This window comes from Cryphonectria parasitica, assembly GCF_011745365.1.
Source record: "Cryphonectria parasitica EP155 unplaced genomic scaffold M406scaffold_3, whole genome shotgun sequence".
Lineage (NCBI taxonomy): Eukaryota > Fungi > Ascomycota > Sordariomycetes > Diaporthales > Cryphonectriaceae > Cryphonectria > Cryphonectria parasitica.
The window spans coordinates 4365984-5282195 of record NW_024468911.1 but is presented as its reverse complement, the minus strand read 5'-3'; the positions used below and the strand labels follow the sequence as shown (position 1 = coordinate 5282195).

Sequence of the window (916212 nt, the reverse complement as noted above, 5' to 3'; positions counted from 1 at the left end):
CCCTAGCCCTAGCCCTAACCCTAGCCCTAGCCCTAGCCCTAGCCCTAACCCTAGCCCTAGCCCTAGCCCTAACCCTAGCCCTAGCCCTAACCCTAGCCCTAACCCTAGCCCTAGCCCTAGCCCTAGCCCTAGCCCTAGCCCTAGCCCTAACCCTAGCCCTAGCCCTAGCCCTAGCCCTAGCCCTAACCCTAGCCCTAAACCACCTCAATCCTTTACCCTAGAAATACAAATCCTGCAATTGAAATAGAAAGAAAGATGATGAGAACTTGAAATTCAGAAATGATAGAGTTTTAAGGAAAGCGATCAGACTTCAAATTGAAATGAGACAGAAAGCTTAAAATTTGAGTTGAGGACAGTTTACAGAAGAAAAAAACGATCCTCTTACCCCTGTTTTTGCTAGCGCCAAAAAATTTCTTACCCAAAAAAACTGTCCTCTACCTTGAGGACACTTTGACTTTAGGATAGAGTTAAAGCTATAAAGCTTATTCCATAGAAATATATGAAGCTTCTGAAATTTATTAGAAAAACTGAAAAGCATAATATTGCTGCTTCTCAATTTCTGATGCAATAAAGCTTTAGTAGTACGTTTAAGCTTAGCTGTTTGCTGTATTAATAGATTGATTGTTAATTCTGAATTAATAAGCATTTCTCGAGATGAAGAGAAGTAAGGATTAGTAGGAGTTTCAGATGAGAATCAATTTAATTCTGAGCTGATACTATATTCTTTTGATAAATGCAAGATCAGGCTAGCTGAAGCTATACTCTCTCGGGATTGTTGTCTTGATGGAATTAAGCTGAGTGCTCTACTTGCTCTGAAATCCTTTAGAGCAAAGGCTAATATATTTCTTCTTATTCTGTTGAGATTGCTTTTAATAAACAGTTCAAGCAAGTCTGCAACTTCTCCTACAAAGAAGGTAATATTCGGCTTGTAAGTTATATTCAGTATCTTATCAGCTTTTACTTGTATAGCTTTGTATTCTTGAAGTAAGGCATTTCTTCTTAATGGCTAATCAGGATATTGCATATAGTTGCTGTGTTTCAGTTCATAGGAGAAGGCCTGGTAGTGCAAGCTTGTTATAGCTATTTCCATACCTCATTCTTCCACATTTTGTATAGTCTCTCTATGATTAAGATAGAAAGCTTGCTTCTAGTTTAAATAGCTACTAGGTGATTAATAGAAATCAGTAGATTCCAGGATTCGAAAGCGAAATAGTTTAATTGTATAGAGCAGAGCTATATTTGAATTATTATCCAGCAGCATAGTTGAAACATTCTTGAAATCTCAATCCTGATTAGCTTCAGTACTTCTAAGCTGATTGTTTAGATAGTGCTTGCTTGCATAAGCTAGTAGGATATTGCTGGATTTATGCATAGCAATATAAAATTCTTTTTCAGTCTTTATATCGAGCTAAGATAAAGTATAAGCTGAAATCGCTATATTAACTGAGAGAAGAACCCATAGATGCCTCTATCTAGCTTCATATTTAAGCAGATTCTGCTTATTAAGAATATCAGAAGAGCTAGATGAATAAGCTATTAATGAAATACAAAGATATCTTATTAAGAATACATCTTGTTGATTGTATTGAGCATAATAATGAAAAGCAGCTACAGTATACTGCAGACTAATATCTTAAGAGATTTCTGTATCTAAGAATCCAATCAGATTATAGATATTGAGAAGATATCTAGAAGGATTAGCATTAAAGATTATAAGCAAATATAACTTGCAAAGAAGTAATTCTGAGAAGTACTTCTTAACGAGTTCTGCTGCTAAATAATTTTCTTCATTTCTTAGACTGAAGTAGAGCGAACAATTCTTGATTATTTTAGTTGAATATAGCGCTCTAGGAAAGATAGTTCGAAAGCAGTAAGCCTTGATTATCCAGTTTCCTCAGCTATACTGAATAGATAGGAATAGAGAGTACTTGAATTCAGCTATTGCTACTGAGTTGAAAGGAAAGTAAAAAGGGAAGAATAGCTTTGTTGGAAGATAAGCAATTGCAAGAGAGGTTTGCAAAGATATAAAGTTAAGAAATTAAGAGAGTATTAATTAAGAAAAAAAGATAGAGAAGAATGCAGCTTTAGCCTAAGAATTTATTAAGAAAGATAATGTTATATAAATAGAGCAGTTAATAATTTGCTCTGATATTAGTATATAGATTTAGGGCAGTATTGATGAGAAAGAAAAAGGGTATATATATGCTTAAGAAAGGTGATTGTAAAGAGATTGAAGGAGAAAGAAGAATAGCTAGCTGTAAGTATAGATGAAATAGCTAATTTATCTTATTGTAATGAGCACTGCAGCAATCCGAAGATTCCTAAGTACACGAAGGGGTTTATGCTAACAAGAGCGGTATCAAAGTATCAAGTCCTTGAATACGGAACCGTACAAGTCCTAATAAGCGATGCAAGTGTTTACTGCCTTTGGGGCTACTCAGTGTATGAAACTGAATACTTAGATTGACAACTGAAGAACTATCTAAAGGAAATCTATCTAACAGTAGGAAATGTAAACCTTCATATACTTGGTTCTTCAGTCCGGATAGATAGGATCGATGTCAACTCCATCGATTCCCTCATCGACGGGATAGACGTCGACTGTATCTATCCGCTAATAACCCTAACCCTGGATTACATAATCGATGCTTTGTCAGGATATTGAATCCTTGACACCTAGTCCCTGTTACTCGTGATCTGTTCTGTGATCTGCATGTTGGATGAGTCATAACATCATCTCTCTCCTATCAGTCATTGTTCCCAACGATCTTTCGTAAGTACCCTAGCAAATCTTTCGTTCGTAATCTTGCCTTCCTAATCGAGATGTTGAACAGAATCAGTTCTCGTTGTATTGCTAAGCCTTATTCTCGTTCTTCGCAGAAATCATCCCTTCTTTCTGCTATGGCTACCTTCGGTTCTCTTTCGCCCATGCCTTGCTCATACTGCGAAGATTACAATCTTTCGGCTGAGTGCAAGGTTGCCGAGTTCGAATCTTCCCGCTGTTAGACCTGCATGCGTCTGAGTTTGTCGAATTGCGACGTGCGTGGCCTGACGCCTGCACAATTGAATCGTATAACCGCTCAACACCATCGCCTAGAGGCGGAGGTAGAGGCGATCGAGGAGGAGGCTGCTGAGCTGAATGCCAAACTCCTTAGGCTGTGTAAGCAGAAAAGGATGTGGTATGAAAAGATGATGCGCGCTGTTCGTCGGGGAATCGACAATGTGGAGGAGTTGGAAAGGGTGGAGGCGGAGGAGCGAGCTCGCATCGCTGCTGGGGTTCGTTCTGTGGTTGCAGAGGAATCTGCTGTGGTTGCTGGAGATCCTTCTTTTGAGGGTTTTGACTGGAATTCCGTGGACGTGGGGAATGCAGTGGTGGATTGGTCTGGGTTTTTGGATGAGACGGTGGGCTCTGAGCCCCTCTCCGGGCTGGAGCGGTTGTCTTAGGTGCTGGCCTTCCTTTTCCAATATTCAGCTACCTTTTCCTGAGCGTTTTCAACGTTCTCCCGTGGTTCTCATGAATTTTCACTTGCTGGGTAACCTTTCTACTTGATGAGGTATTCCCTTGTGTTATCTGTGCTTCTGTGCTTGAGGATCTTCTCTATCTCATACTCTGGTTTATTGTTTTCTACTTCTGCTGTGTTGTTTGTTAGTGTTTTCTGTGCTGCTAGTTCCAGCAATGAGATGTGGAAAACTGAGTATATTCTCATCCCATGAGGTAATGCTAATTCGTAGTTGACTGGGGAGATCTGTTGTAAGATTTTGAATAGTTCTAACTTCTTATGGTTGAGTTTTTCGCTGGATCTGGTTATTTTGATGTTTTTCCGAAGTAGGTAGGCTTTATCTCCCTTCTGTAGGATTGGTTTCTCAATTCTTTTGGAGTTTGCATACTGCATCATTCGTTCTTGAACGAATTGTAATTCTAATCAGAGTTCTTTCTGAACTTTCTTGATCTTCTTAACTCTTTTATCTGCAGCTTCTGCATCTGCTTCTAGCAGTGCTTTATAGTAAGCTATTGGATTGTATTTATAGAGTACGAAGAATAGTGACTTCTTCGTTGTACTTGTATCTGTACTATTATAAGCGAACTGTATAAGAAGTAATAGGTTAATCCAATTGTTCTGTTTCTGGTTGATATAGTATCGAAGATACTGTTCAACAACTTGATTCATTTTTTCTGTTTATTTATCTATTTGTAAATGAAATGCTGTAAATATTCTGTAGTGTATTTCAAGCTGTTTCATGAGCAAGGTTCAAAACTTCGAATTGAACTTTCTATCTCTATTAGAGATTATTTCTTCTGGCGTGCTATAGTTAGCAATAATTATTCTGAGGAATGCATATGCAAGTTCCTCTGCTATACTACTTTCCTTGTAGAGGAGAAAGTAAGCATACTTGCTCAGTTTGCAAATTACTACTAGAATGCTATTGTATTGCATCTTAGTTAAGAGTTTTTGTAAGAGAGATAGCTTGGTAATAAAGTTTAGACTGATGAATTGCTAAACAGTTGTAGGTATTGGTAAGAGATGCAATAGTTTGTAAAGCTTGTATCTTTCTGCCTTATTCTTTTTGCAGCTATTGTATTGTTATAGGATATTCTCAATTCTTTTTCTAAAGCCTGATGGATTCCAGTATTTTTTAATGCATTCGTAGGTTATTCTAACTTCCTAGTACTTGTATGCTAGTGCACTGTATATATTCTTGATATAATTATCTTGTTCATCTGGAGTTATTGATTCTGAATTCTTCTCCAAGAGTTCAATTCTGAAGGCAGCATTTAGTTCTCTGTGTGCATTGACGAGATTTTCTGACTCATTTTGAGCGAAGATGTTCTGTATATCCGAGGAATCTGCATCTTGATAGTCTGATCTTCTGCTGAGAGCATCTGCTTATTCGTTTTCTGAGCCTTTGTAGTACATAATCTTGAAGTTGAACTGTAAGAGGAATTCTACTTATCTAACTTGTTGCTTGTTCAAAATCTTAGTTATTATGAATGTAGTTAGATTCTTATAATCCGAGTGAACTATGATTGGATGTTATGCGCTAATGAGATAGTGTTGCTACTTCTTGAAGGCTTTTACTATTGCTATAAGTTTCTGATTAGGGATTCTGTAATTGATTTCCGAGCTATTCAACTTCTTTAAGAAATTGCTTATAATCCTTAAATGCTCTTGATTATCTTGCTGATCAAGTTATTCTTCAAATACATATTCTGATGCATTAGTTTCAATTTCAAAGGATTTGTAGGGGTTTGCTTTATATAGAACTAGCTCTGAGATGATATGCTTGATAATCTCATTAAAGGCTTCTTATGCCTTGAAGGTTTATTCAAAAGGCTATTCTTTTTTAGTAAGATTTGTAAGAGAGTATGCAATTCAGCTGTAGTTCTTGATAAACTGTTTGTAGAAATTGATATATCCAAGAAAAGATCTAATATCCCTGATGTTCCTGAGAATTAGCTAATTTCTAACAGCTTCCATCTTATCTTTCTGTGGCTTGATGTATTCTGATTCGATTGTGAATCCAAGATAATCAACTTTTTGTATGTGAAAATAGCTCTTTGCAGATTCCACAAGGAGTTTCGTATTCTAAAGCGTTTGCAATACTATTTCTATATATTTCTTGTATTCTTCAAGTATTCAAGAGTAAATAAGAATGTTATCGAAGTAAGCAATAACGAACTGATTCAGATGCTTGTATAGAACATAATTGATTATTTTCTGGAATGAAGCTAGGGTATTTGTTAAACCAAAGAGCATAACTAAATATTTATAGTATCTGTAGCATATTCTGAAAGCAGTTTTCCATTCTTCTTCTTTCTTTACTCTAATCAGATTGTAAACTTCTTTTAGATCTAGAACTGTAAACTATTATACTTCTTGCAATCTATCTCATAGTTCCTTAATAAATAATAACAGATATCAGTTTTTGATTGTAATATTATTGAATTGCTTATAATCAATACATAGCCTAAGCTTACTGTTTTTCTTAGATATAAATAGAATGGGATATTCTGCTAGTAATTGCAATGATTATATATATTCTTTCTTAAGATTCTCATCGAGATACTCTCTAAGTGCTTCTAGCTATACCTTATCTAGTCTGTAGATAGGGAAGAATTTGGGCTGTTTTCCTTCTTGTAGCAAGATCTCGTAGTTGTATGAGCTGTATTCTAGTAATTCTGTATCCAATTCTTTCTGAAATAGTTTCTTGAACTTGTGATATTCTTGTAATATGTTCGCAAGTATTGGTTCTGATCCTTGTGCTGTTTCTGCTATCTGGAGGAATAGTAGGTATTGTTGAGCATGCTTCTTTTCATTTGTTGTTTTTGGTAACGTTTTTGAGAGTCTTGAGCGTTTGCTCCAGGCTGAACTGAGCGCTTAAGAGCCTGGTTTCGAAGTTTTTCCCGTGTAGTTCTACAATCTATATTCTGAAGCTTTTTCTTGTTGCTTCAGGGCGGACTGACTTGCTAAGAGTCTTGCTTCCATTATTTTGCTAATCTGTTAGCGCTCTAGCACTGTTTGAGTTTGCTTGTTACTAGATCCTTCTTCTTGAACTGCTAGCTCTGCTGACTTGGAAGTATGTATGAAGTTATGTGAAGCTTCTTTTTCTGAGTATTCTTCAATTACTGGCTTCGATTCTGTGCTGTTGATTATAACTATTTCTCTGGGTATAGCTTGTTCTCATGAGAGCTAGCTAGTAGTTCAATTGATTCGAGAATTATACTTCTTGAGCTATGGAAGTTCTATAATTAGCTCATGCTATACTGTATCCATAATATCAAAAGAAGCTCTGGTTACATATTCTTGAATCAAAACAGATAGATGATTAGTTTCCTTATCAATTACTCCTTAGTTGTATGCAACAGATTGTTCTTCTATAATGCTGAGAGTATATGAGCATCTCTTCTATTTCTATTGTAATTGTGCCTGATTAACAATATATGGAGATATAAAGTTTCCCTAAGCGCTACTGTTCAATAATGCGCTATATTTATATCCTTGAATGTATATATTGAACTTGATATGAGCATAATCTGTTCTGAAAGCTTCATATAGAAACCGTTCCAGTCTGATCATCTGCAGTTCCTTTACAAGCAATCCTATTCTTTTGAGTTTATCAAGAACTGTCTATCCTTCTAAGCCTGCTTCGCTGCTTCTTAAGCAAGCTTCTTAGCTTGCTTTTGCTTGTATTGTTATTATTCCTAATCTTTCTTCTATTAATACTAGTTGCAAATCTTGTTATTAATGTAAATCGTGCAGAGTATCGTTTTGCACTGCTATTATTTCATTTTCTTATTCATATATTGCATAAAGCAATCATCCAGTAGCCCGATATATGCATTATAATGCTGCTTGTTAAGAACCTTTCTAAAGCAGAGTTTCTATTCTTCAATAGCTTGAAGAATTTATTCTAGTTTTCTAATAGAAAACTATTTGTATTGCATCTTATCCGAAAAATGCATTCTGCAGCTATGATAGATATAGGAGATCCAAGCTAGTTTGTAATATAAGTTGTGAAGTGAGCTGATTTAAAAATTCTTATCTTCTTATGCTTCGATATTCTGCAAAGGAATGCAGGTAAAGAGCTCTTTCAGCTCTATTTCGTAGATAAAATATTCAATTCATGTTATTTTCTTATTCTACCCAATACCGAAAGAAAACCTTTCTATAGATTTCTTGAGTTCATTATTTATAGGAAACTCTAGTAAACTGTTGGATCGCTCGTTCTAGCTTGATCTTTCTGTTGCTTGAAAGGTGTTTTCTGTATTATCTAAATATTCATATCAATAACCAAGAGGATACTATCCCTTGTTCATATCCCTGGTTATAGTGCTTGGTATAAGCGATGAGGAATGATGAAGGGTATTATTGCTAAGCTTTTCTTTCAACGCTTGGATACTCTGTTTCATAATGCTAGAGCAATCCGAGTTGCTACTTGTAAAGATGCTAAGCATGCATTCTCATCCTGCTATTGCTATCTGCCTGCAGCGCTGAGGCTTCTGAGGAAACTATTCTAAATCTTCCTTACTTGAAAGATATATTAAGCAGTTGTTATTATAGCAGAATATTCAGCTGAAACTTCTATAATCAATAGAGTTCAATACTTGCTCCGAGGAAGTATTTTTGCTCAGTTGATTGAGTTTCTATCATCAAGCAATATTTATCTAGCATTCTTTCTAAACTAATTGCTATTTATTCTTTCGGGATTGATAGTAGTTGCATGCAATATATTCTTGTTTATTGCAGTTGTAGCAAGTAATGCTGTTTCTCTTGCTATACTGCTTATTAGCTGCATCGAGTTCCATAGAACCGGCGTATATAGTGCTGCTTTAAGCTATACTGCTATATCAACTACTATTCTTGTTTTGGAGTTTCTTGCCTGTATTAGCTGAAAACCTCCAAGTCTAGCTTCCTTCTTTCTTAAACTTCTCTACCCATCGTTCATATAGACAGTTGTTAATGCGGATAGCTTGATTGGAGAATGTTGCAAAGTTCTTTAGCCAATCCTGCTTGGAGATTTCATCTTTAACGTCGTCCTTGAATCCCTTGTAATAATGCTTCATGAGATTCTTATCTTTCTACAGGAGTTGTACTGAGAGTTGCTTGAATCTAACTGTATAAGCAGAAGCTGATTTGGTCTGCTTGAGATTCATAAGCTGCTAAGCTGTAGTGCATTCTTCGTTGGGATTATTAAAGGTTTCTTTGAGAGCTTTCTCGAAGCTTTCAAAAGAATTAAATATATTCTTAGTACTCTGGGTATGCATATCGGGATTGCTCTGATGCTTCAAGTAGTTGCGCAGAGAAAGCTTGTACCAGATAAGAGCATCCTTCTCAAGACGAGTTCCTGCAAGAATAATCTTTTCAGATTTCATAGTAAACTGAGTTGCATAGTGCAAGAAATACGCTCTGCAGTAGGTAAGGAATCCATGCAGCGTCTTCTGATTGCTATTGTATATGGCAAGCTTGTTCATCTTGTATGCCTTTCCAGCACTATTGGTGGTTGCAGGAGTGGATTGCGCCTGCTAAGCCTGTTAAGCTAGCTGAGCTTGTTGAGCTAGCTGAGCCTGTTAGTTGGCGATGGTAGCGCTCTGAGCCTGCTGTTGCTTGCGCAGGTTCTGGATATGCTGGGTAAGCTAGTACATCTGATTGATCAGTTCTTCCTGGGTAGGAGCGTGCGAGGACGAAGGGATTCCTGGAGGAGCTATCGTGTTCCGTATTGCTCAAGGGGGTAATACTGAACCGTTCTTGAACAAGAGTTGTCAAAATGTAATGAGCACTGCAGCAATCCGAAGATTTTTAAGTATACAAAGGGATTTATGCTAATAAGAGCAGTATCAAAGTATCAAGTTCTTGAATACGGAACTGTATAAGTCCTAATAAGCGATACAAGTATTTACTGCCTTTGGGGCTACTCAGTGTATGAAACTGAATACTTAGATTAACAACTGAAGAATTATCTGAAGGAAATCTATCTAACAGTAGGAAATATAAACCTTTATATACTTGGTTCTTCAGTTCGGATAGATAGGATCGATGTCGACTCCATCGATTCCCTTATCGACGGGATAGACGTCGACTGTATCTATCCGCTAATAACCCTAACCCTGGGTTACATAATCGATGCTTTGTCAGGACGTTGAATCCTTGACACCTGGTCCCTGTTACTCGTGACTTGTTCTGTGACCTGCATGTTGGATGGGTCATAACACTTATCTGGTAATTATTCAAGTGATTTACTGCTTTCCGTTTGTTACAAAGCAAACAGCTTTACTCTTAGCTAGATAGGAGCTGTTTAGCAATAAACTGAATAGAAGGCATAATAATTCAGTTAAGTGTATTTGTTATTTATTGCTATTTTATTAATCTTTAGCAATTTATTTAACAATCTCTTTCTCAGTTTACTTTGTTTTTCAATTCATTCTTTGCATAATAACTTCTTCTTTTATTAATCTTCTCTTGTTTAGCTCTATAATATACTTAAGATATCTCGAATTATTACTGATGCTGTTTTCTCTTTGCATGTAAATACTGCTTCTTAAGAGATTGATAAGGTTTGAATCTGATTTTCTTTTTCAGTTCCTTCTTCTTAGAGCAGTAACTATTACTAGCTTAAGGATATTCATATTAACTTTCTTGATATTACGGATTTCAATATCATTAAGAGAGATCTTAGCTTGATATATACTTCTTGAGATATTCAAAGCGATATCATATTTTGAAACAACTTACTGCTAAGCTCTGGCTTTGCTGCTTATTTCGCAAAGCTGGATAATAAGAATTCTATCAAACTGAATCCTATTATAATGTATAAAGCTGGTTGGAAGCTTTTTAGCAAGTATCTTATTTATATTTTCTTCTGATCTAAGCAAGTAAATTCTCTTCTTATTCAGTTCTATGATTAGTATAATCTAGTTTCTTGCAATTGCTGCTCTTATTGATATACTACTGCTTGCATGCTTATTCAGAAGCAGCAGATTAATATCAACTAGCTTTTCCTAGAATACATTTCAATAAAAAGCTTCTTTAATAAGAAGTATAGTAATTGCATTTATTATGCAGAGTCTGGATATAATTATACTAAAAACTTTTCTTGTATTAAAGAATACAGTATATAAATAAGATTCTTATTCTGATATTCTTAATCAGATTTGAGTATATACTAATTATTATTCTTCTTATAGCATTAGTACTTATTTTATTAATTCAGCTCTTAATGTATAATCAAGATAGATTCTCAAGTTAATTCTAATGCTAATATTAAGCATATTATTAAAGCTTAATATAAGCTTATGCAGAATAAAGATATTATATATAATCAGATCAAATGAGTTTCTCTTATACTAAGAAAATAGTATTTATAGAATACTATAAGTCTTATAATTAACTATAATTGCAATGCTTAAGGAGATTACTGCTAACTTTATCTGCATAAATTAATAAGAAGAGTATTGCTTCTTCTGCTTTCAAGAAGAAAGTATCTGAATCTGGATAAGCAGCTTTATAATCTGTATTTTGCAGCAAGAATAAAGGCAAGAGCAAAGCTGTAGTAGGATTTTGTATTGAGAAATAAGCTAAGTTTGTTCAGTTTCAAGGTTCTTTCTCTGTTTTTGATGATGATTCTTCAGCGGATGATACGAATAATATGAATCTGAATAGGATAAGGAGAGAGCTATCGAATGATATTTATAGATATTCTAGTAATGAGGATAATGTATAAAAGTAAGGAGTTTTTATAGATTGCAGTATTTCTTTAGTGCTTTGCATTTTTTATATATTGTATTCCAATATACTGCAATTTTTAAATAACGAAAATAGCTTTAGAGCTGGTTAATATGCTCTATGCTGAATGCTTTGAAATTTTTAGATGGGTTTACAGTATTCTGTAGCAAGTAATAGTAGATGATACTTTATTCCTTCTTTCTCAGCAAAATATACAAGATGGAATAGGAAAGATGAAAAGAAAATGTATTTTGCAAACAAAAAGAAAATATGAACAGAAAGAAATCAATCTTTCTTATAAGCTAGGAATACTGATTTAGTTGGAATTAGTATAAATATTCTATTTCTATCTGCTTTCTTCTGTTCTTGCTTCTTCTTCTCTGCTGCTTATATGAAATGTTTATCATTACTAATTTCATTTCCATTCTTAGCATTATTATCTGCTTTAGTTGCTAGCTTAATAGTCTCTGAATTAGAATTGGTTTGGCTAGGCATAGGGTTGTGCTTAATGATATCTGAAATCCAGAATGTAGCGTTATTGCTTGAATCTGCTTTCTGAACTTCGAGAATATTATTGTTTGATTTCTCTTATTAAGAAGCTTTTATTAAATCCAGCTTTTCTGCTAATAGTTAGCTAGATTGAAGCTTAACATTTTCTTCCCAGAGTATAAGCATTTTGGATTCCCAAATGCTATTCATATTCTGTACAAACTTTTTGAGATTAGTAGCTGAATATATGCTTTTTAGCAGAACTCCATCTATAGTCTTGAGCTTATAAGCATGTTTATCTAGAATCTGAGTAATTAGATATAAATTCTTCTACTTATAAGAGATCTTAGCATTGTACAAGTAGCTTATTTTCCGGATGTAATTATAAATAAGCATGAGATTTCTGATATTCAGTTGAGATTTTCATATTAGACTCTGTATTTAACTTTTAGCTATAATCTTTTGATGATATGCCTGAATAGCTTTAATTGCTTTCTGCATATTATTTTTCTTAGCTGCAATTATTCTCAATTGCATTTCAAATGCTTTTTAAGGAGATTAGTCTTTGGTTTATGTAAGAACTCTTTATGTTGGAATTTTAGTTTTAATTAGAATAAGCAGCTTTCAACTGAAAATTAAATAGAAGGAGCTATATCTATGCGATTAGCGAATTGTAGTTCTTTTAGCAAAAAGTGCAAATCTTAAGTATTACTTCTATTTTCAGAGTTGAGTATTAGCTAGCTTAGCAAGAGCACTTGCTAAGGAAAAATAATTAGCTTTTATTTGTTCTTGAGCATAGGGATTGTAATTGAAGATCTGAATAAGCAGGATTCTAAGAGCTCTAATGATCTTAGTTATCTCAGCCTTGTTTTCTGGTTTTCCATTAATAGTAATTTTGAAAAAGCATTTGAATACAAGAATGATTTCTTCCAAAATAAACTTTCTTATTTCTACAGCTATAGCTTTCTTGAGAAGTTTTGTAAGTATATAGCTAATCAGATTATAGCAAGCTTTTGCAAGATATTTGTAACTACTATTCTTAGCTATATATTGAATATTAATATTGATTTTTGTAAAGAGTTGATTTGAAAGAGTTGGGATTACTTCTTCCTTTCATATCTTTAGATCGAACTTTGCATACTTCTTGCAATCTGAGATAGTATTAGCTATATCTGTTTAGAGATCTTTCCAGTAATAGAATTGCTTAATATAAGCTACTATAGAGTCTCGATTTCAATATTCAAACTTAGCATGATATTTTCTAATGATTTAGCAATGAAGATTAGGATTATCTACTACTCATTAGCATAGAAGTTTCGCATTAGTGCAGCGCTACAGAGCCTGGTTAAGTACTTAATGCTTTAATGCTTCTATTATAAAGTTCTTGCAATCTCTCTTAAAGAGTTTTAATAGAATAATTCTGTAATATAAGAACTCTATATATTATTTTAACTATTCTATTTATTAAAGAATTGAATTTAGTAGTAATACTAAATTAGCTTTATCTAAGTTTATACTATTAAGCTGAGCATTATACCAGTTCTCAATATTGCTATCTTTATCTTTCTTAGATAGTATTAAGTATAGAGATTGAGAAAGAGCATTAGCTATAGAATTCTTTGATTCGGAAATATATTTGATAGTAAAGTTAAATATCTTAATTATTACTATTCATCTATTCAGAAGAGCACTGAGTATATTATTTATTTCTCTATTGAGTTAGTTTACTAGAATGCAAGTATTAGTTTCCAGAATGAAATAGCAATTATAGAAATACTGCTAAAGAGATTATAAAGCATAGAAAATAATGCAATACTTTCTCTTAGTAGCATTATATTTCTATATTGCAATTATTCAGATTCTGCTAATGAAATATGCTAGCTTTCATTTATTCTTTACTATCTGCATTAGTATAGCGCTTTAGCTTAATAAGCTTGCATTTATTATAAGAATAATCTTTCTAATATTAATGCTATAATCAATTAAAATAATAACTGAATAAGATGTAAGTATTTGAATAAATATAGCAATAGCTTCTTTCTATTCCTTTTTCCATTTCCATACAGCATCTTTCTTAAGAAGATTATAAAATAGTTGAGCAATAATTGCGAAATTCCAAATCTAAGCTGCATAATAGATAATTAGTTTGATAAAAGAGCGGATATTCTTAATATTCTTGCATTCTATTCAAGCTAGAAGCTTTTCTATCTTTCTGTTCTAAGATTGTTATTCGCTGGAACTAATAATATAATCAACTATATCAACTTTCACTTAGCACTATTCTAACTTGAATGCTGAGATTGTAGCTTTAGCTAGCTCTACATTTATAAGAATCTTATTAAGATTTCCGATATGCTTAGCAATGTATCTATATATTCCGGAAAAGCTTGGAATTTCTTCATTTTCATAGATTGTTATAAGATTATAAATAGGAATATTATTAAGAAAAAGCTAGCATATATAAGGAATAAAATTATATAAAAGTCTAACCATTATTCTTATAAACTAAGCAATAGAGTTAGTAGCATTCTAGAATAGAATATATATTCTGAATAAGCTTAAGAATATTAAGAAGATTATTATATCTCTGCTATTAGAATGCAGTTATACTTAATTATATCCGGAAAAGAAGTTGAGCAGTAAAAGAATCTTGCATATAGCAAACTCCTCCGAGAATTCATCTAAGATAAGCAGCATGAAAGCATTCTTGAAGCTATACTTATTATATTTTTGAATATCATTAATCAAACATAAGCTATTATTCTTTTTAATAATTAGAAACTAGTTGTTTCTATATAATACATAGCTTTTCTCAATGATCTTCTGCTTAATATATTATTTCAGAAGCTTTATTAACTTTAGCCTGAGAGCATTAGAGATTGAAATATGCTTTGCTTGAAAGATCTTATAGGATACAGTTCTAATTTCTTGCAAGAAAGCTACTTTCTCAATAATCTTTCCAATCTTAGTAAAGTCTTATGCAAGAGCTTTGATTCTGTTTCTCAATATATATTTGAATATTTCCTTCTTAGCTTTAGAAAATCCTTTACAGTTTTTCTCTTATATAGCAGCTTACTAGTTAGATCTTAGATGCTAATCAGAATTCAGATTGCTGAACTTGAGTTCAATCCACTTATTATACTTAGTAAGCTTTGTGAATCGCTGAGCTCATTTTATTTCCTTAATCTTAGCAAGCTTTCATTCAATTGTTCCTTTCAATACTAAATCATTAGGCTAGGAATTATTAATTAGCTTGATCTTCTTATCTTTAAGCTTATAAAAAGTGTTGATCAAGCTTAAGATATCTTTTCTTTCCTTCTTTATATAATGTAGCTGGTGTAAATAGCGCTGGCTGCTGTGCATTCTATACAGGCAAGACTCTCGGATTGCTTCTTCCTTATTCACTATAAAGCAACTCTTCTTCAACTTCCTCCCTATCAGTTTCACTATTAACTCGTTTATAACAGCTGCAATGTTTCATTCAGATATGAATATTATAGCTATATCTCTCTCCTTCAACAATACTTACTCTGGAATGACTTCTCTGCTAATAGCTCTGCATTTCTTAGGATAGCTGCTAGTACTTAGTTTTTTGGTATAATTCTATATAAATCCTTCTCTTCAAGAAGTTTCTGATTGCTGATTATAGTAATTAGTTGTACTTCTTCAAAGGCAAAGCTTGTATAGAGAAATCCGAGGATGAAATGATTAAAGGAAAGCTTGATTTGCATTATAAATAGCATTTCTAATAGTATAGGATGATTTAGCAATATTAATCTGTTATTGATAATATAGAATATTATTTGTTTAGAGAAGCTGCTATAGAAAATATTGATTTTAAGAACTTTAATAAGTGCTATATCTGATTTATTGTATATATGTAAGATAATATTCGATATTAGTATATAAGATAAGTGCATGCTTGAATACAGAGAGAGAGCTATCAAGCTTATTTCGGTATCTGTATCTAGTATTGCTTATACAGGTTTATTCTCTTTATCTCTTAGCTGCAAAGGAATGTATGCTACTGAAGCGATGCTTCTATCTCGGATGCTACTAAGAGCAGTTATGAAAGCTGTTATAGAAAGAAATAAGGATTTGTTGAAAGCTTGAATTATATTAATAGTAAGCTTGATATAGCTAGATTTAGCAACAAGAAATAAAGCTTGAATTACAGGTAGTTAAGCTAGTTTTGAAAGATACTTAGTAATATTCCAAGTATTGATAATCTAATTATTAATAAGCTCTTCAAGCTGGAAAAATATCGAGATTTCAAATTTATACTGCAATGAATTAGCTGATTTAGCAGTATCTATCTTATGCAGATTTAAGCTAGTTTGATTATCGAGATTAATAACTTTTCGAGTTCTAGAGCTAACTTCTTGAAGACTGTAAATCAGATGAGCTTTCCATTTTGGTAATATAATTATTATCTCTTAGTCTGAGATCTTTAATAGGTAGTTTAGGAACTGATTCAGGAGCTTGTTACTAATAGCTTGAACTATTAGCTCTTTATTCAGATTGTTGAATTGCTTGTTGAATTTCTCTAATCCAATATTCTCGAAATATATAGAGATCTTAACAGTTCTTATACTTGCATCTCTTTCAATCTTACTATCATTATATCTAGCCTTTCTAATATAGCGCTTCTTTGCTTTATCTGCATTTATCTGAGCTTAGATAAGCTTAATACTTATAGTATTGATGCTAAGAAGCTTTGGTAGATATAATTCAGCTTAAGCTAAAGTAAGATATAACTTTCTCATTTGAATCTTACTAGCATTGCTAAGAATCTCAATATTATTAATTCTATACTGATTATTGCATCTGAGAACAGGATTAGTTTCTTTCTATAGTATCTTATTCTTAGCTATTTTAGAATCTCTATGCTATTTCTTATTCTCTTGAATCAAACTAATATATTAAAAGATTCAAGAATTCTTAATACTCTTCAGCTGCTAATTCTTATAGAGATTGAGAATCAGATGAATTATATTGCTTTTAGAATTATTTCGAGCGAATATGATCTAGCTATATAATACTAGTTTTGATTTAGAATTCAGAAACTTCAAGCGATTACTAAGATGCTACTCTAGCTTTGCTAATACTGAAGTATAGCAAATGCTACAATTTATAATAGTATAGAGTTCTACATACTTATAAGCTCTATAGAACTTCAATCTATAGCTATAGCATCTGTGCAGAGTTCTGTTCTTCTTCAGGATTTCATTAATCTCTGCTTGCTATACTTCAGAATACTGCTTCCTCTTATTCTTCAGACTTGTATAGATAATATTCATCTGTAAGGAATTTGTATTTCTCTGGGAAGAATTTCTTGCAGAAACAGTTTGGAAATGTCTGATTAGTTATAAGATTTTCTGTAGAGCTTTAGTTTGATTATATAAGATATTCTATATCTGTTTGAAAGTATTAGTTTGCAGCTTTAAGGATTTTGCTATTGCAATTTGGTTAATGCGGAATTGCTTCATTATTAAAGCTAACTAGTTATATTCTTAGTTGCTCTTCTGAGCAGATTCAGCTTTCAAGATCTGCTTAGTTAATTCAAGCTAAGCTTGCTAATTATAAGTTAACTGTTAAGACGGTTGATAGTATAATAGCTTTACTGCTTATTTCAATAGATTCATTAGTTGATTAGAAGTATTATATATCGGATGTAGAACAGGAACAAGCTGTGTTTGGTTAAGAACTAGCTGAGATGGAAGCATAGAAGGATCTTGGAATTAAGCTTATTAATAAAGTTGAAGATTAATAGTACTGAAGATAAGTTGATTTTGAGTTTCCTTCTAAAGTGCTTTACAATGAATCTCCAACAGCTTTTTCATAAGATAAGGCTACTTCTTGTTGCTAATGCTTTTAGCAGTAATACTATGATTAACTCAGAAGCGCTTAATCCAGATTAAAGAAAGCTTTATCCATGCTTCTGCTATAGATTGATTATCTCTGATCTTAAGATAAGTAAGAGCATTGTTATAGTTTATAATAAATAATCAGAAGCTAGTAATATCGGTAATAAAATGGTTATTAATAATATTCAGATGCTTCTGCTTGAGAATATATGCTTGAAGATAATTCTAAGAGCAATAAGCAACTAATAGTTGCTTCTTCTGTTTATTCCAAGTTTTAGCACTTATAGTAAATCTCTTTACTTCTTTAGTAATAATTGTATTTGCATAGAAGCTTTTCATAAAGTTGAGTACTTAAATATTATCAATTCCTTTAATCTAACGCTACCAGTTGAATTGCTTTAGCTACAAGAAGACTTCCATACAAGCAAACAATATTAATTCACTATCAGCAAGCTTACTATAAGAAGAAAATCTAAAGTTCTGACTATAGTGATTGTTAGCTAGATAGTTAGCTGAACTGAGTATCTGATTAGAAGAGCTCTCAGATATAAAAGCTATCTTCCCTTTTGATTATTGCTTTCTCCAATGTTTCTTTGCCTTCCTGATTCGAAATTCTTGAGTTGAAAGCGCTATAGCTGAAATGCTTTTCGTATCCTGCGGAAAATAATATTATAGAGATTGAGAGGATTCAGATACTTGAAGGAGATTCAGTCTGTAAGTAGAGTATGCATAAGATCTGTTTTGTAATGAATAATAAGAGATTGAGTTAGCTGTTCTATACTATATTGAGATTTTCTTTATTAATAGTTCTGCTAATTAATAGAAGTATTTCTAATTAGATATAAGATATTAATTAAAGTTTGATATTAGATGATATTATTGTAATTCTTAATTTTTATTTCTTGTATACATTAATAGTTTCTTATTTTCATTTCTTTATATTCTTTGCTTTTGAGATAATGTAATTAGTAAGCTTTTAATTTAAAGAATTAATATGGCCAGATATATCTAGATAGAGTGTACTGATCGGATTATTGTAAGAAGCATAGATCTTATTAATCATGCTACTTTTCTTTGCAGAGTATTATTTATTAAAAGCATTTCATTCTATAATTTAATTATGAATTTATATTTAATATAATTAAACTTTTTGCTGCAGCTTGTATAGATCTGAGCTGTATTAGCTTCTGTATAGAATTGTTAATTAATGTGAGAAATATTGAAAAAAGAAATTCGTTTCTTTGTAATATTAGCTTGCAAGCTTAATGCATTATTTATCAGCTTATAATCAGAACTTATACTACTTCTTCTCTATTCACTTATTTCTTCTCTACAAGAGATCTCAAGCATGATTCAGAGTTCAGATATAATGCATAGCTTGTTGTATAAGCATAATAGATAAAGGAAATAAAAGAGCTTAGCAGGGAAAAAAGAGTGCATTTGTTCATAGAATAAACTTGCTGCTCTTACTAATTCTTACAAACTGTAATGCAAACAGCTCTGAGCTATCAGCCTGAACAGCTAAATCCATACTTACTGCACTATTGAACCAGAACTAGGGCGCTATCGCCCTCGAAAGAAAAAGGAACAAACAGCTGCTGAAGCAATAAGCAAGAGCTCGTGCAATCCAAGCGTGCCTATGCAGATGAGAACAGCAAACTAAGGCTATACGGGCATAAGAACAGGGTGAAAAACCTATCTTAGATCTGTTCAAAGGGTTCAAAATTGAAAAGAAGAGAAAGGATGCTTCATTGTTGCTTATAGCTAAAGAATTTGAAAAGTGGGTGGTATCCTTTATATGTATGAGAACCCTTGACCCACTGTACTCCACGTTCTACAGACTACCACTCTGGCTATCACAACATTAGCATATAAAACAAGCGTATGCTCGAATATAAAGAGAGAGCTACTAAGCTTATTTCAGCATCTATATCCAGCATTGCTTGTACAGATTCATTCTCTTTACTTCTTAGCTGCAGAGGAATGTATGCTATTGGAGCAATGCTTCTATCTCAGATGCTACTGAAAGCAGTTATGAAAGCTGTTACAGAAGGAAATAAGGATTTATTAAAAGCTTGAATCATGTTAATAATAAGCTTAATATAGCTAGATTCAGCAATAAGAGATAAAGCTTGAACTGCAGGTAATTGAGCTAGTCTTGAAAGGTATTTAGTAATATTCCGAGTATTAATAATCTGATTATCAATAAGCTCTTTAGATTAGAAAAGCATTGAGATTCCAGATTTATGCTATAATGAATTAGCTGATTCAGCAGTATCTGCCTTGTATAGGTTCGAGCTGGTTTGATTATTAAGATCAATAACTTTTCGAGCTTCAGAGCTAACTTCTTGAAAACTATGAATTAGATAAGCTCTCTATTCTAATAATATAACTATTATCTTCTAGCTTAAGACTTTCAATGAATAATCTAGGAACTGATTTAGAAGCTTGTTACTAATAGCTTGAATTATTAGCTTTCTGTTCAGACTATTGAATTGCTTATTGAATTTCTCCGATCTAATATTCTCGAAATGTATAGAAATCTCAATAATTCTTATACTTGCATTTCCTTCAATCTTACTATTATTATATCCAGCTTTTCCAATACAGCGCTTCTTTGCTTTATCTGTATTTATTTAAGCTTGAATAAGCTCAATACTTACAGCATTAATGCTGAGAAGCTTTAGTAAATACAGTTCAGCTTAAACTAAAGTAAAATATAACTTTCTTACTTGAATCTTATTAGCATTGCTAAGAATCTTAATATTATTAATTCTATACTAATTATTGCATCTGAGAACAGAATCAATCTCTTTCTATAGTATCTTATTCTTAGCTATCTCAGAATCTCTATACTATTTCTTATTCTCTTGAACCAAGCTAATATATCAAGAGATTCAAGAATTCTCAATACTTTTCAGCTGCTAATTCTTACAGAGATCAAGAATCAAATAAATTATATTATCTTTGGAATTATTTCAAATAAATATAATCTAGCTATATAATACTAGTTTTAATCTAGAATTTAGAAATTCTAAGCAATTATCAAGATGCTATTCTAGCTTCGCTAATGCTAAAGTATAGCAAATACTATAATTCATAATAGTATAGAGTTTCATATACTCATGAGCTTCATAGAACTTCAATCTATAGCTATAGCATCTGCACAGAATTCCATTCTTCTTCAGAATTTCATTGATTTTCGCTTGCTATACTTCAGAATACTGCTCCCTCTCATTCTTCGAACTTGTATAGATAATACTCATCTACAAGAAATTTGTATTCCTCTGAGAAGAATTCCTTGCAGAAATAGTTTAGAAATGCTTAATTAGTTATAAAATCTTCTGTAGAGCTTTGGTTTGATTATATAAGATATCTTATATCTATCTGAAAGTATTAGTCTGCAGCTTTAAGAATTTTGCTATTGCAATTTGATTAATGTGGAATTACTTTATTATTAAAGCTAACTAGTTATATTCTTAATCGCTTTTCTAAGCAGATTTAGCTTTTAAGATCTGCTTAATCAGTTCAAGCTAAGCTTACTAATTACGAATTAATTATTAAAGCAGTTAATAATATAATAGCTCTACTGCTTATTTTAATAGATTTATTAGTTAACTGAAAGCATTATATATTAGATATAGAACAGAAATAAGCTATATCTGATTAAGAATTAGCTGAGATAGAAGCATAGAAGGATCTTGGAATTAAGCTTGTTAATAAAGTTGAAGGTTGGTAGCACTGAAAGCAAGTTAGTCTTAAGTCTTCTTCTGAAATGCTTTATAATAAACCTTTAACAGCTTTTTCATAAGATAAAGCTACTTCTTATTGCTAATACTTTCAGCAGTAATACTATGATTAGCTTGAAAGCGCTTAATTCAGATTGAAAAGAGCTTCATTCATACTTCTACTACAGATTAACTATTTCTGATCTTAAAACAAATAAAAGCATTATTATAATTCATAATAAATAATTAGAAGCTAGCAGTATTAATAATAAAATAGTTATTAATGATATTCAGATGCTTCTGCTTAGAGATATATGTGTAATGAGCACTGCAGCAATCCGAAGATTCCTAAGTACACAAAGAGGTTTATGCTAACAAGAGCGGTATCAAAGTATCAAGTCCTTGAATACGGAACCGTACAAGTCCTAATAAGCGATGCAAGTATTCACTGCCTTTGGGGCTACTCAGTATATGAAACTGAATACTTAGATTGACAACTGAAGAGCTATATACTGAATCTATCTAATGGTAATGAACATATTCTTATATATCCAGCTCTTCAGTATGGCTCGTTGGGATCGCTAGCGAGTCTAGCGATCCAAGGTGTAAAGCTCGTTGGGATCGCTAGCAAGCCCAACAATCCTCCCTCCTTTACAACCCTAACTCTGAGTTATATAATCAATGCTTTGTTAGAATATTAAGTTCTTAATACCTAATCTCTGTTACTTGTAACCAGTTCTGTAACCTGCATGTTGAATGAATCATAATATCATCTCCCTCCTATCAGTCGTTATCCTTAACGATCTTCTATAAGTATCCTAGCAAGTTCCTGTATTCATGATCTTGCCTTCCTAATCGAGATACTAAATAGAATTAACAAAGTTGCGAAACCGAAATCCTCAAATCCTCATTCTAACAAAAAGAAGCAGAAAGATCTCCTTCTTTAATCCATTCTTTCAAACAGTTTCAATATGCATCTCTATTCTTATTGCAATAATCAAGGCTTGTAATCGTATATTATTTCTCCTTACAATTCATCCTGTTGCTCGGAGTGCATTTCCTAGAATCGCGTCAAGTGCAACGTTCTGGAGCTAACGAATGCTGCTGAACTCCTTCTTATCTCTACTCAGCATCGAAAGCTAGAGAATGAGATAGAAGAGTTGGAGCTAAAGTTGCTTCAACTGCATTAACAAAAGAAGATATGGCATAAGAGAATATCTCGAGCTATTTGTTGAGATCTCAAGAATCTTGAAGAGCTTGAGAAAGAGGAGGCTGAGAAAGCTGAGGTTGAGAGGATGCGTGTTGCTGCTGAAGTGCAGGCTGTAGTGGCTGAGGAATCTGCTGTTGTAGCTGGAGATTCTTCTTTTGAGGGTTTTGACTGGAATTCTGTAGATCTGGGGAATTCTGTAGTAGATTGGTTGAGCTTTCTGGAGAGTGAGGTTCTTGAGGCTTCTGAGTCTTGCTCTGGGGCGGAGCGATCGTTTTAGGTACTGATTTCCTTCTTTTTCCAATACTCAGCTACTCTTTCCTAAGCGTTCTTAACATTCTTTTGTGGTTTCCATGAATTTTCGCTTGCTGAATAATCTTTCCACTTGATAAGGTATTCCCTTGTATTGTCTGTGCTTCTATGCTTAAGAATCTTTTCCACCTCATACTCTGGTTTATTGTTTTCTACTTCTGCTGTATTATCTTCTGATGTTTTCTGTACTGCTGATTCTAGCAATGAGATGTGGAAAACCGGGTATATTCTTATCCTATATAGTAATACTAACTCGTAATTAACTGAGGAAATCTGTTGTAAGATTTTGAATAATTCCAACTTTTTATGATTAAGTTTGTTGCTGAATCTAGTTGTTTTAATGTTTTTTCGAAGTAAGTAAACCTTATCTCCTTTCTATAGGATTGATCTCTCAATCCTCTTGGAATTTGCATACTGCATTATTCGTTCCTGAATGAATTGTAATTCTGATCGGAGTTTCTTCTGAACTTTTCTGATCTTCTTAGCTCTTTTATCTGCAGCTTCTGCATCTGCTTCTAGCAATACCTCGTAGTAAGCTATTGAGTTATATCTGTAGAGTATGAAGAATAGTAACTTCTTTATTATGCTCATATCCGTACTATTATAAGCAAACTATGCAAGTAGCAATAGATCAATCTAATTATTCTGTAATTAGTTGATATAATATTGAAGATACTATTTAATAATCTGATTCATTCTTTCTATCTGTTTATCTGTTTGCAGATAGAATGCTATAAACATTCTGTAGTGTATTCCGAGCTGTTTTATAAGCAAAGTTCAAAACTTCAAGTTGAACTTTCTATTTCTATTGGAGATCACTTCTTCTGATATACTATGGTTAGCAATAATCATTCTAAGGAATGCATATGCGAATTCTTCTGCTATACTGCTTTTCTTATAAGGAAGAAAATAAGCATATTTGCTCAGTTTGCAAATTACTACTAGGATGCTATTATATTGTATCTTAGTTAAGAGTTCTTATAAGAAAAGTAGCTTGATAATAAAGTCTAGACTAATGAATTGCTAAATAATCATAGATACTGATAAGGGATGCAGTAGTCTATAAGGCTTGTATCTTTCTGCTTTATTCTTCTTATAGCTATTGCATTATTATAGGATATTCTCAATTCTTTTTCTAAGATCTGATAAATTTCAGTATCTTTTGATGCATTTATAGATTGCTCTAACTCTCTGATGCTTGTATGCTAATGCACTGTATACATTCTTAATGTAGTTATCTTGTTTGTCTGAAGTTATTAATTCTGAATTCTTTTCCGAGGGTTCAATTCTGAAAGCAGCATTCAGTTCTCTGTATGCATTAACAAGGTTTTCTGATTCATCTTGAACGAAGATGTTCTGTATATCTGAAGAGTTTGTATCTTGATGATCCGATCTTCTGCTAAGAGTATCTGCTTGTTTATTTTCCGAGCCTTTGCAGTGTACAATCTTGAAGTTGAACTGTAAGAGGAATTCTGCCTATCTAACTTATTGCTTATTCAAAACCTTAGTTGTTATGAATGTAGTTAGATTCTTGTAATCCGAGTGAATTATGATTGAGTATTGTATGCTAATGAGATAGTATTGCTACTTCTCGAAAGCTTTTATTATTGCTATGAGTTTCTAATCAGGGATTTTATAGTTGATTTCCGAGCTATTCAACTTCTTTAAGAAGTTGCTTATAATTCTTAGATATTCTTGATTATCTTGCTAACCAAGTTATTCTCTGAGTATATATTCTAATGCATCGATTTCAACTTCAAAGGGTTTATAGAAGTCTGCTTTATACAGAACTAGCTCTGAGATGATGTGCTTAATGATCTTATTAAAAGCTTCTTGTGCCTTAGAAGTTCATTCGAAAAGCTATTCTTTTTTGGTAAGATTTGTAAAGAAGTATGCAATTCAGCTATAGTTCTTGATAAACTGTTTATAAAAGTTAATATATTCAAGAAAAAACCTAACATTTCTGATATTCCTGAGAATTAGCTAATTCCTAATAGCTTTCATCTTATCTTTCTGTAGCTTGATGCATTCTGGTTTGATTGTAAATCCGAGATAGTTGATTTTTTGTATGTAAAAGTAGCTCTTTGCGAGTTCTATAAGGAGTTTCGCATTCTGAAGTATTTGCAATACTGTTTTCATATATTTCTTGTATTCTTTAAGTATTCAAAAGTAAATAAGGATATTATTGAGATAGGTAATAACGAACTGATTTAGATGCTTGCATAGAATATAATTGATTATTTTCTGAAATAAAGCTAGGGCATTCATTAAATCAAAGAGTATAATCAAATATTCGTAGTATTTGTAGCATATTCTGAAAGCAGTTTTCCATTCTTCTTCTTTCTTTACTCTAATCAGATTGTAAGCTTCTTTTAGGTTTAGAACTGTAAACTATTATGCTTCTTATAGCTTATTTCGTAGTTCCTTGATAAGTAGCAATGGATATTGGTTTTTGATTATAATATTGTTGAGTTGCTTATAGTTAATGCATAGCTTAAGCTTGCTATTTTTCTTAGATATAAACAGAATGGAGTATTCTGCTAGTGATTGCAATGATTGTATATATTCTTTCTTAAGATTCTTATTGAGATACTCCCTAAGTGCTTTTAGCTGTATCTTGTTTAGTTTGTAGATAGGGAAGAATTTGGGCTGTTTTCCTTCTTGTAGCAGGATCTTGTAGTTGTATGAGCTGTATTCTGGTAATTCTGTATCCAATTCTTCCTGGAATAGTTTCTTAAACTTGTAATATTCTCGTAATATGTTTGCGAGTATTAATTCTGGTTCTTGTGCTGTTTCTGCTATCTGGAGGAACAGTAGGTATTATTGAGCATGCTTCTTTTTGTTCGTTGTTTTTGGTAACGTTTTTGAAAGTCTTGAGCATTCGCTTCGGGCTGGACTAAGCGCTTGAGAGCTTGGTTTCGAGATTTTTCCTGTATAGTTCTACAATTCACATTCTGAAGCTTTTCCTTGTTGCTCTAGGGCGGACTGACTTGCTGAGGGTTTTGCTTCCATTGTTTTGCTAATCTGTTGGCACTCTGGCACTGTTTGGGTTCGTTTATTACTAGATTCTTCTTCTTGAACTGCTAGCTCTGCTAACTTGGAAGTATATATGAAGTTGTATGAAGCTTCTTTCTCTGAGTATTCTTCAATCACTAGCTTCAATCCTGTGCTGTTAATTGTAATTATCTCTCTGAATACAGCTTGTTCTTATGAGATCTGGCTAGTAGTTCAATTGATTCGAGGATTATACTTCTTGAGCTATGGAAGCTCTATAATCAGCTTATGCTATGCTATATCTGTAATATCAAAAGAAGCTCTGATTATATATTCTTGAATTAAGATAAGTAGATAATCAGTCTTCTTATTGATTACTTCTTGATTATATGCAACAGATTGTTCTTCTACAGTGCTGAGAGTATATGAGCATCTTTTTTATTTCTATTGTAGTTGTGCTTGATTAATGATATATGAGGATATGAAGTTTTCCTAAGCGCTACTGTTCAATAGTATGCTATATTTGTGTTCTTGAATGTATATATTGAACTTGATGTAAGCATAGTCTGTTCTAGAAGCTTCACATAGGAACTATTCCGGTTTGATCATTTATAGTTTCTTTACAAGCAATTCTGTTCTTTTGAATTTATCGAGAACTGTTTGTTCTTCTAAGCCTGCTTTGCTGCTTCTTAAGCAAGCTTCTTAGCTTGCTTTTGCTTATATTATTATTATTTTTAATCTTTCTTCTGTTAATGCTAGTTGCAAACTTTATTATTAATATGAATCGTACAAAGTATCATCTTGCACTGCTATTATTTTATTTTCTTATTTATATATTATATGAAGCAATTATCCGGTAGCTTGATGTATGTATTGTAGTGCTGCTTATTGAGAATCTCTCTGAAGCGGAGTTCTTGTTCTTTAACAGCTTGAAGGATTTGTTCTGGTTTTCTGATAAGAAACTATTCGTATTGCATCTTGTTCGAAAAATGCATTCTGCAGCTATAATAGATACAGAAGATCCAAGCTAGTTCGTGGTATAGATCGTGAAGTAAGCTGATCCGAGGATTCTTATCTTCTTATGCTTCGATATTCTGCAAGGGGATGCAGGTGAAGAGCTCTTTCAGCTCTATTCTGTAGATGAGATATTCAATCCATATTGTTTCCTTGTTCTATCTAATACTGAAAGAAAACCTTTCTGTAGGTTTCTTGGATTCATTGTTTACAGGAAACTCTGGTAAACTGTTAGATTGCTCGTTCTAGCTTAATCTTTCCGTTGCTTGAGAGATATTTTCTATATTGCTTAGATATTTATACTAATAATCAAGAAGGTATTATTTCTTATTCATATTCCTGGTTATAGTGCTTGGTATAAGCAATGAGGAATGATGAAGGGTATTGTTGCTAAGCTCTTCTTCCAATGCTTGGATGCTTTGTTCTACAATGCTAGAGCAATCCGAGTTGCTACTCGTGAGGGTGCTGGGCGTATACTCTCGTTCTGCTGTTGCTATCTGCCTGCAGCGCTGAGGCTTCTGCAGGAATCATTCTGAATCTTCCTTACTTGAGAGGTGTATTAAGCAGTTGTTGTTGTAGCAGAATGTTTAGCTGAGATTTCTGTAATTAACAGAATTTGATACTTGCTCCAAGGAGGTGTTTTTGCTTAGTTGATTGGATTTCTGTTATTAAGCAATATTTATCTAGCATCCTTTCTAAACTAGTTGCTATTTGTTCTTTCGAGATTAATAGCAATTGCATGTAATATATTCTTATTTGTTGCAATTGTAGCAAATAATGCTGTTCCTCTTGCTATACTGCCTGTTAGCTGCATTAAGTTTCATAGGATTAGCATGCATAGTGCTGCTTTAGGCTGTACTGCTATATTGACTGCTATTCTTATTTTAGAATTTCTTGCTTATATTAGCTGGAAATCTCTAAGTTTAGCTTCTTCCTTTCTTGGACTTCTTCATCCGTCATTCATACAGACAGTTATTAATACGAATAGCTTAATTAGAGAATATTGCAAAGTTCTCTAGCTAATTCTGCTTGAAGATTTCATCTTTAATATTATCCTTGAGTTTCTTATAATAGTACTCTATGAGATTCTTATCTTTCTACAGGAGTTGCACTGAGAGTTGCTTGAATCTAACTATATAAGCAGAAGCTGACTTAGTCTGCTTGAGATCTATAAGCTGCTGAGCTATAGTGCATTCTTTATTAAGATTACCAAAGATTTCTTTGAAAGCTTTTTCGAAGCTCTTAAAAGAATCAAATATATTCTTGATACTCTGGATATGCATATCGGAATCGCTCTGATATTCCAAGTGGTTATATAGAGAAGGCTTATATTAGATGAGAGCATTCTTCTTGAGACGAGTTTCTGTAAGAATAATCTTTTCAGATTCCATAGTAAACTGGGTTGCGTAGTGCAAGAAATACGCTCTGCAGTGAGTAAGGAATCCATGCAGCATCTTCTGATTGCCATTGTATATAGCGAGCTTATTCATCTTGTACGCTTTTCCAGTACTATTGATAGTTGTAGGGGTGAACTGCGCTTGCTGAGCCTGTTGGGCTAGCTGAGCTTGTTGGGCTAGCTGAGCTTGTTGGTTGGCAATGGTAGCGCTCTGAGCCTGCTATTGCTTGCGCAGATCCTAGATACGCTGAGTGAGCTGGTACACCTGGTTGACCAGTTCTTCCTAGGTAGGAGCGCGCGAGGACGAAGGGGTTCCTGGAGGAGCTATCGTATTCCGTATTGCTCAAGAGGGTAATACTGAACCGTTCTTGAACAAGAGTTATCAAAATGTAATGAGCACTGCAGCAATCCGAAGATTCCTAAGTATACGAAGGGGTTTATGCTAATAAGAGCGGTATTAAAGTATTAAGTTCTTGAATATGGAACTGTACAAGTTCTAATAAGCGATGCAAGTGTTCACTGCCTTTGAAGCTACTTAGTATATGAAACTGAATACTTAGATTAACAACTGAAGAGCTATATACTGAATCTATTTAATAGTAATGAATGTATTCTTATATATTCAGCTCTTCAGTATGGCTTGTTAGGATCGCTGGCGAGTCTAGCGATCCAAGGTGTGAAGCTCGTTGGGATCGCTAGCGAGCCCAACGATCCTCCCTCCTTTACAACCCTAACCCTGGATTATGTAATCAATGCTTTGTCAGAATGTTGAGTCCTTGACACCTGGTCCCTGTTACTCGTAACCGGTTCTGTGACCTGCATGTTGGATGAGTCATAACAATATGCCTGAAGATGATTTCAAGAGCGATAAGCAACTAATAGTTGCTTCTTCTATTCATTTCAAGTTTTAGCATTTATAGTAAATCTCTTTACTTCTCCAGCAATAATTATATCTATATAGAAGCTTTTCATAAAGTTGAATACTTGAGTATTATTAATTCCTTTAATCTAATACTACTAGTTAAATCGCTTCAGCTATAAAAAAACTTTCATACAAGCAAATAATATTAATTCATTATCAGCAAGCTTACTATAAAAGAAGAATCTGAAGTTCTAACTATAATAGTTATTAGCTAGATAGTTAGCCGAACTGAGTATCTGATTGGAAGAGCTCTTAGATATGAAAGCTATCTTCCCTTTTAGTTATTGCTTTCTCCGATATTTCTTTGTCTTTCTAGTTCGAGATCCTTGAGTTAAAAGTGCTACAGCTGGAATGCCTTCCGTATTCTGCAGAAAACAATATTGTAGAGATCGAAAAGATTCAAGTGCTTAAGAGAGATTCAGTTTGTAAATAGAATATGCATGAGATCTGTTTTGTAATAAATAATAAGAGATTGAATTAGCTGTTCTATGCTATATTAGGATTTTCTTTATTAATAGTTCTGCTAATTAATAGAGATATTTCTGATTAGATATAAAATATTGATTAAAGTTTGATATTAGATAATATTATTATAATTTTTAATCTTTATTTCTTATATATATTAATAGTTTCTTATTTTTATCTTTTTATATTTTTCGCTTTTGAAATAATGCAATTAGCAAGCTTTTGATTCAAAGGATTAATATAGCTAGATATATTCAGATAGAGCATGCTGATTAGATTATTATAAGAAGCACAGATCTTATTAATTATGCTATTTTTCTCTGCAGAATACTATTTATCAAAAGCATTTTACTCTATAATTTAATTATAAACTTATATCCAATATAATTAAACTTTCTGCTACAGCTTATATAAATCTAAGCTATATTAGCTTCTGTATAGAATTATTAATTAATATAAGAAATATTAGAAAAAGGAATTCATTTCTTCGTAATATTAGCTTGCAAGCTCAATGCATTATTTATTAGCTTACAATTAGAACTTATATTACTCCTTCTCTATCTACTCATCTCCTTTCTATAAGAGATCTCAGGCATAACTTAGAGTTCAAACATAATGCACAGCTTATTGTATAAGCATAATAGATAAAGAAAATAAAAGAGCTCAGCAGGAAAAAAGAATGCGCCTATTTATAGAATAAACTTGCTGCTCTTACTAATCCTTACGAATTATAATGCAAACAGCTCTAAGCTACCAGCTTGAATAGCTAAATCCATACTTACTGCATTATTGAACTAGAACTAGAGCGCTATTGCTCTTGAAAGAAAAAGGAATAAATAGCTGCTGAAGCAATAAGCAAGAGCTCGTATAATCCAAGCATGCTTGTACAGATGAAAACAGCAAACTAAGGCTATACGAGTACAAGAACAGAATGAAAAACCTGTCTTAAACCTATTCAAAGAATTCAAAATTGAAAAGAAGAGAAAGGATAATTCATTGTTGCTTATAGCTAAAGAATTTGAAAAGTAGGTAGTATCCTTTATATATATGAGAACCCTTAACCCCACTGTACTTCATGTCCCACAGACTACCACCCTGGCCACCACAACATTAGCCAGGTAGTTAGCTGAACTGAGTGTTTGATTGGAAGAGCTCTCAGACATAGAAGCTATCTTCTCTCTTGATTATTGCTTCCTCCGATATTTCTTTGCTTTTCTGATTCGAGATTCTTGAGTTGAGAGTGCTACAGCTGGAATGCTTTCCATATCCTGCAGAAAACAATACTATAGAGATTGAAAGAGTTCAGATGCTTAAAAGAGATTCAGTTTATAAGTAGAGCATATATAAGATCTATTTTGTAATAAATAACAAGAAATTAAGTTAGCTATTCTATATTATACTAGGATTTTCTTTATTAATAATCTTACTAATTAATAGAAGTATTTCTAACTAGATATAAAGTATTAATTAAAGTTTAATATTGAATAATATTATTATAATTCTTAATCTTTATTTCTTATATATATTAATAGTTTCTTATTTTTATCTCTTTATATTCTTTATTTTTGAAATAATACAACTAGCAAGCTTTTAATTTAAAGAATTAATATAGCTAGATATATTCAGATAAAGCATACTGATTAAACTATTGCAAGAAGTATAAATCTTATTAATCATGCTACTTTTCTTTGCAGAGTATTATTTATTAAAAGCATTCTACTCTATAATTTAATTATAAACTCATATCTAATATAATTAAACTTTCTGCTGCAGCTTATACAAATCTAAGCTATATTAGCTTCTATATAGAATTATTAATTAATATAGAAAATATTGAAAAAAGAAATTTGTTTCTTCGTAATATTAGCTTGCAAGCTCAATGCATTATTCATCAGCTTATAATTAGAACTTATATCACTCCTTCTCTATCTACTCATCTCCTCTCTACAAGAGATCTTAGGCATAATCCAGAGTTCAGATATAATGCACAGCTTGTTATGTAAGCATGATAGATAAAGGAAATAAAAGAGCTCAGCAGAGAAAAAGAGTGCATTCATTCATAGAGTAAACTTGCTGCTCTTACTGATTCTCACAAACTGTAATGCAAACAGCCCTGAGCTACCAGCTTGAATAGCTAAGTTTGCATATACTGCACCATTGAATCAGAACTAGGGCGCTATCGCTCTCGAAAGAAAAAGGAACAAACAGCTGCTGAAGCAATAAACAAGAGCTCGTGCAACCCAAGCGTGCCTGTTCAGATGAGAACAGCAAACTAAGGCCATACAGGCACAAGAACAGGGTGAAAAATCTGTCTTAGACCTGTCCAAAGGGTTCAAAATTGAAAAGAAGAGAAAGGATGTTTTATTGTTGCTTATAGCTAAAGAATTTGAAAAGTGGGTGGTATTCTTTATATGTATGAGAATCCTTGACCCACTGTACTCCATGTCCCACGGACTACCACCCTGGCCACCACAACAATATAAGCTTAACTACTTATACTATATTTAAATTAGTTTATTTGTATTCAGATAGAACTTTACTAAATTGTTGATGTTTCATTGCTGAACCCTCGAAGTCGTTATGATGCCCTTTTCCTCATAGAAATCGCTTTCGGGATATTACATCGTTGAGATTACAAAACCCCTACAGTCCCTGAAAAGCTCTCCTTGCCTGGCTCAGCTGCTAGTTATGAGCCTCTCGTCTTCGGGGATGGTGTGCGTATACCCCCAACACTTCGGTCTTGTACCATGGCTAATAGTCATCGCGCGCCCAGTTTGCGAGCTGTTGAATAGTCTAGATGATGCAATAGATGCTGATAATATTACAGGTATGTTCGATAGGATAGTTAGTCCAAAGCGTCTGTTGTTGGAAAGCTGTATCAGCAATGTCTCTTGTATATATACAGGCAGAAACGGATATAGCGAGAAGAAGATGTACATACTATCTTCTGCCTAAGCCTTGTGGTGGCTGTAAGTGTTCAATCATGACTCACGACGGTGATGGCGGGAAGGAAGGCAAGCAGCGCGATGCTTGAGCTGCTGGTAGGCTGAGGCTGAGTCAAACTTTGCAGCAGACTCCACTGGGCTGCTTGCCATACGCTAACCTGCAAGGCGGCGTCTTCGCCCGAGGCACTAGGATGCTTAGTTTCGATGCTGATAGCGATGAGCGACTGGAGCAGGAGCTCGAAGTTAGTATGGTTGATGGAAAAGCATGGGCTGCGCGTGCGCAGGATATTGATGCGCTTTACCGCCTCGGTGCTGTTGGTCTCGTTGGCTGTAGGTTCGATGATCATAGCCATGTCGACTTTCTTGCTGGTTAACAACTGCATGCAGTGGTACTCCTTGATGATACTGGCTGTGGTGCTGGCAGCCAGGTTTGCGTGTGAGTTTAGCAGGCAGACAAACAGACAGAAGTATCAAGGAAGAGAAGCACATACCACATCTCGACATCTACCAGCTGGGACTTCCGCGCGCCCTGTCCGTGGACGGCAAGGCGCAAGAGCGGGAAGTGCATAGCAGCATTCCAGCTGGCCTCGGACTGCTTCCTATCGTTGCACTGCTCCGCCTCGGCTAGCAGGGCGAGTACATTATCGAGAGGGGGATAGGGGCCGACGGCGTTGCGCTCAGGGGTGGGAGCGTAGATGGTGTTCGGGCGGCGTCGTACAGACTGGTGAGCAGCCAGGCGATCGAAATCGGGCTGCAGGGCGGCTGACACAATAGGGCAGCCCGTGGCTACATTCTCGAGGTCTTCTAACAGGGCTACGAGGGGTACAGGCAGGCGATGGGCGTAGACACTGGCTAATGAAAGCGGATGAGAATCTACAGCATGGTTGCCGATGTTGAGCTCAGCGAGGAGCTTGCAAGGGGAGGATGCGGCTGCCGAGACCGAAGTAGACGAGGAAGTTGCTGTAACGCTGCTGAAGGATCTTCTCGAGGCGCTGAATGGCCTGCTGCTCGTGTGTGCATGTTTTGAGCGCGTTGCAGAGCATGGCGTGTTTTCTGCATCTGCTAGTAATTCCGCTGTGGCCTTGAGGTTATACTGAGCGCTGCTATCCATGCTAGCGATTGCTGCTGCAGCTAACAGCTCGTTGGATTCCTTGTGTTTGGTGTTATCGTTGTGGATGATCTTGAGACGCTTGGTCTTGCAAGGTGTTGTAGATATGAGCGGTGTTGGAAGGCGAGGCTGGGCTGTTGCATCGAGCCTTTGGCTGTGCTGGTGCTTGAGATTTTTTGTATGATGTTGATGGGTCGAGCGATGATTGAAGCTGGCACAGCTCCGTAGCTGTGATTTCTCTTGCTGCTGTTCGCTTGATCCCCTTTTCTCGTGTGCTGCAGCGCCTGTATAATCGATGCGGGATAGCCAGACCAGGATTTCGTGTTGCGTTATCATTGCATCGTGGAGTGACTATTGTGCAGGCCAGGTTGCAGTGTGGTTAACTCGGTCGATAGCGGTCTGTGATGGATGTTGAGGGATGTTATTCGGTTTTGTTTGAGCTTGTTGTCTGTTGCTGTGCAGTATACCAAGACCTGGACCAAGATGACGCTAGCCCTAATATAATACGCGTGTACCATGGTAAGCGACGAAAACACGTCCTGATGTACCCACTATTACTGGAACCTAGCCAACAGGATGGCGGCTTGGCGGGACAGATCTTTCTTTCAGGCTCAGATCAGGGTTTTTGTGGTAGCCAGGTCAGTGGGCTGGCGGAGGTTTGTCACGACGAACACGAGCGCCAGCTCGCGAACAGCATTTTACCTCGGTGATCCTATTAAATGGCTACAGTACATACTGTAATTATAATGTCCAATACTTTGGGATTGGGTTCAAAGTAAACCTGCTCTAACAGTGTCAAGCTAATGAAAAGCTAAGCTTGGTGATGGCGCAAAAATCCTTCAAGTCCAGCTTGCGGAGGCGTGGGGCACGACCTTGGGTCTTGACAGCACCTTGATTAATAAGCGAGAATACGGTATAACAACGCCTCCCTGATCCGCTAATTGAGCCTGCTCTTACCACCAAAAGTTTTCGGCATGCTTTTCAATCTATCTCTACTTACAAATCCGTCTTCTATTTTTCCTATGTCTTCAACCACAACCGTTACCTATGCTTCCCGATAACACACCTTCCGGCGCTGTGGGAAAATACCAATAAATAACCAGACCATACCCATCGAACTAAGTATGGAATAGTACTGATTATACTTTTGAACAAGTTTGCAACTGCATATACTTTTTTGAATAAGGTAATGCCGATAGATACACAACACCACCTATCCCTCCCGACGATTCCTCATTCGGCGTTCATATCGAGAGCGACAACTCTTATGCTCAGCTGTCGCTACATATCCGGTAACGTTCACACCACAGGTTGGATTAATATCAAGTTCTAATAAAGCGTGTTATAGTTTGTAGGCAAGCAGCTCAGACTATCAAAACTCTCTGTAGTATTGAATATAACAACTGACGAGAATTATAACCCTGCTGGACAACATCCTATAGGATCTGAATCTCATGAGCATGCTGCCTGTAGAGTGAAGATCTCAACTTCGTTTTCGATACAAAGATAGAATTTCATCAGCTGCACAGATCCTTCCATGGAAATACTGGTTTCTAGGCCTGTCCATATACTTCCTCATCATAGCTTCAAGCATTTGCTGTGTTCGTGCCCAGAAGGATAGATCTGCCAGCTCCATTGCTCGAGCATTCGCCTCGCTATGTTCTGGTAGCGGGCAGTATGTTATCGCTGTGATCTTCATGACTATAGCCTCGCAAACTATTATCACACCTGCATTGTATACCATGATGTTGGAAAGAGCCATCAGCAGTAGCATTTCTACCCAGTTCTGCCAGCCAAGTGAGACAACGCGCGGCCTGTTCGCAAGCTTTTCCTGGAGCCTTGCATCGTGCTTACAAAGGACTATTACCGATACCTCGGATATCTCCTCAAGAATATCGTTAACGGTCCGAATTGCAAAGCTTGCACCATGTAGCCCAGCACAGACAAGAATGACTCCACTATTACCAAGTCCTAGCCTGTAGCGTATCTGGGCCCGCTTATTAGCAGAGTAGTCATAGTAGAACTCGTATCCAACAACCGGACTGATAGCTGCAGCTGAATATCCAAACCGTTCGCATGCTGCTTGTGCTGGAGCTGTGATGACAAGGTTTTGGTCGATAGTATTGTCGAGGAAAAATTGATAAATATGACTGTCGCAAAAATAAGCAGAAAGATAAAAACGTTTATGTTGCTTAAGCTTGAGTGATCCTAAGAGTTTAATAGCAATTGGGTGTACCGCAACAACTATATCTGCTTTTTCAATCCATCTCAATAGTGTATTCCCGGAAAATCTCTCGAGGAGGGTCAGAATTGAAAGTAGGAAAGGATGTGGTTGCATAGAGATAATAGAATCGAGAGTGCGGGGCAAAAAAGTAGCCATCTGCGTATGGCTTATGCATAATAAAGAACGAGTTGCGCGGGGTAGACTGTTGAGCATATCATACCAAGCAGCTGTGCAGCTGCAGGCTCGCAATTGGTGACATAGCTCGCTAGCAGCGTGATTATATCTAATCCCAATGCCGGCACTAATAATCACAACATTAGGGTTGGCGGGAGCTGGTAGCGAGGAAGCCATTTCAATATAATGCGAGACTGCAGCAGTCGATGGTTTAAAGCGAGCATTCAGCTCTAAGATCTTCGAGATGTATTTTATAGCGAAGCCAACAATGTAACTAGCAAGGAAATGCTAGAGCAGAGAAAGTTGAACTCGGGAAAGCCGGATCTTTACTGCAACTTGATTAATATACTGCGAATATCACTAATGTCACTAACATAGCCAACACGACCATAACCAACACAACCAACACAACCAACACAACCAATACAACCAACACAACCAACACAACCAACACAACTAACACAATCAACACAACCAACACAACCAACACAACCAACACAATCAATACAACCAACATGATCAATACAACTAATATACTAACAATACTAAAAAGAGAAATCTAATTTTCCAGTTTAAGGGATGAACAAAGAGCCAGATCTACATGAGCAATAAATAAAGTATTGATACCTAAAGATCGCATGAAATCCCCACTGGTCTTCCATGAGATATTTCTCCTACTTCTGATAGCTTCTCCCTTTTCACCATCCCGCGGACCGTAGCTCACGTCCGAACAGATATCCTTTTATAGAAACACAGCATTCAAGTGGTATTACACCTGTCACAATGCCAAGGTCGACCAAGAAGAAATGCCTATCTTTACAGAGATGAAGCTGCGATTGGATCGAATGGAACATATGTTGGAGATAATCCTCTCGAAATTAGTACGTAATTAGTCGCATTCATATTGAACGCTGCTTACTCTGATGATAGGCAGACTCTGAGGCAGATGCTGCAACGCTCGAAGCCTTCACACTGAGCCAGCGAGAAGCTGAAAAATAAGACAAATGTGCTCATTAGACGGATATAACTGCCCTGGAACTCGATATTGTGTTTCGGGTCTGGTAGCATTCTTTCATGCTTTTTACAAGTCAGTAAGGATGATCGGTTTGAGTATTTAAAGATCAGTCGCAAGGGATTTCAGTAGTATAAGAGCCTTAGAAAATGACACTACTATGTCATCTTTCCCTGATCAGTATTATTATTCAATAACACCTCAATTATTATCCCTATATATACGAGTGCTGCATGGATTCTTCTATGAAAGTGTCCTAATATTTGGGGGTACAATATGTCCAAAGATTCCAAGTGCTTGAGCATCAATGGCAAACACTTCGTAAGAATGTACAGACCCCTCGAAGCCTCGACGAGCTCCTTCAAAAGCCATCATGTGTGATGAGCCAGTGATTCAGCCAGAACTAGTGCTCAGGGAGGACACAGACCTGAAGATAAACTAAAAAAGGATAAATGATTGGATTAGGGATTGTTTTACGCAGAGAGTTTCGATGATGTCCTCACCCATAACATGTTATTTTTGTCCTAGAATAGTTGAACGCTTCTTTCATTAGAACTATCTAAAGAACATGCTAAGCTGAAATATTACTATGCTGATCGCCCATCAGATACTCTTCTCCCTCAACATTACTATGACTGATATATATCAAACAAAAAGGAAATATATAAATCTGAATCTGATAGAACCATTCATATATGTAAGAGCTGTAACTTGGAGTAATAAGGAAAGCCCAGAAGCCGAAAGGATCTCATATATTCCACCACGAGCATCTGGTTTCTGTTAAATTATATAGTGGCATAGGTCGCATGGATTATGTCGTTGTGGGACTTGTGGCTCCATCACAGGATGTCATGGTTGTACATGATGCCGGATCAGCAACCCCTGTCTGGAAGCATACCACACAATCTTTCGTCCATGTCTCTCCTATCGCAAGCAGGCTTGTTTAACTTGGAGCGTCTGTGTAGTCACAGGATGGTATGGCAAAAGTGCTTGATCCTGATGTATATACGAGCAGCGGATATGTAATTGTTCCGCTGCAGACACATCCGTCTTGACTGATGCCCGTATCAGAACTCGCAGCTTGATAAGTGCAGGGGAGGCTGCTTGCTGTTATATCTACAGCTGACATCTGAGGAGTGGATTCTGCCGAGGATGCTGTGAGCAATGATGTTACAGACGAGGCTCGAACTGCGGGCGATATTCCGGTTTTAGCTGTATACTGGATCGCAGATGCTGATAAGGAGAGCTTAGAAGAGACCGAGAATTCGTGGGATTGGGTGATTAGTTCGGTTGTGGAAATGGATAAAGAAGATCCGGCATAGTCTCTGGAATTGTTGGATTGAACTGCTGACTGGATTGAGGATAAGGTCGAAAGGAGCACGGAGCCTGTCCGGCCCCCGGATCCAGATATAAATCGGTAGGTAGACTGCGAAAGAGACTGCTGCTAGCTGCGGGAGATTGATATCGAATACAGGTTTGTTCCAGAACTTCTCGGCGCGCCTCCATAAATAACCACAGAAGCACAGGTTTCATTGCCAGCACACCACCTAGTCTGTTAGTTCCAGTGCACCAGTAAAGAAAGGAAAAGCTTTCAGTATACAAACCAAGCAATATCTGCATCCCCATTGGAAGCATTATAAGGGATTATAAAGCTATCATCTGAGCAATTCTCTTGTATAAACCTGTATTGAACAGGACTATAAGCGGAATTATGGAAGGTAAGAGCTGCATTATAATCCAGCTGACAAGGGCTTGATGTACTGTTGACTGATCATTAGCTTTCTGCATATAAATGAGAACGGAAAGCGGATTTAAGTGGCTTGACAAGTGAAGTTGACAATTTGGAGATACCTTTCAAAGCAACTAAGCTGCCGTTTCAAGCAAATAAGTTGCGCAAATTCTATCGTGGATCCTTATAGGCTCAGTTCTATCTACTCTTGTCCTCTATTATTACTTGCCTAGCAAACCTAATCATCATTACAGTGCCAAAAGTCTTGCATTGCACAATTCGCAGTATACATTCAAGGCCTACTGTTCACCTATTGCCAAGCTACAGAATCTGTACACCTCCTCAACAGCAAGGGCGATGATAGCATCAGCATTAGTTCATCGTCTGTCTCTTGTCTCAAAACGGAGTTGAGGCGTCTGAGGAGTAAAGCTGATGATATAAGCACGCAGGTCAGCTTATTTAAGCTGGAGACGTTGGATCCATGTACATCTGTACACGTGTTCCGGACTCCACCTGAGCCAGCCTGTTCTTGTGACCCTGTCGGCCCCGAATTCACTATACTGACCCCCTTCGTCCCTGCATTACCTATCACCTCAACGCTGTGCTGAAACAACCACAACTTCTCCTAGAAGTTATTCAATGACTCTTGTCTCCGCTGAATCTGAACTCACAATGAACTCAAAGATATACCGAGATATTAACGAGAAAGGAGATGTGCTTCTCATTCTGCGGGATCCGAATAAGCCATTTGCTATCTGGGATATAAACCAGAATCAGCAACCGTCCGGGTCCTGTTGGCCAGAGCTCGACAATTTACAGGGCTTTGTTCGCAGATTTAGAGATGTTGACCCGCGTCGACCGGATCCACCGCCATGGCAATGGGGTTTGGTATCAACTCTTGCGCAACCGGAAGAGGAGCCAGTGGCTGTTGAATCGGAGACTGAAGCGGTAGAGGCTGATTCTGTGGAAATCAGACCAGACGACTCCGGCCACACGGCTATCAAAGACATCGATCCTACCGCCGGCAAGGGCTGTTCGATACGATTTCATCTATCTTCTCGGCATTTGATACTGGCTTCTTCATACTTCCGCACAGCTTTCAGCGGTTCCTGGAAAGAAAGTGTCAGAACGTCTGATTCGGGATATGTTGTTGATGCAAGTGAGTGGCACGAAGAAGCTTTGCAAATTTTGATGGATATAATCCATTGCAAAAGCGGACAAGTACCCCGGCGCATAAGCCTCGAGCTTCTTGCACAGATTGCTGTTGTGGTCGATTATTACAAATGCCATGACGCTGTCAAATTCTTTTCCGATACTTGGATCGAGGAGATTGGGCAGAGGGAGCGCCTGCCTCAGGAATATAGCCGGCAACTTGTCCTATGGCTCTGCATTGCTTGCGTCTTCGACAAGCCTGAGATATGCAATACTGTAAAATCTGTTGCAGTACGAGCAGTTCGAGAACCCCTTCGAACGCTAGGTTTACCGTTTCCCAACAGCCTCATTGGTATGTGAATATTTTTTAACTTAGGATGGTTTACATAGCTAATGATAAATATAGACCAAATTGAGAGTAAAAGAGTGGATGTTGTTGGCCGTATTATCAACAGCTTATATGGCCTTCTGCAGTACTTGAGTGTCCGAGACTATTGTAGTCCTGAGTGCAGCTCGATATTACTCGGATCGCTTCTCAGGGGTCTGGTTGCAGGAGGTATATGGTGCCCACAGCCAGTGCCGCCATTCCTTGGTTACAGCATTACGGAAAGCATCCAGGTCGCGCGTCGGTTCCGACCTTCGAGCTGGTGCGAAGCTGGCCCACTTCGTCGTTCCCGCTCTTACAATCCTCCTCATTCTTGCTCTCTTGACCAATTTCTCGAATCGACCATTGCTCAAGTTGAAGCTTGTATCGACGATGTCTTAAAACTAGAAGACTTCCTATAGATATAGATGCGAAACTAAGAAACCCGAATTTCCGGATCCTAGAAACTTGAATCTACTACAGTGATACCTCTCTGTCCGAGATGCAAAAGCAGAGTTTGTCGTCAGCTGCTACATCTCGCGCGAGAGTTAATCATAATTAGTACTGCATCGCAAGCCTATAAATTTGTATAACACAATCTATAACTTGAAAAACTTTATTCCTATGCCTACTAGTCTCCCCCTAAATACTCTCTAGCCTTAAGCTTTAACTCTCGTCAGTTATATTAAACAGATGGATTAGTATATGATAGAAGAACCCCGATCTATCTTTCCACAGTATTGCGCCTCCTGTGATTCGGATTCTCTGAATCCAGCGTTTCGGCATATTGAAACATCTTGGATCGTGTGCTAGTGCCATGCATTCAAGCCTTCGCCCGCGCACAGGTATTTATTTGATTTATATATGATGGGTTTCTATGCAAGGAAAGGGCTTCTTCGATTAGTCAGTATTGCATCTAATCCCTGAACTCTTACGATGAATGATGTATTGACACCAGAATACAGAGGCCAACACTGTTATATAAATATCAGCCTATAACCTGCCAGCTATCGCAGGCTGAAACCAAAGTAGTACTGCAAACTGATCAATCGGACATTCAATTATAGTGGCATGGAACCTTTCGATGCTACTGTAGGCTTTATATCTATGCGACAGGATGCGCTTGGAAGAGAACGCGTGGATTCAGAAGTTGGCTGAGCACCAGGCTTCCGGCCGCCCAGTAAGCCTATAATTCCCTCCGAAAACAAGTCCTTCAACACGACGCACTAAAACTGTCCTAAGATCAACATGTCCACCATCAACGAAATAACCTGTGGCAGTGGCCATAGGGCCTGAGTTGATGTGGGGTCTAGGGCTGCTAGCAATAGAAAGAAGGGACTAAACCCTTGGCCATTCACTGGTCAAGGGTAAGATAGTGAGGCACTGGTGTTTAGTCCCAAAAGGGGACTAGCGCCAACGATTTCCTCGAGTGTATCTCAGCTATAGGTGCGCACCTCGAACCTTTAGTTGTCTTCAAGGGTTTAACCATACAAAAACAATGGTTTCTTGCTCAATTGGAGATTTCCAAGGGCTGGCAATTCACAGCAACAAAAAACGGATGGACCAACAATACAATGGCACTTGAAAGGCTGGAAAAGATCTTCATCCCAGGCAGCCAGCCAGCAGACCCCTCAGAAGCAAGGCTTTTGGTCCTGGATGGCCACAGCAGCCATACAACTGACGAATTTATGTGGCAATGCTTTCAAAACAACATCCTGTTGCTTTATTTACCTCCTCATACCCCGCATGTGTTTCAACCCCTCAATCTAGAGATCTTCTCATCTCTCAAGAGAGCATACAGAAAGAAAATCAGTTTTCTAGGCTAATGAGGGGATTCAACAGTCCTAGGAAAGCGATTATTTCTTGAAGACTATCGCCTGGCTCGTATAGAAGGTCTTTCTAGCCAGAATATCAGATCTGGATGGAAAGCAACTGGTCTATGGCCGGTCAGACCATCTGAACCGCCTTTAATCCCTCTTCTCCTTGAGAACACTTCTTAACGCACTCAGACCCAGCCGAATTCAAGCTCAAGGCCATCAACTACAGCCCAAACTACTCTGAAACCCTCGTCAAGCCAGCTGGATCTCATTTCAACTCCTCAAGGGGCTAAGGATCTATATCATCAGCTGCAGAAGATTCGAGGCCAGGTTTTGAACGAGCCAGAGGGCCGTTTAGGTGCCAGAAAGATAAAAAAGTCTCGGGAAAAAAAATGAAATACAACTGGCTAAGGCTCGGGAGGAAATTGAGGCACTGAAAAGGCAGATTGAGGCTCTCAGGCCTAGTAAAAGAAGAAAGGTTGATATCAGCCCGAATTCGAGGTTTGCAGATATCCAGGCTATACAAAGAGCTCAAAATTCAGTCAATCGAAATGAGGATAGTCAGGATGAAGAGAGCGATGTCAAAATACCTGCTGACGAGGGGGATTGCATCGTAGTAGGTGAATAGGGTAGTCAAATATATATATTTTATATGTGTGTGTATGTAGAGTGTGGATGGCCGGGATGGCCGGAAGTTACCCCCTCGGACTTACAACGAGACATTTAAAGCGATCATTCTCGCAATGAATTTCGTATGCTGGCGCCGGCTAATCACGACGAAGGCAGAGACCTAGTATAGCTCCTGGTTAGCTATTAGCCAGAAAAAGCCTATTACCAGTATTAATATGATGTCGACTTTTTGAAACAACCCAGACTATGCCGACCTACTGACTTTCTAGGTACTGCATATAAAAGCCAGCCATCTCGAATATTTGCACTCAGGTATGGATATATAGAACTCAAGTGCTTTCCACATCCATCACTGGTGGCCTCACATGCCAAGTTCAGATGGCCACATCTGCACCAATAGTCTCTGTTGTAGTGTGGGATGTCAAGAGCAGTGACTATTTTTCACAGTTGCCAGTTGTTGTTTGCTGAACTTAATGATGTACCTCACTACATTCAAATCTGGATCTTCGTCTTCAGTATGATTCAACTAACCAGGGCTGCAGAAAGAAAGAAAAAGATACTTCTTACCGAAACTGCGAATGTGACTTAACAGCAGTTGCAATGATGTCAGCTGCTGCAGCCGTCTTCTATTGTCATTTTCCTGGATTTCTTGCAAAAGGTCTTTTGCTCTTGGCGGTTTTTGCTGGCTGCTTTTCTGTATTGCATTGGCAAAGTCTCGTTTGCAGGCAGCGCAAACACCATTGTGTAATGTTCTGAAAGGTCCCCGACCGCACCGTGGGCAGAAAATGATTTTGCCCAATAATTGCCCGAGGTGCCAAAATTTCCTGAGGTTCCATGGTTTTGTGCAAGCGATGGCTGGGCTTAAAGGCTAAGATAGATAAGATACGAAAAGCTCAAGTAACGAGGAGGATGCGTGAGGACAGGGAAAGCGAGAAGGGGATGAGTTCGGAAGGGGTGCTACGGGTCCCTTAATTACTCCTCTATGCCATCAGAAGTAAAAAATGGCTAGAGTTTATATAGGACTAGTGTACGTCATGTAGCCAGTGAAGCGGAGAAGGCGGGGACGAGCTAAAGACGAGAACAATCACCTCCCCTATCGCTAGCAGGGCCTCGGCGGGATTAGCACATAGTAATTACATGAGAGTTATGTCCGTTTTGCGCAGACCAGCAACTCTACCATTTATATAACTTTCCTATTCCAATAATAAAAATACAAATGCATTATCAAAATAGGGCGCCATTTTCCCTCTGCTCTCAATACGACTTGACAAGTTGACAATATCGCCGTTTGGAGTTTCCAAACATATACAACTGAAATCCCATAGCCTTCTTCACAAGCATGCACAGTGATAAGCTTTCCCGCCAGATGCTTCATCTGGGAATGCTCCAACTTCTCACTGCAGGCAGTATTTCAGCTCCGGCTCGGGACACTCAAGGCTTAGCCTCTTTCTACTTTTCCTAGTTACTGCTTGCATACGGGGGCGAGGGAGAGACCGACCAGGCAGCATCGCCGTCGTTGTCAATGGACTTTGAGTCGCTGGATAGGTAATCGGCCGCCCTCCTCGAAGGATAGCCAGGTCTAGCTCAGCGCGCCTTATACGCCTCGGGAGGTCTTTCTAGCTACGCTTCTTCTACCTGGCGCTAAATAGAACAAATAAACAAACAAAGTGTGACTTCAGGTCTGAAATGGAAGTTGTGAAATTCAGATTCTGGAATTTATCTTTCAAAAACAATAAACAGTAATTTCGATTTCAGAACGAGCTTTCGTACTAGGCATCAGATGTTTGGGTTCAGATGATATAAGTTGGAAGGGAAAGACAAACATAGGAACAATTTCACTTCCCACTCGCTAATCACCTTCCTTGCTTGCACAATACTTAATGATACCATGAAACAAGCTCTAGACCTCGCTTACAAAGCAAAAGCAAAACTCACCTATCATGCTGCTATGCCTAGTCCGGATTTGAGGCTAATTGCCAGCCATGCCAAACTTCTCGACAATCTGCTGCTCAAGCTCACTGATTCAGAAAGCTCAGCTGTAGACATCTCATCTTCTCAAAGATTGATGAAAGTCTTAAGTTCGTCACATTGTCCTGTTGAACGACGCAAGTAATGATAGCAAGCTACCCCCGACTGTCTTGACAGAGAGACATATCTGGATTACAACATGTGTCGGTTCTGCTGCATGGTTCTGGATCTTCGACTTTGACAGCAACTATCTTATCCCCTATGTTCCAGATAGTCTAGAGCTTGCGGACAAGCGAGTATCTAGACATCAGGAAGCACAGTGAGGTGGCATCTGAAGGCTGATTCGACATCCTATACTCAAGTCAGACTCTGAAATCTATTGAAGATATGAACATACCATGTATAAGGCCATCACATCAGAAAGAAGTGCCTCGTTCTCCACGATATAGGCATAGTATTCTGACATGCCGCAAGTGTATTCCGGCTGTGCAGAAAGACGTTCAATCTTTTGAATGCCATCTGAATCAAGTATCAACCTGACTATCTGCCCATGCCCAGATGATGATACCAGAGGTTGCCCCCCGCGCTCAAATGACTCAACATCAGCCAGTCGGACTGTCTCTTGCGACAGCGGCCTGGCACGGCGTGCAGAGCTGATTGTTGCAACAAACCGCCAGAGAAAAGCATGCAGTATGAGAAGCCGAATCATCTCAAGAATCCCCTCGGGAGACGTGACAAGAAGGAAAGTTTGATGTTGCAAGCGACTGTCTGCAGAGCGACTGCATCGCAGAAATGCCTGCGTTCCAGACGAAGTGGTGATGCTCTCGGCCAGGGATCTCAACAGAAGCCAGATGTATAGAGACAAGCGAATGCGTGCGACCGGCAGTATCGGATGAAAATATTGCTGCAGTCGCGGTGAATAGTCACGGTAGCAGGTGAGTGTGCGCAGACTGGGCAAAAGGGTCGTCGGCACACCCGGAGCCCGTCAATATATGTAGAGTTACGCCCCGATCTCTGGGAAAGAAATTCCCGGTGCGTCTTATGGAAGATTTTGTGCCTGTGTCTGCAAGCACTACTCGAATCAATATTCGCTCAGTGACAGAAGCAGGTGGTAGACGGTAGACCTTACGAGCTGTGACTTCCTCGCCTGGAAAGATCATGTCAGCACAGCCGCCACATCTTGGCTGTATGCTCAAGTGATGCTGTCTAGAAGAGGATGCCGCCATCATAAAACCTATAAGGACTCTCGCATAGGAAGTTAACACCTCCCTGGATCTGGAACTTATAGCAATCCAAGTGGTAAGCTACCGCTTGAATTGCTTTGACTTGCGTGGAACGCTGTTTCATTTCTTTCTGCCTATTAGGTAGGAGAATAGCATCATGATTACGATTTCTAGCTTATCAACAGTCGCCCTACTCCTTGCGACATAATCGTATAAACAGTAAAGGGCCATATATCTCTTATATTAAACACTAGTTCCATTTCAAACGCACTTGCCGCCATTTCAAGAAATTTTTATATGTTTCTCATAGAATTGGAGCATCTATACCTATATCGTTAGCGCATATCTGCCATCCTATCTTCTTCCCATGCAGCTGACTATCGGTCGCATTGAGTTCCAGGCCTGAATGGAGGCGCTTTTGCGTGCATTTGTCCATATGGTGCCGAGCCCAGTGCAAGTAATGCTGCTTCCAAGGTTTCCGGTACGCACCCTGGAGGTAGATTGGATTGGCTTCAACATATCTGAATAGATCCACCAGAGACAATTCGACAAGATGGCCTATTTCTGCCCAGAGTTCGGGGTCTTCGGGCTGGGATGGATGCAATCGCTCTAGCAGAGCATACATGTCGTCTGGCTCCATTGTTCCTAGGTCAGGCTTGCATTGCATGCACATGAATATCTGGGAAGTGCTATTAGGGACACATTGAGATGTCGGATTTCTGGTGATGTTCGTCATGCTCAGACCATCGTACCAAACCACGACCTTGTGCTCTACGCTGTCCACAGCAATACCCCTGCTTGTGAAGCCACGGTTGCTCATTGCGTTTACCTCGGTGCAGGCCTTGAGGGTGTCTCGTCCGGGGTAGCAGAGATTTACCTTGCTAGATAGCCATAGGCTTTCGATACGAGTAGGGACGGTCGCAGCAATTCGCTGATGGCCTCCGGATGTGAGTGCAGTGAGAGCAAGGTGAAACATCGCATCCAAGGATACCGGATGAATGACGGAGGCTATGTCGGGTGATCTGAAGAGCTCTATTTCTGCAGCAGACTGCCTCCGAGAATCGTCATACCGCTGGTGTCGTGCTGCTTGGAAATCGGGACCAAACTCGAGACCAATGTCCTTTAGAGAAGCATATACGTACCCGCTATCCACATCAGTGCCAGTGTCACCTGACAGGATAGACGAGAACGGATCCGAAAGAATCTGTCTTTGAGTCTGTATCATTCGCTTTGCCCATTGATCTGAGCCCGCAGAGACCTCTGCTGCGACGATGCCACGGCAGTTCAAAGTCCAATCGTTCTTCAAAGCGTTGAATGACTTGATTGAGAAATCATAACAGTGCAACGAACTCGAACCGTGGGGATCGTGCCTTGCTCGGAGTGTTGTTTCAACCTCTATACACCCTTTGTTGGCGGTTAAGTCCATTGCGCTGAGAAGGTCAACGTCCTGGATCGAATAGCCTTCAACGTGGTTGACACCTTCTGTCATCTCTCTGATAGCTTCAATAGCCATCACGAGCATTCCAGCCGCTGGATATAAGACATTGCCATCAATAACATGGTCAAGAACCCAGGGAATTTCGCTCGTCCTGATGAATTGGCGCCATCTTGGCTCAGCACGGCTCCAATGGTCGGATCGGACGCCCAGGAATTCAGATGGAGTTTTCTGTCTCAATCGAAAATTTCGACTGATGCGGGATTCGTGCCAGTAACCCTTTGCATGGTTGAATGGATACTCAGGCAAGTCGACTAGCAAGTTGGGACCGGGCCCCGCGGGCGCTGCTGGAGCTTTGGCGAACTCATTGACCTTCACTAGGTCGACCCCCACTCCTCTGCAAAACAGCTGCCCGACTAATTGCAATGTTGTTGCATGCGCTGATTGCCCCCTTTTGAGTATGGAGCTATAGGTTATGCTCTCATTTTCGTCCCGATCTGCAAGGATCTCACGAATCGGTACTTGGAGCGTTGAATGTGGCCCAAGTTCGATGAGAAGGTTGACGGCTGGAGCACCATCGTATACACCGACACCATTTTCCGAGGGTGATTTGGAACAGATAGCAGAAAGTGCTTGAGAAAATTGCACAGGTGCCACCATGTTCTGGGACCAGTATGAGGGGCTCAGGAGTTCAGATGCATCTGCGCAGCATCCCGTAACGCTCGAAACCATACAAACTTGTTTTTGCCCAAAACTTTGGATTGGACCGTGCAAATCACCGACCATAGATGCATATTTGGCTGCGCATTCCTCCATCTGATGTGAGTGATAGGCGACCGGTACGTTCAGCCTGCGAGCAAAGACATGCTTCTCGTCCAGCAGTACCTTCAGTCGTTCAATCAGAGAGTCTTCTCCGGCCACAGTCACGTTTCTTGGGCTATTTTCGCAAGCCACCGTCAAACCAAATGCTCTGCTGTCATTACTGAGGCTGGAAATCAGAACTTGTATATCGTCTCTGCCCAACGCCACTGACATCATGGCGCCGCGAACTGTGGAGCTGGACAATGTGCGAGATCGTGCAACAACCTCAGCAGAACAAAGTCCTCTCAGATAGGCCAGCTTGTAAGCCGATTCCGCAGAGAGGAATCCGGCAGCGTATCTAAACGATTTATGGTAAGCATAAAGAGCTATCTAACGCTGGGTCTAAAACAACTTACGCAGACGCAATTTCTCCAGAGGAGTGACCGACGACGGCATGAGGCCGAATTCCGAAAGAACGAAGCAGATTCACCAAAGCGATCTGCAAGACTGTACAGATTGTCTGACTGAACTCCGGGTTATCGATACTCGTACACTCCTTTGATCTCAACATCTCATCTATGCCGCCAAAGCTTGTTAGGGAAGCTGTCTTGGTAACTATAGGATTACTAAATGAAAAATACTTACCATAGACAGACCAAGTGCAGCCAAGTCTTTTCAGGTACGAGTCTGCAACTTCCAGATCCATCCTGAAAGATGAGTAGCAGAAGAGTTCTCTGCCCATCGCGAACCATTGTGCACCTTGCCCTGTAAAGACAAATCCCAATCTGGTCGTATGAGCTCGCGCTTGGACTGGATACGACATTCGGGATCGCAGACTCCCAAGGGTCAATGGATGTTGCAATACGGCGAAGGATCTCCAGGTGAGGTGGCTTCGGCAATTGTTCAGCGTGTAAGCCATATCATCTAGGAAAGAAATGATCTCTATGCCTTGCTCTGCTTTTGTCGACAAATAGTCCTCGTAAACTCTGGAGAGCCTGTCGATTCCATCCTCATCACTCGCCGACCAAACCAGGAGTTTGGCCTGCGGTTGCGTTGATCCCTCCACTTTCGAGCAGACTATCCACTGGGATGACTCTGAAGACGAGGATTGGAAAGAAGATGAGGGCATGTTCGATATAGACTCCCAGTTGCTGACCAATGAGCCTGGAGGCTCAAGGGCTCTCACTGAGCAGCATGACATGGATCTTGGGATGGGGTAGCTACCAAATAAGACAGTCGTGCAATGCCTTCCTTGCATACCTCTCAAATGCATGAAGTTGTACGCATCGTCCAAGACGATGTGTGAATTGGAGCCGCCATAGCCGAACGAATTGATTGAAGCCCTCCGCAGTCCTGGGGTCGGCCAACTGTAACATTTTTCTGGGAACTGTGCATAAGCGTGTCAAGGTCAGTAATACTCCCACACAAGCTTCTAGATATCTCAGATCACAGTAGTTCGAAGTATCTGCTCACCTTAAGACCTAGCGACTTGTCATCGATTTTTGGATTGAGCTTCTCGAAATTCGCGTTTGGTGGAATGACGCCCTTTTCCAGGACAAGTACTGCTTTAATGACTCCAGCCAAAGCGCTGGCGCCTTCAAGGTGGCCAATATTGGACTTCACGGCGCCCCTACATACAAATGTAAGCAAGACCACCAAATTTTGAGCCGAGATAATTGGAGACCTACATATAAAGAGGATCGATTTCTGATCGAAAATCACCAAATGCCTTGCCAACTGCTAGCGCCTCAATAGGGTCACCCATTGGAGTGCCGGTACCATGTGCCTCAAAATATCGTGTATGGGCCATTGATAGAGCCGCTTTGCGATATGTCTCACGAATCAATTGTTCTTGGGCCTGGCCGCTTGGTTGAGTGATCCCCGCTGTTCGTCCGTCTTCGTTGGAGCCAGTAGCACGTATGACTGCACGAACGGTATTGCCGTCTCGTATCGCGTCAGAGAGCCTTTTTAGAATGATTACCGCGATCCCCTCACCACGGGAATAACCGTTGGCACGTTCATCAAAGGAGTAGCAGAGGCTGTCGGGAGAGAGGAAGTTCATGTTGGACATTGACTGATATAATTCTGGAGCGAAAGTCAGATTGCAGCCCGCAACCATGCTCTGGACATCAAATTGTTAGAAAATATATGATATCATCGGATTTGGGCAGCGAATGCTGGCGGGGTAAGAAAACTTACTAGGTCACAGGATGCTGTCTTCAAACCTTGGCAAGCAAGGTCAAGAGCGGTAGCGGCACTCGAGCAAGCCGAATCAACAGCCATACTAGGGCCGTGAAAATTGAAGAACCAGCTGATCCTGTTCGCTAGCATACTGGTGCCCACACCAGTTGCCATATACGCTGGAGTGCACTCTGGGTCACGATAGAGTTGGGTCATGTAGTCGTTAGTGAAGCAACCAGTATATACGCCGGTGCTGGTGCCAGACACGGCCTCCATTGATATCCCCGCTGGTGCTCATGATCAGTCACCGATGCACAAAGGACTAGTCGCTGTTGCCAACATACAGTTTTGAAGAGCTTGGTACGCTGCCTCCAGGAGCCACCTTTGCATAGGGTCCATGGCTGCCGCTTCGGTAGGGGAAATGTTGAAGAAGTCCGCATCAAAGAGAGAGAGATCCTCCTTGATGAAGTGCCCGCCTCGTACAGAGAACTAATATATTTGTAAGATATGCATTCGCTACAGATACGGGGCTATAATCATGTCTTACCGTATTATTCCTCTTTTTATTGCTCGACTGAAAACCAGAGAGGCTGATCCGATCAGCTGGAAATTCGGTCATGGTACACTTTCGTCTCACGATCATTTCCCAGAAAGCATCAGCAGATGTCGCCTCCTGTGGAAATTTGATGGAAAAGCCGCATATTGCGACTGCATCAGACACGTTACCATCGACTTCTGAAGGCATCTTGTGGAGCTTGGAATTCGGATACCGTACTGGCCAAAAGATGTGAGATGGAAAGCTGATGCTCGACAGGATAAGGCACGCCAGGCGTGAAGAAAAATCGGCCGTTACTTGCAAAGCGCTCCGCCCCTATAACCCCAAGACGCCTTATATCTAAATTCCTGGCTCGGCTTTTTCTTCAACTGATGCACATTCACTATAAACTGAAAATTGGGGCCCAGATGAGAACGAGCCGACAGGAATCAGTTCTTCAGTAGCGACACTTGGGGGCTGAATGAACAGCAATACCCGTTGGCCGTTACATCAACTCTGGCGACAACTGGAAGGCGAAGTATATGATACTTCATTACTGTATTTGCTACCTGGTACCATGGGGCGACCACACAGTGATCGAAACCCCAGTTGATCACATACTGGACTGTGTGGATCATATTCAAATTTTTGAGGTGATCGTTAGCACTGCTCAGCTTACCCTGCGTTCTAGACGCTCGTGGAAATACAGTCAGAGGTTGTTGGGCTTGCTGAGAGTCAACCTATACCAGATTGAGGTTTTTCGTACTATGGTACACTCCGCTTTCACCTTCATAGAGCATGGAGAAACCCAGTTGATGTTGCGGCCCCCATCTTTGGTCATCTTCCCTGCAGAGAAATTTATTGCAATCCTAATGCCACCTACTACGGTACCAGATCTACCGTGTTGGCTATATTTCGACCCCGTATCAAGTCTCTCCGGCTTATGCACTGCAGTAAGCCAAGTCACTTCTTGCCGCCGATGCTGCAAAAGATACACATGGGTCAGGCTCCACCATGTCCACTGAAGAAGCCCTGAAAGTTGAATATTGGCCATGCAACCATAGTACAGGATGTTGGTCCTTATAGCGTAGGATCCATTATTGGGTCTGTCCGCGTGGTGATCATGATCACTCATAGTCCAGAGGGAGAAAGAGGGGTCGCGTACCTCATATGATCAAACTCGTTTAACCCACTGGGAGCTCGGTGAGAGATCACCATCATCCTCTGTCAACCCCACCCTTCCCAAACTAGGCTCGCTTGATTTGAAGGACTTTTGCAACGCTCTTGAGTACGAAAATGGATCATATCATACAGCATGACGGTCAGAAGGGCAAAGTCGCATGATTAAAATATTTAGTCAAATGCTGCAGCAAAGCAATAGTAATGCTTATTGATGAGGTTCATGGGTGGAAAAGGTAACATGATGAGACTCTCAATCTAGAGAAATAAGCACTATGTACTAGTCAGAGACTGGGTAGCCTCTGGTTTTCTTGCTTATTTTGCAAGTTCAAGCTCCTGAATGATGATGTCTGCAGCCTTTTCTCCAATAGCCATTGCAACGCTACATGTGTTACATCCCACGTTGCTTGGTGTAATGCTCAGATCAGCAACCTTCAAACTCTTGACTCCGTAGACATTCAGGTTGCGGTCCACAACTCCGTCATCCTTGAAAGAGGCCATCTTACACGTGCCCATCGAGTGCCAGGTCGTAGAGATGCGTTCTTTCAGGAACTTCTCGATAGCCTGATCATCCTCCGGCGTGTATTCGATGTCCTGGATCTCCGAGGAAGGCTTGGTGTCAATAATTGCGGCCTTGGACCCACTGGAAAATTCCGGATGGCCAGCGGCGACCTCGCCTGCGAAGTTTTCCATACGGCGGATGATTTCGCGCTGCTTCTTATACATCCAAAAGTGATTTTTCTGATCAATTCCGTTCTTATCTGCTAGGAAGCCGGCGTCGAAGCTATATGGGTCGCTAAATTTCGGACCCGTGACATGGATGCGGCCGCGTGAGAACGGATGGGTGCTAAAGGTAGCAACGCCCATATATTGCCCAGCTGGAACGCCAGATGGATCTCCCGGAAAGCAGCTGACAATCGAAATGATCATTAGAGGCTTATCGTGAGAATCTTTGAAGTCCTTGTCCCACGCCGCTTGGAAATCAGTGCCTAGGCTTGCGATGTCAGCATCCGTAGGCCGGAGCTTGCATTGCACGTCAACACCATTCCAGCTAAGCAACGGGTCGTTCTTGGAGATTAGCTGGCCGACATCTATACGTCCTGCCAAGAGACCATCCATTGTCTCGTCTGGGCCAACACTTGTCTTGTAAGGGTAAAGCATAATATGGTGGTCCTAAAATACGAAGACTCAACAAGTGCTCTTGCTCGATGCGTGGCTCTGGAATGTAACTGACCAGGTAATTCTCACCCACTTCCGGAACGGAGGCGATAAGCGGGATTCCGGCCCGTGAGAGAACCTCAGGGTTGCCAACGCCAGATCTCTCCAGGATTTGTGGTGTCCCGAGAGCACCTGCAGATAAGATGACCTGCTGTCTCGCGTGGACAACCCTAAGGGATGCCTCTTGGTCCTCATCGGGTTGGAAGTCAGCGCTGGGCCTAAAGGCCACTCCAATAGCCTTCTTGTTATCGTCAAATATAACACGCTCAACGTCCGTTTCCACGAGGATATGGAGATTAGGATATTCTCCGCTCTCGAGCTTAGGATGAATATACCCATGGGCGGTGTCCTGACGCTTCCCATCAGGGCCTACATAACGCTGAGCGCGCATTGAGCCGTTGATAGAATCCAGCCTGTTATTGTCGGCAAGCTCTGGCCAGCCTAGCTTCTGAACTGCAGAGATGAAATCCTGCTCCAAGATCTTGCCACGATAATTGCCGGGGCCGACTATTTTCAGTCAGCAAATGATTTTCACTCCATGTGCTCTAATGTGTCGGGTTTGGACTCCCAAGATATTTTTCTTACCGTAGATCGGGCCGTCATGCCCATGACGATCCTCCGAGCCAGGAGGCCCGTGGTAGGATTCCCACTTTCAGGAGTTTCAGCTTCAAAGTATGACCTGTAAGGTAGCCTTGGTAGTTTGCTTACCTTGTTGAGATACTGCAATGTCTCCTTGGCGGACCAGCCGGGAGTATTCCAAGCATCCAGCTCCGACTGCTGCGGACGGCTATACAACAGCATATTTACGGAAGATCCTCCACCGAGCTATTCACACATGAGCAAATGAAAAAACATCAGTACCATTCTCATGAATACATACGATGCGACCAGCGGGGATGATGGATTCTCTCCCGGCTAGGTATTGAGATGCGCTGGCCTTGTAGGACCAGGTATATTTGTCACTAGGATTCGTGTGTGATAGCCAGAAAGCCGGAACCGTCACCATCGGGTCTCCGAAGTTGTTTGGTCCACTCTCGATGACCAGAATCGCCAACTTGGGGTCGGATTCAGCAAGTCTGCCGGCGACAACGCAGCCAGCAGCGCCACCTGATATCCACAATCCAGTGGTAAATATGCTAGACGTATGACTAAGTTGAATGGCGGGTACATACCTCCAGCAATGATGACATCCACATCAGTGACAGAGTCAGGCAACTTCTTGTAGAGACCCATTATGTTGATTGAGAGAGGCGATAATGCGAGGAAAGAAGGATAAGATGCGATTTGAGCTTCAGAGTTTGTATAAAAGAAGACTGAGATCTTGGACAGGTATTGATGAAAACATACGAGTTCTAAGTATGAAGATGCACTGCTTTCAAAACTACGCTGAAGAAAGAGGAAAGGAACAAGACGCTAAAAAGCCAGCTCGCTGGACCTATAAGTCAAAGGGGGGGGTTTTGGGCCGGGGTAGTTTTGGGCCACCCTGGCCACCCTCACCGCCTCTTCAACCCCCTTTAGTTTGATAGCTATTACTCAACCAATTTTGATCCAAACAACTTCATCTTTCCAGCAAACCTTTATCTGACTGTTATGAAGCCCTATTCCGAGTTTGAGCTAGCCCAGGCCGTTGAGGCTGTCAGAAAAGGCAAGTCTCAGCAGCAAGCCTCGAGGGAATAGAGTATTCCAAGGAGTACTCTTCAGGCTCGCCTAGAAGGAGGGGAATCGCATAAAACAGCCCACGAAAACTAGCAAAGGCTCTCTATTGATCAGGAAAGAAGACTAGCTGAATGGATCCTGATTCAAGAAAGCCTAGGCGTTCCACCAAGCTATTCAGAACTCAAATACTTTGCTTAGCAGATTCTCGAGATCCAGAGAGACTCTCAGGCTCTCGGAGTGCAATGGACTCAGGCTTTTTTGAAGAGAAATCCAGAGATAAAGATCAGGAAGACTTGCTGCATTGCTTCTGAATGAACGAATGAGGCTATAACAGAGATAATACAGCTTTGATTTCGTTTTTTCAATCTTTCTTATATCCAAGCTATTAAGCCAGCTAATAGATGGAATATGGATGAAGCTGGCCTGATGGAGAGCTAAGGAACAAATAGATTAGTTCTCGGAGGCTCCTCTTTGCATTCAATTCAAAGGAAAGACTCTGGATCAAAAGCCTGGACTTCTTTCCTCGAGTGTATCTCAGCTACAGATGCTTACTTCTTCCCTCTGGTAATTTTCAAGAGCTAAACAGTATAATAACAGTGGTTTCCTCTTGATTTGGAGCCTTTTGATAGTTGGAAGTTTATAGCTATGCAAAACGGATGAACAAACAATAAAATGATAGTTGAATAGCTAAAAGAGATCTTTATTTCTCATAGCTAGCTAGCAAACCCCTCAGAAGCCAGGCTGTTAGTCCTGAATAGCCATAGCAGCTATAAAACGAACGAGTTTATGTAGCTTTGCTTTCAAAACAATATTCTGCTTATTTACTTGCTTCCTTATACCTTTCACATTCTTCAACCTCTCGATCTAGGGATTTTTTTATCTTTTAAATAAGCATACAGAAAGAAAATCAGCAATATAAGCCAATAGGGCAATTCAACTATTGCAAGCAAGCATTTATTCCTTAGCAATTATTATCTAGCTCAACTGGAAAGCCTTTTAAGCTAGAATATTAGATCTGAATAGAAAGTAACTAGTCTATAGCCTCTCAAACCCTCAAAAGCCCTCTTAAGCTCTCTTCTTCTCGAGAATAGTTAATCAAGCTGTTAGACCCAGTCCAATTCAAGCTCAGCACAATCAACAGCACCTCATCTTTCCCCAAAAGCCTCCTCAAGCTAGCCAATTCTCTTTTCAACTCCTCGAAAAGCTAAACAGCTATACTATCAGCTGCTAGAGAATCAGCAACAACTTCAAACAGAACTAAGCTACCATATGCTATTTAAGAAGATAAAAAAGGCTTATAGGAAGAGGAATCTCAAGTTTGCCAAAGCATTAGAGGAAAATAAAGCATTGAAAAAGCAGATTGAGGCTCTGAAGCCTAGTAAAAGAAGAAAGATTGATATGAATCCGAATTCGAAGTTTGCAGGGATTGAGAATATACAGAGAGCTCAAAACGCAGCTAATCGCCACGAGGATAGTCTGAATGAAGAGAGCGATGTCGAATTACCTACTGATGAGGAGGATTGCATCGTGGTGGGTAAATAGAATAGATAAACAGTATATATATATATGGGTGTGTGTATTTGACGAGGGTGGCCAGGGTGGCCCAAAACTACCCCGGCCCAAAACCCCCCCCTTTGACTTATATGTACTATAGCCAACCTCCATTGTTGTGTTTGAATTAGAGCTTGGTGGTGTTGGTGGCAGTGTGTATCATGAATAGTGGGTCCATGGTGGACGAAACCAACAATATTCGGAAAAAATACGTTATCCACAGTGAAGTGCTGTGTACCTCAAGTATGATAGACAGCCATGCCTGGGTAGCCCTCCAGTTTCTTTTCCACATCGTCAGCCCGGGGGTCGACCGGTATGCTACACACTCACGATTTCTTCAAGGACTGGCATGTATCAAAAATACAACGCGGCTTTAGGGAGACTCCCACGTAGATTGCAACGTCGCAAGGGAACATCAGAAGCTCCTCGACCAACGAATCAGAAGGCGATGCGACAATGCTACCCATTCCTCCGCTGCAGTTGGTACTCCAGGTTGTGCAAACATTCACTCCTACTAATACTTGGGGGTCGTGGCGGCGCTACTCGTGGGGGCCAAAGGGGAGAGAATGGACCCCAACAAGAAAATGGACCCCAACGCTGCTAGAGGGTGTAATAGACTGCTCGTGGGGGCCAAGGGAGAGAAATGCCTCATGCTAACTTGCCAACCAGTGGAATAATTTTGTGAGTCCAGAGGAGAGTACTTGTCCAACACTATGAAATTACTACAATGCTCTAGGAAAGACGGATATTTCTTTGTTACTTTGCGATGAAACTATGTTCATTCAATCAGCACTACTAATCGCATGGGGTCCCAGGCTAACCTTGCGGTCTTGTTACTTAGCTAGCTACTTACTATGTACATAGTCCGGGGAATTGGGCAAAAGGACCCGAGGACCTTACTAGCGACCAATTCACCCGAAGCCTTCGATTATCTCCCGTCTCACCAAGCAAGCCGAATTCTGAGGGCCACGACCGCCTGTCCATCAGCGTTCCACATGCTGGGCTAAGGCGAGCATCCAGAAATCCCTGTTTGATGGGTGAATCGACCTGTATGCTTAAGGGGTGCATCCAAGCGCATCTTGACAGGACAGCTTGAGCTGTGTGATATTCTTCATAGAGACCTTCGTCGCCACCCCTCTCGGCTGGACGACCCCGCCCTTAGCTTATATGTCTATTGATACTGACCTGGTTGTCCACCCGAATGGCACCATCAGGGACCTCATAGCTGTAGTCGGAGGGACCTCGTGCATATTGAACCTTAGCTGCGTACGTCTCCGAACTCAGCAAAGATTGCTCATTGCTATCAGCCGATGGACGTTTGGGAAAACGTCCCTGTTCATCCCTTGACGTGAGGCGGATTCCATCAGCGTACTGAGACGCGTGGTTTCCACGGTTGTTGGGATCTGCGGTGTTGATTCGCGACCTTGATGCTCGACCTTCGGTCGTTATATAAGAAGATACAATTGATGCCAGTGGGGTGAAGAAGTTACTGCTTAGGTGACGGCCGAGAGGTAACATGGCTGGAAGGGAAATCGAGACGATAGTGACTGGGACTTCAGCCGATACCCAGTAATAGGTAGGAATAAGAGCGTCTATTCGTGTTAGCATTGCTGGAGGACGAGTGTGTCCCACGCCTGGTCGAACTTACAAGTAAAGTCCGCTGCTACTGCATCAAGTTGGGTCGTGATAGTAATGAGACGACCGAGCGACACAACAACGACACTGGGCGGAGATTAGTACGCAAAACCACCCCAAGACAGCAAGGGTTGGGATAGATTACCAATATCACAGAATGAAGACGGACATCAATCCGACCTTCTTTACTCGACTGATCCTGAGATGCCAAAGCTTCGGCAACGGGAGGATAAGAATGATGAGGTCGATGACCACGCTAGGGACTGCACTCCCTACTAAAAGGTTGAACTGCGTTCCGCAGTACCCAGACTCTGTTGTCATCCAGTTCTTTGATATGGGCCAACAGAAAAAGATGGTTCCAAAGTAGATACCTATAAGCCAAGCTGCGTTCAGGCCAAGAGTTGTCCAGAGAGCGTAATTAAACCGCCTAGTGTTTGAAGCGCGAGGAAATACCCTAGCCAAGAACAAAAGCGCAGCAAGCTTGCTCAGAAATAGAGCTGTATCATAGACAAAGTCTCTAGCCCAATTCATTTTGGAAAGGTATAAGATCTTGTCGACCTCCAAGGTCTCTATGTGGCGACCAAACCCGGCATTGATCATCGCGAGTTCCATGGAGAATAGAGCGATCTCTACGGCCTGCCATTGTATCGTCAGAAGACTTTACAAGCTGTCAATTGATGTCTTTATACTTACCGTAGCCGCTGAAGCAAGGTAGTCGTCCCACCAAATCAGACTGCTCTCGTGATTCCGCGCGGATTTCGGAAGCATGGTCCTGGAGATGAACCGAAGAAGGAGGGCGACGACCATAATGACCATCATTACAATGAGAAATGCCCGAAAAGCTGGGCCTCTATCATCAGTGGTAGACATTTTGAGGTCTACAGTAAGGATATATTGAATGAGCGTAAGATCCAGCAAGACTTCTTGTCGCGGTTGTGTAAATAGGAGTAAAGGCTGTCCAAACCGAAGGGGGAAAGATGGGAGATTCGTAGGGAACTCGAGCCATAAAAGAGATCTGTGGTGACGGTCAACTCCCTGGGTATCAAATGGTAGGACTCGCAGTCCGGCTTTGTAGTATGAGTCCCAGGTCTTCCAGAACTTGTACGAGCAAATACAATGACAAGTCGACAGCCCATATCAACGACCCGGCCCCCAGTGGATTCCACTTGCACATCCCAACGACCATGACTGGCATCCCGTCTAGCTAGACGAGGTTGATTGTGCGAGGATCAGGCTAAGTAGTATCTCCACCAAAGACTCCAACTAAAAACCTTCGGGGAAAGGTGGCTTGGGTTTGCGAGAATTTGGGGCCGACCATCTGGAAGAAAGTGGTTGGCTGCATGGAAGCAACCAACTTGCAGCCAACTGTGACATTGACTTGGGGTCCAAACTAAAGATTAGACTGGCGAACTGCTCTTGTTGGGGCCCACTACCTTGATATAACTTGGCCGCGTAATGAGAGCTGAAAGTCACTTGATAAATCAAAGTAACACTGTGGCTTTCGTGTTGTGCTGGAAAGGATCATAATCCCTGCGCCCGTTGTCTTTCCGGCTTAGCCAATCATTTATACGGTCCTGATTGGGACCCCTCAGCCTTGCCTGAATAGGATGAGGTACTGTATACTTGATGGCCCGCACTATCGAAAACGTCCCATCCTCACGACACAGTTATTTGGACAGCGCGTTCACTGTGGATCGGAGATGACCTGAAGCTATTTTCTGAAGCAGGTAGCTGCGGCTGCCGATCATCACACTGCAGAATCTCCGCAGAACCGCCGGTGATAGAAACTGGTGCCCAATGAGGAAGGCTGCGGCCCAGTGCCTCGATCAGTATCGCGTGGCCCGAGGTTGTCACACATTCTGAGGGTGCGTCTGAATATCACAGTAAGTATCATAGCTAAATCAGCGATTGCTTCAAAATATCTGAATTCTTTATGAGTGTTGGGAGGGTGGACAACTTTGGTTTGGTTTACTCGGAGGAATGGGGTACTGAGAAGCGGGCGAATTCCAATACTGCTAAAGACAGAAAGGTAAGAGAAAAAAACACAATTGGAGACGAGTGCGATCTTTGAGGACTGTCTCAAATTGCGGGGCAATTGTTAGGTCCGGTAGAGACTGTCGATTTTGTTTTGTTCGTGCTCGTCTAATTCCATCTATCATCCTCCCCGTTAAGCTGGGTCAGGAGAGCCAGCCACTGATATACACCTACAAAATTTGTGATGCCGACAATCTCCGATTTCTGCAACTTTCCTGCAAACTCTTCCCAAATTTGATCCTTTATTGGATCGCGCTGGGTCGCTAGCAATTTTCCGAAATTGTACGCAGCTTGTTCTTCGTCATTCAGGCCTTCTGGCATGGTTCCCGCCAGCGCGTCCCTGAGTTGATCTGCCGAGAAACCCAAATCTGCTTCTCCAATAATCAGATGGCAATGCCGCATGTAAGGAATCTGAGTGACCGAGATGAATGCAGTTACGGCGAGTTTTCGGTTGCGAGGCTTGGCGTGTTGCGGTTGGAATGACACCTTGCTGAGATCCATGAAAGCCCGTACCACATTGTCTGGGGCATAGCTGAGACGTGGAATAATACATCCAATTAGTGTTTGTTTGACGGGTCAACTCTAGATCTCGGGATCTGAGAAGTCGAGTGACTGTACCTCAAAGGGGCGCACCACCCAAGCATCTCACTGCGGTCCTCTGCCATGACTGGGAGACGACCAGAGTGCAACATGTTCATCTGCGTCTCCAAGGTATGCCTCGTTGCAGGGTCTGGCGCTCGGTCAAGGGGGAAGCGAGGTGCCATTGTGAAGACAAGAGTACTGAGAAAGTATGATCAGAAGTGAAAAATGAGCGGTTTCTTCAAATTGTTTTTGTCCAGCTGAACTGTGCGGTGTAGGCTTAGAAACGGGCCTAGATGGATTTAAATAATTACGTGGACTTACAGTGTCTACGCATTCGGACGTCAGTGGCTAGGTGTTGGATCCTTTCTGCCTCGGCGCCATGCCAGCCCCCACTGACTGTTCCAAACCAACTCCAAAACGCAAGTTCTTCTTATAACTACCTACCGTGTCACGTTAACCTAGCTGAACCGAATTTACAAGTCCCAACTTTTGGCACAAGTCTTAGGTACTCAAGAAGACTCAAGCAACCACCTGTTTGTCTGTCTTTCTGACTTACCCTTACCCCACCCCTCGGCTGCCCTTCAATTTTTCGGTGATGTCTGCAGACAAATCTGGCAGAACGCGGGACCTGACAGTGGTGATCGTAAGTGGAGATATTTTTGAGAATCGAGCATGAAGTTCAGGAGCCTTTACTAATTTCATCCTTTGAACAGGTAGGAGGTTCGCTGGCCGGGTTGCTTTGCGGTGTGACCCTGAAACATGCGGGCTTCATTGTCCGGATACTAGAACAACACGGAAGCGAACGTAAAAGCCAGGCAACGGGGCTTGGTCTCGGTCCTAATGCACAAGCCTTTCTCGAAGATCATGACTGTCACGGCCCACGGCTTTCTCACACGGTGACCAGCTTGCTCATTCTTGGTCACGACAACACCATCCGTCGTCTCGCTGCCGGGCGCCGTGATCTTACGAGTTGGGATGCAGTCTTTTATCGGCTTCGATGGCTTTTCAATGGATACATCAGCCAATATTTCGCAGAAGCTGGAGAAGCATTCGAAGCGGGTTGTTCCACTTACGAAACTTGTAAGCAGGTGCTTGAAGTCCGCCGGCCTGAGGACACTGATTCGCCAATTACCCTCACGGTTCTGGATACCAACTCCCATGAGCTGGAGCATGTCCAAGCCGACTTTGTTATTGGTGCCGACGGACCAAACTCTTTGATCCGGGCACTTTACCTACCGGATGTTCAGCGCGAGTACGCTGGGTATGTAATGTGGCGAGGATTAGTCCCGGAAGACAAAGTTTCATCTGCGACTCTGGACTTGTTCGAGAGGTCGGTCATTGCTCACAAGACATCACGAAACTCTTCCTGCGTCATGTATATGATACCAGGAGTTAACGGGTCTCTTCAACGAGGCGAACGGCTTCTCAATTTCATTTGGTACACCAATGAGTCGACCGACGACATGGATGAGATTATGACTGATGGCATCGACGGACACTCTCACCGCAACTTTGTACCCCCAGGACGCGTCCGCAGTGATATCTGGGCATCCCATGTCCGGGAGGCAGAGCGTCTTCCACTACCGGGACCGTTTTTGGAGGTTGCAACTAAGATAGAACAGCCTTCCCTCCAAATTGTCACTGACTACTGCTCACCGCATGCTGCTTTTGAAAATGGCCGCATCTTACTCATTGGCGATGCTCTATCGCAGTTTCGTCCTCACGCAGCGCTGGGAGTTTCTCAGGCTGCATACCATGTCGCTGCCGTTCGGGAGTATTTGGAGGGTACCATCACTTGGCAACAATGGGAGACAAGAGTGGTTCGTCGATCATACCTTCATTGGTCTTTGAATGTTTGGTGGGGTGATTTCTACCAGAAAAGCTTTGCTGCGGCTTTACCTGCCTGTTTCCGATATTGGACGTATAATTTTTTGTACAATCTCAGGTCATGGTGGAGTGGAGGTTCTTGATATAGAAATGTGAAGCTTCTGTGCATCTCCATAGTCTCCACGCCTTCGAGGCCACTATAGTGTTTTATATTAACCTATGCTTCTATGATTTACTGCGCGGGTATTTCTAATCGGACTATCAACACATCGTGGTCTATCATAGCGGAAGCTACCTCTTCAGTACGTATCGGCACTTCATACAGCGGGCGGAGAACATTCGATGCAGCCGATTGAGAACCGTCATCCTTTTCATAGATTGGCAGTAGTAACCCGTCAAAAACTTCAAGCAGAGTACATATTACCTTCTTCCGCGGTTTGGTGACTATAGATCTTGGTAATCTTATAGGTCTCCTCCTCTGGAGACATCTTGTCGTCAAGGAATTCTCTTTCAATTCATAACCAGCCAACTGACTAGGGCGCAAGGGGCTCTTCAGCTCTTCAAGTACGCCACGACAGTGTGGTCAGTATCAGTGGAATTGATCCAAAGTGGGCGTGTAGCATTCAGGATACAGAAGGAAAGGAAAAGCCTTCCTTCTACCCCAGCTACGAAATTTCCCGTTTAAGTACGTAGCTGTGTAACCAGGAGCCTCCTTCGCAGGTGCATTCTACGATCATATGACAAGCACTTATGAAACCGTGCCTCAGGATTGCTACTGTAGACAAGGTGAGGTTAGGACATCTGAGGCCTAGCCTCTGACCTTTTCTCCTAGCCACAACTCGCATACGGAGGCGCGGAGAGGCCGGGCTGATGGAATTTAAGTCGCTGGATGGGTAGCTCGCAGTTTCCTTCGGCCAAAGCTGGCTCAGCATGCCTTGTACCCTTCGGGAGGTCTGCAAATTACATAGCCTGCTTCTTTTCTACTGGGCGTTAAATAGAATAAACAAACAAACCGCATATAGGGTGCAATAGGCAACTAGAGGTGCATTGACCTGATTTAACAACGTACCATAGTAGTAGAGAATCAGCAGGGAAGCATCGGGTGCACTTCTTGAAGCTGTTTTTAGGAAAGGCGACCTCTCCTACGCGAGGGTTCTGCAATTCACCGGCGAGGTTCAATGAAGTCTATTCAAACACATTTACATACTCTTAACTTTGTTGCTCTTATCAGGGTTTTTATGAGTATAAGCTGGAATGTTTATCTAGAATAGGTCCACTAAGAAAAGGTTTGAATGATGCTTAAACAGCCAATTTCTATGAGGAGCTAATGAACTGAATTAGCGGATGCAGAAAGTTTAGATTTAATGAATTCTATATTTTCAAATATATTCATATCTTTCTAAAGGGCGCTCATTTTTAACAGGTTCATGTAGCAGTCCCTCACCCAAGAGAAGTCTGTTACATGTAAGTTGTATCAAGGCAACCTAGTTAATATAATCAGCATACCTAGCTTTGACTTGGTTCATTATTCAGTCAGCAATATATTTAGACAACTGGATTTGTTTCTCACTACTATAGGAGTTAGCTAAGCTTAGTTGCCAAACTTTTCCGCTAGACCATTGATGAGAGTACATCTCTGTAAAGCTTTCTAGTTTTCGAGCTGGTACTTCCTTGCCTGCAGATTTGTAGGTCTGATTTCCGCAAACCGTATGCTTCGGAATAGAGGTTTCTATGCAATTACATACACTCCGGAAGAGTTCGATGTGCTTTCCAATGTGACTCCCAGCATTTTCAACGATCGCCTACATCAACTCAGCGTCAAGAACAGAGGCCCTGTTCCTGATAACGTAGTCGACAACGTCGACAAGATCCTCAATAATTTCTTTGGCCAGTACAAGGACGAGCTAGCCAGGAGTATCGAGAAAGGGTTTGCGAAGCTAATGATAGCTAACAATATAAGTACTCGGAGTTTCTAAATCGGGGCGATTCTACTGCTAATAGCTAGGTTAATTGCTATAACATTCTCGCGAATCCGGTGGTTGGAGAGCCAGAATAAATCGGTTAGTCTCCTCGATCAAGCTTTCTCTAAGAGCGTTATAGACTCCTTTCGCCTTTGATATTTTCAAGCCTGAAGTGAAGTAGTACTGCTTTAATACTAGGATCTCTATGCTGATCGGTGCTATAATTGCGGACCTGCTTGATACAAAGATTCAAAATTATGAAGAGATTGAAGATAATCTCTATTAAATATATCTTACACTTTAACAGTGACATATTAGTGAAATCTATTCAATAAGCATAGCAGTATTGCTTTTATAATCTTCTCTACGCACTTATATCTATCTATTATATAATTTCACTTGGATTCAACGCGTCGCTCCCCCAACCCTCGGCTCTGTCGCCGTCGCTACGGTTCTCATCGCCTGATGTACTTTTGATCCGACTCATATTTGTTCTGATCCTGACCTGCAATGGTTCAGATAACGGTGACACAGCAACAGGGCTTAGCTGGAATTGCTCGCATTCATACGGGGTGGCCAATAGTACTCAAAGCGACAAGAAAACTCGGCCGAAAGTTTTATAATATTGCAAACCAGCTGCATAACAAAGCAAAGACTATGAAACCCAAAGGACTCTGCCCTCATGTACTAAGCCCATCAATCCTCTCGAGCTCTAACGCCTCCCGCACCACTCAAGCTGGCGCACTGCCGGTGATGCTGAGGGTGGCAGTGCTATCACCATCCGTGCAGTCAATCGAGGTCCAGAGAAACCAGTCGCTATGGTAGCTCTGCGCATTAATGGCGAAGTTGGCCATGCACTCCTCGATCGACTCGTTCGGGTTGGTGATGGAGACACACATATAGCCCTGCTCCGACCCCGAGCGGCAGCCACCGCCCTCGGTTGCCAAGTCGGCCGCCACGGCGCCTGGGGACGAGCTGTCCACCCAGCGGCCCGCGTCGGCGTTGTTCGTGCAAGCACAGGCGCTGACGGCTCCGGCGGCGACGAGGCCTGCAATCGCTGAGATAATGGAGACGTGCATATTGCCTGATCTTGATTTGTCTAAGTTCACAATGATTCAGTATTTCATAATCTCAACAAAAGTCATAATCATTTCAATAGAAGGACTGACTTGTGATTGAATTACACGAAGAGGAGGAGAAAGTAGCTTGTTGACGTGAAATACACGATGATCGTACAAAGAACTTGAAAATGAAGGGAGCTGCTTTGAATTGAATGGGTTCGGTATAATTATCTTCGAATTGAATCCAAGATTGAGAGACAAGAAAAGGTCCTTTTATACTAGACTATACGCCTGCCATTGATCGAACACCCGCTTCCTAGGTCTGAATGCCTCAGGATATTCAAAAAATCATGTCTAGCTTGGTAGCTCGCAACCCGAGTAGAATGTAGCTAGCCCCGAAGTGACTAAGACTGATCAATGCAGGAGGCTTACCAGTCAGCATTTCGTAACTAACTGAATGCCAACCTTGTCCCTTAATGCCAAAAGCACAACACAAAGCTGGTTATCAAACCTCAAACTTCTATTTTGTCAGAACTGATCTATTCTTGCTACTACCGAAATGATGCTGGCTGTGAACCTTTGGGAATTATATGATCTATCATATCGCCAGCTTATTTTGAGCTTCTAGAACTAGGCGTCCTCATTAGGCTAAAAGCCTATACTTCGAACAAGGAGGTGTTAAGATGAGATGGAGTAGCCTTTTTCTAACCCAGCTGTTGCATTACATTGCGAGCTACGCCACTGCTATCCGAGACAAGATATGAGTATAGAACTTAAACGGAGCAACATTATCTATGTTCTTAACGTTAGTGAGGCTCGAAGCCCAGGCTCTCGTGTCCGGGCCCGAGCCGGGAGCGTTGGTTAGGCACATAATAAAAGCTTTTCTCGAGAGATCAGGCTGATTAGGTGCTTATGCAGCAGTCTTGAAAGAGCTCGGAAGAGCGGCTGTGAAAGAAACAATTAGGCTGAACTGATTGCAGATCAGCTACAGTGCTGCTTACCTTGTGTATGTGCTAGGTTCTGGGATTATGTAAGGGGCGGGGTGTGCTCGATTGATCTGCTGATGATTGAGGGTTCATAATTTCTTGTACAAATGGACTTTTGGAAAGGAGGGTTAATATATTGTTGCAGCTGCGGCGTGGATGGCGGAGTCGGGTCGCTAGGATGGGCTTCCCCCTCGTTTGAGCCTCACTCGATTGGGCGCTCGGACTAGTCAGCAGGTATGCTGACTGCATCCTTAAGGAACGAATTCCTTCTAGTGGTAGTTTACTTCAAGCTAGAGAGCAGGTGCCAGGGCTTCTCGTCCAGTAGCGCGCGCAGAAGCAAGATCATGCGAGGAGCAAAAGGCTCATATTGCTAGGGCGCTGAAGGAGAGCTGTTGGACCGGATATGCTCATATTTTCTCTGAGGACGTGCTGAAGACTCTCAGCATACTGCTTCTGCTCGAGCAGGATATACAGAAGGCGTGTTGTATTCTTATGCCGCTTCAATAGCTTTTGTCTCCACTTCAAGTCTTCCACGAAGCCTTCTCCTTTCTTTAGCACCTTTAATCTGCCCTCATTAAAACAGATATAAGTACAGTGTACTTGCGTGCAGAAAATTCTGCATTCTTCTCGATAAGGACACGAAGCAGTCGGCAATTTCCGTTTGAGATAGCTAGACTTATCGCAGTCCTCCCTGTTGAGTCGACGAAATCCACAAGCCATTTATGGATTATACTCGCTCATGAAAAACCTCTTGAGTCGTTCATTCAGCCCACCATTGCGACTGAAATCGGGAGCTCTGGCTAAAAAGAGCATCTGGGAGACTCTTCATAGCGGTCAAAGTCTATAGCGAAAATGCAGGTGACACAGAATTCACAGTAGACAGGACTCTGAAGTCACTCCCGGTGTCGCAACAGGGCGAGCTTCACGTTGAGCATCTCTACTCATTTTGCGTTGAGGGTCCCTAGGGCCGTCACGCTTGCAGGATGGTTAAGCCGCCAGCTCGCACACTCTATTCTCTTATCGAAGAAAAGTTCCAGAGGCGTTATGACCTGAATGAGCCACAACCATGATGAGGAATAGCTGTGGAAGGTGATGGTTAGTCAACCCGGTCGGCCAAAAAAAATGTTGGCAGATACCGCAGGTTCTTGATTATCTATACGAACGTCACAAACCGCATCGAGACATATAGCTAAAACGTGTCTGCGCAACTCTACAGTAGAACTTAAGCTCCCTGGGTGAGAACGAGATACAGGCGATGATCTAGCAAGTCGAGGAAGAAATTAATAGCCCGCGAAACGAGGTCAAACCAGTCGGTCCACGATCCGAATCCGATTCCGATACTGGCTCAGTCGATTTCAACGAAATGAGACCGCATAAGCGTATCTAGGAAGCCAAGAAGAGGGAGAAAGAAGACAAAAGTATCATTGAGCAGCAATGGCATGTTCTCGAGCTGATCTCAGCGACAGGTTCGCTGAGCCGCACTCTCCCGAGTGAAATACCGAAAACTTTTAAACACTCGGAATCAATCTCACATCGAACTCCTGCGACGAAGAGACGGAAGACCTCTAGACGAAAAGCCATTAGGGCGTCGACACATTCTCGACATTGTTAGACTAAGCCCCTTTGAGGATGCTTTCGATCTGAAGGCAACTTTAGGCTTGTAGTCGTTGATCGCAGCTTTGCCTGCCCCTTTGAGAATGCGAGAAGCGGCCTGCACCAGGGGGGAACTTTCGACTTCGTGTCTCCCGAGCAAACACTGGGCATACCGACAACATTCAGGGGTGACATATACACGTTAGGTCTTCTTTTTTAGAGGATTTTTATGCTGCTAAGCCTGGTCGAGCAACGCATTGACTGGGGCGAAGCTGATTATTCGCGCAGTCGTCGACTACGTGATCTCGCTTAGCGTCTTAGTCAGATTCCTTCTACGTTGCATTCCCATTGGGATGCTGCGGACAAGTTTGTTAATGTCGATGGCAACGCGCTAGTTAATCTTTTGAATGTGGATGAGCGAGAGTATTACCCTGATCAATTTGAATATGGTGACATATAGTATCAAGCTTTGACGAGAAAGCTGCTGGACATGTCAAAACATGATATGGAAGTGGTTTGTAAGGTTGATCATGGAGATGCTACAATGGATGTCAGAATCAAGGTCGTCGACGTCGGAGTGAATAAAGCATCGGTGATTTTGAGGAATGATAATAAAATATTATTTTTCCTCGATAACCAGGCTTTCACCATTAACATTCAATACTTAAACCATACCGCTTCTACCGCCGTGCAAATGCTGCTCAGATCCCGGGAACTTTCGTCTATGCTTATTAGACTAGAACGAGAGCGGTATTGCTTTGAAAAGAAGTAGTATTATACCGATAGAGAAAAAAAGTCAGCTTAATTATTGCTATCTATTTGTTAATCCGGAAAATAAGAGATAATATTCCTATAATTAGCCTAAGACTCGGAACCCATTACATGCCACGTTACATACTGTCTGACCCCCCCTTGCCAGACACCCGTACCCGCCGGACAGCCAATTTCCGACAGCGCCATACAAATACCAACATCCTCACTTACATATTATTTCCTCAATATTGAAGCTATTCAGAAACTGTTTTGATAGATAGATAGCCCTTTAATTGACGAATCTATTGATATACTTATATCTATGCCTGGACGCCTTATGACGCAATTCTGGCAATGCCGGAAGCTAATATCTGTTCCTTCCTGTCTTCATATCCATGATCCTTTTCCTTCAACAATCTTCTACCTCAAGCAAGCTACAATACCTTCCCACGCCTGGAATGAGGAGAATATAGCTGATACCCTCTTCGATATTATAGATAACCATTTATCTTTACAAAAATCAGCCAAGAAACACGGAATCGCCCCCCAAATGCTATCAGATTAGCTGCATGCAGAGTTCTTAGTTCAAGAAGCAAAGCAATCTCAACAATGCTTTTCTACTACTGAGGAAAAGAAGATATCGAGATGAATTATCAAGCAGGAGAGCCTAGGATATACTTTATCAGCTTCTGCTGTGCGTAATGTTGTAGAAGCTCTTCTCAAGCAGAAGGGAGATCTTAATGCCCTTAGCTACAAATGGATAGAAAGCTTCAAGAAGAGAAATCCTCAAATTCGCTATAAAATAAGTACTTGCCAGAAAGCTATCAGATACAATGCCTTTACTCCGAAAGCTGTTAATTAGTATTTTAATATTTGCAAGAAGAAATATAAGTAGATCGAGCCACAGCTTACAGTAAATGTGGATAAAGATAGCATTATAACTGAATATAATAAATTTCTATGGAATCCTTATCTTAGAGCTCCTAAACTAATACTTTTGATAGGCCTGAACTCGCTAGTTCTTGGATTCTCTGAAAAAAAGAAGGCATTTCTCAAAAGCAGCCAGAACAGAAGCTGGGTTACTCTCATTGAAAGCTGTACAGCTACAGGCCAGCTTCTCGACCCAGGCATCATCTTCAAGAGCAAAGATCTTCAAAAACAGTGGTTTTCTGAAGACATGGAGCAGTCTATGCCAATCTGGCGCATAATTACCAGTTAAAACAGCTGAATAAGCAATAAAATCGCAGTAGCATGGCTTGAGAATCTTTTCCTTCTTCAGATAAATAATCTCCATGAGAATGATATATCTCAAGCTATCCTTCTCATCCTAGATAGCCATAATAGCTATACATCAGTAAGTTAAGATCTTTTGAAGCTCAAGGTAGTATTTCTCGAAGATAATGTGCTGATATAAAACAGCTGGAGTTCATAGCTTCTTGCTACTTGAATAACATTTTCCTTTGCTTTCTCCCTGCATATACCTCCTACAGCCTCCAGCTACTAAATAATAGCATATTTGCTGTACTAAAAGCAGCCTATCAGAAAGAACTTTAAAAGTTGCAAGATCTTACAGACTCAGCCCCTGTTAACAAGATCAACTTTCTATAATATCTCATTACAGCCAGAATAGCAATCATTTCTAAAGTAGTAAAAGAAGGATGAAAATATAGTAGCAACTATCCAATTAATCGCTATAAAGCCCTATCTCATAAGGAAATCCAGGAGAATAAGCAAAAATAAGAAGCAGATGAGTTGGAGGAGGATGAGGAGAATGAGCTCATTTCTTATAAGTTTATTACTGCTATAGGCTGAGATCGAAGCTACAACGAACGCAGCAAGTTAAGAAGGATTGCAAATCACCTTGAAAACCTCCAAGCTGAGATTATCTTGCTCCAATAGCGAAATGCCTCCCTTAAGGCTCAGAACGAAGCTATTTCGAAAACCCGAAAGCGCAAAAAGATCCCCAATCCTAACAAACGCTTTATGACTATTTCAGAGGCACTTTCGGCTGGAGAAGAGGCTAATACAGCCCAGGAAGAGGATAGTTTGCCTGCTGAGGATATTATGGAGGTTCAAGACGAGATTGACGAGGAGAACTCTGAGAACGATAATGCAGACATTCCACATAAGGATTCACTACCAATTCATCGATCTTCTGAGCGGACTAGCTGTATGCTAACTAGATATTTGGAATGAGGAAATTTAGATTATTTTGATGATATATTTATTATTATTATACGATTTGAAGTAAATTATTTCTATATACTTGAAAAGGTGGCAATTGTGTGGGCCATTTCGCATTTTAGTGTCCGGCGGGTACGGGTGTCCGGCAAGGGGGGGTCAGACAGTAGACTATCTCATTAGCTAACACAATACTAAGTATTGCATCATACTCCGAACTCTAATAGCTTCAAAAGAAGTGAACACTCATATCAACTACCCATGGTTTTTTCCTTACCCAAGGCTTGCATTTAGCATTGATTATCAAAATTGATTTTTGTATAATGAGGAATCTTCCGGATTACTGCAACGCTCATCACATTATACTATAAGGCTGCTGATTGCGGAGACTGCATCAGAGTTTTCTAGCTCCAGGTGAAATTGTCAATGGTACATGATTTGCATGGAGCAGAGTAGTAGATGCTAATAATGCAGTTCATAATATTCACAAACGCATAGGAGCAGATTACAAACAATTGAAAAGTGAATTGAACAGCAAAACAGAGACGTGTACTCGGCTAGACAAAGAAGAAAGGGTTGAGCGATAACTTTTGTCAAGAATGTAGCTGCTGATTTGATTCTACTAGCCTCTTATCCATATCATGTCATGGCAGGATATACTGGTAGAAACAAGGCTGCTGCCAGAGATCGTCCCAGAGCCTCTTCTCATGGATTGTCTTGAATATTGGATCCTTAGTGCGCCCTAGCACCTCTCTCTCTAGCCAAGGCTAAAGCTGTCCAAAAGCAGAAAGGTCAAACATCACATAAGCAAGCTCCTTCAGCGCACAGAGAGCTGTCGCCACATCGATGTAGAAATCATAGATAGAACGAAATATGGACAGGTCGGGAGGCTCTTCCCACATCAAGGTGTTCTCGACAAATGACCAGGAGCACTCCCCTGGATCTATCTTTATGCAGAGAGATGCAAGATCGGTGTGCTCTGCAAGAAAGGCTACTACAGCACGCCAGTCGACCTAGTACTCGAAGTTTGGCAGCTTGCCTTCACCCCAACAAAGCACTGCAACCTGCATCTCGAGCATCCCGGGTGGATAACCGCTAGCGACAGCGCCACCGGCCCAGTCCTCACACTGCGACTCGGGTGAACTGGAGGTGCCGCAGCCTCGCTACGCCAGCTCGGGGGAGCACGTCACGAAGGAAGGACAGGGTAGGGCCGAGATTGTCTTGGTAATTATCGAAGCAGACATTGGAGTAGAATACCTCGATCGACTCACGGTACATCTGACTTGAAAGAGCTGCGTAGGCAGGACACGACAGGCGCACTGAGGATCTGAGGTTGTGTGTGTTGATGGCGAGGCGCAGATTGTCTATGATGGAGGCTCCAGCATGGGGTGATAGATGGGTATAATATTGCCATCGAGGATGCGCAGGCACTCGAGCTTGGCATCATAGCCGCCTGTCTCTGGCAGTCCTAGGTGCGTGCTTCCAAAGATTTTCAGGCGAAGCTCTGTTGAGAGCGAGTGGAAAGCTCATGGTCTTAGTCTTGTCCGTCCTGTAAGCTCAAAGAAGAGAATAAGAATGCATAATAAGGAGGCATTATAGGGAAACAAGCCTAATGGAGAATCTAGTTGCTCAGGACAATGGAAGCATGAGCTCGAGATGAGAATTGTTGGATAGATAAACAATCTGTAAAAGATTAGTGGTCTAGCCCTCACAGCATATCCTCTGCTGATTGGCCAATGCAGGGGTACTGCGAAACCCGTTCAGCGAGGATAACTTAGGCCATCTCAGCTGCAAGGAGACGATCAAGAATAATATGCAGTGGAATTGCATCAAGATCCTTCCTGCTAAGAAGGACTGGTTGTCGCTATTAGGCACTTATATATACGGGAATCTTGACAAAGGATGGAGATGGAGAGAATGTGACGGGGACACAGCAAGAGTTCTTACAATGCAAGTTGCTCGCGCTGCTATCTGCATTGATTATAATTTATCGATATTTTACGAAGGGCCAGTTTTGGGGAGATATTATTGGATTGAAGTGAAAGATGGATTTAGGGCATGCATGCATTATAGTAATTTGAATTTGAATTTCTCTGCTAATTCCTGATGCCCAACCTTGAAGCTGACATGGCTTGGTACGAGTGGAAACTAAGACGAGTTTTCCCGATACAAGACAACAATGTCAGACTGGGTAAGAATGAGGAGACAGCTGTCTTGTTAAAAGATAAATATACTAGCCTCGGAAAACGATATCTATGCTGCGATCCCCGACATATATCACCAGATTCATTCTGTAAACCAACTCCGTTGTATTTTAATTAGTCTCCGATATAGTTGAACTCATGGGACTGGATCATGCTGACTTTGGAAACTCCAGTGATTGCTTAAGGCTCTGACTCCGATTGAAGTATGCCAAAGCATTGGGAAGAAAGGTCCAGAAAGGTTCACATTAAACACTGAGTAATATGCTGATATAAGCTTTACAGTGTAGCAGAGATGTGAACATCATCACAATGCACTGGATTGAGACGAAACAAATCCCATTTCCTGACATAAGCATTGATGCAAGTTCTCTTTGGAATGACTCCATTTGAACTACCAGGCTACATTATTCAAATGTGGAGATACGTATGTTCTCGATTTCCTGGACCACGCAATTTGTACAAGTAGGCAAGCTGCTCAAGAGAGAATCATCGTTCGACACATGTGGTATTCATTCATCTTATTCCGAAATATTACAATGCATGAACTATTGTACTTGTAGTGGAAATATTGCAACAAAGATGCTTCAACAATCCTTGTTTGTCAACACTTTCTCACACAACATTCTTGCCAGCTCCGAAATGGTTGCATTTCCCGCAAGAAGTTGCTGAAAAGGAATATCAGCACCAAACTCGCGGAAGAGCCAATTGCGAAATTCTGCACCTATCATACTGTCCAAGCCATAACTCCCTACCGATTTGTGCCTCGTGTCCAAACTTCTCTCATCCAACATAAGCAATTGTACCAGCCGCGCAGCCACATGCTTAGTTGCTGCCTCAACGGCGAGGTCCTTGCTAGATGCTTCGCGGATTGTGGACAAGATGTTCTGTCGTGATCCAAATGCTTGACCGCCGCCGCCGCTCGTATCTGCGTGCACGCCGGTCTGGGCCTCCACTGCTGCCCGCAGCCATCTGTACCTCGCATCATCAATCCAGGGAGCGTGGGCACCGGCGGCGCGGATAGACTCCCCAAAACGCCGAGGCTGGACGCCAACGATTAGGTGGTCGCCGACCGTGTCGTGTCCGTGTGGAGGACCCTGCGGTCGCAAGGCCACGCCGAACGCCTCGAGCATCTCTTTCTCATATATACCGTACATTCCCTTGCCCTGGAAGGACTTGACGAGCTCTGGGTGCTCGGAAATATAGCCGATGCCCAGAATGGCCGGAAGAATGAGCGACACAGCGGGAAGCCCTCGTGTGCGGCGGTGACGAGCGAGGGAGTCAAGAAAGGCATTTGCGGCGGCGTAGTTGGACTGCCCACCGGACCCCAACGCGCAGGCGACCGAGCTGGTCATTACAAAGAAATCTAGTGTCTGTGTCTCTCCACCGTCATTTGCCGGTGAGGGCGAGAATACGTGGTGCAGGTTCAGGCAGCCCTCGACCTTGGCATCGGTCACTTGATGCCAGACCGGTGCTGTCATATTGCTGAACAACCCGTCGTGCAGGACGCCTGCAGCATTTAGCACGCCACGTATGGGCGGACCTGGGGGAGTCCTGCCTCTGATTTCAGCGACATGCCGGGCGCCTCTATCTGCCATCCAAAGAGCCACTGCGCGCCCGAGGCCGCCAAGACAACCTACCAGCAGGTACGTAGCATTGGCCCTGAACCGTAGTGGACTTGGTGATAGAGGGCCGTCTATCTCGAACGAAGTACCCTCATCATAGCGTACGACGTGGATACCTGGGCCTATATCCGCTGGGACTGGAGACTTCAGCACCTCACTCGGTCTTAGTTCTGTGATAGGGTGTATATGCTGGATGGCTCCTTGACGGTAGAGATCACCACAATAACGTAAGATCCTATATGTCATGTACGGGAGGTCAGAAATCAAAAGGATACTCATTGAGCTCTTTATACAATACAACAAGCTAGGGATCGGGTGGTTGCCAACATACCTGGAGAACACTCTTGGCCGACGCTCAGCCACGTCTCTCAGCTGGAAGTAAGACAGGCTTAAACCACGAATGGATGGCAAGATTGCCGATAAGATGCTGTCTCCATCGCCACGGGCCTCAGTTTTCCCCACTACTGCAATTCTTGCAAGTTCTGACAGGCATGGGCCAACAGCCTCAAGAACCGATGTTTGGCATACGGACGCCGAGCACAAGACGGCATCGATACTACCACAACCACTTCCTTTGGCTGTAAGTGCGTCCTGTATTAGACGGCGCAGACAGCCTTGGCCGTTGCCCTGGTCTCGTTCATGACTCCATAGAATCACCTGGCAGGATGAGCCAACAAGCCCACTGTCGACAAGCACCCGTCGGGAAGCCTCAGACAAGGTCACAAAGATGACCTTTGCACCGAGCACACGGCACAGCTGGACGGCAGCCAGGCCGACGGCACCCATCCCATCCACAATCAGCACATTCTCGTCAGGCTCGACACGCGCGAGCTCTTTGAGCCCGTACATGGCAACAACAAAGGCCGACGGGATCGTAGCCGCTTCTGTTATCCCAAATTTACCGTCCTCCCGAGCGCTGGCCAAAGAGAAGACAAGCCGCGACGACGTATGCTGAAATGTAGCCAGCTGGCCGCTGAAGCCGGAGGCGAAACCCGCGACCGGGGTCCCGGGTGGGAACTCCTCATTGGCATTATGACCTGCACGCACCACCGTGCCAGCAAATTGGTGGCTCAGGAAGTGGGTGTCGTCTACCCCGTCGTCCGCTGTGAGGCCAATAGCCGCAACGTGCACTTGCAACTCATCAGGTTCCAGAGAACGAGACCTTGGGTCACAGCCATCAACACGATATGTGAGCGCGCCTGTGACCTGTTCAAGCTGGGCCTGTACTGCAGGCACTGCTGCTCGTTGGTAATGTTGGTGGTCGAGTGTTGTATTGATGCCGGAATCCAGAACAAACTGAGTGTTCACATCATTGTGTTGTACTAGGCGGGGGATGTACACCGCACCGCTTTTGATGCAGTACTCTTTCTCGCTACCAGGATGAACCTCGCTCTTGCTGGTGTGCTGTCGGCGCAATATGTCGCTCACCAGCACAGCCACCTGCTCCCCCGAGCCCGACCTGACATGGTCATAATCAACCGTCACCAGGTCAAAACCGGAACCCTTCTCGGTCCTGATGACTCGAGCCGCCCCTGTCGTCATGCCATACTCTGGTCTGTCTCCGGTGAGGAGCCCTCCGCGAGTTATCCATACAAGGGATGAGGCAGACTCAGTGAGATTGATAACGCCGCGCAGACGGTCTTGGTCGACATGCGCGAGGATTGCTCCGCTCGCAGGGTCATCATCCAGTAGGACAACCCGTTCGTAGGGCTCGCAGATCAAATCAGGATCACCGAGCACCCCACAGCGAAAGGTCCATCCTGCACTTGCTAGTCTTTGGCTGATGGGATCGAGCAGCGGTGAGTTGCTTTGCTCGTGATGAAGAACAAGGGGGACAGACTTCTTGACGATCTTGCTGTGGCCTTCCTCGCTCTTGACCATCACAACACTCCCATTTGCACCAGTATTGCAGGTCTTGCTCCTCCTTGCTACGATGCTACCATCCGCAAGAATGCCGATGGGTTCCAAAAGAGACCCGATGTGCTTCGCAAGCTCCTGGATTGTCGCAGTTTTACCGTCCTGGATAACAAGTCGTGCGTTCGGAGAGAGCATCTGAAGGAGACTCGCCAGCTCTGCGCCCTCTGGACAAGCACCAGATGATGAGGCAACCAATTCGTATCCCTCCCGTTGAGACAAGTCGGTACTATTACCATTTGGTGCTGTAGCCAGATTTTCGTTCACATCAAGAAACCTTAGGTTCACCCGCTCGCCGTATCTGGCCAGGATCATGCTCTTCTTATCTTGCTGAGACGAGGCGACGCCAACGACCACGGTGAGCCGCGGCCAACTCGTCAGGAAGAAAGGGATGAGTTCAGGGTCTAGACAGAGGATCCGAGTGGCTCCCTGGTACTTGTGGAGCAGGATTTCTACGACCTCAGAAAATGATGCCGCCTGAGAACTTTCCAGATACTTCGCATCCACATTCCATTTATCATGGAGGTACAGGTCCCGAGACATCGGGCCTCGCATCTCGTGGGGAACTGCTGCGCTGTAGTAGACATGCCGGAAGCCGGACAATTGCAACAGGACTGATCCGTCGAACCCATTGACCAGAACATGGCTCGTAAAAGCGCGGGTACCCAGCGGTGGAGGGGTCCAAGCATGCACTTTGCTGGGCCTTTTAGTGTGTTCCACGGATGGCACAAAGAACGTCGCCTCGCCAATGTGCGTGGGGATGGTTCCGCAGTGCATAGCGTCGAGATCACCACGGTGAGTGGCCGCTGTCGATAGTTGCATACAAGAGTCGATGACGGAGGGATGCATCAAGTAGCGAGACTCGGCTGCGAGGAGTCCGCACGTGTTGCTGATTGTTAGCTCCGCATGGGCATTGTAATGCTCAGCCGATGTGTATATATCGTCGATGCGGTGGAATGCCGGACCGAGGTCCACTCCAAGGGTTCGTAGCTTGTCAAGCCAGTGAATGTGCTTTGCTTTCCTCCATGGCGCGTCCGATGGAACATCAGGGTTATGCATTTGGTGACTGTCCCTAAAGACGTTGATCCCGACCTTGCCTCGTGCTGTTTCTTTCCAGTTGCCATACGAATAGCAGGACGCAGAAAAACCGTACCACAGGCTGCTTTTGCCGGAGGACCTACCAAGCACTGGTTGCATCCGAAACAGGGTTTCGGTTCCCGTGTCGTTGTCTGGAATGACGGTAGCAGATGAAAAGGTGACGTCGCGTATGGTATAGCTATCAATGATGGCAGGAACGGCTTCCTGTTGATTAATCTGCGTGATGGCTTCGATAGCCAGTGCAAGATACCCGGCACCGGGGAGCATGACCTCACCCCCTAGACGGTGGTGGGACAACCAAGGCAAGTCTTTCTGTCGCAGGATCTAGTAGAGAACGGATGTCAGCCGCTAGCATGAGAAAAAACACGGCTGGATCTTGCCAGCCTGGTGGTCTGAACGAAGACATCTGAAGAAAGCGGGGAAGAAGAAGAGAATCTGCTATGAGGAGAGATAGAGAGAAGTCCGGAAACTGAAAGAAGCTCATTGAGATAAGTAAATCACATACATTGCGCCACATAGGCTCCAGGGCTGAAGTACCCAGAACGCGGCGGCCCAGGATATCGTGACGTGGTTCTGGCATCTGGCGTTGTTCCCTGCTCATGCGTGGCTCGGTCCAACACGGTATTGAATACGTCCAATGGTACGTAGGTAAACCCAACAAGAGTGATGCAGCCTTTGTTTCGACCACCTCGCTACCTGTTGCATCCCTTTTGCATATATCTTCGCTCTCAAGCAATACACCCACATCGATAGGCCCATTCTTAGCCCAGAGACTGGCTGCCAGACTGAGCATCCGCTCTCCATCGTGCTCCCCTCTTTTGAGAGTGGACAAGTAGTTCACCCTGAGAGCCTTGTTCTCGGCTTGCAGGATTTGTCGAAGTGGCCCGGCCAGAGAGGCATGAGGACCAACCTCAATCAAAAGGTTGATGTCTGGCATTTCGCGCAGCATCAGGCTGACACCCTGTTCGAACAACACCGGGCTGACCAGACTATCCACCCAGTACGACGCAGGAATATAGTCGTCCCTTATTGTACTTGTATTAACCGTAGAAAACATCGGGAGCTTGGGTAACAAATCACCGACGTTTACGGCAGAGCACAGCCTAAGCTGCTTCTCGTACTCCCCTGCAGCTGTTTTCATGTGGTGGGAGTGGTACGCCTTCCCGCCCGTTTTGACCATACGTGTGAAGACCCTGTCGTCTTCCAGCAATAGTCTCAGTGCCTCAACAGCCTGTGCGTCACCACTCAGAGTGACGGCACTGGCGGAATTGTGGCAAGCAACGACGACTCGACCAGAGCTCCATGGTTCTTCCGGAGTAGCCAAGTACTTTCTTGCGACGTCCTCAGCGCCGAGCCCTACAGCCAGCATGGCTCCGTTGTCGCCAAGTGATGCGGCGAGCTTTCCCCGAAGATAGGCCGTTGTGATTGCGTCCTCGGCCGAGATTCGGCCAGCAGCGTACTATTGTGGTACATGATTGCGGATTAGCAGCAGGTCGTTTACATTGACTGCACTGAAAACGAAGTGGCCAACAACAAGGGATGAAATAGAAAACCAAAAAGAAACACGAACCGCTGCTGCAATCTCACCTGTCCGGACGAAGATGAAATCAGTTTCAACGAGTTTCAAAGGGAGATATCAGTGGTGGGGTTGATGAAGACAGGGTGATTTTAAATACTGACCAGAGGAGTGTCCAACTGTGGCTAGAGGCCTCGCAGACCAGTGATAAAGGAGGTCCACAAGCATGATCTGTATCGCTGTACACAGTGGTTGGGCATATTCGGCCTCGTTGATCACACTTGTCTCCTTCGGCTGCTGCATTATCTGCTCTATCGTCCAGCTGGGCGGCGATTTGAGCTGAGAGAGATGCCGGTCCAGTTTCCGAGTTGTTTCTCTTGTGGTGAGTGGGTAGAGCTGTAAAAGTTCCGCACCCATTCGCGCCCATTGTGCGCCTTGGCCTATTTTCTATTCTTCAGTAATGTCATCATCGGCAGGATGTACACTAATTATGCTGCTTAGAGCAACTCGGACAAGTGTGAATGAGAGCAGAAGAGATCCAGAACAGGAAATAGTCACGCACCGGTGAATATAAACGCTGGCCTTGCCGCGTCGCTGCCAGCGTGAAGAATTCCGGCAGATGCGGCCAAGACATCTTGCCCCAAGCTCGCCGCGCGAGCAATGCCGAAAGACCGCCACGGTAGCTTAGTCCGACGGCACCCAAGCGTGTAGGCTAGGTTAAGCATGTCCGTGGAATTACTGACCCTAAGCGTTGAGTAATCGATGAGTATATTCCGCAGGGTGGGCTCGTCATGCGCTGAAAACAGTAACAAGTATGGGCGACTGGTCCCGCGAGCACCATGATCGTGACAAGACTGTTCGGTTTCATCAAGCGGATTCACATCCAGTCTTACTTCTGAGGTCGTGCTGCGGTTGAATGATGACAAAGAGGTCTGGAGAATGAGATATTCCGATGGCACCAGGGACTCTGCGCCCTCAATGATCGCATGGGCATTGGTACCTCCATAGCCGAAAGCGTTGATGTCAATACGCCGGACATGCTTGTTGGAAGCTGTCCACACGAAAGGCTGCGTGACAACCTGAACATTTATAGTATCCCATGGAACTAAAAGGGGGGTTTTTTTTTATCAGAGCGCAAGAATGTTTAGGACCTGAACAAGACGTCAAGTTGAATAAGACCTACTGCTCGGTTGCAGCTTTTTGACCCCCGCCGTTGGCGGAATGATGCCCTTCTCCAGTGCCAGTACGGCTTTGATTACCGTAGCCATGCTGCTGGCTGCCTCGCTATGTCCTACGTTGGGCTTGATCTGCCCATACATCGTTGTACAGTCAGTTATTGTAGTAGTGAGATAATGGCCGGCATGGAGGCCGTTGTATCTGTCGATGGAGACGTACGCTACCGATGAGCACCGGGTCAGACCTCGATGCTGAGATACCCATGGCCCGTTGGATGGCTTCAACCTCGATAGGATCACCGACGGGTGTTCCTGTTCCGTGGCACTCCACGTAAGCAGTCTCATCAGTCGACAGACCTGCTCGTTTGTAGGCAGTTGCAATGACATCCATCTGGCCTTGGACACTGGGATGTGTAATGCCGTCTTTGCACTTCCCACTGCTGTATGATGCAACCATAGTAAGTCATAGCTACTCCATTATTACAAAGGAAAGAGGCAAATAGCTTGTCAGTGCGATCTGGTAATGACTTAGTAAGGCTTACCTGCCAGCGGCTGTGGATCTGATTACAGCACGAATTGGGTCCCCATCCCTGATGGCAGAACGTAATGGCCTCAGGTAGAGAGCGCCCACGCCATCTGCTCGTCCATAGCCATCCGCAGCCTCATCAAAAGTGTGACACTGATTGGTGGGCGATAAGACCCCCATTCTCGCCGTGTTCATTTGTTGATCCACGTTCAGGATAAGGTTGGTGCCCCCCACGACAGCACCGTCACAGTCACCCTGGGCCATAGCCTGGCAAGCGAGATGCAGCGCATACATGGACGAAGAGCACGCCGTATTGACCGTCACACTATATAGTGAGTAGTTAACAACAGACAACCCTCGTTTCATGTTGAGAAGCAGCGTTCTATGCTCTCGAAAGGGGATTCCCCTACCTCGGCCCTCTCAGGTCGAAGACAAAACTGACACGATTCGCCAGCATCCCACTGTCGACACCAATGGCCGTATATGCATGCCTGAAGTCTGGTTCCTTGGTGGCCATGTGCTGGAAGTCCTGCGTGAAAGTAGCCGCGAAGCACCCGGTATGGGAAATGAACTGTATTGGACTGCGCTGAGGGAAAGAAAAGGAAGGAAAAGAAAGGAAAAACAGCTGGCTATCTGAGGCTATAGAGGTAGGCTGGCGATAGTGGGGCCAGTGACTCACCTGGCCTCGCACACCCGGTCTTCCGAGCGGCTAAGGTCTGCAACGTGACCCCGCTGCTCTCAATAGCCTCGTACACTACCTCCAGGAGCTTACGCTGCTGAGGATCCATACACAGGGCTTCAACGCGTGACATGTTTCCGAACATGCCCGGGTCGAAAGCCTCGATGTCATCATTGAGGAAATACCCACCAGGAACGTTGAAACTTCCTGGGCGCTCGTTGCTCGGGTGTAGATAAGCGTCGATATTGAAGCGAGCCTTGGGCACCTTGGCACTGTTGGCAATGCCTTCAGTCATGATGAGCTTCCAAACAGCTTCTGGACTGCTGACATCTCCAGGCATACGACATCCTGTTTGCGAAGCACGTTAAAAAGTATAAGAAACTTTATGAGCAAGTAGCGAGTCAAATACCTATTCCCACAATGGCAATTGGCTCAGCCGTCTCTTGAGTCGAACAGGTACTCATTCTTTGTAACGATTACTCAGGTGGCTGTATACAAGTGGCAATAGATCGATGGATACTGGTGTACAATTCTGAGGCTCTTTATTCTTTCTACGTACCATGAAGAGTTACGGCTTGATTCGAGGAGCTACCAGTTTATATGGGCTTGCTGATCATACATGTCTCTAAACATTCTCTCTCAAAACCCCGAGAGCCTGAAACTAAGAACTATCTCAAAGCAGCTGTACTAGGAGGGATCACAATAGGTATCAGTGCATGTGTATCATATTTGGTCGAACCACCAGGGATTCTCGAGGACCAAGACAATCCTCTGCCGTCAAGTCCGAGTGTAACATCAGATCCTGCATGTAACTTGCAACGACTGCAGGTGCAACATACACCCACATAATGGATCAACACGCCGCTCCCAGGTTAAGAAATTTGTGGTCTCTTACAGGCTGCATCAAATCCCTCAAGTTTGCGGGAACTTTCGCAGTAATACCTTACTGAGATGATGACGAAAGCGTTTGCTGGTTCTGCCCCAAACTCGTTTGGCCCCAGATTGTTTGGCCGCCAAACTCGGATCCAAAATCTGGTATCGGTCGATAATCTCCTGATCATATGCAAGTGTAGGAATCCTACCCCGTCTATGCATTTACCGTCTATTATACTAAGCTGATTTTCGCCAAGAGACAATGAAGGAGTGTGGCAATTAATTAATATAGAGACTGATCCTGATGCATCGAGGCGTTCCTGCTCCTGCTTAACGACGCATTTGCATCCTTCAGGATGCCGGAGGAAAGCGTTACACATAAGGAGGTATGAAATGCCGGACTTGAGTATATGCACTGTGTCTGTTACTGACTAACGAAAGTTGGCCTGTCGCCTTCACTTCGCAGAAAAAAATGTCCAGTCGACTGATAAACTTTCAGACCTACTATTCCTTGTACCTCAGCCTCCTCGCTATTCTTCTTTTACGTATTCCACGAGATCAGAATCGGTGCAATGGCGTCACCGCGTGCAGCCTTTCCTCCCGGCTATGCAGACGAGAATATCAGCAGTCGAGTTCTCATTGCGGCGTGTCTCTTCATCGTCTTGGAGATTGGAGTCGTCACTTTACGCTGCTGGGCACGCTTCAAATATGGCGCAAAGTGGGGTTTTGATGACTACCTGATGGCGCCGGCATTGCTGTTCTGTCTTGGTATCTGTGCAATAGGTATTGGTAAGTGTCCTTTTCGTCCCAGTATAGCGGTTCCATCCGGCCATTCATGACGTGGTCAAATGTGTGCCTGGTAGTAACGACGGATATGCTGCAACAGTCGAAATCAAGATCGCAGGCGTTGGACGACACTTGGATGTCCTCCTCGCCACCGACCCCGAAGCCGTTGTCAACTGGGCCAAGTGCGGCTACGCCATCGAGGAGTTATACTGCCTGGCCGTGGCTTTCCCCAAACTTTCTATCCTGGCTACATATCTACGCATCTTTACTGAGCGATCCTATCGCATCATCAGCTACCTCGTGGGCGCCGTCATCGTCTGTGCTGCCGTCGCGGGCGTCATCACGTCGCTTGCTTCATGCCGGCCCTTCTCGGCTCGCTGGAATCTACAGTTGTACTCTACCAACTGCATCGATGCCCCGCGCTATTGGCAGGGCATGAGCGTTCCCAACATCCTGACTGATCTCATCATGCTCGTACTCCCGATGCCGGTCGTGTGGAAACTGCAAATGGCAAGAAAACAAAAGCTAGCACTGACGGTGATACTTTTGTTAGGAAGCATGTAGGTTCTCCCGTCTTATACGACATTGAGAACGGAAAACCATAGTTTTGTTATAGTATGCTAACTACTCATGCTCGATAGTGGTATAGTAGCTAGTATCATCCGTCTCACCGTTACGTTTCGCACCACCACGCTGAGTGACGGTACCTGGGTGTCCGCCGATATTGCGACGTGGTCACTGATTGAGCCAGGCTGCTATTTGGTTGCATCCTGTCTTCCGACCTTCCGTCCATTCGTCGCAAGCATGTCCAAGGGGATTATGAATGCGGTCAGTTATAATGTAAGTCAGAGTACGCCGAAGAAGAATACTGCGAGGAGTAACGAGTCGGAGTATATAGAGCTCGTCTGAGCCGGAAAGATACCGATAGATGTTCCCTATTCATATTGGTTTAGATGAATGTATATAGATACAAATCAGTCCCGAGTCAGGAATTCGGAAGAAAGAAAATGCAAACACCGCCAAGCAAGAAACACTGTGAGGAAAATGCTGGAACTTTTAACTCCAAATCTGATGGATCTTTTCCACGGTCAACCCAAATGATCGCGTTGAACATCCCAGACTTATCCAAACTTATACACAAGAAGATATAAGGTCTAGGCTTTAATTATATACCTGATCGTTTGCAGCTCGAATTAGGAATGGTGATTCTTGTAGTGCTCGAATCCGAAGAAAATAAACAGATCTACCTCAACCTGTCAAAGAAATCGCGACGTCTCTGAACTGACAAAGGAGAAAAATGTGTATTTATAACGGTTCAACTATTTAATGTCATTGGTACTTATAGTAGAGAATCTAATAGAGAGCATTGCAAACTTATTTAGTCCTCATTTCTTGTCAACCTGCACGACCATTTTGCCAAACTTATCACCTGTCCACATCCTCACCATTGCGTCAGGCATGTTGTCTATCCCTACCACAACTTCTTCCTTAGTCTTGATAGCACCCTGGAGGATCCAGGTTACCATGTCCTATGAGGCATAGAAGTCAGCAAGGCTACGATAGACTAAACAAGGAGCTGTCGAGACTCTTTCCAGATCTTCGATATCTCATGATACGGAGCATGCCTTGAACAAGATGTGAAAAGTTTGTCAGAACCCCACTTACCGTAGGGAATGATGGCATGTACTTCTCCATGTTCTGAGCATCCGAGCATATGAAACCATGAAGTGTCAGACGTTTCAAGAAAATGTTCATGCCAGTCCGAATTCCGTACTTCTCCTCGTCAGGATACATGTATACCGACATCATACCGCTCACAATTATGTGGCCATAGTCCTTCATTCGAGTGAGGGCGACCTCGAGCTGCTCGCCACCGACGTTGTCATAATAGAAGTCAAGGCCTTCGGGGGCCAGTCTCGTTAGGGCATCAGCTGTCTTCTCGGCTTTATAGTTCCAAGCACCATCGAAGCCCAGCTCCTTAGTAACGAAATCGACTTTGGCCTGGCTCCCGGTACTGCCGATGACCTTCATCCCGTGCATTTTGGCCATTTGACCTACCAACTGGCCGACGGCGCCACTTGCAGCAGAGATGAGAATGGTCTTGCCAGCCCGCGGCTCCGTAACGTACTCATTAAAGCTCACGTATGCTGACAGGCCTGCAACACCTAGTGCACCTAGAAGGGTCGGCGGGCCAATATTAATACCCTCTGGCAAGGCTATAAGTCGTGTATAGCCCATCATTTCGGCGTGAACGACAGCATACTCTGCAGCATCCGCCATAGCGAGCACATGGTCTCCAGGCTTGACTATATATCCACATGCTTAGTATTTACTTCTCTAGGAATCAAGAACTAGTAGAGAAAGTAATAAAAACGATGGGAAACAAACATCCTGGGGCATCCGATTGGATCACAGTGGCAATTGTCATAACTACGGCCGGCTGACCCTCGACCCAGGGGATGGAGTAGGTACCCGTCTCGCCAGGGCCTCTCATCTGCCCGCGCTGGTAGGGATCAGGGGACAAGTATGTGTTCTTGATGGTGATGCCTCCCGGGGGAGGTGGCTTCGTAGGATCAAAAGCCCGTTGCTCCACGGTCAGGTGCTCGCCGGGCACTGGCAAGTGCGGCGTGTAGCGCTTGTAGATGAGGGTCTTGTTTGGGGACATTGCGATTGACAAAATGGTCGCAAATATTTTAAGACTCCGATACGTGATGCAGTCATCAATTCCACAGACGACAGATTACGGGCTGGACCATTCTTTTGTACACGGCGGGATGGAGGGAACGCAGCTTAGGGATTGCATTTACCATCCTTCTGATCCCTCTGTTAGTATGCCTGGCCTTCCGCAGATCGTATATGCTTCTTCAGACAATATTTACTTATCCGTCATAGTCCAGTACTGCGAGTGCTTTATAATAGCACATGAAGTAGCATTGTATTTTAATGCAGGAGTTCAGGAGGCGTTGCAATCGCAGGTTACTGTTCCATCGCATGGAAGCTTTACTGAGATCCGGTCTTACTGTACCAGTCAGGCTGCCAGCACTGCTGGTATGCTAAGATTCTTGAAGTACTCAATAGGATTATGCTAACAGAAGTAGCGCCAAATGCAAACTTGCAGGATGGAAACATTCTGATTTAGTCCTGTGCAGATGTATACCTTCAGAGTATACCAGACATGGTAGTAGGCATAATTCTGAGGGCAAACGCTCTATTTGCAGTGTTGCTGCATATGGCGTATGTAAAGAAGCAAAACGAACAACTACTCCTTGCTAGCGATACGTGGGGGCGAAAAGATGGACTTGGTTAATCATTTGGCCATGGGGTACGGGACTTCCTTTCTTACCTGGATCTGCAATTTTTCCCCCCATCTGGCCAGAAATTTACGACATTAGTCCCACCAAAATGGCAAACGCAGTAGTTACTGAACAAGAAAACTAGCGAGCTGTCAGCTGTGTTGGTCACAAAAGGAGCGTGATCGGCATAACTACACACCAACTTGGCCGAAAGTACCAGTCGTGAGTACCTTCACTGGGTCTTTGTGCTACTGTGGCTACGACATCCTCCCACTTGAGACATCCTTTTTATTCATACGCGTCACCTACTCGTTTCGGAATAGTGGTGCTGCAACTTGAGGGGGTTTGGAGATGCCTGGCGCAGATAATGCGCAGATCTCATATTAAGGTGCCCATTATTGACTCATGATTACTCTACTCTGGTTCCGTCGGGAGCCACACGAATCCAGGCTGGTCGATCGCGAAGGCCTTTTGTGTGGCCATCTTGGTCACACTATTGACATCGTGGTATTTGTTTCGGCAAGGATAACCGGGAACGCCTGCGAAATGAGGCCTATGGTGTGAAAAGTGTGATGATAAGACGAGGTATAGGCTGAGGACCGTAGAAATGGCACAAACAGTGTTGAGATTGAATCTAACTAAACAAGAGGAAGATCTTCAATATAGCCATATCAGGCTCAGTAAGTAATTATATAGTTTTCTGAGAGGAGGGTTGGGGTCAAAGTACCCACTCTTCCCCAGATGAATATGACCTCGCAGACCAGTCTGGGATAGCGTCTTGATGATCCCGTTGGCTGCAAAGATGTTTTGCTTTGTCTCCTTCACCTGAGTCACGGAAGTAGAATATTGTAAAATGTGGCCTAGGTAGATTCGTCATCGTTTGAGCCTGATCGATGGCGCTTGTTTGCAGCTATCTATGGAGCGACCTAGTCAACAGCAGCGGTGCGGCGTTGGTTTCGGCGGCCAAACCGGCCATCCTGATGGGTTGCTGGTTTCTGATAGTATCTGGAGGGTCTTGAGGGCGTCGGCGATCTGGGATGCGGCTATCAGAAGTTGTAGATTCGCAAAAGCGCAGGGTGGTATCTTGAGGAGTCTCGACTCGGTACTGAAGGGCTGTAACACGTCAAGCACCTGACTCCACGTCTCGCTGCTCTGAGAGCTGTCGCAAAGAGCTACGTTAGGAGAGCACGGATATTCTTTGGAATCGGCCATAGTTATTATCGTAGGCTTCGGAGTCTGTCATCGATGCTGTCGAAAAAAGAATAAGCGCTAAGATGTAGAAGGCATCTGTGGTGTACCACAAATGGTATGAGGGAATATGATTCTTCAATTAACTACTCCAAGCCTAATTGCCTTTCTATATATCAAAAGCAATTGGCTCTAGTCCTGCTGACTCCCTGCCAAAAGCCAGTGAGTCAGCCAGGCCTCACATTCACTGAGGCCCTATGGCCACTACTACATAAGAGGTCCCTTTTAACTAACAAGTAGACAGGATAATCAGAAGATCCGGGCGTCTAAAGCAGTTTTATTGGCCTCTCTTGTCATAGCTTGAAAGTATCTATGCGCAGAGAAAAACAGTAAGGTGATATTATGCAAGCATGCACTTACCATTGGTTCATGGACCGTGAAGAGGGCTCTGGAAAAGGCTGACTTTCGCAATATATTCCCGTGATCGTCTCCAACACTGGACTCTGTTGCGAAGCTGGTGCTTGTGGGAAGTTGGTCTGGCTTTACTTGGCCAACATGAATCAGTGCCACATATATATATAATTATAGGTTGACTTCAGCAGATACTATTAGCAAGCTTTCGTGTTGACAGATTGCTAAAGAAAAAACTAATCAATGCCTATCTCTGCTGCAAAAGGCTACAGGCGGTGTCTACGGTCCAATATTTGTCTTGAGAGATGATATCTCTCCTATCTCTATGCCCCCCCCCCCCCCACGAAGAGTTACAAGGTGACGACACAGCCTTCCCCGCAGCGCACGATGAAGCTGGTGGCATTGATTCCGAAGGCCGTCACCAGCCTCAAGATCTATCTTGAAGAAACTAGATTGCCAAGCTGATAAGGTTTGAATGCATCAAGCTTCTTCTCATTGTTCGAAGTCTCGTACTATTTGGTTTGTAATAGCAGCCATAGACGGCGATCACAATAGATGTGCTGAGGTTCCGGGATATCAAGTGTCAAGTTACTAGGTGAAGGTGATCAATATTTGGCATTCGGCCGACTCCATCGGTCTGGTGTTTCCATATATCACTGGTGTAATTCGCTCACTGCTTTCTGGCAGCCCAACTCACGCGCATTATCAAATACTTTTTATTCACCTTTACTTATTTATTAGTGTGAGCGCAGATCAATCTTTTGATCCTCGTTGTGTCTGTCAGTAGCAATAAGATTTTATTCAAGGTGAATAACACCTAAAAGCACACATTATATAGAAGAGCCCCTCAACCAAGACCATAGCTTCTTAGCACCTTCTCTTTTCACGCTATCGGACTCCCAATAGACCACGCCACAGTCGTCGATAGGATCTCATATGAGGTGACCTATTCCTACATTGAAAGCTATATTAATCAATCCCTTCCCGCGCGGCCTGTCACTTTCACCTGTACGCCTTTGGACCCAAGCCTCGGACACATGACATGATAATCATGGCAGAAAGCTACGTCTTGCGCCGTCGTGTCATACAAGCTCATATCCCAGCGAGCCATAGCAGCCACGGCGACGGTTATCTCGGCATTCGCGAGGTGCATACCGATGCATCCACGAGTCCCACGCATGAAACTCATCATGAATCGACGTCGGCGGCCCAGTGTCTCCGTATCATCTGTCATCATCCAGCGCTCAGGGTCGAATTTCCACGGATCCGGGAATATAGACTCGTCTGTATGCAAGAGCAAGGTGGACGTGCTGAGGGAGATGCCTGGTGGAATCGTATAGGTACGCGGCCCACTGCCACCTGCATCTGTCGTACCTTTATCAGTGTAAACAATGGTCTCATCAGGGTAGACCCGCGGGTTCCGTCCGGTCAATCCAAAGGTGAGCCGGTGGGACTCTTGGACGATGGCGGACAGATAAGGCAGTTGCTCTAGTTGTGTGGCATTGACAGCAGCAGGGTGGATAGCTAGCTCGGATCGGAGCTTCGCCATTATTTCTGGACGTGCGATGAGGTGATAGTGTGCCACGAGCAGTGACAGAATTGGCGAATATGTTCCCGCCATGATGAGCAGCGTAGCCTCATCCTGAAGACGATGAGGTGACTTCTCAGAGACGGGTAGATGTGGGCTATCGCGAAGGTAGGTAAAGATCGATGGAGCCTCGTTTAGAGATGGCTTGCTAGCTAGGATGGAAGCAATCTGTATGCTGATCGACCTGCGAAAGGCGATCATATCGCGAATCCCTGGTGGTGTTATTGATGTGCCTATACTAGGCGGGAGGCTCTGCATGATATCGCGAACCCAACCAAAATGCAGATTGAATTTGCTGCGGCCAAGGACGTTGGCAACATTTTGGCGGCGGCTACTGGCAAGTTGCAAGTCGTGGAGAAGGTTAGGACTGTTACCGAAACAGTATTCGTGAACGATGCTACATAGTGCTCCTACTGTCAGCAGCCACAATCACATCCTATTTTTCGCAGGGACTGCCTTACTCGTTGCAAAACGCGTAGTAGATATCAGAGAGGTTCAGTACCTCACTGCTCTCTTTGGCTCGAGAAAAGACGGTCTCAATCTGGCTAATCTTGTCTGCCAACTCCGGGTTGAGCCTACCGATGCGTTGATGGGAGAAGAAAGAGTTGAGGGCTTCTCGTCGCTTCCGGTGGAGGTCATGAGCAATGGAGCCTCCAACAGAACTGTTTATACCCAGAGCCTTGATCTGTCGGACATTCTTATCACGCTTATGGCCTGGGCCCGGAGCGTAGATTGTATCGACAAAGTCGGGATCCGAGATCGATATATCGTCTGGCCCCATTCGGATGATGGGACCTAATTTCTAAATAAGCACACCATTTTTATACTGCGTTGGTATTTCCTTACCATATCTGGCATGCAGTTCCTTGATCTTAAATACATATTGCCCCGGGCGAATGATATCTGTTCTCGGGTCAGAGCGTGGGAGAATACGGCTCCAGGTGGACGAGAACAAGAATGCGGCAGAGGATTGAAAAGTCATACCATGGTAACACTCATACCAGTAGGTGAGTCCTGCGAGTTTTGGACCAGGGAAATCAGTAAGTGGGCCAGGAACAGGCGGTGGAGCATCAAGGTAGTGCAATAGCAAGCCAGAGCAGCCAATAGCCACCACAAGACAGCTATTCCAAGCTGAAGGAGATCTGATGTCGACATGATAAGCCTGGGACATGTGAGAAGGCCACATGAGGCGTCAGAGACAGAAGACGTCCTTGGAGCAGGGCTGTGATTACTTAGTAGTGTGCTTGGATCCGTACTTTGGGATTGAAGACACCTCTGAAAGCAGTTGAGAACTCCGCAAACCGAAGGTCGGACAACAGCCCCCTCCTTCCATGAAAGGGGGGGTGGGGAGGGGCGGTGATAGGGTGAATATATGGTGGGAATGATCATGGAGCACCAGTTTTATAACAATTAGAGGCGGCTGCATGGTACTTTTTAAAGCGTAAAATTCAGCCAATATATACTCTACATATATGTCGTGGCAACCACCAGGATTGGACTGTACAATTGATCACATGTGAGTTATCACGTTTTTTTCAGCTGGAAAGTAGTATTTGAAGTTGACGGAGGGTATATCCAAGCCCTGTAAATATGGAGGTACCCAGTACAAGGTCCCATCCTTCCTTCCTTTTGGGTTTGTAGACGCATTATGGGTCAACTACCACATCGATGATGGGAGGCGTGAGAGCCCGCCATAGAAATGGCAAGCAGGAAATTGAGTCTCATGGCTGCTGACGACGACGGGTAATAAGCTTGATCCGAGGCGAGGATGTATCACACGATTGAATCTCGTATGGCCTAAAGCGTACATTGTAACAGCCAAAGTGTTTTGGCTTCTTCTGTCTTTGTCTTCTGCGATTTTTATTGAGGTAAGCTTATTTATCTGACTTATTCTTGGTCAAGCTTTCTCGCTGAATCCTACTATACTTTAGTCCTACCCCCTAATCACAACATTGGGCTTTTCCTTTCTGAGCAAGCTGGAGAACGCCACTGTCCCGACAACGAGCCTTTGATGACAACATGGAAAGCGAGTGGTCCAGTAATCTTCAATTGGATTGGTTTTCCTCCCAATGCTGCACTGCTTCGGATTACTGCACTCTCAGCATCAAGATTCCGAGGAGTTCACGTGCATAAATAGCCTAATATTTCCAATGTCGCAGCTGTCAGGTTCCTTTCGTCCTCTCGGACCCTGGAAGGAGCATCAACCACTCTGCCTTGCACCAGAGACGCTTCCCAACCAGAGACAATTCACACCCATGGATCCCTTGAGTGCTGGAGCCAGCGTGCTCGCCTTTGTTGGCGTTCTCAACTCCCTCCAGAAAATCTACGAGATCTTGTCGTCTATTAAAAATGGGTCATCCAATGTGCAGCTGACCACCAACAGCGTCAGAAACCTCCAGTCCATCCTCCAGCAGCTCCAGCGTCAGGAGTCCGTTACGAACCCCCAAGATAAACTGCAGGTCAAGCAGTGTGCTGATGATGTTGAGGCAATTGCCGTCAAATTAGAAGGCTTTCATATTGCAGCCTCCGAGACCAGAGGTGGAAAGATCTGGAAGCGTGTTAGAGCTGCGCTGGCCGACAAAGACCTCGTCCATATAAACAGGATCCTCACAAATCATGCGTCTGCTCTCAGTCTTCGCTTGATGATCCAGCAGAGGTAGGTGTGCCTCAACAATGGTTTGTTGCAGCAAGACCTGATTTAGGTAATAGGAACATTGTAGTTGAATGCCGGGACCAGGTTCTCTCGCTTAGATCTGACATAGGCGAGCAACAAGAGAAATCCGACTTGCAGAAAGACTGTCCGAAGGGTGACAGCTACAGCAACAAACCTCCGGCCTTGCAATCTCAAATGGACACTATACTCCAGATCCTGCGCCGGCTACAAGCAGATGTACCAGCACGAGCAATGGGCCAACCTGCGGTGGTCGAAATAAATGATGATGACTCCATCGTAGAAGAGAGCATAGAAGTCAGCAATTACGATCAGTTGACGAATGCAATCAACGAACTATGCCTACTTATTGGCGATGACGAGTGTACAATCAGGTCCGAAGACGCCGATAAGATCATCGAGAATCTAGAGAGACTTTTGAGCTATGCCAACTTCGTCCAGCTGGAGCCCGTTCGTGGGGCTGTCGAAACAAAAGACCTGGATAGGCGCGAGCTTTCCAAAGATCTGAGGCTCCTCTCCGGTCATGTCACATCCTCAGCTAAACTATGTATCAATAGAGGTCAGTAATTTAATGCAGAGCCCGATTTGACATAGCTTCTAATAAGATGATAGGCATGAAGAGATCACATTCCGCTGGTGTTGTTCTTCATCAGAAGCAGCAGTGGCGAGAATTCGATATCGGCACTGGCCGCGTACTCATCTCCTCAACAAGGAGAAGACGTCAATTGCGAAGCAGCAATACGAACAGCTACAGTGGAACTTCCGATAAATCGACAGAAAGCGATGCGGAGGACTTCTCAGCGATATTAGCCTTCTTGCCATCGGAACAGTCCACACAAAACAAAATGCTGACTGTGTCTATTTGTCAGACTGAACTAATGCAAGGGTTGTTATCGAGTATCCCTTGTATCTCTGTCAACCGGGTACGGCCAGGGGATTCGCCAGTATTCGCAATGGTCAAAGACGGTGATCTGGATAGCCTTCGGAAATCTCTGCAACAGGGAACTGCATCTATCCGAGATCATGACGAAGCGGGGAGATCTTTGCTATCTGTGAGTCACATGAAGAAACTTTTAAAGAGTCTAACATTAAATTTTTCAAGTACGCGACTAGCCAACCAGAAGTCTGCCAGTTCTTGGTTGAAAGTGGCCTCGATGTAGACCACGTTGCTCCGTGGTTATACGATGAAGAATTCCTCGTGTAAGCATCTTATGACCTGTTCTCGACAAATTTGAGCTGTTTCTAAAGTAACAAGTCCCCTGGTCGCTGCGGAGCCAAACGATTTTGGAACAGCGCCTATCGACTTAAAGCGTATGAACCAGTGCCGACGAATCCTGCTCGAAGCTGGTGCAGATCCTTCAGCAATCGTGGATGGGGCGGGCGGTCGAAAAACCCCTTTCGAAAAAGTAATAGTGCAAGGCAAAGTATCAATTTCCAAGTCTGCCTATTATTCTAAGAATACCTCGCTGACCAGTTTCCAGAATTCGATAAGAGTCATGTTAGACAACTGCTGTATTGACTTAATGGCCCGTGATGTGCGTGGAGAAAGCAATACAGCGTTGCTGCAGTGTTGTCGTGATATGGGATATGGCGACCATAGGAGAACTATCAGTTTCTTACTACGACGGGGCGCCGACATACATGCAGTGGACATTGATGGCCGTTCATGCCTTCACGTAGCCATTAGGGGCGGACGAGGCCCATGTTGCTTGGAGGAAGAATTTGCAATTTTGGTTCTTCTCATCAAATCAGGAGCTGATGTCCAACAGGTGGACCACTGTGGTGGTTCAATATCCGAGACAGCATACTCGAAGAAAAGCTTTGGTATATCTGAGAATAATGATGCTGGCAGTTATCGGGGTGACCTTTGGGATAGTGTGCTGGCTACCTGCGGTTATCAAGTCTCCGACTTCCGCCGACAGCACCCACGAGTGGCGCGATATACTGTGAATTACCCACGGTCGATGTTCCTAAAGCTTTGGGAAGGACAGCAAGACTTGTGTCCGTATTGGGAGGAGGATGAAGCAATATACGGTCACAGCTTTAGGCTCGGTTGATGAAGTAAGTGGGGTGCTCTTGAAGGTCGTCCACTTTTCCGCATATCAATATTTGCAACCCGCTGGGCTTGCAAGCAACTATGATTCCTTTCCAATAGTACGGTTCATTTGAAAATCTAACGTCATAGAAACGATATATGCGGTCGGCTGCGAGAGAATAGCTCACAAAAATCTAACAAGAAGATAGAGACGTGAATCCTCAATTAGACCAACGTCGTGAAGTATAAGAGGTCAGAAGAGTTCGACTGGATAAGGCTGAGAGTGACAAAGAGGTGAAATATTATACCAGCGGACTGACTCACGACCTCATCTTAACAGTCACCTTCACTGATTCTGCTATAGTTTGTTATCATACATGCTGGCCCCTTAGATTCCTCATAGAACGAGCTTCTTTGAACAGAGTGCTCAAACCCAAATACCGACGTTTGGCCAACTATGCGATGGGTAGACAAAAATGCTGCACCGCAACAAACTTATGGGTGATGATTATTTACTCACAATCCAGATTGTTGTCCTGCTAAATCTAAGCATTCAGTATGTCCATAGTTTGAAAGGAAGAAAAATAATTCACTTCATCTGGTGCTCATTGTACCTTACGAAAAAAATCTACGGAACTGGGAGTTAGGCCTAGATACCCAGCGACTGAGAATGCGTCAAAGAGTGATCATATACGAGAAACTACGTTTTTGCATGGTCAGGGGTTGTAAAGGCCATGGGAATACATTTTTACGCTTGTCCCGCTGCTGCATTGATACGGCATAGCCGTACTAGAATCGCTGTATATACAGTCAATAGTATAACAGGATTCCATTGACCTCGGATCATTGCCATCGGAGGGTCGTGAAAATGACTGACAGAAGACGTCGCACCAAAAGAAGACGTTGTAAAAGGAGAGGTGAATATTGGAATCTTGACCCTTACATCTGACCACTATATACATCATCCACAAGACTAAAAGGGCATTTAATTAGAAGTTATTAGTCAACATATTATCTTACTGAGGATACGATGAATTCGATACTCTCGCAAGAAAGCCCACCGCTTATTTTCTAAAAACATCGGAGCGATCCGCTCCGGAGCTAGGCGAAGACAGAGTCACACTGTGCAACTGGCCAATGACACCGATAACGTCCTCTGAAAACAACGGGGAAACAAAAAAAATCTCTTAATGCGACATTCTAATTCAGAGTTTCTATCAGAGACCGCAAGTGCCGCTAGATGTCTACTAATAGCCTGTATAAGGCGTAGTAGCGTGGAGAGCTACCCCTAAGTTCCCTTCTTCACTGCTCTTTGTTTCAGCTGCGACGGTTGTCTAGGATAAATCGTAATTGTCAGGCAACTTGCAAACGGCAAATCCACCATACTGCAAGACAGCTGCGCCTATTATGATTCGATTCGCTGGGTCTATCTCAGCAGCGGTCATAAAACTGAGGACGCGCCCGTCGTCATAGTAAATCATCTCTGGTAGAAAGTCCCGATCGCGGCGCAACCGAAGAATGCCGGCTGGGACTTTGAAATCTTTGCCGAGTTTCTCCACGTTTGAGAGATACAGGGGCAGGTTTTCTAGCGTGGGAAACACTTTGCGGGGTAATTAGAGAGAGCATTAGCGGGACTCGGGTTACCTCCAATGGAAAGTTCTCGGGAGGATAAACTGGGGAAGTCCACTCTTGCATCCACACTGACCTGATACGATAAGATCACCGCTACCGGGTAGGATTCGTATGTTGTCAGCAGCAGCGCCTAGGTCCTTTGCTGGGTCAGTTCTTTTGCATCCAGTAACTTGTTCAGGACATGCCGAACTCACGACGACATGGGTACGCTTGAGCTTGTGCTCCGAGACTATGTCATATACCGCTATGGTACCGTTTTTCGAGTCCCCTAGATAGAGTTGATCACCGTCGACCGCCAAACCATTGGCTCCAGGAACAGAATTGGACACCTGGAAACAACGAATTGTCTGTGAGGTCTCTTAGCCTTGCTCGGTCAGGCGTGTTTTGGATCGCACATACTTTGCTGCTTGCATCGCAAAACTGAACATGAGAGGCTCCTGCCCAGGGGCCCCACCGGTCCTCGAGGTCTCGGAGAAGACCTTTCTCGAAGTAGTGGTCGTTGGTGAAGTAGAATGTGCTATAATTATGCCATGGTGAGTCTTGTTCCCTTTCCAATCACCACAAATAGATTATTTGAGGTTGTGTAGATCTTACAAAGGTCCAGTTGCTGCCACTCCGTTCGCAGTCAAAATATTATCGTGTCGTACATTCATGACGACGTGAGCACGGTTGGAGCCTAGAAGGTGCTCAAAGATGATTATGGAGTCCCCAGACCGCGCATGATTGACGGCAAAGATATGAATCTGTGCATGATTAGTTGTGAGGGTTCTATCTATTGTTATGGACGCCTTGGTAGAAGTTCAAACCTTGTCATCCGAGATCGGCCAGATATCAATACCGTGAGTGACAAAATCATCGTCCTTAACCAGTCCATCAAGCTGGAGCTCAGTGGTCTGCCCTCGAATGATATCGTATTTGAAGATGTGCTCTCGGAACGACGCACGCTTTTCCACGGTGCGTATGCAGGCCGGAGGATACCATTTCGTCCTCTGGACAGGGTCACCGCAAGCCAGAAAGGCCGTGGAAGATTGGAAATGGACTTTGACGTCCTCACAAGCATTGGCAAGTCTGTCCACTCTGCACTCGGCATTGTTGAGGTCCGTCGCATTCTCCCATCGGATCAATCTTGTCTTGTCAATAGCCACGCGCCCTGCTACCAGTGACAGTAGTGACGGGAGCGAGATATAAAAGCACGCCGAAAAGGCAGCTATGGTTATGGAAAGCACTTGAAGGAGGGGGGCCATTATAACGTGGTCTAAAGCTGAGCGGTAGGGTATTGCGAGGGAACAATAAGCAATGAACACTGTCGTTGAGCGAGAATGTGTCATTTGAAGATCAATTTTCTCAGCACAAGACCGGCAATATATGCGTCCGAGGATGGGCTAGCCGCACCCACAGCGTGCATACACGAAGCCCTGTATCCACAATGTCTATAGTAGGTTAACCTTCCACTTTAACTCTGGCTATAGATTTAGAAAGACTCATTCCATCGTAGATGCAAATTGCTAATCACAAGCAAACACGAATAGCCCTCTGATATAAAACAATCATATGACGGACTCGGAATTTTCAAGGGAATCTCCGCCATCCAAAGTGTGACACAGTATGCCGCGTAGCCGCTCTGGGTCTGAGTACTCCAACTGTCTACTGTTCGACTGGCGCAGGGTAAAAGGCGGGGTTGAAGATGAACCCTGTCCACTTCCGTCGGATGGCATCAATCTTTGCCTTGAAAGAGGAACGTAGAACCAGATATACCTTGTTTGCGTACTTCCTACCCACTCGTGACCATGGCCACGACGCAGAACGATGTCATTTCGGATCAATTACTAGGCCACGTTCTATCCTTAATCAGGTAGTACCCCGTTTCTCGTTTACGTCTCCAATTCTTGGTCATTGTTCAACCAACTTGGATCGCTCAGTCATGCGACATTCGATAAATGATAGCGACATCCGTGCGGCACAGACCCGAACTCGGATATGGCCCAGAGCTTGGTTTTGCTTAGAATACATTTCGAATTTATACTGAGACACCGACAACAGAAGAGTTCAAATCCTGCTGCCCTCTCACACCACCTTGAATATGAGTGCAAATATGGAGAAGCCCACTGCAGACCATGTCCACGACAGTGGCACTATGCCCGTGGAACATGTCGCGTCCATCCATGATCCTATCAACCCATTACTCGGCGTCACACGGGCCAAACTGCTAAGTGATGTGGACAGCTTTGCAGTGACATATGGACTCGAGGAGCACCGCGAGCTTCTACGCCAAGGCGCACTTCTCGCTCAAGATGCACAGTATGCGAGCCAGCTCACAGAAGAGGAGCAGACAAAGGTCTCTGAGGAGGTTACCCATAAATGGCAACACCCTAAGACGATGTACCTCACCATCATTCTCAACTCCATCGCTGCGGCCGTCCAAGGATGGGATGTTACCGGTTCCAATGGGGCCAACCTGTCTTTCCCAGAAGCTTTTGGCATTGCCGACACTGGAGATGAGTGCACGAGCTCTGGCACCTGCGAGACCAATTCCTGGCTGATCGGTGTTATCAACGCCTTTCCCTTCATCACCATCAGCCTTCTGTAAGTCAATGAAAAAAAATCCTACATCATTTCTGTACTTACCTCTGGAAGAGGTTGGAGATTCCAGTTGCAATGAATACTAATACATCATCTGGTCAGTGCATGCTGGGCCTCAGACCCTCTCAATCATTACCTTGGTCGTCGCGGTACCATATTCCTAGGCGCAATTTTTAGTCTGCTTGCACCAATTGGATCTGCTTTGACACAGAACTGGGGCCAGCTCCTTGCTTGCCGCTTTCTCCTGGGGGTGGGCATGGGGGTGAAGGATGTGACTGTGCCCGTGTACTCTGCAGAGAATGCCCCAGCGAACATCCGCGGCGCACTGGTCATGAGTTGGCAGATGTGGATCGCGTTTGGCATTTTCTTGGGCAACACTGCTAATCTTGCCGTCAAGGATGTCGGCGATATTGCTTGGAGACTACAGCTTGGCTCGGCCTTCATACCCGCGGTGCCCTTGCTCTTGGGAATCTTTTTCTGCCCCGAGGTCAGTAGCGTTCAGAAACCAATGCTGCAACTCAGATATCTCCAGTATCACTAGGCGTGTCGTCGCTAAGATACGGTATTTGTAGGGGTTTTGCTGACCTTTTGAATCTTATTTAGTCTCCACGTTGGCTGATCAAGAAGAGACGTTACGCAGACGCATTTCAGAGCCTCCTCCGGCTCCGCAACTCGTCTATACAGGCGGCTCGTGATCTATACTTCATGCACGTCATGATTGAGTACGAGGAAAACGTTATTGTGCATGGTCGTGGTGTAGGCTTGGTAGGATTCGTCCGCCGCTTCGGAGATCTGCTCAGCATTCCTCGACTGCGACGAGCCACGGTCGCCTCTTTCGTTGTTATGATCGCCCAGCAAATGTGTGGAAGTGAGTACATGCAGGCTTCCGCAAATCCCATCATCTTCAGCATATGAGCTGACACTCAGGCTTTGAGTCAATATCATTGCATTCTACTCAGCCACCGTCTTCACCGAAGCCAATGCCACAGTCACCCAGTCGCTTCTTGCATCATGGGGCTATGGTCTTGTTAACTTTGCGTTTGCCTGGCCCGCTATCTGGACGATTGATAAATTTGGTCGCCGTGCATTGTTGCTTTTTACCTTCCCACATATGGCGTGGACGCTGCTAGCTGCTGGATTCTGCTTTTGGATCCCCGAGGACAGCCGGGCGCACCTCGGTATGGTAGCTTTCTTCATTTTCCTCTTTGCTGCGGTATACTCTCCAGGAGAAGGACCCGTTCCATTCACCTATTCGGCCGAGTGCTTCCCTCTATCGCACCGCGAGATTGGCATGTCCTGGGCCGTTGCGACCAACTTCTTTTGGGCTGCTGTCTTGACATTAACCTTTCCCCGCATGCTACTTGCTTTCGGCGCACAGGGTTCGTTTGCATTCTACGCTGGTACGAATGTTATGGCACTCGTACTGATCTTCTTCTTTGTACCTGAGACCAAGGAACTTTCTTTGGAAGAGCTCGATGCCGTTTTTCAAGTACCGACTCGTCGCTTCGTCAAGTTCCAATTCTCGAAAGTCTTGCGCTATACCATCAAATTCCGGATCCTTGGGCAGAAGAACATCCGAGAACCAAGACCAGAGGTTTGAATAGTGTTAGATAGCAGAAATTAGTTCTCACAGAAAACATGTTCTTCAAAGCAATTTCTGTTGGAAACAATCCTGTATACGTGATTGAAGATACAATACTACGATGAATAAGCACGATACCCATGAAGCCTTGTATTGAATGTCGTAAATCTTCTTATCAATTCCCTGAGACGAAGCCTGATCGCCCCACTCATTGATTAGCCTTACACCTTGGAGGGTCATGGCTTCTGCGCCCGAAAAATTTCTGCACAGATCCTCCGCCACCTCCTCTTAACCATTCTGCTATCACTTCTTTACAGTCAACTGCACCCCTATCTTTATACATAGCAGACGCAACTGCTTTATTTCAAATAAGTCTAAGACAAATGCAACGAATACCATTGGACATAATATCTTTGGCTTACCTTGGGAATGGAATCATCATTGGTCCCACCATCAACGTATATCTGTGCGAGACCAGGTGGCCCCACTATCGCCAGCCAACCTGTCTATAGCCTCAGTTAGCCAGCTGTTTTTCCTTTCTTTTCCTTCCTTTTCCTTCCCTAAGCGCAGTCCAATACAGTTCATTTCCCATAATATCTCTTTCTAGTGGCTATTGTAAGCTGCAGCAACCTCATCTCTTGCCAAGCAGCACGATTAGCGACCCGGACCTGCCGCCAATTGGGACAATGAATTTCGGAGTTAAACACTCTTGGGTGGGATAGAACTCACCTTTGGTGACTCAGTTGTGAGGCTCTTCTCGAACTTGGAAGATGGTATTATGTCTTCACGGGTGCGCTGACAGGCATGAGAGATAGCAGAAGAACGCGTATCGAGGCCAGCGCCATCCATTCAAAATTCATCCATCTTTGAACAAATATATAAAAATCAAGCAAAAAGGTTAGTGTCTTCATTATATCGACGACTTCTTATAACTGGGCACCGGCATGAATTCCAAGACTCTTCAAATCGAATACGTCCCCGGTTCTCCAGCTGACGTTACCACCAGCGTCATTTCCCTCCTTCCACCGCCACCGTACAAGCTTTTGATTACCTTCTTCCACCAAGACTTGAATAAAACGACCTATGATTGGCAGCATCTTAAAACCGTGGCCAGAATCTCCGCTGGCAACAACCAGGCGCTGAACTCCGGGCACAAAATCCACGATAAAGTCCGAGTCAGCCGAGTCAGCGCACCAGCAAATATGCTGGCATATCAACGGCCGTTCGGCGAGATCGGGCAGTGTCTCACGCAGAAGGTTTCTGATCTTCTGCTCGTCCTGTGCGGGTATGAAGTCGTTGATCTGCGGGGGAAGGGAGTGGTTTGATCCGTGAATAGATACGCGGTTTGTATAGCCCCCTCCAAACGGACAAACTTTTAGCTGCAGAGTCTCTAGGTCCAGTTCGAAGAAGAAGCCGAGGTCCCTTGCGTATGTCACCGGGATCCCCGCAAGCTGATCAGCCTGCTCCTTAGTCAGCTGGACGTGTGCTACGCTCCAGGCTTTTGCCGTGACCTGAGGTCCAACCTGCGGAAGCACAGAAGCCAGGGAGGCTCCAACTGTGAGGACCACGATATCTGCCGAGAAGCTCTTCCCGGAACGTGTTTTTACCCCAATACATTTCTGTCTCCCGGCCTCATCTGCTTCGTACAATAACTCCGTCACAGTCAAACCACAGTGTATCACTCCTCCCAAGCTGGCCACCGCCTTGTAGACAGATGCCAAGGCATTCGCTGAGTGGGCATAGCCAGCGAAGCGATTGAAATAACCCACCCAGCCATCCATAGGCCCGTTCAGGGCTGGGGCAGCGGCTCGGATGTCCTCGCGCGTCTGGACTGGGGTGATCTTTCCCTTCCATGCTGGGTGTGTTTCGACGCTCTTGAGGCTGGTTGACAGCGATTTCTTGCTTTTTTCTGGGGCGGAAGCCGAGTTCGCCAAGAGATAACCCACTTGGTGGTAATGCGGTGCAAATACGGGGTTGGTAGACCATTCTGTCATGGCCTCGAGAGCCAAGTCGGTGTAGAACGGGTCCTCATATTCACCTCGGATGATCTTGTTCAGATCGTTGGCCGCAGAAAGAGGCGAGGGGACCGTGTCTCCAGCTTCAAGGACTGTGATGGACTTGTAACCTGACCGAACCATGTGGTAGGCAGTCGAAAGGCCGAAGGTTCCCGCGCCGACGATGAGAATTCTAGTGTCATGGTTCATTGTGAGAGATGAATACTCGTCAAGAAATGCATGGATGAGGCTGGACGTTGCAGATTCGAACGTCAAATCTGTATAGAAACACTCATGTATGGACTCAAACGTGATAGCAAATGACCGGCATCGGTACTCGTATATGTATACACATACGATCAACGTTGTTTGTCCCCTTTAGAATGGACCGGCAGTACGACAGGAGCCGAACATAGTTCATGAAACTTCGGTACTGCCATGCCGGTGGGATTTATTTCTTATCGTGTGAACCTCTCGACCTTATCAGACAACCCCCCTCCCTATGCATGCTTTGCTTGGCTGCAACACGTGCACTACAACCAACTCGATACGAGGTACCCTTTGGGCTTCTCGTATCATTTCCGACTTCGAGGAACCCGCATTTTAAACAACAAAAACTTTGAGAATGGCCTGTGATGGCATGATTGTCTTTTCGGGCTACTCCATTTAGGCAGATCTTCTAGCAGTATCAACTGATGAATCTCGGATCCTATGACAGCTATTCGTCAAGAGAGGCCCACCTGCAGGCAACGCGCCGGAGGCGAGACTCGAGTCCGGAGTGGTTGTTGGAGATGTCGAGGTCAGTAGCTTACCTTCTGATGGTTTTGTCATGTTTCTCGTCAATGTGCCGCTTCGCTGATGAGCAACAGAGCGTCGTGTCAAGTGCCCAGAGGAACGGCCGATCTGCAGTCATTGCCGAAGACTGGGCCTGAACTGTGGGTATGACCTCCGACTCACTTGGCAAAAGCCATCATGTCCGGAACCGAAAAGAAGACCGGCGGCGGTGCAGCTAGTGAATGAGCCCCATGCACATGTCCGAAGCTGGATGTTCTTGAGTACAACGCTACAAGATTTCGAAAGTTCCGCCAGCATCAGAAGAGACTTAGTCAGCCTAAAATCCACGACTGCCAGCAGCGATTCGCTGTGCGAAGCCTCTTTTATGAGCCCATCATCAGTCCCAGTGGGGATTCTCCCCATTAAGATATCGAATAAGGAAGCACGGCTGTGGGACTACTTCGCCAACTTCATCGCGCCCAAATGTACCGTGAGCATCGGGCAGAATCCTTACCATGATGTTGTGCTGCGACTTGCTGCCAAGTCTCCTTCTGGTCCACTGTTCAGAGTCATCATGGCGGTGGCCGCAAGCCAGCTGCACAATCTTGGGCAGGGCGAGGAGGAAATGACCCCCACGGAACTGCGTGGGCTTGCCTTAAGATCACTGATAACTTATCTTGCTGAAAATCGTCGGACTCCAGAAGAAACCATCATCACCACTGTGATGATGGGGTTCCTCGAGGTTAGTCTTCCCAATACTCGTCTATCAATCATTTAGGGATTCTGCTTTTTGTCAAGGGTGCTACGTAGGGATTGCTTGCTCATACCGACCCAGATCCTACAAAGCTGCTCATTTTCGTGGACTGTACACGCGAACTATGGACGGAGATTGTTGGACTCCTACCCAAGCCTGAAATCGGAGAGTCCGGATATCTACCATTTCGCCAAAACATGGCTCACAGGCCACAATGTACTTGCTGCAACGGTGTGGGGTCCAAAATCTATGCTTCCCGATTCCTCTTGGCTCCTTGATTCAACAGACGAGCACTACGTACACGCTCTGACAGGGTGTTCCAAGTCGCTTCTTCGTCTCATTTCGGCCATCACCAGCCTCGCGGATTCGAAATGGTCGGCTTTGCATGCCCTGAAAAATGATATGACACCGGGCGAGAACTCAAGCGTCGCTTCTTGCATGGAGACGTATGAGCATCAGAGACACATGCTTGAGAGGCAGCTATACCAACATTCCTTTCATGAAAAACATACATCCGAGACGGAAGAAGATGAGGAAGAACGACATATTTCAGGAGTCAAACGCCTCGCGGCCTTGATGTATTTCTACGCCAGAGTTGACGAGTCCGGGCCGTACGAGTCCCACATGGGCCGACTGACGGAGGAGATTCTGCAGCTTCTCCCCCGCGTTTCTCTGAGAACGAATACCCTTCTTTGGCCCCTCTTTATTGTTGGTACTCTTGGGATCCGGCCCGAGTCAGACGACAACCGTATCCTCGTCCTGAGGACCTTAGACGCCCTGCAACGAACACGTCAACTTGGATGCGTTAGGAAGGCCCGCTTCGTCATAGAAGATGTGTGGAAAGCTAGAGATCTGAGCCTGACAGATGCTGCGAGGGGCTGGTCAATCCTGGATGGTAAGCATGGTAACATCAGTCTTGCATAGTCAATGAAGAAGGCCAAGTGATAGTCTGGCTCAGCTGGTGCTTCTTTCAGTTAATACTCCATCAATGTTAATATCACATGAACCGTCAATTACAATGACAATAGTAATTACATCTAACTCCACGCCTAGTGAGTATATCGAAAATTCTCCTGCTTCTTGTCTGTAATATCAGCGAAGCCCTCCACCACATTATGAATCGCTTCCGGTCGTCCATACTTCTTATCCCTTCTCTTGTTCTCCACAGTAACAATGGCGAAATACAGCAGAAGAAGTGAGATGGAAATGCAGTAACAAACCAGCATCGCAATGACGCCGCCTGTATATTTGGGAGCCTGGTTAGAAACGAAGGTCTGGGGCCCAATCAGGTTGCCGACGGCGTAGCCTATAGTGACAAGACTGAAGGCAATGGACTTTTTGGTCTGGCCAGCGGTATTGGCCTGAGGCAAGGAGATGCCGACCACGTAAGGGGCTAAGAAGAAAGTGTCAGCCAAAAATGAAAGGTTCTTTTAGGACCTGTGTCTATACTCACGCCAGTAGAAATACATGAAGTACAGGCCAACTAGTTGTCCTGCTATGTTCGACCGTGGTAAACCGTAGACTAGTGCTGTGCCAAGTATGGGCAACAACAGCGCGATACAAGCCACAATTGTTCTTCTCTGGGTCCTGCTGGCAATATAGCTGAAGAACCAGGCACTGGAAGTTGCCAAAACGCCAAAGGGCATGGTGAGTAAGCTGGCATTGAGGCTGCTGAAGCCCAAGTCAGAGATAATGATGGTTCCAAAGGCCTGCAGACCACCATTGGGAATGTTGATGGCGATATTGAAGAAAAATATCAGCCAAATTCTGACGTCCCCTAGCGCTTCCCAGGCCTGCTCCCATTTCCAAACCTTGTTAGAAATGCCTGTCCGGTTTGATGCGAGTCGTTCCACGGCCCAGAATTTCTCCTCTTCTGTGAGAAAACGAGAATTCATGGGACTATCTGGAAGGACGACGCAGAGGAACAGCGAGTATAGGATGTTGATAGAGCCTGTGATCAGGTACAGATATTGCCACTTCTTTAGCGGTGCCGAGTCAGGTATGTATCCCACTACCCAAGCAAAGAAGCCGTTGAATATTGAGGAGAAGTAGGCAAAAATAACTATGAGAATCCTGTCAGCTACCACATCAATGGTAATCATCCACTCTTTGGGCTTCTATCTCACTGGCGTTTCTCTGAGGTTGTTCTTCTTTCTTATAGAAGCTGACCACCAACATGGTCAGGCTTGGAGTAATCGCCGACTCCACGAAGCCCATGAAAAATCGAAGAGCCATGAAGCCTGCCCAGGAATGGCAAGCCGCATACAAGACAGTAAGTATGGACCATAGCAAGGAAGCAGTGCACAAAAGCTTCCCTGGTGGGACTCTGTGGACGAGCCACGTAGTTATTACGTATCCGCAGAGTTGCTGTTTTCCTGTAAGCTCCTCTCCTGGATGTTACGGAACCAGTGTACATACACCAAGAGGTAAGATACTCCCAAGCCAGCTGTATTGCTGACCATGCATGTGATTATCGGTCTGAAATCCGTAGAGGGAGGCAGTACCGATTTCAACCTTGTCTACGGCTCCAAGAGTGGCGGTAAACAAAAGCTACGTGATACGATTGTCAGCAAGTTATGCCAATTACTTTTTCGAGGTTATTATGAAAGCAAGCTCTCCTCACCAAGGGAATCATCCAACTGTCGATCTTCTTTCGGAGTCGTTTCTCCCTTTCCGGCGTCAAGGGCGCATATTGCTCGGCATGAGCGACAGCAAGATACTTGGCGGCTTCGTCGACATTATCCTCATGTAATTGTCTTTTCGTGTCATCTTGGATTTCACCATGACCTTGGGAAGGTACAGGATGGATTGCAGTATCCTTTTTGTCTGAAGACATTGCTGGTTGGAACGTCCCAAGAGCGGTGCGAGGAGGGACCCGTGTCTTCTGAGCAATTTTCTGATCGTAAGAATGAAATTGATGCGTGCAGTGATCAGTAATTTTGTGGAGATGTGCAAGGCATGGTCTAGGTATTATACTCGGGAAAGCTTGGGTCACACATGGTAATACATATCTGCCCAGGGGCTATACATGCAGTCCTCCAAGGAGATAGGTTGGTGGCGGACATATCCAACGAGATAAGATAGGCTTCTAATATCAGGACGGTCGATCATCCCTTACATGTGCCGCGTGCTGTCCAATTCTTTCGCCTACGCAACGACTTATGACCGCAACTCACAGGGCGTGCTCACGATCGCCGCTGATACCTCGTTGCTCGATGAAAGGTTGGGAATTAGGACCTTGATCCCGGCCTTGGGAATTTCGATATCAATGTTCGATAAGAACCGCTGCTCACGGCAGTCCGAATCGACGTTGTCTCGCTGATAAACTTAGTAGTACAGACAAGGATCAGCTCCTCTTATCGCTACCGTGGATTTATGTACGCCTGAACGATGCGGGGAACTTTTGATGTGCCGGCAGCTAGGATTGTTCCAATATTCGCCAGACGCCGAAATGTATCATACATTATGCAGGTCTCGAACGGCAAAGTGTATCCAACCCCCGATCGTGACCCTTATCTGCCCGGGGCAATTGCTGCAGTGCAGGAGCTGAAACACGCAGATGGCATCTCGTGGTACAGGTAGCTCGAATCGAGGGACCGGTCACGAGTACCGCGCGAGGGGCGGCACTGTACCGATCACAGGGTAATTAAGGAGCACAGCCGCTGAGAAAATATTGAACACCATCTATGTAGTATTTTTGCATCCACAACGTGTACATAAATGGAAAACCATACCCATGCGTGATCTTACAAGCGGTATCTAACGCGCAACAGCGACAACTCAATCTTTTTTTACCATTCGAGTACCCCGACCTCTGAATCTTGACTTCAATATGGGCGAGCATGCAACCATGGCCTCGGTGCCAGCGAAGAGCATCAAGTTCGCCATAGGTATGCGTTTTGTAAAACGGTTCCATGTGCTGGTCTGCCGCTTACACTGAGTTTAGATCGTGGTGGTACCTTTACAGATGTTTGGGCTTCGGTTCCAGGACAGAAAGACATTGTTTTGAAACTCCTCTCGGTCGACCCAGATAATTACGATGACGCACCCTCTGAGGGGATCCGACGGGTTTTGGAAATCGTATCTGGGCGAATCATCAGTCGTCGCAGTCCCATACCAAAGGATCTCATCCATTCCATCCGCATGGGTACTACGGTCGCAACGAACGGTAGGTTGTGTGTTTTCGAGCGTCCGTCTATAGACTCGGAATCTGACCCAATGGCTTCTCGAACAGCACTACTCGAAAGAAAAGGAAGACGTCATGCTTTCATAGTGAGTCAGGGCTTCGGTGATCTTATTGAGATTGGGCACCAATCAAGGCCAAAACTCTTCGAACTGGGCATCAAGAAACCGGAGCTTCTGTACGAAGAGGTTGTCGAAGTTTCAGAGCGGATCACGGTGGAGTGTTTTGATGAGGATGTGACAAACTCGCGTCCGGCCCCGAAAGAGTCCCCTGGTCTGTTTGTCAAGGGCATTACCGGAGACATAATGCGGATTATACGGCCTTTGAATGAAGAAGAACTTACGGAAAAGCTGCTGGCTCTGAAGGCCAAAGGTATTGATACTGTGGCCGTCTGCCTCGTACACTCGTACCTGTACCCCAAGCATGAGGAGAGGGTTGCCGAAATTGCTAGGGGGATTGGCTTCAACCATGTGTCGATTTCGTCCGAGGTCGGTGCAAACATGATCAAGATGATATCTCGAGGCAGCTCAGCTTCTGCAGATGCGTATCTGACGCCAGAGATTGTCCAATATGTGAACGGCTTTGCCCGAGGGTTTGACGGCGGGAACCTCGACGGCATCTCCTGCGAGTTCATGCAGAGCGACGGTGGACTAGTTAGCCACAAGAGCTTCAGTGGTCTCCGGGGCATCCTGAGCGGCCCTGCTGGTGGGTACCAGCTCCTTTGACTATCCTTGGGTCGGCTATTTTCATTGCTAATGCGCATATTCAGGTGGTGTCGTTGGGCATGCCCGGACTTCCTATGATGGCCGGTCTCCGATTGTTGGTTTTGACATGGGCGGCACATCGACAGACGTCAGTAGGTACGGCGGCTCTTTTGAGCACGTCTTTGAGACCGTTACGGCTGGCGTATCGATTCAAAGTCCTCAACTGGATATCAACACCGTTGCCGCTGGCGGTGGGAGCATGCTTTTCTGGGAGAATGGCATGTTCAAAGTCGGTCCAGAGGTGCGTTAGACCGCTTTAACTCAAGCTCAAGACGCCCAATAAAGTTAAAGAAAAGAAGACGACAAAGGAAATGGCCGCTGACTTTCTGTATAGAGTGCTGGAGCGCATCCAGGCCCCGCCTCCTATCGCAAAGGGGGTCCACTGACAGTCACGGATGCCAATCTCTTGTCAGTCGAGACTCATGCCTCCATAATCCAAGGACTTGTGACTGATACCTTTTGAACAGCCTGGGGCGACTGATCCCCGAATATTTCCCCTCCATCTTTGGTCCCGATGAGAACCTCCCGCTTGATTCAGATATTGTGGCAGAGAAGTTCAACGACATCACGGCACAGATCAATGCTGATACAGGCCGATCAATGACACCAGAAGAAGTTGCCTATGGATTCATCGACGTCGCAAACGAGTCCATGTGCCGGCCCATTCGAGCTCTGACTGAGGCCCGAGGATTTGAGACTGCCCAACACAACCTGGCTACTTTTGGTGGAGCGGGCGGACAACACGCCTGTGAGATTGCAACCAAATTAGGTATTCGCCGTGTCGTCATCCACAAATACTCGAGCATACTATCGGCCTACGGTATGGCTCTCGCAGAGGTCGTACATGAGACACGAGAACCTAGTTCGGAAACCTTAGGAGAAGACGGATTGGCTCGATTGGAAGACAAATTTGGTGTTCTCAGACAAAGAGCGTCTGATGGCTTGCTTGCTCAGGGAATCCCTTCTTCATCCATCATGCATGAGGAGTACTTGAATCTACGTTACCACGGCACTGACACCAACTTCATGATCCTACGACCCAAAGATGGTGACTGGCTATCTGCTCTCGAGAGGGATCATTATAGGGAGCTGTCTTTCACTTTCCCCCGATCAAGAAAGGTTTTGGTTGACGATGTCCGGGTTCGTGGAGTTGGCAAGAGTGGACAGACCATCAAAGACAATGACACCCTGATACATGAGCTCAGGGAACTCGACTTCCAGACTCAAGTCAAGAACGTCGAGATGCTGGTGCGTAATACTTATTCACTTCAGTTCCTAGGAGTTCCTGAGGCGCCTAACAACTGAATAGGAAGAAGTCTATTTTGCAAACAGCGGACGTCAACAAACCAAAGTCTTTCGACTCGATAACCTTGGAAGAGGAGCAATGATTTCCGGACCTGCGATAATCATCGACGATACGCAGACTATCATCGTTGTACCTGGAGCACAGGCCAAGGTTCTTACGTCCCATGTCGTCATTGATCTAGCACAAGAGGGATCTCAACACACGGGCAGCGGCGAGCTTGTCGTCGATCCAATCAAGCTCAGTATCTTTGGACACAGATTCATGGGAATAGCAGAAGAGATGGGAAGAACACTCCAGAAAACTAGTATTTCGCTGAACATCAAGGAGCGTTTGGATTTCTCCTGTGCTATCTTCAGTCCAGATGGCGAGCTCGTTGCCAACGCGCCTCATGTACCGGTCCACCTTGGAAGCATGAGCTACGCAGTCAAGTATCAACATCAGCTGCACCATGGGAAGCTACGTCCAGGCGATGTACTTGTTTCAAACCATCCAGAGTCCGGTGGTACTCATTTGCCTGGTATGAATTCTTTTTCTTTGTTTCTCCCTCCCTCTCTCCTTTCCCCCTCACTCTGAGCTATGGCGCATCCTAATAAACCCTTTGGACAGATATAACCGTGATCTCACCTGTATTTGATGAAGATGGCAAGACAATTTGCTTCTATACAGCCTCAAGAGGTCACCACCTGAACATTGGCGGATATAGAGGCAATTCAATGCCACCGTAAGTCCTAACACCACAATCACTTCACGACGTCGGTGCACCGGCTAATCATGGTCTCCTCCTGCTTAGTGACTCTGTCGAACTTTGGCAGGAAGGTGCGGCAATCAAGTCCTTCTTCCTTGTGCGAGACGGACACTTTGATGAAGAGGGCATTACGGCCATTCTCCTCGAGCCAGGCAACTTCCCTGGTTGCAGTGGGTCCAGAAACTTGGGCGATAATCTGTCGGACTTGAAAGCCCAGGTAGCCGCAAACACCAAAGGCAGTAACTTGATTAAGGCTCTTATGAATGAGTACAGCAGGCCCGTCGTCCATTTCTATATGAAGAAGATTCAAGAGAACGCCGAGGTAGCTGTTCGAGCGTATCTCAAGTCGGCGTACCGTCGTTTTGGATCGAAACCCCTGACGGCCACAGACTACCTGGACAACGGTTCGATGATGACGGTCTCTATCTCGATCGATGAGACTGGCTTTGCAACCCTCGACTTCAGTGGCACGTCCTGTGAGATGCTTTCGAACATGAATGCTCCGCCTGCTATCACCTATTCAGCACTCATCTACACACTGCGCCTGCTTATCGGCTCCGACATCCCGCTGAATCAAGGCTGCCTTGCCCCGACCAAGGTTATCCTCCCGAAGAACACCTTCCTCAATCCCTCATCCAAGGCTGCAGTCTGTTGCGGGAATACGCTTACCTCGCAGCGGCTCGTGGACCTCCTCCTCAAAGCCTTCCAGGCGGCTGCTGCTTCTCAAGGATGTATGAATTGCTTTGGCTTCTTCGGCAACTGCCTCGAGCCCGGCAGCACAGACGATGATGGTTCAAATCAGCCAGACGACAGCAGTGGGTTCGGCTTCGGCTATGGCGAGACAATCTGCGGTGGTGAGGGCGCAGGACCCACATGGCACGGTGCCTCAGGTGTACAAGTACACATGACCAACACGCGGACCACAGACGTCGAAATTATCGAGAAGCGCTATCCTGTGCTTCTGCGTGAGTTCTCCATCCGCAAGGGTAGTGGTGGCCGGGGTGAATTCAATGGGGGATGTGGCGTCATTCGGGACTGGGAATGTCGCTACCCACTGACATTCGGCATTATCACCGAGAGGAGAGTCCACCAGCCATTTGGGATGCTGGGGGGGGAGGCTGGACAGAGCGGTGCCAATTATTGGGTACAAAGGCTCGAGGATGGGTCCGAGAGATGGGTCAGCATTGGCTCAAGGGGCCAAATCAATATGAAGACGGGTGACCGTTGTGTGATCCAGACGCCTGGAGGAGGTGGCTGGGGGCAACCACTGGGCGATGCAGAAAGCGAAGCCGAGATCAAGGCCAAGAACGCGGTATCAAGGGTGACCGCATATCCGCGCGCAGCAGGAAGCTTTCATAATTTCTCAGCTGCCCAAGAGGCGTCCTCGTAGACACATGTCTTGGGGGCCGGTACGACTTAGTAACCTTGGCTTGAATAGATCCTTGTCCTCAGCATATAATTTTCATCTTCCTCAGCCCTCGAATCTACTAATCTAAGACTCTATTTCTTCCCAATTGTATTAAATGCCCACGCACGCACACACGGTCCGATTCTAACTCCTGCCCGCCCCGTCTTTTTTTTCTATCTCTTCTTTTTTTTATGATCCAAATTGCTGATCGCTCTCACCCCAACAGGCATTAAAGTGTCTTCAGGTTCCTCCACGACAGACGGCCACACAGACGTTGATCGCTACTATCATCATCATCCCAATCCTCTAACAACTGCCTTCGAGCCTCCATCCTATTGCGCATAGAGGTTTCTCTTGAATTGTCAGACTGACATCACGTCAGGGATTGTACCATGTTATGCCTCACTTTATCCTGAGGAGTCGGTGATAGCCATGGCCAGTCTTACTACCTAGCGGTCCTGGGAGAACTGGGCAATACCTATTTGTACTCGCCGGGTATCGCCTACCCCAACGCCTGGACCACGGCATAGCAGGAAGGGAGGACGCTGTCGGGGGCAGACGAAGAGATAGCTGTGCCGTGCTGGCAATCGTACGTAATCACAGTCATTGACTACGTCCTCCTCGCTAGGTAATTAGTATCATTTACGTCTTTTCCAGCGATCTTTCCATCATGATGTACGGGATATACTCTACCTGGTGTAAAAGCATACAAAGCTAAGGGGAACCAACATCAGTAGTCAACGGCCTCTCAGAATGTCCCTCTTCTACAACAGCATTCGGCTTCGGGCCCAGGGGCCCTGTTGATGTTAGATTGGTCAACTTTAACTTGATTACTGATTCCGCATCCGGCATCGCAGTCTTTACCCTCTCTGCAGTACAAGTCGCACTGTTATCCCGATCGGCGGACTTAATGACCACGACCATTGTTTCGGCAACCAACTTCAACAGTTGCAGCGGGGATAGGACTGGTAGCGAGCAGTGGTGGCGTGACCCCTTTTTCTTCTACACCATCCAGCACAGGCACGTCCGCTTCGAACGGCAATAGCAGAAATTAACAGCAGAGTTTCACAAGTTCCACGGGCGCAGTGGCATGAATCGTCATTGGTGCGGCAGCGCTAGTCGTTGTGTTGGTAATAAGAACGTTGTATCTGTGTCTCAAGCACTGCTGTGAGAATGCGAAAAGGCTGGCCTTACGGTTCCATGTCAAACGAGACTACAATCTAGAACAATGGCCTGTTTTTATAGGAGCTATACCTGAGAATTTTACCCCCCAACACCCGGCAGTGATTGCGCACTCAAGTGGCGTCGGATCACAAGCTTTGCCAGCCTTTGGGCTACAGAAGAGTCTGTTCCCGGGCTCCGCAAGTTCATAGAGTACACCGTTACGAAGCGAGCTGTCCGGTGTAGATCAGGTGTCGGTAGCTAAGCGCGACAGTCTTGGATTCACAAACGGACAGCTCGTTGCAAACTACGCCAATCCATCTAATAATTGTCCGTCCCCCAAAGTTCTGAGACGAGAATGACCTAGTCTTATCTCATACCGGAATGAAAGAATGAGACAGCTAATCTTGATTCTTTCGGGGAATTTCATTACTGTCTAGTGAGTTTTGGATGAATTTCTGATGCAAATGAGTTGGTTTCGATGCAACAAGCGTCACTAACCTTCCCCCCCCCCCCCCCGGGAGGGGTCTTCTGAAAAGATGATGTAAGTAATTGCTATCAATGAGGTGTACTTCCTTTTTTTCCATCTCATTACGGTCTCGGTACATGTATATGTATTGTTTCAAATTTCGGCTTGAGAGCGTTCAGCAGCAAAAACTCACCCTCGCAGCTCATACAGCTGACTACTGTCTGACCCCCCCTTGCCGGACACCCGTACCCGCCGGACACTAAAATGCGAAATGGCCCATACAATTGCCACCTTTTCAAGTATATAGAAATAATTCACTTCAAATCGTATAATAATAATAAATATATCATCGAAATGATCTAAATTTCCTTATTCCAAATATCTAGTTGGCATACGGCTAGTCCGCCCAGAAGATCGACGAATTGGTGGTGAATCCTTACGTGAAATGTTTGCATTATCGTTCTCAGAGTCCTCCTCGTTAATCTCGTCTTGAACCTCTACAATATCCTCAGCAGGCAAACCATTCTCTTCCTGGGCTGTGTTGGCCTCTTCTCCAGCTGAAAGTGCCTCTGAAATAATTATAAAGCGTTTGTTAGGATTGGGGATCTTCTTGCGCTTTCGGGTCTTCGAAATAGCTTCGTTCTGAGCCTTAAGGGAGGCATTTCGCTGTTGGAGCAAGATAATCTCAGCTTGGAGGTTTTCAAGATGATTTGCAATCCTTCTTAACTTGCTGCATTCGTTGTAGCTTCAGTCTCGGCTTATAGCAGTAATAAACTTATGGGAAATGAGCTCATTCTCCTCGTTCTCCTCCAACTCATCTGCTTCTCGTTTTTGCTTATTCTTCTGGATTTTCTTATGAGATAGGGCTTTATAACGATTAATTGGATAGTTATTATTATATCTTTATTCTTCTTTTACTACTTTAGAAGTAATTGCTGCTCTAGCTGTAATGAGATATTGTAGAAAGTTGATCTTGTTAATAGGAGCTGAGTCTGTAAAATCTTGCAACTTTTAAAGTTCTTTCCGATAGGCTGCTTTCAGTACAGCAAATATGCTGTTATCTAGTAGCTGGAAGCTATAGAAGATATATGCAGGGAGAAAGCAAAGGAAAATGTTATTCAAGTAGCAAGAAGCTATAAACTCCAGCTGTTTTATATCAGCATATTATCCTCAAGAAATATTATCTTAAGCTTTAAAAGATCTTAACTTACTGATATATAGCTATTATAGCCATTTAGAATGAGAAGGATAGCTCGAGATATATCATTCTCACGGAGATTATTCATCTAAAGAAGAAAAAGATCCTTAAGCTATGCTATTGCAATTTCATTGCTTATTCAGCTGTTTTAACTAATAATCACATGCTAGGTTAGCACAGACTGCTCCATATCTTCAGAAAACTACTGTTTTTGAAGATCTTTGCCCTTAAAGATGATGCCTGAATCGAGAAGCTAGCTTGTGGCTGTACAGCTTTCAATGAGAGTAACTCAGCTTCTGTTCTAGCTGCTTTTGAGAAATGCTTTCTTTTTTTCAGAGGATCCAAGAACCAGCGAGTTCAGGCCTATCAAAAGTATCAGTTCAGAAGCTCTAAGATGAGAATTCCATAGAAATTTACTATATTCAGTCATAATGCCACTCTCATCTACATTCACTGTAAGCTGTAGCTCGATTCACTCATATTCCTTCTCGCGAATGTTGAAATACTAGTTAATAGCTTTCGGAATGAAAGCATTGTATCTAGTAGCTTCCTAGCAAATGCTTATTTTATAGCGAATTTGAGGATTTCTCTTCTTAAAGCCCTTTATCCATTTGCAGCTAAAAGCATTGAGATCTTCTTTCTGCTTAAGAAGAGCTTCTACAATACCACATATAGCAGAAGCTAATAAAGCATATTCTAGGCTCTTCTGCTTGATAATTTATCTTGATATCTTCTTTTCCTCAGTAGTAGAAAGGCGTTGTTGAGATTGCTTTGCTTCTTGAACTGAGAACTCTGCATGCAGCTGATCTGATAGCATTTGGAGGGCGATTCCGTATTTCTTGGCTGATTTTCGTAAAGATAAATAGTTATCTATAATATCGAAGAGAGCATCAGCCATATTCTCCTCATTCCAGGCGTGGGAAGGCATTATAGCTTGCTTGAGATAGAAGATTGTTAAAGGAAAAGGATCATGAATATGAAAACAGGAAGGAACAGATATTAGCTTCCAGCATTGCCAGAATTGCATCATAAGGCGTCCAGGCATAGATATAAGTATATCAATAGATTCGTCAATTAAAGGGCTATCTATCTATCAAAACAGTTTCTGAATAGCTTCAATATTGAGGAAATAATATGTAAGTGAGGATGTTGGTATTTGTATGGCGCTGTCGGAAATTAGCTGTCCGGCGGGTACGGGTGTCTGGCAAGGGGGGGTCAGACAGTATAGGAGAACTTCCTAGCATTGCTCCCCAGAGAAATCAAGCATTCAATCAATGGTAGAAGAAGAACCACAATAGCACCTTCTCGTCTCATGTCCTTAGCCCATGCAGTATATCACTCTTCACTGATGCATTATTGACCGTTGATACACCTAAATGCGAGGCCCTGATGAAGATGTCTCTCATCCGGTACAGCGCCGTGTGCACTCCTCTTCCCGTCGATTCCTTACACTTTGTCCAGAGGCCCAGCATTTTTTGCCAGTCTCGGGGCCCATGATAGCTTGCCCAGAATGGCGTACGAGGAAGCACCACCAGCAGCGGGAATATTGTTGGCAAGCTGATTTCTCATGGCGAATCCCAGTGTTGCAAACTTGATAGCCTCCTTGTACGTCGCAGGGAGTCCATAGGCGTCGCTGAGGACAACCTCTACCCCGTGTTTCGCCATCAAGTCGCTCAACCAACCGAGCAGGGTTTTGTTACGGGTTCCACCACCGCTGGCGACGAGCTGCTTGATTGGTGATTTCTTCATGACTATGTCCACGACAGATTTTCGGATCGACTCCGCAGTGAAGGCGGTCAGAGTGGCCACGAGGTCTTCGGTCGATGCTGTTTGGTGCTGCGCCAGGATATCGTCGGCAAAATCGGCACCGAAATCCAACCGCCACGCGGACCGTGGAGGAGTCCTCTTGAAGAACGGGTGAGTATGCAGGCGTTCGAGGAGCGCGGGCAATATTTCTCCTTTGGCCGCGAGATCCCCGTCCTTGTCATAGAGAGCGCCAGTGCGAGCCTTGACCACGTGGTCGAGCATAACATTTCCTGGGCCAGTATCGAATGCCATCATTTGACGACGATCCGTATGAGCCAGCTGCACGTTGGCAATGCCGCCAATATTCAATGTTGCAATGGGCGCATGGTCGCGAAAGGCCACAAAATCAAGATACTGCATCAGTGGCGCGGCTGAGCCCCCCAGCGCGTGATCCACGGGTCGGAACTGTGTGACTGTTGTGACTTGGGTCAAGGCAGCAACGACTCCCGACTCAGCAATAAAAAGGCCACAGGGAAAGCCGCCCTTGGTCCACCGCTCCACGAGACCAGCCGTGCTGTCTTGCGTGTATTTGGCCATGAGATCTTTCTCTGGAGGTTCTTGGTATACGGTCTGGCCGTCATAGCCAATGACCTCGATGTCTTCAGCCTTAAGCCCCGCCTTCTTTATCAGAGTATTGGCAGCCTCAGCATAGAGAGCGCCAGCGGCATAGTTCAGACGGCAGAGCTCGAAGATGGTGAGTGAATTGCTGAATGCAGACAGCACCTGTGCCTGCAGGTCGTTTGGCCAGTCCACAGTCAGACCATCGACAAAGCTTGGGCGTGAGGGATGGCCATCGGGCGCGAAGTCGATCTTACACAACACTGCATCGACCCCGTCAAATGAGCTACCACTGTTGAGTCCGATTATGTACGGCATCGTCTCTATTGGTTGTCACTTCTTGGAAGAGTTCTTGGATGGGGTAGATATCTCTTGAGAGGGCAAGAAAATTGCAACAGTATGCTGTCACCAGGAGAGTGCTCATTGATCAATCCTAAAGATAGAGACCTGAATATAACATTCGGAGTAATGGCCGGTGAAGTATGCTGATCTGAGTAGAGACCTCAGTGGATATCGTCAAGACATATAAGTGCTTTCCTGTGGCATGATTTCCAATGTGACGTGGGATGAAGGATCGCCTCGAGAAGCGGGTCTCTCGCCCGCATCACATGCCAGATGCGGTCATCAGGTATCAATCTCCCACCCCAACAACGTAACAGCCGAGCTCAGAATTATATAGTGCAGTGCTTATGCGGCATCTTTGTCGGCACCTACTATTTATATATTCACCCAACTGGGGCTTTGACATAAGTCAAAGGGGGGGGTTTTGGGCCGGGGTAGTTTTGGGCCACCCTGGCCACCCTCGTCAAATACACACACCCATATATATATATACTGTTTATCTATTCTATTCACCCACCACGATGCAATCCTCCTTATCAGTAGGTAATTCGACATCGCTCTCTTCATTCAGACTATCCTCGTAGCGATTAGCCGCATTTTGAGCTCTCTGTATATCCTTAATCCCTGCAAACTTCGAATTCGGATCCATATCAATCTTTCTTCTTTTACTAAGCCTCAGAGCCTCAATCTGCCTTTTCAATGCTTTATTTTCCTCCAATGCTTTAGCAAACTCGAGATCCCTCTCCTTATAAGCCTTTTTTATCTTCTTGAATAGCATACAGCGGTCTGGTTCCGTTCGAAATTATTGCTGATTCTCTAGCAGCTGATAGTATAGCTGTTTAGTCTTTCGAGAAGTTGAAAAGAGGATTAGCTGGCTTGAGAAGGCTTTTGGGGAAAGACGAGGTGCTGTTGATTATGCTGAGCCTGAATTGGATTGAGTTTGATAGCTTGATTAACTATTCTTGAGGAGAAAAGGGCTTAAGAGAGCTTTTAAGAGTTTAAGAGGCTACAGATTAGTTGCTTTCTATTCAGATCTAATATTCTGGCTTGAAAGGCTTTTCAGTTGAGCTAGATGATAGTTGCTGAGGAATAAACGCTTGCCTGCAATAGTTAAATCGCTTCATTAGCTCATATTGCTAACTTTCTTTCTGTATGCCTGTTTGAGAAATGAAAAGACTTCTAGATTGAGAGGTTGAAGAATGTAAGAGATATAAGAAAGCAAGTAAATAAGCAGGATATTGTTTTGGAAGCAAAGCTATATAAACTTATCCATTTTATAGCTGCTATAGCCATTCAGGACTAACAGCCTGGCTTCTGAGAGGTCTGCTGGCTAGCTATAAGAAATGAAGATCTCTTTCAGCTATTCAACTGCCATTTTATTATTTATCTATCTGTTTTGCATAGCTATAAACTTCTAATTATCAAAAAGCTCCAAATCAAGAGGAAATTACTGTTATTATACTGTTTAGCTCTTAAAAATCACTAGAGGGAAGAGGTAAGCATCTGTAGCTGAGATATACTCGAGGAAAGAAGTTCAGGCTTTTGATTCAGAGTCTTTCCTTTGAATTGAACGCAAAGAAGAGCCTCCGAGAACTAATCCATTTGTTCCTTAGCCCTCCATCAAGCCAGCTTCATCCATATTCCATCTATTAGCTAGCTTAATAGCTTGGATATAAGGAAGATTGAAAAGACAAAATCAAAGCTGTATTACCTCTATTATAGCCCCATTCGTTCGTTCAGAAGCAATGCAGCAAGTCTTTCTGACCTTTATCTCTGGATTTCTCTTCAAAAAAGCCTAAATCCATTGTACCCCGAGAGCCTGAGAGTCTCCCTGAACCTCAAGGATCTGCTGAGCAAAGTATTTGAGTTCTGAATGGCTTGGTAGAACGCCTAGGCTTTCTTGAATCAGGATCCATTCAGCTAGTCTTCTTTCCTGATCAATAAAGAGCTTTTGCTGGTTTTCGTAGGCTGTTTTATGCGATTCCCCTCCTTCTAGGCAAGCCTGAAGAATACTCCTTGGAATACCCCATTCCCTCGAGGCTTGCCGCTGAGACTTGCCTTTTCTAACAGCCTCAACAGCCTGGGCTAGCTCAAACTCGGAATAGGGCTTTATAACAGTCAGATAAAGGTTTGCTGGAAAGATGAAGTTGTTTGGATCAAAATTGGTTGAGTAATAGCTATCAAACTAAAGGGGGTTGAAGAGGCGGTGAGGGTGGCCAGGGTGGCCCAAAACTACCCCGGCCCAAAACCCCCCCCTTTGACTTAAAGCAAAGGTGCGAAGCACTTTTCGGCATCAATTAATTGATCGTGCCATCAACGAGCGAGCATGCTAGACTTTCTGTCATCAATCCGGGAATCTAAAAAGAAAATGAACTAGCAAGATACGGAACTTGTTTAATTATACGCACTTATAACTTTGTGACGAAAGGAGACTGCCAGGCGTAATCTCACTCAGCCGGTCGCCTACGCCTGCCTCTCAACTTCAAAGCGAAGAGTTGGTGATTTTCAAAGTAAGATAGATATGCTGACGTTTGTTAGCGAACAGCACGATAGAGAGGCTTATTTAAATCAGTTCAAAATCCCGAACGTTCACTCCCCCGTTAGAGAATACCTCCGGCGCAATAGATTTGCTGTTTATCGCATTTAGTATCAATAACAGGAGTCGATACTAGGGAGGCAAAGCGCTTATTTCAGCCGAGATCTTTCCAGTCGCAATGTCGCGAAAATGCCACTCCTTCCAAGTTTGGTGGCAGCAGATGCAGGACAGCTTCCCCATCAGCCACATCAGGAACAAAGCAACCCAGACAACAAGATACCGTCCATTGGCCACGGCCCGAGCAATATGAGACTTCCAGAGTCGAATAGAGAACACATCATATCACCTTGCCGTGCTAATCTTGCAGCCAGCCCGACAATGCCATCTGTGCCAATGAGAACGGCTTTGCCCGCACAAATTGCTCGAATCGGGATCAAGATCTTCTCGAAAATCTCGTCATCCTCATTCCCAGAGGGTCCATCATTCTTCAGCAGTATTCCTGCGACAAATCTCGCTGCATTCTCTCAGCGTGGCAAAGACAACATATTTGGCTCAAACTTCGAGCATAGCCATCAGCTGATAGCTCTAGAAAGTGTTCTAAGACTGAGAGCGCTAGCTCTAGCGCGGATCTTTTAAAATTGTAGGCTTTGGAAGATGTGATAGAGTTTGTGGGATACTAATTGGAGGAAAATCCTTTGCCGTTGCCGTGAATTGGTAGATAAGCTCAACGGAGGAGACGTACACACCGGCTACCCCCAGCACATTGCTCTCGTCTCGAGGAATTCCGAACAAGGCAGAGAGCCTCGAGCATGCGAACTAACTTGGAATTGGTTGGAAAGTTAAGGAATTCTCGACAAACAAACCACAGCTCGGCTAGTGATTCTCTAGCCTAGTGTCTAGCCCATTCCTTTGATTAACACGTTATAATCAACAGAGATGGTCTGTCGCACCTCCGGAGCCATCAAGCCCAGCACCCTATATATCCGGTCTCTCGGATCGCTGCACTGGGCACCACCGAGATTCTGCTTGACTTCGTAGAGACGCAAAGCGCTAGCACCAGCTTGGGAAAAGAAAAGAAACAACTCCATCTGGATGAGCCCATCTCATAAGTGATGCCCAAATTAATGCATTTCTCTGGGCTCCGAATAGATACAGTGCAGAGGCGTGGTGTAAAGTCGTCCACGGCACTCTGCAGGTCGTACAACAGACGAGTGCTTTTGTGGCGAGGAAATTCTCTTGAAGGGTCCAGACATTATCAAACCAGGGTCTGCACAACAGCAAGTAAACATGACTTTCCTCCTACCAACTCCATGCCACTGGTGCAAACTTGTCTGTCAGATGGGACTTCTTGCAAAATGTATAAAAATTACAGCATATCCGCCTGCCCTGGTTGTAATACTTGAAGGAAACTTGGCACAGCTGAAAAGGCGTCCGAGAGCTGATCTCAAACGCCTCTAGCACCACTAGAACTAGATAGCATTTGCAAGACTGACAATGAGGGCCTCATCCATCTGCTTCTGAGAATGTCACATTGATCTGCCCGTGAAAATATATATTTTCTCTACCAATTACTCTAATTGTGTCCAGCTAGCGTATCCTCTCAAAGTTGCTTCAGACAGTATTCTGGCTACAATGGGTACCTCGTCAAATCAGCCACTTCCCCACAAGTACTTTTCCTTCATCACGGCACACAGACGATTAATTTCCTTGCGAGAATGTTTTGACCAAGCGAATCCTAAGCCCGGCTACAGATGCAATAGCCTCTTTTGAATTTTGAGTCGAGAATCTAAGCAAGAAATTGCCTTGCTAGGTACGATTGATGCTATACAGGTCCAAATGGATTGGCGAGCATTTTCTTAGCGCTGGGTTCTTCAAAGAAATTCATCTGTGCCTGGAGAGGAGAACACAGTCAAGAAAAAAGCTCTCTGACCTGTTCACAGCAGTGGTATAAAACAGATGTTCTGATGGGCTCGCTGGCATCGTCCAAAGCTCATTCACAGAACATTCGAATACATAAGTCTGATAACATAAGAGGTATGGCTAATGCAACGCACTGGGGATCGCTTCTGCGACAATAAGCCAGAAAGCAATAGGTGACTTTCAAATTTATGACCTGATGACCAGTAACTGTGGAAGAGGCATTGATCGTATTCCTACAAAACCTGAAAAGGGACAAAATAATTATACCAATAGCCGACTCTAAACAACATATGGAAGGGCGTTACGCTACGGTAAAGAGCGATCTATATGTAGTGAAGGGGGTATGCATCCTTAGGAGAGTCAAGACTCGACTCAACGGTCATACGTCAGTCTTGTAACGCAGCTGAAAGCCTCCCATACCCTATTAGAATGTTTGTATGCCATCGGTGTCTCGCGATACCTCGGTTATGTTACACCTTCTCCTCATGCCGGAAGAGATCCCAAAATACCATTTATGTACTACTTGTTCACTATCTAAGTAATTGCCAGCCATCACTCACTCACTCCCACTCACACTCACACTCTCTCTCACTCTCTTTCTCACACACTCACTCACGAAATGATGAGAGGGAGATAGTGGGGGGGGGGGGGATATGCATGAATATTCTGCCTGTAACCACCGCTCAGAGCCGGCGCTTTTACTGCTATGAACACAAAAAGGCCTCGGCTAAGTGGGCTTGGAATGTATAAATTTAGAATTCCATCCTTTTGAAAAGTCAGAACTGAGCATGCTCTTCAGTTCTCGACGTTGAATCTAGTCAATTGTGCCATCTTGCCCTGGAAATGCAGAGTTGCTGGCCACTGTACTGGAAAGTCTTGGAGCGTCCGGGTTTATTAGTCAGTGAAAAGGGGGGCCCGTATTCTGGTATGCTGGCTTCAATGTCCCTATGACATCGTTGTAATTGTGCATGAAATTAGGCCCAACCTCGGAGATCTCGGGGGTACTCGATATCAAGTCACTCAAGGGGCATCGTTCCCCTGAAAATTGTTGGAAACTGATCACGTAAAACATACCGCCTACAAGACCAACTCACAAAAAAAATAAAAAATTAATGTGCAATCATCTCTTCACCGACCTACTTTGCAGAGCACGAGAAACGCGCGCACACGCCCTCTAAGCACACTTACCCACTGAAAGCCCATTCACGATGGTATCCCATGCTATTTTCGTCGCCATCAGCGTGCACATATGTGCGCAACTGCCCATCGTCTCAGCGCTTCTGGAAAACAGCACGGAATGTGTTGATGTTCACTTCATGGTCGCGCGGGGAAGTCTTTCGGCCTATCCCGGATTCCCTTACGATGTGTTTGAGTCAGTCGCAGCGAACATGACCACTACTACAAATTACGAGGATATCATCTATCCTGCGACCAACGAGACTGAAACAGACAGCTACTTCGTCGGCCGTGCTGCTGCGGGTGCCCAAGTCAATGCGTACGCCGAAGCTTGTCCCGACAGCAAGATCGTGTTGGGATCTTACTCCCAAGGTTGCTTGATCGTCGGCGATGCGCTCGCCGGTGGGGGCGGGCAAGAGTATCTTGGTAATGCAACACAGCCTCTGATCTCAGAGGAAATTGGGAAGAAAAGTGAGCCCAATGTTTTTCTCGAGCGTGAATCTGAGTATTTAATACTAAATATCGCTTTATATGCAGTCATTGCCAACATATTCTTTGGAAATCCCCGCCATGTGCCTTATGAAAGCTATGACTTTGGTGACCACCCGTGGAACGCTACTGGTGTAAGTCTTTGTGCCCGACACCGTCTTGTATACGATTGTCCAGTTAACTCACTTACGCGGCGCCCTTAGAAATATCCTCGCCTCCCCTACCAGGTCCAGAACCTCGACACCCGTTACGGCGATATCATTGGTGACTGGTGCAATTATGGTGACTCGGTTTGCTCGCCTGCTGTTGGCGACTTCCTGGCTCTTCATACGGCTTATGATGCTGACTACTCGACTGTCGCCGCCGAGTGGACACTTGCGAAGATTGGGAAATATGCTTACACAAATACCACCAAATCGTAGAAGCAGATAGCATTTTTTTTTTTTTTTAATTACATTGCGATTCTTGTCACACATTATACCTCTCTTGGAACCCGTGCACCGCAGGTACATACAACAAGTACCAGGTATGGGATGACAAGATAATATACGTTATAGTGGCATCGCAACCGGTTGTTTTTTTCTTCATAATGATTAGCTCCTAGTCTTATCATGAAGTGCGACTTCTATCTTCTCGGCATTTGATAGAAAAGGGGGGGAACACGCGTAATAACTACATGGGAAGGGAAAACGTTTCTGGATCATACCGAGTAGAAACAGCTCAGGGTCAACATAGCAGTCATAGCCTCGAGGCTAGAAAGCGGAAAGTCGTCGTCTTCTGAGCACGTGGCATTTCATCACGTCCTTTGAGTATTCTCGGCATGGAGCATGATTTCTAGCTAAATTTATAACGAATAATCACCGGAGGAACACCGTGATGTCCTAGACAGTAACGAGGAGATGTTTGGGAGTAGGCCTGGACAATTGAGAACCTCATTGCAACACTCAGCGACCTACGAGGATAACATTGGGAGCCCCGTGGTTGATGCAACCAACCATCATACGAACCTATTTACTATTTATAGCACTCAGCTCTCGCCTCAAAATTTCCATCAGATGCCATGTCTTTTTCCAGTTTATTAGCCTCTCCTTATCCCAGCCGTGTTTAGGCTATGCACCCGATTCTTCCTACTCAATATTGCGTAGTAGTGTTGACGGCTATTTGGTGCTTTCGTACCGCCGCATGTCTGGTCAGCTGGATCTCCAGGGACTCGTCAAGCCCAGCTGTTCAAAAGCTGTTGTTGGGCTCTCAAGGGCACTTGGCAAAGTATTATTCTGGGGATGCAAATTTTCAATGTATTCAAACGTGCTGCTCTAGACAAATGCTAACATTAGGCTTTGGTTTTTGAGGTGGCCGTGGTCTGTCGTGGCCCGTTGTAGTCTCTCGTATTCAGCGATTATACGCTCTTTCAGTCAAGTCTAGAGGGTAAAAGGAAGGGTGCAGTATGCAATAAATAGTCCGCACAAGCTGCGTGCCAAGAAAGCAAGAAAAAAGAAGGAGAAAAAAAAAGAGTGGTCCATCAAACAGACTTAGCTCACCGGCAAAAGCATCAGATGCATCCACCCTCCTGTTGTTGAGCCACTAATGAGATTCATATCCTGCGGACAGAGGAGTCGACATATCGCGAACTGGCTCCATCAAATGCCACAAGCTGAAGAGCTGAGCTGTGGTTCGAGTGCGTTGTTTTGCAGGCCTCGGCTTCGCATTGCCGGAAATTGCGTACTGGCGGGCTGGATCTGCTGATCAACTTGCCAACTACTCTGAATCAGAATGGTAGCTTCACTTGACATTCAACGTTGCTCTAGGATTTTTCTCATAGCCCGACCCCCCGGCTTGGACAGGGGCGATACTACCCTACTTAGTACCGGAGTAGTTATAGTTTGCAGCTCCTTGTAGAGCTATCGAGCTTCTGTGTCATCCCTGTGAAGATCAACGGTTGGACTCAAGCCAAATTAGGCAGGCCACAATGGGCGATTGATAGGCAGAATGATGCAGCAGGGTCTGTGGGTCATAGCTGGCGGCGACCGACCCAACAGAGGCAAAACGGCCGTTCGACCGCTGCAGGCTATCTGGCGCCTCATTGTCATACATCGGTGCATATCACCGGTTGATCGGACCAGACCAGGAAAGCTGTTGCCTTGGTAGCCAGGTCAAATTGATTTATTGTAGAGAACAAATTTCCCTAAGCATTAACATAATCTCGAAATCGGGTGTTCCTTTGGGGCATCAAGACATCGAGGCTTCATTTCGTGTAAACTTTATCTTGCTGCCCCGTTATAAGTGAAGACCAGGGTCCTGCATCTGGGTCCTTCGCCCGCCTCCCTCTTCCCTAGGCATTGTTAGCATCGACGGCCACCACCACCTTTCAATTCTTAGATAAAAGAGGGGGCCTGTCCTTTGGGGTTTCCAGTGTCTCTCTCTCTTCTTCCTCCCTCTTTGCTGTGGACAGATAGAGCATCGTTGTTACCCACTGCCCTACAATACGTCATGTTGCTCCGTAACTTGAGCGCCATCCTCGCCGGTGGTCTCGCCATCGTCCACGCTAGTCCGCTCTCTCGCTCCGTGCACGATGTGCCCAGGCGACATGACGCGGTCACCAGGCGCGACGTTCCAGCTTCTCACGCCTTGCATGAACGTCAATTGCCGCAATGGGGACGCAAATGGAAGCGGGGGGCCAAGGTATCACGGGATGCCCTGCTACCCGTGCGTGTTGGGCTGAAGCAGAGGAACCTTGACCATGGCGCCCTGATGCTTCGTGAGCAGTAGGTCACCCTTCAAACGCATAGTCAAGCGGTGTTTATATTCGGCTGGATACTGATTTACGTACTTGTTAGATCGAACCCGGCATCGCCACGCTTTGGCAAACACTTGTCTGCAGACGAGGTGATTGATCTGTTTGCGCCATCTGAGACAAGCGTCGCTGCAGTAAGTGGCATCTGACCCCCCCTATTGAGTCTTTCGTCTTTGATTTTTATTATTAAAAGAAAAAACCCTGTTCCTCTCGCTAAAATGAATTCTGTCAAGGTCATGGACTGGCTCACCGCGAGTGGCATCTCGGCGGACAGACTGTCTCTCTCGGCCAATAAGCAGTGGATCCAGTTTGATGCGCAAACCCACGAAGTCGAAGATATCCTCTTTGCGGACTTTTACGTCTTCACCGACGTCACCACAGGGACTAAGACCGTTGCCGTGGATGAGTATCACCTGCCCAAAGACGTACAGGAGCACGTCGACTATGTCACACCCGGCATCAAGATGCGGCCTGATCCCCGTGAGCTGAAGAAGGCGAAGCACAAGCGGCAACTCGAGCAGACCCCTGTGAAGCGTAGTCACAAGTCCACCGTCTTCAAGGTTGACGAAAAACCTACGAAGCTGATTCCCAACTTCACCATCGGTGATCTGACCCCCGAGAACTGTGACACCCTTGTGACGACCGACTGCATCAGGGCACAATACAGCATCCCTAACAACACGCTTGCAGCCCCTGGAAACGAGCTGGGCATTTTCGAGTCACTCGATGACCATTATGGCAAATATGACTTGGACGTCTTTTTCAGCACTCTCCACCCGTACATTCCAAACGGCACCTACCCCAAGGAGGAACTGATCGATGGGGCTGTGGGCTCTGCCGAGGCCGCGGGTCTTCCAGAGGAAGAGACCGGCGTGGAGTCCGACCTGGACTTCCAGGCATCGTGGCCGTTGATCTGGCCGCAGGGCACTGTGTTGTACCAGACGGACGATCAATACTACGAGGTCAACCAGACTACCCTCACCACCCCATACTTCGGCTTTTACAACACCTTCTTCGATGCTCTCGACGGGAGCTATTGCACCTACAGCGCCTACGGCGAGACGGGCGATTGCACTGAGGCTGACTGCTTGGACCCTGTGTATCCCGATCCCAACCCTGGCGGGTACAAAGGTCAGCTGCAATGCGGAGTGTACGAGCCGACAAATGTTATTTCCATCTCCTATGGAGGAGGTGAGGGCGACTTGCCAGCGTCTTACCTGGAGCGGCAGTGCAATGAGATCATGAAGCTTGGTCTGCAAGGCACCACCGTCGTTATGTCCTCTGGAGACTACGGTGTGGGCTCCTACCCAGGAGATTTTGGGTACGCTTCTGGCTGTGCAGGGCCGGATAGCACAGTTTTCTACCCAGACGCGGATGCAACATGTCCCTATGTTCTCGCTGTGGGGAGCACGCAGTTCGAGTTCCCAAACAACGACACGAGCGCCAAGCCCATCGAAGTCTCCACTACTTCATTTCCTTCCGGCGGTGGTTTCTCCAACTACTTTGAGGCCCCGTCGTGGCAAACGAGCGCTATTTCGACCTATTTCGACGAGGTCTCGCTGAACTTCACTGGTTACGCGGAGGCGGGCACCAATTTCAGTGACGTGGGCGATGGTGTTTATCACATCGGCGGCAGAGGGTATCCAGACGTCAGTGCTATAGGATCTGACTATGTCACCTTTACGCAGGGAAACTGGTACACGGTCTCCGGTACCAGCCTGTCCTCTCCGGTCTGGGGATCGATCCTCACCTTGGTGAACGAGCACCGCCTGGCAGCGAACAAGACCACGATCGGATTCGTCAATGAGATTCTGGTAAACAATCCATCTTTTCTTCTTGGTTTATCTTTGTTTTTTTTTGTTTTTTTGGAAAATAAAAAAAATTAAAAAAAAACCCCCCCTGCTATGCAACAACAAAACACGTCATGTTTTCGTCGAGTGTTCTGTTGTACAAATGCTGACATTGCCAATAGTACTCCCATCCTGAGGTCTTCTACGATGTCACTACGGGTAGCAATCCTAACTGTGATTCAACTGGCTTTCTTGCATCTACAGGTTGGGATCCTGTCAGCGGACTTGGGTAAGTCTCATGGTGGTCCCATGATGATCGAATAATTACTGACGTGGCCACAGCACTCCAAACTTCCCAAAGCTTCTTGAGCTGTTGTTGAGCGTTTAGGATCAAGAGCTCTTTCGAGTCTCTCATATGCACCTAACTACAATTCATGTCACAACTTCTATAGGTTCCTAAATACTTACGTAGCAGTCTAGCACGGCAGTAAAGGGTGCGCTTGTACATATAATAACTCAACTTTGGCCAGACATAAGATCTTGTGCAATGCTACATGCGTCTTTATTGTGCTTGCTAATACACGAACGACATTCAAAGATTTGCTTTGGTGTCTGCCTAGTTGTCGAATCAATTGTCTTGGGTCACCTGCTCAACACAGTCCTCATTCATGTGTTAAAGGAGAGCAGCCAACTATGCTGGTTGCCCGAACGGGAATACCCGGAGCGCGAGGTATTTTCGTGCTTCACCACGCTGATCTCCGTCAGATTATTGCTGGGCGGCTGTGTTCGTCATGCTGACGGTGCCTTGTTGTGTTTAGGTACAGCAGTCGGGCTGAGCCGCTATCTCGTCGGATCCTTCGTGCTTTCTGGCGAATGACGGCCTACCTGGAGTCCGACCTACCAATATGTGTGACTGAGGCGCAGAGCTGACAGCTGGGTCCTCGCAAAATAGCATCCTCACGTCGTTGGCAGCTCGTCAAGTCCATGTTTTTTTATGTTATAATATGCTGCCATTGACGTTTTCGACTGTCGGCTGCCTGGGTACATCTCCCAGTCAAACCAACATTTCTATTCCTTGGAATTTTCATCCTTTTTTCCTTCACACTATCCCGATATTCACTTATCAAACTCTTAAGATGTCCTTCAATAATTGTGATGCTGGGTCTTCAGAGCCACCACCATCGTATGCTGCCTGTGTAGGCAATCTGGGCGACGTTGCAGATTTCCCACCAGAGAAACAGCACATGAATGAGGATCTGCTTGAAGATAGTATCGACCTGGCATCGAATGCGCATCCACCCCCTCCGTTCTCCATCACCCCTGGTAGTCTTGTGCTGGCACCGCAGACAGTCACCATTCGACCTCCTATCTCAGGGGCGAGACCATTATATCAGCTGTCGAAGCCACTCGGTAACAACGCTGTGGCACCATGTTTATCCCTGTTCGAAGTGCCAGCCACACGCCAGCTTGAAGAAAATGGTACCCTGAAGACGGTCGACATGAGCGATGGTATATATCACATTCGCGAGGCAGAGATGGCGCTCAGGAAGCAGGAACGAGCGGTTGTCATCAGTGGCCAACGACATGATCAATTTAGCGGCGTTCAGCTGCGCAAAGAAACGTCTATGGGGATCACAGGCATGAAGAACACCTTCGATGTCATCTCCGACGACGAGACAAATCATCCGCGACTGCTCTATCATGCCAGGTTCAAGAAGGGAATACTGGAGTGGCACGATGGTGGTGGGGAGCTTATCGCTATCGAGACGCCCAGTGCAGATAAAACCCTCGCCGAGGAGAGGCTGGATATTGTTGTGTCTATGGACAAGCCACACTTAGACCTGATGGTTGCGTTATGGGTTGCAAGGGTCTGGCAAGACACTGAAGAATCCGGGCTGAAGGAGGATACGAAGGAGGCGAAGAAGCGGAAGACTTTGAAGAGAGAGCCTGTTAAACAGGAGGGCAAGCATTACGGAATTCTTCATGGAATGAAAGAGGCTTTGAAGATCGGCCATGAGTCAGGCTTTGAACCTGATCGGATGCATTACTGATAGGTGTGAGATTTGCGACGGTGAGTAACATCGGGCTTATGAAATGGAATTCAGACCAATTTTCAAGATTTCACACACATCTTTATGACATAGTACACTTCCTGCTCTCTTGAACAGCAGAGCATCTCCTTTTTCCTTCCAGTGATACAACTATGACATTCCGGGTCTGAAAATCACGGCGATGGACTCAGCAAGCACACCAAAGCGCAACAAGACAGAGACGTATCGCTGCCTGATCCGGATCCAGAATGATTACATAAATATGTTTGGGTGCCCGAAAAGTATTTTGTTACTGTGCAAGGATCTTTTTACTATACAACCAATCCAAGCTAAATCAGAAAAAAATGGGAGCCTCTGAGATACAATATAGTGCACTGGGGCTCCATGGTATGTTGTTTACAATCCCTGTGATCATAGATTTTGCATGCGTTTCATGATCTGACACTGAATTCAAACCGTACGCTCTGATGCCTGGCATGCTCTCACAGTAGTCTTCTGTATGCGTCTCCAAATCAGAGGTCCTTCCATTTCCACACACTCCACTCATGTAGTTTCTCATCATCCCATTCTCGCAAGTCAATCTCTTCCCTGCCTTCCTGTTCCGCCATCAACCCCCCGGCCTCCATAAGTTCCCAAAACTCTCTCATGTAATCAATGTATGCGACTCTCATAGCGTACACCACGATCGCTTTAGACTGTGGAGAGCGCCGCAAACACCTGAGAATAGTTTGACTCAACAATTTTGGATGCTCTTCAGTGTACATGGTATCGGCGGCAAGTATTATAGGAAACCCATTGACGTCGTCTACTGTGAAATGACCCGCGTCCTCTTGGGTGGCAGAATGAAGATGTATCACATCAGTTTGCGTCCAATCAAGCGTCCCGCAGGCCGCTGATCCGCCATGGTCCCGAAGGGTATCGATATTGAGGTCCACGTTGGCCTGCACGCCAGGGACGATGGTTGGCAAATCTGTCAGCAGCGCTCTCATGCCCCATATTGTCGCAGCAGATAGACCACTCAGACCAGTGCCGGCGCCGAGCTCGAGGATAGCGTAACCAATGTCCTCTTGTCCGAGTTGGAACTTATCAATGTCCAGCTTATAGAGCAGATTTGACAGAATGCCGGCTGAGCTCCAAGTCGTGAGTGATAACCCCTCGGCGGCGCATGGTGTGTCGACAATCGAAATGGTGACGTGTTCGTCTGCAGACTTTGGAACTCTGAAGTTGGATTTCTGAAGCGCCATGTTGTTTGGTGGTAGATTTAAGTCTTTTGGAGACCGGCTTAGTGATTCACGATTGAAATTTTGCGAGGCGATGATTGTACATCTCATGCAAAGCGGGAATTTCAAGTGTATGCCCCTGCTGGTGCCAGCTGGCCGACAGCTGGTTTCTTTCTTGACCCGGGCCAAACTAGTATCACTCACCAGTGTCATCGTGGACCCTGGCAGCGCAGGCAATGGTCACCAACATTACCCCCCCAGGTTAACACCTGCAATTCAGCCCCTCGCACCCAGCTGACCTTCCGGAACCGCCGTGGGTTACACACTTTTTCGATGAAGACCTCTGCATTTTCAGCCCTTCCATATATTTGTGGCTATGGAAATGTCGCCTGTCCCGGAACGTCAATCCTTTTCTTTGGACAATGCAACCAAACCAAACCAACCCATTTTGTGCACTCGTCATCACAAAGAACAGCCCACAGACTAACATTCTGGTCACTCAGAGCCAGCCAGAAATTGTAATGATTTAAGCAGCTGACAGTCTAGCGCCCAAGTGGGTGGGAGTCTAGCTCTGACCAGATTCGCATGTGAAATAGTTATAAGTATAAGTACTCATGAAGCTCGAGAGGCCAGTTGGCTCTCAAGAGCTTTTAGTCCATACAATACTTTCTTCTGAGCTTATTCTTCAGTATTTCCATCCCAGCCAAGAGAGCGCTGTCATTTTGAGATATAATCTGCGTCAGCCTTGGACATTGAATTTCGGAGCATCGTTGGGGCAGCAAAATGTGCATCTCTCTCGCAACATTCAGAACTCCCCAGCTCGAAGCTGACTGTCATGTGGATGCAACGATACCGGACATGAAGAACCCAAATCTGTCTCATGAAATTGAGAGTTGGGAGGAGATTTATCGGGAACGGTTCACCCGGTAGATCATAACTTCCGACGACTCGTCACCACCACTGTCGGCTAGTATTTGCAAGCCGTGCGTGGAGCCTGATACATGGAAAAACGCCCTGAAATTCATTATTGAACGTTGTACTCCACGGTACGCCGGGCCAACACCGGAGCCAATCAGCGCGGAGCTCGAAGCAAGGATGAGACAGGAGTTGGTACGGTCTTACCAAGAGAGGCTCTTGTCGGGACTCCGGCATCGCCTCGGGGATGAATGGTTGCCAAAGTGGTATAAGTCGAAGGGGGGGGTTTTGGGCCGGGGTAGTTTTGGGCCACCCTGGCCACCCTCGTCAAATACACACACCCATATATATATATACTGTTTATCTATTCTATTCACCCACTACGATTCAATCCTCCTCATCAGTAGGTAATTCGATATCGCTCTCTTCATTCAGACTATCCTCATAGCGATTGATCGCGTTTTAAGCTCTCTATATATCCTTAATCCCTGCAAACTTCGAATTCGGGTTCACATCAACCTTTCTTCTTTTACTAGGCCTTAGAGCCTCAATCTGCCTTTTCAACGCTTTATTTTCCTCCAATGCCTTAGCAAACTCGAAGTTTCTCTTCCTATAAGCTTTTTTTATCTTCTTAAATAGCATATAGCAGCTTAGTTCTGTTCGAAGTTATTGCTGATTCTCTAGCAGCTGATAATACAGCTATTTAGCTTTTCAAGGAGTTGAAAAGAGGACTAGCTGGCTTGAGGAGGCTTTTAGGGGAAGATAAGGTGCTGTTGATTGTGCTGAGCCTGAATTGGACTGGGTCTAACAGCTTGATTGACTATTCTCGAGGAGAAGAGAGCTTAGAAGAGCTTTTGAGAGTCTGAGAGGCTATAGACTAGTTGCTTTCCATCCAGATCTGATATTCTGGCTTGAAAGGCTTTTCAGTTGAGCTAGATGATAGTTCCTGAGGAATAACCGCTTGCTTGCAATAGTTGAATCCTCTTATTAGCTCATATTGCTAACTTTCTTTCTGTATGCTCGTTTAAGAGATGAAAAGATCCCTAGATCGAGGGGTTAAAGAATGTGAGAGATATGAGAAAGCAAGTAAATAAGCAGTATATTGTTTTGAAAGCAAAGCTATATGAATTCATCAGTTTTATGGCTGCTATAGCTATTCAGGACTAACAGTCTAGCTTCTGAGGGGTCTGCTGGCTGGCTATGAGAGATAAAGATCTTTTTCAGCTATTCAAGTGCTATTTTATTATTTGTTTATCCAGTTTGAGTAGCTGTGAACTGCCAGCTCTCAAAAGGCTTCAAATCAAGAGGAAACTACTGTTGTTGTACTGTTTAGCCCTTGAAAATTACCAGAGGGAAGAGGTAAGCATCTGTAGTAGAGATATACTCGAGAAAAGAGATCCAGGCCTTTGAACCAGAGTTCTTTTTTTGAATTGAATATGAAGAGGAGCCTCTGAGAACTAATCCATTCATTCCTTAGCCCTCTATCAGGCTAGCTTCATCCATATTCCATCTATTAGCTGGCTTGATAACTTGAATATAAGGAAGGTTGAAAAAAACGAAACCAAAGCTGTATTATCTCTGTTATAGCTTCATTCATTCGCTCAGAGGCAATACAGCGAGTCTTCCTGATTTTTATCTCTGGATTTCTCTTCAAAAAAGCCTGAGTCTATTGCATTCCAAGAGCCTGAGAGTCTCCCTGGACCTCAAGGATCTGCTGAGCAAAGTATTTAAGTTCTGAATAGCTTAGTAGAATGCCTAAGCTTTCTTGAATCAGGATCCATTTAGCCAGTTTTCTTTCCTGATCAATAGAGAGCCTTTGCTGGTTTTCGTGGGCTGTTTTATGCGATTCCTCTCCTTCTAGGCGAGCCTGAAGAGTACTCCTTGGAATACCCCATTCCCTCGAGGCTTGCCGCTGAGACTTGCCTTTTCTGACAGCCTCAACAGTCTGGGCTAGCTCAAACTCGGAATAGGGCTTCATAACAGTCAGGTAAAGGTTTGCTAGAAAGATGAAGTTGTTTGGATCAAAATTGGTTGAGTAATAGCTATCGAACTAAAGGGGGTTGAAGAGGCGGTGAGGGTGGCCAGGGTGGCCCAAAACTACCCCGGCCCAAAACCCCCCCCTTCGACTTATAGGCTGCGCCGATGTTCCCTATCTGATTCATGGTGATGCTCTTCCCCCTGGGCTAATACTCGAAGAACGTCTGCTTTGGCCACCGTGGCTGAATCAAGCAACTGCCGTCTATTTCGAGCCAGAATTCATGCGCTGTTTCAACGGCAGGTGTTGGGACAAGGGAGATGAGATGGACGTATTTTTTGGCGTCGGCTGTCCTTACATAGGAAGAGCTCTGCTGGAAGCATGGCTGGAGGTCCACCACGACGACGGAGAGACACCGAATCTCCAACAGATGAGAAGCTTCGCAAAGCCAATAGTGCTAGAGGGACAGCCTGGCTCACATGGTGCCACGAGAGATACCGTTTGCACGCACAAGATCACCTGCGAAAAGCTCCAGAATGCCCAGAATAGACCGATCAGTTCCGGAGATCCATATACGTGGATTGAGCACGGTTGCGAAATGGGGCCCATCTATCGCTCCGTGATTATTATTGTCGATAAATAGCTAGCCTTACGACGAAGCAGAGTCCAAACAGAGCAACGCGATATCCTCTTCAAGCAATGCAGCGTTTTGCTCGTGCGTACTGGGGACGAAGACCACCTCAGTGCGCCTATAGACTTGTCGGCGTTGATCGCTGCTGGTCTGACCCTACCTCTTGGTCGAAACGAGGCTGAATTGGTCGATCCAGAGAGCAGGCAGCAGGTTGTTCGGGTACGATTGCGCACGGCTGTGCGCTCTATTATGGACCTTGAGAAGCGTGAACGAAACGCCTCAGCGCGTCTCGTGGCCATGAAGAAGGTTCTCGACATGGAGACTTTTCTCGAGGCGGATAAATGGGCTGTAGAGTGTCTTGATAATGCTAAGAACAATGGCAGCATTGATCGAGGTTATAACACGTGGGTAGCCGTTCGTGTGGCACAAGCGCAACTCGATGGCGATCGCTGCGGGCTCGAGGCTCCTCCGTTCGACGAAGAAGAGAAACGCAACTCTCTCTGGTGGTGGTGACACAGGTGGAAGATCCATGGAAGGAACAACAGTTGCTCTTGACAACAGCTGTGTGGGAGAAGCACACTGGAGATAATGAAGAATGCTAACACGTTGCAGCTTAAGACTGGCAGGGACGGCTTGCATACTACACTACATTGGTGGTGCCAATATTATGAAGATGAAGACCTAAAGTATCTTTACTAGCAGATCAAGATAAATATCTAAATTCAGTCTTTATTTGACTTCAGAATAGCTAGGATCAAAGTGTATCATTACAAGAAACTCTTATATAATGTAAATACATCTATATTGAAATCTTGCTCCTAATAATGCGATATGATCCAAGAGGTAATTATTCTATAAGTTCTGCAATTCTCTCTAGTCTTTTTTATTTTCTTCTTGCCGCTTTCTTATCTCTTGTCTTGTTTCTTTTCTTTTTCTCTTTTCTCAACCTACCTGAAGCGCTCAACCAAAGCCCAATCATCTGTGTCCAGATGGTGGCGAATTGCAAAAGCCTCAATGTTGCCAGCGTAAAGAGCCAAGGTCTCCGCTACCCGCCCGCAGGCGCCAAATTGTTGAACGCGGTGGGCGTAGGTGCACCATCCGCGCTCGACCTTGCGCCTCCTCTCAAACTGGTGTGTCTCCTCGCAGCCGGGGCAGACATTCTTCCAAGTGGATTCCTGACACATGATGGCTTTTTTGTGTATGATGAGGGGAGTCTTATTGGATGATAATGAAGATGCTAAAAAATGAGGAAAGGTGTTGAAGGACAATTGGAAGATCGATAAAGGTTGCTTTTTCTCTCTCCCCGGTATGGCGACGGGTTGATCCTTTTTATCTCTGTTCGGGTTTGATTATGAATACAATTGTATTCTTCCATCTTCAACAAGGGCGGAGTGGCCTATTATTATCACTTTCTTTGTGACTATATGGAGTTGATAAACAGAGGAGGAATCTAATCATGGAAGCAGGGGTATGTACTACTGTACAAGGCATTGTTCTCCTCACACCAAGCTTTGATTGTTCTCTTATGTCAAAGCAAGAGACATGTTTCATAGGTGTTGGTTTTTTCTCAATTGATAAGTCGTCTTCTGTTCATTGGTTTTGCAAGACATCATAGCGCTGTCATCAGAGGTAGTCAATTTACCTGTTGCATGTTTGATCGAGTCAGCTGAGTTGGTGGCTAAGATAGAATTGGTTAAAGGTTTAGCCCGCAGCCTGACTCCCTCGGCTATTGAAAGTAGGCGCCCATACCCACTGCATCTACTACGTATGTACTTAGACAACCATGGTTGAACCCCCGCAGAGGACAGACCATATCTTTACACCTTTTTTCATTGTTTCCGACTCTCACATCTGCCATTGCGACAAAGCCCAGGTCCCCAGACTGGATCTTTTCATCATGGATACGAACTCACGCCAACCAATCAGGATCGCCGTCATCGGTGCTGGCGCCATAGGACCCCGCCATGCATCAGCAGTCAAGCAAAACCCGGATGCTGCACTTGCCTGCATCGTCGACCCTAGCCCAACTGCTATCCAGATAGCTATACGGCTGGGGACCAGGTATTATCCCTCAGTGCAGTCCATGGTCCAATCAGCCATGAGCAAGCCAGATATCGCCATCGTATGCTCACCAAATGACACGCATGCCGACCTATCCACCGAACTGCTCTCGGCGGGTATCCATGTCCTCTGCGAGAAGCCTTTATCAACCGACAGCGCCAGCGGACAAACCCTCATTGCGCACGCCGCCGCAAAAGAGCTGCACCTCCTGACGGGGCACCATAGGCGCTTTAACCCGTACGTGGTCGCCGCGAAGCGCATATTGGCTAGCGAGGAGCGGTCACTCGGCCTCATCACGGCTGTGTCTGGATTGTGGGCGCTGTATAAGCCCCAGGTGTACTTCGATGAACCTACGGAATGGCATCGCACCCGTGAGGCGGGTGGACCAGTGATGATCAACCTGATCCATGATATTGATGTACTTCACTATCTCCTGGACAGCAAGGTCAAGCGTGTGGCAGCGTTTGAAGCACCGAAACGGCGTGGCTATGATGCTGAGGAGGGTGGTGCCATCCTCTTACATTTCGACAACGGCGTTGTTGGCACCTTTGTGCTGAGCGACGCGGTAGTCAGTCAGCACTCGTTTGAGATGGGCACCGGAGAGAATCCACTGATAGCAAAAACGGGTCGGGATGTTTATCGAATCTTCGGCACAGCAGGGACCCTCAGCATCCCAGACTTGAAAAGATCCTTCTACTCTGACAGCCAAGAGAAGTCATGGCACAGCCAAGTGACAGAGGTCACAGAGATTTTGGAGGACTTGTTATCAGATGATGAGAGGGCAAAGGTGCCATTTGAGCTACAAGTTGCCAACGTAGTGGGTGTGCTCAGGGGGGAGCAGCAGCCAGCGTGTACTGGAGAAGACGGGCTGGCTGCTGTCAAGGTGGCTGAAGCTGTCAAGAGAGCGTTGAGCACGGGAGGTGTGGTCGACGTGTAATTAAATTAGGCTTCTGAATAGGCTTCTGAATTGCATATCAATCTTTGTTCTTGATATTCCTCTCTTTCTCCTACTTCCCCTTCTTCTGAGATTGAAGCCTAATGACCTCCTGCCCAAGGGGTTGACCGTGGAAGATGCTCATGACAGTCTCGGCAGAGTCGCGGAGGCCGTGGCCATGGCAATTATTATGTTGGCACCAAGAGCATCGGACATTAGGGAAGAAAGTTCAAGTCAGAAGCCTCTGCTGTACCGAGTGTTCTCAGAAAGCGTATCCTACAAACGGTAGAGCGGAACATTGATGATGAAAGGGCTCTGTGTTAGAAACCGATAACAACAACGAACATGTAAGGAACCTCCTTTTATGAGTTGATAGCACGCGTTTGGATTTGCGTTCTGGGCTGGTGCAGGGATCCAGGGATGTGTTGTGGAGGGGGCCGAGGGGGCAACGTGGCAGGGTTGCCAACTGTAGCGTAGCCCCCCTCCCCCCACCTGCCCTTAGCGGCGCCTACCCGGTCCCCCATGGCTTGTTTACATCGTGCTTTGGTCAGTGATGTGATTACAGCGCTTGGCATACTACATCGCACTTTGGTCGCAATCAAGCCCTACTATTGCCATCACACGACGAGGACAGCCGCCCACCTCTCAGGATGCTCTTCAAATTGACTCTGACACAATGATTTTGAGACCGTCATGGCCGCCACACATCACCAAGGTGCCTTCGCCTCTCGCACTGGACTAGCACGTGTTCCGGCCGCAAACGCCGGACTGAGCACCGCCCAGCACCATTCCAACTCAATTGCTCCCAACGTCTCACTCTTCCTGACGAACCTACACCTTCTGGATCTTGACCTCTTGCCTGACTGGCCTGACATCAATGCCTCGACATTCATCTCTACCAAGGATGCAGCGCAGGGCCAGAAGAAGAGGATCCAGTGCGTCGAGTGGGCCCTTTACCAGCTCTTCGTCTTCTGGGACCCCGACGAGGCCAGAAATGTTTGTCTGCATACCTTGAGAATGTGGCTATTCTACTTGCTAATGTGTACCAGAAATTGAAACCATTCTTCCCACCTCTCGATCAGCTCCAGTCCACAAATCTACGAGCCGCCCTACTCCGATCCCTCGAACAACTCAAGAAGAACGGCGTCTTAGGCCGAGATGCCATACTGCGAAAGACAATGTTGGACGAGTGCAAGGGCGAGAGACTGGAGGAGGTCCTCGCCGTCCTCTCCTCTGCAGTCTTGAAGAAGGTGATTGGCCAACAGAAGCTCAATAGCAACACATGCCCTGCTATCGCGCATACCCTGGCTCTTGAGAATCGTGGTCTGCGGAAGGAGCGAGCCGATCTCGACATACTGATACTGGCGCACAAGGTGTCCCTGAGGAAAAAGCTGGACCAGAAGGCGGCCTCCCGGATACAGTACAAGAATCTGGCAAAACTACTTGACATGAAAGAGCAGAGCATCTCGAATCGCCGAAAAGCTATCCAGGACCGGCATCACCTCGTGAATCTTCCCGGAGATAACGAGTCAGGAATCCGTCGCACTGTGAGGAACAGTTGGGCGGGGGATGAACAGTGGCAAGAGGCTCTGATGTCCGGCGATTCAAATTCGTATAGGGACAACTTCTTGAATATGCCTTTTGACCGCGTCTGGAGTCGCACGGGGTCCAATCGCCTCCAAGAGCTCGACGGCCAGGGTAGCCGATTGGTTGACCAGCTTGACAGTCGAGTGCGCGCTCAGCAGGAAAGGCTGAGCAGGTGGCAGAAGCTGAGGGGCGACATGTTCGGTCACCACACCGACCAGGCTCGGAGTGCTGATTCCGCAAGCCTTGATCGTCAGAAGGGCGTCGACCTCGCCTTCGGAATACATGAGTCTCTTCAGCTTGACCGAACGAGTCCTCAGAAGCTGGCAGCCGGCAAGGCGGCCAGGTTCGGCCATGATTATAGCATTTTCCTCCAGGATATGGAGATGGAACTTTCGAGTGTCACCAAGACACCAGGACCCCGCATCTCTAGTACCTCGAATGAGCGCTGGCAACCGATGAAGATACCTGTGCAAGCGGCTCCGGCAACTAGCCGTCAGAAAGAGGTAGACGAGCCTGTCTCCGAGCTCAGCGAACTTGAAGACGAGCCACCAGAGATGCCCGCTCCGCAACCAGGCGAGCCTCTAAGCTTTCCATCACGACAAGTAGTGGGGGGTCCGGCTGAGATGGACACAGGCTTCATCACGCACACCCAAAGGCGCTCGAGGCCAAAATTGCCGCAGCCTTTGTCTAGCTTGCACGCTTTCCTGCCAAAATCTCAGTCGACCGAGATATTTCCTACAGAACACCCAAAACCTCGGCAATTCATCGAGTTAGATACGCCACATCCTCGTGCCTCACCACCAATACATCAAATACAGGACTCGTCGCCGTTCCCTGCCCGCTCGCCGACAAGAAGCAATTCACCTTCGCTCTCGTCGTCAGGGCCCCGCAACTCACCACCCCGCCGTACGAAGTCACCCGAGGAGCTACCACCTTGTCCCGCACAGCAGCAGGCAGACCAGATCCTAGCGTCCATGAGCGCCGCCTCGCCCTCTCCAGCCAAACAACCCAGACCACGTCGCACGCTCTCCCTCGCAGACCGGACCCGCCTGTCAATGGTGCGTGGAGCAAGTGCTGGGCTGGACGATGAAGATGAGATAGAGAATCACTCCCCAACACGTCCGAGCAGGCGAGCGACAACTACTTCCCGGTCGCCGACCAAACGAAAGCCAGCTACACCTACCACGATCCCCGAAAACGCAGTGGCCCTGCAACTATCGGAAGTTTCGGAAGTTGTGGCTGCAGAGGAAGACGACCTCGTTGCACGCACACGTAGGTCGATGGCCAACTTTGAGGCCGCGGAAGCGAGAGCGCGACTCGAGCGACAACGTTCAGAAAAGTGGGCGGTCAGGCAGAGGACTGGGTCGATCGCCCGGCAGCATTATTTCGATCCGGAGGGGGATGACGGTGCAGCAGCGGACAGCAACTCAACGGTCGTGCTGGAGCAATTAATAGCAAAAGAAGCCGACTCAATTGGCGCGGATTACGAGTCTATCTTTAAAAGCCGGCCTAAGATCAAAACAAGCCCACCGACGACGCCTATTCGAGGCGCTTCCGAGCGCGAATAATGTGTCCGTAGTAGAATTTAGCCATAGCCAGCCTGCGTGAACGCATCCTTATTGTAGTCTCGACTTGTTCTCAATATTATCCTGCCCCTGTGTGACTACTCTAGAGAAGAAGAAGAAGAAGAAGAAGAAGAAGAAATGGTTTGGTATTCCCAGAGATGAGACAGTTCAGATGGCTGGCATTCAGCACACTACATGGGCCTTATGATTGTAAGGTTCAAGCCTACTGCTCACTTGCAAGTCAAAACTGGTTCGGCAAGGCAATTTGTACTCAGAATTGGTATTCGACCTATACAGCTTAGTGCTGCAGACTACGTATGCATGCACCAGCATTGATGATTACGGTAGACGCTTTTTCTGCATGCTGATCCAACTGGTAGTTAGACTTGCAAAAACACTTCCTCGGCAACCCTAGTCGGCCCCATGCTTAATTTGTTGACGGATGGCAGGGGAGCGGTCTGCACGCCGGCCCAGACGGAACCTTCTGGGTCCATTTCCACACGTCCAGCCATTCTCGTTGGCCTGTCAAAGAAGGACACTATTCTGGTAGTGTCAGTGCGGATGCGTAGATCCGCGATCCGAGCATTTTACGCCGTCCGAGCGGTAGCGGGGATGCTGGCCTCGGCGAAACAGGCGAAGGGCCTCTTCACTGCCGACGACATTTTCACTCGCTAAAGTACGAGCACTACCGATTGCTTCTGCACATTTCTACCACCCAGAGCGCCTACAGTTTCGCATCGTTGATTGATTTTCCCTCTCTATCCGTCACTTCTTTCGCATGACATAAGGCGTCATGGACGCCACGTCGCCAGCACCATCCCACCAGTCCCACCATTCCCATCAGTCCCAGCAGTCCCACCACTCCGGGACATCAGTAGGCTCAGGGAGGAGCTCTCTGCGTGAGCCGACGTGGGTCCCCCTTTAAAACATGTTGTATTCAATGTAAGAAGGGCAGTCTTTGGATGCTGATCAACAGGACAGTGGCTCCACGATCCCAGATGCGCTCTCGGTCGAGGAATACGGCAGGCTATACAATGCCTATCGGGAGGGAAGTGAGTTTGTGGAACGGCAATAGTGGTGTCATTTTGCTTGTCACTGGCTGTCAGTCGCTGATTCGTTGCTACCTCCCTGTTCAGAATATCTTCTGCCCAACGACGGTGTGCGCAATGCCCCCCCTCCTCTCCAGACAAGCGGACAAGTGCTGACATACAAGCGCAGGACGAACAAGATCGTCTAGGTGCGACATTCTCCGTCATAAGATACATATGACTGATAGTGTGCGGACCGTCTGAAACTAAACCATCCTTTGTTAGACCTTCAGCACCATTGGTGGAAACTCCTTCTGGGTAACAGGCTATTCATCGCGCCGATTAGAAACCCCAGCGATGCCCTAGATATTGGGACTGGAACAGGCATCTGGGCCATCGAATTTGCGAAGCAGAATCCGCAGACGAGCGTTATTGGCACGGATCTTAGTCTGATTCAACCAAAAGACGGCATACCTCCCAACTGTACTTTCGAGCGGGAGGACAGCGAGGAGCAATGGGTTTTTGACAAGCAATTTGATTATATCCACTGGCGGTTGATGCTCACTTGCTTCAACGACTTCAAGGGCATGATCGCTAAAGTCTTTGAGCATTTAAAGCCCGGAGGGTGTAAGTCATCTCTCGGCTATGCCCCTTATTTTCAACGTGCTCCGAAGCATCGCGCCGACTGAGCTAATGGGGAATCTCAAGGGGCTGAGTTCCACGAGAGTGTCTTTGAGTTGATCCCGTCAGATGCAGCGGCGGCTGAGGTCCTCAATCGATCGGCACTGCTGCAAAGCTTCCAATACTCCCTTCAGGCAGGCTATCAGATGGGAAGAGATTTCAATTCAGCAAAAAAGTTCAAGGCCTGGATGATCGAGGCTGGTTTCGTTGACGTCGTCGAGAAGCAATTCTTGTCTCCTGTCAATGGGTGGCCGGTCGACCCGAAAGACCAGAAGATCGGAAAGTGGTGTAGGTCTTGTTTCCCCCTTTTAAACAGCACATTTTTCTCCTGAATCATACCATTACATACCATTATTTCCAACTCTTTTATACAAATTACCTCATCACACTACCAAGCCTATGCTAATATCGATTTACAGACTGTCTCAACATGCTCAAGTTCCCAGGGAGTATTACCAAGCTGCTCCAGTCCGCCGGGATCCCTCCCGATGAAATCCCCGCTTTCCAACAACAAATCCGTGAGGACGTCACATCAAGACATATGCGTGTCTACCACCCTCGTAAGTTATATATCCAGTCTTGCTCAATCACTTCCAATCCACAACTTATTGCATGTTCTCCACCGCGAGGAAGCTCGCCACCTTCTGTAGCTGACATTCCTTGTCTCAGTGTATGTAATCTACGGGCGAAAGCCTGCTCATTACAGAGAAGGATTTACCCAATCGGGGCCACTATTCTAGGTTATCGTCGCAGGTCGCTATGTAATGCATGTGGTGCCGCAGCCACGGTCACGGTGTCGACGACGTCAAGGTATGCAGAACATCTGCAGACCAACAGCAGATACCAGTCTGGAGCCTTCATTCGCGTGCTAATTTGGTCACTTTCAGGGTACAAAATGGAGTCCGCAAGTGAAAGATCAGTTACCTTCACCATTGCTAGAATTGATCGATCGAGAGAGGGGGGGAGAGAGGGGGAGAGAGGAAAAGAGAGAGTAGAGCCGATAAGAGTATACCCATCATTTACTTGTTCACACCTCCAATCTCATTATATAACATACAATCTTTAAGACCCCGCGTAACTGCTATACCCAAATGCATTTTGAATCTCAAATCTACATGATTACTCTTGAAACTTTCTCTAGGTCTTCTTTCTCGCTACGAAACCTCACGAAGTATAGCATAGTATAGTATACAATGATGAGGGGGAACTAGTTGAACCAGGATGTTGTGGCAGCAGCTTGAATGGATTAGATCGCAACTGTCTGGCCCTTTTTTGGAGCTCGTGAAGACGATCATAGATCCAGGAACACGGAGGGAGGCTAAAGCCGGGGGCGGGTGGCTGCTTTTGCAACTGGTCCCAATGGAGAAGAGGGCTTTCCGTCTACAGGCTCGAGTACACACACACATGAGAGATATACGATGTTGACTTTTGGACACAAGAGATTTGACATTTACTGAGGAAAAGCGAGATCTATCATTGACTGTTCCCCGGTCTATGCGTAATGTACGAGTTTTATGTATGCGCTCAGGGAGAATAACCTTGGTCAGGAGATGGTGCCGCCCTATCAATGAACATAGCATCCCGAGAAAATGCCGTGACGCACACTCGTAATGGTACAAGTTCGACGCTTCAGCATCTACCAGCCCTGCTTGGCCAGAACCCTCACTCGCGAACATGTTGCCTTAAACCCCTCCTTAAACCTTGCTCGCCACCTCTCTCTCCTCAGCCTCTTCCTCTTGAGCCCGCCTCGCTCATGAAACCGCTGCTTCGTCTGATCAGCACGCACGCGGTTGAGCGAACACTTCATGTTGAGTATGGCGAGGCCCCGCGCGACGTCAACGCCGTTTTGTAACTCCACGGTGCGCCCAATGACGGGTCGCAGTCGGTATTTAACATCCGCAGGCCTTTCGTAGCCCAGGTGTTGCCGGTTGGTGAGTAAATCCTGGACGGTCGGGGAGGACCAGGAAGAGAGGCCAAGACCGTCCATGTTGTTGTCGACGACACTCTGAGAGGATCGGGGGAGGGCGCTGGTGTTTGAGCGGGGAGCGACCCAAGGGTTGAGGAGGGAGGCACCCGAGGCTGCTGAGGAGGTGTCGTTGGACTGGAAAATGGAGCGGCTGGCGAAAGATGTGGCACTTCCTGGCCCTGAAACTTGATTTTGTCGTTGCTGCTGCTGCTTCTGCTGCTGTTCATGTTGCCTCATGTAGGAGGCCATGTTGGCCATCGAGGAGTTGCTTGGTGGGGGAGCAGGTGCGTCTGCTTCTTGAGATCGCTGCCGAGTGGCTGAGAAGTATCGATGGGACGCAGGGCCTCCAATGGAGGACGACGTTGAGCTTGTCGGCAGCGCAGTCGATGTGGCCCATCGCGAGGCGGCGCGTCCTATGAGGACGGCGGTCTGATATGATCGCAGCTCCATCTTCTGCTGGTCGAGTCAGTACGCGTGTGGTATGTCGTTGACAGGTGGGAGCAGGTGTTGCACGAACAGCAGAGGTGTTGCTCCACAATCATTGGCCCGCACCGAGTTTCTCCCGCAACAGGTGTTGAGGTAGTGGAGGTGGAGGTGATGATACAGATACAGACAATAGGAAGGAAGCTTGATGTGCCGGATTCTAGCCAACAACTTTTTGCCCGTGCGGATAAGTATATGCACTAGGCTTATGCACACGACCACGGTAACCGAATTACCTGGATTACCTGCCCCTGTCCTAGGCCCTGAGCCACTGTAATCTAGCCTGCTGCAGGCGCTGCATGTTATGATGTTATGGTAGTAGCAGGGGGGGCCCTTGAGCCGCATTGGGCCTGGTCCCGTTCTCCAAAAAGTCCTCCGTGGCGGCGGCGCAACAAACAAACTTCAACCGTGCCTTTGCTTCTGCTGTTGCGAACCGCCCAACTTCAGCCAGCACACCTCGAAAGGGCGTCTTCTTACTCCGAGACCGAATCCATCAGCCACCAACTATTATCGCTGGGCAATCGAATTATAAAGTGACAGCCCATTGTCAACGCGCAGAACAATCCGATCGTGGTCCAGACTTTAGGTCACGGTGACGCTCGGAACCAGGCAAGAGGACCAGTGCAGCGCAACCATGGCGTTCAATCCATACGGAGGTCGGTGGTATTCTGAAAGGAGAAAGCAGGAGAGTCATGATCGTGACGATGATTTGCTGACGGACCGCTTCGATATAGCTCCAGGTAACCCATATGGACTACCTCCATCCTTCAGTGCCTTTCCCGGCTCCAGCGGCGCGCCTGGAATGGCCCCTCCGCCAGGTCTAGGTAAAGACAGCTCTCCTTCCTTTTCGTCTGTTGTGATGATCCCAGCCAGCTGACAGCCTACATGTACAGGTCCTCCACCAGGCATGTCCTCTGCCCCTGGATTGGCACCTCCTCCAGGTGTCCAGCAAGCCAATTCTGCCACACAAGCTAATCGACCAAGTGGACTATCCGCCTCCTTCCAGCCGCCCCCGAACCTGCCCAACATAAATTTCAATGCCCCCGTGATTCGCCTCGGTGCGAGTGGCCTGCCTCCCAAGCCTTCAGCGGCAGCGGCAGCAGCAGCAACTGCACCAGGCCCTGGCCGCAGGGAGAGCGATGCGCCTCCATCGGCGGGTGGGAACCGGCCTGGTGTCGGTGCTGAGCGCAACATTGAGCAGTCGCGTGCAGCTGTTAGAGAGAGCATGCAGGCACTACAGCCCCCGACACAAGAAGAGCGGCTGCGCACGATATTCCTGCACAAGGTACCGGCTAGCCTAGGCGGCGATGAGGGGATTGAGAAATTTCTAAACCTGGTGGGCAGGTTACGTCGCTGGGACTCGGCCAAGTCCAACCTCACAGACCACAAGGGTGAGACTTTTGGCTTCGCGCAGTACGATGATACCGAATCCCTCTCCGTCGCCGTCGAGCTCCTCAAGGACATCGAGCTGCCAGTCAACAAGCAAGAGCCCACGGACGGTCCCATCCCTGATAGCGATGGCGAAGGCGACGGCGATGGCGACGGCCACGGGATCGACAAGGCCAAACTACAAGTCGCCGTTGACGAGAGTACAATCAAGTACCTGGAGACGTGGGAGGAAAATTTAACCGACAACAGCGGCAAGCAGGAGAGGATGGAAGCCGCCAGGGCTTCTCTCAAGCAGGCTGTGCGCAATCTCTTCTACCCACGCCTACTCAAGGCCGAAGATGGAGAAGGGGGCACCACCATGGGTGATGGAACAAACGCAAATGGCGAGAACGTCGAGGTGATCAACATCCCGCTGGCGCAGGAGGACGAACTGGCAGACATCCCAGCGGAGATGCGGGAGGTTGTGGCGCAGGAGATTGCAGCCTTCCGAGAGCGCAGCAACCGGAGAGATCTCGAGCGGTTGAGACGCGAAGAGGAAATGGAAGAGATGGAGCGCCGACGAAATGGCGCGCGCCCGTCCCGTCTGGATTCCCCGTCGCCGGGCGCGAACTCAATCCCCCTCGGCCCGCGAGGAGTGCTTAACGCTCCCTCAGGTCCACGTGGCGCAGGGGGTCGCGGCGTAGCGTTCGTCAATGGAGTAAATGGTGACATGCGCGATGGCGAGGACACGGACGCAAGCGACGAGGAACTCCACCAGCGGGAACTGTCGAGGCAAAAGGCCGAGGACGACAAACTGTACCTGGAAGCAGAGCGCAAGTGGGTTAATAGAGAACGCCAGCGTGCTGCTGCTCTGGAACGGGAGACGGATCGGGAGAAGGCTGAGGACGACGGCCTGGCCCGGCGCAAGGAGGAGCAGTTTGAGCGCGAGAAGAACTGGGACGACGAGAAAGAGGCGAGCCGCAAGTCGCATCCCTACTACCGCGATCGTGCAGGCTGGGCCAGGAAGCGAGCACAAGACCGTGGCGAAGAGGAAGGACGTGATGAGGCGGACCGGAGGGCAGAGGAGTCCCAACGGCGCAGGGAAGCAGCCGAAATGGAGCAGGCCCGGGACATGGCCGACTCATTCCTCAACCAGCAGGCCCAGGAGATGGAGCAGAGGCAGGCTGCTACAGCCGCTGCTCCTGCACGCTTTACACTATCTCTTGGTGCTGCTGCCCAGAAGGCACAAGCTCGGTCAGGACCTCAACGCAGGACCATGGCCGAGGTGGAAGGTCTGCTGGACGACGAGGAGCAGGAACAGACCACAAAACGGCAGCTTGTACCGATCAAGTTCGAGCCGATCGCCGATGCCAAGGCCATGACTGAGGAGGAGATCCAGAACGCGGTCAAGAGCCTGGCACAGGAGATCCCCGCCACACAGGACGGCCTCTGGGCGTGGGATGTCAAGTGGGACTATCTCGAGGACTCGATCATCACAGAAAAGCTGCGGCCTTTTATTGAGAAGAAGGTGGTCGAGTACCTGGGTGTACAAGAGCAGTTGCTGGTGGACGTTGTCGAGGAGCATCTGCGCAAGCATGCTCAACCCGCAGAGCTGGCCGAGGAACTCGAGGGCCCGCTCGAAGACGATGCGGTCGATCTGGTCAAGAAGTTATGGAGGATGGTCATCTTTTTCACCGAGAGCGAGAAGAGGGGCCTACCAGCCTAGTCTGCACATTGGGGACAGCGTTGACACAAATCACACGCTGGAAGGGTGGCAAAGGACAAGAATGGTCCCGGGACTCAGGGGCTGGCTGTCTTTCTACTGCTGGGCTACATTGAGAGGAGGACAAGAAGGACTGCGCGTCCACCACACAGCCGCACGTCGACCTGCTGCACACTAGCCATGGATTGCACGCAAATAAATTATAGGAGTGAACCATGACCACTACCTGCTCGAGGAAGGGCTAAGATTGCGAAGGAAGAAAGAAAAGAAAGAAAAAAGTGAATTGGACAGGGAACGAGAGCACGTAAACAAAAACCGTGTTTATGTTTGTCATAGCGAACAGGCTTCTCTGACCGAGGCTGATGGCGCTCGTGCAATGAATGATGCGGATGGGTCTGAATGCGCGATATCCTTTTTTAAAGGTGGAAGTTCCATACGAGACCATAAGGCAGCAGGTTGAGATTAGGAATACCTTCATAAGTAGGAACCACAACGTCTACACAAGGATCGCTGCAGTGTGAACTACGAGTGATGGCGCAGGTGTGTTTTTTTGCCGCGGGCCGCACCAAAGAATGGCTCGGTACCAGGACTACTGTACCTGTACTCCAGCGTCCATAGTGAGACAGCGTAGTAGTGCTATGGTGATTAGTTTAGTGGTGGTGGGCGCCTGCGGAGAACCCCTGTAGGCCCCCCTCCCCTCCTCGCGCCTGGAGCCGAGGTAACTGCAGTCCTGGAACCAAATACGTATTGTTGATTACTTAGGTTTATTTACTGCGACTAAGCTTGAGCTTCTGTTTCCTTCCAGCATCAGCCAAATCATCTTGATCACGACTGATTCTCTTCACAGACCAAAAAGCCACCAGAGGCAACTCACTTGACGAGTTCTCCTCCTCCTGCTGCTGCGGCTCCTGCTACTGCTCCTTCGAACACAATCGCTATCGACCGGCACTTTCCTATTGTTTCCCCCCCTTCCTTTTCCTTTGATATCCTTCTTGAGCTCGAGCCCTCTCTTATCAAATTACCATAATGACCCTCCCAGAGGCTCTCACCTCGCCCCCTCCGGCTGTGCCGAACACCCTCGTCACCTTTCCCACCCCACAGATCCTCCTTGTTACCCTCAACCGGCCCAAACAGCTCAATGCGGTCCCCACCACGTCCCATCCGCTGTTTGATAGCCTGTGGCGCTGGTACGACGCCCAGCCCTCGCTACGGTGTGCGGTCCTGACGGGGACGGGCCGTGCATTCTGTGCGGGTGCCGATCTCAAGGAGTGGTCTGTCCGGAACGAGGCTGCCTCGGACACAGCGAGGACGGCAAGAGATGCGCAGAGCGGCGGCAAGATGCGGGTCGCCTCGGGATTCGCGGGGTTGAGCAACCGCGGTGGGAAAAAACCTGTCATTGCAGCCGTGAACGGCCTGTGTCTAGGCGGCGGCATGGAGGTCGCACTGAACTGCGACATGATCCTCGCCAGCGAGGATGCCGTCTTTGGCCTGCCCGAGGTCAAGAGGGGTGTGATTGCCCTCGCCGGCGCCCTGCCAAGACTGGTCAGGACGGTTGGAAGGCAGAGGGCGGCTGAGATGGCTCTCTTGGGAAGACACTACTCTGCTGGCGAGATGGAGAGGTGGGGAGTGGTGAACAAGGTCGTGCCGGCCCAAAAGGGAGAGGTGTTGGAAGAGGCCTTGAGGTGGGCGGCAGAGCTGGCAGAAAATAGTCCTGATTCTGTCATTGTGAGCCGTGAGGGCCTCAGACTTGGGTGGGAGCCTCTGGGGCCCGAGGTTGGGACAGACTTGCTGGAGAGGGGCATGTATGGACGGATGGATGCAGGCGAGAATCTCGTCGAAGGTGTGGTGTCATTTGTCGAGAGACGGAAGCCAGTTTGGAAGGATAGTAAACTGTGAAGATGTGGTCCTCTAAGGGAAATGGGCCGGGAAGAGACTCCAGCCCCTGTGTAAGGATGGGAGTCAGAACCACAAATCACCATTCCTGGTTCTGGTCAACACATCACTTCATATGTGCGTCGACTTCTGCGGCTTTTGAAGACGAATCATGATGGCAAGATAGACTCAGAGAGCCACACATTTCTGCACAGAGATAGATGATGGATCTTTTGAAAGACCACTAGCTGATCAGTATACTGCCCTATGGACTAGGGCCTGTCGTGGCGCTTTTTGATTCATCGTCAGTTCGTGACCAAGTATTTCTAGACTCGTAGTCTTAGCTAGTATTCAAGTAGCACCTCACGGACAAGTTGTATCTACCTCTGGCATCCCGCGTCTACAGCTTCCACTGCCGAATCTGAGAGAAAATCTGGGCAGAAAGAGGAAGCGATCCTCGGCAGCAGCGTGCGGGGTGTGCATCGTGTAACCTCGAGTTCCATTACAATAAAATTGAACCGAAACGGTATCCCGATGGCCATGACGTTCCGCGTCACTGGTGCGGGGGAGACATGTGTACATAAAAACCTGCCACTCTTCATGCCGTCCTTGCGGAATAGCTAGCTACAATTCAGCTGATCCACTTGAATTCTTACTTTGCTCTCTGCTTCCAATTCTCGCAGGATGAAGTTGTTCCTGAGACCCAGCGTTCTACCCAGGCCGACGAGAGGTCAGAGCTGGCAGAAGCTCACCGCGGCTCGGTGGATGAGCCAGAGTGCGCCAGATTCCCCGTCTCGAAACTTGACAGACGGCAAGAGTGTCCTCGTGACAGGCTCAGCACGAGGCATTGGAAAGGCCATCGCCCTGCGGCTAGCCTCGGATGGATACAATGTTTGCATTAATGATGTTCCTGCGAACGAAAAGCAATGTGATGAGGTCGTGAAGGAGATCCAATCCATGGGTCGAAAGAGCTGCTCTGCCATTGCGGACGTCAGCAGGCGGGGGGAGGTCAAGGAGATGGTACAGAAGAGCGTCAAGGAGTTGGGTCCGCTTCACACAATGTATGTGATCATACTTGTTGCCTTGTGTTTTCGTCTTTCCCCATGAACGACCGAACTACCCTTTAGCCAGCTGACAAGACGTCCATCAGGATCGCCAACGCCGGTATTGTACAGGTCAAGTCACTTTTGGACCTCTCGGAAGAAGACTTCGCCCGCATGCTGGCAGTGAACCTGACGGGCGTTCACAATTGCTACGCCGAAGGAGCTCGCCAGATGATCGAGCAGGGAACCTGCAAGCCTGACGCCCCGGGCAAGATTATCGGCGCAGCATCCATTGTAGCGTTTAAGCCCTTTGCCTTGCTAGGGCACTACAGCGCGGCAAAATGGGCTGTGCGTGGCCTCACGCAGGCATATGCGATAGAACTGGCCGAACACAACATTACGGTCAACGCATACGCTCCAGGAATTGTGGGCACGGCAATGTGGGAGAAAATTGACGCAGACCTGGCAGCGAAAAGAGGCGACGGAACGGTCAGGAAGGGCGAAATGATGAAGAAGTTTGTGGACGTGACGCTGATGCAGAGGGCGAGTGTGCCAGAAGACGTGGCCAACCTGGTCTCGTTCCTTGCCAGCCCGAATAGCGACTTCATCACAGCACAGACACAGGTGGTCGACGGTGGCATCGTGTTCACGTGAGGTTTTTTTTATTTTATTTATGATATTTTATTTGTTCGCAACCAGGAGAAGAAGAATTTCTCGAGAACATTCCATAGCACAACACGGCAAGACTACTATGGTATACGAGTTTATGGTAGCAGCCGAGAGTACGCAGTGAGAGAATATGCTCCACCGAGTTGAATCATGACTCGAACGACAGGGATGGAACAGTGTCGATCAATGGAACAGATCCCGAAAAAAGAGAGGGTTTGTCCCCCAGCGCGCACTACGTTGCAAGGCTGCCAAACATTGAACCCCACCCATGGAGCACACACGAATCTATCATCCACAGAACAGTTTGTGCTGCACTATGTATGTCACCACAGCCTACCAAAATGAAAACTGGCAGGACTGGGTGACTGAGGTGAATTGTATGTACTTGACGATGGACTGAATAGGGCAGCACGTCAATGGTTTGATGAGTGAGCGAGGCGATCTTCTTGGCACAGGTCACGCAACGCGCCGATCTCGAGGTGTAACTGAAACAAACACAAGTAAAAACACCCTGAACACCAAGGGCCCCCCCCCCCTCCCCTAGACGGAGAATCCGGCACGGGAGTCTTATTAGCTCGACGACCCTGAGTCAAGGGCAGCGTGCAGAGCTGAGTCACATCCCGTCACGGATACCAGGGCACGTCAAAAAAGGCTGCAACTACAAGTACTGTGTAATACAAGTACAGTGCTGAGGGTACTTCAGTATGCCATAGTACACCAAGTACTCAAACGTCGTCACACCAATACGGGGCATACCAACGTCTGCCAAGCTGCCAACCATTGCAAAGGACGCTACTATGCACAAATGCGGAGACAGTTTTTCAGGGTTCAACGACCGGACGTCATGGCCTCCTTGCAGCAGCGGAAGGGGGGCCGGAAAAAGTATTCAGAACTTCGAAGTGATTGTCAGGCAGCACTGCCTTATTGAGCTTGCCCGCACTGCAAAGCCCGATGGAAGGTAATTCGCTCGTCTGTTGGGAAGCAAAGTGGCTTACACCCGAAAGGCCCCCCCCTCCCTTCTACTTCTTCTTCCTTTCGCCGCTGAGATGCTGGATCAACGTCATCCTCTTTCTTTTTGTGCTCGACGATCTACACGGCCTGGGCGTACACGAAGCCAGGTCGACAAACTTACCACTAACAACCATCTCATCCACGCATGATCGAGCGCGGCAACTTATTCCGGGTCCACTCATTTTCCAAGATAGCGAAAGAAATCGGAAAAGACCTGAAAGAAGATTGATTTTGTCAAGATACCGGTCCGTTCCGCGTCCACACGCGCCCTCTGCTGCAGAGGATGTCTCGGCTCAGAGACTCCCTCGCCGCCACGGCGCAGCCTCAGACGTCGTCACCATTTTTCAACGACCTGCCCTGCGAGATTCGGCAAAAGATATACCAACACCTCTGGGATCTATACGACACAAGATGGCATGTCCACTCGTTCGGCAACCAGGTTGTCCCAGTCTTCCCCTGCAACACCCACTCAGGTGAAGACGACGTACGGTACGCAAGATTCCAGGCTTCTCAAGGAGAGGACGCCCTGGTCTGGGAGAATCGACTACGTTCGCCGTGGAACGCACATTGGGGATGCGCAGAGGCAACGGCCACTACGCTGTCCAGAATAGATCGACGCAGGCTCTCGCCGACTAGACATATTAGAATACGAACACATGTTCCCGCCGCTCTTCTTGTATGCAAGCAAATGTACGTCAAGTTTCCCATGTTGCTGCCAGTTTGTCATTGACCATGCAACACAAGAGGCAAAAACAAAATTGTCAAGGAATACCGTCAACTGATGTGCTTGCCAGGTATCTCGAAAGTGTCGACGAGCTGGAGAGCGTCCTTACCTTCTGCTTTACGGATATCATCGTCGCCCGAGACTTCCTCGTCAAACACGCGCCCAGTAGGAACATCCGCAACATCGACATCAGCTTGCGCGTCAAGCCCTTGATTACCGAGTTGTATTTCCCGGGCCCGGATGGCAAATTGCAGCCACATATCAGCGGCCTAAGTGTCACGTCCAAGAAAAACCCTTGGGAGGATCTGTGCCGCCGTCTATCCATGCTGCCATCTCTTCGCTCGCTCCATCTCCGTCTTGACTCCGAGGACCTCCGGCCCTGGCACAAGCGTGTCAACGAGAAGGCTTTCTTCAAGCAGCTGTCGCACGCCAAGGCACGCGAGTTCGTCCTTTACCTGCCGGATCTTCCGGAGCATCCGGAACTTCAAGGCCTTCCTGGCTGCTATCTCGACAGCGACGTCTCCGATGATGGTGGCGCACCCTTCACGGTCAAGAGAGGACCGCGTCCAAACAACTGGCAGCTTCATCTGTCCAGGGTGAGTTTTCCACAGCTCGTCTAATGTCATTCGCAAATTTTTGTTTCATTGATCATACCTCGGAGGGGTATCTTTTATGTAGACGGGGCTCAGCTGACATATCCCACCTCTGTGCTAGATATCACATACTCTTCCAGAGAACTGGAGCCACTCCTTATGGAATCAAGTCCGTGACAAGGTATGGGCCGCATAGCATAAGTTTATGATAACAGCTTGTAAAAACATGGGAACACTCTTACGACTATCGATTCTCGCCTCGCAGGAGCTGCCCAGCGTATATTTGTACTGACACAGTCGCATCAATACCTATTACGAGAACATGAGCAAAAGGGGAAGATTAACCACCAAAGAAACACCCTGAAGAGAGCTACTTGACCACGATTTCATTTTGGTCTGATGGGTATCTTCCTCCCAATCAACCATGATGGCCTTACCATTTCATACATTAGAACATTTCCATAGGGCACTGTTGAGGGAATTGGTTTCATTATATCAATCTTAGTCATCAGATGAAATATAAATTCTGTCAATGCTTATTCTCTTCGTCACCCATCAAACATGAATCTTGTTGTTCACGACTCTCGACTACCGGTGCGGAGACCATAGTGTTAACTCACCAACCGCCGCACAGCCAAAACGGATTTCGGGAAAGTGGTATACTGAAGCCTTGCGCCCGCTATACTCAACGTGTCGAACAAATCGTTTTATTGACTGCAGTTCGCCCCAGCTGGAATGTCACGTTGACACTATCCACACCGAAAAGCCAAGAGGCGCCATTATGAAACATCACCAGGTCATTCAAGACCAGATCACAAGCTGATAAGACGAATCACTTTTTTCCATAAAGCCTATTTGTTATTCAAAGTCTAGAAGCGCGGCTTGTAGCTCTATCCGCTTCAGACTACAACGGTCTAATGATCAAAACGATGAGGCAAGAGGCGCCAGAAGATAGCGTCAACTCGTTCATCTGTCAACCCCGTCTCCCCCCTTCAGCTATCTAGCAGCGGGCGCCGCCCAGAATGACGTTCCAGTTCTCGGTGGGGTGGAAGCTCTGGCCACGCGTCACCGTGTCCTCCCCTCCCATCCACTGACACTGCTGCATGATGGCAGTAGTGTAGTTGGCGATCCAGTTGAAGCCGCCAAGGATCATGGTGGTGTCGGGGTTCTAGAGATAGAGAATAGGGCAGATATTAGCTCGGCTCGAGATTTTAGGTGCTGCAGAAGACAGGAGGAGAGTCTCAGTGCTGGCTTGTTACTCACGTCATTGCACCACCAGATGCCAGCGTCGTCAGCACAAGAGACTCGGCCGCAAGCACCGGGTCCAGGGCCGTTGGAGGGCTTGCCAGGGATGCTGTTGAGGTAGGCGATACCCTCCCAGGCGGCCGAGGTGGTGGTCATGTTGAAGCGCCAGCAGTGAACGATACCACGCTCGGAGGGCTCGGAGAGCTCCGCGACAGAGGTGTCCATGGTGTTGCCAGAGAGGTAGGTAAGATCAACGTCGGGCCAGGTGTAGTTGGGGTAGTTGTCATTGATGTGACCAACAACCTCCTGAATGGTACCGATGTAGTTGTGCTTGGGGATGTAGGGCTCGGCCTCCAGGGCCCAGGTGATGTTGACGATGTCGTAGGTGGTGTTGCCGGCTCCGTACTGGTCGGGGGAGATGATGGCAGTGGGCAACTGCACTCAACAGTTAGCAGCTTGGTTGAAGAAGATGTTAGACATGACAGGACCGCTTCAGGACATACGATTTGGGCAGCAACATTGCACATGGCAATGAGCATCCAGGAGAGGATGACCAGAAGCTCCATCTTGACTTGATTATTGTAGAAAGTTGGTATGATCAGTATGGACGAGTTGAATGAAGTACTGATGTCTGCAAATGCTGATCGAGGTTGAGGTTGTGCAAGGAAGAAAACCAAGAGGAGACCACTTAGGGGGAAATTCGACACTCTTATATAGTGTTCAGTTGAGAATTCACTCCCAGGTATCGACAGATCGAATAAATATTGGCAATATCGAAGGCCCACTCCTATTCTGTCAGAGAATTCACTTTTTACGACATTCACAGGGTTTACTTGGATTTTGTTATTACCTACCTATTGTGAATGGCCTCACACCACCAGTCAAGATGTTTAAACTGATTCAACTCCACCACAGCCTCCTTCAAGACCCTAGGGCTTGTTCTAGGTGAATGACCAGAAATTCTAACTGAATATAAACCTCTCCTTCAAGCGAGTGGTGCGGTCAAGCCTGTGAAACTCTGTTACAGGCAAATGGTAACGGGTAATTGAAATGTAGAAAGCAGCTTTCCATGACAAGTCACATTGATGAATCAGTGTAAAAGATAATTGGTTTGTTCACTTGTTTAGTCCCTCCCTGGACTGTAGACGATTGTTTTTCTGTCCATTGATCTGCATGCTCAGAGAAGAACCGAATTGAAGAGCACCAAGGACAATATTGGAGCCCAGCACAGGCTTCATTTGATTCCAGCCTAGAATATGCTGTTACTTTTGTGTTATAAGTATATAGCTTGTGAGGTTGGTATGGATTACATCATTTGTAGCCAAGTGAAATGATTCTGATGGGAGTATTCTTGCTACGTGGGTTATGCCAGGCTTGCCTATTAATCAAGTCCTTCTCTGAGCTGAAATAGGTTGGAAGGGCACACTTGAGAATATTGAACCATACTCTGTAGAGTGATTAATTTGACAATCTGGATGGTCAGAGGCTTCTTCAAAGCTCAAAGCCCCTTTTCCCCAAGCTGTTCTTTCAGCTGATTCGATAAAGCCATGGGATTGTAGTCACAACTGAATTCTTGTTAACGAACACGTGACATGAAATGGATGTTATTTCTCGGTCCTCCTCCGCATTGGCGTCCACCGTCAAACGTGCCGAGGATCTAATTTATCTACCAACCGAGTCCGGGGCCGAGCCAAGCCTCATCTTACCTTATGGACTGGACCCCTGGAATTCGCAAAGCCCAGGAGTCCGTAACCGCCCGATTAACACTCCCGCACGTCTCTGCACCTCGACCCTGTTAGCATGTCAGTATGCAGGTAGTTTCGCTCCATGACCTTTAGAAAGTGCCGATATCGGCGTGAGGCTGAAACCACAGACAAAGCAACTCGTGACGTCGCATGGACCAGACGAGGCCCCCGTTGCTGACGGTCGACTCCTGTCCTGAGCTGACTGTGTTGGTGACAATCTGGAGGTGGGGTGGGTTCAAGAGTGTCCACTCAAACCCCAGATATTGGGCATGTGAGAGAGGATGAGAGAAAATTGGACTCGTTCCAATCACATGGGGGGGCTTTCGGCTCACTGAGGAATTTAGTGCTAAGTATGCTTTACCATGGATGTCCCCGAGACGCTCGCGCCACCAGCCAAGTGGATCTCGGCGCGTGGATAATGGATATGTCATCGAGTCGCCGTGATCGATTAACCTCGGCACGTTCGAAGCTCAGCTACTGTTGAACAACCCTTAACAGATGTTGCGTCGCCACGAATCTCCCTCCTTCTGGTCGCTGTAGTTCAGCGTCTTTCATCTCCTCCTTGACCGTATTTTTGTGTCTGTGTGTGTGTGAACAGCCGACGTTACCGCACGCGAACATTCAAGCAAAATGCCTACGAATCCGGACTGGGTCAAGAAGTTGAAGCCCGCTGCGCCCCAAGGGACAGATATCCTGTCGGGGGAGCGGGCCAAGAGCAATGTGAACGTAGACCAGCTGGCCGACTTTCTCTTCACGCAAAAGACGCTCCAGCAGAGGGAGGAACTCGTCAAGATCCTCTCGGCTGAGCAGGTCTTTGACAAATCCAAGAATTACTTCCAGGGCCGCGAGGATAGGATACTGGGCTCCCTGGCCAGGGGAAAGCGTCTCCAGCAGCTCACGGAGAAGAACAACTGGCCCACCGAGAAGTTCGAGCATGCTCTCCAGCTCATCAGCGAGGCGTCGCCACTGGCCATGCATTACAAGATGTTCATGCCCACAATCAGAGAGCAAGGCACGCCCGAGCAGCACAAGCTCTTCCTGGAGAAGGCACAGAAGTTCGAGATCATCGGGTGCTATGCCCAGACGGAGCTGGGCCACGGCTCCAACGTACGGGGTCTCGAGACCACCGCAACCTGGAACCCTGAAGACAAGACCTTCACGATACACTCGCCAGCACTCACAGCCTCCAAATGGTGGATCGGAACCCTCGGCAAGGTCGCCAACCATGCGGTCGTGATGGCCCAGCTGGTCATCAAGGGCAAGGTTCTGGGCCCCCACCCCTTTATCGTCCCCATCCGAGATTCCAAGACACATGAGCCTCTCCCAGATGTCCACATTGGAGACATCGGTCCAAAATTTGGCTTCAACACAGTAAGCATACAAAACAACCCTCGGAGCGCTATGACCAGAGTGAGACTGACAAAATGATAATTGTAGATGGACAACGGGTTCCTGTTGCTGAACAACGTCAAGGTCCCTCATGTCAACATGCTTGCGCGATTCTCTCGTGTTGATCCCAACACAAGCCAATACATCAAACCACCCACACCGGCCCTCGTGTACGGCACCCTGACTTATGTGCGAAGCACAATCGTGCTGGAGTCTGGTAGTGTACTTGCCCGTGGTGTGACGATCGCAACCCGGTATTGTGCTGTTCGCCGCCAATTTCAAGATCTCGACGCCAAGGGCAAGGTTGGCGAGAACCAGGTTCTGAACTACTCCATGGTGCAGTACCGTCTTCTCCCTCTGCTGGCTGCTACGTTTGCCCTCCACTTCACGGGTCGGAACATGATCACCCTGTATGAGGAGAACCAGAAGCGTCTGGCAGCGGGAGACGCACCAGGTGGGAGTGACTCTCAGCGCCGGCCAGGCCCTGAAGAGCTCAACGCCGGGGGTGATCTCCTCGCCGACCTTCACAGCACCTCGTGTGCCCTGAAGTCATACTCGTCGACTATAGCGGCAGAGGGGTTGGAAGTCTGCCGTCGCGCGTGTGGTGGTCACGGATACTCGTCCTTCTCAGGCATCGGGTCGTATTATGCCGACTATCTGCCCACCGTCACCTGGGAAGGCGACAACTTCATGCTGAGCCAACAGGTGGCGCGGTATCTGCTCAAATCTGCTCGTGCCGTCCTAACTGGCAAGGCTTCCGACAACGACACCACTCGCTTCCTCAAGAACTTCCTCAAGAGGCAGGATGTCGGTGCTGCGTTCGATGTGCTCGGTTCGGACACTGAGCTGGTCGATGCCTTTGCATGGCGTGTGGCCTACCTGACCTTCGATGCTCTGAAGAAGCGCGACGAGGAGAAGCAGCCGTGGAACAGCCTGCTCGTGGACTTTTACCGCCTCAGCACGGCACACGCGCAGTACATGGTCGTCAAGTCGTTCAGGGATGCACTCAGCATCGATTCGACCACAAAGGCAGGCTTGGACCAGGAGACGCTGGCCGTAATGCACCTGCTGTACAAGTTGTTCGCCCTGTACACCCTCGAGAAGGAGTCGACCGAGTTCTTCAGCAGTGCGGCGACGACCGTCAAGCAGATCGCCCTGGCCAGGAAGCAGGTGATGAAGCTGCTCGAGGAGGTGCGGCCCCATGCCGTGCGGCTGGTGGATGCGTGGAAGTTCCCCGACTGGCAGCTGGATTCGAGCCTGGGCCGGTATGATGGCAAGGTATATGAGGATATGTTTTATCGGGCAAGCGAGCTGAACCCTCTCAATGAGGTCGTGTTCGATTCCAACCCCAATAGCCCTCATCTGTTGAAGAAGGACAACAGGACGAAGAGCAAGCTGTGAGGAAAGGGGTGAAAAACCAAAGTGGTGTTGTGCTTCCTTTTTGTCTTCATTTTCCCTTTTCTCAAGAATATACTTAGAGTATAGAAGGCTGGGAGGATGTTAGACTGTACAGTATCATGCTTTAAGAGTGCTCTCATTTTGTTTCGACCTTGCCTTGCATACTAGAAACTTCTCATCAGATGAATAAAAGCGACATTGAACAAATTTATGCTCCCACATCCTGAAACTCGATCCAAGTGCTCATCTTGGCACGGACATGCTCGCCATAGCACACCCCCTCATTGTCGCTGTTTACAGATCTAACCAGACACTTTTCGCCCGGCTCAAAGAAGAACGGCACACTGATCCTACCTAGCCCACTATCGCCTACCCCCAGTATGGTTGTTGCTCTGACACGGTGCAAAGTCGCCAAGTACCTGCCTCCAGACACTTCAGCCATGAGATCCCCAATATTAACTACGATGCTCTCTGGAATATAAGGCGCGGCAATCCATTCCCCCGAGGCACCAAGGACTTCAAGACCACCGGTGGGGTCTTGATGGAGGAGGGTAAGGATGCCAGAGTCGGTGTGCGGCGTACAGCAAAGCTTGACCCCACTGACGCCTGCCTGATCGTTCACACTCGTCAATGAGGTGGCTGTTCCTGGCTGTGGGGGGTAGTGTAGGAGACGAAGTGTGCTGATAGAGTCATCCAGCCAGCTAGAAAACCAGTCCTCTGGCTTTCCCAGTGCCGTCGCACAGAGGGATAGAAGGCGGAAAGACAGTGCCTGGAGCTCTGTATAAAGCTTTTCCAACTGTTGTCGTTTCTCGGCAGGCAGGACAGTTTCTGGTGGCCAGACGTTGGGCTCGCTGAGGTGGACCTTGTAGTCCTTTGATGGTGTAACCTTTTCACTGATCGGACTCGCTGGGCCGATTTCGAAGCCTTCCTTCAGATTGTCTGACTGTCCTGGCTGCGATGGAAAGTACCTGCATTTGCCTTAGTGCGTTCGTTTCTTGGTCGGCTTTTGTGAAGTAGCAATTGCAGAAATACAAGAACTTACCCGCGATATGTATTCGTGTTGGAGGGGCAAAATATTTTCTTGGCCTGCTTCATCTTCTCCTGCTGAGGAATGTCGAAAAGGTCCCTTGCAAGATCGAAGATCTCACTATGAGAGAAGGACAAGGGTGCATTGGTCAGATACGCGAAGCCTGTTGTAGTGAAGACATTGTCAAGCTGCCTGCTGAGGTCCTTCAAGTCCCCGGTAAACAGTGGATTTTGTGAGAGTGGAGTTAGGTCAACCATAGGTAAAGATGAGAACTCCGTCGTCATGATGAAGAATCTTGAGGATACGAAAGGAGAATCAAATTCAAGTCAATTGGATGTGCTTGCAGTTTGTGAGTAGAAGTGAGGAGAAGACGTCGCCAAGATGGCTGCTTTAGGAAAGTGGTCATGCGACACGTGTCGGAGGGGGGGAAATAAGGTTAGTAATAAAGGCCTTTATGTGTAGAGTAGTACTAAAGTCCAAGTAAGGAAGGGGTCGTCGGTTGGCCTGAGCCAGGTCACATGCACCAGACATACCCGACAACTTACTTACTGTGAAGGCACAAATATATTTTGGAACTTGCGTGGATTTCGAGTCCTAGGGGTAACAGGTCATGGGTCTTCGGAAATCATTACAGCATTGGATCTGCATTGTTATCTGAGAACAAAAAGGATGCGCCCAGAAAGAGTCTCTAAAATATGCCTTGAAACCTCAGTGGTGAAATCCAGAGCACCTGAAAAACCCCCGCTAGCCCTAACACACTGCCCGTTTACTTAATCACCGCGTACATGTAGTCCAGCCAGCCACGAGACGACATCTGCCATCTCTTCGTTTGTGCCCAGGCGATCTCTGGGAAGCGCTGATTTCTTCTGCAAATAGGGTTATTTCGGCAGGGTCCTCGTCGAATATATTGGAGACCACTGGCCCAGGTTCTACCGCATTGACCCTTATGTTGTTCTTCCCCAGCTCGACCGCCCAGATTCTTGTCAGCCGCTCAACCGCTATCTTGAAGGAGGTGCACAGGCTCAGGGCGATGGTGCCCGCCCTCGCACCCAACAGATGTGATGTTGGTGATGAGGCTCTTGGCAGGGAGATGAGGCAGGACGGCTTACATGGGGAGGATTGTTCTAAGCACCAGTGACATTGATCTTGTATACCTTATCGAAGTTCTCCGTGGGGGTCTCGGTTGACGTATTGACTATCTTGATGCAGGAGTTGTTGATGAGCATGTCAATATGAGCATCGGGGCTTCATTTGACAGCAGTGTCTACCAGCGCCCGCGGACCACACTGCGGTTTGCTAAATCTGGCCTAGCACCGGGGGCTCTCGGCCTGTGTGACAGGTCCTCCATCTTGCCCTGGAGCCCTGCGATCTTGGACGAGCTAGCATCGGAGGTGAATCTCAAGACGGAGAATACCAGTCATGGTGTAATTTTGTGAATAGGATGGGTGCTGTTTAAGCGACAGGTGAGGGAACTCTTCCGCAGGTAGTACACCATTGAAATGTATACTTCTCTGAGCCCCTCTTAAGAATATTCTACTTCGATGTTAACTACAAGTGACATATTCATGCTACTTCTTGGGTCAGACAAGCAATCAGCTGACTGTTGCAGTCGATCGACTGGACTAGAATGTATTGGGTGCATATAATGCGAAGGTTCAAGGTGGTCAGCTGAGTGGCAGATTCCTTACCCCGCTCTTCTTCCATCTTTGGCAGCAGTTAATAAATATCTTCGGGACTGCCTGCTGTCACCGCACTTTCCCCGCTACTGTAACCAGAAAGGTAGACATGTTTGTTATACATGGTCCTTACTCGATATTAATTTGAACACTCGCACATTTTCCGTGGGAAGCCCGATCTTATTATGGAACGAGTGAACAATTTCGTCGTACTCTCCTCACGAGAGATTCGTGAGCCATTAGTGACGGACTCTGACACACTTGCAGAAGACCAGAGCGTGTCCGAGGATTTATCGTTTGATAACACCCGGCTCAGAGAAGCGCTGCTCAGACCGGAGCCTGCCTGTTCATCCCTGGGTCTCTGCAATCAATGCCGTCATATGTTCGCTTCTCGTGAGCTCCCTTCCAGTGGACACTTCGATCAATATTCGTCATATAATAGTATTCTGAAAGCGGCTGAGCAGCAGTGTTACATTTGCTGTCTGCTGGTCGAAAACATCACTGCACTGGGATCACAGATATCCTGGTCAACAGAGTCCACATTGGCACAGGATTTCCTGGTTATGTGGAGTTTTGGGGAGCCGATATGGTTTGACGATGATGTCACATTTCATCACAGCGGTACGGTCATAGTGAAATTGGCAATCATGTCAAATCGTAAGTGGGCACTGGGGCAATGGGGACTCTTGCTGTTATTCATTTGCTTATATCTGGCCTATTTAGGGGTTCGTGGGCGGCTGGCTACTGAGAGTTCAGGTCAGAGCACATGGTCAGTGGGAAACCAAGAGCGATCAAAGCGGTGGCTTCGTCAGTGCACCATGAAGGGCGTCACCTCAATTCCAACCAAATTCCTACCTACACGCTTGTTGCACATAAAAATGTTGAGTGGTGGGCAATACCAGGTCACACTGTGTGAAGATGCCACTGTGCCTCGAGAAGCCCAATATTTGACACTCAGTCACTCACTGTTGGGGTAAAAGCCAGACCCTGTGTCTCCACATGGAAAATCTCGACGAGTTCAAACAAGGTATTCCATACAAGAGTTTGTCAAAGACTTTTCAAGATGCCATCAAGGTCACTCATAGCCTGGACTTTCAATATCTTTGGATAGACTCTCTTTGCATTATTCAAGATTCTCAGGAAGATTGGTTAAGTCAAGGCGCTATAATGGACGAGATCTACCGAAACGCAGCGTGCAACATATCTGCAGATGCAGCCCAGGACAGCGAAGATGGTTTCATCAGAACGAGAAACATCGAGACATTTCTACCACTTCGAATCGATGTTGGGTGGACGAAATGGATTGACATCTGGAAAAGCCCCACGGTTTACATCATGGTGCACGAAACTTGGAACACGGCATTAAGTTGTGCACTTCTTGCCAGTCGAGCTTGGGTCTTTCAAGAAAGGATTCTTTCTCAGCATGTAATTCATTTCACTGCTCGTCAACTTTTCTTTGAGACGAAGACAAGTAAAAAAAAATGGCAACGAACAATGGCCTGACAGCATACCGATGAATCCTGGTGACGGAACTGGTGCATATGCAGGAGACACAATCATGGACTGGTGGCCAGATATGATCGACCCCTCCAGAGAGAAGTCATGGATAAGCTGGACCAAAATTGTGGAAGAGTACAGCACAAAGAACCTCACATTCAACACAGACAAGCTGGCTGCAATGTCTGGGATTGTTAAGGAAGTACACGATGCCACAGGAGATGAGTATCTTGCAGGGCTATGGAGAAAGGGGTTGTTGCATCAATTGCTTTGGAGCACATCAGACCCCATAAAGCTGTCCGGATCCAGCCATACACAGCTCCGATATGGTCTTGGGCTTCGATTAAAGGTGCTCTCTTGCACACATTTACACCAGAAAGTGATCGGAAGCCTCACATCCAGATACTTACAAAGCTTCAGGAAGCTCGAACCTTCCCGACTGGAGGTCAAGGACATACTGGTGCTATTGTGTCTGGTGACCTGATATCAACTTGATAACTGCCTAAACATTCCCAGTACGAGTTACCTCCTTTTCCTTTTATATGTGAGTTGTTTCATTTTGAGAAACAAAGTTCGGAAGTATTAGAACACTTTTCTGTAGTGTAGTAATGTTCAGTAAAGAAGTTCAAGAGCACCATAGTTTAGCGACGCAGTGTCAGAAGTGCTCTATTCTGTTGCGATCATAGCTTTCCTATGAGAACACATCTTGGGTCAGGGTATTTCGGGAATCTAGAGATGCTGGGTTTGGATTGCCAGTTTCAGAGAGCCTAGCCTTGAGACTTGGAACTTCGGGTGAAATAAACTGGTCATCATACTACTTAAATTACTTTCAACCTACAGAGCACAATCAAGGAGGGCTTACTGCACTAAATGGTCGCGGAGCGATTCAAATACTTGCCGTGGCTGATGTAATTCCAACACTGGCAGGGATTACCGCTTAAGCGGCCGCCCGCTGCTACCGTTGGCTGACGTTAGCATGGAGAGCGTTGGAACATAACCATTCGTGAATACAAGAGATCTAAGATTTCTACGAGCTTTCCACTTCGCACCCATGTGAAGCGTCTTCTATCTGGGTTGCAGAGTATTGTTTCTCCGGTGAACTTTTCCTTCACTCCTTTTGACCAGAGGCTTCCCAGAATCCAGTGCTGTACACGACAATAGATCACATTCTTGGGCGGCGCGATGCATCTCATCCTCACCGGGGCAACAGGCCTGTGCGGCTCAGCCGTTCTGGATGCTATGGTCCGCATGAAGGACGTCACCAAGATCTCCATCCTCAGCAGAAGACCGGTTCGGATGGCCGAGGATCTGAAGGACCCTCGAATCAACGTTATCATTCACAAGGATTTCGAAAAATATGACGCGAACCTCCTCAGCCAGTTGACGGGCGCCACAGGTTGTGTGTGGGCCTTGGGCATCTCGCAGACCCAAGTAAGCAAAGAGTGAGTCAGCCCCCGCCAGCCCCCGGCACGCTGGACCATGGGTTGCTCACTGTGGCTTATGGTAATTCAGGGAGTACGTCAAGATCACCAAGGACTTCACTCTACGCGCGGTTGAGGCCTTTGAAACCCTAGGCACGGAAGAGAAGCCTTTCCACTTTGTCTACGTGTCGGGGCACGGCGCGACTATCGAGCCTGGGCGATTTGCCCAGACCTTTGCGCTTGTCAAGGGCGAGACCGAGGTCCTCCTTGCAGGGATGCATAACAGGAACAAGGCGCTGCTTGCCACGTCAATCCGCCCGTGCTTTATCGATTTTGCAACGCACGACGCCATCAAGCCATACATCCCAACCCAAGAGATGTACAAGAATATCATCACGCCCATTCTCGGGCCGCCCATCCGGCACCTGGCCAAGTCGTACTGGAGTCCAACGCAGCGCCTGGGCGAGTTTATGACGGAGATGGCGATGGGCAAGTGGGACGACCGGTTGGAGGGCCCGGGCATCGAGAAGGTGGGAGACTTCCGCATCCTTGGGAATGTTGGGTTTCGTCGGCTGGCTGGTTTGCATTAGAGATGGGATGGAATGCTGTGTCAGGAGCTGGGGGGAGGGGACCCTGCGTGGGTGTGTCTAGGTTGCTGTGTCTGGTTGACTTTGTGTTGAATGTTGTCCAATGCTCGTGGTTGTCAAAGAATAGGTCCATATACCATCCTAACATCCTATAGCTTCTCTCGAAGTTCCACAAAGAGTGCCTCGGCTCTAGCCAGCTGCTCGCCTTCCTCATCCTCCATGACCCCGTCCACAAACAATTTCCTCCCATCTGCCTTCTTCAAACGGACCATGATCAGATAGGTTCCTGGGATTTTGACTTTTCCAAGGAAGTTGGTGTTCAGATATGCCGTCACGACAGCCGGCACACCTTCTTTGTACGCCCGCCATCGACTTCCAGGCGCAAGGAGACCCAGCGTCTCGTCGAGGAGGGTGGCGATGACTCCGCCGTGAGAGACCCCAGGATACCCGCTGACCATGCTTCCGAGCGTCACGAACGCCCCCAGCCATGGGAGGAGTTCACGCTCGCTCTTGGGCCGCGGATAAAAGCAGGTGAAGGCCTTTATCGTGTCTTCCGTCTTCAGCGTCTCGGATAACAGCGCGTCGTGAAAGCGGGGTCCGGGCACCCTGCTGAACGCGGGTGTAATGACAAGGCCGGGCCTATCGAGATGTTTGGCGCACCATGGTATGGCCTTGAAGTGATTGACCTCATCGTCTGGCAGTATAGGGCTCATCTTGCGTCGTGACAGTTGGTAGTGGCGGTGGGAGTTGGAGCCGGGGGGGGGGGGGTGGGCTGCTAGAGGCTGTTAGCCTGTCATCGCCGGGCTTGCGGCTAAGAGAATGATAAGCCAAGGAGATAGGATTGAAACGCTAACACCCTAACCCTAGAGAGCTATGACTACTTAAGTACCTACTACGTAAATACTGTACGCCAAGTATGGGGCTGTGGACGTCACTCACAACACAAAATTATATTTACCTTTTTTGCCTTGTATCAAATGACTATTTGCTGTCCCTCGCGCCTGGTTGCTTTCAAATAATTCTTTCATCTAACCAGAAATGGTAGTCCTTACGCACAAGGAACACTCTTACTCTCTACGTGGGAACAGCTGGTCAGGCGTACCATTTATTGTATACTGATTGTTCGCGATGAGGCTCTGAGCAGCCCAAGTGACTATCCCTTCCTCTCCAGCATGTACTGGGATGGAAGGCTATCATCAAAAAGAAAAGCGCGCCCTTTATCTAGGCTAAAGAAGGCATCGACACTCATCTTAGCCATTGCTGAAACTCCCCGCTCCAGCCCACATACGGCCTTCCGGCATCTTCTCATCATAAATGGTCAGATGCCATTTTTCCTTCCTACCCCCGTCCTCCTGGTTGGGCCCATACACCCTCTGCACCTGCCAGTCCAGCGCAGCAGGCAGCTCCCATGCCAATTCCGGGTCACGCAGCATCAGCTTGACGAGGTGACGCGCAGACGGCAGAGGTTTGCCGTCGGCGTCCAAATCGAAGGCGGTACGCGCGTGCATCAGGCACAGGTTGTTGATGAACGCAATGTCGCCGCGCTCGCAGGGAAGCGGGAAGGCGTTCTTCCACGCCAATTCCTCAAGGAGGGTCATGGCCTCAAGACGGCGGGCCGAGACTGGAGGCAGGCTCGGGTTGGTGCCTGTGTTGCGGAAGCCAGTGATGGGGAGGCGGGAGTACTGAAACACGAGGCGGTCTCCACTGGCGTTGAGGACCAGAGGAGTGCCATCTGTATGGTAGTCCATGGAGCTGTAGGATGGTCAGCCATGCTGGCTGTTGTGTGTGTTTGTTTTTTTGTTTTATTTTCCCTTCTTGGGGCGGGGACTTGCGTACTTGGTGAATACCCATTTCTTACCAAGCTCCTCAAGGAGATCGGGCCGCATTGCGGCAAGGCTGTTGTAGATCTGCGAGCTGCTAACAATCATGGTCTTGCCACCGGTATCTGAGACATCTTGGTTGAACAAAGTAAGAATGTCACCGAGATCGGTGTGAAACGCCTGCCGTGGAAAGTCAGTAGTTGCTTGCCTACGATGATTGTTGAATACAGGCCGGTTCTTACCAGGCGTCCGTTGGTGAAAGCAGGCCGAAGCTTCTGCTCACCTGCCCCAGGCCTAGTGTCCTCGCTGATGACATGGCCTGTACGAAGTGTCAGTGAGACGCTTTTGTCGTTATCCCTCTCCACCATTCTTCTTAAGGGATGTGGCACGTACAAGTTACGAGCTCTCGGTTGATGTCCTGGAAGCCTCGTACAGGGGCGACATGCGACGAGACACCTGCGAGAACCAGCACATTCTCCTTGTCTGTGAGATCCCCAGGGCGTAGGCCCCGGAGAACACCGAATCCACGACCCTCGTGACAGTCATACGAGATCTTCCTCAGCCTGTTGCTAAGCTCCGCTGGCAGGGGGAACCGCTCCGGAGTCATTGCATCAGGGCCCAGGCCCAGACCTAATTATCAAAAATGAGCAAATTAGCTGATGTATCTTGAGATAAATAACAAGAGTGGCTTCTCTTGTCTGTATCTCTTACCTTGGAAGTAGTGCAAGGCTTCGATGATATGACCCAGGTCTTGCTCAGTCAAGAGAGTGGTCCAATCGTCTTGCTTCCGGGACATGTCAGAGCCCGTCCAGACTCGCTCACCCGTGTAGTGGGAGGGAAAGCCGGACAGAGCATCCTTGACTTGATTATTAAGTTCCTGCTGGGCTGAAGGTGGACCTCGAAACAAGGTCGGAGAATCGTAGTCCAGGCCTTGCGCCTGTACACTGGCTACAGCGGCCATGTTTGGAACGAGTTTGATGGTAGTGATGACCTTGTGATAAAGCTTGATGTTGATAACTCTTGTTTCTGAGATCTGCATCTGGAAGCCATCTTGAAGACAGGTATTTATACACAAAAGTTACAGCGACAAGTTGGTCTGGCTGCTAGGAATTGCGGCTCTGCAACGGCGCTCCCCCCTCCCCCCTATGTTATAACCCCTCTTCTACCACACCCCTCTCCGATTTAGAGCCTTACTCGAGTTGGTTATCCAACAGATGCAATAGTCCCTCATGATCCGCTTCCCAATGTGTCAACGCAGCCGAGGAGAACGTGGGGGAGAACCAGATCAGAGTTCACCGGTCCAGAGGAGGGTGCGTGGAAATGTGACCACACGACTGAAGTACAACCCCATTCTGCAGTGACATCCGTCGATATTTACAACTCATGCAGATACGACGCAGATCGATGCAACGGCCCCCAACATAGATTATGTTCCGAGATTCATGAATGAGAATAAGATTTGCATGTGAATTATGTGAGCCTACGTAGTGGACGACGAGAGAAAATCCTCTTCCCGGAAATCATCAATCTCACCGGCTAGGTAAGGGATGTCACCGCGCCAATCTTTTACCAAAAGCTGATAACACCAGTACAGCTCGTCATCGTACATGGACATTGAGTTCCAGTTGGCGAGCTTCTCTCCTACGCGGCTCTCGCGTCAGTTCCGGGGCAAGCGAAGAATAGCCAGAGGAGAAAACCAAAAGAAAAGAAGGGGAAAAAAAAAAGGAAAGAAAGGAAAAGACATAGAAAATCTGGAAAGAGTGAGGGGTTTCAAATACGACAAGACTAACCTTGCCGAAAAATCTCCTGCCGAATGTTGCACAAATACTCGATTTGGTCTGGTTCCATGCCATAGTAAGGTGCGTTGGCGGCGTTTTGGGACTCGGTAAATATACTCGTGATGGGGACCGCACCAGCACATGCATGATGGAAGTATGCCAGCAAGGTCTTGCATGCGTGCATGAAGCCCTGCGTGAGTGTTCCACCGCGATTGCCGGGCTAAATTTCACATCAGCCCTGATGTGGACAGTCGTGGGGTAAAAGGTACTTGGCTGACCTTCAAGCCTTTCCACTTTGCTTGACCGGCCATGTCCTTCAATATTAGGCTCATGTTTGACATCATGATGAACATGGCAAGGTAGATCTCCATCCAGTTCTCTCGCTTTCGTTCCTCTATTTTTCCCTTCAGTCTTGCCAGGAACCGAGCACAGAGGGGGCGAATCAGGTCACGGATGACCAAGTCATCAAGTTGAGAGTCCATCATGGGTGTCACGGGTATGAAGCCGTCGAAGGGGTGCCCAGCCTCGTCTATGTTTTTCATTCCCGCCATAAACCCGCCATTGAACACGCGGAATTGTGTCTCGATCAGGCGTGCCGCAACCCAGATGTCCAGGGCATCCGACACCAGGTTTGCCTATTCATCAACACAGACCGTCAGCGCAGCTCACAAGCCCAGAGCAAGAATCTTACCCCTACGTTACTGTAGGCCCCAAAATGGAGAGCAGCTTGAAATGTTTTGCGAATGATCGAGTTTGAGTCCGCCGTAATTGTCTCGATATAGACAGAACGGACATTCCTAGTGAAATCAAAAAGATTCTTACGCGCCTCTTCTAGGTCGCTGATGAAATACGGTGGCATTTCCATGGATCGAGGCCGTCCGGACCAGTCAGTCCAGTAGTAGGCTGTCCTATCCCCGGGCTTCTTTTGGAAGCGAGAGACGTGGACCGACAGTGCATCCTCGAACGCCTCTCCAAATCCCTGGGTAAGGAACAAAAGGTGGGTGGAAGGCTTCTCATTGGCTTCCAATAGCAGCCTCTGTTTCTCCTGGAACCAGGGTTGGAGATCATTACGGATTGTAGGCCCTGGAGGTGTTAAGAATGAATATAAAAGAGACCAGGGGGGGGGGGGAAAGGAGTCATCCGCCATGAGAGCAGAGTCTTGCTTACCCTGCCTGTGTAAACGAAGGTCGAGTAGGTCCGCTCGTATGCAAGGATGGTACGGAATGCTGTTGACGTGTCGCATGTACGATTTCACAATGAAATCTTGGCACCGAATGCAAGGTTGGTACATACTGCCCGGGGCCTGTGGCCAAGAGCACTACAAGTTCAGGGGTTGAGCGTATGCCGCCATAATTCTGAATACCCGGGAGGTACCTACGCGTTGTCGCATTTGTTTGCATCTCACACAGGCCCCTATGCGCCTCGTGTTGCTTGTTTCGCGCTCTTGGATCTCTGTAGGGAAAACACGGACGAGCTGGTTGTGACCAAAGACAATCTCGGTACCAGCAGTCTGCCCGTGGATGTCTTTCTTTATTGTCATCTGCGGTGTCTTGATAGCGAGGGCAAGTAAGTAACCTGTGACGTGACTGGATATGCGGCAAATGGAGCCCATACCTTGTCGGTCTGTAAGACATCGATCCTCGAGAACGATTGTCGAGGTCTAGGCTGCCTGGGCTTGGGTCCCGCCTTGGGTGCCGTCCCCGCAGCCAACTTCTTCCGAGATGGCTTGCCATGAATATACGGCACAATATGAAGTACGGACTCACGACCCACCGAGAGCGAACTCTGAATGGCTCGAGAAGACGAGGGGTTATCGTATGGAGCCTTGTCGACGAAGGGGGAGCGCAGCTGGATCGTCCCTGTCGAGGGTGTATTGGGCGATAAGGTGTCGAGAGGAGCCGAGCTTCTGGGACTTTGGAGGCTTGTTTCTGATGACACAAAGACCGAGAACGGGGTCGTCTCCTCGGCGCAGAGACCAAACGGCTGAGAGACAGGCGAAGTGTGCATGTCACCCAGCTTCATTGTGATGGGGGGCAAAGTGCTCTGCGGATGCCATGTTGGGACACCCGCTGCCGATTTCCCCTTCTGGTCGCCAGTATCGGAAGGACCACGCAAATCGTAATGGCAGTCACACCCTGGAATCATCGAAATTTCCCCCAGGCCTTTAGAATTGTCTGGTGACTGCTGACCTACAACGCCCATGGCTGACGACCCAAGCAAGGCCACGTGCATGCCAGTTCGATAGTTGGTTGAATTGACCCGTGGTGTTCAGCGTCTTAACGGGTGTCCTGGAGCACACACGGGAAGACACGGGAAGCGAGAAGAAGAGGGAAGGATAATCTCAGGAAATTCAGTGTAGTTTTGAGGTCGCACCAACCGCATCATGCGGGAAGACTATCGATCAAATCAAGACGTGACGAGGCGGGCGAGAGGCAGTCTCAGCCAGGTGAGAAGTCATATTAGCGCCTTGAGCTAGACGGCATGCTGAGTCACCGTGGTCACCTCACTGAACAGCCCTGTAGCCCCACAAGGCACACCCCCTGGGTATGGCGGAGCGGGGGCACACCTACTGCTGTGCATTAGCTTGTATGTCAGACTGCAGGTGCGGCAGCACGCTACTGCTGTATTCGGTCGTTCGCCGATTGCCAGAAAGGGAAGTCGTGGCTGCGGATCGTCTGAAGGAAATCGGCCCCATGATCCAGAATCCGTAAAAAAGCAACCGACACCCCAGATCCCAAGCCTATCACTTTCGGCGTAAAGGCCTTAAATAACCGGCCGTGAGGTAGCAAGGCAGGCAGGCAGATCCAATGTTTCCAGCTCCCTCTTCCTTGCTTCTTCTGTGAAAGCTAAGAGGCTGCGGTAGCTACTTAGTCACCAATCACAACGCGTCTCCGCCCTCCTGGGTGAGGCAACTTTTAGAGCCTCGCACGCACATCATCACATCACGACACAGCACGTGGAGCCGCCGCCAGCTGCCTCGGTGGCTGTTGTGCGGAATTATGGGCCCGAGACTCTCCAAGGCGGAAGCGCCATCGGGCCCCATCAGCATTCGCCCAGCTGATAAGAAGGATCTGGACAACATCACCGACATCGTCAAGGCCGGCTTCCCAGACGATCCTGGCTGTGACTACAAGTATCCGTTTCGCGATAAATACCCAGACGACTTCTGGAAGTGGACAAGGCGGGACCACGAGGCATACATTGATCAGCCTGAGAAGTTTGTCGTGCTGGTCGCGACACAGCCTGTGGCTGGTGATGAGCGTGGCCAGGACCAGACAATCGTAGACAGACCAATTGCGTATGCCGTCTGGGACACTGCAGTGAACACAAAGGCGAGAAGCCGAGGTATGCACGGCGCTGTCCTGCCTTTTTAGGATGAGGCAGCAGCTGACCGGTCTTGTTAGATCATGGCATCAATGAGCGGCGCGATGCTAACCCAGAGCATATGAAGGAATACGCCCAGACGATGTCTATGGCGTTTCCCAAATACTTCGGCAGATATGGGGGCGAGCAGCTAAGCCTACAGTGGCTCATCACCCATCCTAACTTCCGCCGCCGCGGGGCCGGCACCATGCTATGCGGGTGGGGCGAGCAGGAAGCCATCAAGAGGGGCGGCGGCTGGAGCCTGACCGTGATGGCCAGCCCCATGGGCAGGCTGCTTTACGAGCACCTTGGCTATCGCCTTCTTGGAGCAGTAACGGCTCAAGTGGATGGCGAGGAGGAGCGGGTCGATATTTACATTTTGGCGAAGGAGGGCCTTGGTGCAACCATGGTCTGATCTGGGCGCCCCTCTCCTCCCCTCAGCAACCCCACAGGAGGCGAGGGACACGCCACCAGTGCAACCTTGCGCAGATACCACTGTCGAGCACCGAGGCTGGCCCTCGAGTTCGGCTCGAGGGATACACCCTGCTCGTGTTGTGTATGCAAACAAGGCGCGCTCTTGGCGCCTATTGTGTATGCCGCAGCTGGCCCCAGGCCTGAACTGGCTCTGGCCCAGCCGGCCGACCGCGTGTGGCGGTCATCGTACAATGAGACTTGGAGTTTCTTCTTTTTTGGTCTTCTCTGGCTAAGGCACAGCGAGCAGGTGGATGACAACGTAAATCACAGCAGCCACGCACCATACGTCAAAATGCCTAGGTCTTGTCCAAAAGAAGCAATTGAGATGACCTGTGATGGCTGCCAGCAAGACACAAGGTTGCGAAGGGAGGCTGAGCAGGGTAATCCCTAAGTGACAAACGAGCTCCATGACGTGACATTCCTGAGGTCCGTAGTGATTGAAAACGTCTTGGGATATCGCGAGAGCTTCGTCTTCCCTTCTGGGAACCCGGCAGTGCAAACATACAGCCTTTGCGCGGATTTGGGTCAGAGTTGCAGGACGCCCGACCGCTGTCCTATTCTATCCATCCGCTGTGACTCAAAGCTAGATAGATCCTGTTTGCCAATCTAGAAATTCATTCGGGACGAGTTCACAATGATTTATGCTTATGGCTCCCAGAAATTCCATATGACCAAGTCTTTATTCCTTCATCCGCGCTCACGGTGCTTCTCAGATTAATCAAACTTCAATCGAATCACGCTCTCAATGCCCAAAAAGTCCTCAGTCGAAAGCACATCACCCGAGACAGCATCAACATTCCAGGCTCTATCGCCATCAGTCCCATATTAAATAAGACAATAATACGGTTCCTCACTGCAGGGAACTTGTAATAATTTCGCAGAGGGCAGTCTATTACTAGAAAGCAACGAATAATGTCTTGCCCCCAGAACCAGAGCCTTGAGGGTATTGGGTCCTGGACAGCCCAAATTCCAGAGCGGAGATTGACTGCCACCAACTTCACTGCCCAACACTTTCCAACCTTGGATCTCGCCTTCCTCGCGGACGTTTTCATACTCACGTCACGAAATTCGGGACAGCACTTTTCCACGCACAACAGCCTCTCTGAGCATGTGCAAGGCGAGGCTATGCGGGAGATGGCTAGCATGCTCGAGCGCCACTTGGGTGTGATGGACGGGCAGCACCAATACAGACGAGGACACGCTGAGAAGCATAACAGAACGAACTGCCGAAGGTAGTGGCCAGGGCGACCCTCGAGGAGGGCATACGAGAAGATAAGCCGGTCGAGACGCGGAAAATGAAAATGGGGACGGGGGACGGGGTGGTGGACTGGGTATTCGCTACCGTATCCATCAGGTCGGTCGTATGGATGGAAAGTCTCCCTGCATATTATCGGACACGTTACCAGAATGGAGAGGAAAGTGGCTGGCTGGAGCCTTTTTCTTTACTGAGCCAGCGTCTCCCGCTCTCGAGAAGCTTCTGAATTTTCCCTTGCTCATATTTCGGGAACAGCATTCTTCCCTGCCTTCAGCTTTTCTATGCCGCAGTGCAAGAGAATGGCCGGATTGAGGGGTTTCCCTCGATTTTGTATTTTAACTTTACTTGCCCCTATTTCCTTTCTGACAACGTTGTGTGAGTGGAATTCACCGGATGAGTCGGGGGGCCTTTGGAAGGCTTGGGGGTTACTTTCAGGTGGGGGGCGTTTACAGAAGGGGACAGAGAGGTCTGGTCCTTGGGTTAGATGCTGCAATCACTGTTTAGAGCAAATGACAAACCTTCCTTCCTTTCTTTCTTTTATGTGTGCTTCCAGTGGCTACCAATCCTTTCATCTTTGCATGCTTTTCTCGCGCATGCTCGATGAAGAAGTCGACGTTAACCAAGAAAGAACAAGGCTTCGTATATAAGTCAGAAATGCAATTAGATTATGAAACAAGTCCCATACAGCCCAGCTAGAGTTGCCTGTCAGGAAAACGTAGAGTCTAGGAGTGAAAATTTGGGGGGGGGGGGGGGGGGAAGGGGGTTGCTGTGATCGTCTACTTTCAGTGTCTCGGCTACCTGCAGGAAGGTTGGCAGGGGCTCCAGCGACGGGCAAACCCTGCCCGCGTACGAAGGGAGGCACCTGCACCTGCACTCCGCGGGCCAATTTTCGGAGTTTCAAATCACCACCTCATTTTGCATCACCAGTGTCATAACACCCTCTTTGCAACACCAACTGGCGATTAATATGAGCGCAGCACCGCAGGTTAGCATGCGTTCGCAGACAGAAGAGCAATTGCAGACCAGTGGCGCAGCTCAAGGGAGACGGGCGGACTCGGGAGGTAATAATAACGAAACGGACAGCTTACTACCGCGTACAACCGTGGACGGCGATGCCCGCGATTACAGAGCTAATGCTTCTGGACTTCTCATTTGGATTGCCCCTGCCCTGCTTGCTGGGTAAGTATGCAAGGCTCACACACTCCCCCTCTTTTCTCTCGTTCCTGTCACACATCCTGACAGCGACGACGCAGGATCATCGTCAAGGCATTTGACATCGCCTTCCTGGCGACAAACTACCCGCGTCTCGGTGCGTCGCCGATATTCAAATGTCCCTGTGTTCGCTGTGGCTTTATTGATCAGTCATGCCCCGGTGCCAGCTTCGGATCTCCAACATTTCAAAGACGCGCCATGGATCATGCTCACCGCATCGATATGTTCAGCAGTCTTTGTGCCACTGGTCTCTAAGATCCTCCATGTCAGTCGACAAGATGTTAGGCAAGCCTAACATTCTCGCAGTACTCGTATCTCCTCCATGCTTTTGGAATGAAACGGATGATGCTGGTCGCATACAGCGCCTTCGCGATTGCATCCACCTTGTGGTGATTATGTCCGAGTTCATTTCTTGTGCCTTGTCATGCAGCAAAGCGTACTAACAGGGATTTCGAAGTGCGATAAGTACCTCTTTCTGGCAACTGTTGTGTTCCAGATTCGCCCTCGGACTCGGGTCTTCTGGAATCACTCTACTCTCCATGATCTCCATTAATGGTGGGCGCCTTGTATCGCTCACATATTGTCTTTGACTGACTGGAGATTGAAGAGATCGTTGGGATTCAACAACTTGCCATTTGGGAAAGCTTCGTTACCTGTGTTGAGATGGGAACAAGCATGATCGCCGGGCCATTTGGTGCCTGGATGTTACGGCGTTTTTCGTGGCATTCGTGAGTTGGAACATGGTCAGCCTGGTGCCTAATGCTGCAAATCATTACTGACGGTCAGCCAGCGTCTTCTTGCTTGAGTCTGCCCTCACTGTCGTCGGAATTGGCTTGGTGCTCTTCTCCTTTGCAGTCATCAGCTCGAGACCGGAGTACTCACATTCACCTTTGCTCGAAAAGGGCCACTCCCGGATGCCGCGCATCGACCTGGAAGGCTGGGTTCTGCTCCTGTTGGCGGTGGCCATCCCGCTTGTTGCCGTGACGCTCGGGGACAACTTCCTCGACTGGGCACATCCGATTGAGATCACACTCCTGATCTGCAGTCCACTGTTTATCTCCTTCTTCGTGCTGTTCGAGGCCAAGGTAGCCCGTGTTCCCATAGTGAACATGCAGCCAGTTTTCGAAGCCAAGTACCTGAGGGTTTTGTTCCAGGTCTTTGGCGTGATTATGATCCTTAACAGTGTTCGACTAACTCAACCTTTGAGAGAAACTTCATCACGCTGACAATGTGGACAGATCGTCTTTATCATCCCTTCATATGCTCAAATACGTGCATTCGAGAAGCCGGCTTTCGAAGACTGGGCATTGACTTGCGTCTTCCTCGGGTTTCCTGTGGGAGCGATTCTTGGAGGATATCTCATCAAGACTGATGCCCTCCCTGTACAGCGCATCATGCTGGCGAACGCAGTAATCTTGGAATGCTTCTGCCTGCTCTACGTCACCAGAGTCATAAGTTAGTCTTGTACAGTATTGCTTCTGTGTTCGTTTCGAAAGCTGATCTCACGAGTTCAAGAACCCGAGCTTGTGCAGTACTCGCCTTTCCTCGTTGGCTTTGGCATATGTACAGGCGCATGGCAGAGCTGTCTTTTGTATGCGACGCTTTCGAGTACACAGAAGCAATGTGAGAGATCTCGGACATCCAGACCATATTGGCCAGCTGATCCTTACAGGCTGCAGGGTGGCCACAAACTCTAGCGCTTTACTATCTCGTTGAAACATTCGGTGCAGACCTCGGGATAGCCCTCATGTCGACTATTGCACGGTCGGTAGTGAAGCCATCGGTACGAGCGGCCCTAGGCAACTCCGAAACTACAGAGAAGGTCAGTCAGCCAACTATTAGAGGATGGTGCCGCGGCTGACCGAGTTAGATCATTGCCGATGCGCTACGAGATTTACAGACCATAAGCCTGCTCGAGGATCACCCTCGTGCCAAAGTCCTTGGTGCTTTTGAATATGCCATGCATACTACCTTCAGTAAGCCAAGCCGTTTTCGCTTCTTGAGGAGATCAGGACTGACAATCGTTTAGTCCTGCCATGTGTAGTAGCAGTTGGTGTCGTCATTCTGGCTGCTGGTACCAATTTTGGCTTGCATCCATCTTCATATGAGCCGTTGCATCATACAGGGCCTGATGAGGAATCGACATGAGATGTTTCGAGATTCAAAGACTTCTCATTGGAAAGAAAGCAGCCATGGCTTTCAAGAATAGGTACGCCCCGCTAGACTTTTACTAAGCTTTTACCAAGTTTTCGATCCTCAATGATAGAAAATTCTGTGCCATGACTCCTCTCGTTCGGATACTGATTGTACCGTAGCTTTTGGGTAAATATGCACGTCGGAGAAAGTGTGCAGAGACCATTCTAAAGCCGATGCATTTCGTACGGCCCAACTCTAGAGTCGTTGGCCTCATTTTGCTTATGAATGTGTAACCTCGGGATGCGAATATGTCCGCCTTGTCTAATTGTTGCTTTGGCTCTGACAGCCTTGTGTTTAACTTCGTGGATGGTCTGGTAGAAGCTCCTTTGACGTGTCGATCGAAGGGCGTAAGGCTAAGCTGCTCTCAGTCCTGATAGTGTCCCAAGTATTGCCGGGATAGCAATCCCGCGCCGGGCAGCATGAGTCACTCGGTGTTACTGGGGTGTTTCCATGCCGTCTTCCGTGCGAAGGATTCGGACCTCTTCGCGAAAATGGTTTTTAATTCCGCACCGAGAAAGAATAAATGCAAAGAGGAGACCCCGAGGAACTGAATATGTTCCTAGCAAAACAAGCCCAGGACTCACAACCACGAAGCACTCTTGTGCACATCTTTAATCAAAACAAAATCTCCAGCCTCAAAATACAATATGGCAGCAAGCTTAGCCCATCCATCAGTGGCCGAGTCGCGCCAGTTTATGCAGAAATGGACCGAGGAGGGTCTCACGATCCTCGGGCCCTGCCCACCCCACTTAAAGCAGGACACGATCAAAGTGCCCCTGCCAGACGGGACAACTTCGAGGAGCATCGTTGTCTGGCCGGCCGATACTACAAATGACACAAGAAAGCGACCCCTAGTCGTTGTTTTCCACGGTGGCGGCTGGGTCATTGGCGGCCCCGAGTTTGTACTCAGCCCGGCGCGAGGCTATGCCAGCCTCCTTGGCGCGATCGTTGTCTGCCCTACCTACAAATATGCTCCAGAGGAGCCCTTCCCAGCGCCAATGCACAGCGCATACGACATTGTCGCTTGGCTCTCGCACCCTGAAAATCTCAATGAGGGTCCTCTTAGAAATACAAACATCGAGTTCGACCCCAGCCAGGGTATTATTCTGTCAGGAGTCAGTGCCGGTGCCAATTTATCGGCCGTCGTTGCTGGCATCTCTGCGGCAGACGCAGTGGACAAGTCGTCGAAGCTCACCGAGGGCCGTGCCGTCATCGAGCATCCCGTCACCGGTGTCTTTCTCTCGATTCCCCTCCTATTCCATGAAAGCAACTTGCCAGCAAAATACGCGTCCATATGGACGTCCCGTGTAGAGCACGCCGACGCTCCCGTGGTCTCTGCGGAGGCTTTGGAAGTAACCGATTCAAGACTCAAGCCTGATTATCATTCGCCTTGGTTCTCGCCAATAAACCTCGATCTCGCCAAGATTGCGGGGCATCATGCACCCAGGGTGTACTTCCAGGCCGGACAGCGCGATATTCTCCGCGACGATGCAGTCGTCTACGCCAAGGTTCTGGAAGAAAAAGGTGTCGCTGAGACACGAATCGATATCATCCAGAACATTGATCATGCCGGCTGGTGCACGATTCCTCATCCCGATACGCACAGTGATGAGATGCGAATCAAGTCTCTGGATGGAATGGCCTGGTTGCTGGGCAAGGAGTGGGACAAGAGCAGTGAGCTTCCATATTGAGATGTTAGCTTTGAATATTGAAGCAAAGCCTTCTGTACTGTCAGAGACGGATGACCTGTCTCATAAACAATTACCTTCAGAATACATCCACTCTAGAGAAATATCTGCTCCCATACTTCCAACTTCTGTTCGCATACCGCGGTGGTGATATTATGCCTTGTAACAAAGAAAAAACAGTCCTGCTTAAGATATGTAATGAGAGCCATGTTCAGGTACTTAATGATGGGGGACGACGCCGTTGCCGGTTGAGTGTTGAGCTGTGTTGACTGGTATCATGACCTCGGAGGGGGAAACTCAATCACAACAGTATGGAAGCTATTACATGGACGTGTGATGTATGAGAAAACAATTTATCCGTGTATTAATTATGAAAACGCCGTTGGCGGCCTCAAGGGTATACTCCTATTTCATTTTCCCCAGACTATGCACATGTTTTGTAGCCTTGTCCACCGCACAGTGTCGTGATAGTGTTAGATGCCTTCGTTCTTTATGGCTTTTCTCAGGGATGCTCCCAGCCTTCGTCCTCGGAGGGCCTGAAGCCGCAGTAGGCAGATTAGAGGCATTGTTCTCATGATCTCCAACTTGCTCCGGGCTGGAACTACTGCTACCCTCGTTATCGCCCGAAACCTTACCCTTGGCGAGAGCCTCCTTCCTGGCTTGCTTTTCCCTGAGCTGTCGCCTCCACTTGATACCATTTTTCATGATGACAAGCAAGATGGGACCGCCAATAAGGTACAGGAACCCAAATATTGTGAAAGCCCATCCTGACCCGATACCGTTAATCATGGGAGTAATGGCCGCAGTCGCTGCAGCACCGACGAGACATCTGGTCAGATTGTTCGCGGCGGTTGCGGCACCTGCCTTGCCTGGGTACATGTCGACGACGAGAACGCTGGAGGTATTGTTGAAACCGATCATTCCGATACCCATGAGGAACAACAGCACGGCGGGCACTGCAATGCTAGCTTTGTACTGCAGCGCCCAGCCCCAAGCGAACAGGACGCAGGTTGCGAGGCCTAGCAACGGGAGGCCGACTTCAATACGCGCCCTCTCTATGGGAAAGTTGGTAAGATCGTCCTGACGGCCCTTAGTCAAGGTCATGCCGAGTCGTTTAGCGTGCCGACGGTAGTTCCAATTGATCGCGGGACCGACGATGAAGGCGGCGACAACCGATCCGCCAGCCATGGGTAGGTACATGAGACCAATCTCAATCTCACCTAGCCCGTAGATCTCCTTGAACTGCTCAGACATGGCGGTGGCAATCGCATAGAATCCTGCAAAGACCACAGCGCTGTAGAAGAGGAGCAGGCCGAGGACAGGTTCAAAGAGCAGCATGACCGAGTCAAAAGGGTTACCAAAGGCGACCTTCAACTTGGGGCGCGACTTGCTCGATGTGGCTGTGTGGATGCGATGAAGCTGATCAAGGTCCTTGGACTTCTCAGCTTTCCGCCTCCGGTGGCTGTCCTTGATGACCTGCCAGAGTGTTCTGTAGACCGGATGAGGCCTGACACTGCCATCGCCGACAAGTCTGCGGCACGTTTCAGGGAAGAAGAACAGGATCAAGACGAGCGTCACGGCAGCTAGGATGGTGAGGAACCAGAAGATGGATCTCCAGCCCAAATACTGGGTGAGAATGCCACCAAGCACTGGGCCCAATGAAGGCGCCAGCACGATTGGGAGAACCGTGATGCCAATGTACTGGCCCCTCTCCGCGGAGGTGATGGTGTCAGCGATGACGGCCTGGCACAGGGCGACAGTGCTGGCCGAGCCAGCTGACTGCAGGCAACGCAGAACCAGTAATTGCCCATAGTTCTGGCACAAGGCCACACCAATGTTGGCACCGATGTATACCACAAAACATACTGCGTAGGCCGGTCTACGACCGCCTGTGTCGGCGAATCCCCCAATGAACATGGGAGTGACCCCCTGGAAGACCATGTATGTCGTGATGGTCAGGTTGATCTTGGACGTGCTGACATGGAACGCGTCTGCGAGGACGTTCAGGGCGGGAAAGTAGATCTGCGCCGTCAAGGGGGAGAAGAAGGCGCTGAGGGCGGCGGCTAGGACGATGAAACGCTTTTCCCACAGCGAGAAGGAGGAATAGGGAGGTTCGACCGCCTCAGACGGGTCGCCAGTAGGACTGGGGGACGTGACGGGTTCTTCACTTGGCGCTTCCTTGTCTGCGGGCACGTGCCCGTCTTGTTGCCTTGCTTCATCTTGCTGGGAGCTTGTGGCAACAGATTGCTCGCCATTCAAACCAGTCGGGAGATCCGCGGTGAGATTTGGCGATTCTGTATTCTCTGAGCCGGACCGTTTGCTCTGCGTGTCAGTGTCGGTGTTTTCGCCAGGCATGACTTCTTGTAGATGGCGCTGCTGAGCAAGAACTTGGAGAAGAAAAACTTGACGCCCCTATCTGGGAAAAGGGAATTTAAATCTGAAGTCAAAACAAAAAAGAATTGTTTTGGACGTTGCAAAAAGAGAGAGCCGTCATTCCCCAGCTAAACCCGGAGCCGAAGATGGGTGAATCGCACCAATACTTGCCGCTGTCGGTGCCGCTTTCGGCAGCGTTTCGCTCGCCGAGCCGGCAGCTTGCTACGATTTATGACTAAGTAGAGAGGGGGAGTCACCTTGTTGTGCTGTGCATTTTTTTAAGGGCTGAGCCATATCACGATTTTTCTTCTTCTTTTTCTTCTTGTTCTGGCACTTTCAGATTCGCTATCCAGCCAGTTCAGCCACGGCTTAAACGGTCAGTTAGATTTGTTTGAGATTCCCATGAGCCGATGACAGACTTAGAAAAGAAAAAAAAGGTGTCCATCCAAACAGCTACGGGGTTACTCACTAATCGCCTCGGCACCGACTTTTATTTGCTGTCAGCTCAGGCAGCAGCCCTTCATCTATCTGGACGACGAGCATGCTGGCTTTTTGCCCATGCCCTACGAAGTGATCAAGTGCAGATGAGCACAGGAGTAACAGATGCTTTTTGCTGTTGAACTTTCTCTCAAAATAATCAACGACGAAGGACTGAAGATGATGCCTGTCGCCACGAACTGGACGTTCAGTTGTGTCAGTGCCGGATCTCTGCCTCAAGTCATTCACTTAGCAGATTTCACCCTGCTTGAGAACTGATCACAGAGCGAGTTGAGAAGTGTAAGTTACATTCGCTTGATTCTCTATACATTCCTATTGTATACAGGCGTCACTCCGTTGTACCTACTTTTACCTTTATCTTTACTTCACTGTAATTTGCCCCGCTAGCAACTTGAGGGGCGCATTAACGTCAGCCACAGTAGCCTTAGTGACAAGCCAGTCTCACTCACTGAGCGCGAACAAGATAAACTATGTTAGGTGTGACTCAGAATTTGGGAGACTACCCCGCGCTTCATGTGGAACAAATGATTCTCGTCGTTGCCCGTTGTCCCATATGAAGAGCCTCCATTCCTATAGACCAGCTGATCACGAGTCGCGACCTTCTTTCAGCGTATCATCAGCCAGGTATCTAAAGATTTCACTCTGCCCGCGCGACTGGAGGTGACAATGGCAGATCCAAGCAGCTCCCCAACCAAGACCCTCTCGGCCGCTTGTTATTGTAAAGCTGTGCAGTACAGCGTCGAGATTCCGACCTCCGACCTCCCTCTTCCCGTGCATCTCTGTCACTGCAGCATATGCCGCTACACCCATGGAACGCTGTGCATCTTTCACACGACCCTCCCTCAGGGCGTCTCACTCAAGTTCACGCCACCTTCGTCCCTCCACAAGATGACTGGGTATAGCCATGCCAACGCCCAGGCCGAGCGCTTCTTTTGCAGTACGTGTGGCTGTCATGTTGGAGATGTCGGTCCGATCAGCGCCGATGCTAGTGCCCCTGGTGCAACTGAATGGGTTGTGGCCAGCGCGCTGTTCGCAGAGCACGGCGAGGATGTCTTTCAGATCAAAACACATTGCTTTACGGAAGGATCAACGGGAGGTTCGGGGCTTTTCAGCTTCTTACCCAAGCTCAGCATCAGGGATCTCAAGGTCTGGAATCCAGGTCCCGATAGCGGTTGGTGGTCGGCCAAGATCAAGGACCAGCTTCCAATGCAGGAGTTTGACGAGGCGGGAAATGAGGCGTTGCGCGCCGAGTGTCACTGTGGTGGTGTCTCGTTCACGATTCCTCGACCAACGACACCTGCTATCAGAGAGGATCCGTACCTGTCCAACTATATTTCTCCAAAGGATAACAACAAGTGGTTGGGTTGCCTCGATCCTTGTGACGATTGCCGGCTCCAATGCGGAACGCTTGTCACTGCGTGGACCTTTGTGCCGCGAGCTCACATCCAGCCACCCATGCCACTAAAGCTTGCACCATACGGGACTATGAAGACCTTCGCTTCATCTGAGGGGGTGCTGAGAGGCTTCTGTGGCACTTGCGGCGCGACTGTGGTCTACTCGTGTGATGAACGCACTCCGACACCCGAGCAGCAGATCATCGACGTGTCCGTGGGACTATTGAGAGCTCCAGAGGGAGTCTTGGCTGAGAAGTGGATGACCTGGAGAGCGGGAAGGCTTGCAAATATTGAGAGTGCGAAAAAGTTCTCGCCTGAGTTCGCCGAAAGTCTTGCTGAGGGAATGGAGAAATGGTCCCGTGAGAAGTACGGGAATGCTCCCAACTTCAACATAGGCTGAGTGTCTTCGAACTCTTTGTAGACCAAATTCTCACCAGGACATGAGTACCTGGCTTCATAGAAACCCCTATCCAAAAAGCATATGAGGAAAGAAAGAAGAAGAAGAAAGAAGAGATGATAGGATTGTGACTATCTAGCGTCGTCCGGCTTTCCTCAAGTTCCCGACTCCCGTCGCGTGAGATTGCTCTGAGTTCTAAAGCCCTTCAGTGAAGCAAATGATCGCTTTATTTTCGTTGAACAGGTCGACCTCGTTCTCCGTAACATCAGCTCAGCCTCATCTTCCCGAAGTGTCGGAGATCTCGGCGGCATCTGGTCCACCAAATTCGTCTCATCGAGGGACATCTTGGGTGGTGATGTCGGTCTGAAAGATTGCATGGAGACCGTTCTCTCAAGAGGCAGCGTCTCCCTAATTTTGTCTCTTGTTGAACCTTTAGGCTTACGTGTGTGGGACGACACCGCTCTTTTCAATGCTGTCTTGCCCTTCATGCCTAATTCCGTTGCGTCGTGTGTCTGAAGCGCGTATATCGATGGTATCCTTGGAACAGATGGCTTTTTATCCACTCTATGGCCGGATATAGGCTGCTTCGCGACTGTCCTGAGAGCTGCTGGCAGTCTCTCCACAACAACTTTGCATGACATCCCATGCTCGCCTTGCAGATCTAAGTTGTGCCAGTCCTCGGCAAAACACATCATACCCATGACCGTCAGCACCGGCGATCTTGTGTTAGCCTGCTTCCTGTTTGACCACGATGGCCACCTGCGACTTAAATCCTCCCAAGTCTGTATAACGAAGTTGCCGGGCTGTTGGGTCTCGGGACAAAGCTTGACAGCTCCAGGGCCTTCGTCAAGACCTAGTCTCCTGCGATCGCTTACATCGATGGCCTCAATATCGATTGTCTCATAAGGCAACGGACACGTGGGAGGCCTTGCAGTATTGAGGACAGTAGTTGCAACCAGGGTGATCGAACGAACATTCGGGAAATTCCGTAGGATGAATCGGAGCTGGGTTCCCCATACCCAGTCAAGATCGTCTTTCTTGATGGACAATGCGCTGGCGTGAATCGCGACGTGCTCAACAAGGTTTATGGTTGAAGGAAGGTAGTCCTCATGAATGTAATAAATCGTGGCGTCCGGATTCTCGCAGTGCTCAAAAACGTAATTGTGGATGAACATCAGGTCGTAATTACTTATAAAATGTCTTGTTGACCACGGTTTGCAGATCGAACTACTCAATAAGCTGTCGCTCATCTCAAAGTCGTTCTGCTCAAGAGGAATCTGCCAACTGGGGGCGACTCTTTGCTCCGGGATGATTTCCCCAGTGCTGAGATGTACTTCCCATTTCGGCCAGAAGACGAGCTCGGGAGGATAGTGTGAGGTCCCACTACGAATAGATTTCCTCATTGTTGTCATGGTGGATACGAATCCGATGTCCGCGATAAAGAGAAGAAAGGAATATTCAAGCGTCATGTGCTGAGCTCGATTGATATTCGCAATGGCGTGAAAGACTTATTTTCAGCTGCCCAACGCCTCATTTCGGTTGAGCCTGAGGACCATCGTAAGGGCATACTAAGTCGCTGTTGGTTCTTATATGGGGCTATTGGAAGGTTAAGAACAAGCCAGAACTGGTTATCACTCGCACTCATCAGTCATGAGCCTACAGGCTTGTAAATTATATGATGACCAGGTTCAGATACTTAAGTAGTCAATCAGAGGCGATGGTGATGAAAAGCATACGATACTTTGACCTGTGACTCAGAAACAATTGATAGTGGGTGAGCAATCAAGCGAGGCTAACCCAGTGTCTTGAGTAATGAATGTCATAATTAGTATTCACAGCCTTCGCTGGGTGTTCCCCCTAAGGTCCCAATGAATTTTCATGTAGAAAACGATCATTACGTGTAGAATTACCATTCATCATTCGTCTAACACGTTCAAGCTGTCTATTCTTGTCCGTTTTGCCTTCCTATAGCCAATCCTTTTGGTTTAGTCCTTTCCTTCCCCATCTTTCTGAGTATTTCTTTGGCAAGCTACAAATCCCTCAAGACTCAATCTCCTCATGTTGACTAGGCGCAGCTTATCATTTACCATTGCATTCTACTGGGGTGCTAATCTCATTGCCTTGAATTCACTGATGCCATCTCTCCTAGACTGGTGTATCGCTTCTGATACCTCCAATACAAGCTTAGGCACCATTTGTGTTACAGCTGCTTGGGGTCCTTCGAGCCCAAGACATGCTGACCACCGACTCCAGTCTTTTCCTTATAACTTTGTAATTGCTGGTAGCTCTGCATCATTGTGGCACCTCTAGCAAGAGGCAGTGATGATCTGTTCTTCTCATGCAATAGGATCTCTTTTCCGTAATCAATCATGAATTATAATATGTCAGGGTTGTTTCCACCAAGACTCGTCATACTGTTCAACGACATATGGTAGTCGATAGGTACGTGAATCGACGTTGAAAGATGACTAAACCGTCGGGCTTATCTCCTCCACCACCGGTAGAGCAGCAAATATTATAGTAGAAACATCTCCTGGCCCAGAGTCAGGGCTCTCTTTCGTCAAGGTGACCTGAAGCGCCCGTTCTAGGCTGAAAACCTGTGCAGGCCCCTTCTCAAGCTTGGATACCTTCCGTTGTGTTATCCTTTTTGGATGTGGCCCTGCCCATGACTGCGACGATGCAAGGTGGGAAAATGGTCCACAAACGGCGTCGCTTTGAATCATTGCCTTTCGCGGTCCCGTTATTGATCCCTGTTGAGCCCTCAGCCCCAGTCATAGGTTCATGACCTTGAGAGGCAGCAACCCGCGTTGTTCCCTTACATGTTGTTTTAGCCGCATGGGCGTTCTTCTCGCTCAAGTTTCTGTTTCTCATCGGTGCCTTTACTTGCTCTCTCAATGCATCACTCCATGTCTTCAGACTGCGTCTCGCAGCACTGGTCCCACGGCTGAGATATTGATGCATTGTTCCAGATCTCCTTGTCCTTTCCGCCTGCGGCCTCGTCTCTTCATTTGCATTTGTCATGTTCTGCTTCTTGTTCTGTGTGGCCTTGAAGAAACAGACTCTATTCAGGGCCGTTGTTTTAACTGGGCTATTGCTGAAGCCGTCGTGGAGGCCTTTGCGTTTCGTCTTGCTGGCCTGCTTTTGGTGGACTTGTGTGCGGACCGGTGCCAGTCGCTCCTCTGAGACTGCGATTTTGGTTGCTTTCTCGATTTTAAAGCCTGCATCATGAGATCTCGAGACGTTTTTCTTCTGCAGCTTCCTGGGTCTTCTGGTGTACCGCCGGCAATGCTCGTTCCAAGACTTGGCTGCTTTCATTGCTACATTCCTGAGGTCGTTCTTGATGTCACGGTTTTGCCGCTATTGCCAAGCCTTTGTCAGTTCAATTTTCTTTTTGACCACAAAGAAGAAGCCTGGAATTTCCCTTGCCTCATCATCCTCTGCCTGTGATTCATGAGTCTCGTGCCTCCTGGGTTCCGGCTCCCAACCCAATACTGCCAGCACATCCTGTTCACTGGGTACCGAACCTGGGCTGGGAAAAACGTGACTGTTGCAGGAATGGCATATCTCCTGCAGATACTGTGCCATCACCTTCATGGCTGGGCTCGGATAGAATGTCAATTTGAAGTCTTGACCAACCTTGGGGGGTGTGCGGCTCGTGTCCTTCTCTTCTTTCGTAGAACCTGGTGGAACGGTGTACAGCTTAGTCTCAGCATGGCCAGTTCGAGATGGAAAACTCAAGCCTTCGGCCGCGCCACCCGCCACTGGGTCAATGTTTTGGCGATTCACTTGATGAATTCCGACGCGGCCGCTGGTATCCTCTATCCAGGCTCTATGATTCTGCAATTCCCTGTCGCGGACCGGTGACCCATCATCGCCCTTCTCCCTCTCACTTGAGTTTTGATCCATGTTCAACCGAGTTCTTTCCTTCTCTTGCTGTGGCTTTGATATCTTTCCCAAAATCTGTTGCGCATCGTCAATAAGCTCCTCCTGCGTGATATCCACCATCTTCGGGTCGGGCCCCAGTTTTGTTGTGACTAGTCGGGCCACCTGGTATGCACCGACGCTCAGGAGTAGCCCAATGCTAGCAAATTCTGCTTGACCAGCGAAGAACATAGCCGCAGTGTTGATTGCCAGCATAGGTAAGAAAGCTGCGGCGCTGATGATGCTATTCCTCATCGCCTTCTTCTTACTATCTAGCATTTGCACACGGAATACGTTTAGCCACTCCTTTGGAGTCTGTCCGGTGAACAGACCTTGTGGGTGTATCAAAACCAAGTGTCTCACTGTCCTCGGATGCACGCGGGATAGGAAAGTAATGTTGTCGTCCTTGAGAGTGTCGAGAAACCGGACAGCCGTCCTAGTCATCCTGCCGTGGATACCCCTTGCTGTAACCCACTTGCCATTGGATATTCTGGGCTCCGCACGACGCTCGTTCTGCTGGTGAAGTCGCTTTAGCTTGTGGACTTGATCTTCCTCGCCGCGCTTCGGCTTCATCAGATGAGGTGGCGGTGGCACATAAAGAAAATATCTTGGAGGAATAACACCATCTTGGCTTTGCACATTGGGCTGAGGTAGAGGCACAAGGTAAGCGATGACCAGCTTCGCATCTCGCCTGTATGGGATCATGTTGTAAGAACTCTCATCCGGTCTGCTTGTTGAAGCGGCTTCAATATGGCTCTCATCTGGTCGGGACGGTATGCAAATCGTATCATGGCCCAGCGACGAGCTGCTGCATGATCTTCGTGGTGGCTCCGGGCGAGGGGGGTTCGATTTGACCGGACGGATGGTCCATCCGATTGATGCAGTACCAGCCTCGGCCTCATTGCGTAGCCCAAGCTCTGTATATGCCTTGGCTTGATCCGAGAGATGGCGGGATGTTGCCACATGTCCGTCTGCCTTGTATCCCCCCGACTCGTGAGTTGTCTCCTGCTTCGGCACTATGGTCTTCTCCGGTCCGGCATCTCTTTCGGAAAGATTTGAGTTGTTGCCATGATAGTTCACAGATCCATTTGTCAATGTCTTCTGGGTGCCCTCAGCAGCAGTATGCTTGGGCCTGGATATTGTTGTCTTCCTGCTACTGGTCCCTGGCAGGAGCTTTACCGGGTCAAGGGAGTGGAAGCCGAGCATGACCGTGCTGATATGAATAGTGACTAGAGGAAAGAGGTGGATGAAAGCTTCCTGGCCGAAGGAACGCTCACGTTGCCACAAAAGCTAGGAAAAAGATATATGGAAATGATGACCCAAGCGTATATGTGGTTATAAATACGAAACAAATATGAATTCCAAATTGAGGAGGTTCTGATCCCAAAAACATTGACGTGTCATCTGGTCTAATTGACTAGTAAAGCTGTTGTTCCCCATGTTTCACCAAGTCGCCTCAGCCATGCCCAACGCGTTACATGAATTCCGACACACTAGGCCATGGGGCTAGCCATAGAGCTCAGTGCCTGGAAACTTGGACACTGCTTTGACGGATAGCCAATCTATATGCGCATAAAGTCACAATATAAAATGCAGGGATGAAAAAACCGTCGGCCTGTTTGTTTTGCTTACGCCCAAGGCGGCATTTCCATTTATGAGATGGACATACTCGCATCTGGTGGATAACAAGGATAGATCGTAGTCCAATACTGAAATCACGACAGCATAATCCGAAAAAAGGAGTCCCTTTTTCTTGCTGATACTGTAAATAAGTTACTGGAAAAGTTACTGGAATGATGAATAACTCGCTGCATCCAAAGAGAGCGTTATGTCCACTCAATATTGCTTAAAAATGTGCACATCCTGTGCCAAGAGTGAAAAACGTCATTGTATTGTTATAGAGGCGCCCGCTGTGATCATCAAGCTTTTCAATAGCACGTTTGGATCTCTTCTCTAGAAGTTGCATGATTGCATCAAATTTCTTGCTAAACTACTCAAATAGTCCAAGCTTCACTTTTCTTGAGCATGGTCCGGGATCTACTCAGAAGTATGCTTAATGCGGAGCTCCTTGATGAGCGGGTGTGTGGATTCTTTTACCAAAACATTGGCAATGTGCATGACTTTCCAGCATATACAACTCGGGTGTTCCCAGTGTTCTGATAGACATGAAGACCCATATTCTTGCGGTCCAAGCATGGTCCAAAGGAGGCGCTGTGGTAGCTCTGCTCCAGACACAAAAACAAAATGCAGCCAAGTCTCACATGATCAGTGCAGATGAAACAATCTTCAAAGTTATCAAGACATGTCACCATGGGCTAAAGCTATAACTGCTGTTCAAAAGTGGATAATTTGACCATTAAAGTCCAAGCGCAGACCTGCCTGTACTATCGACATGCCTGTTCGAGTTCGTTGAAACACTTCGGAGAGGAGCCAGCTACACTCAGAAAAAGCATTTACAGCATTGCTTGAGTAGCTTGGCTATTAAACACAATACTTCACTACCTCTTACCATGGCTTGGGTGTGGAGTGCGCATCACATAGATTGTAGAGGCGGGTCTCTCTCATGACCAAAATCTTGCCACATTTAGTCTTGCACTTGTTGACACGTGTATTAGCCACACAGTTGCACTCCCAGAGCTCGATAATCTGAGTGCACATTTTTAAGAATTCCTGTTGGATTCTGGAAAGCTGGGAAACTGGGAAATTGGGAGTGCAGTGACTGTAGAGATGAAGTTAGTGATGGAAGTGATGTTCGAAGGCTTGATGAGGATGTCTTTCCGAGAGATGAACACACCAGTCCGAACTCTCATTTATATAATCTTGATATCATCCCCGATGTTTCTGAAACAATCATTACTGCCTTTCATTGGTAGAGTTGCAGTTGCAAGGTGTTTGATGGCAAAGGCAGCTTCATGGACTGCCATTGTTCATTTTGACACAAAAACAAACCTACCTCTCAAGTACATAAGTAGGGAATTGGCACAGCATTGTTTATGCATAATTGCATTGATAAATAACATTGCGTTTGAACTTCACACAGACTCATGATGCATTCCTGAAGTTGGTTTTGGTGATGCTTCCAGAAAGACAAAAGTCTCTATGCACGCTATTAGCAAAACGACAAACGGCCGTTCAAATTGGATCAGTGCATGTACACCTCACTTCTATTGCATGAATGTGGACTGAGCACAAAGCATTATAATTTCATTGTCCATGAGATTTCTGCTCGCCCTTTTGGAGACTGTCATGATAGCTGTCATAATTTAACGTCCAGCCTCCTAAGTTGAGCGGCACCATACAACTGAACAACTGTCAGATGACAGTTATCATAAGAATAACTCCACAGCTAATTGAACATGGTCCAAAATGTTATGTGTTTTTACCAGGAATTTTGTTTGGGGTGTAAAATCAACATCGCAGTAGCGATTGCAGAAATGCTGCCTCTGATCAATGATTGAACATTCTGTAGTCAGTTTGGCGTTGTATACCAATCAGTTTAATGAGAAACTGAGGTCGTCATTTGGCTCGCAGATTTGAATCAAGAGCTCCAAGGGGAGAAAAATGTACGCGAACACCACCTGCGCACCCGAGAGTAAGACGTGGCAATTTCGATGTGCATGCATGTAATTATGCTACGAAGCACGCAGTGACACATCAGCTTTTGATCCGGCCTCCGATGAAAGCACGGGCACTTGGAGAATGACAAAGCGCCTTTGCTTGGTGGAGTTGCGGCGAGATTGTCAACGTTGTAAAAGCGGTGGAACATTACAGCGCAATAACTCATTGATTTGCTGTGATACGGACTCGTTTCGGCGTCGGATATCGGTCAGGCATAGGTCCGCTGACGTTTCAACAAGTTGTGTGTGTGGATTGATTGTATTCATTGATTGTAAGACTAGCTTCGCTATTACAAGCTTAAAGGTATCACCCTAAAAGGTGTCAGTAGCGCTTACTGGAGCATGCTCGGCAAATCTGGCCCAAGGATTCTTACGTCTTGGCTGCTAGGAGAGCACGAGGACAGAGCATTCAGCCGACATGGCCTTTGGGGGCGGGGGCGGGGATGGGGTTCAGGACTGAGCTTGGCTTCTTGAGTTCTGGGACGGAGGCGGCGTAAGATGATGACTCCGCTGGGGGAGACTCGGGCCGGCCCCTGCAGCGGCTCCTCTGAGCGTTCGTCCTTGAACCAATTGCGGCAGCTTATGGTCACGGTTGTCTAGCTGGACATACAGCCAGAGAGATTAAGGAAGAAGGAGGAGGGGGGAATGGAAGGAGGAAATATGACGATGATGGATTCAATTTTCCAATGCTATACATCAGGACCGCCATAAGTTGTCGTTACAGCTCCCTATTCCAACAAAAAAAATCATTTTCCCACATCCCTCTCTTCATTTGTTCTTGTACAGTACACGCAGTAAGTGTTACAGTGTATCGAAGTATCGGAACCATGCTTTGAACCAGCGCCGGTTGTAGAGGCGGATCCCCGCGGAGTTAGGCCATGTGCCACAGTAAAGCAGTGCATCGGCTCTGTTGTGGCAGTGCTGAGGAAGGATGAACCCTCTGTTTCTGCGGCACAAAAGCTGGAAAGGCCGCGGCTACCGAATTGCGTGGCCTACCGGAATCCTCGGCCAGTGCGTGTATCAGGTTCTACCTTGTCTGGCCAGGGCCCCCCTCACTATGTAGTCCACACTCCCCTCGAGTTTGGCCTGGGGTTGAGTAGCTTTCATCGTAGTACATACACATAGTAATGAAGCCCCTGTTTATGATGTGCTGGAGTCGGCTTGATTGACCTACCGTCGCCCCGCTTCCGTAGGTTCAGCCAACGAGGTTCGACTCTTTTTGTCTTACCTTTTTTGGAGAGCACTGTGGGATCATGACGCCTACTTAAGCCCTTTAGTTACAAACCCCGGAGATCCTGTAAATGAACGGGCAAGTAATGCTTGCTTGCGACCTCCTGTTCCTTATTTCCATTGCCGGACCGAAGGCGAACATATCAATCCAGCCTTTTCCCCTTCGACTTTGAATACTACTTTTCGAAGCAAACAGAGATCTTACTACATGACCTGTCTCCCCATAGAACCCCGCCAACCAACGACTCGCGCGCATCATTACTTCGTCCTACACACCAGCCAATCGATCATCTTACTGTGCTCTCTTGTAAGCAGCATAGCACCTATCGCATAACGACGCTCGCCTCCAATCCAACTGCCCACGATGGCGCACATCTCAGTCATCCTGACGGCCATCGTCGGTGGCTCGTACCTCGTCTTCCTGCTGCTGGACTACATCATCACGTCGCGGCGGGTCGCAGCCAAAGCGGAGGAATGGGGCTGCAAAGAGCCGCCGGAGCAACGCAACCGATTACCACTGGGCATCGACAAGGTTATGGACTCCATGGCTGCCGACGAGAAGAAACTGTTCCCGGAGTACATGGTAGGGCAGGCCGACAAGATGGGCGTTTACACATGGAGCTATCGTCTGTTTGGCACCAAGATCATCAGCACACACGATCCACAGAATATCCAGGCCATCCTGGCAACCCAGTTCGGAACGTTTGACCTGGGAGAACAGAGGCGCGCCACGTTCTGGCCAATGCTGGGAAATGGCATCTTTACACAGTCTGGCGCCGACTGGAAGCACTCGCGGGAGATGATGCGGCCACAGTTCACCAGGGACCAAGTGAGCGACCTGGATCTCGAGGAGCGGCACGTGCAGAACATGATGAGCGCCCTCGACGCCAAGCTGAAGCCCGACGGGTGGACCAACGTGGTCGACCTCCAGGCACTCTTCTTCCGCCTCACCCTCGACTCGGCCACGGAGTTCCTGCTGGGCGAGTCCGCAGACACCCAGCTGCAGCACATCCCGGACTACCCACGATCTCGGAACTCGGCCGAAGCTCTGCACAACGTGGACTTTGCCTGGGCCTTCGACAGAGGCCAGTGGGCACTGGCCCAGCGGGCGCGCCTGGGCCCGCAGTACTATCTCTACACGTCCAGGGAGTTCCGCAAGTGTATCAGGCAGTGCAACAGCTTCATGGACCATTATGTGAGGAGGGCACTGAACAAGGACCTGCGCCAGGCGGAGAAGGAGGTCGAGGCGAATCCCAAGCCCAAGTTTGTCTTCCTGGACGCGCTGGCCGAGAAGACACGCGACCCGATCGAGCTGCGCTCCCAGATCATGCACATGCTGCTGGCCGGTCGTGACACCACCGCCTCGACGCTGGGCTACCTGTTCATGCTGCTGTCGCGGGATCCTGTACGCTACAAGAAGCTGCGCGATACCATCATCGAGGACTTTGGCACCTACGCCCAGCCCAAGGAGATTACCTTCTCCAAGCTCAAGAACTGCCAGCCTCTCCAGTACTGCCTCAACGAGACGCTGCGGCTGCACCCCATCGTCCCCATCAACGGCCGCCAGGCTTACAAGGACACCAAACTGCCCGTGGGTGGTGGTCCGGATGGGAAGTCGCCTGTCTTTGTCCGCAAGGGCCAGTCTGTTGAGTACTGTGTTCACATCCTGCACCGGCGCAAGGACATCTGGGGTCCTGATGCGGACGAGTTCATCCCAGAGCGATGGGAGAACAAGAAGGTCGGATGGGAATACGTACCATTCAATGGGTAAGTGGTTTTTACTTTTTTTCTTTTGCCGCCACACTGAGAGATACAAGAAATCTGAACAATGCTGACGCTCTGCCTTTACTCAGTGGGCCACGAATCTGCCTGGGCCAGCAGTTTGCGCTGACGGAAGCAAGTTACGTGACTGTGAGGCTGCTGCAACGATTTGAAGCGATGGAAAACAGGGAGCCGGACCCAGTTGTGCGGCACAACCTCACTCTCACAACCTGCAGCGCCAACGGTGTCAAGGTTAGCCTTCGAGCGGCGGGGAAGCAGTAAGTGGACGATATGGTAAACTTACGAACAAAAGCCACAGTGGTAGTGGCCCAGAGCTGAAGGACAAAGTTTACATGTGGGTTGGGAATCAAGGTTCAGTTTGATAAGAGTGTTCACAGAAGGAGGTCGGCAACCCGGTCTGGAGTAATCCCCCGCCCCGTCCCTCCCTCCTCCTCGAGATGAGATAATCTCTCGGCCAGCTGTTGGTGGCATCATACCGGTTCTTCCCGTCCACTAAGGGGTTCCACGACACGCACGGGTATCCTATCAGAAAGCTAAATTGCCCAGAATGCTCTAAATATGTATATAATGCAGGTGGTTCATTATTATAATGGTACAACATCGGTTACTCGACATGGATCCCTCCCCGTTGGTGCGTCCAACCCTTGACCGACTCATGTGTTTAGAGACAACATCGCCTGGCCAAAGTATCCACCCCGAGATCGAATGACCCCTCCAAAAGAAAAGACGTCATGATGGAACGAGGGGCCTCTGATTTTTTGCTCCATAATTTGTCATTTCCAACATAAAAGGGCGATGTGTGCTGCAATCTATAATTTTAGATGTCCTCATCCTCCATCTCCCAGAGTGCTCTAAACCAGCTTCTACTCCTCCCTCCCTCTCTCCCTTCGCCAAGCTCACACGGGATAACACAAAAGTAAACCACAATGGGACTACCACAGTTTTTCACACACTCTGCCCTGCACCCATCTTTCAAGGACGATATCCTCGATACCCACCTGGTATACGACTACGACGCCGCAGACGAGAACGGCAACCCTGAGAAATGGCGTTATGAGTTCTGGTTCTTCTCGGAGAACCGCGTCATCTACTCGATCCACGGCGGCCCTATGAAGGGTAGACTGAACTATCAGACCTGTGCCTACCAGTGTGTCAGACCAGGCGAGATATGGCAGTGCAACTTCTTGGAGTAAAGGCCCCCCCCCCCCTTTTCCCTTGAACGTGATGCCCAGATATTATTCTGGTGCTAACGACAAATTGTGTGTACACAGGGAAACCGGGACGTTCGTGTCTCTGATCTACGACATTCCGAACAAGAGAATCAGCACTGGAGCGGCTTTCTCAAAGGGCCACTGGGAACAACCGCAGGATGCACACGGAGACAAGCGCAATCCTGAGGACCTGGAGAGGTGGAGGGCACTGTCGAAGCTGGGGACACAGACCGAGAGGCTGGTACTCGCGGAGCAGGCCAGCATCCTCGAGGTCTTCAAGGGTGCTGGTCAACTCCAGCCCATCGCGAAGGATGCGCCGACATTTTGACCGACAATGTGGGCAATTCCTTTCAAAATTTTGATCTATCCTTTTCGTCTCTGCGCTTGTGTCCCTGTCGGGGATGCAGACACGTGCAGCCTGCATGCATGCAACACCCAACGGCATATGCACTATGGCAGACTATATGTCCGTATGGGGTATGCATCTTGGTATGACCCAGTGACAGAGCGAGGGTGGATCCGGAGGATATCCACCTTGCGAGTCGGTGAACCACATTCAATGACTGGGGTCCTCGGTGAGTTGGCAGCTAAAAAAAGCTGACTGGTCATGTTCGTGGTCATTTTTGAAGCAGACTCATGCATGAGAGGCGAATTGGGCATAGAACGTTGTTGATACTTTTTGCATTTAAAGCGATTTTGTCTCAGTATTGGTAATAATACCCGTGTGGAGAATCGCAGTCCGAAGTCCCGCACCGCGGAGTGAAATCTAGATTAGGCCCCCTGGCTTACTTTCTAAGTCGGCAGGACTAAACATGCACATGGGAGTACTGCAAGGTCTCGGCTTTTGCCATGGCCGCTCCAACCGACGAGACTTCTCAAGTTGGTTCCCTTTTCTCGGTAATGATTGTGGGCCTTACCGACCAAGGTGTAGTAACCGATTCGATCCACGTGTAAAATGCCAGGGCAGGGGAAGAAAAACCGTACCTACACACTCAAAATAGGGTCAGATAACAGCGGCCATGTTCTGGGTAAGGTTTCTTGGGATTCATGATAAACAACCTAGTATAGAGTTTGCGCAGTGAACCTTATAAGGTTTGTGGCCGATAAACATGAACCCTCTTCAACTGGGCCTAGGAAATATATCTGACAGATGATGGATGTCATTTCAGGTCGTATCAAGCAAAGTCCACATGGGCTACTATGGTATAGTCGTATCACCTGACGCTCTCGTCGATCCATTCTGAGATATACTATCAGCACGCAATATTAGCATATCCACTCACATACAACCCAGGGTCTCGGCACGGCGGTGTCATTATTGGCCTATAACCTTGTACCACGCGTGCCACGTTACATTCTAATCACATCTAACGGCCACTACAGAACACACAGACACGAATAATAAATGCAGGACTAAATGCAGGGAAGAGGAGGAGGAGGAGGAGGACACGGGGAGACAGATCCTAGCGTACCCGGGCACCAGCACAGTCACACTGACCTCGGTGTTAATGCCCCTCTAGTAACTCACTCCACGAGCCGATCAAAAAACCCACAGCGACCACTTCTTTCCCCGCAGCCTGCCTGCCTCTTTGCTTACTTACAGAAGAGGCACCAAGCGTCTGTGCAACGGCTGAGGGCAGTTGTCGGCGCTATCGCTGCGGACGTTTGGCGATCACGGGTTGGGTATATATCTGCCTTTCTTCAATTGAACCACCACAATACGTAGCCGTTCTTGCGGAGCATGCATGCGAAGGAACCTTGAAGTCTCGCAAGGATAGGCCTATGTATAATGGTCCATCCAGCCCAATGGCCAGCTTTGCTCACGTATCAGTGGTACGGCCATAGCGGAGGTTGATTGATCAATACCAAGGGCCGCTCACAGATGGGCAACAACCGCATGTTCAACGACATGTACCCACTGTTCAGTTCAAGTGGTGCTTCGTCATTGGCCTGTGTATAGCCCTCGCCTTCCTCGTGCCGCAGTGGGTGTGGGCCAATCTACCTACCGAGCGTAAGGGAGAGAATCGGGCCGAGGGTGAAACCCGCGCGCTTTTGGCCTATTGGACCGTACCATCTTCAGGTTTGTGGCCAGCCTGCTGTGGCTGAATCCAATCTTGATCATACAGAGCATTCAGTATTGGGCCCCAAGCAATATGAGGTACAAGACCCCACGAACGATACTGGGAGTCCCCCCCCCCCTTTTTCCGTCTCCCACATTGCATATTTTCGCTGCATGAAAAATATGTAATGGCTAACATTGTCCCAAACAGATCGTTCATCTCCGTGTATTGGCTGCCTCGCAAACATCTGGCCAGCTGGGAGAAGTACAACTATATCCTGTCGCTGCCCTGACAGCCGGTTGTAGCTATCTCAGCCCTCATCACGTTCTTTGCTGTTGATTACCATCCCAAGACGCTGACCTGATGGGCCTGCACGGTCAGCTCGGCTGGTTGATGGCTCAAGTAGCGGTATCATCCCCATTACCAGAAAAAGGATGTTTCGGTCCCGAGTAGGATACATTTCTATAGAAGACGTCGGGTGCTTCGATTCCAGATGGGTGCTGAGTAGCATGTGTATACTCATCAAGAGGGGTCTAAGAGTACTAGATGTAATCATATTTATATGTTGTCTGCGATACTCGTGGATGTTCATTCCCGCTCTAGACTTACAGGCTATTATTCCCTTGTATCCACCTAATCCACCCGTTCTTGCGCCTATCGACAACCTCCTATCCTGACTGCCGCAACCGCATCCGCCCCGGCCCACTTGGCGGTATTCTTCCCTGTCTTGGACATGACTACTGGCCGCATACGAGGCTCTAGGGGAGAATACCATGGCTTTGCTTCTTCCTTCTTAACTGAGCCGGGTGGTGGCCTGTGTTTGCGTTTGTTCCTCCTTGCCGTTCTCGGTGTAGACGAGGCCGTCTCGTCATCTTGGGGGTTGTTGTCGACATTGTGCTCAGGAACGTCTTCATTCTTCACCTCGGCCACGGTCTTCACAGTGATAAAGGTGGACCTGCCCCTACCCTGCAAGCAAGTAGGGCACATCCGCTCGACAAGGAAAAATCCATCATCGAGCTGGTCCCGGTCGACCCCACATATTTTGCAGTGGATGCCGCACAAGAAACGGTCACAACCATTCACCCGACACTCCGGATGAAAGCAACAATCCTGACCTAGATGCTCCAAGCCACACCTGCACCGGCGCAACTTACATTGATGTCCACTGTGGCCTTTGATACCGCACATACAACAACGACTTTTGCAACCCATCGCGTTTTTGTGCTTGAAATGGCCCGCGGGGTGCGTGTTGCCGCAGCTGCGGGAGCACAGGATGGGACACTTGTCCGCGACGTGGTACTGTGGAAAAGGAACGCACTTGCAACGGTTCTGCTTCGATACGGGGCAGTTTGGTGCGAGATGTAGATTATGGTGCTGACCAGCTTCGGACGCGCCGCCCACTGCCCTGGATAGAAAGTGACCGGCGAAGGGGCCAAGACCGTCATAAAACCGTTTCAAGTCCGGGTTTGGAGCACCGCAGTAGCCGCAGGGCAATGTACACCTCGCTGTGACATGCGTCGAGGAAGTACAGTTTGCACATGGTGCCGGCCAGGAGGGCTTTGAGCTCTGCAACAACTGTGCTGATAGCGGCGAAGATAACTCGGCCGGCAAGACCGAATAGACAGGGCGAGCCCCCCAACACGTGTCTGGCTTGTAATGTCCTCGTCCTTCGATCTCCATGGTCGTATGTCTGTCCCCGATAAATCGGACGGTGATAACAAATTCAGGCCCCCACTCCCACAACCAGGCAGCAATATAATCGTGGGCCGCTGGTGTATCTAACCACCTGTTGATATTCAGAAAACACTTGTCGAGATCGGAATCGCAGAGAGGATAGGCATAGTCGCCGATATGGCGTGCGGAGAAGAGGTCACAAACCCTCTTACGATGGAATGCCTGACGTTTCACATGCATATGCTGGGAGGGTATCTTCAGATGCAGCTCAAAAGTCGCCTTGATCTGTGGTCTCGCAGGTGGCTTGGTAAGCACAACATCCCAGTTGAACATTTCGGCGACCCTGGTCCGGCTCAGGCTGCGCCTCCGAGCCCGACGCTCAATCGTTGCAAGGCTCATCTTGGGGAAGATGAGCAGCTCTCTGGTGGCATTAAAGCTGAAGGGCAGGCGTGCCGCGGTAAATAGTCCTGGTGGCGGTTCGCTTGTCGCGCGTCGACGACCACGCCTCATCATCCGACCACGCGGTAAATCATCGCCAGACCAGCGACTCGTGGACCAGATACCGTCTCGGTCCCGACCACGGCCAGTCCTGCCGCTCGCAAAGTCGACTGGCATCTGTTCTGTCTGGAAGTACTCATGCTTCTGCCGCCAGCCATAAAATGACGGCATATGCAGGACTCGGCGCGGGGCATGATGCTCAGGCCACGGGTACACCTCGTCTCTGATAGTCTGTGAGGCACCCTCGACCGCGAAGAATGATTTTTCCCTCCACTCCGTCGTCTTGTGAAAATTTTGGCGAATGGCTCTTGACTTTGAGAGCGGCTTTCGCAATGCATAGAGAAAAGCGCCTCCCTCATACAGCCCACGCTGGTTCGAAGTGAGTGTCTGCTCTTGCAAAGCCTTCAGGAGCGCAGTGTCGTTGTCATACCACCTCTTGTAATCCTCCGCAGCCTTTTGTTCTTCGGTTTGCTTTCGTTCCTGGACAAGCCTCTTGAACGAGCCCTTTTTAGCCGTCTTCCCCGGCAGGGTTGTATAGCTCGATGGTCGTGATGGTTGTAGCGTTTGAAGCCACAGCCTAGTTGTCGCGTCATCTGTCTCCATGTAGTGCCTTCGTATCAAATCTAGAATTTCCTCCTCGATTGTTGACTCCTGAAAATCGGTCCTGTGGCGTGGGAGCAAGAGCTCTTCTGGCGGTCGGTTTACCCAAATATTAACCACGAATGAAGTGAAGGGCTTGACCAAAGTCTGCGAAACCCACTCCTCGGTGCTGCTAGTGATGAGCATCTTGCGGAGGAGCTCAACATCTCGGGCGAGAGTCTTGTCGACCGGCCTGAGAGGACCAAAGTTGTGATAAGAGTGGGACGAGCTGGAGCGGCTGGGATTTGAGGTCGGGCGATGGGCGTCCAAGGCTGAGGCGAACGCTGGCGTGGGAGACAAGAGCTTTGATACTATCCGGTGGACGAGGATGTCACGTGCCGTAAGACGTCGGTGTTCGTATCTCTCGAAGGGCAGCCCAGAGGGCAGATCGAGAGGATAGTGCCGTTGGTAGCTGGCGGGCTCCGTCGCGGGGTGCGGGGCTTGGGCCATGGCTTCATCGCCCTTCTCCAGGGCAACAATCACGGCATGAAGGTAAGTTCCTCGGGGTTCAAAGAGATGAAGGATAGAGGCGAATGTTTCAGCGTGGTTCGGCTCTGGCCAAAGACAGAACGTAGCCAGAAGATGCTTGGCGATGGCCTGTGCAGGCAGCGGGGGACAACGCTGGCTTATTTGAGAACGAGGTTCGCCCTAGATGGAGGAGATGCACACCAAGGACCGGCGCTGTGCGTGATGAAGGGGTACAGAGTGGTCGTTTGTAACGAAAAGAAATAGGTAATGTAAGCGGTGCGGTGTAGAGGGGCAGAGGGGTTTTAAGCAGTTGAAACAAAACAAAAAGCGTCAAGACGAAGCTCAGAAAGGATATGGGTGGACGAGGTAATGACGGCCATGGACCCCTGGCGGCAGGTTCTAGGTACACTAGAGGCAGATCAGGCAGGGGAGGGGCCGCACTTAGCTTCTCCCCACCTTACCTTAGCATGCCTAATCAGACCCCCTAGGCAGAACCCAGGGCCGCCAGGCAGATCTAAGTAGACCTAGCATCAAGAACCGTCCCCATAGCACAGCAAATCTTGGACACACCAAGCCGAGAGACCAAGAGGTAATGATTTCAGGGACTAGTGAGAACATACATGAAGTATCTTTCAGAGCCAAAGCCAGACGCGCCTAATGCTAAATACAGGACTTTCAAACAAGCTACCTATCCTGAACTCCTCGCAGGGGAAAAAATAGGGAAGAAAAAAAAAGATAATCCAAGAACACCACCAGTATACCGTATAACACACCATGACAATGTTGCATAGTGCCCAGCCAGACCGTCATTGTGCAGTCGAACAGGCAGAGGCAGCTTCCGCGACGAGTCATCATATCACACAGACGTAGTCCAAGTTGGCCTGTTCCTCACGTGTCCTCCTCCCAGCCATCGTCCATGTTGACATCAAAGGTTGCACCCAGCGCCTCCTGGCCCTGTCTGATCAGCCCCTGGAGGTCCATGTTGAGCCGATCCAATGTCGAGTCGGCACGCCTCTGGGTCACAAATCTCTTGTTCGCCAGATGCCTCCCTTCGTCGTCCAGACGTGGGCTGGTTTGGACCTTGTCTATGTCGTTAGGACCATATGAGTAGCGGCCTCGAGTGGCGCCTGTCGAGGCGCTAGAAGTGGTCTTTTTGTGTCCGGTCGGTGTGGCGTTGAAGCCGAAGCTGTGGGCCGAGGGCGAAGTGTGGTGGGATGATGACCGGGTCGAGGGCCGGCGAGGAGACACGCCTTGGGGCACGGGCGAGGATGTTCGTGTATTGGCAAATGGGTTCGGACCTAGTCCTCTTGGTTGAGGAATTCGAGACCCATTGGGGGTAGAGAGGTTCGACGCGAAGGGGTTGGCTGGTGTCGCTCGTGACGGTGATCGCGGGCTGGCAAAACTGGCGGGCTCTCCAGGGCCCAGAGATGGTGACGCAGCCAGCCCAGCGTACGAAGCTCCCGAAGCCCCCGAAGCTGTGGACATCCGAGATGATGCCCGGGTCGGGATGTTTGATCTGTCGCCGCTGAACCTGGGCGACGGGGCACTGAACTTCCTTCCGGATGCATTAGGTGTAGAGACCCGGGGTTGTTGCAGGCGTGTGGCCATGCTAGCTCTGCTCCCGGGAATGCGTGAAGGTGCTACGAAGGCCCTCTTAGGGATCGGCCGGCTCGGCGTAGCAGAGGGCCCGTCTTCGTCGTCAACCATGACCCAGTTCCTTCGCAGCTCGTCATTCTCGTTGTGGACGCCAGTCTGCCGCCTCTTGGCAGCAGGCCGCTCCGGGGTGGTGTCCGGCGACGGCTCCTTCTCTTGTTGGTCTTGAATGAAAAGATTATGATTGTGGACATCGGCAGCGGATGAGTTTGGGAAATACGTCATCCCGTTGTCCTCGGCCAGGACACGAGTCGGGCTGCTGGGCCTATCGTGAGGGTCGTCATGTATTGTCTGGGGCCCTGGTGCGGCTGTCAATACTGGGACCTCCAGACCGTTGAACTCGTATGCCTTTCCACCTCCTGCCTGGAACCCTCGAAAGGCACCAGCACCGCCCCTGCAGAACTCCCAGACCTTCTCCACCACGCCTCCTATCGCCTGGAAAGCAAATGTCGTCCAGCCTGCCGACCGTGGAGTGACGGGCTCACCCGTCTCCGTATTCACCAGCCCAGTCAGACCGAGTGGCTCTCCATCACTCTCTGCATGGGCCCTCTTGGATCCCAATGCCCGCCTGTAGTCGATATCAGAGTACAGACTGTCCTCCAACGTTCCTCCTTGTGGTGATGTATGTGCGCCTGGAGTTTCGATCTGGCCGGCAAGCGTATATCGATGCTCTCCTCCTACACCATCCTCCATGGCGGGGTCGCACGCACTGTCCACATTTAGACTCAGAAACCCTCTGGCTCTATAGTTGCTCTCATCATATGTCCGTTTCCTCCCCAACCTTGGCACTGGGGTAGTGCTATTGGTGGCCATAGACTGGTCCGAGAGGAGGGAGCCTGTTGATCTTGATAGGTTGTAGGAAGACGTGGTGGGCGAGACGGGAGGACGAAACATGTTGGCGTTGAGCGTCGTGGGGGCACCGGGGCCCTCAAAGGTGAAGGAACCAGGCATGTGGAACTGACTTCCGTACGCCATGTTGTGCAGAGCGTTATGCGGTCAGGTTCGAGAGATTCGGTGTTTTGGAAGGGACTGAGACCCGCAGGGCGGATGGAGCGAGGTGTTCGGTCATGGAGCATGCGCTCCACTCTCTCGCTTCCTCGCCCTGTCTCCAAAAAGTTTCGCCTGCAATGGGCAATAGGATTGCAGCGAGGCCGAAGCTCAAAATTCACGGGCACCAGCTGAGCGCGGGCCGAGCAGCTGCATTGCAGGTGTTCCGACCCTGTCCTGTCGCGCGTGAACTGACCACCTGCAGGCTATCGTGTATTCTTGCAAGACCCCCTTCCCCTTAAAGATCGGAAGATTAGTCGTCGAGAGCTCGACTGAAAACGACCACCCGTGACGCGGATGGAGAGGGAAATCGTCGTTCGAGAGTGGGAGAGGCAAGGCCGTCACCTGGGTGATGCAGCAATATTGTAAGGGAGCAAGCCCAGTGCTCAGGCACAAAAGCAAGACGACAGGAACACTCGAGGATCGGCCGGGCGAGACGAGATGGTGAGCACACTCGCGCAGGGAATCTTTCGACGACGTGGCGTGCAGCGTAAATTGGCGGTCGGTTCACACACTTTCTCTTGAGAGTGGGCCCCTTGAGCTGGAATGGACGATGGGGAGACGGTGAACAGTGGATCACTTTCAGAGGGGCTGGGTCCTATGCGGAGCACGAAGCACCTGATAGCGACAGGGGGTTTGGGGGTTGGCTGCTAAAGGAGAGAGGGGGAGGGGGGATTACTGCAGGGTTGTCGGAAAGTTCTGGTATTGGAGTCTGGTGGCTTTGCAGGTTCGTTGCCGTGGCACCGTCGAAAAGTACAGGCTAGAGGGAGGAGCAGAGGGGGAATTTGGGGTAGGTGGGGTTGGAAGGTGGGCAGGGGATGATCACCCAGCCTGCCAGCCCAACTGGAGAGGTACGGCAGCGCTTACTACAAGGTTGAACCGTGTCGCTACCGTGTCGCTACCAAAACACCAACACAAACATCATGCATACTGAGTGAGGCTGGATGGGATTGAGCATCTCGTCTAATCTATATTCTATTCGGCGACGTATTCCACAATAGCCGTGAAGATGTCCAGCCCATCCCCAAGATCCTCTTCTATGATCAGGAGTCTTGTTTTGTCAAGCACTAAGCGCCGCTGCTCCTTGCCCGCTGTTGATTTGCTGAAGTCCTTTTTTTTTTTCCTTTTTTTTTTTTTCGCACGCGGAAGAACCGAGACACTCGTAGACCCTTCAGGCTCTTAAGAGGGCGCACCACCAGAGCCCTCGTAGTACACCTTTGAGGCGTCAACATGGTCCCTTGCGACACCGCCTTCGACGCCCTTCTCACCATGAAGGTGCTCTTTTCTGCCCCAGTACTCTTCTCTCTCCCGTAGCACCTCCTGCGCCCACTCCTTGGTCTCGTCCAGTGCCAGCCGTGTCGCCACCCACGCAAACTCGCCCAGGTCCAGCCTCCTCTCCCCGCGCTTCTCATACTCCACCATCTGCAGCACCAGCTCCATCTTGTCAATGTCATGCACAAAGTGGCTCTCCAGCGTCTCGCTGTCCTCGTACTCTTGCCACACCGCCCTGATGTCCTCAGCGACGCTCTTCCCCTGGCCTCCCCACACGTTGCCTAGTAGGTTCCCCGTGATGTAGTCCATCGTCGCCGCCTCGCGACGATTCTTTTCTGGCTTCGCAACACCGTCCACGGGTGTGATGTCGCCGACCAGACTCTCGGCCATGTCGTGGATCAGACACATCTTCATGCACTTGTGCATATCCACCCTGCCCCGTATCGAGGGGGGCGCAAACATGCTGATCATGGCCATCCTGTACATGTGGTCCGCGATCGATTCACCGCGTACGATTCCGAACCGTCTCCAGCCTTCGCGCTTCGTTGTCTTGAGTCGCTCGAGGAGGTGGAAGTAGGGTATTGGGGAGTCCGAGCCCTCGGTGGGCGCACCAGTCGAGATGGTGGCTAGGACTTTGGGCACGGTCCATTCGCCGGAGACCTTGGTCATCGTGACCACCGAGGGATCTGGAAGCAGAAGTGAGCAGAGATAGGCTTAACGACGGCGTGGTCGCATTCAGGAGCAAAAGCAGTAGGCCAAGGGTACAAACCTGGATTGGCGGGCACTACCTCATTGCCGAGATTGTCGACCCCCTCGCCATTGTTCGCGCTTGGGGCCATCGTAATTGTGTTTGCTTAGCCGCAAGGCAGTTCTTTGGGCGGTATCGAAGCAGACGTTGAGCGGTGTGCGTGTGAGGACCAGAAGAGGCGGAAGGCAATGGGCCAATTGATGCTGGTGTGGATGATGCAGACAAGTGCAGATAGATGACAAGCAGTAATATGCAAAGGCCAGAAATTCTATCAACAGGATACCTTGCTAGAAAGTTGATGTTGAACGCAGCGAGTGACAGAAAAAAACAAGAGTTGCAAAAGGCCAAGTTCTGCCGTATATCAGACTGCAGAATGACACAATCAATACCAGGGGACCCTTATGTAGATCTCTGTCACCCTGCTCTCTCTTATCTTATCGCTGCCTTCTGATAGAGTCAGTCACTGAGCAGATCACAGCTGACTTTCAGCACTCCGGTGACTGGCCGAAGTTCCAGCGGCGGAGCACACATTCACTTTCTTGATCCTCACCTATATCTTTCAACGTTCTTCACGATCCATAATCACGTTTGGAAGTATGAAGAGATGCCGTTGCCCTACCGTTCCCTTAACCAGGGCGCGCTGCATACCTGAGTACCTTACCTCTACGTACTCCCTTTAGACAGCTCCCTGGAAGACACGTCTTGGAATGATTCAGAGGCTCTGGAGCCTGAAACCACACAGTATTCACTGCAAATTCGACCATTGCTTAGAACGCCCACTCGGCATCTACGCAGGGTGGCATGGCACCTTATCTTTTTTTTTTTTTTTTTTAAAAAAAAAAAAAGTTTACTTGTTGAGCTCACATTCCACACCAGTCTTCGAAATGTCACTATTCTACCATTTTAGCACTGTACAGTTTGAGTGATTGCATCTGGGTAGTTGATTTTTGGCCTCACACGAATGGTGGCTTAGGCATTTCCAAATTTGGCCTCACTGCGCCTCTTCGGCGAGACAAAAGAGAAATATGGATGGGGATCACGAGGTAGAGAATAATTTCGCAGTCAAGTAATCGAAGAGTATCGTAAAATTATAAAAGGAGAAGTATGCAAACATCTTTTGACATTTGCTGATATGGATCTCAGAATCATGTACCCGCAGTCTATTCCATCGGCCTCAACGTTCGCCCCGGGATACCTCAACAATCATCATAAAGATTAATCACATCAGTTTGCCACTTTGTGGTTTCAAATTATTGCGCACATACCGCACTTCATCTACAGCTTCCCCTCTTGGACAAGACTTTACCTCCCACCGACATCAATCATCGCCAAGGCCACTCATACAACTTGTAGATGTTGCCGTGGCCGCTGTCTTCCCCGGTTCTTGCCTCGCAGCCGCGGACAAAAGGCTGAATTGGTGTAGACCTCACAACGACAGTCATTGAAATCTCAAATGCTGTGGGCTACAGACCAATCATAAATAAATTCGCTGGGTTTGGAATTATAGCCGAAGCCTTGAGGGGTTTCGTGACCGGAAACTCGTCAACACAAGGGTCAAAGAGTGCGCTCCAGACATGGCGCGGAAGAAGCGGCCATGGGAGACGGACATCAAACTAGCAAGGATTGAAACAGACTCAAGTCGGCCAGAACTTTGTGGTTGCAGCTTCTGTGGACCCGAGAGGGAAAACGTTCCTTGGGACTGGGAGATACACCCTGGGAGAGGTGTGCAGACACTCTCCAGGGAAGAGCTCGACGAGCTGGAGGATGGTCAGAAGAATGCTTCTCTGGGCAACGGCAAGATTTACGACAGATGGGGCAGTCTGATTGTGCCAACAGAGCTCAGGGATATCGAGGGGAGTTATATTGTGAAGTATCGAGAGCCCAGGAAACGGAGGTTGAGGATTGGGGCCGTCAAACCCGCAACCAACAAAACACCAGAGTCCCGAGGTATGACAGCTGACGCTAGTGAGGATATTGATGAGTTCGAGGTGATATCTAACCCTGAGTCGTGGTATTTGGTGGATGAGTTGTTGGGAGACGAGAATGAGTGAAAGGGGTGTGCTAGTACATTGATATGAGATGGACGCAAAGATAGGTGCAAGAATTGGCATTCATGCCTCCGAAGTATTTAATATCCCGTTCATATACTATCTTATAGTTTATATTCAGAGTCTACCTAAGGTCCAGGACCGTCCTTCCCGTGATCTTTCCGGCCTGCATCTCTTCGAAAATCTGTCGGGCCATGATTAACACATGTATAAATAGACAAGAAAGCAGAGCGACGCAAACTTACCGTGGTCAATTCGTCCATATTCCTTAGCTGATACTGCGTCTTTATGCCGTGCCTTGCGGCAATCTCAACAGTCTCCAAAGCTTCAAGTCGGTTGCCTGACTTGTTCGCTGATATCATACCAGAAAAGAAAAGTGTCAGTCTCTTGGTAATTCTCTTTTGAAACCCTCTCCCACGACTCTCCGTGTGGACACTTACACATGATCGTCAACTCCTTCGCCACCATCAGCAGTATACTGACCCCCAGGGCTGGCTGAATCTCTTTTTCGGGAATTCCCAGGCAACACAACTTGCCCCTGAACCCGAGCCACATCATGCCCGATGCGTACGACCTCGGGCTGGATGTACACACCATCACAATCTGCGCGCCACCGCCCGTCACGTCGTTCACCCGCGCTGCGAGATCCTCATCGTTCTCGAAAGCAGTAAAATCAAGGAAAACCTCGGCGCCTAGCTCCTTGACCGTCTTCTCCTTTGTGCTGTCATCGATGCCCAGGACGCGCCCACCCATCACTTTTGCGTACTGTACTGCCAGATGGCCTAGCCCCCCGCCTGCCCCGGAGATGACGACCCAGTCACCTTGCTTCACGCCTACACGTTTCAGAGCAGTGTAAACAGTCACCCCGCCACACATGAGCGGCGCGGCGGCTGCAAGGTCCGTGATCGAATCTGGGATCGGGGTGGCGTAGTTGGCTGGCGAGACGACGTACTGCTGGAATGTACCTGGGTGCAGGAACCCCGAGATCTTGTACTCCGTTTTTGACTCACAGGTCGACTCGCCACCCTGCAGGCAGTTGGCACAGGATAGGCATGCTCTGGCGGTGTATTTAATGCCAACTTTCGTGCCAACAGATGGATATGTCACGCTGGGACCATGAGCAATAACTTCGCCAAGGCCTGAGGATGGTAGATGTTGTGCCTATTCTTCAGCATTTTGCGATTTAGCGGGCAATAGATGTCTCCTCACCTTCGTGCCCGCCCACTTGGCCCGCTGGCGTTGGTGGCACGTGGACATATGAGTTGGTGCAGAAGCCCAGGTCTGAATGGCAGACTCCAGAGTACGATCTGGGTTGCGAATTGCTGAGCTTGAAACCCTCACATGCCTCACTGGATGTGGTGCGAGCACAGATTTATTAAGTGTATACTCACAGTCGAACAAGCACCTCACCTGGTCCCGGCTCTGGAACCGGCCTCTCGACAACCTCTGTTCTCAGACTCGGCGGGTCTGTATAGACCACAGCGAAATTGACAGTCTTCGGATCTTCAGTCATGCTTCCCATTCTGACTGGTTGTTGACCCGATAAAGCAGATAGGATGAAGATGGTACAACCAGGAGAGAAGTGCCCCAAGTCCTCTACGCTTGAGGGGGCCGTGACCATGGCATATTTGTACTTGGAACTATATCTCAATTCCCCGCATGATGTCTGCTAATGAATGAAGGGAAATTGGAGTCAAGACATACAATGTGTGACCGTGATACTGGCGAGGTTGGCTAGTAGCTGACTGCATGCATCATCTTAGTATCCTTCCTAGTAATTTGCCCTTCATCGTGTGACCGAGCAGGATGCAGTCAAGGCATCCAGTCATATCCTCATGGCTAAGGACAACCCTTGATCATTATTAACCTAGGTAAAGTAGAGGGGATTTTACCGCGGCTCTCGGACCTTGACCAGTCTCCAATCTATTACCATCTAGGCAAGCGGCTAAGACTAAATAGCTGGCGGTACAAGGAAGGTGTATCTTCATGAAAACAATAACAAGAAGAACCCTGTCATACAAATAAGGCATTCCAGAGAACTGTCGATTGGAGTTCAGCTCAATAGAAAGAAGGAATAAATAGATTCAGAAGAACAGAAGTTTATGACAATTCATATTCTGACAGGTGGACAGCTCAGATTTCTTTCACATCGCTCCCGGAGTACACCGCCGCCCATAACATTCCCCAGATTGTACAAGTCATCATGAAAGGAACCGTGGCATCCTGAAGGTCATCTGGATGGCCCCAGCCAAACATCCACTGAAAGCCAAACCAGACAGACGGCAGAAGGCTCAGGAGCGTGTACACGGCCACTCTCAACGCTGACCTCTGCTCACGGGCTACCAGGCCCCAGAAGATCTCTACCTTGTCAAACTGTGCGTCAGCGGAGACGTCACAGTTACGCTTGGGTAGATAGTGGATAAGCTCGTCGGGAAGTGTACGCAGAACGTCACAGCCCGAGAGGGAAACCGAGTTGTGAAGCCTGTGTAGCAGGGTGTCCTCATCATAACACGCGTGAAAAAGCTCGTAAAACATATGTCTCGTAATCGGGGCCTCCTCCATAGGTCGCGGTGTAAACTTGTACTCGGTGTCGTCGCAAGGGGGGTAGGAGAACTTGGCACCTGGACCGAAGCGTTGTGGCGCGAACCTCCGGACTTTAACAAAGTCGCAGTGGCTGTATACGAAGATCGAGAAAAGCTGCCGCAAGCTGCCGCGCTTCTCCTTATACTTATCGACAAGCGTTCTGAAGAATGCGTGTGATGACATCTTTGTCACTTCCGTGGAGACAAACCGAAACCTGGCTGCCCTCAAAACCAGAAGGAACACGAAGGATCTCTGGTCGTCCGTGAGGGATACTACAGAGGCATTGGCGCTCGGCATCGTGACGATTGTGCTTGCGGCCGATAATCTACCGGCGTCATGCTCCCCAACCGAGGAAGAGTCCGACATGGAATCAGGGCTGCTGGCTTCAGAGCTGTTGTTGCTCAGTGAACTTGTCGGTCGTTGTGGTGGAGGTGTTCCGCTACTGGTTGAGCGGGTCGTAAGGGGATATTGCTCGTATAACATCTGAAGTGAAGCGCTATAGTGAGCAGCAACTTTCTCTTGTCGCAAGGCGCCGCAGTTCTGGAGTGAAACCAGTCAGCCATAGTCATTCATTGAAATCACCCGACCTATTCAAGAGAAACTGTATTCGTGTCGTAAGAAACCTTCTCCGGGCCCCCAAGTTCAATTTATTCACGCACGATTGGTGGGATACTTGTAATCGTCCCTTCGTAAATGAACCAGGAGCATGTCTAGCAGTCACTGCTTAACGGATTGGGGTATTTGAGAGCCTGCACTTACACATGTCCAAGATATGAAAACGTCGTTGTCGTTTTTCGGCGTTTGCGGATTACTTGGTGGAGGCCGAAGCGGCCACCAATTCCATTGAGACCCTGTACTCGCCTCAACTGCGAGTTTGATTCGATCGGAGACTGTCAAGTATGCCTCGGAGCTCTGATCAACGTTGAAACGAAGTTCGGCACCCTTGGGCTTAGTTTCAACACACCACTGGATCTCTGTCAAAATGGGCAAGAGACGCCGCCCCTCAGCTTGTATTTCCTCGTCGTCCATGCCTGCAGAGCTGATAGTCTCCATGATATGGTCCCTGGCCTTGGTGAAGAATGTGGGGAAAGCTTCTTCGTGAAGGTTCTGAAGAAATTCAACAAAAGATTTGCTGGATTTGACGAATTGCCACATTCCTGAAAAGTTTGCTTCGCAAATGGTCGGTAAAGTGCTGGCAACAATATCTTCCAGGATGTCTTGTGTCTCTGATAGCGTGTCTCCATGCAAAATCGCTTCATAAGGGGAGTCTCCACAAGTGTAGACCTCGCTGGAAGGTGATTCATTGAGAACATGGGAGTCTGAGCCGTGAGCTCTGGGATCATCTATGCTTTGCACAAGACGCACGGCGATGTATTCGGCGTATAGAGCCAGAAAGTCCGCTGCTTCATATTGACTCCTTGTGCTGCATTCTTTCGTCAGACTGAGGCCAAAATCCCGGATTCGGCCAGCCAATATTGTTGAAAAAGATGCCTTCTGCACTCGACATTGAGCCTCCAGATCAAGGAGTAACGAGGCGAAAGTCTTATCAACGAGGCCGATGAGACGAGCTACAGTGGCCTCAACGCGCTCAAGAAAAGAGTCCGGTAAGATCAAAGCCCTGAGGTTCCACTTCAGGCGTCTGAAGGGCTCGCCAGTGGTGAGGAATAATTCCAAACTGTTAATGGCGAAGGTTTGTTGAGCATCCTCAAAATCAGTGTCTTCGTCGCTATCGAAATCAGCAACTTGGTCCAGATGTCTCAAAACCAGGCTCGCATTGTCGCTCTGCATGACACCGGGCTGCTTCATTGGCCCGCTGTATCTTGACACCACAAGGTTGGATGCATGCATCGTCTTGCGAGAGATAAAGGCCACCGCATGTGCTTGGCTAGCATCTATCAGCTCGGTCGCTGAATATGTCAAATTTTGCTTTAATCCTCGTGCATAACTGCGAAGGATCCGACTGAAATTTCGACTGAATCTCTCGGTGCCGATGCTTGCCTCTGGTTCTGCCAGAATCTTTTTTAACATTCTGTCGATGCTCTTGTCGCGTGCCAAGAGATCCACGAAAGCGCCAACTAAGGCCTGCACATCACCAGGCACAGAAGAGGCTGTACTCCCAGAGGACATGGCATCAAACACTGATTCGACGGTGGACTCAGCGTAGGACGGCAGCGACATAGTGTCGGCTTCATCCTTCACGAAATCGTTACTGTTGGAGGCCGTTTTGACGGTATTCTGTGGATATTCGCCTCGCAGATTGTCCGTGCTGGTATGTTGCTCTTCTTTGCCACTTGCTGTACCACCTATGCCTGATGTGCGTGCCCCATCTCGATCTTCTGGGACACCAGAGGCCGCTGTGGAGGCCGAAGAGCGGCCGCCTTGAACAGAGTAGGGGTTGTCGGTGGGGTGAAAGATGTTGTGTATATCTGAGTGGATGATTTGTGAAGGTCGGACAAGTGGCAAGACGTCACGACTAACTTCACTTTTCTCTTCGTTGAGCCAGTCCGTGATCTTCGTGGGGGGCGAAACCGTAGCACGAGCTTCTAGTTCCATTGTGGCAGATGCTTTCTCTTCAGCCTTCACCACATCATATACCGGGAGCGGATGATTCCTGAACAATTCTTCGGCATCCTCTTTTGGTTTATCCTTTCTTGATTCTTCCTCTTCCTCAGGCGCAGTATCTAGCTCGGTTCCGGGGTTATTGCCGACCGTCATGGTTGTGATGGGTCCTTTTCCTGCCTTGCCCTTTTTCATATCCTGATCCGTGGCCGTTTCGTTCAGTAATGTCGCAGAGACTGGGTTGGCTTTGCGAGGCTTTGGCGGCGGCATGGCAACACGTGTTTCTTTTTCCTCATAAGACGTTGCATCAGTGTCCGTCACGGGCCGGCGTCGCAGTGTTTTGCGCGGTTCACTACCGTGGAGGGTGTCGGTGGGGGTGAGATGACGGGGAACGGCTGAATCATCGCGGGAGCCTGTCTGATAGTAACTCGGTGGAGGACGAACTGATGTACGACTGTGCTCTGCAGAATGATTTGATGAGGAGTGATTTGTTGGGTATGTGGAAGGACGGATTGGGTGCGACATGTATCCTGAAGCCAATGCCGGTTGATAGAGTCGCATCTGCTGCAACTGGCTGTGGTAACCTGACGGTAGCTGGTAAACTGGTGGGAGATGATAATAGTGCTGCGCATAATGTGCTACTCCCGATGCCTGTGGAGGGGCAACTGAGCTTAAATATTGACCGTAGTAGGTAGACGGCCGTCGATCCACAGGACTCGCCTCGGGACGAGATGCTGTAGCAGGCGTGCTAATTGGGCCGTAGCTGACGGCGGAGAATGAAGGGCTGTTCTGTGCCTGTGGTGCATAGGAAGGGGGTTGAAAAACCTGCACCGGCGCTGTTGGCCTGCTCCTTGTCTGTATGGCATCCTTTACCTCCTGTGTTGGTCCCCAGCTCGTACGAGCTGCCACTGGGCTGCTATTTTCAACCGTCTTCTTGGTCAATATCCTTGCTGACTCTGTTTTCCTGATTCTTGAGGTATTAGGTATGGCAAGGGCGTCTCCGTCGCGGTCTGGCTGTTTCCTTTGGGGCCTTAACATGTAGGTTCTGGTATCGTCGATGACGTTGCCATCCTCGTCGCAGTCTTCCATGTACGGCCGTCTGCTGCCCTTAGCCACGTTGAAATCATCTAAGCCACCCTGGGCTCTGTTGACCCACTCGTTCGAGCTGTCACTAGTACTGTGCGATCGGGGCTTGTTGTGTGTGGTCTGCGAGTCGATTCCTCGTCTATGTGAAGGGGGGTTGTGAAAATTATCTTCGACCCGGCGGTCCGATTCAACCACCACGTCGCGAGACAAGTGAGTACTACTTCGTCTCTGAGGTGCTGATGAACCCAGCCTTGGTTGTCGCTCCTCATTGAACTTTTCAGGCGAAGGACCAACGCTCCTGTAGTCTTTGACATCTCCAGAGCGGATCCGTATTTCGGCACCATCTTTTATATTCATTGAGGAGGTACCAATCGTCACTCTGGCATTTCCTTTGACAACGATGCTCACAACATCATCGTCGCCAACGCTTGTGCTGGGGCTGCTTGGACGGACGCGCCAACTGTCTTGCGTATCCCGGCTTCCTCGGCTGCTGTCAGAGTCTCGGATGGAGGGATTCCGCGTGTTGAGGACGCTGTATAGGTTCTCGGCCGTTAATGGTATCGGAGGAGGCACATCATGAGCCTTGGGAATTCCTGCCGATGTAGGTTTGTCCACCTGGTGCTGCACTGCCTCGTGATGGCTCATGGGCTGATTAGGGCGCCGTGGTCTCGGCGGCAGAGAAGCAGCAAGACTTGCGTTGAGATCTTGTGAGGGTGAGGGTTGTCCTGGTATGATGGCGCCACTCCCAAGCGTGTTTTGGTTCTTTTGCGTGCTCATTGTCGGCCTTGACCCGACATCGCTGTAAGTACCCTTCGAAGAAGTGTTACTGAGATTTTTTGCATTGTACTCTCTGATCTTGTCAGGTGGATGGCTGAAACTGAAGGGTCGCCGCAACCGCAATCGCTCTTCCCCTTCGTCTCTTTGTGTTGCTCCACCATCATGGATGTGACCGGGCCCAGGAGCACCTGGCGTCCACTGCAGGCCACTATTTGGAGGGACGGGTGAATGAACCCACGAGTATTCATCGCGCTCGGGTCTCCGTTCATGGGTGTCTCCTCTTTCACCCAGCCGCTGCTTGTCATTGAGATGAGACAAAGGCATGATTTGTCTTATCTGTCTGACATTTGCGAATGCTGGTTCGAGATCTTTGCCGCAATCACACTGTGGACCTTACTGAATACATCTGCCTTCTCCGTGGGTACTATAGAGCTGCCGGGTGTCGAGTAGACTGTGAAGGCACGTTCTGAATGATTTTTGTGCCGCGGTACAAGGTAAAGTAGACGGGCGATCTCAGCTGCGCCCGCGTTAAAATATGTATTGCAACTGGGTCATGTGAGCTGCATGAATCTGACTGCATGAAAGTGCAGCAAGTCCCTCTTTGGGCTAGTTCAAAGATAACTCTGATGAAGTTTCTGGTAAACTTTCAGCTCTGGCAGGGGTGTAAGATCAATGTGTAAAAACCTCTGAGGAGGTCTTGAATCATGGCCCTCCAGCGCCGGTACAGGCTGGTGTGGAGTGGTTTAGACCATGACCAATACGATGAAACAAAGGTTGAATTGAACGTGATACGGGATAGATATACCCAAGAGAAACGGTATAGGTGTGCACTTTGAGGAGAACTTGAGTAACTGGCCAACTTCATTTGGTCGACCTTTTTTTTTTTTAAAAAAAAAGGGGGGGGGGACTTCAATCATAATTATCACGCTCTAGTCCAAGACCAATACCTTACTCCAGCAATACATAGCCTCACCATAATTTCAACGCTTCGGCTTTTCAAGGCAAATATTTTGACAATTAGATTTCATATCGTCGGGTACAACGTCTATAGACATGTATCATCACAAGGCGATAACCGTAGCTCGTATCACCTCAAGCATGAAGCTGTCATGCTTGGCTAGACGCAGGCTGGAGAACTGTGCTCATGTTGTCTGGCATGAGTTGCTGCCACTTGGGAAGGAGGTCGTCTTGACGACCGGAATACAGCGATTGAAGCCCGATGACTAAGGGAGAAATCGCCTCACCGAGAATGCCACAATTATGTATCCTGGCTGCCATTTTTACTGCGTTCTTACTGTTTACTTTGCTGAGTTACGTCCCTCATTATTCTCAGCATGAGACTTTAATCTTGCTCTCTTCAGGTTTCGTTAGTAACATTAAAGTTTTGCCTGAGCCATAATAGAAGCCTTATGAATACTTGAAACAGTGGCTTTTGGACATGTCCTTGGGCTAGGCATACGATAATAGAATAAATTCAAGTGAAAGACTAAGAACTCTCAACGCTCGCTATGTATATGCTCCTGGTTTCGAAATGCTGTCATGTGATGCCGCGATATTCTGTCTGGAGTTGTTGACAAGGCATGTCGCCCCTTGACTGGTTTGTTGACAGTGTGTTCACCTACACCCTCCTCATCTTGTGGAAGAACCCTCCAACTCATGTTTCCCCGTCGCCTCTCTTGACTTCTCTATGCCTTTTGATCTTTGGGCGGGCCTTGGCTCTCCGTGCCCTCCCTCTTTGCTTCGCTAGCAGGGTGCGCATTGCTCTCCCCTCCACCATTCGTTTTGTCGGCAGTCTGGTCATCCATCTGCCTCGCAGCCGTAACAATAGCCATATGTGCCTCGTCTTCTGATTCCGTCTCGGAGGCTTCGCCCTTGCCGTCAGGGTTGCTATTGTCAGACGCCGTCTTCCCGTCGCCGCCGGCGCCTACCACATCCTTCAACTTGTACCACGGGCCATGTATTGCGCCAACTCCTGAGCCGATCAGGCCGCCAGGGATGGCAACGACACCAGTCACTATCGCGCCGAGGAGGTTTCCCAAGCCCATGCCGACAGCGCTAGAAATTCCAATTCCTATGCCGGCACCCTGACCCCATCCACTTGCCATCACTGATGCATCGAATCAGCGGATGAAGACCAAGACAAGAAAGAACCCTTGCACAGTCTCGTCGTCTAGAGGGACCCCTGATCACTTACTTCTAGCTTTCTTGCTCTCCCCATGTGCCTCCTTCTCCTTCATATATGCCGCGGTCCATAGTCTCTCTCGCTCCGCTGGGTCTCGTGCGAGCTGGGCCTGCTTCTTGAGTGCGTCGGCGGCATCCTGAAAACGCCTTGCTGCCTGGGCGGCCTCAACTGCCTGGGCGACTTCCTGTGGCGGTGGAGCTTGACCTGATGCCTCGGCCGCCGAAGCGGCTTCTTTTGTTTGTGCTTCTTGCTTTTCGGACATGGTTTGCAAAATCGCAGCACACGATGTGTATAAGTCGATATGAATAAGACTGAGGAGCATAAAAGGTGTCACGACAAATATGAGTTGAACAAGAAGTTTTCACGGTGTCGAAGAGAAAGGATGAGGGTGAATACTGGCCACATCAAAAGAAAAATGGTGTGGCTCGTTTGTTGCTCATGTGGCTGAGTGGAGGCATGACGGAAGTGGCAACAGCTTCAGCAGGGTTCTTAGGCGCGATGCCACACATCCTAGACAACCGTATCTAAACATCAGTGTGGGTGCGCGTCATCAAGGATTATCGGGTGCTTCCGACACATATTGTCATGTGCTTATACAAAAGGACGATCTCTTTTGGTATCGAGCTATTGCTTCTGACTCTGAGACAGGCATGACATACTTTACATCGCTGATCAGCAGTGAGATGCCACCTGTGTCAGCGTGCGACGTGCCTCCTCTTCTGCCTTGCAACTCTCAAAGCTCTTAGGCCTTGCTATTCCCCACACTGGTCAAATACCGTAGAGCCTCCGCAAGCAAGCTTACTCCGGTTGCGGGCGCCATTTGTTACTATAATAGACTGTGGATAGCTGTATCCATTCCTGTTTTTCTTTCCTTATCTTCGTACCCTCCATTTTTTCTGAAGAGGGGCCCCTACTTCGCAAGCCCCCCCTCGCTTCGCTTCGCTCAGCTCTCTCCCCAACCCATCCGCCAGGAAATAGCTGCTATCCTCAGAAACACGAAGACGCACGTGGACCACCCGGTTTGTTGGGATGCCTATGAAAAGTCGCTTCATCTCAAGTCTGCCATACTAGGCAGGCGCGTTCAGACTACTCAGCTCTATAGCTTCACCTGCAACAGGACTAGCACATAGCGCGTCAACCGCAGCAACCCGCCCTATCCCATATATCGAGTGCCTCAAAACAGAGCTCTAATAAATGGAAAATACGATTACTACCATAGCTAATGCAAACTAATCATGTATGCAAAACATTTATGCTATTAATCAGCTACAAAATCTAATATTCTGCAGTGAAAAATGCTAAGTTCTGCTAGGCATGCGCAGATCGAAAATGCATATGCATTACTGCAGATACAAAGAACAAATACGTTAAAGAATAGCTTAAGATCAGAGATATGATTAGCATTATGGATGAACTAGAATGCTTCGAGAAGGATTACCGGTTACTGCAACATCTTCAGCAAGAGTCAGCTTCTCGCTCAGCGCTGCAGGAAACTACTACAAAGATGATTGCAAATAATATTAATTACATGAAAATAACTATAATGCTATTAAAAACGATTTTCGTATGTATTGAGCACCAGATAGTAATAACTATGCTAATAAATCTAGCAGGAGAAAATCTTAGGTTCTCTAGCAGCATATAAGGATCATCTTTCCTCTAGTTATCCGATCCTTTGCAGTACAATACTTGAGCAAATCGGAAGCGGATATCTGATCTCTAGAGCATGAAAGGTTTGGAAAATATCCTTATGAATATTGGTAATGAATGTATAATCACTACAGAAGAGATGAATGCAATACAGAGTTTACTACTAGTAAATCATTATCCAAACATTAATCCCTTCAACTAGACTATTGAATAACATATAATAGAGAAGCCTTAATAATAGCAACATCAATTATGACTAGAGAATGGATCTTATCTAAATCATCATGGAGCTATGCACTGAAGAATCATAGAAGGTTGGAAGATTGCTCTTACTGCTACCAGATATCCGCTCCAGCTATGCCTCTAGAATATAAAACATTCTCTAACTTTCTTCAAGTTTGTTTTTCCTATCTGATATGCTATCAGGCTATCTCGTATCTCAAATAGCATCACACTTGCAGGTTATTGTACTGTCTCTCTCCCATGTAGCTTCCTACTCTCGCAGTTCCTGGATTACAAATACTGCAGAAGCTGCTGAGCTCCTACCAACAGACAGCAGCACGGGTAGCACATGCTTAAGTAAAGAAAAGAGCGCCTTTGCAAGTTCCCAACCTTGTTGCACACAACCTTTCCGAATCTCCATGCCCGTTATTTGGCCATCATCCTCAAGACAGGGAAAGTTGTGGAAGTCTTTCAAGCGTTTAGTAAGGCTCATATTACTACCCGGTGATATATCATGGAAGCGAAGCTCTGTCAGTATTCTTGCTACAGCGAAGAGCAGCTATTCGTTTATTGCTACTTCCTAGCCAGTAACAACCCTTCTTAATGCTCGTATTGTATTTCGGAGATGAGCTGTATTGAAAGCTTCTAGTAATATATCTATTTCTGTGCTAAAAGAAAGATCAGTTAATTCTTTTCCCAGAAGCTATACAGCACAGAGAGATTCTTACATTCGAAGCAATATACAAAGGCCCCTGATAAATTAGTCTTGAAAAATATTAAGCATTATAGCTCGGGAACGCCAATCATAATTGTTATGACCCATCCAACATGCAGGTCACAGAACAGGTCACGAGTAACAGGGACCAGGTGTCAAGGATTCAACGTCCTGACAAAGCATCGATTATATAACCCAGGGTTAGGGTTATTAGCGGATAGATACAGTCGACGTCTATCCCGTCGATAAAGGAATCGATGGAGTCGACATCGATCCTATCTATCCGAACTGAAGAATCAAGTATATAAAGGTTTACATTTCCTACTGTTAGATAGATTTTCTTCAGATAGTTCTTCAGTTGTTAATCTAAGTATTCAGTTTTACATACTGAGTAGCTCCAAAGGCAGTGAACACTTGCATTGCTTATTAGGACTTATACAGTTCCGTATTCAAGGATTTGATACTTTGATACTGCTCTTATTAGCATAAACTCTTCGTATACTTAGGAATCTTCGGATTGCTATAGTACTCATTATATTTTGATAACTCTTGTTCAAGAACGGTTCAGTGTTACTCCTTGAGCAATACGGAATACGATAGCTTCTCCAGGAATCTCTTCGTTCTTGCGTGCTTCTACTCAGGAAGAACTGATCAATCAGGTGTACTAGCTTACCCAGCGTATCCAGGATCTGCGCGAGCAACAGCAGGCTCAGAGCGCTATCATCGCTAACCAGCAAACCTAGCTAGCCCAACAAGCTCAGCAGATGCAGTTTACTTCTGCAGTTATCAGTGGTGCTGGGAAGGCATATAAGATGGATAAGCCTGCTATATATAATAGCAATCAAAAAACACTACATGGATTCCTTACTTACTGCAGAGCATACTTTTTGCATCATGCAACCCAGTTCACTATAGAATCTGAAAAGATCATTCTTGCAGGAACTTGCCTTGAAAAGAATGCTTTCATTTGATACAAGCTTTCTTTATGCAACTATTTAGAGCATCAGAATAACTCCAATATATATACTTAGAATATTAAGAATATATTCGATTTCTTTGAGAGCTTCGAGAAAGCTCTCAAGAAGATCTTTAGTAATCCTAACGAAGAATATACTACAGCTTAGCAGCTTATAAACCTTAAGCAAACTAAGTCAGCTTCTGCTTATACAGTCAGATTTAAGCAACTCTTAGCATAGCTTCTATAGAAAGATAAGAATCTTATAGAGCATTATTATAAGGGATTTAAGAATAATATTAAAAATAAAATCTCTAAGCAGAATTAGCTGGAGAACTTTGCAATGTTCTCCAATCAAGCTATCTGTATCAATAACTGTCTGTATGAACAACGGATAGAGAAATCTAAGAAGGGAGAAAGCTAGATTTGAAGATTTCCAGCTAATATAGGCAAGAAACTCCAAAATAAGAATAGCAGTCGATATAGCAGTACAGCTCAGAGCAGCACTATACATGCTGATTTCATGGAACTCAATGCAGCTAACAAGCAGTATAGCAAGAGGAATAGCATTACTTGTTACAACTGCAATAAACAAGAATACATTACATGCAACTGCTATCAACTCCGGAAGAATAAATAGCAACTAGTTCAGGAAGAATGCTAGATAAATATTGCTTGATAACAGGAATCCAATTAACTAAGCAGAAACATTCTCTCGGAGCAAGTATCAGACTCTATTGATTATGGAAATCTCAGCTAAACATTCTGCTATAATGATAACTGCTTAATATACCTCTCGAGTAAGGAAGATTCAGAATAATTCTCTTAGAAGTCTTAATGCTGCAGACAAATAGCAATAGCAGGATGAGAGTGCATATTTAGCATTCCTATAAGTAGCAACTCAGATTGCTCTAATATTGCAGAATAGAGCATTCAGGCGTTGGAAGAAGAGCTTAGCAATGATATTCTTTAATATTCTTTATTATCTATGCTAAGCACTATAATCAGGGATATGAATAAGAGATGATACTCTCTTAGCTACTAGTACAAATATTTAGGCAATACAGAGAATGCCTCTCAGGCAATAGAAGAATCAAGCTAGAGCAAACAACCTAGCAGCCTGCAGAAGCTTCTTGCGAATAATATATCCAACAAGCCTAAAGGAAGATTTCCCTTCAGCATTGGGTAGAATAAGGAAACAATATGGATTGAATATCTCATTTATAAGATAGGATTAGAAGAGCTCTTTACCTGCATTTCCTTGCAGAATATCGAGGCATAAGAAGATGAGAATTCTCAGATTAGCTCACTTTACAATCTATACTACGAACTAGCATAGATCTCCTGCACCTATTACAGCTGCTAGGCACATTTCTCGGAGAAGATACAATACAAATGATTCTCTGTTAGAAAACCAGAACAAATCCTTCAGGCTATTAAGAAACAGGAACTCTGCTTCAGAGAGATTCTTAACAAATAGCATTATAATGCATACATCGAACTATCAGATAATTGCTCCATGCAATGCATAAATAAGAAAATAAAATAGTAGCAGTACAAAACAATACTTTATACAATTCATATTAATAATAAGATTTGCAACTAATATTAACAGAAGAAAGATCAGGAATAATGATGATATAGGCAAAAGCAAGCTAAGAAGCTTGCTTGAGAAGCAGCAAAGCAAGCTTAGAAGAACAAGCAGTTCTCAGCAAACTCAAAAGAATAGGATTGCTTATAAAGAGACTGCAGATAATCAGATCAGAACAGTCCCTATATAAAGCTTCTAGAACAGATTATGCTCATATTAAGTTTAATATATATATTCAAGAATACAAATACAGCGCACTATTAAACAGTAGCGCTCAGAGAAACTTCATATCCCTATACATTATCAATTAAGCATAACTATAATAGAGATGGAAGAGGCGCTTATATACTCTCAGCACTATAGAAGAATAATCTGTTGCATACAATCAAGGAATAATCGATAAGAAGACTGATCATCTATTTGTTTTAATCCAAGAACATATAATCAGAGCTTCTTTTGATATTATGAATACAGCATAGTACGAGCTAATTATAAAGCTTTCATAGCTTAAGAAGCACAATTCTCGAATTGATTGAACTACTGGCTAGCTCTTATAGGAACAAGCTATATCCAGAGAGATAGTTATAATCAATAGCGCAGGATCAAAGCTAGTGATTGAAGAATACTCAGGAAAAGAAGCTTTATATAACTTCATATATACTTCCAAACTAGTAGAGCTAGCAGTTCAAGGAAAAGGATCTAGTGATAAGCAAACTCAAACAGTGCTAGAGCGCTAATAGATTAGCAAAACAACGGAAGCGAGATCCTTAGCAAGTTGGTTCGCTCTGAAGCGATAAGGAAAGGCTTCAGAAAGTGGATTATGGATTCATACAGAAAAAATCTCGAAATTAGGCTCTCAAGCGCTCGCTCCAGCCCAGAGCAAATGCTCAAGGCCCTCAAAAACACCATCAGAAAAGAAGCATGCTCAACAATACCTACTATTCCTCCAGATAGCAGAAACAGCATAAGAATCAGAACTAATACTTGCGAATATACTATAAGAATATTACAAGTTCAAGAAATTATTCCAGAAAGAATTGGATACAGAATTGCTAGAATACAGCTCATATAATTACAAAATTCTGCTATAAGAAGGAAAACAGCCCAAATTCTTCCCCATCTACAGACTAGATAAAGTATAGCTAGAAGTACTTAGAGAGTATCTCAATAAGAATCTTAAGAAAGAATATATACAATCATTGCAATTACCAGCAGAATATCCCATTCTATTTGTATCTAAGAAAAACAGCAAGCTCAAGCTATGCATTAATTACAGGCAACTTAACGATATTACAATCAAGAACTGATATCTATTACTACTTATTAAGGAATTATGAGATAGGTTGCAAGGAGTATAATGATTTATAGTTCTAAATCTGAAAGGAGCTTATAATCTGATCAGAGTAAAGAAAGAAGAAGAATGGAAAACTGCTTTCAGAACATGCTACGGATACTACAAATATTTGATTATGCTCTTTAGTTTAACAAATGCCTCAGCTTTATTCCAGGAAATAATTAATTATATTCTATATAAGCATCTGAATCAGTTTGTTATTGCTTATCTTAATGATATTCTTATTTATTCTCGAATATTGGAAGAATACAAGAAATATATGGAAATAGTATTGCAAATGCTTCAGAATGCAAAGCTTCTTGTAAAGCCTGCAAAGAGCTACTTTTACATATAGAAAGTTAACTATCTCGGATTTACAATTAAGCTAGAATGCATCAAGCTACAGAAAGATAAGATGAAAGCTATTAGAAACTAGCTAATTCTCAGAAACATCAGAGATATTAGATTTTTCCTTGAATACATTAACTTCTACAAGCAGTTCATTAAGAACTATAATTAGATTGCATATTCCCTTATAAATCTTACTAAAAAGAAGCAATCCTTCAAATGAACCCCTAAGGCACAAGAAGCCTTTGATAAGATTATCAAGCATGTTATCTCAGAGCTAGTTCTGTATAAAGCAGATCTCTACAAATTCTTTGAAATTGAGATCAATACATTAGGATATGCATTCGGAGAACAACTTGATTAGCAAGATAACTAAGAATATCTAAGGATTGTAAGCAACTTCTCAAAGAAGTTGAACAGCTCAGAAGTTAATTATAGGATTCCTGATCAGAAGCTTATAGCAATAGTAAAGGCTTTTGAGGAGTAGCAATACTATCTTATTAGCATACAATACTCAATTATAGTTCACTCAGATTATAAGAATCTGACTATATTTATAATAACTAAGATTTTGAATAAGAAACAAGTTAGATAAGCAAAATTTCTCTTATAATTCAACTTCAAGATTATACATTGCAAAGGCTCAGAGAATAAATGAGCAAATGCTCTTAGCAGAAGATCAGATTACCAAGATGCAGATTCCTCGGATATACAGAACATCTTCGCTCAAAATGAGTCAGGAAACCTTGTTAATATGCATAGAGAACTAAACGCTGCCTTCAGAATTGGACTCTCGGAAAAGAATCCAGAATTAATAACTTCAAACAAACAAAACAACTATATTAAGAATATATATGATGTACTAGCATATGAACATCAGAGAGTTAGAGCAACTTACGAATGCATTAAAAGATACTGGAGCCTACCAGATCTTAGAAAAAGGATTGAAAGCATTCTATAACAATACAATAGCTGCAAGAAGAATAAAGCAGAAAAATACAAGCCTTATGAACTACTGCACTTCTTACCAATATCTATAACTATTTAGCAATCTATCAGTTTAGATTTTATTATCAAGCTATCTTTCTTACAAGAACTCTTAACTAAGATATAATATGATAGTATTCTAGTAATAGTTTGCAAACTAAGCAAGTATACTTATTTTCTCTCTTACAAGGAAAGCAGTATAGCAGAGGAATTTGCATATGCATTTCTCAGAACGATCATTGCTAACTACAGCACGCTAGAAGAAGTAATCTCTAATAGAAATAGAAAGTTCAATTCAAAGTTTTGAACTTCGCTTATAAAATAGCTTGGAATATATTACAAAATGTTTATAGCATTCCATCTGCAAACAGATAAATAAACAGAAAGAATAAATTAGATTATTAAGCAGTATTTCCAATATTATATCAATCAGAAACAGAACAACTGAGTTGATTTGTTATTTCTTGCATAGTTTGCTTATAATAGTGCAGATATAAGCATAACGAAGAAGTTATTATTCTTTGTATTCTACGGATATAATCCAACAGCTTATTATAAAGTATTATCAGAAGCAGATGCAGAAGTAGCAGATAAAAGAGTTAAGAAGATTAAGAAAGTTCAGAAAGAACTTCAATCAGAATTACAATTTGTTCAAGAATAAATAATGCAGTATGCAAACTCTAAAAGGATTGAAAGATCAATTCTATAGAAGGGAGATAAGATCTATCTACTTCGAAAAAACATCAAAATAATCAGACTCAGCAATAAACTCGACTACAAGAAGTTAGAACTATTCAAAATCTTGTAACAGATTTCTCCGATTAATTATGAATTAGCATTATTTTATAGGATGAGAATATATCCAGTCTTCCACATTTTACTGCTGGAATTAGCAGCACAGGAAATACTAACAGATAATACAGCAGAAGTGGAAAACAATGAATCAGAATATGAGGTAGAGAAGATTCTCAAGCATAGAAGCATAAACAATACAAGGGAATACTTTATCAAGTAGAAAGGTTATTCAGCAAGTAAAAATTTATGGGAATTATGAGAGAATGTTGAAAATGCTTAGGAAAAGGTAGCTGAATATTGGAAAAGGAAGGCTAGCACCTAAGATAACCGCTCCAGCCCAGAGAGAAGCCCAGAGCTCACCATCTCATCCAAAAACCCAGACTAATCCACCATTGCATTCCCTACATCCACAGAATTCCAGTCAAAACCCTCAAAAGAAGAATCTCCAGCAATCACAGCAGATTCCTCTACAACCACAGAACGAACCCCAGCAGCAATACAAGCTCGCTTCTCCGCTTCCACCCTTTCCAACTTCTCTATATTGTTAATTCCCCAACGAACAGCGCACATCATCTTTTTATACCACATCCTTTTCTACTTATACAGCCTAAGAAGTTTAGCATTCAGCTCAGCAGCCTCCTTCTCAATCGCTTCTACCTCTGCTTCTAAGCAATAGTATTAAGCAGTTATACGATTTAATTGTACAAGCATTAAGCTATGCACGTTGCAATTCAACAAACTCAGATATATACAGATCTGATAGCAGGAAGATTCGGATTCGGCAATCTTGCACTCAGCTAAAAGATTATAATCTTCGCAGTATAAGCAAAGCATAAGCGAAAGAGAATTAAAGGTAGCTACAGCAGAAAGAAGGGATGATTTCTGCAAAGAATGAGAATAAGGCTTAGCAATACAACGAGAATTGATTCTGTTCAACATCTCGATTAGGAAGGCAAGATTACGAACGAAAGATTTGCTAGAATACTTACAAAAGATTGTTGGAAACAACAACTAATAGAAGGGAGATGATATTATAACCTATCCAATATGCAGATCACAGAACAGATTACAAGTAACAGGAACCAGGTATCAAGAATTCAACATCCTGACAAAGCATCGATTATATAATCCAGAGTTAGGATTATTAGCAGATAGATACAGTTAACGTCTATTCCATCAATAAAGGAATCGATGGAGTCAATATCAATCCTATCTATCTGAACTGAAGAACTAAGTATATGAAGGTTTACATTTCCTACTGTTAGATAGATTTCCTTCAGATAGTTCTTCAGTTATTAATCTAAGTATTCAGTCTTATACACTGAGTAGCCCCAAAGGCAGTGAACACTTGCATCGCTTATTAGAACTTGTACAGTTCCGTATTCAAGGACTTGATACTTTGACACCGCTCTTGTTAGCATAAACCCTTCGTGTACTTAGGAATCTTCGGATTGCTGCAGTGCTCATTACAATAATCGATATTTGGATAAGCCTTACATCTGAATCTTGGAAGATATTCAAAAATACTTTCCAAAGTAAAGTTAGCTTCTTTCTGCAAACCTAAAGAATATAGTATATCATATCTCGACATCTTGAGTGCAAAGGCCAAAGGGCTTTATAGAAAAAGAAAAAGATATATTTTTCTTTAATTACTACTGGAAGAGAATAATAGAAGCAGTTGTATAATTAATAAAAAAAATTACAAGATTAAGATAAATTAAGCTAGATGTTATGACCCATTCAACATGCAGGTCACAAAACAGGCCTCGCTAATAAGGAACCAGGTATCACAACCCATCATCAGACAACCACCGGAAATTATATAAGCAAAGATTAGGGTTGGATCACAACAGAACAAGTGAGCCACTCACTAGATCACTGCAACGCAGATCACAGATCACAGTAAGCCAGATAAGCTACAACAAAGAGCTAGATATATAAGAATACATTCATTATTATTAGATGGATTCAGTATATAGCTCTTCAGTTATCAATCTAAGTATTCAGTTTCATATACTGAATAGCTCTAAAAGCAGTAAATACTTGCATCGCTTATTAGAACTTGTACAGTTCCATATTCAAGAACTTAATACTTTAATACCGCTCTTATTAGCATAAACCTCTTCGTATATTTAGAAATCTTCGAATTGCTGCAGTACTCATCACATTTTAACAACTCTTATTCAAGAACGGTTCAGTATTACTCTTTAAGCAATACGGAATACAATAGCTCCTCCAGAAATCCCTTCATCCTCGCACGCTCCTACTCAGAAAGAACTGATTAACCAGATATACCAGCTCACCCAGCATATTCAGAACCTATACGAACAATAGCAGGCTCAAAGCGCTACTATTGCTAACCAACAGATTCAGCTAGCTTAACAAGCTCAACAGGCTCAGCAGGCTTAACAAGCGCAGTCCATCTCTACAATCACTAATAGTGCTAAAAAGGCGTATAAAATGAACAAACCTGCTATATATAACAGCAATCAGAAAACGCTGCATGAATTCCTCATTCACTGCAAGGCGTATTTCTTGCATTATGCAATCCAGTTTATTATGAAATCTGAAAAGATTATTCTTGCAGAAACTCATCTCAAAAAGAATACTCTTATTTGATACAAGCCTTCTCTATACAATTACTTGAAGCATCAGAACAATTCCAATATACGTACTCAGAATATTAAGAATATATTTAATTCTTTTGAAAGCTTTGAGAAAGCTCTCAAAGAAATCTTTGGTAATTCCAATGAAGAACGTATTACAGCTCAGCAGCTCATGAATCTCAAACAGACTAAATTAGCTTCTGCTTATACAATCAGATTCAAGCAGCTCTCAGCAAAACTTCCGTAGAAAGACAAGAATCTCATAGAATACTATTATAAGGAACTCAAGAATGATGTTAAAGATGAAATCTCCAAGCAGAATTAGCTGGAGGACTTCGCAATATTCTCCAATCAAGCTATCTGCATTAACAACCATCTGTATGAACGACGGGTGGAGAAGTCCAAGAAGGGAGAAAGCCAGACTTGGAGATTTCCAGCTAATACAAGCAAGAAACTCCAATACAAGAGCAGCAGATAATAAGGCAGTACAGCTTAGAGCAGCACTATGCATGCTAATCCCATGAAACTCAATATAGCTAACAAGCAGTATAGCAAGAGGAGCAGCATTACTTGCTACAACTGCAATAAATAAGAATACATTGCATACAACTGCTATTAATTCCGAAAGAACAAATAGCAACTAGTTCAGAAAGGATGCTAGGTGAATATCGCTCGATAGCAGAAACTCAATCAACTGAGCAAAAATACCTTCTTGGAGCAAGTATCAAATTCTATTAATCACAGAAGTCTCAGCTGAATATTCTGCTATAATAATAACTGCTTAATACATCTCTTGAATAAGAAAGATTCAGAATAATTTCCTCAGAAATCTAGATGCTGCAGACAAATAGCAACAGCAGAACAAGAATACATGCTCAGCATCCCTACAAATAGCAACTCGAACTGCTCTAGCATTATAGAACAGAGCATTCAAGCATTGGAAGAAGAACTTAGTAACAATACTCTTCAACATTCTTCATTATTTATGCTAAGCACTATAATTAGAAATATGAATAAGAAATAATACTCTTTTAGCTACTAGTACAAATATCTAAGCAATACTGAAAACGCTTCTCAAGCAATAGAAAGATCAAATCAGAATGAACAACTTAATGATTCACTGAAATCTCTCGTAAACAATGAATCTAAGAAGCTTACAGGAAGATTTCCTTTCAGCATTGAGTAAAACAAGGAAACAACATGAATCGAATATCTCATCTACAGAATAGAGCTGGAAGAGCTCTTTACTTACATCCTCTTGCAGAATATCAAAGTATAAGAAGATAAGAACCCTCGAATCAGTCTACTTTACAACCTACATTACGAATTAGCTTGAATCTTCTGTATCTATTATAGCTGCAGAATGCATTTCTCAGACAAAGTGCAATACGAATAGTTCCTCATTAGAGAACTAGAACAAATCCTTCAGACTATTGAAGAATAGAAACTCCACTTCAGAGAGATTCTCAACAAGCAGCATTACAATGCATACATCGAACTATTGAATAATTGCTTCATACAATGCATAAACAAGAAAATAAAATAATAGCAATACAAAACAATATTCTATACAATTTATATTAATAACAAGATTTGCAACTAGTATTAACAGAAGAAAGACTAGGAATGATAACAATATAAGCAAAAGCAAGCTAAGAAGCTTGCTCAAGAAGCAGCAAAGCAGGCTCAGAAGGACAAGCAATTCTTAACAAACTCAAAAGAATAGAATTGCTTATAAAGAAACTACAGATAATCAAACTGAAATAGTTTCTATATAGAGCTTTCAAGACAGATTATGCTTATATCAAGTTCAATATATACATTTAAGAATATAAGTACAGTACACTATTGAACAGTAGCACTCAGAGAAACTTCATATTTCTATATATTATTAATCAAGCATAATTACAATGGAGATGGAAGAGACGCCCATACACCCTCAGCACTATAGAAGAATAATCTGTTGCATACAATCAAGAAGTAATCGATAAGAAGACTGATTATCTATCTATCTTGATTCAAGAATATATAACCAGAGCTTCTTTTAACATTACGAATATAGCACAGCATAAGCTGATTATAGAACTTTCATAGCTCAAGAAGCACAATTCTCAAATTGATTGAACTACTAGCTAGATCTTATGGAAACAAGCTGTACTCAGAGAGATAGTTACAATCAACAGCGTAGAATTGAAGCCAGTGATTGAAGAATATTCAGAAAAAGAAGCTTCATACAACTTCCTATATATTTCCAAGTCAGCAGAGCTAGCAATTCAAGGAGAAGGATCTAGTAATAAGCAAACCCAAACAGTACCAGAGCATTAACAGATTAGCAAAACAATAGAAGCGAAACTCTCAGCAGATCAGTCCGCCCCGGAATAATAAGAAAAAGCTTCAGAAAATGAATTATAAATCCATACAGAAAAAACCTCAAAACCAAGCCCTCAAGCACTCGCTCCAGCCCGGAGCAAACGCTCAAGGCCTTCGAAAACGCTATCAGAAAAGAAATACGCTCAACAATACCTACTATTCCTCCAAGTAGCAGAGACAGCACAAGAACCAGAACTAATACTTGCAAATATATTACGAGAATATTACAAGTTTAAGAAACTATTCCAGAAAGAATTGAATACGGAATTACTAGAACACAGCTCATACAACCACAAGATCCCGCTATAAAAAGAGAAACAGCTCAAATTCTTCCCTATTTACAGACTAAACAAAGCACAGCTAGAAGTACTTAGAAAATACCTTAACGAGAATCTTAAGAAAGGATACATATGATCATTGCAATTACCAGCAGAATATCTTATCCTGTTTATACTCAAGAAAAACAGCAAGCTCAAGCTATACATTGATTATAAGCAACTCAACAATATCACAATTAAGAACTGATATTCATTGCTACTCATTAAGGAATTATAAGATAAGCTACAAGAAGCATAGTAATTCATAGTTCTGAATCTGAAAGAAGCTTATAATCTAATTAGAGTAAAGAAAGGAGAAGAATGGAAAACTGCTTTCAGAATATGCTATAAATACTACAAATATTTGATTATGCTCTTCAGTTTAACGAATATCCTAGCTTTATTTCAGGAAATAATCAATCATATTCTATATAAGCATCTGGATCAGTTCATTATTGCCTATCTCAACAACATTCTTATTTACTCTCAAACATTGGAAGAATATAAGAAATATGTGGAAACAGTATTGCAAACGCTTCAGAATGCAAAGCTTCTTGTAAAACTCGCAAAAAGCTACTTTCATATACAAAAAGTTGATTATCTCGGGTTTACAATCGAGCTGGAATGCATTAAGCTATAGAAGGATAAGATAGAAGCTATCAGAAACTAGCTAATTCTCAGAAACGTTAGAGATATTAGATCTTTTCTCGAATACATCAACTTCTACAAATAGTTTATTAAGAACTATAGCTGGATTGCATATTCCCTTACAAATCTTACCAAAAAAGAATAATCTTTCGAGTGAATTTCCAAGGCGTAAGAAGCCTTCAACAAGATTATCAAGCATATTACCTTAAAGCTAGTTCTATATAAAGCAAATCTCTACAAACTCTTTGAAGTTAAGACTAATGCATCAGAATATGCACTCAGAGAACAATTTGGTTAGCAAGATGATCGAGAATATCTAAGAATTATAAGCAACTTCTCAAAGAAGTTGAACAGCCCGGAAATCAACTACAGAATCTCTAATCAGAAATTCATAGCAATAATAAAAGCTTTCAAGGAGTAATAATACTATCTCATTAGCATACAATACTCAATCATAGTTTACTCGAATCATAAGAATCTAATTACATTCATAATAATTAAGATTTTGAATAAGCAATAAGTCAGATGAGCAGAATTCCTCTTACAGTTCAACTTCAAGATTGTATACTGCAAAGACTCGGAGAACAAACAAGCAAATGCTCTTAGCAGAAGATCAGACTATCGAGATGCAGATTCCTTAAATATACAGAACATTTTCGCTCAAAACGAGTTAGGAAATCTCGTTAACGCATATAAAGAACTGAATACTATCTTCAGAATTGAACTCTCAGAAAAGGATTCAGAATCAATAATCCCAGATAAACAAGATAACTACATCAAGAATGTATACAGTACATCAGCATATGAATATCAGGGAATTAGAGCAATCTACAAATGCATCAAAAAACACTGAAATCCATCAGATCTTAAGAAAAGAATTGAAAGTATTCTATAATAATGCAATAGCTGCAAGAAGAATAAAGCAGAAAGATACAAGCCTTACAAACTACTGCACTCCTTATCAGTACCTATAACTGTTTAGCAATTCATTAGTCTAGATTTTATTATTAAGCTATCTCTCTTATAAGAACTCTTAACTAAGATGCAATATAATAGCATTCTAGTAGTGATTTGCAAACTAAGCAAGTATGCTTACTTTCTTTCCTACAAGGAAAGTAGTATAGTAGAAGAACTCGCATATGCATTTCTCAGAACAATTATTGCTAACTATAGCATGCTAAAAGAAGTAATCTCCGATAGAAACAGGAAGTTCAACTTAAAGTTTTGAACTTTACTCATAAAACAGCTCGGAATACACTATAGAATATCTACAGTATTTCATTCGCAAATAGATAAATAAACAGAAAGAATGAATCAAGTTATTGAATAATATCTACAATACTATATCAATCAGGAATAGAATAACTGGGTTAATCTATTACTTCTTGCATAGTTCGCTTATAATAGCGCAGATATAAGTATAATGAAGAAATTATTATTCTTTGCATTCTACAGATATAATCCAACAGCTTACTACGAAGCACTGCTAGGAGCAGATGCAGAAGCTGCAGATAAAAGAGTTAAAAAGATTAAGAAAGTTCAGAAGGAATTTCAATCAGAACTACAATTCGTTCAAGAACGAATAATGCAGTATGCAAACTCCAAAAGGATTGAGAAATCAATCCTATAGGAAGAAAATAAGATCTACCTACTTCGAAAAAATATTAAAATAACAAGATCTAGCAATAAACTCAATCATAAGAAGTTAGAATTATTCAAAATCTTACAATAGATCTCCCCAGTTAACTACGAATTAGCATTACTTCATAGAATGAGAATATATCCAGTTTTCCACATCTTACTATTAGAATCAGCAGCACAGGAAATACCAACAGACAATACAGCAGAAGTGGAAAACAATAAACCAGAGTACAAGATAGAGAAGATTCTCAAGCACAGAAGCATAAACAATACAAGGAAATATCTCATTAAATGAAAGGATTATTCAGCAAGCGAAAATTCTTAAGAACTGCAGAAAAATGTCAAAAATGCTCAGGAAAAGATAGCTGAATATTAGAAGAAGAAAACCAGTACCTAAGACAATCGCTCCGCTCCGAACCGAGATCCAGAAGCCCCAGAAACCTCATTCCCTAAAATACTGTCCCAATTCACCACATCGAGAGCACCCCAAGACTAAGCCTCAGCTACAGCTTCAGATTCGGCAGCACGCTGAGCATCCTCCTTCTAACGCTCCTTCTCCTCCAACTCGTCCAGGGAATGCAGATCCTAACTAATTATCTTCGCGCTACAATTATGCAGAGAACGTTTCTGTTTCTGCAAACGCATCAAGCGGGCTATTGCTTCATCCAATTTGGACTGAAGCTTGAAAAGAACTTCCTCCGCATCTAACTCCTTCCGATCTAAGCAATCAAGTTCGATAGTAATACGAGATACTATTATAAGAATCAGAGAGCGAACAAGGAAAAATCTAGGAAAGAGGCAAATCTACAAGCATTTACTGGAATATCGGAATCATTGCAGGAACAACTCCAACGAATATAACAGAAATACTGCTTAGTACTTTTCATCATCTTACACTCCAATCCCTTCGATACACAGAAAGAACAAGGCATGACTTTGAAATCTTGAAGATCGATAGTTAGAGAAAGCTGAAAACGTTGTTCGGATTTTCAAAAAAGGGATTTTTCGATTCTATTCGATATCTCAATTAGGAAGGAATAATCAGATCTATGAACAGCTTGCTAGGAAACTTACAGAAAAATGTTGAGAACAACGACTGATAGAAGGGAAATAATGTTATAATCCATTCAACATGCAGGTTACGAAACAAGCCTTGCTAACAAGGAACCAGGTATCACAACCCATCATCGAACAACCACTGGAAATTACATAAGCAAGGGTTAGGATTGGATTACAACAGAACAAGTGAGCTACTTACTGGATCACTGCAATGCGGATCACGGATCATGATGAGCTAGGTGAGCCATAACAAAGAGCTGAATATATAAGGATACGTTTATTATCATTAGATGGATTCAGTATATAGCTCTTCAGTTGTTAATCTAAGTATTCAGTTTCATACACTGAGTAGCCCCAAAGGCAGTGAATACTTGCATTGCTTATTAGAACTTGTACAGTTTCGTATTCAAGAACTTGATACTTTGATACTGCTCTTGTTAGCATAAACCTCTTTGTGTACTTAGGAATCTTCGGATTGCTGCAGTGCTCATCACACTAGATTCTTAGTAGAACTGCACTATTGTTGAGACTTCAGAAGAAGTTTCTAGATATATCTTCATTTCTTTTTAACTTGTATCAAGTACATAGAAGTAAATAGAATTCATTAGCTTAACTACTAACCTATATCTCTATCTGAATTTTAATACTAAACAAAGATTCAAGTGCTATTATTTGTAAAGATAAATAGCTTTTGAGCTACAATAATATAATTACTAACTCCAAAGCTACCTTCATCTCCTATATCAAAGTACAGCTAATCACAGAGCATATCAATCTCCTAATCCTAGCATTAATTACCTATACTTCGGCTCTTTCAGCTATTCCAATCTCTATATCTAGAACAGATATTTCATCGAGATATTTCAGCTTGAAAAAGATGTCTTTTCGAGAAAAAACACACCAAAATCACCTTCCTAATTGAGCGAAATCTGAACGACGAACGAGAGCCAATCATGTTTTGTGGGTCACCTTCATGTTCAAATTTCTGCCCATTTTCCCCGCTTTTCCTTGGTTATCAATTTTTTTCCTGCAGAGCTAGGATCGATAAGAGACCATTTTAACAAATGGCATATTATCTGCACTCGAGAATGGACATTGCACATGGTGCGGTCCTACTGAATCGATGCTTATTTCCACGTTAAATTTGCATCCAGAACTCACGGGCGAGAGGGCCTGGACACAGGAATACGATGGACTAGATTCGAGAACAAAAGAAAAGATGAATAGAAGGGAAATTTTATAATGCATGAATAAAAACGCTTGTACGTGGTCGATGCATATTATTATTTACAATCATTCAAGAAGAACACCCATCCGAGCACATTAGGTCCTCTCCTCGCTCACAGTGTGTTTCCAGCGTTGTCAACCACAGAGGTAGCGATAGACGACGCCGATGCTGCAGCAACGATGGGCCGGCCTGACAGATCCGAGAACCATCCATACTGATCATAGTCGAAGGTTCCGGTGTCTGATCCCAACAGGTTCACGACGCAGTTCCTCCCAAGGTAGGTGTCACACTGCGAGAGGTCCGCAGACTCGGAGCTGAAGAGCTGGCCCACGAAGCCGTCCGCGACGATGGTCGGGGTGTTGATGAAGTAGTTTCCCTCGTAGAGACCCATGCCGTCGTCTGTCCCCTCGATCAGGTGGCCCGAGTTGGATGACCAGACGTTGTTGACGGCATGGAAGACGGTGTTGCCGCTGAGCGCTGGGCTCCGTCCGGATGTGTAGTATACCCAGTTCTGATAGAAGGTGATGAAGTCGCCAGATCCGACGAGCTCGAGGCCCCAATAGGTGTGACCATCACAGGCTACAAGGACGTCAGGTACCAGTCTTGTTGTATCGCGAGGCGAAGAGACGCCAGGACGGGAAGGTGGTCATGGTGAACTTACTAGCCGAGTAATCTGTGCTACCGTCAATGAAGCTGTTGGAAATAGTCACGGCGTTGTTGGACCCTGTGCCAAAGGAATAGTGCTGTCGGCCCAGGCTCGAAGTAGTAACGTGATCAATCCATATATTGTTCGTGTCTGTGAAAGACAACGCATCCCCTCCCCAAACGTATTCCTACTGAGAGTCAGTAAACGGAATTGTCATATTTATCAAAATCGAGGGCCATCACAGGCTTCGCGACTGACCGGATTCAAGTTCGTGATGGCAATGTTCTGGATGATGATATTCGATACACCATTAAACACCAAGCCCTTGCCATTCAACGTCGCGCCGTCTGTGCCGACGAGGGTCTTGTCCGAAGCGACAGCAATGCCCTGATAGGCAGCTGTATCGATGGTCACATCGTAGACCGCCGTGGACCCGCACCCGTCGAGAGTGTTGAGTAGAGCCTGCCCGCCGTCTGACGGCGTGCATGAGTACGCATTGCATGCCTCTTCTGTCTGCGTGCCCTCGCTGCCAGCGAAATCGAACGTGCCCGAGATGACGATGACCTCTGCCGACGAAGAGGTCAGGTAGCTCTTGAGCTCGTCGATCGTGGTTGGGTACACGGGTGTTGCCGTCCCGCCGCCCGTTACGGATGATGCAAATCCCATGGGTGTCCCAGTGACCACAGAGGAGATCGCCGCCGAGGCCGACCCGACGAGGCTTGCCACTATGGCGGCAGCTACCTGAGTGAGCTTCATGGTCAAGAGGATGTTCGCCATAGGTCGCAAGGGTTCGTCCTCTGAATTTCGTCTCAGAATGGAGGGTGTCGCCGCTGTGCTCCTGGGACAGACGTGCGCATCTTCGAGACTTTATCTATAATGATCATTGCAACATTTCAACTACTACTTGATATTCGACCTCGTGTCTTATGCACAATAGCACAATATTCTTATTAGTTCTCGGGGGTTAGAATTCCGCAAGGGCGTCGTTTATGCTTTGACGTAGCGGATAATTAGCCCCTTTAGGAGCTTCTATGCGACTTGAGATCCCCAATCACCAATGTCACTGTGCCAACCTTCCAGATCCAGCCAATTTCCCCCGCAAATGTGGAAGTGCTCCTATGCATGGGAAAATGTCTCTCCGCGCACAGAAGGAATCGACACCCAGATGATCGCAGCGTAGGATTGGCGTTTGCCTCGCTGAGTTCTGAAGGGTCCTCTGACGTTCTATATCTTAAGGGACATATAGTTCAAAGCTTCGCGGTCGCGGCAATGCAGCTTTAGATCAATATTTTGTGTTTGTATGCGTTGGGTTTACACTTGTTATGCGACCAGGCCTTCCCGCACCTGAATAGATTTGTCCTAAAGATCTCTGTATGTTCTGGCCCGCTGCTAACGGACTGTCCTGGGCAATAACAATAGGATCTATAAATTTGTGTCATAACCTGCCATGGACACATTATTCTCCGCGTAAATTATGAAAATCTGAGGTGGTATCGAGTAGAGAGGCTTGGCCTTAATTTCAATAAGGGGTCACGAAAAGGCGAGTTCCAAGCCAGGGCAAACATGGCTGGGCGTTTCTGTTGGAAATTGCATCTCCAGAAATCGTAATGCCAGGATTGTGCAAATCGCAAGCCCAGGATTTGTTCGGATGTGAGAATAGTCCGGCGCATGAGAGCCTGTGCTTTGGAACGTGATCCGACAGAAAGCCAAGGGCTGTGCAGGCTCGCCAAGTCTTTTGCTTGCATTTCACTGACAGCTCAAGAGTGAGAATATGGTGCATTGTTCTTTGATTCGAGACTACAATGACGACTGATTGCAGACTAAGTTGTGAATAGAGTCGACTGTTGGATGAGGGAGGCCGAGATATTCGTGGGCGGGCTCGCGTAGCAGATGCGCACATCGAAACTAGCTTGAATTTTGCCCTGGCAGATTCTCGCGCTTCTTGGCCGTTTCTGCAATAACTATGCAGTCGGGGATGGTGAATTCCCCAGTCAAGAAACGAAGCCACCTCATAAGGGACAGCTGCACGAGAAGTGCCCTCTACAGACCCTTACAAGATCTGCAGAAGTAGAATGGAGCCTTCGGAGCCCTCTGATGCCGTACAATCTGAGCCTGTGAAATGGAGAGCCGTTCCTCAATCAAGCCACCCGTCATGGCCAGGACAGTCGGGGCGACAAGTTTGGGGGCTCTGCTAAACCTGGTGAAGCTTCAGAGTATGAGCGGGCCCAGGTCCAGATGTTGCGTGCAGCAAGCCAACAGTCTTGCTTTCGCCGTACAATCGGGAGTCCTGAATCGGAGTACCTTGCTCGTGCGATATCTGCCGCTCAGTAGTCCTCCCATAGATCCTTCACATACGCTTCCGTGAGGCGCTCGTCTGGGCCATGAGACTCTTGCCACTTGGAGAAGCCTCCCCTCAAGACACAGATCTTTTGCGCAACTGGCTGCTGCTTCTTGTCGACCTCTTCGCCTGCCGCAGCTTCCTTGGTAGCATCGTGGCTGCCGCTGTTGCCCTGCAAATCACCTGGCGCAGCCACAGACTCGGGACCGTATTGTGCCTCTCGCTCTCGTATGTATCGTAGGGCGGCACTGGGCCCACGTTGCTTCGACAGGGCGCAGTGGAAGACGACGGTGTTGGTGTTCTGGAGCTGGCGGAGGAGAGTGGGGAGCCACTCGTCGAACTGGTGGGAGGGAACCCATCGCGAGCCCTTGATGTGGCCGCCAATATGGTCTACCAGGAGCCAATGAGTCGATCAGTATACACGGTATCTCCGAACAAGGGCAGGCAGGGGGAAAGGAGGAGGGAGGAGCTGACCACCGTCGCGAACGTCGATGATTGCGATGGAATTGTCCGGAGACTTGAGGGCAAGCAGCTGTTCTGACAGCGCTGCAACCTCCATACGATGCAGATTAGCTATCGTGAAACGAGACATGGTGCGTCTGAATATGGTGCTCATAAGTAGAGGTCGGCCTCGCAGTCTGCTGAAGCTGGCAAGAAGCAGTGACGGCGGCTCAACAGTACTCTTGCTATCGAGCTTTGACGGCGATACCAGTAGGACCCTAACCCTGTTCTTGGTTTGGCTCCCTTCTCCCTCTGTACTGTTTCTTTCAACCACTTCTGCTTGCAAGTCGAAAGGCTGAATTTCATCACCGCCTGCCAACCTTTCATATTCTCTTTCGAAGACAAACAAATGCTGGAAGACTACTTCAGTATTCTCGCTCTATATTCCCACAATCATAGATCAATTAACCATTGACCACAGGATCCTAAGCACAAACATGTAGTTCCCCCCCCCCCCTTTTTTTTATTTTTTATTTTTTATTCCTCCTCCTTCAGGTCAGCCAGCAGGGCTTTCAACTTCTTCTCATTCCTCGGCACGCAGTACACGCTGTAGCTATGTGGAGCCATGATCAGATCCCGTGGATTCTTGCCACCCTTGGCCGGGTCGAAGTCTCCAGTCCCGTGTGGCTTGAGCGTGAAGCTCGCCAACAGCCTCATGAAGATGAGGTACAGCTCTCGTGTGGCCAGGAGATGACCTGCACACATCCTGTAGCCAAGGCCAAACGTGAACACCGGCGCATCGGGCTTCTCGAGCCATCGCTCGGGTCGGAAGACGTGCGGATCTTCCCACAGTTCCTCGTCTGAAAGGGTGGGTGTTACTAGTCAGCAGGAGAATGGTGCGCTGAAAAGCCTAGGGTTTATTAGAGCGAACGAGAGGAGAGAACTCACCATGATTGCAAGCCGTAGCATTCATGTATACTGTCGTGCCTTTGGGGATGAACAGCCCCTCATACTCGACATCTCTCGTCGTCTCCCTCGGCAGGTTCAGAGGTATGACAGTGAAATAGCGAAGCGCCTCCTTGGCCATCGCGTTCATGTACGGACATTTTTGGTCGTCTGCCGCATCACACAGCGGATCGACACTCTCCTCGTCGCCCTCCTTCAGGCCCTGGAACGCCCTGATCTCCTGGAACGCACGCTCCTGGATCTCTGGGTGCTGCGCCAGCCACCCCACGCTCCACTGCACCGTGCTGGCGACGGTCTCGAACCCGCCCCCGAGCATGCTCAGGCTGATGCTCGTCAGCTCCGTCTCGCTCAGCACCTCGTCCTTGTATTTGATGACATTGGCCTGTATGCACGGCCTGTGCGTGCCCTTCTCAACCTTGGCGGCCAGGTCCCCGTTGAGGCGGGCAAGGTACGTGTCTCGGCGCGCTCGCATCGCCCGCGCCCGTGCCGAGTGCAGGTTGATCGGGTTCAGACGCAGCAGCGGCACGTAGTCCTGCAGGTTGCCCGTGGTCGAGCGGAAGCGGTTGAGCTCCTCCTCGACGGCCACGATCTCTTGAAACAACGGGTCGGCGACAGAGGGAATTCGCACGCCCCAGTTGATGGTCACCGCCAGGCTCAGCGAGAGCCTCTGGATAAAAGGGAGGGGATCGATGGGCTGGGCACCAGAGGCCCCATTTTCGAGCAGGTCGCGAATGAAGGTGCGGGACTCGGTGTCCAAGTAAGGCACGTAGCTGGCGATGGCGGGCTTGTTGACAGCCACGGCTACGCCTTTCTTGCGTCGTTTGAGGGAATCATCGTAGGGAGAGGTGCCTATCGTCAGGCCCTGTGTCGATGATGCTACCTGCAACTTCCGTGTTACTCGAAGCAACCTCTGTGTGATATGAGCATACCCAAGCAACTGCTTACCTTGTGAAAAGTATAGGTGACCGGCCTCGAGCTCAGCGCCTGTGACTGCCCAACCCACAAGGCCTTGGCTGCCTTGGCACTGTTCACCACCACGATAGGGACGTTGCCCATCTGCACCTGGTACACATCCCCATACGTCTTGGACCACTCCTTGTACTGAGCGGCTGCATCGGTGCGAATGGAGAGCAGATTGCCGATGAGTGGTAGCCCAGGAGGACCATTCATACCCGGGACCCGGGCACGGTAGCGAGTGGCTTCATTGATGAGGATATAGACGAAGAGGAACAATGGAGTGAGCGTGAAGACCGCCTGGAATGGATGTGAGGCGATATAGCCTGGGGCGATGAGGAAGAGTTCGTTGATCAACATCATGAATGCTGTGAATCACAAACTTGCTGAGGGCATCACTTCAACAACTCCCAGCCCTTCTCCAGGAGACCAGAGAACCGAGTTCACAGAAAGCCAATGCCTTTTTATAGAGACAGAAATCCAACCACAAAATTGACTTGTTTTACGTTGTTGTCGCAGAGGATGCTCCCAAGGAGAGAAGCTGTGCAGCATTTCTCCGCATAGCATCGGCTGCACCTTCGGGTCTTGAATCCAATGGCGAGCCCTCCAACATGACCATGCATGAGGTCAGACGTGTGAGACTACTCAAGCAAGGCCATGGATAGTACTCCGCATCCCATTTACCGGCCTGTCACTCCGCACTGGAGACGTCTGGTCCACCGAGTGTGTGGAGTACTTAGTTTAACCCCCTCCGCGGGGAAAGACGCTGCTCGTAGGGTTGCTGTAACCTCGCGCTCTCAGGCCTCGCGGTTCGGCTTGACGATGACTCGCGAATCATACATTCAATATGATGCAGCTCCAGGCGTCTAGGCGTAGCTGGTGTGACACGGGAAATCCGTAGTAAGAGGCACAAGGATAACTCTATCTGGGTATTGGCGTGTGTATATATGTTTACGTGTAAGCTCTATAGGAATTCCAATGTGAACTGCCCTCGCCAGCTAGGCTCCCTTTAATATAACAAACTAGTCGAATGGGCCATGGCTTTCATTTGGTGATATGAACCGTCATTAATCTCGCGTCTTTTCCCTCGTCGTTCTCGTCTGCTGAGTTGGAGCCATCTTTCTTCTTGTGCTTATTATGCATTGGCAGCAGCTTCTTTCCGCGCTTGACGAAACCAAGATGAGTAGTATCGCCCGAACGAACAGTAGTATCAGCACTATTCTCCTGAGATATCTCGTCCTTCGCCGGGCTCTGTCCAACAGGCGATTCCACAGGACTGCCACCACCACCCCTGAGTCCAGATGGTGAGTTGTCTGCAATCTGTTCTTGCGACTTCGCAGCGCCGCTTGCGTCTTCGGGGTTCTCTGCCCGGCCTTTCGTGGCCTCAACCTTCTTTTCGTGTTCGGATAGTGCTCTCTCGCCTGGCTCGGCAGCGGTGGCGCTGGGCTCTCCCACACCACGTTCTTGTGCGATATCCAAGTCTTCCTCTCCCGTTGGCCCAGAAACCTTGACGCCCTGCAAGCTCTCGTCGTCCGGGTACTCTTCAGCCCCGTCCGCCTCCTTCGTGCTGCCGACGGAAGTGCCCACTTCCTGACTCCGAATGCTGCTAGCCTTGCTCACGGATGCGCTACCGGGGTCTGCCTCTCGCAGCCCAAGAGTCTTGCCCTGGTCTGGGTCCCCAGAATCGGCACCCTTCCAGTCTGCAGGCTTCATCTGTGGGACAGGACTGCCCTCCCTGGGCTCCGTGATCACAACACCTGGCGTTTCCACGGCTGGGCCCTGAACCCCTACGGCGCGCCACAAGACACTGATCTTGTCGGCAGCCTTGGTTCCTTTCCGCGAGCTTCCCTTGATCCCATCCATCCTCTCCCACTCGATTTCAAAGACCCCACTGTCATCAGCATTGCCGTCCTGCTCAGGACCTTTGCCCTCGAAGAATGCATTGAACCATACATGCGCAACTGCCGTGACCATTGTCAGTCCCATAGATGCTGGGGCACGGTTCCGCCGTTCAAGCGAGACACAGATGTCCGAGTTCGGAATGCGGATGGGTGATGTCGGCTTCAGGATGACGGCCATCCCGCCAAGCTCAGAGTTTGAGGCCATGGTATTAGTCCTGGGAAGCGCGGGCTGTGAGGCGCTGGGATTTGACAGATTGGAGTTGGAGTCAACAGGGGTAGGCGTCGATGTGCCCGGGGAAGCAGAGGCGAAGTCGGCAGGGTTGATGGTCTTGCTCTTGGGGTCCGCAGCGAGCTTCCTGACGCTGCGGTTGCGAAGGAGGAGACTGGTACGAGAGCCCTTTTTGGACTGGCTGCGCGACGGCGAGGAGCTCTTACTAGTGCTACTGCTGTTGGCACCGCTGCTCTTCTGATTGTCGCCATTGACCACCTGGTTGTAATCGACGTCTTCGTATATCTCGTCATCATTGCCCCCCTGCGGGCTGAGAGCGTCGCCCACGAAGTCTAAGAGACCACCTTCGCCAGGGGCATCACCCTGCACGATGAGCCTCTCATTCTTGTTGAAGGTGTGGAACACCTTGATCTTCTTGCCCTCGTCCGCGAAGCCCTCGACGCTGATCTTCACGCCGTGCCTAAGCCCCCAGACGTGGACCTCGAGGATCTCAATCTCCCTGTCAACGTACTTCTTCCCACCCTTGGTCCAGCGGTCGACGTAGCTGATAGTCCGCAGCTGTGAGGGGATAGAGACACCCGCGCCAAGGTTGGGCCTCATCCTCCTCTTGGTGAACTGAGCCAAGGCGTCCTCTGCCGTCCATTTGCACTGAGAGATCAGGTAAGAACAGGCTGCGGTGCCAGAACGGCCTTTCCCAGCCTTGCAGTGTACAACAACCACCCTCTTGCTCTTATCATTCGTTTTGTCGGAGTGTGTACTCGGTTGGTTCGACTGCGCTGCGTTTCCCGTCGTTTGGTCATCCTCGTCACCGTGTAACCAGTTCCGCATGCTGGCCGTGATCATGGGCACCAGCCGAAAGGGTGGCGGGTGGTGATCAGGCCACGGATAATGTCGTATCCTCCCATAGACAGCCTCATCTGGATACCCTGTGCCCTCAGCCCGGAATTCCCATATGGCCCAGTTCTCGCCATGTTTAGCATCGAGGAAGGCTACGACGCGGTCGAGGGGGTTGCGGTAGGCTCGTTGGGGGTAGGTCTGGCTAGGACCGGAACTATTGGTGGTAATTAGGACTTGTTAGCAAGGCCGTACACATGGAAAGGCAGGGAGCAAGACCTACGTTACGATGATATCGTCTGTCACGTAGCAGAGATCTAAGCCGGTCTCTTTGTGTTTCGCTCGTGGCCCAGCAACTATCTGCCTTAGGAGAGAGGTCATTGTTGGTGACAGTAACGGTCAGCCCCTGAGTGACCTAGGAGGTACGCGACCCGTATGCGTAAGTCGATTCGATGTTCCGTGGTTCAAATGGTTCAGGCGAAAGGTAGGTTCGCGTGGTTCCTCGTCAGGAGCGGTCTGGCGCGAGCGAGCGTGTGCCAGGCAAAATAGGATCAGCCGTCGCAGTCGCAGTCAAGCATCCAGGAATAATGCAATGTGTCAGACAGACGAGGCTGGGTTATGTGAAGTAAGTTGTGGGTCTCGATGCTGTCAGTCAAACCTCTCCAGACCTACTTACACATTGGAATTTCTTGGAACAGCAACAACACAGCCAGAGACTTGAGCAATCACCTAGTGCAGTGACCATCACAGTCATACGTCATAGGGTGGTTCAAAAACAGCACACCCATGGCCTAGCTCTGGTGGGGCTTAGCAGTAGCTTTCATTGCTGATCATTTGGGCTCGTTCAGCTGTTAGTGGCCTACACGAGCGCTGGAACCAATCGTCATGTTACCATACACAGCTGATCACGTAAACTCACAATACATTTGAGCATTATGGAGTGCCTTTACGGCATTAGGGTCATGATCCAAGCAGATTAAAGACAAAAACAATGGCATTAGAAGAAAAGACAAGCCTATGTTGGAAAATCCATGAAACCAAAGTCTGTCTTCCTGTCGCCGCCAACTCCTCTCTCCAATGTGCTGTGTAGGCTCGACATGCAACTCCTGAAACTAAGTACTGAAGAAAGCATTCTCCCCCCTCCGCTGACAATCACCACAGGGCCGGCCGGCCCATGTATACTTTTCCACAAATGTCTCTCCCCATTCCCCGCGGCCCAACTTTCGTTGTGGGGCGATGGAGAACGTCACCTTCCTTTCTGCACCCGTCTCCCTTCCATCGTTGTCCCCTCCCGCTCAGCCTGCTCTAGTATCGGACCTTTGGAGGCAGGACTTGCAATGTTTGTAGATAGCGCTCTGTGCACCAGAACTGGCACCGCTTCTTTCCAGCAGCCGTGGTCAGCGCTCATGATCCGAATCTCCAGGTCGTTGGACACTCTGGAGAGCTGATCACTTGGCGCCACTTAGGAAGTCTTCTTGGGGGCGGCGGCGCCAGGACCGTATTTGGTCAGGTCGGTGGCCGAGTGAAACTGCCTCACACCGCCCTTGACACCGTCCCAGATCTGTCTGGCCACTGGGGGGGTTCCCTGGGCTCCGACCTGGTTATCAATCCTGGCCTCAAGGTTGGCGAGGGAGTTCTGGACGTGGGCACTCTGGCTGAAGCGAGCGCGCAGGAAGGCAGTGTAGATTGCGAGCATGATCCAGCTCCTGTGCTGGAAGAGGATGGCCGAGCCCAGCAGCCTGATCCAGATCAAGACCTCGAGACCGGCGACGACAGACATGGACAGGTCGTAGTACTCCTTGACGAAGTTGCCGATGGCGTCAGCAATGGGGTGGTTCTTGAACTGCGGCTTGGCGTTGGGAGAAGCGCCATCGGCCGGGGCGGTCTGGGTGGGAGGGACGATGGTCGGGATGACAGTAGAGCGGGTGTAAGTCGCGAAGTGGAAGATGGAGTAAACGCCATAGGGCAGCATGGCCACGAAGAGCTGGCCAGAGAAGAGCCAGACAAGGGCCAGGACTGCGGCGATGGAAATATAAGGTCAGCGCACAATCAAAACAAGGCGGGACAAAGCAGGTGCGGAGGGTTACATACGCAGATATTGAACATTCTCATCAGCTACGAGCGACAAGGCGACCTGAGGGGTGAGCTTCATGCCGGCCTTGGCTCGAGCGCGTAGGGTCTTGTAGACAACGATTCCATAGGTAGCGGCGGCGGCAATGAAGGCGAGACGATAAGAAAATTGGGCCATGCGGGTGTAGTAGTTGAATCGCACCCAGGATAGGGAGTATCGGAACATGCAGAAGATCAGGGTGAGGTGCCTGTCCAAAGGAGACAGTTAGCAATACGGTCTACCGCAGAAGCTCGGGTCCACCTCATGGACAAGCCCTCTTTTTCTTTCATTAATCTCCTCTAGCGACATATAGAGGGCTCGACCTCCAGACGATTCCATTTGAGGATATGGTCTTGTGAAGGTTGTAGAGACAGCTCATCAAGAGGGGAGGCACGTGGTACTGAGAAAGCTTGGTCGGCCGCGGGAGCAGGAAGGGGACACGCACCCGATGAACCAGGCAACTATTTGGGAAATCATGAATCAGCAACTGATTTCAGGTATATACAGTGTATTATTCTCGACAGAATGGGCGAAGCAAGGAGATGAGCTTACACTGGAGGGTCTGCGCAACAGTCAAGAGACGTTGCGTCAGAGGCATACTCGCCGGTGGCGGGGGAGCCATTGTGCTAGAGTTACGGTAACTGGAGCTGGTGGGAGGAGCTGGTGGGAGGAAACTGAGCTCGAGACTGAGACGGGGCGGAAGATATCACAGAGGACACGTTGATCCTGTAAGAGCAGGTCTGGATGGTGGTTATGCTGGCGGTGTTGTTGTTTTGTACGGGACAAGAAGGGTCAGGTGGGAAGATTCCACGTAGGTTTCAATGTTGCGAGAACTTGGCAATTGATTGCACAAAGTGGCTTGGCTGGTGACGAAGGTGTGGTTCACTGGGAGAGTGCCCTTGCCCCCGCCCCCCTCCCCCCTTCCCCCCGTTCTCCCCCTTCCTGGTCTAGTATGCTAGCCATGCCTGAGCACCTACCTAGCAAGCTGGGTAGTGGGTCTGGAGGCCCCCCTCAAGAAAAAGAAAAGAAAAAAGCTACCCGCCATTCACTTGTACTGTACGAGTATCAGTGCCTCCAATGCGTCACCACACAGGGATTAGCTCTATCACTCTCTCTGACCATCCATCATCCAGAACCCCATCCTTTCATCATTGCACCACCCATCAGTGCCCCACCCCTGTATGCATGCCAGCCTGGCCCAATCCAAACCCGCTGCTGCGCGATGACCACCTGAGACTTATGATGGACCTTCAGCTTCTGATATCTTTTTTCTTTCTTTTCCTTTCCTTATTAGAGCATGAGGGTTTTGCTACTTTGTACGAAAACCCTCTGGGTACTGAACAGCTTCAGCAGCTCAAAGTTCCTGCCTCTTGTTAATTCATAGCCACAACAGTGACCTGCATCCGCTCGGTCTCTGACCTGGAATGGAGACACAGGATTCTGTGGGACATAATCAAGGGTGTCGAACGCGTCAAACGTACTACAGTATGGCATCTGTGCCGTCAGTATCTCCTTCAGCTGGCCACAGCACTATCACAGATGCCAGGTTTTCCTCTTTTTTCCCCTCCCCTTCTTTTATTTTCCCCCTTGTTCTTTTTTCCCTCTCTCGCTTTCTTTGTCTCTCTCTCTCTCTCTCTCTCTCTCTCTCTCTCTCTCTCTCTCTTAGGACAAAAACTCGCGTTGACTGTACAGCTTTGCAGTGGCTGCAAGCTAGTGTAGGTAATCTGCCTGATGCATGTTCGATTGTAGGACAGGAAGGAAAGATGTACAAAGACCCAAATACTCGAGTGGGCTGCTGCCTACTTCAGTACTTATAAATAGTGATGACCCAACCACGCCGGTAGACGACCAACATAATCATGCGATCTCCCCATGAAAGCCCTCCGTCTTGACATGTTAGTCGTTGCGCCCATCAAATACTATGGTACTTCTCCTTATCGGCTGATGGACACTGTTAGATACGTGGGAGGTTGGCGCATGATGGCGTCGTCACGTAGTTGACACCCCTCGGCGCCGTACTAAATAAAACACGCTTTACCTCAAATGGGTTGTAATAAACACAATGTTCTCTTTGTGTGGAAAAATGCGTGTCGGCGTCTCTCTACTTATAGCCCAACATAAAAATACTCCCACTCGAAAATGCACAAAATTCAAGTCCCACGCGACTGGTCGTTCTTATTACCAGAAGTTGAAGCATGCCGTACGAAGCCGTCAAGCCATTAGACCCCGACGCCGAGGACGGATCAGTCGACATTGTGGGTGGGAGCGAAGCAGACGTCGAGTCTAGCAAAACAGATGCAGATGAGACTCTGTCTTTCCTGAGATGGAAACAGAAGGGAGACGCATCAAATTCCAACCCAGCGCAGGTGCTGTCCAGAAGGGGGGCAGGTGATATTCTTGCAGCCATTTGCAGCCTGCTTCCCTGGATCATCAACCTGATCCTGGTGATGGTTGTGATTTCGCTTGCGAGGAGATTGAACATGACACCACCGGCTTCGTCCCGCCTTCCGGGCTCTGAGTTGATGTACAGTGAGTTGGGCCCTTTTTTTTTTTTTTTTTTTTTTTTTGAAATTAAGGAGAGGATTGTTCACCAGCATTCTGGGCATGATAATGACGAGGCTGTATTTTTAGCACTAGCCGAGGAAGCAATCGAATATAGGCTGGAGACGACATATGCGAGCGAGGACTTTCCCGACTCGGAATATCAAGGCTGGCCGAATACTCATAAGGACAAACTCTGGAACAAGTATGAAGGTGCGTCGACAGCAAAAACTCCCTAACATGGAACTATATACAGAGATCTTATACTGATCCTCGCATGTCCACAGATGGCAATTTTCTCTGGATCGACCAACAGACCGCTGAGAGGCTCCCTTTCGAGACCGAGCACGCCCCTTTACAGGAGCATATGGACGACTACGTTGTAGGCCTATCCGTCTTCCATGTTCTCCACTGCCTCTCCGTCCTCCGACGCAACATCTACCCCAGGCGCTACAACTCCTCTATGGTCAACCCGGACGGCACCGTTGACTACCACAAATGGCACCACATCGATCACTGCCTAGAGACTGTTCGCCGCGATGTTCTCTGTCACGCCGATACGTCTGCCACGACGTGGGAGTGGGTCGAGGCCTCGCAGATGACTATCCGCCCTGAGACGCAGCACATATGCCGGGACTTTGATCGGATCAGCGAATGGGCTTATGCTCGTCATGTAAAGGGGAACCAGAGGACACACGTCGAGAACGGCAAGATTGTCGACTACACGGGACTGCCGCCAAGCGAGGCGTGGAACAAGATCCAGGTACTGCCACCTGCCGATTGGGCTTATACAGTCGATGATCTATGACTTTAGGCTTTGGCTTCGCCTTGTCGCCTTAGAAAATTGAGGACCCATTTGTTTTGTACATACCACTATGTAAAACCCTTTTCTGCAAAATGATCAGACTGTATTGTGTGTTAACTACTTAAATCACTTGTGTGTGTTTGAAGCATGCAGTCTGAACAAGTCAGGCTTAAACTCTTCATGACACTTGTTCACAGTTCATTTATTTCATCTCTTGTCCATATCCATCATGACACTTCCCTCGTATGTCTACCACTTATGCAGGCCTGTGTGCCTCCTTCAATGCAGCAATCGCATCCGCATCATATTCTTCCTTCTTCTTCAACCCTGCAAAGGCCATGAACGTGTGCACCGATCCACGATATCTCTTGAGTGTCGTCTTGACCCCTGCTTCTATCAATTTTCTCGCATAGGCTTCGCCCTCGTCCCTCAACGGGTCACACTCCCCTGTCCGGATAAAGGCAGGACACAAGCCATCCCAGTTAGTCGCCGCCAGCGGCTCGAACCACCATTCCGGCCACATGGCGTGCAGCTCGTCGAGCTTGTCCTGCGGCTGACTCAGGCTGCCGAACCACCGGATGCTGGCCCACGGCAGCACAGGTCCGCGGTAGAACTCGTAGAGCGAATGGAAGGGCGACTCGCTGAGTTGCTTGTAGGCGAGGCCCTTGCTTGTCGACGGGACGGACGGCATAATGAGCTTAAGCGGGATCCCAGCGTCGCGCGCGAGGTGTGATACGATGATGGTGATGGTGCCGCCGGCCGAGATGCCGCCTAGGGAGACCGATGAAGGGTCGAGATTGAGGGCGGCGGACTCGGCGCGGGCCCACTTGAGCGCAGAGAAGGCGTCCTGGAAACATTTGCCCCAGACGGTTTCTGAAGGGAAGTAAGTCACTGTCAGTCACTCCCTTTCTTTTTCTTTTTTTTTTTTTTTTTTGTTCCCTTTCCCCGGCCCTCTTTTGGATGTCTGGGCTCATAAAATGCGTTCTAGAGGGGTGACATACCGGGACAGTGACGATAATTCACGTCAATGACCACAACACCTGCGCCGTCACACATGCTCATGCACAGTGTTGACTCACACGCCAGACTCCCGAGCACGAAACCGCCTCCTATACAGTGGTTAATCAGTCAGTGTCAAGCCGAAAGATGAAGAAAACACCTCACTGCTTACCATGAAAATTCAAGTGCACGGGATAGGGCCCAGGGCCATATTTCGATTCCTCAGGATAATAGATCCGGACAGGAATCAAAGCGCCATCGTCGGAAACGACCTCCTTCTCCACGGTGCGTGGGTACCCCTTGGTATCAAGGTAGCACGGCGGGGCCAGGAGCCTCTCGTCAGCCCGGATTGCAGGAATGGTTATCTTCTCGCGCGGCGGAGGCGGGTTCTTGTTTATCAACTCGGTGAACATGCTCACCCACTCCGGGTCCAGCTTGGCGAGTATGTGAGGGTCTATAGATTCCGCCGGGTCGAAGCCTGGCTTCTTGGTGGGTGCTGTCGTGGCCGCTGGGTGCTCCGGCAAGCTTGTTGTGTTTGACTCGGCCATTTTGGTGATGTGACTTGTGGTTTTCTTTGTTGTGTCGATGTCAGTGTGGTCACTCCACCATGTGTCCGTCCTCGAGATGCAGTTGAGGGCTATGGGGCCTAATTATATGGTCAGCTGCTAGTCATGGCAGATAAGTCCGACCCGAGGTAATCGGCTTCGAATAGGCCGAACTGCTGGAGGATTTGGAGGGGTACACCACTTTCTTGTCACCTTCACCAGATCTCACAGAGTCGTCCAAGGAGTTATCCATATTCCCAAAAGGGCTGTAGTCTCCAATGTATGTAACATAAGCAGTGGTTTCCAGATGTGGCTACTCTAAAATCTGGACATCTTTCTTTAGTTTATTTGATATCGCATTTGATTACCGTAAAGATGTGACTGAACCCATCCCTCTAGCACAGGAGCCCCGCAGCGCTACCCACTGTGATGGTTTGACATCAAACATGTCACTGGCATAGATCAGCAAGAATCACCACACATTCCGGCATACCCTTCATGATACGAAGTAGGGCAGGGTGAGTTGATAATACGGATATAGCCAAGCAGCCGCATGTTGAAGTAAACGCTGCAAGAAATGATCAACATTCTTTTTTTTCTTCTTTTTTCTTTTTTAACTCATACAGGGCCCCAAAAGGCACTTGATTCGTCGTTGTGTAACAAGCTCGCCTGCAAAGAAATGTTTCAAGCTCGGTACTCGCCGCATATCAGCGCACTGTCCATGACACACCGCTCTTGTTGGTCCCAGTAGATGAGTACCCAAGCGCTTCTGGCCCTTCCTCGACCTCCAAAGGGTCGAACTGCAAACTGTCCAGTGGAGCAGAAGCACTGTCAGCCTTCTCAAACAGCATTACCTTGGCAGTCTTTGCCCTCTCCTCCATCTGGGCGACCCTATGCAGTCCGTCCAGCACGCCGCCAACAGCGGGCCCTCGGCTCATGACAGCCAGAGTGCTTGATTTCCACACTGGGACAGCGTCAGAGTTTCCTCCACTTTTTCGGATTGTGAAAGCGAGAAAGAGGGCGCCGGCAACGATGACGAAGCCTTGGAGCGAAATCCATGGCCAAACAATTCGATAGAAGGTTGTCAGGACGCCCGTACTCCCAGACACTAAATTGCTGTTGTCATCAAAATCCTGATCTGCCCCTGCCCGCATTGCGTTGCTCATGCTTGCCGCCAGGGCCACGAACGTGGCGTTCAGATCCGCACTGGAAAAGAGAGCCTGCATCACTCCGGGCGCGTACTGTACGTTGGACGAGTTCATGTAGAATCCGTTCATCCTACCGCTTTTGCTTCCGTTGTCCGTTATGTTGTACTCGCGCAGTGTCGAAGCAAAGGCACCCTGGAAGTGCGAGCTGATACTATCGACGGCTGCCTGGGAGACGTTGAACTGGTCCCCAGTCACGGCAGACGAGAGTGCAAGGTCGGTTCTTGGGATGACAGAGAAGTAGCCGTTGAACTCGATGCTGTCGAGCATGGTACTGTTGAGCACATCTGCGTTGTCCTCGGGTTGCCACGATTCCTGGACTCGTGTGCTGTTCACCAATTCTTCTTTGTTCAACTTCAATGTGCCATTTGTCACCACAGACTCGTAGCTCTTGACGCAGTAGTGAAGCGCACACTCCATTGCAGACCGTGGAAGGTTGGGCCAGGCTGCCGAAGCATTGGCCGGGTCTGCATTTACCTCGATCATCGTCATGGACCAAATCAGCGTGGAAAGGTCCTGCATGGCGACGGTCTCGCTCGCGTTTCCCGTGCCCAGCGTGGTCATCATGACAGCGCCAAAGATGTCATCTTGGTCGACTGAGCCATACTGCCAGCCGTTTTGGTTATCTATATATAAACCATTCGACAACCTGAATGCCGTACCACCATCCAATGTAGTGGCGCAGGCTCCGTTGTCTGCCTCCAGGTTGCAGTACAGCGCACCGTCTGTGACCAGTCGTTCAAGTCTGCTTGTGAGGTCAACACATGTGCTGCAGATCGCCAGTGACTCTACTTCTGGCCAGCTGCAGTTCCCCGTCTGGCACTGGAAGGAAGTCTGCTGTATCACATTCTCGACAGGCTGATCGAGTCCGAAGAGAATAGCAGACTGCATCGAGAAATCTGCATCAGCGAAAGTGTTGGTAACGTTGGCCACATATGCTTTTCACAGTCAGCTAGGTTATCATGCCTTATACATGCAAAAGACATAATTACTTGATGATAATAGCGATAGCTGCATGCTGTATTCGCTCCCCTTCGAGTATCTGCCTGCTCGTGCGATGGTCGTCTCTGCATTGGCGCTGTACACCACGTCCTGTTTATATTGGACAAGCTGTTGACTGAACGGATCAACGGCGATGCTCAGCAACACGACCAACGCACCAAGTCGAAGGAATCCGCTATCAAGTAGTGTTAGCCACAGTGCACCGCATTATGCAGCCTCACACTCCCACATACATTGTCTTGCATCTCCAAAAGACGCTCAGACTTCCGAGCGGTCCCCGGCTCGCAGACTCGATCCATTCGAAATCCATCAACGGCCTCCTCCCCTTCGCGAAGAGCATCCATTTCCACTGGCTGATCAGTTCCGCGATAGCATACAACAATGCAGCCTTACTAGCCGTCGAGAGAACCGAGACGACCGCGTTTAGTGTGACACCGTTCCAGTCGAAAATTGGTTTCCGGTCGTACAGAGCGAGGACGATCGCAAGAGCCACCAGGAACAAACCAGAAGCCACTATGGCGACAGCCTCTGGAAGATAGGACGTCCAAGGAGAGACCTTCCCCGGCATGATGATATGGATGCAAATATAGCCAACAGTCACAGTTTATGCTGGATGCTTCTTGTGAAGGAAGAGACCGGGACCCGTTCTTATAAACCATGGCCATCATTCGAGGCGGTGTCCTAGGGCTGACTGACTGTGAAACTTACGATCCAGGTTATAGCCCTAAATAATCAGCCGCATACTCAGACGAATCGCTCGGACGCCTATGAACCTGTGAAATGTCTTAGGGCTGATTATGCCAAGGCTCTCACTCATCTACTTGGGTAGTATCGAAGCGCCCACCCCACTTCAGCTCGCTGAAGCCGGAGTCGTACACAACAGGCAGCAGGCAGGTGGATAGGAAGATTAAAAGTGAAATGCAGTTTGTGTCGCCTCTTATAAGGGCTACTTCTAAGTACGTAAAATATCCCACTCCAGGGCGATCTGTGCGGGAGAAACTGTGGCAATATTCGCACAGATCAGTCTTCATTTCTCACTCTCAGAGCCCGTGGATTGAATGCCGCCCCCTTTGCTGTCCACGGTTTCAACGCGTTCCGGCCCTGGCTCGTTCTCCCTCTTCCGAGAGATGCCGCCGACTACCAATGCAATCTGCTTCCAGCCGTCTATAATCGGGAAAAACCCTGCAACGATCATTGTACCCCAGACCCAAATAATGGACACCACGACCCAAGCGACGAAGAACTTGGGGCTGAAAATATACTCTGCCGCATACATGGGAAGAGGCCTGAAGTCATTGGCGTTAGAAATTTGGAAGCTGAAGATGATGAATGTGATTTGCACGCGAGAACAAGACAAAGAAGAGGAAGTGAAGGGAATCATGATAAAAGGGACGACTCACCAGAGCACCCAGTGCCCAAAGAAGGTAGCCAGCGCCCAAGCACTTGCAATAAAGCCCCAATGTTTCAACTTCGCCTTATCACTCGCATACGTCGAGGAAGCTGTCTCCTCAGCATGAGAGATTTGCAGGCCACCAGCGCTATTATCATGTGTAGCCTTTTCGAACAAGAGTTTCTCCTTCCTGAAATCCGCCCAGTTGAAGTTGGCTGGTCGGACCAGGGAGATGATGATCGAGTACACTGCAGGACTCAGGGCCGACGCCACCGTTCCGTAGACACACGGCAAGGTCTGGCCTGTGGCGGTAATGGTGATCTCCCCGTACAGGGAGTGTGCCGAGCCCAACCAGACAGCAAGGCCGGTGAAAAGCCCCAGGATTGGCGAGACGATGGCCGCGATTCTGGACTGCTTCTTCCACAGAATTGTGAACGTGGTTGGGAAGATTCCAGGACAGGTCAGAACGCCGAGCATGTACAGCGTCCAGCCCAGATCCACACTTCCATAGTACAAGGCCGTCGAGAAGGCGGCACTGAATATGCCAAAGATGACAACGCCGATGTGGCTCCAGTGGATGACGTCCTTGTCCGTGGCGCTGCGGTTAAAGTATTGTCGGTAGATGTCAAAAGTGATGATGCTAGACACTGCGATCACCTGGGCTGAGATTGTCGAGGTCACTGCCATGAAGGTGATGAGGAGCACAGCGGCTGCGCCTCCTTTGCCAGCGATGGCGATGGCCGCGTATGGCAGCACAAGACCGTTGGATACCTCAGTGGCAGACATCCGGTCCGGGTACGTTGGGAATCGTGGCGAAGGGATGTTCTCTAGCCCGAGCGCTGTCAAGGACATGATGGTTCCCAGACACCATGGAATCGCAAAATAGGCAATACCTCCGATAATATAGCCTGGCACAACAGCTTGAGGGGCCGCGCTGAAGGCTTTGGTGAAGAAACCAGTGTCCATGATCACCAGCCCAAAGTTGGCCAGGATATGGATGATTCCAAACAAAATGGCCTGGAGGGGAGAAAGGGTGAAATTTGATGATTAGCCGGACTGCAAAGAGTGATCTTGCTCGAGGCATTGTATTATTGCACTTACATCTTTGCTTGCCATGGTCAAGTACGAGCCGTCATGGTTACCTGACACGGGATGGCTTTTCCCGGCTGCTACCACCAGCTCGAACAGCTCACCGATGGACGTCACTTCAGGTAACGTGAAGGTCTTGATTGTGAAGAAGCAGATAATGATGGTGATGGTGAAGGTGTGAACATAGTCCGTCAGGAAAGTGGCCTTGATACCGCCAACGAAAGTATACAACACCACACTCGCGGGCAGCAGGAAGATGGCTGCAATGACTGGCATTCCGGTCCTGATATTCACAGCCATGGTGTCAGCTTGAAGAGTCTTAAGTAGAACATCACCATGCGAGAGACAACCCCCCCCCCCGGGGGGGGGGGGGGTGGAGGACATACAATGCTGAGATCGCAGCGCTGGCCCCAAGAAGCATATTGGCAACCGCAATGATATTGTTGATTAAACACAAAGCAATCCACACACCATGGGCCACCAGCCCATAGCGAATGCGAACAATTTCGAGGAGTGTATGGGCTTCCGGGATGCGCATCTTACACGCGATACCCAGCACAGCGAAAAAGACAATCATAGGGGAGCATCTATCGTATTTGAGGAAGGTTTGTCAGAATGGTTTTTCTTTTTTTTAAGCCATAGTAAGGTTTTAAACTGGACGATTTTGTGGGCTTGCTTACCCAGCGGCGAACCAAAATGGTCCTGCAACACCATAATTGTAGCCAACAAGACTGCTTCCCAACATGGCCGTGCTCCAAAGCCAGCTTGATATGACAGCGGACGCCGTCAACCCCGTGCCCACTCGGCGGTTCGCTGTCATGAACATTTCGGTCGTTCTATTGTCTTCTCCTACTGTCCTTCTCAGCAGGTATGTTACCAGAATCATCACAAAAGCGATGAGGAATCCCACTGCTACGACGACCGCATAGCCAGCAGCTTGGGGCAAGGGTGGCTCTATGCCACCCTCGCTTGCTCGAGACGAGATCAATGAGGCTGTCATAACATCGAAGTCGTCCAGCTCCAACACGTGGTGATGGAGTGTGTTAGACGGAGTGGAAAGATGACCTTCTCTGAAGAGATAATAATCGATTCGGGCACGTCAGGAATTCTTGTATTCCACTTCGAGACCCACTTACGAGGGTTTGAATGGATCGGATCTTCATAAAGTTTTTCAAGACTTCTTGCCAGAGTGTACGGCGCTGTGGTTGAAGAACCACCCTTAACGCCTAGTGAAGATTGTGCAATTGTAGGGTATAATTATCACATCCATTGCTTGAAGGCTAGAGACTGACTCGGATCTCGCAGAACGGCATACCGATTATGGTATGCATACGATAACCGATTTACATTTCCGAACGTGTGTGCGTTGGGTGCCAAGGTTATGTTCTTGATCGAGGTACTAGTCTGTGTGGATTGCTACTTATTAGCTTCAATCACGCCAACCTCCACCTCGAACGTTCAATGCAACTGCCCCTCCCAAAGTTGCGAACCCATACCACGTGCAGATGATGCACAAGGATTAAGTATGCATACGCGAGGGCATGGATTTAGTTATACTTTATTTATGATGGCTTCCTCCTCACTTTAGTCGAAGTATGAAAAGGGCCTCCCTCCGCGATTGAGAAAAGATAAGTATCTGAACCCTTGCGCCCCCGGCTTCATCCAACCAGACAGACGCCCCCCATTCTCATTTTGCGCTTGTCCACCTCCGCAATTGCGCTGAAAATGGCATCATCATCCGATGACCTGAAGACTGGTGAGGCTGGAAAGAAGAAGCTTATCATCAACGCCTTTGTCGAAACCTGCAGCGGGCACCAGTCGCCAGGTCTATGGAGGCACCCACGAGACCGGTCCTGGGACTTCAACAACGTCAAACACTGGGTCGAACTAGCGAAGCTGCTGGAGAAAGGCCACTTTCATGGCATGTTCATAGCCGATGTCCTCGTGAGTACACAATGAGAATTGGGAAGGGATTTCCCACCGATTTCATGTTCTAACAGCAAACATAGGGGGCCTACGATGTCTACAAGGGCCCTCAGAATCCCGATCCTGCTGTGATCTCGGGTGCGCAATGGCCTGTCAACGAGCCTCTTGCTGCGGTCTCGGCGATGGCGGCTGCCACCACGAACCTGGGATTCGGCGTCACTGTTGCGACTACCTATGAGCAGCCTTATCATCTCGCTCGACGCCTCAGCACTCTCGACCACCTGACTGGAGGTCGACTTGGGTGGAATGTTGTCACAGGCTATCTGGACTCCGCAGCGAGGAACCTGGGTTGTACGGAACAATTAGCCCATGATGAGCGATATGCGATGGCAGAGGAGTACATGGAGGTGATGTACAAGCTCTGGTAAGTTTCCGGCCCTCATTCTATTGTGTGGCAACTCAGCATCGGGACGTAAGACTAACAATCTAAAACTTAAAGGCAATCCTCCTGGCGCCAGGATGCCGTCAAGCTGGACCGTGAGAAAGGAATATACACGGATCCCAAACTCGTTCGCAAGATTAACCATGTTGGCAAATACTACACTGTTCCAGGCCCACATATATGCCAGCCATCCCCCCAACGAACACCAGTCATCATGCAGGCCGGGACTTCAAAGGCAGGCAAAGCCTTCGCCGCCCGTCATGCAGAGGCTATCTTCGTCGCAGGCCATAGTCCAAGCGTCGTGGCTAAGAATGTTGCTGAGATCCGAAGCATGGCGCGGGATGAGTTCGGCCGGGACCCCACAACCATCAAGTTCTTGGCCCTGTTGTGTCCTATCATCGCAGACACCCATGAGAAAGCAGTAGCCAAGTATGAAGAGTTTGTGAGCTACGGATCCGAAGATGGCGCGTTGGCTCTTTTCGGTGGCTGGACAGGCATCGATCTCAACACTTACGGAGACGATGAGGAGCTGCGCCATGTCGAGTCAAATGCCATCCGGTCTGCAGTCGAGGCGTGGTCCAAGTCTGCACCTGGCATTCCAAAGTGGACAAAACACACCGTCGCGAATCACATCAAGGTTGGCGGTCTGGGAGCCACCGTGGCTGGCACGCCCGAGGAAGTTGCGGATGAGATGGAGAGGTGGGTTAAGGAGGCCGACGTGGACGGATTTAATCTGGCATACGCTCTCATGAATGAGTCGTTTGTGGACATCATCGAACATCTCTTGCCAGTCCTGAGAAGCCGCGGGCTGTTCTGGGATGGGTATGCCGTTGACGGTGGCTCATATCGCGAGAATCTCTACGGCAAGCAGGGCACTGCACTGCCTCCGAGCGATCATATTGCTGCTACCTACCACTGGAAGGCAGAGGATTGAGAAATATGGATTAGAGGTCGCGCATTTTTCACGACGATGGTATTACAGCTTACAATACCACTCCATCACTTTCATAAGACAGATCTTGGAGACAGGTACGATAGTTTTTGTTGTGAAATTCTATCAAACAAGGAGGATTAGGATAACAAATACTTATTTCCTCAAGACATAAATCTATCAAATTTGAAGCAGGCATTTATGTGTTCTTTACGTGCCGCTACAAGTTACCATGTAATTAATTAATCGTAGCAATCCCGTACTCTTCCACTCGGAGCTGTTCATGCGGTCAGAGGCCTATCACCGGCGAGTGTCATAGACATATTCTTCGATACTACCGCTCTTTGACCTGGCTCAATGGCTACGTCTGGGCTTTCATTGACCTTCAAACCCAGAACCACAGCTTTTCGCTCACTGCTCAGGGGGTGGACGGGCACAAAAGCCCCAGCAACAGCCCCAAGCCCAGCAAATGCAACATACTATTACGGCAAGTTTTGGTCAGCTCTCAGTTCTGATAGACAGGAATGTCATTGGAAAAGTACTGACCATGATCCAAGTGGCCCTCAAAGACTGCGCCATTGCTTTTCTCACCACCGTTCTTTGGTCAGGGGTTAGAGACTTGATGAGTTCGACATGAGCAGCGCCCTGGCCACCGAGCAGTTGCTCGGCAAGGTTAAGACCCAAGACAGCGACTAGTTGCTCAACGTGTCGGTTCATGATATTTGCGTAGACGACACCCCCCACGCTTATCGAGATGGCCGATGACATCGTTCTCATGAATCCGAAGGTTGTAGTCCCGATGGCGATGTCTTCGATGTTGATCGCTGCCTGGACAGCGAGCAGCGGGCCCTCGAGGTTGAGGCCGACTCCAATCCCAGCAACTAGCTGGTAGAGGATCAGTTTGACCCAATTCACCTCGTAGTCAAGGTCCACAAGGAGGCCAACACCAAGGATCATGATTGCCGAGCCAAGGTATACGGAGTATATGTACTTTCCCGTTCGTTGGATGGAGATGCCAGTAATGGCGGCCGTGAAGCTGATACTCAAGACGTATGGCAACAAGTATACCCCGGATAGTACAGGATCTGACCCAATGACAGCTTGAAAGTAAAGCGGTAGATAATAAGCGATACCAAGAAAGACAAAGCCGTGGCAGAAACAGACGACGAAACTTGCTGTGCTTGACCATGTCCGAAATAGCCTTGGAGGCATGATAGGTCTCGTGGCAATATACTTTTCGTTCAGCATAACCAAGCCCCAGGTGGTCGACCCAAAGCAAATGAGGCAGATGACAGTGGCGGACTTCCATTGGTAAGAGTTGCCTCCGAAAGTAAGGCCAAGTAAGAGCATCAAAGTGCCACCCAGAACTAATGATGCACCAGACCAGTCGATGGCCTTAAGGCCGCTCCAAATTGGCGTTCTTGGAGTTTGCAATTTGAGGTTGAAAACAAGCAGCAGGAATACCGATCCAGTTATTGGCACTTGAAAAATTGGTCAACTTTCATTGGCGTAAAATTTAGAAAGGACATTCAACATACGGTTCAGATAGAAACACCAGCGCCAGCTGAGGCACAAGTCAGTATGAATAATCAATGGAAGACATTATAAATAACAGAAGAACGGTGCCGACTTACGTCGTTTCTTGAGAGAAAACACCTCCTAGGACAGGTCCAATCCCAGCCGCAAATGCCCAAGTGACAGACGTCAGGCCAAAGTATAGACCACGGTCGCGTAATGAAAACAGGTCGCTAATGCAGATGTTTACCAGATTTTGAAGCCCCGCGGCACCGATACCCTGCACAGCGCGTCCAGCAAGGAATGGGGGTAGAGTCTCGACAAACGAACAGAGCGATGAGCCAGCAAAGAAAATCGCGAGGACAAGCAGCAAAATGGGCTTCCTGCCCCAGATGTCAGAGACCTTCCCCCACAGCGGCGTCGTGCTGGCGTGGGCAAGGACATATGAACTGCCAATCCAGGTGTATCCCGAAGCGGAGCCAAAATTATTGGTGATAGTGGGTAGGGCATTCGCAACTATGGTAATGTCGAGGGCAGCAACAAAGACGCAAGCACAGAGGCAGGTCATGATAATCGTAGTTTGAATGGAGCTCAGCCTTGCTGGTTCAGAGACTGGAATTTCGTCTTCATCTCTTTTCGTTCCGTTGCGTGTAAGGTTGCAAGTATCAAGTTCTTGATTTGGGATGGCAGCAATTGACTGGGCAAGATGCTGTGTCTCAAGGGTGATGGGTGCAACCATTTCGACGGACTCGATCGTCTGGCTTGCTGGTAAAGCCTCCATTGTATCGACTGATGCAGAAATAGCACGTTATAAGAAGTGTCTTGAAAATAATTATTTTGAAATATATCGAGGATTTTATAATTCAGAAGAAGGCGTGAAAGTGATGGCAAAGTATTGAGGTAGTGACACGAGACGTTCTGATTGGTCGAGCTAGTTTCCTAGAAGGATTGCTGTGTCGGCGATCCTTTGGGGATAAGATTTGACCTGGGTAACGGGTGGCCCCAGCACTTCGATTCCCTCGGTCCTCTGCTAACCTTGGAGACTGGCTGTGAGCCGCGGCGCTTGATTCTCAACAACACCAAAGTTTCAACGTCGGAACCTCCGTAATTGATATTTGCAGTGTGAACAAATGATGTGAAAGAAATGACACCATTATCCTATCTAAAAGTAGGTCCGTCTCATCCCAATGACATGCACAGTGCATCGGGGTTCACTGATATTCTCAATTGCGGCCCGCTGTCTCAACTATCTGAACGGATATGCGGTGCCCAGCACCGTCAGCGTAAAATGTATGAACAATTGTGTCCTTTTCAATGTGACTGAACGCCAGGGTCCATATAGGCGCTAAAGGAAGAATGTCAACCTGTAGCAGGGCTGTTCATCACTTCCCAGAAGCCACAAGAGCCTGACATTCTCAAAAATGCAACCAGGAACAGCATTGCCCAAGTGTTCAATTAGGCATCATCAAGTAATCAGTTAATATGCTGATAACTCCTAAAGACTCAACAGCTAATTCGCATCATCCATTGGCATTGTGCCGTGGAACTTGCCCAAATTCTCGTCGTTTGCGTTAACATCTTTGGGCGTCGGTGTAGTGAATACTATATGATTACATTGAAAGTGCACGCTGAAGCTCTAGAGAGAGCATTTCTACAGTCTGCAAGCTGCGACTTGGAATCGCGTAGTCGACACCTCTGCATAATTGATGTGTTATTCATGCAATCCCAAGGTTGATGCTACTTTACGTAACCAAAGACCCCCTCCCTTCTGTTTTTTTTATTTATTTTTGAAATCATAAAAAAGACGCCGATCGCTCTTTTCGTGTCGAGCAGACTCAATTTTCTTTTTTTTCAAAATGCCTGCTGCAGCAGAGGCTTGTCTGTCTTCCGACGACCTCAGGAGCGGACGAGGTGAGTTACGTGCTAATTACAATGTTCCATAAAAGGATGGATTGATGCCAGGTTTGATCACGGCCACACCTCTGGCGCCGTCAGCAAAGCTGAAGACTGAGAATAACAAAAAGCTAATATTTCTGACGCAGGACACACAAAGTTATCATATTGGGTGAGGATTCTGGGATATTAAAGCACGGCATATGAGTGAGGTAGTTGTCAATTGTCGCGAGTCTACCGAGGCATGACCGAGGACTCGTGGCCCCTCGGGCTGGCTGAGCCAAAAAAGAAGGCTCCGCAGTCGAACCGTTCTAAGCGTTCTGTGTAGCTCGCGGAATTTAGAAATACAACGTGGAAGCAAACCTGGTCCAGGGGGGGGGGGGGGGCAACATGCCGTTGTTCAGCGACCACAGCCATTCTGCCCCTGCAACCGCGACGGTCACCTGGTGCAAATATGATGTGAAAATCAGCACATGAAGGATTAAGGATGCAGAAGAGCTAAGCAACGAGACAACATAAGACATAGGGAATACTTTAATGAAGTTGTTCCTGCCCATCACGTGGAACCTGCCACGCTGCGTAACTCCGTCGGGCCGCCCAGTACGTCGGCAGAGCATTTTCCCGGGGAAGGCCGCATATGGGCCCATCTTTCTCATAGCGGTATTTGGACCCGCGGGGACTACGATTGTGATCGGGCCCAAGATTTGCAGGCCGGGGAAACCCCACAGATTCTGTTACTACTATGGGATGGTCGTCATCTGGGGTAAAGAGAGGCATAAATATTCACGCAACTGCTCAAAGGGATTGCCGCCCACGTCTCTTGTTCCTTGTTTGGCCCTACTTTGTGTCCCAGCTCATACCTGTACAGTCAAATCTGTAGCTCAAGGACGAAGCCTCTCAAAAAATGGGTATCAACAAGGACCTTCACATAGCCATCATCGGCGCAGGTAAGCTATCGTCCCCAAGGAGATCCCCCGTGCGCGTGCAGTAAATGGACATTCATGAAGGATCTAACATGTTCTGTTGTCTGTCGCAGGCATGGGTGGCCTCGCCACGGCCCTGGCGCTGGCGAAGGAAGGTTTCACGCATATCGATGTCTACGAGGCTGCTTCAGACCTCGGCTTTGTGGGTGCTGGTATCCAGCTGGCTCCCAACATGGCCCGCATCCTGGACAGGCTAGGCGTCTGGAAGCCAATCGCAGCTGATGCGACCAAGATGGAAGGGGCAAGCATCAGAAGTGAGTTTTCCTCATCTCATGTTATACGGGTCTACCTGTTACGTCTAGAACGAAACGGAACGAAACAGGGGCAGGACAGGACTGGCAGAGAGACTCATCATGGCTAACCACATCCTAAAACAACCAATAGAGGGTGCAACAAATGAGGAGCTGGCATATTCTAGCATGATGTGGATCCCCGAGGCGTATGGATATCAACACATGGTGGGCCACCGCGCGTCACTTGCCGGTGAGATCTACGAGGGAGCCAAGCGGGAGAAGGCCATCAACTTCAAGTTTGCGTCTCCCATCACAGAGGTCAAGACCTTCTCGTCGCGGCCAACCTTTGTTGTATCTCCGAGGAAAGGAGGAGGTGAGCCGTACACCGTGGAGTGCGACGTGCTGCTCGGCGCAGACGGCGTCAAGTCACAGGTGCGGGTGTCGATGCTCAAGGAGCTCAAGGTGGACGGCAAGGTGGTCGACTCAGGCCAGGCGGCGTACAGGATCATGCTCGATAGGGACCAGATGAAGGACGACCCTGAGCTGCTGGCGCTCATCGACGGGAACCAGAGCACGCGGTGGATCGGCGAGAAGAAGCACATCATCGCCTATCCGGTATCATCAAAGACCATCTACAACATCTCCACCGCACATCCAGACACCAACTTTGCCGCCGCCCCTGACGAGACGTACACGACGAGGGGCAGCAAGGAGTCCATGCTAGCCGTGTACGACGACTTTGCGCCCATCTGCAAGAAGATGCTCAACATGGTTCCCGAGGCCGAGGTCTGCGAGTGGAAGCTCCGCGTGCACCAGCCGCTGCCCACCTGGGTCCACGGCACCACGGCCCTCATCGGCGATGCGTGCCACCCTACACTGCCCCATCTCAACCAGGGTGCGGCCCAGGCCATCGAGGACGCAGCCGTCATCGCCATCGCCCTTGCAAGGACGCCAGACGCGAGCCCAGAGAGTATCAACAAGTCCCTGAAGGTGTACGAGAAGCTGAGGAAGGAGAGGGCTGAGGCGTGCGTGGCGATGGCTGCGGCCAACGGCAAGGAGATGCAGCTTGGAGATGGTGCTGCCGCCGCCGAAAGAGATGCCGCCTTCAAGGCCTTCAAGGAGAACGGCGAAGGCAAAGTCCCTGACAAGGCTGCAGACAAGGGCGTCCTCAGCTTCATTTATGAGTGGGATGCGTCCAAGGAGACGGAGAAGCAGTACGAGAGCATCTTCCAAAGCCTGTAACTAGTCAACAGTTATACCATGTCTTCAATAGAGGAATAAAAATCCGATGCAAACCAAAAGCGTGTAAAGACCCTCGGCATCGTATGTTCATAATCTAAAGAGGCATGTGAAAGACTGGGCCCCATTTCTGAGGAAAGATCTATAGCATATTCCAGTTTTGCGTTGCTTGTTGCAAAGACACAGGCTCTCAACTTGAGCTGTTATGTCAGTTTCTATTCTTCCTGCTTTTACTAGCATCTCTTGTTTTTATAATCAATAAATGTAGTCGTAATCCAATTTTTGTTTCATCCCTATCTCTTTTCCACCTTCCAATTTTGTTTCTGCCCTTCTTCTATTGTGTCTCGCTCAATTATGTTTATTATGTGTCATCTGCATTTATTTTGATTCTGCCTCTGCCTACACTTGCCCTTCCTCGATATCCTGCCACGGCAAACAGCCCTTTGGAGTACAAGGTAAGAATGATTGTCCTACATCTGCTAGCCGAACCTCAATTACGACCTCGGGAACGTTGGGCAGAATCGTAAGACGCTATCCTATGTAGGGGACCAATTGAACTCGCAAAGGACATTACATCAATGATCAGCTTCGTTAGCAAGACCGGGCACGGCTGCATCTTGGACCATATGCGAAGGCACGTGGCTGGTGGTACTGCCCATCCTGCTGACAGTCATCCTGAAGGAACCGGCGACAGGCTGCTAATGCGCCAGCGAGGCAATGTGGCAAGAATTATACCTGAGATCGGCACCCAAAGCTGGGCTGGGCCATCAAGCTGTCTAACACGGGCGCATCAACAGGATGCAAGTCCCCCCTCTCCGTTTTCCGGAAAACAGCAATAATAATTATTAGATACATACAGCAGAGGTGAGTATAACACTCGCCCAAGTAGCCTCCTACTGGAATACAGAGTGACACACAATATTCGGATAAAGAAAAGGCAGAACAGTGACCGAAATATACTGCTGTACGGGCGCATACACACACACACACACACACACACACACACACACACACACACACACACACACACACACACACACACACACATCTTGAGGCGGAAAAAACCGACTGGCTGGCTAGTTGGCTGCGAAGGCCTATTGGCCACTGCAGCCCTACCCGGATGTAGCGATGCCATCCATCAATGCACCCCGCGTAGAAGAGTGTGGTGGGTAGAAATCAACATGCATCGTCTGACATCTGGACCGAAGGGACACGAAGAGTAGCGAATCAGTAGGTGGCCGAGGGCAACCGGACGGACAAGATGTAACCCAAGGCCAGAGCCAGGCCAAGCCAGACAGGCCAGATGCAGTCCAAGCCGCCTTGTTTCCGCACCTCCTCTACACAGTACATTCACATAACCGCCCCATAGAACACGCAGAAGGCGCACTAAGTCCAATGGGCAAATGCAATGCAGGTCGAAACGAATTCGGGAAAGTGTGCGTTTATCCGTAACGCAAGGGCTGCAAGAAGCCCTGAGATGGCGAAAAACAAAAAGTGACAGGTAAGCAGAACATCTTGTCGGGCTTCCACCTTGGGCATGTGAGGAGGGCCTGGTCGGGCGATCATCCTAATTGCCCCAGTGTTCCCGTACAGAGTACTACGCTGCGCTACGTTAGGATTCAAGTTTGCTCGAGAGCTCGGGCACCAACGGGCCTGGCCTGACTGTACCGTAGTGCCCATAGTAATGTCTTGGGCAACCACTGCAAAGTGACTCAGCTCGTGGCCCCACTGCTGTTGCCAGTCGCACACATACTATAGGTCGTTGTGTCCTTTATGAGCCGATTGACTCGGATTGAGGTACCATCGTACAAGATAAAATGTGTGGCTGGTTGGGACCGGCCTTCAGGCCAACCAGGCACAACCCAGAAGGACGCCAAGAAGGAGTACGAATGGTAGGACTTATACGATGATCATCATGATGATACTTCTGCAGGAAGAAGGGAGGCGTCCAGCCCTTGCCATTTCGTTTTCCGGTTTTCCAATGAACTGGGCGACAAGAAGCCCGTGACAATAACACTGATCACGCCTGTCAGGGCCCAGACCCTGTCTGTGTAAGCCATGTTGGGGCGTTGGGACGGGAGAGCACAGGTTCGGGAACGAGAGGAGAAGAATGAAGGGCGAGAACTGTGATCTCTTCTCTTTTCGCCACTCCACACACAAAGATCTTCCCCTTCGTCTGCCACCAATAAAGTTGCTTGGATGCAGAAGATCTGCGGTAGGAAAAGGAAGTCGCCCTTCGAAACTCTGACCGTCCACGTTGAGCCAATGCCCTTGCAAGTGGGGCTGGGTTTTCCGCTCAAGCGACTGCAAGAGAGTGGATTTTTCCAAGGGACGAGAAAATCGGGTCACTTGATAGTGAGTGAGGAGCCAGCCTCCCGAGTCATAACAAAAAGGAAGAAAAAAACTCCACTACAAATCTACGATACACAATTTTGCCCCGTGCTTTCGTCTGATTATATGATATGGGGGTTTTCTACGTTTTCAAGATCTGACTGCTCCTGGCAGATACGGGTCAAGACTCTTTTCTTGACACTCTGCATTTCGCATGTGGAGTGATTTCTGGCGTGGTGATCTCTTCTCGGCCCCAGACCAAGATCTTGGGCGGCAGGGCGGCCACCATATTTCCACTGCTATGTACTAAGTAGTGTACCGTATACCCATATTACCGCAATTATGGAGCACATGCCGCAGTAGTAGTACCACACTACGTACAAGGCAGTACGACTGCAGCCAACCCGTGAACAGCGTTCCCCTGCTGGTTTGACACCGCTGTAGCACGGCACAACCCTTGTTCATTGGTGCCCAACGGGCTTCAACTCCCTCCCTCGGGAGTCACTGGCGAGAATGTGTGTGTGTGTGTGTGTGTGTGTGTGTGTGTTGCTATTGCTACCATAGTACTCTGTCACCCAATGTACTGCTGTACGTACCATGCAATATGTATGCATGCAAATGCAGGATACTCGCCCCCTTCCGGAACCACACAAACGAGCGAGCGTGTACAGAGTACGTGCTACCGTAATACTCTGACCACCAGAAATTCATGTTACTTGCTCAAGGTCAAATTCTGGGTTGCGCCTAAAAGCTTGTCTGGTCGTCTGGTCTTGCCCTGCATTTCCGCCCCTCTTAATGCTGCAGCTCGCCTCACTCTCTTTCAGGAATCTTTTCGCTGCTCATCACCTTCTCGACAAAACTGCTTGCTTGCCCACCAGCAACTAAAAAGGAAAAGAAGAAAAATAACACACCCTGGACTTATTTCCCCAGAAACATGAGCATCAGGTCCTACCGATTTCACTATCCTCACCCCAAGCGATACAGAGACCGCTGAGTGCGGCAACAATACAGTACGACGATTGGGATCAACGTAATCTACAAACGATCACACCACACCACCACCACCATAAACGCAGGCCTTCTATCCCGTGCTTTTTCGGAGGCAGGCCTTCTTATCCCACTTCCTTCCCTCACTCACCATCATGACATCTCGACAGCCACAACCCTGGGAATACCCAACAACCATGGACCCCTACAGACAACAACAGCAGCAGCAGCAACAACAGGGAGGTGGAGGAGGAGACAGAGAGAGGACACGCCATCAGAAGAACGATGGAGGAGCAGCCCACCACAGTTCTGCTGAGCAGATCTCAAGACCTCGCCAGAACAATGTGTCGCCCCCAGCCTATCCTTCAACATCGAGGACCGTACAGCCTGCGGTGCGACCATCTGTCGAACTACCACCACCAGTTGCTTCTGCTGCTGCTCTCCCTCCAGTTCGTCCATCATACGGGCTCGAGCAGTACGGTTCGCAGTCGTCACACAACAACCTTCCCCAGGTTCCCTCGCGTCATGCTTCTACAGCTGCTGCCACACCATCGAACAGCAGCAGCAACAACAACTCACAACAGCAAGGCCTGTTCCGAAACCCGCACGGCATTCGAGAGGCACCCACCCCATACTCCGTGTCTTCAAACAGGACACGCCCTACTTCGATGGTCTTGCCGTCCACCTCGAACCTGACCCAGTTCGGTCTCTCAGGATATCACCACGGCACCACGACTAGCAGCAGCAACCACTCACAGCCACCTCCACAGCAGATGCCAGGTGCCTTTCCGGGTGACATTGCTGCCCCCTACCGGCGGCCAACCGACCTGAGCACGCAGCTGTACATGTCCAACGAGTCGACGGACCACGTCTCATCCAACTCGGACAGTTGGGACTCGGAAGGAGACAGTGTGTCCAACCTGTCGACCAGCACGGCTGCCACGACCATCGCATCAGATATCGGTGGTAAGGATGAGATGTACGCGCACTCTACGACACCGACGCAGGCGGCACTGGTCTCTTCTGGATCCTCCACCCCAAGACAGGAGCGCTACTACGAGGAGCCTGAAACATCTCATCAACGACAAGCCCCGCGGGTGGCTCCTACTTCTATCCTGCGCCATGCCAGTCAGAAATCGGTCGTGACTACAAGCAACAAGAATGTGTCCACTTCCTCTTCCTCCAACCGAGACTTGTCGTCGTCGTCATCGTCATCGACCACCAAGCGAAATGGCGCCTACAGCAGTGGACCAAGCATTCATATTGAAGTTCACAAGCCCACAACTTCGTCGTCAGCGTCGTCATCATCACGGGGAGAGAGCTCCAACGATGCTCGCATGAGACAGAAGATCGAGGAGGTCCTACTCGACAAGATCGAGCAGCTGAGAACGGAGGCTGTCAAGCCTACCACTAAGGATGTTCTCCAGGCAGCAGCATCTTCTTCTGTTGGCCCCAAGCAAAATCTCACCGTACGATTTGCCGAGCCTGAACAGGCACATCAGCAGAACCAGCAGCCTTCCAAGCTGGACCAGCTACTATCCACCATGACGTCCGAGAAGGAGAATTCCCTCGGCAGGGAGCTTGTGCTGCAGGGCAAGGAGATCAACAAGCTGGAGAATGAGCTGGAGAAGCGCGACCAGCTAATCAAAGAGAAGCAAAAGGCCGACGAGGAGAAGCGGCTGCGGGAGGAGCGTGTGCGGGCCGACCGCGAAAAGGAGCGCGAACGAGATCGTCAGAACCTCGAGATTGAGAGGCGGGAGGCCCAGAAGAGCCAACAGCTCGAACAGGAGAAGCGCGAGAAGGAGCGACAGCGGCTCGAGCGCGAGAAGAAAGAGGCCGAGAAGGCGCAGAAAGCCCTAGAAAAGGAACGCGCAAAGGAGCGTCAGCAGGTGGAAAAGGAGCGCAAGGAAATGGAGGACCAAAAAGCGAAAATCGATAAGGCGCAGCGAGAGCACGAAAAACTGCAAGCCTCCTTTGTCGACCAGGGCAAGATACTGGCAGACCTGAAGGGCCGGTTCGACGAGCAGACGAAGACACTCAAGGCTAGCGAGACGGAGCGCAACGAGCTTCGCAAGGTCAAGAGCGAGTTCGAGCACAAGTGCTCCGACCTTCTCAAGAGCCTCAGTCACGTCTCGGATAAAGAGAGATACGTCGTTGAGCAGGTGGCCTCCCTGCAGATCATCAAGGATTCGTTGCAGAAGCGCGTTGGACCGCTGGAGGAGCGCGTTTCCAAGTTGACGGCCGAGAATAGTGAACTTCACACGGGGCACGACAGCCTCATGAGAGACACAAAGACTTACTTGCTGCGCATCACCGAGCTCGAAAAGGAGATGAAGGGCTCCATCGAGGAGCAACGCGGTCTTCACACCAGAATTGGTGACCTCGAGAAGAGAAAGTCTCAGCTCAAGGCCGAAGTCAAAGGTCTTCAGGAAAAGGCTGCAGGCCTCGAGGCCAATCTTGACTCGCGCGCAAAGGACTATGCGAGCCACATCGCCACTCTCAAGGACGAACACAAGACACAGATGGACATCAAAATAGCCACTCTGCAAGCTGAGCATAAAGCCCAAGTCGATGACTTCCAAGAACAGATCGCCGGCCTGAACGAACACATCGATGGTGCCCACGCCGACATTGACAGTCTGAAGAAGGAAATCAAATCCCTCGGATCAAACCTCACCGGAGAAAAGTCTAAGTGCAACGCTCTCACTGCAGAGTGCGATCGCCTGGCCGTCGACCTGGACAGTCACAAGACTCTGGCTGTCAACCAGGAGGTGAACATCCTCAACCTGCGCGACGATATTGCTCGCCGCAGCGACGCACTCGCCAAACTCCAGGAGGTGAACAAGAGCCTCCAGGCTGAACATGAGGAGCTGCAGAAGCTGGCAGATGAGTTTGACGGCCGCCAGACCAAGCACCAGTCCGAGTACAAGGACCTGCGCACCGAAAATGGCGAGCTCAAGGCGGCCAAGAGCGTCCTCGAGGCCAAGAATGCCGGTCTCGAGGCGTGTCTTGTCGAGGCGGCACGCGCTGCTGCAGGTGTCGGGCCAACTGCTGCTGCTGCTGCTACTGCTGGACAGACGCAAAAGGAGGACAAGACCACCACCACTGCCAAAAACAACACAGCTGGACAAACCGCGTCCAAACTAGAAGAAGAAGCAGCCAAGGTTCCGAAACTACTCTCTGAAAAGGCCGCCTTGGAGGCCGAGAAGGCCAGTCTAGAGGTCAAGACAGCTGGTCTTGAGGCAAAAGCAGCTGATCTCGAGGTCAAAGCTGCAGTCCTCGAGGCACAGGTGACTGAACTCCCGACCCTCCGCGCCGACAATGCTAGACTGGTTGAGCAGCTCGCAGCAGCCAACAAGCTCATCGAGGGTCTCACTGCCGCACAGGAAGCTGGGCTCAACTTCTCTAACAACCCTGCCGTTGTCTCGCCGCTGGCGACACCGCTTAGCCCGACGTTCCCTGCTGCGATGCCCAATGGTGGTGCTGCTGAACCCGAGAAGCCGCGCAAGACGCGAAGCAGGGCGCCTTCGATGGTCCGGAGCGTCTCGTCCCGGTCATCGTCCACCAAGAAGACAGGAGTCAAAGATGACATCGCCCTCGTGATGGTCCGCAAGCCTGGAGAATGGGGCAGCGTGCAGGTAATTCGCAAGACGGACCTGCGGGCCCCGAGAAGTCGTTCACAAGGTCCAGACCAGGAGCCACTGTAAAGAGGAGGAGAGGGAGGTGGATAATAATGGTAAAAACAATGAAGCAACTGGTTGACTGATATTTATTTATTGACGAAGATCACGATGGGATGAGATATTATGAGTGTGTTGCAAGCGTGGTTGGCACTGATGTTCCCTATGGGACACTTTGAAGTCATTCGCTTTCTTTTCTTCTTTCCTTATCTTCTTATCTCTGTTTCTTGGTCCGTTTGCAATCATATCTAGACTTGCATGGCATGGCAGCATGGGTTCATGTTACTCACATGTAGACAGACAAGCGCATCGCAAGATCAACACGTACTTATTTCACAAAGCAATGCATCATCATTCACAGTATCCTGTCTCTCACTGACCTGTCCATCTTCTTCTCAGGACTCCCGTCTTACTGACATTGTACAAACACGCACCCATGCTAGGAAGGTCATGATGCCCTGGATATGCTATCACATTCAGAGTCGGCGGGGTCACCCCAATTGAGGACGTACCCGCTGAATGCTCGTCGACCCGAAACTTTAAAATGCCCTCGGCTCGTATTTGATACTGAAATTTCTTTGCCCTGCTCCATAGGTTTCGAAATACAAATCTGCTGACAGGATTGCGTGTTTGTATAAGAAGCTTGTCATCTCACTGCAAAGTTCCCTTCGCTCCAGAACTCTTTCTGTTCATGAAATCCGCCAATCCCTTTTTGTCATCTGAGGTCAAGCAAACAAAAACGGTCAAGGGCTTACTTTCAGGCCTAGTAGCGTGACCGGGCCGCTGTAGCGGTTCGTTTGCAGCCTCAGTCCTCCTCTCCACCCCCACACAGAGCAAACGCAAACGCCCCATCGGAGAGACTTTAAATCGTTCTTACACCCGTCTTTTCTGCTGTCCCTCTCCCTTGATCTCCTCTTGAATCGTTCTTACGCCCCTCTTTCTGCTGCCTCTCTCCCTTCATCTCCTCACGTTTTACCAGAAAGCATGGCTTCCGTTTCTTTTAACTTCAAGACCATCGCCACCCTCCTCATTCTTGGAGGGTGCAGTGCCTTTGGTGCATATGCTACCATCGGAACGGGACTTAGGACGGGTCTATTTGCAGCCCTGCGCAAGGGTGCCGGTCCGAAAGTCGCCGCAGAGAGCAAACGCTACCTGGCCGGTCCCGAGCCCTACAAGACGACCTTTACTGGTCTTCCATTTATCGACAATCAGCTCTGCACCCTGGTTGGGTTCTTCACTGTCCTGCTAGATGGCCCCAAGACACTGGACGTCTCTTTAGTCTCGTGGTATTTATTTACACAGTTACTGGCCGGCTGGATCCTCGTCTCGCTCGAGGGTCTTCGCCAGGGCAACCAAGGTCGTATCGTCAGCCGGTAAGCCTTCTTTTGTCTCTCTTCTCTCTCTCTCTCTTCTCGATCATGACACCATCTTACAGTTCATGTACTGACTGCCACTCTTCTTCTGCTTTCTTCTGCAGGACGGGCACACTTGGCTTCATCTTCCAGATCATCACGTTCACAGTTGCAGTTCCCATCTGGCTCATCATCCACGTCCTCACTTCCCCCCTCAGCCAGTCGACCCCATCAGCAAATGCCTTGGCTATCGACGTGCAGGATCTCTACATCCTGCCCAAGGTCGTCTTTAGCGCCTTCGTCCTTCCCGGCTTCTTGATGTTTCTACCTTCCCCGGACTATGTTTCAGCAACCGCCCACTACAACTGGCAGGCTGTCTGGCAGGTGTTCCCCGTCGCCCAGAGCATTTACCACTGGTTCTATAAGCGGACCACGGCGCTCATCGACTTCAAATCATCCAAAGCCCCCGAGCAGCTTAACGAAATCTACCGCTTCGTGCTTATCTTGTCTTTCGTCCCCCAGACGGCCCTCCTCGTTCTAGCGGCCACACCGGCGCATCTTGTCCCGCACGCAGTCGAGTCCTTCATTCCGGGCATCACCCAGGGCATCGTCAGTCAGATTGACATCACAAAGGCCTTCATTCCTGACTTGCCATGGGACTTGCCCATAGTCCACGGGGCTGAGGGGGTGGACGCCGTCTCTGTCAGTGTGTTGGTGAAGCAGGTCAAGATGTTCCTTCAGTGGGATATCTACTGCGGCGGGCTGGCCCTCCTTACCTGGTCTGCCTTTGTATATTCAGCAGCTCTGCCGGGGAAGGCCTTCCTGTCGACCACACTGCCAAAGGCTCTGTGGGCCACGGTGTTTGGCGGTCCCGTCGGTGCTGCTACCCTGCTCCTCTGGGACAGGGACACGGCTGTGAGGGAGCGTTCGACCGTTGCCAAGCCTGTGGTAACCGTCAAAGGTGGCGAGAAGAAGAAGAAGGTTGCTCTCTAAATTTTGCGTGTAGTAAGGTGCTGGGCTGTCTGCCCCTCTGGCACCTCCTTTGCTCATGGTGAGGCATGTTGACACTATATCTGGTCACATCGTCGGCGAACTACACCTGTATACGTATGAAGAAAATCTCCACTAGCTCTTTAATCCAGTGCACACTATCGAACTACACTCGAGGTTATGTGATCCTGAAGCAGTGCTTAGATCAGGCTCTCGTCACCCAGTAGACTTTTCATGCCTGTGTACTCTCTGACTCTTTCAAAAATAGCCGCAGCCGCATGTCTCTGCTGGTCTGTACTGATGTCCTGAAGCAAGTCACCCTTGAAGATCTTGATAGGCCACAGAAGAAAGTAGGCTCCAATGGCTCTACACCTCGGCGCCAGCGACTGCGATCGTCTAACATGACCCGTGTGGTCTATATCGCCCATCATTTGAGGCACAGTGGCTAAGACCTTGGTGACCAAGCTGCGAATGATGGCCACGCTTTCTGCCTCGAGGGGTATCAGGAGCGACGCTACGCACGTGGACTCCTCATCGTCTCCGGTACTCAGCATCGCAGCCCGGTGCAGACAGGCAAGAAGCTGCTTGTGCATCAGGACGCGAGCTGTGTGGTGGTAGTCCCACTCGTACGCCGTCCAGATGTCAGGGTGGATATGAATTGTGTCGGGAAACGTCGACAACACGGCCTCGTCGCCCGCGAGATCGGACGTCTTGAGAACGGCGTAGGACCACTCGGGCCCCTGTCTCCATGCTACGGCCTCGCGGTCGAGACTCTGCATCTCCCTGACGAGGTTCAGCAGCTCTGTTGCTCCTCGCTGCTCCTGGTCCAGGTTCTGAAGGGCTGCTCTCAGGGCCCGCCCCTTGGCACACAAGCTGGATATCCGACTCGCATCCCTTTCTAGTCTGACGAAGGGCATCTGGTCGTTCAGGTGCTCGAACAGCTCGTCTATCACTGGGACGGGCGGAAGATTGAAGGCTAACGCCTGTTTCTGCAGCCGATGATGTGCGAGGCGGAACAGACTCCATCCGCGAGCGTCGTAGAACTGATCGTGCCCCCTCTTGCGAAGGATCTGCGCCATGCCCTGGGCATGACAGCCTTTGGACACGTTACCAGGGAGGAAGAGGGTCTGTAGAATGGTGTCAGAAAATAGTAACATGATAGAAATCGCGTCGACTTTGATAGTGAAGAAATACTCACTTCGAATATGTCCAGTATTACTACTGTCATCAAATCATAGTCATCCGGAATCTTCCCTTGTTTGCCCAGGCTCTCAGCGAGGGCCGAGAGGGCCTGACCATAAGTCTCTAGGGCCCTCCTGACCAGTTCAGCCTCAATCTCACTGCTGGCATCGTTGTTGGTGTCTTCTGGTATCTGTTGTTGTGGCGAAGCTTGGGATGCGGCATCAGCCAACGCGGCAGCCTGCACAGCCCACCGCAAGGCAAATCTGCCGCGAACGTTCACCTCCTCGAATGTACACGGCAAGAATTCAAGAAAGCCTTGTGAAGCACGCTGGGCTCGGGTTTCGGCGCCGTGTTCCGTAGGTTTGACCTCGGGAAGTGCATCCACAGCATGGAAGTCGTAAGGCAAGAGGGTATACTTGGCGAAGAACTTCTGGACCGCATCGTCGTCCGACCTTGATAGCGGTTGTGCCCGAGGAGGCTTTACTGACGGCTTGAGCCATGTAAAATCCTGGACATATCGACGGGGCTGAGAGGGTGAACCTATCGATAGCTGAGATAGGGCGTCGGGAGGAACATATGTGGCTGAAGTGCTGGATGTCGGTACATTGCTTTCAACTACTCGGCCAGAATCGACTGATGCGCTTCTCTGCCGCTGTCGGCCCGTGGCAGAGCTTGATGTGGCCGTGCTAAATGCGTAAAAGGCCGGCACCTCTTCGGTATTCACATCACTAACTGCGCTGGATTGTACTGCTCTGGACCGTTGAATTCCTCCGGTGGAAAGGTTCCCAACAATCTTATGCGTCTCATGGCGAAAGATAAGATCAGACTCGTCTCTGTAGCCGACGCAGAGCTCATCACGTGCTATACATCGCTGACAGGAAGGCCGACCCTCGTCACACTAGGATTATGGGTCAGTCACGATCAGCGCTTGGCCGCGATGATGAGGTCGATCATTTGGCAGGGAGTTACGGCTTTTCTCACCCTGACTTTGCGCTGGCGGCAGCGCAGACATCCACGACTTAGACGAGGCATGGTCTTCGTGCGCTTGCCGGTTCAGTCGATCTCGGTATGATTCGACGCACTTGGTGTGGTGTAAGAGTGAAGAAGAAGAAAAGGTCTCCTGGACGTCTAATGTCATGAATCTCACATAAGAACACCAGAAACGTACGCATGCAAGTTTCCTTGTATTCTGCATCCGACATTGAATCGCTGAACTTCCTTCGACGTCGCCCCCACTACAAGGGTCTGTCTTAGGGGCAGACACCCTCGATAATATGCTTAGAGTTAGGCAACAATAATCCGGGGGAGATCAGTGCACGCTAAGTGTTTCTAATTTAGAAACACAAGACTCAATTATCTTGGGTTGTACCATAGTAGCTTTGGTGACAGGGTGATGAGCTACAAACATGAAATGGTCATACAAATTAAGTGCTTTTGTATTGTTCCTCATTTTTTCTTGGTGTTATTCGCTAGGTGCCAAATTTGCCTATCTATCAGAGCCGTTTCCAGGGCCATGTATGCCATGCTAACCGTACTTAGAGGGCCCTTACAGAGGGAGCTTGCCGCTGAAGGAATGGCCCGGAGCGTCTGGGAGTGTTTCCCACCTTGCATCCATAAGCGGACGCAGGGGAGGTTTACGTAACGGCGGCTGGGTCAACGTTTGAACTATGAAGTTGTTTTCAATGCGTTTTCGAACTGTAAATCGTTCGACACGTTTCTTGCGGTCACGAGAACTATACAGAATTTTACCTAGGCATTCATTAGATGCAATCCAGAGTCTCACTTTGATCGGCCTAGAAAGGTCGTCGTGAATATGCAGATTTTGGCAAGGCAAGGATGGGATCGGTGACCGTGTAGAAGCCTTTGCGGGTATTAGTATTGCTTCTAGTGTGATCTATACATCCAACCTAGAATATAGAAAGGAACTTAGAAAGAAAGAGGAAAAATCACTTTCAAGTATCGATCGACATCGATCCCAAAGAACATGACGGGTAGTCAGTGGCCTACTCTGTCTCTAGCCTCCGTCCCATTTCACTCACAGGTCTACCATCGTTCTCTGGCAAAACTTCTTCCAACTTGATTTCGGCGTCAGTCACAGGAGCTTTTTCGCTTTTCACGCTCTTCCATTCAACCGTGAGTGCCCCAAAAGAACCCAGACAACACATGACAAGGCAGATGGTCCACACCTGGGTCAGGGCCAGGTTGTAGGACACAAGAATGCCATGCACGGTAGCGCTATCATAAATCGCACTCATCGCCTTGGCCAGGCCACTGGCACCATGCCCAATCACCACATTGGGATCCACATCTGGTACAATCCTGCGCAGCTCGAGGACGAGATTGTCTTCGAAGACATTCTGTGAGGCGGAGAGCAGGACGGTGCCCGCTATCGTCTGGGCGAACATCACTGTTACGCGTCTGGTTAGGCAATTTCTGTGCAACTCATAGCGGACAAAAGAAAATGGATTTTTGAAAGCCGCATTTTGCTGTCTCGCTTTCGTGAAACCAATTGTTCGTGGCCACATAATGAACGTACTGCACGATGTTCCCAGCGAAATATCGGGTCCCTTCATCACAGTCTGAGGGACCATGATGGATTGTTGCCCTCCGAGACCAAAGCCAAAGCCGATGATGACGAGTGTCCCGGCCCAATAAGCCGTGCTGGTGTCGATTGAGAATCGATGTAAAAGGCCGTAGCCGACAGGACAGATAATGCAGCAGGCTATCATCTGAGGTACATAGTATCCGATTTTGGACGTCTATTTAAAGTGCAGAGGTTAGCCTAGCTTGCTCCTAGAAAATCAGGTCGAGCGCCTGAAAGTTTAGGTGATGGTCTTCTTCATACCAGAACGCCGCTGCAAAGGGCCACAACTGACATGGTGGCCGTGGCAGCGAGGAAATAAATGCCAGTCGAATACGCCGACTGTTGCTTGACGGACTGAAACCAGATCGAACCGTAGTAAGTGAAGCAGGTCAGTGCTCCAAACACGCAGAACATGTACCATGTCGCGGCCCCCATGGACCTGTTCTTCAGGATGCGCAACGGTAGGGTCGCCTTGTCACCCTGCCTGACCTGGACGTACATCCATATCGTTATGCACACCCCAAAGAGGCACAGCAACAGGATAGATCGCCAGTCACTCCAGGCATACGTGCTACCGCCCCATTGCAGAGCCAAGAGCAAACATACGAGTCCTGGTAGGAGAAAGGCTGTCCCGAGGAAATCGAATTTGGCAAGGAACTCGCTCCAGGTTATATCGCGTGGTGTTTTGGATGGCAGGTTGATAAGGAAGAATACCACAATGACTGTCGGCACACCAAGGATAGGGTTGATCCAGAAACACCACCCTATATATTTTCGTTGAATCAATATCAGGTTTGAGATGACAGACCTAGTGGAAGTCGTCTTCTTGGGGTTTCTTCTTGACTTACTCCACGATGCTTTATCAGTCAACACGCCACCCAGAGTCGGTGCTACACAGGAGGCTATGCCCATTGACGCGCCAATGGCTCCAGTGTACTTTGGCCTCTTCTCTAACGGTGCTGAATGTGCGAGAATCTGAACATACCCAACTACTTTAGTTTTTCGCGTGAAGCAATGTCGATTGTTATATTTCTCATCACCTACAATCAGGGCCCCAGTAGCCACCCCAGACGAACCTAGCCCGGCTATGGCACGGCCAGCGATGAATGCTGGCGAGTTTGGAGCAGAGGCGCAGACAATGGAACCGATTTCGAAAATGCTCAACGTCAAGAGGAAGATGACCTTGATGCTGAACTCGGCATAGAGCTTTCCAATCATCAGTTGGAAACAGCATGCTGTAAGAAGGTATACCGAGCCGTACCAGCCGACATCGTCCAGGGAATTGAACGCCGTGGTGATCTTAGGGATTGCGGTGGAGATGATCGTCTTATCCTATGCAGGAAATCAGCTATGAATCATGAAACAGGGCACAGATATCCTTACCAACGCGGTACAGAGAACAGAGAGAGCCAAACCAACAAGTATAGACCACAGTTTCCATCCTTTTGGATACTCTGGCTCAGATGTTGAGTCACGTCTCCCAGCTTCTAATTTAGGGTTGTCTTCCAAGTTCTTTGACCCTTTGTCAGAGTTGTGATCCTCGTTTGGTGGCGTGATAGATGCCATGCCCAGTAATTAGTGTCTGGTCGATTATTGATGCTCGTGGCACCGCCTTTTGGTGTTGTAATTATAAGTACTCGAGACGAGATGGAATGCAATATTTTGGCTGCCCTATGGCCATAACTTTGCATGAGAAAAAGATTCTATAAATACAGGAAATCGACATCAGGCTTCCTGAACGACATGAATAAGACTCTTCAGGGCAATATAATCATGTTTTGTGGTCTGTTGGCGAGATTGCCGGCTGCCGGAACGACCGATGTCCCGGTGACCGACGAATGAGTTTCTACATAGTAAAAGGGCCCACAGCGAAAACGCTCAAAGGCAGCAGGATTCAAAAGGATCCTCTGGACCCGGATATTAAAATAGATCCCGAGCCGGGCCCCCATCTCCTGAGCAGACCACATCCATTGGATCGCCCGGCGGGCCGAGCCAGTAGCGAAAGCAAAGGCCGCAAGCAAGCAAACGCCCATTGGAGTGAGCATGCATGGCTAGGTTCTTCCGAGGTGAGGTGATCGCTGGCGAACCCTGAAGCCCCATAGAAACTTCCCCTTCGACCCCCGAGCGTCAAACGTGTGGTGCCTCGTCGGTGTATGCTTCTCCCTTCTCCGGCCTCTACCACAAGGTTCTTTCTTTCTCTTTGTCTCCCCATCCCTCCCTCGTGCCCGTGCTCGACTTCTTCTTGCTTCTGCATAGTTGCTATTTTTCTCACGCGCGCGGACCCGCAGGAGGATCCATCACACCGCGTTCCTCGGCGCAGCCGGAAACAGAGTCCAAGCCACAGCCCTCGCAAGCCCCCCGGCCGATGTAGCAACAAACACACTTCAACCCGACCAGGCGCCTCTCTCACACAGCAACACCTGGACAGACCGCTCTCGCCAGCTAGGTGGTAGCACCACCACCACCACCACCACCACCACTACTACTACTACTACCACCACCACCACCATCAAGGAACCACGGAAAGGAAGGGCAGACTACGATAGCTGTTCTAAGTACGGCTAAGAGACACGAAAAGCGCCCAAAAAGAGATGATGCCACACTCCACGCCGGCCTCGGGCGACCATTCTCGCTCCACGCCCGAGGTCCAGAAATACCGGCCAAGGGCTTGTCAGTCTTGCGCGCGGTCCAAGATGCGCTGCGTATGGCCATCTGAGCCGGGTGCCACGCCATGCCAACGGTCAGTCGATTTCTGTTGTTCTTTCTCGTTAGAATCTATTTCTCTCTTTCACACACACGCACACACACACACACACAGCACGGTGTGCAGTCTGCTCGCTCCCTCGCTTCAACTATTTGTCTGTTGCTGCCCAACAACATGTCGGATCATTCCCTAAAACCCGAGGCGGATTGATTCGGGCGGCGCAGTCCAGTCAGTTCCTTTACTATTAATTACGTGTACCTATCACACTCAAACAAGGCGTTCTGGGCCGTAGCCGACACAAACGCTGCTGCAACCAAGCCCACGCACCCTGAACAGCCTAGCCCTACAACATTGGTCAGACCCCTGATCGTCGGGGCTCGGATAGTCCAGTACCGACTCTCAGAGTCTTTAGTTGGTTGGGTTCTGCAGTATGACTGGCCGTCGTCCAGCACTATGTGATTTCTTGTCCAGCCCCAGCACAACTGGAATTTATTCATCAGATCTCGAGTGGAGGTTGGCTAGAGAAAGTGGAAATGCTAACTATTCCGTAGATGCACCAAGATCAAGGCGCCATGTACTCTCCCAGAGATCAATCCACGAAGGAGGCGAGGGCCATCTACGTGAGTTTCTCATCTGCTCTTGTCACATTTCGCAAACATTGTATTTTGGCATTCGGTTACCCTCACGAAAGCTGAACAACAATCTATGCAGCCGTGTTGGTCAGCTGGAGGAAAAGATCGATGGCATCATGTCATTGCTCAATGCAAGCCAGCAGATCCAGCAGAACAGTCCCAGTCCGGGTGACCACAGTCCTCCCAGTAGTAGTGGACCGACTGCTCTAGGTCCAGAGCAGCAGCAGCAGCAACAACAACAACAACAACATCGCAACAGTATTCATCAGCTGCTGAATCAGGCTACTGACGATTACAACACATCATCTCCTCACAGAGGAGTGGGGGACGAACTCGATCCCTCCTTGACGCCCTCGTCATCCAGTCATCTTCACGTCAACGCCCGTCTTATCCCTCCAGCGGGTCTGGTCCGTCCAGCCTCCATCTCCACTGGGCCAGATCGGAGCACCGGAGTGAACACCCCCAATCAGTTCATGGATCGAGATGCACGGCAGGCACCAGCGGGTGAGTACGTCGAGATTGTTAAGGGTCTCCGCCTGTCTTACTTCGAGGCCGAGCGCTCTCTGAACCTATACCGTACCGTCTACTGCCCATACTTTCCATTCGTGCCTATCCCGGTTGTCTTAACCTCGCGTGAGCTGTACGACCAATGCCCATTCCTGTTCCGAACGATTATGGCCATCACCACGCCACACCCTGCAGATGTACAGGCAGAGTATCGAGTCTGGTTTCGGGAGTACGTGGCCCACCACGTCGTGGTCAACAACGAGAGGCGACTGGAAATCCTGCAGGCGATCCTGATACATATTGCTTGGTAAGTTTCCCTCCTTCCTATTCCTCCTCCTCGTTCCTCTGTTATCCGGTACATGACTATGTGTACTGGCTTAAACCTCGGAGAGTGTCGGCTGATGGTGCAAATAAAAGGGGTGATTTCTACTTCATGCTCGACTCGCAGGGGACGAATCTCATGCAGCTGGCCATGTCTCTCGTGATCGATCTCGGGCTCAACCGATGGCCGATGGATTTTGGCAAGGCCAACTTCATGATGCTGAAAGATGCTATCGTTTCTACGGGGATCAAAGGCCCCTGGAAGAAGAAGCACACCGTGGAAGAGATGAGAGCTGCTCTGGGGACATTTTATGTAATGTCACTGTAAGCAAACCACACAAATACTCTCTCTCTCTCTCTCTCTCTCTCTCTCTCTCACACACACACACGCACACATAAATACGAGTTTCCCGCCGCAACTAAAGAGAACACTCAACTTATAAAACCTCTAATATAGATGCGCATCACTATTCCGACGGCATCACCCCATGTCGTACAGCTCCTACCTGCAAAAATGCTGCGAGGTGATTGCAGAAGCCCAGGAATATGAAACGGACAAGTTCCTCGTGGCCCTGATCAAGATTCACCAGCTTCTCAACCGTGCAGCCGACATCATCCCATACAACGACGGCGAATTGACTTCCCAGATTCCGTACACACCGTCTCATATGGCGCTTACAGCGATTCAGAAAGAGTTGGAGACGGTCATACGCCAGCAGCCAGCCGAAGTAGAGATGAATGGTAAACTCCCTCCTTTTATGCCTTCAGTTTATTGACATGAGTCTTTGCTGACGAGGTGGATGCATTTAATTGATTACATTCAGCTCTCCTGTGGACACACTACCACACCACCCTCTGTCGCCTCTACGAGCCCGTCATCTACGTGCGCTCGACTTCTGTCGGCGGCTACGACCCGTCTGACAGCACCTCGCGGACGGCGGCACTATGGCAGTGCCTCACCTCGGCACGGGACTTCTTCACGGCCTACCTGAGCATCCCACCACAAAACTTGCCCTGCATGCCCTTCCGCAACGCACACCTCTCCTTCTGTCTCGTAACCGCGGTCAGGCTGCTGTTTCTAGGCGACGAGAGCATAGGTGGGGGCGTCGTCGACCACGGCTGGGACGCGGCCCTGGCCAGGCAAGCGATCGACTTTGAGGGGATCTGCACCAGGATGAGCCAGCTCTTCGAGAACGCAGACACCATCTCCAACGGCCTGGGCAGGCGCACTATGTTAATCCACTCCGACAGGAGCCTGCTGAGCATGTACAGGGACAAGGTCCGCTGGATGCGCGACTGGTATGTCGCGCGCGTACGGCCAAATCAGCAGCAGGAGCAGCAGCGCGGCGGTGGTGGTTCCGCCGCCGCCGCTGGTCCCGGAATGTACCCCACCACCAATAGGCTCAACGGGGGAGCAGCAGGTGGCGACAGTATAGCAAAGGAGCCAGGAGCAGATAGCTTGGGGTCCGGTGGCGCAGCCAGCACGATAGCCGGTGGAAACAGCAGCAGCAGCAACAATAGCAACATCCCACTCCATGGCCAGGCGATGGATGTCGACTATTCTGTTACTGGTGGTGGTGGCACGTTCTCTGGTGACCTGGACGATAATTTCTGGCAGGTCATGTTTGACTGGAACTGGGGTGCGCCGGTGGATCTGATGCAAGTTCCAGGTTGAGCGAGTTCCGGGACGTCACGAGGCTGGTTCGACTCCTGCCTGTCAGTTGTCAGCATTTGGGGGCTGATGGGTGGGACGGCAGATCATGGGTGTGTGGCGCCGTTCGCGGATTATTTTCCGAGGCCACGGAACCAGAGAACAAATGAAAAAAAAAAAAAAAAAAAATTAGAATTAAAAAGAAAAGAAGCCGGGAAAATGACAGACCAATGGCAAGCATGCTTTTACGAGATGATAAATAACCAATATGCTATGTCTATTCCTTTATCAAAATTACAAATGCAGTCAATAGAAACTCCGTTGGCCTCGTGTAGGCATTCTTTAAGCCTTTGTTTCAGACTGACTTCCAGGAGGAGTCATCAGCAGCAATGCGAGGTTCTGAGATGATCATGTAAGTAAGAGCATGGTTGCCACATGGAGTCACAGTCTCAAAACACGAGGTACTGTCTTGTCTCGTAATTCAATTGCGTCAAGCTTTCTTCGTACTCTTGTCCAAAGGCTTGCTCCTGAGATGTTTGAGGCAAAAGGATTACATTGTCATAGATTCTGTCGTAATCCTACAAATTCTCGGAGAAGACGTTTGGATCAAGTTATTACAGACCCGAAAATAATTGGTCTACTTAAGTGCTGCTTTGTACTGACTCGGTCGAGCCGTCGATTAATTGTTCCGGGCCTCTTTGGTCCTACATCAGTCTCACATGTGAGGCATTTACAAGTTGCATGTGCAGTTCGGAGACGAGCTGATGTGATGGGGAGCTTTGTGTATCTATGAATCAATACATGTGAGAGTTGTATCTTGGACTTTTGAGTTATTTGTCAAAATACTCAAGTATTTTGATGATGGCTTATGTATACACTTTTGGAACTTTGATATTCACACCTCATACACACCAAGTTTAATTATAAATTGTGGTAGCCTCGTGTTGTCATCATCGTTTTGTCTTCTTATCTTCCTAATTGGACATATTGTATGAGTTTACATACAGCAACCGCAATCTTCAACACCACCTTCTAAGTGTAACCTTGTCTCCTAATCAAATCACGTCTGCTTATCTTGGCCGCCTCTCAAGCCCTCGTGTCTTCATTTGACTTGTCGAGAGTGTGCAATTCTGACAAAATATCAGTGAAAGTATCAGAATCCTGATCATGGATGCCTAAAAAGGAAAATGCAGATCGTTATGTGGAGTTGCTGAAGGCCGATTCAAGGATAGACAGAAAACAACGGTCATGCCGTGCACTTAGATTGGCTCGTACATTAGGCATCCCATCAATTTTCCGACTTTGTATAGCAACTACATGTCGCTGTTGTGCGATGCTCTGTGAACGATTCATGACACCAGCTGATGCTTCTCACGACTTCAAGATGGGGGCGAGAGACCACAAGCCTGGGGCATCTCGCATCTCACTTACGTACGAGAGGCTCTCGTGATGAGATCTCGGTTATCGCCTTCCCTAAAGACCCCTCTTGTTGCGACAGCTCGGACTCAAATAAAATGGCGGCCTTGTGATTCTGGGTCCCGGCTGAGCTGAACGTGGGCGGCGGTTGGGCACAGCCAAGATAGGAAATTCTGCAGCCTATACCAGGCGTCAATTACGTAGTTTCCTAGTAGAGAGCTAGACGGATGTCTAGATTGAGCCATGATCGGGTGACAAATTTCCAGAGGGACGATGGCTGAGCTCTGACATGCAGGCCCAGCTCGTTTTATGGCTGCATGCCGCGTGGGGCGAGTAGGATGTTCATACGGATTTCTTGGTAGAGACGAAGAGCGTAAGATCTTTAACGATAAGACCGGCGTTAAAAATGTTAAAGTGGTAAGAGAAAAGAAGAAATAAGAACATAACAAACAGGAAGGAATTCACGCTTCGGTTTCTTAGACCGACCAATGACATAAGCAGCATGCTGTGTTGGATCCTGGCAAGGCTTACCGGCGGCGAATATGGAGAGAGATTTGGGTCGGTGTTCAAATCGGTTTATTTGCGAGGGTTTGCGAGGTGTAGGCCGAGAAAAAGGCGAAACAGGGGTGGGTTTAGATGGTGACATGGAGAGACGATGCGACGTCGCCTATCTCTGTTGGGTATAGCATGCGAGAATCCCTGCGCGTGGTCCTCTCATATGCGAATCCTAGCTGGGCTGCTCACTCTCATTTGTATGCCTGTAGCCACCAGTGAGCCTTACTCCCACGTCCCGCTGGATCACGTAGCCTTTCGGGCCCCACGGTTTACAGGGACCCTTTGGCTTTTGTTCGAACGAAGATGTTCCGACGTTTACACTGCAAGAGAGATGTTGTACTTCTGTACTGTATGCGTGCCTACCTTGCGGGATGGCGAGACAAGACGCGCCAGGCATGTCCACGCCTGGAGCCAGCCAAATGACATTGACCGCGCCTCAGCTTATCTCGCAAACAAGGTAATTCGTGGACTTGCAAGGCGGACAGATCATTATGATGACCGTACAGGCTACAGGCTTCGTCGGTCAGAGCTGTGAGTAATTGTGTGAGTGTATGTGTAGGTGAGAGGAAGCATCGTCAACCTTCGCGATGCGAGATGTATAAATAGAGGCCATCGTGCACTTCCCAATGGAGAAGGTTCTGCGAAATATACTTATACCAACGACTCAATTTAGAGAGAGAGTTACAGCTCGGAACTAACACTAGCATCGCCTTTTCGCGCTCGCATTTGAATTTGCACCAACCAGGGCAATTCTTTTTGAGAAGAGACTAACCAAGACAATTATACACACGCACGCACACACACACACATATATATATACCAAGCATCTCCTCCCGCCTTCGAGAATGTCTCAACGACCATCACCATCAGGTTCCAGCCAGGCAGGCAAGAGCAGCTCATCAAGACAAAACACAAACCCTAACTCTCACTCCTCTCAGAGCGACTGGAACCATCTTCTCCGTCACTCTTCTCCTATTGGCATAGTTAAACCAGACATCCTCTTCAACGTCTATAATACTCCTACCACAATGTCCTCCTCCTCCTACCCCCCCTCTCAAGATCCCACCTCCAGCGGGCCTAACATGTCCACACAGGCCACCGTCTCCAGCAACGACCCGCGTCTCGTCCGCACCGCCCACAACGCAGACGGCCTCTCCGTCTTCGTCGCAGACGAAAGGATCCCGCCCTTCCAACCATTCGGGCCGCTAGCCTCTGCCTTCTACAACTTTGACCTCCGGTCCTCGGTTCCCGTCAACAACTCTGACCCTGTCAATGTCAAGGACTATGCAAACACCATCACGCGCTGTCCACAGACTGGTGTCTCTTTCGGTGTCACAGATATCCCGGGGAACAGCTACTCGGTCCCCATGCACCGGACCCTCAGCATCGACTACGCCGTGGTGCTGAGCGGCGAGATCGTCTGGGCACTTGACAGTGGCGAGGAGAAAACCATTCGGGCCGGCGAGTTCATCATTCAGCAGGGAACGAATCACAGGTGGATCAACCGCACAAGTAACCCTTGTCGGATCTTGTTTGTCATGGTTGGAGCTGAGAAGGTGGTATTGCAAGATGGGAGTGTCTTGGAGGAGACTGTGCTTATCAAGAAATAGACATGATGCTCGCGCATCGAAGTGGAAGCGGGTTGCTTATAGAACGGTTTCTTTTTTCTGAGTCAAAGCTGATTGCAAGGCTTCTTTCTCAGTTGGGTCATCGACTTCGCATGCCGTCGGATTATTTGAGGATTGTTTGTTTTGTTTACTTGTATCTTTCTTACTATTTGTTTTGCTTTTCACGTTTTCACACTCCGTTGTTATAGCTTAGATAGAAACAAAAAACAGTTGGCCACTGCATGGACGTGTCTTGTGTGAAAATTCTTGTGACAAGTACTTGATTAATTGTGACGAGAACGAGGGCCAATCAGACTCAAGCACACTCAAGGGACGCCAAGGACGGAGAATCAATCGAAGAGAGAGGAAATAACGTAAATTTGAAGAATAAGAAAATCTCAAAAGGAAACCACAGCATTCTCTGTCCTGTGTTTATCACAATCCTCACATTCTTGCCTGATTCTTGATTTTCTTCACCACACTGCTGGCGCCACCGCCCTGTCCAAACATGGTCCTCAAATCCTCGACCAATTTCTCAGGCCGTTCAAAGGCAGCAAAATGCCCCCCATCCTCATGCCTCTTCTCAAAGACCACCGGTCCCAGCGTGCGGCCCCATGTGTTTGGCGGCACTACCAGGTCCTTTGGAAAGTAGCTCAGCCCAAGGAGAACACCAGGCACATACCCACTGCGCGCCTGGACGGGTAAGTTCCTCCTGTTCTCATAATAGATGCGCACACTCGCGTCAGGGCCCGCCGTGCTGAAGGCGTAAATGCTGATCCATGTCAGCACCTCGTCGTCTGTCCACGGGTAGTCGTCCGTCCAGTCATGCAGCTTCTCGTAGATCCACGCAAGCAGCGCGATGGGCGAGTCGGCCAGCGCCATCCCGATGGTGTGCGGGCGGGTAGACTGCTCGTGATTGTACCCAAACCCACGCTGCATGAACCACTGCGTACGCTCCAGACCCTCTTTCTCCGCCTTGCTGTAGGGCAGGACCGCGTGCTTGAGGTACTGGGCCGGGGAGGCAGTGAGCTTGGGCGGCGTGGTGACGCTCACAAAGTTGACGTGGGACGCGAGGACGTGCTGAGGGTAGTGGATGCCCATCGAGCGGGTAATGGAGTAGCCCCAGTCTCCGCCCTGGGTCACGTACTTGTCGTAGCCCAGCTGGATCATCAACTTGTGACAGACATGAGCGTACTGGGCAGGGCCGAAGCCTGGCCGCGTGATCTTTTCCGAGAATCCGTAGTTGGGCAGCGAAGGGGCGACGACGTGGAAAGATGGTTGGTCTGCACTCGACGGTTTCACCAGCAGCGGCAGGATCTTGCTCACTTCCAAAAAGCTCCCAGGCCACCCGTGACAAAACAGGAGCGGAATGCTGTCTGGCCGATCAGAGCGCTGGTGTACAAAATGCAGTTCGATGTCACCAAAGTTATCGTCGATGACAATCGTCGTTGTGAATTGTGGAAGCTCGGCGTTCAGCCTGGCTTCTGCTGCGCGCCAGTCAAAGGCGTTCTGCCAGTAGCTCGCCAGCCGCTTGATATCTTTGAGCGGCACTCCAAAGTCCCAGGAGTCCGAGAATTCGACATCTTGTGGGAATGAGGCCTGTGAGAGCTTGGTTTTCAGCTTCTCGAGTTCAGAGTCGGGAACAGATATTTGGAATGGCTTGACGGCAGACATTGTGATGTTGTCGAAGGTAATCGAGTCTTGTAAAGAAAGCGCAAGAAAGAAAAGGTATTGACGTGAATTATGTTATGAGATGAAAGAAGAATATTCTTCAATACTGCAGTTGAGACGCTGTTCCCTCTGGACAATTCTTTTTGATTTCTTTCTCTTCTCTTTCTTGCCGTTCCTCGATGTCCTTTGATTAATATATTCCTAAAGGCCACAAGCAACAGCTCATCGGATCAGATTTCCAATACTTAGGTATGATGACAAACACTGTATGAGTCCTTGCTCCCCCTACGGTCCATACAGCGTGAATGCTCGTGATGATGACTTTGCGCTCCCGCTTTACGAGGTGGTAAGCGGTGGGTAGCAAGTCGTCACAGACAGGGCGCGGCTAAATGGAAGAGGGGTTGTAATGCTTGGCTTGTCTTCCCCGCCCTTAATGTGCCTAGGCAAACCTTGATTGAGACCCAGTCGGGGAATACCAGCGTGCATGCTGGAGGGTCATTACGTCAACTACATAGTATGAAGCATCACGAATTAAGCATGATTCTGACGAATTTGAGAAGGGCGCCATCAACATTGCTGCACGGCCGTAAATCGACCTTTTTGAAGTCTATACGAAGATTCTGCTTGTCCACATCGACGACCAAGTGCTGGTTGAATGCAAGGAATCTAGGTGTCTATTTTTGCTCCCGCATAAATCACCCAGTAGTCAATACTGTGTCCACCTATCAAGGTCGAGGCGATGTCTTGTCGCCCTCAAACTGCTCAGAAGTATTTCCACGCATCGATCCGAGCGCGATCATGTCAGACCGTTTCTTGAACCTCCCGCAGCCCCAGGAGTACGCAGTTAAAGGCCAAGTTTCTCCGAATACCCATGCCGGATTCTCTATGGTGAGGAGGATGCTGGCTGACAGGATCATGGCCCCGTCGAGGACCATGAAGGCAACTTGGTCCTGAGCAAGATGGCCCAGAAAGCCTCCAGACAACTCTGCGCACCGGTAGCACGTTCGGATCAGGATGAGCAAGGTCACCAAGGCGAGACCTGTTCGGAACACACGACCTTGCATTAGCATCATGATGAATTCAGGTTTTACCTGCACTTTCTCTCAGGGATAGGGACATTAGAGGTACTGACTACATAGAAATACTTTGAACCTGGTCGAGCGATAGAGCTTCTCGTGCTTGGTGTTCCGCTGATCCTTTCTCTTCTTTACACGCCATGCGAAATCCGCGCTGAAGGCAACGAACGCCAGACCACTTGCTACTTGGATGGAGAGACCCGCGACGAGGATGTGTGTTCCGTACCAAATCTAACTTGGAGGTCAGCTCAAGCCTTGACGTGAAGAATGCATAATGAATCCAAGGGAAAGCGGCTCGCATACTCTGCTCGACACGTCACTTTCAGCCGCAATAGAACCTCCTATAGCCTGGACAATAAGTGCGGCGAGGTCAAACCCGCTGAAGATCAACGTGTACGATCGTGGTCTGATCAGGCTAATGTTTTCTCCATACACAACCACGATTCTCGCGAGTGTCAAGTAGACGGCCGCTGACATGAGCACCGGCGCCAGCGTCAGACAGATCAGGTAGATCAAGAAGTTATTCTTGGAGAAAGGATCACCGTTCAGCAGGATCCTGCCGACATAACCGATAATCTCGCCGACAAGAGCTGTCACGAAGAGGCCCGTGTAGAGCTTCGTCTTGTACCTGATGCCCAGGTACAGCGCTGGTGGGATGAGCACGGCGAAGGCCCCGATCATGAAAGAGTTGCCTGGGATGCTAGCGCGGTAGTGAAGATATCCATAGGATAAGGGGCAAGTGTCGAGTGTGCACTTGATTTTGGCCATCTTCAGGATCGGTCGGTCTGAGGGCGGATGATGGAGGTGGTGGTCGCCGACTCTTCCGAGAGGATGAGAAGTGGTCGAGTACAGCAGAGTGAAGAGGGACGGACGGTCGACGACATACGAGAGCCAAATCTTGTATCTAGCCACAGCGCGTCAGTAAAGACCTGAGGCCTCGATAGCCCAGGGCAGTCGTTTGAAGCATTCGCGGTCTTAATGCCTCGTGGCTGTGTTTTCTTCAAGGGAGGACAAGAAGAACACGTAAAGGAAGGGAAGCCTCCACGAGTGACCGAGACTGGAAACCCCCTGGCTATCCCATAATCCTTCTGCCGGCAAGTTTTCCAAGACCCAAGCCCAGGTGTCTCACTTCTCTCAGATGACAACTTGTGGGGGATCTTGGCTGTTTTCAGACGCCTTTCTTCGTAGCGGAACGCTTTTTGCACAGCTGAACAAGGCCCTGTCAGCCAGTCCCCAGTCACTGGCGAAACCCACACCTACATTAGGGGGTGGCTTGCAAGTCGGTCCGTTAGCGTTTATCGAGCCAGACAGCTTTCACAAAAGCCCAAGAGGTACCGCAGTAGTCCCGTCATGTCTCTCCTTTAAGTCGCCGAGCTTCATGGGGGGCAGAAAAGCGTGCCGCGGGTAATCTAGCATATCAGTCGCATCTCCGTATGATCCGCTTTGGTATGCAGGGCAGCTGTTACATCCTGGGCTTGTCTGACAATGAGCCGATTTTTTGAGTCTTGGTTTTAATTTGACACACAAGCACAATGACGGCCGTCGTAAAAAAAGCCAGATAGCAGGTTCTATAGTCGACGAAGCAAGTGTACCTACTTAATTACTGTGCAAATTCACTAGAATATGATACGATTGTTAGGCGCGAGAAAACCTGTATTAGGGCCCAAGTGTGTGCTTGGCCGATGACGGATCTGCAAACCTCGGACGCGTTGTAGAGAAAAAGCAAAGCAGTACATTCGCGTGCCGCGTGTGATTCTACACCTTCTTGTGCATTAGGGTATGGGGCTTAATAATGACCAGACAACTGTGCAATGGGAATGGGGAGATCGACAAATTGGGCTAACCACGATGAGGCTTTGGGAAGAACATGTCATATATATGACATGTCTGATATTCACAGTAATGAACTCTCATATCTCGTCGGCCCATGCAGTGTATCGTGTGTGCTTGTAGTGTTGGCAGCGGAATCGTTTCGAAGTTTGGGTAACAACAAGCACAGGATGAGCACATTGTTCTACGAATGAAAACGAACAAAGTTACGGGTTAATTAATTGACATGCCTCCTTGTAGCTGGATACATAGTCTGTACTACCATTTGCATTCTGTGCTACAGCACTAATCAGTCCATTTGTCACAATATTGAGAGGTGTAGAGAACTAAACGATAATACAGCAGAGGAAAATGCTAATTCCTCCAGAAAGGAGCTAAGAAGTTTGTATTATCAATGAAATGCAGATCTGTGGCAATCTCCCAGAAGTCTCCGTGCTCATTTCAAGGCCTTTGGTCTATCGTCCTCGATATGAAGCCATTCCATGCTCCAGCTCGCCAGGGCGGCAACTGCTGCAACGATCATGGGGAGCAGGAAAGCCTTCATGACTGCCGCATTGACAACATCTTTGAAAGCTGCTCGTTGTTCTGGCGGAAGGCTCTTCGCTATGCTGGCCAGATCCGCGATCCCAGACCGTAGACTTGCACCGTGTGAGGCAAGCTCGGGAGCCACCGTTTTGAGCCCGTCCGTCAGCTTTGCCACAAAGAGATTCTGAGCGACGTTGATCCCTATCGTCCCGCCCAGCTGTTTGAAGAAGACTTCCATACCGCATGCCACCGGCATGTCGTCTACCGGCATGACAATCTGCACGGCGACAAAAGTAATCTGGACTGCTAGCCCCATCCCGATGCCCGCGACGATTTGGTATCCTAGATACTGAGCAGGTGTGTCTGTGGGTTGCAGCATGTACAACAACCCACTGCCAACAGCGTACATAGCACTACCTGCCCACATGAATGGGACGGGATAGCCCAGAGTCGTTGTTACAAAGCCAGTGAAGAGAGTAGAGATCACGCTGGAGAGTGAAAAAGCAAGACAGTTGACACCTGAGATAGCGGCAGAGGTGCCCATGACTCCTTGAAACCAGATAGGCAGCATATAAAAGTCGGTGAAAATGGCGAAGCCGTACATAAGGGAGAAGATGCAGCACAGAGCCACCGTTCGCTGCTTGAAGATCCGAAGCGGGACCACTGCGCTACAATCACGAGCAAGGGTGATTAGCACGATATACGGGTGGGGAGGTTAGAGAACTCTACAGAGGATTGACCCGAAACTCACTTGTCTTTTCTGTACCACTGAAAGCCACAAAAGCCAATGGCAAGTAGTACAAACCCGAGTAGACAGCCCCAGACCGCCGGGCTCGACCAGGGCTCGTTCACACCACCCCATTCCAACGCCAGGAAAAGACAAACCAGACTGGATGCTAAGAGAAGAGATCCTTGGATATCGAGATCACGGAGCTTCTGCAGCAGAGGGCGCGATGATTGTTCTGGTTTCTGTCGGTCAAGCACGATTAAAATCATCACAGCCGCGACAAATCCCAGGGCTAAAAAGGAGAATATCAATCAGCAATGGTGATTCATTTCGCACATGGTCTTAATGATGGGACGTACGGAGGTTGATCCAGAAACAGAACCTCCATGTCAATGAAGAGTCAGTGATGACGCCGCCCAGGGTACTCCCGAGCATGCCGGCAAGAGAGGTGACACCCTCCAGCAGGGACAGTCCCAATGATCGTTGCCGCAAAGGGATTGCTTGTCCAAAGATGGTGATACTGCCCATCAAAATGCCCGCAGCACCAGCCCCTGCCACAGCACGGCCCAGTATCAGCGCTATCGAGTTCGGTGCTATCGCGCAGATGACAGAGCCAGCTTCGAAGATGATGAGGCTGATGATGTATGTTGCCTTTCGCTCGAAGTACTTGTACACACGGCCGAATAGAGGTTGAAGGGCCATCTCCGTCAGGAGGTATACACTTCCATACCATCCTATATAGTCGATTGAGCCGAAGTCAGAAGTGATGCGAGGGATTGCAGCGGCTGCAAAATGGCTCATTGTGTCAGCTCAACGTCCAATTCTTTATGACCTGGAGACGATATTTCCTGCTCACCCAGGATGCTTCCATCGATGGCCATCATCAGATTCGTGAGTAGGCAAGCTGCTCCGAGGGTACGTAGTTTGTTTCCCGTCACCCATTGCGCCGACTCCGCGGGGCTGACATCCTGAACGGTATCCAATATCCTCTCAGTATCAGCGTGGCCATGCCTCTGGTTTCCTATGTAATGAACGCCACGGTTGGTCGATGGGAGAGAAAGGGTGCTATTATGCCCCACTGCCAGGTGGAAATCGCCAGGCCAAACCGATGGATCAAAGGTGGTTTTGAAAGACGGCACTGATCCGAGCTCTATGTCTGCCATATCTGGTAGCTTTTAAGTAAAACTTTGATGCGTTTCTTCTTGAAACATGATCTCTGCTGGGAAAGAAGATTCTTCTTCATGACTTCACATGAGAGAAAGATACAGGTAGGGTTCGCTCAAAATGCTAGGACAAGTCTCCGAGCTGGAATCCGAACTTGAAGCTAAGGGAGGCAGGCCTAAGAATCAAGGGAACGCCAAGCAGCCAGAGACACCGAGATAGTGTTCTATCGATGGACACAGCCGGTCCCGAGAATGCTGTGTTAGCGAGGACCCATAGCATTCACCGGTGATTGTGTGACACAGGAAGAAACTATTGCTGTCCAATGATGTCGTAAAATGTGATGACTGATACGGTTGCATCAGCTGCAATTCCCATGTATTCCACACTCCCCACCCACCCAGTTGTAGGAAGATTACGTATGAGCATTCGAAATCTCATTGATGCAAGCTTGTTGCCAGGGGGTGGAACACTTAGTCAGCGCCATTGTTTGGAAAACGACACAGGTAATGTATACGTTTTCATATATGACTGAAATCAGCACTTTTGCGACAATCGCAGGCGACTCTGCTCGTTTGAATTATCCAAGGGCTCGGTAATGTCATAAAATGTGATTACCAATGTGATAGCGTTGGCTAATATGCCTTTCTCTTCCCACAAGTTTCCACAAATGAGCTGCACAGCTCACTCTTGTGCTCAGTAATTAATGTGCAGATCACAGAGCAGGTTGTAGCATCGCGGGGAAGATGATGTGCTACACATCGCAAGCTCAATATCAAGCACCAGCTGAGGCCAATCACCACTTTCATACCAAGACGGGGGGAGGGGTGGTGGTGGTGGTGGTGGTGGTCTTACACCTGCGAAGATCGTACTATTGAAAGCACTGATTGTCGTTCCCGGATGCCAAACAAAGCTCATTGCTGATTATTTTGAAAGATGAGTCAGGACGGATTATCTTGCTGAAGAAACTTGCTTCGGACCTGCCTTGAAAGGATTTCAAGATTCCTCAAGTTTTCAAGCGATTACTTGGGTGAAAGAAAATCTTGACGATATCAGCCAACACGTCTTGGGAAATTGGGGGGCACGTAAAGCCATTCATAGCAAGGGAAACAAGATACCATGTGAGTATTCTAAGAAACCAGGAAAAGCGCCATGGCAGAGTGCGAGACACCTACGAGAAAGTGGTCGGCGTCTGCCCTTGCGTGCTGATACGATAGGCCGTTTGGATAGCCTTGGAATGCTCCCGTAAACGACCGTGGCAGGTAATCAATTGATAATCCGGCCATGTACCCAGGTGGAAAATACAATGCCATTCCGTGCTTCAGTGACATGTTTTCATCATGCGAGTTGGATTACAGAGAAAAGTGACACATCAATATCAAACATTGTGACGTCGTTGAAAAGGGAGTGCAGTCAAGGCAAAAGCAAGTATCTCAGCCACTTGTAGAGTCCCTTGAAAAACAGCATCGCAAGGGCACCCACGTACTGCACTCCCGCGAGATAAAATATACAGTGTAATTAGAGTACCCACTCGGGTGAACCTGCCGCAGAGCTAAATAGTCCTGCGAAGTGGAAATTGTAGAGGCCGGCACGGGCTTTCGACGCAAGCCAGGCAGCCTGTCGTGTTCCACATTCTGAGACAACGGAACATCCCATCGAAATCCGAGGACGATTATTCGATAGGATCTAGAGAAGCACGATAATTGTGCCATCCTGAGCTATGCAGCTCTTCCCTGCGTCCAGGCCGTGATGAGGCGGCACAGCTGAACAATCGGCCAGCGCAATCGTCTTGCACGAAGATAACGAATGCCCTCCAAAACACATACACACACGCACAAACAAATAGTTCACGATAAGTGACAAAGTGACTGATCGTTCCAGTGCCAAGCCACATATCACGCCTGCGGGCCGATTTAAGGATCTAGAGCCAACATGTCCAATCATGATGCGGTAGAACTTGAAGCCTATCACTGTGATGAGAATCCTGGAGGAGGTGACTACATACCAAGGGCGAGGTACCGGTGAGTCTCAGCCTAATCACACGTGCTGATCCGGATTCCGGTGTTCAAAAAGGGACTGGTAAAGAAGGTAGATCATGGACGGCTTGCGTTTTATCTATCGCGGACAGCCACTCATATTTTGGCAGAACAGAAGGAGTGAAGCACCCTTGATGTTGTTGATCAAACTTCTCTTGGTCAGCGTTGGTCAGGTCCCTCATTAATAGAGCTTTCCCCCGGTATCACCGGCTTGATGAAAGACCCTCCTTCTCATCTGTCTTGACTTTCATCAACAATTGACGCTTAAAATTTTCTGCCTTGTTGCTTCAACGCCCATCATGGCACAACCACCACCCATTGCCGTTGTTGGCATGGGCTGTCGTCTCCCAGGAGGCGCCTCCACCCCTGAGAAGCTCTGGGACCTGCTGAAGGAGGGTCGATCAGGCCAGGTCAAAGTTCCCAAGGATCGATGGAACGCCGAGGCCTTCTTTCATCCTGACCCAGAGCAGCGTGAGTCTCTGAACGCGCAGAGCTCGTACTTCCTAAAAGAGGACATCTCTCACTTTGATGCTCGCTTCTTCAATTGCACTCCCTCTGAGGCACATACCATGGATCCTCAGGGACGACTACTTTTGGAGACATCGTATGAGGCACTCGAGAGCGCCGGAATTCCTCTTGAGTCTCTCAAAGGTTCAGACACCTCCGTCTTTGCCGGCGTGTTCGGCCGTGACTATGATAGAATGGGTTGGTACTTTTCATTTATCTCTCTTTTTCACCTTCCTCTCTGAAGGCTCATTCCTTTTGTTTCCCTTTTCCTTATCCATAGACATGCTGATCTCTTTGGGAGATAGGGTTCAAGGATCTTGCACAGATTTCCAGGGCGCATCTCACGGGCACAGGTGAGGCTACGCTATCGAACCGTATCTCGTATATCTTCGATTTGAAAGGAGCCTCCATGACCATCGACACTGGCTGTGTATGTTATTCGAAATGCCATTCAAGCTCCTGCTTTGATATGATGTGGAGAAGCTGAACTTGTTGCATTACAGTCTGCAAGCATGGCCGCCTTGCACCAAGCCTGTCTTACCCTGAGAGCTGGAGAGTCGCGCGTGGCTATTGTTGGTGGCGCTGAGCTGTTGATTCACCCGGACCAATCCATCACCATGAGTGCCACTGGGTATGTTTGTGCGACTTTCATATGTAAATGAAAGATAGGATATCAGTACTGATGCATAATGACTTCAGGATGGTGAATCCTGATGGAAAGTGCTACGTTTTTGACAGCCGCGGTTCTGGCTACGCTCGCGGCGAGGGCGCTGCGGCTGTCGTCCTCAAGCTGCTCGATAACGCAATCGCAGATGGTGATCCCATCCACGGAGTGATTGTGCAGTCCGCCCTCAACCAGGACGGAAAGACAGCAGGCATTTCGCTGCCGAACCCTGATGCACAGGCGGATCTGATGAGACAGGTGTACGCGTCTGCTGGGGTCGATCCGGGTGAGACCCTCTATGTAGAGGCCCATGGAACGGTAAGCTTCTTTCTCGTGTTTGTCCAAGTTCCACAACGACTGTATGACCCAAGAGCTAATTCAGATATGGTCAACGAGTATAGGGCACGCAAGCTGGTAAGCAGTTCATATGCCCTTGGATGTTCTCTGACGAAGATTAATTCTCACACTCCACTTATAGGTGATAACGCAGAGGTTGGATCTATCTCGAAGGTATTCTGTGACGAGTCCAAGTCTAGAAAGACAGATCTGTATCTCGGGTCTGTCAAATCGAACATTGGTCATCTCGAGGCTGCAAGTGGTGTTGCTGGTCTCATCAAGACCATACTTGTCCTGAAGAAGGGCCAAGTCCCACCACACCTTGATCTTGAGACGCCCAAGCCAAGCCTGAAATTAGACGAGCGCCGCATCAAGGTATGCCAAAAATTAATTCTCATCATCATCGACCGTGCGATTTCCTCCATGTATCTGCCTTTTCTTTACTAAGTATTCATTTAGGTCCCTCAAGAACTCCTTCCACTGGCACCAAAAGGCCATACTGGTCCTCAGAGAGCATCTGTCAACAGCTTTGGGTATGGGGGTACCAACTGTCATGTAGTTCTCGAGTCTGTGCATTCCGCACTGGTAACTGCTCATAGCAAAGTTCAAAAGACGGTCAACGGCAAGACAAATGGCACACGACTGAACGGTGTCAATGGGTATCACGCCGATACCAACGGCCACTTTGTGAATGGCCACAATGGTCACCACAAGCAGAATGGCATCTTTACTCAATCGTCGGCCTACGAAGGTCCATTGCTGTTTACACTCACTGCTGCATCTGAGACAGCAGCAAATTCTGCTGCCAAAAATCTCCAAGAGTGGCTGGCAAAGGAAAGCATGAGCTACGATGCTCTTCGCAACCTGTCTTACACGCTCAATACGCGGCGATCATTACTTGCCTGGCGGTCAGCATTCGTCGCATCGAATCAGACTGACCTCTCCACTGAGCTTGGCCAGGGTAAGGCTATCAAGTCTAAGGCTGGGATATCGTCCATCCAAACTGCCTTTGTTTTCACGGGCCAGGGTGCGCAGTGGTACGCCATGGGGCGGGAGCTCATGAATGGCTCGTCCATTTTCAGACAGTCCCTTGATTTGTCTGATCATATCCTTCGAAGTCGAGGCTGTAAGTGGTCGCTACTCGAGGAGCTCACAAAGCCGGAGAAAGAGTCACTTGTCGGTCGCAGCGAGATTTCCCAGCCAGCCACCACGGCCATTCAGCTCGCTCTGGTCGATCTTCTCGCAGACATAGGGATTGTCCCCAAGGCCGTTGTAGGCCACAGCTCTGGAGAAATCGCCGCCGCCTACGCAGCAGGTGCTTTGACACATGAAGCAGCAATGATCGCGTCAGTTCTCCTGTCACTATCCTCCCTTCATACACGATCAGTGATTATTAGATTGGCAAGCTGACCTTGACTCGTGTGTAAAATTGATTAGTTCATACTGTCGTGGTGTAATCTCTGCCAGGGCAAAGAAGATGAATTCTGTTCCTGGATCGATGCTGGCAGTTGGTTCCTCTGAAGAGGCCATCGCTCCTCTAGCCAAGCAAGCAAAATGTGGCAAGATCAGGGTTGCTTGTGTGAACAGCCCAGACAGTGTAACAGTCTCGGGAGATGAGGCTGCCATTGACGAGTTGCGAGAGATCCTCGAGAGCCGCGACATATTCGCTAGGAAGCTTAAGGTCGACACGGCCTACCACTCGCACCACATGGAAACCATCGCCAAGGACTATCTCGCAGCCCTCTCTGGCATGACATGTGAAGCTCAACTCTCGGGCAAAGTCAGCTTTTACTCATCGGTCACCGGGCAGCTGAAGACTTCTGGCTTCGATGCGTCGTACTGGACTGAGAACCTAGTGTCTCAAGTCCGGTTCAGTGACGCGCTGAATTGTCTTGCTGATGGCATGTCCAAGTCAGCTGGCATCCGGGATCCATCCAATGTCTACGTGGAAATCGGCCCTCACGCTGCTCTTATGGGGCCCATCCGGCAGATACTGGCCCAAAAGACCGACTACAAGTATACCTACGCCTCGTGTCTCCATAGGAACAAGGATGCCTCTATCACAGCACTTACCGTCGCGGCTCGGCTTTTCGAGTTGGGAAGTCCCGTTGACTTCCAGTCACTCTTAGGCTTGGACCTCCCTCGTGAATCTCGGACCCATAGGCAGTTCAAGACACTGTCCGACCTCCCTACGTATGCATTCGATCATGGCACGAGGTACTGGTATGAGTCTCGTCTCAGTCGCGATCACCGACTCCGTCAGTTCCCGTACCATGATTTGGTCGGACTTCTTGACGTTGCCAGTAATATCCACGAGCCACGTTGGAGATACCATCTCAGTGTCAAGGGAATGCCGTGGTTGAAACACCATGTTGTGGACGGAATGATTGTCTTCCCGGGTGCTGGCTACGCCACAATGGCTCTCGAGGCCATGGCACAATTGACGAAACTGCGCAATCCGTCAGCAGAAATCACCGGCTTTGTTCTTCGAGATGTGACCTTCTCGAAGCCAGTCGTCCTCAAGGAAGAAGGATTAGACGGGTCCACACCAGAGGTGGAACTGCAACTCGTCCTTACGCGCAGCAGAACTAGCGACAGTAGTCCCTGGGAGGCGTTCCGAGTTCTGTCCTACGATGCGGACGGATCCTGGAGCGAACATTCCACCGGCCTCATCATGGCGCAGACCAGATCTAGCACGTCGGATGAAGTCGAAGGCATTTTGAATGAGCAGGCGCTGCTCCAGAAAGCCGCAGTCCAGAAGTTCCGCGAGATCGAACGCGCCAGCAGTGAAACATTGGACTCGGACGATGTATACTCCATGTTGCGGTCGACTGGTAACGACTTTGGACCCAGCTTCTCAACCCTCTCGAACATCAAGCTCAGCAAAGACTGCTTAGCCCACGCGACAATGACCATTCCAGACATCTCCCAGTTCATGCCCAAATCTTTCCTGCGACCCCATCTCATCCACCCGGCAACTCTTGACGCCATAAATCAGATGGCAGCTGTCATGTTCAAGAGGGAGTGTAGCAACTCGCCGCTCATGCCCGTCTTCATGTCCGAAATCACCATCTCTGCCAATATAAACAGAGAGCCGGGTTCCGAGCTCATTGTCGCCCTCGAGATCACTCCAGAGGGCAAATCTTCAGCCAGTGGCAACTCCTGGTGCTACCAGAGACGACAAGACGGCAATCTTGATCTCGTCGCTACAACACACAAATGGCAGCTTCGTGCTATTGGCGAAGAGATTCGGGACGCGCACTCAGTTCCTTTCCAGCGCAAGATGAATTACACGATGCAGTGGGATAACGACGTGGATTTCCCGCGCCAGGAGCAGCTCCAAAGGCGCATTCACGCATCCGTGTCTGTCGATGACACCCGCGCCATCCACGATGAGCTCAACCTGAACGAGAAAGCGGCGGCCATCTACCTACGTGAAGCTTTTCAGCGGGTCCAATCCGCCAGTGACAAGATCACAACACCGCACCTATTGAAACTCTACAAGTGGACCGAGAACTATCTGCAGTCTGAGATGTATCGACAGACAATGTCAAGTATCGGCTCTGAGTCAGAGGCATCTGTCCTGCAACGCCTGCTCAAGGAATCTGGCGTCGAAGGCCGTATGCTGGCCCGGATCGGCGAAAACCTGCCTGGTATTCTCACTGGCGAGGTCGACTCGCTAGCTCTCATGCTGCAAGGGAATCTGCTCAATGAGTTCTATGCAGATGGCATGATTCGACACAGCAACACGCACATGGCCAAGTACATGGAACTCTTGGCCTTCAAGAAACCTCGCATGGCCATTCTTGAGATAGGAGCTGGCACAGGAGGGTCAACACTGCCCTTGATCCAGGCCTTGGATCGCCCTGAGGGGCCTCTCTTCGACACTTATCACTATACCGATGTGTCTTCCGGCTTCTTCGAGAAAGCGAAAACCAAGTTCTCTGCTTGGGATAGTTATATGGAGTACAAGACCCTGGATATTACCCGTGACCCTGTTGCGCAAGGGTTTGAAGCCAACAAGTACGATCTCATCATGTGCTCTAACGTGTTGCACGCGACTCCATCCATGGCAGAGACCATATCCAATACCAGAAAGCTCCTGAAACCTGGGGGAAGACTGGCGCTTGTGGAGATTACGCGCCTCACGGCCGCCATCAACACAATCTTTGGCACACTGTCGGGATGGTGGGCGTTTGAGGATGAGCGCATACAAGGCAACCACGGGCCATTGCTGACCCGTGACAGCTGGCATAATCTTTTGTCTGCGCATTCTTTCAACGGCGTCGAGGTAGCGATTGATGACCACGAGGGGCCAGCCCCTCGAACCTCCACCATGATTTCTATGGCTGTAGATACAGCACCCGAGAGTCAGACTCGTCGCACTGAGATCGATACAGTTCAAATGCTGTGCACATCTCCACTATCTGCTGCTTCCAAGGCACTTGGGAAAAAGATAGTTTCCGCTGCTGAGAAACAGGGTTTCAGGTCCACTAGCGAGCTGTGGAATCAGGATCTCACTCTTGCAGTCCAAGAGAACACTGCCTATGTCGTTCTGGACAGCGCAGAGACTAGCATTCTGGCGTCTCCTGAGAATACTGAGAGTTTTGGCAAACTGAAGACGCTGCTCACGACCTGCAAGTATCTCCTGTGGGTGAGCTTCCAAGAATGCAACGAGTCTCCCCAAGCCACCGCAACCAAGGGCCTCGTCACGGGCTTCGCGCGTGTGATACGCCGCGAAAATGACAGCGCCCGATTCATCACACTCGATATAGAAGAGTCTGTCAAGGATAAAAACCTGGATACGATTGTGGACACGGCAATGCGCGTGGCAGAGACATGCTTCTGGCCTCAGCCTGGTCATCAGCCTTCCAAAGAGATGGAGTACCGTCTGAACCACGGCGGCCAGCTCACGATCCCTCGTGTGCAGGCAGACACCAACTTCAACAAGTGGATCGACCAGGTGAACGGAGAGGCGCCGCTCGACCTCTGTGCCTACCAGGACGCTACACGGCCTCTGAAACTAGAGGTTGAGACGCCTGGCCTTCTCTCTAGCCTGCGCTTTGCCGATGACGAGTCCCACGAGCGACCCCTGGCCAGGGACGAGATTCAGCTGGAAGCCCGTGCTTACGGCGTCAACTTTCGAGATGTTTTCATCGCCCTTGGCCAGATGTTGCCTGGTCTGCCCATGGCTGGTGAATGTGCTGGTGTGGTGACTGCTGTGGGCAAAGACCTCCACGGCGAGTACAAGGTGGGCGACCGGGTGATGGGTCTGGGCGCACAGGCTTTCGCGAGCCATCCTCGGCTCAAGGGACATTGGGCTCACGCCTTGCCTTCCACGCTTGACCTGGGCTTTGACGCGGCCGCCTCGATGCCCATTATTTTCCTCACAGCATACCACTGTCTCATCGATATTGCTCACCTTTCCAAGGGCCAGACAGTGCTGATCCAGGCTGCCTCTGGTGGCGTTGGACAGGCGGCCATACAGATTGCACAATGGGTCGGTGCTGAGGTTTTCGCGACGGTGGGCAGTGCTGAGAAGCGCAAGCTGATCATGGACGCGTACGGTATTCCCGAGACACACATCTTCTCTTCTCGCAATACATCATTCAAGGACGGTGTCCTGCGAGTGACCAAGGGTCGTGGCGTGGATGTGGTCCTCAACTCACTGGCAGGCGAGATGTTAACATCCAGTTGGGACTGTGTGGCGCCTCTGGGTTTCCACCTGGAGATTGGAAAAGCCGATATCTACAAGAGGAGTCATTTGAACATGGTTCCCTTCGACAGAAGCATCACTTTTTCTGCAGTGGATCTCCTCGTCTTATTCCATAAGAGACCACTTCAGATGTACAAGAGCTTCGGGGAGATCGTTAAGCTTCTGGACCAGGGCGTCCTCCATGCCGTGACACCGCTCATGACGATGGACATGGACCATGTTGAGCAATCCTTCCGCCTCATTGCTGGTCGCAAGCATACAGGCAAGGTCATCCTCAACATTCCAGAGCACAAGACTCTCATGGTGAACGCAGTGGCCCCTCCACCACCTTCTCTGCAACTCGACAAGAATGGTACATATGTTATTGCTGGTGGTCTCGGGGACCTTGGGAGAAGAATTGCTCGTGTCCTAGCCGCGCACGGCGCCGGCCACATCCTGTCTCTCTCTCGTCGCGACCTAGACGCCTCGACCAAGAGTCATCTCGAACAAGACATTCGATCACTCGGGGCCCAGCTGCATATCGCCAAATGCGACATCACGGACATGGCCAATGTGAAATCCATTGCAGCTCAATGTCAAAAGAGCCTCCCTCCTGTCAAGGGCGTTATCCATGGCGGCATGGTCTTGAGAGATCATCCACTGCTGCACATGAGCCTGGATGACTACAATACCGCGTTGGGTCCTAAAGTCAAGGGAACTATCAACCTGGACGCAGCGTTTGCCTCGCCTCATCTTGACTTCTTCATCATGCTCTCCTCTGTGACTTGCATTCTCGGCAAGACGGGGCAAGCAAACTATTCTGCCGGCAATGCATTCCAGGATGCCTTTGCGCATGCACACCGACAACAACAATCTTCTTCTTCTGGGACGCGCTATATCTCTCTCAACCTGGGTGCCGTCGATGGCTCCGAGGCCATCATCTGCCTGTCTGTCCGGCAGCAAGAGTTGATGCGAGCCAGTGCGATCCTAATGTCCTTTGAGGAAGTCTTCAAGGTCCTTGAGTATGCCATGGGCCCACGAGCTGTGCAGGACGGCTGTGTGCAGACCTTGATGGGATTTGATCGACAATCGATCGTCGCGGTCAACGACGAATTCTCTCTTTCCAATCCCCTGTTGAGTATGATCCCATACACGCGCGCGAGTCGTGGTGGTGCTGGCGGTGCTGGAGACGGCAAGGTCGACGTGCAGGCCTCCATCAAGGCAGCCAAGTCGATGAAGGATGCTGAGGAGGTCATCATGTCGGCCATTGTCAAGAAGTTTTCTGTGTTCCTCGACCGCCCCGTTGAGGATATAAGCTTGGATCAACCCTTGGCCACTTTTGGCATGGACTCTCTTGTGTCGATCGAGGTCAAAAACTGGATGGTACGGTCTTTCGAAGTGACCATATCGGCGGCAGAGGTGACTGGTGCTAGCAGTATTCCTGCCCTTGCTGAAACCATCGCCTTGAGGTCAAAGCTGATCGGCGACGATGTTCGAGGAGATGCCTCCTCTTCAGACCAGCAAGCATCCTCCTCCCAAGACGCAGCCAATGGCACCTCAGCAGATGGAAAGAAGGCGAGTAATAATTCCAACAGCAAGGCCAAGCATGGCCACGACTGTTGTCGGCAGGTCGATATTCTCCCGCGCCAACCGATCCCGGATCTTCAAGCCTCCCTCGAGTATTTCATCTCCAACGCCAGTCACTTTGCCAAGTCACCCAAGGAGCTGGAAAATCTCAAGTCAGCCGTTGCATCCTTCGTCGCAAAAGGCAGCACCGCCCGTCAGATCTACGAACAGCTCGCCGCTCGGGCAGCTGATTCAAATATAGAGTCCTGGAGTAGCGACGTCGTCACCGAGAGCCTTCACCTGCGCCCTCGGTTCCCTCTGATGCACAAGAGCTTCAGCGCCTCGCACTACGACAGCTCTGTGCCGCACTCTCAGGCAGCGCGGGCTGCATTGATCGCTGAAGCCGCTTTCCGTCACAAACAAGCCCTCGAGGCTGGCGAGGTGGAGGGCCTGGCTCCGTTTGGTGTTCCGCTCTGCATGTACTCGTCTACGTGGCTATTCAATGCCACTCGCGAGCCACATATTGGCTGTGACCAGATGCGCAAGTATGAAGGGGATTACTGCGTGGTGTTGCGCCATGGACGAGTCTTCAAGGTTTCCCTGCAAGACAGCGCCCAGAACAAGAACACAACTGTGGCAAGACTGGAGAAGACATTCCAGGCTATCTTGGACGAGTCTCCTGACGATGAGCCAGACGCCTCCATTGGCCTGCTGACATCTGATCATCGTGACGCCTGGGCTGAGAACCGAGAGGCTCTCCTTAAGATCGACCCGCAGAACGCAGCGTACCTTCACACGATCGATGCTGCCGCGTTTCTTGTCTGTCTTGAAGATACCGCGGTCCATTCCGCCTCTGAGAGAGTGCAGCAGTGCATCCAGGGCGACGGCTCCAACCGCTGGTATGACAAGTGTCTGCAGTTCATTGTGGCCAAGAACGGAACGTCGTCGTTTATCGGCGAACACTCCATGTTGGACGGCCAGAGCATGCTGCGGCTGAACGAAGCCATCCACGAGGCCATCCGAGGATACCGACCCGGACAGCACGCGACAAACGGTACCAATGGCAAGATGAGCGCAGATGGTAGTGAACGCATCCATCTGGAGGAGTACACTGCCGTCACTTCTCCCGAGCTACAGGAGAAGATGGAGACCCTCCGCGAGAAACACCGGCACATGGCCTCTCTGCGCCAACACGCCGTCCACAGCCTCCCCTCGCTGAACAAGAAGCTGTTCACGTCTTACAACCTTCCCCTCAAGGCCATTGTGGACGTCACCATCCAGCTGGCCAGCCGTCTCTACTTTGGTCACAACCCAGCCAGCTGGGAACCAGTCAACATGGCGCGCTACCACAAGGCCCGTCCCGACATGATCCAGCAAGCCTCAGGAATTGTCGCGGCCTTCTGTTCGGCGGCGGCGACGGGTGCCTCGCTCCCCCAGAAGGAGCTCAGAGCCATGATGGTGAGCGCGGCAGAGGATATCAACGACAATTCCGCGCGGGCTGCGCGGGGCGAGAACCACTACAGCCTTTTGGATGCCATTCAGGCCATGTGGCCTGCGGGCGAGGATTCTGCAGCCATCTTTCGGGACCCTCTCTACCAGAGAGCGCAGCCACACCGCCTGATCTCGGGCATTACGGACTCAGAGGCATCTTTCGCCCAGTCTTACTTGTTGCTCTGGCCTGATGCGTTATGGATGTTGTATACCCCTCATGAAGAAGAGTAAGTCCTTTCCGCTTCCTTGCCCCCTGCCACCTTGATCAGTGATGGCTTGTTATGTAGGATAGGAGGGCTAACCACCAAGCAAAATAGGACTACGTTCTCTATAGTTGGACCTTCGGGTGGGTTAGCTAGATTTGAGAAATGTTTGGACGACGCGGCGGGTATCATCAGGAATCTGGTCGTTTCTTGAGTGGTTGATTTGCCCTTTTTGTTACCGATGTCTAGAGTCAGCTTTTCATAGTTTTTCTCCCCCAAAGCTCATCAAAATTTGCTCTAATTGAAGAAATTAATTAACTCTGTGCAAGGCATGAGCTGCTAACGCTCCGTCCTTTGATGACAGCTATTTATTCTCAGTAGTCGCATTGATGTTACACTGGAAGGATTTGGCTAAGTAGGAGACGACTATGACATACAGCAGTACTAATTATGAATCATATTATATCGTGTGGAGCACAGTCAACCGGCTTCCTTAGTCTCTCCGCGTAACTTACCATACTAGACACACCATAGCAGAAGAAGCATATAAACTCTTAGTACAACCCATTCCTGAGATATGGAAAGAAGGAAAAGAAAAAGAAAAAAAACAGGAAAGAAGACCCCTCTCACTGTTACTTAACGTTATCAAGAAAGGAACATATAGCAATGGCGACAAGTAACACAACAAACCCTCAAGTTCTCAGTCTTCCCGACGGCCGGAATCTGGAATATACCCTCTCTGGCGCCCAGGACGGCTTTCCCTTTGTGTTCATACACGGCACAGTCGGCGCCTGCTGTCCCAATCCTACCATGAGCGCTGTCTGTGCCGCAAAGGGGATCCGGCTTATCACGCCCAGCCGGCCTGGCTACGGCGCCTCGACACGGAGGCAGGGCAGGCAGGTGGTCGACTTTGTGGAGGACATGAAAACGCTCCTTGACTATCTGGGTGTCAAACGTTGTGTAGTTGCTGGGTACAGCGGTGGAGGTAAGGGATGCGATTGTTCATGTCTTCCGCCCTGAGAATCTAGTAGCAGGCAAATCACTGACAATACCTTATCAGGTCCCCATGGCATAGCATGTGCAGCGAGACTGCCAGGCTGTGTAGCAGCGCTTGTCATCGCTGGCGGGGGCCCTACCGATGCAGAGGATCTAGACTATGGCGCGTCGCATGGAGAAAGCAGTAAGTTCTGAAAGTCCATGGTTTTATGTGCATAGAAGTTGGCGATCGTGACCTGACGGACTGGCTGACTGGAGTGCAATCAGACCTAGAAGAGTACGAAGCAATGCAGAAGGGGGAGGAGGCCGTACGAGAGTACTGCCTCAAGGAGCTGCCCGGCATGACGCAGTCGGATGCAAAGGGCCTGACAGAGGAATTGTCCAGCATCCTGCCCGAGGTGGACAAGAAAGCCTTGCTCGAGAACGACTCTCTAGCTCAATATCTTGTGGACCAGTTCCAGCACGGCCTCGGCAATGGTGTCGACGGGTGGATAGACGATGATCTGGAGCTCATGCAGCCATGGGGTTTCCAGCTTCACGAGGTCAGGGTTCCTATCCATGTGTACCAAGGCGATCTAGACAAGATGGTGCCTCCTTCGCACGGGGAGTGGTTTGCGACGCATCTTCCCGAGAAATACGTGAAACCTCACTTGCTGGAGGGGGAGGGACATATTTCTTTGTATCTCAAGTATATGGATGAAATATTGGATTTGGTTCTGACTGAGTCCAAGGCATGAAGTGAATGTAGGTCATGAGGACTGAAGTTTCCTTCAGGTCCCAACATAGGTCGTTTAAGAAGAGGCGGCGTACCAATTCATTTTTCCCTTCAAATGGCAATCCAACTCTATTTTGTCTTCTTCTTTTCTTGCTTTTCCCATATTCTCTATGAATAGATGATTGGCAAGCAAATCTTCTTCCAAGACAATCTTCTGTTTCGTTGATTCTGCAGCCATTAAATCAGTCAGCTATCAGTTCTGAAGAAGAAGAAAAGTATAATAAAAGGATGGTAGAAGCCAGGATCAACAGATTCTTACTGTACTTATATAACCTCCACTTCGATCCGCGGCACCGGCAACACCGTCACAGTGAACCACCACTCCCGGTCTGGTCTTATCTCTGCTAAGTTCTGGCATTCAATATATTTGCTACTTCATTTATTCCTTTCAAAGCTGCTCAAATCATATTTCAAAAAAGTAACAAAGCCACACAGCAAATTCACCAAGGTGTTTATCGCCAAATTACGCTCATCTCCTCTCTCTCTCGCAGCCCGGCTAAATAATCATGTCACCCAAGCCAACAATAGCCATCGCCGGCCTGGCCATCGAAACCTCCACTTTCTCCCCCGCCCGCACCCAAGCCGCCGCCTTCCATGCACGCCGCGGAGACGCCGAAGTCACCGCCTACCACGCCGCCGTCCTAGGCCCAAACACCCCGCTCTCGACAGCTGCCCACTGGCGCGGCGCCCTGATCGGCCACGCCCTTCCTGGCGGGCAGGTCACGCGAGAGGCCTTCGATTCCCTCGCGACAGAGATGGTGGCGCGGCTGGAGGCCATCGACACCACCCCAGACGGGCTCTGGTTCGACATCCACGGGGCAATGTGCGTGGAAGGGCTGGACGATGCCGAGGCGGAGCTCCTGCGGCGGGTAAGAAAGGCGGTGGGGGCTGGCTGCCTCGTGAGCGCCAGCATGGACCTCCACGGCAACGTGTCGCGAGAGCTGGCGCACGCGTGTGACCTGCTCACGTGCTACCGGACGGCGCCGCACGTGGATGTGGTCGAGACACGGGTGCGGGCGTGTGAGAATCTATTGGCTGTGCTAGAGAAGAAGAAGACGACCAAGAAACGGCCTCTCAAAGCGTGGGTGCCCGTGCCGATCCTGTTACCGGGCGAGCAGACGAGCACACGGGACGAGCCCGCCGCGTCCATCTACGCCGCCGTTCCAGGCGTGGCGGAGGGGACGGCGGGCGTGCTGGACGCGGCGATCTGGGTTGGGTATGCTTGGGCTGATGAGCCGCGGAACCGAGCGGCAGTGGTGGTTACGGGATGGGAGAAGGAGGCCGTGGCGGCAGGTGCAGAGAAGCTGGCGCGGCTGTTCTGGGAGAACCGAAAGGGTTTCCATTTTGTGGCGCCGACGGGTAGCTTTGGAGAGTGTCTTGCTACGGCGCTGGAGAGGATCCAGGACGAGAAGAAGAGGCCCTTCTTCATCAGCGACTCGGGTGACAACCCCACCGCAGGCGGGAGCGGCGATGTCACCTGGGGGCTGACTCGTCTCCTGGAGCGGGAGGATTTCAAGAAGGAGGATGGGCCAGTGGTTATCTACGCAAGTGTGCCTGGTCCAGAGGCAATAGACGTCGCTGTCGAGGCGGGAGTGGGCGCAGTGGTGACAGTCACGGCCGGGGCAATGGTGGACGATATCCATGCAGGACCGCTGACGATGACGGGTCGTGTGCACAGCATCAAGCACGGGGACAAGGACGCGGTGACCGAGGTGGTGCTGCAGGTGGGCAGCGTGCACGCCATCCTGACCAAATTACGCAAGCCATATCACAAAGAGAAGGACTTTACGGACCTCGACCTGCGGCCCAGGGAGGCTGCTATCGTGATTGTCAAGATTGGCTATCTCGAGCCAGAGCTGTACGACATGTCTAACGACTGGATGCTGGGCCTCACGCCTGGAGGCGTAGATCAGGACCTTGAGAGGCTGGGCCACGCGAGGATCCGTAGGCCAATGTGGCCGTTTGACAAGGATGCCGAGCGGGAGCCAGACCTCACGGCGAGGTGGATTCCCATGTCTGATGAGCCACTGGAAGGGCCTGATGAGTAGTGGTCTTCCTTTGCTGGTGGAGGAGCAAGGACAACACAGACATGAACTTTTGGATGAGAGAAGGAGAAAACATCCCTCTGTAGACATTATAAAAAAGTTGTATTAATGAATGTTCTCGATGATCTTTGTCCAATCGTGATCGAGGTTTGATCGAAAGAATGTAGTTGTTGATTTCAGCCCTTCTCTCTTTTTCTTCTTCTTCTTCTTCTTCTCCTCCTCCTCCTCCTCCTCTCAAGCAAAAGAGATAGCATCAGGTCGAGGAGGGCTTCCATCCTGTCTGCTCCGGAATCGACGAATTCCTCCCACAAAGAAAGGTTGTGTGCCCAATGATCGACTATTTGTCATTCGGAAGACGTCGGCGGTTGCAAGAGAAGATGTCCATATTATTTGGTGCCAAGCCAGGTTGACGCGGCCATTAGATACTGGATGGGGCATGTTGAAACTGGGTGAGGCAGTTTCGCAGCCAAGCCCTTGTCACAGAAGCCCTCCCGACTTGTGGGTTAGAGGGCCCCACCACTCAGTTTCGACACCCTGACCCGGTAGATACCCATCGGTGCCTCGAGTCGGCCACACCAGGATATTCTCGAATGATGTTGATTATGATTGTCGGAACGAATGGAAGACCTGGCAGACAATCTGATTGTCATCTGCCTCTGGGCTGCCGAAAGAATGCCTCCGGCTTGTTGATAGAACCAGTCATTACTCAGTATGCCGGGTGAGGATCACTTGGCGCGTGGAGTCTGGTGATGATGCCGCGCTGCACGAGGGACAGCGTATCACGCTCGACGATATCATCGGCGCGAACCACGGGCTGTGTATGGATGTTGTTAGCATATTATAACTTTTGAGATTCGCAACTTGATGCCATGGAGAAAGAGGGTAGGTAGACCAACACCAACCTTGAGAGCCAGGCGTCCTGATGGTTCCCTGAGCAGAGCCGGGCGAGCGCTGGCGCCAAGGATCATCACGGTGAATCCGATCACAGAGGAGAACTTCATGTTGACTGATTTTTTGGTTGTTTTTAGAAATTATGAAGATTTCTGTAGAGATTGTCGGTCCAGCAACTTCAGTAAGAAAAGATGTAAAAGGAAAAACACCACCAGGGTTGATGTGTAGAAGGATAAGTCTGCACTTCGTTCCTCTTGAGAGACGATCACTGATGAATTATAGATTGATACATGAAGCCATCTCTGGGTGCGCAGATGGTTTCTTTTAAAGGTTGAGGGCGTCGACGAGAATAGATCCAGCCGTTCGATCTGACAGGTATCGCGACAAGACAGTCGTCAGCTCCCCATAGTAGCTCGACGTGTTGAGGGGCTGTTTCTAGTTGCAGTGCGTTTCAACCCCTGTGAAAATCTGTCTCGACGATGGGACGATGGGAGGGTTTGACACATGATGCACGTGTTCTTGGCCATCTCTTTACCATGGGCATAATACATGTCAGTCAGGTCGTATGGGGAACGGGAACAGGCAGGCTCCTGGACACCACCATAAAGGCATGGTGAATGACATGGCAGTTGACCGGAGTGTGGCCGTCATCTGATGGTGTTTGTTCCCGACCAAACTGGCAAAGGGAGACGACGTTTCGACTGGATTTCATCAGAAGATAAATAGAAACTGTCTGATCAACAAAACGTAGATCACCACCAATATTAGTTCAGCGATGATGAAGCTGTTGCGGATGCAGGCGTTTACCTGCGCAGCCAGCTCGGCCAAGGTCGGAGATGCGAAGAACTAAAAAGAGAGAGGCTGAGGAAGATGCACACCGAGGAGGAAGTTGCGATGAGATGGCACCCAAACAAACATGCACCCCTAACCCTCTGTCATCCCCACCCATCACAGTATCGTGGCCTCAGGCGCCAAAGTGGGGAAGGAGAGGAGAATGATTGGGGGGGGGGGAATTTGGCTCACAGGCAGGCCAGAACCCTGAGCGCCTGGGCCAACGTGGGTAACAGGCACGACAGGGCTTGGGCGACCAGTGGCTAGCGCGGGGTAAATGAAAATTTCCCAATCTTTGCCTGTCCTTCCCTTAGGGCAATGGTTTTGGTTTTTTTTTTCTCTCTGGCTTTCGGGCAGCGACCACTAGAATTCACCACGCTACACCACCAAACCACATTACTCTCCTAAACACCACACTTCACATCCCACCGCCACAATCACCACTTCCGCCTCCTTCCAACCTTCACAACCGCCAAAATGGGTTTCACCGATCTCGTTAGCGATGCCGGCCTGACCGTGCTCAACAGCTTCCTGGTCACTCGATCCTACATCACCGGGTAGGTGCTTTTTTTTTTTCCTCCCCCGCCCCCTCCTCCCTCGTCCATCTCTACCTGGAGCTATGACTCCTCCTTGTTCCCCCTCTCCCTCTTCCTTCCCCTCCTCCTCCTACAATCAGGAAGAGAAGAGGACGATGACGACGACGACGACATCGTCTCCATATGATGATTCCACTGGTCCGTGTTTCTGAGCAGCCTCAAGACCTGCGCATGAATACAAACCCAGCAACTCTGTTGCACCTCTGACCCGCCTCTGTGCTCGCCCACCCCGGTGTCTCGTCTCAGAAATAGCCCCGCCCTACATACCCCTCCAGCTTGATCATCCTCCATTGCTAATACCTGCCCCTCTTCTTCTTGTTGCCCCATCTACAGCTACAACGCCACCCAGGCCGACGTCGCCGTCTTCAAGGCCCTCTCTTCCGCCCCTGACGCCGCCAAGTACCCTCACGCCGCCCGGTGGTACAAGCACATCGCCTCTTACGAGGACGAGTTCGCCACTCTCTCCGGCGATGCCTCCAAGCCCTACACCACCTACGGCCCCGAGGTCGCCGAGGTTACCCTGAACCCTGCCAAGGCACCCGCTGCCGAGGACGACGATGATGTCGACCTGTTCGGCTCCGACGACGAGGAGGAGGATGCCGAGGCCGCCCGTATTCGCGAGGAGCGCCTGGCTGAGTACAAGAAGAAGAAGGAGGGCAAGACCAAGCCTGCCGCCAAGTCCGTTGTGACCTTGGACGTCAAGCCATGGGGTATGTGCTCAGCTACCCATCCATCCATCCATCCTCTCGCTGGAATGGAACCCTGCTTATGCTGGGGTATCATAACATCGACATGCTGACGTGGTTTGCCACACAAAACAGATGACGAGACCGACATGAAGGCGCTTGAGGACTCCGTGCGCAGCATCGAGCAGGACGGTCTGCTCTGGGGTGCCTCCAAGCTGGTCCCTGTCGGCTACGGTGTCAAGAAGCTCCAGATCACCCTGGTCGTCGAGGACGAGAAGGTCTCCCTCGATGAGCTCCAGGAGACAATCCAGGAGTTCGAGGACTATGTCCAGTCCTCCGACGTCCTTGCCATGCAGAAGCTGTGAGCCGCTGGCTGTCGAACGGTGGCTCGGCGGACACGTCTCTCTCTCTCTTTCTCTTTCTCTCTAGTCATATCGCAAATGTGGATGATACTTCTGGCGATTGTGGGAAGAAATCATTCCTTGATGATGTCCATGAGGATATCGTCTGTCCGGTCTACACTCTGCATGGGATAACCGAGGCCGCGCCTGGTAACAAAAAGAATCATGGGTGCGACGAGATAGACAAGAATATCATGGGAAAAATTATCTTCATCCCCAAAAGATCTTTCCCCCTGGCCCTTATGCCGATCATTTTGTCTTGCCAGGATATACTGCTTGTGGTGATACGAAGTTGTATAGCTACGGTTACACATAAAGGGGGCCCGAGACAGTCTTGAAAACTCACCCAGACGAGGAAAAGAAGGAGCAGGTAAATGGGCATCGAGCGTCTTCCACACCGATCAGATTCACTGAAGAGGTCCAGATGGCCGGCAACACACAGGAGACGTCAGTAGCTTGGGCAGTTCTCGTCGTTATTCCCGCCATGTTTTCGACCCCATCATATGGCCTATAAATTATCACCTGAGACCGTACCGCGCACGGCTGTCGCCCATCTCTTCACTCGATCTCAACTCCAGGGTATTGCACACACTGTTCCATCAAGACATCCGTATGAGGATCTTGACATCGATCGCATCTAATGGCATAGCGTAAGCCCCTGAGACGCATCAGTCGTGTTCGACTATGGCTCATCTTCATGCTCGCTATTGCTCATGGCCTGAGATTGCTGCCAATCAGCATCATAGTAGCAAGTTACAGACTGGGGTGATAAGTTGTCCATCATTTGTGAGTGTCTACGTGTCTATATGCTTGCTAACCGCCGCCACAAGTTCGGAAATTCGACCTGTCCTGCCTCACAGGATGTCTCAAAGTGGTCGTCCTGGGAAAAGCTGGCCATATCCCTTGCCTTCGGTGCTGTCCTCCTCAAGCGAGCCTCGCCTCCTTAGCCTTCTCAGCCTCCTTGGCCTCAACAAACTTCCTCATGCCCTCAAAGTGTGTCTTGGCTACATGGGAGTCGACAAACTCGAGGAACCGTACCACTTTGTCGCACGCCTCGTTGAAGTGCAGCGTGATCATGTACTCGTTGGCATATGGGCCGATGACGGTGTCGGCCGTGCTGGTGCACCACAGGGTGACCTTGTTGCCCTTCTCGTCTTCAATAATGTCCTGGATCTGTGGGTTGAAGTCCTGGAAGAGCGGGAGCGAGAAGCTGAAGAACTTTCTGTAGGCGGCGTTGTCCATCTCGGGCTGGCCAAGACTCTCTGTGTAAAAGGTTCCTGTGGTCAGCTTCTTTTGGTCTTGGTTGTCATCATTTTTTGTTGTTGTTGTTGTTGTTCTCTTCCTCGGGCTTTCTCAACCCCAGACACGGAGGAAGGGTGAACGAGGATTCGGGGTAAATGGCGGTATTAACGTACTTGGCAGGATAACCGTGACGCAGTCGTCTGCGCGCAGGGACATGATCTTGTCCAGATCCCAGGAACGGTACGAGTCGATCACTTGGATGGCGAGCTTGCGCCTTGGCGATGTATCTTCTGCCATGGTAGTGGGTAGTAAAATGTTTGTTTTTTTTCCCTTCTTCTTCTTTTTCTTCAGCTCTCAAAAGACTCAAGGCCAGTCGTCAGTATGGTTTTGCAAGCCTTGACAAGAAACAGAAAGAAGAAAAGACAACGAGGCCCAGGTGTCAAGGTGGAGGGGAATGCCAAAGCATGTTATAAATTACGAGCAGGTGACTACGAGACAAATCAGAACAACACCTGTGTCTCTCTTCAGGGTGCAAAACATTGGCAAAGATCCGCCGAACCCAGTGGGACAATCTGAGATCTCGTCACGCGGTCCCCCACCAACACCACCAAGTTTGGCCCCAGGTGCCTCGGTCCAGTTGGCGCCGCTGGAGAGAACAGACGTTGAGTCGTGCCCTCTCGGGAAACGGGGCGGGAACCAATTCGCTCACTATGTGGAATCCAGCTCGGGGCTAAAAGCGCTAGCGAGACAGGAGAGTTGCAGTCCAGACGAGGAACGGGTCGAGGGCCAAGCAAGACAGAAACAAGAAGATGAACAGGATTTCCAAGGGCGATGAGGGGCCGCCAACAGTCCGGTCTCCATCACAGCGCTGGTGGATACATTGCGGTGGTTGTTTGTATATCCTATCGGCCGAGTCAGAAAGGGTCCTTTCGGATCCGGAAAAGGCTCCATCGTGGAATCTTTGGCATGCTATAGGACGACGGTATAGTGACTGCCGGATGTTTTACCGTATGATAGGCCACGGCTAACTTGAGGTGACAATGACTTTGGAAGAAAAAAAGGAGGGTCTCCTCGAAGGGTGAGTTGCTGTGTCGTATCAAGGGATCACGACGCACACTTACAGATGTACTCCGTCCAATGTTACATGGCACATTATGTACATGCAAACCAATGAATAATGCGCGACTCGTTAAGCTCGGGTGTCATCGTGGACACAGATAACCTCGTTGCCGTATGATTGGCCTTTCTTCCCACGAATTCTCCAGACCAGACACGCAGCTTGAAGAAAATCACAAGCAGACCATAGAGAGGCGCAGAGGACCCTTTCATCACCATGCCCTCTCGATTTTACTATACATTGCATAAAACTTATCATCTGTGCCATCATGAAACCACGTGCAATCCACAGACGGTTGGTTCTATTCCCAGTTGGTCATTCCCCTCCCTCTTCCCCACTACTGAGGCACGTCGACACCACTCATTTCAGCACATTTCCTCAGTAACCCGTCCTGGAGCCCTTCATCATCGCCCGCCTCCGAACAGGTCGCCATCTTGGACTGCTGAAAGTACGTTCCCGTCACTCCTTTCGCATTGCCCTCGCCCAGCGCCAACATCACAAACCCCTCCACGCCAGCCTCGATGTCTCCCGGCGCACCAAATCCGCCCAGCTTCGTCGGCACCCAGCCGGGGGTCACAGCATTGCTCTCGACCTCCGCCCACCTCCTCGCAACCCCTTTCGCCAGCATGACAGCGTGGAGCTTGGTATCCCCATACGCCGACTTCTCGAGCGCGTCCAGCCGCGCCTGCCCGGACCGGTGCAGCTCGCTCGACACGTACACCAGCCGCCGCGGCCTCGCCATGAGACAGGTCAGCACGTATGGAGCAAGCGTGTTGACAGTAAACAGCTCCCGCGCCGACCGCGCCGCGCCGCAGACCCCGGCATTGTGCACCACGCAGTCGTAAGGCCCATGTCTGTCAGCCTCTGCCGCGAGCGCTTTTATTCCTTCCATGGTGCGCAGGTCGCTGATCAGGCATGCGTGGGCGCCTGGGCAGGCGGCCTGGGCGTCGGTGGCCCGCTGGGTGTTGCGGGCGTGGAGGACTACCTGGTGGCCCTGGGCGATGAGGCGTTTGGCTGTGAGGGCGCCAAGGCCGTCGGATGAGCCTGTGATGAAGATTCGTGCCATTAAGTTTTTTAAGTTTTTTTTTTTTCCCTTCTCTTAATTCTTTTTTCATTTTTCGAACGGAGTCGGCTGAGTTTGTCAGCAAGATGAACAGCACTGACTTTTGACCAGATGTCACTGACGAAAGCTTGTTAAACCTGGATCCTTCGAGCCGATACATCTTGAAATGTAGGATTCGTTCTAAGTGATATATTGGATTTATCAGCATGTCCGGTCACCGTTGTCCCAGTTCCCCCCAGATCGCGACACGGTGAAATCGGCTCTCGGATATTTATTGATTCCCCTGGCTTGTCTTCAGCTTACCAATGTTCCATCGTATGCGAACGCCATGGGTCGTAACCCATTCAGTAGTCCACAGTGTACTTGCAAGCTCTGATTGAGAGGCCAAAATTAATCAACATTTACATTTGGCACACTGTCATCAGCCATTAAAAGCAGAGAATATGATGTCATGTATTGCGCGCGTGCAGTCATAAACGCGGGCCCACCGGACATACCTATTGTAAAGTCCGGTCTTTTCATCGTGTGTCTACGGTAGCCGTGTGTATTGTCAACAAAGAGGACATGCTAATGAAGAAGCTCTTATGGAATAGACATTAGTAGATATTCACACACCTCAAGGTCCGGGCAAGGCATTAGAAGGCAGCCATTGTACGATGTCCAGAGACAGTTGTTACTTATTTCAAAAATATCAGGTTAATAGTTAAGGAGAAACGTATGAGCTGAGCACGTGGAAGTGGCTGAATGAGTGTTGAGATTGAATCTATCTAATACAAAAGGAAGATCTTCTAAGTAACTAAACCAGGCTCTGAGATGGTTTATAAGGAGATCAAAACAGAGGGTTAGGGTTAAATATGCTCCATTTTTCACAATAGTTAATTCAGACTGTGTAGAATCTTCATAGCCATTCTTGGAAGTTCTAGACATATATCAGCCGTCAATACATCTTGTGATGTCTGGAGTTTGGCCAGAATCTCGTGACAATAGACATGTCCCTTCCATGAGCATGATCGGCGTCTTCAAAAGTGTCATCTGTACACGAGACCGAGTCACGCATTCATTGTCCAATCATTTAGGGTGCAGTGTATGGCTAGATGTCCAACATGCATCAAGAATGGATCGAGGCTGTGGGATGGGGGATGTGAGGGATGAAAGTGAGAAGGCACGCAGTTCCAAGCAGAAGGTTGATGTTCTGATATATGGACTCGATTGAACCATACGGCCGAGAAATGTATGCTAGTGAATTAAAATGAAACGAGACAGCGCGGGAATTAACAATCCTAAACTTAAATTATTGTTCAAGTTGCTAAATTTGGTGCACTGCACCACGTAAAGCGTCTCATACTCAATTTCTCTCGTTATCGACGTGCATGGAGTAATGTGGGAATTATGCTGCATCTTGAATATCTTGAGCGGGGCCGTAGAAGATGGCACAATGTTTAATGTTACTAGTGGAAGTTCTATATCGGAATGGTCCTAGTAATTGCTCATCGACAAGGCTTAGGTCCGTTGGCATATCTTTCTAGTGATCATAGTTCCAAGTATCTCAGAGGTCTAGGTGGAGGCATACAGGGCCAAGGAAAACAATGCCAAATAATCTGGCGAGAAAAAGAAAAAGACTCGACACCACTTGGGATTGAACAGGCAGCCTCCTTCAAACAATGGCCAAACAGCGCCCCCCCCCCTCCCCCCTCTCTCCTCCCCCAAGACCATCTCCCACCCTCACCCACACACGTAGCAAACGTAACAAAATCTGTTCACGACGTATTGGCACATAGAGAAGTAGAGGGAAAAAGAGCTCGCCAGAAAAAAAAGGGCAAAAAACAACCCCGAAGGGCACTGCCGAGCAGACTTATGGCGACTTGTGAGCAGGTTCCCCGGTACCGCGCCCGGTGAGTCGTACCAGATCCTCTGCAGCTTTCAGTGGAGGGAACTGCGGCTAGGTAGCTTGCTCAAGGCTAATGGACTCGATTGTGGAAAGATGAATCTTACCACTGCGCCAACAAACAACTTATTGCTTTGGACTGATCACTTTTGGTTTATATGTTACCCTCCACTTCCTGCCACGTTTAGCCCCTTCCCCTTGTCTCTTCCATTTCCCTGCAGCAGCCCAGTCAAAGATACTTCCCAAGCAAACCATTATGCCATCACCTATGCCAACTTGTTGCCAGCTGATTCAACCTGCTTGAAGAAGGAGGACACTCCACCACAGCCACCCGCCAACCCTCCTGTACGTAATTTTGACGAAACAAGTTGGCTTCTACACTATTTTCTTTCACATATCAGTCTTTTTCTTCAACACTCTGAAGAGACTTTGATTTCTGATGGATTGGGAAAGATGTTTGTTTCTCCCCACACGTCCACTATGACGACGCGTCTGACGCGTGTTTGGCAGCCCTTCGCGACACCGCGACCACCACAGATCTGAGAAGAGGCGTCAAATTCTCGTCAGTATGGATCTTCATTATCACCCGAGGTCTGATTGATTCGAATTCCTTGTGAATAACAGCAAAGAAATAGCCTACTCCTCCAGTTGCCATCCATCATTACCCACACTGACTCAAGTGTTCTACAGTCTCTGCTCCAAGTACCCAAGTATCTTCTATAACTGACGATCAGAGGAGAGATTATTCATTGTTCTACCCACCAAGCTTGAGTCAATCATGTCCACTGCAAATTCGAGAACAATGTTGTCACTCAGGTGGAATACATATCCAAGCACGTCGTCCTGCTTATGTAAGCAGATCAGCCTCACGAAAAGACGGGTTCGACGAAAGGCCAAGAATACTGTCAGCTGTTCCACGACTGACTTCCTCGGAACTGGAACTGAGCTGACAATGGAGACAGTGCTCTTGAAGCTGTACTGGTCTAAGTTCTAACCATCATAACCTGACCCTGACTGCATCTGGTCGACGAGCCCGCATGACGCGACGCATGTAATACGAGCTCGACGACAGGCGTCAGAGGGTCTTGGGACATGGATAAGCAACTGGCATGTCTGATTCACAAGTGACAATTGGTGACGTTGAGACTGCATAGGTACTCATGATACGTCAAGGTCAGGCAGAGTCGGAGCGAGACAGAAGCTGGGATGCAAAGCTCACTCCCACCTCCATCATCATCAGAATGCGCACAGAGTTGCCAAAGATATTCGAAGTTCAATTTTTGAACAAAAGGAAATAACGCGGTATCGGTTCTGCTGAATCTTCCACCTATGATGTGATGACCGCGGATAGTGCACACCAATGACTGTGCAACTTCGGCCTTTGCTCTCCTCCTACTCTCTCACTGATATGGGAGCCTGTCAGTCACCAGGCATCTCCAGTCATCCACATGCCAATGATGACCGCCCAGGTCATATTCCATCGGAGGATTCGGCCTTCCTCGCATTACTCGCGGTTGCAGGCGCCCAGCATCGATATGCCACACTTGCTTGTTGGTCGTGTAGTTGAGGTAGCCCTTCTGTATATCCTCCTGTTGTCAGATGCATAGATCTACTAGCCACAATGTTGTTTTACGAAACGGATGGTTACATCTGCTATTGAGCATGTACATACCTCGACAATTGGGCGGGTTTCGCCGCGTGGGTCGGCCTCCCTTCGGATCAGCGAGAGTCTGGCCTGTGACTGTAGGATGTCAGGAATACTCCTGACGTGCTCGCTGTCCTTGGTCTTGAGCTCCTCGTCGCGAACTGTCTTGAGCGCCTTGACCACGTCAAAGATTCTCTGGTCGCGGATGGGGACGCCCGGGTGCTTGGTGATGTTATCGAGTATCACTTCATCCCGCGCGGTCGTGTCTGTAAAAGTACGATTTATAAGGGTACAGGTCCTCAGGCGCGGGAACTCGAGCAATAAGTCGTACATGGTCAATTTGTCGTCTCCAGTCTCAGTGAGGCGATCAGGAATGCCCACGAGGTGCTTGACATAAGGCTTTGCCGCATCAGGGAATTTTTGCAACAAGAATTTGAAAGAGTACCCAACGGAGAACTCGTCTTTATCCGAGTTGGGGACACCGAAAGGCTTGAACCTTGGGATCGTGGCCCAGCCGTCGTCGTCGTCTACCTCGCCCCCTCCCGCCCTATAGGCAGCCATGACAAAACGAGGAGCATTGGCATCACAGTCACTTCCGAGCAGGACGGTCTCGCCCCAGTAGGTAACCAGGCCCTCCTTGTAGATGGCGCGGCAGGTCAAGAGCAGGCTGTAATGGAAGCTGGTCAAAATTTTCGCGTACTCCCAATACGGGTGGCGGCGTATCCGCTTCATCACATCCGTCGCGTTTCGGTTTGGGCGTGTTTCTGCTTCGAAAATCTCCCGAAGCTCTAGCGGATAGTGTTCAGGATGTTTATCAGGCCTGAGCTCCAGGGTAGATCCGTAGAAGACGTAGGTGTAGATTCGAAGGCGTATGTCGACGGGAATTTGAGTGAACAAGGGGGAGTTCGTATGACCTGTGGCGACGGGAGAAGTACGCTCCTGGGGTCCAACGGCGACCTGTTTCGAGTTATCGGCGACCTCTTTGGAGCCAATATCCTCCGTGGTTTCAGCAGCCTTGCTGAGGTCAACAGTTTCACTGGGGTCTGTGATTTCATTGGAACCTGCAGTCTCGCTGGAGTCTGGAGACTCACTGGAGCCAGCTGTTTCCTTCTTTTCGGCCATCTGGAAAGACTTTGTTGGTGTTGGTGCTATGTATGTACAGTACAGGGCTGGGGATGGTGGAGATCAGGTAATATGGTAGCATGGTAATATGGTAATACAGAGAAGAAATAAATCCAGAGAGGCAGATGGTAGCAGGCTGCTGCAGGTATTTGTGGGAATGGACAGAAGCTGGCCCAGGCAAGCTCTTCTGATTCACAAAAGGGGTGGTTGCATCATTACCTCATGCTGCAGCTTACACCTCAGCCTTCATCTTGATTACAAGGTCACTATAGTCTTGGAACCAGCATTTTTATGATCAGTCCGTATTTCTTGAGCTCTGTCCGTTTACTGCCGTTACGAATGAACCATTTCTTCTTACAATTCATCTTTTTCCCATTGACATGTCAAGAAGCTCACCAGTCATATGGAGCCCTGTACAAGGTACGTACAGTCATTGTACTCCAGGGTTGCCTGTAATTACAGGGGTTGCTGTGGGGTACGGAATGGTTTCTCTGTCTTCCCTGATAAGCCTGCTACTACATGTGTCACTGCATAGAACTAACCTTTTAGCTGTAGTGGGTTGTTGCTGAGCCTCCCGATTGCAGTCCTCAACATATCAGATCTCCCTCAGTCTGCCCCCCCTTGGCCTTCCTTCTGGCCTCCCCCCTCTGCGGTGTAACTATAACTTCGCCTCTCTGTCCTCCTCAAATGCGGTGTATAGGCATGTCTGGAGGCACCTATCCATATCGAGCGCAGGGTGCGTACGGTGCCACGTCTTTTGGTGGCACAGGCAGATGCCGTGTTATTACTTTTTTTGCAAGATTTTCCTACAGGATCTACCTCAGCTTGCCTCTTTTCCTCACCGCACTTTAATCAAAATGGTGAGACAAGCCCACGCGGCCTCTCCAGTCCCGGCCCTTTCAGTTATCAGCCATCGGAAAAAGATGTGCTCAGATGATGAAAATGATGGATGTGGCTGCTTGGCTGGTTGCACCAGCGGGACGGACGTGTCGATCTTCGCCATGTTGCTTTTGCTTATGTATTTCTCATGTTTAGTTCTCTCCCTTGGTTCCGACTTTAGGCTACTGCAAAGGCTGCAGAATCTCAGACAACCTTAAGGGAATCAAGCATACCATCAACCGAGAATTCACCCCCTCTCATCTCTTCATTCTCTCCCATTTCTTCTTCAATTTTCCAATGGCCCCTCTCTCGCTCTCTCAAACCTGGAGGCGAGTCTCGGAAACAAGTCTCACATTCGGCTGTCTCGAAATCGCTATGGGAACTGGGCAGTACGTCAGTCGCCAGCGCTATTCCCGTTTAAATTGTGGTTATAGCCGCTGAGTAGACCCGGCCGAGGCTCTAGTATTCACTTTTCAGCGGGGGGTTTTCTGTACCTCTCGGCAGTCTCCTCGACTGGGGTTGATTTATGGCGTCTACCAAAGCCTTTCTTTTCGGAATCCGAGTAGTCTGCACCTGGTGCACGTCAGGCCGCCTTGCCGCCGTGTCAAAGTCAAGGGGGCTTTTACTCTCTCCTCTGCTGAATTCTGAAACGCGATGCGGACGTCCACCTTGCTGAAACGTCGCGACGTGCATACCTCACGATTGTCTTCAGGGATACTGGACATCAGAAGCCGAAGGGCCGGCCCGGCTGTAACAGGCAAAAAGAGAGTGAGAGTGAGGGAGAGCAACACACACACACACACACACACACACACACACACACAGTGAGAGAGAAGCACACCCTTTCACGGTTGACCATTTGAAAAGGACACTATTTAAATTTATGCGTGTGAGGATGTGATTTTTTCCATCTGATACGCATACATCGCATGATGCTGTGATGGTCATGATACCCACTAAATGAGCCGCGTGGCTGCACATCCCGCCGAACGAGATCTCGAACTCGAATTACCGTCTGCATGATGTTGAACATCAGTCTGAAAACATGCTCCGAGGTCCCTCAAGTCCCTTTGTTGGTATTTTTCTTTTCCTTCTATCCCTTGTAGAAGGGTGTTGTTTTCTATTTTTCTTTTTTCGCCCTTGACTTTCATGCCGCCTCTTGTTGCTGAGTATCATCTTACCCACCTTACGTTTCTTACACTTGATTCTTGTCAATGCCGTATTATCGTCCGGTCTTTGTTCTCTTGGCTTTGAACATGATCTGATACGTTCTGCACCCAATCCCTTCCTCGCCCTGCGACGATCATTTCTTATCTTTCTTTTTCCCTCTTCTTTCTATGATTCCCACTTCTCCGCCCACTGCTGGCTCAGGTGGCTCTTTTTCTTTCCATTTTTTTTTTCTTCTTTCTTGTCTTTCTTACCTTCTTTTTCCCCACCTTAATTAGGCTACGCCTGGTCAACTCTTTGGGTTGTACATAGCGTGCTGGCTCGCGCAGAGCAGGCCTCGATGCTTGATATTCCTTTCATATTTATTTCAAAAAGGCTGGGATCCTCATTTTCTTCGCTTTACTTAATCAAGTGTCTCCCAGGAGGAAATCTGCCTTACTAATAATTTTTTCCCTCAGTCTCAACGGCTGTTGAGCCCACTCCTGGGTGAGCTGGACGACGCATCTGTCGGTGTATAAGATTAATTCAGAGACATTCTGGCGCATGATTGAAGCTGGCAGCCCTGGAGATGGTACCTCCTGGGTTCAACGCATGGCGGTCAGTTATCTAGTGGACCATGGTCTTGTCTACTCACCAATTCAAGCTTGCTGACTGAATTTTCAAATTTTTTTTCTTTCCCCTTCTCAGATATCAGCGAAGTGATATCTCTCAAAGAGCCTCCGCGATGCATGATCGGGATGAATCCATTCAGTATGGGGAAGAGCGCGCCGTCTCGGGAGGCGGCATGAAGAGGGACCAGAATCACCAGGGCTCCAAGGAGCGTGACAACACCAATGGAGGAGGTGCAGGAGGAGGTGGAGGAGGAAGTGGAGGAGGAAGTGGAGGAGGAAGTGGAGGAGGAAGTGGAGGAGGAGGCAGCGGCGGCGGCAATGGCGGCGGCGGCGGTGGTGGTGGTGGTGGCGGCAACAACGGTGGAAACGGTGGTGACAAGAACAGTGGAAAGGAGGACAACAAGGACAAGAAAACGGAGGAAGACCACACTAGCTCACCACCTGTCACCGTTCAGACACAGCCAAAGCCAAGCTCGACATCAGTCTCTGTTGAGTCCAGCACGGTCCTGCCTACACCATCATCGTCATCCACTTTCACTTCCACTTCCCTTGCGACATCAACGCCACCACCTCTACCAACAACTTCAGTTGCAGCGTCACCACTGGTAGCATCAAGCACATCGTCCATCGTGACGACAGACCCTGTTACGACTACGACTACTTCGTCTACATCGAGTTCGCCGTCGGAAACCACTGTTTTACTGACAACCTCTTCTGTCTCCACCGTCACCGTCGATAATACCTCAACTGCCACAGCCCTGGCCCAGTCGTCCATCCCCAGCAGCAGCATCGTCATCGGACAGCAAGACAGAGGAGGCCAGTCTAATGATTATAGCGGCAACAGCAGCCAAAAACTGCCGCCGCCACCTCCCAACAACACCAAGTTCGCCATCGCCTTTGGAACTCTAGGTAAGTTTCTTTCCCTTCCCCTCAACAAAAAAGTTAGTTTCATCGTCACAATGCTAAATCTTGTGCTGCTATAGGTGCGGTGGGCTTTATTGTGGGAATCGTCTGGGCCATCATGCTCATCCGCCAACGCCGTCGGCGAAGAGACAAATACGGGGGCAATCCGTACAAGCAACGTCTGTTCGCCAATAAGCGCAGCTACTTCAACTTCAACAATAAGCGCCGTGACGGTCCCTCAAGCCCTAGCAGAGATATCAATGAGGATGCCAGCTCCATCCGCTCCGTCCAAGGCTATCTCGACGAGAAGCGACAGGACCCTCGCTATCCCATTCCCATGCCTGAGCCCGCCCCGGTGCATCAGGCTAACATCCGCAAGAGCCTCGCCGGCTGGTTCCAGCGGTCCGGCGAGCAACAACCGCTGAACGTGAACACAATCAGTGAGCGGTGGAGCCGCTGGGCCGCTCGTGGTGTATCTCAGAAAGGTGGGGTCCAGTACTCGGGCTCATCGGCGGCAGCAGCACAGGATATTCCACCACTACCACCCAATATCGCCTACATGCCTCAGCAACAGCAATATCAACCGCCACCTTCTTCTCAGGACGACATCTCCGAGCTAGACGCCACAGGCCCGGAGGTCAACCGACGCGAGTCTGTATCGTTCTCTCGTGAGGATGCAAAGGCATATCTCACTAGCCACTGGTCCCAGTCCTCGGGTGCGCCAGAGCAAATGTCCTCGGGGAGCTCGTGGACGTCTGGTGCTCGGACGACGACTACGACGACAGCGGCGGGGATGGGCGCTGTGCCCCCCAGCTTGATACCCGGTGGAGGTCCACAGAGAGTGGCGAGTGAGCTGACGAGCCTGCGCGAGGAGTTGTTGGTGCTGTACCGACAGGGCGCACAAGATACCACGGGAGGCTCAAGGTGAGGAGAGGTCGTGAGAATGAAAGGGTTAGTTTGTTTAATTGGTGGTTTTTTTCTTTCGTTTTTGTGTAAATATGTCGGCAGGCTCTGGCCTCCACGCGTAAATAAAATGTGGAAGTGATGAGAGCTAGCTTTCTACTACCTTAGGTATTTTGTTATATTTTAATCGCATTTTCCATCGACCAATACTCCCCACGCAGTCAAGATACTAGGGATTGAAGGGGTAGCTTCCGATTTGAAAATTCCCTTCTCCACGAGGCTGATGATCCTCAAACACGAGCTAACAAGCTATTGTACCGTCCAACAGTAATTGATCATGACCTACAAGACCAAACAGTCATTTGAGGGAATACTGAGAACCCCATGGTGCTTTCCATCGTGGAGTAAAAAAAAAAATGAGACAAAGACCTCCAGGGAGAAGAAAACCCAAATAGCCTCCAAGAAAAAAGATTAGTTGTTCACACTATCCGGCCCTGTTGAGATAGATAAATGAATGGCGTGCAGCAGCAAACATGGAAAGACTGAAAAATGGGCTGCGCTGGTCAAATTTTGCCCACAGTGACCCTTGCCGAATACTTCAACTTGGTATCGTGGCGAGGCCTGCGGGAGTAACCACGCCACTCATGACAAGAATGTCGGTGGCAGATCCGGTCCTGTCGAGAATGAATATCAGCATAAAGTCTACTGTGAGATAGCACGATTGTACGACACAGAGAGAAGGGAAAAACTCACCCCAGACATGCAGGTTATCCATGCTCATCGCGCTATGCTGAGTGGGATAGTCCTGGTCCAGCAGGTCGCCGTCGACATAGTGCTCCAAGATGAACTTGCTGGGGTCGAACCAGTAGTCAAAGATCTGGCTTCCCATGATATGCCTCCCGACGCCCCAGCAGTTCTCATAGCCCTTGTGGCGGAGCCAGTCGTGGCCCAGGACCTGAGCGTCGAAGTCGTGCGTCTCGAAGCTGCTGTGGTGGACGTGTGGGGCGCGAGGGCCCTCAAAGAAGAAGAAGCAGTGGTGATCGACTCGCTCTGGGCCCTTTCCAAGGCGGAAGAAAACGGTGACGTCCTCGCCGGCGTCGTTGTGGATCAGCTCAGAGGGGTGGAAGTTGAAGTAGGTCGAGTAGAACTCAAAGGCCTTCTTGTAGTTTGTCACGCACAAGCCAAAGTGGCCGAGCTTGTGGACCGGCGCAGGGCGCTTCTGGAAGCGTTGGGTTTGATTGACGCCGCGGTACTGCTTCTCGGGCTGTATATGTGTGCATGCGTGTTGTCAGAAAATGACCAGAGACTTCTAGCAACGCTCAGTTGCTACGGGAAAGGGAGCACTGCTCACATAGTTGGGCTTCGGCTCAGGCAGCTCCAGGCTCAAGGGCTCGACCAGCTCCTGACCATAAACCAGGTGGAAGGGGAAGCCATCCACGGGGTCATAGAAGGTCACACACTTGCCGCCGCCTGGCGCGCCCTCCATCTCATACACATCAGTAGCCTTGGCCTCCTTTGGCAAGGTCTTGCTCGCCCTCTCCAGCTCCTCCAAAGAGTCAACAGCAAACGCCGTGCCGCCAAACTTGGTCTCGTCCGAGGCCTCGACACACAGCACAAAGGGCTCGACGCCGTAGCCGCGGTAGTAGGTGCGGGGCCCCTCGCGCTTCACCTCAAAGAAGCCAAAGTCCACCATGAAGGCCCGTGCCGCGTCGACATCTTCAGGTTTGTACTTGTAGTAGATATGGCTTATACGGGTCAACTGGATCTTCTTGGGGGCTTCAGTCGCCATGAGGGGCAACAGCTTAAGAGTCGAATTTGATTGTTGAAGCTTGCTACAAGGTGCTGAGAGAGCTTGTTGGGAGCTGACGAGCCCTCTTAAATAACAAAGCCTGCCTGGCGCTTATCCGATTGCTAGAAAGGATTCAGTCTCCTACGCTCAAAGGAGCAAGAGTTGATGTAGGTGAGATTTGTTTTACCCAAAAATAAAAACCAAGAGTTACATTAGAATCACCAATTTTGGGGGCCAGATATAGATAATCTCTCTCTCCCAAGCTCAACTCAGAAGCCGCGAGGGGTAATAGTTGATGTCTAGTGGCACGACACAAGGATGACAGCGGGGAAACCTGTGGAACCCTCTCCACGTCTTTTGTAACGATGAGTGGCCATCTTGGATCGATGTGATACTCGAACTTTGGTAGTAGGGGTGACGGCAGTTGTGTTCGACTGTCAAGGCGAGCTCGTCGTGAACTTGTAAATCCGTGTGGACCCGACTCAATATAATTCGGGTCGTTTGGAGAAATATTTCAGCCGGGCCAAGAGTAGCATGGAGAAGTATTAAATCCGTACATCCGCCTGCATATGCTGCATTCTCCAACAGTGTCTCCTCCATCTCCTCTCGGGGTCGCGGCTCTTGTTTCGAAGATGGAGGCTTCCAGAGGGGCTCGGCTAATGTGCGTAGTACATCAACAAGTACTTTGTACTGTATAAGGTATATGTATCAGGGTTAGGGTACATCAATAGAGCATGGTGAGGATCGATAAGATAAGGCCAGCTACCTTTTTGGGGGGCGCCCACCTGCTGGGGGAGGGGTTCAGTGGCTTTTCAGTCTGACGTTGGCGAAATCAAGTCTGTTACGCCTCTATTTTCTATATTTTTCTTTCCTCTTTCCTTTTTCTCCCCAACCATCCCTCTCGACAGCTTTACCCAGCGCTAAATTCAACTGCACCTCACTTGACCCTACCAACCCGACGGCCGCCTCTCCAACACCCCTACAACCAGTCCTCCTCCTCCTCCTTCTCGAGCCTCTACTCCTCCACCGTCCAGACGATGCCTAAGAAGCTCGTCAAGTCTGCAACCTTCTCCTCCATATCCTCCGGCTCGACCTCGACCTCGACCCCGACCCCCATATCCCTACCTGTGCCTCGCATCCTTACCGATGGCGGCCCCCTCCCCAAGCTCGTCGTTTTCGACCTCGACTATACCCTGTGGCCCTTCTGGGTCGACACCCACGTTAATGGCAGCATAAAGACGGTCCCCGGCAGCAACAATACCGCCTGCGCCGACAGGATAGGCGAGGAGTTTGCCTTCTACAGGGACGTGCCGGGGGTTCTGTACGCCCTGCCGCAGCTGGGCATGCGGGTCGGCGTGGCCAGCCGGACCAGCGCGGCCGACCTGGCAAGGGACATGCTCAAGTTGCTGCACATCCATCCACCGGCGCCGGAGGACGGCAAGAAGGCCGGCAAGACGAGAAAGGCCCTCGACATGTTCGACGCGGGGCTGCAGATCTACCCTGGGTCTAAGCTCACGCACATGCAGAAGCTGCAGAAGGAGACGGGCCTGCCGTACGAGGAGTTTCTTTTCTTTGACGACGAGAGCAGGAACAGGGAAACCGAGAGCCTCGGCGTCACCATGTGTCTGGTGAGAGACGGGGTGACCTGGGGCGAACTAGAGCGTGGAGTGAGGGAGTGGAGGAAGAGGAGGGGGTTCACGACGCCAAGGGTTGGCGGCGCCGCAGCAGCCGGGGACGACGGTCAATGAGCTGAGATGGCGGTGTCATAAGTTTTCCATATGCATGGTTGGATTACGACAGGGCGGACGGCGACCAGGAGACACTGCGCCTGTCATTCTGGCCGGTTTGACAACTGGCGGTGCAACATTTCTGTTCGCACATACCATGGTTTATTTTTCTTCCTATTTCCTTCTTTCTTTCTCGGCGTGCAATGCAAATAGAATACGGTCATGCTGTCACGATTCAGGACGAACACAGAGCATAGACATGGGTTTGGAATAGAAGGGAGAGTAGATGTATACATGATAGAAGATAAATCAATAATTGCAACAATTCACACATGAACCTGTCCACCACAGCCACGATGGCTCTCCCTCTACGTGCCAATCCGTCTGTAACATGGCATCGGTTAGTAAAAAGTTCGAGACGTGCCTCTGGACTGCCTCCCAACTGGAACTCAATCAGTGAGACCAATTCATATGCTGTGCCAGGTAAGTTTCTATCCATCTGAGGTGATTGCTAAGCAAATATGGGTACAACAAATTCAAATAGACCCTGGGGAATTCTTTGCCCCACCACAATGAGATCCCGTGGTCCCGGGCCCGGGCCGGTTGACGTCATGAAGGAACTTTTCTAATTACAAAGAGATAACTTTGTTTCCCAGAACTTGGGCTGAGGAGATAAAACTGAGAGAAGGGCAGATGGGAAAGAGTAGGAACCAATGTGAATGTAGACCAAAGATGACGATTTCAGCCCCTTGCATAGCATACACAACGTCTCATCCATCCATCTTGGTCACCTGCAGCGCACATCTACTATCTAATATCTGCACGAGCATGCAAGGCGCGCATCTGACTTCTCCCCCTGTCCGTTGGATCCTCTTCCCCTCCATCCTCCGTCTTTCGGTGGCCACGGGGTGGGATATTTGTCCCCACAAGCGGAAAAGTGGCGGCGTCTGAGTGTGTCAAAAGTCGCCAAAATGCGCAGCTTTCGCACTCAGCTCAAACTCCGAAAGTCCCCCTTGCGAAATTTCTTGGCCGATCTAGCTTCTCTCGTCGAACCTCTCAGCTCAATCTTACCTTTTTATCGCATACATTTTATTAATGGATGTACCATAGTAGTAAATCCCCTCTCTCTTTTCTGCTGTTGATGACCTCGTGCGCAAACTTGTCACTTGTCCGAAGGCGACTCTGCTCTTGTATATTTCTGTAAACCAAAATTTGAGATCGACAGGCACTCTCTCCATCTGTCTTCCCCAATCTCCAACTGTAAAATACTTGTTCCCCTTCTGTCTCCTTCTCCTCCAATGACACGTCCTTCAATCGAGGCCGCAACCGCCGGCCATGCTACGAGGACGCACTCCAAGGCCTCGGCGAAGAGCAGCAGCGGTGCCCACGTCAAGGGCACCATCGAGTATGGCTACCCGCATGGGCACATAGGGCACCTCACTCCAGAGGAGGAGGCTTCGTTTGCCGAGTTCAAGACCCTCTTGACCTCCAAGGGTTTGTACAAGCCCGGCCCGCCGCCGTCGCACGACGACACGGTGCTACTGCGGTTCCTGCGCGCCCGGCGCTGGGTTGTGGCCGACGCGCACAAGCAGTTCAAAGACACCGAGGACTGGCGCGCCGCCATCCAGCTCGACGTGCTATACGACACCATCGACGTCGACGCGTACGAGCAGAGCCGCCGCCTGTACCCGCAGTGGACAGGGCGGCGCGACCGCCGCGGCATCCCCATCTACCTGTTCGAGATCCGCCACCTCGACCCCAAGACCGTCAGCGCCTACGAGAAGTCCGTCGCCTCGACCTACTCGCGCGCCGCCCACGACGGCAAGACCCCCGCCAAGCTCATCCGCCTCTTCGCCCTGTACGAGAACCTGACGCGCTTCGCCCAGCCCCTGTGCACCCAGCTCACCGACCGCGAGCACGCCCGCACCCCGATCACCCTCAGCACCAACATTGTCGATGTCAGCGGCGTGAGCCTGAGGGGGTACTGGAACCTGAAGGGCCACATGCAGGCTGCCAGCGAGCTGGCGACGGCGCACTACCCCGAGACGCTGGACAGGATATTTGTAAGTGAAACTCATGCCATACCTTGAGAGAACAATACCGTTCTGGGCTGACACCGAGACCTGTGTTCTCTCTTCGTGTCTAGATTATCGGCGCGCCCATCTTCTTCACCACCGTATGGGGCTGGATCAAGCGCTGGTTCGACCCCGTCACCGTCTCCAAGATCTTCGTCCTCTCCCACTCCGAGGTCCTCCCCACCCTCACCTCCTTCATCGACATCGAGAACATCCCCAAGCAGTACGGCGGCAAGCTCGACTTCAACTGGTGCGAGATGCCCAACCTCGACCCCAAGATCAAAGAGCTGGCCACCTGGGAGAACGGCTACACCGAGTTTCCCAAGGGCCCCGTCTACTGGGTGCCCATCGACGGCGGCAAGAGGCTTGAGTGCATCGCCAGGGGCAGCGTGAACAAGCAGCAGAGGAACGAGCGCGTCTGCACGATACCAGCCGCCTTCGCAGACGGGGAGGAGGGGCTGGAGCAGGAGAAGGAGAAGGGAGAGGCAGCGCCCCTGGCCAACGGGAACGCCGTGAGGCCTGCCCAAGACGAAGCAGTCAAGCCGAGCGAGGCACCAGTTGCGACGGATGGTGTGAAGGAGGTGGCAGTGCCCGAGGTCAGCTCGCCCACAGACGACGAGTTCCAGGACGCTCCCGAGGAGCCGCTGGTCACGGAGGTCCAGGGCGTCCAGAACCTGTCCATACAAGATCCAACTGAGAAGACAAATCATGTCGATACCGCAGTTTTAGACAAGACTGGGGAGGCGGAGGCCAATGGGAAGCCTGTGGTCGCTTCATGATAAACGAGAGAATAAAGGGCATAAGTTGCGGAGAGATATTGTACATACAAGCTTTTTTTCTTTCTTTCTTTCTCTTTTTCCTCTTGGATAGAAAAACGCATTTGCGCGGGGGGAGGCCTTGAATATGCATGGCAATGTCGGACTGGCAATCACACCTGGATTCTGTGACCGTGTTTCCGTCGTTTCTCCACCTGTGTGTTGATGCTGAGAGAGACGAGGATGTCTAGATAGGTCCAGATTCGATCATGTTGGTTTGGAAGCTTGGATTGTCTCATAACTCGGCCATCTAAAGGCGGGGGATTATGGTCAATGTAGAGAAGAACAGAAATGCGTAGGACAGAACAGACAACTGGTCTCGCTCCGACCACAGTGCTGGAAGCAAGTCTGGTTTCGAAGTCATTAATCCCTCTCTCCCAATGACCATCTAAAAATCTTGAGCGAATTCTTACACATATGCAAGGGATCGCTTTGTGGCAAGGCAGCTACCAGTGGTTGGCCCCCCGGCCACTCTACCTTCAGGGCACCGAGACTCGGTGGCGTACTTAGTGTTTCCAAGAAGTAAATCTTTAGTCAATGACTAGAGATCCTTAAACACGGGAGGAGTAGAAAATCCTTAATCGTATTAGAGGTGATAAGCTGAAAGCTCTGAATTGGTCATATGATAGCTCCGAAACGGTGGACCAACTCCTCTCTCACCTGACTGGACACGATTTGAGTGGGCTGACGTTGTAAACATACGAGCATACCCTCACGTCCTCTCCAGGTCAGCTGGGTCATGATCAGATGGGCCATGGTGACTGTCATCATGAACCATGCATGATCCCAAACCATCATTCGAAAGATTTTTTATTGGAGATGGATTAGATTTCTTTGCGAAGAGTTCTCATGGTGCATTGTAGAACCTCGATGGGTTCCGAGTATTGAAGCTTGGAGGGCATAGTGAGCCTGCCGCCTGGGATCTCAATGGTTTCATGGTATATCGTTGAATTCCATATTCTATGCCAACTTATGAAGATGATTTTACTCCGTCCCCCATGGAGCCTATGAAGATGATTGCCTTCCCATTGACCTCATGGTTCTGGCTGGGTAGATTTGGCGGCCTCTGGGCTTCAGAGGCTCACTGACAAGCACTGAAATTGCTTCATGCAAACAATGAAAGGAACGGGCATCTCCAGAATAAACTGCAAGTGTATACTCTAAGTACATAGAACGTCGTAAGCTGAAAATCTCGCCCAAGCTGCATTTTCTCGTCTAGGAGTCCAAGCTCTGTCTCTTAGACGGCATCTAGCATTGGCAACAGCTCTTTTATCTACAATTAAGTCTTATGGGCTTCGCATGAAAGAACTTGTTCCGTCAAATTGCCCTAGGAAAGACCTGGCAATCACAACGTTCAGAATATATACCATTTTCGAATTCTCGACACGGTCGTCCTCAAGCTCTTGCTAGCCCTCCTGTCAGACTGCGACTAGAGTAAGACCTTCCACACATTGGTGATGAAAATCAGTCACGTTACTGCTGCTATAGTCCTCATGCGAATGAATTATCAGAAGTACTTGATCAAAAGAAAACCACCGGTGTACTTTTAATAGTCAGCTATGCATCCCAGACACTATTAATATCAGACACGCTGATTTTTCATAAGCAGATCATCGTCACATGGTTCATGAGGTAATCTGCTCCGTGGCTTGAAATGTTGAGTATAGTAACAACCCTGCTGAAGGCATAAGTGCGAGTCAACTAGCTACTTCAGTAAACGAGAATCAACGCCTCGATACTCTATTCGTCCGCCATACTCGGGCGTTCAAAGTAGACACCCTTGGCAATTCAACTCTAAAGTTCCCTGTCAAAAAATTCGATTGCCATCGACCTCTTAAATAGACCCTTGCACTCTGTTCGGTTTTTGGGATATAAGATTCTCAGCACTGGGTTTTACTCCTTGTCGGTTTCAGAAGTCTGCCTGTTCCTCCTCACATGTGATTAGCTGTTGTGAGGCATGTTTTGGAATAATTTCCACAAAGTGCAAGAGAGCTTTGACCTCGAGTGAAGCCTAAAGCACGTTATACAAATGCAACATCACCTCTCGATTACGAGCATTATTCGTACTCAGGATGGCGCCTTGCCAAACTCGAGGCCTTCTCACCGGCCGCGGATCCTTCATGCTTCTATGCGCGGGGTTGCAAACCACGGTGGATGATTGGAACGTAGCAATGCGTGCCGAACTTAGAGGGGACGTGTACTGCATAAGACTTTAAGTAATGTCCCGTGTAGAGGACGGTATCGATTTGAAGTCATGTGCGAATTGCGCTGCGCAGGATCCTCGAGCGCAGCATCGCGAGCCATGCCCCATTCATGGCCCCTGACGATACTGTGGGTGAGTGGACCGTCTGGATATCGCTGCGGAGGGGAAGACATGGATGGCTGAAAAACACAGCAAACAATTAATCAACCATGTTGTATACCATGATACTATGGTGAGTGGTGATGATTTACAATTGAGCGTTCACATCCGCACTGAAGGTGTACTTTAGTTTTTGCTAGTACGAGCCATGACAAACGACACCCATCATCGTTTGCTCCTTAGACCGCACTCGTACCTGGACCAGCCAGAGCATAGACGGCGTCTGGACAAGCTTTCGCAAGCTTTTGCCAAGGGGTGGACGCCTTCGCCAAGGGCGGATGGTAGGTGGCTTTCCCGCTTGCTTGGCAACTTGGCAGACGATCATTCTTTGGGTCTTGCAGCACCAAGCTGCTGTTTGGCAGCTACGCTGTCCGCTGACTGGCGGAACATAGCACAGACTCTTCGTGTTTATGTTGGTTGTTTGATGAAGGTGCGTCTGAAGGGGCAACCTTGAGGGAAACCACTGTGCAAGCATCTGGAGGTGGAGTCTATTTGCAGATCACGAGAGAGGGACAAGGAGATCCTTTCACAAGGATGGGAATTTCCCAAGCCACAAACGATGCGAATCCCCATGAATGAACACAGTGAGCCGGGGTCACAGCTACCAACACTTCTGCAACGCCCCGCATAATCATCTTTAGTACCTTAAAAGGCTTCATCCCTACAGAGCAACCTTGCCGAGGCTAGGGTGTTCTCGCCAGCAAGTGGCTTGCCAAAAATTACCCTCTAGGACGATCCAACATGGCCCCATATTTTTCTAGATCCCCCCGTTTGTCTATCGTGCCCATCAAATTGTAAATCGCAAGAGAAACCAATTTGTCACATCGACCAACACTCACTGGACAATACGGCACCCCCTGTCGAGTGTGGAGCAGGGGGCCACGCGCCTCTTTCTTATCATGCTCATCGATATGGGGTCCAATGTTGATAACGCCATCCGGCGCTGTAACGTTGTCAACTTCCGACCTTCCTGGTTCGGCGAAATTCTCGAGCGCCATTCTCTGTAGCCCGTCTCGCTTGCGTGGAGGCGGTTGGAGTCGGTCCGTTCCTGCTACTACTATGGTACTGTTCCGCCGTCCGCCTCTGCTTTTGCTGCTTGTTTTGCTTTGCTTTGCTTCTGCAGCCATCTTCAGCTCAGCCTTCTGTGTTGTGTGCAAGCTCCCGGGTAACGTTGTGGCAAGACTGACTGGCACATTCCAATCCATGGACCCGAGCCCTTGGGTTCCAGCCTCTCGTTTTGGCGTGGGGCCTTCTCATTGGTACAATGAGTACGGGTGGACTCGAAGAAATGGATTGCGTATACTTAGTGGTAATTATTCAGTAAACAAATAGAAACACCGGGGTCCTCGTTCGAAACACAATCGTGGGACCTCGGAGACCTCCGCCGGATCGCTCTAGATGACCTCCTGGTCACAACATCCTCCGCTATTCTCCCGTGCTCTGTCTCCATCTTCCTCTTTGCGTGTTTCTAGCCCCAGCCTCGGTTAAGCCAGCTGGACCTGAGGATGCCAAGATAGACCTAGAAAGACCAAAACTCCTCCTGTGGGCAGCGAGAAACCCATGACCTTCCACCTAGGTGATTAGCAGGTCAGAAATCACCATCTCTGGAAATAATTCCGGACTGCGGTCATCGGTCTCTCCGCCAAGGAATGTGTCGTGGTGCCCGCTGCCGCCTCTCCCCATGTGAGAGGCGAAATAGACCTTCTACGGTGCTTCTAGAATATTAGCGCAAGGGTGAGGCCATGTATCACCCACCACACCACATCGCCAGAGTCTAGTGCGGTTCAGCCCCCAGCAGGTGGTGGAATGACCAGTCGAGTCTAGTTCGGGAGGGAGGCAAACAAAAAGGCCTGTTGGGCTGCATATTGGTATATTGTGGTACTCTTGAGGATGGGTGCGATCGTCCGCGAATTGGCCAATGAGCTTTGGGAACACCATCGAAAGGGGGTGTGGAAACACATTTTTGAGGCGATAAGACCGAGGATTTCTCTTCCTCTCTCAACAGACAGGCCTCGACAACAAGGTCAAAGGCCTGCCGAATCAGGGCTCTTGGCTGCGTCCTGCCGATATCTCTTCGTATGGGTACCATTGGAGCAGCCACCCCGGTTCCTGGCAACCTTTTTTTTTTGTGGAATGGCCGCCATCCAACGTCCCGTTTCTCCTCCCAGTCCAGCCGGGGCGCATGGCTAGGGGTACATCGCAGTAGATCACGCCTGCATGGATGCTACTGCGGATCTGCAGAGTGGAGGGGGTTAGAGGAGGAGGAAGAGAAGGAGAAGGTCGACTCGTCACCAATATAACATCTCTTGTCCCATTTCACTCCCCCTCTTCTTCTTCTTTTTCCCTTTTGCCTTTTTTGTCCTGCCTCTTTTTTTTCCCCAGGTCGACCATTGAAGACTGTGGTCTGTTTTGCCTCAGTCCAGTCCTACTTGACTGTCTTCCGTTCTTCTCAGAGACTTGAAGAAGTCTTGACAGACAAAATGAGTAAGTCAACAACACTTCTCTGTGTCTATTTCACAGAAACGTGACTGATTTTCCCCTCTGCCCATTGCAACCCCCACCCCCCACCCCTCCTCTTTCTACGCCCTCATGAGTGAGCACCGCTAATCAAAGGTAAAATGACCAGCGAGCGCCGAAGGCGTCGAGAAGAAATTTGTCACTCCCCAGGGCGAGGCTGTTATCATCCCTGCGCCCGCCCATGGAGATGGCCCCCCGGCGGTTCATCCTGAGGTCGGTACCAAGCCTGACAAGACTGCTGGTACCGATATCGAAGTAGCCTCCAGACCCGACACGTCTGCAGGCGAGGTCTGGGATTTTGAGAATTATCCTCTGCCCACAGACGAGGAGCGCGCCACCCTCCGCAAGGTCCCCGACAAGATTCCCAAGATCGCCTACCTTCTCTGCGTGGCAGAGCTGGCCGAGCGTGCCTCGTACTACGCTACCACCGGTGTCTTTAGCGACTTTCTTGAGTACCCTCTGCCAGCAGGTGGCAATGGTGCCGGTGCGCCCGACCCCAACGACTCTCAGGGCGTGGCTGGTGCCCTGGGAAAAGGTGTCCAGTTCGCCTCTGCCTTTGTGCTCCTCTTCACCTTCATGGCCTACGTCTTCCCCGTCTTTGGCGCCTGGATCGCCGACACGAGGCTTGGCCGCTACAACACCATCATGCTGGGCGCTGGCATTGGTGCTGTAGCACACGTTATCATGACCGGTGGTGCTGCCCCCAGCGTGCTGCAGAAGGGCGACGGCATTGCACCCTTTATGATCTCCTTCTTCATGCTGGCTGTCGGTGCTGGTATCTTCAAGCCCAACGTCGCCCCTACCGTGCTCGACCAGTACGTGCACCAGCGCGAGTACGTCAAGACGCTCGCCTCGGGCGAGAGGGTCATTGTCGACCCGGAGACCACCATCCAGCGCATCATGGTGATCTACTACGGCTTTATCAACATTGGCGCCTTCTTCGCCCTCGCCTCCACCTACGCCGAGAAGTATGTCGGCTACTGGCTGGCCTTTTTGCTGCCCACCATCATGTACACCCTCGTGGTGGTCGTCTTTGTCAGCGTGCGCACCAAGATCGTCAAGAAGCCGCCCATGGGCTCTGAGCTCAACGACTTCTTCAAGATCACCAGCATCTGCTGCAAGGAGAACAAGTTCCAGGTCTGGAAGAAGGGCTTTTGGGATGCCGCCAAGCCAGAGGTCCTGGCCAGGAAGGGCAGGGCCGTCACGTGGAACAACAAGCTCGTCAAGGACGTCGGCCGCACCTGGGCCGCCTGCCAGATCTTCCTGTACATTCCCATCTGGTATCTCAACGATGGTGGCATCGGTGCCGCCCCGACCAACCTGGCTGCGTCCACCGTGCTCAACAACGCCCCCAACGACCTCCTGTCCAACTTCAACTCCCTCACCATCATCATCTTCACCCCGATCTTCGCCTACGGCATCTACCCGACCCTCAACCGCTTCGGCATCCACTTTGGCCGTATCAAGCGTATGACGTTCGGCATGATCCTCGCCGCTATCTCGGGCCTGTGCGGTGGTATTCTCCAGCTCTACGTCTACCGCTGGAGCCCTTGCGGCTACTACGCCTCCACCTGCGACGAGCCTGCGCCCATATCCGTCTGGTGGGAGCTGCCCATGGTCTGCCTGGGCGCCATCTCCGAGATTCTCGTCAATGTCACCTGCTACGAGATGGCCTATGCCCGCGCACCCCCCAACATGAAGGCCTGTGTCTTTTCCATCTGCCTGTTCATGACTGCGCTGTATGCTGCTATTGGTGAAATCCTGACACCTGCGATTGAGGACCCGTACCTGGTGGTAAGTGACGAAGAACACCTCTTTCTTTCCCCTGCATCTTCTCTCTATGTGTGTGTGACAACAGTGCGCTGACATATACTTCTCTTTCAGTGGATCTGGTTCGGTCCCGCCATTGCTCTCTTCGTCCAGACAGCCATTTTCTGGTTCCGCCACCGCAACATCGACGAGGACGCTTACATGACCTATGAGGACGAGGAGGACCAGACCAGCGTCGCCCCTCTGCATGCCAACAACGAGTATCCCACGGAGAAGGAGGCCTATGAATAAATGCCATTGCCAAGATTCTTAAAAAGAAAAAGAAGGAAGAAAAAATGTTACAATACTATTAGAACGGCATTAGATGCAGTAGTAGGGTGGAGATTGCAGATGTGTAGATAGCAGGTTAATGAGATACCCTGGGGCATTGAACTGCTCTTTTGAAGAAAACCACTTCTCATGATAATTATGATGATTTCCGACTATCATTGCGTAGTATCCTGCTCGGTGTCTGTTGGACCATTTTTAGATGATGAAGGCTGGATCACAACCCTCAGAATCGAGTCACGTTCGTCACCAATGGTTAGGAACGGTTAATAATGAGGTGGGATGAAGGCGCGTCGAGCCTGCGAGGGCGAATCAATACAGCTGAACGACGACCCCCCAACATTGATTACCAGCGAGAACCATGCTCGACGATACAGCATTCAGGTAACTCAACTATTTCTCGGACCTTCAAACCTCGACCCTCTTCTCATACCTCCCTGCAATGAGCTGGGACAGACTTGCATTCCGTCTAACGGGGGAACAAACGGCTGTAGTGCGGACACTCATTGATGATGAATGCATGTGAATAATGAAAAGCTGGCAGTGATCATCTGACTGGGTGGTGGGAGCACCAATGAGGTGGGCGTTGGCCCACAATGTCCATGTGGGAATCTATTGTCTTATGGACCTACCAATCCTATCCCTAAACACCGGCTAGACATGTTAAGCAGTTCATCTAGTCGGCCCCAGTGCTGGACATCGATCATCGTCTTCTTACCTCACTGCCGTCTTGGCGTCCGTTTGAGTTTGGCATTCCCCATTCATAGCGTCTCTCGCGTGCTAACGGGTCCCCATCTCAGATCATGAATTCACCTCCGACAGATACATAACCCACAATCTCACCGTCTCGCAGCTTGCCAATTCTCGGCACTATTTGAGCTTCTAGGTTGGCTTCATCGATGGTCGAGAGAGCCATGGGTACTGCTCATAAACCCTATAATGACGCCAGTGAACACGCCGCAGTATGAGACGGTGTGTCTTTTGTACTTGACATTTGCACCAGGCATATATTTAACATTCATGCCTCCTCGGTGTCCGTGCCATATTTTATAGGATAATAGCCTTGACGTGGTGTGATACATCGAGGGAATTCAGCAAAGCCAGGCCAGAAAATTGTCACCCACTCACACTATTACATATGATCATTTCATAATACACTTGCTGCCCTACACGATTGAAAATATGAGGACAGAATTATGAGACCGTCATACCACCGGATCTGAGAGAAGATTCTAGAATAGTATGAAGTGATAGTTTTGTACGCGTACATGGAAGGGTAATTCCAGGCTGTAAGTATTGTCCGACATCCACTGATTCAGTGACTGGCAGGGGCCCAAGAAGTTAGAGAGCTTTTTCTATGAATCCAATAGATTCAGCGCCAATATATCCATTGTTCATAAGATTCACGTTCAGCTGCGAGACTGAAGCATTCTGCCAACATTGATCGAGTCTGTAGCGCAACTGAGGGGAAATGGAGAGAACTAGATACAAGGGTTAGGGTCCTCCGGCTTAATCATCACCACCAGCTGACAGTAATCACATGCGTCTTCCCCTTCTCCCAAGAACCGGTCCATATCCACACCCACACCATTGGTTGTGCGTGGAGAGCATATGCTTGGCGGAAAGAATGCAGTACGCAAGAGTATAGAGAGTTATTTAGTGTATTTTAAGCCTGACACTATGCTGCGAAGCTAGCATTAGTCACTTCCGAGATGGTGGGGGTCGAGTCGATGTTGCCATACGGCAGAAGGATGGCATCAAGGTGATGCAATTCACAGCCTTGACATGAGCGAGAAGTTAATCAGTCTCATAGAGTGCTCAGAGTTCATAACTACATCATTCAAGGTATCGCCTCAAAACTCTTACACTAATTGAATCGCCTCTTTCATGTATGTTGTCATTTGGTGTTTTAAAGGGCAAGTAGCAATTATTGAACATTCACCTCCACCACCAGAAACACTTTACAACATTTGTTGCCCCCAAAGTTTGACCATCAACTCGACATGGCTGCAGCAACCGATACTCACCCATCCACAGACCCAGAGGTCTATGCCGAGTATGCCTCCAAATGGTCTTCTCTCCCAGACAGCGAGGAAACCTGGCTCCAGCGCGCCAAGGATGTCGCCGCCGTCCTCGCCAAAGATGCCAGCATCCGCGAGCGCGAGAACAAATCCCCTCGAGCAGAGATTGCCCTGCTGAAGAACTCGAATTTGACGAAGCTGCTTGGGCCCAAGAAGTATGGAGGCGGTGGACAGCCGTGGAGCACAGCGTACAAGGCGATTCGCGAGGTAGCCAAAGCTGACGGGTTAGTTGGTTGCATTTTGTCTTCATTGATTTTCCTCTCCTCCAGTCATCTCATCATCTTCTTGTTCTTTTTCTTCTTCTTCTTCTTCTTCCACTGACAGTCATGCCTAGTTCCATCGGGATGCTGCTTGGATATCACCTGCTGTGGTCCACAACGGCCAACGTAGTCGGCACACCAGAGCAGATAGACCGCTTCCAGGAGCTCATTATCTCCAACAACTACTTCCTGGGAGGGGCAGTCAACCCAAGAGATAGCGACCTCAAGGTGACTGATTCAGGAGACAAGCTCGTGTTCAACGGCGTCAAGCACTTCAACACGGGCGGTGTCGTCTCCGACCTGACAGTGCTGGAAGGTGTCCTCGAGGGCACCGAGAACCACGTGTTTGCCATCGTGCCGACCAAACAGGATGGAATCAAATTCAAGTATAATTGGGACAATGTGGGCCTCAGGTTGAGCGAGAGCGGCGGAGTGACGATTGACAATGTGTCTTCTCCGTGGAGTGACGCCTTGGGCTGGGATGGAGAGAAGAAACAGCCCATTGCTGACATCGTCGGTGTGCCGTTCGGCTCACTGCTGCTTCCAACGTATGTTCAGATCCAGTCTAGCTAAGGGCCATTGCCACTCGTTTGATACCTCTTTTTCTGACTGACATGCACACTCTGTAGCATCCAGCTTGTCTTCAGCAATTTCTACCTCGGAATCGCCCTGGGGGCCCTGGACTTCGCATCCAAGTACACAGTGTCGAATACCAGGCCCTGGCCATTCGGTGGTGACGTGAGTAATTCGTTCTTTTGAAAAGAAGACAAGAGGTCTGAGCTGACAAAATCCCCCACCCAAATCAGAATAAAGAGAAGGCAACAGACGAGTTTTATATTCTCTCCAAATACGGCAACTTCTTAGCCCACCTCCGTGCAGCTGAGAGTCTCACGGACAAGGCTGGCTTGATCCTGGACTCTGTCTACGAGAAATACTCGACAAGACGCAGCGAGCTCCCTGCCCGCGAGCGCGGCGAGCTCGCCGAGTGGGTGGCCAGCGTCAAAGTCGTGACCACGGACACGGGCCTGCGGGTGACTTCGGGCGTGTTCGAGGTGACAGGAGCCAAGGCGACGGCTGCGAAGGTGGGACTGGACCGTTTTTGGCGCGACATCAGGACGCACACGCTTCATGATCCCGTGGCGTACAAGGAGAGAGAGCTTGGCCGATATCAGCTTCTTGACGAGGTGCCAACGCCGACATGGTACACTTGAGAGACAAAGAGAGAAGAGAAGAGGTAAAGGATCTGGCTCTTCATGTTATACGTGACAATTGTAGTCACTCAATTCAATCAGTCTCATGTTTTCTTCTTGTTCAGAATAAATTTTGATTATCATGGAAAGGCCACAAGAAAAGAAAAAGAAGCAGCACCACGCAAAAAACTCCGGCCGATGATGCACTGTCTGAGAACACACGCTACCCGTATGAAAGAACCCTTGGACTCCAGCCCGACCACCTATTCACTTCAAGGTGAAGGAAGAAGACATCGAATTCAGATTAATGAGGGATTATTTTCCCCCACTTCTTTTCATGTTTTTTTTCTTTTCTGTTTCTGTATTCTTTTCTTTTCTTCGTTGTCCCCTTTTTGTCTTTTCTTTTTATTTGCTGCCATTCCTTTCCCCTTGATGATCCGACTTGGTGATCCCATTTCCTTTCATATCATGCCAGCCGGATGCTGCCTCAGTGGCCAAGTGTCATTCTCCGAGAGCGTGAAAGCATCGGAGAGCCGGGTTCTGTACACACAAAGAAAAAGAATCAGAATACTATGCTGACCAGTCGCTGACGTTTGTTTGGGCCTCCAACCCTTTAGAGTCAAGATCCTTGAGGTGCACCTGGCTCGACGTCTCGGCGTCGTGGAACTGCACCGTGTAGGACCGCTGGTACGTGATACCTTTCCCTGCGCCCCAGCCTCCTCCACCACCAACACTGCTTCCTCCCCCCGATTTCGACGTGTTGTTAGACTCGATCCCTACCCTTGCCTGGCTGCGGAGCGTCCTCGAGGCGCCTGTGGCGTAGTTGTCGGCGCCCCATGAGGCGTTGGTGCCGTAGCCGCGCCGGGTCGACGTCAGGCGCGGGAATATCTTGACGAGGATGAGGCGCAGGGCCGGCATGCAGGCGCACATGATGCCCACGTTGACTTCGATCGTGCTCCACTGCGACACGCGGAGGTTGTCCCAGGTCGGGTTGCTCGAGTTGGCGAACGTGATGAGGGTCTGGAGGCGGACGATGGAGATGACCGTGACGCTATGATAGAGAGATCATGTTACTTGAGACATCCCCCCCTTTTTTTCTTCTTTTTTTTCAAGAAAAAAAAAATGACAAAAGACGTTTTCATCTTCACTTACAAGGTTCCTGTGCAGAACATGATGCCGACGCCAATCTTCTTCTTAAAGTGCAGCTGAAGATCCCTGAGCTGAAAGAGCGGGATGGCAACCATCCAGATGTCGAGAGCGATGGAGGTGATGGCATTGGCCCAGCCGAGGCTGTTGGCGTTGATGCATGTGCCGGTGTGCTCGCCATCCCAGTTGGTCCAGTAGTAGTCGATGGGCTGGCACTGAAACACGGCGATGAGAATAAACGCCACGCCCCAGATGGCATTATAACCAATTGTGGCCCAGAGCAGCAGCCGCACCGTCCTCTTTGGGAAAATCTTGAGGTAGAAGAAGAGGAGCGACATTTTGAGGAAGGCCAGGTTGAGGAAGTAGACCCATTCCATGAAGTAGAACCAGTACACAAACGAGGTGATCTCGTGCGGCGTGAGGGTCCAGATGTCGCGGCCTAGGCCGTTGGCGATAGTCCCAAGCGAGGTCATGATCGTGCTCGCGGTTCCGGAGAGGATGGTGGCGATGATGAACCAGTCGTCGAAGCCGAGTTGCATGCGAGCCACAAACAACCTATAGCCGATCCGGAGGAGGAAGACAGCGGCCGAGATACAGCCCATGGTGATGTTCAGGACATTGTATGCCCGGCCTGCATCGCGCACCGGGGCACCACAGCCCGTCTCGGTGATATTCTTGACGGCTATGCGTAGACAAGGAGGTTGATCATGTTAGTTACCAGCGCAGCATGGAGAATAAGGCGCTTTCTTCTTCATCTCCCTCATCTTACTCTACTCTCTCTCTCCCCTCACACACAAACAGGAAAAGAAGGAAGATGACTAACACAGGGCCTCAATTTGGGTGCAATTAGATGTTACGCAGGATGTGATCTGGTCCTGCATTGCAGTGTTCGTGCACATGCATGGTAGGTTGGTACATGTTGGAAATGTCTGGAAGCCTGCTAGGAAGCAGTCGAGCTGGTACGCAGGAGAACAGATCAGAATATTGAGCTACACTGGGCCACCGTTGTTGGGTTGTCGTGTTGTGAAGCAGCGAGGAGTAAGACAGGACTTACCCCACAAACTGGCAGCTCACCAGCGAGGGTGGTGAGATCTGCTGCTGACGAGGAATCATCTCTTCTGGTGGATGCTAGGGCGGCTGGGAGGAGAGTCCCTAGCACCAGTAGGAACCGGAATGTTGAAAACATGAGGGCATCAAGGCCGTGTTGTTCGGTCGGCTCACCGCATCCAAAATAACATTACTTGTGGTGAAGCAGCATGTATGATACAACAGACTGGGGGGAAGAGGAGAGCGGAGAGGAAGACAAGAGAATAAGTGAAGAGGAGGTAAGTTCAGCAGAAATACGATCGGCGTGGGGAGTTTTGTCAGAGAGAGGGAATAAAAAAAGAGGGAATACAACTCTTTCATGGGGAACAGATTTGACACGTGCGGAGCCAAGACAAGACGAAGACCACACAGTACGTAAACCAACTTCAACTCGATCAATCAATCAACCCAGGCCTGTCAAAGCTGCGTACCATAGTACGAGGATAATTCCGGAGTGCCTACCTCGATACATGAGAGCCGTCCGCCGGCGCCCCTCTCACTATTGCTAAGGAAATACTATGGACCTACGTACACTATGCACGCTGCAGTACCCTACCAGAGTAATCACAGCCGCGAACCACTCAGGGTCGAGAAGCATCATCCTTGTGTCGAGCCGAGTCGAGCCCTGCATATTATCACCGACGTATCGCGGCCTCCAAATTCCTACAAGACAAGGTGGGGACCAGGCCTCCCCAGGCTCCACACCACCCTAAAGAAGTTCCAGAGTCCACAGGGACGTTGACGAGGGCACCACACGAGAGAGGGGCACTAGGGAGACCCTCCCCAGAGGCAACATTGGTGGCGTGAGTGGGCCGCTCTACTCCTGCAGGCACAAGGGGCACGAAACCCCTCCAGGTATAGCATATCGCCCCTAGTTGAAGTTATACCGTCATGGTTCACAAGTTCTCATGGATCTGAAAACTTGCATGGCTTATTTTGCACGTGTTCCGGATTCACAGGACAGTTTTTTTTCGCCGTGTTTCTCCTTGCGTAGTTGTGATGATGAACTGGAGAGAAAGCCCAATCGGAAAGATGGTGTACGATATATTCTCAGACTAGCAGTTGAGACAGGATCAACCTTAAAAGGAAACCATTCTGTCATGCAAAAGTGGCTGGGAACCAATCAACAAAGGGCTACTGCATCGTACTTACATTAAGTGCTACCGAAGCAACACAACGTAGTATGTAAGATCTTCAGAGTAGTTCCAGTGGATGGTGCGCCATGTGGTGCGGCTGATGTGACCAGGTAAGGAGGATCCTAGCAACCGCCTGGGTATGATATTTCCACGACACTCGCCTGCAGGGGATGGAAAGGAAGAAAGAAGAGAAGAAGACAAAAGGGTTCAAAAATGAGAATAAAAAAATACGAAGGAAAAGATGCAAGAACAAGACTACCATGGTTACAACACAATGTGAGAAGAAAATTCTACGGCAGAGTCCCACATGCTATTGGATGCATGCATTGCTTGGCCCGACAAAACCATGGAACAACGGTGCCTCGTGGGGATAGGAAGAAGGAAAAACAAGAAATCATGATACGTACATATCAATGATAACGTCTCACAGTCCAAATGTTGGCACGGTACCGGGCCATTGTAACATAGTGCCACGGTACAAAGAAAAATGGAACAGCATCGGGGAATTCCCATCGCCCCTCCAGGGACGGAAATAAGATTTGAGTGCTCCAGGAGTTTGCGCCATCCCCACGCAATCGAAGTTTGAAGGCTTCTCTCCACTGTCTGGGCTAGCTGTTAGTCACCTCTAGTGACTCTTGGGCATTTTAGGCGTCGTCTAGAGCGAATGCGATACACGCTTGCCTACCAGCCAACTTTACAAGGCACCCAGGTGCCAGGGACAACTACGTAGAGGACATGCGGCAGGTCGTCATGGCGCTGGACATCAACGTTTGGAGAGGCCGAGAGTGGCAAGCCGGAGGCCTAACGATATCATTTGCTCAAATGGCCAAGAGGTCCGAGATGAAAGGCGGCCGGGCGGGAGTACCGACTAGATTGGGGTGGCAAAAGGCGTTGTGTGGGAGAATTCTCATCCCTGCCCGCATGTGCTTGTATGTACAGTCATTGCAGTGCAGAGTGCAAGTGTGGTTGTGCGCGGGCTGGAGAGGCAAGCAAAGAGGGTCTAGAAACCACAATGGAACCCACCCTTGGGAGAGAGGAGAGACGAAACCCACCTCCCCTTCCCCCCCCCCCCCCTCCTCTCTTTTTTTATTTTCCATCTTCCGATACTCGTTCGAGATGAGGGTCTCGATGTCTACCAGCTACATGATAAAAGCCAATAGTACTGACATGCATCATGATTCTGCCCATGGTACCCTGGTATTCAGCCTTTTGCCCCTTGAAGAGAAAGAAGTAAGGAGGTGTCGGCTCCGGGGAACAGCCATCAAACCATCTGTGCTACCAGAAATTACAGGCCTGCGGAGATGAAGCTGGAGGAAGAGAAGAAAAAAAGACTACTGTGGTAGGTGGCGCTGAAAAACCCCTCCCTCCCACATTCTCCCTCCATGGCTCCATGGGAGGGCATCCACCAAGGCGCAGGGGCCGTGACCAGGGGGCCCCCGAGCTGTCACCAGCGTGGTTCGTTCGGAAGCATCCGTTTTGATCACCGCCAGGGGCATGAAGATGTTGTGCGTGGGCTTTGGGGGTCATTGTTGTTGGGGGGTTTCAAGCCAGCCATTTCCGGTAGACCTGGTCTTTCTCTCTTTTCTCGAGCCATCACATTTCCCATCTCGTCGGCTCTCGCTTATACCTTGTTACCACGCGTCTTCATTGTGTTACCATAGTGTGTAAGTAGACTTTATCCGTCCCATGTATTGGCTTCTTCGGCGCTCAAACATTAAACCTCTACATACTTCCAAGGCGCGACACCAAGTCAAAGTATAACCTAAAGCTTGACCAAAAGCAAGGCAGGAAGCAAGCAAAATACTGCCAGACAGAAGGAAAAGGCAGGCAACCCTTTGATCTCTCTCGACCGGATCACTCCCGTGGTGCTAATAAGTTGCATTGATGAGCTCGCCTATGACACGAACTCGACCACCTTTACTAACCGATCTGTAACCGATGCAACCCTCTTCGCGTTCTTGCCCTACCCGACTTTGTTTCTTCTCCTTCCTGTCAAGGATTGGCGGTCAATGCAAGGGGTTTAATCTTGCAGGGACGTGAGACCCTGTTCCTCGCCCAGTCGCTTCTCGCATACACAGTCTTCGGCTCGAGGCGATTCTCGGCCGGCTCTACGGATAATCCTGTACCATACTATGTTATGAGAACTATAGTACAGAACCATGAGGCCATAGCGGAGGTGGCTGGCTAGAGTTTGTAAGCGACAAGAGCAAAGAGGAAGTGAACGAGAGCAACCGAACGAACCAGTCCCCACCTGTCTGCGGCTCGGGTTTACGGACCCGGGCCCGTGAAACGACCTTCCTGGATGAGCGCAGCCATGGCGGGCCCTATAAGCACACTGCATGGTACCTAACGTTCCTCCGCGGACAGCACAAGAGGAGCCGAGAAGGCACTCTGCGCCGCAGCCTAGGATTGTACCCAACTAGACACATACCTTGGCAGCAGTGCAGTGGGTCCATTGTCTGTCTTCCCCAATCTTTTCTCTTCTTCCTTTTGCAATAGTGTGTGCCATACAACCAAACTTTCCCACTTGGGGACTCGCGTATAGCCGACGTATTTATCCCGCGTACGTACGGAGAATGAGATGCACTTAGCAGTAGTACTCTTTTTAATTGTCTTCCTGTGTGGGCAGCGTCGTATTCCGTCGCGCGACATCCACAATCTAACACCCACCATCGAAACTTTGTCGGTGGTTTGCGTGGCTGATTAAGCGCGAGGTAATACATAATGTTCCATGGCTAATGTTTGGTGCTTTTTTCAGAGCAGATAGAAGAAAGGTCAAGAAGAAAAAAAAAACAGCAAAGGAGAAAAGAAAGAAAAAGGAGGTCAGCACAACGCTCGGGCTCCCACATTGATGTGCTTCTGTGATGTGGTCGTCCACAACTGAAGGTCGACAAGCCGACATAACCATATCTCACTGTAAAGATACCTGCATATCCATGACGACGAAAACACAAAAAATTTAAACCCAGTGGGCTTCCCTACTGGGGTTTTTTTGCTCTCTTTGCCCAAGCCTCCACGATCCAAACCTCGCCGCCGCCACGACTTAGACGCGATCTGACCAGGTCCCCTGTTTGTCGAAAAAAAAGGATCGACACAGCATGAATCGCTCAGTGCACCCGACTGCCTGTACCCTTCGATCGATACTCGATCCACGCGTCTCCATCTTCTTCATCATGTCCCACTCTCGATTTCCCCCCCTCCATTCTCATGCCCATATATAAGCACAGTACCACTTGCTTGCTGCGGCAGTTGCCATCTCTATCGCTCCGCTGCTCAATCCCGGCCGCTTCTTCTCTTAATCACCGCTGTGGGCCGCACAGCAAATCCCGTCCGAATGCCACTCGAACCGTCTTTCGCTCTGTCTCTCTCTCCCTCACGTTCTCTGTCTCAGCAACCGATTGTCGGCAGTGGCGTCCTCCGCCGATGGTGGCGGCGTCTACGCTAGAGAGGTGAAGAGGGACCGCCTATGGGGGCAACTAAAGATCGTTGGCGCTCATTTGGTCTCGACGAGTTAAGCCTTTTTTGTTCTTCTTTCGTTCTTCTTCTTCTTCTTCTCCCTTGGCGGGTACTGCAGCACTTTACTGCCAGGGCATCTAGTCGACTCATCTCTACAACCGTGCGCATCCACGCCAGCTCGAATAGAGGGAAAGCGGCCTCTTCCGTTGAGCTCCTTTTCTCGCTTCTCGCTCCTAGAGCCTGGCAATTACGTCCGGTGGCCGGGCTGTTTCCGTTTCCACACAGAACGGAAAGTTCCTTCGTCATCTGATCTTTTTTTCTCCCCTCCCTCTCTTTCTCGTCTTTGCTTTTTCTGGTCTTTACTTTGCAGATCGGGAACCGTGTGTTCCGAGCGTTTAGTAGAACATGGAGCCGTCAAAGCAGCAAGCGCTCGCACGTACGCACGCACGCGCGCTGGGAACGGGGTGCAAGCATCGTGGACGAGTGCAGATCACCCTCGGTAGTTGGCCTGCCGTACCCAGATCTCGTGCAACTGTGTTTTTGATGTCATGTCGATCACAGTGCTTTTTAATTTTAACGTAGTGATGGTCCAGTCGGGAGCCTCGACGAGTAGCATTGACACGTGCTGCTGGTAGGGTCCAGCAACGTCGGAGCAGCTGCGCTAAGGGGGGCTTGTATTTGCCCTAAGCTTCTGTCCCGGAGTCTGTGGTTAACCCGGCATGCCAAGGAACTCCGAGATCCATGCTAGGGGTCCACTCGATTTATTTTTTCTTCTTCCTTTTTTCACTTTTTTTTTTATTTTTTTTTTAATCTCTCTCTCTCTCTCTCTCTCTATCTCTGTCATATGATCTAGGCCTTGGCCTGAGCTTTTGGTGCGATCGCCCCCAGGGGGAGAGAGCATGGGTACGCCTCCTGGTGTCGGATTATTAATATCAAGTATCAAGAGTTTCAAAGAGGGCCTCGACAGGAGACGGTAATGTGCGCAAGAAAGGGGGAAGAGACTTGAGGGGAAAAGGCGTCGACTGGACCAGGAACCATTGTCTTCACTGACACATGCCGGAGCTTGCCGTCTTCAGCTCTAAAGCTGCCCTGGACAAGCTGGACAAGCTGGACGAGCTGGACAAGCTACAGCTTCCCTTGCTGCCTAACTCTTGGGCCCCTAAATGCTAGTCTCCCGTGTCTGAGTCGTATAATTCACTCGTCAGTGCGTTGCCGGCCAGCTTTCGCGCCAACGAGATGCTGCTGGAGCAAGCAGTCAGCAGAAGGTCGGCTCGTCTTGTTCAATTCGGTCCCTCAAAGAGCGAAGCCATGTGGAGAGTGGCTCACCTATCCACTCGTCGCGGATCCCAGGTCTTCATACATGACGCTTCAGGAAAGCTCCTCGTGCGCTGATCCCGCCCATCGTGTTGATCTTTGCCCTCCTCGCACTGCTTCCCCAATCCGCTCGGTCATCTGACCTAATCTTTAGGGGACGTGAACATACGATAATCTACGATTGTTTAATTATCCTGGTTGATCTGCCGATTTTGTTATCGTGGATGTGGACGACCGTGCTGCCCATCATCATCAACAACATCATCAACATCATCAGCATTTTCATCGCCGTGCCCCCTCTGAGAGGGACGAGTATAGCACTTGCACTCAACTTGTTGTCCTGTTTCTGCCTCTTCTTTCTTCTCTGCGGATGTCCTCAACCAGGGGCATCCCCGAATCATGTTGGACCTGGAAGAAGTCTTCCGCTTCAATTTCGGGACAACTTCTCTTACTAAAAGGTGCTTGGCATGGCCTGCGCAATTAAATTTGCTCGATAGTCAGACCAAAGAAACTGCTAAAGTGCCAGACTTGAGTCTTGGATCGTATATACTGTAAGCAATAATTACAGGGAAGCCATGATATACTGCGGCGCACAGTAAATTGTCGCTATCTGTTTCGGCAGGCTGTTGTGTGAATGACAGTACGCGCCTCGTATTGGAAAAATGTCGTCCCAATTGACGCTGACGCGGTGATTGTTGGTAGGACGACCTTATCGATAGCCTTTACTTTCCAAGAGGTCATGATCCTGCGCCTCACCCTGGAGCTCGAGATCGTAGCAAACATCAACACAATGCACAACTCAATGGAAACAAGTTTGCTGTGGTAGAAAAGGTGGTGAGATAGTATCTATACGATCACTTAAAGGTGGTCATCCCACCCAGGGCAGGTAAATATTGGTCTATGAAGACTACCGCAATTAAAGGCCCAATACAGTACCAAGGGACTTCATCCGGAAGATGGTTCCGTCCTCTTGATAGGATGCAGCAGTTCTGGAAAGGCCCAGAACTATCGAGTGTATCCGCTCTCCCAATTCTGCCGATGTCCTCCAGACTCGCTTCTCAATGGTTCCAGATGGTCAATCGTAGAAGTGTTGTTGGACCGCCCCGTACTGCTTTTCATCGAAGGCCCAGATGGCCATATCATCATCTCAACTCCAAATGTAGAGTCGCGTCATGTCAGCCTCTCAAACAATCCTTGGATGCCTCTGTACAGAGAATTTAGGGAACTATGAGGATGTTGGAAAGGTTCTTGACTGTGTACGTTCCACATCTGAATTGAGCTGACCATTCATATTATTACTTGGGGACCTGTCCCGTACTAAAGCGGTATCAGCGCCGCTGTACAATGCTTCTTCGGACTAGAGGCATGCGTGATGGGCTGGCAGCCTATAGGCCTCAACCAGAATTGTAGGAGTAGGCATCATTATGACAAACCACTTCTCCACAGGGACCAATATAGCAGTCCCTGAATGACACGTCTGATTACTTTTCGTTTCATCAGCCCGTATACGCAGACCTCTGATGGCTTGTTATCGTTGTTGTCAACGGACACTGTCATTGTCAAAGACAGGCCAGGTGCTTGTAGCTCATGAGGAGTGCCCATCTCAGCTAATCGGACAGGGCAGATACCTCCCAGACTCATACGGGCTGGTGGCTCACTGTCATTCGCACATACCCCCCTCAAGTGACTTATCTGGAAGTGTGCAGTCCCTGTTGCCTACCATGAAAGCGATGGCGATCCTCGCGGTGTGTTCTCTCATGAACCCTCCTCTATACTCAAGGTATACATGCCTGCAATCCCTGTTCCAATGTGTGGCACCCGTCGCTGTTCATGGACGAATCTTTCAGCCTTGTGGATCTCGAGAGACTTGCAGGCTGCTGCCCGCAGGCATCTCGCCGGTGCTGTTGTGGCTGTGGCTGGTGCCAAAGTTGCCTCGCCTGGTGCGTTCGACCATCCATTTGCATTTGTCCTCAATATGACGCCTTCTGGTCAGTTTGTCCTTGTTGATACATTGCGCCTGGCATTCAGGATATATATAAATAGGAGCAGGGGCTTCTCAACCTCGTGACCGAGTTTCTTCATGAACGGCGAGACCCAGATGAAGGGCTGACCACCACGAGACCACCACGTCGACGAATTCGGTTTCCAGAGTGACGAGCATTTGCGACTCCGATTTCCACAGAACGGCCCCTCCAGCATTGACACAACGTCTCCATCCGTATATCGTCGCATGTATGGTTTGTCTGCCCAGGATGGCCTTAGCGTGGGCACTGCTTGTGCCTCTTCAGTGGGATTCTTGACGGATGGTGTTGAAGCCTGTTGGCTACCAAGCGCAGAATATTGTTTGCACGGGAGTCGAGAAGGTTTGAAGGCTAGTCGTAGTATAGCCCAGGATGCGCTCAGCTTGATCTTGCTCAGCGATCAGAGCCGGCATGTTGTCGAGGCCGTATGGGGCTTCTTGTGACACTGGTCGGTCCCTCCTCGGCTTCAGAAGAAGCGTGTCTGTACAAGATTACGGGTTAACCTTTCTGAGATGCGTCAAAACGTAGGAAGTGATCTTGGACTCTCCACAACGGGGAGGGAGGGGGGCTTCGCATGGGGTTGGACGCGGTACGACCTGTGTAAACATGCTACGCGTTGTGGACGCGATCTGCCAACAAGAACCCGTCCACAGAGGGAATTACCAGACCAATACGCCATGAGCAAAGATAGGTAAACGTTTCCTAAGAATTGATGTTTTATTCTCTTTAATACTGTATATATATATATGGGATTTGGACCATGAAGGGCAATATTGGTGGCAGCAAGGTGAGGGACATGGAGAGCCTCCATCGCGAGGCTATGCACCTCCCATCATGATTGGCCGAGTAATACATGGGTCTTATTTACAAGGTTGCAGCAACACGAAGAGCCTCATCAGCTGCAAAGCTAGGTAAACACCTCGTTCATTTGTACCTGATCAGTAGGTCTTACACTTTTACTACTTTAACTGCGGACATCTATTATCATTGCGGTCCACAATGCTGGCGTTGGTTGGGGACAAACAGTAGGGGCCAATTGTGCAGGGGTCAGGGAAGGGGAGCAAGGCTGCTGTCACGAGGCTGCTGCTAGAAGCTGCCACCAGAAACTGCCTGCCACTGCCATCGAGGGCAACAGGACAAAAGACAATACATTCGATCAATTCACACAATAGAGTGGGGACCGCCAGTACCAGCTACTATATAATTCTGCTGCCATTGAGGCTGCAAACCAAACCTGAGATCTTTTTCTTTCTGCCAACAACGAGAACAAATCCCTTCTGCTTTTGTTACCAACCAGCACGAGCACATTTGTTTACAGAACCTGTTCTCGAGATTTTTTTTTTGATCAACGCGATATCAGAGGGATAGACTCGTCTTTTCTCTGGTTTACTTACTTGATCTCTGCAAATCAACATTTCACCACCATCGACGCGTCGATCTCTTACGACCTCGTCCAGAGACGAGTCAAGGCACATTCAGTCACCCGCTCGTTCTCGAACCAGGAAGTCAAGACGACTGCCATTTCCCTCCCCTCATCATCACATTTTCCATCTCTTCCCCTTTCTTCTCGTCGTTGCCATTACCAGCGACCGAAGCGAGTCAAGGCACCCAACGGTCACCCGCTCGTCTTCTCTTAACCCTCTTTCTCTTCACCTTCACCCTCATCATCACATCTCTCTTCCATTTCCCCCCGCCCCCCCCCCCCCCTTTACCTCGTCGTTGCCATTAACAACGACAGAAGCGAGTCAAGGCACCAATAGGTCACCCACTCGTCTTCCTTTAACCAATCTTTCCTTTTCCATCCCCACGTCGTTTTCAGCAGTCCTTCACAATGGAGTCTGTTTGCCTCAGCTTTGTTCTCGGCATCTTCTTCACGGTGGCTTTTGGCCTCGCGGTTTGCACGCAATACACTAACTTGGTCTCTTACTTCGGCCAAGTTCCCGCCACCCTCGTTGAGATGAACGGCAAGCTGGACAAGATCAAGGAGGCCAGGGGATCAGATGGAGATAACAGGAGCGCGTTCGAGCTGCTTCAATCTTCGGTAAGTAAAACGAAAGGACTCACCCTCAGATTGTTATACGAAGGTCGAGCAGGAACACTGACGCGTGGTTTCCAGCTGGAGAACTTCTGCCAGAACCAGCTCACCCAGGAGCTGAACGCCATCAACCAGAAGCTGCGCGTTCAGGATCGCCAGGGCGAGAGTCTCTCCAATCGCGTCACCAACATCGCCCGCCGTCATGACATCGATACTGCCAACGCAAACCGTAACAACATGCTGCTGATGGCACGCCTGGAGAGGCTCGAGAACATCGAGAAGGACGACCACAGCGACCTGATCGAGGCGCTGCGCAAGACATACACCCAGCAATTGGCTCACGTCACCAAGCAGCTGAACGAGGAGACCAAGCGGCGCGAAAAGCAGGCCTCCAAGCACGAGGAGCTGATGTCGAGGCAGAGCCAGCGCCTGCAAGACGCCCTCGAGCAGCGGGACGAGAACGCCAAAGTTGTGAAGAAGGTCCTGGCCCAGCAAGATGAGACGACCAAGAAGCTGAGCGAGGCCGTCCAGCAGCGCGACGATCTCGCCCAGCAGAACCTGCAGCTGCAGGGCGTCGTCGAGCACCGCGACAAGATCGCCCTGGAGCTGCAGAACGCTGCAGGCGAGTTCGCCAAGCAGCAGGAGGTGCTCGCCCAGCAGGACGAGCAACTTCAAAATGCCGTGAAGCAACGCGACGAGGTCGCCAAGATCAACATGACCCTGCAGGCCGAGCAGGACAAGACCAAGAAGCAGTTGCAGAAGGCCAAGGCTGTCCTCGCCAACGCCAAGGGTGAGCTGAAGAAGACTAAGGACGAGAAAGAAGGTCCTGCCGAAAAGGCGTCCGATACCGTTTTGCAGAATACCCAGGCCGCTCTCGCAAAGACAGAGGGTGAGCTGAAGGAGCTGCAGGAGTGGAAGGTCGCCGCGGCCAAGGAGTATTGGGAGTTGGCCGAGTATACCGACTTCATCTTGAAGGAAGGCCGAAGCCTGAATGAGCAGCACGAGAGCCTCCAGAAGGAGTGCACGGAGCTGAAGGCGACGCTCAAGGATGCCCAGGCGAAGAGCAAGAAGCGCTGGGACATGTACAAGGACCTGAGGCGCGATATGAGCCAGGTCAAGCGCGCCACTGTCCGCACCAAGTCGGAGCTGGAGTCGCTGAAGGACAAGTACACCAAGCTTGTCCAGTCAACTCCCGACTCGACAGACGACGTCGATGACAAGGCCGCAGCCCCCCAGAGCCAGACCCAGAAGGATGACAGCAGCCTGAAGGCAGTCACAGTGGGGGGTTTCGACGGAAAGGTCGTGATCTCGAATGAGACTGGTCGTCGCGAGCAAGAAGAGGATGAGGAGGGCGACGTGGCGAGTGCGTTGACTGGGGATGCTCTCACGAGCACTACCCATGAGCAGGAGCCGCCGAGCCCTCCCTCTCCTTCGAGCAAGCAGCCAGCTCACCAAGAGATCACCCTGGATGTCGAGACCCAGGGTCAGTCTGCCTCGACCTCGGCAGACAATGAGGATCTGCCTGTCGTCGCGGCCAACACCGAGCCCGACGACGATGGTCCTCATGAAGACCCCAAGGCCACAGATGTGGCTCTCATTGTTGACGTGTCGGGTTCGCCCGCTCAGGTTGCTGAAGACTCCTCGCAGCCGCCAGTCCAACTGGGCCTCGGCCCCTCAACCCGTCCCCCTTCCCCTCCACGCACTCCAGAGGGCCAGAAGAGCCCAGAGCAGACGAAGCAGCAGAAGGAGGAGCCAGAGACGGCGGGCGCGCTTCACTTCGAGGACGACATATATAATTCTTCTCCGATCAAGGAGAAGAAGTCGTTCCCGAAGGCGGATGAGTCCAAGCCAAGCCCTCCCAAGGAGGAGGGCGGACCATCCGGGGTCAATGTTGAGGGGAACATCAAAGATGTTTCTCTCATCAGAGATCAGAAGTCGTGCCCAAAGTCGGATGAGACGGAGAATGCGGACGACTTTGAGGACGTCACCTATAAAGATGCTGCCGTCAAAGAGCTGGCGTTGTCGCCAAAGCCAAATGTTTCCGATGTTGTAAGTATTCCCCAGGAACAGGGCAGATGTTTCATCACCAATCATGGAGACAGCTTCATGAGGCAGGTCGACGAGGAGATGACGACTAACCAATGTCCTCTTCAGCAGGAATTCGTCGCCCAGCCCACCAGCTGCGAGAGCATCGAGGTGGCCCATATCGTCGACCAAGGTCAGCAGCCCGAGGACGTTCTCTTCAACAATGGAGACGTGGCCATGGAGGGAGTTCAGATGGAGAACTACCCGTCCAGCAGCAGCCAGGAGGACAAGGGCAAGATGATGGCGCCTCTCGCGGAAGCCTTCCGTTCCCTTGCCATCAGAGATGAGGACGACGAGATGGAGGACCAGGCCGACGATATCGACAACACGGAGACAGGCCCTACCAGTATCGACAAGGGCAAGGGCAAGATGATATACAGCCCGCAGCCTGTCCAGATTGAGGACGTCGATATGGAGCCTGTCGAGTCGGCTCTACCAGCTGAAGACCCTGCTGGTAGTTATTCTATGGGCAAGGAGGACGTGAACCAGGGTCATAATATGGAGACCCAGGCTACCACCACGGAGGGGGATGTCGACATGGCGATGAATATCGACCCAGTCGAGCAGACCCCAGGCCCTGCCAGTATCGGAGATGGCGAGCCAGGTCCCAGCTCCGTCTTCCCCTCTTCCTCCTCCTCCTCCTCCCTTCCAGCGCCTCCAACAAATGAGGCTCCTATGAGCACCACCACCGCAGGTCACAGCGGTGGAATCAAGTTCGACGGCTTCAAGTTCGACACCACGGGCTTCCAGTTCGGCGCCAGCGCCCCGCGCCCCTTCGTCTCGTTGCCTGTGCCCGCCGCCAAGCCGAGCCCAGGATACCAGAGGATCCTGGACCGGATGAACGCGGCGAGAAAGACCAAAGCCGTCGACACAGGTGCTCAGGACACCACAGAGAGCAGCGCCGGCCCCAGCACCGAGCCTGCCAGTGCGGGAGCGACCACGGCGGCGCTCCCAGGTGACGAGCCAGGCACTCACGGGATGTCTGACGAACAGGTGAATCTCCTGGACCAAGATATTCGGGGCATCGAGGTCGCCGTCTATCGGTCCCGCGCCATGGAGATCATCAAGCAGGGCATAGGGTCTACGGAGGTGAGAAACCCCAGAGCAGGCTCTCAAACATTGTGCAGAACTGACCATTCCTTCCTACCACAGGACGTCGACCTCGACAACTTCACCGTCCGGTCGGTCGGTCGCCAGACCGCCCTCAGGCTGCAGGAGCTCGCCGATGCAGCCTACGGTACTGGCGACTGGGCCGGACGGGAAGAGTTGGAGGACGCGCCCGCCGAGCGCAAGATCCTCACACCCAAGGGGCCGCGAGCCAAGACGCCAGAAGCAGGGCCGCAGGACACAGCGGTCTCCCCTGCGGAGGCAACCAAGCCGGCTCCTAGCGAGCCTGCGGCAGAGGCCCAGGCCAAGGAGGCGGGGAGGAACTTGCTCGCGGCCGTCGCCGCCATATCGACGCGCGCCACAGAGGCTGGGGTAGAGGAAGGCGGCGAGGGCGTGGACGAGTCCGGGGACAAGCCCGAACCCACTCCCGCCCTCGCCGGCCCCTCCGCGCGCGCCATGATCAAGAGGCCGCGCGGGAGGCTGGGCAACTTCTCCAAGGAGGCGCTCCAGGAGATGAAGGAGGCTGAGGAGAAGAAGGCCCAGGAGCTGAGGGAGGCCACGGCAGCGGGCCGCAGGACCCTCTACAGCTCGGAGTACTTCCTCTACCTCCGAGAACACATGTCGCACATGTCCACGATGGTCAAGCTCTGGCGGGACCTGACGGACCAGGACACCCTCTGGGCGCGGGAGGTCTCGAACCACGCGCACACCCGCGGGGAGGAGGGCTTCCGCGAGTGGCTGCCGGCCCACCGCGCCCACACCGTCCTGTTCACCCGGCAGGACCTCCAGACCATGATCGGCATGTTCTTCAAGGAGGCGGTGTGGCTCGAGATCGAGGAGATCTTCGAGGTCGACAAGGAGGATATGGCGGTGCATCGCGAGATGTACATGACCGAGTTCGAGGCATACCTCGACGCCAATGAGCCCGATGAAGGGCCGCGCAGGTAGAAAGCCGAGAGCCGTTCATGTGCATCTCACGGTGGGGAGGAGGGAGGAGGAGGAGAGATGGGTCGGTGAGGGTGGTGAGTGGTGGAATGAAATGTTTGATTATGAAGAAAAAAGGCAGGGGGGCCGAGAGCAAAACAGGCCAGGCTGATTGTTTTATTACCCCTGCGTGTGTACAAGTATGGTTTGATTGTTGGATTACTGGCTGGTGGCATTATCATGAAGGAATGATCCAGCCCACACCTATTTCATGCCCTTCAAATGAAAAAGGGCTATGATGAGAAGGCACTTGGTATGCCTGGAATAGGCTGAGAGAACTTTACGAATCAATGACTTTTCTTCTCTCATGAATGGCCCTACTCTGCAGTATGTACAACTTGACTGCCATTGTAGCCAAGGTCATACATTTCGATGCTTGGAACAGAAAGTTATTCCTCACCCTTTTGATGCCACCTCTATTCTTTGTTTGCTCCTCTCAACACATATATACATACATTCAAGATTGCTGTTTCTAAACTTTTGCGCAGAGGTTGGAAACAAGTTCGAATGTTTGCTGGAATGTTGCTCATATTATTATCATCTGATCTGTTTCCCCTGGATAAGCCTGATATTGCATTTTGCAAAAGGTTTCGCACGATTTGTTTGATGTGTTGCCAGATGATAGGCCTGGAGTTTCCTCTTTAGTATTGTGCTATAGAAAAGCTTATTCCAAATGATCTTTATGCTGCTCTATTCCAAGACAAAGATCCTAACCATCAATGATCACTTTTCCTAAGATAGCATGAGCATCTACTTGTTGGCATATTTCTTTGAGACCATTTGACAACTTGGGCGAACAACAGTTGAGAAACAGCAGCTGCTACAAGGCTTCCTCGAGAAAATGGTAATCTTTTTCGTGATAACGGACAAGTCGATTCTACCAGCGGTCCACCGACACCTCAGGGTATATCGTCGTCAATAGCTAATTGCGTTGAGCTTTTTATCACAATCTCTGCCCAAATGGCGATCAAAGCGTAATGTAGAGGGGAGGTAAGCAGACGGTACGACTATTTGTCTGGATACGTAAATTCTTGAGAGACCACCATCATCTTGTGTCTTGTGCGACTTGAGCTTTCACCTCTCCAGTACATACATAGGATAGGCAAGTGGAAGCGTAACGCAGACAGCAATCAATGTTGCTAGGCCTGTGAATAATGAATCTGTCTATTCAGCCATGCATGTTCTGCTCTCAATCCCCATCCACCTACGGCCCCGACTCCTCCTCATCCATAATCCCCTCCTCGCCGCCCGTCCTCCCAGGCCCAACAACATCCTTCCCGCTCCCCTTGGCCCTCACCCCAGCCCTCCCAATAACGCCTGTCCCCCTAAACGCCACAGCAACAACACACAAACTAGTCGCCCCAAACGCAAAGTTCAAGTACTGCGCAGCCTGCAGGCCCTTGAGAGTAGGCCGGTCCCACGTCTCGAGGGAGCCCGAGTGGGCCACCGAGGTGTGCCTGTCGTGGGCCATAACAGCAGTCTGCACAGCAGTGGCAACAGCAAGGCCAATGGCACGACCAAACTGGCCGACGGCGTTGACAAGGGCGCCACCCATGGCCTGGTCGGCTTGGGGCAGAGAGTGCGAGGTGAAGAGGGTCAGACACGGCCAGGCGGTGTCTGCCCCGAGGACAGAGAGAACCATGGCGGGGAGGCCGTAGGCAAAGTACGTAGTAGTGGCGGCGGGGATGGGCACGGCGAAGAGGAGGCACGAGATGGAGCAGCAGAGGTTGCCGAACAGGAGCAGCCCCTGTGTCGGGAGGACGGCGATGAGCTTGCCTGTTATGGCGGCTGTGAGCACGCCGACCACGCCGGTGGGGATGAAGCGCAGGGTGGTCTGGATGGGGCTAAGGCCTTGGTAGTCTTGGAAATAATATGTGGCGAAGATGAGATAGCCGTTAAAGCAGGCAAAGAACAGGCCCATGATGACCATGGCGGCGCTGAAGCGGCGATTCTTGAAGATGGACACCTTCATGAGCGGCGTCTGGGTGCCCTTGTTCTCGAGATGTCGCTGCCACAGGACAAAAATGACGACGAGGATAAGAGACACCACAATCAGCACGGGCACCCAGGGCGTCGACCAGCCCACGACATTCCCCTCAGTGAGCGCAAACAACAGAATCATCAGCCCTGCCGTGATGAGAATGGCACCGACCCAGTCGATGGTGGCCTTGGCCGTGACACCCTGCGCGTGGGGCGTGACGACGGGCGGCGGGATAACAAAATAGCCAGCGACCGTCACGGCCACTGCGAGGATGGCCAGCGCCCAAAACACCCACGTCCAGTGCGCATACGAGGCAATCAGGCCGCCCAGCAGGTTCCCACAGATGGACCCCATGGGCGCACCGGCAGCATACGTCGAAAAGGCATAGTTCTTGGCCCTGCCAGGCGGGAATGTCGTGCCAAGAATGCCAATGGCCGTGGGGACGTTGGCGGCAGCCCCAAGGCCCTGGAGGCCGCGGAAGAGGTCAAAGGCGATCTCGTTGGGGATGACAGGGTTGACGGCCGTGGTGATGGCGACCCAGGCAGAACCGAGGACGAAGATGGTGCGCTTGCCGTAGACGTCGGCGATGCGGCCCCAGAGGAGGAGGAAGCAGCCAAAGGTGAGGGAGTAGGCGGAGACGATCCACTGCTGGCGGGAGTCGGGGATCGAGAGATCTCGTCCAATCGTGGGGAGAATGATCACGACGGCCTGGATGGAGAGGGTCTGTTGATATGTATGTCTTGTTAGCTGGAAAATGGTTTGGGTGGTGTAAAGGTTTCGAAGGGCGGTGGGAAGGAAGGAAAAAAGAAGAGGCAAACTTGCATTGAGAAAACTGGCGCCGGTGACGGTGGCAACCAGAGCAATAGCCTTTGCTTTCGATATAGCCAATACAGGCTGCGACCTCTGGCTGAAGGCATCATTATTGTTGTTGTTGTCATCGTCTTCTGTCGAGGTTCCATTGCCAGATTCATCCGAGGTCGGCATCAGCTCCTTTTCTCCTGGTCCCGATGGCAGCAGTTCGGACTCGTTCCTCTCGACAAGGCCTCCTCGCCCAACGTCCACCTCGCGCAACATCGTGAATTGCCTGAAAAACAAGCAAGCAGGCTCAAAATATGACAGTGCCTGTCTCACGTTGGCGTTGAGGTAGAAAGAGACTGGGACGGAACCAGGATGCCGGCTCGAGTTGTTCCTAGGTGCCCCTACGGAATTATCACGGAAAGTGAAAGACTTCTTATCCCGGCGTTTTTCTTTAGCGGATATCGGAGAGTTCCGAGCGTGAATCTATCGCTTAACGGCTTTCGCCTCTTTCCTCTTTTTTTTCGCCTCCGTCCTTTTGTCTTTCTCTCACTTTAGTCTCGGGCTTTGACCCTGCTAGTAGTTTGCCATTTGGGGTGACTGTGACGTGACTGGGATTGTTCTGTAAGTAAGTAGTTTCGAGCTTCGCAAGCCGGGTTCATATTTCTTTTCTTGCTGACCATCCGAAACAGTTTTTCCTACTTTCCTTCTTTCCATTTCAAGAGATGTAAGATATCAAGGTACATATGATGATGGCAGCACATTGAATCAAGGTCACTCAATTATGGGGAAAGCATATTCCCCTCTTTCGCCTGACAGAAAATGTGCCGGCAGCTGCGTGTCGTGTCAAGGCACCTTTCATGTCCGCATTCGGTCTCGAGAGATTGATTTATATTACTATATTATCGGTAATGATAAATGATATTGTCACTGTGGCACTTAACGTATCAATCTTCAGGATGGATGGGATTCAATAAACCGAGACATCTGGCGTCGACTACACTTTGAATTGGAACCGACCATACAGTCCCCTGGTCCTAAGAGCACTAGATAAAGGACGGCATGCAATCGTCTCAGTCAATCCCCCCTGGCACAGCAGTCTTCTCGTCCCTCCCAAGCTCCCTAACCTCAATCTCGCCGTCACTCCCACTCGTTCTCCTCCTAGTGGCATCTTCCAGTGCTCGTCGACTGCACCGCGCCGTATAGCTACATCGGCCCCCCTCGCCGTCCCCAAACAGGCTCGTGTCCCGGCACGACCGCCCAAACAGCTCCACCCCGAGCACCCATGCCGACAAGCCCGCCGCCAGCCCCACCAGCTGCAGGCTGTTCAGCCGGTCCCCTGCGGCTGGCAGGCAGCAGAGCACGACGCACACGGCGCTCCTGTTGGCGCACCGCAGCCAGAGCGGGATGCGGCATGTCATGGAGGGGACCTTGTGTATGTGTGTGAGGTTGATGATCAGCATGCACGCGAGGGCAACGCCGAGGCCGACGCAGTAGAAGAGGCGCAGGCCCAGCGGAACGTCGGCCTCGGACTTGTCGGCGTACAGCTCCGTCAGTGTGGCGTTGCTGGCGTTGGGACAGTCGTGTGCCACGACGAGTTTGGAGAGGGCGGCGCTGGAGATGATGTACGACATGATGAAGATGAGATGAGTGTACTGCCAGAGAAAAGCTGCAAGGGTACAAATAAATTATGCTCCAAGTTAGCCAGACCGTTCGTGTCGCATCGTCAACGTTATTATCAGCACGGGCAAATGTCTATTAATCAAGACTCACCTGTGTGTGCGTGGCGTCGGATGGCGTGGGTGTGCAGCTGGCCATTATCGATCTCAAAGTACAGCCAATTGAAAATGTAGCCCTGTGCCAGGCCCAGAACCGCCTTGCCCAGAAATGCGTTCAGCCCATACCCTTGATTCTGGTAGAGCACACCGACGACGCCGTATCCAATCACCAGACAGACAAAGGCGTTGGTCCTCTCGACCTTGTGCTCGATGTTCACGGCTGGGTAGAACTCAAAGAACCGTTCGATGCGGCGCGCCACCCTCGACTGGTGCGATTTCGCGTACAGGAAGAGGCTGACATATGTGGCGCTGCCGCAGATGTCGACAACGAGCGCCGTGATGACCAGGCCCAGGCTGTCGGGGTACTCGACCTGCGTGCTGCCGATCCAGAGGGCCACCCCGGTGAGAAAGTGTATAACCTGCGAGTACATCATGCCCCTGATCATCGGTACCAGATACGCTGTCGAGGCTGCCCAGACTGACAAGAATAGGCGAGATGTGATGTAGTATCCTGCGAGCTGGACATATGTGTCGTTCTCTTCACTAAAAGCCGAGACCATGTTGGTGGTCAACCTGCACCCCAGAGGGGAAGAAAGCTTGGTTAGCTTTTGTTTCATCTCCTCTCCTTCTTCTTCGTTTCTTCTTCGTTATCAATCGGCAGGACAACTTACCCGAGAAGACAGGCAAAGAGAAAGAGCAGCCCAAGCTGGTTCAGCACATCGCCCGTGTCGAACCACTCAATAAGCTGCGTGACGTCGGTCCAGATCTTCCAGCTCATGCAGAAGGTGATGACAAACCGCAGCAGCTCACGACCCGTAGGCTCCTCTGATGCATGGTCACCGTTCACGGCGATGATGCCGACAAACAAGAGGTCGAAGAACAGCTCGAACGGCATGACTTCGCTGTCACGAGAGGATCTCCACAGCAGGCCCCTGTGAAAATACTGCTTGACCACAGGCCTCTTGAACAGCCTCACAGCCTCGCCGCTGCGGTCATTCCAATCCGTCTGTCCTCTTGTCCTACTGTTAATGCTACGCGCCCCATCAAACACACTTGTGCCAGAACTACCAGCGTTAGCCCCCCCCTCCTCCTCCTCCTCCTCCTCCTCCTCCTCCTCTTCCTCCTCGTCCTCCTCCCCCCCTCCGTACGTCCGCAGCCGCGCATCATACCCAAACTTGCTAAAGTTCTCCCTCAGCGCGGCCGAGTGGTCCACAAGCCCCTCCAGCTGCGCCGTGACCCCATCCAGCTGCCTGCCCACGCTCTCCCATTCCTCCAGCGCCTCGGCCCCATGCCTCGCCAGCAGCGCCTCGCGCCGCGCCTCGTGGTGCCGCTGTGACTCGCGCAGCAGCCGCTGGTGCTCTGCCGACCCGTGCACCACGACCTCCACCTGTGTCGCGCCCGACGCGTGCTTCTGCCGCAGCCGCTCTGCCTCCTCGGGCAGCGCGACGAGCATCTTGCGCCCGTCGGGGTGCAGGAACTCGGTGGGTTTGCGGCGCGCGTAGGCACCGGCTGGCGTCCTTGTGCTGCCAGGTGTGGTTGTCCCACTTTTCGTGCGGATTGGTGTGGCTGACATTCTTTATTTTGAAGGGGAAGAAAAGGTTGGGGGGTGGTTCTCTTGTTGGAAGAGAGGGAAGAGTGGATAGAACAATTTACGGCATCTGCGACGGTCAGCAGCTCAGCGCCATTCCATTTTAGGACGTAGACACCACGGGAGTTAACCAGCAAGGGGGTTTTGCCAACAAGTCATTAGAGTCTTGCTTGACTCTTCGGGAGTCAAATATCACACGCAGTAATTCTTGAAAGGAAGATGAACCATTTTAAGATTCGAGGCTCGATTGATAATCCGGCTGATGGTCAATATACACGACCAACGAGACCTCTCTCTGGGATTTTGTTCTGTGTACTTGTCACCTCGCTCGTTCGTTGAGGTTCGTAGCTTTAAGTGTTTGAATATTTTAATCTTTTCACGACCAATGCAGGCACATGCACTAATTCATGTTGCCTTACTTACAATATACGCTTGCACGATACCAACCGTTTTGGCTTCATATAGACTTGGGCGAGCCAAACTCGGACAACACATGCATATTCCCCCTTAGACGTCTTAAAAAGGCTTGATTACTCGCGCCACCTGCTTTAAGGAGCTTCTCATCTACGTATCGATAATTTCTGGCTCCATCTGGACCAGCAGGCGACACTTTACAGCGTCAAACACATCCATAAGTATTACTTGGTGATCAAAAATATATTAATCTGGTGACACAGCTTTTGCCTAATATCGAGACCCAAAGATGTCGACCCTCAGTCGAGCATGATATCAGCAAGGATCTTAAGGACTATAGAAGTCCCTGATCTTCAATCGGAGTGCTCCGGATCAACGGATGCAACGGACCTCTCGGTACCAAACAAATCACAAGTCAATTTTTCACAACTAGCCATTGGGGTGTTTGTTCCTGAGTTGCGACCTGCATATATACCATAATAGACACGGACGTGGTTGTCCCAAGAAAAAACTACCTATCTAAGACAAGTGTCCATCCCATGAGTAAGTTGCTACTTTGGGAGAGGAAATGGAGATGTGCATACGGCAACGCAGAATCCAATTCATCCAAATGAGCGGAATAGAACAAGGTACAATATAAGTCAAGGCATTTCTCGTCTGCTAGTGCTCCTTATGTTTCATTAATATTCGTCTGTTTTTGTTGTCTTGGTACAGTCGGTGTAGATTTCATAATTATTATCTGAATATTGTACATTCAAATCACAGCACAATGGGGTGGCCGACTCATCTGTTGATAATTGTTGTAACTGTGTGGTTTCCCAGAAACGCTTACTGTTCCACGCATTTTGACAATGAAGAACATGCACATTTGCCCATCCAAACCAACATGCCTTTCCCCTCTCCAGAACGCTCAGAGACCTTGTTCCGACTTCACGATGCACACACACCAGCAGCACCCAGCCAACTCCTCGGCGACTCTGCTGCCCTCGAAAAGCGACAGTCCTCCCCAGACTGTGGCCCCTCCGCCAACGGCGCCAGCTGCACCAACAACCAATGCTGCTCGCAGTTTGGCTACTGCGGCACAGGCGACATCTACTGCTCCCCCGCAGACGGGTGCCAGCCCGCCTACGGAGCATGCGAGGGCTCATCCACTTCCACCACCACGACCTCGACGTCCTCCTCCTCCTCCTCCTCCTCCTCCTCCTCCTCCTCCTCTTCCAGCACCACCACCAGCACGTCGCCGTCTCCCTCCGGTACACTGACCGTCTCGACCAACGGAATGTGCGGCAACTCAACCACCTGCGCCGGGTTCAGCGGCGGGCAGTGCTGCTCCGAGTACTGGTACTGCGGCGACGGGGCTGCGTGGTGCGGGACGGGGTGTAACTCGGCCTTTGGGATCTGCGGGTCTTCCAACACCACATCTACTTCCTCGACGACGACGATTACAACGACAACAACAGTAGCAACAACATCGACCACCTCGAGCACGAGTTCGACTTCTCCGCTTCCGCCAGGGCAGACTGCGACCACTGACGGCACGTGCGGGAATGGGAAGTCTTGTTTGGGCTGGTCGGGTGGACAATGCTGCTCGCAGTATGGATATTGTGGGAATTCAAGCCTGTACTGCTCGTCTATTGCCGGGTGTCAGCCCAATTTTGGGATTTGTAGTCCTAGTTGAGTAGACTTGGTCTTGCTGTGGCGCCGTTCCCAGGTGCTACTGTGATAGTGTCGGAGGCGGAGCTGTGGGAAAGGTAGCCTGGACGATGTTGAATAGGCAATTCATGTACTTGCTTCTGGATCTTAGCTTGACTTCTGCAGCAGATGCTAATCTACTGCAAGTATTACTCTATGATTCTGGCTGGAATTTCATTACATCAAGAAATGATGTGCCTGGAGATTTACAATGAATTCAGAAGACCTGAGCATGTGTCACGGAAAGGGTAAGATGACAAGGCCTACTCAGGTCGTGGTAAAAGAACACCTGAAATCTGTGGCTTGGCTGAAGAATGGAGTAAGACTAGTCGACGAAGCCTCTAGCATTCGAATCTATGTAGCTTGACTAGTCACGCAGCAAAGATCGCAGAGAATTAGAATGCATGTTCAGGAGACAATTTCGTAATCATTATCGAACGTGGATGAGATTGGATATCAAAAAGGTGGCGAATATAAAGTAGTAGTAGGAGGAGTACTTCAAAATGAATCGACCTCAGCCATCCCATTGACCTCGTCAAGCCCCTCTAAACAGTCTTTCTCGTGTGAACCAATACTCTAGTCGTAATGTCCTCCCAACCTCTCAAAGTTGAGGAAGCAGTAGCGAGCAGCAAGGAAGAAAAGAAAAACATTGGGAACAAGCAAGCCAAGGCTGGTGAACAAATATTCAGCACAGGTCTCTTCTGTGCATACACAAACAAGTCTATGCGGCAGGAGTAATGTTCTCCTCCTCCCTAACGTGGGCGCGGCCGTCCTTCTCGGCGACGTGGTGGGCACCGCTCTGGGCCTCGGGGATACCCAGCATCTGGGCGCCCTTGTCGACGTGGTTGGCACCACCAAAGAGCACATCGATCTCCTCAAGTGGCACCTGCTTGGTCTCGGGGATGAGGAAGTAGACAAAGATGGCAAGGAGGATATTGACGGCCATGAAGAAGAAGAAGCACTTGAAGCCCGTGTTCTTGAGGAACAGCGGGAAGAACTGGTTGAAGATGGCCTGGGCGACGTTCTGCGTCTGCGAGCACATGCCCACGGCCTGCGCGCGCACGTTCATGCTGAAGACCTCCGAGGTCCAGATCCAGGTCGTGGCGCCCCAGGTAGGCTTGTAGAAGAAGATGAAGAGGAAGAGGAGGAAGACGATGGCGATGCCCACGGGCTCGGACTTTTGTGTGGTGCCGGGAGTGGCAAGGCCGACGACGGCAACGATCAGCATGCAGGTGGCCATGCCCAGGGCGCCCACGATGAACATCCAGCGGCGCCCAAAGCGGTCGACGGTCCAGGTGGCGTTCAGGGTGAAGAGGATGCCAAAGGTGGCGTTGAGGGCGTTGATCAGGTTGATAGTGGAGCTCGAGGTCCAGACCTTCTTGTAGATCTCGGTCGAGAACGAGTTCAGCGAGCCCTGGCCGGTGAGCTGCTGGCCGATGTTGAGGACAAAGGCAAGGTAGAGCCGCTTGCGGACCGAAGGATCCTTGAACAGCGCGGAATAGCTGGAGCTGATGGCCTCCTTCTCGTACTCGAGAGCCTCGCGGATGACAGTAATCTCCTCCTCGATCTCGGCCTCTGTCTCACGGATGCGCTGGAGGGACTTGCGCGCGGCCTCGAGGTTGCCCTTCTTCTGGATGTACCACCGAGGCGTCTCGGGCATGAAGGGGAGCAGGACAATGATGATGAGGGGAACGAGGATCTGGAAGATGACAACCATCTTCCAGTCCCACTCTCCCAGCTTCGCCTTGTGCAGGCTGCAGGCATAGTTGATCCAGTAGGCAATGAAAGAACCGACAGAGTAGAAGGTCTGCCAGAAAGCCATGATGAATCCACGGATCTCGGGCGGTGCCATCTCGCCAATGTAGACAGGGCCGGCAGCTAATTACGTACAAACAGGAACTTGGTCAGCAATGCATGGGAATACAAAAAGGTCAATCGATGGATGGTTTGATTGCTGTTCACTTACTCAAAGCCATGCCTTGTCCAAACCCGACAAAGAAGCGACCGGCCATGAAGCAGGCGAGGTTGCCCTTAGGCGCAAAGGTCTGCATCATAGTGGCGAAGATAGTGAAAAAACAACCCAGGCCCATGCCCAGGCGACGTCCACCAAAATCAGCCTATTATTTGTATTACGATGATTAGCTGCTGCACGAGTTATAATAGCGTTATATATTGTGCACAAAACCGAGGGGAAGCGAAGAGGGCACTTACGACGGGGCCGCCAACAAACCAGCCAGATATGATGGCGCCAATGGAGTAGATGGTGTTGATGAGACCAAGTATATATACGCTGTCCTGTAGATGGAGAATAGAAAGAAGGTCAGTAAGGGGCGGCCTCCATATTGTTTGTACTTGTTTGGACGCCAGAAGAGAGACAACATACGATTGTCAACCCAAACCATGCCAGCCAGTTGTCTGAGCCTTGAACCGAGTTATATGTCGACGCATCGTATCCGTAAAGCACCATGCACATCGCCGCAATGATGGAGATGTACCTAGTCACAACAAATATTTAGCAAATCAATCATAGCCAAAAGGGGCCTGAGGGCCTGGTGCTTTTCTACACCACGAAAAAGCTTACCAGTTGTACGCCCGCGTTGAGGACACCATCTTGACCGTGGCTGCAGGCGGTGAGCCGACCCTGTGTGCTGGGAGAAATGGGGAGTAAAGACACACAAACTTCCAGGCAGAACCCAAGGGCGGGAACCAACACAAGCAATAGGAGAAGGAATTCCGTAGGGCGCGTCAAAGAGAAGTAGAGAAAAAGAAAAAGAAAAGGGGGAAAGGAAGGAAAGGACTGGTGTGTGAAGGCTGGCCAAGCCTTTTATCTAAGAGAAACTCAATATGGAGGGAATGAGTGCTCCTCTTTCCTCCTCCTAAGACGCGGTCAGGCGGACGGATAAGACATAGTTCTCTTTATCGAGGAGCTCTTTCTCAATTATCTCGACATCCCTGTCAGCGCATGCATGGATGGATGCACGCTCGCTCACCTCCTGAAAGGTGAACGAACCCAGGTCGACATGGTCCCCAATTTTCTGGTGCGGCGGCGACCATTCACGGTGGTGGTCTGGCACGAGGGGGGGTTGCCAGGATGCCACATGCAGGCCATGCCAGATGGGGGACCGTTCATACTCTTGTCGAGGGCACATAATCCGAACCCTTGGGGCTGGTTGAAGGTGTGGCCCTTGAATACGACGATGAGAACCCCAGATTCTGCTTTTCCCCAGTCTCCTCCCCCTCCCTCCACCCCGCTTCTTGTTCCTGAAATCACTGCTTACCCCGTGGAGAGAGCGCGCTGGTGAGATTTCATTAGATTCCCACCCTTGGCCCTTGGAGCAAGTCCAATAGAATGAGGCTTTGTTTCCCCGGTCAAGTCTTCCCATGGGGCTGGGCGCGGCCTGGAGGCGGCGTCTGCGGAGAAACTGGCAGGGGTGAAAATCCACCAATGACAAGAGTCGTCCGTATACATACGGGCCGCCTCGAACGTATCGGCTCGCTGCCAGACGGGCCTAGGCTCTCGGCCCCTACGGGGCAGCAAGCAGTGAGACGTTGGTTTGGTTTTTGCCCATGTCGAAAGAAGATGCAAGAAGAACAAGATATGCAAGACATGGACCGCATGTCTACAATCTCGCTGGGTCTAGACACCTGCAGAAAGTGTTCCAGTGACACATGACAGACGCGAGGATGAGGGGATGGATGGGTGGGTGGGTGGTAGGGTCCCGTCGAGGTTTGCTACACATGTTTCCTGCAATTAACGGGAAGAAGTTCACTGTTGTCTGCCACAAGAACTCCTCGCATACCATATCGAGAGAGAGAAAGAGAGGCATTCGTAAGCCACGAGCCAAAGCATGCTGGAAGCCAGGCAACGAAATACTGTAGTACGTGGCAGAACCTGCATATTGCATACAGACAGAGTGCGGGAACCATTCTGCAGTACCTATGTTGCAGAGGTTACCTGCCTTCCCAGTCGAATCGTTGTCGTCGATGTAAGATCTTGCTACTTCCTCCAGCCGCGGAATGGATGGAGCCAGTGGGCCACCCGAGCGCCATGGCGGAGGAAGCGGGACGAATCTCGCTCTTCTTGCCCGAGGAAGAACATAATGGCGAGGTGTTTACATTCTTGTTGTTTGGGTGGAAACCTTTGCATCCCGCTGCCGTTCGTTGGCACGACACAACAGCACCCTTCGGGCCGTCCACACAGGAGAAGCGGCTCATGTCCGCTGCCTGTGCTGCAGCAGGGAGAGAAGTGTGGCACCCAACAACCAGCATTCTCGCATCGTCGTGGATGGGTAGCCCAAAGTTTGCAACAAGCTGGTTCCCATACCCGTCGTCGTACGCAAGGCTCCAGCGAATGATTCATCTATCCGGCCTAGTGGCTGGCCACAAATGTTCCATGCCGTCGCAAAAGAGAGAACTCAGTTTCCGCCTTCTGCGTGCCTCATGACAGGGCAAGTAGCTTCAGCTGGCAAGAGCTGACAGGAACCCTCCCTCTCCAAGAGGAGAAGCAACGCGTACCAGCTTGTGACCACATGGCTGTCCCTCGTCCTCGTCATCCTCGTCCTCATCCTCTTCCTGGCATCCCAACACCACACACACCTCGGCTCCAGGGTGGGTTGCTTTCAGTAGTAGAGAGAGGCTGAATAAGACAAGGGTAAGTTATGCAGTGAACGTGTCGTCTTCTCTCTGCTGCGTGTTCCCCTTCCCCCCACCCTTCCCTCCTCTTTCGATCCCAACAGACTGGGTCGAGACGGACGATGTCACGCTGATCCAGCGACTTTGTTGGACATCCTTTTGGGCCCTTGGCATCGAGTGTGTGTGACCATATACATTAGTATTGGGTAGCCGATACACCGTAGATGGCTAGAGTCGAATCGTCCAGAGCTTCGAAGGATCGCTGGTCGAACTTCGGGGTCGCCAAGAAGGAGAAATGTTCCATCAATGGGAAGGCGGCGTGGGGAGAGAAGAGGTTGCCGACTAAATTCCTGCCGAGAAAACGAGCCGTTTACAGTGGCTTTTCACTGGTCTAACGCTGACAGACATGCGATCCTAGTTAGCTCTAGCGGTGCTGTGAGACTTCTCAGCAGTGGGCCCCACGTCCCCGTGGCTTGGCCCTAAATGCCCTACACCCCCTAAATGCACCCCTAAGGGAAACCTGGGGTAGCCTCTGGCCATCATAGACTATAGTGTACGTACTGTAGACCCTCAATTCTGACCAACAGAAGAAAAACAAACAGGGTCGCAAGCATGCATACCAAGTGTACTTGCATTGCTTGTCACATGCATAGTACCGCTCGAAACCGGAAAATTTGCTGAATTGGTCCAGTCATGCTTCCTGGTTCTCTGGTTCTTGTGTTTTTGTTTCTCCAGCTTCTTCGGGGGCAGTCAAGCTTGGCTCACATATTATTATGGGTTATGTAATTAGAAGCAATATGATTCTTCTTCTTTTCATGGAAAAATATCGGCGTGGCTACTTGATTCCTGTGTAGTCAGGATTGACGCGAAATCTTAGCCCCTGGAGAGAGAGAACTTCAGCTCGAGAGCAATCACTTGAGGATGTTGCATACTCCTCCCCTATGTCCCTTTTTTTACCGTCTTTTTTTTCTTCTTTCCTTCTTCTTCTCTCTTCCGTCTCTGTGACATGTCCCTGATCTTCATTCCTCCTGCTCCTTACAACCATAAAGAGTCTCACCAGCCTTGTGCATGCATCAGGCTCCAGTCCATCGTCGTCCAGAAATCGTCCATGTCAATGTCGATCAGGACGTTCCCTGCCAGATCAGAGCTCTCTCCGCGATACGACTCCGAAGGATCCTGACCACCATCACCACCACCACCAGAGCTGCCACTTATTAACGCGAAGTCTTCTTGTGCGGCCAAAAGTGATGACTTGTTGCTGTTGTTGGTGTCAATGTTCATGATGTTGACATCCACAACACCGGCGCTGTTAACATGGCGCCCATTATCCATTTGTCCCTGGCCCATCATCTGATTCTTCTGCTGCAACCTGTCTCGAATATCCGACACGAGCAGCGGAGGCGTCATCATCTCCTTCTTCTCCCTATGTGTGTTCTCATAAGCGCCCCAGGCTTCGAGGACGAGCCGCGAGAAGATAGAAAACGCTCCCTTGGCCTCTGACCTGGGCATGATGGCACGCAAAGCCGCCCGGGCCTCCCAGTTCTCGCTCATCACGCGCCAGGCTTCGTCGGACTGCGTCTCTGCAGGTCGCCTCCTAAGGTGGTGCAGGATGTAAAAATACGCCAGGATGGGGACGCAGAAATCAACCAGCCAGAGGAAGCCCTGTGTCAGGCGGGAGGTTCTGAGCTTCGTATCGCACTCGAGCATCTTCACTGCATGAGCGAGGGCTGTCAGACGCTGGGTCTCTGTCTGCTGAGAAGGGTTGATCGCGTGTCTTGAGTAGTGTTCCAGCAGGCGGTGCCTGGCCATGTAGCCACGTGCTGTCCAGACTGTCATGAAATGCAGCGGCTGGTTGAGGTCGCAACGTGCCAAGTAACGTCCCTCGATGTCCTTCTCCAGTGACATGAAAGTACTGTGTCCTTGCATCCTATGAAGATTATTTTTCTCGCTTTTCGGATGGGCCAAAGCCTTCAATGCTGGGTTGACGAAATCTAGATGAAAGGAGGAATGACGAATACTATCCGCCATTTCACTGAGAACGACAACGAAAAGGGCCTCGGTGGGTCTCCCATGAACGGCTGATGAGACTATCGAGCCTGACTGCATCTCAAAGTCGCTGGCGTTCGCGGGTCTCTTGCAGTCCCAAGTAGGAATCAGCGTGGTCGTTCCGTATTCGGTCATTTCGCAGATGCGCTGGTCAAAGACGACTAGGGACCACCACAATCTTCGGCGCATCTCTGCCTCAAGGGCATCGTATCCAGAATTGATGGACTCGTCATGCAAGCCCATGCGTTGCGCCGTGCGAAGGACAGTAGATATAGCCGGTGCTATAGAACGAGGATCGCTTTGCGGTCGAACAGATACCTGGACGATTGTCTTGCTCAGTACATACGCAGATCCCTCTATGATAATCAAATACACAGTCATGGCTTTTGTGATTCATCACGTTGATTCATGCCTGTTAAGTACTTACCAAATAGAGGTAAGACGCAACCAGGGCGTCGAGGTTCTCGCAGCGCCAAAATCTGCACCTCCTCAATGCTTGTCGACAGGCTGGCTGATAGCTTTCCAAGAGTTCTCTCCTCGACGAGCCAAAGAGAGAACGGCACTTGTCATCCGAGAGACTCATGATGGACATGCAGCAGATGCTTAAGACCAGAGCTTCGAAAGCAGGATTGATTCTTTCACCCTGGCTCGCCGCATCGATAATGCGAGCTTGTAGTGTCGGTGAGTGCGTGACTCGGAGCAGCGGACTGACGTTCTCGAGATAAATTTGCCACATCCTGAAGACTTGACTCTGCTCCGAGTGCAAAGCAGGTAAATCACCAGCTGGCGGACATGGCCCAAAGAGGAGATGATCGTTACCGTCGTCGTCTACCTCAGGCGGACTGGGTTGGCCCGGCTCCTTCCTGGGACGGGTATTGTGAGCGTGGTTGTTGCTATCTCGACGCCTGTGGTGGTCATCTTTGCTTCTCTGCTCATCAATAATCATCTTCGCTCCTGGAAAGCTTTCGTTCCTGTCATCCTCCAAGTCTCGTCCCTGCGTATGAATCAGCAAAGTGTCACTCATACAAGCGCAATTGATCTCATTTATCGTACCATCTGTATCACAGCATGCCGGAAATTGCAGCAGCGACGGCTTGGTTGTTCGGCACCATCATCATCTAAACCTAAGAGCCGGCCTTCGTGCACTGCTGCACGTCTCGATCCAACAGCAGCCTCCGTGCTCGAGACATCCAGATCCCCACTGTCTATAATCTCAACATCATTCCCATCATCAGTCGATGAAACGAGCCCTGCAGTCACGCTAGGCAAAGTGACAGATGGATGTAAAGCCGTAAAATCAATCTTGTGCCGCCGAAGCAGCTCCTCAAATTGACGCAGCCTATTCAACAGTTCTCGCTCCGGGAATCGAGGGCGCCGCCGCCGGGGCCCGGACGGAGCCACGCAGTGCGTTCCCGACTTGACGCAGGCTGCGCAGGGGGACTTGCGGTCGCACTTAACCTTGCGCTGCTGGCACGAGCTACACGCGAGCAGCCGCCGCCGCTGCAGTTTCTGCTCCTCGGTTCCGCTGGGGGCTGGCGCTGGAGAAGATGCTGGTGTGACGATTTGTGTCTCCTTCTCGCTCATTGGCTGCGATGTGGGATTGGGCATTGCGAGCAGAGTAGAGGAGGAGCGAACGGATGCGAGCGAAAGAGATGGGTGATCAATAATCTAACAGACGGGGAAATCTCAGAGCCTGGCTTCTACTTGCTTGCCTTCTCTCTTTTCTTCGTTCTTCTTCAAGAAATTGGCCTCCAGTTGGTGGCTACGATGAGGAGGAGAGGACATAGGCCAGCCAGCTCGGATGATGGAAATCTCCAGGCGGGCGAGATCTGAAGCGTCGGTCTGGGCTAGTTCCCGAAGATGTGCCCCCAACCGGGTGTTAGTAAAGTCCGAAGACTATCATCCTCACGCCTTGTCGCAACATATCTTGTGCTTGTGCATCACGTCGTGCTTTTCTAACGCCCGTTCGATGCAAAAGAAATGTCTCTTCTTGGCCAAATTTGTGGGCTCTTCGCCTGTACCTTCGTTCTGGATCCTTTCATCTTCCCTGGTGATTAATAAATTAATAGATTATTCAAGAATTCTGGGTGGACTCTGGGAGAAGTTCCGATGTAATGGTTGTCAGAATTTTCTAATTACATCGGCCTCCTTGCTGAGGGCTGAAGAATGATTCAAAAAATTATATATATAGTTATCATTCTCACGGAGTTGTCAAACTTTTATGCGTTCTGCTCAAGGCATAAAAGCTTCGAGTACTAATTAACTTGCTGACTTTTTAGTAACCTCTCCTGCCCAGATCGAAGCACATCTCTGTCATTTATCTACATCAAAGAAGAAAACAACCGGGTTCGCTTCACTTGCAAACAGACTTGGTCTTCAGTTCCCGACCTGATTGTTCATCACACCTCGTCTCGTCACCATGACTTCGTTACAGTCGAACCACTTCGAGAAGATCCCAGATGGCTCAACCCCAGAGCCATCCCAGGCTGATGAGACCAGCACTCGTGCTGTCACCGCACAGGACATCAGTAAAAACAATATGGCCGCCGAAGAACAAAAGCTGTCTTCCCCCAAGATAGTACTGCTGCTGGCTGCGACTGTAATGAGCGTGTTTCTTCCTAGCCTGGACAGGACTGTTATCTCGACTGTACGAATAATTACACGTACCTTTGGTTTCAGTCTTGTTACCCTCCCCTCAGGACATTTCATTAATCAGTATTATATGAAGAGCATAAGCTGATCAATCACCACCTCTTGTTCATAGGCTATACCACAAATCACCAACGAATTCGACTCCCTCTCTGATGTTGGCTGGTACGGCAGTGCGTACCTGCTGACATTCTGCGCATGCCAACTGCTGTATGGCAAAATATATTCCTTCTTTCCGGTCAAAACAACTCTCCTGACCAGCATCCTCATCTTTGAGACCGCCTCTGCCCTCTGTGGAGCGGCACCCAGCTCGACAGCCTTCATCGTGGGCAGGGCAATTGCTGGGATAGGTGCAGCCGGCATCACAACTGGAGCAGTAAGTCAAATCCAGCCCTCCCTCTATCTTGACTTTAGACAGATCTCTGGTCTCCATGTCTGATACTAATACCGAACCTTTCAGATGGTCTCCATTGTCTTCATCGTCCCCCTCGAGAAGAGGCCTATAATCCAGGGCCTCATGGGTTCTGTCTTCGGCATTGCAACTATCATCGGGCCTCTTGTCGGCGGGGTCTTCACCTCGGACGTGACATGGCGGTGGTGCTTCTACCTCGACCTCCCCATCGGCGCAGTAGCCACAGCCGTCATCATTCCGTTCCTCCACGCAGCTGACCGGGACACTATGCATCTCCCGCTGCAGACGAAGCTCAAACAGCTCGACCTGCCAGGGACGCTCTTCTTCGTCCCTGGGATCGTCTGTCTCATACTGGCTCTCCAATGGGGTGGCCAGACCTACGCTGTAAGAGACAACAAGCCATTTGTACAATTGGGAAAACGCCGAGGCTAACATGACACAGTGGAGCAACGGGCGCATCGTAGCCCTCCTCACTCTGTCCGGCGTCCTCCTGGTTGCTTTCGCCGTGGTTCAGGCCAAGCTGCCCGCCACTGCAACACTGCCGCCACGCATTCTCAAGCAAAGGACCATCATCTCTACTGCCTTCTCTGGCGTCTGGCTGGGTGCTGGTAACTACATCTTCGGTGAGAAAACCAGAGGCGACCCCACATAAACGAAAGATTTCCCTCGTGGCTAACCTGCAGAACTGTAACCACAGTCTACTTCCTGCCCATCTGGTTCCAGTCCATCAAGGGCGTATCCGCACAAGATTCCGGCATCCGTCTACTCGCTCTGATGCTTCCCGTGGTGGTCGGCAGCATCTCGGGCGGCTTCATCAACGGGAAGATCGGGTACTACAACCCTCTCGCGCTGCTAGGGTCCTGCATCATGACTATCGGAGCTGGACTCCTCACGACCCTCCACACCGACACAAGCACGGGTCAGTGGATCGGCTACCAGCTCCTCTACGGCCTCGGCTACGGGTGGTCGTTTCAGGTGCCCAACCTAGCAACACAGGTTGTCCTGCCCAAGAAGGACATTCCCACAGGCCTGGCCTTCATGGTCTTCTCGCAGCTCCTGGGCTCGACGATCTTTGTGTCTGTGGGCGAGAATGTGTTAAGCACGCAGCTCCTCAAGCGGCTCTCCGGGGTGGCGGGGATCGATGCGTCCCTGATCACGACGAGCGGCGCGACGGGCCTGCTTGCCTCGGTCCCTGCGAGCCTGAGGGAGAAGGTGCTGGTGTCGTATAATGAGGCGCTGAGGGTGGTGTTTTTGATTGGGCTCGTGGTGTGCTGCTTGGCTGTTCTCGGGCTTGCTGCGATGGAGTGGAAGAGTGTGAAGCCGAAGGGTGGTGATGCGAAGCCGCAGGGGGCAGCAAGGGCTGAGGCGGGAGGAGAAGGTGGTTTGAAGGCGAGCGAGGAAGGGAAAGTGAACTAAGGAGGTGGGAAAGTCTCTCGAAAGGAGACATGCAGGCAGAGGGGAAGTTGCGTCAAGGTGGGATGCGTTTACACATAATTCGTTAGGACAGCTCCACACTCCTTGTTCCCTTTTCTCTCTTTACCTTTCTTTCTCTTTTGGTGTATATGTATGTGGGCAAATAGGTTATTTGGCGTTATACGATCAGATTGGATGGCTAGATATGAGAGAGAGAATTCCCAAGCAGAAATGGTCAGATCAGCAAGAGGAGATCAGCCAGGTGGTGTCACTCTGATCCTTCGGTTGATTATCATCACTCACGAGGTCTCTTCAGCACTGGTCCAGGCACAGTCCTGGTCTCCACACAGAGCCCGTTATTTCCCGTCATCGTTGGGCAGTGCCGCAATTTGGCTTGCTTGAGTACTAACTTTACCTAGTATTACTTTACATAGTAGGTGCTCACAGCAGTTTAAGAGATGTTGCTAAACTGGGGCCAAGAGGCGATGATTAGATCAGATGGAGGCGCGACTCGGAACTCTAAATACAATGCGACGAGGAGTGGTCTGATGGCGGACCCTCAGACAGGAGCTAGTTACCCCGTGTTGGAGGAAATGCCGCCTGGTTTTTGTCTCCTGACTGGTATGTAGTCTCGAGTCCAATGAGGGAAACTTTCGAAATAAGGGTTTTGCTGCATATTTAGGGCCATGACTGCCTCCTCCTCCCTTGCTTCCCAACGCGTCTCTAGGTTTCACTGCAGCCTTCCAGGGAAAAGTACAGTGTTCTTGACATAACCATCTTCGACTCGATGAGACTTCCCAGTCAATCGTCACGATGCCCGCCGGCAAGACCTCATCCCCGCCACCTTCCAGGCCCAGGACCATAGAAATCGTCACGCGCGGCGTCAAGAAGCCAAGCCCCATAGCCACAACAACCCTGATCGGCCTGCGCGCCCTCGACCCTTTTCTCCAGTACCAGATCCTCGCCCATGGCCTCGGCGCGGGCATCCTGGCCAGGCTGGGGCTCTCGACCATCCCGCTGAGCGCTACAATCATCACTGGTACGGGTATCAGGCTCATTGACCGGCTTGGCCTGCCTCTCGAACGCCTCATCCTCCTAGGGATGGCCGTCGGATCAGCAGCTGAGCAGATCATGTGGGCGACCTATCTGTCGCAGGAGCAGCTGCCCATGGAATCTGCATTTCTCGTCTCGGCCTGCAATACCTTTTGCAACAGCATCAACTCCCTCCTGCTCATCGCGTCTGCAACCTCTGCAGCGCTGTCGACTTGGCCGTTCACCATATCCCTGGTTGGTGGGAGGCGCCGCACGAGGATCTCACTCCCTGTCGCTGCCGGCGCGCTGCTATACGTAGCTGGCATGGCTCTGGAGAAGGTCGCAGAGTTCCAGCGCAAACAATTCAAAGACAGAGCCGAGAATAAGGGTAGGCTATGCCGCGAGGGCCTATGGGCCTGGGCAAGACATATCAACTACGGCGGGCACACGCTGTGGAGGGCAGGCTATGCGCTTGCTGCTGGTGGCTGGATCGCGGGTGCGGCAGCTGCCTCGCTTCAGGCCTGGTTCTTTGCGCGGAACGGGATGGTTTCCCTCGACTATTATATGTCGCGGAGGTATAAAGACCAGTGGGGTCGATACAAGGAGGATGTGCCGTGGAGGCTTCTCCCTGGCGTGTTCTGATCACAAAAAGAAGAGAATAGAACCAAGGCTGCGTGCGGTGTAGGGAAGAAAATGTCTGGCCTGGAATATCCACGAAATTGCATTATTGGCCTGCTGCAGCAGACGTGAGGCAGAAGGATAAATATAGCCACCGCGTATCTGAAGTGTTGCGCTGTAAGAGAGTCACAATATAAAAAAAGAAGAAGAACTAAAGTCATTGCCTCCAAGGGATTATTTGTTGAAAGATGGTTCGCATGTGATCATCAACCGCAGGCCGCCGAGTAATTATAGTACTGTGGCAGTAAGTACCTAAGTACTCGTTCACTATACCCCCTACGTCATAGTCCTGGTTGTCAAAAAGAATTTAGCGGGTCGCCTGCCATAAATCTGACGGCCGACGGGCGGCGCTTGCGTGCTGGGCCGGGTTTTGCGGGTTCGCTTCGGGATGTCAACTTCAAGAGATAACCACGATCCGCCTCCCTCCTCCTCCTCTCCTTCCTCCTCCTGCTATTTCGCCCACCATCTGCCCTCGAGCCTCATTGTTTCTTTGCTTCCTTTGCTCTTTTGCGAAGAATAAAACATCAATACGACGATGCTGTTATGACCAACGAATAGACATAAATCGAAATACGAAAAAGACAGACAGACTACTGTACAATATAACATCCGCCGCGGCGACTTTTTGCTCGACCCCACCTCCTGAAACGAACAACGATGCGCAGATGCGCCCTCCGCGCTGCCCCTTCTCGAAGACCATGCTTCGCATCTCGGACATGCGTGGCTTCTAATGGCCAAAGACTGCGCACCGCCATTGCTGCAAGGAGACTGTTGCAGACAAGTGCCTCGTCCGGGCGGAGGCTGGTGACAAAGGATACCTCGTCATCGTCGAGACCGGCAGCGCGCATCGCATTCCCGGCTATTTTTGCAGCTGGACAGAGGAGACCAGCATCGGTGGCCTCGTCGACGATTGAGAATGGTGCGTCTCAGCCCGGGAGCAGAACACACGAGGAGGAGCGTTGCCACACGGTCCATTCGCTGACCTTGTCGACAGTCAACCGTGACAATTTCGGGCCTATCCAGGAGTACGACCGCCGGGTCGCCGAGGGCCGTCTGAAGAACGATCCCCACCAGCGAGGCAAGTTCAAAAGAAAGAAAAAGACAAAGTTCCTTCGCTTCTGCTATGGGCGCTTTCAAGCTGACACCTTGTCGTGCCAGGTATCATACAGAACCTGCAGCACCTGCACGATGAGCTCAGGCACTACAACGCCCCGCCTGTCGTCCACCCCAGCGTCGAGGACCTCCAGCCGTCGAAATCCCTCTTCTCCTTCTTCGGCGGTGGCAAGTCCAAGAAGGCAGTCCTCGGGGAGATACCGACAAACCTTCCTCGCGGTCTCTACCTGTACGGCGACGTGGGCAGCGGCAAGACAATGTTGATGGATCTCTTCTACGACACCCTGCCCAGCAGTGTCCGCTCCAAGACGAGGATACACTTCCACAACTTCATGCAGGACGTACATAGGCGGTTGCACCGCATGAAGATGTCACATGGGAACGACATAGACGCTGTGCCTCTTGTCGCAGCAGATATCGCTGAGCACGGCAATGTCTTGTGTTTCGACGAGTTTCAGTGCACCGATGTGGCAGACGCCATGATTCTGCGAAGGTAGCCAAACCCCCTCGATCCATTTTCTCTTCTTCCTTCTGTCCTCTGCCTAGGTCTCTGAAGAAGACCCCCCGTTGGCTGACTCTTGGGAATCAACAGGCTACTCGAGGCGCTCATGTCGCACGGCGTGGTGCTTGTCACTACCTCCAACAGACATCCAGACGAGCTTTACAAGAACGGTATCCAACGTGAATCCTTCGTGCCAGCTATCCACCTGCTGAAGAGCAGGCTGCATGTCATCAACCTCGACTCGCCAACAGACTACCGAAAGATCCCTAGGCCACCATCGGGTGTCTACCACACACCCCTTGACGCTCACGCCGCCGACCACGCCGAGAAATGGTTCCGCTTCCTGGGCGATCCCGACACCACCGAACCACACTCGGAAGTTCAACACGTATGGGGTCGCGAGATTTTTGTCCCACGGGTCAGCGGACGGTGCGCCTGGTTCACCTTCGACGAGCTTATCAAGAAGCCCAAGTCAGCGGCCGATTTCATCGAGCTGACCCGTTCATACGATGCCTTTGTCGTCACGGAGGTGCCCGGAATGACGCTGCGAGAGAGGGACCTGGCCCGACGCTTCATCACGTTCATCGACGCCGTGTACGAGTCGCACGCCAAGCTCGTCCTTACCACCGCCAAGCCGCTCACTGAGTTGTTCACCTCCAAGGACGAGGTCGCTGAGTCCCTGCTTCAGGGCTCCGCCCACGAGTCGAGCAGCACCGAGGTCACACAGGTCATCAAGGACCTGATGGAGGACCCAGAGCAGCAGGCTCTGAAGCTCAAAGGGTCCGCACTTTTTGCCAACGATGAGGAGGCCTTCGCCTTCTTCCGAGCGCTGTCCCGTCTGACTGAGATGGGCTCGCAGGAATGGGTGGAGAGGGGCATGGGCCTTGAGCAGCGCGGCGGTAAGCCGGAGCGGGACAGCTTCCTCAAAGCCCGATCGCGACAGATGGAGGATTCCATGTAAATTTTGGGCGAGGAATTCCCGTGTGTGTATGTGTGTGTCTACGAATGATTGGGTGGGATATCTGCATTCTATTTCGAATTCTGCGGATACCTCAATTGCATAGCGACAAAATCAATCTCTGGAAATAGATAATTTGAATGAAAATTACGTTGACAGAAGACAGATCATTCTTCACAAACTACCAAGTAAGAAACTACACCTATGTAGTTGTGCTTAATGTGCCTAGATGTTGATAATTTGTGACAAACGTATGTGGTGCGACAGCCCAGAGAAATGACCACTCAGAAGTGGATAGGCATGCATGAATGCATTTGGTCTGTGCAAGTAGTAGTCGAACGCATGTACATCAATCTATTTCCTATCTTCTCTTGCTGCTTCATATTATTCATATTCCACAGCAACACTATGCTCTTCTTCAAGTTGCCTTTGAAGTCTTGACTGACTGGCAACCATTCCCGGCAGACCTATCGCATCCATGGAAACAACAAGGTCATCCGGGAACGGTCGCCTTGCCTCCTCGCAGGTCCTCGTCGGGCTAGTGACGAGAACCTTCATCGCCGCATGTGTGCTCTGCTCGGCCGACAGTCGCAAGACGGTGACCAGGACATGTTCCATACTCCCAAGAAACTCGGGCCGCTCATAGTACAAAATGCCGTCAATAAGGCACACCAACACGACATAACTCGGCAGCAGGTGAACCAGCCACTCAAACAACCTGCACAGCTCGTTGATATCGCCATGCTGAACCAGCTCCCTCGTCACAACGGAGGCGGACAGCTTCTCGCCAAAGTCGAATTGGCAGAGCAGCTGACAGATGAAGCTCCGAATCATGGCGAACCCCCCAGTGTACCGATCCGTGATGGCGTCCACATGAAGCCCGCAGAAGAACTCAACGTGGAGGAACTGAGGGGCCCTACTGGCTAGAGACTGTACCAGCGACACGCAGAACAGCGAGAAGAATTGCTCGAAGGCGGAGCCTTCCGAGGATTTGGAGATACAGGTTTACGGCTTTTGAATACTGAGGATTTTGGGAATCCATCATCCAAATTTATGATGGTTAAAGATGAATTTGTAACTTGGCGTTCCCTGCAGCCTGCGCCGCACAAAGGTATGCGTCCTCAGGCGTCACTCCGTCCTGTCTACTCGCGTAAGCTTGGACCACCCACACAATGGGATGTGTCGGACGACGAGGAGTGGAGCAGTGATTCTTCCATCTCCTCAAGGGACTTTCACTACTTCCGTGCCAGACTGCGCGGAGATTTCGAGTGGGAGCTTGATCGCCTCGCCAGACAGAAGGAGAGGTACGAGAGACACAAGGAGAGAAAGAAGGCCAAGGCACAGGAAGTGGCAGAGAAAGGGCAAGAAGTACAGGAACAAGAAGTCTGTTCCTGAGAGTTCCCTGGATAATTCCGCGAAACCGAAGATGAGCCTCCTCGAGTGGAGCACTTTCAAAACTGCTCGACACACACCTACTCATGCGGCTTTCGCCATCGACATTCTTGTTGGAGAGCCCGACGTCAGCAGCAACTTCTTTTGGAATTTTGCGACCGTGGCTTCGAAAGCCCCCGCCAAGACGAAGACCCAAGTCACAGTGGATGCTGCTTCGAAACGATTCGAGACTCAAACAGGACAGTACAGCGGGCAAGAACCTCTTCCTGAACGGATCAGAATCCATTCCAAACAAATCATCAAGATGTTGTCGGTCATCCACGGCGCAGACCTTCTTGTTAAGTTTGAGGAAATAGAAGATCCTTCTATTGCTATGCTACGTCCTTTCCGGATGTTGACGTACTATGAGGCACGAATACGAGAGTGGTACGCAAAGGCCTGCAAAGAAGTTCAGCCAAAGAGTACCAGCTCAGAGAAAGAAACAGTGCCAGAGGATGGGGATACAGCAATGTCTTTGCCCCAGAGGAGCGAGACAGGCTTGGCAGGTAAGCACATGCCCATTCAAGAAGACAGCACACACTGCGTGCAACCACGCTGACAGATGCTCTGGGGGCCCTCCTACCGGATGACGCAGCTGCACGCGAGGGTGATACCGTCCCCGACCCCAAGGGCTACACCAAGCCTGAAGTGGCATTGGAACATATTCAGTGCTTGATCGATTTTATAGACAAGTACATTACCCCCAAACGAACTTATTTACAGGGTACAAGCTACGAAACGGTCTACTTTTCAGACCTTTGGCACCTGTTTCAGATCGGGGATATCGTCCTTGATGCCGACGGCAAGCAGGCATACCAGGTCGTCCGTGTCAAGTCTTCAAAACACAGAGGGGCCAATCGTTGGACGCCTTTTCAGAATGGAAATAGCGCCTCCAAACAAGAATCCATCTCCATCCAGTGTGTTTATGTTAGCTTCGATGGAAAACTTCTCGGCCCAGTCTCCGAATGGTTCACCATCCGCAAGTATGATGGTGAGAGGAACATCACAGCATTGCCTATTTACCCTCTCCGCTTTCGTGTGCACAACAGCTTGTCTTCGCAGGGCTTCAAGCCAAAGGACGATGACGCTGCGTCAGAAGACACACTTGCCAGTGGGGTAGCTGAGCTCGAGCAAAGCCTCATCAAGAGAGGAAAGTTGTTTGTTGATGTGGCCGGTGTAAAGCATATGTATTATGCTGGTCTTACGGGTAAGTAGATCCTATTCGATACTTTCTGATTTATCTAGACTCTTGTACTACGCAAGTGTTGATCTCAAATGTCATCTCAGTTGATGCCCGCGACGAGGTTGAAAGCCAGGTGGTCATTGATACCGAAGAAGGAATCATGAACATGGATGACAAGTGGCGTCCGAGAATCACTCGGCTTCTAGGGGCAACAAACGATCACGACACCAATTCTGAAGCGGATGAAGAGGAGTGTACAGCTGAGTGCTGCAGGAGAGAACGTGTCCATCTCGACGCCTACGTGGAAGACAAACTCTATGAAGAGTTCATCAACAATGCTATCGCCGAAATACAGGATACGCCCCATAAGTTGCCGTCCGTAGCCATCTTTCCGAGGAATCTCGCCGAGATCCAAACCGAGGATAATGAGCTGAAGGACAAGGAACTGCTCATCATGGCTTCTGCTGTGCCCGGTTATGTGCTGCGAGACCGCACATGGGGTATGTTTTGGCGACTTCCCGTTTTGTTCACATTGTGCCAACCCGAAACTGATGATGTTTTCTACAGCGATTCTTAATCTCGCTTATCTTTCCGAGATCAGAAACCCTGCTGAGAAGATAATTGCACCTGATGATGACAGTTCAGATGATGATGACCATAGTGCCTTTGGCCGACTAGTTCTTCCTAAGGGCCACAAAGAAATGGTTCTTTCGCTCATCTCCCAGCATTTTCGAAACAAGGCATCGCAAAAATATCAAGAGGAGCAAGTCGACATTGTCCGTGGCAAAGGTATGTTGAAACAGTTTTGGCTGATGGCATTCTTCATTCCTGGGTTACCTTTTTGTTCTTTTCCCCCTCTTCTCTCTCTTTTCCAGATAGTACTTATTTGACTCGGGACTTTTACAGGAAGGGGCTTAATCATTCTCCTTCATGGAGCCCCAGGTGTTGGAAAGACGACCACGGCTGGTAAGTTGGCCAGTATCTTTCATTCCCATCACAAAAGAGTGTGCTAATGAACAAATACAGAGGGAGTTGCTGAGAGGTTCCACAAACCACTGTTTCAGATCACTTGTGGTGAGCAAATATACTTGATATCTTGGCATCAGGGCCGTCATCACAGGCTGACTGACTTTCCTCGACCCAGGTGATCTTGGATCCGATGCTGCAGCTGTCGAATCGAGTCTACAAACAAATTTTGCTCTGGCCAACCGGTGGGATTGTATCCTTCTGTTGGACGAGGCAGATGTCTTTCTCGCAGAGAGACGGCGGGAGGATTTCACAAGAAACGGACTGGTTGCAGGTCAGTACTAACTTTCACAGCTAATATCATCATATTTAATTCCTAGAGACTGATAATACTAATACAAAATAACTCATACACAGTTTTCCTGCGAGTCCTAGAATACTACAGCGGAATTTTGTTCCTGACAACCAACCGGATCGGAGACTTTGACGAGGCATTCGCGTCGAGGATCCATATGAGCTTGTACTATCCGCCGTTGGACGAGATATCCACCAGCAAAGTCTTCAAGCTGAACCTCGGCATGATCCGCGCGCGATATGGCGAAAAGGGAAAGAAGATCAAGATCGACGAGGTTGAGATCATGCATCTAGTTGGGCACTACTGGCGGCATAACAGCAAGGCGAGATGGAACGGCCGCCAGATCCGCAACGCTTGTCAGACTGCACTGGCACTCGCCGAGTTTGATGCCCAGCCAAAGGAACACAAGTACGACCTCAAGCCTGCCAACCCAGATCTCACGGTCCACCTGACTGTGGCTCACCTGGAAACGGTCTCCAAGGCATACCTGGAGTTCATCGAGTACCTCAAGGCGGTGCACGGCACAGACGCCGATACTCATGCCAAAGAGTCTGGCTTTCGGGCTCTGGATACAGGCGTTGCAGCTCTGAAGGCCAATAAGGGCACAGAAGGGAACAATCCTCTTGGCCAGACTACTACAACTACTACTACTGAACAAGACGAAAGACCCCTGCAATCTTTCAATATCAAGTCGGCCTCGCGAAGCAGCCATCTGGCTCCGGCGATTCCCTCTCAAGTCGACCCAATGCACTACCACCAGCACCACGGCGAAGCGCCATACACTCCACCAAGACAGAGTCCATACGGCTATAGTAGACCTGTTATGCCCACTCAGCAGGCCCTTGATCTGCGATCCGGCATGCCAGCAGGCGCATACCTCACCCCCGGCACAGATCCGAGTTACCTGCAGCCGGTCAACCCGCCGCAGCCCTTCTCGCCGTCAGGACAATTCCACCACCCCCAAGCGGAATCACCATTCCCTCCATCACAGCAGCAACAAGACGCATATTATAACAGCAGCAGCAGCAGCAGCATGTCACCCTCACGGCCCACCATGGCAGGCCCATCGCAACATGCCGCCAGCTCAGGATTCCCTGCAGCAGGAAGAGATCCTCGTGCAGGGGATGAGATGCTGCACGAGCAAGGTGCCTCTCAGGGTCAACGGTGGCCTGCCAATTATGCTGAGATGGATCCTCAACGAGAGTTTCGCCAATCTTGATATGGATGCATCTGGGAGGATCTGCCTAAACATTGAGTGACACACAATATGCTTCTTCTAAATGGCATTCCTCAGCAAAGAAAAAAAAAATGAGACTGTTCTGTGAGATGTGGAATAAGAGTCTTTCTAGTCTATTACAATACAAGCTGTTCTAAATGTACTGGGTTATTGACACAGTCCGAATCCACCACATGTGCGCAGCTACTCACCCAGCTGCGGCTCACCTGGCTTGCCCACCCCTCTTCACTGCTTTGCCTGCTGCCCCGTTGACTCCCGTTGCCTTCGAAATACCTGAAGGGCGAGCTCCCCCTTTACCATGCGGGCAAGAAGATGGTTGTGCATAAGCATGACACGGTGCACTGCCCTGCGCTGTTTTTCGAGCACCGACTCGGCCTTCATCCGCTCCACCATCATCCCAAGCGCCCCCGCCTTTGCGTACGGCCGGTATCTTATGTTATGGCCGACAGGGAGTTGCGCAAAGAGAGTCGGCTCGTTCGGGAACTCATCACGGTCCCTGGCCACGAGGTAGCCACCCCGCCACCACACTGCCAGCCTGCCTGGATACATGGAGGCGGGGTTGCCGTCCCTGCCCTCCGCCCTGGCTCTCTTCTTTGCCGCCTTGCTTCCCTTGATGAACGGCGTGTCGATCCACTTTGGCTGCAGGCTGGCGGGCCGCTTCCTCGGATCCCGCGGCACGGGCACACCCGGCACGAACATGACCTGTGCCCACGCCGCCAGAGCGGCCCAGTACGTCCTGCACTCGAGCGCCACGATGTTGCAGACGGTGAGGTGTTCCAGGATCCTTTCGGCCTGCTCTATGCACTTTTCCACCTCGGTGGTCTTGCGGTCTCTCGTGAGCGGGCTCCGGTAGGTCCGGGTCATGATCTTGCGTATGTTGCTCAGCGTGTCGTTGACCATTTTCAGCTCGATCGTGAGTTGGAGGCACATCCGCCAGAGCGTCCCCTTTCTGACCTGGCGGCCGAGGTGTCTCTCTTCTAAGCGCAGAGCCGTTCGCCTTAGGTGGGCCTCTTGCCTTCGAGCCTTCTCTTTTTCTTCCTCGAGGGCACGTTTGCGCTCGAGTTTACTCGCCAACGTCTGGTTCAGAGACGGCTGCCGTGCGGTGGGCGGAGAGAGCTTCCCCGAGCTGTGCAGACCGTCTCCCGATGGCGACAGGTTCTTGCTCTTCGACAGCTTGTTCATCTGTTGGGCCGAGCCTTGCCGTTCCTCTGACTCCTTCGTCAACTTCCCCCCAGACCCTGCGATGCTGCCACTGTGCGCAGTTCCATTTGCCCGTCTATCGGGGGCATGTTGCGGCTCCTTTTTGCTTTTTCCTCCCTGCGTAGAAGTCAACCTAAACTGGCCCTCCCCTGCCGGTTGCGTACTGGCGCTCTTGAAGTTGTTGTCCGTGAGTGGGACACGGCGGTTTGCTGGGGTGCGCGGCAACGCGTGAGAACTGCTCGTGCGAGACCCTTTGTTTCTAAGGTCTCGGGCGAGCAAACGGAGAGTGGGATACATTGGCGCAGCATTAGGCGTAGAAAAGGAGGCTGGGAAGGAAAATACTAGAGGAAGAGAGACGCGCTGGTGTGTGCAGTTTCTGTCTCAAAGAACCCACTGGCTCATGAGAACGACTTCTTAGGTTAGTCACAGTTTTCATATTGTAAGGGTTAGGGTCTGGGACTACAGTCGCGGGTTAGGGTCCAAGGGATGAGAGAGATGCAAGCATGAAAGATGGATGCGAAAGGGAAAAAGAAACATTGAAGAGAAAACGACAAAAGCTGGTTTGTAAGAAAAAGGGTTTTCAATTTGCAGCAAACAATAGATATGAATCAGAATATCCTGGCAGTTCTGCCACGGCAGTCCCTTGAAAACCGTAGATGTGATGCAGTTCCGAGCTGTCGATGCATCATGTGTGTATGTACTCAAAATATCCAAGACATGGCACCAAAAGAGGAGTGCAAAAGTCGCACCACTCCACCTCAGCACTTGATAATAACACCCAGCAGCTTACCCAACTTTAATTGATGCCAGCCTCTATGTAAGATGAGGCTGCACATCAATACATCAAGCTTCAGATATACTTGAAAACCAGATAGCAAGCGCTGGAACCAGCCTCGGGCGGGATGTCTCGATTCTTCATTGCTGGATGAAACAAATCTGCTCAGAAACTAACAACCACAGCATCATCCTGTTGAGGCCACACCTTTTTAGTCCATGTTCACAGAATCACAAACTCAGACACCGGGTGATCCGGCAGAAACCACAAGTGGACGCCCTCGGGACCACACTCGGCCCAGTTGTCCGGCTTCACCAGGCCCAGAGCTTGGAGCGGATCGCCCTTTGCGATTTCGAACGTCCCGATCCTGACCAAGAGCATCTTACCGGCGCAGCGGCTGCAGCTCGAGGTCGCCGCCCCTTGCGCCGCCGCCTCGCCGGTAACAGTCGAATCGCGGAACGGCATCAGCACCAGGCCGGTGAGGGACGGCAGTTTGGCGCACAGATCCTCCCGCAACGGCAGGCAGTAGAACTCGTCCCCAGTCACCTCATCGTAGCTGTCCGGGTAGAATGTCCCAAAGAGGTCATGGCGGGCGGTTCTGGGATCCACGGGCTTACGTCGCGTCCTCACGAGGTGTCCTCGGGCGAGAAGGCAGGCATGGTCGAGCTCGCCCGTCGGGTCGCTCCCCTTGGGCACCACGTGGACGTCGACAAGCTCAGTGTACCCGTCGTGCACCTCGCCAAAGACAGCCGTATGTGCTCGGGTCCGGATTGCGTCGACAGAGGCCCAGCTCCACGTGGGCGCCCGGTATCGCTGCGGCCGCTTCGCTGGGATGTACGCCCCCGTCATCTCGTCCCTCTCGACGCGCCACAGCAGCCCGTCGACGAGCTTAGCCCGCCACAGACCTGCCAGGTACTCGTCGTCCAGGTACACAGCCAGGTCCTTTGCGATCCCTGATATGGCGACTAACTTATCGCCGCCTTGTGTAAGCGCGCAGCTGGAGTAGAGCTGGAGGATCTCGTCCCAGACCTGGTAAGGGCTGTCGTACCATCGCATGGTGTCCAGCTCCGGGTCTGCGTAGGTCTTGTCGATCGTGGGATCTGCAAGCCAGCTGATGGTCCTGCGGAAGGCCTTGATGGATACTGCGTCGATGGTGTCGGGGTGCTGAATATCAGAGATAAACTCCTTGGGGATCCCATTCGGGAACACTTCGCAGGCTTGCAGCTCCTGGCACTCCCAGAACAGCTGGTTCTGGCCGAAACATAGGCTCCGAGGGGCCAGAAGCCGCTCTTGGACCACCCACGCCCTCTGGTTCAATGGCGCCCGTCTGATGTCGGTTTCCCAGAAATCTGACTTGATTAACAAGCCCTCGACCAGGCCTTCGGCTTCTGTCCGGAGTGTAAACGGGTGAGGTCTCACAAATGCTGGTTCTCGGTTGCAGAAGAAACCCCCGTGAGCATCGGGCGACGCCGTCGCACAGAGAGTCAGGGAGGCGTTCCTGTACACTTTGTTCATCAGTGGTGCTTGTTGCATCCAGTCGTCCCGGGATCCTTGGATGATACACAGAGAGTCTATCCAGATGTACCGAAAACCAAGCTTCCCCGTCGCAAAGAGTGCGTCCTGGAAGTTCTGGGCCAGGGAAGTAACCAGAACGCCATTGGCGAACAGTTCCTCGTGTCCCTCGTCCAAAACGAGAAACGGCGTGCGACCCCAGCAGTGGCTGAGTGCTAGGTACCGGACATCCTGGTTCCCCGGAAGAGCAGACGACAATACAACACGGACCTGTCCGTCCCCATAGTTCTCGAGGTCAACGAGTCTCTTGGGCAACCAGCCTGTCTGATGCAGGTCGCGACAAGTCTTGTGGTTCGAGCGGCAGTTCTCCACCCACTTTGCCACCGTGTTCCAACAACTGGGATGATTTGTTGTCTCTGGCAGGTCGACGACTTTGTCGACAGGGAACTCTGGTCGTTGGGTTAGTAGGGATATTCTCAGGCCATGCCTGCGATGGCGGAGGACTATGGGGTCCTTTTTTTGTGAGCCTGCCTCAAGGATAGGAACCCGACGTACTTGCTGGGTTCAAGATAGAGAATTGACCCGTCTCACCCCTCCACCAGCCACCGACTACTTTGTAATCCTCGCATTCATATAGATCATCTCCAGGCTCGCACATGAGGCCTGCCATGACTGCATTGTCTCCAAGCTCTGCGACCGAGTCACGCTTCAACGTGATCTCATACTGGATCCCCATGAATGTGGGCTGCGCAGTGATAGCCTTCTGCTCCTTGCTGAGGCTGTCCCATACCTGGGCGCATATGAAACATTGGCTCTCGACAGATTCCTTAAGGCTGGTAGAGCCGTGCTGCGCCGGCGACGTCCGCTTACGGCACCCAACGGGTGTGTTGCAGATCGACTGGCATATTTGGCAGAGGGTCATGGATGCCATTCAGTGCTTTGTTTGAGGCGGAAGGAATGAGTCATCGACAAGCACCGCAGAACTTCACGCACGTGTGGTGCAGGGGAACGACATGATCCCCATTCTTCGCCGTTAGGCAATACATCTGCGCCTTGCGGCTGCCTTACGGCGCAAGTTGCCCAACCAAACCATACGGCCGGGCCTTATTGGGTGCAGGGACTCCGGGTGCGGGGTCCGGTGGATATGTGTGTTAGAACTGTTGGGAAATCAGGCTTTTAAACATTAGAGTGATGGGTTTACTCCTTGCCTGGCTGTGCAGGAGGATGAGGCTGGCAGTGATTGCTATCCTGTCGAAGTCGCAAGGGCTGGATGCCAACCTCGAGATCGATACGGTAACGCCCGCTGTCCCGAAAGGTGCAGTATACATGTATTGGTGATAATGCGTGGGTACGAGCTTAATAGCCCTGACTTGTCATGAACAAAACTCGATTGATTGGAGCCCAAGCATCAAATTTTTTGGAAAAGATCATCGCCGGCCTGAATGCCCTTGCGGTGGCGATGATATGCTAGGCTCCTCACTGACAAGCTGAGGTGCAGCTCGTATGTACAGCGTGGCCACTGACTCACTTCGAGGCCAGCCTCTTCTCAGTGTCTTTGCTCATCTGAGCCCGAATCTGCGCAATGTCCTCCTGGGTCGAATTGTACGCGGCATGTACCTGGTTCGTGGGGTTCTCGGGGGAATTCTTCCACTCCTTCCAGAGACTCTCGCTGAGAGCATTCCGGTATTTCTTCTTCTGCTCCCAGTCGGGGTCGTTCGCCTCCATTTCCTTTAGTCGGCGGAGCTTCCACTCATCATACTTCCACTGCCGCCTTTCCGGGTGCCGGTCGATCTTCAATGAGGGCTTCGAATCTGTAAGGCCTAGCGCGTCGATGGCATTCTCAATGCCACTTGCGTTCAGAGTGGGGAGCGGCGCATCATTGTCAAGCTGCCCAAGAGCCTGGTCGAGACCTTTAGTCTTCTTGACTGCGCTCTTTGCATTCTTGGGAGCCGACCGGCCCGGGGTGTTCTTTTCCTCCTCGGCGAGGAGGGCCTCCCGCTCAGCCTTCTTGCGGGCGGCCTCCGCCTTCTTCTCTTCAGCATTCTCCCTGCACATGGAGCGGACAAGTCAGCTGGACCTGCACGTCAGAAAGCAACTCAACCCTCCCACACGCTCGGCCAACAACATATCTCCATCACAAAGTAGATGGGCTTGCCCCACACCCGATCATGGCCTGGCCGGCCCAACGTGCATGCCACGCAGCAAGTGCCGACCAGTCCAGGGGCCCCGGGGCCCAAAAGACCAGGGCATTGGCAGGGAACGGCACGCCCGACCAGCGAGCGGCCCTTTGTTTGTTCACCATGCACCGTCTGCAATGACCAGGGAAGAAGAAAATAAAGGAAAAGACTAGATGAAACAAGGATTGTGGGGGAGAAAAGAAATACAAGGAATAATGCTTAGGCTCACTTCTTCGCATTCCCCTTCTTTGCACCCTTCTCCCATTCTGCAGCCTCGGCCGCAGACTTCTTCGCGTCTTCGGCAGCCGCCTTGCTGGCAGCCGCATCCGCCTTTCGCGCCTGGCCCTGGGCCTTTTTACTGTTCTCTCCCGCGCCGCCTTTCTTTCCCATCTTGTATGCGTGTGTGTGCTTGTCTTTATATATGTATAAATAAATGCGCCGAGGTGTATTTGTGACGGTGCTGGTCGGTCTCGGAGGGAGCTGGAATTGAATTACAGGGTCGGATGCTAACGGTCGGTTTTCTCCCAAGACCTAGAGGCAGACTGGAACCTGCAGAGCTGGTGAAAGTTGGTATGAACTCGAATCCTCTGTCGTCGACGTGAGGTCCTACTCAACCGGTCAGAGGAGTGTCTGCTGACGGTAAAAAGGCCGGTGTGGTGCGTGGTCCAAGTCGTCGTTGACCAAGGCCTGGAAGAATTTGGGCCACGACGTCGGGGTTACTTCCGAGGCCGGCGGGGCCAGGGCTCCTCCTCGTCGATTTCGAAGCCTACGTACTCCGGTACGTACTATGGTACATCCTCAAGCATCTGCATCCTCATAGGGTTAGGGTCTTTGTACCCACCCCTCCCCGGACGAAAATGTACTGGACGACGTGCCTGACGCTTTCGTCTCCCAAAGGGGACATCATCGAAAATCATGTGCCAAGACAAGTGATAAGTCGCCGATTTGAGGCTCTGCTCGTGTTATTGTCGAACGAGAACTCGAGGGTGCCTTGGTTTGCACAACTTGATATAGTGGGGACTGCCCATACTTGCACCACCGGTTAACCTCAAAGCGGAGACCGGTGAGGGAGATATCATCTCGTTCCATAAGCTAACCCCCGGAAAATGTGATATCGCGGGGATGGAGGAAGACCTCGTGCCGGCAGCGGCGGCACAGAGGGTCGAGAGCCCCGACGATCTGGTTAAGGTGGCCCTGGAAAGCTCTCACCCCGGCGAGCCTATTTCGGGTAGCTGCCCGGTGCTTGATGATACATTACACAACCGTTGCACAACTTGACTTACGTACGCATCAATGCCCCTTCTGTCCGCTGGCGGTCAGGGTGTGGGCGTCAGGCCACCCCTCAATCTTGTCAAACGGAATCTCTCGGGTGAGCCCCCTATTCGTTTACCATTTTGTTTGTTTTTGAGGAGCACCTGTGCAAGGTGGAGACCACACGCACCTCTTAGGTCTCAAGATTGAGAGTTGTGGATGTACCACTCCCAGCATGTGGAGGTGGTCGAGATGGGATCTTTCTTAGCCCATGCTAATGCGTGCTGCTGTTGTATCTGGGTGCACATGCGGTGGTTGCTGGACAATACACAAAAGGTACAAGTCTATCGTTGACATGGGTGACGAGCGGGCGCGTCACAGAGGATTCACCCACGAGGTCTGGCCGTCGTCTTTCCCCACTAGGGCTGAAGGATGGATCGATCTCTCTTGCAAGCCGGCATGCAACAGTGCTCCAGGAGGCGGGGAGTGAGCCTGCGAGCTACTGCACCGAGCGCATTTGGGTATGTGTTGCAACCTCATTTCGGGCAACAGGCCGCATTACATCCACAGGGAGACATGCATGGCTAAACCCGCTAGGACAGCCGATCCGGTCAGGTGCCTCCAGCACCACCCCATAGACGCCGTCCGACCTCTTACGACAGCTCAGGTCGTGCACGGCAAGCAGTCCCCCACTCGCTGACCTAGGTTGGTGCCGCATAGCGCTGATGTAAACGTGCTTCGACGTGGACCCGGTTGAGCACCGCTCCGATTTTACCCACTGCGCATAGCGGCTGGGGCGCGCCCTGGCATGGATCAGGCCTTTTGGCTCATGATATGCAGTCAGATCGACGTTGGGACGCTAAAGCAACCGAAATGTGTCGTCTGGATGGTTTTGGGTCGGGTTCTTCCCCAAGTCAATACCATCCCGCAGCATGCAGCAAACCGGCGAACAGAGAGCCCAATGCTCGTCAGTAAACCCAGTCTCCCCAAAAAGGGCTCGATCCAGATGTGTAGAGACAGCCAGAGGATCTCCATTGATGTTGCTAGCCGGGTTTGTGTCGATATCCCGGTCAAAGACTCCAATCGACTTTGTAAGCGAGAGACCCCAGTGAGTTTTTGAAAACAACAAATGAATCAAATCATACGCGGCTCCACTCGGATGACTGGCGGTCAGATATGCACTTTGCTATACATGGTTTTCTGGATGGCGGCAATGCCTCGTGTGGAACGCGGCGCCTCGCTTGTGTGAGTATGTGTGCGTATGTGAGATTGCGACCATTCGAATGACGAGGTGGTTAGACCAAGATTTGCGGGCTCTAGGCGAGATCAGCTAATCTGGAGTCTCGCAATGGAGGTCGCCTTTCTCCTCCGGCTGTCGTCGGACCATGATGCCTACCACGCCCTCGGGTAGATCACGTCGTCAATAGTTGTGACGCGAGCCATGCAGATGACCGCAGTAGTCGTTATAGGGCAACTATAGTCGGTGAAGATGACGGCCTTTCAATTCCCGCGGTTGCCTGCCCCAGGGGGGCCATGAGCCTGTGCTGCCACAGCAGCATGGGTTGCGGCCCCGCCTGGTGCAAGGTTGCGAGAACCAACAGGTAACTTGTCCCCCTGGTCTGAAGCACTGTCCAGTAAGCTGGCGAATCCCACTCTGGTAAATTCCGATGACTAGGGGATGCCCCCATCTCACTGCGTCGTATATTGAGGTCTGATGACTGATCATCTGCTGCAGTATGGTTACCATACCATGGCCCCCACGGCAGACGAGGCACTGTGGATGATGAGCTGGTCCAGGGTTCAAGACTCTTGTGCTGCTTTGCTCTCAGGCGAGTCTTCCCAATGGACGCGTGGGAAGGAAACAACAGAGTGTGTAGTACTCTGATTGCTGTGCCAGTCTCTGCCTGTCCCCCCAGCTGACCGGTCCAGGTTACATCACTGATGGCAATGAAACGTCCCCAGGGTATAAACCGGCGAGTTCCGTCTGCCAAGGATGACTATGAACCTCTGGACGGAACCGAGGGTGTGAAGACAAACCGGAGATTGACCGAAGATTGCAGCTTGCAAAGGGCACGAGGTCGTGCCGGAGCACTCGGAGGGCGAACGCCTGGCAAGGGGCCCGCACCATGTCGAGTGTAAAGCGTGGCCGAAGAGCAGCAAGCCTCATAACGGGGATGTATCCACTTGGAGTGCCTGCGTTACGCTGGTCCAGATGCAAGTGCCCCTGGTATACACTCGGACCAGCTGCAGTGAGTCAGCAGGTGACAGGTTGTTGGAAGCCAACCGTAGAGCAGATCGACAAAGACCGTGGCACAGCCGAACCAACAGCTTGGGTGCAACGGTAGGACACCAGGGGGCCTTGGCATGATACTTCATGAGTAACGATAGCAACCTGATGCGTTGTGTTGATCTGCTGACAACACGTTCCACCACGTGCAGAAGGGGTCATCAGGGTCGGCAGAAGAAATGAAAGAGCCCACGACCGGGCATGTGAGCACATGATGAACATCGTGGCGCGTCGCGAGCCATGGTTGCCGCCGAATCAGTCTGCAAGCGAGCGGATTGGGAGGGTGTCGATGGCTGTTGGAAAGCCATGTAAGTGGCTGAGTGGGCGAGACCTTTGTTCACCGGCTGCAAACAAAGATGACAAGTCAGGCCCGGTCCCTGAGAAAGATGTCCTCTAGACAGCTTCGTCATCCTCTGGCCGCCGATTCCGCCCGAGAAGCCCAGCCTCCAGGAACGAGACTGTCGGACGAAGCAACGCGTGATGCAGTCCCACGACCTGTCCTACCACCCCTCAGCTTGAAGGGTGAGGTACCCCGTCGCATTGCGATACCTCAAGCCGGGCCGTGTCCCGTCAGAGTTTGGGCGGATGTGGTACCCGTTTCCACGCAATTGGGTGCTGGGATATCCCATCGCATGCAGTCACCCAGGCTCCCGTATCTCCTGCAACTGGCCTCGACTCGGATGCAATCAATGGGGAGAAGCCTAGATCCGTAGAGAGAGGTCAGCATCAACAGATCCATGCGCTCGCCTCAGAAGATTACCGCTCACTCAGTACAAACGGACTCACCGAAGGAACTCTGCATCCGCTCTGATACTGGGATCAGCCGTACCAGCCACCAAATTGAGGGTGCGGAGACCCCTTGGTCAAATATGACGGCGCTCGGAAGACCAGGAGACGTGACGTCTGTGGAAAGGAAGGAGAGTTTGCCAGTGCAGTCGTTGCAAAAAGGAAGTCACGTGGGGGAAAAGGATCTCGGTCTACTGTGTACCATCGCAGCTGGAAGAGGAAGGAGGCATTCTGGCACTTGAACCTTCCCAACTACCACTGCACCATACCATACATAGTACATACCATAAAATAGTACATGGGTACTTGAAGAAGAAAAATCACCACCAAAAAACACCGAAAGAAATAGCCCTGCAGCAAATCAACGGCGCTTATGCAGCAAGCTAAGCAGCCATCAAGAAGACAAAGTTCCTCGCTTTGAAACCTTGACATGGTCATGCAACTCAAACACTCCCGAACCCGCCAAATTTACAGGTGCGATGATGACGTAAAAAGAAGAGAGAATGAAAAGGATTAAATGAGTAAAGGCTTGGGAAAAGAAAAAAAAAATTGGAAAGAGAAGAAAATGTGGAAAGGGCGAGAGGCGAATTCCGGCACGCTTCCCCGATATTGAGCTGGATAAGTCTTACCGGCTCGTCTCCCCGGGTTGGCGATACGTAGATGGGGTTGCCATCGCTGAGCTAGTACCACTGCTACCCAGTATGAGTTGGAGGACTGATGAGGGTTTCTTGGAAGCTATGTATGCTTGTGTACGTGTGTAAGATTGCATGGCCTTTTTCTCTTTCCCTCTTTTGCTTTTTCTTTCTACGCAAATTACCAACCTGAGCAACAAGCTTTGCCACGATGGTACGCTGCCCTGTTGCCTCGAGTCAATCACAATAACAAGGCCACAGGGTTAATAACGAGCAATACCACGACAGATGACGCGACAGCATTTACTCAGCAAGCAGCAAGCACCCAGTAGGACGCCTCGTCCTCCCCAGCCAACCCTAGGATTGGTCGATCTCGGGCACCCCAAGCAGTTGGCCGTGCCCATGCACCATTGTACCCGTGCGAGATCTCGACGAGAAACTGAACGGTGTGTATGTATCTTACCTAACCGGAACCAGCTCTGTTGCCGAAACCTTCCAGACCTCTTCTGGCGGTCTGCACCAAGGCGCTCTTTTTCGGTGAGCGGCACAGCACAGGCAACCACGGATGTGGGTGAAGGGGTGAAGGGTGGCACGGGACAGGTGAAAGGGGGAGGAGGAATATCGAGGTCTCGATGTGGTTGTCCTATGAGCAGTCCATGAGAGGCAATACCCAACAACATCTCAGACTGTGTGTGTGTGTGTGAGAGAGAGAGAGAGAGAGAGAGAGAGAGAGAGAGAGAGAGAGAGAGAGAGAGATTATGTTTGCAGAGGAACCAGGCTCGGTCCACCTGGTGTGTGTCCTGTATAATATTGTTGCTCCATACATAACAGCAAGCACTATGCTGTTGGCACGTATTAGTTGGCTTTCTTGAAACACAAGTTCAAATCCGGGCGCTCTTCGGCCTCGGATCATCGGAGCTGGCTAACTGCCAAGAACAACTAAAGGAGGACAGACACCCGGCCCTTTTTTTCCTTCTTTTCTTTCCTTCCATTCCCATTCTCGTTCCCCCCGGGGGGTCCTCTTCGATCTTCGGGTGGCCCCTCAAAAGCAGTAGCTCGCGCCACTTCCCCAAGGAGAGAAGGGGGGGGGGGCAAATCAAGTCTGACAGGCGAGTCCCGTAAGGCGAGCTGCAGTCCAGGGGGGGGGGGAGGGGTTAGCCAAGATAGAGGAGGGCCCCCCAGGGTTACGATCGAGGTGTGCCAGAAGAGTGTCCGGGGGCGGGACCGGTTCAGATGGTCCCAGCCATTCGGCTCTGCCCCCTTAGCCCCTGAGAACGTGGCAGCGTGGCAAGCAACGGCTGGCAGCTGTCTCGAGTCCTGTCAGGTACTGGTAGTAGCATTGCAATGCCGCAACTGAGTGGGGACTAACTATACAGGCAGACAGGTACATGCTAGTACAACTACAGGGAGAAGCGAGAAGGAGGGGGGCACAGAGGAGGGGGAGGGGGAGGGGGTGGGAAGACAAAGTCCTACTGCTGCATGGTAACTATGGCAGCACACCCTCCCTATACATAGCACATAGCGTTCAGCAACTAGCAAGAAGCCTGTTCCTAAGGAGACGTCATCTTTTTTTTGAAAGAATAGTGCGTGGACCAGGGGGCGACGCCTTCTCCTGTTGATCACAACGGGGTTTCGGCAACCAACAGGCGAACGCAGCGGTGATTTCATGTTATGTACTTTATAGCGGAAGGGCAATGGCGAGGGCGAGAACAAGGGGCTGCACAGGGAGGGGGGATTGGTGGAGGTTGGTGATCAGCAGTCGGGGAAACGAACCGTTCGGCCAGCCCTTAGGAGAAAGACTGTACTATCCAGACATGTGGCCTGATCTGATCAAGACTAAAGCCTCAGAAGCCATGCAGGGAATACGTAGACAGGCCTGACTGAGAAAGAAAGGAGGGTGGGGAGGGGGGATAAAAATGATGCGATACAACATGGTTACAAGGGTGATTTCGGATAGGGAGGCCGGGCTAGGCTGGGCTGAGGTTTGAGGAGTGAGGAGGGATGAGGTATGCTGTAATCCATAGTACTACATCGCAGATGCCATAGTAGGGTTCGTGCCCAGTGGTCCAGTAGCCTAGAAGTTCAGTGGGTGGCCCCAGTATTTTTTTCAGTGCACAGGGCACCAGCAGGCACAGGGCAGCTCGTTTGCTGCAAGTCATAGTCGCATTCGTCTGAGGGCTGGCCTCCCCTGCCCGGATCTTACTATGTAACCCACCGCAAGAACGGCCGCTGGGGGCCTCGACCCTGGCACTCCTGGGCCTGGTCGCTGTCGCTTATTGTCACCTCAGGAGGGAAGGGTTGGGGTTTTCGAAGCGACCAGGGTGGGAACGGGGAGCGAAGGAGATGACATTACTTTAGAGGGAAGGGACAACGATATGTCTTGAGCGAAAATAAAAAACCAAAAAGAAAAGAAAAGACTCGGATGAGGGATCGTCAGGCTCAGCGCTGACAGGGGCCGTCAGACAATAATGCCCCGAGGCTGGCAAGGCGTATCTGTTTTCCTGGGAGGATAGGCTGCGAGCAAATCCTGTGTAGTGTCGGGTGACCTGCTGGGAAAAAGCATGACCTGGCACATGATGCGGTGACCATGTCGTCAATCCGCGGTGTGGGGATTAGCAATTTACACTGCAGAAAGGGATCGGGATGCATGCTTTAGCTATGCAATAATCGAAGGAAGGTGAGGGGCGTGGGAGGGCCTGGTCGACGATAAGGAAATTCAGACGCAGAAGGGAGGGACCAGGGTTCTCAAACCCTTTTTTAGCCAGGCACGTTCCTGATTTATCCCTGATACTGCATTACGCGCCCGAGTCCGTCTAGTTACAGAAGCAGGTCCCATAGTCAATACCACACATGGTACTATGGTACAACCATGGGGTTGTGCCAAACATGCATAGTAGTACTAAAAGAGGTAAGCGATAAGGCTGCGCGAGAATTTTGAGGGGCCTTGACCTGGGGCCAGCACCAGGCACGTACCACACGCAGTACTTACCCAGGTACCAACAACCAGCAGCACGAGCACTTGCACTTTAAGCACCAAGCGCAGGCGCCCTTTAGGCCCACCAAAACAGTTGGGACCACACAGCCCAGACTTTGATCCAGTGCAGTCCTCTGTAAACCTTCTGTGACAACCTGCAAGTCGGCTTCTCTTCCGGCTACCGGCGCTAACCTAAGGTACCAAAGGCATTGCCAGATTCAATTGACGGGGCGAGAGGGGCCCCGTTTCCTTTGTGTTGTTATGGTTACTAGTACTTTGCTGTATTATGCGCGCTATAGTATGCAACTAAGGCATCATAGTAGTACCAGGTGGACCAGGTGGTGGGTGCCCCCTGACGAGAGGCACCACCTTGAGTATTGATATTCTTGAGCAGGGCTCTTCCCTGTGCCGCAGCAGCGCTACTTCTACTCTAGGGCAGCAAGGCAGCTCCTTTCTGAAACCTGATTGATGGGTTTGCCAAGGTTGTGCAATAATAACTGGTAAAGGCTCTGCAATTTTTTTTTATTATTTTTTTTATGGCTTACATGAAATGGCAGGCCCTGAAGTGTCCCTTCCCGTGTCCATCACCGCTCTTTCTCCCGCCCGTCCAGTGCCACCATCAGGCTTTTGGCTTCGCAGGTGCCCGACCCGACCCGACTCCAATTGGTGGGCAAGTCAAGGATCTTCAGGTAATACGGCAAAAGAAATCATCGACAATCATTCATTCCTGCGTACATTAACCGTGCAGGAATGGGAAGGGGATGCATACGTTCTCGTGCGTCTTCGTGTCATCGTTCACGACGGTAAACTCGGAATTGAGATCTCCTCGTCAGACCGCTGAATCGCGAGACGGCAGGATCCCGCGAGTCTGTTGGTTCTGATGTCGATCACCACCATCATTGTCGTCCGCCTCGTCCAGGACAGTCAAAGGTATGTGTGCGCGTCCCGTCTGGGCTGTCGTAACCGCTAGGCTTTATCCTGCCGTCATGGAATTACCATTTCATTGGTCCTTCATTCGGGGCCTCCCTTTGGCGCACAAATCACGGCCAGCCCTCCAAATATCATCGGACTTCGCACGAAGAAAATACTACGTACCCATACATGGTATGTACGATAGTCACGATAAACATGCTCGTGTGCTGGTGGGGTCGCTGAGTCGCTGAGTCACAGGTCCAGGTCCCACATCCACGTCCACGTCGCGAGGGCTTCGCCCAACTTTCTTCCCGGATGAGACACCCGCTGCGGCAGAGCGCTTGATGTCAGAATGAGCTCACAAATCGCAGGGCGCCTCCAAAGAGCCCCTCCTGAAATCTAAAAAGAAGACGAGTGACGACGAGCAGAAGACAAGTCGAGACACGAAGCCCAATTTCCGCCTGAAGCTGTCTGGTTTCGAGCAGGGATTAGGCTCGTGCCAAAAAAAAAAAAAAAAAAAAAAAAACCTTCCATGCCTTCGAAGGTTCCAACGACAGGGCTCCACAGCTTCCATTGGGGCTCCATAGAAGCCACACGGGGGCCCGTCGTGTCAGCATGCCAGGTTCTCCGGGCCCTCGGGTCCCCTCCGGGTGGAGTATTCGCGCCTCCGGGCCCCATCCCAAGGACCCATTGATGTTGGCACTGTGGCGATGACGGCTATCTGGGTCCTGACGGCTTGTCCGATTCCCCAGAAATCTATGTACTATGGTCTTCGAGAGGCCCACAACCAATTTCGAGCATGCCGACGCTCGCAACCCAGTGGCTGTACAATGATGGGGTGAGCCTGTCAAGGGTCTACCAGGATACATGCGGCTCGCCATCAAAGCCTGGGGCACACACGATCTGCGCCACCCCTGACTGTCGAGTGGGCGGCTCGTCACTTTTCGCCAGCCGGTGTCTCGTCTTGGTCGTCTCTCTCTTTTTCTGTGTGGTGTGTGCCAACCAGCCAGCGATGCGTCTACTGCGGATCCTTGAACTGCACGTTCTCGTCAACATGTTGCGTTTCGCTTCTGCTACCCGGGGAGGAACCCAGCTGCCACCCGAAATGGCGGCCGCAAGGTCCCATCCTTCCGTAACTCTTGAAAGGAAAGGGTGGTTAGGTGCTAACCATCTATGGAAACGAGATACTCGTCCGTCAGCCCGACATGTCTCAGGCGCCGGAGCCCGATGATTACGACCGTGTGACGACGGGCAGCCGGTGAGGCAATTCGCCCATGCGATTCGGCCTCATCATACCACCTGGATGGACACTGACCTATAAGATACGGCACGACTACTTCTGCTCGTGTCAATCTTTCCCTGGACGGACCACCGCCTCAACAGGGCGGTCCAGTTGCGACATGCTCTTCCGTGACTTTCATGACATATATAGGTGGGGCATTCTGTTGCACGGCATGTGCTGCCGTGTAGGCGCGACGAGCGCGTCCACGTACCTTGGCGCACCTGTGGCTGCGCCCCCAATCACTGTAGTCAGCCGAGTCGCTGGACGATCCTTTTTCCCTCCTCTTCTTTTTCTGCTGGGCCCTGCGATTCGGGCAACTTTTGTCCACCTTGTCGGTGGCATCCGCTGTCGAGCGGAATCAGTCCACCCGCCGTATGCGTCCCATTCGGTGTGACAGCAGAGTTGCTTCTCTCTTGTGAGACGAAAGTCTAGCAACCAATGACAAGGAAGCGCCCGGGCAATTTAGGGTGTCGGTCATGTCTTAGCCACTGAGACCTTGACACGCCAGTGCTGCAGTCGACCCTCCGAGTCGTCTCGATGCTGCAAGATTCGTCAAACAAGATCTATTGCTGCAAAAGACAGGTCGACCAGCTCGTTCGGCTCTTAACCTGTCGCTAAGGCTTGACTGCGACAATGTTTGTGCCCCTTGTACGACGCCGCAGTCAGGATCCACGGACAACGGCACGGGTCGTACCTTGGGCTGGGCGGCACCTGTTGGGTTGGGGAGAAATCAAGGTCCATCTGACGTGAGCAAGGCCTGAGGGACGAATGGGGATCCCGCTTTTCTCCTCCCCGTCTTTGTCGAAGGTAAATCCAGCAGAGGGCAGGTTACAATACATGCTGGCTGTTGTGCTAAGCGAGAGTTACGGGTCTGGCGCCGAAAGCACACACGCGCCAGCAGGGAACAACCACCTGACCTCACGCATGGGCGCTTTGGTATCTCGGGCTCTTTGCAGCCACAGCTGCAGCTGCAGCCTGCAGGGTACTCGAGCCATTCCTCAGTGTTAGTCGCCTCGTCATACATGATCTTCTGCCCACGGTCCAGGGCCACTGTGACGGTCCTTCCGTACGAGGGAAAAGGGAAAAGCTGCATTTTCCTGATCTTTTTCGAAGGAAAAAATTAGTGTGGAGAGAAGGCGACAACGTGCGCAATCACTGGAACAATGAACAATTTCTGTGACTCCCTACGGCGGCATCATCCTCCAGGCATGCCCAAAGCTACAGCCAACTGCGGTCATGCGTTCTGAACACCACATCCGTCTTTCCCGGCGACTTGGTAAGCCCTTGACTGTCGGTATGCCTAAAGTGGGCAAGGCTACGTTGCAAGGAAACTAATATCACACACCGTTGGTTGCTCCAAGATGGGCACCCTCACAGACTAAACGGTTATTTCTGAAAGGCGCGCATGAAAATCGGACGATGGTTTCGTTCATCCCCTCAAGTGTTGGCATGCGCACACTGAGACATACACATATGCTACCGCTGACCAATGAAGAGCGGATATTATGATCATTTTCGCAGGCTTCACCGCCTCCTGCCGCAGTCACCGCGAAGCAAACACAACCTGACCGAGATGTATCGCGACATGTGTGTTCAAGTCACCCAGGCTCTGACCAACAAAAAAAACAAAAACACAATAGACCCGCCTTCCTGTCGTATGTCGATCTGGTCAAGGTAAAATCGGTCCATGTACATACTACACTGGTACAATAGTACAAAGTAGTAGAGACGGGGGGGGGGGGGGAGGGGTTTCGTGCATGAGTTTCCGACCCACATACTCGTCACCACGATTCCTCCAGACTTGCTAGCCAACCTGGGGAGAAGGCACGACAGCGTGGATGCAATATCGACGATACGTGGACCACAGGAAGCGCACTTAGCCTTGGACCGTTATCTTCCGCGATAAGTGCTGCGGAGGCCCATGGACAGCAAACCATCACCCCTCCTCTCGTGGAGCCCTCTCGCTTGATATCGACGTGCAGGGTGGCGCTTCCTTGACGGCATGCCATGCACACTCTATACTCTCACACACCAAGCTAGGCTAGATGCTGTCACTCTGCAGCGACGCAGCCTCATCCTTCCGAGCCGATATGTGTCCCGAAGGGGGGTGCCTGTCCTCTCTACCATGGCTGCAGGCTGCTCGTCCTGATGGGGTACATGTGGCCAGCAAAGCATGGGCATCGACGGCTGCTAACCATGGGCTCCGTCGTGCTCCCATGACCCGTCCCACGACTTTGCTTATTGGCAACAAACCACCCGTGGACTCTCTCGGCTCTGCTTTTCCTTGGTCCAGGCTCGTATTCCCACGTAGCAGACTGGTTGCCGTGTGCTGCCTGAAGCAGCTCACCGGTGTGATGGATCGCCGCATCAAAGAAGCAATTTTGGGTTGAGGGCGGATAACTACCGACGAATGGGATGGACGACAGTCAGGGTCGACTGGCGCTGAGACGTGGAGAAGGAACCCGCCTTGGGCGTTGTGACGACTTGTCCTGGGAGCTCCGCCCATTGACATACTGCGGCCGTCGCCCACACTCTCAGTCAAAGAAATATGGTGTGGGTGGTCAGATACGGCCCGGCTGGGTACCTTGAGTACGTACCTTCTCACCCCTCTCTCATTTTCTCTCTCTCACTCTCACAACCATTTCCGTGACGGGACTAGGGAGCTGTGCGCATGAGAAGGTAATGACACCTGGGCAGCCAGCCCAAACGGTGGGGCCGTCCCAAGGTACACCGGTACTTGTCGAGTACTTCTCAAATCCGAGCCCAAGATCTTCGAACCCATGTCACCCTGCTAGCGTATGCAGCAAAGAGATGGCCAGATATCCCGGCTCTAATATCACGTTTTGGACAGGGGAAAGGGTAGCTGGGGATGCGACTTGGCCTTGACCGTCGGAGACATGGTCCAACCCAAGACGAAAAACTGAACCGAGAGTTTCCACCTCAGGGCAGCAAACTTTGTCCCGGATCTCTCGTACTACGCACCGACACAATGGTCATAGCCTTACCTCACTCACTCACTCACAATTCTCTCTCCCTTGCGCACCTACCCCTCCCTCCCCCCTGGTCTAGGAATAGCCGTCATCGAGCGCCATGTGCAAGGAGAGCCTGCTCTCATTTTGCTTTTCCTCTTTCGTTCTTCCTTTTTTTTGCCAGGGGGGGAGGGGAGGCGCCGTTGCAGGGAAGAGAAAGTTCATCCAAGCTGAAGTAGAGGTACCATTGTACGAAACCATCGCCATGGCCCGGATCCACGCAAGCGGTACTGTGTATCCACAGTCAATGCTTTTGCTGTGCCCTCTTTTTCTCAATCTTGACTCTCTCTCTCTTTTTTTCCCTTCTTTCCCATGTCCCTCTCACAGTTGCTTCCACCGTGCTTGACGGTCCCCTGTCCATGCTCTCTCCCATCATTCCGGAGCCGTCCCATCACCACCAACCTGCTCTCCCCCTCCCTGGCATTGCCAGGCTGCGCCAGCCCATAGCCTGTCTCCCCCAGGAGGATGATCATTCGCGCTGGCCTGTCACTTCACGCTCCCAGTCACCGCCTGTTTCAATTAGCACAGATATTTTTCCCGAAGAAATAAAGTGTTTCTCACCAGGTACCAGAGCCCTGTCCAAAGGGTCTGGCGGTACTTGTGTGTGTCTGTGGTCCCCACCGTTCTGCTCTCCTCCTCCTGGCTGTATCATACTTATTCTGACCCTCCTGCTGTCATGCCCCCCTCCTCGCTGATCTTGTGTGCTATTGCTATTGCTACTTTTCTTCTTCTATCCTTCCGACCAGTCCCAAGAGGCCCGTTCCATTGCTTTTTGCTTTTGCCTGTTGTGTGTTGGCATTGCATCCTCTCGTGCCGGCGTCTAGACATTCCTTAGGATCCAGTCCCGTCAGACCGACTCACACTCTATAGACCTTCCGGCTCCGCAGCCACCATTACTACTGCTCGCCGTCTCTTTTGTTCCTTCTCTCCCTCCCATCGATCTGTAATCCTGATTGCACCCAGGTGTTACACAAGACTTTCGCCCTGTCCATCAGAGACAAGGCGGACTAGTCCGGCCTACTTACCTACATACTGCTTCAAAAAACGATATATGTCCACGTCGCCGCCCGACTGCATCCGTCCTCTTGTTCCCAATTACTTGACCTTATACACACGCACGCACACACACATACGCACTCGAATGCCTTGTCGAAAACCATAGCATAAAACATAAAGACTTCTCTTGACTCACACTCCCCTATCAATCACGATGAGACGATTCACTCCATCTCCAAGGGCTATGAAGCCCAGACCCTCCTTTCCTGCCAGACAGATGCTTGTCCTGGGTATGTCTTTCCCCTCTCCTCCTTCTCCCGCCTTTTCTCTACCCAATGTCAGCCTCTTCAGAAAAAGAGAGAAGAGTCCCGTGTCCTTCCTATGCTCGAGGCGTTGGTTTGCTGATAGACAAGATACAGCTCTCTGCCGTATATGTGAGCCCATAGCTTTCATGTCGATCTTCCCTTACATATATTACATGGTGGGAGACTTCGGCGTACCTGAGAACGACATCTCCTTCTACGCGGGCATGGTCACGTCCGCCTTCACTTTTGCCGAGTTCTCCACGGGTATGCTCTGGGGTCGACTGAGTGACAAGATTGGGCGCAAGCCCGTTCTGTTGACTGGTCTGGCCGGAACCGCTCTCAGCGTCTTGATCTTCGGTTTTGCGCCTAATATCTGGGTTGCTCTCATCGCACGAGCGCTCGGTGGTCTCCTGAATGGGTAAGTTCCACACGTGGCCCTGAATTCTTCTCATTGTTAGGTAAGCTAACTCGCTTCCCAACAATAGGAACATCGGTGTCCTACAGACTACCGTGGCAGAGCTCGTCACTGTGAAGGAGCATCAGCGTGAGTTATCTTCCCTAGCCATGGAGACAGATAGATGTACCAAAAAGCTAATTCTTGGAGCAGCTCGCGCCTACACCATCATGCCTCTTGTCTGGTGTCTTGGGTCCATTGTGGGACCGATTCTTGGCGGCAACCTTGCACGGCCATGCAGGAACATGCCAAGCTTGTTCCCCGAGGACACCATCTGGGCTAAATATCCTTACCTCCTACCCAACCTCTTCAGTGCGGCGACTTGTGTCTTTGGTGTCGTTGTGGGCATCTTGTTCCTTGAGGAGACTCATATCGACAAGAAGGACCGACACGACCCTGGACTCGCACTCGGAGAGAGCATCATCCGTCGCCTCTCATGGCGCACCACTTCGGACAACCACCACCCCTCCGAGACTGCCTCTCTCCTCCACCACGACGAGCAATACCCTCCATGCTACCAGACCAACAACTCGCTTCACGACACAACGACACGAGCGAACCACGAGGATATGAAAGTCACGGCCGATGATCGAACAGCCAATACTCGGGCTGAGAAGGCACAGATATCTGCCGGCGCAGCCTTCACAAAGCCCGTCATCATGAACATCGTTTCCTACGGCATCTTGGCCTTGTGCGTACCTCTGGAGGGGAAGCTGACTTGGATGGGAAGAATAGAATCTACTTGCTGACACCCTGTCCTTGATAGCCACACCATGACGTTCGATCAGCTCTTCCCTGTGTTCCTCAGCTCACCATCAGTCAAGGAAACACACCCAGTCGAGCTGCCTTTCAAGTTCGTGGACGGCTTCGACTTTGACCAGAAGACTATCGGCCTGATCCTCTCGGTGCAGGGCATCTACCAACTTTTCGCCACCGTGGTCCTCTTTCCCTTTGTGGTGTCACGTCTCGGAACCCTGAACCTCTTCCGCATCCTGGCCGCCTTCTACTTCCTCCTCTACTTCATCACACCCTACCTGGTCCTCCTCCCTGACAATGTCCGCATCATTGGCGTGTACGCCGCGATCATCTGGCGCTGCACGTTCTCGTCCATGGCCTACCCCAGCAACGCGATCCTCCTGACCAACTCGGCGCCGAGCCTACAGACCCTGGGCACCATCAACGGCGTGGCGGCCTCGACGGCCAGTCTCTGCCGCGCCTTCGGGCCGACCATCTCTGGGTTCCTGTATGCCATGGGCCTGTCCACTGGCTACTGTGGCCTGGCTTGGTGGTGCAATGGCTTCGTGACCATCGCCGGTGCCTTCGTCAGCTTCCAACTCACGGAGCCCAAGGGCCGCATGGACGAGAAGGTCGACGAGGACGAGGAGGCTGCTACCGAGGCCGCCGCCGTAGCCGCGGCGCGCGAGCTACAGCCCGAGATGGTCCCCGGCCGGGTGTCGATCGACATTGTCCGACGTGCGAGCCAGGTGGACATGTGAAACGGCCCCTAAGCCGAACTTGAGCAGAGGAAAACCAGATGATGACGAGAACCAAACCGCGGAACGGAACAGAACCGTTATTCACGCCTACTCACGAATTTTCTATACTTTTTTTTTTTTTCTTTCCGGCACCACGAGAACATTCGACCCGGACCAGTTTCATTGATGGAGCTTCGCTTGGTGGCGTTCAACTTTTGCACGGCTGGAACTGACGCGATTTCGGCTTTTTTTTTTGGTCTTCTTTCGATTACCTCCTTTTATTTTGGCTGGGATCTGGAGCATGGTGCAACAAAGATGGTCTTATCACGGGTTCATCTCCCGACTTTTTTTCTTCTATCCTATGGTTTCTGGGGTGCCTGACCCGGCCTTTCGACGACAACGACGACAACGACAACGACGCCCCAACCAGTGACACGGATTTGTGAGAAAAAAAGAAAAAGAAATCTTTGGTGGTTTGTCGCCGAACACGAAGAAGGGAAGAGAAGTCTATGGAAGAGTTTGAACTTCTTGTTTTTTTGTTGTTGGTTTCCTTTTTTTTCTTTGGAAGGTCTATCAATGGGAAATTTTGGGATATGGGTAACCAAACGGAGCACGGGCGGAGGGCAACCCGGGCAATGGGGGAAAAGAAAAAGTTTGTTCGTAAAGAACCGATGATCTGTGTCGAGACGGAGATTAGACACTCACTTCCTCGGACGTGTACTAATTCTTTTCTTCCTCTTTTTTTTTTTCTCCATATTTTTTTTCCTTTTTTTTTTTTTTTTTTTTTTTTTGGCTTGGGAGGGTCTGGTTTCAGCAAGGCGCCATGTCGAGCAACCGACGACTGGAAGGGAATACGGCAGGGTACGGGAAATTGGGGTTATGGGCACATTTCTTTTTTCTGGTAATTTTTTTTTATGCTCTCTAACCCCCCTTTTGGTGTTTTCTTGTTTTTCTTTTTTCTTTCCTTTTTCCTTGGAGCCATACAGGCGATCGGCAGCAACCAGGGTCTACCTTTTTCGGGGGGGCATTGTTCTTCTCCCCCCCCCCCCTCCCTCTCTGGATATGACTGGTCTCATTTTCCTCTTTTTCCATCATGTGTCGTTGGTTCCCCAGAACTAAACAGGTCATTTACAAAGTCTGCATGTTCAATTTTGTTATAGTGTTTTCCCCCCCTTATAGAGACGTCCATTATGATACCAGAAAAAGGAGCACAGGAATGGAGTCGTCCCTTAAGAGCTGAAATTTTTCCAACCCTCCAACTCTCAGCATGGCATGGCAATTTTTTATTTTATTTACATATATATATATATATATATATTTCAGCATCGTCGAATTAGGTCAGGGCGGAGAATACAGCGATAATTCCCAGTACAATCTTCATCTACTACTTGGTTCTTAGATGATCAACACCATCCCGCCCCTCCTTCACAAAAATTGATACATGTATCACCCGAAAGATTGTCTTTCCGAGCCAATTTTTTTTTACCTCCTTCCCTTTTGATGCCCATCCTTACTCCCTGGTCCCTGAGCCTTCTCCCGTCCAGAAACGGTGAAGGGGGGAGCGGCACGAGGTGAGACCTATTGGCTAGTCAAAGTATCTTCGGAGGCGCCATCAGGTGAGGTCAAGGGGCGGTAAGCAGCAGAAGCAAGGAGTACAGGAGTAGAAACGTAAAAGAAATAGAAGAAGAAAATTGTTGAGGCGTTGATGAATGACCTGATTGGCACTTGACAACGCACCATCATACATCGGTGACAGGCTTTCTTTTTTTTTTTCTTGGCGGCGCCTGCCGGATGGTGAGTGACAGAGAGAGGGAGAGAAAGAGAGAGGGTACCGAGATGGGGCGGTCGGGATGTCTCCGATGGTGGCGGTGTTGGTGATTGTTATTGCTTTTTCTTCAGTTTCTCTTCTGCAGTCCCTGTCCTGTATATGCCTTGTATACGCATATACGATGATGCTGTATGTATCTAGAAAGATAGTCAGGGGTTGTTCTAACGGGGATAATCAAGCCCGATGGACGGTCACTGGCCAAGTCTTCCCTTCCAAGACCAGTCCACTGCAGACGCGGGAGCCCGCGAAAAGAGAAGGAAAAAAAAGGTGTCCTTATTTTGGTCAGTACATGCGACTAGAGCGGTACCTCCACCAGCGCCAGAGATGGTACTTCTCGTGGTGTCGATCGCCTCTTCATTCTGCTGCAGTCCAAGCCCAAGGCCAAGCCATAGTAGGAAGGGGAAGCCAGGAGATGATGTGTCTGTCGCACTTGGTCGTCCTGTGTTCGGGTTTCAAGCCGCCGTGAAGATTCTTGCACCATCATGAGACAAGGCGAAGATTGAGAGGAGAAAGGGAAGAAAAGATGAAGAAGGGAAAAACCCAAAAAACCAAAAAACCAAACCCCCCCCCCCCCCAAAAAAAAAGAAAGAAAGAAAGAAAGAAAGAAAAAGCAAGTCGGGGAGATCTCCGGTCGTAGTGATGTGTCATTTTACTATGATTCCGGGAGGAGTAGACCGGTGAGCCAAGTCTGCATGTGGTACTTGTACTTGCAAGAGGCCTGCAGGCGAGGTCGTCCTGCATGGTACATGATAGTACGTAGTGGGAGACCAAAAGACTCAATGGAATCCAAGAGGGAAACCCGAGGAGAGACAGACAGGCAGGCAGACAAAATGGCACAAAAGGGTCGGACGGTTGGGCAGAGGCACATCCGCACCCTCCCTACCATCCCGTCCCTCCCTCAAGAAACACCCCGCATCCCACTACGGGATTCCGTTTTAGTTTTTGACTTTCTCTCTCTCTCTCTCTCTCTCTCTCTCTCTCTCTCTCTCTCTCTCTCTCTTTTCCGGTTTCCATGATCATGGAGGAGCCGGTGTGCCCTCTCACGTCGAGACACACAACATCCAGACGCGCAGAATCCGAATTGAGGCGGGGGAGGACATGGCAGGGCGGGCAGGTTTTGGTGGAGGAGGTGGTGGTGACACTCTGAGCCTGGTGGGGATTGCCAGTTTGCCATTAATTTGATGGGTTGTGTGGAAATGAGGTGGACAGCGGGGGCGCTTCGTGTCGGCTGCAAAGGAAAGGAAGGAGGGAAGGAGAGCTTTGAGCTGCAGGCTAGGTGGCATGATGTAACTGAGCTGGTGGTTCGGGCAGTTCTTTCCCTTTCTTTCACTTCCTCAGTCTCTCTCTTCTTCCCATGTCATCGTTTCTCTCTATGGCTACGGGTCTTTACAGTGGTGAGTGAAGGTCTTGGGCGGCAGCTTCAAGCCTGCAGAGGAAGACCATTCCGTCAACTGGGACAGGTGTACTTCTTCTGGTTTCCCCCTTCTTGTTTTTCGTTTCTTGAGAAGAAAATCTCTATAATTCAGTATTTTACACTTATTCTCCAACGAAATCTCAGCTTCTACGGTGGTCATGTGTGTTGTTATCTTGAGCTCGTAAGGAGTCTCTTGGTGATAAGCCATACACACTATAGTGTAGGTACACACTAACAGACATGATCCGCTATTCTACAGTACAACAGTACTGCATAGTACGCACCACCGTGCACTCTCTCTACTCTACTCACATGCTAGGTTGGTCGCCCCAACGCAAGTGCTGCTATAGCCGTCTGCAACAGCTATGCTATGCTGTAATGTCCTCGCGCTCTCTCTGGAATCTATCACATCTTTTATCTCCCTCTGGCTGTGGAGATGGGCACCTCCCGCCCCAACAAGCCTGCCAGCCGGGTGTGCTGTCTTGTGCAGGGGGAAACGGAAACAGCCTGCCGGTCGCAGCCAATCAGACCCAAGCCTGTGGTTACATATCATGTACATGGATGCGGGTCGCCATTTCCGTCTGGGTTTTGGGTAGACAGTTTCTCTCCTCACGGTTTGTGAGAGAGAAGTGGAAGGTGGAGGGGGGGGTTGGTCACTTGGTCCATCACCAGTCATGATCATTGCGATAACAGTAAAGAGAAAGGAAAACGTTCGCCACAGTATTTAAACTTCGGCGTGCAGCTGAACGACGAACCCCTGGAAGAAGATTAACACTAGGATCAAAGGCAAAAGAAGCTTTGGACCCTGAATAGTTTATTCGTTTTATTAATAATTAGGATCTTATTGCTCTTCTCTTCCAGCTTTTTTATTGGAGGGGAGAGAGATACAAGAAAAGAAGAAGAGACGACATTCATCGGATTATCGATATCGTCGGTTGTTGATAACGGATAAAGATAGATATGCGAATTATCAATATCCCTCTCCCTGGCAATCGCAGTAGAGCAGCCGCCCAATAACAACCACAAACAAGCACACACGCTCTCACTCTACTCACTCGCTCGCTCAATCACATTCGACAGGGCGGGATGCAGGTCGCGAAAAGACGGGCACTCAATCCTACCCTCGACACAGAAGAAGAAGAAGGAGAAAAAGAGACGACACGACGACGAGAAAAGAAGAGGAGGCGAAGAGGAGCACCAGAAGACGAAGTCAAAGAAGAAGAGGGAGAACAACCGCCCAAAGGTCGTCGATGCGATATCCCCAACAACAACGGCCAACACTGGGGCCACCACCACAAACGCTGCCACAGCGCTACTACCACTACTACTGCTACGAGTACAGCCATCCAAATTACGTAACGCACCCGGTCACAGCCGCCCAAGGTCAAGCCCAGGTCCAAGGATCACCATCGATATCGTCATTGCAGGCCCTGCCGCCCACGCCGTGACGCCGACGTCGAGGTCAAAGTGGAGTTGCCGATTACTGGTGTCTGAAGCAGGAAGGGAAGAAGAGAGAAATATACAAGGGAAAAGAAAAGGGCAACAGAAGAGAAGAAGAAAACGGGTTCGATACAGACGCTCATTCAGCCTCGTACCGAGTCAATCTATAATCCGCCCCTCCTCCTCCTCCTCCTCCTCCTCCTCCTCCTCGTCCTTTGGTCCTTCACCTAGACTTCCAGTACAACCACCAAAGGAAAAGAGGAGAAGAAGATCATCGCCAACAGGACCACCTCCTGGTGCCTGGCCCGGCCCTCCCCCTTCTCCCTTTGCGGTTGGGCTACCCACGCCCTGGGACCGGAACCGCCGTTCCTCCCCGCCCGCCCGTCCGCCTCCGTCCTACCGAACCTGCCGGGTCTAAACAGCCAAGGAACGGACGGCCAGACAAGACAAAAAGGGGAAGAAAAAAAAAGGCACAAGACGAGGAAAATCATACACGTACACACACAAAAGATAGGAGAGGGCACCATGTCGCCCCGCTCGCCGCCCTCCCCACACATGCACCCGGCCAAGCGGCCAAGGATGTCGTCGCCAGAGAGGGAGAGAGACGCAACAGGAGGAGATAGGGACAAGGACTCGCCAGGCCAGACAATCACGGCAGGCCCCTCACCGGCCGCTAGCAGCGAGCAGCAGGATATGGCATTTTCTGCTGGTGGAGCTGCTGCTGCCGCTGCCGCCGGGGGTGCTGCCAGGCTCGACGGAGGGGCGTCGACGCCCACCAAGGTCGGCCAGAGCAGCAGCTTCCGCAATGTCAGCGCCTGCAACAGGTGCCGTCTGCGTAAGAACAGGTGTGACCAGAAGCTGCCCAGCTGTGCGAGCTGTGAGAAGGCTAATGTTGCGTGTGTGGGCTATGATGCCATCACTAAGAGGGAGATACCACGAAGGTAATGAGTTAAACTCTGCTTGTTCTGTTGTGCTGCTGCTGGGAAAGCGAAGAGAGAGAAGGAGGAGGAGGAGAAGAAGAAGAAGAAGAAGAAGCAGCTTGGAGAAAGCAAGATGACAGCAAATATATGAACTAACCTATATCTTCCTTCAACAGCTACGTCTTCTACCTCGAAAACAGGGTCGAGCACCTCGAGTCTCTGCTACGGGCCAAGAACATCCCCTTCCCGTCCGCCGATAACCTCGAGTACTGCTCGCGCATGGCCGCCGCTGCCGACTCCGTCTCAGTCCGCTCACCCACCGAGTCCTCTATCGCCGCCGCCCTCCCCCCTCCTCCGGCGGCCTCCGACACCCTGGACGGCACCCCGGCCGTGCCTGGCAGCGAGAGGGGCGGCGATGAGGCTAGACTGCAAAGGCTTGTGTCGAGAGCCGACATCACCCAAGGCAAGGAGGTCACTGCCAACCCACGCTACCTGGGCTCGGCCTCGGGCGTCTCGTTTGCGCGGGTCGTCTTCGCCGCGGTCCAGTCCTCGGTCAGCGAGAACAAGTCGACCTCGGACAAAGCAGGCGTGCGGCCCTCGAAACCCCTCGCGACGGCTGGAGGCGGCACCACGATGCGCGACTCCTTCTTTGGCCTGCACACCAAGCCCACCATCAACCCGGCCCCGTTCCCTGATAAGGATGTCGCCACCGCCCTCGTCAGCCTGTACTTTGAGCACGCCAATCCCCAGATCCCCATCTTGCACAGGGTCGAGTTCGGCAGGATGTTCGAGCAGGCCTACGACCCAGACCACCCCCGGCGCGGCCACAGGGAGCTTTACATGCTCAACATGGTCTTCGCCATCGGCAGCGGCATCATCATGGGCGCCACCGCCAGCAGCAGGTCCGACACGAGCAACAGTGCCGCCAAGCCAGGCGAGGGCCGCATGTCCTCCAAGCAGGCCCAGCCTGAGGAGTACCACGCCAGCGCCATCGTCCACCTCGAGGCCTGCCTCAACAACAGCGGCGGCGGCCTCGAGGAGCTACAGGCCGTGCTCCTCCTCGCCAATTTTGCCCTGCTGCGCCCTGTGCCCCCAGGCCTCTGGTACATTGTCGGTGTCGCCGTGCGCCTCGCCGTCGACCTCGGCCTGCACTACGAGGACGGCAAAGACGTTGATGACGGCCTGCGGAGGGAGTCGGCGCTCCAGGCCGGCGACGACGGCCGTCAGCGGGAACGAGGAAGGAGGGAGTTCGTCAGGGACCTCAGACGCCGCCTGTGGTGGTCCACCTACTCGTTCGACCGGCTCGTGAGCATCTGCGTCGGACGGCCCTTTGGCATCTCGGACCAGGTTATCACCACCGAGTTCCCCTCCGTTCTCGACGACGACCTGATCACACCCGAGGGCTTCCAAGAGCCGGGCCCCGACGTGGTCGGCCAGCCCACGTACAAACTCGTAGCCCACCACTACTTCCGCCTGCGCCTCTTGCAGTCCGAGATCCTCCAGGTTCTGCAGTACCAGCAGGCCCAGGCCGCAAGGGCCTCGGGTCAGAACGTCAGAAACCCTTACATGCACACCACCCTGCCTTCGCCCTTCCTCTCGCGCTTTGAGTCCTTCCGTTCCTGGCGCATCGATATCGACAAGAGGCTGTACGAGTGGAAGATGAACGCCCCGACCAAGCAGCACACTGGCGTCGGCTTCTCCACCGAGTTCCTCGACCTCAACTACTGGCAGGCCATCGTTATGCTCTACCGCCAGAGCCTGAGTGTCCCCTCCATGTTTGAGGGCGAGTACAACACCTCCATGGAAATGCAGCACAGCCCTAACCTACCCAACAGCGGCGGCGGCGGCGGCGGCGGCGGCGGCGGCGGTGGTAATGGTAATGGTGGCGGTGGTGTGGGAGTGACTGGTGAGCTGCGCGAGGACGAGGACAGGGTGTACCTCAAGGTGGCCGAGGCAGGACAAAAGATCATGCGCCTGTACAGACAGCTGCACCTCGCGGGCGTGCTCAACTATACCTATCTGGCCACTCACCACATCTTCATGGCTGGCATCTCGTACCTGTACGCCATCTGGCATTCTCCCATCGTGCGAAGCCGACTCGTAAGTTCTTTCTCTCTCTCTCTCTCTCTCTCTTTCTTGTTCCTCGGCATCTTGGACGGCCAACGGTTTGCTGACAAAAAGTGTGGGCAGACTCTGGATGAGGTTGACTTCACCGTGCTCGCCGCCACGTCCGTCTTTGGAGACCTCAGCGAGAAGTGCCCACCAGCCGAGGCGTGTCGTGATGCCATCGACAGGACGGCCAAGGCTACGATCCGGATGGCCAACTCAACAGGTGGCTTCGGCCAGGTGGTCCCACCCAGGTCCAGTGGCAGCTTGTCCGAGCAGCGTGACTGGGCGCAGAGAAGCGACAGCGTTTCCAGCAGCAGAGGCTACCGCGCACCACCGACGCCACTACCTCATCATCACCATCAGAACAATCAACAACACCATCAGCATCACCAACACCAACACCAACACCATTACAACAGCAACAGTGACTCCCCCCAGACCCGCAGGCCGTCCTCACAACATCAGCATGGCCTGCCCAGCATCAGCGACGTCTACACCACCCACACGTCCCCCGGTCCTCAACTCCCGCCCATCCAGACCACCGTTCCCCCTGGTCCTTACCGCATGAACTCCCTTCCCAACCTCAAGGCCGAGCTGGACGGCTTTTCCATGATGCGAAATATTCCAGCCCCAACGCGGAGCAACGCCAGCGACAATATCAGCGCCGCCGCCGCCGTCGCAGCAGCAGCAGCAGCAGCAGCATCAGCCGGCAGCCCCGAAACCTCCGCCATCGACCCTTCCCTCCTCCCGTCTCCGACCGCCATGCGCACTCCGCCACCACCTAACGCAAACACCACGGCACAGAACATGGCGGCATATCTTGCAGCGGCGGCGGTCGCGGCATCGCAAGCGTCACAGCCCCAACAGCAGCCGGCTGTGTTTTCGCCCATCTCCACGGGACTAGCGGCGCCCATGGGAGGGGGCGGCGGAGCAGGCGGCCTAGGGCCCTTTGGCGACCTGTCCGCGATAGGATTTCTCGGTGGCACGGGCTTGAACGGTGCCGACATGGACGAGAATGCGGCGAATGTGGACCTGGGCTTTGGGCTGGGGTGGGAAGGCTTGCATCATGATTTTAGTGATGGGCAGCAGTATGACTTGTTTGATGGTTTCTTCTTTGGTGGACAACAGGGGGGGCAAGGAGGACAGCAGGGGAATGGGGGAATGGGTGGTGCTAATGGGGAGCTGTGAAATTTGAGGGGATGATGGATGGGACGATTGACGATGATAAATACCTTTATTGACATATACATATTGTGTACATATATATGTTTCTACATATACATACATATATGTATATACTGGCAGGGGAAAGTGGGCAAAGGATGACTTTGGTGTTCAAGCAGGCGGACCAATCATGACTGGGTGGTGATGGTGGTGGTGGGCGGCGGAGGCGGCAAACATCGACTGTCTTGCCTTGACGGTATGGATCAACAGCGAACAACAATCATCATCATCAAAAATAGCATCGGCAGCATCAGTAGCAGAGGCGAATAGGGGGGAAAGGAAGGGGGGGGGGAGGCAGATTGCGTGTCTTTTTTTTCTTCTTTTTTTTTTCTTCTCTTTCTTTCTTCGTCTTCGTCTTCTTCTTCTTCTTCTCAAGTATATATATAGGACGAGCCCGTGTGTACTTACTCACGATAAGCCAAGCCCCCAAGGTCCATCCCCTCCCGATTTCACGGCTGGGAGCCGCATTTTGGGGGGGGAGGGGGGGGAGGGTTTCTCGGCCATGTTTGTTTTGATTTTTACTTATTGATTATCAACATATTGGATCCTGAGGCCGGGAGGTGGGGTAATTTTTTTCTTCTTCATCTTTTGTTTTGCACAGACGGATGGCAAGGGAAGAGGATGGTCTGGTGCTGGTGCATGAGGATAGGGATTCTGTTTTTTTGGTGAGCTGGCGGGGGGGGTTGCCTTTCTCTGCTTTTTTTTGTTTTCTGCCTTCTTGATACTTATTGGTCATCTAACCTGAGATCAGTTTTATCTGTTCTCAGCTGCTGGGGGTCTTGAGGTCTGCCAGCAGGTCAACAGAAGGGACCAACCAATAAAGCATTCTTCTGCTTCACTGAAGACGACCCGGAAACCTGCACCTAGTGATGATAATGATGATGACATCCAATCCAGGATACAACCAATACACATTCATGATTCAGTAGATTGCGGGAACTCATCTTTTCTTTAATTCTCTTGCTTTCCTTGTCATTCCTCTGGTACACAACTACATACTACACACCAAGGACATCCGCCATCTAATTTTCTTCGTCATAATCTCCCTCATTCTTTCCCTTTCTTGACCCCTTCCGCTACATCTCCAACTTATCATGATACAGTGAACTCTAGAAGAATTGAAAGAAGAAAATAAAGGGGAGATTTCCATCCAGCCGAGGTCCCAATTAAAAAAAAAAAAAAGCAAGAGAGGAAGAGATCAACGAAGGGGGTGCAGCAGGAAAACCAAAACAAGACCAACGCCGTCATGATGCAAGGAGAAAGATAGAGGTGCCTTTTTTCCCCCCTCCTCTCCTTCTCCCTTCTTTTAGTTAGGCACGCTTCTCTTTCCCCATAGCCCTCAACAGCTCCCCGTAGCAGCCAGCCTCGTGCAGCATGGGAAACATGAGACCCTCAATAAAAGTTGAGCACTTTTGCCGACATCGAAATCTCGTATGCTCATTCCGCACGTGTCTTCTCTCTTTTTCTTCTTCGTCGGTTGTTGTCATCCTGCTGCTAGATCTGTGTGGCTTCCCCACTCGCTCAGGTAGGGTTGCTCGCCTAGGTAGGTGTTGACACCCACAAGCTGGAAAAAGACCGTGCGTGGCAGGAAGCACGTGCCATATCTGCAGCTGCTCTCATGGGGCAAATCTTTGAATCCTTCCCTGTGCTCTTCACCACACCTAGAAAGCAGAACGGTGGCCTCGCGAGGGCCGGTCGTCGCGGGAGCGGCCTCTGGACATGGCAGAGAAGGGGTCCGAGCTGTCCCGGCCTCCGAAGCCTCCCCGGCCTCCGAACCCGCCACCTCGAGACATCGATTTGTTGCCAGACGTCCGGCGTTCCGCCCCGATCGTGACACCCGGGATCCGCTCCAGGCCGGGTGTGCCCCTTGCGAGTTTGGCTGGGATCGTAGGCGGCTCACGAAGGCCAGCCTGGGTCTGGACCCAGTGGTTGGCCGCTGCCACACTGCTGTGAAGGAGGTCGCGCCTCCTGTCGGCCGCAAACCGGACGTACGATTCCTCGATCTTGCGGGGCGAGACACGGCGGAAAGCATCGGCGACGTGACGGAAGTGCGGAGGCATGTCTTCCTTGGTGAGGTTCGCAGTGTCGATTCTTGCTGACTCGATGGTGTCATTGCGCTTGATGGGCAGGCCGGGCAGAACCCTGCGTGCGTTGGGGATTTCATCCCTGCGCACGATCAGCCAGCCCTGGCCCGACTTGTTGGCCCGACCCGTCCGGCCCAGTCGGTGAATGTACTGGTCCCGCTCCGGAGGAACACCAAACTGGAGGACGTGTGTGACGCCGGGGAAATCCATACCACGAGCGGTGACATCCGAGGAAATGAGAATGGCAGATTGTGCCTTCCGGAAGTCATCAGCAGCCCTGGTGCGCGCCCTCTGGTCCAGGCCCGAGTGTATAGAGAAGGTCGGGGGCAGCGATTTGTTGTAGCGAGGAAGGAAGTAGAGGAGCTCGCTGTACATCTGCACGATGGCGGTGTTGTTGAAGAAGGCAATGGCCTTGAAGGGCTCGGGCCCATGCTCGCCTGCCTGGGCCTTCTCGGTGATCTCCAGGAGGGCCGGGATGAAGTGCTCGAAACCTGCCACCGGGAGGATGTGCTGCGGTACCCTCTCGTGAGTGGGGGCCTCATCGGGGTTGATGGTCTGGACGAATTGAAAGTTGGAAGGGTCGACATATGTCCTCGCAAGCGACACGACATCCTTGGGAATGGTGGCGGAGAAGAGAAGCGTCTGCCGGGGCACCTCCCTCCGGTTCGGCAGCATGCCCACGATGTCACGCAGTTCCCTGTCGAAACCGACATCGAGCATGCGGTCGGCCTCGTCAAGGACAAGGGCGGACAGCTTGGGGGCGTCGATCTGGCTGTACTCGTCGCTGAGAAGGTCGTTGAGACGGCCAGGGGTGCCAACCAGCAGGTGGCAGCCCTCGAACTTGGTCTTCCGCAGCATCATATTCTTGTTCATGCCACCAACAGCCGTCTGCACAATGACGCCCGTGTGTCGGCAGAGCTTCCTGGCCTCAGCGCCAATCTGTTCTGCCAGCTCGCGGGTCGGCGAGATGATGATGGCGCGAATGTCGTCAGACTTGGCCCTGGTGGTGCTGCCACCGCGGGTCGCAAGCTGCGGGTCGGCCTGGATGATTCTCTGGATGGTCGGGAGGAGGAAGCCGAGGGTCTTGCCGGTACCGGTTCTAGCCTGAGCGACGCTGTGAGGAAGAAGAAGACATGGTCAGTATGATCTGTCACAGACAAGACGAGGAGGAGAACACGCATCACGAGCACGCCCGCTCAACACAACAACACGTACATATCCTTTCCCTGCAGGGCGGGGTTGATGCTCATGGCCTGGACATCCGTCATGTTCACGTATTGCATATCGTCGGTGATGGCGCGGAGGATATTTGGGTGCACACCGAGCGATGACAGCTCGTCGAAGCGGGTAATCAGGTCAGACGAGCCTGCGGTGTTGCTGCTGGGGGCCTCGGCGGAAGCGCTCGAATAGGCACGCGCAAGGATCTGGCGGCCAATCGAGGCCGTCAAGACAGCTGGCTTGCATGTTGCAGAAGGCCTCAAGGCGGCACCAGATGTGAGGATGGAGAGAGGAGAAGAGGAGGGCCGCACAGCGCGACACGCTCGAGCTTGTCGCAGGAGCTGTCTCTTGAGCATCTTGAATCGAAACAATTGTCAAGGCTGGATACAAGATGACAGTGACGGCTAAAAGACCAGGTTATCAATTAGGTCAGGCTGGATAGAGAACTGATGTCGAGGTGGCTGGACAGTCCTGGACAAGATCAGCTTGTTTGTCGCGTGGTAGTAGAGTTTTCCTGATAATTCACCACTATCGGAAAGTCAAGGGTCAAGTCAAAGTTTTGGGGGGAGGCGCAACTGCACTAACACTCAAGTTTTAGGTGGAGCACTTTTCGAAAATCCTGTCCTATCGATAAGTTTTGTATCCCATATCCCTGTCTCCCACGATACAGGCAAGGTGCAACCTATCTCAGCCCTAACCCTGATCTCATACATGAATATACAACCTAATTGCCCCTCACATCACAAACACTCAGTTTAGCCCACTACCAACTACTCGGCCGCCTAACTACTCGGCCGCCTAACTCCTCGCACTTACTTACCCACTCCGCACCTGCAGGCCAAACCAAACCGCACGAGAAATTCCACCAGGGAAACGAACCAGTTCCATATCAAATACCACTGCGCGAGAACAGCAGCGGCGGCACAGCGTAGGAAGCTGCGCCGTCTCATCTGTTCTTCTCGGTCCTCCTCTCGCAGGCGACTAAGCAGTGAGGAGGGCAGACACCGCCTCACCTCGGCGTGCTCATGCTCGTCGAGGTCCTTGGGCAACGCTGCGAGGAACCATGCTACGCCTTGCACGTAAGCTGTGCGCTCTCCCCGCTCATGGCCCGGATGATGCGGCCGGTTACTGGACAGGGCGCTATTCATAAGCATCTGGCCTGTGGATGCGTATGAACATGAAGACTTGACATTCATGGACTGCAGGGATGCATGATATACAGGGATAGTAGTCACTGCACTTACCTTGCATCGCACAGAACTGATCAAACCCAGCTGCCCAGTCTTGCCCCATATGCCCTATCCTGTGCCTCCTCTGGACGCTCTCCATTTGCTGCTGGTGCATCTCGGAGCTCGTGGCGATGCCGGGCGACCACGCATCGTGATGGATGGCCGCAGTCTGCTCTTCCTGTGATACTATGCCGCCGTTCAACAGCAGACTGGATGGGTTCGATATTGCCTCGAACAAGTACGAGTCCCAGCTGCGGGTGCTGACGCAACGTCTTAGTATTCCCAGACGGCCGAGACAGCTCTTGATTGCCATTGAAACCCCATTCATGATACCCTGGTCAGATGGCTGCGGTATCATTTGACGTTGATGGGATGCAATTGCATGTAAAGTCTGATCCGTGGGTTCCATTGCCATGGGTCGCGGTACTGTAGTCCTGAGGAGTTGATGTAAGTACGCAGGCCGCCACAACCACGTTCTCACGTCAAGCAGCACGAGTACCTAGATGGGATGATCCCATGAGCTTCGAACGTTCTTTGAAAATAAAAAGGAGAGGTAACCAGATGTCTAGGGAGCCGGATCGTGCAGTGTGAGTTAGACTTGTACAAGAAACTGTGGAACATTCCACCTGACACCTTGACGAATTGAGAAAGTAACCACGAGAAATAGGACCAGAGGGCATATTAGAAAGAAACAGACCCGAGAGAGAACTCTCAAGACAAAGGCCGAGACAGGAGATGTAATTAATATAGGATAGTAAGAGGAAGCGTGCGCTTGGACAGCTAGTTTCATACCGGTCGACCTGTATGCCCTAAATGAGAAGCACGCGCAGCACTTCTGCTATTGTATTCAGCCAAGTGTGCTTCTTAGCCTTTCGATGGTTCAAGTAGGAATTAGGCCTTTTGTAAGCCCCGTCCCCTTCCTGCTCCTGAAGTTCTCTCTTTATTGTCTATTTGGTGGTTATCAAGCTGCATGCATCTGCAATCCAATTCCTCGAGACCCTGCAATGGGAAAAGCATGTGAGTGTCTAGACCTGGGTCTTACCGGTTCATCTGCTCACCTGTACCAAAGTTTGCAGTGGGTCTGTGGCAGGGGAGTGTGCCCCTAGACCCCCTCTTTCCACAAGATCTCCCCCGCCAGCCCGCCCGGGGAGTGTTTCCCCAGAGCCTCAATGGAGCCAACCAGGATGGGGAAGGACAACTCTTATATTCTGGACGAGCTGTGAATATCTGACCTGACATACGGGGATAGTCGTCCGATCTGCCATACTCAAAAGCCTAATGAAAGGCTGCCTCAATGTTCAGACCATCCACAATACTAAGAAACATATATGTATATCATACCTAGTGAGGTTCACTTCAAGTAATAGCATGTGGTGAGAATCCAGAGAGGAGGCTAATCATTCTGTATTCCAGATACCTCTGTAGTAAAGTTCTATCCTTCCAGGACCTTGGGGGAAACAATCTTCTCCTCCATCTGCAGACAGTCTCTTTGTTTCCTCCCCCTTAAGCAAGGAAAAAAATTGTTGAGCAAGCCAACCTGACAGTATGACATGCTGATTCCCACCACACACCCCACCCCTCGAAATACACCCAGGAGCGTACCAACATGCCCACCCACCAGCCGAAACGCTTGTTGCTATCCGATATGCTATGCCTTAGTCCAAAAAAAAGAACAAACCATCATGTGACAAGTAAGTACGTACGCGCGAGGAACGCCTTGCATTGTAGAGCCTCCAACCGCCGTCTCCAGTATCATCACGCCACTACCAAATCGTGTGTTGACCGGACCAAAGACAGCCAGCTTCAGAATCCTGCCCCTCCTAGCTCGTAGTTCAGGCAGAGGACCCGGCAGCACTCTTCTCAGCCGCGAGCTTAGCTTCCATCTTCCTCCTCGCAGCAAGGATCATCTCGTCCCGCCTCTTCTGCAGCAGCGACTGCCTCTCGTCCTTGTTGGTGCTCCACTTCTTGGCCTGTGCCGCGTCTTCCTCCTCCTGCTGCTGCTGCTGTATCTTGTCCTGCAGGTTATATCTCTGTATCAAGTTCGGCTGCGCGGGCTTCTCGGCGGTCTGCCTCGCTGCAGGGTTGGACTGTGTCGTCGATGTTGAAGAGCCCATGTTAGAGCCCGGCGGTGGAGGAGGCTGGAAGGTGATGGGCGGCTAGGAGTTCACACGGAGCGTTAGTAAACGAAAGAATATCCTTTGTTTTTTTGTTTTTTTTCTAGCAATAAAGAAAAGAGGTAATAATAGAATGGGGGTGGGCTGAAAACATACAGTCTCTATCCTCCCCGAGAGGATCTTCTCCGTCGTCGCCGCAATGCTACCCCCATTCCGCTGTAGATCCCACAAAATTGTCCGCCTGTCATACTGCGGGAACATCTGCTGTATCCTCTCCACAGCAACCTCGCGCTGCCTCATCTGCGACAGGGAGTCCCGCCCCCCAGCACCCGCGGGCGACGACGAGGATGACGACGGCGACGAGAGCCATTTGTACAGCAACCCGCCGAGCACAATGATGACCACCAGCGACGGTAGCCCGTATTGATCGTTGGCCATTGTTTTTATGGTTCTTCTCTCTCGCCCTGTCTATCTGTCTGGTGGGTGAATGGGGATTTGGCTCCGATTCGGAGAGGAGACGCCGCGATGGGGTAATGGTCTGAGGTTGGTGAGTTGGTTGGATGTGGTGCACACGTGGAGGTCCCGAGATATCCCGTCTCAGGTGAAACGTAGCAGCACTGGCCTTGCTCGCTTGGTCGGTTGCGTCGGTCTTGTAAGCTTCGCCTTGGATGTATTCGAGGCGAGTGGCCTGGTCAAGTTAGGTTGGGAGACCGAGGTGAAGTGCAGATAAACGGACGGGTTCTAGGTCGGTCGGTCAACGTTCAGCATATGTGAGAGGCCGATGCAGCCGCAGCACCTTCAACAGCCCTCAAAGCAAGTGTCCGTGCACCTCAATCTACAGGGTTAGGGTTTTCTTACTGACGTTCAGGTTGAGAAGGTTCGACAGTCTCGCAGATACAAAAGTACACAAGTACATTATATTTCATCACCGAACGTCACAGGATACGGATGCAATCCAGCATTATGAACAATTTAAATGCATCAGAGGAGGTAGTTGGGCTTTTCTCATTAGGTCCTACTCCTACAGATGCTCCATAGTCCAGACTTCTCTCATCATTTCATGTCAGTTTTGTTTGCCAGTACCACCAGGTCCTCATCGCACACAGGCCTGGATAACCCGTGTGAGAAAAGTGCACAATACCGATCACATGGCCGAGCGCAGACCAAATTGCTCCGGAATGACCTCCATTTGACCAATGACGCCGTCCGAGCTCCTATGGGTCCGACCCTCAGATCCTCAAATGCCGAATAAACCCACTGGATTGGGTGAAGAACAGAGCCGACAAAACATTACCGCGATGCCGCGCGGTACACCGTAACCCCTGTTGGCCCGGTAGAAACCAAAAACAAAGAGACACAACGCCCAGTTGAATCCTTACGGGTGGGGGGAACCGTTGGCGTCGGGAAGGCTCTCAAGATCCTGGTAAACCAGAACGAGCTCACGCTGGAACAATGCTTAGCAGTGAGACTTATCAAAGGGGCAAGGAAAGAAACAAAAGATGACTCACCCGTTCACGGCTCCACGTGGTGGTGTTCCAGACAATGTAGTAACCGCGCTCGGTATCGGGGGCGATCAATACGGGCTGCATTTCGGTGTCCTTGGTCAACCAGCAGCGCATCGTCTTGTGCCAACGCCAGCCCCGCAGGTAGCTACAGTGTCAAGAAAGATCAGCCGATGCGATTCAGGTCACATACATTCGTAAAAGAAAGAGGTGCAACTCACAGTTGCTGAGCAGCCAGGAACTGGTGTCGATCCTGGGGGTTGGCGTAGAACATATAGATCAACGTCTCCTCAGTGAAGTTGGTGACCTTCTGCTCGATGGGCTGTGTATTTCTGACGGTGTAGCACTCAGGCAGGCTGAAGTTGGGCTGGGGAGGCTTGGGGGGAGCGTGGTCTGTCAAGGAAAAAGCCTGTTCAGAGAAGGGCCTGTCGCTAGTCAGCAAGATGAGAGGAATGGGCTGCTGGGGCGATGAGATGCCTACACGTCACTGTTCAGATCCAGACCAAACTCGGCCGGGTTCATGCCGTGGACAAGGGCACTGTAGGCAGGATACTTGGACATCATGGCCATGAGGCCCTTGATACCGAACTTGTCAGACTCAGACATGCCAGGGAGGAGATCCTGTTGGGCAGATGACGATGGTCCTCCTCCAGACGGGTCGTTTGGCTTGCTGGCCGAGCCCTCGTTTCCAATGGCGCCTAAAGAATTCTGCATGTCGATGGAGGGACCTGCGGCCTCGGGAGCGGCCTGATTGGTGGAGGGACCATCCTCACGGAAGGTAGACTTGCGACGAGAGTCATCCTCGGTCATCGAGGAGATGCTGTCAGAGGGACGCGTGCCTGAAGATGCGTTAGTAGTGCGCACCCAAGATCACAGACGCGTCAGCCACATACCAACTGGTGAGCGGGCCTCGGAGGTACGCGCACTTGCTGTGACTGCGTTTAGTAGACCGTTGCCAGACCGGCCTGCCTGGCTCGGGGGAGACGTGACGGCACCCTGGGAGCCGAAGCCACCCAGGCCAGCCATCAGGTTCGCGTTTCGCTCTTGTCCGATCTCGCCATTGCCATTTCGGTTCAGGGGTGGGAACTCTTCGCCGCTGTTCGGTTGAGGCTGCTGAGACTGGCTCATGTTTGCTTGGCTGCCGAATCGAAATGAATTTTGGCTGGAAGTAATTCGCGAGACGGGAGAGAAGAGGTCCTCCTGTTGACCTTGCTGAGGGATGGAAACGCTGGGATTTCTTGCTGGGCCGCCCAGATTTCTTGCTGCTTGGCCGCCCCACATCGAAGGTTGAGCTGCACCTGACATTTGCGCATTATTGCTCAGTTGAGGGAACTCGCTGCAATCAACCAGTTAGCATGCATCCAAGTGCACAGATCAGGTAATCGAGTTTGTGTGCTGTGGGTGTCCAATGTCGACTAGGACAGTGAGGAGGGCAGTGGATGTGTCAGGGCAGAGAGGAGGTGGGATCTCTGACGATACCAATCAAAGGCAGCCTGATCGATGCGACCACCGGGGCCTTGAGATGGCTGAGCATTCTGCTGCTGCTGCTGTTGCTGCTGCTGCTTCTTGCCCTGGACCACCTGAGACCAAGACTTTTGGATGTCAGGGCTGGGTTGTCGTGGAAGTGAGGTTTTCTGCTGCTGCCGCTGCTGCTGCTGCTGCTGCTGCTGCTGATGCTGCTGATGATGCTGTCGCCCAGCCCTCTTCTGCACCAACTTGAGTTTGGCAGACTTCCTAGGGAAAACCATGGTTCCCAAGAAAGAGGACCCAGACAAGCAGATGAGACTTGGGAGGCAGTGATGCGGGACAGAAGAGGGAAGTGATATGTGAAGGTGAAGAAGCCCTGGCGATGTGAAATGGTGGAAGGGGAGAACAAGAAACAGTGGCTACAGCAGTAGCACAGAAAGATTGAGGGAGGGCTGTCGAGATAGGGTTGGGTGTGCACCTACGATAAATCGAGTGGTGTTGCAGGCGTTGACCCCGTGAGACTTTGTGCAAAAGTTGCGGCCCCTCCGAGCTGCCTTGTTGGCGTTTGCATGCTGCCAGAGCCCATGGGAGCAACACCACCAAATGCCCAGCCTGTTCCATTATTCACCGGCATAGCTGCAGGTCCTGCATCAGCTTTCCTGCAAAACAAACAACACACATGAACACACTGCACTACACAGTGGTGTCATCATCCCCTTACCCAGTTTCCCATTTGGTAACCTATTTGCTCCCACTCTTCCTGTATGTTGTGTCTGTTGGCCTCCTCCAAAACCACCAGGTACCCCCCTTAGGGACTGAGGTACAGTTCCTGACCAACAAAGAGTCCTGTTAGCTACAGCTCAAAGCATCATCCAGCAGCAAAAAGAGAGAAAGCGTGCGCAACGGTCAATGCCAAGGTTGAAAGGCCAGCGACAAACAGTCCACGGGCAACGCGATGCGCATGCGGTTCCAGCGCCAGACCGAGGGCTTATCGTCTTGCGACAAGACTTGGCCCCATCCCTTATGACAGTGATTCAGAGCCGGCTAGAAGCAGGGAGAAGTCTGTTGAGAGAAGCACGCCGTCGCAATTCCCAACTGCGAGCCGGGCACTTCTTCAGAACGAGCCCACTTCCCATCCAGTATCCTCGACATGCTCCAGCTCGTGGCAAAGTTTTGCACTTGGGAATCTCCTCCTCGCTCGGAACCACACTACCGATTGTAGGGCACGAAGTGCGGAAGGGCCAGGCTCGGACGCGAGAGAAGGGCGATCGTGTGCCATCGTACCTGTTCTATTCATCGTCGCGAGAATCTGTCTGGTTCCCTATTTCCTTCTCATGTGAGCAGGTAACGCTCGATTTGGTTCGCAAAAACGTATACGGTTCGTAGGATGTGGTCTCGATAGCTGTGCGGTAGGTTGGAGGGCGGAGGGTATGCAAGGAATTGTCCGGTTGACAGAGGTCATTGACGTGCTCCCTCCAAACGAGGCTCACAGTGTAACTCTAGTGAGGATTGCCGCAGGGCAGGCATGCTAGAGGACGCACGGACTCTCCCCCACCAATGCTGCAAGTCCCTCCAGTTGGGGGGGGTGGGACAGGGATGGTCTCAGAGGGTCCGCCCTAAGACGTTTTCGTTCGCTAGATCCAGCTGACCTCAGTTGGGCGCCTCATATCAGATTTACCTCATTAGCCACACACCTCTTGTCAGGTCATTATCTACTTATGATTCAAGTGTAAATATTACTCTGACAATGTTTTCTTGAGTGTAACTCTCCACTTTCTCTGTATCATTTTTCCTATTCGATTTCTTCCATTCTTTTTCTCTCTTGAATTTTCTGTTAAATATCCTTTCCCTCACAATATCTCTATTCTTTATTGATGGCCGCCAAGAGGCTCTTCTCAAAATCAAAATCTGTGACATGACGGCCAATCAACACTACCTTGCCTGTCTTGGTTTCGTCCTCCCCGTCTGACGATGGTGCATCGAAGATCTCGAATAATTCTCTCACAGCTTGTATGATTTTTGTAGTCCCGTTCCTCACTGCCAAACGTCCTTTCAACCGGTGTATCTCAAAGGATGCCTTGTGTTCGGCAACATCACCAGCCAGCTCATTCTCCCACAGCAGCGTCCTGAGCCATTTGTCGACCCTGTCCACCTGGTGGCCTTCCAGCAATGGCAGCGGTATTGATATCGTCGATATTGTCTGTGAAACGTTAGCAATGCCACACAGTGTGGTCAATCAGGGGCAGTCCGTTAAGCTCCGCCACACAAGAGGTGGTACTGACTGGGTCGAGATGGCTGTGGCCCTTCGAGTTGTCCAGCTCCACCACGTTGTCATATGCATGAAGATCTAGAAGGTAACCTTCGAGTTGGGGTACTGCGCTCTCCTTGGTCAGGTGGAGCTTAGCAAGTCCGTTGATAGACCTGATCCTGTCCTGGACCGCCTGCAGCTCCTGTCCTGAAACGAGGTCCGTCTTGTTGATGACGATGACATCGGCGTGTGAGATCTGGACATGCGCTGTGGTCATCAATGGGCCATGCTCATCTCCTTCATGTCCTTCTACCTTTCCTGTCGGGTCGTCCAGGCTCTTCAAGATATTCTTGGCATCGACCAGCGTCACGATACCGTCCAGGTAGATGGTGCTTGCCAGTCCCTCATCAACCCAAAACAGGGGCGCCAAGTTCCCTGGATCTGCCAGACCCGTTGTCTCCAACAGAATGTAATCAAATTTGCCCTTCTTCGCCATGAGCCCCTCGATCGCGTTGACGCCTGTGTCCCTATGGTGACTGTGAGCACTTCATGACCCGCACAGGAGTGTCATGGTGTGAAACTTACTTCACAGAGCAGCATATGCAGCCGTTGCCAACCTCCAACCACTCTTCGACCGACTCGCCGTCCTTGTTCACCGTGAGGGATTTCTCTATATCCAACGCTACATTGAGAATTGTTATTTCAAGCAAGTGTCGTACCTCGTCCTGAATACTTTACTCACAGTCACCAAATTCTGCAAGTCACGTCAGTTCACGTCTGGCTTATAGACCAACACATAAAGGGACAACAGACCATTCATAATCACTGCAATTTTCTTGCCGTGTTGCGCAGTCAAAATGTAATTTAGAAGCGTAGTCTTGCCAGCCCCGAGGTATCCTGTAGCCGGGAGGGGAAGACATATTGAGTCAGCTCGAATATGTTCTCGGGCGTCTGCTCAAGGGGTCGAAGAATATTCACCTGTCACGATGGTGATCGGAACCTTGACAACCGTCTCTTCCCCATCCAGGTTGTCGCCTGCCTCTACCAGGTCAGGAGGGGCATCTTGATCGTCCAAGTCCATGATCACGGTCGAATATTTCTTTGCCGGCAGATCGAAAGTTGGAGCTTCAGTGAAAGAAACAAAGTGAAGTGATGGATACCTAGCAGCGCAAGGTGGTCTACGAAACAAAAATCTGCACAGCCTTTGAAGGTCTGGAGTAGAAGTTCCTCAAATTTCAAGTTTCTCTCACAATCTCAAAGCACCTGTGCAAGTCGCTATTCAACGTCTAGTTTCAGTGGCTGACAGCGCCGATGCAACCCGCGCGGCGCTGGAAGGAGCTACTGTGTGGTTCCCACTCAGTGGACATACAGTAGGTACTTAGTCATCAGTAGGGGCTTCTTCTAGCGCTGGGCTACTCTACGTGCTTCCGTGCCTACCTAAAGTGTACATTGATAACCGACACCGGTTCATTCTGGGAGATCTCGCTTCCCATTTTCCTTCGCGTCGCCTACACAATACCCCTTCCCAGCGAGGCCCAACACGGTAAGGAATTCTTAATCGATCAGCCAGGATGGCTTCAAAAGAAGATCAGCCCGTTGACAACAGAGATGTCACCGACATCCTCGACGCGGAGGGCAAGGAATGGGAAAAGGCAAGTCAAGTCCAATTTAAGCCAAGCCTCCCCGCTTCCCCATCCTTCTCTTATTTTACCGCCCTTTTATCTTTCTACCTATGTGAGACTACGAAGCTGACTCTCCACCGCGTCAGGATGCCGAGATCGACCGCATCCTCAAGGCCTTCCGGCTCGACGCCTACGCCGTGCTGGGCCTGAAGCCCGGCGTGCCCGAATCGGACATCAAGGTCCTCTACCGCAAAAAGTCCCTGCTCATCCACCCGGACAAGACGAGGAACCCACGTGCGCCCGACGCCTTTGACCGGCTCAAGAAGGCGCAGACGGAGCTGATGGACGAGAAACACCGCGCGGTGCTGGACGAGGCCATCGCCGATGCGCGCATGCTTGTCCTGCGGGACCTGAAGCTGACGGTCGACAGCCCCGAGGCCAAGGAGCCCGACGCCGAATTTGAGCGCAAGTGGGCGGACAAGACCAAGATGGTGCTGATCGACAACGAGCAGAGGCGGCGGCGCCAGCTCAAGGCACAGATGCAGGAGGAGGGCCGCGAGCAGCGCAAGGAAGACGCCGAGCTCGAGGAGAGGAAGAGGAAGAGGCAGCACGAGCAGGACTGGGAGGCCACCAGGGACCAGAGGATTGGCTCGTGGAGGGCCTTTCAAAAGGGCAAGTCGACCGGAGGCCCCGACGGCCCGAGTAAGAAGAAAAAGAAGATGAAGCCCATTGGCTGAGAGAGAGCGAGAGGGAGTGAGAGAAAGAGACCACGCGAGAAGGCTTGAATGGCTAGATCATTTGCTTACTCTACAGGCGTGATTTTACGTAGCATATGCGGCGAATCCGAGCAACGCTGGGCGGATTTCGGTGTCACTTTTGATGTTGCACCGCGGACACGCCATACGATAGATACCATGGGTTTCCCTACACTGCTAGGCTTTTGCAGTATGCAAAGCAAATTCAATTCTTTGATTCACTGAAAGATCTGCGCAATTCGCTGGTCCGTGCCGAGATGCCACAGCGTCCGTCTGGCTGACCATGTGCGCCAAGAAGAGTCTCCTGTCCGTAAACCCAACGCCCAGTCATTTGCTGGTTGAAGATACTCATTCAGAAATCCAAGACGCTAAAATAGTCGTCAATATCGTGGCCTACGGTTTCCTTCTGACGGCAGCCGCTATTTCTCATCACGTATGCACCCTTCGAGCTCAGGGCCGAGGCGGATGCTTTTTCTTGTAGGCGATGAACCGGGTCAGATTCAAGACCGCCTCGTCCGCGCGAACTCTCAGCTCACTGGTCGCACCGCGCTTGTCGATAGACTTCACCATGGTCTTGACCTTTGGGACAATCTTCTCGAGATGCTGCAAGAAGCTGTCCTTCCAAAACACGGCCTTGTCGCAGGGAAAGCTCTCGTCGCCGTAGATGTCCATCATTTGGTTCAGGGCCTCGACTGTGTCCGCCGGAGAAGTCTCGGGCAGCGCATCGAGTACGGTGAGGAGGAAGATGCCGACCTCGCGGTTGAGGTCGATGGGGGCCGGGTCCTGGGCTAGCTGCCCCAGCACACCGATACACTTAACGCCAAGTGCCTGGAACGGGTCCTCGACTTCTTCTTGTTCTTCTTGCTGCTTTCCCTGCTCGTCCGACTTGGCTGCCACCCCTTTGGATGCTTTGTAGAGGGAGATGAACTTTTGTTGCTCGTTGCCTACAAGTGGTGTGGAACCTTTGAGGGTCCGGGACACCGCCCATGCAACACTGGTGACGAGCGAGGCGAGAGACACGTCGGCGGTGTCCGTGGCAAGAACAGGTGCGATGACTTTGGACCAGAGGCGTTTGGCAACTGGAGACCAGGCCTTGAGGAGACCAGCGTTGCCAGACTCTGAGTAGTCGAAGCAGGACATGGTCCAGGCGATATTGTTGAGGGCAGAGAGGGCTTCCGACTGGACTGCAACTGCTTCATCTGATGCTGGGGCAAAGTTAGCCAGACGGATAAGCTGGGGCGTCGCTTTCTGTATGAACTCTCGCAGGCTCGGTAAGTCTTCGAGACCCGCGTCGTCCTCGGCGTCGGAATCTGGTCCAGTCACAAGATCCATGTCGGCGAGTATCTCGTCCTCATCCATCGAGACGTCATCCTCGTCAGCGCCATCTTCTTCCGCACCATCTCCAATTTCATCATCCTCATCACTTCCCTGCTTCATGGCTTCGTCTTCGCCATCGGCACCTGCCATCGCCGTGTCGTCTTCGAATCCATTCCACTCTGCCGTTGTCTTGTTGCCCTTCGTTATGGAAGCCTGCAGATCTGTTGCTATCGAAGCTAGGATCTCGAGTGCCTGGGTCACGGCCTCGATTTCGACACCACCAATCTGGTACGTCTTGGGATCTTGCTTGGTCTTTTCGAGAACTCGGCACAGGCTTGGGATGACCTTGGCATCAGTAGCACCGTCCTGGCCGGGACTACCGTCATGCCACTCGAGGGCAGAATAGATATTGTGGAGCACACCCGAAGCATATACTGCCTTGGAGTCTCCCAGCTCCTTGTACTTGGTCAAAGTTCGGAAGCAATTCGACTGGTCCGCAAGTATGGCTTGTGATGCTTTCAGATTGTCCTCGGAAAGAGTCATGAGGCAGCTCATCGTCTCGTTGAGAATCTCGGGTGGAGTGAAGCTCTGATTGACGACGAAGCAGAGGAAAGGGATGATCTGAGAGTTAGACACGATAGCCTCTGCAATCTCATCCCGGGCCGTGGCCAGGGCGCCCACTAAAGATAGCAATGCCGTGGTGATGTTCCATGTCACCTGTTGCTGAGCCTTGGCCGCTTTCGAGAAACTTTGGTCTGAGATTGTTTGGATCACCTAAAATGATCAGCCACAATATCAATGTAGGCTGGAGGGATAAGGTGTGTACTCACATTCTTGATGGCATGCTCCAGGGCAGTGAGCACGTCAAGCCTGAAGAGATGAACACAAAAATCACTTTCCTCCTCAGAGACAATGACTCTAAGGATCTCCCAGCCAGCAGCACGGCTGTCCAGGCTTGCGTCTGTCAGGGTTTCTGTGAGAATAATGTGGACGATTTGTTCTCTGAGAAGCAACTTCCGACACTTCTCATCCTGGACAATATTTGCAACGGCTGAGGCAGCTGAGCCTCGAGCCTTGAGATCAGAGCTTCGTAGGTCCTTGATAACAGGCAGGATCTGTTTCTCCCTCAGAGCAGCAAGTTCAGGGTCTGTAGGTGGCTTGACAGCCTTGATGGCCATGGGGTCGGCTCGATGCCCATTAGCCTTGTTACGTCGCGACTTGCCCATCCTGATGGCTTGAGGGCTGCAGCTCGAGAATTCCAAAGTTTAGTCAGTTGTGTCTCGGGCAATGGGACAGAAGAATTTTGAAGGGGAAGAAATTGGCGTGAACTGTTATAAGTAATTGTATGTTGTAGGTCAAACTATCGAAGTCGAAACCTTGATGGAATGGGATCGGATATCGATAATACCTTGATCAGAACTTTTTTGCGGATCCCCGCCACCTGCACTGCGGTAGGCATGCAGGGCCCGAGGAAGTGAAATCGTGGGGTAAGCGCTGGACTGGGCTGGGCTGGTCAAGCTTAGCATGCCTCCTGTGGAAAGTTAAAGTCAGGTACAGGGTATAGGGAGACAGCAGAACCCCTGAACCCCTCAGCAATTGGCCGCTACTGCCCAACCATAGCACACCTGCTACAGGGGACCAGGGGCTGACGCCATCTGGTCGCATCGTCGTCACGTTCCAACGATGGAGAGGCAACACAAATTTACATTAGCAACCCTCGTCCTCCAACCCTTTTCTGGGGAAGACACAGAGTCTTGAACCTCTCACCTCCCACGTCAACACACCTTTGGACCCGAGATGCCCTCGACCAAGCATCACATTTTCCACTACTGACCCCTCCTTTCGTTCTCAGAGCCTTCCCAGATCGAGAGAGAGAGCGAATCCGTTCGCAAGCCCGGATGCCTCGATACCCGAGGTCAAGAACTGTGATACCCTTGGCACCCGAGATGCACCCGACGATACTCGAGATACGGTCACTCTGATCCTTCAGAACGCCGTGAACCCAGAACGTCAGTGTGCGTCGGGTTTTATCGGGCGCGTATCGATACACTGAGGACGATGCGACCCAGGCTTGATCCCGAGCTCGGCGTCGCTAAGAAGGACGACGATCACTTCGTCAAGGATGGCAAGTCACCGACTGGGTGGAGGGTGAAGAACGCTCCCCGGATACCTCCTCGAAAGACATTCCGACGTCTCGGCCTCCTGATCCTCTTGGCCGTTGCGGTTTACGTCTTCATCGCCCACATGCCCACCGATCTGGGCCCGCAGGACAAGCGACGCCCCGTATATACCTATTCCAATGGCATTGTGCCTCCCGGGGGCGTTCCCCAGCAGCCTAGACCTCCTGTGTCCAATGGGGTCCTCGAGATAGACACTGCCGCAGCGTCGGCCACTCGCAACTACAATGGTGCCGTCAGGTTCTTGGAGCTGGCAGAGACGCTACATGCAATCAGTGCGACAAAGGGCGACTCTGTGTCAAATCTCAACGTGCTGTTTATGGCGTCAACCTTGAAGAGCGCGAATGACCTACTCCCCATTGCATGCCAGATGGGGCGAGAGCTGAGGTCCTACGTCCACTTTGCGTTGATGTCCAGGGATGAAATACCAGTGCAGCAACTTAAGGATGTCAACGGTATAGGCGAGGACTGCCACATTATTTTCCATGGTAATGAGTCTCTCCCTCCCCCCCTCTCTCTCTTCCTTGAGCAGTCAAGTCTCTAGAATTAGACTCTGTTCAGGCCTGGCTTTCTAACAATGCACCAGATGCCCGCCCCGAGTTTGCAGCCCTGTCCACGGATGAGAGGTTCGAGAAATGTGTCAGCCGAGCGTTATACCATATAAACAACTATATGCACCCACAAGCCATCCTTGTGGACTCGTCAGATGCAGAAGAACCCCTGTTTCTAAAGTCGATGCGACAAACAGTGTCGAAAATGGGGATACAAGCAGCCGTCATTGAACTGCCTACGAACCCCGAGGAGCGGCTGGGCTGGATCACCAAGCTCGATGCATCATCTCTTCTGCCCTGGAACTTGCTTACCGTGGAAATATTGATCCACGCCCACACGGACGCATCTGGGAGCCTCATCAGGCTGCTCAAGTCCCTGAGTGCTGCAGACTATACTGGTTGCACAATACCTCATCTCACCATCGAACTACCCGAGCATGTCGACCCACCTACGAGCGGATTTCTTCAAAATTTCCAGTGGCCGCCTCGGGATCCGCGTCAACCAGCAAGTGCGAACCAGTTGACCCTGAGGCATCGTGTCTCGAGGCGTGGTATGACCGAGGAGGAGAGCTCGGCGCGGTTCCTCGAGGGCTTCTGGCCAGCAAATCCGCGCTTGTCTCACGTGCTCGTACTCTCGCCGCAAGCTGAGCTCTCGCCAAATTTCTTCCACTACCTCAAGATGGCGATTCTCGAGTATCGCTACTCAAAGCACGCCATCAGTGGAGCCTGGGATCAGAGGCTCTTCGGCATCAGCCTCGACCTGCCGTCGACAGATCTGAGCGGGTCTGGCCCGTTTACTCCACCATTGAACATGCCTGTGGGGTCAGAAGTGCCCGGCTTGCCGGAGGGCCCGACATCTTTCCTTTGGCAAGCACCCAACAGCAATGCCATGTTGTTCACGGGAGAAAAGTGGGCCGAGCTGCACGGCTTCGTGTCCCAGCTCCTAGAGGTGCAGCACAGCAGTACGACCCCACCGGCGATCTTGTCCGAGAAGGTGGTGAGCAAGGGCCATCCGGCTTGGATGGAACATGCCCTGCGGCTCTGTCGGGGTCGAGGATACTGGACACTCTACCCAAGCGCGGAATTGGCAGCGAACCTGGCGACAGTCCACAACGAGCTCTACCGCCCACCGGAAGAATACGAGAGCGACGGGCCGGCCCCGCAGCAGCAGCAGCAGCAGCACGACGACGAGGACGAAGTGGTCATCCACCGTACGACCCTAGTGGACAGCCTTCCCAACAATGGGCTCCTCCCCAGCTTCCAGGAGATGCCGCTTCTCGCTTGGGATGGCTCGAGAGCCGGGCTTGGGGATTTTGACGAGGCTTCGATACTCTACGCGACACAGTTCAGGCGGACGGCTGGTGGCTGTGATGAGGAAGCTGCCTCGAGACCTTCCACGTCTCTGTTCTGCGCACGTGATGATGGAATCTGATTAGGCACAGCGCAACAATCGAAGAGGGGAATGCTAAGTGAATCGTAGGGCGTCCAGGAGCGAGGCTGGTCCGGGCTCAGGTGTTTTGTATATACCATACGCTTCGCATGCACAAAAGCCAAGGGGCACATGAGATGGGGCGACGGGTCAAGGTCATTTAAAAACAGAGAAAACAGTTGCTTGTACTATTCAAATGGACGCTTTTTCTTTTGGTATGAAGAACCAGACGCTATTAGCCAGTGTCCTCGCTTATCCTATTTATGACCAGTAAGGCCACACACGTGGCGAAGATACACACTGACACGACTCCCATTATCTGTACAAGGTGTCAGTCTTGTCGTCCCAGGAGAGATGAAAGGGGTTGTGTGAAGATAGTGTGGCTGTACTCACGAGCTGTGTCTTGATACCGGTTTGGACGATGGCTATCTTCCGACTGTACTTATTCACCGTCTCTATGCACGAGAAAGGAAGAAGAGACCACCTTGTTAGCTAAAAAGAAAGAAGGACCCTGTGGCGGAGAAGAATGCCAAAAGCCAAGGGGACCAAAACTCACGAATATAATTCCCCAGCCCAACCAGCAGACAAGCCACACTCAACAGCCAAAACACCACCCCCAGAGGCCGTGCCATAGCGAGCTCGGCAGCACTGGGCCGGCTCTTGAGGTGAAAGGACAAGACGATGGCGACGGCGACGATGGCCATGTAGATGCTGAGGCGAAGATAGGAGAGGAACGTGCGCTCGTTGGCGCAGTGGTCGCGGGCGTCCGAGGTCTGGTTTTCAAAGAGTAGAGGGCCGAAGAGGGCGGGCCAGAGGAAGAAGGGGGATGCTAAGCCGCAGAGGGGGTTTTCGTCTTGGAGGTCATCGCTGGGGAGGGGTTGTCAGTGTGGGGAGAGGGTGGGATGTTAGGGTGGGTGAGCGAGTGAGTGAGTGAGTGAGTGAGTGAGTGAGTGAGTGAATGACTGAATGACTGAATGAATGAGTGATGAATGAGTGAGTGAGAGACAGATGTGGACATACTAGTATCCCGATTCGAAAAGGTCTTCGACCTCGACCGGTTGGCGGAGGCTGGCGACGGCAGATCCGCAGCAGCTCACGGCGTGGAATGAGCCATCCTCCTCGTCGCGGATCTCGGCCATCTCTTATTTAATATTATTGTCGTCTGCCTCGTTCCCTGTCTCTCTTTCCCTTGTGTCTCGTTGCAAGAAAGAGGCACACGAGCACCAACTTGGGGGTCGATGATGGGCACCCGGTCGATGGGAACGGTATATCCTCCCCTCTGGGGCTCTAGCGACAGAATGGCAGCAACGATATTATTTATGAGCGAGAGAAGGAGAGTAGTAGGCTTCAACAGGTACAATATCAATAGCTCTATAGTAGCGCAGAGCCTCAAGAAGAGAGCAAGCCCATAGGAAGGAGGACCGGTTCGTTGCTTTGTTTAGAAGTATCTGAGGTGAGCAAGGATTCGACTCGAAGGAGGATTCACCAAGTAGTATGCATATATGGGAGAAGAGTCGCTCTTCTTCTGTACTGTGTCTCACGAGAAGAGAACAATTAGAAAGGAGGAGGAGGGAGCAAGGAGATCATCAGACACGACCATGAGTGACATGTGCTAATATTATGCATCGAGAGTTGTCCGATGCGCTGGCTCGCAGCCGCCCGGGGCAAATCTATAAGAAAAAAGGTGACGCCGGGGCGGGCTTCGGCCGGGTCTCGGTCGGCCTCGATTTCCCTGGCACACTTGTCCCCGGGAAACGAAGATTGGCCTATCAGGAGATACAGATTTATGGGGACAGGGGCAATTGGGCTACCAGATTCTAGGTCTTCCCCCGTTTCTCTCGGGGTTCGTCTTGGTTCTTGAACTATTGTCCATCATCCCTTCAGAAGCAGTTTCATTGATTTTTGAGGTCGTCACAAGGCTGAATCGAGAAAGTGATGTCACTGGGGCTTTCCACTGTTATACTGTGCCTGTCTGGGATGGTTTGGGCCATTCTGGTTGGTCAATTGGGGTGTGAGGGTTGATGGCGTGCTTGGGGCAGTGGGTGATATTTGGGGGGCAGAGGGGGGGTGGTGGGAATGGGGGCTTCGTGGGGTGCGTTGTATGGTGCTTTCTCTGTCTACTTATAGGCTGGCTGGGCTGGGCTGAAGCGTGGGCATTCGTTAATAATTACTGACTGTGACTTGTACTGCAGAATTCACCCCGTTCTTTCCATTCCTGTGCCGCGCCGTGCCGCACCTTCCCTCCGACGACCCGCTTCCTCAATCATACCCACACCTCACTCGCTCTTTCCCTCCATCCAGATCCCATGTTACTTCCTTTATGTAGTTGTCTCTTCTTAAGTAGGCATTCTGAGGCTGAAAGGCACGCAATCTAAACTTCACCTTACCTCAACCTCACCCCATGATCGATGAATGAATGCATGGGATTTGCACAACGATGAATGGTTCAATATGCCCGAGCCACCTCAACTACCAGATCGGCCCTCTCCAGACAAGATTGCATCCAAATCTTACCGTTACTTACCCCTCCTCATGTGTTCTCTTCCCCTCTTTCTTTATTCCCCCTCTCTGATTTGCTGTGCCACTGTGCAAGGTTCTGCCTTCCCCCCCCTTACGACACGGTGAGGACAGACGGTGTCGACCTTCTATGGTACTCTTACCGCCACACCGTGGACGAGGATCGTGATTCATTCAAGCATGGCACAGGGCATCTAGAGAAGATACACACACACACGCACGCACGCACGCACACGATGACTTTGTGCCGCCTTCCAACACTTGTTGAGATCTAGCTGGTCTGCCATGGACCGAAGAAGTCTCTGGTGACATTTAGATATCCTCGCGAAGAGGTCATATGGCTCTTCAGGATCCCCTTCAGGTATCTTCTCTTTCCCATCCTTTCACATATTCATTGGGCTAGAAGGCTAGAGCCCGACATGGCTTGGTTAGACCATCTTTTGCCCTCCCGCTGCCCTTGTGGCTCCACAACTCTTACGGCAATGCAAGAGTCATCCATCAGCCCGTTCCAGGCCTCTCCTCTTGGGAGGGTTTTTTCTTTTGCCTATCTCTCTCAATCCTTACCCCGGCTGATTTTCGCTTTCTGTATGCGTACGACCCTTGATCTCACAGACTTGACCATTTCTGTTTTGTTTTCCATTTATTTATCTACTTATTTACACATATAAATCAAGCAAGTGATTGTGACTGACCATTCATCACGCCTTTTTCTCTATCGTTTTCCTGCATGCATTGCATAGCAATCAGTCATTGCTCGTGTGCTTGAGTCAATCTCACCGTATCTAGGGTGATGTGCTAGTTTTGAAAACACAAACCTCCTACATCATTATATATCTACATACACACACGGGTATATATTTGATTTTTGATATATATACACGCCCTCCTGGTGACAGATTTGGGAGGGAACGTGGCTTGAAGAAGGAGAAGAGTTTGTTCAAGGATCAAGAAAAGGAGAAGAGGGAAAACCAAAGATATCAAGAGGCTGAAAGGCTGAAGGGCAGAAGGGCTGGTTGAGAACGAGACATCATCATCTCGTGAAGGAGAAAAGCCACCGCCTTTCTTAGGGGAATAGGGTGGCGGCTTCGACCACTGACATCATCATCAAACATCATCGTCGTCGTCATCGCAGTCTCTTCTACCAACTCATCACCATCAACAGCGACAATGTCTGGGACCCAGCCCAGGTCCATCTCCGCCCGCAGGAGGGCAGAATCGCCCGCTCTCTCTGCTCGCGATCAGCTCGCCTCCTCCCTCGCCGCCTCGTTCCAACCTGGCTCACCCATCGCCCAGGAGGCCCTGGCCCGTGATCTCGCTGAGGAGGACGACTATCCAAACGACGACGGTGAAACCCCCTTTGACGACGATGCGTCTGATATCGACTTCTTCCCTGGTGCAGCCGGCGAGGAGCCTGTCGTCATGTACAGACGACCCAGCGGTGTAGCGTACGGCACCACGCGCCCCGTCGTCGGACCTCGCCCTTTTGATGAACCCGTCCTCACCCGCGGTGAGTGGGTGCAGTCGCGCAATGAGGAGTTGAGCCTTCTGCGAGACAACCACCTCCTGCCTCCCAAGCACCCCATCCCGGAACACGAGTCCTTCTTCAGGCGTCTGTACAAGAGGCTCTTCTCCACCAAGGTGCCCCTCGGGTCTGATGACTACGACAACGGTGACGACGAGAGCCAACACCACCACGCACCGCTGTCACGTGTGGCCTCTGAGCAGACGCCCCTGCTGCTTGGGAACGGTGGCGAGAACGGGCTCGAGGCATCTCCGCTCGCGGTTGAAGAGCTGAACGAGCAGTGGGAGGCGGCAGTGTCGGCGGGCCAGATCAAGACGACGTGGCAGCGCGAGGCCAAGACCATCGCTGTGTACTCGAGGTCGCTCATTGTCACCTTTATGCTGCAGTACTCGATCAATGTGGCCAGCATCTTCGCCGTCGGCCACATTGGCAAAATTGAATTAGGCGCCATCAGCTGTGAGTTTTTTAAATTCGCAACCCAGACGACGTACTTGCGATAGCAAGATGCTGACAAGAAAACTACGGTTCCAGTGGCCACCATGACGGCCAACATTACCTGCTCAGCACCCTTCCAGGGCCTTGCCACATCCCTCGATACCCTCTGCGCGCAGGCCTACGGGTCCGGTCACAAGCACCTCGTGGGCTTGCAGATCCAGCGCATGGTTTGCTTTCTCCTCTTGCTCTTCCTCCCGCTCGTGGCGGTCTGGCTCAACGCGACCGAGATCCTCGCCCTTATGATCCCCGAACGCCGCACCGCCGAGCTGGCAGGCGAATACCTCCGGATCTACCTCCTCGGCGTCCCGGCCTTCATCGTCTTCGAGGGCGGCAAGCGCTTTGTCCAGGCCCAGGGCCTTTTCCAGGCCACCACCTACGTCCTCCTCATCGCCGCGCCCTTCAACGTCTTCCTCAACTGGTTCTTCGTCTGGCACCTCGGCTGGGGTTTTATCGGCGCCCCCGTCTCTGTCGTCATCACCCAGAACCTCCTCCCGATCCTGCTTACCGCCTACGTCTACTTTGTAGACGGCCGTCAGTGCTGGGGTGGCTTCAGCCGCCGCGCCCTACACAACTGGGGCCCCATGATTCGCCTCAGCATCCCCGGCATGATCATGGTCGAGGCCGAGTGGTTCGCCTTCGAGATCCTCACCCTGGCCACGGGTCGTCTCGGCAGCACCTACCTCGCTACCCAGTCTATCCTCATGACCATCACCTCGACCACCTTCCAGATCCCCTTCCCCATCGCCATCGCCTCCTCCACCCGCGTGGCCAACCTCATCGGCGCAGGCCTCGTTGATGCGGCCCGCACTTGCGCCCGCGTCGCCTTCTGGGCTGGCGTCGCTGTCGGCATCCTCAACGTTACCCTCCTCGCCACCCTGCGCTACCAGCTCGCCTTCCTCTTCACCTCCGACCCGGACGTCATCGCCCTCGTCGCCAACGTTATGCCCGTCTGCGCCATCATGCAGTTTGTCGACTGCCTCGCTGCCATTAGTCACGGCCTGCTACGGGGCACCGGAAAACAGGAGTTTGGCGGCTATGCCAATCTGGCGTGTTATTATGTGGTTGCCTTGCCTCTGGCATTTGGGACGGCTTTCGGCCTGGGTTGGAAACTTTATGGCTTGTGGTTTGGCGTTAGTGTTGGGTTGACACTGTAAGTTTTCTCTCTCTCTCTTTCTTATCATAATCTAAAAAGTGACCGGCATGCTGACTGACCGGCTCTCTCTCTCTCTTTCAAAAACCCACAGTGTATCAGCAGTCGAGTTCCTCTACCTCTACCGCTCAGACTGGGAAAAATCAGTAAGAGACGCTGAGCGCCGCAACGCGAGTGCTTAGAAAATTATGCATCCTTTTCACACCCCCCCCCACCCCCCCCCCCAAAAAAAAAGGAGGAGGGGGATGCATAAATCATCACATCACAAGGAGCCGGTCCACTTTTTGCGTGCTGCGTTTTCCTCTTTCTTTCTTCCTTGGGTACCTTAGGCATGGCCTTCTCCCTTCCTTCTTCACCTTGAATCCAGCAAAGCCGCATTCTTTTCTCGTCGTCTCGTTATTTAGTCTGCTCTGTCTGGTTCACTTCACTTCATAGCGTCATGGTTACAGACTCATCGTTGTTTTAACGTGGTAATAAATGACATGCAGTGCCTTCTTAGTATTGTGTGCATGTTCCATGCTATTGCTGATCAAGGTGTTTCATAAATCATCATATCTTGTTTGAAGTCATTATTAAAAAAAATCGTTCCTTCTATATTATCCTGCCTAGCCAGCACGACGTTCTCTTCTCAGCAGCCCCTTTCTGCCAGGACATCTTCCCAAGTGAACCATTCCCTTTTCTTCTCAGACTACCTACCCCCTCATTCTCCCGCACTCATATGATATGTATGAATGAGGCTTTCGTAGATCACAGCACTCGGTATGGACCAATGCTTCACGCCGCCCGGCCCAGACTTCATCCCCTCGATGAAAGCTCGGTCCCCTCCCCCAGCTCGAGAGCCCATCTCCCATCTTCCTGTTCCCTAGCACCGGAACCATCTCATAATTTGTATTTGGGTAAAAAGAATCAATAAGTGCTTTCGTGTATAGTCCGGCTGATGATGAAAAGAAGAAGAAAAAATAGAGTTGGAAAATGGGAACAAGAAAGTGAAAAAGTACAATAGGTCTAGTGTATGCTACAGGTCACTAGAAAGAAGAAGAGCGGGCGGCATACACCAGCAGAGAATAAAAAACTGAAGAATGTCGTAAATCAAACGCCCGGCTCCAGTCAGAAAACCCCGAACACTGGATGATGAGCAAAATGAACTTTGTAGAGTAATGGATCAGACCCGATATGAGGCTGTGAAGCTGGGCAGACAATAGATCAACCCGGTCGATTTTATTGTGCTTGCGTCGGCATTTGCCAATGTCTTCCAAAGGGGGTATATGTAATTTCCCAAGACGTGCAAAAAAGGATGCGAACGCAATATCGTGAAGTGAAGCAGTCGGTCATGCTTAGTAAGGTAAATGTAACAATCGGTAGAGGTATACATCGAGTTCGAAGCATCAAAAATACAATTACACCGATTTCGTTAAATTTTGATGTTTCGGTTGGTTGATTTTTTTTGTTTTCTTTTACTATCATTTGTCCTGTGGTAGAAGGCAGCGTGAAAAGATCGGTCAAAGGCTCTTCCAGTTGATCATTTGACGGGGTAGACTGGGAACAATTTGTCAGTTTTTGTAGTCCCAGAACTTCTCTCTCTGTCCGCTTGTTTGAAGAACTTACACCATGAACATGTCGCTATTATCAGGTAAAGGCACATCAGCAACATCCCCTCGAGCCAGTGGCTCTTGCCATCCCCGATGAGATAGTTCACCAGCAGCACGGAGACGAAGAGGATGGCTACTTGGAAGATATCGAAGCTGAGGTTCATGTCGTCCATGCCCATGCCCCAGCCAATGACGACGAGAAGCGGAATGATAAACAGGGCGACCTGCATGCTGGAGCCGACGGCCACTCCGATGGCGAGGTCCATCTTGTCCTTGATGGCGACGGTGACAGCGGTAGCGTGCTCGGCGGCGTTGCCAACGATGGGCAGCAAGATCAGGCCAAGGAACTCCTGGCTGATGCCGCCAGAAGTAGTCACGTAGTTGATGCTGTCGACGAGGAACTCGGCACAAAAAGCGATCAGAACCGTGGAGCCAGCCAGGGTGCCCATAGCAACCGGGAAGGAGAGCTGCGGATCGTCGCCCTCCTCCTCGTCCTCGGATGGGTCCTCGTTCACCACCTTGCGCAGCTTCTCGCTGTTGCTGCCGCCCTCATCGTTGCGGCCGGGGAGGCTCATCATGGCGACGGGGCCGACCATGCCGTGCTTGACGGCGTGAGCACCGAGGGAGTTTTTCCTGGGCCGCATAGGCACCTTCTGGCTCTCCTGGGAGAAAACCTCGTGGTGGGTCTTGAGTTGGAAGTACAGGTAGGCGGCGTAGACGACAAGCAGGATGATGGCGGTCCCGCGAGAGAGCTGGGCGATGTAGGAGTCATTCAGGGTCGTCTGCTGGTCGAAGACCGTCGGAATGATTATTCCCGCGATGGCGAGGGCCAGCAGCGATGCTGCAGTCTGTGCGACGGTGGTGTTAAAGAACTGCTCCTGCCTCCGCAGGCCGCCGAAGAAGAAGCACATGCCCATGACGAGCAGCAGGTTGGACAGGATGCTGCCAATCAGGGACGTCTGCACGATGACAATCTCCTTCTTGATCAGGGCGATGATAGCTACGATCAGCTCGACGGCGTTTCCAAACGAGGCGTTGAGGAGCCCTCCCAGGGTCTCGCCGGTCCGCAGCGCAATCTCCTCGGTCGCAAAGCTCAACATGGCCGCCAGGGGGATGATAGCAACGAAGTTGACCACGAAGATGGCGTACTGGTTCATGTTGGGTATGACGCCCAGGGCGATGCCAACAGGAGCGGCCACCAGCAGGACGTTGATCCACGAGTTCAGCAGAGTGCGCTGCAGCTGATTGGCGACAGTGAAGGGCTCCTTAGGCTGGACGTTCTTGAACAGGCGGTGTGACTTCTTGGGAGGCTTGTCGTCGGTCTCCTCCTGCGTGGGAGGCTTGTCGTCCATCTCCTGTTCGCTGCTCTTTGTCAGGGACGCCTCCCTATCGGCTGTGCCTCTCTTGCGCAGCTGGCCGCCATCCACTGCCGACGAGCCGCCTGCGTCCTGTGACGATACATTCTCCTGCTCCTTGCTCGACCTGCCGTAGGCCTCGGGATCCACATCCCCGTTTGTGGAGCGGGCGGGTGCGGTCTGGACATGGTCTATGGGCGAGCCGTTGCCTTCTGCATCTGGATTCCTCGACTTCTGCGCCTCAGCATCCCAGGTTTGGCTGCGCTCGTGGCCCTTCGCCCAGACATGGCGAAAGGGGTTCCATCGGTCGCTGGCCAGAGTCGTTTCCCTCCGGCTGACAGCATGTGCCTTTCGCTTGATCTGGAAAGCATTGACTGAGTTGACGCGCTCCATATTAGCATGTGTGGCAGGAGACGTGACGGGTCGGTGGTCGAAAAAACAGGCCGCTTAGCAAGCGTGTCCGGGGGGGGGGGTTCGGCAGGTGGTACAGTGTGACTAGAGCATGGAAGAAAAAGAGAGAGAGGAGGGAGAGAAGAGGGGTGGTGACACGCGTGCGTGACGCCAAGTCCGACGCTGTCCTCCACGAACAAGGGAAGAGGGATGTGACAAGAAAAGAGCTCAAGAACAACAACACATTGTCACTCCTGAGAGGGGGAAGAGATGATGAATAGAATGCTTGCTCGATGGATAGACAGGCAAGGTGATAGAAAGGGGTCTTTTTTTCTTTTTTTTTTTGAGAAGGAGAGACAAGAAACTGATGATGGCGACGCTGGCCACAGGCAGCGTTGGGCAGAGCGGCCACTAGGATTAAAAGGAAGAGAGGGTGCTGTTTGTAGAGTGTGTCAAAGCAGAAAAAGCAGGCAGAGCTAATGATGGGTAACAAGATGCGTGTGTACGGCGGCTCAGGGATACAGGGGGGTTTCGAGAGCCTTGGGGCTAGGATGAGAAGGAAGGCAGGAAGGAGAACAAACAGCGTTGGGTTGGGTTAAGAGGGAGGGACCGGCCTATAAAATTGGAGCAGCAAGCACCCATGCCGGAAACGGAAACGGTAGTGCGTAGGTGGTAGGAATAACCGTCAATAGAAAACAAGAGGGAAAATAACAGAAGGGGACAGGGGTTGAGCAGTGCCCGGTTTTGTGGTCAGACGCAAAATCCCCTGCACATGGCGCTGATGGACTGACTCTTCGGGAGCAACTCCCGTGAGAAAATGGGGCCGTGTTCAAGTGCTGTCTCTCTCTCTCTCTCTCTGTGTGTGTGTGTGTGGTGTAGATAAAATGTGGATGTGATAAGGTGTACTCATCAGGTAAGAAGGGGGAAACGGGCTCATTAGTCTGTGGCTTACATTGCTGTGGTGGTGATCTGCCCTCCATGGTCAGGTTCTGTTTGTGATGTCTATTCTCGTCTTTTCGAAACCTCGGTTTGTTCTCCTTTTCTTCTCACTGCCGTCCTGGCAAGGGAGAGAGAGAAAGCGGATGGAATGAGTGGATGGAGATGAAAGAGAGGTGAGTTTCTTGACGTTGCTGACTGGTCGATTGCAAGTCTTTTGGTCCCCGTTTCTATGTCGATCCACACGATCTCGCTTTGAGGGTCCGTAAATTTGAACAAGCGCCCCCTGGAGTGTCTCGTCGAAACCCGAATTTCGTCTGGCTGGTGCTGGCCCCTTTCGCTTGGAGTCGTTCGATTGGGTTTAGGTTGGGCCTGGGTGGGAATTCCAAAGGGACCAAGGCGTTTTCTTTGACGCTGTTGCCGTGGCAGGGCTGTCGTTGGTGCTGTGGGTTATCGGATCGTCCTTTTGGAAGGGATAATGCAGGCTTGCCGTGATATTGCTGCTGTTGCTTGTCGCTGGCTGCTTAAAGAAAGCTGACAAGATAGGCGGGTTGGATGTTTGGTTGGCTATCCTTGACCAGGTCGATGAGGCTGTGACTGGTCTGAACTGCAGTGAGCGGTCAGGAGTGGTTAATTGATCTCGACGCCCAACTGACTCCCAATGCGTTGATGGGATACGTGTCGGTTCACCAAAGCTCAGGTCGGGTTCCGTTGGGTCATGCGAAGCCGAAGCCGAAGCCGATGCGATGAGCTTTGCGTCTGGTCCAATGGTAGTCGTGATTCGGGAAGGGTTGCTTCTTGCGCCTTGCTTTTGACTGAGAGAAGGAGGAACAATGAGATTTAAATGGAAGAAAAGAAGGCAAATAAAACCAGGAAGATTGACCCCCCCCCTGTGTGTTGTGGGTGCGTTTGCGTTCGTGTCCGGTCGTTGTTGGTGGTGAGTTGTCAAACGGCCCTCTACTCACTTCGCTCACAGCCGGCGGTGATGATACCAGCGATATGATGCGAATCTTTTGGTGGCGAGACAGAAAGGGCAGACGGTGACAGAAGTTCTGCGTGCAATGAAGGGTAAGAAGAGAGAACGGGAAGGGGAACCCCCAGAAAACAAAAGTCAAGGACCAAGTGGTCTTTTACTGGATTTTACATGCTCCTGAAATGAATAGAATGCCAAGACGCGATCTCTTGTCCATCCCATCGCAGTGAACTGAGCAAGGGCAGGACTGACTGCCTGGGAAGGCCTCCTGCCAATGCCACTGACTTACTGACTGACTGCCAAGACCTCCCTCCCGCCCCTGGTCCCTTGCCCCCCCCCCCCCAACCCACAGGGGATCATAGTTGCACAAGTGGCTCTCAGTGGGGAGTTGACAGCGATCGAGAGGTACTCCATTGTGCCCATTTCCCCCTTACAATCAGAGACGTGGTTCGCCACAACCAGTACCTACCGATTCTATACCCTCGCAACTTGCATGAGAAACTCTCTGATCATTCGTTTATTGTCCAAAGCGCCAAGTTCACTGGCTGCCCCGTCACCGTTGAATGTGCCAGGTTAGAGTTGCATTGCATGCTCAAGCCTCCCGACTTTTTCAACATTGACGCCAAAGCCACTTCACACGTCGTCGCCCCTTGCATTGTCGATTGCTACCCACATAGCAGTAGCCGCCGCGCTCCCCTCCTGGCCCCTCTATCAAGTCTGGCTTTGCTTTTGTTCAACATGGTTGTGTTGTTGATGACAATGGCAATGCCGTCCAACGTCTCTTGCATCTTTGGGATGTAGTAGTGGATTAACTTCCAACTACAGGACATAAAGTGCGAATGAGCAGAGCGACATTCGAAAGGGGGAAGAGGTGGGGGACGGAAGGGGGGGCGTAAAGGCAAATAGATAGACATAATGCGGTCAGGAGCAGGCCAGAGGAAGCGAGCTGCCAGCGACCGCAATCCTGACCCAACACTTCGCCCTTTTTTCCTTTCTTTTCATGTGTAGCTGAGAAGGAGGAGGGCGTGAGAATCTACTACTAGGTATATTTAGAGGTGAGATCTATACGCTGCATTTGGGACGCTTACTATGCCTACAGTACTTTTTTTTTTACTCTTTTCTTTTTCCAGAACACGATGCTTCCCCACAACTCCTGCCACTTGGACCAGGGGTACATTTTCTCAGTACGTACGTAAGTGCACATTGTCCCCCGACCCCCTACTATGTCCCAGACAAACGATACAAGACACTGAAATAGCACCGTAAGCCCAGACTGCAGATGGCATTCTGACATACGCAATGCTCCATGGCGCTGCAATCTCCCTTGCCCCCACAGCACGGATACTAGCTCGTTTGCAACATACCAAGCACTCAAAACTCTGCACATGGTAATAATAATAATAATAATAATAATAATAATAATACTACTACAATGAATAATACTACCGTATTGTAACGGTATATTAAATGCTATCCTGTGCAGGGGACGGACGCGTGCGCTTGCAGCTTGGCGAGAACCTAGCCCTTCTTTTGCAGCAGCTGTTGTTTGTGACCGCCGCCCTGGTGACCATAAAAACTCAGCTGCACCCACAACAAGGCGGCATCCATCATCATCATCATCATCGAAACCAAGAACGGATGTTGGCAGGGTATAGTGTCGCAGGGCGGCCGACAAGAAAAGGGCGAGGGAGAAAAAGGGGGGGGGGGACAGGAAAGCGGGAGGAAGAGAGAAACACACTGATCATACAGCAAGATTAGCGATGGGCCTAGAGCTTCGACGGGCAAGGTCTTACGCTAACGTCATGGCTCCATGACGTGGGCTTTACCGCTGCCACTTGTCTTTCCCTCTGGGCGCTACTGCTGCACCGTGGCACCGTCCAAATCCAGATTTCTTTCACCGTCCAAACAAAAAAAGCAACCAGAAAGGGAAAATGGAAGACAGGAAAACACACCACACACAACTGGGCCACTGGACAACACACACACTGACAGCTGAATCATGACGCCAGCCGGCATGATCAGGTCACCATATCATCTGCATACTACCCATACTACCATACCAGCCCATGTCATGCCACCGTTCGCAGACGATTTTGGGAAAGACATAAAAAGAAAAGAACAAAACTTGGAAGAGTCTCTTGTTATGACCCCCCCCCCCCCTGCATCACGGTTCGTCTTGGCAAACTGCGTATCCCTTGGCTTGGAACGGACGTCTATCTGGATGCTGATACAGATACTCTGGCACGTGTGGCTGGACATCTTTGCTATCTTCCCCGTCCGGGTCTGTCAGTTCCCGTTGCGCTGTGAGACGTAGGGGAAGAGACAACAACCTGCGGTACCAATATCGTCCATCAATTAAAGGGTGTCAGTGTCACGGGTCATGGAGAGATTTCATGGGTGGCCGGTCCTCTAGCGACGGACAGACGGGCACAGAGCGGTTCACCGCATCTAATTCGTCACAAGCCACCCAGCAGCGAGCCGTGCCACTGATCCACAGATCTGTTCCGACTGGACATTGCCGACCAGGCCTGTCTGTGGTTGGGTGACACGCCGATGTTGCAGAAAAAAAAGAGAAAAAAAAAGTTGCCAGGGGTTCAACCTCCACACCTCACCAAATTCCCATCCTTTTTGTATACTTTGGCGCAGTTGTCAGCAATCCACATCCATCGCAATATCACATCACCACACATCCCCACAACGTGCGATCCTTTTCTTCATCAGTCCAATCGAACAGATCTGCATCTACTCTCCGTCGACAACGCGCTTAATGCTGATAAAATAGGGTGACCCCACCCCCCAACGGCAGATCGATGCGACCAGAGCCCTGGAGGCCTCAAACGATTGGGCCGAAATATTTCCAAACGGCCAATCCCACGTTTTGTTTTCCCCAGTATTCGGCACTGCGCCAGATACTGGCCGCACTAGCGTAAAGAACTCAGAGTGGCTCAGTACAGCGTTTGCGTAAACGATCCACGCGCACTAGACTTGATCGTCTGCTGGTACATGGATTCTCATTACACTGACTGATACAAGCGACTATCACCACCAACCACACACGCAAAAGAGGGGCTGTGAAGCACCAGCCAAAAAGTATCAAGCCCTGCCACACGCATCACCACAGGCATCGCCACATATACAAGTGCCGTGTGGACAAAAAGAAACTTGAAGGGATTACTCGAAACTCGTTTCAATCATCAATCATCATTCCCGGATCTGTCGGAGCGTGTTACAGTCAGTGTTGCGTCGACGCTCGTGTGGCTGAGCACAACCTTTTTCAGCGGGCAAAAGCGCATGCAACACAAATATTGGTGGTGGTGCTGCAGCAGCAGCGATGACACTTTGTATTACTTGCTGCACGCACAAGTGCTCTGGCCTGTAATACAATGGTGGTAGTAGTAGTAGTAGTAGTAGTAGTAGTAGTAGTCAGAAGCTTGTTCTCTTGTTCTATCAGGGCCCGCAACAAAAGACCCTCTTGTAGATCACATCATCAATTTCTCGGGCCGGGGATTGTTCTTTCTTTCATTTTGCTTCTCACGCGCGAGTTCGTCTGGCTGACGCGACCATACTTTATCTCCTTCGTACCTTAAACGAGCCCCTGTCAGTCTATCTGTCAGTCTATCTGTCAGTCTATCTGTCAGTCTATCTGTCAGTCTATCTGTCAGTCTATCTGTCAGTCTATCTGTCAGTCTATCTGTCAGTCAGTCAGTCAGTCAGTCAGTCAGTCAGTCAGTCAGTCAGTCAGTCAGCAACGCCCGGTGTTCCCGCTCGGCAGCGTCGGTATGAGAGTATACGCGCGAAGAAGGTTCTTCTTTCCTCGCTCTCCTTTCTGTTCGGGCGGTGACCTTTTGGGCTGAGTGGCCTGGCCTTGTTCTTTGTCAGTTAGAAGAGAAGCTTGAGGAGGAGGAGGAGTCAGTCTGCCCGTGCCCACAAGGGGCTGTGCTAGACATTGCGCCACCGTGATGTTTATATACGATAATTTACGATGGCTTCCTCCATATCATAATAGTCATGACTCGGCGGGTTTCGGCTCGGGTTTATCGGGGGGTGGAGAGAAATGGCCTGATGGGAAGGTATCTCCCCCAAAAGTACGCAGGCGAAGTTGATTCCAGGCAGCGACGGGCTGAATAGGGTTTGAGGGGGGGGGGGGGCAGCAATTACGTGGAATGAGCGTATGCGAGAAACTTTGAGGACGGACGTCTTCAGCACAAAGTGTCAATGATAGTATACAAACGACGTGGAACATAGTTCAGCCTCCAAGTGTGGGCTATGAAGCTTGGTATCGGCTACAAAGCTTGGTGTTCTGCCATGGAACTTGGCATGGTTACACGTCAGGCTCGGCAGTGACTAACTGCGCCAAGTGTGCTTGTCCTGCAGATTTCAGGGCTCCTCAGGCAAAGACGTCCTCAGAAGCCGGGCGAGCGAGTGAATCTAATGCGACATGGTAAGTGTAAAGGTTTACCAATCTGAGTGGCTGCCAGGCGTAAGCCCCAGGCCTGTGATGGATGGTTCGCTGCAGACATGCTAGCTAATTACAGTTACACTTTTCTACATATTGCTACATTGTCACTTTTCTGCATGGCTGACCGGTTGCCGAGAAGGCTCTTAGTTCATAGTTCAAAGTGCCTTTTTTGGACGCCGCATTTTTGAATACAATCAATAGTCTCGAAGGCCCTTCGGCAAGGTCAAGCAAGTGAAGAAACGAACGAAGAGGTCAACGGCCTCGGCAACATATCAAGACACTAAATAAGACGTGTAGGGTATTTTCTCATGCTATCAGATGCCCAGCTCATTATTGTGCGGTGTTGCTAATGCTGATGGACCATCTATGGATATTATTCAGGCTTCTCAGCTCAGCATTCTGCCCAAGTCTCCGTCCCTCCTCACGGCTTGTCCTGCCACACCTTCGTCAGGAAGTCCTCAGCAGACGTGAACTTGTAATCCGGAAAGATTCGATTCATCTCGTCCGAAGAGTCCCATGCACCCTTGGTGCTGCTCAGGAGGACGCCGATGGACACTGCCTTGAGCATAGCGGATGCTTCATCGGCTGCGACCGCCTGATGCACCGCAGACAAGCCCCACGATGTCTCCAGCTTTCCGGCTGCGAGGTCTTCGATCTTGACCTTGTCGACCGTAAAAGGTCGTCCTACGGGAAAATATATCGGTCAGTACAAGGCTCTGTCTGCCGCTAAAGGTCTCCCCCCCCCCCCCCCCTTTTCAGCTCAACGCCGCACAACATGGATGAGGAAGAGAGACTGTCGTACCTCGCACTCTTTCACCGATATCGAGAATCTCTGCAAAGGTAAGCCTGTTGCCTCGGATCCCGCCTACAGTAGGCCACCTGTCTTCGTAGTCAACTGCCCGAGCCACCACCGCAGCGAGGTCGGAGACGGTCGTCAAGGTCATGACGGCGTCCTCGTGGCCCTCAACGACCATGGCGCGGCAGTTCTGGTAGTCGAAGACGGATTGTAGGGGGTCTACATGCTTGGCTGTCTTGTATGGGAAAGCTAGGTAGTCTAGAAACAGGCCGGGTTGAAACAAGGTGTATTCGAGAACCTAGTGACAGGAGGGAGGGAAGAGTTATCAGACTGGGCGCCCATTTCATGCCGGATTAATAGGAAGGAGAAAGAAAATTGAATGTACTCACGGTTTCGGCCGCGTTCACCTGTCTCAGGTAGTCCCTGATATTCTGCTTGCCCTGCCACCAGGCCATGTGATTTGTGTCCTTGCTTTGGATCTGGTTAGTCTAAGGTTTCTCAAGATTATCATCCAGCTTCGCGTTGCTAATGAACGTAATCAAGTACCTTCCGTACTCGCTTGGTGCAAAGCGCTTGACTCCCGCACTGATGGCGGCGTCGATGAGATTCTTTTGTGATTCTTGGTTGGGATCGGAGAGAAGCTGGACGAAAGACAACAGGGTGTGGACTCCTCTCAGACTCTTTATCAAGCTCGATTTATCGTTGTAGTCAACACACTTCCACTTGACTGCTGGGTCAAGGTCTGCATCTGGGGCTTCCTAAACAAGATGTCAGCATTCACGTAGCCATGCAGATATTGTAATTCCTCCAGAGCCTTTTCCTTACCCTTCGGCTTAAGATGACAATCTCATGCTTATTGGACGCTGCGAGAGCGTCAATGATCTCTCGAGACACCTCTGTAATCGAGTCAGCTATAATAATAACACTCTAATAATGGAAATTTTACACACGTCCAGAACCACCAGCCACGGCGACCTTGACCATTGTGAAGAGATTGAAAGCACGAAAATGTTGAAAGAAAGCTGGGATTGTGGAGTTGATGGTTCACCAAAGAATTTATCGTTACAGGACCCGCTTAAGAACTCAGTGCACTCATAATTGCATTCATCTTTGTTGGGTGGACATTCAGGTATCTTATATTCATTGTGTATTACCCAGTAAATCTGCTACTTCATACGACCGACCTTGTGAAGAGTTGTCCGCGGCGAAAAGCCCCGATGCTCTTACAATGGTTCAGGAGTCGTCACGTTCTACCGCGGCGGAAGAATGATTGGTTATAAATGCATCAAGTTTGGGCCGCGGGCGAATTTGCGGTGGAAGAGTAAGACGGAAGCACTCAGAGCCGACATCATGAATGCATAACCGTGTATTTTATAGTTCCTCAAAGACAGAGCAGAGAACATATTCAATAACAGTTGTTGATAGATGAGATATGTTAGATGTATATATATATATGAGATCGAATAGATGATTGATTGATGATTTTACTGGGTGATGCAATGGTCAAATCAACCGTAGACCGTCGAGCTGGGTACAACAACCTTGAACCTCAGAAGCTCCTACATACCTTGCTGCTGGTCGTGTTTCTGCGTTTTTCACAACGTCCAAGGCCATTCAGTAAATATATTATGTAAAGTGCGAAGAGACTGGAATCTCTCTTCTCATAATTTACCATCTAGTCTTTATTATCCTTCTAAATGGCTGTAATTTATTGCTGGTTGTGCCAACCCCTGGCTGACTCCTCATCCACTTACTTAGTCATCACCATCCTCCTAGTTCTCATGAAAGTATTGCGTGCTCCTTTTCGGCCTGAGTCACCGTCCCTGGTCTTTGCATGTTGAGGATTAGAGATGCTTGACGATTCTGCCAGTTGTCCATTCACCATTGTCAATTCCGTCGTCGTTCACTTACCAAACAACAAGAAACACACCACCACAAGACAATAATCATGGATATCATCACAGCCTCCGAATCTCCTCCCCTCGTGCAAGCTGGACCACCACCGGCGAAAGTTCCCGCCGCGGAGGATCCCCCTTGTGAAAACATGCCCATCGAGCCTCTCGATCTCATAGTAGAAGAAGAACATCCCAAGGTCCGCACAAGGCTGCGTCTTTATGCCATCTTATCAGCTCTCTATGTGAGTTTTCCCTCATTTACTTATAAACAAGCTGACCACAATCTGCACGCACGTCCTTGATCTACCCTTTCTCTAACCAGTCCTGTACATTCCAGCTCGCCCTCTTCATAGCCGCCCTCGACCAGACCATCGTAGCCATCTCCATCCCCACCATCTGCGCCGACCTGCACTCGGCCTCAGGCTATGTCTGGATAGGCGGCGCCTACCTCCTGGCCAATGCCGCCACAGGACCCATCTGGGCCAAATGCAGCGACATCTGGGGCCGCAAGCCCGTGCTCCTCCTGGCGGTGCTCCTCTTCGCCGCCGCCAGCATGATCGCGGCCCTGAGCACCACCATGGCCATGCTGATTGTCGCCCGTGCCCTGCAGGGGGTGGCCAGCGGGGGTTTGATGCAGCTGGTGACCATCACCATCTCGGACCTCTTCAGCGTGCGCAAGCGGTCGCTGTACCTGGGCTTCATCGGCTTCGTGTGGGCGCTGGCGGGCTCCTCGGGCCCGCTGATCGGCGGCGCCTTCACCCAGTTCAGGAGCTGGCGGTGGTGTTTCTGGATCAACCTGCCCATCTCGGGCGTCACGCTGGTCCTGCTGCTCCTGTTCCTGGACGTGCACAACCCGCGCACCAAGCTGGGCGACGGCGTCCGGGCCGTGGACTGGCTGGGGACCCTCTCGATCCTGGCCGTGACCCTGTTGCTCTTCGTCGGGCTGGACTTTGGCGGCGCCATCTTCCCCTGGAACAGCCCCAAGGTCGTCTGCCTGCTGGTGTTTGGCACCCTGATGATCGGCTTCTTCCTGTTCAGCGAGCAGCGCCTGGCCAGGTACCCGCTCATGCCGCTCGCCGTGTTCAGGAGCTGGTCCAACAACGCCATCTTCCTCGTCGCCTTCCTGCACGGCATGGTCATCCTCGGCTACGAGTACTACCTCCCTCTGTACCTCCAGAGCGTGAAGCAGGCCTCGCCTCTGCACAGCGGCCTTCTCATCCTCCCCCTGGTCGTCACGCAGGCCACGTTCGAGATCGTCGCCGGCGTCATCATCCACCGCACAGGCCGCTACAGGGAGACCATCTGGACGGGCGTCACCATCATGACCATCGGGTCAGGGCTGTATATCACCTTCGGCGTCGACACGTCCGTGGCCCAGATCCTCGGGCTGGAGATCATGGGCGGCCTGGGCCCTGCGCTGCTGTTCCAGGGCCCCATGGTCGCGATCCAGACCACGGTCAGCCAGAGCGACACGGCCGCGGCCACAGCGTCGCTGGGGTTCATACGGAGCCTTGCCATGGCGCTGTCTGTCGTGGTCGGCGGCGTGGTCTTCCAGAACAGCATGGACGCGCAGCAGGCGTCTCTTGCCGCGGCTGGGGTCAGCGAGTCGGTCCTCGAGGCGCTGTCCGGGAGCCAGGCGGCCGCCAACGTCGACATCACGCAGTCGATCCAGGATCCCTCGCAGCGGGCGGCGGTCCTGGAGGCTTTTGCCTCGAGTATGCGCAATATGTTTATCATGTACACCTGCTTGGCCGCTCTTGCTATGGTGGCCAGCACGATGATCAAGCACCGGAAGCTGAATACCGAGCACACCGAGACCAAGACGGGGATACAACAGTTGACCAAGGTGGCGAGGAGGAGGAGAAGTGAGCAGTAGATGACTTGAGACAAAAAAAAAAAAAAAAAAAACCCACCAAAAAGAGAGGCTTGGACTGTTGAGTTTATACATCTTGCATCTGCAACGCGGGCTCGAAAGACCAACATGATTATTACAGTGGTGATTAACGTAGACTTGTAAATCAAACTCACATTTCTCAAGACCGTGAATTGTTATTGTTGTGTCATTTTGATTGGCATTCGTTCCCTCTTTCTGCATGTCCATCAGCTAGAAATCCTCTATAAATATGATACTATTAAGAGCTTCGTAGAAATAAAGGGCGAGAAGTGGAAAAGGGTTATCCTTAGGGTTATCTCAGGGTTAATAATAATATTGAATCCCGATCAAGTTTCAGTAATTATTCCCTAATCCTCTCGGATGTGTCTGCTTAACCTCGACATCGAAGTAATCTTTCCTATTATTCAAATATTTCGCACATGGTATCTCAAAGGTCATGGTAAATCGTGTGATTATCCCAGAGAGTTAAGCCCACGCGTGAATCAACCCACCTCAGCATCCTTCCCGCCAACCCCTCACGTAAACCACCAACCCAAGTTAAGACGACTTCACCAACTACAGCCCATAAAAAACACAAGATGCCAGAGTCACCACACTCACCCATGACCACGACCAAAAGGCGCAGGATCCGCAAGGGCACCCAGAGCTGCTGGGAGTGCAAGCGCCGCAAGATCCGGTGCAGTTTCGCCTCGCCCACGGAGCCTATCTGTGACGGGTGCAGGAGCCGTCGTACCAAGTGCGTCAGCCAGGCGTTCGATGAGGAGCCGCCTCGCAGACCCTTGATGAAATCGAGGCGGTGGAAGGTGGGCGGCAACAGGGTGCACCGCGTGGTAGAGACGTCGTCGGCCGTCGAGGGGGAGGAGGAGGAGGAGGAGGAAGAACAGCAGACAGCCACTTCTGGACAGCCTAACCCGGAGCATGATGATGTGGTGCTGTCTAAGAGCCTGCTGGTATCCGGCGGCGAGCTCCACGAGATCTCCAGCGCCCTTCTTGCAGTGTGGCCAAGCGACAGCGACCTCGAAGTCCTCCTAAGCACCACCACCACCACCACCACCCCAGCCGCTCTCTCCAACCTATTCCACGGCGTCGTCTGTCTGCCCTATGCAGACTTCCTCTCCAGACAGATAGCATCATCCCCAAGAAGCATGCTGCAGCGCCCTCCAAAAGCCACCCACCCGGTCCTTATCGCCCGACGCCTTCTGATGCTCGGCACCCTCCTGCAGGGCATCCAGCCGAGCACCTCCTCCTCCTCCTCCTCCTCCTCCTCCAGCACAGGCCCGACAAGCCAGAACTACCGCACACGACTCATGGCCCACGCAGTGACCACAGCATCCCGCCTCGTGACGACCAGCGACGAGCTCGCCGGCGGCTCTCTCGAGGGCATCGAGTGCGTCATGGCCGAGAGCATGTTCCTCAACAACGCAGGCGAGCTCCGTCGTGCCTGGCTGGCGGGCCGGCGCGCCATGGCCCTGGCGCAAGCGATGGGGCTGCATCGGTGCACACGTCATGACCGTGGTGGCGATGGCGGCGGCGGCGGCGGCGGCGGCGGCGGCAGACCCTCCTCTTTGGTCGTTCTCGAGCCGGACACGTGGGACCGTATTGATCCAGAGTACATGTGGTGCCGGCTCATCTTCTCGGACAGGTACCTTTCGCTGATGCTGGGCCTCCCGCCAGGGTGCAGCGACGGCGACGGCGACGACGAGGAGGAGGAGGAGGAGGTAGGCGACAACGACAGAGACAACAACGCCTCCTCCTCCTTCGCTTCTCCAGAGGCCCTCGTACGGTGTGCCCCGCTAGAGCGCATGGAGCGCATGATGGCGGTTGCGGGCGGGCTGATCCTGCGACGCAACAACAGCGTGCTGCGGCGTCGAGGAGCAGACATGGCCACGACGCGCAAGATTGACGAGATGCTCCGGGAGGCGGCGGCGCTGATGTCGCCGAGGTGGTGGCTGGCGGCTCCAGAGAGTAGTCGGCCGATCACGACAGCAACATCTGACCGCACAGAAGAGGAGGTGGCGTTTCAAGACTCGCTCCGCGTTGTCAACCAGTTCACGCACAGGCACCTCTTGCTCCAGCTGCATCTGCCGTACCTGTTGCTGCCGCCGTCTCATTCTTCTTCTTCTTCTTCTTCTGCTGCTGCTACTGCTGCTGCTGCTATGGGCGCCGGCGCGGGCGAGAAGAGCTGCATCGACTACAGCAAGATAACAGCCGCCACCACCAGCCGCGAGCTCGTCTCCCAGTTCGTGTCCTTTCGCAGCAACAGCACATCTGCCCCTCCTGCATACTGCCGCGGCATCGACTTCATCGCCTTCATAGCCAGCACAACACTATGTCTGGCGCATATAGAGGCGCACCGTCCTCGCCCCCAGGGAACAGCACCCAGTACCCTCCAGTCCCTCCAGCACCAGCGCCAAAGCGACCGCGGCCTCCTCGAGCGCACCCTCGAGATCATGGAAACAGCAGCCCGAGAAACCAAGGACGCCATCGCCCAGAGAATCCTCCGCATCCTCCGCCCGCTGCTCGACGTCGAGTACAACGCGGCCAAGGGTCTTTGCATCTACGAGACGACCACCTCGGCTCCAGAGGACGGCCGGTTGCACGAGGCCCAGCCTGCCGGCGCAGACGATGCCCACGATGATAACGACGACGACGACGACGCGCCGTTCAACAGAGCCTTGCGCATCCAGATCCCCCACTTGGGGACGGTTAGGATTGCGCACCGTCCTGCAGGTGGTGCCGCCGTCCTGTGCGAACAGGCCGGCCCCTCCTCACCCTTAGCGAGAGACCGCGTGTTCAGCAGGAACGACATACACCACGTCGACAATCCTGACTGGCAACCCGTCCCGTCGCCCTCCTGGCTTCACCCGACGACGGTGGGAGCTTCGGCCTGGGAACCAGGACCAGTATCTCTGGACGCCGCCACCAATCATGCACAGGAGGACCCTGGCCTTCTTGTGCCTGGTCTAGCAGCAGACGTGGTGGATGACTACTGGGCGTTACAGGGTGTGGATATGGCTTTGTTTAGTAACCTCACACAAGGTTGCTCAATGGGAGATTCCACCGGAACAGAGTTCACAGGCTGACGACGTGCAGTGAGAGAAAGCAAACTTTCTGGCATAGTGTGAATTATTTCTTTGTTGGCTCGACATGCATGACATTATCGAGATACATTTCGACTGAATACATCGAACAGCAATGGGCATGACATCCGTATGATCTTTGGCCTCGCGTATCAAAAGGAGTCGTGCGCGGCGCCCTGTCGTCAAGAAAAGGCGGCGGTGGCGGCCAAACACACATTACCCATGCTGCACACTACCCCTCCTCAGCAGCCTCGCAGCCGTCATGGCGAGTCCAGGGCTCGTGGTCCGCTGCGCAGGGCCAGGCGCGGGACTGACTGTCCTGGCGGCTGGACTTGCCCGAGCATCCTCCGCCTGCTGCTGCTGGGCAAGCAGCCCAGGGGGCAGCCCGATGATGGGGATACTGCTGTCCACGACAGACCCGACAGGCCCCATACCGGGCGTCGTGACTATCGTGGGTCTGAGCCGGCTGCTCCCCGACCCGGGCGCCTGGGCCTGTGCCTGCTCGAGCATCTCTCTGTAGAACGCCTCGAGCGTGGTCTTGTTGCTGCAGAACGTCTCCAGCTCGTCTTTGATCAGCCAGGGCTCGTCGCCGATCGAGGCCGGCATGTAGCCCGGCAGCTGTGACGACGGCACGGTCGGCCCCTCCGTGGCCGCTGGTGCTGGTGCCGGTGCTGTCGCCGCGGGTGTGCTGGCAGCTCGTGCCACGGGGCTGGCAAACATGGTCGGCCGCACCATGGGCGATGAGGTGGGTGTGGCTGCGAGGCCATGAGGCGCAGAAAACGCGGACCCCAGTGGTCCACGGCCAGCGGGAGGCCCTGGCGCCAGCTCGTTCCGCATCTCCCGTTCGCGTGCCGCAGCCACCGCCCGGCTGGTATGCATCCTGTTCCCGAGCAGGATGAAGTGTCCCTCGTCGGTAATCTGCGCGAGGATGGTGCCAGATCGATGTATGTACTGCGGGAACTTGAAGTCAGGCCGGCCCCAGGAGTACGTCACCTCGACATTGCTGGGAAAGTCAGAGGCCGCCTCCGTGTCGAGAACGAAGTCGAATTTCCGCAGCAGCGCCTTTTGGTAGAAATGCCGTCGCGGCTGTGTCGTGGCGGCAAACGAGTTGGGGTCGTAGTAGGTGACGGGCTGTTGGTCTGGCGGCAGCAGGGCCAGGTTGACTGGGTATGTGCTGCGGAACGGGTTGATGTCCTTGATCGTGCGCGACTCCCCGATGGGGACCTCGACAAGACGTAGGCCGAATCGTGTCATGTCCCTTGCCCAGCTTTCCACCGCATCCTCGACCAGCTTCGGCGTCGTGTTCATCCACTCGATGCGGATGTGATAACAATTATCTGGGTTGTGAAGCCGATCGTAGTGTAGATCGATCCTCTCGGGTCGATAAGACCTCTTTCGCGGGTCCACATCATATTTCATGACTTTGCTTAGGGCCACTCTTGGACGCCGCCCGCTGCTCGATACAAACGGTATCGTCGGCGTCGTGGCACTGGACGCTGAAGAGTCCTCTTCGTGCGTCGAGACGGGCCTGGAGAAGGACGGCGGCTGCGACGAGTCCCGAGCGGAGCTCTCAGTTCGGGGCGTCGGCGGGATAGACACAAGATTGCGTCTTGCACTGTTAAACCAGCTCGGTGGCTGCGGTTTCGCATATTCGCTGCTGATTTGGTAAAAGTACTGCCCGTCACGGAACTGGTGTCGTTTCTCAACGTGCACAAACAGGCCCGGCTCGTCTCCGTCGCGAGCCTTGTCCACCATGAGGCTGTTGCCCAGCGCCTCCGCCTCCCCTCGGCTCTCCAGGTCCTCAAAGTTGTCCAGCAGCCAGTTCGTCATGTCGGACCCAATGAAGCAGTTGTAGTGCAGGCGCAAGTGCCACCGCCGGTTCTGCAGCCGAACACCGCCCTCTTCCACAGGCTGCTGCATCGCCTCCGCCAGTGCGGCCACCCTGAAGTTGGACTTCTTGAAGTGCTCTCGGTTCGTGACCAGCTGGCCTTTCCTGTTTCCGGGCTCCAGACCTTCGAGCAGCGGCAGTGTTTCGAGCTCTGCAGCGATGACCACCGAAGGGTCTTCTGTCTTGTACACGATGTCCAGCAGGTTCAGGTCTCGAAGCTTGCGTTGCCCCTGAGGCTGAAAGCGCCGCTCGCTCGGGGGCACATATCGGTGTTTGAGCCACTGCTGCGCAAGGTATCGAATGCCCTCCAGACGGACCTCTTCCTCGTTGTCCGCAAATTTGGGGTTCGAGAGGTCCTTCGAAGAGGTCGTCGGGATCAGCACATATCGCGATCGCCAGAACCTCATGTTCTCATCAGACATCTCGTCATAGTGCCCAGCAATGTAAGAATCAATAAAGTTCCAGTTCCTGTCCGCCTTGGGTGTGACGATATCAATCTCGGCCGTCTCATAGTCGCGGTCGAGGATCGTGCGGATTGCTGGCTTGTATATCGCACTGGTATTTTCAGGTTGTTTGGTGGGCTCTGTAGGCTTGCGCACGTAGATGGTCACCTCGACCTCAGTCTCGTTGACACATGACAGCTGGTGTATGGTGTTGCCCACCGCCATGAAGACGCTCGTCCCGTCTTCGATCTCACGATCTCGGGAGAAGATGTCGCCGACTTTGACATGCTTCTGCCCAAAGGCTCGTGCCACAGCCGGCCCAATGACCACCTGGAAGCCTTGCGAGAACCGCAAGCTGATCAGCTCCCGGAGGAACTCCTCACGACTTCGTGGCTCCTCATTCAGGTCGTCATCCTCGTCTTGTTCGATCTGGTAGGGTTGTCGCTGGTACTCGCGGTCGAACTGCTCTTTCGTAGGGAAGTACTCGGTTGTGAGTGGCACGGCTGCAGGTGAACACAACGACTTCCACTTCATGACCTTCATCGCCGACGGCCGCACAAAGACATGTTGCCACCTGCTGTACAGCCTGGCCATATCCACCTTCTCGATGTCTGGGTTCGATGGATTGATCACTGTCAGCCAGGGTGACAAGGCGGTGGTGGGTGACAGCATAGCAGGCAGTTCTGGCATGGCGCCTGCGAGCAATTTGTTCCTCTGCGCATCGTCGTCTTCGGTGGTGTCGGCACGCCTCAGCAGGTTGGACAGTTTCTGCTCCGGGTTCTCAGGACGGTAAAAAGTCGAAGGCCGCAGGGTCGATACAAGAGATTCATTGACCGCCTGCGGCACAGTGTCTGTGGAAGGCTGGGCGCTCTTGATGAACATGGGCCGACTGGGCGTTTCTGACCGAGAATCTCTAGCTGGGCCCAAGAGGGTACTGCGCCCGAGCTCCTTGGCCGGTGTCGAACCGCTGCTAGATAGGCTCTGTGGGGTGGTCGGACGGTTCAGTTTCATGCCGCTCGTTTTGGAGCTCGCCACGGTCGGCGTAGGAGGAGGCGCCATATCCTTGACCGCACTCACGTGCTCGGCTTGGACCTGGGCGACAGCTGCCTGTGGAGCTGCTATGCCAAAGCCTCTCTGCCCGAGGCTGATCTGGCGGAGGAATTTGGGAACCTTCAGGATGGACACCTTGGGGTTTTCAGTAGTGCTCTCTGAGCTCTTTCTCGAGTGGGAGAACCCAGTCGAGCCCTCTTGGATCTTCCGGTGGGACGGACCAGAGGGGTTGGGGACTGCCGAACTACTAAACGAGGTCCTCCGATCGCCCGCAGAGGTACCGTAGACGGTTGCGTCGTCCGTAGCGTGTTTTGGCGTCGTCGTCCCCCCCTCGTCTAGATCTCGAACGATCCGAGGTGGCCGGTGTCGATGCCTCGACACTTCCAGTTTTGCTCTCGCATCATCAAACTCTTGCAGTTGCTTCCACAGTGACTTCTCCGCGGCCTTGGCATGCCTGTCGGCAGCTGATTTCTGGTTCCCAAGGACAGTGTCATGCAGCGGGTCGTGTATCTTCTGGGAAGGTACCGAAGCAATCTCGCGTAGATCATGAAGGCGAGCTTTTTGTGACAGGTTCTGCAAGATGGCGTGGGGGAAGAAGGGATCACTGTGCAACGGCACGGTCTCGATCTCGTTGGTCTCCAGGACGCTTCTCATCTGGAGGTCGTACATGCGACACCTGACGTTGAAATCATCCTGAGATTCTTTGGGCTGATCTGCGACTGATAGCGCAATGCCCTTGAACGACAGTGCATTGGCGGAGCTGCCTGTCCAGTAGGAGACGTGCAGCCACTGCGGCAGAGCAAAGCACCACACATCGTTGGGGCGCATCGCAAAGTTCTCGGACCGGCGCGTGACATCACTGCTGCGGTTGGGTGAGAAGGATCCGGACAGGCTCTGGAAGCTGCTCCCCAGCGGTGTGGGGAGCTTGGGCGTGCTCCCATAGCTGAAGCCCGGCCTGGACCTGGAGGTATGGCCATCTGCCCTGGCAGGATTGCGGTAGCGGAACAAGGGAACAGAGTGAAGGGGAATCTTTGGTACACAGATCAGGTCGATGCCGATGCCGTTCCCGACAAGAGCCTCGGTTGTCCGCCTCAGAGTCTCGTACTCGACCTCAAAGACACCTGAGCCAGGTGTAATGACGACGATGGAGATCCCAGTGCGCATGAGGTCTCTGTCGATATAGTCGTGGGCGAACAGGGAAGATGCAAGGTTAATGGCCTCCAGTACGTTTCCATACAGAGCTCGTGATGACTCGGCCTTGATGCGATTTGTAGGCCCCGTCTTGACGGAAGATGGCTCCTCGGAGAGGCTCGGTATGGAGTTCATTGCCTTGAGGTGGTGGATGCTGATGTCCCGGCGGAAGTAGTTGAATTCCTTCTTCAGCTGGTAGAGTATCGTGGTCCACTCGCCGCTCCCCATCTCGCTCACGACGACGCGGTAGAAGTCCTTGTATGGCCGCTTGTCACCAGAGTCCTGAACGCCTGTGTAGTAGTCGTTCTGGAACGTGGCGTTGCCGAGCTCGGCTGTGAGGCCCGTATCGTACTCGACCCTTGCAAACAGCACCACGGTGACCAGGTGCTTGACCTTGAGCTCTGCCCACTTGCTGAAGAGAGCGGGCAGGAAGCCGTTGACGACCTTGTTAAACATGATATCGCCCGAGTCGTCCGAGTCAAAGTCCCACATCTCCCTGGCCATTTGGATGAAGAGTACGTATCGGGCAGACTCGCTGCGGAAGATGGGCTTGGTGTTCTTGCCAAAGAAGGCTGAGTGGACCTTGCGACCATCAACAAAAACAGCCGAGATTTGGGCCTTGACGGTACCCATGAACAGCATCATCTGCCCTTTGTACACGGTACGATCGGCCAGTTCTCCTACAGCAATCCTCCACATGTCGGCGCGCGAGAGGTACTGGTCCTTGAAGGTCAGCTCGACGTGGGAAGCCTCGACAGCCGGATTATTCTCGTCAACCTGCAGCACATAAGAACACGACGTTAGCGGCAGTGAGAAGACCATCAGCTGGATTAGACAGCACAAAACACAAGACGAGAGGTCAAAGAAGAAAAGAGATCAAGCTGGTCAGAACCTACCGGTGCCAGTATGACCTGAGAGCCCTTCTTCATGCCAAAGACATCGGCAATGTGCTTGGCGACGTATAGCTCGACGTGGGGGTATCTGATCTTGAGCTCCTTGGCCATGTCCTTGACGACGAAGATGTACCGACCCGCAGGCTGGCCCGGGTCAGCGGCACCATTCCTGGCAGCGGCGTCGAGGGCGGCTAGCCTTCTGGACGCGGTGGACTGCAGCTTGGAGGAGGAGGACGAGGAGATGTCGGGTCTCAGGATGTCGAGGGAGACCAGCATGCCGGGCCTGAAGTCGCTGCCGAACAGATCGAGGTTGAGCAGGATCTCGTCGCGGGCGAATGACTCATTGACGGTGACGGTGCACTTTCGGCGGGCGCTGCTGCCGTGCGCTGTCTCCTCTCGAGCACTACTGGTGACAGAGGCGGCATGGCCCTGAGCCTGACCTTGGCCCTGGCTGTCCACGCGGAGGGTCGAGCTGCTGGAGGCGGTGTCTGGGGACCGTGGAGGCTCCAAGGCCAGCTTGTCCAGGCTGGTCCGGCTCAATTGGCGCAGATGCGACCAATTCGGCCGTCGCATTGACGAGGAGGGCATCGTGAGGACATGGAGAAGGACGACGAGGAGGAGGACGACGACGATCACGAGTGACGACGAGGGTGGCCTGGCTGCGAATGCTATAGGATACAATGACGATGGCGATGGCAATGCGAGGTGCTGCTTGTTAAGTGATTGATTGCATCATGTCTGTTGTCTATGCCACCGCCTACCAGAGCCTCTCTGAAGCAGGCCGTGGAAATTGTCGAGGAAGTTTGATTTCAAAAGCAATGTTCTCGGGAAGGGCACATGAAGAGAGCAACTATCCCAAAATGTAAACGATGCGCATATGCAGGTGGGCAGAATTATACTAGTTCCCTAAGTACCCTGGCCCACCGCCTAACGAATTGGGCCTGGCGCGATGCCCCTCCCACCCTCTCTACGATAGCTCTGAGCTACCACAGTAGTACCCCAGGTGCCTGGTAGCCTATTTGGTAGTACGCATACTGGACTCTCGGCGTTTTGTGCTGGCTGTAAGTACTGTATGTGACTCTCGGCAAGTCTGTCGTCCTTTCTTTGCTCTCTCTACGACAAATTGTTCAACCACCAGCTTATTTCGCATTCCACACCAAGGTTATTCTTCTCTGACATATTTGCAGACCTGGTGTGCCAGGTAAGGGTGCAGTCAGCACCAGTCACGATATATCATATCGGTATATTGTTTGGTGGCCCTCACCTTACATCTCGCCTAAGGAGTGGTTGTAAACACTTGAGCACAGGGCAACAAAGAGTGAAGGTATGCCGTCAACCAACCATTGACCCTGTCCACATCATATCATGTCAAGTGTGTGTCAAGCAGTGGCTGGCTGTACGCTCTTTTATGTCTTTTGTCTTGTTCATGCCATCTCATCCCCTGTCGAGCCAACCAAGCCTGTGGATCATTCCCTTCCCCCCCTCTTCTCGTGTCACTTTGGATCCAGAAGTACATCATTTCGTTGTCCACAGCCATGTCTCGCCTGGGGTTTCAACGTTTTCTGTTACAGATTGCCTTTTCTTTTCCTCTCTCCCTCACCCTCACCCTCTCTTTTCACTGCGTAACACGTTTTGATGACGAGACTCGCCCCCAGCAAGGTTGGATCGGAGTCAATTTCATATCCACATGCTTACTTTTGACTTGAACCCGATTCTTCAAGTGCTTCTGGCTTATACACATTACGTACTGATTCAACGCCTCCTTGATATATATGAATATACAACTGAGACAAGGGAGACTTGCTACGGTCTCTTGCCTACCCAGGTATTCCAAGTACCATCAGTCTATGACGGTGCTCACTTGCCCCTGTTTTCGCTGAATCCTCTCACCAATCTACGCACGAACGCACGAACGAACACATGAACGAGTAGAACATCCTACCTGTCAAGAATAGCAGAAAAACGATGGCATTAGGACTGGGTCGAAAGACCCGCCTTACCATCACCATCACCATTTCGCTGTGCTTCTTCGTCGCCGAGATCACAGGTACGTATGATGGTGACATAAGTCAGGTGTTGTATAAATGGACTGCTCTTTCATTAGGACTAATATTTTCTCTACTCCACAGTGGCCTTTAAAACCTCATCGCTTGCTCTGCTTGCTGATGCTTTTCACTATGTGAGGCCATCTTCTCGACCACTTTTACTCTCCCAACAGTCCATGCTAATTGATCACCTGGTAAAGCTCAACGACCTCGTCAGCTTCGTCGTTGCTCTGACAGCTCAGATAGTGAGCACACACCTCCCTCGGTGGCCCTTGGTGTGTTACAGACCACCCTCCAGTGCTGATCACACGTCTTGTCACAGATCTCAGAGAGGGCAGAAGCCCGCCAAGATCTCTCCTTTGGCTGGCAGAGGGCTCGTCTCCTAGGTGCCTTCTTCAATGGCGTCTTTCTCCTCGCCCTCGGCATCAGCATTCTGTTGCAGTCCATCCAGAGGTTTATCAAGGTCGAAGGTGAGTCTTTCGTGTATGGAAAGTGACGAGTGTGTGTTTCAAAAAACTGACTGGTATGACTTTCCCACAGTCATAGAGGATCCCAAGCTGGTCTTGATCATTGGCTGTGTCGGCCTCGGGCTGAATGTCCTCAGTGCGGCCTTTGTACACGGTGAGCAACCCCGCTGTGGGTGATGGCATGCCGGGGAAATGAAGCTGTTGCTCTTGCTGACCAGGCTCCCACCGCCAGAGCATCATGGCCATGATCACTCACACGATCATGATCACAATCACACAGAAGCGGAAGCTGTGGATACTGGGCCAATTCCAGTCGATAGCGCCAGCAATGACAGTCTTGTGAGTGCCTCTCTAGAGAAGGGAACAAAGAAGAAAGAAGAAGAGGAAGAAGAAAAAGAGAGAGAGAGAGAGAGAGAGAGAGAGAGAGAGAGAGAGAGAGAGAGAGAGAAAAGAGAGATGGATAAGTTCCCTGCAAAAGCTAACATCTCCTTGCGTATTTTGTTAAGCAGCCCTTTCACGCACACGCACAGCATCGCCACAACGTCGCCCAGCTCAAGAGGCCTGGCCGCGACCTAGGCATGCTCGGCGTCCTGGTGCACGTCGTTGGCGACGCCATCAACAACATCGGCGTGATCGTGGCCGCCGTCATCATCTGGCAGACCAGCGACCCGCGGCGCTTCTACGCAGACCCAGCCGCGAGTACCTTCATCGCTTTCATGATCTTCTTCGGGGCCATCCCGCTCACCAGGAATAGCGGGAATATCTTGCTGCAGAGCGCGCCGCGTGGCGTGGAGATTGACGATGTGAAGCACGATCTTGAACAGGTGCCGTCTTACTACTACTGTGGTCTCGTTTGCTTTTCTTTCATCTCTTCCGCAACTGATGGGCTGCTAACATGCACTAGATCCCCGGCATAGAATCCGTCCACGAGCTGCACATCTGGCGTCTAGACCAGCAGAAGGCCATCGCCTCTGCCCACGTTGTTGTCTCGGACCCGTCCATGGACAGCTTTCTAGAGAAGGCTCGGACGGTCAACGAGTGTCTGCACGCCTACGGTATCCACTCGGCGACGTTACAGCCCGAGACTTTGACTACAAGGACGACAAGAACCACGGTGACAGTGTCTGATAACGTCTCAGAAAACGACAGCGGCAGCGGGAGCACTGGCTCTTCTCTTAGGCGGAGGAGGCTGGACCCAGAGTCGTGCCAGATCGTCTGCGGCAGTCTTTGTCAGGACCTGATGTGCTGCACCAAGATTGAGCCCTCCTGAGGCTGTGTTTGGGGTGGAGGGCAGCATGCAAGCTCTGAGAGGATGCGTTCCATGTTCCCATTGCACGGCTTCGGAACGAGACGATTCCGTCCGTCGCGAGTGTCACCGACCTGCATCATTACCCCTTGCCTAGAAAAGAGAGCTACACAGGATGGGAACACAGGGGAGCATTCACGCGGGTCGAGGCACAAACGAGCTCTCCGACTGGACCGGGCGAGGCCGACCGAGCGGGTGCGGGACGTCCTCGGCTAGAAGAAAGAGGAGGGGAGATGGGGCGTCGTCGCACATTGTTGGCGTTGGCGACGACCCGGAAGAGCAACATCCCGCGCCTTCTTGACATGCGCATCGTGGTATAGTGTGTGTGTGTGTGTGTGTGTGTGTGTGTGTGTGGTGCTGGCAAGATTGAAGGGGAGTGACTGGCCCGCCCCGTGGTCTTTTTGGCTCCTGAACCGCGCACCTCCGAATGAGCACATCTAACCCAATCTCGTATGCTCGATAATGAGAATGACGAGGCTTCCCTCCGTCTCTTCCCTCCGTCTTCTTCCTCTTTGTTGACCGAGCATCTGGGACCAGACACCCTCAACGAGCATGTGAGATGACGTAAGATTATAGGTCCTTTGCTGAGAAGAGAGCACTATTGGTGATCTTGCTTGCCCCTCCCCCCCCCCCCCCTCTCCCTTCCCCTTTTCTCCCCATCGACCGCTCCGGAATCTCGTGCTCTCAATGGACAGACTGGACGGCTTGAGAAGAGGGGGCCAGGGGGGCTGTGACCTCTGTGTCTTGCCCTGCAAAGCCCCCAACGTGACCAAACTTGGAGCCTGACCTCACCTACTTAGTACCTAGAACACCACGGACAGGCCCGAGCCGTTTTCGCATCCCGGGCGCAGGATGACCAGTTTGAGAGAAAGCGTAAAAGACCAGAAGAGATGTCCTTTCATCCGCCACACCCGAGGATGGGCGGTGTGAGGTCACGTTGATACGGGAGAAGCGGCAGATGTATCGGTACGGACATGGAGTCTATGCATGACTGCTTTTCGACTTTTACGATCCAGTACAGGTTCCGTCCTGACTTACTTGCCTGCCTTGGTCGCCTTTCCTCTCATCCATGTCTATGTACAGTCGTGACCCTCGGTCTGACGACGCCCCCGGGAAAGCCGGCCAGACCGGTCCAGTTTGTCTTGTTTGCAACGAAAAGCCCAATCGGTCAGTCAGTCAGTCAGTCAGTCAAACAAAACCCGCCCAAGAACAGATCTTCTTTCCCACTCTCCCTTTTGTCCTGTCCTTCAGTTCCATCCTTCCATCCTGGGGGTCGATCTCGACAGGGTGGTTAATGGGAATGCGCGTTGCCCCTCACGGCAGGTCAGGCCGCAAGATCGACGACCACCAGACGAGGATTCCGAAGATCGCCCGTCCTCTTTTATGGGAGCGAGGCTGGGTGGGCAGGCATATCAAAATAAACATCAAGGGTCTGTTCCTGGGCCAATTCTTCTTTTGGTGAGTCAACGTGCTGCAATTGCTGTAAGAGTGATTGCCCCCCCCATCCTTCACCGGGAATAATGGTCTTGTCTTTGTCTCCCAAGCCGCACAGGCTTCCTTGGCCTTGTAATGTAACAAGGGGGGAAAAGTGAGAACGAGGTCAGCATCTAAAGTTGCCATAGGACGACATCTATAGGCCGACATTCGGATGACTCCCTTTTCCTTTTCAAGGCTCCCCTGCAATGTCATCATGGGCTTGTGCTCGATTTTCCTGTCCCTTTCTCTTCTTTCCCGCCTTTTTCTTGCGTAGCGTGAACCATATCTACTATCCTACATCGTATACTCAATGTAGAGGTGTATATGTGTCGGCTAATTCAGTGGCCATCTAGCACTGGCAGCATTGGTACTACATAATACCCACGATCAGTGTGGTATGCAGAGGAGGAGGGAGGATTTCAGAACCTAATGCATGTCAACACTCTCGATGCCCAAGCTGGTTCCATGGTCCTGGGCATCTGCGCCTGTCTTTCACCCTGATCCTGGGTTCATGCATCTAAGCGGTGGAAGGTCCTCCCAAAGCGAGCAGTACAGGACCAAGGAAGATACTGGCTGGAGGTGGACATGTAGAGAAGGAAAGAGAATGTAAGGCTTGCTGCAGTAAACGGTGGACCGGCGACTGAAGGCTTTCCGCCCCAGGAATCTCTCTCTCTCTCTGCGTGTGTGGTTCTACCGAGGGAAAATTCCACCGGTCTTGGTGATCCGGCATTCTAGAAAGGGAAGTGGATATGGGGCCACATCTTTGCTGGGGCGCCTCGGATACCGGGTCCTCCCCAGCTTTGGGAGGGGAGGGGTCCATGGCCCGCCGGGGCCGCCGAAAAGTTAGCTACTATAGTAAGATACTATGATCAATACAATAGTAGAGGAATGTGCCTGTCTAGGCTAGGGATCCTTTCTAGTAAAGATGGCTGGGGGGTCTGGGTGTGTGGAGAGGAGTTGGTGGTCGGTTGTGGAGGATGATGAGGTCGTAATAATTTTGTGGTAGTAGTGGTGACGACGATGGTGTTCGTCCTGCCGTGTGTCAACACACACTAAATGCTAGCTAGGGCGGTAAAGATACTTAAAGAAATGAAGAAGAAAAAGAAAAAGCAGCGGTCTCGGCCGTTGAACAGAAGAAAAGAGAACCAAGATGGTGGTGTAACCCAATCCCCCCCCCCCCCCCTCCGAAAGACCTTACTAGCCCCGAATGACTGCATGGCTGCATCTCTGCACACAAAAAAAATTAAAAATTCGAGAGGGAGACATGGAACCAACCACTCGCGTCGAGGTGATAGGTGACAGTCGCCTGCATTGCATTAGATTCGCTTACAAGGGCTCGGCGGACTGGCCATACTTGACGACTGTTGCCGTCTCATGTCAGGTCATGGTGTCACTGCATCTTTCTCGTCTATCTTTGTCACTCTTTTCCTCTGTTTGTGCATGATGGCAGCAGCAGCAGCAGCTGATGGCGCGTCATGGGTGCCACACCCCCGGTAGGAAGACCCATTTTGTATCGTTGAAAAGGGAAAAAGAAGAAGAAGAATAACAACAACAACAACAATAACAAGAAGAATAACTACGGGGGATCCTCGTCCTGGACTCTAAAACCTGCTTCCTGTCACCGCCTAGCTGGGAGATAAGAGCCTTCCGGGGGTGGTTGGTTGGTTGGTTCTGCCTCTTTTCATCCAGTCTATCATTCTCAATGCCTGCAGCTCGGTCGGTGAGGTCGACGATATATGCCATGCGGCCTATAAGCAAGAACAGTAGTCGTTTACGTTTTGGGAAGAGGGGTGGTAGGGTTCGGCGACGGCGAACCGGCCAAAGAGCCCTGTTTCGAGCAGCTGGGTTTCGATGATCGGTGCTGGTTTCTTATCTATTGTGCCGGGAAAGGCCTGGTACGCGGGGCTTCACCGCCCGTTTTCATGATTAGTAGCAGCATTATTTTCTTCTTTTAAAATACAAGGGTGGTGTCCTTCAACCCCGTGGCAGGCATAACCGTGCCTGTGGGCGTGCGGCGGCGGCGGGAGGAAGAGGAGGAAGACGAAAGAGGATGGCAAGTTAGTATCATAGTAGTAGGTGCACGGTAAAAAGAAGTAGGGTGTGTTTTAAAGTAAGGATGATTGGGCTAGTTGGAATGGTATGTCGGCCCCCCCCCCCTTGGGGGCTACGGGATCGACCGTTTGACTAGGTTAAAACGAGGCGACCGGTGGAAGAAGAAGAAGCAGCACCAAAGGAACAAGAGAATACTAAGAGTGATGTGGCCGTCCGTGGCAACACCAGTCCGAGCCGAGCGAGGGTGGCACACACACATCCAATACACCCTTTCGAACAAGGAAGGCTTACACACATACACACGCCCCCCTCTCCCCTCCTCAAGAACAGTCAGTCAGTCGTTACGTATATACTTATTTGCTGAAGCTTTGATGTTAGCCTGTCCTTTTCTCCGTCTCATTTTTTTTCTTATCATCTCCCCCCCCCCCTCTCCTCTTCTTTCTTCTTCTGGTTCCTCTTCCCTGGACTTCAGGCGGCGTCAATATACACTAGGAATACGATACGTCAGCAAGCGGACGAACGAGAGGGTGGTCTCAGGTGGTGGTGTCCCCTGTCCTTGTAATGTGTACGGAATGTCCCGTGTCTCGATCTTAAATTGTGAGAAAGTACCATGGTAAAATTGATTATTATCGTGGGGGAATGAGTTCATGGGCGGGTGCAAGCCGCCCCATGTTGTCGGCCCAATGAACGACCCAAAAAGGATATGCAATTCTCTGCATCAGCAATGCACATCTGCAGTAGTTATCCGTCTTTCTGCATCTGTGGCTGCTCGTATTTTGACACACACACACGCACACACACACATACGGGAACAAGATGACAATTCATTTTTATTTTTATTTTCGCCCTCCTTTCAGCGGCCGAGCCCAACAGCCGAGACGGAGCCAGTCCGAAGATGAAGAAAGGGGATCCTGTCTTTTTTCTTTCGTCTCGTTGTAATTACTCAGATCCATAGTAAACAGGACTATCTCTTTTCCCTTAGTAGGTCTTTTTTTTTTTTTTTTTTTTACAAATCGAAGGAGTGGTTGTACGTACTAGTTAGTACTCTGTATGGTTAGTGAGATTAGCGGAGAGGGGTTCGCGGGCCAAAAGAAAACGAAAGAAGAAATAAAAGAAGGGGAAAAAAGGAAGCTTGGACGCCATGCGTGAATAACCATGACAGCCGGGATAGCCTTGCTGTCCCACGTTTTCCAACCCTCCAACCCAAAGTTACAACACCAACGACGCACACACCGCAACTTGGGTTTGGGCTGGATGCTAGTTACTATAGTACATGATTACTACTTCGTACACAATATACTGTCACCAAACTCTTGGACCCTTACATTACAAATGCAAGGATGGTACATGAATACTACAGGGCGTGGAACATTCAAGTTGGGTGGGCTTTGGACCTGGGCCTGGTACTTGGCGGCCATGATGAGCAGGCAGCATAAGTATACTTGTACTATGTAAGCAGTGCGGTTCTACCGACAGTACGTACCGGACCAAAATATGTGATACGTACTATGGTGGCAGGGAAAGCACAGAGAAAAGGAAAGAACGAAGGTTGCCGTACGAGATGAAAGGAAAAGTCGTTCAGTACTTTTTTGGACTTTCTCCCCCTATGACGACCTCTTTCCCTCTCTCTCTCTTTTCTTTCCTTCTTTTTTTCCCTTCTCCTTTCCTCTTCCTCTCTCTCCCTTTTTGGTCTCCTCTTCCCTCCACCGCCCACTTCCGCATCTACTTCTTGGAAATGAGGAAAAAAGATGTAGAAACACCAGGATAAATGATAATAATAATAATCAAACCTCCGAGGTCTTGCCAACCACAAGAATCGTTACAGAAATTCCCCGTAGCGCCGGGTCAGGTTGACGAAAGCGTCCAGCGTCCAGCGTCCCCAGAAATCCCACTTAAATTACTCGCCCAGCCATGCCGGTTCCGGCCGTGGCCCACGGCGACTGCCATGACAAACACCTCTGGTCCAGAGCAGGAAAGCTCGACTTGCCGGACCTACTAACTCGATAAAAATAAAAACACACACGCACCACAACAAAACAACCCACCCAGGACGATTCATTCCCCGATACACCTTGTTGTTTTGCTCTTCTTTTCTTCCCCGAGCTCAACACTTTTCGAATCCAAAGGGTTCAGAGGGAAAGGAATAGAAGTGTAAGAGAAGAGTAGGGAAGGAGAGAAATGACCAATCGCCCCCCTCAATGCCATCGTCCTCGTCTCGTCACCTCCACCTCTACCTCGCCTCACCCAAAACTTATCTTACCACACAGTCCCATTTCTACCAACAAAATAAATAACACACCACCCCTTCCCCTCCTCACATGCATCTAGCCCCCCTCCTTTGTTCGCTGGCAAGCTTCGCAAGCATCGTGAGGTGTCCTGGCCCCATTTTTGGCCCCGATTAGCGCCGCCCACCTCCTCCGCCGCTCGCCCTGCCGCTGCGGGTACATTAACACCTTGTTACGTGGTCGAAACATCACCTGCTCGTTCCTCGAGAGGGGAAAGACCCAATTCCATCCATCCAGAGGGAAGGGAACGAAGAAGGAGGAAGAAGAAAAAAAATAATTTGATCCACACCTCGTCTGGTTGTACCCCTCCCTACTTACCCTTTCGTCCTCTCTGGCCAAAGCAATTTGCAAGCCTTTTGTTGGTGCGATCTCCCTGGACCCAATCAAAGAGAGAGAGACAGAGTCAGACACACTACTGCTGCTACTACTACTACTACTACTACGATCACTACTACTCTCATACATTTACATTATACATACATCTTCTCCATCTTTCCATATACCCACGCCTCCTCCACTTGCCCCTCCTCCTCCGCCTCCTCTTCCCTCGGCCCGACCTACATAAGTACAGACCCCTGGCCAGGACCTCAAGAAGAAAGGGAGAAAAACGAACAAGAGGAACAGACTCGCCACCAGATTACATACATAGCACGATCTGTTGATTCCGAATCTCCGTTGATCTGCGGCAAACGTGGAGGCGAGAACCAGGTTCGGATGTGGCGCATGCTGGTCAAAGCACGACACCAGCAGCAGCGATAGCAGCAGCAAGTCAACGCCTCGCGTTTGTTGTCCAAGTCTGTCTGTCCGTTTTGTCCACATGAGATCGACCTCGACCTTCTGGGCCTGGACCTTGACCTGGACCTGGAACCGACCTGACCTGCGCTGATCTCATCCGACCTAACCTTGGGGCTCGGGTCAATGGCTCTCTGCAACGAAATCATCTCATCCTCGACTTCGCCCTCGCCCCCATATCTCAACAGTCAACCACCAACTCTCTCTCTCGCACACACACGCACACACACAATTTCACTCCAGCCGTTGGGAAGATGATGCCGCCACGCTGCAGTGCGCGATAGGGCCGCCTTCTTTCTTTTCGTCCACCCCTCTCCCCCCCCCCCCCTCTCTCTTCACCACCGCTGAGAGAGGTCAAGAGAGGGAGAATGCTAGGGAAGCTCTTCAACCTAAGCGCCGGCGGCGGCACGTCGGCTCAGGTTCAGGCACAGGCCTCGTCCTACTCTTACCCTGGAAAGCAGGTGTCCTCTCTTGAGTCGGTCCAGGAGGACATCCACACCCGTTGCCTCCTCTTCCCCGACGCCCAGGCCCTCTACCAACAGCATGGAAACGACCAGGTGTTCCCTATGTCGAGCGCGTCGGCGCTGTCCACACCCACCAACAACCCCTTTGACCTCAACGGAGATATCGAGCTGGAAGGGCGCGATGTGCGCGTGGTCATCATGCAGGACACGTCCAGCTCCTCGCCGGCCTCCCTGCTTTACGACAGCCAGCCTCTGCCCGTGTCTCAGACATCTTCACCCACCACACCCGCTGGTGACCGTCCCACAACCGTGGCTGGCCTGTCTCAAGTGGGCGGCAGCGGCGGCGGCGCCCCGGACTACCACCATCTCCCTCGGCGGCAACACCAGCAGCAGCAGCAGCCGCCTCTACCGCCTCAGCGCAGGACCAGCGCCGGAGGACAACCCTCTTCTTCTCGCCCCCTCTCCATCACACAACACCCTCCTGGGAGCCCCCAGCAGCGGCAGAGCGCCTTCGACAGGCGGTCCTCCATCCATGGTAGAACACAGAGCAGGGCCGAGACCGAGTCGCAGAGGGCCGCCAGAGAGTACAAGCAGGAGATCGACACGTTTGCCGGCTGCATCTTTGGGAATAACGAGTTCCTCGCCTACAAGGGCACCTCCACCAAGGTTCACGTCGTCCCTTCGGACCTGCGCCTGAGTGACGGAGGATCTAGCTTTGCTGCGGATGGTGGGAGGGGTTCGTTGGGTAGATCAGCAGCGAGGGCGAGTAAGCTGTCGCAGTCTTTCTCGTCTGAGACCATGATGCCCTCCTTCGACCAGGCCGGCGTCTCGTCCCCTCATGCACACTCTCGACCCTTGGACAGAAAGAGGGTTCTCATTACGAGACTTTTCCCCGTCAACCTCCCCACAGACGACAACCCCATGAGCTCACCGCGGGGCCACTTTAGCGAGGACAGCTCCGAATTTCCGTTTCCCCCTCTTCATGCAGGTGGTGACGACGGCATCAGCAGTGGCAGGAGCAAGGCGAAGAAGCCCCAGCTCAAGCAGAAGAGGACGCCCATGTACGCCGTGGCCCTCATCGTCAGCCTCCCTCCAGGGTCGCCGCCCAGCGCGGTGCCGCCTTTGAGCGCCTCGAGGTCGACATTCCGGGGCTCGAGCTCCTACACCGACCAGCAGGACTCATTCCCGTCCTCTTACAGCTCGACGAGGCGGTCAGGCTGGGGAGGTGGTGGCGGTGCTGCTGCTGCTACTCCCGGCGGTCCTATGTTTGGTGGTTTCGACGCCTTCGACTCTGGCTTCAGCCTGGACGCCGAGGAGCGTATCGACACCATCACGCGGCACTGGGACATCATCATGCGCACGCTCACTTCGCTGCAGTCTGTGGCGGCCACCCAGATCTTCTCGCTGCTCAGGCAGGCCGACATGTCGTCACCGGACCCTCGTCCCACCATCACTACCACCGCCAACAACAACAACAACCACACAGCTGCCGTTCGCGCCTCAAGGGCCTCATCCAACGCGGCCCAGAAACCCCCCAAGACCAACACCAAGTTCGTCTCCCTCCTCCCCAACTGCCTGGCCGACGACGTCCAGATCAGGATCGAGGTCGACAGCGCCAGGGTCCGCATCGTCTCGGGCCTGAAGGCTACCAGGGTGGTCACGGGCCAGAATCGCTGGGGAATCTGGCGAGAGGAGGCCCGCTGGGTTGAGAGATGGGCTGGTGGTCGTGACCAGGGCTTTTTCTTCTTCAACCTGCTCACGGGCTTCCTGTCGGTCCATACCGACTGGCTGCAGGCCCTGAGCCCGTCCAAGTACCGGAGGCAGTTCTCCATGCTGCAGAAGCTGCGCGGCGGGGACGACGACCTATCACTGCCGGCGCGCACCGTCATTGTCGGCCAGGACAGGGTCGCTGCGAGGAGGCTGATCTTTCTGCTCTCCGCGTTCCTCCCTGCCAACCTGCAGCTCCCAACCTCTGCCGTCGCCTCCGCCGCCACCAGCAGCAGCAGGACCCACCAGCACCCGCACCAGCAGAGACCCAGCACATCTGCCTCGTGGGGCACATTCTCCCAGTCACCACCGTCGTTTATTGTGCCTCTTACCAAGGAGGAGTCGCTGCGGCGCAAGATCAACCGCAGAGGAGGCGGCGGCAGCGGCACGTCCAGGCATGCCTCACATTCGCGCAACGCGTCGAGCATATACACTACGACCTCCAGCAAGAGCTCGGTGCCGGCACAGCTGGCCCACCTGAGCATAGACAGTCCCCGCGAGCGGAGGGCGTCCGACGCCATGTCTATCAGGACCACCAACTTGCCCATCCTGGCTGCCGACCTGGACAACAGGAAGATCAGCGCCGCCACCATTGTCCCGGAGAACAGCGTTGCTCACTTTGCCGTCCAGAAGACGACAATGACAACGACAGGCATCTCGCAGCTGTCTGGCAGGCATGGAGGGGGTGCTGGTGGCAGCGGTAGTGGTGGTAGCACCACCGCGACCGACGACCTAAAGCGGTCACTGCAGCGAGGGGACAGCATAGGCAGCTCGGACACACAGTCGAGCTCGCGCTGGGGCAGCGTCATCAGCGGTCTCTGGGGCAGCACGACGAGACGGCGTGACTCGGCCATGACCACGCCGCCGCAATCTCTGAATCCTCGTGAGCAGTCGGCTGCTGCTGCTGCTGCTGCTGCTGCTGCTGCCGCCTCGCCGCGGTCACCCAGAAAGCCATCTTCTTCAGCAACACGAAGGGGCTCGCTTGGTAAGATGCTGGAAGAAGTACAACAGCAGCAGTCTCGAGGAGGAGGAGGAGGAGGTGGTGGTACTGGCAGCAGCGGCAGTAATAACAATACCAGCAGAGCTCAACAAACCCGCAAGACAGATGGGCCCAGAAAACAACAGGATAGCGTGCCCGAGACACCGCGGAGGAGTCAGGATGGAGGACAGAACCGGCAGCAACAACAACAGCAGCAAGACAATCCGGAACCGTCAAGAGTACCGCCCATCCCTGTGGAGAGAAAGGTGGACCCGAATAGCGCATTCGACTCGCCTGTCAAGACGACGATCAACGAGGAAGATGGAGTGATTGACGTCGACGTCCCCTTTCCCGACTTCATCGCATCCTTCGAGACAGCCGTGAGCTCACCGTCCAGCAGCGGCTACCTGTCCACGCCCGGACTCAGCGGCCTAGAGCTGTTCGAGCAGGCCTGCCGCGTGACCATCGACGGCGACGTGCCACAGAATGTTGCTGGCTGGCTCCAGCGGTACCACCCTGATTTCATCCTCCAGGCCATCCCTCCTCAGGCCGACGACCTCCTCGAACAGATCAGGGCATCCCTCAAAGCAGAGCCTACCCCCCTGCTGTCCATGACATCGACCATGACGGGCGGCGCGGCCACCCCTTTCTCAGACACACCCCGAGGAGGGGAGCGCTGGGTTGACGTCAGCTCCGCCCTCATCGCCGACAGCACCAACTTTACCATCCGGCGCATCCGCTACCGGCGCCTGGTCAAGTTCAAGACGGCGGCGGGGGGCCCTTCTGGTGGCGACAAGGCCACCCCGCTCCTGTCCTCATCTGTCAACACGATGAGCTCTGCCGTGCTGACGCCCATGGTATCGCCGTACGAGCAGCACCTACAGGACGAGTTCATCGAGGACCCTATTGTGGCCCTTGACGACACGCTCATCGAGGCCGTGGAAAGGGTGACTGCGTTGGGAGGTGTCGCTGCTGCTACTGCCACTGCTATCGGTGGTGGTAGCGGTAGTGGCAGCGGTGACCTGAGCAAGGAGAGCTCGCAGTCCTCGTCAAGGTCGCCGAGCAAGCGTCGTGAGAGCATCGGCGACGCCCTGGTCGCAATGACTAGTAGTGCTACTGCTGTCACTGCAACCATCACCGGCCTCGAGGACGCGAGGCCCGCGGCAGAGGCACAGTCACGCGGACCCCTTCACCAGGAAGTGCCGAGAGGCGAGTGCAAAGCCGTTGTGCTGTCTGCGCTGGAGCACATTGCCAAGGATGTGGTACAGCGCCGGGACGATGAGGACGAACGGGCCAGGGGGCCCAGTGGTGGCGTCGGCCGGCAGGGAAGAGAGAAGGAGAGCGTGTTGCGGGAGGCGGTGCGGGCTTGGGTGGAGGGGGTTGAGGCCGGGGTCGATGCTCTGCAGTGACGAGTGCATGTCATGGCACTTTGCGACGTATTGTCATGGATGGACAGCTTGACGGGATTCGGGAAGTATGCAGGCAGGCGATAGAGGACAAGAGACCAACACAAGAGGGAGGGAAGGAAGATGTTTTGGAAATGACTTTCATGATACCCAGAAACCCGGATGGTTTCATTTGATTGTATTTGAGAGAAGGAATGAATATATTTTACGAGGAGGACGGGTTATTTTTACTGCCATGGGACACGAATGCAATGGATTGTATGCAAAGGAGTTGTGGGCTGGGAAGAGGAGGGAGATTCAGGAACTGGCATGGCATAACATTGAATGAGATGGCATAGCATACATAGCAATGGGTTAGGTATACAAGAGATTCCAAAGACCGGGGCCTGAGGACGTTTTGGATGATTCGAGTATGCATAGAACTAACTATGCACGTTAAAGGTTGATTTGAATAATCTATATTTCTCTTCTTGGTTAAACTGTCGCCATGATTACTATACAAAACAACCCTAACCCTCTCCGACAATAGATGTTGACGTCCTGAAAAGGTCTTGTCGTCTTTCTCTTCTGTCTTCTTGTTATACCTTTTCATACAATACTTTTCCCAACTTGCTGTGCAATACGACATTGGCTCAACCTACAACTTGAAGTTCTTTTTCTTTCCTGTCTCTCAGCCTCGCCTCATCCGAATTGGCTCATCTCACCCAACTTCAACGCACTGTTTGTCCGGCTATCATGGCCCAACAACAACCACAAGAATCTATACCCTCTTCCTCCTCCTTCTCCTCTTCCTACACCTCCACCGCCGCCACAGGGCCCCAAGAAACAAGCACTCCACAGTCAGAAACTCTCACCTTCTCTGACCAATGGGCTGCCCAGCTCGAACCATACTTGCCGCCATCATCACCACCACCACCACGGCCATCGCCCTCACCAAGGCAACCGTTCCTAACCCTCACGTACGCCCAATCCCTCGACGCCCAGCTCGCTTCCGCCCCAGGCCTGAGAACAACCCTCTCGGGCCCGGCCTCCAAAGCCATGACCCACTACCTGCGCGCCCGCCACGACGCCATCCTGGTCGGCGTCGGCACCGCTGTGGCAGATGACCCGGGCTTGAACTGTCGGCTGCGTCGTCTGGTTGGTGGTGGTGGTGGGAAGGGGACGACGGCGACAGCTTCGAGCAGTGGGGAGGATGGCCGGGGGCCTCGCCCTGTCATACTGGACCCGGGGGCGCGGTGGCGGGTGGGGTCGGAGAGTAAAGTGGTTCGGCTGGCGAGGGAGGGGACAGGGTTGGCGCCGTGGGTTGTTTGTGCTGAGGGGGCGGTGGTGCAGGAGGAGGCGAGGAGGACCGTGGAGGGGGTGGGGGGACGGTATCTGCGGGTGGCGGCGCGGCGGGTGGAGGAGGAGGAGGAGGAGGGTGGCAGGAGGTGGAGGGTCGCGTGGGAGGATGTGCTGGGGTTGCTGGGGCGGCAGGGCGTAGGGAGCTTGATGGTTGAGGGCGGGGGGAGGGTGGTGAATGACTTGCTTGCGCTGGGAGGCAAGAATGGTGGTGATGATGACGATGGCAGCAGTAGTATGGTGAGGATCGATTCGGTCATTGTTACTATTGCGCCGGTGTGGTTGGGTGTTGGTGGGGTGAGGGTTGCGCCGGGGAGGGCGGTGGATGGTTCGGGGGGCCCGAGGTTGAAGGAGGTTACTTGGGTGCAGATGGGGGAGGATATGGTTGTTGCTGGGAGGTTGTTGGGATAAAGAAGAGAAATGATGGCTGGTGGAGTGACAATCTTGGTGCCAGGCCTACAAAATGAGAATGGAATGAATATTCAAGGTCAGGTTTGAAGGAAGGCTGGTTTTGGTTTGGATATCATCCCAGGGTCAAGATACATTCTGAGGCAATCATGAATTGCTACAAATGAGATGAGGCAGTCATTTGACTGGTCACGTTGGATAATGACCAGTTCACGCTCCCACATGAGATCATACTTGTGTTATACAAGATAGATACAGAGTGACATGCCGTGTAGTTCGGACTGCAACATCATGCATCATAGCATCCAGACTCTCAATATGAGAAATGCATGAATAACAATAAAGTCCAGCTTTACAATGTATACGAGTAGATACCCTAAACAACACAGAAACATCTCAAAAGACAAACTCCTCCAGAATCCATGGAATGGTCGCACAAGTACTGAATCTTCCATCTGAACTCCTGCCATCCGACGTAAATGCTAATATGGAAAGCCAAAAGATCCCTTGACCCATCCACCTGATAAGTCCACATTGCCAATCATTATCTCGCTCGCCTTAGCACTTGATAGAAAGGGAGGCAAACTCCAGGCTGTTGCAGTCGCTGTTCTTGGCCGTCCACTTCTGGCCGGTGCAGTCACCGTTGCCCCAGAAGCTCGTCTTGCAGCCACTATAGATCAGGTCAACTCAATGTGCTCGTTTCTATCCAAAAGAGCAGCCCCGCCTCGGGTATACAGGGTCGAGGGAGGAAAAGACATACTTGTCAACCGCTTGATAGGAGCCAATGTCGGTGACCTTCCAGCACTGCGAGGTGGTGCCGCTGCCCATCCAGCTGTAGGTGTTCGCCAGGTCACCGCAGGTTGTTCCCCCGAACACCTTGACCGTGCCCTCTTTCTCGCTTCGAGGCTCCATGGGGGACGCGGCTGCGAGGGTGCTGAGGGCGAGGAGGGCGAGATTCTTGATGGAGACCATTTTGAATGTAGTGTTGAAACGTGGAAGGGGAAGTTTGTGTCAAGGAGAAGGAATCAGTATGTATAGAAGGTGATTCAATGGAGATTATGATTTATGAGCTTCTGATTGCTGTGATACTGGATACTGTTGATAATGAATGTTGAGCATCAGGCCGTGACTCGAGCGACGCTTCATCTCATACTTATACATCTCGACTTTGCAAGCCTCTTGCCACAGTTGCTCCCCTAAAAAAAGAGCAGCCACAACTACCTTTCAAGGTTAGGTTCGTATCTCATTCCTCACCTTTGAGTACTAAAATTGACACCATCGGCCTTTTGATCCGGCTGGTCTATGTCCTCGGCCTCGAGCCAGAATCCTCTTTCGACCCCCGAATGACCCTGCAAAGAAGGCCACCGGGCTCGTCTCCATCCCGACTTCTTACAAGCAGGCTAGAATGTTGGGCCTGAGACGCGCAAGGCCTGAGAGAAAGTATATACCAGCAGACGCTTCTATGTTTATTTTCTTACCTCGTGAGAAAGAGCGCACACCCCGCCCCCACTTGTTCCCAGAATATCATGTGAATCCATGTGCCCACAACTGCAGAATCGTGCCGCATACCCGAGCGTGTTTGATCGTACTGTCCAAGGTTTATCTCACTGGGGCCAAGGATCCATCCACGGGCCATTTAGTAAATAAGTCTAAAAAGGAAGTTGAGCAAGATTGCTTGGCGAGATTCGATGTTTCCGAAAATAATCTACTCAGAACTTTGTTGTAGTTGAGGTTACTGGCTAAGTATGAGTATCTTCATATGAAGTACCACTGATTATGTGATCCTTGATGAGGACTGACAGTATCTTCATACTTATAAAGACCCGTGTTTTCTTCCAGGGCAGTATTGTCTTCACTTTTTAGGTCCTCTTTGGGCAGAAAATAATGACCTGTCGACAAAACCTCACCTTGAAACCCTGCAACCTGCAGCCTATTTTGAGACATGAACAGTTCGGGCAGTCTAAGAGGGATAGAAAGCGAGTTAGTCTGCATTTGTAATAGTTTTCTAATTATTGTAGAATTATTTTAATGCCTAGAAACTCGGTCGATAGATATACAAAGTGTTCACATCACGAGAACAGACAAAGCTGCATGCGTCTTCATGTCAACAACAATTGGTCTTCCTGACAGGAAGATTATGCACTTTGTAGACTTTTCCAATAACGATGTCTTACCACTTTTCCTTTTCTATTCTTTGCTGCTCTTGGGGGCCAATGGAGGAACAACCAGTACCTACTCCTTTCCACCGCAGTAACGGCTCTTTTCAGCCTGTGTTCTGGGTAATCATAACCAAAAGTCAAGCATTGGATTTTCGGGAAAACAAGAATATTATTATAACATATCTCTGGCAATAAATGACAGCCAAGCAGAACATGAGATGAACTGTAGGGCTGAGCTGACACTGACTGCATATCCATCCAAACCTGCCTGCTGCTGCTGCTGCTGGCCACGAACCATGTCCCGGAGAGTGGCAGTGCAGGCAAGGGTTTTGGATGAACCGGATGGCCATGACCCACCCAAGATGGGGCCGGTGGCCAGCATGGGCAAAAAAGCAAGGAATGGGGCTCTGCCAATGAATCAATCAATCAATGCAACACACCTCTTTTTCACTAAAAGCTATCCCAAGCTTGTTTTTGTTTGTGTTTTAGTTAGCTGACATATTTAACCGTACTCGGATACTGGTTTCGTGCCCCCTCCGCCCACTTCATCTCTGAACGATGACCAGAACAAGTAATCTGACGCCTGACCACAAACAACTCATCCACTTCCCATCTTGGCACATCTCCATTGACGTCGACTGCCGACCTCCACCGGATCCTTACCGTCAGGCCCTTCTCAACAGCAACACCAACACCAACAACATGTCAGGCGCCTCCTCGATCTGGATTCCCCAAGGCCCAACAGAGCAGGGCTTCCTCCTCCTCGCAGACCGAGGCAAGGATTCGGTCCGCGGCAAAGCCCCTCCCTCGGTCGCCACCCACCGTGGTCTCCTCTGGGTGGTCTGGACCGACTTTGACGATACCATCTACTACGCATCGACCACGCCCAACAGCCACGGCGATGCGTTTGGCACCGCAGCCAAGTTCCCTTACCCTGCTGCTGTCGTCGAGGGCGAGCAAAGTGAAGAAGGAGGAGGAGGAGGTGGTGGTGGTGGTGGTGGTGGTGGGATCCCCGTCATCGCCAACCTGAACGGCACCCTCCATGCCGTCGTTGTGTCCGCCAAGACAGGCGCCATGAGCCACTTCTTGTACGACGCCGACGAGCAGCTGGCGTGGGTGGCGCAGGAGGGCCTGCCAGCGACCTGCGTGGCGGGCTCCAAGACACGGGACCCGGCGCTGGTGGCGTTCCACAACAAGCTATTTCTAGCCTGGATCAACGAGGAGGGCGGGCTGGCGCATGCCGTGTTTGACGTGCACTCGCAGACGTGGTCCGAACCTGCGCCCGTCTCGCCTGCTGGTGTCCCGCCTCCAGAGGTTGATGTTGTTGGGGCCAACAAGAACAAGCAGCAGGGCGCACCGGCGCTGTTTGTGCTGAACGGAGCGCTGCATCTCCTCTGCCAGTCGGCTGCTGGTGGTGGCAATGAAGGCGAGATCATCGGGTACCGGTACGACTTCACCGAGAACGGGTGGACGTGGAGCCCGACAGACGATGTGTCCGAGGGCAAGGCAGCCAAGGGCGTCAGCGCGGCCAGCTACGGCGGGAACGCCTACCTGGGCTTCATAGAGGACGACTGGGTCTATGTGGCGGCGCACAAGGACGGCAAGGCATGGGATGCGGCCGAGCACGTCGGAGGCAGAGACGTTAAGGCTAGATTCCCGCCGCAGATGGCGCTGCTGAACGGGCGGGTGCACTGCGTGTTCGCCGGCAAGTGGAAGGGCGACCTGCACTGGTTCAGCCGGCCGGTGCTGGACTACGACCTCAAGACGTGGATGGGCTCGGTGCCGGACGAGACGTGGCTGAGCGGCATGACGGTGCCCGGGACGCACGACAGCTGTGCGAGGAGCAACGTGCCCTTTGTGCGCACCCAGTACCTCAGCATCGCGCAGCAGCTCGCCCTGGGCATCCGCTTCTTCGACCTGCGGCTCCGGCGCCACGACGACGACAACAAGCTGTACTGCTACCACGGCGGCATGCCCATCGGCCTGCCCAAGGGCCTGTCCTTTGACGACGTCATGGAGCAGGTGTTTGACTTTATCGGCCCCAGGAAGGACAGGCGCGCCACAGAGACGGTCCTGGTCTCCATCAACAACGACGACAAGTCCGAGGAGCAAAAGACCAGGCCGCAGATCTTTTACAACGCCGTCAGGGAGGCCATCGAGAGCACGCCCGCCTACGACGACGGCACCGAGAAGTGGTACTCTGCGCCCGTCACGGCCAGGCTCAGCGAGACCAGGGGCAAGGCTGTGCTCCTGCGCCGGTACTATGGCGACCCCGAGGTTGCGCCCACCGAGAGGATGGGCCTCGACCTGGAGGAGTGGCTCGACGACAACCCCGACTTCACCATCGAGACCCCCACCGGCGTCAAGGTCCACCTGCAGGACAAGTGGAAATACGCCACGCGCTGCGAGCTGGACGATCTCGTGGCCTCCAAGCAGACCTTTGTGCAGAAGATGATGGCCAAGGCCGACGGCACCGGCACTGGCCCAGACGCTGACGACCCAGACCAGACGTGGTATATCAATTTCTGCTCGGCGGTTGGTGATCCGGTCGAGCACGGCGAGGTCGCAGAGGCCAAGTGGATCGCCGTCGGTGCCCACAGCGACATGCACTTCTTTGGCAAATGGGTCGAGGGCATGAATGTCAGGACCAGAGACTATCTGCGCAGTCTAGGAAATGGGAAAAAGAGGTTGGGCGTGGTGAACCTGGACTATCCAGAGTTGCCTGAGGATAGTGATCTTGTCGCCAGGCTGATCGAGACCAACTTCTAGAGCTACTGAGGTTACTGGCCCCCTCGCACATACTGGTTAGGCACATATGTCGATACTTTTACATGAGAGTCTTGTCTGGACGAGGATGATGATGATGACAGCGTTGATGACGATCTTGATTTATTTTGCGTTGATCTTCATGAGATATAGTACAAGATGAAATAAATACCCACAAACACAATCGCGACGGCAGTTCTTGAGAGAATAAAATAAAAAGGAGGAGTAAACATCCTAGATTGGCAGCTTCGACGTGACTCTTGTGATATGAACCTGATGATGGGAGAGTCCGAATGCAGAGAAATAACAACGACTAGGACCGAGATCGGCAGCGATAAAAGGCGTAGTGCCGACGAAGTTCGGGCGCGAGGGCAAAAGGGCGCATGGCATGCGGGGATCTTTCAGTCACCACTGAGGTCATCATCTATTTGTTGTCGTGTGGCAAGCAATGTCACTCACTTTAATAGATAAAATTCTGAAACTACTTTTCTGAGTTGAGGATCTTCAGGTTCATTCAACATACTTACTGGAATTATATTCAAACATGTCGTCAGTCGAGACTATCGCTTTACATGAGCGACCGCCAGCTGCTGCTGACCTTGGCGAGCATCAACTTCAGCCCGAGACATCTTCTTCTTCATCATTATCACGAGAATCTTCACCTAGAGAAGAACCAGACCAGGACGACCAGCAGCAGCAGCAGCAACAACAACAACAACAACAACAACAACAACAACAGCAGCAGCAGAGGCAAAATGGTCTCAAGATGAAAAAGACCTGTGTCCTCATCGGCAATGGCATATTACAGCTGCCAATATGGGGTATGCAAGATTCAACATCCTATCTATTCTCTCTCATCTGCTCTCACAATCATTCTTGCATTTCAATTCCATAACAATACTTACTTACACACTTCTCCCACAACCCCAGGCTTCGCCATGAGCTACGGCGTGTTCCAGGAATACTTCTCCTCCAACTGGACACTCGAGGGCAGCCAGGACCTCACAGGCATCATCGGCACCACCTTCAACGGCGTCATCTACCTCTCCATGCCCTTCCTCTTCGCCGCCTTCACCAGGCGCTGGGCCAGGTGGCGCCAGGCCGCCGCCCTCTGCGGCGCCGTCCTCATGTGCCTCAGCTTCGTCCTGTCCTCCTTCAGCACCGCCGTCTGGCACCTCATCGCCACCCAGGCCGTCCTCGCCCCCCTCGGCTGCGCCCTCGTCTACAGCCCCACCACATTGTCCCTGGGCGAGTGGTTCGGCACCGGCCGCCGTGCCTTTGCCTACGGCGTCGTCTTCTCGTGCAAGAACATTGTCGGCTCCGCCTGCCCTTTTATCCTGCGCGCCCTGCTCGACGCCTACGACTTCCGCACCGCCCTGCGCGTCTGGACCGCCATCGTCGCCGCCACCAGCATCCCCGCCATCGCCCTCGTCCCTGCCCATCCCTCCAGCCTTGGTGTTGATGATGAGGACGGCGAGGACAGCGAAGGCACGCCGCCCTCCTCCTCGCCGCAGATGACGACGACGACGACGACGACGACAACAACAACAAGAACAACAACAACAACAGCGAGGAGGTCCCGCAGGATCCCCTGGCACTTCCTCCGCCACAGGACCATCTACATCTACGCCGCCGCCATCACGCTCCAGAGCGCCGGCTACGGCATCCCGCAGACCTACCTCAACACCTACGCCCACGACGTGGCCCGCCTAAGCCAGACCTCCGCCACCCTACTCCTCACCCTCTTCAACATCCCCGGCATCGTAGCCAGCTCCTTCTTCGGCTACCTCAGCGACCACAACACCACCAACAGGCGCCGCCGCCGCCTCCGCCTCGCCGCCCTGTCCACCCCGACCGTCGTCTCCATCCCCGCCCTCGGCTCCGCCCTCGCCGCCTTCTTGTTCTGGGGCCTCACCTCCCAGGGCAGCATGGCCCTCCTGGTCCTGTTCTCCATCACCTTCGGCTTCTTCGCCGGCGGCTACAGCTCCACCTGGGGCGGCGTGCTGAACCAGATGGAGCGCGAGGCCGCCGACCGCAACGAGGCCGTCGATATGGGTGTCATCTACGGCCTGCTCAACGGCGCCAGGGGCGTCGGCTATGTCAGCGGCGGGCTGGCCGGCATCCCGCTGCTCAAGGCTGGCGCTGGCAGCAGCAGCAGCAGCAGCAGCAGCAGCAGCAGTCTGGGCAGCTTTGGCTATGGGACCTCGTATGGGCCGCTGATCATCTTCACCGGCGTCTCGTCCGTCATGGGAGGCTGGGCGCTCCTGTGGAGGTGGAACAAGTTGCTACGGTTTCTATAAAGCCGCTGCTTGGTAAAGGGCTTCTCAGGAAATATGACAAGGCCTTGGTTAGCATGATGAGGTGGGGGATTGAATGGGGAAGTTGGTGAATTGGGTCTGGTGGAATATGTCAGTCTAGATCTTGTGGAGGAAGAACCAGCAACACAATGGGAAACTTACACACAAAAGGCATCAATAGACCCCTCTGTGAATAAAATCACAACATAGCAATGGAGCCTTACTTTATCAGAAAAAATAATTGAATCCCTTTATTGAAACTCCTTATGCACAATTCCAGTATCGGTATGTGTGTCTTCCTGCTTCGACACCAAGCTGGACCAGTAAAGACACAATTCACCCCAAACCTTTTGATTTGTAACCTGCCCAGTCCCATTTTGAAATGTCACCACCAAATATGCCTTTACCCAACCGAGGAAAAGCTTGTAGCATGCCTGCACAGCAGCTATTCAACAATCTCCATCACCCTCTTCCATTGCCGAGGAGCTGTTGTGCAAAGTTCTTAACTCCCTTAAATCCCACGTTGCCCAGCATCCCTACCTTTATCAGATTGGTAGCGTTAGTAACCTTCCTCCTGTTTGAGTACGGTTGAGGCCATGTCAACATCACTGGTCTTGGCTGTCACTTCAAGGACTCGCACTTCCTAGCTTCCTCAGGCCCAATCGCAAGGACCATCAAAATACAGCCCAGCATCCTCGGGGCTGATTTGGGACCTTTCTATAGAGAGGCGCTCATTCCTGGTGTTCTGACCATTCGGAAGTGGATTCGTGCTATTCTGCTGTGGCTGCACGCTATTCTGGTCTGAACGCGTAGTATTCTGAACAGGCTGCACGTTATTCTGTAATGGTATGCCTTCCTGCGCTGGACGTACATCGTTCTCCGGTAAGAGCGTGGCATTTGGAGATGGATGATTTGTGCTATTCTGATGTGGTAGCATGCCGTTCTGAAGGGGTTGTGTGCCATTCTGAGATGGTTGTGTGCCATTCTGAACAGGCTGCGTGGCATTCTGGACGGGTAGCGTGCCATTCTGAAGGGGCACGCGTTGAAGGGGAGTTGTGCCGCTCTGAGGGGTTATCGTGCCATTTGGAAGGGGTTGCGTGCCGTTCTGCGGAAGCGGGGCCATGTCGTCTTGACGGGACATGCCATTTTGAAGGGGCAGTGTGCCGTTCTGAGGTGATCGTGTGTTGTTTCGAGAGGGCAGGATACCATTCGGAAGGGGTCGCGTGCCATTCTGTACTGGGGGCGTGGCATACTGAGACTGCGGCGTGGGAGGAGGAGTGGCAGCAACCTAGGCCGCTCCAGCTTCTTCTTCCTGGACATCTTCTGCAGGTGCGACATCGCCGTCGCCCTCGCCAGCATCACCCATCTCAGCGTCAGCATCGGCTGCGATACCCGTCTCCGCATCGGCCGCCACATCGGGGTTCGCATCTACTGTAGCATCGCCACCGACATCGCCGCCCTGAGCATCTCGCTCGTCAACACCATTCTGTGTCTTGTTGTTGTTGGGCTTCTGATTTTTCAACATGGTGTTTACGAGAGGCGTGGTATCGTTGTACACGCGCAGCAACATTGCGCTGCGGTCCTCCTTGGGCAGCATGAGATTCAGGGAGTGGAAGCTCTTCCAGAGAGGGAGTGCCATCCTCTCCGTGAAGTCGGGGTCCGTACCATCGGGTTCGACTCGCAGCACCAGACAGCCGAGACCGACCTCGCACACGCGCTCGCCGATCTCGTCGAGCTTCTTCCATGCATCGTTGTTGATGCGGGGGAACATCTCGACGAGAAGTTTGTGGAGGGTCTCCTTGTTGCGGAGGACAACGACGCGCTCTTGGCCAACGTAGCCCTGGAGGATGGGCAGGCCCTCGCTTTGGATGCGCCAGCGACAGACCTCTGCAGAGGGTGCGTCTTGCTTCATGAACATCTTGACTCCGCCGTGGACGAACTTGACGAAGCGTCCCTCATTGGATGACAAGACGTCTCGGACCAGTGCGCTGGTGTAGTAAATCGCCTTGGAGGGCTCACCTGCCGCATTGCGGACCATGAAACGGTCCGACGGGAACCGTGGCGAGATCTTGTAGAATGTCTGTATGTTCTGGATGACCTCGTTGTCGGAGGCGAGATACTTAAAAGGCTCCTCGAAGGGCAGCTTGTTCTGTTTCTTGGCAGCTTTGTCGCCATAGCCATCAGACGTACTCTGATTGTTTGGCTGACTGGTTGCGTCGGTCGGTTTCTCTGGATCTTGCTCGCCTGTCTTGGAGTCTCCATTGGCTTCCGCAGTGACTTCCGCAGTGGTCTCTGCTGCGGTCTCGGTTGCAGTCTCTGTGTGCTGTCGCTTCGACGAAGACTCCTCACCCTCGCTCTCGTGGGTCCGCTTGAGAGGGTTGTTCTGCTCGCCGGATGCCTGGTCTTCAGGAGTTTTCTGGTCCGTCTCTCCAGCAGTCAGAACTACCTCTTCGGCATCGACAGCCGCCTCCTCGGCCTTTGGTGTATTCTCCAGGGAGTTCTCGGTCTTCTGGGACACTTGTCCAGGCCGCACCACACCAGCACTCTCAGGCTTAGCCTTGAACTCTTTCTTCTTGTGTAGCGCAACGATGAAGAAGCCGCCGGTGTCCTGCTGGTGTGCATAGATGCGGATGCATCGCTCGAGCGGGACCTCAGGTCTGCCCTCTTCCTGTGCACGAGGGAACATGGTTGGTGTCAGCTTTCCGGGGATCACCTTCTCCCTGCTCTCGGCCGTCCACGCCTCGACCTCGCCCCAGTTGTTCCAGATGCGGCCTTGCTTGTCCATGACCTTCCATGTCTTCAAGCCAGGCTTTCGCTGCAGGCCAGGAAGCTCGTTGCTGCAGTCCAAGATTTCGACATTGTCAAGGCCACAGCGCTCAACGGCCGCGGCGATGACGGATTCGTTCTCGATGGGGTTCATGCTGCAGGTGGAGTAGACGACACGACCACCAGGCTTGAGCATCTGTAGGGCGCGAACGAGAATCCTGATCTGTGTTTGGTGAAGACCCAGAGCGTTGCCTGGCAGCCAATCCTTCCACCCGTTGACGTTTTTACGCAGTGTTCCATCGCCTGAGCAGGGAACGTCGGCTAAGATACGGTCGAACTTGAGGTAGTTTTGCTTCTTGGAGTCGCCCGAGGGTAGTTTAAGCGAGGGGAACAAGGTGGCGTCGTGGTTGGTGACGATCATGTTCGGAGAGGACAGACGCTTCAGCTGGTGGATAAGCAGGTGACTGCGCTTGTAGTCCATGTCGTTTGCGATCAGCATGCCGGTAGCGCGGCCGTCGTCGCCAGGGTCCACCTCCATGTCGACCTCGTCCGAGCCTGGAAATACGGGCTCCTCACGTCCATCATCGGCCGCATGCCCCTCTAGCGCCTTGAATATACGACCCTCCTCGCCCGAGTGGATCATCTCGAGGAGCTGTGCAGCCTTACTGCCGGGCGCGGCGCAGAGGTCGAGAACGACATGGCCAGGCTTGACGTCGAGGAGCAGGGGCGGGATCATGCTCACCACCTCCTGGCGGCTGATGTTTCCAACGCTGGTCTCGGACACGAGGAACTTCTGGAACTTGGCAAACGGAGGGTACCGGCGGACGACATTTTTGGGGGTGGTCATCCACCAGGCGAGGTTGTCGGGGTACCAAGGAACGGGGATGGGAGGGGTGACAGGGTTGCCATCGTAGTTCTCGAGCTGGGTAATCTCAGGGATATAACGCTGCTCGAGGAGGCGCTTGACGGTGAGGGCATGGCTGCGGGTGGTATGTGAGCCTTGCGCAGGTTTGATGGGAAGAGGAGAGAGTCAAGGAAGAAGAGGATGCAGCGACGCGCAGGACTCACCCCTTGGAGCCACAGAATCTGAAGCTGTTTGGCAGCTCTCGACGAAGAGCCTCCCAGAAGGAATTCATCTCATCCTCTGGAAAGTCAAACAGCTGGTTGTAGTAGCTCTCGAGCTTCTCGTTGTTCTTCTTAATCTCGGATCGGTAGCGGTTGTCACGTCGGCCACCACCGCCGCCGCCTCCTCCACCACCACCTCTCTTGCCACCACGATGCTGCGAAAAGCAAACATAACAAGTCAATTACCAGCAAGCGTCAAATGTGCAGTGAACAACATACCTTGTTTTTACCCATCTTGGGGGTAATTGACTCCTTGTGTGATTGGACGTCACAAGAGAAGGAGGAGCTTGTTGTTGTGGTGCAGGAGCGACGTTTGGAAAGTTGGAGACATGTTTTCAGAGAAGAAAATCCCAAAAAAAATGCAGCAAGGGTGTTAAGTGGGGCTTCTGGCGATAAGATAGTGTGGGGGAGGGGCAGAGCAGTATGGTTGTACCTCTGTACCCTCAGCACCTCAATACCCTCACCCCACCTTGCCTCCATTCCCCACACCTTGAGCTCAGCATAGCATCACATCATTACGCAAGCTCCTCAGGAGGATGAGGAACAATTCTACAGGGTAGAATCAAAGGGTGTTTTCTTTTTTCCAGAGAGGAACCTCTTGATTGATAACAAAAGAGTGATTACACTCAGTTTATTTGGTTCCAGTCAAGACTTCCCCAAGTCTGCAATTGTTTGTCTTTTCCATATCCTCGACAGGGCAAACGTCACTTCATGAATCATCAACCACATCCGTCAAGGACCCAGCCTAAGACCTCCCTAGAGCCTCACAACGTCACCTCTACATCCACACCTTTCCATTCCATGTATGTGCTCCCGTACTCATCGTCATGTCACAGGGCGCGCTCCTCCCGGCTAAATTGCTTCCCAGCCAGCGCCTCCAAGCCATACTTAAGGCCCTCTCACCCCTCCGACAGACCATGATCATCCCCTCCAGTGCAAAACAGCATATCCCCATCAGAACCATGGCCACAAACTCAGGATCCTCTTCTGCCGCCCCCTGGCGTGCCCAGTTCCTCTCAGACATCAAGCAGATGGAACAGCCCTCCTTCACATTCACCTCTCTCCACTCATCCTCCTCCTCCTCCGTGCCGCGCGCACGCACGTGCATCTACAGGGGCCTATGGGCCTCCCTCCCGCCCAACGACAAGAACAATGCCCCACGCAACCCAGACCTCTACGAGTCCGACATGCCCGTGCTCACCTCGGACGCGCGGATGGACAAGGTGCCCGAGATCTACTCCTCCGGCCCCAGCAGCGGCGGAGAACAAGACGACGTCAGCCACTCGGGCGGCGGTGGTCCCGTCGAGGCCATGTTCTGGGCCGTCCCGATGGGGACGCAGTGGCGCATCCGGGGCCGGGCGTGGGTCCTCTCTGCTTCTGACATCGCGTCTGACGGCGCAGGTGCCAGGGCGGTGCGGAGTGCACTACTGGCACGGATGAGGGGCCCAGGAGGAAAGGGAGAAGAAGCAGATTGGGACTGGGAGAGAGAGGTCGTTGGGCACTTTGGGAACCTGAGCCCTGGGATGAGGGGTAGCTTCAAGAATCCGAGCCCAGGGACGCCGAGGGCGAAAGAACCGGGTCCCGGCGAAGGGCTGGGCCAGAAGGTGGGCGATGAGCTTCTGGACGACGAGCTTGCGAGGAGGAACTTTAGGGTGGTGGTGATTGTGCCTGACGAGGTGGATCTCGTGAATCTCAAGGACCCGGCTGACCAAAGGAGGTGGTTGTATACATACGTCGGGTCTGGCGCTAAGGCGACGAAGCCTGGTGGGAAGGTCGAGGGGGAGTGGGAGGTCGTTGAATTGTGGCCTTGATAGTGAGTGAGGGTGAGAGAGGGGGGGGGGGGGACACTGGAATCGTGGGATGATCCTCAGCATACATAGACAGCTATGTACACATAATTGCAATGTTCTCAACGACGGCTTGGTATAAATTTACGCAAACCTTGGTCTGCCATCTTGACAGGTCATGCCCGACACGTTTCGCAAACAACGAAGTCCAATCGAAGCTCTCCATGTTTGTCAGAGCGAAAGCATATTGTACCCTCTCGTAGCAAGGACAAGCAGCCAAGGCCCAAACAGCCGCGATATCCAATATCATCGTTCTACTTAGGTAACGACCTTTGAATTTCAGTGCCAATGCTGCATCCTTTCGGAGGGAAATACAATCTGCGTACTGCCACAGGGCTCCAATTGATGTATGCACGCGCATACCTAGAAAATAAACAATGACCTACCCAAAAGGCTCCTTGTTCTATAAATCAAGTTTTTTGAATTTTCAGTGTCCGCTTGCAAGCAACCAAAGGCTCACAGTTAGATAAGATGACAACGCCAGTCAACTACCCTACTGCGTAGATCTGCCACGCGTCGCCAGTACATTGCAAGCCGGAATTCCAATACTCTTCGACGGTCTTTTCCCGTTGAACACTGTGTGTACAGCGAGATAAGGCGGTGACACTTTACTCGCAGGACAAGATGAAGATCCCAACAACGCTTTTCCGATACAAGCAGTTCAAACCCCGCTTGGGGGGTGTCAACTCCCCGGGGAAGGCGGAGGCGCTGCAGTGTGCGGCGGGTTTACATCGGCCTTGCTTCAAGCCAGACTCTACTGTCTTTCTCTCTCTCTCTCTCTCTCTCTCTCTCTCTCTCTCTCTCTCTCTCTCTCTCTCTCTCTCTCTCTCTGTCCTGACTTGACGATTACGTTCAGGACATGTATGCATCATTGCTCCCTTGGGATGAGCAAGTCCGAGATTCCGGCGCCACAATCAACGGTGTGGAATCCGTTTCCTCTTTGCGATAACGTGTTGGTCGGCAGTCAGCGACTCCACAATCCAGGCTGAAGGAATGCCTCAAGGGGCGGTCAGTGGACAAAGGATTTCCGGTATCAGACAAGGGCCTACATGAGGCCCTATCAGCAGGCACCGATTTGTACTGCAGAAGGTACATATTTTCGCTGACCGGCGGGCGCGAAGTCAGCAAGCGGAACATATGGAGAGATAATACGTGTGCGCCTTGGAGAGTGTGGTGTTCGTCATCTAATCATGGAAAACGCGCTGAGATTTGCTCCATGGTGGTCTTGGTTTGGCTTGAGGAGGTTGCAATGGGAACCCTCGCGACATCTCTCTGATTTGTTTCTCGGGAGCCGAGTGGTTGTGTGCGATAAACTACAAAAAGAAGGTTGTTGAGGCTCCATTTGTATACAGTTAGCACCACCACTACTACCCTGACGTGGTTGCTGCAATATTGTACCTATCTAATGCTGTACCGCTGAAACGCAAGGCAGAGAGAGAGAGAGAGAGAGAGAGAGTATGGGCATGCTGGGATGGGTGGATAGGAGGGTGGATGGATGGATGGATTCCCACGTGGTTAAAGAGCTGGGGTTCCTAAGGGAACAACTCCGCTTTATGACTTCATGCACCATGGGTTCGTTATTGAAGAAACAATAAGGACAGGGACCGACCTTCCATATTGATTCTGGAGCCGAGACTTGAGAACCGGTATGAATTCCTACGTTGGTCGACCGAGCAGCACACACAAGACACACTTACTGATAGTACAATAAAATACGCACATACGGCGACATGTGGTGGCTGTGGCGATCATGTGAGAGTGTTTAGATGTATCTTCGAAAGGGGAAAAGGGCTAAAGCATTAGGTCTCATCAGACTGGAGTTTGATTAGGGGGCGGGCACTTCTGGAGCTTCCAGAAATGTCGCCGATTCTAGCTTACACTGGGGGCTTAAGTCGTCAGCGCAGGCGTGCGCCACGAGACGGAGCAGACGGGCTGCAACGCCTATCATCATTGTCAGCGTTGCTATCATGAAAGAGAGACAGTAGGATGCAGGTTAGACAGCAGGCAACAGTAACACCGGGAATTGAGACTTCCGAGCCAAATGGTGGCGGACTATTACGAATCGTGATAATGACCCAAAGTAGTGGTGTTGACATTGAGCTGAACCTATTGACCCCATCGCCCCGCTGGTCTGGACCCTGAAGGCTCGAGTAAGTAGTCCTAGCATGATAAGCCAAGTTCAGTCAGTCCAGTCAGTCCCCCTTCAATCAATCGAACGGCGAAATGGGAAGGGAAAAAAAAGCGAAAAAGAGGTACACACAAATACACGGGCTAGCGGAGGTTGTGGCAACTGTCACTCACGGGCCCCAAATGAATGCCGCTGCTACGCTGTGAGAGTGGATCGCACGAAGTCTCGTCTAGCTTGATACGAAGTCAGCGTACGCACAAGTAGCGTGATGAAATAAGATAGGTTCTGGATGAATAGATGGATGGTATCCACCTAAGGTCTCGAAGAGAGTACTATGTACAGTCTAACATCTGATGATCCATCATCCAACAGACATGGTCGAGAGCAGCAGAGATAAGGCTGATACTATGTACTGTATTATGTACTGCAGCTGCAGCTGCAGAAACAGCTTAAGTTCTGGCGCTGAAGATTGCGCTGGGTTCATGCCTGGTCTCAGGGGACCACTTGCCGCACAACCCAAACTAGCTGGGAGAGCCTCACCATGCCACGCATGCCTCCCCCATATGGGTTGTACCATAGCACACTGCTGCTGCACGTACGTACTAAATTAATGCAGTGACGCCAACTACTGTAGTATGTCAGGGTTCAAAAAGAAACGGCACATGTTACGGGCTGCTCAGCCGGGTCGCTTGCTGAAATGGGACCTGCGCCCCGGTCGAGAGGGGCCACTGTTCTGGGGGAGGTCACGAGGACGGGGACAAGATGGCAGTTTGACACGTCAAAAGGTTGAGCGAGCAGGATTTCGAGGGAGAGCAGAGCAGGTGGAACCGAAAAGACAACATGACGCACATGTTGTGGCTGATCAATGATCTTCAGGGTGTGGATATGCGCATCTTGCGGTACAGTATGTAAATTATGGTACATATTGCAGGTGGTTTTCTTCCCTTTCTTTTCTCTTCGTATTAGGTGCCCTGTAATTGGGCGTAATCTTGTTTCATTTCAGAGAGAAACAGAGCTCGTGTGGGCAAGCTGATTTTCATTGGCATCGTCACTGCTGGGAAAATCAGAGACCCTTTCCGTCAGGTGGTCAGTGGATCCTCATGGGCGGTGCAGCGCGCGGTACATATGTCACCAGCGGCCCAGCGGTACCTTAGTACAAGGTGACAGCCAGGCCAGCTAGGGCACACATGCTGCAGGGTCACTCCAACTCGCCTCTCTCAGAGAGGGCGCGACCCACCTGGACCCGAGCGACCGGGACAAGACGAGGTACGATCTTCAGCACACTATAATCGAGGCTGAATATCACAGTACTTGCCATCACATTTTTCGACTACATACAGTAAGTAGTATGTGGACGCAATGTGGCGTGTACAGATGAACCCAAGCGCCAAGCAGTCAAAATTCAGTCAAGATTGAAACAGGACACATTCATGTTACAGTACATTGCCCAACCCACACAGTTTCTGTCGCAATTCGTCGTGCTCAAGGGTGTACTGTGGTAAGTGCAACCTACTGTGGTAGATAAACTATGCCCTTGTCTGTGTGTCCCGCTCGATGCCCCCCACGCCGCCCCTCGTGGTCAGTCAGCCAGCCTGCATGAGCATCCCATGCATGCATCTGTGCTACACACCACATGCATGAGCATAATCTCGGGACCGACCTCGACCTTCTGGGCATCAGCCCAAGCGTCTTTTTGTAGAATTGTGTACTACTACGGTAGGGGCCTTCTGAGGCTGGTCTGGTCTGATCAGGGCCCACGATAGGATCTGCTGGTAGGCAAGGGGCCCTTTCTTTTTTCGCTCATCTACAATCCCCTCTGCAGGTCGCTCCTTCACAGTATCACAGTATTGTTGTGTTATGTATTTAAAGTAGGTACCATGCATGCATGTATAGAGTGTTGGTATGGTGGTAGAAGAGACAGATCTACTCCCACCCCCACCTCGCCAGCAGGCAGTGCAGTCAGGGAAAGAGAACTGGAGAAGATGAATAGAGAACACAAGAAAACAATAGAAAAAAAACAAGCAGGAAAGCAAGAGAGAGAGAGAGAAAGACAGAGAGATGGAACGAGAATTTCCAGTGTCCCCCCAAGTGGGAGCCAAGATTGGCTCCTCCCCCAGTGACACCCTAGCCTTATGATCGACCGCCCACGCAGGCCATGGTCGTCATCTGAGGGGGGAGGGAATCCCTGGCCAAGACATATCAAGACACCGAGTCGGCCATTCTTTCTTATCCTGTTTGGCTTGGCCTTTTTGGCGCCCGAGTACGATTTCCTTGTGCCTATCTCTGCCAACGTCCACGCCACGCCACAAAACCATATCATACTTTATGTACTTACTTTGCAATTCCGCCTGGGCATACTATTATAGTATGAATATCCACTTATAACCTGTCCTTGGCTCCTCCTTCTCCTCTTTTTGAATTTCAGCTCGAGGCTCTGACACCCATACTTTCTCTCCTGGCCCTGTGTACTGTGATGAATAAGTACCTGACAAGGGACCTTTTATAAAAATTTTGTTGCACAACATCGTCGTTGTTGTCGTCGTCGTCATCGGCTTTTCGGAACAACAACAAACTTTGTGTCTCCTTCGGGCACATCCTTCGCCAATCCTCCTCCTCCGCCTCGTTGTGATACCTCAACTATTCACGGCAGAGCTGAGAAGGATAGCCACCCCCGCTGGATCCGGATCTCGCTTCCAGCACGGGATCTTCTCGGCCGTTGCTTCTTCTTTCAACGCGAGGCTGACTGAACTTCTCTCTCTTTTTTTTCTTCTTCATCTCCATTATTCGCCCTTACCTTACACGGCAACCACCAGTCGCGTGGATTTCGGTAGAAAGTGTTCCACTTCGGGTCGCCACTGATCCACTGGCTATTAACTGTGCAAATATATCTGATCTGCTGCACTCATGTTCCTGGAACTGTACAGAGTCCGACCAAGGCGATCACAGAACCCAAGGCAGATTTCATGCCACGATACACAAAGGGGCCCCTCATTCCCTCAGCAGTTTCCGAATCCAGAAGGATCAGTCAGAGAGAGGACCACAGCAACGTCATAACCTGAACGTCACAAGCAACAGCACAAGGCATCAAACGATCCATGATCACCACTGCCTTGTTCTCCCAAAAACCATTAAGCTACATCTCACCACCACCAATGTTACCACCATCCACATGCGACCTCAACTCCTCACTACTTTCATACCCGAATTTCGAAGACGGTAGCCATTATTCAAATCAATCGATCCATCAACGGAAAAGACATCTTGCCATCGGACCGAGCGTCGTCTTTTCCTCCCCGCTCGTCCCCTCTACGGAGGTTGACGGGCGTGGCCAACCTCATCATCCTCGAACAGGTCCCTCCCTGGTCTCGTAGGGGATCCTGACACCACCCAACATGACTCTCTATTCTGAGGCTCCAGACCAGCTGCCCTGGACCAGCGTTAAGCCGACCGTCCTGGTATGCTGGTGGGCCACCCTCTTTTCCACCATCATTATCCTCCTGAGGGTGACGGGCCGTTTTGTCCGCTCCGAGATGCTCTTCACCGAGGACAAGATGGCATTTTTCTGTTTGATACCCCTTTACGTGCGCATGGGCCTCGTGCACGCCATCCTCTTATACGGCACGAACAATGTCCAAGTTTCGGGCTTATTATTCTCGACAGACGAGTTATGGAGGAGGAAAATCGGTAGCGGGTTGGTCCTCGCCAGCCGGATCTTCTACGCCGCAACGTAAGTAGTCCTCATTCGTAGTGTCCGTGGCTAATTTAGTCCCAAGCGGAGAAGAAAAGAAGAAGAGGAAAAAGAAAAGAAAACTGACTGACGTGTCTTGCTATGATTCTAGTCTCTGGATGCTAAAGAACACTATTCTCGAATTTTTCAAGCGCCTCACGGGACTCACCTGGTCTAAGGCCTATCAGAGCAGCGTTGTCGCGATACGCTGCGTCCTAATCGCCACGTTTGTCGCCGTCTTGATCAGCGATCTAGCAGAGTGTCGGCCCTTCAGCCACTACTGGCAGGTCTTTCCTGACCCAGGCGGCCAGTGTCGGCAGGGCTACGCCAACCTATTCACCATCGGGGTGTGCAATGTCCTCACGGACCTGCTCCTCGTTGTGCTCCCGATCCCCATCATCCTCCAGAGTCAGATGGCCCTGACCCGCAAGATCCAGCTGATCCTCCTCTTCTCCATGTCTCTCCTCCCCGTCATCGTCACGCTGTATCGCCTGTCAAGGGTCATCGATGACCACGGCGGTCAGCAGCTGCGCTCGCTGCTCGCGTCCATCGAACTGCTCGTGGCCACGGGCGTCGCCAACGCGCTGGTGTTGGGGTCCTTTGTACGCGACAGGGGCGTCAAGAAGCGGCGGTTCAAGTACGGCTCCGTGGCAGACGAATCCGCCCACGGCACCGACAGCGACAACAGGTCTAGGCGCCCGACCGTCGCAGAGCGCGCCTGGGGCAGCGATGAGGATTTGTTTCGCGACATCGGCTTCGGCGTGCACTCGGACCTACGGGACATTGCGGACATCGAGGCCCTGCCCGCTAGGCCGATACTGCCGGCGAAACACTTCAACAATATGCGAGACTGGAACTTTCCTGAGCACGCAGCTGGGGACGACAGGACCAGGCACGGCAGCCTGCCGCTGTCAGATGCACCGAGCAGCAGCGGACCCAAAAAGGTGTCCTTCTTCGACGTTGGCGGGCTACTGGACGATGAGAGTTCCGGCAGCCCCAGCACCGTGCGGAGGCAGAGCACAATCTCTAGCAAGGGCCCGGCAACGACGACGCCACCCCCATCAGTCCTACCAGCAGGAGCGAGCGGCTTTAGGAGAGGATCGCAGGCGTTTCTGCAGGACCTGGGCGGGCTGCTGGGACCATTCAGGTCAAGCAGCCGAGATGTAGCGAGGAGGAGAGGGAAAGACAAGGAGGCCGATCAGTCTGGGGACTCGGCGACGGAGCTGAGAGAATTTTCGCCCGCCGTATCGCCTAAGACCGAGTTCCCTCCGCAATTATCGCCTGGAGCTGAGGAGGAGGAGGAGGAGGAGGAGGAGGCGCAGAAAGAGGACCACTACGGATCCAGCCAGCAACAGCAACAGCACAAGCAGCAGCCACCGCCCTATGAGGGCTATGGCAGGCCGAGCGAAGATGTTGGTGGCGTTGTAAGCCCCTCTTAGAGGCCAAAACAAGACTTCTTTGTTTTTTGTCTTTTTTTCTCTCTTGATGCTCGGTCTTGTTACTATACCCGGGGCAGTGGACCAGCCATTTGTTTCGTCGTTTTCCTTTCTTTTCATTAGATATTTAAGCGGCGGCGCAATGTTTTGACGGAGGAGAGGAGACATGATACCCCCAATTTACTCTTTAGTTTATCAGAGATGCAAGAGAGAAATATAAAGATAGAATCAAGATCATTCGAGCATATGAAAACGATCGATGGAGTAAGATCAAGTGACGTTGAAGGTTTCATCGTCTCTCTCTTCAAATGTCTCGGCTGTCGCAAAAAAATCATTGCAAGCGCGCAAGGTCTTACGTATCTTGCAGAGGGGAAGAAAATCAGGCCTTTGAAACATCGTGACACAACTTGGCTTGGACATCCATCCAGAGAGCAAATATTTACATGGTCGTAAATGCCTTGAGACTGCGCTTTGTGTTTGTGGTCCCAGTGAAATTTGTGAATTTCCTACTTGTTCCGTCGTCTTTGTTTTGGGGTCGTTTTAGATATGTCCTGTATATTCTTGATGAATGGCTTGATAGGGAACATATCGCAAGACACCCTTGGAGGGGGTCCTTGTCAAGAAAATCTCCTCGGTTCTTCTGTTGAATGGTGGTCTGGAGGAGTGTTTGTACTGCCAGCTGCGGATAACTTGATACCCGGATTTGTAGCAAGACAAACCAAGCCAGTCTGCTGCGAAAGGTCTGCAGGAAGTCCCGAGAATGATGGACCTATCCATCTTCTGCATGTACATTGTCAAAATGGAGTTCCGTAGTTCACAGAGGGACGAGCCACGTGGGATGGTTACAAAACCTTGTGGTATCATTTGAATCTTCAATTTGCTCGGTCTTTCTTTAAGGCGGACCATTCTCCGTGACCGAAAACTCCCTCAACGCCATTAGATGCCGGAAGTTTTTTTTTGCCCCCTTCCGCGTCGTAAACGCCTGGCCCAGGCCGTCAATGAAACGGCCAAAGACATGACCTCGAAAACACTTCTGCTTCCCTTTGACCAAAGCCCCCCCCCCCTTTTTCCTCTCAATCTGCATCAGCAACAGCAGCAACGGCAGCCACGCCATCAAATAGGTGCCTTATGTATAGTCAGAGCCCTCTCCCTTGAACCTAGCCTCAATATACCCCGTCTCCAGCTTCTCAAAATTTAGACACAGAGTCTGTAGCTGGCGTACCGACCAGCCGTCTCGCTGGACCGGATGATCTTGACCACCTGTCCCCTCTTCAATCCGTAATATCTCGCGATGGGGTCCTTCATCAGGATTCTGGGTAGCTGCGTCTCCTTCAGGCGGTACCTCTTGAGCAGGGCGATCTTCTCCTCGCGGCTCAGCACGACGTGGGTAGGGACCAGGTCGTGGTGCGTGATGTTCACCAGCAGGTCCTCGAGCAGGAAGCACTCGAGGGTGGTGAGGGCACTGGTGGCGTTGATGCCCTTGCGCGCCTGGGGCGACAGCGTGCCCATCGTGACCATGATGCCGGCCTTGAAGTTGTTGGTCGCCACGTACGTCGCGAATTTCTTAATCTCCTTGACGCCGAGGCTGTTCTCCGACAAGAACTCGACGTAGATGGTGCCGCACTCGGGCTCGGGGTTGGGATTGGCGGCAGTTGGGGGGTTGGTGTGCTTCTTCACCATCTGTTCGGAAGGGCGGGCGGAAAATTGTAGCTTGGAGCGGCTGGACGGAAGGGAAACTTGAGGTTAGTATCATGTGTCTATCTCTCTCTCTCTCTCTCTCTCTCTCTCTGTGTGTGTGTGTGTGTGTCTCGTCTCTATGCTGCAAGGACATGGAACGGAGTAGTAGGTACGCTAAAACTTACTTGACGCTGCCGTCATGGTTGGTGTACTCGTCTCGGAACCTGTCGAGAGGGATGTTCACCTCCTCATCGGTAAGCTCATATCCCTATTTGATGCGATCGCGTTAGCGAAAACTCTTGTCGCACGATCCCACCTGCAACCTTATCCAGAAGAGATCTAGCATGCAGAGAATGCCTTGGGTCCAGGTTGCGTAAGAAGGTGGGCGGAATAGGATAGTTGTCGCATACTCGGTCCTGGCACATCTGATGCACAGTCTTCCATGCCCGCCAGAAACGGATAGCCTCTTTGAGGTTGGCCTCGCGGGTGGCAGCTGCTGCATCATCCATCTTGGGTGACTTGAAGGATATGCCCTGGGATAGGAGAGGATGTGTGTGTGTTTACGTTGTGAGAGGGAAGAGAGACGGCGAGACGTGGTTGTCCTGCCACAAGGTGAGGATCAAGGTCGCGTGGTGGAAGGTCAAAAGTGCTGGATGAGTTGAAAGAAGCTGAGAGCATCTAGTCGAAAATTAATTCAGCGGCTTTGCCGGCGGCAACCCTAGGATGTGCAATGTTGCAGGCTATGCTAGGCTGGGCTAACCGACAGCACATTGGTGACCAGCACCGGTGCCACTGTCCCGTGCAAACTCGCTTAGCCACACCCTGACTGGCCACGAACCATACGGTGCCACGCTATCTAACAAATGGCAGGGCCAAACACTCGACCACCTGCAGCAGCAAGCCAGGTTTTAGCGCATCAGGGTCTCTAAACCGGGGTTCAACTAGGACCGGCCTGGCCCAACAAGCCCCACACACTTGGGCGGACAGGGCCAGTTTGTCCATTGCAGAAAAAAAGTTCGAGGGTCACCTAAATGTTTGGGGATGTACAGCTCCGGCTCATGGTTTGTCAATTCCTCCTACTTAATACAATACCATCTCCACCTCCACTTTGTTTGACTCGAAACCTTTGACGCCTTTCTCTCACTTCATCGTGCCACCCTGGTATAGAGACTGATCGCCTGTTGATCCCCTCCTCCTGTATTTTCCCCATACAGGACCTGGTTACCTGCTTTGTTTCCTCTCGGTTTTTTCTATAAGGTCAATTCATTCGTTCAGACATGGCTGAAGACGCTGCTGCCCCGGCTGCTGCCACCAAGCCTCAGAAGCCTGATGAGGCTGCCTTCAAGGAGAAGGCCGCCAAGCTCGAGAAAGAGCACACTCAGGTCAAGACTCAACTTGTATGCTGGACCCTTTTTCCTGCCTCCTTTCCCCCTTCTTTGCGTCTTCCCAGCTGCTACGTGGCCTGTCGTAGTGGACGGGCTCACGCCCCCCGCCCGTTTTTCCTTCTCCTATTTACACATGGTCTGAGGAGCTTCAACACTCACCATGAATTCAATTTGTAGGACGCCATCAAGCAAAAGATTGAGCTCGCCAACCCGGGCAAGAACCCCGAAAATCCCACCCAGAAGCGACGCCAGGAGCTCATCGCCCAGCTGAGCGAGATCCGGAAGAAGCAGGGTGATGGCAAGAACTCCCGCACTGCGGCACAGGAACAGGTCAAGCGCCTGGACGAGCAGATCAAGGAGCGCAAGAAGGAGCTCAAGACGCTGCAGGATACCGTAGGGTTCAAGGACGAGGCCGCCCTGGACAACAGGATCAAGGAGCTCGATGCCCAGGTCGCATCCGGCCGACTGACACTGCTCGAGGAGAAGAAGACCGTCGAGCAGATCGGAAAGCTGAGGCGCTCGCGCAAGCAGTTCCCGGTCCTCCAGGAGAAGCAGAAGGCCGTCGATGAGCTCGTCGCCAAGGTTCAGGAGACCAAGGGGAAGTCTAACAACCCCGAGGCCAAGGCCCTCTCCGAACAGTACAACACGATCCAGGCCGAGCTCGATTCCATCAAGGCCGAGCAGGATGTTGCCTACAAGGAGCTTAGCGGACTCCGCGATGAGCGCACCAAGCTGCAGGCTCAGCAGCGGGAGAAGTGGGACGAGATGAAGAAATTCAAGGACGACTACCACACGTCCCGGAAGGCCTTCAACAACTGGGAGCGCGACCAGAAGCAGAAGGCATGGGAGCGTAACAGAGCCGAGCGCGAGCGCCAGGAGAAGGAGCGCAAGAAGGAGCGCGCCCAGAAGATGCTTGCCGAGGCGAGCGACGCTGCCTACTTGGATGAGATCCGCCGCGCAAACAGTCTGCTGCACTTCTTCGACCCCTCCTTTGTCGCCGAGGAGAAGGCTCCCCTCCAGGCTAGCAGCGGCCTCGAGGCCCAGGCCGACCGCAAGGTTGACGACTCCGGTATCAAGGGCACCAAGATCGTCAGCAAGAAGGATCTCGATGACGACTACCTGCCGGCTGTCAAGAAGGGGAAGAAGGGCAAGAAGAAGAACGCCGCCAAGACCGCGTCGACCTTCAACTGCCCCCCCTCTGTTGTTGAGGATTGTGCATTCATGAACATTGACCCGCCCATGAGCGCCGATGAGGTTCCTGCCGTCATCGAGAAGGTCAAGGCTAAGCTGGACCACTGGAAATCCGACCAGTCTGCCCAGACCCAGCGGGTAAGTCCTTCGGTCGCTGCGCCTATTGTTGATACACACGCCTTACTGACTATCTTCCGCAGAACATTGACAAGGCCAAGAAAGAGATCGAGAAGCTCGAAGCTGAGGAGGCCAAGGAGAAGGACGGCAAGAAGTCTACTTCTGGCTCTGCCACGCCCGATGCAGAGGCCACTGCTACGACTGAGAACGGTGATAAGGCCGTCGAGGATGTTACCAAGGATGTTGCCGAGGCTAGTCTCGATGACAAGAAGGACGGTGAGGCCGTCGCTGCCGCATAAAGCAATCTTGTACACTTTGGCGATGCAAAGCATTGGAAAAGGGGAGAAGGCAAACAATCATGGGGTTTGACCAAGTTTGCGATCCTGGGAACGGGAGAAGACTGCTGCATGGCAAACTCTTTTTTTCTTGGAATGACTTCCTACGCCGTCACGTCTCTTCAGTTCTAGAATCTATGCAAAAGAAAGTGAGTGGGCTGACTTGCATACTGGGCCATGAAAAAGAATTCAATGGGATCAACAATTAGATTTTCTCGTGTGTAGAGTCGTCAGTTTTGATGTCTCGTGGTTTCAATGAAAATGTCTCGGATGGTTCCTGATCAAACTGTAGAGCAGGCCGCTGCTGAGACGGGACAGCCCGTTGCTCTCTACCAAACCCTGCTCATGGTAGGCAAACAGAGGCAACCACCCCCCCCCTTGTGAGGGGGCCCTCCCCACGGCTGCGGCACGCACGGCACTTGTACCGTTCCGTGACAGTGCAACAACTGGTTCAGGGACCCGTGGACGACAAGGCTGGCTGGCTAGGCCTCTCGTGGTTTGATGTGAGTGCTTGTTGCAGATGGCCGCCTGTAGAAAGAAGTAGAGATTCGCTGATTTGGAAAAAGGCTTGAGCAACCTAGTCAGTGGTAAACCTACTTGGAGCTCGAGGCCAGAGGTCCAGGGCTGATTCTGCTGGAAACCAGCAATGTTTGGTTGTTGGTTGGTGTATATATATATACATATACTTATACATTCATTTCTGCAGCAAAGATTGGTCACTACGTACTTGGGCTTCCTGCCTTTAGTCCAGTCTGTGCTGCACTCAAATTCCCCGAGACCTGAGACATTCAGCTTGTCTATATCCTGCGCACTCTCCCTTTGAATGAGCTCCTTGCTTGTGAATATCAAGCAGTCAATATGAGGTACTGGTGCATTTTGATAGAGGCATGTTTGCTGGTGTGATCTGGCCAGTCAATAAATTGAATTGCATTACCTCCTTGAGGTGGTCCCTCAACGGGATGTCACAGGTCTGGGAAGCTTGGGCGTTCCCCTCCTCATTGAGGTGACCTGCTATCTGCCTGCCCTGTCTGCTATCTTGTGACTTTGATTGGGCAGCTGGACACACACACACACACACACACAAAATATCTGTAGCCTGTAGACTAAGCTACTGGGAGTGAGTAGGAGCTGTTGCATCTAATGTGAACCTAAGTAGGTAGCAAGTCAGAGAAAATGCTGTGGGTATGAGAAGAGTTAGGGCCAGCTAAACAACCCCGCCACGCCCCCCGGTCTCCCAAAAACAAGTGGGCCTCACCGATCCCTGTCTAGGTGCCCTGCTAGCCATTAAGCAACCACTCTGCTTGGGGACCTTGTCTACTTGACGTCGCCAGGTTAGGTTTCCATGACCTGAACTTCATCACCTCATCGATCCATCCGTCTTCCCTCACCTGCATCTCCACGCACTGCACTACAAACAACCTAATACCTTGTCCCTTGTTGATTTGCCTTCTCTTTTCTCCTTCTTTTTGTGACCCTTTTGCACTACCACGATTACAAAGGTACCTAATACTTGTGACTCTGCCCAGGACGCATCAGCCAAGGTTACCTCCTGTCGACGTTTGTGACTCTGTGTTGAATAGTCAGCAGACAAGCCAACAAGCCACCGGTAACGATACCCCGTCGCCCTACCTCCAAACATCAACAGAGCCTTGCCAATCACTGGTCCTTTCCATTCCCATTCACCGTGGCGTTCAGAGCTCTCCGCACAGCCGGCCTCTTAGCAGGCCTTGGACTTACAGCCTTGGTTGCCCATCAGCAACACCAACGAAACCAAGAGCAGCAATATCGTCGACAACAGCAGGCCAACATGTCCCGTAGTGGCCATCTTGAATTTGTCGACGACAGAGAGATTGTTTTTTGCCATGGCTGCTACAGTGAGTGGTATAAGGATGAGCATGGTCTACACTGCCCTGAGTGTCAGGGGGAGATTTGTGAAATTGTAAGTCTAGTCTCCTATCTCCTCTCTTCCTACAGGAGGCGCAAACCACACATACAGAATAGCAATACATCGTCTAACAAAGTGCCTACAGATCTCCCCCAATCATGACCCCCGCGATCACGAGATGCCATCGCCTGGCTCCTTTCCAGACCCAAGCGAGCAGCCCATAGATGAAGCATTTCCTCCCGACCATTTGCACCGGCCGCCAAACAACCACTTCGGTGGTCAGGGCGGACGAGGCCCGACCGATCCCAGCAGTGAGCAGGAGATATTCGCCCGTTTCTCAGAGACCTTGAACATGCTCATGGGACCCATACATACGATGGACCCGAGCCTCCGAGCTGATCGCGAGGCCCTCTTCGGTGGAGCAGGCGGTGGTACCCAGACAAGAACCTACACCACGCCAGGAGGGCGTGCGACCTTCTCTATCACCACCAGCTCTGGAGGCCGCGGGATGCACGGCCCTGACCCTGACCTCGAAGACAACTTTGGCATGTATGAGTACCTCCCTCCTCCTCCTCCTCGCCCCTCCGCCCAGCAGTCTCGGGATCATGGTTACTCCGGTGGGCCACGATGCTAATCAACCTTATATGAATAGGATCTTTGGCCATGCCATGCGCGGCGGCGGCATCCTTGCCCCCAACGTAGGCCATCCAGGCCTCGATGGCGGCATGCAGGGTCTGTTCTCCCTCCTGTTGGGCGGCCCCGGTATGGGCGTAGGCGCTCAGGATGCCGTCCATGGTGATGCCGTCTATTCTCAGGAGGCTCTGGACCGGATAATCACGCAGCTGATGGAGAACAGCCCCCAGTCGAACGCGGCGCCACCCGCAAGCGAGACAGCCATCAACAACCTACTTAAGAAAAAGCTGGACAAGGAAATGACGGGCGAGAGCGGCAAGGCCGAGTGCACCATATGCTTAGATGAGATGAACATCGGAGACGAGGTGACCGTATTGCCCTGCAAGCATTGGTTTCACGGGGAGTGTGTGGTGCTGTGGCTGAACGAGCACAACACCTGTCCTATCTGCCGAGCGCCGATCGAGACGCGCGATGCCCAAGCCGGTGGAAACGCTGCCGGCGGGCCCTTTAGTCAACGTCCAAGCCCATTCGAAAACCGTCCTGATGGCCCTAGATTTTCTGGCGTTCTCGGTGGACGCGGCAGCTTCGGTCGTCAGCGACAAAGCAACGATCCCATCATTCTCGGTGGCTGGACCGCTCCCAGCGGCCGTGATGGATCCTGGGCTTCTAGGGCGGCCGGCGGCGGTAGCAGCTCATCTGCACCGCGAACAGACGAGGAACAATCACGACGGACGCGTGTTCTCCGGGAGACCGCGAGGGCCGGATGGCCTGACACTGAAGTCCCCGCCTCTTCCACCTCGCCTAGGCGGGACTCCTGGTCTCCCACGAGCCCACCGCCGGGTGCATCGTCCGCTAGGGATAGATCCCCTATTCGTCCTCGTGCTGGTCGGACGAACTCGTCGAGTTACGTTTCTCAGCGGGGCGATCGGAACAGGCACAGCTCTGGAGATGGACGCGAGGACGGCGGACATGGAGGAGGAGGAGGCCCCATAAACTGGTTCCGAGATCGATTCGGTGGCGGCGGGAACAGTCACAACAGTAGTCAGAGTCGGCGGCGGTCCTAGAGGAGGCAGCCAGCTCCAACACGGACACTTCGAGAGGCGCTGAGACAAGTCGTCTCACCCCTCTCAGCACGACCTTCTTTCTCCCGATCTACGGCTACGACGTCCAGATTCTGGCGACATGTACTACGGAGTGAAACCCAATCATATGATGAGCTTATCGCTTCTATCCTCAGATCAGGCTCATATCCACCAGGATCCCAGGTGGTGGTTTTGGTGGAACAAGGGTACGAGCCAGAACCTGGGGTCTTGGTTCTAGAGCAGGACCGGTACGTTGTGCAGCTGCCCCGGCATTGAGAAACGTGAGGTGGTCAATTTTTATTCGAGGGGCCCCACTTGCTCAGCACCAGTTCTTCTCTCTCTCACTCTGTAGAGATGAACACATTTGGTACCACGGGTACATCAAATTACTTGTACAGATTAGAGGGAGGGGGAAAGGTCATGTGCAGAAACCCAGCACGCACTGTCTCGAGGTTGGCACAACATTAGGAAGGGAGCGAGCGAGCAAGTTATCATGTTTCGTCAGCATTTTTCCATTACTTCTCTTTAATGGACTCGATTTGATTTTGCCCTTTACCCAGGGCACAACACACACCAAAGCACGTTCCAGGGCAGATACTGCTCATCAATCCTGAGGCACGACTCTGGCATACAGGGACCAGGGTTTTTGGGCAAGAGCCTCGAAAGGGAGTCATGTCTCCTGGGCAGTGTGGGAAACCGTTTATCAGCATAACCTGCTACTCGGACTTGTTCATTTCTTTCAGGCCTGATGCCTAGCTTTGGAGACATGGGATTAGGGGAGGACATCTACATCAGGCCAGTTGAGGTCGCTTGCAACAGGACACTATGGAGATGGCTTATAGACCAGCCCATGAGGCAATGAATGACATTAGACAGCACATCTCTTTTTATGCGATGAGAGGTGGGGAATGGGGAAACAACATGACTCTGTTTACAGACCCCGGCAGATGTTGGTTTCTGATTGGCAACGAGCTTGATGACATGCTGCACCCCTGGGGCTCTAAGGTTAGTCATCACAGGTAGATACGTAGTCCAGGGCTGTACAAATCTCCATTTCTCATTCTGTAGAGATCCTGTCGCGTTTGTTTGATTATTTTCTTGTCCGCTGTTTATTATGAGAGTGAGACCATGCATGGCAAGGCATGTAAGCATCTGGAAATGCAAGCAACAACAAATGTGAGCCCAGCCAACCAATCCCTTCCCCTTTTGCAATGAACATGGACATTGTAATGAGTCACCATCGACTATGTGTGTTGGAGGAAGGAAATCGAAGGAAAGAAGAAGAGGAGGTATAGTGAGAATGAGAGAAACATGCTATAGAACGCAACAGATGGAGGGATAGAATGATGATCATAAAAACTCGCTCAGCACCTGCGCCCTCGTCCTCGCCACGTCGGAGCCGTCTTCGCCTTCGCCCATGCGGTTCATGATCTGGACCATGCGATCTGTTTTTAAGTTTTTGCCCCCATCCGAAAGGGGCCGCCCCAGTCAGCCAAATTGCCAAGATGTTGTTGGTAATGATGATGATGATTTGGGCGTTGTTGTGGTAATGGAAACTTACTAATGTCGCCCTTGCCCCTGACAAAAAGCTGATCTTTTGCAACAGTCTCGTCCCCGCCTGGCTCTTTTGCTGTCTCGCGCAGGACGCTGCCGATACACATGGCCTCGAGGAAGGCTCGGTGGCTAAAGACCCACCAGGTGCGGGCCTCTTGCTCGAAGAGGGTGAAGAGCATGAAGAAGGCGTTCATGGCCTCGTGGGCGGCCTCGAGGGTGCCGCGGACATTGACGGGGACCTCGGTGCTCTCGCTGGCGTGGACGAGCATGAGGTTGTGGAAGTAGTTGCTGGTGAGGAACAGGGTCTGGCGGACGGCACGGCTGTCCTGGATGGCGAGGGAGGTGAGGCTTTCGGCGTCCCAAGAGCGGAAGACGTCTGGAAAGGAGCGGTAGACGGCGCGGAAGTCGGCAACAAGCTTGGTCTTGTGGCGCGGGGTCGCACAGATGGGCATGTCGAGGCAGCGGGGGCTGCAGATGGACTCCTGGACGAGGTTGGCCAGGGTCCAGCTGCCGCGAATGTAGGCGGTGTCGGTAGTGGCGTGGCTGGTACCGTTGTGGGTGGTGTAGGCCTCGGCGGGTTCGTCGTAGAGGTCGTCGACGTTGACATCGGTGTGGGTGGCGTTGGGGGGCAGAGACAGCAGGACAGTCATGAAGGTGTCCTGCAGGAGGACGGCCTGCCACAGCTTGCGGCGCTCGTTCTTCTCAAAGGCTGTGGCCTCGGGTGTGACAATGTTGGGGTCGCGGTGCAGGCCCATGGCGTACGACTGGCGCATGAGAATGCCGGCAAAGGCCCAGCCGTCGCTGGCGTGGTTGTCGTTGATGAGGAAGTAGACCATCAGCACCATGGCCTGGATGGAGCGGATGGAGGCGCACGACAGGTACGAGGCGGCGCGGAGGGCCTGGTTCGCCGCCGAGGCGTACATCTCGGCGGTGTTGGCCTTGGACTGCTCGTTGCTGTTGGGGATACGCTGAAACTGGGTGCCGAGGCCGTACATGACAAACATGAGGGCCACAAAGGCCGGGTCCGACTGGCACCGCTCTTCGACGGAGAGAGCCCAAAAGTGGTCATACTCATCGAGGAAGGCCTGGCGGTGCAGCATGGGATAGACAGGGTCGACACACTCAAAGTAGCGCGTCAGGAGGATGTCGCACTGGACCTTGTTGGGCATCATAACTATGACCTCGTCAAGGCCCCAGTTGCGCGTCCAGATGTTGGTAAAAGGGTGGCCGGCCCCGATGCCAAAAATGTTGGAGCCTGTGGCCAGCGAGTAGGGGATGTTGGACAGGAGGCCCGTTGAGAGGGCGACCGCGGCCCTGCTAAGGTAGTTGTTGGTGGAGAACACACCGCGGTCTGCGATGTTAGGGATGGCTGACCTCGGGTTCATCACTGGCCCAGGCTTCTTCTTGGGCGGCTTAGTCGTCCGCCTGCCGCTGGCGGATGCCCGAGATGTCTCTTCCAGGAGGTTGGCCACCTGAGCGTACCGACACTCCGTCTGCCTCTTGATACATGCGAGGCAGTTTGGCCGACCCCGATCACACTATGGCCATGTCAGCTGTGTGAAAAGGAGGGAGATACAAACCATCACGAGATGGTAACATGAGCGTTGGTGCGTGTGGCAGAACGATGGGAGAGGGGTCGACATCTTGATCGTCGTCATCGTCGTCGTCATCAATCACTTTACTTTGTCCCTTGCACCGCTGGAGATTTAGGTGAAGTTCATGATGCAGAGACGAGGGTGAAGCTGGTTGTCGGCATCGTATGTAGTTCAGCTGAACCAACAGAAGAAGCAAGCAGCAAGAAAGGGATACAGAGAAAGAATGTCGTCCCAAAGAAAAGAAGAAGAGAGAAAGAAAAAAAAGGAATAAGAAGACCAGGGCCAATTGCTGATATAACAAACGCGCACACACAACACAACAACAATCAGGGGAGGCCAAATGAATGAAAGCTTACCTTGGTTTTCCTCTCCACGCACTCGAAGCATGACAGAGTCGGTTTGTTGCGCTTCTGTCTCTTCTTCTGCGGCTCACCATCGCCGTCGACGACCCCACTACTGAAGGCATAGCCTCTCGACTCAGGATAGCCAGTAAGAGTGGTGGTCGTGGTCGTGGTCGAGTTGCGGTCTGTGTAGTCTGTGGCCGTCGCACTTGGAGGCTCGGGTGGATAATCAGAATCACGTCTCCAGCTGGACAAGGCTGCTGGGCCTCCACTCCCCCTGGTGGCGGGCGGGCTGCTGCTGTCTTTGGGGTTGTTGATGTCGTCGTTGTTGTTCAGGCTGGGGTCCACGGAGCGCCTCTCGCTGCGGTCATAGTAGCTATCCTTGTGTCCTGGCGTCGAGGCATAGATGGTCCCTGGGCTGGGCGATGACTGTGTAATGGGTGGTCGATCCGGGCCTCCGATGGGCATAGGATTATATCTCGGTTTCGAGGGTTCCCCTCTTGACTGATGATGATCCATGGGACAGGACAATAATTTTTTAATATATTTTCTTATCACCGGTTGATTCCCGGTGACACTGGCGATCAGTGAGCATGAACATGAAGCAGGGGTTCACACTCTCTCTATCTCTCTCTCTCTTCCCTCAAGTAGCACGAGCCTCCCCCAGAGAGAGGCCAGGCTCCTGGACCGTGGATTCGGGACCCAGATGGGTAGCACGGCTATCCGGGAATAAGAAGGTTTGGGCGTTGGGTTTTGGGGACGAACGCGCTCTTTTTTTTTTTTTTTCTCGGCTGTGTCAGAGCCGCTTTTCGGTTCGGATCGAAGCGGACAAAAAGGTAAATCCAATCCCTTGGCTGTGAGTCGCCAAGGACCAAAAAAAGAAAATCATAAAAGGAGAGAGAGCTCGGCTTTGTACTGGGAATAAGGTTGAACAAGGAGAAAGAAGTGAACCATGATCCGCTTGAGCATATGTGGGAGACGAGGCAGTAAAGGAACAACCAAATGGACGGAATCAGAGGGGGGGTTTCGTTAAGGGGGGGGAAAGAAGTGTTGGAAGGGCTGGAAATAATAGGGGGATAAGCCTATGGCGCTATTGGTGAGGGGAAGAGCCGGAATGGGGATCGCGGCAAGAGCTCCAAGGAAGACTTGCCCCCCACCGGTAGAGACTACCCCAGGTACAGTATAGTCTAGACTGGTCCATCCAATACATAGGAAGGCACCCTCCTCCCTCCTTGACCATTTGCCATTTCTCTGTTCTTGTTTCCTTCCTCTTTTTATTCTTCCCTCGGTTCTCTCTTTCCCTCCTTCTCCCCAACGTCACCTCGTTTTTTGACCTCTCGTCTACTTGATGCTATACACAAATCTGTGCCTTCACCATCTCCATACATCTCAGTAAATTAATATTAGACCTTATTTCTGTGATCACGTCCGAAGTTAGATGCCCCCTCAGCTATTAATTACTCCCCTTCAAGCCTGAAGCTTCGCAGAAATTGACATTATTCCCATCCAGGGGAATGATCACATGCACTCACTCGCTTCAATATTTGAGGACTCCCACTCGTGTTTGGTCTCCTCAGCGGAGGCTCCACAGGCGGCACGTCTTTCACTCCACCTCAACAGCAGCCAGTTGTGAGACCCACACCCCTCTACTTAAATTCCCTCCGTAGGATCTCCCCATGCTGTGGTTATCGATGTCAGTCCGGATCCACCTTCCAAAGTCGTCACCGGGCTCCGTCCTTTCAAGAGGAACAAATCTCGGAAGGCATACGACCCTTTCCTATCCTATATCAAAAAGCACTCCCTTGCCTTATCGAGCCAGAAATCGTGAAAGAAAAGAAAAAGAAGAACGAAAAGAAAAGGAAGAGCTTGAACCCTGTTCTGATCACAAAGAGTGCAAGAATCACACGGATTTACATTTGTGTGGTAGTGCAGTGTCTGTCTCTCGGGATTTGGTAGATAATTCTTGTCACTAAATTGTTGCTAACGCCCTGATGAAAGCCCATCCTTGGGAAACTCAAATTTATGGAGAAAAATCTCTTGATCATTGTGTGATGATCTCTGAACTTCCTTCTGGATAATGAATGATCAATCTGCCAAGTCTCAACATCAAGGGGATAATCATACTTGCTGCTACATTCTAGCAACGTAATTCTAATAGAGGAAGCAAGTAAAAATATGGGGCTGAATGAGGTGCAAATGGAGGTCATCCTTAATCAAGCCAGACTCGATGATACACAAGCACAGAAGAGTGCTCAAATACTATCAGCATTGATGCAGCACAGCCACTTGCTACCCAAGCACACGTCGATTGCCAGGTTCATGGCTGAGGATCGTCATCGATAGATCCCAGGCTCGACTCACAAAGAACATGACTTCGAGTTCAACCAGCACTTCCAGACTTCCAAACATCTCTACCATTGTAGACTGGATATTGGGAATATGCACGACCTATACGCCAGTGTACAATAGTTACACCATTACTCCATTACTCCCTATAAGACTTAAAGCCAACGTTCGCACGATGCTTTGGAACAAGATTGATTCATACCATGTGCATCACACCGCTCAATATCGTGTCAACAATTTCGAATTGCCGTGTTAAGGAAAGATTCACAACTCAAATGTGAAAATAGTTTAGTCCTCTGAGGGTAGCGAAAATTGGGATCAGCTTCCAGAGCGCGAGAAAAGTGCGGTCAAAGAGTTATGCCGCGCGTATGCGCTCGCTGAAAGCTTTACCTCCAAGACACACACACACACACACAGTTAGGTCAAGCATGGCTGCGTCTGTTGGTATCGACTTACCCCTCGGGCTTTGAAACGATTCATGCTAGAGGAGCCTGTGGATCAGTCTGGGGAATTACTTATCTAGCGATGTGCTGCTGACATATTCGTCATACGACAATCACTTGATGTCTCGAACGAACCTCCTGACCCAGCTCTTTCTTTCATTTGTCGCGATAATGTATTGGGCCCTTTGCAAGCTTGTTCCAATAAGGAGAAGAAGAAGAAGAAGAAGAAGGAAAGGTGAGGTAAGAAAAAGAAAAGAGAAGAAAAAGATGCTAGTTCATTCCTCGGTACTTACTGAACTCTGGTTGGGACTATCTTGGCCCGTCCTGAGCACAGAAGTTAAGCGGCCCCTGTTTATGCTTCATGCAGGAGAAGGGCCTACCTCCTGCGTGCTCATAGTGACAAGTCGCTTTACAGAGTGGGCCTCCTAGATAGGAAGTACGCCATTTAGACCCATGCTGGACGGAAATTCTGCAATCAGTTTGAACAGACCATGAACAACAGCAGCCAAGAAGATCTTTACACAACAAACTTGTCGCATCACAAGTTGCGGAAATTGCAACCACGCTCCTGCGCTCACAACAAACAAAACCGGGGGGGGGGTGGGGGGGACGTGACATACCGAGTTGATCAACATAGTATATAAATCGGGCCATATTACAGGGTCGTCAGTCAAACCTGCAGCAATGACACCGTGTCATGAAGATGGGGCGAGAAGAGATGGAAAAATGGGGGGGAGGGGCGTGACGGATCCTCAGCACACTTCTGAAGTCATGATTACGAGTTTCTTACACGTCGAGGGCTGGGCTCTGCATTCAAGACCATAATTGAACCAAAAGAGTAAGAACAAGAAGTGCACTTCTACTTGATTGTTTTGGGAAATTTACACAGCTTGAGGAAATTGATGCGGGATACTAGAGAATGTGCGGCGCAGACCACAAGTGCTAAGAGGATGAGAGTGTCGTCACATGCGGGTGACTGCTTGGAGCGGGCTTGATATAGTATCCGTCCCTCCATTTGGCCTATGTTGATGCGAATTCATATTTGACGTTTTAGTTGTAGGCGTATATTGTTTTGTTACTACTCTGGTTTACTTACGTACTTGAGTACTTGGATGGCCAGGTACTATGTGCCTATATACAGCAAGCCTCCTTCTCACCCCCTCCCTACTTCTCTTTCTTTCCTCTCCAAGGCATGTGGGGGGCAGGCCAGTCGATATTCCTAGTATGGTACATGATTGCGGGGCTCTGGGAAGTGTTGCCTATGTACATAGTGTTCCTATGCAGGGCGGAATTCTATAGTTCGTACCTTTTCCTAAAAATAAAATAAAATAAAATAAAATAAAAAGGCAGGGGTCCAGGCCATGTGCCGTATAGGGTATATTCTCTTTCGGGAGCCGCGGCAGTTTATGCACCGGATTCTGTAATATTTGTGGTCCGTTCAACTTCCCCCTCCCTCCCAAATGACCAAAAATGCTGCCGCTCCAGCGGTTAAAGATGTAACAATGATAACAATAATAATATAACACAAAGTTTTTTAAGACATATACACATACCGATTACAGAATGACTTTGTAATTTCCGGCTATTCCGCACCTGAATCGTCATCATTAGAGCTGGGATCCTTGGAGTCCGAATCCTCCGAGTCGCAATCCTCCGAGTCGGAATTGGGCTCTCTCCGTAGCGGGTTCACCACCATTGTCCCGGCCCACCGGACAAGCTCGCCCTCACGTCCCTCGCGCCAGTCGAGGCTTGTGAAGAACCCCTCATGCGACACCGGTGCCTGGCTGAGGGCTTTGGGGAAGAAGTTGCAGGCGGCCGTGTTGCTGGCCTCCCAGATCAGCTCGAGGCGCTCCGCCACCACGGTGCCAGGCTCTTGGTTCCCGATGCAGAAGGGTAAGAGCTGGTGTCTCCTGAGCTTTCGGGGCAGGCTCCACCACGAGTCCAGGACGGTCTTGAAGAACTCGGTTCCATAGCCCTGTCTCCAGTATGCCGGCTTGATCAGGACCTCGCACCTGGTCCACCCCGAGACAGGCTGGTGCTCGGTGTCTGGGAGGCCGCCCTCGCCTATGAGCTCCCCTGTAGATGCCAGGAACGCCCCAAAGTACCAATGTCGCTCGTCGTACGGCGCCTGAAGGCGTGCGATACTCTGCCGCGTCTCGTCCAGGCTCCGGTCTGGTCGGCCCCGTGACGTGGAATGCATCTGCGTCTCGGGGATCCGCCGGAGCTCGTAGAATGCTTCCAGGTCAGACGGCAGGATCGGCCGTATGATGAGCCGTTTTGTTCGGATCACTGGTCGGGCAGAGATGGGCGGCAGTGGCCGGAGAGGCAGTCGAACTTTGTACGAAAACCAAGGAGTGATGCCCAGCTTCTCCCAGTCGTCTTGGTCGAAGGACATTTCTAGCTTCTGCGGAAAATCTGCTGCCATTGTGTGTGTTCTGGACCTCTGCCGGGGCTTTGTGGCTTGTGAGGTCGGGAGATGTGTTATTCCCCAAGCGAGAGAGGCGCTGGACCCCAAGAGGGGGGGGGGGTTCTCAAGACTCCGCAACTCGGTCTTTTTTTTTCTTCTTCGGTTTCGTGCCTCTCGCCTTGAGCCGGTAAGATCCAGAGAGAGACAAAATGTTGATTCAAGCGCTTGAGACGGTATGACGGGAGATTGATGCGAGGGACAGGCAAGGCAGGCTGCAGGAGGACGAACGCAGATAAAGGAAGTCAAGAAAATGCTGTGAAAAGGCTTAGCTGTTGCGAGAAGTTTGCTGATTGCAGAGACCGTGTGTTAGATGACTGAACCACCAACGCCAGGCAATGCCACAAACCCCGACTATTAAGTACTTACCTTGCAGCTCTGCCTGTTTTGGCCGTAAGGATGGATGGGAGCGGAAGGATTTTTGGCCCCCACTACCTTGGCTTTGCCCGTAAGTACAATTGAACTCTTTCGCCGTTGCGGGTGATTCGATACCCCCGCTGTTCCGACTCCGTCCTTGAAGGATTCCGCTTCCTCGTATGTGACATAGAGTTGGACGGGATGCCGCTCAATCAGATGACCACCAACCGGGGTCTGCTCCTTTCGCATTATATGGACCACCACTGCTGCTGGTCCCTTGTAAAAGGAGACAAGGCCGAGGGAGAAGAAGAAAGAGGAAGAAAAAAAAAGAAACTTTCAGTGATATGTCGCTTGCGTGTGTGACTGAATCAGACCGCTGTCGAAATACGACCTTGACCACTTTATGGTGTACGGGGTGCACTGTACTGTTTCCCTACGTTTCACGTCAGATTGGTGGATTTGCTGGTCAACTGGCCTATATTTCTGCCAATAGGGTGCTCTGGTTCATACAACGTAACATTTTGTGAGTGGGCCTAATGCATGCAGTCAGCACCGAGCGAATTTCATCCATTCTCGTCATATCACATATCCAACTGCTTTCTCGCCTCGATGCGGTTATGACGGTCCCAATACCACTGTAGTAATGTAAAACGGCAACATAACCGGATTGGCATGATGAATGCGATTAGCTGATATATTCCACTCGGGCTTTCTCCTATCACATGCATCGTCAAGGCTGGGAGGGGGGCAGGGACGTTTCGAAAAAGAGGAGCCTCAGAGCACCTCCAGCGGAAGCAGATCTCTTTTTTTTCCATCTTTATCTTTTCCTTCTCCAGGGGCAAGAGACTCCCCCACAGTGAATAATCAAACTCTGTTCCCGCTTTTCTCAAGACCTCGCTTGCACGGCTTCCGAAAATCAACTGCGGCTGGGTCATTAGGTATGAAGGGAAAACCACGGGAAGGTTGTTGTTCTCAACAATTACTGCAGGCCAAGTCGTCACGTGCCACCCTCATCGGCAACGGCATGCTGGCTACTACGTCATAAATGTTCTATATTTAGCCTTCGTAACCACCCGGCCGGCTTCCCGCTGGGTGATCATTTCTATGGTACAGCTTTTTCAGCTAGCGCACGGCGTATTGTCTTGGGGGAAGCGCAACACGTAGCTACGACAGCACATGGCTTGAATGGCCACACGCCCGCTAATAGCCCGCGCCTGGCGGTGATGAACACGCCTAGCTCTCGCGCTGGAATGTCGAACCTACACCGCTTCCTGCACGAAGATGCTATAAATAAGCCAGAAGCAACAGTTCTAGAACAGAATACGAAGTGTCGACGACCAATCTTGGGCCGACTACTCTTGGGCTTCCGTTTCACCGCTGAATGCAGCGCTTCGCAAACACGATGCGAGGCTGGTACACGCTTGACAAGGAGAAACGCACAAGACGAAGCAGCTTGAGCTCGTTGCCATGAGCCCTGCTGCCTTGGACCATGATGATCGGGCCCTAGCGTGATTCAGCTTGTCAATTTATAACGGGATCGTATATGTATAAGAATCTATATATGCACTTTCATTCGATCCTGAGAGAATGAATTACATCATGGGGAAAATTACTGACTCTCGTGGCCATGTTCAGTATCCTAAATGAAGATCGATAGTAGAGTTGATCAACTTGATGCCTGCGGTCTCTTAGTGCAGAAGAATTCATTGGTTATGAGATGCCCTTTGAGAAGGGTATATAGTTCGTATTGTCTTGATCTCTTCAAGGTTCCTGTACCAAACTTTCAGTCAATATCTAGCGGGTGGTTCCGGGATGTGGGGCCAAGGGAAAAGGGGAAGGAGGGCAAACAGCGATCATCTGCACTGTAACTCTAAGGCGTCAGACTAGAGGGAACACTTCATCAGTCTGCCCCCAAAACTTGCTCCTAGACTCACTCGAAGCGAAGCTGCGGGCGATCGTCTATTAACTTGCAGGCTAGCGAGTCCTCAGCTTGTGATATATATGGCACGTCAATTGTGTGAATATGCATATTAATTGTAAGAGACGATGTAACTGATCTCACCGACACACTGGTGACACCCGACATTCGATCAGGCTCGGCCCGTTGGATCCGCAAGCTGACCAGTACAAGGTCTGAGGCTTGGGCGCGTAATACACACTGGATTCACTCCTCTGGGATCCGATGACAATTCTGGGGTGGTTGTAATAGAGTTTGCACTTTTCACTCTACGGACAGCCGAGTGATATTAGGCTTAATAACATTCCTTCGATATAGGCCGCTTTGTGCGGCCCAACAAGTGTCAGTAGTATGATCATTATTGGATATATGAGCTGTCTCGTTCGCTTCCTCTAGTTAATACTTTCTGATGCAATGCTACACATTGCTGCACGTTTTCGCGGCAATATCGGTGTCTTTAAAGGCCTTGAAACAGGGCGTCACTCTATGATTCCAAAAAGGAAAAAAAAGGAGTGAAAAAAAGGGAAAAAGATGAAAAAAGATGATATAGCTCCAAGTTCAGAACCAGTAAATCATCGCCTCACTTGAAGTACTTTAGAGAACCATTGGTCTGAGATAAAGGCGCATATAGAGGAGATATTGGAGAGTAAAGATGACTCTTTGTCAACATCAATTCAGGTTTTCGTATGTTACTGCCCAGGGTGATTTTGCTGGTTGTATATTCATAACCAACGTGACCTGTCAAAGTGAAAGATGAGGATCGGGAGTTTTACGTGCAATCAACATTCCCATGACATTGTGATGTTTCAATGCTGAATCCCACACAAATATCTGTTGTGTTCCAAGGTTGTAGACGAAGTCAGTATTATGGGCTGAACCTTTAGAAAATAGAGTTTAATGTTCTGGCTGCTAATTACAGGATCTTTTTCATGTGTATTGTGACAACATGTATATATACAGAGGTATAGTCCAATCTTTTGCAGTAGAAAACATTGATTGATGCGCATCGAAAGTGCCAGTAAATTGAGCAGAGAGGGCGACAGTCTTCTCACGATGCATTTCAACGCTCGCCAGGGTGCGGCGTCAGGCATGAACTGGATCCGAAACTCAAGAGACTTTTTGGGTTTCCTACCCCTCATTACAAGACTGTCTTTCCTTTTTATTCATTCTCTTCTTCTTCTCTCTTTGCTCTGTAGTTTGGGGTAGTGTCTTGCCTTCACAAGTCTAGAAAGTCTGGAGGCTTTCAATACATATGCTTAAAACCACCACAGTCGCAACAAAGTAAGTCTTCGAGAAATTACCAGGCACCTTGCACAAACCTGGGGTAGTGCATGCTTGGGTCTCGGAGATCAAAATTGATTTATGCCTAACAGATCCCCTTGTTGAGATCCCGGCATAAAGGCGGGTGTTTCGAAACAGGATGAACGGATCGACCCCACGGCAACGACCCCTGTCCTGAAGTGGTCCACGATGTGCTTTGACATGCACCATCATGCACCTATTTAAAGCGCCCCCAAGCCGTTTTCTCTCCTTATATGCTACTACCATTCGTGCATCTTGGCCAGGGAGAGGCATAGAGCCTATCAACGTTATGCTATGGACCACCGGAGCGGGGGGCAAGGGATGGTGAGGAAAAGGGGAGGAGGGACGGAGACGACCTCCCGGGAGAATAAAGTGGACACTCCCTCCCTAGTACCACTTTGTTTCTGCTATAACATAGAGAATGTTATTATATTGCGAGGCATGGCATGTGTTTTCAGGCTCATTAAAAGGATGCCATGCATCCTCATGCTGGCTTGTGAGAGAAGAGAGTCTCTCTCCCTTTTGGCATCCAGTCCTCAGCTCTGGTCTCGGTAGCGCGCAGCAGGGACTGTGAGGCCTCAATCTCAGTATACATTCGTTTATCCATCCCTCCATCCATCCACTCATTCACTCACTCGCTACCTCTTTCTCTCATTCGTTCACTTCCATTCGTTTCCCTTCCTTCGTTCGTTCTTCAACATGGCTGCGCTCGCCTCTGAGTATCTGGCCGATCTTCTCGAGCCTGAAAGGTTTGCCGCAGCCATTTTTGGCGTCACGTTCGCTTTCACTATCATCTCGACAAATGTAGTCGGCTTCCGAACCTGGCTGAGGTTCCGGAGCAAACAGCTTGGCAACGATGACTACCTGATGTGTACGGCACTGGCAAGTTCACCCTCCCTGCTGTGATCTCAACGTTACCGGCGTAGCGCTCGAGGGGACCCTAGCAAGGCTAATCTTCGTCCTCGCTCAGGTTGTCAATTTGGTGCAGAATGCCATCGTGATGCATGGGACATTCGTGGGCATTGGATCGCCGGACTCGAAGCTCAACTCTGAGCTGCAGCGCGAGGGCAAGAAGGTTTGCGACCCCTTCTCAGCCCGTCAAACGTCGCCTGTGGTCCTGATCTGACAAACATTGTGATTCCAGTATCTCTTTCTCTGGCAGATCTTTTACACGATCAACCTCGTGTTCATAAAGACTAGCATCCTCATTACTCTGAAGCGGATCGATAAGGAGAGACGTGTGGCAGTGGCCATAGGGGCCTTAGGTGAATGAGGCCTGGGTGGCCACCCTGACTCACTGGCCTGGGCCATTCAATGGAAAGGCAGTGAGTCGCCAGGTACGCTAGCTCAGTTGGGACTAGTGCTAATTGCCTTCTATATAGAAGGCAATTGGCAAGCGTGCCTTGAGATAGATTAATTGAAGAATCATCTTCCCTTCTACCATTTGTACAGCCCCTAGAGTGCCTTCTACAAGTGGTAGCTACGATCATACACTGCATTGAGGAATTCCTTGAGGATTCACCCCACGAAGCCACTGCGCTGATACGCCCACCTGGGAAATCAGCGGCCTTGGCAACCCAAAAACACCAAAAGCCCACTATCGTGAAGATCGTGGCACCAAAACAACAAGCCCTTGGCACCACGCTCACCTGAGACTGTGCCACGGACTTCCCTGACGCGTTACGCTCACCTGAGACCTCGCAAACAGGCGTTTTCATCAAAAACACCACAAAAAACCATCAAAAACACGCCCACGGGCATTCACAAGCATTCACAGCTAAGCTGTTTTTTCCTTTTACCCCGTCGCTGGTGGAAGCCCTGGCAGTTGAAATCAGCAAGCACACTCTGATCCTCGCGAGCACCATAGACATCCTCGCGCAGACGCCACGAGTTACCCTGGTTACGGCACGCTCGCCTGAGAAGCCTAAACCATCCCCTAGCCTTCATATCCATCTGTTGCTTGTCGCCAATTGGCTTGATTAACAGCGATTCACTGTTGATTTTAACCCTGGCAAGACAATCAGACAAGCTGAGCTAACTATGAGCGGTTTCTCAAAGAACCCAACTCGACCACCTATCCACCGTGCTACCACAGCCGACCTGGCTGCCAGTCTGGCGACACAGCTAGGCAAAGACCCCAAACTTCTTCACGGACGCTCGACGAGTGAAGACGCGATGGCCTCTCGAGAAGAAGAGACCGCCAGTCAGGACAACCCGTTCCAGGCGGGAGACTACCATGGCAACAGCTCAGCACTGTTCGAGTCCCCTGCTGCGCAACGCGAGACTGGCACCCTCCAGCACGAGGACCTTGAAGAGCCAGCCAACTTCTCGAACAACCCTGCTTTCAAGGAATATATTCGCTACATCAAGACGCAGGCTGACGACGCGAAGATGGCTGCGGTGCACGCAAACCTGGAGATCAGGAAAACCGCCGACGCTGTAGCTCGCCTTGAGACCCAGCAAGCCACGATAGCCATCAAACAAGGAGCCCTCGATACTCAGGTCGGTAGGCAGACCGACATGCTAGCCCAGCTGATGCGCCACTTCAAACTTGGCCCTGAGGCAACTGCCTCGGATATTCGCTTTCAGGTCAGCAATGGTAATATACCCCCCGCCGTACCTGGACCCTCTCAGGGCTCAACCGCTCCCCGACGAACTGTTCACTACGGCGCTGGAGGAGGCGACCCTGGTGACTCGGGCGACGACTCCGACGACCAGGGAAGTGGTAGCGGTGGCCGTCATCCTCCCGACAGGCCTCCAGGACCTGGATCGGGCAATCCTCGTAGCCAGCGCGACGATACCCCGTTCTCGAACCGATCAAGCACCCAGCACGTCATCAAGATGAAGAGGGAGGAATTGGGAGTCTTCGACCCTGAATACGACGACCCCGAAGATGTTGGCATGGTTACAGTCGGCAAGGACCTCGTCTTCACTGATGTCTGGTCCTTTCTAGACCGTCTTGAGTCCCTCAAAGATGGCACGAATGATGCTGATATTGAGAACGAGATATTGCGCATGTTCAGCACCTTACTGCAAGGCGCTGCCATTTACTGGTGGACCAACGAGTTGACCAACACTAAGCGCGCCGAGCTTCGTCGAGGAGGATATGGCGTCGTCACCAATCTCCTGGCTCAGCGATTCGCCATGGAACCCACGCGTGCCACGCGAAAGTTCCGCGAAAGCTACCTGACCTTGAGAAACATTGCTGAGGACGAGTTTGCCCTGCGAAAGTTCATCCAGAAGAACCTCCGATACGCGCGCGGTATGGGCATTCTCGACCGCGAGAACCTCAACTGGAAGGGCGCCTTGAACGACATCTGGAGCAAGATGGATGAACGCATTCAGCACCACCTTGCCCCTCCTCGTCGCTACAACACCCTGGACGAGTATATGGAGGAGGTCGAGCAGGCCAAGAGCATCTTGGTCAACATCGCTGATCGACGCTACCCTGAGTACTACAGAGGAAAGGGTAGTCGTCGAGACCGTTCCCCAGCCCGCAAGTACGACTCTCGCACCAGCAGCAACCGCCGCGACGACCGAGATCGTCGAGATAACCGCGATCGTGATCGCGGAAGGGATCGTGGTCATGACCGCCGCGACAAAGATCGGTCAAGCTATCGTGACAAGAGCGTGACTCGTTCCTCAAGGTACGAGCCTCGAGATCGCGATTCATACCAAAACCGGGACTCCAACCGCGACAAGCCTCGGGATCGCAACCGCGACCGTGATTACGATCGGTCCAGGAAGGATGGCAAGTCTGAGGATCGCAAGAAACGCGACTGGAGTCGCCCAGCGACCTCCGACAAAAAGAAAGCCTACAACGTTACCGAGGACAAGGGTGAAGACACGCCCTCTGAGGACGACAGTGACGACCTACCTTCGCCTGGCGATAGGCAGGTACACTGGATCGATAGTCCTGGACGATCGCCCTCGCCAACCTCGTCATACTACTCTCGATCGCCTAGCCCTGTAGGCCGCGTCTACAACCTACGCGAAGTCGACCACCCAGTCAACCGCACGTGTATCTTCTGTGACAGAGAGTTTGATTCTCGAAGCCAGATGTTCCAGCACGTGGGCGCTTGCCAGGATCGAGACCAGAAGACGAACGTCTTCAAAGAGGTCAAGAGACGTCTGAAGCACGCTATGTCTTTTGGAACTACTTCGCCTGAGACAAGCATACCACCGGTCCAATACCGTGATGAAGACATCCTCACGGAAGCCACGCCCGAAAAGCAGCCGAACGAGCCTATCGGCGGTTACACTCACATGAAAATCACCGTACGAGCTACTCCCACCGGACCTGATATGACCCTCTGCAAAGACACTGGCACTGGTCACGACTTGGTGGACCGACAGTTCCTCAGTCAGTTCCCTGCCGCTGAGGTCTCGGTTCACAAGCCTCAAAAGATCGGGGGTGTGGGAAAGGGCACGATCACGCTGTCCAAATACGCTGAATGGGACTTCTACGCCTGTGGCAGGCGTGCCGACGGCTCTCCTGGACTGCTGTGCCAGCGTGCTGGGGCATGGATCGTGGATGACCTACCCGCTGGAGCCCTTATCGGCAACGGATGGCTCAAAGCCCGCAAGGCCATCATCAATTACGAGGACCAGGCTATCACATACCCAGGGCAAGGCAACTTCCAGGTGCCTTTCGAGGTTCAGCGTCAGGCCCTCTCACCTACGGTGCGAAAGGTGAGGATGGCCCACGCCTATGTTGTCAGCCCTGGCGAGACTGCTCAGGTGGCTGTGAGGTACGCTGAACTGCCCAAAGGCCGCTCATTCTCTTTCACATCGACCCACGGCACCGCGCTGAACGCGCAGGTCGATGCTTCTTCACCCCCTGTAGTAGCCCTGCACAACGCTACGGAAGGAGCTGTCAAGATCCCCAAAGGCACCCGCATGGGAACTATCCACGAGTGTGAGGACACGGGATGGTTCAAAGCTACCTTCAAGGGCGCTGTAAAGGCCCTGGCAGTGGCAGCTGCCTTGGGAGGACTGGCGTCGACCTACCAGCCGGCCGACACCCACGCGATAGGTGCACACAGCGTGCAATTCGCATCTTCATTGAAGGTTCCTGTTGGTCAGGTGGCAGTGAACGGAGAATTCGACCTCACGCCAGAGATCATCGCAACAGCCAAGGGCGCAGAAACAGAGACACGTCCTATTGGTGATTTCCTGCTAAGGGATAGCTTGTCCTCTACGCCTTACAGCGACGCTGTTTGTCACTCCCTCGGCGATATGGGAATGGCCTATGGCATCGACCTCTCGACGGATACCGAGGCACTACCGTCCGACGACCACGACCTCGACATACGGAAACCTTCGACCATTATCAAGGGATCCCTGGGCATCAAAGCCCCAGACGAAGCCCCAGCAATGGTCCTTGATAACGGCGTTCGCATCTGTTCACAGGACCCGGTCAAAGCTCGACAATTCAAGAGGATTGTCGAAAAGTACCCTGCTGTGTGGGAAAACAAAGGCCCTCTTGACATGCCTGAGGACCAGATGATGAAGATCCCCTTGATGGAAGGATGGCAACACGCAAAACTGAATCGTCCCCGCTACCCTGTTTCCCGCAAGGACGAGAAGTTCATCGACCAGGTGCACGAAGAAATGCACGAAGCTGGCCGCCTCGAGTTCGCTGACGACGTCTGTCCGTTCGCATTGCCGATCTTCGTGGTCTGGCGAACAGTACACGGGAAGGAAAAGGGCCGCATCGTTGCAGATCTCAGGGCCCTCAACAAGTGGGCAGTGCCTGATAATTACCCCCTTCCTCTTCAGTCAGACGTGATCGAGGCTATACGCGGTAAGCGGCACATCACGGTTATCGACGCCACAGCTTTCTTTTACCAGTTCCCTGTCCACCCTGAGTATCGTGACCGTCAGACCATGGTCACGCACCGTGGCCTTGAGCGACCAACAGTGGCCCTGATGGGCTACCGCAACTCGCCAGCTCACGCCCAGAGGTATATGGACAGGCTACTTCGTGACCACAGGCACTTCGTCAAGGCATTTATCGACGACATCGTGATCTTCTCAGATTCGTTTGAGGACCACCTGAAGCACCTCGACGTCGCCCTGAACATCTTCGACAGGAAGGGAATCTCTATTTCTCCCACAAAGAGTCACATCGGTTTCCCCTCGGTCGAACTTCTTGGCTTCTATGTCGACGCGCTTGGCCTGTCTACCACGAAGGAACGCACTGAGGCCTTTCGGAAGATGACCTTCCCTAGAAACCTCAAGGACCTCGAAACCTACCTTGGCGCGACCGGTTTCCTACGAACGATGATCCCGTACTACGCGCAGCTCGTGGAACCGCTTCAACTGCGAAAGACAGCGCTGCTGGCTGAAGGCCGTAAGCTTGGAAAAATCACACCTGGGAAGAAGTCGCAGCGTCAAGCTTATACACGTCGCACATACTACGAGCCAACAGACGCTGAAAAGATAGCTTTCGAGGACCTACAGAACACTATCTGCAGAAAGATGCGCTTGTACCATATGGAACCATTGCAGAAGCTGTTTATCCAAGTAGATGGATGCTTGCAACGAGGATTTGGCGTGATGGTCTTTCAGTTGAAGGAAGACTATATCTGGCAACCTGGCAAGCCGATCCCCTCGCACGCTATCAAACCAGTAATGTTCCTCAGCCGCTGCTTGACGAAAGCTGAAATGAACTACGGTCCCTCTGAGCAAGAGGTTGCGTGTCTGGTCTGGGCAACGAAACGCCTGCGCAAGCTGATTCAATCAAACCAAGCGCAGCCTGTAGTTGTCCTCACAGATCACGACGCCACGCGTGGCATCGTTACCCAAACGCGCCTTGACACCTCGTCTACAGACCGTGCTAACCGACGTCTTGTCAACGCCTCCATCTACCTCAGCCAGTACCAGTTCGACATTCACCACCTGGCTGGGAAGCTCAACTATGTCCCTGATGCCTTGTCAAGGCTGTCTGCAACAGGAGATGCGGAGGCGCGACGGAGCGACGAACCAGCCACTCTCGACACGGTAGTTGATGATCTACCCACAGTCTTCCTTGTCTTGTCGGAAGCACAAATGTCTGAGGATATGCGACAGCGCTTCTGGCGAGGATACAAGGAGGATACAGTCTATGGGAACATCATCACAGACCTGACAAAGGTCGGTTCAGCCGGAAAGAAGCCTCCTACCTTGGTAAACAATGAGGACATTGTCTCTGCTTCTAAGCCCGGCCACCCATTCCGCCTGAAGGACCAACTGTTGTACAACTACGACAATGATGGAAAAGAACGCCTTGTCGTCCCACGACCTCTGGTGCAGGAACTTCTGCGCGACGCACACGACGATAAGCACCACTTTGGCAGAGACCGCATGATGGCCGAGTTGGATGGTCTTCACTTCAGGAAGAAGCGACTGCTTGTCTCACAGTATGTCGATCACTGCCACGAGTGTGGCGCTCAGAAGAAGCAAAACCAGAAGCCAGCAGGTTTACTCCAACCGATTCAGGCCCCCTCTGAACCTATGCATACGATCTCCCTCGACTTCATCCTTGGATTGCCCTCAGTCGAATCAACAGGCACCCCGTGGCAGGTAAAAGGCTCCAAAGCCTACAACTCGCTGATGCCCGTCACTTGCAAGACCTCCAAGAGGACTCTACTGATTCCAGGCCACTCAACCTACTCAGCCAAGCAATGGGGAGCTGTCCTGGGCAGACAGCTGCTGTTGAGCGACTGGGCATGCCCTCGAGCGATTATCTCTGACCGCGACGCCAAGTTCACCTCAGACTACTGGACGGGCCTATGGAAGGCCTTTGGCACGCGTCTACAGATGACTACAGCACACCACCCTCAGGCTGATGGAGCAGCTGAACGAAAGAATCAGGATGTCGAGCTGGCTATCAGATACCACGCTGCTGAACACCCTGACGAGGTTTGGATAGACCTAATTCCCTCTTTGCAGTGGAATCTGAACAACTCACACCAACGCTCCATTGACGCGAGCCCTCACGAGTTTCTGTTCGGATTCAAGATCCAGTCACCGTCCGACCGATTAGTCAACATCACCAAACAACTGTCCGAGATACGCTTTATGCGTGAACACCTGCGAAAAGACGCGCAACTGGCTATGGACATCGTCGCAGCAGACAACAAACGCACGTACGATGCCAAACACCGACACGAAGAATACGAGAAGGGCGACAAAGTCTGGCTAAAACTTGGCAAGGCATACAAGCCACTGCTGCGCCAGGCCAACAAGACACAGGCTCTTCGCGAAGGCCCTTTTACGATCATCAGAAAAGTGTCACCTTTGGCTTATGAACTTGACTTCAAAACTGGTGACCGTGATGCTGACGTTCAAGTACACCCAGTGGTCAGCATTCAGTACCTGAGTCGGTACAAGCCTACCGACGACCCCTTCAACCGCCAGCTACCTGAGCCTGGCCCGATCGAGCACAACGAAGACAGCGATGACTCAATTGGACCTGATGAGGACTACTACGAAGTCGATCGCATCGTAGACAAGAAGATCGAGCGACGAGGTGGCAAGAATACAGTGCGATATCTGGTGCGATGGAAGGGATGGTCCTCGCGGCACGATCGCTGGAAGGATTTGAGAAGCCTTAAGTGCCCTGGCCTCATCGAGGAATACGAACGCGCACACCCCGACAAGGCTACAGAAATCCTCGTGAAAGACAGCCCAGCTGACCCCGTGAAGAGAAAGCGCGGCCGGCCTTCCAAGAAACTGTTGCCTGACGGCAATGAGGATGGAGAAGCCGTGCCAGCACGGAGGAAGCGAGGTCGGCCTGCCAAGGGCACAGCCTCCCCGGCTGTCAACATTGACGCGTCTGACAACGCGTCTGGAGGCCTCCCTGAGCCTGAAAAGGATGGAAAACAGGGCCCTGAGACCTCTCCTGGCCTCCGAAGAAGCGCGAGACTGACACGTGGACACGTGACCCCTAGATAGCTGCTGAGGACAGCAGGAACGTTTTTCCGTGGCCGGCACTTGTGGCAGTGGCCATAGGGGCCTTAGGTGAATGAGGCCTGGGTGGCCACCCTGACTCACTGGCCTGGGCCATTCAATGGAAAGGCAGTGAGTCGCCAGGTACGCTAGCTCAGTTGGGACTAGTGCTAATTGCCTTCTATATAGAAGGCAATTGGCAAGCGTGCCTTGAGATAGATTAATTGAAGAATCATCTTCCCTTCTACCATTTGTACAGCCCCTAGAGTGCCTTCTACAAGACGATTCGTCTACATCGTCTGGGGCCTCATTGCACTCGTCATCGTGCTGTGCATCGCAGGCGTTATTACCTTGCTAGCGAAGTGCAGGCCCATTCAGTCGAACTGGACTGGTGATGGGACCTGCATGGACTCGGACATCTTCGTTGCCCTCGCAAAGACAGGGTATGCATTTGACGTTGTGTCGGACCTGGCCATGGCCACTATCTCGACCCTCCTGCTGTGGAGTCCTGAGATGGCCGTCAAGTCGAAGATCATGACGGGTGTGGCTCTAGGCTTCGGTATCATGTGAGTTTAAAACCTTAATCCATTTTACGCTTGCCCGATTGTGATTCGACGGTTAGCTGACAACTGACGTGGCGCAAATAAGTGCTTCCGTCGCGTCGGTGTTGCGCACCGTGTACACAGATGCATACAGTTCAGATGATAACTACCTGTACAGCACAGGCAAGATCGTCATGTGGACCGTCATTGAGTGCAGCTTGGGGATCATCGCCGGCTCGATACCCATGCTGAAGTTCACTCGCAAAAGAAAAGTGCATGAGGACAAGATGGAGGAATTTGAAATGAACAAGAGCGACGCCGACTTCAGGAGAGCAGTCACAGAAGCAGCAGGGACTGCGCACCAAGACCGTGGTGCACCGAGGTCCTCTTGAGAGGCCGAGCTCGACGAGACGCAGTGAAGATATGGGTCAAGTTGTTTCGACGATTGAGAGAGTGTGTGTGCGAAGGGGAGCGGCCGGACTCGTCTGCCCTGGAACGTTTCATGATGCAATGTCAGAGTTTTCATGTTCTTATGGTGGCAGGAATCCAATCTCATTATCTCGAACAGCACTTTGCTAGAATCATGGCAAGCTGCAGTCTCCAATAGATTTGACGGAGCTAGTCGTCCAGCAGTCCCACGGTCCAGTGAATGATCCTGTCCACGCCCTGTCCTTTGATAGCGCTGACTGGTATAGCCGCACAGTCCTTGATCCATGCCTTCTCAATCCCGCTGGGATGCGGCGCGTCGCCGTTGGTCACCTTGGTCAAGTACTCTCGGAGCTCCTTGAAGTTCTCCTTCGCGCCCGGCAGGTCACCCTTTGTGGCGATGACAAACCACGGCTTCGCTGCAATGTGAAGACCCCTTTGGTTTTCCGGCGCGGACGGATACTCGGAGTGAATCGGCCATTCTTGACCAAAGTTTGGTCCATCAAGCCCTGCTTTGAGGTCATATTCAATCCTCGCTTCGCGTTCGCGGTCCAGCTCCTGCTCCTCTCGCATCTGTGCATAGAGGCCGACTTCATTCCACAGCGACTTGAGTGCCGCGACCGCATTCCCGGCGTTCAGGTCAATCACGAAAGCCAGCACGCCGGCCCTCTCTACATGACGAAGGAACGCAATTCCCAGACCTTTGTCGAGGTGAGCACCCTCAATCAGACCAGGAATGTCTGCGATGGTAAACCTCTTGCGCTGCCTTACGTCCACATCCCCCTCCCAGGTTTCATCCGGGTCCTGCCGGTGATAGCTCGTGACGATGGGCCTGCCACGGTTGTTGTCAAGCACAACGGTGCCAATGTTGGGCTGCAGAGTCGTGAAAGCCCAAGCGCCTACCCGCGCGCGACTGTTGGTCAGGGCTCGCACGAGTGTGCTTTTTCCCGCGTTGGGGAGGCCCACGAGCCCGACGTCCGCGAGAAGCTTCAGCTCCAGCTCGATCTTCATCGAGACGGCCTTGTCCCCCTTGGTCGCGTACAGCGGTCTTGGTACTTCCCTGGAAACAAAGTGGGGGTTTCCGAGCCCGCCCAGGGCACCTGCTGCGAGCAGAATAGGGGTCCGTGTGGGTCTGGACAGATCAAGCTGGATAGGTGCAGGTGGTTGAGCAAAGAGCTTCTCGCGTCTGGGGAGGTCGGGAATCCAGATTTTTTTCTTCTCGGAAGAGGCTATGCCTGGGTACAGCACCCACTTCTCGATTTCGGGGTTGTCGTATTGTGACTCCTCTGCTGACGAGGAGGATGATGACTGTGCTGTCGAGGTTTCTTCCGACTGCCCATCTCCTGGTGCGGCGAGGGATTTGCGCGACCGTGCTGCCCGTCTGCGGAATTCTTCGTCTGCTTCAGGATCCTCCCGGCTGATCTCACGAACAACGGTGCCCACGGGCACGGTGATGATGAGATCTTCACCTCGCCTCCCAGACCTAGTACCGCCCTGACCGTTGGTGCCTCTCGTTGCCCTGAAGAACTGTCGTCGTGCTAGCTTGTGAAGAGACGTCTCGCCATAGGCGGCCTGGATGTAGACGTTGCCGCCATGGCCGCCGTCGCCTCCGTTCGGTGGGCCATCCGGCAAGTAGGCATCGCGGGCAAAACTGATACAGCCATTGCCACCAGCACCAGCAAATAAACTCAGCTTGGCCTTGTCGGCAAAGTTGGTGATATAGTAGTCGTCAGGACTGGGGTCAAGCCTAGATGATGTCGACGACGGAGAGGTTGTTTCTGCCGACGCCGTCTCCGTTACATGGTGTCTGACCTTGACGGCCCTGCTTGTCTTTGGGAACCTGGCGAGAAAGAGAGATGGGTAGAGGAAAGGAAGAAAGGCTGGTGAGCCTCCTGCACAGCAAGGTGCCATCTCCACTTGAGATGATGGGCCTTTAGCAGTGCGATTGGCTGCTTGAAATGCATGCACGTCGTCGTGGTTTAGCTGATCGAGTTGCTGGATACTCTTAACTATGAGGTATGGGGAGAAATTTGGGCGTTACGATAAGATAAGAGAACCACATACGCCCACTCCCGAGGGGTGTGAGAACGGGAGAGGATCGTCCCCTCCTCGCCTCTGTCCACCATCCTTGTCGGGGTTTCCTTCCCCTGTCGACTCCTTCCCTCTTAAGATACCTCAATACAGTGCCTGAATAAAGCTTCCTCAACGCATTTGAACACTGGATTAATTTCCAAGATGCGCTCTCCAGCCAATGCGTTTCTTAGGGTCTCAATATTTCTCATTCAAAGCAAAGACGCCTCGCTTGATGCTCCTGATTAGGGCGTGTTTCACTTCTCACCAGCCACGGACTTTTCTGCATCTCATCATGCGGCTCTTTGCCGCTCGCTCCACATAAGCCCATCTCGCCATCCAAACATGGTCTCCCTCTTCTCCCCCCCTCTCCCATGTATCTGGGGAAACACAAGCTGCTGCGGGCCACACAGGCTATCCCACCGTCAGCTTAATAGTTTGTCTCACACTAAACCAATCTACCTGGGAGCCTTGCCCCGGCCGGAATCTGGCGGTGTGCTGCTGTTGTCCAACAGGGCAGTGTCTCAGCGAGAGTGTATCGAGCACCTAACAAGAAAATGAGAATGCCGCCAAAGGATCATGTTCTCTGGAAGAATTGATGGTTTGGCTTTTTGTTCGTATCGGGTATTGCCGAGCAGTTCATTCTCACACACACACACACACACACACACAGAAACTTAATCTCTGTTCTCGCCCGTCAAGGGTCTAAACCTCAGGGTCGGCTCGTCGTTTGCCCAGGACCGGCCACATCGGGATGGACAAGAGGACTTTAAGCACGCCGAATACTCCTGGTTTGTTTGAGTACGTGCCTCTCTGATAAAAAATTGCCATGCAGGCTCAGGCTGTCTTGTCAACCGGGCGCGGAAAAGATAGGGTGATATTCATGCCCCCGTGATGCAGGCGGGACTGGGAGAAGTCGCAGAAGCAACGCCCTCGGTGGCCAGTCTCCTCTGAAGACCGTTGGACCCGCTCGGTGCCCAAAGATCCAAGAAGGAGATCCTCTTTCTATTGGTTATATGCAGCATGGAACCTGGATGCTGCATAAGGTCGCGACACATCTCATCCGCATTCGAGCCACGACACAAGTTTCCCCAAGGCTAATGTGGGTAGTCCAGAGCCCGAGCGCCCCAGAGGGCAAGAATTAAAACCTCCTCTAGACTTCTCACACAACTCCCGGTCGTCCACCTCATCACACATCCCTCACTGCTGCTACCTGGTTTCTGCCCTTCGTCGCAGCAGCAGCAGCAGCAGCAGCACAACAGCACAGCCTCCACAACCGCGATAAACTCAATTGCCTCGCGTCTGTACGTATTTTCTTGTATTTCAAAAAGTCCTCAGCTGTTTCGGTTCTTCAGCGAGATCTGCATGCGAAGCAGGGCCGGGGGAATTCTCTTCTGCAAGGCCCTCTTTCGAGGTGGAGGCATCACCTGTCGTCTTGCAGACTCCCCAATGCGTTCCGACCACTCACCTCACGATCCACATACCAATACCACCAGTTGGGCCCTTTCCCCCCCTTCACAAGCACGGATCATGTCGTGGGATAAACACGTCAATTGACTACAACCCACGCCGCCACCAAAGCATGGAGGGTGGTAGTCTGTCTCCCATCATCCAGTGTCTGCATCTTTAGGTCGATGTTGCTGCACCTCCCGCAGCTTGCATTGACTTTGGAGATCGATTCGATTTCCACTCTCCTTACCCTTCTTACCGCGCCGCCCTTCTGTCTCCTGACGGCCCGCCAAGTGGTCAACCACATATCCCTCCCCATCCGTCTCTCCAATGTCATCTGCTATCTCTCCCTCCCCATCTGCGTCCCTGAATCCATCCTCCTCCATCTCGCCCTCTTCTCTGAGGCCCCTTCATATCCAGCAGCCCCGGTCACTACACCGTTTGGCCGCCTTCTTCTTCTTCATGCCCTCCTTTTTGAGATGTAATGAGGAGAGGAATAAGTTTGCTGGAGTTGTTGTCTTAGTTGTGTCTACCTTTAATTATCTCTGTACAATTGCAAATTGATTTTGTTTGTCCGACTTCAGAGCAGTCTCATGAATCTATTCCTTTCGGCCTTGTCCTTATCATCTTGTTCTTACTCTCGCCTTCGCTCTTGCTGTCCTTTTCTCGTTCTCTCTTCTCATCCATTCTCTTTGCTTTCCTTCTGCGGATACCGCCTGCTGAACCATGTTTCCTATCAGGGATTACCACCACCAACTGCTCGTGACGAAGAAGGTTTCGGTCAAGATGGACCCTGACTGTGCAATATGCCACGCTCCTGCAACAATGGCGTGTGACTGCGAGGCAAAAGGCCTCGAGACAGCCATTCGTCAAGCCGAAGCACGGATGATGCAGAACATCTATAACGAAATCCGGTAAGGCTGCTCTTCGTTTTACCTCTTATCTGAGCTTCGGCGATGCGACCTCTCTTCCTCCATCTGGCATGATGCAGTGGCATCTACGAGGTCCTCATCATCACGGGACGAGCTGACGTGAATGCTTCTTGCAGGAGTTGGGTCAGGGCTCACGCACAAGACTATATTCTCGAATACTTCCGCCTGCTGACCGACAGGCGCAAGGAAGCCCATACCGCCCACATCGACCGCATCACCCATCATGCTGCAACTTACTACCACGCACCGCCGCACCCGGAAGAGCTCAACGCCGCTCAGCAGGCGTTGAAGCTCGGCATTGACGAGGACTGGCAGACCTCTGTCCAGCGGTACCCTGAGGTCTTACAGTATTTCTACAGTCTGGGTCCGTTTAGCGATCTGCCTTGTTATTTTCCCTTGGGGGGGTTTCGTGCTGAACTAACTGGTGCCCTACAGTCGAATTCACTCTTCCTGCCGACGACGAGCCTGGTGTTCGTGACCCTCCACTCTCCGCGCTCGGTGGCAGCCGACAGCCGATGCCGAAACGTAGGCTGGGCGGCGACGGCGTTCCGACGATAGCGTCTGGCCACATGGAAAGAGGACTGCCCGGCAGGAGGACACCGCCCAGCTTCGCACCGTCCAGGGCCGATCGCCGGACGCCAGGACCCATGGAGCCGGAGCGGAGGCGCTCTTATGGACGGGTGCCGCCTGCAAACCCCTACTATAGCCACCTAGGCCCCTACTATTGACGTGGAGTCCGGGCGAGGTGAGCTTTTCACAGGACAGTCGGTGGTGCTGAACGATGACATGCCGCGACTTGGAGGAGCGGGAATCATGACTTTCAATTCATGCATAGCATTCTACTACAAATGGCCTTTACGACTTTCAAGTTCACGACAGCTTTACGACGTTCACATTCTGCATAGCGGGGGCGATTTCCATCTAGACCGTCAGACAAGACTGGGGCTTTCTTGGTGTTCTGATCTGGCATCCTCAGTTCGGCTGCAACATGACGGCAAGGGATGATTTACCTGTTCCTTTCTCTTTTTTCTTTCTTTCTTCTTTTTTTACTTGTTGGCCACATCTCCTGCTGATGACACCCTGTGGTCTTCCCTTATTTTGGCATATCCATGTCTGTCGACGGGCGCTTCGGACAAAATTAATGGCAGCAAGGTTGTGGCTTCTGGTTGTTCCCTGATCTTGAACTTCTTTTTGATTTTTTCCTTAGTTTTTTCTTACTTTTCTCTTCTCGGCATGGAAGATTGGCGAACAGGAATGAATGACGGGACACATCTTGTAAGATGAGAAGTACTGAAGTGCAACGATGCATTCGATCAGGCCTCCTATTACGTACTGTGCAAATTCAAGCCTTTGATTCTTTGTGTCTTCCTTTTCATCATTGTCACACGCAGTTGCCTCTTGGCTAGATGCTACCGATATAGAAAAGCCCCCCCCCCCCCCTACCGCTGATCAGGACAGACAGAGAGAAGAATTTCATTCAGTATCAGGGCACGCAGACGAGGTAGTCAGTCTAAGATTCGATGTCCCATATGTATGTACGAGGATTGAATTCGCTCTATCAAAGTCAGGGTACTTCCTTTCTAGCAAATCAACACCGAAAAAGAAGAGGAAAAGCACGCGGATAAAGAACGGAAGCGTACAGCTGCAGCTGTCACCATTGAGAAGAACACAATAAGTAATTACTGATTCTGAAGGCAACGGAGATTGGGGGGTTTGTTCACGCTGAAAATCTGCAGCTAATGAAGACTTGGGTTGTGACGAATCTGCCTTTGTGAAGCTGGGACAAAGCAGTCAAGATCAGTCAGTGTGTCAGTCAAGCCAGTCATTACTTCACAATACTATAGGGCATGGCTGCATGTACCAAGGTAGCTGTAGCTACCAAGCTTACCCCCACTACAAGAGGAGCTAGGTCGCCTCCAACAGCAGCAATCCAACCAACCAAGACTCCCTGCACCGGACCCCAATGCCGCCTGCTGCTTCAGCACTTTGAAGATTCTCCAATAGCGCCTGTCCTGGGGAAAGAGTGCGCGCGAGCACCCGTCATCACCTGCAAGGTTTCTCTCCACGTGCATCCTGCTGCCGACAACGACAGGTTCTCAATCCTGACTCCCGACTTGGTTGAATATTTCTCCTTCGACTCCAATCTCTTGGGTTCCCATCAGCAAGCCACACTGGCAACGACCTCTTCCGCGCCGGCAGTCAGTTGTGCACCGAACTGCGGCAACCGTCCAACTTCTTTTCCCTCCTCCCAAACACCGACACCCCATCCCCTCCATCCTCCCTGCGAATCAAAGCCTCGAAGAAACAACCGCAATTCCAGTCAGCCTGAGGGTGCCTTTGTGACAAGGCTCTCTTGGTCGCCTTGGTCTCCCCAATGCCTACCGAAGTTGACGCCGACTGTCGCTTCCAATGCTCTGGGCTGTCTAACCCTTAGTTAGACTGGCCCACGATTTCATCTTACGAATGTAGCCCTTCGCAAAGATCTTTTTACACCCACTACAAATACCGCACCGCGGTCCATCAACCATGGATCGCGCTAGAAAACGTGAGGAGCCCCGAAACCCAGCGAGAAAGGAAAGCAGGACTGGGAGGTCGACGCGAAAGAAAAGAAAGAAAAAAAGAATACAACGTGAGCTAACCATTGGGCGGAACAACAGGTGAATTGCGCTCTTTGAACGAGCGCGCATGGGCCGGCGAGACTGGTGAGTACCTCGCCATCATCCGTTTCTGGCGTGCTGCTGCACTGGTCGCTGATATCTTTTGGGGGGCTGGCATGGCGTAGATCTTTTCCAAGTCAGCAAGTCTCTCGACTCGAAATTGGCCAAGCACACTGCATTTATCAAGCGACTGCGCACAGCCGTCACCGCCGCGACTCTGCCCACCTTCATCCAGGAGATCCGAACCCTTAGCCTGCACAGATACTTGTCCGAGATCATTTCCGCTTGTTACGAGGGTCTCACCAAGCTCAAGGCCACCGGAGGAGATGTCGAGGCCGGAGTGGAGATCGTCAGTGCTCTGCACCAGCGCTTCGGCCCGGAGGAGTTCACCATGCAGCTTGGCTGGCAGCTGGGCCGGGGCATTGCCACTCTGGACAAGAGCTATCTCAAAAGCCTGCCGCCCGATGTTCGTGAGAAGGAGGAGAAACAGCGGCCCATCCGGCAGAAGGCCCTTCTGCGCGTCATTACCGAGTTGTGGCTGGTCGGTGCCCTTCGGACTCTCGAAGATGTGATCCCTGATGATACCGTCAAAGCAGCCTCTACCAAGGCCCCGGAGCTCAAGACCCGTAGCAGCAAGGGTGGCGGTGCCGAGCCCTTCCCATTGGAGGTCTTGAAGGATCTGTTGGGTCACGATCGCGACCATGCCAACCTCCCCCTGCTTGTCACATTTGTCAAGACCTTTAGCTGGGACATCTTGGGGGTTGGAAGGGCCGCTGGTACCGAGGGCCGACGTGCCATAGACGACGAGGGCGCGGGCAAGTCTGCTGAAGGCTCTGCAGAGCAAGAGGAAGGCGATGCGCCCACCGATGACCCCTCTCTGATTGCCTCCGAAATACAGGAGCGCTTCAGAAACATCCTGAAGCGTTACTTTGAGGACGTCAAGGCGCATCTTGTTCGCGATCAAAAAGCCATCTTCAGCCAGTCTCGTCGGAATGCGGAGGCGTATGTCAAGTCCGGAGAGGTATTCGAAGACCGCCAGGCAAATTTCGAGAAGCAGTGCAAGGCCCAAGAGCGGCTGGTCGCCAACGCGCAGATTCTGGCCGACGCTTTGGGACTTGATATGCCGGAGCTCAAGGACGGCGATGGCTCGAACGCAACGACCAACGGATCGATTGGTATTGTCAAGGCAGGCGAATACCTGCGAGGACAGGGCGATGGGGCTGGTATCTGGCAGGACGAAGAGGAACGCCGTTTCTACGAAAATCTAGCCGACCTGAAGGGCAAAGTACCGGGAATCCTCCTGGAGGACGGCAAGAAAAAGAAAGTGGACAATGATGAGCCGGTCGGCAAAAAGACTGAGCCTGCAGAGAACGGCGAGGTCTCGAAGCCTGTCGATACTTCCTTGGACGACCAGTCGACTGCGATTGCAAACAAGACCATCGGTGCCCAGGTCGATGCCATCATCTTGCGTCTCCCAGAACTCACTCACAAGGAGATCATCGACCAGACCGCCATAGACTTCTGCTTCCTCAACTCCAAAGCGTCCCGAAACCGCCTGATCAAAGCTCTCACGGACGTGCCCAAGAATCGCGGCGATCTGCTGCCATCCTGGGCTAGGCTGATTGCTACTCTTGGGCAATATATGCCCGATATTCCGAAAGGCGTCATCGAGTACTTGGATGCAGAGTTCCGCAGCCTCCAGGCTCGCAAGAGCAAAGAGTTCCTCGCTCAGGTCCGGATCGCAAACATTCGCTATCTTGCTGAGTTGACAAAGTTTGGAAACGTCCCTGATTACACCGTGTTCCACTGTCTCAAGGTTTGTCTGGATGACTTCTCCAAGATGAACATCCAGATCATCTGCGACCTACTGGAAAATTGTGGCCGCTATCTCCTTCGCAACCCTGAGACCGCCCCGCGGATGAGCTCGTTTATGGATACTCTCCAGCGGAAGAAATCTGTGCAACATATCGGACCGGCCGAGCGGATGCTTATTGAGAACGCCATCTACTATGTCGACCCACCTGAGAGGCCTGCCATTCAGCAGAAGGAACGGACGCCTCTGGAGCTGTTTGTGAGGAAGCTACTCTACGTTGACCTATCTAAACGTACTCTTGATAAGATCGCGAGGCAGATTCGTAGGATGCACTGGGAAGAGGCAGAGGTACGTATGAACCGACCACTCGCAAAGGTATTGTGTTAACAAACAGCCTCTAGGTTCGACAGGTTCTCGAGAAAGCATTCTCCAAGCCCGGGAAGGTCAAGTACAGCACGATCCACCTGCTCGCGTCCTTGTTGGCGCACCTCTACAGATATCGAACAGAATTCGTCGTCCGGGTGATTGACAATGTCATCGAGTCGATATGCGTTGGTCTAGAGCAAAACGATTTCAAGAACAACCAACGTCGCATTGCGGAGGTCAAGTACCTGGCCGAGATCTACAACTACCGACTCGTGGAGCATGCTGTTATCTTTGATGTCATGTACAAGATCATGACGTTCGGCCATGGGGGCCCGCCAGCTCCAGGGCGTCTGAACCCCTTTGACCTGCCTGACGATTTCTTCCGTATCCGCCTCATCTACTTCATTCTCGAGGCCTCTGGTGTTTATTTCAACAAGGGGGCTGCAGGCAAGAAGCTCGACTACTTTCTTTCGTTCTTCCAGGTCAGTGCCGCATTCAGTACGATACTGAGCGGACTCGTCGTAGCTAACATTATGACCAGTACTACATCTTCACCAAGAATCCTTTGCCGATGGACATTGAGTTCCTTGTCCACGATGTCTATACAGGTACTAGGCCTCAGTGGAAACTCGCGTCTAACCTTGAGGAGGCCAGCAAGGCATTCCAACTGGTGCTCGCTCAGGACAGAAAAGCTGCCGGCCTGGACGAGCCGGAGGCTGAAGATCAAGACGATGAGCCAAGCGGGCCCTCGACCGAGGACGAATTGGCGGATGCCGACGCCGATGGTGATGCTGATGATAGCGGTGCATCTGACGATGGAGAAGGCGCCGATGATGACGGCGAGGACGATGAGCGGCAATCCTCATCAGGGGAATCAGATGACGAGGCTATTATTGTCACTCGGCAAGAAGAAGAGTTCGACCCAGAGCTGGACGCCGAGTTTGAGCGGGAGTACGCCAAGATGATGTCCGAAAGCCTGGAGTCCCGGAAACTCGAGCGCCGTACCGTATTCGATGTCGCGCTGCCCGTTCGATCGAGACCACGTGAGCCCGTCGCAACAGCCGATCAAGCTGATGGCAGTGTCGAGGCCCCGACTCCCAAGATGGCTTTCTCAGTGCTTACCAAGAAGGGCAACAAGCAGCAGGTGAGTATCTAATTTTTGATCTCTTGGTTGTATGGAAAAGATATCTAACGAACTGCAGACTCGGACGCTCGAACTCCCGACCGACTCCCAATTTGCGGTTGCTATGAGAAACCAGCAACAGGCGGAGCGTGAGGAGCAGCAGAGGATCAAAAACCTTGTTCTGAACCTGGATCTACGCGAAAATGATGAGCCAGACGGTGAGCGTTCTACACTTGGGCAATATCGATGCACTACAAGATCTAATCAACTATCATTACGTAGATCACGAGAGCAAGCCCATATCACACCATCACAATCACCGGCTCGAAAAGCCCAACAAAGGCCAGGCTCAACGTGGGAGAAAACTTCAGTTTGAAGACTTTGAGTGGTACGAGACTTCATCACATGCAAACAAGTCCGGCGATATTCCTGGCAGTGTTGAGGGTCGACGGTTGCCAAAACGACTGTCAGGACCAGAGCGAAGACAGGATTATCTGAGTGTGGATACCAACTCACAAGGAAACATGAGCGACCTTGTCATGTCGCGTCCACATGCACGATTCCTCCGTCGCCCTCGACAAAACCCAGGCTATCAATCGCGATGAAATTTTTTTCTCTCGGGCTGTTGTTTCCCGACAGCCGCACATGGACGAGAACGTTTGGCTAACATACAAGGGCTACGGCATCTACTATAGGACTTGATATGAGAGTGACCACAATTTGGTCGATCCGCCGTAATGATTGAGAAAACCTCTGGCTAGCACCTCTGTGTTCAGCTTCCTTTTTCAGCTGCGCGATGCCCGTCATTGCGTCAACCGCGTTCCCAAGCCGCCATCGGAACAGCATAAACCACCAAGCCGTGCGTGCGGCTCTGCCCTAACGGAGTAAGTACGACGGCGTCAAGAATCGGACGGAGGATACTGTTCAGTCCAATCGCAGAGCACGCTCTGGACAGAACATGCACCCAAGGCTCGCAAGCATCCTCGCTCCAGGTTTAGTCATGCCGAGATCGTCCAGTGCATGCAGGTTTCCGTTGTGCAGTCCGCACAGACGTCACATGCAGTACGCTGAACTCCTTTGAACGCTGGCACTTGGTGGCAAGAAAGGGGTGAGAGACTGAGTCCGGACAAGACTCTGAGGTCTTGTATGGGGAACATCGATGGGAGATAGTTAGGACCCCGTTCTCTTCACGCCACTGGCACTGTGTGAAAGCATGGCACAGCGGTATGGTTTTGACATTTCTTCTCGACGACTGATTTTGGAATTCCACTGCCGGTGTTGCTTCGGGGTGTGGCGTCAGGTCCCTGACGCTCAACTCCCGTGGGGATGACCGAGGCAGGTAGAGAGGTAGTGCAAGAATCTGAACCAATCCTTTGACACTCATTTCCGTTCAATGTTCTCTGCATATTTGACTCCAGTCAACATGGGCCTTCTTAGCCGCCTCTCGCATCCTTCACAGATCGGGACAGCATCAGAGTGCAGAGATGTATAGGCTGTGTGACCTGAACCAATATCTGCGGAGTTACGCCTACATGTCGTGATCCTCCCTGGTCACCGCTGGCCAGCCTAGCCAGCTGCCCCAAGCCGATCAGCATTGCCGGCCAAAGGTCAGTGTTTTTCGTGAGATATGGCTTCGTGAGGACGGATGACCCCCAGCAGGAGGATATCAGTCATCGCGAAGGTATTACACCTTCCAAGATGACTTAATTCATGACTGCCAGCGTGCCTAGTCAGCCTCCGCATCGCGATCTCTCTCTCTCTCACACACACACACACACACAGACACACACGCACACGGACGTACGCCAAGATACACACAGCAATCCCTGACTGCCACGCTGCGGTCCATTCTTCCCGTCCTGCAGAAAACTAGAAGAACCAGCAGCGCCCAGACATGGCTTGGCTTGCATGGTGATGCATAAGGCTTAGCACTACTACCCATGTGGACGGTTTCTCCCATGTGTGCCTAGGTTGTGCATTGGGGTTACGTTGCTTTCTCCCCCCCCCCCCTTCCCCCTCCTACTAATACCAGAGCCCTTGTGTGGAAAGCAGTCCCCTTGTTGACGGGCATTGGTACCTTCTCCAAGTCTCGCTCATTGAAGAGAGACTAAGCTGTGGTAACACGGGATCAAAGCATCGGCGACGTGCTGGGCTCTAACTTGTCGTCGTGGAACGGATCGGGAGGGATTTAAAGAGTCCTGGCTGGCACAGAAATGTACACGTGGGAGGAAGGGGAGGGCAATACGACAGTTGCGATTTTCGTCCGATCTTCTTGTGTGCCTCTTTTTTTTTTTTTTGGTTCTCTTGGTCGACATCTTGTTTCTACTTCCGTGCTTCCACTGGGGGAATGTTGAACAAGACTTGACTATTTGTTGAACCCGAAACTTATTTTCGTAGGCGGTGGGAATGTGTCTTTGTACAACCATGACTTGAGTCAATTTCCTCTTATTTCTCATCATGCTCAAAAAAGATCAACTCAGGAGTGAGCCTTGTGCCCCCTTCCTTGGCTGCACCGCATCTCAGAAGTGACGATTGACATTCCCTCGAGGTTGAAAGTAATCACATCGGGTAATCGGCTCTGGATCTCTCTTTGGTGCTGACCACCCCCATAATCATCACTGCCGCGCGCGCCCACGCTGGCTGTGGAACGCTGTGTTCCAAACTGAGTTCAGTGTTGGGCGATCCTATTTTTTATTTTTTTTTCTTTCTTTTATTCTCTGGAGTTAAAGATACCTCTCAAAAAGTGGGATCAGATCTGCAGTGACCAGCGCCAGTGAGTAATCCCAGGGCGACAAAAGTTGCAGCAGGGGGCGCTTCTTTGCAGCTAACAGTATAGCCCTTGATTTGCTGCTGCTGCTTGCTGCTGTGTTGGTGTGCCGCCCGGTTTTTGGGCAACACGAGGTTGGGCGGGGGGGGCCCACCCCACCGAGGTGCAGCTCACACCCATCCACTACAACCAAGGCCGTCTCGATTCTGTACCACGAGAATCCTTCGAGACACTCGTAGCCGCCGCCGCCCCGAGACTCTTTTTACTACTACTCTCTCTCTCTCTCTCTATTCCCTCCTTCCAAGTTTTATCTTCTGCTGGGGTTTGGTCAGACCCCCTTTCGGGGGCTCGGGTCGGAGCAGCCCCAGTACGACCGATTTTGTTCCCTGCGTTGCTGTTCTTGTTTTTCCCACTCACTTCGGGCTTTCTTCCTTTTTCTCACTTACTAGTAACGGCTTAAAACGCCCCCAGGTAACGACAGAATAGAGAGCAACGGAAAAAGAAAGAAAAAAAGAGGAGAAAAAGAGAGAAAGATCATGTGATGATTCAGATGTCTGTTGAAATTGTTTAGACGCCCACGACATACTTTGTTCTAACTTAATTTATCACTTCACCTTAGTTGGGTGCTTGTAGGTTTTTGAAGTTTATTTATTCCATACGCAAAACTGACCAAAAAGTCTGAGACATCCAACCGCCGCAATATCACTTTTTTTTTTTCTTTTTCATTATTTTTTCCTTCATTTTTCTCCTTCGTTCGCATCCTCGGCATTTTGCTTCTGAGACAGCGCCCACCCGGCAGGGGCAAAAAAAAAAATTAAAAAAAATATCGCCTTCACTTTCTCTCTGGACAGAGGCCGTGGTGCAGTGCGCTCTTGACAACCTTTTTGTCTGAATTTCCTCACACATCCACACACAAGGATTGTCGGTGAGGTGACTTGCACCTCCACGCCAACTCACCAGCAAACTTTCGCTATTCACCGTGGTCACCATCCAATCCCATTCCATCCCAATTGCCTTGGCTCTTAAAGTTTTGGGGGCTTCAGACCTTAAAAGAAGAAGAAGAAGAAGCACGAACGTTTCCTTGCTAGACAGGCTCGAAGGGCTACGACAGCATATCTCAGTGAACGCCCCCCTCCCTGGGGTCTCCTGCAAGCAGCCGAACAGCGAAGCCACACTTTTGGAACGGCAGCCGACCAACTGCCCGGCGTATTACATACATCTCTCCTGATTCATTGTTGGGCGTGGGATTTTTCCAGAGACATGCCCTCCCGTTGCATGTGCCGCCGCTTCATTTTCTGTACCTGGCTGCTCTAAACGATTTTGTTTTTCCCCGTGTCTTCATGATCTGCTCCAGGCATCACTAAGGGTTGCACCCTCTGCTCTTCCCTATCTCTCTGCCCGTTTGTGCCAGCACATAACGCTTGCTCCTGGTTGGGCTCAGAGCGTTGTGCTCGTTACGGTCGTCAAGATGGCTGTGCATTGGGCTGTCAAAGATGTGAGTTCTCCCTCTATTCTCTTACAATATATGCAGTTCCCGACCCCCCCCCCCCCGGCCGCCCGGGGGGAGCACCTGGCGGCAAAACAATTGACTGTCTGTATGAAATATTAGATAGTCTACACTGCCATTGTCGGTCTGGTGATGCTGGCAGCTCTTCTGGAATGGTTCCTATGGATCGGCGCGTTCATGTACTGCCTGTGGAAGGTGTTTAGGAAATCTGAACACTGGACAGTCAACATCTTGGCGGTACTCATATCCGTCGGCTTCCTACTTCTCAGGTACGTCTCAGGAACTCTTTTCCCTCTTTCTTTCTTTTTTCTTGTCTCTCTCTCCCCCTCTCTTTGCCAAAGTTGCTTGCTTCATTATCCAGCAGCTGATCAGAGGTTTCCTCTCGCTCCTTTGTGACAGGGTCATCTTCTTACCGATCATGGTCGTGACACTCCCCCTGCCCAGCCAGATCGTCAGGTACTGGCCCGACGAGATGGTATCAGTCCTGATGTGGTTTGCATTTTGGTCCTTTGCCGGCCTGCTGACCATCCCGTGGCTGTTCTGCGTGTATTACCTGGTCACGCACCAGCTTGGGCGGACTAAGCGGATCAAGCAGCTCCTGGATGAGGACTCGGCGCCCAAGGTTGTCATCGTCATGCCTTGTTATAAGGAAGACCTCGATGTGCTCATCACAGCCGTCAACTCGGTGGTCGAGTCCGACTATCCGCCGTCCTGTATCCACGTGTTTTTGTCCTTTGACGGCGACCAGGAGGACGAGCTGTACCTCAACTGCATCGAGAGGCTCGGGGTCCCCTTGACCCTCGAGTCGTACCCAAAGAGCATTGATGTCGCCTACAAGGACGCGCGCATCACAGTCTCGCGGTTCCCCCACGGCGGCAAGCGGAACTGTCAGAAGGCGACCTTCAAGCTCATCGACCGGGTGTACAACGAGTACCTGAAGCGCAACGACAACCTCTTCATCCTCTTCATCGACTCAGACTGCATCCTGGACCGCGTGTGCCTGCAGAACTTCCTCTACGACATGGAGTTCTCCCCGGGCAATAGGCGCAACATGCTGGCCATGACGGGCGTCATCACCTCGACGACAAAGAAGCACAGCATCCTCACCCTGCTGCAGGACATGGAGTACATCCACGGTCAGCTGTTTGAGCGCACCGTCGAGTCCGGGTGCGGGTCTGTCACCTGCCTCCCCGGTGCGCTGACCATGTTGCGCTTCAGCGCGTTCCGGCGCATGGCCAAGTACTATTTCGCCGACAAGGCCGAGACGTGCGAAGATCTCTTTGATTTCGCCAAGGACCACCTGGGCGAGGACCGCTACCTGACGCACCTGTTCATGATCGGGGCCAAGAAGCGCTACCAGATCCAGATGTGCACGTCTGCGTTTTGCAAGACCGAGGCGGTGCAGACGTATAAGTCCTTGGTCAAGCAGAGGAGGCGCTGGTTCCTGGGCTTCATCACCAACGAGGCCTGCATGCTGACCGACTGGCGGTTGTGGCGGCGGTATCCCGTGCTGGTCGCCTACCGCTTCTTTCAGAACACGATCCGCACGACGGCCTTGCTCTTCTTTATCATGGTGCTCGCCCTGCTGTCGACGGAGAAGTCCATCAACGACCTGCCCGTGGGCTTCATCGCCATCTCGCTCGGCCTCAACTGGCTCATGATGATCTACTTTGGCGCCAAGCTGCGCAGGTATAAGATCTGGCTGTATCCCATGATGTTCGTGCTCAACCCGTTCCTGAACTGGTACTACATGGTCTATGGCATCTTCACAGCGGGGCAAAGGACCTGGGGCGGGCCTAGGGCAGATGCTGGGGCTGCGGACAAGAACACGACTGTCCAGGAAGCCATCGAGCATGCTGAGCAGACGGGTGATGATCTGAATGTTGTGCCCGAGACGTTTATTCCCGCCGTCATTGCGCAGAGGGAGGAACACGCCGTAAAGGTTGGTGGCGACATGGACGTCGACAGTGACCAGGCCCAACAGGCCCAGATCCAGACCCAACAGACTGGCCATCCTTTGGTGGGAGGACCTGGCGGTGGTTTCCGGCGTGCCAGCAGACGCAAGAGTAGGGGCAGCAGGCGAGACGGCCTGGGTCGCCAGCGAAGCGTGCTGCAGCCGCCGCCGCAGGTCGAGGGACTGTTCGCCGCGCCGCAGAGGACAGCGGGCGGGTTTTATAGGTACCTCGACCCAGCGGGTGACTCGAGCGGCAGCGGGGACTTTTCCTCGACGGTTACGGGTGGTGGTGATGAGCTGCAGCTCCAGCAGCAGCAGCGTGGCCAGGCCAGGAGGAGGAGGACGGACGAGGAGGAAGAGGGAGTTCCCCTGGCGCCGTTGAAGAAGGACAGTGGAGTTGACAGGCTGTGGCGCGACTCGGACGAAGAGAGCACGATGAGGTCAACCAACACACAAGGCACGTACGCACGTGCAAAGGGCTACACACCAGTGATGGCGCCGTATAGGGATGAGCCGAGCTCGCCCGTGTACATGCCAAGCGGGGCGCCTGCGCAGGTGGGCAGCGAGGAGCTGCCTTTCATGAGCGAGGAGGACAGGCGCAAATACGAGATGGCACACGCGAACCAGGTTAGCACATACATGACAACGCGGGCACAGACAACGAGGCCGAGGCCGAGACACCAAACGACGCAGCAGCGGCAGCAGCAAGGTAGGACGTACGATGACAACCTCCTTCGAACCGCGGACTCGAGCTCGGATATGGAGACTGTGGCGATGCAGGAGGCTGGGTACGCCGAGACATTGCCTGGTACGCCGGTGAATGCGCTGGGGATGGGCGGGACGACACCGACGAGGGCCGAGTTCGGGTTCGAGGTCGAAGGGGGAGGGGCGAGTCCGCCTAGTTCTGCTGGTGGTAGTAGTGCTGAGAGGGAGAGGAGGGATGGCCAGCAGAGCCTCCTCATGCCGCCATCGACCGGAGGAGATCCGAGGAGCAGGAGGAGCGGAAGAGGTCGGAGCCCACTCTCTCGCGAGACCTTTGTCAGGGTCCCGTTTGAAGATGATGAGGAGGCACAGGATGAGGACGAGGAGGACGGGGAGGAGGGTGAGGGAGAGCCTTTGGACCCTGGAGGGCTTGCTTCGACGGGAAGAGGGAGGTGATCTTCTAGGCAGGTGGTCTACATGCATAATTTCAAGAGGATTTTGGTGAAAGTCTTTGGTATTTGAAAATGGGGACTGATTTGGAGAGAGAAGGGGAATAAAAACAAAAAGGTCTCCTGGGGTGAGTTATGAGAATTATGAGTTATGCCTTGCTATTTTATGATCATACTTATGAACAATACAGGTAGATACAGAGAATTTGAGCTGTATAGGAAGAATGATACATTAGCTTGTGAAGATGGAAGTCATCATCCAGGAAACGATGAAGGGGGAAATTGTTGTTGAGGTCGATAATGATGCTGATGGAAAAGTGCTCTAGTACCAGCTGGGCCTGCGGAGATTTGATCCCCTCCCCTGTCAACACTGCCAGTCCTTTTACTCGCTCCTTCCTGCTGCTGTTCTGCTCAGGGCTGGCCTGATAAGATACTTACTTAACTATGGATCATAAAACCCATCTATCTGCCCATGTGTACGGATGATCCTACGTCAAACAGTATTCACACTGGCATTGACAAATCAACATGATCTGTGTGCAATGCTCATCCGAGGGAGATATACAACGACATACTATATTTCTGCTGGTTGCGCTGCCAGACTGGTATCTGTAACAGGACAGTAAATCTTCTATGGTTTAGCGCACAATTGTATGAAGTTTCTCACCTCTTCAGTTGCCATCTTCAAATTGCCATATAAAAGCATGGTTGGGTTAAGTAATTAGTTAGGGAGTGGGTGACTCAGCCTGACAGGCTTGAGGATAGCAGCGTCATGGCGCTGTGAGCACGGTGCTGTCACTGCTGTGTGTCCTGGGCCCCACTACATCCTATACCTATCCGCCCACTGGCCACCAACCGCTGACCACTGACTGACCAGCACCACTGGTGCGATCCATACCGGTCAAGCACAAGATCACCCTACCCTGGCCTTGCCACTCCACTCCACTCCCAAAAAAAATTACCCCACACAATCCAGAAAGTAGCAAAGCAGCAGCACTTTCGCACCTCTGGTGGCCCGGCAGGTTAGACCTTGCACAATCCATAATAATTCTGCCATTGTTCACCCCCCAGGCAGCACCTTGTCTACAATCACTCCCTCCCCTCCTCCCCCCATTCAAAACCCCTCTCTCATCAAGAAACGACAAGACCTGCCTGACAAGATGCCGCCTAAGAAGAAGGGTAACAAGAAGGCCCAGGATGACTGGGAGGCTGAGCTGGGCGAGAGCATTGCACCAGCCGGCGAGGCCACTGCTGAGGGTACTGAAGCTGCTGCTGGTGGTGATGCTGCAGCGCCCGGTGATGATGAGCCCGCAGCAGGTGGCCTGATGGCCATCATGCGCAAGAATAAGGAAAAGAGGAAGAAGAAGGGCCTGACAGAAGACTTTGTCCAGGGCGAGGATGCCCCCGGTGCAGAACCAGCAGAGGATCTGGCCAGCAAGGCACCTGAGGAGGCCACCATGGACGACGAGTGGAACCTGCCTGACAAGAAGGGCAAGGGTGGCAAGGGCAAACAGCAGCCCAACAAGCAAGCACCTGCAAAAGGTGGTGATGACGACGAAGTTGATGCATCTGGCCGCGTCCTGACAAAGGCCGAGAAGGAGAAGCTCAAGAAGGAGAGGGAGAAGCAGCGCAAGAAGGAGCAGGTATGCAGACAATCCCTTTTCTTCTTCTTCTTCTTCTTCTTAAACAAAGAGACTTGTCACCCCCGGCCTTTTTGATGGTGTCTGCATCACCATGCACCAGAGAGAGCAAACACTCACAGATAGTTCTCAGGCAGCCAAGAAGAAGACCACCGCCCCAGCCAAGCCCGAGCCTGCGAAGCCCGCCGTCGAGAAAAAGGACGAGCCTGTTGCTGCCCCAGAGGCTGCCCCCGAGGCTGCCAAGCCCGGCAAGAAGCTGCCCAAGCATCTGCAATTGCTCCAGAAGCAACAGGAGGAGCTCAGGAAGCAACAAGAAGAGGCTGCCCGGTTCGACGCCGAGGAACGCGCCCGTCTAGAGGAAGAAGAGCGCAAGCTGGAGGAGGAGGTCAAGCGCAAGGAGGAGGAGAAGGCCCGTAAGAAGCAGAAGGAGAAGGAGAGGATCGACCAGCTCAAGAAGGAAGGCAAATATCTCACCAAGGCGCAGAAGGAGGAGAAGGCCCGGAATGAGAAGAAGCTCCAGCAGATGCTGGCTGCCGGCATACAGGTCGGCGGTCTCAAGGACGGCGAGGCCCCTGCGCCCAAGAAGCCCACTTTCGACAAGAAAAAGGGCAAGGGCAAGAAGGCCGACAAGGTGGACGAGGAGAAGGCACTTGCCGAGGCTGCCGAGCGTGCCCGCGTGCAGGCCGAAGCTGCTGCCAAAGAAGCTGCCGAGAAGGAGCGCATCGCCCGTGAGAAGGCCGATGCCGAGGCTGCTGCCAAGGCTAAAGCAGCCGCCGACGACGAGGTCATGGACGACTGGGAGGCTGCCGCCGGATCAGACGAGGATGTCAAGGAGAGCTGGGATGCCGACAGCGACGACGAGGCGGAGGCAGAAGCTGAGAACGGCAAGCCTACGCCCGCCGCAGGATCCCTCCCTTCGAGACCCAAGCCACAGGAGGAGGATGAAGACTCAGAGTCGGAGTCGGATTCATCGGAAGATGACGCCGAGGCACAGCGCAAGCGGGAGGCTCTGGCAAGACGCGAGAAGATACACCAGGCTGCCCTGGCTGCACGGTCAAAAGACAACCTCCGGTCACCCATCTGCTGTATCCTTGGTCACGTCGATACTGGCAAGACGAAGCTGCTCGACAAGATCCGTCAAACCAACGTCCAAGAGGGCGAAGCAGGTGGTATCACGCAGCAGATTGGTGCTACGTACTTTCCCGTGGAGGCCATCAAGCAGAAAACGGCCGTCATCAACCCAGACGGCAAGTTTGAGTTCAAGGTTCCTGGTCTCCTGGTCATCGATACTCCTGGGCACGAGTCCTTCTCCAATCTCCGTTCCCGTGGCTCTTCCCTCTGTAACATTGCGATTCTTGTCGTCGATATCATGCACGGCCTGGAGCCCCAGACCCTCGAGTCGATGAAGCTCCTTCGCGACAGAAAAACCCCCTTCGTCGTGGCCCTCAACAAGATCGATCGTCTCTACGGCTGGAAGAAGATTGACAACAACGGCTTCCAGGAAAGTCTGGCTCTGCAGACCAAGGGTGTCCAGAATGAGTTCAGGAACAGGCTGGACCAGACCAAGCTGGCCTTTGCCGAACAAGGTTTCAACGCTGAGCTCTTCTACGAGAACAAGTCGATGGCCAAATTCGTCTCGTTGATTCCCACATCGGCCCACACCGGCGAGGGTATCCCGGATATGCTGAAGCTCATCATCCAGCTTACCCAGGAGAGGATGGTTGGCTCTCTGATGTATCTCTCCGAGGTGCAGGCTACCGTCCTGGAGGTCAAGCAGATCGAGGGTTTCGGTATGACCATCGATGTCATCTTGTCGAACGGTATCCTGCGCGAAGGCGACAGGATTCTGTTGTGTGGTACAGAAGGCGTGATCAAGACCAACGTCCGAGCTCTGCTCACCCCGGAGAAACTCAAGGAGCTGCGTCTCAAGTCACAATACGTGCACAACAAGGAGGTCAAAGCTGCCCTTGGTGTCAAGATTGTTGCTCCAGGTCTGGAGAAGGCCATCGCCGGTTCTCGTCTCCTCGTCGCAGGTCCTGATGATGATGAGGACGACATTGAGGATGAGCTCGAGAGCGATCTCGAGTCGCTCTTCAGCAGGGTCGAGAGGACCGGTCGCGGTGTCTCCGTCCAGGCGTCGACCCTTGGTTCGCTCGAGGCCCTGCTGGACTTCTTGAAGGACTGCAAGATCCCCGTCGCCAACGTGGGCATTGGTCCTGTCTCCAAGCGCGATGTCATGCAGTGTGGTGTCATGCTGGAGAAGGCGCCCGACTACGCCGTCATGCTCTGCTTCGATGTCAAGGTCGAAAAGGAAGCACAGGCGTATGCTGAAGACAACGGCATCAAGATCTTCACAGCAGACATTATCTACCATCTGTTCGACTCCTTCACGAAGCACATGGACGAACTCCTAGAGAAGAAGAAGGAGGACTCCAAGATGTTGGCCGTCTTCCCTTGCGTCCTGAAGCCCGTGGCTGTCTTCATGAGGCACAATCCCATCGTCGTGGGTGTCGACGTGGTGGAGGGCCAACTCAAGGTCAACACACCTATTGCCGCAGTCAAGCACAACTCTACGACGGGTCTCAAGGAAATCGTGTCTATGGGCAGAGTGTAAGTCACCTAATCTTACCCCCCCCCCCTTTTTTTTTTTTTCTTTCTTCTTTTCTTCTCCCACACCCATTCATTCTGCTCTTTTGAGGATTGTAACTAATTATAAATGGCAGAACGTCAATCGAGCGTGACCACAAGAAGATGGATGTCTGCAAGCAGGGCCAGCCCTCCGTGGCCGCAAGAATCGAGATGGGTGGCCACCAGCCATCGTACGGTCGTCAGCTCGAGGAGGCCGATACCCTGTACAGCATGATCTCGCGTGCCTCGATCGACTGTCTGAAGGAGTTCTACCGCAAGGACGTCAGTAACGAAGAGTGGAAGCTCATCGTGAAGCTCAAGCCCCTGTTCGACATTCCTTGAAGAGGCCTACCGGGGAAAACGACGAAAGGAAGGCGTAGTTTGGTCCAAAAAGTGTATTGTATCTATCCAGGTCATCAGAACGTAGAAAAATGGCTCCAGTTTGGTTAGTGACGATCGCAATGTTCACACGCATGTTCAGTCTTTGTATGGCATCTCCAGTAGCCTGGACTTTATTTGCTCTACTTGTGAAGCAACTTGTCCCGTACCTCCTTTCCTTCTTGTGCTCTCATGAAGAAAGATACAATGTCTCAAGAAATCAAGCAAGGCAACCTCCTGGGGCATAGAAGGCCATTGGCGTGCTGTGGAAGGTAAAAGATTGCCTAGTAATAGTCATGTTCCTTGTTCAAATCTAAGCTCTCTCTTTCTAAACTCGAGCCATCAATTATCATCATCGAATCACAAATACACAGGACAAAGTGGGAAATAAGAAAAAATGGGGAAAAAAAGGCAGACCCAGTGTGGAAAGAAAAGAATTGGTGTTTGTCCCCATCATGATCCCTTTCTATGAAGCCTTTCTTTTCCTGCACTCCTTCAACCATCACCGGAAAGCCGCGCGTTCTTGTGTGAATATTCTTAAATGTGCATCGAGACCTCCCTCTATGGCATTCGTCCTGTATTCCTAGTGCATCATGTCATGAATCAAATGCTGTCCTCCCCCTCCCCCAGCCATTCTCTATCTGGGCGGAACCGGGTCGAACTTTCGAAGGCTAGAGCCCGCTGATTTATTTAGGATCGTCGGCCTCCTCCACCTCAGCCTTGGGTGCGTCAGTAGCATCCGTCATTTCCGTATCGGCCTTTGATGCTGGCTCCTGCGCAGCCTTCTCGGCCTCGGCCTGCTTGCGAGCCTCGTCCTCGGCGGCCTTCTTGGCAGCCTTCTCGGCGTCGACACGGGCCTGCACCTCTTGTCGCTCCTTCTCGACCTTCTCAAAGTGCTTCTGCACAATGGGGCCGGCCATGGCGCGGATCTCGTCCATCTTGGCGATGTAGACGGCCTTGGTGGTATCGTCACCCTCGTCGTAGAGCCAGTCCTAAGAGTTGTCAGCAAACTGTGGTTCCTCTCGAAAAAAACTAGCGGAGGATCAGTGGCACTGGTGACTTACCTCAGTCGCCTCCAGCTTGGCCTTGATCTTCTCCTTCTCCTCATCAGTGGCGAACTCGGCGTACTGGTCGTCGAGCTTGTTCCGCAACTCGTAGATGTAAGTCTCCAGCTCATTCTTCTTCTCCTCGGTATCGGCGACGAGCTTATCCTCCATGACCATGGCAGCCTCCTTCTCAGTCAAGGTGTTCTTGCCGTTGGTGTCGAGAGAGGCTGTGCCAGCGACAATCGGCAGTTCGCCCTTGCGCACTTGCTTCTTAACCTTGCGCGTCTTGGGCTTGCCATCGGTGTCCATAGCCTTTGAATCTGTTAGCTCGTCTCTCTCTGTGTGTCTCGAGGGCAATGAGACTGGAGCAGCTTCGCCGCCACTACTCTGCGCAGACGGCCGCTTGCGTTTTGCTTGCTTGGTCGCGTCGTCATCTTCCACTGGTGGGGAAGACGTCGGCTTGCGCTTCGCGGGCGATATCACCAGCTCATCGAAATTCGCTGTCGCCGTTTCACTCACATCAGGGTCCTTCTTCTCTCCATCTTCCTTCTTGGTCTCCTCCTCGGGGATCGGCTCCTCGACCTCTTGGTCCTCGACGTAGTATCCGCTCTCGACATTCAGCACGCCGTGAATGTTCACCCGGGCCTTCAGCTTGCAAATCATGAAGTCATCAGGGCCATTGGCGGCCTTAACGCCCTTGACCGAGAAACGACCGATCCAGGGGTTGGTCTTGCCGGGCAACTCGTCGGGCCTGACGTAGCGGGCCTCGAGGTCAAAAGGCTGCTTGCGGTAGAAAGTAAGAATCTTGGTGGAGGGCAGGATGCCACCCTTGTTGAAGACGACCAGGCTGGTGTCCTCATCAGGGATGTCGGCAGCCTTCTCCCAAGCGAACTCGATGGGGTAGGAAATGGCGTCCTGGACAGCAAAGTCGCGAACCTTGAAGACCGGGGACAAAATGGCGCAGCTGAAAGCGCAGCCTCGGGCGATGGCCTCGTCCTGGTTCAGCGTGAAGGAGAGGGGCTTGCCGAAGAAGGCCTGGATGCGCTCCTTCACAGCTGGGACACGGGAACCGCCACCAACAACCTCGATCACATCGATGTCGTCCTTGGTGAGTTTGGCATCGGCCAGAGCCTGCTCCAGGGGTGCGGCAGTCTTGTTAAGGACGGGCTCAATAAGAGCCTCAAACTCTTGCCGGGTGATCATGGCGGAGACATCAATGTCGTTCATGAGGGACTCGATGTTGAGAGGGGCCTGTTGGTTGGCGGACAGGATCTTCTTGGTCTTCTCGGCAGCGGCCTGCACACGGGCGACAGCCCTTGGGTTGGAGAAGATATCGATCTTGTACTTGCCCAAGAACTCCTTCTGCAAGTGGTCGACCAGAGCCTTGTCGAAGTTCCGGCCACCGTAGTGTCGGTCCCAGGCAGTAGCCTTGACAGCCAGCTCGCCCTTCTTGAACTCCACAATGGAGCAAGTGTAGTTGCTGTGGCCAACGTCGACAAAGGCAACGCGACGGGGCTTCTCCTCAGGGCCGGGCAGGTCGAGCTTTGTGATACCATAGCCCAGGGCGGCGGCGGTCGTGTCGTTCATCAGACGAAGGATCTTCAGGCCCGCAACCTCGGCAGCGTCAATCAGAGCGCGCCGTTGGATGTCGGTGAACCAGGCGGGAACGCTCAGGACGATGTCGGAAACGGGCAGCTTCATCTCGGCGGAGGTGGTGGCCTTGATCTTGCTCAGGAACATGGCGCACAGCTGCGTGGCAGAGAACTTCTCCTTGTTGCCGCAGTAGGACACCTCGGCGCCAACCTGGCCGTTGACATCGACCAGGGGCGCTGAGATGAACTCCTGCTCAAGCTGGACATCGGGATCATTGAGAGAACGGCCAGCCAGACGCTTCAGACAGCTGACAGTGTTCTTGAGGTTGGAGATCTCTTGTGTCTTCGCAGACTCGCCGAGGTATCGCGACTTGGGGCCGAATCCCACCAGGGATCTGTTTTTAAGACAACATTTTAGCAGCAGTCCGGAAATAGGTAGGCCAGTAGGATAACGAGGGTCGAAAAGAACTTACGGTGTGGCGCGGTTGGAAACTTCGTTTGCGATCTGTCACAAAAGAAAGGGTCAGCATCAAGAGGCCCATGTATCATCGCAGCGCAATCATCTCGTTGTATGTCTGCCCAGATGAGGCTGGGGTGTGGTCGTTTGGGGTGGATTGTACGTACAACATCGACACCACGATTCCTGGCAACGGCGATGACCGTGTTAAGGGTACCGAAATCAACACCTGGAAAGAGATAGACAGTCAGTATACAAGACCATTTGTAGGACATCATCATCTGTAGCATTAACTGGCTGTTTCAACATACCCACTACACTTGTCATTATGGCGACTTGTGTGAAGTTGGATCGGTTAGAAGAAAATGGGTATGGCGGGGTAGTAGGAAGCTGATATCGTGTAAACAAGCGTGTCTGCTGGTTTCGCGATTTGTTCTTTGTTGATTTTGCTTACAAGCAAATGGTCTTTGCCAAGTTTGAGTGTCAAAAAGAGAGGTAACAAGAAAAGAAGTCCGTGTGTTGTGGGAGGGAGGGTGAAGGGTTGGTGGTGGTGGTGGTGGTGGTCTGGGAATGGAGATGTAGTTTTGAGTGGTCGAGAATTGCTGTGGTGTCTCTGGTGGGATGCCTGGGATGCGGTTTGGGGCGTTGGCAGAAAAAAAACTGGTTGCCCGCCGGTGCCAGCTTTGCCTACTGGGTATTGCTTAGCGCGCACCCCTGCATCTCAGCCTTGGAAGCCAAACTACGTAGACCCCACAGGGTGTTAGATCATCAGAGAACATCACCGAAACTTCTGGATCCTTCAGCCTCCTACTAGCCGACTCGAGAACACAGACGAGTTACTGAAGGCTGAATGGCTCTTGCACAAGTAATGCAAGCCAAATTTTGTACAGGACACAGAGAAAGCACCTTACGAACTGCCGTTTGCCACTTGCTATCCTTCTCACATTGAATTAGCGCCTCCCAAGTCACTCTTGAACTTGGGAGATTGATGCCCAAGGCGAAATCTAGTCCAAGTCATATGGTCGGTCAGTTAACGCCCAGGCGTTTTCTATCACCCACTTCTAATTTTGGGTCTGCTACAACAGATTCTTCTCATCTAGTCCCCACTGTGACTTCATACATGCTTTGACAACAATACCCGCAATCATCACACTTTATGGTGGATTCTCATACTCAGCTTTGATTGCTAAGGTAATTATTGCATTCGCTTTCAACGTTGTTGGCTGTCGATGAGAAAATGAAATGTCCCAAATTGAGGTTTGGGTATCCGCATCTCAAAGCAAGTGAAGTTGAACCAGTGGTGGATTCAATACACCCATACTACCATTTCATATTTTTAGAGGTATCAAGACTTGTCTCAAAAACATGAGAGGGACTTCGCTCCATCCCCCCTTCTTCTTTTTCTTTCTTTTCCTTCTCCCCCTCAGGAACTTTCATTTATCACTGCCTTGGAATTAGTACCAACTCCTAATAATGTATGCTCTATTACCAAGTAGGTTCTTGTTATTTCAACGAGACCTAAGTACATAGGGCGTCGCGCTTAAATCAAGGACATAGATTTACCCCAGTTATATACATATTCTAACAAGCAACACTTTACATCTTCCAAGAGCACTGCACACATAGCAGAGATAGAGAGCACTTGCGCACTGTCTGGGTCCAGCACTACAAATATAGAGTCCTCAGCCTAGAACATTACTTCCCAGGTTTCCAAGTGCTTTGTGTATGTTTGTTACTTAAATCGGGTTTTATACACAGAATACTCGTAATGGCTTTACACAGCTTCCATTTTTACCTTTTTGAAATTGACCACAGTATAGATGATTCGTACTATCTTCATATGATGCGGCATAATGATGCAAGCTTTCTGGTTTTGACTCGTTCTTACTCGCATACATCTTTGTTCCTTACTTCAACACGTTTATGCCAACGTTACATCTGTACGTAATCCTTATGTCTTGAGGTTCTCGATGAGGCTCGTTCTGATTAGTTCCAATGAGCATTTCCCTATCACTCAACGTGGAGTAACTGGGTACTTCAGTAGTTGAGATGTTGCGCGCATGCCACGCCAGGGTGCTCCATACCTAGATAGCAGATAATCGTAATGGCTCGCAATTCGCAGAATACAATTCTAATACTTCGCTCTCTGAGTAGTACACATCATGCCATGCAGTACCCAGACCAAGGCCAGCCTTATCCTGGTAAATAATGCTGATTTGATAATAGATACTGAGGTATAATCACAACCTGTCTGTACTGAGTAATATCGCAAAAAACCACTAATGGTAAATGTAGGGAAAGGAAATGGGAAAAGCTACAACATGAGCATGTATTGCCCAGGCGGCAAAGTGTAGAAATTCTACTCTAAAAGTTGCAAAGTGGAGGCACATGACTGAATAGCAGTCTCAAGTAACCCAGCTTACTTATCTGTGTTCTCCGAGGGCATGTTTCTAGTGACGTTGGCCGCAATTTGGGTGTTAAGCTCACACATACAGCTTTGAGTAATATCCAGTACCCAAGTTCTCAAATATGTTTTTTTGTGAAGCAGAGGTGGACGTAAGAAGCTGCAGTGAATTCGCCCGAGGCTGACGCCAGGGGGTTGGTTACGTAGACCTACGAAACACTACATACTACGCGTACATAAGTAGACATAGTGTTTAGTGCTACCTGGTGGGCTAAATGACCAAGGGCCAGAGTGACCTAGGGATACATCTAAATTGTGTGGTAGATCAGGTACTTTCTTATCGCTTATCGAAAAGAGGGGCAGGGCACTTACTCCGCCGAATGCATCCCTCCCCCCTCCCCATGCGATGGCAGGGTGCCTGGGTGGTTATGGAAGGAGCCGAGCTTAGATTAAGTCCGGACTCCCTCCCTCTTCAGTTCATCCTCTCCTGCGACACCTTCATCCTCCTCCCTCAGCCCTTTTTGCATTCTCCAGCTCACGAGCGAGTTGCCCATTCAAAACCTCCAGGGAGACAGCCCTGGCAGAGGGGGCTCACGATTTAAAGCTTCATAAAATCTTTGGGTCAGCCTCGACTCCAAACCAGGGATCCTGCAGTCAAGATGCCCGTTGCTGTAGCCGCAAAAGGTGTGTACTAGACGATTCTCAAATGCCCGCTTCTACCATCTCATGCATGTGTCTTTGCACATCTTATGCCGTACTTCAACAATTCCACCAACTTCATTCAGCACTTGATCTGGTGATGATGGGAAATCTCCAAAACCGTTGATCATGGCGGGGCTCAAGTGAGTAGGGAAGGGGAGTCAGCGCGATTCGCCTTGGCTGCCTCTACAGACAAGTGCGGAGGCCAGGGCTGCTTTGGCCACACACTCCTGCGGTGTCTGGGTGGCAATAACCACGCAATGACCTACTCCCTGATGCGACAGCACCTTGCTTCCCCCTCCCCTACAAATTCAAGCATCTTCCAACTGCAGACGACATTTTTTGTTCTTTTCCCCTCAGTCACGCAGACTGCTTTTGCACGGCCTTCCCTCTTTCGACTTTTCACCTGCACGTCTCAACCGCATACTACCCCACTTATAAGGCTACTCGCCACTGAACCCTCCCCAACGCGTGGCGTTTCTGCATCGCCCTCCAGTCTCACACTTGAAACTTGTGGAAATGCCTCCTATTAACAATGCCGCCATCTCAGCCGGCGTCATCGTCGCCTCGGTAGCGGTGGCCGCCGCTATCGCCATCTACGAGAGCCCCGATCTTCAGCGTGTGGCAAATGACCTTCGACGACGTATCGCCCTGGCCCTCCAATCCCTCGGCGACGGAATTAGACCTGAGGGCTCCGACGGCGAGCCTCTTTTCAATAGACCCGAAGATGCCCAGGGCTTCCTCCAAACCGAGGTCGATGCCGACGATGAGAGTCGTCGGAGACAGCGCGAGGAGTTGATGTACTGGAATGCCGTGAAGCTTTCCAAGGAGCTGGAACAGCAGACCGCCGAGAACGAAAAACGGAAGAGCCTCGGCTCTCCGACGAGCTTTGACGATTTCCTGACCGAGGACAAGGATGCCGACGAGAAGGGATCCTACGTCTTCAACACCGGGACCGACGTCCGAAATAACGATGATGGCTTGGTTCGACGCCGAGTTACCGAGGGCGGTGTTCGCGGCCTGAGCCCTTCCATGTACGCCAATCCATTCGCGGACGAGCACGGAATCGATTACGATGAACAGATGGAGCAAGACCACATCTTGTCAGAGAAGGAAGATGTCATGTCTCAGGATATCTACAACGCCACGCCACAAATAACACCTGCCTCCCTAGCGTCTCGTACCATGAGCCCTGAAACCCTGCCTGAGCTGATCTCCGTCGACCCTATGCCTATCCCTTCCGACAATGGAAATTTCGCCCAGTCACGATCCGTTCCACAGTCCGAGACCACTTCCGAACTACCCGCGGACGAGTACATGACTGCGGGCCAGGACCACGACGAGGAGGAGCCACAGGCCGCTTATGCCTCGATCCAGGCTTGGGCTCAGCAACAACAGCCCGGCCTTGACTTCTACTCACCTCTTCCCGTAACGCCCAACGCGCCTCTGAGCGAGATGTCTGATGGCGAGCTGATCAGTGATGGGCAGCTGACGCCTACCGACTCTGCCTCCGTTGCCGAGTCCGGCGTGGATGTCGCACACGAAGTCGCCTCGCAGGATGGGTCTTCGAAATACTACGATATCATGAGCGAGGATGAGGATGGTATCGCGACTCCTGCGCACAGCTGGACGGAGGTTGGCAGCGTCGTCAGTGAGAGCGAGGATGGACATCAAAACGCTCAGCACGCGTAGAAGATAACACATTTTGTACTTGGTCTACACCGCTTGAACAGGCTCTCGATGGATTGGGTTTCGTTTGTTTTCCTGGAGTAAAGGGCTGTTTTTATATAATGGTGAACTGGGAGGGGCGAGGGATCTTCTAGTTTCGGTTTGTTCGGCGTTGAGGAGAAAATGAATTGGCGTACAATTTTATGCCAACTGGAGGTTCACTATCAAAATGTCCATGATGAGTGATAAAGATGATGTTAACTATGGCCATCTCACAACGCCCCCGCCCATGATGGTGTCTAAAACTATCGACAAAGAGATCTTGTATGCATTGCTCAATCATAACCTTGGAAACCCTTGATAGCCCTATCTGCTTCTTCTAGTCCTTAGCCTCGGTCATCGAAGAGGCTTTCTTATAGTCTTGCCAAAGAGTATCGATACCGGCCCCAAACAGGTCATTCCAGAACTGGTCCTTGTCGTATTTCTCCGTCCTCAGAGTCTCATTGACCCGCCTGACCGTCCCCTCGCCATACTGCGCCTCGAGCCACTCCAGAAAATAAGCCGTCTTCTCATAGCCTTGGTCCCAACGCTCAGGGAGGCTGTCCCGCTTCCAGTGCGGGGCTCCCAAGTGCGCCTTGAGACGGACCCAGTCCGCGATGCCCTCGATCAGTCCGCCGGGACAAGTGCCGCGGCCGTTGTACTGGAAGCAGTGCACCAGCTCGTGCACCAGCACGCCGCGGATCTCGTAGGCGCCGGTGGTATCGCCCTTGGCGCCCTCGGGGGCCTTTTTGATGCCGTGGATGTAGCGGAGGGAGAAGTGGATCTCCTTGTGGTCGTCGTCGAGGTCGGAGCCCTTGGTGTACGCCACACCACCCATGTCCTCCAGGTAGAGCGTGACGGAGCGGGTGCCGGGTACGCTGGGCGAGGGTTTCTGGTAGAGCAGGCGCAGCACGGTCTGTACGCTCTCGGCTAGGATGGCCGAGGTGTCGATGGCGGATAGGAGGCGGGAGGCGCCTGGGTGGGCGAGGTCTGGCACGTTCAGGCGCAGCTTGGGCAGTTTGAAGGTGGTGTGGTCCTCGCCTGGGTCCTCGTGGTCATGGCGAGCCTGGCCTGCTGGCTGGTGAGGAGCCCCTCCGTCCTCTACAGCCCCTGCTTGTGACACGGGGAGCGGAGTGGGTGTTGGTCCAGCTGGTGCGGGCATGGCTGTTGAGGTCGGATGAAGGAAGATGGAGGCTGGGTTGGGAACTGCAGATGTAGGTGGGAGACGAGTCATGTTGTTTACAAAGTTGCAGACGGGGGAGTAAGTACGTGATGAGGCTGTAAGCACGGTGGATGTCGAGTGTCTCACAGGAGACTGGCGACTGCTCCACAGGCCGGTAGTCCCAATAGGGAGGAGGATAGCTATTTGAAAACGAGATGGGGGCCCTTGGATAAGCAGCCTTCCCACTCTACTGCTTTGGCCGGTCGAGTCAACTGGACGGTCAATAGAGAGGACGTAGACGAAGACGCTGGTTTGATTTCGTGAAACCCTCGTCACTGATTCAAAGCTTTAGATTTTGATACGAAAAGTCGGTGAGGAGAAAAAGAGGGATTGAGACTCTCAAAGAGTTTATAAGAGACACAAAGGTTCATGAAGTCTTCCAAGTTAGATACAACCACCAAGTGAATTGACACAGGGAGATCGGGTAGCGGGGGCGTGGGGGTGGGGCTTACAGGGCATGCCATGCTGGTAATCACCACCCCACAGGCCCCTGTTCGTAGGTCCTGGTAAGTTACAGGCCGCCTACCTCGAAAGCACTATGTACGCTACATGCTAATGGGACAGTACAGTACTCTAAGTACTATGGTACATACTACTACTACCACCCATGGGCCTGTACTAGTTGGGTGTATGTGGAGTCTGGGCGCCCCTGGCAACGGTGATAGAACCTCAGATGCTACCAAAGAGCTAGCTTTGTTGTTGTCGTCCCAAAAGTAATGTCACACCCCTCCACCCCAGTTCGCATGCTCGCCCACCTGCCGCTGCCGGTTGCTGCAGGGTTAATAAAATCAATACCCAAAATGATTTCGCTCCCGCTCTACATTCCCTTCCCCAACTGAGGGAAAATCGCGGCATCTCTTTTCGAGAAGGCATTTTCGATTGCAACTTCTCCTTCATCTAGTAATTGCTGATCGATTAGAAGGAGAACTCGACCGCGGCCAAGCAGTACTCCACCAATTTCGTGTCAGTATCCCTCCCTTCCCCCCTCTCTCCACACATGCGTCCCGACCGAGCGCAATCTTAGCAGGGCCTGTCATGTCGATACGAACATCGCGCGTGTTCTCCGTAATGTCCGACAGCGACAACAACTTGCTCACACAGGATTCTACAGATCACGCGCCTGGCTACAGCGCAAATAGTGCGCAGCCGCTGACACACGATCCATCCATCGAAAGCTTCACCAGCACCGATATCCAGAGAGCCATCCCCAAACGAACGACCCCAACAGAGTCCTCGCACTGCGAGGGCAAGACGACATGGCCGAGAGGATCACGGACGAGCAGGTCGAGGCCCTGCAGAGAATCCTCGCCTCCGACCGCCCCATCGATGAGAAAGTCGCACAGGTGACTGCCGTCAAGACAGGCATCAAACATCACAATGTCCCCGACACATGCGTCGCGCCACTCTTCGACGCCCTGCGCAGAGCTTCTAGGAGCCCTCATGGGGTTCTCATCAACGCTGGACTCACCTCCCTTAACCACCTGTTGACGCGCCTGTCGCGGCAGGAGCCCAGGTACATCACCCAGGAGCGCAAGGAGACCCTGAAGCTGCTCGTCGACAAGATGGGCGACCAGAAGGACAAGTTTCGCACGATCGCAGTGCAGTCCATGGTTACCATGTGCAAGGTGGACGATGTCAGGGCGGCAGTCGAGGCGGCAGTCAAGGAGATCATGGATGGCAAGACCGTCAAGGCCAAAGCTGGGGAGGCAGGCCTGCAGTGGCTGCTCCAGGCTCACCAGGAGACCGGCCTCCCGTTCAAGACCTACGTGCCGCTGCTGATGAAGCTGCTGGAGAATGGCGACCCAGGCGTCCGCGACACGGCCAGGAAGACCGTCATCGAGCTGTTCCGAGACTCGTCTGGGCCTGCCAAGGTCGACCTGAAGAAGAAGCTGGTCGAGTTCAACGTTCGTCCCGCTACGCAGACGACCATACTCAAGGAGCTGATACCGAGGGCTACCACACCTGGTCTCGACGCGGATGTGCCTGCTGCCGACCCAGTGCCTGCGATGCGACCCAACTTGACCGCGAGCGTATCATCCCTGTCTACGATGTCTGTCGACCGACCTTTTACGCCGGCGCCCGACACGCGAGCGGACCCTGTCGAGCCTTCTTACGTCAATACTACGCGCGAGCTGGACGACATGTTTAGAGATATGCATGGCTACTTCGACGGCAATGAGTCCGAGCATAACTGGAAGCTGAGAGAGCAGAGCATAACCAAACTCCGGAGGTTACTGGCCGGCAACGCCCCGACGGACTACGCGGATCCTTTCCTCGCAGGTCTCAGAGGCCTTCTTGACGGCATCATCAAGGCCGTCAAGTCCTTGAGGACAAGTTTGTCAAAAGAGGGCTGCAGCCTGGTCCAGGACATTGCTGTTGTCTACGGTCCCGGGATGGACCCAATGGTAGAACTGCTGATGCAGACGTTCATCGTGCTGGCGGGTGCAACGAAGAAGATTGCTTCTCAACAGGCAAACGTCTGCGTTGATACCATAGTCGGACGTGTAACCTATACCAAGCGGATCATGGATCATCTCACAGCGGCCTGCGCAGACAAGAATGTCCAGCCCAGGACGTATGCGACTGGGTGGTTGAAGACGCTTCTCCAGAAAGAGGCACAGCACAAGAGCCATATTGAACATGGAGGAGGCCTTGAATTGTTAGAAAAGGCTATCAAGAGAGGGCTGGCGGATGCGAATCCGGGGGTGAGGGAGAAAATGAGAGGCACATTTTGGCTCTTCCACGGGATATGGCCCGCAAGAGCTGATGCGTAAGTACACGACTCTTCAAGAAGGGAATGCTCTCTAGGAGTGGTTCAGGATTGACTGCTAACCTTACGTCCAGACTCATGGATACCCTGGACGTGACGGCTCAAAAGCTCCTGGACAAAGATCCCAACAACCCTAATCCATCGAAGCGGCCAGATACGGCATCCGCAGTCCGCCCAGGCCTGGGATTCTCACGTAGCACGATGGGAACCAAACCATCGATCCGAGACACAATAAGGGCGCAGAAAGCTGCCATAACGAGACCGGGCTCGGCCATGGAAGCGTCACGTCCGTCGAGGCCAGGATCAGCCATGGAGTTCTCACCACCCCGAGTGCCACGGACGACGTCTGGCATCTCGAACGCCTCTGGCCCCCCTTCTGCAGCATCTGCTGCCACACGCCTCAAGGTGGGCGGTCTATCGGGGGCGCCAGTGAGACCTCGGACTGCGACGCGGCCGAACATTCCTCCACGGCCAAAGACTGCGGGACCTTACGATGTCAGAGGCGGCACCGAATCCACGTTGGGTAGCCCACCGCAGCTGAGGAAGGCCGTGACCCCCAAAACTATGATCGCCTCTCCCAAGCGCACTGTCCCTAGGGTCGTTCCGGGCCACAAGTCAACGACGAGCGAGTCTAGTCTGCCCACGCCGACGAGAATACCAAGCCCGAGGCCATCGCCCGCTACGAGTCCCCGCCCCAGTCCGATGCGGTCGTCCAGGCTGCAGCTCGGGCCACCGCTCGCGAGCAGCTCGAGGCTTGATGAAAGTTTCACTATGGACATGCCCAACATTGCCGACGTGGCGGACTCGCCGACCCCCGTGATCCGATCACCGCTTCTCGAAGGCCTGGGTCCTCCCTTGCTCCAGGAGCAGGAGAGCAAGTCGCCCGAGGCAGCTGCCGCTGAAGACTCTGGGCTCGCTGCCGCCGTGCGAAACCGCGTGCCGAGCCCGAGCGAGACGCCTTCTCAGTCTCTGAAGGTGTACGAGGATCCTGTGACGGGAGAGCAATCCCCCCCACGGCCAGTAGCAGCAGCAGTGTTGGAGGAAAAGCCCATCAACGAAGATGCAGCCAGCTTTGTCTCACGGCAAAATGGTGACGCAGCAGCCAAGGGGGATGATGTCTCCACTGAGAAAGCGAAGCAGCAATTGCGCCTTATCGACAGTGCGCTGAATAAGATCAAGGCCAAGACCCTCGATGTCCACGGGCTCCGCAAGTTCCAGGGCATCATTCGCGACAACAAGGTCCCTCTTGCAGACGAGAAATTCGACGCACTATTGCTGGGCCTCTTCGACTACCTGGAAGATCCACAGTCAGGCGTCGCTCCCGAGAAGGTACAGGACGTGAAAGCACAGATCCTGGCGACGATCAAGCTGCTCCTCAAAAAGCATCGTGACCACTTCCAGCCACACATCTCCAAGGCGCTCGAGTCGCTGCTGGCCGCGCGTGCGGCGTATGACGCGCGGACACACATCGTCTCGGGTCTGGAACTGCTGGCCGACGAGCTGGTGTCGCTTGGCGATGCGCAGGAAATCGCGACTGTCCTTACAAGGCGGATGGCCGAGGTGGATGCCCGTGATCCGGCCGGCTGTCGTTCCTTGAGCATGGGATTACACGTGCTCAAGGAGATGGTGGATATGAAGACGGACTTCATGCCCACCGACAGCGAGCTGAGTAGCATGGCGACATTGTGCGCACGGTGCCTAGAGAGCAGTGAGTCCGGGGTCCGCATGGATGCGGTCCAGCTGTGCGTGGCTCTGCATGCGCGAGCGGGCGATGCCAGGTTCTGGGATGTCATGAAGGACGTGCGGGACGATCCAAAGAGCCTGATCACATACTACATTGTCAAGAGGCAGCGAGAGAAGGAGGCGAACGGCACGGCTGGAGCCTAGAAGGCTCGTTTCGGGCGGTGGTTGCTTCCTTGATGAGGCTATCTTGGCAAAGGGCCGAGAGCGCATGGCAAGCTGTGGCAGAGACGTCGAAAAGGTTTCGTCCATTAGGGGGTTTACACACAATCAAAGGTCGAGGGAGGGGGTTGGGTTGAAAAGGGTCCTGGCCAGGGACAAAGTTGATATTATACCTATGTGCGGGTCATGGCCGGTTTGTTGATACCACGGGTCCAAGTATTTTTCACCAAGTGTTTTAATAATTCACGATGTTCACGTCATTGAAACATTGCCTCCTTGCCGGTGGACTTTCGATGCAAGTTGGGCACTCTCTATTCTCTGCACACGCATGCACACACGCCCATGTACACGCAATTGACCACTGCATTCGACGTCAAGTATGAGATGCTCGATTACTACATGCCAGATCCCAGAGTCGTGTCAACCCATTGATATGCGCCCCCATTCTCCAGATGGCGTTTTTAAGGTTCACCGACCGAGGACACGGAAGGCCAGCCACGAAAAATCCTTCCAGGCGCCACACCCCTCGGCTCTCGCAAAGTAGCAGTATCAACTAGATAAGAACACAACACCACTACAAGCCACCTTTGTTTCTCTCGAGAGACATGCAGATGGACTGCCGTTTACACATGATGATGACAAGGGAAGGGTCTGGGGAAGAGAAAGTGAGTGAGGACCATCCCATCCCACCCCATCCATCCCATCATCTCACGTCAGATACATACATGTATTAGAACTCTTACGGGTGACGAGGTGGCTTGTTTCACCATGTTCTCCTGTGATGCTGCTGCTGGACCTGTTGTCCTTTCTTTGACTCTTTTCTTCTTTTCCCCCTCGCTTATTTCTTTGTCTTTATTTCCTTCCTTTCTAGGGTGGCTACGTAGGGCTGGTGTGTGTGTGTGTGTGTGTGGATGTGTGCACGCCATTTCGGAATGCGAGGTTGCTTGTTTTCTTCTTTCTATTTATTTCTCATTCTTTCCTACGCCTGGTTTTGTTATCAATAATCCTTGGTCTGGCCCATGATTCCATGGTTCATCCCCTTTCCCTGTGTGGACTGTAGCGGAAGGTGACAGCCGCGGAAGAGAAGAGACGTGCAGCGGGCTTGCCAGGGGATGAGAAGGTGTGGGGGGACGGCTGAGGCATGAGGCATGTGTGTGTGTGTCTTGGTGCATAATGCTCGGGAGGAATTGTGGCGGTGGTGGTCGCAGAACATACTCTATGCAGTCCCGATCCAGCCAGCCTCGTTCATGTATGTAATTAATCGTGACCGAAGGTATGTGGGGTCCTTGTGTTGTCATTCCTTGCAGGTGGGAGGGAATGCGGAAGCAGAGAACCACAAAAGCGTAGGGGGAGGGGGGGTGGTGCACTATTGTTCCGGCATGTGTCTGATTAATGCGCAGAAAATCATCTGAAGAGGGTTTTGATGCCCCCCCCAATGTACATGATATGTGTGTCAGAGAGAGATGAGATGAAAGATTCTTGCAGCAGTTTATTTTGGCGTGCCCTCTCTTCAGGGAACCCAACCCCACTGAAAACAGGATGCTACATACACAGAAGAAGAAACAAAACACACAACAAGGGGGCCACAGCCAGGTACTGTAGTGCATACAGTAGTAAGTAGTAGTACTATGTAAACTGATCGGCAGGGTCCCTGGCGGGGGAGGCTTTTCCTTCTTTCTCCACCACTATCCCAGACACCTCCAGGGCTGGGGGTCCAGATCTCTTGTGGCTTGTTTGGCTTTTGTCTCTTGTCCAGAGAATATTGCTACGGTACATTGGTGTGTAACATGTGTACTTATGTACTTGAGCAATCAAAAGATGGAGGGGGCGGGATGAACCACATAGTAGAGATAGGAAGCAGCTGTTCTGTGCAGTCCCCATAACTATCCATCCATCATCATGTATCCCTGTGGCCTGGTTCGCTTCTTTAGCGAACAACAAGGATCGTGGGCTCGGAACAGAACAGAACATTTCGGTCTTCCATAGTGGGTACAAGACTGGGACTGTATGTAAATAGCAGGAGGAGGAGGAAGGAAGGTAGTAAGATAGTGAAGCAGGGGTGGGCCTCGCCGAGCCTTGTTTCATGTCTTCTTGAAACGTAAGCACCCGAGCCCCGATGGATTCCGGGGTAAAATGGCAGGTTGAGGCAGCAGAGAGAGAGAGGGAGGAGATGTGCTAGGTATGGTTCTGTCTGTCTTTGTCTTGCCCTTGCCTTTTTCCAAGGGAAATGAATATACGTGGAATCTATAGTAGTGCCCATAACTGAGCGCAGAGATCTGAGCTCGCGCGGGTACCAACGGGCAGAGAATATCGCAATCAAGAGAGAGAGAGAGAGAGAGAGAGAGAGAGAGAGGGAAGACACCATCATGGCGAGATGAGTCTTTCATTTTGGTAGATCTCTAATACTGCGGGTAATTCCACCCAATAAATTACCACGAGTCAGGATCAGTTTGTGTACTTGGCCTACCACGGGATCCCTCCACCCTCAACGCCCCTCTCCTTTGAACGTGAACGTGCTTTTCATAATTTCGGAAGATTCTATATCGGAGGGGGAGCACAAACAAGAGAAAGAACACACGACGCAAGCTGGTCTGAGTGAGGTGGGAGATCACCGGCAGCTATCCAAACCATCTAGTAAATATAAAAATAAAAATAACAAGGTTTTGCCTAACGCATGTCCTTGGCACGTTTGTCGCGGCGACTACATATGGTGGAGGCAGTATACGCGTGCTGAACGGGCATGAAAATGTCGACATCACGGAACCATCTTATTGTTGCTCTCTCTCTCTCTCTCTTCAATCGTGCCACCGACGGCAGGGAATGGAAGTCAGGTCCGGCAGGGGCACGTCAAGTCACCTGCTTCTGTTTCGCCTTAAAGTCCCTCTCAGCCCAGGGCCTAGGATTCGTCGGTCAGTCTGGACGAGACCCTTCGGTATCGAATGTAGAGGAAGGAAACATTTGAATCAATCAAATCAGCCTCCTTTGACGGGGAACCCGTCCCGCCCCCTCGTCCTCCCCACCACAAGGAAATCCGCGGTCCGGTGGCGGCAGTGACGATCAGCGCCTGGGAATGGTTTTCTTTTTTGTCTCTACCGGCATGCCGGTACGGAGGATCGTGCTGTATGCGGTCTCGCCTGTTGAACAAGGAGGAAGGACCAAAAAAAAAAAGTGGGTGTGGGTCGGGGTCGCGCGTTGGAAAATGACAGACACAAAAGAGTAGAGGGTCGACTCTGAAACGTGCGCGCCGGGCAATCACTGCGGGCGCGCGCCTGGGCGGGGGGGGGGGGGTTTGCTTGTTTGCTTGCTGTTGGCTCCTCCTTGTGGCAGGCGACACGTCTTCTTACAAGTACTTTTTTTCTTCAAGGACAAAATCATTTTTTTTTATGCCACGTCCCCCTGTGATGTTGAGATTTCCTGCTCGGTGAACATGCTCAGCTTGGCAACTCTTGGGATGATCAGTCATGAGGGAACAACTAGACCGAGGTAAGAGGCCGAATTGACTTTACTATGGAATTGGCAAGTCTGGCGAGAGGCAGCATCTGACTGTCGGCTGGGTATGAACTTGTTTGTCAAGGTACAAGGCAGTATCACGTAGTACTCATGGACTACACGTCGACTTTGTTGTTGTTATTTTCAAAAAGGGTTTCATTTTTTTTCTTATTATTTCTATTCTACATCTTGAGGTACCGGGCCAGCCATTGTGGAATGTGAGATCTCAGATATGGATGGACATGGGCTTCAAAATCTCCGGCACTGCATCTAGCTGGACACACACACACAGGGTTGGCAGGCCTGGGTGCGCAGGCCAACACCACTCTATATGAAACCTTAAATGGAGACCGGAACGTTGGAAGAGGGGGTCGCAGCCCAGTCTTTTTTGGGGGGGGGGTGGTCCGATATCTTGCAGGATGCACGCGTAACGGGAGACGAAAAAGAGTCCTGTCTGGGAATAGTCTTGTGATCATCTCGTGTGTATGTGTATGTGTTGGTTAGCGAGAGAGCGAGTGAGATAGGGTTGTCCACTACTTTGCATCTGACCATGGACGTTTGAGAAGTATCGCTGGCGCTTGTGAGAATGTGGCAGAGAAATTGCATTATTGCAGAACGGTAACGCCGGATGAGTGAAGTGTTCTTTTTGACTTTGGGAAGGGGCTGCACCAAACGATAACCAACCCCTCTCACCCCCCCCCCTGAAGCTGGATGGGATACTTACAAGATTTCGGAGCCAAGGCTGGGCGCGAGGCTGGGAAAGCGCGAGGCGCCGCAAGGCTTGATGATGTAGCATCTGTTGGCCTAAAGTGAATGTTCCCTATATTACTACGTAATACTATATACTATGGGTAAGTATGTACTACAAGCAGTTATGATGAAGGTATTCAGTCGATCACCTTCTGGCTAAATTGGCCGCAAATCGAACAGACAAAGTCTACGGGGAGCCTGGTCTCGACTCGGTTAAGCCAGATGCTTGTGTAGGCAAACAGGCCTGGTGACCTCGATGGAAAACCCATCGCCAAGGTCACCAAGGCTGCACTAGCTCTAGATGGCCTGCTCTCTTTTTTCTGTTTTACTATTACACGAGATGTGGCGCCAGATCGACCAGCTAGTCGCATCGTACCTCATACACTATTTCCATAATATTTCCCATCGAGTCCGTGCGGTCATGAAGATTAAGGGAGCCAAGAAAAGAAAAAAGAGGGCAACCGTGTGGATTTAATAACCAGAGTTGGGATGTCTTTGTAAAATGCGGTGAAATTGCGCAGATCATATGTCCCTGTCTGAAAGACCGCATCTGCAAACTACGTATTTTGGACAAGAGAACATATTGGAGGGCAAGACGAATATACCACCTACCATTGGATGCCATTGGGAAATGAAACCCACGCAGTTTTCCCCTCTCAAAATGATGCAGTAATTCGAGGGGGGGTGCCTTGTGGATATGAGCGGGTAAAGTCCCCGACGTGATAACGATGACGGCAACCTGAGGAGTACAAACGGAAAACACCGACTCGAGTTGTATTATACAGAAATTCTGACAATAAAAGCCCAAGAGGAGCGCGATCTAGCATCGTGGGGGAGTACTTAGTGCCGCTGTTCGTCCGCCTGACTGATCGGCAGTGATTGTGATGTGATATGATGCGATGTGATGGATGCACTGGCACGACTCGTTATATGTAGCAAAAGTACAGTGTGGGTGGGCAAATGTGGTCTGCTTCTAGCTAGGTGCAGATTTCTTGCAGGAGGCAAACGTCAGGAGGGGAGGAGAGAGGGGGGGGGGGTGTTTAATTAATTGTAGGTTGCCCAACACACGACCAGCTGCTGTACGATACCACTAACTGGTATGCGAAATGCCAGTAGTGAGAATTAGCGAACGCTGATTGGAGTGGGTAAAATTGATCATAGGCATGGTCTGGCCCGCATAGCAATGTCCATAATTAAAGGACCAGAAAAGGTGATTATGTCGAGGGTTGACGATCACTCATCACAGGATTGCCCTATCCTCTGATGAGAATGGTCACAAAAAAGCAATTGTCTGTGAGATTGGAACTTTGCTGATAATTAAACCCAAGGTTTACCAAAAAGATTACCCAGGCCAGTAGCCAGGCCAGCATGGTCAGGCACCATAAACCAAGACCCCTTGGTGTGGCCAGGTAGTCCCTGTCCCGAGCCCACGCTGACTGTGTGCTGTAATCGTGCTGGAGTAGGTGGTAGGGTAGTAGGGCCTCAGCGCCCCAATAGCTACTTTAGCCCGCCCACACAGAGAAAAGGGGGGCCCTGCATTGTAGAGGTGGATGGGTGTGTAGCTCGGGCCCTGCAGAGGGGACCAGAACAGTGTGCACACAACCCTCTTTAGTCGTTGTTGCCCAGCAGGTCCAGGCGAGGTGGGGTGGGCCTTGCAGCACACCCTCTCCTCCTGAGTTCCAGGCTGTAGCTGCCAGGGCTCATGCCGGTCCCAGCGCCAAGTCCACTCTGGCCAACGCTGGCCATCTTATCCACTCCTGTCCTGGCCCCTCTTCCAACACCGCCGCCTCCTCAAACACACACACACACGCACCTCTGCATAGCCAGGTCCCCCGAAAATAACTAAAGATTCCACCTGCCACCTCACCTCACTTGCGCATGTGGTCCAACACACCTAACCCCTTCCCACCAGAGACGCTCGTACAACGAGCAACGAGACGACGGACAGAAGTGGACGGCACGTTCAACACCAGTGAACTCTGGGGGGAAGAAGACTCAATTCCTCTTCACACACTGACATCGACAGGACAGCGTCTGTGCCCTTCTCAACGGTCTGGACTTGGAGCTACAAGATCGCCGGGTCTGATCATTCTTTTTCCAGCGAGCCACGAGTCACTCCAGCTAGCCTCGTCGCCACCCCTGAACTGGACCTCTCAACCGCGTGGACCGCAACCGACTCTTGCCTTCCCCTGAAGGAATCTTTGACTTTCCTCCCAATAATTGTCCAACCAACGTCACCGCTTTGTTGCCCTCTCGTCCTCCAGACTGTTGCTGTTGTCGGGCAGGCTTCGAGGCCAGGTTCGACAATTCAATGTCGATGCGATTGTGTTGAAGCCCTCATCACTCCCGCCGAGGGACGCCGCCGTGTAGTCCCCTCCCATGAAATTCCGCCGTCAACTCCCTCCCTCTCCCTCTGCCAACACACACGATCGGCACGACTCCTGCTGGTCTTGATTATATTACAACTACGAACTTTTCTCCTCTTTCGCCACCCTGGCCAACAGGCGACCCGTCCTCTGCCGTAACAAGGAAGAAAAAGAACAAGAAAAATTATGGATGACTATCTGGATAGTCCCATGGAGGAGGATGTCTTCCCGTGCAAGGGATGCGGAGAGGTAAATTTGACAACCTCCCAGCCCAAGTGAAGCTTTGAGAGCAGCAGCATCACGATACTGTCTCTGGACTCAGAATATCTAACTCGAAACTTTCCCAAACCACTAGATCTTGGAGGAAGGAAAGGCCTTTGAACTTGGTATGTCCTGATCTGATTGGGCGTTGTCAATGCCCTGCTTTCTACCCCCTCGTTCTGTAACGGTCCGCTTCCTGAGGCTATCAAGGACTGCATCTTTTGTGGCTCTCCATCTGTCTCTTTCACGACCTTCCTTTGCGAGCTCTGATGTTGTTTTCATTTTCATTTTTTTTCTTTTCTTCCTTGAACGCCAAACTTTCACACAGACCAGTATGAGTTCAGAGCGCACAGCTGACAATGCCACAGCCGGCAACCGTTGGCATTTGAACTGCTTCCGTTGCAATACCTGCGGCACCCTCCTCGACTCCGATGCGAACCTCCTCCTACTTGGCGATGGCTCCCTCATATGCAATAACTGTACATATAGCTGCAACGCCTGCGGCAACAAGATCGAAGATTTGGCCATCTTGACGGGCGACCAGGCCTTTTGCGCCACATGCTTTCGTTGTCGGAATTGCAAGAGAAAGATTGAAAACCTGCGATATGCTAGGACCTCTCAGGGTATCTTTTGCATGAGCTGTCACGAGTCACTGATGGCAAGGCGGAGGAAAAAATCAAAAGCCGCTGCACAGGCGCGAACGCGAGACAAAGACTCCCCCATGGTCGAGAAGTCGTTGCCCGCCCTCCCTCCGAGTGCCATTCCCCCCAATGCATTCTCGGACGAGCGCGTCTCCCCCGACTCCGACACGCCCACAGAGCTCTCCCCCCGACCGACACGGCCGGCCCAGTCTAGGAAGGAATCAAGAGGTAGCGAACGCCCCGCCCGCTCGCCAGAGCGACACCCAGGACTTGTCAAGGACTCTGCGCTCAGCTCGCACGCCCCCAGCTATCGGAACAACAGGAACAGCAATATCTACGGCGGCCAGGCTGACTCGGTTGCTGCAGGTGCAGGCGGAGATCGTGACAGCTACAACTTTATCCCTATGGTTTTGGACCCCAGCCCCGCGCCCTCCGTTTCCTCTCCACGCTCGAACCTCGAGGCGGCGGAAGCGCGCAAGACGACCGCCGACAAGGACTATTTTGCGAGACAGGGCAACACGTCAGACAAGAAAGGCGAAGGCCGCGGCTCCCAGACATCCACCCCGCACATTGCGTTCCAGGAGAAAGCCATGCGCACCTCGTCCGACTACGAGACTTCGACCCCCAAGGAGCCGTCGCGGAAGGCGTCCAAGTCATCCAAATCTGACAAGAGTGTCATGTCACAGACCTCTCACGAGGAAAAGCCCAATAGGCAGGCAAACGGGAAGCCCGACGACTTCAAGCTGCAGGACGCACCCAAGAGTAAGAAGCTCACAGCCAACAAATCCCCCACCCATCCCGGCAGCCTCGACGAGGAGGACGGCTCTCCCATAGCCGCAGCTTCCGATGAATCTCCAAGGAAGGACAACACGACTGCCAAGCGTGACTTGTTTCCACGGACTAGCCCTGCAGAGCTATCAGGCTCACCAGCTGTTGGCGGCGATACTACTCGCGAGAGGGCCCCTGACACTTATCAGCCGTCCGACACGACAACGAGCATGAGCAGAGCGGGCGATGCAGAGAACCCTAGGCCAATACCCAGGAAGGAGCTTCCTGCGTCGGCCGCCGCTCGCGGTGGTACGTCCACAAATACGGCCCTGTCGACTCGTACTGACGCGCACATGATGGCAGTGAATGGCAAGACCCCGAAGGAGGGGGAGTTCTCCCCGCCGCCGCGACCACAGATCGAACAGAAGATGAGCGACACGTACATGTCGCCCCGTGCACCCCCTCATCCCCCGGGACCTGCTGCGAAGGAGACCCCTACCAGCGCAAAGAATGGCGCCCAAGGGTCCCCGAACAAGACATCACCAAAGCTTCCTAGGTGGAGTTCTGGTGGTGACTTCACCATGGACGAGGACATGGCTCGAATTCTGGGAACCGACGAAGGGTCCTCTTCCATCCTCCGACGTGTGTCGAATGCCGTTAGGCACGGCCGTACTGCGAGCGCTGAATCAACGCCGCAGGGACGTGGTGGCCACAACAGGAGTATGAGTGAGACGACCCGCGGCACTACGTCCCCACGATGGCCAAAGACTCCAGTTGTAACGGACCCGAATGGCGACGCAAAAGACATAAGTAGTCCGATTTCTATGCAGAGCGCGACAGGGGATGATCCTGCGTTTCTCAAGCGACAGCTGCGCAACTCAGAGCAGCGCGTTGCGGAGCTCGAGAGGCAGTTCAACTCAGAAAAGGATCTATTGACTCTTAATGAAAGGCTGATAGAAAAGAGGAAGACTGTCTCCGTTCTGGACTCGCAGACGGAGATCATGATCCGCCAACTGGAGGTACTGGCTGGGTATGTGGAGAGGGCTAAGGACACGAAGCAACCCATCGACCCCCGCGTTCTCGAGGATTCCGCCATCAAGGAGTTCGTCCAGAAGCTTGACCGGGTCAAGCAGAGCATGACAAACACGATCGAGCAGCTGCACGCCGAGCGAGATCTTTTGATCGACGAGAAAAACCAGGCCATGGCCGATCGGGACCGCGCGCTGCTTGAGTTCGAGCAGCTCTCGTCCAAGAACGCCCAGCTTGCCGACATGAACAACGACCTGACACATCAGATTCAAGGACGCTTCCGGTCGCAGGCGACGTCTGACGGCAAGCCCAATGGCCTGGGCATCTACGCGAACCACAAGGCCACGTCGAGCACCTCTGTGCACAACATTGACGCCTCCAGCATCCAGACTGGCGCTACTACTATGGTGGGCACGGACATGGACGAGCCTATCCTGGAGGGCCCGACGGTCGTGCAGGTCAGGAAGGGCCAGGCCAAGAAGTTCAACTGGAAGAGGGGAGGAAAGACAGTAGCACAGAATATCACCAAGGTCGGTCGAGCGGTAGCTGCATTCCAAACCAACGAGCGCGACCCACGAGCCCAGCTGCAGCCCGGTGGCCTGACGAGCGACAACATCGGGCTCCCCTATAACATGACTATGGCCAACATGGAAGCACCATCGACAACGCTGACCAACGGACAGCAGAACCGCGGCGCACCGAACGATGCTCGCTCTTTTGGTTTCTTTGGCAAGACCAAGCAGCCGATGCAGAACATGCCAAAGTCCATCTCAACCGCCAATCTTGGGATACCGACAGCTACGGTGGACGCCTCCACCACATTGTTTGGATCTGAGCTCGTCGAGAGGGCCGAGCATGAACGACGCCAGATCCCCAGCGTGGTGACCCGCTGCATAGAGGAGGTCGAGCTTCGGGGCATGGACTCGGAAGGCATCTACCGCAAATCAGGGGGCAACTCCCAGGTCAAGATGATACAAGAGGGATTCGAGAAGATGGAGGATTTCGACATCTCCGATCCCAGCATCGACATTGCATCTGTGACCAGCGTGCTTAAGCAGTATTTCCGCAAGCTCCCGACACCGCTGCTCACCTTTGATGTCTATGATCGGATCCTGGAGTCCAACGGTGAGTCTATTTCACCCACACCTCTACGCTCAGCAAGGTCATCTACCAGAACGAGCACTGACAAGAATCTAGGCTGTGTTGACGCCGATGAGCGCTGTTCTCATCTCCGCAAGACGGTCAACATGCTTCCGCAGAAGCACCGTGATTGTCTCGAGTTCCTCATGTTCCACTTGGCCCGGGTTGCCCAGCGGGAGCCGGAGAACCTGGTACGTTCATCCACCTTCATTTGTCTCTTTTCCATATTGTAGCTGACCACCTGCCGTCAGATGTCGCCCAAGAATCTTGCTGTGGTGTTTGCCCCCAGTATTATGCGAGACCACAGCCTAGAGAGAGAGATGACAGATATGCATGCGAAGAACCTCGCCGTGCAGTTTATGATCGAGCAGAGCAACGAGATTTTCGCTTCGGAATAAGTGAGACCAAGGCGAGTGTCAGGGCAACTGACGGCAATATCATCTTAGGCGACAAGGAGAGGCAAGGACGCCTCAAGCATGACGATCAAGGGGATTGGAATTGGAATGGGATGACCATTGGTGGACGGAGATACTAGGGATACCACGGAGCGAATGACTGACTGGCTGATATCTCATACCTGACTGAGCCTTTGGACTGACGGCTCAGAGTCCTTGTTTGTATATATTCACTTCATTTGGTGTTGGAGTCTCTTCTGGGACGAGCATGAGCGAGCGAAGGCAGGCATCGTGTTTTTCATTCTTTCCCTTGAGGGCGCGAGGCGCGGTCGACTTCCTTCCCCCCCCCCCCCCTCCTTTTTGACACGGATGACCTCGACGCGTACACACATATGCGCGCCCGCCCGCGCCGAGACTCCCCAAATGTACGACCGACAATTTATGTGGCTGGCTATGCGGTGGAGACAGGACAAGATGAAGAAAAGATACCGATATACCTGAGTGAAGAATAGAGCATTGAGTGCGACACTACGACGGAGTTTGTCTACCTTCTGCTACTTGCTGCTGCTGTGAATGTCACTATTACGCATTCCAAACCAACGAAAGGAATATGCAAGTATCTAACATGGTTATCAGCTTTGCACTACGGTAGTGTACCATGGAATAAGAATTAGGGGCCCACGTACACACAGTAGTGCGTAGCAGTAGTGTGTAGTACTGCGTAGCTACCCCCTGAGGCTGTTCTACAGTAGGTGCTTATCGATAAAGGGGGGTGTTGGTGAGTGACGTGTGCGGACCTCGGCCGCAACCCTTGAGTGACCACTATGGGTGATTAGACCTGGACCCCAATTGCAGGGCCAAGAGCTCAGCTGTCAACTGCACCAGAAATCTGTCGAATCGATCTTTTTTTGAGCCTTCTTTCCTTTTCTGACCGTCCACACTCCCTTACACCACATAAGTGACAGACTTAGGCGACGAGAGAATCCAGTTTCGGGCTTGCGAAGCTGCACCAATGTCAATGCCTCGTCGATCCGACGCGCCATAGCCAACCTCATCTGCCGCCCCCCTCTGCTCAACGCCATGTGGCTCGATCGTCTCGGGCACAATGCTCCCCCATCCGGCTTCGACTCCCGCCCGATCTCTCCTCTCCCCAGACGTATCTCCGGTCGAGGGTCCCCTTACATCACCGCATCATCGTCACAGCAGCGCTCCGCAAGGGCCTCGACGGTGTCGCTCGTCTCGTCGAGCGATGGCACGGGCTCGACCACGTCCCTGCTGAGGGGCCGGGCCAACGGCTCTACAGGCGCAGGCGTTGCGCCGGCGGGCTCGAGCCTGCGGCAGAGCCATACTGTGGTGGTCGATGACGGGCGGGAGAGCCTGGATGTGCTGGGCAAGATATTGGGCGAGGAGGCCGTCGCGAATGGTGGGAGCGGGAGTGTCAGCCCGTTGTCACGAGGGGCAGAGGGCGTAGGCATACGAGAGGAGGACCTTGATCTTGAGGTCGACTTCGGCGGGCTCTCGCTGAGGGAATACCTTGCGCGGGATGAGGTCAGCGGCGATGAGGGGGTATATAGATCACAGACAGTTGAGGAATGTATGTGGTTTTCTCTTCCTTTACTTTCTTGTCCCTGCCCTTTCTTTCCCCTGGAACACATTATTTCTACAAGCATGCACACAGGCACAATCTCTCTCTCTCTCTCTCCCCCCCCCCCCCCCCCTCTTCTCTCTTTGCGATAAGTCTATATCTATGCGCAGACAGGAAGCTAACGGCGATATTGTCCTGTACCAAAACAGACGAGCACGACAAGACCAAATTTGAGGACTTACACCGCTCGATCCGCGCCTGCGACGATGTCTTGACCTCCGTAGAGACGAACCTGACCTCCTTCCGCAACGACCTAGCTGCTGTGTCGGCCGACATCGAGACGCTGCAGGCGCGGTCGCAGGCGCTCAACGTACGTCTCGAGAACCGGCAGGCCCTCGAGAAGGGGCTGGGCCCTGTCGTGGAGGAGCTCAGTGTGGGCCCCCACGTTGTGTCCAAGATCGCCGAGGGCCATGTCGATGAGGCTTGGATCAAGGTCCTGGCCGAGCTAGATCGACGGTCCGAGGCGTACAAGAAGACGATGCAGGGGCAGGGGCAGAGCAGGGCCCTGGCGGATTTGGGGCCATTGCTGGAGAAGTTGACATTGAAGGTATGTTGAAAATTCCAATACTGCCTCCTTCTGTTCTTTTTAAGCCAGGTTTACTGACGAGAAACCCAACAATCAGGCTATTGAGAGGATAAGGGATCACCTCGTGGCACAGATCAAAGCCCTGAGGTCACCACATATCAACGCGCAGATCATCCAGCAGCAGAACTTTCTCAAGTTCAAAGACCTCTACACCTTTCTACACAAGCATCATGCCGCCCTCGCCGACGAGATCTGTCAGGCATACAGGAACACGATGCGCTGGTACTACCTCAACCAGTTCACCCGGTACCAGAAGGCGCTGGAAAAGCTCAAGCTGCACACGATTGACAGAACCGACGTGCTGGGCCACGAAGACTCATCCCGCAAGGCCACGGTGCTGAGCGGCACCTCCAAGCTCGGCGGCGCGCCGCACGATGCGTTCAGCCTGGGAAGACGTATCGACCTGCTCAAGACGGCCAGCCAGGCGGCCATCAGCTCCTACCTGGCCGAGGAGGACCAGTCGACACACTACCTCGAGGTCCCCTTCCGGAACTTCAACCTCGCGCTCGTCGACAACGCGACTGCCGAGTACACCTTCCTCGCGTCCTTCTTCGCGCCGGCGCTCAGCATGTCCACGATCGGAAAGCACTTTGCCCACATCTTCGAGCCGACTTTCGCGCTGGGCCACGCCCTGACTCGACAGCTCGTCAGCGAGACGTACGACAGCCTCGGCCTGCTGCTGTGCATCCGGCTGAACCAGCACCTCGCCTTCGAGCTGCAGCGCAGGCGCGTGCCGGCCATGGACGGCTACGTCAACGGCACGTCCATGATGCTGTGGCCCAGGCTGCAGAGCGTCATGGACGCCCACTGCGAGAGCGTGCGCGCCCTCACCTCGTCCCTGCCCTCGCGGCCCGTCCCCGCCGCCACCGCAAAGACCACCTCGGCCGCCCCGCACGTCGTCACCCAGCGCTTCGGCCAGCTCGTCTGCGGCATCCTGGCGCTGTCGCTCGAGGCCGGCGACGACGAGCCCGTGGTCACGAGCCTCGGCCGCCTGCGGAGCGAGATGGAGGCCTTCTTGACCAGGTACAGCCAGGCCTACTTCGGCGCCGACACCAGAGGCAAGAAGAGGGAGCGGTTCTTGTATAATAACTACTCGCTTATATTGACTATTATCGGGGACGTGGGTGAGCAAGGGGGGAAATTGGCTGGGAAACAGGTGGAGCACTTTGAAGGGTTGAAGAAGGCATATCAGGACGGTGCTTGAGATGAGAGAAGAGGTTGGTAAGGGGAAAGGGGGAGGATGTTGGATTGGGCTTGTCTGTGAGGAACTCATAGAATGGGTAGAGAGGCCGGTTTTTCATGAGAGGGGGCCGGGGGAGGAGGGGGGGGGGGGGAGAGAGAGAGTGAGTGTGCTCTTGGTGAGCATAGGTTGGGAAAAGGTTGTATATCTAGCTTGTCTTCCTTATAATAGACTGTCTTGAAAGTTTTTGAAAGATGATGGGTAATGTGGGAAGAAGGAGGATATGGAAAGAAGAAAAGTCCCATTGGATGAGCTCGATTATACCCACACAACAGTTCAATCAATACATACTTGTGTATTAGGTGAGAATAGTGTATACATGGATGAATACCAAAAAGTCTCACAAATACACGCTTGCTTGCTCGACCCATACAGAGACAGCAATAACTCCTGTTGGCCTTCCTTGCACTCACTTTTTGTTCTACAGTACAGACATACTAATCTACTTCCCTTCCCCCATTCCACTTTCTTCTGCTAGTTGAACTTTGCAGCCCTTCAACTCTCACTCAACATTTATGTCTGATTGCAAATCATTCTACCCAACAACCATCCCATCCAGCCGCATCGCGAACCCCAAACACCGCCTCAAGCCAGCCCTCCACGCCCGTAACCACAACGCCGCAAAATGCAAGGCCTGAACCAGACCGGTGAGTCTTCTCTAGAACTCCCGGTACCACCACTTCGAGAACACGGCGCGCAGGACTGTCGCCGGCCGCGCCAAGACGCCGCTGCCACCGCTGAAGCCCGCCAACGACGATGATACCAGTGGAGAGCGCCGCATCCAGTACGCCAGCACACCAAACAGGACCGCGAAGCCGACCATGCCCGCGGGCCGGCTGTAGGCCCAGAGAGCCTTGACCACCTGGGCCCTGCGCTCGCGCCTCTCGAGATCGCGCACGTGCTGGGTGAAATAGTACTCGCCGACAGCCTCGCTCTGGCCTGCGCAGTCGGCGGTGCTCCGGGCCGTCTTGAGGGCGCTGAACTCGCTGATGCCGCGCCTCCACGCGGCGCCGAGGGTCTCGGGCGGGTAGCGTGCGCACAGCTCCGAGGTGGCGGTGATGAGGGCCTCCAAGTCGAGGGGCTGGGGCAGCTTGCTGAGGATGGAGTGGAGCATCTCGGGCTCGGTCGGGGGTGTCTCGAAGAGCTCGGTGCGGCGGTTCAGAACGATCTGGGCAAACATGTAGACGCTGAAGATGGGCTCGCGCGCCAGCAGGACGTCGAAGAGGCGGGCGATCTCGCCTAGCGATTGTATGTCGTGGGCATACATGGTGAGCGTGCCGGACAGGGCGAAGAAGGGTTCCGTCTGGGAGAGGTGCGCACAGAGCTTGGGGTCCGCGGCGTTCAGAATGGACGGAATGAGGCGGAGCTGGGCTAGCGCTGCGGTGAGATTGGGGAGCATAAAGTCCCTGATGCGAAGGGTTGAGAGGCGAGTTACCGCTGGCGCGCGCAGGGCCGGCGGGAGAACGAGGAGGAATACCTGGGCTATGTCGTGGTAGCCTTGAAAGTAGCAAAGGTAAGGATGTCGGCGGAGTACAGAGAGAATGACGTTAGAGAGATGTGCCTTTTGTCGATTGCGTTCGTCGTCGGTTCGATCTGATAGAATTTGTCAGTGATAAAGTGTCAAAAGTCATGGCACGGCTGGTCTGCTCACAATGAGGGTAATAGACGAAGGCCCTGTCCACATCGAGTCTGACCTGGTCTTCATCCTTGTGAGGAGGCAAGTGTTTCCATGAGAGGTCTTCCTGGCTGAGGTACGCCTCATGAGCCTTCTCATCTCCATCGGTTCGTGTTCTTATGGGCAGGCCCAACAAGATAGGCCCTGAGAGATTGTTTAGCAACCACGATGGCTTCATATCTACGATTAAAAGATATGATATTATCATGAGAGCAACTCACATGCCTCTTGTCGCAAATCATCCGTTATAAAACCTCCAGGTAACTCAGCCAGTGCCTGGAGCTCGGAGATATCTCTTCGCCCGCAGGCGTCCAGAATCAACGCCTCCTTTGGTGAAGTTTCCCGCGTCTGAGGGCTGTCCTCGGTGACCGTGCCATCTGCTGCGGGACTCGAAGTGTCTGTGGCATCAATACCGTTCTTCTCATCCAGGACATCGTTCCTTTCCAGGGAAGGCGGTCTATCTGCCTCAGCCATATCTCTCTGATGGTCACCAACTTCTCCTCAGTCTCCTTGGATCAATGGGCCCAGAGAGCGGCCACTGCTCCTACCGACGGTGACGAGTCTACCTCGACAAAATAGACCACCTACGGCTAGCAGCTTCACTTGGTCTTGCTGAAGCGGCCTTTCAGCAGCACACGACACAGATTGGTACTTTTGAGACTCCCTCCGAAGGATGACCTGGATGTATCAGGTGTGCTGATACCAACGTGTGTTGGAGCAAGTGGCTTCGTTCAAATATGACACTAGATGCTGTGTGTGTCCGCTGGAGTATTTGGAATCTCGGAAGTCTCTTTTGTGCGCGACGATATGCAGTAGAACTTCTGATGTGTTCCTTTTCTCCGATGTTGAAATCGCATGTTGTTTGTTGTATTTTTCTGGTTTGGAGTTGACGACTTGAAGCTAGGCTACAGACCGGGATGACGTGCGCCACAGCAGGGTCCAAGGGGCCCCTGTTCCAGCGGGAAAGACCCGCTGTAGCGGATCTCGCTGCAACTCTCAACAGGGGTCAACTCTCTACCCTGGCATGTTCGTGTGATCGTTTCTGCCAAGCACTTGCTGGTACGTCGTTGCTTCTACCGGTGCGGGTACAGTGTGTCTGGGGTAGTAGTGACTTACATTATATCCATCTCGAGAACCAATGATGCTCCCGACTATAGGGTCAATCTAGGTTTCCAAGCCCCCAAGACGCTCGCAAGCTTTGACAAAATACAGCTGCCACAAATTTAAATCTTGAATTACATGACCATCATCAGTCAGAACTTAGAAAATAAGTCAATCACCCCTACTTTCTTCACATTCTCTTGCATGCATTTGGGTTTGAAGGTGGTTGATATCGAAAGACCAGCACCAATCCATGCCCTTACTCAACTCGGACCCGCTCCGTTGCCATAGAATTCTCGTTCAATGTGACAAATGATACTTCAGTGATACAGAGAATCCGAGGAAGAGCAAGCCATGACTACTTTGATATTTGAAATTCAGTAATGTTTCCCCGCCTCTCCAGCCCTGAGGAGAAATCCGGGTTGGTATATCCAGCCGCCGTAAGCGCAGGAGTTGTTTTCTTTTCTTTTCCCTCGGCGACAGCGGCAAGCTGCAGAGAATTTGTTGGGGCTATTGCCTGGCCGGCGACGGAACAAGGAGGGGAACGGGAAATAAATCTACTTTCATTGGGCACTGACTGAGCGTCCAATTCTCGAGAATGTTGCGGGTTTGACGAAGATGATGACGACCAAGAATCTGTGGACATCATGTCCCCTCCCCCCCGGGATCCCCCCATCCCTCTTCCCGTGGCCTCTAAACATGGAGCGAGGTCAACGATATGCCAGGAATGAGGACTCTTCTTCATTAACGTGATTGAAACCCTAGTTGTTCTGTTTGGTGACAACACATCGATATAAGATGACAGCTATAGCCAGGGTCTGCATGATGCATGCTCTTTGAAGCCTCGAATATCTTCACGAACCCTTCCTCCTCCTCCCCACCTCCTTTCCTTCCCCCTCTTTTTTCCACCGGCCGGCCCATCAGGCGTGGGGGGCATGGGGTTGATGCCCAGATCACGAAGACAAGCAGCTGCCAGTGGTATTCTACCACACACGATCCGACATCACTAGGCAGTGCATGAGTGCATGATGGCCCCATTCTTTAAAGTCGACTGCATGAATTACGACCTCCGGTCCCGACCCAGCACCGAACCGTGGCTGGCTGTGGAAGGGGTTGGGAACCCTCAACCGAGGGCGCACCACAGCCTCGCTTTTTCTCACACTCGGTCCTCGTCTGCGTATTGGGTAGATTGCACATACGAGCTGATGAAGGAGGAAATAAGCGATATGCCAGCCTTCGGCTCCATTCCAAGTACTAGTGAGTTCCCAAGTATTAGTAAGTTAGGCGTGGGGATGACCGTGCAGATTACTTAAACAGTAAAGTACATACTTCCATATGTACATGCAAACAGTGCACAGTCAAAGACAACAGCCCTCCTAGCTCACCTTACCCAATTGCCCGCCGGGGGAGGCAAAGAGACCAGGTGCATAGAACTATGACGAGAGAAAGGAAAAATTGAGCTGATCATGGCTGGCTGGGTTCACAACAGGTTTATGCAGAGATGGCTTTGCCCAACTCCTCCCCCTCCATCCCTCCTTGGCAAAAAGGCGCCTAATGATGCAGATGCAGGAGGGGGGGGTGACAGGTGGCACGGCACAGAAAGAAAAGGAAGCAGAAAAGAAAAGAAAGTCCCTCGTCAGGATGCAGTCTGCGTATGTTGCTGGAAAATTCCCAAGGCGTTGTCGTCGTATAAAGGAGGGGGACGGGCGTCAGAGGTTCGTGATTGGCAGCCTCGGACACTGGGACTCGAGAGGTGACGCGAGCAAACACTTGGCTCGAGAGAGTTTTTGAGTACGCATTATTCCTTGTTCTTTCTCTTCTTCCTTCCTTTCTAGTCGTGTTAGAGATCCCGAGAGGCATGTGTGTATGTTTAGGGTGGCGCGCGGGTGTCAGGAGATCCAAGTATTGAGAGACATGTCATCCGATTCAGAGACACACTATAATGCAGTGGTACTCTGGGTTACAGGCGTGCTACCACGCTGCCACGCTATAACTCAGGTAAGCATGGCGCTGTCTGGTACCTGACAGGTCGAGCCTGTGGGCGCTGACACCGCCCGTTACACCGGTATCAGCGCCAGCACTGCAGTGAGCAGGGGTTTGACACCTCTGAAGAGAGGGGCAAAAAAAAAAAAAAAAAAAAAAAAAAAAAAAGGCAGGAGCGGCGGGCTGGCTACACCCTGCACTGCTGCCCAGCTGCCCGTCTGCAAAGCTGCCCTGCCCGTTTTGTCGTGGTTGCAGAACCACTTCTTAGTGCCTATCTTGTTCCTGCACCAGCACTCTATGTTGTGGTTTCTCTCTTGTACCTAATATTACTTTCTGGAAGCAGGTACGATGGTCATTTTTACCGTAACAACATTCTCCAGCTTCAACTGCTCGGCTCAATATTCCAGGCTGATCAAGACGCAGCTGCTGGATTTATTTCCCCCTCCTTGAGTCGGCACAAAGTTCATGCGACATCATATGCCCACCTACATTCTTCGCGCTGTTGCAGATGGGGTAAAAGAAGCTACCCTCACTTCTTGTTGGACCCTCTCCTCCTCCTTCTTCTCCTCCTTCTTCTTCTCCTCCTCCTCCTCCTCCTCTCTCTCTCTCTCTCTACTACTCCTCTCTCTACCCCTCCTCTTGGTCCTCTCTAAATCCCTCATTCTTGCCAGGGGCATACTAGCATAGAGAGAGTCATTATGGCTTTCCAGTCTCACGTTCTGGAAAATGGCCAGTGGGTCACCAGGGATAGCAACCTGGTCGACCTCCTCAACAAGACGAGCACCACCAGAGGGTCCCCAAGACAAGTTCGACGTGCACCGCGTTGTGGTATTATGACAAGAACTGTCGTCCAGAGCCCGGTGGCACACTGGGTCCTGTCTGTTCGGCTGCGATCTTCCCAGCACAACGATGTGGCCTTTGTAGGAGTGAGCACACCCACCCGCGTCTCTAAAGCATGCATGCATGCCTGCCAGACTGTGGCTGATGTGTGACTGACTTACCTTCTCTCATAGGACCACTACGTGCAGATAGCAGAGCTCAGACGAGACGGCCAGCTGCACAACATCAGCAGGAAGTGTGATTTTGGCTCACGTATTCGAAATGCCAATGTCATCGGCTCCAGTCCCGTTGTGGTCAACGGCGAGAAGTACGCCACGGCTGGCTTTCACCCAGATGCTGCCGACGACGACCTGGGCGACATCGAGCCCTACCTCTCCTCGCCCACCTCACCAGCACTAGGCGCATCAACGCTGCCACCCCAGCTGCTCCTGGTCGTGCTGGAGACGGGCGACTGCGTCTTCCTTTTTCTTCGCCCGGGGGATGAGCCTGGGTCCTTCGACTTTGTTGCTTTGCAGGAGCATGTCCACAGTTCACGCCTCGTCCGGCCGGGCTTCCACCTGGCCGTAGATCCTAGCTCGAGATTTGCTGTCCAGGCCTGCGCCAGGAACATGTTCATCGTTCATGAGCTGAACTCAGTACGTCGTCTGAACGACTCTTATACGAGGGGTTTGCCCCTGAAACCTATCCTGTCCTCTCGCCCAAGGACCGTCAACGGTGTCATACATGCGGTCGAGTTTCTCTACCCTCGGTCCCAGGATCCTCAACACATTATCCTATTGCTTATCGTGGTGAAGGATGGCGTCTCCCGTATGATCACCTACGACTGGATGCTGGGGGATGACCTGAGGGAGGTATTTGCTCGGGAAAAGAACGGCCACGCTCTCCCTCCACAGCACGAGATGCCTCTGATGATCATACCGCTCACTGTTCGGTCTGCCTTCTTCGCGGTATCGGAGGGTGAGGTTGCCTACTGTGCGGATGCCCTCCAGGGCTCTCCCTCGTTCGAACCCTGTGACATCAATCGCTTTCCCCCTTCTGAGTTTTACACAGCAGATGACCCACCGCTCTGGACCGCATGGTCTCGCCCTCCACGGCTATACCCATACCATCGAGACAGAGATTTCATCTACATGGCAAGAGAAGATGGCGTTGTGATCTACCTAGAATGTGACTCGGATGATATACTAGGTGCCTCTTTTTACCATGGAACTTTCTGTAGCGTGTCGACGGCATTCGCAAGTCTTGCCGATGAGTTCCATGACGGCGAGGCGTTGGTCAATGGCGAGACTCTGGTGTTTGGGGGAGATTCTGGACAGGGAGGGGTTTGGAGGGCAAGTTCTCCAGCGAAGATGTCACCACAACTTGAACAGATCGTTAACAATTGCCAGGCATCCCCTCGGAAAGTCATCACCAAGCTGTGCCGTATCCCGAACTGGGCGCCTGCTGTTGACTTCGTCACCACAGCAGAGTCGAGCCGCTGGGACAGCAGCGATGGTGTTGGCGGCACGTCCATTCGAGGTCAGAGGCAGGACGGGCAGGACAGGTCTTCTCTCGAAGGCATTGCGGACTCCGTATACGCTGCCGCAGGGAGAGCCAAAGATAGCTCGATCGTGGAATTCCGCTACGGTCTGCAGGCCAACATTGGTATAGAACTCGATCTCGGCACTCTCATCAGGCGGTGCTTCATGTTCCAGGACAACGCCTTAGATCTTGACTCCGGTTATCATCTCCTCTTATCAGTGGCTGGCAGGTCTGCTCTGCTTTCGTTTGACTCGAGATTTACCGCCACATCTGTACGTGATGTGGATCAGGACCAGGTCTTCTTTGATCTGTCCTCGCCCACACTCTTGGCAGCTCGTGTGGACGACGAGACCATCCTTCAGGTTACAGAGAAAGGTGTCATATTTGTGAATCGCTTCAGGAGGCAAGTCTGAATTCGCGTCTCTGTCCACTCGTCTGTGCTGCTTGTCTAAACTAATGAAAAATAAAATAGCTCTCGGTTTCTGTTCCCGTCACTGGGCCTTGGCAATGCGAATGTCTCAGACGCCACCCTGGAAGGAGATGTTCTGGCTGTCATTTCGCATACAGGCAGCAGCTTCCAGCTCCATACTATCAAGTTGAATGCTCGAGATCTTCAAGCCCAACATCATTACACCACAGATTTTCCCGAGGCTGAGGTCACGTCCTTCTCGTTGTGTACGCTCTCAGGCCAGATATATGCCGCCGCCTGTTTGTGCTTGGATAAAGCCGTCCACCTGGAATTTTACAGCATCACAGGCCAAAAACGCATTGGAACCGTTTCCTTGGAAGAGTGTGAGTGTTTGGCACATGTCGTAATGATGCCTGTTTCAATGACTGACTGATATCGGGCCGTGTTGCACAGTTGCCACTGAACCTCCCACAAGCCTTGTGTTCGTCTTCGAAAAGACTGCCGGGAAAGCCGTCTTGGTTGCTGGCAGCCGCGACGGTCTTGTCGCAACGGTCGGCATCTCTACTTTCGAGCCTTTGCAGACAGGAGCCGTATCTCTCTCTCGGATGGGTTCCATGCCTGTTCACGTCTATTCAGGCCGCAAAGCCGGCGAGGTTTTCCTCTGTTGTGATTCACGCCTCGTGCTGGCCAGCAACTTTCTTGAGGGTCACGGCTTCACACTGAAGCAAAGCGTTTGGACAGTTGATGCAGAAGACAGCAGCAAGCCATCTCCGGCGATTACATCCGTGACAGTCCTACCGAACAGCTTGTCTGGGAACGAAGCCAATACCCCGCTCCTCCTCCTTGCGACTGATCACGTCTTGCTAGCCGAGCTACAATCTCAGGCGGGTCCTGTCCAGCGTCATCTGCCATTAGGGTCAACGCCTCACAAAGTCTTATACTCCCACGTCCTAAAGTGTCTCGTTGTTGGCACTCAGACGATCCGTGAACAGACGACTTTGATGTTCATCGATCCCGAAACCGGGCAAGATTTGGGGGTTTCGGCAAATGGCCAGACGAAACATGAAGTTCCATTCATCTCTGGCCTGGGAGTGTCGGGAGACAGAATCCTTAGTCTTGAAGAATGGCATGTCAGATCAGACTATGGGCACGACCATTACTACCTCCTCGTCTCCACACGCGGGCACCAAAATGGAGGCAAGATTATCATAGTGTCAGCCGTCCAAGAGAAACCGGAACCCGGACAGAAGCGAGGCAAGATCCGCTTCTGGACACGGTACAAGCTCAAACGGTCAGAAGGAGATCCTCCTGGGCCTATTTCTGCGGTCACCACGAGTGGTCACAAAATTCAGTCGAGCATGGGAGCATTGATCCTCTATCACGAACTCGACGAGGGACAGAAAAAGATCACACAAGCGCCGAGCCAGGAAATTGGCGGGCCTGCATGGAAATTGTCCATACTGCCTGGTGGGTCGCGAACACTGGCCTTGATCAAAGGCGATTCGTTGCGTGTTCTGGAGAAGAATGATGATGATCAGGAGCCCACGATGACCCACATGGACGGGACCACACGATCAGTTATGGACATGCTCGAAGTGGCGGGTGCCTGGGACGAGGCGCTGTCCACACCGATCGTATCCGACCCGCCACAGTCCATCGTACTGGTCTCGGACCAGAACTGCAACGTGACAGGCCTCTGGATCCCCTGGGACAACCCGGGTCAAGACTGCGAGGTTCTCTTCGAGACAGACCTACCCTCATCTGTGCGCCGGCTTCGTCTTGGGCGCGTACTACCCACGTGGTCGCGTGAGAGGCGTAGGGAGAGGAAATTCGGTCTGTTACCGGCCTCGGTCGACGGTTCCGAAATTCTCGGGATGGGTATCGACGGTTCCATGCAACACTTCACGCTGTTAGATCTCAGTGTATGGAGGCTCCTGCGTTTTGTGCAAAACATCTCCGAGACCTCACCCGAGCTGTATCCGTTCACGTATTTGCCTCTGGAGGACATGGGCATGGATGAGGACGATACGGACGCCTTCGACCCAACGCCTGTGGTGGACCGAGGTCTGGAGATGCAGGTCGATGGGGACCTGATGCAGCGCTGTCTGGAGAAGCGGGCACTCGAAGGACTGATGACAAAGAGAGAGGAGTGGATGGGTATGTTTGTGGAGTACCTAGACAGGCTAGACAACGGGCGGTGGACGAAGGATTTCTCAGGAGACGAAGACAATGATATAGGGATGGATGGAGATGGGTTGAGGAGGAGATACTTTGATTTGGCATACGACATTCTGGAGTATTTCCTTGTGCCGGTCTTATGAGAAACATCTCATGGGAGGACAGGATTTACGTTGTGGCGGCTATATGCACTCTTTTCTTCCATACTTCTTGGTAGAGTGTGTATGAACGGACTACCACATGCTCTCAACGAACACGAGGCGAATTGAAAGGGTGCCGCTCAGATTTCATCACACCGTCTCTCTTTGTCGGTGTCCTCTTTGACATGACATGGAGGTCTTCATCACACGGGCCGACGTCGAAGATATTCATATCTGATCTGCCAGGGATGCACAAGAGGTGGGTGAATAGGTCTGTTGCACTATATACAAGCCAGTAAGTAAATAGGCAACGCTCTCTCTCTGTCTCTCTGGACACCACAACTCTAAGCTCGTGTACAATGATTTGGTCACCACCCCAGTCATCGGCAGCCTCGTATCAAAAGTCATTGTCGTCCTTCCCTTTCTTCTTGCTGGTTCTGCCTCTGGACCTGGGAGACGGCCGCTTTGGCTGCATAGCATGACTGTCTACAGGCGCCTGCTCCGCAGACCATGACGACGAGGGAGATGGATCTCCTCCTCCCTCACCTTGTTTGGAATTGGTGGCTCTCGATGCGGCAGTCTTGAACATGGCTGTCTCGGCTGCTTGCAGTTTCTGCCACTCGGGCGACTTTCGGTCGGGAGTGATAGAGTCCCAGGTGTCGACGTCCTTGTCTTGGTCGCTGATGTCAATCCAGTCGCCGTCATCAGTCTCGGGTAATGTGTCTGTTATGAGAGCATTAGCGACGGCATTACTGGCAAGCTCGCCTTCGGCCGGGTCCGCGTTCTGCAGCACCCAATTGTCCTGCTCAGCATCCGTCTCTTGCCTTCCACTGGCTATCTCCATCATCTCCTTGAACGCCTGCGGGATATCATCCCCGTCCTCCTCGTCTTTCTTCTGCGCCTCGTTCTCTCTTTGCTCCTTCGCGTCGGTCGCCTTGTCGGTCGTGAGCAGCTTCTCCTCGAGCGGAGAGCTCGAGCGCAGCTGGGTCGTTACGGCGGATATGGCACTAGGACATTTGGACACGATGTATTTGAGCAGTCGTTCCGCCTCGGTAGACCATGCCGCCATCTGTTCCAGGTCCATGTACGCCTTGCTCAACACCATGAGCGTGTAGGAGATTGGCCGCGGCAGATGGGGATTCATCCCTTTCCTGCGCATCTCGAGCGGCAACACAGCCCGAGCCTTGGTTACTTTGGCCCTCACCCGCTGCCACCCGCGCCAGTACGGCATAAGCTGCTCCTCGCAGACCATAAAGGCCTCGCGCCACTTCTTCATGCTGACGAGGAACTGAACGTAGTAGTTCCAATTCTTGCTGTCCAGCCTGAAACCGGCACGGAGGACCTTCGTGATGGTCTTACGCAGACCGTCAGCATCGTCCTGGGCGGCGTACGTGCGCTGCATCGTTTTTAGCGCATCGGTGAGGATGTAACGCATGGATGGCAGTGGTTCGGCGCGGCTCATGCCGGGCGCAGCTACGCGGGACAGTTCCAGAACTCGGTTGAAGATGATGTCCCAGATCTCTTGGACCTCCTCAAAGCTGTGCTGGTAGAAGGCGGAGAGCATCAGAGCTTCGAGGAGCTTCAGGGGGGGTTCGGGCATGTCGGACGTTTCGGGGCTTGAGGAATGCCACAGATCGAGGACGTCTTGGACTGTCGTGAATTCTCTCATCTGCGTGAACGTAAAGATAAGGACGCTTGCCTGTTCGTTGCGCAGTGAAACGGTCGGCGGATCAGGTGCCTGCTTGACCCATGGCTGGTCAACGCTCCGACGCTGGAGGAGTGCCTTGTGAGGCTCCTTGTCCCATTCGATGGATCTTCTGAACTGGCGCAACGCCGACACGAGGTACGCCCGCGACTTGCTCGCATCCTTATGTCTGGTGGCCCACTGGCCAAGAGCTTGAAGAACTTTCAGAAGCATCTCTCCGTTCTGCGGTAATCCGAGACCTCGAAGAATGGTGCTGGTTCTCAGCAGTTCACGGGGCTGACCACTCCGTATGAAGGAGCTCATGAGAAGCGCATAATGTTGTAACGTTGGTTTCCACGTCTTACTTCTCACAGCCTCTTGAACGAGGTAGAGAGCATGGTGAGGTTGTCGGCAAAGAGCTAGACCGCGCAGCAGGTGTGCATAAGTCTCGCCGTCGTATCCGATCCGAAACCGCGTCATCTCGCCCAAGGTTTCATTGACGGTGACCAAGTCGTGGCGCATACCGTGGTGATAGAGTAAAGTGTTCCAAAGAATCGCAAGTTCCTTTCGACTGAAACGACCCTTCTGCGTAGTCATTTCAACGATGCTCTTGGCGTCGTTGTATTTGTCGTTCTGGCAGTAGGCCTCGACAACACAGTCTACCATTGTGACATTGGGCTTCAAACCGTCGTTCTTCGCCATACGATACAGCTCAAGGGTGAACTCGAGGTCGCCCCTTGAGCCCGTCATGCCCATCATGGTACCATAGCTGTATAGGTCCAGGGACACAGCCTGTCTCATCACGCCAAACACACGAACAGCAGCGTCGTATGCGCCAGCCTTGGCGTGCGCATTCAGTAAGATGTTCCAGCAGACGACATTGAGCCTCGAGCCGTGAATGGTCTGGGCCTGGCTGAAGATCCGGCGTACCTGGCCAAGCTCGCCTCGAACGGCATGGACGTGGAGCATAGGCAGAAAGTCAGGCTTGTTACTCAAGGTTTTGCCCTCAACGATTCGTTTGGGCTTGCGCTCCTCAGCGTAATAAGTCGTATACTCGCCCCACAACCGTTGTACCGACTTGACATCGCCCCTCCGCGCGTAGAACTCCATATACCTGCGATAAGCCCCGATGTCTAGCCTGCCGAATCGCCCGTAGAAATCTACGAGCACGAGTTCCATGCCTGCAGCGTCGTCAGTAGGGATGTAGACGAGCTCGATCATCTTGTGCATTATGTGGCCGCGTATCTTGACGTCGGGCAGCTGACGATACTGCTTGTACAGGTCGTTGGCGAGCCGAAACTTATGAGACGTGGAGGTATATCCTATGAAGTCTTCGTATAGGATGGGATCCTTCAAGAGCTTGAGCAGCTGGAAATAATCGTCCGGGTGACAGCGCCTTGTGTACCGGTGGATACAAGGGTAGATGAAATGGCTCATCAAGCTCTTGGAGAGCTCTGGGTCTGTGCCCGGGATGGCGACCTTCTCGAGGTGCTGTACCCTCCTGATCAGCATTATGAGCCCTTTCATCAGCTCATTCACCGAGATGTATCGTTCGATGTCATCAAAATTGAGAGCCTTCGAGCTGTGCGCTTCGGGGAAGCGTGCCCAGACGTCCCAGACCGTTTTCAGGTTGTGAAACTTGAGACACAAGGCTAGCAAAGATGATTTGCTCCTGTATTTCGTGATGTAGTCCAGAAATTGGGGACGATAGACTTCTCGAGTCTCCCGTGAGTGAACTTTAGCATGGTAGGCCTGCCAGACATCATTGAAATCGGCCTCCTGATTTCTTCGCAGGAGGTCACGCAGTCGGCCCAATACGTATTCAGGAGAAGGTTTCCATGTGGTAGACCCATCGTGAGGAGTATCTTCGCGTGTATGCTTTTCGGTCTCATCAAAGGCCCCTTCATTTCCTAGCTCAGTCTCCTCGCCGACGTCATCCGCTCGCCGATCAACCTCATCTTGTGTGGAAGGACTTTCCGCTTCTGAGGCCACTCTCATGTCCCCAGGTGGGGACGGAAGTTGTTGTTGAGAAGGAGATGCTGAGGCAGTGAAAAGCCGTGGTACCGCGCCACGGAAATGGAGCCTCGGCCGCCCATACTTGTCTAGGATAGATGGTGACAGCTTTCTGAGGAGGGAGGTAGCCCCTTGAGGGTACAGGAAGTCGAGCAAGAATATTGAGGGGTTCGACGAGTCAGGTCCTGCGGACTGTGGGGTGGACAGGATGCTGAGAGACTCGAGTGGTTCGCGGAGGAGAGCGTGCCAGACGTTGGACAGCTCAATGTCGGCAGCGCCATGTTGCCAGAAAGCAGTATGGAGGCGTCGTCGTGACTTGAAGGGAAGCTTTGTTGGAGGGAGAACCCTTTGGAAGTTGCATGGCTCCAGACTTGCAGCCGTTCTTTCCAGCATTGGCATGAGGACACGGTGCAGACCGTTCAAATCGAGAAGGGGCCGTTGCTTCGTATCAGATCATTGTAGGAGGAAAAGACTGAGTCGGAACGAGCAAGTCAGCAAATGTCGACTTGTGATCTGGCGCCTGACCTGATCACCTCTTCTAACCTTTGGCTATATCCGAGGGATTTCCCTTACGCGCTTCATGCTGAGTACTTATGCGATGCTGATCTTCTCGGTGTTGTGCTTGACAATTCTTGCTTCCTCAAAGACCTCGGTGGAGTGCGCGCCAAACTATTCGTACAGTCTAACAAATGAAAATGTAGACAAGTAGAAAAGTTCTTCTCAAAAGAGACAGACAACCGTGAGCTAAATATACGTAAGGCGATCTGTGAAAAGAATTAAAAAAAAAAAATGGGTGGAGGGAGGGGGCGGTGGGTGGCGGGTATAAGAGCAGCTTTACAGCTTGGTGTATAAATTTGTCGTCGCCAATCGATGATATGATGGATATTTTTTGGACTTCCTGCGCCGGAAGAGCTCATGCCACCCGCGTTTTTCGGCGACAGGGATTAGAAGCTACAGTACAGGGCGGTGTTGGGCGGGACGGGCCCGGTCCGTTATCGCTGTAGACGGTATCTGATAGCACTGTGACGTTCTGGTAACTGGACAGCTACAGCATCTTTGGTGCTAACGCACGAGGTTAGCTTGCAGCGGGGCACTTTTTCGATATGGCAAGGCTAGTTGCTGCTTGTAAGTATTCTCAGACTTGCCTCGTCACCACACGCTCTCCCTCCTCTGCAACTTGCGCTGTGACCGACCACACCTTCTCCCTCTCTGACACACTTGCCACACGTAGTACTTTAAGCCTTATTGCGTGGGTGGGAAAGCAGCCCCGACACCACCATGGATGCGACCAAATTCGTTCTCGAGACCAGGCTCGAGCTGCTCGACTACGCCAATGACTACAGCGCATACGCCTCGCGGTTGACTACGCGGCTGAGGAGCACCAAGAAGAGGCTGTGCATCCAGGACAAGAATCCGGCCAAGAACCACTCCAACTTTGAGGTGGCTCCCTCGCAGCTGGCGCAAAACCATGAGTGAGTAGTAGTCAACCTTGTGGCTTTCCGTGGCAGGCCTGGCGCCTGCTTCCAACATTACAGGACTGATCGCTTCCTCAGGTTTATTCAAGTGCCTCTCCTTACTGCCGAACGATGCTGGGCCAAGTCGATGGCATGGCGGTCACGGGACGACATCAATAGCGAGACCAGGTCGCAGGTCATCTCGAAACTGGTCCAGGCCACCAAGATTGTCGAGAAGCTGGTCGCCACATTGACCGACAAGGAGAGCGGTGCGAACTCGGCCGATGTCCTGAGCGCTTGGGCATATGCGGCAGTCCTCAAGGGCGACTCTTCTTTCCGCGGCAAGAAATGGCAGCAGTGTCTCGAGAGCTACTCCATTGCCAAGATCATCTACACGGCTCTCCCCACGGCCGCCCTAGAAGGCAATACTTTCAAGGACTACGTTTCGGACTCGGTCGACACACCTCTGCGTTTCGCACAGCGTCAACTTGACATACCGACAACACTCTCCATACTTGCTTTGGCCAAGAAGCACTTCCCACAATCCGACGATGCTCTGGTGTCGAGAGTCGACGATGTTGCGCCCACTTTCTTGAAGGAAGATGAGGATACGACGATGACCGATGGCGGCGCGCTGAGGTTTACCACGTGGAGAGGAAGGAAGGTCCCTGTGGAAGACGCCGAGATCGCACTGAAGCTCGAGGCTCTCGAGGGCGCGACTGCAGAGCTGTCTCAAAAACTGGGCGCCTCTTCGGATTTGCGGCCGAACAGCAAGGCTGAAGCTTACGATGCCGTTCTCGAAATCAGCAACGATGCGGTGGACGCTACGCAACAGGCAATTGACGAACTCAAGGAGCAGGGTGTTGCGCAGGGCGACTCGCGCATGCAGAACCTGGCCATCCTGCGCACGAAGCTCAAGTACGACCTGCTGAGCTGGCAGATAGGTCGCAACAGGGTTTTGATGGGCGAAAGGGACGGTGCCGTACTGGGCGACGGCCCTAGTCTCAAGAGCAAGAAGAAGCTACCAGAGGTGGACCAGCCCTTGATCAAGGATAGCCAACAGGTCAAGCAGCAGGAAAAGAAGGTCAATTTGTATGACAAAACCCTGCAGAGCCTGGAAGTCGCAAACGAGCTACCAGGAGTTGCAGCAGACGAGCATCTCGCAGCGGAGATTGATGCTGTGACTAAGTATTTCACAGCTTTGAAGTGAGTACATTTGAAGCCATTTGCTCACCAATGGCGTGTCACTGACGAATCTCTTCGCCAGGTCCCTAGCCATTGCTCGTTCCCACTCGCTGGTCGGCAATGCAGCCAATGCCCTGGCCTTGACCAAGCATGCCCACGACCAGTGCGAGGCTGCCATGCCAGTTCTCGCCAAACACAACGGAGGCCAAGATGAAGGACTCAAGACTGTCGAGGTCGCCCAGAGCGAGGCTGCGTTTCTTCATAGTCTCCTGAAGGGCGAGCTGCAGCGCACCCGGGCGCTTGTGGAGATCTCAAACCTGCGCAAGCAGGCTGGCAAGGGCGATCTCCATGCGGCAAGACGACCTCTCATCGAGAGATTAGCGCAATACCCCTCTGAAGGCGTCGATCTCGAGAATGTGGTCACCTACCCACCAAAGCTGGAGCCAATTCCTGTGAAACCCTTGTTTCTGGACGTCGCCTGGAACTACGTCCAATATCCCACGACACAGACAGAGAAGGCCAAGGCGCCCCAAAACAAGACTAACGTGCAGTCTGACTCTGAGAAGCAGCCTGCTAAGAAGGGATGGTTCGGATTTGGACGGAGTTAAAAGAAGGAGAGGTATCATCTTAACATGATGCAGATAAAGATGCAAGTGAAACTCACCTTCCGAAGAGCTTGCAAATCCTCTTTCAAACGGGTGACGATGAGAAGAAATGTATCTGCGATACTTGATTGTCCTGCTCGAAAGTATTGACAGGATTTCTATCGGTTACACTGTTGAGACAGGTTCATAGTATACCCGGAAAGCGGATCTTACAAGGCTGGAGACATATTGTTACCAAGAAAAAGGGAGGAGACGAGAGAGGTTGCGGGAAGTGGATGGTAACAGGGAAATGAGCCGCTCTGACGTGACATCTGGGTATCTTGCAGTTGGCCCGCATGTCTGGATCATCAACAAGGCCGTCTCTGAGACACAAGGGGGGGTTTGCGCCATCGCACACCAAGAGACAATCAGCCCTGGCAGTACTACCCAGCTGCCGCCTACATACTTACTCAATTCACATCTCCTCAATTGCAGCTATGTTCCTTCGCCCCTTGATTCACGAAAGTTCCTCGTCTTGCTTGGAATGTTGAAAGGACCGCGTTGTCAACAACAAACTTTGCCCAAGTCAATACGGGTAAGTCCTCCCTTACCTCGGTCATCATGAGCCTGTTTTCCTGGCCCGTGGAGTAACCAAAGAGATACCCATCTCAATGCACCTTTCGAATCTCACGATACAATGAGCCATGACTTGGATGACATGGGCGAGAAACCAGACGAGGCCGCAAACCTCACCCCACCGCCCAGGACCGCGAGGCCAACTGACCTGCGGAGCATCGTCGCGTTCATCCGAGATCTATGGCACACGCGTCGAGAGGAGGATCCGTCCACCGCAAAGCTCCTGGCGACGATTGCAGAAGAAGACGAGGACAACCTTGAGGATGTCGACCTCTCACAGCCGTTGCCAACACTGAGATCAAGACTGCCTGGCCTCCGCAGCAGCTTTGTCCCGTCCGTCAGGGCCCTGGCACTCATTCTGGTCGCCTTCACAGTCGGTCTCGGTGTAGGCTGTGGACTGGGACTTGGGATCCCGTATTATGATTCTTTGTTAGGTCTCTTCGACGAACCGGATCTCTTGTCCTCATCCTCCTCCTCCTCCTCCTCATACAACGAATATGGTGTGCCAGATGAGCTCCCGGTTATTCCCATCGCGCAGCTCATCAATGAAAGAGAACTCAGCCTCAACATGGGCTTCCGCATATCCCGCACGCCCACTGTCCGCGAGTTCGAGTTCAACATCTCCCATGGCCTCGCCGCACCCGACGGGTTCTACAAGCCCATGATCCTCGCCAACGGCCAGTCCCCAGGGCCCCTGATCGAGGCAAACACAGGTGACACGGTCCGCGTGCGGGTGAACAACCTCATGCCCAACACGACGACGGGCATCCACTTCCACGGGATCAACCAGTACCGCTCACCATGGATGGACGGCGTCGTGGGTGTGACGCAGTGCGGGATTCCGGCTGGGGGTGGTTCTTGGACGTATGAGTTTGTGGTGGCTGGCCAGAGGGGCACCTTTTGGTGGCATGCGCACGCGGGCGTGCAGTTCACTGATGGGCTTTTTGGGCCGATTGTGGGTCTAATTCACCTACCACTCTTCTTATTGACTAAAATCTCATGTCGTGTAAAGAACTTCTGCTAAAATGGTGTGGAAAACAAAAAGGTCATCCATGATCCGGACGAGGCGGTTCCCGAAACAGACGATGATAAGATCCTTTTCTTAGGGGAGAACTACCACTCCTTTGCAGCAGAAGTGAGCACACTCTAAACCCAGTCGCAGTCTCCTCTATTCATCTGATTTGGTACTGATGAAAACCTCCGGCCCTCAAGCTTGCTGCATACTACCTTGCCCCTTCCTCCACCTGGGACCCAAACGAAGCCGGCGTCGAGCCACTCTCAGACAACCTCGTCCTCAACGGGCAGAATACCCACGACTGCTCCATCACATCCACCACCTTTACAGCCCCAACGTACGACCAAGAGTCCACCACCGAGCCACCGTGCAATGGCGGACAGGCCTACACAACGAGCATCCAGCCCGGCTCGACCCTGCGCCTCCGACTCATCAACCACTCCTCCTATTTCTCCTACTGGTTCAGCATCGACGCCCACGAGCTCACGATCGTGGAGATCGACGGCGTCGAGGTCGACCCAATCACGAGTCTAGGCGGCGTGCACGTGAACATCGGCCAGCGATACTCGGTCATCGTGAACGGAAGCCGCAAAAGAACAGGGACTGAGTACACTATCCGCTCGTCGCTGGAGAGGGCCTGTTTCCTGCCCTATGGCACGTACACGTCGAGTGGGCTCGAGAGCATCGGGTACGAGGCGAGGGGTGTGCTGCGGTATGAGGAGCCCGACGCGGGCGCTGCGCCAACCAAGAGGGAAGAGGAGGTGGAGGAGGATGACGACTATGACGACGAGGAAGAGGACGGGCAGGAGCAAGGGCAGGGGCAAGTCTCAGAGTTGAACGACAAAGCTTCTGCAGACACCACCACCACCACCACCACCACTACCACCACCAACAACAATCCATGGGGATGCAACGACCTCCCCTTCGATATACCCATCCCGATGCGCCCAGAGCCCGCCTATGCGCTGTCCACAGCGAGCTCGCAATTTTCCCTCGACTTCCAGTTCCGCCAGGTCGGCACCATCAACCGCATCTTCCTCAACAGGACGTCGTGGGCGCCGTACGGGGACGACGCGACGCTGTGGCAGGCGCTGGAGCAGGACTTCGTGCCTGGTGACGGGGGCGCCTATAATAACTGGGGGTTCCGGCTGGACCAGCAGGTCCTGCTCGTCCCGGACGAGGACGAGGCGGTTGGGACGGTGCAGGTGGCTGTGAATAGTTTGGATGCCATGGAACATCCTTTCCATATGCATGGTACGTGGTTGTGCAGCTCCACATGCTCCCACAGTGTTTTGAAACTTACTATGCTGTCTTTCCACTCTTCTTCTTCTTTTCTTTTCTCTCCTTTCCTTCTTTTTCCTTTTTGCTAAGCTACAATGGTTTCTCCAGGACATACCGTGCAGATAGTAGGCTGGGGCCCAGGCCGCTACGCCGGCCCAACCTCCCCCGCGACGACCTGGAACCTTGAGAACCCCATGCGCCGCGACACCTTCACCGTGCCCGAGCAGTCTCACGTCGTCATCCGCTTCAGGGCTGATAACCCTGGCATGTGGATCTTGCATTGCCATGTTGCGTGGCATCTGGAAGGTGAGTCTTGCTTCTTTAGCTGTCTCTGTTGCCTACCAGCCGTTCCAGCTGACGACCTTCCTTTTTCTTCCTTTCTTCTTCAATAGCGGGTATGGCTGCCTCGTTCCTTGAGCAGCCAAATGCGCTGAAGGCGTTGGCGTATGATATGGATCCTGATACCAGGGCGTTGGCGCAAAGTTTCTGCGCGGGGCGGCAGTGACTGATGTGCGTGCATGGATGCATTGCCCCTCGACGGAGGATCACAAAGACAACAGACCAGTACATTCATGTTCATAAAGTAGACACTTCCCCATATAAAAGCGTGCCTCGAGCAGCCTAAAATGGCTCTCAACGATGAGAAGCATGGTAGATCATAAAATATTGAGGGGGGATGTCAGATTATCTTTTCTTTCGTCAATAACATCTAGTAATTTACATACACATGTAGAAGAGATAGCCTCCCCCAAAGAGACCATGCCATCAGTGTCATCCAGAACCCATAATTCAAATGACCAAGCCTTAAAAAAACAAAGCAGAAACGTTTTGATGCTCAGAAACGCCGTCCCCAGCCCGTTGCTGCATTAGATATGGGAGAGAGAAGGGGGGGGGGGGGGGAGGAGTGGCAGCTTGGGAGCCGCCAGGAGGGAAAAGTCGGGGGTTGTGTATGAGTACAGTAGGTAGGTAGCAGGAGGGGGTAAAGAAGGAGGGGATCTATCGTGCTGCCGCGCCGCTAGAACGCATGACCGAATAGTGGTATAACAACTTAGGGGTATAAAGCAAAGTTTTTTTGTCTTTCTCTTTCCATCGGAATCTAGCCCGAGTCGCCATTTCACTTGGTCTCGTCCTTCTTCTCACCCTCAGCAGCGCCCTCGGTGCTGGAGGTGTTCTGCTCGCCAGACTCGGCACGGGCCTTGTGCATCTTGTCGAAGAGGTTCAGGCTGGCCATCTGGAGCTCGTCGGTCTTCTCCTTGATCTCGGCGGCAGTCAGCGTACCCTCGCCAGCCTGGCTCTTGGAGATGAACTCGCGCAGCGAGTTGATCTTCTCCTTGATCTGCTCAGCCTCGGTCTTGTCCAGGCGGTCAGCGTACTCGTTGAGGGCCTTCTCGGTGTCGTTCACGACGCTGTCGGCACGGTTGGCGGCCTCGATGGCAGACTTGCGCTCCTTGTCAGCCTCGGCGTACTTCTCAGAATCCTGGACCATCTGCTCGATCTCAGAATCAGACAGGCCAGATCCGGAAGCAATGGTGATGGACTGGTCCTTGTTGGTGGACTTGTCCTTGGCGTGGACGTGGACGATAGAATCGGCGTCAATGTCGAAGGTGACCTCGACCTGGGGCACACCGCGGTGGGCAGGAGGGATGCCGACCAGCTGGAAGTTTCCGAGCAGCTTGTTGTCCTTGACGAGCTCACGCTCACCCTGGTAGACCTTGATCTCGACGGCGGTCTGGAAGTCGGCAGCAGTGGAGAAGACCTGGGACTTCTTGGTGGGGATGGTGGTGTTGCGGTTGATCAGACGGGTGAAGACACCACCCAGGGTCTCGATACCGAGGGACAGAGGGGTAACATCGAGCAGCAGGAGGTCCTTGACCTCACCAGAAAGCACGGCACCCTGGATAGCGGCACCGATGGCCACAGCCTCGTCGGGGTTGACGGACTTGGCGGGGTCACGGCCAAAGATGTTCTTGACAGACTCGGAGACCTTGGGCATACGAGTCATACCACCGACCAGGATGACCTCCTGGATATCCTTGGCTCCGAGGTTGGCATCCTTGAGGGCCTTCTTCACGGGCTCGATGGTCTTAGTGATGAGAGGGTCGACCATCTTCTCGAGCTGCGCGCGGGTGAGCTTCAGGTTGATGTGCTTGGGGCCGGAGGCGTCGGCAGTGATGAAAGGCAGGCTGATGTCGGTCTGCAGAGAGGAGGACAGCTCAATCTTGGCCTTCTCGGCAGCCTCACGGATACGCTGGATAGCCATGCGGTCACCGGACAGGTCAATGCCGTTGGCCTTCTTGAAGTCGCCAACAATGTGTCGCACCAGGTGGATGTCAAAATCCTCACCACCCAGGTGGGTGTCACCGTTGGTGGACTTGACCTCAAAGACGCCGTTCTGGATCTCGAGCACACTGATATCGAAAGTACCGCCACCAAGATCGTAGACGGCGACCACGCGGTCGGCCTCCTTCTCCAGACCGTAGGCCAGAGCAGCGGCGGTAGGCTCGTTGACAACACGGAGGACGTTCAGACCGGCAATCTGACCGGCGTCCTTGGTGGCCTGACGCTGAGAGTCGTTGAAGTAGGCAGGGACGGTGACGACGGCGTTCTTGACAGGCTTGCTGAGGTAGGACTCGGCGGTCTCCTTCATCTTCTGGAGGACGAAACCACCAACCTGCGACGGAGAGTAGCTCTGGCCACGGGCCGAGACCCAAGCGTCGCCGTTGGTGTGGGAGACGATCTTGTATGGCACCTCCTTGATATCGCGCTGGACCTCGACATCGTTGAACTTGCGGCCGATCAATCGCTTGGTGGCAAAGAGGGTGTTCTCGGGGTTAACGACGGCCTGACGCTTGGCAGCGACACCGACCAGACGCTCACCGTCCTCTGCGAAGGCAACTACTGATGGTGTCGTACGGGCACCTGCAAGAGATGTTAGTAACAACACATCAAGCCGGACTGACATGGAAGACTGTGTATTCGGTGAGAGGACCAACCTTCTGAGTTCTCAATAATCTTGGGCGTCTTGCCCTCCATGATGGCAACGGCCGAGTTGGTAGTACCCAGGTCGATACCGATCACGGAGCCCTTCACCTTCTCATCTGTAGACTGGAAACGGGCAAAGGCAGGAGAGGCAGACTTGTGCAGGAAGCCCGCAGAGCGGGTGGCTCTTGGGAGCTGCGATGATTGAAAAGAAAAGACTTGTTGTCAGCTTCACAGTCCTGCGAGGTCAAGTTGTAAGGAGAATCAACATCAAGCTGGTTTGTCAAAGCAGGGCGCAACTTACAGCTCTCGAGAGGCGCGACGACAGCATTTTGAACTGATAAAATTGGTACAAATGGCTCTACCCAGAGAAGAAAGTGGGAAAAAAGAGCTGGAGAAGAATCGCTCGACGATGCGATCAAGAAAGAGAGAGTGGTGGTGGTGGTATTGATGGAGAAGGATCCGGAGGTGGATTATTTGATCACTTCGGATATGGAGAGGGAAAGATGCAAGTGGGAGTGAAGAGAAAAAAAAAAGCTTCAGCAGAAAAAATTCATGACGCTGTCGGTCGAGAAGCTTCTGCGGAACGGCGAAAATTTGCCTGCCAACCCTCGGTTGCGCGATGCGCTATGGTCAAATGGTGGGCCGTGCATAATCCTTTTTCTGCCAATCCTTGTCCCTGTAGATATTCTGTACCATACCTCAGTGCATAGCAGTGTACCTCAGTACCATAGTACTTGGGAGTCCTTGTCCACTTGCACATGCAGACAAGAGACTCGAGGAAGGCACTGCATGCTGCTGTAAAGAGTTATGTTGCACTGCAACTCAAGTCATAGTCTAGCTGCAAAACGGTCTGGGATCCTATATCAATGTTTTCATCTCAACACAGGCTGCAAATGTAAGTGAGTACTGCCAATATCCTATCTTCTTTTCTGAGAAGCAGATTCCCTTGGCACGTAGTGTAGACTTCTGCATCCTGCCATAGCTGGGCGAGGTGCTTTCTACATTAATGTAACTCATTACTATGGACTGCAAGCTCCCTGCTCAGAGTATCTGTGTCCAATCTGTCTGGTGCTCATGCAATGCGGTAGAATGCAGCCAGGCATCTTTCTATGCTTGTGGTGAAGGCCTAGAGTCGGGATTGAAGGTGATGAAGTACTGGGAACTCCCAAATGCCTGTTCCTGCTACTGTAGCCCAAGTAGCCAGTACCTTTCTCCAAAAAGAAATAAAAAACCCCTGCTAGCCGTCGATACTATAGCACATAGTAGTAATAATAAACCTCCCTTGTGGAGCGGCGGCCTTTGTTCATTCACTCCAATGCAGTCACCAATGACGACGGGGCTCAGGCCTATCATTTGCAATCCCATCCGCAAACAACTCCCGACACCATCGCCTTGTCAACTTTATCCTTTTAATTGCATCACTTTTCCTATCTGTAGAATTCTCCCAAGTTGCCACAACTTGCTGCCAGGCCAGGTTGTCAGATCGATCATCATCACCCGACAGCTTTGTTCAACTTACCTTCCAAAGTTGAAACCTCGGACGACCCATCCCATCAGTCCAGCTACTAATTTCCCTTTCGGCGCATTGCCATTGACATCACCCTTCTTTCTACCCGTCACATCACCCATCTCGGACTCCGTCCATGCCTTCGCAGCCTTGAAGCTTGGAGCCTCACACCCGGCAACATGGCCGTTACGGATGATAGGATGTATGTTTTCTCGTGTGCAATCAACCAAAACCCTTGGAGGTTTTCGTCACGATCCGTGATGCGATTGATGCCCGCCATCGCGATGCACGCGCAGCCTGTCGCGTCCCTTTCTGCAGCTTTGCGACACCTGCGTGCAGTGGTTCTGCAGCCTGACTGACGGGAACCTGCATGCAGATATCATCCGACCGACGCTCTAATCCTCAAGAAACCCAGACGTCACTACCGTGTCGGTCTGCACTGCGAGTACGTTCCAAGACCTTCCACTACAAGCACCGACCGAGCGCCCTTTGCGTCAGTCAACATGTACATCTCCGGCTAATCAGGATACTATTTGTCAGGCATTGGCAGCTACGATCGCAGATTGGCATCTCGTCTGCACAACATGTCTACTACGTAGGAGGTAATGGCAATACACAGGTCCACAGGCTCGACACTGCAGCCCACGAGAGCGAGGTCGTCAAGCTTCTCACCTTTGTGCCCCGCTGCCTGGTCGCTAGGAACGGCTGGGTGTGTTGCGGCGGAGAGAATGGCGAGTTTGTCGGTTTCCAGATGAACGAAGAAGCTGGCGAAAGCATCGAGGGCAGCGAGCGCGATCGAGGTAATCACTTGACGACGACGACCACGGCCGATTTTGTCTTAAGTTCACTCCGACGATACATCGAGAGCGGCGGTGTCAGCGACGACGCGCTCGAAACTTTTCGCAGCCAAACCCAACGACCCATTGAAGACGAAGTTGGAGACGAACAGCTGCCTCTGGCCCTGGATACTGCATCCGACACGGCCGACCCCTTGCCACCTCTGGTTCCAGGAAGCCCTGGAGCGGACGCTAACAATAACAGCGGCAGCGGCAATGGCAAAGGTCTCGTTGCCCGGTCCAAGACTTTTGGCAAGGAGCGCGTCAACTGCATCACCCTCTGGTTCCCTCCCAGCTCCGATGCCGACAGGGCCCGTGGCGCCTACGCACAATCTGTGGCAGTGCTTGCAAATAACGACAAGCACGTTACGATCGTGGGTCTGACCGATCAGGAGTCCGTGGACGAGCTCTCGTATCCTGACTACGTCAACCGCGCCCTGATCTCACCAGACGGCCGGCTGCTTGTCGCCATCTGCGATGATCCGTATCTCTACATCCACGAGAGGGTGCCCAAGCAGCAGCAGCCTACCGGGCAGGGCCTCTTTACCCGCAAAGATGTCGTGAACTTTGAATGGAAGCTCTGCGCCAAGACGCATCTCAAGAGCCAGCGCAAGGAGGACCGTTCGGACCAGCGCGGCAGTTTCGCCGCCTGCTTCTCGAGCACGGGCCGTTACCTCGCAGTCGGCACCCAGTACGGCGTCATCTCGGTCTTTGAGACGGCAGCCTTCACCGAGGGCGGCTGCGGCGACCCTCTCATTACCACCTTTCAGTCTTCGCGGCCACATGAGGAGTTTGGGGCGATCCGAGATATGGCCTTCTGTCCCGGTCCGTTCGATCTCTTGGCCTGGACGGAGCACCGTGGTCACATTGGCGTTGCCGACGTGCGAAGTAATTACGTCTCGCGGCAGATCCTGGACCTTAGCGAGTACAATGTATATGACCACCTGATGGTCACCGAGAGGGGTTCCATCGACCCGCGCCTGCTTGAGAGAAATGAGCGGGGGGAGCTGGCACTTGCAGACACGGGCGAGTCCGCAGCACGGCGCGCGGCCACGCGACGACCTCCCTCTGACTACCACCCACCCTTGAATGCGGATGAGACGATGATCCTGGAGGCTCTCATGGAGCAGCGGAGACGCCGAGACCAAGCTGCCACTCGTGGCACGTCAGCCGTCGGGACTAGATTGATCGAGCGGCTGCAGAACCGAGTGGCGGCGACCCGCGAGTCTCTGGCGGCCATGCCTCCTGCAAGGAACAACAGCAATAGCACCAGCAACAGCCCCAGCAACGGCAACAACAGCAACAACAACAACAACAACAACAACAATAACCGCGTGAGTGACCTCGTCGAAATCTACCGAGAATCTCTCCGCGAGCCACAGTCGGAGCGCGCGCGTGCCCGACGCCATGCCGAGGTGCATGTTGCACACGCTGAACGCGCTACCAACATTGCAGCCACGCTGCGCGTGCTCCGGACGCAGGTGGCCAGAGCCCAGCAGAATCTCGAGTCCTACCGTGCAGACAGCCCTGCCACCACCAGCTCTAGCACTGACCTTGACAATCTATACCAGAGCACCTTTGACGTGTTGGGTTCCGCGGCCACGTACGAGCCAGGAGCAGGCGACTCGTCTGGCGAACGCCCAAGAGACTACCTGGCGTCGGTTTGGAGCACGATCCTCCGCCATCGGGACCACCAGGAAGCCGCTGACATCACAATCTCGCGGCTCAGAGCTGCTCGTATGGGTGATCGGGCCGCGGGGATGAATGTGGGCAGCTATCGGCCTGATGATACGGCCGGACTGGCATGGAGCGACGATGGGCGTACTCTGTAAGTTGACCCGCAATCATTCCTTCTTTCCGTCTTTCTATCCGCTTACAAAAGTTTTTTTTTCCTCTCTTTCTTTTTCTTCCAGGATTGTTGGTGCTGAAGACGGCATCTACGAGTTTCACGTCGACCTATTCAGCAGGAAACTCTTCCCCAGCATTACTATGCGCTGAGGTGTGTGACATTATACGACAGCGTTGTTGTTTGGGACTCCTTCCCCCCTTCTTCTTCTTCTCTCTTCTTCTTCCATATTCCGGGTAGGGAGTAAAGTTCATCCATTGGGTTTGGTGATGTGGCGTTGAGGAGTCAATCAACGAATGGTCAACAATAGTGCGATGGCATTTGGGGGGCTGGGCGGGCCCGAGGTGTTTTGATTTTATGACGGTGGATCGATCAGCCCTGCTTTCTTATATCCTTTCCCCCCCCCCTCTTTTGAGACACCCATGACAGTAGCAGCTTTGTCTTGGGTGTTCATTCTGCTGCTGCTTTTCTTTGCACGTTCACAGCGACGACGATAACAACAACAACCCCCCACCACCACTCGAAAAGTTCTGTGGGGCTCTGATATGTTTCTTTTTCCCAACTTGGCGTCGGGGGCGCAAGACTGGCTCAGTGGTCATGACAGAAAAGGAAGATTACTAGGAACACGACACAATTTGCATATACGGAAAAGGGTGTGAGTGGAGGGAGAGGAAATTAGTCTAGGGCACAACAGAGCAGCAATGAGAGGCCGTGCACAACCGAGTCTGGCTATTCCTCATCTTGTCTGTGTGAGCTTTGAGATTGAAGTGCTCTGGATAGGTGAAGTCTGGCAAGGTCTCTTTGTTGACTAATATTTGTGTTGTAAAAGCTTTATGTGTATCAATAAGTATTCAATTTCGATGAGCCAAATCATCCATGCATACAACCACAATCCAAATCCAAGTAGTGCTTTCCCCCTCAACCCTCCATCCTCTTTGTTCACTTATACAACAAGCTCTCCACCCTCTCAGCAATAGCCAAACAGCTTGTCAACCCAGGACTCTCGATGCCAAGCAGGTTCACCCACCCCTCCCAGCCCTCCTCGCGGCGAATAATAAAATCATTAAACTTTTGGCCATCCATGACGGCGCCGCCGGGGACCAGCTTGGGCCGGATGCCAGCATAATCCGGGGCCAGGGCAGTGACATCGACGCCAGGCAGGTAGCGCAGGATCTCGCGCACGGCCGTGTCCATCCTGGTCCCGTTGACGGCGAGGTCATCAGGGCGGTCCACCCACTCGACGTCCGGGCCAAACTTGATGCGGCCGCCCATGTCCATGGTCAGGTGGGTGCCCAGGCCGCCGTGGCCCGGCACAGGGGCCGGGTAGATGAGGGTGTTGACCTTGGGGTGCGAGGCGGTGTAGGAGAAGTAGTTGCCCTTGGCATAGTACAGCTTCTTGTGCTGCTCGGGCGGGGCGATGAGGTTGTGGATGTCGACGGCGCCCAGACCGGCGGCGTTGATGAGTGTTGCCGCCGTGATGGTCGTCTCCTCGCTGCCGTCTTGTCCTCCTCCCCCGACCGTCACCTCCCACCCCTCTGCGCCAGGCGTCTTGCTCCCCAGCGGCCTGACGGCCGTCACAGGCGAACCGGGGGCAAAGTCCCGCCGGCCTCCTCGAAGTGGCCCAGCAGCGCGACCATCAGCGCGTGCGAGTCCACGATGCCCGTGGTGGGCGACTCCAGACACCCCGCGTCCGCCCGCACCATGGGCTCCCTGCGCGCCAGCTCCTCCCGCCCGACCCACCGCACGGGAGCCCGCCCGGCCAGGTCCCCTTCCTCGCAGTGCCGAAACACCTTCTCCAGCGCCTCCCGCCCGGCCTCGTCCTGCGCCACGATGAACTTGCCGCAGTTGCGGTGCGGCACGGCGTGGCGCCCGCAAAAGTCGTACATGAGCTGGCGCCCTCGTATGCAGAGCTCTGTCTTGAGCGTGCCGGGCCCGTAGTAGAGCCCCGCGTGGATCACCTCGCTGTTGCGCGACGAGGTCTCGGTGCCTGGGTGCTGGTGGCGTTCCAGGAGGAGGGTGGAGGGCGTCTTCTGGGCGAGGGCGCGGGCTATGGCTAAGCCTACTGCGCCGGCGCCTATGACCTGAGGGAAGAGTTTGTGAGCTGATGAGCATGAGGGTGAAAAAGAGGAGGAGGAGGAGGAGGAGGAGGAGGAGGAGGGTGTTGGGGTATAGATCCAGCTCAGAAGAAAGCAAACTTGAGAATATTGCAACCCCAAGGGAAGACAAGACCCATAGATTTACTCACTCTCTCACTCTCTCTCTCACACACACACACACTCATATATATCCAACGAGAACAACAGATTCATTCACAGAAACCAGGACAAGAACAAGAGGGAAAACCCCCCAGAGAAAACTCACCACATGCTCAAAATCAACCCGCCTCGCAGCCGTAGATGAGAACATCCGCCGTACCGCAGAGTCCTGCCCCAACAACCCCCTGCCCTTCAGGAGCCGTCCTCCTGCGACGGCTCTTGATAACATAGCTTCCAAGCAGGGAAGAGATGAAAAGAAAAGGAGAAAGGGGAGAGAAAGAAAAAAAAGGGACAAAACGTGGCAGGGCAACGAATCTTGTTTAATTCCTGTATGTGGTTATTTTTCCTTTTTTTTTCTTTCTGTTATGTACAAGGTTGGTTGTAAGTCAGTATGAAGTCGGTATTATACATGAGTTACTTTTTTGTGTATAACAAGTATTTCTGATAGGCAAAAAAAAAAAAAAAAAAAAAAAAGAAGGGGGAAAACTCCGGATGACGCAATCGCAAGAATATCCACTGACTTTCAACCAGAACCATGTACATGAATCGACGGAGAGGCACAGAAAGGGGCAAGATTCTATGCGCTCAATTCAAGTTTGTATTGATGGAAATTTAAAGAGCAGATAAAGAAAACCAAAAAGTAGGTGAGGTGATCGCCCAACAATCAACAAATCAGGTCACAGCTTGCATAAGAGGCTCTGAGCCAATTGGGGTTTCTTGGCTTTTTATTTTATGTTTATTCAAATTTTTTTTATTTTAATTTTTTTGACTAGGCCAACAGACAGGTGCTGGAAACAAGCTTCCCTTTCATTGGCTATGAAAGAATCTAGAGACGAGCAGGTTCTGTAACGTCTAGGCCTCTGGTAATCCAGCCGTAGTTAGAGTTTTGGATATGAACCTTTTCAGCTCAACAACTCTTTCTCATCATTCTCCATGACACCAGAAGAAAGTGCTACTCTTTCATTTCCCTTTCGCGATATCGACTCCAGGCCATAAGAATAATGAAAAAAGAACAAACACCAAGGAAGTATGCAGCCATTCAAACATGAAGGCGTTATCATTTCTCTAACGCCGCTGTTCCTCGATCCCCATAATCACATCCATAACCTAGACCTCGATCTTGGCCACGGCCTTGCCATAACGCCAGAATTCCCTCCTTCCTTTGACACCACCATTGCAAAGCAGACCCTAGTTTCCCCTAAGTATTTTTTTTTTTTTTTTTTTTTTTTGGCTTCTCTCTCTTGCGGCTGAGACTTCATTCATCTTTGGGCGTCTCTCGCACCGAGAAGCTGCCTTCAGATGCCGAGGCAGCTCCAGAGGGCCTAGTCTCCTCGGACACTGATTCCGATCTCATCAGGCCTGAGTGATGTGCAGGCTCCCGGGTGACGGCGGCCGCTCCCCCGCTGAGATTCTCAAGTTGTCGTTCTGTGTGGCTCGTTAGCAAAAGGTCAACCTGACTTGACTACTGCTGACGCCTCCTCTCGTGGAGAGTAAGGGAGACCCCCCCATACGACACTCACCTAGATCTCGAATACGGTGTCGTAGCATCTGATTCTCCCTCGTCAACATCTGGGTCTCGGCCTGGTAAAAAGCACTCTCATCTCTGCCGCCCAGCACAAATGGTTCGCCGCTTTCTTGGCTGATGGAGGTAGACCGGAGTCTGGGCGAGGCACCGCGGCTGGGCGTTCGAGATCGGTGTCTCAGGTCGCCGCGAGCAAGGTCAAAAGAGCTGCGGGGCAACACTGGCGATCGGGGCAGGGAGCCCGTGGAAGGGGCAGTCGGGACGGCAGAGTGAGCATGAGAGGAAGCCACAGGGATAGGCTGTGCAGTCAAAGCTGGGGTGGACTGGCCGGGAGACTCTTCGCCGGCGATGGCGGACTGATTCTGGTACTGTAGGATCTGGGCCTGCTGTTGGCGAATTTGGAGGAGGAGCCGATTCTGTAGGAGGGAACACATGGAAACGTCAGCGTATGATAATCCCACAAAAAGGCTGGCTCAAGGTTTCGCTGTCGTACCACCTGGGCCTCCTGCTCAGCCTCTAATTCCTGGTGTAGCTCGCCCAGGCTTGGAGCGCGGTGATGAGGGAGCTCACTGCCCGTTATCAACGGTGACAAGGAAGACGGCGCGATAGGGCTGGCCACGTTGGATCGGTGGGCAGTCTCCTGGACCATCTCGCCCGGCCCAGGGACAGCAGGGTCGTTGAGCTGGAGGTTCATGAGGACCTGAGATCGCCTGCGGCCGTTGCTAGAGGACGTGGTGACCTGTCGAGAGAGGGAGCCGGAGGAACCTGCGATCAAGTGGTATCCCGTATTAGTATGGGGGTAGACACGGAGACCTAAGACTGGGAAGGAGGAGGGGGGTATATCAGATCGTACGTCTCGAACCCTGGTGTTGCAAGCCAGCGTTGACAGCAGCAGCAGCCTGGAGAGAGGTCGATGCGGATCGGTTTGGGGATGGCGAGGGCGAGCCGCCCTGTCGTCGGGTGGGCGAGGTGGCAGACTCGCTGCCGTTGTTGTGAGCGTTGTTGGAAGACATGGTGGTTAAGGCTGGTGGCATCACAGAGGCAGGAATACGCGAGGTGGTGGTCGTGGAGGAAGAGGACGAGGACGAGGACGAGGAGGAGGAGGAGGAGGAGGAGGAGAGATTGGTGGCGGTGGTGGTAGAAAAGGTGGTTGATAGTGGAGCTGTCGAGAGGGAGGGTGGGAGGGAGTTGAGATCTGGCATGGCGGTCCAGGCCCTCTTTTCCCTTTCTAGTTTGTTATGGCTCAGAAGAAGGAAAGGAAAACAGTGAAGGCGCAACTCGATCCGGGCTTGTGAGCTTGCGTTGAGGCGAGGTCACGCATCCGCCAAGGCCAGGAGTAAGTGGCAGGTGCATCTGTGGGTGGTCTGTTCGGTTTGTTTGGCTCGTACGCGGGGGAAGAAGATATCACTATGCAATAATAGGCAGTTTGGCTGTGTAGGCGGTAGGTGGTAGGCAGTTGGCAGTTATGCACTATGGCGTATGCGCAACTATCAAATGGCGGGGCTGTGCGGGTGCTGGGCTGGGGTAGATAGAACCTGCTGGGGCTGACTGCTATGAGCTCACCGGAAGGGATGCTCAGCATGGAGGGGTACAGGGGACCGATGCGTCACTGGACCCTCCCCCCCTCCCCAATCTTCTCCAAACTCCAGGGTTCGCTCCCTACTGAAGCAAGTAAGCCTTGATACTTATGTACACTGTAGCAATTAATCACCACAGCAGTTGTATTTCTCGAAACCACGTCGATAACCATACCTTACCCAGGTCTCTCTACCCAGCTCGCTGTCCATCAGGAAAATGGTCAATAAGGAGGAAAACATCAGATGGAAAAGAAGGAGAAGAACAAAAAAAAAAAAAAAAAAAAAAAAAAAAGTAACACTAGGCTGAACAGACCAACCGTTTAGCTAGGCCCGCTTATTGGGTTTCGTTTGCAGTGGTTTATGGTGTGTCATTGCTGATCCCCAAGCCAGATTCTGACCACCACATGACCGTCTCCAGGCGGCCTAGGTCATCGCCGGCAGCTGTGATCTCGAGATCTCGATGTCTCTCTTCCTTCCCTCTGTATCCTAACAGACTTAACTGTCTACTGATGGCTCGAAAGCGGACGGAGGGGACGGACGTGCAAACCGCAAAGAGGCACGGGCACAAAGCCAAGGGTCGGCTCTGCCTGCTTCCTCCCGACCTGAACAAGGACGCGCCAATACCATCACACCACTCCACGCCTCCTCGACTGATCTGCCGTATGATCCAATCAACTTGACCGTGACTCTGGCCTACGTCCATGACCATCATAACCGCCTTTGTCTAAATTTCTATCTGCCATGTGCGCAAAGACCGTCTAGGATTCCGAACCTCGCGCGACTCAAAGACACCTGCTCCCACAACTCCTTCATATATGGAGCCTGGTCACTTTTCGCACATGATCTCTTGACGCAGCCCTATGAAGGCCTAGAGCGCTCCCTGGTTCTCGGATAGTAACGATTCCTACAATTGATACTCCCATCTGGCCACGAGGAACCTTCAGAGACTGCGCCACCACAGAGAAAGAGGAAAAGAAGATGGAGAGAACATTATCATAGGATCTGGATAATAACTCGGACCCGACTTGCCTCAACTTGCACCCCTACATAGCCAAGACTGGGGTCACGATACTTTGACCTGAGTTGCCTCTCTGCCCTCTGAGGGAGGGGGCCTTGCGCGTGAGCCCACCACTAACAGCATTGTTGGGAGGACAGATGCACGTCAACAAACGCACACGCGACCGACGTCGTTGACACTTTGGATCCCACCACTCAACCTCAACGGGTCAGACGAAGGTTTCGCCCGCAACGGTGCAATGCTGAGTGATTTCTCGTGTATGTGTTGTTGCACCGGTCTAGCTAGGAAACCATGACTCTCACGACGTTCCGCGTCTGTTTAAACTTTTTCTTCGTCCTTCTTTCCTCCAAGGACGATATCTAGTGCTTCTCTTGAGATTTGGAATCGGAGAGGGCCTAGCACATTCCATCAGTGCATACTTCATGTTGCTTGGGTAGAGGGCAAAGCTCAAACTTGATGGCTGTCGTTTCCGCTGAGGCCATGATACCGCGCGTCGAGGACGTGATTTGCCTCGTATCACCACGCAAAATCATATGGAATACATGGGGGCCTTTGCCTGTAGGATGTGCTCCAACCACGAATACCTAGTTCGATGCTGTTGAGCTCCTACAGCACCAGGGCACTCACGGAATTGACGCGCCACCGGGGCCGGCACGTCTGCTGCCCGAGCGCAATTTCGTCTTATCACATGGACTTTTCGCGACTTCGGATCTCGGGATTCAGCAGAAAAGAGAAGAAAGAGAGAAGAGGTTCCTACCACTACAATCGTTCTGTAACAATCTTGTAGAAACAAGGCTGTCCTCGTGCAGGGCGGAAAGCCTCTAGGGCGCGATGTCACTGTCAAGCTCTGCGAGCGGGAGGGCGGACGGCCTAGGGGATGTATGCGATAAGTTCCGGCAAAAGCTACATTTTGCTGAATCGTGGAGGAAAAGCTGAGTTATCGTAAAGGACAAATAAGAAAAAGAAGCTAAGTAAATATGCAAAGAACCCAACCAGGCTGTCGCTGTTAAGCTGGCGCTATTCTCCCTTACAGTTTGTTGACTACTTCTGCACCGGCGATCTGGAATAGACGAGGCAGGCAAAGCGTAGTGGTTTTGGGGGAGGGGGGGATTGCTTCCTCTCTTTCTTTTTCGTATATACGAGCAACATGCACTTCTTTTCTGTTCTCTCTGCTCGTTTTTCGCATTCTACACAAATCGATCCCCTTACTACTTACTACTACTACTACTATACTACTGTACGCGCAAGAAGCACGCGCGGCTCGGAATCCGACGATGTGCGGGATTTCGACACGAACGGTTCTTGACAAGAAAAAGAAAAAAAAAGAGGGGACTACAGTAACGATGTGTGTAATAACTTTCCTATTGCTTGCCTCCGATCCGGCCGTCTGGCTTGCCGCGCGCCTGGGTGGGTGTGGGTGTGGGTGTGTGGGTAGGCGGATGGGCGGAGTCCTGCAAGATCCAGTCGGTCGGTCGGGGACCATCCTATTCGGCGACGTCGTGCACGGCGGGCCGCGTTTTGTATGGTAACCCTTTTGTTTTTTCTGTTGTTTACTTTTTTTTTTTGCCTTTTTGTCACAGGGTAGGTAGTCTATAATTTGGAATACTGCAGGATATCAAAGGTCTATTTTCCCCCATCCAAAGATATCGAAGATTGGCTGCCGCGCCCCCCCCCCCCCCGGCACTCTGGGCAGAGTTTGTGGATATGCCATGGAACTCTAATCTACACGAAGCCAAAACGAAGGAGGGGAGCACCAGCCAAGAGCACAATCTCCACCATTGTTGTTGGGAAAAATACAGAGAGAAGAAGAGAGAGAGAGAGAGAGAGAGAGAGAGAGAGAAGAGAGAGAGAGAAAGCACGCGATTGTATTCTAGAGGTCTGGGCCGAGTCAGGACTTGCGGGGACCTCCCAGAGCATCCGGCCGGCGCTACTGCAGGTACCAAGTGCGAATGGAGCTTCTTAGTGAAAAGGTGAGCGAATGCGAAGGGGGAAAAAGGCGAAGGAATATTTCTGTACTACCGTGTAATAGTTATAGTATGTTACTTGTGGCGCAACGCTGCGATAGTGTATACAGTAGTGTGTAGAACCACACTGCTTCGTCAGAGGGGGATGATCTGCGGTGCACCGCATGGAAAATGGGGCACCCTAAAGCAGATCATCTCGAGGCTACGCTGCATGGCCCCAGGACGGGGCTCAACGCGTCACCGGAGGAGAGAGGGGATGGGAAAAGGAAGGGAAGAGAAGAAACAGGAGAAAGAAGAAAAGAGTTGAGGGGACAATCCCGCTGGGCGGAGGAATTGTCCAAACGTCGGTCCCGATGGGAGGCAGGAATCACGAGGCCACTTTGGTGTCTTTTTGAAACATATACTTATGTACTTACATGGCACATTGCCTGATCCGGTATGGTATGCCTCTTAGGACGTCTCTCTGTGTACAACATGAGGGGGGCGAAAAAGGATCTCAGAGTCGGCGAACATTAACTCTGTGGGCAACATTCCACACCTGTCGGGGAGACAACCCGAAATACGCCGTGTCGGGTCATGTAAGCTGTCCTTTTGACGAGAAAAAAAAAAGAAGAAGAAAAGAAAAGGAGTGAAGGACCGTGTCGAATGTGTAATGTTTCTAAAAATTGCCTCGCGGGACAGGACATATTCTTCCCGACTCGCGCGACATCCACCATCATCACGAGCCAAGGGAGGGAAAGAAGAGACGAAGCAGCTAAGAGGGGAAAGAAGAAAAAGGAAACGAAAAGAACACGAGACGGTAGCACGATAGTGCGACGAACCAGTGGAAACGTGCAGAAGAACACCCCCGCCCCCCCCCTTCCATGATGCCGTGGTCGTTCTTAGGTGTGCGACGGCTGGTAAGCGAGAGACATGGTGAAAGGGCCGCCACAGATAGGCTGGGCCCTTGGGCTGGCTTACCCTGCCTTGCCGTGCTGCTGGCGCTGGTCCTATTCTTCCTTCTACTCCTGTTCCTATTCCCACTTACTCTCCCTCCCCCTCTTTGGAACTGCTTCTGGGCCCCAGAGATGGCGGCGGGGGGCTTACAACTTCGGAAGCTTTTTTCCGTCTCCTTTGGGTCCCGTGTCGAATCCCTTCTCTCCAGTGATAGGTTATCGTCGCGTAGGGTTTTTTTTGTACAAATTGGTTGATTGGCCTCTATACTACGCGATGATTTTGGGTAGGGTTGTTCATTTCGAAATTTGATGAGATGAGACGCGAATGGAGAGAGAGGGAAAGGGGGGGGGGGGCGCGGATGGACAGAGGTATCATAGTACGAGATGGGCAAAAGGTTGGCGCCATCTAGAGCGAATCAATGAGTAGTGCAGAAACGAAAGGGGAGGGGCGGAAGAGGGGGCGGGGGGCATCATGTACCAGTATGCATGTGTGTGTGTGTGTGTGTGTATGTGTAGTGTGGTGTGTGTGCCTGCTCTCGTGGATGGAAGGAGGGGAAGCGAAAGAATGGGCTGCAGGAGTGATCGAGGAGGTCTTGCATCACGGCCCCTGCGCCGTCGCAGGCGAGACGCATGCCACCACTGTGGGGGGAGGGGGGCAAGGGGGGCCGGAGTGGGATGCTGCAGGTCAGGCTGCAGCCGCGCGCGCTTTGGCCGTCTGGTTCTCGTCTTGCCTCAGGACCCTTTTCCTCTCTCTTTGTGGTTGTCTTTTGTGTGATATGACCAAGGTAGACGGGAAGGGGTTCGGGTGCGTGGATGGATGGATGGATGGATGGATGGGTGGGTAATGGATGGGTGTAAGTCGAATTCCGACCTGCGGTTGTGTGGCATCATGAGACAAGATGATTTGAGGATCGAGACAAGACAACCAATGAATAAGAAATGGGAATGGAGTGGCCAGATGCAGAGCCGCCCACCCTTCTCCTCACAAAATCTCCAGATGTTTGCAGTAGACTGACTGATGGCACAGTCTGGGCCAAGAAGGGGCGGGTTGTAGTTGTAGCCCTCGTATTTATTACTTTTTGCCCAGACGTTTCCAATGCGGATCACCTTGTCTTCCCCGCGCCAATCGCTTTACATGAAGTGGCGGTCATGACAATCTTGAAAATACTGTTGTTGTATTCAAAACAGCGTTGCGAATACGATTTCTCCCTTTTGCAGAGAAGAACAAAATTTAATAAGTCAATAGATGAAGGGGGGAGAAAGGGATAATCAAAGAAAGTTCATCAAAATGACGACGTCAAGGAGGCTGAAAAAAGCATTGCGTGCCTAAGTTCATTCCCCTTGCCCCTGCTCCAGCTTTCAGCTTCTCCCGGTCCCAACAGTCAGAAGTCCCCGTGCGGCCCCTGCATTTCGTGGTCCAAGTGAAAACCTTTTCTTCTTTTCTTTTTTCTTTTCTTTCTGTCGCTCTTTCTGTTTATCTCTCTATCTCTCTCTATCTCTCTCCGTCCCCCCCCCCTTCTCCTCTGAAGATGGCTATGGAAGGGGGAAAAGAAGAGGGGGGCAAGGGTGTCTTGGGACGCTCAGAGTGGGGCAAAGTCACGCTGGGATCGGTTTGTGTGCCGTCGTCAAAGAAAGGCTCCGCTCTTGGCGGTACCGTTACATTGTACTTTATGTATGTACGTATGGTACTATGTACTACTGGAGTGTGTAGGAACCCACAAAATACACCCTCTCCTCCTTGTCGGGTGAGGAGGGATGCAGTCTCACAAAGGTCCTGTCCTGTCCTGTCCTACCAACCTATGTACGTAGGCGCATACAGGAATGGGCTCTGATATCAGGGGCGGCGTAAGGACGATTTAATATGTTACCAATTTTTGGGGGAGGGGGGGCCTCGCAATGAAATGAAATTCACATGGCAGACCGGTCTGCCGGGTCTGAACACCCATGCATAACTAAATGACCGGCTTCATCGGTAAAAATTGTCCCACCGGACAAAGGGGAGGGGAGGTGTGATCTCTAGCCGGTTGAGAAGGGGGGGTATGGGGGGGGGGGAGGGGAAAGCTGAGAGACGAGGAGGAGGAAAATCCTTTGAAAGTCAAAAGGTAAGTGGAGAGATCCGATCATATGTTTTCTTCCTTCTTCGCGACAGGCTCTCCCGGCTCTGAATTCGGTCTTACCGAGGCTTCAAATCAGAAAATATATATATATATATATATATATGCCCGTTGTTCATATGCACAAGGGACTATAACGATGATGATGACGCTGTTCTTGCCTCGTCTCTTCACCTCTTGTAGGTTTTCCTGGATTTTTTCCTTCTCTTTCATCTTGTCCTTGTCTTCTCTCTTTCTGTCCACTTCGGCATATGAACTAACATCGATGGTGGTACACACAGTATTACAGGGCTGCAAGAGGTGTCCACAATGTTCCACCGATCTCTCCCATCCCGTGGAGCCGGGATACACTGGCCTGTCCCTGTCGCTCGGCTGCCAGCCCTGGCTCCTACATAGTACCATAATACAAACCCGGAAGAAGGTTTGTTCTCTTGCTGCGACACGCCGGCAATGATAGAAGATGGGAAATTTTCAATCGTGGTGGACAGAGAGAGAAGAAAAACCATGAATGCACACACAGTACCACGAGCAAAACAACAAGAGTTTCTTCAACGTGTGGCTGAACTGGTGATTGTCGCCGATTAGGGTCATCCCAAAATCTAGAGCTCGTTTCGAGATGGCCCCCAGATCGAGATGTGGCCACGGCAGTGTGCAAGAGATACACGCTGTGTGGATCGTGTGTCAGTCGGAACTCTAGACCACTCGACTCTTCTGTCATTTCATTTGCACTGTAAATGACGAAGTTGAGATCTTCTACCGTGCAGCGTGCAAGGTATTTGGTGCCCAAGCCGTTGTAGAGATCGCGAGGATAAACCCGTCACGTTGAGAAAAAATCCCAGAAAATCATCAGGGGCCAGGGGCTGAGGAAAATGCCGACAACGGTTGAGGTAAGAGGAAAAACACGAAGAAGAAGAAAAAAAAGAACCGTGGACCTTTTTTCTACTCTCCAAGAACCCTGGCCATGCCTCTCTGCCTTGGCCCAACGTTCAATTCGATCCAATTCAACTCATCCCAGCTTGGAGCCAACGCTTTAACCCCTCCCCCCCCCACAGCAGCCGGACAACCTTGATCCGCGATCAGCCCCAATAGTCATGGAAGAAAGCATCAGCCTTTTCTCATTTCCGAATCCTGCATAAACGCACAGGCAAGTGCGAGGCGTGAACGAACAAAACGGGTTGCCGACGCGAGAAATACGGGCGTGCACCCATGGAGAAACGTGGATAACACGGTTGGCAAGACGCGTCAATCCTACTATATATACAGTAGGTGTCAGCACTTTACGGTGTGATACATGGTAGGCAAGTGGTTTAGGGAAGTTTGGGTATGAGCATGGTGAGGAAGAGTCAAGGGTTGGTGGTGGGAGGAAACGAAGCGCGTCGCCGCTCCATGGATGCGTCGGTCCCTTGGCTGTGAGTGGACGGGAGCCTGAACGAGATCCGGGATGGATGTAAGATTTGCGAGATGATTGAACCCATCCCCTGGTACCCTGGTTGTGCCGTGGCATTTTCAACCTATGGGCTACTGCTGTGGTACATCTTACATGACATTTCTCAGAGGCTATCGCACAATAGTGCCCTCGGCACGAAGGGGAGAGAGACATCTGGGCAGAGAGCACGAGGTCTGTCCCGACATGTGTCACCACAGCCGTGCCAACACAGCCTGTCTCTCTCTCTTATTCTCTACACACCGTACAGAATCTTTCATTGTGACTGTAAAGGCGCTTATCACGATAGAACGAGCTCGGTCATGCACGTACAGCCGGGCGGGCTTGCCAGTCGCATTGTCTATCTTTCCCCACGTCTCCGCCCTGAAAGGCGGTGATGATGATGACAGGCAGGCTAGGGTCGGGCCAACTCGACGAGACAAGGTAAGCAAGCCTAGGTTAAACAACTGTGAAAAAGACACCTGACACCATCCTTCTCCTCTACCATTGACAAATAGAAACAAAGCCCTACTGCCATCCGATGAGTGGTTTCTATGAGAAGAGGATGGGCCTGCAAAGAGAGGGCTGACTACCACCACAACAAACACATTGTTTAAAAGAAACAAAGAGTCAACGTTGTCATCCACAATAGGTTTGTAATAGCTCTCGTAGCTCGCAGCTCGCAGCTCGGAGCCCGCACCCCCCAGCAGCACGTCTGTGCTCTCCCGTCAACCGGGCTTTCTTGCTGAGCTGGCGGGGCCACACGATCCACAGGCCTTGCATCAAAATCCGCCAGCCTAAACCCTGTACAGAGACCAGTTTGATCAGGACACACTCTCCAAAGCTCTTTCTCTCTCTCTCTCTCTCTCTCTCTCTCTCTCTCTCGTTGCTGTCTGAGGTTGGCGTGGTGGCTGACAAGAGCGAGAGAGAGCGAGAAAAAGAGAGAGCAGAGAGACAAGGGGCAGGGTAAGACACACAAGGATGGAGCTGGCATGCTCTGACACGGTACATGCTTGATGTATTTTGTACGTATAATACTGGGCATACCATGACTATAGAGAAAGTAGCTTGTACGGCTGTCCCGCAGTACCTTTTCGGGCTGTGGTGAACCCCAGGCAGGTCGTCATGGTACCCCGGGCCAGGCGGTCAGGGCGGCCGGTAGCGACAGCCCCATCCACCTACCAGCATTCAGCCTAGGTCACCCCCACTACCTTCAACGCTGCTGCTCCTCCCCCCCCGGTCGCGTCTTCCCGCTGCGTCCCGCTCCAGGTCCCTGCTAGAACTAACCAGGGCCAGGTCACCCCTTCCCATTGTTTTTCTTTCTTTCGTGCTCTCTCTTTTTTTTCTTTCCCCCAAAGAGAGTCAGTCCTCTTTAATTATTCGCCGTGTATGTTATGTACACCCAAGATCGATGCTATATCCCCCGATGGCCCAGTTCTATATGCTATACCTTGTACTGTACACGCATTATAAACTCTCCTCCCGTCTCTTTTAAAGTCACAGACTCTCCTTCTCCATCAGCCAGCCGGCGATCCGTGGCCCTGTGCAGCTTGTCTCTTCCATTCCTGCACTTCTTCTCGGAGGGGCCCTCCTCTGTTTTCACTTCACACCAAAGTTCCTAATTTGAAGGGTAAAAAAACCCTAACGACCAACCCTGCCCTCGTCCAGAACGGAATCAACGATTTCCCTCCCTCTCATGGACCTGGTCAGACGTGGACTGCTGGCTCTTGTACAACCACCACAGTCAAACTTATTTCCGCATCCGTGAAGGGATTGTCTGAAACATCTTTGTCCCCGGGTCTTGATGTGTTTATTTCAGTATTCCCTCTCTGACACCCTGAGCTGAGGACGCGTGCACCGTATCCGGGGGGACTTGCCCTGACAACCCGATCCGGACCTGGGTTTGGTCTGAACCCGATCCTGTCGCTTTCGTACCACGACACCTGTCTCGTCACTCCTTTTTCTAAATCCAACGGCGCGTCCAATCGCCTCTTGGTGATATTACCAACGAAAGAAGAGAACAAGAGGAGAACGCCCTGGCGAGTCTCGAACACAGTCTCTCGTTCCTGCACAGATGGTGGATCTTGTCAGCTTGACTTGAACTTGTTTCTTATTCTGCGTCACTCGCTTCCGTCACATGGGAGGCCAACCCTCCTCGATGATCAGCCGCTGCACAGCTCTACGATCTTCCACAACGTACTGTCATCTCCTCACTGATTATTTTCCCCCGTTTGGATTCACCGTCATATCACGGGTGGATCTATCCGTATCTGGCCTTGGGAGACGATGAACGAGGCAGTCCTGTCGACGCCACCAGAATACACCCAGCAGTCCTTCCCACAACCCACAAAGCTCACACGCAAAATGAGGCCGCCGGACCTCGAAATTAAGGCCACTATGGACAATAGGCAAGCCTTGCGCGGCGACAAGAACGCCAAGGCCGCAAAGAGGGAATCGAGGCTGACTTTCGGGAGGTTATTTGGGCGGCATAAGGTGGGAATGGAGGTGGATGCCGTCAAGGGCGGCACCCGGGAAGCCGGCGAGTCGTCCAAGAAGCCGGAGGTGGGGAGCGAAACGATCGGCGGTCTGCCTTATGACCTGCAGCCCAAGGCGACACAGTCGGACATGCAGCTCGCTTCCACGAGGGAACAAGAGGCTGCCCTGCACCCAAAGACCGGGGGCCTGAGATCACCACCTTTTTCTCCATCGCCCAAATCGCCGGCCTTGCTTCCGAGTGGCAAGAGGAGAGGCTCCCTTGCTACTACTCCCACCACCTTATGGGACCGTGTGCCGCTCTTCCAGGCCTGGCCACAGGCCATCCGCACCGCAACGCTTCCGGCCTGCGTTCAGGCCGACCACCTCCTCAAGATGCACAACAAGAAGGAGACAGCGATGACCACCATCAGCCACCCCGACCTGGGCGACGAGAAGACCATGTTCGCGGAGATGGCGAGGCCGAAGAAGCACAGGCACGACAGCTCTTCGTTCAAGCTCGACTGGACCAGCAAGATCTACATGCTGGTCACCTCGGGCTACCTGCTCCAGTACGCTGGCGACGGACCGCACGACTGTCTGCCGGAGAAGGTGGTCCGACTGACCAAGGATTCGGCGGCCTTTGCGAGCGATGTGATTCCTGGGCGGCACTGGGTATTGCAAGTATCTTCGGTGTTTGAGGACGGCGCTGCTCTCATGAGCCAAGACACCCGGTCGTTGCTGGGCAAGTTTGGACTCCGTGAGAAGGAGAAGCGGCAGGCTTCCGACTGCCTCATGGTGTTCGAGAACGTCACAGATATGGAGGGCTGGATGGGTCTCCTGCGGAAGGAAATCGAGGTGCTCAGCGGCAAGGTGCCCGTGACGGAAACGGGCAGGCCGAAGGTGGATAACGACCAGACTCTGGTAGGCACTTCGCCGCGCTCACCCGTCTCGCCCATGCAGCGGACACTGGCCTTCCAGGATCTCAATCGATTTACGCGCAACGGCAGCATGCCAGACATCCGGTGGAATGCGCCAGCGAGCTCCGAGAGCCCAGACTCCAACCTCGCCGCGACCTTGGCCGAGCTCACACCTGACCATGTGGACAGCAATTCCGCCACCAACAGCTTCGTCTCCCAGGATGGCCAACAGCTAGATGCTCTCAGGGATAGCTCTAACCGATACTCGTTCATGTCGATCGCACGGACGGTCGTTACATCGGACTCTTCAGCGTGCAATTCGCCCATCCGCGACAGTTTCGGCAGCGGGAGCCAAGGCAGCCACCCTTCTGCTGAGGATGCTACGCCCCTGGCTGACGAGCTCAGAGATATCCGTCTGCGACCCAATGCGGCCGAGATCGAGGACCGGCGACAATCGTATCGGACATCGAACATAATCCTGGAATCGGGTGGGCAGTACATGCCCCAACGACAGCACTCGTCCCTCTCGGCCGTGCAGGAGCCACCAAACTTCAGCCTCCCCAACGCCGCAGCACGTCGTCGTGCAGCCAGTCAGAACGGCGCCGACACGATGCACGGCGTCACTACTCACACGACATCAAACAACAGACCCCCACGAAGACCAAGGAGGCCGCCGCCCCCAACGCTAGGCTTCACCCGGCCCCTGTCTGTGGTGGCCGACTCTCCTTCTCCATCCAGGTCGTCGGCCCACAGTTCTTTCAAGACCGACGACGATAATTGCCTCTTCTCACAGCCACCCGACAGCTCCTCGATGCTCACTAGCTGGGCAGCCGAGAATGGTCGCCTAGAGTACGACCTTTCTTCATCACAAGCATCGAATCGCACATCGATGGCCCCATCGCTTCAGGCCCCGGTCCAGACCAGCCCCCGCAAGGCAGCCAGCACGACCACGCTCCGGCCAGCACAGCATTCTTCTCTCTGGGGCGATGGCGCGCCCCAGTCGGACCTCCCCTTCCGCGCCATCGTCCACCAGGGGCCCCCACATGACAGCAGGACGCTGGAAGTTGTGGCAGAGGTTCCCAGGAGCATGGGCTCGGTGGAGGACTACCCGGCGGTGCCCATGGCGGTATCCCCACGATCTCGCTCACCGATTCAGCGTGCCATGGCGGCACAGAAGCGGGCCAGCGTGTACAGCCTCACATCACCTACGGGCTCTTCTCGGCGCGGGTCTGTCTATAGCGTCGCCGGCCAGTCAGTCACGCACTCTGACCATCTCGACGAGCTCTTCCGCTCCCGTGCCGCCTCGCCGCCGCCACCATCCAGGAACTCGCGCAGGGAATCTCTCCTGTCCATCCCGGGACACTCGCGAAATGGGTCGAACGGGTCGGCCAAAAGCTTCCTGAGCAACAGGCGCAGCATGCCGCATATGCCACAGCCGCCAGCGCAGGGCCTCGTGCTCCCGCCGCTGTCCGCCCCGCCACCGAATAAGGCGCTGCCACCGATCCCGACAAGGAAACCCAACAGGAGGTCTGGAAGCATACCTCCTCGAATCAGCGTGGGGATAGGTGGTGCTTTCTGACGCCCCGTCCCCATTTTATGTGTGCATGTGTGTTATGTGTCTCAACGACAGATTCTTTTTTCCTTTTTTTTTTTTTTTGGTAGCTTATCTCGTTATTTATTCATGCACGGAGCGTCAAAATGACAGTCTGGGCTGGGTTCCTGGACTTTGGTCTCTTTTTCTTCTATTATTTCTTTCTTGGACGGTACCTACTTTACCTCCTGCGCTACTGTGTAGTGCTGTTCTGTTCTGTTCCCTTGAATCTCTCCTTTGTCTGGCCAGGTTCGGGAACGGTTATAACGGGATGGACAATGGATACGGATGGGACGAGACAGGAGTGAAATTGGCGTTTTCAAAGATGGGAACGGAAACACCACGCTTGGGTGAGCATTGATGACAGGGTTTTCCATTGGCCTTGGAGCATGTCGACATGTCATGTGATGAACGCATTATGGGAACGACCGTAGGGCATTGCATTGCATGGCATCGCATTGGCTTCTTGGGATTATTATCATTATTATTATTGGGATAAAAGAAGGTCAAAACAGGACCTGAGGGGCTTGCACGACAGCTCCTTCTGAGCGAAGACGAGCCTTGCTCTACAGGATGGGATACGTACCTTGTTCGCCTCGTTTACTGAAGGCTTGGAACGTAATCTAAAAGTCTGTTCAAGTAATCTTGCTTGGGTGTGAGATTTTTCAGGTGTGAGATGTGGCAGCCGTTTTATGATCATGAATCTTGTGTCCGTCAATGTATTCTGTTCCTGGTTGGGGAGGGTGACAAGGCATGATTCCCGCCAGGGTCAAGTACTTATCCAAGTAGAAGCAGTTATTGGCGTGCCTTGCTTCTACCCGCTCATGAGGTGTAGCCCCAATGACTAAGCGGGAAGCCACCTCTTGGGGTCAAACCCACGCTAAACACCCTGGCCCCACCACAAAAGACTGTCCCATTTCGAGCCTTGACGAATTTATTCTTTGCCCGCCCCCGCTGCTACCACAACCAAAGTTCCATCAAAAAACCCCCCTTCGACAGGAACAAGAGACCACCACCAACAAACAAGACACGCACCCACCCACACGCACATCACGCACATAATACAAGCACAAGCACACAAAAAAAAAAACCCCCCACGATGGCGACTGCTACCAACAACGCCCGCGACTGGGCTGACGACGACGACAACGAGGAAGTGCCAACCACCCTCCCCCCCGACGAGACTATCCAGAACCGCGACGGAACCAAGACAGTCATCTCGTATCGCATCGACGACCAAGGGCGAACCATCAAGACAACCCGTCGCATCCGCATGATCACGCACCGCGAGGTAGTCAACCCGCTCGTCGCGATGCGCAAGAAGTGGCCCAAGTTCGGTCTCTCCGCCAACGACGGCGCGGGCCCGGCCCCCGACACCACCTCGGTCGGCGAGAATATCATCTTCCGGCCCAGCGCCAACTGGAAGCAGGAGGCCCAGAACGAGGCCAACGACCCCAACGCCCAGAGCCTGAAGCAGAAGCTGGCCGGCTCGAAAGTCAAGTGCCGTATCTGCAACGGCGAGCATTTCACGGCCCGTTGCCCCTACAAGGACACCATGGCTCCCGTCGGCGGCGAGGCGGACGTTGCTGCGGGCATGGGTGACGAGCCCTCTGCCGGCGGCGCGAGCAGGGCTGGTGAGGGGGAGGCTGGTAAGAAGGGCAGCTATGTCCCGCCTGCTCTGCGGAAGGGCGGTGCTGGTGGCGAGGGCGAGAAGATGGGTGGCAAGTACAGCGACCGCGACGACTTTGCCACACTTCGTGTCACAAACGTATGTTTTCTTCTCCCTCATGGTCCTATCTTACTCTTTTAGTGCTCGTCACACCGGGTTTGGGCGAAGATATTATTGATCCGTAATGCTGACTTTTCGTCTTTTCTTTCACAGGTCTCCGAGATGGCCGAGGAGCAGGAGCTTCGCGATATGTTCGAGCGCTTCGGCCGCGTCACCCGCGTCTTCTTGGCCAAGGACCGTGAGACCGGTCGTGCTAAGGGCTTTGCTTTCATCAGCTTCGCGGACAGAGATGATGCTGTCAAGGCATGCAACAAAATGGACGGCTTTGGATTCAAGCACTTGATCTTGAAGGTGGAGTTCGCTAAGAAGGCCTAAGGAGGAGGCAGGCCGGCAGGCAAGCAGGCAGGCCCGTTTCATAAGGAAAGCTAAGGACTATGCAGCGCCTCTCTGATCGTTCACGTGGAGCGCATGACTTGTTTGAGCATGCGCATTTTTGGGCCCGTGAGATGACCGCTGGTACTCGGCAGGGCTCCACAGTCTGGAGCTATAAGGGAATCAAAATAGATGGCTTGGATTTGGGGGAATGCAAATTATTCATGTTTGAATCAGTTTCTTGCCTTTTCCTGCCAGGTCGAACTCGGGAAGTCAGAAAAATGTTGTGACTGCTTAATGGCTTAACTATCTATCCCCACTTGAGATCATATCATAGCGAGACTGAGGGCAGCCGGGTCGTCTTGCTCCTGGAATTTAACCATTTCTGATGGAAGGGAGGTGTACCAGCGAGTACCATGGTATAACTTCACGACATATGTATGCATTACGGATATTCGTTGTCATTGGAATTATCCTAGTGGTGGTATTATCAACCATTATCCTCCCTTCCTCCCGCCACGTGAACAATCTATTTATCCATGACCATCTTTTGTTCTCTCTCACCTGGGATATCACTGACAAAGAAGAAGACAAAGGAAAGAGAAGAAGAGAGAAAAAAGAAGAGAAAAAATAGAAAAAGGGGGAAAACTAAGCAGTTATGACGTGGGAAATAATTCCCTCCTCAGGCCTCCATCCCCCCAGAGCCGTACGTTGCATATTCTCTTCGTATACATGAATGACCTTCCGACTGACTGACCAGTTTCTTTTTCTGAGAAGGCCTCACCTTTTTTCGTTGTTGATGAGGCCTGATTATTCCGGTCGTTATCGTCGCTTCGTCAGGTCGTGGAAAGAGAAACAAAACTGGGGTAAAAAAAGAAATAGGAAAGAAAGAAAAAGAAAAAAAAACCCATGAGTGAGAGTGAGAGTGAGTGAATGAGTGGAGGGGTGTTTTCCCTGGTCAAATCCAACCAAGTCGCAAAAGACAAAAGGAGAAACTCGAAAAACACAGAAAAGGCCAGCCTTCACGTTAAGGGGGGCAGGTATCAATCTCGTCGCCCCCATTTTCTTCCTTTTCGATAAAGGCCTCAACAGGCCCAGACCGCCACACCGACGTTTTTCTTTGGGAGGGTGAAGAAGATCCCCCACTGTGTGCAAGATCCATTAGTTCTCGTCACGCTCACCATCATTGTCACCACGGTGATCGGCACCCTCGCGAATGGTCTCGCCGCCGTCCTTCTCCAGCATCTCCCTGTCCCGCCGGAGCTTCTCCTCCAGCTTGCGCTGCTTGTCGGCGGCCCGCAGCCTGCGCTTCTCCTCGGCCTGGCGGGAGAGACGGTCGTTCTTGTCGCGGAGGAGATATCCCGCGCTCTTGAGCACGCCGAAGCTCATCTTGAAGCCGGTCCAGGTGTGGTGGAGACCTTGTCTGAAGTGGGATTTCTATGTAGGGGGATTAGCGAGGATGGTTCTTTTTTTTCTTTGTTTTTTTTTCTTCTGTCTGTCGCTCCTCATATATCAAATGTCACTTGAACAGAAATACACAATCATCTTCACCAACCCTCCCCCTTCCCGCCCCCCCCCCAAAAAAAAAACTACATACCGCTTCATGATAATTCGCCCGGGCTGCGGTGGCACGCTTCTTGTTCCTGTATTCGCGCTCCTTCTTCTGTGCGTCCTTGAAACGGTGCGAGGCGCGGCGCCGGTTGTTGGTCAGCAGCATCTCCGTGCCGGAGGTGCCTGGGCGGGCGGGCTCGTCCTCACCCCGTGCGGCAGTGGAGGAGCCTGGATCGGACGGGTCCGTGGTGGCGCTGGCGCTGGCGCCCTTCTTGGGGCCTTGGCGGGCGGCGGCGTCTGGCTTGGAGAAGAAGCTCATTGGGATGAAGATTGAAGGTGAATTGGTGATTCTATCTCTCGGTGTTTGTGTGTTTTTGTATATGTATGTATGTATGTATGTAAATAATAACCAGGGGTTTTGGTACGAAAGGATAATAGAGGGGGTGTATGGGCCTTCCCCAATATAAGACTGCAAATATATATGTGGTATGTTTTTAAAAGTGTAATATATGATCCAACGAGATCGAGAACAGACACGAACACGGCGGAGAAAAAGAGAGAACGAGGAACGAAAACAGAAAACAACAGAGAGGGCAAGAGGTGGGAGAGACGGGGACCATATGTCGCGACGACCTCTCCCCCCAGTCGACGTCCTTCGAGGTAGTATAGTATAGCAATACTCTGACTCACTCACTTTATCTTAACTCACATATAACCATGGGTCTCCACCCCCCACGAGAGCGGTGCGCTGTACGCGCCGTGCCTCCCAGGGTCGCGGTGTGGAAAATAGCAAGGGGGGCCCACACACAGCTCCCCCCCTCGCTTGGTGTATGTGTTGGCCATCTTGTTCGAGATGGGCGCGGGGAAAAGGGGACATGGATGAATGACTAAGTGAATGAGTGGTGGGAGGGGAGGAGGGAGAGGAGGGAATGGAAGACAGAGCTGGGAAGCAGTTTTGGCTGGCGGTGTATCCCTGGAATTGCTTGGATGTGGGTGATCTGGGTGATCTCCGGGATGTTCATGCGGTCGTGTGATTTTGTGAGGCAGCCCAGGCAAATGGGAGAGGGTCTCGTCAGGAACGGAACCTTTCCATAGATCTTCGATGTTTCTTCTTGGAGGGAACAAGGGTCACATATTTCGATGTTCCTCATTATAGACATGCCTGTCCTTGTAGCTGGGATGACACGGTTCCTCGATGATGGATGTGTATATAAGTTTATGATCTCTTCTGGCCGAGGCGAGCAGTCGAGGTAGGTGAATGGAGGAATTGGTAGGGGTGGGGGCATGTTGAATGGTAGATTTCGAGAGACAGAGCTAGTGACGAGTGAAGGAGAGAGCATGAAGATGCCAAATGAAGGCGCTGGTCAAAGTTCTTACACGAGAGAGAGAGAGAGAGAGAAAGAGAGAAAGAGCCTAGCAGGAATGGGCATATCCTTGTCAGCCCTATGGTATAGCGCGCCGGTATTATACCCAGCTAGCCTCGAGATCATCTTATCTACTTTATTCTATCATATCTTCCTGCTGTGGGCCTCTTTTTCGATCTGTTGCATTGCTGAATCTTTTTCTTCTCTCTTCTCTTGTTCCCGAGGATTCCTTGGAAGTACTCTGCAAGTGTTTCGTGCTCTGCATCATGAAGAAGAGGACGAATCATTGACTGCTGACGGAGCCTGTCTTGAAAAGAGAAAGAGGTGGGAGGTGCTTTTTGCATCAAACCTCCTTTTGGGCGAGATCAAAAGACTTGATGCTCAAGACAGATCAGAAGGCAATGACTAGCAAAGCATTGAGAGACAATTATGGCCCTCACTGTTGAAGTAATATTGGGCGTGGTTGTGAGAGAAACATCGCTACTGTTTCCGTATCGCATGTCTCTAATGATAAACTCCCCCCCCCCCCCCCAACCCGATGAAATGTAGGCCGTCATAATCCTTAAGCCCTAAAGGCAACCTTCAACCCTACTTACTCAGGAACCGTTAAAACAAGAGAAAGCAAAAAAAGTTTTCAGTGCTCTGGAAGTATTCATAGGATTTATAGAAATGGGAATTTCCGCCAAGTGTCGTCATGGTCTGGTGTAGGTAGATCTCTGAGCAAGTGTGCACCGAGAACATGACTGTGGACGAGGCAGCAACCGAACCCGTCCAGGGGCAGCCCAGTCTACCGATCTGCTAGACCGTCAACCGTTGATCGGAATTAGTCTTGGACCAGAGTCTCAGCCATTTCAAGTCTCTGCCGCTTGCTCATAAAAAACTTGTACAAATGCGGACTGGTCCTCTACTGCTGCTGCCCTTTCCTCTTTCCCTACGAGACGAGTTACTCCTTCCTCCACTGCAACATCCTCTACCCTCTCTCCTTCTCTCTCTTCTGCTCTTTCAGTTGTCGCCTGCATCCAGCTCCGTCCCTTCTTCTCCCACCCCGCTCTTCTTTATGGCTCGCCTCATTCTTCCATTCAGTCTCCTCAACCCCTCACGGGCCTGCTTTCCTTTTTTTTTGACGACGATATCATCGCCTATCCTACGGCTCGTATATGAGCCAGGCCTTTGCCCCTTTTTTTTTCTTTCCTTGTCCCATGTGACTCCTTGACTCGCCTTTGTGTTCTTCTTCCAATTGGAAATCGATGTCCTTTGACCCCTTCCAGATCACCCTCTTGAAAATGTCATGACGGCACTCACATCCATTAACGTGAAGCTGAACCTTGGATATACAGTCCCTTCCCTTGATAGACGAAGAAAGACACGAGAAACATACCTACGCCGAGGGAAGGGGAAAAGAAAAAAAGTACCGCTAACACCACAGGGTAGGAGAAACCACTACCACAGTTGTTGACAAGCTTGTCATCAATAGTTAAAACGGAGAACGAGATACAAACTGGATGTCAGGAACAAAGCGAAAAGCTCTGTTGAGATTACAAATGTAAACCAACAAAGAAGCGGTCAAAGAGCTAGACCAAAGACTCCTGGATACGTTGCAATCTTTCGTCCAGCTGGTTCATCTTCGCATCCATGCCGTGCTGCATTCCGTCGATCTTTTGACCTAGCTCGGTAACCCGGCTCAGGACTCGGCTCAAGAGAACGTTCGTGTCGAGGGAAGATGCCTCCTCGTCCTGCTGCGGGCGGTCGATGTCCATGGGGCCGCCGCACCGTATGGGGAGGTTGCTCGCGGGGACATCCCCTCCTGCCCCTGGCACGGCAGGGGGCACCATCAGCTGGAGTCTCTTTGTTGGCGGCGGGTAGCTCATTTCCTGCGAGGCCCTCTTTGAGCTGCCCTCCATGGTGTGAGACCCCGCGCTGAGCGACGGATACGGGTACTGTGGCGTGGTGCGAGGGGTGTCGGCGGACTCGGACGGCGTCGACACGGGCGTGTGGGCCACAGGGGTGCTGTATGCCGGCGGGACCATTTTAATGCCGCTGCTAATGGATCGTGTGTGTTGGTGATGGTGGTGAGTATGATGGATTTGGTGTTGACGGAGCTGCTGCTGCGGGTGCTGCGGTTGTAGTTGTTGCGAGTAGCGAAGGTCGTGGCCCTGCGGTTGGTGATGCTGCTGCTGGGGGCCAAACTCCTGGTCCTGAGACCAGGGCCGCGTCGCCGGCATCTCGGGCTGGACGGGCGAGAGCACATGGATGCGACCAGGCGCAACACTTCGCAGGATCTGGTACACCTGCATACCCTCCTCATCGAGCGGCAGCACATCGTGGGGTTGGACCTCGACGACGCCCTGAACCAGTGCGCCCGACCCGTTCCGCACCAGGTGGCGCCACTGCATGATGCGCGTCGAGAAGCGTGCCGCCCAGGTCGCCTCCGTACGGGGTCCGTACACGAGCTCGTAGCGGGCCGGCGTCCGCCGCAACGTCCTCTTGAGCTCTACTAGCGTCGCCACGAGGACCTGGTGCAGCCGGACTCTCGTCTGTGCCTCCTCACCCCCGCCGCCGCCGCCGGGGGCCGGAACCACGGCTGTTGTGGCCTCCGTCTCTACCCTGGTCTCCAGCTCCCTGGTACCCTCCAGCTGAGCCCTCGTGAGCCCTTTCACCACGCGCTCGAGCGCCTCCCCGTCGGGCGCGGGGCCGTCACGCACGCGCGTGTCATAGGCGACGTTGTACTCGCGGGCGATGCAGTCCTGGAAGACACGGGAGAGCTCCTCGTCGATCTCTTCGTCGTCAGCGATGACTCCTGTGCACGGGTCGAACTCCTGCAGATGCAGGAGGAGCTGGCAGAGGTAGATGGTCTGGGTGAGGACGATGGTCTCGATACTGTCGTCCGCGCATGGGTAGCGGGGCTCCGTCAGTGCCGCAATCAACTCCTCGTCCTGGCCGATGCGCCATCTAAGGTTCTCTTGTTAGCAGGGTCACCTGAGTTCCCAAGCAGCATCCTTCTCTCTCCCACCCTCTCTCTTGCCGCCTATGGCATATTGAACGCTTAAGGTCAGGGGGAGGGAGCATGGGCATGTGGTCTGGTCCAAGTGCTCTGAGCCTTTGAAAAACAGGGACCCCTTCATGTCTTCTGATACGGGACACCAAACAGTGGATACGAGCGCCTTGTCGAGTGAGGGACGGAGCTAAAACTTACTGGATCTGCATGCACCAGGGCTCGCTGAGGCCTGGCACCTGGGACCACAACCTGCACAGAGCATTGCCCGTCATCCTCATGGCGAAGGGATGAGGAGTAGGGCAAGTTTGGCTGCCGCCGTCGGGAGGAGAAGGGAGGAGTTCGGATGGTGTCAGGGCGTAAGACCTCATGTGGGCTGGCGCTGTGTTGTCAACCAGGACAGGGGAAGTCTGGGTGGAGGAGAAATAGGAGGAGGAAGATGGCCGAAGGAGCTTATGGTCAGGGCCAACAAGCATGAGGCGGCGGTTCTCAACGTCGAAGGCTTTGGGTCAAGGAGCCGCCAGAACAGGCGGTGATGGACCTAGCCTTGGTGAGAAGAGGGGAGGGGAAAGACCCTCTGTGCTGTCCTATCTTTCACTCGTGGAACGGACACCACCTCTTACAGGTGATGTAAGGGCAGGTGGGTCAGCGAGAGGAGCGGTAGGATTGCTGGCACGGCGGTTACCCAAGTTTTCGGAAGGAGGCCGTATATACTGGTGATAGGATGGATGCTGGCCCAGAATGGAGGTAAGTGAGTGAATATGGAGACCGTAACCTGGCCTTGAGTACAGCAGGACGAGAAGAAGGAGAAAGGGAAAGAAAGACGAGGGCAAGCAGAAGGAGATCGACGGCGCTGGGGAGGAAAAGTTTCCGCTTGCGGGCCGTTCCCCCAGGCGGTTCCAACCGCACCTCGGGTTTCTGCCGGGCTGTGGCTAGGGCCACAGCGGTGCGCGATGGTATTTTTCTTAGGACCAGCTGCTGACTTATTCTTCCCCTCCTTGTCTCGACACGAATTCGGAGGCGAAAGAGTATTAGGGTGAAAGTCGAGATATCTTGGTACCCGCTCTCGAGGTGATGATCGTTGGTCCTCAGTCCTGAACAGAGCACGCGTGGGCCTCAAGAGGGGGATTAGGGACAGAAGAAGAAGAAGAAGAAGAAGAAGGAAGGAACACAAAACAAGAATTAACTACAATGGAAGAAGGACGAAAACTCGAGGCTGAAGAGCAATAGACAGGCAGGCAGGCAGGCAGGCAGGCAACGGCAGGTTCTGGGAGGGATCTTTTCTCGAAAGTCTGGACCGGACCTGTCAACAAGGCCCCTCTTTTCCGCCGAGCTGGGGGGTCCCACTCCTAGGTTTGACCGGAGTATTCGCTGGCTAGGGCTGGAAAGTCGCGTGTGTGTCTGAATGTCCTCACTGGTTCTGGAGGAGGACGACGAAGGAGCCGGTCAAGTGTGCCCTATAGTGTGGTATGGTCTGTCATGGTGATTTGGTGCAGAAGCAGGGCCGGGATTGAAGTCGACGTCAAGGCCGAACCGAGCGGGCTGGCAAAATTATTACTCTTCTACTCCTTTCCATGTGCGCGGGGGGGAAAGGGCCAGGTCATAGGGCTGTTGGGCTCCGACCGGTCAGCCAAGGGACCACCGAGCAAGCCGGATGATGAAATATTGCCTCGGGTTGGGTTCCCGGTCTGCCAAATCGACCAGCGGCTGGGAACAGGCGGGCTACTCAAGGTTACATGCCAGGAGCCCAGAGCGAGATTGGCCCTCTGCGTGCGTGGTGCAGCAGCAAAAGGGCTTGCTTGGGTTGCATGCATGCATGGGGGTCAGGGGAGCCAGGAAAAGGACAAAAAGGAAATAGGCTGGGCCATCAAGCACCTTCCTCCTCCTCCTCCTTTTCAGGCTGCCGGCCACCCCCTCCTGCCTCTCTGAACCCTCCCCTCCCTCTTGTTTGCATGCATGCATATGCTCATCTAGCTATGCAGTGTGCATTGGAACGGGAAAAGGTGGCTGGTGGCGGCTCGGATGTGATGAGAATCCCTCCCCGAAATTGTGCCCCGGTTCGCAAAACATGGACGGGGTGGGGGCCCGCGACGGCATCAGATTGATTTCCTGTTCTCGAATCTCTTTCTCTTTCTCTTCTGCCTCTCATCCTTCCAGAGTCCTCATCTCCTCACCTCCTTCGACCTGTGTTTTGTTTTTCTCCTTTTCTCGTCCTGGGAACAGCACGGCCTGCAGTCTGCCGCCGCCGTGGCTTGTAGTGTGCAACGGCCGATCATGTCTGCTTTATAATAGGAATATCACCTGATGGCGCACGCATTCTACCAGTCAGGGTATGGTTTCTGGTCCACGGGTGTATGCGCATAGGTAGAGCTTGGCGGGTGAGAGAGGGAAGAGGCTGGTAAGCCACACGGAGTAAGGCGAGTGAAGTGACGGCATCCTCCGTGAGAATGTGACGCCGATGTTGTCCCTCTTGTCTCGGAAGCCGGCAGCCTCCCCCTCATCCAAGAGAGGAGCTGAGCCGGGGTCGTGTTATGTCGAGCGGGAGGAGTTGGGTCTGGGGAAGGTCGTGCCGCGGGCTGACTGCAGTGATGCCCAACTTTCCAGCCACTCAGCTACTCGGTCTCTTTCTCGTTCTGTCTAGGAATGAGGAAGTGGAAAACGGGGGAAGAGAGATAGGAGAGACAGAGAAGGGCGTCGCATGAGAAGTAGCAATTCACACCATACATGTACGGCGACAGTCTCATCTGACAGTGCTTACATCTCTCTAGACCAGCCCACCACTCTCTCGAGATCTGTGTGCCGTTCAGATTTCTAAGATTGATGGCTATTTCGAATCTCACCAGATCTCTGTCATTTTTATGATGATCTCTACTATCACCATCACACTGTATTGTCACCATTCTCACCACCGCCACCCACTGCAGCCACTGCTGCCACTACAACCATTACTACCACCGCATTTTCCATCACCAGCCACTGCTACTATGGTAAGTAGTACTTGGACAGCAGAAAAGGAATAAGAAAAAATTAGGTAGTCATAAATCAACGTGCAGATGCAGCTGCTGAAGACAGCCCTGCGCAGAAGAAAGATCATGCCCATGGTTGGACTAGTCCAACACTAAGTGCCGACAGCCATGCAAGCCAAGTCCATGACTGGCCAGCACGATTTGCTCCCTCCAGCCCTTCACCGGTCCTCACTAGAACGCACTTTATCCTAGATTACCACTCAGATCAACAGGGCATCTGCATGCATGTTTACTTATGCCCTGCCACGTCGTTGACCCCGCCCATGTCGGATACACGGGACCCCACCAAAGTCGTTCCCAGGTTCTGTGCCGCGAAAGAATATATCTCCTCTGGTGCATGTACCAGAGTTTATGTGCCTTGCTTGGCACCTGACCAATCCCTCCTCTGGATTCCTCTCTCTTCTGTTGTGCTTTTGTGTGGGAATACTTTACGGGCGGGGGACCCTCTCTCTTGGACTGAACCCCAGATGAAGCCAGTGTGTTTTTATGTTTCTCTTCTTCTTTTCTTGCCAGAACTGCTAGGTCCCACTTATGTGGTCCTCATCTCTTCCTCTGGCTAATGCGATAACACATACAAAACCCACACCCCCCCTCCCCCCAAATGACATGTGACAGAGGATACAATATAGCAACAACAGTACGGAACAGAACTTTTTCTAGTATAGCGCTACATTGAAATACTCACCTCGTATTTCTCGGACCAGATAGACCCTGGTAAGACTGACGAGATGATTGGTTGGAAAGGGTAATTTTTTTTTGTTGTGTTTCTTCTTCTTTTGGTTCCCGTCGGCTTTGTGCAGTCTCGCGTTTTTTTGTTGGGGAAGGCCAGGGGGTTTTCTCTCCCCTCCCTCTCCCCTTCTCTCTCGTACCCCCCCCCCCCCCGGCCTTCCCTCAATGATGCAAGTTCGATTCTATTGTATATTATTTTATTTCATGTCTCTTTTGTTTTGTGTGTGTGTCTCTCTTTCTCTCTTATGTCTTTTCTTCTTCTTCTTGTTCCCTCTGGTGTGCTGTTCCAATTGGAAGCAGCAAAACAGAGAAAGGGAGAGTAGAGCCTGAATAAATTTACCGTGGGGTACTAGTACATTTTGTGTGGTAGTGCATGTGAATGTATGAGGGGAAGCATGTGTTCAGAGACCAATCAATTCACACCAAAGCAGAGTCACGCCATGCCAAAGCACATGGAACCTCGCGTTGCAGGCAAAAGGCACCGTGATGACATTCTATTGACTATTTCCCTTACACACCCCATGGTAATTCCTCAAGCTGGCCTGCACATGCAGCCAAGACCACGTTTGCCATCCTGGGCGGCCCCAAATTTTACCGTCAACAACCGCAGCAGCGCCGAAACAAATACACAAACACACAGAGAGTTTTGGAAGCTGCCGAATTGCTTTGCGACTTGCCGCTTTCGTCCAGCCGACTTCCTGTTTACCCACTCCTCCTCCTCAACCTCGATTCCTTGTCGTCGTCAAGGTCTCCCCCTCAACCCTCTCTCCTTCCACATGATACGGCACGGGCACCAGACTGCTCCCCTTTCTTTCTTTTTCCCTTTCTCAACGATCCTCCCCTATCATCCTTGACTTCAACTTCGGGGATGAGCTCTTCTGCGGATTTTCCTGCCACGGACGCCACCTTGCGCCAGCGTGTCACGGCCTCATCTGAAGTTGCGCCGCCTTCTTCTGACCACAAGGTTGCCGCTACTGAGGACCTCAAAATCACAGGACCCATTGATAAAGATGCCCAGGCTGCCCAGCATGGTGACACTGCAAAGTCGAGCAAGACCTATGGTCGCACACCAGATGGCACAGGTAATTATAAAACCTCTTTGTTTTGTCCCCCCCCCCCCGGTCGCACCCTTCTCAGCGAAGATAGTCAACCGCTGACCAATGTCTTGGGGTAAATAATTCACCACCACCACAGTCTTCATTGTCCCAACGACCCATGACATGGTCTCCCAGCTCTTCGACCCTCGAGAACCAAAGAACCTGTCTGATGCCATTGTGCTTGCCATCCTCGTCCTACATGCCTTGGTAGCCTATCTGCTGCCAGCTGACCTGCGGAAGCCTGTTGTCGCCGCCGTCTTCATCTTTTGGAGGGCTTCTTACAATGTGGGCATCGGCGTTCTCCTCCAGCAGCAGTCCTATAGCAGGCTGATGGTGGCATGGGCGAGGCGCTGGAAGCTTTTCGTGAACCCCTCGACCGGCGAGAACCCGCGCCCGGCCCTGTACCGCTTTCTCAAGCACGAGCTCGAAGCCAAGATCCCCGAGGACTACAAGTTCGACGAGGCGCCGCTCGAGTACAACACCTGGCTGGTCTTCCGCAGGCTGGTTGACCTGATCCTCATGTGCGACTTTGTGTCCTACTGCCTCTTCGCTGTCGCCTGTGCCCACGTCCCCGACGGGGAGACCCCGCTGCTGTTCCTATGCCGCTGGTCTGTCGGCATCGCGCTCTTCCTCTTCAACCTCTGGGTCAAGCTGGATGCCCACCGCGTCGTCAAGGACTACGCCTGGTACTGGGGTGACTTCTTCTACCTGATCGACCAGGAGCTGACCTTTGATGGCGTCTTCGAGTGCGCACCCCACCCCATGTACTCCATCGGCTACGCCGGCTACTATGGCATCAGCGCCATGGCTGCCAGCTACGAGGTCCTCTTCATCTCCATTGCTGCCCACGTGGCCCAGCTCGTCTTCCTGGTGGTCGTGGAGAACCCCCATATTGACAAGACGTATAATCCACCCCCGCCGAGGAAGTCTCGCTCCGGGTCAGACCGTGAAGAACCCTTCCAGCCTGTGGATGATGTGTCGAGAGAGGCATTGGCACCCGTGCACAATATCCTGGGCCTCAGAAACATTGACCTGTTCCGCTCAACCGACTACTCTGTGTACGTGTTTTATTTATCCCCCCTGGAGAGAACGAAAGAGATCCTTCTGGAGCCTCCTTCCCCCCCCCCCCCCCCCAAAAAAAAAAAAGGACTTCCTATTCTCTCCGCCCGGATACATGTATTGAGAACATCAATGTGTGAAAAAAGTGATGAATTATGTTCCATCCCAGTATGAAATACGTGACTAATCCAAAACGTGTGATAGAATTGTGGCCTCAATTTACGTGGCTGTCCTAGCCCTGGTCACACCGTCCACTCCGACCTACCAGTTCCTCTTCTTCGTGCATGCCCTCCTGTGGCGTCTGTGGTACTGCGTAGGTATCGGCATCCTCCTGACCCTGCAGTCCAAGGAGAAAATGATCACTAGGCATTTTGTCAAGTATGGCGACAACGCCTTGGAGGCATGGCGCCAGTGGAAGGGACTGTATCATTTCAGCATGACTTTGAGTGTTGCGTCGTTCTGCGCTGTGTGCTGGAAGATGTATAGCCTCCCAGAAGACTGGGCTCACGGTTGGGTCATGTTGCGGCACGTCATCGGCATCAGCCTGATTGCCCTCCAGATCTGGACCTTTGTGAGCGTCTACGAATCACTTGGCGAATTCGGGTGGTTCTATGGAGACTTCTTCTTCGACCACAAGGCCAAGCTGACGTACAAGTCCATCTATCGATTCCTGAACAACCCAGAGCGCATCATCGGCCTGGCTGGACTGTGGGGCGCCGCGCTCATATGTTGGAGCAGATCAATCGCCCTCTTTGCCCTCCTGAGCCAGATCCTCACCATGTGCTTTATCGAGTACGTCGAGCGGCCGCACATGCACAAGGTGTACGGGTCCAGCAACATCCGGGAAGAGGCCGGCCTGACCAAGTTCATCAAGAAGTCTCTCCCGCCCCCCGTCAAGACATGGTCGTCCAACGTGGACAAGGTCCTGGACGAGACCCGTAACTTTGTGGACGATGTGATCGAGACGGCCGGCCCCGTGCTGGCCACTGGCGTATCAAGCATCGTCCGCGACACCACGGCACTGTTCAACAAGTATCCGGCCAGGCTGACCATCACGAGGCTGTCCCCCCAGCTGGCCGGTTTCAACCCCAAGGACTACTCCCTGGGCATCGAGGGCACCTCAGCGACCTCCCCACTCAGTGAAAGAGCCACTGGGAAGGAGAGTCTGAATGCACGAGTGCCCAAGGACGTCAAGACGTGGGTCTTTGAGTACGGTGCCCCAATCAAGGTGAAGTGGAACGCACCTGCGAACCATGGCAAACAGGACTGGGTGGGCCTCTACATGGTCACCGACAACCGCTCTCGAGAGGTCACCGAGGTCTCGTCGCTAGGCCGCTGGATCCCTGTGTCGCCAGGGTTCTATGGCTCGAGTGACGGCATGGTGACCTCTGACGAGCCGGTGCCCAACTCCAATCTCGTCCGCGGGGAGATGGTCTTCGAAGGGGACAAGCTCTGGTGGACCCAGGGCACTTTTGAGTTCCGCTATCATCACGACGGCACACACCATGTCATGTCCATCAGCGAACCTTTCGAGGTGCGCATCACCCGCTTTGATAACGAGGAGGAGGAGCAGGCCCTTGAGGCACAGACCCAGGGCACGTACGAGCAGGCCATCGCCGAGGCCCTGTTGCCTGTGGTGCGCAACTGCCTTGACCGCGACCCTGACATTGCGCCCAACACGGTGGACGAGCAGTTTGGCAGCCACGTGGAGCGAGACTCCAAGTACGCTAAGCGCGTGGTGTATGCGATCCGCAACATGTTTGGCATCGAGTTCGCGCCGGCCGTTGTCCCAGCCGACGGAAACGTGCGGCGGCTGGCCTGGCGGGTCTGCAACGCCAAACAGGTTCTCGTGAGTAATCTGGCAACTGTCGATTGGAAGGTTTGACCTTTTTTTCTTTTCTTGCTGACATCTGGCCAGGCTCCCTACTCCATGTCCCACTCGAAGGGTCCTTCGACCCCTATCACGGACAGATTCCCGGATGACCTCAAGGAGTGAGTATATATAAAACAGACACGATTTGCATGATACTTTCCAGTGACGTGAATATACATTCATGTATGTATCTATACACAAGATCGATTGAAAAGAAACGAAAAGAACAAGGGCGCGGACGGGCGCTTGTGCATATTGACAACAGAGTATGAAAAACGTTTTGCCGCCAAGGGGAAAGAAATACCAATGAAAATTTTGTGATCTCAATTTTGTGATCTCGCGGGCATAGCTGATGATGAGTGCATGGGGGAGGAGATACCACTTCTTTCTATATCTGTTACAAGCAATAAAAATTCGATGCACTACCTTTTGGTGATATTCTTCACGAGTAAATCAAGACGCCAATGAAAATAATTGGGTCGGATCAATTTTTCTTCTACGGCAAAGGCATTATACCACAGCGAATCTATGGTTGGATCTACTCCATTTGGTATTTATCTGCCTGAAACGGTTCATGTGGCCTCAGGTGACTATTGACTGGTACTATCGAGTCGGAGTTTCTTTTCTCTTTCGAAGACAACCTTCTCCCACCCCCTGCCTCTTATCTTACTGGGTATCATCATATGAGAAGTTGCAGGCTCAATATCTCGTCATAACGGCAATCATGGAGCAGCAGGGCCCCTTCCCTCAAGCAGAACCTTCCCACCCCCTTCCCCCTTTCTCACTCTCTCGCTCTCGCTCTCTCTCTCACTCCCTCTCTCTCTCTCTCACTCTCACTCCTATACACGTATATAGCACGCCCTCTCAAGCAGCCCCGCCAACCATCCTCTTGACCTTCTCAAGCAGCACATGGCTCTCCCGGCCAAGCTTGTGCTGCCCCTGCTGGTGCTGGTGCTGCTGCCTGCCACCACCACCCCGACTCGGCTTGATCCCCCGAGCCTTGAGCATGGCCCTCCGCATCCTGTCCCTGTCGGCAACCTTGTGCGCACGCTCCTCCTCGCGCCGTCTCTGTTCTGCCGCGCGGGCCTCCGCCTCGGCCTTCTTGCGTGAGCCCTCTTGTAGGGCCTTCTCGTAGTAGTCTGGCCGCCGGCGGTTGTTGTTGCTGTTGTTGTTGTTGTTGTTTCTCGGCTGCTTCTCGCGGCGGGGCGGTGGTGGTGGTGCGGTGCCGCTTTCGTCGTGGCCTGGTCTTGGGTTTGCTGGGTGGTCTTGGTCGTCATCGAGGAGAGCCTGGCGCTCGGGGTGGATCTGGGACTCGGCTTCTTGCTGGGTGTTGTCGTTGTTGTTGTCGTTGGTTTGTTGTTGTTGTTGTTGTTGTTGTGACACTGTCTTTTCCTGCTGCTGCTGCTGCTGCTCCACTTCCGCTTTCACTTTCTTGTACGCCTTCTTGATTTTGGCCTTGTGGATGAGGTCTTCCTTGATTTTGGTGTTTTTCCTTCTCCAGGCACCGTCTGGCAGGTTTTCTGGCCCGACGCGGAAACCCTTTCTTTTTTTGGGCTCTGGGTTGGAGGCGTCGGTGGAGGGGTCAATGTCTTGGTGGGGGCGTTTGGGCGCCATTGTGAGGATGGTGATATTGTTGTCGTAGTAGTAGTGAAAGTTGTTGTAATTGTAGAGGTTGTGACTGAAGTTGGGGGTGAGGAACTATGCTGTGAGACTGAAAAAAGTTCAAGGCTTGTCTTTTGTCCGATAAGGCAAAGAAATATAGCTTATCGGCTCTGGTGGTACTGAGCATGCAAGTACTGCAGGTGGGACCTTGATGGACAGAGAGCCGCAAACCCTTGTAAGACTGGGGACTATTTTTTCTCCCGATGGACTTTTTTTTTATTTTTATTTTTACTTTGGCCGCGAGTTTTTAGAAGCGACCGAGGAGAGAGTGTGTGAGAGAATAGCTCGCTCGCTGCCTCGGCTCCAAGCCAGCCAAACTTTGGGCCGATCCGAGTCGGGTATATTCGGCCAAGTCGGATTAAGAGCTCTAAATAGCGCATTCATACCCTGGCGGGTGAATCTTTTTAGCGGCTGGCAACAGAAGCCCCCAGGCCTAAAGGGTGCTCCACAGCCCGAGTCTCAGGCTTTTTGGCCGCGAGAAAGATAGTAGTAGCACAGCAGAGAGAAGAGATAGCTTCCACATCTTCGTCCTCGCCTCCCACCACCAATCTTGTGCACTATCCACACACCACCTCTCCTCTCTCTCTCTCCTCTCTCCTTTCTGACGAAGACGACAGACTTCAAACATCCCACCCAGCGTCTGTTCTTCGATTCATACGAATTACTGCTCTGATCAAGATGCTGGCCGTTCGATCCATCGCTGGCCCCGCGAGGCGCCAGTTCGTCAGTGCAGCTCCCCGCGCCGCGGCGCCGTTCGTCCTCGCCCAGACACAGCGCCAGACCAGGAGGTGGGCGTCGGACGACTCCAGGGTGGCCAAGTACAACGGCGTCAAGGACAGCAATGGCAACTTCCCCGTGTCCCTGATCGAGGGTGACGGTATCGGCCCAGAGATCTCGCAGGCCGTCAAGGACATCTTTGCTGCGGCCAAGGCACCCGTGTCGTGGGAGCCCGTCGACGTCACCCCCATTATCAAGGACGGGCGCACCGCGATCCCCGACTCGGCCATCGAGAGCATCGAGCGCAACAAGGTCGCCCTCAAGGGGCCCCTGGCCACGCCCGTCGGCAAGGGCCACGTCTCGCTCAACCTGACCCTCCGCCGCACCTTCAACCTGTTCGCCAACCTGCGGCCCTGCCGCTCCGTCGCCGGCTACAAGACCCCCTACGATGGCGTCGACACCGTCCTGATCCGCGAGAACACAGAGGGCGAGTACTCGGGCATTGAGCACACCGTGGTCGACGGCGTCGTGCAGAGCATCAAGCTCATCACCCGCGAGGCCTCGGAGCGCGTCCTGCGCTTTGCTTTCCAGCACGCCCAGGAGATCGGCCGCAACAAGGTGCGCGTCGTGCACAAGGCCACCATCATGAAGCTGTCGGACGGCCTGTTCCTGTCGACCGCCCACGACGTGGCCAAGGAGTTCCCGGGCATCGAGCTCGACTCGGAGCTGCTCGACAACACCTGCCTCAAGATGACCACCGACCCTCTCCCCTACAACGACAAGGTTCTGGTCATGCCCAACCTGTACGGTGACATTCTGTCCGACATGTGCGCCGGCCTGATCGGCGGCCTGGGCCTGACCCCCTCCGGCAACATTGGCGACGAGTGCTCCATCTTCGAGGCCGTCCACGGCTCTGCCCCCGACATCGCCGGCAAGGGCCTCGCCAACCCCACCGCCCTCCTCCTGTCCTCCATGATGATGCTGCGCCACATGGGCCTGGGCGACTACGCCGACCGTATCGAGAAGGCTGCCTTTGCCACCCTGGCTGAGGGCAAGACCCTGACCGGTGACCTGGGCGGCAAGGCCAAGACGCACGAGTTCGCCGGTGCCATCATCGAGAAGCTGTAGGGCATTTATTCTTGAAACGACTATGAGGAGCAAATTGGAGCGGTTTAGGTTTGGGACGAGGACGACGACGACGACGACGACAATCACACCTCTCTCTCTCCCTCCCCCCCTCTCTCTTCTACAACGCGAGCGACACTAGAACCGATAAACCCAACGCACTACTGGAAAAATCTATACGGCGGGCCACCTCTCAGGTACTATTATCATTATTACTATCATTAGGGGGGCACCGGCTCAGGCGGAGGAAAGGCTTGGAGTGTTAGGGAACAAACAGAGGGTTGGCTGGGAGGGGAGTTTCTTTGGTGAATAGAAGGGTGGAAACCAACAAAAAAATACACACGCATGCAGCATCTTTCGGCGCCTCGTCAACGGTGGTGGTCTTCTTCGTTTGATAAGAAGGGACAAGAGGACGTGGGAAGGATATACCTCACGGTTCGATTACAGGGGAGGCGGTGGAGAGGAATGGGCAGACTGAACGAGGGAACTGTAGACTGTACATCATGTAGTTCTACAAACGCATTAAGTTTTTATTTATTTTTAAAAAAACAACTACGGCTGCATGTTTCTGTCCGTCCTCGATCTTTGGGCACCCTTTCTTCTTCTGTTTCTTCTTCCTTGTCTCTTTCGATTGTTCCCCTTTTCCCCTGGCTTTTCGAAACATGAAACATGAAAACAAGTCCATTGTGCATAGTGAATAAGCATCCTCTTCTCTGAAAAAAGATGGGAATGAACGTCATGACTTACATGCCGTTTTGAGTCGGGCCCTTGGCGCCGTGAGCGATTGGACCTCGTCACACAAAAAAAAAAAGAGTTTGCTGTGTGTGTTGCAGAGGTTGATCTAATTAGGGGACGAATGGAAGAGAGGGAGGGGAGGGGGACCCTTGTCCAACAAGGTCTGATGAGAATGGGGCTGGGAAGGGGCGAGGGGACAGGCACCGCATGCTTACTTCATAATGACAAGTGTAGTACTTGGGATAAATAAAGTGAACTGAAGCGAATAACTGCTGTGTGACATCAGTGTTATGTAGCATGTTTTAACATATTTGCCCGAGTTTTGAGTTGGCACAATGTTGTTGCAGTGGCAGCAGCAGAAGCATGCCATCATTCAGAAGTGTTGACCAGGATCCATGCATCCTATCCATGTATCCCTCCTCCGCTTCCGGCGGGCCATTACATACAGTGAAATCATGGGTCTGCGCAGCTCATTCCCTCTCTAACGACTTACCAAACGGCAGCTGCGTTGGTCGATCAAATTGACTCACACCTTCTTTTTAAGAAAGAAACTCACTTCACGACTTATGCCCTTGCTTTGACTTCTGACTCTTTGCATTCATTGTACAGACCACCTCTTTCCCCCACCATTTCATGCTGTAAACTTGTTGGTTGTATGAGGCTTTGAGGCTGCAGATTGATTTACCCACCCCTGTGATGATATTATTATTATTATTGACCCAGCACATGACGACAACTCCCTGTTCCAGCACTGTCGATGAGTACATACTTTAGCCTCAACCTCTCATCCCAAGACAGACCACCGACGGCCGGGACAACGACGACCACCGACCACCAACCACCACAGCAAATACACTGATTGGAAGGCGCAAAAACACCCCATTTAGACCATCCACCGTCGTGCGACGTAATCCATACAGATCCTCTCACGGAATCCCATAGCTTACCTTCCTCAAACCTCTTACTTTCTCACCCAGAATCCCTCCTAAAAAGGCAACATCCTCTCACAGTTTGGTCAGAGACACGGGGTCCGTTGGATCCGCAACCCAGCTCGAACACCCTATCTACCTTGTCGTCTGTCCTATCTATTATCTCTGTTCTTCCCATTGTACCACCAAACCTCTCCCCACTCAGCAGCCTGCGGGCCCGAGGAGCCGCCACCCTTTGTCCCTGCGGTTGGCAGCAGGCAGGCTGTGTGCTTGGTCTCTGGATGACCACCCGACCCGATACGACGACCACTTTCCTTCGGTATAGAAAAATAGGGAAGGAGGATAACACAGAAAGTGTGTCTATAAGACGCAGGTGGAGGACACAAAATATTCCCTCGTGATAGCCCACCCGCGGTCTTGAAAAGGACCTTGGGTGGTCAAACCCCCTCTCCCCTTCCTGTCCACAATCTTTCACAACAATTGTACCCCATTCTCCGTCCGGACCTGGCCCTCGTTCTTCAACGACTTTGTACTGGGGACTGTTTTTTCCCTTGCTTTCCTAACAGGCAACGAGGATGCCATTCTTTCGAGAGAGTCATGACGACGATGACGTCCGTCCGCCGCCGGCTACCGAAGCCGACGTCGTCTCCCGACCACTTCCGATCCACGGCCTGCGCCACTCAAGGAGACAGGCTCCTGCCTCTGAACAGCTGGGCCGCGGGCTCTCTGAGGAGAGCATACGAACCGAGTTCTGTGAAGGCCCCCTGGCAGACGACCTCGAGATCATCAGGACGAGCCATCCCGAGCCGGAGCGCTGCATCACCGCGGCCACTTCAGATAGGGCGGAGCTGATAGAGCGGCTCAAGAGGGGTGAGAGCCCTACCTGGGTGCCTACTCGAAAGGTACGCTCTTCTGTCCGTGTGTATTTGTGTGTGTATGCACACATAAGAGACAAGACTCCCACTGCCGATTCTCATTCCGAGAGACTGTACTAGGATTACTGACCGGGTTTTGTAGCTCGACTCTTACTTCCCTCGAGATGGGTCACGCGACCACTCGCTCAGTCCTAGACCGAGGTCGAGAGGCTCCCCAGGACTTCTCACTGCTTCGATAACCAAGGACAAGACGGATGCCGAGCAGGCAAAAGAGACGGATCCGGCAGAGAGGATGCAGGAAGGCCTGAACATAGAGCGACCCAGGTCTGCTCTACATAGCGGCGACTTTACACAACACACGTCTACACCGCGGTACGATGAAGCAGGGAAGCGGGGCAGGGGAGACGGGGAGGAGGACGACGATGACGACGGCGGGGAGAGGGAAGCATGTATTCCAGACAGGCACTCTGCATGGTTTGCAACATCACCACCGAGAGACTTCACGCCTTTCAGGTTCGAGGGCCAAACCCCCTTCCCAGACCTGCCTCCATCCTCGGCAGGATACAGATCCTCGCCACCATCGCTCTCCTCGTCGCTGTCATCCAGCTTCATCTTCAAACCCCCCACCAGCCCCCTGGTCCAGTCCGAGAGCAACGACGACCTCAGCATACACGCCATGGAGCTGGACCCCAGCACACCGAGCAGGATGCCCCGGAGGCAGACCTTGCACACATTCCACTCACCCCAGAATATACCCATCACGGCGCAGAGGATCCCGACCGTGCGCCGAGAGACAACATTTCCCTACCAGGCCCACCAGCCGAGAAAGTCTCTCACGTCTGTCCCCACGGCTGAGCGGTTCATAGCGTCGTCCGTGTCGCCCCAGAAGATCTCTCCCTACGCGGTCTCTCGGAGGTCCTCTGTGGCCCTCGACTCGTCGTCTCCCCTGCAGCGGACCTCCATGGTAGGCTCGTATGAGGAGAGCATCCTGCGGGGCAGGATGTCCACCTCTCCTTCTAAGCCGCTGGACTTCCTCGCCCAGATCGGCGTGCTGGGGCTGGGCAACTGCAAGAGCAGCCTCCGCTGCCCGGCCCATGTCACCCTGCCTTTCCCTGCCGTCTTCTACAGCTACGCCAGCACCCCTCATGGCCGCTCTAAGAGCGACGACGGGCCCAGTCCCTACGTGGGGTCCATCGATTTGGAGAATGGTCTTCCCAGCAACCTAGAAGGCTCGAGAGCGCGGCGCAGGTCTGGGCAGAGGGAGAGAGGCAGCGGCCGGCGGTCCAGGGCCGGCAGCGTCGGGCCGGATGTTGAGATGGGTGGTGTGGATGACAGCACTAGCCAGCGAGTACCGGACTCGCGCGAGATGGCCAAGAAACGTCGGCGGGCTGGCTCGTCCTCGCCCAGGGCCCCGCCAGGCGGCAGCTATCGCATCCCAGAGAAGGGCCAGATCCAGATCATCATCAAGAACCAGAACAAGACCGCCGTAAAGCTGTTCCTCGTGCCATACGATCTCGCCGGCATGGAGGCCGGCACCAAGACGTTTATCCGCCAGCGGGCCTATGTCGGCGGTCCCGTAGCCGCCGACAAAGCCGAAGCGACGACCACAACGACCAACACAACGACTGACATCACCGGTACTACCACGATGATCGAGGCCGCCGAGGAGAAGGAGGAGAAGCCCGTTCTGCGGTATCTCGTCCACCTGCATATCTGCTGTCCCGCCAAAGGCAGGTTCTACCTGTACAAGTCCGTCCGCGTCGTCTTCGCCAACCGCGTGCCAGACGGCAAGGAGAGGTTGCGCAACGAGATTACCCTCCCTGAGCCGCGCTTCACACCGTACAAGGCCACCCGTGTCATGCAGCAGCACCAGTACCAGCACCTGCACCCTCACGCGAGGCCAACGCCGTCATCGTTGTCGCACCAGGAGTCATCAGGGCGCGGGTTTTCGTTCGCGCAGGTCGATACTGGGCATTTGATGTCAGACCTGCCGGCTTTCGAGCTCAGGAGAAGGGCCGCGAGCGTACAGGACCATGGGGAGACGGCGATGGCGGCAGAGCTGACAGCAGCTCCTATGCCACCTGTGGCCGGGTTCGTTCCGCTGAACTTCTCTAAGAAGGGTGAGGTCGGGCTTGTTAACGGCGCCGCAGCTGGGCTGGGGGGGCTTGGTGCTGCGGCGAGCGGCGGTGTTGCGGCGGCGGAGAGTCTATTGTCGATGCGGCTGCGGTCGCTGGGGATGCAAGGCGCCTGTCGGGGAGAGATGGATACGGAAGAGGGGGAGATAGATGACGGACGACCATAAGTCTAGTGAAGTAATGAGGGCATCAACATGATATGGGAGGAAGTGGACGTGAACAAGAAAGTGATGGATAACATCATCTCTTGTCAACTGGAATGCTGGGTTGGAGCACCAGGAGGGACGGCTTATGGAGGAGGCAGTCATTTCATGTATATATAAAGGTTGGCCTAGGACCAACTGCAGAATAATCAACGTCACCGACGTGACTAGATCTGATACACCAATGATGTATATTGTGTATGCAAGATATGCACAATGAATGAAATCAATGATCAAAGATTTGAGGGTACGGTCTGAATTTCTGATAGTCCTCCCTCACGCTATATTGCTCCCTTGTATCGTCTCCTGCTGCTTCTGATCATCTTTCATATTCTACAGTGTTACCCTTCGTTCCCCCCCCCCCCCACAACTTTCATTAGTGGTTACTGTCTGGTAATCTAGATGATGATGCTGGGAACTACGAAGTTTGAACGTGGTATCATACGTTGGAGAGAAGAAGCAGGCTGTTCATTTCTACCGGGAGAAGAAGAAAACGATCATCTCCTTCACCTACCAGTGAAGCATGATATGGCGTTGAGAGAAAAGACGTGTCAGCCACGAAACTCCCTGAATCCCCGCATGAAACCGAGGTTCTCGAAGCTGCGTCTATGCTGAGATTGTGGTCATGATTAATCGTGGTGAAATTTCATATGCTGTGAGGGAGTACAGAGTTAAAAGAGACTTCTATTAGGCTGAATATGATGTAGGATGGGGGAAGATCGGATTCCAAATATTGTGCCACTCGACGCATGTTAGTATAATTCTTTACATCTTTGACAACTGTGCTCATGTAAGAGGAACGATAGTCAACCCACTAGCAGGCTTTTACTCGCAGACTCCCTCAGGCTCGCCGGATTTGTGAAAATTCAATATCTATGTTGCGGGATGAGTTTCGAAGTAGTAAATCGTCGTTCAAAATTAGAATGTATTCCCAGCGCGGATAAATATCAACGGTTTCGTATCTTTGGAAGTGAATATAACTTACCGCGCGCTTAGTAGAGAAAGACACTTCAGCTTGAAGTGTCATGGCTAAAAAGTCAGTTGCATTTATCAGCTGGATAATCAGCTACGCCGTAAATTGAGAATTGATTTTTGTGGGATCTGGCCGGGCTTTAACATATTGTGGCCGCCCAGCCCATTCATCGGCACAACTGCCGCTTGATCACCCCTTGGACCACATCCCTGACCACGTTGGGCGATGGATGAGAATCCTGCGAGGGACAAAGAGCGTCTGTAGAGCGGTCGGTGCGACGCGCGGTCCCGAGATACACTCTCCAAGCCAGGGATGCTGCGAATAAGTTGTGATGTGGTAGGAGTCAGAAATGAAGAGACGATGCAATGTTGTCTCTCGCTTACTAACATGCACATGTGGTGATGTATCATTAGACACATCATATAGGAAACTAGTAAGCGCTCGTTCCATGGATAGACGGCGGCACGTAGGCTTGGAACCATTCAGTGTCTTATAGATCACCAGACTGGATCTCAAGATACGGAGGTCTCGGTAGCATAAAGAACCAAAGGAGGGCTGCTCGTCCAACTGGCTTCTTTTGCTGTCTCAGTGCTCGGGATTCGTCGCAGCCGCCCAACGGGCATTCAGCTTCGTCCCAGAAGGAGAACTGAGGTGGATCAGCTTGCGTCGTGGCCGCTTCTGTCCCATGGCGAGTGGTTTGGAACGGTTCTAATCCTGGTAGGAAGGATGACTTGGTGCTGTCGACTCCACGGACCTATCCGTATTACCGACACCGTTTGATACACTGTGGTAAAGTCGGCTGCGGCGCAGGGTCGACAACAGGGTTTGAGATGTGGGAAGAGGGTGAGAGAAGAGAAGAAAACAATAGAAACAAAGACGGAGTCTGCGAAGTATTCTCTGTATGTTCTTGTTGCTGTGGTTTTGAACACTTTGGAGTGTATGCATAATTAGCATCAACTTGCCACCGACACCTCGCAAGTATCAGGAGACTGATGCCCACGAAGAGGACGACAACGAGGCTCTCTCGTGACTTGCCATGATCGGCAGGTTCGCCCGCGGATTAGGATGGGAAGGCTGCGCACCCCTGCCTTCTCTGCTGCTTCGCGAGATTGACCCTGCAGTTGGGAGCTCGTGCAGGAGCCGGACAAGGGATCTGTAACCTCCTATCTGCTCTCTTGATACCCTTCCTTAGCATGCGGCCCTGCTCAATCCTCCTTGCACACCAACCCCACCGGGAAACATCTGATACCACATGGCGGCGTGGAATACGCAGATTCCGCCATGCCCTCTTCGTTCGTGGCCGGCTTTCTCACTCTCTGGCTACCCCTTCCATCTCCCACCTGTTCTGCCTTCTCTTTCTTCTTGTTGTAAATTTTTTGTTCCCATATTCGTTGATCCCCTTCCCTGCCGATCAACAGGTTGGAAGAGCCCGAGAAGTTGCGTAATAAGACGCTGCAAGTACAGTAATTATACGTTGTCCTTGCTCTTACGATGGCTACAACAACAGACAATACGTCGCCTCTGACCAACCGGCCGCGAACCATCCTCGGGTCCTTGACAACAACGTTTACTCCGCCGGCATCGTGCGCCTACAACGCCTGGGTCGGCAACCTGGACAACCCATATACAGCATGGCAGGGTATGGAATGTCTGAGTGGCCAAGTCAACGAAAGTAAGCTGGGAAACATCTCTGATGCCCTCTTCTTCATGCTCTGATTCCATCTGTCAATTTTTATTGGACTAACCGTTTGCCTCTTTGTCTCTCTTTCCCTCCTTGCTTAGTGGTGCCCGCAGAAACATGTTGGCCGGCCACGACACAAGGCGCCGTATATCCAGCATTAAGGTTCAGTGGTTGGGGGTTCTACTCACCGGGCCTGGTGTGCCCGTCGGGATATTATAGTGCCTGCACAGCAACGGCCACTGGGGCTGCGGACTGGAATGTCCAGTTCTCTATGTTGTCAGGAGAGACTGGTGAGTAAAAGACTTCCAGGTGGTGAGCCTTGGTTGGCTCTCTGCCTCGTCGACTTTTTGAAAAAAAACAGGATTTATGTGCTTACTGACCAACGTCTTTGTTATCTATTACAGCGGTTGGATGTTGTCCTACGTACGTGTTATGCCCTGCTTCGGAATGAATTCGCCTTGCCTGCTATTCTTTGGAATATTGTCTAATTGTCCATGATTTTCTTTCTGCAAAATCATATAGTGGCTTCGAATGTTACAACCCCATCTCGGGTGCCTTTCCCGGCCAGACCTGCACACAAACATTCTCTGCGACCAGTCTCACCACGGCACTGTGCAGCTTCGACGGCGTCGGCTTGGGTGGTTCCATGATACCAGGCCTGGGCACATATCCATTAACATGGACCCAGACAACCACGAAATCCACTGTCCTCACCACAGAGACCGCCACCATTACAGCCCTGATCGTATCAGCACCCATGATCCAGATCAACTGGCAGGCCTCCGACAGAGCCGTCCAGACAGGATCGACTGTTAGTAGTGGTGGCAGCAGCAGCAATTCTGTCTCGACCCCGACCTCAACCTCGACTAGCACCGCCTCTTCTGGCGGAGTTACGGCTGGCACACTCGTAGGTGCCATCGTCGGCACTGCAGCAGCCGTCGCATTGATCGCTGCCGCAGCGTTTTTCATCTGGCGCCGCAAGAGGCAGCAGCGAGGGATGAACACCGCCGAAGCAGCCCAGCTGGCGGAGCTGCAGCAATCGTCAGGGGACAATTCGGGCAGGGCGCCGCCGTACGACCAGAAACCGGGAGCATATCGGCCGGCGGCAACAGGCTGGACGGAGCTGGATAGCACGACGGGGGCCTATGAACTTCCTCATGATAATTATCATGGCTCGCCGATGCTTGTTGCTGAGTCTCCAGCCTACTCGAGGACTTGAAGAAGAGGAAGAAGAAGCGACGACAGCATCCGACCGAAGAGCTTTATATTACTGCTTCAGCAATTATTTCTGGGCCTTGTGATGCTGGATTTGGCTATCTTTGAAACCGTAGCTGGGCTGCAGGCGGATATACTGTAATTAAACCGACAAGAGTTTGTCTACAGTAGGGGATCAATTTGTCCATCACCTTCTGCCGAGACAACTGAGAAGCCAACTCAATTTATACCTCGTATTTGCCCCAAATATAACGGAAAGCTACGCTTCTGGCCAAGACGATATCTGGAAGCAGTCTAATATGTTGTCGGACGAGTTGATGGACAACGGAAATGGACACCGCAAAGGCTGTTTTTAGTCTTGATACATAGATGTAAATAATGAATCAAACCATGTAATTTGTCATGATGTATTGATGAACCAGTCCATGGATTGAAATCCAGGGAATTCCGAGGTTGTATAGTATCGTCTGAAGGATGAAGAAACGAAATGTAGTAATCAAGTATTATTGATCAAAGAAACACAAATCCCAAGTCACTTTTGATTAACCCGGTTTCAGAAATCAGTCTCATCGGCCCTGGGATCGTCTTTGATGCCTCTATATGAGACATGTTGGTAAAAGCTGTGACTACAGTGGAACAGGCATTGCATACTGATGGTACGTATATACAGTTTGGGCAATCTTTTAACTGCAGTGTTGATAAGATGATGAAAAGAAAGGATGAGTGAGACCACGTGGGCATTCACACGCTAATTATAGAACCATTTTTGCCTCGGGTTTTTCCTTCTTTATTTTGACGGGGTGCTTTGTGCAGCGGCGTTCTGATCTTCCATTGAATTCTCGAACAAAATTAAGAGGAGCACCAGCGGAACATCTCGGCGGAAACACTCCTCACACTCCAGCACCAGCTTGACTCTGAAGGCAGGATTGATATGCTGGTATTCGCTGTTAATTAGAGAGAGAGAGAGAGAGAGAGTGTGTGTGTGTGTGAGTGTGTGTGCCGAATACAAAGAAGGGCACCGCTACAAATGAAACGGACGAGACAGAATGTGAGCCTACGCAGAAGTGGCTTCTTACAGCAAGCAAGCCCATTGTCTAGCAAGAAGAAATCATCACATATGCTAAATTCGTTAAGAGATAGATAGATAAGAGCGTTGCTAGAGACCGCACCTGAATGGTGCGTGCTGCTTACACAAATGGTTTATATAACGTTGAGCGCTAATCAGTCATTGTCGACACTTGTCTACCTGAAAACTTAGTCAAGCTCTTCCGGGCGATGATGAGACAGGAAGACTCAAATTGGGATAAAGGACATGAAGTCCCAGCTTTATGTTCGCTGTCTAGACTCTAAATTGTATATATACAGATATAGCTCTCGCTCAGCAAGTGCTAGGGTTTAAGATAAAGCACAGCGTGCACATGATGCTTCCACGGCAGCAGTAGCCTTTGTCCCATGATAAGTCCAAAATCGAAGTTGATCGAAGTGTGACGTTGTGCTGCCGTCCCTTGAATATCAGGGGGCTCCCTGATTCAGGGATGCGCTGCCTGGATCATTGCCCTAGATACCGAAGCTCCGGAACCGCCATCCACCAAAGATAAAGAGAAAAGAAGAAAAAAAGTTTCATGGATTTAAACTTTTCATTCTAATGCAACGCTGTGTCGGTGATCGTTTCAAGGGAATTCGTGTAGACTAACACGCCATCACAAGGATAGTGGGCGGTTATGATCTTGGTTGTGGGGGGGAGAATAGGTTGTATGCGGGAGGCGGCGACGCTATTCTCCCTTCACCTCCGCGGAGCCTTTGTTTGAGACCCACTGGACTGACTCGGAGGTGGCGGGAGTGACGTTCAGGTTGTTCTTCGTTCAGTGCGAGCCCGAGGTCGAGGAAGAGCTGACGGAATCTGTAGAGCTAGACCGGGCAGGCTTTGTGCGCTCACTGTTCGAGTGCTCTGTTAGCGGACCGTGGAAGTTCAAGGAGGGCGAGGTTGTTGTTGTTCTCTCGCAGAACTTACTATGTGGAACGATCAGGGAACATCTGGCACTCGTAGCTCGCGCCACCGGTCTTGATGCGGAACTTGAGAGGTTTGGTCTCGAGGACGCTCTTGATGTCCTTTTGGCCGGGGGCAGACGAGGAAGCAGAGGTGGCAGATGTACCGGACATTTTGAAAGTTCGTTAGAGAGAAGAATCTCAAGGGATTTGTTCGGTCTGATGAGGTTTGAGAGCGAAAAATTAGGAACAGTGAAGTTGCAGAGAGCTGGTGTATAATAACGAAGAGTGCAGTGCTAAGAAAAGATAAGTCACGAAACAAGTCAGGTACAATCTGAAATGAAGGCAACTTGGGGATCATGACCAGATATTTATATATTCTACCTACGAACTACATAGTACATTCTGATTAGTGACGACGGAACGGAGAAATGGAACACAAGTGACCGAATACCGAGTTTGTTGCATACTGTATGGTGTAACTGCGTGATTTTGATGCCGCCCTGGATCGTCAGTCCGAAAAGGAACCTACGTTGGCTGCCCCCACACCCACAGATGCATCTGAGATTGATGATGAAGCAATGGTATTACCAAACGCCTCATCTTACTGGGGGGAACCCGCTTCTCAGCCGCGGCTCGTTTATCGGCGCTCTCGGGAACACCAGTCCCCTGACCCAGGGTCCAGGCAACGTGGGAACGTTGGGACCTACCAGAGTACAATGCCGCGGAGTTTTACCTACTCACGAGTCGCCGACTCTGTGGGGAACTTGGCCATCGGGTGGCCCCTCGCAAACCAATACTCTCTTGCTCTTTCTGACAAATATGTCTCGGCTTCTTTGTACACCTTCATCACATGAGAAGGAGATTCGGAATGACGAAAAAGGCGGTAAAAGGCGAGGCGAAGGGAATCATAGGCCGTTGCTTGTCCAACGCTTGGCAAGGCTGAAAAATTGCCCGATGTCGTTTGAGCTATCAATTGAGCCCTGGCTTTTAGCAGCTTGTTCCCAATGCACATCACATATCCTGTTTTCCAGGGGTTCACGGGCGCTTCTAGAAGGCGGTTACGTGAGACGAAGAAGAAGGGGAGAGAAAAAGGAAACCCACTTCGGGGTTCTGTGCAGAGCAGAGCCCGCAAGAAGGGTCTCCCTTGGCCGCGCAAACTACCCCGCGTCTTCGATACACAGATAGCGAAAGCAGTTACCCGGGCACGCCGATAAAACCTCTCGCTCTGCTTGATACTATAAGAGCCTGACTGGCGCTTGACAAGATGGCACAATTATTAAACGCCCTTAGCGTTCATGCGCGCTGGCGTTCACCTCTCACTGAATCATGAAGAATCCACTTGAGATCTAGTTTTGTCGACTCAGGTCCGCGATAAGCGATACGATCGCTGTCCGTGAAGCAGGTTTTCTTCTTCTTTTCATTTTCTCTCGAGATCGCTGCATGTTGATCTTGTGACACGAACTGGGATGGACCCTCTTTCAGCCTTACGCCCTGAGATCTTCAGCGACGATGATTCGACCATCAGTAGAGCCATATTCTTGTCATGTGCTGGAGTGGTGGGGAAGGTTTAGTTCCACCCCGCGTTGCCCCAGAGCGTCTCACGGAGAGTGTTGTCTTTCCCCCAGGATCGCAGTGCTCCTCAGCGCTCAAGGGCCACTTCAAGTCGAATTGTGATATTCATGGCCCCCAAAGGTGTTTATGTATACAAGGACCTAATAATTCTACAAGACCTAAGTAATTCTCTGGTTGGCAAAAAAAAGGTGCAAACCGCATTTACCCGTCGTAGCAACATGCTTGACCAGCCATTTGGAATCCATTCCTATCAATGAAGCGATCTGAAAGAGCCCGAAGGCAAGAACCGACAAAATAACAAAGAGAAAATAACAAGAGAAGATTTTCCAAGAAATCGGACTGCTAGATAAAGAAGGAAAAATAGAGGACATGAAATCAATGGCAAAAACATACAACACCGGGTATTCGCTAATGGTCACCCACTTAACTACTAATCCGGCGGTTAGTGGCTTATTTAGGGGAGAGCAGACGGGATCCCAAGTTCTCCACTACCTATGGTCGTATGTGCTAAGACTTGCAAAATACAACATTATATATATAATATGTGTAATTCGCTAAGTGGTTACTTTTGGTGAGTATAATAATCTCTTTAAAGTATTGTCTCATGTAATTAGACCAATGACTGTTACCGACATCATTCATTACAAGCAGAGCAACAACAGAGACGGGAAAATACATTCACAATTCCCAAGTCACCTCGAAGATGCAGTCCTGTTTACATGTCATGCGCAGCCTCGGTATGACTGTCTCTTGGTCAAGTATACCTCAGTTCGTAGTGTCAATATCACTCACGGGGATGGTCAGCAGCGCAAGAGGTCCAAAGTGGAATTACTGATCATGCTTGGGGCATGCTAGTCTGTCGAGATATTGCCCACGTTCTAGGTCCTTGTGATATGATAGGCGATTATACTCTGTCGTCCTGGGATCCCCGGCCCAAACTTGTCTTCTTGCTCATTCATCCCCAAAGAGGCTGGAATCCTAGAATAGTGTACACTAGCTGGTGACTGCTGGACTCCTGGACTTGACTGTTCAACCCATCTTTGCAGAATTTAAACTGTACCCTCTCAAGTGCACATAAACATTCATGGATTGAGCACAAGAATGGATTGAGCACAAGAGCCATGTCGAGGTTGCCCTGATCTCATATGGCGAATTACTTTCTTTTTACCTTGCCTGATCACACGCGGCGGTGTTTCGGCGGATCTCCTTTTTTGCGATCTCTCTCCTTTCCCAAGAGAGAATCACAAAGGAATTAGTAAAAGTGAACCTGCGAATAGTTCCCAATATCCTGATGCCTGGCTGCATTGTCTAACTTGTTTAGGGGAGCTGCATCGTAAATGCAGCCAGTCTTTGACACAGTTGACAGCCTTTCTACGACCGCTGAGCCTATATCCAAGTAATCACAGACAAGTTGGTGGGATGACTTCGCTAAGCCCTAGCCAGGATCAACTTGAAGAAACCTTGCTTCGGTTCAACGTCTTCTATCAGGGCGAATGACGAGGAAGAAGAGACGGAGATATCCAAAATCTCATCAAAGAGCGGCGCTCTTTCCAGCCGACAGCCAGCTTGGACTCTCGTCCGCCTATTAGTTCGTTCTAATATACAGATAGCGAATGAGCCTCCTGTATGTCAGCCCTAGCTTGAGTCTCCTGTTCGTGAATACATCCGAGTATCCGAAAGGTCTGCCTAAACCCCCCCCCCCCCCTTCCCCCTCCTTTCTCTTTTGGCCCCCCTATGGGTTTTTCATTCCTTCCACGTGCTAAGCAACTGCATAAGCAGCCCTACGCAGGGGGCACACGCGTCACCAAGGCGAATACTACATTAGCCCGACATCCGGAGGCATACCCGTAGCTCCCGGAGCGTCTTCGAACTGGAAGAGAGCTGTCAGTTAGTTAGGGCCTTCATCTGACCACCTAGCACTTGAGGACCCGTTCAAGCTTGGGGATGATGGAGGTTGGAGGACCTCTTTGGCACCTTGACTAGTTAGTATTGGTAGTTGGGCTAGACCTTTTACATAAAGAGTCCGAGAGTGCGAGATCCGAGAGCCTCAGCCTTGTTTTAGTGGAGACCGGAAAACCTTCGAGCACAGGTAGTGTCAAGTAGTCTAACGCAATGGCCGAGTAGAATGATAGCAAAGGTTCGTGGCCACTTTTCAAACAGATTCAATGATGGATGCTTCACAAGAGACCTTTACACAACTGCCATTCTATCGAAAGAGATGAAGGCTATGTCGGAGAGTTAGGTGTGGCTTCCGCTTAGCATCATCAGGCATATTATAACCCATGTATGATCCTGTGGAGAGATATAAGATACAGCCAGTGTCGGCACAGAGACGGTCGTGTGATTTCCACGAATTCGGATGCTATTGGCCCTCGGGGCAACATTACCAAAGAGGGAATCTCAGTTCAAGAGTTGACCGGTTCTCAAGAAGTGCTTACTGTGATAGTTATCACGGGTTGGATTGAGAAGCGCCAGAGCGGCCGGGGCTTGCCAAATTTTCCAACCAGGGAAGACACAAGTCAGAATGGTAATCAGCCACAATTCAATATATGGGGTAGACGAGATTAGATGGAAAGATCATGTTGCAAGCAAGGCTTAAGACAGACCCCGAGTTACCCGAGATCTTACACGGTGGTGTTACAGATGTTTGCTAGATCTGAATGAACCTTGAGGGCCTTGCCAGAGACGAATTATAAAAGGGAGATGAAGTCAAGGCTTCCATGTCATGAACTGAACTGAACATTGCAAACAAAACTCAGAAACAATATCTCCAAAGGCCAATCAACCAATTGTTCATAATCAATATGTTTTCCTATAATAAAGTCTTCGTGCTGTTGACAGCTGCCTCGACGTAAGATGCTACAACTCACAAGATTACGAGACTCCCTTTCTTGTTGTACAATAGTTTGGAATCATGTCAACAGATTGCTAACTCTTCGTCCTTAGAGCTTTGGCTGCTCTCCAAGCCACCAGCCTCCCAGGCGAGCAGAAGTGCTCACCGACCGTCACGTCCGTCACCACCTCACTGCTCACTACGCCTCTGACCTGTCACTGCGGTCTTGAGACGGTCTGCACGCCCCCAGCCGTAGCCACCACGTCCCCGCTGCCCACCACCACGCTTCTTGAGGGGTGCACTCTCGACATAGTCATCGGACCCCCGAACTGCGGCCAGGTCTGCTCCTTCTGTGAAACCCCGACCCCGACCCCGCTGGCGCACAAGCGCCGCCCGAAGACAACTCCCACATCTCTCCCTGGCCACAAGGTCTGCTCGCCGACTTCCACGATCACTACAACCTCCACATACTCTGAACCGTGCAGTTGCCCTATTGAGACGCCTTGCTCTGCTGGGTCGACCCAGGTGGCCTCCCCGCTGCCCACGACAACACTGATTGAGGGGTGTGTTGAGGAAGTGATTGTGGGCCCGGGATGTGGGTGCCTCTACTGTGAGGCTGATGCCTAAAAGGTGCGGCGAAGGGACGTAGGGCAATTACATGCCATTATCACGGAAGGTGTTGGAGGGGGGGGGGGACAGCATCTAGTCTGCTGCACATTCAATGAGGAAGTTGAAGGATCACTTATAAGAACACACTGCATGTTGCTGGACGAAGTATAGGAATAACTTAGAAAAAGAGGCGACACTGTTCTATGAATTTTCAAAACATCCCGACAGTTCCACACCCTAATACCATGACGTGAAACTATGCTGTGGCAAGAGGGAGGCTGGATCTCCAGATACGCATCGTTGTATCCCTTCAGGTGGACCACTGGCGATGCTGATTTTTAGCAGTAGCACGTGTTTCGGGCAGGATTGCCCCGCCCCATGACCCATCAGGGCTTTCGTGTTCTGTATTTCAACCACAGTTTCGGGAACGGCGGACACTTTTGGAGTCTCGTAGTTTGCAGTGTCTTGTAATCCAGACAGGTTTAATAGTGCTGAGTCAACGGATGTCACATCACCGGGTCGGGCGTCACACAAATGAGACGTTGACATTGGGGCCGCCACGTTAACATGAGGATCCTTCGCGCCTTGTTCGTATCCCAAACAAGAAAAGGCTAATTAGCCGACAGACATCCAGACGCCCCGAGAAATTCTTTGCTTATTCCACAGACACGAATGGCTCTTCGGGTCCCTCTCGTATTGGGGTCTCAGCCTTACGGGAACACACTTTTGCATGGGTAGGATTCCGGAAGCGCTGGCTAGCAATGCACATCGGGAAAGTAGGTTGACATATATTTAAGTACGTGGTTTTCCTCTTTTGAGGTATCGAATTGTGAGTGCAAACGCTTCAGGTTGTTACCCATTAATCGGATAATAATTACATCATACCTTTGTGTCCTAATCAAATCAACATTTTCTTTCCACGTGTGGTATTTCTTCCCTCATTCAAGATGCGCTTCATGACCGTTCTCCTTTCGGCTGCTGCCGCCGCCACCGCTGCTTCTATCCCACGACAGTACGACTCTGAACTGATTGACTTTACAACCTGGGGCCTGATGGGATGCGACGACGACTACAACGGCTATTTTACCTACAACCAGTCAGCAGCGAATACCTGTATCGAGAAAGACGACATCCTTGAAGTCCAGTCGCTGTTCGTGCAAGAAGTATCCACCAGCTCATGCTCTTGTGCGTATACCAAAGATCGTTCTAGAGAGACGGGCCAAATGTGCTGATACTTTCGATAGTCTACGTCTACCAAGACACCATATGTGCCGTGGAGGCGATCCCGGTTCCCTTGAACGAATGCTTTAACATTATCGGCTTCGGGGCGTTCAAAATAGTGTGCCCTTGAGGGCATGGGCGGCATTTGGCATGCATTAGTGTCATCGGGTAGGAGTTGAACGACTACGTACTGCGCACCTAGTCTTCACCGCTCAAATGTCTCAAAAAACCCCCCCCCCCCCCCAAAAAAAAAGAGGAAGAAAAAAAAGGAGAGACTTGGTTAGACACATGCTAAAGTCGTAGAACAAACTTCTACAAGATCTGAGTTACTGTGGGCTGTGCAGTTGTTTAGGTTGTAGTATAATTCCGAAAAAAAAAAAAAAGAAATAAATGAACAATCACGGAGCACAACCGAGTTAGCTGTTTTTCGTCACTTATGTCTCGAAATAAAATTTAAGTGTGGGCATCCAGACCAGCAGTGCATGGCCGGGACGCTGGCGAAAGGTGAAGGGATCAGTTCCGGGTTTCTGCAGCGACAACATGAAGATTCACGTACATCGAACATGAGCCAATGCTGGCCAGAACTCAATTCTATTAGCGGCACATGCCCTGTGACATAAATTGCCACAAATGCTTTATCACTGACTTAGATTTGCCGACGGATTGGTGCCAGACTTGATGCATTACCCATGTTATGATATTTATACCTAGGTGCCTATCAGCCAGGTTCAAGGCAGCATACGCTTGACGCTCTTAATGTTCCCCTGCAAGGTCCGTTGAACCCTTCCCCAGCACTGGCCGAGCCACATGGCAATGAACAACACGGTCGAAGTCTAGGTGTGCGTGTCTCAAGGTAGGAACATACACGAATCGAGAGATTGGTATCCTCTGAAGGCTGAGGTAGCTGAAACTGTTGTGCAGGCTCGGTCAATGAAATGTTTGAAATCGAGTGGCTGCAGTCTTTTGCGAGATCATGCTATGCATTGACAGTGGCTGAGTACTTCTCGATGGGATATTTCGCAACGCAGTAATGCCGTGTATTGGTAGTGTACGAGATGACCAATGATAGGATACCAGACCAAGTGGTCTCTGCTGGAAATGCCTGCAGAATAACGAGTTGTTGTCAAATGTAGTAGGCCGTCGTGCCTGATAACCCCTGTCATACTGCTTACCCCGGCACCCTGGCCTTTTGACACCCTAGCACAGCGTGCCCACCCCCTGTAGTTGCCTCACTTCAATGCTGCTCGAACGTCCAACATGTGAAACACACATCTCCGAAACCTTCCAACCTCGACACCTTTTATCCAGACCCAGCATCAGGTTCCTTCGTGCTGATGTTGGCGCTGGGTTGCTTGAATCATCAGGATGGCTGACCTGGAAAGGACCGTGCTGGACTTCTACCAGCTGTCGACTCCGTACCCTGTCGAGTGGCCTACCGAGAAGGACAACAGCGATGTCTCCGAGGACGAAGATGCAGCCAAGAAGGCCAATCGGCGCAAGTCAAGATACCAGGCCCTGGAGAAAGCAGTCAGCAACAGGAACAGCCAGCTCCCAGGACACGAGAAGTCAGCCAATGGCGTCGGCAACATTGTGCAGAAGGACGAGCCAGACCCCTTGGGCACCACGGATAGTGTCGTGAGGACCTTGAGGCAGCTTGGTGTTCCTGTCCAAGAAGACCCGAGGCTACGTACGTGTGCAACCCTCAAATCTCCATTGTTGTAGCATGGCAGGCTTTCTGACCAGCCTGGCTGCAGGACAACGCTTTCTCATGTCCTCTACTACCTTCTCCCCCGCGCTATTCCTCTCTCAGATGCACGCGACGGCAGACACCCAGTCTCTCCTGAATGGTCTCGACGTCCTCTCGCAATCTATCGACCAAAAGAGCGCCTCCCTCAAGGTCCTTGTCGAGTCTAACTTCGAGCGCTTCGTTCGCGCAAAGGCGACTATTGACAACGTCTATAAGGAGATGAAGTACCGTGGTGCCGACCCGAACCCACCTGCACCTGCGAACCGGGCTCGCCCTCACAGCAGGCACGCGAGCAGGAACAGCTTCCGGAGCAGTTCTGGACCGGGCCTGCCAAACCCTCTGGCTCCGGACCCAAGAAAGAAGAATGCGCTGATCAAAGAGAGCGAGTACGGTGTCTCTGGCATCAAGGCTCCACTGCTCGATGTCTCCGCAAAGGCAGAGGATGTCTGGGGACCGGCTCTCGGCGGCAGAGACAAGGAAGAGAACCTGAAGATGGTGGCTGCGACCCTGGAGAAGTACCAGGAGTATGTCGAGACGAGCTCAGCTGTCGCAGAGAGCATCAAGCGGAAAGACAATGAGGCACTGGTGGAGGAGTATAACAAGGCGAGGAAATTTGCCGAGGACGCCCGTAGGATGACCCAGACGGGTTCTCAGGACAGACTGCCCGACGACCAGCTCTACCAGGTGCTTTTGGCTGCTCGTATGTGGCACGACGTACATGAACAGATCGAGGTCTTCAAACGTGAAACCTGGAAGAAGCTCGTCACCCTTCATACCGCACCAAAGTCGGAAGCAAGTGGGCGCCGGGACCAGCACATGGAACTCATCAGCATCTTGCTTGAGCTGGGCGTGGACGAAAACCCCATATGGATCTGGCTCCTCAGCCGCTATGATTACCTCAAGGCTAAGGTCGCCTCAACAGCAGAACGAACCAAGGTGGAGATCGAGGTTGCCAGACGGCGCATCGCCAATGCCGACAGACCCAAGCCCCAAGCGATCGCAAACCATGTCAAATCCATTGCGCGGCAGTCCATCGAGAGCAGGTCTCAATCTTTTGATTCTGCCGACATAGTGGAGCTCTGGGAGAGGATCATATCCTTCCTTACCAGCATGCTTTCCTCTCAGGGCATCATTGGTGAGGTCGTGGAGTTCTGGCAGACGGTTCAGGGGTTCTTGGAGGGCAGGTTGCAGAAATCCTTGCCAGCTGGATATAACGGCGAGTCATTCAAGCATCACGAGTTGACAAAACAAGGAGCAGCAGATCTACAAAAAGGCACGGTCGAACTCGTGGATGCCATCCGGGAGCACGTATACCTGTTCTTCGTCGGACCACCTCCAGACGATCTGTCAATGCTGCTTTCTCCTATGCCGTCAGAGCCTAGCACGCCTTTGACGGCCTCTCTCACTGGCGGTGGACGGCCGCTTACACCTAGCACACCCAACACATTAAAGGCACCTCGCACGAATCTCGACCCCGGCAGTATTCCCCCGCCATCACCTAAGCGAGGTGAGGCATGGGAGAAGTTTGCCTTCTGGCCTCCTTGGTCAAATTCCGTCAGTGGTGTACACTACCTGGCCAAGGTGCTCGTGTTGGTAGGCTCGGGCTCCTGTGATATGGCCAGTCTTGCGCCAGTTGCCGAAGGAGATGGTGCGGTACTCGACAGGTTGAGAACACTTGTTGGCTCTGCAAGAGACCGCTGTGTCACAGCCGTGTGCGCCGCTTGGAACAAGGATGCCGAGAACATCAAGTATGTCGAGGACTGGAGCAGATCGCCAGAGAGAAAGGACGTCACCAAGATGCCCGCGAGCTTCAAGGCTTTCGAAAGCGCTCTGCTCACGGGCATGCAGCAGATTTTATACATCTCAGATGCCATGTCGAGACCAGGCGCCGGGGATATTGTCCAGCCGCCACCAACAAAGCTTCAGCAGATGGTCCGCAGCCAGTATGTGACGACATTGTACAAGGCGCTGAGTGGTATGGTCGAAAATGCGGAGCGCTCCTCCCGGAGGTCAGATGATGAGTGGACGACTGAGGAAAGCTTCGTTGTCCACAACGGCGGCAGCTCGCGCGCGTCCAGCATGATCAGCGCGTCGACGCTTAACGCTGGTGACAGGGTCAGTTCAAACCCTAGCTCTCTCTCTCTCTCCCTTACTTGTGAAAAAGAATGCTGACACTCTGTGTTGTAGAATGTGCGCATGCTGTTGACCCTCAGCAACTTGCAAGCGCTGCGAGCCGAAGTCGTGCCAGGTCTGAACACGCAGTTCGAGAATGCCTTCTCCGTCAAACTGACGGATGAAGAGAAGAAAATCAGAGATGTACTGGGCCAGATCGACGCACGTCTATTCCAGTCCTACACACGGCCGTACATAGAGTCTCTTCGAAGCAGCATCCGGCAAGGCATCACAGCCGCAGATTGGGCGCCTGCTTCACCCAACGACAAGCCCCGGGAGGTGAGGCCATACATCTACAAGGCCCTGCTCGAACTGGTGCTGGTCCACTCTCAAGTATCCACTACCGCTGCTACGCTCACCAGCCAGGTTCTCTCGTACCTGCTAGAGCAGTCCTCGCGCGAACTCCTCGAGGCGTTCAAGTCCCGGCCGAAGTACAGCCTCTCGGCTCTGATGCAGGCGACACTCGACGTCGAGTTCGTGGCGCAGACGCTGAGCCAGTACATGACGGAGAAGTCTACCGAGATCCAGACGCAGATTTACCAAGAGCTGGACTCGCGGACGGACAATGACGCCCGCGCCAGGCTACAGAGCGAGCTGCCGGAGATGAGGAGCGTGCTTAAGAGGCTGAGAGAGGCGAGCAAGAGCGAATTTGCGTGCTTCCGCAAGCTGCGCCGTCGAGAGGCGGCGCCGGGGGCCTCGGGTGCGAGAGGGGATAACAGCAGTGTTTCTACCACGACTATGTCTATCGCTGGGTCGATCTGAGGTAGTGTGTGGTCTTGTGGGTTGGAAACGTAATTATATTGGGGAAACGAGCGAATAGAGATAAGTTTATATAAAAACGCTAATCCGTCTTATTGATGTGCCACTCAATTTCTTTGCTATGTATGAAGGAGAAGAAAGGGGGGGGGGGGGGGTTGTAATCAAAGTCGTGTCTGAGCGAGTCTCGGGCTGGAGGAAGATTGTGTATCTTGAGTGCCAAGTAGTGGTGGATAGCTTGCCAGCACCATTGTGGATCTCAGAATTGCCTCTCTGGTGTCGATAAATCCGACCCTCCATCAAAGTATGCTGAATCATTTGACTGCTTTTTCTCTTATTTCATTTTCTGTCTCTTCTTCCTTTCTGCAAGCAGCCCAGTCAGTATTCCAGTCAGGACAACTCCAGAGTAGTACACGCGTGGCCGTATATCAGCCTTGTTTCAGACACATGTAAGTCCTGGTTTGACAACAAGAATCACGTTCAGGAGCACACATGCTGTATGACAATGACTAGACACTGCCTCCTCATGATGAGGGTCACGAGCCTTGTTGTCCCTTGGAAGGATAGTAGGTGGAGAGAGAAGAGGCTTCGTCATGAGAGAAAGTCAGCGAAGCAGCTAGTCCCAACATGCACAAACGACGGCCACTAAGGTAAGCTATGAACAGGGACGAGGATCTTTTGGCCCTGCCCTCCACGATTTGTCAGGGCTTGTTGGGGGAAGGGAAAGAGAGAGAGAGAGAAGACTTGGCCCCATCCTTCCCTCCTTCCCGTCCCGTCCCGCCCCCAGTCCAAGTCAAGTCCACTGACTTCTTTACCCATTTATACCGCCTTTCCAAGTCCCTGCAGGTAGACCCACATCCTGGAAAAGGCGGTGTCGTTTACGCCGGCAGATTTTTTCCCTTCCCCATCGCAGTCGCCATCGCATCGGCATCGCGGATAACCCTGACGACGGGCCCCATCTACGAGGAGAATAATAGGTCTTTCCGAGGGCTGCAGAGGGGCCAAGCAAGCCGACCTTCCTCCTCCCCTCCCCCTCCAGGCGTGGGAAGAGAGACCAGCTGCCCCTCTGGTGGCAGTTAGATCATTTCCACGATGGGCCGCCTGCAGCATCCAGTCATCAAGCAGTTCTTCGACCGAGGAGAGAAGCTGAAGGATAATTCCAACCGGTGAGTTGAGTCCTTGTCAAAGTCGCTGGTTAGGATCCTCGTGTACTTGTGTACACACGCCCAGACTCTTTTGTTGCCCTTTTCTTCCTGTCTCTCATCATGTTTTCTTCCCTTCTTTTCCCTTATGAGTTCTTCTATTCTTGCCTTTCCTGATCTATTTAGGTGGCGTCTTTCATTTTCTGTCTTCTGATTTTCTTTGCTTCTCTTACAAGTGTCGAAATGGACGCTCATGGAACCTACATGCTGTCCGTTATCACGTGGCAGACACGACACGTATCGATCTGTCACTCGCAGCTGACCCATGTCGTAAATATAGCTATGTTCACAGCTGCAAACTCTGCGGCGAGGTCTTTAAGAAGGGTCGGGTCGAGAGCCTGAGAAAGCATATCACAAAGAAGTGCACCATGATCTCTTCTCAGGAACGCATCAACGCTGCCCTCCGCTTTGCCGATATCGATCCTCAGCGGCCGGAGTCGTCTCGGCAGGCCAAGCAGCAGTCACGACAAGCTCAGCACGGTCAGCAGCAGCAGCAGCTCCAGCAGTTCCAACAGCAGCAGCAGCAGCAGGCCCCTGGAGGGATGACTCCCCTGAACCTTGATATGCTGCCGCACCAACAGAGCTGGACCCGTCTAGAGGCTCTCGCAGAGGTCTCTCGCCGTATGGACCGTGACGATCGAGAGTTTGGGGAGGACGACGGTCAGGCTCAGCAACATCAGCACATGTCTGCTGCTGATCACATGTCTGATAGTCTCTTGATGAACTCGTCGTCCGGCGCTGCTGCGCATGCTGGGTCCAACCCATTCCACGTCCACGATCAATTTGCCTTTTCGAGCCCCCAGTCCACACCACAGAAGGACCAATCACAGCAGCTTCAGCCACAGGACAAACAAGGTCAGTAGTGTCCATAACTCTAAACATCATGGTCATCTTCTCCTCTACAGGCAGCACTAAACTAACGCTTATCACAGTCACCATCGACTTTGGCAGCCCAGTTGGTATCGAGAAGCAGGCCCGCCCTGCTGATGAGGTTCTAGACTCCATCAACAACCCCGCCATATCAGTCGCTACTGCAGCCACAGCACGGCTGAATACAGGATCACTGGTTGATCCTACGCTGTTCGAAGACTATGATCGGAACCCCGAGGAAAACCTCCGCCAAGAGCTTGCCCGAGCTATTGGGGAAGCTTCGCGCGGCTCAGCCACACCTCCTCTTCCTCCTCCTCCAGCAGCCTCCCACGTCACAGCACCTACAGGGCCATTTCCGACGATCAACAATTTTAGCACGGACAGACAGACGCCAGCGCAGATGGAGACACTCTCTACATTCAGCAGCGCACTGGCAGCAGGCGACGGCCAGTCTAGTTCACTTGGTCTACAGCAGGACCAATCGCCAGCTGCTCACAACCAGCACTCAGGGCCCTCTACAGGCCATGATTCCGGTCCCGCACAACTGCCGTGGGGTGAGTATACATTTGGCGCAGGTACGAACGAACCAGCGAGGCTTCCCGACATACGCCCGATGATGGGGGAGCCATCGCGCTCCGTCTTTCGCGTTGATCGAAACGGCGGCCGAGGACGACACGCACGGGCTCGATTTTCGGAGCCGCGCAGGAGGGAGGTCCAGAATATAAGAAAGATTGGTGCCTGCATTCGCTGCAGGATATTGAGGAAGACGTGCTCCGATGACACCCCTTGTCTGACCTGTCGCAAGGTCTTGTCCCCTCGCGTCTGGCGCTCTGGCTGCATCCGCACCAAGATTACCGAAAAGATAGACCTTTTCAATGCTCGCCTTCACGAGAATCACCGCAAGGCCGAAGTTGATACCTGCAAGGCCAAGTGGAATACCAAGTATCCTATTGTTGTGCTGCAGGCCACTCATTCAGATGCCGGTACTGTCCTTGGCTGCGAGGCACTCCTCGGCACCGAGCCTGCTGCGATTTTTGATCCCACGCTCGGCAGGGAGTACCAGACTGTCTTTCCAAAGGTTGTCATGATCGATCCCAACGATGACCTCCCCGACAGGATGCAGACCTATGTCAGCGAGATACTGCCAGAGCTCATCAGCAGGGAGGAGTCTGTCTTCTCACGCATCACCCTCGAGACAGCCCTCGACCTGGCCAACAGGAGGCATGTGCCGGAGCGGAGCCTGAAGCTGGCCCTCGAACTCTGGGCATGCGTCGAGGTCATCGATCGGGAGACGAGCTGGAAGTTCAACGTTCAACCCTGTCCCGAGATCCGAGATGCCATCGCCGGACCCATCACGAGAGAAACAGACGAAGACGTCTACAAGATGCTCGGGCTGCAGCTCACGGCGGCCGCCGAGCAGAGAGCCGAGCTTGTAAGCAAGGAGCTCCTCAGACACCTGCAGCGCGATCTCCAGGATGGACGTGCGACTATTGACGAGAATATGTTTTTCGCGGTACTGTTACTACTCATCAGCGTGGAGAAGGCCATCTGGGCGTTCAAGGTCTGGGAGCAGATCTCTGCAATTCAACACGGCTGGCCTCACCCTAGCAAGCAGCCGAGCTACTTTATCGCACAGGGCGACCAGATTGCTGAGCTCTTGCGCATGCTGCTACAGATCCGCAAGGCTATGCCTAAGGTGGAGGTACGGGATCGTGACGGTGTACTCGTGGTTGAGGATTATGGTTCCACCTATTCCTCGTACTTTGATCGAGTCAAGCTGAAAGGTAGAGTTCAACCCGCTTCATGGGAATTCCGAAAAACCGGTGTATAATGAGTGGCGCTGACCTTTTTGCCTTTGCCATAGCTGCCAATGTCATCAAGCGCCGACAGGACCCCCCGTTCAGACCCACCAACTCGCGAAGTCTGGAGCTACATTTCTGTTCGACGATCCTCCTTCCGGAGCATCTGCTGCCCTCTCAAGAGCAGCCAGAGCCTTCGGCCCAGGCATCTGATGAGGCCTCAGCTGCCGACCCTGCTGCTGCTGCTGCTGCTGCTGCTGCTGCGGGGAACATTTTCCAGCAAGAATCGCAGACCAACGCACAAGACTTTGGTCAGGGCAGTGGTGACGACCAGGACGGTCTGCAGGCTGACTCTGGCTCGCAAACACCACAGGAGGCTGCTGTTGCATTCTCATCTGCTGGATAGAATCCTGCAGGATACGACGCGTACGACTGGGATTTATAAGGCCATGCTTTATAAATGATAGGGGCCCATGACACCAAGAATATTATGGATAATGACCACACATTTCGGAAACTAGCAAGTTTTCATCTTTTTCTTAGTTGCCGGGAAATCTGAATGGATTCAGTAGGCCAACCCTGTATACTTTTTTATGTTTTTGCCTGGGAATCAATGAGGCTCAGGCTTTTGATGGCAACCTTCAAGGCTCTGTGGAGTCCTGGTTCTCTATAGGGCCTGGAACGTAACGCATGCATTTCCAGGTGTTTCGGAGTCTGGAACAGTTTGTGGTCCATAGATGGATGGCCGCTTATTCAAATGCATCAAGGAAGTGGTTGATTGGTTCATGGAGAGACTTGTTAGTGCACTTGGTTTTTTTTTTTTTGGTTTTTTTTTTCTACGTAGAGATGGTCAGAACATCCTACACGAGCAGGTGATCGATCCCATCACCCATTCCTTTCCTCACATGTGGCCCCGGGGAGGAAAGGAAGAAAATTTCAGTTTTTCCAATCTCTATTGACCTTGGAAGAGATACAAAGATTTAGACCCCCCCCCCCTTGGCTCTCTCAACAGGAAACATAAGGGCGTTTGTATGCAGAATAGAAGAGAAAGAAGAGAGTTACCTTGATTCCATCCGGGCTTATGGTAGCTGTAAGTGGTGGCTCCTTCTTGGTGGGCGATAGTACGTACCCAAATACTACGACTATTCTTGCGCTTCAAGTTTCGAGCGGGTTCCGAGTATAGAGTCTGGGTAAGTTTTTTCCATGGGTGGGTGGTTTGTCACGACTCAACCAACCAATCAATCATCATGAGTACCTCACAACGCACACCAATAATGCTATACGATAGCAACATGACTACCGAATTGTGCTAGACGCCACGCAACGCCAGATGATGCATTGTTACCACCAGTGCGTGTCTATAAATATCAAGAGAAAATTAAAAGGAAAAAGACCGCCAACCCTCCTCATCTGCCTGCGCGCAAGAGACCCAGTATAGAAAAATACCACAGAATATAGAGGGTATCACCAAGGCTCATTCAATAACGTCTTTGCTTCCTTGCTGTAATTTTCACAATCATTCCAAAAGAGCAAAGAGAGAAAAAGAGAACAGGAGCAGAATAAAAGGGGCCCCATGCCCGAAGATTGCTTGCTGTCTTAATTTTTTTTTTATCGGCCCCATACATTCCTGAACTCATCCGAGCCATCGATGGCCCCGATCGGGGTCGTGACTGGAGATGGGCTCTCGTGCTCCTCATGCGCCTCCTCCCATGCTTTCGAGCCCTCTACCAGCGGTCCTTCGTTCTCGACGTCCTTGACTCGGCCGTCGTAGCCTGTGTGCTGGGCAGCTTGGAGATATTCTTCCGTCAGGGTATTGTAGTCCTCATTCGCGGTTCCGAAGCCCGATGGGCCTGCGTCTTCCTCGTGGGGGAGGGGTGGTGAGGGTTTCGATGCGGGAGGAGATTGATGATCATCCCGGGTCTTGTGGACTTGGGCTGAGGGCTTCTGGCTCGAGCCGGCGGAGTTGGGTGAATTCTTGCCTTTGCCTTTCTTCTTGGACTTTGATTTTATGAGGTCAGTGCTGGGCGTCCTTGTCCTTGGCGTTGGGCGTGCGGTCGATGGAGACGATGAGGACGATCGGGGCTCGATACCAGGCAGTCGAGCGAAGCTCGGTTGTGGTGTAATCCACATGTCCCGGTACGGTTTGTTGGCCGTCACGACTGGATACTGTAACCAAAAGTCAGTTAAGATACTGCCCGTGGGAGGGCAGGGGCGCAGATTGCAGAGACTTACGTTCCAGTCGCCAAACTCCAGCTTCTTGGCCTTCCGATATAGTCCCTCCATCTCGTCATCCAGAGTAGGATCCTCGTCTAGCGCGCCATGCGTCATTTGCGCCCTATCCCGACTCGCCTCGCCGCGCAGCAGGGAGGTGCCCTCGTTGATCTCGCCAGGGCTCGGCAGCCAGTACTTTCCCTTACCGCCCCTCTCGTATCGCATGCCTGCCTTCAGCCTCGCCAATCTCGACTTCGAGTCCTCGTGAGCCATGACCCTGTCGCTCGCATCAAAGTAGCGATACTTGTACTTGTCTCCACTAAAGGTCTCCTTCGAATCCTCGATCAGATCCCGGGGCCCGAACGCATCCCGACAAGCATACCAGACGGGCATCCGAGCCGCAGACAGGCTATTGTCTGCAAAATCGTGCCATGAGAATGCATACCAGTGCGCCACGGCGAAGATGGGCATCTCGAGGCAGATCAGAGCGTCCTGAATCGCCGCCGCCAGGTTGTCGGGCGTGTAGCCCTTGACGTCGTCCGGGATCGCACCCAGCCAGACCAGGATCGAGAGGGCAAAGCCCTGCCAGTAGGACGCGAAAATGATGAGTTTAATGCACAGGAACTTGGGCACAGGCCGGAAGGGCTTGAGGTCGTCGTGCATGCACACCCAAAACAGCCCGAGCGAGTACAGGCTGACCGTCACGCTGATGTTGTAGATAATCCCGCTCCAGAGGTAGCCTGAACTCAGGCCTATGTAGCCCTCCTGATATGTTCCAGTCGCCTTCATAACGATGGCGGAGATGCCCAAGATGGGCTTCAGCCAGGCGTACTGTAGAATGCCACGCTTGATCGCGAGGAAGGTATATGGGTCGGAAATATCGACGCGGGACAAGACATGGTTCAGGGGCCACAGATGATTGACGGGGGCCCGGCCGTGGGTGAGGACAATGAGAGACCGCTCACCGCCGAGGTAGTTGATCAAAAGCTGGAAGAAGGTATAGATCGTAAAGGCTTCGTAGATGTCGCGTATTGGATCGACAAACTGTGCGGCTGTAAAGGAGACCAAACTAATCCACGAGGATATCGAGTAGATAGGCACCCTGAGAGTGCGTACTGTGTTAGGCTCTTACTCCTCGATCGTAATCAGAGGCCGATTAGACTTACATGAGCAATATGCGCACGACATATCGCTGCAACAGCGGTTTCCTGTAGTTTTTGCTAGAGGGGTATCAGCGTGGCGATCGAGGCAGTGGAGTAAATCGGGTTATCGACATACGTTTGGAGCCATATTGATCTATGAGAGGACGTGTTAGTAACTTGAACCCGGTAACCATGCAGATTCACCTCGAGACATACATCAGAGACACGATAGTTGCTGATAAGGACGCGACGCCAGCAACCACCGTGGTGGCGTAGGTGAGCTTCTGCCCGGTGCCTCCAGACATGGCCTCGCACGTCAAACGGTACGAAACAAGAGGAAGAAGTGTAGAGACAAGAGGACAGTGCCCTACAAGTACAAGGTCATCATCCTTGGAACCGTGGTGATGGGTTTTGAGGTAGTCTGGTGGTGGTCATGTGCAGGATGGGGGCAAATCTGAGGAGGAGGAAGACTGACGACTGCAAAACAATATGAGAGGCACATGCTTCATCAGTTTGGGGAAGCAGGGAAGTGCGCTGTATTACAGCACAAAATAGACCCCACTATCGGGTCAATGTTGGGGTAGCGTGTACAGAGGAGCAGTGATTAGCTGTACAAAATAGTGGCCCCAGGTGTCCAGCAGGGCTGCAGGGGTTGTCTGCCAGCGTTGAATGACGTGGGGCCAGTGCATGCTGAGCTACTGCACGACACCCCTGCCCCGAATTTCAATCTTACGTTGTACCTCCCAAACTCCTGAGCCAATACTTTCGTACTACACTGCAATGACTTTAACAACACACAGCACAGCTCAGGCTGCTCCGATTTTTAGACACTGCATCTCGGACGACAATTCCCTCCATTCGACCTAGCATGGCATGATCTGAGGGTATGGCGACGGTAATCAGCTCTATGGGAGTAGTTGACAGATCACGGGGAGGAGCGTGGAGTGCCACCACTGGCTGAGGACAAAAGACGATTCGTTACCACCATGGACCCAAGCATGACCGAAAAGAGTCCCTACGCGAACTCCGGGTTCAGCGGGTATGTTGAACTCCTATCGAAGAGGCTTTTCTGGTTCTTACATGCGCTGACGTTGCCACTCTGGCAGCATATTCCTCGGCTACTGCATCGTCGCCCTCGTCCTATCCGTCTTCTTCCTCGCCTACTTCAACAGAGTGTTCGCATCTCTGATTTCACTGGCTATCCGAACATACACCTGGAGAGCGTACGGAATTTATCTCGACATACAGGCACTGCAAATTTCCCTGCTCGGCGGGCGAGTCTTCTTCACCCGGCTACGGTACCATGGCAACAATGAAACCATACTCATTCAGAAAGGCTACATTACCTGGTCGTACTGGCAATGGAGGGTACGGGATGTCGGCATCGTAAATGAAAAGGACGCTGCCAAGGCGCAGGCAGATGGCAAGGACAACAGGAAGGCGAAGCTCCCCTGCCGGGTCAATGTCGTCGTATCAGGCCTCGAGTGGTTTGTCTACAATCGCAGTGCGGCTTATGACTCTGTCCTCGAGGGCATGGTCAGTGATGCAACAGACACGGCACCCGCTGCTGATGACCATGGTGAGAATGACAGCCATGCCAAATTGAGAAGGCGTAATGCAAAGATGACGACGAAGGAGGCTCTGGCTGATAGTGCAATGCGCAATCCGGCCTCAGCCCACGGGCCTCCTGGTGCAGATAGCAGCGATATCGGGTCCACGAAGCAGCACCCGACTTGGCAGAGTACTGTGCTCGAAGGAAATGGTGCGACTCAGTCTGAAAACCGCTCTTCAGAGGAGGAGCTCCCCTTATTGCTGCAGTTCTTTCCGATTCACCTGCAGTGCACCAAAGCTGCCTTGGTAATGGGCAACGAGAACACCAAGTCTATCATGATCGTCAAAGCTAAGGGCTTGACTGGCGAAATTGATGCCGTGGCTACAGAAACGCCTGATCCATATCGGCAGCTGTACAAGATCAAGTTGGACTCTCCTGTCATCGAGATGAGAGACAATGAGGATTACAGAGAGGACCAAGTTGAAAGAGCACTGCGAGAGAGACAAGCAGCCCAGGATTCCGAGCCACTGCCACGACGCTCTTTTTTCCGCAGATATCGCCGCAAGGCGTTGAATCAATTGCGAGATCTGGTACCCTTCTGGAGGTCCTCCGTTGAATCCTTCTCTTTGGGTGATAGGACACCTATCGCAACTTCAGATCGACAACGGCCGGGATCTGACCACTGGCAAGGGCTCACAAGGTATCTGGACGACCTTGAGAAGAATGAGCACCTGCGTTGGGCCTCTGTTGAGTACGCAGCCGAAAACACGGTGTTGGATACTCCAGAGGCTACTATCACAATCTATTGGGATACACCTAGCCTGGTGGCGCCTCGGCGATCGAACACTTTCGAGAGCGCAGTCGAGGGTGATCGAGCGGGGAACAAAATCAATGGGGACCAACCACCGGCCTGGGGAATCAACATATCGATCAAGGGAGGTTCTGTGAACTATGGACCGTGGGCGGACCGTCATCGAGCAGAACTCCAGCGCGTCTTCTTTCCTGGGCTCTGCAAGGACTCGCAACCGGCGAAACCCCTTCCCACTGGAGCCAGTCGGGTGCCTACTCAGTTCCAGCTGTATGTGGAACTCGACGATGAGGTGACACTGCGAGTACCAATCAGAGAAGAATCCAAAAATTGGAGATTCAGAGGCAAAGAACCTCCTTACAAGACCGAGAAACCACATGACAATCGAAGGACTAAGAATCGCTCGAAGCAGAAAGATCAGGCCGCTTCAGGTGCTTCCGAACGCCAATACGGATGGCTCGACGTCAAGATCGCGGCAAATGCTACAATTTCCTACCACATGGATATGTTTGCAGGTCCTAATGGGTTTTCGAGCTCTCTCGATCTCGACTTTCCCAAGACGGAAATATCAAGCAGCATAAATCATGAACTTTTGTGGCAATCTGGCAAGCAGCGCATCTCGTGTGAGATGCCCACTCCTTTGAAGTGGAATGCCCTACGTCAGTGGAGGTTTGACATAGATACCGAGGCACTCGATCTATTCATACTCAGAGACCATGTCTTCCTGCTCACGGACCTTGTGAATGATTGGTCAAGTGGTCCGCCTGCTGAATACCTCGTCTTCACGCCTTTCAAGTACTCCCTTGATCTACACTTCCGGAATCTAAATCTCTACCTCAATGTCAACGACGGCAACATCATCAACAAACCGACCGATCTCGAAGACAATACCTACATCACTATCAAGAGCCCTCTTCTGGATGCAAGCACCTGCGTCGCGATCGACAAATACAGACCGCCCAAAAACATGATACCCTTTGATGTAAAGGCCGAGGAGGCGTTCATCGACCTCCACGTGCCGCCGTGGAACACCCAAGGCAGCTTCCTCAAGTCCATGTCGGTGGGACACCTGGAAAACCTGGCTGTGGATGGTGAATATCACTACAACGCAATCACCTCTGCAGCGACGACAGACACACTGGTACTCAACATTAACGGACAGTCGCCAGTGGTCCACTTATACGGTTTCGTGATCAGATACTTCCTCAAAATGAAAGACAATTATTTCGGAGACGATGTTCATTTCAAGACACTTGACGAATACCAGGACATGTTGAGATTGAAAAACACAGACCCCGAAGCCGAGCTACAAGCGAGACCACCTCCGAAGAAATCCAACGATATGGATGTTGTTCTCAGCGTGAGAGCAGACGACCCCAAGGTGTTTTTGCCTGCCAACCTCTACTCCGCGGAGCGAAATGTTCAGATCGATGCGTCAAGTCTCACTATAGATCTTCGTTTCACGAACTATTATATGGACTTGGACCTCGTTCTCAGCCCAGCACACCTAGCTCTAGGACGTGATGATACGGGAACTGCAACTCCTCTGAGTACAAGTGCCACGACTGAACTCTTCATAGACGGTGTCAATGTCTACGGCCATCGCGTCTTCGGTTTGCCGCCTACCGAACCTACATATCTCTGCAACTGGGACATCTCCGTCGGCGCGGTGACAGGAGAATGCTCTGCTCAATTTCTCATGACGCTCATGTCAGGTGGCAAGGCCTTCGGGTTCACCTTCGATGACGAAGAGAATGCACTCATCCCTGCGTCTGCTATCGTTCTCTACGATGTCACATTCCTTCGTGTATTCGTGCAGAGTGTCAAGCTTTGGCTCCACGTCGAAGAGGCCGCGTTTCTCTTCTCAACCGGTTCCGTTGACGTCAAATACAATGACTGGGCAAGGTCTCATTACTCCAAGAGGGCACACGTCAAAATTCCAGATATGGCATTATCTTGCGTGAACGCAGAGTCTGTCTCGAAGCATCGAGCACGGCCCAACGATGCTGTTGATCCGGATCTGTTGGTTCGGACCAGTGTCCATTTGGCAATAGTGGGACGCAAGTTCGACTTTTCGAACCAGCGCAGACTACAGCAAGAACTGGTCAGACGTGAAGACCAACGGACTCTGCGGACTCCATTTCTTGTCCTACCTGGTCTTCTCGGAGAACACGTCCCAGTCCCTGTCGATCCACCAGCGCAGCCTGTACCACCAATTCCTCAGCCAGTATCTGCAGAAGCCATGTCAGATGACAAAGCCTCTTTTTCGACCGGCAGCACCTCGCGGCGCTCGAGGAGCCTCAACCATAGAGCATCCTTTCTAAGTTTAAGCAGCTCAAGCCAGAGCAGCGTTAAGGGACCGGCCTCTACTCGGCGCTCATCTGCATACTCAAGAACGCTAGAGAGCCGACAGCCTTTCTCCCCAGTGGACAAGCATCATACAGGGCCGCAAACCTATCACCGGAGGGAGGCCTCAGGGTCGACTGATCATCGATCGGCGTTTTATAGTGCCTATGGGGACTTCGGTGATGGTAGGGATCCGGTTCACAATACTGTTGCGTTTTCTAGCCAGTATTTCGCGCCTTACTTTCCGCTCGAGACAGTCCAACCAGATACAGCAGAAACTCTTGTTCCCAGCATCGAAGTCGACCAAGATAGTGATTCAACTAGCACCAGATTTGATCTGGACGACATCGATCCAAGTGCATTGAAAGAAGACAGAGCCTATTCCAGCATCTTAGTTGAATTTCCGACAGGTCTCACCGGCTTCGTGAACCCAGCTGCTGCGAGACACGTTGCATCGTTGATGTCGGCACTACAGCTTTCTGAGCCAGAGGATGTGCTCGATGCTGTACAAATCGAAGCGATGACAGACATATTTGGGAAGCAGAAAAAGCGGACGATGAATGGATCCATCACCGACCTTCATCTGCGGATTCCTCGAGCTAACCTACGCGTCCTGAACTCATCTCAGCTGGACTCTTCAGAGCCACCCGAGGAAGAGCAAGACCAGTATGATTTTCATATAGGCGAGCTGGCTCTTACGACGAGGACGGAGACAACATGGGCCGATCCCTTCGATGCCAGGAGTCTCCGTACTAGACACTCTTTCCACTCCAAACTGGGTTTATTAGCCATTTCGGCTGCAGAACGGCTGGCTGCCCGACTCGACGCCCACGCAGCTGTGAAAGCGCAGGTTGAGAATGTCATGGTGTCCATGGGCTCTAAAGACGTCACCTATGTCGATGGCGACTTTGGAGTCATCAACTGCAGCCTGTCATCCGAGAAGATCGAGTATCTTGCATCGCTTGTCCACAGGACAACAACGCTGGCCTCCGAGCTTGGAAAAATATTCTCGCCCGCCATGTCCAGGGAGGACAAGCTCAAAAAGTTTCTTATACACCGACTTGTTGCCGAGCGCCACAATGCTATAGACCCGGCATTCCTAATCAGGCCATCGGCGGTCCTGCGATCAGTGAATGACCATCTACGAACATATGATTCGTGGAAGCTCATCAGCCGGCTTCGACAGATCTGGACGACGTTAGATACTGCCAGGCGCGCTACCCTTCGACTTGACTGTCTCGGGTCAGCATTCGATATTCCCAGCGACGTCCGTCAGCAAGTCGTCAGTGGCTTCCAATCTTGGAGGAGCTGGGATGTTGGCGACATGGACGATACGGAGCTCATACAACATGTCTTTGGCAAAATTCCAAAGGATGAATCCGACTCTACGGGATCGAGCTTGCCCCTTCTCGCTGTGATGCGTCTTCGCGATGTTCGCCTTGTCCTTGATCCTGGTCCAAGACAGAACGAGATCATGTTCTCCGACATCACTACCAGATTCCAGGATAACGGGTCGTCCAGTACAGAGAGCGACCCAGATGTTGAGAACAACAACACAGCGGGTGCTGCCTCAGTCATGGTGCTTAATGTGTACTGTGGAGAAGCCGCCGTGAGACTGAACTGGGATCTCCTCGAGCTCGTCGATGATGTCCTCAGACTCTACAACAGGTTTCAGGACGATGAGCATCAGCAGTCCGAGGGCTCTCATGAAGGCCATTCCTTCAAACCCGGCAAAGCGATTCACATTGCCGTTGCTGTCAGCCGTGGAGAAATTGATTTTGATGCTATCAATCTGAATGCTGCCTCCCTTGCGAGTGGCATGAAGGCATCTTTGCTCGTCAGGAATGGCCCAAGCGGCAGTCAAGATATGGATTTTGTTCTGGGCTGCAACGCGGTGACCTCACTGATCCGGAGCCACGGCCAACTTCTCGGAGTGTTTCAACTTCGTGATCCCGCGGTCATCGCGTCCCACACGCTTCAGGCCACGGAAACAATCGACCGGCATACCATCAAAGCATCTGCAAGCAGCAAGCAGCTCACGTTTGCAGTCGAACAGGATCCCACTGGTCTTCTGGAAGTTCTTGATCTCCTAGTCAAAGATGAGGCAGCACGGTTTAATCGGTTGCTGGCGCAATTGCCTTCTTCGCCTCGACCAAAACGATCAGGAAGGAAAATTCGGGATCGACTGTCCTCCTTCCGAGTCAATGTGGCAATGTTCCTCGACGAGTACCACGTCAGCATCCCACTTCTGCAATCTCTCACATATCGCATGGCTGGTGTTGTTGCCCGCGTTGCGATGGCTGCGAACTTCGGCAAAGAATTGATCATCGATTTTGACATCAAGGAGAACTCTCATGAAGTTCAAGCCCGGGTCAACAACCACTTGCGGTCTCTGTCGTTGCTGCAAATCCCACCGCTGAACGGCAGAGTAAAGTACCGCGTGGGTGAGAGTGAACACTCGATGTCCACTGTCGCATCAGTCGAGCTCATCAATCTGGATGCATCATCGGTCTACAGTCTTCTCAGTGCTTTGAATCGCCCGGAAATGTCCAACGCGATCAATGATATCCAAGAGCAAGTGAAGATGATTCAGGGCCACATGCGTGAAACTTTCAACACCGGTAGCCGGCCGGCGACTGTTGTGCAGGACACGCCATCAGAGCAGAAAACGAAATCACCTATTGTCTACGTGGTCCATGTGACTTTCGAGGGATTGAAGATCTTTGGCAACTCGCCGCTCAAGTCTGAAGTCGAGCCTCTGGCACACATTTTGTTCGGCCTGGGTCGCATCCACTTGAGAATGACAAACCGTCCAGAGCCAGCGAGGCCGATTCTGAGTAACCCAGAGATCTACATTGATTTACAGGGGGTTGAGTGGAAGATTGCCAGGGGGGTTGAAGGCAACTTCCGCACTTGCGGCAGCGTAGCCTTCAGCGCTCTCATCACGGCAACAGCGCACTTGGCCGAAGACGGCTCAGAGCAGAGACATTTCAACATTACCACTGATGGTTTTGACGTGACACTTTCACCTGAGACTATATCAACGTCTGTGGATGTAGCTGGCTACATGAATGACAAGATCAAGGACCTTGATACTTCTCGTGAGCTCGAACTGCTGCGGAAGTTGAGACAGACAAAGCCGAAGATCACGTTGAACGATGAACAGGAGGAAGAGGATGACTCGGACTTCTTCGACTCTTTTCTTTCGTCGGCCAGATACAACTTCGAGATCCGTAGGATGCAGATCGCTTGGCTTGTTCTTACGGACGCGCAAGAGCCATCATCCCAAGGAAAAGAAGATCTGGTGTTTAGCTGGGACAGGATCCAGTTCGGGACCCGCACCAAAAACTCAGCCAGGCTGTCCGTTGAAAATCTCCAGGTGCAGACGGTTCCTACCGACCAAGACAAGAACGTGCGCCCGGCCAACTCTGCTTTGATGCCGGAGATTGTTTTCAATGTAGCTTATGTGTCCACGGCAAGCACTCGCCGGATGGCATTCCAAGCCGTCGGAAAGTCTCTGGATCTGCGCCTAACCTCAGGCTTCGTCATCCCCGTGGCACATATCGTCGACTCGATCAAGCTGTCCGTCGACAAGGCCAGGCAAGCGACTCAGCACTGGGCGCCTCCAAGAAGGACCGGCCAGCAAGTTGAAGCCCCGACGCAAAAGGCTGCTCAACCACGCCGTACGCTTTTGGGCAACAAACCAATGGAGTCACTCCTCCTGGATGCGGACTTCGCTGGAGCCAAAGTATACTTGATTGCGAAGAAAGACACCGACGACCCATCGCAATCATCTCGAGCTGGACTTGCTGGGAAATATGGGCAGTTCACGACCGATAGCAGTGGAAAGGGGACCGTGATGAAGTCTCCTGGTGTCGCGGTTAAAATTGAGTACAGGGATTCGGGCAAAGAGGATCCATCGCTCTACGGCGAACTCATGATTGATGCTTCTGACAACACCCTTAACCCGTCGTTCGTGCCACTAGTGATGGACCTCACTTCGAGCGTCAAGGAGATCGTTGGCAATAGCGATTCCGAGGAGAAGGCCGAAACACCAGCAGTCCTCGTTACACCCAAGCCTGCCCAGGAGGACTACCTTCTTGATCCGAATGCTGTCATTGGGCGACTAAAACTGAATCTTGGTCTGCGCATCTGCAAGCAGGTCTTCACGCTCAGCTGTCAACCGATCGCGCGAGTCGAAGCCACAGCCTCCTTTGATGACGTGTATGTGACCATTAACACTGTGGCTTCTGCCGATCAAGGCAAATTCTTTGCTGTCTCTGGAGCGATCACCAATCTGCATGCTTCCGTTCGGCATGTGTACTCTCGAGAAGAGACGGGCCATTTCAAAGTGGACTCCATCGTTCTGTCACTCATGAACAGCAAGCATGTGAGTGGCGTCAGCGGCTTGTCCGCGATTCTGAAATTTAGCCCCATGGGCGTGTCGGTGAACACGAAACAGCTGCAAGACTTTTTACTGTTCAGAGAGATCTGGTTGCCGAGAGACGTTCGCCAAAGCACGTCAACAAGCCCGGTGGCCAAGCTACAGACGGAAACCTCCCAGGGCCACCTCGTACAGAGATATCAGCAAGTGGCGGCGACTGCAGCTTTTCCCTGGACAGCCACGGTATCGATGGCAGCGCTCGAGATTAGTGTCGATCTTGGCCAAGCCATCGGCAAGTCCAAGTTTGCGATCGAGGAGTTCTGGATATCCTCCAAGAAAACCACAGACTGGGAACAGAATCTTTGTATGGGATTCCAGAGAATTGGGGTTGAAAGTCAAGGGCGTATGGGCGGATTTGTGGCTCTGCAGGATTTCCAGCTGCGAACTTCGATCGAGTGGCCAGAGAGACAACAAGCCCTGGTGGAGACCCCTATGATCCAGGCGTCGGTCACGTTCAGCCATTTTCGCGTCAAGGCTGCCTTCGACTACCAGGCCTTCCTCGTCGCCGACATCACGTCCCTGGACTTCCTCATGTACAACGTTCGACGCTCACAGGATGAGTCAGGTGACCGGCTTGTAGCGACTCTTAATGGTGAGGCTGTGCAAGTCTTTGGAACCACGACATCTGCTGCCCAGGCTGTCGCCCTGTATCAAGCTCTCAAGAAACTTGTGGCAGAGCGACAGGCCAGCTTCGAGACCTCGCTCAGAGAGATCGAGAAGTTCATGAGGCGGGGCTCCGTCACATCAGCCACTGCTATCGTTCAGAAACCGTCCATTCCAAAAGCCAGAGACGATGAGGTCTTGGCAAGGGCGCCCATCTCTCTAGATACCGATGTCGTGGTGACACTCAAGGCACTCAACCTAGGCATCTTCCCAACCACCTTCTCGGATCACCAGGTGTTCAAGGCGGAAGCAATGAATGCTCAAGCGCGCTTCGCAGCCTCTCTGGATGACCACCGGATCCACAGCATTCTAGGCCTCACCCTCGGGCAGCTACGCATCGGCCTCGCAGGCGTGAGGTCTGCTGGTGCGCCCAAGGCCCTCAGCGAGCTCTCGGTCGAGGACGTGGTAGAGTCTGCGACCGGGTCCCGCGGCGGGACCATCCTCAAGGTGCCCAAGGTCGAGGCCATCATGCAGACGTGGCAGACCCCAGAATCCCCACAGATTGATTACATCTTCAAATCAGCCTTCGAGGGCAAAGTGGAAGTTGGGTGGAACTACAGCCGTATATCGTTCATCCGGGGCATGTGGGCAAACCATAGCCGATCATTGGCACAGACCTATGGAAGAGAGGTTGCGCTGACCAGCGCGATCAAGGTCACTGGTGTGCTCCCAGAGCCAGCTCCATCATCGTCTATGGGGTCACAACAGAAGGAGGAGGAAGAGAGGAAGAAGAAAAAGAAGGAAGAAAGCCAGCCGCCGAAGGAGAGGAACGGGAAGAAGGAGGAGCAACAGGGCAAGATCACAGCCGAGGTGGAGCTCCCACAATCCAAGTACGAGTATCATGCCCTGGAGCCACCGATTATCGAGACGCCACAGCTGCGCGACATGGGCGAGGCGACGCCGCCTCTCGAGTGGATCGGATTGCACAGAGAAAGACTGCCAAACTTGACGCATCAAATTGTGATTGTCAGCCTGCTGGAGCTAGCGGGCGAGGTTGAGGATGCGTATAGTCGCATCTTGGGAAGTTCGTAACGCCTCGCGTAACTACTTAGACACAACACTCTCACTCTTCATAGGCATCCTGGGCAAAGCGACGGCGTTTTCCCCCTTTCTTTCTTGGGTCCAATCAACGGTTCAAGTCATTACTGGAGTTTTAGCATTGGAAAACTTACCTGGTCTGCATTTTGATGTGCAAAATTAATTCAGTTTAATATAATTATTTTTCTATTTTGTATCTACTGGATTGACACTCCTGTCTTCACCACTTGATAGGATCACCAAATCTATCAACAAAACATCCACTGGCCAGGTTGTCATCGCCCAACTTCTCGATCAAGGGCAACAAACCCTTCAAACTCTCCTCGTAAGTGATTGGTCCTTCTTGCCCTTTGGCTGAGGGCGCCTCCACAGAGCCAGGATGTACACTTGCAAAACATACATCAGGCACATCAATGCTCAGACTCCTCACTATAGCATTCAGGGCCGCCATGCTTGCCCTGTACGCATAGGCCCCTCCCGACGTATTCCCACCCACACTCCCCATACTGCTCCCCAAGATGACGGCCCTGGGAGGCGGATCCCTCGAGGGCAGCGGCCTCGTGTGCGTGCTCTGCAGAGACGCCCGGCTGCCCTGCTGGCGCAGCTGGTCGAGCCACTCGGTGCTCCCGCCAAACGCGGCCGTCACCTCCTCCTGGCGCTCCTTGACCCAGTCGGCGTGGAGCTGCAGGTGCGGGATGACAGCCTGCACGAGCTGCAGGGTGCCGACGACGTTGACATCGTAGGTCTGCCTCATTGTCTCGGCGTCCATAAACTCCAGCGCCTCGGCGGCCGCGAGGTCTCCTGGCACCGCCTGCTCTGCCACACCTGGCACGAGGCCACGTGCTCCTGCACAGTGGATCAACAACGATACCGGGCGAGGGTGGCGCTTCGTCTTCTTCTTGTTCTTCCCGCTGCTGTCGTTCCTGTTCGCCGTCGTCGTCACGGGCGCGTAGAGCCAGTTCTCGGCCCACGTGTCCAGACGTTTGGCACTCGCCGTCACGTCGAGCTGGACGAACTGCCCGCGCCCGCCGATCGGGGCCTGCCACTGGAAGCCCTTGCCAGCCAGGCGCCAGGGGTGCCTGTCGACGCCCAGGACGTCGTATTTGAAGTCTGGGGAGGAGGGGCTGCCGGCGGAAAAGTGCTTGAAGAGGGCGAGGCCTAGGCCGGAACCGGCGCCGGTGATGATGATGAGGGGTGGAAGCTCAGGGGTCTCCTCGTCCTCGTCCTCGTCGTCATCATCCTCATGCTCGTCCTTGTTGACGAGTTCTTCTGGTGGTTGTTGCTGTATGTTTTGGGTGTACCCAGGTGCTCTGGCTGTGCTGTGAGATGCTGCTCTGACCACTGGGCCAGTCGATAGCGGGCGCTCGTCGGCGAGAGAGCGGTCTATCTGATCCGAGTAAGGCGGGTATGCAAAGGGGCTTGACGGCGATGCTGCCATAAGGGCTTGCGACGCTGAGGGCGGGCTGGCAAGTCCCCGATCCGGGGAGTCGATATAGTATGAATTCGACCGGTTGTCCAGTAGTCCTGTCTTGACAGGTGGTGGCGGCGGTGGCCTGTTAGGTGCATTGGCTAGACCCATGGTTTCTTGTTTGTTTTTGTTTTGATGCTTCAGAAGATTGTTTACTTTTGGTTGCGATGTGGTGAAATGGCAAACTGAGTTTGGTTGGATTGGCTGAATAGTCTCACTTTGACCGCAGAAGACGCTATTTTTGGTATGTGAACGTGGAAACGCTCTTCATCCAAAATCGAAGGGGAGATGCGTCTCCATTTGAGATTTATATCGTGACGGTGATTAAAGTACGGAGAAAGTTCCAGGTTGTTGCCGCAGGTCGTGTTTCAAAACGCCTCCCAAGGGGGCTCCGCTCCACCCGCGAGCACTGACGGCCAAGACGGGCCCCAAGACGCAGCAGAAACACGCTTTGGTCGAGAACAGCAGCATAGTGCGACCGCCTTGGTGTCCAATTTCAACAACGACTTGTCTGATCTTCTTTGGTGGGGGTTGATGCCAAGTTGGACAGAAGGAGTTGTCGCTTCAACAAGCCAGTCAATTGATACCTAGAGCTCGATGGAAATGACCTACCCAGAAGGAGAGAATTGAGGCTGTGAAGGCAATTTTGCTGTCCTCAAGTCTGATAGTTCTGTCTTGTCACTGACCTTCCTCCTATGGATGGCTGGATGGAAAAGCGCTTTCTGGAATTGTGTAGATATGTTCGATGTTGATGCTTCTCTTCTGCTGTTGATGCCTAACATACGAGGTGTACAGAGAAGACCCTCCATGCAGCCAATTTCATAGTATATATCTTCACAATATTCTCTGTGGAATTCAGGGACACTCATCAGATATGGTAATCTGAATGAACCTTTTAATAATGCAGTCTATAAGAAGCTTGATTAGCAATTACTTCAAAATTTCTCTCCACTCCCACTGAGAGGGTTTTCCTTTGGGGGGCCGGGGGGTATAACATATCTGTAACTAGGGCTTTCAACAGATACATGACAAAACTTTACATAGCCTATGGCATTGACCCATTTGCCGACCTAGGTTTGCTTGCTTTGCGGTAAGCTTCTTAGGAAGTAAGCTTAAGTCGACCGATGATGCCCTAATTTCAGTGAACTTGGGATATTGGGCTGCAAAGTGAGATGCCCCGAAGCCGTCGAATAGGACGTAACACTATGGCATATAATCGGCTGAGAACTCCTTGAAAAACACCAAGATATCCACGAAGTACCAGCTGAGGCTATCCCAACGCTGGCTGATCATTGTAACTTTTCTGACCATTACACTAGGGTGGCTAAACGAGTCCCGAACTCTACGCCCTTAACCCTGTTTCTCCCAGGTACAGTGCCATCAGCATGCAGAAGTCTATCCTCCACGTCTCTGACCGTCATCGATGATGCCATATACTGGCATAGATATTCCAACCCAGCGTCGATCCGTCCAGCCATGACCAGCACCTCATCAGCCGAGAACACCGAGGTGTCATATTCTATCCGAAGTGTAACCACTGACGAGCTCACAGCTGAGAACTCAAACATGATGCCGAACTTGGCGCCCTCGGCCCAGGTAATCAGAGGTTCAACCCCCGCTATAGCCCCATTTGCAAACGATGACGCCTTGCCAGTTGCACTACGCTCGTGAAAGGTTACCATGGCATCGAAGAGTGGGTGGTTCGGGTTCGGCACAGGTACAGCCGAGCGCAAATTCTCATCATCCGACAAGGAGAGAACGTCCATCAACGAGGTCCAACCGATGCCGTGACCGAGAGCAGATCTCGCAGAGTCTTGTACTGCATGAAGGAAATCCTCCACGTGGGCGTCCCCAAGGCTCTCACCCATCTTCGACCGCCTCGGGACGCGTATTGGTAGTGGTTGCAAAAAAAGTCCGATGGTGTGCATATCCTCCTCCTGTCTTCCTAGGTACGGACTGCCCAATATCAAGTCTTGCTTGTCCAAGCTATCTGCCTGTAGAACCAGGGATACGGTACCCAGTGCGACTTGATGCATGGTGAGGTGTAGTGATGTCGAAATCGTCTCGAGGCTATGCACCGCATCTTTCGAGAGCTGGAACATGCGCGACTCACCATGGTGCGATGTTCGAGCTCTCTTCATGTAAGGAGGCAGTCTCTTGACATCGATACCAGAGAGGTAAGACCGCCAGAACTTGGCTGTGATTTGGTCGACGTCGACATTACACCAAGAGCTGTCTTGATAACATCTTTGAGAAGCCAACAGTGACGCCTCGACTCTATCGTCGTGGTAATATGCAGCGGCAAACTCTTCAAAAAGCCGCTCAAGGGTAGAATAATCGCAAATGATGTGGCTCACGCAGACCAGCATGTGTCTTTTGGAAACTAACACCCGTATGGGATGTTCAGTCTCGAGTGAGAACTCGGTATTGATCGCAGCCCGAAGGTCAAACGACTCCACGTAAAAGGCCTCGGGTGGTTCAGCAGCGTAGAACCTCTCCACGCCCTCGTGCGCCGTAATCGAAGGACGAAACCTGCAGCGCAGAATTGAGTGTCTTGCCAGGACCTTTGTCCATGAGGACACAAGTGCGGAATGCTGATCGAAACAGTCGTCCAGTTCTGAGACGTGTGCCACATTGAATGATGAAGTTCCAAGGTTTTGCTGATATCTCGAGAACCAGACAGCCTCGATGGGCGATACAATTGTGTCTTCAAAGGCAGCTCCTGCTCTGCTGCTACCAAGGCAAGAGGGCTGCGCCCAACCATCTTGGTCCACAGCCACCTCTCCATTCATTACCTCGTCCACTGAGGACGCCAGGTGCGAGATGACGGGATTGTCGATAACATTTCTGACGGTGAATTTCCGTTGGATGAAGGACGAAATGCGACTTGCAAGCCGCAACTGCACGATTGAGTGCCCGCCCAGCGCCGTGAGGTCTGAGTCTCGGTCAATGGTTATACTCGAGTCGAGCCTCATCAAATCGCGCACAGCCCGCACAATCATCATCTCGGTCTCGGTCATGCTCTTCTGCTGAGATTGCAATCTCACAACACTGGTGCTGTCGATCTGCTCGAGCTTCTTATAATCTAGCTTGCCTGCTGCCGTAAGAGGTAGGTCGAACAACGCCAGGATTCTTCGGGGCATTGCATATGGGGGCAGAGCATGGCTAATGAGGATCTTGGCCTCCAATTCGCCAACCGCATTTGTCGAGTTAGAAGGGATCTGGTATGCTGCCACTAGATAGTCTTCGCGCCGGAATATAGCGGCGCCTCTGCAATTTGGGATGGCCTTGGTGATGCGTAGTTCCAAGTCATCGAGGTCGAGTCGGAACCCGCGTAGCTTGATTTGCCGATCTTTGCGACCAATGAAGTAGATTTCTCCTGTCATGCTGTCTCGATAGCCATAGTCGCCCGTTTTGTACATTCTCTGACCAGCCTTGGGCAGAATGGAGTCTGAAAGGAAGCGGTTTGCGTTCTCCGAAGGCAGGTTGATATATCCGTTTGATACTTGGATACCTGCAATATACAGCTCGCCCGCTGCGCCGGGGGGGAGCAGATGATGATTCCGATCCAGTACATACACCCTGCTTGATGGGTTGGCCTGGCCAAGTGTGACAGGCTTGCTTGGTGCCAGTTGTTTGATTGTGGCGCCACAAGTCGCTTCGGTTGGTCCATACATGTTGTACACGCAACGGTTCCTTGCCCATGCATCAGAGACAGACTGAGGAACGGCTTCCCCGACCAGATAGACCTAGAGATAGCCTCTGTCAGTTGTGCACTTTGAAACTGAAATGGGACGATCTCATACATTACGCAGACGAGGGTACTGGTCAGCATCCAGTGCATTCGCAATGGAAGGGGTGAGAATGGCCGAGTCACAGTCCTGGAGATGCGCCAACGGGTGATCTTGGGTATCAGCCGACGCCAATCGCAGTGTCGCGCCGTGCGTGAGGGCAGAGAATATCTCATGAATACTGCCATCGAATACGGGGGACATGACTTGAGCCACCACTGTCCCTTTCTTCGCAGCAAGACGAACAGAGTAGTCCTTCTGGAAGGCGACCAAGCCTTTGTGAGTACACTGCACCGCCTTGGGCTGACCGCTGGAGCCGGACGTGAAACATATGTACGCGAGATCATCTGGACGAGCGATACGTCTTCTTGGATAAGAAATTGCGAGATGGTCTTGACGCGCCTCTGTCTTGCTCTTGTCTACAAGATTGTCGACGGCTATTGTCAGGCAATTAAGAGGTGTCGTGTCTGCGGAGATAGATCCGCTCGAGGGAAAGAGGATGGCGCGCGCACCACTTCGTACGAAGTTTGCATGCCGCACGGAGACTGGTGCCGACGGATCTAGTGGTGTATACACGCCCCCTACTTTGAGCACACCAAAGATGGCAACAAGCCAGTAGATCGATCGAGTGGCGTATACGCACACAGGTTCGTTGGGCTCGACCCAGCTGAGTTCCCGCGCGACGGCGGCTGCCGCTTTGTCAAAGTCGTCATAAGAGACGTCTTGCCCATGGCCACGTGTGATGGCCACTGCCGTTGGCTGTCTTGCCACGACACTTTCGAATAACGTTACGAGGTCATCTCCTTTCGAATCATCCAAAGCCTCAAAAGACTCGCAGTTGCTCCATTGTCGGATGGTCTGTTCCATTTCCCGCGGCATGAGCCCATGTTGGATAGCGGGCACCAATGGCCTGTCGTCGTCGTCTTGGAGAAAACAGTTCATACCATTCCGAAAGACGGACCAAACGTTGTTCATATCCTCTTCGGAATAGTCAGCAGTAGAGTAGAACACTTGCAGCCGACTCTGCCCTTGGATAACAAGGCTCAGGGGAATCCCAGACTGCATATCAGGGCGGTTGGGGTCTACTGGCGGAGACTTCTCTGCCCCTTCACATTCCTCAAACTGCGTGGCTATGATAGAAGTGAATTGCCTGTCGAATCCATCTGTCGTATCCGAGTGTTGAACGTCGCTCAACCCAAGGATGCCTTCTTGTATGCGTCGAAGGAATGCCCTGGCAGACGTTTCTCGGTCGCCCACCAACGGTAACTGTACAAACAGTGGAAGGATGTTAATGAGTGGCCCGACAACATCGAACGCACCCAAGATGGGTAGGTCACGTCCCGAAAAGGCCATTCCAAAGTAGACCTGATCGGTATCCATGAATTTGCCGAGAGTCAGGGCCCATGCTGCCGCAAAATATACCGTAGTTGTATACCCTGTTCGTGCTCGAGCAGCTGCCAGGTCCGCCTCAGGAAATTGAATCGTGATGCATCGCTGTGATGCCAATCCGCCATGAACCCGCTGCGGATTCAGGCACAGCTTGCCAACCGCAGATGAAAACTGCTCTCGCTTGTTGTCCCAGAACCGTCTCGTGGCTTGTCCCCTCTCGTCTCGTAATCTACCCAGCGCACGCACCGTATCCTTGAAGGACGGACCGGGACTGGCTGTAAGTTCTCCTCCTAGCAGATTGCGACTGATTTTATCGTGAAGAATGCGGGCGGAGAACCCATCCATGAAAGAGTGGTGGACGCGCCAGACAACCGCGACGGAAGACGACGCTAATTGTACAACGGTCAGATGACACAGTGAACCGTTGACGAGGACTGCATTTTGGAGCTCTCTCTTGAAATCTTCCTCGGTCTCGACCTGGATTATTTTCCGAGGCAGGAGGTGGTGTGGGGGAATGTCTAGGTCGATAATAACGTCCCGGAATATCGGCTCGGCGAGAATAGTGCTTGTCCAGACGTTGCAGACGAGGTGAGCATCCCATTCACCGGTGTATGCCTTATGTATGGTCAGAATGTTCCGCTTCTGATCATTAGCTGTTTCCCGAAGTAAAAGAAGCTGCGGCTCGGTCCATTCGGTTGCATTGATGCGACCCAAGAGGTCTCTTGCAGATACTATTTCTCCGTTGTAACACGAGAGCGTGTTGGAAGCCTCCAAGTCAATAGTTGTGATGGCTGTGTTGTAGGATGATGATAGTGATGAAGAAGAAGCAGTCGTGAGAGGTTCGAGGAACCGAGAAGGTAGTAGAGGGGCCGGCGTTGGTATAGATAGTGCAGTTGGGTGCATGTATAGAAACTGGGCAGAACTTTCAGCCTTGACGATGGCGTCTTTCAGGGTTGACTCTCGCAGAAAAACGTTCGCTGGTATGGAGATGCCACCCTTCCGACACTCTGCAGCAACAAGAATCGCGGCCACAGAGTCACCACCGAGCTTGACAAAAGTGCTGTCTCCTGCGAGAGTATCAATCTCGTCAACTCCAAGCCCGAGAACTGTCGATATGGCCTTTACAACAGTAGAGACACTATGAAAATAGCTCTTTGACTCCATGGTTATTGGCGTTGACTTGGTAATTTCCTTGTCGCTTTTCGCCACCGCTCGGTGTGAACAACACACCAAGAGGGAGCACTCAGGACTGAGACACTCTTTTATTCCTCTCTGCCCCCATCCAACAGGGCGATGTGAATACAACGAAATGACGCTGATGTGAAGTAGCCCAAGTCCCTGCTGAGTATTCCATTCCACCAGGCAATTACATACTTAGTATGTAAGTAGGTACCGAGCGGCCGATCTTACAGCCAGCCGCCGAGGATTCGGTGGCCGACTGGGGGCCGCATGAAAGTGTAGATAGTAGTAGTTCGGAGATGAAGACCAGTCCCTTTGCCTTTTTCACCGTTTCAAAAAGAACCCAACGTACCTCGCTTGTGGCCTCTAATTCCCGTTATGGTAACAGCGTTTCTTTGTACAAGTTCATGCGATGAATTTCTCAAATCATGATCTGTTGGTCCTGCCCTTTGACAGTGCGGCTCTCGCGTCAATCCTCACTGGAGCCACACTTTTCGCCATTGTTTTATTACAAATCCAATCCATACGGGCAGGTTTGGGGGCCCTGATATCCCGTGTGGTTAATGTACCGTATCCTTTATGTTCACCCCTTGGCGCATCTTCGGCTCAACTAACAGCTATGCTCTGCTCAGATCATCCTATTACAGTGTTATCCTATTAAGCATATAGAGAATGCGACGAGCCTGCCGTCTCTCCCGTACATTTTCCCTAACGGTCAAGGGAATGTTGAAAAGTTTCTGCGGGGACGTGCAAACAGCGTCAAGTGGGAATGCGAGTATGGCGGCCTGTATCGCTTATGGTCTGGGATGAGGGGAGAAGTGTGAGTCTGTCACCGTGCAAAGTGAATACCAAGCAAAGTGCTGACCTCCTCGTCTCGCAAGAGTCCTCACCAAGCCTGCCCACGTCGAAGCGGTATTCCGAGATTCACACAACCACACAAAAGCCCACGCAAACGATAGCGGCTATCTCATGGATCTTCTGCTTGGCTCATGCCTCGGGCTGATCAGTAGACAGCCATGGAGCACCGTCAGGTCCGGCGTGGAGGCACCGTTCCTCCATACGTCAATGCGCCAATATGCTACAGACGTGCAAAAGTTTACTGGCAAGTTTATGCGCCAACTTCAAAAAGAAAATAAAGTCTTTGGTCAGCAAGGGAACCTACACCCTGTGCGAGACCTCAAGCTTCTACCATTCCGTTTTGTCGCAAAGGTCGTTTATGGATCATTGACCGAGGACCTGGAGAGAGAGCTACTAAACTTGATCCCGCTGCGAGAAGATTTATTCAAGAGTGTCATTGGCGGTGGGATCACGCGGTTTGCATTTTCGCGATTTCTTCCTCTGCCCGCGATCCGAGCTCTTCACGACTTCAAAGACCGCTGGGCCCTGTGGAATGACCGCGCACACACCCATGCTCTCAAAGGTCCTGGAGCAAGCACTGCTCCCGTCATAGCTATGTACAGGGCTGTCGAATACGGCGAGATGACGCGGGAGCAGCTTCTTCAAACTCTCGATGAGATACTATTTGCCAATATTGATGTTACTATGGGTGGCCTATCTTGGACACTTGTCTTTCTTGCAGCTCATCCCGATGTGCAAAAAGCACTCGGGGATGAGGTGCGCGGGCACTGCTCTGACAAAGCGACGCGGGACACTTACCTCCTATCATCATGGACAACAACGCCGACTCTTCTCGGAGCCTGCATTTTGGAGGCGGCACGCTTGCGGCCCCTTGCTGCCTTCTCCGTTCCGCAGTCATGCACAAGCCCACGCATTCTCGACGGCTTCGAGATCCCCGCCGGGACCAACTTTGTTATTGACTCGTATGCACTCAACATTCGTGACCCTTTCTGGGGGCCGGATCGAGACAGATTTCGCCCAGAGCGTTGGCTGGAACGGCAGAAGAGTGGGCGTGATCTACGTTACCGCTACTGGCGCTTTGGGTTCGGCCCACGGACCTGCCTAGGCAAGTATTTGGCGGAGTTGATCTTACGAAGTGTTGTTGTCGAGATTTTGGAAAACTGGCACATAGCCTTGGAGGCCACAACAGGGCAAGGGGAGAAAGTGGGAGAGAGCGGTGACAGCAACGCTGGCGACGAGGGCATGAACTGGCCCTGGGATGATGAGTTGTGGATTCATTCTCCCCATCTCCTACTGAAGTGTGAGCCTCTGGCGCGAAGTCCTGCTGAGAAAGTCTTGCCAAGGGGCTCTCATTCGTACTGAGAGAGAGAGAGAGAGAGAGAGAGAGAGTCTCGAAGATGTGGACTCAATAATACTTGTTCAGTATTCAGAGATCAATACTTAGTACTTGTAGATACATGGCACGTAAATTCGGTGGTAGAAGCCGCCTGTCTCATGCGCCGTTTCCGTCCCATACCTCAGTCTTCGAACGTCTTACGTCTATTATGGAACCAGGAGGTAACTGACAGATGGCAAACGCCGCGTCATAACCGTGGTCCGAAACTACTCGTTGTTTCTTTCGCCTCAAGCTGTCCAGCCTCTATTTCACCAAGCACGTCGGGCGGGATTCCCTTACCGGAAAAAACCGACTGAGTCTGACCTTGAGAGGGATGATGCCTTGGCGGCTCCGGACCGAGATCCCGATAGAGTCGTGTTCGGTCGGGCAAAGCTGCAATGAGCCTTCGATGAGACTGGTCTGTTGCAGGTTGGGGTCACGTTTCATTCAAGAATTCCACCCAGTCTAGAATACGAGAGCGAACTTCATGTCCGCTTGCCGCACCACTCATGCGAAGGTGCAGTGGGCTATGGAATGTAATATGTGGCTGGCGAAAAGGTGGTGTAAAGCCGCTTACTGAGATTATGGGACCTTTGCCCTCTTGGGCCTTATGGATGGTAGTGTTACTAGTTTGGGTTGCGGTTGCTGCCAGCTGTGGGTCAACTGGCAGCCAGGTGGGTGTAACGTCAGCCAACTCGCTGGCTGCAGCAGGCTCACGACTCCGTAGCCCTTTCTTCCTCTCCTGTTGTCGCAGACCAGATGGAAGGTCACGCGTAGCATTAGCATAGACAGTATTGAGATTGAATCTAAAGAAGAAAAGCAAGATATTCTAAGTGGCTGTCTAAAGGCTCCGAAGGAAATTCACAACCTGTCAGAAGACAGGATTAGGGTAAATATAACTCATTTTCCCCATCCCTATCAACACCCATTTGCAATGAGAATATCAACTACTTAGATCATTCCCCTAATGACTGCTCTGCTAGCTGGTGGTGTCTGTCATGGCGAGGGAGCTGATCGGACAGAGAAAAGGCAGACCGCTATGAACCATCCACTCCATCGACGAGTATACCGAGGGTGAGCAGCTACCCAAATCGGGACCGTGACATTCTTCTCTTATAGCCCTCCGGCCAGGTTCCACTCATGGGCTATTCTGGGCTTGGATTACTCCGCTCATGGATTGCTCCAATCCGGTGAATAATGGCGGGATGATAGCGAGGGTATGCTTGTCATGATGGTGATGGTGGCTCTGGCCGTAATAGCTGTATGCAACATGTACAAGCTGAAATGAGCCCGTCACAAGTACGCTTTTGACCACCCGAGGACACGAACTCACGTGCTATGATATCAATATCTTTGATGCACCCCTTGTCTGCTTCATCTGGTAGACCAACGTTACTGTCCGCACCCGTAGGTCCTCTAGTAAGAGGTCATGGGTACGCTTGGAGATGTTACCCCATTCCGGCCGACGTAGTGTCTGCTTGATCAGCTTGGACACCTGCAACATGCTCGACAGCTCCTTGCTCACAACGTGCATCTGTAGAGCATGCTGAGCCTTGCGGTCGACCTGGAACTCGCCGAGTCGGAGAGAGAGATCGCTCGCGCCCGCGGTGGAGCGGCCCGCTAGCATAGACGGGACGCACTGCTCAAATAGGGTGACTATTTCGGTGAGGCACATGAGAATGAGTAGGAGACTGGGGGCGGATGACGAGACATCTGCGGAATGTAGAGACCGCAGAGCCTTCATAGAGCGTGGCAATAACTGCGAGCTATGATGCAGCATCCCATCAAGCGGGACGGGGGGCTTTTGTGATGTGCGAAAGAGCTCCTCAAGCTGCGTAGTCCAGTACCGGATGCCATCTATTGGTGAGCTTGGCGTGCCAGCTGTCTGGCTGAGTCCATAACTCGAGTCCTGATACGTCTGTGATGTTGATGATGAAGGCGTGTTGAACAGCTGTGTTGTTTGAAGTTGGAGCTGCTTTTGTTGAGGTTGAGTGTGTTCTTGAGACACTGTCTCAGAAGGGCGCGATGATTGTGCGACAAAGCGAGGGAAGCCCACATCAAGAGAATACTCATCGACTTCAAAGTGCCCGTCGTCGTCAATGTCGGAAAATTCAGTGTCATCAAACGTCGAGATGAGCGGGTCGAAGCTCAGGCTATCTAGCTCGCTGCCAGTGCTGTCTAGTATTGATTTGAACTGCTGCTGCTGCTGCTGTTCTTGTTGCTGGGGGCTACTGGGCTCATCCCATACACTCATGAAGTCATCTGCGGGATGATTTGAGCTTGCTTTATCTCCTGCCGTGGCTGACAGTGGCGCCTGCTGCTGGTCATTTTGAAGGTCGCTGCTGTTGATGCTCTCATATGGGCTGGTTGAACTCCAGTCATGAGACTGCCGTTGTTGCGGAAGACCAGTCGTAGCGAATGCGCGCAGAGCCATGTGAGGACTGGGCTTGCGCTGCTTGCTCACGCCACCTGCGAGATTGCGGCCCATATTGGACTCGCTGTAGTGGCATGTCTTACGGCCGCGCTCACAGCGCTGGCACCCTGAACTTTCGCCCGTGCAGCGGACCTGGTGCGTCTGTCAATCAACTGTAAATTGTGGTAATGCTTTCATAAAAGCTTTCGTCATAGCTTACCTTTGAGAAATGGCAATTGTCGCAGGCAATTCGTTTCTTTCGCATGCTTGTGGGCGGCACGTTCGTCGGCGAGTTAGAGGCTCGGCTCCCAGCCAATGTTAACATTGTCATAGAATCGGGAGAAGAAGAAGAAGATGATGAATATGATGAGTAGTACAATGCGGGGTTCCGTTTTATGTTCTAGACAACAGCATCACGCACGCTGCCACGGGCTATCGAGATGTCACAGTCTGGAGACCTGGAGGTATCATTGGCGGCACGAAATACGACGAGGAAGAATGGCACCATGCAAACACCTGGGCCCGTCACCTCCAGGTTCTAACTGTCTCTAAAAGGGACTTAACTTTCGACTTCCTTTCAGATGGGGGCCAAAATGCAACTTCGGCCGCATTCAGGGCATTCTCGTCATGCATTGATTATTGTTGGGTAACACTGCGCTGCACAGTCAGCCAACATACCAGAATAGGTAGCATTCGTGTTATGAAAGTTGGTCTCTCACATATTATGTATCATTGGGCGGCATGGTGAGCACTTGGCAAGCATAGCCAAATTGTATTCCCTGACATCGCTGTGTAATTTTTGTCGTTGCTGCCTTTCCCACTGTGCCATTCTAAGCCTGCAAGGCAGCCTTTTGCTTGAGCTCCTGTGCCCACCTCTCAACCTCTTCGGACAGATCTGGGTTGTACAACCAACGCAGCTCGCCCCCATCTCCGCGTGTCGACGACGAATCGGTCCAGATAGCACCCGGAGGCAGCTTGGCCTTTTCTGAAGCAGGCAGCCGTTTTGCGTTCATCTGCTGCGTTAGGTCAAGGATCTTTTGGACGCGCTCCTGGCGATAGAACTGCCATAGCGCAGCGCCGTTGTCCAGGGGAACCTCAGGCGACAGCTTTGAGAGAAGCAATGCTAGGGCATAAACATCCTCTATGGCCTGGTTAGCCCCCTGACCGACCGTAGGTGGTATAGCGTGAGCTGCATCACCGACTAAAATGATGTTTTTTGATTCAGAGAGCCAAGACGACAACGGCGGAAGGCTGTAAAAGGCCCAAAACCCCATCCTATCTACAGGCATGGCCTCAAGCGCTGATTGTACAATATCCGGCCAATCAGCCTGATTTTCATGGATCATTTTATAGAGCTTCTGTTTATCTTTGCGTAGATCATTCCAGCCAGCATCATCAAGCTCTGTAAACATCCGCTGCGCCCCGACATAGAGCTCAGAGCCATCGGGCTTCTGTGGGACAAGCAGAAACCCTCCTGGCTTGCCCATGGCGATTGCGGGCAAGCCGTAATCGTCGGGTATACGGAGCTGTGACCGCTGTACAACGCAGTTGATGCCCAGGATGCCTGCATACTTGGTCTTCACCTCGGGCAAAAAGGTTGAACGCACCGTCGAGTGAATGCCGTCAGCGCCAACCAAGAGTGAGGCTGAAGCGGTTTGGCCATTGGTGAAGGTGAACTCGACGTCGTTGTCAGGGCTGTCAGAGTTGACAGTGGCCAACGCACTGTTGAAATGGACTGGGATACTGCGTTCCCGCAATATGGCCAATAGCTCGCCTAGAAGGTCCTTACGCATAATACGGAGAGCCTGATAGCCGTACATGGCCTTGGAGCCAAAATAGTAGATGTCTGTCGTCTCATCCCTGTCGTTCTTGAAGTAAAGCTTGTCAAACTCCAGCGCCTTGTCGCGTAGACGCTCATACACTCCAATACTGTCGAGGGCGCGCAAAGCATTTGGCGAGAGCATGAGCCCTCCGCCCGGATTGTGATCCTCAGAGCGTGCTTCATAGACTGTGGACGATATCTTGAGCCGATGCAGCGCGAGCGCAAGAGTCAAGCCCTGTTAAGCAGTGTCAGCGCCACGCGGTTGAGCACAGTGGGCGCCGCAGTACTTACGGCCAGGCCTCCTCCAATGATGGCCACCTCGGTAGGGGGCCTTGTCAGTGTCATGGTGAAGAAAGGGAATGTGACACAAGTGCGGTGGAAAGATAATTAAGGGGGGATGAAGAAATCAGCGGGCTGATGAGCAGGTTACACTGCGGCAGAACAAGATGGGCAAACCATAAAAAGTGGACATGCATCTATACAGTGTCGTTAGTGATCAGCGGGAGGGTGGCAATTGTGTTGTCGTTGGTTGTTGGGCAAAAAGCGATTTCTGGTAGAGCTGAGCATTGGGGGCCTGGCGCTCGGTTCAATCTTTTTATCATTCATGTCTCCTCATGCTGGAACCGTCGTGGGAGACCTAGGATGGGAGCATAAGTGTGTTTGTCTGTCGCCGAGCCTTGTTGACCGACCTCGCCGAAAGTCACATCATCCAAGGCGAGACCGAGGTAGGGTTACAGCGGTCATTGTCAGGGAAAATACTACTTAACACTTGTACACGGAAGCGTGGCTTGCACGCTGAGCGGTTGCCCCGTGCGGAGTGAGCTGTACCGGCTTACATCTCTTGTATTTGTCCTGTATGTACTCACCCCTCATCCGTGGCGAGTTGCATGGCGTGGCTGCTGACTTGTCTCTCGGCGCATACGCTGGTAGGAGGGCGGCCTGAGACATGTTTGTACTACGTAATTAACTGTATATACTCAACGTTACGGGTGAAAAAAATATCTCGGTAGATAATGACTACACATGTTGATTTTGGGAGCAGCGCTGACTTGGTCTATTCTAACACTTTGTCGTTTGCAGGGGCGCGTGTACGTCGATAGGTGCGCCGATAACCTTCAACCCTCTTTTGGTACAGGCACAGATAGTTGTACTTCTAGCTGCACACATGTGCAGTCATCCCGTTGGATTAGCATGCATTGGCCCCCCCTCCTGGGAGACGAAAAAGTCTCCGGCTGCCCACCCTTTTGAATCAACAGCCCGCTATTCGCTGCTAGGCTCTGCATGTCACGCAACTGTGATGTATGGGTGTGAAGCACTCACCAGCTCCTTCAGCCTGTTACTTCCAAATCGAGTGACAACTTATTCATCATGTGTAGGCCGGGGAACATTAGTTTCCATACAATACGAAAGGACCGTTCAAGGGCTTGAAACCCCGCCTTCCTTCGATGCGCCACAGCGTCCTGAGATGCTTTAGATCCGTATTCTTCCATCTCGCTGAGTATTTATACCCTTCTAGACAGATTTTGCTGGCTTCGTTGAAGATTTTCCCTTCCCATTCACTCACAAAAGTTCTCTCATCTTGTGTGTAGCTGTCTGCGTCTGTATTTAATCTTCACACATTTCAGCTGCTTTAACCATGAGCGGTACTTCACCACCACCAGGGGGCTGGATAGACCCCTCTACGGCTCCCATGCACCCCAGAGCCGTTCTCCTGGTTGCGCCCGTGACCGCGTTCTATATTCTGGGGCTGGCCGCAATCGGCCTCAGAATCTGGGCGAGGCACATCAAGAAAGTTTCTTGGCGGCTCTCTGACTATACCATCTTGATTGCCGCTGTGTTTGGGACGGGCTATGTTGCAATGTGCTGGCTAGGTGAGACTCGATATATAGGAATTGGGCTGCTCTTTGTTCTTCGTCCTTGTGACACTGACCTCCTCACTCAGCGGCCACTCGTGGTGGTATCGGCTACCCTCTCGTTCGAGTGCCTCTTACTGGGCTGCTTGTGACCCGCAAGGTAATCTGACCTTCCTCGCGTCTCCTCGACCCAACTTCCGCTGAGCGTCTTCTAGGCATTTTTCGTGGGCTGGCTCTTGCAATGCTGGGCCAACTCATTTGTCCGCCTCTCCATCCTAGATTTCATCCACCAAGTCTTCGCCATCAGGAAGTTCCGCTTCGCCGTCTACGTCTGTGAGGCGGCAACCGTGGCCTACCTGGTTGCTTGCACAATCGCCTTGTTGGCCACCTGCCGCCCTTTCGAGTACAACTGGGAGCTCGGTCCGGAAGTGACCAAGCACTGCAGCAACCTCTCACTAAAATTCCTTCTCAGCTCCATCTTCAACCTCGCCCTCGATCTCAGCATCCTGATTCTTCCGATGCCCATGCTGTGGACTCTGCAAATGAGCACGCGCAAGAAGATTGCCATTAGCTTTGTCTTTGGCCTGGGTATTTTGTAAGTCTTCCAAACGTGGTGGTGCCGTTCTGCTTGGTGACCTAACACATGGGCCAGTGTCTGTTTCGCTACGGCATGGCGAACATACGAGGTGGTGGAGTTTTCCAAGCCTGCGTCCCAGTTGAACTTCACCGAAACCATAGTCGAAGATGCTCTGTGGTCTGGGCTTGAGATCACCCTCGGAATCATCAACGCATGTCTCCCTGTGATGCAACCGGCAGCCCAGCGCATCTTCAACATCCCATTCATCCGACTCATCAGTTTCTCCACAAATCGTTCCGCCAAGAACTCCAAGATGTCCGCAGACTCCAGCACCCCCTTCAAGAATTCGCGCTTCCCATCGTGGGTGCGTCTCGGCAGCTCAAAGAGCGAATCGAAGGTCGGCATCCAGCGCGAGGTGGAGTATTCGGTCGACATCGAATCAGACTCTGGTCATCGCATTCCTATGGAGAATATGGGGTCAACCACAAAGCTGTCGACACAGAACCCCACGCCATACCACAGATCCCTGACGAACCAGTACTTTGCCGGGGACCCTCGATCCTAGATTCAGCTAATCACCCGGCCGATCAAGACTTGGAGGCCAGCGAGTACAACATCGGAGCCGACAAAGGGCTCCGAAGAAAGACTACTGCACACTGTGTGGAGGAACTTTGGTTGCTGGATGCGTCTGCTCAAATGCTCTCATGTATCTACCTAGATATTTCAGAATGTATCGTTGATTTACCATGATTGTGGTGAACAAATGGTTGCTGTCTAGCTAAGAGGCACAGTTTCGTCACCTGATGACCAACTACAAACGTCGTGCATTAAGATTGCTCGTCATCTACAATGTACATCTGAATCTTGTCGACGTCCAAAAATGTCTTGTCATGCGCCTCGAGCCGAGCCTTGTTCTCGGGAGTCCCCGTAATTTCTTTCAGCCTCAGAAATGCCGCCTTGTCCTTGAACTCAAGATACCCGATGCCATCGTATTTTGTATCTGCCGGGCCTGTAGCCTGCGTCGGATAGTGGTGGTAGTGGGTTTGAGGGTAGGCGTCGCCGGCGATCTCCTTCAGCATGTTGAGGTGATGATGGTCCCACTGATTCTTGAACTCGTCAAGGGAAACGCCAGGGGCCTTGACGGCGAGCAGGTAGACTCTGAAGACCATTATGTTGACTGGTGTTGGCGATATTGACTGTTGCACGGAGAGGTACTGCTTTTGCTATGATGAAATGGAAATCCGAGATATTTGATCGCTTTGAGTGAGAAGTGATGGATGATTTTGAAAGCAGTCTTAGGGATTATAATGAATATTTTCTGTCAATACAGCAAAAGCTGGCGTTTCAGCTCATTGAGGATATAAAAAGTTGGCGGAGAGTACAGAAAGTTCAGGAGAGATACAAAAAGCTCAGAAGGCGTACAGGACCTCGAGAAATATATAGAAGTAGGGTTACATAATTACTACCTCGATACAACATTAGTTTGCTTAATCATACATAATGAACTCGTAAGTAGAATAATGATATTATTCATTTAATAATAAAAGATATTCATAATTATTAGATAAAAATACAATACAGATTATTGCTAAATCAAGCTTTATGATACCGCTAACTGTTTTATATACTTTATAAGCATTTTATCCTTTTTAACAACTTTTTTGTATCCCTTATAAGCTACATGCTTAGAAAGCTAATAGCAGCTATTATTGAAGACCAATAGAGCACCAGCATGGGACGACCCGAGCAAACAGGATTCCGAAATGGACGCGGCGAGAGGGTGGTTGGATGATCAGCTCAGACCAATATCGGGCGTCGGCATTGTGCAACCCTTGATTATCAAAACTCCGACAGGTATAGCCTGTTCACCGATGGCAAAGCCTGCCGATGCTGAGAGTGCCGAGGGGCACTGGGGGGTCCTTGTACAGTGGTCAGCGACAGGGTGGAAGGCTGGAACATGATGGTTGCCCGTGGGGGCTAGTTCTTCAATGGCTCAGTGAGGCACACGTGAAATCCCCTCAGATGCTCAGGCTGATCCTTCAGGGATTGAAATTTGTACAAGGTGAATATTGAAGGTGGAAAAGCTTTTACTGCCTGTTAAAATGCTGCCTGGTCCAGTTTGATTGCGTATCATACTGTTAGGGACACTCGTTGTGCTTGGCGGACTTGTATGATAGCAAAAGATTACACACGTGGCTATGCAATATGGCACCAAATAGCATCTCAATTTTTGTTATTTTTGGAGGCGGGCTCTTGCTGATCTGGCTGCGTGGGCGGATATTGTGGCGAAGAAGGTTTGCTGGAGTCTCGCGGGTTGGAATCGACCCAGGCTTTTTGGGCCTTCGGACGCAGGCTGCCAAAGATGAGTTCCTCGCCGGAGGACAACAACTGCTGGAGCAAGGCTACGCAAAGGTTTGATCAGTGAAACTTCCTGCAGATCTCCTCTATGCATTATGATTGTAGAGGGGTAGGCATTTCTGTCTATTGCTTAAGTGCTGACTTGGGAAATCACGAACAGCACAAAGACACGCCATACGTGATCCAGACATGCGACAATGAGCGACTCGTTGTCCCCGACAAGTTTATCGAGGAGTTGAAGAATCTACCAGATACTCAGCTTAGCTTCAAAGAGGAGCTTCTTGATAGATTTATGGGCAAATATACCAAGCTAGATGCCGTTCGCGGAACGGACATTCACCGCAACATTGTCAGGTTTCAACTGACAAAGAATCTGGGTACGCAACTTGTCTTGCACGGCCGCAATGTGTTGATATACTGACAGAAATGACTATAGGGAATTTGTTACCGCAGATGAAAGAAGAGGCAGATATAGCATTGGAGAATGCCCTTGGAAGCTGTGACTCAAAAGGTATCTATTCTCACTCTCCCGCGTCCATCAAGATCGCAACCACTTGTGACAAGACGGGAAGCAATTTTTGACGAACCTGTCTTCATAGAATTCACCCCCGTCAAAGCATCTTCCGTCATTTTCGCTGCCATTGGCCAAATCACCTCACGCCGAGTGATCGACGACCCCCTCATCTCCCGCGACCCGATATGGCTCAAGACCATCATGGGCTTCACCGCTTCCGTGGCCGTCTTCTGCATGAAAATGAGAACAATTTCGCCCACCCTGCGTCCCATAGCTCGGTATACGCTGCCATGCGGCCGGAGACTGCGCTCTGACATTGCACAAGTAACGGAGCTCCTGGCTCCGGTCATTCGGGCGCGACAGCGGCAAAATATGGACATGAAGTCTGCAGAGCTCGACGAGGGCCAGCCGCAGGACTTTGTGCAATGGCTCTCTGAGTCTGCCAAGGGCCATGATGCGGAACCAGAGGCAATCGTCATGAAGATCCTCTTTCTCATTGTTGCTGCGATGCACTCGAGCGCTATCACAGCTATACACGCCCTGTATGACCTCTGCGCCCACCCTGGATCGATGGAAGAGCTGCGCGAGGAGGCAGTCAGAGAAATCGGTACCAACGGCTGGACCGAAAGCTCGTTGCTAAGGCTGCGCAAGATGGAGAGCTTCCTCAAGGAGAGCGGCCGCACCAACTCTGCCGGGATCGTCTCCTTTCAGCGGTTGGTGCTCTCCCCGATTCCCCTCTCAAATGGCTTTACCATCCCAGCAGGCACGCACATCTGCGCAGCCTCCGACGCCCGCTCCCGTGATCCTACACTGTACGACTCGCCTCTAGAGTTCCGGCCAATGCGCTTCTATTCTGATCCTAGCACAGACCGGGAAGAGGCCAGCGAGATAGATGCCGCCAATTTCTTCAGCTCCGTCACTGCGGGTGACTCGTGGTTTGGAACGGGCCGGCAGGCGTGCCCGGGGCGGTGGTACGCCAGTGCGCAGATCAAGCTGGTGCTTTGTCTGTTGTTGATCGAGTATGAGTTCAGATTTCCAGCCGGGCAGACTGAGAGGCCAAAGAACTGGGTCAAGGATGAGAAGACTGGCCCCAACATGGAACAGGTCATCTTGGTCAAGCGGAAGGCGTAATCAGAGTACGAATCACCTGAATAGTAAAGGCATAGGATTGAGCGTATTGGGTTCGTATTTTCTATAGAGAATACCAGCTACCCATGATTTTCATTTGAGTCCACATCTAGGTTCGCGAAGTCTCTATTTATCAAGTACTTCTTATGGATCAAGTAGGGTATAAAAGAGGCGTGATCATTGCGTGGGTGCTTATGGATTTTCCGTGATCAAATGACAACATCGTCTTCTTTAAGTCCGTCAATGGCTTTAGGGTCTTTCTAGGGGCGTCTGTGTCTTGATCTCTACTTTAATCTTCATACATCAAAGAGTAATTTCTCTCTAGTTCACCTGGCTCCCGGTTACCGAGCAATCTTTCGAGCGGCGCCGGAGCCTCACTCTGGTTTCCGGCCCCATACCACTCTCAATGGGTACACCGCCCCTTTCTCCGTGAGTTCCTTCTCCAGGTCCGCCGGTAGTGTCTCGTATCTTTCAGAGGGAAGCGGCTGTTTCTCGGGTGGAAAGTCTGTGAAGCCAGTTCCTCAGCAAAGGCCTCATACCCACGGCCATCTGAGTTCCTCGAGAAGTGCAACGGAAAATAAATGTAGGGAAGCCGAAAGCTTACTTTTCGCGAATTTGGACAAGCCCTGTACTGCAACACCACAGCTTTCTGCGCCCTCCTTTGCCAGCTCTGGATCCTTATTGGTTCGACCCATGTTCAGCATCACATCTTCCTCGCCAACATCCGTAAAACCCGCCTCCTCTAACAAGCCCTTGAGTGATCTGCCAAGGTGCCACTCGGCGCCGACCACTCCCGCAACACTGCGCATCAGCTGGAGCATGTCACTATATGCAGGCGTCCGCTCTTTATTCACAATGTCGGGCGGGAAGTCCATGGTTCCTTCGCTGATCTGAACCCAGCCGCCGGGTTTGACTAGGGCGTAGAGGTGAGAGATGGAGGCAGAAGGGTTGGGGCCAGCACCAAGAAGGGTTAGGCGTTGATGAACGAGGTCGAACTGGCCATGTTGGGACTCGGGCCATGGTTTCTTGATGTCTTGGACGGTAAACGTCACGTTTGAGGGAACCGATTGTGGGAAAGGTGTCGGGTTGAGATCCGTGCCTACGAATTCGTGGGTACCGGCCGAGAGAGGCGGCAGTGATGAGGCGAGATCCAGAAGCCAAGTTCCTAGATGCCTCAGCAGAGGGATCTCACTCCATGTAAGGGTGTAAGAGTAACAGATGTAGCTTAGCTATTACTTACCATCGGCAGTTCCACTATCTAGAATCTTCACTGGCCGGGAGAAGTCCACGGGCGCCCGAACGAGCTTGCCGCCCATGGCATCTTTGGCGATGAAATGATTGCTGGCTAGGCGCTTACGCTCGCCTTCGCTCTCCATCCAGTACTTGCTCTCTTGTTTGCTGGCCATTATGGATGATTGTGCGAGGGAAGGATCTGAAGCACTTGAGCATACACCAATTGCATGTATGTAGGGAGTATATCAGCCGATAAGAATTGAACCTTGGAGGCTGAATGGAGGTGATTCGAGGATTGTCTTTTTGATCCCGATCCTCGGTGTCACCGATGCCGACCGTCGGGATGTGTACATAGTTGAAGTATCCGCCCAGCTGTGGAAATTTTACCGTTGGCATTGTCGGAGGATCTAGTCAACATATTGCTATGCATTGTGATACGTGATTTACTTCACCTGTGCGTGCCATTTTGAAATGATCTGCGTTTGTACTATCAGGATGTTTGCCTTTCTGAGCTGCCACTTCTCCGTAAGCACTGGCGGCCCCGCCATCTGTGGATGGTGATGCCGCCGCATCCACACGAGGAAGAACGAGGCACTTGGAGCAGATCAGGGGCAGATACTAGTTAACACACGGTAGCACTCAGTCAAAATTTCTCTCACCCTCCCTGTTCATGAGCAGATACGCTCAAGCTGCTCTACTTGGTAGCCAAGAGGATGTAGGCCTCAAACCTGATGCCGCCAAACTGCTGTACCTCTTCCTTCACGGACTGAGCAACAGCCCCAACCCACCTAGACTCCTCTTCCTCCGTGTAGCCCTCGCGCGCCTTGGCCATCATGGGGCCCGACATGAGCGAAGTAAGGCCAGCAATGTTTTCCTCGTCGTCGACGACCAAGACCTTATCGGTCACTGTTATCTTGTCCTTGGCGAAGCCGCTCTCCTCGACCACTTTCTGCAGTACGCCCTCTTGGTAGAACTCAGGGCTTGGTGTAGACATGAGTGGTAGGTCCGGGCGGATCTTCTTCTGAGCGGCATGGACGATGAACATGGGCGCGAAGCGGCGCCAGCAGGTGACGACAGCGAGGCCGCCAGGGCGCAGGGTGCGGTAAGTCTCACGGACGGCGTCACCGGGGCGGACAAAGGTGAAGATGCTGAAGTTGTCGATGGAGTGGGTGAAGTAATTGTCAGGCACCGACGACAGGTCCTGCGAGTCGAGCTCCTTGCAATCGACGTGGGGCAGCGGGGAGGCGACAAGGGACTCGCGCGCGGCCGACACCATCATGGCGACATTGTCTGAGACCAGAATCTCCTTTGGCAGCTGCTCCTTGGGGAGCCTGGCGACGAGGGCCGCGGCGCCTATGCCGGGCCCAGCGGCCGTGTCGTGCACGACCGAGTCCGGGCCAATAGGATTGGCAGACGTCTGGACATTGGACGTGATGACGTCGGCAAGAATGTTGAGGGTCGTGTGACCCGTCTGACGAACATAATTGCTGGCAAACTTGGAGAAGTAGTCAGGCAGGGGGAGATTCGGATGCTGTTGAGCCATGTTGAAGATGAGGGTAGGTTGAGTGTGACTTAAGCTGTGGGCTGAACTTGGGTCGATGAGTTTAGCCAGGTTGTGCTGACAGTAGGAGCGGGGTGGAAAATTGAGGAAGAGGATGAAAAGCCACAGGGGGATGGTAATCATAGGGAGCCTTTATTCTTGTTGTCCACAAAGGGAGTTGGCCAAGAGAAAGCTGAAAGAACCAACTCTACGCAGCATTCTAGTCTGATTGGTTCTCCTGAAGTACACTGCAGCTTCGCCATGTGCAACGCCGGCCAACATGTCTCGGATATTGGTGCCGCTGGTTCAGCACTGCCTAGAATGGAAAGTCCCTTCCTGCATGGCGTGTTGACAACGTCACTCTCTCGTTCCCAAAGAATTGAGAAGTAGACAGTACTCAACACATGTCCGTGGAAGAAGAAAGAAAGGTTCACTGATGACTGCATACTTGAAGAGAAGAGCCGTATCTGGGTGGGGTCGGCGCAGCTCGTAAGCGTGGCTCGGTGCATGCGGCTCGGTGCACCGACCTCGCCGACACGAAGATGAGCCTCTCCGACCAACTCTGCCCCACACATGATCCGCCGATCAAGATGCCGGCAGCCTCGTCAAAGTGAGTCGGTCTGCTGAGAGATGTCCAACCACTTTGACACGAGGGGGATTTTATCTACTTGTGCGTAGTCCGCACCCCAGAGTGCCTCGAGTGCCGATCCAGGCACCAGTGCCTTCTCAGCCAAATGGGGGCCATGAAGTGCCGTGTCGCCTGGCACCCAGATTCGGTCATGTTGCACTGCGGCATCTTCCCTTTTTTTCTTCTTCTTTCTTTTTCTCTCTCTATGTAATAGTCGTACAGAGTCGAATTGTAGAGGCCACGGCTCGCTCGGAGGATTGCACGCTGCTCGTACGCAAAGCAAACCCTGTGATGGTCAAGGTAGATAGTTTGCTCTAGTTGTTTGTTCTATATCTCTGTAATGCTGCCAAAGCTCTGCCGAAGCAAAAGAATCTTTACTCCCTCTCTTTGTTTAATCGTTATTATCCGAATTTCCGCCGACAGCTTCCAGAATGTCGTCAGATGAAGCCAAGATGCGAACGAGCGCGGACGCAACTAGCCCCGACTCTTCGGCTGCTGTTCCATCAGCCGCCGTCTCGCTAGAGGAAAAGGACATCTCCAAGAGAGAGAAGGCCAGTAACAATGATTCGACCGATGAGTCGACGTCGGAGTACGCCCAGGGATGGAAGCTGTGGCTTGTCTACATCGCGACACTTCTGACTATGTTTCTTGTGGGTTTCCATTGCATCCTAGGCTCACAGAGGCTTGATTCTGACGCTGAAAAATGTTCGGTCTAGGTCCCACTGGATATGGTACGTCACATCATCATTTACAGTATCCGATCAATATTTTGCTTCTTTGAAACGACCTGCTCACAGAAAGACCTGCTTAGACCATCGTCGCAACTGCAATCCCAAAGATCACGCAGGAATTCCATAGTCTGAACGAAGTCGGGTGGTATAGTTCGGCCTTCTTCCTAACCTTGGCGGTCTTCCAGTCGCCTTGGGGGAAGATCTACAAATACCATCCGATCAAGGTTGCATACATCGCGTCGGTATTTACATTCGAGCTTGGAAGTCTCATTTGCGGTTCGTGCAGTCGTTCCCACGACGAACAAGGAAGCAATACAACTGACAATCCATTGTTGGCAGGCGTTGCGCAGAATAGCCACATGCTCATTGCAGGTCGTCTCATCACTGGCTGCGGAGGTGCAGGAGTTACAATCGGCACCTATGTCATTATTTCCCATCTCGTGCCGCCCTCAAAAACTCCTGCATTTATTGGCGGTATCGGTGCGGCATTTAGCATCGCGAGCGTGGCCGGTCCTCTCGTTGGAGGAGCCTTTACCGGAGAGGTGTCGTGGCGATTCTGGTAGGCCCCCTCTCTTCTTCGTTGCTCATGGTATCCATACATTCTTGAGACGCCTGTTCAATATCCTGCTACATGTATCCAGTACTTACTACTTCTCTCATTCTTTCAACAGCTTCTACATCAACCTTCCCGTCGGCGGCGTCGCAACCCTCGTTTTCTTCGCTTTGTTCCCCAAGCCCACTGCGCCCCTTCCGCAGGCAAGTATCAAAGAAAGGCTCCTGCAGCTGGATCTACTGGGTACAACTTTGGCAGTTGCATCCATCGTCTGTTACTTCCTTGCTCTCGAATGGGGCGGCGTATCGAAATCTTGGGGCGACGCAGATGTGGTTGGCACACTTGTTGGCAGTATCCTGCTCGCCATTGCCTTTGGCGTGGTGCAATGGATCCTCGATCAGCGGGCGTCCATCATGCTACGAATTCTTGCACAGCGCCATGTCGCTGGTGGCTCGGCCTTCATGTTCCTGTCAGTAGGCCCGCTGATCACGATGCATCGCCTTGGATAATGTCAGCTAATCAGTGAGAGATAGGCTGAGCTGCGCTAACTTCTCGATGATCTATAACCTACCCTTATACTTCCAATCTGTCAAGGGCTCTAGCCCGACTTTAAGTGGCATTCAAGTCCTTCCACTCATTGTCTCAGCATGTAAGTCATCCCTCCCCCATAATCAGTCCTTGTTGCTCAAACGCCAACATCCGAATAGCTGTCTTCGTCGTCATCAGCGGAATTCTTTTCACCAAGTTTCGGTTTTACCAAATATACCTCTTCGTTGGGGCAAGTTTCACCACCATTGGCGCTGGTCTGCTCTATACCCTGAAGGTGGACTCCTACGCTGGAGATTATATCGGCTTCCAGTTCGTCGTTGGATTTGGTAACGGTATCTGCCAGCAGATTCCCCTCACAGTTGTTCAGGCTTTCTCCAAGCCAGAAGACCTGGCCACGTCGATGTCTACCGTTCTTTGTAAGTGAGATCCAATTGTCATCATGCAGATATTGCTACACACGTACACTGCAATTATCTGAAGCGACTGACTATACGCCAAAATTCTACAGAAAATGCTGACAATAGTTCTCTACAACAGTCTTCCAGCTGCTCTCGGGTGCACTATCCGTAGCCGCAGCCCAGTCCGTCCTCCTCAATCGCCTACTGGCCACTGCCGCTGAACGCCTTCCCGATGTCAGCCGCATGACAATCATTTCAACCGGCGCTACCGATCTCGGACGAGTCTTTGTTGGCGATCAACTGTTAGCTATACGTGAATGCTATCTGGATGGGCTACGAGCTGCCTGGGCGATGGCCATTGGATTTGCGGGCGTCGCCCTCTTGACCGGACTGACGCTTGGCTTCAACAGGATTGAAAAGTCTCCGCAGGGTGTAGATTCAACAACTGATGTGCAGAAGAAGACTGAGGGAGAAAGTGATGAAGTTCGGGTCCAAAATATTGATGAGAACAAAACCCCTGAGGCTTGAATAATGCGGGAAGCTGGCTAGTCTAATCATCAGGTGTCAGGGCGGTTGGGGATGTGCTTCGCCTTCGAGGCTTGAGTTCCCACACTTCTGGCAGGGAAACGAGAGATCCGACTCCTAAGTTCGACATTAGGGAGCTGACTCCTACAATGACCTCGGGGAGGACGGTTTTGTACAGTATCACTATGTATTTTACGTCGACGACTTTATCTGGCACGACGAGCAATCTTGAGTCTCATCGAATGAGAATAGCCTGTGAGGACTGGAGTACGGTCGAATCTGGAACGGACACCAAGCCCTCATCATCAGGTCTATCCTTTTTTTTTCCAGGTTCCGCATAGCGAGGTCGAATTCGCCGAAGTGTCGAAGTCCCGCTATATCAAAAGGATGCTGGACATTCTCATAATCGTCATCAAAGGACTCATCAAACACAACAAATTGAGACTCGAACAACTCGCCATCATTAGTCTATATAAATCATAGCTTAGTAAATTATAAGAACAAACTATTTACTCGAGCAGATACGGTGCTAATGTCGACAAACCAAGGCTCCTTCAGCTCACAAGTGCAGATCGTGTTCAAGGTGCTGAGCGCAGAGTTGTTATTTTCCTAATATTACACTGCATGAACCTGATGTACGCTGATCTGCTCGAAATCTTTGATAAACCCTCTTGTGTACTTCAGTACTGACATTTATGACTGGTAGCAGCTCATACTACAGTCCAACCATGCTGCCCACCCAGCTGGCCCTGCTACCCAGCTGAACAGGCACACAGAGAAATGTATCACCTCAGCCAGTCTCACCGACGCTCACAATGCATCCCTGTAAATGGTGATTGGTGCTGCTAGGCAGAAATTACGGCCCCAGGAGGCTGTGACTGGTGATCAGCTCCAAGCCTTCATCAACCTTTGCTTCGAGGACTGGGAGACTGGCGACGAGATCGATCTACCTCGCTTCAAACCAATTGAGGCAGACCTCAAAGATATTGGGTTTGCGTTTGGAATCTCAGCTGAAGCTGCTGTTGCATCCGCAAAAGAGAGTGGCAAGAAGAAGCCGCGCAGCCGCGCACAGCAGAAACTTCATACCGCTACCGCTCGCCTCACGACCATCTGCCCCGTCAGCAGGGCCAGCCAGTCTTCCTCGTGGTCGAAGTGGATCACAAGACTGGGGTAAAAGCCATCTCCTAACGTGATAAAGAGGCATGGGACTCTCGAAGCCCGTTCGTGTTGGAATTACCCGTCCAGACAATATTGCAGGTGCATACTTTCGCGCAATGCACAACTATGACAAGTATCTGGGCTTGAGACCTAGGGGTATCTGGAGATTAACTCTATGAGTTGATGGTTATCAACTGACCTGAGTTTCTTTTGTCTTTTTTAGAAGAGAAAAAAGTTTCATCGAGACTACTCAAATACCTTCATACTTACTTAGTAGATAGAGTGATCATCAACTGCTCAGAGGTCAACGTTTTTTGTTTTTTTTATAATTTGACGGAAGGGGAGGTTGGGGGGGGGGGGGGCTGGGGATAGTTTGACATAATCAGGGGTTCAACAGATATATAACATGTTTTCACATTATCATGCAGCGTTGGTGTTTGTTTGTGTGTATTGATGTCTCTCGTCTCTACCATGGCTAGGATGCGAGGTTGTGTCAATACGAGACTGTCTCCCACTAACCCTTCCACCAAATCCCAAATTATTTTTTGATCACAGTCAGTTCGTGTACCAAACTAATTGGAAATCCTGCGAAGCCCCTTCCTTCCTTGCCTCTACTCCTTGGGCATGTCGACAGCCTTGGAGGTCTGGTTCAGCAGAACGCCATGGACAGCAAGCTTCTCATCAGCGCAGCAGACGAATTGCTATGAAGAAAGATAGAAATTGGTTAGCCTTGCAAGCCCTTTGAGTGGAAGTTTGGGCATTGAAGTAAGGAGAGGTAATTAAAAAAGAAAGGGGGGGAAATCGCACCCAAGCATTGGAATCGCAATTGCCGATACCAGCGCCACAGGTCTGAGTGCTGCAGCCCCAGCAACCTGGGATGCAGCAGAAGGACTCGGCAGCAGCCAAGGCTGTCAGGTTGGCGACGATGATTATGTGGAAGAAATGCATCGTTGCAGGTGGTTGCTGTTCTTTCTTTGTTGTAGGAATGGACTTCGCGTGAGAGTGCTGTATCGACTTGATGAGTAATTACCTTGTAGAGTGAGTGGATGATGCCAGGAGGTTTTGGTCTAGCAACTTTTAGAGAGGTAGAAGATGTACTCACCTGTTAATTTGTGTTTCAGTGGGAGGGATAGGATAGGTTGATTTTCGATTTGGGAAAGAAGGAGAAAGAAAAGTCTGCAGTGTTTTATAGTACTGGCCATGTCTGTGAAAGTGACCTGCACTGCAATCGATAAAAGTGATACAATCATTCACATTCTGATAAACTTTTTCCATGACTCCCCAAGTCAATTCACGTCTGTTGTTATACTTCAAAGGACCACTTGGACCATTCACACTTCTTGAACCACCCATTCAAGCTGGGAAAAGGCGAGCTAAAGTAGACCAATTCCTCCCCCAGTATTTGATCCCTCTTGTTCCGCCACATTGAAGGTCATCTCACATAGGCAAATATTTGATTACTTGACCTAAGTGTGTTAAAAGGAAACTCATTAGTCAGTGCTTGGAATCTTCCCATGTATGTAATGTACATCTATGGCAAGCGGAGCCCAAATGTGAACGCTCTGGTAGTCCTGATTAATGAAAAGAAAAAGTGCTTATTTAACCGCAAGCCAACATCATGGATAACGAGTGTGGTGTCCTACAAAGACTGACTGCATTTCTGAGCAGTGCGCATCTGTCATTCTGGGATATATGAGAAGGAGTTGTTTTGTCATTCCAGTATTTATTGAACATACGAAATGGAGAAAGTTAGAAACCTGGAGTTTTCTTGAAGTGGGAAGAGTGTATGAAAAAGAATTTCTTCAACCCACAAAAGAAATGAAAAGACTCGGCATTTCCCCCATTCTCTCGACCAACAGGTTTCGTATCATGGGAATCACAGCTTGTAAATCTACAAGAAGGCTGCTTCTCAATCGTGATGGCACTGATACACATAGCAGTGGGCATGATGGCCCATGTCCCCCACTTCCTGGCCAGAGCAGCACAAAGCACTTGCAGCCACCAGTGGTGTTTCCTCAGTTCTGCAAAAAGGGTTCCCTTGTATTGACGGCTATATGAGAACTCAAATCATGAAGTGAAGTCAATGGGTGCTTCGTTTACTGTCGACAGACACAGCTGATATGTACCAGGCCCAGCGCCGAAGCCGAGCGCCGAGACAGTCTCGGCCGTCACACCGCCAATGTGAGCGATCCTTCGCCCATCGCCAGGAATCCCATAAGTAACATCCTGTCAAGTATCTCTGATAATTTACGTCAGTGAGATTATGACTCAACAAGAAATCTGATAAGTGCTGGCTATTTATGTCCCCCGATTTATCGCCGCTCGGATTGCTCGTCTGGCGAGCAAGCACTAGCTTGGGCTATACGACAGACAGACAGGCAGTTTAAGAAAAGGCCTTGAGCACGGCGAATATAAAGGTTCGATGATAATCGACACCACCGTTGCTGTGCTGCTATGCTCAGCCGCCTCGCCTCCACTCAAACTTGAGAAAAGCCGCGTAAATGAGACCAAAGACCATGGCTACCCACACGCAGACCGTGGGCCCGATAATGGCTGTGGAATCAGGAACGCCACCCTCTCACGACGTGGAGATGAAGTCTACAGTACACACAGGTAGAGACGCCACCATCACCAAAGCCAATGACGACCCCTTCCTTGTCGAGTTTAGGCAGCCCTTCGACAGCGAAAACCCCAAGGACTGGCCAGCGCGCCGCAAGTGGGTAGTGACCGACTCGCTCTCCGCATCGGGCTTCAACCGCATCATGGTATCGACCATTATGGCACCGGCGCTCACCACGATCCAGAAGGAGCTGGACATGACGGCAGCTGAGTCGGCCATGGCACTATCTGTGTATCTGCTGGCAACGGCATTTGGCCCACTGATCATCGGTCCGTTGTCAGAGGTTTACGGGCGCAAGCGGGTCTTGCATGCCTCCAACGGGTGGTTCATTCTTTGGAACATTGTGTGTGGGTTTGCCAATACGAAGGGGTTGCTGATCAGTGCGCGGTTCATGGCGGGATTTGGGGCGAGCGCCATCTATGCGCTTGGTGGCGGTGTGCTGGGAGATATTTGGACAACTGAGGAAAGGGGAAGAGGGTTGAGGATTTACCTGACTATTTCTGTCCTCGGTTCTGCGGTTGGTTAGTATATCTTGTCCCTATCGACAAGTTGTCTGTATGGCGTCTCTCATCAACGACCGACAGGTCCTATCGTGGGTGGTTACATGGCGGGAAGAGCCAGCTGGAGATGGATGTTCTGGTAAGCGCGGGCCCTTCAGCACTATCAAGGCAAGCCCTACAGCCCTAACTCAGGAACATTCTAGGGCGACATCCATCTTCCAAGTCCTCATGACAGCCGTTACATGGACCACGGTCCGGGAGACTTTCGCTCCCGTGATCCTGCAGAGGCGCGCCGAGAAGCTCCGTCGAGATACGGGCAACACCGACTACCGCACGGCATACGAGCGCCTGGACGACAAGAAGCCATTGGCCCAGGTGCTCAGACAGGCTCTCACCCGCCCGTTGCGGCTCCTGGCCTTCCATCCAAGCCTCCAGATGATCGGGGCGATGCAGGCATACAACTATGGCCTCCTCTATGTGGTGCTCTCGCGTTTCGCCACCGTGTGGGTCGAGCAGTACAGCGAGACTGTCGAGACCAGCGGCCTGCACTATATCTCGTGTGCGTTGGGGGAGATAGTCGGGTCGCAGGTCGGCGGACCTCTTATGGACAGGTTCTTCCTGCGGATGCTGAAGCGGGGCGCCAACGACGGCGGCGGCGCTGGCGAGCAGCAGCGCGAGCACATTCCTGAGTTCCGCCTGCCACTGATGCTGCCAGGAGCCCTCGTTGCGCCTGCGGGCCTTCTCCTCTACGGTTGGACGGCGCAGTACCGCGTGCAGTGGGCGGCCGTGGACCTGGGCGCGTTCGTGTACATGTTTGGGAGCCAACTGTTGGGACTTCCCATGCAGGCGTACATAATCGATGCGTGGCCTGAGCACACGGGCAGCGCGCTGGCGGCGACGCAGTTCCTCAGAAGCATGACGGCGTTTGCGTTTCCGCTGTTCGCGCCGAGTATGTACGCGGGGCTGGGGTATGGGTGGGGGAACAGTGTGCTTTCCCTGGTGGGAGTGGTCCTGGGGGTGATGTGCCCATTGTTATTGTGGAGATTTGGGAAGAGGATGAGGATGAGGGCTGGTGCGAGTTATTGATCTTATGGTGATGGTTGTGTAGTCGTATTGTTGTAGGAAGGAGGCCGAGGAGAAGAAGGAGGACCCAAGCGGGGAGCAGTTGGTGGCAGGTGGTTGGGCAGACGAGCGCCAGCTGGCAGGGACGACCCAACCATTCGGTTCGGCTCGTCATAGTGGGGGTTGGGGAAACCATTCCTCTTCATCCATAGTATTGTGGTACAAAGTATTTTGGCAGGTGCTACTGTAGCTTGCCCCTCCATCAACCCTGCGATCTCGGACCCTGGCTCACCAAATATGTGCGAGCGACCTTTTCCTATCCACCACCAAAAGAGTTGAATTGACTTTTCAGAACATGACATGTCGTGATTTGATCTATACGAAACATCACTCACATTGTATGTGCATTCTAGTGGTAACAGTGCGCTGGCTCCCCTAGTGCCGTCAGCACCTATGCTATGCGATATGACGGAATTTTAATGTATACTCACTGATTCGGTACTATCTTCGAAACGTTGAGGAGGAGGAGAACTGTTGACTTGACCAACCAATTGAGGGGTCAGATGCGACATGCATGTTGCATACTGGCGTGCTCAGTCTAGCAAATAAGAGGAAAGAGAGGAATATTTATTTCCTGCAGTCAAAGGGAGCGAAGGATAGAGGCATTCGAATGTGAGTGGAGGGTAGAGTAGCACTTAAATACCTGTACCTTGTATAGTACATGCAGAACGACTTAGTATTGGGAGGCCGGCCCGCATCCGACTTAGCACAATGCAGACACTGTCGTCGCCGAGTCGGAGGAGGCTAAACTCTTTCACCGGTCTTCTTCTTCTTACTTCCATCGTCACACGCAAAGCCTCACACTCTTACTCTTCAGAACCCCTCTTTCTTCTCATCCTCCCCTGTTCCCCTCCCCTCCCCAATCCCTCCTCATGGTGGAATAGAGAAGAAGTCATCCACAAAGGGGACGAGTTGAGTTTTTAAATATCTTACTTTCAAGATTGTAAAGGTAAGGTTTTTCTGTTGACTCTCACGATTCATTTCCCTTGTTCTTTGCAATTTTATTTTTTTGCTCCCTTTGTTTGCAAGCTTCCTGCCAGTCAACTCCAACGGACCTCGGCGCCTTTCAAGAAGTCTCCGAACCAACGGCCCAAATTCTCATTCCTGCTGCACCTCTTAAGACAAACTTCTCTCGCCCAACTATATTCTTGGGCAGACTAATAAGGGTCTCCAGTCCGGACTTTTCCTTTCTCCAGAAACTTGCGGCTGCGTACTACGAGACAGCAAGCTAAAAGACCTTAAAGAGCCACCCTTGACTGACACATCCTCTGCCTATAGAGCTTCTTTCCTGAGCACCCCTTCTCACTAATAATTTCGACCCTCCTCCTCCTTCCTCCCGTTCAGTCTAAGCTCGGAGAGCATCGGACCGTTCTGAGCCCACGAGAGATCCTCCCTCGCTCCCTTCGCTCTCCCCTTCTCCCTGCCACCACCACCACCACGAAGCGCCGCCAAGATGCACATCAAAGAGATGATCGCAGACGCCGAGAGGACGGGCCAGCCCTCCTTCTCTTTCGAGTACTTCCCACCAAAGACCCTCACCGGCGTCCAGAACCTCTACGACCGCATCGAGCGTATGGACCACTTCGGCCCCAAGTTCATCGACATCACATGGGGCGCCGGCGGCCGCATTGCCGAGCTTACCTGCGAGATGGTCAGCCAGGCGCAGGCCTATTTTGGTCTCGAGACCTGCATGCACCTCACATGCACTGACATGGGCCTGGAGAAAGTGGACGAGGCCCTGCGCAAAGCCTACAAAGCCGGCTGCACCAACATCCTCGCGCTGAGGGGCGACCCGCCCAGGGACAAGGAGAAATGGGAGGCTGCCGACGACGGCTTCACTTACGCCAAGGACCTGGTGCGCCATATCCGTAAGACGTACCACGATCACTTCGACATCGGCGTCGCCGGCTATCCGGAGGGCTGCGATGACAACAAGGACGAGGACCAGCTGCTGGACCACCTCAAGGAGAAGGTGGACGCTGGCGCCGGTTTCATTGTTACCCAGATGTTCTACGACGTCGACAACTTCCTGCGTTGGGTAGCCAAGGTTCGGGCCCGCGGTATCGACGTGCCCATCCTCCCCGGCATCATGCCTATCGCTACCTATGCCAGCTTCCTGCGGCGGGCCAACCACATGAACTGCAGGGTTCCCGATGAGTTCATGGCTGCCCTGGAGCCTGTCAAGAACGACGACGTTGCTGTCCGCGACCTCGGCAAGACTCTCGTCGCCGACATGTGCCGTAAGATCGTCGCTGCCGGTATCCCCCACCTGCACTTCTACACCATGAACCTGGCACAGGCCACGCGCATGGTTCTCGAGGAGCTGGACTGGCTGCCCTCGGAGCGCAGCCCCATTCAGCAGTCCTTACCATGGAAGCAGTCCCTTGCCCTCGGCAGGCGGCAGGAGGACGTGCGCCCCATCTTCTGGCGCAATAGGAACAAGTCGTACATCTCGAGGACCATGGACTGGGACGAATTTCCCAATGGCCGCTGGGGCGACTCCCGCTCCCCTGCCTTTGGCGAGCTGGACGCCTACGGCATCGGCCTGACCGGCACCAACGAGCAGAACCGCAAGAAGTGGGGCGAGCCCAAGTCCATCCAGGACATCTCCAACGTTTTCGTTAGGTACCTGAACAAGGAGCTCGACTCTCTCCCCTGGAGCGAGGCGCCCCTCACCGGCGAGGCCGGCCCCATCATTGACGACCTCATCGCCCTTAACAGCAGGGGTCTGATCACCATCAACTCGCAGCCCGCCGTCAACGGCGTCAAGTCGAACCACCCTGTTCACGGCTGGGGCCCCAAGAACGGCTTCGTCTACCAGAAGGCCTATGTGGAACTCTTTGTCTCGCCAGACGTCTTCCCCGAGTTGATTTCGCGCATCGAGAAGAACCCAGACTTGACCTATTACGCCACCACCAAGGCCGGCGACTTCAAGACCAACACGCCGTCAGAGGGTCCCAATGCAGTCACCTGGGGCGTGTTTCCCGGCAAGGAGATCGTCCAGCCCACCATTGTCGAGTCCATTAGCTTCCTCGCCTGGAAAGACGAGGCTTTCCAGCTCGGCATGGACTGGGCGAGGTGCTTTGATGCAGGCAGCCCCAGCCGCATCCTGCTCGAGCGCATGATGAGGGAGTGGCGTCTTGTTAACATCGGTGAGTCTTTTCCCTCTCTGCCCTGTAACATGTGTTATTGGAATCCTTGAGAGGGCTCCCTACTAACTTCTCGACACCCTAGTAAACAATGATTTCCACCAGCCACGCACGATCTTTGAGATCACGAGTGACCTCAAAGTCAAGGACCTGAGCGTTGAGGTCCAGCCGGACGGACCCGCCACGGCAAACTAATCTTGCCCAGCTGCGCATGCATGCATACACGGCCTGGGTATTAAGAGGCTTCAACAGCGCCTCAAACTCCATATAATGGAATGATGACTGATACGACCTGAATTTAACACGACGGAGCGAATACACAGTTTTCTCACTTAATCACTTTTCGCCAACGGGCACACGTACACACACGTGTTGGCAATGTCTCACGTAGTCCACAACCAACGTGGAGACATGAGACATGTATACATGATCAAATCGAGATCAACCCCCCTTTCCTTAACGATATGGGTTGCATGGGTCCCAGAGGGCAGGCGTTTTTTTTTCCTTTTTCCACCGAGATTCAACATTCTAATTTCAACAATATCTGGCATACTAGGGGCGGGATGGGAGGCGCAAATCTAGGGGAACAGCAAAGAGGAAAGAGAAAGATGTTGGCTCATCTTTTTTCTTCTGCTCTTTTCTCTCCTTTGTTTTTCAACAAAATTCTCATTGGGCAGAACGGCGTTCTCCCCGATTTCCTCTTGCCAGGACAGGACTTGGCCATGAAGAGAGGAGGGATGCAGTAGCGGCATCATGTTTTCATCTCAACGATCGATACCCAGGGGACATTCAAAAAGGGAGGGGAATTTTAACAAAAAAAAAAGAAAAGAGGGCAAGGGCGGCAAAATGGGCAGCATTTATTTGGGAGTTCAACACGCTCCTGTGGAGCTTGGTCAGGTTAGGATTCTGAATGACGATCATGTCATGTCAAATGGACGGATGGAGGCCAGCCTCGCTTCAACAGAGGCCGCACCCCGTCGAAGAGAGATAGGAGCGTAGCGGAGAGGAATTGAAAGTCATGGTGTGAGGTGTAACGACAGCAGCAGGGTTAGACAAGAAAAACCCAGACTGAGGATGGACGAAAAGTCTGCCAAAGTAGAAGACGATGCGCAGGGAGAAATCACTTGCGAAATGATCGCTACAGGTAGAGGAACGATATTGCCAAACCCTCACGCAATTGATCAGCCCTAGCTCATTGGATATCGAACTTCATGCTAAAACACCTCGGCTGTTGATATGATTCGCCTATGCTAAACTGTGAGGTCTACAGTCAGTCCCTATTCGACAAACACGCCATAACGATGTTATATTATGAGGACCCAGCGTCAGAGATCCTCTTTCTGCTCTGTGTTTCCCTTTTCAAGCGTGATCACCATTGCTTTTCCGCCGTCTCTCCACCGTTTTCCCCCTAAACGCCGGTATGCAGAGAAGAATCAGAGAAAGAACATTGAATAAAGTGCTACGCTATGCTTGGTTGTATTAGACAGCCCTTCCATGTAGGGAGAGAGAGAGAGAGAGAGAAAGAAGATAAAGCCCCTATTGAATAATTGACCGAGCCGGTTTGCCGTCACCCAGCAAGTCGTCCATCCTATGAATGACCCTCCCCCCCCCCCCCCCTTCGGGTGGCCCCTCCCCACTGCCATGCCACGCCACAGCAGCTTTATCACAACGACATCTCGCTGCTAGCTCCTGTAGCCTCCAGTCCACTCTCAACTCACAAATCCGACACCGCATTCACCAAGAATCGCACGATCGCGAGTTTCCAAGTGTCCAATAACTTAAGACCCGACGAAAGAGATCCAAAGAAAACCATCGCACGACGTCAGACTACAACCAACGCCATGAAATCAGCGAGACCGGTGGTCGCCCTACTCGACATCCCACTCGTTCTCGCCCGCAACATCGTAGTCCATCTCGGCGCCCACAGCCTCCTGCTGGGCCTGGCCGCCGCTACCTCCCTGGTGAGCAGTGGCGCCGGCACTGGGGTCCGTCGCGGTCGCGTCGAGGCCGTCGTCAGCCGAGGCGGCACCATTGGCAGCCGCGGCAGAGGAAGAAGAGGAGAAGTCGACCTTGTGGGTGGAGCTGCCGGGTAAGGGCCCAGCAGTGTTGGAAACCCAAGAGACCTGGACCTCTTCGCCTTCGCCCTCGGACAGGCCGGGCACGGCCTTGGTATTGACGCTGTGGTAGAAATTTTCCGCGGCCTTGCGATCGTTGAAGCTGATGTGTGTTACTGCTGGGGTGACTTGGATTTCGGCGGCGAACTCCCCAAGGCTCTGTGTAATGGAAGAAGAAAGGAAGATTGGTGTCAGTACATGAGATCCTCACGGCAAAATAATCGAAATGATTAGGAAAAAGGGGTGCTTACGAAGAGGTGTTGTCTCAGCGCCTCATCCTTTTCAGGCACTGAGAGATCTACACCAGCCAGCGCAACCTTTTTGGGCCGGTTATCCAGTGAGAATGCTGCATAGGCCGCGTGGAGATTGCCCCTGCCACCACGACCACCTCTGTATGATGCCCGCGGCGTGTAGCTCGCGCGACCCTTGTAGAAACCGCCTCTGCCATGAGGGGCATATCCTGCATACGTCGACACCGAAGCATCGTCCTCCAGCTGCGCATCAGGGTCCAGACCGAACACCTTGGCCTCCTCCTGCAGTTTCGCCAGTGTTGCTCGGAGGGCCTCGGTCTGCGTAGAAGATGGCTTCAAGCCCTCGGTGCCTTCATCTTTGACAACGGCTGCTGCTGAAGCCGGCGAGTCCTTCTGTGCACCACCTAGCTTGGCCAGGAGGCGTTGCTTCTCTGCCATTTGCTTCGCCTGCAACTCCTTCTGTTTCTTTTCGAGTTCTGCACGCTGCTTGTCGAGCTCCAGCTTCTGGCGCTGCTTCTCCTCGTGGATCTTCTGCGCCTCTTCCTGTTTCCGCGTGAACTCTTCCATGTCAAACCCTTCCTCCTGGTCATCGCCTGCTGATGCGCCAGCTCCTCCCTCTGTCGCCGCTGTGCCGTTCTCCATCCCGTTCGCGCCAGCCTTCCCGTTCCCAGCGAGCTTGTCGTCTTTGTACCAGAACACCTTGACGAATCGGTTGCCGAAGATGGCCTTGGGGGATTTGTATGCCGCATTGGCCGAGTCCCATTTCTCAAACTTGACGGTAGCGAGTCGCTTGTAAGGCATCATTGTGACCTCCTCGATGTTTCCAAACTGCGAAAAGAATTCGCGGACCTGGGCCTCGTCAAAATTCTCCTCAGGTATGCTCTCAACCACCACCTTTGTCTTGGTCCTGTCTTGGACAGGACCGACCACTGAGAATGGGGCGCGTGGTACACCGTTATTGCGCTGCTGCTGACCACGGCGGTTGTCTTTGCGCTGAGGAGTGAAGTTTTTGTTCTGCTGGGCCGAGGGAATGTTGGGCAACTGCGGAGGTAACATCATCATAGAGTTGTTGTTTGGATCATGTTCTGTTTATTGCGTTAGACCTGGTGCGCCAAAAAGAAAGCATCTTGTTAAGTGCTTGAAGCAACGGATGAAAGCCTCAAAGGGAATTCAGACACCAAAAAGACATAGCCCGGGAAGTGAGAGAGGCTCAAAGCTGGACCAGTGGTACACAGGAGAATGGACGTGAACTGACCTTCTTTGGGAAGCTGTATCTGCCCTGATTTCTGCGGTGTGGGCAGAGTATACATGGCCTCGCTGCCGTTGCTGTGCTCATACAAGCAGTTCTGACCCCTCGCGCAGTAGCCCTTTGTGTCGTAGTCGCGACACCGTCCTCTCCTCTTCTGCGGTCCTGGCCTCTGTGCCGAGAAGCCCTGCTGCTGCTGGCCGTAGTCCGAAAAGGGAGCCATCTGCATCTGGAGCTGCTGCTGGAGCTGCTGGAGCTGCCGCAGGGCCTCCATGGGGTTAGTCGGATCGAAGCCGGGCATCGGGGCGGCAGGGCCTGGAGGCACGAAGGGCGGCGGCGCATTCTGTCCTGGCGCGCCGGGGTACCCATACTGCGGTTGTTGTACCGGCCGGGGCCTGTCCGGGTCGACGTAGCCCCTGCGCCCACCGCGGCGTGGCTGTTTGATCGGGCGGCTGCCTCCCTGGAACTGGTCTCGTCCATTTGGCGCATCCAAGTCGCCACGGTCCTGGAAGCCACGCTTACGCGAGCCAGCTGCTGGACCGGTCGGGAAGGGCGACTGGCCGGGCGGCGTAAGCCCAAGAGAGGGTTGAGGAGTGGCGGTGGCGGAGGTAAGAGCTGGTTGCGACTTGGGAGGGGGAGGAGGTGCGCCGGGGATGTAGGACTTGTATTTGATTGTCTCGATCAGGTCGTTTGCGAACAACTTCGTATCTATGTTTGGAGAGTCTCAGCCCTGCATTTGAGCGCTCGAACAGCAACGACGCATCCTACCTTCCTTGAGAAAGGGGGTGATCTCTTCCTCGAAGACTTCCTGGATATTCGCACCGTCGTTCGCGTTGTGCAAGAGGGCAAGGACATAATCGGCGAGAACATCAGCATCGGCATCCGAGCTGTGAGAGATTCCAAAGTCAGCGACACATTCGTGGAGAGTGAGGTGTGGTGGGAGGCGCAGAGGCGCAACACACGTATTCTCGAGACGCTTGACGATCCAGTCCTTCAGCACTGGCGAGTCCTCCTCGGGAAACAGCATCTTTCCCACTGCTGTAGGTAAATGTTGGCATTAATGAGGATGATAGCAAAGAGAACAAGTAAAGTGTCAGCGCAAAGTTCTCAGTTGAAGACGCGACCGCCTTTGTAGGTGTGCAGGTGTGTTTCAAGCAAGTACGCTTTGGGGGATTTGAGATGGATAAATACAGTAGCACATCACTCGTCTCTGCCTACGCGTTGACAAAAAAGATGGGCTCAAGCGACGGGGCCAGAGCCGGGGCCAAGGGTAGGCTAACAAGCTTAGTGCTAAGATTGAGTTGCTGGCACCAAAGGAACCTAGAGTGCCTAGACATGGGAGAGAGGAGGGTTAGGGGTGTAGGGGATCTGTAGAATTAGAGGACAAGCAGCTTTAGCTTCCGTTGTGTCCTGCGTTAACACATTTGACTTACCTCCAGCAAAATTGCAATATTATATTCTCCTGAGCGATCTCCAGATATAATCAAATTTGCTGCTCCTTTTGTTTATTCACATGAGATCTCAGTAGTGGATTGTCGGAACCTGTCTCTAGTATTAGCCTTTCATCTTTTATGATTTGCCTGCTAGACTGACCATAATTGACATACTCTCTACGGAGCATGCGAGTATCCGCTTCATGTCAGTGGATCTATATCACACAGAACCTTTTCTAATACTTACACGCTCAGTTTATAATGGAACACCCCCCCCCCCTCGAAAAAAAATAAAGGAAGTGAAAAGAGGAAGGAGAAGAACGGGATCAAACAGCCAGAAAATAGATATTCGTTCCCAATACACAGTTCGACGACCCACGACTCTCTCCGTTCTAGGGTGCAGGGGCCGAATGCGTCGACTATCAACATTAGTCTTTCCCTCCAGAGACGTACAAGCATATCCAATATCGAGAGTAGCAAACAATGCCAAAGAAACACCGACATATACGGATTTTGCGTGCTCTGGGCACTCCTCCCCATACCTACCTAATTCACTTGGCTTCCGCCCACTCCTAGCTGCTCTCGATACTACAACCCCTGGCCTTGTTTAGGAGGTACATGAAGGTATTCTGACTTCGGAGGAACCTCCGGAGCACGTCTCCTCTTCTTGACGATGGCCCAAAGCCTTAAGCCGCTGATAAGACTCACAATAAACCCTATCCCAAAACCAAGGCCGAGACCTAGTTTCTGGCTAGAAGTTATTAGGCGGGCACCTCCGGATGGGCCGCGCTGGTCGCGCCGGTCGGGCTCGGCACTGCCCCTGTGTTGGACATTGTTGGTACCACAGTAGTCATCTCGGTACATGTGCAACTGTCGAGGGCACTTGAACTAGTTCCAGAGGTGCTGGTTGTGGAGGTAGACGTTTCGCTCGTTGGCTCCGAAATGGACGAAGATGACACTTCTATCTTCGTCACAACAGTGGTCTCAGTAGTTGTCGAAATACTCAGTGCATTAGAGGCACCGCTGGTATTTGCCGGATACGTCGTGCTGGGCAGAGCCGATGGGGTCATGGGCCCAAAGTAAGACGATGCCAGCTGAGATAGAGTCGCCTCTACGGCGCCTTGGACGGCAGCACAGATCTCCGGAGGTGATGTCTAAATCGGAGTCAGTGCCTAGGATCTTCCTACTACCCGAGTGCGAGTTCTCCAGTGTGGCTTCAAGACTCACATCAGACGAGGCCCCGGCACATATTGCGATCAGCGCAATCATGTTCGCCGTGTCTGCCATCTGAATGGCTGTTGGACAGCTGGTTGGCTTCGTCTGCAATCTTCCAAGACAGTATGCTGAACGTGCCAAAGAGTATCGCGGTCACCGCTCTGAGAACCTGGAGGACCCAGATCAGAATTGCCTCAGGCAAGCTGGCCTCAGTCCCGCTGCTGTTCATAATTGTATGCCTTGGTAGAAATTTGTATTTTCCTGGAGCCTAGGAGGCGGGTCCCATAGCTTGTGATTAATTTGGTATCGGATGTCTATGAACACACGCTTTTTTCCTTAGGAAGAGTCCTCAATGATGTTATGGACAGTCTCTTTTGGGAAAATGGTTTTGCAAGGTCAGCCTTTTGTCTTTTTGTTCCTCATTGCGTATTTATCCATCCCTCACTAGCTTCGCCCCCGTGCTCAGCCTCGGGCTTTATATTATAGTAGCTGCGGGCCTGGTCCTTCAGCCCCTTACCTTCAGGCGAAGCCCTGAATTTCACTCAGATCGTGTGCTTTATTTCTTGAAGATTGCTTCTTCTTCTCCGCTTCATGTGGTTCTTTTCTGGCAACGCAATGTTGTCTGGTATACCCGAGTACATGTGCACAGATATACATCCAAGAAAGATGATCTTAACGGAAGTTCTGAGGGGCAAAGGACATTTGATCAGGACTTTTGAGACAAACATGAGAGGCCTCATCGATACAGACAGGAGGCTGCCATTACAAAGAGGCACATTTTTGTTGAACAAAATCAAATTAAATTCCCCAGTGTGACTACAAGCGTGTAAAGTTGGACATTCGTGGTGTATCCCGGTGCTTGTTTTCTCGACATCCACTCGCTCTTCACATCCCCAATTTCTCGTCGTTTTGATATCGTAGATTGCTTTTCCGGCTTTTGGGTAAGCGAGCAAGATGCTTGCCGAAGAAAACACATTCTATGAAATGCGCCATGTAAGGCGGCGGGAAAGGTCTATGAGCATCGATGAGAGGCGTTTACAGCTTGTCGTAATACTGCAAGGAAGATGTCAGTGACAAGTTTTGTAAATCAATCAGGCATCACATGGAAACTTACGTTCTCAACACCGGGCACCTCAACCTTGATAGCCTTGCGCTTACGCATCTCCTGCACAAGCGTACCGACCTTGGAAGTAGGGTCGAGGGGCGAGCCACCGGGCAGCAGCTGCCAGTGGTCGAACACGGACTGGGGGAAGGCCTGGCCAGAGGTGGCGGCACGCAGATCGCCGTTGAAGCCGAAAGACTCCATGACGGGCAGGTAGGACTTGATGGTGAACAGAGGAGTACCGGGGCGCTGCTCCTCGCCGAAGACGTGACCACGTCTCCGAGTGAGGACACCGTAGACACCGCCCATAGCCTGCTCGGGCACCTGGATCTCGCACAGGAACACAGGCTCCTGGAGAGCCGGCTCGGCAAGCAGGGCAGCCGCGTACAGGACACGGCGGGCAGTGGGGATGAGCTGACCACCGCCACGGTGGATAGCATCGGCGTGCAGGGTCACATCGAGGATGTTCCAGCGCACGGAACGCATGGGCTCCTCAGCGACAGGACCCTCACGGGTAGCCCACTGGAAACCAGAGACAACAGAGTCCTTGATTTCGTTGAGGTACTGGACGGCCTTTGTCTGGTCGACGAGCAGGTTGGCACCGGTGGTGTCGGGGCCGAAGGTCCAGATCTTTCGGGCATCGGTGACATCCCAGCCGAAGTCATCAGCGAGGACACGGGCACGGGCCTTGAAATCGTCACGGGGGGTGACCTTGCCATTCTCAATGGCCAGGGAGAGCTCCTCATCCAGAGGCTCGGCAACCATGTACAGACGGTTGTGCTTGTTGGGGGACTTGGAGAGCGCAGTCATGCTGGACTTGGCACCAACGGTCTCACGGTACTGGACGACAGGGTCGGAGATGATGAGAGGAACACCAGCGTGGTCGTGCTCCAGGTCGTTCAGGCAAATCTCCAGGTGGAGCTCACCAGCACCAGCAACGATGTGCTCACCAGAGGGGGAGGTGGTAGTCAGGACACAAGGGTCAGACTTGGAGAGACGCTTGAGACCCTCAACCAGCTTGGGAAGATCTTGGGCGTTCTTAACCTGGACGGAGCGCTGCACGACGGGCGAGACGGAGAACTTCATAACCTTGAGGTTGTGGGCCGCCTTATCGGTGGTGATGGTACCCGACTTGAGCAGGAACTGGTCAATACCGACCAGACCAACAATGTTACCGGCGGGGATGTCGTCGATGGCCTCAACCTTGCCACCCATCATGAGGACGACACGCTGGATAGCCTTCTCGTGGAGGTCCTCCTTCTTGCCAGGGACGTAGTTGGGGCCCTGAATGCGGACCTTGACACCAGACTTGACGGTACCGGAGAAGACACGGCCGAAGGCGTAGAAACGGCCCTTATCGGAGGTGGGCACCATCTTGGACACGTAGAGCATGAGGTCCGCCTTCTCGGGGTCAGACTCACAGTCACGGATGGAGGCGAAGATCTTGTCGTCCTGAGGACCCTCATACAGGGTCTCGGCACGGTACTTCTGAGCGGTCTTGGGGGAAGGCAGGTGCAGGATCATCATCTCCAGAAGAGAGTCGGCAGCGGGCAGGAAAGTCCGCATGACAGCCTTAAGCAGCTGCTTGCCCTCCTTGTCACGGTCCTCGGGAGCCAGCTTGAGCTCGAGCTTGCCGAGGAGGGTGGCGACCTCGTCCTTCTTGAAGTTCATGACGGCAGAGAAGATCTTGAAGATGGGGTCCAGGATGAACTGGTTGAAGGCACGCTCGAGCTGCTGGCCCTCGTAGGTACCGTTCTTGGTCCACTTCTTGGTCTTGGGGTTGAAGTAATTGTCGCCCCAGAGACGCTCCATCATCTTGTTGCGGTCGACACCGAACTTCTTGGCGTAACGGACGGCGAACTGACGGATGGTGAAGGCCCAGCCGTGCAGACCGGAACCGAAAGCAACGGTGCCCTTGTCAGGGTAGACCTGGACATCACCGAGGCTCTTGTCGAAGTAGGTGGAAATGACGACGTTGACCGACTCGATGGTACGGGAGAAGGACTGGTACAGATCCTCCTTGGAGACCTGCAGCTCGAGCAGAGCACGGTCGACCTTGTTGATGACAACAACAGGCTTGATACGCTCACCGAGAGCCTGGCGGAGCACAGTCTCGGTCTGCACGCACACACCCTCGACGGTGTCGACGACTGACACATAGGGTTAGTATATGGAGTGGATCTGAGGAGTTGCACGAGATTTATGCTCACCAACGAGGGCTCCGTCAGTAACACGGAGAGCAGCAGTGACCTCAGAAGAGAAATCAACGTGACCGGGTGAGTCGATCAGGTTAATCAGGAAGTCGGTGCCATCCGACTCCTGGCCCTTGATGTCCTTGAGATCCTCGCCTTCGGGAAGAGTAGCGTACAGGGAGATGGCAGTCGACTTGATCGTGATACCACCTATATTTTTCAATCGTCGTCAGTATACTATTCTGCCTTACACCGATTATATTACCGGGGGAAATTGGTGGACGTACGCTCCTGCTCGTCGGCACGAGTATCGGTAGCGCGGGCATCGCCAGCCTTTCCGGTGGAAATGATACCAGCCTTGGCCAGAAGGGAGTCCGTCAGGGTAGATTTGCCGTGATCGACATGAGCAATAACACTCATGTTACGAACATTGGACGGCTTCTTCATGAGACCGTGGATCTCATCGACCGTGAAACTGCGGAGGGTGTCTAAGTTAGCAAAGCGTCATCCTCCAGATCGGTCGGTGTTATTAGATCTCCATGGAAGAGGATGTTGGCGGAGGAGAGGTGTTTATCATGGTGTATGCAAGGTTTGGAGTCTGTAGAAGATTCTCTCCAGATCGAATGTTTGAACGGGTGAAGGCCGGGGAATCAGCAGAGACGGCGATGGCTGGAACTTACTTGACCATTTTGATTGTTTTGAGGTAAAAACCTGTCTAAATGAAATCGGGTCTTGCTTGTAGGAGGTATTGGGTTGGTGCCTCGAGAACGGCACAGCAAGGTTTTGAGTTGGCGGCGACAGGAAAATTCGCACGCTGGGCAGACTCGAAACTCGGGAGTATAGTCTGCGGGTCTGGGAGAAGAAAAAAAGACTGCGCGCGGGGTTGATTAGCTCTTATGTTACTCTTGAGCGGTGGCTCAACTCTCGGCGAGTGAGTCAAGGACTGAGTGAAAAGTGAGCCAAGGGGAGTGAAAGGGATGCGATATTCTAATGCTCAATGGAAGATGAGAGAGTTGGGACAAGTTACGTACAATGTTTCGCCGTCAAGGCTTGCGCTGGCGAGAGAAGGAAGCGTCGGGAGGGAGGAAATGGAAAAGGCGGTTTGGAGGGGGAGAAACAAAAGAAAGTGCGTTCCAAGGTTGCCCCGCACCCAGCAAGAGATTTTGTAATCCAATCCCGGCCAGACTTGCAGTGGCGGGTCCTGAAAATAGTGGGGACTCGAGTAAAGTAGGTCGACACTTCACTTGCAAGCCTTGTTGGGGAGTGAGTGCATGGGCACTGATACCACCCACCGCTCTTACTCGACTCTCAGGGTTGGCCCTAAACGCCCTTGCATTTGCCCCTCCATTAGCCGGGAAGCCTGTTGCTGTGGTACTTGTCGATGGGCTCCAAGGCTCAAGCATATGCTACACAGTACATTGCACTCAGATGAACGTCTATCGCCCAACCAAATACGACCGCATCCGGTAGTCTTCTCCATGTCCACCAGACGACAGCTTCGACTCCATATTGTTGCTGTACTATGTCCTATGGGGACCCGGAGATCCGTTGCTGTTTTCTCTCTCAACTCCGGTACCTGGGCAGAGATGACCACCATATCTCGCATTTTCAAACGCCGTTTCATCGACGTATGTAAACCATTTTGAAGGTAAAATTTCACAATGATTAAAGGAAAAATCTCTGATCTGCAGGAAACTCGCCAAGATCCTATTGAGAAAGCTGGGACTGCGCGTGTGCGTCTAGCTGCATAATACATGGGCCGCCTGAGATCAGATGGAAGAGTCGTGTTGCAGCCATCATGATGCCTTCGAATATCCTCCCACTTGGCGGGTATTAACAAGCTACTCATATGGGAGAAGCTGTTATAGGAAAATCAAGTCACCGTAACTTTTCCGACCGCCATGGGAGATGTCCTTCTTCTGAGTATTCTCTCTTTGATTCCATCTTGACGTAGCACAAGTAAATTTCTTGTCCAACATATGCTAGCAGGTGGCTGGTCAACGGTTCGTGGTTTTTGTTTTCTTCTTTTTTTTTCTCTTTTCCTGCCTTTCCCGCTGTTACTTTTCGAGACGAGGGGCGTGCGGCACAGCAACAAGTACGTACCATAGTATACAGAGCTTGAAAATGGCCAGAGCTTCTGGCTCGAGCTCGGACCTAGTGGGGTGGGTCTAGCGAGACAGACCAATTGCGTGGCTGCCGTTTTGCCGCGCCGAACATTTTCTTTCGCAGACGTCAGGTCAAACACCCTTCGACCCGTGCGTCTAAGTTGCACAGCATCTCGTCTCTGGATTTCTGGAGGGAGCTGCGGCAGCTTGACAATGGCGACAGCAAGCAGGAGTCTGACACCCGGTGGCGCGCTTCTCCGGGCGTCACGCATGTTCTCTCTGCCCTCAGCAATCCCATCACCTCCTGGCGACTACCAAGCCGCGACCAGCTACAACTCCGACACCGCGACCGCCGCCTACCCAACTCTACAGACAGTCACGGCCCCGGAAAGCTTCAGACAACGCGGAGACTGGGGCTTCAAAAGAAACTTTCCCCTAAGGTCGACTGCCAAGACCAGCACGCCATACCTTCGTGTCAAGCAGGTCGACTCGCTGGAACATGTCACCGACTTCACCTCGGCGGCGGACCACACATTGTCCTTGGAGAAGTGGCAGGAGATGAACATAGCCGTATCACTCCCACACAATGCGAAAGCAGAGGGCGTAAGCCTACTGACGAAGATGGATGACGCGCTGGAATCGGTGTTTGAAGACAAGCACGATTTCACTGCAATCGACGATGCTGAAAAGATCAATGAGGCCGGACACAAACGTTGGAAGTTTAAAGGCCCCTGGCTTGCCAACCTGACCGAGGGCGAATTCCAGACATACCTGAAGAGGGAGGTCCGCGGAAGGAGGGCAGAGTTCCGCCAGTTCTTGCGCCAGCAAATTGCGCCTGACCTGACCAAGAAAGCGAAGCAGCGCGCCATGGATGAGGGACTCGATCGGGAGATCCCCGATGTGCGACCTGAAGAAGTCACGGATGAGCAGGTTCTCGACTTTCTCCGCGAGGTCCGTGAGTATCGCCAAGTGCTCTACGACCTTGTTGGAAAATTTCTCGACCTTGCGCCCCTCGAGCCACCCTACGCGGCAGACCACTTGGGCGCTCTGGCACCGGGTCAGACGAAGCAGATTTCAAGGCCAAATCCATACGCCAGAGATGGGCCACCAGCAACCCACCCGTCTGCTGGCCTGTCATATCTACGGAGCAACGCATACCTCGAGAACCACCCTGTGTACGGGCCGCAGCAGAAGCACAAGCCCGTCAAGGCCAGAATCATGCACCTTGGAACGGGCCAGAACGCAAGTGTTGGAGTTGGTGGCTTTGTCTCGGCATCTCCCCTTGCCAGAACAGCGTTCATGAATAAGAATGAAAGGCTCGACTTCAAGCAGGCTGGCGGGTCCAAGCTCTGGGTCAACATCGTGTCCGCCCAGGTCAATTCGGACGGTCGGGCTGTTGTGAATATCGAAGAGGCTGAGCGACAGTCTAAGATGGTGCAGGAGGAGATGCAGGGAGAAAGGCAATTGTACCACCAGGCAGTAGAAAACCCGGTAGAAGAGGCCATGCAGCTCAGAGTCCCGAGATCATCGAAGTCGCTGCGTGGGAAGGCTACCTGGAAGAGCAGCAGCTCAAGTACTTATGGCTTAGATTGGGCGGATGAACCGCGAAAATCGAAGTGATGAAGATCAAGTGGAAGGGTTTAGGCTTGAAGACAACCGTGGGCTGCTCTGATTTGTTCGAAACCACGAGCGAGACACGAGCACAAAGATTCTCACCTGTACAAGAATTTAGAACTAAAATGGAATACATGTATCATTGATGGACAACTCGAGTTCTGTCAATTCGACACCCTGAAGTTCTCTTACCAGCACGTACACCCATCTACTATGTATTGCCGTAGTACAGTACATTACGGATGGAGCTAATGTCTCGACTCCTAGGCCAAAACCCAGGGCGGCAACACTGCACTATCACCTGATGAAGGTCACGTGCATCTTTGCCCTCGCGCACGGACCGTCAGTGGACCCACCCGCCGTAGCAGGACCGAACTTTGAACTTAGCATTTGGACTACCGAAGATTTTTGACAATCAACGCTCAACACGACAACTCACCCAAGTCTCCTTCCCTCGAAAACCTCCCAAAACCCCCTCACAACACCGTCAAAATGGGTCGCGTTCGTACCAAGACCGTTAAGAAGTCCGCCAAGGTCATCATTGAGCGGTACTACCCCAAGCTCACCCTGGACTTCGAGACCAACAAGAGGATCTGCGATGAGATTGCCATCATTGCTTCCAAGCGTCTGCGCAACAAGGTGCGTTTCGAACGACGTTATTTGGGGACATGGAGAAGCGACCTTCGGTTGCTAAGTTTTGGTGAGGTGATGGGGAATTGACAAAATTTTGACAACAGATTGCCGGCTACACCACCCACTTGATGAAGCGTATCCAGCAGGGTCCCGTCCGTGGTATCTCCTTCAAGCTGCAGGAGGAGGAGCGTGAGCGCAAGGATCAGTACGTTCCTGAGGTCTCTGCTCTCGACTTCACCCAGACCACCGAGTCTGGCCAGCTTGAGGTCGACCAGGACACCAAGGCTCTGCTCAAGCACCTTGGTGTAAGTCTTTTCGCCCCCCCCCCCCCCCCACCACAAGAAGTCTGAGAGTGATGTGGGAAACTGACACGATTTCTTCTTATTTGAACAGTTTGACTCCGTCCCCGTCACCGTCAACCAGGTTCACCAGGCCCAGCCTCAGGAGCGTGGTGGCCGCCGCTTCGGCGACCGTCCTCCCCGTCGCGACTAAGCGCTCTCGACGATATCGACCCGGACACGACTCGTGCGGCGGTGTTGAGGATAACTACAAGAAAAAGTCTACAAAATGCATGAGGGAATTTGATACGGATACCAGGCTTGGTTTTGGGAAATATAGGGTTGTGGCGTCTCTGGCGTCTGCGGCATATCTACTGCTGCCAACATGGAAGGTAGTGAGCTTTACCAGCTAGATCCAATGCAGATCTCGTGCTCCTACAAGGTGTCGCTGATTCTCTTGGGTAATTCCGGAGAAGATGCTTGATTGCCAGTTTTCTTCCACTGCTGCGACTAGGTGCTCTTGTTTGCGTGTGTTGTGCCTGAGGGCCACCCGCCCACGGACTCCACCTACTGACCTTGATCCTCTTGACGCACGTCTGTCTTCACGACGGATTTGCCTTGCTGAATGAATGTCTCTCCATCCTGACCTGTATTTCGCCTGAATGGGTATCGTAAAAGTCAATCATGACTCCAGGAATTCTTTTGAAAACCGCAGGGCTTTGTGTCCGTATGCCTCCTTTCAGGAACCCTTCTCGAGGGCAGGGCCACCTTCGGCCTCGGAGCCAAATCTTGACTTGTAGCCTTCAATGGTGTTGTCAGCAAGGGATGGAGCCTCCGGCTCAGTGGTCACCTTCTTTTCGCGGACAACAATGTCCACGGAACGACCGGGCGCCTCCTCGGCACCATCACCTCTCTCGAGTGCCAGTGCGGCGGCATGCTTCGCAATCTTGCGATCTTGGTCGAGCTGTAGTCTGGCCATCTCAGTTGCCAGTCTCTGAGGCTCACCCTCGCTGTCTCTCTGGGCATGGCTGCTTCCCGAACCACTCTTGTCCTTCTGCTCTTCAGGGTAAAGTTCAACCCTCAACTCTGGTAAACCTACTCTTTCCCAGGCGGCCGTCTCGTTGAGCTGCACCTTCACCCAAAGTGCCCTCCGCGTACACTCTGTGCTACACCACTTCTCCAGCTCCTTCGTCTCGACAATATCAAAATCTTTTCTGCCCTTGTTCACCATCTTGTACGTCCCGGCACCCTTGTACCTGCGGCGCTGGTTCGGACACAGAGTGTAACCACACTTATTTTCGTTTAAGTTTCGCTCCGTAATCAGGTCGTCGTAGTCGGACGGCTGGAAAATACGGACAAGCGAAAGGAAAGTCTCGATGTCGGCCGGGTGCGGAGACGAGGCCTGGTGGGATGGGTGCAGGGGTAGATCGAGCAGGGTCAGGATGTGATTGAAGATGAGCGCTTCGATGTCCTTTCGGTCTTGGAGGAGGCGCGCATGATGAAGAGCTATCGCGCGCGGATCAGACGGGGTTGATGAGGCCGGCTCTTGACTCTTATCCCCTGCAGTAGTCTTGGGCTTCTTGAGGATGCCCTTGACGGGCTTTGGTGTTCTGGAGGCCATCGTGATGTGGCGGGAGGAGGAAGGCGGGGTTCGCTGTTGCGGCTAAGAACGGCGAGATTCAGTAGACACTTTGTAGTCTGCAGGGTAGCACTGCTCTCAACAGTCAATACAAAGGACCACAGCTTCGCCCAGAGTTTGATATTTTCCGTGTTCGTCCGCAAAGCTGAAAAGAAGAAAGAAACACCCCTCAAGCGTGGAACCGAGACGAAGCAGTAAATTTGTGGTGCACTGATTTTGGTATCGTGGTCGCGCGTCTTGCAGACGTCAATGGTGGGGCTCGTAGGCTGTTTTCATGCGCAGCGTTCAGCCACAGTATCAGATATGCCTAGGAGGCTAATGCACAGTCCACTTCCTCCCCTCCGGTTTGCCCTCCACCGTAGCCGCCTCAACCATTCCAAGACACAAGGTCCTTACCAACACCGTCCTGTCGACTGCAGAGTCAAGGGCGCCTGTCTTGTGTGTTTTGAATGAGTTGAATAAACCTCAAGAGGACGGTGGCAGCTGATTACTCGACCTGTGTCGACGACATCATCAGGTCACCCCCTACGCTCCGCCTTTTCCACCCGCCTCCACTCGTCGGCCTCAGCACGAAGGCGCGCAATCAAACACCTCTTATATTCCTGCCCACCAGATGACTCCTCGAGAAACGCAGCCATACACATAGACACGCACACAAGAAGACGGAGAGAGAGAGAGAGAGAGGGAGTCGGAGAGTCGGAGATCTAGAGAGCGTTCAAACTGATTTCTGCTACGGCTAATGGTATGTTTGGTCCTTTTGCATTCCATGAGTTTGTATTGAGTCTTCCTACGCATGATCGCAAGAAATGGTTTCGGTTTCTCTCATGGGAGTGCTCGTGGTGTCATAGTAGTCACAGTACACAAGACGGGACGTCGCCGAGTGTGATTGGAATGGCTTGAATGTTGCGCCTCTGATCTTTTGGTTAATGCGCTGACGTCGGCTCTAGCTTCGTCCGCAACGTCCCGCAGCGCCGTCCCGCCTGAAATCTGCCTGAAGCTCCTGACCGATCGGCCCAGGCAGCGTCATCGTGGTTTCCTTTCTTCCGCAGCGACCAAGCTTACGGGTTGCTCACCACCAAGTTTCAGCCTTGTTACCCGCATCTGCTTTGCCGTCACCAAACTTCTCCCCTTCAACTAGCATTATCGTCGTAGACCTCCGTCCTCCGACCTGCTTGCCTGCATCATACAAACCTCGCCTGTCGCTTGTCGCCTTTCGCATCTGCAACTTCGACTGCAGCTGCTTCCGGCGTGTGCCCCTAAACCAGGGTCACATTAGACTTAAACATCTCGAAGAGCGACAGCGCCACCCCCTCGCATCGCCCTAGCTTGGCCCCAGGGCGCAGCATTATGTCCTTCAAGGTCAAAGCTATCTACGAGTACGCCTCGCCCCACGAGGACGACCTTCAATTCGGTGTCGGTCAAGTCATAACGGTCACAGACGAGGAGGACGCAGACTGGTATACCGGCGAGTACGTCGACGAGTCTGGCGCAAAGCAGGAGGGGATTTTCCCTCGGAACTTTGTCGAGAAGTATGAGCCTGTAGCTCCGCCGCGTCCAACCAGAGCGCGGCCAAAGAAGGAACACGAGCCAGCTCCAGAGGAGGCTGCCGCTGTTCATGATGCGCCTGCCTCACCTCCGGCGCGCACTCCGGCGGGTGACGTCGAGGAGGTGAAGCCCAACTCGCCACCCCCTCCTCCAGTTGCCGAGCCCATAGCTCCGACTTCTCCTCCTGCGCCGAAACCAGCCGAGCCCGAGCTTCCGTCCTCACCACGTCGAGCACCTGCGCCCGTCCTCGCCCAGTCTCCTCCACAAGCAGCACCCGTCAAGCGTGGGCCGCCTCCTGTCTCGGAGAAGCCGGCCAGCAGCTCCTTCAAGGACCGCATTGCTGCTTTCAACAAACCCGCCGCCCCGCCGATTGCGCCGTTCAAACCGAGTGGTCTTGGTGGCGCAGGAGGCAGCTCTTCGTTCATCAAGAAACCTTTTGTTGCTCCACCTCCCAAGGGCAATACCTACGTCCCTACACAGCGCAATGCTCCCATTGCTCCTGTGTACCGTCGAGAGGAGGACCCCGAGATCAGGGAAAGGGAGGCCGAAAATGTCGAAAATGCGCAAAAAGCAGGACTGCTGCCGTCGGAAACGAAGGAGGGCGAGGAGGACCAGCCCAAGCCGATGAGTCTGAAGGAGCGCATGGCCCTTCTTCAGAAACAACAGCAAGAGCAAGCGCAGAGGCATGCAGAAGCTGCCGCCAAGAAGGAGAAGCCGAAGCGCCCTGCCAAGCCGAGAATGCCCAGCCATGAACCCGCCGCCGAGGGTGCTGAAGAGGAGCTCGCTCCTCCTGCGCCTTTGTTGGAGCGCAGGGACACCGGCGAGACTGGCGGTAGACGGTCGCTCGAAGAAGGCCATCATCCTCCCAGGGTGCCTGCTGCACCCCGTCGCAAGCCCTCTAGAGACCCAGAGCCCAGAGATGGGAACGAAGCAGATCTGTCCGGTGCGGGCGAGACGACAGAGGACCAAGAAGAGCTCACGGAACGCGATGACAGCGACGAGAAGCCACGACGCCCATCCCGAGTGTCGATACCTGCACAGCCCGCTGCGGTTGCAGAAGAAGAGGAAGCCGAAGAGGAAGAGGCGGGTGAGAAGGAGAAGGAGGGAGAGGACGACGAGGATGAGGAGGATGACGATGACGACGACGATGACGACGAAGAAGCCAAAGAATTCCGTCGTAAGGAGGAGCTCCGTGCGCGCATGGCTCGACTCGGAGGAGGCATGGGGATGCCTGGCATGTTTGGCATGCCCATGCCTGGAGCTGCTCCGTCTCTGCCGCCCAAGAAGAAGAAGGCCTCTTCCTCTGAGAAGCGCACGAGTGAGGAATCTCATGATTTGCCTTCTCCACGCGCTGCTCCTCCGGTTCCTATGATGATGCCCTTGCCTGGTATGGGTCGTCCCAAGCAGCCAGAGGAAGAGTCAGCAGCTGCGGATGAAGAGGCAGCTGAAGACGAGGAACCTGCGCCGCGCAGTCCTCCAGCTGGTACGATGGCCCTCCGCCATGCACACGTGCTGACCGTAATGCTGACATGAATTCAGTTCCTGCTGCATCTACTGCCGCCCCTCCAATTCCAGGCGGGCGACCTGTCCCTCCGCCTATCCCAATTGATTGTATGTATTCATTTCTGACTACCCAAGGACTATTGTGCTAACAACATACAGCACGACCTCCTCCTGCTACGCCCGCACCCCCAAGTGAAGGCTCCGAATCTGGTGATGAGGCCTCAGATGTAGGCGAGCCTCTGGACACGCCTAGAGGTGAGGAGCCCCCTGCGACTAGGGCGCCGCCACCTCTGCCTCCTATCAGTGCCCCAGCACCGCCTGTGCCTACCTCTCCTCGAATGCCGACATCTCCTAAGTTCCATGACGATGAGGACACGCCCCTGTCGCCTACAAATAAGCGAGCTAGTCGGCCTCCGCCACCCGTCCCCGGGACTGCTCCTGCGCCTCCGTCACAGACTCGGCCACCTCCACCGCCTCCACCTGGTGGCCTGCCAAAGACTTCCACAGCCGACGACCAGTTGGATGATGAAAACGAAGAAGTCACAGAGTATGAAGGGGACTATGATACTGACATTGCTTCCTCCGTTCCCCACAAAGATGCTTTGAAGGCTCACGGACGAGAGTCTAGCTTCGAGGATACGTTCTCGATGACCTCTCCAAAGGACGCGCCCCCTTCTCTTCCGCCTCCGATACCGTCGGCTGCTGCTCCTAGGGCCCCTCCCCCAGTACCAAGTCAGCCGCCGCCGGATAGTCGCACAGATGCTCGGAAGTCTGTCGACGCTCCTCGCGTGGCCCCTCCCCCGCCGCCACCACCGTCTAAGGAGGTTGAGCAGGACGACGACTATGACCCCTACAACTACAATGCCACGTCATCCAAGGCAAGTGTGATGCCAGGTGTCCCTCAGCATGCACCTCCACCTCCGGCACGCCCCTCAGACGATGCATATGCCGCTGGCGAGTCATCGCAGCAGGCTTTCTCGGAGCAGAGAGGTCCTCCTGCGCCTTCAGCAGGTCGTCCGCCGGTCACACACCGCGGCTCCCTGGATATTCGTCCCGGTCGCCGATCAATGGATATGCTCGGCAGGCCGTCTATGGAGTCTGGCTTTGTTGCCAATGACGTTGACCTGGCTCCTCAGTCTGGATGGTGGCTGCAGCCAAAGGGTCTGCCGCCTCAGTTGCAGGGTCGTAAAGACATATTCTACGAGTCGGAGGAATCCCAGTCCATGCAACGTGGAGTCAAGGCGACTGTGACGAGAGACATCTATGTGTTGTTCCAAGACTACTCACAGACGGTCATCACAGTGCGCTTCGATCCTCAGGACGCAAACGACGTGCATTTGGAGCAACGCCATGAAAGCCCGCCCCGCAGCCTGCGTCAAGATCAGCTAGAGGAATCTTATGAGCGCTTTGGCCGACCCATCTCTGATGCTGTCACCGGAAAGAAGGACACCGTCATTGGAGATGGTACGCCACAAGGGCTTGTTCTCGAATTGCTCAAGCCACTGAACGACGCCCTCCTGCCTGTCGGTACTCGGGCTTACGGTGCACTCGTCTACTCCAACCTGGCCAATGCCAGCACCACACAAACCGATCAAATCCGGCCCGGCGACATTATCAGCATTCGTAATGCCAAATTCCAGGGCAAGCACGGGCCTATGCACGCGAAGTACAGCGTGGAAGTAGGCAAGCCGGATCACGTGGGCGTTGTGGCAGAGTGGGATGGTACGAAGAAGAAAGTCCGCGTTTGGGAGCAGGGGCGTGAGAGCAAGAAGGTCAAGATCGAGAGCTTCAAGCTGGACGACCTTCGCAGCGGCGAGGTCAAGATCTGGCGTGTCATGCCACGCAGCTGGGTTGGCTGGGAGGGTCAGAATTAGGAAATGGGCCAACCGTCGATGCCGTTGAGATGTACGGGGAAATGGTGTCCTGGATGCGTCAGCAATTCTCGTGAGAGCCTACGCTCGTCTGCTCAGTCAAGCAGTCGACAATACGACAACATCAACGCACGTGATAGCAGAGGCGGAAGTGCGAGTCCGCAAAAGAACCCGCAGAGGAGCCCAAACCGAGGGCCTTGGTTCTAGTGCTGCTTTGCAGGACGTGGCTTGGGCTGCTGGTGGTATAGAAGTCACAAAGGAGGGCAAAGCTGGGGAGCGAGCTTGAGGTGAGGGTCCACAAATGTTTGTCAGCACATGAGCTGGAACCATCATGGGCTACCGTTTTCTAGAATCTCGCATGGTCTGGTGGCCATACTGCACGGCGAGCAGGCAAGCAAGCAAGCGTCGCACGTCCATGAATTGTGTGGCCAGATCACTCACTCGTTTTCTGCATTGCTGTCTTCAGTGTTACCCTGCATCAATCACTCCCGGTCTAGTTATTCATCACTGCAGGACAATTCGAGGAATTAGTTGAGTCCACTCGTGGCATTGTGTGCCACGAGTCCCTGGCCTGGCAGTCAAGTTGATTCAGGTCACATCTTATATAGTCTTACAGTTTTGTTTATTGCGAATTGTACTTGCATCGCCACTTCAAATTCCATATTTCTGTGCCAGCATACAATTGATGTTCTAATGCATTTGGGGCCCATGCATCAATGTGTATTACTTGATAAAAGCACACCAGCTATTGATCTTCAGCTAGGGAATTTGACATGTTGCTCAATGCATGCCTGGTCTCGATTATCTACCACTGAAGCTCATAGGTAATAAACACAAGCACACACAAGTGGCAACAGCCTGCAGCCTGCAGGGCAATGTGCTACGGCCTATAGATGCACAAGTTTGAACAAAGTATATCTGTCCTATCGAAGTTTGCTGCCAATTGATTTACTAGAATGGTTTCCTTGGGCCCTAGATGCCTAATATCAATATGCAGGATAACGCATCCGTAATACATCTTGTATATTCGCTTGTCAAGACGTGAGGCAAACCATCTTTTTATTTTTTGAGAGCTTAATAATTAAGTGAACTGCCGTTATCCTGGGACGACTTGCACACGAGATGAGCAGGAAATCACTGATGTCATGGACAGTTAGTGTTCCTGCCAGGAGAATTGGTATTCAATCGAACAGCAGCACATTTCAGCCGGGCTTCCTATTCGAGATGAGCATTTAAAGGGGGGGGGCGGGGGGGCGTGACTCCGTACGTGACCTTGGAATAGTGTCATGAAAGCGAAAAGTATTGGTCTTGACACATCGCGTGGGTACATGCTCACACCGTTCAATGTTGATCGCAACTAGCTCCCCTTCCTCACACACTCTCTCTTGGACCTCTTTGGAATCCGTCTGTTCGAGTTGGCTGATTGTCTGTAACCTGTATCAGCGCTACCGAGGTATCATTGACGTCAAAAGCACACAGTGAACCATGATACTAAGCCGAGCATAACAACACGGCAGAAACTACCACGTCCTCTACCAATGATGATAAGAAGCAACGCAAAAAGGCCCATCAAGTCCTCCCCCGATCCGACCACCTGCCTCCCGCGGAATGAGGCCGTCCACGTCGAGCACGAACCACGGGCAGGCAGGTATCACAGCTGTCGTCATCAGAAGGAAGATCGCAGCGTCAGACAACAACACTACACACACATTATGAACGATGTCGGAGGGTCTTCCAACGGAGGAGAAGCTGAACTATCATCGGGAGGAGTTTGGTCTTGCAGAACGTCCAAACAAGGCCATTGGCAGAAAGGTCATGTGCTTATGTTTGCCTCTGCCGTGGCACGATGGTACGGCTCACTGCACGTTGAACCCGCTCGTCGGGCCGCCGCTTGCTTTTTTTTTCCCCCCTCCTCCAACTCTTGTTATAGGAGGAGGAGAGGAGGAAAAGGATCAGCTCTGACGTCGTGGAACGTGGTGTTCTAGAACAACCTTACTTTGTCCTTGCGTTCTATCGGAGGACATTCGGAATAGTGGCACGGCACAGGATGTAACAGCATGCGCAGTAGACATTGGCGGGAGCAAGGTAGGGTGGTTGACTGGCCGGCTGCTGTGCTAGCTCGACGTTGGGCTGGCTGGCTACACGAGAAGGGCGCATGACTCTCTTGCATAATTCAAGGCATTCAAAGACGATCATCAAGCTTGAATGTCGATCTCTTTATTTCTCAGTGCAATATCTTCTTTTCTTGGTCAGATGCAGCACGTCCCGTCACACCATCAACGGGAGTCTGGGCCCATGAGCAGTCACTGACAATTGGGACACTTGGTTTAGAGCTCGGGAATGGGAGCTGCACATCTGCCCATGCTGTCACATGGTCGAGGACGGCGAGCCCAAGTGCCTAATGAACCTCGAGGATTGGGAGACGAGAAGGGGAAGAAAAGTGTTCCTTCATCCCCGCCATCCATTACCTCGCTTCTCTGGCGTCTTCTGTCATTCGTGAGTGTACAGACGAAACAAGGTAAGGGAAACCCATAAATAGTGTGGACCTAGACCGATCCATGAAAGTATCGTCTGCAGAACCCGTGGCAAACCGGGGGGGGGGGGGTTGATTGATAACAAAAAGACTACAAAGCATATCCAATGGCACTCCCCCCTCCCCCCAGATCCTGCTCATTGGCGAACCAATAGATGAAGTGCAGGTCGCGCCATTAGAAATGGGAATTGACAAATGAAAGTGTTTTGGATCCACCCCTTCCTTTGCTCACCCACGGGCGAGCAGGAGGAGGTCGTTCCGCGGAAGTCGCATCGCATGGGGGCCGTAGACAATCGGCGCTGGGGTGCAGCAAGCACTGTTATTTTTTGATTTTTTTTTTATATTTCTTTTTAGCCGCATATTTTGCCCACCCTATGAGACCATGCCACAACGCAACTCCTCTCGATACGCCGCGATCGGGTGCAGACCGGGGAAAATGCGGCGACAAGGTCCTGACCTGCACGCAACGTGCATACAGCACATGCACTGCATGCAAGGCGGGACCTGGATGAGAGGACTTTTTGGGGTGCTGCACGTTGTGCTGCGGTCTCACTTGTGAGACATTGCTGCACGCGAGGGCTCAGAACGTTGGGGGAAGATCTGCAGGACAGTTTGACAGCACAGCATGTGGGTTCCTTCCCCTCCTAGGTGTGTGTCCATGTTCAAAGAAGAATACCGAAGGCTTCAGTTAGTTGGGCATGCATAGTAGTCTACTCACTGCTGGGCTTCCTACAGTGGGGTTTGCCCCCCCCCCCCCCCTCTCACCCCCCAAAGGAAAGAAATACGCCACTACGCAATGAACAAGTCAGCAACCAGGGGCTCCCGATGCAAGAGATATGAAGAAGAGTATAGCGCCGAGATCTCCTCCCCATCCGACACCCGAGCCACTCAGGGAAAACGCTGGGGCGTCCTGGCGTTTGGAGATCGCCCAATAGATGTGTGAGAATGAGAAGAGCCCAGCCAGGCTGACCACCTTTCGCCTCCGCCGACGCAACAAAACAGCACTTCGTGTAGTGCGTCCGTGGTGAACTGTATTCCGATATGGTGCGACGTAGGATCTGGAGAAGAGGTGTCACTTTTTCCTCATGATCATGTGGAAAACCAATGAGTCGGCTATTCAGATGTTATTGGCCAGACTAGAGGAGAAGAAGGGCATGTCGGGCATCGATCAGCGCAGACACACGCACAAGTACCCCAGCAAGGGTTGTGGGCAGTAGTGACGAAGCGATGACCACAAGTGGTAGGAAGAAGACGATGACAAAAAGGGCATGCGGCGTTGCGTGAGACCGACTTTTTGTTTTGTTGTTGTGATTGTCGTTGTAATACGAGATAATTCCCAATTTGGAAAGAGGATCGATCCTCTCAAGAGTGACGCAACCGAAGCTGCCACAAGGAGAAGGATGATGAGATTGAAAAAAAAAAAATGAAAAAAAAAGAAAAGAAAAGCAACAGAGGACGTCATCGTACTTTACAAGTGCCGCCTGGGGACTATTGCATTTGCGCCTCGGCCTACCCTGGCGATAGTGGCTAGAGAGGTTGGAGGCGGCACACATCCCACATTTGGCGTCCATCGCTTGCCAAGCTGCTGGATCACGATGCCTCGCTTTCAAGTCCTGCTGTCGCCCTTTTTACGCACGAGAGCCGGGAGCTACTGACGTCCACCAATGGTCGAGATGATTGATTTCCTCTTCCGAGATCGGGTTCACACAGCGCGGTACAGCAGATAGATAGAATCGATGGTAATGAAAAGTGCCTTGCATGGGTTCAGAGTAGACCAACTTTGTTCTTTTGTTCTTCCTCCCACTGATGGAAATCCAACCCAACCCAAGTGGATGTCACATGAGACAAGAAAGTATCCAAATGCAAAAGGAAAGACGATGTCGCGCGCGACATGTAGTCCATCATCTTTTTTTTTTTTTTTTTTTTTTTTTTTGCATCTCGATGTCAATGGCGCTCAGGAGACCTTTTTTTGTGGTTTGGGATGCGACAGGCACGTTGCATACGGGAAAAGCAATACCTCAGCGTGAGGCAGTAAGGGTAGGTAGTCGTTTATGGTGTCTAAGGTTTCCCCCCCCCCCCCCTGCCGGTTCAGCTCGGGATCTACTGCTGTGTCTTGTGTGTAGGAGATGGCGCTCCCGTTCACGCGGCCTTAGTGGACTTGCATGGATTGTGAATGTAGTCAGTGGCTGGAATAATCAAGGTGCATGTCAAGTTTTTTTCATCAAAGGACGAGATCTCTCGGCGAAATCTTTCGGGAGGTGTAAGAAAAGGGAGTAAACAATTCCGTGTTCCATACCATTTCTGCCTCCCTTCGAAAGCAAGGCAAAAAGAAATAGAGACAGAAGAGATAGGGACAAACAGGAAGCTACTTAATGGTATGCACAAGTCACACCACTACCATGGCGTGGTGGAGTGATGGGGACACGAGCGTCGGGATGTTCTGAACCAGAGTGGCCTGTCGGCTTCTCATTAACACGTCCTGCTGGCATCCCCCGCGCTAACATTTCTCCAGTCCCCCATTAAAACTGTCAACGCTGCTGCTAATACACCTACTTGACCTGGTACGGTCTCTCTTCTCCAGGCTACCCCCCTGACTCGCTCAACATCCTGCTCTCCTTCTCCTCCTTCTTTTCCTTCCGCCTTCTCTTCCCATTTTTTCTCCTCTACCGACGCCATGGGACGTACGTGAGCTGATTGTTTGGCGACCCTCCCACGGATGATAAATAATTCCAGCCAATCACATTGTTGGGGTTTGGGAAAAAGTCTTGCAGCCTGACGGCGCGATGCTGAGTTAATCACCCTGCCCCGTATACATCTTTCTGCCTACTGCAGACCTGGTGGCCTACTACCTAAAAAGTCAGCTTGGATCCTTTTTTTTTGGGGCCTCTTCTGACCCTCTACGGATACCGCCGAATTGCCGCGGACAACTCACAACCATTCAAAGACGACAAGGCGTGCGGCATTGTTGGCTAGAATCTATCTATCCATTTTCATCATGTTGCTGTTTTTGTTGCTTCGGATTTCAGGCTCTGCTAGCCTTTCAGATCACACGCAAGGCTTCCCGTCTAAAACGCGGCGATCCTTTCTGCCTTCTCTCTTTCTATGAACCCAGTCATCATCTGTAACGAGCAGGGTTGCATCCGAGGGGTGTGCTGTGACAAAGCACAGAGTTACGTGCAGTGGTTCCATTCGTCAGCCTTTTTCCCCCACTATAAGGTGTGTGTGTATTTGGGACGATGTGCAGTGGAGAGAGTCAGACTTGAACTGACTCCCCACCTGTTGGTGAAGCAGCAGAATGTTGTGTCCCTGACCGCAGAAAACCGTCCGCTAATTTAGCAATCACGTTGTCGTACTACATTGCATACCAGCTTGCATTGAATTGCTGTACTTGATTTGATCGGTATGTATGAAGAAGAAAAATCACATGTTGTACGGAACCGAGTTGCTCCCTCTGGACAGATCTTCATGGATGGATGGCCCGCCAAGTCCAGTCTTCCGTAGCCGCCCGATCACACGCAAAGCCCCCCTTGCAAAAGCATCTTCTAGCAAGGGCCTCTTGGTTCTGCTACTACCACACACCGGGAAGCCTGTAGAACCCCCCCCCCCCCGTCAACCAGCAGCTCGCTTGCCTGTCTCGCAAGCCTGTCATCGGCGGCCAGCGCTGTTCCATACCTCCCTCCTTGGTTGGTCTCGGCCCTTGTAAGTCACCTAGCTCAGCTATATCGAAGTACCATCGTACCACACGCAGTGCCTATGTACCGTTGTACACACTCTATTTTGCTTTTCTTTCCTGTCACTCCTTGGCTAATACGCCAGACAAAATGTTATGATTGCTGCACAGAGCTGGCCTTGGCGCCTTTTTCCTATATCACTCCCACATACGTCCTAATCCGATGACCCTCCTCCTCCTCCTCCTCCTCCTTTCACCCCACCACGCTCCTGACAACAAATTCACACACGAAACAAGTCACCCAAAAAAGGCCTCTTCGCATTCCGTCAACCATAGCCTGTCACTGACACGAACTCCACCCAAGCCTCGTCCAGGAAACCCAAAAACCCCCTGACGAGCCTACACGTTTGGCCTCACCTGAAAGCCGAGAGCCACATCAGCTACTGTATCAGCATCCAACAGCCCTTCACAGCCTCCCCCTTCCCCTAGGTCTTCTCTCTTCTCCCCTGCGGCCGCCTTCTTCTCGCCCCATAAATACTCCCCCCCCCCCCCCTTGTCCTTCCAAGCCTGCCTGCTGCTACTGCTACTACCGCTGTTGTCGCAAAGCCGCCCGAGAAAGCAGAGAGCTGCTGTTAGGCAACGAACGCACCCCACCAGGAGGTCTCATAATAGGGCCCTGCACCCTCGCTTATTTCTACACTTCCCAAGTCATCACGAACTTATCGCACTTGGAGGCCTGACAACCAAAGACATTCTTCACAATGCCTTCCATACCAGATCAATATCCTCATCACCACCACAATCAATGGGATGATTGTGGTGCCGACAGTCGAGAAAACGAGTCGATGAGGGCACCTTCAACAATGTCATCCTCTGTTGAATACGGAAAGCCCTACGTACAATACATCGAATGCGACGAAGACCTGTCCCCAAGCACAGCAACAGTTCCACGGTCCTCAGTGGACACGTACGCATCCACAGATTCTTCAGACGAGGACGAAGAAGAAGTCGTTGCCTTGGAACGAGAAGGAGACCTTGCCAGAGGCCGTGGCTGCGACTACATCCCGCCATTACCATCCTACTACCATGAAATCACCGAGCCCAACGTGCTCGCTTCCACCCCCAGGGAGTTCGCCGAGCTGTACCCCAGCATGGACCGTCTTTCCATCCGGCACGACGACTTCACCACCGACGGCAATATGAACCTGCGCGTGGACACCATGGCCGCGCACAACCGCCGCAACGGCAAGAGGGTGGCCGTGCAGCTCTTCCACCTGCGCATGTACGACCTGGCCAAGCGTGAGTTCTCCCTCCGTCGGTATTGCCGCGAGTCAGGCCGCGAGGTGTGCAACTCGAAGCGCAGGGAGGACCACGACGTCTCGCTCAGCAGCAACGGCCGCCCCACCCTGCAGCGGTCCATGTCCACGGCCATGAAGAGCCTGGCGCGCCCGCACCACATGCGCCGACACAACTCGAGCGGCGGGTCGTCGTCGTTGTCGAACCCTGCCGCCGCCCAGGGCGACAGCACCAAGCGCCCGGCCACCTCCCACTCCGACACGAGCGTGGATGCGGGCAGCGTATCGTCTTGGTCCTCGGGCGGCGGAGATCACCACAAGCAGGGCCAGCCTCGTCCCAGCAGCAACGCCATCAAGCTCGAGTTCAGCAACTATGCGCGCGTGGACGTGGAGCGGAAAGGCTCCAACAAGAAGAACACGCGCTATGAGTTTGCGTGGTGGGGCCACAAGTATATGTGGAAGCGCGTGGTCGAGAAGCACCTGGAGGGCGTCGTCTCGTTCCATCTTATTCGCGATGGCCAGCCGAACCCTGTTGCGCATATCGTGCCCGAGACACGATCGCCCAACCAGGTCGAAGATGACGAGAGGGCCGGTGGTTGGGTCCCGCCCTGCTTTATGTGGATTAATGACCATGGTGTTCTTGATGCTGCTACTGATGTTGCCGAGTAAGTCTTCAAAGTCTTGTGTGTGTGTGTGTGTGTGTGTTTCTGTGTGTGATGGTGATGATGGTGATGATGATGGAAATTGGCAGTTGTGGCTAACAACAGTCTTTCTCAAGTGTCATCATGGCAAGTGGTCTCATGGCTCTCGTCGACGACTGCATCAGAGAGCGCTGGCAAACCAAGAAATCATCTCGCATACCCGTTCTGGGTGAGATCGAGTCAACAGGGCCTCGTGCCTTCATGCATCGTGTCTTTACGCAGCGCAGGTCATCAGGGGACCATCATAACCACCACAATAGCCCACTCCGAAACGCCAGCCCTATTCCTGCTTTCTAGACAGCCACCGCTGCTGTTCTAGAATTGTTGCATCATCATCATCATCATCATTTTCATAAGTCGACTGACAAGCTGTTACTCGATGGGTACTTTGTGTGTTCTACTTCTTGGTTTGTTTTATTCTGGGCGAATGCTTTTTTCTCGTTGAACTTTTCCCCATCTTTACTTTTGATGCACTTCCAGCGTGCGGTCTAAGGCGTGGCGTAACGGGACATGGCCTCTACTAAGAGAACAGACATGATTATCAGTTGGCCTCACAGCGCCACAAGCATTTATTTTCGGCGTTTGGGGTTTTTATTTTCCTGTTCTTTTTTTGTTGATATGAGTAGGGCGATGTAATTACATGAATGCCTGCACACGATAGTATCGAGCGCAAAGAGCGTCGAAGATACTTTGTTTCAACGGCGTCCTAGTACAGGACGTAGTACTTCTAATCTTGAGAGACTGCTCGCTGAGAGTAAGTGCATATTGCTGCAAAGAGATAACGTATAAGGCTTATGCAGATTCATGTTGCGCTATTCACGAATTTAGTCCATAAACACAAGGTTTCTCTCTCTCTGTGCCTGTCTCGCTCGCTCGCTTTCCTATATTTACACCGAGTAATCACACGAGCAAAGGACCGACATGTACTTAGACATTTAAGCTATTGGTCGTCTACTTAGCCGAGCGCAAAGTACATGTTCACGTCGTGCAAACACCTCAAGAAGGTCTGAAAAGATTATACTCGTCATTGTAACAGCCTGACCAGCAACACCAGCCCTATTTCCGAACAAAGTTGCGTAATACAACACCAGCCCACCTCCAAACCACATCAGCAAATAGAGAGTTCCCCCTAGCCACCCCCCCCCCCCTCTGGAAACACCCCACTCCCCAGAAAACACAGCCTCTCATCAATTCCGAGCGTTTACATATCTTGTGATACCGGACCTAGACACTCGGCCTGCAGAACGGGTCAGAAGCTTAGACTCATCCGCCAGCCGCCTGTATTTTTTTCCCCCGGCCCCCACGGCCGACATACCTGGCTGCGCCCAATTTTCAAATTCCTCCCGAACCATCAGGGTCCTTCGGGCGGGCTGTGCATTAGGCAGATGTGGGAAAGGAAGGAAGGAAGGTCTTGTGATCGGCAGTGCCATGTCACTGAAGCCATCGTAGCGGCGCAATGGTTCTGCTGGTGTCTCTTAGGGATGAGGGTAGAGTGTTTCGTATCGAGTAGATGGCCGGCCTGGACAGGAAAGGTTCCATGCTTCCTACATACTGTTATGACACGGTGGCTCTCGTAGCGTCACAGTTACTTGAGCTGCGGCCTCTGAGACAGGGGCTTTTGGGACATGGTAGAAGCAAAGCAAGCGAAGCGAGAAAGATGGCTGTCTTGCTGGCGGATCCCGTGAGGAGAGAAGAGGGGGGGGGGGGCTATTGGGTAACTGGCGTGGATGTCGGACCTTAACAGTTCGTCCGTAGAGGACTTCCTTCGTAATACACCCGTATCTCGACAGATCGTGGGTCTTGACTTGCGTCTGTCTGGTACATAGTCAAAGTCCGCCAGAGTGACCACTCAGAGCTGCTAGATAGTGGACTTTCACAGATACTCCAGCGGTGAAGAGCTGCTTTCGTGTCTCAAAGCCACATGCAGGTCCATTGGCGGTGATCTTCTCCCCCGTCACACAGTGAGCAGATATGATGCAGGGGGAACTCAGCAAGCGTGGCCCGACATTTCCTAGCCTGGATTTCTTTCTATTGTGGCTGGTCTAGAGAGACAAGAACTGTGCCTGGTTCGCAATTCAAGAAGGGATTGTCTCAATATCGATGCAAGACATGTTTTGCTGGCCCGTTTTTACGAACTTGTAGGGAAGACAAGTGACATGATTCAGCAGAAGCCTCTCGGTATAATGGTGTATTTTGTACAGACCCTCGAACTCTCGCTGCAGCAGAATATCTTTAACTCTCGAGGGTTTGAGAACTCCAACACTGCCTTCTAAATTCCGGCTTGCTTACCAGATCAGGAAGCTGTTAGCTCCCTAAGGAGACATTTGTTTGGTGGTTATCTCTTCTTTGCAATGTTCACAATGAAGCGAATGTATATTGCTGGCTCGAGAAGTCTGGAAGTTTTGTTTTTCAGAAAAAGTTCTGGCTATTGATGTGTGAAGACCAAATGTGTAAGATATATCACCGCGTGCCTAGATGTTGAATTTACATAAGAATCTAAGGAATATCAGCATGTGATACACGGGAAAGATGCGTTGAGAACTTGCTTACCAGAAATTTCTAACTCACTTAGTTTTCCATAATTTGATTGCAAAATGGCTGTCTATTGCGTATCTTCGAATCGGAAATTGGTCTCCAGTAGTTGGTAATTGGCAAATGCTGAGAACCATAAGAAAATATAGGCGAATGAAAAAAGGCAGGTGGCCTAGAGGAGAGGGCGCAATTTGAGACTGTAGCTGGCGTGCTATCAAATGTTACCGACTAGTTGAAGAAGCGTATTTGAACGGGACACGTGTTGGTGCACTTTGGCCAGATCGCCAGGAGAGCATCACTGAGCTGTGTTTGATTTGAAATGGGGGCTTTGGGAATACCCATGGAATCATGCGCAAAGGGAACAAATGCAGGATGGGATGAGTTTTGATACATAGCATATTTAGGGCTACTATATTTCAGCCTGCTCAGGTCTGTTTTCTGGGATGTTTTGGAAGAGACGGACCATTGCTGTCTTCGCCCTGCTCTCCTCAATACTACTCAAAGTTCTGATGAGTACAGCACAGCTGTGGGGGAAAACCAATATATATGTATATGTGTGGAGAGATGAGGAATAAGTACTACATAAATCACAGCAAAGCATCCTTAAAATCCTTAAGAAATGCCCAGCGCCCTTTCTTCACCCATCCCTTCGATGCGAAATCATTGGCAGACTTCGGGAAAAAATCAAGCACATCCAGCAGACCAGTATCGTGCGCAATAACAACCAACACCTTGTCCTGCGCATCCGCCTCCTGCAATTTCGCAATTGTCCTCTCGGCCTCTTCGGCATCCACAGAGACACCCCCCTTGGCGATGCTGTAAAATGGCTTCGTCGTATCGCCGTGTGGAAGCAAGTGTTCGAACAGCGAGCCGGGACAGGGCGTCGTCACCGCGTGACTTTCCAGCGGGTGCGGCGAGATGGACTCTGGGAGAGGCAGGTAGGCGGACGGGCGGAACTCGCCTGCCTGGTGGCTCGCATCGCCGCCCATGAGGATGTACGAGTCCGGTTGGCTGGTCACGCGAGCTAGGGCGCAGAGGTGGCCGATGGCGTGACCTGGGCTGTTGAGGAGGTAGAAGGAGCCGTCGCCGAAGTAGTCAAAGGACTCGAAGCGGCCGACCTTCTTGTCTGGGCTGAAGGTGATCTCCTTCAGCTCTCGCCCGGCATAGTCGGACTCCAGGACCACGGACTCTGCGTTTGTAGGGTAGCCAGGGACGAAGGCATCTTTGAATCCCGGACCGACGATGAGGGCCGTGGAGGGCCCGAAGGTGGATGGGTCTCCTGTGTGGTCGAAGTGCCAATGGCTCCAGACGATGCCCTCGATACTTGAAGCAGAGATGCCGTTGTCTTCAAGAATCTCACGCACGTCCTTCTGAACTGTGATTTTTGCTTCGAGATTCTTGATCATGTCCACTGTCACTGGACAAAGATTCTCCCAGTCTTTCCGGACGCCAAGGTCGAACAAGAGTTTGCGGCCAGACGGATGTTCGATCAGGAAGGAGTAGGCTGGGCACTCAAGCGTGTCATACCCCTTCGTGACGGGGGTGAAGAAGACCTTGGTTGGAATGCCCCCGATCCATGATGTGGTATCGATGACTGAAAGTCTCTGGTCAACTGACACATCTCAACGAAATCCACAGTATCGCTCGAGGCACGCATTAAACACGTGTTGTAAGAGGGGATGGGCGTTTTTGCTTACTTCGAACATCGACGGTGGCCGAGGAGGGCTCGATCTCAAACTTGGGAGCTGACTTGGCCATCTTAAAGAAACACTCTTCATGGGATACATATGATGGTATCCACTGAGCGAAAGTATCCCAATAGAGAAAGCACACATGAGTTCTTTTTCAAAGTACGTGCTTTTATGATCTCCAAGATCTCACCCATTCTGATTTCGGCTTATACTTGAGCCGATCCCCCTCTCTCGCTGACCAATAATTAGAGATGTGTTATCTCGCTACCGATGCATCCGCACGGTGGCGAGGAGACTGTTAAACAACGTCACCTAACTTGTGAGGTGCATCTAAACGTGGAGTCATTCAACCTGAAAACGTTGTGTGGTCGCCGCAGGTGTTGGAGAGGCACATGTCAGACCATAATTCGTCATTTCAAAAGGACCTCTAACTACTTAGATTCAAGCGAAAGTTAAACATATTTGCTTATTGATAGATCATCAAATATCGCATTTCGAGTTTTCGATTCCATCATTCTCACCAACTTCACTAATTATATGATTACTCCTAGTGACTTCTGACGGAACGTGAATTGGGCAAGTATATTATCACCTCTCCGTGGATCTAGTGAGATCAGCTCCAAGTCACGTCATGTTATGTACTGCAATGAAACCAGTCCATTTGCGTATTCTGGAATTGATTGGGCTACACATCTGGACTCGCTCATTGGCTGAGCATTCACAGTTAGCAGCAAGGAGTAAATCAAGTTAAAATATAATAGTACCCTTGTCTTTTGTCTACGACGGTGAGATGTATTGCTCATTGAACGGTTTACACGGGAGTCTTTCCCGGCTGCTTGCTCTTTGCCCTTGTTCAGACTCCATGAGCTCAGTACAGCTCGTACTTCATACGATGCGTCGACCATCTGATCCCGCTCCTATTCTTACGCCTATTGTCTAATTCTTGAAGGCATATGCTACTGACCTGGCACCCTAAAATTACACACCCTTAATATATGTAAAATTGCAAGATATGATAGACACCAAACATTTGCCATGATAATTGATATCATCTGGCCCGATGTGTGGACGGCTAAAAAGAACGATGCGAAGCCTGTCTAGTACTACTCTCTCAAGTCCTACGGTGGCCGTGAATGGGCGTAACTATAACAACAGCAGCCGGAAGAATACGAGCGTTCATATACATCATTCTTGGCTCTGCGACGCTCGTGTCATATCGAATGATGACTTCAAGTATTAAATCCATACACCCAAGACTTGCATGTTTTTTAAATACAGCTCTCTGCATGTAACAAAGCATGAATTTGTGTACCATCTTCTCGAGGGCAAGATTAGAAGTACGCAAGGCTGCAGACTGCCTATTCAGCGCGGGTGGATGTAGTAGCAGCGTTGTTATTGGCTACCGCCTGGGTCACCCCTGGCTTAAGCACTTGGAACGGGACTGTGTAGTACTCTAGATGGAAGCATCCACTAATTACACTGTAGCTGACCGCAGAAGGGACGATTCTGTCGATTCCCAACGTCTGCTTGCAAGGAGGGAGGGAGAAATTCCACATCCGCCCTTCTCGAGATTACTTAAGTAATAGAATTTGCACATTGAGGCTATTAGGGTCAAGTTGAAAATGCGAACTGGAGGCAGGACGGTGCCGTGCTTTTCAAATATGAGTACCTGAACACACAATAAGCGGAATCAAGCAACCTGGGGACATTCGTAGGTCTGCTGGAAGCGTGGAAATGACATCAATAAGAGCATATCGATATGTAAGGTCAACCGCAGCCAAGGCAGGATGGTAATACGCAGCGCAGGGTAAGTGATTTGTAATTTACATTGTTGAACAGTCCTATGAATTTTGAATTTGCAAGGCTCTTGCATCCGCTGAATGATGTATTCTATGTTGTATTTTGCGTCTCTCTTTTGAAATGAATGAGACTTCTCTAGCCTCACAACAAATCGGCAAACATAATACCGATACACCTTCAAGTATGCCATGCAACATCTGGAAACAGCCACAAAACGAACGAGTCCTCCAGAACGCCTGGCAAGCACATCTCCCTACATAAGTACATCCGCTCTCATTCCAGTCTTCGCATAGTCAGCCATCTACTCGAGCTTAGCCAGAGCAATGGCGAAGCTCTGTCTGTCTGCGTGGGAGATGGAAACACTGATGTCCGACACGCCAATCTCCTTGGCCACCTCGGCAGCGCGACCGTGAAGCTGTTACTCTAGTCAGAAATTGTAGCACAATGTTTGTTGGCTAATGTGAACTTACATGGACGACAGGAGCACCATTTTCGTTGTTCAGTACTTCGATGTCAATCAAGGGAGCACCGCCACCCATGCTGGGAGCGTTGAAGCTCTTGAAGACGGCCTCCTTCGCGCTCCACTTGCCGGCGAAAGAACTCCTTGGCTGCGAGGCTTTCTTGCAATACGCGATCTCCTTTGCCGTGAAATTTCGCTCAATGAAAGTGTCATTCTCGATGTTGAAACTGGGGATATCCTCAACATCGACACCGACGTTGGAATGCTTGGTCCGCAGTTGCGCGGCAAGCTCTTGTATCGTCTCGTATGCAGTCATCTCCTTCTCCGCTTCGATGGTCTTCCTAGACAGCGACATGAAATTGGAGGGGAAGGTAAGCTCGGCCGACTTCTTGTTTTCGGTGACACGGGCATCGGGGTTGAGTAAGACCGAGCTAAGCTGCTCGTCGGTGTAAGGAGCATGAGTTTTAGCAACGAAGAGGGTATTGTTGATCATGCCATTGTGGAAGAAACGGTAAGCCTTCTTCTGTCTGGCGGCGAGCCTCGTGCTGTAAGACCTGTATGTGGCCTCGTCGAGAGTCGCAAAGAGGTACTTGGGGTGGATGCCGATGGCCTGGGCCCCCCTTTTGGCCGAAACCGAAAGAGGTCACGGAGAATGCCTTGATGCCATCGGTCTGAATGCTGCGGCTGGGGTACACAATGTAGTCGAACTTCTCCATGACCTCGTCAACATTGTCGGCGTTGCGGTTGCCTGGAACTAGACCGGTGTTGAGCACTTGCAGACAACCGTTCATCATCCATGCACCTGCGGCACCCTTGGGGTGACCGGTGAGATATTTCTGGAAGATACCCAGCACGGCATTGCCCTTCTTGCGGCCCAGGTGCTCCAGCTGCTGGCAAATGACAGACGACTCGTTCTTGTCGTTGGCCTTGGTGGAAGTACCGTGGAAAGAGGCAACATCAAGGTCGTCGATGGTGAGACCCCATGTAGCCAGAGCTCCACGGAGGGGAGCGATGCTGGTGTCCTGCTTCCAGAAGTTGTTGCCAAAACTGCGCAGAACCTCCTTCTCCTGCCTCTCGGCCTCCTTCTTGATGTGCTGGACACGGTCGACAGTGTAGGACTTCTCGTCGAACTCGGTGCCCTGGGACTTCATGGCCTCAACTTCTTCGGCGAGGTATTCCCGCTCATTAGCAGCCCATTGCTTGATCTGGCTCTTGCGGAGCTCGATCTGGCGCCTCCTGTACTTGATGTCAAGCAGAGGCGACGGGAATTTGCCAGGGTTCTCGCGAGCCGTTGTCAGCACACCCTGGCCGGGAGCCGGCACAGAACGACCAATCTTGTCCGAAGCGGTTGTAGTTAGAGCGAGGATGCCATGGATGGGGACTCCCATATCGAGAGCAAGCTTGGCAGTCATGATGACCTGGACACCACATCCTTGAGACTCCATGAAGCCGTTCCTGGTGGTGGTGGTAGGCCGAGACATCTCCTTAGGTGTGCGACCATGAGCAAACTCATCGACGGCGTTGCTGGTTGCTTTCATGTTCGCAAACTCGTAAGAGCCTTCCTCACCAAAATCGTCAAAGCCGCCAACGAAGCAGACACGGGCCTTGCCTTCCATGATAGTCTCATAACCAATATCGACGGACTCAACAGCCGTCGCGCAAGCACCAACGGGCGTCTTGATCGGACCAGAAGAGGAAATCAACAACATATTGACCCATGCAGCCATGGTGTTGATGAAAGACTCCTGCAGGATATCGTTCTGCAGTGGTTTATCGAGGAACCGGTCCCGGTGCATACCTCGGAGAGCTGCAGCTCCTCCCATACCAGAGCCAACGCAGTTGCCAACCTCGGAAACATGGACATACTTGTAGAACTCGTACGGGTCCGTGATACCGGCAGAAATAAGCGCCTCGGCCGTAGATACGAGGACGAAGAGGGCAACTGGGTCCACTTGTTCGATGATATCGTCGGGAACACCATAACGCTTGGCATCCCAGCCCGTGGGGATCTGGCCTGCAACCAGACGGTCGAACCGCAGGGCCTTTGGAATCCAGAGACCAGCTCCCTTCTTCATGCGGACAGTGTACTGGCCCGTCTCGGTGACCTCGAAGATCTCAACCTTCTCTCCGTGCTCACGCTTGAACTCTTCGGCAGTCTCCTTGGAGGTCTCGAAAGGATCCAGGTCCTCTTCGATGACGACCTCGTGAAGCAGTTGCTTCTTGTTGGGGTCGTAGCCATCGAAAAGCTCAGGCTCGATGAGTCTGATACCGGAGTGCTCGATGATCTGCTTCTCATATTTGGCCTTGACGTCCTTGTCATCAACTGGCTCGCCAGTTTTGCCGTCGACCCAGCCAGAATATGGCTTGCCCTTGATAGGACCGTTGTGGTTCTTGATGAGACCCATAATCCAAGCCATCTCTATGCAGCCCTCAAGTGAGAATTGACCATAAGCCTCCATTTCCCATCTGGTACGAGAGTTGCCCCATGGCCCAACTTCTGCAAAACCAGTGACAACCACAACCTTGTCCAGATCGACCATACCCTTGAGGTTCGCGTTGAGAGGAGCGACATCTTGCTTCCAGTCAGGCAGAGGAGGGAATTCAAACTTGATGTTGGCACGGGGCTCGATCTTCCTCGACTTGTGAAGCGCCTCGGCCTCTGAGCCGTTGATGACGGCAAATTCCAAAGCATTCTCCTTGCTGACAGCCCTGCGGATTTCACTAGTCTCTGTGATATCCTTGCGAAGCTTGGTCATGACCTTGTTCAGATCAGGGATGAACTGCAGCCCACCGTTCAGATCCGCCATGACAGGCTCCATCTGGCACAGGTCGACGACCTGAGGGGACATCAGACCCAGCAGGTTGAAAGCCATCTCTTGTTGCGAGAATGTCCGCACGCCAAACTTCTCGACTCCCTCGGCCACGATGTTGTTCGCCGACATGAGACCGGTACCACGCGTCCAGCCAATGATAGCGCCGCAGATGGTGAGGTAGCTGCCCCAATCTTCAGCGTGCCATCGGTTGAAGAGGGTCTCAAGAGCAAGTTTAGACTCTGAGTAGAGACCATCGCTACCAAAGGTTCCATGGTTGGGTGAGAGAGGAAGCATGACTTGCGCGGGGCGAGTCTCGAAGCCACGGGCTGACTTTTGTGTCTTGACACAACCAAGCAGGCGAAGAAGGTTGGTGAGCATGATACGATGAGCCAGCTCGGACTTGGAGTCAATGCCATCAATCTGACGACCATTCTCGGGAATGGCAGCAAATGGGACAATATAGTCAAGGTCCCAACCCAGGCCATTCTTGGAGTCGTAGATGTAGTCAACCAGAGCCTCAACATCTTGCTTGCTGCCCTGGTTGAAGGGCACAACCACGAGCTGTGAGCCACGAGAACCATAGCGGGCGTACATCGCCTGGTAGTACTCGGTCACCTGGCGAGAGAAACGACTGGTGGTGACAATAACGTGGGCACCGCCCTGAATCAAACCTTGCAGGACTTCGGCACCGATGGATCCAGCACCAGCGCCAGTCATGAGGGCGTACTTGCCAGCGTAACTGATACCGTTCTTGGCTGCGTCCGCCATGCAGTCAAGGTAGACGTTGCTGAGCTTCTTGCTGTAGTCCCAGCCGTTCATGGACTTTTGCTTCAGGTGAAGGAACGGGATGCAATCGGTCTTGCCCTTGGGCTTGGCAACCTTCTTGGCCAGAAGGCCAGGCTTCGAATCCTCCTTCAAAATCTGGTTCTCGTTCATGTTCAGGGAGCGAATGACGTCGCTGTAGATGTTCTTGAGCTCCACCTGAGAACCTTTGGCCATCTTGTGCTGCGCCTTGATCAGCTTGTACAGGCGACCAAGTTCGCTCTGCACCTTGGACCTGGCAGGGTACTCAGAGATCTTGCCGCCGAGAGCCATTTGCTGGACATAAGTCTCCAGCTTTCGGCAGTCCGGACGTGACACTTCCTCATAACTCAGGTTGCCCTTAAGATCAATTGTTGTGCGAGGTCCTGTGGGAAACTCGACATCCTTGTAGACAGGATCAACAGCTAGAGCTTCCCTGCAGTTTTCGAGCAGCTGTGTTGCCAGGTCCTTCGCCAGCTTGTACGTCTCCCCACGCTCCGTGGGGCAGTGGTCGATGTGGTATTGCATGAACTCGAGGAGTGTCGGATTGGACTTGTTCATGAGGCGGATACACTGGCTGACAATTTCACGGTCGACAACCTGCAATTTCCCGAAAATTATATCGTAGTACATGGTCAACGCATCTTGGCGGGCCCAGTTCCATGAGGAGTCGTATGTTCTGGCCTTCAGGGGGTTGAAGGAGGGCTCGATGCCAGCCGCGTAGAAATCGCCATGCTCTGTGCTCCACAGGTCCAATTGAGCCTGCAGAACCTTGGTCGACTTCTGCTCATCGATGAACGCCTTGTCACCAGCACGTAGATCGAGTTTTAGGTACCGCGCAATTAGCTCGAGCTGCTGCTTGAAGAGTGCCCTCTGGTCTTTGGTGAGCGCATCGATGGCGGCCGGATCCATCATCATGCCACCGCCGCCAGAACCAGTATCAGCAGCCGTAGCCGTTGTCAGGCTGATACCGGCGTTGGAGGCGTACTTCTGTGCAACATCGTCGAGGAAGGCCTTGGCGTCGGCCTCGGAGCCCAATCGAGTGGCTGGCTCCATTGTGATTCCGAGCAGCAGCACACCATCCTGGCGACCCGAAGCTAGGCCCCAGCGGGTCTCGAGATACTTGCGTGCAGATGTGACGTTGAAGCCACCAGGCATTTTGGAGGAGATGAGACGGGCGATTAGGCCTTGAGAAACCTTGCCAAGGTTACCGTCGAAGGTGGCCTGCATGGACGCACCGAGCTCATCCAGGGGGGTGTCTTCTGGCTTCTCGGGTGTTGTTCCGAATTCTTTTTGGAGGTCGCCCAATATTTCGTTTTGGAGAGTAGATTTGCCTGTGAAAAAAGCGTGTGAGCTCCTCGATCGCATGCCAAGCGACCATCTGGGCTGTACTTACCACCGACAAGATCCTTGATGGCCTTGCTGAGAGGAATCTCGGCATAGGACTTCTTCAGCTTCTGGGCAATCAGAGACCTCACAATGTCCATAGCAGTGACTGGGGCATCTGGAACTTGCGCAGCCGGACCAGCGCTCGGTGCTGGTGCAGCAGCGGCGGGAGCAGCAGCAGGGGCTGCACTGCTTGAGGCAGCGGCGGGAGCGGCTGGTGTTGGTTCTGGCTCCTCCTCGATGGGATCAACATCGTAGTAAATCTCCTTGGCGTCCTTGTTGTAGCAAAGAATCTGTCGTTGTACTGATTTCGCAGCATCGAAGGCTTCGTACTTGGAGGCGAGCGTCCTCTTGGCCATCACGCCGAGAGTATCAGCGGGACCGACCTCGACGATCCGCTCAGCGGTTTTTTCGGCAAGGAAGACATCTTGAGTCTCAATCCACCGCACGGGAGAGGCGAACTGGTATGCGAGGAGCTCTACGAGGAGCGTATGGGCGAGCTCCTGCTCAACTTCGGGTCTCATTATGGCAGGTGAAGGAATTTGTCTATGCGGTTGTCGGAGGGTAAAAACGGGGTCTATTCGCGGGTTCTTAGGGCGGTGAAGTATGCTCAAGAACCAACAGTGGGTATCGTCGAAGAAAAATGGAATATGGTTCGTCGTTTTGTATGGAGGAAATCTAGGTTGACCTTCAAGCCTCTACTGACTCTCGAGTTCCTGAGCGAGGGAGGAGGTGGAATTCGGAGGATCTAGTCGAGAAACGGAGGCAGGAAGAATGAAACTGCTACCGTGGGTATTAGATTGATGTTCAAGCTTCTACTTGGTGGTCGACCACGTTAAACCCCAAGGCTGGCTGCATCAAGGAAAGAGGGGTGGTGATGTTCAGATTGGGAGGAGGATGAATCAAGGACAAGAGGGAAACAAATGAGCAGGCCTAGGGATTTTCTTCCTTGTTGTCTGCACTGCTGGTGATTTGGAAGCAGGGGAATGGAGGAGTGGGAAGACAATCGAAGGGCAGTGTCGAGGAGGAAGCGAGGGCATTCAACTTCAACAACTGGGGCTTTACTCACCAAGCATGAAGATGAGACAGGTGCGGGCTTAGCAGTTCTCCTTCTGTCCGTCCTTTCTGTTGCTCTTTGGTGCTTGCTAGCAAAGATTTCTGAAAGTGAGACCCCCCCCCAAAAGATGAACGCATAGCATTGTTGAGAAGGTCCCGCGATTGCCCTGGAGAATGATCCCTGCTTCTGCTCAGCCGTTGTTGGGAGCTAAGTTTGGGGCAGATTTTATTTACACGGGGCTTCCACGCCAATCAGGGGCTGTCCTTTCCGCATCATGTTCTCGGTACGAAAGTTAATCTGGGGCCACACTCAGGGTCCTGGAAGCACGGCAGCCCTTGTCATCCACTCGATGCAACCCCACAGATGCAAGGCTCGCCCCACCGTAACTTTGCCATTCCACTACAGTCAGCCTACAGCGCCTTCACAACAAGCGGTTCACCAAACTTATCCTCAAGTTCTCATCAATTTTTTTCAGGTTTTTTTTTTTTTTTTTTTTTTTTTTTTTTCACTCGGATCACGCCACCAAAGACGGTCAGCCTCGTCGCTTCTATCTCGTCTAACTACTAGCATCTCAACGGCTACGTATCACGATAAGTTGGGCCCAGTTCTTCCCCCAGAAACCCCGGATCAGCGATGGGAAATGGAGGCTCAATAGCTGCGTGACTTTTCTCGGTCCGTCTACCATTGGCCGGCGTTTTGCTGGGCACCCCAGCATCTTTATCTGCATTCTTCTGACAGTCATCGCAAGGCAATTCATCGGTGCTATTCTTGCGACGAGGTTGCGTCCGAGGACCACCTCGATTGCTGTGACGGACAACTATCTCCGAGCGCTGCAGAACATGAAGAATGGAGGGGCTCTGAAGGTTGCTAGACGCGGGGTCTCTTTGATGCCCAAGCTCCTGCTTCCTCTGCAGCGTTGCAGGGCTCATCACACTTGAGCTTTATCGTTATCGTTATCGAGACACATTGGCACCTGCCAGAACCATGGCCCGTGTTCCTCTTCCCCTCCGGCCAGCCTCATCTAGCAGCAAGGCTGAGCACGTGAGCGCGGGGAGAGGTGGATATCACAGAGAGCCGGCCAAGTCTCGCTGTCCAGTGATTATTATTAGGAATCCGAGACAAAAAGTACTGTGGTACCTTTTGACTGGATCTCCCATGGGCGTCCCGGTTTCGTCCGGGTCCAAGACCTTCACTTCATGTCGAACTGACTCCCGCTTGCAGTTCTATCTTTTATCCCTGTATATTTACGAGATCTTGACCTGGCTTTCCTTATGAACCTGCCGAAGCCCAAGTGTGCATGCCCTTTTCATTCTTGCTTCGGATCAGTGCTGGTGAAAGGGGGAAAAGTCACCCCGCCTGCGGCTGTTTGCCTTGGCTCGTTCGAGCTACCTGATTACATAGCCAAGTAAGTACTGAAAGATAATCTCGGCCAAATGGTAACGCAAGATGCTACATTGTGATTGGATCCCTCGCCGTTTCTACGATACCCTTTCCTTGAGCTGTATACCTTCTGAATGCACTGCGCACACCAGTGGACGTCTTTGAGTGCTGGGCCTCCAAAGCTGGAAACGGAAGTTCTGGGCTGATTCTCAGCACAAACTCATTGAACCATTTGCAGCAGAGGTTGGGGACTGATCCAAATTCATCACTGTTTCGATCCAGCAGCGTGTTGGTGTCGCTTGTCATTATTAGTACATAGATTTGAGTCTCAGAGGTCTGGTGCATAAGAGGACAATGCTGAATCGGATTCTACAGGATCTCTGCAACCGATGCATCGGTTTCCAATTCTAGTTACCCGTCCCACCTTCTTGCCAAGGTGCCATTGCATTTCCGGGCGCCATTGTAGTTCCTCGTCTGCTCCGGCCGGCCGGGAAGTCAGTCTTCTAGGCCATTGATAGTTGATTGTAACGTGCCCAGGGGTCAATGTACTAAGTACCGAGTACGTTGGCCGCTACTCAGAACAATGACGCAGATTGTGGGTGGTATCCTAGTGTAAATAAGTAAATACACAGGGGCGGACAATGAGAGACAGCTACGATGTCAAAGCCTCTCAAAGAGGCAAATGAGAGGGGTTCAAAAGAAGTATGAACATGAACATTCATTCAAGATGAAAATGAGGACAGAGTTGCAATGAAGGACCCTGAAATCATAGGGGTACCATTGTAAGAATATGCATAGGGCATTCCTAGTAACAGTAGTTGATCAAGGTCGACCCAGTGGATTTAAGATCTAGGAGAAGAGCCCCAGAGGTAGGGGAAGGAGAAAAAAAAAGCTGTAGTGGGGGCGAATCCAGCCGTAAGCGGCTCCGGCTTTAGTGGCATGAACCCTTGGGGAGCAAGGTAGTGCGCTACCCCCCTGCACAAGGGTGCAGTAGCAGTAAAAGAACTGGATGAATTGTTGGGAAATTTCTTGAGGTTTGAGGGATGTTGATGTGTTGGATTATGGATTCAACGCCCAGAGGAAAAAAGCTTCATCTTGTTTAGATACGAGCTGTCAATTCTGAGTGTGCCAGGCTGACACTAACATTGACTGGTGTCGCGTCTTCCCTTTTGCCCGATTCAACTTCCTGCTGGGCCACTGATCAAGATTGTCCCATCCCAGGCCATCATCCAATTCTAGCCTCCCCTTCCCCTCCACCGCCACCTCTTCTCTTCTGCAAGAGGATTGTTCTACAGACCACTTCAAGAGACTGCCCATCTCTCTTGCCTTGTTATCCTCTCCCACTTTCAGACTCGGAACTGAAGCCTTACCATCCTTCTCACACCACAGTTGCCGACCTCGAGCTTGTGCTCATACCGTTAGAGTTTTCAGTTTTTTTCTTTACTTGCCAGCAACGTACTCGTAGCTCTTGACTGAGTATTTCGAGTTGTCGAACAGAAGAAGGAGAGACCACGGAAAATGTAAGTCTGCAACACACATGGCGACTTCATCAAACAGGCTGCTCGAGAGACAGTTTCTAACGTCCCATATTCAGCAGACACCCATAGATTCATAGACGATACCCCTTTCCCCCTCCCCCATTATGTACGGCACCGGTACTGGCCCCCAGACGGGCGTCTCAACCCCTCGATCCTCCGCCTCTCTCCGTCCTTTGACCATCTCCCACGGTTCACTCGAGACCTCTTTTTTGGTTCCCACCAGCCTTCACTTCCACGCCTCGCAATTAAAAGACCGCTTCAGTGCGAGTCTGCCGCCACCCACCGACGAGCTTGCCCAAGATGATGAGCCATCCTCCACAGCCGAGCTGGTCGGTAGATACATGGGCTTTGTCGCTCAGGAGGTCGAGCGGGGCGAGGACGATGCTCAGGGTTCCTACGAAGAGGTGCTGAAGCTCATTCTCAACGAGTTTGAGCGCGCTTTCCTGCGGGGCAATGATGCCCACGCTCTGGTAGCTACTCTTCCGGGCATTGACTCCAAGAAATTGGAGGTCTTGCGCAGCTACTATGCTGCAAGGTCAACACTGAAGAGGACGGTCCGCCCTCACCAATCAGCCCTGTTCCGGGCTGCTGAGGAGGGAGATGCTGTCATCTATAGCATCTTCGGTGGCCAGGGCAACATTGAGGAATACTTTGAGGAGCTGCGCGCGCTGTGGCAGACATACCCTTCTTTCGTCGGAGAGCTCATCATGTCCTCGGCCGAGCAGCTGCAGACCTTGGCCAATGATTCTGCCGCCGAGAAGCTCTTCACAAAAGGCCTGGACGTCATGAACTGGCTGCAACACCCTGAGGCTACCCCAGACGTCGACTACCTCATCTCTGCTCCAGTTAGCTTCCCGTTGATCGGACTTGTCCAGATGGCGCACTACGAGGTTACCTGCAAGGCTCTCGGTATCCACCCTGGAACCCTCAGAGAGAGGATCTCCGGCACTACCGGACATTCGCAAGGTGTTGTGATGGCGGCAGCTACTGCCGCGGCCGACACTTGGGAGTCCTGGCCTGAGATCGTCAAGTCTGCTCTGACAATTCTCTTCTGGATCGGTGCGCGCAGCCAGCAGACATTCCCCAGGACGTCCATGACACCCTCTGTCCTGCAAGATTCGATCGACAATGGCGAGGGCACGCCGACGCCTATGCTCAGCATTCGCGACCTCTCGCAAGCAGAGGTCCAGAAGCACATTGACGCGACAAACAAATATCTTCCTGCGGACCGCCACATTTCCATCTCTCTCATCAACAGCCCTAGAAACATGGTCGTCACTGGCCCACCCATGTCCCTGTATGGTCTGAACTTGCAGCTGCGGAAGGTCAAGGCTCCCACTGGTCTCGACCAGACTCGCATCCCACACACCCAGCGAAAGGTCCGATTCGTCAACCGCTTCCTCCCCATTACCGCCCCGTTTCACAGCCAGTACCTAGCTGAGGCGACGGCTTTGATCGACGAGGACCTCAAGGACATTCAGATCGATGCCAAGCAGCTGGGCATTCCTGTCTACGACACCAACACTGGCAAAGACGTGCGTGAGGATGCCAAGGGCAACATTGTCCCAACCCTCGTCCGTCTGATCACCCGCGATCCTGTCAACTGGGAGCAGGCAACAGTCTTTGCCAATGCCACCCACGTGCTTGATTTCGGCCCAGGAGGCATCTCTGGGCTCGGCGTCCTCACCAGCCGTAACAAGGAGGGCACCGGCGTGCGCGTCATCCTTGCTGGCGAGGTCAACGGCTCTGCTAACGAGGTCGGATACAAGCCTGAGATCTTTGACCGTGATGAGGAGCACGCCGTCAAGTATGCTCTGGACTGGGTCAAGGAGTACGGCCCCAGGCTGATCAAGAACACCAACGGTCAGACGTTCGTCGACACCAAGATGAGCAGACTTCTGGGAATTCCTCCGGTCATGGTGGCCGGCATGACCCCTTGCACGGTACCATGGGACTTCGTCGCTGCCACTATGCAAGCTGGATACCATATCGAGCTCGCCGGCGGTGGTTACTTTGAGCCAAACTCGATGACCGCTGCGCTCCGAAACATCGAGAAGGAGATCCCAGCGGGTCGTGGCATTGGCATCAACCTGATCTACGTCAACCCTCGTGCGATGGCCTGGCAAATTCCGCTCATCGGTCGGCTGCGAGCCGAAGGTGTGCCAATCGAAGGTCTCACCATCGGTGCAGGTGTGCCCTCTATTGATGTCGCAAATGAGTACATCGAGACCCTGGGCCTGAAGCACATCTCTTTCAAGCCAGGTTCCTCTGACGCCATCCAGGCTGTGATCAACATCGCCAAGGCCAACCCTACGTTCCCTGTCATGCTTCAGTGGACTGGTGGCCGTGGTGGCGGCCACCACTCTTTCGAGGACTTCCACCAGCCGATTCTGCAGATGTATGGGCGTATTCGCCGGCAGGAGAACATCATCCTCGTCGCAGGAAGTGGTTTCGGTGGTGCCGAGGACACTTACCCATACATCACTGGAGAGTGGTCCAAGAAATTTGGCTATCCTCCCATGCCTTTCGACGGATGTTTGTTCGGCAGCAGGATGATGGTTGCTAAGGAAGCTCACACCAGCAAGGCTGCTAAGCAGGCGATCATCGAGGCTGAAGGTCTGACCGACAGCGAGTGGGAGCAAACATATCAAGGTCCAGCCGGAGGTATTATCACCGTCCGTTCTGAGATGGGTGAGCCCATTCACAAGCTCGCCACTCGCGGTGTGAAGTTCTGGGCTGAGATGGACAAGAAGATCTTCAGCCTGCCGAAGGAGAAGCGGGTTGCCGAGCTTGAGAAGAACCGAGCTTACATCATCAAGAAGCTGAATGACGACTTCCAAAAGGTCTGGTTTGGCAAGAATAAGGCCGGCGAGACGGTCGACCTGGATGAGATGACTTACGGCGAGGTTGTGAGGAGGCTGGTAGACCTTCTCTACGTGAAGCACCAGTCGCGCTGGATTGACCCCTCCTTCGCCAGGCTCACTGGTGATTTCATCCAGCGTGTCGAGGAGCGCTTCACATCTGCCTCCGATAAAGTTTACGTCCTGCAGGAGTACACCCAGCTTGACAAGCCTTTCGAGATCATCGAGACGGTCCTCGGCCACTACCCGGAGGCTGATAAGCAGATCATCAACGCCCAGGATGTTCAGCATTTCTTGATGCTGTGCTCGAGACCGACGCAAAAGCCCATTACATTCATCCCTGCCCTCGACAACAATTTCGAGTTCTACTTCAAGAAGGACTCTCTTTGGCAGTCTGAAGACTTGGATGCTGTCATCGATCAGGACGTCGGGCGGACCTGCATCCTTCAGGGCCCCACAGCAGCCAAGTATTCGACAGTCGTTGACGAGCCGATCAAGGACATCCTTGACAGCATTCACAATGGCCACATTGAGTACTTGACTCGCGACAGTTACGCAGGCGATGCGGCCAAGATCTCGACCATTGAGTACTTCGGAGGCAAGCTTGTCGATCACGAGATACCCCTTGATTTCGAGGGCGTCACTGTGTCCTATGACAGCAACAGGAACACTTATCGCATCGCGAACACGACCACCAGTCCATTGCCGGCCCTCGACGACTGGCTCTCCCTCCTTGCAGGACCCAACCGCTCTTGGCGTCACGCTCTACTTCTGTCTGAAGTCCTCGTGCAGGGCAAGAAATACCAGACCAACCCGATGAAGCGCATCTTTGCTCCTGCTCGTGGCCTGTTCGTGGAGATCACATACCCAAACACTCCCGACAAGACTGTTATCACCGTTCGGGAGCAGCCTCGTCATAACCAGTACGTTGATGTTCTTGAGGCCAAGATGGTTGGCCAAAATCAGATTGTGGTCAACATGGTCAAGGACACGACGGCTCTTGGCAAGCCTGTCGCGTTGCCTCTTGAGTTCACCTACCACCCCGAGGCTGGCTACGCTCCTATTCACGAGAACATGGACGGACGCAACGACCGCATCAAGGAGTTCTATTGGCGTGCCTGGTTCGGCGACGAGGCTCTGGACTTGGATGCCAATGTCTCCGGCAAGTTCGATGGAGGCAATGCTACTGTCACTGGCGAGGCTATTAATGACTTTGTCCATGCTGTGGGCAACCATGGTGAAGCCTTCATTGACCGTCCAGGCAAGGTCATGTACGCCCCGATGGACTTCGCCATCGTCGTGGGCTGGAAAGCCATCACTAAGCCTATCTTCCCTCGCACCATTGACGGTGATTTGTTGAAGCTTGTGCACCTGTCCAACCAGTTCCGCATGATGCCAGGTGCTGAGCCCCTGAAGAAGGGCGACGAGCTTTCCACTGTTGCTCGTGTCAATGCAGTCATCAACCAAGACTCGGGGAAGATGGTCGAGGTCTGCGGCACCATCCGTCGTGATGGTGAGGATGTAATGGAGGTCACTTCTCAGTTCCTGTACCGTGGCAACTACACGGATTTTGAGAACACCTTCCAGAGCAAGACAGAGACTCCGATGCAGATTCACCTTGCCACGAGCAAGGATGTTGCTGTCCTGAGGTCCAAGGAGTGGTTCCAGCTCGATGATAATGCCCTCGACATGGATCTGCTCGGCAAACTCCTAACGTTCCGCCTCGAGACTTTTGTCCAATTCAAGTCGAAGACAGTGTTTGAGAAGGTCCAGACGCGTGGCAAAGTGGAGCTTGAATTGCCCACCAAGGAGATTGTCCAGATCGCATCTGTCTACTACGAGCATGAAAAGGCGTCTCACGGCAACCCCGTGATTGACTACCTACAGCGCAATGGCTCCTCTATCGAGCAGCCAGTGATGTTTGAGAACCCGATCCCCCTGAGCGGCAAGACTCCTCTGCAAATGAAGGCCCCTGCCTCCAACGAGAGTTACGCACGTGTCTCGGGAGACTACAACCCTATTCACGTGTCCAGGGTCTTTGCCAACTACGCCAATCTCCCTGGCACCATTACGCACGGCATGTACTCGAGTGCCGCGGTGCGAAGTTTGGTGGAGACGTGGGCAGCCGAGAACAACATTGGCCGTGTCCGTAGCTTCCACGCTTCTCTGGTTGGCATGGTGCTGCCGCACGATGACATTCAGGTCAAGATGCAGCACGTCGGCATGATCGCTGGTCGCAAGATTGTCAAGGTCGAGGCTAGCAACAAGGAGACCGAGGAGAAGGTCCTTCTTGGCGAGGCCGAGGTCGAGCAGCCAGTGACGGCATACGTCTTCACCGGCCAGGGCTCGCAGGAACAAGGTATGGGTATGGGCCTGTATGACAGCAGTCCTGTGGCCAAGGATGTCTGGGACCGGGCAGACAAGTATCTCATGGATACCTATGGTAAGTTGTCCACCGCCACTGTATTCTCCAGGAAGCAGTCCTAACACATAACTGCAGGTTTTGCTATTACCAACATTGTGAGGAACAACCCCAAGGAGCTCACAATCCACTTTGGTGGTCCTCGCGGAAAGGCCATCCGGGCCAACTACATGGCGATGACCTTCGAGACTGTCGCAGCAGATGGCTCTATCAAGTCGGAGCGTATCTTCAAGGAGATCAGCGAGAGCACGCCGTCCTACACGTACCGCTCCCCGAACGGCTTGCTCTCAGCCACACAATTCACGCAGCCTGCCTTGACCCTCATGGAGAAGGCCAGTTTCGAGGACATGAAGGCGAAGGGTCTTGTTCCTCGGGACAGCACGTTTGCTGGACATTCGCTGGGCGAGTATAGTGCCCTTGCTGCATTGGCCGAGGTTATGCCCATTGAGTCTCTGGTCTCGGTCGTCTTCTACCGTGGTCTGACAATGCAAGTGGCCGTCGAGCGCGATGAGGCTGGCCGATCTAACTACTCTATGTGTGCCGTCAACCCGAGCAGGATTTCTAAGACGTTCAACGAGGACGCGCTGCGCTTCGTGGTGGCCAACATTGCCGAGTCCACGGGCTGGCTCCTGGAGATTGTCAACTTCAACATCGCCAACATGCAATACGTGTGCGCGGGTGACCTGCGGGCCCTCGACACCCTCGGCTACGTCTGTAACTTCCTGAAGGTACAGAAGATCGACATCGATAAGATGATGAAGGAGCTCTCGATCGACGAGGTGAAGGAGCATCTGCTGCAGATTATCAAGCAGGCTGCGTCGGAGACGCAGAAGAAGCCCGAGCCCCTGGAGCTGGAGAGGGGCTTTGCCACGATCCCCCTGAAGGGTATCGACGTGCCTTTCCACTCGACGTTCCTGCGCAGTGGTGTCAAGCCTTTCCGCTCGTTCTTGCTGAAGAAGATCAACAAGACGACCATCGACCCGTCCAAGCTGGTGGGCAAGTACATCCCCAACGTCACGGCCAAGCCATTCGCCCTGACCAAGGAGTACTTTGAGGATGTCTACAAACTGACCAACTCGCCTCGTATTGCGAATGTGCTGGCGAATTGGGACTCGTACCAGGGTGATGGCACGGGCCCTGTCGCTGCTCTCAACGGTACTGGCGGCGTGAATGGTGTGTCTTCTGATTAGACTCGTTGTTCGCAGTCCTTTTTTGTTTCTTCTCAAGAGTTCTTGGAGGCGTTTGTTCAGCGGCTTTACATTGGTTCATGAGTCTGTGTTCATGTGGGGCGACCAATGAAATGGTATCTCTCGTTGTGGGTCTGGCATTGATAAGCCGCGAATGGGACTAGGCGGATTCCGTTGTGTTTGTGCGGGTGCCGGCGTTGGCCGTGTTTGCTGGGTTTTCTTCTTGCTTATGATCATTGCATTACTTGTCACTATGACTGGATTAGAGGGATGTGTGTGTGGGAGAGAAACCCAATGATAGAAAAATCTTAGTACATTTATAAATATCTCAAGTCAACCCGCTTGTTTAACGCGCATGTTCCCCGCCCTTTGTGTAATCCCACCTGAAGTTTGTTTCTGAGGCAAATCTCTCCTGTGTGAGACGTAACAAACTTGAAAGAAAAAGACAGAGAGAAACCCCTGGGCGCTGTGTGCGTGTGTGTGTCAGTGCAAGGCTTCAGTATTACCTGCTTCTGCGGCTACTGGCAAGACCCTGTATGGAACCGCCTGGACACAAGAAGATAAGATAGTGGCTTAGAGCTCTGACAGGCAAGACGAGTGGTGTACTTACTACTTGGGCCCAGACGCTTCTTCTCATCGCTGGATTCACCCACTCAGGTTCCGCCGCTCCCACTGGCTTCGCCACACAAACAGAATCATCACCAATACGCATATGCGAGACAATCCACACCCTTTTCTTCAATTGCCTTCTTTCTTTCTCTTCCCTCCGTCTGAATATCCCATACATCAACCCTCGCTCCAGTCATTCATTCGGCATTCCTATCAGGACACTCTTTAAGGGGGAATCCTCTCTTTACTCTTTTTCTTCTTCTTTCTTTTTATGAGCAGCTCGCTTCTTGTCCTGTCGAGATGAGCTCTTCAACAACCACAAAAACGACACCACCAAACCAGCTCTTCCTGGGCACATTTATTCATCCCACCTCACAACAGGATGAGCTCGAGTACCTGCACAACACGGCTGTGTTTGTCGAGGGCGCGTCTGGCAAGATAGTGGCCGTGGAGAAAGACGTCGACCGTACGCGGACGGTGGACGAGGTTCTGGTCCGACTTGGATGGAGCGCCGCGGAGACCAAGATCTTCGACGCAGCGGCAGCAGCAAGCCATCATCATCATGATGGCAAGGAGAAAAGACACAACGGCGGCGGCGTCAGGTTCTTCTTCCCTGGCTTTGTCGACACGCACATCCACGCCTCGCAGTACCCCAACGCCGGCATCTTTGGAAAGTCCACCCTGCTGGACTGGCTGAACACGTACACGTTCCCCCTCGAGGCATCGCTCGGCCAGGACCTGGCCAAGGCGAAGAAGGTGTATGGGCGGTGCGTGCGGCGCACCCTGGCGCACGGGACGACGTGTGCGGCTTATTTTGCCACGAGGGACGTCGCGGCCACAAACCTGCTGACGGACGTGTGTCTCGCCGCGGGCCAGAGGGCGCTGGTGGGCCGCGTGTGTATGGACGAGCGCAAGCTGTGTCCGGAGTGGTACTGCGACGAGAGCGCAGGGGAGAGCGTGCAGAGGACCAGAGAGGTTGTCGAGCACGCCAGGGCGGTCGACCCGGCAGGGGAATGGGTGCGGCCGATCGTCACGCCTCGGTTCGCGCCCAGCTGTACCGCAGCGGCGATGCAGGGGCTCTCCGACCTGGCAAAGGAAGAAGCGCTGGCGGTGCAGACGCACATCAGCGAGAACACGGGCGAGTGCGAGCTGGTGGCGGAGCTGTTCCCGCAGGAGACGGCGGGCGGGAGAGGGTATGCGGGTGTGTACGACGCCTTTGGGCTGCTGGGCGACAAGACGATCCTTGCGCACGCGGTGCACCTGTCGGAGCAGGAGGCGAAGCTCGTGGCGGAGAGGGGGGCCGGCGTGAGCCACTGTCCCTGCAGTAACACGGCCATCACGTCCGGGGCGGCGAAGGTGCGGTGGCTGCTGGACCACGGCGTCAATGTTGGCCTTGGCACGGATGTCTCGGGAGGATACTCCCCGAGCGTTTTGGAGGCGGCGAGGCAGGCTAGTCTTGTGAGCCGGCATGTTGCCATGGGCTTAGAGGGCGAGGAGAAGGAGCGGACCAAGCTGACTGTCGAGGAGGTCTTGTGGCTCGCCACCCGCGGGGGCGCAAGGCTGGTCGGCCTCGAGGGGATTGTCGGCGGGTTCGAGGTCGGTATGGAGTGGGATGCGCAGCTGGTCGGGCTGGGAGGTGTGGAAGGAGAAGATGATGAGGATCATGATGCTGGGAATGTTGACATATTTGGATGGGAGAGCTGGGATAATATCGTGGCCAAGTGGTTGTTTGGTGGCGATGACCGAAACACTACCAAGGTTTGGGTCAAGGGAAGGCTTGTTCATGAGAGGGCTTAGAAGAGGCATGAAAAGAAGGGATTGCTTGCCATAAAAGGATATGGAGGGTGGCTTGCCTTCCTGAGGAATGACATCGGAGTAGAATCAGTCGGAAAAAGAAATAAAAAGAAAGCATACTTGATAGAAACGACTTGATGTGGAGGGGGTCAGCATACACAAGATCGGCACCATATAAAGAAATAGTAGAAAGAGAAAAGAATTGCTTACAACCACGAAGAACCAACCTCGGGAAGAGTGATTGGGATCTGTTTCCCTATTTTCTTTTGTTTGTCTCTTCTTTTTCTCTCTGTCTCTTGCCTTTTCCCTGTCTCTCCCTCTATTGATAAATTAGATGTTCCCACATTTTGCCATGACAAAAGTGTCTGATAGACAGGCAATCATCTGGGAAGTAGACGGAAAATGGAGAACCAATATTGATGGAAATCATGACTGGAGTCCGAAGGTCTTCCATTCTGTTTTCAGTGGCATCATTGGAGAGATGCTTTCTGATGTTCTTTGTGCGGGAAAAGACTCATGTTGCTTCATTAACGCTATGCCGTGCCGTGATTTATCAATGACAAAAATGTGCTGTCGGTTGTAGCTGTCCATGCACAAGCAGGTCAACTCCACGGCTTGAAGGGTCATTGGAGCCGCAATGTAGAGAAAGATCAATCCATGCTCAAGATATCATGGTTTAGCTACCACACAGGCCAAAATAAAATGGAACCCATTGCTGTAATTTTTCCTTCAACTCCAGATTGTATGCTGCAACCAAGGGCAAACCAAGTCCTGTTGTTTCTGCCTTTAGTCTTTCTTCAATTTATCAGCCCTTCCTTTCCTCTTGACCATGTTTGTCTCATTGTATCGCTGCTCCAGCCTGCGCCCAGATATGCCCTTTCTGCACCCAAATGTCCCCACCTTAAAAGCCAATGATCAAAGCATTGAGAATGTAGGGTATCAAGGTATCAAGCTGGCATTCCCAAAAAGAAGAAAGAAACACAATAATGATAATAAAGAAAGGTGAAAGGTCCTTGATAGGACACTCCTGCTCCCAAACCTCCAGCATTGTAGATGACCTGATCAAGCCAAAACTTCTGTCGTCGCAGGATATCTCATCACAGAATATCACAGCTTGGGCTGTGGAGTAGAAGAGGGCCAGACTTCTGTCCAAGAAGGACTCAATGATATGCTGTCGTAAGTGAACAAGCTTTACCCAGTGCTGTTAAGTCCTTGTGTAACTCCTGCGCCATGAGCTGGGATTGTTTGACACTGGCAGAGGTGTCGAGGTAGGAAGTATACCCTTGTCACCAGGCGGCTCTTTCTTCCACGACAGCTCCTCACACAAAGCCACTCTGGAACTCACTCCAGTCCACCTTGGTCTCCTCCCTGTCTTCCAGGACAGAACCCTGGCTGGCCTCTCTGTCGACCATCTGGTTTCGCAGGTGGTCCATCATGGAAGGCGTGGGAGGGACCGCGCGAGGAACTGGCGAAGCAGTCGAGGGGGCCAACCGCTGATCTACAGGAGAGGCTGTGAGCAGTGGCGCGTGGTGGACGGCCGTAGCCTGGTCACCACCTGCACCTAATTGTCGACTACGAACACGAGCACGACCGCGACCACGAGCACCGCCGACGGCAGTCTGATCGCCTACACCATTGTCATAGCCACGACCACGAGCCTGCGCTCTGGTCGTGGCTCGTGTCTGCGGTCGATGAGGGGCCGGAGTCGAGGCACTGTTCTCGTCTTGGACAATTGGTGGCATGGCGCCCTCGAAGATTGGAAGAGGCAGCTGGCCTGGCGGCAACGCGGCCTCAGGAGGGACGACTGGAGCCTCCTCGTCTTTGACCGACTTTTGTATGTTGTCAGAAGAGGCCCAGCTGGCTCGCATAGCGTTGATGGCATCCTGGGTCTCCCGAGGCACCAGCGCCTCGTTGGAGTACGCTGGGTCGTCGCCATCGAATTCGAAGGGCACATCAGGGGCGCCAGCTGCCAGGGCAATCATCTTCCAGTGCTTGACTTCGTTGTCCTTCCTGGAGCGGGACTTTCGGGCCGAGACATTGTTGCGGAGCTGGTCGCGCCGCTTGATGTACACGGTGCAGTACTTCCACACGGCCTGTGCGTCGGCGGTGGTGAAGGGGCCGTTATCAATCAGAACGGGGCGAGGGTCATCGGGGTTGACGGCCTGGGCCAGCTTCTCACAGTGCTTCCTGATGTCGGTGATCTCGTTCTTGGAGATGTATCGGAGCAGCGTGTGGTTGTATAGGATGTCCACCCACTGGTTGGGGCCGTACGGGCGGAAGTTGGGGTCAGGGTGTCGAGTGTAGCCTGCATCCTTAATGCGGCTGGGCTGCAGCTCGACGTGGACGGGTGGGACAAAGCTGGCGGGCAGGGGAATACCGCCGCCAGGGTAGACTGGGCCACCATGACCACCGAGGGGGCTTGAAGACATGGTGAGTTTTGGGTCGATGAACAAAGCCGGGTCAATGGGAGCACGCATCTCCGAGCCCATCAACGCGATGGTAGGGGGCGAGGAGGTAAAAGGAGTCTGAAGACGGGGCTGCGAAATCCTGGACTGCGCGCTGAGGAGCTGGCTTGTCTCGTTGACACCACGAGGACCGTATCCAGGCTCGCCGTATCCAGGAATGCCAGAAGGAAAAGAGTTTGGGCCGGCCATGTTGACGCGAGACTCGGGGGTTTGGTTGCGTGGGAAGTTCATGGTCGTCTTTGTTGTCTTCTTAGCAGGGCGAGAAAGAGAGATAGGAAATACGAGGACTTGTGCTGCTGTCTGGGTTGGTCAGGGGAATTTGGGATTGCTTCTGAGGGCAGCGGGATGGTAGCCTTCCAACGACTCGGCAACCTGAGAGGACGGGTCAGAGGTGTTCGAGATCGATCTTTGACTTGATCTGGATCGCCAGGAGGGAGGGAGGAGACCTAGATCTCATAGTGACAGGCATGAATGGCTTCTTGATGGAGGAGTTGACAAATAGATCTGGGCAATCGTGCGTTGGGGGGAAGAGGGCCAAGTACCTTGAGAAGAGATGAAGTAAAGCTAGGTGGCAGAGGCTTGAGAATCCCTAAAGACGGCCTGGCCTCGTCAGTTTATTAAGATGATGATATTAATAATGATGATGCTGAATGGAAGAGTGTAAGAAGGCAATGTACCTGTCACGATAGTTTCGCAGAGAATCCAATAGAGCAAGTTGATGATGAAGGTTGCCAGGATTCTGGCTGGCATCAGGGCTCAGGAAGGGGCTGACGCAGAGGCGGCGGCGGCCAGTCACTCGATTTCAATGGCGCAGAGAGGGGGAGCTGGTGGTGGAAAAAGCTTGGGAGTGAATATTTAAAATATTCAACTTACAAGAACAGCTATTATTTGGCTGACAGTTGGGAAACCAATTGTTAATTTTGCTGCTGGTCAGGATTCCTTGCTGGCATCAGGGCTGGGGCTGTGACTTGGGATGGCCTAGTTATTCGGAAATGGTGGCATAGTTGATCCTTGTATTGAAAGCCAGGGGGATTGAATGGTAGCCAAAAAGGAGTCCCTCAGCTATTGTAAAATTACGAGCCAAAGGAAAACCCATTGTGGGCAGGAGATTGAGGGACTTGCTTGACATCAGGGAACCATAGTGGGGCGGCACCAGACAGCCAATTACAGTAATACCAGAAAGTCTATACTTTGAATGTTATAGTTTGAAGGTTTATCAAGAGCCATAGTGTCATTGAGAGTTAATGGGGAGTTTAAGAGGATCAGTATGAAAGTCTAAGGAGGCAAATCAATATAGCACATGGAAGGGACATGATGGCCTGAATCCTGGGTTTGTTGGAAAGAATGTACTTAGTTTCTGTGAGACAAGTTTGAAGTAATTAGTGGCATTTCTGCTAACTGTGCACTGAAAGTTGTGCCACTTTCAGTCCCATATTGGGTGGGGATGTGCCCAGCAGCACCTCTAGTAATGTGATGATGGTTAGAAAACGGACTCAAAGCTCCCAAGAAGAATGAACAGCGTTGCTATTCTGGAACATATGCTAAATGTTGCAATATCTCAACCATATTCCCTTTGAAGAATTATAAAGGCCAAAAATTCAAAGCAGTTAAGCACAGATAGGTCACGACACCAAGTATGCAGGCATCGAAACTTGACTATTCCAACAAGGCTGAGAATGTGCTGTCGCTGAGTAAGTACAGAAGAATGACACATTGTAGGTTCTGGAAGGGAGTTCAGAGACACGCCATCATCCATCATGTGATGTCCACTTGTGAAGCTGAACAAGGAGCAGTACTGTGTCTTGTGTCTTGTCAAAGGACTGGGAAACCCCCCCCCCCCCCCGAGCCATGACACCCTGCAGTTCCTCCACCATGATCCTCAAAGGAGAGATGACCTCTCCTGGCAACAACAAGATGAGTTGCCTCCAGGCGTACCTCCACTCAGATGCACAGCCTCCTCCCCCAGGCTAGGTGTGATGACAACATCTCTCGAGGGCATTGGCAGTTGGTATCTAAGGGCTGGAACAAGTTGACAAAGAAGCAAGAAGTGCTCCAACTGGCAAGCATACGAAATGATCAGGATGTCAGCCGGGGTGGGCAAGTTGGTGGTCATCTGAAGCATCAACAGTTTGTTGTGCTGCAAGGTATATGATCTGGATGAGAAGAAAAACTAGTTGGCTGTGGCGGGAGATGCATGATGTACAGCAACCGGAACAAGAAGAAGGGTCCTTGTTACCATCTCTATAGAAAAGATCAGCTATGGGGCCTTCGTCTCGCGTCAGGAGTCCATAGGATCTATCTGTGCATACAGTTTTTTTTTTGTCCATCCATGTTTCCAACAAGTGCAAGATATGACTAACCCCCCCCCCCCCCCAAACTCCTAAACATCTAGCCGGCACAATGCCCACCTGGGACCACCAGGATATCGAGGAGCATGAATATGGAATTGACGGATCCTCCTCCTATCCATCGAAGATGACTATAGAAGGTTTCTGGCTTGATCTAGCGCAAGTATGCGTACCGGTAAACGCAGGCTGGAGATTGTGACGATGTGGGCGTTGTATCCGTCGTTCTTGATTGTAGGTACCGCTGCTGCGTCTTGTACAGAGGCGGAAAGGTTCTTCCCCCGTCGGCGAGGCCCGATCATCTGGTGTGCTGAGCCTAGAGTCGTTACCTAGCGAAAGGGGCCACCTAAAGCCCTGACTGCTGACGACCCTGAGTTTGTTGTTATTGGTGGCAACGCTGCAGAGGTGTAGGGTCTGGGATAGTCCTTTGATTCCAACGGCGATATAGTAGACTGTTGGCAAGAAGATCTGTGTCTCGATCTTCTCTGATGGCGCAGCCCGGGGGAATTTGTTCAGACTTAGCAGATTCTTCCATTGATAGTCGATAAGGTTCCGGCCACACCAATGGAGAATTGACCATTGCACACTATGATGTCTGTGAAAAAGTCAATTCAGAGGGGGCTGTTGGAATTGGCTCATGGGTATGCAGGAATCGCGGATGTTGCTTGGGCTTCTTTCTGCTTGAAGGATGGTAATTCATGCTGCTTGGGCAGGCTTTTGCTGTGGAGGAAGGGGATGTTGACGAGCTTCCTGGTCGAGGGATCTGCGCCAGCATTAGCTTCTGATAAGTACATATGAGCAGCAATCCGGCGGTGTGATGGGAGAGATTGCCGTTCCACCTACATTGCTATCGAACACGGCTGCTTTGGAATGGACTGAGTTCGTGATGAGGTGGGAGGCATCACGGAACCTCAGGACCCTCTGGGTTGAATGAATCAGAATGAAGCGTCAAAACAAATCACTGGCAGAAGGCTCAATGGCTGCCAGTAAGGAGCCAGTTTGTAGATTGTGGTATAGGCCTATACTGAAGTGGTGTTGGGACTGAGTGCAGGAGATTGGACCCGTTTTTATTCACTTAAAATTAGGTAAGAAACTCTTTTCATTCACTCGAGTGATAGCAGGGTGTCCTCCCTGGCTTGCCAAATGATCAACCAAGGCAATTGTAGAGCCCTCTTTAGACAAGCCAGACTCTTTATGTGTTTTATGAATTACGCAGAATCAGGCATAGCATTGGGAGCAAGTCCTCAATTACTAGGACTAATCAGTGTATTTGTCAAACATGAAGAAGGAACTAGGCCAATGTCATATTGTACAATGCGCCTCTAGAAGTACTAGCATTGCACCCGTGTTTCATCACGAAGAGGATCAAGGGGCAGCTTGGGGATGGTAACGAGGCGCATACTACCCCAATGTCATCATGTTCCAATGTGTTCCAGAATTATTACTCAGCAAACTGAGCATAAATCAAGGGTCTGAGGGATTTGATTGATACCCCCAGAGTGAGTTTTGGGAATGATTACCATGCGAAATGACTTTCGTGGTGAGTAGACTGAGACCAGACCAGGAAACAACCAGCACTGACATGGGACTCATGGTCTAATCACCAGCCTCACAGTCATGCAAGCTCTTCTAGTGCAATATGATGTCCCAGGAACTGAAAGGATTCTAGTGAATTTCACACTTCATTACTCTCTTCTACACCAACTGAGAGTACAAAAGTTCATCCCAGGCCTGTAAATGGTCTTTAGGTGGAGCGTGTCGTCTATAGGGTTAGGGTAACAACTTAAGTCAGACGCGCGACAGACGCGTTTGGAGTTTAGAGTGGGAGTACAGACGCGTTGCTGCACGACAAATCCACAGCAACCATCCTACCAAGAAACCCAGGATACTGGCCACAGAACTCCAATTGTCCTCATGTCGACCTCTCAGCCATAAACTCCACGACCAGTCTGCATCTTGACTCAACAAACATGGCTGCACCTTCATCTCCTATCGCATATCCGCCCAGCTCCTCGCCCGCGGTACCAAAGAAACGCCCTCTCCCAGCGCGAGATGTGCCCAAAGAGATCGCCAAGCCGAGGGCCGCAGGAGGCTTCCTCGTCGAGGACAGCTCCGACGAAGAGGAGGAAGCAGACCAAGGCCCCACCGCGAAGAAGATCATGCTCGACGACCCGCGGGAGATGCGCGAAACAGAGACGCGTTCTGTCGAGGGAAGCACCGAGACTGCGAGGCGGGAAGACGATAGAGAACAAGTTCAACAACTCGATGCCGAGGAGGAGGCTCGCTATGCACGGCTATTCAACCGCGTGCAGCCCCAGGCTTCCTCCACTCCCACAAGACCCTACGAACCCTACGAACAGATGAGACTCGGTCGCGATGGTTATGCCTTTGTCACCTGCTCGGGAAAGTCAGATGGCATCCTCAAGCGTGCCACCACCGTCAACACGTCGTACCAAGACATGGTCGCTGAACGGTCTAGGACAAAGGAGGGCCGTGCAAAGCGGTCGTACTATGGTATAGATATCCACCAGCTCGTCACTGCAGCCACAACAGAGATCGAGGCCGCGGGGAGGGCGGACAAGAACGCACCGGCTCAAAAGAGCTCTGTCGTGCCATCCGTAGAAAAGACGCCTGTAACTACCAAGAAGCCCAGGAAAACAATGTTGTGGACGGAGAAATATCGAGCTCGGAATTTCGTGGACCTCGTCGGCGATGACCTCACCAACCGGCAGGTTCTTCGGTGGCTGAAACGCTGGGACCCCATCGTCTTCCCGCACTCGTCTAAGCAAAGACCGACAAGTACTAGAAGACAACACCAAAATCAACAGCAGCAGCAGCAAGAGGAGGAGAAGCCACATAGAAAAGTTCTCTTGCTGACCGGGCCTCCAGGTCTGGGAAAGACGACACTCGCACATGTATGCGCGCGACAGGCAGGATACGAGGTCATGGAGATCAACGCCAGCGATGATCGAAGTCGGGATGTCGTCAAAGGCCGGATCAGGACCAGTCTGGGCACAGAAAGCGTCAAGACTGTCGAGCATGCTAAGCCCAATCCTGGAGAGAAGGCAAAAGTGGCTCGGCCGGTCTGCGTGGTAGTGGATGAGGTGGATGGTGTTACGACTGGATCTGGGGCTTCGGGCGATGGTGGATTCGTCAAGGCTTTGATTGATCTCCTTCTGGCGGACCAGAAGAATGCCGCAGCTGCAGCGACGTCGACAACAGGTACGCGCAGGAGGAAGAAGGGAGACGATTTTCGACAAATGAGGCCTCTCGTTCTGATTTGCAACGATGTGTATCATCCGTCTTTGAGACCTTTGAGACAGTCGGGGCTTGCCGAGATCATACGTATTGGCAAGCCGTCGGTGGAGATCGTAGTCAACAGGCTGAGATCAGTTTTCGAGAAGGAGGGCATTCCGTGTGAGAAGGATGCCGCACGCAAGCTCTGCGAGGCTGCATGGGGCATGTCGAATGGCCTCGATGCCAAGCGTGGAGCAGAGAGCGCTGCGGAGGGAGACCTGCGTGGGGTCATGGTCGTCGGCGAGTGGGTTGCAGGCCGGCTCAAGGCGACACACACCCAGGGTGCACTCCAACTCACCCGGCAGTGGGTGGACAAACACATTATCCAGGACCTGCAACACGGTGGGGGAGGTGCACGAGGGCTCGGCAGAGGTGGCACCAAGGACATTGTCACCCGCGTCTTCCAAGAGGGGGCCGGCTTCCCCAGACAGGCCGACGTCAGCCTGGACAAGAAAACGCGACATGAGAAACCGCAAGCCCAGCTGGGCTTCACAGAGCACCTCAAGAAACATGCCATGGAACGTCTACGCGAGATGGTCGATACAAGCGGTGAGGTCGACCGTATCATCACGGAAATCTTCTCTGAATATCCAAACCGCGATTTCAACGACGACTCGTACCTCTCCAAACCCAACGAGGCCTACGAGTGGCTTCATTTTCACGACACCTGCTCTTCACGCCTGTTTGCAAGCCAAGAATGGGAACTCGGACCCTACCTCAGCCAGCCTGTGCTAGCCTGTCACCATCTGTTCTCCAGCCCACACCGGCCACATACCAACACCAGCTACGAGAAGCAGTGGCGAGCCGCAGAAGGCGATGAAGAGCCCTCGGTGCCACTGCCCTTCACAGGACCGCGGGCTGACTACTCCGCTTATGAGGCGGAGAAGCAAAACCGGGCCCTGCTGCAAGCTTTACAAGGACAGCTGCCACCGGCGCTGATGCGCGCCTTCAGGAGTCCAGAGGATATTGCCACCGACTTTCTGCCATTCCTCGTCCGGCTGATCTCTCCAGATGTGAGGCCTGTGGTTGTGGGTGGCAGTACTGATAAGGGAGCTGTCGCAAGTGTTCGAAAAGATACGGAAAGGGAGATGGTCCGCCGTGCTGCGGAGGTTTTGGCTGAAGTCGGCATATCGTTGTTGAAAGGAAAGATCGAGGATGCAAGCTCGTTGTCCACGACAGGCCGATCACAGTGGGTTTACAGGATGGATCCGTGAGTGTCCCCCTTCCCTGGCGAGGGTTTCCTTATTGATAGGACGACCTCGTGCTAACGATTTTGAAAGTGACCTCGACATGCTCTCCACTTTTGAGACTGCCGGAGCCAATGTATTGGCTACTCAAATTCCTGTCCGCTACGCCGTACGCCAAGTTCTCGACCAGGAACTTCAGAAGACGATAGCTGCTCACGAAGCAGCTGCTCGGCAAGCACGGTTCAAAGCCGGCGGAACGACTGACGACGTCGCCATTGATATTCATATACTGTCCGATGACAAGGAGAACGCCGGCCTGAAAAAATTTCCCATTTTGCCCATCATCAAGAAGGACTTTTTTGGGCGCGTCATTGTCGAGACGGCTCTACCGCTGTCCGAGACCGATGGGAACAACGGCAAGAGACAGGGTGAGGGGAAAGCAGAGCACAAGGTGTGGGTTACATACCATGAAGGGTTGAATAATGCTGTGAGGAAGCCTCTCACCTTGGAGGAGTTTCTGAAAGGGATATAGTTAGTAGGACTAAGCATTGAATGTGTTGGCGTGGCATACCCGATGAGGGTTTCCCAGCTGCCTTGAGCGTCAACAGGGGCCCAATTTGAATATCAGATTTGATGGTCTCGTTTCTTCTCATCTGTTCTCGGTTTCGGTATTCTTCCTCTTCTCCTTTCCGTCGTTTCTTGACACATCCCTCCCCCACCCCCCCCCCCCCCGAACAAGAAAGAAAATTACCCAAAGGCCGAGGCGACGCGTCATCTGCTTCTACAGGATTCATTTGGTCAGACTTGTCCAAAAGAGCATATTCGAGTAAGTAGCAAAATATCACTCAATCTTATGAATTGACACTTGAGAGACTCGACTTTCCATCGCATTTCCATCGCATTCTGCGTCAAGGACACGGTGGGAAGCCAGCACACTGCATTGTGGCCACCCCGCAGCTTCTTCCGCACGGCGCGCCCCCTGGAATTCCTACACCCATGGCCCATGGTCCAGCGCTCCGGAGACACCTTCTCAAAGCGACGGATTTTTGGCGTAGGACTCTCACACACATGCTGCCCGAGGCCAAGGCCCAGCATTTCTACAACAAGGCCTACACCAACACCTACTTCAATGTTCCACCACTACCGCAATAGAACATTCCTGGAAGCAATGCAAGAGCACCCTCCACTATGGGAAAAAGCAGCCATAGGTGTTCTCCAATAGGCGTCACGGTCCAATGAACCCAGGTAGTTTTTCAGACCCCTGCGCCGCACGGGTGCGCGGGAAGAAGACATGAACTCCTTCTCAATCACTCACAAGGTGGAAAGAACCATACATTTTCCGAGGGATCGAGTGGTAATCAGTCAAGGGCCTGGACTGTAGGTACATGAAGCTTTCTGTCTAGGGTCAATATTGCACCCGTGGAAATATCTGCCCTTGGAGACAACCAGAACCCTTGGGAGAAGGTGGGTGGTGGGTCAGGCAACAACAGAGGCAACGTGAACCAGGCTGCTGCAGCAAGCACGGGCAATCTCGCACGGCCACCTCGTGCAGGTCCATCAGGCACCAAGGTTCCTGTTGCTTCTGGCCCGGGGAGAGAGCCTCGTCCGGCGCTTGACAAATCACTTCCACTGCTGTCGCCAATCAGCTGGTGCACTTGCACGGAGGGATGCCGCTGCATGGAACGATAATGTCATGGGGTGCCGACGGCGTAATAGATATAGCGTGCGGGAATATATAGGCCAGCTAAGTCGACGTGCTGGAGACTTGTTTTCAGGCCGAAGACGACGTCGCAGCCGTAGCCCTTGAATCCCTCGCAACTTCCGACGGCGCTGAATAGCCAAAGTTGGATGTGTAGTGAGAAGTAATTATTGTGTTGAGACTTCAGGTTCGTGGCATACCTGATGAGAAGAACTGGAAAATCATTGTAAATTGATTGGCTATGAGGTCTGAGCTCTCGTGCTCCTCAGCCAAAAGCAATGCATGGAAGTCCAGCTTCTCACTCCATGACTCTCGTGTTCAACCATGACCTCCCCCCATAAGTCTTTAGTTGACCTCATCGGAATTTTATACAGACACAGACGTCTTGGGTGATGCGACACTAGAGCCGCTGTCTTTGGACGCAACGATGTGGAAAGGGTTGGACCATTGGAATACCGAGGAGTTGGTGTTCCAGTAAATCTGAATACCGTAGGTTGCATCTTCACCGAGGCTCTTGTCGACAGCCCATGTAAAATCGCCTTTGGAATTATCATAGTTCGCTGCCAAACGTTAGTCTTGTTATGTGTAGCCTGGCGAGACATCAGCCGTTGTTAAGCAAGCAAGCATACATGTGAGATTATCGACAGGCGACAGCGTGGAAGGGCTACTACCGCCGATGAGCGTGATTGTGATGTCCCCTGGCCACTTGTCATCATACTCCCAGGTGATGTGGGTTGTCGAGCCAGCAGTGATGCTCTCGTTTTTGGTGGGACGCGTGATGGCATCGAATCCGTCCGTCTGAGCTGTGATGCGGCCAGGTTAGTGAGAAGTCAATCTGCAGAGTGATCGCAACGTGGCGCGCACCTGAGGCAAAGCCGGCAAGGAAGCACAAGGCTTGAAGCGCGGACGGTACAATGAGTGAGGAATGCATTTTGATAGAGGAGGAATTCGCGACAATTACGATGATGGAGAAGTGAATGTTGAGATTCGAAAGACTGCAAATTGTTGCGCCCTGCGCCAAAAAGAATAAGTATCTGTGCTGCCTTGAGACTTGAGAGTGGTGAATGCGTTGATGGGGGAGACAAAGTATAATTAATCAATTCATCGTAGGTGGCAAGCATAAAGGTATTAAATAAACACTGGCAGAAAACGTTTGGAATTATGAACTTGAGCACTGATCACTGCAACTTGCGTTTCTCACCTAAAGTGACCCGAGACCCAAACGCAGGCATTCATGAAACTCAATGACTATCTTAATTTTACCATTGTTTCGCTGCGCACATCGTTACGCTGCTTCACAGTTTGTCAAGTCAGGGCCGTGACCGGGTCACGAGTAAGAGGGGGCTTTGCGACGCTGGCGCAGTCAATATTACGATCAAATCATCCCAATCAACAATTCTTGGGAGCGAGATATCATTGGTTCATGTTTCCATGCACGTCTATGCAAGTCATCGAGACCCCAAACATGAGAGACCTTCCTTGGCCTCTGCCCGTCAGCACAGACCCAAACGTCCACCGCAAGATGCCAATTTGGCAAGTTTCGGAATCTTTTCCGAGCAGGCCTCTACTAAGCTTTTCCGAGGCCAATGCTTGTTTTGAAAGAAAGCACGTCTGCCAGCATCTAGTGTAGCACATTGCCACGTGCCATGTCGTCGTTGGATATGTATGCTTATTATCGTCCATGTCCAGCGGACATTTGGATTGACCGATCTGCTACAGCACACAGATACTTTGGCCGTGCTGCAGAAACTTGTGGCGATCCTCCGTGGCTGCATTACTGGTGCCTTTAAAGAGTCGAAGGCTGACCCGAAACAGGCACACATCTGTATTACTGTCAGGAGCCAATCGTGGGCTAGAATCAAGTTTCGAAGAGAGCTCATTGCAAGACTAAGCAGCCTTGTAAAGTAAGGTTTTGAAAGACGAGGAGACTGACCAATATGCCAATATTGCTGGTAATTACGGCTAGTCTTTATGCTCCCAGCGTTGATCTGGCTACTTGGTGGCTGCCATTGCACAACTCAAGGTTGAGAGCGTCAGAGATGACACTGAGATGCAGCCTTGACATGGAAGACGAACAAAAGGAAAGGCGAACATACCGGACATTTTGATTGAATCGAACCCAGCAGATAGATTCTCGGCATTCTCATCTCTACTGCTGCTCGAATGGTTGCGGTAGACCGGCTTTCAGTGGTTCGCTAGCCATCCTTCAGCTGGACGCATGGAGAGAGTTACGTTATTGGAGACGGCTGGAGCTGGTCGAGGCAAGTGTTCTGAACCAACCAATGCATTATCTTCTTTTTTTCCCCCTTCAAGAATCCCAATGCGACATGTCTCCTCCTTCGCCCCTCTCATCACCAATCTACTATGGTACCTCCTTCCAACTTCAGGTTAATTATCGTTCTTCGTTCCGGTGAGGGGAAGGCCAATCTAATCTCTTAGACTTTATGAATGCAAATGGTGCAGAGCTTTGCGGATATTCTCACTATTGTGTCCGCGATGATGGGCCCACTTCCACTTCATGTTCCACTGGCAGTGAGTCATTACTGATTGCGCGAATGTTTTGAAGACAAGAAACTTGTGGTATTCCGGCATCTATAATCACAACTTGCCCCCGCTCCCCGCTCATTTCTTGGAATCGCCGTAACGCAGAGGACTGCGATTCCATATGTCTCTGAGTACATCTAAGCTCCTCCGAGGCACGACGCAACTCCTGAGCCCTATATCTTTCCATCTCCTAGCCTTCTGTTTGCTACAACAATACTCCCATTGCCCCGGGCTCGACCGATAAGACCACTCTTCCGAGCGATACTTACTCTCTGAGAAACATGCCGACTTCAGGCCCTCGCTTCCCTCGCGACGAGTACGATATAGTCTCCCCTCGTCTCATAATCAGGACAGCTCAAGAATCAGATGCAGAAGGCCTTCTTCAATATCTTCAGACGCCGGAGAATTTTCCCTACTTTCCCTGCGAGAAAGACCTCACATTGGAGAGACTACGAGGCCGCTTCAGCAGATGGAAGGCTATGCAGCCCGAAGGCAAGAACGCCTTCATGGTCATCACTTTGAGGGAGACGGGAGAGGTCATCGGACAGGGCAGCTATAACTGCTTTGAATGGGTGGAGTCTACAGCGGCAGCCGGTGAAAGCGGCTCAGAAGCCGAGGAGAAGAAGAAGCTGTTTACAGATCTAGGGGTTATGATTGATCACAAGCACTGGCGCAAGGGCCTTGGTACCGAGGCGTATTGCTCGCTCATGGAGTTCGCCATTGCTGAGCTGGGATGTGATCTGTTCAGGACGGAGACGGCTGCGGAGAACGAACCTTGGAAAGCTACTGTTCGGAGTCTGGGCTTGAGCGACGTTGAGAGCTTCGGTCCTCAGAGTTACGATGCTAATGTTACGGGCTGGGTCTGGAAGTATAATGCAAGAGACTGGCAGAAGGCAAAGGCTGGGCTCCAGGAGAAGGGGAAATGGCCCATGTAGATATAAAGTGAACAATGTAAGTTTTCTGCTACCCTGACTGGCATGTATGAGCGTTCGTTCTGCAGTCAAGAGGTACCTATAGCTCATGATTCATGTGTTTGTCCCTTTTTTATCTGCCTCCCCCCCCTTTTTTTTTTCTTCTTCCTTTTTTTTTTTCTTCTTCCTTTTTTTTTTTTTTTTTTTTTTCCATTCTTTCCTTTGTGAGATTTCTGAATGCTAGGAAAGCCTGTCAACAAGAATTGATCAACATCTTTTTCAATCTTCAGCCTACCAATGGTGCTTGAGATCCTGCATGCCGTCTCTTGTTTTCAAGAGGATATCTGTGTCTACATGTTGTACAACATGGTCTGCGAGCCGTCAAAGTGAGAACGCATCGCCGCATCTAAGTATGTTGCGTGCTCTAAACGATCTAGCCCCTTCAAGTCAGTCCTCGCTACCAGAACGCAAAGATATATCTACTTGGCAATACATTGATACCGTGTCGATAACCTATTCATCAGTGATTTCAAAGAAAGTGACTTCCCCAGCGAGCATGGAAAGCGACCTGGCACTACAAAAGTTCTCAAACATCTGCGTTTTATTCAGTATCTCGACAAAGATATAATATGTAGAAGGGTATAGCCTGGCTCAATGACGTCCTTTTACGCCACGTCCACACAATCACACATAAGAAACAGTCCAGCCATCTAAGGTTCCAGTAAAGGAACAAATCTACCCAGACCCTATTACCTAGGCAGTATAAGGGCCCTGCCACACTTATCACATCTTCACCATGGACTCGTTCACAAGCCCTCCAACTGTTTTCCTTTGTACACGGCAACTTCTGTCTTGGTGAGTCCCACCAGCTTACTTTTCAGATGGCTGATGGTGGATCGACACCGTGCTGTGAATGTGCACACCGTTTCCTAGTTCCTCTTGATGTGGCCTAATCTCATCTGGTGTAGCATACACCTCCGCCTTTTGAGCTTCCACATCGTTGCGTAGTCTCCCAGAAGACTCGCTGGGACGTGTGCTGCCGGCTGTGCTTGCCTTTCCTGCCACATTGTCGACATCGCCACGGCTGCTGCCACGACTGCGCAGGGAGCCGAGGGAAATGACGCTGCGGATGCTGCGGATGACCTTCTCGGGCGTGACAGAGGTGAAGAGCATCCAGAGGGAGGGAAGGTTGACGGCGATAAGAGATATGCCGATCTCGAGCATTGCAAAGTAGATGGATTTCGTGTCGATCACTGCGCGGCCGAGCCAGTCAGTAGGTTGTTCTTGGGCAGTTGACTCCTATGTTAATCCAATGATAGGCAATGGAGATATTACTCACGGTCTTCGTCATGAGTTAGGAAATAAGAAGGTCCTCCATTCTCAACCTGGATGTAGATCACCATTCGAGTGATCGAGGCACCAAGGCCAACGAACGCAAGGGCAAAGACACCGATAAAACCAGACTTCTGCGATGCCGTCGCGTGCAGCTGCAGGATGCGAGGGATCGGAAGGAACAGGATCCACACGTCGAGGAGGAAGTCGGACACGGCGAGGCCGTACAGGTACGGGAAGGAAATGGTGCAGTATGTCTCATAGGTGCCATCCCAAAGAGCGGAAAAGTGTGTACCACACTGGAAACCGGGCAGGAAGCTGAAGACAACATCCCATAGGACCACGAGCACAATGGTGACAAAGGTGGCTATGCTGAACCACTGAGCCTCAAGCCACCCGTGTATGCAGAAGACGCGCCTGTAGAAGAAGAGGGCACTGAGCTTGATGCAGGCCAGACTTGTGAGGCCGAGCACATCCCAGGCGACATTGAGCTGGGTCGAATTAATCAATCGTTGACACACGCGAGCAGAAACAAGACAGACTTCGTACCTTGGCTGCGATTTCAGCTACTGCTAATTCTTCCGCTACAGTGAAGTCTGTACTGGGATACCCGACAGTCTTGTGTTTGACCACTACGAGCTGATCAGTATATTGTCACGAGTAAATTGTGAATGTGATAGGATGATGTAGTATGGAAAAAGAAACTTACTGAGAAAAGTACACGCCGCCGTCCCAACAAAAGCAACCTTTGAATAACCACTTCTATCAGCAAGCCTCGTTGACTTGTTACACAGTGCTCCCTCGAGTCAGATGCTTGCTTACCAGACTCAGAACGGCCAGTGCATCGTCGGTCATCAACCTGGCGTTCTGCTGCTTGCGAGCGCACAGTCTGAGCCCGACGACCAGCGTCGACAAACCCAGCAGGCTGCCACTGACTGCCAATATTCCATCCTTGGATTCGCTCGACATGGTGGGCTTCAGGAAAGAAAAAAGAATTCTTCTTGATCTGATTGAAAGGCTAGTGATTGATGGAAGTCACACAGGCGGGATCGACAAGTGAGGCATGGAGATGGGGGGCGCTGAGGGGTTTTGGATGATCTACTTGACGAGAGGGCTTGCATCCTTCACATTTCCCCTCTCTCAGATCTCAAGGTGGTCAGCTAACTACGCCACCCACTACGTTATTAATCAGTGTCACAACAGGTATCAAATCCCTCGGTCTGAATGGTGCAATACTACTGAGCGAGAGTGGCTTAACGCCAGGACGCAGGAGATACGGAAGGATAAGACGAGGCCAACATTCCTGGCCGCATCTTGCAGCAACTCGGTCAGGGTTTCATATAACAAGCGAGCTCGCTAAAAGTCACTTCCTGCGTATTTTACCGTCCTCTTCGGACCAAATTTCAACCTCTTCAATTATCCGGAATACTGCCTGGTCGTAGGAGGGTGCAGGTAAAGGATGTAGCGTGCTCCGGAGATTCCTGTCCAATTTTGGTTACCAATTCAGCGACATGTTTCAATCCTTTGAGGAAAAGCAGTTGCAGGGGAGAGATGAATATGAGGAGAAAGGAGGGGGGGTGGGGGATATTGGTTGTCGATGCAAGGGAGGGAAATCTTCCAGACTTAGGTCTGATAGAGCGGGAGAGGGCCGAATAATCCATGCAGCCCGTGGTGACACACATGAAGGATGAAGTAACCCTCCAGGGCCGGATCAAATAGCCGATGTATCGGGGGAACGAGGAAGACAATTTTCACAAGGATCCGAAGAGCGAGAACGCAGGGCGCAGATTTTCCTTTCTTTTGTCCATGACAATCCTGGACACCGGTCGAGATGCAACAATCAGACTATCGCCCCCAATCATCGGACCCGAAACTGCACTGGCCCGCGCGAAAAATACCATTTTTGGTATAGTCAAAGAATGATCCAGCTCACTGAGAAACATGATTTTGAGTAACAACAATGGTGATAGGCTGGATGGTCGGGTAGCATTGTAAGCAACCTGTTGGTGTCCTGCCATGTGGCGTTGTATTACTTCAGCGCGGCACACTGGGAATACAGGTGGGCTATCAGCACTCAGCGATAGTTTTGCTCGCGGAGTGTATCTCCAGAAGGGAAAAAACAAAAGTGGACAGAGGCTTAAAGATGAGAGACCGTACTGGACTGTCTATAACTGAGAGTATGGGCACTCTAGATTTCAACTGAATTCATGTGTGTACGGAAGTCCCAAGTAAATGTTTAAAGGGCCGACTGAACTTTGCCAGAAGTTCCGCCGTGGCACTTCGTTTAGTGTCTGTACAGGGGAGGCGGGGTGAACGGCACGGGATCCCCTCCGCTGTGCCGTCTGCTAATTTCTGACTGCATATGCATCATCCCAAATAATGCAACCATTGGCTGCAAGGGGACTATCACCGTGGTCATCTGCGTGTACATAAAAGGCGTCAAGATAAACGCCAGGCAAAGATTCGAGGAAAATGGTTGGCGAGCTTAAGAAGGATTGCATTCCTAGAAGCGATTTGTCGGCCGAATGGATGATCAATAGGCTATGCATCCTAGATAGCCATCCCACACGTCCAAGGCCCCCACAGCATCTACGTAGTCGACATGATGTGATTATCCTGTTATATACCGAGTTGATTCTTTCTGAATATAAAACAAAAGGCACTTCTGAGGGGTCTGAGACTATTATGCTCGGAACCAAACTATTTCACTGACGTCTCAATTTGAGATCGGAACTCGAATCGTCGTATCTCTACACCATCTAGTCTGAGACTTTGGTGGCATTGAACAACAACATCATGCTAGGGACATGCAGGTCCAGCTGAACCCTGACCTGCAAGGACTCGGGGCTCGTTTCAAGCTACTATGGTAAGGAAATTGTTCACTCTGGTACATACTGGAAACCAACCTGTAAAGTTGTATGGTACGCCTGAATGATAAATCGAGAAGCAGCCTGCAGGAGGACTGATTGTGTCCGCCCATACTTTACAGTGTGGCGCCGGCCCCCCCCCCCCCCCGGGCGAGTAGACGCCCGCCCCCCAAGTCTGTGTGGACGGCCTCTCCAAAAAGCTGCTTATGATCAGACAACGACTTTTTAGCTCTCGTAAGGCACAGTGCACGCCTTACAGTAAGCACCCCCGTAAACTATCCAGTATACAGAGCTGTTGATATGTTCGAAGTCTTATGGTCCGTGTTCTGTCATAACGGTCGCAAGGTTCTCGCAAAAGCTGCACCTTGCAGGGGACCTCATCCTTCGTCGATACTACTGATATTTGGCAGGTGCAGAAGATCGCGAGGACCCGGACAGGGTCAAACCAATCCATTGGACAGATTACGTGGCGACTTAAAAACAAATAATTGTCTTACTTGTTTTTTCTGCTTCTTGTTTTTTTGGGGGGGAGGGGGGGGGGGGTTGTCTGACAGCTGGCAAGAGACTTGCGACGGTGTTCAGCCAAGTCGATGCACCAAGCTACATCCACTACATTACCACAATATTTTGGAAACAAGGCTGCCTACGTCAAAAAAGCTTTGATGTCTGGGACGGTAGAGGGGGGCAATGTCTCCGATAAGAAGGTACGCAATTGTAATAGACGAAGCTTCTTTTGAAAATACCCTCGTCGCACGGCTAGAGGCTGAGTGTATAACGCTGGCTAATATAGCCCCCAGCAAAAGGATCCATGGATCTGGATCGCTGCGTCTCGATGATGTCTATCACGAATAGATGTTGGACAGGTTACAGTCATTCCGCTAAAATGTGGATCAAAGGAGCAAAAAGGAAGACTAGCTGGGGCCCAGATGGCAAACTGCCGGTCAATTATGTGTGCCATGCTGCAAGTGCACGTAGGTCGTACCGTAAGGATGTGGTAAGCCTTGTTTATGGCTCTAAGGTGCGACAGGAAAACAAGCCCGGTTCGGGTTCACCTGCAGTCTCAAGAAAAATTTTCACCTTCTACTAATGTCAAGCTCAATGTAACGAGACCCTGCATACTTCTTTTTTCTTTCTTCGTTTGCTGATGACGGAGCAGCGGCCGGCGCTTCTGCCTGAACCAGTGCACTCGCAAATGAGGTGATTGGGGGCTGCCTGCTGGGGGGCTGCACCAAGAGATCGCCAAAAGATGTGTTGATCAAAGCGGCCGACCGGGGCGAAGTCATGGCCTGAACTACAGGAACCATAGTATGGAGGCCTGGAACAAGTCATAAGGCTGCGCAGATCCGGCGAAATCGAACTTCAAAGATGTTCTTGGGCCCGCCGTTCTGATTCATTCATCACTTGTGTCCCCGTTCGCCCAGTGTTATCGCAAGCAAAAGCAGAGCACCACTTCACTCACCCTTCATTATGCGTGTCTTCACTTCCCCTCTCGCGGTCCTCGTCTCGGCGGTGGCCTTGAGCGCCGCATTTCCTCTTCGCGCACCTCTCTGGCGTAAGTCTATACAGACACCTCTCTCGGCTTCTTTACTTGGTCTTGAAGTCGGATGCTGACATGAAAAACAGTTCGCACATCTCTTGCTACAAGAGGTGCCAATATTGATGGTGCTGCCGTGCTGCCGGCCCTGGAAGTCAAGAATAAACGTGAGGCAGAGGCGGATTGCGAAGAGGGAGACATGGACATGGAGACTGACACGGCCGCGGGCGTCAGGGCCTTGAACTTCAAGAGAGGCGATGGTTCGGCAGTCAATGACGAGACTGACGCTCCCGGTGTGGTTCCGGCTTTGGAGTTCAAGGACAAACGTACCTCTGAGTAGGACTATGGCAAAGAAGACATGATCTTATTGAGGGATGGTGTCGCCATGCGTCTTATTAATGAATTGGATCACACGAGTCACAGGGCAATGCGAGCAGTACAATTTACGTGGGATTCACAAAGAATAAAGACTATGTATGGGATGACATCTTCTTCAAAGCCCTTGCGATTGATCGTACATCATGTCTGCAGTATGATTTTGTTTATTCTATGATTGTCCTTGAAATCGGAGCTTTGATCCATTGTGTTCGATTCACAGCAACGCTGTGAATTTAATGAGACGTGACATCTCTTGAATGGTCGTCATCAGAATATGCTTCTTGCTCAAATAAGTTTCCATGCGTTGACACACCCAAGTTGCATTGAGAAGAACCATTCCGACGGAAAACTGTCCGAGAATATTATGAAATATATATATTTGATGAATTTTCCATTGCTACTCTACGTTGATAATATACAAAAAAAGAATGAGCTGATGATACCTTGCTATATATCAAGGCGCCTGTGGTGCCTCTATAGTTTCCCATGGCCGACTGCCATCTGGGCAATACTTGTAGCGCTCAACTTCTGGATAGCTTTGGTTGAAAAAGTCCTCTGGGTAATAGCATGCGCTACGCGCCCGCGACCATTCCAGCAGCGTGTTCCAGTTGCGACACATCTTAGTTGTGCCGATGCCAGCCCTGGGGTCGCTGGAGTGTGTATTCTCGTGCAAGCGACCAACATACAACCTAGACAGCACCATTGTCAGCCGATATAACGATGATTTAGAATGCCCAAGATTGTAAAGAGTAGATGGACGCCAACTCCCCCAAGGCAACTCTTTGTGGCAGTCTGGAATTTCTCAGAAGGGGGGAGCCATTACTTACGGGGTATCATCGGCGTTGCACATGACAGTATCACGCAAGACGTTCAGGCAGTGGATCAAGTGTGCGTACGCCCATGTCTGCTCCTCCTCGGGTACCCCGTCGTGGTTTTCATTAACGGCAACACGGAGCACGCGCTGCAAAAAGAGGATCAATTAGCGGTGCTGATCAAGCTTCGTTGTTGGCGCTGGTCCCGTGATGGAAAGCATTACTTACGACGCAGTGGAGCTCGTGTGCAGCTGTTAAGATGTATACACCCTTGTTCAAGTCCCATGGCCACCTCTGTGCATGTGGCAAATCCAGATCGATCGTGTAGTCTTCGTCAAGGGCAACGAAATGAGTCCATGGTTCAAGGTCTTTGTCGTCCCAAGCAGCGTCCTGTTCAGTGCGGTTCGTGCTGTCGAACGCGATGTGATGTGTAATTTTGGTGGGAACGTTGCGAACGAGACCAGCTACGTTGATAATCCGTTGGTTAGTGTTGACCCGCCAAGAAGCCCAGGTATGTAGGGTCAGGGATGGGCATTACCGTATCGAGTGGGCAACTCGTTGATCAAATCCCACGGCGTCACAAATTGTCGATATAACAAGACGAAGTTTGCTATCAATGAACTAAGCAGGAGAGCACTCAACAAGGCCGTAGTCCGACTCCATCGCTGCGAGAGCGGACGGCGAGTTGATGGCCAGATTGGGTTCTCCTTTTCCTCGTTGGCTTCGTGTTGTGGCAACGCGGTGTAGACAGTGTTCGCCATGCTAGCTATGGTCGACCCTGACACTCAACAATGTAGGCTGATGCAGGGGCACAACACACGCAGACACACGATAAGAAGAAAGAAAGAGATAAGAAGAGAGAGAGGAGGGGAAAAAAAAAGGCAGGCTTTGAGAATTGAGAAAGTCAACCTGTGTAAGGAAGTGACAAGACGGAGATCGAGACGGCCAAGCGAGAAATCTGAGCCCTCACTCATAAAAGCATGCCTGATGCCACTTAATACTACATGATTAGCTTTAGTCTGGGAAAGAAACACGGTGAGCAGATGTAATACAGTATCACATTAGAAGAGCACTTTGATTCCCAGCCCAGCTATCCTGATTTAGCGCCATAAACGCGGAAGATGAACAGATTTCAAAACGCAATGCTACCTTAATTTATGTAAATTGACCCCCTCCTTCTCACCGTATGTATTCTTGCAGACCAGCAAGCAGCCGAAGCAATTTGCGCCTCAGCGGCAAGCCTAAGGTCACACCCGTGGGGGCCGCGGCGGCGGCAATGCTACGCCGTTGGAGACAAGCCTTGGCCTTAGCTTCTGATGCTCCTCTATTGCAACATCAGAGTGCACTTTGCACGCGCCTTTCTGACGGATCGCGGCCCCCACCTGCTGCTTCGATCTCTGGTCCGCTCCACAAGCACACAAAAACATCAACAAAGAATCCTAGGGATCCACAGGTGAGGCGTCTACTTTCAAGAAGCAAAGGAAATGATATTTAGATGCCGGAAGGATCTCCTTTATTGAAGAAGGAGGGGGGAGGCAAAACAAGAAAACCCGAATCACGCTACAACAGTCTCGTCATCGACTCACTTTTCTCCCTCGAGCTCAGCGATGGCGCAACTCCCGACGAAGGAAGGCTCCCTTCCTTTTGAGGTTCCCGGGAGGAAGGATATCTCCTGTTCGACCTATTACAAGATTGTTGGGGACCTTTCAAGTGGCGCCCCGCCCCTGGTTGTTGCACATGGTGGCCCCGGTGCTGGCCATGACTATCTCCTGTCTTGGGCGGACCTTTGGCCGCAGTACGGCTTGCCAGTCGTCTTCTATGATCAGATCGGGTGTGGCTCATCAACACATCTGCCGGATACCCTCGGCGACACCAGCCTGTGGCAGGAGTCTACGTTCGTGGCCGAGCTGAACAATCTCATTGATCATCTCAATCTGCGCGATGGCCCTGGCTTCCATCTTCTGGGCCAAAGCTGGGGCGGGATGTTTGGCGTTACTTTCGCCTCTGGCCGGCCACGAGGCTTGCAGAAGCTCGTGCTCGCCAATGCGCTGGCCAGCAAGGAGCTTTCCAGCCAGGGCTATCAGCTGAGGATCCAGGAGATGCCGCCAGACAAGCGGGAGGTACTTGAAGACTGTCTCAAGAAGGAAGACTTCGAGAGCCCGGCGTATCAAGGGGCTATGATGGCTTTTTACAAGTTGTATCTCTGCCGAGATGATCCGTTCCCACCGTCGCTATTGCCGAGTTTCAAGAACATCGGCGAAGCCAAAGCTGTGAACCAGACTATGTGAGTTGGTGACCATTCACTATTTGTTTTGCATGCATTTATTTTGTTCCTTTTTTTTTTTTTTTTTTGGTACTGCATACTGTGCATTTCCTATACATCCTCATGGCCTCTATCTCGATTTACCACTGGAAATTTACCACTGGAAAAATGTGCCAGATAGCGCGTGGTTCCAAGTACGCACGAGACCAAGCGATTCTCTGCTATGGGTCATGGCATATCGCTCTCTTCCCCTTGCATTTCCTCTGCTCTTGCATTTGTATGATGTGCTGCAACCAAGATCCTTGTCCTCTCTTCATGCTCTGTAGTCCAGCAGCTCTGCTTTTATCCACAAGTCATCATGATGCCATCTTCGCAAACCACCCCTCCCTGCCCACAAGAATTTTCTGTGCATCCACACGTATTGACCGGTGTGGTGATCATCTCTCTAGGAACGGCCGTTCAGTTCTGATCGGAGATGGCTCGATGAAGGACTGGACAAGCATCCCCGGTCTTCCTCAAGTTACTGCCCCGACTCTCGTCTACAACGGCGAGTTTGATTCCTCGCACGACGTCGCTCAAGTGCCCTTCTTCGAACTCATACCTCGCGTGCGCTGGATCACGTTTGCTGGAGGCAGCCACATGTGTCATCTAGAGAGTGGTGGGCTCAAAGAAAAAGTTTTCAAAACCGTGGGTGATTTTCTCACGCAGGGTCAGGACAGGCAAGGCAAGCCAGCCGTACAAGGCTGATGGAAGGAAGGGAACTGTATAGATAGACGGAGTATGTTGTGTGATAGAACTGGTCATGATCAGATCTTGCAGTGTCCACGTTTTCAAAGTACCTGATCCACGGAGCCTTGTGAAAAGTGAAGCCATGGCCCGTCGTCAAGTGGGTACGCATCGATCTATTTATGCTATGATCCCGCGCCGAGTGAAAGGGGATTCTTGCCCCATACCAAAAAAACAAGCCCATTAGCCTGAACTCCAGCCAAAGGAAGAACACTTTGAGAAGCCACTCAATATTTCCCATGCGTGCGTCGAAACAGGGGATGAGAAAAGCAAATCGCCCTCGAGTCTGGCGTCCTAAGATCCTTGGCCGTGGTTGTTGAGCCGCTCCCATGCCTCGCAGGCAGCTCGCGACCTGATCGTCACCACCAATCGGTCCTGGGTATTGTTGAGTCTCTCCCACTCCTCGTAGACAGCTCTTGACCTCAATGTCGCCATCATTCGGCCCTCAGGTGGACGTTCACGTCGGGCACAGGTGGGTCCTCGAATGGCGCGTCCGTCGCGTCGGCTTGGTGATCGGGGTTGGTTATTGCGGACCTTGGCGTCCTGGTGGCGCATGCCTCCTCCAGGTGGCAGTTGCAAATGGTTGACGTGAGCCTCGACATTTGGGCGCCTGCCTCGTCCAGCTGGTGGACCGATATGACTGTTGGGAAATTGGACGTGCTGGTGCATGCCTTGTTCAGCAATTCCGATCGGGGAAGGGAGCGTCAGGAGTTGCGGGTCAATCGTCTGGGAAGTCATCAGTAACACATGCACCACGTGCTGAGGGTTGGTTGACATACTGGTTGCTCAGGTGGTAGACGGTGTAAACAGCCAGGGCCCGGCCGAGCCAGAACGTTCATACTGCCAGCGGGGTATTGTCCCATGAAAGGCGAGATACCACTGGGCAGGCTGACACTGGGGCTGTCTCTCGGTGCGTATGCTCTGGCGAAGGCTTGCTCAAGCTCTTCCTCGGAGCGGTAGGGAAGAGCATTGGGTGGACCATATGCCAACGCGACAGTATATTGCTGCGATCCCAATGCGTTATTGGCTCCGCCGTTGTCCGAGGGGAGCATGACAAGATGCGGTTGTCGCCCTTGAACAACGGCGGCTTGGATGCTGTTCTCCGGCCAGGACCAAACGTAGTGCCCTTCTTGGTTGATCACTACCGTCGATGACCTGTCGAAGGCCAAGTTCAGCCCATCGAGCCCGTTTCCATCCTCGGTAAGTGCTTGTTCAAGGTAATCCAGCGATTGTCTGGTTGGAAGGTAGAGAGGCCAGCCTGGGGGTGCGAGATTGTCTTCGATCGTGTCGTTGTAGAGGTCGACTTCTGGGTTTCCAGGATCGTGCCCGCTCATGGTGGGCTGCTCGGGTATGTCAGACAGTTGCGAGTTGTAGGTAGTTTGGTTGCAATTCAGGTTGGAGAGAAAAAGAGTCTTTGTATTGTTGGCTGGGCTGTTGGAAACGGCAGTCCACTGTCGAGGCTGACTTCAGATGACGAGAACATCTTAAAGAGCAGACCTTTCCGGAAGCACCCAAGTTTCTATAAGGTTTCTTTCAAAGCTACCTCAAATCATATCCCGTCCAAACGATGTAGGCTTCACTTGAGAGCATTGAACTTTGTGATGGTAGCATCTTCAAATTTGGTGTTATGTTCCTGAATGACCATACAGTTCTGGACTTGTGGGGATTGTTTTCCTATACACAGTAGTTGGTAGTCATATTAGTTGAATACAAGTTGCTTTTGACCATAAAGCATAACATATCAAATGAACCATGTACATGATGACCAGATCTCTCTCTACTTTAGGAGACCACCTTAAATCCTGTTATTTCTTGTAATCAGGTTCACCTGCACTTCAATAGCACCATGACTGATGCATGTTCAATGACAATAACAATGCCTTTGTTCAGGTGAACTCCACCTGAGATTGAGTTGAATTGAAGAAGACTCTGAAGGACTTCTCATGCTTTCTTCGAATATCAAAGTCCACAACACTGTTCTCAAGTGTCATGATGACAATCAAGCCATAGACACTACCCGAGGAGCCGGTAAAGTAGTAGCTAATTTGGTCAGTTGATTAAAGCAGTTGAATAGGCCTGAGACAATTCACATTTCCACTTGTCAGTTGCCACTATATTCCAGTGCTCAGTTTCGGAATGTCAGATTTGCGAATTTCAAGTCATAGACTCAATGATTTTGAGATGGGTGTCTTGCAAGCCGTGAGGTCTGAGTTTGTACCCACGTTTCTCTTCCTATCGCTATCCTTACGTTCTCCTTGGAGAATCTCATAATTAGCCTGTTCTAAATCTCTATGCCCATTATTCCAGTGCAATTCTCAGTGGAATTGTCGTGGAGAGTGAACCGGTCTTTGCTCCGAAAAGCGCTGAGCGATAGTTTCAGTTGAGATACACATGGACAGATCACAAATTTATTATGGCCCTAATTGAGCCTCCAGTTTCAGGCACCTGACTAATCAGAGGGAGTCAGACTGGCTGTAACCGAAAGACCTATGACTATGTTTTGCCAGTATGCGTTGCCTCATCATCTAATCTTGTAGAGATATCTATTGTGTCGGGATTCACCTCCGCCAGTCTCCAAAAGTTATCAAGAAGCGTTACGTATATAGAGGGTGCAGGAAACGCCATGAGACCCTGTCCACCTCCCCTCCGAATTTGCCTCCCCCCCCCATCCCACCCCCTCAACACCCCTCCTCACATGACGTTACAACCACCACGTCTGCTCTCGAGATCATGAACCCGATCAGTGAGGCTCCGCACCGCCGCTTCATTTAGTCGCCGCTCATCACGCAGCGTCCTCTCTAGCTCATTTAACCTGTCCTGGTAGTGCTCTCGCATGGCCTGAATGATGTTCTCGTTGTCCTTGGCTGAGTTCTTGATGAGGTTCTCCATCTCTGCGATCTCTCGTTGGTGTTCCTCCTTCATCTTCTCAAGCTCGCGCACAACTTCACGGCCCGCGGCCGTATCTCGGAGGGCTTTGTTGTCTTTGCCCATCTCCTCCTGGAGCTGAAGGTAGAAGGGCTTGTTGTTCTGGAGAAGCACACGGGCGATGCCCAGTGCCGACTCGGCAGTGTCCTTGTGTCGAATTGTCTTGGCGCCCATCGCGATGAGAAGCTTCCAGAATTTGCTCTTGAGCTCGTGTTCTCGCTTGGCACCCTCGCTCTCCGTCACCTTGTCCCACATGCTTGTCGCAAAGATGACATTTTTGAGATTCTCCTCGCCGGTGAGCTTGCGGAACATGTCCAGGTTCTTGGTGGTGTGGTGCGTAACGCGGGTGTCTGAGATCGGGTGGACATAGATGATACCTGAGAGCTTCATCTCCTGCTTGTATGCTGCGGCAAGGTAGTCGGCGATCATCTCCAGGACTTCTGTGTCCGAGAGATTTGTGTCAGAGAAGCCAGGAGTGTCGACGAAGCGGACCGTCTGGCCATCTATCTTGGTCTCCACAACCTGAATGTCTCGAGTACCTACATATGTACGGTAAAGCAAGCAAAGGGGTCAGTTAAGGAAGTAATCATCTTAGTGTAAAATAGAGTTCCATACAAGAGGTGAGATCGTGTCCAATCTGGAGGTCGTCTCGTCCAGTCACCTTCGAAATGAAGGTGGTCTTGCCAGAACCGGTCATACTAGTCCAGGTCAGCATTTGCTCTTGATGAAACTTAGGTGGTATAGTGTAAAGAAGTAGTAGATACTGACCCCATGACAGCGATGAGGGCATCCTTGCTCCACAGCTGTTTGTACATAGACCTAGTATACTGTAGGCCGGTGTTGATGCGGCCTTTCGTGCTGCCTGAACCGCGCTGGACTGTGACCGGCGACGGGGTCACATCGTGGGTACTGGGGCTAGTATACAGGTCATCCTGTTCGATGTCATGATGGTCGTCTTGCATCTGCGGCATCATGGGAACTTCATGCGGCCCAGAAAGTCGTTCTGCACCATGACTTGACAGTGAGAAGGATTCTGCAACATGGTGGTGGCGTTGGCCCTGATCATCGTGAAGATGACCTGGTACGTCATTGGCACTGAGCTCGCTGACGGACTCGGCGTCATATAGCAGATCGAACTCGTCGTCGGACTGGACTGGGGTGTCGAATCTGGTCATGATTGCTGTCGCGTTCGTTGCGGTACGAAAGCTGGATTAATCTTCTTGCACCAGCGAGCTGTAAATGGGAATTTGCTGTTTGCCTGCTCAAAGAAGTAGATCGAAGGTAAATATGGAGTGGCAAACTTAGTGGCAAAGCATGTGCTGCCATGTGCTGCCTTGTCAGGTAATAATACACTGCATACCCCTTCTGAAGGCGCAGCAGAACGGGAAAACGGATGACATAAGCAGGGTTAGGGCTACAAGTGGCTATCATAACTATCTACTTACATAGTCAAGATATTCAAGGAACAACTATGAGGAATCGGCATATAGTCAGGATATTGAGGACAGAAGAGCAGGTTATATTGCCACAGTCATAACCACCAGTAGATAGATCATTGTACATAGCTCTTCAGTCGTCAATCTAAATTCTCAGTACACAATACACTTGGAAGCCCTAAAGGCAGTGAATACTTGCAGTCAGACTTGATTTGCGTTTGTGTATTCAAGGCCTGTACTTGGCACTGCTCTTGTTAGCATAAACCCAATCAGTACTCTAGGAATCTTTGGATTACTGCAGTGCTCATTACAAAAGGGCTTAAAATTTAGTTAATCGCGATAAGAATAGTCAGAATAAAGAGACCGATACCGATTTATTTACCAACGAGAAGAATTGCATTATAGTGGGTTAATAGGATATAGAAATATATATAATATGTATGTGTATGTACATGTGGTATGGCCGGCCAGGACAGCCGGAAAGTGGGTGCTTTGACTCAGTGTTCCGAGCCAAAAGTGTGTCCAATGTTGGCGGCATTGCTATTTCAGTGAGCTCTATTTAGGGGCAACGAACAGAGATATGATTTTTTTCAAGTGAGGGATCTGTTAAAGTTGCTTGGGGCCCTTTAGTCGACGACCTGTTCGAGTTATTGCACCTTCCAGAATGAAATCTAGCAATAGCCTGGAATAAGTTGTTCGGCATCCTACCAGGAGGCTTCTGCCTTTTAAATATTGCCGCAGTTCCTTACGCAGCTACAGCAGGCAAGATGTTGTCCTGCTACCACAGCACTGGGGCTGTGAGTTGCGGTATAGTGAAACTTTAGAATCATTTGTAAGCACTTGAGCTTCAAGTGCTGGCAACATTCCTCCCTGCATTGTTCTGAGGAGCCCGCAGAGATCGAAGCCGCCTTTGTAAGAAGAACGATTATGCAACATATCTAGATACCATCGAGCCATGTGATTTGTTTATTGCATATGCATTGGCTATATATAAATTCTATTGAATTGAGAAATTTCTGCTAATGAACAAACACTGTAAGGAAAGAGAACAAGATGATAATCGACATTGAGGCCTCCAGAACTCCGTCCCAGGACGCATTGGCTTATCATTACTTTTGTCGGAAAATTTTGCGCCAGCGCCCCTTCCCGCTTCTAGAATCGAGCAGCTCAACAATACTGTCATGTCCACTCTGAGCAGCATACCAACGCGGCGTCTTCCCAGCGTAGTCTGGCGCATCAACAACGTCGTTGCCTGCGTCTAGGAGAGGCCTAATGATTGCCTCAAATCCGTTCATAGCGGCGTAGAACAACGGAGTACGTCCGCGTTTGTCCAAACGGTCGACATTGATGTCCTCGTTGAGGAGGAGTTGAACAATACCCTCATGCCCACCCTGCGTCGCGTAGAATAGTGGGGTCCACTCCAGGTCCAGATCAGGGCGATTGACCCCAGCTTCGGACCAGCCCCCGGATGTGCTGTACTGCATAGTTCCCTGACTGGACTCGAGGAGAAGCTTCACAACCCTCTCATGTCCTCTCTCGGCAGCGTGCGATAGCGGCGTTCGCGCTGGATTTCTTGGGTCTTGAAGGTGGACTCGACGCTGCAAAAGGAGCTTGACTATCCCATCATGTCCGTTCTTGGCAGCCATCAGAAGAGGCGTCTCCTCGCCATGCCCGTAGTTTACTGATTGATTCAAGCCGATGTCGAGGTCTTTGCCTGCATCAAGAAGGAGCTTGACCACGGACTCGTTGCCTCCGTTGATCGCACACCAGAGCGGTGTCCGGCCTAAGGATTTGTTCCTGGCGGTGATATCAACTTTGTTTGTTTCGAGCAGAAGGCGTACAATGGGCTCATGACCTTCCCACGCGGCATATGTGATCGGAGACAAGTACGAATGCTGGTCGACCGCATCGGGGTTCACTCTTCCCGCCTCAAGAAGGAGCTTCACTATTTTTTCCCTCCCGTTCAGAGCCGCCCAAGTTAGTATTGTCCGATTGTCTTTGCTATTGGCGTTTGGGTCAGCTCCGTTCGCAAGCAGTTGTCGAACCATGAGCATTTCGTGCTGCAGAGATGCAGCCCAAAGCGGCGTATGCGCATGCGGGCCAGTGTCCTTGGTATCGGGATTGGCACCAAGCTGTAGAAACAAGCTCATGGTTCCGTAAAGCCCATCCTTGGCGGCGTAGTGAAGCAATTCGTCGTCCTCGACCTCGGTGACCCACTGATCGGTTTCCGCACCTTTTATATCGAGGAGAAGAAGGGACAGCCTGGACTGTCCATCTATAGCTGCCAGATGTATGCGGCTCCAACTGAGCTTCTTGTCGCCCGAAATTCCTCTGTTAACCTTGACAGTGCCTGATTTCAACGACGTGACGACCCCCTGCCACCTATTCACGGCTTCCAGACCTGATGGTACTTGAGAATTTTGATCTTCCCTTTCACTAGAGGCACCAATCGTTGTCTTGAGGTTCTCCAGGCACCTCAAAGGCGCCCATGAGTCCTCGCCTAGCGACACGCCAGACTTGACAAGATCTTCGACAACTGTGCTGTGCCCATTGATCACAGCGAAATTCATGGGCGACCAGCCTTGATGGTCTCTGGTTTCCTTTGAGCCTGCTCCATTCTGCAGAAGCAGGCGGACCACTGCACTGTGTCCGCCCATGGCCGCAAGATGTAGGGGTGTCCAGCCGACAATGTCCTCACTCCAAAGATCAGCACCCTGATTGAGAAGAAGCCGCACCGTAGCAGCGTTGCCACTTTCCGCAGCGCAGTGCAAGGCTGACCAGGCGAAGGTTCCTTGCAAAAGGTTGATAGGAACACCATGCTTGATGAGAATGCTAGCCACCTCGTAATGTTTGCTGAGTGCTGCGAGGTGCAGGGCCGTAAGGCCGCGCCCTTCCTTGGCTCTGACCAAATTTGTCTTTCGCACGTCGACATGCTCACACAGACATTTGACCACGTTTTCGAATCCCATATCCGCTGCCAAGTGCAGTGGTGTAAATCCGAGCCTGTCTCGGACGTCCGCGCGACTCCCGTACCTCAGCAGAGTGCGCACGGTATCATCGGAGCCGCCCCATGCCGCCCGATGTAGTGGAGTGCGCCCCCATCTGTCAACGGATTGAAGGCTTCTGGTGCCCTTTCTGACGTTGCGTAGTATCGTCTCCACAAGTACTGTGTCCCCTCGTTCCGCTGCTAGGTGTAATGCTTGCTGTCCAAACCTGTCCGATGCTGCACCCCAGAAATCTTCTCCGTCGATGAGATCTGGAATGTTCCCTAGCCAAGCTGCAGAGTGGAGCCTTGTCCAGTTGGGTGTAATGTCGAAGGAAAGGCCATTCTCAACAGACTGTGACTGCGAGATTGATTCAGGTCCATCTGTCGAGTTCCCTATTAAAGTACGGTCTTGAGTTGTTGGGCTTCCTTCTTTTTCAGCATGGGTATTTTCAATGTCCCACACCTCTTTAGCTCCGTATTCCCCACTACGCACAACCATTTCCCAAGAATCCTCGCCCTCGTACAGCTGCTCCCAGCCCTCCGTGTCACCGATCAACACCTGCGTCTCATGCTTTCTTCGAATCAAAACCGCAGGGCGGAAGTTCAGAGAGCCCAAGAACTGGCACTTGCAGACGTTAGCTCCCTTGTGGACTTTCTTCATCACCCGAACGACAATGCCGTTCCTCACATCCCTGTTTCCAGACATGTCTTTCGTAATTCTCAGGGGTGCGATCAACAATAAATGCTTGTTGTTTTCTTCCTGGATCGCATTTTTGACCCTTGTCTCGAGCAATTCATGAAGATATCCCCAGACACACTTCTCACGAAGTTGTTCGCGAATCACGTCGTCCAGCGCGACAGGCTCCCAGATACCCACGATCTCCCCCTTCTGATTCACGTCTAACTCGGGTCGCATGGCCGTCTGGGGAAGCTGAAAAATATTCGCGGGACACCAGCTGAAGCCACCGGACATAGTAGCAGACTTGTGGAAAAGATGCTCGTGAGACACCTTCCCAACCTTTCTAAGGATGTCTTGATAAATGTCCCGCTGCCAGGTATCTTTGTTCTGCGAGACGGAGGTCTGGATGCCAGCCAGGTGGCCGGCGATGGTCGCTCGGTCTTTGGGCCGTGAGGTGTATCTGGACCCTAGTGTATTGAGAAGATCGTCTACTCCTGAGACGTGCGCATTTCTGAGATTCCGTAAAGTGCCAGCCGCAATATTGTGTTTCTCTACCCTGTCTAGAATGTCGTAGTCGAGATCCTTGATTGAGTCCTTGAAGACTACTTTCACTTTGCGAGATCGGGCCAGTTCAAGAGCCGTCCAGCCTCGTGTGAACCAAGCCGACATGACAATGGCAAAGCAGGCTGCGTCCGGTCCCTCGAAGATTAAGTTGCGAAGGAAGCGGTCATGCACGAGGGTGATTCGCGCGTACGCGTAGTTCAAATCCATGAAACTCAACGACTTTGCACGGGCTACTCGATCCTGAGGGATGCATAGGGTGTCCCACCAGATCCCCCAGCACGAGAACCTCTCGGCGATGTCTCGGAAGTACTTATACAAACAGAAATTGACCTGTCTCGAGGACCATGCTCCGGCACCGGTGCCGTCTGACCAGACGTGGGAGATGGCCATGAATGGTAAAGGATGCTCTAGAGTGGCTGTCCCATCGAGGTTCCAAGCGGTGAGTTTCCCGGACTCGACCGCTTTCACCAACAAGGCTTCGTTGAAAAGGCCCTCGATCGGAAAGCAGACCTTGGAACTGCCATGTTGCTGTGCAACTATCGTTTGGTCCCCTGCTTGGTAGGAGTATCGCTCGTGGTACTGACTGACAGCCGTGAAGTTTCGACTTGAAAACTCGCAGAAGTCTAGGGTGCACGCCGAGTGGTCTTCATGCGAGAGGACGTTCTCTGGAAGACTGTCGCAAAAGCTTTGCAGAGGCTTCAAGAGCCTCGCACGCCAACCGCTGAACCTCGAACCGGCCCGCCAGATTCGGTTTGGGCAAAGACCCTGTGCCTGGGCCTTTTCGATTATCTTCAGAAGGTCTGCTACATCGGAAGACATGATTTCAGGATTATCCCGGGACCGATAGGTTTCCCAACGAAATGCATAGAATGAAAAGAAACAAGGAAAGAAAAAAAAAAGGAAAGAACAGAGAGAGAATAGAACAATAGTATTCGTACAATCCCGGAACGGGGCTGAGCTGCAGGCTCTCATGGGGGCCACTGCAGGTGAAATGTCGGGCTGCTGTCGTCGTGTCAGCTCCATGCTGCCCGTACTACCCACCTTCTTCCCAATATGAGAACTGATAACTCTGTCTCCAATTGGCTGCATCAGAGGCGGCGTTTTTGTGACGAGCATACATAAGCGTACAGTCTCCCTAGCCTTTTCAGGTTTAAATTTCCCCCAAACCACTTGCCACCAAGTTCTTTCGCCCGAGACACTACCAAAAACATTTCTTAACAAATTGTGAAAATTAATTGAGGAAATGGCCTATAACCTCAAAGGCAGAAAGGCAGAAATACTAGGCTTGAGTAAGCTCGAATCAAAAGGCTTTTCCTTTTGCAATATTTAGATAAATTTGTTATAACCCACGAACGATTGCACAGGAGCTACCCCAAACTAATTCCTCTGCGCCGGAAAAATAATACTAAACTCACAGAGTGAATAACTAAAGAAAATGTAGAGCAGAAAGTCTTGTGTGGCCATAAGCGAATAAGGATGACATGGATAAGATTAGTTGATGTCTGCGTAACGCTGGCATGTGAAGCTGAACTGGGGGTTTTGAGTCAAGCTGGAGGCTGCAGGTTGGAAATACCTGGTCGCGGACCGCAGGGGGCATCCCTTCAGCCTTATTGAACCCCTCCGCCCATCCAACCCCACCCAGAGAGTCTCAGTCTGATTTGGGTTCTTTGCATGTGATTCAATTACAGTGATGATTTTGTTTTATTTTTAGTTCTTGCGAGCCTTGATCATCTTCAAACACCAACCCTTTTCAGACTTGATACCAGTATTTGCAGGAGGGTACAAATCAATGTTCATGGCTTATTGTTGTGGTATTCAGGCACACTCAGCTGAACAAGCGGCGCAGCAGTAATATCGTGCATCGGCCCAAGATAGTTGTACTCAAGAAGTAGCTTGCCCATCTCCTCTGAAGATGGAAACGCTGAAAATGGTGCTTGGCCCCTTTACACACGAAATAAGGCCATCATCGTGATGGCCCCTCAGCTTGCGCCCAGTTGCAATGACCCGGACGACCCTTTGCACAGCAACGACATAGCTCTGTGGATCGACCTGAATTCATAAACAAGAACCAAACCACTGGCTTCAGCAGATAAGTCCCGCAGGCGGTTCATAGATTTTGATCCCGGTGCCGGGCCCGTTGCTATACCCCTCCCCCCCAACACTCCACCCCGTCCCGAAGTGGACCACCCTGCCGAGCCTATTTGAGCTTATTTGAACGTCATACGACTTTCAGAAATACAGGACCTCAGAACCTGCATCTGTGCTGAGTATAACTGGTGATTTGACATATGTCCAGGTACTCTCCACTGATGTAATCCGTGGTGACTACATATTGAGCTGTCGAGGGCAGCATTTTGAAGACATGAATTCTGCATCGCTCTTCACAGTGGACGAACTGCCTCACAGAGGGCACAGTTCTCGACTGCGCATGAGAGCTTGAGTCCTTTTCATTGACATGGTTCTCGAGCTGTTACGTGTCGATATCCCACTCATCAACTAGGAGAGTCTGCGTTTGTACACTGACGTTGCATTTGCCTTGATGACGTAAAGATTTGGTCGTTCGGATTTGAGATTGTGAGGGCTGAGGATGAGACCAGCTATGGCGTCCAAATTGATGCACGGCATCATGCTGGTTGTGTTAGACGTTGTGTTGGAGGAGCAACAGAGCCAGTCCGCGGTCCGTGAAAGCAGTTGCCTTTTCGGAGGCCGGGCGATTTGTCTGGAACCACTGGCCTTTCATCTCGTGCTCTGTGACAGCCCCTGATGATACACTCCAGGACCACCAGCTTTCCAACTGGCGCAATTCGCATGTTTCGTACCGGAGTGCCGACTTGCTTGCGTCGTGGATAAGACAAGACCCCCTGAAACCAAAATATGCGGAACTTAGAAAATTGTTCAGCCCGCCTGGATTTACCACCGCCAGGACTGCTCGAGTAGCTGCTGCCTGTCCTTCCACATAATGTCTGGAAATAGCTCGAGATCTTGCCACCTCAGTTTCTCTCCGTCTTTCCAGACGATGGCTTTGAGCCACTTGAGCTTCTTGTGCACGTCCTTGGGCAGTTTCTCCCGGCAGTAGAGGACTTCAATGGCCTTTCTTTGATGTAGATGCATTCTGTTGTCCTTGAGAATGTACCTCTCCATCATGTGCATGCTCTCAAAGGACCAGATATTGAGCTTTTGGGGCAGTAAAGCCGTTTCATCATAGAGCTGGCGGCAGACTCCGGAAAGAAGAGTGAGTCTTGCTCCGGCTGCTTGCAAGGACGTGGCAGCATTTTCCCAGAGCTGATTCACACCTGATGCCCAGGGGTCTTGTCGTTTCGGTAGGACTTCGTATCGAAAATGTCCCTTGACTGTCTCCTTGTCCGTGTTACCGCGCTTCACTCGTCGCTTGTATTGCCATGGCACAAAGCGGATGTGGATTTGCCGGTCGCCAAGGAGAAGCTCATAGATCTGCAGGCGCAGCTCGTATGGCAGGCGAAGCAGAGGCGATCGGGACTGATTTAAATCGTATCTGAATGGCGTCAGTCAAAGTACAAAGCCTCATGTTACGTGCGTCTATCTCACAAACGGGCTTCTTGTGATCCTTGCTCTGGAAAATCGTGGTGGAGGCGATAACGAACGAGGCGATCTCGAGACGTGAATGAGGGGAGCATTCCACAAAGGACGAGTTGTATTTTTGTTTCTAGATTGATAATGAACGCTGAGAAAACAAAAGCCTCGAACAATGATAATATTGCTAAATGATGGGGTGGAGGCGGGGGTCTCACAGCCCTCGAGGAAAGGTGAAGTCGCATGTGTCAGCATGGTTTGATTGTGAGTTCAGCCGCGGAGTTGAACGAGCCGCGTCCCCTTTCTAAATCTGTTTGTGCACTAACACATTACCCCTTATATTTACTGTGAAAATACTAGCACATCATCCTAGTTCCAAGCCCCACTAAAACTGCTATAGCGATGACTCGCGACGTTGTCAATCTTTCTTCCGGCTTGTCTCTTCGCTATAAGTCATCCCCCAACTACAACATGATCGCTGCACAAAGCACAGAACGCCACCTAATGAGATCTACCACTTCTTCAAAGAAGGAAGCCGACTCAAATTTTCTACAGAAGCCTTCAAAGACCTGTAATCTACATGGTAAGAGATTTTAGCACAACAGCGGATGACATTTGCAATTGCTCCTCGAAGCCCAAATCCATCTAACCTTCGTTCCAACATGCATGCGCTCGCAAGGAATCCATTGAGCCGTGAAAGAATAGAGGCAGACGGCGCTCGACTCTGTCGAGGCTTTCAATGGACTAGCATCTGTTCTATTCGCACCATAACGGCTCCTCGCCGCCCTGAACGTATCGAGGAGCTCAACCCAGGATGGTCGATGTCGCTACAACATGTGATTTATATTTAAGTCCAACACATCTTTAAATATCCACTCCTGGAGTCAGCGTTGTATTTTGTAGAGTTACCGAAACTAACAATGCAAGCTTTACCAAGGCGGACGTCCGTATGAAACGTAGCTAGTATCTTTCCAGCAATGAGACGGTGGCTGTACAAGGACTTTAATACCTTGCGAGTCTGGTGACGAGCTTTTTGTCCCTTTCTCCACACAGGCTACATAGACAGCGTAAATCGCTTCTTGCGAATGGGCTAGAAATGCGACACGATCCGCTGACTGAAGCTCGTGCTTCAAGTGGAGGGTATAAGTTGAAGGATCGGTCGCTTCGAGAGATCCACGGTAAGCTTCCGCTTCTGATGGATTTTTCGGGATGGAGAAAGGTGTTTCAATGGCCTCATAAAAGTCTTGCCTAAGCTTTGGCGTCCATAAACAAGTCATGTTGCAACAGTCTGGAATGACATACAGCAATTGATCTGCCGAGAGAATTATAGCTGGGTCAAGTTCGAATATTCACATTGGACTTTCGCAACCCAATGAATCATTACATCTGCAGGAGGCCTGCCGGTTGAGACATAATCAAGCAAAATGGAATGCAGTTCACCAGCAGTGTCTAGTCGCGGAAGACTCCAGCAGTGCCTTAATTTGTTCCAAATGCCCTTGGACCCCGCACGTTGTCTGTTTGTGCCATTGGCTGGATCCCCGGTCCTGCATACGCTGAATTCTTTCGTATCTTTTGTTCCTTTTTGTTCCTTTTTTTCTTTCTTTCTTTTTCTTTTTCTGAAAAGAGGCCATCCATAACATTATTGCCCCATTTACCGAGCCTCCGTCGTCCCCCATCCCCCCCCCCAAACACGCCTTGTGCGCTTCAACTTCACATCATGTTTCGCATTGTAGCTGTGGCCCAGTCCATCTAAGTCTTTCCGAGATGCTTTGGACACTCGGAATTGCGACCAAAGCTTGATTCGTGGTGAAGACAGAAATGAGGCAAGATTGTATCAGGGAAGGACCAGTGCCTTTCTTTCTACAATTTTCGAGCAACTTATTCCTTGTCAATCAAAGCAAGGGATGGTATTCAGCGATACTGTGTGGAAGCCATGCAATAAGTCGAGGGGCAGTGGGCAGTGGACGCTTTTCGTAGCGGGTGTTACACGGCTGGGGTGCATCTAGCGGGACAGCACCCGGGTTAAGCGCCCTGGTGGATCGACATTAACTCAGCTAAGATGAGTGGGCAACAATCGTTCGTGAACACGTTGACCAACGTGCAGAAACCTGAAGCAGTTGGGCGTCAAGGCATTACTACCAATGTAACCCTCGCCATCTATAAGAAGGCTGGGTTAGGACGATCTGACAGGAGGAAGGGAGAAGGAACCTCAAGCACTCCTTAGACTCCCTTAGCAATTATCGTTGAATTGAAGATCAGACCTTCCAAGCACTCAACCCAGAGCCCTTGTAGCAGCGGGACAATGAAACTGTCTCAGCGCTGTGAAACTACACCACTTACAGTCTGTCTTGAACTCAATTCCGTAGAACTCGTTTTTGAATATCGCTAGTCAACGGATCAGTTATCACTAGGCTAATGATGAATATAAGTATAAAAAGGTACCTCAAAACTCTGGAGTATGATGTTCCATACATATTAGAACACACTAATTACAAGGTCCCAGAAACTCGGAAAATGACACAGGCTCGAACGCTGCTGGGCGATGCTCATAGCCGCTTCATTCAGGTCGCAACCCTCCTGTCTCTTATCGATCCAGTCAGAGGGGAGCCGACAACGCACAGTCTTGATAAGCACCCTCATGACAACGCAGGAAAACAGGAGCAGCTCGTGAAGAAGTTTTTAGACTCATTCGCGCTGATCTGTTCAACGTCGAGTAAGGGAGCGGAGAGTGCCTCAGCGGTTTGTCTCGAAGTGGGTCATCCCACGGGCACCATCTTGCGTCTGGCTCGCAATCTTGGGGTGTCCCAGGACTTGACAGACGGCCTCCGGGATATACTAAATGATCTTACTGCCGTTGCTACAAAAGGTATATACTTCTATCAGCTCTAAACTATCATCAGCTAATATATGTTTGCTCTTTAGAATCCATTCCCATAGTTCAAGAACCTGCGATCTTGTATAAGATCATTGAACTTACCCAAGACAAGATCCATAGCCTCCTGCAGAGACTTTGCAAACCCGAGATTCAAAAGGTTGTCGATCAAGCGCTCGAAGGCATAAACGGTACTTTATTCATTGAAGATGCCCCGGGACTCGAGTTCCTGCAATGGATCCGCAACCTTCGAACTTTGACATCTCTCGAACCTAATCAAGACACTGTTCGACTGGTACCTCATATCAGATGGGCGTCGGAGGCCAGATGGGTGTACTCGGAGCAGATCGAATTGATGTTCTGTCCTAACGGAGAAGAGCTTCCCGGTTGGGTCACCCTTATCTACAAGCTCGGCCGTTACGCCGCTGCTGCGAAAGCGCTGCTCAAGCTAGCTACGAAGCAGCCATCTCTTTTCTTCTCCATTCACGTCGAAGCTATCCAGGCGCCTGAACAGGAACGTTTCGCAACAAGCAACCCGGACGCGCTCATGACAATGCTGAAAAGACTGTCCGAAGGCAACAAGGAACAGTTTATGTCTCGATTAGGCCAAATCTGGCTTACAGATGATCCAGAGCTGCGATTTCGGCGCGCTTGCCGTCACACGCTTACAGTCCATGCGGAAATGCAGCTGCTGAGCTTCTACGATCATCACGCAGAGCTGACTCCTCGGCTACTGTACATGGGTACAAGTAAGAAAGCATGTTTTCTCTGCCACAAGTTTCTATCTCGCCATCCACTCGGGATGAGCGTGTCGGCTAGCCACCAAAAGCTGTACCCCTCCTGGATGCCAGCGCCCTGTTCAATATCCTCAGTACGCAAGAAGCACAAAGTTTTACTTTGGGAACTCAGTCGGCATTTGGAACAGACGACCGTGCGCGATCTCGAAACTAGATTGGGAATTCGCCGACCTTGGAATTTGGATTCGACAGCAGGGCCATCGTTGACCACTACGGGAAGCATTGCATCAGATTCTGTATTTGGTATGGCTTCCACTATGTATTCAGTAGACGAAGAAGACCCCCACTGAGAAAACCAGGATGCTATGGAAGCGCTTCAATGTAATTTTAGATCTGAATTTTTGTTTGGTACATTCTATATCAATGCTATGGACTTACCTTTTGGCATGGTCACCGCCTTATTTTGAATAACTAGAATCCCACTGGTTTCAACTTTATTCATTTGTCACAATACTTCAGCATCACTACAGCTGTTGTCGTTTTCTAAACGTTCCAATCCAGGTGATAGTGTCTTCCTGCCTGATTCACATGTTATTTTTGGAAGCAAAAAGATTAATAAATAAAGAACCCAAATTGCATTGCTACCATGCGTAATGGACAGTACCAAGATTCAAGAACCCTAGCATTCTTCGAAAGTTTGAGAGAGAGAGAGAGAGAGAGAGAGAGAGGTAGGAAGCACGAGATTTAGTATGGGAATTATTGTGACGGGCTGACCGTGAATGAATTTTAAAAAGAACAGAAGAGGTTAGCGCAGTTGTAAACCTCAGTACTTAGGCAGCTTCTACTATGGCACATCTTTTCCACCACCGTCCTAGCCTCTCGAACCGGGGAGGTCTTCCTAATGGCCCTGGGCAGGTGGTACCCTGGTACTGCCCCAAACCGGCGCGCTGGCGATGGACACTTCTCTGCCAACCGCTGGGTCGGCCAACCGTGCAACCCCACGGCCGAGCCCAGGAACTAAGCAGCGTGCCCCGTCTCCCGTATCTGCAGCACCAGATGGACACCGACGTCATCACGCGGCCCTGTGACAGGACGGCGTGGGAGCGAAAAACTTCTTTCCTTTCTAACCTTGTTACTAACTCAATTGATGGCACTTCCTAGGGAAATACACGTGTTGTCCAGCGTGCTGTGGGCAGACAAAAGGGTCAGAGGAAGTCGCAGGGAACAAATCAATAGGCAAAAAAGGAAGGAAAAGGATCCACACCCAGAGCCCTACCTCTCTGAGGGGGCACAGCGGCAGGTGGTCGATCCCTTCTTTCTCTCTCTCTGCCGGCATGGCAGAGAACATAGAAGACGGCCTTGATTCCCTCGGACTCAAGGAGGTCCTAGATGCCGACCCGAGGCCTACCTTTGTGCTCGACCTGGACCCTGACGACCCAGGCAGCAATGTCTCCACGGCCATCTGCCCAGTCTTTTGCAATGCCGCCCTGCGCCTGCACGAACGACTTCTTGATGCGGTGCTCGGCAGCGACAATGGCCTTCCCGACGACAACCCACATCATGTCAGCCCGACGATGGCGACGAAGACGACAGCGCCAACGACAACGACGACAAGAGGCGGCCGCGATGCCCATGCCGATGCCCATGCACATGCAGATCCAACTGCCACCAACTCGACGCACGAAGCCTTCAAGGCCTGGGTCACAGGAGTTACGACACACGACGACTCCAAGGACGTCTTCCCGCAGAGCTTCATCTACCACGACCTGATGTGGACTGGATCTACCGTTAGGAAGCGCTGGAGGCTTGTCAGCGGCACGGGGCTCTGGCAAGTCGACCCCGATCCCCCACTGGATCTTGCGTCTGGTGCTCCCCTCGAAGTGGCAACGGGTGGTGGACAAGCGAGCCTCTCTAGTAAGAAGGCGGGGAGCCGGAACGGTCCAGTGCAGGCCGATCGCGATGATCGCCGTCCTTCCCAGGCGTTTGACCTGTCACACACCAGCCTCCCTCCCGCTGGGGAGAGCAGCTCGTCTCCTATCTTTTACCCACGGCAACCTACAACAAGCGGCTCCATCAAGACTGGCAACTCCAAGTCCTCGCAGAACATCTCTCTCAACCTTGCGACCCTTCCGGAACGTGCCGCAATTGACTGGACGGTACCAGAACCCCAGGGGCAACTGTCGACGCACCTGCAGTACGTCCGCAGTGTGGACTGGAGCGCCACCTCTCTTGGGCCCATGGACCAATGGTCCTCCGAGTTTCGTCAGATTGCAAATCTTGTCATGACCAACCCCCATCCGGTGGCCCTGTTCTGGGGCTCCAAGTTGACAGTTATATACAATGAGGCCTATGCAAATGAGGTCGCGGGAAATAAGCATCCAACCTTGATGGGGACGGATTTTGCTGACTTCTTCGCCGAGATCTGGGATTACTGTGGGCCTCTGTTTGAGGAGTGCGGGCGGACTGGTATCAGTGTGCGCAAGGACAATGACTTTGTGTCTCTTTACCGGCACGGTATGCTCGAGGAAACCTACTTCTCCTGGACCTATGTCCCTGTGTACTCCAGCTCGACTCGGGAGCTCTCGGGCTTCTATAATGGACCGTTCCAGACGACATCGATGGTACTGCAGGCACGGCGGATGCAGACGATCAACTCGATCGGCGAGCGCACCAGCGCGGCGAAGACAGTTAAGCAGTTCTGGAAATACGTCCTAGAAAGCCTGAGGGAGAACCCTCGGGACGTGCCATTCGCCCTGTTGTACTCGGTTGGAGAAGATGACGATGGGGAGTTCTCCTCTGCGGCTTCAGAAACCTCGATCTCTCTCAAGACCTGCCACTTTGAAGGCTCTCTTGGCGTGCCAGAGGGACACATCGCGGCGCCCACGCAGCTTGACCTCCGAAGAAGTCTGGAGGGCTTTGTGCCATCTTTCCGAGAGGCGATGCGCACTCGGGAACCTACTCTGCTGCAGGTCCGAGACGGCACACTGCCCGAATCACTCCTGGAGGGAATTGAGTGGCAGGGCTTTGGGGACCCGTGCAAGGAAGCTATCATCTTTCCTGTTCGGCCCACAAATGCCGATAATGTCTTAGCCTTTCTCGTGCTTGGCGTGAACCCTCGGAGACCCTATGACGACGAATATAAATCATTCGCGGCCATGTTCAACAGGCAGTTGGCAACATCCCTCGCCTCGACCATCCTCTTTGAAGAGGAGACTCGTCGAATGCGGGATGCCTTTGAGGCCGCGCATCTAGAGAAAGGTATGCGAATACAATATACACGAGGCAATTGTGTATGTCTGTGGCGTTGGCTTCGGAGCCTTGCTGATCGTGTCGACAGAAAATCTGACCCAGCAGTTGGACCTGCAAGCCAGCAGGCTGCGGCGGATGACCGAGCTCTCCCCCCTTGGAATGTTCCTCATCAGCCCCGAAGGTGTCCTGCGCGAGGCGAACGACACTTTCTTCGAGATGACGGGACTCCCGAGAGAGAGTCAGTCCGAGCTATCATGGATGGACATCATCATGCCCAGCAGCATAAAGACTATGGAAGACGGGTGGCATATTCTTGCTAATGAGCACCGTCCGTGGTCCGATGAACTGCAGCTAAATGTCCGCCACGCCAACCCTGTGAACCTGCAGGGAGACGCCATCGATTACTGTAAGTAATAGTCTTGTCCAACAGGAGGACTTGTAATAGGATTTTAACAATAAACAAAGGGGTCATGTTCATCGCCCAGCCGGAGATTGCATCTGACGGCTCCCTGCGATCCATTATGGGAAGCATCACCGATATCTCCAAGACGAAATGGGCACAGGGTCTCCAAGAATTCCAACTGAGCGAGGCCGAAGAGACACGAAGGCAACAGAACGAATTTATCGACATTACATCCCACGAGATGCGGAACCCGTTGAGCGCCATCCTCCAATGTGCAGACGACATCACCACGGTTCTCGCGGAGTGTAAGAAGAAGGGTGTCAGTCCTGATGTAGACACCATCACGTCCTGTCTGGAGTCGGCACAGACCATCAGCTTGTGTGTACAGCATCAAAAGTCTATCGTCGATGATATACTCACGGTCTCAAAACTCGACTCGAACCTACTACTCATAACACCTATTCCCACGCAACCAGAACAGATTTTGAGCCGGGCACTGAGGATGTTCGAATCGGAGCTGCAAGCCAAGGACATCGAGGCCAAGTTCGAGGTCCATCCTTCCTACATCGAGAACAAGGTGGACTGGGTCTCTCTGGATCCTAGCCGGGTGCTGCAGGTTCTCATCAACCTCCTGACTAACGCTATCAAGTTTACGGCTACATCGAAGTCGCGCCGTCTTGCCGTCGCTGTCGCTGCGTCTCGCGAGCCACCCGTCCTAAGTCATATCAAAGGCTTCCAATTTGCGCCTCTCACAAATGCAAGGAACCTTGCGGATGATCGGAACGACTCCGAGACGTTATACATACGGTTTAAGGTTCAGGATTCGGGCTGCGGCCTGACCGCCGAAGAGAAGCAGATCTTGTTCCAACGCTTCAAGCAGGCCTCGCCGCGCACGCATGCGCAGTACGGTGGAAGTGGGCTGGGTCTCTTTATCTCGAAGCGTCTCGCAGAGCTTCATGGAGGACAGATTGGTGTCGCTTCGGAAGCTGGCGAGGGAAGCATCTTCAGCTTCTACGTCCAAGCCAAGCGGTGTGAACCGCCCGTCGATGCAGGGCAAGACCCCATTCTACCACTCGAACGACACCTCAACGGCGATATGAGCCTGCAGCAACAGCTCGCCCCCCAGCGACAAGATCTCGCACTGTCAGGCGGGCAGGGGGCCAGCCTGGTGGTGGCCAAGGCCGTCAAGCAGTTCGACCCCAAGAAGACGACGATCCTGGTTGTGGAGGACAACCTGATCAACCAGCGCGTGCTGGCAAATCAGCTCAAGAAGGCCGGCTGCAAGGTCAACCTCGCAAACGACGGCCTCGAGGCACTGGAATTTCTGCGAAGCACGCATTTTTGCGATAAGACCAAGGGCGTTGCCCTTGACATCATCCTGATGGACCTCGAGATGCCCAATATGGATGGGCTGACCTGCGTGCGCGAGATTCGGAAGATGGAGGCAACAGGCGAGGTGAAGGGGCACGTGCCCGTCATCGCAGTCACCGCTAATGTGAGGGATCAGCAAGTGGCGACGGCGAGGCAGAGTGGCATGGATGATGTGCTTTCGAAGCCCTTCCGAATACCGGACTTGCTGAAGCAGGTAGAGACTTTACTTTTGGCCGACTCGATTTCGGCTGTGCATATTGCATAGGGAGGTGTTAGTTAGCGGGTGGTAGTGATAGTGGTTTGGGGGCATCAGTCATGCCAACATGTTTACAGATACCTTTATAGCGACGGGATAGAGCATTTTTGGGAGGGTTGTTCTATTTGTTGCATCACTTTGTTGAAGAAGTTGCAAGCTCTTTCGATCTTTTTCCAGTCATGTGTAACTTGCTCGGTCTTGGTAGAAATACCCTTGTCTACTTCCAGCATATCCCTGCAGTTCCTCAGGCCCCTCCCATCAGGTCCTCCGGTGGGGCAGTGGCCCTGGCTATAAATAATGCCTTCATTGGTAGTGACTGGTCAATTGTGGGAGATTCTCTGCTTTGACTCTTGGTTTCTTAGCGAGCGGTGCTGCCTGTGCTAAGAGGACTGGCCATTTAGCGAGGGTGTGTCTTCTACTGTAGTGCTCAGATGGTCCGTGCAGTGGCTGCTTAAACACAAACACACGCGCTGCAGGTGCCATCTTCTCTCAGTGACGTCTCCGAACACCAAATCAACTTACACCAACTTCATTTCTGATCCTGGCTTTATTAACACGTCTGGCCATCAAGAAAGGTGCCTCCAGAGATCTCTCGTCCTCGTCACCACATTCTTGCTCACTGTGTGGATGGCCAAGTGGTCAACTCCAAAACAATGGGAGACCAGGCAGTGGCAGTTGATTTCAGTAACCTGAATCCACAGGGCCAGTCGCCTCTCTTCGGCATGCTCCCACTGGATATCAGGATGCTCATCTACTTCCAATACTGGCTTGACCAGGGCATCACACATCACATCCACTCCCTTGGTCCACAATGCTATCTATCACACTACCCCTGCCTCCTGGAAGCAGACGCGTTCAACCACCACCACCCTCATGTCCCACCGGCCCCAGTATCCACTGCACCAGAGCCACAGGAAGACAACGAGGTCCCAGAAAATGAACAAGGTGATCAACAGCTCCAGGGTGGTCAGCAGCCTGATAACTCCTATGACGACCCTGGTGATATCAACAGTGCCATCCAGGACATCGCAGGCTCTCAAGTCCCCACGCAGCCTTCAGATTCTGCCAACTATCTGGATTCCTGGAAGGCCTCGCCATGGTGTGTTCATGATCGCTGCTGCAGTGCTTTTTTGGCCCTTTACGGACTTTATACCCTTACGTTGGTCCACCGGCGGCACCGCAAGGGACGCCAGCATGAGTTGGGCAGTAAACCACCCCCCCTTACAAAGCCTCTGATAGTATGCAAGGCCATGTACCTTGAGGCCTCGAGGTCAATGTATTCCATGCTGCGATTCTCGTTTTCGTGCCAGAGAGCTCTCACGCACTTCGCTGAGCAGGTGCCCCGAGCCTTGACGGAGCGAATCCAAGTTATCGATGTACGTTTCCCTTCCTTATCCGCAGTCACGAGCCTGCCAGTGCTGACCCTGTTTTCTTCTAGGTTGTTCTGTCTCCTGACTATGAAGACGGGGCCTTGCCTGAGCTTTGTCAGACACTAGGCAACTCGTTTCCTGGTGTCCAGGGTAAGGCCTACTCCTCACTTCCCTCTCCAACTTTGTCTCGACGGATTCCTTGTCCTTTTGTTCCCTTTTCTCTTCTATTCTTCTTGTCGACAGTATGTACTGATCGCGAGAGCAGAGCTGCGAATATCGCTGCATCCTTCGCGCCAAATCCCCATTCGACCACTGCCTGACAGAGCCTACTTGGAACCTCTCTACGCCCTGGCACACACGCTCAACCAACCGCGGAAGTTTGAGATCAAGCTTCCCATTGAAGGGGACAAATTTGCAAGCACCCGTGCCTATGGCGCGACGGATTACTTAGGAGACGTGCCATTCAACGTTACTCTCGTTCCGAGAGGCTCGCATATCCTTTACCATTGCACCGGATTCAATGCGTAATCTGCAAAAGGGTCTTGTCAGAGGAAGAGGCACCAGAGTCTTGAGACCCTTGCTATTCTGAAGTCTGAGCAAACTGGGATAAGGGGAAAGGGGAGATATATTACTATGGAAAACCATACCCTTGGGGCTTGGTATCTATCTAATTACTCTGCTTGTTTGAACTCCAGATTAGTTGCTGTGCGTCATAAAATTTCTCCCATGTTTGTTTTGATTTTGATCAACTGGTTCTTGATGAAATGCAGAACTTCTGTGCTGCCTCCTACGTCTTTCTGCAGCTCAAGCCTCGTGGGGAAAGTAGATAAAGAGGAGAGCATCAGCCTTTAGGCAGCGGTAGTGCTAAGCCCTAACCCTGTGCTATGGGCTAGTGCATGACCCAGGCTCCACAGGTGCTGAAGTACTCGGGCTGTGTTACAGGGTAGCCAAGGATGCCTCAGCTACCGCTGACGACTCATCGACCTCGAGTTTCATATTCATCAATCCCACGAACATCCTCTGATCTCCTTTCCTCCATTTGACCCAAGTCAACTCATCAGAAAGTGTTTACAAATCCTCATATATTTTCAAGACACGGGGGTTGAGTATGCTCAGCTACACACAGCTGCAGAACATGCGCGCCCGCCTGCGCAAGGCTTCATGCTTGAATGACGACTCTTATGACGATACCGAGCACCACAAGGGCGGGGAACCGCAACCCCGGCCACCAACAACGTCCTCAATACCAAATGATGGGCCATCACCGCCAGAATTATCCGAGGACATGAACGAGGGCGTGATGGTGCAGCAGCAGCAGCATCGGGAGGACGAGGACGACGAAGCATCCAAACAGATCCAGTCCCGCTTCTTCGCCCGCCTGCCGCTCGAGATCCGACGGCTGATCTACAATGAGCTCTTCCGCGCGACCAACCCGCTCATGAAGATGCACCTCCACAGCTCCTACCACGGTGCTCAGCTCACTATGACGCCTTGCCTGTACACGCCCAAGGCCATGTTCTCGACGCTGGACGACGAGCGCGACCCGATGCAGACGGAGCCGTGGCCCGGGTGGAAGGGCAGGATTCAGCCGCCGCGGTGGTTCTGGTATGCGTGGGGCCTGCGGCTCAAATGGAGAGGCCACTGGAAATGCCAGGCTGCAGAAATGATGCAGTGGAAGGCTCAGGGCGATGGGTCGTGTGTGGATCTGAGGAAGGGTGGGAGGGCAAGCGGCTTGATGGGAGTTTTCCTATGCTGTACAAGAATGTGCGTAGGAGAATCCGAGTGCCCTTCAATGTTTTCTCTCTCTCTCTCTCTCTCTCTCTCTCCTTCTTCCTCTTCTTCTTCTTCTTATTCAGTTGTGGAGCGAATTCTGGACTATGCTGACTGCAACCCTAGGTATGCCGAGGCGATCGAGTGCCTGTTCGAGTCAACGGAGCTCATCTTCACGGCTTCCGAGGACGCCTACCGGTTCTTCGTGCAGAATCCACACAGCCACACGTCGAAGATCCGCCGCCTTGATTTTGCGTTTGACCATTTCAAGGACCACCTCTTCCTTCAGCGTATTGAGACTCAGCACCCGCGACTGTTGGTGGGCGGCGGCGGGGACGGGGATGGACGGCTGCCGACCGCGCCGGTATCGTGGGAACTCTGGAGGCCGTTGCTGGCGAGTGTGAGGTCCGGGACACCAGAGCTGCGGCGGTTCCGGATCTACCTTAGCCCACCATCGCCGAGGTGCGATGACCTGGTCAGGCTGCTGGACGAGTGGGAGGCCGAGGGCTACGGGTGGGTGACGGAACAGGCGGACGGGGTGATTTATTATGAGATGCGGAAAAAAGCCCTACGGGAGTATACTCGTTTCGGAGGGACTGCAGTGATGGATGAAAGGCCATCTTAGAGACGGAGACCATATCTTCCGACAATTATGCGGCGAATATGGAGGGCGTGGGGCATGGTCTGACTCTCAGGGACGGCACGACAGACTTGAGACATGTCACCAGATCAAGCCAGATGATACCCAAATGTGTATTTAACGTGTAACCATTCTTATGGATTTGACTGTCATGTCGGGTGTGCTCTTGTCTGCGTACCCGCAGTCAACCTTCTGTGTCCCAAGTTCAGCATCTACAGCCCAGTGACTGGTTGGTCAGGACTGCCCATTTCATAGGGCTAAACTCTGTTCTATTTCAAGTATACTATGGCTCGCTAATGCACGACCATCGTAGACACGCTTGGGAGACTAAATCTACCTTAGGACATAGAGAGGCTGGTTCGCTACCAATACAAGCACGACAAGGGCAGGTTATCCAGAGGTGGAGAGAAGGAGGGTTACACAGTTCAGGCGGAAATTTGGAAACGGAAACAATGGTGTCTGGAGATAGGAGGGTTCGTGCAGCTAGCAGGAGCCGAGATCATCTGGGGGAAAGGGGGGGGGGGGGGGCAAAGGAGGTGGGTTGCGTGTTTAATTGCGGATGGTGTTGTTTTTGGAGATACCGTCAGTCCCAAGTGGCCAAAGGTGGCGGTGGTGGTGTGGTGATGGCAGCACGTGGGCACTCATGAAGAACTCAGGCTCGCAACCGCCTCACCTTGATCTGTTGTACTTCATAAGCTCTTGTTTGTCGGGAGCTGCAGTTTGAAATGCTTCAGTGCTTCTACTGTGAAAGGGAAGTACTCGATCATGCCTGCCAAGTTTTCTTTTACATCTGTTTTTCGTAGCACAGCAGAGGGAAATGATCGAGGAAGGAACACCTTGCTTGTGTTGTGTCGGCGTGGATGGAAAGAGGAGGGCGGAGGTATGTTCCCCGCCAGATCCAGTTTCGGCAAGAACCGACTGATCGCCCTCGTGCCTAGTGACCCTAGTGTCGTACTGGAGGCAGGGGCTCAGAGTCCAACGCCCGTAGTGGGTGGGACCCCTGTATTCCCTCTGCGGTCCCCCTCTGGCCCCCCTGTAGCCTCCCACCCTATGGTCTGCCTCTCACCTGATGGGGTGTTTACCCCCAGCCGCATAAGATACTTTCCCCACGGGCACCTTAGCACCGAATGGTGGGATTAAGGTTATCCAGGGGACTTGTTTATCTGAAGCTGCAATCAAAGAGAAGGGGAGAGAGAAAACGGTTGTACTATAGTAGATCTCCATCTAGAATCTGTTTCAGACATGGGCTACACACGTTGCGACCGACTACAGCAGTAGTACAAGGACCTCTCGTACTTGGTAATTGTCATATCGCGATTACACATTCGCGTTATGAGACGAGATGAGATACTGCGTCCAAACCCCAAAGGGGCCTTGGCAGGAGCGTACATGGCAGCCCGCATAGGACTTCCAACCGGTACTCGCCTACTATCCACCAAGAAATGCCAACCACCAACCAACCAGCCACACACCATCACTGCCTTCCCACAAAACCCAACTAAAAAAAAAAAAAAAAAAAAAAAATTCCCAGTGGGATCACTCGTTCCTGTGGATTGATACCTTCAGGTCCCAACACGTATGGATCCATTCACCTGTTCCAGACACTACCGGGTATTCTCAGCCCATCATCCGTCAACAGACTGGCCCTTCTCTTCGATGGGTCATTCGTATTGTCAAAACTACTCGAAGGATTCCTCTGAACTGCCTGACCGTACCGACATCCCGGCCCGGCCGCGCACTCGGTATCCTCTTCGTCTGGTCCGTCAACGACCTCTCGCACTATTGGAGTGAGTCTAGTCTCTACTTGTGGCATATAGTGCCCTTCCAGTCCCGGCAGCCTGGGACGTTGTCAAGACGCTTGCGCTTGCGCTGGACAGAGGCGATCGATGCTGCAAGCCACACGGACACTGGCTAGACCCCTTCGGTACCTTGCAGGCCCGTCTCCCCGAACTCTCGACCTCGTCTCTACGGACGACCTTGCTACCAAGCCGTGGCCGAAGCCTTCAGGTCGGTCTTATCACGTGAGCCGGCATGCACATGAAGCATTTGAGGCTGCGAGGCATCTTTGCAGCTTGGGCTCGGATCTGTCGAGTTGTGACTGCAGGCATCGCTGGCTCTAATCAAGTCACCTACTCTATCTGGGGCGGGGATATCCTAACCAGGTCGGCTAGACAGCTCTTGAATTATGTACATGGGGTAGGCACTACTACTATGCAGTCTATTTGCAAAGCTGATACGACGGTAATCAAGTGCTCTGTCTTCCAGGGGGACTGTTGTCCAGCCTTTATGACCCGGTTAACATGTGTAAACTGCCCTGAGATTTGAGAGACGGGTCTGGATCTGGATGACATGATCATCCAGCGATATTGTCTAGGGGTGGGGAGCCGATTACAACGGGATTCGATACGAGGGAGTGAACGCTTGAATCAGTAGTCTCCGAGTTATGGGAGAACCCTGGGCGGACTCGCCGCGGCAAGCCCGTCGAGCACTCAGCTTCCTTCACCTCATGCTCTTGGATGCAGGCCCGACAACCCACTCCCAGAGCACACTGCGATTCTTCTGCTCGGACCCGCAAAGGATGGACAGCGGTGCTCATTCTCACCCTTCCTCCTTCCCTGGGGCCTCGCCGCTTCTGTGCAGGGCTGGCGGCTCACTCATCCATCCATCCATTCATTGTCTTCCCCCTGGTCTCGCTTGCTGACCTGAGCCTGGGGGTCTCTCCACCCTTGCCGCATGGGACGCAGGCCCGCAGTCCCGATATGCGACTTCGAGACCTCCAGAATCTGGGGTAGACCACCCTGGTAAATGGTCAGTTGCCCTTAGAGAGTCCCGCTCCATGGTTGGAGCCACCATGAGGCCATGGGAAAGCTCATTGCCCACATATAATACCCTCCTGGGCACCCTGGCACAATCATGTCCCGGCCTTGTAAGCTGTTCCTGACCTCAAGTCCGCCAGCAGATACTCCAGGACGTACAAACAACGGTTTTCAAGAGAATTGATCTCATCATGTCGGCCGAGAAGACGGATCCTGTCGTCGACGAGTCGAACCACGGCATCTCTGCCGACGTTCAATACCCTGTCGTCGCTGAGGGTACCGGAAAGACCTTGGACACCAGTGCTGGTGCTAAGGCGAGGGAAGTTCACAATGTCAGCAACATTTAGTCCTTAACGCTTGTCCACGATCTGAGGCCGCCGGCCTCGTGGCTTTGGCCTCTTGGTTCTTGCTGACACTTAAGCTGCTTTACAGGCCGAATTATTTGCTGCCGTTCAAGAGTCAAATATCGAGCGGTGGAGCAAGAGTTCTATCCAACTCTATTTCGCCGTCTTTATCGCATTCTGCTGCGCCTGCGCCAACGGCTACGATGGCTCCCTCATCGGTTCCATTACCGCTATGAAACCATTCATGGACACCTTTAACTCTGAATTGACCGGCACAAAGGTCTCCATTATCAGCTCGCTCTACTCCGTGTAAGTGTGTTTCAAGGTCATAAACTTACTTGTCGAGGATCCGCGCTTCCAGATGTCGGCATGACACTGACAATGAGGTTCGTAGGGGAACAATTGTCACGTCTCCTCTGGCAGCCATGCTGTCCGACAGGTTTGGTCGTCGCTGGTCTATGTTTATCGGCGGCTGGGTCATCATCGTGGGCTCGGTGATTGCGTGTAGCTCCAGCACTGTTGCTCAGATCACCGTCGGCCGATTTATCCTGGGTGGTGGCATCTCCATCATGACCGTCGCCGCCCCGGCATACTCGATCGAGATTGCCCCTGCACACTGGAGGGGGCGTTGCACTGGTACGTTCACGAGCCAAGACCCCGATATTCCACAATGAGCTGTCTGGACAGGGGCCCCCAATACTGATTGAACACCTTGCTTAGGCTTCTACAATTGTGGCTGGTTCGGCGGCTCGATCCCGGCCGCTTTCGTGACCTTTGGCTGCTCTTACATGACCTCCAACTGGGCCTGGAGACTTCCACTGCTCCTGCAGTGCTTCGCCTGTTTTATCGTCATCGCCTCCGTCTGGTTCCTCCCCGAATCCCCGCGTTTCCTGATGGCCAACGGCAGGGAGGAGGAGGCTGTTGCCTTCCTGGTCAAGTACCACGGTAATGGCGACCCATCGTCGCGTCTCGTCCTGCTCGAGATTGAGGAGATGAGGGAGAACATCAGACAGGATGGTCAAGACAAGGTCTGGTGGGACTACCGCCCGATGTTCCTGACCCACAACGGCCGCTGGCGATTTGGTCAGATCATCATGATTTCCGTCTTTGGACAATTTTCCGGCAACGGCCTGGGCTACTTCAATGCCGCGATTTTCAGCCTCATCGGGGTCAAATCTACTGCCCAGCAACTCGGTTTCAACGTCCTGAACAGCGTTCTGTCTGCCATCGGCGCTGGCTTTGGTGTCTCGCTCAGCGACAAGATGAACCGCCGTACCGTGTTGGTGTACGGCACCTTCATCTGCGCGTGCCTGCTTGCCGTCAATGGCGGCACATCGACGGGCCTGAAGAAGTATGAAACGACGGACTCCTCAGGCAATCTCAACATCTCGGCCGATGGCAAGTCCCTGGCTCAAGCGGCATTGGCCTTCTACTTCTTGTTCAACATCATCTACTCGTTCACCTACACCCCACTCCAGGGTATCATCCCCGCTGAGGCTCTCGACACCAACCTGCGTGCCAAGGGTCTTGCTGCCTCGGGCATGATCGTGGGCCTGTTTGGATTCATCAACCAGTTCGCTGGCCCTATTGCCCTCGCCAACATCAACACCAACTACGTCTATGTCTTTGTTGCTTGGGATGTTATCGAGTCCATTCTCTGGTGGATCTTCGGGTAAGCTTCATCAGTTCCTCCTACCACCACTATTTTACCGTTCAATTCATCAGGATGCTGACACCATGACTGCAGTGTCGAGTCGCAGGGCCGAACTCTGGAGCAGCTCGAGTGGGTCTACAACCAACCGAAGCCTGTGCAGGCCTCCATCAAGGTCGACAAGGTCGTCGTGCAGGCCGACGGCAAGGTGACAGAGAAGATCGTGGCCGATGCGGCCAGCTAGAGGGATCACCACCATTCGGTTGGAGCTGGCCAGATTTGCGGGGGAGGAAGTATAACCTCGGCCATAGAAAAGGCGACCGGCAGGGGCGTGCAAGGGGGCCTAACAAACAAAGTAGTAGTGGGATTGAGAGGCGAGACGCCGTGTCGGTCTTGCTGATGTCTCTTGGCAGCATCTCTTTCTGCTGCACCATTCATTGGTGGAGTAATTTGAGAAACTCAGTCCTCCTCCCCCTGCCACCTCCTTGCCCTGTACGAGCCGGAGAAAGGATAATTGGAGACAAGGATTGACTTGGAACGTCAGGGTCCCGGTAGAATGAGGGAAGATTTGGAGAGAAGCATTTTGTTGCTGCTAAACTTGTTTGGTATTATTTCGTGTTTTGTGTGTTGATACCTGGATTGATACCTTTAATGCACTTTTTACGATTTTGCATGCTCTTTCTCACTAACATACAGTCTCATGCGCGTCTCCGTCGCTGTTCTTTCCCCACCAATACTTACTACATAGGTAAGCCTCATTCCAGAGGTGCAATTTTATGAACGATTATAATTATGCCGTATAGGGCTGTAACCAAGAGTTGACTTTTTTTTCTTCTTTCTTGCTCGTTCCCTTCATTTTTTTCTTCTTTTCTTTCGAGGAGAAATGATTACTCTACACTCCGCCACATTGACCAAAAGTACAAAGGTGTCTTGGCTGCATCAGACGTCTTTCACTCACAAAGATTAGTGTGCCTACCAATCCTCGCATGCCCCTTCCCCCCCCAAACAACCCAGGCCCCAGCCGCTCCTACCTTCCTCTTCACCCTAAGTCCACCCCTTCGAAGTTTCCGCTTCTCAGATGAGAACTTGGCGGGGGGGCAAGATAACTCTCCTTCACGCCGCCAAAGTCAAGGAGAATCGACTCCAGAAGCATATTGGTATGCAACAGACGCAAGCGCAACGAGTGCTCGCCCGTGCCAAGAAGATGTGAACGAACGTCGTGCAATTTGCGCCAGGCGCAGTCCTGCACAGCTGTCACCCACCCGATGGGAGACGGCAGCTCGGGGTCTCCCTCCTCCACGGCCTCAATATCGAGCAGGCGGTGTCGGTGGAAAGGGCTGCCGTCGATAGAGAACTCGTATTGCATAAGGCTGTCTGGGTCGAGGTCGAGGGTCATGTTGAAGTGCAGCACGAGGTCACTCCTGGCCGTCGCCGCCTCCGCCGTCGGGCCTGGATCTGAGAAGGTGAAGAATTTATACTCGAGCCAGGCGGGAGGCTCTGATGTCTGTGAAGCTGGATCGAGGGCAATGGAGCCCCAAGGTGTTCTGCCAGTGGACGGGAGGACATAGTAACATGGGCCCAACTGCTTGCAGGCCGTGGGTGGTATAACGATATAACCATCGTCCTCGACAAACCCCTCTTGGAAGGTATCTGGAACGCGGCGACAGTTGATGGGGAGATGAACGTGCTCGAGGTCACCTTCGTCAGACCGGAACTCAATAATTACGGTCTCATCAAAAGCTGTCGGGACATGATCCCACGCGACCTCCACCTCCAGCCTCTGATCCTCCTCCCCCTCCTTCCCAGGGAGCAAAGTGCCCTCCATCCGTGACAGCCGCACCAGATCACCGAACAATAACACCTGAGCCGTCCAGTGCACCACACAGGTCCCACGTGTGAACAGCTCAACCCACCGCCTCGCAGGCCCATATCGCGTCATGACCCCAAGCGTCAATCCCACCACAAGGTCCCCCTTACTCGGATGCGTAAAGTCACTGTTCTCATTCGTCAGACCAGGCCGTACGCCCTCGTGTCCCTCCACCATGATTCCCATGTGACCTGCGATTGGGTTCGACGCCTGTCGCGTCTGGACGTAGCACAGACCCGCCAGCATGTCGCGGCTGGGCGCGTGCCAGGTGTCGCTCTCGAACCCCCAGTGCGGCTGGGAGAGGATGTGGTTCCATTTCCCACCCAGGAGGCCGTGGTATTCCTCTGCGAGATCAAAGTCGGCGCTGAAGAGGGCGAGAGCGCGGGCGGCGAGGGTGTTTGTCGAGTTGCGGCGCTGACGGGCGTGGAGCTGGTTGCGGGCCACGGTGATTTGGAGGGAGGTGAACAGGGCGCTGGCCTTGATCGGGTGCAGGACGAGCTGGAAGACGGAGGGTTTCTGCTCGGATGGGCTGCGGGCGTATATCTGCTCGGCCTGGGCGAGGAGGGCCTGCCAACGGGATATGATGAGCTCGGCCTCATTGTGATGGAGCAACGAAAATGTCGTGGGCTCTATGTGTTCGTGGCGGCGCAGGGAGACGAGGCGGTCGTACTCAAGCCACGCCCTTGCGATGTCTTGGCTGAGGAGGGGCCCGAACTCGCGGTTTGCGAGGTTGCGCAAGAAGTAGTGGATGCCGTCATTCGTGTCGTCGTCGGCAGTACTGGCAGACTCTACGTCCCAGGCCAGAGTCATGGCAAACGTCAAGGGTACTTCAAGAGGCTTGATATCGCCCACATTGAACACCCAGATCTGCCTTGCCCCACGACGGTGCGCCTCGCGAAGCTGGTGCCAAACCTTGCCAAGCGAGTTGCTGTTGATCCACTTGTAGCTTCGCGGCGTGCCGACGTACTCGAGGTGGTAGTAGAGGCCACATCCTCCCTCTCTACGAGCCTCTTCCCCTTTCCCTTCCTCACTTTTACTACCACCACCACGTGGTAGTCGTCGGATGGACCCAAAATTATCATCGGAGAACAGCAGTGTCACATCATCGGCCACCTCCAGCCGTCCGCTGTCGAACTGCGCCTGCACCTCCTTGTACAGCGCCAGCAACTGCGGCACAGCATCTTCCCGCCCGTGAACCCCCTTGATGAGCGAGCGCTGGACCTGCAGCACATCCTGCACCACAGCGGCCGGGTCGTCGGTGCGCATCTTTGTGTCATACTCGCCACGCATGCCCAGCGTGAGGTACGATTCGAACGGTGCCGCCCTCTTGACACCTGCATCGAAAAATGCCGTGATCTTGTCCTTGTTGGTCAGCCAGTCCCACGTGCCCAGCGGATTATCTTCGGCAAGCCACTCGTTCGCCAGCCTCTGCATCGGCTCGTGATGCGACGTCGAGACCACGATGCCCCATTCATCCGCAGCGCTTTGATTCTGCTGGCCGTCGTCGGTAAAGAAGGACGCCCCTGGGTTCGGGTAGCCGGGCCACATGGCCGGCCACAGGAAGTTGGCGCGCAGCCGGAGGAGGAGCTCGAATACTCTTTGGTAGAATTGGACGTTGTATCCGCCGAACTTGGCCCGGACCCAGCCGGTGAGGGCGGGGGCCTCGTCATTGATGAAGATGCCGCGGTAACGGATGCTGGGTTCCTGGCTGGTGGTTGTGGTGGGTTGGGCGTAGATGTTGGGATGGTGTTTGGGGGGTACGTCGGCCCACCAGTACCATCTGTTTCATTTTATGATGATTCGTTAGTGTTTGAGAGACACACATATACAAACACACAGAGGGAGAGGATTTTTGGGGGAAAGGGCGGGAGGGCGGGGACAGAAGGTTGGCTCATACGGTGAGACGCCGAGTTGCTCGGAGAGGGTGTATATGCCGTATATTGCGCCTCGTTTGTCACTCCCGGCGATCACCAGAGCAGAATCACATCCTGGCAGTGGATCAGCCACGAGGCTGGTGCAGAAACACTCCCATTTGCCTCGAATTCCGGTGAATTCCACCTTTCCTGCTTTCTCCAACTCTTGCAATAGCCGGCTCGACTCGATGCAGCCGACAATGATGGCCGCTGGAGTCGAACCGACGGAGGCTGTGCTCCCTGTGTAATACTCGACGGTGTTAGAGGGTCCTTTGGTGACTCTAGCCACATCCTCAGATAACATCGTAGCAGCAATCTTGACTCCCTTGTGGTCGGCTTCATCGACTAGAATCCTGGCATTGGTCAAGTCCAGCGCTCCAGGCTCCTTGGAGAAGGAAACAAAAGTGCTATGCCACATGGTAGTGTCGTCAATAAGGTTGTCGACAGCGGCTGCTCAATCTCCCCATTGCAGACGTTGAACTAGTATTGTATTTCTTCTGCTGTATTCTTACAAGAGTTTGATAACTATCCTTCAAGTCGAAGCTTTCAATGCCTCGGGTTCTCCCCCCCCCCCCCCGCCTTGAAGTTTTCGGGCGAGATTGACCCGAGCAGAGGTCCACAACTGCTAGACGTGGGAGTTCTGCTAAATCAAGTTACGGGTGTAGCGACGACGATCATCTAGATACTAAGACCTTGAGGGCATCAACATAAGAGACGAGTATCATTTGACGCCACGCTCTTGACTAATTCAATCTTTTCAACTCTTGCGGGAGCTGAGATACACGCTCTGATAGTATGGTCAACCTTGTTGACGAGGCGAGAAACGCGTGTCTTTTTGATCGAGACCTAGCTATTGTTGTCTCCTTCGCCTTATTTGGCTTCTTTTCCTTTCTTCTTCTTTTCCGAGATGTCTACGTACTTACTTACGCAATTGTCCATACCAGCAGCAAGGTCCCCAAAGGAACCCAATATGGTTAGCGCGGTACTCACCATTACCTGTCATTCTATACGCCTGAATAGGTGAGAGGTGCTTGGCTTTGGCAGTTCGCCGTAGTATATTCTCGAGATCTGCAGACTGGTGTTCTGGGGTTCATATATCTGCAAGCTTACGTGATTGGAGCCAGACATTTATTTGAAAACGTTAGGGACGGCACGCAGGAGATATTTTTGGCCCAACTTGAAGCCTTTCAGATATAACTTGTTGATTTTCTTCTTTTTTTTTTTTTTTAGCTCTGGAGAAGAGCTCTGACGGCACTCAATTTGAGCTCAACTCCATACGTCTCCTTGCCATGAGAGCATACTCCACCGCGTTGGAAAATCGACACAAGTCATACCTCTAAACGAACGTCATCGGGTTAAAACATATTCAAGATGCAAAGTAGCAAAGGAAGACTCGCAGCCTTTCCTACTTCACCAACCACTCCCAACGCCCACTCCTGTCCTGTTACCGCTAAACCCTTTATCACACAGAACACCACCACTGGTAAACCCGCATTCCCCCTCAAGCAAGTAACCGCCCCACTGGCAATATCTCGCCGCCTCAAATCTCATGACCCACGCACATGTTCTTTCAACCTTCTTAAGGGAGAGGCTCGTACGACCCGCCACGGTTGTGCTCGGCACGGTTCGAGAAGAGCCAGTAGACGACCATACCAACGATGGGGAAGAGGAAGACGACGAGACACCAGAGAAGCTTGGACGCGGGCGGGCGGTTGGACTTGAGAACCTCGACTGTTGGTGTTGACAAAAGATCATAAGCACAATGTTTATCTTTTGGAATTTTTCATAGGGTTTAGGTGGGGGCAGTTGAGCACTGTCCACAAGACAACAAACTTACTGAAGACGATGATGTCAAGAACCAGGACGATGAAGCCGAGGATACCGCCGCCAGTGCCGTACTGCCATGAGTTACCAGCGGTGGTGGCAGAGACATCCTGCGCGACGGGGGCGGCGAGGGCGAGGGCGGCCAGGCTCAGCTGGAGGAGGAGGGCGAGGACGTTCTGGAACATATTGATGGCTTCTTGGAGGAAATGGGAGAAAGGTTTGTTCTTTGAAGATTATGGAGTCTGGATTTTACTATGTAGCTCTAGGGGAACTGCCTTGACAGCCTAGGTGGTGTGTATGGTGAGGTGGAAGAAGGAAGCTTTTCTCTGGAAGAAGGAAGCTTTTCTCTGGAGACAGCAAAGCACAAGCGAAGGGAGTAAGAATGAGGGGCTGCCAGGCAGGCACGAACATGCGCTTGCAAAACGGCGGTGACGTCGCGCGAAACGCGGCTGGTGCGGCGTCGCATCAAAAACGTGATGTCATGGAGTCAGCTCGGTGGACCAATTGCTCCGCAAAACCGCTACGGGCCGAGCTGGGTTAGGGCTCACCAGGTCGACCGGCCTGGAAGCAACAAGCAAAATAATAAACAATGCCCTTTTTCCCTTTCTTCAATATGGCCTTATCATAAGTACCTATGTACAATGCTCTCAAATAAATTGTGACGAGAAATGATGGTGTCAAGCTCACCATTGTAGCCTGACAGCCACAATATTACTTACACTACAGCTTGCTTGGTATTTCCCAGGGCAGGGGTCAACGGGTTCTGATCCTGCTACCACAACGATACGACCTGCACAACATCTTAAGCAGCCTGCCTACAGTTCAGCAGCAAGACCGTGGGAACATAAATGCGGGTACAATGTCGCTCACTTTCGTCGTCAGAAATAGCATTCCGACTTTGGGAATCATGAGAGCTAATGGCACAAAAACAGCTTTCTCTGAGTCGCACCTCTTGTGCCCCTGCCATCTGAATGTCGCAAACGCTGCGCCTGCTGGCCATAATGAGAACAGAAGATCAGAGCAAGGTGGTGACGACCTGCTACCTGTGGCATGTTTCTTGAGGCTTGACCTTGAGCTGACATGCAAACACGAGCTCCGCCTCTCCGTGAGAAATTTTCTATTCGCGATAACTCCGTGATGCATTCCTTCACACGCTAGGCATCGACCCCAAGAGCCAATATTTGTCGAATTGGTCCTACTGCTTACTAAAGAGCTGACTGCATTGCTCCAGCTCCGCTCCCGACTAAAGCCGCTCTCACACCCTGGAGGTCTACAATTGTAGAACTTTAGGCTCATATTAAGTCTTACCAACAGACGATTTTCTGATTTCCCATGACCTGAACGCTTGGTAGAATTTCCATTCTCTTGATTCCTCTCCAGTTCAAGCGATCACACAGTCAAGGCGCCACAGGAAGAAAATCGACAAGATGGCCTCGACCGACTATTCTGCGCCGTTCACCCTCTACTACGGGTACTACTCCGTCTTCTCCACCATGGTTCGCTTGACTTTTGCGCTGCGCGGCGCCCCGCGTCCCGACCGTCCCGAGATGACTCTGCACAAGCAGCCCATCTCCATCAGCCCTGCCGAGCCGGAGCAGCTCTCGGAAGAGTACATGACCAAAATCAACCCCAAGGGCCAGGTGCCTGTCCTCGCCAACGAGGTCTTGCTGGGGCCCAAGCCGATGCCCGAGAGTGCCGATATCGCGTACTACATGAGCGAGTGGTATCCGTCCCTCCTGCCCAAGGAGCACGAGGCGACGATCAGGGAGTTGGTCGGCGAGGTGTACAAGATCAGCATGCCCGTGCTGACATTCCCGCTGGACACCAAGAACCCGGCCAAATTCATGGACAAGGTGAAGGAGTTGCTGGCCAAGCCGGATCTTTCTGATACGCACAGGCAGGCGCTGGAAGCAAAAGCCAAGTTGTGAGTGCCGCCAACACCCAAAGGTCTAGCCCGGAACCAGCTCTTAACCAGCCATTACTATAGTCTCGAAAACGCCCCCAAGATTTTCAGCCAGGCCAACCTGGATGTGAACATCGAACGCGTCAAGGATTTCAGCGCCAAGATTCTCGCGGTGCGGGAGAAGAACGGCACCGGCGACACGGTGGACTACATCTTCGGGACTACTCCCACAATTCTGGACGCTGATGTTCTCACCTTTTTTGCTCGCATGTGTGATGCCGGCAGGAAGGATCTGATCCCGGCCCCGTTGGTCAAATGGGTGGAGCATTTCAGGGAGGGGCCTGTGTGGAAGGAGGTTGTGCCTGGGTACACGACATTCCCTGCTTATGCATAGGGGATGGTTTCTTTCCAGCTAGGTCAAATACTATTATAAGGGCCCTAGGAATCGGTCCCATCTTTCCTTCTCTCCTTTCAGTAATCCATCATGTGACAAGTCCCAGAGGGAAATCCCTATCAAGTTACAAAAACAGTATTATGTGGCCCTGGAACTAGGCGAAGAGTAACTCTGCGTGGTATCAAAGACTGCCCTAAGAAGGGCCTATCACATGCCGACTCTTCCGATCTCTGGTATGTATTCTTATAGTATATCAAAGCCTTCACTATGCCATGACTATTGATGTGCTTTAGCACACACATGCTCTACTAGGAATTCAAGCTGCCGGCACCAATTGCGGCCGTCACAGGGCTAGGCATTGTAGTGTGGAATACGCGCTCAAATCATTGATCCAATAACCTTCGAACATACACTAAATGGAAAGGCGGAGAAAAATAAGAAACGCCGAGATGAGCCTAGAAGGCTTGTCTTCATCATGAAGAAGTACTAATATACTGATCCCCCTCTGAGTCTCTCCAGAATTCCCATAACCTAGGAGAGTATCCAACACCTGCATTTCTCTATATAGAGATCAAGTCACAACCACTGCATATTTCTTTCAATTAGTGCTCTTGGCCATTATACTACACTGAACATCAATAAATCCTCTTTCATTCTCTGAATTACGATAACAAACCATTTACACTATTTACGTTCCTGATTCATTCCCTGCAACGAGGACCTCTTACTTTCCATTGGCTATTCTCTGGCATACGATTTTCTTGTCTCCGACTTCTCGACATCTGATCCATCCATCCCATCCACATAAATTCGGCCCCAAAAAACTCCTGACCGCCAAGATGGACGCATGTAACGCCATCTACCATCATTCTCCCAACCGACAACGGCCTGACCTGTCTGACGAGGTGGCCTACGCCGTGGACATGTTTTTATACGTGCTCCTGGCCATCTCCACCGCCACGCTCCTAGTCAGTGTTTGCGTCTTGGGTTGGCAATGGATGAGAGAGTATGACGGAGAACTATTAGATGATGAAATCGGTTACGGAGAGGAGGAGAGGCTAGTCCCCAAGGACTGTAAGTACTTATTCCCCCTGGCATTACCCACAATTATACTGGTCTTGCCTAGGCTAACCTTTTCTGGTCTTCCTATCAGACGCAGACCCCGAGGGATATGGTGCGGTGGGCATGCGCATCACAAGTACGAGTCTCATTCGCAAGGCATGGACGACGGATGGGACAGAAGTTGATTATCTGTCGGACTGAGAAGCTGGTAGTAGCTCGTGTCAAAGTGTGAGGTTTCGGTTGATACGCATAATGCATCAAAGCTCAAGGAATGATATTGTATGAGAGGGCCAGTGAATCGCTAGCCCAGGGCCCTGGACAGCCTCAGGAACCTTGGAAGTTTGAACATCTGGCTGTCCCTTCTTTCTTCTTCTCTCGTCTTTCAATAGCGCCTAGCAATACGGGCCTTTTCTATCTCGCATATAGCACACAAGGCAATTGCTTATTAATCACTTAAGTGGGTAACTCTTGTCGGATCTGAAGCAACAATGATTTCCTCATCAACTGGTGTTGCTAGGATCAGAACTGTCCGGTAATTACTTGCAAATGCACAGCATCGCAGGGCTAATCAAAATCAACCGGCAGAGCTGAATGTGATGCACAGCCGCAGCAGCGCGGTACGGTACCATGCAGGTTTCCAACGCTAGAATGCAACTCAAGCAGGCCCAATCAGCATACGCCCCCCACAGCTGGTCAGCATAGCCACAAGGCAGATTTTGTTTTCCTTATACCCATACATAAAGGTCTTGCTGTGCTCACAAAATTGAAGAAGAGAAAGACTCAGAGGTGGCTATTCCCAGCTTTGTGCCATTTTTGGGAGCGAATGCCCAGAAACCCTGGCCGACATGGCTAGCCCCTTCGATATCATCGCGCTAGCAGAGACGGTCGTGGGCGTGGGAAGTAAAATTTACAAGTTCTTCAGCAGCCTAAGGAGTGCTCCACAGGAAGTCCGCGACTTCTGTACCGAGCTCGAGCTGCTGAGATCCATCCTATTGAAGATCGGGATGTCAGCTTCGCGGATCATGGGCATCTCTCCGGTCACGGGCAGCCAGATGTTCGGCTTGGAAACAATCCTTGTATGCCTAAAGGGGTGTGAGGCTGAATTCAAGGCTATCTGGACTGGCGTGTCTGCACTTCATACAGACCGAGGTATTGAGTGGGGGAGGCTGGCTGGGAAGCTGACAAAGAGCGTCTCGTGGGTAGTTAAAGCGGGAGAGCTTGAGAAGGCTACGAGGAGGCTCGATAGGACGAAACAGACTCTCCTGCTTGGTATGGCATTTTCAGGGATGTAAGTCTCTCCAGGTCTTTCATATATTTATGCTGAGGACTTTATACTTCATTGTTGTTGAACCGCAAGGTGCTGATGATATTCTGTACTGTACAGCGAGGCGGATGCTGCTACAGCCCAGGGCCTCAGCTCGATCGACATGCACATTCAAGAAAACGGCGTCTCAATGTCCTTGCAAGTAGATAAGCTCAAAGATGCGATGCTTATCAGTCTCCAACAACTTGAACATCGCTTGTTGCAAAGGGTCAGCGAATTGTCAGGCATTGCGGAGGCGCAACATGAGGAAGGTGACCGGCGCATCATTCAGCTTTCTCAGGACTTTCCTTCTCTTTCTCTGGAGACACACCTCGAAACACCACTTGGGCTGGTTGAGGAAGATAATCCCAATGCTACAGCCAATGCGATCTCGATGAACTCGGTTTCAACCTCTCCTCCCGGGGGTCAACAGCCACAGGACGATCCAGAGAACATCGGCATGTCCGAGCAGGACACGGCGTTTCTACATGGTCAGATGTCAATATCAAGTGGTAAATCCATGGATCACTTCCTCAAGTCGTTAAAGCCAGACGTCCAAGACCTCCTAAGCAAACCAGTGTCAATCGATGACCTAATGGAGAGCCTTCAGCCGTCTTCGGCGAAATCCAAAGGATTCGACACCCGCCGCGCAACATTGTTGCCGCGCATCACCAAACTCTTCAACAACGCTGGTGTTTTCAGCAACTTGGTACCGAGTGACGATGCATATAATTACATATGGGGAGCCTCGGCGTTCTTGTTGAAGGTAAGCAGTATAATGAGAGCTGAGGCGTGACCGCGGATGCAAATGGTTGATTGAGAGATGCTAACTGAACACAAATACAGACCGCATCGCGTGCTGCACAGACTGAATCTATGCTGAACAGTCTTGAGGAGATGCAGGAAGCCTTCGTGATGTGCGAGCGAGAATATAAGCTGTACCCCGAGGGGAACATCCATCTGCTGTTCGAGTCACTCTGCAAGGAAATGGTCGTCGGCATGGAATCCACATTGAAATTCCACCGAATGCCAAAATCAAATATCCTGGTGGCGTCATCTTCGGTACTCTCTGCACGCGAGGCATTGCAGAATACAGTGACTCGAATCAAGAACTTGTCGGAAAAGGTGATCAGAGAGGTCGAGTACCACCACAGGCGGGAACTCAGAGAGGCAAGCCAGCGGCTGCGGGAAGTGGACAGGAAGCAGGATGAAGTTCTGCGCAGGCTTGAGGAACAGCAGAGGATTCTTTCCGGCCTCCAGCAGGAACAGAAGCTCCTTGCGACTGTGACAGAGTACCAGAAAGTCTTGCAACTGCTACAGCAACTTCTGGCTCGACATGCCTCTTAATTGAGAGTTTCACAAAATAAAGAGATAGGAATACAGAATTGCTGAAACAGGGAAAACACCCAGGATATTGCCGAAAGGTCTTGTTTGCTAGCCCCCAATAACATTTTCCCCCTCACGTTGTTAACACAGACTGCGCCTTTCTCGATATATCTAGGCAACTCGTGATGTCTAGTTACCTTTAGACTGCTGACTATAAGCAGCACCGCAATCCGAATTGAGGAGCTAAATGACGTTCTTGTGGTCCCATAGTACAGTAAAGCATTCTCCTGTGCATTGCAGATGTTATTTCTTAGTTTATCTTCTCCTGTCTACTCATGAATCCTACTACGCAGTGATATATTACACTACCAGATCAATTAAGCATCCGTCTCAGAATCGTGGTGCTTGACATCGATACCAGCCGGCGACTTCTCGTTCAGATCCTCAGGCCTCTCAACACCAGACAGGCCCAGGCTGGCGTAGATACGATCCATGCGCGCCTTGTCCTCGGCAGCGATGGTGGTGTCGTCCCCGCCAAAGTAGACATCCAGCTCCTCGAGCGTCTTATCCTTGGTCTCAGGGATACACTTCCAGACGAAAACAGCGCCCATACCGCAAAAGCACGCAAAGAAGATGTAAGTGCCATACGACATGCCGCTAGTGGACAGCATGTCCTTGGTCGTCAGGCCAATGACAAAGTTGAACATCCAGTTCGTCGACGCCGTGATGGCCACGCCCTTGGACCGCAGCGAGTTGGGGAAGATCTCCTGTGCGAGGACCCAGGTGACGGGCCCCCACGAGTAGGCAAAGTTGACGGCGAACAGCCAGACAAAGGCGACGGCGGCCCAGCCTGCGTTGCCGTGGGCGCTCCAGTCGGACATGAAGCTGCCTTCGACGCCCGCGACGATGGCGTGGCACACCATCATGCCGATGGCTCCGCAGATCAGGAAGGTCTTGCGGCCAAATCTATCGAGATAGAGCACGGAGGGGATGGTGAAAATGACCTGCAAGATGCCTGTTACGCCGGTGGCGAGCAGGCTCACGGTGGTCGAGGTCAGGCCGAAGCTGTCGAAGATCTGGGGCGCATAGTAGAGGACCGAGTTGATACCAGTCTAGAGAACAAATTGTTATTAGCATCCGATCCACATTTACATTTACATGTGTTGAGAAAAAAAGAGCGTGTCTGTGGAAGCAATGGGGAGGACTTACAAATTGCTGGAAGATCATGAGCCAGATTCCAATCCAGACTCGCTTTTGCATGTTCTTGGCAAAGAGCGGCTTCCAGGTTCCAAACTTGCCAGTAGCAGCCAGCTCGGCCTCGACCTCCTCGTCGAACATCACGGCGGCCTTGATCTCGAGGAACTCGGCACGCAGGACGGGGTCGTCAGCGGGCAGACGACGCAGCTTGGACAGCGAGGCAATGCACTCCTCGTCACGGTGCTTCATGGCGAGCCAGCGGGGTGAGAAGGGCAGGAAGAACATGCCAACAAAGAGGATCCAGGCAAAGACCATCTGGAAGGCGATGGGGAACCGCCAGGCGATGTCCTTCTGGCCAGAGCACAAGTGGCCGTGGGCGGCCTCGTAGTTGAAGGAACCGTCGATGTACCACTGGTCCTCTGGCACGTTGTAGGGCTTGCACTCGCTTCCTCCGATGAACTGGAACCCGTAGTCGAGCCAGAAGGCGATGGTGGTGCCGATGGTGATGGACAGTTGTTGGAGCGAGACGAGGGAGCCTCGCAGCTCTGGTGGCGCAATTTCGGCCTGATACAAAGGAATGACCATGGAGAACATGCCAATACCAACACCGCCGATGATACGACCGGCAAAGAGCATGCCTGGGTTCTGGGCAGCGCACTGAAGGCAGGTCCCGAGGGTGAAGATGATGACGGCCACGTTCATTGAGTACTTCCGGGAGATCTTGTCGGCAGTGTAACCACAGATAAGGGCTCCGAACCAGGCACCAAGCTCAAGGGCAGCAACCAGCCAGCCCTGGATGGTATCGCCCATGAGGCTGGGGAATTGTGACTGAAAGTTCTCTGTTTTGCGTTGTGGTCAGTAAACAAATCCATTACAGATGCAATAGTATATGATAGAAAGAGAAGAACAGAGAGATGGAGAAAGAGAGAAGACGAATACAATACATACCCATAACAAGAACAGGAGACATGACACCCTGATCATAACCATACATGATACAACCCAGGGCAGCAAAACAGCACGTCATGGAGACGTACGGGTTCTTGAGCATACCCACGATACCATGTTGTCTCTCGGCCGCCAGACGACCAACGGCCGACTGACTCTGGATTCCTGCTGCAACCATTGTCGCCTTTTTTTGAGTGCCAACTAGTCAACCGAGAGTATTGACACTGCGACGAGTGGGAGGGATAGAGGCGAAAAGGACAGGGAGGAGGGGGGGGGGGGGGAAAGACGAGGATCGACACGAAGAGGAAGTCATTCAGTTTATATATTCTCAATTGTTATTTGTCTCCTCAGGATCCATGCCAGGACATAGACGGCTCACTGTCCACCTCGACGAACCCCCTAATTAGGACATACCAACAACATCCGAGCCCACTGATCGCAATTCCGAGGCTGGCAGCAAAAAAGGACTGATCCCAATAGCCCGGGTCGACGACCCAGATCCTAGCACACTCGTGTGTGCCCTGGCAGCGAGAGCCGCATTCCATCGCCCGCACCCTGGTGATGCAGTCAGTGGTGCTTTAGACCCGCCGAAATGCAACCGACCGGAGCTGCCCGTCACCCCCAGACCGGGTCCGAGGAGAGGGAAAGAGGGCCCAAAAGAGAGAAAAGAAGAAAGAAAAAAGTAAAGTTAGGAACCTTGGAGAACACGATGATGACGTTGCAGGAGGTCCTGTTCCCCGGATACCACCCCCCAGGCCTGGTGGGCATTTCTGGGGGGGGGGGGGGGGCGCGCGCAGCTGGGACTCGGCCACACTTGCGGCGATATTCTGGGTCTATAGGAGGATGTGCTACTCCCCCTTCTTCGATAGGCCAATGTCACCGGTGTGCGTGGCAGAGCAGCCCCAGAGATGATCTGGAAGCGGAGCAGAGCATATTTACCGGGGACCATATGACAAAACCCCCTGGTTCTAGTATAGGAGTAGCCCAGGGAGACCACAAAAAGAGGACAGAGGAAAAAAGAAGAAGAAAAGAAATCAAAGGGGGGCCTCTTGAAGTCGACAATATGGAAGAGGGATGACTGAACTGGCTTTAGATCCCTTATGACTTGTCTCAGAATGTTCTTCCGGTATTGTGGATACGTACCACACGCGCCTATTCGGTCGGTTCAGCCGTTTAAGTATGAATGGCGGACGGAAATAGACAAGGCTGAACCTCCCAAGTCCAAACAGACTTGAAGTATGACCTTCCTGAGTAATACACTCCTCTCAACATCTCAAGAGACACACGTAAACAGCATCACTTGCACGTCTCGTTGCGACTTAACATGATAGGTATGCTTCCGCTTCCACTTCCCCATGGGCAAGATCTTCGTCCGCCACGCGACGGCCCAGCGTATCCTTCCCCAGGTTTCGGCCACAATCCGACCTCAACCTCAGAGCCATGGTTGGCAAGCCAGATAAGATGCATTCTCACCCAGATCTGAACCGTTTCCACAAAATACTACGTGGACTTTCTCGAGCTGAATCACTCACATTGGGCAAGGGGGAAAAAAATGGAGCATGGTTAAACGGCAAAGTCGGCACCACAGCAACTCGGCGCAATTGTGGAGGTGAGAGCCGAGGGGAGGGCCCTAGATAACAAGACCTCTCGCACCCACGGGGAATAGAGAGGGGTCTGGGGAATAACAGTAGGTCCCTTTGTCTTTTCCCTTTTCTTTTCTTCTTCTCATTTTTGTTTTTTCACCTTCACAGTCCGGGATTTTCTGGAGGGCTAACTGAGTAACCCATGTGGAAGAGGGAAGAGGAAGAAACCCCTCCTCCCCCCCTCCCCCCAACGCCGAAAAAGCCGACCTTCATCCACGCCAAGCCCGTGTCCCCTTTCTGCCACTCCAGCAGAGCCGGAACTTGACCGAGGAACCACAACCGCCCCACGGCCTTGGCAGACGGGGTCAGACGCCGGGGACAGAAACGACCCTCCAGATTGTTCATCCGGTTTTTCCCCAGGAGATTGATTGACCAGTGGAGCACGCGGGGAATCAAGAACGGGGAAACACGGGGGTCGATGCTTTTTCTCCACAGGGCCGGACGGCTTGCATACGAGAACAGGAGCAAGTCGTCCTCCAGACGTCGTCGAGCCTTTGATAATAAGCACTTGTGCCTGTCGAGGTACATGCTGCTGAAGGCATAGCGTAGGAATATTGGTCTAGTGCATCGGACCGACGACGTGCTGAACCTGCCGAGATCGTGCCGTGACAGTATATGCCTGTATGCAGTGATTTCCAATCAATTCGTAGATTATCGCCAGCACGCATTTCAAGGTTGAGTAGGCTAGATAGATCTACAGGAAATATGTGTTGGTTGCATTGAGTCCGGGAAAGAGAGGCGGTGACCTCGTGACTCGTGAGCCCTGGATGGAGACGTAATCACTCGCCCACTCCGCCTTCCTTCGCCGCCCTCAACCGTCCCTATACAAGCTGCATAGGAAATATGAAAGGAAAAGAAGAAGGAAACGAGGCTCAATTAACAAGTGCTTCCCACTTTCCAGACTGAGAACGATCAAGGTAAACTCCCTGTCCCTCCAAAACAAGGCCGTCTTGAAACACGACAAATCCGAGTACGCGAGCCGAGCGCCCCCCCCCCCCCAATTACCATAACACACAAAGAGACAACGTTCGATGAACCCCATCGAAAGTGGTCAAGGAGTCCCACCAGGTCTCCAGAATTAGGCCGAGAGCTTAGGCCTGGGAAGGGCCAAGTCGCGCAGTTGCAGCTCCATGAATTGAACACTGCCTGCCACGCGGCCGCAAGATCATCCCGTCCGTCCCAGCCCGGGGCGCGCCCGGAGGAAAAAGTTGACACCGGAAATGGACTTAATTAGAGACGCGTGGCGGGCAGGGATTGTCACAGAACCAAGCAAGGCGTTGGACATGTCACTATTGGGATACATAAATGTATATTCATCCGGCTCATAATTTATGGCTTAATATTTTAGAAATGACTTGAATTCATGCGTGCATATACAAGGCGCGAACATTGGCTGCTCTGGTGAATCAACAGTTGGAGAGTTATAGGACAAAAATAATAATCAACACATTCAAACAAACTTATTGGCAATGAGTATCAAATGAATTTCTATCTCGACAACATAATTGATGAGGGATCTTTTAATTACTGTGTCCGTCTGTATATTCGACAGCGCATTCTGGCTTTAGGTGCTTCATCCGTCAAGAGCTGGAAGCAACAATATCTACCTTGAGGAAGAATCTATAACCAGTCTAGAGAGAAATTGAAGACTTCGAGATTATTGCTCAGCCTCAGCGGCCAGGATAAGGCTGTTTCTGTTCCTCGGTCTTATCATTGGCGAAAGCGTTCTGATCATCAGGCGAAAAATGAAATGAAATCACATTTGCAATCAGCCTGACCGAGCACTACACTTCACTCGAGTGCTTCACTTAGGGGAGACCACTCACGTAGCTGGCAAAATTGTTCGGATCCTGTTGACTGTAGTTTTAGGCGGCTTAATCCTTGCCTTTGCCATCTACACTGAGACCAACATGAAGGCTGTCTAAGAGGAGTCTTTCACCTGAGCACGAGCCGGCGAAGTCTTGCTCTCGGGCGCCATTGGAGGAGCGATTGGTGCCGCGTCTAGTGGGTTAAAGTCGCAGCAAACAATGCATTTTCTATCCTCAGCCTAGGCACTCCAAAACCCCATCACAGGCTTCGGAATCGCGACCTCTCTTATCATTGGCGGCGGTGCTAGCACCTCTGCCGGTTTCACCATGAGAGCCGTGGTCCATTGCGAGCCCATCTTCTCTTCCTAGCGAGCCCTCACGGCCCTACAAGGTGCTGCTGCTGCTGCCACCGGCAGTACATTGTGGGCTTCGGCATCCTTCCTCAGTCTAGGTGGTCACGAGACACTGGTCATCTCTATAGATATGAGAAAATTGGAGTCAGGCACATGCGCGTTGTCCTTCCGTCCATAAGGCGAGCCCTCTCAACACGCATGTGCCTGACTCGAACGTTCTCATATATGTATCAAACCAAACAGAACATCGACGATTTCAGCGCGGTCGAACATGATCAAAAGTCATTCTTCCGAATACATGACAATTCCAATCATCTCAAACTATTGCACAAGGTGATGCAACGCATTGTGATATCTCGGTCAAGTATCAAAAGCGTGTTGTCAACCGTCCCGTTTGCGCCTCGTCACTAAGAGAAGCTGCAAATAATTAGCCACTTCAACCAGACCAAAAGTGAACCGTTCAAGATTGAGACTGCGAGCAAAGACACCAGGCTCCTGTCGCCCAATGGCGCGCTCGAGAATGCCCAGGTGAATGTCAATGTGACTGAGACGCATGTTCAAGCGGCATATAGACCTATTGATTTCGTGAGTATGTCCAACTGAAATCAGTTTGCGCCACAGCTTTGTAATGTTCTGTAAGACAAAACATAATGGCTTTAGCACAGCTTTGCGAGGGTAAAATCATCCAGAGTCGACCATGACTTAGATCTTGATTTCCAGGGCCTGAGGGTAATCAAGTCGTGAGGAGTATCTACATTTGTGCGATTTGTTAATTGTTACGATCTTATTAACTTCTTTTGAAAAACGGCGAGACTCGACGAAATTGTAGTGAAGCAAGTCATGCTTCGCCTGCATATTTGTGAGCACTTCATATTGGTCTGCCTGTTTGCTCAGCTCCTTCCGATTGTGCTACTTTTCCAACATGCTGCAGAAATAGAATAAATAATGTAGCCACATCAAACTTGGATTGATAGTTAATTACCAAGTAAATACCCTCGTTGTAAACAGTATTGTTATTCCTCTCCCAAGCATTATGTATTTTGCAGCCACGCTACAATACTTTACTGGTCTCGAAACTGCTGACGATGGGAAGAAACTTCATACCCTTCAGAGATAAGAAGAACAAGACCATCCCAGCTTTCAGCAAAGAGTTGAAACTGGACCTTATACAACCGCGGACGCGTAACATGACGGGCAAGGATTATCATTGCTTCAAGTTCCAAAAATTGCATAAGCCTCAAAGGAAACAGAACATTGAACCTTCTCCCTCGCCTTCTTCGTTCTTGATATTTTTCTGGTATCAAAGGCTGCCTTCTTCCACGTGCCAAGCAAAGGATATTGCTCTCTCTCTCTCAGGGACTATAGTCCAGCCCTCTGCTCGAGTTCAAAGAAGAGCTCGTGCGGGAGGGAAGAAAAGAGTTGGGATCAACCCGAAACACCGCAAGTGTTTCAGTCGATCTCCCGCCACTTTTCCTTATGTCATGATCTCGGAACACATCTGGCTTGGCGACGAAATCTCTTTGTATTACGACATGGCCAAGGTTCTTCAATGATCTCGTGTGGGTTTTCTCATAGTTTCATTTGAAGCTTCGTGTATTATCCTTGGCTGGGTGGCTGCGCCCGGCCTACGGGCGGTTTTGTCTTTTCTTTAATTTTTGTCTGGGCACAATTCGGAGATTCTGTCACGCGCAAGAAAATGATTACAAGCTTGGTCAGTCAGTCACTGGGAGGCAAAACGAGGACAACGTTGTGATGGTGATACTGGCTTTATTTGCACGATACAGCACTTGCCGAATGCTCACATATCCAGCCAGCGCGAGGAAGAGAATAAAACGTCCCTCCTGCCGCAGGTTGATATGTACATTATAGAATCCTTGCTGAATGACGATAGGAGAGAGACACACACGCCACTGGGAAACAAGGCCCCATCGCCCATTTCACAGTACACAGGTCAGTTCTATGCCTGGACCATGCCTCGTCTTTACTCTCTCTTCAGAATTGGAGTAGCTCATCCATATACATGGGAGCTCTCAAGCTATAGGCCGCTTATTGATGCTCAGCAAAGCCGAGGGAGTTGTTGCCGCCGTTGAAAGCAACGAACTGCGACTTGAAGAAGATGTCGCCATAGATACCCATCTCACCAGCGCTGCCGGCCTGGACACCACCGAAGCAAGCTGTGAATTACATGTTAGCACGATATAGCCCATCAATCTTCAAAAATCACAAAACATGGCTCGAGATAACTTACTGTTACCCTGGACCTGGGCAAAGTTGATGTCCTCTCCTCTCACGCGGGCCATGGTGCCGCCGACGTCAAGCATCAGATCGGGCAGAGTAGCATTGCAGTCCACGGTGACACCACCAGCCTGCGCATTGTTCTGCGCAGAGGGGATCTGGGAGTAGTAACCGTTGACGATGGTAGGGTCAGCGATGATGAGGGTGGTGCCGGTGTCGGCAATGGCCTGGCCGGTAGGGTTGGCTGCCTGAGCCGCGCCGGTGCCGACCGCAAACTTGGTGCTGCTGAACTGCCAGAAGCCCATGGTGGTGTTGACAGCGGCCCACGACATGGTACCGTTGAACTTGGTGGCATCGATGGCGCCGAAGGTGTACGCTCCCACGGAAGCCTTGCGAAGGTCAGCAGTGAAGACGGGCTCGGCGAGCGTGGCCATGGCGTTGTCGAAGAAAGTCTTCTGCTGCTGAGGCTGCACAGTGTTGAGCTTGCTGTAGGCCAGGCCGACGAGTCCGTTGCTGTTGGTATCCTCGATGAAGGATTGCGAGACGGCAGTGGCCATCTCAATGGCCTGCTGTGTCACGGTGGCGCCGCCAATGTTGACAGTGTCGGTGCCAACGTTGCCGGCAGCACCGGAGCCATCACCATAGCTGATGGAGAATGTGGCGCCGTTCATCATCGCGAAGGTGGAGGAATTGGTCGGGTTGTAGAGGGTGTGGCCTGCGGTGTCGGCGGCGGCGAGCTGAGTGTTGAAGACCCACAGGTCGGAAGATCCGGAGTCGAAGTCGAGGTTGATAGTCTGTCCACCAATGTTCACTGGGGCCAGGTACTCAACGTCACCCTGCTCAGGTGTAGCAGCAACGAGGCCAGTGCCGGCAGCAAGGGAAGTAGTGTTGGTAGCAGCATTAGTGGTGTTGGTAGCAGCATCAACCTTGGCACTGTTGGTGAGCTTGTCATCGAGGGTGGTTGTCGAGCTGGACTGGTTCCGGATGGCGTCCATCAGCGCAGGTGGGACCTTCAGGCGGAATTTCCTCAGAGACTTCAAGTACTGCCTGGGGCCGTTGTGTCCCTTGAAGTTCACATTGCGTACCCGCTCCACCGAGTATACGCCTCGCTTCTGGATGTTGGGTGATGGGGCCGCCGCCACCATGGCGGCTAGGAAGCCCAAGAAAAGAACGGCTCTGATAAGGGACTGCATTATGCCGACTGGTTGAAGAAAGGATGTGAAGAGAGTGATAGTACTAAGAATAAGAAGACCACGCCAGGTGGATGGAATGAAGAAAATGCAGAGTAGGAAGGGGGCGACAACAATCGATCCCGGAGAACTCCTACCTGCTCGCTACCGGAGCAAGAAAGAATATATGTACTAAGGTGGAAAGAGGAGTGACGGGTGGAAGGGAGATGATGGAGGAAAACAAACGAGAGTGAGAGGCGGGATGCACAGAGTAAATAAACCACAAGCGCTGCTTGGGAATGGGTGACAGGAGGGACAACTTAGAACACCTACTATAGCACTCAGGGGGCGTGGTCGAGAGCACTTTGCTGAAGTATCAACTCAAACATTAAGCTTCAGTCCGTAACAGCACCCTGGCGATGGGATGAAATTCGCAAACACGGAGACAGGGCAGCTTGCCTGTACCGGGGCGGACAATCCTGAACATCGACAGGCCTGGAGGTTACGTACACCCGACAGATTGAATCCGACGTTTGGCAAAACCTGCACCCCCTCCGATCCGAGCGCGGTGCGTGCTAGACGCGCTCAGTTGCGCCTGGGTATCGATCCAAGACAACGCCTGTGGCATCGTGGTGGAGCAGTAGGTAAGGTTAAACAAGTTAAAGCCCGGGGACCCATGAAAGACCCACGTCCGACAGAGGCGGAGGTGGTGGAGCGTTCCAGGAGCCGCATGCCTGAGCAGGGGTTGTGAGGGGGCTTGCTCAGGGAGTCGACAGAGCCTCATGCAAGGGTCTGGAACTTTGGGCTGGCCGCAGTCCGATATTTTGCTGTCACCTTTCCCGATTGGTAGGTATGATGCCTCAGGAGATCTGTTTGAGAAAATTGTCCTGCCACAGAACTTGCACGAATCGGCTGAAGCCTGTTCTTCACTAGGCGGGTAGACCGGCAGATTCTCGTTTTCGCTACTTGACGATCAATATGCTTCGTTAAGCGGTAAGTTGATGATGTGACGCTGAACGGCAGCCCTTGGTGTGCAAAATTAGCGTGTAGTGGGTTCTCCTGTGGTGTTCTTGGTGGCCTCCCATCTCCGAGGTCCATCTCGGCTGTCAACCAAGTCTTCTAGACATGGCGGCATAGGCTGAATCCATCCAGCGGCAATCGATAGCAAACACACTAGCAGGAGATAACTTAGAGAGCGCTGTTCTGATCGGTTGCACGGCACGGCACGAAGGAAAGCTGGCTGTGCAGTTTCGAGAGATAGGCACAAGCGCTCATATCCCTGGAACAATTACTTGACCATAGATGTTTCCAGAGGGCATTCGGTTGACGGCACAAGAAAGATGATGAGCGGACAGACGAGCCATCGGAATATTGTTGTCCGGCCGCAAGATGGACAACTGGTCTGATGTATGTTTGCGTAAGTTGTTGTCCAGCGCGTGGCTTCTGTTTCCGAGGAGAGACAGACTGGACATCAGGTTGAGGCACGATCGAATCGAGTGTGCCATTTTTAGATAGCAGTCGACGGATCACACCAGATGATGAGAAACAAAAACAGATCATCCTTGGCACGCACGCTGGAAAGTTAGAAGCTGGCTGTGAATCGATTCACTGATCCCAAAGGCCCGCTAGTGCTGATCTTCCGCAGCAGTCCGAGGCCAGTCCAGGCCAGGCATGGTGTCATGAGTGATGAGCGCGGTTGTAGCAGATCAGTGACGATTGGCGAATGGGCTTCGTCCGGTAAACAAGAACAAGCCACGGCGCAACAGCCAGTCGCGATGCTTGATTGGGTGTTGAGATGAAGCAGAAACCACGAATCGACCCATCAAGGACTTGGCCTACTCCCTTCTTCTTTGGTCCGTGTAAACAGTCCAGATAATGAACTGAGTGAGGGCTGCCGGTGTAACCAGAGTGCCTCGCCGTGCCACCTCTTTGTTTTGGACTTGTTGCCCATCATCGACAGAAGTAGCAGCAGAGCCACAGATGGCACCACCCCTTCGCTAGTACGAGGGTTGTGATATTGACGCATTGGTATGCATTCCTTCTTTGCCACGCCGTCCCAACCGTGAAGTGATTGCCGCCCACTCGCACCCTGACCAGAGCCAAGACTACAAACTCTGTGTTGCTGCAGGTGATCCTGAGAAGGATCTTGGTGATCATGGGAAACATAGCAGCTGCCGCAAAGTCGATCATAAGGCTGGAAAAGGGAACCTGGCGGCGCGTTCAACGGAGCGAAGGACATGCAGCCCTGGGGTGGCCAAGTGGTTGGTGCATCGGTGCATTGGTGTAAATTTGGTGGTGGCTGTTTCAGGATCTTCAGACGCCAACGGTGCCGGTTTCAGCGCTCCCCCAGCGGCACTGTCGGCCTGTGCGGGTGTAGCGACTGCTACCGTAGTATCTCGAGTCTGCCGTCGCGTTCTTCAGGTACGAGATCTCAACTGGAGCGATGTATATGTATTCTTTGACCGTTCTGGTGATGAAGTTGAATTGCTGTTGATGAGACTTGCCATTTCAATTAGGTGGCAGGTGCGTCGTTGACAAAGGACCCATACCAGCGGCCCTTGGTAGCTCTTTAGCGGACGCTTCCTTCCCCCACAGCGTACTTTTAAGTACATGGTTCAGCAGAGTACAGTAGCTTGAGCAGGTCCAACCCCACCAAACAAGCATCAGATCCAATTTAGCCTATTGTAACTTCAGAACCATGCTTGCAGTACAAATGATGGGCTCTTCTTGCCTCTGCCATATTCCCCTTTCATTGTTTACCAAACACCATAACTAAGGGGCAGTGTATCAGGTGCTATAGTACGGTCTATAGTTCCTAAGAAATTACGGAGTTAAGCCAAATGGTAGACTCAGGCTTGGGACAGGTTAAATATATTCCAGCTGGAGACAGGTGTCTGGACTGGACCTCTTGGAAGCATCATTAGCGACCACAACACAGACTCCCCACAAGCCTAAAACCCGGCTTGCTGCAGCTGCAGGCGGGCGGGTGGATCTCTGGGGTTAGTGCCGCACCCATCAGACACTAGACGACCCACCACCCCAAACACCAGATTCAGGCCCTGGTGGGAGCAGCCTCGGTGGCATACTAAACATTGCGAAGGCTTCTGAGGAAGAGGAAGAGCCAGAGGCAATATGAGGACATATGAGCAACACTGCATTGAGCCATCAAGACTAGGGCGTAGGGGATTTTAGGATTTCCTTTAGATTAGTTTACGTGCAGTAATTCAAAGTATGTACGTACTATGCAGGACCGGCCTTTCTTGGAAGCACATACCTTTCATTTATTATGGTATTAATTGCTCTTCTAGTGACGCGCAAAGACCGCAGATCGGGAATAGTATGCCCCAGAACAACAGCCGCAAGAGAATTACAAGAGACCAAACTCTTTGGGCTGCAATTCTCGTACAAACGCATCATCCCTCTATGGTCGTCTCGTGTTTGCTGTGTCCTTTTCACCTCATGCCTCCTACCAAAGAAATCTTTTCAAGGGGCACTGTTTCTTGGCGTCTGAAAGAGTTGTTGAGATCAAGGGCGGGATCAATGGCGGCAGCAAACTCGAGATGAACGCCTGCCAGTATTGAAATCAATGGCCGTCTTTGTGGTGCATTGAAAGAGAAAAAGAGAAGGGTCGACTAGGCCAGCTTACGATGGGCCTGGCAGTCAGTCAGTCAGTCAGTCAGTCCATCAGCTCTCCAAGTGAACAGTTTAATATCCTCATAATCGCTCACTCCTCATCCTCTCAGAGTGACTGTAGGTAAATGAGAGATTTGCTTTGCTCATGCTGCTCAAGTCGGACCGTCTCTCACTCCTCGTCTTGCCGCCGCCAGGCTCTTGCTTAGTCAGTACCGTTTCCACAGCGACAAAGCCAGTGCGGTCGGGTATTGCACCCCTTCTGAGAGACGCCCCGCACTCTACCGTCCCGTTCTGCCCAGCCCTCAAGCCCATAGTTTACCAACCCCTCGGCTCAAACTCCCCCCTATCCCCATTGCCACAACAGCGCCGCTCCCGGGCTGCTACCCCCTAAATACCACACTGTTGGGCCCGTACGGCAGCTAGCCATCTCCGCTTCGAACCGGTATCACGAAACGGGTCGGTCGTTACGGTGTGCATGTCCACCGTCCATCCTAGCCTTGGCTCCATACACACCCACTGGCTGAGCTCCGACCTCTGACGTCGTCTTTCCATGAGAGCCGCCAGAAGTACATCCAGGCCAGGAACTTCTCGAGGTTCCAGTCGAGAAGTTCTCGCTCCTTGGTAAACGGGGGTTGCGTTTATCGCGATTGACGGTGGCCTGGCAGTGCCACTTTGTGGCCGACCTGCTCGACTAGCCTTGAGGATAGGGTCCAATTGGCAGTCAGAACAGGCCGAGCCCAGCTCCTGGGTCGCCATCAACTCGAGCCGCCGCAGCTCATCCTCGTCGTCCTCGTCCTCGTCCTCGGATGCGACCATCCCCTTTGATAAACTCGACCGCGTTCGCGACGAGCAGGCTCACGACCGCCCGGAACACGACCAGTCCCTCGCTAGCGATCCCCATCCCGATCTACCCAGCATCCCCGACAGCGATAATCCATCCACCACTGGTTCTCCCAGCCCAGGGTCCTCTGTCTACTCTCGACCAGGTCGTCGCCTCCCGTCTCTCCCCTCCACAGTCAGTACCATGTCTGAAGAGGAGTACGACTCTCCTGAGGCCGGCCCGCCTCACGTCGACGCAGGGGCCATGTCTAGTCGCTACGACACTCCTACCCCGCGCAAGGGCCCCCGCTTCGTCTGGACCCCGGAATTTGAGGAAACCTTCTTCAGGTCGCTCTGTGAGAGCGTCAAGATGGGCCTCAAGGACACACACAGCTTCAAGTCGGAGGCCTGGGACCGAGCCTGCGCCGCCCTCGCCGAGCGCCATGGTGCATATCCCAACAAGGGCCATCTGATCAACAAGAGCGACAATGCACGCAAGAAGTTTAGGCTCTGGAGAGGCCTGCGCGAAGATCCAGAGTTTCTCTACAACCCAAAGACAAGGACGGTGACGGCCAGTGATGCCGCTTGGAGGGCGCACATTGAGGTAAGCAAACATATTCCTTGCCAAAGTTACACACATAGAGAGGGAGGGAGCTCATGGTGATGGACCATATCTTGAGCCGATTGCGAGGCAAGGGGCTAACAATCTATGACCAACCCTAGAGGGAACCACTTTCCAAGTCCCTGCGCAACCGTGCCTTTGAGCACGAGGCATACTTGGAGATCCTCTTCCCCGATGTTGTTGGCTCCGGTGGCGCTCCAAAGCGAGTTCTCAAGACGAAGCGCAAGGGTCAACCCGACTCCCTACCCGATGCCGATGATCTCGATGCCGCTGGGAACAATGTCATGAATCTTCTCACTCCGAACTCCTCGAATCAGACCATGTACCGGCCTGTTTCGCAGACGCCAATTCTTCCCCCGACCGTGCCTTCCAACGGCACCCTTCGCCCTGCAGCCCCAATGGCCGTCCAAACCCGCGCCGCCAACACTTCAAGCAGCGCTCTGACGCCCCCCGACGAAGAGGCGCCTCAGACAACCCACTCGCGCAAACGCTTTCCCCCGTCTAGCCGTTCCCCGGCTCCGATCGAAAAGCGTCGACGTACTGCCAATAGCAACAGCAGCAGCCACAACAACAACAACAATAACAATTATATCGACCTGACGCACTCAGCTCAGATGATGAAGATGGACAACCATGACCCGCACATGGATAACCCAGACCAACACGACGGCAGCCACGCCGTCTCGAACAACAGCGGCAACCACGCGAACCAGCAATCCTCCAACAATAACAACACGGCCGGTTCAAGCCCCAACTCCCGCCCACACCTCCAAGAAGCCATGGCCGCGTTCGGTGAGTACCTACGAAACCACCGCAACGCGGCACCCGCGCCCCGCTGGCAGGAGATGGCAATGGAGACCTTCTTCCGCGACTTTGCGGACGAAGACCCGGACCTACAGATTCGGATCGGCGAGAAGGTGCTCTGCGACCCCAACAAGGCCATGATGTTCTGCATGATGCCCGAGCACATGCGCAAGCACTGGGTCAAGCGGCTTAGGGAGCTGCACAACCGGCACGACTTCTCGTCGCTGAGCGTCGGCGGTGGCGGCGGCGGCGGCGGCGGCTCCGGCAGCCAGTCGGGCAGCATGAATCCGCCCAGCATGGGCAATGCTGTCGGTCCTGGCTTGAACGGCAACAACGGCCTGATGAATGGTGGTGGCATGGGCCCCGGCATCATGACGCTGGGTTCCGTTGCTGGTGTTAATGGCATGGGCCGGAACGGCAGCCAGGTTGGGTGACGGGGCTCACATTCCCCGCCTTTCTAAGTCCACTGTCCACTGCTATTATTGCCACTGCTGTCATGGTTTTTGACATGGCTGAGCTGTGGTGGAAGTGTTCGTTGATGGGATTTTAGGGAGGTTTTTCTCTTCTCTTTTTTTTGGGGGGGGGGGGGGGACTTCCCCCACGGGTATGAGGATGGATTTGTCATGGTGTTATGGAAGACAGTCTATCCCTCAAGATTGGCTGCATTTTCCATTGGCGTGAATGGGGTTTATTCCTTTTTTTTCTTCTATTCTCTCTTTTCCATTCGTCTCGCACTTTGTCTTGCTGAAGGAAATTGTGGATCATTTTCAGGATCAAATGGCTTTGTTTGCTTTTTTTTTCTTCTTTCCCTTCCCTTCTCGTTAATTTCTTTCTTTTCCTTTTCTGGGATCGGTCGGCGTTGAATGGCACATTAAGGACACCCGTTGGGAACGAACTCTCTGAAGAACCTAAGGACTGCAAGGCGAGAAGGTTTGGAAATGGACTGGGTACATTACGGGAGGAACTGGCAAATCAGACCACACATGCCTGTCACATGTTGTGTGTGTCTTTTCTGAGGCGTTTTGAGATGGGAAAGCTGTATGAGTTAATGAGCAGCAACACCTGCACGTTTGCGCGTACGTGCAGAAAAGATATGATTAATGGAATGCAGAACTCGTAATGTTCAAGACCTGTGTCCACATTTGAGAATACACTCTTGGCTTCTGAGCGCCTCATCTCTTATAGCACAAAAACGTCGCGGTCACAGGTTGAGGTGTTTGAAACGTATTTTTTTTCTCTTTGGTTTGAAAGAAAAAGTTGTGATTTCGTCTCCGTATGACTGATTGGTATCGCATCCCACACTTGCCCGCTGCCCACTTGCGCAAGAATCACACAATGCAACCCATACAAATAAATGGACAACCAACTCCTCCTTGAGTAACAGTAAAAGGGAAAACAGAAAGGTAGGGAGGGGATAGCGTCGTGGTGAAGGCATCCTTGGGAATAGGCTCTATCTTCGTCAACATTCTACTCCTCTTCTTCCCAAAACAGGAAACGGGGTGGCCAAATGCCTTGCAATCGCTTTCGTGAGCTTCACGGGCGGCGAACTTGGCCATCTCATGTGTCGCCGTGCAGGCGTCAACAAGATCCTGACATGTCTCGATAAGTTGCGTGACATGATACATTTCCACCTGAGCTCCGTTGTCGCGCGCCTCGGCGAGAGCCATCTAGGATTACTTGCTAGTGCCGCGGGCCTTGGCAAAGTACCTGCTCGACATGTTAGCACCGGGCTCTTCTACCATGAGAGGCAGCTTCAAACTTGTGAGTGTTATCGACAAGGATTAGTAGATGTGGCGTACCGAGAGAAGACGCCCTCCACAACACCAACAGCACCCAGAACAGCAGCGCCAACACCAGCAGTCTTCCAGCTCAGCGCACCACGCTCATGGAGGCGCCAGCCCTTGAGGCCGAGGAAAGCACTGATGCCGACCACAGCCGAGAGGTTGAGGTACACCAGGGCGGTGGCCTCGTTGTCGGAGAGCGACGCGATCTTGTTGATCAGCCAGTGGTCGGCCTTGTGCGCCTTGTTCTTGGCCTTCTCCTTCTTGACGGCGGCCTTCTCCCGCAGCTCGGCGGCCTCAGCCTCGCGCTCTATGCGCTCCTGCTGGGTGGTGGTCTGGACTTCCTGTTCCATAAAGTCGGAGGGGACGGTGCGGACGCTCTGGGAGTCGACATCGATCAAGCTGCCAGTGGACATGTGGGCGGACTCGTTAGGGATGATCTCGGGCTGCTGAGGAGCCGCGGCCTGAATGCGTAACACGTCAATATGGCTGAACGGGGCGCGGAGAATAGTGTGGGTGACGACGCGATCGTAAGGGTGAGAGCGTTCGGGAAGGGTGGGAAGATATTCCTCGGCCGGTGCCCGCGCCTCATTTTCGAGGTCTTCGACCGCGCCAAGATGAAGGAGATCGCCAGACATAACCTTGACTGAAGGTGAAGTGGTTGGGCAACCTTGGCGAGGATGTATGTGTGGAAATTTTGTGGACAGTGGCTTTGCCATTGTGGAAGAGAGAGTTGGGATCGCGGGGTGAAGTTTCAGAGAGACTCACCTCCTCTGGAGTCTGATACGAGTTCTTGGCTGCAATATCGGCGTAAGAAGCCACTGTTGGACCTTATCAGTCTGATGCATAATCGCATGCAATGTTTTTTCGCCCTTCGGCAAAGAGATTAAGCTATCTTGATCTTCGTCGCGGGTGATGACTTACTCTTTGCTTGCTCGGGATGCGGCGTGGTGTGCTTTGGTGGTGATTGAGGAAGAGGATGTAGGTGTACTGATCAAAAAGTGATCGTTCAGGTACACAAAGAATGAAACAGTTGTCTTATCTGAGCGAAATTCTCGAGAGTGATTGCGACTGTGGAAGAAAAAGAGGTTGACCGTTTTGGAGCTGTTGTGGGCAAGAAGAACATGTGATGGAGGGGGAAAAACAGGGCCGTTAGCTTTGACGGGTGAAGTTGGGTGACGACGATACGCAGGCCAGTAGCTCTCCTCATTTGCCATGGAGTCACCGTTTACCCCTGTCGTTAATGACGTATGCGGCTCGAGATGCCAGGGTTATCAAGAGGGCTGGGCCGGTCCGCGCACGGCTCTTAAGTCGGTTCTCGGAGGCGCATTGTATAGATGCGCTTTTAATTCCATTGAATGAGGAATGTATTCTCTGACTCTCATACTGTGGAGCGTGTCTACAATTCGGGTCGCATTCCATTGAACATTGAAACCTCACAGTGCATGTGTTCTGAATTGCGCATCAGCGCCCATGTTGAGACGAGCAGAGTAGGCCCTGCGGAAGGAAGTATGATTATAGATACAATTCTGGTGGTGAATCGAGATTGGTATATTTTTTTATCATCTCTTTTTTTCTCTTCTTTGTACAATAAAACTCAGTCATCCCTGTTGGAAGCCCGGCCATAACTCCGGTGCCATCTAGGTAGGTGCCACATCCAATCCATAGGGCCAAGCCCCCCCCCCCCCCCAAATGCGTTATATTGTACAATAAAATTTGGATATTGCTGGTAAGTCGGGACTCATTTCTCTCTCACTTAGACTTGTTGTTGTTGGCAGAAGTAGCATCGAACGAGTTCTTGGGCAACCCTCGAGGGTCCGCCTCGATCTCAGCCTTCGGCGCGGCCTCGGGAGCGGCCTTTGGTGCATCCTTGGGCTTCTCCTCCACCTTTTCAGGCTTGCTAACTGTGGTTGCCTCCTTCTCTGACTTCACAAGATACTTCTCCGACGCAGCCGGGGCCGCAGGGGCAGGCTCCTTAGCCACGGCATCGTGGGCGTTGGCAGCGGGCACAGGTGATGCGGCGGCAGCAGCAGCAGTGTCTGCCTCGGCCTCGGCGGCCTCCTCGTCTGCTATCTCCTCGCCATAGACATCGGGGTATTTTCGGAAGCAATCTTGCATGTGCCTAGTTGTGGTGTTAGCTCTGGCATCCTCCCCACCTGCGAAACACTAGGGAATTGCTGTAGTCTGTGACATACTGGAACTTGTCAATGCAGTCCATGCCCTTAGGTTCCTCGTTGGAGTAGACAAAACAGCTGAATGCCGCCTTGAACTCCTCTCCGCAAGGGCCGTGGGCCATCCCGCCCAAGCATGGGCAGTCCCAGTTGATCTCGCCCGTCTCGGGGTTGAATGCGCCCTGCTGGCCTGCTTCTTCCTCCAACTGCTCAGGCGTCTTCTCCACATCGCCGGGCGTTGCGACAGCCGTGGAGTCATTCTTTGGTGGTGGCGGAGAAGATTGTTGCGACGACTTGGCGGCCGCCGCCTGCTCCTCCTTGGCCTTCAGCTTGGCCTCAAGCTGTTTACGCTTCTCCTCGACTATCGCGTCAACGGTAGGTAGATCTGCCTCGGAGAAATGGGCTGGTTCGGGGGACAGGCGTGCTGCAACGACAGTCTTTCGTCAGTAGTGCTGCAAAAGAGCATCTCGCCCTTGAAGCGTTTGTCCGTTGCCAGGGGCCGACTCACAGGGCAGCTCGTCTGCAAAAATCGGACTGGTGTTGTACCAGTACAGAGCGCCTATCGCCAAGCTCCATCTGACCGCAGAGCCCTTCCATGAATGGCTCCTGTCGGCGGGTGCTGTGCTTGCGAACCTCCGGCCCGCGGCGGAGGCGACCGAAGACTGCCGCAAGGCCCGCGGCGTCGAGCGTACTGCCGCGCGAAACATTGTGGTATTGAACCAGGCTAAAGGGGAATTATTGGTAGTCGAACACGAACCACGGGAACAAAGGAAAAGAAAGAGAGGATGCGACAAGGAGTCGTCGTTGGTGCCGAGGGTGGACGAGAACGTAGATTCCCAGAGTGCTGTTTGTAGACCCGTAACAAATTGGTAATCCAAACGGAGCCGACACCGCGGTACAAAATTTCGAAAGCTCACTCACCAGCAACGGCGATCGGCTGAGAGCTTGCAGGGGTCAGGGATCTCTCACCTGCGATGAGATCATTGGTTACCTTGTTGAGATTGGGGGTGGATGACTCAGCCTGCCGAAACGACATCACCAGCAGCTTCAATGGACTTGCGCTAAAGTACCTAGAGCACCAAACCAAGCTTGATAAACAAACAGCTCGCAACTATCTGAAATTTGACAAGATAAAAAAGGAAGGGGAGATATGTCTGTCCAGAACCTTTGGATCTATCTCAATCGACTTTAGGATGGGAAGCATTATAGTGCTTGTACACTCAATGATGAAGGCTCATCGTGCCACAACTGTTCTCGACAGCTCATGATCAGACCCTCTTTGCTTCAACATTCTATTTAAATTCTCCGTTTCCAAGGACCTTGACTCAGGAGAAAGGGAGAATGGAAGAGAGGGGAGGAAGACAGTGTTCATAGGACATTTACAAACACAAGTCACACGAGAAAAGAACATTTTCAACCCTCAGCGATTATCTTCAGCGATTAAATAATATCATTGTCGCATCTATCGTTAAACGAGCTCATTACACAATAAGTTTCCGTCTCGTCTCATATTCTACTTCCTCACGCAGCCACAGGCGTGATGGTCGTCGACACCCTCAGATCTCGGCTGCTGAAGCCCAGGCTGACAGTAATGTCGCCGCTGGGGATCACCCAGTCCTGCGACAGGACATCCCAGTAGCTGATATCCCGACGCATCAGCTCGAACGAGGCCGTAGCAGTCTGGTTGGGCGCGAGGGTGATCTTGTCGAAGCCGCGCAGCTGCTTGGGCGGCGTGCCTGCGGGCGCGCTGTCGGGGAAGGTGACGTACAGCTGGGGCACGGCGGCGCCCTCTACGCTGCCTGTATTGGACAGAGAGACGGTGACGTTGTACAGCGTCTCCCACAGAGCAGGGTTGCCACCAGGCTGGATCTCCTCGGCGGGCGGAGCGGCGGTGAAGTCGGAGCCGAGAGCCTCGGCGGCGATGTTGGCCAGCTCGAAGGTCGTGTACGAGAGGCCGAAGCCGAACTCGTAACGCACGGAGATGTTGTTGGCGTCGAAGTAGCGGTAATCGATCTCGAGACCTTCGTCAAACCAAACCTGCCAGTCCTCGGTACCGTTGGTCTGGACGGCGGTGGTAGGGGGCGCGTTGTAGTCGGACGAGTTGTAGGCGATGGTGTAGGGCAGGTGACCAGAGGGGTTCACGTCGCCGTAGAGGATGTCGACGATGGAGTGTCCGCTCTCCTCGCCAGGGTAGTGGGCGGCCAGGATGGCGGTGACGTTGGGGTTGTCGGCAAAGGGGAGAACATTAATGCCGGACGAGTGCGAGACAACCACGGTGTTGCTGCAGTACTTGGCGACTGAGGTGACCATCTCAGAACCCTCCCAGTCGAGGTCGAGCGTCGTGCGGTCGGCACCCTCCTCGGCGTAGGTCTTGACAAACACCAGGCAGACGTCAGGCTCAGCGGGGATCCAGAGGCTGGGCATCTCCGAGTCCACGACGAGGGTGTTGTTCAGGAAGAACTGGACGTAGGCGTTGTCCTGGCTGGCGCGCTCGACGATGGCGTCGAGGGGCGTGGACACAAAGGTGGCACGGCCCGTGCCAGAACCGCCACCGACGTACTGGTTTCCGTAGAAGGTGGCTCCTGACGTGTACATTCCCTCAGTGGGCGCGGAGGCGTCGTTTCCAAACAGGGCAATGAGCTTGGGTGCCTTGAGAGGCAGGGCGTTGTTAGTGTTCTTGAGCAGGACCGTTCCAGCAGCGCCATGCTTGCGGATCAGCTCGCTGTGGTTGCCGCGGACGTCCACATTCGGGGTGCCGGTCATGTTGAAGGTGTACTTCCAGGTGCTCTCTGGCGAGAAGGTGTTGAGCTGACCGCCAGCAGGGTCGACGCCAGGGTATCCAGAGTCTTGTCCGTGGAAATAGTACGGGGTCATGATTCTCGTGATCATGTCATCCACGCGTGCGACGTCCAGAGAGCCATTGTTCACGGCCGCCGTCACATTGCCTCCAAAGAAGGAGCCGCCCGCGAAGTCCATACCATAGTATCCAACGGTGCCAGGCATATCTGCTTGATTGTTAGTCATCTATAATGTTCGTGGCAGAAGAAGCAAGCTGTGACTTACCCATGTCCAGACCAGCCTCGATGGAGGCAAGACCAGAGTGCGTGCCACCCCAATCACTCATCACGTATCCCTGGAAGCCAAGCTCGGACTTGAGGATACCGTTCTGGGTCTTGGAGTTCTGGCAGGCGTAGGAACCGTTGATGCGGTTGTACGAGCACATGAGGGACGACACACCAGCGTGGACCGCGTTGGCGAAAGGCCAGACGTAGAGCTCGTGAAGTGTGCGGTCATCAACGTTTGAGGACACTGATTCCTGGGTGACCTCGGTCACGCTGATGCTGCTGTCATCCTCAGTTATATAGGGGTAAGTTGGGTTGCGCTGTGTCTCTTGCTCGTAAGCGACAAAGTGCTTGGCACACGACTGGACGCCAGTGTCCTGCATGCCCGTGATGGTTTCCTCCATTGCCACGCCGGTCAGGTAGGGATCCGCGGCGAATCCCTCCCAATTCCGACCAGCATAACCGGAACGACCTAATGGTCCAGCAACGGGTCTTGAATGGCATTCAGTCAGTAAGCTTATCATTCCACACTCATCAACCTTTTTTTGATTACACTTACCCAAGATAGATGTGGGCACCCTTGCCCCTGAACTCCTCACCCATCGCATGGCCACGTTCATACATAATATCTCTGTCCCAAGTAGCAGCAGCGGAAACACCAGCCGAGAAGACACTGGCATAGCTTGCTACTCGGATGGCAAGGGGACCATCCTGAAGGCAGAGACCAGGGAAGCCAAGCCTCTCAATAGCGAGAATGTTACCAACACAAGGTCCTGCAACACCAGTAACCATCTGTGCCTTTTCCTCAATGGTCAGTTCAGCGACAAAGGCCTGAGCCTTTGCTAGCGCAGCTTCCCAGCCGCCAGCTCCAGTTGTATTTGCTGGACACTGGTTGTCAACAACGGAAGCAGTCTCAAAAGTTGCAGAGATGATGATGAGAGGGGGGAGGGGGTTGAGAAGAACATACGAGATGGGTACACAGGATCTGAGAAGCCGTACTGGCCAAGGATTGTGGTGTTCAAAGGCTGGACATGGCTGAAGACGGTATCAGCCTTGACAGCAGGCACGAGGAGCGCCGAGAGCAGAAGAGCTGCAGCCGAGGACGCCATGGTGGATTTGATAATGATGGCGGTGCAAGGGAGGAGAGAAACTCGGGCGGGACCAAACAAAAGGTAAGATTATCTGCATAGCGGCGAGGTCACCGACATTTATATGTCTGCACTTTCAAGTTTTCTTCTATAAGTTGTTTTTTTCTTTCTTTCGCTATGGAGCCATGCCGATTGACAACCCCATACAAGACCAAACATCCCTGCCCTTACGTTGCCAACTTCTTCCTCTGAACGAGGACGACATGACGATATCAGCCCAGCCCGAGAACCGGATGAGCAAGTCGCGAGGATGGCCTGTCTACATGGTCTGCCCCGCACCCGCACCACTATGAGGCAAAAAAATTGAGAGGTCAGATGTCTTGGGGTGGGCATATCGAAGTCCCCGCCCCGGGTCTTCGGATCAGGAGAGACCGGAAGCTGTGGGCTAAAGGTCTAGCAAGTACGTTCCCCCTCTCATCCACCGTCCTAAGACGAGCATACTATGATACACACACCGCAACAAGGTTGCCTGGACGTCGGATCGGATCGAGCACATGACTACGGCGATTGCAGCAAGTACTATTACGTGCAGTGAAGTAGAGCCCGAGTTCCGCCACAGAACCCTGGAGGAAGTGAATAAGACCTTGAATTGCCAAGACCCTAGGCCTATGTGTATAAGTGGAGTTCTTTTCCTAGTTTTCTGGGGCTGGGCAATACACTTTGTGGGGAAACGTGGTCGACTTTGTGGAGGGCGGGGCCCGGAGAAAGGACATCATCGCAGTCTAACGGACGTCCCTGACAACGAGACCATCCCACTTCTTGACGTTTCTCCCGACTGGATCCATAGCGTCGGCACTGGTCGGCTACACACATAGGTCCCGAGGGGCTCCTGTGGTATTAGCCTCAACTGTCGATTTACACTTTATTTACCATACTGTGTAGTAGGTCGACAGAGTTCCGGCGGTATGACGGATTCGGCGGTGCCAATTTTTTTAATTCTTTTTTTAATAAAAAAAATCGGAACTTCTCTCGAAATTGATGAACGATGTCAGCCTCATCTGCACAGTGATAACAAGTTAATACGGAATCATTTCCATCAAGATCAGGATGAAGAAATGGAGGAGATCTACACCAGGATTGCAATAAAAAGAAAGAGCTGGATGCCTACCAGAAATGCTGCTGCTATTGTATTATTAAGCGAAGCGAAGCAGGTGTAGCAACTTCGCCGCGAACTGCCTGCACGAGCATTTGCACGGAGAGGGAGAGCCACGTCCGGATGAACCCTTAACAGACAAACACCCACAAGAATCGAACAATGTTCTGTCTTCCGTACTCTCGTGGCTTGACGATGGCCTGCTTTTAGCCGGATTTTGGCCGAACACGGTGGTGCCGACATTAAACCGGGGAAGAAGTGGGTAAACTTGGTAGAGAACCCACACCTTTCCCTCTCCAGATTTCCTCTCCGCAAGTTCGTGGACACCTCCCGCCCAGGACAAACACCTGATGGTATGGGGGGAACTGGAGCACTTGGCCCCCCGCACTTCAATCGGCCCGTTCGAGGAAACGTTCTCCATGAGAATATGCGCTTGTGTACTGTGGCTTGCTGTAGTCAGCTATGTGTCAACCGTCTCGAGCGTGAGTTAGTTGTTCACGAGACTCACGATGACGTTGGCAGCGGGTTCTTGGAAGCTCGGCTAGCGAGGTGTGCACACCGCGGATGTTCCCGTCCATGGCAACGCTCGCTGCTCACCTCACAGCTCACCTCACAGCTCAACCTATAATCAGGTTACTATGTTGTTATCTTCAAGGAGAGGATGCGGTGTGATAGAGACCAGCGGATCCGAGTAGCCCTAGGAAGTGCTTGTTACTTTGGAAACAATATGTAATTACCAGCATTTCCACGTGAGAGATGATCCAAATCGTTAATGCTGCGTCATAACGTGTTAGAGCACACCTGACTCGCCAAGCTGGGACTATGTATTTGTCCTGATTCACTCGTTCGCGATTGACTTTTGCTTGCCCCACGCCAAGAGAAAACGCTTCCAGTTTTCCGAGGTCATTCCATGCCGGACATCGTTCTGGTGCCTCCGAACCAGGAGCAGATTCTACTTCTTATCTACAGCCACCGATGTAATATTCCGTGATTCTCGAAGAGATACATCTCAAACTGAAACCACAAGTACTTCATTTAAGAAGTCTTGAAGGGACCATGAGCCTATAGCTGTCGATTGCCGGCCTGGACACACATCTTGCACTCTGTTCATGCACGTAAGGAATATGATAGCTTATGTCAAGTATCGGACACGACTGCTGGGCCGGCATGAAAAATGTAGAATCTGAAGCAGAACTTGGACTCAGAGTTTCTGAAAACTTTCTGTTCGTGCCCAGACTTCATATTTAAACAACCACCTGGGCAGAGGTTTCCGAGATTTCAAGGGCAATGTCCAGTGACCAGGCTGTGTTGTTGGCAAATGTGTTTCTTTTCCCACATTCGATATTGTATTCAGGCATCAATGTATCTCTCCTTTCCCCTCCCCTGCTTGGCAGGATTTCAGTTCCCATAGCACGATGCTCTAGTAGTCCCGAAAGCAACGTTATGATGAGTCCGAGGTTACTTGAATGCTAATCGCTAGCCTTCAGACAGAAGTCATTCTGCTTGACGTCTGGATAAATAATGGAAACATCACAAAGAAATTAAGTAATTACCAATAATATATCTCCAAAAGAAATTCTGTCGCACAGAGTAAAGGACTATGAAGGTCTCAAGAGGTGCTTTTTGGAACTCGCGCTTCTCCACTTAGACATCTCACCGCCCATCCACGCAGACATCTCACAAAGCTGGTGGACCGGACTCAATTTCTTCTTTATGCCTGCTACAGCGCGAGGTCAAAATACAGTTTCAAGCAGTTACTTCACGCGCTCAAAGTCATTCGCCGACAAAGCCCCACATGGCGAGAGACGAACGGAACGTCTCTTTCTAGACGAAAGATGAGGACTCTGACAGCCAAGAGCACAACTACGCCGACTCCGACGGCCACTCTGACAGTGATGGAAGCAGAGACCCCGAGAAAGAAGAATTCTGGTGTGTATGCTGATGCCAGTGTGGATGTCCCCACTTTTTGCCTACAAAGATGTGGTGGTCAGTGATATAGCGAGTGTTGAAACGGGTGTGGTAGAATTATTGTAACAGACCACAGAATATATTTCACAGTATTGCCGTTGATGACTTGTTCTTGGTATTTATGACTTGGACCTCAGTCAGTGTTTGTTACACATTGACCAATAATCACTCGTAAAAAAAAAAGAGTCACTGCGAATCATAAATTTCCACATTCGCTTTGTTAGTATTTGTTTTGATTATAGAGGTAATTTTCATTGCTTTTTTTTTTTTTTTTTCATCCGTCTATTCCATTCCTCTTGTATTCTCCTTTCCTTTCCCATCTCATCTTATTTCCTTTTTTCATTATTTTGCTGCTTCTATTTTTCCAAAACTTTAGATAATGGACAAGATCGGGCGCACGGTCAAGTCAGAACATTCAATATGGACCAGTCTCCCTTACATCATGCCAGATCTTTGAGAAACATGACTTTCAACAACAAATTAGACATATCGACAAGAAACTAGGCATAAATAATTCTCTTTTCTCAATCTATCCAATCATTAACAAGGTTTGTATTCTGTCGATTGTCGCCGTCCTCCGGCCGAAAACGACTTGATATTTTAGTCAGACATGCCACGGAAACTCTTATCTCCACATCTCCTCCACAAAAATCTACCCCGCAGGTTCTTTTACGTCCCCTTCAAACCTGTGAGGTCACAGCGCACGCACGAACAACACACTCCCCCCTTGCCCAATAAGCACAACCAACCAACCAGGCCCTTGCCCAATCCCACCCCCTCACTCATTCACAACAAGTCCCAGACCCCTCATCTTGGCGATCCATGCACGTGTGATGGGCGACCCGATCGAATGGCACCCGGCCCGCATGCTTCTACGGGAGCGGGCCGAGACCGACAGGGAAAACAACCAACATACAGCAGCACCCCAGCTTGCCCTCATCATCCTCAACCAGCCACTGCGAGACCTGGCTACGCTGGAAGTCCTGTGGAGTAACTGTACGTGTTGGGGGGGTCCTTGAATTGTTTCCCATTTTCTCTCCACCGGGGGCGCAATTACCTTTTTTCACCCTGAGCTGATGAATCGTAGCGTTCCTAAGAGTGGCGGCAGATGGAGGCGCAGATCGTCTTCTGCGAGCCTCCCAGGAGGGGCAGCAGAATGGAGGCAGCAGCAGCACCCTCCTTTCTCAGAGTGGACTTGATGTGATAATAGGCGACCTGGACTCGCTGACCAATGAGGCGCGGCAATACTTCACCACCGCCGCAAGCTCACACCACACAAAGATCATCCACGACCCGGACCAGTACTCGACAGATTTCGGCAAGGCCGTCAAGTACATCCGCAGCGCTGCCGCGTCCCCGCCAGGCACCACACCAGCCGACATTGTCGCCATGGGCGGCCTCGGCGGGCGGGTCGACCAGGGCCTGAGCCAGCTGCACCACCTGTACCTGTTCCAGACGGATCCCACCTACGCCGAGGGCCGGCTATTCCTTGTGAGCGGAGAGTCGTTGACGTTCCTGCTGAAGGCGGGGAGGCATCGGGTTCACGTCAGGGAGGAGGGTGCGGAGGATGTGTTTGGGAAGTATGTGGGTATCATACCGATCAAGGAGCCGAGCGTTATCACTTTGAGGGGGTTCGAGTGGGACGTGACGGATTGGAAGACGGAGTTTGGTGGCATGATGAGTACGAGCAATCATGTCCTGCCTGATTCAAGGGTGGTCGAGGTTGAGACGACCAAGGACGTGCTCTTTACCATTTCATTGAAAGGCTAGAAGAGAGTATATGTCATAGAGTAGCGCACAAACATGGTTCTACGAGGGGAAGAAGAGAAAGAAGAAAAAAAGACCATCTGGATTCCGAAAATTCCCATAAATTTAATGCCACCACTACCAGGTATGTCTTGATCAAACAACAGTCCTGTTTTCAGACCCCTGAACGCCTTGCTCATGCATGTCATATATCACCCACTTGGTTTTCCCCCGCAAATGAGTGAAGCTTTATCTCAGAAAATGCAGGACCAGCCAGCAGAACAGGAAGAAGATGACGACCCCAGCCCAGAATATCCATTTATCTTCTCGTGCCCTGCGTTCGATCATCCGGATGGTGTCGCCTGACACGCCCAAGGTATTTCCCACTGAATACAACCTAGATGAGAAATGATGTCAGTGACAGGTCCGATTCAGGCACTCCCCCCTTCCAATACATCAACAATACATGGCACATACCTCTTCTGCGTGTTCTTGAGCATATCCCTCTGCGTGCCAAGATCACCCAGCACAGCCTGGCCGCGCGCAATATACTCATCCAGCGCCGAGTTCGCCCCTGCAAAGAAGTTCTGCTCCCTCAGCGCGTGTTCCTCGCGCGCGACGTCATCGCCACCAACACCAAACCCGCCACCACCGCCGCCGCCGCCGCTGGTATTCCTCACATGGCCCCCTCCTCCAAAGGCAGAGGATGCGCCGGTGCTGTTCGCATAAGGGTTCTCAGGTGTGTCGTTGGCATAGGGCCGCCTGCCCAACAGCTCGCTTCGGTTCTGGCTGTGCAGGACTTCCTCCCTCGCGTTCTTGACGGTCTCAAAGCCGCGACGGTACTCGGCTAGCTCGGTGCGGAAGTTGCGGATGCGCTCGAAAGCCTTCTCCTGCTTGGCCGGGTTGAGCTCCTGCTTGGCGAGGGAGTTGTACTCGTCGATGGTCCGCTGGAACGCGGTCAGGGAGGCCGAGAGGGAGCCCAGGGCGGCGGGGCTGAGGACGTTGGCGGGAGAGGATGAGGAGGAGGGCGAGTCGGTGGATGCGGCTGTTGCGAGGGGTTGTGAGGAGAGGCTGGAGAGGTCTCTGCGGATGGAGGTGCTCTGCTTGAGAGCACTGTTGAAGGTCGTGTTCTATTTGCAATGATTGTCAGCTTTGGGAGGGTTGAGAATAAAAAGGGGGAAACATGATGGCACAAAACATCGCTTACCATGATGCTATAATTATGTTAAGTGCCATAAGATCATGAGCCCAAGAGTGATTGTTGAAGGAAATGACAGATTTGCTGCCGATGCGAGACTGCGCCTTGAGGATTGCAACGGCGCCTGAAAGTCAATGTGGCATTTCGTACAGTTAGTTGACAAGGCGGCAGGAAACTCGGGGACTGGTTACACACCGCTTGCCGTCTTGAGGAGATACCGCCGGACCAAGCTCGGTCCAGGCCGAGTCACAAACCTCATCCCCGTCTTCCAGTCTGCCCAGACCCCTCGTAACGTCCACCATTAGAGGATGAAAAAGTGGAAGAAAAAGTATGTACTATGGGGGGGAAAAAGGTGTTCTTAAATACCATTCAAAGACCTGTGCCCTCAACATGAGGGCATCAAAAAAATCACATTTGGACACAGTGGGAATTGAACCCACGACCTTTCACAGGCAGAGCAAAGCATTTTGCGAATGCGAAGCGAAAATCATACCCCTAGACCATGCGCCCGATGGTGATTGATGTCATTCTCAAAAATGATATATTATATCGCTAAAGTCAAAGCTTCGTCAAGGGTCGCATATCGCGAAGACGACCGGCTCAGAGCACTTACAAGTCAGGTAAGTATCCACGGATTTTTCAGAGCAATCTAATAAATCTTCTACTATAAATCAATTTAGGTGTGGGATGTGCGCAACTCGAGTAAATTTATTGGTCTCCGCGAGGGGGTATCTTTGCTAGCAGGTAATCAGTCAGCCATGGCTTACCCAAATCGTCTCAATTCTCTAAAATTCCTCTATCAAGTCTAAGTGGTCTATATAAAATCTATGAATCTGAGAAGCGCCGGTGCACAATGTGAGGAAGAAACGCTTCCGTTCTTAGGCTATGCACACAGAACTTTGTCCCCCCCCCCCCCCAATTTCTCCCCAAAATCAACAGTCAGGCACGCTGACGGGGATATTGAGGGGCACGCTCGTCGCAAGCCCGCTGAGGCTCGTCTCTTTAAATTCATTCCGCATCCCTTGGGCCGTCAGCCTCATCGCTTGAATCGCGAAATCCAGGGCAACCTTTGCCGTGCCCGAGCTGCTCAGAGCCAGATTGGCGCTGGAGATGGCCTTGATTGCGCCCAGCGCGTTCCGTTCGATGCAAGGCGCCTGCACAAGGCCCCCGATAGGGTCGCATGTCAGTCCAAGGTTGTGCTCGATACCAATCTCTGCAGCCTGCTCGATCGTCTCGGGAGATGCGCCCATGCACGCCGCAAAGGCACCCGCCGCCATGCTGCACGCCACGCCAACCTCGGCCATGCAACCGCCTTCGGCAGCGGAGATGGTTGCGCCTCGTTTATACAACATGCCGATGGCTGCAGCCGTAAGCAAGAAAGTCGGAATGTCGCGCTCGGGATCGTCACTGATGAACTCGATGACGTATTTCAGCACAGCAGGAATGATACCCGCAGCGCCGTTCGTGGGAGCGGTCACAATCCGACCGCCCGCCGCATTGGTCTCGTTGACTGCAATGGCGTAGACCGCAAGGTAGTCCATGGCTGGAAAGTCTGGCCGCCGGAGAGGGGTGGGCATGATGGTGTGGTCGAAGGAGCCATGCGTTCGGATAGGGCCCCGCTTGTACGATAAAGCAGGCTTCATCTGACCTTGCGTCTTGGGTGTCAGGCTTGTAGACGCAGACATGCCTGTGCCACCAACGATGTTGGCGGGTTTGGGAGCCGCGACAGCTGAGGGGATCTCTTGTGCGCTCGCAGGGTACAACCCACGCGTGAGTCGTTTGTACAGCGCAGGAGCACGCCGGTGCAGCTTCAGCGAGCCAGGTAGGGTCGAATCTAACGGTGCTTGTACGCCCTCCAGGATGCTGTTATCCATGACATGCCATATCCTGTACGTCTTTTCTAGAATTTCCTCATTCGTGTAGCCATGGCTCCTCTCGTTCTCAAAGACCAGCTGTGCAATCGTCAGGTTGTGCTTATGGCAGAGGGCCAACAAGCTAGTCGCATCTCGAAAGGGGTATCGTGGCTGCGTCGCTCCCTTCTCGCTTGTCTCCACGTTCGTCTTTGGATCAGGTGTTTCCACCGTTGCGAGTGGCCCACTGTTTTCGACAGGCGTCTCACCTTGCTCGAGGAGCTTTCCTTCATCCTTGGGCCGCACCTCGGCACCAGTCCTCCGATCACCAGCGGCATCGGACCGCCTGATTTCCTTGTAAAACAGGTTCTCCGCTAGGTCCTTTGGGTGCGTGCTCGGAGCGTCCTTCGCTGTGGATGGGTCTGCAGGGGCCGACTCAGGGCTGGAGCCTTGCCCAAAGTCTGTTGACAGTGCCCCATTAACAACAAATCCACCGCCCACGCTGAACAGGTCGTTGGTCGCAAGCATGTCACCATCCTGGTTATAGACTCTGAACCGCATACCGTTGCTGTGCATCGGTAGCTTTCTGCCCCATTCCCAGGTGAAGTCTCGATCGTAATCAAAATCGATTTCCTTGCCCTTCCCGTCTGACAGGCCATGACCTAGGTGTAATTTCTTGGTCTGCTTGATCTCCTCAAAACGGGTTGGAACATAAGCTGTGTCGACTGTCTCAACATTTTGGCTTTCCAGGCCCAGAAGCAAGGCTGTTGGTCTTGTGTCAGCAATATGAGTCGGCACAGCCGCCCACGAGGGCCATACCAGATGGTGTCATGTGGCCTTCTCCGGTGAGAGCCAGACTTCCATACAGCGACACACGAATCTTGTGCACCTTATGCAGCAGATCCGCCTCGATCAGGTCCGTGATGAAGATGTTGCCAGCACGCATCGGTCCCACGGTGTGTGATGAGCTCGGACCAATTCCAATAGAGAACAGGTCGAACGTCGAAATGACAGCGTGCTCGTGGTCAGCTTCACTGTATGTGCCAGAATGCTCCGGGCGGTCATCATCCTCGGCGCTGGCGGTCGCGTCGGCAGAGGAACTGAAATGGCGGCGACATGATCCAGCCTGGATCTCGCTTGCACATCCCCTGGTTGACAAAGAGCAGCCTCGGTAAGATGATCGCCATGAAGAACATGGAAACAATTCCGATGCATTCCTCTGAAGGACGGGAGAGGTGTAACCCGTCACCCGCCGACCAGCCAGGTCGCGCAACAGCTTAAGCTGCCGCATGGATTTGATGTACTTCGTCTACTCAAGCTTCAGAGGGGGCCGTCTGCAATTGAGGGTGGCGGTTGCCAACAATGGAAAAGGAAAGAGAGCCAAGAGAAAATGAAAGAAAGAGCCAAAGAAAGGAAAAGGGCCAATCGGTGAGCTCCACAGCAGCTGAAAGTCCCAATGAGCAACAGTGTTATGTCAGCCCGCTGACAAGCGTTTTGGCTAGTGACAAGGGAGGGGCCCTTGCCTGTTTGCCCGTTGGAAGTGGTAGATAGGAAAGAGCGTTCGACCTCAACCTTACAAAGAAGTTAATTACCTAGACGAAGTACAGAATCTACGATCATCACAACATCCCCTAGCTCTGCTCGACAAGACTTTCAGACAACATCTCACCATGGTAAACCCACCCACGAAGATAGCATGCTTTTAGAGGAATGTTGTCAACTACTATGCTTACTTGCATTAGCCTAGAGCTGGCTCGATTGACCCTTGTCGGAGATTGAATTATGGACCTGGGGCCCCGGATTCCCGATCCACATGCGTCGAGACTCGACTTGAAAAAACTTCTGAACCTCTTCTATTATGTAAGTATAGCAGAACAACAAGAATCGATCTCTTTCCTACCGTGCCTCATTGGCAGACCGCTGATCTTTCGACTCCTCCTTCAGTTGCTCCTGAAACTCCCGCGTCAGCTCGCAGACTGCGCGCAGGTGATTCGCCGTCATCTTGCCATCTGGTCTTTGTGGCACAGGGCTGTAGCCGCCAATGTGCGGGTTCTCGTTATACCCTCCATCCCCCCATCCGCGGTAGCCTGCACCAGCATGTGGTGGTCCTCCTGGTGGTCCGTATCCTCCTCCCAGATGATAACCAGGACCAGGACCAGGGCCAGGACCAGGCCCAGCATCGCCGTACCCAGCACCATACCCAGCATATGGTGGGCCTTGAGGATTCTCATAACCTCGTCCAGCCGGGTTGTACGCCACCGTCATCGCTGCGCTCTCGAGGGTCACCGAGTTGAGCGAGTGGCTCGCGTATGCCTGCGCCGCCATGACCACATTGCGAATCTGACGACCGTTGAGGTTGTACATGTGGCCGAAGGTGTCGATGAAGTTCATGATCTCTTCCAGGTTGTGGATGAGGTCTGGACGGAGCTGGTTAAGATAGTACTTGAAGATGTTGCGCATCTCTACGGCACCGAGGTCCGTGTACCGCACCGCCAGGTGGATACGCGAGATGACAGCGACGTCGATGGCCTTGATCCGGTTCGTCGTCATCATAATGATACCCTCGTAGTACTCGAGCACGCGCAGGAGCACCGACACGAGGGCGTTTCGCTGTGGGGGTGAGAACCGGTTCCTGGTCTCGAGGAAGACATCCGCCTCGTCGATGAGGAGGACGGCCTGCCACTTGGTCGCGAGGGAGAAGATTTTCTCCAGCTTTTGCTCGGCCCGGGACGCATCCAGGCCGATCTCAGCGACCGACACGACAAACAATGGCTTGCCTGTGGCCCGGGCGACTGTCTCAGCCGTCAGGGTCTTACCGACGCCGGGCGGTCCATGGAGCAAGAGCACAAGTCCCTTGCCCTTCTCCTCGATGATATCAATGATGGGCTTTTTCGTCTTCTGCATATGTGCCGCTACCAGGGAGTCGATCATGTCCTTGTACCTCTGGCTCAACTGCAGCGTCTCTTTAAAGGCCTTCGGGTTCGCCTTGTCCTTCTCTGTCACAGAGCTCAGGAGGAACTGACCCCACACGCGCTGCCTCGTTGCGTACCCGAGCACCCGGGGAGGCATGAGCAGGTAATTATTATCGTTCGGGTCAAGAGGTTCGTCGGGCTTGATTTTGTTGACCGCCTCACGAAAGATGTCCATCTCGTCGACCACCGCTTGCTGCCGGTCGATGAAGGCTGCCCGTGCTCGTTCTCCAATGGGCAGGATGACTGTATTGGTGTTCTGCGTATAAGCCTGTGCGTCCGAAACCACCTCGCCTCTGATGTGCACGAGCTTCGAGGCTGAGGATCCGTCTTCCTCTGAATTGGGATTGTACTCTCTGCTGTCGTCGTCTCCCTGATCCCTGCTGCTGTCGCGGCCGTCCGACAGCGTCTTGCGCTCGTCGGCATACGCAAGATCGTCATACTGAAAAACCTGGTCCGCCCCATCTTTACACTTTACGGTGTAATGAATGAATTTTTGTGACCTTTTTCTCACGGTCTCCTTCAGGGCTTCGGCATCAGGGTACACATCCAACGGGACGTACGCCAGTTCAGAGACGTTTTTGGTCCCCCGAAAACGGTCAAACTTGAACTCGTGCCAGACCTTGACCAGGTTGTGACCGTCAAAGTCCCAAGTCCAGGCCCACATATACAGCTTCGTATAGCGAGCACTCGCCGAGTATGGGATGGGCGAGTCCGCAACGGACATGATCTGGGGAACGTTCCTGTAAGCCCGGACTACAATGAGTGTCCCAGGGGCGAAGGCCGTCCATAGCGTGTCGAAAGTCACTGCCTTGATCCCATCTTCTAGGCCACCTGCACCCCGAAGCTTGAAGTAACTATCAAGTTCAGGCGTCGAACGGACGCGCTCCATGAGGTTGGCTAGGTCTTTACTTGTCTGGCTTTCCGGCGACTTCTTGACACGGTCCCAAAGTTTGTCCCAATTGTGGATTACAGCAGGGAACGGCGATATCATGCTGATGGTCTCGGTATCGAAGCTGACGCCCGGGTACTTGCCAATCTCCTCCTTCAGCAGTTCCATGAGTTCTGGGTCCTCGATCTCGATCTCGCTGTATGCATCTTTCTCTCCGGTTTCTGGATCGTATATACGCCGGTACACGTAGGCAGAGTTTTTGTTCTTGGGCTGGTTGAACCAGTCCGAGCCCACGTCCTCGTCCTTATGCGCGCCAGCATTCTTGTCCCATTTTCGAAGGACATAGCGGTATCGGCTCTTGGTACCATCCTGGTCCTATGATGAAGTTAGTCAAGAAATATTTTTTGATTTTTTTCTTTTCTGGTCTTGAAGCCAAAGATGAGGACGCACATCATTCTTCTTCTCGTCCTTTCCGTCTTTCTTTGCCTCGTCCTTTGCTGACTCGGCCTTGTTGATTTGAGTCTCGAGTTGTGCAATACGTTTCTCTAGTAATTCAATGTACCTCAGGTTCATCGCCTCGACCGTCCGACGGTCATTCTACAAATCGTTAGCGCCAACGGAGTTTCTTAGTGTCTAGTGCGTTCACGTTTAACCTACTGCTGTCACCTCAGCCATCTTCTGATATAGGAACTCTTGAGTAACAAGTATGCACAGTCCAAGTAATTCCGACCATACAGTGTGCAGATGCAGGCAACAAACTGAATCTCTGCAGTATCGAGAAGAGCTTGAAGAACATTAAGCAATGATAAAATTGGGGGTCAAATTCCAGAGTAAAAAGAGCTCTTTAAGTAAAGAGCTTGAGGTGACTAACCATAGGCACGTCGTTGCGGCTGTGCATCAGTCTCGTACATGGTGTACGAATCTTCAGCAGGATCCCTGTTACAGCTGCCTATATCGATGTAGAAAGTCACCGTTATGTGCGGGAAGTAACCATCATTGATGTGTATGAGTGGAGGCGTGCGTCGTCGCGATTGGATGATAGTCAGCAGTCTCGCTGCAGGCTGACCACCACATCATGACTACCCCTGTTTTGGAACAAGATCGTAACCTGGTGGAATGTGTCAGCTGCGGTAATGAGAGTGGTGGTGCCGGCTTTCAGCTCCTGGTGCCTACATGGAATCGTTCATCCTACAGCCGGGTGATGGACCATTTTGGGATTAGTAATGCCTCGGATTCGATGTAACTCGTCAGCACGGAGTTTCTCCGTGCCTGAATGACTATTCAAAGATCTTGTTCGTGTGGCTATCTGGTGGCATTGCTCATAGACGGCTTTTGGCGGTGGAACGTTCTTCTCACCAACCATTCCAAAGCACAACCATGGCCAGCGAGCCCAAAGGCAGTGAGAAGGTCATCTTGTTTGGCAAGGACAGGTAATTCTTGGCTCACTAAGTACGATTTCACAGACTCACATGAAGGCAGCATAGTCGGCAAGGCACCTGACACGGTGGACCGGGAACATAAACAGTTCAAGAAGCGCATCTCGAGCATCTTGAAGGGGAGAGAAAATCTCGCTTCATCGAAGAAGGAGCTTCTTCAGAGAATTCAAGACGCTGGAAATGAAGATTTGGCGGCCCGCGACCTTGGTGCCCGTGCTGTGAAGCAATTCGAGGATGCGTCCGAGACGCAAAATCTCCTGGGCGAGGAGAGATCACATGGAGTAGGGGCTGTCAACGCGGGTCTGCAAAGAAGCCTCTTTGCAGTATCTCGTTTTGCAGCTGCTTATTCGAGTATCCTCGATGCGGTCAGCAGTGCTTCTGGGCCGTATGCCGAGATTGGTTGGCAGACTATGTCGATCCTTTTGATAGTTGGTCATGGCCTCTTCAGTTGTGGGAAGTTTTCACTGACTGGGAAGCAGGTTGTGGTCAACAAGACAAAGAATGAGAAGAATCTTGGAGATCATATGAGCCAAATCGAAAAAATGCTGCCAAGACTCGGGCAATGGAAAGAGATCTACCAACATCGCGACATCGGGAAGCATATGCAGAAGCTCGTTGGGGATATTTATCTCCGCGTCATTGAATTCTCAAGAGCTGTAGCAGAATACTGTTGCCATTTTTGGACAAGTGTGTACATTCATCTTCCCAATACATATGACTAGGGTGCTAAACTTTGGGCAGAAAGACTATGGCCGGCAATCTCTGCTGCCAAGCTCGAGTTCGACGAGACTGCAAAGTTGATCTACAAATTACTGGCGGAAGTCAACGCTACAGCAAGCATAGGACTTCACACTCGTGCTCTAAACATCGAGAACGAGATTGGACTCTTAGTGCGAAAGGCAGATGAAGCTGAAGCGAGGGCAAAAAAGGCAGAGGAAGACCACTCTAAGCTGCTGGAAGACAACAAAGCATTGAGAGCCCGCCTTGATAAGCAAGCCAGCCAGGAAGATGGCCGGAGATTCCATGTTCTGCAGCAGCTACTGAATGTCCGTCGAAACCATCGGAGTTTGCAGCTCCAGCTTGCATCTTCCAAGCCCCTTCTGCCTAGATATTCCTTGACTGACCGTCAATCAGGTTACTTTGGATCATCCAGGCCTCTCCCTGTCTGTCACGAAATCCAGCCTTCGATCCGAATTCCCTGACGCCGACGAGTACAACCCTCACGACCCATACTCAACCTATGAACAAATGACACCCGCAAAAATTTTGTCTCACCCTACATATCAAGCGTGGGCAAACGCGTCTTACTCATCCCTGCTCTTCATCAACGGCCACACCAACAGAGAGGGTCGAGAGGCACGAGGTCTCAACTCCAGCTGGCTTTCTCCAGCGGCCATTCACATATCCGAATTCCACGCAGGCTCTAGTGACGCTGCGCAGGGGAAAGTGTCGTTTTTCTCCTGTCGTCCAGACCGAGATCACTTGAAAGCCCGCGCTGATGAAGTCCTGGCCGCCACGGCGCTCAAGCTTGTCAGTATGAATAAAGAGATTTTGAGGGACCGACTGGGAGACTTCGAACGAACCCTTCGAGCCCATCCATCCATCCCGCACAGCCACTCCTACCCGCTCCTTCAGACTCCGCCGCTGCCTTCATACTCCAACGGCGTGCCCTCAAGACCGCCATCTCCTCTCATGTATTATGACGCATGGTCTCCAAACGTGTCACAGCACTCTCTAATGGGTGACAGATACGGTCACATGCCCACACCTGCCATGCAGCCGACGTTTCAGCAGCTGACAGACCTCATTCTGGACATATTGAACGAGTTGGCTGGCGCAGAGGACGACTCGCAGAAGACGAGCATGTATATTGTGCTTGACCGCCTCGACAGCGCCGATGACGTGCGGATTCACGAGATTATGAACGAGCTGGCGCGGATGGTGGGCAAGTCCCAATGTTGCGTCAAGATTGCAGTTGTGGTGGAGGAGTCACAGATGGAAGGGACCTGGCGAGTACAAGATGTGCCCAGCTATTTGGCGTCGCCTAACCGGCTCTTTGACTTACATATGAATCAGCGGCAGCTGTCTGAGGAAACGGAGAAAAGGCCACGCATATGGTCTGGGTTTGAAAACCCATTGTTAAGTCGTTGAAAGGAGAAAATAGGAAGGGAACCAGTCTTCATGTAGAGACGAGGCCAGAACTACCACTAGTAATGAAATATCATCGACGAAGTTTTTGTGACAATATTACGGGTCTAGTCAGTGCATGCACTGGCAATCTGTTTTGCGATAGTCTTCCTAATTCCTTATTTATTCTGAAGCAAATCTTGAGGGCCTGAAAAGTATGCGTCCTTGGTACTGCTGCTCATGGTCGAAGTCCGAGGTGTTTCATAAACTCCAGGTGTGAGGACCATTGTGTGTAGTGACCCGCTCCAAGTCCACAGCTGGATAGCACTCCCGGTCCAGAGGAGGGGTTGGAAAGGCGTCTGAGCTGTATTGCTCGATGGATATTTCCCATGGGAGAAGTGATTGAAAACTCTCGTCGTGATATGGTTTCAACCGCGGAGAGAATCCTCCGGGCTTTCCTTGGGAGGCTGTTAACTCCGATGTATCTGATGGAGGCCCGAACTCCATATACATTGGTGGTAACATGTTGGTTGGATCTGGATCCTGGAGTATTATCTCGAAGTCGGCTCCATGATCTGTGGACTCAGAATGAACAGTAGTACACGGTGAGACCAGTGTTGGGGTTCCAGGGATGTTTCCTTGAAATGAATTCCACGCTGTCGATTCCTGACTCCATTCGGATAGTGTAGGATACTCCGCTAGTGTTTTTCTTGGTTTTTCTTCACTGTTGTCAGTACTATGTCGATAACTGCCATGATTAATGTGCTGATGAAATGCAGCACTGATGTGGTCCGCTATGATGGTTTTGACAAGTTGCTCGACTTCTTCATCGTCCTGAAGAAGGCACTTTTCTCGGAGATCTCTGGTCGCTGCGGCGGCGACAAGTTGCGGGACAGATTTTTGAAGATGTTCCATCGTGTGATCACAGCCCCAGAGACCGTCACGGCATTCAGAATCTGCTTGTTGTCAGTGATTCGTACATGAGATCCAAGAAACGAAACTGTCTAGAAGCCTCTATTATGGTCATCGTGGCGACCTGAACTTGTCATATTGATGCAAACTAGCGCATGTATCTACGTCTGCAAAATAACCGCACTGGCGGGTCTCAAACAGTATACGGCGAAAGGAACCATCTCAAATCCCGAGACTGAACACGGCGCCTCCAATGCATTGTGATGAAGCGCTCGATTTAGAGACTAACTCACTACGCGGAGATTCGTCCACGTACAAAGGGCGTAGCCTTTGGTCAGATAATAATGAAAGAGTCTGGTTGAAGAAAGATATAACTCACATGGTGATGCTGGTTTTTGCTTCTCGGGGAACAAGATAGAGAATATTTTGAACCATTTTTGTTCTTCATTATCACGAGACTGGGTATTACGCCTCCTGAGCAGGTACATTTGCGCAGGACTGATCGTCTGTGATGAACGATCACGTGGATCTGATATTTCGCATGGCTTCTTCGCCCTGATGTGGTCGGCCAACTCCTTCTCTCTGTCGAACGGAGCGGCACATCGAGGGCAAGATACTTTACGCGGTGCGTGGCGCCTATACAAGTGCTCCCTGATGGTGTCAGCAGAATTCAGTACGAGGGGAATGAGATAAGAACAAAGAACGCACTTTACTCTAGCGATGGAGGGCCATGTATTTCTTGCGCATATCGAATTGGGCTCGATCTTACACGGGTCGGCCTTGAAAAATGGACAGGCAAATCGAACAGCCGCCGTCGACGTCGAACGCTGCGTATTAGACGACGCATCTTTGTGTTCTTCGACACAGGAAGAGTGCCTTCGTCGCGGTTGGGAAATAGTAGCCGTTTGGGCTGGAACCATCGCATCCATCGAGAGCTAGCAAAATATACTGCAAAAGTTGTTCTTCCCCCCCGAAGTACTTGAGGAAAGGAGTAAAAGAGTATTGATAAAGGAAAGGTCTATGTCATCGTCAGGAATAAGAGCGATGAGACCCAGAGCGATATGCCTGGTGGGAGCCTTGCGAAGTGCTGACCTGTCTTCGACCACCGTGCCTGATTGAGGGCTGTCAGATGCGTCGGAGTTGAGAATGACCAGACCTCCGGGACTCGGAATCAGGAGCAACTGGAGACTCGGGCCGGAAGGATCTGAAATCGGACCGGCAGAGCCAGGATGATCGACAAATATGTGAGAATGAACCTCTTGAGAACCAGTTTAATCCCAATAATCGGGAGCTTCACGGGAGCGACAAGTGCGTTTGGATATGTGAAGATGACAACTTCGGTCAGGCTCGAACGATGCAGAAGGACAAGTTGCCAAAGTGTGGACCCAGAATGACGGAAGAATGGAAAGCCCTGTATATTCAATTGGAGATCAAGGCAAGCCACTTCACGCATTTCGGGCAAGGATCAAAGCGAACTAGCCGCCTGCGATTACCTGCGATCCTGCTTCATCCAATAAGCCACGCTCAGTCCAGTCGAGGGCAAGACACATGGCGCAGAGAGAAAGGGTGATTGGCCAAGCTACACGAGAGGGTGAGAAAGAAGTGCGAATTAAGACGCCGACTACCATCTTCATGCATGAAAGTGCATTTTTGGTGCCCAAATCCCAGTCTCGTGAGTGCTTCACCCCAGCTCAGAGCCATCTTCCCATCGACTTTGATGGTCCACCTTCCTCGTTCCGCTCCTCACGTAGCCAAAGCAGCACCCAGAAGCTGTGTCCGGCCGAGTTCCTATGCTTCCCCGCCTAATGGTTGGGATACCCATGATGAATGTCCCAATCATTCCTCGGAAGTTTGGCACTTCAAGATGCGTCCTGTAGGCCTGGACAGCGGAAGCTAGGCGTTGCTTTTCCGCTTATGCTTCGTCCGGATTCCAGCCCAGTCATTCGCAATCGAAAATACCCTCTTTTCGCGGTGAAATCAAGGGCTGCCCGTGTAAAATGGTCTCGAGATTGTCTGATGGGAGAGGGAGAATGACACTGGCTTTGACGTTATGGGAGGGAAAGAAGGGGGTGAGGGGGCTCGTCCCATAGGTCTGCGATTCAAAACCCCGCCAATCCTTACCCTCTGTTGAATCTGGATACCCACACTCACAGAACTATCCCATAGTGAGGGATGCAGACTGAGCTTTTGCTTCTGGCGGACTGTTCGGAGCCTCCTACCCACCCCCGCTGGATAGACCATAGGCCCCCCACATTCTGGTCTGCTTACACTCGCCCTCCTCGTCTGTCCTTTTGGCGTCATCAAGCCTCGCACCTCTTTCTTAACATCACCACCACGATAGATTTGCTCAAAACGTCGACAGCTATCTCCAGCTCTTCACGCCTCGAAGTTGTTGCAGTCATCCAGTATTCGTCCGTTGAACTTGGTAAGTAGCTTCGTCTGCCTTCAAAACCATCCTTTTGTCCGCCGCCGCCGCGTTCGTTTTGGAGTGACCAATGAGTCACTCAGCCTTGGTGAGAGAAATGCTTCGCGAGGAAAGAACATATCATATTCAGATACCAGAGTTTGATCTACTTCTGCTGGAAAGAGTTAATGATTAAGCTCATTTGCGATATCGCAAGATCAGAGATGGGCGGGGAAAAGTAACGGACAGGGACTTACACTCTGCCACTAGATATGACAAGACTGACGATAGTTTATAGTACAGATCCGTTTCCCGATATATCATCCGCCGCAACCATCTTCAACAGAAACTTGGACTGTTTTCCAAGATGCATCTCTTCGGACATCAGCATTTTGCAAAGGCAATCATCGCCAACCCCGTGTTCCTCAACATCCTGAGGCTTGTAGCCTTTGTCCATGTGGTCATCACGGTCTTCGATTTATTCGACAAATCTCCTATAACCAGCATCAAAGAATGGATAGTCAGCATCCTGACCGCCATCTCCATCCCGACACGCGTTACAATAACTCCCTTTCCTCCGTGGGTCGAAAACGTTGCAATCATATTTGGCATGTTGCCCGGGGTCGCGTTCATCGCGGCCATGTTGGGTATCATAACAGAACCAACCACAGCAAGTGCTAGGAAGAAGATGTTCAACAGCCTGTTGTTGTACTTGAACACCACAAAATATTTGGGCAGAGCTCAGGCTTTGTCATCGGCATGGATCGCCGCTGGCCGCGAAGCTCAGCTGTTAAGCATTCAACGACGAAGGCCACTTATGCCAGCTATGCATGCGTGTGCAGCTGTCGTTCTGCGCTTGCCAATGGTCGTGGGTGCAACTAATGCTGCTCCTGTGGTACGTTTAGAACCCCCACACAAAGAATTTCACGGCAAAAGTCAAACAGAGATGCTGATACCTACCAGAACGCGACGGCCGGTCACAGCAACGCCAACTCTCTAGAGTTCGAAAGCCTCGTCATAGCGAGCATTGCAGCTGTGGCCCTCATCATCATGGCTATACTGTCTGGTGCCCCGCAGCAGGTGTGGGCTCAGATCCAGGCCGTCTGGCAGAGTGACCGTGTTGCATTCCGACGCCAGCGGCTACACGTGGAGATCCTTGATGACGATGCAAGCGATCTGGCTGACAGAGCTGACCACGAGACTGAGAATGCGACCGCAGGTAGTACAATGCCGGCTGTGACAGAGGAGTCGTCTAGACAGCTCTGGCTGCAATGGCAGGTACCCGGCGCCTGCATTCTTGAGGGTCTTGGGCGTTGGTTTTGGCAGATGGACAACGACACCATTGTTGACCAGACTGAAGAACAACCCAATTACCATCTTGAAGGTGGTTCCTCTCAGTCGTCAGCAGAGATGCTGGCCGCAGCAGGAGCATGGGTCCAAGGGCTGCCGGCTGAGAGAGTAGAGGACCTTGAGGACGATGACCTTTTCGAGGGTGCAGAGACTTAAATCGTCGCAGTGGTCGAACAACAAAAGTGGCACCTTCATGGCCATGTTCAGCAACCGCTGGAAGCGATATCCATCATCAATGTCGAAAGGCGAGGGCGGCACAAGCATTCACACAATGCCGGTCAGCGAGTTTGCGTTTCCGTCGAGATCTTCTTTCTTCCTGTCGAGAAATTCGTTCTGCCGAGATGCTTTGTTTTGCATGCCCAGAGGGCCGAGAGGAGGTCGAGGCGTGTTCCAAGGAAGCAAAAGTGGATTTCGTGTGTCTTAGCTGGTTCTGCTGTCGAGACAAATTTCAACTTTCGTTTTGGCCGTAAAGTAATGGCTGTCTGTTCACTGGGCACCCAGGAACGAGGTGTCCAGGCTAGCCAGACAGCCCCCCCTGAGTACCGCATGATCTCCTACTTGAGAAGTAGATGCAAGCACCAAGTCGACTGTTCCCGTGCGTGCAGGCTGCAAATCACCAAATCACCTGATCTTCACGTGATTGGAGGCTCACCAGCCAACACGTACTTCTTTCGCAGTACGGTCTCCTTCTCCACCGCCACATAAGGATATGGCCTGACTGCATGGATTGACTGACCTTGATATCCAGCATACTGCTTGAGTATGTCTGCAGAATGCGTCATCCCAATTGGTTCGAATGCAGGTGTCGTCGTGTCCGTGCTCACCCCCCAAGGCCTTGCTTGCTGCAGATAGTACACAGATGTCATGTTGAAGATGCACCGCTCTATATCGCCACAGCTTGCTCAATATTGCCACAATCTTGCTTCTACTCATCACGGCCTGTATCGTCAGAATCCATCAGTCGTTCAAACGGGTCGTTGAAATAGGCGATATATTGGGGTTGTTATCCCTACAAACATATGTTAGCTCTACGTGACGAACAACGCTGAATGAGTTTTTACACTTACCTTCGACTTGTAGAGATACAGACTAAACATACTCGCAGAGCCGCATTGCCGCATTGATAAAGGGTTCGCGGACGTCCCAGTCCTATGCGATCGCAGGGCGATGGTGATGAAATACTGACCACTTCCCAGCCAGGGGGTTGATCAGATTACGGCCGGATCGGCTGTCCTGTCCAGATGACGTGAGATTTTAGCGTGGATTCTGATCAAGCCGTAAGTCAATAAATGATTGGTTGATCATCAGCATGTCTCCATTCTCGCCTCATCTCCCGATAGGCTTAACGCAGCTGCGTATTCTCACTGCGTAACTCCGCTGACTTGCCCTGATCTGCGCACTGATGCAGAACCTAGGATCGCAGAAGGTGGTTCATTTCTCATTTAACGTCACAAATTCAATTGCGATACTGTGCGGGTGGAGGCAGTCTGATCGGAACGAAGCCTCGACGTAACCCTACCGAACCATTCACGGCTCAAATCGCAGCAAGGCTCACAGACAGCGGCAGTTCAGCAGTTGCATGGGGCGGGTAAGATATATGAAGCCAGTGTTCCTGACACCCGACCATTCTTTTGACGTCTCCTGGGACCCCAACTGCGGGCAAGATGCCTGCTCGGATCCGCCAAAAAGTGACATGATCAAATAGAGCACGGTTTATGAATGGGGCTGTGTAAGGCTGCAATTAGGATCGCAGCAGAACGCAGTGTCGATCGTCCTCCCTGGTGAAGCACGATATTCTTACCATTGCACTGAGCAGAGTTTTAAGAGAAACCATGTCCGATAGTTTTGTAAATTATGATTGGGTGTGACCCACGTCTTGTACCCCCAATATCCTTTTCCGTTTGCCATATAGATTGTCAGTTTCGACAAGTACTAGCCTTGTTTATTTGATGCCTGAGCTTATGACGCCGAGCTTGTGACGCGGGCATGGACTACACTCGTGTTGGACTGGCTCTGCTTTGCGTTCATGAAGATGTTGCACCATGGCAGGCTTCTACCAACATGGTGTGTGAGTACAGGGGTCACAAGTGCATAGTCATTGGTGAATCATCTCCGAAAAGCTGGGCTGCCTTGAATGGGTACTTTACGGTCTGCCTTGCTGCGATGCTTGGAACTCAGAAACAGGAATGCTAGGTGTGAAGCATGTAATTCAGCGTAAGATGAGCGTTGGTTATGATCAGTAGTAGTGAGTATCAAGTGACCAGTTCTCTGTGAAGAGATTTAGCGCTGTTTGTTGGGTGATGATTTTGCTCGCCCAAGTTATCTGGCGGATATCAACTTGGTTAGACCCTGGTAAATCCCACTTCTTGACCAGGACTTGTGACGATGTTGTGTTCTACGCTATCTTCATGCACATCAAAAATACAGTCAATGAATACAAGGTCAACAACGGGAGATGCAACACTACAACAAGGCAGTGTTTTGAAGGTAGGGAGGGCTGCTACTCGAGGACGCCACGGACCGGCTGCTGAGTAGTGCGCAATTCAAAGGATCACACGATCATGATTACAGGCTTCCTATTCATAAGCATGGACTAGTTGAGCGAGACAGAGTCATATTTAGGCAACAATGTGCCGAGGCGTATAGTACCTCAAAGTCTTGCCCTGAGGAAACCTAACCACGCGATGAGGTCGCATCATAGCCAATGAATACATACACCCGTCGTCCTTGACTGACAGATCATCGTTCGGTGTCCACACCATTTGATCTTCTTGTCATAGGACATATCCAAGAAGCCTCGATGTATGCATCGCCTCAATTCTAGAACATCATCAAGTGTGATGGGTGTGAATTTCCCACAAAGGACTGCTTGAGGCATTAGGCCACCTCAGGCAAAAGAATGAGAACAACCCATCGAACAACTCCTGCATTGTCCTTGAGCGGTGTCCAGTAGCTCACAAAGTTCGCACCAGATGCCGAGCTGTTCGATATAGAAACAAGCTTCTCCAGACTGAGACTCTTGCGCAACGAACGCCCTTCATTCGGCCGCGTCTCGCTCTTCATGCCTAAACCACTCAAGTCTGCCGCACCAAGTTTTCTCGTCAACGAGAGTCCTCTGGGCCTGCTCGGTCTGCTGCTGCCTTCGAGGCTGAGATCCAGCTTGACCGCTCTGCCCTCTGCAAGCCCCGCTCGGACAGTAGATTTGAATGTTTTGGTAATAGAGTTGGATCCGGTCTTTTCGGACAGAATCTCAAATATGTCCGAGCCGAGGATGCCGGCTTGCTCGTGATTACCAATACCCAGGCTTTCCAGGGCAGAAGCAGAGCAGAAAGTCAGCGGAAGCTGCGCCCTGTTCTTCTTTTTCTCGCGTGGCGGACTCAGGCTTGCTGATGGCTTGATGTACTCCGAGACCATGAACCTCGAGTATGGAGACACGACAACCTGATGAGGCGACGGTGATGGTGTCGAGAATGAGCTCGATTTTCGCACCACCTCGCGCGGCGAGGAGGGCTCGGAAGCAGGGAGATTCGCGCTGCCATCTGTGTCCGAGGAGCCAGTCTGAGAATAACGCCGCCGGAAGCTCTGTAGCAGTTTGTTGCGTGATGCACTCGGTGGGTATCTGGTCCTCTCGTCGCGCTCGCGCTCGCGTTCCTGTGGTCTGTCCCCCTTGGCTTCGTTTCGCCATGAGGCTCGAGAATCTTGTTGTTGGTCCCTCGGCTTCTGGAGTAGGGGCGAGGGTTCTCGTGATGATAGAGGCGGGGCAACGCCCAGGAAGTGTGTGACGTCCTCCTGCCGCTCGAGCATCTCAGTGACATCAATCTGTCCTCCGAGGTGGTAACGAATTTCCCCGTCCAGACCAACCAACCTTGCTACGAAGAGCAAATTCCAATACATCCTCCCATCCTGAGTATAGTTCAAGACGAGGTCGGTGAACTCGTTCTGTGTAGAAATTGCATGGCGGATACGATCGATCCCGCTGGCCCTCGTCCTGGGCCCCTGAAAAATACGACAGTTCTTAGAGATGACGTCGCCAGTCCTGTACCCAGTGATATGAGCCAAGTTATCAGAAGCGAAAACCATAGGGTTGTCGTCTTGGTTGGGATCGGTCAGGCAGAAGGCGTGTCCAAACCCAGGACAGACTTGGTTGGGCGAGTAGCCGCGGCCGACTGTCTGCAGGTTGAGGGACAGCTGGTGCTTCAGAAACTCGGGATAAATGTCCCGAGCCAGACTCTGCTCGATGAATGTCCTGGCATCATCGAATAGGTTCTCCAGGCTTGGGAGCAGTGTGTTCGACACCTCGCGCATGTCCGTATTCAGGCTTCTCGCAACCGCCAACGGAAGTTTCACGGGCGCCGACGCAGCGACGCCTGTGTGCTTCAAGGATATGCTCCATACAGTCGGCCCCAAGAGAGCCAGGGTGCGGTTGTACTCGGCGATCTGGAGGAGGAAATCCATGTCGTCGGCACGACCCCGAGACTCCGCAAATGCACGAAGCCGCGACACTGCAGCGGTATTCTCCAGGACAGCTTTGAATGTCTTGGTAGAGAAGACGTCAAAGATCGGTAGAGCTGGCACTATGTCTTCCTCGAGTCGGTCGAGTGTCGTCTGAACGTCTGATCTCCCAAAGGTATTGCTGGTCCAAACCCCAGACGAGGTGAGAGGACTTCGAGGGGTACCATGGGCATCGTAATCGGTATATTGTCTGAGGACCGAGTCTTGCAAGTCGAGTGCCTTGCCTTTCCAACGTCGGCTGAGCCCTTCAGATGGTTTTCTCTGCTTCAGTGCTGGACTGAAATGTGTCGGAGGTGGTAAAATATTGGCAGCTACGCCATCGCGATCTGAGCACTCCGAGACCATCTCGAACGGCTTGTCCAGCTCTTCACTCTTCCCACTTGAAGGTGGAGTCAAGGCAGCTTCATGACTACCGGCCGGTCTGGATGCCATGGTCGCTGGCTGAGCTGGCAGGGTGTGACAAGTAGGGGGAGAGGATCCTTGACGATAAGGTCAACAAAACCAGTGGTTCACCAGCTGTGGGGTGTGAGACGACGACCATGCACAACGAAACACACACAGTACTGTCCGGCTTGACTTCGACCTGCCAAACATTCCTGTGCTCGATGCTCGTTGCACACCCAAGCTCGAAGATGGTTCGTCGCGAGAAATGGGCTTGCTGGGTATTAAATTGTTTGTTTTTCGAAGAGCTGCTTTCATAACAACATCAGTTCTACCTCCTCGTTCATCCAAACCTGTCGTTTTTGGGGGGTTATTTCAAACTGCATGGACACGTCTGAGCTCGTCTACTGTGTTTGATCTTTTGAGCAAGTGTGAGTCGGCGCTTTGATCCCAGAGTCTTTTTTTCTCTCTGTCCTTCACACTTGTTCATTCACAGTGTCTCGGTATTTTCACAACAAGTGCCAGCGTACGTCCAAAACAGACTACGGCTCTGTCTGTGCACTGAGGCCGCTGAAGGCCAAGGGTCCGCTAGAGGTGAACGGCTTAGGCGTCGGCTAGATCCTACTATGGAGTCCAGGAGATCACCGACAAATCATCCTGGACAGCTATGGAGCATCAAACTGTAATTGCACAGGCTAAGGCCACCAAGGTGTAGTTCCCCTGCGCTAGTGTCTTGTAGAGGCCCTCTCACACTGTTTTTGGGCAAACTTGTGGTAAGAGGTTTACGGAACAGTTTTTTTGAGGTGAATATTGGACATACTACTATAATAATCCGATGACGGAGGCTCGATCGCAAGACGACGTTTCATGAGTCGAGATTGTCAAAGAGCCAGCTAACCGGGATTACTTTATTGGGCGAGTTATCGGACATTATTTGCTGTCAATCCATTTTGCATCTCCAGCGCTGGTGTTAAATATTATTACCTCGCTGCACCGTGCTCCCGGAAATTACGGAACAAATAGTCGCAAATTTCTTGTAACTGATTCACGAGCACATGATCGAGAGTGTGTTACGAGCTGAACTGCGAACGAGTCCTTGAACCCTGCCTGCATTGTAGATGACAATGACATTCTGTTTGAGCGCAATCGAACTCGGGAGCGCATTGGCTTCAAGAAGGTGATTGTGACAAATACTGCTTTACACTGATGCTCTGGCTCGGATGGAAGGAGAACGTTGGTAGCAATAATCTGGACTGGTTTTATTGGTGACTGAATCGAAAAGTTATATGTGGCTCCGAGCAATGTCGAGCGTCCCCTTCCTTTGTCGATTGATTCAATGAGATCTAACATAAGCAGTTGTAAAGGAAGCGGAAACTGAAGCAGAAGTCCTCAACAAGAATGCTATTATACAGACATAGGCTGGTTAGAAGCTGGGAATGATCATTTTGGTGTTGTGTCCGTCAAGTCACTCAATGCAAGAGCTTGAGCTGAAATCTGAGACTCAATCCTGAAGGATTATTTGAGTACTGGAATGAAATGTCTCTTGATATCGCGAAATGCTTGGGAAGCTAGAGCAAAACTTTGAACTTGTGCAATCAAGTAGTCATTGTAACTCGTTACTGTTCGTAATCCTCTTTCATCTTCTTGTCATGAGTCGGGCTAATCTGTTCTTCAATCCAATGACGAGGCCTGTGCCCTCTTACTGTACCAATAGTCACTGTCTTGATGGTTTTCAACCATATCCGGTCTCCTATCATTGCTGTCCGGTGCCAGCAGTAATGATGAACGCAGTAGCAGTAGCGACGACAGTGGATTCACGCAGAGAATATCAACATACTGAGCCATAAGCACACGAGAATGTGGATTTTGGAAGGACACTACAGATGCTAGAGATGTGCTAATGAAAGTAAACATAACACCAAAACACTGATTTCTTTTTCTTCTTCCCCGTTGGCTGGCCAGTCTTCCACATAGGACTTGGTTCAACAGACCACCACCTTAGAGCAAACCACCAAGCAGGCCGCCGCCGCCGCCTCCACCACCTCCACCGAGCAGTCCACCGCCGCCACCTTTATCCTTCTTGTCACCACCTCCACCACCGCCTAGGCCCAGGAGACCTCCGCCCTCCTTGCCTCCTCCAAGAACGCCGCCAAGCAGACCGCCGACACCCTGAGATGATGTTTAGCATAATGTTGTAACGCAGGGAGGACCAAAATCACCGGGAAAGACTTACATCTGTGACACCGCCCACAACGTCTCCCACACCGCCGAGCAGATCTCCCTGGCCGACCTTGCCTACGCCCTTACCGAGGCCACCTGTGATGCCTCCCACAGCGTTTCCGACGCCACGACCGGCACCGCCGACAATTCCCTATAGAGATAAAAGGTTAGTGAATCTTGGGTTCTATGAAGAAGTAGGAGTGGTAACTCTTACGCCGACAGGTCCTCCCACCGAGTCACCCAATCCGCCAACAGTGCCACCAACAGTGTCGCCCTGGTAAAAACATGTTAGTCGATATCGCAAATAAGTAGAGAAAATGAACCAGAAAAGAATAATGAAAACTCACCAGTCCCTTTCCAAGACCGCCAACTGTTCCTCCGACACCGCCGAGCGTGCCACCGAGGTCGCCACGGGTCAGTGCACCAGTCGTATCTCCAAGGCCGCGGGTGGTGTTGTCCAGGGTGTTGCCCAGGCCCTTCGTAGCACCACCAACAGCCTTTCCAGCAACAGGCAAGCCTGAGCCGACTTCTCCGACCGTGTTGAGGGCACCTTGGCCGAGATTGTTGACACCTCCCAGGGGACCGCCAGCGCCGCCCCGTCCACCACCACCACCACCACCAGCCTGCTGACCGACTTGTCCGCCAGCCTGTCCAGCAGCCTCTGCACGCTTCTGCTGGCGCCGCTCGAGGTTCTTCCTCTCCTCCTCGAGCTCGCGCTCGGCCAGGATCTCCTTGGTCGACTTCTTGGCGTCGGGGTGGTACGTCTTCTCCTTCTTCTCCTTCTTCTCCGCCACGCCGGGCTTCTTGGCACCGACCTGCGGCGTGGGCGGCGGCTCGTACAGCTTCTCGATCTCCTCGGGCTTGGGCATCTCGGCCTTGCCACCCTTAGGCACCTGCGGCCTGGCCGGGGCCGAGGCGGGGACCCTGGGCACGGCGGGCTTCCTGTCCGTGAGGCCAGGGATCTCCTCGCCACGGGCCAGCTTGGCGGCCATGCCGTAAGTCGGGGCTGGCCTTCTCTTCTTCTTCTTCTTCTTGATCTGTTGCGTGCCGTCGGCGTTCACATTCTGCATGACGTTCTTGGCAGTGGCAGGCGCAGGCGCAGGCTTCTTGGTGACAGCTGAAGACTCGGCCCAGTCCTTGACGCTGCTGGTGGTTGGGGGCTTGGGCGGGATCTTCTTGAGGTTGGCAGGCTTGACCTCTTGTTGAGTCTTCCTGGGGGCATCAACATCCCTTGATGCTGCTGCTGCTGGCTTGCGCGACGCCGCAGCCTTCTTCACGGCCTCCTGGGCGGCTGGCAGCTGGGATGTGCCGTTCTTTGCGGCCTCCTCAGCCTGGGCCTTGAACCAGTCGGCTCGTTTCTTTGCGGCTCCTGAGATAAGAAGTGTCGACGTTAGTCATGGTTCCAAATATTTTCATTTGTTCCTTTGTGACGAGGTCGAACTGAAAAACTTACTCTCCAGCTTCCGGTTCCTCTCCAGAAGCGCATTCTTTTTCTCGAGGAGTTCAACCTCCCGTTCCAGGGCGCTTACGTCCGCCATCTTTTCAGTTGCACACTTCTTCTCGTAGAAATTTGTTTTCGAGACTTGCTCCCTGTGTCGTTTAAGGGGAGAAAAACAAATAAGTTTAATTTAATGACTTTGGGATAGAATGATCCAAAAGATCTGGCAAGTATTCAAACACCAATTCTCGCCTGTGGCTGAGGACTGTGGGATATTATAGCTAGCCACTCTTCTCAAAAAGAAGTGACGTAGGTAGCATCGTGTCAAAGAGGTCGCTGACCATGCGCCAGTGACGTCGCAGGGTGGCCTCGCAGCGGTATTGATTCGTCGATAAGTCTGACCTTTCATGCACAGCGCCAATCCTCCTCCGACCCTTCACTCGCCACACCTGACCCACCACCCTCCTTCAAGCCACTCACAGTTCTCCAGAGCCATGTCGCTCTGGGATTCTCGATCTTTGTTGATTAGCCACATTACATACATAACATAGTTAGCTCATCGCGATCGCGGGGGGGTCCCACGTCGTCTGGATGAGACGGGCAAAATCTATCTATTGTGGATAAGAGGGAAGGGGACAAAAACTGTGGTTCCTCGACATCATTTGCTTCGATTGCAATTTGTGGTAACACCAACGTAAAAAGCACTCTGCAGGACGCGTGGTGTCGAGCATAGTTTGTTGGTTGCTTTTGTGATGGCCTTTCGACACCATCATATCGACTTGATTTAATCATGGCCGTGTTGTCGAGAAAAAGGATGAGACTGTCTCACTTTACATCACGCAAGAAAATCAGGCTTTCTCGACTTGACAAGCTCCCATCTGTACATACGCTTGCTTCAAAAAGGAACAGCGCCATTCGTAACCGCTGAACTCCTGATCAACGTCGCAGCCACACGTATTTCGCCCCGGACTATCTCCCCAGCCCCACCCGCTATGAACGCCTGTATGACCACACCTAACGGTCGTTGTCAACCTCTTTCTTTTCTTGTTCCTTTTCCTCACTCTTCTTTCTTCTTTTCTCATTCAATATAGTGCTATGACGCCTACATGACGCCTACAGGCCGCCATTCACGTATTACACAGACAGTGAACCTGAGAGAAGGGCTAGGGAAAAAAGCAGCTAGCAGATGTCACGAAGGAATGATATCCAGACAACAACAGTTCACTACACCGCACCGCCACGCAGGCGGGGCAAGTCTCGCTAAGAGAGAGTCACATTAAGGGACAACTCTGAGCAGAGGAGCACGAGGAGCACCGTTCGATAGACCCTTCTAGGCGTCGATCACTATGAGTGCTAAGATCGTCCTCTTCTCCACCCGGTGGATTTCGGAGCGATCTCCTCCACCAGAGACCCTTGCAGCAGCATTTATCTGTACCATAGTACTTCTGTAGCTTATCGTGCGTCTGTTGTCATTGGGAAAAGGCAAGAAGGAACGCAGTGGTACTATGGTCAACATCGCGGCGGTGCAAGTGTGTCCTTGACCCTTTTGTTGAGGCACCAAGCTTGCAGTTGTTGTTGTCAAGCCACTGCCTTCAGCCATACGCTGCTGATTTGTAGAGTTTGTGTTGGTGATATGCTTCAGAATGCGCGGTAGGTATGCACATACTACGTACTCGTGAGAAATTCTGATTTCTAACGTGTAATTCATTACATGATCTCGCTTTCTCTCTCTCTCTCTCTCTCTCTTGCCGTGGCATGCATCAGGGCCATTCCTCCATTAATCGTACATGTATGTACTGCCCAAAGGCGTGAGGGCGCCATGCTCATCCAGCATCGCAGCCCACCGCCCAACGGTGCCAGGATCCCGCATGGGCCCAAACCAGGCATACCTCTCGACCCAGTCCAGCGAGTCCAGATACTTGGCGCTCTCCCGCGCAAAGTCCTCGACCTGGGCCCTGGGCAGCGGCTGGTCCTTGCTCCAGTTGGTGCACGCAAACTCGGTGATCCACACGGGCTTGTTGGGGCCCAGCTGGTGGTGCGTCGACCAGATGTAGTCGTAAAAGGGCCCCAGCCCGACTCCATACCAGTGGAAACAGTAAAAGTCAATATCTGAACCAGCCGCCCGGATCCTGGCGAGGAAGTCCGCCATCCACTGCACGCCGTGCGGCGCCGAGGAGATGGCCGGGCTCCCGCACCGCACGCCCTCTCTTCGCAGGGGCTCGATGGCCCGCACCCACTCCCGGGCGGCCAGCTCGGCGGACATGTTGGACTGGCTGGGCAGCTCAGGCTCGTTGAAGCCCAGGAGGGTGTGGGCGCCGGCCCGGCGGACGTGCTCGGCCAGCGAGTCGACGTTGACGTGGTTCCACTGCATGGGCACGAACTCGAGGGACTGGCTGTCGGGGGTTGCGTGCGGGGACCAGTTGTAAAGCCATGAGATCTTGGAGCCGGGCTTGGTGAACTGGAAGGCCGGGTCTCGGCCGTGATTGTCGGTAGGCCAGCAGAGGCCGCGTTTGTTGGTTGGGGACATGATGATTTGATGGTTTTTGTTGGCTTGCTTGTTTGTCTGCTTGTTACCAAAGTGTGAGGTTTGACTGTTATGGAATCTTCCAGCTCAAATAATATAATTCCATCACACGTAGAGAGGTTGATGTGTGTGCTGTGCTTCACTTTTTTGCTGTGTTTTGGGGGGTTTGAACAGCTGACGTCAGGCCACTGCAGGGCACAGGGGTAAAACCATGCAGGGCCAATGTTGGTCAAGGAGCCTCGAAGAGAAGAACAGACCAGGAAGAGAAAACAAGAAAACAGGAAATTACTCAATTATTTGTCACGACAGAGAATAAAGAAAGACGGAGAAAAGAAGAGGAAGATATTAATAATAAAAAAGAAGAAAAGGAGCTGGTAGACAGAATAGATTTATTACCTATTGGCACATTAAGTTCAGGGAAAAGGTCAAGTCTCCCAAGTACTTGGACTTTGTGTCCCTTCACGATCCAAAGCTTTGCTCTCAGTCCAACCGTCACATTTCTGCCCATGAAAAAAAATATACTGTACTTGGGAGTTCCATCCATCATATCCATCATCTATGCAAATGTAGAGATGATCTGTTCCTGCATATACTGGATCTCTGCAGCTCGATAGTAATCCGCTTCAGGACGTGCCAGACCAGATATGTTGACGTCAAAGTACATATTCTGCGGGTCCTCCAGAGTATACACTGGCCAATGCGCCCCAAGTCCTGATTTTCATCACATGGAACCTCGTTAGTCTTATTGGCTCTCTTTGTCTTGTTGGACAACAATAACAGCAACAATAATAATAATAACAACTTCCTTTTCCCAAGAGGTTGAGGTGAGAATGACTTACCGGAATTGTTTGGATCGCCGTCCACAATAAAGCTCACCCACGACCTGCTCATCATCTTGGCCAGCTGGTCAAACGTCTCGGGCTCATCGGCGAACGGATCCTCCGCCACGGCGTTCTCATACCCAAGCCCTTGGGTATTATCAAAAACAAAAGCCACTTCCTGAAAATGCGTGGCACCAGTGGCGGCCGGAAGGCCGTGGACCAGCACGTTGAAGTGGTAGCTCCAGCTGCTGACGTTGTACCTCGCATACGTCTGGCTGATGAGCCGTCTGGGCGCGTGCTGGGCCAGGTCGCCCGCAAACGCAGCTGCGCGCTTCCACTGCGCGCCCAGGTAGGCATACGCGCCTGTCGGCCGGCCATGGAGGGTACCCGGGATGCCAATGGCGGGGATGTCAGGGTACAGAACTGCCATGGTCTGGGCCGTCTCGTTGCTGAAGCCAGACGAGGTGACGGCGGCGAGGAATTGTGCGGTGGTGTTGACCCCCTTTGTGGCAAACATAGCACCTTCGTCGTGGTTGCGCCCGTGGAGGAGCGGGACTCGGACAAAGTGGCCCGAGAGCAAGAGCGACGTGGTTGTGTTTTGTAAGAAGTCTCCGTCAATGGATGCTCCCCAGGCTGGCACGCTCGCGGTCACGCTGGAGTTGAGCACGCCTGCGAGTGTGCTGATGGGCACCGTGCGGAGACAGGCGAGTGTGTCGGATGCCGAGCTGCAGTTGACGGCTCTGGTGATGTTGTCGTAGTAAGGCTGCCAGTCCTGGGCCGTCAGGGTTACTTTGTTGGTGACTGGCCCTCCGCTCTCTTCAATGGCGCCGCGGAACAGCTTGTCGTCTCGCCCTCCGTAGGCCACCAGCTGGTAGCCCACTGAGCTTGCTCCTGCGGACTCGCCCCAGATTGTCACCTTGGTCGGGTCACCTCCGAACGCGGCAATGTTCTCTTGTATCCAGTGGAGAGCGAGGCGCTGGTCCTTGTACCCGAGATTGGCCACGCCTTGGCTCAGGATCTCCTCGCTGAAGAGATAACCAAGACCCTGCAGGCGGTAGTTGAGGCTGACGGCGATCATGGGCTTCTCGGATTGTATAGATTGCTGCACTATAAAGGAGAGGTTGTAGCGGGGGTCGAGACTCCCACCTTCATAGCCCCCTCCGCCGTAAATCTGTGGATGCTCATTCAGAAAATCGATCTGCCATAATCAAAGGAAGAAAAAGGGCAAGGAAGAAAGAATAAGAGAAGAGCGACGAAAAGAGAAGCAGAGAGAGGCGTACCCAGACACCCACGGGCAGCTCTGCATCGGCTGCCACGCCAGCTGGTCTGATCACGTTCAAGGTCAAGCAATCTTCTGACACAGGATTACCGAGAACCCAATCATCACTGCCAAACCCCCAGCACTCAGGCGAGTACTGAGTGGCATTTCTGCTCTCAGTCCAGGTGGTGTTCAAGGGCTGTGGGTTCTGATACCGGAGATCGCCTACTGGCGGCTGCGCAAAGGGCATGCCCAGGAAAAGGTCCTCCTCATAGGTTGGATTATAGATGCCATAGTAGGAGCCATTTAGTACCTGGACAGTAGGTTGTGAAGTCGACGCTGCATCAATCGGCTGTGTGTGGAGCAACAAGCCTACAAGAAGGCTCAAGAAGCATCGGACAAGAAACAATTGCGCTGTCATCTTGAATCATGGGACGAACACAAAGGCAAGATCCTGTTCTTTGGAGGTCTCAACAAGAGAGAGTACGGTTCACGTGGCTCCCAAAGAGGGGTCGCCATCTCCTAGTCAATTACTTATACGAACTCTTGGTGAGAACCCTCGTGGTCCGTCCAATATGCCGGTGCTCTTTGCCTTGACATCAAATCAGGAATAACCGGCCCTATATTTGCGGAGAAACAGGGAGCCAAGAACATAGCAACGGCCCTACTCCACCCAATGCATACCGCCTAATGTAAAAGGTGGGGGATATACTGTCAAAATAGTCTTTCCTGGCCCATTGGAGTTAGGTTCGTCGATCTAGACAATGACTAAAGACATCGTGAGGGGACAAGCAACGATCTCCAATGCTACTGTATAAAGCGGGGCCGGAGCGAGGGACTGCTCCGGAGCGAGATACTGCCCGAGGCGAGGTATTACTCGAGGCGAGATTTTGCCCGAGTCTTCAATAGAACTCGGGCGCTCTTGTCGAGTAAATGTAAAGTATGCTGAAGTGTATGTTGTGACAAAGTGCTGATGTTGTTGGTACGATAGCTGGTCTTTTGCTGCCGAGGAAGTGAGTGGGAAAGGCCCTCAAGGTTGTACTGGCCAGGCGTAGAGTAGAGATTCGGTATAAAAGACTGAAAGCAGGGATCGTCCTCAAGAATTTTCTAAGAGAATAATAGTATAAGACGCGCAGCCAATTTGAAAGAGTTCACGCGCAAAGTTGTGTTCATAAATGGAACCTGTTCAGGGAGGCAGACACAGGACTGACCGTTTTAGCTGTGCTGTTATGAGCAGTCGTAACGTTCAAAGGTGGACCTAAACGCCGAGGGCTTTTATCGAAAGCCAAACAGAGAGCAAAGGAAGTAGCTATTGACAAAAATGCGAGGCAAGCAAAGAATCTCAAAGGCCTCCATGATGTTCAAATGCTGTCTGCAAGTCATGTAATGGCGTTCAGCAGCCAAACTCCCCAAGAGGGGTGGTACCTGAGAGCGTGGGTCAGAGGCTTCCGTACTTGTCTGGGTTTCTTGTCACCACAGCCAATAAACGTAATGTATTTCAGTATTCGAGAGAACTAGAACATCATGTATTAGGCAAGTTGTCTAGACATGCGATGAATAAGCCCTGTGCATAACGAGTATCGATCGGCGTAGAACATACGGTGTGGTTTACTGATCTGCAGCAGGGGAACTGTCACCATTTAATCTAATTATCTCGCCCTTCTGCTGTCAGCTTCCGGCAAACATTCGATATTTCACTATGTACTTAGGTATGCTCATCAAAGCGTATCACACTGGCTTTGAGGGGGCACGGTGTGCTAGTCAGCTGCTTAGCCCTGGATTTGAACTTCGAAAACGAATACGCATAAACGCTTGTACGCCAGTGCATTCAAACGTGTAAGCCATGTCTTGGGATTACATACGACCATGCAATTTCTGCTTGAACATCATTACCCAAAGATTAATCACTTGTGTTTGTCGATGTGTCTTGCAAATTTCATGCCTTGCACATTTATCGTATTGTCTCATACTATTGCTGGTAGACCACACACGCCGAGAGCATCCTAGAATACGCCTAAAAGCTCATCTAGACGCGATCAAGCATGCCTCACCAAAGGACGGCTACCACATCACGTGTATATAAAGAGTATCGCTACAGCCACTTGTTCAACCATATGGAACGTGACAACATCTTGAGAGTCAGTCCAAAGACCATAACAAAGTAGTCACCAAACATTCCCACAAACATACTTTTTCCGACAACTGCTGAGGAACCCAGAACGAAATGTCCCTCCTACGACCGATCCTACTCATGGGCCTAATGCTGCTCAGCCGAGTATCGGCAGCTCAAGCATCAGTGCGGTCCACTGCGAAGGAATGCATAACCCTCGAGGTACCAATCCCAGTCAGCGCAACGAATTACTACATTGACCTGCCCCGTATCGATAACAATATCGATGCTGTGGACTGCGTCTGGAATCTCACCACATGGTCACACGGCGCTGACACCACCCGCATCACCGGACCCCACCCCGTCAATGGTACTTTCACTATAAACGCGCAGTTGTGTGTGCCGCCACAAGGGAAGAAGCTAGAGATCCTGCAACTCGCGACGCATGGGATCGGCTTTGACATGAGGTGAGAAAACCCGCCATTCGCGTCTACAGATAGAAGCGAAAAACGGAGACAATATTGCAAGATGAGCAAATTTGCCGTCGAACATGTCTAATTATTAAATACTTCTATGAATGCAGATACTGGGACGTCCAGATGAACCCGGAAGAGTACTCTTATGTCAACTCGGCTCTAAGTTACGGCTATTCCATCCTCACTTACGACCGCCTCGGCACTGGAAAATCCTCCAAACCGGACGCCTACGACGTGTTGCAAGCCGGCGTGGAGATTGAAATCGTCCGTGGCCTGACAGAACTCGTACGCGCTGGAAAGCTTATCTCGTCCTCCAAGATTGTAAACACAACAGGCAATGGAACCACGGCCCTTGATGACTATACACCCAGCAAGGTTGTGCACGTTGGGCATTCATACGGCTCCTTCATGACCTCTGGCCTGTTGTCTAATTATGGAAACCTAAGCGACGGTGCCATTCTGACTGGCTTCCTGATCAGCCCTCACCTATTGAAGGAAGTGACACCTGCGACGTTCGGGTTCGAATTTGCCCCCGAAAGCGACCCTGCTCGCTTCGCCGACTTTCTGTCTGGATACGTCGTACAAAAGACGGAGAGCAACATACAGCAGATATTTCTCAAGAAAGGCAGCTTCGAACCTGAGATGCTGAGCTATGCTGAGGAGATCAAACAGCCAGCCGTTGTTGCTGAGCTCGTTTCGGGTGCGCAAGTGCTTGCTCAGCCTGCTGTGAACTTCAGCGGCCCCCTTCAAGTAAGCATTCCTCTTTCCAGTCGGACGCACTAAGTACCCTGAGTCACCTGCTGTACAAGAATTAAGGGTTATCCTATCAAAAAATTGAAAATTTCAGTGGTCTTGCCCGAACCTCACACTAATGAACATGATGATCACAGATTTTCGTCGGCGAGTTCGATTACCCAAACTGCGATGGAGACGTAAGTAGCACTTTTTCTTGAATAGTGCCACAAATCCAACTCGTGAATCTAAAAGCAATGACTAACGAATACCAGTGTAATGGTGTATGGTCAATTCAGAACATCAGTGCCGTTTATCCCGCCGCGTCAAACATCTCGGTGTATCTGCAGCCCGGCACAGGTCATGGTTTGACGATGTCGACAAATGCTACAGCCGGTTACGAGGTCATGTTCTCATACCTCGACTCCCACGGCTTGTGAGATTGAACGCAATACTGCCGACAATCTCTTCATTGGTTGGGTATATGGTGATTAACCAGAATTGCTTCGGTGTCTGACAGGATACATGTCGTTTTATTTCCTTTGACGTGCGGTACAACTTCCTTTCATCCTTATATAATATCATATACAAAGAGTTTCTAGAATTTAGACAGGCAATTTATACGAATGCAAATCGTGCTGAACCCTTCCTCTTTCGACCCAAGCCCCCTTTAACCACCTGTGCACTTTCCCACCTGCTTCTCCCAATCTGGATGGCTTGATGTACAATTCCAAATTCTTGTAAGAGACGCTATCGGCATGAATGTACCCCCGTGAATAATTGGGCTGGTCTTGCGTCATCAATACTATGCGGAAATGCACAGCCGCAGACGATTTGAGTGAGCCTGGAGCTAGCATTTAGTGTATGAGAGTCGGCTGACGTGAGGCGGTGTTTGATTTGTTAGGTCGCGATTCGTGGTTAACGCAGACTACAAAGACTTGGAAGCTTCCTCTCGGTTTAAAATCAACAAAAAATCCATTCCCAGGCAGATTGTGTCTGTACATTCGAATTGAGTAGGGAGCTTACCAAAACAAGAAAAAATGTCTTCAAACACACGCACAAAAATCCGTCGGGCGCATACAAAGTCGAGGAATGGTTGTACAAGATGTAAGTCCCAACGAAAAAAGGTACGTGTTTGTCATGGGGTCGATGGAGAGAAAGGGGAGGTTCCATCTGATCCAGCCATCGGGACCACTGATCGATGCCAATAGTGTGATGAAATCTGGCCGCGATGCACGAGATGTGCGGAACTGGATATAGACTGTCAATATCCAAAGGCTCGCCAACAAGTGGAGGCGCGCTCTACCAAGGAAGTTGGTTCCTCGAGCGATCTCTCTCCCGACCAAGAGACGAGCAGTATCAGCGATTACCCGGATCAAGCCATTCTAGTTCCGCGCATCTCCACCACGCCCACCGACAGACTCCTGTTAGAGTCAAGCCAGCCTACGCTTCAACATTCTCTGTCCATTAGAGAACAAGGCCAACGGTACACAGCACTACAATTTTCCATCAATGAGCTCAACGCAAGAGACCTAGACCTTTTCAGCCATTACCTCACCCACACAAGTCGCAGCATCCCGTTTGATAAGGACGACTCGTATGCCTTGCAAGTCGGCTTCCCCAACCTCGCCTTCAGCAACAAGCCACTGATGAGCTCCATCCTGGCACTGGCGGCCGCCTGTCAGTGTCACGACCTCCTAATGAATCATTACCCACAGGGAGACACATTGGATGAGATTCAAGAGCTGCTGTCGGTGGCGGAACAGCACCACACAATGTCTCTCCAGTATCTCCAGGATGCCATTCCGGAGGCTGCCAGATACGACTGTATCCTTGCCAGCGCCGCGCTGATGATGCTATACGGATCAGCAAGCCATTGCGTGCGCATCCGTCTATTCGAGATGCACAAGGTCCAGCAGAGCGATACGCCAATGCCAAGCCAGTTCGTGCCAGCACATTCGCAGTGGATTTCCTTGATACGTGCGGTGCACCTTGCGTACATTGGCATTGTTGCGGACCGTGCCAAGAATCCGACAGGAGCAGCAGATGATGGACAGGGACTCGGGAACCAATCGCCGCACGTTGTTGGGCCCGAAGCTGTCATCGGTGCTGTCAGTCCTCCTGAGGATGGGCCAACACATGATACGCGACAGCTGTTCCTCCCTATTGTAGCTGCTACCTCAGGCTCAGCGATGGAAAAGCTACGCGCGAAGGCTTGCCGGCTGATGGAGACGGCTGGCGGAAACCCTGGTCTGCAGGCTTGTTGGGAGGCGTTGGTGGTGCTCGAGACGACTGTGGCCCGAACCTTTGCACATCACGACACGTTATCCATCAACACAAAAGCAGAGGCTGAAGACTCGCTTTTGCCTGACACCATCCCTCTTTGGATGCGTGCCTACATCGCCCGCGTCACTTCGAATAGTGGCTGTTCTTCGAGCCCGCTCCGACGAACTATCAATGCATTTCTCAACCGCGTCCCAGCATCATACGTACAACTTGTACAGGAGATGCTCAATCTCATTCCTCTAGAGGGAGACCGATGGGATGAAAATCAGGAAAAGCTACAAAGGCAGACTCTGGGTTTTGTGAATCCCGACAACTATGTGGCTTCGAGGCTCGCCGTGGAGATTCTTGCCCACTGGCTCGTTTTGGTCCTGCTGCTGGATGGTGTGTGGTGGATTGGCGAGACTGGGTCTTGGGAATTGGGTAGAGTGGTGGCCTTTGTGCGTGGTAGCGGTTGGCTTGAGGAAACAGTCGATCAGGAGAGTGAAGACGCATGGTGGCCTCGCAGCATGTATGAGATCAGGATACATCTCAGAAGACTCGGGATATAATTCGGGAAGTCAGGCTAGTCATAGTGAATTCCAGGAGCTTATTATGATCGCAATACTTCCAGGCTCAAGAGTGGTGAATCGATTATACCAAGGATATGTTTTTTGGAAGAAAAAGAAGAACAGTCTCGCCCCTGGTCAAAGTGGTGAGAGTCCGCGCTTGGTTGCTTAGGGTCAGTCGGACAGTCAAATAACCTTGATAAGACTGACATTGTATGAAATTAGCAGACGATACTTACAGACACTGTCATGGGGCTCCCAGATATCGTATAAAGTAAGTAAGTAATTATGTTTCAACAAGTAATGAATCGGAGAATGTCTCCACATAGATGTGATTTCGATAAGGGTAACCTTGACGTTTATCTGGCTGCACCACTCGCAAAACGTAGCTCTTTGGATTGTAGATACAAATTGCGTTGCACACTATATCAACGGCATTACACAACGTCATGGATGTCTTGACTATCACCTGAGCTCGAAACACAGTGAAAGGTTCCCAGGCTGTGGAGCTAGCTGGTCTTTCATGTCCTTCGGCGCGCTACCTGGTATCTCATCCGGCGCCATTCGGAATCTGTATTTTTTGACGAGCTGGAAAGTCACGATCCTAAGCATATCATGTGCCATGGCTCGAGCAATGCAGCTATGATGACCTAGAGGCATAATTGTAAGTCTCAGAACAGTGATGTGCAGCTGGATGATATCTTCCAAACTGCATGGCAGTGCGTACTTTCGCCCCACGGGCTGAACGCCGCAGCGTTGCGAATCATCTCCCGGTGCGTGGTCCATCGCTCAGGTACAAAGTCGTTGCCCATCTCAAAGCAGTCCTCTCCTGTTGAACGGTCTTAGATTATACCCTTTCCATGTTTATAGAAACTGAGATGTGGACTTACGTCTTTGGATGGAAAAGCGCGGGCTGACAATCTTTGTATATGGAGGAATATAGACCCCGCCAATAGTTACACCCTCCTCCACTGTCTGCCGAGAGCCTCCGGTTGGCAGAACTGGATACAGTCGAAGGCCTTCGCTGACTAGCGTTCAGAAGTGGTAGCTGGCTCAACATCTTGGTGTCACCTGCATCGACACTCGCCACTTCAGCATGTAGGGCTTCAATATAATTAATGAGGTTTTTGTACCAGCTCAGAGAAATTTCCGATAAGAACGGCAGGGATTGGCTCGCTATGTGACATAAATCAGCAATGTGTTCGCTATCTTATCACTCAGTCTTGAGCTGCAACACACTTTCCGGCCACCATAGCATTGAGGCTATCTCCACGCATCCTGAGCATGCTCTCAGTTGTCCGCGGTTCTCCTTTCTGCTCAAGTAGATAGTGCACCAAGTCTGGAACTCCAGTCTTCTCGAAGCCATCTTCCAGGCGACGGCGGATCTGCTGGTGTGTCCAAGTGGTCATCTGGAACCAGTCACCAATCTCGTATACACGTGGGGCCACACGGAATGCAATCTGTATCAGCCAGGGCGCAGGATTCACCATCGAGAGGTGACAATGCTCTTTGCAAACGGACGACCATATGGTGCCACTCGTGGTTGTTGAGCATGTTAAAGGACTGCTCATGACAAAGTCGCCCATGAAGTCAAAGCCAAGCCAGTAGAAATAATTCCGCATGTTGGAGGGCCGACCGGCCCTGACGTCGGCTTCGATAGCTTTGTCGAGGAGACCTACATGTTTCAGTGCTCTCTCGGAGTGATGGACCAGAGCTATGGAAGGAGGAGACGTCAGTTGAGGATTGAGCATCTATCAGCACAGGGTCATGGGATTAAGATAAACCTTGAGGACTGAATCCCAATTTCCAATCCCGACGACGAGCATCATATACGGCACGATCCCTGGTGGTGAGGAGGGAACTCTCAGGCCAAAGGAGATCGTACCAGTCAGACTTCACACAAGTTGTCCTTGGGCCATCAGTAGCAATGAAGACTTCTGGATGATATATGGTGATCTCAGAAGGCCCTGCAATTTTCAACATTGAGTAGAAGAGATTTCAAGCACCACATCACATGCAGTCATTACTTACCTGTTCGTACAAAATCGCCATACTTTTTGTTCAACTGGTCTAGAAAAAGGTGGTTCGTGTGATCTCTGCAAGCCCAAACATGCCAGATCTTTGAAGTTCGCAACAGAGGTCCCTTGAATCCAGCTCTCGTTAGAGCGTGGAACCAGATACGGTATGTGATTATGCTGACCAAGAGTGAGGTGATATAAGACAAGGTTGAGAACAGTCCCGCGGCCCACAGTGGGCCCTGGTGAGAATTTAGAGACCAAATCGATCCTCCGAGAACTACGCTAAGAAGTGAGGCATAAGTCATGAAAAGTCCAGGAGGTTCGAACGTGCCATTCCCCCGTACGAACAGGCCGTGGTGGGCAAGGAGACCTGATACGATGCCAATAAAGACTGCAACAACGTTGAGGTGGCTTGGTCCATGGTCAGACCACTGCCAGTAGTAGCTGACCATAATGAGCAGCAAGTCTTAGTAAGTCTGTGGGATATAAAATAAAGACACAATGCATGTGAAGCCAGGTGTCTCGGATCTCTGTACAATGACATACCTTTATGCCGGAGACAATGAGCCCCCATGCTGATTCCTATAAGAATCGGATCTACTGTCTACTTAGAAGTACGATAATGACCGAAAATTTAGGTTTTTCGGTACCATAAGCAGGTCCTGGCAGCACACCCACCTGCATGCACCTCATAGGGAGGGTATGCCGCTTCTTTAGGAAATTCAAGCCGCGTGCTGATCTTCTCTGCCTAGCCAAGTGCTGGCACAACTTCTCAGCTCCTTCATTATACATTAAAACGTTTTGTATTGAAGGTTCATTGTCGTAGTTCAGCTCTCGATACCTTGTTGATACCGAACACACATCGTGCTCCTTCCGACTCCTTGCGATGAGCCGTGTACCGCGAGTACAGCCCCCCCCCCCCCCTTTCCCCTCCCTTGATTTGTTGATATTAGTGTGTAAGGAGAAACACCGGCAGTGACGCTTGATTTCAAAGCCAAGCACTAGTGCTGCCGATAGCATGCATCAAGGAGGTTTAGAAGCTGAAGAAACAATTACACCCCAAAAGTACCCATGATACGTATCTCTACGGCCATCGTCTTCCCAAGCAAATGATCTCGCATGCTTTCTCTGCACACTATCGCATAGAGATCTGTCTACTTAAGTACTTTGACGAGCCTTAAGCCCCAATCCTTTACCCTCGTCTAAAATCTTTGTTATATCCCGCAACGACGAGGTTCTCCTGTAGGTGGTTTATGAGTTTCGAGAGATTCGTGACTGAGGGAAACGCCAGCAGACATAGGATCGATCTCATCATGTAGGAAATCGCCTAGCGCAAATCAGTGGAGCTTTGATGACGGCCTGGAGAGGCGATGTAACACGTAGGAATTTGTAAATGAGAGTAATGCATGTCAGAATTGCGTACTACAACATCGACGCCAAGTTTGACCGCTTCATCCGTAGGATAGTGTTTAAGACTAATTACGATTGAATACGCAGCGTCTCAATGTGCCTATAGTACATCGATTCCCCTGAGAAGACTAGACACAGCCTCCGAGATATTGCAAGTCCGGAATGCCGGATGCGCTGGGTCTTCTTGGTACGAGATCCTCGATACATATCACCTGCGCATTGCGCAGATCCACAGAAGCTTGTGGTAATGGGAATATAGAAACTGAGTCTTGAACTACTAATCATAGTTCTACATCACAATTCCGCAGAATTCAGCTGAGAAGTTACAGCGGTGACCAAGTATGGAAGGATTGGCGTAGTCTCGACCGCTCGCTCATCTCATCGTCTCGTGAGCAGAAGTCTCGCGTCGTGCTTATAATTACTGGCAATTGCACGATATTTAACAGGACACAATTCACTCGATACGCCCTTGACTCCAGACACCAACTTCTGGCTATGTGTTTGGCGTTAACTTTTCGAGTTCTCGTACAAGATTTAGAGTCATGATGAAATCTTCGAGCATAACATTTGAGACACTTGTCGTTCTCCAGGACCTGGCACAGACTTTACTGTTTTCAATGAGGTTGTTGTGGGACTTCATCGAGAGCGACTTCTTCACGTTTGCGATTCCCAATACCGTCTTCGGCTTCTTCGGGGCTCTCGCTTCACCGGTGCTGGTCCAACGCCCTCCCTTCTCTGGTCCACATTCACCGTGGCAACTCTCGTGTCGTCTTCCCAGCATTCTGGCCTTTAACGTCGCGAATCTCTTGATTTTTGACCTTGCCAACCAGCGAGCCCCTAGTGCCGTAGCTGAAGACCGCATCAACAAGCCGTGGCGTCCCATTCCCCGGGGAAAGATCACCACAGACCAGACTCGTCGCTTGATGTTGGCCGCCGTGCCGGTGACACTGGCGCTGAACTACTCCCTCGGCGCCTGACAGCAGGGAATATTGATCCATATTCTCACATGGATGTACAACGATCTGGGTGGCGGTGATGAGGCCTTTGTGCGCGGAATGATCATCTCGGTGGCATACGGCATGTTCAACAGCGGGTCCCTCCAGGTGGCGGTCGGCCCAGAGCAATTCCTCAGCACACTCGGCATTACCTGGACCACACTCATCAGTGGTGTCATCCTGACGACGATGCAGGTACAGGACCTAAAAGACCGTGAAGGTGATCGGACGCGTGGCCGCAAGACGATCGTGCTCTTCCTTGGCGAGCACTTCTCTAGGACATCTATCGCCTTCTTTGTGTGCTTCTGGTCGTGCATGAGCATCTTCTTCTGGCGGTTGGGGCCTGTACTTAGTCTCTTGTACGTCTTGCTGGCTGCGGTTGTAATGTTGCGGGTCCTGTTTATCTACTCTTCGAAACAAGGTGATGCTCGTACTTGGAGATGGTGGTGTCTTTGGCACGCTTCTCTGTATACTTTGCCGCTTTTGAAACTAGTTTCTTGAGCATGTAAATAGTAACAGCTGCAGACCTGATCCACCTTGTCAATCAGTCAGTCACATGTAATTAGATCTTTACAGCAACAACGTTCTAGATAGCATAATCCCTGAATCCTCAGCGTTATAGACCATTACTTTCTTGGGAATTAGGCCGGGAGGGGAGAATCCTTGTCAAGTTCCAAAAAGAACATTGAGATGTCTTCGAGTCCGAAGTCTTGTCTTCTCTAATTAGAACTTGCAATCACTCAAAGTATCAGAAGACTTCGAAGAGTATAAGATAGTCTGCATCCTTTCAATGTGAGACGCATTTTATGTAACCACCATTTCTGATGAATAGTCATATGTATTATAGTTATGCATTTATTAGAATAGATGCCAGAAAGATCTGATATCTACTGTTGTGTGCTCCTGTTACAGAGCTCTATGTGTCGTTATCTACATACTCAAGTACCGACATTAATTATGTCATGAACATGTCTCAGTAATTGGTTGATATTCTCATCGTTTCACTTGCATTATGATGGCACAGATTCAACCCCAGCACCACCAGTAAGTGTAGTGGAGCTGCTACCCATACTCTTCAAAACAACCCGAATACCTTTAATGAATGCCTAAACCTACGTACACTCAGATGGACTCATACCGCTGGACGCATTGCTTTGCAAACACCTCATAAATATGAACAGCTCTCAGAATGTGAGAGCATCCTGACTTGCCAAAATTCCCATCAAACGGCCTCATTGGTGGCGCAAGCGTCATGACCAGTTCAATCTTCAGTTTTCTTATCCTGCATACGTAACTGACGCCGGATAGCACTGGCAATTTGCTCGTCCTTCAGTTGCTCCAATGCGCTCTCGTCACTCTGATCTCCTTCATGGAGCACATGCTTTTGGAAGGAGTCAACGGCTAATTAAAATTCAAGTCAGTCATGGGCACTTCTGTGGAATATTGGGGTGAGAGACCATAAAGTACCTTTGTCGAGAAAGTCTTCATTCTCCTCGGCCTTCCGACCACCACCCATTCCCTCCTTCAGTCGATCCTTCATCTTTTCAAGTGCAGTCTTGTTCTCTTCCTCCCGCCGAAGTCGTTCCTCCTCAGCAGCCTTGCCAGTGATTCTGTCGAGGAAACTTGGCTCTTCGTGTTCTTTCGTCTTCTTGTCGGCTTCGTCATCGTCGTCATCCCAATGGTCTTTAATTCGTTGGAGGATACCCTCGTTCTCCCGTTTCTCATGCTCCACCCGTTCCAGCTCTGCCCGTACTTCGGCCTCCTCACGGTCCAACTCTGCCGCCTTCTTCTCCCGTGCCTCTTTTCCGGTGATCTTGTCCAGGAAGCTGGGCTTGTCAGCGATTTCGTGTTTATGAGCATGGCTCTCTGAGCTCTCGGCGGACGGCTCGCCATCGAAGTGGTCCTTGAGTCTGTCCATGAAGCTCTCGTTGTCCTTCTTCTCTTCGGCAATCCTCTTCAGCTTGTCTTGGAGTTCCGTTTCCTGCTTCACCAGCTCAGCCGCCTTCTTCTCCCTCTCTTCCTTGCGGTTGAGTCTATCCAGGAGGCTCCGTTGGTCGTGTTTGGACCCTGTAGGTTCGTGGTGGCTGCCGTGATGTCCAGTGCCGGCAATGAGTCTTTCAATCAAGTCTCTCTCCGGCTCAGCATCGCGCTGTGAGGAGCTGGGAATCCCTTCCACCGGCTGGCCCGTTTGAGCAGTGGTTGTTTCCGAGGGATGTTCTTGGGCGCCGTCCGCAGACACCTTGTGCTTCAACTTTTCGATATACTCCATGGCGAGCCTAAAACCAGTATGCTGGCACCAAATGTGAGACGTTCACGTCAATATGGCCTTGTAACGGTTTAGGCAGCAAGAGTGGACGAAGTTGAGGAGCGGCAAGGGAGGTACAAAAACGAGAGCTCTTGAGTTTTCAGGAGGAAAGCCAAGAGGACGGACAACTCAATATGTATCATCAACGAACCATTTTGAGCCACTCGATCTGTTGAGACCCTCATCTCCACTTTTATCGATGACTTGGCAGAGTACGCGAGCTTAAGTCACCTTTACCAGGGTTTCCGCCGCACTTCGGCCTAGGGTTGCCTCTGAGAACTGAAGGGCTGAGTCGGGGGTCTTTCGGAGTCGAGAGCAACAAGTATCAGCATCCGCACTAGATATCACCAGCTATAGACTGTATCTACCATACTGCCATGGTGACTCAGTTCGTCAGGGATGGCAATTATATCTCATGTTCAATTTCGTCACCTTTGAAAGCGGGTGTGGGCTGTACTATGTCATTGCAATTTATGTACGCAACGAGGTCATGCCCTCCTGAAGCCGACTCCAGTATATCATGATCATAATGCGGCTCGAGGTGTGAATGATAGGCCCTTTTGGGTTTGGCAGTCAAGGTGATTATGTAAAAGCGGGCAAAGGTTTGTGTCCAGTCAGAACAGCCCGTTCTGCAGCCTCTTAGACATGCAGGTTTGAAATTTCAGAAAGGGATAAGTCTATTGTAGCTCGCATTTCACCTTGAGTGCCGAAATTGGGCAAGACTACTGGCTGGCTATGAACACCATCTATTAATTAACCGTTCCAATTTCCAAGTATGTGATTGGGTATCAACTAGTACAAGTGGTTCTTATGTCGTCGATGTCTTCAACTTCAGATGAGAAAAGAATGGTCATTAGCTATCTCCTCTTTCTCTCTTCCTGTCTCTTCTGCCTTAATTCCTTCTTTTTTTTTCTCCTTCTCGTTCCGTATTTCATATTTTCACGCGCAAGTTTTGTACACTTTTAAAGAATAGTGTGACCGGAAGACGGAGTCGGACGATGCTACAAAGCAAGAAGCAGAAATTCGGACGTATACACAGTGTTATACAAGACAGAATGTATTAAAACGGCATTATAATTCTCTATAAAATCCACCGATCAATCAATCAAATTCCACCGCCCCTTGACATGCGTATCATTAACATGTGGGTATACAGATGTTTTGTTTCCCCCCAAAGTCCAGGTTGCCCTGTGGTCTAAGTCCATTCTTCCGTGCTCCCCAATCATAAAAAAGGGTATTGCATCTGTAAAAGGCGCCGTGTAGCCCGTCTATAACCCAAATTCAAAAACAAGCTTAAGAAAATTTTTCATCCCATAGACGCCAAACTCATCACTGATTCCTCCAAAACGTAACAAAGAATTGTCATGTAGAAAGTGTACAACAGAGGGCACTTTTGTCAAGCGTCGAGCCCGGGGGAAGTCATGGTCGACAGGTGTGCTGAGAGAAGAAGGCATTGAGCCACGCCAAGTGCTTCTCTTGTTGTAACATTTCTGGACATTGTATCGCTGATGTCGTTGTTTATTTGGGCTTGGGCGGGTTGGGCTTGGGAGTAGTAGCCGATGTGTCGTACGCTCCGCGAGGCATCTTGTATGCAATTTTTTTGGGTAGTTTTTTTCTTTCTTTTTCCAACGACGTAGTGGACAAATGAGAGACGATCGAGATCCAATCTTCGTGCGTGAACGAGAGAAGAAGATGGCTGACTGGTGTCAAGGTGCAATT

General features: G+C 51.4%; 252 protein-coding genes and 1 non-coding gene across 253 annotated transcripts; 126 read left to right on the top strand and 127 right to left on the bottom strand.

Moving 5' to 3' along the window:
* Positions 1-14318: 14318 nt before the first annotated feature.
* Positions 14319-14489, bottom strand: M406DRAFT_252129 (uncharacterized protein; the record flags this gene model as incomplete). Its single annotated transcript, XM_040916816.1, has 1 exon — positions 14319-14489. A coding segment is annotated over one exon (171 nt), but the record flags the coding sequence as incomplete, so codon positions are not given.
* An 18101-nt stretch (positions 14490-32590) lies between these two features.
* M406DRAFT_253406 (uncharacterized protein) lies at positions 32591-33669 on the bottom strand (the record flags this gene model as incomplete). The annotated part of the gene is made up of 2 exons (XM_040916898.1): positions 32591-32975; positions 33050-33669. 2 exons carry the CDS (start codon positions 33667-33669, stop codon positions 32591-32593), a joined length of 1005 nt encoding a protein of 334 aa, XP_040779129.1.
* A 6174-nt stretch (positions 33670-39843) lies between these two features.
* Positions 39844-40311, top strand: M406DRAFT_29372 (uncharacterized protein; the record flags this gene model as incomplete). Its single annotated transcript, XM_040919095.1, has 1 exon — positions 39844-40311. A coding segment is annotated over one exon (468 nt), but the record flags the coding sequence as incomplete, so codon positions are not given.
* A 5888-nt stretch (positions 40312-46199) lies between these two features.
* On the bottom strand, positions 46200-46905 carry M406DRAFT_102242 (uncharacterized protein). The gene has a single exon (XM_040914997.1). The coding sequence runs from the start codon at positions 46777-46779 to the stop codon at positions 46264-46266; it is 516 nt and encodes a 171-aa protein (XP_040779127.1). The 5' UTR covers positions 46780-46905; the 3' UTR covers positions 46200-46263.
* A 312-nt stretch (positions 46906-47217) lies between these two features.
* On the bottom strand, positions 47218-48766 carry M406DRAFT_252109 (FabD/lysophospholipase-like protein; the record flags this gene model as incomplete). The annotated part of the gene is made up of 2 exons (XM_040916814.1): positions 47218-48553; positions 48612-48766. Coding segments are annotated over 2 exons (1491 nt in total), but the record flags the coding sequence as incomplete, so codon positions are not given.
* Positions 48767-49377: 611 nt separating this feature from the next.
* M406DRAFT_350921 (polyketide synthase) lies at positions 49378-51121 on the bottom strand (the record flags this gene model as incomplete). The annotated part of the gene is made up of 8 exons (XM_040922583.1): positions 49378-49400; positions 49456-49582; positions 49669-49825; positions 49884-50317; positions 50395-50420; positions 50481-50663; positions 50721-50865; positions 50924-51121. 8 exons carry the CDS (start codon positions 51119-51121, stop codon positions 49378-49380), a joined length of 1293 nt encoding a protein of 430 aa, XP_040779125.1.
* A 1284-nt stretch (positions 51122-52405) lies between these two features.
* M406DRAFT_255055 (alcohol dehydrogenase) lies at positions 52406-54541 on the bottom strand (the record flags this gene model as incomplete). Its single annotated transcript, XM_040917009.1, has 6 exons — positions 52406-53263; positions 53325-53815; positions 53894-53957; positions 54017-54133; positions 54189-54415; positions 54481-54541. The coding sequence occupies 6 exons, from the start codon at positions 54539-54541 to the stop codon at positions 52406-52408; spliced, it is 1818 nt and encodes a 605-aa protein (XP_040779124.1).
* A 3414-nt stretch (positions 54542-57955) lies between these two features.
* M406DRAFT_231719 (uncharacterized protein) lies at positions 57956-58807 on the bottom strand (the record flags this gene model as incomplete). Its single annotated transcript, XM_040915882.1, has 3 exons — positions 57956-58107; positions 58164-58237; positions 58305-58807. Coding segments are annotated over 3 exons (729 nt in total), but the record flags the coding sequence as incomplete, so codon positions are not given.
* Positions 58808-60292: 1485 nt separating this feature from the next.
* On the bottom strand, positions 60293-60948 carry M406DRAFT_254696 (uncharacterized protein; the record flags this gene model as incomplete). Its single annotated transcript, XM_040916977.1, has 2 exons — positions 60293-60716; positions 60803-60948. The coding sequence occupies 2 exons, from the start codon at positions 60946-60948 to the stop codon at positions 60293-60295; spliced, it is 570 nt and encodes a 189-aa protein (XP_040779122.1).
* Positions 60949-61361: 413 nt separating this feature from the next.
* Positions 61362-62736, top strand: M406DRAFT_70253 (uncharacterized protein; the record flags this gene model as incomplete). Its single annotated transcript, XM_040925335.1, has 2 exons — positions 61362-61409; positions 61480-62736. The coding sequence occupies 2 exons, from the start codon at positions 61362-61364 to the stop codon at positions 62734-62736; spliced, it is 1305 nt and encodes a 434-aa protein (XP_040779121.1).
* A 2549-nt stretch (positions 62737-65285) lies between these two features.
* M406DRAFT_70252 (uncharacterized protein) lies at positions 65286-65633 on the bottom strand (the record flags this gene model as incomplete). The annotated part of the gene is made up of 1 exon (XM_040925334.1): positions 65286-65633. One exon carries the CDS (start codon positions 65631-65633, stop codon positions 65286-65288), a length of 348 nt encoding a protein of 115 aa, XP_040779120.1.
* Positions 65634-69596: 3963 nt separating this feature from the next.
* On the top strand, positions 69597-69752 carry M406DRAFT_20254 (uncharacterized protein; the record flags this gene model as incomplete). Its single annotated transcript, XM_040915455.1, has 1 exon — positions 69597-69752. A coding segment is annotated over one exon (156 nt), but the record flags the coding sequence as incomplete, so codon positions are not given.
* A 4070-nt stretch (positions 69753-73822) lies between these two features.
* On the bottom strand, positions 73823-82157 carry M406DRAFT_106902 (uncharacterized protein; the record flags this gene model as incomplete). Its single annotated transcript, XM_040915213.1, has 12 exons — positions 73823-75189; positions 75286-78290; positions 78472-79425; positions 79537-79553; positions 79647-79922; positions 80045-80278; positions 80483-80587; positions 80666-80789; positions 80878-81097; positions 81200-81508; positions 81594-81681; positions 81956-82157. 12 exons carry the CDS (start codon positions 82155-82157, stop codon positions 73917-73919), a joined length of 6807 nt encoding a protein of 2268 aa, XP_040779118.1. The 3' UTR covers positions 73823-73916.
* A 1150-nt stretch (positions 82158-83307) lies between these two features.
* M406DRAFT_231609 (uncharacterized protein) lies at positions 83308-84298 on the top strand (the record flags this gene model as incomplete). The annotated part of the gene is made up of 3 exons (XM_040915880.1): positions 83308-83524; positions 83622-84081; positions 84163-84298. Coding segments are annotated over 3 exons (813 nt in total), but the record flags the coding sequence as incomplete, so codon positions are not given.
* Positions 84299-84906: 608 nt separating this feature from the next.
* Positions 84907-86186, bottom strand: M406DRAFT_253202 (NAD(P)-binding protein; the record flags this gene model as incomplete). The annotated part of the gene is made up of 3 exons (XM_040916885.1): positions 84907-85050; positions 85187-85827; positions 85910-86186. 3 exons carry the CDS (start codon positions 86184-86186, stop codon positions 84907-84909), a joined length of 1062 nt encoding a protein of 353 aa, XP_040779116.1.
* Positions 86187-89386: 3200 nt separating this feature from the next.
* On the bottom strand, positions 89387-91172 carry M406DRAFT_251671 (cytochrome P450; the record flags this gene model as incomplete). The annotated part of the gene is made up of 4 exons (XM_040916776.1): positions 89387-90398; positions 90463-90796; positions 90848-90904; positions 90986-91172. 4 exons carry the CDS (start codon positions 91170-91172, stop codon positions 89387-89389), a joined length of 1590 nt encoding a protein of 529 aa, XP_040779115.1.
* Positions 91173-92256: 1084 nt separating this feature from the next.
* M406DRAFT_70247 (uncharacterized protein) lies at positions 92257-94729 on the top strand (the record flags this gene model as incomplete). The annotated part of the gene is made up of 6 exons (XM_040925333.1): positions 92257-92657; positions 92711-93231; positions 93285-93724; positions 93775-93872; positions 93928-94078; positions 94154-94729. 6 exons carry the CDS (start codon positions 92257-92259, stop codon positions 94727-94729), a joined length of 2187 nt encoding a protein of 728 aa, XP_040779114.1.
* A 1445-nt stretch (positions 94730-96174) lies between these two features.
* M406DRAFT_70246 (uncharacterized protein) lies at positions 96175-97583 on the bottom strand (the record flags this gene model as incomplete). The annotated part of the gene is made up of 6 exons (XM_040925332.1): positions 96175-96307; positions 96413-96476; positions 96534-96668; positions 96739-96856; positions 96934-97082; positions 97146-97583. Coding segments are annotated over 6 exons (1037 nt in total), but the record flags the coding sequence as incomplete, so codon positions are not given.
* Positions 97584-98473: 890 nt separating this feature from the next.
* M406DRAFT_252856 (uncharacterized protein) lies at positions 98474-100519 on the top strand (the record flags this gene model as incomplete). The annotated part of the gene is made up of 4 exons (XM_040916868.1): positions 98474-98922; positions 99022-99406; positions 99523-99787; positions 99855-100519. 4 exons carry the CDS (start codon positions 98474-98476, stop codon positions 100517-100519), a joined length of 1764 nt encoding a protein of 587 aa, XP_040779112.1.
* Positions 100520-101427: 908 nt separating this feature from the next.
* M406DRAFT_39184 (uncharacterized protein) lies at positions 101428-102705 on the bottom strand (the record flags this gene model as incomplete). Its single annotated transcript, XM_040924093.1, has 2 exons — positions 101428-102124; positions 102149-102705. The coding sequence occupies 2 exons, from the start codon at positions 102703-102705 to the stop codon at positions 101428-101430; spliced, it is 1254 nt and encodes a 417-aa protein (XP_040779111.1).
* A 1515-nt stretch (positions 102706-104220) lies between these two features.
* Positions 104221-104947, top strand: M406DRAFT_70243 (uncharacterized protein; the record flags this gene model as incomplete). The annotated part of the gene is made up of 2 exons (XM_040925331.1): positions 104221-104239; positions 104337-104947. The coding sequence occupies 2 exons, from the start codon at positions 104221-104223 to the stop codon at positions 104945-104947; spliced, it is 630 nt and encodes a 209-aa protein (XP_040779110.1).
* A 125-nt stretch (positions 104948-105072) lies between these two features.
* Positions 105073-106859, bottom strand: M406DRAFT_70242 (uncharacterized protein; the record flags this gene model as incomplete). The annotated part of the gene is made up of 5 exons (XM_040925330.1): positions 105073-105416; positions 105477-106085; positions 106150-106390; positions 106442-106573; positions 106647-106859. The coding sequence occupies 5 exons, from the start codon at positions 106857-106859 to the stop codon at positions 105073-105075; spliced, it is 1539 nt and encodes a 512-aa protein (XP_040779109.1).
* A 1014-nt stretch (positions 106860-107873) lies between these two features.
* M406DRAFT_345789 (uncharacterized protein) lies at positions 107874-112475 on the top strand (the record flags this gene model as incomplete). Its single annotated transcript, XM_040922120.1, has 10 exons — positions 107874-107913; positions 107970-108191; positions 108258-108394; positions 108494-108911; positions 108976-109211; positions 109305-109378; positions 109438-110218; positions 110280-110793; positions 110883-110997; positions 111067-112475. The coding sequence occupies 10 exons, from the start codon at positions 107874-107876 to the stop codon at positions 112409-112411; spliced, it is 3882 nt and encodes a 1293-aa protein (XP_040779108.1). The 3' UTR covers positions 112412-112475.
* A 1843-nt stretch (positions 112476-114318) lies between these two features.
* M406DRAFT_70240 (uncharacterized protein) lies at positions 114319-115293 on the bottom strand (the record flags this gene model as incomplete). The annotated part of the gene is made up of 3 exons (XM_040925329.1): positions 114319-114350; positions 114500-114789; positions 115271-115293. The coding sequence occupies 3 exons, from the start codon at positions 115291-115293 to the stop codon at positions 114319-114321; spliced, it is 345 nt and encodes a 114-aa protein (XP_040779107.1).
* Positions 115294-116703: 1410 nt separating this feature from the next.
* M406DRAFT_70239 (uncharacterized protein) lies at positions 116704-117939 on the bottom strand (the record flags this gene model as incomplete). The annotated part of the gene is made up of 1 exon (XM_040925328.1): positions 116704-117939. One exon carries the CDS (start codon positions 117937-117939, stop codon positions 116704-116706), a length of 1236 nt encoding a protein of 411 aa, XP_040779106.1.
* Positions 117940-123627: 5688 nt separating this feature from the next.
* M406DRAFT_70238 (family 5 carbohydrate esterase) lies at positions 123628-124506 on the top strand (the record flags this gene model as incomplete). Its single annotated transcript, XM_040925327.1, has 3 exons — positions 123628-124066; positions 124133-124218; positions 124288-124506. 3 exons carry the CDS (start codon positions 123628-123630, stop codon positions 124504-124506), a joined length of 744 nt encoding a protein of 247 aa, XP_040779105.1.
* A 1564-nt stretch (positions 124507-126070) lies between these two features.
* On the top strand, positions 126071-129053 carry M406DRAFT_338757 (subtilisin-like protein; the record flags this gene model as incomplete). The annotated part of the gene is made up of 6 exons (XM_040921380.1): positions 126071-126087; positions 126685-126846; positions 126919-127009; positions 127109-128689; positions 128848-128954; positions 129008-129053. The coding sequence occupies 6 exons, from the start codon at positions 126071-126073 to the stop codon at positions 129051-129053; spliced, it is 2004 nt and encodes a 667-aa protein (XP_040779104.1).
* Positions 129054-129801: 748 nt separating this feature from the next.
* M406DRAFT_70236 (uncharacterized protein) lies at positions 129802-130716 on the top strand (the record flags this gene model as incomplete). The annotated part of the gene is made up of 1 exon (XM_040925326.1): positions 129802-130716. One exon carries the CDS (start codon positions 129802-129804, stop codon positions 130714-130716), a length of 915 nt encoding a protein of 304 aa, XP_040779103.1.
* A 512-nt stretch (positions 130717-131228) lies between these two features.
* On the bottom strand, positions 131229-132149 carry M406DRAFT_70235 (uncharacterized protein; the record flags this gene model as incomplete). The annotated part of the gene is made up of 2 exons (XM_040925325.1): positions 131229-131948; positions 132141-132149. The coding sequence occupies 2 exons, from the start codon at positions 132147-132149 to the stop codon at positions 131229-131231; spliced, it is 729 nt and encodes a 242-aa protein (XP_040779102.1).
* A 3376-nt stretch (positions 132150-135525) lies between these two features.
* On the top strand, positions 135526-135970 carry M406DRAFT_70234 (uncharacterized protein; the record flags this gene model as incomplete). The annotated part of the gene is made up of 2 exons (XM_040925324.1): positions 135526-135541; positions 135582-135970. 2 exons carry the CDS (start codon positions 135526-135528, stop codon positions 135968-135970), a joined length of 405 nt encoding a protein of 134 aa, XP_040779101.1.
* A 1384-nt stretch (positions 135971-137354) lies between these two features.
* On the top strand, positions 137355-138455 carry M406DRAFT_40927 (uncharacterized protein; the record flags this gene model as incomplete). Its single annotated transcript, XM_040924150.1, has 1 exon — positions 137355-138455. The coding sequence occupies one exon, from the start codon at positions 137355-137357 to the stop codon at positions 138453-138455; it is 1101 nt and encodes a 366-aa protein (XP_040779100.1).
* Positions 138456-139250: 795 nt separating this feature from the next.
* On the top strand, positions 139251-141580 carry M406DRAFT_229560 (uncharacterized protein; the record flags this gene model as incomplete). Its single annotated transcript, XM_040915810.1, has 3 exons — positions 139251-139448; positions 139502-140468; positions 141291-141580. Coding segments are annotated over 3 exons (1455 nt in total), but the record flags the coding sequence as incomplete, so codon positions are not given.
* A 952-nt stretch (positions 141581-142532) lies between these two features.
* Positions 142533-144350, top strand: M406DRAFT_106901 (uncharacterized protein; the record flags this gene model as incomplete). Its single annotated transcript, XM_040915212.1, has 8 exons — positions 142533-142546; positions 142586-142656; positions 142741-142761; positions 142918-143259; positions 143341-143601; positions 143733-143873; positions 143983-144123; positions 144201-144350. 7 exons carry the CDS (start codon positions 142533-142535, stop codon positions 144051-144053), a joined length of 921 nt encoding a protein of 306 aa, XP_040779098.1. The 3' UTR covers positions 144054-144123; positions 144201-144350.
* Positions 144351-144949: 599 nt separating this feature from the next.
* On the bottom strand, positions 144950-145528 carry M406DRAFT_329169 (uncharacterized protein; the record flags this gene model as incomplete). The annotated part of the gene is made up of 1 exon (XM_040920404.1): positions 144950-145528. One exon carries the CDS (start codon positions 145526-145528, stop codon positions 144950-144952), a length of 579 nt encoding a protein of 192 aa, XP_040779097.1.
* A 747-nt stretch (positions 145529-146275) lies between these two features.
* On the top strand, positions 146276-149191 carry M406DRAFT_80617 (uncharacterized protein). Its single transcript, XM_040926005.1, has 3 exons — positions 146276-146418; positions 146497-146586; positions 146668-149191. Exons 1-3 carry the CDS (start codon positions 146397-146399, stop codon positions 148854-148856), a joined length of 2301 nt encoding a protein of 766 aa, XP_040779096.1. The 5' UTR covers positions 146276-146396; the 3' UTR covers positions 148857-149191.
* Positions 149192-149868: 677 nt separating this feature from the next.
* M406DRAFT_355839 (ClpP/crotonase) lies at positions 149869-150851 on the top strand. Its single transcript, XM_040923276.1, has one exon. It carries the CDS (start codon positions 149880-149882, stop codon positions 150747-150749), a length of 870 nt encoding a protein of 289 aa, XP_040779095.1. The 5' UTR covers positions 149869-149879; the 3' UTR covers positions 150750-150851.
* A 639-nt stretch (positions 150852-151490) lies between these two features.
* Positions 151491-152422, top strand: M406DRAFT_252068 (3-oxoacyl-reductase; the record flags this gene model as incomplete). Its single annotated transcript, XM_040916811.1, has 2 exons — positions 151491-151786; positions 151876-152422. The coding sequence occupies 2 exons, from the start codon at positions 151491-151493 to the stop codon at positions 152420-152422; spliced, it is 843 nt and encodes a 280-aa protein (XP_040779094.1).
* Positions 152423-153731: 1309 nt separating this feature from the next.
* M406DRAFT_350915 (uncharacterized protein) lies at positions 153732-155299 on the top strand (the record flags this gene model as incomplete). Its single annotated transcript, XM_040922582.1, has 4 exons — positions 153732-153937; positions 154094-154138; positions 154243-154768; positions 154887-155299. The coding sequence occupies 4 exons, from the start codon at positions 153732-153734 to the stop codon at positions 154959-154961; spliced, it is 852 nt and encodes a 283-aa protein (XP_040779093.1). The 3' UTR covers positions 154962-155299.
* A 615-nt stretch (positions 155300-155914) lies between these two features.
* On the bottom strand, positions 155915-156394 carry M406DRAFT_39037 (uncharacterized protein; the record flags this gene model as incomplete). The annotated part of the gene is made up of 1 exon (XM_040924085.1): positions 155915-156394. A coding segment is annotated over one exon (480 nt), but the record flags the coding sequence as incomplete, so codon positions are not given.
* Positions 156395-158272: 1878 nt separating this feature from the next.
* M406DRAFT_275917 (acyl-coenzyme A oxidase 1) lies at positions 158273-160746 on the top strand. Its single transcript, XM_040918266.1, has 2 exons — positions 158273-159126; positions 159193-160746. The coding sequence occupies exons 1-2, from the start codon at positions 158386-158388 to the stop codon at positions 160543-160545; spliced, it is 2094 nt and encodes a 697-aa protein (XP_040779091.1). The 5' UTR covers positions 158273-158385; the 3' UTR covers positions 160546-160746.
* A 4-nt stretch (positions 160747-160750) lies between these two features.
* M406DRAFT_289450 (Clavaminate synthase-like protein) lies at positions 160751-161933 on the bottom strand (the record flags this gene model as incomplete). The annotated part of the gene is made up of 2 exons (XM_040918855.1): positions 161585-161933; positions 160751-161510 (listed from the first exon to the last, which is right to left on the bottom strand). The coding sequence occupies exons 1-2, from the start codon at positions 161851-161853 to the stop codon at positions 160751-160753; spliced, it is 1029 nt and encodes a 342-aa protein (XP_040779090.1). The 5' UTR covers positions 161854-161933.
* A 2266-nt stretch (positions 161934-164199) lies between these two features.
* Positions 164200-165226, top strand: M406DRAFT_254163 (HET-domain-containing protein; the record flags this gene model as incomplete). The annotated part of the gene is made up of 2 exons (XM_040916944.1): positions 164200-164716; positions 164796-165226. Coding segments are annotated over 2 exons (948 nt in total), but the record flags the coding sequence as incomplete, so codon positions are not given.
* A 698-nt stretch (positions 165227-165924) lies between these two features.
* Positions 165925-166753, top strand: M406DRAFT_252049 (putative nucleoside-diphosphate-sugar epimerase; the record flags this gene model as incomplete). The annotated part of the gene is made up of 2 exons (XM_040916810.1): positions 165925-166184; positions 166255-166753. The coding sequence occupies 2 exons, from the start codon at positions 165925-165927 to the stop codon at positions 166751-166753; spliced, it is 759 nt and encodes a 252-aa protein (XP_040779088.1).
* Positions 166754-166899: 146 nt separating this feature from the next.
* M406DRAFT_252295 (uncharacterized protein) lies at positions 166900-167463 on the bottom strand (the record flags this gene model as incomplete). Its single annotated transcript, XM_040916830.1, has 1 exon — positions 166900-167463. The coding sequence occupies one exon, from the start codon at positions 167461-167463 to the stop codon at positions 166900-166902; it is 564 nt and encodes a 187-aa protein (XP_040779087.1).
* A 537-nt stretch (positions 167464-168000) lies between these two features.
* On the bottom strand, positions 168001-169531 carry M406DRAFT_254217 (Clavaminate synthase-like protein; the record flags this gene model as incomplete). The annotated part of the gene is made up of 5 exons (XM_040916948.1): positions 168001-168502; positions 168587-168750; positions 168813-168889; positions 168964-169200; positions 169282-169531. 5 exons carry the CDS (start codon positions 169529-169531, stop codon positions 168001-168003), a joined length of 1230 nt encoding a protein of 409 aa, XP_040779086.1.
* A 472-nt stretch (positions 169532-170003) lies between these two features.
* On the bottom strand, positions 170004-171636 carry M406DRAFT_275913 (uncharacterized protein). Its single transcript, XM_040918265.1, has 5 exons — positions 171516-171636; positions 171046-171431; positions 170627-170983; positions 170361-170568; positions 170004-170211 (listed from the first exon to the last, which is right to left on the bottom strand). The coding sequence occupies exons 1-5, from the start codon at positions 171589-171591 to the stop codon at positions 170051-170053; spliced, it is 1188 nt and encodes a 395-aa protein (XP_040779085.1). The 5' UTR covers positions 171592-171636; the 3' UTR covers positions 170004-170050.
* A 1711-nt stretch (positions 171637-173347) lies between these two features.
* M406DRAFT_253529 (uncharacterized protein) lies at positions 173348-174126 on the top strand (the record flags this gene model as incomplete). The annotated part of the gene is made up of 2 exons (XM_040916907.1): positions 173348-173693; positions 173753-174126. 2 exons carry the CDS (start codon positions 173348-173350, stop codon positions 174124-174126), a joined length of 720 nt encoding a protein of 239 aa, XP_040779084.1.
* Positions 174127-177315: 3189 nt separating this feature from the next.
* On the top strand, positions 177316-177878 carry M406DRAFT_254562 (uncharacterized protein; the record flags this gene model as incomplete). Its single annotated transcript, XM_040916969.1, has 2 exons — positions 177316-177380; positions 177443-177878. 2 exons carry the CDS (start codon positions 177316-177318, stop codon positions 177876-177878), a joined length of 501 nt encoding a protein of 166 aa, XP_040779083.1.
* A 1617-nt stretch (positions 177879-179495) lies between these two features.
* On the top strand, positions 179496-180539 carry M406DRAFT_70217 (uncharacterized protein; the record flags this gene model as incomplete). Its single annotated transcript, XM_040925323.1, has 1 exon — positions 179496-180539. One exon carries the CDS (start codon positions 179496-179498, stop codon positions 180537-180539), a length of 1044 nt encoding a protein of 347 aa, XP_040779082.1.
* Positions 180540-180941: 402 nt separating this feature from the next.
* M406DRAFT_61800 (uncharacterized protein) lies at positions 180942-182755 on the bottom strand (the record flags this gene model as incomplete). The annotated part of the gene is made up of 3 exons (XM_040924748.1): positions 180942-181120; positions 181172-182657; positions 182705-182755. 3 exons carry the CDS (start codon positions 182753-182755, stop codon positions 180942-180944), a joined length of 1716 nt encoding a protein of 571 aa, XP_040779081.1.
* A 1318-nt stretch (positions 182756-184073) lies between these two features.
* M406DRAFT_252286 (DUF636 domain protein) lies at positions 184074-185201 on the top strand (the record flags this gene model as incomplete). The annotated part of the gene is made up of 1 exon (XM_040916829.1): positions 184074-185201. The coding sequence occupies one exon, from the start codon at positions 184074-184076 to the stop codon at positions 185199-185201; it is 1128 nt and encodes a 375-aa protein (XP_040779080.1).
* Positions 185202-185474: 273 nt separating this feature from the next.
* Positions 185475-186610, bottom strand: M406DRAFT_70214 (uncharacterized protein; the record flags this gene model as incomplete). The annotated part of the gene is made up of 2 exons (XM_040925322.1): positions 185475-185509; positions 185641-186610. The coding sequence occupies 2 exons, from the start codon at positions 186608-186610 to the stop codon at positions 185475-185477; spliced, it is 1005 nt and encodes a 334-aa protein (XP_040779079.1).
* Positions 186611-187811: 1201 nt separating this feature from the next.
* Positions 187812-190325, bottom strand: M406DRAFT_329155 (uncharacterized protein; the record flags this gene model as incomplete). Its single annotated transcript, XM_040920403.1, has 5 exons — positions 187812-187984; positions 188018-188555; positions 188835-188878; positions 189089-189391; positions 189452-190325. 5 exons carry the CDS (start codon positions 190323-190325, stop codon positions 187812-187814), a joined length of 1932 nt encoding a protein of 643 aa, XP_040779078.1.
* Positions 190326-194070: 3745 nt separating this feature from the next.
* M406DRAFT_355838 (cytochrome P450) lies at positions 194071-196361 on the top strand. The gene is made up of 2 exons (XM_040923275.1): positions 194071-195733; positions 195820-196361. The coding sequence occupies exons 1-2, from the start codon at positions 194331-194333 to the stop codon at positions 196007-196009; spliced, it is 1593 nt and encodes a 530-aa protein (XP_040779077.1). The 5' UTR covers positions 194071-194330; the 3' UTR covers positions 196010-196361.
* Positions 196362-196674: 313 nt separating this feature from the next.
* On the top strand, positions 196675-197287 carry M406DRAFT_253880 (uncharacterized protein; the record flags this gene model as incomplete). The annotated part of the gene is made up of 2 exons (XM_040916929.1): positions 196675-196937; positions 197020-197287. The coding sequence occupies 2 exons, from the start codon at positions 196675-196677 to the stop codon at positions 197285-197287; spliced, it is 531 nt and encodes a 176-aa protein (XP_040779076.1).
* Positions 197288-199673: 2386 nt separating this feature from the next.
* M406DRAFT_70210 (uncharacterized protein) lies at positions 199674-202280 on the bottom strand (the record flags this gene model as incomplete). The annotated part of the gene is made up of 3 exons (XM_040925321.1): positions 199674-199985; positions 200174-200318; positions 200470-202280. The coding sequence occupies 3 exons, from the start codon at positions 202278-202280 to the stop codon at positions 199674-199676; spliced, it is 2268 nt and encodes a 755-aa protein (XP_040779075.1).
* A 593-nt stretch (positions 202281-202873) lies between these two features.
* Positions 202874-203640, bottom strand: M406DRAFT_355837 (uncharacterized protein; the record flags this gene model as incomplete). The annotated part of the gene is made up of 1 exon (XM_040923274.1): positions 202874-203640. A coding segment is annotated over one exon (204 nt), but the record flags the coding sequence as incomplete, so codon positions are not given.
* Positions 203641-204704: 1064 nt separating this feature from the next.
* M406DRAFT_321850 (uncharacterized protein) lies at positions 204705-205494 on the bottom strand (the record flags this gene model as incomplete). Its single annotated transcript, XM_040919565.1, has 1 exon — positions 204705-205494. A coding segment is annotated over exon 1 (176 nt), but the record flags the coding sequence as incomplete, so codon positions are not given.
* A 642-nt stretch (positions 205495-206136) lies between these two features.
* On the bottom strand, positions 206137-207339 carry M406DRAFT_355835 (uncharacterized protein). The gene is made up of 2 exons (XM_040923273.1): positions 207040-207339; positions 206137-206956 (listed from the first exon to the last, which is right to left on the bottom strand). Exons 1-2 carry the CDS (start codon positions 207107-207109, stop codon positions 206178-206180), a joined length of 849 nt encoding a protein of 282 aa, XP_040779072.1. The 5' UTR covers positions 207110-207339; the 3' UTR covers positions 206137-206177.
* A 1851-nt stretch (positions 207340-209190) lies between these two features.
* Positions 209191-210579, bottom strand: M406DRAFT_252963 (putative alcohol dehydrogenase; the record flags this gene model as incomplete). Its single annotated transcript, XM_040916872.1, has 5 exons — positions 209191-209250; positions 209312-209418; positions 209507-210205; positions 210276-210373; positions 210458-210579. The coding sequence occupies 5 exons, from the start codon at positions 210577-210579 to the stop codon at positions 209191-209193; spliced, it is 1086 nt and encodes a 361-aa protein (XP_040779071.1).
* Positions 210580-214031: 3452 nt separating this feature from the next.
* M406DRAFT_355834 (uncharacterized protein) lies at positions 214032-214408 on the bottom strand (the record flags this gene model as incomplete). The annotated part of the gene is made up of 1 exon (XM_040923272.1): positions 214032-214408. A coding segment is annotated over exon 1 (372 nt), but the record flags the coding sequence as incomplete, so codon positions are not given.
* A 3348-nt stretch (positions 214409-217756) lies between these two features.
* Positions 217757-218515, bottom strand: M406DRAFT_329148 (uncharacterized protein; the record flags this gene model as incomplete). The annotated part of the gene is made up of 2 exons (XM_040920402.1): positions 217757-218178; positions 218266-218515. The coding sequence occupies 2 exons, from the start codon at positions 218513-218515 to the stop codon at positions 217757-217759; spliced, it is 672 nt and encodes a 223-aa protein (XP_040779069.1).
* A 16501-nt stretch (positions 218516-235016) lies between these two features.
* Positions 235017-235420, bottom strand: M406DRAFT_252424 (uncharacterized protein; the record flags this gene model as incomplete). The annotated part of the gene is made up of 2 exons (XM_040916843.1): positions 235017-235183; positions 235240-235420. Coding segments are annotated over 2 exons (348 nt in total), but the record flags the coding sequence as incomplete, so codon positions are not given.
* A 1410-nt stretch (positions 235421-236830) lies between these two features.
* Positions 236831-238120, bottom strand: M406DRAFT_39853 (family 1 polysaccharide lyase; the record flags this gene model as incomplete). Its single annotated transcript, XM_040924118.1, has 3 exons — positions 236831-237297; positions 237380-237551; positions 237623-238120. The coding sequence occupies 3 exons, from the start codon at positions 238118-238120 to the stop codon at positions 236831-236833; spliced, it is 1137 nt and encodes a 378-aa protein (XP_040779067.1).
* Positions 238121-239627: 1507 nt separating this feature from the next.
* M406DRAFT_289441 (uncharacterized protein) lies at positions 239628-240315 on the bottom strand. The gene is made up of 2 exons (XM_040918854.1): positions 240177-240315; positions 239628-240092 (listed from the first exon to the last, which is right to left on the bottom strand). The coding sequence occupies exons 1-2, from the start codon at positions 240292-240294 to the stop codon at positions 239689-239691; spliced, it is 522 nt and encodes a 173-aa protein (XP_040779066.1). The 5' UTR covers positions 240295-240315; the 3' UTR covers positions 239628-239688.
* A 365-nt stretch (positions 240316-240680) lies between these two features.
* M406DRAFT_70202 (uncharacterized protein) lies at positions 240681-242423 on the bottom strand (the record flags this gene model as incomplete). Its single annotated transcript, XM_040925320.1, has 3 exons — positions 240681-241003; positions 241092-241989; positions 242055-242423. 3 exons carry the CDS (start codon positions 242421-242423, stop codon positions 240681-240683), a joined length of 1590 nt encoding a protein of 529 aa, XP_040779065.1.
* A 571-nt stretch (positions 242424-242994) lies between these two features.
* M406DRAFT_289433 (uncharacterized protein) lies at positions 242995-245408 on the bottom strand (the record flags this gene model as incomplete). Its single annotated transcript, XM_040918853.1, has 3 exons — positions 242995-244193; positions 244326-245244; positions 245311-245408. The coding sequence occupies 3 exons, from the start codon at positions 245406-245408 to the stop codon at positions 243108-243110; spliced, it is 2103 nt and encodes a 700-aa protein (XP_040779064.1). The 3' UTR covers positions 242995-243107.
* A 1081-nt stretch (positions 245409-246489) lies between these two features.
* M406DRAFT_345776 (uncharacterized protein) lies at positions 246490-247947 on the bottom strand (the record flags this gene model as incomplete). Its single annotated transcript, XM_040922119.1, has 4 exons — positions 247690-247947; positions 247583-247598; positions 247119-247345; positions 246490-247043 (listed from the first exon to the last, which is right to left on the bottom strand). The coding sequence occupies exons 1-4, from the start codon at positions 247757-247759 to the stop codon at positions 246490-246492; spliced, it is 867 nt and encodes a 288-aa protein (XP_040779063.1). The 5' UTR covers positions 247760-247947.
* A 1385-nt stretch (positions 247948-249332) lies between these two features.
* M406DRAFT_329142 (uncharacterized protein) lies at positions 249333-250486 on the top strand (the record flags this gene model as incomplete). Its single annotated transcript, XM_040920401.1, has 3 exons — positions 249333-249666; positions 249769-249891; positions 249966-250486. The coding sequence occupies 3 exons, from the start codon at positions 249333-249335 to the stop codon at positions 250484-250486; spliced, it is 978 nt and encodes a 325-aa protein (XP_040779062.1).
* Positions 250487-250739: 253 nt separating this feature from the next.
* M406DRAFT_338732 (uncharacterized protein) lies at positions 250740-252030 on the bottom strand (the record flags this gene model as incomplete). The annotated part of the gene is made up of 3 exons (XM_040921379.1): positions 250740-251356; positions 251485-251592; positions 251655-252030. 3 exons carry the CDS (start codon positions 252028-252030, stop codon positions 250740-250742), a joined length of 1101 nt encoding a protein of 366 aa, XP_040779061.1.
* A 704-nt stretch (positions 252031-252734) lies between these two features.
* Positions 252735-254417, bottom strand: M406DRAFT_254587 (uncharacterized protein; the record flags this gene model as incomplete). The annotated part of the gene is made up of 2 exons (XM_040916971.1): positions 252735-254170; positions 254225-254417. Coding segments are annotated over 2 exons (1629 nt in total), but the record flags the coding sequence as incomplete, so codon positions are not given.
* An 857-nt stretch (positions 254418-255274) lies between these two features.
* On the bottom strand, positions 255275-257713 carry M406DRAFT_338730 (uncharacterized protein; the record flags this gene model as incomplete). Its single annotated transcript, XM_040921378.1, has 6 exons — positions 255275-255307; positions 255376-255520; positions 255635-256641; positions 256726-256996; positions 257100-257300; positions 257394-257713. The coding sequence occupies 6 exons, from the start codon at positions 257711-257713 to the stop codon at positions 255275-255277; spliced, it is 1977 nt and encodes a 658-aa protein (XP_040779059.1).
* Positions 257714-258438: 725 nt separating this feature from the next.
* Positions 258439-260015, top strand: M406DRAFT_252657 (Nitrilotriacetate monooxygenase component A/pristinamycin IIA synthase subunit A; the record flags this gene model as incomplete). The annotated part of the gene is made up of 3 exons (XM_040916857.1): positions 258439-258657; positions 258723-259063; positions 259139-260015. The coding sequence occupies 3 exons, from the start codon at positions 258439-258441 to the stop codon at positions 260013-260015; spliced, it is 1437 nt and encodes a 478-aa protein (XP_040779058.1).
* Positions 260016-260293: 278 nt separating this feature from the next.
* M406DRAFT_252315 (MFS general substrate transporter) lies at positions 260294-262266 on the bottom strand (the record flags this gene model as incomplete). The annotated part of the gene is made up of 4 exons (XM_040916833.1): positions 260294-260491; positions 260559-261493; positions 261551-261576; positions 261647-262266. The coding sequence occupies 4 exons, from the start codon at positions 262264-262266 to the stop codon at positions 260294-260296; spliced, it is 1779 nt and encodes a 592-aa protein (XP_040779057.1).
* Positions 262267-264324: 2058 nt separating this feature from the next.
* Positions 264325-265878, top strand: M406DRAFT_329136 (putative monooxygenase; the record flags this gene model as incomplete). The annotated part of the gene is made up of 3 exons (XM_040920400.1): positions 264325-264367; positions 264457-264657; positions 264788-265878. The coding sequence occupies 3 exons, from the start codon at positions 264325-264327 to the stop codon at positions 265876-265878; spliced, it is 1335 nt and encodes a 444-aa protein (XP_040779056.1).
* Positions 265879-267283: 1405 nt separating this feature from the next.
* On the top strand, positions 267284-269200 carry M406DRAFT_329135 (uncharacterized protein; the record flags this gene model as incomplete). The annotated part of the gene is made up of 10 exons (XM_040920399.1): positions 267284-267311; positions 267377-267414; positions 267492-267539; positions 267688-267767; positions 267816-267926; positions 268095-268230; positions 268651-268721; positions 268771-268794; positions 268831-268878; positions 269137-269200. 10 exons carry the CDS (start codon positions 267284-267286, stop codon positions 269198-269200), a joined length of 648 nt encoding a protein of 215 aa, XP_040779055.1.
* A 4657-nt stretch (positions 269201-273857) lies between these two features.
* Positions 273858-275385, top strand: M406DRAFT_350904 (uncharacterized protein; the record flags this gene model as incomplete). The annotated part of the gene is made up of 2 exons (XM_040922581.1): positions 273858-274246; positions 274351-275385. The coding sequence occupies 2 exons, from the start codon at positions 273858-273860 to the stop codon at positions 275216-275218; spliced, it is 1257 nt and encodes a 418-aa protein (XP_040779054.1). The 3' UTR covers positions 275219-275385.
* Positions 275386-275415: 30 nt separating this feature from the next.
* On the bottom strand, positions 275416-277429 carry M406DRAFT_329132 (uncharacterized protein; the record flags this gene model as incomplete). Its single annotated transcript, XM_040920398.1, has 3 exons — positions 275416-276342; positions 276414-277295; positions 277379-277429. 3 exons carry the CDS (start codon positions 277427-277429, stop codon positions 275416-275418), a joined length of 1860 nt encoding a protein of 619 aa, XP_040779053.1.
* Positions 277430-278400: 971 nt separating this feature from the next.
* M406DRAFT_253510 (MFS general substrate transporter) lies at positions 278401-280547 on the bottom strand (the record flags this gene model as incomplete). Its single annotated transcript, XM_040916906.1, has 6 exons — positions 278401-278804; positions 278934-279156; positions 279243-279745; positions 279830-279956; positions 280026-280313; positions 280365-280547. 6 exons carry the CDS (start codon positions 280545-280547, stop codon positions 278401-278403), a joined length of 1728 nt encoding a protein of 575 aa, XP_040779052.1.
* A 659-nt stretch (positions 280548-281206) lies between these two features.
* M406DRAFT_289423 (uncharacterized protein) lies at positions 281207-284941 on the top strand. Its single transcript, XM_040918852.1, has 6 exons — positions 281207-281721; positions 282237-282305; positions 282397-283057; positions 283291-283469; positions 283603-283886; positions 283970-284941. Exons 1-6 carry the CDS (start codon positions 281573-281575, stop codon positions 284818-284820), a joined length of 2193 nt encoding a protein of 730 aa, XP_040779051.1. The 5' UTR covers positions 281207-281572; the 3' UTR covers positions 284821-284941.
* A 2938-nt stretch (positions 284942-287879) lies between these two features.
* M406DRAFT_224156 (uncharacterized protein) lies at positions 287880-288314 on the top strand (the record flags this gene model as incomplete). Its single annotated transcript, XM_040915678.1, has 1 exon — positions 287880-288314. A coding segment is annotated over one exon (435 nt), but the record flags the coding sequence as incomplete, so codon positions are not given.
* A 504-nt stretch (positions 288315-288818) lies between these two features.
* Positions 288819-290048, bottom strand: M406DRAFT_254604 (alpha/beta-hydrolase; the record flags this gene model as incomplete). The annotated part of the gene is made up of 1 exon (XM_040916973.1): positions 288819-290048. One exon carries the CDS (start codon positions 290046-290048, stop codon positions 288819-288821), a length of 1230 nt encoding a protein of 409 aa, XP_040779049.1.
* Positions 290049-290601: 553 nt separating this feature from the next.
* M406DRAFT_355831 (RTA1-domain-containing protein) lies at positions 290602-292254 on the bottom strand. Its single transcript, XM_040923271.1, has 3 exons — positions 291425-292254; positions 291178-291352; positions 290602-291084 (listed from the first exon to the last, which is right to left on the bottom strand). The coding sequence occupies exons 1-3, from the start codon at positions 291887-291889 to the stop codon at positions 290771-290773; spliced, it is 954 nt and encodes a 317-aa protein (XP_040779048.1). The 5' UTR covers positions 291890-292254; the 3' UTR covers positions 290602-290770.
* Positions 292255-293387: 1133 nt separating this feature from the next.
* M406DRAFT_251965 (MFS general substrate transporter) lies at positions 293388-295004 on the bottom strand (the record flags this gene model as incomplete). The annotated part of the gene is made up of 3 exons (XM_040916799.1): positions 293388-294144; positions 294228-294495; positions 294563-295004. The coding sequence occupies 3 exons, from the start codon at positions 295002-295004 to the stop codon at positions 293388-293390; spliced, it is 1467 nt and encodes a 488-aa protein (XP_040779047.1).
* A 2695-nt stretch (positions 295005-297699) lies between these two features.
* Positions 297700-308181, top strand: M406DRAFT_80584 (uncharacterized protein; the record flags this gene model as incomplete). Its single annotated transcript, XM_040926004.1, has 10 exons — positions 297700-298105; positions 298213-298337; positions 298411-298538; positions 298607-298889; positions 298973-298985; positions 299050-299282; positions 299367-299477; positions 299535-300253; positions 300345-307886; positions 307977-308181. 10 exons carry the CDS (start codon positions 297700-297702, stop codon positions 308074-308076), a joined length of 9660 nt encoding a protein of 3219 aa, XP_040779046.1. The 3' UTR covers positions 308077-308181.
* A 347-nt stretch (positions 308182-308528) lies between these two features.
* On the top strand, positions 308529-309595 carry M406DRAFT_70182 (uncharacterized protein; the record flags this gene model as incomplete). The annotated part of the gene is made up of 3 exons (XM_040925319.1): positions 308529-308847; positions 308923-309042; positions 309126-309595. 3 exons carry the CDS (start codon positions 308529-308531, stop codon positions 309593-309595), a joined length of 909 nt encoding a protein of 302 aa, XP_040779045.1.
* A 544-nt stretch (positions 309596-310139) lies between these two features.
* On the top strand, positions 310140-311681 carry M406DRAFT_338720 (Microcystin LR degradation protein MlrC; the record flags this gene model as incomplete). Its single annotated transcript, XM_040921377.1, has 1 exon — positions 310140-311681. The coding sequence occupies one exon, from the start codon at positions 310140-310142 to the stop codon at positions 311679-311681; it is 1542 nt and encodes a 513-aa protein (XP_040779044.1).
* A 2088-nt stretch (positions 311682-313769) lies between these two features.
* Positions 313770-315334, top strand: M406DRAFT_355828 (uncharacterized protein). Its single transcript, XM_040923270.1, has 3 exons — positions 313770-313957; positions 314330-314706; positions 314818-315334. Exons 1-3 carry the CDS (start codon positions 313878-313880, stop codon positions 315045-315047), a joined length of 687 nt encoding a protein of 228 aa, XP_040779043.1. The 5' UTR covers positions 313770-313877; the 3' UTR covers positions 315048-315334.
* Positions 315335-316007: 673 nt separating this feature from the next.
* M406DRAFT_329121 (uncharacterized protein) lies at positions 316008-316622 on the bottom strand (the record flags this gene model as incomplete). Its single annotated transcript, XM_040920397.1, has 2 exons — positions 316008-316345; positions 316499-316622. The coding sequence occupies 2 exons, from the start codon at positions 316620-316622 to the stop codon at positions 316008-316010; spliced, it is 462 nt and encodes a 153-aa protein (XP_040779042.1).
* A 1157-nt stretch (positions 316623-317779) lies between these two features.
* On the bottom strand, positions 317780-318508 carry M406DRAFT_252509 (NAD(P)-binding protein; the record flags this gene model as incomplete). The annotated part of the gene is made up of 1 exon (XM_040916850.1): positions 317780-318508. The coding sequence occupies one exon, from the start codon at positions 318506-318508 to the stop codon at positions 317780-317782; it is 729 nt and encodes a 242-aa protein (XP_040779041.1).
* A 3282-nt stretch (positions 318509-321790) lies between these two features.
* Positions 321791-323157, bottom strand: M406DRAFT_106881 (uncharacterized protein; the record flags this gene model as incomplete). Its single annotated transcript, XM_040915211.1, has 2 exons — positions 321791-321979; positions 322063-323157. 2 exons carry the CDS (start codon positions 323155-323157, stop codon positions 321791-321793), a joined length of 1284 nt encoding a protein of 427 aa, XP_040779040.1.
* Positions 323158-327161: 4004 nt separating this feature from the next.
* Positions 327162-329424, bottom strand: M406DRAFT_321841 (uncharacterized protein). Its single transcript, XM_040919564.1, has 3 exons — positions 328972-329424; positions 328374-328884; positions 327162-328294 (listed from the first exon to the last, which is right to left on the bottom strand). Exons 1-3 carry the CDS (start codon positions 329407-329409, stop codon positions 328263-328265), a joined length of 981 nt encoding a protein of 326 aa, XP_040779039.1. The 5' UTR covers positions 329410-329424; the 3' UTR covers positions 327162-328262.
* A 1022-nt stretch (positions 329425-330446) lies between these two features.
* On the top strand, positions 330447-331106 carry M406DRAFT_223284 (magnesium-dependent phosphatase-1; the record flags this gene model as incomplete). The annotated part of the gene is made up of 1 exon (XM_040915646.1): positions 330447-331106. A coding segment is annotated over one exon (660 nt), but the record flags the coding sequence as incomplete, so codon positions are not given.
* Positions 331107-332530: 1424 nt separating this feature from the next.
* M406DRAFT_230489 (CRAL/TRIO domain-containing protein) lies at positions 332531-333663 on the top strand (the record flags this gene model as incomplete). Its single annotated transcript, XM_040915842.1, has 2 exons — positions 332531-333199; positions 333283-333663. Coding segments are annotated over 2 exons (1050 nt in total), but the record flags the coding sequence as incomplete, so codon positions are not given.
* A 5090-nt stretch (positions 333664-338753) lies between these two features.
* On the top strand, positions 338754-341127 carry M406DRAFT_355825 (oligopeptide transporter). The gene is made up of 3 exons (XM_040923269.1): positions 338754-338872; positions 339015-340699; positions 340790-341127. Exons 1-3 carry the CDS (start codon positions 338869-338871, stop codon positions 340964-340966), a joined length of 1866 nt encoding a protein of 621 aa, XP_040779036.1. The 5' UTR covers positions 338754-338868; the 3' UTR covers positions 340967-341127.
* Positions 341128-343005: 1878 nt separating this feature from the next.
* M406DRAFT_329113 (acyl-CoA dehydrogenase NM domain-like protein) lies at positions 343006-344554 on the top strand (the record flags this gene model as incomplete). The annotated part of the gene is made up of 4 exons (XM_040920395.1): positions 343006-343307; positions 343418-343891; positions 343973-344081; positions 344150-344554. The coding sequence occupies 4 exons, from the start codon at positions 343006-343008 to the stop codon at positions 344552-344554; spliced, it is 1290 nt and encodes a 429-aa protein (XP_040779035.1).
* Positions 344555-344646: 92 nt separating this feature from the next.
* On the bottom strand, positions 344647-346045 carry M406DRAFT_355824 (uncharacterized protein). Its single transcript, XM_040923268.1, has 2 exons — positions 345686-346045; positions 344647-345584 (listed from the first exon to the last, which is right to left on the bottom strand). Exons 1-2 carry the CDS (start codon positions 346015-346017, stop codon positions 345104-345106), a joined length of 813 nt encoding a protein of 270 aa, XP_040779034.1. The 5' UTR covers positions 346018-346045; the 3' UTR covers positions 344647-345103.
* Positions 346046-361780: 15735 nt separating this feature from the next.
* Positions 361781-363868, bottom strand: M406DRAFT_338711 (MFS general substrate transporter; the record flags this gene model as incomplete). The annotated part of the gene is made up of 3 exons (XM_040921376.1): positions 361781-361825; positions 362201-363607; positions 363707-363868. The coding sequence occupies 3 exons, from the start codon at positions 363866-363868 to the stop codon at positions 361781-361783; spliced, it is 1614 nt and encodes a 537-aa protein (XP_040779033.1).
* An 884-nt stretch (positions 363869-364752) lies between these two features.
* M406DRAFT_338710 (uncharacterized protein) lies at positions 364753-367030 on the bottom strand (the record flags this gene model as incomplete). Its single annotated transcript, XM_040921375.1, has 5 exons — positions 364753-365348; positions 365453-366030; positions 366129-366443; positions 366507-366966; positions 367003-367030. 5 exons carry the CDS (start codon positions 367028-367030, stop codon positions 364753-364755), a joined length of 1977 nt encoding a protein of 658 aa, XP_040779032.1.
* Positions 367031-368345: 1315 nt separating this feature from the next.
* M406DRAFT_70166 (carbohydrate-binding module family 18) lies at positions 368346-368992 on the top strand (the record flags this gene model as incomplete). The annotated part of the gene is made up of 2 exons (XM_040925318.1): positions 368346-368824; positions 368920-368992. The coding sequence occupies 2 exons, from the start codon at positions 368346-368348 to the stop codon at positions 368990-368992; spliced, it is 552 nt and encodes a 183-aa protein (XP_040779031.1).
* Positions 368993-369872: 880 nt separating this feature from the next.
* Positions 369873-371761, bottom strand: M406DRAFT_338709 (general substrate transporter; the record flags this gene model as incomplete). Its single annotated transcript, XM_040921374.1, has 5 exons — positions 369873-371029; positions 371118-371268; positions 371363-371446; positions 371535-371646; positions 371733-371761. The coding sequence occupies 5 exons, from the start codon at positions 371759-371761 to the stop codon at positions 369873-369875; spliced, it is 1533 nt and encodes a 510-aa protein (XP_040779030.1).
* Positions 371762-374836: 3075 nt separating this feature from the next.
* On the bottom strand, positions 374837-377437 carry M406DRAFT_338708 (uncharacterized protein; the record flags this gene model as incomplete). Its single annotated transcript, XM_040921373.1, has 4 exons — positions 374837-376147; positions 376257-376688; positions 377048-377329; positions 377390-377437. 4 exons carry the CDS (start codon positions 377435-377437, stop codon positions 374837-374839), a joined length of 2073 nt encoding a protein of 690 aa, XP_040779029.1.
* Positions 377438-378368: 931 nt separating this feature from the next.
* M406DRAFT_253357 (putative MFS aflatoxin efflux pump) lies at positions 378369-380306 on the top strand (the record flags this gene model as incomplete). The annotated part of the gene is made up of 5 exons (XM_040916896.1): positions 378369-378476; positions 378594-378854; positions 378939-379274; positions 379333-379513; positions 379588-380306. The coding sequence occupies 5 exons, from the start codon at positions 378369-378371 to the stop codon at positions 380304-380306; spliced, it is 1605 nt and encodes a 534-aa protein (XP_040779028.1).
* Positions 380307-381116: 810 nt separating this feature from the next.
* On the top strand, positions 381117-382166 carry M406DRAFT_345766 (uncharacterized protein; the record flags this gene model as incomplete). Its single annotated transcript, XM_040922118.1, has 1 exon — positions 381117-382166. One exon carries the CDS (start codon positions 381117-381119, stop codon positions 381975-381977), a length of 861 nt encoding a protein of 286 aa, XP_040779027.1. The 3' UTR covers positions 381978-382166.
* A 1220-nt stretch (positions 382167-383386) lies between these two features.
* On the top strand, positions 383387-384745 carry M406DRAFT_355823 (AFG1-like ATPase; the record flags this gene model as incomplete). Its single annotated transcript, XM_040923267.1, has 2 exons — positions 383387-383619; positions 383719-384745. 2 exons carry the CDS (start codon positions 383390-383392, stop codon positions 384587-384589), a joined length of 1101 nt encoding a protein of 366 aa, XP_040779026.1. The 3' UTR covers positions 384590-384745.
* A 453-nt stretch (positions 384746-385198) lies between these two features.
* Positions 385199-385477, bottom strand: M406DRAFT_224869 (uncharacterized protein; the record flags this gene model as incomplete). Its single annotated transcript, XM_040915700.1, has 1 exon — positions 385199-385477. A coding segment is annotated over one exon (279 nt), but the record flags the coding sequence as incomplete, so codon positions are not given.
* Positions 385478-386668: 1191 nt separating this feature from the next.
* Positions 386669-389086, top strand: M406DRAFT_236922 (P-loop containing nucleoside triphosphate hydrolase protein; the record flags this gene model as incomplete). Its single annotated transcript, XM_040916049.1, has 7 exons — positions 386669-387224; positions 387305-387704; positions 387802-387993; positions 388111-388166; positions 388227-388274; positions 388345-388500; positions 388584-389086. Coding segments are annotated over 7 exons (1911 nt in total), but the record flags the coding sequence as incomplete, so codon positions are not given.
* An 897-nt stretch (positions 389087-389983) lies between these two features.
* M406DRAFT_329103 (uncharacterized protein) lies at positions 389984-391255 on the bottom strand (the record flags this gene model as incomplete). The annotated part of the gene is made up of 1 exon (XM_040920394.1): positions 389984-391255. One exon carries the CDS (start codon positions 391253-391255, stop codon positions 389984-389986), a length of 1272 nt encoding a protein of 423 aa, XP_040779023.1.
* Positions 391256-392513: 1258 nt separating this feature from the next.
* Positions 392514-393617, bottom strand: M406DRAFT_231803 (HET-domain-containing protein; the record flags this gene model as incomplete). Its single annotated transcript, XM_040915885.1, has 2 exons — positions 392514-392816; positions 392877-393617. Coding segments are annotated over 2 exons (1044 nt in total), but the record flags the coding sequence as incomplete, so codon positions are not given.
* Positions 393618-394769: 1152 nt separating this feature from the next.
* Positions 394770-395300, bottom strand: M406DRAFT_252363 (uncharacterized protein; the record flags this gene model as incomplete). The annotated part of the gene is made up of 1 exon (XM_040916838.1): positions 394770-395300. One exon carries the CDS (start codon positions 395298-395300, stop codon positions 394770-394772), a length of 531 nt encoding a protein of 176 aa, XP_040779021.1.
* A 3215-nt stretch (positions 395301-398515) lies between these two features.
* On the top strand, positions 398516-399479 carry M406DRAFT_329100 (uncharacterized protein; the record flags this gene model as incomplete). The annotated part of the gene is made up of 5 exons (XM_040920393.1): positions 398516-398542; positions 398636-398696; positions 398734-398922; positions 399113-399268; positions 399358-399479. The coding sequence occupies 5 exons, from the start codon at positions 398516-398518 to the stop codon at positions 399477-399479; spliced, it is 555 nt and encodes a 184-aa protein (XP_040779020.1).
* A 10339-nt stretch (positions 399480-409818) lies between these two features.
* M406DRAFT_237870 (uncharacterized protein) lies at positions 409819-411727 on the top strand (the record flags this gene model as incomplete). Its single annotated transcript, XM_040916069.1, has 5 exons — positions 409819-409861; positions 409991-410294; positions 410362-410420; positions 410484-411021; positions 411097-411727. Coding segments are annotated over 5 exons (1575 nt in total), but the record flags the coding sequence as incomplete, so codon positions are not given.
* Positions 411728-417012: 5285 nt separating this feature from the next.
* M406DRAFT_98141 (uncharacterized protein) lies at positions 417013-420971 on the top strand (the record flags this gene model as incomplete). Its single annotated transcript, XM_040926390.1, has 8 exons — positions 417013-417068; positions 417111-417196; positions 417248-417428; positions 417584-419277; positions 419308-419507; positions 419598-420265; positions 420321-420394; positions 420436-420971. The coding sequence occupies 8 exons, from the start codon at positions 417013-417015 to the stop codon at positions 420702-420704; spliced, it is 3228 nt and encodes a 1075-aa protein (XP_040779018.1). The 3' UTR covers positions 420705-420971.
* A 722-nt stretch (positions 420972-421693) lies between these two features.
* M406DRAFT_345763 (uncharacterized protein) lies at positions 421694-424557 on the bottom strand. Its single transcript, XM_040922117.1, has 3 exons — positions 424040-424557; positions 422841-423938; positions 421694-422687 (listed from the first exon to the last, which is right to left on the bottom strand). Exons 1-3 carry the CDS (start codon positions 424396-424398, stop codon positions 422402-422404), a joined length of 1743 nt encoding a protein of 580 aa, XP_040779017.1. The 5' UTR covers positions 424399-424557; the 3' UTR covers positions 421694-422401.
* Positions 424558-426659: 2102 nt separating this feature from the next.
* Positions 426660-428111, bottom strand: M406DRAFT_321835 (uncharacterized protein). The gene is made up of 2 exons (XM_040919563.1): positions 427542-428111; positions 426660-427427 (listed from the first exon to the last, which is right to left on the bottom strand). Exons 1-2 carry the CDS (start codon positions 427821-427823, stop codon positions 427104-427106), a joined length of 606 nt encoding a protein of 201 aa, XP_040779016.1. The 5' UTR covers positions 427824-428111; the 3' UTR covers positions 426660-427103.
* Positions 428112-428363: 252 nt separating this feature from the next.
* Positions 428364-429165, bottom strand: M406DRAFT_321834 (uncharacterized protein). The gene is made up of 3 exons (XM_040919562.1): positions 429109-429165; positions 428894-429035; positions 428364-428829 (listed from the first exon to the last, which is right to left on the bottom strand). Exons 1-3 carry the CDS (start codon positions 429159-429161, stop codon positions 428761-428763), a joined length of 264 nt encoding a protein of 87 aa, XP_040779015.1. The 5' UTR covers positions 429162-429165; the 3' UTR covers positions 428364-428760.
* Positions 429166-429789: 624 nt separating this feature from the next.
* M406DRAFT_355820 (uncharacterized protein) lies at positions 429790-431791 on the bottom strand (the record flags this gene model as incomplete). The annotated part of the gene is made up of 3 exons (XM_040923266.1): positions 431639-431791; positions 430837-431183; positions 429790-430223 (listed from the first exon to the last, which is right to left on the bottom strand). Coding segments are annotated over exons 2-3 (585 nt in total), but the record flags the coding sequence as incomplete, so codon positions are not given.
* Positions 431792-432171: 380 nt separating this feature from the next.
* On the bottom strand, positions 432172-433683 carry M406DRAFT_275848 (cobW-domain-containing protein; the record flags this gene model as incomplete). Its single annotated transcript, XM_040918264.1, has 6 exons — positions 432172-432554; positions 432637-433129; positions 433188-433284; positions 433345-433356; positions 433416-433499; positions 433581-433683. The coding sequence occupies 6 exons, from the start codon at positions 433681-433683 to the stop codon at positions 432216-432218; spliced, it is 1128 nt and encodes a 375-aa protein (XP_040779013.1). The 3' UTR covers positions 432172-432215.
* Positions 433684-434060: 377 nt separating this feature from the next.
* On the top strand, positions 434061-435203 carry M406DRAFT_321832 (DnaJ-domain-containing protein). The gene is made up of 2 exons (XM_040919561.1): positions 434061-434254; positions 434371-435203. Exons 1-2 carry the CDS (start codon positions 434174-434176, stop codon positions 434959-434961), a joined length of 672 nt encoding a protein of 223 aa, XP_040779012.1. The 5' UTR covers positions 434061-434173; the 3' UTR covers positions 434962-435203.
* M406DRAFT_289377 (uncharacterized protein) lies at positions 435168-437522 on the bottom strand (the record flags this gene model as incomplete). The annotated part of the gene is made up of 3 exons (XM_040918851.1): positions 435168-435846; positions 435877-437070; positions 437127-437522. 3 exons carry the CDS (start codon positions 437520-437522, stop codon positions 435430-435432), a joined length of 2007 nt encoding a protein of 668 aa, XP_040779011.1. The 3' UTR covers positions 435168-435429.
* A 610-nt stretch (positions 437523-438132) lies between these two features.
* On the top strand, positions 438133-440748 carry M406DRAFT_289374 (uncharacterized protein). Its single transcript, XM_040918850.1, has 2 exons — positions 438133-438961; positions 439060-440748. Exons 1-2 carry the CDS (start codon positions 438355-438357, stop codon positions 440454-440456), a joined length of 2004 nt encoding a protein of 667 aa, XP_040779010.1. The 5' UTR covers positions 438133-438354; the 3' UTR covers positions 440457-440748.
* A 20-nt stretch (positions 440749-440768) lies between these two features.
* Positions 440769-441274, bottom strand: M406DRAFT_40473 (uncharacterized protein; the record flags this gene model as incomplete). The annotated part of the gene is made up of 2 exons (XM_040924134.1): positions 440769-440908; positions 441010-441274. Coding segments are annotated over 2 exons (405 nt in total), but the record flags the coding sequence as incomplete, so codon positions are not given.
* Positions 441275-442867: 1593 nt separating this feature from the next.
* Positions 442868-443660, top strand: M406DRAFT_102211 (uncharacterized protein). Its single transcript, XM_040914996.1, has one exon. It carries the CDS (start codon positions 442895-442897, stop codon positions 443243-443245), a length of 351 nt encoding a protein of 116 aa, XP_040779008.1. The 5' UTR covers positions 442868-442894; the 3' UTR covers positions 443246-443660.
* A 486-nt stretch (positions 443661-444146) lies between these two features.
* Positions 444147-446630, top strand: M406DRAFT_275838 (MATE efflux family protein). The gene is made up of 3 exons (XM_040918263.1): positions 444147-444948; positions 445024-446137; positions 446232-446630. Exons 1-3 carry the CDS (start codon positions 444390-444392, stop codon positions 446317-446319), a joined length of 1761 nt encoding a protein of 586 aa, XP_040779007.1. The 5' UTR covers positions 444147-444389; the 3' UTR covers positions 446320-446630.
* Positions 446631-447742: 1112 nt separating this feature from the next.
* Positions 447743-449078, bottom strand: M406DRAFT_321829 (Calcium/proton exchanger; the record flags this gene model as incomplete). The annotated part of the gene is made up of 1 exon (XM_040919560.1): positions 447743-449078. A coding segment is annotated over one exon (1336 nt), but the record flags the coding sequence as incomplete, so codon positions are not given.
* A 7182-nt stretch (positions 449079-456260) lies between these two features.
* M406DRAFT_289364 (NAD(P)-binding protein) lies at positions 456261-457625 on the bottom strand (the record flags this gene model as incomplete). Its single annotated transcript, XM_040918849.1, has 6 exons — positions 457586-457625; positions 457461-457531; positions 457182-457393; positions 457025-457106; positions 456642-456933; positions 456261-456523 (listed from the first exon to the last, which is right to left on the bottom strand). Exons 1-6 carry the CDS (start codon positions 457617-457619, stop codon positions 456261-456263), a joined length of 954 nt encoding a protein of 317 aa, XP_040779005.1. The 5' UTR covers positions 457620-457625.
* A 1054-nt stretch (positions 457626-458679) lies between these two features.
* On the top strand, positions 458680-460406 carry M406DRAFT_329087 (MFS general substrate transporter; the record flags this gene model as incomplete). Its single annotated transcript, XM_040920392.1, has 2 exons — positions 458680-458772; positions 458853-460406. 2 exons carry the CDS (start codon positions 458680-458682, stop codon positions 460404-460406), a joined length of 1647 nt encoding a protein of 548 aa, XP_040779004.1.
* A 632-nt stretch (positions 460407-461038) lies between these two features.
* Positions 461039-462967, top strand: M406DRAFT_237657 (uncharacterized protein; the record flags this gene model as incomplete). The annotated part of the gene is made up of 4 exons (XM_040916066.1): positions 461039-461242; positions 461300-462142; positions 462197-462528; positions 462607-462967. Coding segments are annotated over 4 exons (1740 nt in total), but the record flags the coding sequence as incomplete, so codon positions are not given.
* Positions 462968-463720: 753 nt separating this feature from the next.
* Positions 463721-469542, bottom strand: M406DRAFT_254495 (uncharacterized protein; the record flags this gene model as incomplete). Its single annotated transcript, XM_040916968.1, has 3 exons — positions 463721-468853; positions 468988-469138; positions 469184-469542. The coding sequence occupies 3 exons, from the start codon at positions 469540-469542 to the stop codon at positions 463721-463723; spliced, it is 5643 nt and encodes a 1880-aa protein (XP_040779002.1).
* Positions 469543-470148: 606 nt separating this feature from the next.
* M406DRAFT_350878 (uncharacterized protein) lies at positions 470149-472751 on the top strand (the record flags this gene model as incomplete). Its single annotated transcript, XM_040922580.1, has 9 exons — positions 470149-470293; positions 470795-471016; positions 471099-471148; positions 471215-471259; positions 471337-471484; positions 471555-471635; positions 471795-471820; positions 472012-472305; positions 472386-472751. The coding sequence occupies exons 2-9, from the start codon at positions 470935-470937 to the stop codon at positions 472749-472751; spliced, it is 1092 nt and encodes a 363-aa protein (XP_040779001.1). The 5' UTR covers positions 470149-470293; positions 470795-470934.
* A 7009-nt stretch (positions 472752-479760) lies between these two features.
* M406DRAFT_11035 (uncharacterized protein) lies at positions 479761-483879 on the top strand (the record flags this gene model as incomplete). The annotated part of the gene is made up of 6 exons (XM_040915363.1): positions 479761-480165; positions 480250-482247; positions 482287-482513; positions 482682-483557; positions 483612-483723; positions 483778-483879. Coding segments are annotated over 6 exons (3720 nt in total), but the record flags the coding sequence as incomplete, so codon positions are not given.
* Positions 483880-484851: 972 nt separating this feature from the next.
* Positions 484852-485748, top strand: M406DRAFT_232968 (dihydrofolate reductase; the record flags this gene model as incomplete). Its single annotated transcript, XM_040915925.1, has 1 exon — positions 484852-485748. A coding segment is annotated over one exon (897 nt), but the record flags the coding sequence as incomplete, so codon positions are not given.
* A 564-nt stretch (positions 485749-486312) lies between these two features.
* Positions 486313-486726, bottom strand: M406DRAFT_329082 (uncharacterized protein; the record flags this gene model as incomplete). The annotated part of the gene is made up of 2 exons (XM_040920391.1): positions 486313-486424; positions 486515-486726. The coding sequence occupies 2 exons, from the start codon at positions 486724-486726 to the stop codon at positions 486313-486315; spliced, it is 324 nt and encodes a 107-aa protein (XP_040778998.1).
* A 3377-nt stretch (positions 486727-490103) lies between these two features.
* M406DRAFT_321828 (uncharacterized protein) lies at positions 490104-490682 on the top strand (the record flags this gene model as incomplete). The annotated part of the gene is made up of 1 exon (XM_040919559.1): positions 490104-490682. A coding segment is annotated over one exon (579 nt), but the record flags the coding sequence as incomplete, so codon positions are not given.
* A 769-nt stretch (positions 490683-491451) lies between these two features.
* On the top strand, positions 491452-492886 carry M406DRAFT_229616 (uncharacterized protein; the record flags this gene model as incomplete). Its single annotated transcript, XM_040915812.1, has 3 exons — positions 491452-491500; positions 491610-492134; positions 492249-492886. Coding segments are annotated over 3 exons (1212 nt in total), but the record flags the coding sequence as incomplete, so codon positions are not given.
* A 317-nt stretch (positions 492887-493203) lies between these two features.
* M406DRAFT_90614 (uncharacterized protein) lies at positions 493204-497013 on the bottom strand. Its single transcript, XM_040926184.1, has 3 exons — positions 496811-497013; positions 495513-496722; positions 493204-495401 (listed from the first exon to the last, which is right to left on the bottom strand). Exons 1-3 carry the CDS (start codon positions 496876-496878, stop codon positions 494265-494267), a joined length of 2415 nt encoding a protein of 804 aa, XP_040778995.1. The 5' UTR covers positions 496879-497013; the 3' UTR covers positions 493204-494264.
* Positions 497014-497829: 816 nt separating this feature from the next.
* Positions 497830-498782, top strand: M406DRAFT_289344 (uncharacterized protein; the record flags this gene model as incomplete). The annotated part of the gene is made up of 1 exon (XM_040918848.1): positions 497830-498782. One exon carries the CDS (start codon positions 497830-497832, stop codon positions 498676-498678), a length of 849 nt encoding a protein of 282 aa, XP_040778994.1. The 3' UTR covers positions 498679-498782.
* A 5452-nt stretch (positions 498783-504234) lies between these two features.
* Positions 504235-506008, top strand: M406DRAFT_338683 (uncharacterized protein; the record flags this gene model as incomplete). The annotated part of the gene is made up of 3 exons (XM_040921372.1): positions 504235-504569; positions 504682-505732; positions 505772-506008. The coding sequence occupies 3 exons, from the start codon at positions 504235-504237 to the stop codon at positions 506006-506008; spliced, it is 1623 nt and encodes a 540-aa protein (XP_040778993.1).
* Positions 506009-506861: 853 nt separating this feature from the next.
* M406DRAFT_355813 (RPB5 subunit of DNA-directed RNA polymerase) lies at positions 506862-508314 on the bottom strand. The gene is made up of 3 exons (XM_040923265.1): positions 508093-508314; positions 507868-507950; positions 506862-507725 (listed from the first exon to the last, which is right to left on the bottom strand). Exons 1-3 carry the CDS (start codon positions 508189-508191, stop codon positions 507200-507202), a joined length of 708 nt encoding a protein of 235 aa, XP_040778992.1. The 5' UTR covers positions 508192-508314; the 3' UTR covers positions 506862-507199.
* A 4605-nt stretch (positions 508315-512919) lies between these two features.
* M406DRAFT_275805 (uncharacterized protein) lies at positions 512920-513692 on the top strand (the record flags this gene model as incomplete). The annotated part of the gene is made up of 2 exons (XM_040918262.1): positions 512920-513144; positions 513248-513692. Coding segments are annotated over exons 1-2 (642 nt in total), but the record flags the coding sequence as incomplete, so codon positions are not given.
* Positions 513693-513726: 34 nt separating this feature from the next.
* M406DRAFT_321825 (uncharacterized protein) lies at positions 513727-515239 on the top strand. Its single transcript, XM_040919558.1, has one exon. The coding sequence runs from the start codon at positions 513772-513774 to the stop codon at positions 514219-514221; it is 450 nt and encodes a 149-aa protein (XP_040778990.1). The 5' UTR covers positions 513727-513771; the 3' UTR covers positions 514222-515239.
* A 421-nt stretch (positions 515240-515660) lies between these two features.
* On the bottom strand, positions 515661-517899 carry M406DRAFT_216692 (uncharacterized protein; the record flags this gene model as incomplete). The annotated part of the gene is made up of 3 exons (XM_040915489.1): positions 515661-515755; positions 515872-517402; positions 517816-517899. Coding segments are annotated over 3 exons (1710 nt in total), but the record flags the coding sequence as incomplete, so codon positions are not given.
* Positions 517900-521641: 3742 nt separating this feature from the next.
* Positions 521642-523014, bottom strand: M406DRAFT_350868 (uncharacterized protein; the record flags this gene model as incomplete). Its single annotated transcript, XM_040922579.1, has 1 exon — positions 521642-523014. One exon carries the CDS (start codon positions 523012-523014, stop codon positions 522172-522174), a length of 843 nt encoding a protein of 280 aa, XP_040778988.1. The 3' UTR covers positions 521642-522171.
* Positions 523015-527368: 4354 nt separating this feature from the next.
* M406DRAFT_329071 (uncharacterized protein) lies at positions 527369-527795 on the top strand (the record flags this gene model as incomplete). The annotated part of the gene is made up of 2 exons (XM_040920390.1): positions 527369-527540; positions 527596-527795. 2 exons carry the CDS (start codon positions 527369-527371, stop codon positions 527793-527795), a joined length of 372 nt encoding a protein of 123 aa, XP_040778987.1.
* A 1049-nt stretch (positions 527796-528844) lies between these two features.
* Positions 528845-529362, top strand: M406DRAFT_329070 (uncharacterized protein; the record flags this gene model as incomplete). Its single annotated transcript, XM_040920389.1, has 2 exons — positions 528845-529268; positions 529304-529362. 2 exons carry the CDS (start codon positions 528845-528847, stop codon positions 529360-529362), a joined length of 483 nt encoding a protein of 160 aa, XP_040778986.1.
* A 6646-nt stretch (positions 529363-536008) lies between these two features.
* On the top strand, positions 536009-536537 carry M406DRAFT_70126 (uncharacterized protein; the record flags this gene model as incomplete). Its single annotated transcript, XM_040925317.1, has 2 exons — positions 536009-536169; positions 536324-536537. The coding sequence occupies 2 exons, from the start codon at positions 536009-536011 to the stop codon at positions 536535-536537; spliced, it is 375 nt and encodes a 124-aa protein (XP_040778985.1).
* Positions 536538-536677: 140 nt separating this feature from the next.
* On the bottom strand, positions 536678-538492 carry M406DRAFT_275795 (GTP-binding protein Obg/CgtA). Its single transcript, XM_040918261.1, has one exon. The coding sequence runs from the start codon at positions 538480-538482 to the stop codon at positions 536764-536766; it is 1719 nt and encodes a 572-aa protein (XP_040778984.1). The 5' UTR covers positions 538483-538492; the 3' UTR covers positions 536678-536763.
* Positions 538493-540876: 2384 nt separating this feature from the next.
* On the top strand, positions 540877-541750 carry M406DRAFT_253713 (uncharacterized protein; the record flags this gene model as incomplete). Its single annotated transcript, XM_040916918.1, has 3 exons — positions 540877-541004; positions 541139-541386; positions 541458-541750. 3 exons carry the CDS (start codon positions 540877-540879, stop codon positions 541748-541750), a joined length of 669 nt encoding a protein of 222 aa, XP_040778983.1.
* Positions 541751-541808: 58 nt separating this feature from the next.
* On the top strand, positions 541809-542027 carry M406DRAFT_61742 (uncharacterized protein; the record flags this gene model as incomplete). Its single annotated transcript, XM_040924747.1, has 1 exon — positions 541809-542027. One exon carries the CDS (start codon positions 541809-541811, stop codon positions 542025-542027), a length of 219 nt encoding a protein of 72 aa, XP_040778982.1.
* A 9189-nt stretch (positions 542028-551216) lies between these two features.
* M406DRAFT_338675 (family 2 glycosyltransferase) lies at positions 551217-554367 on the top strand (the record flags this gene model as incomplete). The annotated part of the gene is made up of 4 exons (XM_040921371.1): positions 551217-551243; positions 551358-551524; positions 551700-553197; positions 553357-554367. The coding sequence occupies 4 exons, from the start codon at positions 551217-551219 to the stop codon at positions 554365-554367; spliced, it is 2703 nt and encodes a 900-aa protein (XP_040779134.1).
* Positions 554368-557870: 3503 nt separating this feature from the next.
* Positions 557871-559121, top strand: M406DRAFT_355809 (translation initiation factor IF-2 like protein). The gene is made up of 2 exons (XM_040923263.1): positions 557871-558610; positions 558724-559121. Exons 1-2 carry the CDS (start codon positions 558237-558239, stop codon positions 558968-558970), a joined length of 621 nt encoding a protein of 206 aa, XP_040778981.1. The 5' UTR covers positions 557871-558236; the 3' UTR covers positions 558971-559121.
* A 167-nt stretch (positions 559122-559288) lies between these two features.
* Positions 559289-562631, bottom strand: M406DRAFT_80500 (uncharacterized protein). Its single transcript, XM_040926003.1, has 6 exons — positions 562413-562631; positions 562269-562330; positions 562118-562149; positions 560572-562039; positions 560071-560364; positions 559289-559998 (listed from the first exon to the last, which is right to left on the bottom strand). Exons 1-6 carry the CDS (start codon positions 562426-562428, stop codon positions 559693-559695), a joined length of 2178 nt encoding a protein of 725 aa, XP_040778980.1. The 5' UTR covers positions 562429-562631; the 3' UTR covers positions 559289-559692.
* A 2388-nt stretch (positions 562632-565019) lies between these two features.
* On the top strand, positions 565020-567240 carry M406DRAFT_321820 (uncharacterized protein). Its single transcript, XM_040919557.1, has 2 exons — positions 565020-565189; positions 565755-567240. Exons 1-2 carry the CDS (start codon positions 565165-565167, stop codon positions 566894-566896), a joined length of 1167 nt encoding a protein of 388 aa, XP_040778979.1. The 5' UTR covers positions 565020-565164; the 3' UTR covers positions 566897-567240.
* Positions 567241-567281: 41 nt separating this feature from the next.
* On the bottom strand, positions 567282-567935 carry M406DRAFT_222773 (plant basic secretory protein; the record flags this gene model as incomplete). Its single annotated transcript, XM_040915629.1, has 1 exon — positions 567282-567935. A coding segment is annotated over one exon (654 nt), but the record flags the coding sequence as incomplete, so codon positions are not given.
* Positions 567936-578887: 10952 nt separating this feature from the next.
* Positions 578888-584177, top strand: M406DRAFT_275774 (uncharacterized protein). The gene is made up of 6 exons (XM_040918260.1): positions 578888-579659; positions 579766-579796; positions 580040-581411; positions 581514-583234; positions 583307-583440; positions 583501-584177. Exons 1-6 carry the CDS (start codon positions 579597-579599, stop codon positions 583645-583647), a joined length of 3468 nt encoding a protein of 1155 aa, XP_040778977.1. The 5' UTR covers positions 578888-579596; the 3' UTR covers positions 583648-584177.
* A 416-nt stretch (positions 584178-584593) lies between these two features.
* M406DRAFT_106842 (uncharacterized protein) lies at positions 584594-587306 on the top strand (the record flags this gene model as incomplete). Its single annotated transcript, XM_040915210.1, has 4 exons — positions 584594-585238; positions 585439-585836; positions 585913-586999; positions 587287-587306. The coding sequence occupies exons 1-4, from the start codon at positions 584725-584727 to the stop codon at positions 587304-587306; spliced, it is 2019 nt and encodes a 672-aa protein (XP_040778976.1). The 5' UTR covers positions 584594-584724.
* Positions 587307-587645: 339 nt separating this feature from the next.
* M406DRAFT_338667 (RabGAP/TBC) lies at positions 587646-589264 on the bottom strand (the record flags this gene model as incomplete). Its single annotated transcript, XM_040921370.1, has 4 exons — positions 587646-587650; positions 587851-588708; positions 588767-588934; positions 589012-589264. 4 exons carry the CDS (start codon positions 589262-589264, stop codon positions 587646-587648), a joined length of 1284 nt encoding a protein of 427 aa, XP_040778975.1.
* A 3308-nt stretch (positions 589265-592572) lies between these two features.
* M406DRAFT_254924 (uncharacterized protein) lies at positions 592573-596965 on the top strand (the record flags this gene model as incomplete). Its single annotated transcript, XM_040916996.1, has 5 exons — positions 592573-592800; positions 592888-594612; positions 594644-594672; positions 594708-595033; positions 595098-596965. 5 exons carry the CDS (start codon positions 592573-592575, stop codon positions 596963-596965), a joined length of 4176 nt encoding a protein of 1391 aa, XP_040778974.1.
* Positions 596966-597839: 874 nt separating this feature from the next.
* On the bottom strand, positions 597840-601052 carry M406DRAFT_215849 (uncharacterized protein; the record flags this gene model as incomplete). The annotated part of the gene is made up of 1 exon (XM_040915471.1): positions 597840-601052. A coding segment is annotated over one exon (3213 nt), but the record flags the coding sequence as incomplete, so codon positions are not given.
* Positions 601053-601822: 770 nt separating this feature from the next.
* M406DRAFT_289296 (uncharacterized protein) lies at positions 601823-603906 on the top strand (the record flags this gene model as incomplete). Its single annotated transcript, XM_040918847.1, is given in 3 exon segments — positions 601823-602131; positions 602213-603319; positions 603336-603906. 3 exon segments carry the CDS (start codon positions 601938-601940, stop codon positions 603904-603906), a joined length of 1872 nt encoding a protein of 623 aa, XP_040778972.1. The 5' UTR covers positions 601823-601937.
* Positions 603907-604600: 694 nt separating this feature from the next.
* Positions 604601-607319, top strand: M406DRAFT_253815 (uncharacterized protein; the record flags this gene model as incomplete). The annotated part of the gene is made up of 6 exons (XM_040916923.1): positions 604601-605473; positions 605564-605653; positions 605731-606235; positions 606365-606787; positions 606923-607120; positions 607207-607319. The coding sequence occupies 6 exons, from the start codon at positions 604601-604603 to the stop codon at positions 607317-607319; spliced, it is 2202 nt and encodes a 733-aa protein (XP_040778971.1).
* A 609-nt stretch (positions 607320-607928) lies between these two features.
* M406DRAFT_329053 (heat shock protein 70) lies at positions 607929-610124 on the bottom strand (the record flags this gene model as incomplete). The annotated part of the gene is made up of 3 exons (XM_040920388.1): positions 607929-609733; positions 609808-609988; positions 610098-610124. 3 exons carry the CDS (start codon positions 610122-610124, stop codon positions 607929-607931), a joined length of 2013 nt encoding a protein of 670 aa, XP_040778970.1.
* Positions 610125-611208: 1084 nt separating this feature from the next.
* M406DRAFT_289293 (uncharacterized protein) lies at positions 611209-613310 on the top strand (the record flags this gene model as incomplete). Its single annotated transcript, XM_040918846.1, has 4 exons — positions 611209-611505; positions 611680-611748; positions 611844-612175; positions 612365-613310. Coding segments are annotated over exons 1-4 (1368 nt in total), but the record flags the coding sequence as incomplete, so codon positions are not given.
* A 1614-nt stretch (positions 613311-614924) lies between these two features.
* On the bottom strand, positions 614925-616391 carry M406DRAFT_61731 (uncharacterized protein; the record flags this gene model as incomplete). The annotated part of the gene is made up of 3 exons (XM_040924746.1): positions 614925-615533; positions 615572-616066; positions 616347-616391. The coding sequence occupies 3 exons, from the start codon at positions 616389-616391 to the stop codon at positions 614925-614927; spliced, it is 1149 nt and encodes a 382-aa protein (XP_040778968.1).
* Positions 616392-617495: 1104 nt separating this feature from the next.
* M406DRAFT_338661 (uncharacterized protein) lies at positions 617496-618775 on the bottom strand (the record flags this gene model as incomplete). Its single annotated transcript, XM_040921369.1, has 4 exons — positions 617496-617665; positions 617761-618178; positions 618256-618527; positions 618616-618775. The coding sequence occupies 4 exons, from the start codon at positions 618773-618775 to the stop codon at positions 617496-617498; spliced, it is 1020 nt and encodes a 339-aa protein (XP_040778967.1).
* Positions 618776-624785: 6010 nt separating this feature from the next.
* On the top strand, positions 624786-625941 carry M406DRAFT_70105 (uncharacterized protein; the record flags this gene model as incomplete). Its single annotated transcript, XM_040925316.1, has 4 exons — positions 624786-624932; positions 624968-625057; positions 625660-625791; positions 625891-625941. The coding sequence occupies 4 exons, from the start codon at positions 624786-624788 to the stop codon at positions 625939-625941; spliced, it is 420 nt and encodes a 139-aa protein (XP_040778966.1).
* A 3216-nt stretch (positions 625942-629157) lies between these two features.
* M406DRAFT_329049 (uncharacterized protein) lies at positions 629158-631764 on the top strand (the record flags this gene model as incomplete). Its single annotated transcript, XM_040920387.1, has 1 exon — positions 629158-631764. One exon carries the CDS (start codon positions 629158-629160, stop codon positions 631762-631764), a length of 2607 nt encoding a protein of 868 aa, XP_040778965.1.
* Positions 631732-632416, top strand: M406DRAFT_102200 (uncharacterized protein). Its single transcript, XM_040914995.1, has one exon. It carries the CDS (start codon positions 631790-631792, stop codon positions 632135-632137), a length of 348 nt encoding a protein of 115 aa, XP_040778964.1. The 5' UTR covers positions 631732-631789; the 3' UTR covers positions 632138-632416.
* A 348-nt stretch (positions 632417-632764) lies between these two features.
* On the top strand, positions 632765-634385 carry M406DRAFT_350852 (uncharacterized protein). Its single transcript, XM_040922578.1, has 2 exons — positions 632765-633544; positions 633659-634385. Exons 1-2 carry the CDS (start codon positions 632876-632878, stop codon positions 633878-633880), a joined length of 891 nt encoding a protein of 296 aa, XP_040778963.1. The 5' UTR covers positions 632765-632875; the 3' UTR covers positions 633881-634385.
* Positions 634386-635137: 752 nt separating this feature from the next.
* M406DRAFT_234495 (uncharacterized protein) lies at positions 635138-635630 on the bottom strand (the record flags this gene model as incomplete). The annotated part of the gene is made up of 2 exons (XM_040915983.1): positions 635138-635314; positions 635475-635630. Coding segments are annotated over 2 exons (333 nt in total), but the record flags the coding sequence as incomplete, so codon positions are not given.
* A 2733-nt stretch (positions 635631-638363) lies between these two features.
* M406DRAFT_70101 (uncharacterized protein) lies at positions 638364-640065 on the bottom strand (the record flags this gene model as incomplete). The annotated part of the gene is made up of 2 exons (XM_040925315.1): positions 638364-639741; positions 639986-640065. The coding sequence occupies 2 exons, from the start codon at positions 640063-640065 to the stop codon at positions 638364-638366; spliced, it is 1458 nt and encodes a 485-aa protein (XP_040778961.1).
* Positions 640066-644407: 4342 nt separating this feature from the next.
* CHOL-1 (regulation of circadian rhythm) lies at positions 644408-647691 on the top strand (the record flags this gene model as incomplete). The annotated part of the gene is made up of 4 exons (XM_040926183.1): positions 644408-644621; positions 644734-645694; positions 645900-647544; positions 647614-647691. 4 exons carry the CDS (start codon positions 644408-644410, stop codon positions 647689-647691), a joined length of 2898 nt encoding a protein of 965 aa, XP_040778960.1.
* Positions 647692-648432: 741 nt separating this feature from the next.
* Positions 648433-649182, bottom strand: M406DRAFT_338658 (uncharacterized protein; the record flags this gene model as incomplete). The annotated part of the gene is made up of 1 exon (XM_040921368.1): positions 648433-649182. The coding sequence occupies one exon, from the start codon at positions 649180-649182 to the stop codon at positions 648433-648435; it is 750 nt and encodes a 249-aa protein (XP_040778959.1).
* A 726-nt stretch (positions 649183-649908) lies between these two features.
* On the top strand, positions 649909-651075 carry M406DRAFT_252069 (uncharacterized protein; the record flags this gene model as incomplete). The annotated part of the gene is made up of 1 exon (XM_040916812.1): positions 649909-651075. The coding sequence occupies one exon, from the start codon at positions 649909-649911 to the stop codon at positions 651073-651075; it is 1167 nt and encodes a 388-aa protein (XP_040778958.1).
* A 2970-nt stretch (positions 651076-654045) lies between these two features.
* Positions 654046-656129, top strand: M406DRAFT_321818 (uncharacterized protein). The gene has a single exon (XM_040919556.1). It carries the CDS (start codon positions 654288-654290, stop codon positions 655911-655913), a length of 1626 nt encoding a protein of 541 aa, XP_040778957.1. The 5' UTR covers positions 654046-654287; the 3' UTR covers positions 655914-656129.
* A 2074-nt stretch (positions 656130-658203) lies between these two features.
* Positions 658204-659822, top strand: M406DRAFT_329041 (uncharacterized protein; the record flags this gene model as incomplete). Its single annotated transcript, XM_040920386.1, has 5 exons — positions 658204-658289; positions 658341-658363; positions 658430-658594; positions 658869-658893; positions 659126-659822. 5 exons carry the CDS (start codon positions 658204-658206, stop codon positions 659820-659822), a joined length of 996 nt encoding a protein of 331 aa, XP_040778956.1.
* A 3923-nt stretch (positions 659823-663745) lies between these two features.
* On the top strand, positions 663746-663937 carry M406DRAFT_254757 (uncharacterized protein; the record flags this gene model as incomplete). The annotated part of the gene is made up of 1 exon (XM_040916983.1): positions 663746-663937. A coding segment is annotated over one exon (192 nt), but the record flags the coding sequence as incomplete, so codon positions are not given.
* A 3831-nt stretch (positions 663938-667768) lies between these two features.
* Positions 667769-668172, top strand: M406DRAFT_70095 (uncharacterized protein; the record flags this gene model as incomplete). The annotated part of the gene is made up of 2 exons (XM_040925314.1): positions 667769-668006; positions 668066-668172. 2 exons carry the CDS (start codon positions 667769-667771, stop codon positions 668170-668172), a joined length of 345 nt encoding a protein of 114 aa, XP_040778954.1.
* A 1145-nt stretch (positions 668173-669317) lies between these two features.
* Positions 669318-672829, top strand: M406DRAFT_289279 (uncharacterized protein). Its single transcript, XM_040918845.1, has 3 exons — positions 669318-669729; positions 669797-671832; positions 671977-672829. Exons 1-3 carry the CDS (start codon positions 669408-669410, stop codon positions 672721-672723), a joined length of 3105 nt encoding a protein of 1034 aa, XP_040778953.1. The 5' UTR covers positions 669318-669407; the 3' UTR covers positions 672724-672829.
* A 980-nt stretch (positions 672830-673809) lies between these two features.
* On the top strand, positions 673810-676994 carry M406DRAFT_254291 (uncharacterized protein; the record flags this gene model as incomplete). Its single annotated transcript, XM_040916953.1, has 7 exons — positions 673810-673883; positions 674200-674399; positions 674460-674774; positions 674876-674985; positions 675046-675244; positions 675299-676573; positions 676654-676994. The coding sequence occupies 7 exons, from the start codon at positions 673810-673812 to the stop codon at positions 676992-676994; spliced, it is 2514 nt and encodes an 837-aa protein (XP_040778952.1).
* A 1616-nt stretch (positions 676995-678610) lies between these two features.
* M406DRAFT_218030 (DUF300-domain-containing protein) lies at positions 678611-680240 on the bottom strand (the record flags this gene model as incomplete). Its single annotated transcript, XM_040915517.1, has 5 exons — positions 678611-678754; positions 678821-679901; positions 679966-680019; positions 680078-680095; positions 680158-680240. Coding segments are annotated over 5 exons (1380 nt in total), but the record flags the coding sequence as incomplete, so codon positions are not given.
* Positions 680241-680927: 687 nt separating this feature from the next.
* On the top strand, positions 680928-690786 carry M406DRAFT_338653 (uncharacterized protein; the record flags this gene model as incomplete). The annotated part of the gene is made up of 2 exons (XM_040921367.1): positions 680928-680980; positions 681048-690786. The coding sequence occupies 2 exons, from the start codon at positions 680928-680930 to the stop codon at positions 690784-690786; spliced, it is 9792 nt and encodes a 3263-aa protein (XP_040778950.1).
* A 318-nt stretch (positions 690787-691104) lies between these two features.
* Positions 691105-692371, bottom strand: M406DRAFT_70090 (uncharacterized protein; the record flags this gene model as incomplete). Its single annotated transcript, XM_040925313.1, has 2 exons — positions 691105-691146; positions 691193-692371. 2 exons carry the CDS (start codon positions 692369-692371, stop codon positions 691105-691107), a joined length of 1221 nt encoding a protein of 406 aa, XP_040778949.1.
* Positions 692372-693570: 1199 nt separating this feature from the next.
* Positions 693571-698604, bottom strand: M406DRAFT_253009 (uncharacterized protein; the record flags this gene model as incomplete). Its single annotated transcript, XM_040916874.1, has 3 exons — positions 693571-696009; positions 696067-698161; positions 698291-698604. The coding sequence occupies 3 exons, from the start codon at positions 698602-698604 to the stop codon at positions 693571-693573; spliced, it is 4848 nt and encodes a 1615-aa protein (XP_040779132.1).
* Positions 698605-699254: 650 nt separating this feature from the next.
* On the top strand, positions 699255-700839 carry M406DRAFT_252732 (cytochrome P450; the record flags this gene model as incomplete). Its single annotated transcript, XM_040916860.1, has 2 exons — positions 699255-699439; positions 699501-700839. Coding segments are annotated over 2 exons (1524 nt in total), but the record flags the coding sequence as incomplete, so codon positions are not given.
* A 794-nt stretch (positions 700840-701633) lies between these two features.
* Positions 701634-702391, bottom strand: M406DRAFT_355802 (uncharacterized protein). The gene has a single exon (XM_040923262.1). It carries the CDS (start codon positions 702384-702386, stop codon positions 702189-702191), a length of 198 nt encoding a protein of 65 aa, XP_040778947.1. The 5' UTR covers positions 702387-702391; the 3' UTR covers positions 701634-702188.
* Positions 702392-703349: 958 nt separating this feature from the next.
* Positions 703350-705608, bottom strand: M406DRAFT_355801 (uncharacterized protein). The gene is made up of 4 exons (XM_040923261.1): positions 705379-705608; positions 703985-705322; positions 703486-703917; positions 703350-703418 (listed from the first exon to the last, which is right to left on the bottom strand). Exons 1-2 carry the CDS (start codon positions 705430-705432, stop codon positions 704096-704098), a joined length of 1281 nt encoding a protein of 426 aa, XP_040778946.1. The 5' UTR covers positions 705433-705608; the 3' UTR covers positions 703350-703418; positions 703486-703917; positions 703985-704095.
* A 944-nt stretch (positions 705609-706552) lies between these two features.
* M406DRAFT_321812 (uncharacterized protein) lies at positions 706553-708887 on the top strand. The gene is made up of 4 exons (XM_040919555.1): positions 706553-706958; positions 707030-707100; positions 707156-707535; positions 707593-708887. Exons 1-4 carry the CDS (start codon positions 706778-706780, stop codon positions 708080-708082), a joined length of 1122 nt encoding a protein of 373 aa, XP_040778945.1. The 5' UTR covers positions 706553-706777; the 3' UTR covers positions 708083-708887.
* A 997-nt stretch (positions 708888-709884) lies between these two features.
* On the top strand, positions 709885-711514 carry M406DRAFT_31240 (uncharacterized protein; the record flags this gene model as incomplete). The annotated part of the gene is made up of 4 exons (XM_040919319.1): positions 709885-709929; positions 710036-710252; positions 710312-710386; positions 710475-711514. Coding segments are annotated over 4 exons (1377 nt in total), but the record flags the coding sequence as incomplete, so codon positions are not given.
* Positions 711515-711602: 88 nt separating this feature from the next.
* On the bottom strand, positions 711603-712900 carry M406DRAFT_355797 (S-adenosyl-L-methionine-dependent methyltransferase). Its single transcript, XM_040923260.1, has 3 exons — positions 712758-712900; positions 712122-712682; positions 711603-712022 (listed from the first exon to the last, which is right to left on the bottom strand). The coding sequence occupies exons 1-3, from the start codon at positions 712891-712893 to the stop codon at positions 711892-711894; spliced, it is 828 nt and encodes a 275-aa protein (XP_040778943.1). The 5' UTR covers positions 712894-712900; the 3' UTR covers positions 711603-711891.
* A 259-nt stretch (positions 712901-713159) lies between these two features.
* Positions 713160-714396, bottom strand: M406DRAFT_355793 (S-adenosyl-L-methionine-dependent methyltransferase). Its single transcript, XM_040923259.1, has one exon. The coding sequence runs from the start codon at positions 714291-714293 to the stop codon at positions 713445-713447; it is 849 nt and encodes a 282-aa protein (XP_040778942.1). The 5' UTR covers positions 714294-714396; the 3' UTR covers positions 713160-713444.
* A 974-nt stretch (positions 714397-715370) lies between these two features.
* On the top strand, positions 715371-717677 carry M406DRAFT_253651 (putative gliotoxin efflux pump; the record flags this gene model as incomplete). Its single annotated transcript, XM_040916914.1, has 8 exons — positions 715371-715568; positions 715635-715649; positions 715730-715925; positions 715989-716208; positions 716321-716671; positions 716736-716851; positions 716910-717167; positions 717289-717677. The coding sequence occupies 8 exons, from the start codon at positions 715371-715373 to the stop codon at positions 717675-717677; spliced, it is 1743 nt and encodes a 580-aa protein (XP_040778941.1).
* A 3746-nt stretch (positions 717678-721423) lies between these two features.
* Positions 721424-723038, top strand: M406DRAFT_252510 (MFS general substrate transporter; the record flags this gene model as incomplete). The annotated part of the gene is made up of 3 exons (XM_040916851.1): positions 721424-721973; positions 722037-722091; positions 722156-723038. The coding sequence occupies 3 exons, from the start codon at positions 721424-721426 to the stop codon at positions 723036-723038; spliced, it is 1488 nt and encodes a 495-aa protein (XP_040778940.1).
* A 1489-nt stretch (positions 723039-724527) lies between these two features.
* M406DRAFT_39908 (uncharacterized protein) lies at positions 724528-726418 on the top strand (the record flags this gene model as incomplete). Its single annotated transcript, XM_040924119.1, has 2 exons — positions 724528-726226; positions 726309-726418. The coding sequence occupies 2 exons, from the start codon at positions 724528-724530 to the stop codon at positions 726416-726418; spliced, it is 1809 nt and encodes a 602-aa protein (XP_040778939.1).
* Positions 726419-728091: 1673 nt separating this feature from the next.
* M406DRAFT_252223 (RNA-binding domain-containing protein) lies at positions 728092-730861 on the bottom strand (the record flags this gene model as incomplete). Its single annotated transcript, XM_040916821.1, has 6 exons — positions 728092-728496; positions 728589-729673; positions 729844-730090; positions 730160-730542; positions 730603-730721; positions 730797-730861. 6 exons carry the CDS (start codon positions 730859-730861, stop codon positions 728092-728094), a joined length of 2304 nt encoding a protein of 767 aa, XP_040778938.1.
* Positions 730862-733257: 2396 nt separating this feature from the next.
* COT-3 (translation elongation factor activity/hyphal growth) lies at positions 733258-736876 on the bottom strand. Its single transcript, XM_040926182.1, has 6 exons — positions 736808-736876; positions 736457-736647; positions 736064-736251; positions 735795-735986; positions 733597-735734; positions 733258-733535 (listed from the first exon to the last, which is right to left on the bottom strand). Exons 2-6 carry the CDS (start codon positions 736462-736464, stop codon positions 733518-733520), a joined length of 2544 nt encoding a protein of 847 aa, XP_040778937.1. The 5' UTR covers positions 736465-736647; positions 736808-736876; the 3' UTR covers positions 733258-733517.
* Positions 736877-738094: 1218 nt separating this feature from the next.
* Positions 738095-739646, top strand: M406DRAFT_289256 (uncharacterized protein; the record flags this gene model as incomplete). The annotated part of the gene is made up of 1 exon (XM_040918844.1): positions 738095-739646. The coding sequence occupies one exon, from the start codon at positions 738095-738097 to the stop codon at positions 739499-739501; it is 1407 nt and encodes a 468-aa protein (XP_040778936.1). The 3' UTR covers positions 739502-739646.
* Positions 739647-739963: 317 nt separating this feature from the next.
* M406DRAFT_355790 (ribosomal protein S17e) lies at positions 739964-740843 on the top strand. The gene is made up of 3 exons (XM_040923258.1): positions 739964-740134; positions 740233-740433; positions 740522-740843. Exons 1-3 carry the CDS (start codon positions 739988-739990, stop codon positions 740618-740620), a joined length of 447 nt encoding a protein of 148 aa, XP_040778935.1. The 5' UTR covers positions 739964-739987; the 3' UTR covers positions 740621-740843.
* A 167-nt stretch (positions 740844-741010) lies between these two features.
* Positions 741011-742027, bottom strand: M406DRAFT_289249 (uncharacterized protein; the record flags this gene model as incomplete). The annotated part of the gene is made up of 1 exon (XM_040918843.1): positions 741011-742027. One exon carries the CDS (start codon positions 742025-742027, stop codon positions 741146-741148), a length of 882 nt encoding a protein of 293 aa, XP_040778934.1. The 3' UTR covers positions 741011-741145.
* A 12003-nt stretch (positions 742028-754030) lies between these two features.
* On the top strand, positions 754031-755460 carry M406DRAFT_254393 (uncharacterized protein; the record flags this gene model as incomplete). The annotated part of the gene is made up of 2 exons (XM_040916960.1): positions 754031-755127; positions 755241-755460. 2 exons carry the CDS (start codon positions 754031-754033, stop codon positions 755458-755460), a joined length of 1317 nt encoding a protein of 438 aa, XP_040778933.1.
* A 2761-nt stretch (positions 755461-758221) lies between these two features.
* M406DRAFT_321800 (Metallo-hydrolase/oxidoreductase) lies at positions 758222-759485 on the bottom strand. The gene is made up of 2 exons (XM_040919554.1): positions 759393-759485; positions 758222-759289 (listed from the first exon to the last, which is right to left on the bottom strand). Exons 1-2 carry the CDS (start codon positions 759451-759453, stop codon positions 758283-758285), a joined length of 1068 nt encoding a protein of 355 aa, XP_040778932.1. The 5' UTR covers positions 759454-759485; the 3' UTR covers positions 758222-758282.
* Positions 759486-761487: 2002 nt separating this feature from the next.
* Positions 761488-767170, bottom strand: M406DRAFT_70070 (uncharacterized protein; the record flags this gene model as incomplete). Its single annotated transcript, XM_040925312.1, has 4 exons — positions 761488-761601; positions 761657-762235; positions 762294-766594; positions 766657-767170. 4 exons carry the CDS (start codon positions 767168-767170, stop codon positions 761488-761490), a joined length of 5508 nt encoding a protein of 1835 aa, XP_040778931.1.
* A 3555-nt stretch (positions 767171-770725) lies between these two features.
* On the top strand, positions 770726-777412 carry CEL-2 (fatty acid synthase acitivty; the record flags this gene model as incomplete). Its single annotated transcript, XM_040926181.1, has 2 exons — positions 770726-775925; positions 775983-777412. The coding sequence occupies 2 exons, from the start codon at positions 770726-770728 to the stop codon at positions 777092-777094; spliced, it is 6312 nt and encodes a 2103-aa protein (XP_040778930.1). The 3' UTR covers positions 777095-777412.
* Positions 777413-777863: 451 nt separating this feature from the next.
* M406DRAFT_289239 (Metallo-dependent hydrolase) lies at positions 777864-779708 on the top strand. The gene has a single exon (XM_040918842.1). It carries the CDS (start codon positions 778001-778003, stop codon positions 779495-779497), a length of 1497 nt encoding a protein of 498 aa, XP_040778929.1. The 5' UTR covers positions 777864-778000; the 3' UTR covers positions 779498-779708.
* Positions 779709-780813: 1105 nt separating this feature from the next.
* M406DRAFT_70067 (basic-leucine zipper transcription factor DNA binding nucleus regulation of transcription, DNA-dependent) lies at positions 780814-782148 on the bottom strand (the record flags this gene model as incomplete). The annotated part of the gene is made up of 1 exon (XM_040925311.1): positions 780814-782148. The coding sequence occupies one exon, from the start codon at positions 782146-782148 to the stop codon at positions 780814-780816; it is 1335 nt and encodes a 444-aa protein (XP_040778928.1).
* A 4615-nt stretch (positions 782149-786763) lies between these two features.
* M406DRAFT_254021 (P-loop containing nucleoside triphosphate hydrolase protein) lies at positions 786764-789320 on the top strand (the record flags this gene model as incomplete). Its single annotated transcript, XM_040916934.1, has 2 exons — positions 786764-788811; positions 788882-789320. 2 exons carry the CDS (start codon positions 786764-786766, stop codon positions 789318-789320), a joined length of 2487 nt encoding a protein of 828 aa, XP_040778927.1.
* A 1533-nt stretch (positions 789321-790853) lies between these two features.
* M406DRAFT_70065 (uncharacterized protein) lies at positions 790854-791418 on the bottom strand (the record flags this gene model as incomplete). Its single annotated transcript, XM_040925310.1, has 3 exons — positions 790854-791047; positions 791117-791290; positions 791352-791418. 3 exons carry the CDS (start codon positions 791416-791418, stop codon positions 790854-790856), a joined length of 435 nt encoding a protein of 144 aa, XP_040778926.1.
* Positions 791419-793312: 1894 nt separating this feature from the next.
* Positions 793313-793966, top strand: M406DRAFT_329010 (acyl-CoA N-acyltransferase; the record flags this gene model as incomplete). The annotated part of the gene is made up of 1 exon (XM_040920385.1): positions 793313-793966. The coding sequence occupies one exon, from the start codon at positions 793313-793315 to the stop codon at positions 793964-793966; it is 654 nt and encodes a 217-aa protein (XP_040778925.1).
* A 561-nt stretch (positions 793967-794527) lies between these two features.
* On the bottom strand, positions 794528-795299 carry M406DRAFT_355783 (uncharacterized protein). The gene is made up of 2 exons (XM_040923257.1): positions 795282-795299; positions 794528-795195 (listed from the first exon to the last, which is right to left on the bottom strand). The coding sequence occupies exon 2, from the start codon at positions 795164-795166 to the stop codon at positions 794813-794815; it is 354 nt and encodes a 117-aa protein (XP_040778924.1). The 5' UTR covers positions 795167-795195; positions 795282-795299; the 3' UTR covers positions 794528-794812.
* Positions 795300-795375: 76 nt separating this feature from the next.
* On the bottom strand, positions 795376-796293 carry M406DRAFT_355782 (uncharacterized protein; the record flags this gene model as incomplete). The annotated part of the gene is made up of 4 exons (XM_040923256.1): positions 796097-796293; positions 795984-796020; positions 795824-795906; positions 795376-795765 (listed from the first exon to the last, which is right to left on the bottom strand). Coding segments are annotated over exons 1-4 (657 nt in total), but the record flags the coding sequence as incomplete, so codon positions are not given.
* Positions 796294-799569: 3276 nt separating this feature from the next.
* On the top strand, positions 799570-800170 carry M406DRAFT_355780 (uncharacterized protein). The gene is made up of 2 exons (XM_040923255.1): positions 799570-799693; positions 799765-800170. Exons 1-2 carry the CDS (start codon positions 799609-799611, stop codon positions 800013-800015), a joined length of 336 nt encoding a protein of 111 aa, XP_040778922.1. The 5' UTR covers positions 799570-799608; the 3' UTR covers positions 800016-800170.
* Positions 800171-800417: 247 nt separating this feature from the next.
* Positions 800418-801686, bottom strand: M406DRAFT_321792 (uncharacterized protein). The gene is made up of 4 exons (XM_040919553.1): positions 801404-801686; positions 801094-801329; positions 800881-801014; positions 800418-800742 (listed from the first exon to the last, which is right to left on the bottom strand). Exons 1-4 carry the CDS (start codon positions 801624-801626, stop codon positions 800508-800510), a joined length of 828 nt encoding a protein of 275 aa, XP_040778921.1. The 5' UTR covers positions 801627-801686; the 3' UTR covers positions 800418-800507.
* A 612-nt stretch (positions 801687-802298) lies between these two features.
* M406DRAFT_355777 (proline-specific peptidase) lies at positions 802299-803960 on the top strand. Its single transcript, XM_040923254.1, has 2 exons — positions 802299-803149; positions 803578-803960. Exons 1-2 carry the CDS (start codon positions 802473-802475, stop codon positions 803873-803875), a joined length of 975 nt encoding a protein of 324 aa, XP_040778920.1. The 5' UTR covers positions 802299-802472; the 3' UTR covers positions 803876-803960.
* Positions 803961-804208: 248 nt separating this feature from the next.
* M406DRAFT_70060 (uncharacterized protein) lies at positions 804209-805248 on the bottom strand (the record flags this gene model as incomplete). The annotated part of the gene is made up of 2 exons (XM_040925309.1): positions 804209-804640; positions 804694-805248. 2 exons carry the CDS (start codon positions 805246-805248, stop codon positions 804209-804211), a joined length of 987 nt encoding a protein of 328 aa, XP_040778919.1.
* Positions 805249-806367: 1119 nt separating this feature from the next.
* M406DRAFT_338626 (P-loop containing nucleoside triphosphate hydrolase protein) lies at positions 806368-807536 on the bottom strand (the record flags this gene model as incomplete). The annotated part of the gene is made up of 3 exons (XM_040921366.1): positions 806368-806401; positions 806727-807378; positions 807455-807536. 3 exons carry the CDS (start codon positions 807534-807536, stop codon positions 806368-806370), a joined length of 768 nt encoding a protein of 255 aa, XP_040778918.1.
* A 1899-nt stretch (positions 807537-809435) lies between these two features.
* M406DRAFT_234231 (ankyrin) lies at positions 809436-809930 on the bottom strand (the record flags this gene model as incomplete). The annotated part of the gene is made up of 1 exon (XM_040915975.1): positions 809436-809930. A coding segment is annotated over one exon (495 nt), but the record flags the coding sequence as incomplete, so codon positions are not given.
* A 957-nt stretch (positions 809931-810887) lies between these two features.
* Positions 810888-811244, bottom strand: M406DRAFT_253065 (ankyrin; the record flags this gene model as incomplete). The annotated part of the gene is made up of 1 exon (XM_040916877.1): positions 810888-811244. A coding segment is annotated over one exon (357 nt), but the record flags the coding sequence as incomplete, so codon positions are not given.
* Positions 811245-812396: 1152 nt separating this feature from the next.
* M406DRAFT_232427 (uncharacterized protein) lies at positions 812397-813323 on the bottom strand (the record flags this gene model as incomplete). Its single annotated transcript, XM_040915901.1, has 1 exon — positions 812397-813323. A coding segment is annotated over one exon (927 nt), but the record flags the coding sequence as incomplete, so codon positions are not given.
* A 2091-nt stretch (positions 813324-815414) lies between these two features.
* On the bottom strand, positions 815415-816308 carry M406DRAFT_329002 (uncharacterized protein; the record flags this gene model as incomplete). Its single annotated transcript, XM_040920384.1, has 3 exons — positions 815415-816015; positions 816069-816132; positions 816272-816308. The coding sequence occupies 3 exons, from the start codon at positions 816306-816308 to the stop codon at positions 815415-815417; spliced, it is 702 nt and encodes a 233-aa protein (XP_040778914.1).
* Positions 816309-818567: 2259 nt separating this feature from the next.
* M406DRAFT_338624 (uncharacterized protein) lies at positions 818568-820209 on the top strand (the record flags this gene model as incomplete). Its single annotated transcript, XM_040921365.1, has 4 exons — positions 818568-818648; positions 818685-818919; positions 818991-819958; positions 820138-820209. 4 exons carry the CDS (start codon positions 818568-818570, stop codon positions 820207-820209), a joined length of 1356 nt encoding a protein of 451 aa, XP_040778913.1.
* A 787-nt stretch (positions 820210-820996) lies between these two features.
* M406DRAFT_90515 (uncharacterized protein) lies at positions 820997-825166 on the top strand (the record flags this gene model as incomplete). Its single annotated transcript, XM_040926180.1, has 5 exons — positions 820997-821224; positions 821357-822517; positions 822833-822920; positions 823000-823317; positions 823377-825166. The coding sequence occupies 5 exons, from the start codon at positions 820997-820999 to the stop codon at positions 824948-824950; spliced, it is 3369 nt and encodes a 1122-aa protein (XP_040778912.1). The 3' UTR covers positions 824951-825166.
* A 933-nt stretch (positions 825167-826099) lies between these two features.
* M406DRAFT_98087 (uncharacterized protein) lies at positions 826100-826839 on the top strand (the record flags this gene model as incomplete). The annotated part of the gene is made up of 3 exons (XM_040926389.1): positions 826100-826317; positions 826380-826461; positions 826574-826839. Exons 1-3 carry the CDS (start codon positions 826192-826194, stop codon positions 826837-826839), a joined length of 474 nt encoding a protein of 157 aa, XP_040778911.1. The 5' UTR covers positions 826100-826191.
* Positions 826840-827446: 607 nt separating this feature from the next.
* M406DRAFT_70053 (uncharacterized protein) lies at positions 827447-828706 on the top strand (the record flags this gene model as incomplete). The annotated part of the gene is made up of 2 exons (XM_040925308.1): positions 827447-828075; positions 828208-828706. The coding sequence occupies 2 exons, from the start codon at positions 827447-827449 to the stop codon at positions 828704-828706; spliced, it is 1128 nt and encodes a 375-aa protein (XP_040778910.1).
* A 3022-nt stretch (positions 828707-831728) lies between these two features.
* M406DRAFT_252427 (general substrate transporter) lies at positions 831729-833776 on the top strand (the record flags this gene model as incomplete). The annotated part of the gene is made up of 5 exons (XM_040916844.1): positions 831729-831869; positions 831970-832190; positions 832276-832517; positions 832602-833553; positions 833629-833776. 5 exons carry the CDS (start codon positions 831729-831731, stop codon positions 833774-833776), a joined length of 1704 nt encoding a protein of 567 aa, XP_040778909.1.
* A 795-nt stretch (positions 833777-834571) lies between these two features.
* On the bottom strand, positions 834572-837730 carry M406DRAFT_39649 (uncharacterized protein; the record flags this gene model as incomplete). Its single annotated transcript, XM_040924109.1, has 3 exons — positions 834572-836415; positions 836446-837179; positions 837297-837730. The coding sequence occupies 3 exons, from the start codon at positions 837728-837730 to the stop codon at positions 834572-834574; spliced, it is 3012 nt and encodes a 1003-aa protein (XP_040778908.1).
* An 810-nt stretch (positions 837731-838540) lies between these two features.
* M406DRAFT_321786 (uncharacterized protein) lies at positions 838541-839498 on the bottom strand. Its single transcript, XM_040919552.1, has 2 exons — positions 839150-839498; positions 838541-839043 (listed from the first exon to the last, which is right to left on the bottom strand). The coding sequence occupies exons 1-2, from the start codon at positions 839319-839321 to the stop codon at positions 838892-838894; spliced, it is 324 nt and encodes a 107-aa protein (XP_040778907.1). The 5' UTR covers positions 839322-839498; the 3' UTR covers positions 838541-838891.
* A 286-nt stretch (positions 839499-839784) lies between these two features.
* Positions 839785-841503, top strand: M406DRAFT_355772 (uncharacterized protein). The gene is made up of 4 exons (XM_040923253.1): positions 839785-840013; positions 840069-840241; positions 840368-841060; positions 841124-841503. The coding sequence occupies exons 3-4, from the start codon at positions 840564-840566 to the stop codon at positions 841431-841433; spliced, it is 807 nt and encodes a 268-aa protein (XP_040778906.1). The 5' UTR covers positions 839785-840013; positions 840069-840241; positions 840368-840563; the 3' UTR covers positions 841434-841503.
* A 769-nt stretch (positions 841504-842272) lies between these two features.
* Positions 842273-842696, top strand: M406DRAFT_70048 (uncharacterized protein; the record flags this gene model as incomplete). The annotated part of the gene is made up of 2 exons (XM_040925307.1): positions 842273-842507; positions 842587-842696. 2 exons carry the CDS (start codon positions 842273-842275, stop codon positions 842694-842696), a joined length of 345 nt encoding a protein of 114 aa, XP_040778905.1.
* A 644-nt stretch (positions 842697-843340) lies between these two features.
* M406DRAFT_70047 (uncharacterized protein) lies at positions 843341-845145 on the top strand (the record flags this gene model as incomplete). The annotated part of the gene is made up of 3 exons (XM_040925306.1): positions 843341-843783; positions 843880-844564; positions 844645-845145. 3 exons carry the CDS (start codon positions 843341-843343, stop codon positions 845143-845145), a joined length of 1629 nt encoding a protein of 542 aa, XP_040778904.1.
* Positions 845146-845367: 222 nt separating this feature from the next.
* On the bottom strand, positions 845368-847447 carry M406DRAFT_338617 (putative sugar transporter; the record flags this gene model as incomplete). Its single annotated transcript, XM_040921364.1, has 4 exons — positions 845368-845411; positions 845543-846236; positions 846334-847160; positions 847270-847447. 4 exons carry the CDS (start codon positions 847445-847447, stop codon positions 845368-845370), a joined length of 1743 nt encoding a protein of 580 aa, XP_040778903.1.
* Positions 847448-852822: 5375 nt separating this feature from the next.
* M406DRAFT_289221 (acid protease) lies at positions 852823-854501 on the bottom strand (the record flags this gene model as incomplete). Its single annotated transcript, XM_040918841.1, has 2 exons — positions 852823-853247; positions 853322-854501. The coding sequence occupies 2 exons, from the start codon at positions 854499-854501 to the stop codon at positions 853120-853122; spliced, it is 1308 nt and encodes a 435-aa protein (XP_040778902.1). The 3' UTR covers positions 852823-853119.
* A 4693-nt stretch (positions 854502-859194) lies between these two features.
* M406DRAFT_90507 (uncharacterized protein) lies at positions 859195-860857 on the top strand (the record flags this gene model as incomplete). Its single annotated transcript, XM_040926179.1, has 3 exons — positions 859195-859533; positions 859653-860050; positions 860114-860857. 3 exons carry the CDS (start codon positions 859195-859197, stop codon positions 860787-860789), a joined length of 1413 nt encoding a protein of 470 aa, XP_040778901.1. The 3' UTR covers positions 860790-860857.
* Positions 860858-861574: 717 nt separating this feature from the next.
* Positions 861575-863293, bottom strand: M406DRAFT_321783 (uncharacterized protein). The gene is made up of 4 exons (XM_040919551.1): positions 863061-863293; positions 862905-862957; positions 862155-862600; positions 861575-862062 (listed from the first exon to the last, which is right to left on the bottom strand). Coding segments are annotated over exons 1-4 (534 nt in total). The 5' UTR covers positions 863062-863293; the 3' UTR covers positions 861575-862028.
* Positions 863294-864179: 886 nt separating this feature from the next.
* Positions 864180-865014, bottom strand: M406DRAFT_223161 (uncharacterized protein; the record flags this gene model as incomplete). The annotated part of the gene is made up of 3 exons (XM_040915640.1): positions 864180-864258; positions 864332-864731; positions 864816-865014. Coding segments are annotated over 3 exons (678 nt in total), but the record flags the coding sequence as incomplete, so codon positions are not given.
* Positions 865015-865828: 814 nt separating this feature from the next.
* M406DRAFT_40924 (family 3 glycoside hydrolase) lies at positions 865829-868478 on the bottom strand (the record flags this gene model as incomplete). The annotated part of the gene is made up of 4 exons (XM_040924149.1): positions 865829-867312; positions 867371-867861; positions 867929-868250; positions 868337-868478. 4 exons carry the CDS (start codon positions 868476-868478, stop codon positions 865829-865831), a joined length of 2439 nt encoding a protein of 812 aa, XP_040778898.1.
* Positions 868479-872411: 3933 nt separating this feature from the next.
* Positions 872412-873348, top strand: M406DRAFT_338611 (thiamine pyrophosphokinase; the record flags this gene model as incomplete). The annotated part of the gene is made up of 2 exons (XM_040921363.1): positions 872412-872574; positions 872666-873348. 2 exons carry the CDS (start codon positions 872412-872414, stop codon positions 873346-873348), a joined length of 846 nt encoding a protein of 281 aa, XP_040778897.1.
* A 225-nt stretch (positions 873349-873573) lies between these two features.
* Positions 873574-874534, bottom strand: M406DRAFT_338610 (V-snare-domain-containing protein; the record flags this gene model as incomplete). Its single annotated transcript, XM_040921362.1, has 3 exons — positions 873574-873721; positions 873802-874454; positions 874532-874534. 3 exons carry the CDS (start codon positions 874532-874534, stop codon positions 873574-873576), a joined length of 804 nt encoding a protein of 267 aa, XP_040778896.1.
* A 403-nt stretch (positions 874535-874937) lies between these two features.
* Positions 874938-875032, bottom strand: M406DRAFT_t43. The gene has a single exon. It is a non-coding gene; the product is annotated as a tRNA-Ala (tRNA).
* Positions 875033-875454: 422 nt separating this feature from the next.
* On the bottom strand, positions 875455-877568 carry M406DRAFT_338609 (L-serine ammonia-lyase; the record flags this gene model as incomplete). The annotated part of the gene is made up of 3 exons (XM_040921361.1): positions 875455-877136; positions 877192-877406; positions 877474-877568. The coding sequence occupies 3 exons, from the start codon at positions 877566-877568 to the stop codon at positions 875455-875457; spliced, it is 1992 nt and encodes a 663-aa protein (XP_040778895.1).
* Positions 877569-878676: 1108 nt separating this feature from the next.
* M406DRAFT_223686 (P-loop containing nucleoside triphosphate hydrolase protein) lies at positions 878677-879231 on the bottom strand (the record flags this gene model as incomplete). The annotated part of the gene is made up of 1 exon (XM_040915660.1): positions 878677-879231. A coding segment is annotated over one exon (555 nt), but the record flags the coding sequence as incomplete, so codon positions are not given.
* A 4295-nt stretch (positions 879232-883526) lies between these two features.
* M406DRAFT_321782 (uncharacterized protein) lies at positions 883527-883899 on the top strand. The gene has a single exon (XM_040919550.1). It carries the CDS (start codon positions 883533-883535, stop codon positions 883818-883820), a length of 288 nt encoding a protein of 95 aa, XP_040778893.1. The 5' UTR covers positions 883527-883532; the 3' UTR covers positions 883821-883899.
* Positions 883900-883907: 8 nt separating this feature from the next.
* On the top strand, positions 883908-884780 carry M406DRAFT_355768 (uncharacterized protein; the record flags this gene model as incomplete). The annotated part of the gene is made up of 1 exon (XM_040923252.1): positions 883908-884780. The coding sequence occupies exon 1, from the start codon at positions 884535-884537 to the stop codon at positions 884778-884780; it is 246 nt and encodes an 81-aa protein (XP_040778892.1). The 5' UTR covers positions 883908-884534.
* Positions 884781-885157: 377 nt separating this feature from the next.
* M406DRAFT_55452 (uncharacterized protein) lies at positions 885158-885995 on the top strand. Its single transcript, XM_040924554.1, has 3 exons — positions 885158-885359; positions 885417-885726; positions 885801-885995. The coding sequence occupies exons 1-2, from the start codon at positions 885267-885269 to the stop codon at positions 885645-885647; spliced, it is 324 nt and encodes a 107-aa protein (XP_040778891.1). The 5' UTR covers positions 885158-885266; the 3' UTR covers positions 885648-885726; positions 885801-885995.
* Positions 885996-886262: 267 nt separating this feature from the next.
* M406DRAFT_102166 (uncharacterized protein) lies at positions 886263-886942 on the top strand. The gene has a single exon (XM_040914994.1). It carries the CDS (start codon positions 886345-886347, stop codon positions 886603-886605), a length of 261 nt encoding a protein of 86 aa, XP_040778890.1. The 5' UTR covers positions 886263-886344; the 3' UTR covers positions 886606-886942.
* Positions 886943-888285: 1343 nt separating this feature from the next.
* Positions 888286-888989, top strand: M406DRAFT_355765 (uncharacterized protein). Its single transcript, XM_040923251.1, has one exon. It carries the CDS (start codon positions 888590-888592, stop codon positions 888884-888886), a length of 297 nt encoding a protein of 98 aa, XP_040778889.1. The 5' UTR covers positions 888286-888589; the 3' UTR covers positions 888887-888989.
* Positions 888990-891351: 2362 nt separating this feature from the next.
* M406DRAFT_217459 (uncharacterized protein) lies at positions 891352-893199 on the bottom strand (the record flags this gene model as incomplete). Its single annotated transcript, XM_040915500.1, has 2 exons — positions 891352-891478; positions 891569-893199. Coding segments are annotated over 2 exons (1758 nt in total), but the record flags the coding sequence as incomplete, so codon positions are not given.
* Positions 893200-898886: 5687 nt separating this feature from the next.
* On the bottom strand, positions 898887-899456 carry M406DRAFT_242902 (uncharacterized protein; the record flags this gene model as incomplete). Its single annotated transcript, XM_040916192.1, has 1 exon — positions 898887-899456. A coding segment is annotated over one exon (570 nt), but the record flags the coding sequence as incomplete, so codon positions are not given.
* A 637-nt stretch (positions 899457-900093) lies between these two features.
* M406DRAFT_61678 (uncharacterized protein) lies at positions 900094-902047 on the bottom strand (the record flags this gene model as incomplete). Its single annotated transcript, XM_040924745.1, has 4 exons — positions 900094-900248; positions 900377-901529; positions 901639-901955; positions 901993-902047. 4 exons carry the CDS (start codon positions 902045-902047, stop codon positions 900094-900096), a joined length of 1680 nt encoding a protein of 559 aa, XP_040778886.1.
* A 1829-nt stretch (positions 902048-903876) lies between these two features.
* On the top strand, positions 903877-905374 carry M406DRAFT_40675 (uncharacterized protein; the record flags this gene model as incomplete). The annotated part of the gene is made up of 4 exons (XM_040924145.1): positions 903877-904193; positions 904310-904952; positions 905093-905134; positions 905210-905374. 4 exons carry the CDS (start codon positions 903877-903879, stop codon positions 905372-905374), a joined length of 1167 nt encoding a protein of 388 aa, XP_040778885.1.
* A 1239-nt stretch (positions 905375-906613) lies between these two features.
* Positions 906614-907817, top strand: M406DRAFT_355763 (uncharacterized protein). Its single transcript, XM_040923250.1, has one exon. The coding sequence runs from the start codon at positions 906635-906637 to the stop codon at positions 907766-907768; it is 1134 nt and encodes a 377-aa protein (XP_040778884.1). The 5' UTR covers positions 906614-906634; the 3' UTR covers positions 907769-907817.
* Positions 907818-908230: 413 nt separating this feature from the next.
* Positions 908231-910235, bottom strand: M406DRAFT_338601 (cytochrome P450; the record flags this gene model as incomplete). The annotated part of the gene is made up of 9 exons (XM_040921360.1): positions 908231-908415; positions 908493-908594; positions 908656-908793; position 908847; positions 908899-908941; positions 909005-909440; positions 909550-909732; positions 909797-910022; positions 910065-910235. 9 exons carry the CDS (start codon positions 910233-910235, stop codon positions 908231-908233), a joined length of 1485 nt encoding a protein of 494 aa, XP_040778883.1.
* A 950-nt stretch (positions 910236-911185) lies between these two features.
* On the top strand, positions 911186-912689 carry M406DRAFT_338600 (uncharacterized protein; the record flags this gene model as incomplete). Its single annotated transcript, XM_040921359.1, has 3 exons — positions 911186-911248; positions 911784-912134; positions 912174-912689. 3 exons carry the CDS (start codon positions 911186-911188, stop codon positions 912687-912689), a joined length of 930 nt encoding a protein of 309 aa, XP_040778882.1.
* Positions 912690-913482: 793 nt separating this feature from the next.
* Positions 913483-913719, bottom strand: M406DRAFT_244247 (uncharacterized protein; the record flags this gene model as incomplete). The annotated part of the gene is made up of 2 exons (XM_040916255.1): positions 913483-913589; positions 913656-913719. Coding segments are annotated over 2 exons (171 nt in total), but the record flags the coding sequence as incomplete, so codon positions are not given.
* Positions 913720-916212: the final 2493 nt, after the last annotated feature.

Coding starts and splice junctions, on each gene's coding strand:
- M406DRAFT_355797 (XM_040923260.1), bottom strand. CDS start 712,893: ATGGAGAGCGAAGGCGAGCGTAAGCGCCTAGCCAGCAATCATTTCATC. Junction 712,683..712,757: donor AGATAGTGGAACTGCCGATG/GTAAGTAATAGC, acceptor TGAGGCATCTAG/GAACTTGGCTTCTGGATCTC. Junction 712,023..712,121: donor CTTGTCCAAATTCGCGAAAA/GTAAGCTTTCGG, acceptor CTGGCTTCACAG/ACTTTCCACCCGAGAAACAG.
- COT-3 (XM_040926182.1), bottom strand. Junction 735,987..736,063: donor TCGTGCCGACGAGCAGGAGC/GTACGTCCACCA, acceptor TGAAAAATATAG/GTGGTATCACGATCAAGTCG. Junction 735,735..735,794: donor TACTGACGGAGCCCTCGTTG/GTGAGCATAAAT, acceptor CCTATGTGTCAG/TCGTCGACACCGTCGAGGGT.
- M406DRAFT_355772 (XM_040923253.1), top strand. CDS start 840,564: ATGGCCTCGACCGACTATTCTGCGCCGTTCACCCTCTACTACGGGTAC. Junction 841,061..841,123: donor CTGGAAGCAAAAGCCAAGTT/GTGAGTGCCGCC, acceptor CCATTACTATAG/TCTCGAAAACGCCCCCAAGA.
- M406DRAFT_289239 (XM_040918842.1), top strand. CDS start 778,001: ATGAGCTCTTCAACAACCACAAAAACGACACCACCAAACCAGCTCTTC.
- M406DRAFT_321825 (XM_040919558.1), top strand. CDS start 513,772: ATGGCCCTAGATTTTCTGGCGTTCTCGGTGGACGCGGCAGCTTCGGTC.
- M406DRAFT_355777 (XM_040923254.1), top strand. CDS start 802,473: ATGGCGCAACTCCCGACGAAGGAAGGCTCCCTTCCTTTTGAGGTTCCC. Junction 803,150..803,577: donor AAAGCTGTGAACCAGACTAT/GTGAGTTGGTGA, acceptor TCATCTCTCTAG/GAACGGCCGTTCAGTTCTGA.
- M406DRAFT_289441 (XM_040918854.1), bottom strand. CDS start 240,294: ATGTCTCGTTTCACGATAGCTAATCTGCATCGTATGGAGGTTGCAGCG. Junction 240,093..240,176: donor CATCGACGTTCGCGACGGTG/GTCAGCTCCTCC, acceptor GGCTCCTGGTAG/ACCATATTGGCGGCCACATC.
- M406DRAFT_275795 (XM_040918261.1), bottom strand. CDS start 538,482: ATGGCACCTTGCTGTGCAGGAGGCTCACCAGCCTTTCTTCCTTTCCTC.
- M406DRAFT_321820 (XM_040919557.1), top strand. CDS start 565,165: ATGCCCGTTGCTGTAGCCGCAAAAG. Junction 565,190..565,754: donor CGTTGCTGTAGCCGCAAAAG/GTGTGTACTAGA, acceptor CCGCCATCTCAG/CCGGCGTCATCGTCGCCTCG.
- M406DRAFT_55452 (XM_040924554.1), top strand. CDS start 885,267: ATGTGGTCGGCCAACTCCTTCTCTCTGTCGAACGGAGCGGCACATCGA. Junction 885,360..885,416: donor GGCGCCTATACAAGTGCTCC/CTGATGGTGTCA, acceptor CAAAGAACGCAC/TTTACTCTAGCGATGGAGGG.
- M406DRAFT_355824 (XM_040923268.1), bottom strand. CDS start 346,017: ATGTCGCTCCTCTTCTTCTACCTCAAGATTTTCCCAAAGAGGACGGTG. Junction 345,585..345,685: donor ATGTTCTGCACAGGAACCTT/GTAAGTGAAGAT, acceptor TCTCTATCATAG/CGTCACGGTCATCTCCATCG.
- M406DRAFT_355763 (XM_040923250.1), top strand. CDS start 906,635: ATGAATCATTACCCACAGGGAGACACATTGGATGAGATTCAAGAGCTG.
- M406DRAFT_102211 (XM_040914996.1), top strand. CDS start 442,895: ATGGTTCAATATGCCCGAGCCACCTCAACTACCAGATCGGCCCTCTCC.
- M406DRAFT_102200 (XM_040914995.1), top strand. CDS start 631,790: ATGTGTGTTATGTGTCTCAACGACAGATTCTTTTTTCCTTTTTTTTTT.
- M406DRAFT_321818 (XM_040919556.1), top strand. CDS start 654,288: ATGGAGCTGGACCCCAGCACACCGAGCAGGATGCCCCGGAGGCAGACC.
- M406DRAFT_355802 (XM_040923262.1), bottom strand. CDS start 702,386: ATGCACGTTGTGAGCAAGGAGCTGTCGAGCATGTTGCAGGTGTCCAAG.
- M406DRAFT_355828 (XM_040923270.1), top strand. CDS start 313,878: ATGGGTTTCACCGATCTCGTTAGCGATGCCGGCCTGACCGTGCTCAAC. Junction 313,958..314,329: donor ACTCGATCCTACATCACCGG/GTAGGTGCTTTT, acceptor CCCCATCTACAG/CTACAACGCCACCCAGGCCG. Junction 314,707..314,817: donor CTTGGACGTCAAGCCATGGG/GTATGTGCTCAG, acceptor CACACAAAACAG/ATGACGAGACCGACATGAAG.
- M406DRAFT_275913 (XM_040918265.1), bottom strand. CDS start 171,591: ATGCGACACGTCAACAGCATTCCGTACCATCCTTGCATACGAGCGGAC. Junction 170,569..170,626: donor CAAAGTGGAAAGGCTTGAAG/GTCAGCCAAGTA, acceptor TGTGAAATTTAG/CCCGGCAATCGCGGTGGAAC. Junction 170,212..170,360: donor GCAGGAGATTTTTCGGCAAG/GTTAGTCTTGTC, acceptor AGAGCCGCGTAG/GAGAGAAGCTCGCCAACTGG.
- M406DRAFT_355783 (XM_040923257.1), bottom strand. CDS start 795,166: ATGCTCGAGATCGGCATATCTCTTATCGCCGTCAACCTTCCCTCCCTC.
- M406DRAFT_355825 (XM_040923269.1), top strand. Junction 340,700..340,789: donor TTGAGGACCCGTACCTGGTG/GTAAGTGACGAA, acceptor CTTCTCTTTCAG/TGGATCTGGTTCGGTCCCGC.
- M406DRAFT_289374 (XM_040918850.1), top strand. CDS start 438,355: ATGCGACCCAGGCTTGATCCCGAGCTCGGCGTCGCTAAGAAGGACGAC. Junction 438,962..439,059: donor CTGCCACATTATTTTCCATG/GTAATGAGTCTC, acceptor ACAATGCACCAG/ATGCCCGCCCCGAGTTTGCA.
- M406DRAFT_355790 (XM_040923258.1), top strand. CDS start 739,988: ATGGGTCGCGTTCGTACCAAGACCGTTAAGAAGTCCGCCAAGGTCATC. Junction 740,135..740,232: donor CCAAGCGTCTGCGCAACAAG/GTGCGTTTCGAA, acceptor TTTTGACAACAG/ATTGCCGGCTACACCACCCA. Junction 740,434..740,521: donor CTCTGCTCAAGCACCTTGGT/GTAAGTCTTTTC, acceptor TTATTTGAACAG/TTTGACTCCGTCCCCGTCAC.
- M406DRAFT_321834 (XM_040919562.1), bottom strand. CDS start 429,161: ATGTTCTACGCCAACCCCCAGGATCGACACCAGTTCCTGGCTGCTCAG. Junction 429,036..429,108: donor TTCCTGGCTGCTCAGCAACT/GTGAGTTGCACC, acceptor TTGACACTGTAG/CTACCTGCGGGGCTGGCGTT. Junction 428,830..428,893: donor CCACGTGGAGCCGTGAACGG/GTGAGTCATCTT, acceptor GCATTGTTCCAG/CGTGAGCTCGTTCTGGTTTA.
- M406DRAFT_102242 (XM_040914997.1), bottom strand. CDS start 46,779: ATGAGCAACCGTGGCTTCACAAGCAGGGGTATTGCTGTGGACAGCGTA.
- M406DRAFT_355835 (XM_040923273.1), bottom strand. CDS start 207,109: ATGGCCCCAAGCGCGAACAATGGCGAGGGGGTCGACAATCTCGGCAAT. Junction 206,957..207,039: donor GGTAGTGCCCGCCAATCCAG/GTTTGTACCCTT, acceptor TTCTGCTTCCAG/ATCCCTCGGTGGTCACGATG.
- M406DRAFT_355765 (XM_040923251.1), top strand. CDS start 888,590: ATGACCTTTTCGAGGGTGCAGAGACTTAAATCGTCGCAGTGGTCGAAC.
- M406DRAFT_355838 (XM_040923275.1), top strand. CDS start 194,331: ATGGCGCACATCTCAGTCATCCTGACGGCCATCGTCGGTGGCTCGTAC. Junction 195,734..195,819: donor GAATACGTACCATTCAATGG/GTAAGTGGTTTT, acceptor GCCTTTACTCAG/TGGGCCACGAATCTGCCTGG.
- M406DRAFT_275917 (XM_040918266.1), top strand. CDS start 158,386: ATGCCTACGAATCCGGACTGGGTCAAGAAGTTGAAGCCCGCTGCGCCC. Junction 159,127..159,192: donor CAAAATTTGGCTTCAACACA/GTAAGCATACAA, acceptor TGATAATTGTAG/ATGGACAACGGGTTCCTGTT.
- M406DRAFT_289279 (XM_040918845.1), top strand. CDS start 669,408: ATGGCTGACCTGGAAAGGACCGTGCTGGACTTCTACCAGCTGTCGACT. Junction 669,730..669,796: donor CCAAGAAGACCCGAGGCTAC/GTACGTGTGCAA, acceptor GCCTGGCTGCAG/GACAACGCTTTCTCATGTCC. Junction 671,833..671,976: donor GGACGACTGAGGAAAGCTTC/GTTGTCCACAAC, acceptor TCTGTGTTGTAG/AATGTGCGCATGCTGTTGAC.
- M406DRAFT_355801 (XM_040923261.1), bottom strand. CDS start 705,432: ATGACACTGACAAGGCCCCCTACCGAGGTGGCCATCATTGGAGGAGGC. Junction 705,323..705,378: donor TCATTGGAGGAGGCCTGGCC/GTAAGTACTGCG, acceptor ACTGCTTAACAG/GGCTTGACTCTTGCGCTCGC.
- M406DRAFT_102166 (XM_040914994.1), top strand. CDS start 886,345: ATGAAAGTGCATTTTTGGTGCCCAAATCCCAGTCTCGTGAGTGCTTCA.
- M406DRAFT_275774 (XM_040918260.1), top strand. CDS start 579,597: ATGGATGACTATCTGGATAGTCCCATGGAGGAGGATGTCTTCCCGTGC. Junction 579,660..579,765: donor CGTGCAAGGGATGCGGAGAG/GTAAATTTGACA, acceptor CCAAACCACTAG/ATCTTGGAGGAAGGAAAGGC. Junction 579,797..580,039: donor AGGAAAGGCCTTTGAACTTG/GTATGTCCTGAT, acceptor ACAATGCCACAG/CCGGCAACCGTTGGCATTTG.
- M406DRAFT_289423 (XM_040918852.1), top strand. CDS start 281,573: ATGATGCCACACTCCACGCCGGCCTCGGGCGACCATTCTCGCTCCACG. Junction 281,722..282,236: donor GGTGCCACGCCATGCCAACG/GTCAGTCGATTT, acceptor ACTATTCCGTAG/ATGCACCAAGATCAAGGCGC. Junction 283,887..283,969: donor AGCCGAAGTAGAGATGAATG/GTAAACTCCCTC, acceptor GATTACATTCAG/CTCTCCTGTGGACACACTAC.
- M406DRAFT_321841 (XM_040919564.1), bottom strand. CDS start 329,409: ATGGCGACTGAAGCCCCCAAGAAGATCCAGTTGACCCGTATAAGCCAT. Junction 328,885..328,971: donor CTGAGCCGAAGCCCAACTAT/GTGAGCAGTGCT, acceptor ACACATATACAG/CCCGAGAAGCAGTACCGCGG. Junction 328,295..328,373: donor GGATAACCTGCATGTCTGGG/GTGAGTTTTTCC, acceptor CATTCTCGACAG/GACCGGATCTGCCACCGACA.
- M406DRAFT_355813 (XM_040923265.1), bottom strand. CDS start 508,191: ATGGATGATGCAGCAGCTGCCACCCGCGAGGCCAACCTCAAAGAGGCT. Junction 507,951..508,092: donor ATCAGATGTGCCAGGACCGA/GTATGCGACAAC, acceptor CGCATCAAATAG/GGATATGAGCTTACCGATGA. Junction 507,726..507,867: donor AACCATGACGGCAGCGTCAA/GTAAGTTTTAGC, acceptor CCTTCCGTCCAG/CCGCTCCAAGCTACAATTTT.
- M406DRAFT_321783 (XM_040919551.1), bottom strand. Junction 862,601..862,904: donor CGTATCAGACTCCAGAGGAG/GTGAGTCTCTCT, acceptor TTACGCATTCAG/GCCGCGGCTCCTCAGCAGCC. Junction 862,063..862,154: donor GTGGAGGGCGTCTTCTCTCG/GTACGCCACATC, acceptor CATGTCGAGCAG/GTACTTTGCCAAGGCCCGCG.
- M406DRAFT_275838 (XM_040918263.1), top strand. CDS start 444,390: ATGTACAGACGACCCAGCGGTGTAGCGTACGGCACCACGCGCCCCGTC. Junction 444,949..445,023: donor TGAATTAGGCGCCATCAGCT/GTGAGTTTTTTA, acceptor CTACGGTTCCAG/TGGCCACCATGACGGCCAAC. Junction 446,138..446,231: donor GTTAGTGTTGGGTTGACACT/GTAAGTTTTCTC, acceptor AAAAACCCACAG/TGTATCAGCAGTCGAGTTCC.
- M406DRAFT_80617 (XM_040926005.1), top strand. CDS start 146,397: ATGGCGTTCAATCCATACGGAG. Junction 146,419..146,496: donor GGCGTTCAATCCATACGGAG/GTCGGTGGTATT, acceptor GCTTCGATATAG/CTCCAGGTAACCCATATGGA. Junction 146,587..146,667: donor GGCCCCTCCGCCAGGTCTAG/GTAAAGACAGCT, acceptor GTCCTCCACCAG/GCATGTCCTCTGCCCCTGGA.
- M406DRAFT_345763 (XM_040922117.1), bottom strand. CDS start 424,398: ATGCTCAAGAGACAGCTCCTGCGACAAGCTCGAGCGTGTCGCGCTGTG. Junction 423,939..424,039: donor GCCCTGCAGGGAAAGGATAT/GTACGTGTTGTT, acceptor TCTTCCTCACAG/CGTCGCTCAGGCTAGAACCG. Junction 422,688..422,840: donor AAGCGCAATGACACCATCGA/GTCAGCAAGAAT, acceptor CCTCCTTCACAG/CAGTGTGGCAGCGGCCAACC.
- M406DRAFT_321792 (XM_040919553.1), bottom strand. CDS start 801,626: ATGGCGAACACTGTCTACACCGCGTTGCCACAACACGAAGCCAACGAG. Junction 801,015..801,093: donor CACACGAGCTCCACTGCGTC/GTAAGTAATGCT, acceptor CTCTTTTTGCAG/CGCGTGCTCCGTGTTGCCGT. Junction 800,743..800,880: donor TGCAACGCCGATGATACCCC/GTAAGTAATGGC, acceptor GGTGCTGTCTAG/GTTGTATGTTGGTCGCTTGC.
- M406DRAFT_80500 (XM_040926003.1), bottom strand. Junction 562,150..562,268: donor GGAATCGTGGTGTCGATGTT/GTACGTACAATC, acceptor CTTTTGTGACAG/ATCGCAAACGAAGTTTCCAA. Junction 560,365..560,571: donor GAGAGAAGAAGGACCCTGAT/GTGAGTGAAACG, acceptor ACAGATTCAAAG/GCTATGGACACCGATGGCAA.
- M406DRAFT_90614 (XM_040926184.1), bottom strand. CDS start 496,878: ATGAATTCCTTCTGGGAGGCTCTTCGTCGAGAGCTGCCAAACAGCTTC. Junction 496,723..496,810: donor AGATTCTGTGGCTCCAAGGG/GTGAGTCCTGCG, acceptor TACCACCCGCAG/CCATGCCCTCACCGTCAAGC. Junction 495,402..495,512: donor CTAAGCCTGAGAGTGCTGGT/GTGGTGCGGCCT, acceptor ACTGCTGGAGAG/ACGGACCAGAAAACTCCTGA.
- M406DRAFT_321800 (XM_040919554.1), bottom strand. CDS start 759,453: ATGGCCAAGTCAGCTCCCAAGTTTGAGATCGAGCCCTCCTCGGCCACC. Junction 759,290..759,392: donor GGCCACCGTCGATGTTCGAA/GTAAGCAAAAAC, acceptor AGAGACTTTCAG/TCATCGATACCACATCATGG.
- M406DRAFT_321782 (XM_040919550.1), top strand. CDS start 883,533: ATGTATATTGTGCTTGACCGCCTCGACAGCGCCGATGACGTGCGGATT.
- M406DRAFT_355839 (XM_040923276.1), top strand. CDS start 149,880: ATGACCCTCCCAGAGGCTCTCACCTCGCCCCCTCCGGCTGTGCCGAAC.
- M406DRAFT_321832 (XM_040919561.1), top strand. CDS start 434,174: ATGGCTTCAAAAGAAGATCAGCCCGTTGACAACAGAGATGTCACCGAC. Junction 434,255..434,370: donor AGGGCAAGGAATGGGAAAAG/GCAAGTCAAGTC, acceptor CCACCGCGTCAG/GATGCCGAGATCGACCGCAT.
- M406DRAFT_355793 (XM_040923259.1), bottom strand. CDS start 714,293: ATGGCTCAACAGCATCCGAATCTCCCCCTGCCTGACTACTTCTCCAAG.
- M406DRAFT_321835 (XM_040919563.1), bottom strand. CDS start 427,823: ATGGCCAACGATCAATACGGGCTACCGTCGCTGGTGGTCATCATTGTG. Junction 427,428..427,541: donor TCTCGGGGAGGATAGAGACT/GTATGTTTTCAG, acceptor GTGAACTCCTAG/CCGCCCATCACCTTCCAGCC.
- M406DRAFT_355780 (XM_040923255.1), top strand. CDS start 799,609: ATGCGTGTCTTCACTTCCCCTCTCGCGGTCCTCGTCTCGGCGGTGGCC. Junction 799,694..799,764: donor TCTTCGCGCACCTCTCTGGC/GTAAGTCTATAC, acceptor CATGAAAAACAG/TTCGCACATCTCTTGCTACA.
- M406DRAFT_321812 (XM_040919555.1), top strand. CDS start 706,778: ATGCACCCCAGAGCCGTTCTCCTGGTTGCGCCCGTGACCGCGTTCTAT. Junction 706,959..707,029: donor TGTTGCAATGTGCTGGCTAG/GTGAGACTCGAT, acceptor CTCCTCACTCAG/CGGCCACTCGTGGTGGTATC. Junction 707,101..707,155: donor GGCTGCTTGTGACCCGCAAG/GTAATCTGACCT, acceptor AGCGTCTTCTAG/GCATTTTTCGTGGGCTGGCT.
- M406DRAFT_355809 (XM_040923263.1), top strand. CDS start 558,237: ATGCAGTGTGGTGTCATGCTGGAGAAGGCGCCCGACTACGCCGTCATG. Junction 558,611..558,723: donor ATCGTGTCTATGGGCAGAGT/GTAAGTCACCTA, acceptor TATAAATGGCAG/AACGTCAATCGAGCGTGACC.
- M406DRAFT_321786 (XM_040919552.1), bottom strand. CDS start 839,321: ATGTTCCAGAACGTCCTCGCCCTCCTCCTCCAGCTGAGCCTGGCCGCC. Junction 839,044..839,149: donor TCTTGACATCATCGTCTTCA/GTAAGTTTGTTG, acceptor CAACACCAACAG/TCGAGGTTCTCAAGTCCAAC.
- M406DRAFT_350852 (XM_040922578.1), top strand. CDS start 632,876: ATGGCGACTGCTACCAACAACGCCCGCGACTGGGCTGACGACGACGAC. Junction 633,545..633,658: donor CCACACTTCGTGTCACAAAC/GTATGTTTTCTT, acceptor TTTCTTTCACAG/GTCTCCGAGATGGCCGAGGA.
- M406DRAFT_355831 (XM_040923271.1), bottom strand. CDS start 291,889: ATGGCCAAAATCAAGTGCACACTCGACACTTGCCCCTTATCCTATGGA. Junction 291,353..291,424: donor AAAGTGACGTGTCGAGCAGA/GTATGCGAGCCG, acceptor CCTCCAAGTTAG/ATTTGGTACGGAACACACAT. Junction 291,085..291,177: donor GTTCAAAGTATTTCTATGTA/GTCAGTACCTCT, acceptor TGTTCCGAACAG/GTCTCGCCTTGGTGACCTTG.